The sequence below is a fragment of the Ictidomys tridecemlineatus genome, chromosome 8 (assembly GCF_052094955.1).
Source record: "Ictidomys tridecemlineatus isolate mIctTri1 chromosome 8, mIctTri1.hap1, whole genome shotgun sequence".
Lineage (NCBI taxonomy): Eukaryota > Metazoa > Chordata > Mammalia > Rodentia > Sciuridae > Ictidomys > Ictidomys tridecemlineatus.
In genome coordinates, this window is record NC_135484.1 from 38,079,128 (window position 1) to 39,199,800 (window position 1,120,673).

General features: G+C 34.5%; 1 protein-coding gene and 1 pseudogene across 3 annotated transcripts; both read right to left on the bottom strand.

Annotated features, from left to right (window-relative positions):
* Positions 1 to 4,555: 4,555 nt before the first annotated feature.
* On the bottom strand, positions 4,556 to 958,939 carry Nkain2 (sodium/potassium transporting ATPase interacting 2). Of its 3 annotated transcripts, XM_078019252.1 has the most exons (8): positions 958,517 to 958,939; positions 513,660 to 513,797; positions 441,890 to 441,970; positions 171,614 to 171,814; positions 33,773 to 33,833; positions 11,237 to 11,318; positions 10,513 to 10,601; positions 4,556 to 6,976 (listed from the first exon to the last, which is right to left on the bottom strand). In XM_078019252.1, the coding sequence occupies exons 1-7, from the start codon at positions 958,568 to 958,570 to the stop codon at positions 10,577 to 10,579; spliced, it is 642 nt and encodes a 213-aa protein (XP_077875378.1). In that variant the 5' UTR covers positions 958,571 to 958,939; the 3' UTR covers positions 4,556 to 6,976; positions 10,513 to 10,576. The 3 variants fall into 3 exon arrangements, with proteins under 3 accessions (XP_077875378.1, XP_077875379.1, XP_077875380.1); XM_078019253.1 differs by lacking the exon at positions 10,513 to 10,601 and having other exon boundaries at positions 958,517 to 958,938; XM_078019254.1 differs by lacking the exons at positions 4,556 to 6,976; positions 10,513 to 10,601; positions 11,237 to 11,318; positions 33,773 to 33,833 and adding an exon at positions 169,313 to 169,431.
* On the bottom strand, positions 885,311 to 885,431 carry LOC120889397 (U4 spliceosomal RNA; annotated as a pseudogene).
* Positions 958,940 to 1,120,673: the final 161,734 nt, after the last annotated feature.

Below are 1,120,673 nucleotides of genomic sequence, written 5' to 3' on the forward strand. Positions count from 1 at the left end.
ATAATTGTCATTTTTACTAGAGTGAGGTGGAATATCAGTGTAATTTTGATTTGCATTTATCTAATTGCTAGATATATTGAACATTTTTTCATATATTTGTTAATCAATCACATTTTTTCTTCCGTGAAGTGTCTCTTCAGATCCTTAGCCCATTTATTGATTGGGTTATTTGGGTTTCTTTTGTGTGTGTTAAGTTCTTTGAGTTCTTTATACATCTTGGAGATTAATGCTCTATCTATGATTTTCTTCCATTATGTAAGCTCTCTCTTCATGTTATTGATTGTTTCATGTTATTGCTGTGAAAAAGCTTTTCAGTTTGATTCCATCCTATTTATTGATCCTTGAATTCACATTTTGTGCTTTAGGAGTTTGTTAAGGAAGTCATTTCCTAAGCCGGCATGGTGAAGATTTAGGCCTACTTTTTCTTCTAGTAAGTGCAAGGTCTCTGTTCTAGTGCCTAAGTCCTTGATCCACTTTGAGTTGATTTTTGTGCAGGGCTTTGAGTTGATTTTTTTGCAGGGTGAGGTCTTTTAATTGACAAGAATTGTGTATATTTATGGTATACAGCAATATAATTTTTTAGCTGTAGGTATGTATTATTCAATGGCTAATTCAAAACAATTAATATATCCATTACCACACATACTTATTATATTTATGCAGTAAGAACATTTAAAATTTATTTTCTTACCAATTTTTAAGTATAGAGCATGTTGGTATTATAGTCATTGACACTATAATTACTAGGTGACTGCAGTCACCATATTGTATCACAGATCTCCTGAATGTATTTTTCCTAACTGGAATTTTGTATACTTTAACCAATATCTGTAAATTCTCCCTACCTCCCAGACCCTGATAACCTCCATTCCACTCTCTGATTTTATAACTTCTTTTTTAGGTTCTACATGTAAGTGAGATTTTGCAGTACTTATCTTTGCTTTGCCTGGCTTATTTCATTTAACATAATGTCCTTCAGGTTTGTCCGTGTTGTCACCAATGACAGGATTTCCTTTTCTTTTAAAGCTCAATATTATTCATATATCTATATTTATCTACCTATCACATTTTCTTCATACTTCTTTCTGTTTGATGGACACTTTGATTCCACATCTAGTCTATATTACAAATGGGAGTACAGTTTAACACACTGATTTGTTTTCCTTTGCATATGTACCCACAAGTGGGATCACTGGACACATATTAGTTCTATTTTTGATTTAAAAATGTTCCCATAATGGTTGTACTCATCATCTACATTCCCACCACCAGTGTACAAGGTTTCCATTTTTTGGCACGTACCTCACCAATCTTGTTTTCTTTTTCTTTCTTTCTTTTCTTTTCTTCTTCTTCTTCTTTTTTTTTTTTGATAATAGTCATTCTAGCAGGTGTGTGGTAGAATCCTTTGTGTCTATGAACTAAACTGACAGATGATTTGGCCCATTACAAGCAGAAACATTTCACGTTGGAGAATTTTTGTTGGTATCTAAAACTACATGATCCCTGAATGTGTCCTGTTTTACCATGAGCTGTGAGCATAGGTCCCAGCTTCTCAGAGTGGTCCATCTGTACCTGTCTGTTTTTGGAGATGGGAGGTCATCCATAGTGAGGCTGCTTCCACAGAATGGAACACAAGGTGGTGACATCTTTATGAAGGAAAGATTTTTTTTTTTCAGCCTTTAGTCAATTTGATACTTCCCCATCGATGACTACTTGTAAGTCAGTGTCCATTTGTCTGACTCCAACCTGAGATGGTCTTGGTCAGCTTGAAATAACAATGACAAGAGGCTCAGGTGTTTCGGTGGCCTCTATTTTGAAGTTTGGAAGATGTATGTCTGGACAGCTGCGTGCAAAACCTTCTGCACATGGAGATCAGCATATCCCCCAATGATATAATGAGTAAAGCTAGAAGAGTAATGAAGAAAAATGACAGGCGCCTGGAAAGGAATAAATGGGGTATGCCTCTGGTAAATAACTCCCTGAAGGACTCTTAGGAATGACTTACTGATTAATTGAATCAATCCATCATTCTTGGGGTGACAGCATCAATTTGCCATCTTTTTCTGGGAGTTGTTTAATTCCTTTGTTGTTATAGCTTAAATTCATATGAGGGTAGAAGAAGTAGTTAAAAATATAACTGTTTCATTATTAAGGTGCCACATTATTAAGGCAGTCTCAAAGAAAAGCTTGACATTAATTTTAGTAACAATTTAGCCTGTGCGAGATCATCAACCTGTGGCTTGTAAAGGGATTTCTTTCCTCTATGAATTTAACTTACCAATATCACTTTTCATTATCCCCCATCAAAATTTTCTCATTGCTTCTAAATTCCATAATGTTTAAAGATTTTTTTAAAAATGATCTTTGTTCTCATTCTAGAGAATATAAAAAGACCTGCTTTCATCCATTTTAATACAGACTCACCTTTATTTTCTGTGTTGTCACTGGCAACCATAACTCATAATACTTAACGCAGATTTCAGTTGCAAATATAATCCTTGAAAGTATTAATCTGGTTTAAATTTTTGCTGAATAAAAAGGTGTAGAATTGATGTTTCTGATATTTTTCTCCCGTCACTATCAAAAGAACAATTGTTTCAATATTCTAATTTGTTGTAAATTACATATAAGGTCGATTATGGATTTTGTTCTTTTTTTTTTTTTTGGTTGTGGGTGAAAGGTAGATGTAATAAAATGAAAAGAGAATTGGACAAAAATCCTAAGCAAAGATTTACATGAGATGAAAATAATTTTGGGGTTTATATTTTGCAATGTAAGAATCTTAATGCCAAGGCTTCTTGAGGATATGTCTTGAGTGTTGAAATTTTAGGAAAGATAGATAAAATGTCTGAAGGAAGAATTTTCTTGACAAACAGAGAAAGCATCCAAGATGAAACTGTTTAAATAATCCTAATATTAGTTATTTGTAAATGTACTGTAAAAGAAATTAACAGAAAATCTTCTCTGTAACTAAATAGAATTGATAAATACATAAAATCATATATCCACATGTTTACATGTGGGTAGGATTGATGGTTTTCAAAAGAACATATAATAAAATATATTTTAATATTGAAACTATATTGAACATAACACATAATAATTCAAAAGCATTTTATGATTTAAAAATGTCTTAAGGTCTTCCTTTTCATGGTTTGTTTCAATTTACAAAGTCCAGGGTTAATTGATAATGTCTGAGATTTGATTTATTCTTTTCTGATCAGATTGCACACAAGAATTTGCTGTGGAATGTGAGTTAATTTTGCATTTTTAGAATACATGCTCACCTTGTGTAATTTCTTAATGTCTCCAGGCCTTATCTTAATGTCTGTATAATGAATAGACTTTGGATCTCAAAGGTTTGTTCTAAACATGACCTATTTTAAAAATGGGTTTATATTTCTGAAAGAAAAGGAGCCATTCATTCATGATATCACAGTGAAACGAAGTGGATGGGCTTCACTGTATCAGAGGGTCTTTCTTTCTTTCTTTCTTTTTTTTTTCAGTACTTACCAAATGCATACCTTAGTTCTGCCTGTTATGTACCAAGCTCATGATTTATTTAACTGAGACCTGCAGAAGAAGGAATCTTTTCTTTAAGGTAAATACATATGTATATTTATGATTGACCCATTGATTTTGTCTTTTTCTAGGCAACTGAGATGTTGTGTGCCTTTGACGGCATGGCGGTCATCCACATCAACTTCAATGAACACCGTCACAGCAGACTTTTCACACAGGGAACAAAAGTAAGATCAGGCTTGATCATTTACAAAGCTCTCCCCATGCAACTGACAAATCAAGGATTGAGAGTTGATCTTCAGCTCCTTGATATACTGCCTCAAAGCTGTCCTTGTTTTGAACCCACTTGAGTACTTTGACTTGGAGGGGCTGCAATGTGTCTGCATGCAGCGGAGGCCTCAGTGGCCCCTAAGCCTGAAGCAGGTGAGCCAGTGGCTCTCTCTCCTCTTAGTGCCTATTGTGAACCTTGGCTGAGATGAAGGGCTACAAAATCAGTTGCCAGGGCTTCATCCTTTCTATTTGTCTCTCCTACCCCATAACATGGCATTACATTTGTCTTCTGTTGAGAGGAATATCAATTTTCTAATAACACAGTTGATTATGTCATTGAAGGGGCAATAAATAAGTAGTTGAAAATATTTTATTGAAAATAAAATATATTTAATGAAAAACCCCCAAAAACTCTACCTATAATTTAATCAAATATATTTTTTTTAACACAGGGTCTTAACACCTTCATCAATTATTAGTTTGATACCAACTCTAAATCTGGAAGGTTTCCAAAAGACAGTAGGTCCATTGCAGACCGTCTTTCAAAGTCAAGGCCTCAGTGTCAGGAGGTAATGCAAGTACGTGTCACCTGTGACTGAGCTGGATGGTGCCCCAACCAGGCAGTTTCTTTTCATTGCTGACACATCCGTGCACTGCAGAGATGACAGTGCCTTCATGTAAATTTGATAGGGTTTCCCCTGTCAATGACATAATCAAATACACTGTGAGAAGTAACAGGGGTTTTCAGGGATGGCTCAGAAACTTAATTGTTTTTCCATTTATTTTTAAAATGCAAATTACACTAGTAAGTCAAAAAAATCACTCTGTTAAAAATACATTCAGAATTAACAAATGAAAAAAAAAAGACACATCAGGATTGTAACTCTTGCCTTCAGAATATTAGGTTTATAACAAAAGCTCAGCCTAGAAAAATAGCATTCTTCACCGGATTTTTGAGGAGGATACAGCTGTACAACTTAGATGTTTTCCCAGATAGAATCACACCACTGTGCTTACTGCTCCTAAAAAAGGCCTGTCCACTGATTACTTTTTAGTAGTCAACAACTGTTTTTGAAAATTTTGGTGGTGGCGATAGTAGTGATTTGGTGGTAAGCTGGCTGTAACTTAAAACGGGAATATGAGGGCTCATTGTCTGTATCCATATACATGTACTATAAGGTTGAATCTCTTCACAGCATGAATGTACAGTGAAACCTCATTTTAATAGTTACATCAATAGTCACATTAGAATAGTTTCTGGCATGTATAGTATGTATATTTTAGGAGTCAAAAGACAGTACATTGGTAAATATTTTTCTTGTACATTAAACATGCATGTCACTATAAAAGCATCATATGAGGTTTCACTGACATGTTTGCAATTGTATATTTTATACATGTACGTATGGACAAACATATGCAAGCCACTGAGAAAAATCCAAGCACATGTGCTGGAATGTATGTTTGTGGTTTATGTTCCAATGGTAAACTTTTGTTCCTTTATTATTTTCAAATGTATATGCCTGTGTACATTACAAACATTCATGCAACACAGTTATGGGACCATTTTTATCTGAATGAGCTAAGGTCCAAAGGAGGTTTACCCAATAACTGAAACTTCATAAAAATCAAAGAGAAAAGTTGCTCCATGACAATTTATAAATTTCCCAGTCTGGATTTCACCGTAATTAAAGATGGTGTTCGTTCAACAAAATTTGATTTTAATGTCTCAAGTGGATCCGAGAAAATCATGACTCATCTGAGTTACTGATAAGCCTGAGCTAATTATGTTTTCCACTAATGAAAACCAAATAATGCTTGATAATATAAAACAAAATTTCCTAGGAGTTCAGAATATTCCATAGACACATTGACCTACTATTAAGTTTCCAAAGGCATCTTGTTTGCCAACTACGTAACAGCACAGTTTTTCTGCCACGATAATACAGGAGGATTGAAATACACTCTAACACACAACAGATCCCCCAAATACCACAAAGAGATCTCAAATATTTCACCAAGGTAACTATTGTTCCCCCCCCACCCACCCAAAAAATAATCTTGTATGCCGAAGTTAGAAAAGAAAGTTCACCTACATCGGGTCTTCCGTTTGAATTAGATATAAAAGAGTAAACATAGCTAATACATAGTCAGTTGGCCTCGGTTGATAGAAATCCACAGCTGTTTTCTGTGTTAGTAAAAGACATTTGTAGATACTTATAAAAGCACCTAGAGTGCAATAAATAAAATCAGTGAGTTAAGCCATTTTTGCTTTCTGCTCCCAATAGATTAATGAGTTAGTAGATTAATAAATTTTACTTTGTCCCACCCCCAACCCCATCAGAAGACCATACCTAATAATTATAAAGATGACTATTATTGTTGTTGTTATTGGTACTTGTCTCTTTTTGGCCATCAGGGAGGCTCAACGTTACATAATGCACTTTGCTGACAGCTGGCAGTTTTCTTACACAGACACACTGGAGCTGCTGAGTTATTCAGTCTTGTTTCTCGACATGAAACACACAGACTCGAACTCATTCGGAATGAATAGCAGTGTGTTAGCCTAAAGGAATTGACTCAGGGATGTCTGCACTGAGATTCTCGGGCACACAACGCAGGTGGGTTAAGGCAAGTATGTACGGTACAGCCTTTAGGGCAAACGACCTGCCATTTCAAACTTCGGTTACAAGGTCATCGTGGCATGTTTTTGTTTGTCTTTTTTGCAATTACATTGCCTAAGTAGCTGTGGTGCTATCAAGATGTATGGAGTGCAGAAAAGGGGGCTCTCAAACTAATGTGCCCCATGACTTCGCAGCTCACAGAGGTTGACTGGCTGGGCTGCCGAGGAGTTAGTAATGGCCAGCAGGGGGCACCAACGCGTCTCCTTTTGAACTTTAAAGGCCTGGGAGAAAGGAGCCTGCTTTCAGGAAATCCAGGATGGGCGTGTCCTGCATATTTGTCTGTTTCATTTAGAAAGGAGGTCAAGTGGAATTGGTTTGTGCGTGGTTGTGTGTGGTGTGTGTGTGTGTGTGTGTGTGTGTGTGTGTGTGTCCTGTTAATATGTATATATATTTAAATTCATCTGCTTCTTGCTCTTCATCAAATGCAGGAGGCCATTGCGAAACAAGTTCTTTGAGAGGTCCATGGGCTGACAAACTGAAGTCATCTGTATTATTTTGACCTGAGAGAGAGAAAAGATGTTTTTAATCAAAGGGGAGAGTGCTAGGTGCCTGTCCCTTACCACCTTTTCTCACCTCTCCAAGCACAAGTGCAAACAAAAAAGAAGGAAAGAAAAGAGAAGAAGCCCCAATTGGGTTTTAGCTAGATAAATTTCTTCTCCTTTTCTTTTTCCTTAGTGCAACTGCCTGGATAGAGAGACCCACTTGTGGTCATTCAAAAATCTATTTCTGGGGACGAATGAAATGAAGATGTATTACTGTACAATTGTGCTGCCCAATATAATGCACTGTTTTCACATGCTGCCTAATACTCCACAGGATTATCTCACTGGGCGGGAGCAGGATCAGATCTATGCTTGCTACTGTGGCAGTCCATGCAGTTACATTGCTAGAAAATTGATCTGTGGACATGGAAATTCTTTTTGCTGTAATTTCATAGTTACCAGTTGGTTTCAAAGAGGTTTATCAAAGTGTAAGAGAAAACATAAAACCTTTCCTTTTAGATGGATTATAGATAATCTGAAAAATTGCAAAGCAAGAACATTCACAAAACCTAACTAAAAATAACAAGGACTGTGCATTCATTGGCTATGGGCACTGAAACAGGGCTGTGACCGGCAGGCAGTATTGGCAGTGACTTCACAGCTTTGTCCAGGGTCCTGGCCACAGAAGGTTTGTGGGGTAGAATGAAAATCCCACAGCTAAAACTTCACATTATTTTTTAGCATTTGCTTTCTTTCAAAAGGACAGCTTTTATTTCCAGTTGCTCTATAATATTGTTAGGGTGCACGAACTGGCCCATGATGTTAAATTACTCTTACTTTACAAGACATATTTATGGCAAGTTGACAGGAGAAGGCACACTCCAAATGACAAAGACAGAGGAGATGCTCAGGTCTCTGCCTCTCAGCAGGGAACAAGGTTTGTAGGTGAATCAGTTTTGATTTTTCACAGTATTTGAATAGGCAGTTGCTCTCAGATGAATGGTTTTGAGGGTTACAAAGTTTAAAAGGCCCTTCATTCAACATAACATAGTGTAAAATCAAAAGGGAATAGAGGGAATGTACAGAAAGGGGAAGGTGCAGACTTTTATGGAAATAGGGCCGTTAAGTCAGTGTAAGCTACACCAACAAGAAAATAAAATCAGGGAATGTAACATGAAGTCGAATTCACAGCCCACCTTAAAATTTGTTGAGGACTGAATTAAGGGGATAGGAAAAGAGGTTGATAATCCTGGCTGTACCACCAACAAGTTGTGTGACGGTTGTTTTCCTTTCTCTTGATCAGTTTCCTCATCTATAAAATAAAATCTTTGTATTCTAGGATCCACGGTTTCCTATGGGATGCTTTGTGGAAGAGGTGATAGTAGGATTTTGACTTTAATATTTTATGTACCTTAAGTATTCCTGACTTCTTAAATTTGAATTCCATTAAACATGTAAATTAGTTCCTAAGCAACAAAATTTGAAGGGTCTCATATAATTTTACTATTCATGGGCAGTATTTTTATTACTTCCACTTGGCTTTTAAACTATTTTATTTAACAAAATCATGAGAAGTTTTGTCTTCAAGGAATTTAATCATTGACAAAGATATTCATTTTTATAAAGTCCCTGTTTAAATATCAACATTAGAATTATAAATGCCTGGTTTGAAACAATATGCTGATTATGTATAATTAGCATTATATATAATTAGCCTTCTCATGTTATTACTATAGATAGCTTAAAGTTAGATGAGTGGTTACATCTAATTTATTATGGCTTGGTGATCTTTACTGATCATTTATATTGACCAACACAATGCAATGTTATATAATATAGTCAATATCAAGTAATGCATGCCTTGTAGATATTTGATCTACTCTTTTAAGTTCAAATATACTGTTATTTGTTACATGAGCTAATATTATATGTCATATGTCATATACAGAGGATATCCTTTGGGAAATGAGATATCTGATTTGACAAGGCTTTTTATGATGATGTTGGTTGACATAAGAATTATTTTCACTGTTAATAAATACTGTTTATTAAGCACTTACTATGAGACGTATCCTATGTCTCCTATGTTTTACCTGGATTTTTTCATATAATTTCCAAACAATTAAATGAAGTACATGTGTTGTCATTTCTATTTTTCAGGTGAGGAAACTTAGGCTTGGTGAGATTAAAGTTTTTCAAACAAAGTTATACGATCAAGGTTATAATGAATTTAATCTCAGGCAGTATACTACTCCTAATTGCTTTGCCCTTTTAAAATAGCACACCTTACAGATGTTTACTCTAAAATATTGAGAAGAATGGCAAAGAATTCAAAAGATGTATAATTTTGTAATTTTGTTCTTGGAATTTCATGGAGGGGTACTTTACCATGGGGCAACATCCCTAGTCCATTTTATTTTTTATTTTGAGACAGGGTCTCTCTAAGATTTCAAGGCTGGCCTTGAATTTACAGTACTCTTGTTTCAGCCTTTCAAGTTTCTGGGATCACAGGTATACACAACCTCACCTGGCCTAATTTTATTTTTTGTTGTAGCTATCAGATTTTTCTGAGAGGTTTGGGTAGATACAGTATAAAGAGTATATTGCAAAAAAATAAAAAAGAGAGTATTAGAGGAAAATAATGTTAAGAAATATTTTATATAGAAAGTATATTTTAAAATAAAATTTAAAGACAGCGAGGTTTCAAAGAACAAAATTTGGGAAAAATATAATATCTGGTGTCAAAAGAACAGCAGGACAATTGGAAATAACTGTGTCCTTTTTTTGGAGAAGGCAAGAGTTGAATTTGGTTGGGAAAAAATGACTTGAAGGAAGATACCAGTCTATTTATGAATTCACTGGATTCAAAGCATAAGGAGGCTAGGCCAGTTTTCATTCACCATTACATTTACCCTACCAACTCCCAGCATCATCTGCAGGTGGTTGGGACTCAGACATTATTAGCACTTGAAGAGAAGATATTTAAATAAAATATTGAGGCCAGGTCAGGTTAGACTTGCAGGCTATGGCAAGAAGTTTGGATTCTGTTCAGGAGGTAACAGGGAGTAACTGATGGCTTTTGGGCAGAGAGGTGAAATTCTCAGAATAGTACTTTGGGAAGATTAATTTGGCAGCCATGTGGAGGATGGGATGGAGGTTCTGAAATAAGGAAGAAGCTGGAGTTAGGGCAGTGGTGGTGGGCATGTAAAGAAAGGCTTAGAGACGCAATGCTTTGAATGACATATAGTATCCTCTAACTTCTGAATCAATAAAGTCTCTTCTATAAGTGATGATAGCAAATGCTTGCAGAGAGCTACCAGGACACAAATAAAAAAAGGCAGGCACAATGCATGGATCATTCTCTTTTTAAAGAGAAGCTTAAAAGGATTGTCTACAGATTAATCTCTTTGGAGGAGAAATACCCCCCAAATCCATTGATTATCCTATACACTAAAGATATTAAAAGGTAAATGATTTAATGGTGGAGGACAAGGACAACAAACACATATCTTCAAAGAGAGAAGTTCACATTTTAAAATGAATTGGAATCTTACTTTCTATTTTGATCTTCGCTTGCAATTCAGCATATCACTTGATGCTGATATATAGAATTTGTTATCAGTTGTTATCCAAGGGAATTTGCCTAAACACAGATATAAAAATCAGGCTCTGATTATATGTCTGCTCTCTTGAGTGCTAGAGTTCAGGGTTTGATAAGTTTCAGTGTTATTGTCCTAGTTTCATTTGCACTTTCACATTAGAAAAATGATAGAGAAGGAGCATTGCTCTGTTTTTAAAATTTCCTTTTGAATACTATGTATAACCATGGTGAATTATAATTAAGCATTTAAATGAGAACTCTTTGGAGAGTAATATGGAAAGCTGATAATTATACCAGGACAACCAACGTAAACTGGGACTAACCTGGGAAAAGCAGAAAATATGGTTTATATATAGTTTTTATACAATAGTGTACAATGTTATATCATTTTCAGAATATATAACTTTGTGGTAATTCAATTCTTGGAATATAATATACAAGATTTTGAGTCATGTAGGCGATATTTATGTAGGACTAATGGCAGAGATGGCATTTCTGTTAAGGTAAATTTAAAAAAAATTATAAATAAAGTATCAGAATTATTCCATTCAAAACAATATTAATAGTGAAAATATATAACTGAAGAAGAGCTTCATGCCATCTGCTTTGTGCCATGATACATTTTCTTGACCATTTTTTGGTATCCCAGAAAAATACCTCCAAAGCAAGGTACTTACATGTACATAGGCTGAAGTTGTAAGTGAGACGTCTTCTGGGGCCCTTGGTAGCCATAAGAGTCAAAGCCACCTATGAAATCAACTGAAAAGGAACAATTTTCTTCATTAGTTAATTTCATAGAAGAACCCACTCCTGGTTAAGGTTCACACAGATTATAACATAAGACTTTTAATAATCTGTTAAACTAAAAATAATTGTGGACAAAAAGTAAAAAAAAAAAAAAAATTCTTCAAGGTAGTCATTTCCACTCCTCGAATGGTGTGAAATGCAATTATTGTCTTATAAGACTGTATTCACTTGGGAGAAGAAATTATGAACTTTTTTTCCAGCAATTTTAAAATGCCATATGCCTTTTTGGCTAATATGGAGATTTTATGTATTATGTTATAAATGTTATGTCATAAAAATAATGATTGCCCAAGGGCATGTATCTATCATTAGTTGCACACGAGCAATAATATGTACTCTGATTGTGGAGTACAAGGTGCTGTGGTGGAATCCATGGAAGTTAATTCACACGGATTTCCCTGCCATCATGTGCTTTACAATGTGAAACAATAAGAGTGAAGTATTCAAAGGCCATACAGACCCAGATATTTAAGATACAATGAGATATAACCAGAGTTACTGTGGGACATGATGTTTTACAAAATGGCTGCAACAGTATCTCCTATCCCACATGTTTTCACAGCCTGATCTTTAAACCCATCCCATCCAGTGGTTGGAGCTTGTGGTCCTTTCCTCTTGAACATGGGCACACCTTTGTGGTCATTTGAAAATAGTAGAAATGATACTATGTGACTTCCAGTGGCAGATCATAAAGGTGTCATACACTCCTCTCGCTCTTTTGGGCAACACAGCCACCATTGCATGAGGAAAGGCAAACTAGCCCACATGGACAGAGCAATGCAGAACCATCGATAGGTGCTGAAGCCGACAGGCTAGTGAGGTTCCAACCTATAGCCAGCATCAACATCCGGACATAGGAGAGAAAATGCCTCTAAGTGATTCCAGACCCCAAATGTTGAGTCAGTTCTGTTTTGAAGTCTTCCCAGCTCAGGTTCCTGACATCAGCGAAGAGACATAATCCATTCCTCTGGGCCTGAGTTATTAACATACAGAATCTATGAGCATAATAAATGATTGTCTTATACCTCAAAGTTTTGACAGAAATGGTAATGGAGACAGTAAGTAGTAACAGTGACATGAAAAAGTTTATAATTTTTTCATTTTTATTTCTGTATATAGAGGTTGTGTGTGAAGATAAAAGGCAAAACAACAGGATGCTGATGAGCTAGATTACAGGAAAGAAAGGCACAGGGAAATAGAGGTTGAATTAGGATGCACTAAGACACCTCGACTTTTTCTAGTATTGTATCCTATTGGCTTACTTTGTCTAGTTTGTGTTCTCTTGTCAATATTCCAGGGTGCTCCATATGGAAACTAAAGCAAGGGGCAATGTAACATAAAGTCTGTGATATCTGTGCTTTGAGGAAGCCTTTTCCCATTTAAAAAAAAAGATCATATTTTTTAGAGCATTTTAGGTTAATTTAATTTGTGCTTTTGCAAAATTTAGCAAAAATACAGAGATTCCTCAAGGCCCTGCCTTATATATGCATGGCCTCTGTCACTATCAACATCTCTATCAGAGATGGAGTTACAAGTGATGAATCTATGTTGACACATGATTATCACCCCAAGCCCATCGTTGACATTGGTCTTCACTCTTGGTGTTGCAAATTCTATTGGTTTTGGCAAGTGTGTGGCATGTATCCACTGTTATACTATCAAAATAGACTTCCTGCCTTAAAAATACTCTGTGTTGGGGCTGGGGATGTGGCTCAAGCGGTAGCATGCTTGCCTGGCATGCGTGCGGCCCCGGGTTCGATCCTCAGCACCACATACAAAGATGTTCTCTCTGCCAAGAACTAAAAAAATTAAAAATTCTCTCTCTCTCTCTCTTTAAAAAGAAAAAAAAGAAAAAAAATACTCTGTGTTCTATCTAACCATGTCTCCCTCCCCATCATCCTTTGGTAATCACTATTTTTCACTGTCTCCATAATTTTATCTATCACAAGTGTCATAGAGTTGAAATCATATATATATATATATATATATATATATATATATATATATATATCACATGATAATATACATTTAAGTTTCCTCTAAGTTTTTTATTTATTTCTATATTTTTTTGGTACTGGTGATTGAACCCAGAGGTGTTTTTTTTTTTTTTTTAACCACTGAGCCATATCCCTAGCCTTTTTTTTTTTTTTTTAACGTTTGAGACAGAGTCTCTCAAAGTTGCTGAGGGCCTCACTAAGTTGCTGAGACTGACCTCAAACTTGGAATTCTCTTGCCTCAGCCTCCTGAGTTGTTGGGATTATAGGCATGAGCCACTGTACCTTGCTACTTCATGTCTTTTAGTGACATGTAGTTGGTTTCTTTTAATCATGAGAAATACTTTTTTAAAAAATTTATTCTGATTTGTTATACACAATGGCAGAATGCAATTCATTTCATATTACACATACAGAGCCCAATTTTTCAAGACGCTGATTGTATACAAAGTATTTTCACACCATTATTGTCGTATACATGTACTTAGGGTAATGATATTTAACTCATTCCACCATCATTCCTACCCCCTTGTCCCCTCTTTTCCCTCTTCCCTTTGTTCTATCTGAAGTTCCTCCATTCATCCCTTGACCGCCCCCCCCCAATTGCCATTATGCATCTGCATATCAAAGAAAACATTTGGCCTTTGTTTTTCTGGGGTTGGCTTGCTTCACTTAGCATTATATTCTCCAACTTCATCCATTTACCTGCAAATGCATGATTTTACTCTCCTTTAGTGCCGAGTAATGTTCCATTGTGTATATATACCAAACTTTCTCTATCCATTCATCTACTGAAGGACATCTGGGTTGGTTCCATAATTTAGCTATGGTGAATTATGCTGCTATAAACATTGATGTGGCTGTGTCCCTGTAGTATGCTGTTTTTAAGTCCTTTGGGTATAAACCGAAGAGTGGGATAGCTGGGTCAAATGGAGGTTCCATTCCCAGTTTTCCAAGGAATTTCCATACTGCTTTCCAGATTATCTGCACCAATTTGCAGTCCTACCACTCCAGTCAGAGTGGAAGCTATTAAGAATACAAGCAACATTAAGTGTTGTCGAGGAAGTGGTGAGAAACACTTTTTGTGAGGTAGATAGCCTCTTTTTCCTTATCAGAAGTGGAGAGATCCTGATATTAGGAGGACATGAGTTTAAGTACTATTTGGTCTACCTGATGGTTGTGTTATCTTAGGCAGGTTATAAATTCTAAATTGGTGACAGCTTTGGAACTTTACCATGTATTTAATTTTATAGAAGAAAAATTTTAAAAGTGAATTTCTAATGTTTTCTACATTGTTCGCATTTGTATTTTAGCTTATATAGGCATGAAGAGCTGTACAATAATTAAATGGCAACACTATTGACAGTTTGTACTTTGAGAAATTTTTTTTTTTAAGACTAGTGCTTTAGTGCATGAATTCCCATTTTTAGGGTGAGCTCTTGCCAAACAACGGACTTCATTATGAACAAGTTTCCTGAGAATTATTCACAGGGTTAAAGCTTCATGACTTTGGTGCTAGAAAATAGAGTGGGCCACAGTAGATGGAGGACAGAAATAAGAAATAAGGTCTCAATGAAACTGAGATCCAGATTTATTGTGTTATTGTTACTGTTGTTGTTTTGAGATATTTCATTAGCTTGTTCCCAGAGACTGCAGATAAGCCAGACGGTGATTATGAACCAAAGATTTTGGAGTACACCTAGGGATGGAGTACCTGAGGAAATAAGATAAATCTTCAAGTTTAAAAGATGGAAGTAGGACCAAAAGTGGGGACTAAAGTTGAGTAAGACACAATGCAGACCTCCCTAAGACACAGGGGGAGGCCAGGAAGGACTTAGGGTGTGTCCTGAACATGAATATCCTGAACACTAGTAGTGCCTAAACTTTAATGTAGTTTGAATCCTCTGGGGCTTGCTCTTTATTTGCCATGATCTGTATGTTGGGAATGTGGGTAGAACTGGCTCATAGCTACCCAGTTGGGGAGGAGAACACAAACTCCAAAGGAAGGAGCCCAATTTTCCAGATTCTTCTGAGTGTTCAGTTGGACTGGATCATGGAAAATGTTCCAACAGTCAGAGATCCACGATGAAGATGAGAAAAAGAAGAGGCTCTGAATATAACCAGGGTGATTTTCACTATTTAACCCTGGAGGGGACATTCAAATTTAAGCCAGTAGCACAGGGCATATTTTCTATAGTTTACATGAAATACATGCCAGAGTTCACAGCCTAGGAAATTGTGCATGACCAATTTCCATGTGCATTTGGTTCTCAGTAATTATTTGGATGTCTTTCTAAGTGACTTTAGGGAGGAATAGAAATCAGCTGTAACCAGTTGACCACCATTAAGACCAAAGTGAATCAGCTAGGTAAACCTGATCTCTGAACCCTTTTACAAAGGGTCTTTCAGTGCCTTATGGAATGCTTTAGGATGCCACATGGGTGGTGAGCAGAGGTGGATGAAATGGCCTTATTACTCTCAAAAAATTGAAATACTGGGGTTGGCTTACGTTTTAAAGATATCTTTAATATCACTTTGATCTGTTCTCAATTTATTTTAAATGTTTCTTCAGGCTTTATAGGAGCTACTGCTTACTGTAAAATTTTTCTGAACAATAAGGATTATGAAACAGCTGATAGATCCTTCTCCAGGTAATTATGAAAAGAGTTACATGTGGGGTCATAGCCCACCTCTGCATTATTTTGAAAAAGAGTATCTTTTATCAATAAAGATCTCTTTAATTTCTGAAAATAAAAATAAAATACATTCCCAACAATTGTGAAGTGTTTAATAGTGCCTAAAGCTCTTTCAAGAGATATCATTTATCTTTACAATATTACTGTCAGGTGGGTAGGAATAATTATCTTCATTTTACAAATGAATACAGGTTTATTGCTAGAGGTAGTAAACAGCAGCGGACAGGACTAGAAGTCAGGTATTTTCTTTCCTTCCAAGTATATTCTGCTTTCACTCTTGCCATTCTAGTAAATTCCTGGAACGTTTTCAAAGATGATCAAAGGTTTCAAGTCACGCATTGGATTAAATCTAAAATCTTTAGAATTTTATTTTCTTTCCACATTATTTGCCAAAAGTTTTGAGTATTTCTTTTGTGTTCTCTACAGATTATAGGGTCTTCTTTTATTATTTATTCTCCAGCATCATTATTTGTGTTCCTGGAAATTTTTGCTCTTTTTGTCTCCTCCTTATCTCCAATCTAATATTCTAGAAATATTGTGATATGAACAGTGACTGGCCCAGTTGCCACTGGGGTGTATCCACCAGTGACAGTTACCAATGACGTGTTGTGAGTTCTGCAGTATGTCTCGAAAGGCGATGAGGCAGGTGCAACTAAAGGCTTAGTTCATTGGCTTTTGTCTAATAAATGATGCAAGCCACCACATAAGCACTCAAGTAGTCCTTCCTTCTGAAAATTGTTTGTTTATTATCAGCACCATCTTGCATCACTCTTATTACAGTGAGGTTTTTGCAAAGTAATAAGGGATGTTTTCTTTATTTCAATGTGTCATATTGTCTGTTTTACACTTCAATGCTCAATAGAAAATGTGAAAGGGGAGTTGCTGAAGTCCTGAGTTAGAATTAGGAGGATGAGAAAGGAAAGATGTCAATGAATGCAAAATAAATAGACAACGAGGTAGAACACATGAAACATATAGTGTTTGAACATGAAGAAGGGGAGGGGAAGGAAAGAGTCAAGGTTGATTCTCAGAAGGTTTTTTTGTTAGGGTAATGTTGCCTCTTTCAACAGAACAAAAAAGAATGTCAGGAAGAAGCTGGTGTCTGGCTTCCTTTTGGAAATGCAATTTTTAAGTTATAAGTGGCACCCAATTGGCAAAGTCCAGGAAAAGGGAAAAAATAAATGTAATTGGTGCAAGGTGAATTGGGGACTTGCTGAGATTTTAGAGATGAATTTCTGTTTTCTCACTTAGCTTTATTTGCTTCATTGCAACCTATCTCTACCTGACATATTATAAATCTATTTGTTTGTCGATTGCCTCTGCCACTATGATGTAAGCTGCACGTGATTTACTGTTCTTTGTTGTTTATTGTTTACGACAATAGCCTGGGAACTCAGAACAATATTTGGCTCATGGATGACACTCAATTCATATTTACTGAATGAACTCCATAGACCCTTTATGCTGCAAAGGAAAATAAGGCACTTGATCAGTGCATGGAAGATGCTAGCAAAATTTCCAGATGAAATTGGATTGAGTGTTTTTATCCTTTCTTCCCCAAGGTCTTGAATGATGTAAGAAAAGCGAAAATATTTTATAGAAGATTTGGAGTGTTAGTTGTCAGTTAAGTGCTTTGAGAATCTTTTTGGATATCAATGGTAAGAAGCCACCTCTGCAACTTTTGTGGTCAAGGACGGTGGAAGAAAAGAGGCTAGGATGTGCTTTAGCATTAACATGGCTAGGTTGAGAGGGTCATTCATTAATGAATGCCATACAGCATCACAAATGTTAATCATTGGTAGGAAATACATGATTCTCTTTCTGGATAGTTTGTGGCATCCTAAGCAGAGACTCACAACTAGGCAGAGAGTGACAAGGTAATAGAGCTTGCATTTGTTCAATCATTGCCTCATTGGAGGAGTTTATCTTTGACCCTTCAAAGACAACTCAGGATTTTTAAAAAATAGCTTTTTTGAGTTGTAGTTGGTATACAAAATCCACACATACTTTATATATACAGTTTGAGGAGTTTGGTATTTGCATACCTATGAAGCCATCACCACAATCAAGGTATCAGACATATCAATCATTTACAAAAGACAACTCAGGAATGTTATCATTTTCTTTGCAAGTGTGGCTACAGGGTTTTCTCTCAGCCTTAGTTTTCCTATCTGCAATCTGGGTATGTTCATATCTACTGACCTATGGAGGCACAGGGAAATCCAATTATTTTAAATTAGTAAAATGCCATATCAGTTAAATTGCTACAACTTAATCATGTTAGTAATCGTAGAATTCAGAAATAATAGAATAAGAGAAAAATGTTTCATGAATAAATATTCTTTAATAAAATATATTCCCTGTGGGGAATCTCTGTTTTATTTAAACCTTTAAATCATGAACACAGAATTCAGCAAACCTAAAGCTGCCTTTTAAAATACATGTTGGCAGGGAGGTATTGTAATATAAAATGGTCCCTTGGTTATTAATGACAAAGCCACTAGTCAACACTCTTTTAGAGACAGGGCTGAAAAAAACCACGAGGGAAAAATTGAAAAGGCAGTTCACAGAAAACTAAGCCTAAATATTTAGAAGAACTCATTGAAGGACGTTAAAGAATTTGTGTGGGCCTATGAAAATAGAGTGTCTATCCATTACCTCTGCAGGTATGAATTTTAATGGTACTTACTCAACTTGCACAAAAGGAATTTAAAATACAACTAACCGTAGGCCAAATGGAAAAAAATAGCCTTCTTCCCACACAGACGTGGTGGCAGCAGTTAAAGCTGACTGGGTGAGCTTGGAGTTTTCAGTCTGGACTAAAATCTCCCACTGGAGAGTGAGTTCTCCCTTCCCCCACCATTAGGAAAACACAGTCCTTTGTAGGAGCACTTAATCTTGTAGTTGTCTGAAAGATCACTAAAGTGTGAGGCTACTAAGGGTTTCTAGCAGATAAAGTACACGTTGAATGAAATGAGTCTGATTAGCTAAATCTGGCAGAAGCTTCACTTCCTAACCGTCTTGTCAGATATGTTTTTCAAGGTCTTAGGATCTTATTTTCCATGTTTCCCTCTTAGTTGTCTCAGAATCAGATCCTTATTATTGTAAACTTGGTAATACATATGCACATGTTGAAAAAAATGAAGGCCCAAAGCAGTGCCAAGGTGTCATAGTAAATAAAATATTTATTTAGTTAAAATATCTTTGAAAAAACGCTTCAAGCTTTTAGTTCCAAAGACCTAGTAAAAAGGAAATATAATTTCCACCAGAAAAAAAAAAAAAAGATTTTGTCAGGTTGTTCTTGTCTCTGCCAATTCTCAGGAAAAGCAATACCTAGGGATTGTAAGAAATACACGAGAGTTTTTTGTTGAGGACAGAATCTTGATATTAGATTGTCTTCTAATAATAGAATGCTATCATTGGATATATCACAGGGAAGCTATGAGGTAGCAAAAAATTGGAGGCTTTGGAGTCAGTTATCAAGAATATATGTAATAATAAATGTTGGCGAGAACGTGGGGAAAAACTTCACTCATACATTATTGGTGGGACTGCAAATTGGTGAAACCATTATGGAAAGCAGTATGGAGATTCCTCAGAAAACTTGGAATGGAAGCACCATTTGACTCAGCTATCCCCCTCTTTGGTTTAAACCTAAAGGACTTAAAATCAGCATATTACAGTGATACAGCCATCAGTATTTGTAGCAGCTCAACTCACAATAGCTAAGCTATGGAGCCACTAAATGAATAGAGAAAATGTGGTATATATGTACAAAGAAATATCACTCATCTATAAAGAAAAATAAAATTATGTCATTTGCTGGTAAATGGATGGATCTGAAGACTATCATGATAAGTGAAATAAGCCAATCCCCCAAAGCCAAAGGCCGAATGTTCTCTCTGATATATGGATGCTAACACACAATAAGGAGTTGAGAGGGAAGAATAGAAGTTCATTGAATTAGACAAAGAGGAATGAAGGGAAGGGAGGAGGGATGGGAATAGGAAAGACAGTAGAGTGAATCAGACATAACTATGTTCAATGCTCATATATGAATACACAACCAGGGAAATTCCCCATCATGTACAACTGGAAGAATGGAATCCTAATTAGAATAAGTTATACTCCATATATGTATAATAAATCAAATTAAACTCTATTGTCATATGTATATAAAAAGAACTAATAAAAACATATTATGGGGGCTGAAGCTGTGGCTCAGTGGTAGCGCACTTGCCTGGCATGGGTGAGGCACTGAGTTCAATTCTCAGCACCAGGTATAAATAAAATAAAGGTCTAGCAACAACTAAAAAATATTAAAAAAACATTATGTTTAGATTCAGGGTCCCATCTTTTTTGGAAAAAGGATTTACACAAGAGGGTTGGTTGGAATTATGCTTTAAAATGTATATTTAGGTTATTTACTAATGTGATTAGAATTATGTAGTCCAGGAGACTAGATGGAGAAAAAAAATTAAATGAAAGAACTCTGTACTACTAGGAATGTAAGAGAGGAAGCCATCAACAGAAGCTGAGGAGAACTGAGCAGGTCTATGGAGACCCTTTAGACACTACTTAGTTGGTTAACTATATAGTCTGACAAGCAATAAAATACCCCATGTGGCCTAATGTAAAAACAAAAACAAACAAAAAAACAGAAAGATATTTTATACTAAAACCCAAATACATAGAACTGAGTTTCCATATTTCAAATATTTTTTGGAAATCACCTTGCACATTATCAGAGAGGACACAGAGAGGGAGGACCAATCTGGTGTTTGGGTCCTTGAAGCCTAACAAATATATCAGCAAAGGAAGCTGTCCAAAGGAGTAGTTGAGAATAAGGACACTGCATCCTGGATTAGGCAGGCAGAAGGTCAAGTTCAATGGGTGAATTACTTTGCAGGGGAAAATCTTACCTGTTCTTCTCAGATTTGGGCACAGTTTTAAAGAGGCAAAAGAATAATCATCAGTGTAGAGAAGTATTGAGTTCTGGAGGAGAAATTGAAGGAGTTTTTGTTTGATAGCACTGACTTTCTCAGATTTGAGTATTTGGTTTATGGAGGCTGGAAAGGTTAGGAACAGGTCCCATGGAGAGTGTGGCACACTGTGGGCCGAAGAGTAGAAAGCACTGTTAAGTAGGACCAGCGTCCAGCTGGGTGAAGCAAGTACACATTGGCAGTGGGGCATAGTGACTTTCCAGCATTGGGAAACTACCCAGGATGAGAAGTGGAGAAATGGAATCTGAGCCTCCTCAGGCACGGATGTTGAAAAGCCAAGCATGGAGGTAGGGTTATGGGAGTACCACCACTTTTGCCAACCCTGGGGACAGATGAAGGGTAGGAAGATGGGAAGCAGGAGAAAGCCCAGGGTTCTGGTGCAAGGAAGCTCCCAAATAGCGGTGAAGACACCTCTTTCAGGAAGGAGGCAGAAGAATGAAAGGAAAAGATGGGAGTCTACAGCTGGTTGGAGAATTTCAAGAACAGGTGGTCTTAGATAAACCTTCTACCACCATACTGAAGGTAATCCCAGTATATCCTTCCATGATGAAGAACATGAAGCGGGTGGATGAAGTGAGTGGTATGAGGTGGGGTAGAGCTGAGAAGCTGAAGAAATTGTAAAGCAATAGTTGGAAGATTGCATATCCAGATATCTTTGATACTTTCCATAAATGTGGAGAAGCATGCAGAACAGGATGAAGTAACTAAGTCAACTTCACCTTCAATATGTCTGGGCTCACTTTGTGTCACACCACTGGGATGGATTGGATTCTCTGTATTGCTCTACCCTGGTAGAATTGCTTCCAATTATATATGACATGCCTTTCAGACAAAATTGGAGGGAACAGCAGTTATTACAGTTATAGGTGAGCTAGTTAGACAGGACTTGGCATGTCTTCTCAGCTGACATCCAGGATATATTTAGAATGCACAGACCATTTAAATGTAGCAGTTTTAGTTAAGATCATGGACGCATTAACGTATGTATATTTAGGGGAATAAAAAAATAAACATGCATGCTATAATCACTCATTAGAGAAGTATTCCTCACCTTGTAATTTTTGCTGACATTATCTTTTTATCATTTTTTTTCAGCCTCCAGAGTAGAAAAATCACAAAACGCCTGAGCCTAAATTAATCATAATCATCTTAGTAGAACAAGAGTAGCAGTTTCAGGAATGAGAATGTCCTGTGAATACTCTTAGCATTTTATTGATACATGAGCAGATTGAAACTAGATTTGTTATTTTGAACTCATTAAAAACATTTAAAATTGTACTTGTGTGAAATATGGTGTACATCTAGTCAACATGGGCACAAACAGTAAAAACGTAGTTTTCTCTTAAAAAGATGTGCCTAGTTTATTAAAAACCTATATATCTTTCTGACTTGTCCTTCAGTTTTATCTGAAGTGTCACTTCCTCAGGAAGGAATGTCCTTTTCTTCTAAACTACATGAGATTCTCTTGCAGTGCATTCTTATGGTACCCTACTTTCTTTGTCTGCATTTCTGTGGTTTTTTTTTTCATTCCTCTTTCTATTGGAATTGTGTGCTACACCACAGTCATTATTAAGGCAAAGAGTGTATCTATGTGGTTCTCTGCTTCATCCCTGATGACTGCCACAGAGTAGCTGCTCAATAAATATTTGTTGGAAGAATCTATCTGGATATTCAAGCAAAGTACATAGGAAAATATACTAATAATTGGGAGGCTTATAATAATTCAGGCCACTTCTGCCTCTAATGGTTGTTTGACTTTCTGCAAGACAACTCAAGTTTCCTGATCATCAACAAAAAAAGTAAGAGATTGCTAAGATTGTTCATAGATCTATGATTCTGCAAATTCTATATTTCTAGGATTGGTTTACATATCAATGGTAGCAATAAACTGTTTAAAATGAGCATATCTGTAAAAACATAGTGAATGGGGAAAAATCCTGCAAAGGAGTTATTGCCATCTGGCTGTTACTATCATGCATTGATTTTACTATGCAAATTTTCTGGGAGTTGAGCTGCTGAATAGAAGATATGTATACAGTCAGTCCTCCAGATCCAAGAGTTCTACATTCATGGATATTACCAATCATGGAATGAAAACTTGGGGAGAAAAAGTTGTGTCGCTACTGAACATGTAGAGATTTTTCAAAATATTTATTTATTTATGTATCTTTAGTTTTAGGTGGACACATTATTTTGTTTTTATGTGGTGCTGAGGATCGAACCCAGTGCCTCATGCATGCTAGGCGAGCACTCTAGCACTGAGCCCCAATTCCAGCCCCCAAGATTTGTTTTTTTTTTTGTCATTATTTGCTAAATAATATAATACAGCAACTATTTACATAGCATTTACATTTTATTAGGTATTATAAGTATTCTAAAGATTATTTAAAATATACTAGAGGATTGTGTAGGTTATAGGCAAATGCTATGCCATTTTATATAAGGGACTTGAACATCCATAGACTTTGGTAGCCCTGGGGCCAGGGGTGTCCTGAAAGCAATCCTGCATGGATACACATGAATGAGTGCATATGACATTTGGAACCTGAGGCATGACAATTCCCAGTGGGAAAAGAGTAATTGAAAAAAATGTCAGACTGGGAAGGGAGAGTAGGATTTGACAGGGTTGGGGCCCTCAGAAGTACTGTCCCCCATCCAATTTAACTCAGTGATGATGGAGTATGAATGTGGGCCTGGGTGCTTCCCTTTGCAGCCCCACTCTTGGGGATTCCTTTGAAATCAACTTCATTAGTTACAAAGGCAGCAATCCATATCCAATTTTCTTCTTGTGTCAGGATTGTTCATGTATAAACTAGGCTCCTTTGTTGGGAACATTTGCAATTAATCCTATAAACAAACAAACAAACAAATGCAAATTTTACACTGCCTGCCCCAGCCAACCCTGCTGGCTCTGAGGTCTGGCTACCACCTATTATACATAAAAATGAATTGAAATTCCTACTCTGGACCTAACCTAATTTTCATGTGATAATAGGCATGGATTCCCAGAAGTGCTGTATGCCTCTTGATAGTAACATCCTAATTTCCTTTCCTGGTAAATGTTTTAAATAAGATTTTCGCACCAAAGGAAATTAACCTTTAAATTAATCGTAATTATAAAATGCCATCACTGATTTTTGTCTTCAGCCTAATTACTTTCTATTATTTAAACAAATCACACCTCCTGTGAGTTTTAAGTTTGTTTCTCTTTCATTCCCTGCCACACGATGCCAACCAATCATCACAGAGGCCTTTCTGTGTATCCTCTGCTGGAGTGACCTCACTTAAATGTCACACAGGATTGAGGGTTTGCGCTGGCTTGCTGTTGACAAATCTCCCTTTCAGCTCCTGCATGTAAGGCTAAGGTGTTTTCGTTCTGCCTACCTGAGGACAGTATTTGGAGATTGTGTTTCTCTGTCCTCCAGATATTAAGAAGGAGATAGCCAAGCCCAGCTTTCTTTTCTCTTAGATGCCAAATCCCAAACTAAACACACCTGGTGTAATAAAGTGGACACCCACCAACATCATTCATCAAAAGACTGAGGTCATCTTCTCAGCCTGTTTCTTATCTGGAGGGCTTTTAGAGAGCATTCTACTTCCTGGGCTACCTTTGTCTTATTTGCATTTTTTTTTTCTTTGAAGAGGAGATCTTAGTGACTTTATTTTGTGAGCATGTTTATCAACATTATGGTGCTAAAAAAAATATCCCATTTTTCTGTAGCTTGGCTACTTTCTTCCTTGTGTCGTTATCTCTGTGAGTGTAGAGGGAGTTGGTGAGGTGACAAGCACAGAACAGCCACCACGGGTGGGTGGTGTCTGCACAACTGGAAGAAGTGAAATGATCAAAATGGAAGATTTTTCTATCAATCATTCCTGTAAGTGGCACCCCTTCTCTTTCCATCACAGACTCTGGCTTTCTTTTCTATTGAGGCTGATCAAAACGTCGTGAATATTTCGCATCTACAGGATAATTTCAGTTCACCCTGACAGGTATCTTCTGCATAAAATACCTCTTTTATACAGCTCAGTTAAGAGTCCCCCTTTGCTTATCTGAATAGTGTCACCTCGGTACCAGTGCTTTAGAAGCCAAGCCCTGATTATTCTAAATCAACAGAGAATAAGTCAGTTTCTTTTCCTTAATATTTTTGACTTGGAAAGATTAGATTTATTTAAAGATGAACATGGTATGCATGCGTATGTTTATGTGTGTGTTTGTGTGAGTAATATGGTATCATGGAGGAGATATTATGGTATCATGGAGGAGATATTATGAGAAAAGAGAAAAAAGAAATGATTGTTGAAGAACCATCCTCAAATTGAATGGACAAATTTAGACATAGAACTCATGTGTTTTAAGGGACCACAAGAGGGAGCAATTTGATAGAAGGCTGAAAAAGAGACCAGTGCTAGCTAATTTTGGAGACAATATAAAAATGATGTTTCCCTTTAGAGAACACCATTATCACTGATAGGAACTTGCGTGTGATTGGCAGCAGGGATATGCATGTGTAGCCATCTACAGCACATATTTCTCCCTCTTTTCTTCCATTTATTCAGAAAATGAAAAAAAAAAGGTGCTTTGCTCTAATAGGTTGTTCATTTAGTTTAGAATAAGCTGAGATCTAAGGAGAAGTCACATTTTCTTGTCAGTTTCCATACAGTCCAAGAAATGTTTGTGGAGAGCCAAGTGATTAATTCACATGTGGCCCAGAATCTTACTGTGTCTTCCTCCAGGTTGAGATGTGCTCGTTACTGAAGATACAGCAGAGAATGACAGGTGTGGATCCTAATGGCACCTCTAGTACTTATTTATTCTGAGGAGTCAGATGTACTATGGGATGTCAGAAGTTCACAAATAAGCTCAGTGACTTTGGGAAAGTGACTTAATCTTTATGGGTCTATAAAATTAAGGCTTTGAAACAAGAGTAGAAGGCCATAGTTTTCTATCATTTTAAACCCTGAAGAATTCGTAGTTCAAAAGAAATGTTATGCAGAACCAAAGGATATAAAATTAAATGCAGAACTTCAATCCTTGTGATAGGGGAGTGGAAAAGGTGACATCTCCTTGCATTGTGATCCCACTAGGTTTCTGCAGAGAGTAGCTAGAGGTTAGTGGCATTCAAAGTCTGGACCAATATGTGATCTTGTTCAGAGATGAGGAAAGAAAAGGCAAGTTTGAGTTTGATGGGAAACTAGTGGATATGGATGAAACTGTTTCACTCAGTCACCTTGAAATTCCTAAAATAGTTGTTTTAAAGAGATATAAAACAATAACATAAAACAATACATGTTACTCCTTCATTTGGTTGTTTGAGTATAAGACTAGTATGAGACTCAATAAGTGAAATAAACACATTATTTTTACAATCTACCTGTTGACAGGGCCATGAGAATGAAGAGTGATTTATAAATAACCAGAAAGCAAGCTCGGGTTACCAAACAGAATGTAGTAGTCCTAACAGCCTGATAGGAGGAATGACAGGTGATAAATAGGGAGGCAACAAGGAAGGCAGCTAATCAAAACCAGGAGACATACGCTAATGTGTTAACTGAGAATCAGGACTGAACTGGATCACCTTCATTTTCTTTTCTCCCCCTTGTTCTATCTTTATTTTCCGAACTTTCTGCATTAAACCTACATTACTCTGTAACCAGGAAGAAAGGTTATTTTTACAGGGAGGTACAGATCTCCTTGATCTCCTGTTCACCCTTTCCCTAGGCAGTGGTGAGTGACTGTTCAAAGAACAGCATTCAAATTTAGTGATTCTGAAACTGGAAAAATGATCAAAACATACAGAACATAGTTCAATAAGTAGATGTGTTGGCCAGCAGGTTTCAGAAGAAAAATCAGACAAAAGTAACATAAAATTCTTATCCCAAGAGAAGTGAGTAATTTTCTGTGTTTTTTTTTCCCAAATGAGAGATTCTATAAATTGCCTTTGACTTTGATCCCTAGGCCACTTGATTTCAGATAACCCCAAGACAGATTTTCATTTATTTGTGCTTGGTGTGTGGTTACATGTACCTGTCTAATTCTAAGTCTAAACATCCGGAATTCATTTTTTTTTAAAATATTGCTTTGAAAACTATTTCCCGAGTATATATTTTTAAATGAAATTTCATGTCTTTTCCTAGATGATTTCAATAGTTAGTAACATTTGCAAATATGTTGAATCGTTTTTAGAAAAGATAGTGATTACAGTCCCCTCTCAGTAGCTCTAGAACATTGGCTCCAGGACCCTCCTGTGGATGCCAAAATCCATGGATGCTCAAGTCCCTTAGATAAAGTGTGACAGTATTTGTATATAATCTACAATAACCTCCTGTATACTTTGTCATTTCTAGATTACTTATAATATCTAATAAAACGTAAATACTACATAAATGCTTTTTATTCTGTGTTATTTGGGGAATGCAGCATAGATGGAAAAATTTTGCCAAATATTTCTGATCTCTGGTTGGTTGCAACCATGGGTATGGAAGACAGACTGTACTTAGAAAACTGAATTCATTTGCAAGAGGACCAATCTTGAGTTTAACTATTAAGAAAAAATTTGCTAAGGAAACATAACAAAAGTTGAGAAATAATATGACAATGAATTTTTTTCCTTTCATGAATTAGGGACATTTTCCATGGCTGTATGGATTTTTTTTAATTGTTAACAATGCTAACAAAGCATAAAGACAAATTCTCAATTCTGTCACTGAAGTGGATATCCCACTGGTGCACAGAAGAGCTGGGGATGAAGTGAGACAGAAGAATTACATATATGATTAAAAAACATACCAGACCAGGAATCTCTGAAAATTTCTTTTTTTCAAATACTGTAATAAAAGAAAATAAGTAGAGGGGAATAGAAAAGACTGGGAGCTGCAAGGAAAACTCATCAAGCCTAGTGACAGATTGGTGCAGTGAAGATCTCTGCCACAAACACAGCAGAGCATGGCTGCCTGGTGTCCTGGAGTAAGCTTTTCCTCCCAAGATCGATTGCTGTCTTGTCATGAACAAATTTGTAAAAGTGTGTTGCAGGGTTGCCCTGCTCAAATAAGGTTCACTGGTTACAGCACCCCTGCCAGAGCAGGGGTCTCTTTCTGGTGAGTAACTACTCATCTGAAGGCAGAGCACCCCATAGCAGGAGGTGTTAGCTGGGGGCTCCTGTAAGTAACTATTCTCAGTGGGCAGTGGGCACGCAGGCACTGAGACAGCATTACAGCTCTGAAGCCCTGACCCAATGGCATTTGATACATCAGCAAGGGGAGGCTAGCTCTACAGATATTTTCAAATGTTCAGGAAGCACATGGTATGGGTGTGTGTGGGGGTGGGCTATGTGCTTGGATGTGGTTTTATGAACTGCAGTATGTATCCCCTGCCTCAATTCATAAATTGGAGACCTAGTTCCTGGTATGACTATATTTAAAGATTGAGACAATTTTGGAGAGGTGATTAAAATTACATAATTTCACAAGGCTAAAACTGAGTTGCTGTTGTTCAAATTCCTCAGACTGGAGTGTGCAGTTATGGCAGCTCTACTGATCACTAGCCAGGCAGTGGTGGAGGTGATATCCCTATCTTTCTATTTGGAATCTGTGCTTTGAGGGTGGGTGTGGTATTCTGGCAGGCACAGCAGATGGCAGTGGTGTTCCGTGATTTTGCACACTCAACTAGCTTGCCAGGCTACAGCTCTAGTTTAGATAACTCAAGGGTCAAAGATGAAAATGTCAAGGTCCAGTCCTTTTCATGGGAAAAAGAAATTACCTTAAAGTGTCTACTAAATGTTTGCATTTCCCTAAGATTCGTATGTTGAAACCTAATCAGCAACATGATGGTGCTTTGGGAGGTGATTAGGTCATAAGGGTTCATGAATAGGTTTAGTGTCCTCAGAAAAGAGGCCCCAGAGAGCTCCCCTTCCAAAATGTGAGGACATGGCAAGGAAGTATGATCTGTGATCCAGAAAACAAGACCTCACCAGACCCCACCAAATGTGCAGGCACCTTGATCTTGGACTTCAGTCTCCAGAACTGTGAGCAAAAAGTTTCTTTTGTTTATTAGCCATCCTGTTCACGGTGTTTTATTATAGTAGCCGATGTGGACTAATATGGTATCTACATAAACAGAAATTAAACTGGGATCTAGGAAATTAAATGAGACACTGTTTAAAAGGAGAAGAAAGTATTCTCAGGCATCTGTGTGTCTGTGGTCTAACTCTCTCTCCAATTTCAACAGTGATTTATTGCTATTTCAAGTCTAAACTTGAATCTTTGCTCCATGGCTCCTTGAAATTTTCTCTTTCTCTGAGGCTTCCTGGGTGCATTTGCTGCTGTGAGCCTGGATATCAGAACTAAGGACAAAGCAGGTTAGCCTCAGACTGGCTTCAAGGCTATTATTTATACAGCTGTCATAACTGGCCCTTATCTCTGCAGCCCACTCTCAGCACAAGGCACAGAACCCAAGCTACCCTCTGCTCCTCATGAGGTGCTTAGGAAGGGAAACTTAACTCCTTTAGAGAGCAGGTAGCTGGCACCTACTCTTGCCAGTACACTCCTATTAGGATGTCTCATTGCAAAAGCACAGCAGATAAGAGTAGACACAGAGAATAAGGTCCCTGAGCATTTACACATATATGAAACATCTCTCATACTGCAGGAGTTGCTTTCTGAGAGCACTATTTTATTTTTACTTTCACTAAGAATTTTATGGGTCAAGGTAGTGTAACTACCAAAAGTTAGAAAGAAATTTCAAATTTTTTTAGAGCATCAGAAGTCAGATGTCTAGGCAATGTCTGGAGGTGAACACAGAATAGAGAACTTGACCAGAACAATATATGGTAAATATAACCTAAAGCAGGGTACTCAACAAATACTCCTGATTGTCTGTCCCTTTATGAATGACTACAAGTAAATTAACATACTATTAGTCATCAAAAGTTAGAGGACATAAAACAGCCCTAATTGAGCATCTCTTCCAGGTTGTTCACTAGTCCCATGAACATTGAAAATGTGTGTTAGTCTACTTGGATATAAAAATTAAAAAAACCCAAACAAATAAACAACAAAATGACTTCATATCTTGTCTGCAAATCAGTAAGACTAACATTGGGAAACTTGTCTATGTGAAGTTTTTTTTTTTTTTTTTTTGTTGATTAGTAAAGAGAGATAAGTAATTGTTGCCAAAATATGTAAAAAGACATACAGATTACTTTTTTGGAAATTTTTGCAAAGTTTCTTAGGTACTTGAGCAATAAAATTGATATTACAAAGTATATTGATGTTGTCTTATCTCCCTGGATTTACATGGTTTTGGCTAAAATTTGACTTAGGGAGAAATCCTCTAAGATGCATTCCCAGGAATTCTAATTTTGTGGAATATTAAGATTTTTAATGAAAGAGCTCTATGTTTAAATACGGGGGAGACTTGTATTCACCAGGCTTTTAATTTCTGTAAATTGAAGCTGTAACATCTACCAAAAGGTAACTATTTCCAAGTATCCCTGGCTTGCTCTAAATCATCTGGAGACTTTAGACAGCTCTAAACTCTATGCTTTAATAGTCACAGGGAATATGAATTTCACAGGGCCACCACTTTCAAAAACAGTTGGTGGATCCTTCATCTGCCTACCATGCTGTGCCCATCCCTTCGTGCAGGAACCAAGATAAAAGTTCTACTCTCACTCTCTGAGTCGGGGCTGACCTTGCTGCTTCCCCTGGGTGGCCCTATCTGTGTTCTCTCCAGGTAACTGTAGGTATAATAAAACTATGAAACTCCTTCTGGTTTCTCTCTTTTATCTGTGTCTATCCTTACTCCTCTGCCTCACCTAAAGTAATAACGAACAGTAAAAACAAAACTGAATTAGAAAATAGTTTAACTTTTTTTTTTTAGTACTAGGGATTGAACCCAGGGTTGCTTAACCAATGAGCAACATTCCAACCCTTTTTATTTTTTTATTTTGAGACAAGGTCTCACAAGTTACTTAGGACCGACCTTGCTAAATTGCTGAGGCTGGCTTTGAACTTATGATCCTCCTGCTTCAGCCTCCAGAGTCTCTGGGATTACAGGTATGTTCTACCAGGCCCAACTGGAAGACTTCTTCTTCTCTCTCTCTCTCTCTCTCTCTCTCTTTTAAAAATATATTTATGTTGTAGTTGAACACATACCTTTATTTTATTTATTTATTTTTATGTGGTACTGAGGATTGAACCCAGTGCCTCACACATGCTAGGTGAGCATTTTACCGCTGAGCCATAACCCCAGCCCCTGGAAGATATCTTTAATGCACTACTCTCACAAATGTATATAAATAAATGAAATAAAAGAACCTTCTAAATTTTTAGCGTTGATCTTTCTTGGCTTTGGAATTTTTTTTTTTTTTTTTTTGGTGGGGGAATATATCTTGTGCAACTGGAATTTCTGGGATCCCCTTTGAGAGGTGCTGTTCAGGAATTCTGGAGAGATGCTGATTATCTGTATGGGGGAACATGGTGAGTCAGTAATTGTTTTCCAAAGAAATGAACCACATCATTGTGAAATGTAGTTAAACATTATTATCCAGGGAAAGCTCAATTTCCAGCTGAACACTGACCTGCAGACTTTTCCTCTCTTAGGATTTAGTATATAGACACTGAAGAGTAAAATCTGAATGAACTTAACATAGTTTGTGGAGCCCATATATTTTAAAATCCATGTATCTTTTACTTTCTAATCTTTAAGCAAACTAGATGGCTTCTCTTAGGCACTGCAAATACAACCTGCCCACGTTGAACTAATTATCTTATCCCCACTCAACTTCCTGCAAGTGACATTTCCATCTACCCATTCATTCACACCAGACACCCATCTAAGAATCTACCACTCTCCTTCTTTTCCCGTACCATAGTCCCCTACCATACCCTACCAATCACATCATCTTAGCTTGTGTCATTTGTATCATGATGTAGTTCCTCTCCATCTTCAATATTTGTTTTAGTTCAGATCATCATCATCTCACATATCAATCAAATTAATTATGTCTTAAGAAGTTTTCCTTTTCTTAACATTTCTCCCTCCCAGTCTCTTATCCATGCTGATAGATTTGCCATTGTACTATATGAAGCAAAGTTCAAATTCCTTAATCTTTCATAATTGCTTTTCTATTATCCCATCCATGTTTGCTTTCTAATTTTCTCTGGTGCCCACATCTAGCACAGGATGCAATTTGTTCACATTATTTTCTCTGTGATGTACTAAGTGTTTTTCTACCGTTTTCCTGGGCAACCTTATTTATACATCACTACCCAACATATAACTCTCTTTCAAGATGAAGTTCAAGAGTGTTCCTCATTTATGGAAAAAAAATCTTGGTATCTTTCCTTTCTTCCCCTACCAATCGGGAGTTTTATTATATTTATTTGTTCACAGGTTTGCTTTTCCCACTAAATGACAAGTTCTTAGAGGTAAGAGTTTGTTACCCATCTTAAAATCTCCTAAGATTTTAGGTAACACTTCTTACATCAAGGATAGTTTTACAAGTGCTTATTTAATGAAAGGACCATCATTTCTTTTTGCACACAAAATATTATAAACTATGTACAGTATAAGAATCCTACCTGAGAATGATTGAAAATTGCCTCCCGTAAGTTAATCATCTCATACTCCCTCTTCCTTTCAGTATGATTGGAAAGTGAAGAAGAAGTAAATTCTCTTTGGATGTTTCCCCTCAAATCATCATTTAAGAAAGAAGTGGATTCTCATCTTCCCACCCCCCTACCTTTCCTACTCCCAACTCTGATTTTTCCTCAGAATGCATATGGCGGCATTAGCAATTACCCATGATAGGACCCAGAGAGCCTAGAAATACCTTTCTCAGGTCCTTCTAATTCAAATCCTTAGGGTTACTTACCACTTACCATGTTTGGAAGAGGAGAGAACAGTGGAGCCACTATGAGGTTTATGTGAGCAGACTACTACCTTAACTCAGGATTAAGCAATCAGGTTCAATGATGAGATTCTGACATAAAGTTCTAGTCATTTGTATCAAATTGTAGAAATGAAAAGGATATTTGAACATTAGAATTCCCAGAGACAATTCTCTAAATTAATCTGAAGTCAATTCTTCTAAGAATCTTAGTAACTATTGAAAATTGTTGATTGTTGAGAATTGTAGTCCTGGGTGAAACTAACAAGTTATTAATATCTAATAAGTGGTTTATTAAACAGAAGACAGTCAAATTAACCACATTAAAATTCACTTCCATTCCCACTCTCCCTTCTATACTCTCTCTAGAATTGTTATAAGAGTAGATTTTAAAAAATTATTTTGTAGTTGTTGATGGACTTTATTTTATCTATCATCTATCTATCTACCTATCTTTCCATCTATCTATCTATCTATCTATCTATCTATCTATCTATCTATCTATCTATTGCGCTGAGAATCAAACCCAGTGCCTCATACATGCTAGGCAAGTTCTCTACCACTGAGTCACAACCCCAGCCCAAGAATAGATTTTTAAAATACCTTTCAATGAAAAGAAAAACTTATGTTTGCAAAATAAGAGATTCTCCATTTGTTCAATATGCTGATTTCTTTATAAAAATATTTTAGCCTGATAGGCACCAAAAGCTCATTCCCTTTTCTAATGGTGTGTTGAGGGGTATTATCTCAAGACCAGGAAGGTTAGGTCAGAAGCAGTAAAGAAGCTTTGAACTTGAAAGAAACAGAATAGAGCTTAGTACTTACAGCTGTCCTCCTCTTCAGTTATACATTTCACAACATAGCAGGCGTAGATGAACCCTGCCAGCTGAAACAAAACAGACATGCTTTAGACATCAGGCAAAAGCATCAGACAGGACCACAGCACTCAAGGGAATGGTTCAAAGACCAGCAATTAACAACCACATTCAGGGTTCCAAAATGGTTCATCAGACTGAATCTTAACTGCAGTGTGAATTCTTGATTCCAGGGATGTCTATCTGCCTTACAAATAAATATATTGCTCTATTTTTCCACTGGTGTTTATGTATAAGATTTGTTCATTTCCAGGCAATCTAAAGCTTCAAGTAAAAAAAAAATATGTCCATTCATTAATTGATTTAACGTGTACATTTGTGCCAGTCAGTTTCTGCTTTACTTTTCTTGGGTCAGGGCCCAAGATTCTGAAACTGATCTTTCCTCCTGACCACCAGAAAAATACTTAAGGGAAAATATTAAGGAGATTCCATGGTATGTTGCATATACTTTTTGTAAGCAAGAAAAACTCTTATTTAGACCTGTAACAGGAACCAGGGCATATTGAACATATGAAGATGATATGTTAAAGGGATGAGATGGACACCTGTAAGGAATGAGTATCATAACAGTGCACTGAATTTGGGATTGCATGTATGTTATAATCCCTTCCAAAATATGTTGTAAAAAGACCCCAGTTGTCAGAAAAGCCCTTGCTTACTGATATTGGTGCCTTAAGGGAGTGCAGCAATGTCATTTGGTATCTATCCCATCAAATAGAGTTGTTTCATATTATTATGGTTTGAATTGGTGTCCCCTCCCCCCAAAAAAGCTCACATGTGAGACAATATAGGAAGGTTTAGGGGAGAAAAGATTGAGTTATATCCTTAACCTAATCATCGAATTAATCTCTGATAGAATTAACTGGTAACTGGAGTCTGATGGGGTGTGGCAGGAGGAAGTAGTTCATGGGTTGCATGGCTATGGGGTATGTATATTTGTATCTGGCAAATGAAGACCTCTCCCTCTGCTACCTGACCATACATCGAGCTATATCCCTCTGCCACACTTTTCAGCCATGATGTTCTGTCTCACCAGAGCCCTAAGGAATGGAGACAGCCTTCTATGGACAAAGATCTCTGAAACCATGAGCCCCTACATAAACTTTTCTTCCCTAAATTGTTCTAGTCAGGTTCTTTAGTCATAGCAGCGAGAAAAGCTAACTAAAACAGAAATTGGTACAAGGAGTGGGGTTGTTGCTCTGACTGACTTGAACATGTGGTTCAGAAACTTTTGGAGCATTTTGGAATTGGTGGGAGGAATTTTGAGATGCTTTGCATTACAAGCTAGAAATGCTTTAGATTGTTGTAAGGAGAGCTTAATGGCCAATTCTGGCAGGAGCTCAGAAGACCAGAATGCCAATGGGACTGTGGACAGTGAAGACAGGACTAGAGAGGGTTCAGAAAAGGAGGACTCTATTGGAATTTGGACTAAAGGCCATTTATGTTGTATTCTGATTGAGATGTTGTCTGAATTTTGCTCTTGTCCTGAGACTTTCTGTGGAGCTGATTTTAATCTGGTAGAAGAAATGTATAGGAAGCATAACATTCAGGAAGTGCCATGGGTATTGCTGGAAGCTTTTGGCAAAGTTTATTGTGATATTCAGAAGCACAGAGCAGAGCAGAAAGATTTGAAAAACTTGGACTTGAAAGCCAGGAGTAAAACTGGGCCTAGGGAAGTTGCCATTGTTAAAGACATTACTGCCACTAAAGAAATCCTGAAGATTTTTCCTGAAGACAATAAGAAAGATGGCTTGAGGGCAAGGCCACATCTATCTCAAGCTCAAGGGAGTAAAGGTGAAAATTCTCTTGAGACCAGTGGGACATGCTTCTTGCACAAGGGGGCCTACAAAGTTTTTTCAACATGCTCAGCCACCCAGATACTCAGAGGCTGCTACATCCAGGGCTCCTGGAGGTTTGGCTACTGCTCAAGATAGCAGCAGACCTTGGCATCAACCACTTGGTGCTAGTTCTGCAGAAATGCAGGATGCTGGATTTAGGGGCCCATGGAAGCTTCCACCAAGATTTCAAAGGAAGGCCTGAGAGGCCAGGCAAAGTGCAGCAGGGTCAGAGTTTGTGTAGGCACCCCCTGGGAAGTCAAGGTGTGAAGATGTGAGGAGGAAGCTGAAGCAGCAGTGAAGACCCTGAAGAGTAAGAAATGCCGGTTATTTGGGACATGGTCTTAGGAAAGCTGTAGAAGTCAAGCAGAGAGACGCCAACAGAAAGGCCACTTGGGCTGTAACAAACAAGCCCACAGGGGAGGAGCTCCACAAGTCCTTTGGAGGGAACATTAGGATGCCATGTGCCTCAGATGCTGGATATGGAGCTACAGGACTTGTTTACCCAGTTGGATTTTGGTCTTGCTTTGGTCCTATCCCCTTTTTTCTATGCCTCTAATTTTGTCAATGGAAATGTTTACTCTTTACCATTATATATTGGACACTTATGAACTGCTTTTAATTTTATAAGAGCTTACAATATGAGATTGCCTTGAGCCTCAGAAAGGATTTTGTACTTAAACTTTAAGCACTCTCAGAACTTTTGATACTATGAGGACTCTTGGGAATGGGCTAAATATATTTTTCATTGTCAGATGAGTGTGAGGTTTTGGGGGTAAGGGACAGATATATTATGGTTTGGATGTGAGGTGCCCCTGAAAGCTTAAATGTGAGACAATTCAAGGTTTGAAGGAGAAATGATTGAGTTATAGCCTTAACCCAGTCAGCAAATCAATCCTTGATGGGATTAACTGGATGGTGACTGGAGGCAGGTGGGGTGTGGCTGGAAGAAGTGCTTCATTAGGTCCATGGCTATCAGGTATGTCTAGCAAGTGAAGACCTCTGTCTCTGCTTTCTAACCATCATGTGAGCCACTCCCTTTGCCACACTCTTCCATCATGTTGTTCTGCCTCAACCTGAGCCCTGAGGAATGGAGCTAGCCTTCTATGGACTAAGACCTCTGAAACCATGAGCCCCCAAATACAGTTTTCTTCCCTAAAATAGTTCTAGCCAAGACCTTTAGTTGCAGCAGTGAGAAAGCTGAGTAAAACACATATTCTATCATATGAGGAATATCTTTAATCTAATTCTGAGCTTCAATAGAAATAAACTAATGATATAATTTTCTAATAAGTAAAAAGAAAGAAAGGAAGAAAACAGTTTTAAAGAAAAGTGATTCAGTTTGGGAAATTTTTTTAAAGAGAGAGAGAGAGAGAGAGAGAGAGAGAGAGAATGAATATTTTAATATTTATGTTTTAGCTTTTGGCGGACACAACATCTTTGTTTGTATGTGGCGCTGAGGATCGAAACCGGGCAGCACGCATGCAAGGCGAGCGTGCTACCGCTTGAGCCACATCCCAGCCCAAGGGCAAATTCTTAAAGAAATATCTTCAGAGGTGATGATTACTTATGATGACATTTTAGCTAGGTATTATCTGCTGAGTACTGACCCCACATCATCATATTTAGTTGGAGAATAGGACATTAGGAAAGGCTGTAGTCTTCAATCAGGGAGTTCAAGCACAGGGGGAAAAGTAGCTGTCATGATAAGCTTAATGAAGATGTTTTACATTAGCTGACAGAGATGATCTGCAGGATGTGAGAAGAACATTTGAAGCAAGTGTTTAGAAATATTTGGAGCCAAAGAGGGTCATTAAAAGTATGTTAGAAAAATCTTCAATTTGGATTTGAGAGAGAAAGCATGTTTTGGAAGATTATTACTGTCTACCGAAGGGAACTGGTGTGGGATAAAATAGAGGTGGTCATCCTGGGAGAGAAGAGGAAGCAGCTTTGACCTGGGCTTGGGAGAAATAGCTGGAGAAAAAGGCCTACAACATGTCTTTCCTTTGTTTTTGGATTTTGGAAGAGAGGACATGTATGTTTCCTGTCCTGATACCCCTCATGGGATGTCAGAACCAGCACACAAAATAGTGATCTAAAGAAGAGAACCAATGATGCTATATGAACAGAATTAGCTTTCTTTTTGAAAAATACATTAGAAAGTTTATCACATTTGCATGTTGCTTTGTAAATTATGTGTTGCTATTGGCAATAACATGGTAAAGGCAAGAACTACTCCTTTATATAATAGAATAATCAGAATCTTCATTTTTATGGTCAAAAATATTTTTAGAATACAGGATACTAGTTGAAAGTAGGGTCTTCTATTTTGCTTTAGTAAAGATTTTAGTTGCGCTAATCAAAACTGCCCAATGATTTTTGAGCATTTTCATAGAGACTACAGGAATATTTCTTAATCTTTTATCTACCACTGCCCAATACATTCAGTGGAACAGTCTCATGGGTACTTTGTCATTGTGTCTTGGATCTGGCTGTGGTTTGGTAAACAGGCTACGGATTTGGTTGAATCCCTTGAGTACTACCTGTAACTCTGCTCCTTTCTCCACATTAAATTCTTACTATATGTGGCTTAGTGTTACCAGTTAATCAATAGGTTCTTTCTTCTTTTCAGTTTTAAGTACTTGTTGGATTATTTGTAATTTTTCCCTAATCACAAACTTTTCTTTTGATTCTTACTCATTACTTTGTAATGACAATCTAGGTAATAAGTATTGATAAATTCTGAGATGCAGGGCCAATAAGTTTAAACTCCTCATTAAAGTGTCGCTAGTCTCTAGATTATTAAGTGTTCTCTCCCTGAATACAGCTAAGGAACTGCACTCTGCTTATCAGTGATCTTTTAATTGTATTCAGTTGCATTCTTTAACTACCAGGGGAGCTCCTTTGATATAAAAGTAAGTCCCGCTGCATTTCATTACAAAAGCTTGCTGATTAAGAGAACTTTAGCTTTTAAATTGGTCACCTCTAAATAGAAGTGGAAATTTGTGTTCCCCAAATTAATCAAGATTCATAAACTCTTCTGTCTTATGTTTTTTCCTACACCATGTGCATTTCTAATTTAGTTTCAACTTTCCAACAGTAACTTATAAATTCTACCAATATAAAGGTATTTCATTTCTAACAAATTTGAATGCTTTCTGTCATGTGCAATGCTAATGGTTAGCTGAGTGACAAAGATGAAATAAACGAAGATTTCTAAACCTTGGCACCATTGGCACTTTGGGTTGGGCAGTTATTTGAAGAGGCTGCTGTGTTTTAGTATGTATAGCCAGTAACACCATATGATCAAGACAGAGATGATAAAAAATATCTCCACGTATCACCATATGTCCCTTAATGGACAAAAATGTCCCCCCCCCTCCCCACTAGAACACTGCTTTAGATTCAGTCCTAGTCTTAAGGAGTTTGCCATCTTGCATCAGGGCCACACATAATTCAGGGCCACACATAATTCAGGGCCACACATAATTCAGGGCCACACATAATTAGGTAAATCATCAAGAGGGAAGGAAAAGATTGTATGTCTACCAAGTGACAAAAGATAAACTGGATGGGTTCAGGAGTCAGTTCATTAATCCCATCACTGCCCTTGGAAGAATGTCATGTGTGTTTTTTCAGACGAGGTAAACTGGAACTTGCTTTTCCAGAGTAAGATCATCAAGCAGGAAAGATGTGGGCTATGTTCAGGAAAGAATGAAAGTTTCTGATGAAACTTTCTAATGAAAGTTTGTGGACTTCATGTTAGAAAACTGGAAATTGAACCTAGGAAAGCAGATTAGGCTCATCATCAGTGAGCTCTGAGTGTGTATTGAATTGCAAATCTAAGTATGCCATTTTCCTCCATAATATTTTCAATGAGCACTCCCTGAAAAAAAGCGTATTTTTCACAGAATACAAATTCTTCCTGAAGTGATGCTCAGCTTCTTTTCATTCCCCATTTCCCACCACTCCTAGTCAGAACTGGTGCCAGTAATGAGTTGTTGGTAGTTTGTTGACAAATACAAGGTGGTTTCTCCCCCCTGTTTCTTCACTCATTTCCTCTTGCTGCCAACAAAGGATGCTAGTCCCCTGCACTTCCTCCTTCCTGGCCCCTCTCAGTCTAGTATCTTGAGTAATACTAAGTCAATCTTTAATGAATTAATGAATTTGAGTGTTGTTCTCTCCAAGAACCAGCAATCCTTTCACAGAGTAGATTGTAAGTTGGTACTTTTGAGATGGATCCCAAGAGACATTAAGTCTTTGAGATGGAACAGAGAGGGCAAAGGGGAGGTGGACAGGATATTGTCTAAGAAGAGCTCCAGAAAGAGCTGGAAGATATAGATTTGTTTAGGTAAGGCTATTTAAGAAAGTAATGGGTACGAGGCAGAGAATAGTAACTATTGAGAGAATGTAATAGTATGGTCATTGTGAGGTCTGAACTCCTACAATTAAAGTGAAATGGTTTTAATTTTGCTTTTATTTTAAAACATAACTAGAAAAATTATGGAAGGTCCACGTGGCATAATACTACGCAAACAAATAATTATTCAATAAATGAAAAACAAAATATTCCACTGGTATTATTCCTTGGCAGAGCTATTTTTAAGTTTCAACCAAAGCCTGTTCTGTCTATCCAAAATATCAGGAAAGAGGCAGCCTAGAAAGACAGAAAATTAAAAACAAAACAAAACAAAATAACAACAACAACAAAAAAACTTTACCTCTTCTTTAGCCAGTACCACTGGAAAACCAAGCAAAATTATGGTCCCTTTGCTCAGCTACAATGAAGAGTAGGGCACTCAAACATCCTTCTTGGTCAGGTTTTTGTGGTTTCTGTGAACTCACACAGGAATCTTGGACTTTCATTCCAGTTAGGGAGCAGGAAGATCCCCTTTTCACCAGCCTGAATCCCCAAATTACCAATAGTCTGTTGTTCTGCTAGCTGCATTGCTTGCTGTAGTAAGTTAGAGGCTGTGTGTGGACGACCTCATGCTCCCAGCTCTCGAATCCATTTATTATATATTCCCAATATCTGAAGGGTGAGGGAGTCCAGACTGGCTCCATCTGGTGCAGATGCCATATTACCAAATGACCTTTAGCTCATTATAATGGCAAATCAAACATGCCCACCAGCGCTGTGACATATCCAGCCATGCCCAAATCAGGGAAGAGGCAGCACCTGGTCACTGGAAATCTCTTTTCCTTCCTGTAAAAAGCTCTGAGGACAGCTTGTATGTACTTTTCATCCCTTTATAACCCAGTTGTAGTACAAACACAGATCCTAGACCTGCTCAGAGAGAAGGTGTATTTACAGCATGAACTTCCCATCTCCACTTATCGTCCAGTGAATCAAATTTCCTGCTTGCACCCAGAACTGCTTGGTTATTTATGAACAGTACTGGGTAGGAATACATACTCCAAATTTAGTCACCTCCTCATCTCCACACCCCAGGGTCAGCAAAAACCCATAGGGGATCTAGACTTCTAGCTTCACCCAGGAGTGATGAGGCATCCTTCTTGTCCCTACCCAGGTGGTGTCAGTGGAGCTTGGTAAAGAGTCACAACTTTCACCAATTCCATAATGAGACCAATGCTGTAATGAGACCAATCTTCTTTCCCTGTAGCATCAGTGAAATCCACCTGGAAGCAATAACAAGGTACTCTTATCCCATCCAGCCATGGTGACATCAGTGAGGGGTTTGTGTAAAGGAGGAACATCATTGTTTCTTAGTCTTAATGAAAAGAATTTCCCGCCTTGAGACTCAATGGAGGCTAATTGAGGAGCCTCAACTTCTCTCCCTACTTGTCAAGAAGGAGTCAATATCTCTCCTTCTCCTGCCAAAGCAGTAGCAGAGAAATCATCTAAAGCAGAAGGTTTAATTGAGATCAAAAGTCTCATAACATTCTGCCCCAAATTTCCATGTCTCAAAGAAAAATTACCCACCAATATGAGAATAAGAAGAATCTCAAATTGAATGAAAATATAATCAATAGAAACTAACACAGTGGTGACAGAGATATTAGAATTATAAGACAAATATTTTAAATTGGCTATCATAAAAATGCTTCAACAAGTAATTATAAAGACACTTGAAATGAATGAAAAAACTGTCTCAGCAAATAAATAGAATGTATAAGGAAGAACAAAAAATTATAATGGGGGCTGGGGATGTGGCTCAAGCGGTTGTGCGCTTGCCTGGCATGTGCAAGGCCCTGGGTTCAATCCTCAGCACCACATACAAATAAAATAAAGATGCTGTGTCTGCTGAAAACTAAACAATAAATATTAAAAATTTTTCTCTCTCTCTGTCTGTCTCTCTCTCTCTCTCTAAAAAAATAAAAAATAATGATCAAAATTTAAAAATTCCACTAATAAATGGGGGAGATAGAGGAAAGAATCTGCAAATCTGAAGATAAAACAATAGAAATGACCTAACCTGGGCAACAGAGAAAACATATAGGGAACTTAGGAGACAGCAGATAAAAATGGAAGATCTACCATTTGTAACTTGAGTTCCAAAAGGAAATAAAGAGAATAGTTCTGAAAGAGTGCTCTATGAAGAATAAAATGATGGCATTTGCAGGTAAATGGATGGAGTTGGAGAATATAATGCTAAGTGAAGATAGGCAAATTCAGAAAACCAAATGCCAAATATTTTCTCTGGTATAAGTAGGCTGATTCATAGTGGGGTTCTGAGGGGGAGCATGGGAGAATTAGACAAATTCTAAATAGGGCAAAGGGGTTGGAATGAAAGGGAAGGGCCATGAGGGTAGAAAAGACAGTGGAATGAGATGGACATCATTACCCTAAGTACATGTATGAAGACATGAATGGTATGAATATACTTTGCATACAACCAGAGATATGAAAAATTGTGCTCTATATGTGTAATAAGAATTGTAATGCATTTTGCTGTCATATATAACAAATTAGAATAAAAAATAAAAAACAGATTCTGATGTTTAAAAAAGGTGCTCTACAAAATAGTGTCTAAACATTTCCTTATTTGAAAAAGAGATAAGCTCATGAATTCAAGACACTGAGTGATTCCAAACAGGAAAAACCTAAAGAAATTTACACCAAGATACATTATAGTCAAACTTTGGAAAACCAAGGATAAAACTCTTGAAAGCAGAAATGGAAACATTTTTGTATAGCCATTCTGCAAAACAGAAATTTTCTTAAGAAACTAAACATAACTACCACATGATCCAATAATTGCAGTCCTGGGCATTCATCTGAGAGAAATAAAGATGTGCACATAAAATTTGTACACTAATGTTTATAACAGCTTTATTAACAATAGACAGAACTGAACACAACCCATGTGTAAGTAATTTAAAAAACTGTGGTACATCTGTACCATAAAAAACTACTTAGCAATAATATGGAAGGGACTTCTGATATAGGTAACAACTTGAACGACTTTTCATAGAGTTGTAGTAATTGGAAAAAGACAGTCCTAAAGTTTTGTATATCATTTAATTTCAATTATATGATATTCTTGATATTATAAAATTATAGATATGGAGAACATGATTAATGGTTGCTAGGGACTATGGAGAGATAAGAGTTAGAAGGGAGTAGATGTGGCCATAAAAGAGCAAGATGCAGGATCCTTGCACTGATAGAACTGTTCTGTATCTTAACTGAATCATATCAATATCAATATCCCAATAGTGATAGTATTTTGTTTTGCAGTTTGTTACTATTTGGGAAAACCAGGTAAAGGGTACACAAGATACCTTGTATTATTTCATATAGTTGCACGTGATATACAATTATCTCACATAAAAAAAGACGTAATAGAAAATACTATATTTTAGGGTATGATTATTTTTGTTAAAATTTTCAGTAACATAATTTCTAAATTATAAATATATTTAAGTAGAGTAGATATACTTTTTTTTAAGTACAAAGACTTATTTTAAGTTTGAACCTTTAAACCAGTGTTGAGGTCTATAATAATTTTGATGTTGTTACAGTATGGAATCATTATTCAACTTTCTTTTTTGAGTGAGGCTGGAGAGAGGACCTGGCAAACACTACTTCTTTTTCTACACTTATCTCATATTCTAAATAAATTAGTTCTATGTTTCATTTAAATTAAATAATCCATTTTTGTTCTAAATTCATAATTCATCTGCTCTGAGTCCATGCTTTTTGTAGAAGGAATTTGAACAGAAGGATATTATGCACTCACAAAGTACACTTTTAAGTTGCAGATAATTTTTACTTGCTCTTTTTCATCTTATTCCATTTACATAATTTGAGATTGCTTCAGCTACATAATTTGAGATTGCTTCAGCAAGGGGATTTTATTGTGATCATATCAGTGTTATTAATAAAATTCTTTTTTTATGAAATATTTTTTTATGAGACTTGTATATCATCTTGGTTGTCCATCAAATGATTCTTATCCCATTCTATTCCACTGGCTGGACTACTGTGGAGCATGTTGCAAATTTTCTTTGCTACAAATAATCCAGGTGCAGCTATCAATTTACAATAACTCATGGCAGATTGCCTTTAGGGCTATTGTGAATGTTCACAGCCTACTGGGTCAGAAAAGCTTTTCAGAGGATAAGAAACATATCTTAATACCAGCCTTTAGGTATTGTGTTGCATCACCAAGCATGACTGTATTCAACACCTTTTGAAAGATTAAATACAACTAGACGTACATGCAAACTTGTACTATCTACTTAAGATTGGGAAATGGACTGAACCATATGCTAACACTGGCTTAACCAACCACTCCCATTATAACTTGATCTCTGGAGACTGGTAGATTTCTTCATTTCTTCAAACTTACCAAAAAGTTACTCAATTTCAAATGAATCTAACGTATTAATACAGTTGGCAGAGCAGAAAATATTCAGGAAAGGTGAATGATGGTTAATAAAATTCAAATGTCATCATGGCTATCACTTCTTTAAGATATGAAATATCAGATTAATTTTAAAAACTATCAAGTAGTAGTTAAAATATTCTATACATGCGCCCATTGGTAGGTGGTCAAAGAAATGACTCTGCCACAATATGCCTTCAGTTTTAGTGGTAGGGAACAAAAGGGAGTCTTGATCAAAACTTTTAATTGAAAATAATTGGGAAACATAAAAATCAACAAGTCACAACACCTATTTATTTTAATAGTAAAGCTAAGTTTTTATTTTATTTCAGTAATATGCAAGGGGAATCCTGATTTACTTATGATGAATCATTTGAAACAGAAAGCACAATTTCAAAATTTTCTATGAAATGTAAAACAATCAATACTGTCCTGTAGAATTCCTGGACAAAATCAGTACATAACTCCTTTAGAAGCAAATGGTACAAGAAACATTATATTTTTTCTCACAGTTAACAACAAAACTATAGCAAAATTAGTTGGATGAAAAGAAGACATTTACAAAAATACATTAGCACAAGTTGCTATGCTAACATTAATAGATAAGGCGGTTTCCACAGGAATGCTTAGGTATCTCACCTTATGTCCTGTCCTTTGTGACATTTAAAAATTCCTGAAGAACTACAATGATCTGATGATAAAATTTTGTAATAGTATGAAGGATTCTAAACAAGCAATGTAGTCCTGAAAAAATAATTACTTTATTTAGAAGATGGGAGGTGAATTGCCTCACTGTCTTCCAGACTTGCCAGTCTTAGCTGGCAGAAATGTGCTCAATCCTGGTACTGCAACTGAAGAGACACTAAACAGAATTGTGACCACTCTATGAAAGGAGCTAGGGGAACGTGCTGTTATGAGTGTAGTTTCTGGCTCACAGAGTGTTCTCAACAAACACTGGGTGGTGGATTTTCCAGTGCCAGTTTTTGGTTGACTGCTTCTTGGGAACAAGATTAAAAACCACATTACTGCTCTGTGTACTTCCTCGTAGAGATTTTAATAATAAGAGTAAATTATCATTGTTGAGTAATAAAAATTTGGAAATCACAAGTCTGTTCAGATATTTTCTATGCAAATAAAATGTTAATGTTTTTAAAAGGAAAAAGTTAACATCCCTCCATGATAATTAAATATACTTCCATTTGTCCATGTTAAAGTAACTGTGATAAAATACAGTAGCTTATTTTATATTTGGGTGATGATAAATAGGACATTGACTTTGTCTCTGAGATCCAACACCTCTGGGAACCATCTGGTATTCCTAGAATAAGACAGATGCATATATGTGGCTATAAGACTGTGTGTAAGCACAAGTTGTTCCTTCCAATTTGATCCAAGGACACCAAGGAGGCTACAAACCCCTAGAAACCTATCCTTGGGATAGTCCTGTTGTTCTGTTGTTATCTTCCAGACTAGAAGTTGACTTCCATTTAAGTGTTTGTTCAAAACACAAAACAAAACAGGAGCTAAGTCAAGAAATGAGCTTGCAAATTAGAAATTTTATGAGGCAAACTATACATCTGACCTCAGACATTCTTGCTGACTCTGTTGTTGCTTGGGCATGGTCAGCTAAGATGTTCCTGTGGCTTGGAAGCTCATTCCAACCTCTCATAGCCCAGTATTCTTGCCCTAGGCTGATTGGATTTATGGTGGAATGTAAGAAAACATTGTTATCCCACCTGAGTGAATCTTCATAAGGTATTTCTTCTTTTGGCAATATAATGAGTGTCATAAGAGGTGTTAAATGATATATGAATTTGATTTTTATAATCTTATGTGCCCTTCCCTTGAGTATACCACCAGTTTCACCTGTTGGATAAGTTAACAATACTGTGTAAGAGTGAAAAACAGTTCTTTGGATCTGTAGACATGGGTTCCAGTCTTCTTATTATCTTGAGACAGCACATCATAACTCAAAGGAGTTATGTACTGATTTTGTCCAGGAATTCTATAGGACAGTATCTATTGCTTATGATTTATAAAAAATAATTTGTCAGTTAAAAAATGTACATTATTAATTATATGAAAATGGTGCCAATATGAATAATGCTCTCACTGAACAAAACACAAAGTAAAAAGGAAATACCAGAGAAATCAGCTAGAGAGAAAAGTTGCTTTAAAATGTTGCAATATTATTAGGGTTTTGGAAATATAGTTGAGTAGCAATCTTAGAGCAATTGGTCCCTTTGCCATGACATCTGTGGGAATAAGCTTTTTGAGCTATGAAAAGGTATTTTATGTGGCACTCAATGAAACTTGCTTCTGAAGCAAACCACTTGCTGCAATTTGTGGCCATGGAAGATGAACGGGAGTGAAGGTGGTAACAGAAGTAAGAACTCCCAGAGGGAATAAGATGTGAATTTGGGAACACATATATTTCAAGACCAGTTTTATTTTCCCAAAGAAATTTTAAGAGGCACAATACTGAATCAGAGGGCCACTTACAAACCCTGTCAACATCGCCCATGTGTAGCAGTATAATCTAGTTGGACTGAATAATTTTGGAGTTGGAGCTTGGCTACAATTGGTTTTCTTCACTGTCTCTTTCTCATCTGAGTTTCCTCCCCCGTCATATACATCTTCTTCATAAACTATTGCCAATATGAGGGTGAAAGAAATTGGGCAAAATACCTCATTATAAAAGTATTTCAATAATTGCTGGTGACATAAGACATGACTAATATCATTTAGGAAAGTACAAACTGCAAAAAGCTGCAAATTATTTGTGTGTTTCACACTTATTTATTCATTTAGTTAGTGGTGCTGGTGATTGAACCAGGATATTGAGCATGCTTGGAAAGTGTTCTACCATCATGTGTTTTATGCTTAAATTTCAAAACCAGCCAATCATGTAGTCAATCATTCATACCCTGGTTACAGATGGAAGGTAGAAAGCAATAGGAAAATGATTACTATTGATGGACATCATTATCCAATGTGCATGTATGAAGAACTCGAATTGGGTGTCAACATAATTTATATACAAACAGAGATAATTATGGTATATATCTGTAATAAGAATTGTAATGCAAAAACCAAAGTACATGTATAAAGCCATGAATTGGTGTGAACATACTCTATATACAAAGATATGAAAAATTGTACTCTATCTGTGTAATAATAATTGTAATGCATTCCACTGTCGTGCATTTAAAAAAAATAAATAAAACTAAAAAAAAAAGCTGCCATTATTGAAATGCTCAATGTATTCTGGGATGTACTAATAATATCTTTACAGCTACTGGCTCATGAATTCATTCTAAAACTAAAAAGAGAGCACCTGTCATTATTCATGATTTATGAATAATAAATCTGAGGCACAGAAAAATGATGTACTGTCTCAAGATAATAAGAAGACTCGAACCCATGTCTACAGATCCAAAACACTATGTTTTTCACTCTTACACAGTATTGTTAACTTATCCAACAGGTGAAACTGATGGTACACTCAAGGAAAGGGTACATAAGATTATAAAAATCAAAGTGAATTCACATTAGAGTCTTTTAAAACATTAGAGTCTTTAAAAACACATTTTCCATCTTGGAAACTTGAATATTGAAATTAGTGTTGATCTTTGGATTAGCAGAGTTTAGAAAAACCAGAAAAATTTGTAGTAGGATACAAACCCAATAATTTTTCTATCCACTAATAATGACTGAGCAAAATCAGGAATGCAATCCCATTCATAGTAGCTGCTAAAAGAATAAACTCTCAAAGAATAAACCCAACCAAGTATGGGAAAGTCCTGTGCAATGAAAATTACAAAGCACTGAAAAGAAATTGCAGAAAACTAAAAGATGGGAAGAGTGTCTGTGTTCATGGTTAAAATGGTTGTATTTTCCAAAACAAACTATAAATTCAATGCAGTCCTCACCAAAGTACCTATGACATTCTTTACAGAAATAGAACAATCTTAAAGTTCATATGGAAGAACAAAATACCTGAATACCCAAAACAACCTGAACAAAAAGAACAATACTGGAAACACCATGATTCTGATTTCAAAATATACTACAGACCCATAGTATCAAAACCAGCAGAGTATTGACATTAAAAATACGTAAATGACTAATGGAACAGAATAGAAGAGCCAAAAATAAGCTCCTGCATTCTCAATCAACTGATTCTCAAAAAATATGCCACAAATATACATTAGAGAAAGGATCGCCTCTTCAACAAATGATTCTGGGAAAACTGGATATCCACATGTAGAAGGTAAAAAACTGGACACCTGTCTCTCACTTGATATTAAAATAGGCTCAACATGGATCAAAAGAATTAAAAAACTTCCACACAGCAAGAAAACAGCAGGGTTAAGATACAATCTACAGAATGGCAGAAAATATCTAACAGAACAAATATGCAGAATATATAAATAGCTCAAGAAATTAATAAAAAGCAATTCAGTAGAAAAGAGCAAATGATCTGAATAGACACTTTTCAAAAGAAGAAATACAAGTGGCCAGTAAGCATATGAAAAAATGTTTACTTTAGTTAGCCATCAGGGAAATGTAAATGAAAACAGCAAGGAGATTCCATCTCACCCCAGTTAGAATGGCTATTAAAAAAAAAAAAACCAAAAAATAACAAATGCTTATGAGTATGTAGAAAAATGACACCCTTATAAAACTGTTGGTGGGAATGTAAATTAGAACAGCCACTAGGAAGCCATCCAGGTGGTTCCTCAAAAAAAAAAAAAAATTGAAACTACCATATGATCCAGCAGTGCCACTGCTGTATATATATCTGAAGGAAATTAAGTCAGCATACAAAAGAGAAACCTGAATACAGATGTTTATTGCAGCATTGTTCCCATAGCCAAGATACAAAATCAGACTATGTGCCCATCAACAGACAGTGGATAAAGAAAATATGGTACATATAAACAACAGAGTATTGTTCAGTCATAAAGAGGAATGTAATCCCTGTTATTTGTAGGAATTATGGATAAAACTGAAGGACATCATATTAAGCAAAATATACCGGACCTGGAAACAATGTTGCATGCTTTCTTTGATATGTGGAAACCAACAGGAAAAAAGAAAAAAGATGATCTGAAAATAGAAGAGGGACTGTTAGGATATTAGTGATTGAGAAAGGGGTCTGAGAGAGGTGGGAGAAAGGGGAAGGAGGAAGAAGGTAGAAGAAGGGTAAATGGAAATGGAAATATCACAGTGAATCCCATTAATCTTTACACCCAGTGTTTGTAAATAATAATAATAAAAATTACAAAAGAAACCCGTAAGAAACAACTTGGTCCGTGACCAGACAAACCACAGAGGCGTTTAATGCCACTTGTGGGAAACCTGGGAATATAGGAGGACTAGAGTGATCCTCCCACTCGTTTAATTACCATTTCAGAACTCTTTCCGTGGTTCTGACTCATTATGATTTTATAGCCCTCCTCTGAATTTTTACACATGCTTCTGTGCACCAGAGTGGGCTTCTTATGCTAGAAATATATTGGTGAGCCACAAATTACATCCAGCTTACTGCTGGTGAGCAAAGTGAGCCTCCCCTCAGGTCGGTAGTCATATGGCGGTATGGTTTGAAGAGCCTGAAAATCTTATAGATTGCTGTCTTTGCTAGTAATATAAAGAACTGATAACGAAGTACTCAAGGACACACATAATTGAGCTCAATACCACCCTTTAAGTCCCAACACTGGTGGGTCCCCTTTGCTATTCCATATTGAATCTTTAGCAGTTTTCTCAATTAACATGCCATACTTTTTAATATGGTGTTTTCCTACCCAAGTTTTAATATGGTGTTTTCCTGTCACTCAGTGAGTCCCTCCATGAAATATGGGCTATTTGCAAGCTACTTATCAAGGAGGCACCTCCTAAATGCCAAAAGGTATATAGATTTGTACTACCCACTCTGTGCTCACATAGTACCCCATTCTCATACAACTTAATTCATTTTATTGAAATTCATTTTTATATATTAATTCTTTAATTGGGCCATAAGCATGCTTGAGTACCTACCCCCAAATATTTCTTTTATCTCAGAAAATTCCCTGTTGACGCCCTCTTGCCACCATTCCCACACCAGTCACCAGGCATCCACTTCCACTTTGATAACCATGGAATAACTTCATTGGCTCTTGAAGTATATACAAATAAATATTATTTCTCTGTGTCTGGCATCTTTCACCTGGCATATATTTTTGAAATTAATCCACAAGAGTGCCTATATCAGTAATGCATTGCTTTATTTCAACTGGCATTCCATATTATGAATATAAATATATCAATGAACTTTTTCTACATACCACACCACACTAAAACCTAGTGTTTTGAAACAATAGTCATTCGTTTTTTTTTTTCCTCATTGTCCTGTGGGCTGAGTTCAGTCAAAGAGTTCTTTTGATAGCCTTTGTTGGTTGACAATGAATCAGCTAGGCAGCACTTTTTCTAGGGGTTGGTGGATCGTTAGGTAAGGTTATGAGGCTAAGTGAACCACAACTTTGTCATCTCAGACATTAATCCTCCATCAGCACAATCTGCGTTTGCTCACCTTGATGTGGCAGGTTCAAGGAACAGCAATAGTATAGGCTGCACTTTTCAAGTCTCTGAATTATGTTTGCTATCATCCCAATGTCAAAATCAGTTGGGGACTGTTTTAGCAAAAATCTCCCATGATGCCATAGTTTGTTTGTTTATTTATTTATTTATCTCACTATTCTTTGTTGAAAGACATTAAGATATGTTTGAGCTACAATGAATAAAGTAGCTCTAAACAGTATTCTATGGATATTTTTGTGAAATTATATTTTTCACGCTCTTGAATACCTACTAGTGGAATTTATGGGTTAGGCTTTCAAGGATGAATTAGTTCCTAAGTCCAGTTAGTTCCAATAATGTATCCTGGACTCTCTAATTTAAATCATTATGCTTTAGGATTTCATGATTAAATTGTGATGGAAAGATAGGTCTCATGTAGTCCTAGAGTGAAGATAAATGCAATCAAAACTATATAGGCACTTTAAGCTCCTAGGAAAAATCACCAGGTACTCCTTCGCCTCACCTCTAAATGTTTGTCACATTCTTACTCTGTTCAGCTCTCACCTCAAGAAGAAAGGTAGATAGATTTTTATCCCCAGTGTGTATTGATTGGTTCAGACAGTTTCTGTTGCTGTTTTCCATTAACTATACAGAAGTTGAGAAATGCTAGTTCATTTAGCATTTTTTTTTTTAAAAAAAAACACTTTCTAAAAGAGAAGTTTAAATGTAAGCATTGGAATTGTTTCTCTTACCTCCTCCAATTTTAAAAGTCCTTTAAAAATATTTACCTATTCTTCACTAGAATGTAGTGTTCATATGTTCAAGCCCTATTTTTTCCTATGTTTATTTCAGACTAATTCCATCTAGATGATCATTTCTATTTTTCCCCTCCTATTTATAATATCACTAAAGTTTTCTCATGATATACTAGTCAAAAATATCAGGGAGAGTACATATTGACCAATTCCATTAAAGAAAGAAAAGAGGAGAGCAAACCAGAAAGAAAAGGACCTGATAATTTGTAGAGATATGAGAGACAGAGACACTGACACTGCTGCGAATGATCCCTGTGCAGGGATTTAAAACACAATATTTAAAAATTACAGTCAAGATGCCATAAGACCATGTTTTCATTCTTTTAATGTAGCTTATTAGTATCTACGCTGACTTATGGTTTTCCTCTACGAATTCCAGGAAAGCATGTTTTAAGTTCCATTATGTTTCTAATTACATTTGAAACGATACAAAGGAACAAGCTCTTTATAACCACAGGATCAGGGACAGAGAGCTGTCTGCATTTTTTCTTGCTTTTGAAGAGGCTGTCATTATTAGTTGTTCTCCCAGAAAAGTGTGTCTTGATGACAATCTAGCTGCTCACTTTACCTTAATGACTTCAGAATTGTTGAAACCTCATTACTGAATGTCATTGCTCTGGGTGTGTGTGTGTGTGTGTTTTAATAAAGCAAAAAATACTGGGGAAAATGAAATTCTGCTGATTTTCATGATTTTTATGAAGGATGGCTGAGATCTTCTAAAATTAGTCCCTGTCTGCTTCTGCAGATCAATTTTCTAAAATCAGACAGTTTAAGAGATATTTTTTTTATACCTCACTTTTCCCCTTCACTCCAAAAGTCCACATTTAGAATTTGTGACTAAGTGTGATTCCTTCTAGATCACTTCCTTCAGGGAGCTGCTACGATTCCCGGCTACTTATAACATCACTTTACCCTGTCTAGGCCATGTTTAGCCTTAGCAGTTTCACAAAAAGCAGGAACACTTTGCTGCTCTGATGACTGTTTCCAATCTGAGAGTATTGGTGAATAATTAACATTTATGTAATACTCATTCTGTTAATCCAAGGCCTCACAGTTACCTTATGAGAGGGCATTGTTATTATATCCTCCTTAGAGGTGTGGAAATGGGGGCTTAAAGAAGTTAAAAAGCTTCTTCACAGCAAAGGAAAGGAAACAATCAAAAACGTAAAGAGAGAGAGCCTGGAGAATGGGAGAAAATCTTTGCCACCTGCACCTCAAATATAGCACTAATTTCCAGGATATATAAAGAACTAAAAAAACTTAACACCAAAACCCTCACAAGTAACCCAATCAATAAATAGGCTAAGGAACTGAACAGAAACTTCTCTGAAGAAATATGAATGGGCAACAAATATATGAAAAAAGGTTCATCATCTTTATTAATTAGAGAAATTCTGATTGATAAATGCAAAATTAAAACTACACTGAGATTCCATCTCACTCTAGTCAGAATGGCAATTATCAAGAACACGAGTAACAATAAATGTTGGCAAAGATGTGGAGGGGAAAGGTGCACTTATATATTACTGGTGGGACTGCATATTTGTGCAACTGCTTTGGAAAGTGGTATGGCAATTCCTCAGAACACTTGGAATGGATATACCATTTGACCCAGCCATTCCACTCTTCAGTATATAGCCAAAGGATTTAAAGTAAGTATACTAAAGTGATGCCTGCACATCAATGTTTATAGCTGCTCAATTCAAGGTAGGTGCCCTTCAACAGATGAATGGATAAAGAAGTTGTGGCATTTATACACAATGAAATATTACTCATCCATAAGGAAGAGCAAAAATATAGCATTTGCTGGTAAATGGATGGAATTGGAGACTATTATGCTAAGTGAAATAAACCAATCCCTAACCCCAAAGACTGAACGTTCTCTATGACATGCAGATGCTAACCCACAATAACAGAGGGAAGGGAACAACAGAAGTTCAGTGGATTAAACAAAGGGCAATGAACAGAAGGGGGGAGGGATAGGAAAGACCATGAAATGAATTAGACATAACTTTCCGATGTTCTTATATGAAAACATGACCAGTGTAACCCCACATCTGTACAATCACCAAAATGGGACACTATACTTATGTATGTATAATATGTCAAAATAATTCTACTGTCATGTATAACTAAAAAGAACAAATAAAAAATTTAATAAAAGAAATATGATGTCCATAGTTAGAAAAAATACATATGGAGGTCTGACAAGCTACTAAGATGTATTAGGTTTAATCATTTCTCACTGAGAAGAAATAAGAGGTTTCTGCCTACTGTTTCAGAACATAAGATCCCCCAAACCCAAAATGCAAGTGGACTTGGGGGGATAAAGTTGGGCTTTCTTTTTCTGCTAAAGAAGCCAGCCTCACTTAAAAGGAGCAGAGTGTTAATGGTGGCACAGAAGAGGGATATTTTCGCATTCCTGAATCTTCCTATGCTAGACCACTTTAAGCTTCTTTTCTTGATCTGTTTTGTCCTGATTCTTTGGATAATATCAGTATTACTTACAGAAGCTTGATCTCTCTAAAAGAACAGAAATGTCTGAGATAGTAAAAGAAAAACATTTTTATTTCAATTAAACCAATGTCGAAAGGGTTTTGAGGTTGCCCAGTGCAATAACCCTGACTGATACATTGGTTCCTCCGAGGGTTATCATAGCTAAGATAGTAGGGTCACTGCTCAAAGTGAATGCAAGATTGATGGACATTTTCCCATTTAACAGATAATGTTTCCTTTCCCTTACATGAGCTAATAATAAATTTTTCATGATAATTGCAAAGTCTTACCTGTGTGCAACGACACCCCATTCAAAGAGTTGGGAGGGGAAAATGATAAGCAATTAAGCAAGCAAAAATAATGGTGTGTTCTGGGGAGGGGGAGGTATGAAAATTTCCTAAATGACTCAGAATTTGAATATATTATTTGGACATCTTAACATGTAATGTAGGATTCTGTTTTTGTTTTTTTAAAGTGGCCCCATATCAACTTCTTAGGTAAAACCACTAATCCAATGAGTGAAAATAGAAGTTCCTCTGAGGAGATTAAAGGCTGTCTTCACTCAAGGCAGCTGCAAAAGAAGACTCAGAATAGCTTGGCCACATCAGCCTCCTGGGAAAGTGGCAGATGTAGAATTCACTTCTGAGTTCCATTTCTGCCTATTGCAAAAAAATTGATCAAATGTCTACTTTTGCTTTATTCTCAAATCTGTTGACTACTCAATATTCCAAGAGCCTGTCTTTTCTAGAGTTGGAGTATTTTCCCTTCATGGAAGTAGAGAATATTCTGGAATTATTTGATTATTGAATATTGACTCTGCCCCTTATACATTACTATTCCCAGATGTTATAGGAGCACAAAGTGTTGAGGAGTGAAGAAATAAAAACCTTTCTCTTCTGCTATCTTTAGAATTAGAAAGTTTATTTATTTATTTATTTAACATTTTTTTTAGTTGATGATGGGACTTTTTTTTATTCATTTATTTATGTTGGTGCTGAGAATTTTACTCAGTGCCTCACATGTGTTAGGCAAGCACTCTACCACTGAGCCACCACCCCAGCCCTAAAAAGTTTATTTAAAAAAAATGAGAAAATTCCTGGATAGGATTGTTGGAGCTCCATAATGATGTGTCCATCTGCCCATATGGTACCTGACATCTCAAGCTCAGTTTCCGAACTAAACTCGTGCTCTTCTCCATACTAACTGACTGTACCAACTGTACCCACAAGTTTTCTTCTTTCGATGATAATAATGTCATCCTTCCAGATTTAAAATCCCAAGCCTGCACACTCATTCTTGACTCTTCTTTTTCTCACACCATAGAACCAACCCATGGGGAAATACCTTAGGTATTGCTTTCAGAGTATATGCAGAACCTGACCAGTCTTAACCATCCCTCCTGCTGTCTCCCAGATTCAAGGTGCCATTTATCACACCTGGATGCTGCAATCCATTTGCCTCCCTCTGAGTCTACTTGCAACACATAGCCAGGCTGTCCATTTGAAAATGTAAGATTATGTTCTTTGCTCAGAATCTTTCTTGGCTCTCCAGTCTAGTCAGAGTAAAGGGTGACGTCATTACAATGGCTTCCAAATGTGACAGAATCTGTCCTGCTATTACCTCTCTGACCTGATCTTATCTTCTAGTTCCCCTTGCTCAGTCTTTTCTAGATGTGAAATTCCTTGATATTCCTTGTAGACACAGTTTTTAGGTGCTGGATTTCAATCTGTTTTCAAATGTCTCCTTCTCTGTAAGGCTTACCTCGATCAACCTACTTTTAAATTGCACTTTTGTTTCAAATACCTCCATCCCTGCTCCATTATTTTTCAATAGTAATTTAATCAGATGCATGAACCAGGCCTTTTTATTCTGTTTCTAATCTTAATTGTGTAGGTGATGTGAATTATTTTGGCACTGATAATCTGAACAGAAATTGCTGGGTCTGGTTCCTCTTGGGGAAACTGAATACATATTGAAATTTGGTCTTGGTATTCTACTTAGAGAAATTTCCTCTAAATTTCATATGAATTACCTCCATCCCTATCCTGCCTAAAGGCCTGTGATCCCTTTTCAAGTGGAGTCTTCACCCTCAGGCCAGAGCTGATTTCCTCTGTTCCTTTATCAATTATTTCAATTGTCATATTTTTATGGTTCTTTTCCCCTTAGAAAAAAAATTCAAATCTTAAAAAAAGAAGCTTTCTCCCTCTCTCTCCCTCTGTCTTTCTTCCTCTCTCAGGAAGGTCTTTTAAGGATTATTCTGTACTTGATCTTCACGTTTCTTTTATTCCACAATCTAGAGCAATCAGGCTTCCACTTCCCCTTCTATATTAAAACTGTTCTTCCTAGGATGATAACCAATGACTTTCAAGATGCTAAGTCCACAAAAAGGACCTTACATCACTTGGCTGGTTTAGTTTCAATAGCATTGAAAAAAATCTCAGCATCTTGAAATGTTCAAACACATGAGTTTTAGCAACAATAGTCTTTTTGGGTCTTTTTTTCCTCCTAATTACAAATTTTGGTCTCTGTTTGGGTTTTTCTTCTTTTAATAGAACATTAACTAATTGTGATTCCAGTTCTCACTTCACATGTTTCTGTATTCACTCTGCAACTGTCCCTCTAGACAGATTTAGCATCCTGAAGAACAATGATAGCATTTTAGTGAGAAGTTTCAATACAGATGAGGTGGAGCCCTGATTGTTCTGAGTTGTGGAATGAAAGGTACACAAAGAGCCAGTGCAGAATAGTACTTCACAAATCCAATTGCAACTGGAAAGATGATTTTCAAATTCACATCTGCAGCTAGGATCTCTCTCCAATGTGCAAGACTCTAATGTGCAGTTGTCCACTGGGCATCATTACGTGGGTGATATGGGAGTACCTTGAACTCATCCTATTAACTGCTGAGTCTTCCTTGCTCTCAACCTTGGCCATTTCTCTTGCTCCCGTCTCAGAGAGTAGCACCAATATGTATTCTATCACATTAGTCAGAATCCCAGTTGTTGACAACACCTGTACCGATACCTCTATGCTGCCAAGCCCCTAATTTCTACATTCTGATGATCTATATATAAACTCAGTTCTCTCTCTCTTTTTTTTTTCTTTCAACCTATTGCCATTGTCATAGTCTTGGACCTCAGCATTTCTTAAAAAGTGTAGTGTAATAGGCTGTCATTTCATTTCCCACAGCTCTGCCAGCGTGATCTTTCTCAAAATGCAATCCTATCACACCAGTTCTTTTTTGAAAAAAAAAAAAATCCTCCATATTCCTTCAGGCTAAAAGTCGAACTCTTTTACCTGGCATATGTGGTATTTCAAAATTTGCCTCCTGCCTGTCACACCAACTTGATTTCTATGGCATGGCGCATCGTAGCGGTACTATACTTCTGGCTGATCGTGAGTGCCATTCTCTCTAACAACTCCTCTGCCATCAATAGCCCATCTCTGTACTGTTGCCTGAGCGGGCTCTGTGACACCCATCTGAGCTCTTTCTGTTTCTGAGAAGTCCCCTGCTTTGTCTTCATTGGGCTTTCCTCACTCTAAGAGATAAGGCTTATTTTTAAAATTTGGATTTAAGAGTCATTATTTCAAAATTAACTTATGCTCACTCCAGAAAAAGTAGAAAGATAGACAAATTTATAATTCTCACCTTCCCTGTTTAATCCATTGGTAAAATGTGGACACATTCTACATATAAAGACAGTTTTGCTAAAGTGTTAAATGCTATCGTATTAAATGCTGTATAAATCGTCTCTTTCTCTTCAGCAAAACACTATTGTCTTTCATGGACAGTAAACAGAACTCTAGGTGATTATTATATTTTGTAATGGACATGCACATTCAATCACACAGAGGCAGCATGATTCATTCAATTCCCGGCTAGTTTTAGGCAGCTTCAAAAGTTCTCCTCTTAAAGATTATCCTATGAAATATACACATTATTTCAGCTATCAAATAATTTGTTGGGATATATTATACAGAATGGGATTTCTGACTCATAGATACTTTAATGAATTTTACACAATTGCAAAATTTCATTTTATTTTCTACAAAAATAGCAAGTCATATTTTAAACACTGCCTAAATTAAATGAAACATCATAACACTTCTGGAATTTTTTTAAAGCTACAGATTCTCTATATTTTCTATACTGAAGAAACTACCTTCAACAATAAGTATTTTTATGTTCATTCTTGTTGAAATTAGGAGCGAAGGCCTTTGGAATGACCAAGATGCTCATGAGGTGAGACTCTTCAGGGGAGTCTGGGAGCATCCAAGAAATTTTAAAAATAGAAACTCATATTTGGCATTGATAGTAGCAGTTAACTAATACTGAGCATGGCCTTTCCTAGATTTCCTCTTGTTCTCTTTTCTCCACAATTCACTTATTTGTATTTTGTATTATTTTAGTAATAGGGATGCCTTAGTGCGTGCTGGGAAAGAAAACCCTAATTATGGCATCAAATTGGAAGCCAGAGAGACTCTCTGGGCTAATGGGCAAGTGCCAGTCAGTCCTCTGCAGGTTTAACAGTCTTTTAAGTACCCTTTGGTGGATTTAGAACAGTCAGATCATAGAGCTAAAATAATAAATCAGAGAATGGTTAATAAGAGAAGGCAGGCTTTAGGCAGTAAACAGAAAAGGGGAATTTTTTTTTTTAAAGAGAGGAAATTAAAATGCATAAATTATGCAATGAAGTCCTGAAATAGGGCATGCAGAGCCAGTTAAAGAAGATATTGTCTTCTTGAAGAATAGAAGTCAACTCCTGTAATATCTCTCTCTAGGAGGTCAAATTCTGTAGGGAAATAGGGATGAGTTTTAAAGAGGTTTATCAGCACATTGTTCCCAGACACACAGCAAGAATTTTGCTAAGAGATGAGTGAAGTTTTAACATCTCCTTTCTCAAAAAGACTAAAATGAATTCGAGGCTGTGAATGGAGACCAAAAGACCGGAAACTGAAAATTCCCAAGGGAAAGACTGTGTGGCCCCAGGGAAGCAAAGTCTGGAGGAAGGGCAGGAGTTGTGCCTATATACAGGCAGCATAAATATTATACTGCGAGATGTAACAGTCATTTTTAAATTTAAGACTCAATGCCTTCATATTTTAAAAGCACATGTTTAGTTTGTTAATGGTTTCCTCCTCTACTATTAAAGCAAATATGTACTCTATTTTCTTCAACTTCTATTGAATGTGACTGCTCTCATTTGAGGGAGCTATTGAAGGGCTGACAGGAGCTGTCTCTAGGGAAGGCTGCTGCTACCTGCCTTCAACCCAGCTGAAGATAATAAAGGGAGAGGAGTTAACTCCTGAATTTCCAGAAGGTGAAGTTTAGGACTATCCATACTGTTCTTCCTTTTCCCCCACTCCTCTAGCTAAAACAAGAATGTCAATGTGGAACCTGCTACAGGGATCTGCGCAGGGTCTTCCCAAGTCACACATCTTCATGTTAGGTTTAGGATTAAGGGTTTGATTTTGAAAAGCAAATAGGTCTTACAATTGCCAGGCAAACCCATCAATCACTGGTAATTAATCTAGTCGGCTCAACTGTTCTGAACACATTTCAATCTCTTTACTGTTTAATATGTCTCAATTAGAACAACTTATTGAGAACAATCAGTAAAATGAATTTGACTTCTAGATGCATTGTTTGAAACAGGGGAAACATATCCTCATGATAGGAAGACATGGAAAATTCTGAGTCATTTTATAATCTTTCAAAGTTAATCTAGTTAATATTCCCACCCAGCAGATGAAGAAAAGAATTCCCAGTAAACAGACATCTTTCCCTTTCAGAATTCTTCATTATTAGGAGGAACAACAGAAGCACAGAGTGAGGGCTGGAGAGACAAAACACGCACAAACAGTGCATGTGAGTTCTGTCCTGGAGAGGTTTTTTTTTTTTTAGCACTAAGCATTCAAAACATTTTTTTTCCCCCTGCTTTGTCTTTGGGGAATGCCACAGAATGGTTTAATCATCTGGCTTTGGTATCCCACTGCCTAGGGCAGCTGTAGCCTTTCTTATCATTATGTCTCTCCCTGTGTCACCTTTCCCAGACAGCTATAGGATCAGGATAAGAAAAATTGTTTCTTTATGCTGTAGATCTAACAAAACCACAGACTGCTCACAGCCCACCAAATGAATGCCTAGCATTTAAAATCGACCTGAATTAAATGAAGCAGTTGATTATAAATGCTAGACTTTCAATTTAGAAACTGTGGCTTAAAGAAAGAAACAACATATGACTATGGATTGTTCGTTTTTGCATGAGAGAAAAAAAAATGTGATGTTATGACCAGAAAGAAATATTTTCTGAAGGGTGAGGCTTATCAACAATTGTGGTGATCCAAAACAACTTTGTAAATGTGACACTATAATATTGGTATTTAAATGTAATTTTGCATCAATATTTCTGTCCTTAGGAGAAAGCACAACCTAGGAACAGACCAAGTATACATTTTATTTCATCTACCATGCCAATTATTAAAATAGCACAGGTAGGCAGAAAAGATCAAAGAGAAGGCTGTTTTTCTAGGTGGGAAAATGTTGAAGCATGAGTAATTAGAAAATTCCTACATCCAGGAAATGCTTGAGAAGATGCATTCAATGATTGACATCTATTTAAGCTACATCAAAAGGGTTGTGCATGAAGGTTATAATATTGCTTTTTTAGCTTAAGAAGCACTGTAGGATCAGGATGGTGTAATTTGTTATTTTCCTGATAATGAGAGCTAGGAATCTGGGCTCTCAAACAGCAGGAAGATGTTTCACAGGATGGCCAGTGAATGCTGCTTAGATGACAGATTAGATTGATGTCTTGCTTTAGAGGAAAGAACTTAGCTGAAATGGCTGTTGAGCACTCTCAGAGGAGAAATTCATTGTGTTTCCACAGTGATACAAATGTTGAGCTCGTAAGCGCTTTTCTTTGTGATAGGTTGGATCCAGAAAACTAATAAAGTGTTAATTAACTCCATCCTGATCTGTTTTTTTTTTAATATTTTCAGACGTTGTACAAATAGAACATATAAAAATAATATTTTTATGTACTTCATTTTTAAAAAAATACCCTGTTGGATCTAAATGATTAGCATTTTGTTTAAAAAGTCTTGTGTTATTTTCTATCCATATAATGGGGACACAAATATTCTATTTATTCCACTTTTTTTACTGTTGTTTCAAGGACTAAGGAAATTATAATTTTAATTAAAATAAAGCCATTGTCACATGATCTTATGCAAAATATTAATAATCAGGTAATTATCTGTTTAGAAACTACTAAGTGCTGTGCAAGGCATCATGTGTGGAAATACAGCAGTGTTAGGTAACATTATGCTCTTCTAGAGATTATGCTTTGGTAAGAGAAGCCAGAAAATAATACAAGTTAGGTGCAAATGGATAATAAATGAATGGGCAAGCACAGTGTCAATCAGCTAAATGAAGCAGAAAATAATGGCCTTATTGGTCTCAGGGCTCAGAGGACAGGGTCAGGATCATTAGAATGTCAGAAGAAAAGAACAATATTAAGGATACCAAATTATGCCAAAAAATTCTCACACTCACAAGTCTTGGCGGAACCCTGAATTATATATGTGGATATGAGGCTCAAAAGTGTCCAGAGGAAAAAAAAAAACTGGGGTCATAAAAGAGTTGAGTAGAGTTGTCAAGAATATTTGGAGTTCAAGGTCTATCAAATCAAAAGGGCTTAGTAAATATTCAGACTTTCCACAACTGAGGAGCAAAGTCAGTGTCTTGGACTAAGTGATTTCCTCAGGAATAGGAGATAAACTGGAATTGCTCTCTCCCCCAACTACACAGCATAAAACCAAACCTCTACAAATACCAGGTTATCTGATAGTTGTTGAAGCCCTGGTAGAAAAGAACTTAACAATTTTCAGCGGAAATTAACAAAATCCCAAGATTCCACAACATCTTGTTCACAATGTCTAGTATAGATCAGAAATTACTAAGCATAGGAAGAAACAAAAAAGGTGAGAAAGAGAAAAATAGAAACAATTAAAAAATGATCCAGTTGTATAATTTGTAAAATTTAAATTTAATTAAAAAAACATAAAAGTAATGTGTTAAAGAATCAATAGAAAAATTACTACAATAGATGAAGAGATGGGAAATTTTATAGGATATCTGTGACTGGAACCAATAGAAACCTTGGAACCAAAAAGTACAATATTTGAAACCAAATATTTGTATGCAACAACAGAAGAAAGATCATTATATTAGATAAGTCAATTTATATATTATAAAAATTGAAGCATAGACTGGAGAAAAAGAAAAAAAAAAAAGAATTGAGAGAGACACAGTGATGTTTGGGACAATACCAAGCTGTCTTACCTAGATATTTTTGGAGTTTTAGAAAGATGGGAAATAGAAGATGCTTCAGGATGAAATTTGAAGAAATATTGTTTCTATATTTTGAAATTTTATTTTTACAATAGGAACTCACAAATCAAATTGATGCAATGAATACTAAACAAATGCAAAGAAATGCAAAATGAAACACAATCATGCTGTAGTCCAACTTTTGAAAATAAAAGATTTAAAAGCAGGCTGGGGATAAATGATAAGTGAATCTACTGACTTTTCTCAGAAATAATAGAGGTTAGAAGACAATAACAATTTTTAAACTACTGAAGAAAACAAAACAAAACAAAATAAGCTGTCAACCCAGAATTTTATATTCAGAGAAAATGTTTACCTTTTTCCCTAAAAAAAGTGATAAATTGAAGCTAGATAAAATTGTTGCTAGAAAATCAGCATTATTAATAATGTTAATTGACATTATTTTAGTTGAAGAAAATAATACTAACTGGAAGTTTAAATAGGCATTAAAGAAAGACGGATACTCAAATGTTATATGCAGTAAAGAAGGAAGAACATTTGAAATGTTAAACATAAATAGATATAAAATGCTATTTTTCTTTCATCCTTTAAAAAAATGTATTGTAAATTTTGGGGGGGCAGTGAGGAGAATACCAGGGATTGAACCCAGGGCCACTTGACCACTGAGCCACATCCCCTGCCCTATTTTGTATTTTATTTAAAGATAGGATCTCACTTTTGAGTTGCTTAGTATTTCACTTTGCTGAGGCTGGTTTGAACTCATGATCCTTTTGCCTCAGTCTCCTGAGTGGCTGAGATTACTGGCATGCACCACCATACCTGGCAATTGATTTTAAATATGATAAAAATATACTGTGGAGGGCTGGGGTTGTAGTTCACTGGTAGAGTGCTTGCCTAGCACATGTGAAGCACTGGGTTCAACTCTCAACACCACATAAAAATAAGGATATTGTATTTATCTACAATTAAAATTTCAATAATATATACTGTATAATTAATAACATATAGAAGAAAAATATATGCCAGTAGCATACACATAACAGGAATGATTTAAAGGGGTTATATATATTTAAAGATTCTTATATGTGAATTGTTAAAATATTAATTAGTGGTAAGTTTTGGTAAGTAGAGGATGTTTATTGTAACATTTAAAATAACTCCTAAATAATACAAAATGGTATATCTAAAAAGGCTATATTAGACATAAACTCGAAAAGCAAAATATGTGTTAAATTCTTTAGTACTAGAATCATATTAAACATGTTCTCTGACAACAATATATTTGTATTAAGAATTAGTAATAAAAAAAAAAATTCAGAGAATCACACAGTCTTTAAAAATTAAGCACTATACTTCCAAATAGCCCATGGGCTAGAGAAGAAACCACAAGGTACACTAGAAAATATTGCAAACTGGATGTTTATGAAGTCACAAAATATTAAATTTATGGAATGCAAGTAAGGTTGTGATTGAAGGAAAGCTTGTGGTAAGAGATTTAAAATCAGTTATCTAGGTTTTCACTAAAATTTTTCAAAAAGAAGAACAAATGAATCTCAAAGAAAGTAATATTGATAATAGGATAATACCAATATTTAATGAAGATGAAAATATTTTAAAATAGAGAAACTTGAGAAAGTCAAGTGTTGGCTAGAAAGCTTAATCCAATGTGTTTATTTATAGATTTGATGTGTCCTTAGGAAAAGCCTCCACAAGGCAAACTTTTAAAAATTCTAAAAATTAAATATTTGTGATATTACAAATGATAGAAGAAACATCATTAGGTAAGCACATTTTGACAGGTTAAAAAGGGAATATTATGCTAATAAATTTGACAACTTAGAAGGAACAAATTCCTTTAAAAACACAGTTAGCAAGGCCAATATAACATTGTGCTGAGTGGAAGAAGCAGACATTAAAGTATATGTTGTGTGATTCCAAAAATATTATCATCAGAAAGCTCAGTTTTGTTGATAGGAGGGAAAATCAGTGGTTGCTTCTGGTGGTGGCAAGGCAGCTAGTATTGCCTAGAGGGTGCCCCAGATATGCCCATTTTATTTTACAAAAATGATACTTCAATTTAAAAAGTAAATAGAATATAGTAATAAATATTGTGAAAAATATAAAAGGTGGTCTGATAAAGATTGACTGATGGGAAAAATTAGATTCGGATGGAGTGTCATTAAAGATGTTCCAGAAGAAGCAGCATTTGAACCAAGACCTAACTGGTGACAAGGAACATGCAAATGTGAAATATGGTGACAGAGGTTTCTAGGTCCAGCGCCCAGTAAGTGCAAAGTCCCTAAGGTAGGGAAAAGTCTGACATTACTTGGACACCAGAGAGAAAAAATCAGTGGAGTTAGCATTTCTTTGTTTCTTTTTTTGTTTTGTTTTTGTTTCTTTGTTACCAGGAATTGCACTCAACTACTGAGCCACATCCCCAGTCCTATTTTGTATTTTATTTAGAGATAGGATCTCACTGAGTTACTTAGCACCTTACTTTTGCTGAGTCTGGCTTTAAACTCACAATCTTCCTGCCTCAGCCTCCCTAGCAGCAAGGATTATAGGCATGTGCCAGGGAGCCTGGCTTGGAGTTAGCATTTCTTAAGCCAGTGTAGGATGATGGGAGGTAAGGACTAAAGACACGGACCAGTGGGGAATTTAGAAAAAAAAATATTTTTTATATATCCATACATCTGTATATATCTCAAGACTTAAAGAATAATATGAACTTAAAATGTTAATTTAATTCTAGAGAAGGACATTAATAATCAGTTGTTGCAATGATTGACAATATAATTTTTACATATCTGAACACATATAAATTTTCACCTAATTTATTTTTATGTAGTATAATGAAATAAACTAGTAATTTACTCCCTTTGATACGATACGAAGAGGTATTTTGTAAGGTTGTTTAGTTAGTTAGAATTACAGAAAAGATGGAAGAGGCAAAGAAGGGAGGGTAAAGAACAGAGATGGGGTCTGGGCAGGAGTGGGTGGGATGGGAGGTACTGAAGCACTTACACAAGAGGTGTGAGTGTGTGTGTGTGGGGGGTAGGGCAGGCAAGTGGGCAAAGGGGAACAGGAAACATCCTAGATATCCCTCCTAAAATATTCAAAAGTAAAACAAAACAGAATATTCATGTGAAACTTGAATGTAGAAAGCTCCTTACCCAGGAAAGCAACTGTGCATTCATCTGCCTTCTTGCCACGAATGCGATTGGTGGAAAAGACCTTATGAAATTGTAAAGCAAAATATTTTTTTTTTACTCTGAGAAGTGTTTTGGAACAGCATTGTTCAAAAACAGGAAAACGATCAGTGTTGCATTCCCTCTCCCTCCTTAAAACCTTAAGTACCACAGGAAGGTGGCATGAGGGACAGCTTGGGACATGTGGAATTGAAAGTGTGTTCTATATCTTAAAGAGACAGCTCAAAGAAAGATACCAAAGATGAACAAGACTTCTCCATCATCTCTGATTTCATATCCTTTGCTTCAAAATTTTAAACACTCTTTCTGTGAAATCTGTTAAATGATTACTTGGATGGAGAAGTTTTCATAAAGAGAGCAGGTTTTGGAAAAGTGCATCATCCAGACCCTATCTTATGCTCATGTTAATATCTTACCATGCCAGAAATTGTGTCAGCAAACATGGAAGTAAGCAGCGGCCTGTTCAGGTCCACATGTGCTTTTGCACTCTCTCCCATCTGAACAATGTGTTCTCTGAGTGTGAAATCAATTGCAGGGGACCTGGAGTATTAGGGGGTTAGAAAGCCTCTTGCAGCAGAAACTGGAAGTCACGATGATGCAGGCTCTCATACAACACAGGGCAACAATTTTGTTAGAGGGCAGTGGGGAGAATGTGTGGGAGGAACAAGTGGCTTAGTTAGAATGATTAGGTTTCAGAAGGGATTGCGAGTGGGACTGAGTGCCATGCCCCCAGAGCTCTTTGTTCTTGTACCTGCTCTTACAAGTGAACCATGAGTCCTCTTCCTCTGATTGGGAGCTGCCAAGATGCAACTCATCCTGACAATCTCCACCATTCTAAGAGACACTTTAAACCAGTGTTTTAAGAACACTCTATGGTTTCCCATAAAATTAGAGTTTAGGTTTACTGGACTTTTATCAAAACCTAGAACATTAGTGCCAATATGAAATTAATTTTGTTTTCTTTAAAATAAATGCAATTATCTTATTTGTGTCAAATGAAACATTCTGATAGGGAAAGAAGAAGCTGAGGCAAAGCCTTTAAGATACAAAACATGAAAACAGTAAATGTCTAAATAACTTACAAAAATTAAATTTTGTTTTTGATATATAGCAAGATAAAGACAATTTTATAAAACTATAGTATAGAGTCAATTATTGGTCCCCAAAGTACCCTAACAGGACCAATTTAAGAAATCCCCTTAGCTCCTATACTGTCAGATATGTTGTACAATGGGCATAGTGACAACAGAATCCTACATTCACTACATGGTTCAGGTGGTGCTATAATGTAATGTAATGACATTAAAGAGGAATCTTCAGTTTTCAGAGGTTCAGGAAGGTGGAACACAATTGGAGAAACTTGTACAAGGAAATTCGTAAATCTCCCAGGGAGGTGGGGAAGACAGGCATTAGTGCTGCTGTATGCTCATATTCTCCATGAGGTCTTCCACACTATTTCAAAAACAACTTAAGAGGAGTGTGACTTTATCTCCGTCTGAACCTCTTTGGCAGGAATAAAGGCGGGAGAAGATAATTTAATTGGCGAGACATAAGAGGATTCAGTGCGACTCTGTGAAATGGTATCCAAGTCACACAGGCGTCTTTCAGGACAGAAGTGCTGTGCAGCAGCTTGATAAAACCAGGCGCTGAACTGAGCCAAGAAAGAGCAAAACACACATTTCCTTCTGGATTGTTGAGGTCTGCCTGTGAATGCAGTGAAGTCACTAAGGGAGGCTTTAAATATTGTTGGAAAAATGGGTCCAGGTCTCATGTGATAAAGCCATTGGAATGTCAGCCTTCTATTCATGGGGACTCTATTCTCTCTGAAAGAAAGAAGAGCAAGTCTTTCCTCTGCAACATGCTTTGATTGCATTTTCCTATGCGCAGGTCCTTTGAAAAGAATGCTATATGTTTCCATGAGATCCAGATATTCAAATGTTTATGAAAATAATAATGATCTTAGTTTGTACTTAACATGGAAGTTTCTATCTGAAGGCCCCAGACATTATTTCATTACCTTTAAAAATATGATCTGGAAGTTGGTTAAGAGAGAACTACATTTAAATTTTATCCCTCGTGGAACTTAGTTAAAGGATGTGCTAAAAAGTTGCAAGCATTTAGGCATCCTGGTGATAAATCCATTCAATATACTGAATTCCACCTTAAAGTAATACAAATCAAGAGAATAAATAAGCTTATGCATTAACATTTAATTGATAGAATTTTCCTTCATATGCTTTACTTCTCTCAACCTGATTTCCTCCTGCCTGCTCTGACTCCAGGGCAACCTAAATAAAAGAATCCATTTTCAGCCAACTTTCAAGTGATAAGAAGCTATCTAGGAAGGCTCAGAGGTATTGACTCAAAGAGCTATGATAAATACAGAAATAGATGGTTTAGTAGTCAAAGTAAAAACCTAAAAACAGGTTTCTTACAGCAAGGAAGAGTGATAATATAAGGAGTCTCCCCTGCCCCCTCCATGACTACAGTAATACAGAGATACCTTCTAAAACATAGATTCTTAACCATTTTTGTCCCATAGACTCTTTTCCCCTTTATCTTGTAGCTTATGGACTGCTTCTTAGAATAACATTTTTTAAAATACATAAAACTAAACTCAAATAATTATACAGAATTACAGTAACCAAAACACTGAAAAATTATAGTATATTAGCAGAGATAAATTTTATTAATACAATAAATGATAAAATTTAGCACCAGGTTTTACAGCTCCTGTAATTTTGAATTAGGGATGAGAAAAATAAACATTCAATTTTTCACAATAATTGTAATGTCCTATGTAAAAATTTCACTTATTTTTTTGGCCAATATTCATTTTAGGCAAAAATGTCATATTTTAGTAGAAGGAACAAAGATTAGAGAAGAATAAAACATAGAATAGAAAAGAAAAGGAAAAATTGATAAAACTAAAATTCCATTCTTGGAAAAGACAAATATAAAATAACAAATGTCTGAGAGAGAGGGGTCAAATAAAATCAGAAATAAAAGTGAAAGCACAAAAATTGGTAGCACAGAAATACAAAGAATAGTGAAACCCCATCGTGTTTGCAAATTTGTGTTTAACAAATTGGATAACCTAGAACAAATAAAGGATGACTTCCTAGAAATAAGCACCCAATCAGGACTGATTGAGAAAGAAGCAGGAAATCTGAGCAGACCAATAATTAGTAAGGAAATTGAATCAGTATTAAAAAGTCTCAAAGTTCAAGAGAAGCCCAGGATGTAAGGATTTCAGTACTAACTTCTACCAAACTTTTAAAAACAAACTAATTTTACCAATTCTTCTCACACTCTTTCAAAAAATTGAAGGAATAATTGAAGGTAATACTTACAAAATTTTTAGAAGGCCAGCATCAACCTGATACCAAAGCCAGACAAGGACACTACAAGAAAACTATAGGCAAATTTCCTGATGAACACAGATAAAAAAAATTGTGAACAAAACACTGACAAACTGAATTTAAGATCATATTAAAAGCTCATTCACCATGAGCAAGTAGGAATCCCACACAAGCAAGGATGGTCCAATATATTGTGATACACAATTTTAACATGGATTCATGGCTGATGAAACAATTTTAACAAAATAGAGGGCAAAATCTGCATGATCAGAAGAAGCATTGGACATAATTCAGCATCTGTTTATGTTAAAAAACTAAACAACAACCACCACCACCACAAAACAAGTATAGAAGGAATGTACCTTCACATAATAAAGGCCATATATAACAAGCTCACAGCTTACATCCTACTGAAAATTTAAAAGAAAGATTAAAAGCTTTTTCTCTAAAATTAGGGGCAAGATGACAATGCCCACCCTTGACACCTCTATTCAAAAATAATACTAAAAGTCTTAGCCAGAACAAATAGGCAAGTAAAAGAGAGTAAATCTATATAGGAAAGGTAGAAGTAAAATTATCTCTGTGTATCTCTGCTTCTTGTTGCTGTGACAAAATACCTGAGAAGATCAACTTAAGGGAAGAACGATTTGTTTTGACTCATGGATTCAGAGGTTTCAGTTCATAGTTGCTTGGCTTCATTGCTGTGGGCTTGTGGTATTTGGAGCCAGGCTGCCAATAACCACATGGAAGCCAGGAAGCAGGGTGCAGGGAGGGGTGGGAACAAGATGTAGTCCCCAAGGGCCTACCCTTATGGGACCACTCCTTTCAACTAGGTCCCAACCTCCTACATTTTCCAGCACCTTCCCAAAGTTCAATCAGCCACAAATCCATCCATGAATTAACACATTGATGAGATCAGAGTACTCATAATCTTATCACATTCCTGAAGCCCCACCTGTGTACTTTGTTGAATTGAGGACCAAGCATTCAATACATGAGTCTTTAGGGGGATATTTCATATCAAACTATAATATTTATGTTTGTTGATAACTCAACCTAATATATAGGAAATTGTAAAGATACCACAAAAAGCCCATTAGAGCTGATAAACAAGTTTAGTATAGTTGTAGGATACAAAATCAACATAAAAAAATAAGTAGTATTTCTATACACTAACAACGTATCTGAAAATAAATTAAGAAATAATCCCATTTATAATAACATCAATAAAAAATAAAAATATTCAGGAGTAAATTTACTGTGCAAAAAGCTATACATTGAAAACCATAACATGTTGATGAAAAAAATAATGAAGAAGTCACAAATAAATGGAAAGATATTGCATATTCATGGATTGGAAACATTAACATTGTTAAAATGTCCATTACCATCCCAAAGCAATCAACGAATTCACTGAGATTTCTATCAAAATTCTAATGGCATTTTTTTTGTTTTGCAAAAATAGACAAAATAATCCTAAAATTCATCTGAAACCAGAAAAGGTTCCCATTAGGAAAAGTGATCTTAAGCAAAAAGAACAAAGCCAAGAGCATCACATTACCAGGTTTCAAGAGGCATTATAAAGCTATTATAATTAAAACACCATGTTACTGGCATATAAACAGACACATTGACCAGAACAGGATGCAAATTCCAAAAATAAACCCCAGTATTTATGGTCCATTGATTTCTGACAAAGGTACCAAGAACACACTACAGGGAACAAACAGTCTCTTCAATGAGCAGTGCAAGGAAAACTGAATATCCATATGCAGAAAAATGAAACTTAAATAATCTCATGCCATATTTGAAGACCAAGTCTAAGTGGATTAGAGACTTCAATGTAAGGCCTGGGAACTGTAAAGTTACTAAAAGAAAATGGAAAAATCTCTACAACATTGGTCTGGGCAATAATTTCTTGATAGAATTTTGAAAGCACAGGTAACAAAAGCAAAAATTTAGAACTGCATCAAAATAAAGAGCTTCTGCTCAGCAAAGGAAGAGACAACCCAGAAGCTGAGGGAAAACATTTGCCAACTGTGCATTTGATAAAGACTAGCATCCAATATATGTAAGGCTCTTAAACAACACAATCACAAGAAAACCAATAACCCCATTAAAATATATGCAAATCTTCTGAACACACAATTCTTAAAAGAAAAGCCACAAAGAGCCAACAGAGGTATAGGAGTGCTCAACAACTTCAAGGATCAGGGAAATACAAATTTAAATCACAAGGAGATCACTTCATGTCTGTTAGAAAGGCTATTATCAGGAACAAGTATCGTGGATTTAGAGGAAAGAGAGCCTTTGGGCATTGTTGGTGGGAATGTGAATTAGTATAGCCATTATGAAAAATAGCTTGGTGTTTCCTCATAAAACTAAAAATAGAATTACCACATGACCCAGTAATTTCACTTCTGGGTATATATCCAAAGGAATTGAAATCAATATGTTGAGATATTTGTACTTTCATGCTTATTTCAGCATCATTTACACTAGCCAAGTTAAGTGTTCATCAAGGGATGAATGAATAAAAGAGACGTGATATGCATACATGGAGGGCTCTGCAGCCTTCAGGAACGATGAAGTTCTCTCACTTTTGACAGTTACGTGAAGTAAACTAGCCCCAGAAAGACAAATGCTATATAATATCACTTATATGTGGAAACTAAAAACATCAAACTCATGGAAGCAAAGGTGAGAAGAGAGGTTATCAGAGGCTGAGAAGGGAGAGAGAGGGATAGGGAAAGCGCAGATTTTTATCAAAGTGTGCAAAGTTTTTCTTAGACTAGAGGAGTGTTTCAGGTGTGCAACTATGTACTGCATGGTAACTGCAATTAATAAAACGTATTACATATAATATGCTCACCACAAAAAACAAGTTGGTGAGGTGATGGATGTATTAATTACTTTGATTTAATCTATGTATAATGAACACTGTACCCCACTAATGTAGATCATTATTGTTTGTTAATTAAAAATTAATGAAAATTCAAAGAGTTAATTAAGAAAAAATAAATACTAATAAGTTAATTAAACATACAAAAGAACTTAGAAGTTAAAGAAAACTATTTTTTAAACTCCTGAGAATAAATCCAAGGACATCTTGAGAAACAGACCATACTTTCAGAAAGACAGACATAAAGTTTCCAGGGGTGTTAGAGTTTGTGAAGGGTGATAGTGAGATCAAAGGAACTCTTTGGTTTGGGCACATCAGGATTAGTATATAAAGAGTGTAACTGAGTTTGAAATAGGAAATGTTCAAACATTTGAGAGATGCCAAATGCTTTATAATTCAGACTGCTATTAACACAGTCGTCTTTATTGTCATTATTTTTAACTGAAAAATAAAGTTGCATGTGTTAATGGTGTGCAACTTGATGTTTTGAAATGCTTTGAGAAATGCTAACAAACCCTTTGCCTCACATACTTATTTTGTGTGTGGTAAGAACATTTAAAAATCTTCTCTTAGCAATTATCAACATATAATACTTTGTTGTTAACTATAGTCATCATGCTACACAGTAGATCCCATGAACATTTTTCTCCTGCCTAACTGAAAATGTGACCTGAGTTTTGCTTCCCTCAGCCCCAGCCTGGTAACTACTGTTTTACTCTCGGCATCTATAGGTTTAACTTTTTTAGATTCCACATATAAACCAGATCTGTGTCTAGCTTATTTCACTTAACATAATGTGCTCCAGCTTTATCCATGTTTCAAAAAAAAAAAAAAAAAAAAAAGAACAGTATGTGTAAAGAATAGAACCATCAAGCACACTTTGACTTTCATTCTTTCTTATAACTGACAGAGTAAAGTTCAAACTCCTCAATCTTATAATGCAGGCCTAGTCAGCTTTTCTAGTCTCAAATCCCTCTGTGCTTCTCACCCAAGGGGCACAAGTACTCCTGCTCTTGCAAACCACCATTCTCCAGTAGTTAAATTTCCAGTCAACTCAATTCTCTGGTGTTCAGTCCTTTATTTTCATTCCATTAGGGATGTAGGCAATTTATTCCCTTCACCTTTTTCTCCCAATTTATTGCACAAGTCCTTAAATTTTACCCTCCTGTGGTTTAGCTCACATCATATTTCTTTCATACACCAATAAGCAACTAAAGGAAAAATGCACCATATTTATGATAGACTAATCTTTAGAATTTTGTCATGACTTACTTTAAATTATGTACTTTTATGACTATATTTTTCTTTCCCATGAGCTTTGTTATAAAATGATTGTGTCCCTGCTCCTCAAATTCATATGTTGAAACCTAAAGCCCCATGCCTTAGAATGTGACTGGCTTTACTGTCAGGGCCTTTAAGGACGTGGTTAAGTTGAACAGAGGTCCACCCAGTGGGCTTGTCCAATCTGACAGATCCCCGATAAGAGGAAGAAATTTGGACAAAGAGACAGCAATATGACTACACCCAGGAGATGGGCATTCACAAATCAACAATCGATCTCAGAAGAAACAGAATCTGCCAATATCTTGATCTTGGACTACTGGCCTCCAGAACTATGAGAAAATAGACATCTTTTGTTCAAATCAGCCATTCTATGTTATTTTGCTATATCAGCTAGTAAATTAATAAGTTACTAACGTAAGTTATGAACTATTATATACAGAATGCATGATGATTCTTCACATGAAAACAGAGATAGGAAGGAGTGGGATGGAAGGGGGAAAAGGGAGGTAAGAAAAGAGGAATGGGATGGGGAGAGAAAGAGAGGAAAACGAGAAGTTGAAAGACCTGGAAATTGAAATTGGGAGATATGTATCTGCACATTTGGATACACATTTTGCCTTCCTATTTCTGTGTCTCCAGAATTCAAAATGCCTTAGTCAAAGGTATTTATAATGAGAAATGTTGCAGAATCAGTTATCTGTATAAGATTTTAACTGTATTTTTCCCCACAGGTGTCCTTCAACAGATGAATAGATAAAGAAAATGTGGTATATATACAAAATGAAATATTACTCAGCCTTAAAGAAGAATGAAATCAGCCATTTGTAAATGGCTCGAATTGGAGAATATCATGCTAAGTGAAATAAGCCAATCCCCAAAAAAACAAAGGCCAAATGTTTTCTGTGATATGTGGTTGCTAATTCACAATAAGGTAGTGGTGGTGGGGCAGCTAGGGAAGAATAGAGTTACTTTGGATTAGGCAGAGGGGAGTGAATGGAGGGCAGGGGGTATGGGGAAAGTAGAATGAATCTGACATTATCACCCTATGTACACTACATAACTACTGACCAGTGTGATTATACATCATGTACAAACAGATGAATGAGAAATTATACTCCATTTATGTATGATGTGTAAAACACATTCTACTGTTATGTATAACTAATCAGAACAAATTTAAAAAGTAAATTCATTAAACAAGAAAAAAAAGATTTCTAATAGACCTTGCATAGTTGTCAGGACAATGATGAACATTGCAATTGACCAGTTTAATAAAATGTATTACATTTATAAATAATAATACTATAATGAAAAGAGAAAATTGTGTTAAGGGAATGTCAAAGAAAACAAAGCAAGGAAATAATACAATGTCTGAAAAATATTCTCAGAAGGTAATCTTGAGGAACATTGAGGGGGCATTGGTATTATTGTATTTGGCAAGGTAAGAGAGACATGGTTTAGAAAAGTGTAATGTTATGCAATAAGAGGAAAAAGGAAACATCCGAAAGATCTGCTGGGTGAAAGCCTGTTGATGAGGGTCAGAAAGAGGTCATCAGAGGACAGATGAGTGGCATCTTTCTCATAGTGGCAGAGTGCTTTTGAGAAAACAAGAAGTGAAGGACAAGCTCCAGATGAAGTAATGGACTCATATGATTATAAATGGGGTTACACAAGGTCAGGTAGAGCCCAGCAATATGAAGACCAGCATCTAGCTAGCCCAGCATGTGCAGTAGCTACCCACTCTGAATATGCAGCAGGAAAGTAATGGAGCGTTCGCATGGTAACATGATTCATATTATGATCCATAAAAAGGAGTTTTGAAAGTTGGTTATTATAAGGCATTTTGCTATTATTATCAAATCATTCTCATGGCTAGCATTACATAACTGGTTGAATTTTCAATAAACACTTCTTTGTGCAGAGCTGAGGATGGAACCCAGAGCCTCGTATATTCTAGGCAAGCTTTCTATCATGTGATAAACTCTTGCATTGAACTATATAACTTTTCTATCTTTACTGATGATATAGACATGAGAGAAACAACCAAGCACAGGACACTGTCAATTGTCAGTTTTTCATTAATGTGTTCATAATTTATTGAATGCTACTCTGTGCCAGGCACCATTCTAAGGACCTGAGCACAATAGCAAAGGAAGAAAATAAAAACCCTTCTCTCTTCCCATGGCATGGTATTAGTCCTCATTTGATTGATGCAAACTTGTACAAACTCAAGAAGCAGATGAAGATCCCATGTGAATGGAGCAGTTTGAATAACACATTTCTTTCTTTCTTTTTTACTATTATTTTACTTATATATGACAACAGAATGCATTACAATTTTTAGTACACATATAGAGCACAATTTTTCATACCTCTGGTGGTATACAAAGTATATTCACACCAATTCGTGTCTTCATACTTGTGCTCCATATTCCACCATCATTTCTAACCCAATATCCCCTCCTATCCTTTTGCCCTATCTAGAAGTTATCTAATCCTCCCATGCTCCCTCCATACCCCACTATGAATCAGTCTCCTTATATCAGAGAAAACATTCGGCATTTGTTTTTTTTTGGGGGGGGGGGGTGTGTGGCTAACTTCACTTAGCATTACCCATTTCTATTGTGGATGTGGACAGGCAGCCTCAAATGGCTTTGAAAGCTAGCCCCAAGCAATGGCTCTTAATATGAACTAATTATAATACAAGATTTTGTCATTCTTTACCTAACCCAGATATAGGGGACACTTATTAATACCCAACTCCTAAAGAACAGAAGTTTTAGTCACAAATAATTAACAGGCATATCCAATGACACCTATAGATCCAGGGTGAACTGAGAAAATTTGGATTTGGGTTGTACAGGAGACTACTCCTTTTCAATAGATCAGCAGGAAGGAAGCTGCTCATTTCTAGCAAGGCTGTTCTCTGGCCAGGAAACTCTCATTGTTACAGAGCCATCTAGATGTTCCCTGTTCCCACTGCCACTTCTTGGAGTACATAAAATGGCAAAAACACAGTGTACTATTTAGTCCAGTGCTTCCATTCCAACTTTGTCTAAACATGCTGGTCTCTGGGCTGATGAGGCATATGGGATCATGAGTGTACTATAGCCATTTTCCGCTTGCCTTTTCTCCAATAACTATTGCTTTACTTTTACTGTGATGCACTGTTTGTATACAATATATACATGGTGTTTACATGACATCTCTTGCATGGAATTTCTATTCTAGAAATAAAAAGATAAATAAAGTATTTATACTGTATCTGTTTAGTGCTGCTATAAAAATGTCGGAGACTGGGTAAAGAACAGAAGAAGAGAAATTAATGCTTAGAGTTCTGGAAACTGGGAAGTCCAAGGACAAGACACCAGCATTGGATGAGGACCTTCTTGCTGTTTCCTCCCATGACAGAGGAGCAAAAAACTTTCAGTAGTGGCATTAATCCATTTGTTAGGACTTTGAATGCTTTTAATTAGGCTCTATCTGCCAACACTGTTGTGTTGGGAATTAAGTTTCCAACTCATGAATTTTGAGAGCTATATTCAGACCATTTTAGCGGTATGTTATGTCCAAAGCAAGTTAGAATGAGATTGAAGAAGTTTTTGACGTTACTTGTCAAATTCCTTTGTAAAGCCAGTAGCATTGTGCTTTCCACACATTGATGACTTGATCAGTCTTTGTGGGATACAGGCAGAGGTGATCCACCACCATGTGCCAGGGCTCTCTGGTAGCTCAGGATTCTGATGCTGTGCCTGCTCTCCAGGCAAAAGGGTAAATGCCAGGGACATAAGATAAGACACACTACCAGAGGCAAAAGTGGAAAAGGGTTTAAGAAATGGGATATAATACACAATTAAAAACTGGAAACATTATTTTTAACAGGAGATAATATTTAAAATCATATTGAGGGATAGGCTCCTGACAAAGGAAAAAGGAAAAAAAATTCTCTAGAGGTGAGAAAGTACCATACAATGTGAGGAAATATGAGATTTCAATTTTTTCTGGACTATAGGGTTGGGGTCAGAGGGTAGGTGGGCAGTTATGATGCCAGAGAGATACGTTGGAGCCATATTATTTACTGTTTAAATTCTGGGTTGAGGTGTTTGTAATTAATTCCAAGACAAGAAAGAGCCATTGAATGTTTTGAAAAAGAGAAATACTCCAAGGATAGCTGTAACTTTAAGCAAAATTGCCTGGCAGGATGGATGGTACAGGAGACAGAGATTAATCCACATGATTCCTGATGTGGCAGTGAAGCAGGACTGCAGCCCTACAGAATAGCTTCTAGATACAGTCACTGGTTTCTTGGTCCATCCAGGATGGTATTAAAAAACATCATGGACTGCTCCCTTACCAAGGACCCGACTTCCTAATGCCATCACACTGGAGTTAGCATTTCAATATGTGAGTTCTCAGAGGGCACAAGCAACAGTCTGTAGCTGCTGGTAACAGCAAGTCAGAGGCAGGCACCTCCAGAGTGGAGGGAGGGGCCTGTGGTGGGTCTGCTGAGAGCATTTTGGATAATTGGTAGGTAAAAGTTGAGTCTAAAGCTGAATTTTCCTTCAAAACATTAAAAAATAATCGAGGCTTACATAACATACTGGTAACACAACACATGAAATCTCAGGATATTAGCCTAATGATCTTTTGCCAGTTTATAATTTACTGACCTGGACTGCCTGGGATAATAAGGAATTCAGAGACAAACTTTATTCACGGTCCTCTTTTATATTTTTCCATCTTCCCTTAATGAGTAGAATTTCACAGAGCAAGAATACCTTGTTTGTTAAACAGTCAATAAATATGATACTGACAGTCATTCAAGTGTGTGTTATTTTATTCTTACTCTCAATAACACTGACTTTCCTATAACATTTACATTTAGGCCCATGTTGTTTGAGACTATGCATGTCTATTTAATTTAGTGTGCTGGCATATTTCATATTTTGAAGATAACAAGTCACTCTTCATTAGATGAGCTCATTTCTAGACAGTGCTACATGAGTGTGTATGCCCCAGGATGCTCCATATCCACAGGAACAATTGCCTTTTAATGACTAGAGCCTGTCATGCTTTACTGCTTTTGAAAATGTAACATGTATCTGAGAGAAGCCAGTTTTAATTCTGCAGACATGCATCAATCTATAGGTTGCCCTAAACTTAGATGAAGCATCTTATCACTGTCATCCTTGCACTTGTCACAGATGACCTAAGATTTTGTAAGTGAAGGGACATAAGGGACATAAGGCAAGGCACACTACCAAACATGACTTCTGATCATGTTTGCTGAATAATATATAAATGGTATCATAGGAAACTTTTACAAAGTACATGCATCTTGGGAATTTAGGGAAAAAAATGTCAACAGGGATCTAGCAAATAATAATAATAATAAATAAATACATGATAGTGTCAGGAATGTTGACACATGCAGAATAAAATAACTGCAATGAAACTGAAGTTTCTCAATGACCAAAAATATCTGTTTACCAAATGAAAATGCAGGAAAAACAAATGTGAAAAAACGAAAGGAAGATGGCATCAGATTCCAGAGAAGACTCCAGAGAAGTAAATCATTTCAAATACATATCAGTGATAAAATAACCTCTATCATAATTTCAAGAGTGGTTCCTTGCTAGCAAACAAGTGGAGAGTGGAAGGAACAGAGAAATAATCTACAAATAAATATATAGAGTTCTAAACATGTCACAAAAATTTCTTCCTACAGGTTTTAAACAAAACATAGATGCAAAGTTGAAAAACCAAAAACAAAGCAAATACTTCATTTTGGAACATCTGTGGAAACAGATTGAAAACTATCTGAATGCCATAGATATTAAATACTAAAATAAAAATAACTATTTTAATACATTTAAACATGTTTTGTAGATTAAAAATATAAATATGGTACAGCTGGGCATGGTGGTGCATAGTTGTAATCCCAGTGACTTGGGAGGCTGAGGCAAGAGCACTACAAGTCTGAGGCCAGCCTCAGCAACTTAAGGAGACTCTAAGCAACTTACTGAGACACTGTCTCAAAATTAAAATAAATAGATAAATGAATATACTTATTAAACAAATAAATAAATAGAAGAGAGGGTATGGCTCAGTGGTAAACACGTCCTGGGTTCAATCCCTTGTATTAAATAAATAAATGAATAAATAACATCTATACTGTATAACTTGAAGGAAGGACTCTCAACAGTTTGAAAATCATCAGAGTTCATGGCTCAAGTCAATGTAGTCTCTCTACTATGCCATGAATTCTCTCATTCTTCTTGGTTTTCCTTACCCTATATTGTCTTTCCTCATTTAACTATTCTTTCAGTCTCCACGGATATGGAGCAGTAGCAGTGGTGTTTTGGGGGCATTTGCAGAGGTTGGTGACAGTGCAAAAACAGGGAATATTTTATAAAGAACTCAATCTTTATAAAATAATAAAATAATCTCCTTCCTAAGAAAATGCAGACATGTTTACTCCAATGTCTGTTAAAAACCCATTGTTGAAAACAAAGCTCTCCTCAAACTTCATTTGACCCTCACGCTTAAGAATGAGGGAAGAGCTTAAGGCTGCCGACCCTGGAATTCTGGATTTTTTATCCAGAAATTTCAAAATAAAACAAGATGGAAGATTGTGGGCAACACACCTAAACCATCTCTTTCTTTCTCCTTCCTCCCCTCCCTTCATCCATTCTTTCTGTCCTTCTCTCCTTCTGTTTATTTCAAAACACATCCTTTGCAATGAGTACATGGAAATAAAGGCACAAGATGAGGGTTTATGGAAACCAAGGTAACCTACCACACTGGTAGATTTGAGGGTGGACATTCATCCTTTAACTGAGTCAATACATATGTGCCAGACAGTGGGTTAGGTATCGGGCCATGAAATGGAAGAAAAGACACAACCTTTACCCAGAGTGCATTGCAAAGGGGATGGAATCTTGTGCTTCATTTAACATTTTATCATTATTTTTTTATTCCCAGCTCTATTCAGTGACCAGAACAAATAAAGGATTCTCAGTAAATTCAAATTTAATGACTTAAAGGATGTGATGAGAAATCAGATGAGACAAGGAATTTAGTGTACCAATTAGTTCAGTTTGCTGGTGGTATTCTTTAGAACTTTGTTTATTATATTGAGTTTTATATGAACTGCATTTACAAGCATAGATCCAGATCAGGATTATCGCAAATGACTTCGGTTTCCAAGTTTCTCAGGCAACCGTCTCAATGGCTTCAGTACACAATTGTAAACTCAGTTTATTGGAACCTGCTACTCATGCAGGTGTATCACAAAAGCAGTTGAACAAGCACTTTGAAAATTGAGCCTTTGAGGAACTTACTGAAATAGAGTCATGGAAATTAGAGCTAAGAAAGATCTGATTATGCTATATAGTTCATCCCTTGAGGACTGGATTGTGATTGTCTTTTACAGCTTACTTTTTCCATATATTTTCTGCTTGAAGTTTGAATGGCTCAAACAAAAGGGCGTCTAATACTTCCATTGGGACAATATTATAACAGACCTCATTATTAGGAAGTGTTTCTTGATATACATCCTGAATTGTCTTTGCCAATTTCATGCCATTAACCCCAATTACACCTCCCTTGGGCCAACATTAAAGAATACCAACTTCTCCTCTGAAGTTACACTCTTCAGAGATCATTCATTCCTTTCTGGCATGATATATATAGCCCAGCTGTGCACCTGAGTTCCCTTATTCTGTGTCCATGAGCCGCTCATGGCCTTCTAATCATTTTTTTTGAACATTCTTCAATCTGTAAGAATGTTTGATTCCTGATACAAATCCTTCTATGCTTTATGCCCATTGTGGTCCATGCATACAAATCCTGATCATATCAGAAGCCATTTTTTTTTCTCCAGGTTGAACTGGTAATAGGAGTATGAAAAAAAATCAGTGTAAATGGCATGCATGAAAAGCTAAACCGACAGAAATCGCATTCTTGTTAGGATTTTCATCTTGCTGAATACAATTTTGTGCTAAAGAGATTATCTTTGGGGGTTTTGTCTGTGGTGCTGTTATTGTACTCCTTGATTTATAATCAGAGTGTGCAGTTTAGCAAAGCTGCATCTTTCATTCAGAAAGAGATTTTGTTCTACAGACAAGGTGACATGAAACACTTGCCCTTCTAAAAGCGGATTAGAGACTTTTACATTTTAAAGCCCATTTTGGTACAATCATGCACATGAAGCCAGTTTCCAATTTCATATAAGAAAGATCTCTAGGGAGATAGCCAGCTTAATTAACTGAGAAATGACGAGTACCAGAGAATTTCACACTGATAAAGTGTGACTTACTGTAAAGGCCCTAACCTCACCTGACCTCTTCAGAGAAAACTGGCTTAAAAAAAAAAGTATTGAGAAATTATACTTTTTACATGGGTATTAAGAGCCAACGGGACAAAAAAGAGAGGGAAGAACAATCCAAAATTTGGATTTTCTAGTTCATTTTGTTGATGTACACATCAACAGTGAGGCACTTGGAGTATTTTCAGCATATGTGTCAAAATTAATTTTCCAAGTACAATTTTATAAATAAATTACATTTTATAAATAGAGTTAATTTATTTCAAAAGCAGAATATACTTCTACCCATAGAGGTTGCATGCTTAGGTATACATTCTTTTTTTTTTTTTTTTAAACTATCTTGAGTATAGATATATGTGTGTGAACTCTGCTGGTAGAATCAGAGCTCTTGCCAAGTACTGCCATGCAGTTGTTAAGTAGTAGCTAGGTAATTGTGGGTTGTGGTCCTATAAAACTGGCTGATTATTATAAACCCCATGTACCTCCTTCCCACCCTCCAGCATATGTGTATGCCCACACACACCAATATATTACAAGTTTGGTCATGTTAAGAAGGTAGGAAATCACAAAGAAGGCTGGGAACAAGAATGAAGAGAAAAACAAAAGAAAACACAAAGAAAATAAAAGGGAAACTGAGTAGAAGAGAAGCAATGATTTTATTGTCATAACTTCCTGCTTTTTATGTAATGCCTATAATATGTTTTAGGAAAATACAGAATCAAGAAATTTGGATAAAAATGAAGAATAAATGGGGAAACAACAACAACAACAACAACATGAAACAGGATTTGAGAATTATTCTGGAAGATGCCTGAGGTTAATCACAATGATCTCCCATCAGCAATATCTCAGCTTTCTCTTCTATATCAGTGCTTTTGCAACTAGAAGAATACTAAGGAAGTGAGGACATGAACCGGTTTGTGGAGTTGGGACCTCCATTGCCTTCAAATTGTTGGAAAACTGTAAATTGAAAAGTGAAGCTATGCAGCATTTTCTAAAACAATATCATTTTCTTGAATATGAATACTTCTATTCATATGTCTACATGAAGCCAGATTTACATAGGGTTATTTTTAAATCTGTTTCTTTTACACATAAGGGTTTGGCATATATCCACTCTACCTCAGCCAAGGGATGGCTCGGTTCAATTTGCGTGTCAATAGACAAGCTGAGCTGCTAGGTGATAAATAGATCCCATTAAGGAACTTACTCTTCCATGCCTATCCAACTTTTTCAAACATCAAACATCTCTAACTCAGCCCTCCTGATCCAGAAATATAGATTTAGGTTCCTAGTGACCGAGATGGTCTCCCTAATCCTGTCTGCTGTCTTCCTGACTCTAGGCTCCAGACCTCCTTTTTGTTGGAACATTTCCTTTAGAAAACTTTTATATGTACATTGTTTCTTTACTTCTTTGAGATATAAATCTTCTTAAAGTCTTCTTGCCAGTTTTACATCCCAGGTCATCTTTCTCAAGCACCTGGAAGTTATCCTTTGAAATGTTTAACATTGCCCCAATCTCCCAATTTCTGTGGACCAACAGGCACTTCACTTCCTTGGAGGCTTCTTGCCCTGCTCCAGGTTGTGATATAACTTCTTGTCTTGAAAATACCTCTTTTGTTTTTCCTTCGGGGAAAGGCCAATTAACAAACACAGATTGCTGTGACACTAAATCTCCAGATGTTTCTTATTTGTTTAGGTCAGCTGTTTAAACTTCCCTGTGTAAGCAGTTAGCTTCCTAGGGATCAGCTCTCTTCAGAAACCCAAAGCATCCCCCCACCAAAAAAAAAATTGTAGTATCTGTTTTTGATTATTGTGTCAAACTGCATGCAACACTCATTATGCATAGAGCAAAGAGCCTAAGCCTCCCTGGAGTGAAGGCAACAAAGAAATGAAAGATAAGACCTTTCAGGAGCTTAACATGTTGACAGGGATAAAAGTGTCAACACAAGACATTGCCATTGAGTAAGGAAAGCGGCTAAAGAGGTAAAAAAGCAAAATGTATCAAAGTCAGAATAGTGTATTTATAAGGTAGATTTGTTTGATTTAGAGTAACTATATATTTAACAATGTTCTATGGGTTAGTTACTATTCTAGGCTCTATGATCATTCTTGCATCCATCCATCCATCCATCCATCCATCCATCCATCCATCCATCCATTCTAACCATGCACACGTATATAAATGACTAACTTGTATCTTTTACTAGGTGCTATGGAAACAATTATTAATTCTCAGGTTCGTAATGTGCTAGAGGACACAGAGAGGTACAGTCATTGACCACTAAAATGTGATAGTGCTAAATACACAGAGTTGTAAGAGAGCTAAGGCCAGTCTCATTATAACTGAGAGGTTAGGAACAGCTTACAGAACAGGTGGTGACTTGAAGTCTGAAGGAAAATTGAGGTTCACTAGAGCAAAGGAATCACTAACATATAGTTAATATCTGTTAAATATCAGACACTGTTATACACCTCTATATGTTATTTTAAAGCTTCAAAACATTCCTGCAAAGTAGTTTTTAATAATCCCACTTTGCTCTTTAGGTGAGGGGGCTTTGATAGTCAGACCTTGTAAGTTACGGGTGACGTTTAAATTAAAATGAAAGTGGTTTTAAAGTTCATGCTACTTTTATTATACCAAATATTCCTAAAGAGAAGGGATAGAGGAAATTCCATCCAAATGGACAGAAGACCACATGCAAATATAAGCACAAAATGGCACCAAATTTTAGGAGCGATTTAGTATGTTGTAGGCAATAAGTGAGAAATAGTTGAAAATTGGACTGCAGAATAGGGTGAGACCAAATTAGGAAGAATTAGATTTACTAGACAAAACAGGACGGATTTTTGTAGTGTGAAATTTGGATCAACCTTTTCAGAGGTTAAACCTCTGCTTAAAGCAGAGAGTAGAGCCTGAGTCAACTCTGGTAGCTATCTGGAGGTTGCATTCAAGAACCTGTGGGGGACAATCCAATAATCCAGGCATATAAAGATGAACACAGCATATGTCTCACTATAAAGGCCCTGACAACTTTACTCAGAGTCTTCATATATGATTAAAAGATTATCTGAATATGAAAGTTAATACACATCCTTCAAACATCTTTGTCACAGACAATAGATTTGTGTATTTTGTCCACCTCCTCTTCCCCAGAACCTGTGATCATGTCACATTGTATATCTGAAGGCAATTTGCAGATGTGATCTTGAGATGGGGAAATTAGCTTCTATGATGCAGGTGGGCCCTACTCAACTACAGGGATCTTTAAAAGCTGAGACTCTTTCCCAGCTAGGGTCAGAGAGATATAAAATGAGTATGTTACTAGCCATTGGTGGCTTTTAAGATGGAAGACAGAGCCCATAAGTCAAAGGATCTGATGGCCAGCAAAAGATGAACACAGCCCTCAGAGACTTGATGACAAAACCTCAAAGAACTGAATTCTTCTGAATGATTAAAGAAACAATTTTCTCTTGAGCTCAGAAAAAAATGCAATCCATGGTTTCACCTCAGGAAGATTGTGTTAGACTTCTGACTTACAGAAGTTGTGAGATAACCATTTTTTTTTATTGTTTTAAAACATTGTTTATGATAATTTGTTACAGAAGTAATATAAAACTAATACATTTATATATTTAATTTCTTTTTTTTAAAAATATAAGTTAATACCAGAACTGAGGAAGGCAACAAATGATTGAAAAAATTAATAAATATTTTTACAGAAACCCAATAAATCAAGTAGGAAAAATAGAGAAAACCAGGAATATAGGTACAGGACTCCATTGTTTTCATGATCTCCAAACAGTAGGGAATGAATGTTTGAGTCTATGTTTCTGAAATTTTGTAATAATTCCCCCTGTGTCTGCTTATCCTGTGTTATCTTGTCTGTTTTCAAAAAGTGATTGGCACTGACATACTTTGTGCTCATCTTTGTGGGAACCTGAGGCAGCTACATTCTGTTCTATAGGTTGATCCATTGGGCCAAGTAATTGGCAGCAGTTACCAAGGTGAGAAAGTGGCTGCCTCCTTGGACTTTGACAAAAGGAATCAAGAGATTACCCTGAGCTACTCTAGGTATAAGGGGAAAGCTTGTAGGTGTTAGCAGAAAAGCTTAAGTTCCCGTGTGCCCCATTTAGTCACCCATTCATTCAATAAATACTTATTGAGTACCTCCAAGTGTTAAATGTGGGCTATCCCCTTACAGAACTCCCAGTCTCATGGAGGTACAGAAAGAGTTGCAGTGTGGAAAATGCTGAGATAAGTTTTCACAGGGTAATTGTTGGTACCCTGCTCTTCCAAAGTGCTTATTTGTGAGTTGTGCATTATTGGTCTGCAAAAGTGTATGTTCAGAGTTAAATGATAAGGAACTATTATAGCAAATTGACTTGTCATTTTTTTTGTTGAATATCATTTTAAAAGTGGACCTAACCTTTTGTTTTTACTTCTTTTTAATACTAATTTGTTTTTACTATGTTTTACTAAAACATCGATTGTGATCTATTGGGAAATAAAGAAAAATGCATGCAGTTTGAAACACTAGTTTTCTATTTAAAAGAGGCACCAAGACTAGATGGGGTGGAAATAGAAGAAAGGAAGGGAAGTCAGGAGTTTCCTGTTTCAACTTTGGCTTTGTCCAGATTTTTTATGTTTTAATGAAGCCATATTATGGAAAATATAAGGAATTTGTTTTTGCAAAAGCAAATTTTCCTCCTCTGTCTATGCAAGCCCTCTTCTCCCTTTTTTTTTTTTTTTTTGGCTGGCCCCATTCCTTAGAAAAACTTTCATATGGCAAAAAAAAAAGGTATGTGACTATTCATCTCATCAATTAAAGTTTTTAAAATAATTCCTGTATAAGCAACAATCCCACACTGGCTAAGCATGTTTTCCTGGAGCTTGTACTAATTTCCCTGGCACTTTTACAGCTCTGGCTTCTTCATAACTTCTCTCTCTCACAGTAAGCTGTTTGCTGATAAGGTGCAGCTGGGGAAATCCATCGCTCTCTGGACCAGTCAGGTTCTCACATCAGTTAAGTGAATTGACAGAAGGCTTAACATATTTCTCAATTATGACTGCAAAGTCATGACTGGAAGAATCCTCCAAATCACGGAAAAACAGTGTTTTCTAGTTAATTGGTTCTGAAAATGGCACAATGGAAATGTAACACACATCTGATGGGATTCTAAGAAGGGAGAAGGATGCCCCAAGAGAGCATCATAGAGTGAGAAAAGGCCTGCAGGAGACCAGGGACCAGGAAAGGACTGTGCTCGGAGCGCTGGCCTCATATAGCTTCCCTCCCCTTGGTAACCTATGTTTTTGCAGGGCTATGACTACAGAAATGTTGAATATTGTTTGGACATGATTATGGACCTGTAATCCCAGCAGCTTGGGAGTCTGAGGCAGGAGGACCTCAATTGCAAGGCTAGCCTCAGCAACTCAGTGAGGCCCTGAGAAACTTAGCAATATTTCCCTTCTCAAAAAATAAAAAAAAAAAAAGGGTCTGGGGATGTGGCTCAGTGGTTAATCACTCCTGGGTTTATCCCTGGCACCTAATAATAATAATAATAATAATTTTATTAAATGATGTTACCTTTTTTTTTAAGAGAGAGTGAGAGAGGAGAGAGAGAGAGAGAGAGAGAGAGAGAGAGAGAGAGAGAGAGAGAGAGAGAGAGAGAGAGAGAATTTTTTAATATTTATTTTGTAGTTCTTGGCGGACACAACATCTTTGTTGGTATGTGGTGCTGAGGATCGAACCCGGGCCGCATGCATGCCAGGCGAGCCCGTTACCGCTTGAGCCACATCCCCAGCCCATAAATGATGTTACCTTTTAAATGGATCTGAACATTTAATATCATAAATAAATATAAGGTATTATATTCATAAAAGGAAATTGCTAGTAAGTTACATTTGGTTAAAAATGCCTGTTAGCCCTAACAGAAATGTGATAACTTTTTTCACCATTAATACTTCAGCATTTATTCTTTGGATAGCATACTGTTAGTAATACATTATAGATTCAAAGAATTAGTCAAGTGAAAATGACTCTGGAAGGTAATCTGGCTTAATTTTCTCATTTTATGGATATAAAAGCTGAGACTCTAGGAGATTAAGTGACTTCCTCTAGGTTACTTAGCTTATTCAGTGTACAACTAAGTCTGAAGTTTTACATTTCTTGGCCTTGAATATGTTCTTTGTGTGACTATAAAAGTAATAAATAATCATGGTATAAAATTGAGGACACACTAAAGTTATAAAAAAATTAAAATCAAACATAATTCTATAATTCAGATCAGCATTCTTGATGATATCTTACTAGGATGGATACAGATCCTAATATGGATACAGATAAGTTTTTTTTCCAATGAAACTGGCATCTTGTTTCATGAATAGTTTGGTACCCTTTTTAATTCAAGATTAATATGTCAAACTCATCTAGGCTAGGTTTTAAATAAACAAATAATATCTGGTGTTGAGTTGGTTCAGAAAGCCTAAATATCTTTGGTCAATGGTGAAAGTGAAGACAGGTCTTTGCATTTCTTTATAAACTAGTCTGTTCCTTTCTCTTACACAATTTTTCCTATTTTTGATCATATTATTCTTTCTTAGTGATTTATAAATGTTCCTTACATATTAAGGACACTAATTCTCTCTTCTTCCACTTTCATTAACAGAGAATCAACATGAGCTTTATTATGGGTTAAGTCCAACATTATACAACTGTAAGAGATACACCTTATTTAAAAGCAGGCCAGTCATCCTCACATCTGGCTCTTTCTTATTTTGTCATAGAGCTTTTCTATAAAGCTGAGATCTTTAAATTTGTTACTAGACAAATTGCTAGACAGCTGTATGTTTTATAGTTTGCCCAGTAAACTATTCTGACAAGAGGTGACTCTAAATCAGTATCCTATATCTTTTACTTTTCATTTTGATTCTCTTTGATTCCTTGTACTGGGAACATCCCCCACTGCTCAGTCATACTACTGGTATTCACTTATTAATTTTAGCCTTTTTTTGCTATTTAAGCCACAGGGTATGTTAAGACTAACGAAAAACTTAATAACATGTTTATTATTATTACTGTTAGTTTTGATAAATAGGCATTCATTTACAAAGAGAATATTCACATGAATTGTGAATATCCTTGTGTATCAAGGGTTTGTCTGGTCTTGTGAACACAACATGTCAAGCTAAAGAAAATACAGAAGCACAAATGAGAAATAGGAGTACCATTGATATACTTTTGGACATGTGAGTGTTTTCCTCATTTCCTTTTCTCTATGTAAAATTGATATTTAGATACAAAGCTCAGTGAATGATTTTAAAAATAATATTTTAATAAAGAACTGTAAAATAACTTGGACATTTATAATATTTTCTATTTTTATTTCATTATTCTTTTTGTTTAGAAAATAAAGACATTTTAAAAAAACAATTACAGAGTCATATTTCAAAATAGAAGAATGTTTAGAAAAATTGTGATATCTACAGTATTTCCACTAATGGTAAGTATTCTAAATAGTAGATTCATCCTCAAGTGAAATTTAACTTGCAAAGATCCTGTCATGTTAGATGGTAAAATATGAACATTAAAATCCCACCAGGTGATGAACAAATTAAATGCCTCTAAGTGTTTGTACATCTACTCTGATATATTCATTTTTAAGCCTTTTTGTAGAGTCATCTTTAACTTTCTTTAATTTTAAATATGTGAGAATATTTACATATTCTGTCATTCACTTCCTCTTTTTGATCTAGTTTCGATTAAACTCCTTCCTTTGGGAACTGACCATATCTTTTTTCAGTAATTTAACATTTTTACAGTATCCTGCATTAGACTGATTTATCTTCTCCAATATAGTATTAGGGTGTCTGAAGAAAATTAAATGGTAAAAAAAAATCAGAAGAGGATCTGAAGATCTCCCGGCAATTTGAAAGTGGCTAGCATTCAACCCAGGCATTTTATGGGCTGATGGAATCTTTGTTAATTGTATGAGACATTTGCCCTTTACTGGAAAATGCAGTTACCATGAAGCCAAAGATGACATCTTGCCTGTCTGAACTTTACCATCCTAAGGACATTTCTTGGAAAACACTTTAGTTTCATGCTTCTAAATGTACAGCAGGCATCTCTTCAATGCTGATAGATAAGTGCTGATAGAAAGATGTGTTGGTAAATGTAGCTGCTAAAATCTGCGTATTCCACATTCATGACCTTCGATAACTTAGTAGGAGGAATATGCATCATCATTTATTTAATCAATGGATGGGGTCTGCACATGACCTCAAATGCACTAAATAGAATAGATGTTACGTTGCTTGCTTTCAAAGGGATTGGGAATTAATTTTTAAATTATAAGCTTCCTGGAAATGTCTGATGGTCACTACTTTGGGGATAAGAGTAAGATCTCTCCTGACCCCCAATGTGTGAGAGAAAATGGAAAAAAATAAATAGATGCAAACATACTGATTTTTATTTTAAACGAAATAGCAGAGGATATTTGAAAAGTCACAAGTTCAATCAAAGTCATTTGGATGAAATATGAAGGAGCAATTGCCGAAATGCAAGTAACCGGAAAAGTTATACATAATCAGTCACAAGTGAGTCAGATGATCTTATTGTAAAACAAGCACCAGTACCCTCCCACCTCCCGCAAATACAAATCAAAGATCATAGATAAGAATTTGTCTGTGATTCTCCAGGGTGATATGTATGCTGTGAAATAAAAAATATTATTCTGGTCTATCCCTAGGTTAGCAATGGACATATCAGGCTACTCGGTCTTAATGTTATCAACTATTAATCAAAGTAAATATTAAGCTGGTTTCCAAACCTATCCCTTCCCACCAAAAACCAAACCAAACCAACCAAACAAACAAAACCTAAAATAATGAAACAAAACTCTTCTTACTATACCTTGCCTTTTAATGTAGATTGTTCTAACATTGAAAACCCAATGATCACAATTATTTTGTCTTCTCATAGATTTTTATTTGATTTATTAGAAATGAATAAGTTGGTTATTATTAACACTTTTGTAAATGAATAAATTACCATTTATTCAATAGCAAGGTTGTCTGACTTTGGTCCATACCAATGAATTTAGTGAATCTCCTGTCCCTGATTTCCTCTGGCAAACTTAAATACCTGAGAACCTGCAAACCTGTACAGGAAAGGGTATACTGTCAATATGGCCAGTATCTCCTTCATTGGGAGTTGAGAGGAATGGATTTAGCAACACCTCTATTTTAACTTTGCTAATTTCAACAATGCCTCTACAGGTCATGGAATTCATAAAAGGAGAGAACAAGAAAAGAAAGTAGAAACAGCTGCCTGAACCTTTGCATATGAACCAAATTAATGGTAAAATAGAAGAGGAGTCTGGAATTCTAATGTATCACACATGTCTTATTCCAAATTCTTAAATAATTCATCATTAAATATCCAAAGCACATTGAAAAATTACTACATTCTCACTTTTATTTTGTGTAGTGGCTTATTGAATCTCACAAGATCTTCTGAGGCAGACATCATCAACAGAACATTGATTTATAGAGCCATTAGGTAACTTGCTGAGGTCAAACAGCTAGTGAGGGGCAGAATGGTGTTGTCCCTGGGGATCTCACACCAGAGTCTTTACTTTCAACCATTATGTCCCCTGATGCCACAGTGTCCATTTATTGATTGCCTATAATGTACCATGTATAAAGTCAGATGCTGAGCAGAAAGCCACAAAGAAGACCAACAAGATCACTGTCCTTATGGGTCTCAGGTCAATATTTCTGAATTCTGAAGGAATTTTTTTTGAGTGAATAATAATTTTAAAGTTTTGGTCCTGTTATATAATAAAATCTTCATCATTTTTTAATTATGAACATTCTGGACTCCTTCTTTGACATTTCATCAATGGCACTATCCATGGGTTTTGCTATTGTGGTATCCTGGTTTGTTTGAGGGCACTTTCCTCCCTTGTTTTTTTCATGTTGTCTATGTCTTCCTTTCTTGCATTGTAGATCTGAGGTATTACAGTTTTTACCCTATAATCTTGTAGTATCCGTGCAGATTATCTTTACCTCACCCTGGTGTTGGAATTCCATGACCTGCTGGTGTCCCATGATGGATGCTACTGCAACTAAAGGTGGTGGCAGCAATAGCAGAGGTAACTTGAGATAGCAGTGGAAGTGCCCCAAGATTAAAATCTCCATCATTTTTTACAATAAAATAATTTTATTTGGATGAAAGAGTATTTTACTTTTTATCCTTAAACATGTCTAATATGTACATTAATGATTCATTTTGATATAATTGTAGTAGCATGGAATATAATTTGCTTTATTTTTAGTCCCTCGTACTTCCTGTTTCCCTCTTCTCTTCCCTCTCCCTCTTCCCATTTCTCTACTGGTCTTCCTTCTGTTTATTTATTTTTTAATGAGTATTTTATTGATATAAATAATGGTGAAATTCACTTTGGTATATTGATATATGTACACAGCATAGTTTGGTCAATTCCATTTTATCTTTCTTTCCTTTTCTTGTCCCTCTTCCTTTCTCCTCTATCCCTTCCTCTACTCCACTAATCTCCCTCCTATTTTCATGGGATTACCCTTGTCCTTTTCACCCTTGTTTTGTTCTAGTTTCTGCATACGAGAGATTTTCTGAGTCTGGCTTATTTCACTTAGCATGATGCTCTCCAGTGCCATCCATTCATCAGCAAATGCCCAAATTTTATTTTTCTTTATTTCTGATTAAGACGTCATGGTGTATATATACCACATTTTCTTTATTCATTCATCTATTCCTGTGCCCCTGGACTGGTTCCATAACTTGGTTATTATGTGTTTCACTGCTATAAACATTGATGTTCTTATTTCGCTATAGTATGCTAATTTTAGTTGTTTTGAGTAAATACAGAGGAATGGGATAGTAGTTTCATTCCTAATTTTTTAATGGGTTTCCATACTGATTTTCAGAGTGGTTGCACTAATTTACAGTCCTACCAACAATATATGAGTTTATCTTTCCCTTCACATCCTCACCAGCATTTATTATTATTTATATTCTTGATAATTGCTATTCTGATTGAAGGGAGATGACATTTCATTGTAGTTTTGATTTGAATTTCCCTGATTGCTAGGGACGTCAAACATTGTTTTTAATCTAAAGGAAAAAATATATACTTCTAAAATCTGACCACCTTTCAGGAAGTAGAACTCCAGAGCCCACATAGTCCCAGGGCTGGGATGGTGTCTGAGGTGAGGATGTGAGGACAGGAAGTGAAAAGGTGCTCATCAGGAATCTGCAGTGTCACTTGCTAGGGAGTGGATATTTCCTGAAGACATGGAAGTTTATAACAGGGACCAGGGTCAAGGCAACATATCTCTATGAGTCAGATTCTTCAGAAAAAAATAACCAATGTTGATTATGGGAATTGGCTCACACAGTTTTTGAGGTCAAGAAATCCTATCATGTGCCCTCTGCAAGTTGGAGAACTAGGAAAGGAAGTAATATCATTCATTCTGAGCCTGAGGCCTGAATGTTTGAGGTTAGAGGCAACAGGGCTGCTGATTTGGTCCCAGGGTTTGGATGCCTGAAAAGTAGAAGCTCTGATGCACAAGGAGGAGAAGAAGATGGATGTCCTGGCTCCACAAGAAAGAATTTTCCCTTTCTTTGCCTTTTTTTTTTTCTCTTTGGATCTCTAATGCTGGCCCTTGCCAATGCTGGCCCTTGCCAATAAGGATTAATCTTCATTACCTAGTTTACTTATTCTAATGCTTACCTCCAGAACCACCCCTACAGACATACCCCCAAAGGATGTTTTTATTAGCTATCTGGGCACTCCTTAATCTGATCAAACTGAAACATAAAATAAACCATTACAGTACCTAGAATTACATGACAAAATCAGAGAGGGACCCTAGTGATCCAGAGAAGGTATTGTTTGCTGCATTGTATGTGGTTACTATGACTCGGGGCATGAGAGCTGAGGATGGATAAGGACAACATCCCAGTCTTAACAGTGATCCATTTAGAATATGGACAATTCATTCTTTTGTTATTGGCTTTCTGGATTACAAAAAATAAAGAATCTCCCTGGGTCTCTACTCCTCACTAATAAAAGTTCAACCAGTATCATTTCCCTATAAATGCACTCATGTTGCTTTATTACAAAGTGTTTGTATTTACGATTTGTATTCTGAAGAGGATCAAAGTGGCTTACATGTTAAAATACACATGAATTAAGACAATAAAAAAGACCAAGAGGCAAATAAAGAGAGTAGGCGATGATGAATTAGTAAAATCAATTATAAAATGGTTTACCTTCACAAATTGCAATATGTGGGTACAACGCAGAATCATCATAATAAATAATATTAGCTGCCTTCAGCTGTTTTTGCCTGAGGTTCAGGGGAAGTTCAGTGCCTCATTTTCTATTCTCACCTGACTTCATGTTTCTAGTCAGAGATAAACACACACTGTGTTTATATCTGAGGGGCCTCATATTTTGATAGTGGATTAGCCAGATCCTGTATTTGTGACTCACATTGGTATTATTTTAAGAATTCATCTCCAATACATATAAATCCTGTAAAATTAAGGAACAATTTTTACTAGGTTTCTATATTCATTTCAAATGAATATTAATTGAAAAAAATTGAATCATTTTCATTCAATATTGCTGTTCAATGTCATCATTCTTAGTAATATCTAAACACAGATGAATCTCCAATTTCCATCTCCAGTGCTGAACTCCCCAAGCTCAGATTTACATATCCACCAGCCCGGCTCAGCATCTCTACTTGAGTGTATAGTAGAAATCCATCTTAATATGCTCAACACAGAATTATTAATATCTTGCAACTCTACTCCTTCACATTGTTCCATCTTAGTAAATAGTATGACTATTCAAATATTGTCTATTTAGGAGTTATCCTTGATTTCCTCTCCTTATGTACAATTTTGAGCAGATCCCAAAGTGTATACAGAATATGAACTTTTTTCACCCCTTCCTGTGTTCTGTATCTTGGTTTAGCATATTATTTTTTTTTCTTTTTCTTAGCTAAGTTATCATAGCAGCTTCCAAACTGGTCTCCATGGAATTCCACTCCTGATTTCCTGCAATTAATTCTTTGCACAGTGGTTCAAAATTCTTTTTTAAAAAAACCCTTCTTATTGTATAATTGTATCAATTCCAATCCCCATTGTTACTTGATTTGGCTTCTGGACTGAATTTATCCTTGGTTCTTCTCTTTCTCATTCAGTGTTAGTCACAGACACTGGCTATCCTGTACTTTCTGAGAATGGCAGACTCATTGTCATCTCAGGACTTTACTCTTGCTCTTCTCTTTGCTTGGAGTTTTCTGTCCATCAGTGTCAGCAGATATCATGTCACTTAGGTCCCTGAACAAATATCATCTCATTAGAGATGTCATCCCTGCTTTGCCAGATCTAATTAACCCCTCCCACTGTGTTTCTTCTGTCTCTGCACTTTACCCTATTTTCTTTCATTGCAGCTATCACTATCTAACATTATATCATACATAGGCTCATTTCTGTCTCTTTCATTAGAATGTGAACGCCCATGAGGGTGTCATTTTTGTTTGTCTTGTTTTCTGATGTGTACACAATTAGAAAATGTGTAAATGTGTAAACTTTAGACAATCATTGGCACTCAATATTTGGTATTCAGGAAGTATTTATTGAAGTATAAACATATATTTATAATTCTCTGGATGTAGATTTTGTGGGCAATAAATTAACCTATCCTCTCTACTGGCTTTTCACCATTACTCTTCTTTTCCTAGGAAAAGTAAGGGACAACTGGCCTTTGGTTATTTTGGATGAAAAGGCTTGTGTGAAGACTGGAACAAAAACAACTGACTTCTGCACAGGTTGAAGCACCAGCCATTAACTCTTTCCAAGTCTTTTTTATCTCAGATTAAGCAAAGTTGAAGAGTGTTCCCAAGACTACAGGACATTTATATCTTTTGCTTTGGTCACCATCTGCCCTGTCTATCCCTTATCTACCTTCCCTCTGCCAGAACACACTGAACATAATTGTGACTCTTTAGGTGACCCAACCATTTGATATAAAGGCAGCAGGAATACACAGACTATTTTTGAAGGCTGAAATGTTTTGTATTTCTGCTGGCCAAGTAAGAGGTGTTTATAGTGATCATACTTTGATACCACTTATGAGTATCTTTACCAGCAAAAGATACTGTCAGCTCACTCCACCTTCAAGATGTATATGGTGCCTCTTCTTCCCTTTCAAGTTCTCAAACCAGGTACTCATCCACATGCCTCCACACCCTATAGGCATGCTAGCATGGTGATACCAGCCTGGGTAGTCCTGAACTGGCTCCCATGTTTACCAGTAAAGTCTTTCGATGATTACAGTGTGGAAGGGCTGCTGGTCACAAGCTAATATTTTCAGACTCAGTTGTAGGTGCCATAAGCCATCCCGGTATGTCCCTTCCTAATTAGATATGGAGGATGCCCATAGACAAACATATAGGGACTAAATCCAAGTCTTTAAAGTGTTTATGATTCAATTTTCTTTATGTTGACTTTGACTGCCAATGCTTCAAACATCAAAATCTGATAAGATGATGATAGTTCTTTATAAATTGTTTCATAATTATTTTTGGTAGTCATCTGAAGTATATAAGAATAGAAATTTAAGAGAATTTATTAAATAAACTTAAAATGAATCAGAGTTTAAGAGTATAGCTTTGAGTTAAAATACATGGGAATCATGGGGGAAAATACTCCATGATAACAGAGAAATGCAATAATTGCTAATGTATGCAATACATTGCAGGCTGCAAATCATTTTCTCATGTAACATATCATTTTAGTTCTTGGAAAAATATGTAACATAGATTGTGACTTTTATTTTATGTTTAAAAAAGTAAGATCAAAAGAGATTAAGTGAATTTCCCAAAATAACTCTCAGAACCAGGACCCCAACTGAGGTCTCCTGGTAACTGCTCTTCATAGACAGACCATTTAGGTGAAGAGAAGTTGAATGGATAGTTAAAAATTCAAGCCTCATAACTAAGAACAATATAAAAATTTGCTAAATGATATAGCAATAATTTCCATTGTTTTTCTTCCTTTAAAGAGAGAGAAAAATCACATTTACAAGGCAAAGTTATAATTTTGCTTTGTGGAATAAAAAAAGGAATGTATTTTTATAAATTATGAATTATTGAGCCACTTCTAGAATATTAAAGATTATTTTATTTTAAAAGTTATTTGCATTCTTTGTGTTGTATTTTATTCTCTAAAAGAGCAAACTATGTTCATATTATCTTGGCCTATTTAATTAAATTGCTTATGAAAAAAAATTTTTAAATTGCAGAAACTTTGACAAACATAGCAAAAAATATCTTAAAAATTGGGCTGGCTGTTCAATATAGTTGATATTATTATTACTTTTATTTTTTTTATTTTTTTTTATTTTTATTTTTTTTAAATTTTAATGTTTATTTTTTTTAGTATTTGGCGGACACAACATCTTTGTTTGTATGTGGTGCTGAGGATCGAACCTGGGCCGCACGCATGCCAGGCCAGCGCGCCACTGCTTGAGCCACATCCCCAGCCCTTATTATTACTTTTAAATATTCAAGGTTTGATGCTAATTGATTGAATGCAGGTATGTAATAGAATATGGGTGGACACATGTATGGAACCAGGATCATTTTATACAGGATCTACATTCACAGTTACACCACTTTTGTTTAATATTCATCATCCCTCGTAGACCATCTAAACCTTAAATCTCATTTTATTATATTGTTCCTATTTCCATTGAAGTATTTATTACCTCATACATATCCATTACTCAGCACTTCCTTTATGTTCAGGTACATTGTTGCTTATTATGTTATCATAATGTCATTGAGATTTGATCTGTGGAATGGTTTCTTTAACTCAATTAAATAGGTCTGACACAGACTGTGAAGTTCTAAGTTGCAAGGGTTTATTTTTAACCATGACACAATGGCACATAATAATCACTTTCTAGCTAACCTAGGTTGAAAGATACTATCTAACAGTGAAGCTCTCATTGGCTGATGGGCGTGAATAGCTGCAATGGAGAATGGACCAAACTCAGATGCTCAAACAATTGGTTTGCTGCTGTTACAACTGTGGGAAAATAAGAATTTTTTCCTTAGGAGGGCTCCTCTTACCTGATCTTCCTTGTACATTTTCCACAGTTCTAACAATTTTAGAATTTTTGAAGAAAGTAGTTGTGAAAGTGTTTTTATACCATTTCAAATGATTCTTACCAAGTTTAATGATGTGTTTGGCTAACTTCCACCAAGACTGGAAGGTATCGATTTCTTAGACAACTCAGAAATTAGAAGTTCATGTTATAGAATCCTTTTATCTTTTAATGTTTTAAAGTTCTACTTTCTTCAAAGGATTTTGATTTATTTCAATATTTTATTATACTAGCTTGTAAAGTAGTTTTAAGCCTAATAGGGTACTGTATAGCTTCACAGTCACTGGAAAAATCACGCTAATTCTGGTCTCCTGGCTCTCAGTCAACTAATGGCCAAGTCCATCATATTCTTGATGTGCTTGGGAGTCCAGGTCCTCTCTAGTCATTCTCACCTCATTCTGTCCCCATCAATGGACCCCTGTGATTTTGTCTTACAAGCATTTGGCATGCAATTATATCTGACCTTTCAGGGTTACTTAGCTGTTTCATATCTGGATTATGCTTCTTGAGATCATGAGTCCTTCTATTTTTCATGTACCCATGTCATCCCTGAGTGTCATGTTTAGTAGGTTTTCAGTTACCACCTGTTGTGCAAATTAAATTACAGTGTTTGCTTCTCTTTGTGTCTAAGATAGTCAAATAACAATATAAAATAAAATAAGGATCTTATTCTTCTAAATACAATGAGCTTAAATCATGGATAAGAAACCTGCCAGAATAACATCAAGGAGGGACAGAATTTTTGAAATGCTGGAATTTGGCTAAAGGAAAGGTAATTTGGGGAACCTGTATGAGCAACTCTGTGATCTTAAGCAACTTTATGTGTGTATTCAACTCTATTTTTTTCCTCTATAAAATCAGGAGGTTGGTTTAGACCCTCTTAAATTTTACCTATGGTTCTGGTAATATTTTAATAAAAATATTGCATGAAGTATTTCTTCTATGCTGACAACTGTGGTTGATACTTTCACAGACCTTATCTTAAGATCAACAAAACTCACAAGAAAGATAATAAAGTTAAAAACCACATGGAATTACTCAAGCAATCTCAGTTCTGGACCCAGGGAAGCTTGTGAGGAAAAGTTCAGGAAACAGTTAAAGAATAATATCCCAGATGGCAGGGCAGACAGGGGGGCTGTGAAATAGCAAGACAAGAAGCATCGTTCAGTCAATGACTTCTTGCACAGTTGGCTGTACTTAGCTTGGAAACTGTTCTACTCCTGCCAAAAGCCATAATAACACTCAAATCCTTCCATTCACCCTTGCAGGCAGTGCTGGCATCATGGCTATACAATATGCAATTGTGCAGGACCTCATGCTCATAAGGACCTACACTTGGCTTAACGTGACACTGTTGTTCTTTTGAAAATCTTAAGAATTTTTTAACAAGGAGCTCTGTATTTGCATTTGGCACTAGGCTCTGCAAATTAGGTAACTGGTTTCTTTTGAAGACTAGAACAAGACTGAATGCAGATGAAAGAACAGAAAAAGCAGATGCAAACAATCCAAGAATCCTCTCCAGACTAAAAAGATGCCAGGCATTTTGCAGAGTACACTCTGAATGGACAAGCATCTGCTGAAGGCTTGACATTAATCAATGGGAGGGGATAAAGCGAATTATTGAGATATGGTTGGGGAAGAACCAACAGAGCTTCCAACTGTGAGCAATTACAGAAGGAAGGACAGAAAATATTTGGCAATTAAAATAAGATGCTAGTTTTAAAAAAGCAATTATTTTAGTGCATGAGAGCATATATACAGATAAATTATAGAACAAGCAAGACAAAAAGAAAGATCTAGGATGATTCTAAAAAATTTAGACAGAACAATGTACATACTCATCCTATCTTTTTAATAAATAAAATGCATAAGTCACTACATTATATAAGTGTATAATTGTATATTAACTCCATTTTGGGGTATTTACATATATTTGCTGACATGTTTGCTCTCTATTTCTCTCCCTATATATATGTATGTATGTGTATATATACCTACATGCAAACAAAGATACCTAAACCTTATTTCCTTCCTTCCCTCCATCTGTAATTGCAGAGTGCAATCAGCCATCATGTCACTCCAGCTATGTCACTAATGCACCTGTGATTTTAAGCCTGAATTTCCTATGCCTCATTTTCCCTGTTTTTATTATAATACAATTAAATTAGACCTGCCAGTTTCTTCATATGTATAAAGTTTTTTCCTCTCTTTCTGAGAAAGAAAAGAAAATAGTAATCTATTAATCTAGTCTCTTTCAAAATGTGAACATTATAAAAAAAATAAGAATTTCACTACAGGGGTTTCAGAAAATTGTCCTTGTGAGGTCAATGTATGTTGGTTGGTGATAAGAATATGAACTTGGCTCCTAGCGTAGTGTTCCTCACAGGTATTCATGAGCTCTCTCATTGAATTTATGGATGGAGCCAATGGTGAAAACCTGTGTGTTACAGATCTCTTTTCTGTTTTGACTTTGCTGTTCTATGATCTTTCTTTAATATAATGTCCTACATAACCCCCACATTTACACAGTTGTTAAGTTTCTATAGCAATGTATATTTTATGCTTTGTGACTACTCCCTGTACAGCACATTTGCACTTTTATAATCTTTGTGTTCACTTTTAATAACCTCTCTGCAGTTCTATTCTGAATTATGCCTTCAAAAATATGCTCCTATTGTGCTTTAAGGGTTTTTCTTGGCCCGTTACAAAGGAATCTCATGCTTTACTATCATTTTGCTTGTGAATTTGGACCATTTTCAACTTGAATGGGATATTTTTCTGTAAAGCACAATAAAATGTTTGTATATTCTTCCTATATGGGGGAAAATAGAATATGAATCTCATGAGTCTTTTCTCTTATAAATTGCAATACCATAGAACAGTTCAGCTTTTATCAGATTTGACTCTGTAAAATTTTATTTGCATATATTTCAAAGAGTACAATGTAACAACTGCATTGATTATGTATGGAAAAGAAGTATATCTGTTCTTCCTTCCTTTAAAAAATAATAACAAAATCTCTTTTATCCCTCTTTCTTTATATACAAACCTACACATACATATGCACACATAAATATATGTATGCATACAGGAACACACACACACACACACACACACACACACACACACATATGTGTGTGTGTGTGTGTGTGTGTGTGTGTATCATTCTTATTATTTAACATAGTAGACACAGAGTAAGAAAAATAATTTTTTTGTGACTAAATAACTAATGACTAGCTGTGATCAACTACTTAAATTTATCTTTAAAAATCATTACCTTATAGCATTTTAGCAATACTCAACCTTTTCATTTTAAACTCATTACAATAATCCATATTGTCATTTAAATTTTAATCTTAATAATACTAGTTCAATCTCCTACTAACTTCCTCATTGTATCATATTCTTAATACCAAAATCAATAATCAGCTATGTCATACTAATAAAGAATAAGGAAATATGTGAGAGTAGAAGAACAAAGTCCTTTCCTTAACACTCTTACAGTTTTGTGTAAAGGGATTGTAATGAAAAACAAGTAATCAAATTGTTCTGTCACATGGGCCAAGTGAATGAACTGGGGAAACAAGTGCTACCTATATTTAGAGAAAAGAGGTTTGCAGCTATTGGTAAAGCTCAGTGGAAGAAGTTCAATTCTTTCTACTGATAAGGGTAGGAGCTTTTTAGTGAATCTGGGAAACTTTTAGGATGTAAACATAAACCATAATCTTTGTTTGGAGAGTATTTTAAAAACAGTCTGTGGAATTGAAGTTTTATTCTCTAGGCAATGGGAAGATATTAAGGCTTTTCAAACATGGTGGTAAAAACACAAGACAAAGTTTTCTTTGGAAAGAAAAATGGAATTCAGTAAGTGGTAAGACCTTTAGGAAATTGTTACAATAGTTAAACATGAATATAAAGTGCATATTATAAAGAAAAAATGATAGAGCCTTATAAATGGATGAGGGCAGTGGAGAACCAGGAGCATGAATATTTTAGAAATGCCACCAAAAATTCTGAATGAAAGAACTGAGTCTGAAAAAGGAAATAATTTGAATGAAAATTTGGTTTCAATAATTTTTTTTTATGGGTTGGACTGTCTCCCCCTAGAAGATATATTAAAGTCCTTGCACTGAAGTAACTCTGGATAGGACCTGAAATGGAAATAGGGTCTTTGTATATACATTGAAGTTAAGATGAGATCATCAGGTGGGTCTGAAAGTATATCTTAAAAAGAAGGGAACTTGGATGCAGAGACGGAAACATGTAGCTGCAAGCCAAGTCATATAGGAATTGGTGGCCACCAGGAGAAGCTGGGAAGTGGCCAGGAAGGATTCTTCCCTAGGAGTACCAGAAGGGGAGCCTAGCCTTGCAGAAATTTTGATTTCAGGATTCTAATATGCAAAACTCTAAAGGAATCATTCTTTTGTATGTGGTTTTCTTTTAAGTCATCACAGTTTGTGGTACTCAGTTATGGCATCCCTAAGATACAATAACCATGATACTGAGCCTAAGACCATAACAGGCAATTAGAGACAATAATGGATATTGACCAGGCAATTAGAAACAATAATGAAGTCAGGAGGTAGTTTTAAAGCTAAGTTTGAGATATGAAATAAATAGGAGTTTAAGTGAAATTTGAAATCATGAAGAAGAGTTCCTAGAGGGAGGAAAGCACAGAAAAAAAAAAAACAGAGTTAAAATTTGGTCAGCGCTGTCCTGACAAGTGCTTAACAGAGCTCTTCAATAAAACAATTAAAAAAGCCCTGATTTGAAGCATTTTCCAATTTCCACAGTATAAATTCTTCCCCTACAGCCAATTTTAAACTAGTGACCACATGATGTCTATCTGGGAAGATTCATAAAAATTTAGTACTTGGCTCTTGTGAGCTTGTAAGAACTGATTCCGGCACACCACTCTTGGGAGTTATCCATGTTTAGGGTACTAGCATAAGAAGTGGAACCATCAAGGAAGAAGGTAGACAGGTATTAGGAAAAACAGAGAAGTGGATTATAATGAATGAAATAATAAGGAAGAGGAAAGTTTAGGCTTTTAATCATTTATACCGAAGGTACATCTGCTATTAACAGAATAACCGCTCCCTGGAAAAACTATTTATTTCTCCCAGTGTAACATTTTTTTCTTTAATTTTTACATTATTAATATTAATAAAAGCATTGGTTTTACATAGGTAATGTTTCTAAAATGAATACCATGTACTGAAAAAACTTTGCACAGATTAATTCACTAGTCTTAATAAACCCAGAGTGAAGTGATTATAATAATTGTCATTTTATAGCTGAGGATACCAGGGTAAGTACAGAGAATTGATATAGCATGCACAGGTCTACCCAGTATTTGGCAGAGCCAAGACTCAAAAGAAAAGTAATCAAATGCCAGAGAAGCAGGAGTGGGAAGTAGCTGAGTGGTTTTGGCCAGCTGGAAGTGACACTCTGTTCTCACTGAATGTGGTGAGAGATGAAAGCACTAAATTTACTGGTCTTATCACTTTTCAAGAGGAGCCAGATGTTCACATTTTATTGTGAGTTCTCCACTTTTTAAATGTTGCCTGAACTATTAAACAATGTGCTGACCAAAACCAACTATGAGAAAAGGCCACCAGAGTCTACAAGCCAATGCTCATGCCAATCGGCCTTTCTAGAGGAGTAGACAAGGTCTGAGGAATAAGAAGGGCAGACACTCTGCAGAGATTCCTAATACATAATGTAGAGCATTTCAAAATTCTAGAAGAAAACTTCAGAGAAAAATGTTTTAAACATGGGGCATATGTAAAAATACATTATTCCTCTTCTTTTTCTCTATATGGTGCCATTTTTACCTGTTATCTGCCTTGTGGGACCAAGTTCAGTTCTGTTCAATGAGCATTTACTGAATGTTATCCGTGTACTTACTCTTAAGCCTTAAACTAGGCAGTGTGTATTGTTTGTCTAGGCAAAGGAACATTTCAGAATTTTAAGTAAAGGACAAACACAGTGAGAACTATATTTAAATAGGTATGTGTGGGTCACGTTGCAGAATAGAGTGAACTATAGTTAAGCTTGAAAAAGAAGACCCCGATCTGAGGCTGTAATAATTAGGGGAAATAATTAAAAGCCCAACAGTGATAATAACAAATAGGCTCAAGATCTAAGAGATATTTTAAGCAAAATTGACATATACATTGGATGTGGAAAATAAGAGTTTAAAATCTTTCTGCTTTATTTATTTATTCCACAAATTGTTTCCACTCCAGCCTCTGGGAGGTCTATTTATTCCTGTACTTTTTGACATCCCCCATCATTGCATGTGAACATAAATTTTTAATGTTTCCTCAAGTTCTAGTAGTAGAGTATATTTCATGTTCATCTTATATTCTTTCTACTTCAGCCTTAGAATCAGTCTTTTCCCCATGAATCCCTGTTTTCTTTTATTGGTGGATAATATTAGAAATCAAGATTTGAGTGTTTTTTTGTTCTCATTGCTACTCAGGTGTCATTGCTTTAAGTTCTCTCTGCTAACAAAGCATGTGAATATATGTGCATATATTAAACCTACATATATATGTGCTATATACGCACCTATATATATATTTATATATTTAAATGTGATACATATGCATATATGTATACATTTCTACATGTAAATATATATTTCTATCTGTAATTCTGTATATACCTTGAGATAAACATGAATTCATATCAATTCTCCAACTCTAATCCATCACTGCATGGATCTCTCTAGACTTGCTCACCTGTGTCCTACTACTATTACAATGAGAAATCCAGCTCCCCACACTTCCTTAATTGTTTGATTCCAGTATATGTGCAGAGAGAAATATTAGAATTGTTAACCTGTGACCTCGTGGGGAAAATCCTTATCAACTAGAGCATAGTACTTATGTGCAATTTATGTTTTTACCCTACAGATTACTCATTTCCAAACTTATTTAGGTCAGAACCTTTTCTGTTTACCTACATCTGTGAAGTTCTTTCATACTTTTATAATTCAATTAGATTGTCTTGTCACAGCCTAATTTTTTTTTAATGGAACTCTTCTATTCTCCCAACTGATTTGCTGAAATATCTCCACATGGTAAGGCTAACTCATTGTTCTTTAATATTCTATGGGTTTTAGAAAATGTGTAATTTTATGTTTCCACCATTACAGGATCATTTAGAACAGTTAGCTATCTTAAAACCTTCCCTATACTTCACCTACTCAATCCTCCCAGTCCTGCCTCTTCATAACCATGGATAACGTTATTGTTGCTATAGTTTTGCCTTTTCTAGAATGTCGTATACTGGGAATCATATAATATATAAACTTGTCTGACTGGCATCTATTATTTGGAGTATGCATTTGAGATCTCTCCATGTTTTTTTTTTGTGGTTCATTTCCTTATACTTCTGAGTAATATCTTATTGTATGGATGCATCATAGTTTATCCACTCACCCATTTCAGGACATCTTTGCACTTTCAATTTTTAGCAATTATGAATAAAGCATTTATAACCCTTAGTGTGCAGGTTTTACTGTAGCTATAAGGTTTCAAATCAGTTAGGTAAATAGTAGAAAGACTGCTGAAATGTGGCAAAACTCTGTACAGCATTGTTAAGAAGCTTCCATTGGTCTTCCAGAGTGGTTGTTGTACTGGTTTGCATTCCTACAAGTGATAAGTAAGTGTTCTTGTTTCTTCATACCCATGTTAGCATCAATATTATTTTATTCTTTAAAAAAATCTATTCTGAAGTTTATAGAATTAACTTTAAAAATAATAGCTATGCTAAATCAAAACAGAAAACGTATATGTAAATCTTTCTATCCCAGTTATTCAGATGTATGGTTATTTTCCAAGTTGAAAATCAGCATCAATATACTTAAATTGATATCACTTTAAATTTTATCTAAAATATGATTAAACATACTTATTTATGGGACCAGTAGTGTAAGAAAATACAAATTGTACTTGGCTTTCAAATGCATTTTATGATGTGTTTTTCCATGGCAAATTTACCATTAAATTACCAAAACAATATGGGAAGGAATACAATTCTTATTTGAGTTTTTAATCCCTTATAATTAGTTCATATGATTTTTCCAATTTAAATTACTAATTTTATCTTTAACTTTCTAATTTAGCATCTATGTAATTTTAAGTTCAAGCAAAATTAAAATAGTTATTTCTACATATCAAACAGAATGATATGGGGTGGTGACTGAGGTGTGAGGTCACAGTAACTACTTTGGATTAGACTTCCAAGATATTACAATGTTCAAGATGTAAAGGCTGGTTAGAAAGTATTTCATATATAAATACACTATTAAAAAACTGAAACTGAACTAGATGCTAAATAAATTAAATTCCTATTGTGCAAACGTATTCATGACTTTTAAGGGTTTTCTCTGTTTATGATGGATGTAATTCTTTAATACACTCTCAGTCCCATTTGATGATGGAAGTAATTTGACATTAATTCAGTATCATCATGACTATATTCTTACCATTTAGGATGGAAAAATTTAATATTTTATTGAGTATTTTATGTATATGATATGTTTCTATAAGAATATAATGATTTCTGATGCAAAAATTTTATTGTCATTGAGTATAAAATCCAAATACAACAGAAAAATGTTATGAATATTATTTCATTGTATTTAGCTCTAGTCATTTGAAAAAGACAACTAGATTCCAAGATGACATAGTAAGATTACAATGATTTTAACTTATTCTATGTTATTCTATTATATGGCTGATCTTTCTGGGGAGGCATAATTTCAATAATGGCAGTTTGTTACTATTTGCTCTAACCACTAAGTTTTGTTTTTCAGCATGCAGAAGTCAAATAACTTAAGACATAAATGCCATACATAGTGCAATAATATATAGTGAGTGAGAATCAGAAATTTGTGTGAGAACTAGTGGACCAAAAGCTGACTTCTCATTCAAGGGGAGCTACACAATTACTGGGAGTCCAATCACAAGACTTTTGACATTGTGGTCTGCTTCACCATGACTTTTGTCTCCTTCCTATTCCCACACCAAGCCCTGTAAACAGCCAGCAACTACTATAACCCTTTCTTCCAAAAATATAGAAATTCCTCAAGTGTTAAAAAACAAAATGGACCTCGATGATAAACTCTTAGTCTGCATTAGAAATTCATGAGAATTTAAAGCCACATTCCAACGTGGATAGTTTTAATAATATCTTCCAAGTTTACAGAACTCATTATACTTTCACTGCTCATTGAAAGTTTGTTCCTGAGTGCATTCTTTCTGTAGGACTGCAGGAGCAACAATCATATGCCACTAGTTATCTGGTACTTACCATGCAGGGAAAAAATGTGAGAGATCAATATGCAAGAAAACCTTTCATGATTAATGAGTAAAAAATGTCATCTTGAATTCATTCCACACTTTTTCTGAGACATCAAACTTGCCCTATAACCCAAGAATGGATTTTGGTATCTCATGTAAAAATGTAACTATACAGGTACTAGAAGAAAACATGAATAGCTTATTTTTTAACCCAGTTGGAAGGAAAGGCTTCCTGTGTTTCAAAGTTCCAGATATAATTATAAAAAATGATTAATAACGTTTTCTAAGTGAAATTTAATTTTCACCATAACCAAAAACACCATAAACAAAGAGAAAGACAATAGAAAAACTGAATGGAAATATTAATAACGCATACAACATACAAGGAGCTAATATTTAGAAAAGAAATGTGTTCTTCAAAATTTAGGGTGTGTCCTTTACAGAGTTTTCTCTGTAGGTGACATTGCAAAAAATAGTAAAATACCATGACAAGGATATTGATTTCAATACATGCAAAGGCATTCACCAGTTTTATTTGTATTTATTTGTGTCATTCTTTTTAAAGTGGGTCACTATTGAAAAATTAAATTTTTGAATGCATCTTATCTATAGAATGGAAAATAATGATGCAAATCTTGCTAGGCTCTCATAAAGGTTAAATGAGAAATCATGTAGCATGCTAACCATAGTTCCTTAGCACACAGTGATGATATACATCACTGAGTGTTCCATACATCACTGAGACTCAATTCTTATTATTTGCCTCCAAGTCTTACCCCTAACTTCTCATTTCATCAAACTCTGTCCAATTCCTCATCTGCCCTCAAAAGCTCACATATCCTCTATGGTAACTAATTTGCCTCAATGGTTCCTTCTTATCTGGAGTCCCTAGAAATAAACTAGGACTGGTAAACAGAAGACAGGAGAGATGGGTCCTCATTCTGCTGAAGTTGTAGCAGGGAAAGATGCTTTCCTCTCATTTCTAATTTTGAAATTCTATAGAATTTCAGAAGAAATGCTTTACTATTTGGAAGTTATACCACATGATACCATGCTATCTTAATGACAATAAATTCACATGTGGGCTAAATAAAGTAGATGGTGTTTTTTCCAGAGAATCATTTATTTTTTTTAAATATTTATTTTTTGGTTAGAAACAATACCTTTATTTTGTTTATTTAGTTTTATGTGGTGTTGAGGATCGAACCCAGGACCTCATGCATGCTAGGCGAGCGCTCTACTGCTGAGCCACAACCCCAGCCCAAAGAATCATTTATTTTAACAACAAATGTTAATTTAGTACTCACCGTGTACTCATTGTTATATCAAAACTGAACCAGAACTATGTAGATACTGTTGTGAGACAATGCAGTTATACAGACACTGTCCGTTGATATTTATTGTTATATAAAGAGTAAAATGATTGATTCAAGATTGCTTCTTTGGAGAAAAATAAGCAGATGATTTGTAACAGCTATAATAAAATAAGTAAAAGGAGTCTCTATTAATGTTAATGAAGCTTCCATCTTAGTTTTTATTAGGAATGGTGTTGTGGAGATTAAACAACTGATTGCAATTTTTGGAGTATAATCTTATTGTGAAATTTGGAAAATTTTTGCTTTAAAGGAAATGTAATAGACTGGTTTGGGTAAGAAGGGGAAAAAAAGACTTGTGATATGAAATTCAGGAGAAGGTAGGAAAAATAAAAATTATTTCTTAAAAGAAAACTAGAAATAGAATAGGACCTAGAACTGTTCCAGAACAATGAGAGGCTACCAAATCAAAGCCCTCAAGAACAGCATAAGGCCAAAGTCTAAAGCCACTTTCCAATACCCAAACTATAACCTAAGAGTGGGGTTGTGTGGTAGGGGGTTTAGGAGACACTGACTAGTTCAAGAAAGTTACTTGACTTGAATTTTATTTGAAAAATAAAAGGGAGGGAGGCTGGGGTTGTGACTCAGAGCTAGAGCGCTCACCTACTATGCGTGAGTCACCACATTTGATCCTCAGCACCACATAAAAATAAAAATAAAAGATATTGTGTCCACGTATAACTAAAAAATAAATATTAAAAAAAGAAAAATAAAGAAAAAAATTTACATTGACAAATTGGTGTAAGTTAAAGCTAAAGAAAAAAAATAAGGAACAAAATTCCCTAATCAACCCCAAGCCAAATGAATTAATTTAGTGTAAGAAATGAACAAAAAGCATCACTGAAGTTTTACGAAGGACTCCTGACCCTGAGAAAATTAAAGGGTGATTCATAGGGAGCAACTCATGAGACTGGAGGAACTTAGGCTAGATTTTCCAGAAGAATAGAAAAGCTAAAGCCAAGGTTGGTGAAATGTTCATGGACCAAAGGGGAATATTTCAACCTAGACAAAATAATCTATAAAGTTGTGCCTCACTCATTCGTGCATTTAGAGCTCAGGTCTTTTTATATATAATAAATTGTGCCTAACAATGAGCAAGTTTATACATTTTATAAGGGAAACATTATTCCCACTCTTAATTCTTATATTATTAACAAACAACTTCTTATCTTTGTAAGTGTTTTATAGTCATTCTGTAAGCAAAACTCACAAAATTTATTCTAGGAGACATTTTGGTGTACACACAGTCCTTTAAACTGTAGTGGAAAGTAGAGGAGAACCTTATCTCTGTGAGTTGCACTGCAGTGGGCTGAACTAGAACAACGTGAAGAAAGAAGTGAGGAAGAAAAGCAGAGGCGCACAGGGCAATCTGCAGTTGGAGAAATCTCTTTGCTGTCACCTGTGGGTGAAGGCACTGCATGGTGTATGTTAAATATAATGCAGCGAGGAGGAGATGATGATAATCTATAATAGCTATTTTAAAATACCTTTGAAAGCAAACTTCTCTGAACTGAATTGGCAACTTCAGTTGTTAAGCCACGATGGATAAGTTGGGGGGCCAACCCGTGCTGTGCTCTGGTTTAGCTCAGTGCTTGCTGTTGGTCAGAAAAATTATTCATCTGCCTCTGAAAGCCACATAAGGGCTTTGGTATTTAAAACCTCATAGAACGGCAGACTGTTCATCGGGAATGATATAAACTGGAACAAAAGGCAGCCACTCTTCCTGGCTGCCTTGGTGTTGGCTCATTGGATTCCACGGTTCAGTGACTCATATTTGAACAGTATGAAACTTTATCACAAAGAGTTTTATTCTGCTTTAAACCTGCGGATGAAAAGTAATTTAGTTCATATGCTGCAGTGATGCAAATCGAAACCCATAACATTTTTATTAATTGCTGAAAGCAGACAGGGTCTCATCAATACAAAAATACTAGCACAGAGCTATAGAAATATAAAATACAAGCAGACTAGGATTGGAGAGATGCTCACTATTTTGGAAGAAAAGGATCTTCCTATACATGATTTTATAAAAGTCATTTTGCTGATGCAAAAAATCAGCAAGAGGAGTTTAAATTAAAAAAAAACTTCCGTATGAACTAAAGCTTTTTAATTCAAATCTTGACATTAAGTGCCTGTTAACTTATTTCTCACTTATAGTGAAGACTGACTTTAGTCCTGTTCAGCCAATATCCCTACTCTCTGTCATTCTTGACACAATTTCATTTTGGTCCCTAAGGTCTTCTCTTACAATAAGCAAGTTCCTTCACAAATAGCTAAGGTCTACTCTGTAGAAAACAAACAGTACCTAGCTCAGAACCAAGGGCAAAAGACTAAAATAATCATAAAAGAACTAAAATGTCAACCCTGACTTCTACTTCTCAAAAGAAGGGAAATAGATAAAAACAAAAATCTTTGCAGTCTAGCAATGAGTCAAATATTATATATGTAATATCCACTCCCCCAATGAGCATAATGAGCATGTTTATGGTTTGCTATCAATTCTGTGATGACAACAGTAACATTCAGCACCATGATGGGAACTGTCACTGTGGGGCTTGAGGACTTCAGTTATATTTGTCAAATTATACACATCTAGAGGTGACAAATTGTTAGGTGTTTCTGTGCAGTCCAAATTTATATATTGAGATAAAAAGTGCAAGTTTTACAGCAGACATTCTATTCTGTAGGTTATCTGTGCTATTGGCTGGTATTTTCTTTCTCATTTCGAGGTACTTTTGTACTACATCTGTCCAATATGCATATCATACATCATTAAAAGAATCATCTGAGAAAATTGTTAAGTATTGTTTGGGTCCAATTCACAGGGATTTTGACTCAGGTATCTGGATGTTTACAATGTGGTTATGAAGGGATTCAAATGCACTATATTTGGAAATCATAGTTTCAAGAACTGTCTAAAATAGTAGGTCTAAAATGAGCTGCTACTTCACTCTTATCATAATGACTACTATATATAAAAAGGAAACAAAAAATAACAAGTGTTGGCAAAGATGTAGGAAAATGGGTAACTTTGTGCAATATTGGTGAGAAGGTCAAACAGAACAACTATGGGAAACAGTATGGTTATTCCTTTAAAAATAAAAAAATAGAAATTATATGTCATCCAGCAATTCCAGTTTTGATCATATGCCCAGAAGAATTGAAAGAAGGATCTCAAAGTATATTTGTAAAACCATGTTTGACTCAGCATTAATCACACAGAAAAAAGTGAAAGCAACTTTAATGTCCATCAACAGATGAATGGATAAAGAAAGTGTGTGGCCTTTGCATACAGTGGAATTTTTATGGTTTAGATGTGGTGTCCCCCAAAAGCTCACATATAAGACAATGCAAGAAGGTTTGAAGGAGAAATGATTGGGTTATAGCTTTACCTCAATCAGTTAATTAATCATTGATGGGATTAACTGAATATAACTGGAGGCAGGTAGAGTGTGGCTGGAGGAAGTGGTTTATTGGGGTTGAATATATTGCATGTAGGGAGTAGAGTTTCTCTCTCTGATTCCTGATCATCATATGAACTGCTTCCCTCTGCCACACTCTTCTGCCATGATGGAGTTGGCTATATATAGACTGAGACCTCTGAAACTGTTAGCCCTTAAAGGAACTTTTTCTCCTCTACAATTATTCTAGTCAGGTTCTTTAGTCACAGCAGTGAAAAAAGCTGACTAAAACAGGAATATTATTTAGCCTTAAAAATAGTTTGGCTGAAACTTGGGAACATTATATTAAGGAAATAAGCCATTCACAAAAAGACAAGTACTGTATTTATATGAGGCACCTAGAGTAGCTCAGATTCATACAAGCTGAGTGGGGGTTTCCAGGATTGTATGGAGGTGGAGGAATGGAGATTTGTAGTTTAATAGATACAGAGATGTGATTTTGCCAGTAAAAATAGTTCTGAGAGTGGTTTCATAACAATGTGAACATACTAAAGGACATTGAACTGTACTCTTAGAAATAGTTAAGATGGTGTTATATGAATTTTGCTACAAACAAGCAAAAAAACAAAGAAAAACGCTAGACAGGGATGTGAACTTTTACCACTTCTATTCAACATAGTCCTTGAATCTTTAGCCAAAGCAATTAGGCAAAAAAAAAAAAAAAAAAAAAGAAGAAGAAATTAAAGGGACATGAGTAGGAATAGAAGAGCTGAAGCTATCTGTGTTTTTAAACAACAGGATTCTATATTTAGATGACCCAAAAAACTCCACCAGATAACTTCTAGAACTCATAATGAATTAGACAAAATAGCATGATACAAAATTAACACACATAAATCAACTGCATTCCTCCAATGACCAGTCAGCTGAAAGAGAAATTAGGAACACCATTCCAATTAATAATATCCTAAAAAAAAGGTGGGAATAAATCTAACTAAAGAGATGAAAGACCTTTTCAATGAAAACTACAGAATACTAAAGAAAGAAATTGAGGAAGTCCTTAGAAAATGAAAAGACCTCTCAGGTTCTTGGATGGGCAGAATTAATATTGTCAAAATTGCTATACTACCCAAAGTGCTATACAGATTCAATGCAATTCCCATTAAAATTCCAATGATGTTCTTCAAGGAAACAGAAAAAGCAGTCATGAAATTCATTTGGAAAAATAAAAAACCCAGCATAGCCAAAATAATCCTTAGAAAGAAAAGAAAGCTAGAGGCATCAAATACCAGATTTAAATTATATTACCAAGCTATAGTAAGAAAAATATAATGGTATAAGTTCCAAAACAGACAAGAAGTTCAATGCAACAGAATAGAAGACACAGAAAACCCTCCCGCAAAATATAGTTTTCTCATACTAGACAAAAGCACCAAAACATACAGTTGAGAAAATATATCCTCTTAAAAAATGGTGCTGGGAAAACTAGAAATCCATATGTAACAAAATGAAATTGAACCCTCTCCTCACTTTACACAAAACTCAACTCAAAGTGGATTATGGACCTGGGCATTAGAGTAGAGACCCTCTGCCTACTAGAAGAAAATGTAGGTTCAACTCTTCATCATGTTGGCCTAGGAACTGACTTCTTCAACAAGACTTCTAAAGCATAAGAAGTAAAATCAAGAATCAATAAATGGGGGTGGTATCAACTAAAAAGCTTCTTCATAGTAAAGAAAACAATCAAGAGCATGAAGAGAGAGACTGCAGAATGGGAGAAAATCTTTGCCACCTGCACCTCAGATAGAGTGTAAATCTACAGGATATATAAAGAACTGAAGAATAAAAAAAGAAAAAACTTAACACCAAAAAAAAAGAAAGAGAGAGAGAGAGAGAGAGAGAGAGAGAGAGAGAGAGAGAGAAGAATATAATAAAAAACAAACAAACCCCAAATAACCCAATCAATAAATGGGCAAAGGAATTGAATAGGCACTTCACAGGAGAAATACAAATGGCCAACAAGTATATGAAAAAAAATTCGTCATCTCTAGCAATTAAAGAAATGCAAATTAAAACCGCACTGAGATTCCATTTCACCTTGTCCAAATGGCAATTATCAAGAATAACTGATAATAATAAATGTTGTTGAGGATGTGCAGACAAAGGTATACTTATACATTTCTGGTAGGACTTCAAATTGGTGCAATAACTCTGGAAAGCAATATGGAGATGCCTCTAAAAACTAGGAATGAAACCACTATATGACCCAGCTACCTCACTCCTCAGTATACATCCAAAGGATTTTAAATCAGCATATGGCAGAGATATAGCCACATCATATTAATAGCAGCTCAATTTACAATCACTAATCTATAGAACCTACCTAAGAGCCCTCAAAAGATGAATAAATAAAAAAAATGTGGTATAGATACACAATGGAGTGTTACTCAGCTATAAAAAAGAATGACTTTATGACATTTGACAGCAAATGGATGGATCTGTAGACTCTGATGTTAAGTGAAATAAGCCAATCCCCCAAAGCCAAAGGTCAACTGTTCTCCCTGATATGTGGAAGCTAAACCACGATAAGGGAGGCAGTGACAGGAAGAATAGAAGTTTAGTAGATTAAACAATGAAGAATGAGAGGGGTGGGTAGGAAAGGAAAGATAGTGAGATGACTCTAATTCTGACATAATTTTCCTATGTACATATATAACAGCATCACAGTGAATCCTAGCATCATGTACATCCGTAAGAATGGGATCCTAACCAGAATAAGATATATTCCATGATTGTATAACAAAATGGATTCTAATGTCACATATAACTAAAAACATTAAAAAAAAAACAGCTTCTATTTCCAATGCCATTGATGACATACAGGACATCCAAGGTCATGTTCTCTCAAAGATGTTGACTGAGAAGAAAAGGCAGTGGAGGGCAGCAACTTGAAGAACAAAGATGAAAATCGTGTTCTTTTAGAAAACTTGAACTGAAGGCAAGAACTCCATGGAAAGAAGTGATTGATGATAATGTGAGGCATTTAAATATAATATAAAATATGTAAAATATAGTTACGATTTACAATTTAAATATGGTATACAGTAGACTTTTAATATCCTTGATCCTTCAATGTACACTTTACATCAGAAAGAAGATGAAATGAAATGTCTGGGGGACAACAGATGACCGTATTTCTAAGACAACCAGTAATGATAGGTAGGTTATCAGGGTCCGATGTCCTTCTTACTTATCTGATGAGATCCATGCAAGGATTGGAATACTGAATGCTTTCTTAGAATTTATAGAAATGCCAAATATAGAAGGAGACTCACCTCCTTGTTCTTTTACTGCAGACTCCTATTTAACAAATGAGGAAAGGACATTGATTCTATTACTGAAATGGCAACTAGTATTTCAAAACATAATAATTGTGGCAATCCCTCTATGCTGCTGGGAATAAAGAATATAAATTCCAATAGTGGGACCTAGATTTAGTTATATCTCTTTCAGAGCTCAGAAAGATTTTCTTATGGAAACTTACAGATCCTGCCATTCTTTTCTTCAAATGAAACAATCTAGCCCCTGGGGCTTCTTGGAGCTTTGCAAAGGTGAGATCATACAGTGCTCAGGTCCATCGCCACCCCTCAATGTAGGAGGAAAACATTCATTTTGTAATCTGAATGTCTGGACTATTTTAGATAGAGAAAATCTAAGAGGGCTCTCTGCCTAGAGCACTTTTGGAACTTTGAAAGATAGATGCTATTTTAAGGTGGCACACATTTCCACTAAAGATTTCAGAACATGCTTGACACAGAGCTGAGCAATATTTGAAAGGTAGCAATTCAGATATTTCAAGATTCTAAGTAAGCTTATTTTGGCATGTATTCAAATCATTTAAACTAGGCAAGTATTTTTTTTCCCATTGCAATTTACTCCACTTAATTTTCCATAGCTTAAAATTAATTGATCTAATCCCCATACTTACAGGCTAAGAAAACAACCATCGTCTAGCCTGTCAATTGTCAGTTGAGGTGAGATGTCCCCAATGAGTCCAGTGAATCAAAAAGAGGACTGAAATTTCCTGTGACAGCTATGTTGGTCTCTGCAAAAAAAAGTCTAAACTCTCCTCCCATTTATTACTAGAGAATAATCTGACATATGGTCCTTGTGCTGCTTAATTACACATTTCTTTTCCACTCCAGTTAACATATTTCACTTATTTGTCATTTCTAATATATTAGCTAAAATTATGCCATTTTCTTCCCTTCAGTTTGACTGATAGCATGAATCTTGATTGCTAGGGGAAAAAAAATGATTCAGTCCTCTAAAGAAAGAATGAAGATCTAATCAAGAAAAAAATCTTGCTAGAATCTGACATTCTCTTTAGGGGATGATTGGCTGCCCACAAATGGGAGCATGTGTAGGGAAACTTCCTTAAGTCTCTGCTATTTGATTAACATGTAAAAGCTAAGATCAACTGACAAATTCAATTATACATTCAAATTATATTTCTAAATTGGCTTAATTTTTTAAAGTGATGAATGAACCTTAGGGGAAAAATTTCATTACAAAACGAACAAGCAGAAATAAGTCGTACCGTCAGTACTATGCCCATGCATAGTACTTCCCTGTTTTCCTTGATTAACAGGATTGGTTTAATGAATAGAAATATCTGGTTTGTAGGTCAACCAGCATGTTTACTTTCTAGGAAAAGAAAGCTTTTTAAGAAACAGAAGGGGAAAAGAAAGTGATGATGTCTTTGGGAAAGAAATAAAACTCCTCTGAGACTCATTCTATGCTGCCAATGAATTCCATAAATAGAGAAAACTGTCAATCTACAGACTGTTTCTAAAGGTATCGAATTTGCTAATGACTGCCTGGTAGGAGCAATTCAGGAAGAAGCCATTGCTGATTGCAAAAGACATTCTGAGTTAGATTCTTACACAGTCACAGAATGATAAGTAATATGTTGCTAAACATTTGCCCCCTCTGGAGACTTAATGTACCATAGACGGGGAAAAAAGGGAGAGACAGAAAGAGAGAGAAACATTTCCCATACATTCGCCTATTAAAGTCTGAACCATTATCAACACTTGAGTGTCAATTTTATGGAATAGTTTGAAAACAAGACTGTTACACAAAAATTGATTTTTACACAAAATGGAGATCATCAATTTTTCTAAGAATGTCATTGAAAAAACTAGCCTATTTGACTAATGATAGATGATAAAACACACCCATTTTTCCTTTATTTTTTCTAGATAGATCTAAGTTACCATACACAGAAATTCAATAAAAATTACATTTGAACTCATAAGTATTATTTAAATCTTCTTTATTTATCAGTAGCTTTCATTTGTCAAAAATGGCATGTTAAATTGAATTTTTACTCTTAACAAATATTATGGATTGAAGTTTATTACTTTTTATTACTCAAATTTTACCTGTATTGTTTAGTTTATTGAGACTGGCTCAGAGAAGTTCTACTTTCAGCCATCCCTAAGGTGTTGTGAAGACAGACAGGGGAGAAGAGCTGAAGTTTTTTTGAGTTTCCTGCATAAACATCATCTTTGAACACTTCGGTTTGCCTGAATATTTTGCAAATTAGAAAACAGATCCCAGAGAAATTAAACATGTAAAAAAATCTCACAGCAAGTATGGTGATGCTAGGTTTTCCTGTTAGACCGTGTGGTTGCAAAGTTTGTGGAATTTCCTTGTAAGAAATTCTATGGGGAATAGTATTCTTAGAAATATTAAAAGACAATGAGCAAAATGTTGCACCTAGATGTTCACAGATGCAATATTTGTAATAGCCCCAAAGTGGGAATCACCCATTTGTCCATCAACTGGTGAAGGGCTAAACAAAGTGTGGCTTATACAATGGAACCTATACTGCAATAAAGAGAAGAAGGGGAGATATCATACTAATGAATGCTATAAATGAAGGAATCTCGAAAGTATTATGCTAAGAAAATAAGATAGTCACAAAAGACCATGTATTATATAATTACACTTGTATGAGATGTCCAGAATAAGAAAATCTGTAGAGATAGAAAGTAGATTTGCAGTTTTTAGGGATTGAGGGGAAGGAGTGATTAGGAGTGACTGTAATAGGTATGATGCTTCTTTCAGGGGGTGATAAAATATCCTAAACTCAGATTGTTTTGAAGGTTGAACAAATGTGATCATATTATAAGTAATGAATTGTATCCTTTTAAATGGATGGATTTTACACTATGTGAATTATTTCTTAACTAGATATTTTTAGAAGACAACGTGAAATGGGTCAGCCATTATTAAATGCCACAGTGATTCTGTTTTTTTCTTCCTTTTACTATATTAAGTAAATAAGCCCTCAGATACAAAATCATGTAATTCAGAGATCATTTGTGAATATGCCTGGGAATCACATCTCTTCCAGAATTCTCAAAAAGGAGCATCTCTGCTCAATTGCCTTTTCTCTCTTGATTCTCATTTGTATCCAGGAGAACAGGCAGAATGTCCAACTAGTGAATAGATCAGGAGTGCATGAAACCCTCAAGCTTATGATTCCCTTCAACAGGCAAGTTCATTAACTAGTCCTTTATTGGTGGAATTCTTCTCATAGTAGTGAGAGAGATTTGCTGTGTAATATAATGTGGCTGAACTAGGGTTCTTCCTTTGAAAGTAGTTACCAAGGAAGGGTTTATACATACTCCAAAAATAGGTCTATTTATTTAAGTGCTTACAATTATTATTATTATCACAACTATTGTTATTGTCATCCTGGAATTATTTTTAAAAGTTTTAATACTTTCTCTTGAATAGTGGTAAAGTTCTTTGAGCCTGAATACTATTTCTGAGTTATGCTAAAAGTTATATGAACTCAAAGCAAATGAACATGACCGATAATCACATTGAGTTATGCCAATGGATTCAAAGATTGATATCTATCTGGGTTCTCCCAAAGACAAATTTCAAATCATTTTGAGTAAAAGCTGTGCAATGCATTTGATATTTTACCTATTCTTATTGTCTTAGTCCCTGGGAAAATGTATTAGTATAAAAAGTGGTACCAATGAAGGGAAGAGTAAGTAACATTTTCCAGCATTATAATTGATAAAAGAACTCTCCAAAAGTTACCTCAAAAAATGAGAACTTTATATATATTTTTAATCCTATTTTAAATGAACATGAGCCTCACATGTAAAAATAATGAGAAAGTGGTAGAATGGGGCTCAAAGCTGGAAGTGTGCACAATAGGTCCAGACCTTTTGTTTCTACTTGGGATAGAGTCTGATCCAATACTCAATACAACACTTGCTGAGAAATACTACTTTTATATGATGAGACTCATCATTCATTCATTCATTCAACAAATACTTTTTGAAGGACCATTATATGCCAGACACTGTTTTAGATATTGGGGATTCAGTAGAGACCAATAACACAACGGTCCCTGCCCTCAGGAAGTTGTTCCCCAGCAAGCAAGACAAGCACCAAAGATGCAAATTAGTGAAATGTGTCACTGTCATATAGTGTTGAGGGCTAGGAAGAAAAACAAAGCAAGAAGAGAGAGAAAGCCGGGTGGGATATTTCAAGTGGGATCAGGGGGGTTCTAGGCAGAAGTAGGAGCAGATGCTGAGCTGGAAGACAGGAGAAACCTTGGCCTGTTCTAGAAGTAAAAAGAGGGAAGAAGGGCTAGAAGATGACAGGGATTCAGACAGCACACGCGGAATGTGTCTTAACTCCGTGACACGGGGAGCCATCATAGACCTTAAAGGAGAGAAGTGATTCACAACCATCTTTTAAAAGCATCACTGTGGCGGGGCTCAGTGACACAGGCCTGTAATCCCAGGGACTCAGAAGCCTGAAACAGGTGGTCAAGGCCAGACTGAGTAACTTAATGAGACTCTGTCTCAAAACACCTGGGAATCAATCCCTAGTACAAAAAAACAGAGACAAAAACAAATAAACAAAGAATCACTGTGGCACTGAGTTTAGCTGACACAGAACAAGGACATCTTTCCTAATTATCTCCTCTGTGATCTCAACTGATATTCTCAGACTCCAGCCACTCTTTATGCTCCCTCATGCTACATCTTGGACACAGATCTCTCCCACGTTTCTTATAAATGTCTCAGATTCTCTGAGTGCTGCTGTAGAACATATATTAAAGATTGTGCAGGTCCCTAAAGAGCCCAAGGAGGAACTACCCTGTAATTCCTATCTCTGGGTACAGCAGAGCATGGGTGGAACTCAGAGAAATATCCATCAACTAAAACTTATGTCCTGACCCTGGAACTCTGGTCACAAAGCAGGATGCAATCTTCTTAATTATATAGGTCTCCAGATTCTTTTAGCATTTATATAATCTCTTTATTTTAACAAGTGCCATTTGTTGTCAGTAGACCTTGAATCCCTGGTTTTAGAGTCAATTGCCAGGAAAAGAAGGAACAAAAAGCACCTCAATCAAACTGATAGGAAAGTATCAAGGAATAGGTTTAAAAAAAGAAGAAAAGGAAAGACTTTTAAACTTTGCCTTATTCTGGGGGAGAAACGTGCAGTGCAATGGTTTCAGGGCACACCTCCTCCAACATTTCAATACGTGGTACTAGAATATCAGTTTGAGTCAGAATCTAGATGCTGTATTGTTCCTTTGGTTTGTATATGTTGTGGGGGAAAAGCAGAGAAATAAAAGCAAAATAAAAAAAGGTGGGGGAAACTGGGTGGTAGCTTGTGAAGTTTGGCAGAAGCAGCGGGGGTGAAGGAACCGATAGGTGGGCTGTGGTCTGTAGCAGTCACTGGGGATGCATATCACAGCTCCCTACTCAACCCATGCACCTCAATGGCTCTTACTTGGGGATGTTGCTGGCTGTTCTGAATGGGACTGGCTTATTGTGTCAATAGCTTGGTTTCTTCACAAGGGGCAGAGTCAGGCCAGCCTCTTCTTGGAATTTTCTAGATCTACCTACAAAGTGATGGGGTGGGGTGGGGTGCTGTGCTCATTGCAATAGAAGGTGATCAGAGCTGGACACTGACCTTCCTACCTTGGCAGCACAAGGAAAACAAGAAGAAGGAGAGATGGAGATAGCAGACAGAGTGAGAGTGGGCAGCTCGGTACTTGGGTAGCCCTTTCAACTTCATCTTCCACTCCATGGTCAAATATCAAGTTTGGGTTGGCAGGCCTTGATACACCCCACCCCATGTCATGCCCCATTTTGTTCTGGAGTGTGGAGAGAGATTCTACAGATGCAAATTAGGGAAGTAGTAAGTGAAATATGGCTAGAAGAGAAAATGGAAAGTCTGTCTTCTAGAGGGCTCTGGGGATGAAGTGCCAAAGGGTTAATGGAATGAAATTCTCTCTCTCTTTTTTTTTAATTGGGTTCAGGGAGTAGATAGCACTTACAGGGTCAAATTCTAATGACTTTGGTTGCCTGATACTCAGCACTCTCTGAATAATTCCATCTTCTCCTGATTCCTGGGACAGCTGGCAATAGTCCCGTGGCATGAACGAATGTGCCTGCCATCACTGGGCTCTGGGTCCCCCAATTTAAATGAGGAGCCCCCCATTACTCAGTCAGGCATACCTGTGTCCTGCTTCAGAGCCTCCGATTCTTGGAAATAGCCTGTCAGGTCCCATCTGCTTCATGAAGCTGCCAGTCTCCTGAGAGCAGGACCTCCACACTGATCTCCTGTCAGATGCTGGAAACCCAGAAGGGAATAACCCTTCCAATCTGCCCAAAATTGCTTTTGTGATATCGAGGGCTGCCTCAGGGAACCACGATCTACTATACTCAGAGGAAAATTAGATTTGTAAGTACACCACTTTCTTCTCTAGGCAGCTTGCAAAACTTCTCTCACCTTCGTTTATTGGGAGAGCTGAAAGGGCTTTAAATTTATAGCCATTAATAAGCAGGATTCTGCCTAACACAAATATTATTTTCCTATATCAGGCAGGTGTGGAGAAAGCCCAAGAACAGACAAAAGGCTTTTCACCAGTGAAAAATGAAAGCTAAACTTCCATGTCAGCTCCAAGCACGATGTGGATTATAGCAGGTGCAATTAATTGCCATTACATTTATTGGAACCTTGAAAACAATTAGCAAGTGTCCTAGTTGATATGACAGATTCATTAATCATTGAATATATTCCTGCAAATTGATTTATCAATCAAATAGCTTCCTTTGGTTGAACAACTCATGGCTGTGCTTATGGCTCTATTCCAAAAAACTTGTCTGTTTGAAGAGGAACCCAAGAGGTTTTTGCCTAATTCAGACCCCTCAGTTTTAGTATTTGAATAGATTGCATCTTCCCCTCTTGAAGTGAGAGAAGAGGAGGGCTTCCCAAAGAAGAAGTTTACAGGGCTGGGAACAACATGTTAGGGTCAGGTATGCATTCCACAGGGAGAGAAATTACATCGATAGCAAGGACACACTCAGGAAAATGTCTTCCAGACAATGCAGATGGGTCTCAGGAACAGCTAGACCTTGTCCAAGCCAATTTGAAAGTTGCTGGGTGAGCAAATAAGCTGTTGGAGATAAAAACCACTCAAGGTTGCTTAACTATTTCCCCTACAGGATCTCATCAATGACTAAAAAGACATTATCTCCTTGAATTCTTATATTGATAGAGTGCTTGCCTGGTATATTTTGAATTGCTTGTGCTTACTGAAATTATTCAGAGTAAAATTTTGCCTGTGTCTTTTATCCTCTCCCTCCTGGAACTCCACAGAGCAAACCTTTCACCTCTTCCTGGGATAGCATTTCTAATATTTGAAAACAGTCCTCCTGGCCTCCTGAGCTTACTGTACTCAAAGCTCTGACTTTTGTTTTATTATTTATTTTTTAAATTTGTTCTAATTAGTTATACATAACAGTAGCATGCATTTTGATGTATCATACATAAAGGGAGTATAACATCTCATTCTTCTGATTGTACATGATATAGACTTACACACGTCATGCAATCTCATAAGCACATAGGGTAATAATGTCCAATTCATTCCACTATCATTCCTACCTCCATACCCTCTCCCCTGCCTTCACTACTCTCTGCCTAATACAAAGTAACTCTACTCTTCCCTAGACCCTGAACCCAGCCTATTGTTAATTAGTATCCACATATCAGAGAAAACATTCAGCTTTGGTTCTATGGGATTAAAAGCACTGACTTGCATGCTCAAGAGGTCCACAAGCTCTTTCCTGTCCCCATTTGTGGGATGTGTTTCCATTTCCTATTGCTTCACCATTGGAAATCACCACAATGCTCCAAAACATGAAAGAAGGAGCTACAACTTCCTCTGTTGTTTGGAAGTATTAAATCTTTGAATGTAATGTTTCTCTTTATTTGAAAGCTTCAGTTTCTTGTAGACTCATGATAGGATTTCTGTCAACTAAAAATAGTCGAGTCTTTTTCTTGTGATTTCTATTAATCAGTATTATCTTTGGAACTATTCTTACAGGCTTTCTTAGGAAGGAATCAAGTACTCTGCCTGTTTATTATGGTGGCTAAAAGAAAGCATTTCCTGGATTTGAATAGTTGCACCTCTTTTTGATATCTATGACAAGATACAAGGAATTAAATCTTGCTGAGTCTCAATTTTCTCATCTGCATGACAAGGATCATAATAACACCCATATCTTAAGATTGCTGTGAAGAATGAGTTCTATAAATTGTTTTTTCATAGTGCTTGATACCTAGGAAGCACTCAAAAAATTTACACTGTTAGTATTTTAAATGTTCATTCTTTCATTCAACACATTGTTTTTTTCTCCATCTATTTCTATTTCTTTATATAAGGTAAAGATGAATATGTCAACTATAACTCAGATCTCCAAAAGCCACTATAATGTATGATCTAAACCTTTTTTTCTCTGTGTATTATGAAATCTGATATTTCTCATATAGGTACTTCAATGTTATTCTGCTTAAAGTGTAGAAATTCTTAAAATCAGGTGAGAAAAAATTAAAAAAGGCCTTTAAAGTCTATTTTACGTCTACTTTATTATTATTATTTTTTAGCTGGGCACTCATTATGTACCAGGTAAACAGGGTTAAATGAAGACCTGGTGCCACATGATTATACCCATATTCTAAGCCCTTTGCCACTCTCTGACCATTTATTTGTAGGGAGATGTTTTCCCCAGTCTTTCTTGTTTCTAGCTATCTGAGTCTGGATTCTTCCAAACTTGTCAGTTTATTCTGACAAGTTCTACATTGTTCTGTAGATTTTCCAGATTTTCTGATAACTTTACCTAGATTCTTTGTAATTCACTCTTTTGTCTTAGAAAATCCAATGGAGAAAGGAAATTATCTTGGTTACCATTGACTCAGTTTCCAGCCAGAATGGAATTTTGCTTATTGTCATTCAAGTTATAACAACAGTGGTTAGAGTATAAGCCTTGGACTCAGACAGCCTTGGATTTGAAATAGAACTTTCCCACTTATTAGGGGTGACCTTGACTAAGGACCTGCCCAAGCCTCATGTCTATCTGTAAAGTGAGGGTACAAATGTTACCTAGATGTTATAGGCTTGCAATGGTGATGAAGTGAAATAAAGCATTTTAAGAAGTTTAGACAATTCTTGGGCAGAGTTAATATTAACTGTAATTCAATTCAATGAAAGCATATTGGTATCCCCTTAGGGACGGGGGGGGAGTAATGAACCACACCAGTGGACAAAACAAACAAAACATGATTCTTGCTTTCTGGAGCTCATGGGCCAGTGACCCCACTGTCACCACCACCATCTCCTCCTCCTCCTCCTCATGGCTGCCACAGTCCTCACTGCCTCCTCTGTCATCGCCATCATCAATCTCTCTAAAGGCACCATGCTGCCAAGAGTATGAAAGGGGGGATCTGTGGGTTGGTCTCTCAGTTTAGTGTCTGCATTCTATGTTTGCCTCTGCTGCCTCATAGCTTTTAATACTATTTCTTGGACTTTTTTCTCTGTTTTATACATAGTATATGTTTACTTCCATCAAAACTTTTTTAGCCCTTACTATTTTGAGCCTTAATGATTGCCATATCCATTAGGTATTTAAAATTCTGGGCTTAATAGTATGTCTTATGATTTTACTGTGATGCTATAAAAAGCATATTTGTCTTCTCTCCCTTCAGACGTCTTCCTTTTATAGTCTTTTAAAATCAGGACACAATTTTCCTGTTTCTAATCTCCCCATGCCTGCATTTTCATAGTCTCCCAAATGTTACTGAGAGTATCTCAGCCATCCTACTCACAAACTTTTTCAATAACCCCAGATGCAACTTTTATGAAGCAAGAGAGTTTAATTTACATAGAGTTGATAGATACGCTTCTCCACTGAGGGTTTAATTCTTTATTATCATTGTCCTCTCTTCCCACATCAGTCCATGACAAAGAAGATAACAACAAAGCAGCTGGGGTTTTCTGCATTTTTCTGAGTCATCTGATACCATTTTGTCAACTATTTCAACAGCAGATTATTCCTCTCTTATCTGTGGCTTGTTCTGAACATACAAAAGCATTATTATTATTTTTATTATATATTTATTATCCTAAAAGTCACAGGGCTTAAGTTGCTCTAGTTAATAGAACTGAAGGATTTCCAATCTTTAATATGTGTTACTTTTCAAGGAGTGTTCACAGAAAACTCTGTGCATACAGTTCATTTTTCTACTTACTCAACTCTTTCTAGTATTATTTATCAAATTTCTCTATGTGTGATCTTGATTTTGTTCCAGGGAAGCATATAGCTTCTTTCTAACCTTCTCCCTCTGAAGAGCTTTCAGCCACTGGATCCTATCAGTCTCTTAGTGGAAACTTTTCAAAGAGTAGCAGATATATTTGTAACTAAGTGAGAAAATCTCTTTCCATAGCTGTTATAAGCATTAATGTAATATCATCATAGAAAGTTCCAATGTTTCTATTTTTCTACTGTTACTGATTCTTGGATGGTAACTGAAGACAGGTAAAATCATTAGGAGGATGAGTAGAGAATTTATCAGATGTGCTGTTTTTACCAGATACAAATCATACTGCTGTGGAATTTAATGTAAGTCTCTTAGCAATATCTTTCCTTAATTAGCATTAGGGAGAATCTAATGCCAATCAGGAGAACTGCAGCTTACTTCCATCATGGGGTCACTCCTACCACAAACATACACCATTTTGTTCTCAATCAACACTGTCCATTATTCTCCCACAGTGAGATTATGTTTTTGTCCTTATAGAGATGTTTATGATTTAACAATCTTAACTTCTCCATTTGGACTTTTGGGAACAAGTTAGCTTTCTACATTAAACATAAGCCATTCTAGTCAGTTTTGGATACACCTATGGGGTTATACTTGTAGCCTTGTATTTACATTTCAATTTTTATTAAATTCCTACAAATTGAAATATAGATATTAATGTCATACCATTTATGATCAGTTCTCCTTATTTCCTTTCTATGGTATTCTCTGATTTTTTTTCTATTTTCCTAGAAAGTTCCTAATAAGGTCTGCAATACAGTATTGTTTCAATAAATGTTTAATGGTTATAGTAATTTTTGTTCTTCAATCTCTGACACATTTCTAATTGGTTTTACTTCAGGGAGAGTGTTTTAGTAAACATTTTGTCATTGTGACCAATTTACTCACCCCCTTCTCCCCACCCCGCCACACACACACACACACACACACACATACACATCAAACGACTGAGAGGACGAAACATTTACTGTGGGCTCACAGTTTCAGAGGTCTCAGTCCACAGACAGCCAATCTACTACTCTGGGCCTGAAGTAGGCAGCATACAATGGCAGAGGGCATGATGGAGGGAAGCTGCTCCTTTCATGGCAGCCAAGAAGGACAGAGAGGGAGTAGGGAAGGACCCCTACTGGAACCATCCCCAGTGACCTACCGTCTTCAGTCACACCTCCCTTGCCTACCATTACCACCAGGTCCATTCAAAGTAGAATGGACTGATTAGGTCACAGATCTCAGAACACAATCATTTCACCTCTGAACATTCCTGCATTAACAGGAAATTTAGGGGGGGCACCTCTTCACCAAACAATAAAAGAGGGGATTCATTTTTCTCTCTCAAGTCAAATTCTCTTCAATGCTTTAGTGAGTGTCTTCTCACACTTGTTGTGTCATTGTGACATGTCCTTTGAGCCATTCTCATAGATCTACATCAATACTTTTCTAGAACAGCCATTTTGGTATCTGTAGTTCTGGCATCCCAGAAAACAGATACTGCTCTCCAGCACCACATAGATAGTGAGGTTTTGATCTCTCCTCGTTTATTTATTTATTTATTTTATCCAGAGAAACAGATTTCAGGTGTTACAGGAAAAAGGAAAAAAAAGTCTTTCTGTGTCTTTTGATACTGCATTTACTAAATACACATTCCAGATCTTCTGCTATATTTCAGGTTCACCCTCAAAATAGTGTAAGCATCTAGCTATTGGTGAATTTTGTCATTTCTTAGCAGGTTCCCAATTATGTCCCACATTTGTATTCTGGGAGGATAGCTTATCTCCTAACAGATATGTCAGCCCAATGCAGTCACTTCCTTACTCCTCAGCTAAAGGCATTAAGCCCTCCTAACTAGTCTTGTGCTCCTGGGACTAATAACTGTTTTCCTCACATTTGTCAGAGCTGCTAGTGTGTAGGTGGCATAATCTTCTAGAAATTTTTCCCTCCTGTCTAGGCTACCACAGATTAAAGTATAGTTGGGTACATAGATTTATGTGGTTATTAAAGCTTCATATGAAAACCAAGAAGTATTTGGATTAGATAATTCAATAAAATAGGAGAAATTTCTGTTATACAAAGTCATCATAGGCATACAATTTTCAAGTAGCCCAAGTAAAGAACGAGGTGAAGGAGTAATCAGCATTCATGGCTCAATGATTATGCAGAGTCTTGGGTCTGAATAAAATTTCCCATGAATATATATATATATATATATATATATATATATATATTTCTCACTTTAAAGGGTGTGTTGTATGTACTTCTGAAGATTCCCATAGTTAAGCCATTCAGAAGTGGTCTTGAAGGATCATTGGTTTATTCTAGGTTGCAGTTTTTGTCTTTTACCAGTGATCCTTGTATATTTATGAAAGGTTTATGTATTTCCTAACAAACACTACCGGCTGAATCCGAATTTAAAAACACCCAGTAGGATGATGGAAACAAGGGGCAATATTCTTTCACACATGCAACATTTACTCTACCCAGAACATGAGCTCAAGATGACTCCTAAGCCCACAGAGCTTATTTTAATTCGTTTTCAAATAAAAATGTTGTCATGTAAGTAAAGTACTGAGCCAAGTTTAATTTTATGAAGCCATACATTTAAGGACTATATTTGATTTGGAAAATTACCCACATAGCTTTGAAATAATTTCCGTGTCTTCTCGATGCCATGCTTGCATTTTTAGTGACTAAAGAGACTCTGTCTTTAGGGCACAGAGAAATGATGACCAATGTAAAGGCATTTGTGCTGTCAGCTTAGTTTCTGAAATCTTACATTCTGCAACTTACAGAAAGTTAATAAGCATTGCTGATTTAATGGGAAAAGGACAATACTAGCATCAGGCAGGGACATGGGGAATATGAGGAATACAGAAGTTAGAACAGACATCATTTTCTCTCGCTCCTCCACATTTTCTTGGCTACAAATTGCCTTTTTCTGATGCTATACTTACACCCCATATTGTATCTAAAGAAGCCCCATTGTGAAAGAAACTGAAAATGGTGTTGGCAAGAACTTGCTGGCTGTTAACTTTAGCCAGGTATGGGATTCATGAAGGCAGTTCACAATGCTCTGTAAACATTCAAGTCAACACCAATGTCTTTTTGTCCTTGCCCTTATACATCTTAAGTGCAAATACATCACACTCCAAAAAGTTCAACCTTCATATCTATGATTTATAAGGTTGGTATTTTCATGAAATTCAAACTATATTTTTCTTACAGAAAATGCATATTAAATATTCAAAAAGGATTCAATGCATTTTAGAATGCTTCCTATGTCTGATTTTGATATTTTGTCATTCTGATCATTTATATTTGATGTATAGGCAAATATATGCATATAGTAGTACTTGGATTTATTCATACCTGTCAGTTAAGTGTTACCCAATTTAGATCTCATTCTCTAAGGAGGAACGTTTTTAAAATAACAATATTTAAATTGTAGCCATGTGCAAGGTCTCGGTATATCCATCTCTGTCCTATGTGGGCTTCCTGTAGTTCTGGAGCCCAGCACAAACACCCAGCCCAACCTGGATGGCAGGACAAAGCTAATCCTATTCCACAAATATGCTAAAAATGTATGGCATCCTTATTAAGACATATTCCATTGGGCTATGCAATAATACCATAAATATAAGAACCAAGTGATTGGTTCTCATGGCAGAACTGGTGATGGGCAAAAGATATATTTAAAATTACCTAAACTCTTAAAGGAAAAAAGAAACAAGACAAAAATTTTGGTAATGGCACAAAGAAAAGCAGTATAGATAAAGGTATTTATGATCATCTTGGTTAGATAAAGAAAATTTTGTTTATATCTACTGTTATGTGTCTATTTCCTCTGATTATTTCCTATTGATTATTAAATCAATAGGAAATGAGTAATAGAATTCAGTTAAATAATTACATCCACTTACTTCTCAAGTCCTTTAGCTGTTCCTTAGTTTATTTTTTCTTGGGCTATGTAGTGATATTTCATTTTTATAAAGCTATACTGAATCTTTAGTTGACAGAAAACAAATCAAGAAAAATACCTTCATAAATAACATTTTCAATATTTTTCAACAATGTGTAAAAACTCAAACAAACAGATGCTTGAGTTGAGTAGATTAAACACCGAAAGTCACTGTCATTGAGTTGTCCTTGAAAGGCTATATAAGATCCCAGAGTTGAATATCCTTTCTTACCGAATTACAACAGAGATTATCAAACAATGCAAAGAAAAGAGAAAACAATGCAAAAGAGAAATGAAATTCTGAACTTTAGCTTTGTGTGTGTGTGTGTTTTCACATGAGTGTGCTGGGGACTAAGCTCAGGGCCTCACACACACCAGGCAAGGTTCTACTACTGAGCTATACTTCCAGCAACGACCCATTTTTAAAACTCTATATGGCCCAGTTTGTATATTTATATATCCTTAATTTTATCAGTGAATGTCTTTATTCTATGCTAAAAGTTTTTAAATGATAGTATCCTGAGTAAATAAAATGTTATATAATAAGCTTAGTTCTAAAAGCTATATATGGCTTAGTTTCCAGAGTTTCAAAATTCAAAAACATTATTTAAAAAACTTTCTAGTTTCAGTATTTCTGCATCAGGTAAGAGACCATTTCTGCAGGAAGAGACTCATCTAATGGGTTCCTTTATTTGAAGTTTAATGAAAGCACCATACTCCGTTGAGGTTGGAAAATGAGCTTCTACGTTAGGGAATCCAGTTTTTTTTTTTTTTTTTAGGTAGTTTTCTCTCTTAGTTTAATTTCTGATAGAGATTTTATGCTTTGCCCTCTTTAAATGTGTTTAAGCCAGCCTCTATGTAAAGGTCATTAAGTTGGTTTCAAGTTGTTTTGGGGGGCACATCTTTAATCTTTGGTCAAAAAAGATATCTTTTCTCATTTATGTTGATTATTAGTGCATCTTTGATGAAGACTAGTAAAAATAAAATTAGGTCATCCATTTGTAAACTGAGGCCCAAGTACCTAACATTTACAAACTGTGTTTTGGCTGAACTATGTTTTGGATAGAAAAGCTCTTCACCCCTTGACTATAATTAACTTCTCAGTGGTGATGAACCTCTTGCTTTTGGCAAAAAGTTGTTGATGTAATTCAACACCTTGGGGGTTTATTAATGAGATTCTAAGTGAAGAGATGTAATACTAATCAATTCGGAGAGAAGTATATTTTTAAATGTTCTTTCCCACATTTTGGTGAGATCACATTAAAATATTCAATGCATGGGTTATTTTCTCTTGTAACTTCCATGATTTTGGCTGATTTTTCATCTAATTCTCATAATGTTCATCTGTGGAACAATGATTAGATTCACTTCAAGAGTAGAGCTAGGTTATTTTGAATTAGTAATGAGGTATGTTGGAAGTCATCAAAATGTGAAATTAAAAATATATCAACGAATCATCTTTACAAATGTACACTATTTTTTATGAGCAAAGAATTCTATTAGATTATAAATACTGCTAAAATAGCACAATAGAGGAAAAGGAAAAAAGACATATTCTTCTCTTTATTTGTTGATAGTTATAATGCCAATAAAATTGGATTTCATCAACTTTGTTATACCATTTTTTTTTTTTTTGGCAAAAAGTTTGGCTATAAGCATAAAATTTTCTGGGGGCTGTGGCTCAGTGGTAGCGCACTTGCCTGGCATGTCTGAAGCACTGGGTTTGATTCTCAGCACCACATACAAATAAATAAAGGTCTATCAACAACTAAAACAATATTTTAAAAAAGAATAAAATTTTGCATATTAAATATACTTTTTGAGGAATATGAAGTTCAAGATAAAAATCCTATGTTTTGGCCTGAGTGATGTTTTAACTTTTAAAAATCTTTTCATCACTTAAGTAAGATTTTATACATGGTTGAACTCAAGCCACTACAGGAAGATTCCACACATCATAAGCAGTCATCCAGGTAGGGGCAGTGGAGCACTGATAAAAGGATACAGGGAGTGTATCAGGATACACTAAAGTCACTTTTCAAGATGATAATTTTCTACAATCTATAAATGGAATAATATCAACAGAGCAAATAACTAAATATTCACTCAAACCTGAAAACTCAGTAAGTTTTTCTTTTTCTCCATCTATAGTGTGAAAATGCTAATTTAAAGTGTTAAAAATAATGGATAGAAGAGAGGATAAAGAGATAAGGATACAGAATATTCTAAACTCTGGAGGACAGTATTAATAGCCACTATGTTGAATGTTCAAGGTGTATTTTCAATATTTGCCTAGTATTGCTAGCTTTAATAATCCTTCCCCAAACCCTGTGAAGTAGATGCTTTAACTGTTAAGACTATGGCAGATTTTATTTTCCAGGTAGGGTTCTAATGACCTCGTTCCTCTAACATGCTCTTCTACAGTGTGATCTTGCAGCTCCTCCATCAGAATATAAAATCTAATTCTTTAACCCATGAATATGAAACTTCCAAAGCTGGGGAGCTTGCTCTTACATCACTAGTAAAACACTTTTCTGGGATGCTTCCTTCTCCAAATTGAGCTACCATGCTATGAGAAGCCCAAGGAATACAGTCCACATATAAGCTCTCTGGTTCACAGCCCAGTTGAACCCTCAGCAGCAGTTAGGGTTATCCTGTCCCCAACCCTGCCATAGGAATAGCTGCAGGCTCAGCCATCAACTGACCAAGTTTCCCTTCCCCAAACCACATAAATGAGCCTTGTGGAAACACAAAAACCAAGAGGGATAATTATAGATTATTGCTTTAAGCCACTGAACTTTGGGATGGACACACAACCATGAAACAACTAGATTGCATTCTCATTTTACAGCTAGGGATGATTAAATAATTTGTCCAAGGTCCCACTGTTAAAAATACTGTCAATATTGGAAAATAGATAATTCAATTTCCAACCTTTACCCTACACTATCCCCTCTGCCCTTCTAGAAAACATTCTGCCTTATCCTGGCAGTGACAGCACTACAGACTGCATAAATGAGTATGATGACCTTCTGTGGCGATTCTCCTGTTCCCAAATAACTTCCCCTCCTTTTTCCTATTGACAATGACATTTTTTTCTCCTACTGGAACATTTCAGTTGGACAGGGAAATTAAAATGGCAAATCTGATACAGCGTTGAAAAATACAGTACATAAATTACGATCACATTAAGATGATTACAGCATAGGAATGACAGTCAAAGGTAATGAGAAAAGGACCTCTTTTCTAGAGAGCAAAGCAATTATCCTGCAAGAATGTAAGTTGGTTGTAAATTTAAGATTCACTGCCTGCCTATTTCTTCCACAGAACTGGTGTTGCTATGTCATTGTTATGTTATTTAATGATACCAATTATTTAAAAATTAAGCACAGGATATTTTATGACACGGTATTTATTACATTCGAGTGGAGCTGATTTCAGCTTTCCTTCAGGGCACTACAGTCATTCATGGCTCCTTCTCAAGCCTTTCATATTTTCCCAGGAGCCGTACTTTTTTTTATGTGAACACTTTTAGTGGAAATTTCCGACATAAAAAATTAAAAAGGTCAATTTTATGATGAAGCACAGTAGCTTAGATATTCTAAATGGCACCCCAGACTCAAGAAGCTAATTGCTTTTTCATCGCACAACTCCCCGAAGTGCCCACACTGCAAACTGGCCTAGACAAAAAGCAGGCTGCATCTTTCTCTTGTGTTTCAAGGTCCACTGGGACTTTCAGAGATGAGTGATTAAAAAAAATAGCAATCACCTGGAGCCCATGAAAATTATAATTGAGTCAAACTACAGTTATGACAGTCCTAATCCATCTGTCTCTGTATACTGACTCCACGTCTGGTCACCTGCTCAGTCACGGGTGTACTTTTAACCAAGTCAATGAGAGCACAATCCCACCAAACAGACTTTTGAGTGGAGGACACATGCATTTCATCACTGGCTTATTTAGCTAGACCAGCTGCATGGGGGTTGGGGGGGGAGTTATGTTCACTCAGTTGGTGTGCGACATACAGAAAGGGCTTTAAGGGCAGGAGTAAATGGAAGCCTGGGTTCTTCCTAGAAGTGTTTTAGGAAATCCGTTTTTTACTGATCTCTGTACGTACACAGTAGAAATATTGCTGTTTGCTGTAGAGAGTAATAAAATTTAGCGATTTTGGGAAGAAACAATATAGGTTTGAAAAGTTAGTTTATAAATAAAGAACAAATGCTTATCAACCTACATTTATTTTGTGGGCCTGAAATTCTGCATGCTTTTATGTTCATAAAAGCATTGATTATGTATAGTATGTATTGAATTGTCATAATAGTTATCACTTAGGAGATTCTGATATGATAAGGGCACATAGAAAGGGTACTTAAAACTGCAACATGAAAAAGTAATAGATATTTTAGGTGATGAAATAAATTATGAATTGTAAACTTGGGAAATACTTTAAGTATTAGATGGGTAATAAGGCAGTAGATTAAAAATCTATTTAGTAACTAACCAAAGATTCAACTAGGAACACTATCATCTAATTAATTTAATTGTATTTTTTGAGGTAAGACATTTATTTTCTTATTTTTCTTCTGATTCCCAGATTTCTGACACTCTTTTTTGCCATATTTATTACCTTTACATTCTAGAAGTCCAGTTTATTTGTCTTGGCTACTTTAAGACGTTTGGATTCTGCAGAGGCTCAGGTTATGTGTTCTCTTAGACCTTCAGCAATTATACTGCATTTTAATTTTAAAACGTTTTTCAAGTCGTAAAGAAAACCTTGGGGAAAAAAAAAACAATTGGTAATATTATTTCTGGTTTATAATGGAAGTGACAGAGGTGATATGAAAATAATTCAGTGAAGGTCATGCAGTAAGTCAATAGAGTGATTCCATTTTTAAGTTTTATTGAGGCACTTACTAAATCTCAGGAGAGCTTATTTGGAACCCACATTCAAAAAAGGGACAACAAATAACAGTGTCTTAAATAAGTCTTGGTCCTTATTGAAAAATGCTCTAGACTGTTTGATCTCGATCTTTTTGACCTATACTGCTTCTGCTAGTGATTTTCCTATATAAAATAGATCATTTTAACTTTTGGTTCATATATGTAATCAAGCACATGAAACAATGTGTCAATTTCCTGCCATTCTTAAGAAGGGACTTAAACTTAGTTAAGGTTTTAGAAATTTAGCTTGTCAAGTGAGAGAGTTAAGTACTTCTATTCTACCTACCTACCTACCTATCTACCCACCTATAAAGTGATGATGAAAAGCCTGATGAATAACATCAGAAGTGTTCTACCTGGAAGAAAGGCTGGAAGCACATTTTCAATCCCATAGGCCTTAGGGTACTGCAGGTGGCTTGTAGCAGGGAGAAACTTTGCAAACCCACTATGTACATGTCCCCACCTCCTGTTCCTATATGAATCTTGGTATTTGATTTCTACCATTTTGGCAGCTTGCTTTCCATTCTTCTTCATTTGAGGTGACACTAAAATTATTTCTTTTTATTGCAACATAGTCTTCTAGAAATAAAAGTCCTCTGAAGTCCAAGACAGCTTTCTTAGCATCCTCAAGGACTCTTGGCTTAAATTAGACTTAGTCCAGGTTTTTTTTTTTCCCTGCTGTTAAAACGAGACTACTGCATTCTGTGAGCACATAGAACAAGACTCAACCATCTTAGCGTTAGAAACCAAGTCAATAAGTGGATTTCATAAAAAATATTTTCAAAAATGTGGTATTTTTTTTTATATTTACCTGAAATTTATTCTATTGTCCTAGTAATGTTAGATCTGCCTCAAGAAACACTTAGTGAATTTAGAAAGCTGGGATTCTGGGATGATCCAACTCTCTGACATATATGTTTGTATTTAAATCTTCTGTAGTCTCAATAATTTCTCTAAGCAAAGGCAGAGAAGGAAGTTTATTAATCCCTGATGAACCACAAAGTACTGTCCATGTTGAAAATCTGCTTCCTTTATTTATTTATTTTTCCTGAGAAAGCTAAAGTAGCAGTAAACCCTATTAACCTGGTCAAAGTCAAATGAAGACTTAAAAGAAACACAGAATAGCCCTTCTAAACACATTGGGGTGGGGGGACACCGTTCAATTGAAAATAAGGGGGCGGAGGCATGGATTAGCTTTAGAGTTATATATTATGTATTATAAAAGAACTACTAGCATTAAAATAAAAGCAAACTAAAACACAAACAGCTCTAACATTCCCATAACAAAATCTTCTATTCACCTATTTGTATATTTTTAGGTAAAACAAAATTCAAACATTTTTGCTAAATACACTGGGACACTTAGTTGACTGTACAAATATAGCCTTCACTTCTGTCAATAAATATTTATGTTAATTTTTTGGATAAAAAATCAATTTCATGCTAGCAGGAATACAGTGGAAAGCGGCTAGATTAAACCATGGCTCCAGGCTACACGTTTCCAGCACCAAAAATAACCATATGGCACTGAATGTGTGTAGGTCACTCTGGAGACTTACTGTAATTATGTCATGACGTGCTTATTGTTAAGGATTCAGCAGCCTTTCTTGCCTCTCTACCTGCTTTATTCAAGAGCAGCTGCTGGCTTCAAGCTGTTGTCTGTTTGCAGCGCAGAGACTGAATGAAGAAACGCTTTCTAGGGAAGTCATGTTCCAAAGCAGGAACAGCAACAATAAAGGGATTCAATGGGAGAACATAAAGTTCACTAGGGGAAAGTCTTGTAATCAGCTGGTGCTAATTTATGGCTGCCAGTTCCAATTGGTAAATAACACTGCCTATGCAATTTATGCAGAGTTGAAAGGGAAGGGGGGTATATTTAATGGACAGAAGAATAGAACTCTGGTTTGCAGAGTGCCTGATTGTGATGGTTTCATCACAGTGATTGCATGAGTGAGCCTAAACCACTATTCCTACTTGCCCTGTGTGCCAAGACAGAGTCATGGATGCCAGGGTTCAGAACATTCCATTATTTTTTGTTAAAGATAATGTTCAGTACAGATATGTAGATATAGATGTGGATTTTTAATTACATGTCATATAGTAAATAATCATGTGGGCAGACATACATACTTTTAAACAAATATGTAAAACATTTGGCAGAACTGTGCCAAGTGGCAAAATGGTGTATATGAGATGTAGACTTATGGTAATTGCATTGGGTTACTAATTTTTATGGTAATGGCATATTATTTTAAATGTGTTCTAGAAGTGGACATTTTTTTTTTTACATTTTATAAGCAAGTACATACAATTAGAATAAATGCAATTTAGGAGACTTCTCATTCCAGGACTCCTTAGGTTTTCTGGGTATACTTCATGGCTCTGAGGCAGAAAGTAAACAATTAACTGGGGATGTAAGAAATGTTGCGATAGCCCTACATATCCAACATCCTGGGCCTCACTGGCTTTTCCCAGTTTCATAGGCCTCATGCCCCAGTCACATAAATGCAATCCTTTTGCTGCCAGAAATACCTAGACTTTCCTTTTTCTTTTTACCTACTATCCTGGTTAATTCATTTTAATAATTCTGGACTCAACCAGGATTACCTCATTTGCAGCTCTCCCTTCCCTGAACTCCCCAAGGTGGGCTAAGTGTTCCTTGTCTAAGTTCCTCAATAACTGTTTTTTTTTCCTATAATATTACCTATTTTGCCACCTTGTGATACTTGGTTTATTCTCCTCTTTACAACCAGGAATGTACTCCTGAGGTCACGGCATTTGTGTATAAAAATACCCTGTACTTAGTACCTTTCAAGTGTTACTTTTATAAGAACATGATCTGAGACTGAAGCCCAGTGTGAAGACTATAGATCTGGGTTTCTTAATACTTGCATTACCATGTGGGATACTCATCACGGTGAGTTCAAATTATACTAAATGCTCCAACAGACAGGTTGGGTATACAGAACTGTAAAAATGTTTGCCATATTAAACACAAACGGTGCTGGCCCAGATCCTCCTATACCAACCTGTGTAGGACCCAGGCTCAGAGTAGGCCTAGGTCCATCCCACCACCAGCAGATACCTGCTGGAGCCTGAGACCATCTCTTCTGACCAGCAGACCACTGGGCCCAGCCCAGATCCGTCTGCACCAACATATGCGGGACCTAGGCCCAGGGTAGGTCTGAGTTTGCCAAACCCCCTCTAATCCGTTTCCATCTTAGGACACTATAGATATAACCATAGCCTTCCCCCCACAGTAGCCCTTACCTTTTGACAACAGATAGGGCCTAGAAGCATCTGCATCTCAGAGCAGACATTCCAAAGACAGTGTAAGGCCCACCCTTCTGGCCCCATCTTGGTAAGATGTTGAATGCATCTTGGGACACTTCCACCATTATGTTGAGTTGCCTTAGCTATTGCCAACACCAGCCTTAGTTGCAGCAGCATACATTGAGGAACACCAGCAGGGTATGGAAGCCCAACATGAAAGTAAAGTACAGACAATCTGCATGGCTACTACAAGAATATAGGGAAGATACTGTAATATCTCAGATCCACACTGCAAGAAAGGAAGACACATAGTCACCATGAAAAAACAAGAGAGGAAAGTGCCCCAAACAAACCAGAATACTATAATTAAAGAACCCATGCACTGAAGTTGATGAAATGTCAGAGAAGGAGTTCAGAAAGTTCATAATTAAAATGATCTGTGAATTAAAGAATGACCGAAATGAGCAAATGCAGACAAAAATTGATCACTCCAACAGAGATAAGAGAGCAAATAAAGGTAGAAAAATATTACTTCAAAAAGAGATAGAGACTCTGAAAAAAAGTCAGAAATCCTTGAAATGATACAATAAACCAATACATAAACCAATGAAAAACTCAATAGAAAGCATAACCATCCTTTGGAAGAAACAATGTCAGATAATGAAGACAAAGTATACAATCTTGAAAATAAAGTTGATCACACAGTGAAAATAGTAAGAAATCATGAACAGAACATCCAAGAATTATGGCACAGCATCAAAAGGCCAAATCTAAGAGGTTTTGGGATAGGGGAAGGCACAGAGTTTCAAACCAAAGGAATGCACAATCTCTTCAATGAGATAATAACAGAAAATTTCCCAAGCATGAAGCATGAATTAGAAAACAAAATACAAGAGGCTTATAGGACACCAAATGTACAAAATTACAACAGATCTACACAAAGGCACATTATAATGAAAATGCCTAGTATACAGAATAAGGATAGAATCTTAGAAGCTGCAAGAGAGAGGAATCAGATCACATTCAGGGGGAGACCAATTCATATCTCAGCAGATTTTTCAACCCAGACCCTCAAAGCCAGGAGATGGTGGAACAACATATACCAAGCTCTGAAAGAAAATGGATGCCATCCAAGAATCTTATATCCAGCAAAACTAAGCTTTAGATGTGATGATGAAATAAAAATCTCCTATAATAAACAAAAGTAAAGAGTTTACAACTAGAAAGTCTGCACTACAGAACATCCTTAGCAAAATATTCCAAGAAGAGGAAATTAAAAACAATGATGAAAATCAGCAGAAAGAGGTATTACACTAAAGGAAAATCTAATCAAAGGAGAAACCACATCACATTAAATAGCAAAAATAAACAAAAATGGCTATGAATAAAAAGCATGTCTCCATAGTAACCCTGAATGACTTCTTTGATGAAAACTACAGAATGCTAAAGAAAGAAATTAAAGACAACCTTAGAAGATGGAAAGATACCCCTTGTTCTTGGATAGGCAGAATTAATATTGTCAAAATTACCATACTACCAAAAGCACTATACAAGTTTAATGCAATTCCAATAAAAAATCCCAATGACATCCTTCATAGAAATAGAAAAAGCAGTCATAAAATTCATCTGGAAAAATAAGAGACCCAGAATAGCTAAAGCAATCCTTAGCAAGAAGAGTGGAATCACTCAGACTTTACACTATACTACCGAGCAATGGTAACAAAAGACAGCATGGTATTGGCACCAAAATAGACTTGTAGACCAATGGTACAGAAGAGAGGACACAGTAATCCACATAATTACACTTATATTTGAAAAGGTACCAAAAATATGCTTGGAGAAAGATAGCCTCTTCAACAAATGGTGCTGGGAAAATTGGAAATCCATTTGCAACAAAATAAAATTGAACCTTTATATCTCACCATGTATAAAACTCAACTCAAAGTGGATCAAGGACCTCAGAATTAATCCAAAGACACTGTGTCTATTAGAAGAAAAAGTAGGCCCAAATCTCTATCATGTGGAATTAGACCCCAACTTCCTTAATAATACTCCTGTAGCACAAGAATTAATATCAATCAATAAATGGGATGGATTCAAACTAAAAAGCTTCTTCTCAGCAAAAGAAACAATCAGTGATGTGAATAGAGAGTCTACTAATTGGGAACAAATTCTTACCACTCACACATCAGATAGAGCACAACTTTCTAAAATATATAAAGGACTCAAAAATCTTTTTAAAAAAATATTTATGTTTTAGTTGTAAGTGGACACAATAATCTTTATTTTCATGGGGTGCTGAGAATCGAACCCAGTGCCTGGTGCCTCGTGCATGCTAGACAAGCACTCTACCACTGAGCCACAACCCCAGCCCCAAGAACTCAAAAATCTTAACACCAAAAAACCAAATGACCCAATCAATAAATGGGTCAAAGAACTGAAGAGACACTTCTCAGAAGAAGATATATGATCAATCAACAAATATATGAAAAAATGTTCAACATCTCTAGCAATTAGTGAGATGCAAATCAAAACTACTCTAAGATTTCATCTCACTCCAGTCAGAATGGCAGCTATTAAGAAAACAAACAACAGTAAGTGTTGGTGAGGATGTGGGGGAAAAGGCACACTCATACATTGTGGTGGGACTGCAAATCGGTGCTGCCAATATGGAAAGCAGTATGGAGAATCCCTGGAAAACTGGGAATGGAACCACCATTTGAACCAGCCATTCCATTCCTCAGTCTATACCCAAAGGAATTTAAAAGAGCACACTACAGGGACACAGCCACAAATGTTTATAGCAGCACAATTTACCATAGCTAAACTGTAGAACCAACCTAGATGCCCTTCTGTAGATGAATGGATAAAGAAAATGTGGTACATATATGCAATGGAATAATATTCAGCATTAAAAGAGAATAAAATCATGGCATTTGCAGGTAAATGGATGGAGCTGAAGAATATAATGCTAAGTAAAATTAGCCAATCCCAATAAACCAAATGATGAATGAATTCTCTGATTTAAGGATGCTTATTCAAAATATGCTGCAGGGGTCAGGAATGGGAAGATAAAATGAAGTCTAGATATGGCACAGGGAGGGAGGAAATGGTGGGGGTATAGGGATTGAAAAGATGGTGGAATATGATGGTCATCATGACCCTAAGTACATTTATGAAGACACGAAGGATGTGACTCTACTTTGTGTACAACCAGAGAAATAAAAAATTGTGCTCTGTGTAATATGAATTGTAATACATTCTGTTATAAATTACAAATTAAAATTTAAAAATTACCCCCCCACAGTGTATTGTGCTAATACTGGAGTCTACAACATATACCTGACTTTTTAATAATAATGATTATATGTGTAGTCACAGAAGTCTACATCATAATCATAAAAACTTTTAGCTACTAAATGATAAGGATCAACTGTATTGTATGCCCACTTATTCACGTAACTTAACTACTTTTAAATTATGATATGGATGAGGGAAGAATATAGTTCTTTTATGGGACTACTTCAACTCAGTGGCTAACCATTGTATAATCTACAAACCCTAAAGTTACTTATATAAAGATCTAAGAAAAGTAGCAAAATATTTTTGTTTATTACTTCCACCCTACTTCCATCATTCATTAAAATAGTTTTTAAATGTTAGTAATGGAATATTACTTCTCTGATGTGCTGGTGAATTATAACTTCCTAATTATAATAGAAGTTAAAGTAGTGTGTCAAAGGAAAATGTATTAATAAATATAGAATACACTTTATAATAAAGATGTTTTAGATGCTTTTAATGAAAAGATAGACAAGTAGTTGTATACAAAGTGTGTAACCCTGTACCTTTAAGTAACAAAATATAACTAATTGCACTTGGATCTTTTGATAACTATGGAGCAATCACAGTATATGAGATAGAGGGAAGAAGCTGGAAAGAAGTAATTCCATTAAGATCTATATAAATAAACTATACTGTAATGTACATCTATTTGAATTTATTTCCATGTGGTTTGTTTCACAGTTTATTTTCTGACTATGCTTGTTAGGTGTTGTAGGAAGAAATGATATGATTAGGGGCTTCATCTGTTACCAGTGAGAATGATAATCTTGGAGTGGAAAAATCAAATAGGTCAAACTTTTCTAAAGAAAACATTGCATGTATGACTTCTTCTCAGCCTTGTTTGGTCAGAGTAGACTTCCTAGAGAGGCATAAATAAAAGTAATCTCAGATAATTCAGAATAAAATAGGGAAACATAAATTTGTGAATTGCTGTGGGTACAAGTGGCTATAAGACCTGACAATACGGTACAGAGGTGGAGACAACATAAAGGTTCACAGACCTTAATTTGCCTGAACTCCCAGCAATTACACTCATGTGAAGAGCCATAAAATCAATTCTAAAGAATTTGAATTTTATATAGTAGTGACAGGGAGCAAACACAGGGCTTGAGTACTGGCAGGCAATATAGCTGGTTTTGGCAGCAGTACTTTGTGCTGATTGGAAATGAGATAGACCAAGAGCAGTGAGGTTAAATGGAAATTAAGTTGAAGTGGTCCAGGAGTGTACTGATTAGAGCAGAGATCACCATCTGGTCAATAAGAATGAAGGAGTAATTTTAAAAGACTTCTTGGTAGAAGTGATCAAGAATTTTTTTAACAATCTGAATATAGAATAAGAAAATTCAGAGGTAAAGACATGTTTAATGCCATAGTTATAATGAAAGTAGTATTTCCTATAGCACAATTTGTAAAGCATGGGAGGATTGAAGCAGAAGCATGAAAAGTAACAGCCTAACTTACTGCCTTTTTTGCACATTTTGTTCCCTTTCTTTCCCTCCTTTCCTCTTGAGCACCCAATCCAGGCACAGTGAAAAATTGGGAGATTAGTTGAGAATTAATGAATATGCTTTTAATATGATTCTTATATGATGGGCAAAGGAAAGCCATGTGACAATATGAACACAATGCTCTGGGGAGAAAATGTGATTATATATATATATATATATATATATATATATATATATATATATATATATATATATATATACAGAATAGAAGAGGGAGGAAATGGTTCAGTATAATTAAGGAGGAAGTAGTTATACCACTCAAGTGAGATGTGATGAGAGAGCAATGGGTCAATAGGGAGGAAGAGTTGATCCAAGATGCACCATAGAGAAAGAATAGGTAGGAAGAACCCAACTGTAAAAAATAAAACACAACAAAAAATTTTGTTAAGGTTTTAAAAACCTGTGACAGTAAATTAGGAAGAGTAGGGAATTATTCCTCCTCCTCCTCCTCCTCTTCCTCCTCTTCCTCCTCCTTCTCCTTCTCCTCCTCCTCCTTTTTCTCCTTCTCCTTCCTCGCTGAACCCAAGGGTGCATTATTACTACTAAGATATATCTGTAGCCCCCCCTTTTTTTAAATTTTGAGACAGTATCTCAGTAAGTTGCTTAGAGCCTTGCTAAGTCACTGAGACAGGCCTCAGATTCACCATCTTCCTGCCTAAGCCTCATGAGTTGCTGCAATTGCAGGCATGTGCCCCTGCACCTGGCTAGTAGGGAATTTCTTCAACTTGATCATATAAAACCCTGTAGCTAATATCATATTTAATGTTGAAAAACTAAAAGTTTTACCACTAAGCTCAAAGTTAGGATTTCCCTTCTCACCACTCTTTTTCAACATTTTACTGGAAGTCCTAGCTAATGTGATGAGACAAAAAAAAGGGAAGGGAAAAAAAAAAGAATAGTGGTTCATGAGGGACAAATAAAACTTTGTTTGCAGATGACATAATTTTCTACATAGAGAATCTGAATCAACAAAAACACTCCTGAAACACATAGAAATATTATATCAAGTTTTCAGAATACAAGGTTATTATGTATCAGCAATTTAGAAGTGAATTTTGACATTAAAACACAATGTTATTCACAATAATACCACAATAAATAAAACAAGTAGGAATAAGCTAAAAATATGTACAAGATCTATATAAGGAACATACAAATCTCTTTTAAACAAATCAATAAATAAATGGAGAGATAAATCATGTTCATGGATGAGAAGAGTTAATATTTTCAAGATGTAAGTTCTTCCCAATATGATCTATAGAGTCAATTCAATCCCAAAGTTCTAATAGATTACTTTGTGCATATTGAGAAACTGATTCTAATCTTTATGTAGAGAGTTAAAAGACTCAGAACAGACAGTATAATATTGAAGAAAGGAACAAAGTTAAAGGACATACTCTACCTAAATTCAAGATTTATTATGACATATATTAAAAAAAACTGTGGCATTATGAAAGAATAGATAAATAAGTCAATGGAACAGAGAGTCCAAAAGTACACCTACATAAATACAGTCAACTGATTTTGGGGAAAAGAGTGAGAGGATAAAATGTAGAGGAGAACCTTTTTGACAAATAGAGTTGGAATGCCTGGGCATCCACTTACAAAAAATACACGACAAAAATATAAAATAAACCTAGACACAGACTTGTACCCTTTACAAAAATTAAGCAAATTAACATAAAATTTGAAAATGCAAAATTCCTACAATATGACGTAGAAAGCTTAGATAAACTTGGATTTGGTGATGACTTTGTAGATATGACAAATAAAGCAATAAGCCATTTAAAAAAAGAATTTCAAATGGAGCAGACATTCACTAATATCAAATTTTAAAATTGAAAATTTTAGTCCTGTAAATACCAAGTCACAGAATGAAAATAAACCTTAGTATGGGAGAAAATATCTGATAAAATACGTTTTATGCAAAATATAAAAAGAACTCTTAAATCGCAATGATAATAAAACAAAAATTCCGATAAAACTTGTGTCAAAGACCTTAGCAATTCCTCACCATGATGAGTATAAGATGCTCAACATCATATATCTTATGAGGTATACATTTTAAAACAATAATGAGATATTACTACACATGTATTAAAATGGCTAAAATTCAGAGCAATGACCACATTAAATACTGGCTGGAAAGGATGTGGAGCAACTGGAGCTGTCATTCATTGATGGTGGAAATGCAAAATGGTATAACCACTATGAAGGACACCTCAGCAGTCTCTTACAAAACTAAACATATTCTTAACATACAATCCAGCAACTGTGCTCTTTTGTATTTACCCAATTAAATTGAAAACTTATGCCATTCAAAACCTGCACAAGGATTCATAGCAGCATTTTTTCTTAATTATGTGGTCCTTTATAGGTAAGTGGATAAATAATTGTGAGGCATCCAGAAAATGGAATACTCTTTAGTGCCAGAAACAAAGGAAGCCAAGAAAAAACATAGAGGAAACTTAAATACATATTTCTATGTGAAGGAAGAAGTTTCAAAAAAATTACATGCTTATGATTCCAACTACATAACAGTCTGAAAAATATAAAGCTATGGAAACAATAAAATGATCATGCATTACTAGGGGATAGTAAGTAGGAAGGATGAATAGGAGCACAGAGAATTTTTTAAGGTAGTGAAGATACTATATGTATGGTACTATAATGTGGATACATGTCATTGCTAATTTGGCAAAACTCATAGAATATACAACGCTAAGAGTGAGTCCTAATGTAAACTATAGACTTAGAATGATAATATGGGTTGATATAAGTTCCACTGAAACATATTTACCAACCTTGTGATGGATGTTGATAAGATAAGGCTACACAGTGTGGGGGCAAGTGTACATGGGAAACCCATACTTTGTTCTCAGTTTTGATGAGAACATACTGCTCTATAAATTTAAGTAATTAGGGAGGAAAAGCTTGAGAGAATCAGCAGAAATCATGGCTATAAAAGACACATTTAGATTTTAAGTATATCTAAAGATACATTTAGAAGATAAAAACCCAAAATCTGTGGAGGGATAGTGGTATGGCCACATTACTTGCTTCTAATAACTAACTACATCAAGAGATGGGATGTTTGTGATTTCAAGTACACATTCCCTGCATAGGATGGTAAGGCCTGTCTTGTGGGAGTCTCTTCCTTGCTGGCAGACTTTGAGAAGCAAGCTCATATGCTATGGGCTACTTGTATTATGGAGGCCACAGGATAGCAAACACAGGAACTGAGAGAGGTCTCTGTCGGACAGCCAAAGAAATGAAGTCCTCAGTCCTACATCCACACAGAACTGAGTTCTGCCAACAACCTGAAGGAGCTTGAAAGTGAATCTTTACCAGCCACGACACAACTGGGACCACAGCCTTGCCCCAAGTTTTGATTGTCACCTTGTGAATAAAAACTGCAGCTGAGTATCCTACTATGTTGGGCCTCAAATTCTTTCTTATAGAAAGTGTGATAATAATGTTTGTTGTTTTAAGTTGCTAGATTTCTGTGAATTGCTATAGCAGGAAGAGATAACTATTATAGATACTGAGGTAATATGAAGTTGTTTCTATCACAGTGAAAACAGAATTGCTTTTCAGTAGTCCCAAAACCATTGCCTTTCTGAGTCTTGGTTTGATTGATCCATAAAATCAGGAAGTTGGACTAGAGTATATCTCATGTCTTTTTGTATTTTTGCCCTAATTTGATCTAAATAAATGGTCCTCAGGATAAATTTTCATATATAGTCAATGTAGATTTTTTTCATTGGGTCTTTATATCTTGTTCCAGGTACAGACAATCACTCTTTCATACAGTTTTACTTTTATATTTCAAAATTCTTTCTTATTATGCCCATTTTAAAAAACAATGAGAATGACAAGTTTAGAAGAATGCTACAGAAATGGTGAATGTGGAAGTTTTAACTTTCTTCTAATTCTGCTTGGTTACAAAGCCCATGCTTCTAAAAGATCCCCTCCATGGAAAGATATGATGACTAGAGGATAGTTTGATATAGAAGTTGGTCTTTCCTGGTCCAAATAAGGTCTATGAGGTTGACATGCAACCAATGTGAATATTGAACTCCTTTGTAAGGACTAAAATTTAATAATCATGTACCAGTCTTTACTTTTGCTGGTAAAGAATCCAATAACTCTTAATATCATGTATATTTACAGTTTGTTCACCTTAATTTAGATATTTTTCGGGGAGGAGGAAAAGGCAGCCTTTGTTGGAGTCATCTCACTCTGGAGGACCTCAATTTCCTGAGTTGATCAGAAAAAAATCCTAAAATGTCATGCAGAGTTCAGTGTTTTAAGTTTGTGTCACATTTAGGCTTATTTGCTTTTTCTATCTTCTTCCAAATAATGTACATAATATGGTTGCCAATTTTTCTGTGGTTGGGTTTGAACAATGATAAATGGATCAGAAGTCACTGAACTCAGCAATTTAATGTATCCTTTATTGCTAATTGTATGTACCACTTTTAGTTTAAGGTGAAATCGTTCATTTTTCTACAGGGACTAAATAGGCCAAAGAATAGCCTTCCACATGTTCACTTAAAGTGACTTCTGTGACATATAATATCTCAAATACCTACCTACATGCTTAATTTTCTAGTCTCTGATCTTCCCAATGTAATGGACTTTAAATGTGTAAACAGATGACCTCTACTACATGTGACAAGTGCAAAGAGAGTAGGATGAATGTATTTCTATGAGGACACAGAATAAGAAGTGTCCACCCTTACGTGGGAAGTCAGGTAGGACTTGATCCATTTGAGCTGAATCTTAAAGTATGGATGAGACTTTCTGATGGAAAAACGAGGGAACTGTGGACCAGTGTAGTGTTTTAGAATAAGAAAAAATGATGTTTTAATTGGAGAATTTCCAAAAAGCAAGAAATGGGATGTGTGGAGCTGTATATTAGGTATACAATCACCTGGGGCTTGTGGTGATTGCAGAGAATTATTTGTCCTTCCCTATTTACTTGTTTGCTGTCAAATGGAGCAGACGTTCACTAATATCAATTAGTGACTGGCTAGTGACTGAACTTATGAATGAAGCACAAAGCATAGATGGGAAATATATTGTGAAGAGGTTATGTGTTGAAATAAACTTGAAACATTTTCATCTTCTTGGTTAGAAGAAATCCATTGGAATAATTAAGCTTCTTGAATTTTCATTGCAATTCTATGATGGGTTGCTTATATTTTTTATGAAGTTTCTCTTTATTCACTAACGATGCCTACAATGTTCCACAATAAAATATACTAGAAATATTTACTCATATTTTGCTTTTGCTAAGAGAATGGCTGTCTGGTTTTCATTTGTATCAAAGGATTTGTTTAAAACAATTTCTGGGCATCATCAGAAGTCTACAGGCAGGAATCTGGTGTGGGGCCTGAGAATCTGAACTGTTAGTGACATCCTAGGTTTTTCTGATGCTCCTGGTTCAAGGACTAACTACCTGTGACAAAGCAGTGTTCAGAAATATCTATTACAAATCATTAGGCTCCTAAATGTTCTGCTCTCTTTTTAAAAAATGTAAAATATTTTCAAGATATATGCATGCAAACATAAAATTTCAAGCAGACATGTGGTTATTTTTTCTTATTGCCTTTGAAGAGATCAGATTGCAGATGTAACCAATTTTGTGGAATGGACACAAATCCAAATGGTTGAAACTTTATTCATATGTTAAATTCCATTTTATTTCACTAAGGAAACAAATCATTAGTTGAATCCTCAAAAGAGAACTATTATTTTATGATGTAAATGCTCATCCCAAATTTACTTGTTTATGGGAACTGTTTTGAAACATGTTATTTTCTGATGTGGGGACTTATCTGTAATAAATTGGTTTTCCTTAAAAAATGCAGTGAGTTTTTCATGAAAATCAAAGGGAGATCCATAGAGTAAATAAAGAGACCAGGGAGAGGACAAAGAGGAAAAAGGAAAATACTAGGGAATGATATTTGTCAAATTATAGTGTTATATTATGTGCATGTATGAACACGTAACAACAAATCCCACCATTATGTACAAGTATAATGCAGCCATGAAAAATATGGGAAAAATGCAGCCAGTTTTACTGGATTGCAGGAAGTCCCAACTTTCTACACTATTCTCCAAATCCCACATAGACTAGCCACAACCACGTGGGTTCCATCAGTTGCAGCCAAGCCCCAATTATCTCTGCCAGTAACTGTTTCCCCACTTGCTGTGAATCAGAACTACCCGCTTTTGTTCTGCTTTTGAAGCCAGTGCATATGCTTGAGTGATCAGTTCCAGGCTGCTATTGGCTCTTCTTGTACTAATGCAGGACTGTCGAGTGTGCATGTGTACATGTGAATGTATGAGCACGCGTGAAATCTGGTGCTGGCACCTGGTCAGGCTCACGAGGCTGGTTAGAAGGTGTGATGTGCTGCTCCGCCCCCTCAGAATGTGCCCTCCAGATGAGGTCCTCTCTGAATCAACTGGGTGGGTGTAGTGTCAACCTCCTTCCTTCAGTAAACTCCAAGCACAGAGAGCAGCTTCTCTGAGTGGAAGAAACACTGACATATGGGAAGGACAGGAATAGCAAAGGGATTCAAATCTGGCCTTAAAGATTATTTAGATAAACACAGAAAATTGACAACACATGGGGGTGTAAAGAAGTCTCATTATGAAGTCCCCAGTGGGCCCACATAGGTTTATCTTGTCGCCCACAGGGACAGAAGTTTCTGTTCTCCATGGGTGTATAAAAAGGAGCAGGAATCCGTGATCCCTTTTCTGCTAATGGGATGTGACTGCCATGGTGAATTAACACTTTTCACTTAAGGTTCATTTTGTTTTGGTGAATGGCACAGGTAATATTTCACTTGTCAGGTATTTACTTATATTTGTTCCAAAATGTGTTTGAAGAAGAGGGTGGGTGGGAAATAAAGCTAATCTTGATGGGAGAACAGTGTGTATTCTCTTTACTTAGAGAGTTGAAAATTTATCATGACATATGCTGGCTGCACAGTCAAAACTTATCACCGCCCACAACGTTGGAAGCACGACAGGATAGCTCTGTGGGAGCTGCTTCCTCAACAGATGAGGTTTGATATGTCAAGCGCAGGACCTGAGAAAAGCAAAAAGTAATCCTTTTAGCTGGGCTCTGCATTCATGGGGTGGTAGAAGAGATTTCATTAATCTCTTGTGAAATGTTTTTTAAAAGCACTGTTTTACAGAGCTTATAATTCTTGGATAAAATTTGATCATGACTTTTAAGTCAGGAGACATCAATCTTCATATTAAAGAACATTGATTTACACTGTTCAGAAATGCAGATGAAGGGAAAAAATATTCAAATCTAGCAAATTTTGTTTGTATTTTAATCACAAATATTGGGAGTATTTTTCCCCTGTAGACTGCAGTGACTTTAAATACTATGGTGTTTGCACAATTCTTTTTCAGACTTAACACTGAGTTGACATAATGATATCCTATGGTGGTGAGCTTTACAAAGATATTGGCCTTTTCTGTAAGAGCTGCATGTCACATAATCCAAAAGTTAAAATTCCAGCTAATGAAATATTTTTAATGTTTATGTCCCTAGTCAAACATTGTGACCCTTTTTATAGATCATAAATGTTTTAATGGATTAATACTGTGACCACTTTCAAGTATATAGTGTCAGCATCTCTTTCAAATAGGCTTTTGAAGATTTCTAACTTATGACTGCAAGGTCCTTCTTCCCACACTAGATACTAGTCATTAAAATTTGGCATTTCTCTGATCAGAGTTCTCTGGCCTTTTAATGATTCATCATTTTGCGATAATTTGTCCTCTAAATCTGTTCACCATTACACATGAGTGTGTTACCAATAACTTTTATTCCTAAATGAAAAGTTTGGATTAATATGTGTATAAAAGTGCTTCGAAACTTGAAATCCTAGCTTCTTTTAAAAATTGTGCACATTGTATTCTCTTCCACTGTTTGTTTTTCTCTTTGCATTTTTCTGACATTTCTCTTGCCTTTCTTATGCTGTGTTTCTCCCTCTGCTCTTTCACTGTGTTTCTATTCCTGCAGGTTTGTCTGCTTCACTGGGGCTTAAGGTATCAATTCTGAATTTAAATGATCTCTGAAACCTGTATTTCTACTTCCATTTTCCTACCTGTTTATAAGTGAGGGTGCTTAGGATAGAATTACCAGAAACATAGAAGATCTTCTCACATGGGAAAGAAATCTGTAGAATTCTAAATGATATCCAATTATAGATTTTTTCCAAATATTCCATTTTCCCTATCTCATATCTCAATATCTAACATTCATTTCATCCATAGCAGCAGAGCACATATACTATGCATATTTTAGGCAATAAGCAAATAACTAGAATGGCACAACAATAATTAAACATTATCCCTTCTGAAAACATTTTACAGAAAGCATAAGTCAAAAACACTTATCTGAAAATAGCATTATTAATGGAACACCAGCATGATTCATCAAACTGTTATTGTATAAATTGAGAGGATTTGAACAGCATATAATCTATACTTAATCAGAGAACTTTTTTTAAATAAAATTTTACCTCTAATGAAGTCAAAGGCAGAAGACATGACTTATGCAAAGAAGATGATATCTTAGTGGAATAAAAAGGACAAAAGGATGTTAAAACAAACTTGTATTGTTTTATAGTAGTCCCAGAAAATAAACAAACATACAAATGGATACTAGAGTCAGTACAATGATCTAGAAAATATATAGTATGGTAATACAGAATTGGATACTAACCCAGCCACAGCCATCACATACTGATAAGCCTACAAAAGGTGGGTTTTCTTGGGATATGACAGGGAAATGTGCATTTTTCAAGGTTTTATTTAGATGCATAGAGTAATGCTTCCCCTACCTGTGAATTGCTTCTTAACCAAGGCCATTAATTATAATATGGTCACAAGCCAAGAAATGTGTGAGAATACTCTAAGCATCTAAAACATTTCACCAATTAATGCACTGTATAGGATAGGTCTTCCATTTTTTATTCAAAAATGAATTATTGTTGCTATATTATAATTCTAGTAATCTCAGGTTTTATGTCCTAGAAGACTAGAAATGGAAAACATAGAAACTGGAGAAGAAAAAAAAAGATAATTTAGATCAAATGAGTCAGGCATAGCTCAAATAATGAACTGATGACTGATGATCAACTCACAAAAAAAGAACAAACATGTAAATAGCATGTATAAGAACATGAAAGTATATGGCCACAATAATAAGAACATTCAAACACATTCTCAAAGGGCCTGAAAGTACTGATAAATTTCAAACTGGTTTTATTACATACCAGAAATATTTATTGAAGTTTTATTATGTAGTATGTTACTTGATTAATAGGTGATACTTTCAGTTTTTAAACCAATTTAAAAAATCTTACATATACATGATACATAGTAATTTACAAACATTATTTAGAATGTTTATATTATAATGCTAATTTTAAAAATAGAAAAAACTGAGAACTGTGCAATTATTTGCTCAAGTGGTAAGAGCCAAGTGGCAAAGCTAGACCTAATGTTCTCCAAAAAACATCACCCTTTCTATACCTGGATTGAAAACAATTCTTTAAAAAAACAACAATGTTTTCTACTCATTCTTTTTAATGAATCATAAAAATATATAACCTGTTTAAGAACAAGTCTCATCAAAATCATTATAGTAATTTATAAGAGGTTTCTAGTTAATATGGTGAAAGGAACATATATAGAAAGGCCCCCAAGTAAAATAAAATAAAAATGATATATGAGTTTAAAAGAAAAGGAAGTTTCAAGAGAAGTGAAAAAAATACATAGGATCTTAAAGCCAAGGCAATTAATAGAAACTAAAGTAGCAGAGATCTTGGAGGTAATGGAGAACAAATGTTATTTACCAGGAAGAAGTGATCTGTTTACTAAGACGGTTTATGCTGTTGGGGGAACTGTTAAGACTTACTCCTTGGTTTAAAAAATTAGGTACAATGAGATAAAAATGAAAATTCATTATTGGTAGCCCTCACAATCAAATTGCATCAATCACAATTGTCTACAATTGAACCCCAGAAAGAACCCACCAAGTGTTAGAATGGCTGGCTTCCCTTTTGCTGGACTGGAGTCTGAACAAACAAGCTGGACAGGGGTTTAAGTCTATGACTGTCTTACTGCATCTAACCTTCAGCCACCATGTGAACACTGTTGTCTCCCCAGCATAGAAATAAACTGTTCGACCAATTTGAGATTCCCCAACTTTAGCCCAAGGTGTGAAGGATATGTGAGTGAAGGGTAAACACCGAATGTGTCAAACTTTTCAGCTAGAGTTATCTTTTGGTGAGGCGAAGTGTCCACCTATTTACAGTTAAATAATCCAAGTGCTGCTTAGCTGAGAGAAGACAGGCCTTTCCAAGGTCAGCAATCTGTAGCAAACTGTAAGCCAGTTAGTTGGACAACACTTCCAAAGTTGTGTTTATTTTTGGACAAAGCCATTATTCTTAAATTGCTGACTTTATGGACACAAGACTCTATAATAATGAAGGCCAAAACCACATCTCAGCAATAGCTAATGAACGAAGGACACTTCTTCTGGAGAATAGCAAATTGGTAGAAAGGTAAAGAGGAAGGAGGTGTCATTATACCACCAGCAGCTCACATTCACTGGATGTTCTCTACCAGCCACAACTGTTTCACACCCTTTACACATTCTGAGTCATCAAAGCCTCACAATATTATTATCTCATGATATAAATTCTGCTGTTATTCTCATTTTTTTAAAAAAAATATTTTTTTAGTTGTTGATGGACCTTTATTTTATTTATTTTTATGTGGTTCTGAGAATTGAACACAGTGCCTCACGCATGCTAGGCAAGCGGTCCGCCACCGAGCCACACCCCCAACCCCTGTTATTCTCATTTTAATCAATGAGGATATACTTAATGATAAGGTCTTTGAAAAGACTTTTTGGCTTCATGAAATTTCAATGAAAGGTGGAGATAAAAATTTTCAATGTTATTTTTGTTGAGTAAGATTTCTGATTGTGGGCAAAAGATAGCTCGTCACAAGGAATGGATTGGAGAACACCTTGAACACTCTCCCCTTGACAGAAACAACATCCTCACTTTCTGCCACAACAATTCAATTCTACTGTTAATATCAATTCTTCTGAGTTCCAAAGAAGTTTATATATTCCAGAATTCCATATTCATTTGAAAATTGTTTACCTTTGATAGGGGTAATAAATCAAACGTCTCTATTCCGTAGCTTATGCTTCTAAATGTAACACCTGGCTAATTGTACTCTCTATGTTAAAACAAATATTATTCGATACTAATAAGCTCTAAATAGTAGATTAGATTTGAGGGCTATAAAGATATTCTGCCATCATCTCATCTGGAAGGAAACAAGAGGAAGAATGGTCACTGAGGTGTTGGGGTAAAAAGAAACCTGAAGGAGGAAATGTGAAGCTTCTAAAAGCCAATTTTGTGCACTTTCCAACTTTTCCTACAGTTAACATGAGTTTTATTGTCATTATTTTTTTTTAAAGAAAAGACTTAAAAAATTTTTAAAAGATATATTTTTCTTTCTATGTGATGGATAAAAGAAGTTGTTGATTAAGTTAGTAACATATGGAAATTCAAAGTAAGGACTGAGGCAAGGTGCTCAGGAGACCATGCTGTTAATCCTGACCCTGAAATGACTTAGCTGTATACCCAATGTTCTCATCTACAAAAGAGAGAGATCCCACAAATGATCTTTAATGGCTTCTGCAAGATTCCTGACTCTTGAAAGCCAAGTTTAGAAAGAGATTAACTAGAACAATCACCCCACACTGCTATCTAACTACACATATTTTGGCTTATTCTCTATTCATATTATACTGAAAGTATAAAATGAAAGCATTTTCTAAATATACCTGCTTATTAGTTTTCTTTCTCATTTTATTAATATTAAAATTAGAGATCTCTTAAGGGAAGAGGCTATTACTTTCAAATTTATTTATAGTTCTGTCTTAACACAGTATTATTTACAGTTGTCAATCAATTTGTTCTATTAAAACTCATATATCTTAACACTTGTTAAGTAAAAACAAGAAAAATAAATATTCTAAGTCCTAAACTGCTTTTTAATTTCCTTTTATACTTGTCTTTATGCATGCTTTCAGTAGTTGAGCTACTGTAGTAGTAGTTGAACATTTTAAATTTGTATTTGTTCAGGGAGAGCCACTTTCTAGCCAACTACTACCAAGAAATAAAATCTAAGACTTTGTTAGTAACTGACATTTATGCCAGTATATTATATGGACTCTAAAGACAAATGTGAAAAATTCATTCTGAAGTGAAGATTTTATAATGTTTAGTGCTCTGTATTGAAAGGCTCTCAACAGCTTTAAATGAGTGAATGAGAACACATTAATTATTTGTCATTAAAAGTAGATGGAAATTTCATTCTCTGATATATATATATCAGAGAATTTATATATATATATAAATTATATATATATAAATTATATATAAATTATATATATATATATATATATAAATATATAAATTCTTTCTTTGAGTCTTGTTAAGTGGCCTTCAATTGGCATAGCATCTGTTGCTTCTCTTTTTACAAAGTTGAGAAAACAATAACTCATTGGGAGGTCAGCTGTAAATCTTTAAGTAGAAACACATTCTATAAATGAACATTATCATTGACATCCTTTTCTCAGTTTCCAACTTTATATAACCATCAAGTTTTGGTTCTTACTTTGGTCACATTATAACCAGATTTTTGTGGAGGAAACTTCAGTGTAGTAGAAAGTACAAATACTTATTATTACCTAATAGAAGATAAAGTGAGAGAATAATAAGAAACGCTTGGTAGCTATAATTAACAAATAAAAAATATCTCTTGCTTCCTTCTGTACTCAGAAGCTTGCAGTGATTTCTACTATCTTTTAAATTATGTCTAAGTAGTGTGGCTAAATTTCAAATTTGTCTTTCAACTGACACTTTGAATTTTCTCTCTTGTGAAAATTCCAAAGGGACTTTCTTTTGCTTTTCCCAAATAATTCTGTCTTCTTCCTGCCACATATCAATAACAACAATAACAACTAATATTATCTGAATACTTGTTATGTTAAATAAATATTTTTTAAAATCTTCATTATTTAATTCTTACACACAAAAACCCAGTGAATTAGAAGGAGTGACATCGTCAAGAAGGTGGAAGTCCTAGATCCTTGTTTTGCCCCTGGAGACAAAAATCAACATTAATAGATGGAACAATTACTTTGTGAGGAATCCAGAAACCAGTTAAGAGACTCCTACAGTGCAGGTGAGTACAAATCTAGCTGCACTGAAGTCAGTAGGAGAATTCCTGGACCTCATTCATCACAGTTCCCTCCTTGGCTCAGTTTTGTGTGCATGTGGTGTCACTGGGGAAAACAACTCCCAGCTCCTGGATTCTCCTTGGGAAGGAAAGAGAAGACTCAAACATGTCCAACATTCAGACTTTTTGGAGACTTGCTGAAGGAACTGATTTCTGTCTGGTCTGAATCTCAGGAGAATAGTAAAGGGCACTGGATTGAAAGTCATTGAAAATAATAGTGGTGTTTTGTAGTAGTATACATTAGTTCAAAGTAGTCCCTCCCTCTAGCCCAAGAAAAAATAAGTTGGAGAAAAGTTCCAAGTCTCAGTATTCCCCAGGAGAGAGAAATAATTGAGGTATATGTCCATTATTCAGGATTTGGGGGAGTTCTGCCCAAGAGATTGACTTCTATTTTGCCCATCTTTTAGTGTTTGTAGGACTTGGCATACCCTAGAAGTCTGTGGGGCACTGAAAATAAAAGAGAGCTGGAAAGTTTGTGGCACTGCCAGAGAACGTGCATTAATGCAGACATGTGCAAAGTGAGCAAAGGTACATAGCTTCTGATAAAAAGCAATTGTCAAATTCCTGATTGGGAATTTAAAAGCTCACATTTAGAGGATGCATCCACAAAAAAGTTTTGAAGAACTCCCAGAATCTGTATCCAAGATGATTGGTGAAGATCTTTTGGGGTACAAAACCAGTTTGTGATGTTTGGGAAAGGTTGCTTTTTTTTTTTTTTTTTTTCCAAATGTGAGTCTCAAGGAAGAGTTCAAAGACACACAAAGAAACAAGGCACCGTGATACAAAGAATATCATAAATCTCCAGAAATTGACTCTAAAGAAATGGCAACATATGAAACATCTGGCATTTACTTCAAAATAACTGTAGTAACAATGTTCAATATCTTAGAAAAATGGCATGTCAACAAAATGAGAAAATTTAAAAAGAAATAAAAATTGTGTGAAAAAGAAATAAAAATTAGAGCAAAGAATACAATAATTGAATTGAAAAATTCACTAGAAGTTTTCAAAAGAAAACTTGGTTATGCAGAAGAAATCAGAGAATTAAAAGATAAGTCATGTGAAATTAGCAAGTAAGAGGAACAAAAAGAATGATTAAGAAAGTGAAAGAAAGCTTAAGAGACTTCAGAGAACCCCAAAGAATATTTGGTAGGTATGTTGTAAGTGCCTATTAAAGATAAGTCTCACTGACTCTTGCTTTTATGGAATATATAGTCTGACAAAAGGTCATCTTTTACTCTTTGAAACTGGATATATTTCCTTTCCTTATTCAAAGTTTCAACCACATCGAGTTAAAAACATTGTCTATAGTAAAAAAAAGTAAAAACTTGATTGATTGACAAACATTTAGAAACAGACATAATTTAGCAAAATCCAATCTGAGAGTTTATTCTAGAAAATCCCTGCTGATATATTAGAAAGGTTACAGGGATAGAAGTTCCCATATTAAACACTCACATAGACAACTTTGGTAGGGATGTATTTCATGCCTGAAATTCCTAAAAATCATCACCTTGATGATGAAGGTAAAGATAATGAATGCAATTTAGCTCCCTGGCTCACAGAATTTGATTTTCTCTATTAGTTGGAGGCATGCATCATTGCAGACTTGTAACTCTTTGATCTCACTTCTCTGAATCTCAAAGTAATATCTGTAAGTACTATGAAAGGGTGTTAATGAGGCACAAAAACATGGTCAATGTAATTTTCCCCTTCAGAGTAAGAATCTAGCCAGTAGTACAGAGTTAAGAATGGCATTCTAGTATACTTCATAAATATGTAGAACAATCTTCTCTCTCTTTAAAAAATGTATTCATTGTCAAGGGAAAATAACTATTATATAGTATTTGGTTGCCAATTTAATATTAAAGCTAACTGTCCCTCTCTGTGCTTAAATGACCTCAATTTGTAACTACCTGGATTGCCTCCAGAGTCATCTATAATTTAATTATCTGTATCCTAGCTCACCTAGAAGGGCTCAAAATGAAATGGTGACTTTGGTTTCTGAGGCTAGAATCAATAGCCATTAGGAGAATGAGGAGATTTTTTAATCTAGGGAAAAAAGCAAGTACTTAAAATATTCATTGCATCAGCCTCAAAACTCTAGTACCCAGACAGTACAGGTATGGTGGAATTTTTATCACGATGCCCTACACAGCTTTTATGCCTGGAAAGGTATGGGTTAGGGTAAGAACAGATTGTCAATTAGAATAAGAGCTGAAAGTTTAGTTTTCAGAGAACTGTGAACTTGTATGGCACATTTACAGAGGCAGACAGATCCTGAAGAACAGAAATAGATGAAGCTAGAGATAAGAAGAAAATCTTAATGTAAGCCAATTGTGTGAGTTTTCTCTAACCATGTCATTGGCATCATGTAAATGCCAGACATCATCTTATATACAGCTTAAACATAGCAGATGTTGGCATTTAACTATAGGTTGCTATGAGAGAAAATTGCCCTTGAATGAGAAAGGAAGTTTACTGGTAAGGAAAAATGATCTTTCCTGTTAACAGTTATACCCCAATAATAGAATTGTTTCCAACCAGCGATTGTGGGGTGGGAAAGGAGGAGAGATGTAATGATACCTCAATTCCAATCTAAAAAAGAAAGAAAATCAGCTTCAGTTTAAATTGCAACGTGTGGGTTGTATACATAGAACTTTCTCCTCCCTCTCTTCTCAAACCTCAAGGCTTCATGTTAAATGGGACAAATCACATCCTTCGTAGTTCTGCTCTGTTTGGTACAGCTGCTTGCTGCAGGTGGTGCCCTAAAAATATATTGTTTGTTTATTTTGCAATATAGCCGTCTGCAGAGTGGTACCTAAATGTGCAACTGCTCCCTTCTCTTTCTGTCAGTGAACCGCATGATGAAAGACTAAGACCTCTGCCAAACCTAGCATGAAAAGGCCCAAATAAGAGGCACAGGTAGTGCTTGAGGTTCAGCTTCTGATAAGTTCCATTTTCTCTGGATTCATGAAGCAAAGCTGACAAGCAGACTATCTGTCATCAGAGACTGGATTTTAGCGAAGCAAAGCCAAGCAAAAACTGCCTTTGTTGGGAGAATAATTGTGCTACTCAGGAGATTAACATCTGTAAGCATATGGGATGTAAAAGGAAAAAACTCAATAACACATCACAAAAAATAATAAAAGCAAAGACTAATCTCAGTTATATATTTATGTAGATATATTCAAATAGAGATTTTAATGATTTTTTAAATTTATAATTTATATGACCAAATAGTTTTTCTGTTTACATTGGCAGAGTGCAGTATAATAATTTACAAGTAAAATATTTTTTAAACTATGGTTAATATAATGATACACAAAGTTAATATTACTAACGAATATTATTTTAGCGTTTTCTCATTGAATGAATCCTAGAAAAACACCTCCCAGGTTGGGGGGGTGCAGTTAAGTGATATAATACTTTTGTAGTATATGTAAGGTATTGCATTCCATTGTTGGTAGCAAAAAATAAACAAATAAAAAAACCTTTCCCAATATTATAAGTTTTATACGAACTATTGCTGCATTAGAAAGAATAATAATAATGAGTCATGCCTATCCAATCCTAGGCAAGTCACTCTTTTCTACAGAAATTTTATATAACATCAATGGGATGCTGATAAATAGGTTTTATAATGGTTAAATAAGTAAAATGTAAAACTATAAACATTTTCTAGAGATATTTTGAAAACAATTGGCTTCTGGTGAACAAGTCACTAATATTCTCCTAAAATTTAGTGATTTGTAAATGCATTTGGATTATTAACACAGGAGGAAAGAACAAAGCAAGAGTAAAGATGAGGACATGATTCTAACTTTCAGAAATAGGAATGATGTTGTTTCCACTGAGAGTGATGTAGAGAAGAACAGGAAAGTGAAGACTTGAGATGGGAAATAGTGACTCAATGTCAGGCTCATCAGGCAGACAGAAACAGAGAAATGGAAGAAGGCAAGGCGAATAGAAAAAGTTGAACAAGTAAGTCTGAGGCTAATTCCAATATGAGAAATGGAGGGTGGAAAGGATGATCAGATTCTGAAGGAAAGTCATGAGTCAATTAAAGAGAGCAGAATTTAAATAGAAAGTAGATTATATGAAATAGAGTTCAATAACTGAACTTACTTTTGAGTATGTGAGCTGTGTTTGCTGACTGCAGATTGCATACCTGGTCACAACTCCCCGTGTGCTCTCATGTAGAGGCCATAGTCCTACCTTTAATGCTGCATCTCCACATGGCTCAGTCCTCACACACAGTCAGAATTTAGGTAAAATGTCACCTATCTAAGTGGCCTTCTCTGGCTATTCTCCAGTGGCTCTCTTTTATCTTACCCAGCTTTATTCATCAGCAGAGCATTTACATATTGGAAATACTATATATATTCTATACACACTATATGCATGCCTCTTCTCATAAGAACATACATTGCATGGGAGCAGAGGCTTTGACTCACCCTTGCATCTCCAATGAGAATACCAATGCACTCAGCAAATATTTGTTAACTGGCAGAATGTATATAAAGCAGTTTCAAGCTCCAAGCAGTTGAAGAATATGGAGGAATCAACTTTTTAATTTGAATATTTAGATTAAATCTACACAACTTTAAACCACCATTTGAAAACTGAAAATCTGTACCCACTGAAAGTTGTAGTGTCTCATACTTAACTGATTGCAACTTTTAATTGAAACTTGAACATAGCTTTGTGGCATTTCAATTTGACCTCTCTCCAGAAGCAAGAAGCCTGGGAAAGCTCTTTATCCTGAAATATAAAGCTCAATACATGATAAATTGAATCTGGAAAAAAAATCATCTTTCTCAATGAATAAGAGTCTCTGTATCAATTCCATATAAGTGAAATCTGTGCAGCTAATAAATGAAGAAAATGTGTCTTCTGCACAGAGCTCAGTTTTATCTACCAGGAAAAGAATAAAAGTAGGGGGTGATAAGCTGTTTGGTCTTGCTGTGGACTACTAGTCAATTTGATACTGATGAAGCTCCTGAGTGTATTAGCAGACAGCAGTTTATGATCCATTATTCCACATCTTATGCTGGTGATACATTGTCATTCGGACTGAATTGGATAGCTGAGATATATTATTACCCAGGACACAAATCTATAGCATTGCTTCAGTGGGGATCCTCCAACTCAGTTCCAGGATAATTATTACAGCACTTTGGAACTTTAAGTGTATAAGTGTGAACCAAAGAAAATGTGGGCAATACATCTATGTAATTTCAACTCATATCACATGCTCATAATTAAAGACAATAAGGACAATGTATTTTTCCATATGGTTTGCCCTCTCCTTTATGACATTTTTAATATCAAGCTTTCTTTGACAACTTGTCTAAATCTTTTAATTATAAGCAACATAAACTTTTCTAAGTTTGTGAAATAAGTGATTGCTGAAAATGAATACCCGACCAACTTTGTATCACTAACTTGAATTTTTTCTGTACTTCACAGTATAATTTCAGTTAAAATTAGTTTTCATAGTAAATACATAGTATATTAGGATTAAATCAATGTAAACATGGCATTCAACTAAAAGAATAACATGAAATTACAGCACGGGTGAGCTGTAAAATTTAGAAATTAAAAACAAAAAGAGAACTTACCCATAATTCTGTGATGAAGAAATCAATAAAGTTGTAGATAGAGAAGTAGAGAAAGTGAAGATGAATGATTGGAAGACATTTGATAGTGAGAGCAAAAAGGGATGATTTGTATTTATAAAGTTGCTAATAATAAGCAGCCCAAGCTTTAGAGGTGGAGCTATTCAGAATCAATATAAAAGAGCAGAGCAATTCATATATTTCAGAATATAAGAAGACAGAAAGAAACTCATAATATCCTTGGAGCCATAGCATTCTCCACTTAATTCCATGACTCTGGAATCATGTTTCCAATTAGCATTAACAAAAATAATCATGTGGCAACTACCTCATTAAGTATAATAAATGTATCATCATGAATTACGCTAGGAGGACTATAAGTGATAAACATATGTGTGTGAAAAGTTGTGGTCTTGACTCTCAGATTCTTGCTTGAGAAGGATTTAGTATGATGGGTGGCGGAGAAGACAAATGGCGGAGTCAGGGAGAAGGCAGCCATGATGCTAAGGAAAGGGAGAGAAAGAGAGGATCCAGACTAGGAATGGCAAACCTTTCCATGTGGAAGGGTGTGTGGGTTGAGAATAGAAGAATTTTAAATCCTGTTTGTAAGATTGGTAAAAGCAAAAGGTACAGAGAAAATATCACAGATGGCTCTTCTTCCACTGTGTAAACACCATTTAGCCTAAGTGTGTTTGCCCATATTTTTATTCTTTTCCATTCAAGTATAACATGCTAAACAATAAATTATCCCTCATATTATAGCTGTCAGTATAAATCATGTTTATATCCCTCCTTTGAGAATGCCATGCTCCTACTTAGAAACGCTAGCAGATCTTACTACTATTGTTCTATCACTGTGTTTAATTTCCAGTGAGAAGGAAATTACTACCAAAGATGTATTTCTTAAGAATTTTGTATCACAGTAATTGATCACGACTGGAAAAACATCCTAAAAGACAATGGTATTGTACATTTCAAAGGAAGATGTCAACTTTTCATTCTCAGGCCAATAACTTGTAATATTTTTCACAAGATACTATATTTAGTGTATTTTAATATACTTCACTTGTTTACAAAATAATTTGTGACTTAATACAATTTATTTAATTCTGAAGCAAATTTATGATCATACAACTAAATATAAAAATAGTATTGTACACAGTTCATTGTACCATATTTTATGCACAATACTTTATACAATTTAAATCTCCTATTATTAAGAAAATAAAATTATTAGTGATTGGTCGTGTCTTTAATCATCACTGCCATTTGACTGTACTAATGTGTTTATTATGTGGTGTTTCCTAACATTCCCACAGGTACAGTGAAGTGCTTAGGAGGTAAGCAAGTCCTTTAAGCATGACATACAGAACAGATAGATATTGCATGCTGATTACAATAATTGATAAGGGTCTGTGCACATAGGCTAGTGGTGCAGTAACACTAAATAGTATTATATTGGTTTTTAGAATCATGGTAATATTTGAGGAGTAAGTAAACTTAGTAGGATTTAGTTCATTTTTTGCACGTTATTATGAGTTATTCTGAAAGGATTAAAGTATTCTCAATGAGCAGTGAAAGAAACTGAGCTAAGGAGAAAATAAATAATTCTACCTTTATTGTTTTTCAAGGCAATTTCTGTAATGTTATCTCATTTAGTTCATAATTACAAAATAGTTTATTATACAACTGGGTATAAGATTTAAGGATTGTTACTCTCAGACTGTGAATATTTTACCTTATAATTCTAAATTTGCATGTAGGGAATACCAGAGAATATTAAAAAAATTTACATTTAATTTGACCTCAGAGGCTGGTTAAATTCTGGCACTCTGCTTCTTCATGTGTTCACAGAACTACATAACAATTTACAAGGGCACTTTTCAGTAATAAAGGAAAATAAAGTCAAGAAGCTGTTAACTGTTTTGTGATTACTATACCCAAAAGTTGATTGGCATCTGCAGATAAGACATCAGGGCTTTACCCTTTAAATCGATATTGTTCAAAGGAATTTATTATGATTCAGAGGAATAAGAAATAAGCTTATTCAATAAATTCCTTTGAACAATGTCCTTTTAAAGGATAATGCCCCGATGTCTTATATATGTCAACCAACTTTTGGTTAAAATAATCATGAAAACTGCATACTTTAATATCTATTGAATAGTATTCATTCAATAACAATAGTATTTCTTACTCTTCAGGGATAGATCCAGTTGGAGTTTTCAAATAAGTTGTAAAACTTATTTATTTATAAGTTTTGTTACATTCAATTGCATCAAAAAATATCCTTTCTGGATTCAATTTGCCATTCTCCTATTTCAGAAAGTATCCTTGGAAAAACTCCCTATTTATACTAATACTTTGTTCTTTTCCTCATATTTTGAAATTTTCATAAACTGTTCTGATGCTACAGAAAGACATGCCACTTTCATTTTGTTTCTTGGGCCACTACCTTTTGACAGGGAGATCTGTGCTTCTGAAAACCTGCACCACAGCTGGAGTAGCAAGTCCAACAATCAAGCCAAGCCTCAAGCTGTGAAGCCCACCTGGAAGTGGGGAAAGAGCCCCAGTCTTCACTCCAACCCTTGTGTACTGTAGTTAGCAAGCAGTTTTGTCTTAATAAGAAAATGATTGCATCACCTTCAACACTGGACTAGTCATCAGAAGATTCAGTTTACAGTTCTAGAAGTATACCAACTCACTCTTTTGGTGGAAATACAGAACTCATGGTATAGATGCACAGATTCATTATTTGATAAGAAGCTCATTATTTGAAGGGCCTGACCTTGATGTCCAGAAAAGGAAATGATTTTCAAGACCCAGGAAGAATTTGATGAGGCAGCCAGAGCCCTGATGCCCTTTGGAATGAGAGTTACCTTCCCTGACCAGACTCTACCTGGTTCTAAGAAATTCAGGAAGTAAGAAGGATCAACAGTGAAGAGAAAGGGAAGGCACTAATATTTTCAGTGAAAATTTTAAAAATCACATTTACCAAAGACTCTACCTGAGGTCTAAGGAAACGAAATTTTTAGGAGTTATGGCATGGCAATCCTTTAAGAAAAAAAACCTAAAGAAATTTCTATTCTCAGTCAAGTTGAATTTACTGTTTTAGAGTAGTTCTCATTTCTGTTGCTGTACATTCTGAGAGAATTTTTAAAAATTTTACCTGAAAATTAAGTATATTTGAAATGTAAGCTTGATAATTTTTTTATTAGTTTAAATGACATCCTTGTAAAAGATCAGTTGACCAAATATGTGTGGATTTATTTGGGGGCTCCATTTTGTTACACTGGTCTATGTTTGTCTTTATGTCAGTACCATGCTGTTTTAATTACTATAGCTTTGTAATTCTTTTAAAAGATCAGTTGACCAAATATGTGTGGATTTATTTGGGGGCTCCATTCTGTTCCACTGGTCTATGTTTGTCTTTATGTCAGTACCATGCTGTTTTAATTACTATAGCTTTGTAATTCTTTTAAAATTGAGAAGAATGATACTTCCAACATTGTGGTTTTTAAAACTGATTTGGTTATTCAGAGTATTTTTGTGGTTTCATATGAGGTTTAGGACTGCTTTTATGTTTCTGTAAAAAAAATGCCATTGAGATTTGTATAAGGATTTTATTTAATCTATACATCATTCTGAGTAATATGAACTAGTTTAGCTGCAAAAGATGTATTTATTTTGATATATTATAAATATTAGTATATTTTAAAGAGATCTATAGTGTCATCCATTTAAATATGTCCAATTAAATTAGAATATCACTGTGATTTGAAATTCACCCTAACATGCATACACATACTTAAGTATTATAAATTTTATGTAGTTCATTTTCTTTGAATTTGCACTGCCTCTACACTGCTTTCACAGAATTTTGTTCTAATTAAATATGTTTATTTACTTGAAAGTTGTATTATTGCTCAGTATCTCATACTACTTTGTAATAAATTTAGATGTATATGTATAAGTGTGTATATTCATTGAATATGTATAGATTTCGATTTCATATTTTTCTCAGGTCCATGAGGCAGAAAGTGTTAAAAAATTCTCATTCTGAATATTAATAATAATACTATTCTCATAATTATTATTTTACACACTTGATTTAAAACAAAGTAGTCTGTACAAACTGATCAAAATTATTATGTATGAAAATAAATTTGTATTTGAAATCTCTTTTTATTTATATTAGAATGGGACAGAGTTCAGCATGATTCAATTTCTAGCATTTTTTTTAGGTTTAAGTACTGAAAAATCTTTTTCCTAAATAGTAGATGCAGTTTTTATAATGACCAATTTCTACAACTTATCCTAAGTTGCATAGCACAATTTCTATAATTATCTATCACAAAAATTATTTCAAATAATGTACCAAGTTACAAATTTATTAGGGTTTTCTTTCAATTTTAATGAAAGCAAAGAATTGGAAATTGCTCAATTTGCAACAACAATTTCTGGGAAGTATACCAAAAACACTATCAAGACATAATAAATAGCTATTAATTATAGCCATCTCTTAAAGGAACCTAGCCTAATTTTATATATGTAAAAACTTTAGAAATATTGAAATATTATATAATTTCAAATATGTTTTTTGATAAAATGTTTTTTCTTAATTAAAAATCATGTGCTTTGAGTATATTTTTACTTAAGCTATGTAGCTGCAGATCTGGCTAATTTAGTTCATAAAGTCAACCAGATCAAACTTACTTTTTTTCTTAAAATTCTGTTTTAATTTTTCAGTTTAAATACATAGAACACAGGATATCCCCATGGCAACCATATGACTTCTGAATATAGCTGTAGCTGAGTAGCAGCAAATACTATTTCTCCACTTTTCGTTTTAGAACTACACAAGCTCTTAACTTAGATATAAAGCTTACATTACTGATAGCAATGCCGAGTTGACACGAAAATCATGATTTCATGCACTATACAAAGTTTTCCAAATAGGGACGAGATATAACTGAAGGTTGAACTTGAATACTTGGATTTAGCTATGAGCTGTGCAAGGGGTATTGGAACTTTTTCTAACTGGGTGTTGTAATGTACTGTTGCAATCCCAGCAGCTTGGGAAGCTGAGGCAGGAGGATCCCAAGTTCAAAGCCAGCCTCAGCAACTCAGGGAGGACCTAAGAAATTTAGCAAGAACTTGTCTCAAATTAAAAAATAAATAAATAAAAATGGATGAGGATGTGGCTCAGTGGTTAAGGCTCCCTGGGTTCAATCCCTGGTACAAAAAAAAAAAAAAGTAAAGAAAAGGAATGTTTTCTAAACTCTTCAATGACTTCCTTGATAATTTGTATATAATTTCTAAGCCATATCTAATGGCTTTTGGAACCGGTAAGCTTATTTACATTTTTATCAATATCTTCTGCTAGTCTCCTAAAAGAAATTAATAGTCAACCTGCCATGAATTTAGAAGTATGTCAGAAGTAAAGGAAATAATAAAGGAAATAAAGGAACACAAGACCAAGCAATTTTGGTTGGAGAGGTTTATATAAAATTTAGAAATATTGATTCTCTGGATGTGGCTAAAGAAAAGAGAGAATAAAGGCTTTATTTATCAATGAATTAGTGGGAATTTTAACATGTATTTTAACAAATATAGTTATTTCAGGTATTGTAATACATGTTCACTCTTAAAATACCATTTATGTATATTTGTTTGCAAAACATATTCATTTTTCATTGTGTTGGTTACAGGGAGTAAGTCTAATGTGTGCATAATAAATATGAGGTACATACATATCCATTCTCCTCACCCATGGCAGATGTAGCCAATCAATCACAGCATTCTTTGCCGCTGAGAAACTCTGAACATTTAGACTTCAGTAATCCATTTTCCATTAGCTGTTACAGCATTCAGGTTGAAGACTATTTCTCAGCCTTGTTACAAGAAAGAGCACATCCATAATCCCTCTTTACTAGCTAAACATCTTAGGAAAGGTTTCTAACCTGTTATGCTGCACTCATAGGATGGTTACACGGTCATAAGATTAAATTCATGTGAACATATTTTCTAACCAATCATGCATTAAGAAATCCAATCAATTATCTTGTAATGTAAACAACACCATCTCCCTAGTTGATCTCTGTACTTTCCCTACACACATTTTATTTCTTGGTAAGTGTGGGGTTTTTTTAAAATGGTTTTATTAAAATTGTGCACACCTGTATGCCTTCTGAGTGTTGTATCTGATACTAACTGGAGAAAAAGACTGCTGGAGGAGGAGAAATCTGGAAACCTTACTCCTGGCTCATCATTATGATGCTCTGGCAGACTTTTTTGCTTGGCTGGAGGCTGTGTGATTAATAGCCCCTCTTCTCAATTATGAGAATATTATACTCATCTTCCTTTGGCTGTAAATGGGAGATGTCTATGTATGTGAGATGCAAATGTGGGCTCTATGAATGCTAATTTCAAAATCAGCCAAAAGTTGATTGGCAGAAAACTGAACAACGCTGTGATAGGCATTCTGGGAGGTCAGAAATCTGTGAAAGAAAGGCTGAGTGAGAGTGGAGAAAAAAAGAGCTGGAGAGATTTGGAGTTAATCAAGAGCAATAGTTGGGAAAGCAGCAGTTTATGAAAGCAAGTCTAAGCCAGATATCCCAAAAGGAAATCTGGGATGACGAAAACAATAAAAGTGAGAGTTTAGCTGACCTTACAAAAAGTGGGATGAAACTAAGAAGCCAAGACTATGCCCCAAACTGCATGAACTGCTGCATCCCCTGTCTCTTACGACCCTGAAATGTGTCCGTTTGCACCTGGTTTGTGCCCTCAGGAACTCTGCTCCATTTTTAACTATAATATCCTTCATGTCAGGGATACTGTTGTCTTTGCTTTTCTAGATATCCCAGGGGACAAGCACTCAGGAGTGTTCCCTATATTGGATTGAACTGAATATTTGATTGTCAGAAGGATGATCCGGATAATACAAAAGGGGAGGAGCAGAGAATCCAGACACTATTTAATTAGTCAATAATTAGAGCAGAAGAGATCAGGATGAGTACAGGAAAAAGTCTTTGGTTCATATCGGTTACACATTCACATTTTTACATAATGCCATATTAGTGACTGTTGTATTCTGCTACTGATGTGATCCTGCAATTTGTATTTGGGGTAAAAATGGGAGTTTATAACCCACTTGAATCAAATGTATGAAAGATGATATGTCATGAGCTTTGTAATGTTTTGAACAACCAATAAAAAATAAAACAAAATAGTAAAATTATGCAATGAAAACAAGAGGTTTAATAAAGCATGTACATTTGAAATACATTTTTAAAAAAGTCTTTGGGCTGTTTCCAATGAATAGGCAGAGCAAATATTTTAAGATAAGACCTTTTAGGTGGGTTTGCATTATCAACTCAGATTGACTAAGTATTTTGTGTAGCGGGCATTTTCAGCCCAAGGTGGCTAGACAAGCAAGCCTAAAGTCCCAAAGTGCTAAAACTTCCATGGATAGTTTCTTAGGTAAGAAAGTTGGTAACTTAGTCTCTGGTGTTCCTGAATCAGCATCACAAAAGAACCCCTCCCTGCCAAAGGAAGACCTGGTGAAGAGAAAGAGATAAAGGTGCCACAGCCATTGATACTTGGTTAAAATAAATTTTTCACTCCACTGGGGGACAGTGTAGACAGAAGGGAAAGCCATCGGAATTATTTTCCCCATCTGTTCTTAGGGACTTTCATTCACCTTCACATTCTAGTCACCTTGACTTTACAGATTAATTTTACTTATGTAAAAGTGTTTTTCTCTGGGCAGTATGACAGACTCAACATATGCTTTCATATCCAAATGCACTTCTTTGCAAATTCCCTTTGCCAAAATTTTATGTGAATATAGTTATACATACACACACACACACACAAATTCCAATAATCCTCTTAAAGAGTCATATATAACTGTCCTTACAAGTAAACTGCATCTTCACATCATCCTTAAAATATAGGTGAAAGTTTGCCAAAATGTTGAAGATATTGTAAAAAAGGGATGGGAAGGATAATTCAAATAAAATTTTGTTTAAAACCCTACTCTAAAACATTTGTATTGACATTTAATTTGTCTCAGAGTCTCAGAAATGTTTCACTTTTCTCATGTGAGATTTAACACTATTTAAATGGATTTTAAAAAAATGAAATAACTACTTTCATTTCACCAAATCGAACTTGTCTTTAAGATAAGCAAAAATGAACCATTTTAGATTTCAACATGAATACAGAAAATTTTGTTTATTTGAAGAATTGTCTCAGGTTGGACATATTAGGGAAAGATCACTTAGTACTTTAGCTAAGAACATAATTCAAATTTTCTGGAATTTATTCATATTGTTCTTGAAATATTTCGAGTTCTTCCTTCTTGGCTATTTTGTGATTGATGGGACTGTATGACTATAGTGCTAGACAATAAACTGTGAAGAATGAGCTGCTTCTCCCTGGAAGGACCATGCATGTACCAATATGGATCATGCATATCTTTCTGTGATCTTGGGCATGGCAACCCAATGATAATTGGGTTTGTGGTTATTACACTAGGCTTGTATCCTTATTGACAATGAGTGTAGAGCCTCCTGCTGACACAGGGAATAAACCTGTATGATATTTAGTCACAAAGACTTAGGAAATGTTTTAGTAGCACTGCATACATGTAGTCTATCATAACATCCATATTTAATGGTTTTAACTCTTAAATAATTTTATATAAAATGATTACTGCCTTTATATGCAGAACTTATTATCTCCTGTTATTCAATTGGGTGTCCATATCACCTGTTATTCAATTGGGAGTCCATATCACCCTCAAAGTAATTCACTGAAGAAAGAGATAAACATCAGATTGCACTTGAATTATTTTTGGCTAACAATTGTAAGACTATGAACCTCAACTGCAGATCTATATGGAATCTAAAAAAATACGTGTGGCTCTAGAATCTGAAATGATTAAATGGATTCATATAAAACAAAGTTGCCTTAACAATGTAAGTCCTACAATATTATGCAATTAACCTTAGTGATAGTTCTTCTTGAGAAAGAGATGTCTTTATTTATATTTTTCATAATAATGCAATCTAATATAACTTATTTTATATAACATAAGCATACATTACATGAATTTGTTATTTATTCTCCTACTTCCTCCTGATCGGAGGACTCTTTTTTTGGTACAATCCTATGAAACATGGCAGCATGAAAGTCTAGATAGAGTTTCAAGGAAGGATGACTTGTTCAGAAAGGAGGAGTGTGGATAATAAGTGATGGACAGTACCCAGGGGAAATCTAGGAAGAAGGAAGTACGGCATAGGGCAGAGGAAGAAAGAAATCCATGTGCTGGCACTTCCAGAAGAAACACTGAGGGAGAAGGTGCATTGAAATCTCATGTGTTTAGGTAAGTTGAATGTTAGCTGTGAAAACTCTCTGATATTCCTGTAGATCTTTGGAAAATTCTACCAAATCAGATAATTTAATCTTGACTGATTAGATTTCCTATGAAAAATGCTGATGATGTTGAAGGCCAATTAATGATTGATGAAAAAAATCAGCATGCATAGTCCAGAGGATGGCTTGGTTTAACATATTCTTAATAAAAGTGGCATTAATTAGGAGGAACACACACACACACACACACACACACACACACACACACACACACACATTCCCTTTGTGTGCACTGAGTTTGCCCAGAAATAAAACAAATTCCAGAAGCACTAGAGGAAGTGGTTGGCTGTCAACACTTACTGCGAGGATAATCTGGAGGGCACTATGAGCCACTTCTATGTACTGGTACTCCAGAAAACACCCTGAGACCGTGATGTAGCGATGGTCTTCTGGGGCCCAGTCTGGGGCGGGTGTCACTGACGTCACCATACATCCTGGTCCATTCTCCATCCACCAAGATCGGTGCATTGAAATATTAAAAGTCAGGATAAGGTCTGTTTCCTGCAAGAAGGCAATTTATAAGGATGAGAATTACTTCATAAATGTCAGCTTATTTGGGACTGAATTGTTTTCTATTTGTGCATTAATTGTAATACTGAAATGTCTTTACCATTAGGGATCATGAATATTAAAAAGGGAATGATTTAAACTATCATCAGGTTAAAGTCTTATATTATAAATCTGCTGTATATTTTTTCCTTGTCAGAATATTTACTTATACATTTTAAATCTCAAAGTTGTATTTCAATGTGGCAGCATTTCACTTGTAGCTAATGCTCATATTTATAAAATCTTTATGTAGTAAAAGACAATATAGCTTATTTTCCTCCTTTTTATTCTAGTTGTCCCTCTGTATCCATAGGGAATTGGTTTCAGGACCCTCAATCCCTGAAGATACCAAAATCCAAGGATGCTCAAATTCCTTTATATAAAATGTCAGTTGGTTGAGTCTGGATGCAGAATATGTGGATATAGAGGCAGACTGTGTTTTGGCAAATCAGTGTCTCTTCAATTTCATCAACTTCTGTGAATTCAGTCATAGTATTCTTTTTTCATGGAATACCATTAGCAAATTCTTGCAGGGTGGAGATAATACATCAATAACTCTTTAGATGAATTTCACTATGTAGGTGATTCACAGCTACAACTAGAATAAAAGGTACAGTTTCTGAACTCAGAGAGCTTATAGTCACATACACCAAGAAACTATCAATAGAATATGGAAAAAATGTCATATTCTGGGAAGATAATGGTTAAAAGGAAACATGTTCTATTACTCTGCAAGTTATGATTTTTATTCACAAATCCTAAGAGTGAGCCAATGGTGGAACTTGAACTCTTTTAGCCTCAATGACAGTTGAGGCCACATAATAATAGGAGCCAACTACTCTCACTCAAAACTGAGAGTAAAGCACTAGTGTGACTAGGTAGACTCTAGATAGAATAATGTCTTAAATCATGATTAGTGACCTTGAGACTCTTACTGACATTGAGAATATGTAAAGGTTGAGCTGGAATGGCCAAGGAACTTGGAGACTATAAGGAGGATTCTGTTTGAGGTGCTAAGTGTCACCAACTTCACAGTGGTGACTGGGGGAGAGAGGGGATATTTTTGCTTCTTTTTGAGACCATTGAGAAAGGCTTTAAGCATCCCTTGGAACCTGGGAGAAACAGCAACTAGTATCTGGTTCAGGTTTAATAAGTCTCAAAATAAAGCCTGGTGTTGGAGCTACCTGCTTAGTGGCCAAACAAAAAGTAGGCAATGTTTGGAAGCAAACTGAATTGCTACATTTGATGGTTCTAAGAGCAGAAGTGGGCCATCAAAATAGAGAGCTAAATGGCCTTTTTATTAGTGCTTTCCCAGAAGAACTATTGGTGGGGGATAATGGCTGAGAGTAGTGACACACATTCCCATGGTTTGAGGGAAGAATTGTAATACAGTGAACAGAGAAGATACACCCACTAAGTCATACATACAGGAGAAATTAATGAAGTCAAGTGTCTTTGGAGAAAAAAAAAAAACAGAAAAAAACCCAGGGGCCATTACTAAAGTAAAACACTGAGCCTACAACTTTTCCATGTAGAAAGGGAAAAGCTTAATTTTGAAAAAAAATTTGGACTTTTTATTCAGAAGGACATAATCCTTTCTGAACAGAAACTATTTGGGGAACAATAGTGACGACAGATAGCTTTTACTATTTGAGGGTCACCACAAGAATAGGTGTGCTGTTTATTTTTTTCCAGTGGCAGAAGAACTAGGTCCATAGGTAGATTTGCAGGGGCAATTATGAGAACAGACCAATGCTTTCTATTTTTTTCTTACAATCTTAGCCATTTAATGTTTCGTTACCAAAAACTGGACACGACACTGAAGCGCTTTAGAGTGCTTGATCTTCAGCATGCACTTCTCCTGAGTGGCGTAAGTTCAAGGAGGCAGGACTATGACCATTGCTTTCAGTAATCTGAAATACCAAGTTGGTATTTTCCTTACTTCTGGTGATGAGGTTATAGAGGAAGGCCTCTATAGAGAATCATTATCACCTGAAGTCCACAGTTCACATTAGTGTTTGCTCTTTGTAATATACATTCTGTGGGTTTTGGCAAATATATGACATGTGCCCACATTATCATATCATTCAGAATCATTTCACTGCCTTAAAAATCCTCTGTGCTCTACATATTCATTCCTTTCACCTCCAAAACACTGGCTACCATGTTCCTCTGGCTGTCATCACAGTTTTTCTTTCCCAGAATTCCATGTAGTTGGAATGACACAGTATGTAGGCTTTTTAGATTGACTTCTTTTAAGTTCCTTTAGTGTCTTTTCATTCTCAATAGCTTGTTTTTAGCACTAAATAGTATTCCTTTGTCTGGCTAAATCAGTCTTTGACCCATTCACCTACCCAAGGACAACTTGGTTGTGTCCAAGTTTGGGGCAATGACAAAAAAAGCTGTTATAAACATCCATGTGCAGGTTTTGTGTGGACATAAGTTTTCAATTCATTTGGGTATATATATAATGAGGATTACAATGTCTCGATTGTATGTAAGGGTATGTATAGTTCTATAAGAAACTCCCAAACTCTCTCCCTATTGGTTATGCCATTTTGCATTTCCACCAGTAATGAGTAGGGATTCCTGTGACTTGGCATCCTTGACAGAATTTGGTAGTGTCATGTTCTGGATTTTGGCCATTGTAATAGGTGCATGGTGATAGTTCATTGTTGTCTAACTCACATTTCCTCTGTGATATTGAAATTGAGCCTCCTTTCCCATATTTCCATGCCATCCGCATGTATTCTTTGGTGAGGTGTCTGTCAAGGTGTTTGGCACACTTATCCAGTAGTTTGCTACTTATTATTGAGCTGTATAGGCTCTTGGTATATTTTGAATAATAGTCCTTTATCAGTTAAGACTCTCACAAATATTTTCAACTGTCTATGGCTTGTCTTAAATATGTTTTAAAAGCAATAGGAATTCCTGAGCTTTATCTACTCCAAGCGTAATCAATGGGTTATTTAATTCCTGTATATTTTGTAAATTTTGAGCTCAAAATCATAACTTTTGATATAATGAACATGACCTGAGAGCACAAAATACATCAAAATCACAACTAATCTTTTACATTCTTGGTGGATTCACACACACAAAAAAAAACTTAAAAGAAAATCAGCTCAGAATTGTAAGATACTAAAACTTTTAAATTTAAAGAACAGTGTAATAATTATATATTCAGATCCGTATAGTGACAAAAAAATCTTTGTATCAATATATTTATTCATCTCTCTAAGTAGTCTTTAAAAAGTTCAGATTAAAGGACCCCATTATTGGTCATGTCATTTTCAAAATAACAGGGTCTGATGTGTTACATGAAAGCTGTGATTAGCGCTAAAAATTTGTTTCTGACAGGGCTTGTGTGTATTCAGGTCAATGAAAGAAGCCTAATTGCCCAACAAATAATAAGCATTTGATAAAAAAAAAAGTTGACAAGTAAATGAGAAAATGATACTAGTGACATTTCAGAATTTCAATAGAAAGTGAACATTTACTTTCCCAGTTTCTGGCATCTGAAGAAGAGCACACATGACTATGGCACTGGTAAGCAACAAAGGCTACATTGCCGAGATGAGAAAGCTGAGAGAGTGAGAAGAGAAGTTTTGATTTATAATTTAAAAACATGAAATAATTGTCTTAGATTTCTGGAGTTTTCTGTTACCTTCTTTTGGAATAGTATTGAAAATTTATATTTTCCCATTTCTAGACTATTTGATTACTATTAGAAAGGCTTGGAACTGCTTTTAGTACTAAATTGCAATGGTTTATAGTTATCATCATAGTTATTAAACATAGAAATGATTCATAAACCATATGCAAAAAACATTCTACCAGGCCATAATGATGTGAAGTTATGCAAAATGGTATTATCTTGTAGAACATCACATTGTGAGGTTTATTGTCTCTTTTGGGAGATTAGATATAAGCTAAAATGTAACAATATAAGAAAGCATTTGGTAAGTACCTAATAAGTGGTAAGTGGACAATCCATACTATGAATTCAGACTATGGTGCCAGGATACTGTAGTCAGGGTCTGGAGGAATGGCAAGGCTTAGATAGGCTCCTGGACAATTTTAAGCAGAGATCAAGGATTCAAAATTATAGACCTACAATAACTTGTATGTTTAAGTACTAATAGGGGGCTTTATAATTGTGAGAGGGGGAGTTTCTAAGAGTAAAATAGCTTTGGAAAGATGAGATGGGCTTAGAATGGGGAGGATTTAGAGGTGAGTTCAAAAGGCCATGAGTTTTTAAAAGACTTTTGATCAGTGACAGGCCATGGGCACTATCAAACATGAAACCACAGGTATTACAGTAAAAATCACGGAGTCTGGGGTGGACCCTGTAGAAGACACAGGGAGACCCGCACAAATGAAAAGCATGATGCAGGTGATTACACGGATGCTTTGAATTCTGAGTGTTTGACCTCCACTGCCACGAAACATTGTCTTGGGTAACAAAAGAGTCTCCTGGAAAGGACCAGGACTAAATGGCTTTTTGTACTCCTAGGGTGAAAGTGGGACAGGTCTGTATTTTCACCTTAAAACACCATTCTGGTAATGATATTAAAGGAATCCAAGCACTTGCATTTAATGTATTGTAGCGTATTTTAACGAACAAGAAATACCCTGGGAGGTTAAAGTGTTTTTATTAATAAAAATATGTACATTTAATCTTTAGGATTGTGAGAAGTAGTTCAGGAAAGCCCATGATGAATACAATTTTTAAACTAGCTGAGCATGAAAAAATTGGAAGAGAAACAGAGGCTATATTTGAAACCAAGAATAACTTTTTTCCCCCATAAACTCTTAAATAAGATATTAAAAGCATCATCAGAAGGATGTGTACTGTATCTCATAGCCAACACCAACATATGGATACTAATTCTAGGAAGTCCTAAAAATTTTCCTTAAAATTGTTATTATTCATGGATCATTTCCTGCTGGTGAATTTATTTTAACTCTAAATATAGAATTTTTTTCTGGTGATACTTGTGTAGATATATGAAAACCTGCTTCTATATATAAAAACCCCAATGTGTAGGTTATTTTGGTAACAGGATAATCAGTAAAAACAAATCACATTGCAAAACATGCCAGGAAGAAAAAAACTGAAAAATTAAGATTGAGAAGATAAATAAAATTACAAGTATACTTTCTTTAACAAATTGAATGAATTTTACTTATGAAAGAATGCAGTCCAGTGTACAAGGACGTGCATGCCTACCAACTCCCAAATCCAAAGATGGGAATCATTTTTCTATATGATGATATGAAGAAAAGCTAATGAAACATCACTTATATATTTATTCTCTTACTTGGTTCTAGACTCTTTAACCATGCATAACCTGAAGATTGACTGATTAGGGACCATAATTCATTATGACACCATAGCTAATGCTAACTCCAGCTCCCACTTCCTCTCATGACTTATTCCAGAAGTGATTTTAAAAAACATGTCTATGAGTGGTGAAAACATTAAAAAACATTGCTCTAAAAACACATGAGGAAAGTCCAATGTTCTTTGGACTTCTAAAACCTAGAGTTTTAACAAACAAAATGTGATTTTTCACTGTGTGAAAAGATTCACTAAAGATTTAATATAAAATATTTAAAGATCAATGCTGTTATGTTTTCATGATTTTTTTTGGCCAGAAAACAGGGATCTTGTATCCATGTTCCAACAAAGATAGTTACTTCTCTTTTTTAAATCATATCTCAACTTCTTTCTTAGTCTCTAAAATATTTTAAATCAATTAAAATTTGTGTTCTAATTAGTTATACATGATAGTAGGATGCATTTGACACATCATACTTCTCATTCTTTTGGTTGTAACTGATGTAGAGTGACACTGGTCATGCAATCATATAGGCACATAGGGTAATGTCTAATTCATTCTACTATCCTTCATAACCTCAAACACCGCCCCCCTTCACTCTCCTATGTTTAATCCAAAGCACCTCAGTTCTTCCCTACTCCACCCTTATCATGAATTAGCACCTGCAAATTCCTAAAAAATTTCCTTAAAATTTTTGGCCTTAGGTTTTTTGGATTGGTATATTTCACTTAGCATGATATTCTCCAGTTCCATCCATCTACCAGCAAATGCCATAATTTCATTCTTCTTTAAGGTTGAGTAATATTCCATTATGTACATACACCAAACTTTGTTTATAAATTCATCTTTTGAAAGGTATCTAGGTTATAGTTTAGTTATTGTGAATTGAGCTGCTATAAACATTGATGTGGCTGAGTCATTGTAGTATGCTGATTGTAAGTCCTTTGAGTATAAACTGAGGAGTGGGAAAGCCAGTCAAATGGTAGTTCTATTACAAGTTTTCTGAGAAATCTCCATACTTCTTTCCATAGGGGTTGCACCAATTTGCAGTCTCACCAGCAATGTATGAGTGTGCCTTTTACCCCACATGTTTTATGCTATCCCACAAGTGGTCTGAATCTTCAGTATCTTAAGCATTGCTGTTTAAAAATTGCATTTTTATGAAATTATTTTCACTACCTCTTATTAATATCCTGTGTGTCTCTCTTCACTTGAATTAATTCTTCAGTTTACCCCTTCCAAAATGACCTGATAGTTCTATTATTTTTTTTTCAACCTCACATGGTTATACCTGGTATTTCTATATGTAAGTCAGTAGTGATGTATCTTGGTCTTTTACTTTTTTCTTAGGGGTAAAGGAATATGGTAAGTCCAATATGGGCACGGTTCTTGCTCAAGAAATACAAATTAAGTCTTATCTAGAGAAGCAAGACAAGAAAGGAAAGAAGGAAAGAAGGCAGGGATAAAGGAGAAATCAAGGGGGATTACAAATGGAGCAAAAGAAAATAATTCAATAAGGAAGTGTCCACTCCATGCTAATTTCAAAAGAACCCCCAGGCTCAAAGGACTCAGTGTTATTTTAACCTCTAAAGTTATAAGTCATCAGCTATGAATGGGATCCCCATTTATCAAAATAAGTCTTTCCTCTTTCCTAAACTTAAAACTAGCAGAGGCTTAGAGGCAGAATTTCCTCAGCTGGTTACATGAATGAAAGATCCACTTCTCCTTGACATTATGGTTTTCAATGTACTAAATAAACCCTTTTAAGGTAGCTTTCCGCTGTTTTCTCACATTCCAGTTTTTTCCTTCCCCACAAGTATCTTTTCCCATTTTGTGAGCGTTCCTTTTCCTATCTAAAAGCTTTGAAACATGATCTGCCCTCACTCTAGAGGCTTGGTTAGGCAAAGAACAGGTGAGCTATTTCCAGAGATGTTCCTGCCATCCAAGTACTCACCTGAAGGCTACCCTTTTGTCAGTTTTTAAAGCACATTTATGTGGATTTTTAATGAGCATGGAGGCACTGAGGTGCTGACGATATTGAAAACTTAGAGACATTTAAGGAATACTAAATCTCCTTCTCAATAGCTCCTCACTGGGCTGGGGTTGTAGCTCAGTGGCAGAGCACTTGCCTTGCACAGGTGAGGCTCTGGGTTCCATCCTCAGCACCTCATAAGAAAAGACATAAATAAAAAGAAAGATATTTTTTACATCTACAATTCATTTTTTTTTTAAATAGCTCCCTACCATGACTCCAATTATTTCTCACCGAAAGGAACCAGTGTTGTCTCTGTCATTTGCCTAAAACCTAAAACTCTGATTTCCATAGCATCTGTGCTTGGCTTCAAGGATTTTAAGTCATCAGCAGACTTGGATTAGGAGTCTGAACTCATTTTGTTCCATAGTTCAGGTTGTTTCCTTGTTAAATTTGTTACCATAGAGGCTGATAAAGTTTTATGTCATTTTCTTTGTTGATTTCGTTCTCTGGAAGAGAACAATTCGTGGAAAAATCAACGATAAATGGTAGGAAGCTAGAGATAAACCAAGTGTTGACGTTTTTGATGATGAACTTCATAGTTCATTTTCCAGTTATTAAGAACAAAAATAATTGCAGGTGAAATGAAACATTAACTAACAAAACATCTCCGTACATTCTCTATGAATCTTTTAATTTTGAAGATGACAGGTGATCTCCTGGTTCTTTATAAATTATGTAACTTGTTAAATTTCAGGCAATGTATACTACAGAAAAGAAATGAAATAAAATTTATGCATTAGTAACCTTGTCCTGTTCTACAACAGCATTTAGAGGTAAGGATTACTGCCTTCACTTACCGGAAGAAGTAAATGAGGCTGAGAGTGCATATAAACCTGCATCAAGTTCTCTTTCTTAAGGATGGAACTAAATTGCAAACCACTTTTTGTCTCACTTCATGTCTTCCAACTATACCTTGTTTACCTCTTGAGGAAATTTTCTTGGTCACCCTACTAATCATTAGCAAACCAGTTTCATTTTCCTGCAGGTTTTTCTTTTTTAAGTGGATACATTAAAATTTTTTTAAATAGTGAAAATATACACACAAATAAATTTAAAATTTTCTAAATGCTCTTCAGAAACCCACCCCAGTACTATAAGCAACCTTGAAATGCCCTCTTAGGTAGTTGGCCAACTCTAATCTGCAATTTATTGCACCCTCCATTTAGAGTTATATTTGTCATGCATTTGGATGAAGAAGCTTTTAAAGATATTTTAGTTGTACTTTATTCTCTTGAGAGAATTTTTTAAGTGGTAAGATTTGTATCTTGTCTTGTTTTATCCTGGCAAGTACATAGATCAATACTGCTTAGAATTCGTGGAGACAAATATAAATAAACCTCTAAGTCTAAATAAAACACCTTTAAGCACATGTACTTATTTCATTTGGATTACTTCCAAAGAGCTCTTTGCAGCTTTTGTACCACGTAAAGCCAAGAGGCTACTGGTGGAAAGGTCACTATCCAAAAGAAAATGTTAAAAAATCGTTTTTTAAAAATACTACTCCTCATCCATTTAAAGGAGCACTTAATTTCTTAACCTCCTTTAGTAAGAGGGGGTATTCTGCCAAGAGGAGAGACATAGAAATTGGGGGCACAAATTTGTGTAATAAAACAAACAATTCGGTCATTTTTTGTTTTTCAATAGTAGAAAGAGGATAGGAATGGGACTGATGGACATGATAGTTTTTTCTTGTAAGAGTGCTAACATTTCAACAGTATTAGTTACAATTGGTATTCTACATTTAAACGATACACTTTCTTCCAACTCTTTCTTTCTTCATTTTTGCAAAATGTGATGGTTTGGATCTAAAATGTCTAAAGACTCAGTTGCTAACTTGTGATAGAACTGGGAGGTGATGAAACTTCAGAAGGTGGAGACTAGTTCAGGGGAAAAGATTCACTTAGGGGTCTATACCTGAAGAGTATATTTTGTACCTGGACTCTTCTTCTCATTCTCTGTTGCTTAGCTTGTCATGAGGTGAGCAACTTTCCTCTACCAAACCCTTGCACCATGATGTCTGCCTCATCACAGGCACCAAAAAAATGGATGAAAATGATGGTGAACTGAAGCCCTGAAACCAAGCGCCAACATAAATGTTTTCTCCTTTATTTATTTTTTATTTTTGTTTTTTGGTGATAGAAAGCTAACACACACAAAAAGTATGGTTATCAACTTTTCCCCCCTGTGTTTTGATAATTCTTGCTTTGACTACCAAAAGTAACTTGAGAAATTGTAGAAAATACTGGAGCCTGATAATTCCCTATCAAAATTATTGTTCACAGGTGTGAGTAAGGCAGCCATTTAAATTTACATGTTAGCATGTAAAGTATGAAATGGAAAATCACATATAGAAAAATATAGTGGTATGATTTTAAATTTACATATGTATTCATTTACGTTTCCTCAATGAAGGAATATGAAGTAACCACTTATTATCCTGCAGTGGAAATAAGGAATTCTGTATCATATATTTAATATATTATATAATTCTCTGATTAGACTGTTGGGGTTTTTTCTTTTGTAATACTGGGAACTGATCCCAGAGTCTTGCACATGCTAGGCAAGTGCTCCACCTCTCTAAGCTACAGCCCCAACCCTTAATTTTATTTTGAGACAGGGTCTTATTAGGTTGACCAGGATGACTCGGACTTGTGATGGTCCTTTTGAGTAGCTAGGTTGCAGGTGTGCACTGCCACACCTCACTTTTTAATAGTTAACTCCAGGAAGTTAGCAAAGAGTCAAGCTGATGAATATGTCTAGAAGGGAAGGCAGGCCACTCCCAAGTATTCGATGTGCTCCTGATGGAATGGGTAGTGTGCTGAATAATTAATGCCTGTGGCAAAGTTTGGCTGGTCCTATAAGATGGAAAACTGTGCTCAAAGACAGGTATAATATCTTCCTGCAAGAGGGTTCTGTGATTATAAGAGTAGAGAGGGACTAATGATCCAGTGTTACAGTATATTATTTTCTGTTGTCTAGGTTTATTTCTTTCCACTTAACTGAACAGAGAAATATGAACTACTGGGGATATCAGTCAATCTAGTTTATACAAATTAATTTAGAAAAATGTTCTATAATTTCAAGTCTTATAAAATGAGTATTTATTCCCAGTTGTTAGTGATATGCCTTCATTGGCAACTACTCACTATTAGTTCTTAAATACTACATGATGCTGTATTTAACAATGATTACATATAAATTTTGGCCCCTTGAGAATCTCTTTAGGAATATTACATTTACTTAAACACTATAGTGAAAAAGGAGAAATTTTAATAATTTTTCCATCAATCAGTGATTATTCACAGCTGTAACCAAAGGAAAAATTCAAATTTGCACAATGAAAAGATTCAGTCATCAGCTTTCCATTACTATGGCCAAATGTCTGAGATATTTACCTTATAAAAAGGAAAGGCTAGTCTTGGTTTTGTAGGTGCCAGTCCAAGAAGAGGTGGACTCATTTTTTTGGGCCACTGAAGGTGCTGATGGCAATGATAGGGTATGTTTGGTGAAGGAGACTGCTTTCCTCATGGCCAACAAAGTGAAAAAGAGAGGGTAGTCCAGGGTGTCACAGTCTCCCCATAGGGCATGTCCCCAATTACCTGGAGTCCACCCCAAATGTCACCCCTCTTAAAGGTTCCACCAACAGTGTTACCAAGCTTTTAACCTGTGGGCCTTTGGGGGGCATTCAAGATCCAAATGATACCAGATTCCTACGAACAATTCAAGCAGTTTAAGAATTTAATAAAAAGGTTACTTACTATTATAGAATATGGCTACATGATTTTGAGGAATTTTGCATTTTAAGAAATTCAGTCACAAAAGAACTGGAATTTATTGTAGATCCTAAGGCTAAATTCAAACCTAACATATCTTACTCCTTTCACTGTAAAATGTGGTAATTAATTTTCCCTGGTGCTACATTGTCACTTAGCATGGATTGAAGCTTTAGTTTTTATTAACTGTATAATTTGATTTCTCTCTAGTTGAGTCTGTGTTAATCATTCTCCATAAAGAGAGATGTATGAGTCCATCTGAGTTCACTGAGAATAAGAAAAGAATAAAAATATTTTATGTTTGGGAAATTTTAAAAGAGCTTGTGTAATTCATAGCAATTACTTTTTCCACCTTGTCCAAATTATCCAGGTAATTATATAATTTTTCTGCTCTGTTTGACATTAAGAAAAAGGTAGTGATAAAGGTAAAGGACTGTGAGTGAGAAGACTTGAGCACATGACCCTGGGCATCATTCACTATCCTGCTTTCTCATTCTGTAACATAGAGGGGATAATGGCCATCTTCTTTCCAGTAATTGAGTACCAGAAAAGTAAGATGGGAATTGTTACCTTTAATAAGGATAAATTTGGTCTTTTAGGGGAAGCTCTGAAGGATCTTAAAATAATGAGATTTCTTACAATTTATAATAATTAACCATTTTCATCTGAAGAATCTCCCCTTTGACTAAGGATAAGTCCACAGCTGAGAACGCTACAGCAAGGGACAGTATTGGCACACTCTTACCAGCATTACTGCTCAGATTCTCTCTCCTGGCCATCCTACCATGTCACTTTGCACTGAGTTTCCTTCTCACCCCTCAAGCTTGATCTCCACCAAAGTGCAAAGAGTCTGCATTTGCCTGTGTTTCTAAATGCCCACAGTGGCTCATCTACTCTACTCTAAGCCTTCTTTCCACTCCAACAAAACATCTCAGACTATGCATGGAGTTGGTACCTTTTCCTATGCTAGCTGTGTTCCTGCAACTTCTTTCCTTCATGCTATGTCTTTAGATCCTCAGCCCTCCAGTCCTTCTCTACCCAACCAGTTTCTATGGTCCAATGCATACTAACATAGAACCCAGAGTCTACATATGCTCAACAACTAAATACTGGCTTAAGTATCTCCTGGATATGACAAATGTCTAGCATGGTTTCTTAATTAACACTTATTGACAAAGTTTTCATGTATTTATTATGAAAATATTGTCTTATGAGTTTTGTCTCTTCATAATTTGGTTTAACATTTCTTTTTAACTACAATATCCTCAATACCCAGGGATACCATTTCACAGATACAACAATCAATGGATCAAAAATATACAAAAGAATGAAAGTTGCATCTGTACTGAAAATACATAAACATTTTCCCTTGTCATTATTCCTTAAGTAATATAATAATTATTTACATAGCATTTACATTGTATTAGGTATTATAAGGTGGTTTAAAATATTTCAGGGTATGTATGTAGGATACATGCAAATACTGTGCCATATGCATAAGGGAGTTGACTATTAGCAGATTGTGGTATCCACAGAGGGTTGTGGAACCAATTCTCCTTGGATACTAAGAGAAGTCTGTATATCTAATATTTTAAACAATATCTTTATGTTGGATAACGGTTTGGAATCTATTATATTTAAACTACAAACATACATGCAAACAGAATTGAATAAGTGACTTGTATTTGATTAATGACTGTAAGTAAGTGTAGTTTTATTTCTCTTAAGCTCTAGGGAACTTATTTTCTTCCTTAATATAAATGTGCACACAAGTAAATTCTTATTCCTCAGAGGCCAAAAGGAATAGGGATGAGAAATATAACTGAGTATAAATTTGGGGGCTGGTAGAATCTCATATAAATAATTTCTGAGGATTCAAGAGGCAAGAGCAACTTGCTTATCAGGGTCTGGAGAAAATACCTAGAATTGCAAAAGTTAGTTTTGGGGAAACAATCCCCTGAAAGTGGAAGAAGGACTATTGGGGTTGAAGTTTGCTCTTCTCCCTTCTGAGGGATTATTATATCTCTGGGGCCCAATTCTTCAACTCAATAGATGAGGAGAAAATTTTTAAAAAGTACTTATTTCCCATAGATCAGATTTTCAGAGATGAGAAAGAATTTAATTTCCTTCCTCCTCAGGGAAAAAAAGATGGTAGAAACATACCCATTTCTCACTTTTCTACCACTTAGCACCACTGCCAGCAGAATGATTGACTTCTCTGATAGACAAGTTTGGAAAAGGGACTGTGCATTTTCATCAGGGTCATGCCTTTGCCCTTAGAGCCAGCTAATCAGTACAATGCACACATGCCAAGGGGAGAGGGACAGAACAACATGGTTTATGTTTTTATACTAATGTTTGTATGGATAGTTTATAACATATCTTCATAGTTTTTATTGCTATCCTTTACAAAATATGCAGCTCAACTGAACTTATGCCTGGAAGCTGAGCAATATTGAACTGAACATAATGCACAGAAACAAGAATTTCATGGAAAGTATCACAGAGCTTGTGATAGTCAAAAGATCTGCCATATCTATTTGTGAAGAAAGGTAAATTTGGGCCTCCAAATAACAGATAATTAAATTATGAATGTAAAACTTACATTAGAGAAATCAATGAATTTTGTTAGATGCTGTCTTTTACCCAAGAATAATGTAAATTCAGATAAAAGAAGCTGTATAATATTGAAGTATCCATCCTCAAGTTATTTAAGGTATTCTAAATACATCTATATTCCTTCAAACTTGCAAGTTTAGTTCATGGAAATTAGTTAAGGTTATAGTTCTCTACTATAATAAAAGTAATTAATGTGAAGCGTGAATGATAAATAAGACATGCTGATATGTTTTTTTCCAGGGCATCTATGGGAGATTGGTTCCAGGATCCTTTTAATGTTGATACCAACATTAAAGGATGCTCAAGTTTCTTATATAAAATGGCATAGTGTTTGCATATACCTAAGTACATCCTCCCATATACTTTAGATCATCTCTACAATAATACCTGATGCAATATAAAGGCTGGGATACAGTGAAGGCAGTGAGGCTGTGAGTGGGGTATGCTATTGGAAAGGTGAGAATCATGGAGTAACAAAACAAAACAATTGTGTTTATGAAGTGCCTTGGGATAGATGTGGCATCATTGACTATGATACCGACAAGTCCTGAGTTTACACAATTTGGGAACCATTTTGGATGGCTCATAATTTAGAGTTGGATTGCATAAAGATGGTAAAGAATGAAAACTTAAGATCTGTTGACTTTTACAGACTTTGTCTCATTTCATCTTCATTATAGTTCTTTGAAAAGAACATTCTTAAGTAGCATGAAAGAAAAATGAGGCTGACCAAGTAAGTGGCTTGCTAAGGAACAACTAAGAACGGATCAAAATCATCTGTCTTACTCCAAAGCGTATGGTCTTTCTGCAACACCAGTGATTTTAAAATTTAATTTGTTCCCATATTTTCTTTCTGGATTTGCTTTATCACCACTTGTACTAGCTTTTTTAAACTTTTTTTTTGGTAATTAACTTTCAGTTATAATTAAAATAATTTATTTCAAGAGAGGAAGTTCACATCATTATTTAATATGCTGGTTATGTTTTTCTAATACATATTAAAAATCCTCATATTACATGGAAGAAAAGGGGCCTCTACCCCTCTGGAAGTGCTCTGGCTTGCCTTAGCTCTGAATGAAGAAGAATTTGGTGAGTTAAACTGTATTTCAGCCTCCATTTAATCCTTTAGTATCCTGCTTTGAGGCAGAGTACAACCTGCATATGTGTGTGTAGTCACCCTAAATATAGCTATCAAATTGAAACAACAACAACAAAAATCTGCCAATGTACCTCCTGACATCACCTAGCATAGTTTTGGAAATGCTGCATTTCACAGAATAATAGGGTCCATCAGCCATCTTGATGTCTGTAAAATTTCCCTTTTAGACTATTGCTTGCGTATGGGAAGCATTTAATGAGGCATGAGTCATTTCACAGAATAGATTTCCTGGATGTTTAATGCATCTTTAAATGTGCATTAAATAGATGGATTTATACACTTGGGTATGTAAATGCTGCTTCTTCGGTTCATGAATCTGAATTGATGATAAAAGCTCAGGTATCATAGGACCTTCCCCTTGACAAGATTGTTCTATGTCTCTGTGATTTATTTACTCCATATTTTGTCAGAAGTTCCAGGATTTCACTAATTCAAAGCTGATCTCAACACTCCTACTAACTTAGGTGAGCGGCCTTTGAATGGAACCTTTGGAATCTGACCCTTCACCTCTGCTTTTATCTCATTTACTATATTCCCATAGTTCAGACCCTGGCGATTACTTCCTCTTTGGATATTGACACAAGAAACAAAGACTCATTTTTCTATTTTAAAGAGTAACACAAATAAATTCAATTTGGTTATAAGTATACTTTTAAAAAAACTGCAATGTGTTACAGGAGAAAGAGCAATGGTTTTGGAAAGAGATACCCTATTTGAATTTGGCATTTAATAATATCTCACTGTGTGGCCTTAGCTGAGTTAATTAAACTTATTATCTTCCTGTTTAAAATGTGGATAATACTTGTACATTTTTCTATGGGACAAGAATATATAAAGCATCTGCAACACAAGTCAGTTCTCATGAAGATCATTTCTCCCTCCCTTTCAACATAAATTTAAATTATAAAGGGTGAAGTGAGATTAGCTATTCAAGAATTTGAAATATGGTTTCAATGCACTGTGGGTTCTTATCCAGCTATTTAGAATTATCAAACGAAACTGATATATCCTGCTCGCCAGCATTGTAAGCAATCATTTCTCCCAAAATGAAAATGAAGCAAAGGACTATCATCTGCCATTACTAAATCACAAGAGCCAGCATTTTCTTCCTTTGGTTAGTAAGGTCACAGGTTGAGTGAAGAGCATTATCTACCAAGACTCCTGACTGCTCTGCAATGTCAGTGAGCAAAACCTTGTTTAAGAAACATGCATACGGAAGTCTCCCACTCGGTTGCTGTCTGTGTGGTTTAAAAATTAGATTTCCAAGAGAAAATAGGTACCAGGGAAAGAAAGAAATTATGCTCAACTCTCACTTCATGATTTATGTTTAGACTCTTTGATGATTGTATTTAGAGCTGAAGAGAAGTAAAAGCAACACAAGTGTCAGGCAGATGGACGGGCAAAGAGATTGATATTGAGGATGCTCAAAGAGATGAGTTTCCCTTCTTACTTGGTATTTTTGTTCCATGAATGATGCTTCTCAGAGATTTAATTATCTTACTGTAAAACAGAAGAAACCTATATAAACTAGATTTGAGATAGAAGTTGAGATTGGAAATTTTAAGAAATGAAACAACACAAATGAGCCTCTGGAATCTAAAAAAAAAACTGTGAGAAAATTCAGTGATGCATATTATTTTTATTTACATCATATAACCATTTGCTCAAAGGATATTTTCAGATTCAAACCTCTAATTTTAATAGGTACATACCCTGAATCAAGACAAATAGACACATATCACAAATAGAGTCAAAGACCTTGAGGACAACCTGTTGCCAAAATGAAAAGTCCTATCTTAAGAAGTTACAGTTCTGTTTCCTGCTTTTGGAAAGGTGCAGAAAATAAATCATATTCAGGTTGTAAATTTTTGATGAAATAAAGTAAAAGTTGTCTATGAGACATCTATGAAAAGATCTCCTGCTAATTCCACTTCATTTCATGTCCTACCACTTCATGATGGCATAAGGAAATTGGTATTTCGGCAGTACAAGTGAGCTGACTTTTTATCTCTCCAACTTATATAATCCTTAGACCTCAGAAATTAGAATATCTGCCATAAGTCACAGAACCTTATGGAGTCCCTCAGTCTCCAAAATCTCATTCCAATGTTTCATTTTAGCTCTTATTCTTCTAGAGTGAACAAATTATGCATTATTATCCTGTGGATCTCAGAAGACAATCTTATCCAAGGAAAATGTCCTGCCTCTTTTCTCTTCTTTCTTCTACATGTGGAATTTGCTACTGTGAACATGCTCACTAACTACTTCTATTGAACACATAGAATCTTTTCTTTACTTAACATAGGGTCCTGAATGTTTCCCCTTCTTCAGAGATTGTAATTGGACACAGCTTACTATTAGCTCTTTGACCCTTCCCCCACCCACCCAACCATAACAAGAATATTATCTCTGTTTTAGGATCTATCTTTTCACATGATTATCAAATTGACCAATCATAGTATATCAACCTCTTAAACATATATTTGTAAAAGGGAAAGACCCTGTGTCCATCAGAGTCCACTTCTAGAGAGGAAAATGAGGCTCAGAAGAGAGAAGGTTCCTCTTTTTGAGATGGATAGTAACAGACTGAGAAAAACCTGAAAAAGCGTAGTGTCAGCTCTTCCACCACACCAGGGAGCATGTCTGGGAAAATCCTTCTGATAGAAGTTCTAAAGAAATTCCAGATGGGGATATATATATATAATTTACATCTTCAAATTTACTGATCTTGGGGATATATATATATATATATATATATATATATATATATATATATATAATTTACATCTTCAAATTTTACTGATCCTGAATTTAACAGCCCCTCATTAGATGCCTACTATATGGACCACACTGAGTTCTTATCATTGATTAAGTTGTGTTTCTATCATTTGAATTTAAAAAGTTCAATAAAATTTATCCTTAACTTGGATCCTCAAATTTTCCACAGCCAGTTGTACTTGTTTTATCACCTGCACATCCTTCTCTGTGACCAGAAGATCTAAGGTACACTGCCTTTTCTCTTGTTTCATTTTCAACTTATATTTTTAAGTTCAATGATATGTGTTGTGCTCTGAAGAGCTAATTTTAGTCTTCTACTGATATGTCATAAATGCTGAGGAGCTTCCTATCTTAAAAGCTGAGTGTTCCCTTTCATTATAGATGAAATGTCTCTGGTAGTTCTTCCCTTACAGTCTAATCATGCCAACAACAGTTCTAGAAATAATTAATACCATTTAAAATATGTTTAGGATAAAATGGCCAGAAGCTAAAAGACAATGAGCATTTTTCATGGGTTTAAAGTCTCCACCCTGCCCCAATATACCACTGACTGAATCCTAGGAACCTGTGAATATGACTTAATTTTGAAAAAAAGCTTTGTAGATTTAATTAAGGATATAGAGATGAGATCATGCTGGAGTATTTGAGGAGGCTCTATATCCAGTCTTAAATGTTCTTATAGGAGCCAAATGAATAATCCATACAAAGATGAAAGCAGAAATTGGAATTTTCCAATGTTGGAGTTATGCCAAAAACAAAGAGATGCCTCCAGTCACCATAGATGGAAGAAGCAAGGAAGGATTCTTCCCTAGAACACCCAGAGGGAGCTTGTCCCTGCTCATATTTTGTTTTTGAACTCTGGCCTTTGTAACTGTGAGAGAACAAGTTTATGTTATTGGGAACAACAAAGTTCATGGTAATTTGTTACAGCAGCTATGTGAAACTAATGCAGATATTATAAAACAAAAATGTGAACATCAATTATTCACATTCAGAATCAACGAATGTTCAAATTGTTATTTCCATTGCTGTGGTCTCCAGCCTGGGACACAGCCCTTGGGATGCCTTGGACAGATCTGAGTCTGTAGCAAGAAAGGAGGAAGGGCAAATTGAGTTGGGAGAGGTCTTAAAAGGCAAGCAAAGTCTTATCTAAAAGTCTTTATTTCTCAAATTTTTCATTGAGAGACATACATTTTATTTGAGTAAAGTTAGGGATCTTAGAGACAGAGATAGATAGTAAAAGGTGCAAGAAACCTGTAATTAGAAAGACTTGAGTGCAAATTATAGCTACAGCCCTAGTTCATGGATGTGGAACAGTCTTTGACATAATAGAGATTTCTAATCTGAGTTTAAAAGAGGAACCCTTGCTCTCCTTTTATGGATTTGAATGTGAGAAGAACATTAGGCTAGAGTTTACAGTTTATCTTCTGACTCTAAAGGAACCATCTTTTTATTATTTATTTATTTATTTATTTATTTATTTTTGTTTGCTCTCAATGCTGAGTAGTGGGTGGCAAAACGAGGTCTTTCACATGCTAGGTAAGTGCTCTCCCACTGAGCTTCACCTCCAGGTCTGATGTATATCTTAGATAGAGTCCAACAGAAAAATTCAAGCTGAGAGTAGTAGAAAAGTGAGACATTAATTACATGATTTAAAGTTTTGAATTTAGCAGTGTTGTATATCCCAAATTTTTTTACTTGTAAGAGTCAATAAATTTCATTTTGTCCAAGGTGCTTAATCCACCGACTGCTGATATACTGTGTACAGCAATAGCATAATTCCTGAAACATAGTGTATACTTTATAAACATTAGTATCCTGTTAGGCTAAAATTCTATCAATGTATGCTGAAGAAATTGCCTTAGATCAGTGGGTTTTCAACCTTGGCTGCATATTATAATCACCTGCACAGCAACAGCTTTTGAAACCTTCCTCTGTCCAGTGGCACTCCATACCAATTAAATCACAGTCTCTGGGAGTAAGAAAGACTTGGGATTTACTATGTTCTTAGAGCTCCCCTTGCTTATTCCAATGTGCAGCCAAAGGTGAGAACCACTGTTTTACGGCTAGCTCACAGACAGAATTTCTAGAGAGAGAGAAAATAAAGATGGCTTTTACTTTAAATAGCAACCCTAAGTATTGCCTATTTATTGTGTCAAGATTTTGAAGTTCACTACCTCTGTGGAGACAGCTTCTAATCTTGTTTTTGTTCCCTCTGGCAAATTGTTGCTAGTTTTCTTTAGCAGGAGTTAAAAGAATATCTTTCTAGCCTCAGTAGGCTATGCTGATTTATTTTTACTCTGTGAAAACCCCTCCAAGCATTTGAGCTTGTTATTTTATTAGGGACTAATAAATTTAACTTGATCATACACAACTGCTAAAAGACTTAGTGTTCCATATGAGGCAGGCTATAGGCAGTGGTATCTTCAAAACCTTCAGCTTAGCTTATGAAAGGAATTAGTGTTACATTAACAGCAATAGCCAATGTGAAATTGTGTAGAAATTATGGATTTATTAGTTTCCAACTTCTGCTTCCCATGTTCTATGAGCATACAGTAGTGATCCATAAAAATTCCTAGAATACTGGGAATTTGGTGTCAGTAGGTTGTAGAAAAAGAAACACTGGATTTAGAGCCATAAATCAAGCATTTCTATCACTTAAGAGATGAGTTCATCATTGAAAGTTTCAGTTTTTTTCTCATTTGTAAATGAGAATAGTAATGTTTCAGCTGTAAAACTTAGAGGATAAATAAATAAAATTTTAGCCTAGATGAGGTTTATAAACCAAATATAAAGATGAAACATTCGATTTTTTAAAAAATGGATTATATATACATGAGTTTTGCATGAATGATCTGAAGAAGAAAGATAATTCAACAAACTCTAAAGTAACACTTATCCAAAAGGTGTCTCTCATGTATCACAGAAAAATCAGAAACCTGGAGAATCATCTGGTTCTCTGGTATTATGTATTCCTTTCCACAAAGTCACATCAGAGAAAAAGAATTCCAATATTTGTAGGCATCTATAACGAACCACACAGCCTTAAAATACCATTTTCTAATTTAACATTATTTGAGTGCCTGATTGGAAGCAGGCACTGTCTTATTAACCCTCACAATAAGCCAGTTAGGATCCTGGGCCTAGTGTTTTTAAGAAATGTAAAACTATGTTGCAAATAAATGGCACAAGTAGAATTTTAAATAAAGTCTACCTCTATAGCCATGTGTTCTCAATGGTGTCACACTGATTCCTAGTTCTAGCAGAAAGACAATTTTTTTCTTGTAAAAAAGAATATGTAACACTGACAATCATTACACATTTTCCATACCAATTATTTTTCACACTGTAAGTTTGGAAGGTACAATTCAATGCAGAAAAAGTGCCGGTACAGACTGTTTCCCTAGCCAGGCCATTTGTCAGATTTTCGTTTGTCATCTTAGAACCTCCAATGCTTTCATCACCAAAGCAATAGCACTTTTTCGAGAACTGGCCTCAGTAAAAGGACAGGATTTGCCAAACATAGATGCATTCCAGTTTCAGCATACAATTACTTACTTTAAGAATTTTGGATTTTTCCCTCCGCAATTGAAGTGCAATTACTATTTGGAAGAACTGAATGATTTTCGTATCTATCAAAGTTTATTTAGAAAACATCTGTTAAAATTATTTCACAGTTTTATGACAATGATACTTGAAGCTTTAAGAATATGATACCTCATTTGCAGCAATTATTTTTCAGAAGTAGTTAAAACCATTTCTTTACCCACAGTCTTTAAATATCAACATTTCTTTACCTACATCTAAAGAAGAAAAAAAAATATTGGTAGAAAACTCCCTCTTCCTTTTTAATAGAAATGGAATTATAATGCTAACATGGCTCAGGCTGAGGATCCTTGCAAAACTCAGGCAATGTGGGTGTGCACTGTTCAAGTGTGTGTTTTCCTTTGTGCACAAGTATGTCTCTTTGATTCTCCAATAATGAATCAAAATTGAAAATAATTTGGTTTTCATGACATATTCTAATTATGTTATGTAATTCTCTTTCTTAAATGTGATGATTAAAGTGAAAACCTTTCCAGAAACTTTTAGGAGAATAGTTTTTCTTTTTTAAAAGAAAAATTTTGTAAAAAGAACTTAGATAGTTTGTCTTTCTATTAAATTCATTGAAAATAAACCAGTATTTTGTTTCAAAAACTCATTTTCATAGAAATACCTGGTCTAGAACATGATTAAGATATCAACTATATCAAGGCACACTATAGAGAAGAAGTGGTTTATGAAGGTAACACATGAACCACTTTTATCTCTGTTGCTATATTTAGTGAGTCTACATGCCACTGTCTCAAAATATGGTTTCCATTAATGGTTTCTTTTTGCTATCCATCAAGGCACTAAAATAATTTATGAATTTGTTCTTTATAGCCACCACATTTTTCCTGATGAATATATTTGTCTTTTGGAGATATATATATATATATATATATATATATATATATATATATATACATATATATATATATATATATATATATATATATATACATATATATATATATATATATTTCTTTTCTAGATTTAGATACATTACTAAAAGGATTTTGGATTTAATGCCTTGTCTCTTTTATTGAAAAACAACCTAATAAAGCAAAATAAATAAGCATAAATCTCTAAGTATTTAAATATGGTTATGAGAGAGGAATTTATAGGACATTTTTAAAAAAGAATATGTTCTTTACTTAAACAATCTAAAATAAGATATTAATGACTTAGTACCAGAACCTTTAAATAAAAATCAGGGAGAAATTAGTAATTTTAAAATTGATGCTATTGCTGATATAAATTTGCACAGAATTGTGCTCTATTATTCACTACATTCATTATTTTAATAAAATACCACTTTTGTATTCAACTGTGCAACTCTTAGAAATATATTTCACCCTCTGCCTCCTACACTGTGAAGTTGTCTTTAACTGTTCCTTATGCGTGCCTTAGTATCTCTCAGAATTCCACCAGTTGGATGTCTGATTCAACTTATTATTTAAATCAACCACCGATAATTGTAAATGTGCCAAAAATCAATCTTTTGTCAAATCCATTTTTATTAGTATGCCACTTCTAATCAATCTTCTAATTTATGATAATTGAATTGTATAGTGCTATCACAGTAACTATCTGTATGACCACACAAAGGTTTTAGACTCATAAATCCAGTTATGATTTTTATAGTATATATCCTATTCTTTCAATGTAGCAAATATCTTGGGTATGAATGATTACTTTTACTGAAGAAGTTGATAATTCAGCAAATAAGTAAGTTAACATAAGCCTATGAAGTAATATAATATGGACTAGAACCTGATTAGGTCAAATTATGCTAAAGAGACTTATAAGGCGAGAAGGTCTTGGAAAGATTCAGTGCAGATATGATATTTAAGACGTCCTTGAGGGATACTTAGAAATTCATCAAGCAGAAATGAGAGAAGGAGAGAATGGCTTAAACAACACCTTCATACTGGGCAAATATGAGACATGTTTTTTTATGAAACTGAGTGACTTGAATAGTGTGGATGAATAGGAAAAACATGAGAATAGATGAGAAATTAATTTGAAACCAGATCAAGGAAGATCTTGAATAAGGGAGGAAAAGATTTTGATTTTATATTTTAAAATGATAACCAGTTATTGAGCACTAACTAATTAATTACCAGGTACTGGAGAGCTACTTCATTTGTAACTTACTTATCAATTCCCCCCATTATTCTTTGAGACAAATATTATTCTCCCTATTTAATAAGTGACAAATCTAGTATCCATAAACATCTTGACTAAGGCTATAAAGGTGGTCCATGACATATCTTGAGCTCAAACTCAGATTTATCTGGCTCCCAAGATCATGTCCTTTCATGACACCACACTCTGGAACTTTATTCTTTGAGAAAGGGAGAGCTGTTGAACTCTAGTGAGGAAAAGCATATCTATGTCAAGCCATTCTCTTTAAGAAGTAGCATAATCAGATCTGTAAACAAATATACTCAACTAAATACATCCTGGTCAGTTCTTTTCAGGAGGAGAAGGAAGATGCCTAAATAAATACATAAAAAAGAAGAGTTTTACCCAGAAAGTGACAGCAGAGACTAGATTATTGAAGTAATGAGTATGTACTCCCAAAAATAGGACATCTGTATTTAATACATTCAATTAATGAAAACACATTCCGGTTTCTTATATGATCAAGTAAGCTAGTGTCAGACTAATGTTCCTGCACATAACGACCTACCTTATATCTAAGTGAAATGCAGAATCAAAGGTAGAGGAGCACAGGCAAGAAGTGGAGCTTAGGCAGGAAGTGGAGTACAGGCAGGAAGTGGAGAGGAGTTAATAACTAGAGGAAGTAGCATACTGCTTGTAGTGTATATAGTTCTAATTAAACCCCATAGGCTCCTGGACAGAAGAACAAGAGCACAAAGTTCAGGGCAACAACAAGTATTGGGAAGTAAGTACAAATGCAGCAAAGAAGATAGAGAGGAAGAAACTCAAATTGTCTTTATGAATCTTCCTAAATCTCTGGATGTCCCCTGAACCACACACACATATGAAAGATTCTAAACAAAAATTAAAGAATCAAATGGTGATTTCAACAACCCATTAAGAGTTTGTTTTGTAGTTTGAATTCAACCAAATTCAATGCTTACGAAAACTAACAGATAAAAAAATAAAAAGCAAACACTCTTCAGAGAAAGATAACAGAATCCTGTTGTCACAATGTAAAAATGATGATGTTCAGGTACAGCTCATAATAAATGCATATATTAAGAGTCAAGAAAACTTGAATACTCTCAAGTGAAAAACAATCAACCTTGTGTTAACAGATTTTTGAACGAATAGGATTTTAAAGCATCGCATATCATATTAAAGCATGGGGATGAACACACACACACAAACACAAACACACTCATACTCTTAATGAGTGAAAAGATAGCATATTTTTACAAAGAGGTAAAAAGTATAAAAAAGAACAAAATCAGAATTCTAGTACTAAAAATTATCACTGGATATGCTCAATAGCAGATTGAAGGTGACAGAGAGATGAATCAGTACACATAAAGAGAGAACAACGTATTCAATCTGAAGAATAGAAAGAATTAAAATAGAAAATGCCCAGAATCTTGGGAATCAATATCAAAAGGTCTAATATCTATGTAATTATACTCATAAAATGAGAGAAAAGAGAGATTGGATCAGATAAAATATTTGCAGAAATAATGGCTAAAATTTCCCCAAATCTGAGGAAAGGTATAGAATTACAAATTTGAGTAGGATAAATATGAGGAAAATCAAACCAAAGGGCATTACAGACAAGCAACTAAAATGTGAACCTAAAGACATTTCTCTGGCATACTGTATCAAGAACAGTGGAGACAGCAGGCACTGGAATCATGCTTTTAAAGTACTAAGAGGAAAAGAGCCATAATTCAGAATTCTGTATTCAGTGAAAACATTCTTCTAGAATAGAGGGGAAGTGAAGACATGTCCTATGTGGAATAGCATAGGAAGATTTTAAAGATGAAATTAAGTACAGAAAAATGGAAATTCAGATCTTTAGGAAGGAATTAAGAACATTCAAATGATGAATACCTGGGTAAATGTAAAGCACTATATTTTTCTCCTAATTTCTTTAATTTGTTTATGACTTTAATGTTAAAATGTAACCATTGTGCTTTGGAGTTTATAATGTAAGTAATTAAAATATATATGATAACCGTTTCATAAAACATGATGTATAGGTAATAGATCTACATGGTGGTGAGATACCAAGATTTTATGTGAAGTATTACACTGTAAATTGCCAAATTCATTTATATAGACAATGAAAACTTTAAAAAAAAACTAGTAAAGGGGTAAAAGTAAATATTCAATAGATAATTAAAATGGAATTCTAAAGAAAGTTCACCTGCTCAGTTCAAACCTTTGAAGACAGATTGAAGAAGTGCTTTTTAATACCATGGTATATGTAACAGTGGCTATGCTTGCCTTCAAGGTGCTTTAGGGAGAAGGAATATTCAAGTTTTCTAAACCAAGCAAATGATAAAATGTTGTCATTCTTTACTAAAGTCGGAAATGTAACAAACAGAAGATTAAAAAACAAAAAAGTTCTTCTACCTGTTATAGACAAGTTAGTTGTACGGGAGTTGTCTGCATGGTATCATCTGATTTCCAGGAAGCTAATAGAAATGTAGGTCTGACTTCAGTGGAAATGAAGGGGCGAAGATGAACTCAGGCCTTTTATCAAAACAGTAAGTAAAAAGGAGAGTGTAGGGTGAATAAGGTCAGCAGTCCAGTCTGGGGAGTGGCTGTGTTTGAGAAACTAAAGTTTGTTTGGAAGAGAGAGAAAGACTAATATCCATATGCAAGGAATTACATTGCGAATTAGGAAGATACTTGAGCATATAAATCAGAGGAGATAAGACACAGAGATGGAGAAATTTAAGGTGTAAAGTTAAATAGTTGAGTAATGAAGTATGTCCTGAAGCTATGATAAAGCAAATGGTTAGATCATTATTTTTGTCTTCTTTGATATAAGGAGAGCAAACAAGAACAGAGCAGGGACGAAGAACATGAGAAAAAGATTAACATTAAACAGGGACAAGAGGTGGGAGGGAAAGGGAGAGAAAAGGGAAATTGCATGGAAATGGAAGGAGTCCTCATTGTTATACAAAATTACATATAAGAGGATGTGAGGGGAAAGGGGAAAAAAAACAAGGGAGAGAAATGAATTACAGTAGATGGGGTAGAGAGAGAAGATGGGAGGGGAGGGGAAAGGGGATAGTAGAGGATAGGAAAGGTAGCGGAATACAACAGTCACTAATATGGCAATATGTAAAAATGTGGTTGTGTATCCAAAGTGATTCTGCAATCTGTATAAGGGGTAAAAATGAGAGTTCATAACCCACTTGAATCAAATGTATGAAATATGATATGTCAAGAGCTTTGTAATGTTTTGAACAACCAATAATAAAAAAAATAAATTAAAAAAAATGAAAAAAGTAAAATGGGAAGAAATTTTCTCAAGCTGAAATATCCCTGATCTTTTGAATAGAATATAAAGTGTGGTTACCTGCTTAAAATTACAATGATGAATGATTGAGGTGATAGTAAGTATGAATAAGCCCATTTATTTAACATGTATTTAGTGGCATCTTTTTTTTAAGGCAGTGTACTAAGTACTGGACATCAAGTCTTTGTTTTTTTTGAATCTTCCATATTTGTGGGGAATGAGAAAGAACCAGAAGTTAAATATTCATTATTTAGCAATTCTTCTTGAAGACCTTATACATGCTGGGTCAGTACAATGGAAAGATATTTAAGGTACTTTCATATTTGGATATTCATCTACTCCCAAATTAACTGTCTCCAACCTACAAAAGAAGATTCACTTGGTCGAATTTCTCTCCATATTTTGAAAGAGGTTGAGGAACACAATGTCATTTGAAGACAAGCCAGATGGGTCAAGGTAAGACCTCACGAGGTAGTGCCTTAACCACCTCAACCCTCTGCTTTGAAGAACAGGCATTTCTTGGCATCCTTGACTTTTCATGTCCTGAGTATGGTTTTATGTTAACAAAATGGCTATGAGATCAGGGTATTTATTTATTAATTTATAATAAAAAATAATACCTTTATGGACTAGAATAGTCACACTGGCATGATCTCCCTGTGATCAGGCTTATGGGAAGCCAATTCATAATCAGAAACCTATTTTAATTTTCCATAAGAAATCAGTGTGATAGGACAGAAAATATTCAAAGTACATAGCTGAAGTTCACTTTCCCCCAGTAGGCAGACATGCATGAAATGCGAGATTATGATAAGAAGGTAGCTTGGTAAGCAGGAAGCCAGAACAAGGGGAGTTGGATGAATGAAAGGTCTAATAGCCTCAGTTAAGATACTGTGATGTATTCATCTCACAATGGTCTTGTTATTGACATGGAAATACCAAAAGCACTCAGCCTCACTTCCCACTGGACTATACTTGCATGGGTTCTGCCCCCATTCTGGAACTAACTCTCATTTTTCTATTCTTCTGAGATTGATGAATTCCACTACTTTTCAACACATTCATGCTTTGGATATGTTGAAACATTCAAAGAGGTACATTGTAATCCTGCTGATATAAGAGCCACCTGCTTTTTTTTTTTTTTCTTTTAGGTGTCTTTGCAATTCTTGGCTCTTGAACATGTCAGTTTGACAGTGTAATTCCCACCAGTGATCTTATGACCCTCACTTTCATAGTTGGAGTGCCCAAAAGTCAAATGTTCATCCAGACTCTCCCATGCAAATAACAGATAATAATCACATAAGTAATCATCATTAGAGACACATGGTTGGAAATGATTCGAAGCTCTACTCTCTTTAAGATTTCTACTTACTTTTAGGTATTGTCATTTTATCTTTCCTGGGCTTTGATTTTAAATTTTTAATCCATATATTCATAAAGCTTAAAAGTGACCTTAAAGATCATCTGACTCAAAAGCTTCATATCATAGGGGAAGAAAGTGCTGCTCCAGAGATTTTTAAACCATACAATATGTAACTTATACATAGTGGTAACTAAAGTCAGGGCCCACTGACTTTCAGCCTCCCTTATTCTCTGCTGCCTTAGGGGTACAAGACTTCAAGAATTCAATCTTCACATGGAATTCTTTTGTAATTTTCAGGCTGGTAACTTCATTGTTTGAATATTTCTGTTTTTATTACTTCTACCATCAGGCAAGCATATAAAAAGAAATAAGTGAATGCTATTCAGTATGACTTATATGTGAATTTAATTTATCTAAAAATAAATTACCACTGTATCACAAATACTAAAAAGGGAGATTTTCTCTTTTAATTATTACAAAGTAATCTGTGTTATCTGATTCTAGATTTTTTCTCTAGCAATTGTGACATGAAAACTCTGATTATATAACTAAGACCACCTTCTACTGCAAATACAGGAATTCAAATGAAACTTACCACAATTTGTATAATCAAACCCAAATATATACACACTATGTGGAGCAGTTGGATATTTAAAAATATAAATGACATGACCTTCATATGAAGTTTAAGAATGAATGGTAATTCTAGAAAGTGAAGGAAATTGGAATCCCTGTGGAAATTTCACTATTTGTTTCTCCAGCTACAAGTGAGATTGAAATTCAGTGGATGCCTACACTCACTGTAGAATTTAAAGTTGATAAAAGAAATAATTTATCTTCTAAATAGTACTGACAGCAAAGTGTTCAAAATTATCTACATCTTTAGTCTTAGTCACATTATGAGTCTAGTTTCCTGGTTAGGAGAGAATGGCAGGTGTGGGCTCACCTGAATGCCTACCTCAATGGACAGTCATATTCAAGCAATCTGGAAATAAGTACATATATTATAAAGATCCAAGTAAATCTTATATGTGTCTACAATTTAAAGTAAGTGCTTAACTGTTTAACTCTCACTTTGTTTTAATCCTATTAACTTTTAAATTTTTACTTTATTTTTTTTATTCTTATTTTTCTAGTGCTGCAGATGGAACCCAGGGCCTTGTGCATACTACAAAAATGCTCTACCACTGATCTACTTCCCTAGCCCCTTATTAATTTTCTTAATCTTATTCTTTTCCCAGGTAAATGATTCCCATTCCTTCAACTAATATTCTAGGCTAAATTTGCAGTCTATTAATCCTGATACTCTAGGGTCACTAAAGAAGACCAAACTAATAAAGGCAATAAAAATCTGAATAAAAATATTTTAGAAGAAGTAGAAGTTGGGTAATAGTTAAATGAGCTACTTCCAATAGCAATAATGATAGAACATATAAAAATAAAAGGTGTTTAGTTGAAACTTTTCTAGCACAAAACAGTGCTTCCTTAATTTTCCCTAGTGAATTTTTATTTATTGTGAATACGTAATTTATTTTTCAGATTGAAGTTAGGAATTCAATAGTGGTAAGGAAATTCTATTCCCAATTCTTACACTATTAAAATAGAACAATGATGACATACAAGGTTGTGGTAGAATTTGTTATGAGTCAGCTGTTCTGAATTATAAATATTCTTTTTGTGGTCAAATGCCTTAAAAAAGCCAGTAGAAGTGCCACTTAGAATTTTATTCATTCTCTTTTGTTTTTCATTTTTTTTCTTTTAGTTGTAGTTGGACACAATACCTTTATTTTACTTATTTATTTTTATGTGGTGCTGAGGATGGTACCCACCACCTCACATGTGATAGGCAAGCACTCTATGGCTGAACCACAACCCCAGCCCCTTATTCATTCTTTATTTTAAATTTGTGGTCAAATTTAAAGACCTCACAGAAATGTAGTTGGTAAAGTTATTATCTGATCCCTCCTGAACATAAAACCAAACAGGACAAGATTGTTCTTGGGAGATCCAAAAGAACTAGTATCAAACAGAAATTTTATGAGTACAGAGAAAAGTATGTGATAATGCTGTATTTAAAATCAGAAAACTCAGGGCTCACTAAGAGAAGTGATGTGAAGTGGTAACATAGAAACAATATTTACCCAGAATAAACTATCAGTCTGGGAAAGATACTAGCTCACCTTTTATCATGACAATAAGTTCAAACCACAACAAGTCAATATTTAATGCATATTTAATTGAGATGCAAGGTACAAAGTAGTACGAAAACCAACTTCCCATACGCATTTTTGTTCATTCAACCATTAGATTGATATATTTTGAGCATAATGCGTGGCACTAGAGTAAGTTCTAGATAATACAAGAAAAGAGTATGATCTTGTTTGAACCATTGAGTAGCCTAGAGCTTATGAGTATATGTAAATATACATCATAATACAGTGCTCAGGCATTTGTGAGTAAAAAGTCAAATATAGAAATTTGTTTTAAAGAACAGGTGCCTAAAGATGCTATGATCCAGATCACATACTCCTAAACTGTACACATCAATGTACCTAGCAGCTCAATTCACAATAGCTAAACTGTGGAACCAACCTAGATGTCCTTCAACAGATGAATGATTAAGAAAATGTGGTATATATACGCAATATAATGTTACTCCACTTTAAGGAAGAATCAGATTATGGCATTTTCCAGTAAATGGATGGAACTAGAAAATATGCTAAGTGAAATAAACCAATTCCAAAGAAACTAAGGCCCCCAATTTTCTGTGATATGTGGATGCTAATTCATGATGGGGGTGCTAGGGAAGAATAGAGGTATTTTTGATTAGACAGAGGGGAGTGAAGGGAGGCGTGGAAATGTGGGGGTAAGAAGGATAATAGAATTAATCAGATATGATCCTATGTGCATTTAGGATTACACGGCCAGTGAAATCCTACATCATGCACAACCAGAAGAACAAGAAATTATACTCCATTATGTACTATATGTCAAAATTTAGTCTACTGCCATGCATAACTATTTAGAACAAATATTTTAAAATGAAAAAAATGCTAGGATTTTTCTAGGGCTCATGTCTAGATTCACAGAGGAGCTGTTAAAACATGAGGTATAATAACAACAGTTAATATTACACTGTGTTACTGTATGACTAGAACCCTTCCATGCACTCTGTATCTACTGATTATTTCAAAATTCAAATCTATCTTTAAAGTAGATTACTTACTTTAAGGTAGATTTCTACCTTAATTCGAGATAAGGAAAATGAGACCCAGAGTCATGCATGTAGTGAGAGATGGGAAATAGAGACAAACACAGGAGGCTTGGTCTCAGCGTCTAAGCTCTAGGCCACCCCTATATCTGGCTCTTTTAAGTTCATTTTGAAGAAGAATTTTTAAAGATGAATAAAAGACTCTCCAGGTGGAAAATGACCTCATAAACGTGGATGTAAAATCTGTGAGTTCAAACGATGAGTGGTATGTTTATTAAAAAACAAAACAAAAAGAAAAGCAAAGAAAGAATGTGAGCCTCCTGAATACTGTGCGCATGTTAGTGAGAAGCACAAAGGAGGTGGTGGGCAGAGGTGGGGGACCAAGCAGGGGACATGTTCATCATCTCCGTGCTTCCCACCCACTCCTCCATGCTACAGCTTCCAGATGCCTTTTAAAATTTCCCACATATCATGACTTCTAGGGATTCTACAACTGAATGAGTTTATAAATATTCTAATATACAATTTCTAACATCTGGAGAAGCTTTGGTTTCTCTTCCTCCCAGATTCTTTCAAACCATCCTGTAAAACTATTCAAGAGTGAGTGATGAAAAAATAAAGTAAAACTGACTTTAGCCTCAAGCTTTGTAATGAGCATCTTGGCTGACTTCCTTTCCCTTTTCTTTTTCATTTTACTCTCCAAATATGGCTGTAAGAGGATTTTTGTGTTGGTTTAGAGCTGTTAGAAACAGTGTTTATTTATTTTTCATCAGGTCATTTAAATTGAGAGGAAATATTGGTCAGGTAACTAGGCGCATAGTTCGCATCCCAGACAATAACTGAAATCAGAGGTGGCATTTTGGTTTCCTGCCTCACCCGTATATCCCTTTCCTGAACAATCCCTATGTTCACTTACATTGAGGTTTCCAAGCTCTTAAACCACTAACAAATACTCCCAAGCCCATTGTTTCAACCAAAGAACCACAACAGATTAGATGCAGCAGATTGTTATCATTTACCACAGATTGACAAGACTGCATGGACACATATTTTCTCACTCAAATGTCATTAAAACTACCACTCAGAATTGAGGTGACAGTGAGGTGAAGAATTAAACCCTATAGGAACCTGCCTGTGGCCAACAGTGCTGCCTAATTAACATCTTGACCCTCTTCCTCAGCTTTTCCATTTCTCTGAGTGAGGTCTAAAAATCTGTCAGCCCTGGGCTGAATGTGATTTACAGGAAACCTTTCTTTTTTTGGGGGGGGGGGGAGTGGTAGGGTGAATGTCAGGTACAGTGTTTTAAAACATTCCAAATTGTTTGCCGGTATTTAAAAATTGGAAGTTTCCTCATAAATACTTGTATTTCTTGCTTTGGAAATGGAAGATTTAAGGAGAGCGAGCCCATGTTCCATAGGAAATTGTTGTAATAATTTGTGTGCTTTGTGGGACGGCACACTCCTGCTTTCACCACTATCCCCCTTCGTGACCACACTGCTTGTCTAGTTTTAGCAGATATTTGAATTATTGTCTTCAGGAGCTTTTTCTACTCCATACGGATATACTTCCCTCCTCTGCACATACATTAACACCCATCATCTCCATCTTCATAAAGAGAATGATGTGGAAGACAGTATCTTTCAATTTATGAACCAGTTATGAAGTCCCTGATTATGTCAATTACATATTAAGTGCTGGGAGTAGAAGTTACCAGGAATAAATAGCAATCTTTACCCTTATGTGTGTAACAAGGCACAGCTTTTCATGACTGTGACCAAAATACCTGACAAGGACAAACTAGAAGAGAAAACATTTATTTTGGTTTAATATTTCAGAGCCTGAGGTGAGGCAGAACATGATGGAGGAAGGATGTAGCAAGTGACTCAACTCACTAAGGATGGGAAGCTGAGAGAGAGGAGGGGGAGCCAGGGGACAGCATATGAGCCTCTGAGCATGCCCCCAGTGATCTGCTTCCTCCAACCATTCTCTATCTGCCTACAATTTTCACCCAGTATACAATAATCCTTTATCATTATTAATCCATCAAATGGGTTAATCTCATCTACTGATTAGGTTGCAGATCTCATAATCTAATTATTTCACCTCTGAAATTCCTGCATTGTCTCACACCTGAGCTTCAGGGGCACACCTCATATCCAAAACATAAAATCTCTTAAAGACTAATTATAGAAGAAAATCTGCAGCATTGAAAGAGATCCAAGAAAGCCCAAAGTTGATTCATCTGATATGGAAAAGGAAATATCACAACTAGCTCTTCTTAATTTATGTTTGTTAGCAAGAGATCTGTATCTATTAATAGATCTACTTTATATATTCCAATAGAAACATGTAAACAGACAGGCATATTTCATATGTGCACACATATGCACATGTACATATATATTTGCATGTGTATGTATTAGAAAGATTTTTCTTCAATACAGTGGGTAGTATTAAGCCAAAGATCATAAATATTTTTAAATAAGAGTCCATTAGCCTGAGACTGTGTCTTTGCTCTCAGTTTCCACTTGAGAAATTATAGCCTAACTATATGTGAACAAACAGTTAAGATTCTAACAAATTTCAGCCAATCACAAGTAGCTGGGTTTTAGCCAATCACTGGTAACTAAATCATCATGCAACACCATTCCCAAATCAAGGCAGATGCTAGTTGTAGCCAATCAAGTGATTTTGCTACTTGATTTTGTTTTTAGCCTATAAAAGTTCTCTGAACCTATTTTCAAAAATATCCCCCTTATTTTTGATTCATAAATTTTTATTTGCTCAAATCAACTCTGTTAAATTTGTCTAATTTTTCAATAATATATAGTTAAATCACACTGCATCAGTATTTCAAATGAGCATTAAGTCTGGTGCCTTCACATAGATTAATTGAATTATTCCAAAACCAATATAAATGATAAGCTTGATGACAGGTTTTTATAGAATTCAAATTTCTCCTTCTATATACCACTTAATTTGTTTTCTAGTATCAACTCTAACTCCAAGAAACCCTAAATTTTCCATTCCATGATGTCACTTCTCTGTGTTGCTGAGAGTTCAAACTTACATTTATGAATGACCTCAAAATACCATTAGAAATTATTAATTTCCTATTTGTGTGGTACAATTACATAAATATTTAATCATTAGCAGATTGATTATGGTCTTTCCTTGAAATATAGTACAAAATCATAAACATGGATTCTAACTCCTTCTTTGGAAGGAGCAAGAATGGGGCTGGTGATGTGAGCAGAGCGCTTCATGATAGGTTCACTGATTTGCCAAATCTTTGTGTGAGCATGGATGTTATTTAGTGAAGATGAAATTATCAAGTTATTTTTTCATTTTACTTCTCCATGTCTCTAAGGTCTGCTTTTTAAAGAAGCATTTTTTTAAAAAGTCAATATGATTTCTATTATTATCATTAAGCACTATCACCTAGGTTAAATGTTAGAGATTGTGGACTTTGTTTTCTTTAGTGAAAAGTTCTCTTCCCTCTGGATATCACTAATGAATGTACAATAAAAGAGGATGTTGATTAATTTTATGAAGCTGTTTAGTACTTCATGAAAAACTCTAGCAGAAGTTGCATTTTAAAAAATATGCAGTGTCAGGGACGATGGCACTGACATTCTAGTAACTAAAGGCAAACACAAATAGAGGGGTGATTCTCAACTTACTCAAACTTTCACTTCTGCTCTTTTCAACTGTACAATTCAACTCTCCTTTGGGCAGATAATGTGATCCACATTAAAAAACAAAAACAAAAAAAACAACAACAAAACTGAAGACTCTTGGGAAAAGACAGACATGAAAAGCTTTCCTTTGCTCTGAGATCAAGGTACTTCCAAGAAGTATTTATGAATATAAAGTTTTGGGAGGTGCAAAGAGGTATTATCACTTTGTGAGGCTTTAAAATAGAGGCCAAATTGAAAATTTAAATATGTACATAAGCTAAATGAAAAGTAGCAATTACCTAAACTTGAGATCTTCCTTCAAAAAAATTCTTTGCTAAAGTCCAAACACTAATCTTTTTTTTTAATTTTGTTTTTTAACTTTAAGATAGCATGAATTTATTTCCTCAGAAATATAGAACATGTTGCATCTTTTTGTTTTTTTTTCCTTTTTTTCTCCACATTTTTCTATTGGTGTATGATAGCTGTAGATACTGATGGGATTTGTGTTACATATTTGTATGTGCACACAATATAATAATGTAATTTGGCTAATGCCACTCCCCAGCACTCCCCTCCTCCCTTCCCACCTCTCACCTTTGTTCACTTTCCTCTACTGATCTCCCTCAGACTTTCATGAGATCCCTCTTCCTTTCTTCTCCTGTTTTTTCCTCTGTAGCTTCAGCATATGAAAGAAAATGTATGATCCTAACCTTTGAACAAAACCTGAGCTTTCAAAAGTCTTCATTTCCTAAGAGTTCCTCTCAGGAAAAGACACTGACATTACAAACACAACACAGCAATAAAACCACTGGAGTCACGGGTGGCCATGTGCTCCTTTCTGAAGCAACTCCCTTAAAAAGACCGTGTGTCCCTGTTTTCTAATAGCTGTAAATTAACCCCCATTAACCAAAGTCTGTAAACTTAATTTCTATACTATGTAAACATTGTCAGCAAACAAATATTTTTCAAGGAAATCATGCTGCACAATAGAAAATGTTATTTTTGTTTTGTTTTGTTTTCCTTTTTGAAGTAACTGTGGTTGTCTGTCTTAAATTTATAAAGTAAGAGTTCTTCAAAATGGCCTACAAAAAAATTCTGATATAAAATCATATATTATGACCATTTGACAAGGGAAAATTCAAGCTGAAAATCTATTGGGGACATACCCCATGATATCACTCATAATAGAATTTGAAATCCTATGTATTCCATCTTCAATTAATTTTGGCATGCTTCATTTTGCTGGCAGCCAACATCAATCTTTTCCCTTCTGATTTCTCATTGTTTGGAATTTTAATGGAAAATGTGCTTAATTACATTCAATTTAGCACTTTGTTGTACAGAGTCTTAAATTGTTCTCTAATTGTGCTCTGAATCTTGCCTTCCATCAAGGTAGTATGCTACAGGGGAAGGAAATGCTTATGCATTTTATATCTTTTAAATTTGTTATGCCATTTTCAAATAGCACCATGTAAACAGTAAAACTTCAACAAATGCTTGCTAATCATGTCCCTCAGATATCTCTAGGTATACCACCTAACTTCTCATGGATTTGGGTAATAAAAGTAACAATAACTAGTTCAGAAAGTTTCCTGGCAGTATTTCAAATGATTGATTTCCACAAAACATTCTTTTTCACTTTCAAAATCATAACACTTACAAGAATCCAACTTAGTTCCTAAATACAATGTTATATTGTTATACAGAGCAAAGCTGATTTTCTCATTTATGCCATGAAAGGGTTTCTTCATCTGTTTGATTCACTGATGAGCCAGTGTGACAATCGGAAGCTCAGGTTTTTCTTTTTTTGTGTTCATTCATTTGACAAATATTAATGGGTGTCTTCCCCATGTGAGACATTTTGCTAGGAGCTATTTGGAATACAGTGATGAATCAGCAGAGATCTTGCTCTCAAGTCTTATGATGCTTTGTTGTAAGGAATTCTGTCAAAGCCAGGTGGTAAGGCCATTGAGCCTGAAGCCCTGAAATCTGTAACCAACAGATTTCTTACAGCACAGCATGCAAAGAATAAAGTAAGTGAGGGAGTGTGGATTTTGCATGTTCAATTCAGATAAAATGCTTGGAGGGAAACTTTTTAATTGGTGAAAAGAGTATGTATTGTCACTGTTCAATTTATTGAAAACACATTTTATATTTTTCTAGTGGAGATAATGAGAAAAAATGATCAAGCATGTAAGGAAAGTGCTAGTAAATTTATCTTTTCTTAAGAGGAGAAAGAAAAATAAACAGAAGGGGGATAGAACAGAAGGGAGGGAGAGACAGAGCCAATGATGCTGGGAGAGAAATAATTTTTTAAATATAATGTATTTAGTTGTAGATGGACACAATACTTTATTTTTATGTGGTGCTGAGGATCGAGCCTCACATATGGCGGGCAAGTGCCACAACTCCAGCCCAAGAAAATACTTTTTAAAGCCTTGAAAGTACTTTAATTTAGCCTAAACTTGTAAATAAAATGCAAATTAGTAGAGGGTTTTTGCACCTGTTAAAATAGTAAATGAGCCAAGGAAAGGGCTAAGAAAGTAGCAGTTAGAAATTACATTATGTTAGTATTTATACTTAATGTAAATAACTGACTCTCAAAATATAGTATGTACATGAACCATTATGGATTTGGTTGAAACTTCATGTTCATAGGACTTATCAGTGGTTATGGAGTGGATTTGGGGAATCAGACAACAGGTTTTGGCTAGAGAGAATGATGGGAAGTACTGCTTAACTCTTTGCTCTGTTCTAGCCTCAGAGAGATGTTTTCATCTTGATGCTCAAAGAAAAAATGTATCCTTTCATACTTGCTATATCTCAGAGATATAATAGTGACATTGCTGTTTTCCAATGGCAACAAAACCCAAATAGATGAGATAGTTTTGAGAAAGTACTAAGCTGTGATGTTACAGTTTTGTGACAGTTCACCTCCCAAGACCAGCATCACTGAGAACTAACTCGGATTGATCCTTTTCAGCATAGGTTACAGGAAAGGACCACACTCATGTGGTCTAATCTGACTGAAATCTGAGTTTTCCCAGGACAACCTGGTGAGCTCTGTAGTCCCATTTTCTTGTTCTTTACATTCACAAAGTGCATCAATTTGGACACTAAATTAAATGGTTACTCTATTTAAACATAACAGAGAGGAAGAGAAATGGAAAATTCTAGTTTGTAGCACAGTTCAATGAAGAAGAGTAAAGTGCAATGTAGTTTAATTATTCCAATGTTCTAACATTTTATAACTTTAATATTTTTGAGCTGCTATATAGGTACAGAATATGAGTTAAAGGAATGAGGTAATTCCTTAATTTTACATACATGAGATCCTGACAGTTGAAGCAAGTAATTCTCAATTTATTTTTCTGAAGAGAATTAAAAATTATTAATTTAATATGATGAAAATAGAGATACAGAAATTTAAGGAATATTAATATTAAAGTTGACTATCAACAACATGGTTTCAAATGACAGTATTAATATGAGCATATTCATATTTTGATAAGAGTTTTATTTGGCTGTAAAGACGGACATGACTTGTCACCATATAGACTGATTTTCAGTATCAAGAAGGAGGAAAAATATCAGTATGCATGAGGTTATTAATTCTTATGGAACAAAAGCTATGTGGTTTTGGATTCCTTATTTAATTTTGTGACTCTCCTTTTCGGCCGAGGTGTATCAGGAAACATCTCTTAACAAGTTCAATGTATTGACTAAATTATAATGGTAAAATTAAGTGGCATTATTATAAATAATCTATGAATTTCAACTTCAAAGCCTGAGCTATATAGCCCATCAATGCCCATCATATGACAGACATCCATGATCTATTATATTAATTGTTCAGGTTGCCTTTTTGTCACTAGATGAGATGCTTCAATGAAGTATGACGGCAGTTGGAGATTCTTTTTAGTTTTACTGATTTTGGATCAGGCAATTAGCAGTAAAATTATACATGAGGAGGCCATGTAAAGTGGGGAAGTATGTTTTCATGGAGCTTGTAGAGAATAAAAGTTCTACATGCATGGGGGAGGTATATAAAGAAATGCACACAAGGACATTTTTAACCTTAAACTGGTGTATTAGAAAAAGAAATCTGGATCAATAAGAAGTTTCTAAAACAGGAGATTAAAAGCAAACCAAATAATTAAAGAAGAAAACAAAAACAAAAAATAAAACAAACACCTAAAAACCAAAACAACAACAAAAACTTTTCTATTGCAGGTACAGTAATTGGCCTCTTTGTTAGCCTTTCTTTCCTTCTACCTTGTACTATCTTGTTTTCCTTTCTCTTTTTTTTTGACCTTCCATCCCTAATTCATGTTTATTTTTATACAGAACACTCATTTAAGTATTCTTTTGTTTCAATGCACAAAGTCCTTCTAAAATAATTTGTGAATTAAAAAAAATATATATTTCTACGAGAACCTTGGTGTTACCTGCTAAATAATTGTCACTTATACAGATTGCAAATAGAAAATTGAGTAAATGGACCAGGAATAAAATATTTTTTTTATAAAAGCATGATTTTTTATGTAAATAAAGCTTGAAGACTATTCAAGTCTTCATACTATCAAATAGGAATTTTTTCCTCAAATGTAGTTATCATGAAGCATGCACTGATATTAGCTCAGCTTACAATTATAAATAATTGAGGCCACATAACACCTTAGAGCCTCTCTACTTAATTCATTCATTTATTTTTTTCATCCATCCAGCATACATACATTCATTCAAGCCAGAATCATGTGCTAGTTTCCAAGGTAGAGGACTCCAAAGGGTCATTTAAGGACAGAGTTAGCCTTGATATGTCCTTTGATGCCTACACAATGATACTAGTACCTAAAATGAAGAGTTCATATAAATACCCAAGTGTACATTTTTAAAATTAGAAAAACTCACAGCTTAGGAACAAGTATCTGGACTCAAGTCACTGCTGTTCTCATTAGTTGGGTTCTCCAGTTTGCTATATAGCCCATCAATACCCGTCATATGAGAGTTAATGACACAGTTTCCCCTTATTTGCTTTATAGGCTTGTTCTATGACATTTCTACAAACTAGGCATCAATTGAACTCCTTAATTTTTCCTACATGTCTGTTGCCTATATCCTAGACTGTGCAGCAACGTTCTTTGTGGTCCCTTGGCTTCCTGACTTGCCCTGCCACTCCCATGTCCTAGTCAAGTCACCACTGTTCAGATACACTGCACTTCCTGCAATAAACTTGACCATGTCCCAACGGCCCCCTTTGTTTGGGGGCTTGGCTTTCCATTTACTTCAGCAAAACCTATGCTTGGCATTTCTGAACTATGTACACTAATTATGGGAAATAAGCTTGACATGGGACATTCCTAACAGTATTAAGATAAAACATTTGTCTCAGACAAGCTGATTAATTTGAAAAAGAAGCTTACACACTAATCCTGCACTTCAGTAACACAGAATTCTGTTAGAACTTGGCAGGGTAGTTGTCCATGGACAGGGACAACAGAGCTTGAGTTCAAAAGATCAAAATCAATAGCATTAGAGGGCATTCTTTCCAAAGCATGGTAATGGTACAACTCCTAAGGGCTTTAATGGAAGTCATGAAGCTAACATGCCAGGTAACCTTTTAAAAATGGAAGGATTAACATGCAACTAGAGCTGCCTCATAGTGTGTCTATTGACAGAGTATTCTGTAAAGAGCTTGAATTGATCAGAGCGACTTAAATTTCTTCTCTTCCCTCTAATGTAAACTGAGTACCTATTATCCTTCCTACCTATATGATAATGACTTGGTCCTTCAAAATGGAACTCAGTGGGGATTTAAAAAATATCTGCAGTAGGAAGTCAATGCTTTCAATGTGTGATTCATATGCCAGTAATAATGGCATTTGGAATATTTTATTTAGATCATTACTTTGTCTGATGGTTCTCCTTGATTGATTCATTTAAGAAAAAAATACAAAAGTCCTGTTAAAGTGCATTATGCTGTTGTACACTAAATATTTCCAGTCACAATAGAGATAATACCTCCTACTCTTCCACCCTAAGGCAATTTTAACCATGAAAACATTTGCTTTCCAAAAAAGTATAATTGAGTTATAATCTACAGGAGGATTACATGACATTTTTTCTGTGATAAATAATAATAGAGTTAATCAAAATGTTCTGCAATTAAAAAATCCAAATATGTGTCAGATACAGTTAACCCTTTGAGTTATCTCTGTTGCTATTCATAGATTCCTTAAATACTGAAATACCTTCAAAGCAAAGGATCTTCTTTTAAAGGAAAAAACAAAAACGAAAATATAAATAATGAATCATGAATAGAGATTCCTGACTATACATGTTTTTAGTAGGGTTCTGGGACAGCTTACTGTCACACAATGTTTAATATGGTATAAATTTTGATCAAAAAATAATTTTTTTTTGCAAAAATAAAATTTGGTTTAATCAAATCAACTGCTTACAAGTGCACATGTATATGCTGTTGGTATCAGATGGTTTTATGAGCTGCCCTGGAAATAGTTATTTCCACTTGAAAAAGCTGCATATAGGTCTAACCCTAACCCTAGGTGGATGTTTATCTCTTAATGCTCAATATATTTATGAATGTCCATAAGCAATCACTATTACAACAACCCTAATCAAAGTGGTGGTGTGTAGCCATATTGCAGCTATTGGTTTTCTGAAGTCAATGTTAACTCTCTTTTCTGTTCTCTGTAACATGGTTCTTATGCAGTCATCCAGGCCTGCTTTTGCATAAGTTCTCAAAGATGATGAAGTACATTTGTGAACCCTGCAAGCCTTAACCAGCAGAGATTGGAGAAACTGTGCTGCTAAACCCTTTGACAGGCTATGTGATGCTCTGCCTAACTTTTGATTTAGAAAGAGCTTCTGAGGGGCTGGGGATGCTCAAGCCTGGTGCACTCGCTTTGCATGCATGCGGCCAGGCTTTGATCCTCAGCACAACATATAAACAGAGATTGCTGCAGCCGGCTCGCTGGGCAAAATAACCGGGGGTCGGGCGGGAGGCGGGGGGGAGGGGGGGGGTGAGGAACAACTTGTGTACTTCGATACAGCAGGAGTGGGAGCCGTTTATTGTAGGACAGGAGGGGTGTATATATATATATATATATATATATATATATATATATATATACATTCCACACAACTTATCTTAATTAACGTAAACTAGATACAGCAGTCAACCAATAAGGAATCTCCACATTCAATGGCTCGCTGGAGTTACTTCACAAACCACTCCCTTTGGCAAAATGCCTGACTTGTTTACAGACTCTAACAAAAGATGCTGTGTTTGCCGAAAACTAAAATAAGTAAATATTAAAATTCTCTCTTCCTCTCTCTCTCTCTCTTAAAAAAAAAAAAAAAAGAGCTTCTGAAACAAACAGAGCACACCTCAGAGCTCCAGAGCCTTTTGTTCTATTTCCTCATACCCTAAGGATGTCACTAATCTCCATTCTTGGTTCTGCAGGACTAAAAGAACAGGGGAGGTAGATATGCTCTGCCATTCACAAAAAGGCTTCCTTTGGGTTATAAAAGAAAATTCCTTGACACATTGGGGGCCATTTCTTAGCAAGTCAATGATATTCAAAGAAGAGCAAGGAGCACTTTTTATAACAAAGGGCACTTCAAATATACTATCTTATTCTAAGCTCTCACCCAAAGAAGTAGCCACCATCTCAATAGTTGCTCAGTCTTGAAAGGTACCACAGGTACAAAGTTCATGGCTGTGTCTCTCCTCTCTACACACAGAGTTTGAAACTACTTTCTATTTAGAGTTGCAGTACCAAGTGCTCTTTTTCAGCAGGGGATTTCTGTGGCTTCTCATAGTGAGGCTCAGGGAAGAGATTAATGCAATGATGATGTCTTGCTCCAATGTAAAATGTTTTGCAAAATCCACAATCACTTCAGTTGTAAACGGATTTTTATTTTCATAATCTCCATGGTTCAAAATCAGAGATCATTCACATACAAACCTCTTTTACTTGATTTACCCTTACTTTTGCTCATTCTTCATCATCTCCTTTCCTTCTCTCATTTTTTTTTCATCACTGATATTAGAAAAAAAAAGATGAAACTTCTATGACTGTAGGGGTTTTGGTGAGGAGCCAAAGACATAAAGCAATCCTTAGATTTTCCAAGCCAAGATCACTTGACAAGAAGTTGTTTGCACTTCCTGTGATGAGATTTTTAGGTCCTTAAAAAACTAGAGTGGGATATTGGATTGTATGTAAAAATGGATTAATGCAACTCATTTCCTTTAATGATCCATGAATTTGAATATTAGTCCCCTTAAAGTGGTTCTAGAAATATTTGATTCATTTTCTTCCTATACTAATAAACCAGGTTGGAAGAAATTCAGAAAAGGGATTTGAGAAGTTATGGTGTTTAGGAACATATATACATAGGGCATACCCATAAGAGGACACCCATAAGAAATAGAAATTCAGTGAATGCATAGTTAGGAGGCTGTGTGCTAAGCATGGCTTTGTTAGCAGTTTTGTTAAGTTGTTAATATGGTTTAACATAGTAATTGCTTAGGGTTTTAGTTTTCTTTTATTTGTTAAATAGTGTATTTTTTTCCCTCCAAAATGTGAACTGGACTTCTCTATTAGACTCCTCCCTGTAGCCTCCTTTTCAGTGCACTCCTCATGGAATAAGTATGTTTCCAATCCCATGATGTAAGCCTTCCCTGTGAATTGCTATGGGAAATGGAATGTGAAGGAAGTGATATGTGCTTTTTTTTTTAATGCAAGCAGAAGCTTTAGGATCCATTGCATCCTTCAGCCATTACTCCTTTCCCACTGCATCAAGAACTTCATATCCCAAAAAGGGGGTACTAATCAAGAAGAAGAGAGATGTCAATCAAGCCTATTAATTAGCCTCTTGACTTTTAAACTTATAGGACTTTGGTCATTTATTAATTCAGAAAGTGATGTAGAGCTGATACTTTGATGCTTCAGGATAAAACCAAAAACCTTTATGTTCTTAATCCTTTATGAAAGAGAAAGCTGATGATTATAATTTTGAATATTCTTCATTTGGGGGACTCTAACTAATAAACAGACATTCTAATATGCCAGATTCACAAATAGTTTTTCTTAGAAATGTAATAATTAAAATGGTTTCAACTGCAGTTGCTCAGATGTACAGTTTAAAAAGAAATCACTCTATCTAGGTAATTTTTCATGAAATGAATGTATGCTTTGAATTTTCTCAGGAAAAGGTTAGACAGCTTCAAAGTTAGATGTTTTAAGAAGGGAGAACTAATGACTGCTTGACAGGTTTAAAAAGTCGTACTTGACAGCACGGTTATGGCTGTTTGAGAGTAAGACTTAGATGTTCTGCTTTATTGAATGTCAGGCAGCAGAACTGAAAGATCCTCCAAATAACTTCTCTTCTTTAAAACCAGCAATTTTTCATTTAAAAGCAGAGAGGAGTTTTAATCAAATGATGATCCCTAATATCCTTTACAGCTCTAAAACCTATGATTTTATGAGCTTGAACCATTTGTTCAGGGTTAGAGGAAGCTGGAATTTGAGTTCTGTGATTTCACTCTGAACTATAAGTCTGGTTATCAAAATCCGTTATAATTTTGGGGGCGGCTTAGAGGTAGAGAATTAAATCATCTTATACTCTCATTTTTAAATATTAATACATTAACACATTCATTATTGGTGGTTTTTCCCAATTTATTTCCTTTGAAACAAATAAACAGTATATTTTTCATCTTTGAGTTGTCAAAAGAATGAAATCAATATGTCTGATTTCCTAGCTCAAATTATAACTTATTCTAGTATAGCAGAGGACAAAAGATTTTTGAAACAAAATAGAAGATGCCCATTTATATTTGAATCTCAGAAAATAAATAGCATTTTATGGTAGGTATATCCCAAATAACACAGGGCTTCCTTAACATGCAATTTAATCACTTGGCCTGATTAAATGAGGCTTCAGTCATCACCAGCTACAAAAATATTTAATTAGGAAGATAAATTATTTTCATTTTTACCTTCTTATTTTGGGATGGTTTGATGGTTAATTTTATGTGCCAACTTGACCAGGTCACAGGGTACCCAGATAAAACATTTCTGGATGTGTCTTTGAGTTTGTTTCCAGATGAGATTGACATTTGGATCAGAAGACTGAATAAAAGTACATTGCCTATCCCAATGAGGGTGGGCCACATCCAAGCTGTTGAAGGCCTGATAGGACAAATGGCTATGTGAAGGAAAGTTGACTCTCTGTCTGACTATCTTCAATCTGGGACATCAGTGTTCTCCTGACTTTGGACTGGACTCAGCAGTTATCAGAATGTCAAGTGCATTATACCTCAGGTCCTGTGATATGAGCCTAATAAAGACAGAACGTCCAGATTCTGTGTATATAGCCAGAGAATGGGTCTAGAGTTCCATTGAAGCACTATTAAAGAGCAGGCAGACCTGTTTCTGGGATTAATCAAAGGTCCAGGCAAAGTGGCAAAGCCCCAGGTCAGAATCTAGGAAGGGTATCTGAATAATCACCCCAGGGCATCTGCAGTAGAAAGATTCATAGTGTACATGAACCAACTCTGTTAAAGAAGCCACCACAAATTTCTAATCCTACTAGAGTCCTTATGGCAGGCAAAGAATCTTACACAAACCTAGACAGCTCTTTTATTCTGCTTTAACTTGAAACTATTAGATTATTCTTCAAACAAACTGCACAACCACCTTTCCCCTGCTCTCAGTAGATAATTCTGACTCCAGTCAGTGAGCCCTTTAGGAGAAATGACTTCAATTTTCTCCCAGCAACAACTTCACATCATTCCTTGTGCCTGTCTGTTCACCTTCCCTCCCTCCTGGGGAGGAATTGCTCACCTTCCTAAAGTAACCCCTCCCTCTTTCTCTGAAGCCCACCATGCAGCACCTCTGAAAAGCCCTCAAATTCAGTCCCCTCTCTCCTCTCCTCTATCCCTATGCCCACTCCATCTCCTCTTTCTTGCTCCTCTTTTTCCTCATCTATGCATAAGTATACTTACTTGAGTTCCTCCACTCATTAAAATATCATTACTATTAGTAATAACAACAAACTCAAATCCACATTTTCCTCTAGGTACACTCCTCTCTCTCTCTCTCTCATCCCTTTCACAACCAAACTTTGGAAAAAGTGAGCTCTCATTTTCTCTTTTCCACAGATCCCAATAGCTAAATCAGGTATGAAACCCTATTAGGACATGGAACAATTTCTAGATACATTAACCGACATTCTCTGTATGACCTAATCCATATTTCCATTCTAATTGAACTTTCTGCACCATTTTACAATGCTGATATTCCCTCCCCTTTTTTGGTCTTTCCTCTTTATGTCTATGGTTGCAATCTGAATTTTGGTCTACCTATATTGGCCATTCTTAAGATCCTCCCCACACCCTTCTCTTTCTCCTTTCTAAATGCCAATTTACTCTGGGTTTTGTTCTTAACATTATTTTACCTCTATTTACATTTAAATAGATTTTGTAACTTAAATTCATGACTTTCACTGCAGGAGACCTTTCAATCCATAGCTCCAGGTTAAAGTATTTTGCTGCTGCCTCTTGTGTATTGATACCTAGGTGGGCATCCAACAGGTCACAGATGTGGAAAATGCACAACACTAGGAGGATGTTAGCAGAAGGAAAATTCTAATGGTTTGCTGATAGGCTTTTAAGAATTGAAGATCTTTAGAGGGACTTGCCTTTTGGTCTTTGGTAGAGAAATACCTCACCAAAACTTCAGAGCAAGTGACCTCAGCAGTTTCTGAGTTCTCACTACTCTCATGACCTTAAAGTGTCTTGACAAACACTTTTACCTGTAATATTATGCTCCCATTTTACAAGGGAGAGCAACACACCACAATATACACAGCTGTAATATGGAAGTTTCAGGTATACACTTAAAACCACTGCATCCTAAGAGAACCGTATTGTGAAGGGAGGATATGGGTCGCATCATTTATGTCCAATTATTGATGAATTTTCATTGTCTCTGTTGTTCTTAGCACTGAGTAAACAAAGACAGTCAGAAAGATCTCTTTTAAATTCTTTAAAGTAGAGGTCCTCAAAGCTTTACAGCTCTGACAAACTCTGGTTTTCCTCAGAGTTAGTGTATGCCCTTGCAAGGGTTCATTGTTAGAAAATCAAAATAATTATGCAAAACTGACTCCACTATGGTTTAAGTAGTAGCTTATATATTTCTAGGGTTAAAAGTTCCTCAATTCCTGCATTTTCCCAATGACACAAAGTCAAGTTTTAATGAAAACCTTCACTGAAACATTTTCTTTCTTGTAAAAGATACTAGTGAAGAAAATATTATGTGTATGAGTACATGATCATATAAAAACAATTATCTAAAATTCTGAAAATTGGCTAGCTCCTAAAATATTATTGCTGCTATTTCTTTTGTCCTCGAGGCTAATGACTATAACCTCTACCAGACTCCAAGTTTAGTTTAACTCTATATTCAAGGACATTCTCATTAGTGTAGCCTTTTTCCATCCTCATCAAAGTTGAGAAGGACAGTCTTTTTTCCTGCATCTGTTTTCTGTAGCATAAAGGTTGGTGCGGTAGAAAGTGTATGGATTTTTGATTCATCATGGCCTAACCTTAGTTTTAATCTTTACTAACAATGCAACCTCAGGGAGTTCACTAAAATTCTAAGCTGCAATTTCTCAGTGATTAGAACCTTACCAGAGACCCCATCCTTGCTCAGTAATTGTCTCATCCTTTTACTTGGTTCCCTCAAGGACAGGTCTTTCTTGAAGTACCCTCCTTCTTCCAAATCCCAGCATTCTATCCTTCTCATAGACTCTACTCTCAAGGAACTTGACCTAAGATACATTGCGACTCCTGCTGTTGCTTGCTCGGGTAGTTGTGGTGATGGTGGTGGGGTCTGAAGGTTTGGTTTTCACCCAAGATCTTCCTTTTTTTTTTGTGAAGAACATGTGACTGATTTCCCAACTCTGACCAATGCTTTTTCTTTAGATTTCTCTCATACCAGGAATGTACTTCAATGGTAACAACTATTGTGTGCTCATCCTGATTCTATGCATGTCTCTCCTACATTGTAAATTCTATGAGAACACTGCAATTGTTTTCCTTTTTTTTTTTTTTTGGCTCTGAGCTTGGCAGAGTGCCTTATAGAATATGGGATATACAATGATAATAGAGAATTGGAAAAAAGAGGGAAATATATATTACTTATCTGGTTTTCTATTTTTTTCTTCCCTTCCTCCATTCCTTTCTTCAACAACTGCATCAAAACCAACAGAATCAAAAAATCTCTTTTAAATGGATTTGGTAACAGAAAGAAGGTGACAATTGTAAGAGCAATGAGCAGCTGGCAGTGACAAGCACTGAGATGGAAAGGGAGCAGATAAATCAATCTCAGGGAGAGAAAAGGCCTGGGGTTGGTGGACCTGGTGTCTACCCTGAAGAGCAGATGGGCTGCTGTCAGAGATTCTCCCTCTTTCATCTTCTTGTTATCTTTTCCACATTATATTTTATACGCTTCAGAATTTTTTTTTTTCTCTACTCCTTGCACTTGGTCAGATGGGTTCTTTTCCTATCACATATATATTTCTGTCTTCCTTCCTCTCTGAGTTCCTTAGTCCAGGCCAGAAGAATCTATTGCTACAAAAAATTGACTTATAAACAGACCTTTGTCTATATCCATGGTTTTCCTTATAATGATGGTACAGTCCAATGGGGGACATGATGGACTTTGAAAACAAGATGTGTTTGTCTCTGCTTGACTTCTCTAGAATTTCCTACATTCCCACAAGGGAAGTTGGCCTTCCATGTCCTTCATCATCAGGCTCATCTCTATCAAGTTCCTCAGAAAAGTAAATCAGGGTTTCTAAGCCCCACCTGTTGGTGAAGGCTGGAATTGATCATGGTTGTTGGGAGATACAAGGGAGAAACTCAGCACTGTATACCTCTTGAGTGATTTTAGTCTCTACTCCTATCCTGTAGATCCACCTAGAAATCCTGGGCCCTTCAGAAGTTTCCCTTCAGGCACTTCTGAAACTCAGTTTCTTTTCTGGAGTATTAAGATCCTGGTCATCTTTGTTATGCACTTTCCTTGGACTGCCAAGTGTTGTGTCTTTCTTCACTGACTGAAGTCCTGACTCCACACCTGTGGTCTCTTTATGACTAAGAATCACCCAAGACATGAATTTTTCCTCTGACTTAATTTCTCACTCTTCCGTATCCCTCCAGAAATACCACCATTAACATTTGCTGCAGACATGGGGCACTCATATTGCCAGGTGCCTCAAGACCACTGGCTTTGATGGCAAGATGAGGGTAGTGTCCATCCTGCTCCTAAGGCCCTGTTGCCCATCTGCTCTTGTCCCTGAGATCCCAATGTGTTTCCTGATGGACTCAATTCTGAAACAAGGCCATAGAGGTATCAACATTTCATGTATTTCTTTCCTGCTATAAGAATGCAGAATTGTAGAAATTTCAGGTAGTTGTCTATACATGAAATACATCTCAAAATTCCTAATGCAGGTAGCACAGCATTCACCCAAAATGCAAGTTCCTAGCAATTCTAGTTTGTGGGAACACAGTTCTGACACTAGATGTAAAGCAAAACCTCTAAGCACAGAAGCAGTTGTCAAAAAACTTCAGCACAGAGGTATGGCCTTAGAGCCTCAGGGAGGAATCTGACTGCTATTATTTAGCACATAATTATTGACTAGTTTGCCATTTGGGTTTCCCATCTAACAGCTAGCAGCTCAGGGCAGCAGCAAAATGGAAGGGAATAGACAGAAGTTTACACTGTAGGTAATGTGGGTGAAAGTGACAACTGAAAATCTGAAAGCAGTAAGGAGAGAGCCCAAAGGCATATTGCTGCACCTGAGGAACTTATCAACATGGTTTCTACATTCTCCAATATAATTCCCCCTACCCACCTTTACAGTTCTGCAGTTGAGATGTACATATCTTATCAATTAGCATATTGAAAATTGCCCTATTTGTTTTTTCTGGAAGAATTGTTTTTGGAACAGTGATGCTTCCTACTATGAAATCTTATAATTGAGAAAATATGGTATTAACAATGACCTCAGATAATCAAGAAAAGCTTAAATTGTATTGAAAGTTTTTACTTAGGAAGATCATACAAGATTCAATACACATTAGAATACTTCCTATGAGAAGAGGAGGCAAATGAGTGGCTTTGAAAAATGTTGAAATTATAGTTCAGTTATCTGGAAAATTCACTTATTGAATTCTCAAACAGCAGCAGAAAAATGAAATTTGATTCTGAATAAAACCTAGTGCTTCTGTGTTTGTTCTCCCTTAACAAGTGAAAAGGAAACACTTTGCAAAATGACCTATATTCTGTTAATAATGCATATATGTCTTTTGCACCAACAGTTTCTGTTCCTTTCAAATTGACTTTAAAAAGATTAGCATGCTATATTTAACTACATAAATATATATATTTCTCTGGCTCATGAGTTTATATTTTGCCCTTTGGCTTTAAATGATAATATACTAGAGACATGTATTTATTCTGTATTACAGATGATAAAGAATAACATCATTATAAAGAGTATATTAAAAAGTATAATACATTATTTGTCATAATGGGAAAGTATCCAAAATAGGTCCCTGATGTAGATTCTCCCAATTGTGAACAATATTTTTTTTATTCTAAGTTAAGACAGGAAATATTTTCCAGAGGTTGCACAAACAGACTAAACCACAGAAATAACATTATTTCAGATAAATGATCAATCTCTCTATGGTCCCTGAGGCTTATTTCAAAGGAGCTTTCAGTTGGGGGTACACCAGAAACTCTGTGATGCATGTAATAGAATCAAGAGCTCCATTACAAACCCAAATTGGTAGCACCTCTGAGTATCTCTGGACTCACTTTCTTGAGAAGAATATATGGGCCTAAAGTCACAAATAACTTACCATAGCTCACCCAATTATTAGTATATGTAATTGAAAGCGAATTTCATTTATCAACCTGACCTGTCCTACAGGATCATTTATAGAACCTGACATATCACTTAAAATGGTGGCCCAAGTTCAAAAATAGTGAATTCAAAGAAAACATAAATACGTTCAGCGAATAAGTCAATGTAATCACTAAACAAATTATTAATATTAGCCTCAGATTTTTACATTCTTATATTAATATCTCCAGGTTCTAATTGTCCATGAATATTTTTTAAATAAGAGTTTTTCTTAAATTATGAAAATCTTTGAAAAGGCAAATTCTTGAGAGCAGAGAGAAGTGATGGGTAAGAAAACTAAGTTACAGGAAATTTATACTTATAGCTATATGTACACATCATCATTTTAATCAGAGGTAATTTTTAACTGGTTATCTTTCCATGATGCTATGTTAAACAGCATGCATCAATAATTAAACAGACTTGATCCAGCTTGGCTGCTATATAATTTGTACCTATGAGAAATTATAGGAATTTAAATGACATGTAGTCAAGTTGGTACTGCAATAGAACCTACATAATTTATTTGGAACATTTATAGGCAGTGGAGCATGCTCTATTAGTGATTTCTTAAAGGAAAAGGAGTTTTCTAAAGGTGGTGTTATTATAAGGATTAGTCACTTGCTGCAAAAATGCACTTTGTTTTAAAGGTCCTGCTACCTATGCTTATCAGGTTCCAATATGCTTAAATTTTTTTTTTCCTAAAAGAAAAGTTGATTGGCAATGGGAACAGAGTTTTCTTCCCATTTCTGTTTTCTTCATGAGAGGTTCCCCCACCCCCCAAACCAACCCATCCTCTTTCCTCACCTCTATGCCTCTAATAGAGGTGAAATAAGCTGTCTTATTGGAGGACTAGGAGAAGATCAAGAACATGCAGCTAGTTTCTCTTTGTAGCCTACCTGCAGAGGGCATGTGTTCTGACTGGTCTCAATTATGCTAGGAGTTTAGGCACGGAGGGAGACCTGGCCCTGAGCATGAGGCCTGCTCTGGCTGGGCACAACCTGTGACTTTAATAACTTGCTCACAGATTGACACTTAACTCTCTGGTACCTGGTTTACCAGTAATAAAAGAAGAATTTGGGTCTTATCCATTCCTTTCAAAATATTTTGTTCTTTCCAAAATTATTCTTAAGGCATAATTTACATGCAGCAATTTTTTTGTTTTCTTTTTAAAAATATTTTCAGTTTGTAAATGGACACAATACCTTTATTACTAATCTATTTTTGTGGGGCACTGAGTATTGAACCTAGTGCCTTATGCATGCAAGACAATCACTCTACCACTGAGCTACAACCCCAGCCCTAATTTTTTCTTTTTTATTGTATACTTCTGTAAGTTTTGACAAGTGCATGAAGTACTCAAGTTAATAAAAAGACAAGTACCATTTACCCCTAAAATTTCTCTCTTCCCCTTTCAACTCTTCTTTCCCCTCTACCTCCTGGAAATCACAGATCTGCTTTCCATCTCTGTGGTTTTGCCTTTTCCAGAATTTCTCAGAAGTGAAATCATAAAAATGGAACCACAGAATGTTTAGTATGGCTTCTTTCACTAAGCATAATACATTTGAGAGTCATCTGTATTGTTGCAGTTTGTCCCTGTTTATTGCTGAGTTACATTCAATTGAAAGGAAGTATTACAGCTCATCCAGTCATCAGTCAAAGTAAATTTGGGTTGTTTCCAGCTTTTGGTGATTACAAAAAAAGCTCTTATAAACATTTACATACAGACTTTTGTGTGACCATAAGCTTTTAGTTTTACTAAAGTAAATACCCAAAAATAGGATTGCTGGGTCATATGGTGACAGTATATTAAACTTTATAAGAAACTGCCAAATTGTTTCAAAGTGAACATACTAATTTACATTCTGATGTTTGAGTTTTATTTCCTTTTCATATTTGCTGGTACTTAGCATTATTGATTTTTCTTTTTTTAGAAAAACTTTAACCATTTAATAAGGGTGCTGTTTTAATTTTTATTTACCTAATGATTAATAATTTTGTATACCTTTCATGTGCTTATTTGTTCCATGTATATTTTCTTTGATGAAGCATCTGATAAAATCTTTTGTTCACTTTTTATCTTGGCATTTGTTTTATTATTTTTGAGTTTTGAAAATTCATGATATAGTCTGGCTAATTTGAAAATATTTCTCATTTGTTCACTTTCCCATGTTTGGAGAAGAGCAGACATTTAAGTTTTGGCAAAGTTCAAATTATCATGTTTTTTAAGGATGTCTTATTAAAGAAATCTTTATCTAAAGGTTGTGAAGATTTTCTCCTATGTTTTCTTCTAGAAATTTGATGAAATTATATTTTACATTAATCTTTCTAAGACATTTTGGATTGTTTTTATGTATGGTTTGAAGCATGCATCTTATTTGAAATTACACAAAATTCAAAAAGTGCTAATTTTTTAAAGATTATTTATGATAGGCAAGTGTGCTCAATTTTAATGAATTTCTCATTGTCTCATTAAAATATTTTGATCTATGTTGTACTTTGCATGGATATTTTAACCCATGCATGATTTTTTGAAATCATATATTGCTCGTTTGGAAAAATACTAGTTCATTGAGCTAGCAGATTTTCCAAATGTTATATATAGCATTATACATTATCAAAAACCATATTTTAATTGGAAAAATGCATTTTTATATATTTAGTGGCTGCCAAGATCACTGTGGTTGATATAAGTTTTCCAAAATTCTAGTTTTTAGCTTGAAAGTTTCAAAGTTATTATTGGCATTAAACTTGAGTTTTTCACCTTGACATGACACATGTTCCTGTTCATTCACACGAAAATATCTGTCAAATATCTAAGTTCACACAACCATAGTTTGTCAGTTGTTTTTTCAAGTAAATATCATGTTCTATGGAAAAAGTAGCTAGCTTAGTTCACAATTCAGTCACACAACAGCTTTTCTATTCAGACAACTGTTACAATTAAGTATGGAATAGAAGTACTTTGTGTTTCCCAATGGTTTATCTTTTTTAAAAAATGCATCATCAGAAGGGTGCTATTTAAAGAAATTAATACATTTTACAGTGTAATAAGGACATTCTTTAGTGAAACTGCCTTTATTTTTCTTTTCTGTGAATGCATGATGGTAAAGAATAGGGACTCTGCTGCTATAGTTTAGTGGCTGTGTTGATTTGCACGAGGGTGTGAGTTTAGTTTTCCATTGCTTTCACACCTTCACTACACATATCAACACAATGAAAAATACAAATATGTTTTAGCTTTAAAGAGAAAATATTTTTTATCTCATGGACCCCCACAAAGAGCCTTAGAGATGGCTGATGCTCATGAACCACACTTTGAGAAGTACAGGCTTAGGATATTGAAAAAGAGAAAAAAAAATGAGAGAATCCACATCAACTTTAGGAACATCACCTGAAGCTTCATTTCAGGAGTCCACTGAATCACATATAGCCAAAGCAAGAAGATTTTTTAGAAGTCAAGTTTCACTGGCTCAAGCAATTCCCCAGCAGGGGCAGGTCTGGTGGCACCAATTGAAAATATCTTTGTGCATAAGAGATGGCAGAGTTGTTACTAGACAGAGTGACACACTTAACAGAAAAGCATAATGCTAGAAGTCATGACTTAAAGGGAAAAGTGAAAGTAGGCAAGTGTGTTAGTAAGTTTTATTGTTGCTATGACCCAAATGTATGACAAGAACAACATGGAAGAAGAAACACCTGTTTTGGCTCATGTTTTCAGAGGTCTCATCCCATGGTCAGCAGAATCTACTGCTCTGGGCTTGAGGTGAGGCACAACATCATGGCAGAAGGTGAGGCAGAAGGGCATGGCAGAGAAAAGATGCTCAGCCCATGGCAGCCAGGAGGCAGAGAAAAACAGTAAAGGGAAGGGTAAGGGACAGATATAGTCAAGGCCATACTCCCAGTGACCTTCTTCCTTCAGCCACATCCTATCTTTAATTACCAGTAGTTCATTCAGATATCATTGGATTAATATAGTAAACTTGTTAATCCACCAATGAGATCAGAGCCCTAATCACTGTCTAAAAGCTCCACCTCCAAACCTTGCTCCATTGAGTTCATGCTTCAACACATAAGCTTTTGGGGGGACACTGATAATCTAAACCATAAGTGCAGTTTTCAGAAAGGAAGGTAAAGGTCTTAGAAATGACCCAATGATTCAGCTCCCATCCTTACTGGTTTTAAATGTTGCAACAGAGCAGCAATTCTGCAAATGTTACTCTAAGAAAAAAAGATACTCTGCTTGGATAAATTTAGTATTTTATACAGAGTATGATTATTGTATACATTTGAAATAACATACAGAATACAGAATTTTCACACTGTTAAGAAAATCTGTTATGGAAGGGATAGGGAGGCCAGGACAAATTAAATGGAATTATGATCCCTAAGATTTTTGAGTTTGGTTTTAAACAAAAAGATTATAGTGGGAAGTAGTTTTCCTTCATTCTTTTCAGAATCAAGGATCTTTTCAGTTTAACTCTAGGTGATTTAAGTGCAGAAATAGTTTGGCATTTAAATCTTGTAAACATAAACCTATGGCATATTTGTATCCATTGATATCAGAGCATCCTAATTTAATGTGGTCACAGAAGATATTCTAGTCCTTTTTCCCTTGAGAGATATTCTAAATAAATGTGTGACTCTGTATGACTTTCAGTTGTGACAGGTTAGGGAGTAGTGGACAGACTGACATCAATCACTGTTCATTATGTACTGGGCATTTTATGTACAGTTGTTCCCCATCCCATCCATGAGCGATATCTTCTAAGATCATTAGAGGATGCCAAAAACTATAGGTTGTACTGCACTGAACCCTTAGAAATCTAATTAAACACTTTTTTAAAAAAAATTTCCAAACTAAGTATAGAGCTTTCACCTTTTCACTTAACGTTCTGCTTTTTGGATTCTCATGCGTATATCTGAATTGTCAGCATGATTACTTTCACACTCTGGAGCTATTATTAAGCATTATAAGTGTTACTTGAACATAAACACTGTGACTGTTGATCTGGTACTCAGATTCTACTAATTGACTAGCAGGTGGATAGTGTATACAGCATGGATACTCTGGACAAAGGGGTGTTTATGTCCTTGAGAGAACACAGTAACTTATGTCACTCAAAAACTATGTCCTTAGGAGGACTTAGTGAGATTTCATCACACAACTCAGAATGGTGTATGCATTAAAACTTTTAAATTATTTATTTCTGAAATTTTTCCATTTAATATTTTCAGAGTGCAGTTGATTGTGGGTAAACAAAGCCACAAAAGTGAGAGCATAGATTAGCAGGGGCACTACTATACTTCAAAGAATTCACTAACTTCAATAATCCCATGAGATAAGTTCTAAATTTCATAGATGAAGAAATTCAGTCTTAGAGAAGTTAAGCAGCTCAAGATGGTACTTGCATTTGGAGCTTGGAATCAAACCCGTTTGTCAGACTCTAACGGCCACAGATTCTCGATTTTCGCCAGTATTTTAAAACATTTTTTGGTTTGTTTTAGTGAATTTTTTTTCAAGAAAACCTTAAGCAGAACACTAAAATGTTGCTAAAGTTCCTCATATAGCAGCAACATCCATGAAATTCTAATCAACTATTTGAAGAACCACAAAAGCACTTCCACAGGACTCCTTAGATAGAAAACAGCTGCCCTGCAGCTGCCTCCACCATGTGCTACCCCAGCCCAACATCTGCTACTTTCTTTTTTTGCTTCTTTTCTTTCAAATTGCCCCTGATGTCTAAGACTGTTTGAGCCAATGCATGATGCTTTTCCAAATCATACCCAGGCTGAAGGGACTGCTTCTGGTTATATCTATCTTTTGTAGCTTTAACTGCGCACGAGTGGCAAAGCCTGCATTAGCCTAGCATATAAGCCTCTTCTCCGTTGTTATCCAAACTGGGTTACACAAGTGGCTTTTCTACCCAGCCTGACTCTTAATAAAATTAGTTGCACTGCCAAAAGGATTTCAGTGGAGCATTTTACTCAGAGGGAGAATCTAGCACTAGTGCAGCACGCTCCCTATATTATCAGCCACATATGTAACATATGTTATCCTATATATTATGCCTAGTGTTCTGCACTTATGCCAGGCTTCAGCTTCCAATCTGAAAGGCGAGGGGTTGAACTAGGTTATTTCACCTTACTATGCATCTTAAAGTTTTTTTTCTAAACACATATCTATAAAACTATTAAAAACAGGAAGACAAATATGAGCAATTTTGCATATTACAAGGATGAATTTTCAAGGATTTCATAGTTAGATGGACATAAGACTAGAGGTCAGAAGACCACTTCAGAATCCCCCCCCAAAAAAAGAGATAAAATATGAGGTATTACTTTCAACCATTCAACCAGGGTGCAGAAAAGGGGAGTGACCAGGAGAAAGTCAGGAGAAAGATAATAAGCATATCTTGGTGCATGGAATACAGAAGATAAAACTGAGTAAGAATTCTTGGTCTCCAGCTCTTGGTTCCACCATGCCATAGGAAATAATGAAGGGAATGTATATGCTACAGCCAGAGCATCCCAAATAATATAAATACATTTGAAACTATACACAAATATATTGCATCACATCTTTGCAGCAATTCCTTTCCAAATCTGTACCACTGAAAAACATATGTCTTTTACTCGTAGTGTTAAAGAATTTAGAATGTTTCAAAGAACTAGTACTAAACGTTATCAAATATTTTGCATAATTAATTGATGAAATTATCTAATTATATTTTATGAATATTCTTAAATGGATCACCTATTCTTTTGTTCCTAGGGTAAATCATATATAGTCATAAATGAATAATTTTTAATGTAATTGGATTACACTTGATAGGGGTCTAAGTGCATTCCCATTACTTTAACAAAACGCTTGAGGCTGGGTACTTTAAATGAAAAATGTTAGCAAAAGCAACTCAATTGAATCCAAAGTCTGTATAAGGTGGTTCACTTTTTTTTTTCCTCACAATTCTTGTGGACAGAGTTTCCAAACAATATGATGTCACAATGTGGTGAAGTAGAAGGGGATCATCCACCTGCAGAAAGGGCATATGTGAAAACACATTAGCTGGAAGACTCAGAAGTTGTCACTAGACCTGATGATGAGGGAGTCAATGATCACTTTCAACACAAAAGAAAGGCCAAATTGCAAAGGCAGAATGAGCAGAAGAGAGGAACAGAAATAAGAAGAGGAATAGGACACAAATTATCTCCCTTTGAAAATTGCATTGGCAAGAAGTCATACTGAGCCAGTACCTTGTGGGAATTATGAGGTTGAGAATGATTTTCTTCTAAGAATACCTTTGTATATTTTTAGACAAAATGAGCCAAAAGTGAGAGACTGGGTGTAAGGAATGGATAGTTGATGGGAAGCTCTGGAGAAGAGGAGAAAAGATTAAACAAATGTGCAGGGAGAATGCATAGATGATGGGAATATAGCACATTATAATTGTGATAGGAAAGAACATTAGATTTTTTTAAAAAGCTAAAATTAAGGCAAATAGGAAAATAGAAACTTTCTTTTGGTTGTTAGATGGGAGAAAATCTATGAGACATGGCATCAGAAGGCATTTATATCAATAAATTACTAATGAAGTCAAAGTCTAGTTTGGACGTTTGGGGATGGGATTGGGTGTTTTGTGAATTATTTGTGCTTACAGATATGATTTCTTGATATTATTCATCGTTGTTGTGTTGTTGTTATTCTGGATAATCTGGTAAGAACTGATGGATGATCAAATGAATGTGAGAATCTAGACTGCAAGTGAAGGTGGGTTGACAGGGCCATGCCTGGATTCCAGACCATGTAGAGATGGGAGCAATGCCAAAATGGGAAATTGTATAAATGGTAGGAAATGGAAGATGTGAAAAGATTATCATCTTGTGAGCAGAAATGAGTGCTCTTCCAGGTGCAGTGGTGCATGACTGTAATCCCAGTGGCTTGGGAGACTGTGGCAGGAGGATTCTGAGTTTAAAAGCCAGCCTCAGCAAAAAGTGAGGCACTATGCAACTTAGTGAGACCCTGTCTCTAAGCAAAATACCCAAGATGTGGCTAAGTGGTTAAGCACCCCTGGGTTCAATCCCTGGTACCAAAAAAAAAAAAAAAAAAGGGAAAAAAAAGAGCTCACTGTTCATGTGCCCATTTAAAAGTGCTTAAAAAGGTAAGGGTTTATTTTAATAAAGATTTTCCAAGGTATTTCTCCTTCTTTATCCTTCTTTTCTAGCAAGAATGATAGAAAACAAAAACTGAACAGACTAATTTTCTCTGTTTTTTGTTGACTTTTTCTTTAGTGAATAGCCTACAGAATTCCTCTTTCACCACTAGATGACCACACTGCATTTGTAATGTGCTGTATTGATTGACTTCACAGTGGCCAGCTAGAAATAATGAAACTGACATGTAATGACACTGAAAAATTCAGTATATCAGGGACTAGAATAATCTGAACACAGATTTTGAAAATTGATAGAGGTCCAACTTAATAATAATTGACCCCAGGCAGGTTACTTAACCTCTATGAGACTCAATTTTCTCAGTTGTAAGTGGGAATAATATGAACTATCCTAAGTGGCTACTGTAAGAATCAGAAAAAGATAATATATGTAAATATTTAGCCTGGCTTCTGGAACTGAGTACACATTCTCTATATCATGCCCATTGTTAATTTTGTAGAACTACTTTCTTCATTTGTTAAATACTCAGGGACCTATTATATGTGAATTACTCTTCTAATACTTAATATACAATGATGTGGTAGAATGAATGATTGATTCCAATTCATTACCATGTTCCTTATTCATCTTTTTGCTTTCTGTTTTTCTGTGTTTTCTGCTAAAGACAAAGTGAACCACCCCATACAGACTTTGGATTCAATTGATTTGCTTTGGCTAACAATGTGGGCTGAAGTGTCTGTGATCCAATTCCAATCCTAGACCTTTAGAGAATCATAAGTTCTTACCTGCTCTTTTCTGCTTTTAATATAGTCGTAAGATGAGGATGCCCTGGACCCCAGGATACATTTCCATAAGGCAGATCTGAGACCCCTACCTCCCCCCCACACTGTCCCCCAGCAGTCAAGTTGAATTAGACCCACTGCTTGAGGCAGAGGTGCCAATTCAACACAGTCTAGATCAGGGAATAGTAAACTATGGCCCACAGATCAAATCCAGCCTAGGGATTGTTTGTGTATGGCTCACGATTTAAGAATGGCTTTCACATTTTTAAAGGGTCATTTATAAAAAGAAGACTGTGTGATATAGACCATAGATGTCTTACATAGCCTCACACGAACTCTAAGCCCTGGTCTAAATCACCAGTACCCACAAACCAGTAAGTGACCCCTGAGATCAGCAGAGCTGTTTGGGTCAGCTTCAAGTCATGAGAAGAGGAAATGCCTGTTGTTGTAAATCACTACAATTCATGGTTTTGCTGCATTATTGTGGCAAAAGCTAAGTTGCAGGCATACGGTATGAAAACAGATATGGTTCCTACCCTGATGGAGCTCATGTTTCTGTTGGGGAGATGAAGAGCTGCTAAATATAAATATATAAATTTAAAATTTTGATAAATGCTGTTAACAGAGACATGGGAGATTTGAGGTTGAAAATGGGAATTTTTTTTTAAACATTTACTGAAGTGAATGGAAAGGGAAATGATGAGAATGTACAGTAGGACTGTTTGACAGCATTGAAGGCCCAATCATTGGTGATGGTGAAGAGCCCCCCTGCTTTCATGCCCTACTTCCTCCATAGTGGTCAGCTGGGGATGGGAAGGTCTGGGAGGGTAGGTGAATGGAAGTGCATCATGGGTTTCATCCAGGACTGAGTTTTACAACAAAGGTCTGATAACAGAACCAGCAGGTACAGGAATTAAATGTATTATCAAGAGTTACAGGTATGAGAATGGAATCTGAGTCCCAAGTGAAGCACAGAGGGGTGGGGAATATGTGAAAATGTCAGTGACTTAAAAATACTAAAGAGTTTGAACACAGTATGAATAAGTGTGGCTCGCAATGAAGCCAAAAGAATATGAGTTTGTCAAAGCACGTTTGAAATTGATGACTTGTGGGATATACGTTTTAGAAACTTATTCATGGACACTCTCCCCTCTCTCCCTCTGTCGTTCACTCCTTTTCTCTCCTATTCCCTGTTTCCGTCCCCCCACCTCCTTCCTTTTTGAACATTAGAGGACATATATTTCTTGGAAGATCTTTACTTTGGGGGGTTGGTGAAAGGCTAAATAATGTCTTTCTTCATATTCAATTTTGTCACCCTAAATAATGTCTTTCTTCATATTCAATTTTGTCACCCTAAATAATGTCTTTCTTCATATTCAATTTTGTCACCCTAGGAGTTCATCCTAGTTCACAATGTAAATTAACATATTAAAATTTTTAAGTCCTGCCTAAAAAGTCTGACAAAAACATAATTTAACTCAGTATGACTATCAAAATCTTTTATTGTTTAATGCCAACTAATATCCTAAAGAGGTAAATATTTTAGTACACAATCATGATAGCTAATCAATTGTATTAAAGTATCAGAGGAAACTGTGTCAACAGGAGGAAAAGGTTTCTCATGGAGTCAAAAAGAGGATCTTCGGAGCAATTTGTTCACTGGTTCATGTATTCAACATTTTTTGAGCCCCTTGCTATATATCCTTCACTATAGAACACAAGATAAAATACTGTATTGCTTGGATACACAGGCTTATTAAAGAGACAGAGGCAGAAGTAAACAAAATAAAAAATTACTACAGAGAATGGAGAGTTACATGGAGGGGCCCAGGCAAAGTTCTCTGCAAGCAAGGAGAGCTAAGTCTCTATCAGACTTGGTGATTGGCACAGGGTGGGACTAAATGAAATGTAAGAAAACGCTTTGCAGGAGTGATAACACATCAACTGGGTTGCATATCTATAATTTAGTTTAAAAATGCCTGGATACACACAGGGTAATACTAATTGCTGATGGGTGTAAGTTTCAATTTTGTATGAATAAGCCTTCGTAAGCATCCTCATTTTAGAGATGGTTATTTTCTTTAAAAGAGTACAATTCAGAGGTAGCTACTAAGTTTTCTGTTACCTATGTTTTTATAAGGTCATAAGCCCTACTGCTTAGCATAGCAAATATACTTATTACTGAATTTAGTGATTCCTATTTATCAGGAGGAATATGAGAAAGAGGCTCTCAGTGAAATTAATCTATTCAAGTTTGGCTGAAACATGTTAAAGACATTTCCCAAATTTTTCTCCATGGGAACAGAAATGTTTACACTTTGGAGTCAAATTTCTGATACTTTCCTATAGAAACCCTATGTCTTATCTCACTCACCTCTTACTTCTTTCTTGGTCTACCTCCAAGAGCCTATACTAGGCAAATCACAGGGTCTCAGTGTGTAATAAACTGTAAAACTGCAGTGGCATCTTTAAGAGAATTATAAATCAGCACTATAAAGTCAGGGAACTCTAGTGGTTTCACACAGAATAGAGGTGGAAGTGAATGGAAACTGGAAGCCATGAAGGCTCTAGTACTATCTATGTCAAGTTTGGTCTTGTTGATATTTGGACATATAATATATTTTTAGAAAGGCCAAAGACACATCAAGTTATAAAAATCTGATAAAAAATTCATTTAGGCTATCTTGTGACTTCCTTTGATTTGTATTTTGGATTCTCATATGAATTGTATTGAGGTGAGCAAATGTCCTCAACAGTTAACAATGATTAAAGTCACTTTGGAGGTCATATTACTCAATAAAATGTAACACATTGACATTCAGGTTTATGTCCAATCTCTTTAGGGTGGTTAGTATGAAAAATTTCAATGATTCTAGTTAATTCAGTCTGCAAAAAAAAAAAAAAGTTTATGAACATGTGAAGCTGAGGGTCAGAACCTTGCTTATGTAACCTGCATTGCCTCGTGAGACTCTGCTTGAGTTCAATGACATCCCTCTGCTCACCCTCAACCCTTGAGACAACAGTTGAAACAGTGGGAAATGTAGGAGCTTTTACATAGACTAGGGGATTTGGTTGGTGAAGTGTGAGAAGTTTCTGTCGTTTGTTAAACAATAAAACTCAGTCTGAGAACATTGAGGAGGAAAATATGTGAATGAAATATTTGTTTGAAAGTATTTGAGTCCTATTTTCTTTACATATATTTAAAGTGCAGAACTGTTGCCTAAAAAGATTCATGTTTTACTGTTTTGCAATTATTTGGTCAATTATAAACACACCAACCTTCCTTTCATTTAGTTGGGAAAAATCTCATGAACACCAAGAAATCTCAGAGTTATCCTGGAAAAGGCCAAAGGAACTAGAGAAAAAAGAATCTGAGAAAAGTTCAGAGAAACAAAAGTAAACTAAGGGTACCAAAGAACATTTAAATCCATATTGATTAAAAAAAATGAATTGAAGTAAAATGTTTCAGAGGACTTGTTAGCACTACTATTATTCTAGATCTGATTTCATAATTAATCAAAATACTACTAACGCTCACAAGTTGTTCATGGACTCAGAGTGTGAGCCAAGGTCTTTTATGCAAAACTATTTTTATAATAATGTCAAAATTTATCTCTCACACCTGTCCCAGCTTGTGGAGTAATTTCTTAGTCATTAGAGATGAGGAATAACAAAACTGTACATCATAATAATCTTTTTCTGATTAAACCTTAATATATAAAGAAGGGGAAGGAAGAAGGAGAGAAAGAAGTGTCAGCTAAACAATTGAAGCAAATTTAATAAAAATTTTAGAAATTTATACAGTCTAGTGCAGAAGGCACAAAGTGTAAGCCCAAGTCTCTTTATGTAGAACTATTTTCATAATAATACTAAGATATCATTTGCCTTTTTTTGTTTCCTCCTGAGTATAAAGAAGAATTTTCCAGAAACTCTATGATGCATGATATTGCAATAGAGTGAATGCAGAAGCAGATAATAAAATGAGCTATTTTCTATTAAACCAGATAGTAAAGAGATTCAAAAAAGGTAACACAAATGCTCTTCTTTTCATGAATGTTTTTTGTTTTAGAAAAATAGTCATTTTTCCATACAAACATGTTGCCTATAGTAACCTGTAATGGGTATGTTTCTGTTCTTAGGTGAAGTGATAAATAGAAATTTTAAACATTTTTAGTTTTAATTTTTAATATGGTAATCAATAGGCATAACCCAAATAAACCAAAGCTCTTTGACCTCTTCAGTAATTTCTAAGAAGTTAAGAGGTTTTGAGAACAAAGAGGATGAGAACTTCTGACCCAGTCAAATAGGGATTTCAATATTTGACACTATCCATTTATTTTCTTCTACCTAATATAAATTAAACCATAGGGGGAAAATTCAGTTTCATGTCTGTGCCTTAGCTCTTCCAGGCCAGCAGTTGATCTAAGAGGGTCAGAAAATATTAAGGAATTTACACTTTATTTTATTTGAATGAGATGGTGTCTTAATGCCACTAGTGTCGGTGGGAAGAAAGTCTTTGTACTCTTTCTACAGTGGTAAATTTCTCTTTCTGATGACGGAGCATGTCCAACATCTATTCCACATTTCAACTGCTGAAATGTGAAGGGACTTATGTTGATTGTGACTCAGAAGTAACTTGAAAAGTCACCACACATTTACATGACTAAGAACTGAGCTTTCAGAAAACGCCCTAAGGCTCCAGATCTCTGGGTCTTAAATCTTAATGGTAAATTTCTCCACAATGGCAGACGGTAAAACAGCACAGATATAAAATATGAGATCTGCCCAGATTGAAGTCAGTTCACTGAATGTAAGGCACAGGACTCCCTGCTCTGACTTATGTGGAGATTTCATGGCCATGCATTTGTTGACTGCCATCCAGAGAGCTGACAGCCGGATGGATCTCCCTGCTCTTAATAGCCCACAAGTGCAAAAGAGCTATCCTGTATATTTTATTTAAACATGGGCTATTTCAGCAGAAAATAGTATAAAGCTTGTCTCCTCTTAGGATACATTTACCATTAAAATGACACAATAGAATTACACTAAAAATTGCTTCCCACCTGCCCTAACCTGCCCCAACTGTTTAAGATAAAGAAAAATAGAAAACATTACACCTAAATGATCTTTCCTTCATTAAGTTTTAATATATAAAAAGGGAGGGGGAGAGGGAAAGGGAGAGGGAGAGGGAGAGGGAGAGGGAGAGGGAGAGGGAGAGGGAGAGGGAGAGGGAGAGGAAGAGGGAGAGGAAGAGGGAGAGAGAGAGAGAGGGAGAGAGAGAGAGAGAGAACAACTAAAACGAATTTAATGTTTTTAAAATATTTTTTCCCATAGACCAGATTGCAATTTACAATCTTGCCATTCCATCAAATGCTATGACACTTCACAAAGCAGCCTAAATGCAAAATTGGCCAGGTTTAACATAATAGCTGGCTGCGTAAAACATGAGATTGCAAATGTCATGGGAAAGAGATGATGAATGGCTGTGGGATATTTATATACTCTGTATAGATATGTTGGCTAAACTGCTTGAAGGAAATCTGTTAAAACTGATTATTTCAGTTAACAGATTTGGATCAAAAATGACTTTTTGTAATGAAGGCATCTGGGATCCTAAGGTCTCCTGATGTGGCATCATTTCTCCTGTGCCAGGTCTCCTGACCCCCTGCCTCTGCCCCATAATCATTCTGTTTGCATCACTGCTGCTGTGTGCCCCGAAGCAAGACCAAGACTCACATCAGGGCAGATGAGGGCACTGCTGAGAACTTGGCCTTTTCTTCTAGGTGACCTGCTCAGAAATTCTTCCTTTCCTATCGCCTCTGGGTCTAGAAGATTGCTGGACTTGGCCAGAAATCTGATGCCTTAATCATCTGCTGACTACTAAAGCATCTTCCAAGAAGCAGAGAAGACACAATCAGGATGTGAAAGTGTCAAGTGATCGTGGCACTACATTATACACTCGATCTCTTTCATTTTTCAGTTTTTGACTTAAAGGATAATAATCAAAATAAATTATTTCAATTTTACATCTGAGAAAGTAATTGATAACAAAAAATCACTACATTTTACCAAACTAAGAAAGTGGAACACTTTCATACAGAATTTAATATTACGACAATAACTGTTAATACTTATATCATGCTTACTATGTACCAGATATTGCTACCATTTAACCCTTATATGCTCAGGATAGCCTCATAATTATATATATTTTAAAGATCAAGAAACTGAGAAACATACAAGTTAAGTAAGTTTACCAATGCCACACACTAACAAGTACAAGATCCAGGATTCACACTCATGTTGGAAGAATGCATGCTTTTAATTATAATGCTGTACTTCCTTGCCAATAAATAGTATAATATTAATATATGGTCATATTTGTAATACCACATACAGCCACCACTCTCATTTTTTTCAACTAAAAGTTTGAATGGATGATAATGTTGTACTGAAGGATGTGAGATTAGTACAAACTGAAATGTGATCAGATATAACAGAATGGGATAGGTTATGCAAAATTCAATTATCTCAATGGCTTAAAATAAATAAAAAAGTTTGATTTTACACCCATGGTCTATGTCTAACAAAGGCTAGCTGAGACTTTGTTCCATATTGTCATTGTCCTGATATTGGAACCCAGGATCGATTATGTCTTGGCACTTGCTCCATGTAACGTGATTGAAGAAAGAAAGAATTTGATAAAACACTTGCAATTACGAAAGCTTCTGTGTTAAGCTGGTATATGTAATTTCCCTTCACATTTTTATGGTCAAAGACAATCACATTATCCCACCTACCTTTGAGGGGGCATAGCATTTCTATCTTCTGTGCCCAGAATGAAAAGAAAGTTAGGATCTAGGTTAATAGTCCTAAGGACTATCACAGCTGAGTCACGAGGTTGAGGAGATGGTAGTTGAGACAGTCTGGATATTACGTGTCCCCCAAAGGTCCATGTGTTGAAGAATTGGCCCTTAGCCTGGGATGCTGTTGGGAGTTGTTAGAACCTTTTGGATTAGAACCTAGTTAGAGGAGTTAGGTCATTGGGGATACGCCTATAAAGGAATATTGGACCCTGGAACCTTTCTTTCTCTTTCTTTCTTCCTCTTCCTCCCTTCCCCCTGCCCCTCTTTCTCTCTCCCTCTCTCTGCTTCCTACTTGCCATGAGGCAAAAACGCTTCTTCTGCCATGTACTCTTACCATGATGTACTGTGATACCACAGGCCCAAAGCAATGGAGTAAAGAAACCATGGACTAAAACCTTTAAAACTGTGAGTCCAAGTAAACCTTTTCTCTTTGTAAGTTGATTAATATCATGTCTCTCACAGTGGTAGAAATTTGACTAAGAGATGGCAAATGACTGTTGTGTACCAAGGGATGTATATATTGATCTAAGACATCTGAGTCTCATATCTTCAACTTCATTGGGACAATTTTTAATACCACTTGAAACTATGTTAGCAGCTCTGATATACATTCTCAAATCACATGCTTCCTCTTTCATTTCATCCATTATATGTGTGGTTATAATTTCCTTCAGAGGCTTCATTCTCTGCTCTGTGGTGGCAGAGAATGAAGTTTTATTGGCCATTGCTACATTCAAACATCCTTCACCTCATCCTTCAAGATTCAAATAAGTTCAATAAATTCTTATTAACCCAGTAAATACTCCCTAAGCTAGGGAATATTTTGAGCCAGTTTCTTGTTAGTATCTTAAAAGATTAACAGACCCATCCTCTTGGTCAGTCATTCTTAAGTCTAGAATAATTTCTGAGGCAAAGAGAAGGTTCCTTCTCCCTGTTTATAAACTCTTAAGGCATCTTGAAAGACAGATCAAATTTATCATTCTGCAAATAGATCTTAAAGGCATGCAAATATCTGGGAGAATTAACTTATCACCATGAATTGTAATCAAAGTAAATCTTCTCTAGATGGACAGGGATAGAGACTTAGAAAGTCAAAGGTAGCCCTTTTACAGGGAAGAGGAGACCAATGAAAGAAAACATGAAGTAGAAAAATGAGGTTGGAGGTGGGATGACTAACCTGGAACCTACAAATGTTGCCGGAAGCCTCAGCATGTATCATTCTATTCAACCAAAGTTCTCCCATTATGTCTTGATTATTTATTTTCTGCCCGTAATATCCTTAATACCTGCATGGGAACCATGGGCACTAAACATATATCAGGACTTAAACCTAATACAAGGAAACAAAAGCATTATATCTGGCCTTCTTTAAATAGCTTTATCACCTGTTATTCCCTCCCGTCTCTGCCCCCACCAAACAATCCCTACCACCACCATAAACTGTAGAAAGAAAGTTTCAGATTCAGACTATGTTCTCCTGGGAGAAAAGAGTTAATGGATTTTGAGGCACAAAGCATAATACACTGTCTCTTTTGTTTGATCTAAAAAGCAATGCATTCTATAACATGGGTTACTATCTTACATGCAAAGGATAGGATAATTTTTAATATTTAAAATCACATTTTTAGGATAATATTAAATCATAGCACCTTCATTTTTCATTAGAATGAGTTACTTTAGAAGTCTAATAGTACTAAGTCAAAGTTAATAAGGAGGGGGAAGACTTTCTAATAAGGAAGCCTCTTCTTTAGACGAATCACACACAAAAGAATAATGTAGGAAGCTTCTAGTTTTCTTAAAGCAGCAGTCAGGCATCATAAGTATGCTTCATGTCTGATCCAAAATAAAGCAGGATTATCTCAGAGGAGAAGCAAAGTAAACAGTAGAAACAGATTACACAGAAGACTGCAAAACCTTCCAAGATTGGGAAAAAAAAAATCATTGATAATGCTGTTTAATTCTGCCTTCTTTTTCTATCAGAGTCTGAATTGTTTAAAGAAAGAGTACTAATTTGTTAAAAACTCAGTTACAGTAGCTTAGAGGCTTTGTTTTGTTTTTCTTAATCAGAAGAATCACTTGAACCAGAAGGGAGCCTTCTTCCTTAAACACAGTCAGAAAAGTTAGATTAACTTGAAAGAGAAGAAGTGTGCCTTTTTAGCTTGGGGTTCAAAGAAATCCATAACTCAGAATTTTTTCCTAGGGAAAGAAAAGCCACCTTTAGAAAAATCTATAATTCTTTGAGCCCTGAATATAAAAATTTTCAACATTAAGTTATATTTCTACTATGTGCTATTTGATTAAACAAGGAGTGGAGGTATTTCCTCACAATGAGATGTTCTCACCATTAGTTACTAGAAACAATGCTTAATAATACAAGAAAAGTCATCGAGTTATTTGCCACTGTTAATGTTATATGGGAATCTTCTGCACCTCATGTACAGTGATATGTGAGTGGTATTAATGTCTGAAGCAGCAGAGATGAGATTTTTTTCAAGTACTTATTAGTACTAAAGCATTGCCTTCTACAGGTTTACAACATATAAAATGCTTAATCTGTAATTCTTTGCCCAAAGTTTTAAATTAAAATTTAGACAGCTAAATTTTGATTGATTACATTGAGATTTAATTTACTTTAAAATGAAATCATTTTTGGTGGAGCTGAAGGAACACTTGATGTAGCCTGAAAGCTAGATTCTTACTCCAGCCTTGCCAATTACAAGATATAGGACCCTAAAAAACTAAAATATCATGAATTTCAGTTTTTAATCTGTAAAATATATAATAGCAAACTCAAGGAGTTTAATTTTACATTAATTATACCCTACGTATACCTTAAGAGTTTGCAGTGGCTGAGAGACATGCATGGAGTAACATTAATAGGTTTTCCAAAGAAAGGTGTAAAATGATTAGGAATCCCATTGGTCTTTAAGTTTTCTGCAAATCAGGATACATATGGTATTAGGAAGAAAAATTAAGTAGCATATAGAATAATAATAGTGTGAGATGGAAGTAAGCTAAACACAAGCCAATTTCTTGAAACATACAGATGTTTCCTATTAGCAGAGTCTACATTTTTACATAACAAATTGAATAGTAGAATAGAAAAAATAATTGAGGCAAAACTGGAAGTAGTTTTTAGATGACTTTTCTATTGATAAAAGCCAAGGATTCCATTTGAAAAACTCAGTAAAGGTCAAACTGAGTGTGATTCAACTTGCTTTTGACTTAACACATCAGACACAGTATCAAGGCTATGGTGACACAGACATTTGCTTGACTTAACTTTCTCTGCCTGATTTTGACAGGAGCTAAATAGAGGGTAATTTTTGTTCTTTAGTGAGAACACGTTGGTCTGTATACTTTGGAAATCAAACTAGATGTCTTGATAATGTAAATATCATAATTTTGTAATGCCTCCATATATATTTGAGGGTTTTTTTTTGTTGTTGTTGTTTTGAACTTTATTTCCTCCTAACTAGTCAATATCTTTTATTTACCTTTTGGAAAATTAGGGAACTTGAAGCAGAAATGCAAAGAGAAACAAGAAGTCAGTTGTAAGATTTGTATATATGAAAGAGGAACCTTTGGATCACAGAAATACATCGTTTTAAACTACTTGATTTACACAAAGAAGACATGATTTTCCAAATTGTTCTAGTTGTTTGTCTCCATATTAAAAGCCAGTGCTTGTCAAATATATCATAGAGTTTTACTATATGGCAAAGGTAGAAAGAACATCATTAAGTCTTGTCACAGAGAAACTTAGAGGGATTAAAGTCCACTTATTCAGCACTAGAGATTGTAAGACATAGCAGAGAGAGGCTGCCAGTCATGTCCAAAGTCCTAGAGGAGATAAGTATTTCATAGACCCAAAGGAAAACTAAGTGACAGGGGACTTTTGTCATGTTCTGTGCTAGGCATCTAGGGATTCACTACCATTCCACCTGGCATAGTTCTACACCAAAGACTGTGAATGGGATTGAGTGATATGGAAGTTCCTATGTAGCCCCAGATGGGTCTAGAAAGAATCTGAGAGGTGTCACTGGAGGATTCACTGTGTCTGTATATGGCACTCATGGAAGCCAGGCTCAGGGGCACGTGCAGTGCAGGCAACAAGAAGTGATGGCCAATGGCCGATGTCCTTGAAGGCTTTGAGTTCTATCAGGCCATGATTGAACAGATGCTGGCAGAATGCAGAGAAAGACCTCACCATCACCTTGGAAGTGAGACCAGCACAAGGACCAGTACGAAATCATAGTCCCCGCTGCCAACAGCATACCTGACCCCCTTTTATTTTGCCTCCCTGATGCTTCAAAGCCTGCTTGAGGACAGGAAAAAAAGACGAAGGGAAATAGGGCTGACACTAACTCAAGCTTTGAATTGGCAAAAGTTTGACGGAATCTAAATTGCTTTTAACCAAAAGAAGATACCATTTATTGACAATTTTAAATTAAGAATTTTACCTTACTGTGGAAACAGGTGGACTATGTTCTGGGGCTCAGGAGGAAAGCTTGCATCAGTTATGGATAAAAATAAACTTGCATTTTTCTTACAATGTCTGGGTTGTATAAATAATATTTAGAGTCAGAAAACAAAAGAAGACTAGTAGAAGCTTCTGGATTCCAGTGGCAGGCAGGCCTCTTCCTCCTCTCAGCTGAGACATTTAACCAAGTCATTTACAGGCAGCTTAGGGTCCTTCTCCAGGATAAAGTTCAGCTCAGTTTAGGCTTTCAGATACATATTTGATTGCAGCTCTAAATTTACAGCAGAGAACCCAGTAGAAATGGTTTTGGCTTAAAAGCACTTCACTCTGGGAGAACAGTCCCCCACATTGGCAGTAGAAATGCTGCAGGAGAGTTTCTACAAATGTCAGATTTAGAGCAGCATTGATTCTCTGAGTGCTTGCCAGGATCAGGTAGCTGTGAAACATCTATCTCCCTGGGAAAGAGATTGAGTCCGCTCAATTGATAAGAGTTATTTGGAATGGACCAATTACTTTTGGAAGACAGTTTAGCAAAGATAATCATCTTAGTTTTGCATTAATTAAAGTTGAGGTATTATTTCTGTCTATAACTATACACTAAGACCAACTACCTCTGGGGGATGCACTTGATTTATGGCAGCATAATTTTGTCACTGGTGTAAAGGAGAACTCTTTTCTTCCCATTTTTCTGTTGTAAGACATCACACTAGACTTATAGCATTCAGTGTTATGAGTATATGATAAAGAGAAGATGGACTCATTTTAATTTAATGGAATAATATTTTAGGAAGTGTCTGTCAAGATATACTCATTTCCCCACACCTCTCACAAGTAAACAATATTTAGAAACAAATTCTTTCTGTAATATGCATACAAAGCTTTAGAGTTGGACAGACTAGGAATTGAATTAAGTCCTGCACATGACATTGGTCAATTTATTTCTCTGATGTAAATACACCTATGAAATGGGGTTAATGGTCCAATATCATATACCTCATTGGGTTTTGCAAAGATCAAGCCAGAAAAAAATATATAAAATGGCTATGTGTTTGGCATGAAGTATATGATCAATAAATACTATTCTGTCTTCATTATCTACTATGATGTACTTGGTCAAAATTCTAACAACATATATGAAATTTTTTGAGTCTCTGCCCACCAATGATTTATTGCTGAAATTAAAAACATTTTTCAAAGAGCTTTGAATTTCAAAAATTCTCCTCTACTTATTATTAAACATTATTGAGCACAAAATGTGTGTGTGTGTGGGGGGCTAAGTTCTGCATATAATAGACATTTATGTTTCCTTAAAAAATTAAAGAGGGCATTTTTATTTTTTCTTTCAATGAAGAGCAGAAAAACAATTTAATTTTTTTCTTAATCCTGTTTACCCTCTAAAGTCCAGTCTTTATTTGAGCAGCTTGGAGTAATGACAACAAAACAATAAAAGAATTCAGATAATGGTATCAGAGTAGCATTTCTTATAAATTAATATGATTATTAGTCAGATAAATATGTTTGGGGGCTAAATCTTATGCCTTCATTTAACCAGCACGATGTATAGGCTCTGCTCTCTAGACTAGGAAATGAGTGATGCATTTTCTTTCTTTTTCTATAAGCTTATGGCTCAACCCTGATACTCTGATTATCTGGGCTTCTTTGCTCCTCTTTGACAACAGGCATCAAGAAATTTTTTTCTACTTACATATTTAACTCAGTAACTTCACTATCTTGGCTACACTAGCTGTGGATATTGGCAAATTCATTTAGCCTTTTTGGATCATTTTTTAATTCCTTTATAGAAAACAAAATGCCAGATTACATAGGTTTCAATGTCTCTTCCACATCTAAAATTTTATGAATCTCCATAGACTTGTGTATTGAAAGAAGTGGTCTAAGTTGGCAACCAACATAGATCAAAAAGGACATGAATTGAAGATGGCTCCAACTTGGCTAAACTTTGAATACCAGAGCAGTGCTTGCCTTACTTGCTCTGATTTAAATGTGTGATGTGTGTCAAACATTTGCCAAACTCTAGGAATCCAAGGCAGTCTTCACCCTCGTGGGCTTTGCTGTATAGTTGAGAGAGGCAGATATGAAACTAATAAATACCCTAAGGTATGAATATTATTTGGTTAAAGCACAGAAAGAAGTTGAGAATCATATTAGGGTTTTCACCAGGAGGTAAATAAAGTTAGAGTTTCTGCATGTCAAGGAGTGTTTCTGGAAGGGAGCATTCTCTTTTCAGAGCTGATAATAGCGTTTTCAGGTTAGACCCACGTCCAGTGAACAGAGGGTAGATAAATCTGAGGCTTCTGTTCAATATGCTGTTGTGTAATGGGTCACGCTCAGTTTCTAATGATCATCAACTGGAAACCAACTTCATTAACCACTGAGTAATTACTAACACTCTCATGAATAATGGTCATGGTAATTTTAGAAACAGCCATTTAGCTGACACATCAAAGGTGACCAAACATGTCTCACAAAGTAATGACTCCGACCAGTGAAAAATTAAACCACATCCCGTCATCAATTTGTTTTCAAATAAATTAATGGAGTCTTCTACAGAATAGGTTTTATTTTTACTTTTCTGGCTCCATTTATCTGACCTTTACTGGGATAGAGGAAATATTTACAGATGAAAGATTGGCAATGATGCCATCAGTAAGTCTCACATTTGTTATTCTAGTGACCTTGTGAAAGTTCACCATGATCTCCAAAGCTTTAGATCACTGTTTCCTGGACAAGAGGAGATGTCTGTGATTTGGAAAGCAGGAATTTTGTATCTTTTGCTTGCTTCAAAGACTGAGGAAATGATTGTGTTTCCACTTGAAAAATGGCTATTGGGATTGGTAGAAAAGAAAGGTGAATGTTAGAGGTCACCACTTACATGAGATAGGAGGTCAACTGACAAATTCAAGAGATGGAAAACCAGAGAATATGGCAACACTGCTGGTATTGACTCAATTTAAAGGAAAATGAAAGAACCCCTTACAAATGATCTACTCTTCTCAATTTTCTAGTCTTAGTTTCACTGTACTCAATTATATTATAGAAATGAATCCATTACTATAAACAAAACCCAGTTATTTTCTTGACACTAAACAGTATTACCAACATTTCTGCCGTTAGTCTGCTAAATTACATGAATCAAAACCATTACAATATTATGATCTTGGAATATTGACTTAGAAATACCTTTATCTTCCTTCTCAAATATAGTTACCAGCTAAAATCTAAGTTCTTGATTAGTCAAACTTATCTGCCTATTCCATGACTGTTCCAGAAAACTACACTGTCATAATTCATATTGATGACTCAAAATCCCCAAATGACAATTCACGATACAATTCATTCTCTATTATATTAGTTTCATCTCTCTAAAACCTTCTCTCTCCTCAAACTTCCATCACTCTCCTTCCCTTCACTCTTAACTAGTGATCTCAGCTAACATGCTTCATTAATAACACAAACAAAACAAATAGGAACTTTGTAATTTTCTACCAAAATCAAAGTCTATTTTCATACGGACTGGGATCTTTATTTTTTCTTACAGTGAATTGTGTTCCAGTTTTTATCAAAGGTTGACACTTCTACTTGTGTACTAGAGTCCACCACCACCTCTTTCTCTAGCACTTTGTTTTAAAAAAATTACTATTTATGTATAAAAATTTTGTCTGCTTTTAAATCATTACCACTAACATACATGAATTCTTATTTTTCATCAGAAAAGCCCCTCTTGTGGCTAGAAGCAACTATACCACAATAGTAATGGGCATAGCTAAGGCCAGATATAAGTTCCTAAATACTGTTTTTCAACTAAAAGAAAGGGGACCCCTTAGAGAATAGATTTATTCCAGGGTTGAGTTAGGAGAATTATATGTTGAGAACTGTACGGTGCTGAAAAGTAAGAAAATGTACCCATATACATGCACAGAAAAAATAAATGAAAAATTGCAAGGTCAGAGGAGGCAACTGAAAGAGCTTCCAATGCCAAACTTAAAACACACTATGCAAGAGAATAAGCAATGATACTATAGATTATAAACAAAAGAGTACAAGAGAAACCCAAAATTTATTCTGATAAAAATAAGTAAGTGAAAAATTGAAAAAATAATTTAACTAAAAAAATGAGGCAGAAGTGACACCTTTTCTTTACGGAAGAATTGTCAATAATAAAAGTGGAATGAATGAACGAGGGAAATGAAAATGAGCAGTAGAATACTAGATGAATATTTTTTCCCAGTCAAGGTTCACCAAGGAAGCTAAAATTTATGGCCAAAAGTATAAGGAGAAACAGTTATCCTCACATGGTCTCAAAGTTTCGACTTCAAAGCATACATTAATTACAATAGAAGCCATAATAACTTTACAGTGGAGAATCATGACAGCAATCATGGTCAACATCATTAATCATGGACCCCTGACAGGAAGCACCGAGAAGGGCAGATCATCTTTACAGTACCCTTTTTGTTAATACATATCCTGTGTATAATCAAGAAAAATCATCAGACAAACCAAACCTGAGAGATACTCCACCAAATAACTCTTTTGTATTTTCAAAAGTGTGAAAGTTATGAAAGGCAAGGAAAGACTGAAGAACTGTCACAGACTTGAGGAGATTAGGATTCATGACAACTAAATAAAATGTGGGATCCTAAATTCATTCCTGGAATAGAAAAAGAAAAAAAAATGAGTGGAAACTACAAAATAAGTTAATTACTATGTTTAAATAAGTTAGTTAGTAGTCTTGTACCCAAATCAATTTTTTTCTTTTGATAAATGTTCTATGGTTATATAAGATATTAGCATAGGGAGAATATGGGAGGAGAAATACAGAAAATCTGTGAGCGATTTTTGTAATTCTTCTGCACATCAAAGATTATCCCAAAATGTTAAAAAACAAAACAAAGCAAAACAAACAAACAAAAACACTTGAACTCCTTTCTACTTCTGGCTATTATGTAGCAAAGCTTCTTGAGAATATTGTCTGTGGCTTCTCCTTCTCGCTCCTCACCTTACATTTTCCTTAGCACTTTGGTCTGGCTGTGGATACATTCTTTCCCTAAAACTGTCACCATCAGTTCCAAGTTGGCAATGCTGATGGTTCCTTCCTTATCCTAATCTACCTCCATCTTTCAGTAGTTTGCAAAGTTGGTAGCTTCCTTCTCCTTGAAACATTATCTTATCTCGGTTTCCCTGCAAAACACATTCCTGGTTTTGTATGTGATCTACTCTGTGCCCCTTCTTCTTCTCCTGTGATGCATTCTCCTCAGTAAATTCTGAGTTTCCAAAAAATCTAGTCTTTGGTTCTCTCTGTATGTGCTCCCACTGTTCCCGTATCCATTTCCAGGACTTTAAAAGCTATATAGGTGTTTATATAGACAGCTCTGAGCTTTCCTCTTTATACCTGACAGTGACAATCTGATTGCTGGGAGGATTCTGCTTTTCTTCAACAATGAGGATAGGAAAAGGACAGAGGAGGACGTGATATTTGTGACTATATTTCTTTAATATGCACCATGTTGCCTTTTAGTTGAAGAGGAAAGATTGACTTGATTATCTCAGTATTTTCTAGAGTACATAGCCACTGTGAAATCTTAATTACAGTATCTGCCAAATCCAATAGATCTTTCACACGCTAAATCCTATTATTGCTTCCTGTCACTGCATTTATAATTCAAAGAAATATATTCTTTCTTAATATATTTAGAATCCAAACCTACTAAAAGCACAAATTTGTAAAAAGTTGTATACAATTGAGTATGTATTTTAAGGATGAGATCATTTTTATTTTATTACCCAAGTGATCATTGATAGATATAATGTAGACTGTACTGGAACCAACCCTTTAGAAAGCATCTCCTGCTTCCATAAGAAAGAAGAAATGTTACATGGTGCTATGGTTTAGCTATGATGTCCCTCCAAAACTCACTTGTAGGCAGCACAAGAAGGTTTTGAGGAGAAATGATTGGATTATAGTCTTGAGCCAATCAGATAATTAATTCCTGATGGGATTAACTGGATGGGAACTGGAGGCAGGTAGAAGTGGTTCATTGAGAGTGTGGCTATGGGATATATATTTTGTATCTCTCTCTCTCTCCTTCCTGATTATTGTGCTAGCTGCTTCCCTCTGCCACACTCTTCCTCCAGATTTTATCAGGTAATATACGATGTAGCTATTAGTTCATGTTTCATGCTAAGATTCTCTGAGGTGAATGGGGAGGGAGATATCTCTTTTTTTCTAGATCCTGGAGAACTTGGGATCCTTCTTTAAGGACTTTGAGCAGAACTTCAAGACATAGCGTTATTGTGATGTAAAGAGTAGTTACTCATCAAGTAAATATTCAGAAATTTTCTTAATTCTTGGTGAATATTGCCTGCATAGAACATATCACCAGTAACTGCTTGCCATGTTTGGGAACTTAAGGACCAAACTAATGGAACTGAGAAAGCCACACCAGTGTTGTGGTCTTCTGCTCCCATTCTATTAACCTTGCTTGTACTAAGTTCTATAGTCTCTGGCTCAAAAAATCAGAATTTTGATGTGAATGTTAGACTAATGGTATAAGTTGCACCTTGATGGTACTTTATTCTTTATGCCATTCTTTCTTTTTCTACACAACATCAAAACTTTAACCAGTAATAAGGATAAAAAGCAATCAGGAATCAAGAAATTGGTGATTTCTGTACTTTTACTCCCCCCCCAGGAGTTCTTGTATAAAATAGAACATTAAAAAAATTGAAGAATAGAGAGCAGTCTCTAAATGTTGCTATTTACTTCTAATGTGTCATTAGAGTATACAGTATCTGTCACTAACATGGAATCAAATAATCAAATTTCATGGCAGAATTCCTGAGACTAATGTTTGTGTCATTTCATTTTGTAGCTGTATTGCGGGTAAGTGAAAGCCAATTTTACCAATTATATTGCCATCATTTAGTACATTGCACATAAACAACTATATCAGTGTCATCAAGTAAAGTAGTTAGCATTTGATGGGTGCATACACATGAAGGTAGAGAATCGAATATAACAATAATACATTATATAAATACTCACATATCTTTGTATATGTGTGTGTGTGTATATATGTATATATATATATGTGTGTGTGTGTGTGTGTGTGTGTGTGTATCCTAGAGATACACTCATTTTACATGATTTACTTTATATTTGAGAAACTGAGAGAAGTATGTTATATGAGTTGATATAACATCATATTGGTCAAATAATAAACACTTAGAAAAAACAAAAATAAACCATGCTATGAATTGTCTTAGTTATCCAAAGAACCTCACCATAAATTTCATTAATATAAATCTCCAACTTGGTGAAATATATTTATTGCTAACCTACCAATGATCTTAGCTCTTGTCTGAATTTAATCTACCAGTTGTCTTATGGGCAAAGGACTTGTATATTTTAGCAGAAAAGGATGACATTCTGAAACTAGTTTTTCATTGTTTCTTATGAATGGAGCCTAGATTTCCTTCATTAGTAAGATTATTTTCAAGTCCGCTTTCAGCTTTCACTTAAAGAGCAAGTGCTTCAAATTTAAGTGGTTTGCAGGGCAGGCACTGGAGCAATTCTGCTTACACACAATGTGCTTTGAGTGAATTGCCTTCAGTCCCAGACGACTGGAGGCAATTCAGTTGATGCAAAATTTGAATACTTTCCTTCTCCTTTTAAATGAAGTGAAACCTTATAGTTTCGTAATAGGAGAAGTGTTTTAAGTCACTGCCTGGAGAAGGAATAGTATTGACTCCTTTAGGTTTTGCTTGATTTACCATTTACAAATGTAAAGGGATCTACTCAAGCAACTCTTTGTCATCAGATTATTTTTATCTCCATCTAGAGATACACACAAGAACTTTGGAAGGGTACAGAGTTTTAAAGTTCGGTTGAAAATGTTGGTTCTCTTTCCTCACTGTCCTTAATTTAAAGGAAATAGTGAGTTTCAGGGAGCTTGAAATCACCAGCATCTATTATTTAAAAATATACACATAACAATTGCCCCTAAAATGTTGAATAGTATTAAATACTCACTGTATTTAATTAGAAACCATCTACTTATTTATTTATTTTTTTCCTCTTAACTTTGACTTAACATTTATCGAGATGGGAAACCATTCCCTGCCCCTGCATTAGAGCATAGGCTATTCTGTGACATTTCTGCTCTCTGTTAATTACTAAAAAGCTCACTCTAAGTGGTAAAACACAAACTCAATTCCATGATCAGAATGCCTAATTCCATATAAATTTCAAAAAACTTATATTTTATTCAGAATTGCTGCAGTTTCCACTTGCAATAGTGGTTCCTGCTGCAGGATAGAACCTGGGGTTGGTTAGGTGGAGGCATGGGGCAGGATAGTCCTTGTTTCACAGCTCCTCAGCCATCCTGCAGGGAGTTCTGCTGTTCTGTGGCCAGACATCTAGTTGGGAGGTGGTGGAGGGGTGGGGGAGAAGTAGGGAGGCTATAATCTGGCTGGCTTCCTGAACTGTGGGCCAGACTGGTACTTGGAGCTGCCTGGCTTTCTGGTGGGAGTCTCTATGAGTTTTACTTGATCAGTGTAAATGGATCCTATCCCATTGCAGGAATCTAATGACCCATGTGCAGTTCATTTTCTATCAAGAACTGCAAACCACTAGGAGGCCTTATTTGATAAGGTTCTAACTTTCTCCTCAGTTGGCTTTCTCTGGTGGCTTGCCTGCAGCTGCTCCTAGGGATTTTGCTTGCACACATACTGGGGAAACAAGCTGATTTTAGTGTCAGGCAACTCTCCTCACTCTTTCCTCTGCACCATCTTGCTTATCTCTCTGCCTTTCAATTCCATTTAGGAGTCAGCTGGAGCTCAGTGTGCTCCCTCGTTGCTGAGTTCAGGGCTCAAAATCTCCTCCAAGCAGCCCAGTTGAAGGTCCTTCTTGTCTTTGGGAGTGCCACACCCTCCCTCAAGGACTTCACTCCTGACAGTAGTAGGTCGATACTCAAATCACCTTCATTCTCTTCTCTCAACTTGCATCATTTTATGTCCTTATTATCCACTTTGGGCAGATGAGAGGCTTTTCATAGTTTCTTTATAAATTCAGCAATAATCTCCCTCCATTCTAGAATTCACGTATTGATGCATGAGGCAACATTTCTAATTTAACACCCCATTACAACAATATTAATTTAAATCATGTAACACTGGTCAATGGCAACATTTTCCCCCTAAGAATTTTTATTAAACATCAAATTGGTTCATAGATTCATAGAATGTGTTTTGTTTTGAAGTTATATCTAATAAAGTAGACATTAGTTTTCTTATTATAACGAAGAACTTATTAAGTCTGTGAGTAATTAGTATTTAGATTAAGTGTATAATGAGTTACTTACTAATCTATATTTTATGATGTGCTTGTAAAGGTATTAATTATTTGGCTAGGTAGTGAAAGGATTAGTTGTAGTAATAGCTTGTAGAATGATGCCCTTGGCTTTAGAATTGTTCTAAATTGTCCCAATGAAAATTTAGCACTAACTTTGATTAAGATGACAAAACATCAATCACATTACTTAATTTTTAAATGGTTCATATTAAGTGTATATACCATTTAAATTCTATTAACTTTGTAAACATAGGGAAATATCTAGTAAAAAGAAATATTCCTTTGACTTCACAGTGGTGCTATGATTGTTTTTATTATTATTTAATATTCACCAAACAGCCATGCTGAGCACAGCTCTATTTTAATGTTTATCAAGTGTTTTAAAGTGTTTAAAGGGACCAATCTAGTAATATTGTATTTAGAAATTCAGGATACTATTCAGCAAAATGTTTGCTGAACATTGAGCTTTGTTTTTATGTTAATTTTTTATTCTTTTTTTTTTTTTTTTTTGGTAGAGGACTACCAGGGATTGAACTCAGGTGCACTCAGACACTGGGCCACATCCTCAGCCCTATTTAGAGACAGGATCTCACTGAGTTGCTTAGCACCTCCCTGTTGCTGAGATTGGCTTAGAATTTACAATCCTCCTGCCTCAGTCTCCCAAGCCACTGGGATTATGGGCCTGCACCACTGTACCCAGCTTTTTTATTCTTTTAAAAGTTTGAAATATTATGAATATCATCCATTAGCTTTTTCTTTAGTTCATTGATTATTCATGATAAGAATTTTAATATTGATTACATTATAGTAATGAGCATGAATTCATGATGAACAATTCTAAAGCCAAGGGCATCATATTGGATTTTAGGCTTGTAAAGATCTGTTTTATAGTACTGGGGCTGAACTCAGATGCTAACCAAGTGCTCCACCACCAAGCTTCAGCCCTGTAAAGACCATTTTAATGTCATGCAAAATTGTCTCCTGCTTTTAACACTATACATAAGCAATTCTGTTATTGCTCTGAGGATTGTAAGACAGAGAGCGCTTTTACTAATCTAAGCCAAGTTTATATGTTGTTTTCCATTTTACTTAGGTAGCTGTGAAGGTCTTTAAATAGTAAATACAATCAAGTGACCCAAGTTTGTGTTTCCACTCTGACATTTGCAAGTTGGCTGACACCTGAATATCTGTTTCTTTGGGTGAGGCTAAAAAGCAAACATTCAGAGAAATAAAGTGATTTTTGAGAAAACTCCATTGTATACCAAGGTTATGTATTGTTTCTTTCAAACACATAGCACCATACTATCTTCCTTGAACCCCACTTTTATGTATAACTATAAAATGACAAATAAATACAAGGGGATTCAAGCAAGGGGATCAGGGGAGGGAGGAGGAGAGGAAGAGGGCAAGTACTAGGGATTGAAATTGAAAGTTATATCAGATGCATTTATGAATACATCCAAATAAATCCCATTATTATTTGCAACTATAATACACTAATAAATATATTTTAAGAGATAACAAGATAATTTAGAGCATTTAGTCTTTTTAAATCTCAGTTTTATTTCACTCAAAATGAATGCTGTAGCTATAACAAAAAAACAAAGCAGTCTCTTAAAGACAGATAACAAAACTTTTATGTCTTCTCATTTTCCTTTGACCTAAAATTTACATCACAGTAGTTATATATTTATTTTTTTAAATCCATAGCCACTTTTATTTATACCTAAAATTTAAATTTTAGATCAATTTTTTAAATCAAAAAATAATTTACTGAATATAAATTGCCAAAGACATAATAGCCTCTTTTTATTCACTTCCTTCTAACATACTCTGTCCTTGTGGTTATATCATTAAAAAATGGACATAGACCTCAAAAAGCATTTATATATTACAAACAGGCTTAAAGATAGAATGGAATGTAAATGCCATAGTGACTAGAAATGAAATGTACCAATAAATGGATCACATATTGGTCATATCCAGATGCAACTTGAAAGATGTTAACACAAGTCTCTGATGGTTGTCTCCAAGGAGACGGATACCAGTGTTAAGAAAACAACTTCAACAACTGCTAACTGGGGTCTCTCTAATTTGTGTCACAGATGGGATTGGCAGAAAATATTGGTGGGTGTTTTAAAAACATGACCCAGTCTTTCCCTAATTGAGGAGGTTTCTAATTGTGTAATAATTGGTTTTCACAGTTGAATGTCACAGCATTAAAGACGTTTGCCAAAGTATTAACTCTAACACCAAGGAAAGCGTACACGTTTCTCAAATGCATCTTTATACATTTTTCCAAAGTACATTTTATAATAATGGTCACAATTATAGAAGGTCATATTAACTGAATATTGACTATGTTGCATACACTGAAATGACTGCTTATATCATTTCATTCACTCAGCAACTTATATGGTTCCATTATCCTTTTCCATGTAAGAATGAACAAATTGGGGCTTAGAGAAGTTAATTACTCATGATATCCTATATCTCATCCTGTGTATCTAACTGAAACACTCAAGACTATAAACTCTATCATATATAAACTGCCAGGTCAAAACACTGCATTATTCTTCTATGGATAAGTTTATAAGGAGCCAATAAGATGAAAGATTGTAAATAATCATTACTAACAGTAAAAATATTTTAGAAATATAAAAGGTATGTGTGTGTTCATGTGCGTGTGTGTGTTTAAAAGAAGAAATAATGCTGGAAAGAGCTAAGTAACATTCGGTGAGTACTAAATAAATGCTTTACAACACATCATATCCTTTTCTCTTCATAATAACACTATCAAGTATATATTCTTAGCCTGATTGACAGATATGAAATCCAAGACTTAAAGGGTGGTGTCACTTACCTACTTTGGCATAGCTTTTACAAGCTATTCTAGCATTAAAACCTGGGTCTGTTTGTCTGCAGTACTTTTATTCTCAACTAGCCTAGTCAACTGTATTTCCTTAAAAGGAGAAGAACATGGATCATTACAGATGTGCTGTGGAGGACAGGGAGCAAAAAAGCTTTATAACTGCTGGCATATTTAATTCAGGAAACTGGTTTTAAATAGAAAAAAGTAAATTACAAAATCAGCTGATTTAGACCCATGAGACTTAATTTCTTAATTTGATTTTTTTAATTGCCTATCTGTACATCAAAATTACTGGAGCTGTGCTCTGTTAGGAAGTTGCCTTGTCATGGGGAATTTGTCTGAAATTTAATTCATAAAACTTTTAAGTATTTGCACAAATTACTTAAATTGGTTTTTTTATAGCCTACTATATCCTGCTATGCTTTCTGGCTGCATCATTAATTTGCTTAGAAATCAAATGTAAAATCCACATCCTTTCTGTTACAGAAGACACTGAGCATATTTAATGCATAAATATTTTAAAACCTTGGTGTTTAAATAACATCTTTAAGGTTGACTAGGATACAGCTTGAAAATCTATGATAGATCTTGCTATTTTCTTTCTTTAATCACTATTAAACATTTATTAAAATAATTGAGTGGATTAATTAAAACATAACTAAAATTATCCTTGCTGAATTTTAACAAGATATTTATTTTAAGGTAATAAACACATTATCTAGATTTAATTCAGGTTATAAATTTATTCTAGATGATGAATTTGATTAATTTGAGCATAAGTAAAAGAAAAATTCTAAAAATGAACGAGAGATACTCATGTTCAGGGATAAAATGAATGGATGTAAAAAAAATGGGTATTTTGAAGCAGAATAGAATAAAGGCAACAAGGCAGACGCTGTGTAATCTGAGAGCCAGTGATAACTTGGTCATGGAGTCCTTGTTTAACTTGGAGAAGTGATACCAGTTTTTCCGAGTCTCAGTACTCCCATCATTGCACAAGAGTAGTACTGAACATCATAATCTCTAAACTCTGAATGAACATTTAACATCTCTAACTGGACAAAAATTGAGCAATGACATATTAAATTACTATATACTTTTTTTCTGAATTTCTACTAAGTGCCCAACATGTGCTACGTAATAAAAAAATGTAGAAACTTAAGATATGATCCTTGCCTTACCATTCATTCCAGGGGAAATTAATTTCCTGGAAAAGCCTGACACAGATTATATAAAAGTATTTTTATTAAGCTTGATGCCATAAAACAAGAAATGACTTCCCTTAAAAAATGGAAATACTATAAAAAAGCAGAAATAAAATATGAACAATTGAGTACGAAAATATGCAATTAAATATTTTTGAAAGAGAAAAATATGCTCACTGAATAAAAAAGAACTAATTTTGGATTAAGTCTAGTTTAACTGAGCTGGTGAGAAAATTAATATATCAAAACCTCATACTGAAGAACTAATTCAGAAGGCAGTGCCTAAAGATACTATCATTAACATTGCACTAAAAAGCAATTAAGGGAAACAGTTTTTTCAAAGACAAAAAGTGAGTTCCCCATGAAGATAACAAAGGCCACAGCAGAGAAAATAATATCTGAAGAGTTGGAATTTAAAATCTTCCAAATGGGTATGGCCAGTTGTTTTTTAAGCATTAGGTGGATGCTATACCTAAACATAGCATAATGGCTTTTGGATTGAAACAAACAAATAAATAAATCACTAACTAAATAAAAAAAAATAGTTCTAAGATAGAAAGGACAAAGTGTTTGCAGAGATCATAATTAGACTGAGAACAGAATTTTTTTTCATATGCAACAACTGATGCTAGAAGAAAACAGTAATAGCTTCATTCTTTAAGTAAATATAGATGTTTGTAACCCATATAAACTCTGCTTAAGACAAAGTCAAAATAAAGGAAACCTTAGAAAGGCAGTACTATCTTACAGATGCTTTCTAAAAACAAAAATATTAATAAAAAGATGAACATACAAGCTCAATTTGCTAAATTAAATTAATTATTGTCTGTAAAGTGATGGGAAACAGATGACAGTAGATAAGTTTTTGAAGTAGGTCAATCTATAGCTATAAAGACAAAAAATAAGATCAGATTAGGCTCACATTTGAAAGCAGAAATTATGAATAGATAAATAAGTGAGATATTATTCTGCATATACTGTTTAGAAGATACATATATTTAAAAAAGTTATATGAAAATACCAAAAGTAACTAAAAAGATTTACAAGAGAAATACTTAAGAGTAACAACAATATATAATGACCAGATGAAGCCATGTTATTCTCAGCTAACACAGAATTTCAGCAAAAAGTACCAATGGAGATAAAAAGACACATCATACAGGAATAAAAGGAAATATTCACCAGGCACATATGATAATAAAAGAATTTGCATGTAACTCTACAAATTGATGAGAAAGAGAGAGGCTGAGGGTGGGAGAAAAAAAGTAGGAAGGAACAGTCCAGCAGTTTTGACAAACCAATTGGCTAATTTCATAGTGAGAGTGTCAGAAACTGATAAATTAAGCACACACAACAGAGGAAAAGCATATGGATTTGAATAACAAACTTGGTTAATACCTAGGGAGGTAGACATAAACATATTGTAGGTGCACTGTGCCCTGCCAAGTAAAAATATATATTTTTATAAGTATAAATAAAACATTCACTAAGGCCTCACATTTGAAATTAGAGATTATGAATAGATAGCAACACAGTTCATGGAGAAAAGAAACACTTATGGGGTTATATAACTGGAGGCACCAGTAATCAGATTTGACCAAGGAGAGGACTACGATGTGCTTGCGGCTATTAATTCCTTAAAATCAACCATATTATGTGCAGAACAAGTTAAATCCAGGTCATCAGACTAACTCTCTAGTACTTGTTATGATTTCCATGACCTGGGTTTCCTCTTCCACCAGCTCTGATCTCCATTGAGTACCTTTTTTTTTTTAACCCTAAGATTATCTTTATTTATTTTTTTGTATTGTAAGATTTTCTTTTTTTAATTAGTTGTTCAAAACATTACAAAGCTCTTGACATATCATATTTCATACATTTGATTCAAATGGATTATGAACTCCCATTTTTACCCCGTATACATATTGCAGATTCACATCAGTTATACATCCACTTTTTTACATATTGCCATATTAGTGTATATTGTATTCTGCTGCCTTTCCTATCTTCTACTATCCCTCTTCTCCTCCCTTCCCTTCCACTCCCATCTTCTCTCTCTACCCCATCTACTGTAATTCATTTCTCTCTCTTGTTTTTTCCCCTTTCTCCTCACTTCCTCTTATATGTAATTTTGTATAACAATGAGGGTCTCCTTCCTTTACCATGCAATTTCCCTTCTCTCTCTCTTTCCCTCCACTCTCTTGTCCCTGTTTAATGGTGATCTTCTTCTCATGCTTTTCCTCCCTATTCTGTTCTTAGTTGCTCTCCTTATATCAAAGATGACATTTGACATTTGTTTTTTAGGGATTGGCTAGCTTCACTTAGCATAATCTGCTCTAATGCCATCCATTTCCCTGCAAATTCCATGATCAACTATCTTATATTTGATAAAGGGGCTAAAAGCATGCAATGGAGGAAGGATAGCATCTTCAACAAATGGTGCTGGGAAAACTGGAAATCCATATGCAACAAAATGAAACTGAATCCCCTTCTCTCGCCATGCACGAACGTTAACTCAAAATGGATCAAGGAGCTTGATATCAAATCAGAGATTCTGTGTGTGATAGAAGAAAAAGTTGGCTCCGATCTACATATTGTGGGGTCGGGCTCCAAATTCCATAATAGGACACCCATAGCACAAGAGTTAAATACAAGAATCAACAAATGGGACTTACTTAAACTAAAAAGTTTTTTCTCAGCAAGAGAAACAATGAGAGAGGAAAATAGGGAGCCTACATCCTGGAAACAATTTTTTACTCCTCACACTTCAGATAGAGCCCTAATATCCAGAATATACAAAGAACTCAAAACATTAAACAATAAGATAACAAATAACCCAATCAACAAATGGGCCAAGGACCTGAACAGACACTTCTCAGAGGAGGACATATAATCAACAAATACATGAAAAAATGCTCACCATCTCTAGCAGTCAGAGAAATGCAAATCAAAACCACCCTAAGATACCATCTCACCCCAGTAAGATTGGCAGCCATTATGAAGTCAAACAACAACAAGTGCTGGCAAGCATGTGGGGAAAAGGGTACTCTTGTACATTGCTGGTGGGGCTGCAAATTGGTGTGGCCAATTTGGAAAGCAGTATGGAGATTCCTGGGAAAGCTGGGAATGGAACCACCATTTGACCCAGCTATTCCCCTTCTTGGACTATTCCCTAAAGACCTTAAAATAGCGTATTATAGGGATACTGCTACAACGATATTCATAGCAGCACAATTTACAATAGCTAGACTGTGGAACCAACCCAGATGCCCTTCAATAGACGAGTGGATAAAAAAAAAATGTGGCATCTATACACAATGGAGTATTACTCTGCACTAAAAAATGACAAAACCATTGAGTACTTTCTGAGACATAATATATTGACAGGAAGGAAGCCCCAGTCCACTCAGCCAGTTCATGAATGGGGAGAATAGCACAGGGTTGAAAAGTGGAAACCTTGCTGTTTTTTTTTTTTTTTCACTCTGAAGGAACCGATTGGTCCTTCCACCTTGTCACAAGGTAGCAGCTTCAACAGTTGTTGAAGCAGAGGTGGCTTGTCCAAGCCACAATTTTTCTCATGAAGTTGAAGTTTCAAGTCAACAAATATCACCCAGATTTCTGTCTGGGTGGACTTTGCTTTCAGTCATGCTTAGTTGCTTTTGTTTTTTCTTTCTGTTTGTTTCTTTGCCACATGGACCCCCACAGAGGAAGATATTTCATAGAAACAGAGAAAGAAGAAGAAGAGGAGGAGAAGGAAAAAGAGAAGGAGGAGGAGGAGGAGAAGGAGGAGGAGGAGGAGGAGGAGGAGGAGGAGGAGGAGGAGGAGGAGGAGGAGGAGGAACCAAATATCCTGAAAAGCAGCAAAGAAAGCTGCAAGAGATGTGATCATATGCAATTCCAGCCTGTGTTTGAAGCCAAGCAGCATTAAGCCCTTGAAGTGCATGAAACAGCCTTGCATCCTTATGACGAATTCTCCTTTTGGGTTAGCTAGTTCATGTATTTTTCTGATAGTAGCAATTGGGAAAATTCTAAACTAATTTAGATAGGTTCAAAAGGAACAAAAGTGAATGGGATAGACGTGGTTGGAAAGGGTCAGGAGGTAGCCAAGGGCAAAGGCACTAGCACATCTGGAAGCATCCGGACACAGCAGCACTTGGGTGTCCAGCTAGCAGCAGGAGGTCACTGAGGAAGCCTAACATGAACCCACATAAGGGAGCTGGGAAGGACACTGGAGGCTGTGATTTCTACTTTAGAAATTTTGCCCAGGGCTCGCCTGCTGAAGGTGCAAACAAATAAGCCACACATGAGAAAGACTCAGTTGCAAAGAATTTCAGAACAGAAAGAAGAAGCCTCCCTCAAGAGAAAACATGTCATATGTATATTTTTGCAATGCTTTTTCGTTTCCCTGTTCCCCATGTGTTTCTTGCGTTCAATAGTTATTACTTGGGAGTTTGAATTTTTTATTGAGCGATTTCTAGTTCAGTGGCTCTCTTCTGCTTGTGAAGTCCTGTGTTGCCCTCTTGCTGCATCTCTCCACAGAAGGGCTGTCTCCCCAGTTCTGCTCCCTGACCTGCCATGACCAGCTATGACCAGCGACCAGCTCAGCCCATCAGCAGTTTCTCATCAGCATCTTATGCCTTGCCAGGAAAGTAAAACCATGATTTATTTTTTCCTTAAATCAGAACCGTTGCTTCATGCCTGAGGGAAGCAGTCAGAAGGAAGGGAGGGAATTCACAGTGTTGTCTGCCTGAACTGCTCCCGATTCCTCTTTACTAGGCCAGAAAAAGAGAAACTTGTATGCTGCTGTCAGTGAAGTGGGTTGAGCTCCAGGCGGCTCCCAGCAAAAATTGAACTTTCATCAGAAGCAAACTTACATGGCAATTATTTCAGGTCACTGGTGTTATCATTGTACTCTTCAGTGTAAACAGACACATGGAAGTGACAGTCAGGCTAATGAAGTATTGGTTTTAGAGCATTTAAACCGCAAAAAATCCAGTATTTCTTAAGGGCAACCTGGTGATTCATGTACTGTAATTTCAAAAGATTTCCAATTAAAGGAAGTCATTGGCTTTGTTTACTCTTTCATCCCACTAAAGGAATGTTTCAGAGACTCCACACTGCAACTGACATTCTGAAACATAATTGTCAGGTTTTAAAGGCCAGTGGTATAGTTGAAAAAGAAAACTACTGACTTGGGTACTGAACTACAAGTAAACAAGTAAATTGAACTACAAATGTAGAATTGCAATGTGATTTCATTAGGGAACCAACCCACCCAGTCTTTTGTCAGAGCCTCTTATAAACCCAGCAGTATGCTAACTGCTGTCCTAGATAAAGAATGGTTTGGATGTGATCCCTTGCCCTAAGACAGCTTAAAATCTATTTGGAAAGAGATAATTAGTACAGGTAAAGCCTTAGAGAAAAAATAAGCCAAATGTCACAGGTAACATTTCCTGAAAGCTATCTATCCGGGCTTGGCAAAAAGAGAAAGTTCCATGAGGAAGGTGACCATAAAGGAGCAATTGGAAGGAACGAGACAAAGGGAGAAAGCAGGAGATTCTGCTGAAGTGATAATGTCAATGATCTCCAAGAATGTGTCTTATGTATTCCAAAGTTTGCATCCTTGGACAAAATACTAAGGTGTCCTGAAATCGAAACCAACTGTCATTCTCAGACACATCTATCAACATTTGACTTCACAGGCACCTAGTAAACAATATTGATACCTACAAAGCATTGGACTAATTTCAACTTGTCAAAGTACTAGAGAAATCAAAAACATGCATGCACCCCAGGAGCACTGACAGTTATTTATGCAAGGGTAATTATAATGATTCCTGCAAAGGACTGAAATGTTTGCATCTCCCCCAATGCATGTGTTGAAATCCTAGCCCTTGAGATGCTAGTCTTAGGAAGAGGAGTCTTTGAGAGGTAATTAGGTAGTAGGGGATTAAAATCTTTAAAAGAGAACCCAGAGAGCTTCCTCATCCCTTCCCCCATGTGAGGACACAGAAGATGGCTTACTATGAACCAGACGTGGCACAGAATCTGCCTGTACCCTGATCTCTGGCTTTTTAGCCTTCAGAACCATGAATAACAGGAGTTGATGATTTGAACCACCCCGTCTATTGCAGTTTGTTAGGGCAGCCTGAACAGATAAGACAATCTGTAAATAAATACTGGGCATCTATGTGAATGCTGGGCTAAGTACTTCACATCCATTATCTGTATTTTACACCCTGAGCTAGGCACCCTTATTAGTTTCACTTACAGACAAAAATCCTGAGGTGCCAATTGGTATCACACAGACACTGAGAAATGGAAAAGGATATAAATCTTAGCCACCTCTCAGCTCCCTGAAGGAATATCAATTAATTAGCAGGAGCTTTTAAGCTGATTTTTTTTGGGTGACATGAGCCACACGGTGAGATAGGAGGCCCCCAAGCATCCTCCTCCCTCAGACACCTGGAGTAAACACGTGGATTAGTTCTCTCCAAGAGAGAACTTTAATTCAGTAAAAAGACACCAACTCATCCAGCAACTGAGAAAACACCCATACCAAAACAGATAGGGATCCAGGCATGGTGGAGAATGTAATCTCAACGGGTCTGGAGGCTAGGCAGGAGCCAGTTCAAAGCCAGCCTCAGCAAAGGCACTAAGCAATTTAGCAAGACCTTGTCTCTAAATAAAATTTTTTAAAAAGGGGTGGGGTGGGGATGAGTGCTCCTGGACTAAATCCCCAGCACACACACACACACACAAATCAATCAAACAAACAAACAAACAAAAAACAGGGGAAGTGAGATAAACTCATGCACTAATCCCACCCTGAGCACAGCAGTTTATTATCAGAAAGGAAATCCCAACTGCAGCAGCTGCAGGCCTGGGGCCAGCCTACCTTCCAACACTCTGGAAGCTTTTTGGCCACTAGCTTTCCCAATAGCTCCTTGACTTCTGACCTCCAACAAGTGAGTATCTGGGAGCCTATTTAGTAAATAACGAATGAACTCCCTGAAGCTCATGGGAAGCATTCCACCTGCTTTCTTTTTTCTCTGGCTTGCTTGGGCCACAATTCCAGCTCTATATTTTCTCTGAGAGAAGGGGTTGGAAGTCTTTGTCATCAAGAATGGGAGGAATGGGACTCTCTAGACCTCTCCCCCATCTTTTTTCAGAGATAAATTTCTGCAATTCCTCATTAGAGGGAGGCTAGCACCCTCTCTGTGCTTGAAGGGCAAAACAGGCACTCCTGTACCTCCTTCTCTGGTTTGTTCCAGGTGGAACTACAGACCAGAAGGCTCCCCCAGCAAAGAGGGTCCAAGACTTCTCCTGGCTTGAACAGGAGAGCGGGCACTTCTGTGGCTCCTTCCCACCTTGCTACAGCCATAGTCCCAGCATTGCAATCTGTCCATGGAAAGAGGTTCCAAGCCTCTGCCATCCAAGTCAGAAGAGACAACATTCCCTGCACCCTCTTCCACAGCTTTCCTAGGCATGAAGTCCTAGGAAAGGACTTCACTGGAAGGAAGCAATATGCTTGGAAGTGGAAGTGGGCACTCCTGTGCTTTTCTCCCTGGCTTGCTTTAGCCACAACTCCAGAGCACAGTCTCTCTAGCAGAAAACTGCTAGACCCTTGCCCAGCAGAAAACTGGATACACCCCTCAACTTTGTTCCTGGCTTGCTCCAGCAATTAATAACTCCAGATGTCCAGTCTCTCCTTTGAAGTTGTTTCTGCACATAGCCAGCGTCACAGGTTTTGCAGGTTTTCACACGTGGAACTGGCTCCTGAATCTCCAGGTTGTGGGAGTGGATGGAGATTTACTTTTGTAAACCTCTAAGAACACAAAGAATAGAAAGGTAACTTTTAAACTTGCAAACATTCAGTACCTCTGGCCCAAGATTCAAAGTGTGCAGATTGGATCAAGAATGCAGGCAACTTCTTCAGACCTTTACCTTCCTGTACAGGAGACTATGTGGGTAATAACTATGGCTTTCAGTTTCTTTGTAAGGAAAGAAGCTAGAACACACCCCTAATACACCAACCTCTCCCTAAGTATACCCCAAAGGGACTGACTTCTATCTTTCTTCTTTCTTGGTGATAGCATGACTTGATACTGTCTACTTTTTCAGGGGGCAGTATAAACAAAGATGGTCAAATAGACAAGCATGGCATTCAGTGGCTCCTAGCATCTGTGGCCAGACTAATTGAGGAGGAATATTTCATACAGGAAATCAATCAAACTGGAAGAGGGGGTTCTTTCATCCAATGCATGGAAAAATAGAGAAAGTCAAGGGAAATTAAAAAAAATACATTCAAAATAAGCAAGCATAATAAATCTCCACAAACCAAGCCTAATGAAAAGGAAAAGATAATTTATCTGACCCAGGATTCAAAAAGGTAGGCATAAAGGTGTTCCCTGAGGCAAGAGGTGTGACCCATGAGAAAAGTGAGAACTTCAGCAAAGAGACAGAAAATATCAATGAGCAGTGGGACCAACAATTGGACTAAAAAATCCAACCAAGGGGTTCAACCAAAAACTAGGCCAGGCAGAAGAAAGCATTAGCAAAATTGAGCAGAAGAAAAGATTGGCAAACATAAAGACATGTCATTGAAGAGGTAATTTATTTTAATTAACAAATAATAATTGTGCATATTTAGGATGTACAATGTGATATTTTGTATATGTGATACAAAGAGTCTATCAAGCTAATTGAAACTTATTACCTCACCAAATTATTTTGTGTGTGTGTTGAGAATGTTAAAAATCTATTCTTTTAGCCATTTTGAATTATATATACATTATTACAAACTGTGTTCACCTTTCAGTTCAATAGAATTTATTCCTTTGGCCTAACTGAAATTTTGTCCATTTGGATTAACATTTTACATTTCCCCACTAATTCTTTCCCCCATCTCCAGCTCCTGTTTTCCATCATTTTACTCTCTTATGAGATTAACTTTTATGGATCCCACATATGAGATCAGACAGTATTTGTTTTTCTGTGCCTGGCTTATTTCACTTGTCATAATGTCCTCCAGTTCCATCCATGTTATCACAAATGACACAATTTCCTTCTATTTAAGGCCGTCTAGTATTCCATGTGTATATATACCACATTTTCTTTATCTATTCATTTTTAATGGGCATTTAGTAAACAGTTAACATAGTGATAATAGTAACATTTTACCTATCAGTAATTACTTTGGATGCAAACTGATTAAAATTCTCCAATGAAAAAACATGAAGTGGCTCAGTCTATGCAAAATTAAACCTCAACCATACGCTGCTGTGGGCAGGCATAATGTAATTCATAGAGGGCTTGGGCAGAACAAAATGGCAGAGGAAGGGCACATTCACTATACCTTTTAGAGCTAGGACATGTATCTCCTCCTGTCCTCAGATCTCACAGATCAGCTCTTAGAAATTTGAGCTCTCATACTTCACAAGCAACTTCTCCTCTTTTTCCCTAAGTTCTTTAGTCTTGAACTAGGAGTTAGACTTGTTTCTCCCTGGTTTTAAAGCCTTCAAACTAGGACTCAATTACACCACTGGCTTTTTTATTTTTCCAGTGAGTAGATTGCTGGAGTTTTGTCAGTCTTGATTGTATGAGCCAACTCTTATAATAAATTTTCTTTCTTTCTCTCTCTCATATATATATGTATACACATATTCATATATATATGAATGATAGCTAAATTGGGATATAGATATAGATATAGATAGGTAGGTAGATAGAATATAGATAGGTATATATATATATGTATATGTATATATATGTATATATATCATATATCTATATAGACTTGCAAGAGCACTAATCTCACTCATGAGAAATTATGAGCTAAATATTTGATCTAAGTACATCCAAAATGTCCACCTCCGAATATCAACACACTGGGATTAGGATTTCAATATGATTTTTAGGGGGATGCAAATATTTATTCATTGCAGTTTGATAAGAACTGGTACAGAGACTCTGTTTCTGTAAGTGTAATATGAGTAGAAAAATTATGAGTGTTAAAGGTAATGCAAAAGTAAGTTAACCACAGAATCGTATTGTAGTATAGAGAATATCTGCTGTTCCTGTCTGTCCATCATATATTCATTCTTTTTCTGGTAAGACCACCACTGCTTTTTCTTGAGAAGTACTTTCTCCTGAATGTTTCTGGGCTGCTGACAAGGAGTGTGTGTGGGATCCAGACATGGTCAATTAGAGCTTTTCTTTCTTCAGGACACAGAAATATGTTCAGGGCATAAATGGCATCATTTGCTGGGTGGATTGGGTAAAGCTAAATGGACACCAACTATTACCCCAATGAGACCACATTACAAGTACTTTCTACAACTACTGAGAAAGAAAGTCTGGCTTTTATTTGCTGGGTTCTTGAGCTGAGTGACAGAAGGGAAAATCTGCTTCAGAGTGGAAGTGATGCAGAGATATAAAGAGAAGTGAAGCTTTGATGATACTGAGTCTAGATCAGTTTAAAACCTATACTTTTTAATGACATTAGTAATCCTCCCATTCCACTTCCTCTGGTTCTTTTTTATAGCTCATTTTAGTTTGTGCTAGGTTTCTGTTATATCTACAATAATATCCAGCATTAAGGCAGAAATGATGCTAGGCATTAAAATTAGTACCACAATAGAAGAGATAATTTCTTTTCCCAAAAGGACCATGCAATCGACCATTTCCATAGTAATCAATTACTATATTGAATTAAACAAGAATATAATTTATAGTAAAATATGCCCCAAGTTACCTGTTTGAGCATAGAGGGTATATATTTTCCAAGTTGCCTGGATCTTTAAATTCTTTAAACTCATGCTTGATTCCTAATAAAATGTTTCCATCTTAAACCTTGTGTTTAGAGTCCCCTCTAGCTGTAAAATTCTATGAATCTGTAATCTTAATTTCTTCTGTATAACATATCTTAATCACTTTAAAAATAATTGATACTGGCTCTGTGGATTTAATTGCTACGTTATGCATAGTGAGGTCCAGCTTATTGTTTTACTTGATTAAGTAGTACATGAAGTTGAAAGGATTTTTAAAAAATATCATTTCCTTTTAATGACTTCTGCATACTTAGTTTCTTTGAAGAGAATGTTACTAATCCTCCAAAAATTATGTAGTTTCATATGACTCTAGCACTGATTTTGGGGAAGATTTCTACATGAAGAACCTGATAATACTTCTCAATAGTGGTAATCTCAGTTTTTGAAACTATTACAGAAAAGTTGATATTTTAGAACAATGAACTAAAATGATGCAATGACAGTCAATTATATTTAAAGAATTGCTTTGGGTGAGTAAATACTTAACACATTTGTGCATGGTTCAATCTTCTGTGAATGTTGACACAAAGAAACCAAATAATGTGCTACAATATTTGACCCTTTGTTTAATGAAAGCAGAAAATGTCTATCAGTATAAATAAGAGAACACCTGGTGAATATAGGGTAAAATAGGGTGCTGAAGTAAAATGAAAAAAAAAATGTTTTCCAAGGCAGAAACAAGTAGATTTCTTTTAATTCTCATTTCTTTACAGCTTTTATCTTTCTGTCTCCATCCCATTGGTACTTTGTGCAGGCTTTCAGTATCACTGTATGGGTTGCTTTAATAGCCTGTTAATGGATCCCAGTACTGCAGCCTTTATTCCCTCCAAGCGAATCTCACATTGCCCCTGATCTTCCCCAGCGTGAAGCTAATCATATCACCAAGCACTCTTCGGGTACAGTTTAAACTCCTTTGCATGAGAGGCAAGGTAGTAATAATCTATTGGCTGTGAGCTCTCCAAATTCACTTCATTATTTGCCACTCTCCCTGCCTTATGTTTTAGGTTAAAACTATACCAGAGTAAAAATAGAGTTATCCAACTAGACAGAGTTTTCACGCATGTTTCTCTTTCTGCCTGCAAGGTTCTTCCAACTCTTTACTTGTGCAATCTCAGCTCATCCTGTATGACTCAGTTTAGGAGTGTTATGATTTTAATCTGGAATGTCGCCCAAAATCTCTAAGTCAGAGAGAGAGTTTGGGGGTAATGACTGGATCATGAGAATTCTGACCTCATCAGTGGACTGATAGCTGAATGGACTACTGTTAGGTGGAATCTAGTTGAAGGAAGTAGGTCACTGGGGGCACGACCTGGAAGGGTTTATTTTCTCCAATATCCCTTCCTTTGTCTTTCACTCTGCTTCTCCACTGTCATGAGCGGAGAGCTTTTCTTTGATACTCTGTCTGCCGTGATGTTCTGCCTCACCTCAGGCTGAAAAGAATGAACCCACTGACCATGAAAGCTCTGAAAACATGAGCCAAAATAAATTCTTCCTCCTCTAAGTTGTTCTTGTCAGGTATTTTGGTCAGAGCAGTGAAAAGTTGGCTAATACCGTGTGTGTGGCTTTTGATGGAAATTTCCCACTTATCCTGCTGTCCTAATCCATTTTTGGCTGCCATAGCAGAATACCTGAGATGGGGTAATCAATAAACAGCATACATTTATTTGGCATATGATTATGGAGGCTGGGAAGTCCAAGAGTACTGCACCAAACATGACAGAAGGTACCACATGGTAAAAGTGCACACACCTTTATAACTAATCCCACAAAAACCACTTTAATCCATTTACAAAAGAGGTGGCCTTGTGACCTACAAACCTCCTAAAAGTCCCACCTCTTAGTAACATCACAATCTCAATTATATTTCAATGTGAAATGCCCCAAACAGATGATTTGCATCTTGAGTGTTCCCTTACTGACCTCAATCATAAATTTATCATGCTCTGTCATATTCTTTTCTTGGTTTCTTCCATGATTTGACCACATGACTATATAATATGTATATTACATGAGTTACTTTAGGTGTTTAACAATCATTAGCTAAACTTATGAATAAATGAGTAATTTGATATTAACAAATGGTTCAAAGAACAAAAAATAGGACTCAATAGTTTTCATCCCACGATAAGAGAGTACATAATTCAAGACAAAAGTCAAGGACAATTTTAGTATTGATACATCTTCAGAAACATTTACCATTTAGAGAAGTTCAGAAGAAGAATACCCTGTTCCTAAAAGTAGAACTAGTGATACTTCATCAGCAGAGCAGTTGTTTTGAAAATGGCTTAGAATATGAACACAATAGCAGGGAGAATAATCATATTTTTCTGACATTTTTAAATGTTATGTGGTGTTTTTGTCAGACTAAGCACAAATGAATAATAATTTAAGTTAGGTAAAAGAAATTCAAGTAAAATGCTATTGTAGCTTGTACTTACTCCATAAGGAACCATATTGACTATGTACCCTGTAATTCTGTAAATACAAGAACTTGTATTGATTTGCTTGTTTGTTCTAATTACATTAAAGTTTAGGTTATACAATAGATAGCTGTGGGTTGGGTACTTATTTCTAGTTTCCTAAAGGAAGGTATGATATGGTGTTAGTTTTCAGGTTTCTAGGTAACAAGGTAGTTAAGTAGCTCCGTGCTTAACTCAAGGAATAAAGTATACAAAACCTAATCCTACAATAATTGAGGTTAGGAAGAGGAAACAATCTAGATCAGAAAGCTGGTCCCAGAGGTAAATCTTTTTGGTTATTGTATTGACCACAACAATCATGGATTCATTTTTTAACTGTTCTATTTTCTTTGATTCTATTAGAAATAACCCAATATTAGGTTCTATATCCTTCTTTCTGGGACTACCTTTGAGATATATTTTTTTATGTTTCTTGTGGACTCTTTGTATACCAATAGTGATTATGCTGAATGGCCAGTATTTCCATTTGGCAGAAAAAAAATAATCTCATGTGGCCTTCAATTTACTCAGTGTATTTTTTTAACCTGTAAGATATATGTAACACATGTAATTGTTTTGTTTAATTAGTAATTTAATTGTTTTTTAGGGCTTCCTCTTGCATATTATATTAACCATAATCTGCTTATCTAAGCCATGTGTACTCTATCGTTATTTTTTTCACCTCCTGTCCTGCTAATAAATGCACTTGCCTTGTTTATTTCTAATCTCTCAGAACCACTTTTCCATCCCAGCTTCTCCTGTTGATCTCATTCACATTGCTTACCATGTTCTGCCTTTGCACCTTTACACATATTATTTATTCTTATACCTAGAATATACTCACTACACATTCTACTTCAAATAGATAACCTTCCTCAAAACTTGAATTGAAATTTACCTGGAGAAGCCTGATTCATCTCATCAAAAATCATTTTCCCCCTGCCATATCTCTCCATGCTCTGACAACCCAGGAACTCATTTTGTGCTATGTTGATGTGCACTTGCTGATATGGAAATTGGTAAGTCTTCTTAAGTCATTTCCTGTTTATTTATCATTCCAATGTACCTTTTTGGGGGGGTTCGTTTTGTTTTAACAGTTTTAGGGTCCTAGCTTCTACGTCCTTAGCATCTGGAGTCCTCAGAGTACTTGAAATATTATGGTGTTTTATAAATCCTTACTTTTAGCCATTTTGTTCTGCATATGTTATTTAATGTATAAAATGAATTTAAAAAAACAACAAAAACCTCCTCTGAGTTATATTTCTTCTATACTTTCACATTATGGAGGATAAGTTAAAATTAAACATTGGTTATACACTATTATGATGAACAACAAAACTTTTGTCCATGTTTTCAAAAACTATATAACTAAAGAAGAATATCTTATGCTTTAAAAGTTTCTTTCAGTCCTTGATTCTTTCTCTCATTGTATTATTGAAACTCAGATGAAGCTGTAAGAGCTTGAGTCTTGTTTTGCTTACTCTCCTGTGAAATAAGCCAGCATTACAGTTATAAAATTTTCCTACCATTAATAATAGATAAGAATTTTATCAGAAAATACATCATTGGGACTAAGAAAAAGTTTAAACTCCCACTGAATATAAGAGATAGAGAGTTATAATTAATAGAAAAATCAATCTCCCTCCAGAGAGAGACACACCTACAGTGCACAAGGTCCTATTGTTGACCTTTTGGATATTCCTTTCCAATTCTCCTTCCTTTCTCTCTCTAAGCTATCATCTCGGTTTCTGTCAGTGGTTCACTGGCTTACAAAAGATACCCACAGAGCTGAAAAGCAGCCCAGTCTTTTTTTTCAGACCAATTGTGTCATTTAACTGCAGTTCCCCATGTTCTAAGCCTAGAAAGCTTTACATGTCACTCAGGAACATTTGCTAACTGCACTGGTATTTGCTAGTGCCATTTTGCTTCCCTGCAGATTTTATCTGACATCAGGTATTGAAGACATGAGTTGGGGATAGGGATAATATCTTTGAAAGTTCCTCAGAGTTGAGTCCTCAGACTTACTTTCTTCACATCTTACATCTCCAGAGCACCTATTACAATATAAAACTTGTCTACAGTAATCACCATTATGGGGGGAAGTATACTTTCTCAATTAAGCACAGAAGATTATCTCGGGTATAAGGAAAATGTTAGAGCTGATAAATCTGAGAGATACATGCAAATTTAATAAATTGAATCAGGTGTCTACCTTTGTCACCAACTGCTCTATCACTGTGAGAAATTATCTTGACTTGTCATCATCCAAATGCATTCTCAAATGGCTCAGAACATATGTCCTACTTGTTTTTTAAGTTTTTTTTTTTTTTTGGGTAGGGGGAGGTAGTTCAAATAAAATATTAAATTTGAAATATTGGAAAACCATATTTTGAGAGATAGACATGTATGTACACTGAGCCTTACATGTGAAAGAAGTATGAATACACTTCTATTTTTATTATTTATGTTAAAATGACAGGGTGAATTTTAATATGTTCAGCAATATTAAGGTATAGAAGATGAATTATGCAAAAACATCTTGTGGATTCCTGATTTATTTCTTAAGACAAATATATGAGGCTAATATTGATAAAGGTCACAATGTAAGGAAAGGATTATTTGTATTTGTGAATGAACGATGACATACAAATTAGAGCACTGCTTATAAAATTTTGTTTATTTGCTAGTAGGAATCATTCCAATAATAGTCTAGTCACCAAGTAACTATAATAACTATTGATGTTGTTTCAACTAGATCAATACCACATTGTCAAGCAGACTTTCAGTTTTTCTACATGCAGCAGATAAAAAAGTAGTAACTGCTGAGTGGAAATGTTACTAAGCTCTTTTATAACTAAGTAGTCATTTATACAATATTTCCAAGTAAAGCATGCCATTCCCAGACATTCAATTAATAGACTTCTGTTTGTTACACTTACCCTGGACTGAGTTGTTACTGAGTAAAAAATTAATATACTTTTATAACCAGTTTATTGCTTATGGCTTGGAATATTACAGTTATACTATATTAGGATGTTTTAGACACAGATAATAAAGGAATACTCTTTCCCCCCTTCCCTTCCTGTCTTTTGGGTCTTTAGTAGTTGGCCAGGTTGTGTAGAGGGGACAAAAGTGTCTGGCAATGGTAATACTCCATTGGCAATACTCCATGGTAATACTCCAATGGCAATACTCCATTCACTGTGGTAGTCACTTTTATATATCAAAACGACAAACATTTATTAAAATGTTTTTAATTCTATCAAGTTCAAAGTCACTGAAAATTATCTGCATTGATAAAGTGATTAGATTTAATATCATAGGGTCTGTGATACTTATTTCTATGCACTTTCCTTTATGACTCACATTGTTTCTTAATATTGAATCTATGGGGGGAAAATGTGAAAATTGCATCTATGGTAGAAAAATCCCTGACAAGTAAACTCTCAATCAACATGTCATTCTAAAGACAATGCATGGCCAAACATTTATGCTTTAAGAAACAAGAGCAAAAGAGTACAACAATTACTGTCATGTCCAAGAAAATATGGAGGGACACATTTCATTCATTTCCATGGGGTGGTAAAACTTAGAAATATAATTTTTTGTGCTTTTAGAACTGGCTATTAAAATATGATGATTATGGTAATGTAAGAACAAAACAATGTATGTTTAAAGATGATATTTTGTAAACTTACAAAAAAACTTCATGAATCTTATGCCTTTTGTTTCCTGAAATATTTATAGCAATAGAGTTATATCAATCTAGATCCTCCATCTTGGTTTAAATAGAAGCATTTATTTTAAGCTAATAGATTAAGGAAACTCAGCATGTGGATCAACTGTAGAGCTTCACAGAACCAGGAAATCATATTTGAGATAAAATCTGAGGCAGTTTGTGTGTTTCTGGGTTTCTATTTGTAGTAGCAAATAAGAGGAAACCACAGGTTGTCTGTCACTTAAGCAGGTGACACTATAAGCTGACAAGAAAATCATAGTACTCAGCTGGAGAATAAATTCAATGGAAATACTCCATTCACTGAAGCATTTTATATTTCTTTCCATGCACAGCTTCATCCAAACCTGTATTACTAATACAGCTACCCATGAAAATAATGCTCACCATTCCACAAGATATATTTCACCATATTATTTTATAGAAATTCCTTATAATTACACTAAATATCATGTTGTGTTTAACAAAGAACACATATCATTCAGTGGTAACATTCTATATTCTATGAAAGAAATGTTATATTAATATACCATCTTTCTTGCCACAAAATAAAATACAACTTTATAAAATGTGTTAGTGATTTTATGCACTAAACTCTGGACCAGAAAATTTTCATTTAATAGTTTATAGTAATACTACAAAATGATTCATTATTTCAAATAAAATCGACCACAACCACCTGAATTTGAAGGAAGAGGAGAAAATATAGACAGTAGAAGATCAAGAGGCAGTTCAAAAACCCAATGGTTGGGGTTAGTATTCAGAAGGTTAATGCAAAGAGATATATCTTTATTTTCTTTTTAGTAATTAGAAAACTAAGCTTAAGGTGGTTCACTGAATGAGTGAAAAATTAATTTCGGGAGAGAAAGATATGCACACATGCCTAAAAACTCATTTGTTTTAAAGAAAACAAGATACATGTTTATTCTTATATACTTTTTAGTATGGCTCATATACTGTATCATAATTCAGCCCTTATAATTGAACATATTGAAGGAATAATTGTGCCCATACAAAAAATTTTACCTCCTCTTGATTTCATGGTTATAAGGATAAAATCATACAATCATTTACTCTTGAGCATAATTCATTTTGTGTTTTTGCAACACCAATAATAATTGTACTTAATAGAGAAAGAAAGTAAAATGTACTCTAGGAAATTCTAACAGTAGATACCTAACAGTGTGAAAAGCATTCATGCATTGGTCACTGAATAGGTATTTACTAATTATGTACTGTAGTCCAGGCATTATGATAAATATCAGGTTGAATGACATAGGAACATTTAGAGAGGTGAATGCAAATAAATAATTAAAATGTAATATGATTACTAAAAAGGAAAGTCCTATCATTTCAATAAATGCAGAAGAAAATATTTAAAAATTCACATCCCTTCATAAAATAATTTATTACAAACTAGGAATAAAAAAGAACTTCTTTAACATAAAAAATAATTTAGAAAATGCCTCCAGCCCACATCATACTTAATGATAAAATGCTCAATGATTTTCTTTTAATAAGAAGAAAAGGGCAAGGATAAGAGGAACAATTAAAGAATATTCACAACTTCCGTTTGAACACTATCTTGGTAGTTCTAGCTAGTGCAATAAGTCAAGAAAAAGAAATAAAAACACATATTGGAAAGAACAAAATAAAACTATTTGCAGGCTCTATATGTTCATATATATTCATTATTTGTGCTGCATATTTCCAGTTCCTTTTGTTGAAATATGATTATCAAGTCATGCAAACTTGTGGAGGAAGGGATTTCCATTTTGTAAAAAAAGAATAAAAGAGATAATGTAATATAGTAAACCAACAAACCTGGTGCTAGAGCCTAGAATAGATTTTTCTTTTGAGTGTTTGTCCTGAGATGTTGTTTCTCCTGTGGTCCTTTAAATAGTGACAAATAAACTGATACATAAATCAAATCACAATACATTTTAGGTTTTTCTTTCCACACTTATCTTTCAAAAATAACTATAAAAGTGGATATTTTTGTTGGTAAAAGTATTGCAGTTTTAAAATAATATCATCAGTGTTATGAATGTTGAACAATATAATAATTACTAAAAATTAGTATTCTCTTCATAGTTCTTAATAAAAATTTTTTTATGCAGTGCTTTTGGAGGCCTCAATTGGAGGATTTTATCTTTCACTGATATTAGAACAAATATCTTAAAGTCTGATATTAAAAAGATCACAAGCATTACTGGGAAAAGCTAAACAAAATCAAGAATAAGCTCTACTTCTCTTTCTGTCTTTTTCTATTCCTTCCTAGAAACTAAATTCCACATTTTAAGAATACCTTGGATAGATAAAATTTCATGAGGGAATTTCTGTGTTCCCATGATAATTAAAGGTTTCCACTCCTGAGCCAGAATAACAGGTTGGTCTGTGCCTTGACACATGAGAGCACGTAGCATTGCTCAAACATTTTACCGTTAGTTTTCTTCTCTTGTTGCTGTGTGTGCGTGTGTGTGTGTGTGGGTGTGTGTGTGTGTGTGTGTGTGTCCACACGGGCGCACACACATGCACGTGCTGGAGATAGAACCTAGGGCTTTGAGCATGCTAGACAAGTGCTGTACCACTGAACTACAGTGCCAGATAGGATTAGTTTTCTTATTTCTAAAACAGGTAGAAGTTGTTGACCCAGAAAATATCTTTATGGATATGAGACCATATCCATAAAGAGCCTGGTACAGTACTGGGCACAAAGTAAAATCTCACAATATTTTATATGTTACTTCTCCTCTTTTAATGGTCAACACACAAATAGTAAGTTATGCAAATTAAGATATGAATGTAGGTCTGTTCTTACATGTCTTTGTAAATAGAATTTCTGACTTTCATCTAAATTAAAATCCTTAAACACTCTTATTTGTGAGTATGAGATTCATCTTCTATATAAGTATTTATTAATTTTTTCAACAATATAAACACTTTTAATTTAATAGTGTTTATATTACAATAGCATTCAGTTTTCAAAATCTGCAAGAATGACTATGCTCTTTGGATGTTTTGAATTGCATAACTTCAGTAACTTTGATTTCTGTGCTGTTAAAAGTAAGGGGTTATAATTTCTACATCTTAAATGTGAGTTTCTGATTTATAGTTTTTACCCTTACAAAGTTCACAAATTCTAATAGTGTAAATCATGTGTACTGTTTTCATTGCTCTGGAGCCCTAATTACAATTATTAAATTCCATGAATTTGTATCAATTCCTGGCGGGTCCCCTGATTGCAAGTTGGTAACCACACCTCTCTGAGTGCTGTTGCAGCCTCCAGCTGAGGATGCCTCTAGAAATGACTCGGGTTCTTCATCATACCTACCTTCTTCCCCTGCTCTGTTTCTCTCATATTCTTGTCCTGTTCACTGTTCTTTTTTTGCATATTAGACCTCTCCCTAGCTCATTATGGACAGAAATTGAATTAGTTTCCTGATTTTGTCTGATCTCACAAATTGATTTTCCTTCACTCAGTATGTGCTTTGTATTTCCCAACTTGATTTTCACTCAATTGTCTGTTCACATTTGTATTGATGATCTCTTACCCTCAGCCTCAGTTCTTCTACTCCTTCTTGTTCAAAGAATGCACTGTTGTTTTTGTTTGTTTGTTTGTTTGTTTTTAATACCAAGGATTGAACTCAGGGGCACTTGACCACTGAACCACATTCCTAGACCTATTATTATTATTTTTTTTTATTTAGAGACAGTTCTCACTGAGTTGCTTAGTCCCTTGCTATTGCTGAGGCTGGCCTTGAACTCCAGTCCCTCCTGCCTTAGCCTCCTGAGCCTCTGGGATTATTTATGTGTGCCACTGCATCTGGCAAAGAATTCGCTTTCTTTTTGGAATTCCTATAGTTTATAAAGAGTGTATTTTAAAGCATTTAAGATCAGAAAGCTGTACATGTCACTATGTCAGTTAAGTCAAGTGATATCTTTCAAAGTTCACTTAGTCTTTGTCTCCTCCTTCAAGTAAATGGATATCATGAAGATGGTCAAAGGCAGAAAGAAACATATATGAATAACACTACTGGGGAAAATAATTATAACTGGTACTACTATGCTTTTTTTTTTTAAACTAGAGTCTGTACTGATTACTTCTATAATGGCCTCGGCTTTATGGACTCTGATATATTGTCAATTATACAAATATGACCATCTTAACAAAACACGTAGAAAGAAATTTTCCCTGCTTTTACAGATTGTATAATAAATGTAATAGCATAATAAAATAAACTGCTTCTTTAAGAAAAACTTAGCTTTCATGATGCAATGAAAATTCTTTAAAGACATAAAAATTCAGTGTGTGTTTTAGATCACATTCATTGAAAACCTAAAATAAGTTTTGTCTCATAGAGTTATCTCCATATCCCTCAATTAAAATATTTAACACCATAAAATTGTGGCCCATTTAACATGAAATTTTAACTTATTTAAAATCAAGTATTATTTGGAACTCCAAGAAAGCTTTTTGTAAAAAAAAAAAAAAAAAAAAAAAGTTTTTAAAATGAAAGAGTAAATATTGGCATTATTTCCCTATTGGAAATGCAATAGAAAATAATAAAACAGTGGTAATTTAATATTTATTTTGTATCAATACACATTCACATTTGCTTTTTAAATTAGTCCTATTAATATCTATTAGTATTTTTGAAATCCAGACTCAAATATAATATGATCATCTTTCTTCAGTTAAAAAACATAATATAGTAATTTGCAGTTACACAACCTATTGTGGTGAATATTACAGGACAGGTTAGGGGCTGTGTAGGAGGAAAAGGAAAGGAGCTGAGTGGCAGGGCTGTTATTCTTATACACTCTGTTACCATTCTCCACCAAAATCTTCGAAACAAAACTGAATGGCACCAGGTGTGGTGGCACATGCCTGTAATCCCAGCAGCTCAGGAGGCTGAAGCAGGAGGATCACAAGTTAAACCAACCTCTGCAATGGCAAGGTGCTAAGGAATTCAGTGAGACTTTCTCTCTAAATAAAATACAAAATAGGGCTGGAGATGTGGCTCAGTTGTCAAGTCCCTCTCAGTTCAGTCCCCTGTACCACCCCGCCCCCCTGAAAAAACAAACAACAAACAAACAAACAAACAACCTGAATGGCCCTGTTGATAGAAGGCATTTCTATGGAACTCACATTTGTAGTATAAATCTAGGAAGCAAAAATTGAGTTGATGAGAAGAATGAAGATTGGAGTTTTTTTGTATGTGGGATTTCACGCTCATCAGTTACTATATCAAATAACAAAGACCCATGAATTCAACTATTCTTCTGCTCTCAAGATGGCTTTATGTTATTGCTCCCTCTTCTGTTTTGGAAGGACTCCCTGAAGGACCACTTCTAATTACTGCAGACATTACAAGATTTATTTTGAATGGTATATATTCACTTGTGACCCATAATTTAGTTTCCTCACCTGTGACTTCTTTGAATTTCACTTGAACTTAAGGGCTTTAAGACATAATTACCATGACAATCTAATGTGAAAATCTAATCACAATAAGCCTCCCAAGACATCTGAAACTGAGGGTATGAGCTGATCATTAGAGTACGCAGACAGTGACTCTAACTCAAACCCTATCCTGGATGCCAGCAAAATCTAATGATGTGCCCCTATTATTTCACATTCATGGGATTGATAATTTAAGTAATTAAATGTCAAGATATAAGACGTTTTCATCTTTTTAGTGTTGGGGATCAAACCTAGACCACACATGTTGCACAAATACTTTACCAACTGAACCACATTCCTGAGTTTAAGACTGAAAGTATTTATGTACAAAAATCATTTATAAAATTGGTTTGAGCCAAGGAGTAACGTCTCCATGCTATCTTGAGATTCTAGTAAAAAACTGCATTCACTTGAGGTGTGGTGATTTGGTTTGACCTCTTTAATGAGCGGAGGAAGTGAGCACTGCGGGCACAGGGTGATTCTACTGCAGGTGTCTAATTGGTTGCAAAACAGGTCTCATTAAGATACACCATGGGCTGCAGGACTAAAACATACACACAAGCACATGCAGGAGCAACCTTGGAATGCTGAGCAACATAAGTGTGTTGGTGAAAGGCAAATGTCAATGGCTACTGATATTCTACTCTAATGACACAAGGATAACCAGGTGAACATTGTTATTTCATAATCTTAATGGAAAATGAATGCCATAAAGCAGGAATTCAACATCAGCTAAAATTCTATTAACATGAAACAGGTTGAAAGATGAGGATAGAACTGTCCAGTCTGAATTAAGCAACCATTTTTCCCTTTTATTGTTAAAACAAAATCATAAAAAATAGCTGGTTGTCCAATTGTTCACAGAAATGTATGGCCTAATGTGGTTTTCCCACATGACTGTACTTCAAATATTGAATCCAGTTTTTCCTTTTTCATGAAGCCTTCCAAAACCTGGTGTAAAATTTTCATTCCTCAGACCTGTATAATTCCCCTTCCTCTTGGCTGCTTTCTCTATCTACAGCACTTATCATAGTCTGTACTTTCCAGCACTCATTACTATACATTGTTTGTTTCTTACTCCTTTAAAGGCAAGATTTTTCTTTTTCTTGTTCCCCCAATGTACCTACAACAGTGCTAGAAAAAAAAGCAGGAGTTGAATAAATTCTTTTAAATAATTGGAAGAGATCATTACATAACTATGAAAACTGTCACAACTTCCAAAAGAGTTTCTTGGTGAATATTTAACAACGCAATAATTGGATACCAAGGACAATAAAATGAAGATTTTGGGACAGAAGAAGTTTATCAAGTACTATATATGGAGGAAGAGATGATCTTGGGATGGAAAATGGCAACTAAGAAAGGAGGGGGAAATTTTTAAAAAATGAAGATTGCCTTGCAAAAAGGAGAGCAGTTTAATTACATGCCTTGAGGTTTTAATACTCTTGAATATGATGTGAATAATGTTCCTGTATCCTGGCTTAAACACTCTCTCTGAAACATCTATGATACTCAGTTATTAAAGTGTAAGATTCTTTAAGAACAATTATTCTAGACATAAAATCTCAACAATGCCAGTAAGCCCAGGAATAAAGCTTGACATTTTTTAAAAAATATATTTCCATTTGTTTATTTTGCTGTCAAAAATTGTTTCCATTTTTTAACCTCCCATTGGCTGTTAGCAAGAAAAGATTGGTGAACCACATTCTGATGGAGTAATCTCAAACTTGACTGCAGATTGAAGTGATCTGAGGAGTTTCTAAAAGTGTGTAACTAGTTAAATGAGACACAGGCATAGGGATTTTTAAAAAGTACCTATCTTGATTCCAATATGCAGTGAAATTTGACAAATTTGAAAATTCCACATTGACTGACTTACTGCAAGGTTTGTCAATCTTTGAAACTTTCCTTTTACCGAAAAATCTTTCAGACCCAGCAGCTCTTTCAGACCCAGCAGCTTATTATTACCTGCTATGGATCTATCTACCCAAGACTGAGGCTGCATGAGTAAGCATCAGCAGTGTGTCTCTAACTTTGCCATACTTTAGAATAACAAGGTGAATTTTACAAGTAGACTCCTTGCCCCCTTCTTGGACTTTCTAATTCATTAAGTCTGGGATGGAGCCTGAAATTTTTCAATTTAATAAACTTTTAGGTGATTTGTTTGCAAACTAAAATTTGAGTGGCTGCTTTAGAGAAGAGGAATTTGGGGGTACACCTCTTCAGACTTGTTGGATTATCCTGGAAGGAAATCCAATGGTCCCACCTTTACTTCCTTCTTTTTCTGGATCATCTCTAAACCTTAGCTACTGATTTTTACAAATGTAAAAGAGATCAAAACCTCCAAGGACGGGGTTGTAAAATGCTTTGAAAGATATATAGCCTGGAAGAGTTCCTTATATATAAACCATAGAGCTATTCCCATGTCAATTACATGCACATGTGTGTTGGGTCTTCAACTTTCTGTGGTATGTTTCTTATTGCTTAGAGGGAAACTTAGTCCTGTTTCAATAATTTGATTCATGAATGCTTCTCCATACACTTCACAAATATAGCATAGTTAGTATTTATCCATCTTGTGAAATTTTGAGCTGTTTGGAACATAGCCTACCATTTTCATCTTCAATGCCTTGCAGAGAAGAACACAGTCCCATAAACAGTCCAGGAGTTTTCCCCCAATGAATTCATATTGCATTTATCTCCTGGAGAACACTGCTACATTCTTAAATGATGAACCAATTTCAGAATGCCATATAATATATATATATATATATATATATATATATATATATATATATATTATTTCTTGGCTCTCATATAATTTAAAAAACTTAATTAAAAAAATCTTGTATATTTACAAGTGTGGAACTATGATTTCACTGTACTTGCAACTAACTTTCTCTACTTTTAGTAACAGTAATACAACAACAAACTCCACTAATTTCTTAGGTGCCTTGTAACTATTGATAGAACAATCTAGCGTTTTTAAATTCAGAGCTATTTTAATTTTCTTCATGGCAACTTCTCTATGACTGCATTTTGTTGGTTTTGTATTCTTTGTGACTTCTTTTTACATTCAAAAATTCAGATATTTAAGTAACTGGGGTCATTTAATATAAATTCATCCATCTACATTAAGTTTCAGTGGAACCTAAATGACAGCCACTCTTGACTAAGTTCCCTGATCCCAATAAGAGACAAGGATTTCAAAAATTGTGTAAAGAAGTAGAGCCTCATGCAGAGATGAAATAGGAAGATCTGAACCTCATGGTTTGTTTGAGTGCAATTCTGATTTTTTCTGTAGCTGCAACCTGGACCTTGTCTTGTATATTTTTCAAATATATATCTTTTCCATTATTCTCCAAAAGATGACCCTACAGACCTGTACACAAAATGCTTTTATGTAGCTGTGTTGGCCAAGTGATCACTTAGGTCACACATATTTAAAGTACAAGTTGGCATGAATCATCTCTGGAGGGAATTCAAGAATAAAATCAGTGAGGGGAGCAAAAGGAAATCATTTTTGAACTCTATAGCTTTTTCCAAATTTATGAGCAGTTTTAGAAATACATCCGAAGAACCACTTCAAAAGTGCTGAGCCCTTTTGAGGGTCAGTAAAGGTGCACATATTTGTCAAATGAAAAAAAAAAGTTTTCACCTTTCCTTTAATTGTACTTTGTTGCTGAGTTAGGAGAGTCAGTAGCTTGAAAAGGGGGCTTGCAATGCAAGATTGGCAACTAATTCCTTGTTGTTGACCAGTGGATCTGGGAAGCACAAGTGGGAATCAGCCCTTAATAACCCCAAATATTTTTTCCTTTGGATTACTAAAGCCTGAAATTCATCAAGGCTCAGAGGGTTGACTCTTATTAAAGTACCACCTTGAAAAATGATGAGTATTAAGCATCTACTATTAATTTAAATTACTTTTGTCAGATATTTTCTTAGGGTAGGTTTTAGGAAAATTCTAACTAGGAGAAAATATGAAGATAAGTTTGACTGGGGAAAGGTTAGAAATGTGTAGGAAGGGGAACTTGAGTAAACTGAGCACAAATTGGACAGGAGGAAAATTTTTTTTTCTAGTTTTAATTGCCTTGCATTCTCATGTGTGGGCAGTGTCTGGAAGAAGGTAGAAAATGACCTGTGATTTTCCTTCCTATTTGAAGAAAGAGATCCTGAACTTGGGGCACAGCAGCTCTTAGAACAACTCGAGGGTGGTAGAATACATCATGTGTCTACCAGGCTTAGAGTAAAAGAAAAACAAAATGGCCTTGACTTGTTTTTCTTTTTATTTGATCTAAAATAGCATTTATAATCTTTGAACCAAGATACACAATATATGTAATAGATATAAATTAAATTTACAGATTAAAACCAATCTCTGGAAATAACCCATAAGTCACCTACATTTTTCTTGCTGAGGACTTAGGGTATATAAGTGGTCTCTGTTCCTAAGTCTTATTAGTGCTGGTTGTGACTCAATTGAAGATACTACTGTCAATGCTGTCCCTGATAGCACAGTTACCAGAATATATGCAGAAATTTGCTTTCAGGTCTTCTAGGAACACATTAAGTATATACTGAGTTGAAGCTATTGTTTTATCATCAAACAAAAATGTGTATTTTGAAAACTACTTCTGTAGTTTACTAATAGTTAATGCAATAAAAAATTCATTTAGGCTTCTTCCTTAATATTTTGTGAGAAGGCATTATCCAAAATATTGTATGGCAAAAATAGAAATGTTCTTTAATAAAGTGTAGTTTTATGTAGCCAGATAAAAGTAATTAAATGATTAGCTATTAATTAAAACATCATGCATAGCTCCCCTGCCCCCAATGCCATTTAATTCACAATTAGCTCAAAACAATTTGAAAGGACTGAGGATTCAAATGTCCATGCTTTATAAAATGTCAAGTTAAACACCTAACTGTGAACCAGATTGCTTACGACACAGGCCTTTCAACTGTAAATATCAAATGTATAAAGGACAGCATGAATCTTTTAACTTTATAAAGATGACATGCAGACTCTAACATTTTGGGAAAATTAAGTCACTTACTAGCATTTTTGAAGAATCATGTATTTAAGCACCACACTGGACACCTCTTGATCAATCACATAGAAGTCAAAATGTCATACAGCAGATTCTATCGTGGTTTTAAAGGTCTTGGCTCAATAAAAGACTCAAATGACTTGTTCATAGCATTTTTTAAAAGTATGGAAAATAAGATTCTATTAAAATTCTCCTAGATAACAAATAAAAATTCACTTTGAAGATTAAACGAAGGAATTTGGTACCATAATTTAAAAAAGTAAGCATGTTAGATTCAGTCATTACCAAGTTTCTATGAAATAAAGCACTCCGTGTAAACATAAATATTGTCAATTCTTTTACCAAAGCACAAAGGATTTTTTTTTTAATTTTCAATAATCATGGAGATTATTCCTAGGAGGATATTGTCCTATTTAGGGAACAGCAAGAAAACAAAGAAATTAAATGAATTCTTCATGTGTTAAAGAGGATCTTGGTTTGAGTAGATTTAGAATAATGTCCCTTTGTGCATGTCTAAGAAGTTAGGTTTATTCTGATCCAAAAGAACAATTTCAAATTCCAAGTCTCCATTTACTTGGGTACTCATTTTAAAATGAATATAAAACTGGAATCTATTTTTATATGGTTATATCTATGCAAAGCCTAATCTCTTATGATATAGCCTTTGTAATGTTGTTTTTTTTAGAATCATGTTCAACCGCACAAGTAAATAAACAAAATCAGTGAAGGTAGACTTGTAAGACAATAGTCAAACCTCTTGGCTCTACATCTTGCTCATTTTATGGATGATGTGAAAAATTAGTTACTTTAATCAAGCACCATGGCTTCTTGCTCATAAATACTGGATGGTTATATGAGTAAATATAGTAATTTCCTGAGTAAGTGGCAGATGGTCAGACAAGTCATGGGCTCAGAAAAGATTTTTTTTGGTCAGGAATGCAGTATTGTGGTAGAACAAAATAAATATTTCTAATCATCAAGGCAAACTACAGGAAAAAAATAATTAACAATAGCCTAACAATGACCTATAATAAGGTACTCTGTTAATTATGTTAGAAGAACAAAACAACAATATTCAACAGTCATGGGTATGGTGTACTACTCAATTACATAGTGGGCATTGTCTTCTTTCTGTCTAGAGTCATAATTTTTCACAGACATTTATGAATTCTATCTTTCCTCCAACATTTCCAGTTCTTATTCATAACTGCAAATTTTTCTGATTCTTAACCCTGCAAATGCCTTCAAACTGATTGGCTAGTGATTCTTATCAGCTGGCAGGATACAGGGATTGAAAATCATATTTGGTTTGTGTTACTTACTCATTCCTCCAATTGTTATGGTTGGATTGTGTCTCACAAAAAAAACTGAAGTTCTAACCTCCAGACTTCTGAATGGAACATTATTTAAAAGTCATGCCACTTCAGTTGTAATTAGGGAAGATGAGTTCATAATCAAGGAGGATGGTCCCTTAATCCAAAATGACCGACATATTCTTAATGGAAGGAAAGGGGGCAGAGAGAATGCTATGGGGAGAGACAGATGCACAGAGAGAAGGCCCTATGATAATGGCAGAGACTAGTTATGCAGCCATGACCAACAAAAATCAAATATCACCTATAACATTCAAAACCTAGGAGAGAGAACTTGGCTATCCCAGAATATTGATTTTAGACTTAAAGCCTCAGAATTGGGTACAGAATAATTTTTGGTCATTTAGATGGTACTCGGTTACAGCAACTTTAGAAAGGCATACAAGTTCACTTTATTTTCTCTAATTGATTGCTATTAAGTGTCTGGAATCTAATCTAACTTATATTTCTGAGTCTTAAATATAACTTAACTTCTCAATTATATTACAATCTAAGAGTGGGATCCATGAATTATATTTCTTTAATTTTTCTTCTATTCTAATAACTTTTTTACATATCCATGTTTTGGGATTCATGTTAAATGAAGAGATTTAACATACTTTATTATCTTACTAAACCTCATATTACAAATGTGGTAAAGAAAAATCAGTATGTGCTAGTATGGCAGAATAATGTAGTATTTTGAGTGTTGAAATCAAGTTCCCCTTTTCTTATTACATATCTATAAAAAGAGGTACCTATATAATAAAATATGTACAAAATGCTAAAAGGGCTTATATTATAGTAGAAAGTGTGATAGAAATGCTTAATTCACAAAAGACAACTTAACTACTGAAAGCATATATTTAAACCTAGCTAAAAGCCACCATAGTTAAAATGTCATGGTCCTGATGTAAGAATAGAAAAACATACTCATGGAGAAAATGCAAACTTCAAGAGTTCTGTAATAGAAATATAAGGTAAAAGTACCATATCAATTCAAATCAGAAAAGGAGACTTGGTCATTCACTGATACTGGGAAATTTGATTCCTTGTTAGGAATGCTACAGCCTTACCTCATGCCACATTCTAAGGATTGAGAATAGAAATTTTACAATTTAAAAAATAATAATGTCCCACAATGACTAGGGTACAGTGAAACAGACTCTTTTATACTTTTCTTGTACAAACAAAAATTGGTAAAACCTTCGCAAAAAACAATCTCATAATTTGTGCAGAGAATTTTAAAAGGTCACTCTTTTCTTCTTCACAGCTGTTAACTTTAGGAAGTACATTAATACTTAAACCAGAGCTTCTTGGACTTTAATGTTCACATGAGTCACCTGGATCTTTTAGTGACTGCAGATTCTAATTTAGGAGGCTAGTAGTGACCTGAGATTCTGCATGTCTGACTATGCAGGGGACATCTATGCAGCATGAGGTCAAGTTGATTCCTATGTGGCAGGGTAGGAGGGCACTTCTAAAATAGCAATGCATTAGTACTAGATCGTTGCAAAAATTCCTAATTAAGGCCCAAGTTACATCTTAAGACATGTACCTAGGAGATCTAAGTCACTAGTGGAAAGACATTTATTTCTTAACCTTCTCCCTCTGTTTTCTTCCTACCTGGAATTCTGATATCAGTAGTTTACGAAGTAAATAGTTCCACTGAAACAATATCTCTTAGGCTTTAGAGCTCATTATTTCTTTGCCCTGAGAAAGTTTTCACTAGTAATTACGATATAAGCACTTTCAAATGTTGACTCCCATCAATGAGTTAAATTCTACTGTCTGAGAGAGAAGAAAGGTATGAAAATTGAGGCCATTCTAGCAAATTTCGTAACACTTCACTGAACTGACCCTATGGGGACAGCTAACTCCACTGACACTCCTGTGGAGATGTGCAGATTAAGGTGTACTCGCTCAGCCTTTACCGCTCTGCCCTCTGAACAGTAGAGCTCTATAGAACACTTCCTGTGACCACTGCCAAATTTGAACTTGATAAGAATGTAGTTCAGATATAAAGCCATATGAAAAGGCAAAAATAACTTCTGACTCTTAACACCTCCCATACCAGAGAAACGAAGGTTCTAATTATTTTATACCTAAACATACCTGTAGGAAACCACCTCAATAGTGGCTCATGAGGCTGTCAATAGAGGTGTTAAGTGTCAGAAGAAAAAAGATTATCAAAAGAAGAGCCTGTTAGAAACTCCGAGGGAAGGCCACATAGTTGGAACTATACCTCCAGGGGTTTGGAAATGAACTCCAGCAACTCCCACCCATGATGGTTCCTTCTCAGTTCTGAGTCACTCTTCCAGAAAACAGCAACAGAAAGAAACTGCATTTTGAATTAAAGGAGTATCCAAACATAATTATGCTTCTCCTTTATATATTTAGAAATATTTGACAGATTTGATAGTATGGTTGAAATCAGTCATTTACAAAACCACAGATTATTTACTGTCCAGAATCATGTGATGATCTTTGAAGCTACATTCTATCCCAGTAGACATTCCCAACTAAAAAGCTGTCTCAGTATGAAATTATTTCATAAAATCTTCTTTCCATGAAAAACTGAAATTTACTGAAACAATTATGACTGGCAATTTTATGAAAGAGATTCTGATGTTAAAAGACACTTTGATGTCTTTTTCCTAGTTGGCTTTATCACATATTTTTATTTAAATACACTGAATTTGTTAAACAGGCTACACAGAGCACTCCATAGTTAAGAGGGCCAAATGCCACTTGAACTTCAAGGATACATTAGTAAAGTGAAATAAGAGCATTCCACACTACACTCATTGAATATAAAATATAGGTAAGAACAAGCATTTGTTCTCTCTCAAACACGAGGTGAAATTTCTTCTAGCTTTTATTTCTCTAATGGATATTTCAGAACCATTTGTCCTAAGTTTCACTTTCCGTTTGGATCTAATGTCACCTTGAATGAATTTTAATTTGATATGTAATGATATAATTTAGGGATGGATTTATAAAGCCTTTCTTCCATATCTGTGATGAATGCATTATAACTTCCAGAGCTGGAAAGCAGAGTTATCAAGCAGTCCTTTAGGGATAGGCATCCTCTAGCAAATTGTCTAAAAGGTCTGATATATGTATGCTGTAGATACATGTGCTTGCTATTGCTAGTTATAATATCTTCTGACATTTCCAATTCACTTAAATTCAATTTATTCTATTCTAATCACATTAAGCATAATTGATTACTTGAAAAAATGACTAGCTTGTGCTCAAAGTGATTTAAAATACTTTTGTTTTAGAATTCAGTGTTGAGAAACAAATGTGAGTAGGTTGTTGATAAGTTATTATCTTACTATCTACGTGTATTCAAAAAGCTATGAAAAAATATTAAAATATTTTATAATCACTCTAATGAAAAAGTTGAAGCCACATTTCTTCAAATAAAGTTTCACCGTTTTCTCAAAACAGCATTGGAAATTAGCCCAAGTTTGAAGAGGAAAAGTAAGTGGTGCTATATACAAAGAGTAATTTTAATAAAGCTTAAAACACCAATTCCATGCAAAAATATAGTGAGCATATAGCAAAGACTTACTTAGCTTATTAATGAAAGAAACATCAGAGTGCCAACACTGGCTCAAAAGAGGATAGGAGAAACTAGCAGTGACTGGTATGCTGGTTCATACTGTTTCTAAATAAATACACATTCACATACACACACATAAACATATATACATATCTTAGTGGAAAATAATGGATAGCAGGTTAAATTTGCTAAGTTAAATACATAAAACATTAAAGTTTTTTTTATTGATTTAAAAAAATAACTGACAACAAAATGCAATTCTTATTACATGTATACAGCACATTTTTTTCATATCTCTTGTTGTAAATAAATTAATTTGATACCATACATATACTTTGGATAATGATGTCCATCACATTCCACCATCCTTGTCAATCCCCTGCCCCCTCCCTTTCCCTCTCACCCTTCTGCCTAATCTAGAATTCATCTATTCCTCCCATGCTCCTCCTCCCTATAGCACTATGAGTAAGCCTCCTAATATCAGAGAGAATATTAGGCATTTGTTTTTTGGGGATTGGCTAACTTCACGTGGCATTATCTTCTCCAACTCCATCCATTTACCTACAAATGGCATGACTTTATTCTTTTTATTGCTGAGGAAAATTCCATTGTGTATATATGCCACATTTTTTTTAATCCATTCATCCACTGAAGGGCATCTAGATTGGTTCCACAGATTAGCTATTGTGAATTGTGCTGCTATAAACATTGATGTGGCTGTGTCCCTGTATTATGCTGTTTTTAAGACTTTTGGGTATAGACCAAGGAAAGGGATAGGTGAGTCAAATGGTGGCTCCATTCCCAAATTTCCAAGGAGTCTTCATACTGCTTTCCATATTGGCTGCACCAATTTGCAGTCCCACCAGCAATGTATGAGTGTAACTTTTTCCTCACATTTTCCATAATACATATTGTTGTTTGTCTTCATAATAGCTACCATTCTGACTGGAGTGAGATGCTATCTTAGAGTAGTTTTGATTTGCATTTCTCTAATTGCTAGTGATGATGAACATTTTTTTCATATATTTGTTGATTGATTTTATATCTTCTTCTGAGAAGTGTCTGTTCAGGCCCTTGGCCCATTTGTTGATTGGGTTATTTGGTTTTTTGGTGCTTAGATTTTGAGTTCTTTATACACCCTAGAGATTAGTGCTTTATCTGTTGTGTGAGGGGAAAAAAATTGCTCCCAGGATGTAGACTCTCTGTTCACTTCACAGATTGGTTTTTTTTTTTTTTCTGAGAAGAAACTTTTTAGTTTGATTTCATTCCATTTATTGATTCTAGATTTTAAATCTTGTGCTATAGGAGTCTTATTAAGGAAGTTGGGGCCTAATCCCACATGATGAAGATTAGGGCCTACGTTTTCTTCTATTAGATGCAGAGTCTCTGGTTTAATTCCTAGATCCTTGATCCACTTTGAGTTGAGTTTTGTGCATGGTGAGAGATATGGGTTTAATTTCATTTTATTGCATATGGATTTCCAGTTTTCCCAGCACCATTAACAACAGCACCACAAATTTCTATGATTCTATTAGAAATCATTCACATTTTTATTGAATGAACATTACCTGTTGCTTATCAGTCTGTTAAAATTAACATATAATTTATATAGACTGTGCCTTAATCAGTTCTAAATAGTAAATCAAACAAAATTATCATTCCATTTAGAGTGTCAAATTTCCTTCAGGTAAAATGATCTGTTAACGACACAGAAAAAGCATACAGAGATCTTTTGCCCAATTACCAAGATGATTGTTCTTAAGAATGTAAAATGTTCATTGGTAATAATTTAATCAGATTCATTTTTGTGTCTCTGGGACCCAGTATAGTGAATGACATATATGTTTGATGAATGTAATGGCTTAGATAGGTAGTGTCTCCCAAAAGCTCATGTGTGAGACAAGGAAAGAAAATTTACAGGTGAAATGATTGGGTTAAGACAGTTTTAACCCAATCAATGTATTAATCCCTGATAGGGATTAAGTGAGTGGTAACGGAAGGTGGGTAGGGTATGGCTAAATGAGGTCGTTTCCTGAGTGTCTTTGGGGTATATGTTGTATCTTTGTTGAGCAGAGTCCTCTTTCTGCTTCCTGATCTGATGTCTTGAGTCATTTTCCTCCACACTCTTCTGCCATGATGTTCAGCCTCATCTAGAGCCCTGAGGAATGGAGCCAACTGGATATGGACTGAGAACTCTGAAACTGTGAGCCCCAAAATAAATTTTTCTCCCTCTTAAGTTGTTCTTGTTGGGTCTTTTGGTCATAGCAGTGAAAAAAACAGATGAAAACAATGAATATCTGTTTAGTGAAGACTCACAAATTCATATAGGGAGGAAGAAAACTTGATTGGCATAAAATTCAACATAACAACACTTGGAAATAGTGAACCCCTTCCTACCTAATATCATTCTTAATCTATATAGACTGTCTCACTAGGCCACTTATTATTTTGTGAAAGTTCTTACGTGACTCAATATTATGTTAGTAGGTAATATTTGGGAACATTTTTTAGCTATTTTCACCTCACTACAAGTAATTTTTATCACCTGGCTGAGGTATATCAGTGAACATACCTGAAAAAGTTTTTCTTTCAAAGTCTTTATGAAAGTAATATATTTGAATCAGATACCTATAATTTTAGTACAATATACAAGCCTTAGTTAAAACTTATAACTAATTAAATGCCTCATTAAAATCAGTAATAGGACAACCTACCTATAAATGCACAACACTATATATAGAAAACTTTAAGACATAAAAAGTAACATATGTGGTTTTTTTTTTTTTTTTTTGAGTAGAAAGACCACTAGGGTTTGTATACAAGTTTAGATACGTAGTGTCCTTTAAAAGCTCATGTGTTGAATACTTGGTCCCCAGAGGTGGGGATTTTAGGAAATGACTGTATCATGAGGATTCTGACCTCATCAGTGGATTAATACATTTGATGGGTTAATAAAATGAATGCACTACTGGTAGGTGGTGGAAACCATAGGAAGGTGTGGAATGACTAACTACAAGACATAGATGACTGGAAGCATGCCCTTGGGGACTATATCTTGTCTCTGGCCCCTTCCTCTTTCTTCCTTCTAGTTGCTATAAGGTGAGCAACATTTCTTTGGCTTGTCCTTCTGCCATAATATTTCTACCATGAAGCCAGAAGAACTTAGACTGAAACCTCTCAAGCCATGATCCAAATAAATTCTTCCTCTGTTAAGTTGTTTTTCTCAGGTATTTATAACAGTGATGGAATGATGATAAAACACAAATATTAAACATCATAAAGGTATAAGGCAATTTCAAAATTAATCTGCAAATATAATGCCCTTCTAATACCACATAATTTTTTCCTAAGCTAAATAAATGATTTGAAAATTCATGTAGAAAAATAAAGAAGCAATAATTGTTAGTTAAAGTCTGCAAAAGCATAGTAAGAAAGAATTACTATCCCTAGCTGTGTTAGTCAGCTTTCTATTCCTGTGACAAAAGATCTTACAAGCACAATTTAGGGGAAAAATGTTTATTTATTTTGCTCTAATGGTCTTAGAGGTTCAGTTCATGGTTGGCTGACTCCTTTGTTCTTGGTCTGAGATGAGACTAATCATTATGGCAGAAGGGCGTGGCAGAGGAACACTGCTCAGCTCTTGGAAGAAGAGAGAGAGAGAGAGAGAGCAAGCAAGGAGCCAGGAGGAAATATAATCTCCAATGGCAGATTCCCAGGTTCCTACATCCTCCAGCCACACCACCTGAAATCAGTTATCACCTATTAACCCATTCAAATTTTTAATTCACTAGATGAGCTAATCCACTGAGGATGTTGTAGCTCTCATAATCTAATCATTTCACCTGTGAATACTGCTGCATTGCCAAACATGAGCTTTTTTTTTTTTTTGGTGGGGGATAACTTATACCCAAACCATAATAGTAGTATATGTTAAACATTTTATAATGCAGAGATAGACTGAATAGTTTAACAGCAATAACAGAACATAAAATAATAAGCCCAATACATACCAGACTGAAGTTTGTGATTCAGGGAACATTTTAAGTTAGTAGCAAAATAATAGATAATTAAAAAAAGAAAAAAAAAACAAAAACAAAACTCTCATGGGAACAATTTGATAGATGGACTATCTCACATCTTATGTCAGTATCAAAACTTTAAATAAAAAATAGTCCAAAATGTGCTTGCTGAAATGATGAGAATTTTTTCTATAATCTTGGAATAAATCTAAGCATGAACCACAACTTGGAAAAGTTTGGCAAATGTGACTGCCTAACAAATTACATGTCTGCATGTGGAGGTTTTGCATATGCTTGTATTTCTCTCAAAATGCACAAAGCACAGCTAGAAGGATTCATGAAAAACTGATAGTGAGTGGTTGCGAGATTTTTCACCAGACATTCTTTGTTTTTTTAAATAGATAGCACATAATTTTTAAGAATGTAGCCTAAGGGAAAATGCACACATAACCCTGAAATACCAAGGAATAACTGCATGTTTAATCTTCAGTGTAACCAAGACAACCCAAGTCTAAAAGATTGAATTCCTTCTTACTCTGCTGCTACCTTCCAAGTCACCTCTTGGCAATTTCATACATAGGACAAAATGTTTCCATATCTCTAAATTTATATTATATTCCCTATGCTAATACAGACAACCAAAAAAGGGAGGAATATTCCCACATTTGAACTGTTCCAAGAGTGGCAGATTCCATACTTTCAGGAGTGCAGATTGTGGGTAATGGAGTTGTAAGAGAAAATTTTATGGAAGTGCAGATGGGTCTGGAAAGGCAGAATTCTGCAATTAGGGCCAAGGAGCTGGATTTAATCTGCTGTAGGGAGTCAAGGAAATGTTTTAGTGGGGAGTAGAGTAAGTCACCTGATTTGCATTTTAGAAAGAAAACTCTGATTCCTCTGTAGAAAACTGAATGAATGGAAGGGGTGAGGAGGTAGCAACATCACGGGCTGGTAGAGGCTGCTGGAGAGTGGAATGAACTATCTCCCATACTATAGTGCATTACAAGATCCACTTCATGACTTGAAATGAGTCTCCTTTCTTTTTTTTTCTATCACAGTGGATTAGAAATTATTTACTGTGCACTAACTGTGTAGCAGGCACTATTCTAAGACATTTTCATATACTTTATTTAAACCTTGCAATACTTCATGACGCAGACTCTCGTCATTTAATGAATGGAACAAAAATGTAACAGAAATTTTAAGAACTTACCCAAGTTCATGCAGTATGTAATGGAGGTGGACTATGAACCAGCACTGGGGTCCAGAAATACTACACTCCACCTCTAGGTTTAAGAGGTTCTGTTTGGGTCAGGGCATCTGCAATGCCAACTTGATGGATGTCTTTAACTCCTGTGACTTTAAATTTCTACCTAATGTCCAGTCTTTCCAGAAGTACCTGTCTAAAACGTTGCCTTCATATCCTCAACTCTCTGTTTTGTATTGTACCATGGCTCCCTATTGGCTAATCAATGAAATTTTCTTCAGTTAGTTACCATTGTGGCATATTCTTATCTTTGTTTATTGTAGGTCTTCAAGTCTTTTAGGTCTACTCAAATTGAACCTCTCCTAGGGGGTTGCTATTTTAATGAAATCATCTGACTTAGTCTTAAACCTTTTCCCTATATATCACCAGCTACTGAATTTAGTACCAAACAACCCAGCATGTAATTATATATTATCTTGACTTATTTTGTGTGCATTGGTCCTATCTGCCCATTTTGGAAGAGGAGGAGAGGATATTGGGGGAGGAGGAAGAGGTGAAAGAGGAAGAGGGAGAGAAAAAAGTAGTATCTTTTTCTCATTTCTTTGTATTCCCTACAGTTCTTAGTGGAGTGTGGACTCAGTGATAAGTTGGTATATACACAGTTATCTTCAATGCTTTCACTCATAGGCTATTGCTAGACTGATTTGTCAAACTTGGTTCTCAGTGTATTCCATGAAAACAGGTTCTGTTTACATTTGGAAAATATTTAGCACAATAAATTTAAACAATTTTTTTCAAAAATTTAATATGGTAAAAAATCATTATGCTAAAAATGAAGAGGGAGATAAAGTAAGTGGGGTTTGCTTTCCCCACAAGGCTCTACCATCCTGTAAAAAGCAAAACAGAGTAAGAGCAAAACAGATCAGTAAAAATTATTGAACATGGACTATATTCCTGATGTGTTAAGTTCTGGCCATGTATCATCCCATTCAGTACTATTTATGTTTCTTGGAATTCTACTACTTTCTGAAAGATAACTTTGGAAAAAAAAAAAGCTCATCAGATACATTCATAAAGACATCAAGGCTCTGATTTCTATTTGCATAAAATTTTCTAACTCCACGGAATATGGAGAGTCATTAATGCTGCTGAGCTTGGAAAGAGAGTACATTTTTAAATGAAGTACAATATTGGAGATTCTTGACTCAGAGACCCTTTCTTCCTTCCAAATATATAACACAATATAAATCCTCACATAACTCTGGATGTGATCACAAAGACTCTTAAATCTAACTGAGACCAAAGGCCTTCCTATTTTTTAACCTCTTTTATCTTGTGAGATCTCAAGGTCTTGTGAAAGGACACAAAGGTTTTCTTTGGGTTTTGGTTGAATTGCCCACCTTTCACCTATAGACACAAGTATTAGCTCTAATAGCTGTGAGTCAGCAGATGTTTCTGAGTTGTTCAGAAGATAATATGGTCTTTATTTCAGCCACAAACACAAGAGAAGTCAAGTATAGAACAGGTATAATAATAAGGAAAAAACAATGTCAAAGAATTAGTAATTTACTAATAGGTCAGGACATCAAAGAATTAGTAACTTACAAAGTATATTAGTAATTTTCCTAATAGGTCAACTCTTAATTTTTCTTCATCTTAGAAAGAATATTTAGGATGTGAGCTCTCTGAATGTGTGTGGTTTGCTTGTTTTTCTGTTGTATGTTTGCATAGGCTACAAGACTCACATTTCCTAATAGGGTCTGTCTACAAGTATCAGGGGGCTCTATTTATGAGTTTAGATGTTAAGTAAATGTATTGATGATTAGAATTTAAAAATGTTATAGAACAACTTACAGCAATGATCTACTCCATTCATTTTTTACTTGATAGTAAAAGAAATAGATAAAATCTTATTTTTTTTTTACTGTTTATAAATGCCCTTTTAATCATAAAGTATTTTTGCAGGGGAACAAGAAGAACAAGTGACTTTGAGTGCTTACTGAAAACAAAAATAACCTAAATATTACCCATAGCATGTAAAATATATGACTTTCTGACGATCAATCTCACTACTGACATGTAGTGAGAAAGAAAAAAAAATAGGAGTGGATAAGATAATCTGACACACAGAAGGTTCTTTTGCCAAGAATCAGGTTTTCTTTAATTTTTATCTTAATGAGAAAATTATGATTTTTGGCATTATCACAACATTAAGATAGCTGTAATCTACATTTCACAATGTATTAATTTTTGTAGGTTCAATTATATTCCATTAGATCTAATTATCCTTCTTGCTGTGTCATTATGTTATGATGTTATATAAATCCTACATTCAGAACCACCCCACTACTGTGTTCAAGATTTTGTGATGTGTGATTTTAATGGAAGTAGTATCATACTTGTGCTTGATTTCTTCTTTTCAAAGGGTCCATCTTATTCCTTTTTAAAGTTGGTTTGATTTAATGCAAATCCAGTATCATGCTTACACTGGCAATGACCATAATCAAATATGGCACAAAGTATGTTGTGATAAAGAATTCAAAATGCTACGTTAAAAAATAAACAAAAAAACCCATCAGGCTGACTATTAGCCCATCTTCAAATTGAGATCTGAGAAAGTGAGTAACTATGACAGGCCTGCTGTATGTCAGATCTCCATGTGCTTCCCTAGTGACATGGTAATGGTAAGTAAAATGGACATAGCCCCTATCCTGGAAACACAATCTTTCTGTAAGCCAAAAATGAGCATGCTAGCATTTGCTGAGTTCTGTGCTTTAGATTTGTCAAAGGTTGCTTTGGCCAGCTGCATGCTCACATTCACCCCATCCTTTCCTTCCAGGTCCTTTTTTTTCCCCCCACAAATAGTCAAGGGCATTTCTTAGACCAAGAATACAATCCAGCCTGCTTGCTTGACTCCAAGGTCCTCCTTTCGTGCATCCTACAAATCTTTCCAAAATGTTTGCCCTGCCATACACCAGCCTACACGGTTTGCACTCAGTATGGCTTGAATGAATAAATGACTCATCCTTAACTTTCCTACATTTCAAATTTGATTTTCTGCTTCCTTTAGACTTAAAAAAAATGGGGAAGCATTTTATTCATCATGTCCTCTTTAACTATATAATTTTTCCCTGAATGCAGACATGGGCATTTTGTGCATGCAGGAGAAAAGGATGTAGAAATACACATTTGTAGGATTTCTTGTATGTAAATTTAGAGAAACTAACTTTCCCTCAATATGGTGGCAAAGCCCCTATAGAACAGAACATTTTGACTTTGAATTCCTTTTAGTTTTCCTGTTGCTTCTTATACTAGAAGCAAATCTAAAACTGCAAATTAGGAAAAGAAAAATTTGTCTGATAACTTCTACATGATTATTTTAAGTTTCAGGAGTTAGTAACAGTAAGAAAACACAAAATATAATATGTAACATATAAATATTGAGAACTTTACATACAACTATATGTCCTATCTAGAGACAACTATTTTTCTACCTTTTTCAGTGTTGTATTTCAAACCAAATTCCTTCCACCTTGTTTTACTGATTTCTCAGGAAAAAAAAAAGTGCCAGACATTAATATCTCAGCTGGAACAACCAAGGCTACGTATTATTGAGGTTTCTTATTAAAAGTGGCATTTTCATTAAAATCCTGTTCTTTGCTGTGAGAAACCATGATGATGTATTATCTATTTCAAACAAACGTGCTGCAGAAAGTGCCTAGGAGGTAATAACACAGTTTAAGAAAAAAATTAAATATGATGGCTAGCCAAATGCAATTTGCACATTTTTATTTTTTAGTGGCAAGTCATATACCTTGGAAAAAAGGATACACCTGAAGCATGACTGTAGAAAAAAAAAAAGAAGTTTGTATATTTACGAAAATAAAAAAATAAAATGCTTTTGAAGGGTTGCCTGAAATCCAGATATTTTAGTGAAAACATTCCTAAAGCAAAACTTAATGAGAATAAAATTATCTTCATGTTTTTCAGGTGAAATCAAGTCACTTATTGCTTTTGCTCTCTTGTCCCTGGGGTATGAAGTGGTAATTTCTCCTTCGGAGCACATCAGATTGCCCAGGGGCTGTCTACAGTGAGACTGTATGGCTATGTTTCAGGATGTCAGTATCCTTGAGGGTAGAATTGAAGCCCAAATAATACACTGAGCTATATAATGATCTTTCTGACCCTGATTAACCACCCCATCTCTTCATGTCTTATTTTATTCAATTGTAAAAAGAGATGCGTAGGGATGTCAGTATAAGTCTAAGGCCTCATCTTTCTGGCATAATCCCTCCATGTTCTAGTGACAAATTAATCTCCTCCTAATTGAAACACAACAATAACAACAAAAAGAATACTAAATGTTTCTCTAGCAGAATCCTGTTTCCCAATTATGACATGCAGCTAAAACCCCTGTCCCTGTCCCTGCCAATAAATTAGACTTATTATTCAAAGCCCACCTATGAAGTTATGGGGCTGTGGAAACTTCTATAGCTCCCTAAAACTTCTGTAGGCTGCAAGTCATCACATGCTTTGATGTATTCTCCTAGTATGTGATCTATAAATCACTGAAGCACTTATCCCTCACTACCTTACAATCCTTGGTCTGTTTTTATCTCTCTACTATATTATAGGTTCTTGAGGTGCTGTGACTTATTAATCTTTATATCTTCCTAGGTACCCACCCTAGCCTTGTGTGTAGCAGGAATTTAATTAATGTTTATTGTGTCAATGCATAAAAAAGATGGTTACACTATTTTATCAGTAAAAAGACAAGATGAAATAAGATCAGAGATGTGAAATCACTTGGGAAGGTAGAAGTTTTATTGAAATGAAAGGCCTGATGGCTGGAATACCACACAGGCACATTTGACACAGGAGTAAAAATTCTCCAGGGTTATTCACAAATGACGGAACTCTGAAGTATGATTTGGCTACTAAGAAATTCCTAGGCTATAAGTGTATCTTTATGAGAAATTAAGATAACATGCTCAGAGAATACTGGAAGAGAGAAAATGCCAAAAAGAACAGCTTTTTCGGAGCTGTCAAGGCATCTTAATTTGTTTTCATGCGGAGAGACTTGTCAAACTGCCACTATCTTGCCTTCTTGTCGTGGTGAAGTTTCTATACACTGTGCCAACTCCACTTTCTTGGGAGCCAAAAAATTTTTCACCAAAGTTTGATAAAGTCACTGCAGAGGGTACATGTATGAGAAGTCATGTTATTGCTGAAGTCATCTACGGTTTGACACTGTTCCTGGTGGAAATTAAATGGGTTCTGAAATGCTAAAGCTGACAGTCTAGTATGAAGATTGATGCTAGGCAGCAGGTCACAATAATTCTGCAAAGTCATCATCTCTTGGAATCCTTGAGAATTTCCTTTAGATGGAAATATTCAGTGCTGGGACTACAAGGGTAGGCACTCAGAGCTCTGACCTCTTTTTGGTACTTGTGGTTGGTCTGTAGCCCAACAACCTTGGAATCACCCTACTTAGAAATGCAAGAACTCAGACCCCACTCCACATTGGCTCAGGGAGAGTCTGCATTTTACCAAGATCTTAGGTGATTCAGACACTTTTGACTTTGAGAAGCAGAGGATGTTCTAAGGCAGGGGATGGTCAAGGGAAAAACAAAACAACCCCCCCCCAAAAAAAAACAAACTTCTGTACCTCATTGTGATCCAAAGAGGTTTATAAAATATATAAATTAAAATCTCTCATTTGGTTTATTGAAAATGATTTTTTAAAATTTGAAAATACCTCTTAAAACTGCAGAAATTAAAACTGTAAAATAAGATAGAAACAATAGAGAAATAAATCCCTGTCCTAAGATATTGCTTGTGACAGTCATTGTACTTGATATCCTTCCAAAATGTTGTCATCTGGATGCAGAATTACTGAAAATATATAAGTACTTGCTCAGAACACCCAAATTAGTCATTAGACATGCTGGTTGCCTGCTCCTTTCTAGTCAATTATAGTTAATAGGCATTTATTATAACATTATCATAAAGCATAGAATTAACCAATGACTGTAGAATATTAATTCCATTGCAATTAGGGAGAAATATTTAAAATACTAAGTATAATATTTTTCATAATATTAGTAAGAACAAAATAGCTTCAGAAAATATTCACAAGTTCCCTACTTTGCTATTTAATTAAGCTTAATGTATGTTTTAAAAATTTTTTTTTCTGAAGAATTTAAAAATGGATTGAAATTCTAGGTTTTTTCCTCAAAGGAACACTAATAAAAGTAAATATACACCAATAAAAATATTCAAAAAACCATTTAGGTGATGATCAAATGACTTAAATATACCGACATCATGTTTGGAAAAGACTAAATGGGTTCAATTCAAAATTAAATACAGTTTGGTCTCTTCATTGTTTTTTGACCTCAGTAGAACTCAGAATTCACTTTGTTATTATTTATCCATGCTTATTTGTGTTTATAAAGCTTTAGATGTCATAATTTATCAAAGTGTACACGTGGTATTCTCTTATTAAGAATCATACGAAGTTTATGAGTCTTTATAGAAGTCACAGATTTAATAGAAACCAATTATTCTAATTTTAAGATGCAGTTTAAAATATTTTGGGTGAAACTAGAATATTTTTAACTTGGAAATAGTGAGTGCTTCTTATATTTAATGGTTTATTATTTGTTTTTGCTAGACATTCTTGCACATTTGGGTTAGTCTATCTAAAGAAAAGAATCAATTTGTGCTAATCTGAAGATCATATTTTGAGTTAATCACTCAAAAACCTTTGTATAGCATCTTATATGTACCAGGCACTATGCAATATTTTAAGAATTCAGAGGATTCTTGTAGGGAAATAAGAGTGTTACACCAATATAAGATCAAGTGTTTTACATTATAATAGAGGTAACAGAATAGAGTATTCATAGCAGAGTTTGCTAGATTGGTCTAGAGAAACCTGAAATTAGTTGAAATAGTCTGGATTTCCTGAAAGCTGAGCATGAGACATGCAAATTTTTGAAAACAATTCTTTGAGAAATGTTCTCAGAGGCATGGGAATGTTGAAAGCATGATAGGAGAGGGAAAAGCTAAGTAGGTGGTCACTGCTGAAAATAAGTTTTGACCTGGTCTCAGGAAAGGCTCATGGTTTGCTTCCCACTGAAGCAAGCAAGAAGCCATGTAAACCAGTCTTCCACTGGTAGCATTGGGACTGGGGTGGCAAGTGGTGAGCACTGGTGGTAAGGATGGCTCTTGAAGGGTGCACAGAATTGGTAATATTGGAATTTATAGGGGAATAAGATGACACAGCTAGCCCAGGAGACAGTATATAGAGGAGAGATGCAGAAATATGAAAGTATGTTCTCTATAGGTAATAGTCACAGGGATTCGCAAGAAGTAAAAAGGAAAAATTCCAACTGACAATTAGCTCTTAACTATAGAAATTAGTTCATGTAATGTTAGCAGTCTAACCCCAGAGGACATGCTTCCTGTTCATTATCAGTCAATTATATGCTAGCTCATCTAATATAGTTTGGATGTTCATGACAAAATCTATTTTCAATTTATATTACTCTGAATTCATAGGGGTATTTCCCAGCTGAGATAATGTTCAAAATGTATTTCTTATTATTGTCCTACTAATAAAGCAAAAATCACTCTGTGGCATTTTTATAGGTGACACTTGTCATACTCATTGACATTTATCTGAAACTTTAATATGTTCCAAGCACTATATCTAGGTTAATTTTAAAAATGATTTTATTTATTTATTTTTAGTACAAGGCATTAAACTCAGGGGCACTTAACCACTGAGCCACATCCCCAGCCCCTCTTCTTTTTCCTCTTCTCCTTCTCATTTTCTTTCACTTTTTTTTCACATTTATTTTTTATTTTTTAGTTGTAGGTGGACACATACCTTTATTTTATTTTATGTGGTGCTGAGGATCCAACCCAGTGCCTCAAGCATGCTAGGCAAGCATGAGCCACAAACTCAGCCCTCTCCTTCTTCTTTTAACTTTAGACAGGGTCTTACTAAATTGTTTAGGACCTTGCTAAATTGTCAAGATTGGCTTTGAACTTAGAATCCTCCTGCCTCAGCTTCCCAAGTTTCTGGGATTACAGGCATGTACCACCATGCCTGGCTGTTTTACATATTTTTGATTTGGCTCATTATACCTTAATATAGCCCCACTATAATAAAATAACATGATGGATTTGATACTAGCTGGATTATTTTCAATAATAATAATAGCTACTATTTTATGAGAGTGCTCACTATGTACTAAGAGCCATGTTAAAATTTTACATTTGTTTTCTAATTTAATTACTAGAGTAACCTGTTAATAGGTGCTGTGGTAACTCCATTTTGTGATGAAGACACAGGCTTACAGAGCCTGTCTGATATTGATTCACTTAGTTAGTACACAGTAGGGTCACAATCTGTGCCTGCTTCTGTGAGACTCCAGAATATACCTGTTGACCACCATGATTCTCAAGAATCAAGAGGAACTAAATGTCAAGAATTACCAGAGGCAAAGTTTTCAGTATGCTTGTTTACAACTGAGTTGATGATCCTGTTGAAAGTTCCAAGTTACACTTGATGTATTTGTATATGCTAAAAATAATAATTCTTAAATTATTTCAATCTGGCATTTTTAAATATAAGGTTATTTTACATTAAGCATCACATTGGTTCTTGGGACAACTTATTATAAAAATCAAAGCAATTATACACAATAAATTCATTTAAAACCTAAGGTGTAAACCAAAGCGTAATACCAAAGCATATGAAAAAACATATTATTTATCAATTATAAATTGTTACTTGGTTCTCAAAACTGCCTTATTTCCTAATGGCCCTAATGAAACTACTCTCTTAGACACATATGCTTTGCAGTTAAGAGAAGATCAAGAAAATGTATTAAAATATTTGTCATCTATAAATGCTGGTAATAGGCAATTACAATAATAGCCATTAAAATCTTCTCCGCCTTTATTGCTTTATCTTTTTACTGATGTGAATTTCATTCTTTTCAAAATTCAAGATTAATCATTGGCTTCCATGGTCCACAGACATCATGATTCTTTGTTTATATTGACTGCTATTTCTCCATTGTAAGCTTAGAATATTCTAAGTCGTAGTATATTTTCTCAGACAAATGTGAGTATATCCTTATACATATTCTCTTCTTTATCTCCTTAAATTAACATTTTAAATTTATTAGATGTAATTAATTAAAATATTCAACTGTTTTCAGATTTCTTCTGTTGTCACTAACCTCAAATATACACCCTTTTACTTGCATGTTTTGGAATTAAGCACATTCTCTGTCATATTGTATCAATTCACCTGGTCATTTGCAAATCTTAGATTTCTCATCATTGTCAAAAATTGTATTGAAAGACACTTAGAGTGTCTAAATATAAATCATGTACATCTTCTGTGATTCCCACATTAAAAACTCAGAAAACATAAGGTTAAAAAAAGTAAGAAAACTTTTAATAAACTTGATTGATATTTTCAAATTACTCTTAAGTTGCATCCAAATGTAGTTTATGAGAGTGACTCTCTCATAGCATTCTTTATAATACTTAATATGATGTATTTTTTAAAGTGAATAAAGTCAAAATATCCATCTTATCAATGAGAGAACTGAAATTCATAAGGGTTAAATTGTTTATGGACAAATAAATTTGAAGCAGAATCAGAAACAAAACATAGAACTTAGGACTCAAGTATAATACATTACTACAGCTCAAGTTTTGGAGTCAGACATATGGGTTCAAAGCCCCTCCCCATCTTTCTCCACTGCTCAATATCATGTGGGCCAATCTCCCTATCTGCAAATGGGCACAACAATAACTATTTGTAAGTTATTTTACAAAATAAACATATAACACATGTATAGCACTTGAGTAGTGCTTGGTACACAGAATAAGAGCTCACAACTTTTTTTTTTAAAATGATATTTTCTCTAAAGATTCTAATTTGAAGGAATATTTATATAAATATTAAAACCAGAACTTTCTAAATACAGAAAATTATGTATCACAACTCACTATATACTGAATGCAAACAATAGAAAAGAATTAAGTTGCCTTTAAAATAATTGAGTTCTTTCTAGAAAATATCTTCCTGCCTAGAGCATCAGCTAAATATTAAATAAGATCTTCAGGACCTGGAAAACATCATCCATTTCGAATGATACAGTGATTAGACAAAATGGACTCTAGCCTCTGCCCTCATTTACAGGAAGATAAATGCAAGAACATTTTTTTCCCTCTAATGCCATTGCACTGCATTCTCTTTTACTAAACACTGCCAATTTCCAGGCTCAGGAATTATAAAGTAGAAAATATTCTAAATGAGATTTTCAAACTAATTAGCCTCTTGCCTGATGAATTCAGTGACAAGAAAAACAAATAGTACATCATGATTCATTTACCCTCACATGACTGAAAGAAATGGTATTTCTACTTGCTGTTTTAGTACAGAGGAGAATAATGCACAAAGCAACATAACTTCACTTCTAACCACTTGCTTATTTGTGTTTAAATGAATCTCTTTTTTTCACATTTTAAACCATTAGCTATAAATGTGATAACAAGGAAACAGTGAACCATGAACAAAGATTATTAAAAAAAAAACATGGTTCTGTGTGTCCTTTGTTCTTTGAAGGAAATTTCATAACCCCTTGTCTGTGCATACAACTCAGTTTAGATGTATTTACTTAGCCTCACTGTCTCTAATTGGTGACGCTGGCATTTTGATTCATAAACTACAGGGAATTGACTTGATTTGTTTTTTATTTCCAAAATGCTCCAAGGAACTTGGCTAACTCTTAAACACACTGGCTGAATTTTCTTTATATCCAACATTCTGTATTTCAATTCTGCTGAACAAGGTCAAGTGTAGCCTGGTCTAAGCAGCAAAGGCAATATAACTTGGCCTTAAAAGCCAAGTATATAATAGTATATAATAGCTGACCTTAAAACCCGCACATCCCATGCACACCTATCCAATTATCCTTTGGGAAATGCCCACTAGCCTGCTATTTATAGCATCAGCTCCAGTTCTTGTGTGATTAGAACACTACATATAGCTAAAGGGTGACATGTTGGTGACAGTGGAACACCTGACCACTTAGTAGTTCTCATTGAGAAAAAGAGTAGAGGACAAAGTACTACAGACACAATTACAATTCATGATAAAAAAATGTGAATATGTGATGAATATGTTTGATACCAGCATCCAGATTTTTAGTACTTTGAGGCATTGAGTGACTTATGCTGGCAACTGTTTTGAAATGTAAAATCAGAGCTTGAAAGTGATAACAATTTTCGTTCCAAATTTTCTTAAAACTGAAAGTGATTAGTCAAAGCTACAAATGGTGTGACATCATGACTGCTCAGTTCCCACCACCTACTCTTTTAACACACACAAAGAATCTTTTAGAGAACTTAAAAGTGCAAAAATGAATAGAGTTTTTTAAAACCAAAATATCTAGGCAAATTTATCATCTCTTTCATTAATCTTTTTTCTTTCATTAAGTATTTATATTTATTTTGTACCATATATGACACTAAGCAATTAGAACAGTTTTTGGAATAAATTATAGTTCCAACTTCCAGATATTTTATTTTCTAGTGGTAAGGCAGCATAAGAACAATAGAGGTTAAAAATATCTCTCGTGCACTATCAGACATTGTAAAATATTGATAAAACAGAGAGGAGCAAATTTTCTAATTTCTTTTACCTTATATAAACAAGCACCTACTTCTTATTCTTATCATCATGATTAGGGGAATCAGCATGTACTCAATAAAATAATTCACATAAATAGTCCCAACATAACACAAATTTATGAAGACTATAAAAAAGTAATAACATGAAAACACTAACTTTATTTGTATTGTGTATAGGATTCATGGTTTCTGTATCAGAATCTACCATTCCAGGAAATCAAACTAGTATTCTTTCTCCATATGTTTATTATCTTAAAATGAAATTGAAAGCAAATCTAAAGTTATGCAGGTATGCCTTTTGGAAACAAACTCTCTCAATGTTTTCCACTTTCAAGTTTAATCAGTCAGTTAAAGAGGTGTTAAATGAAAACTATTTAAGTCAAGGGATTTATGATAGACATACCTGGAAAATGGGAAGCTTTATTTTCTTTGGAAAAAAAACACACAAATAACATGGTTGGTTATACCATTTGAATTTTTTCACTGTGGTTTCTGTTCTGAGTAGATATGATTATAGAAACAAAGTAGAAATACTTCATATTGCCTGAATAAGGTTATGGCTTAATTTAATTATGGTAATTTACAGCCCCATTGCACAAGGTTATTAAAAAAATGTGCTGCTTGCAATGGGCAGTAGGTTGACACAAACTAACAATGTACATTTAAACTAAACTACCTCATTAAATTTTAGGATGTCATTATTCCTTGTCTTATTATTACTCTAAATACAGTATTGTAGCTTCTATGACTCACACGGAGTAGTTCATGACAGATTAATTTTGATGCATGCTGCATTAGTCATACCTTTCTCTCAATTTAAGTGATGTGCAATGCAAGATACATGGTGGTAAAGTTCCTTGAGGAAATACTCAGTATATTACTTGAAATTATCATTGACACCAATAATATAAACAAAGAGCCCACTGAAAATTCTTGGAAGACAGGAAATAAATCACTTGTCTTTTTTTCCATCTTTATACAATAAAACATGAAAGATGCAATGGAAAGATATGAAGGAAAGAGAACAAGGGAGAAGTTATGGTTTGACTTTGTCAGAGTCTTACTATCCACTGTGATCTTTGGGACTTAATATTCTTGGAACATATTCTCTGTTCTCTCCTCTAGTACTACCCCTCAAAACTCCATGAATATGTCACTTTATAAAAACAATCTTACAACATTTGCTTCTAAATACAAAATAAACATTAATATGAAAAGAGAATGATCTTTGACATACAAGGATATTGGTAATTCTGTTTTATAAAAAGGTACATTACCATTTATAAAAAGCACTTGCAATTGCTGTTGTGAGTGTGAAAATGAGTAATTTATCTATTCAAGTATATATTCCTCATAGACTTGTGACATAGTCTGCAATTCTTACATTAGTCATTCTTTTGAAATCCTTTGTTAAAATGCTACTGTGTCATTTGGGAAGATGAATATAATTTACAGTTCTCAGTAAATTGAACTATTGGAGTTTTAAAATGTGAATATTTGAATAGTTCAGAAGTTTTCTAAAGGGAGTCTTTTTCTGGACCAAATTTATCTGAATCTCCATAATCAGATAAAGGCATTTCTAGAAAGAATGAAGTCTAATCTTCTGGTATGGAAATTTCTTCATGTATCTAAATGAAATTGATAAATAATTGGACACAGATCATTGAAATATCTCAGAAATCCATGTGCGAAATTCAGACACTTCTGGGTATACTGGCAAACAAAACTGTTTATAAGTGGGCGTAGTGCTTATGATGTATGTTATCAAATAATTTAGCATCAACTCCCCAAATTCTCAGGCTGAGAGGAGACAGCTTACTTTCAATGATGAGGCTTTTTGTTTGGAGGTTCCCTGTAAGCCTGAGATTACTTGGGTTTTAGCATTAGCCAACTTTACGCTTAGCCCACCAAAGTCTTACCATTTTGCTAAAACTACTGCCTTTCCTTAAATTAGATTATCATGGTAGTTAGAAGGCAAGATTTGTGAGGGAATATATTCATGGTTTAAAAAGCAGCTATGGAAAGTGGGCAGACCTGAGGGCCACATTCAGTAAGGCAATCTGACATGTTCTCTTTGGACAAAAAAAGGGCACAAAGGGGTTGTTCATATAGGGGAATGTGTAAGAGGTTGAAACTAAGATTTATCTTTCTTTTTTTTAATATTCTGTAAAGGGTAAGACACCAAATCCTTTTAAATAAAAGTTTACTGATTACAGCAATATAAAACATCAGCAAGTAGAGTATTTTAGACAATATTAAAAATAGATGACACTCAACATATAGATTTATAGCTTGTAGAATTTTATTGTGTGGCTTTTAAAAATGTTACTTTAGTGTAAAGCAAATATAAGGTACTAGTACAACAAACATCAAAACTTAAATACATAGAAGGAAAGCAAAGCAAATTTCAATCAAAACCACACAAACTCACTACACCTCAGTAAGGTTTATTAAAAAGACTAAAGATAACAAGTTCTAGTGAGTATGTAGAAATGAGGGACACTTGATCTATGTGTGGGAATGTCAATTAGTACAGACATTCTAGGTAACAGTATGGAGATGCCTCAAAAATGGTAATGTAGAACTACCATGTGATTCACGAATCCCAATAGTGGGTATACACCCAAAGGGGATGAAATCAGTCTATTGGAGAGATATCTATCCCCCTCCATATTCACAGCAGCACTAATAACAAAGGACAAGAAGAGGAAACAACCTAAATGTCCATCCACTGATGAATGAATAAAGAAAGTGTAGTACATATACACAGAACAATACTATTCAGCCATAAAAAGGGTGAAATCCTGTCATTTGTGTCAGTGTTGATAGAAATTGAAATCATGATGTTAAGTGAAATAAACCAGGTACCAAAAGACAATTATGGTATGATATCTCTCTCGTATGTGGAATCTAAAAAGTTGATCTCATAGGAGTTGAGAGTAGAATGGTACGTCCCAGAGGCTGGGATGGGAGAGGAGAGGAAGGGTTCCAGAAAGGCTAACCAGTGAGCATTAAGTTAATTAGAAAGGAGAAAGAAGTTCTGGTTTGCTATTGCAGAGTAGGGTAGCTACAGATAAGAATTATGTACTATACATTTCAAAAATCTCTGACAAAAGATTTTGAATGTTTTACCACAAAGAAATGATAAATGTTGAAGGGGATAGACATGTTCACTCTGATTTAAGCCTTATGCAATATTTTACTTGTTATCAACATATCATATGGTATCCTCTTAATACTTAAAAAATTGTGTTTTTATATATCAGTTAAAAATAAATTTACCTACTAGTCTTCCTTCTATTTATGCATTTTTTTTAAAAATGAATGTTTTACAGATATACATAAAGATGACATTCACATATGTACATAGGATACTTTTGTCAGTTTAATTCCACAATTCCTTCCTTTTCCTATCCCTTCTCCTTCTTCCTCTGTCCCCTTCCTCTACTCAATGGATATCACTTTTATTTTCATGGAATCCATCCCCCCCTCCCCTCCTTAGTTTGGTCTAACATCTACATTTGACCCTTGATTTTCTGAGTCTGGCTTATTTCACTTAGAATGATATTCCCTAGTTCCATCTATTTATCAGCCAATTATTTCATTCTTCCTCATGGCTGAGTATACAATTCCATTGTGTACATATACTATATTTTCTTTATCTATTCATTTTTTGATTGACACTTGGGCTGGTACCATAACTTGGCTGTTGTGATTTGTACTGACATAAAAATTGATGTGGCTGTATCACTACTGTATGCTGATTTTAGTTATTTTGGATGGATACATAGAAGGAACACTAAAAGGAGTAGAAGAAGGAGAATAGAAGGAGAAAGGAGTGGAGGAGAAGGGGAAGTACTGGACACTGAAATGGAGCAAATTATATTCCACTCATTTATGATTATGTTGAAATGAACCCTAATGTTTACAGCTATAATGCAGCAACAAAAACATAAAAAAACCCTTATATTCTTAGAAACAAACAAAAAACAAAGCACAGGCTATCATTTCAGAGATACTGGTTCTAGTGATTAAAACAAGTAGAATGTTTAATGCTAATTTCATAAAAACCATGCTAATTGAAAGTTACATTTAGGTCTCCAGAGCATTTTGATAAAACTATCTTTGCATATATATGAACAGCAAATTGAATATATACATTGTTATGATCTGAAATGTGTCTGCCAAAAATTCATGAGTTGAATCCTAACATCCAGTAACTCAAAATGTGACCATATTTGCATCTGGAGTCCTTAGAAAGGTAAATGAATTAAAATGAGGCTATTAGTACAGGTCATGACCCAATAAGACTGAAGTGTTTGTGAGAAGAGGAGAGTAACACACAGGCATGTGCAGAGGGAAAACACAGGCAGATAGTGGTCAACTATAAGCCAAAGAGAATACTCAGAAGAAACCTGAGGACCCCTTGATCTTGTATTTCCAGTCTCCAAAATCATGAGAATATATAATCAAACCATCCAACCTGAGATTCTTTGTTATGGCATTAGTAAATATATACACTCACATACATACACACAAAATAAGTTTAATAGGACTCTAAATCTCAGTAATTATCTTTAGAAAGTGAGTATAATGTTTTAAAAAGAATAAAAATTTGAAGTATTGGGGATTGTAATGAAGCAAATTATATTCCAAGCATGTATAACTATATCAAAATGAAGATTTTATATCATAGTTTGTTATATATAATTATAATTCACTAACAAAACATTTTAAAACAAAATAATAAATTTAATATAAGCAAATAAATTTAAATTTAAAAAATACAAATTCAAACCAGCAATTCTAAAAGCCCACTCTTCTGAATGAAGAGGAGACAAGATCAATGGCTAAAGCAGAAATTTTCCACTCAACTGTATTAAAGAAATCCACACCTCTAAGGCTTACAGTCAAAGTTATTGTCCAGGTGACTATATTTACTGTTGGACTTCAAGATATCCAACTAGGTATACTCCTCTTAGGACACTAGATTATAGAAGAGGAACTTTGGTGTCATCTGGAACATATGGTTCTATTGATATGCCTTACTCTATAGATGAGGACTCAAGTCATTTGACACAGAGTATCCTGCTGATAGGTAGAGTTTCATTAGAGGAGCACTCAGTAGAAACAAAGAGAGATCATAGGACCAGGAGATATCTGAGGGGCCCCAGAAAAGCCTACCCAGGTATTTCTCTTCTGATATAGTCAGTAAAGGTTGCAAACTTAGCAGAAATAACATATAATATCAGGCTGAAATTCATAGTGTGCTTATTATGTAACAAAATAATATTTTAATTGTAATTTATTTTATTAGAATATATTTTATTATAATACATTTATAATAAAATGGATGTCCCCACCTCTCTTTAGGATCTCATGGCAAATTCTTTTTGAGAATTATCACTAGTTGGTGTAGTGGGGAGTGGAACATGATGTAGGGCAGTAGCTTCCCAAACTTCAACAGGGTATGAATCAGATTGCTGGGACTCACCCAACAGTTTCTGATTCAGTGTACCAGGACTGGATCCCGAGAACTGCATTTCCAACAAAGTTCCAAGTGTTGCCATGGCTGGTCTTGGGACCACTACTCCTTAAGAATTTCCAATTACACAGACATAGCTATTACCTGAGTGACAGCAATTTGATATCATGCAGAGTCTTTTTTGATGGAGGGCTCAAGTCATAAATAAGGGTTAGAATCTACTCTTGCACTGCCTTCCAACACACACATACACATATGCACACAACATACAGATATGTATATATTTGTGTATGTATGTATACATATACATACCTATGTATATATTCATTCATAAATGTGTGTGTGTATGTAGGTATGTATGTATCTATCTCCATGTATTATCCTCACGCTTTGGAGGGTTTTTACACACAATTATATATGCATGTATATATATGTATATCCTGTTATCTCACAAAAATCTTGTCTTAGAAGTTTTATACTCTTTAAAAAAATCAAGACAGTAATTGTGTAGAACCAGAAATTAATGGTGACTATTAGGCAACTAGTGCCACAAACTGCCTTTAGTTATTATTATGTAAGGCATTGCTACCAGTTATTGGTAATTTTTCTTTTCTACCTTCATAAAGAGTTTGGAAGCCTAGATAGTGTGATTAAGGGATAAAGACAGCAATTATAAAAATACCAAATAACCTTTCTTCTGATCACCATCATGAACAACTTAGGGCCTGAACAGTAGTCCTGGATCACTCAAGAGCAGTTATATATACATACATTTCTCCTTGAATCAGGTTGTTTTTTAAACAACAAAAAAAAGCCATTTACTTTCTTCTTCATACTGTAGGTTCAGACAATCTATGGTTTTTAAAATGAATTTGGTTGAGAAACATAGAATCAGACACAAAAGGAATAAGTTTTACCACTTCTAATAATTCCTATCCAACTTTCCTGAACCCTGAGTTTATGTAACCAATGATCTCAGAAATTACACACAGTGAGTGGCTTCAAGAATATCCAAAAGTTTTCCAAAATGAAAACATTTTGGAATATCTATGAATTTCCTAAATAGCATTTACATCACTTTTAAAATCTTCTCAAGTTTATTATGATATTATCATTTCAGAAACATGGATATGCATACAGTCCAACACCCTTCTTTTTTATTGGTTCTTTTTTATTTATATAGGACAATAAGATTTTCTTGACATAATTATAAAAGCATGGGATATAATTTGTTCTAATTCAGTCCCTAGTATTCCAGAACCCTTTCCTCCCCATTTTCACCCCCATATTTCCTTTCCTCTACTCTACTGATCTTTCTGCTCTTATGTATTTTTTTAATTAGTATCTTGTTGATGTACATGATGGTGAGGTTCACTGTGGTGTATTCATACATATACATAAGGATGGTTATATCAGATTTGTTCCACTGTCTTTGCCTATCCCATCCCTCCTCCTCTCCCTTAATTCCTCTTAGTGTACTCCACTGAGTTTTCTTCTATTCTTTTTTTACCCACAATCCATGTATTAGCTTCTGAATATCAGAGAAAATATTCTTTCACTTTTGGGAACTGGCTTATTTCACTTACCATGATAGTCTCCATCTCCAGTTCCATCAATTTACTGGCAAATGCCTAAAGTCATTCTTGTTTATGGCTAATAGTATATTGTGCACATTTACTACATTTTCTTTATCCATTCAATACTAAAAGGGCACTTAGTTTGACTTTATAGCTTGGTTATTGTGAATTGTGTTGCTATAATCATTAATGTGGTTGCTTCGCTATAATATGCTGTTTTTAAGTCCTGTGCATGTATACTCAGGAGTGGTATACTGGGTCATATGATAGTTCCATTCCTAGGTTTTTGAGGAATCTTCATACTAATTTCCAGAGTAGTCACACCAATTTGCAGTCCCACCATAAATGTATGAGTGTACCCTTTTCCCCACACCCTGGCCAACATTTATTGTTACTTGTATTCTTGATAATTGCCATTCTAACTAGAAGGAGATGAAATCTCAGTGTAGTTTTATTTTGCATTTCTCTAATTGATAGAGATGTTGAACCATTTTAAAAACATTTTATTTATTTTTTTGAGTCATAATTAACAGTAGAATGTACTTTGAAATATTATACACACATGAAATATAACTTTCCATTCCTGTGGTTATACATGATGTGGAATTACACTAGTGTGTATTCCTATATGATCATAGGAAAGTTATGTCCAATTCATTCTACTTTCTTTCTCATTCCCATCTCCCCCTTCTCTTCATTTCCCTTTGTCTAATCTAATGAACTTCTATTCTTTCCTTCCTCTACTATTGTGTTAGCAGTAACAGATCAGAGAGAATATTCAGACTTTGGTTCTTGGGGACTGGCTTATTTCACTTAGCATGATAGTCTCCAGTTCCATCCATTTACTGGCAAATGCCATAATTTCATTCTTTATGGCTGAGAAATATTCCATTGTGTGTGCATATGTATGTAGGTATGTATGTGTATGTGCGTGCATGTGTGTCTGTGTGTGTGTGTGTGTGTGTGTGTATCTCACATTTTCTTTATCCATTCATCTATTGAAGGGCACCACAGGTTTGTTCCATAGCTTAACTATTGTGAATGGAGCTGCTATGAACATTGACGTGGCTGTATCACTGTAGTATGCTGATTTTAGTCCTTTCGGTATAGAGTGAGAAGTGGGATAACTGGGTCAAATGGAGGTTTCATTCCGAGATTTCTGAGGAATCTCCACACTGCTTTCCAGAGTGGTTGCACCAATTTGCAGTCCCACCAGCAATATATGAGTGTACATTTTTCCTTTCATGCTCACCAACCTTGATTGCTACTTGCTTTCTTAATAATTGCCCTACTGACTAGAGTAAGATGAGATATCAGTGTAGTTTTAACTTGCATTACTCTAATTTCTAGAGATGTTGAACATTTTTTCTTATATTTGTTGGCTGAAAATATTTCTTCTTCTGCGAAGGGTCTGATCAGTATTATTGATTGGATTATTATTTTTTTTGGTGTTGATCTTTTTGAGTTCTTTGTGTATCTTGAGTATCAATGCCTGATCTGAAGAGAAGGTGGCAAAGATATTTTTCCCCCAATGAGTAGGAAAACTGCTATTTTCCTCTGGATTATGCTTATATAGAATTAAAGAAAAAACAATGTTCTCTCAAAAATTTATCCTATAAGTCCATGAGAACACGTGTATGCATATGTATGCACATGGTCACTACCCCCACCATGTAGAAGGAGAAGGCATGACTTTTGTGGTTTACATTTTGACTTAGTTCAAGTTTGTGTTTTAAAAGGCAGTTGAATACATTATCATAAATCCAACATTTTAGACATCATATCTTTATTGAATTATAAGGAAATTTTATTGCATGATTCAGAAATACATAGATCAAACTGTTTTCAGAGCCAAGAGAAAATCATTTAAACTAAACTCTATTACAAGGTGCCAACCATAATCAGTTTCAATTTGGCTCACAAAGAATGTTAGAGGATCTCAGTCTTTGCAGGAAATTCTGTAGTTAAAGATCTGTCTGCATGCTCATTATAAGTCTAATTTTTGAGAGGTTTGTAACTCAACCAGCTTAATTTGCCTTGGGAAGAGACTTGGCACTTTGCTTCCTAACCCAGATGAATTTTTGAGGATATAAAAAATATATTTAAATTGCTTTGGATTTACAGTGATTTGGATTTTTATTATCATCCCCCCAACCCAAGAACCTTGTCAGACATTCTTTTCCTAATAACTCCCCAGAGGGTTTTAATAACACAGATACACAGGCATATGCTTATATTTGAAAGCCTATTATATCCATTGTAATAGATAATGTTTTTTCCCATTCCCCCTACCCTTCAAATAATAAATAAACAAAAGAATAAATAAATAAACAAATAACTTCATTTTAACCCCTTTTGGAAATATGCTGTCCCTGCTGAACATGCATGATCTATAGAAAGACTGCAGATCTACAGATTTCAAAAACTCTCAATTTATTAATTTAATGAATATTTAAACAAATTTCCCAATGTGTTAGTAAATTATACAGGAAGATAATTCAGTTATTCCTTGCTTTAACATAAAAATCTTTTTAAAATAGTCCTTAAAAATATTTCATGAAATATCATGTAAGAAATATTTTGTAATTTTCAATACAAAGATTTAGAAAATAGAATGAAGACTAATAGATACAATAGCAGTTTGACAATGATAATACTATTACAGATTAAAATGAATTGTAATTTTCTATTTGATAATGGCAGATGGTTATATAACCATGCTCAGATATACTTTTATAAAATGATATACAGTAATTGGTTATTTTATAGAGAATATCTGTTTATAAAATAAAATAATTTTATAACTTGAAGAGATTTTTGTAGTCTATTTTTCTGTGATTCTTTAAAAATATAGTAGAATCTTGGGCCCAATGGTCATTTAAGTCCAGTTTAAAGCTGATAATAATATATCTTCTGAGCCCAGATCACTTATCATAATTTTTAAAATAATTCCTTGCTTTGTGGTGGGCCCTCATAACAAAATGTTCAGTAATTAACCTTCCTGGATATCAATCACTAATAAACAATTTACTTAAGATGCTATCTTAAGATGGTTTCACACCTATTCGTTGATTACATGATCTCTCAATGTACAGTGGTATGGAACATGGTTTGAATCTCAGGGACCTGAATCTAGGCTTTCAGAATGAAGATATCCTCTTCTATGCACCCAGTGTTATTAATGGAAGTTTACAAAATATGTGAGCCTCCTCTGAGTTGTATACATGGATAAGTCTTATTTCAGTTGATCTTTTACAAGGGAATGTAAAACTTCATTCTTATTAAAGTTCCTACAGTTACTGACTTCATAAATTTGTTATTGAGATAATTAACACAAATACTGTAAATCAATTTTAAATATTACAGTTTCCTTTTACTATGCTCACACCTGGTAAGCAGAAGCATGCCAAAGGAAAAAAAAAGGCAAAAAAATCCTAAGGAGTTATTTTTTCAAGGCATTCACATAAAGAAACTCAAAGTCTTACTTCTAGTAAAGTTACTGATAAACAGGTAATGATAACAATAATAATAACTCAACATTTTAGGGAAAAAAAACAAGTCTTGAATTGCATTTGCAGTTAGAAAGTATATTAATTCTAATAAAAGACAAGGGTACACTTGTAAGAAAAGTAAAGTGTAAGTCAAAAGATCAAATGCTGGCATACATCTTAACAATATATATTCTTTCACATCTCCACCCTCTTTTTTCTTTCCATACACTGTAGGCTTTTCCTTTTAGGTACTTATAAACATACCAACCTTGGCCTGAAGGGGCTATAAAAGTAGCCAAAGTTGATAACTATAGTTTTAGATTCCCCCTGCCATTTTCTTCACAGCTGATGAGTGATAAGTTGTAGCTGGCAGTTAACCACCTGCTTGCTAAATATTGTAAACATTAAATGAAATGCCTCTCAATATGTTGTATAGGTATTCCCCCAACCCCTGCAACAAATAAGGGAAAAAATAATTTCATCACCACACTTACTCTCCAATGGCATTTAAAAATTTAAGAGAAATGTCTTTGCATTGTAGTGAACTGAAAAGCCAGTAACCTCAGATGCTGAAGATGGTGCAAAAATCTGAATTGCATTCAAAGGAAGAGTTGACCTTTCCTCTGCAATCTGTTTGACATAGATTGCATTAGTGTCCAGAATTAAGATGGCTGCAACTCTATCTAAGGAGAGTAAGGTTTGTTCCTGTGTTTTTTGTTTCTTTGTTGTTTTGTTTATGTTTATTTAAAACATTCTAATTGGCTTAGTATCATTAGCTGATTTCAGTCTGCTACTATTTTCTTTTGGAAGTTTGATATTCCTTTTTTTTTTTTTAATTAACTGCATGCTAGTATTTTTATATACCCAAATTGAAAAAAACACTCTAACAGTATTTACAGTTTATTCATAAACTCAACATGTACTCTATTTTTGCCTCATAAAGAAACAAAAATCAAGAGGCAAAGTGACCATTTCAGATAAAATGTTGTGTTAAGATTTTAAAATTTCTGGCCATACATTGATTTAGGCTAATGAATTATTCCATAAAAAAGCTTAAAATTTTAAAAATGTTTCAATTCTGAAAGAATTGAATTTTTTTTGAGAGAGAGAGAGAGAGAGAGAGAATTTTTAAATATTTTCTTTTAGTTTTCAATGGACACAACATCTTTTTTATTTTATTTTTATGTGGTGCTGAGGATCGAACCCAGTGTCCTACACATGCCAGGTGAGCACGCTACTGCTTGAGCCACATCCCCAGCCCCAAGAATTGAAATTTTGAATTTTTAAAAAAAATTGAATCTTTCAATTCAACCCACTCCGTGCCTTGATCATTGCTATTGGTAGAATTCTTCCCATTACTTAACATGTGTGGAACCACAGAGGGCACTCACCTGGAAAGCTCAAAAACATGGCTTATTCCATCCTTTAGATTGTTTGGTGATTTAATTTTCTGTCAAAATCCATGTATCTCAGTAGAGAAAGTTCCCATATACTCACAACCAGTTCCCTCATAATTAACATCTTGCATGACTATGGTACATTCACTATAACTAATGACATGAAATTTATAAGCTATTATTAATTAAAGCCCACATTTCATCCAGATTTACTCAGTTTTCTATTATTCTGTATGTTTTATAGGATCCCATCCATGATACCACAGTGTATTTACTTGTCATATCTCTGTAGCTCCTTTAGACCCTGAGAGTTTCTCAGACTTCCCTTGTTCTTTGATCTTTACAGTTCTGAAGAGTACTGGTCCTTCGATTTGTGCTTGTGTGTTTTCCCCATGATTATACATAGTTAATGAGTTTTGGGAGGAAGACATCAGGGATAAAGTGCCAGTCTCATCCCATCTGATCAAGGATACATACTACCAAAATTACTTATCACTTTTGATATTCATTATGCTCACATGGCTGAGGTGAAGGTTGTCACATTTCTCCACTGTAAAATCACTCACCCAACCATTTCCATACTGTGCTCTTTCGAAGCAGATCTGCATGGGTAGCCATGCTCAAGGGGTGGATAGTGTGCCTTACCTCCTTGAACACAGGATAGTATGTAAATTGTTTGGAATTCTTCTGCACAGAAAATTTGTGCATTCTTATCCATCTGTTTATAGACTCAGTTATTTAGTTATATCACTACAGACTTTCAGGTAATTACCATATACAGAAGGTTAAGTCCAATATGATATTATTTATATCATTGCTCACATTGTTTTAGCTTTGGCCATTTGAGTTCCTATGTCTCTTTGACATTCTACACTGAGTGTGTGCACATGTGCATGCAGGCTTTAGCATTTCCTCACTTTTGGGTCCTAACAGATGCTCCAGGTTCACTTTGCTTAATCCCTGATGGAGACCTAGAATCTGACATTTATTCCAATGAGCTCTGGTTCCTTTTACTTAAGAATTGAGCAAACTGTATAATTTTTTTACCTGATAAAGAGAGTGGTGTTTTTAAATAGCATTGTTTTCTGATCTGACAGTGCAGCTAATATTAAAATAAATACATTTTCAAAGTATTTTCCTTATACCTGTTAGAAATATTCAACTTAACTTCTAAAAGCTAGGCTTGAGAGAATACGTTTTTTTAGGATCCCATTGAAGAGAAATGCAATCACTCTGAGCTGTGCTTCAGGTTGTAATAGGAAATGCGGGAGTCTTAGTGAGCATTTCTTCCTTTTCACCCACTTTAGCATATACTTGCCTTTGTGCTCATTACCTCAAAGGAGAAATTTAGAAGGGTGGAAACCCAGAACAACCCAGGATTCTCCCTAGGTTTTTATTCCAAATTCTGAAGTTCGTTGAAAAGATTTATTGGCATTGACATAGAGTTTGACTGGATCATGAGACATAATGCTTAGACTCTCTCACACACCAGAAAAAGAAACAGACAGACAGGCAGGCAGGCAGACAGAAGCAGAGACATAATTATTCAGGGGAAGCAGCAAACAAGATTTTACACAGACTTGCAAAAAGATTCTTGGTTCTCACGGATGGCACAAAGTAGTAGAAAGCTGATGGGACTTGAAGAAGCCTTTGCAATTGAAGAAACAGGCTTCTTGCTGGCAATCTGTATCAGACAGTGAATAGAGCAGATGGCCCATCTCCCTTCCTCTCCAATGGCCAAACTCTGTGAAAGACCTACGGGTAAGCAGAAACCCAGTGTAGGTGCACAAAGGGACGGTCAGCACTGGAAATGACATGAAGCTATAGAGATAAACAATATTTCTAGCTCATCTGAGTGTTTGGACTAAGACTCATCCCCACAATAACTTTTTATTCTCCTTACTTGGGTTAAGGATTAGATGAAATCCATTATCTCTTGAAAAAGATTTATATGTGATGCATTTTAAGTACTTTGGAATATCTGAGAGAGGAAAAAAAATGAATGCAGATGGTATAACTCTTGTCTTTCTTCCTCAGGATTACCTACTTGTGGTTGGAATTCCCACAAGTTCAAGGGGTGACTGATCAAGGCAGTTGAGAACAGTGTTTAAACATAAGGTCACTAGTGCTGTCAAAATGGTGGTGATAAGCAAACCCCTGCCTAAATTCATATGTGGGGTCCATCATTCCTCTGAGCTGAGAGAGTTGGGCCGTCTGTGCTTCTGTGCCATATGTATGGGAGAAATAATTTATGGGTACTAACAGTACCTATCTTAGCATTGTTATAAGGATGGAGTTCACATATGCAAAACATTTATAATACAGTAACCAAGATGTAAGTTATGGCTAAATAAAAACAAATATAATGACTTGATGCTGTATTCCTGTATACTTCCTTTGTTATCACAATGAATTCAGCATTGCTTTAGAAAATAATACTCTTTTCTGGTCAAAGTCCCAACAGAGGATATTTTATGTGTTTCTGAACCTGCTATCTGAGAATTTTGATGTTTTAAAATTTGCTTGTGATTGCTTTAGCAAATGAAACTATGCCTTGCATATGCCTGCCCAACATCCCTTATGTTTTTTTTTTTTTTTACACAGACACCGCAAACATACACACAACTGAATTCAGAAAAAGAAACAGGTTTGATTGATTTTAAGCATCCTTAAGAAGTAGCAAACCATTTGAATGAGATTCATATGCCTTAGAATTTGACCAACAGGCAGATGCTAGCAAAGCTTAGTTCAGAATTTATTTTTGAAATCTTAAGATGCAATCACCAAAGAGTTTTTTTCTTGGTCTAAATCATTTCTGTATCGTGTTAGTTAGGAGGGACTTTATTCGCAAGTCCAAGAATGAAAACTCTTTTCGTATGAATCTTTTACTTACACACACATACACACACATACACACACACACACACACACACACACACACACGTGCTTCACTGCAGTTGGAAGCTATTAGCAAACGTCTTCATATTTAGAAATTAGAAAAAGCTATCTTCACATCAGTGTCTGAGAAACCCTTTAGAAATCAGTGCTTTAAGTTTTTCAAAGATTTATTTATTTATTTAGAAAAAAAGCAAGTACCTCATCAGTTCTCTCTCAAAAAAAAATTCAAATGCTTGTGGGAAAGAAATGAATTTTAAAGTGTGTTCAGTCATACTCTATTCAAGCAAAGCAGTGAAAAAGTCTTTGAATCAGAACTACAGCTCCCCATAATCTGGTTTAAATTATCTCCAGCACCACCTGTCATTATTAATATGCAGGAAAAGGAAGAGTACCTTCAGCCTGGTGCCAGTACTGTGAAGGTGGCCCATCAGCACCTCCTATTCTCCTATCATTGCAGCAGTGACACTTTCAATCCTTCCTGAACTTTCATATAATTATTGACGGTAGCTCATGGCTTAACTTTAATGTGTTTTAAAGAACATTCGATTAGCATTTACATCTACTCATTGGAAGAAAAATCCACAGGTCTTTTACATTTTCTATCTTTAGTTTCAGTGAAATTTTCGAGCTTAAACATCTTGCTTGGCTTTAGAAAAGTGTTACGTTGTTTCAGAAAGTGATAATATGCTGTAGCATAAGTACCAAAGTGTTCACAGTTAGACTCATTTTAGCAGAAAGTAGAGATAAGTGCTCTAAACACCTGGTCCTAAAAATGATTGATAATGAGGAAAAGAAAGAGAGCGTGAGGCTGTCCTATGAAGCTTCACAAAGGAGAGGTGTGTGCTAACTAAAATCCACCTTATTATTGTGGTTTTGATCACAAAATGTCAGTTAAGTTGCATCCTTCTTCTGGCTTAAGAATTCTGTCCAGAGGCTTTTAAAGACTTCTCCCTTCTCACCTTTTTTACTCTTCTTTTAGACTCACTGGCTTCATTAGGGATAGTTCCAGAATTTTCCATTTTGGAACAACATGTTGCCTTATGTCCAGTTTAGTCAAAAGAACCCTGAATCTACTTCTGTACAGGGGTAGAAAATCTTCTTCTGGATGGGCTTAAATGTAAATATTACAGAAAACTCATAAATAGTCTTCTCCATTCTAATTTGTAGACATGTCTTATGAAATTTATGTCAAAATTACTTCTATATTTAACAAAATCTGAGAAATAGTGAATGCTTAGTATGTGTTAGGGTGTTCTTTTGGATATTTAAAAATATTTAGTTTTTGCATTTCTATCTAATTGAAAGTGTGTGTATGTGTATGTGTAAAAGGACTGTATATGCATGCACACACACACACACACACACACACAAATTCACACATGCACTGCTAGGACAAAAGTCCTGATACAATTATCAAAGGCAATTTGAATGCTGGAAGTGGCTCTGTTTGAAGACTCACTTTGTTCTCCCAAATGGAACAAGAGGGGTATGAATTAACTTTATGGCATGTCCACAGACACTACAGCCAAACCCCAGCAGAAGTAAGCTCAGAGGGTGTTTGCTGTGATATGATCTATGCTGATTTTGCCCCCTTGTTTATACCTTTTTCCTTCTTTATGATACAGAATTGACTTAAAATCAGCATACTACAGTGATGCAGCCACTTCGATGTTTATAGCAGCTCAATTCACAGTAGCTAAACTATGATACTATCTAGATGACTTTCAACAGATGAATAAAGAAAATGTGGTATATATTTATAATGGAATATTAATCAGACTTAAAGAAGAATCAAATTATGACATTTGAAGGTAGATGGATGAAGCTGGAGAATACTATGCAAAGTAAAATAAGTCAGTCCAAAAAACCAAAGGCCAAATGTCTTCTCTAATATGTGGGTACTAGTTCACAATAAACAGGAGGTTAGGGAAGAATAGAGGTATTTTGGATTATGGCAGAGGGGAGTGAAGGAAGGAGAGGGGGTATGGAGGTAGGAAGGACAGTAGAATGAGTCAGACATTATTACCCTATATACGTATGTCATTATACGACTGATGGGATTCTTCATTATCTACAACCAGAAGAATGAGAAGTTAAACTCCATATATGTATGATATGCCAAAATGCATTCTATTGTCAGTATAATTAATTAGAGCAAATTAAAAATAAAAATAAAAAAGAATTGAATATTGCAAAGGGGAAAATCACCTTTAAAATGATATTTGGCAAATACTACCTTAAACAGTTTCAAAAAATCCCCTTAAATATAGTTCTAAGCAACTCTAAAACATTAGCTATTTACTGGCATTGTACTTTGACTTCCATTGGTATGCAACAATGATTTGTGTAGGAGATGGCAGTGCTGCTTTTTGGTTTTTCTGTGTATGTTCATATGGCTGAGAAGAGCTATTAATGGTTGGTACCTGAAGATTGTCCTTTTACCTGTGTTTATAATTTCTCCTTTAAATGCTTCTGTTTCTTGCATGGCCAAATGATGTTGATGTGCCGGACCTCATTTCGTTTGCACACTGGGTCTTGTTGTGTCTTTTCATTTTGCTTTTTCTGAGGTTTATCGTGTTATTTAGCAACACTGATATGAAACTGGTACAATCAATAAGATTTCAGACAAATGGTTGAATATGAGATGATGGTGGCTTGTCATCTCAGAAGTCACACATGAGTACTACCCAGAGTGTTTTTCATGGAGAGCCATCTAATTTCTCAGCAATGGAGCATATAGAAGAACATGAAATTGTCACAGGTCATTTCCAACAGCATTTTCTGTGCTTTATTTAGTAGAGTGTGTTTGTGGAGCACTTGTATGAGGGAATGATTTTATACCAAAAGATGCCAATGACTAAAAAGAATTTAAGAATTCATCTGCATAGATCTCAAAGAATAAAAACAAGTGACTACAATGAATGAACTGAACCCCAAAGCCATAAATGTTCTTAAATCAAAGTAATGCAACCTACGTATCTAACTAAATTGTGCAATATTTTCCAAATTACAAAAAAAGGGTATGTTTCATATTCAATCCTAAGAACTTTCCTTTAATCTGTGAACACTACACTAGTGGAAGGATGGCCACCACACTCTCTTTACATATTGGACAATTGTCATCTCCTTTAATGAAACCCTAGAATTCCAGTGCACTGCAAGAACCCTGTATTAGTGTTCTAGAAGGATGATCTGCAAAAACAATACTGCTAGTCATTAAATCAATATCTTAGTCTTTTATTACAAATTGTTGCATTTTCCTGTGCTAACAGAAATTAGGTAATTTAAAGGTTATATATTGTAGTTGGGCATTTTAATTTGTGGGCTCTCTAACATAGAACTTCCTGATTTCTTCATAACCTATGTCTAATGGCTGTGTATGCCCCAGTGAATCTGTTGTTCTCTGGCAAGGAAGGAGATAGGGATAAGAGTCAGAGAGTGGGAATTCTGAGCCTAACTCTCCCAATGTACAACACTGCTCTTCTTTGAGTTTTATTTAGGCATCTGGACAAGACACACATTCTAATTGTATATATGTGTATTTGAGTGTGTGTATGTGTGTGTGTTTGTGTGTGTGTGTGTGTGTGTGTGTCTGTAGTGTTATGATTTGGATCTGGCATACCCCCAAAAGCTCATATGTTAGGCAATGCAGCAATATTCAGTGGTGTGAAATGATTGGTTTATGAGAGCTCTGAGCTCATAGGTGGATTAATCCTTTTGACAGGTTAATAATTTGAATTGGCTTTATTGGGAGGGATGAAAATTATGGGTAGGTGGGACATGGAATAAGAAGTCTGTCACTGGGGGCATGCCCTGTAAGGGTTTATTTTGTCTCTGCACCCTTCCTCTCTCACTCTGCTTCCAGGCTGCCATAAAGTGAACAGCTTTCCTCCTCCACACCCTTCTACCAAGATATTCTGCCTCACTGGAGGCCCAGAGGAAAGGAATTTGCTGATCATAGACTGAATCCTCTGAAACTGTGAGTCAAAGTAAATTTTTCTCCTCTAAGTTATTCTTGTCAGGTATTTGAGTCACACTGACTACATATATGGATATGGACAGAGGTAAATGTATATGCATGTCATAAGTTTATACACTAAATAATACAATCTAAAAGTCTAAAAAATACAATATACAAAATCTAGTTTTTAAAAAATATTAAGAGGTCCTGTATATCTGGTCTTTTTGAACTACCCATCCTTTCCTCCTCTCTCCTCTTTCAGAATAATCATTGAGAAAGTAGACACACATTTCTGAGGCCTCTTGCGTTTGTTCAAGCCAGTAATCATTATTGCACTTCTACTTGTGATTGATTCCAGTCTTGCTGCATGGGAAGCTTCCTCTGACTCTTCAAGTCTCTGAATTCTTCCCCTCCCTCTGCAGTGATTTCCTTCATATTGCACAGGTTCTCCCTCTCTATGCTCCCAAAGTGCTGTGTGCCACCATAAGCTCACAGTTTACATGGAGGTGAGTCTAGAGCCTTCTTTGCACTGTTGTAATTATTGCATTCATTCTATAAATGTTCGCTAAGTATCAGTTATGCACTCCATCTGTCCTGTCATACTAGAGGGAAGGATTACATCTTCACATTGTTAAATTTTGAATATCATCACTATATATTATTCAAGTAAATCATTTGTGAATGAATAAAATCAGTCAAAATTTTGTTTTCCAGGAATTGGTCTAATGTATCATATTAGGACCTCTTCCATTTTTAGAAATTAAAGATTTTTAGATGTCTATTATAGGTATTTTTATATGCTAGTAGTAAATTATCTATAATTTTATTTGATAAAATATGACAATGAAAAAGTAGGCAAAATTTCGATTTCATATTCATTCATATGTTCTAAATGTATCAAAATGGTGAGAAGAAATTGAGGATCTTTGTCACTGCCTATTGGTAATTCCAGCTAGTAAAATATACTTTAAGAATGATTTGCTCATTAAAAACAGAAGGTATGTAGAAGAATTGAATAATAATAATTTATATATTCATTAAAATATGTATATCTTAACTATTTTCTCCTGTGTTAACTCAGTCCTAACTTACAAAAATCATGACCCAAAAATAGAATAAACAAAAACAAATCTAAAAGAAAACATACCCGAGTTTACCAATGTCTAAATATCTGCACTTGAAATATTCAATAAGTTCTCATTGAGTTCCTTCATATCTAAAGATTATGAGATTAAGTTTTATAGGAGAGTGGCCTTTCAGCACATTACACCAATGCTTTCTTATTACCCCTGAGATGAAGCTTTTTACTCTTTCAGTAAAGCATTTAGACTCAGAACACACTGTTGTGTGTGAATATTTTTCAAATATTTTAATAAAGCAGTGGATGCATTGACATGGAATATATTTAAGAAAAATTGAGAGTTTTATATGTAATCATTCTGGGATGGTGTCTATATTTGAATATGCCAGAGATTTACTAATGAAGTGCATAGCAGAAAAAGAGTATCCCTCAAAAAAATGTAATTTTAAGAATGTTGTACTGGGATGATATATATTCCAGGGTCCCGCAAATTAGATAAAAATCATGTTTAGTTTAAATAAATAAAGAATTAAGGCAAGGTAAAAGATGGCTTTTTGAAGATATAATTTGCTACCATATATTTATAATTTAGTGTTTTCAGATGCTGGGCAAAAGATCAAATTCCCCCCCAAATCTATATGTATCAAAGTTTATTTGAAAGAAATGCATAAATGATCACATCAAACAACATTTAGGGAAGGGAGAAGGAAGACAAAGAAAAATCTTTCACACTAGAGGCAGAGAACTTTTTCTAGTAAAGGCCAGGTCACAAAGAATTCAGACATTGTATGCCACCCAGCATCTGCTGCAATTATTCCATTCTGACCTCATAGCCTAAAAAGCTACACACAACAGGAAAGGAATGGTTGTGTCTGTGTCCAAATAAAATTTTTCCAAAAGCAGAGTGAGGACCAGATTTGATGCTTAGGCTGTATTTCACCAACCTCTCTTTTAAATGAAGTCAATAAAGATAAGAGAAAAACAAGTTTACAAAGTATAACAGGGAGGATAATTGGACTGCCTGAGGGATCGTTTTTTTTTTTTTTCTTCAATAGATGGATTCATGCTTTTTAATTCTAGGGTTCTCCCCATTATATCAATATTATCCTAACAATTCAAAATACATGAATATTTACCTAGCATGAAGAACACCTTCACTTTCTTTTGAAGTTGGTACTCACTGTTATAGTTTGGATGTGTGAGACAATGCAAGAATGTTCATTTTAAGAGTCTTAACTGAATCAGTGATTTAATCCTCTAATAGGGATTGACAGTGGTAATTGAAGTGGTAGGGTGTGGCTGGAGGAAGTGGAGATTAGGGCATAGCTTTGGTGTATGTATTTGTATCCAGGGAGTGGAGTCTCTCTCTGCCTCCTGATCATCAGGATGTGAGCCACTTCCCTCTGCCACACTCTCCCACCATGGTGTTCAGCCTCACCTGGAGCCCTGAGGAATGGAGCTGACCTTCTATGGACTAGGATCTCTGAAATTGTGAGCCCTAAAATAAACCTTTCTCCTCTTTAGTTGTTGTTGTCAGATCCTTTAGTTATAGCAGTGAAAAAGTTGACTAAAACACTCATCAAGTTTCTATTCCCTTCATTACAAACACAATAGTCATAGTGTCCTGTGTCTGGTTGTGTGTATAAGTGTGTGTGTTCAACATAGTGACCAAGTTGTTTTTCCTAATGACAACAAAACCTGGAAGCTATTCTTCACCCCTGCCTCACCTGTGTTCACCTCCCTCACTTCTTGTCCAGACTCCTACAAATCCCCTCCCTGAAACCACACTGCATCCTGCTTCTCTACCATAGCCCCAGTGTTACCTTTCAAAGATCAGAGATGATCATGTCACCGTCTTGCTTAATTTTTTTCCCTTCAGTTAACAGAAAGAGCAAAATCTTCCACAAGGCTACCACAGTTCTGCCCAGCCAGGTCCCACACTCGTGCCTGTTTCTCACCTGCGCCCTTTGTTGATCTGAGCTGCAGCCATGCAGCCTGCTCTTGATTCCTCATGCTGTCATTTCACTACCATCAATAGATTTTGCACATACTGTTCTTCTTCTGGAAGTTTCTCCCAAACCCAGAAATACCCCTCCCCCATCTGGTTAATTTCTATTCATCCTTCAGAATCTATCTCCAGCTTCATTTCCTCAGAGAATTCTTCCCTGATTAGCTTGAACCCTGCCAGTAGGGTTCTCTTTTCCCCATTAGAGCTTGGACTAGGGTGAGGTGAGACATCAGAGGACACTTACTCTCAGAGCTCTGCAAGTGGGGTTATGGACCCAGGAAGAAAAGAAGAGAGACAGAGAACAGAACGACTAATCAGCATGCAATTCTAGGCCTGGGAAGGGGCCACAACAGTGGGGCAGGAAATAAATATTATCCTATCTCTTTTAAATCCTGGTCTTATGTCCTGTTGTGAGTCTCTAGGATCCTTACTGTGAAAAACTGTCCCTATAAAACTGACAAGATCAGATCTATAAAGAGGGCTCTTTCAGGAGTTTGACAGGGTGAAATCTCTATTTTTAAATGAAAGACTATTCAATTTTTAAAAGGACTATTCAATTTTAAATGCATTTATAAGTACGCACATGATATTATATTGATTGTTCTTCATATTAGCCGAAATAATAAAATGTATAATAGATTTGTGTTATGTATAGTTATTTATCAGGGTAACACTGGATATAAGTAGTTTGTATTAGAACCAGAGATTATTTTTCACTTCTTGAAGAACAGATTATATATGTGTGTGTGTTGCGTGTATATGTGTGTTATCACACATATCATATCTCATATCTTTATATTTTGGCAGCAATTGCAAAGTTCACTATCTGGTGTTGGAATAAAATACCTAAACTTACAAGGAGAAAAAAATTATTAAACAATTACTGGATTGATATTTATTTGGAATCATTTGGAGAAAGGAATTTGATTTCTTTTTTTAAAGGGTCATATAACTATACTGACTATGGCCCACAAATGTATATATTTTACCAAGAAAATCTTTGCTATCTTAAAAAAAGAAAACACTGCTGACCGGAATTATTTTTCATAGGCTAGTTGAGTTTTATGTTGTTTTATCTTTGTGCACTAAAATTTATTGCCAAAATGTTATAACTTTGTAACACCATAACATTGTACACTGCTTCATCCAAAAAAAAAAAAAAGAAAGAAAGAAAGAGAGAAATCACCTAAGGGAATACTTTGCAACCAACAGTTACTCTGAGAAATAACTGAGATCAGAAAAAAATTCAATCCGCTGTTCGGAGCACCCAGAGAAGGCAGGGCTGCTTCCTGAGTCATTCCAGCAGCACCATTTACTGGCCTTCTCTGGGAATGCTGGGGCTGGTGTTGGAGTCGGTGTGGGTGAGCTGAAGGGTTGAACTGGTATAGACTGGCTAGGCCAATGTTGTGAAGTAGACAGAACTTGATCTCGGGCTTTATATAATCACAAGATAGAAATTAAAATATCCAAGTAAAAATGGATCATCTTTCATGGGAACTCTACTTAAACTAATTGTTCCTATGGCTTAATGTTTTGTGGCTCATCTGGAGTTGGGTTCAAATGTCAGTGCATTTGTTTGCTACAGTACAATTATACTGTCTCAAGATATAAGTTTTCCTCTCCACAGCCACTAGGATTACATGCATTATAATAATCAGGGTTTCTTGTGATTTTTTTTTCAGGATTTCGTAGAATTAAATGTGGAATGTCCATAATTAATAAAACAATCATATTTTTATTTTTAAATGTTGAACTCAATAGAAAAAAGTCTAAATATGTGTTCATCTTGTGTACATATATAGAAAGAGGTTGAATAATAACTGTAATAGAAATTTTATGCAATCTGAACCAAAATAAGCCATTTCTGCTTTTCCATCATATTTCAGCACAAATTTAGAGAAGTGTACCTGTGGAAGAAAACTTGCTAAGTGATTTCATTGAAAACTTGAGCTAAGCTAAATAATAATATTATGGCTCTTCAATATTGGGGGTTGGGTATTTAATTGTGCCATTCGGTACTGACATTGACTCATTTATTATCAAACTGTGTCTGCAATATAATTAGGTTTTCAGTAAACATCTGTTAAATTAATAAGCATAGTAACTTCCCTGAGTAGTATCTTCTATATATCTAGATTCATTTTTCTCTGAAATAAAGTAAGGATTATAAATTGGAAAGCTTAAATTAAATAATACATGTAAAGCATTAACCAAAATTGCTGGAATGAAATATACTTGCTCACTAAATACACTTGTTCATATTTTTATTACTATTTTCTAAATTCTGGAGAAAATGTTCACATTAAACTCCCTTTTTGCTCTCTCTATCATAGTTAACTCGGCTATTTGGGGAATTTTCTAAATCAAGATATCAGAATTTTTCTATTCTTATATAGCCTTTGATTGATATTTACATTTTAATTGGCTTGGGCTCTACAAGTGCATTCCCCTTCTTAAATAAATCTTTAAAAAATTATTGAGGATTGAAATGTATAACATAGCTTGATAACTTTATCAACATTAGATTATGTAAAACCTATACATTGGATTTATAAAACTTGCCCATATTATTCTATGCAGCTGTCAAGATAATATTGAAAATATATTTAATTATATTTATTCAGCACTAACTATACCCCTAACACCTGTTATTAAATTTAACCAAATGGTCTCTCTCATTTAATCTTTACAACAACCTGATAATCAGTAGGTGCTATTATCCCAAGCTTCCACAAGAAGAAATTGAGGCTTAGGAGGTTAAATAATTTCCCTAAGGCCATCAGTCAATAAGTAGTAAAATTGGACTACAGATTCTGAGTTACCTTGGCCTGAGCTTTGAGCAATTAAATTTCTATAAGATTTTCATAATAAACATTCAAAAAATAAATAAAACATGAAATATAATTATTATTCTTTTGATATTTTATTTGTAGCATGTATTAAGAATTATGCCTGCTCTGCACAGATAATTTTATTGTTAATAATAAATCAGTGAAATTGGTTATCCCAAATATTAAAGATAAGAATTTTGCAAGGGATGATAATTAAATTGCCCCTATGAGTCATTTTTAGAAAGCATTGAATGATCTTTGCTTGTAAACGGAGCAACTTATAGACAGACTTATCTTTTCTTTGGAATCTACAGAGTAAAAGCTAAGTTTCCCTACTTTGAAATGGGAAGTCTTTCGTAAGAGTTGGAAGTGTTGGGAGCCTCTATGGACAGGAGCTATGTACACACCTTTAGGTCCTGGAGTAAAGAAGTACTGAACAGATGTTCACACACTGCAATGCCTTTGGACCTTACCTCTGCTTGGATAAGAGATTTGTAGTTCCAGGAAAGGTGTCACTCAATGGTGTTGGATTGCAGACACTTATTTGTTGTAACCCTATCCCTTTCCTCATTTGAATGGCTTTTCCCCCAATAAAATCCAGGTTCCAGATGTGATTTTTTGCCTGCCTTGTCCCCCTTGTGGGAGCTATGGCTGAGGAGCAGTCACTGAGCCCAAAAAGTACTTGCTGTGTCTGTGTCTTTATTTAGTCAGCCAAAATTCATATTTTTGAATCACTTAGAGTGACCCTGACCAGTATAGTTCTGTGTCTCAATATGGAAGAAAACAAATTTTAAAATTGTTGATTTTCATTAAAAGTTTTCAGACAATTTTAGTCGAAAAATTTTTAGAAGATTTAATGCCTTTTACAGATTTTGTGCTTCTTTTTTAACTCTGAGGTTAAGTGAATTCTCTTTTTGACTCCATATGTTACTTGCAGAAATATTACCAAATGCCTGCAGTGATAGGATCTTTTTTTACATGTCTTATTACATGTTGCTGTGGGTCTCCACTGAGAAGACCTATTTTAATTCTCATTTTCAGGCTCTCTCCTGAGAAAGAGAGCTGTAGTCTTCTTTCAAGGTCACAGAATTTGATGGATGAGGAGTACTCACAGAGATTCCGGTTTCATTCCAAATTGAAAGAACAACAGAAAAGATTAACCTGTCCCAATTAAGCTGAAATGAGGCCAAGGGCAGGTGACCTTTATAACAACTGAACACTATCATTCAAAAGCTGAATTACTAAATATTTTTTTGGTATTATTTCTCCAGATCTCTGTGACTTCACACCAAAAGAAACTTATATTTTATATAAAACTCTTTGATTTTTCAGTACTTTACATTTAAAATATCTTGTTCTGTCCCTGCACATCAAACTATGAGAATTACTCTCTTTTATAAAACTTGGAGCAAACTGTTTGCCTCAGGGTAAGGACCAGAGTTCCTTGGTGCCACCCAGGGATTGTAGCTCAATTTTAAATTGCTGTCAGACACACATGTGTGCTGATCCCATCAATAAACATTTCAAACCTGAGAAGGAAGGAAAGCGTATGATTAAAGAAGACGAAGAAGAAGAATACATAGACAACTTTGATAAATGTTTGCATTTGTGAGTTCATTTTCAGAGAAATTATTCCTGGAATAGAGTGTGAATGAGAATTTTTATTTATCAAAGCTTCACACATTTAATATCTCATTAACTCATCAGTTTACAGAGTGCTAAATGCCATTTATGTGGAAATATTTTATATAAGTGTAAAATCCTCTAATTATTGATGCAATATATTATTGTTGTTGCATGTAACCTTTTCACATGGCCATGGTGTTTATAGAATAAATACAGCATTATAAGAATGTAGAAATAGAGGTTATTCTGTCATTTCTGCAGCACAATCTTATTTATACAAGCAAACTGAGAATCATCGATGTCAAAAAATTTCTTGAAAATAAGTGCTTATATAACATGAAAACTTTTCCTACTAGGAAACCTGAACAAGGTGGAATGTATACCAAGGGCATTTAACAAATCTGAGGGATAAATAATGCAATAATATCTTTATCAGTGACAACAGAAAAATAACAAGTTAAGGGCACTAGTTGCATTCTCACCTTTACTAAGTAACAAATTAACTTGAAATAAAAATGGCCTGTAGATCATGGCTATTTTTTATCATGAAAGTAAAACAACTGGCAGTCATGACTTAACACCTTCCCAGACAAGTAATAAAGAATTTATTCTGTCAAAGGCTCTGAGATCAGGTGCCATTCAAATTATTTTCTGTACCAACTTTCTATCTGTGTGGGTCACAAACAGCTACACAGTTATTTTATACATTTCTAAAGATCATATATCAATTGAAACTGATCTGGATCCAAGCACAATAAGAATAACTACAACATTAGAACTTGTAAAAGTAGTAATCTTTTAAATGGCAACCAAACACAAAATGGTCTTTAAACAACATGTTTAATCACAATTCTCTATATGAATGCATATACTTTTATATTTAAATGCTATGGGAATTAAGGAAAGGAGTGTCCATTTTGAGCAGAAGAGATGAGTTAGACATCAGATAGTCTCTTTGAAGAATTGAAAGACAGGAGGGAGGATCATATTGCAAAGCAAATAGTTTTCGAGTAATGAACAAGCACACGAAGATGAAGATGGTAGCACACCTGAGGGACAGGATGGAAAGAACCATAACTGGAGTAGGTTTCATCTAAAAGGGAATAAACAGGTGATGAGGTGGGAGTGATATGTTAGACCTAGATGGTAGACAGACTTTATTGTCAGGCTATGGGGTTTAGAATTTTTTCCATGAAACATTTGAAGACACCAGGGTAACAAAGACTTCATTCTTTCAGAAAAAATGTGCATGTATGTGAGCATGCAAATGACAGAAATTATGAGCAAACATTTCTAAGTGGTGGTGGCAATAAGCAGACATTCTTTTTATTGTACTTTATTGGGCTATCTCATGTTACTTAAGAATGATTATTCTTTAAATTTAGGTTATCCTGTAAATAAATGGAATGTACAGTCATATGTAGATATTTTATTTTTTTCATTTGTCTCAGTTATATTTCAAAATTTTATCATTTTGAATAGTAACTGATTCACACATAATGCAGTATAGATGCTTGATTTAATTTTCTTCTTTGGGAATCATTACTCTGCTAGTTAAGATTTTCTTTGTTGACAGGCTTCAATCATTTTATTTTCTCACATTTTTGGATCAGAGGTATAGTATGACCCTGTTTTACAGAGTTGTAGAATAAATGCTCAATATTGTTTTTTTACAGTTTGCTTTGCTTCTATTTAGGTGGATTTCAATTAGATGTCAGAGTACTTTGTGATCCCTGCAAGTCATAATATTCATATTCTATTTTTTATCTGATGTAGTGCTCAGTGGATATATATCTTTATCTATCAAACTATATAGATGTACATATAAAAATGTCTCACAAACTGTTAAGTAAATGGTATTATCTTCTTTAGAGTCCTGAATAATCATATAGTATTTTAAAGTTAAAGAAATAATTCAAAAATCTTATTTTAAATTAGGATTATAATATTGAACTATAAGGATGGAGTCAGGCAATCTTAATTACACAGTATTATGTATTGTTTATAGATTTTGAATCTCAAATACAAAGGTGTAAAAATAATTAAAAATGATGAATCTTATATGCATTTTGTCCTGTGGAAGATGTTTATACTTGGAAAAAGTTTCATAATTGTATACTTTGATATAACATTCATTTTTTTTAAAGAGAGAGTGAGAGAGGAGAGAGAGAGAGAGAGAGAGAGAGAGAGAGAGAGAGAATTTTTAATATTTTTATTTTTTAGTTATCGGCGGACACAACATCTTTGTTGGTATGTGGTGCTGAGGATCGAACCCGGGCCGCACGCATGCTAGGCGAGCGCGCTACCACTTGAGCCACATCCCCAGCCCTAACATTCATTTTTTTTCTAAGCATCAAGATGTAAAGGAAATGAATCTTTTTGTACACAGGCACAAACATATCAAATTGTTACAGTTAAATATACTGAAGAGAACATTCTGTAAGTACCTGGGACTTTTGTAGAATCATCTTAATATTTTCAGCACCAAGTCAGACCTATTTTGGTGGATCAATGAATTGGAAGAGCTTTTAAAATCTTCAGAAGCTTTGGACATTGTCTCAGCACAGCATAAGGTCACGTCTTGTGATGATATTTTTGATACAGGATTCAACTATGTTGAACATCATGGCAGACTGAGATAATATAATTGGCCTCTCCCCTCTTACTAGGATGTAGAAATCTTAAAATATGACTTTAAAAACTTTAAACGAACATTGCTAAAAAATGAGAAACTCAAGAAACCACTCAGAATAAAACAAGGAAAATTTTTAAAAAGAGGGAAAATAAGAAAGTGTGGTTAAGTTCAACAGAACTTTATAAAAATAGATCCAATTCTTCTAAGAAGAATTCCAAGAGAGAAAGAATAGAATGGAAGAGAGACAGCAATCACACAGAAATGGTTAATCATTTTGTACAGCTGAAGAAAGACACAAATCTTCAGGTTGAAGTCCATACTGTCATATCTACAGCCCAGTCGAGTCAGGGCAGTGGGGTAGGTTGCAGGAAATGGAAAAAAAAAGTGTTCAGAGGACAGCATAAGAGATATGGTTTTCTGAGGTAAGCCTGCAAGAGGTAAGTTACTGCTCCAAGAAGAGTGCAGTGGTGACAGGCTGTAGAGATAGCAACTCTGACATTCTAGATGCTGCTGCACCAAAAAGGGCTGACTCTCCCTCATGGTGTTTTGTTTAGTAATGGCCAGATGGATGAATGACATGTAACCTTTCTACCATGCCCTCAGTTACACCCTAATCACCATCAAGAAAGGGGTAGAAATTAAGCAGCAATGTGAGCAATTAAATAATTCAATTTATTGACTAATGTAAAATAAACTCCATCAAAAACAATGATTAATATTAGAGAGTTTTGAAAGATTCAAGCTAAAAACCAAAATAATAACAAAAAGGATGGTGTGTGGGGTTAGGATTAGGGAACTCAACATTTTTCATATGGTGTGTAATATAGAGAAACTAATTGGCTATTGTGGATTAAATTAGTAAACATGTTTAGGGTAAACTAGATAGGCTACAGTCAGAGTACATAATTTCTATAACAATAACAAAGGAAAGGAAGAATGAAGAAATTCGTGAGTCTAACATAAAGTAGGGTAGCATTAAGGAAAAAAACATAGTACATACACATTCACATAAAGAACACGCTTTTTTTTTAAAAGTAATGACAATAAATATAAACAAATTAAATACACTTCTTGAAAGGCATAAAATCTTCCAAATAATGATAAATTAAAATTCAGATAAACATTATTTGTTGAAGACCTACGTTGGCAAAATGACCTAGATGATTAATTTTATAATAAAGAGATGAAAAAAGTTACATCAGCTGAAGGAAATCTGATGAAGCAATAGTAACATCACGGTAAATAAATTTCAAGGAACACGATATTCAACTCCAATATTCTTTTCTCACCATAATTAAAACATATATAATAAGACAGACTTATAGAATAATACCTGTTACAAGTAAAATTATTCAGAATACAGATAACAATATCATCACTTAGGTGTCAAGGTGGCTTTTCCCAATCTCCTTTCAGCTGTCATTTGTGATTACTACTCAACTTACAATCAAGACAGAACAAGATTTTAACATGACACTTATCCACAATTTTTTCCAGGTAGTATGCCAAAGATTGGCCATCTTATAATCTTTTGATGTCATGTCACATTCTAATGTAAATGTGATAATGTAATTCATGTTACAATGCATCAGCAAGTTGCTCTTCCCTAGGACATATGTAAGTTGTAGAACCAGCAACTGGCTTATGTGTGTGTTTGTGTGTGGTGTATTTTGTTAGACCATTGAAATTTCAAATACAACTGTATGAATCAATTGGTTCCTCTGTTCAGATATTAATTTATTTATTGATTGATTGTCTTTGGAAACTCCTTTTCCTTTTCTTTCAGAGGCTTAAAAAGTGGCAGTGTTTAAATTTTCTAAAATATATTAGCAAAGTAATGTTAATTTATCCACATTATTCTTGCCTATAGTGATGAAAAAGTACAAAGTCAATCAACATTCATTAGTGATCATTAAATTACAGAGATCATTTTTCTATTTTCTGACCCAGAACTCCAAATGGTCACTAGGATCTATGGAAGGAATTCTTTCAGTCCCTGTAATACTTTAAATATATGGCTGGGAGGTAAGTCTCTACTTCATCCCTTTTCTACATTAGCTTATTTAAGACTACGCTCAGACTTCAAGCACACTCTCAGTAGGCCATGGTGAAGTTCAAGATGGATGGATTTCTGGTGTTCAGCTTTGAGAATGGAATGACTGGTTCCCATGAAAATCTCTATAGTTTCTTGCAATATTTACAGATAGTCTTAAAAGGAGATCTTCTCAATACAGTAGAGTCCTAAAGTTTTTCTCAAGCTGTCTGACATTATTAAAATTCAAGATTGTATTTAATTTTTTTCTGTTTTGGCTTTTTCTTTTTTCAAAGTAGGTTATTTTGAATGTAAAAATAATTTAATTCCCTTAATAATGGGGCTGAAACATATGGTAAAGATATGAATCAAGGGGAAACAGTATTCCCTCAGTGGGTCATTTTGTTTGCAATTAATGATATACAAACTCCATAGCAGAGAAAAATCTGGAGCCTACAGCTATTTCTTTCATTCAATACATTGTTTCAATTTCCTTTGGCAATATATAAAACAATGGTACACTTTTCATTTCTTACATATTTTAAATATCCTGCCAGAGGTATTTTTTTAATGTTAAACCTGATGCACCAATTTATTTAATTTGCCTTGGTTATTTTATATTCTACCTTAAAATAATTAAGCCACAAAATAGCTTCATAGAACGGTTATTTGATCACATGGCTTATTTTCTTTTTGGAAGGACTCCTTAATATGTCAGTGAATCACATGCTTAACTTTTGCAATAAACTGCCATAGAAATGTATGTAATGAATCTATACAAGCAATACTAAATACAGAGGTCTGAAAATAGCATTCTTTTAAGCAAATATGACACAGAAGCAACTTATGTCTCAATTTAGAGGATATCAAAAAACAAAGTTTAAGTACTACTTAACTGCAAACCAAAGGTCATTTTCTAAAAGGCAAAAATTGATATTTTTTTATCATCTTGCAATATGAAATATTCATGTGCTTCTCCTGTACACAGGTTGCTGAGTAACTAGTTCTACAAAGTAGATTTCGTTCAAAAACTAAGAAATATATTATGCTCCTAAAACCCTGAAGAGGTACTCAGACTCTAAAGAGTCTCCAAGTCCTCTGCATATCTGAATCTTTACCACCTTGACTGGCAACTGGCAATGGGAATAATAACACTATGGAATGACACATGGGTGTGTGGGGCCATTTCAAGAAAAACAGTTATTATTGAAAATGGATGTTAATAGTGTGTATCCTATGGAGTGACACAAAAAACAAAAATCTACATATCATAAGATGGCTTAGTTTCAGAATATCCAACATTCCTTGAGGGACTCAGAGATCGTCAAGCTATTTCTTTCATAGAGTATGGTCCTTAAGATATTATTTTCCTGTGTGATGCTTTGGGGGGGGGACTTATATATTTTAGATAAGTTTAGAAAGTATTGTATTAAAAATGTTGATTCCTAACACATATAATCTTTCTGGCTTCAAGAAGGCCACTGGTAATAAACAAAACAAAACTCTGTCTCACACACTGCTTGTCTAGCTTTCTTTAGTTTTCATTTTGACTTCTTAGGCAAAAAACTGAGACATAGAATATGGAGTAACAGAGTACGAAGTAACTAGCTAGTGGCTAAGATCTAGAATCAAGTTCCTTAGTTTCAGTCACTGTTCATTCTATTATGTAGCCCTACATACACAGTAGATGGATGACAAGGAGTTACAAACTAACCTGTGGACAACAAAGAGTTACAAACTAACCTGAATCAAATGGTAAATAATAAAAATTATAGTAAATTCACTGTTGAGTTTCCAGTCTCCACTTGTGTTTCTAAATGCTTTAAATATATTAACCTAAGTAAAGCCCTATTTTACAACTTCTATCACAATATTTATTTTTTAGTTCTCAGCGGATACAACATCTTTGTTGGTATGTGGTGCTGAGGATCGAACCCGGGCCGCACGCATGTCAAGCTAGTGCGCTACCGCTTGAGCCACATCCCCAGCCCAACAATAAATCATAGTAATTAAGGATCTAAAAAGAAACAAACTAAGAAATGGTTATGAAAATACAGGAGAATTTTTAATACAATATTTTAAATGGAGAGGACATTACTAAACATATAATATCATAAAGTTACAGTAAAATATTGTAATTAAAATAAAACAAAAAAAAAGAGTGAGAATGAAAGCCTCTATAAATACACAAAAATTACATGTGGCATCTGCAAGAAATGCCCATGAATTAAAGGTCTAAAATGTATAATAATTCTACAAACTAGTAAAAGACATAAACAATATGAGAAATGGAATATATATATATTATATATATAATATATATATATATAGTGTGTGTATAGATATATATAGTATTATATATGTTGTATATATATGTGTGTATTATACATGTTGTATATATAATACTATATATATTATGTTGATGTGTGTATATACACACACACATACTTACATATGTTATTGGCAAATGGCCAATAATCATATGGCAAAGATGGCAAAGATACTATGAATCTGAAGTGAAACAATGTTATTAGACAAACTAAATAAAAATATTGATATACTCCAGTGCTGCAAATACATGAAGAAAAGGCAATATTCATAGCTAAAACATTGAAATTGTGTATACTTCATGACCACCAAATCCCATTCTAGGAATTTATTGTGCAGATATAAAAGAATGAGTTGGTAAAAAGTTATAACTATATATTTTCATGAATAGATAAATAGTAGAAACAATTTTGCAATATGAAATTCTAACTAATTAAAATCCAGAAATAATGAAACAGTCACTAAAAAGAAGTGAAAAATATATTATGGTTCACTAAGGTAAATGGAATACTACATAATGGTATGAGAGAAAGATAAAGATATTTCTGTGTATCGACATTAAAACTGTTTAAAATTTTTTAAGAGAAATATGGCAGAAGCATAAATAGATGGACAGTGTTATTTAAGGATAGTTTTAAAAGTGTGTGTGTGTGTGTGTGTGTGTGTGTATGGATATATTAGAAAGTTAAGATAATGTTGCTGGAATTGATGGCTACATCTGCTTGTTACACTGTCTCCACACCAATCAACCCCCAGGCCATGGTGAACTAGCTTTAAAGCAGTAGTAGTGACTCTCCTGAGGAGTCTGTCTGGACTGGACTGTAGGTGAGATGGGCTCTTATGTAATTTTACTTTTCTATTATCAACGCCAATCTCAGAAGTCTATTAGCCATGGGACTGATCAGGCTGAAGGAACTTCTATTAAATTATTTAGTGTTATTTATGTGTTTGCATGTATTTATATAAGCATATCCAAATGTCCAAAGGATAACATAGAAACTTGTTTATTAACTTTGAGGACTGGGATGAGTAGGTAATAAGGGGGAATATTTACTATATTTTATTTGTTGTATTTTGTTTTTACAAAAAATATACATTTACTTTAATAATTTAAAAATATGAATAATTTCTAAAAGAAATAAAATGTTAAAATGCTAACAAGGAACTGAGGTGTTTTCTTTAATATCATTGCAGTTGTTTTTGCACTGATGTTTTCTATTGATGAACACTGTTTACAACTTTCAGGGCTTCTTTGATGTATAAACTATTCATTTTGCACTTATTTATTTTTCTAAGTGCTGAATATAATTTCAAAAAACCAAAACAATCCGATTTGTATTTCCTAAATGTGTTTACACTTCAGCTGACAATAGCTTTGTTTTGGGTTTCCTCTCCAATTCTTTTAAGTGACAAGTGTCTGTAACCACGTGAGTTCTGGGCAACCTGGGCTGAAGGTGCAGCCCATTTGCTTCACTTTGTGAAGCCCATTCACTTCATTTGTGACTTTGACATCGTTTCAGTGACCACCTGTATTTTCTAATTGATGTCTACCATGATTATCATATGCACGTTTCCGACACAAATGAGTAACCTGGAGAGCTAAAGTGTAAAACTTGATGAACCTCATTTCAACACACTCAATAGTAGTGCTGATTGTAAATGCTTTAATTACAGGTATGTAAATTAATACACAGACTAAATTTGATTACTTATGTTTCATTCTTTTCTTCTGGTAAACATCAGTTGCTTTGACACTACCTTTAGTTTTAACATTGCCAAGGCTGGGTGCTTGTCTTTATAGAGATTCTTTAATGCAGCATCCATTAACTAAAGAAAACACCTTTTTTTTTAATTGTTAAAGAAAGTCAATCATATTACACTAACCTGAAAGAGGCTGTGTGGTAATATAGTTCTGATTCTGTGGTAGACATTCTAGCTGATGATAAGACACTATCCTCCCAATTCCACACATATGCTCACAAATTCTATCAGAAGAAACACTCAATAGCTATAACTCAATCATTATCAAAGCACATTTTCTGAAAATAAGATCCTCACTACCCTGATTTTCACTAAAAAGAAGAATTTATCACCATTCACAAGACTTTCAGTTTTAAAAAAGAGACCATTCATTTTACTGAAGTCCATTTAGTCAATGGATTTCAAGCTTTTAAGCTATAGCAGAAATCAGAGCTCTTTGCTTACCTACCTCTTGTCATTCACTTCAAGATATATATATAAAAAATCATTTCTAAATTAAATCAAGATTTTATAGGTTTACATTTTAAAACACAAGCACAGGAAAGCCAGACACTGGCAATAATACCTGTGAGTAATATATTGTATGTGCTATTCACTTTTCACTCTATAATTTTATTTATATTACTGTCAAAGAATTTAAGGCTAAAGTACGGTCTCAAATGAATAAAAATTACTTTTATGATGAAAACTGCAAGAAGAAAATCCCTTTAATGTAATCACATCCGTGGTAAACACCAGTGTCAATGTAGTCTAGTTTTATGCCACAGTAGAGTGTAACACAAGAAATATTTTAAAATGACATATTTCAACATGACACTTTGGTGTTCTTCATGCTTATTTAGGAACCTTCTTTTCTATAGCCACTAGGCAGCATAGTAAGTGCATAACTTTGATCCAGATTTTCTAGTTTAAAATTATTTTGTCTCGCCCCCCAGTTTATTCCTAAGAACATTTCTTTTATACATTTGGTGTTGGTATTTTGTCTTATATAAGCCAGAAAGTAAATCAACACTTTCTTTAAGTATGATGGAGTTAGATCTGTTAATCAATGGGTGACTTTAAACATTCAGTCTCCCCATGGATGAGGAAAATCCATAGCATTCATCCAATGATTTGCTTCATTGTTTTTTGCTTGATTTTAAGTACTCTAGAAACACTCGTGATCAGAGATGACACAGTTACAGCATCATTTGCACTATAGATCTCAGTACTCCTGACAACTCTTGACAATACCTCTCAATATTCTGAACTAAAAAATGATTGTTTTCCTCTTTTAATAGCCTCCAGATGAAGAATGGTGCCTATTGAAAAGGATATCTTTGAAACATTTAGGTAGAATTGTTTCCTCACTTCTTTTATCCTAATCATAAAAAATGTTTCATATTTCAGTATAAGAGCAAGAGGGACATTTATTCATGCAGATTGTTTATTATGCCAGTTATAGTCCTATTTCTCCTTATATTCATTGCTGGATTGGAGTCTCCTGATTGACATCAGAAACTAGGTGTGGGTGAGATTGAAAGGCTGGGAGAGAGGAATGGAGAGGGAGAAAATACTGGAGAAGGGTAAAGGAGCAGGAAGCTGGGGTAAGAAAAGATAAGTAAATAACTCTTAGGAAGACAAAATAAAATGTGTCATTGTTAGATATGGGTGCCCTCTGTTTGAGTACTGTAGAGTGAAATTAGGCTACATCCATCAGAGAACCTGGCTGGAAATGACCTAAAACTGTCCTTTTGGGGTACTGAGATGAAAATTGCTGTCCATTCTTTATTCATTCTTGGCATCTGCTGAACAGAGACTAAGATAGCCAATTAAGTATAATTGTGATAAATTATGTGCAACATATTCATTCTAATGGAGAACTAGTGCTTAGCAGGTAATAACCCTAAGCCACTAAACGAATACTGGTTAAAACCTTGGGTTAGATGTCAAATGACCTTAGGTGGGAGAGGGTAGGGCTTTATCTGTGATGCCACTATTACTGTATTCCAATTTGCATACACAATTAATTTTCTGATGATGTATAAAATTGTTAACATTAATATGGCTAACAAGTCCTATTTTTTGGTATGCTTTCAATTTTTATTCCCATAACAGGCTTACTGGCATGAATTTCAAACATATAAAAATTTAAAAGTTAAGTCTTGAGTTGTACACTATCATCGGTAAAAAAATTCCATTACAGTTATTTTAAATTAACTTTATTCAATATCCTCATGTCACCGGTCCCAATTTTTTTCCCATTTCATATTCCTATCAATAAAAGACTTTGTTTTTTATATTTATCAATTTTATATGTTTGTTCATAAATCTTAATTATATATAACTGTACTAACATATTGATCATCAAAATGTATGAAAATAGAAAAGCAGATAAAGTAACCTCAATAGGTGTTCTAATGTTTTCTTACTCAATCCCAATGGATTTTATTTCATACCCCATGGGCTAAGCCCACCCCATGTTATTTACATTGTAGAACTACTTAAAGCGAGGCTAACAAGAAGGACCAATCAGAACACAACACTTTTATTTCAATAAAATTCCAGATATATAAAATTAAGGTCTAGAAGAGATTTTAAGACTTCACCAAGGAATTTTTCTTAATTGTGTCCCTGGAAGATAAAAATTCAGAATAAGAATTCATCCCTTCCCATGCAGTACTCTTCTTATTGAAAGTTTATCATTATAGAAAGTTCATATTATAAGGATCCATATTTATTTGGTGACTTAAGGTGTTGGCCATGTGTAAAGTAACAAATGTTTTCACTCTTCTCCATGGTACCCTCTCAGATATTTGAAGAAATGTAATGCCCCCTTTGCCGACACTGCTTACAAGTTGTACATATGCACTCTCCTTTATAATCCTCAATGAGTTATGTTTTTCTGTACCATAATTTTTTACCTACCCCCTTATTCTAGTAGCAGTATGAACTCAATCTGAAAATGGGAAATCAAGAAATGCAAGCTACACTCCAGACAGGGCCTCACCAGTCTTCAGAAATTACAGACTTAGAGCTTCCATTAATCAATCACACAGTTTATAGAGCTAAATGAAATAATAGTTCTTTTGAAGGAATACAATTATTTGATTTCATGAGTTTTAAAGGCAAATGGTGAACTCATTGCATCATAATGTTACATTTTAAATATCTGTTGTGGTATGATGTTAAAAAAAGAGCACTGCAGGGAACAGAAATCAATGGGTCTAAAATAAAATGGAAAAATAAATATGAATCCACTAGGGCCCTACAGATAATGCAGTTGGCTTTTCTTTCAATGAATATAGATAAGTGATTTCATGTGGAGGGACCTAGAATAATCATGATAAAATTACTTTACAGAAAGTGTGCCTGGGCTAAAAGGTTCCATTATTTTAACTGGTTCTTTCCATTTCTGATTTCATTGATGCATTTTAGTTATTTTTTATGTATCCCTGCATAGCTGGGTTAAGTAGTTTTTATGCATTATTACTGACTTTTACATTATCTTTCTAGGTAACAGGTTTACAGACTTTAAGCAATTTGAATTATATATGTTTTAATTTCTAAACTATACGATGGAAACCAAATGGTGAAATTTGAACAAGCAAACAAAATAAAAAGCCTCTTGAATAGAAATATGAAGTTATTTGGGTCAAAATTAACTTAAATTAAAATTATGCTTAGCAAAAACATATTCAATTATCTAGCAACCTTAGGTTCAAATGTGAAGAGTAAATTAATAACTTGGTATTTTCATTACTTTAAATGTTTATTCAACCTCAGCATTGATTAGTACTCTTATCAAGATATGTAGTCTATTAAATGGAAATATCTCATCATCTACTTTCCATTGTGAGAGTCTATTTTTGGTGAAAAAACAGTAATCATTCTTATAAAATTAGAGTTAAAATTATAACTGCAGATTTGTATTCTTCAAAAAATGTCTTGTTAGATGGCAGTGTTGATGTGGATTACTAATATTCATAATAATATGTCCAATTATGAAACTTTGGTTATCTTTTATTGTACATCACACAAGAAAGAAGTTTCAGATTAAGATAGTTAACATTTTAAGATTAGAAAATGACTTTCTTCTAACACTTAGAAAACATATTAAAATATAAATAAATAAATATTTATAAAGAATATATAAATATATATTTATACATAATCACACACATATAGTCCAAGGCTTTCCATGTGATATAGGTTGAAATAGAAAAGAAATTTGGAAGATAAATTAATTCTATTAATACTTGGTACTCTTCTAACTAGTTTGTGTGTCATAAACCCTATGTCATATTTTAAGAGATATGATAGTGGGAATAAATATGAAAGGTAGAAAATAATTATAACTGACTATGCAATTGATATTGGGAAATGCATTAGTTTTTTTCACTTGAAGATGCAAATGTCCCTTTCAGTTACAATAAGAAAATCCAAAATTAGCATTGCAAGCTAAAGATTCATTCTGGAGAATATTGGCCATTGAAATAAATGATCTCTTAAGTGACTCACAGGTCTAACCTCTTTATTTCAATTACTCATTCTGAATTCATTTAAAGCTAAATTTATTCAATTTAAATTACTTTAGTGTGGCTACATTGGGTAACAAACAAATCAAATAAAAAATTCTAACCAAAAGGTGATATCCATATCATCAATCTGACCCTTACAGAAAATTTACATTTCAAATCTAACCAGCATTGATTGAAATGATCTACAGTTTACATATTTGGTCACAAAAACTATCAGGACTATGCCATTAGCTATTAGAGTTACCTCATTTTGAATATCCTCAATAAAACTTCCTAGTGATTTATAAATGTGAAATTTGATGTGTAAGTTTGTATGTGCACGAATGTATGTGTATGTGTGCATGTGTGTAAATCTTTCTCCATCTTGAGGTATAAATTGCACATAGACCTAAGAATAGATAAAATTTTTCTAGCAACACAACACTTGAGTTTCTTCAGAACTAATTTGTGTGCATCCTTTCCCTGACTTGAAAGATGACATTTTGACTTTTCAATCTATGGTCTTGTCACTTCTCTATTTTTGGCCACATGTAAGAATGGGTCGCAGTTCTCTATTGCTTCCACTTACAAAGTATTTACCAGTTACAGGTGAAAAGTGTCCTGGGCTCAGGCTGGTGTGCATTGTCCACACCTAAGGACGCCTGCTGCTTCCTGCTTGAAATTGCTTTATTTCTCAAATAGCTCTTTCCCAAAATGCAGTCATTACAAAAACATCAAAATAGTGACGTCAGATTAAATCATTATTGTTATGAAAAAAATATTGAGAACACACTTTAGGCAGATAACTATTTCATCAAAAGAAATTATTACTTAAAATACTTGAACATGTCTTATTAAAACGAAGTTTTGGTTGATACTTAAAGTGGGCTCAACTGAAATATTAAAAAAAATATTTATTAGAGAATTCCTTAAATATTTGCATTGTTGCCTTTAAAATGATAGAGTATATTCATTAAAACATATCTGTTTTTCACTTAATGTGTCATTTAATTAATAATTCCTTCCCCCTCAAAAGTAGTAGTTATATAACAGGGAGCTTTGACCAGATATGAGTCTAGGCATAAATCATCAATTAAGACCAAATGTCTTTTTGTTTGTACAGTCATCAAAGCAGGTAGGGACAAGGATTGATGTTTCAAATTCAGACCATGAATTCTACCCACTGTACCAAGGGCAAGTAGAAGGCATTTGCTTTTTTAAAAAAATTAACCTGAGGTTAGTTCCTGTGCCTAGAAGCTTAGTTTTTGCTCTCTCTGTTTGTTTAACTAAGGTCAGTCAGTAGAGACTGGAATGTTCTTTTTGCATTAAAAACATCTCAATAAAGAAAAGGTGTAGCTTATTATTCATTGAGCATGGAATTTCCTGACCCTGTACTGTGCAGGTATAGCCAAAGCTCATAATAGGCTAATAGAGAGGGCAAATATATTAGACAGCTGGGTAAGCGGCTGCAGTGTCTCCTGATTAGTCATATTCCTCAGATGTGGACTTTTGGGTCTAGATAAAGGGCAGGAAGAAGGAAGCTCCTTCCAAAAGAGGAAAAGTATATTTGGTTGGTTATTAAAGGCAATGAAGAATTCTCTGTTTGTGTTGGTCACTGTTTGAGTACAGCTTCATCTGGATGGACATTAAATTAGCCTGGTTCTCGGCAAGATCTGATGATGAGTTGCTTCTAAATCAAGTAGGATTAGGGTCATGCCGTGACCAAACCCTTATGTATATGTTCAAGATGTGAGCAGAGATTTTCTTTATGAATATTAATCATAGAATTAAAGGAGGTTAGGCCTGGGAGTCACTGAAGAGATCATTTATTTCAATGCTTCATTTTACAGACAAAGATACCAAAGCCCAAGGTAACTAGTGATATGTGAGTGTCACTCTGTTGACAAGCAGCAGAGAGCGTGAACTCAGACTGGCTGTCTGACAAATTTAGCGTACACAGCATGGCAATGAAAATGGAAAATAGATTCACAACCTAGAGAAACTGGAGAGACCATGCTTAATGCATTATATCACTTCACACATCATATGCCTGAATTTACTCTAGTGTAAAGGGCACCCTAACCACTTGAAGGGGTGATGGCACTTCACAGGGCCTGGTGGAAATAGAGGGCTCTAGTGTTAATATGTGCTATGGGGGTGAGGAATGGAGTGAATGAGTTTCAGTTACACCTTCACAAACTCATTGGCATTTAAAAACTTTTAGTCCCTGGAGGAGCTTGTAGAGTCGCTGTACCCTGCAGAAATGGAAGGCAATTAAGCACAAGTCAGGCTGAAATGACTGTAGGATGGCAGAATGTTTGAAAGAGTTGAAGGCAATTAAGATTCTATGACCTGTTCTTGTATCATCTCTGTGCCACCAAAGCACCATTCAATCACTGTATTTTACATCTTCTGCATAATGAAAACACCTGCAACTGCACAGGTTCTGATTTAACTCACAAGCAAAGTATTTCTTTGTTGTGATTGGAATTTTATTTCCTTTAATAGGTAATTTCTTCTCAATTTCATAATGGCCAATCACCTGGATCCATAGCAAGAATAATTGGTTGAAGGTATTTTCACCTTCATCTAGGAAAACATGAAACAAAATTCATATTTGGGGAGATAGATATCTTCAACCTGATTTAAACATTGCAGAAGGTATACACAAACACACACACACACACATGCATCACATGGTATCCCATGGATACACAGTTTTTAATGCTTTAGTGTAGCAGTTAAAATAAATTATTAATAAAGGTACAAATTCAAATATATTTTCACATTTAATAATTTATGCAGTTAGCATTCAACAAATAATTATTGAGTATATTGAGTAGCTTCTACCTACCAGGAACTAGGGTTTCAGTAACCCTGAAGGAACTCAAGGTTGAATGGTTAAGATATATAGACAGATAGATGGATTTTCTTTTCTTGCTAATATTACTACATCAATATTTGCAGCAGATTTCTATGTAAGTACTGATGAGGAGGCACTCAGAAAGAAATATCTTAAAATATGACTGACTATATGGTCAAAGGAGAAGGACACTGTAGAAAGAGAAAATTTTAGCAATAGTGGTGAATGGTTTAGCATGGAGCAAGCACTGAGTGAGACATGGTAAGTGGTGGGAGATCAAAGTTTCCACAGCTCTCAGCCTTGGCCATACTGACATGTGGAACCTGATTATTCTTTGTTGGAGTGTTTTGCCATTATAGGATGTTCAGCCACACCCTAGGGTCAATTCACTAGATACCAGTAGAACACACCCCCTACCAGTATAGTTTGTGACAATATATCCATCTCAAGTTTGCCAATCATTCTTCAGTGAGCAGTATCATTTTTGGTTTAAAATCAATCGAAAATTATTGAATGCTAGATCACCAATAGTTAAACATGCCATGAAAAGCATATGTATATGACCACCTACATAATAAACATCAGAGAGACCCATTACCTTAAGAGTACAAGTATAGACACCCCCTTCCATTTCATAAAATTTTATAAAACATGCATATTTTAAAATTAGGCAGCTTTGGGTAGAGGCTTGAGTTGTACCAATTTCAAACAGGATACAAATTTCAAAAGTAATATGATATGCTAGAAACAGTTCTCATTGTTGATTATTTCTAATGTGTGTAGCCCTCTTACAGAGGCAATATAGAGAAACAAAAGAAATAATAATGTTAGATTTCAAGACAATGGGACTAAAGTGATAAGTAAGGTGTGGGTCCAGCCATGCCCCAGTAAGCAGCATCACTGGCAGAGCATGCTGTTCAGTAGACCAATACTGCAGTTATTCTGCAATTAAGTAAGCAATAACATTGTACAGGGGTTTCCACCTTTATTTTGAATACACCTAAACTAAAGCAAAATGATACTTTAATTTCGATACTGGAGAACTTTTATAAGGAAAATAAATGGACTAGAATGGATTGAGTTATATTGAGATATTAATCTGAAGTTTGTTTTTTTTTTCTTTGATGTGTCTTTGGTTTTGAAATTCGGGTGATACTGGCCTTATAGAATTAGTTTGGAAGTGCTCCCTCTTTTTCTATTTCATGAAATAATTTGAGGAATATTGGTATTAATTCTTTGTTAAAAGTCTTGTAGAACTCAGCTGTGTATCCATCCAGTCCTGGGCTTTTCTTGGTTGGTAGGCTTCTGATGGCATCTTTTATTTCATCACTTGAAATTGATCTGTTTAAATTGTGTTTGTCACCCTGATTCAATTTGGGCAAATCATATGACTCTAGATTTGTTTATGCCTTCGATATTTTCTATTTCATTGGAGTACAGGTTTTCAAAATAATTTCTAAATATCTTCTGTATTTCTGTAGTGTCTGTTGTGATATTTCCTTTTTCATCATGTATGTTAGTGGTTTGATTTTTCTCTCTCCTTCTCTTCATTAGCATGGCTAAGGGTTTGTCAATTTTATTTATTTTTTCAAATAACCAACTTTTTTTTGTTTTGTCATTTTTTTTCAAATTTTGTTTGTTTGTTTCACTTTCATTGGCTTCATCTCTGATTTTCATTATTTCCTGTATTCTATTAATTTGGGTGTTGGTTTGTTCCTCTTTTTCTAGGGCTTTGAGATGTAATGTTAGGTAATTTATATGTTGACTGTTTCTTCTTTTAAGGAATGAACTCCATGTAGTGAACTTTACCCTTAGTACTGCCTTCAGAGTGTCCCAGAGATTTTGATATGTTCTAATTTACCTCTAAGAATTTTTTAATCTCTTACTTGATGCCTTTTGCAACCCATGATTATAATAGATGAGAGATCAGTAGAATTCATAGACAAGAAAGGAAGGAGACAAGAGGAAAGGAAATTACTGTGGAATGAGATTGATCAAATTATGTTATGTGTGCATACAAATATGATACAATGAATCCCCCTATTGTATATAATTATAATGTACCAATCAAAATACAAAAATAATATAAATAAATAATAAGAAATTTAAAAAGAAGAGACTGAATTAGCCCAATAACTGACCCACTGGCAATGTTTTAAATATATATATTTAAATATATAATATATATATAATATTTATATATATATATATATATAAAATGTATGTTTTTGCAAAGGCAGGCAAGAAGATACATAGTACCCTTTGATGACATGCCAACATGGGCACAGTTCTGTTTGTTGTGTTTTTTTTTTTCCATGTGCCTGTGTGTTGTTTTGTTTTGCTTTAAATTTTTTAAACAATTTTGCTTCTCTCTTTTTTTTAAATGTCCCAACTCTTGGCAATAAAATCTGGTTTTCAGTCAATGCTTTCTTTAGCACCTATTATACCATGTTAATGTTGCAGAAAAAATTATGAGATATTAATCACAGACAGGGTTGTTACAAGAGTCTCTGAAACCTGATCTAACGGTAGTATGTTAATTGTGAGGAAAAAAATGGTTGCATTTTCAATATTGAATCAGTCATGACATCTTATTGATTCCTTTGAAAAGTTATTCTTCCGGAGGAGACTAGATATTGAATGAAGTGAGAAATAAGACATAAAATAAAAGCAATTTAGACACTACTCAGGAGCTCCATCCCTTAATAACTACAGGAGTGCTTCTATTAAAAGGTTTATTTCCTGAGGCAATAGAAGAATAAAAATAGTTTTAAAATTAAGTTATTTTTATGATAAAAGTAGTAAAACATACAATATAAAAGTTCAAATAGCAAGTAAAGACAAAACAAAAAGTGAATTGCATTCTTTTTCTCCAGATCCTAATATGTTTTTATAGGAAATATATTAAGAATTCTTTGCATATCCTTCTGGAAAGTTTTATGCACACAGAAGGGACAATTCTAGGTAAGATTGCTGTGTGTCTTGCTTCTTTTACTTGAAGACATATAATGTAGCATTTTCATTTATCCACTATATTTTTCCAGTGGTTTATTTAGTTTGCATTTTGTTCTACATATTCTAGATAGACATGTACTATTTATTTTTAAATATCCCCTTTTAATGAAGAGTTACGATTTTTTGGTGTCGTTGTTTACACATACCTCTAAATTGTATGTATACATCCTTAAGTAGTTCTATAAAATATTTATAGGATTCATTTCTAATGTGAAATATCTTAAAAAATAAATTTATTTAATTTCAAAAAATGTTGAATCGGACATTTCTCTCCAAGAGAAATTATGACTTTTTGGAGAATTTGGAATTCTATTGGGATGAAAAAATTATGAGAAAACAATTTAGCAAGGGTCTAAGCAACTTAGTGTTGCTAAGTTGTCTCAAAATAAATTCCAAAAGTGTTAGGGATGTAGCTAAGTGATAAAATGCCTCTGGGTTAAATTCTCAGAACCAAAAAGAAAGAAGGAAAGAAAAAGAATATAAGATTTAATCCTAGAACAGAATTATATTTTAGGAAAGAGTAAGTAAAACTGAGCAGAAGTAAATTCACTGACCTGATGAATAATTTAATAGTTTATACAAAATGGTTACTCCAATCTCTCTAAAATATTTGTATATTTGTGTCCTATGGTTAAATATATTGTGAGTGAACCAATCAATACAGAACAACTATATCAGGTGAGTATTCAAAGTTTTCTGAGCTACTCAAGCTAGCTAGACATAATTCTAGCAAAAATATGTGGGGTATTTAAAATTTATATACCATTCATTCAGCCATTCAAAATATCCATACAATTCATACTATGTCCTGGGACTAATTAAGTTAGTTTAATTTTTAGTTTTAAGGGTCCTCAATCTACTACTGTAAAATAGAATTTGAGGTTTCTTATCAATTTTCTAATAAATATTCTAGTAAATCCCATAATTTATTAATTTATTCCTTCTATATAAACTAAGTATATAGAAGTTTTAAACATCTAATGCATGCCAGGTACTATGGTAGATTCTGTAAATTCAAATCTCCCTGCATTTGTGGCTTAGTCAGGAAAATAAATATTGTTAAATAATCTTGCAAATGATTATAAAACTACAACTCTGCTATGTACTAAAAGGAGAGTTACAGGTCATATAAGAGCTTAGGATGTGAGAATTTACATAGTCATAAATTTTCTCTGAACTAAGATTCAAAGGATAGATTAGAGTTAATGATAAAAAAAGGAAAATAAATTGCATTCTTAGAGGAGAAAAAGCATTTATGAACACCTGGTGAGGAGAGGACTCATGGTGATCATTTACCCAATCCTCAATTGCATAATTGGAATGAATGCTTATAGATGGCAAGGTCCTGATATGCTTGTGTGAGTTAAGAACTCCCATATGTGAGTTAAGAACTACTATGTCAAAGAAATTCAATGGAAGCTAGTCAAGAGACTAAAAACACTCATACACCCTGTAGGGAATGGCACAGATCAAAGTCACTTTTCTGATGATTTCACCTAACTTCATATGATTCATAACTTTGGATTATGTCAAAGTCAGAGGAATGTTGAAGAAAACAATCATAAACTAATGTAAACTCATGTGGTAGCAAGTCCTAATTGTGGCCACCATTCAGTTATGGTGTCTTTGTTAGAACAGACAAGCACTGCCTCTGGAATATCACATGCATTCTTTTATGTTCCAGTAAGAAATTGGAATAAAATAGCATATCTATCTATCTATCTATCTATCTATCTATCTATCTATCTATCTATCTATCTATCACATTGCTCCATTATTATATGTATATGAATTCTTTCTCCTTGTATAAAAATAAAGTCTGAAAGGACATGGATTGGCTAAACATTTCACAGAATATTATATTGGCTTCCCAAACTGAAAGAATCATATTAATAGAATGTTAGTGGAAATATATTATCCAAAATAGCAAATTTATTGGAAGCTTGGGAGATGCATGAGAGGACAGGAGAAAACACTTATCAATATTGAAGATCCCAACACACAATTGAAGTTTGTAGGAATATAATGGTCTCTGGCATAAAGGATATTCTCTTAATTCAAAGTGAAAATCATTATATCTTGCAACTGTCAATATCTCTATGAAGGGAGAATGAGAGCTTATAACTTCATCATCTTCTGGAAATAGCATGTTCTGTACTTGAGAATCAACCCCATTTACTACAAGACATGAAGAGTTGCCATGGTTGCCATCTTTGAGTGGTGCCTAGAAGAGAACTAAGCAGTGGTATTAGTGGCCCTTACCCTTGGGCCATAGAACTCAGAATATTTTATGACATTATAAATATCTGTGGTGAGAAAGCCCAGTTGTAACTTATGAAAAAGTTCAAAAGAATCAAAACATCAGTGCTTAGAGCCTGTGGGAGTAAAGCCAGACCATCTGCAAAACCATGTCAAAATAGAGCCCCTGGCATGCTAGTGGAACTTACTGGAGATAAACTGCCTAAAGATAGGACATAAATTACCTATGCAATCAAAACTACTCATCATAATCTGGTATCTACCAGAACTTATAAGTCATACTTTCAAGCATACCCAGTAACAATCAGTGTAAGATGGAAGTGGTGCTTCAGGGATTGGCCTTAAGCAAGATCAAGTGTTAAAACCAAGTGTTCTAGATCCACAAGTTATCCACCACTATTGCACTAGTGCCTCTCAGTTCATATTGCTGTATAAAAGTGACATTCCTTATGATCAATTGATAGAAGATGATTCAAGGTCAAGTTTGCATCATGAATCAGTTAGCTTAGCACATGGATGCAAAACAAAAATCGGCACCAAATACATTAAAATTCCACTCAGTGATGATTAGATAATAATGTGATGAGGAGAAATTTTCCAATGGTTAAAATTTCTGAAATATATCTGATTGTCCACATGGGAATAAATGTGGCATGAAGAGAGACTATATACTGGTTTATGTGCAGTAAGGTTTGACTAGTTACTTAAAGAATGATCTGAAAAAATAAGGGTTAGATGATGAGGGACAATGAAGTCTAGGATAAAGGAATGTGGGTGAATATACAGAAACAGGCACAATGTGTAAAGATGTTCATGGTGACAAGAATACTCACCATGGAGTATCTGCCAAGAAGACAGAATAACTCAGCATCAAGTCAAGTGATAGCCTTATGTGTACATAAATGGAGTGGTCATGGTGGCAGGGATTGAGGCTGATTCACAAATATTCCTCAATCCATTCCACCACCAACTATTCATTTTCAGTAAATAGAAAATTCTTAGCCTCTAATATAGCATGATCCTTGAAGTGACCAGGAGTATTTTGGAAAGTTAACAGTATTTGATCCTTTTCACTTAAAAGGGGAAGTAATTCAGTGTTTTAGTTTTCTATTGCTATATAAAAATAATCATCCCTAATGGCTTAAAGCAATAACAACAAGTTATTTACTCATAAATTAGCAATTCTCTGCCTGAGTGCACAAAAGCTAGAGCAGCTTCAGAGATAGAAGGAACAACACCTGAAGAACACATTCACTGGCTCAGACATCTGATGGTAGATGCTGGCTCTCAGCTGGAATCTCAGCTGTGTCTACTGCCAAACTCCTTCTTGTGGGATTTCCATGAAACTGAGTGACCTCCTCAGTGCATGATTCTGTCTTTCAAAGAGTCCCAAAAGTCATGGTGGCAAACAGGAATCATATTGCCTTGTGTAACATAGCTTTTACATCATATAACTCCATTCCTGTCATATTGTACTCATTAAAAGTAAATGAATAGAACTACACCATATTCAAGATAAAGTGTATTAAACTCCATCATTTTGGGGGGAATGTTAACAATCTATAAGCTACTATATACATATTGATCAGAATTAACATATGTTCTGGTATAGGGTGTTCTTTTCTACCTGCAGTGACTCAGTATCACCATAATTTGAGGATTTATTCATTGAATAAAGTCATATTGACAAGTGTACCCATGTTGGAAAAGTAGAGAGGTAGGAGTAACAATGGAGAATGAGATCTACTGACTGTACCATCTACTAGCCAAACAGAAGCTTCTACAGAGTGAAACTGTAATTTTGAAAATAACACCATGAAAAGATGACAAATCAATGACTGATATATGACATCATGCATCCTCATTAAATAGAAAAAATATATTTGTTTAGAAATTAAGGAGTTGAATTCGGAATGGATCTAGTTAACACTTCTACCAGGGAACTATCTGGGAGAATTTGTACTTGTTATCTTAATAATTCCAGACTCCGGGTTTCCAGGTTTTGATTCTGAGAGATGGAATACTTCTACTATGGGACAAATGAAATGAAGTTATAAAATGACATTAAATATGAAAGCTACGTGTTTAGGAAACTCATTCTAATATACTGGCAAGACAGGAGAGAAATCTTCATTTCAGAAGAGCTAAATGATATGTCATTACCAGAAGGTCAACTGAAATTACACAACGGATAAGGAATAATATATTTGAAAACTAGGTGATCCACTTGGACATTTCTTGGTACTTATATGCCTAATTTTGATGGTAAATGGAAAAATGCAGCATATATAGACTTAAAGAAAGATAGTAGCCACAGGTTTAGATTTCTCAGGTATGAGAATCTCACCCATCTCAAATGTCAAGCTACCTGGGCTTTACAAAGCACTATAAGAAGAAGTGTAACAAGCATTGTGTTATAGTTTAATTAGCAATGATTTTTCTTTTGTAGTAGTTTGTAAATAGACAATATCTTACCACCAAAACCTGGCTATGATTTGAAAAACCAAAACCAACCAAACAAACAAGCAAACAAAACAAGTAGAAGGAACTTAGAATTCAGAGTTACTGGGTTTTAATGAATTTTAAATGTCTTTATCTAGATCACTAAGAGAAGTGGAAAGGTATTTCAGAGAAAAAGCCTGGATTTATAAGATATACTTCTGAAACGTCCATTGAGTCTTTTGTATATGTACTCATTAAGCATAATAAAGATGTTTAGAAACTAAGAATTGAAGTTAGAATTAATAAAACATGAAGAAACCAATGGTAAGGGATAGGAGCTCATAAGAAGGTCTTATTTGATATTTCATGGAAAAACAGATGAGTGTGTTATTGGAGATAAATACAAATGGACAGATTGATAGATTTGAGAGCTCAGTAACAGGTAAAATCCACAGTACTTAGGTTTAGAATGAATATGAAGAGATAAGCAGTAATTCTAGTTCTTTGATCAGCAACCAGATATTGTTCATGAGCTGGGGAACACTGAATGAAACTTCCCCTTTAGGTTTCTTTAGAGGGAAATGTATATGTGAAAATTAAAAAAAAACAACAACAAACAACAACTGTTTAACACTTTCACCATTTAAGAATAGATTTCCAATAAAATATCACATATATAAATCTGGGGTTCAGGGAAGTTTATGCTTAACATAGTTTTGGGAATCATCTGGGTTGATTATTAAATGGCAATTCAAGCTCCACATATGAGTGAGATAACATAGAATAGCATAAAAATGAAGATAGCTCAGGAACAAGATTTTACTAACTCCAGCATTTAGCAGCTGGGTAATGAAAAATACATTTATAAAAACAGACATCGGAGAAATATGCACAGAGGAAAAACAGATGGCTGTTGTGCCCCAGAAGACAAGGAAAGAAAATGTTTCAAGAAGGAGGGTGTGGGAATTTGTGTTGAATAGTGCTAACATAACTAGTGAGACTGGGACTGAAAGAGCTGTCATTTAGTTAGTGGCAGTGAAACCATTGGTGATATCATCAAGAAATGTGTTAAGGCATGGAAGGGCTGTATCCTGCATGAGAGCAGAATAAAGAGTAAGAAAATGTGAGAAATGGCCATTAGTTCAGCTGTGAAAGGTTGGGCACGGAAGATGATCAGGGAAAGAGAGGGAGCCCTGCATTTAATTTTATTCATCAAGATTCTTTTTCTTTCTTTTCTTCATATTTGTATGTCACTTAGTTTTCTGTCACTGTGGAAAAAAATTGCAGAGAAAACAGAAAGAAAAATTTTGTTTTGGCTTATAGTTTCAGAGGTTTCAAAGCATGGAGAGCTGGCTCCAGTGCCCTGGACCTGTGGTGAGGCAGAACGTGGTGGAAGTGGGCAGGAAAACAAAGCTGTTCACCTCATGGCAGTCAGTAAGCAAAGTGGGACAGAGAGGAAGCATTCAGGGACATAATGTGCCCTTCAAAGGAAAATCCCAAACAACCTAACTTATCCAGTGAGGACCGACCTCCTAAAGTTTCCACCACTTCCCAACAGAGCCACTAGCTGGGATCAAGCCTTCAAAACCTGAGCCCTTGGGATACACCACAGAGCCAAACCACAACCCGGTCTCTGTCTCTGTGTCTCCTTTTCTCAAGAGAACTAAACACATTTATTTAAAGCTAGAAGATGAATAAACAAAAGAGAAGTGGAATAATATGGATCCTGAATCAGCTGGGGTGACTTTTGGTATTCCACATGGTAGAAAATAGCAATGGAACGAATAATTCATTCTTTCTCTTCTAAAATTGGTTCTTTAAGGTGAAGTATTTAGGGTGGAATAAAAAGCCCTACAGAAGCAGAATTTAAAACATTAAATTCTGGAGATTTCCAGAAAATTATAGCAATTCTATGTTTGTTATTAAGCTCAATCTTTGGTTTTCTTCCAAAGTCTTTAAATTTTGTCATATTTTACAAAAATGATGTAAACAATGAAAAGTTATATGTACAGAAAGCTATTTATAGAAAATCTTCACTTACTGGATAATCATAGCTGAAGCCTAAGCTTAAAAAAAACTCATTAAATATGGTGCCATTGGGCCTTCTTACCATATCCATGTGCTCTGGTATTTTCATATCTGAGAGTAAAAATTGCATAAATACTGAGAAAATCAGAACTTTCCTTTAATCCATTACTTACAGTTTAAAAAGAAAGCCTACAGATCAGCAAGCAATCTTTACAATTTCAGCCACCTTACTCTATCCATTGGTGAATTCTTATTTATATTTCCTCACCATCAACTTTATGTACAACATATAGACCTCTCCCACAGTACTTAATCCAATGTACAGAAATTTTCACTTTGTAAGTTTCCAGGATGAGACTCTTGAGTGTTATGAGGAAAATAGCTTCTTGTTCTAATTTATATATTTACAGCACCCTATCCTTTGCTTCATCTAATTGAAAGAGATAGGAAGATAAGACGCAAAGAGTATAAAAACGGGCAGGAGAGAAAAAAAGGAAGAAAGAAAATAAGAAAGTTGAGGAAGGGTGGAAGTGGGGAAGAATGAAGGAAGGGTGGAAAGGGACAAGAATGGAAGAAAGAATAAAATTATAGTATTATGGAACAGAATGGTTTATAATTTAAAAAAAAGAAAAAAGTAAAACTTACAATCATATCCTAGATAGAACTGAAAATAATATATCTAAATTAAAAGTTCTACATAAAAGTCAAACATTTGTTCATTCAGTAAATGTTCACTGAAACCCTGTACCTATATTTTATACTAGGGATAGGACCTCTGGAGGATATATTATAAACAGAAAAATAATCCCTTTCCTTTTGGGATTTCAGGCCAGAGTAAGTAATCCTAACACATTATAGCAGTTTCCTTTTATGTTGGTTTTACTTTCTGCTGTTTTAATTACCCATTGTTAACCATGATCTGAAAATATTAAGTGGAAAATTCCAGAAATAAATAGAGAGCTCAAGTTCACATCAATTTTATTATGACATTATTGTTTTAATTGTTCTATTTTGTTATTACTTATCCTTGTTAATCTCTTACTGAGCCTAGTGATTTGTAAATTCAACTTAATAGTTAGTGCATATGTACAGGAAAACCATGGTATAAAATAGAGCGAAAATAAGAGGGAACTACTGTGCTTACACAATATAACTTGCTAAGTACTATGGAAAAAGAGAGCGTCTAGATTGGGAATGTAAGTGTGAGGACCTATAATTTGAAAATGTATGGTTAAGATTCACAGAAAGGCATTTGGCTTGGGGAGTCACACATATGCCATAGAGGAGAGCTATTTCAAGGAATGGGAACAGTCATGGAATGGCCCTGTGACAACATATGCCTGCAGTGTTGGAAACCAGTGAGTCTAAAAGAAGAGTAAAAAAGGTGAGAAGGGAGAAGGGAGTAGGGGAGCTAAGACCACTCAGGAGATCCTTAGAGCCGCTGCTGAATTTATCTGCAGGAAATGGAAAACCTTTGGGGGTGCGTCAGGGGAGAAGTGACAAGCTGGGCGCTCTGGCTGCTCTGCTGAGAATGAAAGCAGGACCCAGTAGATATCAGGGTGGAGAAAATGGTAGCCTGGCGCAGTGTGGAGGTGAGAGGACAGGTGGGATTCTGGATATGCCCTAAGTGCAGAGGCCAGGGGATTTCTTCTGGGATAGGCATGGACTGTGGGGAGAGGAGCCAAGAGCAATTTTATTCCCAGTAGATTTCAATTCTGGGGAGGAAAGGTTTTATTCAGATATGTTTCTATGTTCCCAAAATATGCATATGCTTATATAAATGGACTAAAACTTGAGGTCCTCTTTTATTCTTAGCTATTGATTATTATGAAATAGATCAGTATTGAACTTCATGATTAAATAAAATGGTGTTTTCTGATAGCCTCATGATAGAGGAATAGACATTTATGAATTTTTGGTCTCTTATTTGGGATTTAGAGGAATTGACTGAGAGGAATTAATTATCAAAAAGATTAATTTATCAGAAAAAAACATTGATGCTATAAATAAAAGGTTTTATTTTGTGTGTGTGTGTGTGTGTGTGTGTGTGTGTGTGTGCTGGGAATTGAGCCCCGTGCCTCACACATGCTAAGGAGGACTTCTACCTAGGCTAGTTTTAAGGAACAAAATTTTGTCATTAATGCATATTGATTACAAATCTTAACAATATTCTGAATATTATTTCATCACTCTACCAAATGAAAGAATTTAAGGCACAAATATTTTAGTTAGAGCAGAAATGCAAAAGTACATGAATTAACAATAAAAGTCTGTTAGTTTAGTGCCTATAACTTAAGACTTGATATTATGGTTAGTGAAGCTTTTAAAAGTGATCAAATTTAGTATTTCTTCCATAGAGCATTTTACAGTAGGGAATTTTTCAATTGAAAAATTATGAAGAAATTACTTGTTTTTAATTTTTATTTTAGAATTTGTATATCTGAAAATTGGATTTAGAATAAACAAATAATTCTAGATCTTTCTGGACTAGAGAATGTTAGGCTTTGAGATATTTTAATGTAAAGAATTAATTAAGAAAGAAGAATTTGAGAAACGTATTATGCTTGGTTGTTATTGATTCTATGGCATAGGTTGTACACATAGGGCTCAGAAAAAATTCCAAGAACCCTTTTCTCTAAGTCTGTTTCCACAGTGACAAGTCTCCCTATATGAACATAGGCTCTGGAACAAGACACCTCCTGGCTCCAACCCTTACTGCCTGATAAGTTGTGGGAAGTATATATAAACCTTGTCACTATGTTAACTTGTGTTTAATGGTGTTATTAATAAAACACATTCTATATTTATTGTGAGGACCATAAGATTTAATATACATTAAGCACTTAATACCAGGTTTGGTATATAATAAATGTTCACTTAAAATTAGCCAAGATGGTTGTTAAGAATATCATCAATGGCACATTTCCTTTCCTCTTTAATAGAAACTTTTTAAGGAGATCTGACTTCCTGGATCCAGAAAGGGTATTGTGAGGTCTCATGTTCTAGACAAACTTAATGATTTACCAAGACCTCAATGGTCTGGCCTCTGACTCTCTTTTGATTTCCCAAACATGCTAATCAGTTCTCTTTCTAGGGATATTGTACTGGGAGTTCTCCTCCTTGAGATGTCTAGTTGCTGCATGCCTTCTAGTCATTCAAATTTCAGCTGAAAATCCAACTTCCAAACTAGTCAATAAGTAGTCATATTCTTTTATCTCACTCTATTTGGTTCTCTAAAATATTTGTAACTTTCTGAAACCCTTCATGATAATTTATTCTCCTGATTAGCTTGTAAGTTACTCTCTTCAGCATAGCAAGAACAGTATCTACATATGTGCAATATCAATTATGCTAAATATTTGCTGAATGAGTGGGTAATCAAATTAAAACTCAAAAATGTCATGGCCTTAGCTTCAAATTCTCTTCCTTTCTTTTGTATACTTAATTCTATGAGCAAACTCACAACTCAACATTGTTTCATCTGAGGACATGGCTCAGGCAAACTCAAACCTATACTGCTAACAGATTAAATTAACTCACAGTGCCAAAATCACTGGTGGTCAATCACTGGTGTTATATTCACATATAAGGAACATATTTTGTTCCATATCTCATTAGACTGAGTGTTTGGACAATTCCTTATGAGAAATTAAAGTTTCATGATTCAATGAAGCAATCTGCCTATGTAGTTCCAGTAGAAAAACAAACAAAATATCCAGCAGCTGAAAAGTATCTTACTTATGACATGGCCTAAATTTTCCACATGTTCACAGTACACATATTATTACCTTTAGAACTCATTGATCATGGATTAGAGTTTAGGAAAGAATTAAATATATCAGTTGTATTTGAATTATCTACAGATGATTGTGAATATTGTAGAATAAATACTAAACTTCTCACCAGATATTTAGACAAACATTTCCCTGGTTCAAAGGAGCAAATGTTAAATGTGATTTCTTTTTAGGAAAAAAATCCAATTCCTATGAAATATACTGAAGTGTGACCCCCAAAGAGCCTTTCCTACTTGAAACAAGTGTCTCAAGGAAAAGAAGCATATCATATTTCAGGATTTACAAAGCCATATTTTTCTATTTCAAAGAAAATCAACAAGAGTGATTTTTAGGCTTCATCTGAGTCCATCCCCACCTCTTCACCTTTTGTTTAACTGGAGAACACAGCAAATGCAATAGATCAAAGTCTGTTTTCTCTGAGTACATTGGGGGCTGGAAGGCTGTATGCTCACTGCCACTGTGTCAGATGGATAACGACAGATGTAATGTATAGAGGACCTCAGCAGATGAGGGATTTTTCACTTCTTCCTATGAGGATGGAAGAGAATGAATTAGTACACTGCATGCCCAGATTGCCAAGAGGAACTCGCTACCAGCTGGAGCAGCAAAAACAAAAAAATCCCAAATGCCTTTGTAGTTTACAAGTGGTCATTTTTCAAAGAGGTGCACGTGGATAGAGTGAAGAGGCTCCTAGCAAATGGAAGAAAAGTACCGCTACATTTCACAAGCATTTCTGGGAAGAGGCTTCTATCAAATATTCATGGTAGCCTCTTGTCTATATGAGCCTGGTTGATAGAATAAGAGTGCCGATTCACCTGGCACCAAATCTACCCCTCCCCCTTCCCCAGCTAGTAAATCTTGGCTGTCAGTGATGGGAGCTGATGGGAAATGATAGCCTTATTGAGCTGCCTCATGAACTGTAACTCATTTGTTCTCAAGACCCAGACTGACAGCCCTTGCATTTCTTCCTTCCAGCAAAATTGAGCATAAATCACTTTATCATTTTCCCACATGACAGTTTATCAGAATCCTGGAATTCTATATGAAGTCATAGGGGCTGGTGATAGAAAATGAGACAAGTTCTGTCCTGTAGCTGAGGAAGACTGCCCCTTGAAAAGCATTAATATGACCATAAAAATACCAGTGAGATTGAACCAAATACAAATTTTCTCTTCTTTGAAAGATAACCCATTGGCTTTCTATTCTCTAGAGATTTCTACACATGAAAAGAAAAAGTGTATAGTTATGGAATATAATTAGGTGCTTTTTTTTTCTTAACAAGCCAAGGAAAAGTTGCCCACTCTAGTTTAATAGTCCTAAATGCAATAATGCTGTCTTCTAAGTAAGAATGGTTAGTGTCAGGGGCTGATATTGAGGACAGACCAGGTTAGTACCAAAGGAAGTCTGTTCAACTAATATGGACTCCCCTGCCAGCTTGCTCTCCCTTCTTAAAAATATTTTACAAGTTTACATACTTTGCAGCCAACTATGGATGCAGAGACAAATGAAATGCCTTGTTTAGGGGCTCAAAATTTCACAGTGTGTTGGGAGGGGCCACGAAAGCAAAACTACACAGAAGATGATTCCTATATTAACTTCATGCACAAGGAAAATCCGCACATTTGGGACTGGTGGTTTGTTTGTTTGAGGGAGGAGGCATTCCAGAAAGACCTCCCCCCAAGATGTAACTACGAGGACAAATCTGGGAAGATGATTCAGTGTTTCTAACAGTGGACCACTGACACTGCTAGTGGTGGTCATTGAGGTTGGTAGCACAATCAGTTTATTTCACCTCCATCTTAATCTGAACATCAATCACTTCTTCATTTTTTCCACATGATAGTTTATCAGAATTCTGGAATTCTATATACTGAAGTTCTCAGTGGTTCATTTAAACTTTACAATTATAAATAGAACTCTGTAAAAATATTCAGCATCAACTAAGATTTAACATGCTCATATTTATACCATGAGGATCTATAACATCAGACATCTGAACACCCTGGTTATGGAACAGAAAACACTGTACAACTGTGAATTGACAATCGCATGACAGCACTCATATCCCTGCTTGAGAAGGAATGCCTAGATTAAACTCTCCTCCAATGTTCATGGTAGAGTAGTGAATTCTTTGCAATTCCTTGATTTTCTGACCTGGGCTGCAGATCCACAAGAGAATAGGATGCTTGGTTCAGAAACATAGCAATAAATTAATTGTTTCAATATTCAAGACACAAAATTGTGGTATCTACTAGCTAGAACTCCTTTTTGAAAAGTTCTCTTCTCAAAGATGGCAATTCAGATTAAGAAAGGGGTTTAATTCAGTTGGCATGTTTCTGAACACCAAACAATAGCTTTTGTTTCTTGCATTGCTCCATCTTCCATCTGAACATTGATTCTGGCCTTTGCTGATATATCTCAAGGTCTAAAGTACGTGAAATAACTCCTCATTCCCCTTGTTTTCTTTACTTGGTCATAAGAATATCTCCTCCTGGAAGTTTTTATGTGGACCTCTAGTTGTAGATACTATCATTAGATATTTAAATATAAGAACACAATTAGGTAGATGCTACAAATAATTTGAAAACACCAAAATATAAATGTGTATTTCTTAAATGACAGTGGCATTTCTAATTTGTTGGTTAAATTTATCAAATCATTGAATTTAACATCCTGCAGGGCATTTTCAACAGAGGTGGTATCACCCCCAAGGAAGAAATAATGGTTTTCGAGGGGGTGAAAATCTCACTTTTTTTCTCCCAATAAAACACAGATATGCATGAAGCATATAAGCAAATACACCGGATATCTCTGATATTAAACACAGACACAGATGGGAGGTAGAATCCTCAGGGGACAATAACCAAGATTGAATGTTCAAGAGCACTGGTATAGGGCATCTATAGTGGTATCAATGAATAATAATCATTTTTAAAAGCATTTTTAAGTAAAGTAATCCTGGTGACTGCTTTGGTTTTCATGGTTTTATTTTGATTTGCAGTGGAGATATAGCAGCTTCAGTCATTTTTCTGAAGAGAGTGGAAAATAAGGCATAAATAGAAATTCTACATGTGGGAATCTGGCCAGAGATATTGCAGCAAGTAAATAGAGAACAGGGACCAGGAAAAATCAGTTATCCCGTCAAACAAGCCCCTGGATGCAAAAACAGTTGGCAGTTTCTGTTTCCTAAGCAACCTTTGCCTGTGATAGAGTGTCAGAATGAGCAGCTCAATCCCACTGCAATCACAGGCACTTTATGAAATCTCTCTAGGAATTAGTCTCTCTAAAAATAGGCAATGAAGGAGTTATTATCTCATTCTAATTTATTGCCATTTCACTCGATAAAGTTCCATTTTAAATGTCTATGGAGGTCATGCATATTAGCAAGACATGAGCAGTTCTAAAAGCATTTCTGAATCATGCTGAAAATTCATGACACCCAAGTCACTGAAAGCTTGTAAGGAAATGGTTTTGTGTGTATGTGAGTGTGTGTTTTAATCTGTACTTGAAGATGTACAGTAGATATTTATGGTGGTTTATAAGGTCCACCCTTCAAGATTCAGAGTCCATATCAACTCTCCTTGAACCTGAGTCTTTGCAATTATCTCACTAGGCAGATGTGGTGGATGTGACATTGCATCACTCCTGAAGCCTTAAAGGAAATACATTTCTAGCTCCTTTGGGTTATACAACTTTGGAGCTCTGAGCCACTATGTAAGAACTCAACCTAAAGCCACCACTCTGGAGAAACCACATGAAAATGAGATGGAAAAAGATGTCAGGTTTTTCCAGTCCCTGCTCTTTGTGTCTTATCAGGCAGGTGTCACAAATATAAGTGGATGTGCCTTAGAAGATTGCAGGCCCCTCAATGGCAATCACATAAAAGATCCAAATGAGAACCATCTACCTGATCCCTGTCAACCTCTAAAAGAGATAATAGTAAAATGATTTTTGTAAACCACTAAATTTTGAAATTGATGAATGCTTCATTTTAAAGCAATGTATAATGGGAATATAGATCACGTATTGTATATGTATCATATACCATTGTGTATGGATACTATATTACATAATATCATATTGTATATGATACTTACACACTAATTGAGAATGGCCATGATGACCAAATATTTCCAGAGAAACTTTTCATTTCAAAATATCTTGGGCTATTTTTTTGAATATTATAGTATGAAAGAAATCTTTTCATAGAAATGGAATGAACTGATGCTCTATATTGTAAATTACATCAATTATTCCAATAGTTTATTTTCCTTAAAAATCATTTCCTTTGTAAATTCAATTGTAAATTTCATCATAGAATTATTCTTATAGTTTTGTTTCTTTAAAAATAATTAAATTTGTTAGCTTAAAGCATTTGTTTTAACTCTTGAGCTTTCCAAAATTTTGAGATACTTGTCTTTATTGTGGTCTTTTCCACTGAATTTTTTTTTACTTTTTTTTTCTCTTGAATTTTCCATTGCCTCATTTCATCTACCTGAATGTAACACCACTTTGACCATCTTATTTGAATCATATTACTTCAGCTCAATCCCTGCGGATGATTATTTCTAATATTGTGCACTTTATTTTAGCACATTCAAATGATTACACAGCCAGACTCCCCAGTGATTCAGGATTGACCCTGATGCATGTGGAGGCCTGGCAACAAGGGCAGTAGTAGCTGCCAGAGACCAGCAACTGCAAGCCCACATCTGTGTTGCCAGTGCCAGGATCAGCTCATTAAAGCTCCTGAGGTACTGCACTTGTTTTCTACCTCTGAGGTCCCAGGGTGGTTCCTTTGTCTTGTAGTTATTGAGTCATTCAGTTTATACTTCTACAAAGGATACCAACTACAATCCCAAATACTGTCTTTATTACCAATGATACAAAGAGAAATAAAATGTGACCTCTGTGTCTGAAACCTTCCATCTGGAAAGACTCATTCCCAGTGCTTTTGATGACTGGTAACAACAGAAGTATGCATAAGGTGCTGTTGGAACCCAGAGGAGGGAGTTCTCAGGTTAGCCTGGGGAGACTGGAGAAGAAATCTCAGACAGTGTGGCATTGGAAATGATCATGAAAAGAAGAGTGGAATTCAAAAGGAAAGAAATATGATTTCATGTGCATAAGAACAAGATAGGTGTTAGGGTTTACATTCCAGAAATAGAAAATTAGCTGGTTCTGCTGTCACCTGAGGAATATAGGGCTTGGGAGGATAGAGCTATGTCCTATGAGAACAGGTGAGTAAGGGCTGGATGGTGAAGGCCTTGCATACTCTGCACATTCTGTACCACTCTTAAATATTAAGTACTTCCCATCAACTTGTGGGTGCATGCATGCACACTCACGGATGCACAGACCTTTAGGCTTTAAATGTCATTTGGTATTAAAATTAATTTGGTAATTCCAGAGCTTCGAGTTATAAAATCTTGCATCTAATCCTACAAAAGATGCATCTCCTTTCTATCTCTCTCAAAGAAAAGATATTATTCTTAGCCTTAAATATTTCTTCAGGTTCCCTAAGAATATTTTCTGAATGATTAACTCACCCTATACTTATGAAGGATTTGCTAATATTTTGCCTCCTTTTCTCCCTGCTGCTGCTTTTACTTAGGCTGCCCTCACTGATAAATGAGAATCATCAACTCGTAACTTATTTATAACATCCTTTTATATATTTGCAGAAGAGCTCAGGGAGCAATTCAAACAGAAATGCAGCTGCTTTCAGTTCCACTAAATAAAAAACCAAGCATACTTAGTTTGGTTTCTCAGATATGGTATTTCAGTCCAGTGATATTGTTAATAAAGAGCTGTATATACGGTGGACAAATCTCAGTTATTACCAGCAAGCTGGGGTTGGAGTGAAACGTATCTCTAGCTATTCAATGGTGTTTTCTGTTTTGTAACAAGTACTCATTCCATGAAAATTGATGTTGAAACTTAAGAGATGGCAGGAATGGAAGGAATTCCAGAATGAAAGATTCACAAAAACAAAACAATTGCCTGAGTAACAACTAGCAATTGAAAAACTGTTGGATCTGTTATTTGCAAAGATATTGATGAAGCATTCTGTTCATTCTGAGAGCTCTATAGTGGCACAGAACTTAGAGAGTAAATAAGAAAACATGGAAAATGTCTTTAGAAAAATGAGAAAAATCTGTTTTGGCATTCAATTCTCTTTCAGTAAAACTAAAATCATACAATTCTATAAATTCTTCAATTACAAGCATTTAGCTATGCCAAATACAAATATTTATAACCTCAGATGAGCACTTTCCATTGTTACATGTGATTGAAAGAAGGAGTAGATTCTCATTAAATCAGAGAAAGATGTGGTCCACGAATCCAAGGAGAAACACCCCTTTTCCTAGACATTGAGCCCATCTGAAAAATAATTCTATATTATGTTCCATGTATCCAAGGATGTTTACAGAAATTAGCTCACTAAAACATACCACCACCACTAGCTAGCTTTGTAGGTGACATGATAATTATCCAAATTAATAGGTAGGGAAATAGAGGAACACAGAGATTAAATAACTAACTGAAAATTCACATTAATTCATATTAATAATGTGAATCACCTAGAATTTGTTTTTTTAAAAAACGAATTTAGTAAAATATAACTTACATATAATATTGCTCATACTTATATCAAACAATTTAAGTTTGGGATGTGTGTAGAAGTATGAAATAATCACCATAATCAAGATGTAGATGGTGATTGATGATAATTGATATTTGGAATTAATCTATGATAATTGTTATAATTTGGGATTTATGTTGTATATATTAGTAGTTAATTCTTTTTATTACTGACTGAATAGTATTCAACTATATGGCTATATCACAACTTATATAGTCATCTATTGATGTACATTTTGGCCATTTTCCATATTTGGCTATTAACAAACTGCTTTGATCATCTATGTATAATATTCTGTACTGATATACACATTTCTCTCTCTTGAATAAATGTTTAGTAGTACAGCTGTAATATAATATAGGTGGCTATTTAACTTTTTAGAAAAACTAATTGGTTTTTGAAGTGGTTGTAACAGTTTATGGTTTCATCAGAGTTCCGGATAATTCCAGTTCCTCTACATCCTTACCAGCACTTAGTATGATCATTTTTGTTCATTCCTTTTAGTCATGTTATTGGTATCTCATTGTGGTTTTAATTTCATTTTCCGTTGACTAATTTAGGTATTTTCCATCTATATGTCTTCTTTGGGAAGATAATCAATTCAAACCCTTTGCTCTATTGCTATTTTCTTTAATTCTTGAATTTTGAGAGTCCTTATTTATACTGAATATAATTCATTTATCAGATATGTGATCAGTGAATGCTCTCTCCCATTCTGAAAACTACACTTATGTTGCATTAGCACTATCACCAAAGAACAGAAGTTTTAATATCAAAAGTCATATTTAGCAATTATTTGTGTGTGTACATCATGTTTTTAGTGTCTTTACAGAAAAATTTCCCTAATTTAACATCACAAATATTTTTCATGTTTTCCTTCTAGAAATTGTATAGTTTAAGGTTTTAGAATTAGGTCTGTGATCCATTTTAAAGTAATATTATTATTATTATTTATACCTAGTATGAGATATAAATTGAAAGGGTTTGTTGCTGCAATGGTTTTCCACATATTCAATTGTTCCAGTATCATTTGTTAAAAAGACAACACTTTCACCATTGAATTTTCAATATCTGCTTTTAAAAAATCTATTAGTCCAATTTGTTTTAGTTTATTCTGGACTCTCTTCTGTTCTAATGATCTCCTTTTCTATTTCTATATCAATACCATACTGTCCTGATTATTACAGCTTCATAATGACACTTGAATTCTGGTAATAATTAATGTTAGTTTGTTTCTCAAAATTGTTTTGTTTATTCTAGATCCTTTGCATTTCCATATGCATTTTAGAAATAGTTTCTCAATTTCTTTAAAAGCCTACTAGAATTTGTATTGAAATTATTTTGAATATATAGCTAAATTAATAAGGAATTAATATTTTAAACAATATTAGTTATTCTGAATCATGAACATAATATATCTCTCCATCTATTAAGTTTCCTTTAATTACTCTCAGCAATAAATTTTGCTTTTCAGTGTATAGTTTTTTAATATAATTTGTGAGGTTATTCCAAGTATTTTACATATTTGAGTTACTTAATCCCTTGAATCCTTTCATTTTATATTCCTATTAGTGCATATTGATTATACAGAGTGTGGGGTTCATTGTGTCATATTCATATGTTTATACACCACATTTTAATTTATTATTTATTTATTTTCTGTTTTTATTTGTTCTTTTTAGTTATATCTGACAGTAGAATATATTTTACCATATCATATCATACATACATGGTGTATAATTTCCCATTGTTGTGGTTTTACATGATGTGAACTTACACTGGTCGTGTATTCATATATGAACATAGGAAAGTTATGTCCAATTCAATGTACTCCTTTTTCTGGTCTCATCATCCCTTCCCACTATTCCCACTATCCCAACCCAGTTAACCTCCATTCTATTCCTTGCCCCACTTATTGTAGGTTGGCATCTGCATATCAGAGAGAACATTTGACTTTTGGTTTTTTGGAATAGGCTTATTTCACTTAGCATGATAGCTTCCAGTTCCATTCATTTACTGACAAATGCCATAATTTCATTTCTCTTTAAGGCTAAGTAATATTCCATTGTGTATATGTACCACATTTTCTTTATCCATTCAGCTATGGATAAAGGGCCCCTAAGTTGGTACCCATATCTTAGCTATTGTAAATTGAACTGCCATGAACATTCATGTGCCTGCACCACTACAGTATGCTGATTTTAAGTATTTTTTTCTTTTTTTAAAATTAATTTTATTATTATTATTTTATTTCAAAACAAGTGTTGGCGGGCTGGGATTGTAGCTCAGCAGTAGAGCACTCGCTTAGTATGGGAGAGACCCGGGTTCGATTCTTAGCACCACATAAAAATCAAGGCATTGTGTTGTGTCCATCTACAAAAAAGATCCTCTCTTTCTCTTTATAAAAAACAAACAAACAAACAAACAAAAAAACAACTGTTGGCAAAGATGTGGGGAAAAAGGTATACTCATACATTCCTGGTGGGACTGCAAAATGGTGCAGCCAATATGGAAAGCAGTATGGAGATTCCTTGGAAATCTGGGAATGGAATCACCAATTGACCCAGCTATCCTTCTCCTAGGACCATACCCAAAGGACTTAAAAACAGCATACCACAGGGACACAGCCATATCAATGTTTATAGCAGCACAATTGACAATAGCTAAACTGTGGAGCCAACCTAAAAGTCCTGCAGTGGATGCATGGATAAAAAAAAATGTGGAATTTATACACAATGGAATATTACTGGTTTTAAGTCTTTTAGGTATAGGTTGAGGAGTGGGATAACTGGGCCAAATGGTGGTTCCATTCCAAGTTTTCTGAGAAATCTCTATATTGCTTTCCATATTGGTTGCACCAATTTTCAGTACCATCAGCAATGCACAGTGTACCTTTTTCCTCACATCCTCCCAATATTTATTGTTATTTGTATTCTTGATAATTGCCATTCTGACTGGAGTAAGATAGAATCTCAGTGTAGTTTTAATTTTCATTTCTATAATTGCTAATGATTTTGAGCATTTTTTTCATGTATTTTTTGATTATTCATGTTTCTTCTTCTGTGAAGTGTCCAGTTTTTTTTTTTGCTTATGTATTGATTGGCTTATTTATTGCTATTGTTGTTCAGTTTTATGATTTTTTATATAGCCTGAAGTTTGGAGATTAATGCTCTAAGGTGCAGGTAGCAAAGATTTTCTCCCATTCTGTAGTCTCTCTGTTTATATTCTTGATTATTTCCTTTGCTGTGAAGATTTTTAGTTTGACACATTATCATTTATTGATTCTTTATTTGGGACTAGTACCAGGGATTGAACTCAGGGGCACTCAACCACTGAGCCACATCCCCAATCCTATTTTGTATTTTGTTTAGAGACAGGTTCTCACTGAGTTTCTTAGCACCTTGCTTTTGCTGAGGCTGGCTGTGAACTCACCATCCTCCTGCCTTTCAGCCTCCTGAGCTGCTGGGTTTATAGTTGCATACCACCCCATCCAGCTCCATTTACTGATTTTTTCATTTTAGTTTTTTTACTTTAGGAGTCTTGTTGAGGAAGTCAGTTCCTAAGCTGACACAATGGAGATTTGGGCTGACTTTTTCTTCCAGTAGGTGCAGGGTCTCTGGTGTAGTGCCTAGGTCCTTGATTACACATTTTGACCTTTCCACTCCCCTGTTACACACTCTTACCCTCATCTTCCTGCTCCCTTCCTTTTAACTAGTAGTCTTTCTTCTATGTTCATATCATTTTCCCCTCTTAGCCTCCATGTGTGATAGAAAACATGAGATATTTGAGTCTGGCTTATTTCACTTAGCATAATGACATCGAGTTCCATCCATTTTCCTGAAAATGACATTTTGTACACTGGATTCATGCGATTCTTTTTAGGGCTGAGTGATATTCTGTTAGTGTATATGTATGCTTTATGTATTCATTCATTTGGTGATGGACAGCTAGCCTGATTCAATTGGCTAGTGGGAACTATGCTGATATAACATGTCATACAGGTATTTTTAGAGTATACTCTTATTTTTTCAGATGTGTATTGAGGCGTGGTATATGGTAGTTCTGTTTTTAGTTTTCTGAGGAAATTCCATGCTGATTTCCTTAGCGGCAGTACATTTACACTAACAGTGTATAAGGGTTACTTTTTTCCTAAAATCTCGAGAACATTTATTGTTATTTGGACTTTTGCTGAATGCCATTCTGACTTAGGTGAGCTAGAATCTCAATGTAGTTTCAATTTTCATTTCCCTGAAGGGTAAAGATGTTGAATGCCTTTTCATAGAATTATTGATCTTTTGTACTCCTTTTAAGAAGTATTAAGTATAAAACCTAAAATATTGAAACTGCCAGAAGAAAATATAGGAGAAACATTTTCAGCTATATGTGTAGACAATGACTTCCTCAATAGAGTTCCTATAGCTCAGAAAATAATACAAAAAATGACAATAGATTTCATCTTATTAAAAAACTTCTACACAGCAACAGAAACAATCAATAGAGTGAAGAGAGAACCTATGGAATGGGAGAAAATCTTTGCCAGCTACTCTACTGACAGAGGAGTAATATCCAGAATACATAAAGAACTCAAAACATCTTACACACACACACACACACACATACACACTCCCAGAAAAAGAGAGAGAGAGAGAGAGAGAGAGAGAGAGAGAGAGAGAGAGAGAAGGAAAATCCTAATAAATAAATGTAAAAATATACGAAAATCCTTTTAAATGTATTGAGATTTTAAAGGTATATAAATAATCTCTTCTGTTAAATATTATAAGTGTACCTAGAAATGATGCGTATCTTTCTATTACTGGTTTGTATATTACATAAGTGTCAGTGAGGTAAAGTGTCTGACAGGTAAGTCTCCAAATTATCATTCTATTAATAAGAAAGAGATGTTGAAGTCTTTGACAATATTTGTGAATATGTATTTTTCCTTGAAGTTCTGTTAGCTTTTTTTTTTAAGTTTTACAATTTGTCATTGTATTAACATTCTTATTTTTATATCTTTTTTATATACTTTTTTATTAATGGACACTCTTCATCCCTGATAATATATTTTACTTTTGCTCTGAAATATACTTTGGCAGATAGTAGTATAGCCTCTCCAGATTGCTTTAGAGCTTTTAGTATGCACCTTTAACTTAATATATTCTATTTTCAAGTGCCATTGTACATCTTCATATATCCAGTATAAGCTACCTGTCCTATAAGTACAACATTTTACTCTAGTAACTTCTGTATTTTTTAATAGTTAGCAAACTTTGTATTTCTAACATGTTTACATGCCATAATATGCTTTTAGAAATTATGCTTTAAATAGTCAATTACCTTTGAAGAAGTTTTGAAAAATGAGAAAAACATTTAAATCCCCTAGGTACTGATGTTCTCCAATCCTTCATCTAGGTTGAGATATTCATCTGCTAAATTTTAGTTCAGCATAAAGAGCTGCTTTTAATGCACTTGAAGGGAAGACCTAATTAATTCTTCTAGCCTTCTTATTTCTTTTTTTTTTTCATATACACACACACTCTGAGATTGAACACAAGGGGTGCTTAACCACTGAGCCAAATCTCCATCTCTTATTTATTTTAAGATAGGCCCTGCTAAGTTGGTGAGTCTGGGTTTGAACTTGCCTCGGACTCCAAAGCCACTGGGAAGCCTTCTTATTTCTTAAACAAACTCTCTGACAGGTTATTTTCTTTCAGTTCTTTAAAGATGTTGCTTCATTCTTGTCTCATTTTCATTTTTTCCAATGAGAAATCTGCCATCACACTTAATTTTGTTCTTTTGTATTTTTTCCATGTTTACTTCAAGATTTTCTTTCCATCACTGATATTATCCAATTTTATTATAATCTACTTTGATAACTTTTATTCCTGTTTCTTTTGTTTCATGTTATTAAGCTTCACGAATATTTTTTTTCTATTTCCTCATCTCTCTTTTAGGAAATATACTTCCACAAATCATGGTCTGCTTGATTTTTTTTAAAGCTCATTGATACTCTGGTATTTTTTATCCAGGCTCTTTTTTTTGTGTGTGTATTACTATATGTCAATTTTACTGCTATGTTTTATTCTTTCAGTATTTTTTTCCTTTTTCAAGTCTAATCTTCAATTAATCCCATCACTGTGTACATATACACACACACACACATACACATTTGTATATGTAATCTAATCTATTGCAGTTTTCATCTTTAAAAGTTCAATACAGCTCCACATATTTCATGCCCCTACAAAACTAATGCTTTTTCTAGTTTCTTAACGATAAATGAATCAATACCTATCACAGTAACTGTTTCAATTTCCCTTTTCCAGTAATAATGTCATCTGCTTAATTTCTAAGTTGTTTTCAGTATTTTGCTTGTTGTTTCTTTTTCATCCCAGGTATATTTTCCTATATCTTTGAATGACTGGTAGTTTTATATTGGATGCAAAATTGGGAATGTTACATTTTGGGGTGCTGTCTATTTTGTATTTTGATACATACAGTTAAATTTTATTTTGGGATGCCATACATGTTTAGAATAAATTTGATGATTTTGATTCTTTCTTTTTTAACTTTATGAGGCAGGTAAAGTTGGTCTTTAGCCTAGAAGTATTTTACCCCACTACTGAGATAGAAATCTTTTTGAGTACTGTACCTGTTGCCTTGGGATTTATGAGATTTTCCAGCTATTGCAGGGAACAAAAAGTATTTTGATCTGTGTGAGCTCCAGGCATTGTTGCTTCTTATCCTTTCAGATTTTCTTTCCCTAATCCTAAATAATTTCCTCAGACACATGCACTAATCAGTACTCTGATGAATATTTAAGGGCGAACTCCTGCAGATCTCTAGAATTCTCTTTATAAGTTCCCCCTTTGGTACCTTAACCATGTAAACTTACTGTCCTGCCTTTATTTACTTCCAGCTCCAACTTTTTTTTTTCCAGCTCCAACTTCTTAATTTAGCAAGAACATGGAATTCGATCTGGCTGTCCCCTTTCTATGCTGCTGATTTAAAAAAAAAATTAGAAAGACAAGGCAATGCAGGAAGAATTCTTAATTTTATTTCCTTATTTTCTAAGAATTGTCTTCTTTTGTTGCTTGATGTCTGATACCTTGAAAACCTTTTTCTGATGTATCTAGATTTTTAATTGTTATTGTAATGTGGGTAAATTTAGTTCCTGTTAGTCCCTCTTGGAAATAAATACTAAGTTATACTCTAAGACAGATATGTTGAAGCGGACACATATTGTAACAATTCTTGGAAAATAAAACATATCATGAATTCCTAGGGAAGGAGTGTTTTAAGAAGAAGAAGAAGAAAAAGACCATACTGCTAATTACTAGAGAGTGCCTAGATTAAGTGAGCATTGAAGAAATGGCCATTGTACTTCACCACTTAGAATTTCTTGGCCTTTTTGGCTTGAGAGGTTCTAGTTTGCTTTGGAAATATATCTCCCAATCCATAGTTTGCCTTTTTGTTTTGTTGATTTTGTCCTTTGCTGTGCAGAAACATTCACTTCGATGTAGTCTTGCTTGCCTATTTTTGTATTTGTTGTCTGTGTTTTGGTGTTATATCCAAAAAAAAAAACCTGTTGCCAAATCTAATATTAAGGAAATATTTCCTTTTGCTTTCTTCCAGGGGTTTTGAAGTATCTGTTCTTATGTTTATACCTTCAATCTATTTTGAGTTGATTATTGTGCATAGTATAAGGATCCAATTTAGTTCTTTTCCATGTTGCTAAACAGTTTTCAGACACCATTTATTGAAGAGACTATTGTCTAGGTGTTCTCATTGAAAATTTGTTGATTATATATGAATGGATTTATTTCTGGGCTCTCTACTCTAGGAATACAAATTGGTATAGCTATGTAAAAATCAGTGTGGAGATTCCTCAAGAAATTGAAAATTGAATTGCTCTATGATCCCAGTGATTCCTCTGCTGGGTATGCTTGAAAAACAAAACAAAAAGAACATATAAAACATCATCAACAAAACAAAGGAAGAAACCCAATCAAACAAAATCAGGATTTCAAAGAGATATCTATGCTCAACATTAATCACAATTGCCAAGATTTAAAAACCATCTAATTATTAATGAATGAAAGAATAAGAAAATTGTGAAATCTACCTATCTCATAGTTCTAGAGGCTAGGAAGTCCAAGGGCACAGATTTGGCATCTGGCAAAAGCTGCACTCTGCTTCTAAGACAGAGCCCTGTTGCTGTTTCCTATAGAGAGAATGAAGGTTCTATCCTCAAACAGCAGAGGGAACAACTCACTATTATCCAGCCCTTTTTCTAGGACCCCAATCAAATCTAGGAGGGTTCTATGTTTACAGATTAATGTTTTCTAACATCCACATCTTACAACTATGATATTGGTGATTAAGTTTCAATATAAGAATTTTGGGAGACATACTAAAATCATACCACAGCATTTAATTTTTTGTGTTCATGGTAGTATCACAACAAAAACTAACTTTTGAGTCCCTAACTTGTATTACTGATATGGTTTGAATATGAAAAGTCCTCCAAAGACTCATGTTTTGAGGGGTTGGTCCCCAGTGCACCCAAGTTCAAAGGCAGGGCTTTTGGAAAGTGGTTGAATCAGAATGGCTCTAATCTCATTGGAGGATTAATCCATTGAAAGCTGAATGAAGAGATAGGTGGGGCATGATTGGAGGAAGTAAATCACTAGGGACATGCCCTTGGGCACTATAACTTTTACTTGGCCCTGTCTTCTCTTTTGCTGATTCCTGACCACTAGGAGTTGACCAGCTTTCCTCTGCCACAATGTTCTGCCTCATCTCAGGCTCAAAACAAGGAGTCAATTGACCATGGTCTAAAACTTCTAAATGGCGAACCACGTTAAACTTTTTATCCTTTAATTGTTTATGTCAGGTATTTTTGCCATAAAATAATAAGTTGACTAACATGGCTAGACATTTAAATATGTGCTTCCTGAAAACCTTATATAGGTATCATCACGTGCATTTTTTATTTGTTTTAATTAGTTATACAGGACAGTAGAATGCACTTATATACTTTGATATATCATACATAGATGGGATACAATTTCTCATTTTTCTGAGTATACATATTGTAGAGTCATATTGGTCATACAGTCACATACTTACATAAAGTAATAATGTCTGTTTCATTCTACTATCTAACTTATTCCCACATCCCCTGCCTTCCCCTCCTTTCATTTCCCTCTACCTAATCTAAGGTAATGCTATTCTTTTTTTTTTTTGCCTTTATACATGTACTTTGTTGTTGTTGTTGTTTTGCATTACAATTCTTAATACACATATATACCACAATTTTTGTATCTCTGTTTGTATATAAAGTATGTTGACACCCAGTTCATGTCTTCATACATGTACTTTGTATAATGATGTCCATCACATTCCACCTTTCTTGCTCATCTCCTGCCCCCTCCCATTCCCTCCCATTTTATATATGGGGAACCTATAGGTTATATGTATTGAGAAAACTCACACATTTAATAACTGAGTTCATTTTAGAATCTGTTTGATGCCAAAACCCTTGCTTTTTCTGTTATGCTTGACTGGTTATAAGACCAATGCTGCTGTATTTTCTTCTTTATTACTTGTCAATTAATATAAAAATACTATTACTTTCAACATTTAATTTCCCCATCACTGCCTCATGATTTTGAGTACTTACAGAAAAGAGTACAAGTGTGCATTTGTACTTGGCCATCAATATTTTCAACAGAAATGTTTAAATTATTTAGATTTGAAAAAAAAACACATTTAAATCCAACTATTTTTCTTGACTAGTTTGCAAAAATATGTGTGTTCTCATTTTTACCCTGGGAATTATTTATTGTTTTGAAATGATTTTCTTTTGTATGTCATGAAGTTGAACGTTTGGGGATTTACTCAACCATTTATAATAGGATCCTAAGGAACTCATAACAAATACTGAAACATCCCCCAAACACATACTATCCGTAGGAAAGGTCAGAACCTCACAGTGATTTTCACTGAACCTTAAAAGACAAACAACTTCAACACAGCACTGCTACATCTTGGCTCAATGTAATTTCAACCCTGCTGAGAATAGTAAAATGAAAAGGATATTTGATTCAGGTTGCACTGAGCTATTTTTAATTTTTTTTTTGGTCATTTTTGTTTTGTTTTTTGGTTTTCTTTGCAGGCAGAAAACAAAATCCATTCTTATGCATAAAAAATCTATTAAGCCAAATGTGAGTATGATAACTAACCTTGCTTATAAATTAAAAACAAATATCAATAGAAAATAAAAATACTAGTCTTTCTGACATTGCATATGATAATAATTTGAACAATGGTAATAGGATTCATATCTGTACAAGCTAACCTTGGTTAGGCTTTGCTAAGAATGATACGTGAAGGTATAAAAAATGATTTTAAAACCCCAACAACCTTTCTTTAGCAATGCAATACAAATTTTCATAGTATTTTAATCTTTGCTCCTAAAAATTATGAGATTATTTGGTTTTGTTTTTTCAATTTGGTGAAATATTTTAAGAAAGCCCACAAAATAAGCAATTGTCAGAATACGCTATTCAGGTGCTGTTACATAAAAATTTCAATTTTAATGGGTCTTGGGCCAAATATCAGAATTGAAGAAAAATACTTAATAATAATTTACACTAATATCATTCAATATTTATTAATATAAACTATTAAATACTACACATCAAATTATGTTTTTGTTTTTCCTGTCATTCTACAAATTGTTTTATTTGCATCTTGTTTCAATATCACCTATAACACACTCATTTGTTTAAAATAATTTACTATTATAGGGGATAAGAACTTGCTACTTCAAAATGTGCCACCATGGCATCTTAATTTTTCTGACTAGAAGCCACATGCAAAACTCCCGATGCAGGAAAGATTCTCTTCCTAAAAACAACTAGGACACAAATTTCACTACCAGGAAGAGGATATTCTTATCACTGGAGATGGAGAATTAATATAGAGATGAATCTGTACAAATAAACTTTACTATAATAACCTCTGCTTCTATTAGTGACCTATGTATATACACCCATATATATATATATACACCAATATATTTCCCACATATACGCCCATATATTTTCTTATTACTTTCACACAATTTGCTCTCAAACTCCCTTTTCCCCTTTTTTGGTCGTATTTCCATAATTTATTGCCCTTTGTTAAAATGGTATGTATGTACCCAGGTCTAGCCTTTCTTTGGGTCTTTATTCCATTTCAATGAAAGTCCCTATGAGCACATAAAAATTAACATATTAGCTAAAATAAACTGTATATGCTTTTCTCGTTAATCTGGTTTTTTGTTCATTCAGTTCACAGATTCTAACCACAGAATTTAAGAAGGTAAAGAGGAAAGTCTCTCTTTCCTTACACTATTAAGCACCAGACACTGAGATAATTAGAGTTCATAATTCCCACAGTGCAATGAGGAGTCCTGTATGACTATTGTTAGCTTATTTTCTTTTATTCTATCAATACCACCTCTGTGAATAGGGAGAGGTCTTCTGAGTTTCATGGGTTAGGCATCATGCATTGATGAATATATTTAATAATGTACCATAACTATGCCTTTGTATGAAAGAATGAGAGAGTTCTATGTGATGGATGGCAAATGGCAGTCTGTAGAATATGAACTCATACTGCATTTCTATAGATTCTCTTTAAACCTGGCATGCATTCCAACATAGAATCACAAGTGATTGTCCCTACTAGTATATCACAATGAACAAAAGGTACTAACAATCCATTTACTGCAACAACTATTAAAATTCTATAGTTAAGTCCTTATTGAATTACTGTGATAAACAAAATTAGAAGTTAGATTCAACATGAAGAATTTTAGTTGAATACTTCTGGTGTGCACAGATGGAATCCAAAAAAATGTCCCAGCAGAAGTGTTTTCATATGCATAGACTTTAGGAACTTCTTAGAAGATGTGTGTATATACTCACTAATACTGTCTTATTTGGATCTTAATACATACCACTTTTTTACAGATTAAAAATTATCTCCTTGGGGCTGGGGTTGTGGCTCAGCAGTAGAGCACTCACCTAGCATGTGCGAGGCACTGGGTTCGGTCCTCAGCACCACATTAAAAGAAATAAATAAAATAAAGATATTGTGTCCAATTACAATTTTAAAAACTATTTTAAAAATTATCTCCTTGTCCCAAAGTTTTGATGGCAAAGTGAATATATAGTGTCATGTATGTATGTGGTGAAATGTTTACTATAGACATCTACTTTATTTTTTCTATTTGGAAATCCCAACTAACAGAATTGGTAGATACACTTTAATCTTCAGTGTTTTATTACTAATTCTAATTTACTACAAAGAAGATAAAGCTATATGAAAGACAAATGCAGGCAAACAATAGAATATAATCCACATAAAAGCATAGCTTCATATTTTAAAAAAGTTTTTGTAGTTGTAGATGGACAACATGCCTTTATTTTATTTGCTTATTTTTGTATGCAGTGCTAAGGATCAAACCCAGTGCTTCACACATGTTAGGCAAAAGCTCCGCCACTGAGCCACAGCCCCAGATATATCACATTTAACTACACTGTTTGGTGTCTTTGCTGTGACCTCACAAAGTAATTGGATTAACAATGTGGTTGGCCAATCTGAACCAATCTGGGGCAATGCTGGAACATTCACAAGGAAAGTGCTTGGCACACAGTCAATTGTTAATTGTTTTACTGTGCTGATAATGAGCTTCTGCACATCATTCCTTAACTACAGAGAAGCCTATGTATATATTTGTTGTTGTTCACTTAAGAAAGAAATCACTCCACGGTTTTTTATGATTTTCTTTGAGATTCGACTCAATTCTTCTATAATCTTACTCAGGTATTATGAGAAATTTTAGAATGTACCTATACATAAACAACTCATTGATTATTTGTTTAATCTACCCTCACTCTACTTCTTTCTAATAATCTCCATCTGAAAACTTAATGTGTTACCTTAACTGCACTTTGATGGGCAAATGCCTCTAAGAGACTGGGTTTCCAGGCAACCACACAGAAACTAAGGCCAAGACAAAAGATATGGTCTCCTACTTCAACTGTCAGAACAAAAGGGATTCCTTTATAATGCATTAATGCCCGCAGAAGTGGCCGAGCATTTGATTTAATTTTTAATAAGCTATCATCAAAAATCTGTCTTTTCAAATTACTGTTTTTCTAAAGTTATTGTTTGATTTTTCTTTTCCATTTTTAAAGAGTATATCCCGAGTTTAATGATCTTTAATTCACCCTGACTTAATAAATAATACAGCTTTTCTAGTTCTACTCCATGCTCCCCTCCATATGAATACTCTGGTCAAGGACAGAATGATCAGGGAAAAAAGCGGAGAAATATTGCCACAAGACAGTGTGCCACATTTTCACACTATCAGCAGTGCTTCAGAATCCTGTATGTGCAGTTACAGGTATTATAAATACAGAGAGATCACAATTAAGGTCAGTTTTTGCTCCTCTCCTTGGGAGATAAGGGCAACTTCTAAAAACTCATTTGTGCCATAGAAAGGCAACAGTATTACCAGACCTGAAAAGTAATTTAGAAAGAAAAAAAAAACAGGAAGTGTGCACAACTATTTGCAATAAGCTATTATCTTATGTCTTCTATTTCTCATTAAATGGCTGATTTCAGGACTGTGAACTTGCTGCTTTTTGAGCAATAATTTGAATTTGTCTGGATCACAGAATGAATTAGGAATTTTACTACCCAATTTTGTGTGTACTTTGGGACATGAAATTTAGAATTCAGTACCTTCTGTTTACTATGATCAATGTATGTTTCGCTGAACCCAAACAGAGTTCTTCTCTTTTCCATCAGAGCACCTTAATTTAGACAGCCATATGGAACTTTTAAGTCCCTTGGCTATTGAGTTTCATTTCTCATTGGAATTTTAGGGAGTCTGTCCTGAAGGATCTGGTATTAGGGAAGTATAATACTATAGGAGTGACGTAGAGTCATATTTGTATACCAGCACAAAATTTGTCTCCAGATCAAGAGATCAAGAAGGGTCGCTTTACAAATAACACAGAACTGTGAAATTTGGGGTATGCAGAGGCAAAAAGGAATAGAGAATAAAGTAATTGAACAGAGAAAGATGGAGAAGAAAGAGAAAGTGAGCAAGGATTAGTTGTATTCCTTCAAAATGACCAGCTGCTTCCAAGGGGTAAGGTCAAATTCCCTTTACTTTGACCCAATTTGTCTGAGAGAAAACAGCTGGTCACCAAATTGGGAACAAACACTCTAATGATGAATTCTCACTTCAGAGAGAATCATTCTCTGGTTAAGATAAAAATATTTTGGCAGAAGAATGGAAAAAAATACAAGAAAATTGTAAAGGCCCCTCAGAAGTCATTTGCTATTGGTTGTACATTATTAGAATCCTTCACATACACAAAAGATAGAGCACTATTCAAAGAGTCAAATCAAGTAATCCATTATTTCAGCACCAGGATGAAATGGGATAAAAGTTCTGAATCTACATCGGTGATCAGTACTGGAATATAACACACTGTTAGGGTGAGTTCAAGAAAGTAAATACCTCATTATCTTGGATACAGGTATAAGAAATTTCAGTTTTGGAATGAAGAGAAAACACAAGTTAGCATTTGAAAACACTGCATAGTGTATCTAGTAGGCTGTATATGAAGTGACTGAGTTAACCATACAGTAATATATATGTTTCCCTTTGCAGTGTATGGATCCCCTTATTCTAACAAACATTCTCTGTTCTCAGAGACTCCCAGGATATTGAGTCCCAACTTGTTTTTAAGTTATTCTTTGGGGTTCAAAGAAAGAACACTAGTCAAATAATTCTCTAATAGCACTTTATCTTATCCTGACTTCGAATAGTCCTGCTCCAAGTTATTATGACCCTTAAGAACTTACATGGGACGTGCACACACACACACACACACACACAGAGACACACACATACAAACACATACATCATATCACATCAAGGCATAGTTCATAAATATTTTTCAAGAAACCAGAAAATGGAGCTGATATGTATACATATATATGTGCATGTGTGTGTGTGCGTGTGTGTGTGAGTGTGTGTGTGTGTATACAATAGAAAAGGCAGAGGCACACATATGTGGAGATTGAGTCATAAAGAAGAAATTAAGTAATTAAGTACGATGTCTGAGGCCACACAATTAGGAACTGGGACTGGAGAAATTTAAACCCTGTCTGTCTGACTTTAAATCTACTTCCCTTTAACTGAAATTTTTATTTCCTCTGACAACAAAACTGAATGGAAGAGAAATATGGCTGATGTCCACTTGGCTGACCACCTTTCTTCCTCACATCCACAACCATAACACATTAGAATAGGGAGTAAAATAAAAAATGTGGAAGAGGATTTGGCACAGGACTATTACAGACCCTAAGAAAATCTGAGTCAGAGGAACTGGCTTTGTCTATCCTGGTCCCCTTCAAGTTCAGCATGTGCCTGTGAGTTCTATAGTGTCCTAAGCACAAAGTCAAAAAAGCATGGAGTGGATAGCCTGTGATACACAGAGCTTAAAATCCGTACAAGGTTTTAATGTGGTATTAGGAAATCTGGACTCTAGTCCCCTTACTATTTTAAGGAGAAAAATGTACTTATAGCCAAAGAGATAATACTAAGATATTTTAATGTTAAGAAATAAATGTATAAGAAAAACTGGGAAAAAATAGGCATGCATGTAATTTTTTTTTTTTCATATCAGATACAGTGGGATTTCTGTTGTTTACCTTCAGGTTCACTGATTCTTTTATTAAAATTTAATTTGTTACTTTTAGATATACATGGCAGTGGGGTATATTTTGATTTTACAAACATGTAGTATATCTTATTCTAATTAAGAACCCAGTCTTGCAGTTGTACGTGAGGAGAGTCATTGTGGTGTATTCATGCACGTACATACTAAAGTCGGGTCAGATTCCTTCCACTGTCTTTTCTATTGTTATCCCCCCTTTCTTCCCTTCATTCTCCTTTGTCTAATTCACTGAATTTCTATTCTCTATGCCCCTCCCCACCCTGCTTGTTGTGTGTTTTCATCGACATATTGGAAAGAACATTTGAGCTTTGGTTTGGGGGGATTTGCTTATTTCACTTAGTAGGAACGTCTCCAGATCTATCATTCTGCTGGCAAATATCATAAAGTTGTTCTTGTTTATGGCTCAATAATATTCCATTATGTATATATACCACATTTTCTTTATACAATCATCTGTCAAAGGATACCTAGATTGATTCCATAGTTCAGCTATTGTGAATTGAGTGGCTATAAACATAGATGTGGCCACATCATTACAGTATGCTGATTTTAAGTCCTTTGGGTAGATACCAAGGAGTGGGATAACTGTGTCAAATGGTGGTTCAATTCCAAGTTTTCTGAGTAATCTCCATACTGCTTTCCATAGTGGTTGTATCAATTTGCAGTACCATCAACAATGCATGGGTGTACCTTTTCCCCAACATCCATAATCTATTGTTACTTGCATTCTTGATAATTGTCATTCTGTCTGAAGTGGGATGGAATCAAAGTATAGTTTTAATTTGCATTTTTTCTTATTGCTGGAGAGATTGAACATTTGTCCATGTATCTGTTACTATTCATATTTCTTCTTCTGAGAAATAATTTGCTTTGTTTGTGTTCATTTTTTTCCGTTATTTATATATCCTGGAGATTGATGTTGTATCTGAGGTGCTGGTGGCAAAGATTTTCTCCCATTCTTTAGGCTTCCTGATTGTTTCTTTTGCTGTGAAGAAGCTTTTTATTTTCATATGATCCCATTTATTGATTCTTGATTTTATTTCCTGCACTTCAGGAGTCTTGTTGAGGAATTCTGTTTCTGAGCTGAAATGATAGCATATTGGGCCTCAATTTTCTACTAATAGGTACAGGGTTTCTAGTGCAGGGTTACCTAGGTCTTTAGTCCACTGAGTTGAGTTCTGTGTAGAATGAGAGACTGGGGTCAAATTTTATTCTGCTACATATGGATTTCTAGTTTTCTCAGTACCATTTGTTGAAGAGGTTATCTTTTCTCCAATGCATGTTTATGGTGCCTTTGTCTAGTACAAGAGAATTGTATTTATGTGGGTATGTCTGTGTCTTCTATTCTGTTCCATTGGTCTTCATGTCTGTTTTGTTGCTAATACCATGCTGTGTTTGTTACCATAAATCTGAAGTATAATTTAAGGTCAGATATTGCAATCCTTCCTGCTTTGCTTTTCTCACTAAGGATTGCTTGGGCTATTCTGAGCCTGTTATCTCTTCAAATGAATTTCATGACTGCTTATTCTATTTCTATGAAGAGTGTCATTGGAATTTTACTAGGAATTTTCCTTCTGCTTTCTCTATTCATCTTTTGAGCCCATCCATTGGGTTTTTAAATGCAATTAGTGCCTTAATTTCCACTTTATTCTCCTTCCTATGTCTTTGCTGAGAAAGTCACATTTTACTGATACTTTTGCTTATTCATTCATCTCACATGTTCATAATTGATTCTTAAACCTCTTTGTGATGGTTGCCTTAAAATCTGTCAGATAACCCCAACAGCTGCTCATTTCACTGTTGGCATCTGCTTATTGTCTTTTCTCGTCCAGTTTGATGCCTTCCTGATTCTTAATACAACAAGTGACTTGGACACTGTATCCTATTGAACCCTGTCTTTCAGCAGACCTCCTCGGGCACTGCTCCACTGAGTGAATCATGGCACCATCTCATGACAGTCGGATGCTATTAAAAGTAGTTTCCACCATAGCCTAATACCGCCTTGGCTGGGGTATCAGGGAATACCTCATAGTCTCCTGATATGTCCTGCTGAAAGAGTGGGTATGAGGTACTGCCTCTTGACTGCTGACTGGTAATGGAAGTTATGCTTACAACCACAGCTGTTATAACTTCAATTTACTATGGTGCTACTGAGTTCCAAACCTCATTCTCAAAACTGTGATAGGTTTCCTTCCTCTTGCTATGGTCCAGATAAATGGTTATGGTTACATGACTTGGGGTATATGAGAAGACTCTGGACATTTGTCAGCATGATAGTTGTGATGTTCTTTGGGGATATTGATAGTCTACCTCCTCTCTATACCTTTCGAGTATTTTTATGATTGTTTATATTATGTTTAGGGTTTTTAATTGCTCTTAGTAAGAGAAACTGGGAAAAGTGTATATGCTCAAAAGTTGGAATCCTATGCAAAAAATGAACAGCACATCAGGAACATGTGAATCTATAATAGAAGATCTAATATTTGTGGCTTTGGAATCTCTAATGGAGAGAAAAAAAATTTACTTTCTACCATAAGTATCTAGTTAAATAAAAGCAAATTAAACATAATGAAAACAAAGAAAAATCAATGAAACCCAAAGCTGATTATTTCTTTATTAGGCATGTTCTTTGAGAAAATCAGTAATATAAATAAAGTTTTAGCCAGACTAATCATGACCCATAATTTGAAAAAGACAAAATTAGCAATTCAAGAAATGAGAGGGGCAGGGTCATTACAGATTTGCAACTATAGAAATGATAGCCTCTTACCAGTAACTGTACCCTGGTACACCCAAACACTTAGATAGAATTCACCTGTTGCTTGAAAGATATAAACTGCCAGAACTCATTTGAGAAGTAATAGAAAACTGAATCATCTTACAACTATTAAGAAATTTAAATTAGGGCTGAGGATGTGGCTCAAGTGGTAGTGGTGCTTGCCTGGCATGCGTGCGGCCCGGGTTTGATCCTCAGCACCACATACAAAGATGTTGTGTCCACCGAGAACTAAAAAATAGATTAAAATTCTCTTCTCTCTCTCTCTCTCTCTCTCTCTCTCTCTCTCTCTCTCTCTCTCTCTCTTTCTCTTTCTCTCTCTCTCTCTTAAAAAAAAAGAAATTTAAATTACACTTTAAATTCTTTCTCAAAAGTCCCAGCAAGCACATATGGCTTCAATAGTGATTTATGCTAAATATTAAGAACAAAAGTTTCAATTTTTTATACATTAGTGCACAGTAGACTGACTTACAGATAAAGATATATCATGGCATACTTGAAAAATCCAGAAGAGAAAATTTTGAATATTTTAAATGATAAATGTTTGATAAGATAGATGTTTATTGTGATTTATAAATTACACAATGTATACATGTATTGAATCACAGGGTACTTCATAAAATACACAACTTTAATGGTTCTATCTTTAAATTTAAGCATGCTTTTAATTTCTTTCAACTTTCAGAAATACCAATCTCATAAAACATAACTCCCAGAAAATTGAAGGGGAAGGAATATTTCCCCTTTTATTCTATGTGGCCAGCATTGCCCTGATGTCAGAACTGGGAAAAGGAAATACAAGGAAAGAAAGCTACAGATCATTATGCAGCATGAACACAGATATCACAATTAAAAAAAAAGTTTTAGCAAATAGAATCCAATCCCATATAAAATGAACAGTCTCTCAGGAATACACCACATGTTTAAAATTTTAAAATCTCATTGTTTTCCAACTGAATTTAAAATGAAGAGTCATATGATCATCTGAATATATGAAGAAAAAGATTTTGCAAAAATCTGTTCATAAATTCCTCATAAGAAATCTCTATAAATCCTACAACTAAAAAACTTAAAGAAGAAATTTTATGACTGATAATTTTGACTCCATCATCAAAATATTGTTTGTAACATAAAAAGCTAAGACACAGGGAAAATATTTGCAAATTAAATATTTAATAAAGTAATTGTATCCAATATGAATGGAAACTATAAGCAATAGACAGAAAAATAATAAAAGCAGTAAGCATTGGGCAAATAATAACAAAAATGTCATTAAAGAAGATGTACAGGGGGCAAATAGTACATTTCAAGATGGTCAACATCATTAATTAGTTAGCTGGAAAATGCGTATTAAGACCACAGGGATACAGCATGGCACAGCTATTAGGAGTGTAAATTCAATTCTCATACATTGCTGGTGAATATGTAAAATTGTACAACCATTTTGCAAAATTAATTAGCAGTTTCACTAAATATCAAACATATAACAATTCAGACGATCCAATCATTCTACTCCTAGCACTGACCCAAGAGACATGAAAGCACATATCCATACAAAGACTTGTGCGCAAACCTAGCATGTGAGAGAGCCTGGGTTTGATCTTTAGTGCTGCTACATAAAGGAATTCTGTTCCCAAAGAGTGTGCTCAATGTTTATCTGCTTTGCATAAAAGTCTTTGTATGAATATATACTTTTCAAAATGGAAACTACCCAAATGTACTATAATAAGTGAATAAATAAATTACCATATGTCCATCCATACAGTAGAATTCTAGTGAGAAATAGAAATTAGCTATTGATATGTGCTGTGCTGCAAAATGGATAAATCTCAGAATAAATGGGCTTAATCAATAAATCCGGGGGGGGGGAGAGTCTATACTATATGATCAATTTGCAAAATATTATGAAAAATGCAAACTAATTTATAGTGACAGAAGATCAATGCTGTCTTAAGACAGTTCTTGTGAAGCGGGCCAGGAGTAAAGTATTACAATAGAGAAAGGTGATAATTTTCAGTGTTGAGATATATATATATATATATATATATATATATATATATATATATATATATAGATTGTGGCAGTGTTTTTTCAAGACTATACTTGGGTCAAAACTTAATGAATTGTACATTTTAACTATGATTTATTTCATGTTAGCTATCCCTCAAAAATAACTTCAAAACCTTGACTATTTTTATAAAATTATAGATATGTATATGCATTTTGGCAATAAAGAAAAATAAGGCAAAGAATATAGGTTAGCACTGACTCCAGCTAGTTTGAAGCTGGCCTACTTTAAACTTAATTTAATAAAAAAACTCAATAATTTTAGACAGCTAGAATGTCTTTCAAAACCCTAATAATAAAGTAGTGTTACTGGGTTCTTTTTTCCTTTTTTATTTTACTTTGTCTTAGATTTCTTAGTTCTGATACTGCAGAATATATTAATCATTATGTTATTTGGATTTCTAATAATAATTCAGAGATATTCCTTTCTAATTCACTAGTGGGATAATTAATTTGGGTTTTCTAATATTTTAGGATAAGAAAAGAGTTTCTATATCCATTTTGATAATGTGAATTCATAAGACTTTCTAAATATCACCAAGAAAAACAGCTTTCCTTTCAGACTGTAAAATTAATTTTCTTTCCTACAAATCTAGATGAGGAAAAGAATCTTAATTTCTAAGATCTGAAAATTCTTCTACAAAAACTATATGCCAGTTCCCTATGCTCCATAGACTTATTACAGGCATCCATAAATTTCCTATAAACACTTTTATTATATTTGATTAACAATCCAAATATCATTTAGATTATCTGTGGTTCTTATTACACTTTGTAAAACTTAGACTAAAATATATATTTGCATAAATTTAAAACCCAATAAATCATGAAAAATGGCCTTATACACAACTGTGTTTATAATTTATGCTAGAAAAAATTTTAAGTATGATCATCTACCATTTTTATTGAGCCTGCAACCTGTCAAAACTACTGCAGTGGGCATGAATATAGAAGCAAATAGTTTGAACACAGCATTAATTTATTCAACAAGAATTCATACGATTGTTCATTGTAGGTCAAACTCTTTTAAATTCCATCACTTTTGCTCTTTTGCATGAAAAACAATTATAAAATCTTCCCTTCTAGTAATAGAGAACCAGGTATTTCTAGCCAACTCTCTAGTAAAAAGCAGAATCAATTATAAAAATGTCTGAAGGTACGAGCAATAAGACAAACTGGGGAAGAATTGCTGGATTATGATTTGGAGAAGGAAAGAAACTCAGGGAGGTGGTGCCACTGTTCCTGTGGTGGTTTTCACTGATTCCTGTCAAAGGGGCTGAGAAAAAATTTTGTCAGCTTCTCCTGTTGAAGCACAGTGATGCCCAGGAATCAGAAAGAAACATGCCTGGTTGACCCCCACTCACCCATCCTTGGGATTAGCATCTCAAAGAATCCCCACCTGCTTTAGGAGTAAAAGCTAACTAGAAGTACAGAAATTGTTCTAAGACAACCAATTACTTTCTAATCATCTCCATTCCTGGAAGCAGACAAAGGTGATCCAGGTTGGCTCATGTTCCAGGTCACTAATAAAGCCAAACATAATTCTTTATGGAGGATGATAAAATCATCCTGAGCCCTTAATTTATTCCAATAAACTAGTGTCATATACTGCCTGACACATACTAAAAAAATAATAACCTATTGTCCAAGGAGGTAAATAAGAATCATTAGATAAAAACATATCTATAGGTGCTCTGGATATCACAGTCAACTTACAAAGATTTTAAAATAAATCACGAAATACAGAATTAAGAATTTTAGGAAAAAATAGAAACAATAGAAGGACAGAAAGTTTCGGAAAGAACAAAATGGAAATACCAGAACTGAAAAATGTAATTAGTCAATTTAGAAACTTAAAAGATGTGTTCAACAATGGACTATAAGTACAGTGGTGCACACCCATAAACCCAGAGACTAGGAGGCTGAGACAGAAGGATCGGAAGTTGGAAGACAGCCTTGGCAACTTACTGAGACCTTTAGCAACTTAGGGAGAACTTGTCTCAAAATAAAAAATAAAAAGGACTGAGGATGTAAAAGGTGGTAAAGTGCCCCTGAGTTCAATCCCCAGTGCCAAAAACAAACAACAAACAAACAAACAAAACTCAACAGACTACACACAATTAAAATGAAATTTGATGAAGCCTAAGTCAGAAGAACATATACAGAGTGAACAAAGCAACATAGTTTCTACTTGGTTTGTCTGTCTCTTCTGTTATGTAAACTTCCAGAGTCTCAGGATCATAAAGTGCTCATCATGTTTACTTGGTGCCTAGCAAATTTCACAGAATTTAGTCCATATACATTAAATATCTTTTGGATTAAAAAATTGTTCAGAAGAATTCATTTCTATAATCATTGCCACTGCAATAATTTTGGCAGGGCGTATATGTATTAAGTATGTTTTATTATCCTAAATAATTTTTTGGAATAAATCTTAACAAATGAAGGAAGTTAGGGAGAGGATAACATAAATAAAATATGTTAGAATTAGGAAAAAAGAAAAAAAAAGAGAGGGAAATAGAGAGAAAAGGAGGTTGTTTTATTTAGAGACAATATGATTAAGAAGAGTACAATATCCAAAATGGTCTACACTAAATTAGTAGAATTAATAAGTAAATTTATAAATGTTGCTGGATTTAAGTTCAATATGCAAAAAAACCCACAATTTCATTCATATATAGAGAAATAAATAATTAGAAAATGGGATTTAAAAGTAATTCTTATAATGGCATCAAATTATAAAAATATACATATAGACATATGCAAATAAATATATAGGATATAGGTTACTTATCAGAAAAATGGAAAATGGATGAGATTAATTATTATCTGGAGGTATGCCACATTCATGAATTTAAAGACACACATGGTAAAAATGTCAATTTTTCTTTCAATAAATCCAGATAATCAATATATAAAAACAAGAGTATTTTGTAGAAATTTAACAATTTGATTCTGTAAGTTACACAGAAATCCAAGGGTAAAGAATAGTCAAAACACCCTCGAAGAGGACAAATCTATTGAGGTAAATGCTTCATTTACATTGGAACTTTACAAAAAGTTATGTAAATACCCTTAAAGAGAGGGTATTTATATAAAGTTGTATTTTTATAAGTTGTATAACTTTATATAAATGCCCTACACCTAAAGAGTAGGTGTCTGATACAAGATACACAAATAGACAGACCAATGTAAGAGCATGGAAACCCAGAGAACTTTGAAGATCTAGACACCTGACTTATCAAATATAGATGTCATGAGAAAGGACAGAAGTTTAAATAAATGGTGCTGGGACAATCAGATGTCCATATGGAGAAAAGAACACTTAAGCTGTAAATATACCACTCATAAAATCAACTGCCTATTTGATTCTAGAAGTAAATATAAGTCAATAAATCTCTTAGGACTCTGTTTCTCAACAGCAGCACTGTTGACATACTGAGCCAGTTTGGAAGTTGTCCTGTGAATTGGAAGATAAGCAGCACCCTGCCTGACCCCTGCACCCTGGAAACTTATAGCACACCTTCATTGTGACAACCAAAGGCCGGCTCCAGACCTTAACAAATGTTTCCCTGGAAAAATAAGCAAGAGGATATTTATTATTCAGTGGTATAAGACAGTATATTAATTTTTAGGATAAAGAGTTTTTTTTTTTTACTAGAACATGAAATGCTCTAATCAAAAGTAAACTCTGGTAAATTTAACTATCTTAAAATTTGAGAAAATCTGTTCATCAAGACATCATTAGGAGAGTGAAGGTTAAGCCGGGAGTAGAAAAAAATAATAGCTGAATAACCAGCAAGGGGCTTGAAAACAGAATTTATAAATAACTCAATAAGAAAAAGACAAAAATCCAATAGAAAAACAACCACAAGACTTCACTAAACAAGATATACTAATAGCAAGAAATTTTATATGAAAAGATTTTGAATAGCACTAGCAATTGGTATAATGAAAATCAGCCACGAGGAAGTTCTACAAGTTCTACACCAGAAAATACATAAATGAAGAAGCCCTGATGACACCAAGAGGGAGCTAAAATGTAGAAGAGTGGTTGGCAAACTTTTTCTATGAAGGCTGGATAGTAGATATTTTAGCTATTGCAGGATGTATGGTCTCTGTCTCAAGTACTCAGCTCTATTGCTGTCCCACCAAAGTAGCCACAGACAATAGGGCTAAATAAATGGGAATGGCTGAGTAAGAAAAAGAAAAAAGAAAATAAAAGAAAGAAGGAATAAAGAGAGAAGGGAGAAAGAATGAATGACTGACTTATTTTTAAGAGTCAGTAGCAGGTTGAACTTGACTAGTGAGCCATAGTTTGCAGACCTCTGAGGCAGAACAGCAGGGATGCTCATAGATTGCTCTTAGGAGTATAAACTGAGAATAAATAATGTGTCATTATTTTTTAAATTAGAATTATCCATACTTTCTCAGCAATTTTACTCTTAGATTATATACCCTTTATATAGACAGAGAGACATAAAAACTTACGGCACCATTTTTGTTTAAAAAAATTAGAACTATCTCATACATATTATAAAACATATATTACAGTGTATCAAATATTTTAGAGCAATGAAGAGATGAGTTTTCTCAAGCATAATGGTATTTGAAACAGAAAAGAGTATATAAGATCCCACTCATGCAATTTTTAAATTAAAATTTCTGGCAAAATTATGTTTAGCAATGCTTGATTAGTTGATATACAATACAAACAAAAGAAAAGAAGTACCTCCCTAAGAGTTATAATATTGGCAACAAGATTGGAAAGGACACATAAGTATTCTGAGATACCATTTCCATTGTTTTTCTTGACCTGGATTATGTTGACATAAGAATTTGCTTTATTTAATTTACATATTCACATTTTTGTTGGAGTACTATACTAAATGTTAAAATAAAAAGATTTAAAAAATTTTACAAGAAGTTTTGGATTTCTTTTCTTACAAAGAAAGAGAAAACAACCTGACTACCATGTAAGGCAGGCTTGGAGAATAAGAGACATCCAAATTAGGAAATTTGCTCCCCTAGGACCTTATTGAGTGGTATAGCTGAAGCCAAATTCACAGCCTGCCAAATAATTCTCTTCTATTGTGACTATATCAAGCAAAGTAACAAAACTTTATAAACAAAAAGAAAAAATAGTCCTGTTTCTCTCCCCAATTTTTCCACTCTTAGGAGAAATTTTGTTCATCAATTGGAGGAGTTACTGGTCCTATGAAAATCATGATTTTTTATCAGTGAGCACTGAAATGTTGGCATTTATCTATCTCAGTAGTTTTCAACTATGGCTGAACATTAAAATCAGTTGGTACCTTCAGGAGAAAAAACAAATTCACTATCTAAGTCTAGTTCCAACTAATTAAATCAGGTTCTCTTAGTGTGTGGCCCAAGCATTTCTAAGTCTACAGGAGGTAATAATGTGTGCCAGGTAGGAAATCCACTGACCTGTCTCCTGCCCACCGTCAGAAGTATGCCTAATTAAGCTAGAAATACTCAACTTGCCTCAGTGTAGTCAATCAGGAAGAAAAGCTGATTGGCTTTGACTTCATCAATTATGAGAAGGCATTCTGTTTATGGAAGCTCACAAATTTTAGAAAATATTTATTTTTCTCTTTTCTGTATATTTAGCATTCATAAAAAATACTAAAAAGAAAAAGATCACTGATCTTCACGCCACTGATGTCTTCTAACTATGTCACCAGGATACTATTTGTCCTCACAATGATTGCTTGTCCACCTGCATTTGTCAGGAAGAGTTTTTTGTTGTTGCTTCTAAGAGGAATCCATTCATGTTACCTAATAGTTGACCAAAGTCTACCATTTTTCTTTTAATTTAGCCCTCTGTTTCACCAAAGAATCACTGTATGTTGTTGCACTTAATCAGATACTATGAGAGGAATACCTCGACAAGATTTTCAGTGTATATTTGGAAAGCTGTGCTTGCCTGACCCTTTTTCCGCCCAACTCCGAACTTGTTATTCTACCCCTTAAGAGTACTCACCAACCAGAAAGTTTAATTCCAAAATCTGGATGTGTTGCTGCAACTTTCTCTGCAAATTCTACAACCCCTAACTCCTAATGCATCCTGTAGCTTTTCTGGGGCCATATAGAAAGATAATCCAATAATGCAGACTCCAAAATCCAAATAATCAACACTCAACTATTAAGAGATTCCCCAACTACTAAGTGAACCCCAATTCATATGAGTGTATAAACCTATCAGGCCTTGCCAACATTGGTTTAAAAATAAGCACAGCCAAAAATGTTATGTTTACTAACAAAGTCAAAAGAAAGAGCTATTGCTGCTATTTTTCAGAAATTTGAAACAATATGCAGATAATGTTCAAATGTCTTCACTTCTGGAGAATTCACTAATTATATACACATAATATTCATTGTATTTGCTCTTCCACATTTTCTGATTACTCATTTGATAGGCTTGAATAGGTCTCTTCCATTCTATCCTTACTTTTTGCAACAGCTTAATTCATGTGCAGAGCATCTCCGTTAAATCTGCACAATGTCAAGCTGCCTGTATAAGTCTTTCTTCACACCTCTGCTTGTTTTAATCATCATATTACTCTCATATGCTGAAAGCCCTTTAAGCCCTTCCCCAAAATGAAATTAAAACATATGTGATATGTACACAAGCTTGCAGTTCAGATTTTCAGGACCTGACTTTAGTTATTTACACCATACCTTTTATTCCTGCCTCTGGAAGACCTCTACCCCATTAACCTTTCTGATTTATTCTCCCCATCTTAAGTTTTCCACTTTGGAGACTTCAATCACATGAAACCCTCCCCTCCTTCTAGCCCACGTAAGTTCTATTTGTGAAATGGTATTTTGTCAAAAGGTAAAAAGAGATTCAACTTCAACAGAATCACATAGGATTGGGGATTCTGGAATTTGGCCTCAGGTATCTTCATTTTCAATTCTCCAGATATTTTTTAAACAAAATAGATTCTGAATAGCCTGGCTTTAGATACAATCTTTAAAACTTTATGGCTTTTGTAAAAAAAAAAAGTCTTCTTCTTCCATTAAAGTTAATATAATTTAAAAATTAAACAAACAAACACCATTTACAATTCTGACTCTGCCACTTAAAAATAGTTTTGACTTTGATGATTCATTTCCCTGTGCCAAGTTTTCTGGTTTGACACTTGCCTACCTTGCATATTTGTTATATGAATCAGTAGGAAAATTTTCATGATAAAACAATTGAAAATGTATAAAACTCAATTTTTATCCATTTTTCTCCCATTTCAATAACTTATCTTGTATTGCATAATGTATTTTTCCAAATTCATGGGTTCCAAACCTGCTTCTAATGTAAATATAAATAACTTGTCTATGCCTCTAATAAATAATCCATCTATGCCTCAGGATCTAAATCCATACAATAAAGAAAATAAACATATCTATTATTAAATGAGATAAAGCATTTAGCTCAATGGCAAGTATATAGTAAATGCTCAATAATGGTTAGCTGTTTGCTATCCGAAGTCAGGGTATCATTGTTGCTCTTACATATCACTGGTAAGCACACACGGTATATTTTCAAAACAGAATTTTATCATAAAATGTTTAAGAAGAAAGTAAATAATCATCACTAGTTACTGAAATGTCATAATTAATATTTTATTTATATATATTATTTAAATTACAAAGCAGTCATCTAAGTTCTAGGTTATTCACTTGAGCACAGTTTCAAAGGAGGGATATCATAATGTAAGATGCTAAAATCATCATCACAACTCCTTTTGTGAACATTTAGAATCCTATTGAGGGATAAGATATATAATAACCTCAGAGGCATAAATAAAAAGCTAAGGCTTCTATTTATTTAACTGCACTTTCTGAGGTATCAGCCAGTATATTAAAAATATAGTCAACTACTCCTCTTCTATATAAGGGAGTAAAATTATTCTATCATGCATTTTAATATTTTCACCACAATTTTTTTAACAAAAGCCATAAAGTTTTAATGTCCTGGTGATAACTAATACAAAAATGCTTGACTTTCTCTAAGTTAAAAACAAATATTTAAAAACTGATTGCATCCCCTTTCTACGTAAATTTTCTATCCTTTTAGGAGAAGTCACCTTCATGTCCCCAATGGGAGCATTTTTCTAAGTTATTTTTGATTCCTCATCCTCTTCTCACTCATAATTCTAATTCAACAAATCTACTGGGTTATTTTTGTTTGTTTCTTTGTTATGTATTTTGGCAGTGATGGGTATTGAACCCAGGACCTTGTGTATGTGAGGCAAACACTTTACCAACTAAGCTATATCCCAGCCCTCTAATTCAACAACATCTCTAAAAGTTTCTCTTCCTTACCATCTCTACAATGATCTCTGGCTTAGATCACTGAAACATACTATTTATCAGCAATTCTGTATATAGATCTTCTCCCCTCAAAGTACAGCCAAATGACAGGACTGAAGTGAAATTTCTGTTTCACCATTGTATTATTCCTCTTAAATTCTCCATTAATCAGCCAATATCCTTCATCAAATGCAGATAACAAATCTTTTTCAAAACTCATTGTACTTCATTGTATCATTTTCCTTTCCTATTTGCATTCTCTGCTCCAAAAAACATTTTTCATATATTGATATTACCTTTTACACTTTCCATTCTAATACTCACAGTTCATTAGTAAACTTGGCATACTATGCAATGCATCATGAGATATACATTGTCTGAATTAGGAGGAGGAAGTACTTCTAACTTCATGTGTTTAGTAACATTTCTAGAGCACAAAAGACTATTGTCTTCCCTCAAGACTGGGAGCATGTGGTGATGACATATGCAAATGCAAGGTACCATAGAAGTTACACTAAAATATAAGCTCTTGAAAGTAGGTGTTTTGTCTGTTTTGTTCACCATGATAGTCCCAGAGGCTTAGCATGGAAAAAGATTTATTGACTACACTGAAGGAATAAATGTATCCCCATAAGACTAAATACTTATTTTAAAGAGACTGTACAGAACTTGACAATATTTTCAGCATAAAATGCAACTATGCTTGTTTTGTTTTGTTTCTTTTTTCTTTCTTCTTTTTCCTTTTTTTTTAAATAGTGCTAAAGACCTTACCCAGTACCTCATACGTGCAAGGCAAGCTGTCTGCCACTGAGCTACACCCCTGGACCAAACACTTATTTTTCCTGTGTTTCAATTCAACAATTATTTATCCAAATAATTCTGAATTCCACATATACATTTCCATTTTATATATGAAAATAATCAAGGAAATAATCAAATGAAAAATCAAAAACCAAATAAACAAAAACATAACAAACAAATAAAATCACTTAAGGTTTTTTTTTTAACATAAAAATGGAATGGGGGTAATTTCCTAAAGGATTTGAGAGAGGAATTAAATTATAAATTACTTTTAAAAATTTTTGGATATACCATCTTTATTTTACTCGTATTACTCTCCAGTGTTGAATAGATTTTTTGTTTTATTTACTCTATGAAGTTTATTTTGTTCTTTTTAATTTATTTTTATTTGTATATGACAGACGAATGCATTACAATTCTTATTAAATATACAGAGCACAATTTTTCATATCTCTGGTTGTATATACAGTATATTAACACCAATTTATGTCTTCATAGCTGTACTTTGAATAATAATGATCATTATATTCCACCATCATTAATAACCCCATGCCCTCCTTTTCCCTCCAACCCCTTTGAACTATCTAGGATTCATCTATTCCTCACATTTTCCTGCTCCCTATCCCACTATGAATCAGCCTCCTTATGTCAAAGAAAATATTTGGCATTTGCTTTTTTTTGGGGGGGGGGTATTGTTCAACTTCACTTAGCATTATCTTCTCTAACTACATCCATTTACCTGCAAAAGCCATGATTTTATTCTCTTTTATTGCTGAGTAATATTCCACTGTGTATATATGCCACATTTTTTTAATCCATTTATCTATTCAAGGGCACCTAGATTGGTTCTACAGTTTAGCTATTGTGAATTGTGCTGCTATAAATATTGATGTGGCTGTTAATAAAATTAGAAATCAATAAAATGAGAAATAAAATCCACTCCAACACCTGGAGACTAAATAATATGCTACTGAATGAACAGTGGGTTACAGAAGATATCAAGGAGGAGATTAAAAGTGTTTTAGAGGTGAATGAGAACACAGGCACAACGCATCAAGATCTCTGGGAAACTATGAAAGCAGTTCTAAGAGGAAAGTTCATTGCATGGAGTTCCTGAAAATAAGGAAAAGTCAACAAATAAATCACTTAACACTACATCTCAAAGCCCTAGAAAAAGAATAAATCAATACCAAAAGCAGCAGAAGAGAGGAAATAATTAAAATCAGAGCTGAAATCAATGAAATTGAAACAAAAGAAACAATTGAAAAAATTGACAGAACAAGAAGTTGGTTCTTTGAAAAAATAACAAAGAGAAGGGGAGTGAAAACTCAAATCACTAACGTAAGTGATGAAAAAGGAAGTATCACAACCGACACTACAGAAATACCGAAGATAATTAGAAAATATTTTGAAAATTTATACTTCAATAAAATAGAAAATGTTGAAGGCATCAACAGATTTGTAGAGTCATATGATTTGCCCAAATTGAATCAGGATGATATACACAATTTAAACAGATCAATTTCAAGTGATGAAATAGCAGACACCTTTAAAATTCTACCAACCAAGAAAAGTCCAGGACCTGATGGATACACAGCTGAGTTCTACAAGACTTTTAAAGAAGAACTAATACCAATACTCTCCAATTTATTTCAGGAAATAGAAAAAGAGGCAGCACTTCCAAACTCATTCTATGAGGCCAATACCACTCTGATTCCCAAACCAGGCAAAGATACATCAAAATAAAAAAAAGAAAGAAAGAAAAAGAAAAATTCAGACCAATATATCTAATGAACATAGATGTAAAAATTCTCAATAAAATTCTGGCAATTCGAATACAAAACATATCAAAAAGATCGTGCACCATGACAAGTGGGTTTCATCCCAGGGATGCAAGGTTGGCTCAACATACAGAAATCAATAAATGTAATTCATCACATCAATAGACTTAAAGATAAGAATCATATGATCATCTCAATAGACACAGAAAAATCATTTGACAAAATACAACACCACTTCATGTCCAAAACAATAGAAAAAAACGAGGGATAACAGGAACATATCTCAACATCATAAATGCTATCTATGCTAAGCCCCAGGCCAACATCATTGTAAATGGAGAGAAATTGAAGGCATTCCTGCTAAAAACTAGAACAAGACAGGGATGCCCTCTTTCATAGCTTCTGTTTAACATAGTTCTTGAAACACTGGCCAGAGGAATGAGACAGATAAAAGAAATGAATGGGATACACATAGGAAAAAAAGAACTCAAATTGTCACTATTTGCTTATGATATGATTCTATACCTAGAAGACCCTAAAAGTTCCACCAGAAAACTTCTAGAACTAGTAAATGAATTCATCAAAGTAGCAGGATATAAAATCAACACCCATAAATCAAAGGCACATCTGTGTATCAGTGACAAATCCATGGAAAGGGAAACGAGGAAAACCACCCCATTTTAAATAGCCTCAAAAAAATAAAATACTTGGGAATCAAGTTAATGAAAGAGGTTAATGGCAGCTATTATGCATACAAACAATAAGTGTTGGTGAGGATATGTGGAAAAAAGTACAATCATACACTGCTGGTAGAACTGCAAATTGGTGTAGCCAATATGGAAAACAGTATGGAGATTCCTTGGAAATCTGGGAATGGAACCACCATTTGACCCAGCTATCACCCTCCTAGGTCTATACCCATAAATTCTTTATTTCTATGTCACATACCAAGTATCAGTTGTAGCAAAGATGATTACTTCTTTAAGGCAATTAGTATTAGAAACATCTATGAGCATCATGATTTTATTTTATTTTATTTTTAAATATTTATTTTTTAGTTGTAGTTGGACACAATACCTTTATTTTGTTTACTTATTTTTATGTGGTGCTGAGAATCAAACCCAGGGCCTTGCATGCAATAGGCGAGCATGCTACTGCTAAGCCACAACTCCAGCCCTGCATCATGATTTTATTAACCTATTTTCTTTTTTGGAAAATTAACACACTAGATATTTACTGCTGCTTGGGGCAAATTTGTGGGTTTAATGTTGTTAGAAACTTATTAGAAGTAAAAATCCTCGTTTGTATCCATAAATAAAGCATATACAATTTGTTAAATAAAAAGAGAGGAAGATTTCTTTTTATTTGAAAAAAGGTAAAATTCAGAATGCAACAAATTTCAGATGGAAATATTTAATATAAAATTTCTATCTTGAATTTCTTGTAGCTTGAATTGGATCTGAACATTCACTGTGGGACAGGACAGGGTGGCCAAGCACTTTGAGAGTATCAACCAAAGGGTGGGGGGCAAATTTTAAGTATTAAGATAATCTTCATGAGAACATTAGATGTCTTTAAATTGCTTTGTACCTTTTGGTCCTTTAATATTGTCTTTATTTCTGACTACACATTAAAAAAGTATTATAAACCATCTTCATTGTTAGTTTACTGAATATCTAATTTTAGATATCTGTGGAGAGATTTAGAAAGACTTGATTAATGTTCTTCAAACCCAACTCAAATGTTACTCTTCATCTTACATGTTCAAAGCATGCCAGGAAGAACCTTTTTGAGCAGTGAAGCACTGTATTGCAAGATATGATGGTTATAGGTATATTTGTCTGTATGGTTATCTATTTATCTCCCATTATTATCCATTTTTCCGTGAAACCATGAGTAATCCAGGGGGAATTTGTTATTTGGAGGTCATGATTTACTTTGTTCTTTTTGATCTTGTAATTCAATGTTAATAAGGGAAGTCAAGAGAAAGAGTGAGAAATTGTACAGAACAGTGTCTTATAAAACTGCCTTAACAGGTTATAGAACTATAAAAGCTGGAAAAGACATAACCAAGTCATTTTATAGATGACCTCAAGGAGCTCAGTCTCTTTATATGATTTGTCCAAAGTTCCTTGTGCAGAGTAATCAATCATTATATTTTTTTAAAAGAGGAAATCTTTGTATTCAATATATGTTCTTGAAATATTAGACAATGTAAGTGGTATGCCCAGAACATAACATCAGGTCTCTGTAGACATTTTCAGGTTCTTAGATCCTATAGTGAAAATTAACTCCATCTACCAGGTAGCAACGTAGTCTTTAAACTCAGTAACTCTGGACTTTAAAATCTTTTTCTGCTGCTAGAAATTGTGTAACCTCAGTCAACTGAAATAATCTCTTTTGTTCTTGATATCCTCATTTATAAGATAGGAAATTGTATTTATTTTGAGATCTGCAGTGAGGATTAAATAAAATGATACAGAAAATTCTCACTGAGTGGCATATAATGAACATATAAAACACAATCCCTGTTGTTACACAACTATATTTGTACAAGTATTATGTAAAACCAGGCTCTAAGGTGAAACTGATGGTAACTGTCTGCTGGGTGTAAGGTGTTTGGTGGGGGTAAGGTTGGAGATTTGACTTCTCACTAGTCTCTTCCAGTGCCTGGCATTTCATTGTGATTCATTCTTTAATTCCTTACAGCAATAAAATATTTTCCAATTATTACTCAATATTTCAGTGATGCTCTGAGTCTGAATTTTCTGACTTTGTCTGAATTTTCTGTAGCTTCAGAGAAGAAAATAATTTGTATATATTATGAAAGTAGCAAATATTATAGCCAGGATTGGAAACTAGGTTTTCTGCTACCTAACTTACTATTGTCCAATCTTGTAAATATATAAATATTAATCAAGAATCATTGCATGAGACAATTTTAATGAGAAATAGAACATATTTTATAAGGAAGATGAAGAATTATTCTCACCACTTTATAGTTACACATCATACACTGAACCACTGTGTACAGTGACTTGAATAAGTATTTGTGTAGTGTTTTAAGATAATTTTACACACTGAAACTTATTTAAATATTTCCTATCTAAAAGTTAATTTCATAAACTTTAACTTATTTAAATATTTCCTGTTTCCTGGAGAGTCATACTAACCCTGGTTTTCATTGCTTTTTGCCCCAAAGACTTTCCACCAATTCACACTTATTCCAACTTCTTAGTTTTATTTATCTATTAACAACCTGATTGGATTCAAAGTCCCAAACAAAAGAGACACAGATCAGACTTTAGAGACAATGAGGAAATACAAAAGTCTAGGGGCATAGGGTCCTAACTAGATGACTACTGATAGGCCAGAGAACCTATTTTGCATGAGAAAAGATCTCCAGCCTTTTGCTAGGAGCCACTGCAAAGTATTACATTCATATGGAAATTGGGCTCCTACTGTTCACTTAGGCCCATTTGGGGACTCAAGTTACAAGACTCCTGGAGAGTTCCCATTGGTTGGGGAAGGATGGTAGGAGGGGGTTCCGGGGGAAGTGGAGCCCCCGGGTCCGGTAGGGACACACGTGTGTGGGTGTGTGGACCGGCTTGTTAGGGGGACGCACACGGCCTCTCACAAAATAAAACTTTGTTTCAGTTCCATCTGGCTTGTGTTTTTGTGCTCAGCCGGATTGCAGCATCGCAAGCCGGCGTGCACTGACAGCAACCCGCGAAAGCGCCCAGCAGGAAGGCAGCAGGTGAAAACAGCAGCGGGCAGAAGCGGAGCCAAGGCTCACGCGGCCCCCGCCGTCCAGCCTGCAGCATTTTGGTGGCCCTTGTACGGGGAACGCCCAAAATTTATAGGTGAGTGATATCGCTCGCCCCTAAGGAAAGGCGACAGAATGGGTATTTTTGTTTTGATTTATTCTGCTTTTATTTCAGGCTCTCTAGCCTTACAATTTTTTCAGGCGAATTGGGAAAAATGGTTGGCTCAAGGTTTTAAGTTATTCGGCCCTGAGAAAGAAAAAATTGATATAATCATTTTTCTCCTCTCCGTTTCTGTTTCATTCTGTTTTGGCTTTCTTCTATCCTACCTTATTGGGTTACGTTACCTTTATAGTAGATTAGAATCTAGTAAAAAACAAACCGAAAGACTGTTAAGTAAATTGTTAGAGGTCCAGGCTATGGCAGAAAACTTATTAGGTCAAGCAAAACAAAAGGTCCCTCAAGCTAGTCAGACAGAAGAAAAATTGAAGAAGGCAAGCTTAGGGAAAAAACGACCCTCAGATAGGGAGGCTAGTACTAACTCCGTTCCATCACCAGAGGGCGTAATTCAACCAACAGCTTCACCTGTAGCTGAGCAGCCCTCAGTTTCCATAGGTGATGAACAGAATCCTGAGGCAGGACCCCAAAAGTTAGCATGCCCTGTAGTTGAGCGGGGAGAAGAAAGGGAACGAGTTTACCGTGCCTTAGATTTCAAAATAGTAAAGCAATTAAAGGAAGCTGTACAAACCTACGGGCCTGCGGCTCCCTTTACTGTCAGAATGGTCGAATCTATTACCAGCTGGGACTTAACACCAGAAGATTGGGCTAGCGTGTGTCACTCTGTGCTAAATGGAGGACAATATTTATTATGGAAAATTGCCAATGAGGAATTTTGCAGGGAGACAGCTAGGCGAAATGCAGCAGCAGGTTATCCTGAAAGAGATTCTCAAATGCTATTGGGGAAAGGACCTTATGAGGGTCAGAGGCAACAGATTAGATATGATCCTGGCGTATACGCTCAGATCACTATGAATGCAATTAAGGCATGGAAAACTTTGAAGGGACAAGGGGATTTACAAGGTCAACTATCTAAGATAACACAAGGAGTTAATGAGCCCTACGCTGACTTTGTAGCTAGACTTATTGAAACAGCCTCTAAGACATTTGAAAATACAGAACAGGCAATGCCATTTATAAAACAACTGGCTTATGACCAAGCAAATCGTTGCTGCAAAGAGGTCATTAGACCGTGGAAACATGGAGATTTAAACACATATATTAAATTATGTAGCGACATTGATGAACAAGGACAAGTCATGGCAGCTGAAGTAAAACAGGCTTTAGATACCAAACCAAAAACATGCTATAATTGCAATCAGAAAGGACATTTTAAAAGAAATTGCCCCATAGGAGGAGGGTTTAACAAAGCTAGGTATCAAAGGAGTAGAATCCCGGGTATTTGCCCACGATGCCATAGAGGGAGACATTGGGCTAATGAATGCCGTTCTCAAACCACCATAGAGGGTATTCCGTTATCAAAAAATGGACAAAGACCAAGTGTCTACCCACAATATCGTGGAGAAAGGTATCAGGCCCCGTTGTCAAAAAACGAATTGGAGGGCCCAATGCCCCGGGGCCCAAAGCCACAAATATACGGGGCAATGGAGGAACCCAGCAGCACCATCAAGGTAGTGCCCAGGACGCACTATCCATCAGATCCCTCATCAGACAAACTAGAGGGAGCGCAGGGTTGGACATCTGTGCCTCTGCCAGAGCAGTATTAACTCCAGAGATGGGAGTTCAAATCATTCCCACAGGAATAAAAGGACCTCTTCCCCAAGGAACAGTAGGCTTATTATTAGGACGCAGTTCTTCTACACTAAAAGGACTTATGATAAGTCCTGGGGTAATTGATCCCGATTATGAGGGTGAAATAAAAATTATAGCCAGTTCTCCAAGAGGTATATCCGTAATTTCATCAGGAGATAGAATAGCACAGTTATTAATAATACCCAGCCTACATGATGAATTTTCCAGTTGTAATGTAGAAAGAGGTTCCAAGGGATTAGGCTCCACAGGTGTAGATTGGGCTATGCTTTCTTTAAATTTAGATTCTCGCCCAATGCTAAAATTAAATATTCAAGGACATGATTTTAATGGGCTGCTGGACACAGGTGCTGACCTCAGCATCATATCTCGTCAGGAATGGCCAAAGCACTGGCCATTGCAACAAGCCACTCAAACGCTTCGAGGCCTAGGAGTGGCAACTAACCCCCATAGAAGTGCTATGGTATTAGATTGGAGGGATCCTGAAGGATGTGAAGGAACTATACAGCCTTATGTATTGGACCATCTTCCCATAAATTTATGGGGACGGGATGTCCTAGATCAATTAGGATTGACATTAACAAATAACGTCAATTCTAACGCGCCCACTAGTAGGGCTAAACAAGGCTTTAGAAAAGAAAAAGGATTAAGGAAACAAGATCAAGATATGATAGCACCAATTCAAATAGATCAAGAAATAAATAAACATGGATTGGGTTTTCAAAAAGGGCCACTGAGACAATCAAAATTACATGGAAATCAGAAAGACCAGTGTGGGTTCCTCAGTGGCCCCTGACTAAAGAAAAGATACAAGTAGCCCACGATCTGGTCAAACAACAATTAGCGGAAGGACATTTACAACCTTCCGTATCTCCCCATAATACTCCCATTTTTGTCATTAAAAAGAAATCTGGTAAATGGAGATTATTACAAGATTTAAGAGCCATTAATAATGAGATGGTTATTATGGGACCTGCTCAATCAGGGATTCCCCAATTGTCTGCTTTACCAAAAACCTGGCATGTGTTAACTATAGATATTAAGGATTGTTTCTTTTCAATTCCAATTCATCCCGAGGATAGTCCACATTTTGCATTTACTATCCCTGCACTAAATCATGAAGGTCCTGATCAGAGATATGAGTGGAAAGTTTTACCCCAGGGGATGGCGAACAGCCCGACTATGTGTCAAATTTATGTTAATAAAGCAATCCAGCCACTTAGAAATCAAAATCCTGAACTACAAATATTTCACTATATGGATGATGTGTTATTAGCACATAAAGATAAGAACACATTGCTAGAATGTTATGCCACACTTACAAACTTACTAAAAAATTATAATCTAGACATAGCAATAGATAAAGTACAATTAAATTTTCCAATTAATTATTTAGGAGTTTTATTATCCTCAACCATGGTCCGTCCACCAAAAATTCAAATACGAGTAGATCAACTCAAATCACTTAATGACTTTCAAAAATTATTGGGAGACATAAACTGGATAAGGCCTTACCTAGGCATACCAACAGGAGAATTAGGACCCTTATTTGATATCCTAAAAGGTCCATCAGATCCAAATTCACCCCGCATGTTAACGCCTGAAGCAAGAAAGGCATTAAAAATCATTGAAACATATATGGAAAATATGCATTTGGATAGAATTGATATAAGTTTGCCTTTATTATTTATTGTACTACCAACAAAAAATATTCCTACAGGAGTATTTTGGCAAGAAGGTCCATTATTGTGGATACATTTATCGTATTCCCCTAATACTATTCTTACTAGATATCCTGAGGCTGTAGGACAATTAATACTCAAAGGGATAAAAGCAGCGAAGGGAGTGTTTGGGATTTCTCCCAATAAAATTATTACTCCATATACTATGGATCAAATTGATGAGTTAGCTAATGAGTTAAATACTTGGGCAATAATCATGTGTAAATCTAGTGTCTCATTTGATAATCACTTGCCATCTAATCCCTTGTTGTCCTTTTGGTCTAAGCATCCTGTAGTTTTTCCTAAAATGACAAAAAAAAACCCTATCATGAATGCTCCAAATATATTCACTGATGGGTCAAACAATGGTACAGCAGCGGTAGTTACCCCTGATCAAACTTTTACATTTTTAGTACCCAAACAATCAGCTCAAAAGGTAGAGCTCAATGCAGTATTACAAGCTTTTATGATGTTCAAAGATTCTGTATTTAATTTATTCTCTGATAGCCAGTATGTAGTTAATGCTATAGCATCCCTTGAAGATGCTGGTAGGATTTCTCCTTCCTCTACTGTTTTCTCTTTGTTTTCTGCTATACAAACTCTAATCTGGGACAGAAAAGATCCATTCTTTATTGGACATATCAGGGCACATACAGGGTTGCCTGGAGCCCTTAGTTTGGGTAATGAACTAGCAGATAAATCTACACATGACATACATATTTTCTCCACAATAGAAGAAGCTATAAATTTTCATAAAAGGTTCCATGTCAATGCTAATACCTTACAAAAACGTTTTAAAATAACTAAGGAACAAGCCAGACATATAATAAAACAATGTCAAAATTGTGTGACATTTTTACCACAAGTTAATCTTGGAGTCAATCCTAGAGGACTGATACCTAACCATATTTGGCAGATGGACGTTACACACTTGCCAGAATTTGGAAAATTAAAATATTTACATGTTACAGTTGATACTTCTTCTGGATTTTTAATGGGCTCCCTTCATGCCGGAGAAAAAACTAAAGATGTTATAGCTCATTGCTTACAAAATTTTGCCACTGTGGGTGTTCCTAAACAGTTAAAAACTGATAACGCTCCTGGTTATACGTCTAACTCTTTTAAACAATTTTGCTCATCATTTGGCATTACTCATATAACAGGAATCCCATACAATCCACAGGGTCAAGGCATAGTTGAAAGAGCTCATCAAACTATTAAAATGTACTTATTAAAACAAAAGGAAGGAATTGGAAAAGGGTATATATCCCCCAAAGATAAACTTAAAATAACCCTTTTTACTCTAAACTTTCTAAATTTGGATTCATCAGGACTTAGTGCTGCGGAAAGACATATGTATCCGAAAAATGTACATAAGCCTAAGGTACTTTGGAAAGATATTCTAACAGGACAATGGAAAGGTCCGGACCCAGTAATAGTCTGGAGTCGGGGCTCCGTCTGTGTTTTTCCACAGGAGGAACAGCAACCAATTTGGATTCCAGAGAGATTAACTAAAACAATTTCTACAGAAAAAGAAGATGATTTGACTCAAATCCATAACAGCTGATATCCAGAGCTCCAGCTTGGCTATTCTTACATCTACAACAGTGATTTACCACGGTCCCTAGCCACATTGCCATTGCTTAATTAAACAGAAGGGGGCAGATGCTAGGAGCCACTGCAAAGTATTACATTCATATGGAAATTGGGCTCCTACTGTTCACTTAGGCCCATTTGGGGACTCAAGTTACAAGACTCCTGGAGAGTTCCCATTGGTTGGGGAAGGATGGTAGGAGGGGGTTCCGGGGGAAGTGGAGCCCCCGGGTCCGGTAGGGACACACGTGTGTGGGTGTGTGGACCGGCTTGTTAGGGGGACGCACACGGCCTCTCACAAAATAAAACTTTGTTTCAGTTCCATCTGGCTTGTGTTTTTGTGCTCAGCCGGATTGCAGCATCGCAAGCCGGCGTGCACTGACAGCAACCCGCGAAAGCGCCCAGCAGGAAGGCAGCAGGTGAAAACAGCAGCGGGCAGAAGCGGAGCCAAGGCTCACGCGGCCCCCGCCGTCCAGCCTGCAGCAGCCTTTCATTGAATAATTTATAAAATTGTTCTATATTTCTGACATTTTTGTTGAATGCAGCAACTTTTAAACTGTTCTACCCTTTAAAAATCAATAGAAGGAAATATTGCATTTGGTTTCTATCATAAATACAGTTCTTCTATGTAATTGGAACAAACCTATAAAATAACCAACTTTCTCCAGCTTTTCCAATGGTAATGGTTACAGTCAAGCACAGTCCTAAACACTTCTTCAGCTCAGGGCAAAAGAAATACTTTTCATGTTGCCATATGATGGAAAATTCCTCATCTGAACTTCTAGCACTGAAAAAATTAATCTGTATGCTTATGATTTTAAAACTTTAATGTTTTTAAAGACTTATTCCTGTGTGTACAGCTAAGAAGTAATAGAGGAAATGAAAAGCATCACAAAGGGAATTTACTTGTTGATTTGGGAAATACCTAATGAATATCTAAGTGCTCAATACTATGATAAATCAATAGAAAGGGCTCAAAAAGCTTGTAGATTTTATAAAGCACCTTTTAAAGAACTTAGTTTCCCTGAATAAGATCTAATTTTAAAAAAAAAAGTATTCAAAAAAAAAAGAATAACAAAGTATATTTGCCAGTTTTTAAAATACTGTCAGGGGGAAAAGATAATAAAAATGATATTTAAAAAGGAGATATAAATAACATTCATATAGACAGTCATGGGCTTCATAATGATATTCAGTCAATGACAGGCCATATATACTACAGTGGCCCCATATGGTTATATCACCTATTGATGTCATAGCCAATCAGTTTTTATAAGTAAACTCTATTATGTTTGCACAATCATGACATTGCCTGATGATATGATTATCAGAATGTACCTCATCTATGTAAAGGAGCATAGGTATTCAATTAACTTGTCCTATCAGGTGAATTGGTGATTGACATGGAGGATTCGAATTTCATAGAATCAACCAGAAGTGCTGGATTACTAAACAGAGATTAGTAAGCAAGAGGCTCTCTGACTTAGAAAGAGAGCAAGGTTGGGAATGAAGAGTTCATATGATCACAAGTTCAGTCTTTGACTATGCTCTAGCCAGCACCACATGTAATCTATACATAGACCTAGTTTTGTAACCTTTTGTTTTTTAAGCCTGATCTTTGAACACCCTCTGGAAATACGGAATTAAACCAAGAACTCTGAACCCTAGAAGATATCTTTAAAAATTTAAATTTATAGGTTTTGGAGTCATTGGAGTCATTGGAGGATCCCCCCACCATTGATTATTCTGTATGTTTTGATTCTTTTGAATTTGAAGAGGGAAGGAAGAAGAAATTATTTCAGAACTGGTTCACAGCATTTCTCTGCAGAGGTGCATGCTCCCAACTGCTAGAATGCTCCTCATTCACCGAACAAATATTTATTGAGTAGCTACTCTGTCAGGCCATGGTGAACAAGACAGGCATAGTTCTGGACTTTAAAAGGTCATATCATGCCAAATTGCCACTGACAGATTAAGAAAACAAAAGAACAGAAGGACAGAATGATTACAGATACCTGCTAACCCCTTTGGCCCACATATATAAACAACCCATCATCAGGTGACAGGCAAGTTTGTGACAAGAATAATTTTTAGCACATCAATGCTCACAGTAGTCTGCTGCTGATTTAGAGCCCTAACTGATACTCCTCAGTGGGCATTCATGTTTGTATTGTTTTATCTTCTATAGGAATTTACTCAATGTGTGTTTGCTGATCAACCACACTTGTGCATAGAACATCCCTGCACTGGGATAGTGGAATGTAGTTATTTATCTCATGGAAACCAGAGCCAGAAAGTGAAAATTACCTTGCAACACATTCTATCACTTAAGAAGAATCTTCCATCAAAAAAGCCCCAAATACTCCAAAAGTCCATTCTTCCAACATTTTTTTTTTCAGATGATGCTTTGCTTCTTTTTAAATAGTTCCTTATAGAACTTTCACTAGAGCCCTGAGCCACATCTCCTGGCTTCTTGCAGTCTATAGTAATACATTCAGAATCAAACTATTCCCTTCCTCCCTGTATAGGCCTAAATTGTGTGCATTTTCAGTTCTCATGCTTTCCTTCACTCCCTCAGTTCCATTGAGGCAACTCCATGCACCAGGCACAGATGGGTACTGAGGTCAACAGAGAAGCGAGGAATCTTCACTGATCTGTTGGCAGTCAGAATTCTTAGCGTGTGGCTCATGTTTAGCTAATCTGGGGGTTAGGACAGAAAATATGAAGCAGGTTTCTGTTTGTATCAGAAATCTTTGTATGCAGATAACCTATTAAAAATAGTGTTCTGATTCAGCAAACTCATTCCATAACCAATCTTCAGCTTGTTTGCTTTTAGTCTAGTTGTTAGAATACCGAAATTCTTCTAAAATGGTTTGGAAACAACTATGACCTAGGTTCTCTGAGTGCTGCCCCATCTCAAGTAAGAAAAATTTGTTAGAATCTCATGCTTCAGGCCTATGTGTGAATAAGTTTATGAAAAAAAAAAAACTCTCCACTCACCCACCTCTGTGTTTTTGTTATGAGAATTTGGGGGAGAAGGACTCAGGAAAAACACTTTGCACTGGTGCCAAAGATGACATTATACTACACATTTTAAGAGCTGAGGGTTAATTACTAGGTCTATGACAGTAGACCTTAAATTCATCCTTTCAACTTAACCCAAACCTCCAAATATATTCAGGTGGTAAAAGATGGGGATTCACACAGAACTTATCCTTAGTACAGAGAACATTCATTAACGTGACTTCTTCTGGAAGCAATATCCAGAGTTTTCAACTCTGGGCCCACAAATGAGGTCATGGGTAGGGCCTGGAAGTGAATGCATGTTTCAGCAACTAGTATCACATGTATTTTTCCCTTTTTCTGACATGCCAATAAATGATCATCTAATTTTTCTTTTTATGTTCACTGGCTCACACACATTTAATTTGTTAAGATATACTAATTAGTTCAAGTTCTCTCTCTCTCTTCCTATTTGACAAAAGAATAATCATTTTGTGACTTACTCTTTCTAGACTTGTGAGGTGGCCTATTTCCTCAGGGTTTTATTAGGTTCCAAAGAATAAGCAAACTAAGCCATTCTAACATTGCAATGTCCCTCCACAGAGATAACATATTTGCATTTGAATTAATTTATTCAATAATATTTAGTAAACACTCATTAAGTATCCAGCACTATGTGTAACAGAGGAGAAACCAAATGAATATAAAATATAAACTCAGCCCAGAGGCTATTACAAAATAGCAGCAGCACTGTTGAGGCAGATACTTATTTGTCTTCCATATACCAGGGGCTGTGGGAAGGAGTACTCTGGATATGAAAAAAATTTAATTTTAAAACCACAGTGTTGTCCACAAAGGAAGCTGTGTACGGACAAGGGCAGTTGGGAAAGCAGCAGAAAAAGGTGAGTGAGAAAACTATGTTTACAGCCAATTTTTGGATTCTCATTACTTGCAGGAATCAAGTTCTATAAAGTCCCTGCAAATGGAGAATTAGAGATTGCTGAAATGTTACTCCCAGGAGAAAGAGAGCGTTGAATTCCTCTGAGTCTCTGGTCCCATTTTTTGTCAACTCATCAATACATAATCTTTGTTGTATTTTGTGTGTGTGTGTGTGTGTGTGTGTGTGTGTGCGAATTCTGTTTAAAGACACCTTATGTAACATATATTGTTTATTCATTATACAAAATAATGTATAATGGATTCCTGCCTCAAAGAAGCTTCTTTAACACATGCATTTTATCCTAAAAGCAAATCAGTCTCCTTATGTTTCAGGACCCTAATCAGCACTTTAGCACTAGGCTTGAGTAGCATATTAATTAGTAAAATCAACAACAAAAAATATAAATCCAAAAGTCATGGCATTAAATAAGTTGGTAAAAGGGTACTTATTTTTTCTATGACAGTTAAAAAAACCAGGGCATTTCAATCTTGACAACCTCAGTTAAGAACATGTGCATTAGGTGATTCAAAGTTTTCATCACACTGCACACGTAACTCATGAAATCATCATGAGTGCTGATTTAAAAGTTGTGAAGAAGTTTTAGTAAGTAGGTAAATTTGAAAATGTCTTGTGTGCTTTGGTGAACCTGTGGTTCACAAATAATGAAGGTGGACTATATTTTCAAAGAGAAGCAGAAAGTCTTCATTACAAAGAACCTAAAAGATGGGGAGGATCACAGTAATTTGGGGAGATCTATGAAGATGTGCATCATGTTACTATAGACAGCTTAAAAGAAGACTGGTTGGAAATGTAAAGTCTTGGGCTCTACTCCGGACTTGCTACACCAAAAACTCTGGAGAGAGGCTGCAGAGATCTGTGTTCTAACAAGTCCTCTAGGTCAGTGTGATGCAAATAACCACACTGTAGAGGGATTTAGCTTAATAATAGCAAATAGGATGACCCTTTTCAAACTTCAGTGTCTTCATGAATAAATAAATGAAATTGTTCTTTACCCATTAATAATCAGAGAGTGAGCAGTTTTTGTTTTTGTTTTTGCAGGATAAAATTGTAAAATTAATGATTTAAGTTTAAAAAAATTGCAAGTAGTTCAGATCTAAAAAAGACCTTATAAGGATCTCATAGCCTTAGCACTGTTGCCTGTCTTGTTATGGGTAAGTTTGTGTTCTTAAGTGTTCTGTGCTTTGAGGCAAGTTTAGCAATACTCCAGACCTTTACTGTGGAAGGTAGTAGTAGTCTTACCCTGACCAAAACTGACTCCAGATATTGCCAAATGTCTCCTGGGAAGAAAAAAAAAAAAAAACCCTACTAGTTGAGAACCACTAGCATTAGGCACTGCTTTTTTTTTTTTTTTAATTTATCTGTTCATTCAGCTTAATTCAGCTAGTATTTATTGACCACCTGTTAGATCTCAAACTGGATTTGGGGTAGAAATGCAGAGATATACAAAACAGATTACATTGACTTTTCTGGGAGGTCACAGCTTTTAGAAACCAATTAATTCATCCTTAAAAGGTGAGAAGTAGATATTCTTATCTTGATTTGTATCGATTAAGTCATCAACCTATAGATTTAGTTGCGTGACACTCTGGATATGAGAAAAATTTAATTTTAAAACCACAAGCTGTCCACAAACAATAGATTGAATTTGTTTCTTGTGTGCTTTGGTGAACCTGTGGTTCATTTTGCTCTTTCAGGCTACACCTAATGCTGATCTTGGTTGGACACAAGGCAGGATGAAGAGGAAGAGAGGTATCAGCCAGACATTACTAGACTATCCCTTTTCCTTTGAGTCTGGACACTTTGTTTCAATGACAGTTTGGGGATGCTCAGCCTTCTGAAGTAATTCAGTTCTGCATTTAGTTTTATGCCATGAGGTAATGAAAGGAGCTCCTTTTATATACTCTGCAAGAATGGCAGTGATTGAAAAAAATTGGGGCCAAAACCTCATTTTATAATATAGTAGACCGAGAACCCAAGATTTCACTAACAGCTTATCATTCCCTACTATGAAATCTGAGTATGTAAAAGTAAGTATGAATATATGTGTGTGTACACATTTATATTTATGTGTATGTATCAACAGAAGTTTTAGCAAAAGCATAAATGAGAGAAACAGCAGAGAAGGGGGGTTTTGACCTTGACTACACACCATGGCTACTCTGTAGATAAGACAGTTGTAGATAAGGTGACATACAATTCATAGTCTAAATGTGGACAATTTTTAGAGTAAATGATAATGGAACAATAAGAACCAGAACAAACTGAGCAAAGATTTGTTGTAATCAATCTTACTATAGAAAATTAAAAATTCAGATTCTCAGTTTAGGGAATATGGATTCAGTCAGTCTGGCCTGGAGCTTGGGAATCTTTATGTTTAAGAAGATCTTGGTGTGTTTATAATTACACGTACCTGAGATAGAGACTATCTATGTTAGTACAGAGTGAAATGAGAAGCGGCAGTCTACCATCACGTCAAGAAGCATCTTCAAGAGCTGCGAGGGGTCACCTTTGGCTGAGGGGCCTCTGTTTCTCTTTTCACAGCTTCTGAAAGCCCCTTCTGCCATCCACCTTCTTGACTCAGTCCTTCAGATGGCACTACCCTATAATTTACAATTTAATTGTCCACTGGGACCTTTTCCATGTTATGCAAGAAAATACACTTAGGTGTTGATCTATTCCTACTGGTGATACATTACTTGCTTGATGAGATTTTGGCACTATGATATTATTTTCTGCATCAATTTTCTCATTTTGGACTCTGTTCTTACAGTTTTAGTGATTTTATTTTAAATGGTCAGCAAACGTAAAATTAATGAGTCTTGGCAAGTTAGTAACACCAATAGTTTATTTATTAGGACATTTCTCAGAGGAGGACATACAATCAATCAACAAGTACATGAAAAATTGCTCACCATCTCTAGCAGTCAGAGAAATACAAATCAAAACCACCCTAAGATACCATCTCATTCCAGTAAGATTGGCAGCCATTATGAAGTCAAACAACAATAAGTGTTGGCGAGGATGTGGGGAAAAGGGTACACTTGTACACTGCTGGTGGGACTGCAAAATGGTGAGGCCAATTTGGAAAGCAGTATGGAGATTCCTGGGAAAGCTGGGAATGGATCCACCATTTGACCCAGCTATCGCCCTTCTCGGACTATTCCCTGAGGACCTTAAAAGAGCGCACTATAGGGATACGGCCACATCAATGATTATAGCGGCACAATTCACAATAGCTAGACTGTGGAACCAACCTAGATGCCCTTCAATAGATGAATGGATAAAAAAATGTGGCATCTATATACAATGGAGTATTATGCAGCACTAAGAAATGACAAAATCATAGAATTTGCAGGGAAATGGATGGCATTAGAGCAGATTATGCTAAGTGAAGCTAGCCAAGCCCTAAAAAACAAATGCCAAATGTCTTATTTGATATAAAGAGAGCAACGAAGAACAGAACAGGAAGGAAGAGCATGAGGAAAAGACTAACAGTAAACAAAGACGAATGGGGGGAGAGAAAGGGAGAGAGAAGGGAAAGGATATGCAAATGGTAGAAGACCTTCAAGGATACACAAAAGTATAAGAGGTTATGATGGTCAAGGGGGAAGGGGAATAAAAGGGTGAGAATTGAACAACAGCAGAGGAGGCAGAGAGGGAAGGTGGGAGGGGAGGGGAGGGGGGAATAGTAGGGGATAGGAAAGGTAGCAGATTACAACAGTCACTAATATGCCATTAGGTAAAAATGTGAGTATGTAACAGATGTGATTCTGCTATCTGTATTTGGGGTAGAAATGGGAGTTCAAAACCCAATGGAGTCAAATGTATGAAAGATGATTTATCAAGAGCTCTGTAATGTTTGGAACAATCAATAAAAAAAAGAAAAGAAAAAAAAGAAAAAAAAATGAAAGGGAATTGGCTACGTTCATTTAATAAGTGAACAAAATCGTCAAACCATCAGAAGCAATGGCTTATCACAAGTAAATATAATTTCCCACATTGGTCCTTGTTCAACTCAATTTTTGTGATTAGTACAAACTATCCATTTTACCTTATAAATAGACACATGATTTCATTAATAAATGACTTCAAATTATCAACACAACCTTATATAGCCTTATTTTTACCCTATTGATTCTTGGTGAAGATGATACAGAGCCACCATATTTTATATTTGAAGTCTTTAATCCTAACTGAATACTTCTTGAGTCCTTGTTCCTGTAAATTTTTTTTAGGCTGATGCCATATTCTGCTTATTTTAATCACTCATGGATTCAAATAACATACATCGATTTTCCATGGTTTGCTGTGTCCTAAGGATACAATAGTGAAAAAAATCACCAAATTCACTATATCCAATTTCATTTTCCAGGTCTGGGAAAAGAGATCATTAATATGTGCAAACAAGATAATTTCAGAGAGTGATATGAAGACAATTCACTGGGATAAAATTATTCTATGATGTTCTTAGAGAATAACTAATACTAATGACACATATTTACTAAATATTTAAACTATATGAGCCTGTCTCCAAGGATGTTACTCCCATGATCTAATTTTATATTAACTCTCTGATGTAGGTATAATTAATATTACTGTTTTTTCTTATGAAGAGACCAAGCATGTATGGAAAACAGGAAAGTGAAAACAAAACAATTGAGTGATAAGGACATAATAAAGAAGTGGAAAGGGTGGAGACTTGGGAGGAAAGGATTAGAAAAATTTTGCTGGTGATTGGCATTGGAGCTAAAAGTTTGGGTAAACAAAGTTTAGCAGGAGAAGAAGGCAGGAACCCTGCAGGCAGAGGAATCAGATTGATTATGGTATCAAGAGCACACCTATCAGTTGCAGTGTGACAGGAGTTTGGGGTTGAAGGGCTGGAGGAGATATGGGGAAGATAAAGATCTTTAGGCAGAGGTCAACCTTGGAGGGCTGTATACAATGCCAGATTATTTAGTTTCATTCTGCAGCTAACAGGGAGCCACTGAAGTGTTTCAAGCAGGTAAATGACCTTATATGTTTTGCCCTTTTAGAAAGATCACCCTGTTGCCAGAGTTGAAAATGGATAGGAGACAGTCAATAAGCAGCCAGGAAAACAGAAAAAGTTTACCTGTGAATCAGTCAAGAGTTGATGGTTATGTCAGCCAGACTGTGCAGATGGATATAGTCTCTAGTAATGAAATGACCAATGTTACATGAACATGATTTGGTGACTGTGGAGGAAAAGGCAGCCTAGAGGAACAGTCATACTGGATATCCCAGTTCCTGGATTGAGTATCTGGCTGAAGGGTGACACTGCTAGAGGAAGAACAGAATTGGGTGAAGGATTTCACAAATCGCTAACCACTTAGAATAGTTGTCTTATTGGCAAACAAGGAAGAAAATAGTGTTTACCTTATCATCTCTTCTGAGCTCTAATGAGTTGCAAAATGTCAGCCACCTCACAATGTTCCAGGTACAGAGCAGAAAATCATTAATCGTCATTCTGTCCTGCATAACACATCTTCCTGTTTCTGTTTCACAATGGTTAAGAATAACATTAGAGAGGCTGCATTTGTGGCTCAGCGGTATTGTGCTCACTTGGCAAATGTGAGGTGCTGGGTGAGATCCTCAGTATCACTTAAAAATAAGTAAATAAAGTTTTTTTTTTTTTTTTTTTTTTTTTTTTTTTTTTTTTTAAAGAGAACAACATTCATAGCTGATGCCTGTAATCCCAGTGGCTAGGGAGGTTGAGGCAGGAAGATCATGAGTTGAAAGCCACCTCAGCAAAAGCAAGACACTGAGCAACTCAATGAGACCCTGACTTTAAATAAAATACAAAATAGGGCTCAGTGATTGAGTTCCCCTGGTTCAATCCCCAATACCAAAAAAAAACAAAAAAAGAATAACATTTACAATCACATTATCCCCCCCCAATAAACTGAAATTGGCTATATGCATTAAAACAAAGAAAACTAAAATTTGTAACAAAAAAAAATGTTAATGCTCATTGGGACGTTGCATTATGTAGCACAATTTATTCCCTTTAATGGACATTAGGACACTGTTTCCCTATGTGTATTTTGTATGGATTATGTTTGAAGAGAAATCCTGTAGCCCCACCAAACTTCCCTTCTTTTACTCTGGGGCTGGATCTGTCAGACATAGGACAGTTTTAGTTCATGTTCATTTAAATTTGGCCTAGTATCTGTCTTCTGATGATTTCAGTTATGACTGATAGAAAAATAAAAGTTGAAAAATGAATAAAATACAGATTTCCCATAAATTAATTTCTTCTTTTTGTTTCCTCTCAGAGAGAAAAAATGCATCAAATATAAACAATATAAATAGCTCTTTTCTCTTCCCAGTCAGTAGGATTTTAAATAATATACTGATTGGATATAGGATTACAGTAAAGCATTTGTCTTATACTTTTTATGCAAAAAGAAATTAGGTAGCTGCATTACCCCAATCATAAATCTGACAAAGACAGAAAGAGAAATATTGTCACTAAAAACCATTTGCAGTCCAAGATACCTCCAAATTCAAATACATTCTTCTGGTTGCACTGTTTACTATTATAAATAAAGTGATAAATTAGTTTGTTGTGCATGAAAACAAAGCAAAGACATCATCTTCGATGCCTTATAGTTAGGTGATAAGCACAAAATGTGTGCCTTAGTATTAAAGCACTGAGACACTCAGAATCAAATAATGCAAATGTTAACATATGCAAATACTCATGTCTGGCTTACAAGTAACATTTACAGATGGTGATTCCTGACCACTGTTTAGTAGAAATTAAATTATTTTTTGTCTCTAAAGACTACAAGCAATGAGCATTTTTAAAAGTTCTCAAAACCTCTGTTTTTTGGCTGATCTTTATTATTTAGTGACCACCCACTTACTCTCCCCCATGGCAGATGTGAAGATACCCAAGTGGGTCAATCAGGTAGAGAGAAAAGTTCCACTAAATGTGTGGTATCGCCCTCGTGGGAGGGTGAAGAGATCTCTAGGGTTTGCATTATTTCAAATATAGTTAAATGCTATAAATACCAAAGTACAAAATGCCTTAAATTCAATAGTTTTTTTTCCCTCTTGTACTATAATAGGTCCTGATGAGCAGATATCTTTGTTCTATACATCATGAATGTTTTTTATTCCAAGACCTATCAACACTTTTAGAAATTATTAAGGACCCTAAAGAGCTTTTATTTTTGTGTTACATCTATCAATACTTACGGATTCAAACATTAAAACTAAGAAAACTAAAAATGTCTATTCATTTATGTTTTAAAGTAATGACAAGCTCACTGCATGGTAACAAAAACAATATATATATTGGTTATATATATATTTCTTTCTCAAGCAAATATTTTGGTGAGGAAAGTGACTGACATATATATAAAAATTATGATTATGATTGGGGTGACAAAATATATATAAAAATATATATATATTTTTACTCTCTATGTCTGGCTTAGTAGAAGATATATGGATTTTATCTCCCATTATTCATTTAATCTCTTCATACTTTGTTCAAGGTGAACATCCTTAATATGAAAATCTGAAATCCAGAATATTCCAAATCTAAAACATTCTGAGCACCACCATGATGCCACAAATAGAAAATTTCATTCCTCAACTTATGTGCTATGTGGGTGACGGTCATGATGCAGGCTCTAAAACCTGAAACTATGTTGAATTATCTTCAGCCTACATATATAAGGTGCATATAAATAAGAAAAGAATATTGCATTCAGACATGGATTGAAAGCCCAAGATGTTTTATTATGTATATAATGACATTCCAGAATCCAAAACACTGCTGGTCTCAGCATTTCTGATAAAGGACACTCAAGCTATAGTGTGTATGTGTGTGTGTGCACGTGCGCACGTGTATTTACATTTAATCTTATGATAAAATTTACTAAACAAAGAGAAGAATTATTCCATGGTCCTTTCAGATATTTATGACTATTTCAAGTAATTTCCAATAATATTACAACCAAATTCAACTAGTAGCTCTTTAAGGTTGGTTGCAGAATCTGGACCATATAAATGAAGTTTACAAATTCTTTTACATTGAAATCCATTGATATATCTTCCATTTCAAATGGATCTTTCAGCCCTGGATGATTTGTACCATCACATGTTGATCATTTGGGAAATATTTGTTTGCTAAGCTATACAGATCTCCCAAAAGCTAATTTATTTCATTGTACAATATTACAGTGGTATTTACTAATATCAGTGATGATTTTCTCAGTGTTGTTATGAAGGGTTTTGATTCCACAGACCTCCTGAAAGGTCCCAGGGACTCTCAGGAGTTCCCAGGCAAAGCTTAGTGCATTGTTGCTCTATTCAGTGATCCCCAGTTCTTGTAGCCCTGCCTGGTGGCCTATCTGTCCTTCTGAGGATCTCATCCCAGTGACTACATCCAGCCAGCTGAAAGACAGAGTATACACAGCACACTTGAATCTTAAAGCCATTTTCCCTGAATGATTCCTATTATTTCTGCTTGTATTACACTATTGAAAATTATTAATATGGTCATATCTACCTGTGAGGGAGGGAAAAGCGGAAGGAAAAGTTGTCCCTGGGAATTACCTTATTGTCTTGTTGCTAAAATGCTCTAATATTGCAGCTATATATGTACAGGTTTGCAGAAGAAATTCTGTCAAACTCAGTTGCTTGACAATGTCATAGGCACTTTTTAAGGAAGCCCTAAATTTGGATGAATGCAGAAGATAGGTCCTCAGTGTCCTCAGTAATGAGATGCAATCATAATTCTACTGCATCAGTATATAAATGGGATACAGAAAAGCCACAACAGCTGCTCCTTGTATCTTTTGGATCCTTGGGCCAATTACCCAACAATGAAGCAGATTTCTTCCTTGCATCTTTACTAGAAAAGCAACAAGTACATGCAAAAAAAAAAAAAAAAAGACATGTAAAAGCATATCTCTGTCTCTTCCAGTATCTGATACCATACTCTTCCTCTTAGCAATTTCCATGAAAATAAGATTGCTCTGGTAAGGAACTATGGGATTTTATGATATAATGGACTGTAATAATATTTCACAATGGCTGGCCAAATTCCTTTCTAATGTATTTCCTGATGTGCAAATGACATCATAGTTCTAACACTGGAATTTTTTATGGATTTTTCAAAATGCTGTCAGACCTAATTTTTTTTTCTGTAGAAAAATATTCTCATTATAGACATTAACAACCAGAGATAGTAGTATCTTTGCAATCAGATAAGCTTCTATATTCCTAGCCTTTTTCCAAGCCTCTTTTCTACATAGAACTGGTGGGCCATTCTCTCACTGTGTTTAAAAAACATTTAGTTAGGGCCAAAAGAGAATACTATAAAGTATTGTAAGTATTAGAAACTGAATTTATAAAGCAGATGACTTATTGTATAAATGCTGAGTGAATTGAGAAGCTGAATTAGGGATGTTGAGGAAAACAGAAACTAGCAAAAGCATGAGCAAGCTACTCCTAAACTTAGCTAGGCTAGGGACAAAGAGGGTTAGTGAAGCCAAAGCCTGGAGGTCTCTGTTAGAATCTGGAACCACAGAACTCATGTCCAGGGGATGTACTCATGGTTGGTGTCTCTGACACAAGGAGAAGTAAAGAAAAATCTAGATTGTTCTTTCTTTCTGCCAGCTTTAGCTAAACTTAAGACAGAAATCAAATGATATAGAGACTGAAAAGGTCAGCTCTTCTTGAGATGTGGAGCACAGCATTAAAATCCTAGGGTCCTATTCTAAGCTCCCAGAGATTCAATGAGGGGAGAACTCTCAGGGTAACTCAGAATGAGCCTAGTCAATGTCCAGTGGTCAGAAGAGAGAACACAGGGCCATTGACATAAAGAGTCCTATGAGTCTTGAGGAGAGAGAACATAGAGTGAAATAAAAATGGAGGGATTAGGCTGAATATTAGAGGTATTAGAATCTGTTATCCTTAAGACTCACGTCCACTAGCAAAAAGAAAAGTTTGAGGAATTGTCATTGGGCACAACTGAGATATTGCTTCTCCTAGAGAGTCAGTTCATCTATTCCATCTATCCTCATAGCCAGAAAAGAGGTGTTTCCTTTCTGTTCCACAATTGACCTTGTAGGGCATCAGAATGTCTTGGCTACAGTCGGGGAAAGGTTCAGAAGCTTCTCCTCATAGGGAGGGGCTCAGTTCCCCAATGCCTGCACCCTTGGCTGGAAAGGCCCATCTTGGCCTCATCTTTAATTGAAGAGAATTTCAATACCTCCCAACTCTGTGACACCACAATATAAATTATAGCTTTCTTAACTTTCTGATCTCCACCATTCAGGATCCAAATGATGGAGGAAGCTGAGTGATGAAATAAAGAGAAAAGAGCATGAAAGGCCTGGATAGTGTGGTTGGGTTCTTCAGAACAGTTCTTTGGGTAGCCTTGGAATGATCCAGTTCTCCACCCTTTCTTGCTTCTAGTTTTTAATGATAAGTCTAAAATGTGCTGAGAATTCAATAACCCGAGGCTAAAAGGAACTGGCTGGAACATCCAAGGCTCTGTTCCAGTCCCTGCTAGAAGACGATGCCCTTTAATACTGTACCCCACATGACATGTATCCTTGGGAGTACATATTCAGGGCAGGTTGCCTTCTGCAGACTCTCAGCTAAGATGCAAATGGGATACATGCAGATGAGTCCATATGATCTGACCAGCTTTCCTGAGCCCCAGGGAACTAGCTCATCATGAATCCCGGACTTCCCTTGTCCCTTGCTGTTTATCTATCAGAAATAAATATAGTTTATGTAACTTGTGTATGTGAGTGCTCTGTCTCACTGGACTCAGAAAATAGTAGAAGTGTAGTCCAAGATGGAGTAGGCCGCAGTGATTGGCAGTGCACCTTGAACATGCTTCACTGGCTCCCTTTTTAGTAAGTGTAACCGATCCTGGAGCAAGAAGTCACAGTTATAGGCATAGTATCCAAAGGGTCTGGAGTGATTTGGACAACACTCACCCAGCCAGCACCGTTGACAGAATGTGGCAGGATTCAAGTGATCTGATTCTTTCTCTTGAGATTGCAGAAGGCAATGGAAACCTTATACGTGTAACAGAGGATGATGGTGTCTCAGGATGAGAAAATTGAAATCTGGACCCTGTCTGTGACTGGTAGGCACTAGTGAAAGATATTTTTGCATCCTACGAATGGAGTCACTTGATTATTTCTTAAAACATAGGCAGTAGTATATACTATCTTAAACAGTATTATGTACTATCTATACTGCCCCAAATTCTTCCACTCACTTCTCAGTCTCCACAAGGTAAAGTATAAATTATTGAACTTGACAAAGCTTTTAAGCATATGACCTCCACTTAATCCTCCAGCCTCATAACTTAGCATTCTCTTGCTCTTTCTCTTGCTCCCATGGCCACTCAAGGTTTGACTTTCTATCAGGATGGCTTGCTTCTTCTCCAACCTTTCCCTCGTGAACCCTTTGGATTTCACCTGAAATATTAATTCTTAGAGTCTTCCTTCAACCTCAGTTAGATTCTGATGCTATTTCTGTCTCATGAAAGCTCTATTTTCAATCTCATCATATGTCATTTCAATTATGCTTGAATTACCTCCTATTAGACTTCAGAAAATATGAGCAGAAGACCTAGGTTTAACTTGCTTATTGTTATGGCCATTGGGTCCAGAGGACATAACTGTTGCTCAAAATTATTTATTGAGATAAAGAAAGGAAGGAACAAAGAAAGGAAGACGTGGGGGACAGAAATGATGGAGTATTGGCATTTAACAAGATCTGAAAATATGTGGAATAATGTTTCAAAGTAGCCAGTGTCAAATAGTGCACTGACATTGAATGACACCAATTTCTACTGATACTAAATAGTTTCTTCATCTAGATTGCATGATATTAAATTCCTTGCTAAAGCAACATTTTTCTGGCTCCACAGATCAGGAAACTTTATTTGTAAATCAAAATCCACATTAAATAGAAGATACAATATAATGTTGTTCACCAAGCATCCATCAACATTGCTGACAATACCAAATTTCCTACACTGAGAATAATTTGTTGATTAAGAAGTTAATTTGTAAGAAAGCATGCCCAAAATGTAACCGATAGATCCATTTTAAAGGAAACGTGTCTGATTTTTATAAATTAGGACACCTCTCAGTAAGTGTAAACATCATTAATAGCATGGATTTTATGTCATTTTCTCATGAAAGACTAAAAAATAAAATCAAGATAAATTATATTTGCAAGATGTAGAAAAATAATTTTATAAAAACATAGTTTGAAAATACATCACATTATTCTGTTTCATATTGCACAAGGAAGACTGGGCTGGATATGAGGAGGGCATTTAACTGTGGTATGAACTTAAACCAAGCTGATAGAAGAAAGTTTACTTATGTCTATGGGGAGGTGACCAGCACCTTGTTTGGGGATTCTTCTTCCTTCCAAGGAGGGTGGAAGCCATCTGAGAAATTAAAGTCTAGAATAATTAGTGAAGTACCAAAGACAAAGTCAGAAGAGATGTTTTAAAAGGGGGGCTCCTGATAGGTCCATCCCACACAGAAACTGGAGCTGAACAATTAGAAAATGGCTCCCTTGGTTTATTTAAATGGATAGTCAAAGGCAGGGGTAAGGTTACAGGGGTGGTGTCTTGCTTCCTGATGTCTTTCAGTTAGCAGGTTGAATGGCATCTTGGCAGGTTTTACCCATCTCAGAGAAGCTGAGTGGCTGCCTACAGCAGGTCCTCTCATCTCTGGTGCTGTGTTGGACTAAGCAGAGCGGAATAGAAATTCGCAATGTCTCTGGGCAGTCAACCAGAGGAAATGCCCACTGGAAGTTCCCAGACACCAGATTATCTGATTCACCAGGCCACAATGCACAACACAGTCTACACAAAGCTCGTGGACAGCTCTCTGCATCTGTCACTTGTTCTGTGACTTCATAAAGAGAGAAACTTGTAAATTTGGGAATATAGCGCATATTAAATTTGCACTGGGGAAATTTATAGTACATACATTTAGAGCTAATTCTCCTTGCAGGAGATTTTTAATGCAGTTTTTAATGCACATATGTATTTTACACTATGGGGTTCTCTCTGCTTCGGATTTGCCTGTCTTTTTTTATATGAAAGCATTTTGCTTTATTCAGACTAAAAAAATAAGTGATAAATAAAAAATGACTTGTGTTCTGTACTATAAAAATTCTTGATTCAAGTGCATTACAATAATATCACCAAATAACCATTTTGCAAAACTCATTTAATCACACTTGGGTAAAAAGAAACAATTTTGTGTATCTGCATGTGTGCATATGGCTAAAGGGGACTGGGTATGGTATGCAATTTAGCTGGACCATTTTTATTCATAATTGTGGGTTTTACCCTTTTTAAAAGCACATTATATCTCCAATTAAATATTTGCAAAATTTCAGTTTCTTTGCAGTTTTCTCCCCACGCAATCACCTCAAATCTCTAAACTGTTCATGGCTCCTGTAGCCTTTCCTGCTACCCACAATTACACTATTGCTTTACTTTCTGCATTCAAGCTCCAGCAAAAATTCTACATGGATACCCTCAGACATTGTCTCTCTCAATGGGTCTATATCTACAACCCAGAGATTAAGCTATAGGTAAACTGAAGGAAGCACGGTGAAGAGTTTTAGCTACTATGATCTTGATGGAAGTCTGAGAAGGATACTTTGTATAGAGGTGTTATTTTTTCTTACTTAAATATTTTTCTGCTTCTTCCTTTAAAAATGTCTTCTCTTTCTTTCTAAATCCTGTATCCCTCAGAGAGAGAACATCTGATGACATCATTCTCAGTACACAGATGAGAAGTCAAAGACACCATTTTCACAGGAGAGGTAGAAGTTATGCAAGTGAACAGCTCAACGTAAAGAAGTAATGGCAGACTGGTGAGTGCTATACTTAGAAGTAGAGACAAGGAATAGGGGTAGGAGCCAGAGTGACTGTTTTAGATAGAATATTCTAAGAAAAACTTTTTGGAGAGGTAACACCAGACCAGAGGTCTACATGAGGAGGAATTATGAGTCATGAGGTCTGAGGAGCCAGAAAAGAAGGAATAACACATGCAATGAAATTGAAACAAGAATCTACTTGGAGGGTTTGAGGGACAGCAGAAGGCAGTGCATTACAGAGCAATGCCAGGTGAAGAGGGGCAGAAACCACAGACATACCTTGTAAGCCAGGTGCTAAATACTCTCCTACAGAATCAACTCCATTATTTAAATCTTAGGATAATTTTCTGATTTTTGAACAGACTACTGAATAAGCTATATATAGATATATCATAAGGTATTTAACAATTTTATCACTATTGGAGAATTTGGGTGTTAAAATATATTTTCCCCAATATAAATAATGTTTTAACATCTTTGCACATACACTTTGTCCTAGTTTGCAATTACCTCTATGACAACATACTTTAAAAATTCCCTGATTACTAAAAATATTTGAAAACAAAAGTTAAAACCTCATGTGTAAGAAACCAGATAGAAAATCACTCCTAAATAAGCTTCCTTACTAGCCTGTTCTGAGTTTAATTTGCTTCATTGGTTCAAATGCGCAGAATGTGAACCAGGCATGATGGCACACACCTGCAATCCCAGAGGCTCGGGAGGCTGAAGCAGGAGGATCACGAGTTCAAAGCCAGCCTCAGCAAAAGTGAGGTGCTAAGAAATTCAAAATTTCTCTGTCTCTAAATAAAATACAAAACAGGGCTGGGGATGTGGTTCAGTGATGAAATGCCTGGAGTTCAATACCCAGTCTCCCTCCCCTGCAAGTTTCAGGTGAGTGGCTGTGTTGGCCTACAATATTGTTGCTCCACCCACCAGCCTCAGTCATTTCATGGATTGTAAGAAACACTTGGCAAACATGTTACTGCCTGGGTGCATCAGTGTCACTATTGTCAGAAAAATGAATGCTGACTACCTTCTTCAGGGTCAATCATTCATGCACACATTTCCATGTTTTCTCAAAACTCTAACTCCTTTCCCCATTTACACTAAAATTGATGGCCTCTGAACTATACTTTACTGCATCATGCTGAGGCATTTAAAAGTGAGTTTCCCCATTGCCTCACTAGTAAATCCACCACCTGAGTGTATCTACCTTTTCTCCTTGTGATAGATTCACTGTCCCCATTCCTCCCAGGGGCCAGACCTCAGTGTTAGTTTCCATCCTCTCCCAGCTATTTAAGACCTTTGTTCCCACACCATCATTTTCTCTCTTATTGTTTCATCATCATACAAACGTGTCTCCATATCAGCATTCAACAAACCAAATAAGTATGTTAGTTGATTCTAGGCCCCGTGGTTACCCAAATCCACCCTGTTCAAGTTCCCTATCTAAAACGTGTACCGTTTGCATATAACCTATACACATCCTTCCACATCCTTTAAATGATCTCTAGATTATTTGTAATACAGTTGTAAATATTATGCAAGTTGTTGTTAGACAAGAGAAAAAAGTGTATAGATGTTCAGTACGGACAGTATTTTTAAAAGTATTTTTGCTCTGTGGTTTTTTTGAATCTGCAGATGTGGAACTCTTGGAAGGCTGCTGTAAAAACAAATGAAAGAAATATCCCTAGACTCCCCTAAGTGTCTTCCTACTGTCCTATTTTTTGGCTATTCACAGGAACACCCACAAAACAACAACAACAACAACAACAACAACAACAAAAACTGACTTTACTCTCTTTCTCCATTTTCCACTACCTCATTCAATAATGCCTTCACTGTGATTTCTTTACCAAACCAAGTTTTATTGAAGTGGGCAACTTTGCTATTCAATAGTCACTTATCAATTTTCATTATTGTCACAATTTATCATCCTTTTTATCTTAAGTTTTTAAGGCAAACCCCTATTAACTCCTAGAACATGCATCCCTAAATTTCTTTCTTACCTCATGGAACATTCCTCCTTGGTCTCCATTTCTGGATCTTCTTCAGATCTGAGAAGTTGGAGAGCTTCAAAGCATGGTCCTTACTCTTCCTATCTCTCTGTGTCTTTCCTAAGGGATCTTATTCTTTCAGGGGCCTTTAAACTCTATTTAAATACTATAGGCTCAGATTCATGTCTGCTGTTCAAAACCTCTTGAATTCAAGACTGATGCATCATATAGTCTACTTGGCAATACTTTTTGGAATATCTGATGGACAATTTGGATATAATGCTGACAAAATAGAGCAACTGATCCTGCACATGTTCCTCTGTTTCCAAAGTTGCTCCCTTTGTTCCCCACCTCAATAAATGGAAATGCCAAACTATAATGTTTCAGAGCACAAATCTAGAAATCAATCTTGATCATTCTCTTCCTATGTTCTGCATCCAAGATGATAGCAAATCCTGTTGAACTCACTTATATAATATCAAGAAGACAACTGGATGTGATCTTATATCCACACACACACTTTTCACTACCTGTGCTGCTACTCCCTCAATTCAAACCAAAATTATCTCATTAAGACATAAAACCAAATTTATTTTCCTCTTGTGATTTTTGTTTCTACCATAGAATATTTCCATAACAATCATAGTAATACTTTATAAGTATAAATTGGATCATATAATTCTTACCCTATTCAGTGTTTTATTGCACTTAGAATAGTGTTCAGTGTTGGGATGTGGCTCAGTATTAGGCTGCTTACCTGGAACACACTAGATCCTGGGGGATCATTATAGTTACAGACTATAATCTTAAAATTTTAAAAAATACAGCTTTATTTTTCAGTTTTTTAATGAAGCATTTAATAATGTATAGAGATTTTTAAAAACCTGAGCAGGAACTCAGACTTCTGATTAAGAAGTGTACTTGTCAATAATTTAGATGTACAGAACTTTGACACATAAAGTTACCCTCTGAATATACAGGAAAATTTAATGTAAATACACCACATGTAACATTTTTTTAAAATTCATGTTAACATTTTTTCTTAACATCTTTCAAAATGTATATTTTCCTAAAGAGAAAATCTCAGCAAGAAGTAATTTGATTTTCTTCTCTTTTAAAGTTGTTTATCAATTAAGACAAACAAAAAAATCATTAAAAAAATCCCGAGGACAGTAATCCTAGTAAATTTGAAAGGCTGGCTTTGCACTCTCTGGGAAGGGCAACCTTTTCAAGTGAGTGGACAGCTTCAGGAAAAATAAATGCGGATCGAACAGACCCTGGAGATCTGAGGGCAATAGATGTCACAGACACAGAGTTTGCACACCCTGGTCAAAATATTGCCTCTTCATGTTGTTATTTTGCTTTTAACACATCCTGGGATAATTTTAATTGAAATTTGGCCCCAAATATGAACAAATCACCATTCAGATAATAAAAAACCTTATAAGTATAAGAAACTGAAGTCAAATTTCTTCTATTAATAAGACCTTATGTAATCATTTATATTATTTTTGTCATTAGAGCGTTTGTAGGATCAATAACTGAATCGTCAAAACCATTCCAATTTCTCTAAATTTCTGAATATGCCATAAGATAATTTTCTTCCTCTTCTTTTCAATTTTCATGTATGTTCAGATTTATTATTCTGTATTTCAGGCCAAATACTAGGTTTTGTTTACCCTGAGAGTTTGATAACAATTTCCAAATGGGATCATGTCCCCTGTGCCTCTGTAGAGAGATTTTTATATTATGCAATACTCAAGAGAATGAAATCATTCAGAAAATAAAATGCTCACAATCAGGAAAGTGATCTAAACCTGGAAAATGTTATAACCTTTATACATCTCATCTAGAATATGTGTATATTTTTCTCACCTATCTGAGAGAAAAAAATAGTTGATGGAACTTACAATTTTAATAAAAAGAGAAACTAGTCACAAACTAAGAGGGTCCATCTTTTGAAGATGGCAGTGCCATACTCTTCACATTATTTTACACTGTGATTATCCATTATTTCTATTAGTTACTATTCTGCTTCCTTTGTTTGCAAATGACACTTCTAGCTTTGTATGCCTTAAGAGATAACTTAAAGAGGGAAAAAATATCCAACAGCACTAACTATTTGGTTATTTGGCAATATTAAACTCAGTTATCTTTTTTTTTTATTGAGAAGAGGGGAAACAGGAAGCAGAAAGACAAGAAAAATTGAACTCATTATACTTCGCACTATGATGCCGCAGTTAACATTCTATATAAATGCGTTAAAAAGTAAGTAGTGGGGGGTCTGGGTGTAAAAAATGCTTAATGGATTAATTGTACTCATAAAATCAGAGTGCAGAAGCTCAAGTCCGTCTATTCTGCAACAGCCTGATTCATCTAGCATAGTGGGGGTGCCCCCAAGAGGGTCACAACCCTTCAGAGTGACTATATAGCTACAGATCTCTTCAGGAGCAATTGCAGAGTGTGCCAAATTGTGTGATATTGGTTCCCCACTCGGGACTAATTGAGAGCACCAAACTCATTCTCACTTGTGATTCAAATAAAAGATTTGAAGACCTGTCACTAGAGATTTTTCCATCCGAGTAGGAAAGGAACAGTGTGTCCCTATGGTATCAATGCAGCTACTTTGCTACAAAATGCCTAGTTTTTATACTATAAGAAAGATGACATTTCTTGAAATACCTCCTAATTACTTCAGTTTTATATATTACACCTCTGAGTGTGAAAACCCTGGAGTCCTGCAATTACCATTAGACTCATTCCTCTGGCAGGTTACATGCGCTAATGAAAGAAAAAAAGAAAAACTAATTATATTCCACAAATGGCTGTTTATTAGTGAGTCATTCTCCTCTTTTTGCCCTTCTAGGATGCTTTTCTGATTGCAACAGGCTGGTATACATTTTACTTTATTAAAATTTTAAAAAATATATAATCTTTAAAGAGGAAGAAGGGAAGTTACACTTTAAATGCTATCTTAAAACTTAAAATATTTCAAAATTTCTTCATGCAATTCTTAATCAGGAGAGTTAAATAGTCTCATTTTCTTTGTATTTCTTTGTGTCTAATAACATACTATTTTCTGAACATTGCTCCCAAGTTACCTATAGTGTACTCAACTACTATTCCAAAGGTTCAACTGCATTTTCAATGTAAAGTTTAAATACAGAGCAGAATAGTGTAGGTTTGTTACCATATGAAAGGCATAGGAAATAGTCACTTATTTGCTCTTTCTTTGCCAAATAACTCTGCATGCTAGAAGCAAAAAAAAAAAAAAAAAAGATTTCACCATTGAATATCCATTGAGTTGAAGTTTATATTACATCTCTCAGTTCATCAAAGCATCAATTGTCCTAAAGTGAATCTGTAGGCAAAGACATTGATAGTCTGTTCTTTAAAGCTAATTTGACAACCACCTATCCCAATTAGGTTTGCACAAGAGTTGCAAGGGTCATGTTTGGGGTAATTTTGATAAGGTCATCAGAGACCTTGTCAAAGACTGAGAGCACACTAGGGACTGGTGTTGGACCAGTTAGACATAATTCTAAGTTAAATTCTGAAACCATTTCAGGATCTAAGAGCCCATTTAATAGGTAATTCTAATTTAGACTAGATAATCCAAGGTTTTCCAAAAATTTCAATGGTTTTCAGTAGTTTTAAAATTTTATTTTGAATACTTCTAAATGTAAAGCCATGAATATATGTGCAAATATATTTTAGTAATTTAAAATTGCTCAGTGTATAATAAACCTATAAAAGCATAGCTTTTTAAATTTGGGCACAGAATAAAAAATATTGTTCTAGAATAATCTTCATAGAGTAGGCTTTGGAGACAAACAAGTATGCCAATTTCTCAGGCTACTTATCATTCTCCTTTTGTTTTGTTTCTAGCAGAGAATATCACGGAATATTAATTTCTGTACTTTTATTTTTTCATAGTTACTTTCTGCAAAATTTTCCTTGCGAGTTAATGGCATCCTCATGGCTTCAAAGAGAACTAGTGTTGTTTTAGTAGGAACACAGAAAATAAATAGTTTCTGCTTTTTTTTTTTTTTTTAACTTCCAAAAGAGTTTCTCAAAGTCCGCATCAGAAAATATTAGCTTTGGAATCAAATATTTTGTCTTATAAAAACAAAACATTACTGAGAAAGAAAGGTTATGTAGGAAAATCTGCACACACTTTACTTTTTCATAACAGAGTGGAAACAATAGATGAAACCATTCAAGGCCATTTCTAGAGAGAACAGAGCAAAAGGACTTACAGTAGTCAGATAGGGTATGCCTTTGAATCAGTAGCAGATCAGCATGTGACAGCTGAGTCAACATTCTCAGGCTGTCACAGTGAACTTGGCCAGCAGCATGGAGACTCCTGGGAGTCAAGTCTGCTGTTCTGCTAGAAGATCATTCTGCTATTCTATCAAGCAGCTCAGGCTGTCCATTCACATTGCTCCCTTAGAAAACCTTCTATCAACAGTTTACATTCATGAAAGCTGTAAGTCATTCCGCAGAAATAATGCTTGTTCATTCCCAGGACTTTGCTAGTTCTCAGGGAACTCTTCTATATGGAAGGTCCTATTTTCAATACTGAAGACACTTCCTAAGCGCCACAAAAGACTAGGAGTCTTGATACAGAGGCACTTAGATGGGGTATTAACAATAGAAAAAAAAAAGTAAATTAAGTAGAAGTTAAGCAGTTACCGGAGCCATAGAACCTATAAATGCCATCTAGATTTTGATGGCGAGAACAGAATTGTGACATGATTTACACTGTTTTAATAAGCCTAAGGAAGGCTGATATCAAAGTGACGATTTTCAGAAGTAGTTGCAGGTTCAACCAAAATGGCACTAAGCATACAATAGATTCATTACCCTGAGAATTGGTATCCTCAGCTTCTGGGAATTCAATTATAATAATAAAAATGATGCAAATAAATTTGCAGGACCAACTCAATTTTGGAATCAGCTCCACTTTGAAGGAACCTATGTGGATATTTCTGAACGGGATTTTGCTGCACAAAGGAAGGATATGTAAGACATGGGTTTTATAGAATGAATTTAAACACAAGTTCTCCTCAGACCTTAGCTAATATATTAGGTTGCTTTGCTTGATATATTGGTTATAGTCAGTATTAAGTAATAAATCAACAGATAAATCTATTTATGCATGAATACCAAGTTCTGCATTACAATCCCTGCTTCAAAAGATGGTGGGAAATCAAGAACTCTCCTTGTGCCTATGTGAAGGCTCCCAGTAATGTAATACTTAGAACAACTAGTGTGTTCCATGCACAAATGATGTCAACAGGTAGAATTTTTTGTTATGGATAAAAGACCTAGGCCTCACTCCAAAGAAATCAGAAACCATATTTTAAAAATGTCTCCAGGGGTGACTCATATGATCCTGTTTGGAAAGCATGATTCTAGGGAGCCTGCTGTTTGATTAACTTCCCTGTGCTTGCTACCAACAAAGGATTCTAGACCAATCCTGAGTGACACACATCCCATCCTACTCTCCATGTAACAATGGAGTAGAAGGGAAGGACCCCCCACTGTTGTATTTGTGGGTCTGGATAATTATGAAATCTACTCTATTGCCATTTGGTTTCATTCTAATGAGCATTGTTAATATGCTTGGCATTTCTCTTGGTCTCAGAAATGAATAAAACATGAACCCAATATTGAAGAAGGGACAGTTGAGCAAACAAATAATTAGAATATATTGATAAGTGAAACTTTTTGCCTTTGTTTTATGTTGTATTAAGTGTGATTATTTATAAACAACGAAAACATTCTTAATTGATTCTATAATTTCTTTCTACTGTGTGGTGGCCAGGGGCAGACATTCTCCTAAACAGTGATAACACAGAGCCTTTTAGGAAGTTGAAGTTTAGTAGGAAATAAGTAATATAATAAATATAATAAAACGGAGAAAAAATAATACCATATAATTAATTATAAAGATTTGGGGAGATGTTTAGCATTTGTATTTATTGTTATTTATGTAATATAGTAAGAAATAATATGATAAAATTATTTATAAATTTATGGGAAGGTATTTAGCATTTCTTCTAGTGCAGATTTTCTGATAATTAGTTATCTGAGTTCTTGTCTGAAAATTATTTTATTTCACCTTACTTATTCTATTCTTCAGAGTATAAAATTGTAGGTTGGCCTTTTGAAGTGCTTTTAGGTGTCACTCACTTGCCTTCTAGGTTCTTCATTTCTTTGAAGAGTCAATTCTTGTTTCTGTTTCTCTGAAGGCAATGTGTCTCCTGTCTTCAGTGTTTTTAAGATTTTTATCTTTGTTTTGCAAAAGTCCTAATCATATCTACCCATATGCAGTCATCTTGATATTTATTCCACTTGGCATATGGGAACAATCTTAAATTTTTGCAATGATGTATTTACACAGTTTTGGAAAATTATCTGTCATTTTCACTCTAGGTATTGCTTCAGTCCAATTATATATTTTTTTCTTCTTTTAGGACTTCATTTCACTAAGCCCTATATGTTTCTGACATCCTTTACTGTTTTTTGAATTCTTTTTAGGTGTCCTTTAATCTTTCCCTGTGCTTCAGTTTGGATATTTTCTATAAGCTCATTTTCAAATTGACCAATCTTCTAAATTTTTTGGTTCTACTATTAAACTCACCTAATGAATTTATTTTTAAGTTATTTTTAGTTCCTGAGTTTCCTTTTGACTCTTCATATAGATATCAACTCTTTGTGGATAAATTCTTCATCTTTCAACATATTCTCTGTAGTTTTTCCCTTGATTCTCTTCAACATGTTTTATTTTCTAAAGTCCTTATTAGGTCATTAAAATATCAGAATCATTTGATGGTGCATTTCAATTGTTCATTGTTTTCTCACTTTTAATTATGAGGTTCTTTCTTTTAGCAAGTGTAGCTATTTTCAATTGTCTGCTATGCACATAAATAAACCATAAAGGCCTGAGATAATGCTTTCTCTTTAAGATGTCTGCCCTTTCCTTAACTAGACAGATAAAATGATGGGTAATCAACTTAGTTCAATCAAGGACAATTCTGAGTTGACTCTGGATTTCAGCCTGGTAATGTTCAGTCTGCTTTTAGTTTATCCCTGACTCCCTCTCCAGGTATTTGCAATGATAAATCTGATTTATCCTATATAGTTCTTCCCCTAACTTCAATCTCATTTTACCAGACTGACAAAAATTTTTCACTATATTTCTTAAGAATCTTTTCATTTATATTTTAAGTTTTGTACAGAATTCACCAAATGCCCTAACAGAAAAAATGTCCATATGTTTGAGTCTGCTTCCCTCAAAGCTGTGATGATTTATAAATTCTTCAGAAATAGTCCTCTACATCTTCAAAGCCCAAATTCCAAGCCTCTGACCTCACCTAAAATCAGCACATGCCTCCAGGGAACAGCATCTTAAAAGGTCAGGGCTTCTCTTTGGAGAACACCTTTCCAGAGTAGTCATTCCCCCAACAGATCCCTGCTGTTTTCAGCTTGTTGATGTCTGAAGTTTGCAATACAACACACACACACACACACACACACACACACACACACACACTCACACACAAACACCATCTATATAATACAAATATATAGTTCTTCCTTGATTATACAATTAGCCTAAAAAATGTCTGTAGTCTACTTTTAAAAACAAAGTTCCCATTTTAATTTATTTTTCAGTGAATTTTGTTCTTTTGCTTTTTTTTTTTTTTGTCTTTTAGTATGAAGTGAACTTACAAAGTTTAATTCCTTGGAGAGGATGATAAATCCTTTTAGACATGTTGAATTTAAGGTGACAATGGACCTGACATGACACCAGCAGGATGCTGGAGGTATGGGACTTGAACATAGCAACAAGGTCAAGGCCAAAGATACAAATCTGGTAGACATGGTGTAAAGATGATAGTTTAGATTATGACAATAGGTGGCATTTTCAAGTAAACAATGTAGCCAGAGAAGTAAAAAGTTTCAAGGACCCTATTTCTCACAGAGAAGGAGAAAAGAAAAACAAAGAAGAGAGAATTAAAGAACTTAAAAAAATAAGCACAATAATTCAATGAATTATCAAGAAAAAGAATGGAGGTTGTGGCTAACCAAATGGCAATAGGAAGTTTCATTCACAGATTTAGGAAGGAATTGTATTATGTCCAATTGGAACATTTTTCTCTATACACTAAATGAAAAACTACTTGGATAGTTGGGAATTTTAAGTTTCAAAATTATCCTAATTAGGTCAGTGATAGTTAACTGAAGGGTTCTTATACTACATACTCTCCATACTACCATATTTCATATAGGGCTACAAAAGCTTTTTTTTTTTTTTATATATTAGCCTATTGGATACCCTTCTAAATGAATAATGCATTTTGTTATAAGAGAAATAAAACTGAGATTGTTGTAATAGAATGTTATTATGCATCTTACTGTATCTGGTTTTAAGGATTTGTTCCCTATTTGTTCCCTAGCTAACTGAGTATGACAGGTTTTATCTCCCCCTATCTCTTATATTCACAAGGAAGCAATTTCATTCCCCAAAGCTTAAACGGAGCACATTCTTTTGCCTTTTAAATAGCAAATTTTTATAATAATTTACATTTAGATATCTGAAGTAACCATCAAAATTATAAAAATGGAACAGCTTTCCAGAAGTTGCTTTCAAATGTGTTCATCCTGAAGCACACATATCATTGGATGAAACTAATTACTTTTGGCTCTCCTTAACAAGGTATCTCAGGTATAATGAAACCTGATCTGTACTATGTCCCTACTCTCACAAATTTAACTAAAAACAAATTCAGCTCTTGTAGTGTAAAATAATTCCTTGAGGTCTATATGTTTACTGTTTTATTTTGCAAAATGATATATCATTCACTAATGATAATACACACTTCATAAAAGTAGAGACTGAGATCACAAAAATCATTTGAAGAAAAGTGGTAGAAAATAATTTCAATCTCAATAATTTACTTTATTAAATCTAATAAAATATTTTTTGCCTTTAATGAGAATATCACTAAGATTTTTGCTTATGTATTACTATTTAAAAAGTTATTTAATATATTTCATTTTCCCCAGCAGTTATTCTAATACATATATACCATGTTATATGTGTTTTCCCTCTAATTACAATGTACTTTGAAGTTAAGCATTACTACATGGGAAATGGTATACCTTTCCTCTTCTCAAAGTTACTGAATGCAGTTAACGGCCAGGATTAATTTCCATTTCTCTCTATTGAATACATAAACAAAAAAATTCAAAGTGTCAGGAATAGTTGAACAAAACAATATTATGTATTTATATGAGAAATTCTGAAAACTATTAATCTAATAGCCCATACGACACTTAATGTGAATAGTCATTTGAAAGCTGGTGCATGCCTATGACATGATGATCCCATCAACTCCATAGAGACTAAGGCAGGAAGATAACAAGTTCAAACCCAGCCTCAGCAACTATGCAGAACCTAAGCGACATAGCAAGATCTTGTCTCAAAGTAAAACATAAAAAGGGCTGAGAATGTAGCTCAGTGGTTAAGTGCCCCTTGGTTCAATCCCTCATACCCACTCCCCACAAAAGGCAGTTAACAAATTAGCACTTTTGGATAAAGATAAATTTGATCTTGGTTTCCTTAACAGGGCATCCATTAAAATATCAACCCAGGAATAACACATTGAGGGATGCTTCAGAACGTTTTCATTACTAATATCTAATCTAATAACAATAATGTGTAAATAGTTAATATGCCATGTGTATTTTTTGTTGCTATCATTTACCATTTTTTAATTCCCATTATTTTGTTAATTTTTTTAAAGAGAGAGAGAGAGAGAGAGAGAGAGAGAGAGAGAGAGAGAGAGAGAGAGAATATGAATCTTTTTTGTAGATGGACACAACACAATGCCTTTATTTTTATGTGGTGCTGAGAATCAAACTCGGGTCCTAAAGTGCTTGTCCTAGGCAAGCACTCTACCACTGAGCCACAATTCCAGCCCTATTTTGTTAATTTAAGTAAGGTAAAATATTTGCAAAGCAGCTTCTCTGGTGAAATAATTAATTAAATAATTTATTTTTCTTTAGATAGGAGAGAGATAATAAATGAAACATTAATTAAGTCTTTAGTAATAATGTTAGATTTTCATAGAATTTTCATCGAAGAAGATATATTAATAATACAGCCATATGTATTGAAAGAAAACTTAAAATCAAACAGGTTAGTTCTTTGCATCATATTATTGTAATTAAATCATCCATTACGGAATGTTCACACTGAGCTTCTTTTTTATGGCTGTAATCTCTGGCGCATAAAGCATAGGAAAACAATAACACAAACTTCTAAACTCTAAACAGGTAGCTGAAATTTGTGTCAATGTTTTATTACATTTTATCACTTCTTGCCAATATTTATGATGAAGCAGTCACCTATTTATAAAACACTTTATGGAAATAAATACACTTCATCCACATATATAAGGATCATGAAATTTCCTCTCTGGGTCTATTTGTCATATTTCTCCATAAGCCTCAAACTAGCTGACCCCTTCAAAAGGTAGAAATGTTATTTTAATTTTCTGGTGGGTTGAAGTAAACAATCATTTGTATTCTATACTCTTTAAGTATTAGCAGTTTCAGGAGTGCCATTTTTGAGCTTTCATATATCTGTATATGATATATTTTTCAATCACCATTGCTTCCCTCTGGCATTATAATTCTTGAAAACTGTGAGGAAGTTGCAACTAAAGAATTAAATGGTATAAATACACTTTTCTCAAACCCTTTGAGCAGCAAAGGGAAGAAAAATGCAGCACAGATAACTGCATAACTTTGCCCTTTATGGTTTTACTTTAGATTATTTGTTAAAAAAAGAAATTATTAAATTTTCATGTGCTCTGCAGAACCTAGCCTTGGTGTATAAGATGAAAACAAAAGGAAGTATTATTAACTGCATCATTGCCAAGGAATAGGTGTCATATGCCTGCCAGCACTGCAAGAACTCATGATCCTCTGGATTGCAACTCTCTGGAATTGTGATGTTGCAGGATGTGTCCTCACTCTGATTTCAGTGCTCCTGTTTGAGGTCAGGAGACCCCAAGCTGCCTTCTGTGCCTGCAGTCATCACGTGGCACAGTGAGCACAATTACAGAGAACTTGTGCAACCAGCTTGACTCACATCTCTGTTTTTTATATTAAACAAATTCTACGATCTGCCGAAATCATTTTACTCAGCCAGTATGCCTGAATACCTTCCTTACAAGTTTTTTAAATAGAAAATATCATTAAAAGTCATTGCAGTGTGAAATTTCTTTGAAGAAAGTGGATTATAGAGCAGCAGAGACATATATAAGGAATTCACGTTGTTGAAGAGGCCTGTTTGCTTTTCTGCATAGAGGCAAATATGAGGATAAGCAGCCCTTTTATCTGTGTCCCTCCTAGAGAGGCCTCAATTGCTTTGCACTGGACTCTCTACCTTCCTGAAAGGATTGCTGCCACCCAGAATGGCAGAAATACCACCCACTAGGGAAAATTTTGTTGGCCAGGGTGAGGACTCCTCCAAAGTCTGATCTTCAAACATGTTTCGGAAGCCTTAGTTCTTTCTCATACCATAATATCACCATTTTATCCACCTTTTATCTTTGTCAGTGAACCAAAATAAATCAAAGTTATTTCTACTTGATATAAAGCCACATATCACAGTTCAATAATAAATGAACAACACCAAAAATGCTGAGTGTTTTCTTAAACTCAGGAATGCTACCTTGTAAATGAGTATACCCTTATTATCATTCCCGCTTCTCTATCCTGCCAAAGTATATGGCCCTGTAAAGGTAGTCTGCAGGATCTTCCCTTCCCCTTTCCCTTTCCCTTTCCCTTTCCCTTTCCTTTCCTTTCCCTCCCTCCCTCCCTCCCTCTCTTCTTTCTTTTTCTTTATAAAGCATGTGATCAGCTCTGAGTTTTAAAACTCTCAGCATCTTTGTAGAATATTCCACTTTAATAAGGAGTAAGTAAAAGAACATTCTAAAATATTTGTTGTTCAAAGTTGATAAGAAGTACAAGCTTGAAACTCTCTCAAGAATCAAGATCTACAGCTACCTAGAAGGGATGACCTTGGTTAACTTCTTTGCCACCAATTTTATTGCAAAAAAAAAAAAAAAAAAAAAAGAAAGAAAAGAAAAAGAAGAAGAAGAAGAAGAAGGAGGATGGTGATTCCGAAATCAGAAAACTACATTATTTCAGTAGTAAAGACATTCTTGTTGAATATACAAAAGTGATACATGTGCTTACAACATATTGAACAAAGAAATATGAATTTAAAATGCACTTTAAGTCTTTTCTAGATTATTTAAGAATTAAGTCTTTATTTTGATCATTTTGTAACAAATTATACCCCTCTGGTAAAATCTTTACTCAACTAAAACCCCTTAATTGTTTGAATTATTGCACTACAATTTGGGCTCAATGAGGAAAATGTTTAGTAGATAAGCAAACTGATTTTAAAAATCATCCATTTTTCTCTATGAAAAAAAAAATCCTACTTAACTTCAAAAATCACTCATCAGTAAATGTTATAAAAGCACAATGCATGATCACTATATTCATCAATACTTCACACTTGTTTTCCTTAAAAACACAAAAGCATAGTTTTGTGATACATCAAACATATCTCCAATGATGGAAATGCAGAGATATAAATCAAAACACCTTCAGTTTACCTTCTTGACAGGTGCATCTAGGTAACAAGAGCAGGGTGAGACTGCCCTCATTAGGAAGAGACTTGTTATCACACTACTGATGACTCCCGTAAATGGGGTGGTGCATTACCTTTGAGAGGTCCCCAGCCTCCAGATAGAAGCAGATAACAAACACGTTCCAGGTAACCCAGAGGACTAGCCAGACAGCATACTGTGGAAAAGCAAGAGAGAAGTGACAAGGAATTAATTGGGAATATGCTGTGTAAGATTAAAAAAGAACTTGAATTTCTGTACTCCTAATTCATAAGATTCAGGGGAAATATTAGATATTGCTTCTTTCCAAGGAACAGAACTAGATATACTTTCATCTATCTGTTGCTTTCCTTTCACTGTTATGGAATCTTACACTATTATAGCTCAAACTTACTGAAGGAAGATTTTTAGATTTTAAGACAAAGTAATTAGTCACCCACATTTCTGGTTTAAGGGTGAATTATTTCAGCTTCTAGATACACAAAATAATGGCTTCTCCAAAAGAAACATTAAGTATATTAAAAAACTAATATTTTCATCCAATAAAATTGTCCTTGTATAGGACAATGTATGACCTTTCTCCAAGTTAGGATCCTCTTCAAATCAGTCCTCCATCTAATCAACTTTTCTCTCCTTGGTGTTTCCTTTTCATTTCTCTATTCACATTCTCACTTTATCCTCTTATAATCTCCCACAACAATAGCCGTATAGCTACCATGCCCAACTTCCTTTCACTGTCCAGTTAGTGTAACTTCTGTAGGGATGACAAATTTTCTTGCCAACCCATACTTTTGGTGATTCAGTCAACTAATAAGTATGAAGAATCTAGAAGACAACATACTAGCAAAACCCTGAATATACAAATGCCAAAGATAAATGCTCCCTGCATCCAAGTCAAGAAATAGATAAGAAAAAATATGGTAATCATATAGGAAATATAAATAGGCATTTAACCTGAGAAGAGGAAAGAAGACGGAAAGATCACATAGCATAGCCTGGAAAATAAAAATCACTTGCATTAACACAAGGGGTCAAACACCTCCTAGAAGTGAATCAAGCTAACTTCAGATTTAATGAAATAGAGTGGAGATTGGAAGGTTGGTGGTGAGAGGTTCCTGTCAAAAGAGAAAATAGCAGGTAGGATTTTCTAAAAAATGCAAAAAGATGGTAACATGTCACTTCCTGCTAAATAAATGCCCATGATTTCCATTCTCTCCATGGTGAGTTTGAAGTCTTTATTTTATGGTTCAAAACTGTGACCTTGTACCATATTATCTTTTGAACCACATGCTTCAGTTAATCCCTTGAGTAATCTTGAATTCCAGGCACATTGAATACTTCCTGTCCATGTACTTGGAGAGCTATTTCCCATCCCTTTGCTGTTTTGTATGTTACTCCTTTATCCTTCAACAATTTTTATTCCCTTTATGTAGTCTTCTTACCACCTATCACTATTTTATTTTTCCTCAGCAGTCAACTCAAATATCACCTCCTGAGTTATACTCAATCAGAATTGGCTGAGTTCCATGTACTATGTGAATAGATTCTGCCTATCCTGATTTTATTGCAAATGTCTTATATTCAATTATTTGCATACATTTTCCAATGTACAATGATAATCTCCTTGAGAAAAACAACTTTAAATATATGTGTTGATATGCTTAAGCTCCCCAATTAGTACTTTTGGCAAAATATGTATTCAGAAAATCATCAATAAATCAATGACTAGTAACCTGGAAAGGTAGTGTCAGAAATGAGAATTCTATGATATGATTATGTAGTACTAAATGGTGACTTAGCTGTTTCTCAAAAGTGATGGGTTTATCAAAATGCTGAATAGGTGTATTGCTTAGTAGAGTATGAAAGCCAAACCAAGTGGTCCAAGACAACAGAAGGGGACTGAGAGGATATTTGAGGTGAGGACTGGGAAATGGAGACAGGATCAGGAAACTGAGCAGACTGCAGTTAGAGAGGAACTTCAGTTTCAGAGCAAAAAATGGATGAGACTTTTAGGTTGGCTCAATATTGTGAAGAATATTCATCTCACTATAATTAAAAACAATAAAAAACCACAAAAATCTATAACTATTTTTCTGTTTTCAAATTTAGATTTCAGTCTTAAAACTACAATAATGGTTCTTGCTTCAAAGGTAGAAGGCTGAGAAAAATTTATGCCTACAGGTTTTAGTCATTAGATTTCAGTGAGAAAGAAGCAAGTGGAGTGGAATCAAGCATCCAGGCAGATTGTAATATTTTATAATGTTCTTTGTTCATAAGGATACATGTTCCCCACCCCACTATATTTGCGATGGAGAGCTAAATAAACACTGTGTACTAAAAAATGATGTAGCAGTACAGTAAAATATTTTGTAGGAGCTGTTATACACATATCAAATATTCCTGGAAATTTGTTATTGGAAGGCATGCTTCCTGATGCAGCAGTAAAGAATGTCAATGCTGCAGCCTTTATATTTCACAACTGGAATTTCATAGTAAGTTCATTAAGGGCTAAAAGTGGTATTTGATTCCATAGAGCATGCATGGTATACCAACTATATCAATGATAGCTATTAAATATGAAATAAGAATACAGAATCTTCATTAAGATTAATTTAAGCATCATTTATACTTAGTTACTAACATTTGTGTATAAATATTGATGTAAATTATACTTGGTATGTTTACAAATCAAGCTAAAATGTCCTGTTTTAGCCAGTAAGGTTAGTAACTTTCTGGAAGGATAAGTAAGGTAATGGGTCACCTACAAATAAAGAGCATAAAGAGATTAAGTATTTGGAATCTAATGTCTGGTTTTATCAGTTAGGAACTCTGTGGCTCTATTCAAGTCAAAGGGTCATAGTATATTTCAGTTTCCTCAAAGGTAAAACAGCTTATTAATAGAAATCTCACGTGGCTTAAAGGAGAATAAAGATGAAATATTTGAAAATGCTCAGTACTTGAGTTCTCAGTATATTTTACATTTTATTAAAATGATTATATTATATTATTATCTTCCCTTGTTATTATAGTAGTAATCCTATAAATTTTATTCCCTAGTATATTAAAAATATACTTCCTATATTAACTTTTATAAAACATTGTCTCAAGTAATTGAATTTGGGAACTTGGTTTATTTTTCAGTTCAACCTAGTTCTCACTTTGAACTGTGGCTTTTTAAATATATATTAATGTCATCATTGATAGCTACATGGCATTTATGAAACAAACTTCTTTTTCATTTAGTGTCATTAAAATACATTATTATTTCTGATTTAGTATATCGTGTAATAAAGCATTTTCTATCTATTTTCTGAGTTTTTTTCCACAGTAATTATTGTTCATAATTTTATACACCTCTTTTACCCTCTCTCCTACCCCCACCCCCACCCCATCCGCCTTCTATCCCCACCCTGGAGCAAATGCAGTGAAGGAGCAGAGTAAAAGTTCCTTCACTTTCTTTGCATTTACTTTCACTTTACCATTTTCCTTTTATATTTTATTATAAACCAGTTAGCCTCATATATCATGAAACATCATAGTCTTGTAAAACAGAATCATCACCTTTAATAGTGTAGTTCCTTTAGTTAACACAGAAAGTCACACTAATGCTGTGGAGGGCTATTACTGATTTACCTTTACTCTAAGGCAACATTTTATCTATTTTAACTGTATCTCATTTAACTTATTAACTGCCTTATTTAAGTTTCTTTGACATCCTTTCTTCTTTCTCTAAATTTATTTCAATTAGTATTTTCTGTGTTTGCTTTTCTATTTTCTTAGCTAGTATTTATCTGAACCAATATCTTCCAAATGGGTTTTTCCTAGTTGCCCGAATATTGGTGAAGATTTTGTAATTCCTTGTAATTTGGTCTATGAGTTATTCTGTCCATAACCCCCTCCATTCATACTATTCTTAAGCGTAGTCATAATTATTTTGAGCATAAAGATCTGCACTACCCTCTTTCCAGTTGCTACAGCTAGTGGATGTGAAATAATTGACAGTTGTTCAGTTTGAGTATAATTGGAAAGGATGTTCTGCTCAGGAGAGACAGCCTAACAGGATAACAAAGTATCACACTTGCTATCTATCATCTAACTTGTAGTTTTCTTCTAAAAACTAAACTTGCTGGGAACATTATTTTTTTTTTCTTGTGGAAAGAATCTTATGTTCTATGTTTCAGAAAGAAACTTTCAGATGCTATCTGTAGTGAGAGACAAATTCCATTGTATGATGAAATTCACTTTTTAAGAGTTGATATCTGAGGCACCAAGTAAACCATTTGAGAAACTGGTTCAACTTGAATCTCCAGCTACATATTTTAAACTATCATTTGTAAAAAGTAATAGAATCATCATGCTTTCCCTGTTGTATTTTTAACTCCAAAGATGAAGTCTAATTAGCTAAAGAAAAAAATAATTAAAGCTCTCAGTCATGATAGGCTCAAGTTCTGGCTAGACTTAGATATGCACTAGTGTAATATTTAGAAAGGTAAACTAGAAAGAAAAGGTTGACAAAAATTTTATTATAAAATAACAAGTTACAATTGATGACACTGCAAATGGCTTGCCATTTCTCTCTCTTACAGTAAAGCTAACCTAAATTTAAAATATATATTTTTAAATTATAAAATATATATAACATGCAAAATGCATACAAATTTTCATAGTCTGTTAAGTTCTTCTTCATATGCATACTTACAACTTTCAATTTTTGTTGAAATTTTATTACATTTATAAATTACTTTAAGGAAAACTGAATACTATGGCATTGGGTTTGCAAAATAATTTCTTCAAGAAAAATTATGGGGAAAAAAGACCCTTACTTAAGACAAACATCTTGTGTTTCTCACAATGACTGCAAAGTCTACTTAAAGAAAACATGGAGTGCCTGAGGCTGGGGTTGTGGTTCAGCAGGTTTGATCCTTAGCACCACATATAAATAAATAAAAAGATGAAGGTATTGTGTCCAACTATAACTAAAAAATAAATAAGTATTTTAAAAGTGTCAAAACAAACAGTACTTGAAAAGAGGACTTAAGAATATGGTTTGACTAGTAATTTATTGTTTTAGTTTTCCTTTTTGTACACAGAAAGAGAAACATATTAGAAAAATATAATATTAGACAATATTTCATCTTTTCAAAGGAAATATTTCTATACTTTTTAATCAGGTAATTTTTTTAAATACTAGAAGACTTCTAATAAGAAGGTTACTAAGCAAAATATTCAATAATAACTACATTTTTAAAAATTGTTATTTCGTTTTAACAAGTACATTTTGAAAATTTTTATAAGAAAATGATTTCCTCATGAACCCTGAGTAAAATTTATCTTAAACTCTTCTCTTCCATTGTTCTCTTTCTTTTACCTTAGTTCCTTTATTTAATATATGTAGATTGCTGTTGGATTACAAACTCCATAAAGGCAGAGATAATATTTGGTTTTGTTTACCACCAAAATGCCTGATATAAAATGTATGATTTGAATGTTGATATATTCAAACATTTTAAAATATGTCTAAAATACTTGGCAAATTTCTCTTTAAAATTACCAAGTAGGGAAAACAATTACCTAGTGATAGTACCTCCATCATTAGGGGATGAATGTAAGAAGCACCATTTGATTACTTGCCACATGATGCTTAATTGGAGAAGGAGTTAGGAACTAGATTGATTCACATTAAGTATCAGCAGAATATAGTAGCACAGTAATATACTATACTGCTTCCTCATAGCATCTGCTGCATAGGAATGCTATGGAGAATCATTTTTCATGTTTTACTTCAACAACAATAGAATATCTTCTTCTTGAAGTAAAGATTACAATAGATGATATAGAGCAACATTATGATATATAACTGGGTTACTACAGATATGATTTATATTTATCATTGATTTGCAATCAATGCAATCTATAGGAATGTTTTTTGGTAAAATTTTTTTTACTAGGTTGCAAAAATGGTATCAACTTACCAATATCACTGAAAATAGTGATACTATTGAAAATCAGAGAGAGCAAACTGAGAAAATACAAGTATCACTTTATTGTAATTTTGCCATTATATTTTCTGTGAATATTTTTTAAAACATGCATGCCAAAATCAAATAAGACATACATGACAATTCAATCATGCATTATGAATTATCAGAATAAATTTCTATCAATTAATTTTCTGTGCTTCTCTTGGAATCAGTACCTAAAAATCTGTTTTTCCTTAAAGTATTTAATTTAGTTGAACATATAAACCTTTTTGGAAATCATATCTGAGTATATTTTGCTTAAACAAAGTAAGACAGACTCTCGATGTTAGAATATTCAACAGGAAATATTTTAATGAACACATAAACATAGCTATTAAGTTTTATGTAAGTGCAAATAAAAACAGTATCCCAAAGGTATTCTATTCTTCTTGAAGTAAAAAGTGGAAAATGATTCCTCTTGAATAAAAAAAAAATAGCAATATGAATTCAGCATCAGGGTACTGACTATAATTTCCTGCCTTTTACTCACACAGAACATTTCATACCAAGTCACTTATTGCTGTTCAATCATAAGGCTGGGCATGTTCTACTGAATGTACTTCCAACACCTATAATAACAAATCAAGTTGTCTTGACCATTCCAATTGATGTAATCAACTTTGAAAATTGAAAGGTTAATGAAACATAGGGAATACTGAGAAAATACTAAATTATATTAAAAGCTGAATTTGTGTGTCTTAAGAAACATATAGTGGTTTTACTGATGTATGTTTGCCTGTATAGCAAGGCTGTACATGAGTGTGCATATTATGATTATGAGTAATGAGAGAACATTCCCCTTTTAACTGTGGAAGGCCGACTCTGCTTCATTGTCACTAGTTGTGATTAGAAATGCTATTTTTTGCCAGTCAGTAAATAATTTAAAATTCATATTTATTGATATTTTTGGTTTTTTAAATGCCTGTTTAAAAATTGTAACATAAGTTTTTTTTTCTAAATTCCAGTAAAAAGTGTTCTTTCTATATGTAAGTTATGTTTTTTTTAATTAGCCCAAAAATACAAATAAAATTGTTTCTGATTCTGGTTACATAAGTATTTGAAGATCATATTCAACATGTATTATCATGCATTAAAAACAAAGATTCTTGAATTTGATGATTTATTTATAATACATCTAATAATGTCTTTTATTACAGTGTTTTTTTCCTACCTCCAACACTGCACAATGTTAGGCTAAAAAAAAAAAAAAAAAAAAGATGGTGCTACCAAAGATATTCATATCCAAATGTCTGGAACCTGTGAAAGTTATCATATATATAGCACAGATAAAAATAAAAAAAAAAAGTCTTTGCAGATGTGATTAAGAAAGATTTTGAGGTAGGAAGATTATGCTGGATTGAGTTGGCCCAAAGTAATCACATGTGCCCTTGTAAGAGGGAGACAGATGGATCTTTTAAAAACAAAGAAAATAAATGATCTTAACAGAGCAGTGAGAGATTTGAAGATGATAAGCTTAAATACTGGACTGATATGACCACAGACACGGGAATTCCACAGATACCTAATCTGTTAAAATGCAAAGATCAGATCTTCCCATAGAGACTCTGAAGGTAGTGTGATTTGTCTTAGTGATACTGATTTCAGACTTCACAAAGCCAGAAGAATCCATTTTTGTTGTTTTGGTCAGCAACTCTGGAGTAATTTGTTCCAAAATTAGCAAGGAATTAATTTATCCACCCAAATTTTCTCTCTCTCTCACTGAAGAGTGATAGTGGAGAGTAAAATACCTAAAAGCTGTGAATAAGAGTAATTCACTTCAAAATTGAGATCCACTCCTTCCTGGAAATTATACATTGCTTCACAATTGGTCCACTGCTTATATTTGAATGACTCAAAAATAAAAACACCTGTTTTAAGTTATTTGCCTGATGATATAATTACTGTGAAGGTCTTTTACAGGAAATAAGGTACCTCCCCTTTTTTTAATAGGCATCTCAACAAATTCTTAATGTATTTCCAACATTTTTGCAATATGATTGTTTTATTGTTTTCAGAAGTTATTGCACTAAGTTCTAGAATGAAAAAAATCAATAAATTCCAACTCTGAATATATCTACTGTAAAAAATATTGTCAAAATGAGTTTAGAACATAGATACAATTTTGAATATTATTTATTGTAACTAAATTTGAAAGCAAGGAAGGGAGAAAGGAAGTGATAACCATCAATACAATGGGATGATGCTTTTTAGCTGGGATATTGAATTACATGATATCATTAAAAATATTAAAAATTCTAATAACCAGATAGCAGTCATGAACTTATCAACAATCATTTTAACCTTAAAAATTGGGAGAGTGATTAAATGTGTAATTTTTAATATCTGTCAATTACTATTTATACCAAATACTCTTCACTATCACTATTTTTTGAGGGGATGGTGTACTAGGAATTGAATTCAGGGACACTCGACCACTGAGCCACATCCTCAACCCTATTTTGTATTTTATTTAAAGACAAGGTCTCATTGAGCTGCTAAGCATCTTGCCATTGCTGAGACTGGCTTTCAATTCCTGATTCTCCTGTCTCAGCCTCCCAAGCTGCTGGGATTATAGGCAGGTACCACTACACCCAGCCCATTATCACTTTTTAACAAATATTTAATACTATGAGTGAATATTGCCATATCTAGGTCAGGAAAGTGAATGAAAGGTATCATTTCAACTCTATGAGTACATTTTTATGATAATTTTGACCCCATTTGAGGTATCTGTGTTTCTAGTTGATTGATGTATGCTAGGATACCTAAAAGTATTGAGTCCTTTATCCCTATTATAAATAATTACTTTTAAACAGATGACTATTCATGTATTGAATTATAGCTTTTCAACTGGGCTTCATGGAAAAATTCATGATACACATAGATAATGATACTATTTGCAAAGCACACAAATACAAACAAAGAAGAGGTTTTGAAGCACATGAAAGTGACTAACAGAGACTCTAGTCATCCCTGGTTGTTACCAAGGAGCTCAACATTTTGGTGTATCTATAAACAATTAACTGCAATACTACTGGAAAACATGCCCAAATGTTTTCAAAACATTTTCAAAACAACAGTCTTTAGAATGTATTAAAAATAGACTCTCTTCAATCTTCTCAATAGGTAACTATTTCCCTACTGGTCTGTGTCTATAGTATAGTTGCTGTAAGGAAAATTCTAAGTATCATATAGCTGATCTATTAATAGTTCAGCCATTGGATCTAATGTGGACAAATCAAGGAGAAAAAGGAAGACTCAGTGGCCACATGTAGCACAATCTCTCCCACAGATGATGATGATGATGATGATGATGTGATTTAATTTGGTACTGGGAATTGAACCCAGGGGCACTTAATCACTGAGTGACATCCCTAGCCCTTTTTATTTTTATTTATTTTGTTTTATTTATTTATTTTTATTATTATTGGTACAAGGAATTGAACCCAGGGATACTCAACATCCCTAGCCCTTTTGTTTTCTTTCTTTTATTTATTTATTTTTATATTGGGGATTGAACCCCGGGGCACTCAACCACTGAGCCATATCCCCAGTCCTTTTTATTTTTTACTTTGAAACAGGGTCTCAGTAAATTGCTTAGGACCTCACTAAATTGCTGAGGCTGGCTTTGAACTTCTGATCCTCCCAAGCCACTGGGCTTACAGGTAGCTGCAACTCGGCCTGGATCAGAATTTCAAACTACGTGTTCAGGTTATTTTTATAAAGCACAAGTTCGTGTGGAGAATTCAGTCCTAAATTTACATCAATTTATATTTGTAAATGGTTACTACTGTATTAACACTATACATTATCACCTCCATCTCAGAAGTTGTCGTTCAATGGTTCTCTCTCTCTCTCTCTCTCTCTCTCGCTCGCTCTCTCTTTTTAATTAGTTCTAATGAGTTGTACATGACAGCCTAAAACATTTCTATTTATTGTTTACAAATGTAGTACAACTTTTCATTTCTCTGGTTGTACACGAAGTAGAGTCACACCATATGTGCAGTCATACATGTACCTAGGGTAGATGTCCATCTCATTCCACCATCTTTTCTACCAATTTCCCCTCCCTTTTCCTCCCTCCTCTTGACCTAATCAAAGTTCCTCCATTCTCCACCCCCCCCTTTCACAACCCCATTATGGATCAGCATCCACTTAACAGAGAGAACACTAGGCCTTTCATTTTTTGGAGGGATTGACTTACTTTGCTTAGCTTGATATTCTCCAACTCCATTTACCTGAAAATGCCATAATTTTATTCTATTTTAATGCTGAAAAATATTCTCTTGTGTATATACACCACAGTTTATTTATCCATTCATCTACTGAAGGGCATCTAGGTTGGTTCCACAGTTTAGCTACTGTGAATTGTACTGCTATAAACAGTGATGTGGCTGCATCACTGTAGAATGCTGTTTTTAGGTCCTTTGGTTATACACCAAGGAGTGGGATAACTGGGTCAACTGGTAGTTCTATTCCAAGTTTTCTAGGGAATTTCCATACTGCTTTCCAGATTGGCTGCAATGTTCAGTCTCACCAACAATATATGAGTTTGCCTTTCCCCCCTCATCCTTAGCAAAACTTATTGTTGTTTGTATTCTTGACAACTGCCATTCTGACTGGAGTGAGATGAAATCTCAGAGTAGTTTTGATTTGCATTTCTCTAATTACTAGAGATGTTGAACATTTTTTCATATATTTATTGATTAATTGTATATCTTCTTCTGAGAAGTGTCTGTTCTGCTTCTTAGCCCCTTTATTGATTGGGTTGTTTGTTTCTTTGGTGTTAAGATTTTTGAGTTCTTTATATGTCCTGGAAGTTAGTTCTCTGATGTGTGTGTGGACAAAATTTGCTCCCAAAATGTAGGCTCTCTCTTCACCTCATGATTGCTTCTTTTGCTGAGAAAAAGCTTTTTAATTTGAATCCATCCTATTTTTTGATTCTTCATTTTAATTAGTGTGCTTATAGGAACCTTATTAAGGAAGATGGGGCCTAATCTGACATGATAGAGATTTAAGCCTACTTTTTCTTCTATTAGATGAAGGGTCTCTGGTTTAATTCCTAGGTCCTTGACACATTTTGAGTTGAGTTTTGTGCATGGTGAGGGGTTTAGTTTCATTTTGTTGCATATGGATTTCCAGTTTTCGCAGCACCTTTTGTTAAAGAGGCTATCTTTTCTCCAGTGTATGTTTTTGGCGCCTTTGTCTAAGATAAGATAATTGTATTTTTGTGGGTTAGTCTTTGTGCCGTCTATTCTGTACCATTTTTCTACATGTCTATTTTGGTGCCAACACCATGATGTTTTGGTTACCATAGCTTTGTATTATAGCTTAAGGTCTGGTATTGGGATGACTCCTGCTTCACTCTTCTGGCTAAGGATTGTTTTGGCTATTCTGGGTCTGTTATTTTTCCAAATAAATTCATGATTTCTTTTTATATTTATATAAGGAATGATTTTGGAATTTTAATTGGAATTGAATAGAATCTGTACAGAGTTTTGGGTATTATGGCCATTTTGACAATATTAATTTTGCCTGTCCAAGAGCATGGGTGATCTCTACATCTTCTAAGGCCTTCTTCTATTTCTTTTTTTAGTATTCTATAGTTTTCATTGGAGAGGTCTTTCACCTCTTTTGTTAAATTAATTATCAAATATTTTGTAGTTTTTGAAGCTATTGTGAATGAGGCTGTTTTCTTAATTTAACTTTCAGAGGATTCATTATTGATGTAGAGAAATGCACTGATTTATGGGTATTGATTTTTTATCCTGCCATTTTGCTGAATTCATTTATTAATTCTAGAAGTTTTCTGGTAGAGTTTTTGGATCTTCTAAGTACAGAATCATGTTATAGGCAAATAATGATAGTTTGAGTTCTTCATTCCCTATTCATATTTAATTTCTTTCTTCCCTCTTATTGCTCTGGCCAGAGTTTCAAATACTATGTTGAATAGAATTGGTGAAACAGGGCATTCCTGTCTTGTTCCAGTTTTTAGAGGGAATGCTTCCGATTTTTCTTCATTTAGAATGATGTTAACCTTGGGTTTAGCATAGATAGCTATTACAATGTTGAAGGATGTTTCTACTATCTCTAGTTTTTCTAGTTCTTTGAACATGAAAGTGTGCTGTATTTGGTCAAATTCTTTCTCTGTATTAGTTGATATGATCATATGATTCTTATCTTTAAAATATTGATATGATGGATTATGTTTATTGATTTCCATATATTGATCTAAACTTGCACCCCTAGAATGAACCCCACTTGATCATGGTACACTATTTTTGAGAATTTTTGCATCTGTGTTCATTATGGATATTGGTCTGAAAGTTTCTTTCTTTAATGTGTCTCTGTCTGCTTTTAGTTTCAGGATGATACTAGCCACATAGAATTAGTTTGGAAGGGTTCCCTCCTTTTTCTATTTCACAGAATAATTTGAGGAGTATTTGTATTAATTTTTCTTTGTAGGTCTTGTAGAATTCAGCTGTGAATCTCTTTGATCCTGGGATTCTCTTGATTTGTAGGCTTTTGATGGCATTTTCTATTTCCTTGCTTGAAATTTAACTGTTAAAATTGTATATGTCCTCCTGACTCAGTTTGGGTTGATAACATGCCTCTAGAAATTTGTCAGTGTCTTCAAATTTTTTCTATTTTACTAGAGTATACATTTTCAAAGTAGTTTCTAATTGTCACCTGTACATTAATAGTGTCTCTTGTGATATTTCATTTTTCATCATGAATTTTAATAATTTGAGTTGTCTCTCTCCTTCTTTTCATTTGGATGCCTAGGTGTTTGTCAGTTTTATTTAATTTTTCATTAAACCTGCTTTGAGTTTTGTCAGTGTTTTTAAATTGATTCTTTTGTTTCAATTTCATTGAATTCAGACCAGATTTTATTTTTTTGTCTTCTATTTTTTTCTAGGACTTTGAGATTTAATGACAAGTTCTTCCATTTTCTAAAGTCATTTGTTACTTTTTCTTTTTTTAATGAATGACCTTAATGCAATGAACTTTCCTCTTAGCACTGCCTTCATAGTGTCCCAGAGATTTTGATAAATTGTATCAGAGTTCTCATTTACCTCTAAGAATATTTTTATATCTTCTCTGATGTATTTTGTTATCAATGGGTCATTCAATACCACATTATTTAGTCTCCAGGTGTTAGAGTAGCTTCTATTTTTTAAAAATTTTATCATTTATTTCTAATTTCATTCCATTATGTTCATATAGAATGCAGGGTAGCCCCCCCTCTCTCTTTGTATTTGCTAAGACTTGCTTTGTGACCTAACATATGGTCTATTTTGGAGAAGGGTGCATGTGTTGCTGAGAAGAAAGTGTATTTGCTTGTTGATGGATGGAATATTCTATATATGTCTGTTAAGTCCAAATTATTGATTGTTTTATTGAGTACTATAGTTTCTTTATTTAGCTTTTGTTTGGAAGATCTATCCAGTGGTGAGAGAGGTGTACTAAAGTCACCCTGTATTATTGTATTGTGGACTATTTGATTCTTGTACTTGAGAATGTTTTGTTTGATATACATAGATGCCCCATTGTTATTTATCTCTTTTTAATATATGAAACAACTCTCCTTTTTACTACCTAAAAAGCAGGATTATGATCTACTAGATTTTTAATTACTTTTATAAGATAAATAAAAAGAAAATAAAAATTTTAAAATACACTATTTCAATTAAGAATGCTTTTGAATGCATATAACATGATATTAGACTAAAGATGATTTAAACACTAAGAATTTTTTTCCTTGGATACAAAGTCTGAAAGTGGGCTTCAATTGTCCCAATGGCTCAGTGCTGTCATGGCTTTTGATCAACACATTTCTAGAATTTTCCTTCAAATCTTCACATAGTAGCACACTTTTCAGACAGAAAGATGCTGGGCAGAAAAATGTTCCTTCTTTCTGCAACACTATTTTTTCAGAAAAGAAAATTTTTCCTAGAGGCACTCAGCAAATTTCCATACATATCATTACCTAAAATTTTTTCAAAAGACTAGCCCAAATCTAGTTATTGAAAAAGGTTTGAATTATAATGGTGGTTTTATTTATTTACAATTTATCGTCTGGATGGACCCAAAGGATGATTAGTCCTCCTTGAGAAGTGTGCTATTAGTTCAAAAACCTGGGCAAAATTGAGATGCTCTTAACAAAGGACAGGGACAGTGTTGTCTACCATTAACAGTAATAATATTTTATACTTCATATTTTCCTAGAAAAATACCCAATCTTTTGCTTCAGTAAGTTTGTACTTCTTCAACTAAATAGAAAAAATAATTTACTGATCATACCCAGAGTAAACATAAGGTTTAAACCATCTATGGAAAAAGAACATGAAAAAAATAGAAAAAAACAAATGTAAAAACCAACAGGTAAGTAAAAAAAAAAACTAATATAGTATGTTCCAAAACATCACCAAGATTCAATTTAATGAACAAACAAGAAGGGAAAATATACAGCATTAGAAGTCTTATTCAAAACATGAACATTAGAATAAGGAAAACAGGCACCATAAAAGAGTAAAAAGTAGAAAGTAAATGACATTTTAAAAATGTATAGTTAAGCTCTAATAAAACCTTGTAGATGTGTGTGTGGTGATTACACATGTCAATTGAATAAGCACAGTCTACAATTTTTTCTTTTGTAATTGGAAAAATAACTGGAAAAGTTTAATTTTACTCTACTTGTACTATTTCTACCCTTAATCTCAAATTTAAAGCAATTCTATTAGTTATGTAAATAGGCTTCTAAAATAGGTAAATTATCATAATTGGGGAATATGATGAACCTATCAATATGACCTTTAAAGATGTCTAATTGCTTGTACTTGCCTTAAAATTATCGAAACACAGATATAGGTTAATTTTTTTTGTAAGTTCACATATGGAAGAACCTCTTTCTTCTTGGGTTTGATAGGTATGATATCTTTAAAATCAGAAATCAGGTATGATATCTGATTTTAAATATAGGTTGATTAAAAAATCTCTCTCAATGATTTTAAATTTTGATATACAATGTCCCAGCTTTTATATAAAAATATTTCTATACAAATTTTTACTGTTTCATTTTTTCTTGCCTACCTCAGTGACAGAATGACGTTTTTCAATATTTCACGTGATATCTGTCTTCCGAATACCTCTCTTCATTGAATATTGTTCAGACTGAAAACTAAGTCATACCAAATCTGATGTATACAGTTTGCTACATTGGCATTTTGGCTCACTGGTTCCAGTGCCCTAAGAAGTCCAAAGAAATTTTTGTACTGGGGATTATACCCAGAGGAGTTCAAGCACTGAGTTTCATCCTTAGTCCTTTTATTTATTTTTTTTATTTTGAGGCAGGGCTTTGCTAAATTGCTGAGGCTGGCTTTGAACTTATGATTCTCCTGCCTCAGGTTCCTGAAGTTCTGGGATTAAGGGAGTACACCACTGTACCCTGCCTAACTTTATTTTTAAATTAGGCAACTCAAAAGGATAACTGTGATTTGGAAAAAGCATAGTATTTCAAACATCTAAGTTTGTGGTATTTTGGTGTATGTGTGCAGAAAGAGGAAACTAATACACCGATACTAAATTTTCTATTTAAAAAGTGTTTTATAATTGCTAAGAAATTTACCATAAGGTACAACTGTTGTTATAAAGACATTACATATCGAGCAAACTGGATTGAATAGAATGTTTCAAAGTGAGTGTTGTTTCTATTTTTTAATTGACAGATAAAATTGTATGTCTTTACCATGTAAAACAAGTTATTCTGAAGCACACTATGGGATGGTTAAATGCAATTAATTAACAATTCATTACTTCACAACATTGTCATTTTTGTAGTGAGAACATGTAATAGCCACTCTTTGGAGTTTTTCAGAATACAATATAGCCAGTGGCGAAGACAGTGGAATAGAGGAGGTTGCTTTTCAAGCTGATCTGTGGTGTGAAACCAGGAAAGTGGATAAATAACTTCTCAATGAGGTGGGTGAAAAGAAGGATTTTACTGAGATTTAATACTGGACTCTCAGAACACTGTAGAGACTCAGAAAATAAAATAAAAAAGAAAACAACTTCGCTGGTGTCTACCACTGGAGCAAATTCACTGCAGGCAAAATTGGAGAGGGTGACTAAGAAAACATGCATTTCAGGTAGCACCATAGTGTGTCTGAATACGGAGAAACCAGAGATCCAAAGGACATTATGGGACTGATCCAGTGGGTGAGCTACACTATATCCTCCTGCTGTGTGTCTCCCAGTTATCTGTGGAGAGCAGAAGCAGAGACCTCTTGTTCTGCCACACTGTGGTAGCTGGTGCTATAGGAACAAGTCAAAGTGTCCAGACCTGTAAGCAGAGGCCTGTCATGTGACTCAGAGTGTGACTAGAAAATCAGGAGAAATCAGGTGCAGTGTTTTACCAAGGGAAATAAGAGACTTTCAGACCAGAGAGATCCCAGGACCAGCGGGGGTGGCTGAGAATTCGATCAGGTGGGTGGGAATGAACATGCCCATGGGGACTGAGCCCAGGAGACTGGGAAGAATGGAAACCATGGAAGGCTAAGGGGTGAAGGATTGGCTCCCTTACCAAACTAGTAGAACCCAAGGGAGACTCCTGGGGTATAGACTCCCAGCATGGATCAGAAGCTGCCAGGCTCTGGAGAGGTGCTGATTTAAAATCGTCAGACCAATCAACACTCCAAAAAAGCATGGGAGACAGACTAATCCTAAAGATATTACATATTGAGTAAAGTGGATTTAATAGAATCAGGAGTTCCAACTTCAGAAACTCCTCTCATGAAGCTCTACATCAACCCCATCTTAAGAAGGGAGCAGACAAAACTCTCCAAAGTGCCCCACCTCATACTGCCCAGAAGAGAAGCCAAGGATTTTTGAACTCCAACCACCAACTTGACAAACGATACAAAAAGAGGAAGATCTTAACTACTCTCTTGTACCCAATACATACCTCAAGAAAAAAAATGCAAAGAAAGACACTTGGGAGTAGACAGCCCCCATATACTATTATTGACAATTTTTGATCACTACAACAAAAACAATTCCTTAATTTTTCATCAAGAAACTTTTTTATTTTTTTTCCTCTCTTCTTTCTTGTTTTCTCTTTCTCTCTTGATAGTGTGCTGAATGATTCATGGACATTTATATATGCATGTATTGGTCTTATGTTCTCATTCATTTCTAGCATTTTTAAATGTAGTTATTTTTATGACTCTTGTATTTTGAGGTCTAGGATTTTTAGTGTATTTTTGTGTTTTTCCATATTATTTTTCTACTTGACTATTTCTCTAAATTCTCTTTCTCAATTTTATTTTGCTAATAACCAAATTCTATTGTTATCTCTTTCACTTCCTTTAATTTTTTTCTTCTACTTTCTCTTTTCCTCATTTATAACATTCTACATCTCTTCTGCATTCTCTCTCTTCAAATTTTGAAATAGCAAACCCTTTTGTAAACTTACTATTTTTTTTTACTATTGGAAATTGCTTACCTTACCACTGCTGATTACTGTTTCAATTACCATTATAGATATCATAATAGGAACTACGTATTTAGTTGAATGCTGTATACTCTTTGCGTTGATGGTTGTTATTATTTGTAAACCCCTACAACTTGAGGTACCACAAAACTTCAGGGACACTAGAAGTTCATAGAGTTAAAGTTCTGCAACTTCAGGATCATACAGATAAATGAGTAGACACACAAAAAAGATAAAAAAGCAAAGGAACAAACCATCTTAATCAAACAAAAATGCCTCAAGAATAGAATCCAGTGATACCACAGTGGATGAAATGTCACAGAAGGAATTCAGAAAACTTATAGTTAAACTGATCTGCAAGGTAAAAGACCATGGAAGGAGTACAACAGTAAGAAAATATTGGCAGTGAAAGTTCACTTCAATAAAGAGATAGAGATTATTATAAAGAACCACATGGAGTTGGAGAATATCATGCAAATCGAAATAAGACAATCCCCCAAAAACCAAAGGCAGAATGTTTTCTCTAATATGCAGATGCTAACTCAACAATAAATCGGGTGGCACTAGAGAAGGATAGCGTTATTTTAGATTAGGTGAAGTGATGGGAGGGAAGGGGAGAGGATGTTGGGCTAGAAAAGCTGGTAGAATGATACAGACATTATTACTTTGTGCATATGTGACTGCAAGACCAATATGATTCTACAACATGTACACTCAGAAAAGTGAGAAATTATATCCCATATCTGTATAATATATCAAAGTGCCTAAATGCATTCTACTGTCATGTATAACTAATTAAAAAGAAAGAGGGAAAAAACTAAAAATACTAAAGTTTGTGAAGAAAAAGGAAATATCATCATGGACACTACTGAAATTACAGAGGATACTCAGGAACTATTTTGAAAATTTACACTCCAATAAAATAGAAGATCTTGAAGACCTCCAGAAATTTCTAGAGACATATGATCTACTCAAATTTAATCAGGAGAACATACTAATTTAAACAGAGTAATTTCAACTCATGAGATTGAAGATGCCATCAAAATTATACCAAAAACAAAAACAAACAAACAAACAAAAACTAGGGACAAATGGATTCTTCGCCAAATTCTACCAGACCTTAAAAGATGAACTAACACCAATCTTCCTCAAATTATTCCATGAAACAGAAAAGAAGGAACCCTTCCAAACTCATTCTATGAAGCTAGTGTCACCCTGATATCAAAATCAGACAAAGGTACATCAAGAAAAGAAAACTTCAGACCAATATCCCTCATGAATATATACAAAAATTCTTAATAAAATGCAGGCAAATTGCATAGAAAAACACATTACAAAGACAGTGCACTATGATCAAGTGGGTTTCATCCCAAGGATGCAAGATTGGTTCAATATATGGAAATAAAGAAATAGACTTAAAGAAACACATGATTATCTCAATAAATGCATAAAAATATTTGACAAAATTTAGCATCCATTCATACTCAAAATACTATAAAAACTAGTGATAGCAGAAACATACTTCAACATTTTAAAAGCTATATGCATCAAACCCAAGGCAAACAGTACTCTAAACAGAAAAAAAATAAAATTAAAGCATTCTCTCAAAAACTAGAACAAGGGATGCCCTCGTTTACTACTTCTATTCAACACAGACTTTGAAAATGAAGCCAGAGCAAAAAGGCAAAAGAAAGAAAGTAGAAGGATATAAATAGGAAAAGAAGAACTCAAACTATTTCTGTTGGCCCATGACATTTTGAAGACCCAAAAAACTCCACCAGAAAATTTCCAGAACTCATAAATGAATTCAGAAAAGTAGTAGGATGTAAAATTAACAACCATAAATCAATTGTGTTCCTATAAGTCAATGATGAATCAGCTGAAAGAGAAATTAAAAAAAAAACTAACCTTTTCACAATAGCCTCAAAACAAACAAACTAACAAAACACAAGCCTTAGGAGTGATTCTAATAAAAGAGGTGAAAGACCTCTACAATTATAACTACAGAACACTAAAGAAAGAAATTACTGAGACCTTAGAAGATGGAAAAATCTCCCATGTTCTTGGATAGGCAGAATTAATGCTGTCAAAAGGGACATACTACCAAAAGCACTATATAGATTTAATGCAATTCATATTAAAATTCCAATTTCTTTCTTCTATTTTTTTCTATAGAAGTAGAAAAAAGAGTAAAAAAATTCATTTTTTTTAAAAAAAGTGGGCCAAAATAGCCAAAATGATATTTAGGGATAAAAGTGAAGCTGGAGGCATCATAATACCAGAACTTCAATTATACTACAGAGCTAGAGTAATATAACAGCATTTTATTGGCGCCAAAAAAAAAAAAAAAGACATGAAGACAATGGAGGAGAATAGAAGACATAGAGAAAAGTCCACACAGATATAGCTAGCTGTCTCATACTAGACAAAGGTGCCAAAAACATGCATTGGAAAATGATAGTCTCTTTAACAAATAGTGCTGGGAAAACTGGAAATCCATATGTAGCAAAATTAAATTAAACCCCTATCTCTCACCCTTCACAAAACTCAACTCAAAGTGGGTCAAGGACCTAGGTTATTAGACCAGAAACATACTAGAAAAAATATAGGCTCAACACTCCAACATGCCCTTCAACAGATGAATGGATAAAGATAATGTGGTATACATGCACACTGGAATATCACTTGGCCATGAAGAATAACTTTATGACATTTGCCAGTAAATGGAAGGATCTGAATGCTATCATGCTAAGTGAAATAAGCCAATCAAAAACCAAAGGTAGAATTCTCTCTCTGATATGTGGATGCTATCACACAACAAGATAGAGGGAGTGGAAGAATAGTTCAGTGGATTAGACAAAGGGGAATGAAGGGAAAGGAGAGGAGAATAGAAATAGAAAGGACAGTGGAATGAATCTGATATAACTTTTGTATGCAAATACACCACAGTAAATCTCAACATTGTGTAAATCCATAAGACCTGGGACCTGATTAGAATAAAATATATTCCATGTTTTTATAAATATACCAAAATAGAATCTATTGTCATGTATTCTAAAATGAGCAAATGAAATTATAAAAAAAAATAATTATACAATACAATTGGGCATGCTTATAATTCCAGGAGCTCAGAAGGCTGAGGCAGGAGGATTGCAAATTCAAAGCCAGCCTCAGTAACTTAGCAAGGCCCTGACCAACTCAGTGAGACCATGTCTCAAAATTAAAAATAAAATGTGCTGGGGATGTGACTCAGTAGTTAAGCACCTCTGGGTTCAATTCCCCATACCAAACCCAAAAACAAACAAAAGAGTACAACATATTTCCATTGACCATAGTTGTCATGCTATACAATAGATTCATTGTACTTGGCCTTCCTGTCTAAATTTAATTAACTATCCTTTGGCCATCATTTCCCTAACCCCCATCCCATTCCCATCACCCCATTCTCCGGCAACCAGTATTCTGCTTTCTACTTTTGAAATCAACTTTTTTAGGTCCCATATTTGAGTGAGATCATTAGGAATCGGTCTTTCTGTGCCTTGCTTATTTAATTTAACAGAAATATTTACATGTTGCTGCAAATAACAGGATTTCTTTTTATGGTTGCATATTTTCCCACTGGATTATATACTAAATTTTATCTATCCATTCATTAATTATTGGACACAGTTTAATTAAACATCTTAGCTATGTGAATAGTTCTGCAATAAATATGGGAGTGTTGATATCTTGTTCATAGATGGATATCCTTTAGATATCCAGTAGTATAATCACTAGATCATATGGTAGCTCTATTTTAAAAAATTAGGACACTTCATACTTTTTTTCATTAGGGCTGTACAACAGTCCCCTGATTTGAGGTTTTGATTTTCATGGTTTCAGTTTCCCACAGTCAATCAGAGGTCAAAAATGTTAGATGGGAAATGCCAGAAATAAACAACTCATAAATTTTAAATTGCTCACCATTCTCAGCAGATTAATGAAATCTTGTCCAGTCCTCCTCAATCCACCCCAGATATGAATTATCCCCTTGTCCAGCATCTCCATGCTGTAGGTGCTACCACTCTATTAGTGGTATAGTTGCTAGCTTGGATATGAGATTGACTGTCACAGTACTGCAGTTCTTGTGCTCAAATAATTTAATGATGGCCCCCAAAGCACAAGGAAAATAATGTGAGAAATTTTTTATAATAAACAGCTATAGTTGTTCATTTGATAAGAAGTTAGTTTTGTTCATCTTTTACTGTGCTTAATTTATAAATTAAATTTTTATAGTTACATATGCATAAGAAAAATAGTATACAGAGGCTCTGTACTATCTGTGGTTTCAGGCATCCATTGGGGATTTGGGGACATAGCCCTTGCAGATATAGGGGACTAATCTATTAATTTATAGTTCCACATATAGTGTTAAAGGGTTACATGCATCATTGCAAAAAATTATCTTTTGTCTTTTAACATAGGTAAAGTTATATCTCACTGTGGTTTTGGTTTACATTTTCCTGATTATTAGGCATCATGAGCATTTTGTCTTACATCCATATATATGACATTTGAATATCTTCTTTTGAGAAATGTCTATTTAGCTCCCTTTCTCTTTATAAATTTGGTTGTTATCTTGCTATTGTATTGTTGACTTCCTTACATATTTTCTGTATTAATGCTTTTTCAGATGTGGAGTTTCCAAATGTTTTATCCCTCTCTGTAGGTTGTCTCTTCATTCTGTTTCCTTTGCTGTGCAGAAGGTTTTAGTTTGGTATCATCCCACGTATTTTTATTTATTTATTTATTTTTTTGTCTAAGATTGTGAAGTAACATTCAAAAAAAGCACCGCCCACACCAATTTTGTGGAACATTTCCGTCATGTTTTTTTTTTTTCCTAGTAGTTTCAGAGTTTCAAATCTTCAAACTGTCTTTTGGTGTATAATTTCCTTTTGAATTAGAATACCTTTAGATAATATTATATTAATTTGCCTAAGAAAATTTCAAGTTGGTTATTTAAAAGAAATATATATCTAGAAGGTAGGAGACCTGGGCTTAAATATTAACTCCATAATGAATTTATCTTTATAATTTAGTAAAATATTGATATTCCTTATTATATTTCTGGATGAACACAAAAGGATCTTATTGTTATTTTTTCAGATAAGTATCCTTTTTCTCATATAACAAGCCTCAGCTACAGTGCCCATGGGCTAGTCCAACCACAATGACACAACGTTTTACTCCTATGTCAGTCACTTAGTCAATCATTTTTATTGGAAATAATGATTGTAGAGTGACATCAACCAAAAGTAGAAGCACTGGAATCGCTTTTCGTATCATTATATAAGAATTATTTTAAGAAAAATATATTTTCAATATCTTAAGAAAAATGTTTTGGGAGGAAAAAAAAACATTGGACCTTTTAATGGCTGTCAAACAACACATGCTTTCACAACTGACACTATTTCATACAATGTGGTGGTGTCAGAAGGTCAGGCCTTAGAGAAGGTGCTTACATAATGCCAAATATACGAATTTTAATATGTATTTAGTACTAAAATGCCCTTTGGATGAGGACATAGTGCATGTTAACCTTTCCAAAAGATGAAGGCTTCACATAATTGATCTCTAAGTACCAGTAGTAGATAATTATGTTTCACTATGTAAACTGGTTTCTTCAAATCGTCAATTATTTCTAAAATCACAATAGATCTACAATTACTACTTTGCAGATCAAACCTATAATTTAAAGATAAAATATTTCTTTAAAGCATTAAAATGTTTTCTCTTGTTCAAGGGTAATATTGAGTTTTGTCCAAATAGCATAAAAATTATGTTTTATAGTTTAGTTTTGTTAGAAAACAATTATTGTATTTTCCCAAATTATTGTGTAGATTAAAGACTATTTAGCCTGATTGTTTACAGTATTCCACCAATCAGACGATGACCTCAATTCAATCTTCATACAGGAGGCTCCCTCAGGGATTTCCTGCACTTTGTCCATACATAAGTCTTAGCACAGACACACATCTTACAAAGAGAGGCCATTAAATATTATAACATAATGTCAATAATGGAGCATATCCATCCCAACAACTTATAAAATTCTGAGCCTTGATTATAGTTGGTATGTTAAGAGTGTCATCTTCCAATGAAAATGGTATTTTTAAGAAACAGATTCAACTTGTACTCTGAAAAAAAATAACAATTTATTTCAATACATACTTATTTCTATATAAAACTTCAGGGTTAAAAAAGGTATAAAAGGTATTTCAAAGACACAGCTTCAATTAAAACAGTCTATATCTCAGACTCTAGTAGATGCTATAGGGCATTGCCCAAGAGACCCTTTAGGTCTGAAGAAGTAACTATTCCTGCGTTTGCCAGAAATATTGCATACCTACAGCTCACAACCACATCCTTTCTCAGAATTTTCTCTAGTCAAAGTGATATGTCTCATGACCAACTGACACTGAGATTCAAAGTTCCAAGGTCCATGTCTGAATTCTGGACATTCAGGAAAACCCAACTACTTCCCAGCTTTTTCCAAGAATAACTATATGGAACTTAAGTGATGCATCTGTTGCTAATGAATTGTAGTCCATTGTCTCCTTCTGAAGGGTCCTGCTTCCCTTGGTCCATTAAGTATGTTGTTCCTGGGAACATTCTCCAATAAATCAACAGCATCCAAATATCCTTCTCAGAGTCTATTACCAGGGGAAACCTTTAAATCAGGAGTAGTCATGAAAAGCAGATATGAAAAGGGGACTTTGGGCCCAGATCATGAGATGGCTGTCAATGAAAACCTCATTGCTTGAAATACATGGTGCAATGATCATTCTTGGCCTGCAGTAGCAGTGAAATATAACAATATTACTGGTGTAGAACTAGGATGGTTTATTTAGCCACAGTTGAATGACTAAACTGCTGGCAAAAGAGTAGTGTTGAACCTGAAACATGGAGCAACTCCTTGACAGCACCAACAGCCAATGAGTAACAGATGATTATGTTAGACCTTGTGTGCTTCAGATGTGGGCATGATTCATCTGGGCAGAATTTGAAATGATCTGAATATGGATGGCCTTTTTTGCTTTAGGCTTTGGAAAAACTACTCACTGAGGACTTATAGAATATTTGGTCTAACAACAAGAGATCTCAAAAATGTTACATTGGAGGAAGGAATCTATAGTTAAGGAAGGGGAGCAGTCAACATGTGCCTATGGACTTAATTGGTTCCACAGCACCTAGAATCTCCTAGCTTGATAGAAAAGCAGATATTAAAAGGAGATATTAAAAGCAGATCCATCCAGTTTTTGAAGATGCACATGATGTGATAATGTGCAGATATTGAGCAAGTCTAGACATCTTCCTCTGGATGTTTAGTCCTACATAAATGACTATAACATTGTGTTGATCAATATGTAGATCCAGGAATAGAGCAGTGGAAGCAAGAGGGTTCATCCAATGACATTGGGGAATTTGTGCTTCCTGTCCCTATAAGTTAGACTCTGTGAACCTCGGTCTTATGCTCTGGAGAAGAATGTTTCCACTAGGGAGTAATGAGAGAATTCCAGTAAATGTACTCTTTGGACATCACCAAGTCACTTTAGACTCTCTCTAAAGAGAGAGAGAGAATTTGTTAATATTTATTTTTCAGTAACACAACATCTTTTAATTTTTTTTATGTGGTGCTGAGAATGGAACCAGTGCCCTGTGGATGCCAGGTGAGCACATTACCACTTGAGCCACATCCCCAGCCCACTTTAGACTCTTTAATCCAAGATAACAAGGATGAAGAAAAGAAGTCTTGGAAAGTATAACAGATTCTGATCATCAGTGGGTCCAGGAAAGAAAGGTCAAACTGAGGAGCATCTCAGTAATTTCCACCCAGTTTGGTTGTTTTTTGTTTTGGTGGTGGTGTTGGGAATTGAACCCAGAGTCTTGTGCATATGAGGCAAGCACTCTACCAAATGAGCTATTTCCCCAACTCCACCCAGTTTTGATGGCACTTCCTCAAAGCAGTTCTAGCCACAGCTTGAGAGGTGTGTTGAACAGTGGCTTAGAATCCCCAGGGCAGAGGCTGTGGATTATCTACATGATAAATCATCTTGATTGGTAAAGAGTCTACTTGAAATAGAGTGTTCTGATAGAACAACTAGTAAAGAATGGAAACAATGTGTATCAATTGTTGCCCTGAGACCATCTTAGCCATGGGGCTGCAGTTCATCTCAGTAATCTTGTAAAATCATTTTAGAAGAAAAAAAAAAAACAAGACTAATGTGGTTGTTTCTAGATGGGCTGATATTATTATTTGAGGTAAGTGAATCTGCAGAGTATAACATATGGACCGAAGGTAATCCTAGGGTATGATGCCCAAATTTCCCTATATAGGGTGAGGTGTTTCCTTTTCTAGTGTGGTTTATAGTTCAGTCCCTCTCAAGGAATCACACATACTCCTGGAGCCAAAGGGAACTGCCCTACTTAAGTCATGTACCTCCACCCCTCACACATACAATGACAGGTCCACAGGGCACTACAAAGGCCTGCCCATTAGTCCTCTAATTTTGACATATTTGAAAACTATCATGGATTTGGAAAGTTTAGAGGGCGCCAACACATCAGATGGTGCCTGTTTTATACTTCCAATTTTTTATCTAATCAATATTTTATCTAGTCACTGAGGACTTACAGAATATTTGGTCTAACAACATGAGATCTCAAAAATGTTACATTGGAGGAAATTTCCCTATATAGCGAATAAGTTTTGTTCTTAATAGCAAACTCCAATAAATTTCCTCCATGTAAATCTCTTAGAATCTATATCTCAGGAAAGCTGAGTTACATGTGGAGGCCACTCCAAATTGTAGGAAAGAGAGAGTGCCTTGAATTTCTACAACAAAAGAAAGAGAGCGGGATTTCCTAACTCACTTTGGTGTAATCACCATAAACATAAACTGAAATACTGATGGCACCATAAGAAATAAGCAAGAAGAGAGTTGTGTTACATGTGAACATTCATACACCAGGATTCATACCTGAAAACCTCACTTATTTTATAAATACATTGCAATTTAAAAAAAAAACACAGATTGTGACTATTTCAAAGATCCAAAACATCCAGTTATACATCAGTAAGATCTGTATATAACCACACTAATCCTCGACTCTGGAGTATAGTAAAAATAGACTCCTAAACAATATATCCATGCATTTAATTCTGGCATCTTCATCTGAGTTACTTTCCATTAAGATTGTTTTGTCTCTTTCCTGTGTTTTTACCTGCCATACACACCTACAAAAATCGCATGCTTTCCCATATTATAAGAATGTTATGACAACCTGGGCTTTACAGATTACTCATTATTTTAAATGTGTGTTACTAGCTTTTTTTATTATTAGAAAGAAGGATATAGAAAACCAGGATACCTTCAAGAAATTGATGTGTATCTATTTTTATTATAAACATATTCTTTTTCTCAGTTAAAAGCAGCCCAAAGTTATATGGTTATTTGTGAGTGCAACCAAATACATATTTAATTATTATTTCACAAGCTCTTTATTTTTGCTACTTTATAGCTCTATGAGCATAACCTGGAGTGATTTTATGGACACTCAAAAATAATGGCTGTCAATTATTATTAATTCAGTGTGAACCAAATATTGCTCAAATAATTTTACATGATTGCCTTGTCAAATCCTGAAACAATGATGTTAAGTGGGTACTATTATTATTCCTATTAAAAATTGAGTAAATCGACACAAGAATACAATGTTTGGTATCACTTCTTCTATTAAAAATTATACTAGATGTCCTAGGTTTCAGAAGAAAATAAAAAAAAAACCACAATTACTAGTTGGGAAGGAAGAAATTAGGATTCATTATTCATAGATGATACAAGTTTTTACAAGAGAACTGGCAAACAAATAACTAATAAGAGGTTGAGAATGAAGCACGATCAATATATAAAGACAACTGTGTTCCTATACATATGGGAACAATAGAAAAAATATAATTTTAAAAGCTATGAATTCTGGGACTTGTGGATCACACATGAGATGTAGCCATATAGTTTTCATTCTTTACAAAAATCCCCTTAGAAAGCAAATATATCAATCAAGGAAAGGAAAAAAAATCACATGGCTTCTTCATTAGAATGTGTAGACTAGGAAATCACTGTAAGTAAATATCAGAGGAGGGGTAGAGGGGGACAAACCACTAACAGGGCTCAGCAGGGGAGTGAGAAGAAATGAGGAATGTCCAATGAGTCACAAGAGCCACAGAGCCATCAAATCATACATGAATTAATTTCCAGAAGGTAAGGACTTCTCTTGGTCAGAATGCTGACTCTCAAAAATTAAGAATCTAAGGTCAATAAGAGAGGGACGGGGAGAAATGGGAATGTGGGCATGACTACGTTCACATATGCATTTCCAGTAGGATTGCACTATTCAGCAAACAGAAATATCATATGGGGAATATTTGTATTCAAAAAATTCTTTACCAGAAAAACAATTTATACCAGATAACTTTATTTTATCTGGCAGCTCTAGCTCCAGTTTCGCAGAACTATCTAGAAGCTTCACCCTGAAGGAACACTGCTGAAAGTCAAATAAAAAGTGAGTAAATTAAGAGTGCCAGAGGTAAGAAGGATCTGAGAGTCCCATAACTGCATCCAGAGCAGCAAATCTGAGAATCCTATAACTGCAAAACACACCATCTGACCATCTGAAGAGAAGAAAACCATCTTGAAATCCAACATTTGAAGTGGTAACCATTCTGAATGAGTCTTAACTCTGAGAGACACACACACAGCTATGCAGAAAGGCCAAAAAGGTCATTCATGGTTATAAGTTCTTTTTTTTTTTTTTTTGGTTGTTGTTCGTTTGTTTTGTTGAAGATGAGAATAAATCACAACAAAAACTGGCTACAAAAGATGAAAACTAAAATCTAACATTTCAAAATGAGTTAAATGAAAAATGAAGGAAACGTTGTTAAAGAACAGAAAAAATTATCGAACTCAGAAATTACTTAGAAGAAAAATATTTTTAAATGATGATAAATCAGCTAAAGAAAAATAGTAAATAAATCCTATATATAAAAGTATAAGGGATAAAATAAAAATAAGGAAAGAGGCAAAGAAAATTCAAGAAATTATGATATATGCATAGACATACTCACAAATAAAACAGAAACCCAGAAATAAATTTATGTATCTATTCCCAACTGATTCTCAACAGAGGCACTGAAAGTATAAACTGGCAAAAGAACAGCCTCTTCAACACATGGTGCTGGGAAAACTAGATATATCCATATAGAAAATCAAAACTTTACTTCTATTCTTTATCCAATTCAAAACACAATGTAAAATGAAACACTTAAATGTGAGACAACTATGAAACTATTAAAATAAAATATAGATGAAACATTTCTAAAAATGATTATAGGCAATGATTTTTTGGGGGTAAAACTCCCAAAGATCAGGCAACAAAATGAAAATAGATAAATGGGAATCTGACAAAATAAAAACATTCTATTCATCAAAGAAAACAATTGACAGAATAAATAAACAACCTACAGTATGTGAGAAAATATTTTCAAACTATACATGTGAGTAGGGGTTCATGCCTGGACTATATAAAGAATTCAAAAAATTCAAAAGAAAAAAATGAAATAGTTCAATTTAAAAATAAAGAAAATGTCTGAATAGACAGTTCTCAAAAGAATTTCAAGTGGCCAACTAATTTCTGAAAAAAATGCTCAAAATCATTAACTCTCAAGGAAATGTAAACCCAAACCACAATGAGATGTTATTTCACCCAAGTTAGAATAGCTATCATCAAAAAGAGAAAAATAATAAATGTTGGCAATGAAGTGGAGAAAGGAACTCTCATAGACTCTTGGTAAGAATGTGAATTAGTAGAGCTATGATGGAGAACAGTATGGGAGGTTTCTCAGAAAACTACAAGGAGATCTACTGTACTATCCATCTGTCCCACTGCTGGGTATATACTCAAAGGTACTAAAATCACAATATGAAACCAATACCTGCATACCCATGTTTATTGCAGCACTATTCACATTAGCTGACATATAAAGTCATTTATAAGATATAAATGTATGAATAGACAAAAAAATGTGGTCAATATATACAACAAAAATTATTCAGACATTAAAAATGACCAAAATCCTATCATTTGCAGCAGAACAGATGGGATTAGAAGATGTTAAGTGAAATAAGACACAAAAAGACAAAAATTGTATGCTTATTCTCATGATAGATGATAAGAATGTTGAATTAAATACAGAAGAGTGAATATTTGAGGCTGGTAGGGGTGGGAGGGAGGTTAGATAATGGATATGAATATGGTTACAGAAAATGAATAAATCCTAATTTCTATAGCATAGTGGGGTGACTATAGGTCAAACTAACCTATTGTATTCTTTAAAAATTACTAGGAGAGAACAGGTTGAAGTCTCCAAATAGAAAGGAATAATAAGGAGGTGGAAGCATTAGTTACCCTCACTTGATTAGTTCATATTATATATACTAATGCAATATCACACTGTACCCATAAATATATACACTTATTACATGTTAATAAGAAATTATTCAAGAAAATGTTAAAGAAATGAAAATGCTAACTACTCCTATTTAATCACTGCATTTGTACACATGTATAGATTTATATACTGTACCTCATGTGTGTGTGTGTGTGTGTATATATATATATATATATATATATTCTATTAGTAGTACATTCAGTACATACACACACATATCACACATATTCTAGCAATGAAGTGGAGAAAGGAATATATATACACACACACACACACACACACACACACACACACACATACACACACAATGAATATTTTTCTTATGTTAGAAGTGAATGTCATTTGGAGTAAAAATTTAAATAAAATCTTGATAGGATAAGAGACAACGAAATATGAGGCCAAACAGCTGACATTTTAAATAAAATGGGAATGTATCCAAATGTCCAGACAGTATTGATGATTTTAGCAATTAAAAGAGCAATGGCCTACCACATATTTCATAAAAGAGCAAGTTCAGCTTTGCCTCAATTAACCCAGATTTCAACTGAAGGGCAAAAGGATCATGAGCCAAATGGATCCTTTACAAATGCCACAGAGAGTATAACATATTAGATCTGGTCACTGTTCAACATATTTTTTGAAGTCCATTTTAAAATGGTGGATTAAATTATAGCTGCTAATTTCTCTACCTGATTATCTGCAGGTTAGTAATTAAGCATGTAAAATTAAATATGAAAAAGAGAATTAACAATCCAAAAAGTAAAAGATAAGAAGACTTGAGGTTGGTTTTTCAAAAGAACAAAGGGCATAATGAAAATGAATATGCTCTGCCCTTCTATCTAGATGCATAATAGGAGACTCAGGGGGCAAATTCAATGAAATTCAAGGGCAGGATATTTAAAATAATGGACATATTTATTTGCCCTGACTGTATAAAATTTTAGCACCCAGTTACTAGAGGTCATGAAAACAAAATATCTGGAATTCAAAAGAGTAGAATAATTCAAAAGAGTAGAATAATTTCTTAAGTAATAATATAATTGTAGCAAAGATAATGGCGAAAATAATTATGTTGCTATACTTCAGATAACATAAATAAATTATTTAATAAAAATCCATATCACCCATGGTATGTGATAGGATTATGTTGCATGTTTCTTTTGTGGTCTTCAGAGTTCCTATTGCTGAGCAGTGACATGAAGATAAGTAGACTGCTCTTATTTGTTAGATAATAAAACATTTCCTATATCCTCGGGGGCAAAGGACCAGAATTTGCCTTCTTCTAAATTTAAATGTCACAGTGAAAGATGCCAATATATTGTGCTATGACTAGTAAAAGAAGTGGTCTTGAAATGTTCTTTGTATATGTTACTAGTATAATTCAGCAAGGCACATATTCTCTTGGTAATAATTTTCCTATGTGTACAATAGGTGTACTAATGCTTGTCACTTAACTTCTGGGGAATGTGCAGGCTGACTGTGGCTATGTCTTCTCATATGATCTTGGTAGGGCACATACAACTAAAAAAGACATGTAGCCCAGAAATGGATTGGCTATATCACTATCACTCAAAATAAAGAAGCAAACACCTATAATTACACAAATAATTACATCCAAACAGAATAAATCGTGAAATAGTGAAGATGGAAATGTTCACTTGTGCTTCTTGGGTAAGTGTAGTACCCAGAGTTGCTCACTATGTTGCCCTTAGAGTCTTTCTTCCTCGGGCCTGAGAATGAGAGGCAACGGCTGGCCTTCTGATTTGGGGGTTGATCTTTGATCACAGGTGGATAGATTCCCTGCTCTTCTGAGTGTCAGCACTCTTTGGTTTCATCTTTAGTTTTATCACTGCCATTATTTTAGTCTCAGCACAACATCTCATTAGGTCCAGATGGGGTGTTCAGATTCTCAGTTAAGCTAAGGAGTTTTAGTTAAAAGAGAAGAAGTCAAAGAAAAGAAAACAAAACTGTAGTAGGCAGAAGGAATTTTAAAAAGAAAACTCAATGACAAAAGAACAGTAAAAATATAAAGTTAAGATTGTCTTTGAATGTAAACAACCAAAAACTTGCCACGAGGCTATCCTTACTTTAAGAATTACTAGGAATAATTTATTTATGAGAAAAAATGAAAATCCATAATTTGTTTCACTTTTTCCAAAGATGATTTGGAGTAAATGTCACAAACAGACATACAATGCAGCAGAAAAAGATAAAGAAATTATTTCAATTGCTGTGGAAAAAGTGTGGCAAGTTTTCAAAATTACGGGGCCTTAACCCATCATGAGAACAACACAGCAAATTAATTATTACTACATTTGTAATCTCCTTAGGTCCTATATATCATATTCTTACAGAACTAATGTAGTGTTGCTCTCATTTATTATTCAATCTATAAAAAACTTCACAAATGCCAAAACTATTTCATGAGGCTTTAGCAAAGAACATGGTATTGAAATTCTGAATAGAAATGATTTGTACTTAGCATTTCTCTGGCATTAGAGAAATGATTGGAAATTTTTCTTTTAATTAAAACTGTCAGCATGGTAGGATTTAAGGATGATCAGAACAAATCCAACCAGCAAACTTCATTAGCCAAGAAAGTTACAGAAAAAGTAAAAAACACTATTTACTAGTATTACAAGAAATAGGTCTACATATTAAGTATATTTGGTGGGTTATCACAAATATATTGGATCCAACTGAGAGCAGAATGATGGAAAATCTTCAACTTCCACGAATTGTGAATAACTTAGTAGTTTGAGGACCAAAAACAACCACATGAATATTTTGCTCTTAGCATAAAGAAATACATTCACTTCAGAGGTCTGTCAATTAAGAACGTTAGTGAGTTGTTTCTCTCCTCTCCTTTTCAGTTTACATTAAAAGAGTTTCCCATGAGATAATAATGAATGATTTTTATTTTAACTTCACTTAGTCACCTCAGTAAAAAGACAGGAGGACAATGGTTATGACACAGGCGATTTCATGTGTGCAAAACAAGAGCAGCCAACCTCTCACAGTAGAGGACATTTCTCATTTTCCTTCCATCATTTTATCATGCAAAACGTGCATGTGGTGGAACGTCTGGAGGTATTTGATTCTCAGGGATTAAGCCTGGGAAGCCTTGGAAGGTTAGATTTATAGGCAACAGAGGGGGAGAAGGGTTGGCTCCAACAGGGCAGTGTTCTAACAAACTTTTGAAAAATCTTGACTGGGGTTCAGCCTTCTCGGGGTGCAGGGAAAATTTCTGAAATACGCAATCAAGATGTATGAAACTCCCTTCTTTTATATTCCCTCTGCTATGGAAGACATTTTTATTTTCAAAGAAAAAGATAGATAGATTTAACATATATTAAATATATTTAACATATATTGCTGCCTTTCCAGCCCACCTGGGTCTTTAAACTCTGGAAGCTATCTAGGGTTGAGTAAGTCATCTTATTGTTTTTTTCCTGGTCCCCTCTAAAAGGACATCTGCTACCAACTTTTGAAACTCTTCTAAAATATTCACCTTTACACAAGAAGTTTTCCCTGAAAACTCTATTTCTGTTTTAGAACTTTCTTAATATTCTTCTTTTCAACTATCATTTACTTCTATGGAATTCATTAATATTATAAATTACTTCCCTAACCTATGACTTTCATAACTTCAGTACATAAAATGTGACTATGTAAATTATTTTGTATATTAATGATACAGATGTGGCTATGTCATAAGGTCTGCTTAATTTACACTGATTACACTGACTCAATCTATCCATCCACCCATCAATCATTTCTTTCTGTGCTGATATTCATTCCTTTCTCACAATGACAATATGTATAGTTATGAGAGGGAATAAAAAATTTAATGATTATTTGATTACAGTGCACTCTGTTGATAGTTAGCCTCCTAGTTACAATGTGCTAGGAAAAAAATTCACCCATCTTCTGATAGAAATGTTTCAACTTGGTCCACCAGTTCTCTGAGTTTTTAATAGCTGTTCTTAATTTAAAAGAAAATGAGATTAGGTTTGAATAAGAAGAGATACAGAAAAGGAGAGTTAAGGGTAATATTTCATGCACATTCTTTTATTTCTTACTATAATATAAAAAGGACTGGACATTGCTCTGAAGGTGTATTTTTGGAAGCAAAGCCAGGACATACAGCAGGATAGTGTCTTTTCTCCACTGAATTCAGTGAACAAAGAGCCAGTGCGGTATAATTTATACTTGGAGATTCAACACTTTGGAACATTAATCCTCTGCCAATTCTATTCATATGCTAAGTCCTCACAATTGAAGTCATGTCTTCAATATGTTGATTCTCTAGAAACCAGAAAAGATTTTAGGCTCTTAGCAACTTTTGATCCATGAATAATTTTACACATGTCAATTACTTCCAAAATTGTTAAATTTCTTCAGTTTGATGAGGTTTTTTTCTTTTGTGCTCCTATCCTGAGTGAAATAATTTTCTCATGCTCCCCCACTTCTCTGACATTATAACAATTTCTTTCTATAAATAATACTTGTTCATTTGCTTTTTGTAATATCCTGTTGAAAAAGATTCATAGATTTATCTTTATCAAGTGATTGCTTTGTAGCCCTGTGTCTGGGAAGCTTGGATGGCTTTATTGATTAGTTCAGAAACACATGACCACTAGACATGCTTGTTTTGGATACCTTAAAGATCTTATGAATGCAGGTACATCAGCTTTGCAAATAATAGACCAAACATAGTTCTTCCTGAAATATACATTATTATTAATAATCATATTGTGAAAACAATATGCAATGTACACTATTATTTCTGGCCAATAGTAATTATGTATTATGTAAATAACTCATTTAATTATTATGTCAAATATTATACTTTTTATTTTAATCTTAGGGAAACTGATAAAAGGCCTCCGTGTTTAATTGGAAATATTCATACTATGTACCAGGTACTTATGAGATAGAACCCTTGGTAAATATATCTTGAAACAGAAGCAACTGACTCTAATAGAACATTAGATTGAATTCATATATGAATCCTGTAATGGTACTAAACTGGTACTTTTGAACATTCTCTCTTTGGCTAGAGGCACCCACCCAAATTGCTAGGATTGTTGGTTGTTGAGGCCTCACACTTAGCTTGGTCAAGACTGCACCCACTTCCAGAGCCAGGAGATAGCTACTGGATGGCTGATGCAGTGTAGATAAAAATGCCTCAATAGCATAACTTTGATGGACTATGCTTGCTCCAGAGCACCTCACAGGATGAGTTGAGGCTTCATGTGCAATAGTATCGCAAGTAGCCCTATACTTGGACCTGGATCCTCTGTCTCTCTTCCTTGCAAGTGTGTTTCCCATAGCACTTTCCCATAATTCGTCTGCATCTCAGATGTTTCTAAGCAACACAGCCCAAGAAAACTTTTTAATGCAAACTTCATCAGAGCAATTGTTAAAGGAAATTGTTTTAAAAAGAGCATAAAACACCAAGTGCTAAAGATGAAGACTTGGATATATTGGTCATTTTCTATTAATGATTTGTTGTAATTTAAAAGGTAAAGCAAGTCTCTGAGAGTTTTTGAAAATTTCTAATATGTAATGGATGGTGAGGAAGGCTTTTTCAGTTGTCTAAGAGTTGAATGAAACTTCTAGGAAACAAAGACAGAAAACATTTCACACTTCCAAGAGTAAAAGCAATAGGCTTATATGTCCCTGGGAACCAGTCTATCTATGCTCCTTCAATTTTCTCCAGCCCTAGGAGCTCCAAAAGAATCCCTTCTAGAGACCAGATATAATCACCAGGAAGAGAGACTGGCATCTCATTCAATATGAAATTTTTGCAGCAGACTTGCTGATGGGCCCTCAGTACTTTGAAGTTGGTGGAGGAGGGGAGAAGTTAAAGAGATTAAGCCACTAGATTTCCTGTACTGAAGTCTTATTTTGCCATGATGAAGGATCCATTAAGAAAACAACACATACTCTCTACTAAAGAGCCACCACAGGATACAGCTGGAGAAATTTCAACAATCAATAGCAAGAGAACCACAATACCACCAATTAAACTAAACAGTCACTTCTCAAAAGAAGAAATAAAAATGCCCAACAAATATATGAAAAAAAATGTTCAACATCTTTAGCAATTGGTGGAATTAAAATCAAAACTATACAGATTTCATGTCACTGTAGTCAAACTGGCAGTCATCAAGAATAAAATTAATAATCAATACTGGAGTGGATGTGGAGGAAAAGGAACATTTTTACACTGTTGATGGGATTGTAATTTAGTATACTACGGAAATCAGTATGGAAGTTTCCCAAAAGACTAGGCATGGAACCAATGTATGAACCAGCTGTACCACTCCCTGGTATTTATCCTAAAGCATTAAAGCATAATTTTATAGTGATACATGCATACCTATGTTTACAGCAGCACAATTCACAACAGAAAAACTATAGAATCAACCTACATGTCCATCAATGATAAATAAATAAAGAAAATGTGGCATATATATATATATTCAATGAAGTTTTATTCAGCCATAAAGAATACTGAAATTCTGTTATTTGCAAGACAAAGGCTGGAACTTAAGAACATTATGTTAAGTGAAATAATTCAAACTCAGAGAACCTAGGCTAGAGAAAGGAAAAAGGAAAAGAAAATTAGTGAGGGAATATCATGAAAATCAAAGGAGGATCTATAGAGTAGAATAAAAAGGACGAGGGAGAGAGAGAAGATGCAGGAAAGAGGAAACACTAGAGAATGATATTGTTCAAATTATATTATATTGTGTGTATGTATGAATATGTATCAACAAATCCCACCATTATGTACAACTGTAAAGCACCAATAAAAATGGGAAAAATTACAGGGTGTTTAACTCTTTATCCCATCTCTCTTCTGATCACTAATAGACTAGATCAGAAAGATCACCACAAGAAGAAGGGAGAAAGAGGCAACATAATAAAAACAAAAGAAAGCAAGCCATGGCTCGAATACAGAAACCTGAATGAGGAGGGAAATAGATGAGAATGATATATGACAAGCCGGTTAAGTGACTGAGGTCTTAAACTGGACTATCTGGAATATTAAGATCTCAAAGTGCTTAGGTATCTGGGAGACTTGGATGAGATATTTTTAAAGGAGAGAGAATGGGTCAGATACAGCTCAAAGTCAAAAGACTGGAGAATAATCATGTTCCCACCCACTAGGTTAAGTGTTCAAGAATTGGTTACATTTCCCTTTTGTAAATGTTTGATCAATGTTAGCCAATTTTATTGGAGAGGAATGATTAAATTACAAACACTTACTGTCCTGTTCAATAAGACAAACTAACTAGAGGAACAGTTTTCTGTTTACTAAAGAATTTTGTCACCTATACAGCTTTATTTTCTTAGAAAAAAAATCATATATGTGGGCACAGGAAGAAGCAGAGCTACAATATGGTACTGAGTAAAAAAAAAAAGAAAGGCACAAAGAAATAATTCCATTTAAGAAAATAAGAAGTATATGCTTATGGCTTTGGTAGGTTTTCCATGTTTGTATATCTCTTTCACTTCATAGCTTAAAACTAGAGGTTAACAGTCGCTAATAAGATTACTTAGGAGTGAAGACACTAAATTTTATCTGTTCACATTTTTATAATATATGTATTTAACGTTTACATGTATATTTTTAAAAAGAGGAAAATAAAGCTAAAGGGATAAATTCATCAGGCAAGCAATAATCTCTTTTCTGCATCCAATTCTCTCCTGACATTAGTAGACATGTCTTGACCTTATAATCACTAGAGACACCAATTAAGAATGGGCTCTGCTAAGCATATGAATGCAAAAACAGTAAGAGAACATCCCTAATATTTTATTAAATAGATCATGGTCAAGTCCCTTCCAATTCACCTCTTGTTTTCTGCTTACCTTTGTTTTCATAGAAGTTAGTATAGTAGATGTGATATTTGCTAATGCTAATCTGAGATTTCCTATCGTTAAAACATGAAAAGCAAATATGAGGTTTTCCATGGTGTCAGTGGATATATAACCATGTCCTGGCAGCCTAGAGTATGTTCATATTGGAAGAAAATAAACTTGATAACAGCGGGGTGCTTGTATAAATGGGGAATCTTTTCACTGACCAGTAATCCTATTAACATGGATTTCTAAGGAGAAGTTTGTACAATTTTCTTCTCAGTGTATTCTCTCAAATAGGATACAGTTTCATCTGCCTCTTAATGTTACAATGAGATGTTGTTCAAAATTAGGGCTTCTTGGTATTCTTATACTCTGCAGATGTGTTCCCAAACAATTGCTACTGGCTAATGTGTGGTGGAGGTCACAATAAGACAGTGGGCCTTGCCCCACCTCCCTGTGCTCTCCATAATGAGTAGCTTCCTTTTTTTTTTTTTTAACAAGTCAATGAAATTGGGACTCAATTGTTCAAAGTTTTTCAAAAGCATAGTTTTGGACTCACAATTTTAATTATTGAAAAAGTTCGGAAAGTCTTATTACTAAAAAAATTTAAGAACAAGAAAATTAAATTAGTTTCGTTTGATTGCCAATGAGTGACCTGTTCAAAGATTTCAGTCCTAACATTATGAGAACAACCCCCAAAGCAAAGTTAAGACTCTCAAGTCAGTGTGCTTCTGCCCTACCATCTGTCTCCCATCTGCTGCTAACTGCATTATTGGTATCATTTCTAGCTTCCAGCTCCTGGGATTCTGAATCTCTCTGGTTAAATTAACTGAGAGGATTTTGCCCTTGAAATCTAGGAGTCAACCATAGTCATTATGGATATTACCTCTGACTTCAGTGAAGATTTTTGTCATATTTTGTAGAATAACTGCTTTCAGCTCTCAATTTTCTAATGAATCTACTCATTCTATGAGAATTATACAGCCATGATCTAGTTTCATCGTTGGTTCATAATGTCTCCTAATGCTGTGGGACAGATGAGGCTGGACACCAAAGAATTAGCAGGAAGCAGGTTTATTAACTGCAACCAGGTTCAGAAGAAGAACTTTCGCCATAGGCTATCAGTCTCTATGAACCATGAGTTCAGAAAATTTTAGAACTTTATACCTAGTGTGTAGGAGGAGGAACTCAGAGGCTCACAATATGCAGAAGTCCACATAACAGTAGGTTTTGTTTCCTACTGTTCTGGGCAACCAATTCAGGCCAAGAACACTTTCTGTGAAAATCAGTTCCTGAGAAAGGGATAGTTCTCTTCCCTATTTCGTGCCACCTGGCTTCATAGTCAATGCAAAAGCCCTGATGAAAGCCTTGGGGTAGTCTTTCTTAGGGACTCTGCTTCTACAAGCATACTCCCTGCCTGAAAATTCTTTTGCAGAAGTTTTGCTGAGAGTCTAAGCACATGGTGAGGGTCTCTGGAGAAGCATAATTAAGATTTTCTGTGGAGGAAGAGGTTGCCACTATACTAAGACACAATAATATTTTGTAATCAATCTTAACAAATCATAACTTGGGGAGACATAGTTTGGAATTTTGTGTACTGTAGATAAATAATGGAAAATCTATAACCCACATTCTGTTTGTTCAAACATCTAATGCCTATCAAATATTAATTTCCTAGCCAAAATTTAAGAAAGAGTTTAAAATATTTACCATATGCAATTTAGAAGTCCTATTAACTATGATGTGTCAGCAATACCATTAAGGAAAGGGATAGCAAATCAAGAAAAATCCCAATGCATCTGCAAAAATAATGAAATTAAAATCACAACAAAACTTTCATAAATGAAAGTTAACTGTGTAAGTCACCTTCCACTCCCCTGTTAACGCTACTGAAACAGACATGTGCTTCTCAAAGTGCTTTTCTAACTTTGGTTTAGTGGTTTGGTTGAATTTTAGTGTTGACTCAGTGCATGGTTTTGTAATGAACACATTGAGAAGACCTAATTCTACACAGATCTACCTAAAAAACCTTCAGGTTTCTATGGAGCATAGGAATTTTAAGTCTAAAGGAAGTATGCAAATAAGTTTAACCAAGTCATTTGACCTATGGTTGGGATTAAAAATCTCAAGAGTGAGAAAGAAGGTAAGAAGAGAGGCCAAAGACAAAAGTAGAGAAAAAGGGAAGGGAGAGAAAAACCAAAAAGAGAGAATGGTAGAAAGAAGGCACGTCATTTAATCAACATTCTGGGATAAAATGAATGCATTAAGGATGACTGATGATCTTGCATATCATTCAAAGGGACCAATGAAAATGTCCCAAATGATGGAATTTTATGTGTGGAATGAGTCAAGAGGATTACACTGAATAACCCAATCAATGCATAATTTAGACAACAAAGGCCCTGAGAAGGTCTGTTGTTTGAGGTCATATGTTATGGGGTCTTGACTGAAAATCAAGTAAAAATAGAGAATCAATGCAAATAAGTATAAATTATTTAGGTGAGTATGATGAATTAACCTGTCAGTATAATTCTTAAATAAAAAATAATTATATTTTAGCTATTTAACACCATCATACAATAAAGAAAATCTCTACAACATAAAGTCATATTGCATAACTTGGTCTCAGTCATTCATAAGATGTCTCAGTCATTCATAAGATGGAGACATCTTATGAATTCAAATCAATAAACTAACCAAAGTATATTTTTACTTTATAAAATTCTCTTGGTGTGAGTTATTTGAAATAGCATGTTGTGACTGAAAAACCACCAGAGAATTGATTCCAAGCTTGGATATCTTACTCCAATTTTATAGTTTTGAGGAAATTATTTACCCTTTACAGCTTTCAGTAACTCATCTAAAATTAGTGGTTTGGGTCTGAGGACTCATACAATCCCTGTCTATTATTCCCTATAAATTAAACTAGTATGTGAGTAAACTTCAGGTTCTTTCAGATCTAATACATTTGTCCTTTCCTGAACAAAAGTTAAATTCCAATGCTAAAACATAACACAAAGGATGCCTTCTGTCTGTTTCTATCATCCCATGTGTTTAACAGATCAACAAGTATGTGATTCTGTATGTCCTTCTGTTGAGAATCCCGAATCAACAAGTGTTGGGATAATGAGTTCAACTGTGCTGTTGTGGTTCCGAAAACGTTAACCCACGGTGAAAGCCTTAAAAGCAGCATCAGAAGCAAAGTACCTTGTTGACCTCTGGCCTACCTGTTTCTCACTCCACATTCTTTCACCCACTCTGCAGTAAGCTATAGAAATGAGAATTCCTCTTCTCCAAATGGGTCAGAGAAACCAGGACCTCTTTTCCCCAAACAGACAAATAGATAGGGGTTGGAGGGGAAGGGAAGTGGCATGGGGTAATTATGATGGTGGAATGTGATGATCGTTACTATCCATTACAGGTATGAAGACATGAATTCTTGTGAGTATACTATGTATACAACCAGAGATATGAAAAATTGTGCTCTATATATGTAATAAGAATTGTAATGCATTTTGCTGTCATATATAAATTAAAAGAAAAAATTTTAAAAAACTTAATCTATTTTTCTTACCATTCTGTGGTAGAGCTGGCTATAAATAATTAAGACCCTCATTCTAGAAGGGTCTTGCCTCATATCCAAAAGGAAGAAATTAAACATCGGAGGAGGAAAAAAAAAAAAAAACCTGAAGTGACAGGCCTTACCAGATTTCCCCATTCACTCTATTATTATCAGACTATACTGCTTGTTCAATCATATTTCTGCACAGATGTCCATGCTTCATTGAAACTAAATATAGACAGTTCACCCTGGGTCAATAGGTCTTCCATCTGAAGGCTCTCATATCACATTTAACTTTATCAAATATACTTGATAGCTTTTCTCTTGTTAATCTGTCTTTTGTTACAGAGGTGTCAGCCATGACCCCTTCTGATGTGCAGGAAAGAGATCACCCTCTTTTCTACCCCAACAATTCCATCTTTAAGTCCTTTGTAATTTTAATGAAAAATTCAAATGTAATCATTTCCCTGTTAGAAGATTTGAGTTCTTGATTCATTTTTTTTTCACTCATTCCAACTAAAAATGTCTTTGAGGGTGTGCCAATGAAATAGATGCTAGATCACTATCAAAAAAAAAAAAAAAAAGAAAAAGAAAAAAAAGAAAAGAAAAGAAAATGGAGTATGAATACACTTGAGTGAGTAGATATATTTTGTTGAAGTAGGCAAGAAAGTATTAAGATTAAACAATTGGATCTGTACCTCTTTGTACAGCAAAATAATTCTTCATCTTTTATTCTAGACTTTACTGTTGTATATGTATGTGAGGGGTGACTCATAAGGGCAATACTCTTCAGGAAACATTCTGATTTGAATTTTTTTACATCTCTTCACTAAATATTAAATTTCATTGCATTTAGATTTCATGTAAACTATACCTTGGCTAAAAATAATACTATTGTTCTTTAAGCACGGAAAAGGTAACCCATGGCTATGGAATTTGGTGAATACCACATTACACAACAGTATTTACTGAATGTTATGGTGAATGATGTGCTTTCAGTTTTAATTTTGAGTTATACATAAATTTTCTATAATACATAACATTTTCTATGAAATGATTAACTCCATCAATTATTATATGGAGAAAGAATATATTTATATTGATATTTAGTTCCAACACAATTGGTAAAAATTATTAAAGACTAGCACAACATTTCTAAGAAATGCTCATTTTGGAATAGATTCATACATTTTCAAAAGTACAACAAAACTAGAATATTTTAATAAGTAATTCCAAGATATAGTAATTTACATTGCTTTAAGAGGATATTTTCCTATGGATTATGGTAATAAAGAACAAGAAATTCAATTGTAATTGTTAGCCTTTATGTATATTAAAAGCTTTCCACTTCCATCAGTGACAACCACAGGATACAGTTGGCTATTGATTCTAAGCTATTTGTACAGGATGGATTAATGGTTTCTGCTCCCGTAAATATAAATATTTCAAACTGAGCTCATCAAACCTTCAAATTGTTAAACAACCCTAAGCAGCATCCAATCCCATTCAACTACCTACTGCTCTTCCCCAGAGGTTTTTTGAGATAGTGCCTGGTGGAATAGTAAAACTGATAAACTATAGTTTAACCATGAACATATTAATTACTTTGCATATCCTGACATAACCATGCTGTTTAGGACATTACATTTTCACTATCTTTATTTAGCCAGAAAATTTAACAGCTTACTTTTTTTAGAGAATTGTTAAAATATCTGTTGGCTGTCTTAAAATAAGCATGTGCCAAATGAACTCATTTGCCTTTTCTCCTATCCCATATAAAATGTACTAAGAGAGAACTAATCTCATTTGTGTTAACTATGATATATACTAAATTTTTATGTCAGCAAAACAATTTTCATACAGAGAGGCCCTTCATATTAGACCCTGAGAAATGCTCATGTTGAAGTAGATAATTATCTGATGCATTCATTTTTAGAAGTACAGCAAGACTTCTAAAGGGAGCATCTGTTTCCTCATCGTAATAATAGAACTCACTTGGAATATCATAAACATCAGCTTGGTCTGTGTAAAACTCATGGCCCTGGTTAGGCATTAAATAAATGGGGGTTGTTATAGATTTAACTTTCAATTTAAATGTATTTCCTCAGTGGAAGGTTAAAAATAATTGCTGATTGTATTGTGCTTTAACATTGTTTGTAATGTAGAAAGATATGTTTTCTTCCTTGCAAGCAGAATTGCTCTGTAGTCTTCTGAATAGTGGCTGTTAAGATTGACTTGTCTCCTAATCCACAAACTCAAACAGCAGGACAATGGAAGTGTAACTGATGTGATTTTGTAATCTGTGTATGGGGTAAAAATGGGAGTTCATAACCCACTTGAATCAAAGTGTGAAATATGATATGTCAAGAACTATGTAATGTTTTGAATAACCAACAATAAAAAAAGAAAAAAAAATAGATGAATGGATAAAGAAATTGTGTATATATATACACAATGGAATATTACTCCATTTTAAAGACTAATGAAATTATGGCATTTGCCTGTAGATGGATGGAACTGAAGAATACTATGTTAAGTAAAATAAAATAAGCCAATTCCAGAGGGGGGGGGGAACAGCAGGACAAGTTGCACAGAATGTTTGGTTCTATACTTAAAATAGTTTTTCATCATGCTACTTGAAAAGAGGGCAAAATAAATATATGTGTCATAGTTGGGCATTAGAGTGCTCTAGTGTCTATTTCATTTGTATATTTAAACTCTAAGCATATAAATTTCAAAGGCAGTTTGCTATATTGATCAGTAAAAGTATTGACTCATGGAATATTTGTTTTTTCTCTACTCAGCAATTGCTTGGATTGAAATAACACTTGCACACATTAAAATTCCTGAAACATCTAGTTTATGCACAAGGAGGTAAGACTCATGCGTTGTTTTTATATGGTAGGGTATTCTTATGTTAATTTTTATAATACTTTTCTCATGTACATCTTCAAAAATACATCTTAACATAAGATGTGTCCACAACATTCTTCACCCATCTATCTAAAGTTATCAAGGCCATTAAAATTTTATCTATTTATGTGGTTTTCCTTGGGCCTGGATAAAGTCAAAGTTGGAAGCCCCTCCAAAGCAAATATTTTTCCAAGGTCTTCCCCTCATAATTTGTTACACATGAGTTTTTTTTTTAAGAGAGAGAGAGAGAGAGAGAGAGAGAGAGAGAGAGAGAGAGAGAGAGAGAGAGAGAATGAGAATATTTATTTTTTAGCGGACACAACATCTTTGTTTGTATGTGGTGCTGAGGATGGAACTAGGGCCACACACATGCCAGGCGAGCACGCTACCACTTGAGCCACATCCCAGCCCTGTTGCACATGAGTTTTAAGGAACTACTTACCATATTAAAAGACTAAAAAGAATCCAAACCCCCAAACATAATAATGTTGTTCAGTTCCTAACAAGTCCTGCTAGATTCTGATAGTGAATATCAAATACATAAACCTGGAGTTGGTGGGACAGGGCATGATTAAGAATGGTGGCAGAAATCTCTACTGGTAACCTGAAGAGCAAGGGCAATTGGGAGAAATTAATTGTAAGAATTAAATTAAATACTAAATTAAAGTTGTCCAAAGACAATTAAAAGGATGTAAAGAAGTAATTAAAGAATTAAGAAAGGAGGGAGGGAGCCACAAAGGAGATATAATAGAACTTCATTGGTGCAAAAGGAAGTTAAAATGTGTACTTTTAAAATTTAAAGCAAAGAGACAAAAAATAGGTGCCTAACAGTGAGATAATGTCTAAGGATTAGGAAAGTTAAGAACATGGGATAGCAAGGGGGCTGTTAGCACATTCCCTTTGCAACTACTATGGCTTAAAGTGTAACCTCAATTGTACCTGACATTTTGTCTCCAAGTACTCTGATCATTGATTTTATAATCCTAAATTCTTGAACAGCTCTACATGTATGTCTTATTTGAAAGACAGAATTTATTTCTTTCCCTGGTAAAGTTCCCTTCCAAGGAAGGCAAACATGTATTTATTTGAGGCCACTATGGTTTACCACCAAACTCTGAATCAATCAGTATCATATCTGCTTTTCAAATTCTCTAAATCCAGGAATTGACCAAGTCCTTCCAAAGAATGTTCTAAACATTCCATTAATATGTCTTATCTGCATTCTCAACCGTACTATCTAGTGTGGTTCTTCCCTGCCCTTGGTCTGAATTCCTTCTACATGGCTTCATTACATTAATAATTTATCTTAACATATTCTTCATTATTGTATCAGTAGTCTTAAAGCTCTGTTTCAATTATTCCACTTATAAGCAGGTTTCTACTTATTTTTCTACTTTGCCAAATATTTAAACAAATGAATTTTTTCATCTTAAAAAAGAAAAACTCTTATTTAAAGCCCTGTCTTGCCCTCCAGTTAACACCTACCTTTTCCCATTCTTTCCTAGTTATCTTTAGAAAATTGTATGAGACTCCTTTACTACCTTCATTTTCCTTTTACTTGTTAGCTTACAGCAAGCTTGCCTTCCTTCCAACAGCTTCTGGCATTTGAATAAGGTTATTCACTAGATCTTACTTTGAAGACAATTAGAGAAAAAAAAAGAGTGCCAAGAATGTGGTTCTGAGAAGTTGATCTGATATAGTTGACCCTTTACTTCTTCCTGAAAAACACGATTTCTTGATTAAAATTACAATATTCTTATAATTATTTTTCTACTTCTCTGGCTATACTGCCTATATTCTTTTCACCTATCACCCACTTTTTTTTTTTAAACTAGGTCTCTACACACAACCTTTTGACTATACTCTTACATTCTATAGCCTTGTCTTCAACTACATCAGGCATAACTTAAATGCTTAATCCTAATGATTAAAAATGGCTTAATATATGTAAGGCAGCATTAAGAATAAGGAAGAAAAAGTTCCAAGTCAATAAATGAAGGTTGCCACAAGCATGGATGTATTTACTGTCCTTGACTCTGACCTAAATATTGATGGCTTAACAAATCTATAGCTCTCTGTCCAATTCCACTTTCCTTAGTTCCAGTTTTCTGTATATTCCTGCTTGATTGACAATTTCAATGTGGTTGTCAATGGGCACCTTATATTAAGCAATTCATAAACTGCATACATCATCTCCATGCCAAAACTTGCTTTGCCTTTGTCACCCACCAAAGTAAATGACATTTTCATCCATCTGGTTACTCAAACCCTAAACTTGAGACCTACCTGATATTTTTCCCTCGTAATGTTGAACAAATAAATCATTCAGATTCAACTGCCTTCAGATCTCTTGAGTCCACTCTCTTGATTCCTATCTAGTTACTGTCCCACCAGTTTAAGTCCTCCTTTCTCAACAGTAATAGTGCAGGTATCACAATTTCTTTTTTGACTCCAGTACTTCTCCCTCTTTAGTTATATCTCCCCTTGTCTTCAGACACACTAAATATGTGTCTGAAAAACTGACACATTAAAATCTGATCATATAATTTCTCTATTTAAAAAAAAATTATGGTTGCCTCTTGTAGAGGGATGCCCATATTTTGGGCATCTGAGTTCTCTCATAGAGTGAAAACCTGATGGAGCCTCTCGCTGAAAGTCATACCCCTTCTTAATTTAAAATACAGCAAAATTCATGGAGTAAAAGCAAAGATGCCTGGCTTACAGAATAAAATATAAACATCTTCATTAAAATGCTAAACTTATCCTACTCTCATTTATAATTCCTGTGTGGGAACCCTTGTGATCTTTGAATGTGATAAGCTCCTTCTTGCTTGTTTCTGCATATTCTGATGTTTCCTAGGTTCTTTTCTGCCTGTCACTATACCTGCATTTTTATTGTTTCACCCTCAATGTTACTTTTTTTACAGATTTTCATTAACTCCATCAGACAGATATGGTGTCTCCCATTCCTATAATTTTTATAATAATATACATAAAATTATTGCATATTTGCTGTGTGACTACCTTAAAGTCAAAGATGATTTTTTACATATTCTATTACTTTCTTCACAGTAAAGTGCCTTCAATATGGCAGATAATAGTTTTATTATTGCTTGCTTTAATTTTCACCAGATACTAACCATAAAACCTTGAAATGCAAAAATTAAAGATAGAATTTAATTTGAAATTAAATAACTATTATATATAAGACACATTTTAAAAATGTAACCAATATTGACATATCCATATACTAATATTCATGAAAAGTGTATTATCAATGAGAAAAGAATAACAGGCTCATCTTCACTAAGATACATAGTCTGATGGCTGGAAATGTAGCACAGTGGTAGAGTGCTTGCCTATTATGTGTGAAGCTTTGGTTTCAATCTTTGGTACTGGGGTATGGGGGAATATATATGTAGAGAGAGAGAGAGAGATACGGGTGTGTGTGTGTGTGTGTGTGTGTGTGTGTTAGGAGAAAACTTTGTTTTTATTTAAAAAAATCATATAACAGAGAAATCTAATAATCACAGGATTTGTGCATTAAAATGATTTTTAAATATCATCTCCCCCAGCTGTTTTCTAGCAATTCTGTAAGTATACAAGTGTTCTATCAATGGGTTCTATCATGTCCATCAAAGTGTCCTATCATGTCTATCAATGGATATCCAGGCAGCTCTGGGCAACTCAGCTGTTTTACTCAGCTTTGCATAGCTGTGACCAAAGTATCCAAGATCAAGTCAGAGTGGGTAAAGTTTAGTTGGCACCCACAGTTTGAGCTCTCAGTCCATAGATGGATGACTTCATTGATGTGGGCCTGAGATGAGTCTGAACAACAAGAGAGAAGAGCACAGACAAAGAAAGTTACTCAGCTCTTGGCCAGGGTGGGAAGCAGAAATGGGGGAAAGGACCACAGGGAAGATGAATAATTCTAGGAAAGTCCCAGTGACTCACTTCCTCTAGCTCTGTTTTACCTGCCTATAGTTACCACCTAGTCAGTCCATTGAAACCAGGATGTACCAATGAAGTTATAGCTCACATAATCTAATCATTTAACCTCTGAATATTTCTGTGTTAATGGGAGATTTGGGGGAGCACCTCATATCAAAATCAAAATAGTAGGTATCTGTAAGGCTGATCTGAGAAATGTCACAATCTCAAAGAGACCCAAAGCAGAACAACTTTTAAATTCCCTCTCTCATATGAAATGTGAAATATCACACATTCTGTGAAATAAATGTGGAAAAAATTATTTAACAAAGAACAACATCTTTAACTGGTGAGTTAAACATTTAAATTAGATGTTTTCTATATAGTTTAATAACTTTAAGAAAAGTTTTCTGTGAATAATTAAACTTGATTCCATTAACTTTAGTACTTATTCACAACAAAAAAATATGGGAAAATGGAAGAGAGAAGCAGAACTGAAACTGGGGGAAATGTTGAAGAGGGCTCTTCTGCAATTTGGCATATATGCCCACTAGTATCGTGACAATCTTAATTTTAAGACATAGGAACATTATTTCAAACACATTTTCTTGTTTTCATTATTACCAAAATAATACTTTAAATCATGAATTACCACTTGAAGTTGTACACAAGTGAAATAATTCTTTAAAAAATGGTATTTTTATTTTTAGGCAAATGATAAGATTTGGAGAAATTGTAAGAAAAAACAAATCTTGATGAAATATATTACTCTAGTAATAACCTAAAAGATCTGTTTTATCATTTTTATACCAAATATACATGCAATTCTAGATTCTATGTGGTTCCCAAAGGAAATTTTAGAAATTATATTTATTGCTATTTTATTTCCCCAGTTTCCTCGTATTTGTCTAATTGGGACAGATATATGAGCTCTCTTATGCTGCTGCTAATTTCTTCTCCTCTTCCACCTTTTCTTTCTTTTCCTTCTCCTCCTCCCATTCAAAAGCCCTTCACAAAGAAAACTTGTACTGTCTAAGAATTGTTGGATTTTCTGTAGGCATTTTCCATACATAGCAGAGCACCAGTGTCTCTTTGTGCCTGGCAGGACACTGGACTCCCAGGCCTTCAGAATCACTTAGATATAAAAACATTTAAGCAAATTATTATACTTATTCATTGATGTTAGCAACTTGGAAGACTTTTTTTTTTTTTTAACTGATGACAAGGCCCATTCACAGCTACCATATATGACTGATTCATCATTAACCCTGTGCATACTAAAACCAAGTCACTCTCTCAGGACTTCATAGAAACCCTGTTTAGGCCATACCATAGCACTACTATGCACTGTGCTGTTCTAATGTGGTTTAATAGCAGCATCCCTACTGATAACAGAGGCACTATATCCTGGCCTTCCATCCTTCTAAGCATTACCAATTCTAGCATTATCTGCTGCGTTTGCAGAAGAGAAGCTGCTTTTGTGGAATTTATATCATATTATATTTAAGATTACATACTATTTATAGTTCTGTTTTTTCCAGATTGATATGTGTGCCCTTTTAACCTAAGCCTGAATATAGACTATAACCCATAGGAACAATCTCCAAATAAATAGAGCTGTTGACAGTTAAATTATGAAAATAGTGAGCAATGGACACTTTGGCACATCTTTAGTGCAGAAGTTTACAGCCATACATATTATTTATCTTGCTTTTCAGTGTCAGATTTAAAAATGTTTCACTCCTGGAAATAGTAACTGTGACATCTAGTAAGGTTTGAAAAAGTAGTGGTCCTTTTCTGCTGAGCCCTAAAAGTTAGAAATCAAAAAGGAAATATTAAAAATGGAAACAGATCAAGAGGAGAAAGAAGACAGGTCAATTGCTACTTAAAATTTTGTTATAGAGATTTGTGACAAGAAATTTCCCACCTTTGTATATATCCAAAGAATGAAGTCCTAATTGGAATGCAGTATGATCCATGCTTGTATAATTTTATCAAAATGATTCGACTGTCTTATGTAATTAAAAAGACCACCCCCCCAAAAAAAACTAAAATCAAAAAAATGAGAGATTTTGTAAAAAGAAAATAAATTTTAAAAAATTAAAAATAAAGTTGCAGAAGATGATTATGGGAACCCTACTCAGAAGAGGAATGAATTAATTTGATTATCTCCTAGTTCCAAAACTTTTTGACCTTTAAATAATCCTGTTGTCTAAGTATCAGTGAAGCATGGCTAATGATCATAGTGAAATAAACAAAGAAGTGAAAATTTTTATTTTTTGTTTTTGATACTAGATTGAATCCAGAGGTGTTTTACCATTGAGCTTCATTCCCAGCTCTTTTTGTTTCTTTTTTGCTTTTGAGATAAGGTCAACCTGTGTTGCTGAGGGTCTCACTAAATTCCTAAAGTTGGCTCTTCACTTGCATTTTTACTGCCTCAGCCAACTACTTGCAGGGATTACATGCATGCATCACCATGCCTGGGAATATGAAACTTTTTAACATAATAGATCAAACTTGAAAGTCTAGTTGCGCAAGACACATACTCAATATTTTGTATTAATCTTGCTATACTCACAATAACTAATAACTGATAAGAGAAGATTCTAAGAATAAAAGAGTTTATTTGACTTGAGTAAAAGTATATGATCCAAGTCATTGAGCAAATGATAGATCCAAAATGTATTGTATATAAACAATGGAGTTTTATTCAGCCATAAGGAAAAATGAAATTATGTCATTTTCAGGAAAATGGATGGAACTTGAGGCCATTATGTTAAACAAGATAATCCAAAGTCAGAAGGTCAAGGATCCTATGTTTTCTCTCATATGTGGAAACTAATGAGGAAAAAGGAACAGAAAGGTGGGGAAAAGTCACATAAAAAGCAAAGAGAGATCAGTAGAATAGAGAAAGGGAACCAGGGGATGAGAGGTGGGGCAGGAATGCTGGGAGGGACTTTGACTGAATCATATTGTTATATAGTGTGCATGTCCAAATACAAAACAACAAATCCCACCATTAAGTAAACGAATAAAATTAAATTAAAAAAACACCAATAAAAAGAAGTAAATAAATAAATTTAAAATAAAAAAAAATGAAAGAAATGAGCCACAGAGCCAGGTTCTTTGTCTTTGATCTCTAAAAGTTTTCAAATTTTTAGAGGAGAAATTATTTTATATTCGGAGCAACTAGTGATTTCTAGCCCAATGTCCAGTTTGGTCTTATATATCAATGTGGAGAAAGTCGTGGCTTAGAAATTATTGACAAATGAACCTTTATTCAATAGTTATGTGGTTAGTGTTCAGAAGTCTGAGGGATCTCTTCCCTGATATAGACTGCCTGTGAGAGGCAGTTAACTGTTTAAGAATGAAAACAATTTTAGGGAAATGAGGGATCAGTGACAGTTGTAACACTAGGAAAAAGTCTGTTGTTCAGCAGACCCTGGGCATAGCAGTGTGTTGGAGGGGCTTTCTGAGGTGGGTTGGGGTTCAGCAAACCCAAATCCTGAACAAGTCAACACACAACTATACTAAGAACTGTGCAATAATGCCAGGACGGCAACTACTGGGATACTAATCTCTGGCCTCTCATAGGTCTGGTGGCATCAAAGATAGAAAAGGACAGACTAACTGGACTATTTGGGTGTAGTTATTACATTGCAGCAGATGGTGTCATTTACTTGAGGAACCAGTCTTCTTGGTAGGTAATATATAGTCTTTTGGCTTTGTGGAACTGTGGTTGAGTACTGACTTTATTGATATAATGAAAATCATCAAGACTCAAGACTTGGGCATAAAGAAGCACCCTGGACATGCTGGAACATACCATGCAAAAAGGTGACAGACTGGGAAAAGTTTTGCTTCATGCTATTCTGGATGTGAATTTAGAGTCTTTATTCTTTGGATAAGAACATTTAATTTGATTTTGTCACAAATCAATGAGATCTAGGGGAGTCAAGGTTCCAACTTAAAAGTTAGTAAATGCAGATCTCTGACAATTCTGCTCATTGTCAGGTAGGATGAATATTCCCTATTTAAGGATTTTAAAGATCATAATTTAATGCATTTTTGATCAACAACTTTTAGTTCAGTATAATTCAGTATATCCTCTACAACCTGAACCAAGTTTACATATGTAACCAAAAGTATTACATATTTTTATGTAAATTTTGAAACAGATTATCTTTTTTGGTATGTTAATATATCAATAAACCATTCATTTAGAATGAAAGTTACAAATTATCACCCCTGTGCCAAATGTAGAGCAGTCATGGAAACACGCCTTGCAATATGAGAGTGACTTAGTAAACCATTTTTCAGAGTATTCAGTTTATAATTTAAATTACAAATTTTAGTGACAAAAGAGTAAATCAAAATATCAAAAGGAGCCCTCTTAAATAATGAAACAAACATCACTTTATTGCTTTGAGAGTATTAGTAGTCCCAATACTTCAATTTTGTACATCCCTTTTTGCTAAAACAGAAAATAGATTGTCTGACTGTGGAGATAGATAGGATTTGTTGCTGATAGATAATAATGTGTTGCTCTTGAAAAAAAAAGTAGAAAGCAAAATAATGAAGTCAGGAGTAATCCATGATGAACTGGAGTCTGCTAAACTGTAACTAAAATACAAAATCCACGAGCTAAAGCTTATCATTAGTGCCCCCAGTAGACCACATGTCTTGTGTGGATAAAAGAAGACTGAGTCACTGTCACAGTCGGGCAAATGCAAACCCATTCAGATGAATGAATTCCTCTGAAGGACATTCCTTTTTTTTTTTTTCTGGTTCTTCAAAATTACCAACATATATCTTAGGTTTACATAACTTGCACATTGCCAGAACTGGACATTTTCTAGGATGAAACCAAATTTTTAGAGTAAAATTAAATAAAATCCAAATTAGCTGTTGGTTTGGTATAATAGCATCCTAAGGCTCTGACCATGGAACGATGTTCCTACAGTGGCCAGAATGCAACAGCCCTGATTTTATCCTTTTGAGGAAAGCTTGGATAATATTCAGTCACTCAACTTTAATAAAGCCAACAAGAGACTCACTTTTGATCAATACAATTAAAAGAGAATAACTGTCAATAAAGATAACCAAAGGATTCATCCATTTGCAGATGAAAAAAAATCTGTTTTTTTCAGAATTACACTGCAGGAAAGTAAAGTAAAAAATAAAATCTCTTTGTAAGTCACAGTCCCCAAAAGATTTCATGTCTGCAAAGAGAACTCCTTTTGTGCTACTAGAAAGTTGCCCACTATTGTGCTTTAATGCATCAGACTCCCCCCATTAAAGGATTGTTGCAAAGCCAACTGCTTGGCCTTGCCCCTGAAGTTTCTAATTCAACAGGCAGGGCCCATAGATAATTCAAACAGGAGCTGGGGGTTGCTTTAAGAACCACCACTATTTAAGGAGTCTTATAGCCTTTATTTGAGAGATGATAATTATGTCTAGTAACTTTGAGAGTTAGGACAATCTAAGCAAGAAAAACACTTACATTCTGAACCTATGTGTTAGTGAATGCCCAGCCACTTAAAAAACCTCAGACTTTCATGAACCAAATATTCCACAAGTCTTACAAAGATACACAAAGGGTAAGTGAGTTGAAAAGATTGGTTTGCACTGTGAAAATTCTCTTAAATTAATTTTGGGACAGAGGAAGTATATAAATAAGTGAAATGCATATATAAATAAATATCAAAACCAATGATGGAATTGGAAGAAATTAAAAGTACAAAAATATATTAAGAAAAACAAACTGACAAACAAAAATAAATGATTGGCATGAATAGTCATGCTTAGGAAGGAACTTTATATTTTTCTTATGTTTAAAAAGTGTTTTTTCTTTTCTTTTTTTCCCCATTCATATTTTGAATTACAAGCTTGACATGCTTCCACTTTACAACAAGATACAGACCTGTAATTTCCAAAGCCAAAGAAGAAAGCAGGTGCAAGTACTCAAAACAATAAGAATAATGTCAACTGGGAGATCAACTACTCCGAACTCAAATGCTATTTTGGTTATAACATGCCCCCTGGATCAAGATAATGAAGGTGATGATTACAGAAAAGGTTTGATACCTTAAGAAAGAAAATGGAGCAAAAATAGGAAGACCAAGAGCTTTATCATTATGGTGATAAACTGGCAGACTATTTCTTTGAAAAGATGTATATTTTAGGTTTTAGCTCATTCTGAGACTCTAAGATCAAATTAAAATAAAAGTTCATATTCACTGTGTGTTTATATGTATCAATGATGTGTGTGTGTGTGTGTGTGTGTGTGTGTGTGTGTGTGTGTATGTATGTGCAATGGGTTAGTAGAGAGAAATTTTAGTCTAATAGTAGAAAGGTCAGGCTATTTTTTTATTATAGATTATTTTAAAAGATAATAAGAGTATGAGGCTTTAATGCTTTCAGAGTCTTAATAATTAACCAGTTACCGCTCATAATTAAATATCACACCATGATATTTTTTTTTAAGAGAGAGAGAGAGAATTTTAATATTTATTTTTTAGTTTTCAGCAGACACATCTTTGTTTGTATGTGGTGCTGAGGATGGAACTCGGGCCGCACACATGCAAGGCGAGTGTGCTACCACTTGAGCCACATCCCCAGCCCAATACCATGATATTCTAAATAATATTCTAAATATTAAAAGTGGTATTCATGTTAAACTTTTTAACAATTGAACTTTTATCATATTAATATACAAATAATGAGTGAAACTTTATATTATATAATGTGTATTATATTTCACATTAACTTATATAGAATGTGACTGAAACTTTTTGATTTCTCTACTTCTAAAACAATTAAAAGCACACAGAGCTGCTCAGTTTCAGCAAAACTACATTGATCTCACTTAGTTTATGGAAAATCTTTTGCCCTATTTCTCATTACTCTACTACCTCATATCAAGACAAATCGTAAAAAAAATGAAGCAAATGAATACTTCTTTAGAAAAGACACAAGGTCATTAAGGGAAGAAGAAAATTATATATTCAAGATAACATATATGCGCAAGAGTTGACTCATCTGTCTTGATTCCTCTAAGAACAATCTCCTTTTCTTTATTTTTCATTTATTAAGATGTTTTGCCCAGGTATTGGAGCTATACATATGATAATACATGAATCTGTAACAAATTTAGTATCAATATAATTATTTCACAAATTCTCTAATGTATTTGATGAATGTCATCATTGTATTTCTATATATTGCCAGAAAACTGCTTGGCAGATGTGCTTTTTAAAAAAAGTATTTTCAATGTAAGGACATAATTACTTAAATCCTATACTTTCCAACTATTAACAGTAGCACTGTTAGTAAAGCACTGAAAGTAAATAATAAAGTCAAATATATTAATGCAGTATAAGTGAGGAGTAGCATTAAAAGAAAAGCAGGCCATTCATAATGCATAATAGATAAATGGTGTGTGAGCATTGTAACATCATCTTCATTTAACTCTTTTAAGTTTTCAATAGACCTTGCAGTCCTTGAACTTTAATATGATTGGAACAATTGAATAATGTTCACATACTACCATGAAGTAGTTAAAGTGCAGGAAACAATTCTATGAGTAAAAGAGGGAAAAAATAAAATTACTTGCTACATGGAAATAACACTGGAGAAAATCATATCATAACTAGCCTTTCAATTACATTTGAATATCAAAATGAAACAATCCTTAGAAGTTTATTTTTTAGTTTTTTTGGTTAGTCAGTTAGTGGTATTTTCAAATTCTTATTCCAGGGAATTGTTTGCTGATACACCTGCATTTTGATTATGCAGAAAAATAAAATTTCCTTAGTAAGTATTACATTTATTTACAGTTCATACTGGCATGAGCTCCCTGGTTGTGTCATTCATAAATCTTTTTTTCTGCCTTCTTTAGTAGATAAAACATTAGTATGTCCATGACAGATTAGGAAATCCAATGCTACAGTGTAACTAGTACACAAATGGACAAGAGCCAATAAGGTTCCAGAGGGAGGAAGCAAATGTTTTATCCACAGTTGAGGATGCTTAGAGGCATTTGGCAATGGATGCACACAATATCCAAAAGGTAAAAGGTTTTGAAGTTATGAGGCAATCCTCAGCAGGCAGTTTTCTCTTCCTAACTACAGAGCTAGCAAGGCTTCTCAAAGCTCCCACTACCTCAAGAGATTTAGCAAAAGCTGAATTCTGTGCTGAGTTTGTTTCTACTGGAGGAAGGTGACAAAAGTAATGTCATGAAAGTATGAAGCCTGTTTGGGAGAAACGGGAGCAAAAGCAGCAGTATAAAGTTAAGGAACCTATCTCAATGAATTTTGCCAGAGTTTAAGGAACTGGAAATGTAAATGGTAGAAGGTCTTCCCTCACACTTCCAGCTCTGTAATCAAAAGTAGTCAGCCCAGCATTAGCAGCATGGGAAAAGAAGGAGACAGTGCAGAAACATGGCTAGAGCCAAAGACAGAAGACAGAATTTGGTCAGATACCATTTGTGGTTCAAGGTTTCAGGAACATGCTAGGTTATAGGAATTTTTTGTTAACTGTAGAACCACATTAATGACTTGAGTTTGTTTGTGTGTGTGTGTGGGTGATACTGTATAGAAATCATTGCAATGTGCTCCCTCATTCCTTGTAGAAGCTATGTAGCGTAGAAGAAAGGCAAGAACTTTGAAGAGCTTTTAGGTAATAGCAACATGTGCTCAGAATGTTACGAAATTTCACTAAATATCAGTTATATTCTGTGAAACTGAAAAACCCAACATGAGTACCCAGGCATGGTGGTGTGTGCCTATAATCCCAATGGTTTGCAGGGCTGAGGAAGAAGGATTCTAGTTCAAAGCCAGCTTTGACAACTTAGAGGGTCCTAAGGAACTCAGTGATACATACCCATCTCTAAATAAAATATTTTTAAAAGGGCAGGAGATGTGGCTCAGTAGGTAAGCACCACTGGCTTCAATCCCCAGGACCAAAGAGGAAAAAAAAAAATCTAACATGGGTGACAATGCTGAAGATAAAGATTTATATATGGGAAGTTCCTATAACATTATCACATATTTGGCATCATGACAATTGTTATTAACATCATTATCTAGTAAAATCGTGCACTATGTTTAAGAGAATCTTAAATGTCATTTTGTCTTCATTGAACATTGCCAATATTTTATATACTCTTTTCCAACTTTTAGGTAACCTGATTCCCAATGTCATTTTTTAATTATATAATAACTGTATCATTAATTTTATGAAATACCTGCATGCTATATACATCTGATTTCTTAAACATTCCTATCAAACAAATTCTGATATAAATTCTGTTTTTAGGCATACTTAGTTGCATACTGTTTATCAAATAAGAGAATCAAAGATGTTTCAAAAGAAAAGGTAATGTAAGAATGTTTTCTTCCAGTAACACCATATAAAACATCTTTTATTGTTTTATAAATCCCAAATTTACAATTTTATGCTGTTAACATTTTGAAAACAGGCATTAAAAATTGTGTTCATTAAGCTGTGATAAACTAGGATAAGTGATAGCTGATGCAGGTTTACTAATGAACAAATTTGAATTCCAGGTGATCATTGTGGAAGATAAAGCAAGTGCTTTATCTAAATAAAATGGAAAGGCTATTTTTAAATTTTTAAATGTTATATAATTATTTTGCATATAAGCAGAGATGTTATATATTGAAAATGTGTGATAGAGACTCTTTTAATTATAGTATTTTATAAAGAACAGTGAAGATAAGTTCAATCTAGGTAATTACCTTTGATAGAAAAGAGATAAAATTTCTGAAAACATGCCCAAGTACATTTTTTATCTTAGCTCAGAAACCTTTTTATTATGTTATACCCTTAGAATAAGTGTTAGTTTCAGATATCTAAAAATAAGCTCTAACTCACTACCGAAACCCGTTCACTTTCAACCCCCAAGCATCAATAGTACAGAGCCTACCTAGCAGAGATGATACTAATTTCTCCCTGAGTAAAACAGTAGTGGGCTTGTTAAAATTAGATGATTTTTTAAAAACTTCCTTTCATCAGTGAGACTTATTATCCCTGCGGCCAGTGTTAGTACTCACTCCAAACTGATGTGCATGAGCAACACTCAAAAGTAGGTCCACTTGTTACTCTAACCAGATCTGCAGATGTTGGTTGAGATCTCTTACTAAATTATCAGATGAATAGCACCATACTACAAACTTTTCAAAATCTCCACTCAACTTCCCATGACTTTGAGTCAATTTCCTACATTAAAGTAATAGCAGTAATAAAAAGCACAATATGAAGAGAACATAAAGAAGGAAGAAAAAAACAAAGGCTTTAAAAGATGAAAGAACAACTATGCCAAGTTATGATTTTATGTCATAAATTTTTAGACACAAACAAGTCTAAAATAATAATTTTAAATATAAATGTAAGCATAGAAAACCTACATCAAGCATTGGCTTTTCAAAATAATGGCGAGTTAAAATAAGATGTCTCATACTTTGAAATAAATGTAACTATAAAACAGTAGTTTCCCTTCCCAAGATCAGCTTCTTGTATTCATGTACCAATTTTTAACTTCATGGCACCCCCATCAAAATAAACACAAGATGAAATGAGTTAAAATACATGCTGTAAAACATTTCCTTTATAAAATTGCTTAAACATAAGTGGTACCTTTAAAAGAAAAAAAAGTAGAATGAGAGAAAATTGATTCAATTGTGTTCGAGAAAATGACAGGCCTAGGCAAACAGAGCTTTAACTGTAGAGTACAGATAACATGTTCTAGTGCATGAAGTTCCCAGATGAGTCAATGTTTCCAAAAACCACTGACAAGATGTCTACAAATGCAACACAAGGATGACCAGAAAAATGACAACTGTTTCATCAAGGAGACAGTTTGGGCAATAAAAAAAAAAAGAAGAGAAAAGAAAAGAAAAAAACCCTGCAACTAAAACAATTCTCAAGGCCTCTGAAAGGTCAGCTTCACAGCATTTTGTGATATGGTTTAATAGAAAGATATATTTTGAAATAAATAGTACAGAGATTATAATACAAAAGAGGTTTTGTAGTAATTACTAGTCCCAAAGACTTTCTTCATTTAGTGTCAATTTGGCTGGCATAGTAGAATGAATATCATTAATGAAACTTCAGAATTAAATAACTTGAAGCTGAAATCATTTATGCAGACAAAACCTTTTAAAATGATATTTTATAATTATTATTTGACACACAGAATTTTTTTCCTAAGAAAATCCAAATCAAGAAAAGTCACAAATTTCTGTTCCTAATTTGTTTCACACATTTCCATAAAAAAAATTAGCAAATATCTGGGAAGGGATGTCCATGCCATAAAAGAGCCCACTTTTCCTGTTGCCTTGGAATGAGGAGAGAAAAAGCAGGGAAAAAAACGCCATGGATCATATCTATTGTCACTTTTCTCTTGATATGCAGATAATAATTTATGGAATGAAATACCCAGAGATACAGAATAATCCTAAAAAGAGAGGGAAATAGAATATGACATGGAACTATATGATAATAACATAAAATAAAAGCTCCAGAAAATAATCTGCCAAAATTAATATTGCCAAAATCATGCAAAAATAAATCAAAATTTTGAAAAAGACCAATTCCTATAGGAAATATTGGAAAGATGATTCCATAGGTATTATTCATGAAAATATTAGGACTCACAAATTCTAGGAAACACTGATAACTCCAATCTTATTTAAACTATTTCATATCACAGGGGAAAAAAATCATCATCGTTATCAACAATTATGTAGTAATATAAGTAAATCAATGGCACAAAATAGAATTTAAAATAATACCAGATAAATATTTCTATGATAGAAGAACAAAGTATCACTTTGAGTGGGGAGGGGGTTGGTACTGGGCTACACATGTGATAGGATCCAGAGTCTCACATGTGCTAAACATGCACTCTACCACTGATCTGCACCCTTAAAGTACTTTCATCCAAAGAAAACTGTAAAGTTTTTTTTTTTTTTAAATTCTTGAAAAAATGTGACAAGTCACAAATTGGGTCTTAAAACTGTAGTAGTCCCTACTCATCTATGGTGTTGCTTTCACTGGTTTTAGTTATCTGCAGTCAACAGCAGTCCAAGAATATTAAATGAAAAATTCCAGAAATAAACAATTCATGAGATTTAAATTGCATACTGTTCTGAATAACATGAAATCTCATGTCATCCCCTTCCTGCTCTCCTGGGATCTCCTTTTGTTTATCTGTATGTGCTAAAAAGTTTGTTAGTCACTCAGGAGCTACCTAGGTTATCAGATCAAATGATACTAGTGCTTATGTTCAACTAACCCTGGTTTTACTTACATAATGGCCCCTAAAGAACGAAAGTTGTAATGCTCACAAAATGAAGACGCCAAAGTAAAGCTGCAAAATGTCTCCTTTAAGGGAAAATGTGATTTTAATTGATTTAATAAAAAAAAGAATGTATGCTAAGATTGCTAGAGGTTTGGAACTATCAGCAGATTTAGACATTCACTGGTGATCCTTGTCCTTATACCTCACGGAAAAGGAGAGACTACTGTACCCACAAACATTTAGTAAATTCATTTATACCTCAAGGTAAATCAACCCAATGCACAAGGAAAGCATCACTATTCCCAGGTTTGAAACAAGAGGTAAATTTTTCTTTTGCATCTGCTTATAGCAATACTTTCAACAAATTTCCATAATCAATAAATGAATGTCATAATTCTGTTTCTTATAAAACCACTCAATGTGTGCCATGCCATATTTCTAAGATTAATTTCAGGAGTAAGAAACATCTTAGAAGCACTAACTTTACACAGCCCAAATATGATATTTTATTTAGGATTGGTTACAGAGGATCTGGTAGAATACATAAACCACTTCTCCTTTCCTCACTTCTCCGTAAATCTTATCTTTGAACTTTTGCTAGGTATTTTAGTGGCAGTAATTTTAAGGTACTGGTTAACTGGAAGTCCCTGGGCTCTCATGGGCAAGAGGTGGTAGTTGGAATCATATCAGGAAGTAAGGTGTTTAACCAAACTTGTGCTTGACCCCAAGCCAACCAAACAAAACACACACACACACACACACACACACACACACACACACACACACACACACCTCTCAGCACACAGACAGAGTAATGGACTACAGTGGAAGAAGCATGTTTCTGTTTTAGAATAAATATTTAGTTTGCTCTTACCCCCTCACAAATCCCACAAATTCTAAACCATGAAAATTGGCTACAATAGATTTAAAAACATTGAACTATTTTGGTGATATTGCTTAGATTCCTTTAGCCATAAAATATCATAATGGCATAAATCTGCCTAGTATACCTTATAAAATGATCTGGTTGCAAAATACATATCTAAGAAATCATACTAGACAACTCTAAGTGTAGGTTTACTAGATATAGACTAGTGAAATTATGGGTTCTCCCTCAAATATTGACTCTCATTTTAGAAGTGTGGAATATTATTATTACATTTTTACTAATAATGTCTTAACATACCAGCAATGGCACTACTAGTTTATGTGACAAAATCATGTCATACACATATAAAATACTATTTGCTAGTTTTTAATCTAAAAGTTATCAAGTGATTGGGAAACAATCTATAAAGGGTCTGGGACACCTCCCTATTTGGTCTTACCTGTATAATTTGTACATAATTAAACTCTTGAACAGTTCTCTCAGTTGTTCCTTTTGTCTTAATTGTTGCCTTAGTGATCCAACATTGGCTAATCTCTTCTTCAAGCTATCTAAAAAATTGTCTTTCCCTATCTTATTTCTTTCATGTTTCCAGCAACTCAGGATCAATACTTATGGGAAACCCTTCAGTTATCTAAACTATGGCTCACATAAACAATTTACCATTGGTCAAGTATGTTTTTTTTTTCTCATTATGTTCCCTGTCTACATATTTATTGTTCTCTTGCAACCAGCCACTGTGAAACAACCATGATAATCTAATGTTAACAAAGATACAACTCTATTTTTAAAATACCTCAGTACTCATTGCTTTTGTTGCATTTGTATCTGGAATTATCCTTCTTCCTATGTTCCTATAGTGATTGCTATTCACACTCTAAGTCTCAGCCCATGTGTTCTATCATCTATGAAACACCTCTTGAGTCTCCTCAGACCCAGGTTGACTTGCCCAGTCTGTTCTGGGTAAATTATGATATCATGAACATAATTATACCATAGTTCTTATGAGAAGTGTTTCCTTTACTTGGTTACATATTTGTTTCTCCCTGTTAAAATGAATCTGGAGACTATAATAGTGTACTCTATGCACAATATTATGCTACTATAGAGTAGGTAAGTTAGCATTATGTTATACATAAGGTATACTGTTATAACATCAGTATACCCATACTATAGAGTATACTAATGGTCTTTAAAGCAGTTAGATCTACACACCTTTCTGTAACAATGCAATCTTCTCAGCTTTCATTCTTTAAAGGAAATGAATCCCAAGTAAAACATGTTTAATACAATTTAATAGTTACTGTTCCTTAATGGACTATTCCTTAACTAACTATTAAATTGTATTAAACATGTTTTACTTTTTATTTTCAAAAAAAAAAAAAAACAACTGAGCTTGCAACATATACAGTCCCACAACTATTATCTGTAAAACACTTTGATCAGAGAGATCTCAGGCAATTGCTAGAATAATTAGACAGATACATTATAATTAATAAACAGAATGGAACAATTGTCATTCTAGACTGTGTGTGGTACAAAGGAAGCTGAGCCACCAGGCAGAATTCTAAACCCTGGGGACTGACTTGGGGGAAGAAACAAGTGACCAAAGGTGACAGTGAGAAGTGGCTGGAAAACAAGCTAACCTTCTACTACTTTTATACCAGCCCGTTATTCCTTTCTCTGAGGAAAACAAGGAGATTTTAGTAAATAAATAAAAAAAAGATAATACATAATAACTGTTAAATAAAACATTTTTGAGAAAAAACATGGGTTAATATTTAAAAGCATAGAGAACTATCACTTAATACAGGCAAAGTCTGAAGCTGAAGGCATCTGTTATGATTTAGATCTTAAATATCTCCCTAAACTCCTGTGTTAAAGGCAGAGGCCCCCTTGAAGCAGTGTTCAGAGATGGGGCTTTGGGGTGATGGGATTATGAAGGCTCTTATCTCACAATGGATTAATTCATTTGTGAATTGATTCATAGTTTAATGGACTGTTGGAAGCGGTGGAAACTTTTAAGGAGGTGGGGCACAGTTGGAGAGAATAGATCATTGCAGGTGTGTCCCTGAAGTGTGTATTTTGTTCCCTACTCCTCCTTCTTTCTCACTCTTTCTTCTGCTTCCTGGTTGCCATGGGCTGAACAGCTTCTTCTACCATGTGCTCCACACCATGGAGTTTGGCTTCACCTCAGACTCAAAGTGATGTGGCCTATGACCATGGACAGAAACCTCTGAAACTGTGAGCCCAATTAAACCTTTTCTCCTGTGTGTTGATTTTCTCAGGTACTTTCTCCCAGAGAAATGACTATCATAAATCTTCAAATCAATGGCGCTATACAATTTTAAAATAGGTCCACATTTAGACACATTATTTTGAAATGTTCATAAAACATGGATAAGATGAATATTTTAAAGTTATTTACAGATGGATACTTAAGTCTTTCCATCAGTAACACTGCTCTCTAGAATGAAATTAAGAAATTACTTTAGTGTTCTAAGAAAAACTGATTTTAATCTGTGAATTTTCATCTAGCTAAATTTGTACACAAATAGAATAGCATCATTTTCTGTTACATAGAAACCCAGGAAATTTACCACTCAGACATGCCTTTTCAGGAAGCTATTTGAAGAATATCAGAAAGAAAATACATGGATTCTAAGAAAGCATGAATCTAATTCAGGATAGCAAAGCAGGAAAGATGGATGTATAATAGAATAGAGAGCAACCAATTTAGACAAGAAGACAGAGTGCTAGGAGAGAAGTCTCTAGGGAAGTCAAACATACTATTAAAAACAAAAGGCTAGAGATACAACCAGAATCAAATATAAAGGAAATTTTCTAAATTTAAATGGGAGAGCAATGGATTTAAAAATAAAAACAAAATGAATAGGCACAATGGATAAAAATTGGAAGCATATTTAGGATTAACTTAAAAATAAAGGCACTTTTTTCCTCAAAAAAAGAAGAGGAGGAGGAGGAGGAAGAGGAGGAGGAGGAGGAGGAGGAGGAGAAAGAACTATAAAGAGGAAGCAAGCAGAAATTTTGGGGTGAAAAAAACTATAAAGACAAAATGTTACCACAACATAATTTGGACTAACTAAAAAATTTGAACAGATGTTTTTAATCTCTTTTTCTCTCTCAAACACACACACACACACACACACATACACACACACACACACACACACACACACACACACACACACACACACACACTTTCAAAGTAACCCCAGAAGAAGTATAAAGAGATTAGAAAGAGTTGAAGTGGCATATGGAAAGGGAATTTTACTATAAACTCAATTTTATTTTTGTAATTTAAAGAAATGTCTACATGAAGTATTTATTTTCTATTTTAGAAAATAAACAAGTATATTTACATTTATATACATATATATCACAACATGTCTCTTTTCAAAAGTCATTTCTAAAAATTATTAGAGGGTTTACAAATATGAATTTGAATTGTCAAAATGCAGTTATTTATAGATATCACATTATATAAATCTTTAATCACAGCCTCACACCAAAATGAGAGCACAAAGTATCTTCTTGTAGAATAAATGACTGGTATTTCCTCAAGGGTACACATTCTTTTGAGAATAAATTGCATTCACAATGTAGCATTATTTCATTTATTTTAGGACTACAGGCTAAATCCATTAAACTTGTAATGATGGTTTTCTTTTCCCCCCTGCTAGGCTTATGGGAAAATGCTTATTTTCACAACTACTCTAAGTCATTAGAAGTAGTGTTAATTTACTACTATCTCAAGTCTCTTCATCTCTAATCTACATTGATTTTCTGTCTTGAATATCGAAAGTGTGCATTTTTAATGCTTTAGCTGCAGTAAGTTTTCTTTTAGGTATTTTACTCTCCTAGAAAAATTGAATGAAAGTGGCAAAACACACTTGAACATAGATTAATGGCTTCCTAAAAATGACTTGGAGGAGTGCAAATATATTTTGGGACGTGACATTATTAGAGTTAGAAAAGCATGTGCTCTGGAAACTAGGCATAAGAATACTTCCCATTTACAGTGGTTATTTGGATTTTCCATGTAGATGAGAGTTCCACGAGCAATTAAGAATAAAATCATGTCTCATTATCTACAAATACTACATCCCAAAAAATTAAGGGATTTTTCCTCCCCTTGCTAATTATGTATAAAACATTGCTTTTACAGACTCACTAAGGTGTCTGTAAATTTTCCAAATTGCCATATGAAAATATTTTTAGAAAAAGGGTCTTGGTTTTTTCTTTTGGTGCTCCAGCTACAATGTAGTTCCACGCCTGGCCCAAGATGGCAGGGGGCTCCTTTTTCAGTAGGCTGGCTCTAAAAGAGCAACATTAAGGAAGAAGAGCAATTTTAAGGAAGTCAAAACAGGTGGCATCATGTCTGAAACTGACCTTGCCTTACTGGGCTTAAGGAGGATGTTTGTGAAATTATAAATCAATACTCAATGGTACACACATGCAACATATTAAAAAGAAATCTAGTAGTTATTTTTTTAAGTGGCACAAATTTGATAACAGATGTTTAATGTCCAGCAATAATGAGAAATTACTATTTAAAGCTTTAATACATTGAATAATGGAGTATTCAATTCTGTTGTTATTTTTAAAGGAGCAAGTAGGGATATTATGATGTAGTCATAGTTGGTTATTCTTGCAACACAAAGGATGGAGATTCATGAATATTGGACTCTCATTCTAACCATCACAGCCCTGCTTTATCAAATCAGCTTTAACCACATTATTTTAAACTCATGATTTTTTTAGTAACAAAAGTAGAAACTAACCCCAATGTTTCCAATTTATCTAATAAATTGTGTTATTAGATATCATACTTTTTGATAAATTATTACCAAAAGAAAAGAAAAATACTATTATAATTATGTAGTATTGAAGGCCCTGTGATATTGATCTCTCACAAAAATGTCACTAGGGTTTTCTATTCTTCATTCGTGATGTCATTTACAATTAAACACAGAGACAAAACTATAACTTTACTTTAGGATTGGCAGACCACAACTTGAAATCTAAAATTTTTTCTAAACTGCAAATGCCATACTGAATTTTAAAATTACCCAAAACTAAACAAAATTTTTTGTTTTGTTTTGTTTTCATTTATCAGATAGACTGTGGACTGTTACAAGCTCATGGGCAGTCAAGAGGACTGCGCCATAGCCTACCTACCTATTTCCTAGTTATGAATTTGGACAAAAGTTGTACAGGGATAATGTGACGTGTATAGAATTTATTCAGAAATATATATAAGAGAATTGATAATGGAATTGAAAAAATTTTCATAAATGTAAATGTGATTCTATTATATTATACTCTTTGCTAATTTTCTGAAATTTGAATAATGGACTTTTAGTTATTATTGAATTCATTTCCAGTTTGGGGAATGAGATTATCTAGAAGGAAGGAGAGAAGGAATCTTTTGAGTGCTACAGCAACATTCCCTTTGGCATTATTACAAAGAAAGTTGTTGTGCCTTTGGCAGAGGAACTTACATATTCCTCGGGTTATTTTTGACAATTTAAAGCATTACAACAAATTAACATATTTTGTAATTAATTAATAAGCACTGGATATACCAAATCACATTCTCCTTGCCAGTGTCTTTAGCTCAATAAAGACACATTAGAAAATTATATTTATAACACAAAATAATGTTTTGTGTTATAAATATAACATATATATAACATATAATATATCAACAAAGTCATTATATATACATACATATAATATTTATATACACATATACATACACATATATATACATACACATAAATATATGTATATGTGTTTGAATAGATATATGCGAGTGTGTGTGTGTGTGTGTGTGTGTGTGTGTGTATGAATTATTTCACCCAAGTTAATTTTGGGACTTGACTTTGTCAAGAATTAGACATTACAGATTTTCTCTGTGGATTCAGGCTTCAGAATTTCATTACTTGGAACTGAAATCACCTGTTTTGCTTCCCTCAAACATATTATACTCCTCAAATTGCCAGAGGCCCTCAAAGGATACCTAATCCTTATAACAATAAGCTGTTTTTAAATTTTCTTCTTTTCTTCTATCAAAAGGAAAATTATTAGAGGAAACAAGTCATTACCAATCCTCTGCTTATTGTTACTACTGTACTCAGTATTTCAGAGAATACCACATTTTTTGAGGGGGGAGTCATTAAACAGAACAAAAATTTCCATCAATAATTTGAAACTTTTTACAAAAAGCAAAATTTGAAAGAAGTACTTTGTTCTTATATTTTTTTTCTGGACATCTATCTTTTGTTTTAGTAAAAAGCCTAGTTTTTACAAAATAGTTTTTGATTTTAATCATCTTCAAAAGTAAGAGAAAATAGGCCAGATGTGGTGGTGCACATCTCTAATTCCAGTGGCTTATAGGCTGAGGCAGGAGGGTTGTGAATTCAATGCAAGCCTCAGCAACACTGAGGTGCTAAGCAATTCTGTGATACCCTGTCTCTAAATTAAAAAAAAGGGGGACTGGGGATGTGGCTCAGTGGTTGAGTGCCCCTAGGTTCAATCCCTGGTATCCCCTCCAAGGAAAAAAGTAACAGAAAATATAATCAAGAGAAAAAGGATTTAATTTTAATTAGATGATAATAATAAATATCAAAATAAAACCTTATAATCTTTAAAGGGATAATATTTCCATTTCATTCTAAATATGTAATATGCACACTATGTTACATATTTTATGTAATTATATACATATGCACATCAATCATTAATATATACAGTAAGAGTATAGAGGAAGAAAGAAGTACATCCAAAACAATCTCTTAAAAAATAAACTAAAATAGCAATAAATATATGAAAAATTCCAACTTTCTAAAGATAAGAAATACAACTCCAAACAAAGGGGACAATTCTTTCCTCTATCAAATTTGAGAATAGATAGTATTCTGGGTTAGCAAGAATGCAGCACAATCATGGGAGAACAGTTCAGTACAATAATTTTGGATAGGGGGTTGTCAATTATGTAATAAGAACATAAAATTGTTCATATTATTTTTATGCCTACAGACTTCTCATGCAGAAAAACAAGTGAAGAGAAGAGCATTTTGTGATGATTATAAGAAATTCATAAAAGAAAAAAATGGAAATAGCATAATTTACAACATTAAAGTACAAGGTTAAACAAACACTGGAATAGTCATATTCATTTCAAATTTGTGTCATATAATATTAAACTAAAATGACTATTCATATCAGAACATTTATCATTATCAGATGTTTCATTTGTATATATACTTGAAGGAAATATACAAAATGTTAATAAAAACTTTTAGTCATGAATCCTTTTCCAAAAATATAAAATGTCAAATATACAAATAATGAAAGCCTATATTTCAGAAGAGAGTGAAATATATTTCATTGTTCATATCTAAGTCTCCAATGCATAGAAAGCCTGAAGAAATTTCTTGACTGCAGCAATACATTATCTTCAGCTACCACATGGTCCAATCACAGATTTTTCTTCTACAACCAGATCCTTCACTGAGTAGAATATCTATCATTTATGATTCCATTTAATATTCTTTTAACTGTAAGTCCTTTTGTCATCTCTAGACAAACTGAAATTATTAATACCATTTTTTATGACAAATTTATTATTTTCCCAAATCCACTTTTGGCCTTCAATCATGAAGGTTACATAGAAATAGATAACTAGAATAGAAATCGTTACAAGAAACTGAGTGCATTGTAACACAAACCCAAAAGACACAGTATTAGTTTTGAGAAAAGCTGTCAGGTAGAGGCCAAATGTTAGTGTAGATAGAAAGAATAGTGGGGAGATGATTTTCCATGGATGGAGGGTAGACCACTTGTGATAATTAGAAAGATTATCTTGGTGATGGTCTGAAATAATTGGAAAGACAGATGATATATCTAGCAGTTGATACTGCTGCTACTTGTCAACTTTCAGCCACATATAACATAATATTGTAAGAGAGAGATAAGATAACGAAAGAATGGCTTTTCAAGAAAAATGTAGAGCTTCTATTTCCAATTTGCTTAATTGGAATATAAAAGTTTTGCATTTACAGCATCTCCAGCTAGCAAAAGATTCCCAAAGTTAAACACTGTCTCAAAAAAAAAAAAAAAAAAAAAAAAAGCTTAGAGTGCTTTCCATAAGAAAAGATCAAATCATGGGTGTAGCCTGAAGACACATCCTTCCTATAGAACCCCAGGAGGATTTCAAATTGTGTCTAATAAACACAACTAGAACAAATTTTATCTTAAAGAAAAGTGATTACAATTCGAAACATAGAATCCCACAATTTTTTAAAAAGTTGTATGTTCTAGTAATAAAAGGACAGAAAAAATTCAACCAATATCTGAAAGACTTTGATCTGTTTTAAATTTCCTTCTAGCTTTTTGCTATGTTATACATTTTGGTATTATTTTCAAATAGTAATAAGAAAAATATTATACCTAATATTTATTGAACATCTTTAAATACCAAGCATTCTTATAAGAATATTGCATAGAACATTGTACTTATTCCTCAAAACTGATCTCTGAGTTTTTAAACTGTTAAAACTTTTGGGCCTGCATCTAGATTTTTATTCCAAGCACTTCATCAGAAATAAATATAGTGATACTAAGAACAACATTATTTGTAAGACTAAATTCACGAAGGAGTCACAAAGTCTGATGAAAGAGGAAAGGTAGGTTAAGGAATTTTTCATTAATGGCTACTACATCAATTCATCAACTAATTAAAGCACAACGAGACACTATAGTTATTACTTTCATTTCAAAGATCAGAATATTAAAGATTGATGAAATGAAATTGTCCAAAGCCACACAGACTTTTGGTAGATCCAAAATTTCAACTCAGGTATTATGACTTCACCTGACCTACTCCCTACCAACATGCTGTCCTTCCTAACCTGGATCAAACTGCAATTCATACAAGAAAATGGGCCAAGTAGAGTGGTGCACACTTTTAATCCCAGCAGCTTGGGAAGCTAAGACAGAAGGATTGTGGAAACAAAGTCAGCCTCAGCAATTTATTGAGACTCTAAGCAACACAGTGAGACCCTGTCTCTAAATATAATATAAAAAAGTGTTGGAGAGTGACTTGGTGGTTTAGTGCCCTAGGTTTAATCCCTGGTATGAAAAAGAAAAGAAAGAAATGGACAAGACTATCAGCTTATATACTGAAAGATTTTCCAAGGCAATAGGACTTGTTCACTTTCTACAAGATTTAGATGGCAACCTGGCCTCCCAGGTGACGTACCCTCATCTCTGGGCATGCACCTAGAAGGGAGGACTATGGATTTCTCATTTCTAAGGAGTGTAACAGTGCAACCCTTGGTTCTACTGTTTGTCTCAGTACTAGGGAACTTCATCTGCATTCCGGATGACAGTGAGAACAGTTCATAGGAGGGCAAGTTTTATGAGAAGCAGGCTTCATGAAACCTGAGAAAACCTGTTGGTTTGTGTTGAATAAGGCAGAACTTCAGCTGTACTAATATATATATATATATATTTTACCACAAACTTGCTGTATGATTTAAAATGAATACCTACAGAATTTTTCTTTGTCAAAAACAGAAGTAGAAAAATGTTGAAACTTAGAAAAAAAGGAAACTCTATATTAATGAAGAGCAATTGCTGAGATCTGAGTCAAATATGAAGAATAAAAAATAAAGCAAACAACAAAGTTATAGTTCCCATGGAAACTGCAACCCAGTTGAATTTCACTTTCATGTTAAGTGAGTTTAACTTGAGTGGGAATGTAAAAGACTTCTGCTGAGTCCAAAAGAGAACTAGAGAGAACACAGAGACAATGATCCAGAATATTCTGGCTTTCAAGCATTTCAAATATTAACTATTATGTGTATTGATGTTATCAAATCAATAGAGTATTTTTTATGTGTTGATTTTAAACTATCTTCATTCAATTTATAGGATGGGATTATTTTAAAAAAGAAAAATTCCCATTAAAATCTGTCGTTTCAGAGGGTATGAATTTATAATTTGAAAATAAAGGGTCACACTTCTGATTGCAAATACAGTAGAATCTTTGCTGAAAATAGAGTTAATGAAAATGCAATCTGTCTGCATTCACTACCGAGTGCTTTAAAATTGCATTTTCAATTACTGTTGATGTAGTCTGAGACTATGTAAATAAACACACAATACTCAAGACAAGAGGTACATATTCTTCAGAGAAGGTATACACATCATTTATGAAGATATCTATAGTTTTCACATCTTTCTCTATTTCAATAAGTTATAAGAAGGCAGTAAGGGTACTTACTCCTGTTATGTAGCGAGGTCTATATTGAATAGTTCCAAATAAACCAAGGATGACAATAATAATATGTACAAAATTTGCCAGGATAGGTGCCCACTGATATCCAAGAAAGTCGAATATTTGTCTCTCCAGCACACAAACCTAGAATAGCAAAACAGGACAGACAGATCAGCACATGGACAAACATCACAGTGGTGAGAGAAAACAGGATCACACTGATGTTATATAATTAGCAACTAGAACTCTGTTATGATATCTGTCGTTTGTCTTTAACAGTAAGAATGACATTTTCAGGTACACTTCAAAGGAAGACTGTGTCAGTGTTGATCCACAGACAGACACAATCCTTTCAGGGATGATTCTGTGGAGGCATCAAGCAGTATTCACAAGATGTCATCTGTGCAGTCACAGGATAAATTACGTTGTCAGGTGCACTGTCAAACACTTGAAGTCATCAACCAGCAAGTCAGGGAAGTCCACACGAAGGGCATGTTGATAGGATCTGCTCAAATGTCACTATATAAGTTGGGAACAGAACAAGGGCATTTTATATAGAGAAAAAGGAGCTCTCTAACGAGACACTTGGATTCTCTATGTAGACCTGCCTCTAGACAGATGCAGCAGCCTATGTGAGTCATTTCCCTTCTCTTGGTGTCTTACTCATAATTTGTAAAGTGTAGAACTTCAGGTAGGTGTGCTGGGTCCTTCTAGCCCCAGTAATGTTAAAATGTAAATAAATCAAACATAACTTTTGGACATACCCAATTGCCCAAGGTAACAGGGTAGAAGAAGGGCTGCAAAAGGAAATTAGAATGATTGAAAACAAAATATAGAAACCTTATTTTCATTGTTATAAAAGTAAGGCTCCTGCTCCAGATTATGCTACTTTTATCTACACTCCCAATTTATAATTAAAACCTATGTAAAAAATCCAATAAGTGAGAACAGGAAAATGACACCTTCCAAGAAACCAAGCAACAACAGCAACCTGAGATAGGTCAGCCATCCAGAAATGTCATCATATATTGCAAAGTGAGCATGGATAGTTGGGAGGTTTCTCATCAGATCTAACAAAGCAGGTTGTGGGCTTTTTTCTTCTTGCCTGCCCTCAGGTAGAATGGTAATAAGCTGTCTATTCAGAGAGTTGTAAAAGGACTTGATGTTCCAGACCAAGATTCAGTGAAAATTTTCAGCCAAGTTCTAAAGAAAAAGGATGCTTTTAAAATCCCTAAATTTCTAACATCACTATGCTTTAATGATATTTCTGTTCGGAAGGAAATATTAACATTCCAAACAGTCCATGTGCTTTTAAATTAAATACCTGTAGCTCAGTTTGAAGACTTCTTGGATGATCATTATTCCCACTACAGTTCTTTAGCTGAGCAGCACATTTTCTCACCAGGCATTGAAGAGAAAATAAATCCATGACAACTGTTTGCATAACACCTCACTTTCCTAAGGCACACCATGTACCATGTAATGGCTATGACAGTTGCAGTCCAACCTGGTCAAATCTTCATTTTCACTGCATCATGGCAGTAATTTAAGAAAGTAATCTCCCAAGCATATGTCAAATCCATGATTCTCACAAGCATCCTCATAATCGAATCCAATGTTCTTACTGGTTACTACCCACAGACTGTCATATAACTTAACAATAACTCTTATTAACCTTGAACTGTCTTCAAGGAAGCTGAAACACCCCCTCAACTAGTTCATATAGTCAACACTTGGCATAAATGAGACTTATTTGTGACATTAGGCAGTATGGCATGTGCCTTGCTGGAATCCATAGGTGGTACCTAAAACTAAGTAGTCATTCTGAGAGCACTTTTGCTAATCATTTATATAAAAGCTCAATAAAACTTATAACCTTCTTCTCCCTTATCCTATGAATAAACAGCAAACAGCAATGTAAAACAACAGGAAGAAAAATCTAAACCTTATAAATTTCGAGCATCATAACTGTGGGGACACAGCAGGGAAAAAGTACAGAGGATGAAGCACATCAGTCAAACAGTGGGAAATTTCTCAATAAATGCACCAATTATGGAAGAAAGTAGCAGTAGCATCCTTAATTATAAAAAATACATAGATGATAATGTATTTTGCTAAGTTTGCAAGGCTAAAATGAAATTCTAACAACATTCATCAGGCTCTTTTTATGAAAGAACTAACAGTTTCTTATGAGATTATGCAGACATTGAATAAGTTCATGTATAATCTTTTGCATAAAATATTTCTGTTGCCCCCCCCCACTTTTTTATTGGTCCTATCGTCCATCATAGTAGCTTTATCACAGGTTCTGCCATTTAGAGCTCAGACTAGGAAGATATTCTGAAAAATTTAAAGAGTATAAAGGGAACAATTTAAAAGTAATTCAGTCTTTCCTAAGATTTTCTTCCAATAGGAAGAATATTAACTATACGGGAGGCTTTTGGGTAGGGAAAGAAAAAAAACCCTACTGTGTGCTAGGCATTTATGTACTCTTCCTCAGTCATGTAGATACTCAGGGAGGTAAATATGATTGCCCTATTTTTTAGATTAAGGAAACCAAAATGTGCTATGGCTAAATAATTAGCTTGAAGTTGAAAAACTGGTAAGTGGCAGAACAGGAATGTAGACTTCCATGCCTGGCCCCTGTGATATTCCTCTACTTTGTCTACTTTGTTCACATCCGAAACAAGAAGCTTTCATAGGTTATGTTAAACACTATGCTGGTGACAAAATATATACTATTTTATTATCTTATTTATTTATTTTTGGAATAGTGTAGACAACATCTGTGATCATAGTAGTTCAATATCTCATTATCTCATCTTTGATAGAGTCAGAGCTCATGTTTCTTTTTTTTTTTTTTCTGTTTCCGTTTCATTTGTCCTTCAACTCATGTTCTCAGTGTTACTCTGGTTTTGCCCGCAGAACTATCTAATGTATTTTACCTGACTTCCTTCAAGACACCTGATATATAAATGTAGGTATATGGCCTTGAAAAAGTACACTGTTGTTGTTTATGTCTCTATGTTCATTTTATTTAAAAATATGGTATAAGCATTTTTAATTCTTATCTATTTCATTATATAAAAATTTTGGTTCCTTGTGCCTTCCACAGAGTATCCTATTATAACAGTGTAATTTATTACTTTCAATTCTTTCCTACCACAAAGAATTCTGTACCCTTCAATTACTACTTTTACGAAGATTTTATTCTTAACACAAGTAGGGTCTAATCTTTATCAATTACTATTTCTGCATCTATTGATATAATCACATCATTCTTTCCTTTTATTCATGAATGTGACTAATTATATTGACAGTTTTTGTCGATATGCTTTTGTCATTATCCTTTTATACCTGGTGAAATCTGTACTTTGAATGGTATACTATTAGCACATTTTCACTTGTGCTAAATCTTATCTATAAAATTCAAGCAAAATAAAATTTTCTCTTTTTTGCACCTATTAACTGGTCTATAATTCAATTTGCATCTCTCTCTTTCTCTAACATTATTGCAAGAGTTGTACTGCATCAAATGGTAAATGTGACAAAAATTTTATTTAAATACTATAATAAACTGTGAAGAGGCCAACAATTCTCATTCTTCTTCCCCAAAGCCAACCTGTGCTAACATATAGATTTTCAATACAATATTTTATGTACATGTCAGGATATAGACATACAATTATCATATATGTGGAAAAACATTTATATCATTTTTTATTTACATGAATGAGATGGCAATGTAGATCTAACTTTTTACCTTGTATTTCTCATTTAATGATGAGTCATGAAGTTTTTCCATGTTACCACATCCTCCATTCATAGATGTACCTCATCATATCATTATTAGGAAAGCATTCCATTTCATTTTAAGCATTAAATATTAAATTTGTTTCTAATTTTTGGCTATTAATGGCCATGAGTGCCTTAAGTAACCTTGTATGTATATGTCTACAGGCTAAATTTCCCAAAATGAAAATTCTGGGACAATTCAGTCTGCAAAATCCTAAATGTTATGTCAGGTGTTAGTAATTTTATATCTGTCCATCTATCTATCTATCTATCTATCTATCTATCTCTATATATATACATACATACATATATATTACACACACATATGAATGAACTTGAAAAAATAAAAATTGCCCCTTTATTTTGTACACTATAGTAAATGTGAATATTAATAGTGGTTTTTAATATAATAGAATACACTTTAGCTAAAAAAATTTTGAAAACCTTTCTTAAAAGTACTTTTAGTTTCAGTGGAAATAATTGCTTAACAAAAGCAAGTGTGCAACATCTTCCAAATAAACAAATTTGTTGATTTTCAAGCTGGAAGAGACTTTACACTCCTCAATTTACTCATGACAAAACAAGGCCCAACTAAGTAAATAATTTGTTAAACTAAGTTTGTCCTCTTAGGAGAGTATTTAGTGTGAAACAAGTTTGCTTCAAATATTTGCACAGTAAATGAGAAATCTTTGCATTGCCTATGTTTTTATTGTCATTCAACTTTAATACCTGTATATAAGTATCATTTTTCTAAAGTCTAAAATAATTACAGTAACTTTTCTCTACTAGTAGGAGCCTGAATCAGTGTCTTTGAGACATCAGGTTTTGCTAATAATTAAAACCTCTAAATTAATTTTCCTCTCAAATTGTACCATAATTTTATGTTCTTAAATTTTAACTTGTGTTTAAGACAAATAAAATGACATAAATCTTTAAACATAGCTTTTGCAAGAAAACAAGTAGGCTTCTGATTCTCTAGTCATAAAATGTTATTTCCTTGCCTTAAAATCATGTTATTAAAGAGAGAGAATAATGAAATGAAGTTTTTCATGTTAAATTATAAATTGAAATTAAACTTATATATGGGCACTCTAGTTCTCCTGACTGTATCTCTTCCCCTTCCAGTGTCTCCAGTCCCCTTCTGAAATCTGAACTTTCAGATACTGTCACAGCTGAAAGAGATGTACTTATATAATATATGGTATATATGCTTTATTAGTGCATAATAGTTATATATAACATTGGGGTTCATTTTGAAACAATCATATATAAATGGAATATAATTTTCTCCATTTTAGACCCTGGTGCCTCCTTTTCCCCTCCTTTCTTCCTTATCCCTTCTTACCTTACTCTGCTCCACTGCTCTTGTTTGTATTTATTTGTTTTTTTAATTACTGTTTTATAGCTATACATAGAAATTGAACTCACTGTGGTATATTCATATATATATATACATAGCATAATTTGGTCAATTTATCAGTTCCCCCTTTTCCTCTTTCTCTCCCCCTCCTGCTTCAATTCTTTTCCTTAATTCCACTGATATACCTTCTATTTTTTTGGGATGCTCCATCCACTTTTTTGTCCTTATGTTGGTCTGGCTAGTGCATATCAAAGAAAACATTCGATCCTTGACTTTCTCGGTCCGGCTTAGCATGATGTTCTCCAGTTCCAGCCACTTACCAGCAGATGCCATGATTTCATTCTTCTTCATGGCTAACTTCGTTGTGTATATATACCATATTTTCTTTTCTTTATTCATTCATCTGTGGACAGGTACCATGGCTGGTTCCATGATTTGTCTTCTGTCAATTATGTTTCTTTAAACATTGATGTGTTTATAGTGTACTGAGATTAGTATTTTCAGATAAATAACGAAGGAGTTTGATAGCTGGGTCATATGCTGGTCCCAATCCTAGTCTTTTGAGAAATCTCCATACTGCTTTCCGAAGTGGTTGTTACTAATTTGCGTGGAGGGAGACTTGTTTGATGAATGTGTCCTTGTTTGATTTAACATATTGTGAATCAAGTATACTGTAGTACAATGACAAAAGAATAGGCTTCAACCCTCCTTGTTTCCTCCATTTCCATCTTTTCTCTGTATACCTCTCAACTGTGATAAAATCAACATTTTTTTAAAATCTGCCATCGAATAGTTAATCACAAGAAAAGTTTCCAAGAAAACACTAGTAATGATTTGCATAAATTCAAAGGAATCAAGTACTTAAGTTTGTTACATAAGTACATTTTCTTAAAAGTTTTATTACTGCTGCATTGTACATGGTGTTTGTATTGAATAGAATTAATAGGTCTATTTAAAGATGCAATGTGTCAAATAGTTAATTTTAGTCTTTCCCCCACTTTTTGCTACTATTTTCATTTATATGTAATTCTAAATATGTCACTAATATCCTAGCTGTTTTGATAACAAAATCATTTATTATTTCTCACAGCTGTTCATTTTGCATAGTAATTTATAACAATTTCATAGTCAACACTCATGCTATAAAAAGACAAGCTGATGACTAGCATATTATACTAGTTTTTTTAAAAAATAGAAAAGTCTTCTAAAAAGTAACACAATAAGTTTACACAAGGGCATTGTTCGCTGTTGAACTTACCAAGTAAGTAAGTATGAATTCTTCACCCTTGATCTTCATGTTCACAGGCCAAAGTTTATAAACATATGTGTGCATACAATCAGTAAATGTTACTTGACTTTCAGAAGTGTTTATAAAAACGTTTAGATTTTTCTCTTAGTAACACTTTATCCCAAATCTGTGTGCTCTGACAGAATAAAGAGTGTGTCTGGGTACTGATATGACAGTTAATAAAATTTGTTGAGTAGTTATGAAACATAAGGATTTTACTGTGTTAAGCTAATTATAACTTTGAAATCAACTCATATACAAGGTTTACTTATCATTTTATTTATTTTTACCCATGAGTTAAATTGATGCTCACAGAGGCTAATGTATATGAGATCATGATTGCAGAACTGAGATCAAACCTTGGCCATTCTTATTTTTAGCCATAATCCATTAACAGCTGAACATGGAAGGATTCTATTGGTGTTGATCCATAATTTTTAAGAATCTCTACCCGAATCCTAACCCTTCCAAATTCATTAATCAATTAAATATTAGAGACTCTTTGTTCTTAGATAAGATAAAAGATCAGAGATATAATAACTGGTATCTACTTTTATGTATAACTTTATGGTTTTCACATTCACAGAATCATTATAAACCTTATAAAGTAAGCATACTTATTACTATTTCTCTATTACTACAAATTTTGCAATTCACAGTACAGATGAGTTCACAGAACAGAACATTTTTTGAAAAACATGAACTGAAAGTTTCTGCTATCAATGCAGTTAATAGAATAATATTCCTGGGAAGTCACAACAAAATGACATTTTTCAGGAGTTGTGCTGAAAAGTAGTTTCAAACCTTCATAGCCTACGTCTCATTTATTAAGTTTAAAGTCTCCATATACTTATGTGAAATGAGCTAAAAAGATCACAGTGCAGGTCCTCTTGGAAGATGGATCACTGTTTTGATTTCTCCACAGAGTCTATAATTTTACTCAGTGGAAATCTAACTTCCCTGAAGAACCAGAGCACATCAAAATGACAGCTGCTCTAGATAGTTTTCATGGCTCACTCAGAGCACATGACAGGTTAGAAAGTGTAATACATCTATTTGACCTTGGATTTCTAGAATCTTCACAATAAAGTCTTAATTACATCAAGACTGAGCTAATGTATAAATGATTTAAATATTGAAAACAAAAAAGTAAATACCTAATTCCCAGAAAACAGTCAATATGGACTTTAAGATCACATACTCTAGAAGCATTTATGGAATATTGTAAGTACTGAACAATGTAAGACATTATCCCAGGCCTTAGTGAGAAATGGGAATGGAATGAACAATGCCATGGTCACATCATCATGTAACCTGAAAGAATTCAATATTACTATAAGTTATACTAATATCTGATATGAATCCTTATTCATGAATTTATCATTTTTGATTTCTTTGTTATGTGGTTAATATTACCAAGACACAGAAAAGAAGAAAGGGCTGACTACATTTTAATAGGGTTCTTTAGAAATTGGGTAGAATAAGCTCATCATCAGCAACAACTACTTGTTCATTACTGATTTTGTATTCATTGAGAGCTCAATAAAAGCCAAACAGCAAAAATAGCTTGCAGTGTTCTTATTTTCATGTATCATATGCTATTGCTTTCTCATAGCAAATAGCTTTCTCTAGAGAAAACGCTATTGCTATTTTTTAACAGCACAATCATATTAAACATATTAAAGCTGCCATCTGGAGAATTTGAAACTTGTCAACTAGGTAAAAATGCAGATTTTTTTCTGAAAAGCTTATATGGAGTCCAAAAATATGCCTTATGTATCATTATCAGAGAAGCAATACACAGCTAGCTTTCAGTTTTTGTCTTAATAAATATTTGTGTGCCTTTGTATAAATTTTGATTTCATGAATTCCAACAAGGTAAAATGTCACATGAATACTCCTATTCTCCTCCCATAGCTTCCCTCTCCTTATTTGAAGCAGTGAATTATTAGCATCATTGCCATCAACAGACATGCTGGTGTCTGCCCTGTTTAGCAGACATTTAACAGGCTTATAGAGGAAAGCATGTATTCTGTAGTTGGGAACAGACGGGAATGTCATAGTGACCTGCATGCTGGTGTCTTCTCCATCTCCTCTCCCTCCCATCTGCTCTTTCCCTCCTCAAACCACAACACCAGGAAAGGCTTCAGGCCACTTTTTCTTTGACTAGAGCAAGGTAGCTATATGGAAGATGTCAATCAAACCTCTCAAACTCTACATGATGTCTCTTTCATAAAATTCAATTTCATATGGATGGAAGATGAAATGACAGCCTCACTTACTCTGACTGCTAAAGGCCAATCAAGAGTTGAAATGAAAGCAGAAATGTTATCAAGATCACTACCATGTACTGACAGTCACTGTGGCGGTGACTTATATCAGAAATTGCAACTTGGAATACAAGAAAATACCATTTCAGATGGCTGCAGACATATTTTAGAATTTGTCATGAGGCTTACAATTTTGGGCATGGTAAATACCATGTCTTCTGTGTCCTATATAGTAACCATGTTATTGAATTAAACATAGATATGGAAATGCTTTTCTGAAAAAGGGTATTCATAATGTTTGTTTTCCTGTTGACAGAAGGTGACTGGAGCAGTCCATGGGTGAATGCAATAAGATATGATACTCTCTATCAGCTATAGGAGTTCTACCATAGACTCTATTAATGCAAGAGAGATAACTGGTACAGGTTCAAAATGATAAATTCTGTCAAGCTATAAAACACATTTCATACTTTTAACTTGAAAATTGAAAGCATTGCAAACACTGCTAAATTTTATACATGATTTCTTTATCCATATGCACAAATAATTGTAAGCAGTACTACTACTACTTATAGGATTTTTCCAGGCATTTTGAAAACATGAGATTATTTAATGAGGGTAGGCAATATTATGTGTTGGGAAATATTATCTACACTTTAAAAATGAGAAGACTGAGGCAGAGAGAGGTTAACTTGACCAAGGTTATATGGCTGTTAAATGATCAAGATGCTTTATTTGTCTAGAGTCCAAGCTTTGGACCACTATGACATTATTTCCAAGATGATATTAAAATACATATTCACATGTAATACTTCTTATGTAGATCATATGTGTTTATATGTACAAGTTTTTAATGTACACAGATGTACATATGTACTTCATTTTAATTTCAAGTATGATTGGTTTTAATTCCATGAACTCATCATGACATGTCTTTTCAATAGGCTCATTATAAGTTGGTGAAACAACAAAAATAGCAGCTAACAACATTTTTTAAGGAATAAGGTTTTTTTCTACTTTATGGAGTCCTCAGCATGATACTACATTGCTGCGTGACACTGCCAGTCTTTATCTCCCATGACACACTGTTTCACTCCATTGGAAGTTAGACAATACTTTCAAAGTGACTGATAACTACTATTATAAGAAAAGTTCAGGGTGTTAAACTTCTTTAAGTAGTCCAGTTTACTTATGAGATTTCCAAGCAAAGAACTTCTTACCAATATGAATATTCTATTGAGATCCTAGGCTCAAAATCATGTCATAGAAGTTCTATAAATGTTTCAAAAATAGTCCTCTTCTTAGACTCCAACCTTGTACGTGTGCTGTGGCTAGGTGAATTTTACACCTATCTAGGGGCAGCTGTGCCTGTGTCTGTCCTCATTCTCGGTATTTTATGTTCATATAGTGCCTGAGGTAAACAAAAACTTAAGCTTACTTAGGTCAGTTGTACTACTTATCATTACATTATTTAATTATGTCTTATGCAATGCATCTATGAGTACAAAAATATATTTTTGGTAAAGAGTTAAATTTAAACATATTGAGATGCCTATACAAAAGCATACTTTCTTTATTTGTTAATTTCTTTTTTAAATTTTAATTTGTTATATATGACAGCAAAATGCATTACAATTCAGATTACACAAATAGAGCATAAATTTTCATTTCTCTGTTGTACACAAAGTAGAGTCACACCATTTGTGTCTGCATACTTGTATTTAGGGTAGTGATGTCCATCTCATTCTACCATCTTTCCCACCTAAAAGCATATTCTTTCTGTAGTTAAAAAAGGAACTTATAAATATCCAAAAGAATTTTCTTCCTATATGATTTTACAAGTGTTTATATTCTTACTTTTCTGTAAAGAAATAAACACTTAAAAATACACAGACCATAAATTAAGAATTTTTTAAGCAAAATACAACCAGTAATCATTCAGAGTCTTTACTCCTGAAACAAGAGAAATCTTTTATAGTTTGAGTTAAAATAAAATGTATCATACACACACACACACACACACACACACACATCACTTTATAATCTACTGTCTTAAAGATATTTTGGATTAACTGACCAACTAACTACTAGTTTCAATATCTAAAGAGAATGTATTATTGCATCAAATTGTGGTACCAAACAAATTTCTTTTATTTCTTTGTACTAAATCATAAATATACTGTATTGCTTCATAATCGAAAATATTCAAATAATTATATGGAGCCTAGTTTATGATGTTGTTTGAAGAAAACACATTCTCATACTTTGGAGCAAATAGAAGCCAGGAGAGAGGTAGTGGTCAGCAGTCTTGACTTCATTCATAAAAATTTTTAACTTTTAAAAGCTTTAACTTTTTATAGGTACCAATGATTTTTTAATCACTATGTAAATAATAAGAATCCTCTAGATCCATTTGTTTTGTGTTTGGCAATCTTGGGAATAATTACCAGGTTTTGGAGCTATTATTTTTTAAAGAGTTCTAAATAGTTCTGACCTTTTCGAAGCATATCATGAAGATTCATTTATTTGGGAAATTTCCTGAGCTGAACATTGTGTGTGTGTGTGTGTGTGTGTGTGTGTGTGTGTGTGTGTGCGCGCCAGAACTGGAAGTTTCAAACACACACAAACAAAACAACAATGCTGAAATGTTCTTGCTATCTTTGTGTAATTCCCTTATGATTAGGCTGGAATTTCTTAATTCTTTGAGTATGCTAATATAAGAGAAAGATAAGGCTAGAAAGATAAAGATTCAGAAGCCTTTATATTGTAAAGACATGATCATTAAGTCCAAGACACTGTGTGTATGTGTATATCTGTGCATCCATATAAGATCCTTATCCATATCTGGACCTGGAACTGATGGCTGACACCTATTCTTTGTGTCCAGTTGTGTCAAATGTTAAAGTAACAGGTGTTTATAAAATTCTTTGATATCTTGAAGGTGTCTTACCTCTGTTTTACTGGTTACGTGTCTGGGAGAAAGGCTGGCCAAATAGTAAAATGTTGTTGCAAATAGTTTTAATTAAATCTGTCTTATGTTTTAAACTCTTAAACAGTCTAAAACTATTAATCTAATTTGAAAGAGTTAAGAGAAAATATCAAAGTAAAAAAAATAAGTGTGTGTATCCATATATATATAGTACACACATAAACACACATAAGTCATAAATAAATAAATGAATAATTTAGTAAATGTGAGAAATCAATCACACCCAAGAATATGCATAGAGCTTAACATAATAGATACATCATACGAAAAAAGTCAGTGAGATCTATAAAGAATTATTTGACAGTAAATATCTTCAAACTGCTTCTTTATACAAAGGAATGTTATTGATATCATAGTTTACAGATTATGGCTAGTTTTTTAAAAAATATAATATTACATTAATTTATGCAAAATGTATTTTGCTACACATGCATACCATCAATAGAAAAAATAACAGCTGAAACCACTTCTCAAAAAATAATGGAATTTGCAGCTACTTTGCCTTTTTAATCACGGGAGTGTTTTTGGTTGTTGTTTGTTTGCTTATTTTTGAATTTTCTCTGATTGGTTTTATTTACTTCGCTGATTGTCACATTTCACATAGCAATTTAAAGGAAACAATGTCTGTCCCAAACTCCAGACAGGACTCCAGTCAAGCTCTGCCTAATCCATCATTCCTCACAAGGCTTGGCAGGGCCCATATCACCCAGGTGTTGTACTCTCCTCCCACTTTCCCATCCCCACTTGCTTGAAGGGGTATGATTACTTTGCTAGATCAGCAAAGTCTAAATCCTCTGATGCAATTACAGTTCTGCAAATGCACAAAGGAGCCAGTAGCCTCATGGTGGGAATTAGAATGCACCCTGGTCAGTAAAGCACCATCTATTAATTACTTGCACTGATGGCTTCTCTGTAAGAAAAGAATCATGGGTCTTTTCATAATAGGAAAATAAAATTGCCTTCAGCTCCTCTCTGTTATTTTTTTTTACAAAATAACTTGACAATTTTAGGCTGTTTAAGTGTATCCATCCTGACAGTTCCAAGTTTGAATTACACTTTTAAATTCAGTAGATTTTACAAAAATGATATGTCGTGGAAGTCTTACATTTACTTTTAAACTAATAGAGTATAAAAAAGTATTGAAAATAAATACATGGAAATAATATATTTGTATTCTAATATTATTAAGATAATAATAATTCTAAAATGTCCATATGTTTCAAAGATTATTTACAGTTTTGGAAATAATCATGGTCGAGATATTTCTTGAAAATTCAAAACATGAACTTATTATATAGACAGGCATGATGAAGAGTTTAATGAACAAAATAAAAACATATTTTTCTATTAATTTTACAAGAAAATAACTGAACACCACAGTCTCAATGAATCCTGTAAATTTATAATTTGAATATTTAGATATATTTTTTCTACATTTACAGATCTATATGTAGATGGTATACATGCAGTTTATGAACTTTTAATTTGGATGTGGACCTGACTGCACAAAATAGTAATACCAATGACTTCTACCAGCAAATACATTAGGCAAGTTATAAGATAAAATTATGACATGATTTGTACCTAGATTCTAGATATATTGAGTTTGGATTGGTGCTTTATTAACAATTTTTATGTGACTGGTGCACAAAAATTCAAACGTTATTGTTATTAAATATTAGCCCATATTAGAGTGGATATAAATTTAAAATAACAACTAAAAATTGAAAACTATATTTGGATGCTGACCTATTTGAGAACTTACCAGCAATCTTAAAACTAATGGGACTAGCCAACTACAAAACTAATGGGACTAGCCAACCTGCTGGTCAGCAACCTTTCTCATTGTGGTTCAATCTCATTCCAAGTTATTGAGTATTGTTGGTTTCCACATTTCACCATGTAATTTAAATTTAGTGATAGAGGAGGTTTTATATCTATTTTATGGGGCAATTTCATCAGAAGTAAATGGCTGGTTGTAATAATGAACTATAGATTTTTTTTCGTATATTAGATTTATTTTTAATTAGAAAAGTAACTTACCATTGCCCTTACATGTAAAATCAGGTTTTAGAACTATATATGGAAAGAAGTTAATAATCTTTAATCAACAGCCAATGTTTGATATATATATATTGTCAACTATGGCTTATCATTGTACACAAGGGTCAGGTGAGGTTTTACAGCTTGACTTCAGTATCTACTCAAGATGTCCTGGATGGCACAATGGTATATGAGTGTATACAGAAGTTGTTACTGATGAGAAGCAGCTGTTTTATTAAAAATGTGTAATTTAGGATTCAAAAAGAGAATTAAAATACATTATATTAAGTAAAAGTTGAATGTGATTTTTTTACATAATTCACCAATTTTGAAGAGCTTCTCATTTTGCTTCACCCTATTATACACATATATTGATAGTCTGAAAATTAAAATCACCTTTTATTCTGTGAAACTGTGATTCTTGGACCAATATATACTGGGGAAGTCTAAAACTTTAAACCTCTCTTTTTAAAGGCCAGGAGACATATTAAAAGACAGATCCTACCCACAGGTGATGCTTCCTTCATGCTGTACAACAAGGTACATTTTTCATCAGTTCTTTTTCAACATTCCTGACAATCTATTGGTCTTGTTTACTGAGACAACTACTTCCAAATTGTCGTTTTCCATAGCTTTCACATCAGAAATGATGACCCTCACCCATGAATCATTTGAAAAAACATAGATGGCTCCAAAATTTGGATTTCACTTTGTACCAAATGATATCATGCACATCTGAGGATGACTATGACAAAGAACTACATGTCTTAAAAGAGCAATGGGACACTGACAACATTTGTTAGCCTGTCAGATGGTGTCACTTATCATTATTAAAAAAGGAACAAACATCAGACCTTCCGCAGGAGACATGCTATGATCTGAAACAAGTTCTAATGCTTGCCTTCTCTAGGCTGTTGGCATTTCAGAAAGTGAAGATTTAACCACATGATGATATTTTTCCTTCTAGACAAGATATATATGTAACTTTGTGAAATAAAATATTCAACTCTGTGAAATATATTAACATGACCACTTTGTAAAACCAAGAGTCTACAGAATGTCTCTTTGAATGATAGGAGAAATATAGCATTGGGTCAAGAAGACGAAGGTTGTCTCAGTAAACAAAAACAATGGACAAATGCTTCCATTTATACACTTTTGTGTGATTCTTTTTTTTTTCCATATAGGCCATGTAGTTGTTTCAATTTCATCCCAGTCTTAGAATTTCATAGCAAAAATATCCTAAAGAAAACTAGAGCTTCATGATTGCGTGATTTTAAAAAATCTAAAAAATTCAAACTCCAGCAAGAGATGTTAATAAATAATAAATTCTGTGTAAATAATTACCTTGTGACTAGCTCTATGTACCTTTAATATGTAAATATATAAAAACAAAGAATTTAGCCATCATGGTTACTTAAATCCTAGAAGTCATAATATTCATATCTACAAAATGGGTGTGAAAACTGCATTTCTCATAGAATTTTTATGATGTTTGAATGAGACAGGAATTATAATGAACAACATTAAGTAGTTAAGTAGTTGTTCAATCAATGCTTATGACACCCCTCTGTTTAATTTTATGCCTGTTTATAAAAAAAAAAAACAAAAACAAAAAACTAAAGGATCCAATAGTTAAGTAACTTGTACAAGGTCATGGAGACCAGAAGTGAAACCAGGCCAAGGAACCCAGACTGTGACAGTTCCAGTCACAGCCCTACAGTTTTTGATGTACCAGGGAAACTTGTCATTAACCTAAATAGTCTCAAAGTCTTTGGTTTTTTTCTTTCCGAATCCATCCTCATATGACACAAAAATGACTTTTTCCCAGCCCATAAATTCTTCATAACTTTCAATTTGTTTTCACTAAGTTCAGACATTCAAATTCATTGTCGTATCTGATAACACCCTTTAGCTTTTGCCTGAAGTTCTCATTCCACTCACTTGATATGCTTGAAACCAGAGCCTAAGTTATTGAGGAATGACAACATCTTTCCTCTCATTCCTTTCTACTTTTTGATATCCAGTGTCCATGTCCTGAAATGAACTTCCTATTCTACCACAGAAAATAATGCCTACTCCTCATGGTCCTTATCAAACTTCTTCAGTGAACAGTGAACCCTGCAGTTTTAAGACAGGTAAGCGACCTTCTTGTGTGCTGCTTACTGCTCAGATTTAACTTGATATATAGTCACATCCCCCTGATCCCCAATTATGAGTTTACAGTTCTCTTTCCTCATGGATTCTGATGCCCTCCAGAATGGCAATGGAGTTTGATAACATTCTTTGGTGATAGGTGCAGAACATCTGGCAATTATCTCCCACTTGCAGGCACTTACTCAATGTCTATTTGCTTTCCGTATGAAAATTATCAAAGTACTATATTAGCAACCAGTTTAACAATAATAGAATAAAGATTTGTGGCGCAACTGATATCTTGTCAAGGCACTGTGACAGGTGTGAATAGGAATGATTAACATTTGGCTTTGCCCTCAATGAGAAGCAAAGTGGCACAGGTAGATTCACAGTTATTTTGATGTGTTCTACTAATACAGTATTACATCAGATCATAGACAAGTGTACAGGAAGGATCTTTACCCAGAATGAGGAAGAAAAAAGAAGCAAAGATTTTAAGACTGTTTACTCCCCAATTGCCATTTAAATTTTCATTACTAATGGGGTAAAGTGCTTTCTATTTCATAGCTGCAGTTTAAACACATCTTGATATCTTAGTCACTAAGACTGTTATTAAGGAGGTTCTATCATGGTCTGAGGAATCCAAAGACGTAAAGCAGATGGAACTAGTCCTGTTGAAGTATGGATAATTTGATAACACCAAATAAAAAAAAATACATAATCATGTGGAAATTTGTCAGTTTGGCAAACTTATCAATGAAAGCTACCAAGACAAGTCAGCATGCTTAGATGAGTAAGAGAGAAAGTAAGAGAGAAAAAAAATGAAAAACAAAGGAAAATAACTAGACTAGACTGGGCCAATGTCTGGTTTACCTCAGTTTGAAACATTTTTATGACATTTTTGAGCTCAGAGTTTGTGTCCGAGTCCTGAAAAACCACTAGAGCCAACATTTTATGATAATTTCCTGTTCTATGAATGTTCAAAATGCCTACACATTTACAGATAAACATGTTTCTGAAACATGAATTTCCTGAATGCAATCCTCTCTGGTTCATCAGGGTACTTCTCACAGTGCCGAGAACTTCATCTCACACGTATTATGCTCAGCACAATTGCTGAGTGTTGAGTGGATTTAAGTTCAAATGTCAAAGTCAGAATTTTACTTCTCAAAATTCTTAGGCTGCAGCACAATGAAAGGAGATTTTACAGAATTAGAATTTAATGGGTCTCAATTACATTAGCATTTTTTTTCATAATAGCTTATATATGAGAGCCTATATATGTCCTTGTTCCCTTGCAGGCTATTTTCAAGACAACAGCCAGAGTGATCCTCCTGAAATGTAATCAGATCATGTCACCCTCTGCAATGTGCCAACAACTCTCCAATGACCTCATCTCAGAGCAAATGGGGACCCCTTGAATAACCTGTGTTCCCATTAGATGCCTTACCAAACCTGCTCACCTTGGGCCTCATCTCCTGTGTTTTTCCTGTACCTCACTCTACTGCAGGCAGCCAGGTCTCTTTCCTGAACCTCCCCACCCCCTTTCCTGATTTTTTAACCCAGCAAGCATAGTCCTGCCTCAGTATTTTCACATTTTGTCTTCTCTGCCTAGAACTCATTTTCCAGATACCCCTGTGATTTAATCCTTCACTTGAGTTTTTTTTTTCTCAAAAGTCATCTCACTTTCTCATGATCTACCTTTTTTATTTTTTCCTACTTTCCCTTCTTTCTTTCCAAGGTATTGAACTTAGAGTCTCACATATGTTGTACTAGTGAGTTAGTGACACCCCGCCTCATTGAGTGAGTTCTTTCTGATCACTCTAAGTTACAAACTCACATGCACCCTGTGTTTTGGACCACCCATTTCTGCTCTACTATGTATTCTTAGCATTTATCAAACTCTATCATACCATTATGCATTTAGCCTTTTTAATTTGTTGATTTGCTGTTTTCCCCACTAGAATGTGAGCTCTATGAGAAGTGGGATGTTTCTCTTTGGCTTATTAATACATACCCTAGAACAAATCTTGATATATCTAGAATGTGAGCTCTATGAGAAGTGGGATGTTTCTCTTTGGCTTATTAATACATACCCTAGAACAAATCTTGATATATCATAGCTGCTCAATATATATTGCTGAAGCATTAAATAAATCTCAATTACATATGTTTAAAATAATTAAAGTGTTAAAGATAAGAAAAAGCACTTGCCTGGTATTCCAGTGATTTATAGATGCTACTCTAACTCTAACTAGCTATGTAATTATTACTAATCACTTGGTTCATTATCTTCAACAAAATCATAATCAATGAGAGTCAATGAAGAATATTAATCATTAATCTGGTCTAGCTTATGCTTTATCAGAAAGCAAACACTGCTTTGTGTAAGGATATCTTAATCATAGAATGGCACTTCATATATGCTTTAGCAATGATGAAGGGGAATAAGACAGAATGTCCAGAGAGAGCACCCCCCCAGAGGCATAGGTATAGCACAGTTGGATGGTTTCCTGCGGAGACTTAAGGTGAACACACTCTGCCATAGACTCGAGTTTAAAGGTACAAGGACATTTGTCTCCTGGTCTGTGGTTTTCTTTCTTTATGATTTTTAGCTCTCATCATTAACAATAGTGAGATCAAGTAGCAACTGTACCAAAAGCATGTTGAGTACTGACCCATCTTTGCCAACCCCTTAAATAATATTAGTTGATAACATATTTTAAAATATCTGTTTCTTTTCTTCCTCTATTTTATTTTCCATTTTCAGTTCTCCATTCTGCACATAACCAGAACTTTCATTTTTGCCTCAGGGAGGTGTATGGAAGTGGTGAAATTAGAAATAGCCAGTGAGAACTTGACAATTTGTATTCAAAAGGCCAGTTTTTTACAAGACATGAGGGTTGGGTTCTCTTTGTCCTCACCCACAAAAATACTCACTACATCAGCACCAAAGACAGGAAGAGCTGCACCTGGAATGCAGGGAGGTCCAGGATGAGATAGGGTTGCATGATTCCCAGAACACAGGAAAAGGTGCTGCTTCTATACTGTGACACTGGTTATAAGGTAGAATCAGGAGATAAAGATGTCTGAGAAGGCTTCTAAGAGGATGGTGCACCACAATATGTCTTAGAACCAGGAGAAAGCAAGTGGACAGGAATGACAGATGTCTCTGGACCCCATTGGTTGAACAGATGGCTTAATGCCTAAAAGTAACTCCTCTCCATGGCTGTGGTGGAGGCACTACTACAACATCTGTCTTGATGAGCTCCATAGCTCTAACTTGGATGGGAGGCAGGGCTCTATTCTGGGTTTGCAAAGTGCTTCCACAGAAGATTGATAAAAATGTTAATTAACCATTTATGTTAACCAAATAATAGATATTACTGACAATATCTTAGTACCACATACATTATTGGAACCTTGGCCAGGCTGTAGGGAAGGGTGAATTCCCTGTAGGACCAAGGCTAAGTGTGCCAACAGGCAAGCAGAATGAAAGTTCAAACAGAAATTAAGTTGTTTTCTGGAAAATGAAGAATGTATCCCTTGCCCATCTGAGAGTCACAATACTACATGTACACTAGTTAGCTTCCCTTGTGAAACAATCCTGTTATTTTCACCATTTTATAGTTGAGAAAATTGGTGCCTAGAGAGGTTAAGTAATTTGCCTAAAGGTCTGGCTGCTTCCAAAGTTGTGTTCCTAAAAATCTCTGCCTCATGCAATTGCAAGTCTTCTCAGATTTATACTATTAGATGCTACATAGTTTCAAGTTATTGGTTTGCCTTCCACAGTTCCCTGGATGTCCTGAAACGGGAAACTAAGAAAACATATTTGACTAAATCAGGATGTTAGTTGTTGGATTATTTTTATATTTATCATATACTTGAATGATAACAACAAAAATAGAATGAGTGAATGAATGACACTTCCGTCAAAATATAAGTTTTAGATCTTTTTTTCTTTTGAGGTAGGGCATAATTAAACAACCAAATAAATAAATAAATCCATAGAGTTAGGAGGGCACTCTGCACTCTGCTGTCTGGATTCCAGCCCCAGATTTATGGCTTAGCACCTGTGTGACTTGGACCAATCTAATTCCTGTCTCCACTTCAGTTTCTTTCATATTTAAAATGAGTATCACTATAGCACCTATTTTATGTGATTAAAATTAATTAATACAGGTCTGGTTTATAGAATACTGCTGGCATCAAGTAAATGTTTTTAAACTATTTTAGGTTTTAAAGCAGAAATGTGAATCTATTTCTTTTTCACACAAATTTTCTCATATTATGGAAATGTCAATAGACTATTCCAGTTCTTATGTAAATCTCATGTTATATTTTATTTCAAATGGGCTTCCTTAAATGGTTGAGGAAAATGAAAGTTTGCACTTATATTAATAATTCCTGACTTTACACTCAATTAAGTATGGTATATGTCAAGAGAAAATACTCTGTTCGGAGAACACTGGGTGAATAAATTAATTCCAGTTGATGCAAGGGGTAAATCCTATACTTGAGCCCATAAGAGTGAAAAGAAGGTTGAGCAGTGTGATCTCTGAAGCAAATCCTAAACCACAGACCTGGAACCTGGTTCAGTCAGTTAGGAATTTTGTCAATGGAGCATTTTCAAAAAGATCATGCAAGAGCAACCATGGCTTGAGGGTAGAGATTTGCAGAAGAGTGTTTTACCCTTTGGTTTGTTAACCATAGCAAACCAGGGATGATAAAAAAACATTAGCTCAATGTTTGTTGGCCATCTGCTTTCATCCATCTTGAAAATGAACTGGATTTTTTTTGGATGACCAATCGGATCAAGGATGTGGAAACTGGTCCTCTGGAAAAGAAACCCACCCAGTGACATAGCCTAAGAGAAAAACATTTGCAATCTTAAGCACAGGATTCTGCTCCTCATTTCCAAAGGATCTGCAACTTTTATATATTGCATGTACTCTGTTTCACACCTAACATTTTACCAAGGAAAAATGCTAATTTTGACAAGGTTTACCCCAGGAAGAAAAACATTATGAAGAAGACGTGAGGATGATTTCTACTCTCTTGACACTTCCACACATAAATCTCATTGGCTAATGTTTATTAATGCTTACAGTGTACGAAGAGTCTGGAATATCTTCCTGTACTACTCAAGAGTTCTATGATGTAGGGTATTAAGTTGGGCAGAAAAAGAAACTGAAGCACAGTTGTTTTAAATATACTGTCTAAGATCAAACACTAAAAGAGATTTTTGAGACTAAGATTTGCCAAATACCTAAAAATATATAATCTAATTCCTGAGTTACCTATCTATGGGCTCTAGATGGCAAAAGTGATTGCTTACATTTAAAATTAAGCACACAGTGCCTAAAATTCTTCAAAAAAGGCTATGAAATACACATACATATGCAGGTAATGGTCCCTGAACTATCTCACTTTTCACAGAAATATATGACAAAAATTTTCTTTCATCAGAAACTAATGCAGTTTTCCTAAGATAAATTTGTGACTGGTGTCATTAGGTGATGACCTGGTGGATGTTTTTCAGCAGCAACATTTCCCTACCTTCAAATCATCTTGCCTAAACGATGATGATCCTAGACCCCAAGGGTTAACATTTTCTTTTTTGCCAACTGACTTGATGAGAACAGGCTAGCCTGTTAACACAGCAAGGGGCAATTTCCCTTGAAAGCAAGTGATTTAATTGGATACCTAAAATCAACTTTCTATTCCATATGCATCTGTTCAATGGAGAGAAGTTTGCAAACTAAGAAGATGAGTTTCTGTTACAATTGATAAGGCTTTGAGAAGCAGCAGACTAAGCAAGGAAAAAAAGCTCACAATATGCCAGCACCACAGATTATCTGTGACTTGAGTAGACAAAAGAAAAACAACAGAGACTACATGATTTCTAAACCAAAGAAGTAAGAGCTAGCATAACTGGTTATGGCTAAGGTTATGGCTTCAATTATGGTTTGAGCAAATAGAGATTCATATGGTTTGTTCGTGCATCAATGAGCAACACAAAGGACTTTGAAAATTCAGCTCACAGGCTGTGATAGACTTCCTCTCATTTAGTATTCATAGGTGAGACTCTTGTCCTCTTATTTTCTGTTTGTAACAAATGTATAAAATGGAAGCTTTCCTTCTATAGCTCTATGACTGGTGGCTGCATGCAAAGGCAGTATCCTCTGTGAGCTCAGAGGATCATCTGATTATCCAGCAGCTGTGCCTCGTTCAGAATACCAGCCTGAATTAACATGCATATTATCTTTATAGAGTGAGGATGCGGTCAACCCCTTTGCCGCCCCCACCTGTCCTGAGGTTGACACCATTGAAACAAATGTTTGATATTAGAGAAGTGTTCTTCATTCTTAGCAGACTATGGAAAATTCACATATCCTTGTATATGAATACATAGACATTTCACCAGCTCCCAAATATACAAGCGTGAAATGGCTGTCATAAATACAAATGCTCTTAGTTGTACACAAGAAGGGGCCAACCACATTACCAGCAGAATGTCTTCTTGCATTTTATCACAGCACTAAAATATGCAATTCCTTTCCTTGAAAAAGCACCGTTATGGGCATTATAAAGAAATGAGCCACATTGAGGTCTGAGCAATTATCACCCTGGAGGGAAACACACTGATGCAATTGAGCAGGAATAGCTGTTTAGACAACCAGACTCTACTAGTTCACCATCCAAGCCAACGGGCCTAATTCATCACCTGGCCTCAATTTTAGGAGAAGTCTATTTAGGTCTAGGACTAAAACAGGGGACTTAACGAGAAAGCCTATTAAGCACAATAAAAAGCTGACTATAAATAGAGGTGACTACATTAGAGTAATAATTAGATGTTCATGGGGAGATGAGGCATATGTTAGGTTATTCTATTGTTGTGTGGTGCTTTTTTGTTGTTGCTGTTGTGGTCAGTAAAGCATTTCACTATTTTCCATCAAATATTTCAACATTAGATCTCCAAATGTTTCAATATTTAAGTTTAAAGATGGGGAAGCAGTGCTTAGAGGAAACTGCCATCAAATTTTAGTGTTCTTATAATGATGAAGTAATGCAATAAGACTTGCAAGTTCTTCATGCAGGACTTCTTCATATTCAAATAATTATCTCCGGCTGCACCATAACTGTAATGGTCACATCCTCTCAGTTTTGGAAAGCTCTCGTTATTTTGGCTTCTACAATGAAACAATGAAATAAAACCCACCACAGGAGAAAAAGAAGAAACACAAATCAATATCTGCGATGCTGCTACACTTTCCAGGCCTTTAGAAATATAAGAAGAAAGCTATTCACCATTTCCTAAAAGCAGTCTCTTTATAAAACAAAGTACAATATCTGGCAGATGTTTGCCTCACAGGAATGCCCTGAACCATCAGCTATATTTAACAAAACAAGAGTGAGAGTTTGCTAAATTGGGAAAATCACTTCAATTGAGAATAGAACACTTAATAAAATAACCATTGCACATGACAATAAGTACAGGGAAGATGATATAGAAAGGAAAGACAATTTCAGAGTCACACAGTGCATTATCAACATGTACTAGGATGAAAATACGGATGTTTTTACACTTTCAAGTAGCATCCACAAGCCATCATGCAAATTTTATAATGAAAGCTATTAGAGGGTAGAGAAGGTTTGCTTCTGATCTTCAAGGTAAATAGCAATGATTTGCGCTCTCTCTCTCTCTCTCTCTCTCTCTCTCTCTCTCTCTCTCTCTCTCTCTCCCTCCCTCCCTCCCTCCTTCCTTCTCTCTCTCCCACCCTCCTCACCGTGACATAGAGTACTATTGAATTAGGGATGAGTTAAGAAAACCTCAGGGATTCCTCCAAAAATATAACTCCATTCCTGTCTTATTTTTTAATCACTTCATTTGGAGAAAAATAGTATCATTTCTATTTGGAAAAAAACACGACTTCTTGCAAAAATAATAGGTACAGAAAATTATCAGAATTAGAAGGTGAGGTTAGCAAATTTGTTGTATGTGAAAGCAAAAGATATTCACTGTCATCAACATGTGACATTTTGATAAAAGATGTATTTACATAGCATTCTTTATCAAATGCTAAAAATAAATTTTGTGAAATGTGCAAGCTATCCATACTAAAATTCATAAACAGAGAGAAATGTTCAATCTAAATAAATATATGGAAAGACAATATTCATGAACTACAAAACTGTATTGTCTAAATATGAACTATTTACAAATCTAACTGTAATTCATCATAAAATCAATAAAAATAAAGATTGTTTTCCTTTTTTTATTCTAGAGAATCTGAGAAATACAAAAGTGCAAGAAAAGCAGATAGCTTTGCTTTCATAAATTTTATTCAGCTAACATAAAATACTGTGTCAAACATTGTTCTAAGTGCTTTAGAAATATGAATTCATCTAATCCTTATAACAAATTTATGGATTAGATATTTCTGCTACCCTTAATAAGAGATAAAGATATAGAAATATGAAGAAGTTAAATAACATATCTAAAGTCCCACTGAGGACCAAGCTGGACCCATTCTGCATTATTACTTTGAATCTGTCTCCTGGACATTATTTTATAGTTTTATCTTTGTCTAACCTGCTTACTTCATTACTGTGTTTTTAACTTTAATCATTGTATTTTAATTTGACTTTATTTTATTCTTTTTCAGCTCTGCTATTCTTCAGTCCCTCATCCCTTGCTAACATAAATAGTCATATTTCCTATTTTGTTATTTCTAATACCTGAAGTCTATGTAGGTCTGTTTCTCTTGTTTACTGATTTCTGCAGGTTTTGTTATGTTGTCTTATTTTCCTGGTGTTTTCAGTAAGCTGCTCTTTTTACTTTGAAGTGGATCTGTGGCAATTAGTTGATAGGTGGATAAAGTTAAGAATTTACCAGAGATTTTTTTTTCTTTGTCCTCTGGGGAATGACAAACCTAGGATCACTTTAAATTCTCCCCTGAGATCATGCCTCTGCCTGCCTCCAAAAAGCAATCTTAATTGCATTGCAAATTGACAGGTAGCTTTGTATGATTGTGAGTTCCCAAAGTATACCTGGTCCTCCTATCTCAACACAAAGACTGAGACAGCAAAGTTTCCTTGTTCTCTCCTGTGTGACAAAGGCTTTTTTTCAGTCACCATTATACAAGAATACAGTCCCCAGGAATCTAGCTTTTTGTGATATCTCCTATTAGATCCCCTACATTTGACTGGGTTTTAAATTTTATTCTCTGTGCTGAGGTAGCCTTTAAAGTAGAAATTCCAGTTCATGAGACCATCATGTACTCTCAGAATGAGAGCTAGTCTGGGTCCTTACTCTACTTCCATAGTTCTAACTTCCATTTTGCAGTGGTCAACTTTGGATTCCTGTGTGTGTGTGTGTGTGTGTGTGTGTGTGTGTGTAAGTGCACACACATATGTGCTGGAACAATATGTATTTAAATATATTTTTAGTAATATGTTTTATCAAGCACCTTATTTCAATAACAAGAGTTGTTCAGGTTAGATACTCTACCATGCTAGTAAAAAATGGAGAACTTCTTTTATCACCTTGGTGAGAAAACCTGGAACGTGGCAGATATGCATAAATACGATCCATGATTTAATGATCCAATGCAGTGGGTGGGATTTATGTAACTAAACCCTTATACCTCAGCCCCCAAAGACTCTTATGTCCACCTCAGCTTCTTCTATCCTGAGAACCAAGGACATTTTTTTGATTGTTTGTAATGACCATTGTTTTTCAGAATCCATTTACTTTGAAAGAGGAAAAAGCAGGGAGCTTTGATGTCAGGCAAACCTGTATCCTGATGCTACCATTTACCATCTGAAATAGACTTTTTTCAGGTTACATTGATCCATTTGAAGAAGTGTTGTTGGCTGCATAGTAGATGCTCAAAAATTGTAGCTAATTTTGTAGTAGTAGGCTCTTCCTTTGCTGTTATGCTTCAAAATACCTTGTCTTAAGATTTAGAAAAGTCCCCCCTTCACTATTAATTGGAATTTAGTTTCTGAGTTTATATTTCATCTTGTCCTCTGTGCATCTGCTTGCATCTTCATACCACTTTACATTCCATCATGTGCATATAGAATATGATGATTTGCAGAAGTAATTATGCTTTCAGGTTATAAAATGTCTAGCACAGGAGAAAGTGTGCTATAATTTTATTTCTTTATGTTGTATTAGCATTTTGGTGTCTATAAATAGACTTAGTTCATCAATACATACATGGATGCACATTATGAACCCTTAGGACAAAGAATATGCCTTGTACAGCCAAGTAGCTCATTGTGAGGCAGGTTTTAGGATGTACTTCTTAGTTGTCCAGTGACAATACACTGGGATATAAAAAATATGGTTTTTATCCCTTAATCTACTGGGGCAAATCATATTTAAACATTTAAAGTTACAGATATATACATAAAATTAAAAACTACTGAGGCAGTTTAATGATAACTATAGAGCACATACTAAGAAATTTGTGATGATATTTGAAGCATAAAGACAAGCCTTCAAAAGGCTTTAAAAAAACTTATTGGAGGTTAATAAAAATAATTAGTCAACTTGCTTTTTAACTATAATATGTAACAAAGTACTTATTATAGAAAAGGGGTGAAAAAGAGGACATAACACAAACACAATTAAACTTTTTAACTATCTAATGGCAGAAGGAATTCATGTACAACTTTCATAAGTCACTCTCTACCAAGACTGGAATATCACATAGAAGTGGGAAGCAAACAATTCAAAAACTAATTTCTGATCACCCCATTTTCAAGATGAAGAAACTGAGACCCAAAGATGATAAATTGAAAAATGATATTACCAAAACCCTAATCAACAATTTGATCACCAAAATGGTAAGGAAAATATCTTATACTTAGTACTATTAAATGATCAACAAACTAAAATGGAACCTGAAGCTCAATTTTTATCTTTTTTCCCTTACATATATTCACAGGAAATTCTCCATAACTCTAAAGGAGAAAAGGCTACAGTTTTAGAAACAGTGATATTATAAAAAAATCAATTTTCATTAAAGAGTTCTATGCATTGATTATTTCAATAATACTATATACTCCTTTAATTCACCTAGAGGAGTCTTTCTAATTAATTCAACAAAATTAATACTATAGTAAGTCCTTGATTTAAGCAGGCCTGTGTTATAAGAATAGAAAGCTGATAGGATAAAATTCAGACCACTGAATGCATATAAATATATTTATGCAAATTTTCCATTAATATTTATTTTAATCCACAAAGGGAAAGGGAATATCCATTGCATTACCCAAGTGTAAATTTTAGATTCTAACTCTATGTAACCCTGTTGTTAAATATAGGAGAACATGTAGGTCCTCCGCTCATTCTTGCTGCTTCCACACAACGACCAGCCATTATCCTCACTGCACATCTCTGGAGAATCTGCTCTTGACATCATGAGTATATCCTCAAGTGTTTTCACATTATGATATGCCCATGCCATAGAAATCTGAGGACTTGCTCATTCGAATTATTCTGTTAATGGAACAATTTAAATTCTCATTTTTGAAGCTGAATAGAAGTTATATATGATTGAAGAAGTATAATAGCCTTTTAGTTTCAATATCTTTTCTTGGTGCTAGTTTATATCTTTAGGTTTACTCTCAAGAGCAAAAGCAATTTTTAAAAATGCTTAAGAAGAAACACACACAGTTCTCAACTTAACAGAATTATCCAAAAGTCCGTGTGCTAACAGGTGGTGGAGTTGGGTTGGAAAGTGCTGTGTCCTAAATCCAGAGACACTGCCATGCTGACTTGTTAGGTAACTCCCAAAACACCAGTTCACAAAACTAGGAAGAAAATGAGGCTGGAAAAAAAGAGATATAGAAATAAGTGAATGATGAGTTGCAGAGGGAGTCTGGGCTTGGTCTCAGAGGAATGAAAAATCACATTATTTGGTAGAAATGTCCAGAGATGCAGTTTTACTGGATCTTGAAACCTAGGGTTGGGGAGGCTCCTGATGCTCATGAGAGTCAGTGTGGTGAAACTGAGTACCTTAGTAAATTACATGATAACTTCAAGAGATAATGGACAGACAGCAATATATTTTGAACACAAATGATGCTTATTAAATCTACATTTAAATAATCAACCCAGTGGCACCACAGAGAAAGAACTACAGTAGAAACATACCGAGGAACCCAATGCTATTTGAACATTAATGTATTAATTGCAGTGAAATGCAATGAAAATTAAAAAGGGGGAAATACTTTTGAGGTACAAAAAGAAACTTTTTTTTTTAAAAAAAAGCACTTAGAGGAGAGTGTTAAATGCAGGGTTCAGTGAAGAAATAATATTTACTCATCTGAGACTTCTATCACCTATTATTTTATGAGCATCTACCAGATACTCTGTAAAGCACTTTCTATATATTCCACCAGTAGTTAACACTATTAAGTACTTTGTTATGGGCTCTTCTTTAAGCACATTTATTTGTATTATATACATTCTTGCCACACTATTTATAAAATAGTTATCTTTAATATTCCCCTTTCCCAGATTTGAAACTGATGGTGCAGAAAGAACACCATGCCTGCTAATGAACAAAAAAAGTAGCAAATAACAAAATCTAGATTCAAACTAGAGTTCTATGAATTAAAGTACCAAACTTTGAACTATAGCATGTTCCTCCAACTCCTGACACAACAACATGTTTCTCTTTGGTAACAGCTTTGGATTTCAAATGAATTTAATTTTATTTTCTGAGTACCAGTTTCTGAAGGATTGAAGATATTTTTCGCTCTGGTTAATCTGCCAACTGTGGGCAAATACAAGTTTAAGCTAGAGAATAATAAGAGCCTCTTTTTTCTCAGCAAATGAAAATAGTCCAGTATCTTGTAGTAGCTAAACTGCAAGATTTGAAGCTAATGAAACCATAAATACAGATATACCACTCCTGTGGATTCTAAATTCTGTGCTAAATTAAGTCAAAATGCTAAAATTATAGAATTGGCATAAATTGCCAAATTTTATTTCTCCCAGAGTAAGAGTCTTTAAATACTCACTAAGCTGCTTACTGTCTTTGAATCAAAGAACTTTTATAATACACTGAAGTGATAAAATGTGATGTGTAAGAGCTAAAGTAATAAACCACATGGATTAAATGTCTCTCAAAATACTATCGGGTTTAAAAAGCTAAGAGAATACACTTAGGTGAAAAAAGTAGCATAAGAAAATGTCACAAGGATTGACCAAGAGCAAACATCTGAGAAATAGCTTAAGACATGTTCCCAAACTAAAAATGTACCCAGCTTATCTCCTTCTAATTAATGCACCAAAGTAGAACTTTAATTAAAATACAATTTGAGGATGAAACCAACATGAAATACGATGGATATAGAGTGACTATGTTTGGATTGAAAAGAACTGAGCAAAATGTCTAATCAAATAAAATATCCTATGATGTCCATTAGAAGCTTAGAAATGAAGAAAAATCACCTTCCACTAATGAAAATACAGTTTCTTGTTTCTTCTTTCCCCACCAAACTTTATGTACAGTCATCAATTCCACAAATATTTCTTTGGGAATTAGGTATAATGTAAAGCATCAAGGAAACAATAGAAAACAAAATTAGACAGTGCCTATCCTTACAGTGCTATTTTTTTTCATTTGCAAAGAACATTTATTTATTTTCAGAACTCTCCTGATTCCTTTTTGGGAAGGGTGGTGGTGGTGGTGGTGGTGGTGGTGAATATCTGTGTGCCTTAGTGAAATGGACTAATATCTGCTGTTTCTGCATATCATGTTAGCTGAACTTCTACATGGTAACAACAACAGTGGTAGACTAGGTCTGCTGAGTCAAGCTATTTGCTAAGCTATTCAATTACACCTACAAATAAGATGTCTTTTACAGGAAGAAATAGCATGTAATGATGTGATGGTTACACACTTGATTTTTCTCAAACAAAATAATCTAAAATCTTACATAGACACTAAAATAAATAAGATCCCAATCAATGACTAAAATTATTTTTAAATTACTTTAATTATAACTAGTAAGATATGTTGATTCTCATAAAAGTCTAATAATAATATTTGAAAATTTGATGACTTTTTTTGGGATAAACATCTGGCATGTCATCTTACTATTCCCTGTATATAACTTAATTACTTTGTGAATAATGTCCACTGTAAGCTATGAGAATCAGTAACAGTCAGATTATAATTGCTGAACCTTTCATTTTATCCAGTAATCTAGGATTCTTATTGTATGTAGCAGAAAGACTGCAGAACAAGCTAAATCAATCTATAGTGAGAGTCTAGAGGATTCTTACGGTGGTTCACACACAATTAAGAAAAAGTGGCAACACTCAGGAAGAACATGGGTACCAAGAATCTTAGCAATTTTATGATCCATGTGAATGATGTTCCCAATATTCTGGCTAGAAAATTCCTCAAGATTTCTTCATTTTTACCTCTTATTTCAGAACAAGTAATTGTAATTGAGGTTTTTGGGTGTTTTTTTTCCCCAAGTGGACTGTTTGAATTTCTGTCCTCAAACAGCTCTTTCCAAATCTCTTCTGGAAATCTTGTCCCTTTCTTCCATATTATCTTCTATTTCTCCTTGAGTTTTGTATCTCAGGTTACCTATACACGGGAAATGCTTTCCTTTAAAGAAATTTGTGTTAATTCCTCCATTGTAATATGCTTTCCTTTTTAAAATCTATTAGATAGCACAATTAAACCTACTACTATAAAAAAGTACAAATATATATGACAGATACAAAGAAACATCATTTAGAGATTACAGGTGAGTGTTAGAATGATAAAATTGTTGGAGAATTTATTTTATTTTTAACTTTAAGCCTATTTTAGCTTCTTTCTGTGATTTGGATGTGGTTTCACTGTGTCTCCCAAAGGTTCGTGTGATTGAGGGCTCTGTCCTCAGTGTGACAGGGTAGAGATGACATACTCTTCAAGAGTGGAATCTTGTGAGAGATCATTGGGGGCACTGTCACTAAGAGAAATGAGGTAGTTCCTGTGGAGCCCAGAGTTAGTTCTTGTGAGAGGTATGTTATAAAACAAAGCCAGCCTGTTCTCTTCCCTTCTTCTGGTTTTATTTTGGGGGGCTGGGGCAAAATGCTATGGTGTAGATATCTTCTGGTTTTCTTCTCTCTTACATGTGCTCTCACCATGGCAGGGCCATGCACCAGGAGGTCATCCTACCAAAGGGAAACTTCTCAGAGCTTGTGCTAAGCTATTTGAACTTTCAACCTCCAAAACTATTAGTTAAACAAATATCTTTTCTTTATAAGGACCCACCTCAAGTAGTTTAGTAAGACAGACACACACACACACACACACACACACACACATTGATATATATGTATATACACACATACATATACATTTTTCTTAAATCCCACTTTTATAACATAACCTCAGAGAATGTAGTACCTTTTCCTATCATTATTAACCAAAATTTCAAATGTAGTCTATATTAACTGACTCCCACATTCATCATCAACATCTTGTAGCCAAGTTTCCTTTTCTTTCAATTAAGACAAATAGGTCTTATGAAAAAAATTAAAACCATGAGTTCATATATAAGTTTTCCATGATTTCTTCTTTTCACTATGGCTATTTCTTCCCAATTTTGCCGTAGCTATCTCTAATCCATTTACCTCTCTAATGACAGAAAACTTTTTCTCTACTCTGTCATTTGTTTAATCTTATTCTACAGTTTCAATTTCTTTGCAATTAACTATGAACTAAAACTCTTCAGCATGTTAGTTCCCTTGAGATACACATTTAATTATTTGCAGCCCATATTTATGATGCCTTCATATATCTCAAAATCCCCACCACCCAGTACAACAACATCATATGTATCCTCAATGCAATGCTTCCTCCATGCTCCACAGGATAGCATTACAATCCACTTAGTTATAAAGCTCAGGGCTTCTAAGAATATTCTTCTAGGCTTCTACATGCCTGACATCACTATACTGTCAGCCAAACCTGATAATGTTAAAAACATTTTAGCTACACTCTCTTAGTTCCTCTTTTCACTCATTGGTATTTCTGAGGAAGATATATCCTTGCCATGTGGCCAGCCTTATATTCCATTAGAAATCTCTTCTCAGGAGATGAGCTATGCTTTCTCTAACAAGCATTTTATTAATTTCTTGCTCCATAATTCCTTCTACAAATTAATACAAAAGAGAAATACCTTCTTCCTCTGCTTTCTACTGAGTCACTTAATTTACAACCAATTGCAATTTCTAGCTATATGAAAAATGTTATTTCTATAGCTGATTCCAGCTTCTAGCATAGCACATATTACTTTTCCAAGTCTCACCTTCCTCATTCCTTCTGCAGTATCTATACTGACAATTATGCCAAGTTTCCACATTGCCAATTTTACCAAGTTTCCTAAATTCCATGTCCATCTTCCATGTCATGCATTTTCGTGTTGGTTATACAAAGTTTGTTCTGTAATAACTATTCTTTCCTGTTTCTCATGTAGATAACATCTGTTGTGGTTTGGATATGGGGTGTCCCCCAAAAGTTCATGTGTAAGACAATGAAAGAATTTTTAGAGGTGAAATGATTGGGTTATGAGAGGTGTAACCTAATCATTGGATTGATCATTGGTTTTGGTTAACCAGGAAGTAACTATATGCATGTTGAGTGTGGCTGGAAAAAGTAAGCCCTTGGAGGTGTGTCTTTGGGATTTATATTTTGTCCTTGATGAATATAGCTCTCTTTGCCTCCTGGTTCTGATATCCTGAGTAGCTTTCCTCCATCATACACTTCTGCTATGATGTTCTGCCTTACTTTGGGCATATAACTTTGAAGCTGGCCAAATACAAACTAAAACATTATCAAAAATCATAGTTTAATTTTTTTTCCAGTTCTATGTTATAATCTAGAATTTCTGTGTGACCTATTCAAAATCTACCTCATTTTTGAATTTCAGAATTTTGTTCACAAATACTTAATAGACACCTCTATATAAGTGCTTTTCATAAATTCAAATTTAGCATATACAAAACCAATGCTATATTCTATAAACACTTAGATACTCACTGATTATTGGGAGGTTCTGTGTTATCTGTACTCTTATTCTTTCATGAAACCTTGTAAGCCCTTCAATGATATGGCACAGTTAACTTTGCACATTATATAACACACAACACAGTGCCTTATACAAATCAAGGTTTTAATAATTGTTGAAGAAAAATGGAATTACTAGAGTTAACCCATTCCCTCAGAGAAGCCAAATATAATTAAACATATTAAAATACACTGTACTAGTTTCCAACTAGGAATACTACTTGAGCGTAGAGTAAAAGGAGAGCAATTTTCCTAGTAAAAAATTTATGATCACATATTTTTTGCCATTTTTATGATTTTCAAAATTTGCTGCATTAGAGTGACATAAAACAGGTTATATAAAAATCAACCATGGGAAAAATTCTAAAATCTTAGTTCAAAACTCAACATTTCCACCCAGATATGTAATGATCTCCCTTATGTGAAAAATTAAAAATTGGCAGCCCTCCATTTGTCAGAGTTATATTCATGATTCCTATTGAAATACTGCTTCCATAATAAGTATCATCAAATATTACAAAACTAGTAATAATAATGAAAAAAGATTTTCTTTTGTGTATTCAGCAATTCATTGAGTATAATATATATCAATATCTATCTATATCTATATCTATCTATCTATCTATCTATATATATATATATATATATATATATATATATATATATTACTCTTTTTGGTTATGTGAATTCTATTTTTTTCATAATATGGTTAGAAGATCATATGTTTTCCATAGATAAAAGGTAAAATCCTAAACCAGAATTCAGCTTTTCATAAGGAATAAGCCTGGATGCTTTCTCAAAAGGTGAAGAAAGATGAAGCACATGGTTTTGACCTTCAAGATTTATAAGCTTCCTGTAAGCTTAAGTATTTTTTTAATGGTGTAGCAATGGAGAAAAGTGAAGAGTATAGAACAAAACACATTCTGCCCTTTAAGCCTTGGATAGAAAGTAGGAGACAGATGGAAAACTCCATTGTGTGCTTTCTCTGCCACCTGTCACCATCTGAATGGTAGCCAGTATTACTACCACACCTTATTAAGTTGCTTGATAGAAATATTGGCAATAGTAGAGGAACTACTTTTCTTGAAGTTAATGAAACTTATGGCTTATGTAAAGATAAAAATATAGGCTTCCCTTATAAGAAAAGTCTGGCAATCTAACAGCATTAATTTAATCAATAAAATATAAAGTGTTTATAATTCTTTTTAATTTTGAAATGCGATTTAGAATTTAGGGGAGGAAATAACTGAGCTAATTATACAGATAGTAAGTGGCCAGACCATGTAGGAACCTTTATTTCTGGGAGATCATATTGATGGATGATTCAGAAAAAACCATTTAAAAATTGGACATGAAGAATATAAATGGTTAGTTTATTTATCCAAACATACTGAAACATATAAAATTCAACACAGTATAGTGGCTACACAACTTGGGACATGATGGGCAATTGACAGAAAGAGATAAGGAGAATACAGTACTTATGTTTCTAAGAAACATACAGTATATACAGTAGAATTTAGTACTTGATAATGTACTATAATTGAGCTCCCTAATTGGATCACTTGAAATTATTCTGTTCTTCCTACTAGATACTATCATTAAAGGCTTATAAATTACTTTAAGGTACAGCTAGCATTAATGCTGAATCCAAAATAGATGATTAATAAAGTTCATGTTTAATTAAGCTCTCATTTGCCTGGAAAATGACTGTGAAAGAAATAGCATTTTAAGAAAGATTGCAAGATGGGAGAAAGCAATAGGATTTGAGGAACTGCAGCATTGAGGTGTCATGTTCAGATTATAAGATGCTTTAGAGACAGAAATAGCTATACAGATTTGATTCTGAAAAGTAAATCTGTGAAGATCCCAAGAACAAAGAACCATTAAAAAGGAAAAGTTTGAGAAAGTGGAAGAGTTAAGTTGGCCTGATGAAGATTAGGGTTGCATATAGCATGATCAAAATTCCAGAATAACTTTGAGAAACAGAATATTCTTCAAAGCCTATGACCCAGAGGAGATAGAAAACAATATTGAAAATTAACCAATGAAAAGCCAAGCTTATGATGATTAATAATAAAGGAGTGTGCGTGTGTGTGTACAAAGCTCACAGATAAGTGATAATGCTGTTATCTGTAAAATTTCTGGAACATCCAGAAAATACAATGAGCAAGCATAGATTTGTATATTGATGGGTGGGCTTTAGAATATTTCATTCACATTAGTTCAGAATTTTTGCAGATTCCTGTGCTTTCCCATGGGCATTTAGAAGAGACATCATAATTTTTTTTAATTGTGTTCTAAGTTTCAAAGGTTATTGGGGACCTTGGATCATTGGGGCATAGAAAACAAAGTCTATATAGTATAACAACTATAAGATATATATTAAAATTTGAAAAAAAAATAAGATGACTTGTTTGGGTCCATTTCACTATGCTTCCTTCTACATAACTGTGAATTCCAAGGAAAGAGAGACAGGAAAAGGAAACAAACATAGTCCTAGCTTATGAAACCTTGGAATGGGAAGATGAGCTGCAGATAAGATTTCACTCATTCTAATTTGGCAGGATCACAGTCACCATCAGGGCTCACTGTGGGGAACAAAAATGTTGAGCTGGGACACCTGGATACACAGGTGGGAGAGAACAGGCCTCATAATCTTGCTAAAGGGGCTATGGCTCTAGCTGATTGTTCCAATGCTAGTATAGAAGATGTTATGATGGGGTAGGTTTAAAACTGAGATACAGATAGTACATATCTTTTCTTTCGAAGAAGGCACCTCTGTCTTCTAAAATTAACTCAAGGAGATGATTTAGATGATTGGCATTACACTGTAATAGGTAATATATACAACAAAAAAATTATGTTAACACACATGCCATTACTATGGTAGTTCATAAGCTTTCCAACTGTTAAGCCCAAAGAGCTCTTTCTCAGGCCCCAATTGGCTCCCAATGGGCCCTAGTAATTCAGAATTTTCCTATGTCCTATTTAAAGATGCCACTGAGTATTATTGTCCCCAAAGAATCAATATGTAAGGACTGTAATCTTTCCTTTCCTACCAAATAACATGTTTTCAACATAAGTTACAAGGTGGAGGGTCTGAATGACCTCTTAAGTTTGTTCAATAAAAAAACTAAGAGAAGCACTGTGAGCCACAGAAAACACTGGGAGATAACAGGAGTACGGACAGTTCCTTCAAACTAGGAATATTTTTTCATCAAAAATCACTTTATTTGCCCAACTGAAGGCAGACTGTCTATCATTTGCACTGGGACATATTTTGTCTATGCAAATTTAATGAAATAAATAGATTCAATCAGGGAAATGGGGAGAAGTATAAAAATAAACACAGACTTGGATTAAGAACAAGTTTCTCCATTCTTGTGTATCTCATAATTTGTCTTATGGTGTGTTTTAATTATCAGCTCCCTTCTTTAGATACAATCAGCTTATATTTTTCATTGAATATATATGGCTTTTTTAAACCTCAAAGATTCTGATTATTTATTATTTTGTCTTCTGCAACATTTAGGGTTGTCATGATCCTTCATGGTTTATGCTCTATTATGATGCCTTTAGGTTTCTTTCAACTTCACTTCCCACCAATACCTCCCATTCCTTCACTTGGCATTTTCTGTTTTATTCAGCACATCTTTTCAGATCAGTGCATTTCACAGGTTGCTGATCAACTCAGTGATTAAATATCCTTGAGCTATTTGCCCGCTGCTGAAGTGTAGCCAGTCATCCTAGGGGAAGAGCTGGGCCATGAGATTGCTTGCAAAAGGTTGGAAAATCAGAAGTGCCCATAGTTTGCAGGCTGAGTACTGGGTTGAGAAATTAATCAGGGCAAAAGATAATTGAATGCTGAAAGATTTTAAATAAGTTTGAGAGATGTTACCTAAATCAGATGTGCCTGTAGGAATGGAGTTGAAGAGTTTTGATAACCACATCAACATAGTGTAGTTCTCATGGGGGACTTCTTTGTTATGAACTGCTGATATCTTGTTGTATCCTCATATGGAAGCAAAAGAACCAGCTTATATTACGGCCTTTTATTATAGGGCACCAGTCCTATTCATAAGGGCTGCACTCTCATATCCTAATTAATTGCCAAATACCCACCTCCAAATACCATCATATTGGGGTTTAGATTTCAAGGTATGAATTTGATGGACACATCCAGCCCATTATAGATGGCAATTAGAACAAGAGGGTGGAGTGCCCATGATGAAATTCGTGCTTTTTTAAAGAACAAAAATGACAGAGATATCTTATTTCACCATAAAAAGTATATATATCAAGAAAGCACTGGTTTGTAAGCTAGGGTCTTCCCTAGAGTCTGATCAGCTTGGCACTCTGATCTCAAACCCTCTGTCTAATGCTAAGAAATACATGTCTATTGTTGTAGCCACTGAGATATGGCATTTTGTGATAGCAGTCTTAGTTTACTAAGACAGGGCTATTTGTTTTCTTTTACCACAGGATTACTTGTGTATTCTATGTTGGCCCAGAAGCCCCCCTTTTCCTCAATTATGAGGCATTACTTTCTGTGATCTAAGGGGTCAGAATGGGGCCTACATTGATCAACAGAGAACTGGATTAGGAAAGGAGTTGGATTAGGAAAGATGCATAGAAAACTAGGTCTATTCAAAAAAAAAAAAAAGTCTTTACCAAAAATCAGATACAGTTGAAATCTATAGCATCTCTGGAAAATTGGATGATTATGACTACTGGAGGTTAAAAAAAAGCTTTTCAAATCTAAAGTTATAGCATTAATATTAATACCACTTCTTTAATTTAAGAATGTTTGGATCTGCAAATATCCTAAGTGTTCTACAATAAAAAACAGATTAAAAGATAAAGTACTCACAAAGCTTACAGAAACTCACAGGCACTGAAATCCCTAGAGAAATGTGTGTAAGTGTAAATGCCAACTTCAATATTAGAACAGTTTTGCAAAACAGCAATGTTATAGTTCTTCTTTCTTTTAAATCGAACACATGAGCCAGCTCATAGAAAAAGCCTCAGCTACACAGGATCCCAAAGGAAGGGAAAGTCAGTCTGGAATCAACATGAAAGGGATCCAAATACAAAGATGATCATGTCCCTCTAAGTGGCACAAATAATAAAAAGGTTTGCATTCAGGCCTCTAGATTCATAGTATTATTAACCTAGTTTTTTCCTTACTCTTTCTTTCATTTTGGCCTTCAGGAGAGCAGCATTGGTGAACCTCCCAAAATTGAAGAGACATTTCTCTCAAAGAGCAAAACACACAAGAATATAAATGTGTTATTTCAGCAGCTTCACCTGTGAAATAGGTTATAAATAATCTATTCCTATTTCTTACAGGGTCACTGGGAGAACTCAAAAAAATTTGTAAAGTACTTCTTACAAAAAGACTCTTGTGTGTAAGTGCTAAATTCATCATAAGTAATAACACAATAAATAAAGTTGAACCACCTCCTCTCATACCTCCTAAAGTCTTATCTGGCAGGTTTATTAGTGTTACTGAAAACAATCCTGATTTGTTCAAAGAAGACACTGCACCTTCTGGCAGGCCACAAAGTAAAGAGAAGGGTCCTGTTTCAGTCAGACTTTTTACCATTGTGCCAAAAAGACTTGGTAAGAACAATTAGAGGAGGAAAAGCTTATTTAGGGGTCCAGTTTTAGAAGATCTCCATCCATCGATGGCTGAAGCCATTGTTCTGGGCTGCAGATGAGGCAGTACTTCATGGCAGAAGGGTATGGCAGAGGAAAGCAGCTCAGGAAATGGCACCAGAAGCAGAGATTGGCACCCTTCAATAAGGACAAAATACATGCTTCAAAGGCACATCCCCAATGAACTACTTCCTCCAGCCACAGCCAAATTGACTACAGTTTCCACCCAGTTAATCTATTCAACTAAATTAATGTACTGATTACGTAAAGTCTGTCACAACCCAGTCATTTCACCTCCAAACTTTCTAACTTTAACACATAGCTTTTGCGGGACACCTTATATCTAAGCCATAACAGGTGCTTGCTTTTCCAAAGACTTTAACACAACATTTTGCCAATTAAGAAGATGCAGGGACACATCTAACTCAAAAATAATAAAATAAAACTAGAAGATGAATAAAAGAGAGAAAGAGAAGAAGAAACAACTATTAGAGGTTCTAAACAACATGGCCAGAAAATAGATCCAGTCTTTCGAGAAGATTATGCCTCTGGAAGTAGAGGTGACGCATTATCTACTGTTGATTATTCAGCAGAAATGTTATAGGCTTTAACAATCTGAAAGAAGAAATGCTCAACAATGTAAAAACAGAGCAAACAGTGCAAGTGAAATGCTTGTTTTAAAGAAAGTGTGCTTATTTCAAATTTTTACATTATATAAACTTTATATATGAAAATAAAAGATTTCAACAGGAGGATATAAAACTCCACTGATGTAGTACCTAAAGACATCTTAGTTTGACTGTTCTTTGAGAATCTATCAATATACCCAATCATACACAGTCTACCCCTAGAAGACTGCCAACTGACCAAGCTCATACTCACATAAAAGAAATTAAAAACAAAAACAAACTAACTTCACAATACAGCCACTGACTTAATCTTTTGCTTAGGAAAAATATAAATTCAAGGTTATTCCAAAGCTTTTCTCAGTAAAAAATTCTGCATCTACTGGAACTGAGAATACCCATTCTCTCTTGTCACACTTGACCTATTCTTTGATGCCTTCAATTACTTTAGTTGTATTTTCCAAGTGTGCCAACATTTTAGAGTAAACAGAAGGCACAAAATATAACTGATGTTTCCCCATCTGTTTTCTTAATAAATGGCCTTTGCTAGAATGACCAGTGTACAAACAGCAAAGGAAAACTACTCATCACAGCATATACTCCCTGCCACTAGAGCAGACAGCTTTGCTTTGATCAGTATTTTCTAGATGGTGTAACATAATTCTTCTTTTCTCAGAGGTATCTGGGCATCTGGACCAGAAATTCTTCAACAAAAATGAGAAAAAGTTATCTACAAACTTGTAAATGCTTCTATTTTATAGTTATGTTATAAAAATTTGAAATTATCAATAAATAAAGGAATGTTGTTCATAATTAATTTTATTTTAAATGTATTGCTATGTCTGTTAACCATAGCCCATGCTTCAGATTGTTGTAAAGTTTTTAAATTACAAGTTACCAAATGAATTAATTTACTTTCTGTTTTTTAAGTCAAATTTAAGTACAACAATTCTAAAATACTTAGATTCGTAAAGGTCTCTTAGAAAAAGAATAAAATTAAAAGTAGGTTATTCTAGAAAATGGAAACTCATAATCAAAAAGAATAGTCAAGTAGAATAGGTTAATATTCTAGTAGAATAGGTTAATATAAAACTTTAATATTAATAAAGACTTTATATCATAAATGACTAGAAAATAAAAATATGCATAGCTATGACAAATATTGGAGATATGGAAAAATTGTGAAGCTGCTTGATAACTGTCTTAAAAATTCTTAAACCTTATGAGAATTAAGAATTAAATTTATCATAATATAAAATAATTCAAGTTCAATATCTTATTATTACCTCTCTAGATTTATTTTTTGTGTGTGTATGTGTGAACAGACAACCCAACTTTTGGGGTGATCTATATGGAATTCCAATAAATAAGTGTAAAGTGAAAGAAATAACAATTAGAAAGTTGTAACTATGAGACATACATCTTAACTCAGAGGGTAAGTCTGCACTTTTAACTTACCTTTGAGACTATTGTTGTACTTGACTATAGTATATCACTGAGCATAATAGGAGGAATAGCTTATTCTCCCAAGTCAGCCTTTATTCCTGTTCAAGGAATGGCCACATACTAAATTACTATTCCCAGTGGTCATAAACACTAAGAAAGAATGACTTAAATATCCAGAAGAGTTACAAAGTTTGTAGAATTTCAGAAGAGTAGGAGAAGCATAACACTTACATTAATGCCAATAATCCACATATTAGGAAAACAGTGTTTATAAAATGTGAAAAGACTAATATTGCTTAAGTCCATTGGAGGAAACTGAAATTAAATACCCATATACCCATCTTCTAATTGCATTTTTTTTCACAAATAAAAGAGAGGCATCTACAAGACTGTTTGATATGCTTGTCATAAATCAGAATCATGATGAGTTTTTTTTTCCAATGCTGCATAAGTAGACTCTTTGTGGGGAGCTACAGATGGCTTAGTACTCCTAGACACAATGCAAGAATGGAAAACATAATTATTAGAGGATTTTATTGTCTTAGGTTATCTGATGTTATGTCTAAAAAAGACACAAAAGCAGCCTTCTCTAAGCAATACATGTTAAAATAACTTGTCTCATATACTTTAGCATAGTCATTCTAATAACATCTGTAAGTCAATGACTATGCTTTGGTACAACTGTGATATATTACCAGCTTCATTTGTGGAACTAAAAGTTATTAGAGACCTTAGTTAATTAGTTCAAATGAAAAAAAAATCAGAAGTTTCCCATCCAAAAATTAAATTCTAATGTATGCATACATGTTAAAATATATGTGAATGCTTTCAAATATGCATATTGTATCAGTATATATACTTATGAATATGTAGGTATGTTTATTTGCATATACACAGGAACATGCCCACATGTACAGATTTCTTATTCCTCCAAAAGTCTCTTATTCTTGATTCAGTTTGAAATATAAATTAAAAAACATACTCCAAAATTCCACCTAAAGTGGTGTTTTCATACTCAAATGTTTTCATACTCAATATGTACCCTCTATATAACAGTTCACTTAAAATATTACCTCTATGTATTTTTTCTAGGTAAGTCTATGCATGGGTAATAACAACTCTAATTTTATATATTTACCAAGTTCAATTCATTCCCTTTCTCATTTACTGATAGGTGGTAACTATCCCAAGTGGATGTCCCAAAAAGACACAACAATGGAATATTCACTGGAAACAAATGTTCTAATTAATTCTTAAGAAGGAAAATATCTAAATGGGATGTACACAAAGACAACAATGTTGAGTTCAATTCTTCCAAAGCAAGTTGCCCAAAGAAAGAACCTAAGAAAATGAAGTTTATCTTACATCTCTTACAGGATCCTCAAACTGACATAAAAGATTTTAAGGCACTTTATCAGTGACTATCCATGCTCTAAGTCAAGTTAAATTGCAGAAAGATACTTGTTGAAATTCTTGTATATGCCTTAACATAATAAAAAGGTCCAGGAAAGATGGGGAGAGAATATGCAATGGGTACAGAGACTAAATGCACTTACTCTGGGACTTTGCTTTAGAAATTCTCTGCCCACCTTCCAACTCATCTGCAACATTAATTAGTTTTCTCATTTCCGGCTTTTGCCCATTAGCACACATCATGTGCTTATTTATCCCCTAAGGAACAAAAACAAGCCAGGAAAAAAAAATGTCCTCACCACTGTCCCTATTTCCTCCTCCAACTATGACATCATTAGTCCCTTTCTCTTTGGAGGAAAAATTTCTGAAACTGTCCTATAGACTCATTCTAGTTCCTTTCTTCCTATTTTCTGAATTTTCACTTGCATTATGGAACAAGAAAGGCCCTTGTCATTGTCCCATTCAAGGCCACAAGGTCAAATGAGCTTGTGGTCTCTTTTCTTTACCTGTACACACATTTCCCCCTGGTGTGCACTTGTCTCATTCCCTGTCCTCTTTCAGGTCTTCACAAATATCCCCTTCTCATTCTGGCATTTCCATACTATTCTTTAAAATTGTATCCATTCTCAGCAATGCTCTCAACCCTGCACTCTGTTTTACCATCTGTCACACTTCCTCTCATTACTTATCTATTTATGTGTTTATTTTCCATGTCAGTTATTGGGCTAATGATTTGCTCATTTTTAGTTAATTTACTGTCTGCTTTCCACAAACTATAGTGTAATTTTCATAAAGACAATGATTGAAAACTTACCCTATCCTGGGCATTATAGAAGCCTTATCATTGTTCCTTTCAAAATGGAAAGTCATTAAATTTAACAAAAGAAGGATATTAAACAAAAACACCAGTGACTTACACCATTAGAGTATGTTTGTCTATTCCTTATGAGAAAAGGAGCTCCTTCACTATCGGGGAGAAGAATTTCTGTATTGAAAATGTTTTTGTACTATTTCATAAGGGTAGACTATCTTGATTTGATTAAAAAATATTGCTAATATTTGACTTCAGCAGGATGGCCTACAGCCTTTTTGTCTACACCTGTATTGGCTACCTAATATGGGATTGAATCTTCTAATAAGCAGTTGCCTTTGCTTGTTCCTGTAAGATTTTCTAAAAGGTTTGTTACCCATCACCAGCTACTTATTCATTTAATTCGTAATGGAATAGGTATAAACTAGTTATTTTAAAGAAAAAACATAATATTAAATGAGAAAAATGTAGTTTTCACTTTTAGAATTATCAGAGTGAAAATAAAAATTGGACACTAAGTCCTCACTAAGAGGCTAGAAAAAATGGTATCTCATGACTCATATTCATATTTTTTACAGCAAAGAATTTTGTGATACAAAATAATTTTGAAAAAATAATGTAACCTCAACTGACCTGTTCAACCTAGAATTAATATTCTCCTCAAATCTGAAAATCTCAAAATGAATTCTTCCTCATGTGTACCCTAATAGAAGAGGTAAGGCTTCCACCATAGTTCAGATGGCTACAGCCTGTACATGGTGAAACTCAAAACACAAAATCCTGAGATCCACTTTCTAGCACCATACCTAGCCCATTACAATCAACAGTCTTTTATGGGATCTTATGCCAATTAACAACCACTATTTTTGGTCAATTTTTTACCTTCATTATGTACCCTTATGTTTCAAAGCTGCTTTTTTTCCCCCCAGGAATAGTTTCTGGTCTTAAGACTCTGCTGGAGCCAGGCATGGTGGTGCAAGCCTATTATGCCAGTGACTCAGGAGGCTGAGACAGGAGGATCCAGAGTTTAAAGCCCGCTTAAGCAAATGCAAAGTGCTAAGCTACTCAGTGAGACCCTGTCTCTAAATAAAATACAAAATAGGACTGGCAATGTGGCTCAATGGTTGAGGGCCCCTGAAGTTCAATCCTCAGTATCAGAAGGAAAAAAAAAAAAAAAGACTAAAAGAACTATTGGATTCATATCCAGGTACATTATTTTTTAAGAAAATATGTGTTATTTTTTTCTTCCTAAAAAGAAAGATTGTTTTACATAGGATCACCAGATTTTGAAAATAAATGTGAATAGTTTGGCCTGAAGTTTACCTTGAAAAATCAATTTTTTTCAATCATATGTTTTATATCCATATTTTTATTGGTGAATTATAATTATAAATAATACTGGAATTCATTGTTACTTATGCACATGATCAAATAATATAAATTGGTCAATCATACAAGTTTTAATGGAGCACCTACTATACTCAAGGAATTATTATAGGACAATTCAAATAAAACCAAAGCTTCTCACCCTTATGTGGCTTACATTATAGTAGGAGAGATGGACAATCAACAAATACACATATTAGTATAGGTCATTTTTATATAAATTATAGCAAATTTATTAGAGGGAATTAATTAATATATATGCCTATATTCTTTAGTTATGCAATTAAAATTTCATGAATTTATTCAAATAAAAAAATTAAGAATGTTCACAAAGATATTATACATGTTTATTCATTACAACTATTTATATGAATAGAATTTTTAAAATAACTTAATCAAAAGGAATGTTAACTTGAATGAGACCACATATAAAATGCTAGAGTAGGAATACACTAAAACTCATACTGTATACCTCAGGTCATGGAAAGATGATTGCTCATGACAAAATGCTAAATAAGGGTAACATAAACTATATTTTGGTATTCTTTCATCTTTCCTACATATCATTTCTTCTGTATTTCTCCTCATTTTGTCATATTCTATAATTTGTTAATTTATCTCTCATCTGTTGATTTAGGTTGTATAGAGGGTGTAGGCACACAAAAGAATACCTTGTCCCTGAATAATTTTACTGATTTTTTAAAAAATCTCTACTCTATTGAGAATGCAACTTGAGGATTCAAGACTTGCCTGCTTTCTATACATGCCCATAATACTCCATCGTAGCAAGATTTACAGGATATGTGTCTCACGACTTTACTTATTTACCTCCTCTCTAGTAAGTAGAGACTTGAATCATAGCACAAATTCAATAAATGTAGGCTAATATATAAGTTGGAACAATATAAGTTTTAAAAAATTGGAAATAGATTCTAGTAAAGGATCAGTTGACAAAGAGCCATCATCAGTAGTTATGTTTGATCTACTTGACCCTTGTAAAAAAAAAAAGGGGGGGGGGTGGTGATTCAGACTAGATGACTTTTTACAGATATTAATACTTCAATCATTTGGCTGAATAATAAAGTGGATCAAAAATTATATCAAAACAAGTCAACTCCCTAACAAGCAATCAGTAACCCTACTGAAAAAAAATCATCCAATGTGATTTCTTTTGTATCACTATTTACCTTTTGTATTACTATTTACTGTTTGTTTGAATTTACCCTTATTTCATGAGTTACTTCATTGACTGACTGCTGCACCTCTGGACATCACATGGAAATGAATGTGTATGAAAAAGGTATTCTATTAAGATCAAGAAACATTTCTCATTCTCTATTTGCAAAATGGGATGTTAAAAAGTGTTATTTATTTGAGCATAAATTCATGATAGAATTCATTTGCTTCATCATCTTTATTAGTCATGTGAGAATGAATCCAAACTGAATGAAAATACAGCCAGGGTTTTAATTTAGAGATTATTTTTATTTTTCATTTAAAAAATTCTCCACGCACAGGAAAACAAGTTCCATGTTCTATGCCATTTATCTTTTAAGCCCTAATTATATTTAAATTACTCTTCAACTTGTACTACATTAACATAATTGTGTGTCAACTAGCAAGATGTACTTATTGAATGAGATATTTATAGAACATTCTGCAAGTCAATAAAGCTTTTCCATTTTTTACATACAGTTTACCATATTATTATGATTGTTTTTTTTTTTTTACTAAAACGGCATCTTGGTTTTTACTTTACTAGAAGAGTTCCTTTTTTATTTTTTGTTTCTCTGAAAATGCAGTTTTCAGAAGTTTCAATCATGCTTTTTCCTATTATTCAAAGGTCAGAAATGGTGTTCCTGCTATTATGTGGAGCTCAGCTGGTTTAGTTTTATGTATATCTTAGAAACTATTGGCAAGAAGAACATCTTAGTGCAAATTTTAGCTTTATACAAAGTGTCTGGCAGCAGAGCTGTGCCAAGATACAACATTGCTTTGCAAAGCATGACACAATGAAGGACTAAATCTAGGAGAATCCATTATTAATATAAATTGGAATTGTGAGACAAGAAAGCGATCTGACTACCCGTACTTTCACAGTAGCATATGTCTAAAATACTTTTTTAAATGAATATTTTTTTGTAAACTCAAAATTTATAATTTGTGTCAACATTAACTCTCTAATAAAATAGAAATGCAATCATGTTTCATCTTATAGACAGCTTTCAGTCTAACTTATAGATCGTAATAAAAATGGCCTGAAAGAATATTCTTCTCTACCATTAATTTATAAAAAATGACCATTACATTAAAATGTAAAGATGTTTTGACCATAGAGTTGTGCTTTAAATTTTAATTATGTCATCAAAACTACATGTATTTTTAAAAATTTATTTATCTCTGGTAAATATTTAATCATTTAAAGCTTTAGGTAATATAAATATTAATATAATACATGTAATATACAAAATGTATAATATATAATATAATAATAATATAATGCATGTAATGTAAATATTAAGAACAATATTCATATTCACCTACCTTACTTTTCCCTATCTTCCAATGTATTTCCACGAACCATCATTTGCAAGGATTTAGTTGGTTTCTCTAAAATTTTACTTCATAATTATAAAGCAGGTCTGCACTAGAATTGCTCAATATTAATTTTAGACAGTCTATTTACTTCCTATTTTTCCTCCCTTCTACCAATTATTTCAATTTTTTATATTAATACCTAATTTCTAAATTCTATATTTGTAAGTTAAGAATGCTAGCTATTAGGCAAAATACGTTACTTATGATAGTTAGGTCTTATAAAGTGGCTGCCAACACTGAATTAACAACTGATGATCAATTGCTTCCAGGTGCAATCTAGGGTCAGGTTCCTACAAGCCTCAGGCAAAACAGATTTGTGGTCTGATCAATACGTAGCTTCATTTTATGCAGGCTTCTGTTCAAAGATACATTATTTATCAAATGTTGAATTGTTACCACATCAGTCTTGGCCACCATCACAACTTATGGCTGAATGAAGAAATTTCTTTAACCCCCACTTTTTCTCCATAAAACATATCACAATCTTTTTCCACTAAGAAACACTGGAGAACATCTGAAGAGTACATTTATAGGTCATGTAAAACAATTAAATTATGAACAAAGTATATGTATTTTCACAAAAATGTGAAAAAACATGACACTATATAGCAAAAAGGATACTCAGATATAGTATGAATATAGGAACAGGATGCAGAATATTGTGCTTAAGCTGAAGGTGTACATGTTGAGTGGCTCACATTTTTTGTTGTTGTTCCTTTTCATCTCTGTGTGAATGACTGCAAAAGTGCCATGTGTATTGATTATGAAGTTACAATTAAATTTAACTGAGTAGACAAATTCACAAATATGTATTTTTTATTGGTTTTATTTTTTAAATACATGACAGTGGAATGCATCACAATTCTTATTACACATATAGAACAATTCTTCATACCTCTGTTTGTATATAAAGTATGTTCACACCAATTCATGTCTTCATACATGTACTTTGGATAATGATGTCTATCACATTCCAACATCCTTGCTAATTCCCTGCCCCATGCCTTTCCCTCCCACTCCTCTTCCTTATCTAGAATTCATCTATTCCTCCTGTGCTCCCCCTCCCCACCCCAATATGAGTCAGCCTCCTTATATCAGAGAAAACATTAGGCATTTGTTTTGGGGGGATTGGCTAACTTCTCTTCGAATTATCTTCTCCAATGCCATCCATTTACCTGCAAATGCCATGATTTTATTCTTTTATTGCTGAGTAAAATTCCATTATGTATATGTGCCACATTTTTTATGCATTTATCCACTGAAGGGCATCTAGGTTGGCTCCACAGTTTAGCTATTGGGAATTATGCTGTTATAAACAGCAATGTGGCAGTGTCCCTGTAGTATGCTGTTTTGAAGTTCTTTGGTATAGTCCAAGGACTGGAGTGAGATGGTATCCTAGAGTAGTTTTGATTTGCATTTCTCTAATTGCTAGAGATGATGAACATTTTTTCATTTATTTATTGATTGATTGAAAATCCTCTTCTGAGAAGTGTCTGTTCATGTCCTTGGCACATTTATTGATTGAATTATTTGTTTTTTTTGGTGCTTAGCTTATCCAAAGTACATGTATGAAGACATGAATTGGTGTCAACATACTTTATATACAACCAGCGATATGAAACGTTGTGCTGTATATGTGTAATAAGAATTGTAATGCATTCCACTGTCATTTATTTTTTTTAAATCAATAAAAATATATATATAATAAATAGTAGCCATATTGCCTTCTCTAAGGCAATATTCATTTGCACCTTAAATATGCTAATTAATAAAATGTGAAAAAGACAAAAAATAATAAAAAATGATGGTGATTTGACAGTAGTTAATATAACTTCTTGTTGGGCAACATTTACCCTAGGAGTTAATAGCATTCTCTCTCTGATTCATTCAATCTGTAATTATTTTTATCCTCAACATCTCTCTGAACATTCATACCCACACTCATCTTTATATCTAGGCTGAATATAACAGGTGATATATTTAATCCTATGAGAATATTTCTTACTTCCTCACTCTCATATCTTGTTGTGTGATTCCATTCAGGAAGTCTTCCCATGGCTAAGAAATAATGCTTTTCGGGTAAAAAATCAACACCTTAAATTTGTGAGAAAGTCTTTTATTATAATCTCATTAATGACAGTTAAGTTGGGCATAAAGTTCTGGACTGAAGATAATTTATCTTTCAAGTTAAAAAAATATTTTGTTGACTTCTAGAATTCAGTTGAAAAGCTTAATGCTATTCTCATTATAATAACACCTGTTTTATTGTTGTTTTTCCTTGTATATATGTCACATTTTTTTTAACCATTCACCCACTGAAGGGCATCTTAGTTGGCTCCACAGTTTACCTATTGTGCTGTTATAAACAGCAATGTAGGTAATTTTTAATATTCAGTAGCTCTGAAGTTTAAGAATCATGTGTAAATGTTTTCATATTTTAAAATGTAGTATGTGACAGAACTAATCATATTGGAGAATCTTATTTTTGTAACGCTGAATACTATTTGGGATTCTTTTATGCATTATTTACATGAAAATTGCTTCTGTTTTCTTCTTTTCAAATTTCATAAATACCTATGTTAGATTTTTTAGTCTCCTGATCAACATTTAAGTATGGTCACTTGCTTTATGATGCTCAGTAATACATTTTAAAAATCAACCAAAATAAAAGCTCTTAGAAAATGCAAACAAAACAGATAAAAAAATTAGATAAAATTTTAAAAATAAATTAAATAATCTGTCTTTATGTTACATTATTATTGTTTAATAACATTATTCTCTTGTGTCATGCTCTTCTATCATGAAAATATTTCCTTATATCTCTTTCTTCAGTTCTAACTTCTTTCTCTTACGTGGGAATTTGCTTTTCAACTGTTGGTTAGTAGGTTTGGTAATTAATGTGAGGAAAATTTTAATTAGTGGACCAATGCATCTCATTATATGATAAAGAATAAATTTGACAGCAATTATTGACGAATTTCAAAGTGATATTCAACTAGGTCTTTTAAAATATATATTTGAGTTCTGGACTTTAATAATGCATTAAGAGAAATTTTCTGAATTAGAATTGTGGAAATCTAAAACAATGGCTGAAAACACACAAACAGCTTGTTCTGGGTGCCAATCATTTAATTGATATTGAACAGGTCTGCACAGGGCCTACTGGGATGCTCTTCTCTCAGTTGCAGGAGGACCAACTACTAGGTGCAAATACTAAAAAGCAAATTTTCTGATGCTCTGTTAACTAATACTATTGAGATATGACTCAATACTGTTCAAATGATGTCACCATATTGATTATTATTACATGACCATTATTTACCAAGTCACATAATATTTATATAATCATATGTATAATTATGTATTTATAATATCAATTCATAATTATATAATATGCCGATTAATGTCTATTATTATATGACTATTATTTATAAATATACAATATGTGCATATTATTTACATTATGATTATTATTTATCAAAACTAGCATTACTGTGTCTTAAAGGCATTCCCACCCCCCCATCATTTGAAGGTTTCAGTGAAAGCATTATAAATAATTTAAAAGAAAATGCCGTATTTCTTTCTAAATGTTAAAGAGAATTAACATGAAATTATGCTTAAAATAAAACCATAAATAACAACAAAGTGATCTGAATTAATGTTTAAGGCAAATCATTGAAAATTTCACCAGAGAATATCATTAGCTTTAAAAAGTCATTTTATTTTACATTTACTTCTTAAAAGCAATATTTTCTCATGTATATTTTTCAAAGTTTATTAAAACCCAATGGTCATATTCTATTCTTATTCAATAAACAGAAATCACACAAAACAGGATCAAACTAACACAAGATATTTCAATAGAAGAAAGTCCATTACTGCAAGTAGATTTATACATTATTAACACTGTTTTTCAAGAATACCAGTCATCTAAAGGCAAGTAAATATATCAAATTGATATTTGGAAATGGTGAAACATTTATGATCTTGGCACTAATTGTTTGGCTATATTTTCCATTCATATATTTTGTCAATATAAAGACAAATATCTAATAATTAATCATAGTTTTAAATATTAATAGCTATCCATTCTGGTTGGAAATGTCAGATTATGTGTCTAAATACCAATTTTAAACTTTTTGCTGTTGAATTATCTGGCTGCCACAAGGTTCTTGAACATCACAAACACCCTGAAGAAGCCTGCAGTCACAAGAACAGGTAGCACAGACCTAGATATTTCCAAGGTCTAACAGGTCATCCTACCAAAACTTAATTGAATTAATTTAAAATAAATGGTTATCCTCTCTACTGCTGAACTCAATATTGTGACATTACCTACCCAAATATCAAGTGCTCTGAAATGTCAACTATTACTATTATTCCAGAATAGAATTATTTAGGGTTAGAAAAACAGCAATTTGTTAGTTGGTATTTTAATGACCTGAAAGATCAAATCTATAATACTTTTTGCATACCTACTATGTTTAAAGCTCCTTTAAAATATATCATCCAGAAGGGAAGAATTTATCCTGGAAGAACTCAGGTCATTTTATTTGCAGAACTTTAGCAATCTTATGAGAGTGGATGGTTCTGTATAATAGCCAAGGAAAATTTAATAAATATTGCTCAACCTACAACCTACAACATTCCTTTGTTCTGGTCATATTTACCAAAGTGTCACCCTATAATCATATTCTAAATTGTTTTCCCTATGTACTGAAGGGAGATATAAATGTAAATTCTAATTTTTTTAGGAAAGCACAAAAATATAGTGGAAATAAAGATATATATATATACATATATATAATTAAATTTTGTGTAGGATAAAAATAATGATAGAATAATATAAACAGTTTTACATATAAATATGATCCATTTGGGTGATATGGTTTTGAAAGGAGTTTTCTCCCAAAGCTCATGTGTAAGACAATGCAAGAATGTTCAGAGGTGAAATAATTCAATTATGAGTGCTATAACCTCATTTAATCAATATGTTAATCCTCCTGAATGAATTAATTTCATGTAGGAAGGTAGGGTGTGGATGGAGGGAGTAGATCACTGGTGTGGGGTATTTTGGGGGTTTATATTATGTTCCTGGTGAACAGACCTCTTTTTCTGCTTCTTAGCTGCCATGTCCTAAGCTGTATCCCTCCACCATGGTTTTCTCCTGTGATTTTCTGCCTCACCTCAGGCACAGAGCCAAAATGCACTTTTCCTCCTTTAAGTTGTAATTGTCAGGTCTTTGATCTCAGTGAAAAAAAAAAACTTACTAAAACATTGAGATTGTTCAAAATAATTATCAATTAACTGGAATTGTATCAATTTGTATATGAAACATTTCATATACATAATAAAATATACACATCAATCATTCATGGGAAATTTTGTTTATATCACCCCATATCCACAAGTAAACATAGAAATAAATATAAAAGAAATTATAACTTTTTTGCCACACTAAATTATTGTTTAGGCCTGATAGAAGCAAGTGGGCATCATATGGAAATCTAAATTTCTACTGAAGAATGTTAGGTAAATGTATTTACTAATACAACTCAATATGCTAAAAAATAATACCACTGCCAGATACTGTACTATTACTGAGAAACACTGAATGCTTAATACAAGTCAAACTGTAGTAAATTTTGGACTCATACAACTATTTTACAAAGTATTTACTATGAATATTCATTTTGTATAGCCTGCAAACTGAGCTGACATGCTAAGTAAGTTAACCTAACTCCAAGATTATAACAATCTGAAATAGACAGAATTTGAATATAGTCTACTGCTATTTACACCTTGAGTTCCTGTCCCCACATCGTACTCCAGAGTTAAGACAAGAACTGCCATTAAGGCAAAACTACCACAAAGAATTTTTCAGTATTTTAACTATAATTTAAGTAAATTATCCAAAAGAAAGCTGACAGGCAAATGTAATATGACCAGTAGGAATCACAGTGTGGTAAACAACAGTATAGAACTCTAATGGACAATACAAATCATTATGTTATTTTGTATAATTAATATTTAATTATTTACATCTCAAATCAGTCAACTAATCTGTGAACTATCTGTACTACATTATGTTGGTTATACTGTTTTCAGTGCAGCAAATATTTATTGACTTTACTGATATCACAAGAATTTGGGGTTTCTTTGGTTTAGTGTAAAATAGATATGCTTTCAAAACAGAAAGATGGCAAATTATGTAGTTCGGAGAATAATTGTTCTTTTTTTTAATTAATTCACTCATATGTTCTTCAAACATTTGTTAAATACAGTTATGTGCCAAACATTGTACAAGGCAAGTAAATAAGATTTAAATTAAACGGAAACTGCCCAAGAAATACAATTGAGAAAATAAACAGAACAATGTAATAAATGCTACAGTAAAACAACAAAAATCCTATGGCAATATAGAGAAACTGAGTATATACAGTGAAACTATTTAGAATCATAGGACTAATTTATCCCCCCCCAACAGTTTCATTTGCTAAGGGATAAACAGTATTTAGACAGCATAAACTTCAGAAGAGATAGAGATAGTATCTCCTTAATTGTGTTTTATAAAATCATAATAAAATTATTTATTATTTTGAAGCAATATTTGTCTTCTCAGCCATTCAGAGAATATTTGTTGGGCTCTGTTATGGGTCATGTTACATGTATAATCAATATATTTAGCTTAGTTGCAAATATGTTCCCTGATCATGTGTATTTGACAAATTCACTAACAAATAGTCCAAATTTCACTATTTTTTTAAAATGGAGATCATGAATGTTAGATGTCAATTCCATATTTTGAGCCAGAAGCAATATTACCACCATATCATCTAGAGATTCAAAATACAATTTTTGAGGCCTGAAGGCAAACTGGCCAATTAATTGCTAGTCACACTGCAAAGCTCATTTTGATAGATCATTTTTATTTCCCATCAGGTCAACCATGCCATTTAAATTCATGTTAAAAGGGTGTGACAGAAAAGAACTGAATAAAAAAGTCATGAAAATAAGAAACCTGAATTATGAGAAGTAGCAATTCTTACATGGAATGAGAATCCAAGTAAATAATACTTTCTGATTTGATGATGATTCAAGTTTAAGGAATGAAAAAATACAATAGCAACTCTAAACATAAACATGATACAAACCCCCAAAAGGGTTTAAATTTGTTTTCAAGACCTTTAGGGGCCTAACAGATAACAATCCTATAGGTCAGCCGGAGTGATTACATTTTAGAACAATCTCTTAATTTCACATTCTTGAGAACTGGTTTATCCCCAAATCTGGGAAAATTTCTGGTGTACAGAAGTACCTGTATTCCCTAAGTTAATCAAAAAAAACTACCCTCAAGTTTTTTTCATATTCTAAATATTTATTTTATATTTTGTTATTCACAATGATACAAAATCTGATTTTACTTAAAAATAAAAGAGACATACAATGAAATCATTAACAGGGCATGTGGTCAATTCTGGGGATTGTATTTCAATATGCAGGAGCTACAGAAAACTGTTCTTGATGGCTATGTTGGACTGTCTGGGACAGAAGTGCTAGAGGTTCCCGGATACACATGGGAATATCCTGTCCATTATGCCTGCTGGAAAAGAATGGTATATTCTATTGTTGATGCCTGGGAGGGGTGGTGGGGGGGTTGTTTAAAGGTTTTCTAAACTATGACCACTGGTGATCATTTAATAAATGAAAGCCAGAGTTAGAGGATATGTAAACATTTTCTTGTAGCACAAATATTTGTGATCTTTGTAGAATGATTTTTGATGTATACTTGAGTAAATTAAAGATAACAATCAATTTAAAAAAGGGATCATTAAAAACCCATTTTTAAAATCAGATAAGTTATTTATAATTATTAAATTCATAGAGCCAACTGATATAAGCATATAGGAAAGAAAGACTTTTCTGAAGTGATTGTCATAGATGCCAGCCGTAAAATATCTTAGTGAAAGCTTTCCCACTTTTCCTTCCATAGTGGGAAATCCATGCCCTTGAGTTAAGTATGATGTCACAAAGAATCCTCTTTAAAATTTAAAATCTTTAGAAGCATAACATTAACCCAATGTTCGTTCACACAATATGGAACAGAATATCAGCTTGATTTAATCACAGACTCTAAAATTGAGAGGAACAGTTTATTTAGATGATTAAAAGTATGTGAATGAAACAGTTGGAAAAAAAATCAGTTAAGACACTCCTGGGAGAGATAAACATGAGTTGGGTAGTTGAGGATTTCAGCAGAATAAGAGCATTCAGAAATAAATGAGGCAGACACATAAGGAAGAAACATAAGATTTGCCAAGGAGATGCCAATTAAAAGAACTTATTTTTTTAATCACCCAGGAAAGTGCAGTATAATACAGAATATTCTATAATTGCTGTCAAACATTTTCAAAATTGGCAAATATAATTTTAAAATTTTCTATAAAATAGTATCACTGAAGATAGTGAAATACACTGTGATCTTCCTCATGAAACAATTCACGGCTTATCATCTATATGAATAACTTTATCTAGAATGGTATGTGGTTTATGAACTATTCTCCATAAATCATTTGGGTAATATTCAAATGTACTGACTAGCAAAATACAATGAGCAACTGTAAAGATATAATTACTTGGGATGTTTCTTCTTCTTGTTTTTAATCTTAAAAGGAATCAGGGTCAAATTAATAATGACTGAAGCTCAAAACTTGATATGGAGACATTTTCACTGTTTTTTTTTAAGATACAGAGGAAAAGTGCCTCATGTGATTGCTATTGGTCAATATAATACCATTAAAATGTCTTTCATATTATTTCCTACAGTTATTTAGCAGGCAGATTATATTGTAATGTTAATAGTAAGGAAACCAACTCTCTTCATGATTAAGAAACATGACATTTGTTATAATTAGTAAGTACTGGATATAACCTGGATTTGAATTTCAAGATTTTCAGATCATTCATGAGAAATTCCCTCTTGATAACTGGAAAATGCTAGCAATCTAAAATCATGTCACCATCACATTTGACACCTGATTTTAGAATAACTGATTATTAGCCCGACTTTGACAGTTTCATCACATCCTGGTTATTAGTTCACTTATCTCATTTATTACACAACCACTTTATAGTCCAAATGAAGCAAAAAATAATGATAAGAATCAATTCTGCTTTTATCTAACTGTATGTATAAGTAACATTGATTACTGTTGTCTATTTTTATTCATTGTATGTAATGCACTGTTCCAAAGAAGCAATAACCTCTCCCTTATTATTATCTCAAATAGAAAATCATGAAGTTCATTCATCTTTTTTTCAGTAATTCCCTAAATTGAATAATCAAACGTGTCCTTTTCATCAAAAATCTAAAGAATCTGACCTATCCCTGGCTTCATATGTAAAAGACTATGTCTTAATCCAAAGCTATTTGTATTTTCCTTCATTGTACACTGCATTCCAATAATTTCTTAGAGTTAACTTTACAGCCTTTAAAATGTTTCTTGTGTTGGAGCTTGTGTTTTAGTCTCATGTTCTCATTTATCTTGAGACAAATATAAATAATCTGTGCATCAGCAACTGTTTTCTTCTTTCTCACAAGAAGAATTGTTAAGTCTGTAGTTCAGGTGCAAAAAGAGCAGCAGCATAAGGATGCCAAGCCGAAGAGTTAAATGCATGGTTTGCACTGGATTTATCTTTGTATTGGAGCAGATGTTGCAATAGTATCCACACCACAAAATAGTATTGATCTGCTGAATGGTTGCTTATGAGTTTATGATTCACTCACAAGTCAAGGGATCCTTCTTCAAAATCACTTTGCAGTTTTACACATCTATTAAATGATCTTATTACCATCTTAAAAGTGGGTTCAACTTATTACTTTTTGGATTTCTCATCTTTCACAGTGCTTAAACCTATCACGTTGGTACTTTTTAAAAACTATAAGGTTGTAGGTGGTTATAATTTTCCCAGATTTCAGGCAGCATCCTTGCTTTCTTACTAAGGCCTTTCAAATATATGCTCCACTATTGTCAGAGGAACAACTTGGAGATGCTCTGAAACTGAAAATTTCTAGATGAGAACCAAAAATTTCCATAAACCCCTCCACATGATGCCCACTCTCTAATGCCTTGCCATTTCAACATGCTTATTTGGATTTACCTATCGGGTTGGGATGGCCAGAATTTACCTTGAAATTCTCTGAAGAATAAAGAAAAAAAATTAGGATCTTTTCATAATGAATATTTTGAACTACCCTTAAGAGTTAGCCACTAGAAAACATTACCACTGGGTATATTTTGGAGCCTTTGATGGTATCTTCATTACCCTCATAAAATAGCAAACAACCATGGTTTTATCCTCATTGTCTTGATGATAATAGACTATTAAAACAACCGAATTTTTTCCTCTTCAACAGATAACTGAGTAGTTGGTCTATGTTACTTACTCTACCAAAATCAGACATTGGATGTCACTGATAATCTCATTGGTGGAAGAATGGAAGAACAAATAGTGATTCTGCATCATGTGACTCTTTCACCTACTAGGTTGGTAATATATACAATTCTATCCATCATTAACAGTCACAATCCATGGGAGAAATAATTAAACAATAATTAAACAAGATAGGTTAAGCTTTCAGAAAATTTTAAATTTAACCGAAAACTGTAGCCTAATATTCTGTTTTTAACATTTAAACAGACATAACCCATTATGCAACAGAGCTTTATTTTATGACAGAGTTCATCTAAAACTTAAACCATGTATCATATGCTGATTTATTTTGAATATATATATATATTATGTATGAAGAAGCATTATCAGACATTTTAGGAAAAAGAGTCCAACTCAAAAATTATGTAAGTCCCTATAATTGTCCCCATTCTTTAGAAGTAAAAAAATGATATTCAGAGGTATTAAATGACTTGTTTTAATAACCAATAAGTGATAGAATTGGGATTCTAACATAGATCTGTCCAATTCCAAAGCCTGAACATTTTCCACCCAGAATATTGCATTTCATTCAAAACTTACTTTAAACATAATTACCTAGTGGACTTGATCTATGGAATGACAGTTTAACAGGTTAATGGACATATAATCTTTTATTCACCTATTCAACAATATTATTTGCACTTATTACTGTATTCTTTCTATTAGGTTCAATGCATACAAAAGATAAATGGACCTCATCTTGTTCTTTAAGCCAATTTTGGCGGGATCACTGAAAGAAATATAAGTTGGTCTTGGAAAAAGAGAAAAGTTCAGAAAAGAGCTCCTATCTCAAGTGGGTCTTATGAAATTAAAGTATGTATTGATGGACACTGTTGGCTTTAAGGCTTAATGTGTAATCTTGGAAAATTTCATATCTTTTTTTTCAGGGAAGTTTTAAAGCCCCTTAACTTAAAACAGTAACCATAGAGGTTAAAGGGGCATATTTTCTCAAGCTTACTCATTTTTCAATGTTCCTCTATGTTATACCATTGACACTCTGCCCATGCATAAAAATAGCCTTGAATATGTATATAGGTAGTCTGAAAATGACAACTAACCATATTTGTTGATAAAACACAAATAAACATAAAACATACTTCTGAAAGCTCAAATGCTATTGGGAATCTATGGGGAAAAAAACAGAAAATATTTTGTCTGAAGTATTTCTCTTACTTTCATAAAGAATAAAACAATACACTTTTAGCTCCAAATTGAGAGCATTTGGATAAATTCTCTAAGAACATAGGCCAACTACTCAGTTATCATTGGATAAAGTTTCTTTATATATTCTCACCTTTGTAGCACCTGCATGAAAGGATATGAAAACACAATATTGTATAACTATATATGTCCATAGCAGTAAAGTATATTTCCAAGATTTTAAAAATGACAGTAATTATGTTTATGAAATTTGAGAAATATTATGTTGTTGCAATTATTTTTATTGCCAGGATCGGGCACGAGTTATAGTTAAATACACCTCCATGTTTGCTAATGATCCCTTTGTAAACACTACTTAATTTTAAAATTATCACTCAACAATAGATAATTAACCTTCCCTAAATAATCCCTGTGCTAGTATTTCTACTAACTGGAATCATCATAGCCGACTTGAATTTTAACACTAAAATGTATCTAACACTAAAATACATCTTAAAATATTCAAATTGTTTTCTTAATCATACCAAAATGTTAATTCATGGGTCAACATATTTAAAGGAAACCCTAATGTAATTTCATTTCAATTATGCTTCTATGTACAATTAGTGTCAAACATTAATCCCTCCCCAACATACACTTTGTGTACCTCTTCTCAGGTGAAGTACAAGTGTAAGTATTAGAATAAATGAAATGGGAACAAAAAAGTATCCAAAACAAACATGGAATAACATATGAAAAGGCTAGTAATTTTTTTTATTTTATCTTGTGCTTGTGACTTGATTATGTAGGTGTATAAATTAGATATGGAAGTACAAGTCTATGTTTCAATTTAAAGTCCCTGTACTTGTTAAAGTGCACACTACACTAAGAACCATTGCTGACAGCCAACTTTGACCCTGTCCTTGTGATCTTGGCAACATAATTTGCACCCTGTAGAAATGAAGATAACTTTTTCCTATGACAAGACTGTGTTCGACACTGGTTAATTAGCACACAGATGGCAGGGAAGCTGCCCATTTTACCCTCTACTATACAAACCACACATTTATATGCAGCACATATTGCAAAGTGGAATATTTGCACCAGTCATATGGTAGTAATCAGGTCTTCACTTTTGAAAGTTAGAATAAAAGAGAAGGTAATGATTATGAACTTCAAAGTACAGTGCACACAAATAATTGGACAGGCTTCATTGAGAAAAGATAAGGCACAATTTATTGTGCTGTTCTTATAATTTAATTCTTAATTCTTGTAAAAGGGAATGTACATGTGAAATTTATCTAAGATATTCACGAATTTGTGCCAACTTAAATATCAGAATGATTTAAAGGAAAAGTGGAGAAATACCATATATAATTTTGTAAGAATGCATTTTGAGGGTTTTGTTTGAATACAAGTGTCCAGTGATAAACTCAGCACTTCAAAATCCAGGGGCTTCACTTGAACAACTGACATTAAACAAAACAGCTAGAATCCCTTGCCTAGAGCATTATATTACTTGCTCTTTACTCCATCCAAAACTTAGACAGGATTATCTCTCAAATTGATGAACAGCTATGAAATGTTTAAATATTTATGCTTTTATAACAAATATTCCTGAGTGTAAGGAAATGACTATATGTATGTCTTCAGAAGGGTTCTTCTGAACTATAGGCTATAGGGAAAGTAATGATATAGTAGTTGACAATTTCTTTTTATAACTCACTTAATTTCACTGTGATCTGGCTGTGGATAACCAAAACTTGACCAAACTGAAACACACAACATTCAAGTCTGGGTTCTTGGTAAACAAGGCTCTTCTTCATTTTTAGCTAATATTGCTAATTATTTTTAGTTATATTCTTCTATCTTTACATTTTTTAATTACTGAAAGAAAACATCTGAGAATCCAAAAAATAACACATACTTTTAAAAAAGGTTATTGGCCTAAGATTCTATTCTTCTTGAAAACGTATTTATTTGTTTAACCAAGTTCATACAGAATCTTCCCCAGTATTATGGAATATATTTTGGTGCACTATGCTAACATAAGACCTTGGCAATTTAGTCTAATTGAACTCTTGTTTCTTGATTATACTTAAAGCACCACGTTAAAATCTTCACATTACCTATTTCCAAGTTATATCATTCAAAAAGCTGTATCCAGATAGTGGTATTCCATATTCTAAAAGTTCAAAAATGTGATCTTTACACAATTAAGAAAATCATATTCCTTCTGTAGAAATGCATATTAATAACCCCCAATACACTTATATCTTGCTTCAGAAAGACCTTTCTATAAATTTTCCAAGACAGCCTTTGGGGGCTGCCTATATCTTCATGCTTCCCTGGCAATGACAATTTTCACTTTGAAGATGTCAAACAAGGAAAGGAAGCATCACATAATTTAGGAGTGAGAATGAATGTGATCCCTGAGCACTGGTCACCCTTGAAGCAGAAAACGTAATGTGCATTCTAGACAAGAAATCTACTGCAGAGGACAAGGACAGGTCTAATAACACCCTAATGTTATAAAGGAATTTTTTTTTCAAATATATGTCTAAGTACAAAAAAAAATATTATAAAATAACAAAGGATTTAGAAAGAGGATCTGCTTCACTAATGATGTAAAGAGCTATCTGGCCGTGCAGTGGCACGCGCCTCTCATCCCAATGGGTCCAGGAGACAGAGGTGGAGGCAGGAGATGGTAAATTCAAAGCCAGCCTCAGCAATTTAGAGAGGCACTAAGCAACTCAGTGAAACCCTGTCTCTAATAAAATACAAAATAGGGCCAGGGATATGGCTCAGTGGTTGAGTGCCCCTGAGTTCAATCTCTAGTACCACACTCCAAAAAAGATATAGAATGCTGCAAAAGTGTTCCTGCCACCAAAAAAATGAAAAATAAGTTGGTTAATCTATAAAATGACAGGTTCTCTCAAACCCTTTGGAAAGGTTTAGTCATCATGCAGTCAAACAACCTGAATCACAAAGAGGGGCAAAACTCTCCAAAGAGATACAGATTATACAAACACAAACTGTTCAGACAACTTAACCATCAAAGTACATGGTCCTACATAAAATGCCCCAGGAAGAGCAGTCAGTCTGGATGGGATTGGCAGCTGTGGGGCACAGGCACAAAACTAGTAGCTCCTTGAATTCTTTTAATGTATGTTAACTGTTGCTGCATTATAATTAACATTTTGCTGACATATTATAAAAGGCCATCAAGTACAGTATTTCCTGTTTTACTTATTTGGATAAGACATGTTTTATTTTTTTCAAGATAAACTTTTGCTATCATAATCATTGGTAAATGAGAATGAGATGGTATATATGAAAGAGATCTGAAAACATTAATTTCAAATCAGGGACTCACATGTAATCAATCAGTTTGCTGGAAAGTACTATCTTTTTAGAGTTCATAATTATTTTTAGTGATAAATACATATAGACTGTCATTAAGGATTAAAAAAATAATGAAAACAAGAATGAAAATTATATCTTGGAGAAAATAAAGAATATTGATATTTCCTAAGCAACCCTGGAAACTGCAAATTCCAAGTAGGGAAAAGGAGACTAGGCCCTTGGGGCAGGATTTAGATGACAGCAAGAAATGATGTGTGAGGAGAAAGGGAGAGGAACAATTTAAACACACATACACAAACACACAAGGTAACAACAAAAAACTAACAGTGTAAAGTTATTTTTAAAAGGAGCAATTAACTTGTACAAATCAAGCTCATAGATCTATCACAGCTTCTTGAGAACACATAAAAATTAAATTTCCATTGAGAAATACAATTAAAAATAGAAAAAAAATGGTGAAGAGACCTTGTTTAATCCAAGTCTCATCTCTGTCAGTGACTTAACTGGCTGTAGCCAAATTTCTCAAGTCTTTAAGATTCAGTTTGCTCACATGAAAATGAGTTCCCAGCATTCTTTTCAGTGAACATATATTTGCATGTTGAGCTCTTAAATCAAATGCTGAAAAAGTTAAGTGTGTGCATGAACATTTGTTATCTTTTTGGCAAGAGACAGAACAGTAGAGGAAATTTAGCACTGAATTTATTTCTTCTTGAAGATATCCAAACTTTTATCTATTTCATTGAGTTAACTGGGTTTAAGAAAATAAGTTGTATTTAAGTCTGACAAAGTAATCATTAGAATGGATGTAGTCTGTAGAAGTTGATATAGTTTTAATGAGATCTAAGAAAATTACACACAACTGAAACAGAGTTGATTTGTTCCAAGGTCTATGAAATAAAGAGCTTGTTATTTGTAGAAACCAATTTATATTTTAAAAAGGTTCTTAAAGAAAGGAGAAAGTTTACTCAAGGAAAATAATAAACAAAAGCATTCATTGGTATCAAATACTTATAAATTAATTTTATATTCAGTATTCATTTGACAATAAGCATGAAAATGTTTTAAACTTATATCACTGTATTTTTTCACATAAAAGTTTAAAGTGCAAAAATTCAACAATATCATAAGACCAACAACATGAATCTTTTACCTCTAATTTTACAGTCTTGCTTAATGGACATCTTATACCAAATTCATTTCAATATTTTATAAGCAGCTCAAATTAAACATGTAGGAAATTAAATCTAAGAATTCTTTCTTTTCTATAAGTTTGTTACATTTTAGGATGTAGCATGAGGTCTTACTAAAAATTGGAAAGTTTTTAATGCTTTTCCTTTCTATTAGATGTAATAAAATGGTAAGTTTATTAGTTACAACTTATAAGTTGTTCTAGTAATAATGCATGTGTAAATAAAAGCAAGTAATATGGTATGAAAATCTCAATTAATATCTAAGCTATGACTTTTAACATATAGAACATAAAATGAAATATGAATATTTATTAACCCTAGAAAGAGACAAGATAAAATTTTAAAAATCAGAGGGGCATTATGAAAATCCTATACTAATAAATATAGTAGTTATTTAAATGCCTCAATTAAAGGTAAATGCAACAACACTCTAATTAAAAGGCAGATATTGTCAGAGTAGATAAAAAAAGAGAGATACAACTGGTTCTTGCCAATATAAGGAACTCATTAAATATGAAGAAATAGACATGTTGAGAGGAAAAGAGAAAAAAGATACAGTATGAAGATCATAAACTTAAAATCCAGACAAAAATATTAAGAGACAATAATGTATAATGAAAATAGGGACAATTAACTTGGAAGTTATAACAACTAGTTATAACTAGTGGTGTGTAAGGATGCAATAACAGAGAAATGCATAAGCAAAACTGTCAGAAGTAATGAGAGAAATAGAAAGAAAATTGGAAATACAAAAACCCCTCTTTCAGCAAATTAACATGTAGATTACAAAAGAATCAATACAGATATACTAGATATAAACAACATTAACATCTTGACCTAATTAACTTATCGAACACTACCAGTAAGCCATTGGATACACATTCTTCTCAGGTATATAGGAATGTTCATTAAAATAGAGCACATGCCTGGCCATAAAATTATTAGTAATGTTTCCAAATACTAATATCTTACAGAATGTATTTATTGATCAAAATAGAAGTTAAGTAGAAATCACTAACAATAAAGTATCCATAAACTATCACAGAAATTTGTAAGTAACAAACTGTTAATTAAGCTTCAAACAAAGAAGTAATCACAGGGAGAAATTTTAAAATATTTTAAATTGGATAATCATAAAAATATACCATATCAGCGATGATGGCATGCTATGAAAAAAATGCTTAAAGAGAATTTATGATTTTGAATGTCTGTATTAGAAAAGGGGGAAAATATGAGGCAATGACCAATTTTATATTTTAATAATAGAAAAGTTCTGAATAGCCCAAAGTAAGTGGCGAAAAAGAAATGATTAAAAACAGAAATAAATGAAATGTAATTCAAATAACAGAATAAATTAATAGCAAAAACTGGTTTGGAAAAATAAATGTATTTGAAACACTCTTTTCAAAAACTAAGAACAAAGCTAAAGAGTGAAACATAAATCAACAAAAAGAAAGAGATAGTATTTTGGATCTTGCAGAGAGAAAAAGCAAAATCAAAGGATATTACTAAAGAGTTTAGACCAGTAATTTTGAAAACCTAGATAAAAATGCATGATTATCTGGGTTAAACATCCACACACAAATTACAAAAACTGAGAAAAAAATCAGAAAATCTCACCATGCCTTTATGTATTATGGAAATTATTTATAACCAAATACCTTTACATCAAGTAAACTGAAGCATAGATTCTCTTTCTCTTGCAAACTCTATGGAACATGAAGGGGGAGAATACCATTCTTAAACACACTCCACAGAAAACAGAATAGATGGCCTGCCAAATGACCTTGATACCATAATTCATTAAAATAAAACAAAAACATTACCGACAAATGTCCCTCATGAACACACACATACACAAATATCCTCTACAAAATACTCTCAAGTATTTTGAGAGTATTCTCCAGCAGTATTCTAAAAAGTCAATATATCCTATGTATAAAAAGCCAATTATCCTATGAATTCAAAGTTGATTCAAAACTCTAAAACTTGTAATTTGGCAAAACTTGTAATTTGTCAAAGGAAGCATAAGAATAATATGATCATCTTTCTACATGCAGAAAAAGCTTTTAAAAAAACTCAGACCATGTGCCAAAAGTTCTCAGCAAAATAAAAATGAATGTATGTGAAGTGCTTCAATTTTATAAAGACATCTGTTAAGGAACTGGCTAACTTCATACCTAATGGAGAAAGATGGAATGCATTCTTGAATCAAGATAGGTATGTTTGCTCTCATGATATCTACTCAATAATGTGGTGAAGGTCTTAGCTATTATAGTAAGTTAAAGGGTTAAAAAGTACAAAGAGTGAAAAGGAATAATAAATAAATAATAAATAATAAAATAATAAATAAATAATAAAACTCACTATTACAAGGTGGCTTTAATATCTGTGTAAAGAAGTCTAAGTACTAAAAATATAATAACTACAATTACTAAGTCAAATGACAAGTTTCAGAATATAAGGCTGATAAAAAGTAGATATTTGTATCAATTAGCAACTTATGCTTTTAAATTATAACTAATATTATTCATAATAGTTCCAAAAACTTAGTATACTTATAAATATAAATCACCAAAAGACAGACAAGACCTTTAGCCAGAAAACTACAAAACTTACTGACAGTTTAAAAGACCTAAATAAATGAATATCAATACTGTGTTCATAGAGAGGAAGCTTAATTTTTGATCTGTATACTAAATGCAATACAAATGAGAAACTCAAGCTTTTTGTAAATAAGAAAGCTGATTCTAAAATTCATATTAAAAGTCAAAGGGTCTCAAGTAGCTAAAATAATTCTGAAGGAGGGACTGGGGTTGTGGCTCAGTGGTAGAGCACTCACCTAGCAGTGTGAGGCGCTGGGTTTGATCCTCAGCACCACATAAAAATAATAAATGAAATAAAGGTATTGTGTAGAACTACAATTAAAATTTTTTGAAAATAATTTTGAAGGATATAAAACTTAGATTCCATATCCTTCCTGATTTTAGGACATTAATACATTACAAATATAATGCTGATACGAAACACAGGCACAATGATCAACAGAAGATCAATGGAGAATAACACATGGTCCATTAGGACATATATGGTCAACTGATTTTAAAAAAAATCTCAAGATATTTCAATGAGAATAGTTTTTCAAATGAATTGTGCTGGAATAAATAAATACCCATATGAATAAAAGAAAATAATTTCTAAATACTCCATACATGAAATATTTTATAGACCAAAACTTACAGTTGTAAACTATAATACGCCAAAGAATAAAAACACAATAGGAAATGTTTAAGTCCTGGAGATAGGCAATGACACTAAAAACACTGATCATGAAAGAAAGAAAATTAAAAATTATAAATTATCCAAACACATAGACACACACAAAAAGTATTATTCTCATTTTATATATAATTTTACTGAGAAATTCTGAGGAAATATAGTTTCTATTCCTCCAGAATTTATGAAGTCATTGATTTACATAATTACTTTATTAAATCAACAGCCTTTCAAATACTTTTAGATTTGAATTAATTTGAGGAAATTTTATATACACTTCAAAAATGGACACAAAAACAACAAGAGCTGGTGAGGTTAAGGAACAACAGGAAGTCCTGCTGAAGGGAATGCAAAACAGCACAGCCACTTTGGAAAAGAGTTCTGCAGTTTCTCATAAAAACTAAACATATTTTTCTCACATAATCCAGGAATCAGGCAATTTACCCAAAAGAAAACCTATATCTACACAACCTGTACACATGCTTATGGCAACTGTAGTCACAAGTTCCCAACATAGAAACAACCAACACATTCTTTACTGAGCAGATGGCTATGTAAATTGGTTATACTTGCAGACAATGGAATAGTATACTGTGCTAAAAAGAAATAAGCTATGAAGCTATGGAAAGATCTCATGTGGCTTTTGCTAAGTGAAGTTAGCCAATCTGAAAAGCCTAGTTGATTCCAACTATAGTTGGCATATGATATTTTGGAAAAGGTAAAACTATGGAAACAATCTAAACATCAATGGTTGCCAGTGTTTAGGGAGAAAAGAAGGAAGAACAGGTAGAACTTAAAGAAATTTTAGGGCAGTGAAACAATTCTAAATGTATCTTACAGAATGGTGGATAAATGTCATACATTTGTCAAAACCTATAGAATTACAACACCAAGAGAGAGTCATGAACTATGGACTTCTACTTCATCCCTTGTAGCAGATGTACCATTTTCTTGGATGATGATGTTGGTGGGAACCTATTTATGTGGAGGGGAAAAGAGTGTACAGGAAACTCTCTGTTCAGTGTTGTTATTGGTTCTTTTTAGTTATAAATAACAGAAGAGTCAATTTTGATATAATTAAACAAGTATGGAACATATCTTATTCTAAAAAGGACCCTAGTCTTATGGATGCCCATGTTACTGAGATTCACTACAATACGTTTGTATACGTTTTGCTGTGAATATAGCAATGCTCTAAAAATTAAAATTTATTCTTTAAAAAATCTACAAATGTATGTAGACAACAGATTTTCTAACAAAGGATGTTGTGGAGTTGGCATGGAAGGAAGTGGTAGAAAAGAACATTTCATTAATTTTACATATAATTTTCCCTGTCTGGCACCCTGTCATCTTAGGAGATGAATATTTTCTGGTTGAGTTTTTACACTGAATCACTTACCACTGTATGTGCTTATTAACAGTCTGGGTATATGCTTATTAACAATTTGCAACTCCCACAAAATATTGCCATATTAATGGTATTCAAAGCAAGAGGACATTTTAAAATGCCAATTATTGAGCCAATATAAAAAGAACTTATTCTTCCAGAAAGTATCTTTAGAAAACAATCTGCTAAGGTATATGAAAAAAAAAATTGAGTATGTTGAAAACAGCTCTGCATGATGCTAAGATTCAATAAGAACAAGATGGGCTGGGGATGTGGCTCAAGTGGTAGAGCGCTCGCCTGGCATGTGTGCGGCCCGAGGTTCAATCCTCAGCACCACATACAAACAAAGATGTTGTGTCCGCGGAGAATTAAAATAAATAAATATTAAAAAATTCTCTCTCTCTCTCTCTCTCATCTCTTTCTAAAAAAAAAAAAAAATAACAACAAGAGATTTAGTTACTTATTCATACAGGTTGCCTACCTGATGCCAAACATCCTTTTTGGAGTCTGAAGTCCTCAGTTTTCATCTGAAGGTTAAAACCATTTAACATACTTGCTAATATTTACTTTCTGTTTCATAATATACAAAGTGCTTTAGATACCTCACCTTATTTGAATATTGGATAACTATGTAATATATAATAATTAAGCCTATTTTCCAAGAAAATAATTAACGTTTTGAAAGAATAGGTGAGTCCCATAATTCAAAATTACTAATCTGAGAAGGGCTCTGTGAAGAAAAGGCCACCCACAATGCAAGCCACCAGGAGCCCACAGGTTAAGATCTCAGTTGTTTACCAAGTCCATAAAAGACCCATTTTACATGTTTGTGTGCTCTTGCAGGCAGTTTTGGAAAAGGAGACAATAGTTAATACACTTCACATAATTACTGCTTTTAGAAAACCTGCCCTCTCATCCTTTTTGTTTTTAGTAAAAGGAATGCTCTCTAAAGATAATATAGCCATCCAAATACAAGTGCCTATAACATGAAAGGCTCATTGTATCCCTGACATTCTGCTTCACTACATCAGAGTTTGAAGAACAATGATGTAAAGCTTTTTCCCCTCTGTGCAACAATCCAAAGGGCAACAATTACCACAAAAAAAGGACCAACATACTTGTTTCTGACATTTTGCCATTATTAATTTATCCCCTGGACAGTTTTGTGTCAAACATTTTGCATTTTTTAACATGAATAAGCACTTTCACAGTTGGCAATTGTTTTTTAGTATTAGGAAGTTATAAAAATCTTGGTCTAATATGGGATTCTAGATTTCTGAATTTCTACTTATTTAAATTATCAAGGGACATAGCTGGTTCAGAGCACAAATCCTGTAAAAATCATTCTTTTTTTCCCCACATAAAAATCATGTCACATGTATTAGTTATCTATTGAATTCTTCTAAATAATTTCCTGGTTTGTTACTTTAGTGCTTTCTGATATCATGAAATGATATCAAGTTGTATCTTATTTGTTTTTTCCTTCATTTGGGACTTTAATGTAAATTTTAAAAATTATAGAGGGTGTGTGCTTTAAAACAATGTTGGGACTAACATTTAGGTCAATGATGTAGTAGGAAACTTGGTGTTTATTTGAAATGTTTTCCAAATTATTATAAATCCTAAAGAATAAAACATTTTTGGATTTGTTGAGAGCTCTTTTTAAGTAGGTATGTTTCCCTTAATCAAGCTGGTATAGGAGGAATCAAGACAAAGCTTAAGAGATTTTTCTATAACCATTAAATATTTAATTATATTGAACATGGTATTTAAGTATGGATTTTGATGACTTTGAGAGAGCCATTAAAAGGCTGGAAACAGAGCTATAAATTCTATCAAATTATTGACCAATAGGCTCAACAGCATATAAAAGATTCACAGAATTCTCTGGGGTAACAGTTTCCAGAAAAACAATAAACTTTAGTGGGTATCTCAAATGTATGAAAACTGCTACTTAGGAAATAATTTATGACAAACATCAATGCAAAAAATAGTATGTAAACAAATAAAAATTCATGTGAAATAAGTTCCTCTTTATAATCTTCTTAATTCTTAACTTGATGGGGGCTAAGCCCTAAGTTATTCAATCAAACATTAATCTAAGTGCTGTCATGAAGGCTTTTTGCAGCTGTGAATTAAGTCCATAATCAGTTAACATTGAGTAAAAGAGGTTATTCTAGATAATCCGGGTGCACCTATTTCAATCAACTGAAAAGCAGGGCTGAAGCTTCTCTGAGAAAAGAAGAAATTCTCTTTTTGAATAGCAGCTTCTCCAGCATCTGAAATTTCTAGTCTGCCGTTTCTGTAGCCTACCCTACATATTTCTGATCTTCTTTTTCAGTCTCCACAATCAGGTGATAGAATTCCATGAAATAAATCTCCAAATATGTATCTCAGGCTGATAATACTTCTCTGGTTTAACCTTGATACAAGGCTATAGGAGAAAATTCAGGTAAAGTATACAACACATTTTAACAGTTGGTTTTGTTTTGTCTTATTGTTTTTTGTTTGTTTGTTTGTTTTAGTCTAAGCTCTGGGATGGTGGGGGCAATTTTATCTTCTGCAATGGTTGTATATTATTTAATATATAATTTGAAGAATAGTGAAAAGTAAAGTTATCTACTCTTTGGTGGGGAGAAAAGGAAGCCAAGGCAAGAATATGCAACCTCATTCTGAGAGTGTTTCAGGTCAAAGGATGTTCTTATTAAAAGACATCTCCATTAAGAAAAGGAACTGGCTGAAGTGATTTAGTCAATGTATATGGATAGTCCTTGACAGGGCAAGAATTCAAAATGGTTTTGAGAAAAATCTTAGGCCAAGAGGAGAAAGACTGTTTGGGCAGAGAAAAACTGAACTTGAAAGGGAGAGTTGTACGGAGCATGGTGACTTGTGGCACATGTAAGGTGGGTAACAAATTGGGACAACAAAAAAATGAGATAGCCAAAGGGAAGACTGATAGAAAATGGAACTAAGTGCTTTAAAATGAAAAAGTATACTTTTTGAAAAAATAATCTTTAAACTTCAGGCAGGAAAGTTGTTAAAAAATTCAGTTTCCTGTGCTCTGCCTTTAGAAATTCTGATTCATATGCCTGGAGCAGGGCCCAGAAATCCTCAGATTTTAAGCAAATGCCATTGATGATTCCGGTGCAAGATGCTCAATGAAAAATCATAGCTTGATAGTTTCTGTTTTTATTTGACTAGAAATCTCAGGGAAAACATGGTATCTCTCATAAATTTTCAAATGTTCACCTGTATTTATTATCTTTGACCATTATTTTTGCATTCTTTCACTTTCCTAAAAACATATTTTTGGTCTTCCCATAAACTTCTCTCTCTACCCTTTGGGATTTACAACAAACAAAAGAGCCATGGAATGAAGAAAACTCATAAAGAAATGACACAATGATTTTACCTTTCATAAATTTAAAACAGCCCAACATTAGAGAATCAGAATACAGAGGACACATTCACAAACCAGGTTGGTTTCTGAATCATCTTTTGAATGATGAGTAGGTATAAACACATATAAGGTGGGTTACAAAGTCACCTCTAATCTATCCATGTTGGGTTTGCAAGCATTATCAGTAACATTAGATAAAGCTTTTACAGAGATTACATAAAGAATCCACAAAATGGAAACAAAGTAAAGGAAAACAACTCTGAAAGTTATTATAGCCATCAGGTTCTAATGAAACTACATGAAAAGACAGAAAATAAATAAATCCCACAAACAGTTCTGAAAGAGCATTACATCAACTATAAAACTTTAGAGTTCAGTATAAGTAATAACAATAACCAGTGAATAAAACACAAACAAAAACATCTGTACTTTTCTTATTGGTTAAATGCTTTTTTCCTCTTAACATATTCTTCAAGGATTTTAAAAATCAGCATCTATAATATTTAAAAGAATAATTCAGATATGCAAAGCCTCTGGGTGTTAGCACTAATGCTTATATATTTCATATTGTTTCTGTAAAGAGGCAAACATTTTTTTATTATAAAATTTTATACTTTATACCTAACAATTTGAAAATATAGGGGACAGAAATTTTCCACAATTTAATGTTACAAAAAGCCTTTTTTTGTTGTTGTTGTCTGCATTGTAAATTCAGGAAACTAATACTGTTCAGAATAGAAAACATATGGGTTTTTATATGATATATTTTCTAAACATGGGTCCATAATGCTAAATTTGACAAGGATTCTAGATAGGCCTTAATAATTGTATTGTATGTTTTGTAGGTATGTATTTACTTAACAGTAAAAATGTAAGATAATTATATCAAAATATCATTTTACTCCCTCCCTCCATTTTCACATACAAGTATTGAACTTGCTAAGTTCCATCATAGCTCCCTCAGCCTACTCCATTGTGTCCCTGACACTACCTCACAGGCATACTGGTGTCATAGATTCCCAGTTTTCTTTGGTTGATCTTCTACTTTACCTGTTTTGGATCACAATCAAAGGCTTTATATAATAATGTAGTAAGTTTTCCTTATCTCTTAACAGAAAATTTTAATTAAAAAGAAAACTTTAACCATTTGTATTTTCATATGTTGGGTTTGTTTCTATATAATATCTAAAACTATCATATAAATAACTCCCATAACTTAATTCCAAACAGAAGGAGCTTCCATAAACAGTTACTTTTAATCATGAAATTCAGCAGCTGTATAACTGGACTATCATTAAGAGCTTTCATATTTTGTGAAAATTACAAGTATATCTGTACACATAAAATGTTTGAATTTTAATGTATAAGAAATGATCAGTACATTTCTGAATTTTCCACAATCACTGCCAACACAATTTTTTTGAATAATCATGCTGATTAGACTTCTCAGATATCACAGAATACCAATTAGTATGAAAAGAGTAAAACAGACACTAGACATAATCTCCCATTATTTATTATGTAGAGTTCATTTCTTTAATTGCATAGAGGATATTCTTCATATTGTCACTTATTTTATGGTCTGATGGGAGATGATTTTTCTGATAAGGTCCCTAGGGCTTTCTATCTGACACATAGTATTTCTATGATTTGTATCATTTGAAGAATTCCCCCAACAAATCAGAGCTCATCATTTGAAACAGCATTCTGTGTAAATGAAAAGTGTTTAGTTGTTTTTTTTTTTTTAGATGCGGTACTAATGAAATGAATAATTAATTTGCACAAAACTGTTGTAAGGTAATGATATTTCTGAAATTTCCGTGAAGTGAAAGACTTAAGTTGAAGATGTTAAATGGAGTTGCACTGCCATGAATTTTATTGTCTGAAGTCAAATGGTCTGAGAATAAACCAAACACAGATATATTTTAAATTAAATTGTTATATTGGAAACTAATAAACATATAGAGTAAGTGATGTATATCAAGAGAGGGGAATTAGTGTTTCATAAATTTTAATATGAAGAAATGTTTTCGTTTGTTCTTCCAATCAATGATAGGAATGGATGTACATTGTAAAATAATTAATTCAATTTTCTACTAATTAATTCCCTTGTTCCCAGTCTATTGCTCTATCCACTAAACTCCATGGTTAACAGTTTTTGAAATATGTAAGATAATTATGCAAGTCTGTATTTGAAAAGATTTTCTTTAGGTTGTCCTCATTTAATTTGGGGGATAAACCAAAGATTTATTTTTTATTTTTATTTTTTTATTTTATGTTTTTCAAAATTAAAAGAATATCCCTTTGGATTCAACTGTTAAAACAAAGATCTGTATTTGCTGTTTTGCCCACCATAATTAAATCAATCAACAATGAAATTGGGTAATTTTGTGGTCATTATTGATTTTATATCCTGCTACTTTGCTGAATTCATTTATTAATTCTAGAAATTTTCTGGTGGAGTTTTTTTTTTTTTTGGATCTTGTAACTATAGAATCATGTCATTAGCAAATAATGAGAGTTTGAGTTCTTATTTCCTATTCATATCCTTTAATTTCTTTCATCTAATTTCTCTGGCTAGAGTTTCAAAGCCTATGTTGAATAGAAGTTGTGAAAGAGAGCATCCTTTTCTTGTTCTAGCACTTTCCTTTACCACACTCTTCTACCATGATGTTCTGATTAGAATCCTAAATGCAGATAAATAGAAATGCATTTGATTTATGAGTTGTTGATTTTATATACTGCTACTTTGCTGAATTCATTTATTAATTCTAAAAGTTTTCTGGAACACTATTTTTTGGATCCTCTAAGTATAGAATCATGTCATTAGCAAATAATGAGAGTTGAGTTCTTCTTTTCATATCCCTTTAATTTCTTTCATCTGTCTAATTGCTCTGGCTAGTGTTTCAAAGCCTATGTTGAATAGAAGTTGTGAAAGAGGGCATCCCTGTCTTGTTCTAGCACTTTCCTTTACCATGCTTTTCTACCATGATGTTCTGATTAGAATCCTAAATGTAGTCCCAGGGAATGGAGGGCCACCATCTGTCCACTGAGACCTCTGAAACCATGAACCCCCCAAATAAACTTTTACTCCTTAAGCTGTTGTTCCTGTCAAATCTTTTGGTTGGAGCAACAAAAAGCTGAGTAAAAACACAATCAACATGAATAGCCTTTAAATATAAATTTAGCATGATCAGGTTGATGCTTAACATTTCTTGAAATGAACTTTTGCTCATTCATTTTAACATATATTATGTTTCATTCATGACTGAGGATTTTATTGTATTTTTTTATCTTGTATTCTATAGCACTGCTATGAGAATGTTCTAATTGTGATCATTTAAGTAAGATAACTTATCCCTATCTCAAGAATTCCCCAGCCATACTTTGGGTGGAGAACCATAGGTCACAGATAGTGAGGGACACTCAGCTCTGTACCTTCTGCTGTGGAAGATCAAGAGAACAAAGCCAAGCTGATCTTGAGGCCAGAAATAGCATAAAAACAATGCAAGACTGATAGACAAAAACATAGGGAGGGCCTAGAAATCATGAATTAAGAAATTTTCCTTGAGAAAAATTAAATGTACAGAAATGGTTGCAAAATACTATGGGATTGCTAAGGTTCCCAAGTATGGATAAAACATCTAGTTTGTTGAAAGGCTAGCAGATAGTAGTAAAGAGGAGAAAATAAATAGGAAACTAAAGGGAAGTAAGTATTTTGAGACTTGGATGTTTGGCATATCCATGAAATAGCAGTGAAGTTTGAGGAGTTATGTTCCTTTTAAAATTCATAATAAAAAGTGCATTTTTGCATAATTTGAACATTAAAAGATAAGAGACAATGACTTTTCATTATTCTGTGAGCATCTGGCCATTTCCTACAGTCTGATGAGCTCTTCCTTTTCTTGTTTTGATGATCTGTCAGGATATGCATTAGGCCAAAGTACAAATAAAGTCATTATCAATCTGTATGTGTGGTGGCAGATGTCTCTATTCATCACTATTTCTACAGTTTTAAATGACAATCAAACATTCATTTTTAAAAAACATCTTCTGTACTGAAGGTGACAGTGTAAAATTTCAATCTCAAAAAAGTAACAGGATTTTCTAATGAAATACATCAATCTGCAAATGAAATAACCTACCACATTCTGATATTTTATAGTTACATGGAAGAGATTGTAAGATATGAGATTTCCTAGATAAAACTCAGTATCTCAGTTAATTAAGAAGAATACAAAATGAACTCTTGAAAACTTTTGAAAGGTATTACATCAGAATAGTTGTTGAAAGAAAAAGAGGCATTGGTTAAGAAAAGGAAGTTTCGTAGGAAAGTACAATAAAATCAATGTGAGAGATAATGAAAATTTATCAATTACTAAACATAAACTTGTATCTTAAGAAAATAATGAGACTATTTTGAATGAACACTGCAGTTAATTCTGTATCATAAGAAACACATATTCAAGGATTAAGTTTTCAAAAATAATTAACATGCTCAATACATAGACTAATCTCAGTTTCATAATTATACACTGATATTTCTGAAATTCATTCAACATAAATGGTGTCAATATATTACTATATTTTTATTTGTAATGAAAGAAATATAAGCCATAAATGCACTAAATTAGTAATATAATGTATTTGTGTGTGTGTGCATGTGTGTATGTGTATTTGACCGATATAAGGAATTATAATTGCTCTTTCTAAACTCAGGTTTTGCTTATAATTTCAAGTCTGACATCTTTATTTTCTCTTTCCATTACTATACCCACATTCAGCTTTAATGTAAATACCTGCAAAAGTAAGATCTCTGATTGCTTAACACTAATGTGAGAAGCTTGTCCAAATATATGCCTTGACCCTTGCTCTGGGGTAGACACTCATATAACTCTCACACTACGTTTAGTAAAGTCATACAAAGGTCATAAATAAGGAGACTGGTATTAAGATAAAATAATAATTATTAATTATTCATAATGATGCAGTGTTTTAAAAATATGCAATTATAAAATGAGTCACTATTACAATACTTCATTAGATATGTAGGTTTGTATCTTAGATCTAAGTATTCACAGAGAAACACAGATACTGTAGATATCTACCTACCTTCCTACATACTTATCTACCAACCATTTATTTATCTATAAAAGGAGAAAAATCCACCTGGAAAAATATGTCACACAGAGAAGTGGGAAATTTATTCAGAATCTGTGGCTCATAGAACTGTACAATATTTAAATCTCTTGCTCTTCTAAATCCAGTAGTGTGTCAAGCTCTGAGAAAAAAAAATAAAAGTTCAGTTCCTGCCAAAATTAGACATAGTTAATTATTGAGAATGACAACCAATGTCTTCAAGTGTCATCCATTATTTAAGGAGGTTTCCAAATGAGAAGCACTTTGATTCTAATAGGAAACTTCTTTGATGTTTGCACACTGCTTCACAGAAAAGCAGCCAATATAACAATCGCAGTAACAATTCCCCTTGGAAAGCAATTCCATGGATAAAAGACTCAATATCCAGGGCCTGCCCATTGGTAATAGCTGGAGTGCAGGAAATATCCCTTGTGTACCATCCAGCTGCCTTGAGGTCCCTCTGCTGTCTATTCACTGACTTTGTAAGTCCTTATTTCTCATCCTTTCCCCCCAAATAGCTTCCCCATTCTTGATTTAAACTCTAATTACCAAAGTCATTAAAAATGCATAGACCTTTACATTCCTGTCAATTGTTTTTACCTTTGTAATTTGATTCCACAATTTAGAACAGGTGCTATATAATACGTTAAGACATTAACTGACTTGTTCAATGTCATTATATTTGAGATAACTTCTTTCTGATTCCAAATCCCTTAGTACTCCCACATGGATTGATGAACAAAATGTTTAGTTTCAAGTGAAACAATAAAAATCTGTCCAGCTTCTGCTGACAAACTTTTCCCCAACCAGCTCCTGATACATCTAGGTCTTTGACTCATTGATCTTTACTGCATTGGGCTTACAGATAATGAATGTTATGCTTAGATCAAATAATTTGGTGGAAATCTTACATATATCCTGGCAGTTCAGTACCAGAATTCTTCTTTTTAGCTTTTAATTCCTGGATCATCTTCATATTTGCAAGTCACTAATATTATGGTCTGCTAATTGTAATCACATTGTAGTACCTGTAGTGTACACCGAATGCACTGGGACAATGGTTAACAAATGCTCTGTTTCATAACCAATATCTGAACACATCGAGTACAGGTTATTCAGAGATTTGGGTTTTATATTGTATTTGAAGGCCTGAATTCACTCTTTCTGTTCTACTCAGGATTGGATCTCTTTTTCCCTGAGCATATTGAGCTCAAAATATTTCCTGAATCAACACTGTCAAGTTATATGCAGGGGAAGGAGTCCAGAGCCACACTACCGAGGTGGGAATCCTATTTCTCTAGTAAACTAACTTTGTGACCCTGGAGAAACTATACAATCACAGCGTTCCTCATTTTCTCATTCATTGCAGGGAGTCTTTAGTAGTATTTGCTTAACAAGAATGATGTGATGATTAAAAAGTTAATGTATGTCTTAGTCTTTGTGGGCGACTATAACAAAATAGTTAGCTGCTTTTATAAACAACAGTAATTTTTATGTTCTAGTCCTAGAGGCTGAAAAGTCCAAGTGAAAAATGCAGGCAAATTTTGAAGTTAGATGAGGGTCCTCTTACTGTTTCATAGATGGAACTTTCTTATTGCATCCTCACATGATAAAAGCAATGAACATGAGCTCCTTGGAGTGTCTGTTGAAAGGACATTAATTCCATTCTTTGGCTTCCTCCCATATGACTTAATGACTTCTCAAAAGGGCCCATCTTTTTGAAAGTTAGGGTTTCAGCATATTTTGAGGTTATAATACATTCAAACATAGTAATGTATGTAAAATATTTAAAATCATGTCTGTTATGTGAAGATCTTTAAATAAGAATTAATTTTTATTATATTCCTCTTTTTCTCATTTAAACTGAAATACAGCTGTGATGTATGTTATCCGGTGATAACAGGCTTATTCCATAACTCTTTGTTTTAATGAGAAGCTCTGAAAATCAATATGTGAGAAAGCAAAAACAATAACAAAAAGCCAGTAGTGGTCATTTCCATGACTATTTCTGGAGTATACCAGAAAAGTCAGTTTTGAGGCGGTCAGGACGAGTCAGGGCCTGCCATCCTCTAAAGTCACAAATGTTCGGTTTATGCTCCATAGTTTCCACTTTTCTCCAATGCAGAAATATCTGAAACTTTGCATGTGAACATTTCCAATTTGGGGAGTTACTTCTATCTCAGCTCTCTGAATTGATTTATCTCTAAACATCAGAAAATTATATTTTAATATAATTTTAATATGTAATTTGCCATTGTTCTAAAAGGATTCACATTTGGGTTTTAAAAAATTAAAATTTTTTCAAATATAATTTGGAGATCAATTAATATTACCTTTTATGTGATCAGGATTAGAAATTTAAAGGATATGAAGCTTAAGACAACAAAATGAAGAATTAAAAAATGTATGTGACAGAGTTTTAAAACTATATGGAAAAGCATGTTTTGAAAAACCAAAAGTATCAACCTAGCAAACTTTCTTGTAAGATATATACAGGCAAAGGTTATCAGTCTGAATATAAAAAAAAAATTGCATACACATGAAAAAAGACATACAAAATGTAAAAATAAGCTAATTAAAGGATAAGAAGTTGACCAAAGAATATATATATGAGAAGCATAAAGTATATTTGACCTCATTAATAATGAAACATATTCCAGGTAAATTAATAATTAAATATCATTTTCTTCCATCATACCTCATAACCTAAACAAACTCTTTTAAAAACATATATTTAGATGCCAGCAATATTCATGTTTATTATTGTCTTATCAAAGCCTGCATTATTGGCTTTTGTGAATTTTGAACAAGAAAGGGAAAAGGCTTCAATCAAGAAAAAATATTTAAAATTTTTACATATTTTTACTCTGAGATCTGGAATAGATCAAGAATGTCTATTTTCACTACTTCCAATCAACACTGTACTAAAGTTCTAACCAAAGCAATTGGACAAGGAAAAGTAATGAAAGGCATTCTAGTTGGAAAGAAAAAAGTGATCTCTTTTCTTAGAATACAGGGACTTATATATAAAAAATCCACAAAATTTAGTAGAGCTGGTTTTTAGAGACGAGTCAGTCCTGAAACTGAACTATAAATAGCATTTTGGGTGAGAAAGGAACTATCAGCAATAGTATAAACACTTAAAAGAAAATTTAAAACGGAGACTATGAGCAGGCTATAAATGTGGCTCAGTTGATAGAGTACTTACCTAGAATGTATGAAGTCATGGGTTCAATCCCCAATACTACCCACACAAATAATAGTAATATAAGGCAGACTATGATAGCATAAATCTGTATACATGGTAAATTGAAAGGGAGGAGGGTTTAGGAGAGGATGGAGAATGAAAGGAAGAGATAGAGTTATAGGATTACTACAGACACTTTAGAGAGAACAGTTTTTTTAGAGCAGATCATCTACTGGAAAATAATGTTGAAAATCTAGTGAGGCCAGACTGGAAGAAAAAAAGAGTTTAGAGAAATGAAAGAACAGAAAGAAAACAGTGAAAAATCAAGGATATGGAGAAAATTCTATCAGCAACTTCCCATTGTAAAAGGGTAATGATATGAAAACAATACATGCACCTGCTAAGTGGGTGATCATTGAGCTGATCAGATCCCAACATACAGCAATTCCCATCCTGTTAGATTCAGGCAGTCAGTATTAGGTGGAACATCTATGTTTAAAGTGCTAGTTTTAACTCTTGGATAATTTTAGAAAGTTTGGCTATTTAAGTCTTTTCAAGTGAATTAGGCAATATATTTTTTCTGGAATATTATCTCAACTGTGTTAATATTGACTTCAGCTATTTGATATCTGTGACCTGAGGTGCAATATTATCATTTCACTTTTACAACTGATGAAGTCTCTTTATAGATGTGCAGTCCAGTATGTGGTATAAGCAAAAGTGTTTCTGTCACCCTGAGTGAATTGCAGGCTTATACAAACATTTCACAATTATCTATGAGATGAGAACCACATGGTACTTGCTTCTTAATAGAATTCAAAGTGCAAAAAAAAAATCAATTGTGTTAATAACATTCAGCAGTTGCATTTTAATAACCCAAGTCACAATGACACTTAAAAAATCACTTTCTATTTATTGCTATAACTTAAAATGGCCTTATTTTAATAAGCTAGACAGAGGTATTCATAAAATAAGAGAAGAATTATTCTACTAATTGGAATTCTTATTAAAATCCTCAGATAATTGCAAATTCACACATACATTGCTCTTACTTAAGTGGTGACACTTAAATGGTGACATTTAAGTGGTGAAAAGACATTGGGAGGATAATCTTTCCCAGATATTAATAATCTGCCAAGGTCTTATAGGAAAGGATGACCAATTTGTCACCAAACTCAATCTCCCCCCAGACACCCAGGTTCTCCTACATTTCTGGGTTTTCCTGGTTGGCTGATGTGGTCATATGAGCAGAAATGAAACTTCTAGGCCTGATCTTTAAAGTTTACAGTTGCAAACTTCCCCTTGTTCTTTCATCCATCCCTTAATTGAACAGATGGAACTTCTAGAGATAAGATTAAGTGTGGAGCTAGATAGGATAAGGAGACTATATATATACCCAGGATACTTTTTATAGCAAGTACTACCCCTGAACAAATGTCACACAAACACAAAAAAATTAAGTAGATGAATTTATGAGGTTGTGTTGTGCATTATTTAAGCTGCCTAACTTTGTTTTCCCTGAATCAGGAGGTATACCTTTTATTTAAAGAGGTACTTGTTGAAGTCTGCCTTAGCATGTGAATAACTTGAGTTGGAAGTCTGCTTTTTTTATAAAATTTGGATGAACTCAGAGGGTTCTCTGTTTCCTTCCAGAGTCAAGATTCTGTGACATCTCATAAATTTAGGATTCGAATTAGAAATTTTTGATGGAAGTTACTTTATGAAAGCTTTTCTAAGTAAACTATATTTAGTCTAGTTGTCATCTTGCACATATATATTACTCCTTTAAGTTTTCCACTTTATAATACAGGATATTGATGAAACAATACTGAAATGTAGAAATACGAAAATAATATTTCAACATAATACCCTTCCTTGCCTTAAAATGTCTAGATATATAAAGCATCTATTCCATGAGAGAAATAAATATAAACGGAATAATATCATTCTCCAGGAAAGTTTTAATTCTTTATTTTCAAAAACTATCCCATAAAAATTAATGATCAATTATAAAATATGACACTCAGGTGAAACTTAAGAAATGTGGAAAAGGAATGACCCATTAAGTAAAATGCTAAGATTGCTCTATTGCCTTGACCATGAAAACCAAAATAATAATAGTCATTATCCAATAAAGAAAATGGATATTCAAATTATTCCAATTTCCCTTTACTTCTAAAGGAAATAAAACAATACTTGATATCATAAAGTCAACATCAATTTAAATTCAGGTGTTAATTATAACTTAAGAAATAATTGGATCTGTAGCAGTGTTAAAAAAAATATATTCCCCAACTTTTTTGTCCTCTCAGCTTCCAAATTAAACTTTCTCCAAAGCGACTATGAAATATTTCTTCTGAAACTCAGCTTGGCATCTTGTATGTATAAACTGGTCTTGTTTCTTTTTGTTTGTTTCTTTGTTTACTTGGTTATTAGAGATTGAACCCAGAGGCACTTTTCTATTGAACCACATTCCCAGCCCTTTTTATTTTTATGTTTTTTGAAACAGAGTCTAGCTAAATTGCTTAAGCCCTCACTAAGTTGCTGAGGCTGGCCTTGAACTTCAGATCCTTTGCCTCAGTCCCCAAGCCATTGAGATAACAGTCATGCACAACCATGCCCAATTTGTTCATTCTTGGTTTAAGGTTTAATCTTTGATGAACTCAACCCTCATTATTTAGTCTTTCTGCTGAGGAATTCTTGAGATAGAGATATGTTATCTTACTTAAATGATCACAATTAGAACATTCACTTAGCAGTGCTAGAGAATACAAGATAAAAAAAATTTGCAATAAAATCCTCAGTCATGAATGAAATGTAACATATGTTGAAATAAATGTGTAGAACAAGTTAATTTTAAGAAATGTTAAGCATCTACCTGATCACTCACTCTGAATTTATATTTAAAGGCTAATCATGTTGATTGTTCTTTTAGTCAGCTTTTTGTTGCTCCAACCAAAAGATCTGGCAGAAACAAAAACTTTAGGAGTAAAAGTTTATTTGGAGGTTCATGGTTTCAGAGGTCTCAGTGGACAGATGGTAGCCCTCCATTCCCTGGGACTACATTTAGGATTCTAATTAGAACATCATGGTAGAAGAGCATGGTAAAGGAAAGTGCTAGAACAAGACAGGGATACCCTCTTTTACAACTTCTATTAAACAGTCATTGAAACTCTAGCCAGAACAATTAAACAGATGAAAGAAATTAAAGGGATATGAAAAGAAGAAGTCAACTCTCATTATTCTCTGATGACATGATTCTATACTTAGAGGATCCAAAAAATACTCCACCAGAAAACTTCTGGAATTAATAAATGAATTCAGTAAAGTAGCAGTATATAAAATCAATAACTCAAAAATCAAATGCATTTCTATATGTCATTGATGAATTCTCTGAAAGAGAAATAAGAATAAATATCACATTCACATTAGCTTCAACAAAATAAAATAAAATACTTGGGAATTAATTTAACAAAAGAGGTGAAATACCTCTAAAATGAACTACAGAACACTAAAGAAAGAAAATGAAGACAATCTTAAAAAATGAAAAGATCTCCCATGCTCTTTGATAGGCAAAATTAATATTATTAAAATGGCCATACTACTCAAAGTACTATACAGATTGAATGCAATTCCAATTAAAATCCCAACATTATTACTTATAGAAATAGAAAAAGTAATCATGAAATTTATTTGGAAAAATAAGAGATCCAGAATAAGCCAAAGCAGTCCTTAGCAAGAAGAGTGAAGCAGTAGGCATCACAATACCAGACCTCCAGCTATACTATAAAGCTATAGTAACAAAAACTGTATGGTATTGACAAAAAAATAGGTATGTAGACCAATAGTACAGAATGTAAGACACAAAGACAAACCATATAAATACAGTTATCTCATACTAGAAAAGGCACCACAAACATACATTGGGGGAAAGATAGCCTCTTCAACAAAAAGTACTGGGAAAGCTGGAAATCCATATGCAGCAAAATGAAACTGAATCCCCATTTCTTTCCATTCACAAAACTTAACTCAAAGTGGATCAAGGACCTAAGAATTAGAAGAGAGACCCCACATATAACAGAGGAAAAAATAGGCCCAAATCTCCTTCACGTAGGATTAGTCCCTGACTTCCTTAACAGGAATAAAGCACAAGACATAAAATCAAGAATCAATGAGGTGAACAGAGAGCCTATATTTTGGGAGCAAATTTTTGCCACACAAATATCAGAGCACTAATCTCTAGGATATACAAACAAATCAAAAAACTTAATAACAAAATTAGAAATAACCCAATCAATAAATGGGCTAAGGAGCTGAACAGACACTCTCAGAAGATATAAATCTATCAAAAATATATGAAAAATGTTCAACATCTCTAGTAATTAAAGAAATACAAATCCAATCTACTCTAAGATTTTGTCTCACGCCAGTTAGAATGGCAGTTATCAAGAATACAAATGACGATAAGTGTTGGTGAGGATGTGGGGGAAAAGGCACATTCATCCATTGCTGGTGGGACTGCAAATTGGTACAATCCATCAACATCAATGTTTATAGCAGCTCAATTCACAATAGCTAAACTGTGGAAGCAACCCAGATGTCCTGAATGGATAAAGAAACTGTGGTATCTATACACAATGGAGTATTACTCAGTGATATTGTGAATAAGAGAATAAAATTATGGCATTTGCAGGTAAATGGGTGGAGGTGGAGAATGTTGTGCTAAGTTTAGTAAGCCAATCCTCCCAAATCAAAGGCTGAATATTCTCTCTGAAAAGCGGATGTTGATCCATAATGGGGAGGAAGCATGGAAAAAAATGAAGGAACTGTGTTGGGAAAAGTGGAAGGAGTGAAGGGGAGTGAGATGGGGGCAGGAAAGATGGTGGAATGAGATGGACGTCTTTATCCTAGGTACATATGTGACTGCACATATGGTGCAATGCTCCATCATGTGCAACCAGAGAAATGGAAAAAGTTGTGCTACAATGTGTATAGTGAATCCAAATGCATTCTACTGTCATATATACCTAATTAGAATAAATAAATAAATAATTTTTAAAAAACTGAAAAAAAATAAAATAAAAAGGAATGTGGCCCAGGATATCACACCAGGAAGCAGAAAGAAGCTCTACTCACCAGTCACAAAATACATACTTCAAAGTCATGCCCTAAATGCCTACCTCTTTCAGCCATACCCTACTAGCCTTTAGTTACCACTCAGTTAATCCTATTCAAGGGATTAATTCACTGATTGGGTTATGGCTCTTATAACCCAATCATATCACCTCTGAATGTTCTTGAATTGTCTCACATATGAGCTTCTGCGACATACCCGATATCTGAACCATAAAAATGCATAAGAATGAAAGAGATCCTAAAATATTTCTTATTATTTATAATACAAATGTACATTATTTTATGTTATACAATTAGACAATTTGAAATACTTCGTTGTTTGGGGATAGATTAGCATCAAATTCAAAGTCTTGAAGGAGACTTCAGTTAAACCCCTATCATATCCCACTTTATTTATAAGATCAGTTGATGGTTTGAGCTAATCCAATTGTCACTAAATAACTTAAATGGAAAGTTGGGATGCAATTCTAAAAATTATGTATAGAAGAAGCAATTTTCTCAGGTGGTTCCGTGTGATATAACACAAGAAATCAAATGTTTAGTCAAACTCTGATTTGCAAATTATTCCCACATTTCATATTAAATGAAAAAGCTGATTTCTGGATAATAAAGTCAAGATTATTTTATAATTAGCTTGAACTCTAGCAAATACATGAAAATAGAATGTTGTAAATATATGTATTTCAAATCTCAAAGTAAAAATCTATACTAAATCTAAGATGAATCTCATGTACTAAGAGGAAGAAAGGTGATGATTTCATAAGCTTTTATATTCTCACAGGCTTTTGAACTTTTTTACTTCATCTCACAAGAAGAAATACTGTTTTTACAGAAACCAGGATATTCTGTTTAATCTTCTGCTGTTATATTCCATTCTACTTCTTTCCATTGCATTTACATTTATTTGAAAGTCCAGTATGTAAAACAATTTTTAAAACATAAAAAAATCATTCAAAGAATTTAAGAGCTAAAATATTCAAATCTTTCTCCATAATTCAAAAAGACTTACTGAATTTCTCTATCTTCATTAAAATTTGGTCTCTTTTAAAACAAATCTAACATTGTTCTATTAGTAGTTTTTGGTAAAAATCTTAGCTTCATAATTTCCTGAAAAATCTATTAAGAAAAAAAAATCTTCCCAGAGAAGTCCTGAGTAGGCCACATTTATAAATTTTCTTATTCATATATTTTATTCTTGTGTCATACCTTAGTTTCACTTCAAATTACTATGCCCAAACTGGAAAGATGACAATCTCTAAGTACTAAAATTTTAAAATTAGAATGACAAGCTAGAGAGCAAATCTAGGAATAAAAATCTCAATGGATTTCTGCCAACAGAATTAGTTCCAAAAGAAAAAAAAATTAACCTTCTTGATATGTCTACAAAAGGCCTAATATGTAATGACATGGATGAACCTGTAGGAATTAAGGTATAATTTATGTTAATGGCAAAATGTGAGCTGAGTGGTTGTCACTATTACATTTTTTACCTTTAGTTCACATATCTCATATAAATTTCTTTAAAAATTCTACAATCATAAAGAATGTGTTTTGCCAAGCTGGTAGCAAAATTTATGAAGAAATTATAATAAATTTCCTTCATCTTTAAGAAGTATTTCACCACAGGGATGGAGTGTGCTTCAAGTAGAAAAAAAAATATGAAAGATTTTTGAGTTATTATTGTCAATCTTACCAGTTTATTGAAAAATATAAAAACTTTGACTGGATTGTTAATCAATATAAGTAGATACAGACACCCTATCTACCATCAAATGCACATATAGAACATCCATGGAATTAAAACACATACTGCTCTCTTCAGTTTCTATTTTTGTGGCCTAAATGCATACATTGCTCATAAAATATGACTTCTTCAAAGCCAAGTTCACTGTTCACTGTCATAGAAAATGTCAAAGGACCTCATAGAATCCAAGAAGCAATAGATCTCCTTATTTAATACAAAGTCAGCTCACTGTGAGGAGGATATGATACAGAAAAAAAAATGACTTATAATAAGTTACTGCACACCTTCATTACCCAACTCCAGTTATTTTAAATTTAATGATTTCTCTCTGTTGACACCTACGCCACATACTTGAGATACTCTTCCCTCCAAAGTTCTACTTACTGGAGATAAATCCTGCTTAGCCTAGTATTAAGAACCATATAGGTCAATGACATAGTATCCCCTTTTATTTATTCCCTCAACAAACATTTTTTAAATATCTGTGGCATTCTACACACTGTTCCATGTGCATAGAAGGAGACAAGTTCCTGCACCCATGGAAATAAGGAAGAACAACTCAGAGGATATAAACAAAGGGGCATTCAGAGAATGAAAAAGTGAAGCTGTGAATAAGTAAGAGAGCAGTGGAAAGACATGGACTGCAAATGGGACTGCAACGAAGATGATAAAGCAGAGAAAGCAGAGGGCTAGGATATCTGAGGTGAGACCTGAAAGAAATGAGGAAGCAAACCAGGTGATAATTTGCAGGAACAGGGATTCACCAAGAGAAAAGAAAGAGGCCTTGACCCAGAAACTAATTGGGTTGAGTTCTCACTCTTTTTTTTTAAGGATATATATATATATATATATATATATATATATATATATATATATATATAGAGAGAGAGAGAGAGAGAGAGAGAGAGACAAACCTTTTTTGTAGATGGACACAACACAATGCCTTTATTTTTATGTGGTGCTGGGAATCTAACCCGGGACCCTCCTGTGCTAAGCGAGCGCTCTACCACTGAGCCACCATCCCAGCCCAACTTCTCATTCTTCCAACTTTCAGTCTCTAAATGGTTTAGTTACCGAGGGGCAGGGTACACTATTACAAACCCAAAGTCCCTGAACTACATTTGGCCAAATCCTGCACTCATCCTCCTAGACGAAACTGACACTTTCAAGGTTCAACATTTGACTCAAGAGGGACCAAGGATAGTATGTACATATATGAATATGCCACAGTGAATGCCACCTTTATGTAAATTTACAAAGCACCAATTAAAAACAATAAATAAGGGCTGCTGTTGTGGCTCAGTAGACACTTGCTTAGCACATATGAGGGGCTTGATTCTCAGCACCACATTAAATATATATATATATATATATGCATATAAATAAATATAATTATATTCATGAATAAATATCTAAATAGAGTAATGGGGAAAAAAAGGAGAGAGAGAAAGGGAGGGGAAGTGTAAGTTTAGAGGATTGAAAATGGTGTAAATTATGTTGCATACACATATGGGGTTGTCAAAAAAATCGTGCTATTTTGTATAACTCTAATGAACTCAAAAGACTTTTCAAAAAATAGAAGGTGGACCAAGGAGACTCTTTTTTTGAGATTTTTTAAATGTGTGAGTGTGTGGTCAAGGTCAATTTTTCCCCAGTGAAACTCAGAAACAATGAAGATAGTATTTTCCTCCATATGGAGAACCACAGGCAGTAGAATAAGCCAGCACAGAAACAGAACAACAAAGGCTGCTTATAGAGACTTGGTAGAGTTCAGTGACTTGATCAGCTCTTCCTTGAAGGTCACTTCTGGTTTAGTAATGATTTTACCTTTGTGACCAAATTAATTCAGTTTGAGTATCTGTATTTAAACACTCTGAGATATGAAAATATGTACCATGGGTTGTAAAATGTAGAGATTCTAGATCAACTATTAATGTGGGATCCTATCTAATTGTCCACTGCTCAACACTTTTCATCCTTAAAGGGAGAAAGTTTTCTTTACACTGACGGCTAAAAGGAAAACCTGAAAAAAGACTAGAGGCTAGTGGTGTAGATTAGTTGTAGAACTCATGCTCAACATATACAAAGATCTAGGTTCAATTCCCAGAAGTAAAAAGAAAAAAAAATAAGATTATTCATTTGTAATATCCCAATTTTATCAAATGCAAGCTTCTCCAGATATTTTAAAATATCCTTTAGACTTAAGAGAGGTCTATTTTTAAGAATATACATATTATTGGACATAAAAATACTTGAAAATCACATAATTTTATCATTAATACTATATGCCATTAGATATACAGTGTTATACTAGATAATAAATGTCAAATTTAAATATGTGTGTGTGCCCCTGTCTATGCATGTCCAGTTTTGAACATTCAATATTCACACTAAACATAACAAAAACTGATATCAAATGTATATAGAAGAAAGATTTTATTAAGTTTAGTGAATTTTATAAAGAATCAAGGACTTTCAAATATCACTAAAATGGAGACAAATATAACCTTGAAAATAGTATACAAATAAGACTCTGGAATATTATTTACCTTATATCACTATATAAGTTCACCATTGCCTTGACTAAGGAAATTATTGTAGTATACTTTATAAGTGTATAAAAGGGTGTTACCACCCATTATAATGCTTGGTCAATCTTTGAAGATAATGTGTTGGTGTCAGAGTTAATTTCACAACTCCAAGATACCTATAAACTGGTCTACACACAGGCAATATCTAAGTAATTCATACTATTCAAATAGTATTTTGTGAAAAATATATAATAATTATTTGTGTGTAAACCACAAATAAAGAAAACCAGCTTAACAAACTTTATGTCACATTGTATAACTGATTTAGTATTTTTCACATGAAGAATTGTCTATAGTCCATAGGTAAATATCATTTTGTTTGTATTATTCCATATATAAGGTAAAAGACTGCTCTTTAAAATTCACCATATATACCACAATATTCTTATATACTGTTACATAATCTGAACCTTGACATAAGACAGAATAAATGAAAGTTAAAATAATCACTTATAGTAACACCAAGAAATGCCAAACCATTATTAGAAATTAAAAGCTTGATAACCCTGAAATTTACTAGTCAGCTGAATATGATCTGTTTTAGGTTTTTAGTCCCTCAGATACCCCATAAAATTTTATGGAGAGCTATAGCAGCATATATGGGAAGCAAAATTCAAGGACAATGATGTAATATGATTCTATGCATTATTATCAGAAAAAAATTAACATTCAATTTGCAAAAAGATGATAAGCCAGGAAAATACTTGTAAGCTTCTGCTTCAAACTCTTTGCCTGTGTTGCAAATGTAATAACAAAGTCATATGGCATACAGGTAGAATGAGTGCTTGGTTTTTCTGTGAGCACAAAATGAGTTGGGAATTCTCAAAAGAGAAGGAAATGGTTAGACTACATCTCTATGGTCACATGTACTTTCATACATAAATAACATTTCAATGTTTCAGGAGCTCAATTTCAGAGGCCAAGGACTTAAACAAGAATCAACGAATCTATAATGGACCACTGAAGCCAAAACTCATGAGCTAACATGTACAGTTGGATCCTACATTTTTAACAGTTCATTTTCCAACAACCCAGGATATTGGGAAGATGTAACAAAAGAGTAAACTGAGTAAGTCGCAGAATTATATCCATTCATATTCTCTCAATATTCAACACTGAAAGTTTTAATTCAGGCTATTACTATTTTATTAATCCTATAAGTAGTGATCCCAGTTTCTCTTCCAAGGTGTTGTAGGTCCTAACTCTGGACCTACATGGAGGAATGCTTATCTTGCTCATTGTACAACAGGGAAGACCTAACATAGAACACTATGTTTTGGGACAGAGTGCTGTCAGAACACTGGCAAGTGCAATTTCCTTGCTCCTTTGACAAGAAGTTATTCCCCTATTGGTACCAAGGTCAGCCTGTGTGGCAGTTTCTGAACTCTTGGTGTCTGGCCTCCCAGAATATGATATGTTGTGGATCACCTCTGGCCTTTCATGACTGTTACATGTGAATTGGCACACACCCACAATAAAAGCTATTTTCTGCTGTGAAATAAAGCAGACACAGTTCTCTGAAACCATCTCAGGAGGGATTTCTCCACGCCCTCAAGCTTCCCACAGTTGATGCTGGAAGGGCAGGCCCCTCAGGACCAAGAAATATTACTAAATTTAGCAAGAAATATTACTAAAAAAAGAATTAAAAAAGAGTTCCTCACAATGTTTCAAAGCTTATTTAATATATTTCAAATTTTTTAAAATTTTTATAAGGTTCCAATAAATGCTTTTCACTAACACCAAAAAGATAAAAAGCCAAAAACATAGAAATATCACTAAAATATTCTTTTTCACATATGAAATTTTTGAACTGAAAGAAACAAAGAAATCTATACCTTGAAACACATTAGTGAAAACTAGAACTGTTTCCAAACTCTACAGAATTGTCTGGAAAAAGCATCTTCTAATCATGGAAATGTTTAAAGTAAAAATTAAGTTACTGAACTAAATCTAACTTTCTTTCACTAATTGACAAAGATTAGATTCAACCCATTTGTCAACATAGGCATGTTGCTAACCCCTTCCTGGAAACTGACATCACTAACATTTGGTTCACATTGTACATGTACAAAACACTTACATGGATTAGTGCATTTGATGATCAGAAAAAAGCCCTTAGACGCCTAGGGTTTTTTTTCCCATCTTTCAAATAATCTATCATTTATCTAAAAGTTGGAAAGTGTAATTAGTTATAACAGATACTACTAAATGTAACAATCATATGCAAAACTTTTAGTTTATTTCTAAAAATAAATTTTATTAAGTATATCTGAAGTCTGAAAAAATAAGAGTATGAAATGCACGTTATTACCTTACAACCAAAAATATACCACCTAAAAAGTAATAGAGATTCTTAAATGTTTCAGTTCACAGTGATCTTTCTGCCTTCTAATTTTTATAGAGCCTCATAAATAATTTTTTAAATGTCACAGTTCATGTTAATTAGTTAAGCCCAAACAACTCAGTCAATACTTATGGTCTAACATCTGAGTAGCTATCTGAAAATTATAAGGTACGTAAGTTGAAAGAAATAAAAAGCATGTTTTATTTTATTTTTAAATAACAACCTAGATAATAATATACATGTATCTGTTTTGTCAATGTGCAACTTCTTAATTTTTAGACTCATATTAGCACACTCCTTAAATCCTTCATCACATTGATTTTCCCATGGTACTTGCATTTTATCACAGGAACCACTGAAAACTCAGCTTCTAAAAGATGTGGCGCCCTCAAAAGCTCTTACTGTGTTCTAATATTAAACTGTGAACTACCTGTAGGTAGTAGTCTGTTTGCTAACAGATGTTGCATATTACTATTTTCCTTAAAATTTAAAATACCCTGTGGTGCCTTTTGAATTCACTACAATCTCCTGGGGAGCCTCAACACAGAGTTAGAGAACAATTAGTATATTTTATTTTACTTCAGGGTTTCTGTTTTTCATGCACAATATGAAAGCATATCAAGAAGAGCACACTTGAAAAATTCATTTGAAGCACTGTAATAAGTGCACCAAAATATTTGAAAATATTTTCTACAATTCTATCTCCCAGTATTAAAGAGTTTTCAAAAAAAACATGTTTGTAGTTGCAAAATGTGTTTTACATAAATTATTTATTACATATTGAAAGAAACAATAAAACAAGCAAATCAAATACCATCCAATGGTGATTGAGCAGTCAGGATGACTAAGTACCATGTCCATTCCAAATAACCTTTGAGTTTGTTTCTAGCATGTCTTCCTTCAATTTCTTGTTTATTTTATCTTAACCCATCATTTGCATCAGTGGTAACTACCTGTTCTTTCCCTTCAATATTAAAGTTTTCCTATAACTGAAGATCATTTTTACCTCTTTATACAAACTAATCATATTCCCCTTACTTTTACAGGTTCTACTTTTCATTCCTTTAATTATATGTTTCTACCCTTGGTATTTCCTTCAGCACTAAATTTCTTCAAGATAATAGATCCTCAAAAAAATACATGAGATAAAGTAGTAATGTTATAGAGTACAACTGTATAAGATGAAATGAGAACGTGCATAGGAAAGACATTTGTAAGCCAATGAAATATCTTAAAATTTGCATAAATTACAAATCTAAAAATTCTTACTGTGGTGTATTTTGCTGTTCAGAAACAAGCCATTAGGGAAAATGGTGGAGATCACAGATTACAAATACAATTGTGAAAGCTCTTCCATTTTTTTTATCACTAAGAAAAATATGGTATATGAAAGGAATTATCAGTGAGACTTTGTTTTTGTTCTTTTGCAAAACTGATCTTGTTTTAATAGAATTTCTTATGGGCACATTTTAAATTCACAAACAAATTACAAAGAGGTACTACAAACAAAATACCAAGTTCTTCATACTTCAAACATGTTAATCTACAACCATTATTTTGTTTTCTAACTATAATATACATTTCTTGTACATTTAGGAGTCAAATTTTTAACTTACTCTAATTTATGCACATTAATTTGTATTATCAAGTATGTGATATTGAAATAAATCTAGTGTTTTCCACATTAGTAGTACAAACATGAAAGATATAATTTTAATAGACAAATGTGATTAATCAATTTCTCAGGAAGCAACTGGGTAATAAGGGTATAATTGTGAAACTAGAATACCATCAGCTAAACAAAATTCAACTGCCATGATTAGAAACCTAATCTTTAGGTTTCAATTTATGTAAGCGACCTATGGTGTTATTGTTATTCCTGATGACTTGAATCTTGTCACTAAGAAGAACTGCTGAAATGTTGAAAGATAAGGTCAATTTAGTTTTGGATTCCTGCTGTATTAATATGATAATTTATAACAACAATGTAAGGTCAACTTTAAAATATCCTATAATATCATTTAGTTTAAAAGTTTGAATATAAATGGTTTAATTAATAATTACTACACTGAAAATTTATATATAATAAGGCATTACTGAGTAAATTTAACCAGAAAACAATTGACTCTCAAAATTTAGAACAAATAAATTTCTAAATCTTTGTATGAAACTCCTATGGAAAAACAAAGTACAGATAAAACTAAAATTTAGTTCAGATAAAACTAAAATTTCATTGTAGTGATTATGAATTTGATATTTCACATTGTGAAATAATTTATAAAAAATCAATTCATGCCTATATATACCTACATAAAGCATTCTTTTGAATCTGAAATTCCTGGATTTGATAATTTTAGATCAACATAACCCAACTGTTGATCTTCTGAGAGATTATTCATTGTACCAATATTGATTATGTTAACCTTTCTGAAAAAGTATTACTTTAATTAAATTTAGGCCATTCAATGTAAATAGAATGTCTTCAAAACATTTTTTTTAGATAGACATTTAAATTAGAAATGTGCTCAAAGGTCCAGTTTAATATACACAGTACATGACACAATGATACATAGATTTAATGAAGGAAATAAAATTTTCTCCCAATATAGCTGTTTCAAAAGAAAAAGTGAATGTGTTTTTACTGGCAGAATTACTCTTGCACCCACTCGATAGTGCACAACAGAACAAGTAAACTTGGGAGCCACTGGGGCTTGGCTTGACCATGAGAGTGGCCTTGAGAATATATTGCTGCTGTTAGCACTTAGCGTGAAAAAGAAGAGACTGCTGTGTAGATAAAGTGAGGGATAATTTTTCATACCCTACAGCTCTGCCCCCTTTTCAGTACAGATCACCTCACCCAACTGAATTGATTTCCCACTAGGTCTATTATCTTGAAGGAAGACTCTTTCTCTGATCACACTCTGATGGGATATGCAAGCTAATCTTTATTTCCCCTCTCGCTGCCAAATAAGCTTCCTTTCTTAAGTCAGAATGAACATCCTTGACAACTCCCAACTCCCATGATAGCTTCAGAGAGGCATAGCAAAAGAAGAGGGGAGGGCAGATACTGGCTGGCTGTGGAGCACTGAAGACATTTTTTCCCATTGCCAAGACCTTGGTTTAGTATTCCTAGCTTCAGCCTATGGCCACATGTATTGCAAGGTCACATTTATTAATATTTTTCTAACTTAGGCATAATTTGGTATTAGATAGATCAAATTATATATGATTGTGAAGCTAGAATTAGATAGGCAAGTCAGTATAGATAGGTAAATTAAGTCAGGTCAATCTATGAGGCCAGGGCTACTCTACTCTGCCCTTCTTCCTTCAGCCCACCAGTTTCCCACCTTTTGGCCATCCCACAGAGCATTCCTGGGCCTAGTCACTAGCAGAAAGGAGACGATACGGGGGAAAAGCAGGAGAACAAAGTAATCCTAGGATATATATACAAAAGTACATGTATAAGGCATAAATCGGCATGAACATACTTTATATACAGAGATAAGAAAAATTGTGTTCTATATGTGTAATAAGAATTATAATGCCTTCCACTGCTGTTGTGTATTAAAAAAATAAAATCAATAAAAAAAATATATATATATATATTTTTTTTTTTTTTTAAAAAGGGCAGAATACCTTGCTTCTGTGGATACCAGGATATCAGCTATGGCCCCCTTCTCCCTCTTGGGAGAAATCTGTTTCCCGTTTTTAAACAAACCCTGGTTCATATGCTTGCCTTGACGTGCTTTTCTCATGTTCAAACTTCAACATGTGAGGAAGCAGGACTCCTCATGGATAACCAGTGGTGTCAATTATATTTAACAAAAATTTGACATGTAAAAATAGCATCCTTCTCTTGGATTTCTGAAGCCATTTCAAATCTTTGGTTTATTATTTCTTCTGTTTCCATGATTATGCTCTTCTGAGACCAACAGGTGAGTTCACTATCCATGATGGACCTGACCCAGGTTCTTTTATAGGTGTAACTTCCTTTAGGCAGTCACTTTTAAAAACAATTGGCAAAACAATGCACATTATAGCCTCAGCTATAAATACTGATTAATTTGGGTTTAAGGTCCCCAAGTAGTTTTACCACCATCTTCAATGATCAAGAAAATTTATGGAAACATGTACAGGGGGAATTGCATTAGAAGACTCTAATGGAGTAAAAGATATTAGTCTACCATATTTTGGTATCCAAATTGCCCTAAAACCTAAGGAGCATGGATATATATCAGAATTTTACCTATGTCAACTGGATAAATCCATAACAAAATTAACAAGGGTTTCATGGAGAAGCCAACTGAAGCACACAATCAAGTGAGTGTAACAGTTGTGATACGAACAGAGATTTCTCTGACCTCCAAGGCAAATGCTTCTTTTAAAAAGAGGCCACATGGTGGTTACTTACTATAAGAATAGCCATTAAAATTGTATCTTATAGGCTAATTCCATGCAAAAGAGAACTTGGCAAAGAGGAAATTGTTCTGGACCATGAATGCAGAGTGAAATTGAATTTTGTTGCTAACTGGATATCTTTTGTTATTCTCTTCACATGACCTTCATTAGTCAAGGAGATTTAAATGCACTAGTCATGGAGCTAAATTCAAAATGTTCTGCATGCCTGGATAGCCTGGAGATAAAGAGTACATGTTATCAGTTAATTTTGAGTGGCTAACTTCACTCTACTCATTGAAGTACTTTGGAGATTTCAATAATGTAAATAGGGAAAAGAGCATTTTGAGATTCATCACTTCACTTTGATTCAACAAAAACTTTTTCGTACAGGGTCACATTCATAATTTGCTTCATTCCACTTTTCAGTGGTGTTGTGGGCTAAATTATGTCCACTCAAAATTCAGAAGTTGAAGTCCTAAACCCCAGTATCTCCAAATATGACTGTTTTTGGAAATAGAGCTTTAAAGAAATGACTAAGTTAATAAGCAGACATAATGCTGGGCCCTAATCCAGTCTGATCTTTGCCCTAGTAAGAAGAGGATGTTAAGACACAAGAGAGGCAAGGGATATGTATACAAGTAAAGAGCCATAGGAAGAGACCTCTCTTTCAGTCAAGGAAAAATGCCTCAGAGGAGGCCAATCTTGCAAGCACCTTGATCTTGGACTTCTAGCCTCCGGAACTATGAGAAAATATGTGTTGTTTAAGCCACCTAGTCTACTGTGTTTTGTTATGATAGCTCTATAAAACTAAAACAAGTGGAAAAATATAAAAATAAATTCTTCATTTTGACTTCTGTGTAAGAAATTCAACAAGCAGACATTTCCTCAAAACTATACCTGTAAACAGATTGAATAAATGTGAACTCAAAAGGATCACCTTCATCTTTGATTACTTTTCAGTACTTAGTCCCACTTTAATAAGCATGATGTGTGCTTTAACATAAAAGGTAGATACAAATAGAAATTAAGATTAAAAATGAAGCAATCTCCCATCCCCAATCCATTTAACTTTCATTTACATCAATGAAGTTATCACAAACAACCAGAGAGAGCAACAACTATCCTAGCTTGACTGTTATAATATTTTTTAAGTTAAAAACCAATAACCCAGGAGGCTGAGTATCAGAGCTATTCAGAAGTTTGAAAAACAAACATACAGGATTAATTAGCAAGCAGGGAGAGGCAAGGCTGCGATCAGGTGGAATCCCACCAGCCAAGCCCGCACAGACCCCGGGCTGAGTACGGGAGTTTAGACGGGGAAGGAATCGGTACAGTCCCATCCCCCACAGCGGACACTCCACCAAGGGAATCAGCAGTCAGCATCTTGAACAGCTGATATATCCACCGCCATTCTCCGACAGATCTCAACAACAAAACAGGTGTGTGGCACTCAGCCCATCCCCCATACATCGGGAACTTGCATAAATTCTCTCCTAGGCTTGCCGGGGGAGGGAGAATCAGAGTGAGCCTGCATAAAGACTAGGGGGGAACTAGAGGCACCTGACCTGCAACCCCCCCTACCCATCTGCAGCCAAAAGGAAACCTGTCTAGCTAGAGCTGGGGGAGGGGCAAGCAGGAAAATCCAAAGGACAGAGTGCCTGGGATCCCAATGGCCAACTGTGGGACCCCGGAGATCCAGGCCCACTGATTCGTGCGGCCTGCCCTGCGGCTACAGAAGGCGTGGCGCCCCAGGGAAGCCATTAATTAGCAAGCAGGGAGAGGCAAGGCTGAGATCAGGTGGAATCCCACCAGCCAAGCCCGCACAGACCCCCGGGCTGAGTATGGGAGTTTAGACGGGGAAGGAATCGGTACAGTCCCATCCCCCACAGCGGACACTCCACCAAGGGAATCAGCAGTCAGCATCTTGAACAGCTGATATATCCACCGCCATTCTCCGACAGATCTCAACAACAAAACAGGTGTGTGGCACTCAGCCCATCCCCCATACATCGGAACTCGCATAAATTCTCTCCTAGGCTTGCCGGGGGAGGGAGATTCAGAGTGAGCCTGCATAAAGACTAGGGGGGAACTAGAGGCACCTGACCTGCAACCCCTCCTACCCATCTGCAGCCAAAAGGAAACCTGTCTAGCTAGAGCTGGGGGAGGGGCAAGCAGGAAAAATCCAAAGGACAGAGTGCCTGGGATCCCAATCGCCAACTGTGGGACCCCGGAGATCCAGGCCCACTGATTCGTGCGGCCTGCCCTGCGGCTACAGAAGGCTAGCAGGAGAAACCAGGAGGCTAGAGGCAAGGCCCTGGAGACTGGGCAGCTGGAAATTGCAGGCCCGCCGGCGACAGTTCACCCACTGCCCGCATAGCTGGGCGGTAGGAGAACACCCGGCCGCAGGTGACCGATCACCCGCCCTCGGCCTGTGATACTGGGCGGCTAGAGACCGCCTGCCTGCCGCGACTGGGAGCTGAAATCAAACAGAGACAGTCCAGTCACACCACCTCATCAGGATACCCAGGCAAGGAACTGGGGCCGGTCATAGCAAAGTAGTGTCGTCACTGGAGCTCGGACGTCAGATCTTCCTTCACAGTGGAATCCACGTCAGCAGGCATAGTTTAACAACACTAAGGAGAGGCATCAGAGTAATACAGAACCAAAACAAATCTATAGAAGAGAGTAGAAACACGACAATCAAATAGAGCTGGAAAGCAACGGGGACAACATGAGAAAACAAGGGAAAAAAGGAGTACAAACAATGCAAGACAACTTAATTCTACAAGAGGACATAGAAACATCAGAAGCAGGGATAGGGAAAGAACTCAAGGCATACCTAACTCAAATGGAAAGGAATATTAGAGAAGACATGAGACAGCAAGTCCAAGCAATAAAAATATATTTTGAAAATGAATTAAACAAACAAATTCAAATGGCAAAGAACGAGCTCTACCAGGAGATAGAGATCTTAAAAAAGAATCAAACTATAATCCTAGAATTGCAGGAGACTATAAACCAAATTAAAAACTCAAACGAGAATATTACAAATAGACTTGATCAAGTAGAAGTCAGAACATCAGATAATGAAGACAAGGTTTATCAACTTGAAAAGAGTATAGTCAACACAGAAAAGATGCTTAAATCCCATGAGCAATCTATTCAAGAGATATGGGATGTCATTAAAAAACCAAATTTGAGAGTCATCGGGATAGAAGAAGGCACAGAGATTCAAACCAAAGGAATGGACAGCATATTAAATGAAATAATTGTAGAAAACTTCCCAGAGATGAAAGATGGAATGGATTGCCAAATCCTGGAAGCCTACAGGACCCCAAACATTCAAAACTATAATAGACCAACTCCAAGACACATAATTATGAAGATAGCCAACATACAGGACAAGGAGAGAATATTAAAAGCTACCAGAGAAAAGAGACAGATTACATTCAGGGGTAAACCAATTAGGTTAATGACTGATTTCTCAGCACAGACTTTGAAAGCGAGAAGATCCTGGAACAATGTATTTCAAACGCTGAAAAATAATGGATTTCAACCAAGAATACTGTATCCAGCAAAACTGAGCTTCAGATTTGACAACGAAATTAAAATCTTTCACGATAAACAAAAGCTAAAAGAATTTGCAGCAAGAAAACCAGCACTGCAAAGCATTCTGAGCAATATACTACAAGAAGAGGAATTGAAAAATAGTGCCCAAAACTAACAACAAGAGGTATCTCAGTAAAGGAGGAGGAAAATAACCAAAAAAGTAAAACTAGCCAAACTAAAATAAATAAATAAAGAAGCATGACTGGAAGTACAAATCATATCTCAATTGTAACTTTAAATGTTAATGGCCTAAACTCACCAATCAAGAGACATAGGCTAGCAACCTGGATCAAAAAAACAAATCCAACAATATGCTGCCTTCAGGAGACTCATATGATAGGAAAAGACATACACAGGCTGAAGGTAAAAGGTTGGGAAAAATCATACCACTCACATGGCCCTCGGAAGCAAGCAGGAGTGGCCATACTCATATCAAATAAAATCAACTTCAAACCTAAGTTAATTAAGAAGGATAAAGAAGGACACTATATACTGTTAAAAGGGACCATCCACCAACAAGACATAACAATTACCAATTTGTATGCACCAAACAATGGAGCTGCAATGTACATAAAACAAATGCTCCTCAAGTTCAAGAGTCAAATAGACCATAACACAATAATTACGGGTGACTTCAACACACCGCTCTCGCCATTAGACAGATCCTCTAGACAAAAGCTGAATAAAGAAACTATAGAACTCAACAGCACAATCAATAACCTAGACCTAACTGACATATATAGAATATACCAACCATCATCAAGTGGATACACGTTCTTCTCAGCAGCACATGGATCCTACTCAAAAATAGACCATATATTATGCCATAAGGCAAATCTTAGTAAATATAAAAGTGTGGAGATAATACCATGCACCATATCTGACCATAATGGAATGAAATTGGAAATCAATGATAAAAAAAGGAAGGAAAAATCCTACACCACATGGAAAATGAACAATATGTTATTGAATGATCAATGGGTTACAGAAGACATAAAGGAAGAGATAAAAAAATTCTTAGAGTCAAATGATAATACAGACACAACATACCGGAATCTATGGGACACAATGAAAGCAGTTTTAAGAGGGAAATTCATATCCTGGAGTTCTTTCATCAAAAAAAGAAAAAACCAACAAATAAATGAACTCACACTACACCTCAAAAACCTAGAAAAGGAAGAACAAAACAACAGCAATTGTAGTAGAAGACAAGAAATAATTAAAATTAGAGCAGAAATAAACGAAATTGAAACAAAAAAAACCATTGAAAAAATTGATAAAACTAAAAGTTGGTTCTTTGAAAAAATAAATAAGATAGACAAGCCCTTAGCTATGCTAACAAAAAGAAGAAGAGAGAGAACTCAAATTACTAATATACGGGATGAAAAAGGCAATATCACAACAGACACTACAGAAATACAGAAGATAATTAGAAAGTATTTTGAAACCCTATATTCTAATAAAATAGAAGATAGCGAGGATATCGATAAATTTCTTAAGGCATATGATTTGCCCAGATTGAGACAGGAAGACACACACAATTTAAACAGACCAATAACAAAGGAAGAAATAGAAGAAGCCATCCAAAGTCTACCAACCAAGAAAAGCCCTGGACCTGATGGGTATACAGCGGAGTTCTACAAAACCTTCAAAGAAGAACTAATACCAATACTTTTCAAACTATTTCAAGAAATAGAAAAAGAAGGAGCTCTTCCAAATTCATTCTATGAGGCCAACATCACCCTGATCCCAAAACCAGACAAAGACACTTCAAAGAAAGAAAACTACAGACCAATATCTCTAATGAACTTGGATGCAAAAATTCTCAATAAAATTTTGGCGAATCGAATACAAAAACATATCAGAAAACTTGTGCACCATGATCAAGTAGGATTCATCCCTGGGATGCAAGGCTGGTTCAATATACGGAAATCAATACATGCTATTCACCACATCAATAGGTTTAAAGACAAGAACCATATGATCATCTCGATAGATGCAGAAAAAGCATTTGACAAAATACAACATCCCTTTATGTTCAAAACATTAGAAAAACTAGGGATATCAGGAACTTACCTCAACATTGTAAAAGCTATATATGCTAAACCTCAGGCGAGTATCATCCTAAACGGAGAAAAACTGAAGGCATTCCCTCTAAAATCTGGAACAAGACAGGGATGTCCTCTATCACCACTTCTATTCAATTTAGTTCTCGAAGTACTAGCCAGAGCAATTAGACAGACAAAAGAAATTAAAGGCATAAAAATAGGAAAAGAAGAAATTAAATTATCGCTATTTGCAGATGACATGATAATTTACTTAACAGACCCAAAAGGATCTACAAAGAAGCTGCTAGAGTTAATAAATGAATTCAGCAAAGTGGCAGGATATAAAATCAACACGCACAAATCAAAGGCATTCCTGTATATCAGCAACAAAACCTCTGAAATGGAAATAAGGAAAACCACTCCATTCACAATATCCTCAAAGAAAATAAGATACTTGGGAATCAACCTAACAAAAGAGGTGAAAGATTTATACAATGAAAACTACAGAACCTTAAAGAGAGAGATAGAAGAAGATCTCAGAAGATGGAAAAATGTACCCTGTTCATGGATAGGCAGAACTAAGATCATCAAAATGGCGATATTACCCAAAGTTCTCTACAGGTTTAATGCGATGCCAATCAGAATCCCAAAGACATTTCTTGTAGAAATAGATAAAGCAATCATGAAATTCATATGGAAAAACAAAAGACCCAGAATAGCAAAAGCAATTCTAAGCAGGAAGTGTGAATCTGGAGGTATAGCGATACCAGAGCTCAAACTGTACTACAAAGCAATAGTAACAAAAACAGCATGGTACTGGTACCAAAACAGGCAGGTGGACCAATGGTACAGAATAGAGGACACAGAGACTAATCCACAAAGTTACAACTATCTTATATTTGATAAAGGGGCTAAAAACATGCAATGGAGGAAGGATAGCATCTTCAACAAATGGTGCTGGGAAAATTGGAAATCCATATGCAACAAAATGAAATTGAATCCCTTTCTCTCGCCAGCCACAAAAGTTAACTCAAAATGGATCAAGGAGCTAGATATAAAAACAGAGACACTGCGTCTGATAGAAGGAAAAGTTGGCTACGATCTACATATTGTGGGGTCGGGCTCCAAATTCCTTAATAGAACGCCCGTAGCCCAAGAGTTAATGACAAGAATAAACAAATGGGACCTACTTAAACTAAAAAGTTTTTTCTCAGCAAGAGAAACAGTAAAAGAGGTAAATAGAGAGCCTACATCCTGGGAACAAATTTTTACCCCTCACACCTCAGACAGAGCCCTAATATCCAGAATGTACAAAGAACTCAAAAAATTAAACAATAAGATAACAAATAATCCAATCAACAAATGGGCCAAGGACCTGAACAGACACTTCTCAGAGGAGGACATACAATCAATCCACAAGCACATGAGAAAATGCTCAACATCTCTAGCAATCAGAGAAATGCAAATCAAAACCACCCTAAGATACCATTTCACTCCTGTAAGATTGGCAGCCATTATGAAGTCAAACAACAATAAGTGTTGGCGAGGATGTGGGGAAAAGGGCACACTTGTTCACTGCTGGTGGGACTGCAAAATGGTGAGGCCAATTTGGAAAGCAGTATGGAGATTCCTGGGAAAGCTGGGAATGGATCCACCATTTGACCCAGCTATTGCCCTTCTTGGACTATTCCCTGAGGACCTTAAAAGAGCACACTATACGGATACGGCCACATCAATGATTATAGCAGCACAATTCACAATAGCTAGACTGTGGAACCAACCTAGATGCCCTTCAATAGATGAGTGGATAAAAAAATTGTGGCAGCTATACACAATGGAGTATTATGCAGCACTAAGAAACGACAAAATCATAGAATTTGCAGGGAAATGGATGGCATTAGAGCAGATTATGCTAAGTGAAGCTAGCCAAGCCCTAAAAAACAAATGTCAAATGTCTTCTTTGATATAAAGAGAGCCACTAAGAATAGAACAGGAAGGAAGAGCATGAGGAAAAGACTAACAGTAAACTAAGACGAATGGGGGGAGAGAAAGGAAGAGAGAAGGGAAAACATATGGAAATGGTAGGAGACCTTCAGTGATACACAAAATAATAAGAGGTTATGAGGGGCAAGGGGGTGGGGGGAAAAAAAGGGGAGAGAATTGAACAACAGCAGAGGAGGTAGAGAGGGATGTTGGGAGGGGAGGGGAGGGGAGGGGGAATAGTAGGGGATAGGAAAGGTAGCAGAATACAACAGTCACTAATATGCCATTATGTAAAAATGGGAGTATGTAACAGAAGTGAGTCTGTATTATGTATTTGGGGAGTTCAAAACCCAATTGAGTCGAATGTATGAAAGATGATATGTCTTGAGCTCTGTAATGTTTTGAACAACCAATAAAAAAAAAAAACCAAACATACAGTATATGATCAAGAGTGAAATAAATAATAAACTAAAGAAGTCTCATTTGCCAAACTCATTCAATCATGTGTTTGTGACCCTTTCCCTTCACAGGGAAGTCAATTAGAAGAGGCTGAGGTTTTAATTTTGAAAAATGGTACAGCAGGTCAATGTGAAAAAATTTTTACTAATCTCACAAAAAGAAAATGTTAGTTATAGCTCTTAGAGGATAACTTTATTAATTTATGAATAGTGTCACACAATTTTATTATGCATTCAAAAAAAAAAGAAGTCAAGCTAGTTGGCTAACTCTCTTGAGTTGACTTTAAAAAATCCTGTATCAATATAGATAAGGTAGAAATATAGAAATAACTGTGATTGATTAAAAAAAAAGACGATGATGACACAGGTTGGATATGCACACACACATTATTGGACACACCTCCTACCCTACCCAAGAGACAATTCAATTCCTGGTGGTTTCTTCTCACCAGTACACATCCCAGGAATAGTTCAATGTCCTCAGTCATGATATTAGTCAGTCCATGATTTCTTCTCATGTGTACCACTTTGGTTGTCGAAGTTCCCTACTTCCACAATCCATTGCCTACAAACAGGTCAGATGATCATTTACAAATTAAAATTGTGATTTCTTTTTCACTTTCTTGCTTAGAATGTTCCACTAATTTTCCATTAAGAATTTTCTTTCCAGTGACCTGAAGTGTTGTAGAATTCTTGTTCACATGCACACACTCATACTCTGCTGTGATTCTCCCATTCTATGCTTCTTCAAACACACTGATCTTCTTTCTGTTCCTAATCAATGCCTTGAACTTACTGCTTCCTTTGACATACCTTTCTACCAAATCACTACATGGTTGATGCGTATTCAAAAATTACTCTCTTGAGCATCCTAGAAAGTAGCTTTCAACTGTGGGTTTCTATGTCACCACTCTGTTGATTTTGCCATTCTCCAACATTATCTTGCTGATTTATTTATTTATTCATTTTGGATGTTTTATTTTTTCACTGTACTCTATAATGTCTTCACTGTTGAAATGCTGGTACTTAGGCCAGTTTCGGGTACAGAGAAGGTGTTCAGTGAATACTTTTGCATGCATAATTCAAACTAAAGCTTGACTACTGCTGATACAAGATGCATAATGAGAAAGAAACATGAAGCACTTCCCTTTACTCCTCTTCCATTATTTAATTATCCATAGTATCGAGAGATCTAATTCCTCTTTTGCATTCTGTACTCTGCTGTCTCTAATTCTCTAAAACCAAATATGTCTTCCAAGTAGAAGGTATCCCAGCTTAAAACATGTATCTCATCATGAACTGTCTTTACTCCTATTCAGAAGTAACCCTAACTTCCTCAACTCCACTTTCCCAACTGATATAATGTAAGATTTAGGAAATAATGGGTCTTGGTTTTCCTTTTTCTTCCTTTTCCCTGTCATCCCATTATTTGCATCACTGGACTTCTATTACTATAACCTGTTTGAAGAACTATTAGGTACAATTTAAAATCAAAGACATTTCAGAGAAGAAATTAGATCACATCATTTTATCTTTTAATTTATGATCATTTCCATGTACTTTTAAAATATTAACTTCATTCTTCATCTATTCACTATGCATTAATTATATGTGTCCCTATTATCATCATGTGTCAGTTCCCCAGAGGTCATAATATGGTTCTATTTTCCTTCAAGTTGCCTTTCCAATTCATCCCCATATCATAGAATTGTTAAATCTTATCAAAATTATCTCTCTGGGACAGCATAGCAAGAGAAATAGCACATATTAAATGTGTATGTTTTCGTCATCTATCTTCATTGCTCTTCCTTGACTTGTAGTTGCAAGATCCTCATTAATTGACCTGTTCATTTTGAACTTGTTCAAGATATCTTGGGCAATCCTTCAGATACCATTATAGGTGATAGGTAATTGAAATTAGTAGAAGAATCAAAAACAAAAACAATAAAAACCTCTAAAAAATATCTCACATACTAGTGGCTTACATGCAAATGGCTTTGTATCCAAAACAATCAGCAATTCTGAAATAACAGGACTCATAACTCTTCCTGTAATTTTATTTTTTATGTCTAAAATAATTTCTTTCCTGTCATGAGACAAGGTATTATGTATCAATTATTTATATCTCTGATTAAAAACCATATTTCCATAAATCTCTTCCAATTAATTCATTTTTATTATCACCACACTGTCACAAATCATTGGGAATATTCACTTTTGTGTGTATTTATAACAGAATGTCTCTGTTTTTGTACATTACTATCTGACCTATGTGATAATCTGTCACAACATCTTCCCAGTTAAAAATATGAGTTTCAGGTAGCTCTATAATCTGGCTCCTCATGTTTTTCAAAAGAATAAAATCACAGGACATGGTATACTGTGTAATCATGAGCATTTTTCAATAGTACTAATACTCAAAATGAGCATAAAAATCACCTATTAACATGTATGTATATTTGGATGTAAAAAATAGTTATATAAAAGTAGCAGTAAAGTTTCATTAGGAAAATGAACATAGAGAAATCTGTGTGGAAATAGTAAAAAGCCAAGTTATCTAAACAAAAATGTAGGATTGCTTCTCTTTCAAGTTTGTAGTAGTAATTTATAGTCTATCTTAAATATGGTTTCAGAAGGAAACAATAGAATCACATTAGTGATGGACAAAGTAAGTTTGGTTGTGGAAAAAAATTGAATGACAAGGAAATTTTGCATTCTCATGATCTGAAAAGCATTTCTTAAATAATGTCCAGTGACAAAATTCAAATGAAGCATTAATATTTATTATAAAATCAAACATTTTAGCTTTCATGGAACTAAGCTGGGTAAAGAATCATATATCATGGCCAATAAATGCTTTTTTTCTCAGGAGCAAAATTTGCTTAAAATTTGAAAATAAGTCATTTAATTTATCACATCCATAAAAATTCATATGATCATATCTATTGGTAAAGAAAAAAGACATATGATAGAATTTAGTTCCCCAACCATGTTAAAAACCCTAAGAGTAATATGGGTTATAGGAATTTCTTCACATGCACACACAACTTGCAGTTAGTGGAGAAACACTGCTTTCCACTGAGGTTGAAAACAAAATAAGAACACTCACTACCATATTTATTTAATGTTATGCTGCATGTTCTAGCCAGTACAATATCTTAAGGGAAGTGAATATAAGTTTTAATGATTAGAGAAAACAAAAAAATCTCATTTGATTTGTCAAATAATATATAAAATTTATAATTAAGTAAATTTAACAAGGCTGCAGGAAACAAGAACAATATACAAAACAAAATGCATAACCATGTTCTAGAAGTAAATTATTAAGAAATTAATATATATCTATATAAAATGAAAGATGCAAAATTGTCAACTACTTGTGGAATGTATAAATGATAAGTGCAGGACTACAACACTGAAAATTACAAAATGTTTACTGAAAGAATGAAGGAAGAATTTTGAAATAAGGGAATAGAATATTCTCATGGAGTGGAACATTAATGATGTTAAAAATTGCCCCTTGATTCATCTATAAAGTCAATGCTACCCCAATCAAAATATCAGTTTTTCTTATTGTTGTAGTAGTCCTTTTATTGTGGAAATAAAAAAATCTAATTCTATATCTGTTGTGAAAATTCAATGGGTCTAGAATGTCTATTGCCATGTTTGAAAAGAAAACAGTTATGGGACACATATTACCAGGCTAGAAGATTTATTATAAAGCCATATATATATATATATATATATAAAACATATGTGATGTTGGTGCAAAGATTAAGAATTACTCTAAAGGAACAGAACAGAGAAACTAGAAATTGACAGAATACCTGTAATTATGACACTGATATTAAAGAAATCCAGGGACAAAACAAGAATGTTTGCAATATAAGATGTTTGATCATTTGGATGTCTGTAAAAGCATAACAATAAACCCTACATTCCATATCTATCTCTCTCTATCTGCCTCACACCAAAACACAATATGAGAGATTATAAGTCTAATTGGGAAAAGTAAAATAATATTTTTTTCTAGAATAAACTATACAGAAACATTTCTATGGACTTAGAAAATCTAGGATATTACAAACTGAAAAAATAAGTTACTACCTATAAATAGATGATTAATTATACTTCATTGAAACTAAAAAACATCATCTAAGAAAAATCATGAATAAAATAGGCAGTATAGAAAAATATATAAAGGATTCATGTCTAGTATATATAAATGTATTTAAAAATTCCTACAAATCAATATATACACAGTCAATCCTATCTTGAAAAGTTAGCAAATCTTGAACAAGTACTTTATGAAAGATAATATCCAGATGCCTAATAAGCATATGAAAAAGTGCTTACACCATAAGTCATCCAGGAAATGCAAATTATAACTGCAATGTTATACAGGGACACTCCATTTAGAATTCCATAAATGAAAGCAGAGACTATAAAATATTGGGAAGGTTGCAGTACAACTGGAAATCTCATGCATTTCTGGTGGGTCTAGTTTAGGAAACTAACGTGGTGTATCCTCTATGACCTACAAATTATACTATAGCATTCCTGTAACCCCAGCAGCTCAGGAGGTTGAGGCAGGAGGATCACACATTCCAAGCTAGTCTCAGCAATTTAGTCTTAGCAACTTAGCAAGACCTGTCTCAAAAAAAAAAAAAAAAGCCTGTGGATGATGTAGATGTAGTAGTAATTATAATACACAGTTACACATCACAAAGTAGTTCATTTTCACACCAAAAGACAAGTATGTAAGGGTTTGTGCAATTTTACTCATGTTACCCAAGTGGTAAAAGATCTAAATGTCTGCTCAAATGTTCATATACTAAAGAGTGGGACAAAGGAATCTCAAAAAAAATATTGATAGGGAAATTTGTTACTTGCATTTACATTTGTAAAATGATGACAGCAGGAGCTAGAAACTTGGTAGGCAGACAGGAGGCGACCTCAATTGCAACAATTCCATGTACTAAGTATCTGATGGCCAGATTGTGGTTCAGCATGTCAAGAGGCACAAGAACAGCACAACATCCTGATTAGAGGAGAGGAGCAGGTGTGATCACTAAGTTCCTCATTCTGATCTGATGAAGAAACTCCTTTTCTTAAACATCATTAGTCAATTGCTTTAAAGCTCACCTTCAGCGTTACCATATAAACCACTAGATAGTAGCAATTCAATGCCTACCCATTTGGGACCCCTATATTGTAGGAGCCAGACTTCCTCTCTGTTTACAGAAATAAATTCTGATACTTTATCCTCCATTGTCCATGGATCTGGGAGACAAAGAACCTACTTCTCACTGCTGTGTTTCTCAAATCAATTACATCCTTTTCATTTGTGTTCATTGCTACTATATATTTATAAATGTAAGTTATATTGTTTTTGATTGATTGTTTTTTGGTAATAGGGATCAAACCCCTGAGCACTTAACCACTGAACCTCATTCCCAGTCCTTTTAAAATATTTTATTTAGAGACAGCGTCTCACTAGGTTGCTTAAGACCTAGCCAAGTTGCTGAAGCTGGCTTTGAAACTGTGATCTTTCTGCGTCAGCCTATAGAGCCACCAGGATTACAGGCATGTGCCATGGAACCAGAATGTAAGTTACATCTTAATAAAAATTTTAAAGACAGTTAAAAATAATTCATATTAATATTTAAATAATACATGGGTTTATCACTTTTTATTTTTTTGTTACAGTGAAATGTTTCCCTCCTCCCCTCTCAACAGCCAAACATATCTGGGTAACCAATTTTCTATTAGGGATGTTGTAAAGACCCAGTCAGAGAAGTTGCATTTATTATTAGACTCTATTTTTCACTGATTTCAATTTATATGACCTTACTTAAATTATCTTAACAGCTAGATTATTCTTTATTTATTCCATAATAAAAAAGGGCATGAGGAAATTGTAAATGAAAGTTACTCAGAAAAAAAAATTGAGATACATCTCCTGCAAACATAAATTTATTTCGAAACGTGATGCTATTTTTCAAACTAAAAAGTAAATAATGATAACAATGCTTATGAACATAAATGTCAGCATACATATTGTTATGAAATTGTCTACCAAAGTTTTAGATGTTGAGATTTCTTTTGCAGAAATATGTACGTTAAGACTCAGGATCATTGTTTCTAACATAAGGAAGGATTTACTTGACACAGTTGTTCTGATGAATAATTTAGTAATCACTTTTTCCTCGGGGGGTGGGGTGGGGTGGAGGGGGCTGGGTTGTGGCTCAATGGTACAGCACTTGCCTCAAACATGCGAGGCTCTTGGTTCAATCCTCAGAACCATATAAATAAATAAATAAATAAAGATGTTGTGTTCAACTGCAACTAAAAAATAAATATTTTAAAAAACTTTTCATAACCAAAGAAACATATGACGAAGGGTTAATTTCAAGAACATGCAGAAAGTAGTTTCAGTTTAGTACTGCCATTAATCCAACAGAAATAAACATAAAGGACATGAATGGAATTTCACACATACACACACAAAAATTAATAATGACATAAAATTTAAAATTCTGTTTCCATTAGCTATTAAATATATATCCAGACAATGATGATTTTCCCTATCAGTTTATAATTATTAACAAAAAAGTGATAAGACACAGAACCAATAAGAATGTAGAAAAATTTTGTTAAATTATAAAGTTTTAAAAGCTTGCTGTATTGTAACTTGTCTGTATCTCTAAAAAATGTAGGATGTCTGAATATTTGAAGCAGCAATTTAATTTCTAAGGTATGATCTTATATATGTTTGTACAAATAAACAAAGACACATGCACAAAACATGTCCATTGCAAAATAGTATTTTACAATAAGAGCCATAATCAATCTGTCCATCATTGTATATTGTTAAATAAAATATAATTCATCATTATATAGGAATCCTAATCAATTATTAAGATAGTTTAGTGTTTAGGAGGTAGCATGAGTACCAGAATGTTAATAACTCATAAAGAACAATATGGAAGAGTATATACAATAAAATATATATAAAATCTTATATGCCCATATGATTTACAGAACTATATAATGCTCATTATTGATTTCCATTGAATTAGCAAGTTTGAGCATTAAAGGTTAGAAGAAAATTTTGCTTTCTACCTCATGACTTTTTAAACATAGACTTATAAATACAAATATAATTGGAAACTGATAAAAATTATGTTATATAAAAAGGACCCAGAACTGTCAAAACAATTCCAGCAAAATCAAGGTTAATATATTACTAGTTCCCAGTAATATATAGTAGCTAGAAAGCTACAATAGTCAAGATCACATTGGAATGGTATAAAGATTGATAAATAGATTGGTAAAATAAAATGTAGAGTTCAGATATAAACTCTTTCATTCATAGTTAGGTTGATGTTTGAGAATGTTGCTAAGACAATTCAAGGGAGAGAGAATCCTCTTTTCAGGAAATTATACAAGAGCAACTGAATATCCATACTCAAGAGAATGAAGTTAAACTACTACCTTGCCACACACAAAATATGAACTCAAAATTGACCTTAGGTTAGGCAATTGTTTCTTAGGTATAACCCTGAAAGTACAAAGGACAAAAGAAAAAAATGAATAAAAAGGTTTGGGGAGGAGAGTACTGGGGATTGATCTCAGGGGCACTCCCAGCCCTATTATGTATTTTATTTAGAGAAAGGGTCTCACTGGGTTGGCTAGTGGCTCACTTTTGTTGAGGCTGGCTTTAAACTTGTGATCCTCTTGCTTTAGCCTCCTGAGCCAAATAAAATTCTTGTGCCACAGTTAATACCATCAAAAAGGTAAAACGATTACCCATATGGTGGAAGAAAATATTTGCAAATATTGTATTTGATAAAACATATCCAAAATATATAAAGGACCCTTCAACTCATTAATGAATTAGCCCATTTAAAAAAAATGGGCAAAGGGGGCTGGGGATGTGGCTCAAGCGGTAGCGCGCTCACCTGGCATGCGTGCGGGTTCGATTCTCAGCACCACATACCAACAAAGATGTTGCGTCCGCCAATAACTAAAAAATAAATATTAAAAAAATTCTCTCTCTCTCTCTTTCTCTCTCTCCCTCTCTCATTCTCTCTTTAAAAAAAATGGGCAAAGGATCTAAATATACATTTCTACAAAGAAGATGTACAAATGGCCTATAAAAATGCAAAAAGATGCTCCATATATTTACTCAGCCAAATGCAAATTAAAAGAAGAAGATGTCATTTCATACCCCCTAAGTTGAGAATAAGGAAAACAACAAATAATAACAACTACTGGTGAGGATGCAGAGAAACAGCAACCCTTGCACTTAAGGTTGATAATGGGAATGTGATATGGTGTAGTTACTTGCAAAACGTTTTAGAAGTCTCAAACTGTTAAATACAGAGTTACCACAGCAAATCATCCTACTTATATACCCAAAAGAAGTTAAAATGAATGCATAAAAAGTTTGTGCTTGATTATTTATAGAACCACTAATGACAATGGCCAAAAAAAGGTAACATCCCAAACGCATATTAACTAATGAATGGATAAACCAAGTGTGGCACATTCATAAATGGAATATTATTCTATTATAAAAAGGAATGAAGTTCTGAGGCAAACAATATTTATGAATCTTCAAAATCTTATGCTAAATGAAAAACATCAGTCCAAAAGACAATGTAGTTTGTTTTAATTTATATCATGTATACTTGATATCTTTACCTATAGGTAAAGCCCTGGAGATAGAAATGTGGACCAGTAGTTACCATAGGTTAAAAGGGAAATGAGCATGAATACTAAAGGATATGGAGTTTTTGGTGTGAGAAAATTCTTTGAAACTTTTCTGGGAATCATTGCAAAACTGTAAATATACTAAAAACCACTGAATTGTACAAATTTAAAAGCATAATTTTTGATACATGAATTACATTTCAATAAATCTGTTATTTAAATTGGAATGATATTAATAACAAAACTAATTTTCTAATGCTGTGTGTCATAATTTCTCATCACAAAGTTGATATCAAATAACAGTTTCTTGAATGTTTACTTAGGGAGAAGAAATTAAAAATAGAAAGTGAATGATTACAGAATATCAGCATCAAATGTTGTAACCTTAAAAGGAGATGTTTCAGTAGAATCTATGAAGAAGAGATAAGCCATGACCAGGATAGGTAATTAAGGTTATGTGCTTATATTCTAAGCACTTTTTTTTACATATGTAAATATCCATGAGCCTTTATATGAAAAAAGCCACAGCTGAGATTTAAGTATTCCATTACTTCAAAATATCTTCCTACTGATAGCTTTACTAGTGCAAGTAATGGCCAATTAAACAGAAGGATTAAAAGAAATAGCTTATGGAGGCAAAATGAAGAAGTTTCAACAGCAAACATGCATTAGCTAAAGATGTTTCAAAACTACCAGAGTTAATAAAAAAGTCACTGTGGAAGCATCTTTCTTTGAGGAGCTCAGTTTCTTTTTTAGACATTATCTAATTAAATCTCAACATACATAAGGTTGTGTAATCAATTCTCAAGTTTCTTCTTAGAATTAGATTGGAAAAATAAATCTTTCATCTGAGCATTTATTTCAGTCTTTTTATCTTCTTTGTTCTAGGCAAGAAAAAAAAAAGGACCTATTACTCTGAGGATTTTTTAAAATTCCACTTCCATATTTGCAACTTGTTCCTGTCTGGTGTAGACTGTTCTCTAGAAGTGACCCTTAACAGCCATGGGTCAAGAGTGAGACTGGAGCCACCCATATGTGCGATCACTGTTGTTGTTTACGGTTTTCAGGTTAGTGAGGATGACCTGAACACTCATAATGATGGATGTGAATGTCACAATTTCCAGAGTGTCCTGAATGAATACACAATGTGTTAGAAAAGCTTACAGTTGTCTTCTAAAATTCCCCAGCATGACTCTGTGCTAATACCTGTCTAACCCACAAAAAGAGGGTGGGGAGGGGCTGAGTGCAGAGCAAATGCCCTGACATCTGTGAACACAGAATTGTCAGGGAGGACACCTAACTAGTTGTTCATGGTCCTTTTTTATTATGAAATACTTTCTTTGTACAAAGAAACAGAGGTAAAATAAAGGGTAATCATTAATAGCCCTTTGACCATCATCCACAAAAGAGATGGAACATTAACAACACCTTTGGACCCTCCTTGCCTCTTCCTCAATTACATTTCTTTTTCGTCTCTAGACTTTACTTTCAAATTTTATAATTAAATTCCCTTGGTTTTCCCAATAGTTTTCTTTCCTCTTATGCACATATTCCTGAACAGTAAACATCCAGTTTTTCTAGCTTTGATAACTTTGTAAAGGGAAATCATAATGCATTTTTTGTGATTTAAATTTCTGTCTAATATTTGGCTTCTGCAATTCATCCATGTAGATATGTATATGAATTTTTACTGAAGAATTATTACTGTGTGTGAACATAACAGTTCATTAATTCTAATATGAAATGTTTGTTTGCTACCCTAAACAATGTTCTGCAAATATCTCCATACATGTATTCTTATATACAAAAGTAGAAATTACTTCAAAGTATATTACTTGGAGTTAAACTGCTGTCTTACCAGTATATACATAGTTGTTTTCTAAAGTGATTTTACCAATTTTTAGTGTTCCTAACAGTACAGGAAATTCAATTCTTCTAATTCTCATTGACCCTGTAGATTCACAGATCTCTTTTAATGTTTATTAGCCTGTAAAGTTCAAAATGGCAATGTCATATTTTTATTTGAACTTTGTTAATGAGTAGTATAATTAGTACATTTTTATTTTTATGTATTTCTATTTGTATCTCCCATTCTGATAAAAATGTTTGTAGTTTACATTATATGCTATTGCATGATTTTCTAATTGATTTGTCACATTTTTTTCATATAGTTTGGATGTTCATTCTTTGACAGATGTGTTCAATTGTACCCTATCAATATCTACATAAATTAGCATTTTAGTTAATATTAATAAGCAGTTATAAGAAATAACACAGAAATATCCAAAAATAGCACTTTACAAAGCTGCTATAATATCACAACCAGGATACTAATGTTAACAAAATTTCCTAATTTCATTCATTTACAGTTTTACTTTTCATATAAGTGGCCTTGTATACAGTTTTATCACATATGTAGTATCATACATTCACACCTATAGTCAAGAGTCTGAGCAGTTGTTACCTAAAGCATCCTTCTCATTTCCATGAGAAGCATATTCTCTTCCTTTCCAAAATCTCCAACTCAATCCTGTCAATGCTAAACTGTTTTCCTTTTCTAATGGTATGTGACTTTTAAAATCTTATATAAAATGAAACCATGTAGTATGTTACCTTTTGTACTGTCATTTTTCCTCACTCAGTATGATTCCCTGTAGTATACATACTTTGTTCATTTCATTGCCAAATAATGTTCCATGGTATAGTCTTACCATGGTTTGGTTTGTTTAACCATTTTTCTGTCGATGGACATTTTACCTGATTTCTTGTTTTGTGTATTACAAATAAAGCTACTATCAACATCCATGTACATGCTTTACATGAATAAATGTTATAAATGCCCAAGAGGGTAATTCTTGGGTTCTTTGGTAATGCACGTTTAGTTTTATGAGGAATCGTTATCATGATTTCCTTGGAGTAATATTTTATATCCTCACTAGCAATTTCCCTCCATCACCAGAATTTTGCATTATCACTGTTTTATTTTAGCTATTATGACCTATGTGTAGTAATATTTGCTTAGAGTATTAATTTGCATCTCCTTCATAGTTAATGAAGTTTAACATCTTTTCATGTGCTTACTTAACATCTTTATGCCCTCTTTGGTGAAATGTGTGTCCAAGTCTTTAGTCCTTTTTCCAACCGGATTGCAAGTTATTACTATTGTTGTTTTGTACTGAGCTTGGAAATTCTTCATATTGCAGCTATATGTCTGACAAAGTAGTATTTGTCAGACATATAGCTGTAATTATTTTCTTCTAGTTTGTATCCTGTTTTAGAATCTTTTCTACATGACTTTTATGGAAAAAACAACATTTGAATAAGATAAATTTATTCATTTTTCTTTTTATAGGTTATGTTTTGGTACCAAGTTCAAAATTCTTTCCTTACCCCTGTCCTAGAGATTTTCCCTTATGCTTTAAAATAAGGGATGCACAGTTTTACAACTTACTTTTAAGCCCATTATCCATTTTGCTTATCTTCTATAAAAATTGTTAGGACTAAGTTGAGATATCTATCCATTGTAGGTGTTCTAGCACCATTTGTTGGAAAGGTATCATTTCTCCATCCTCTTGTCACATCCCAGTTAAGAATATTTATTGATTCTATGTCTTGGATCTATTCTTATCTGAGGTGAGGATCTTATTCCAGCATATTTTGCATGTTCATATTTTTATTTTATATGTATCCCTGAGGCTATGTACTGAAGAACCCAGACATTTCTCTCTCATATGCAAAATCACCTTTTTCATGTGTCCTATTACCACTGTGGCCTGGGTTTTGGTTTGGGTCTGTAGTCTTCTTTCTTTATTTCAGCAACTTTATAAAGTACACACTATCTAGGCAAATCCTTCATTGGTTGTTCTTCTTTGGGTGTTTCTAGAATATTTGGGACATTTACTTTTCCAGACAAATTGAACAAAATTACCAGAAATCATAAAAAAGTTGTAGGAATCTGAACAGAATTATAGGGAAACTGAAGATAAATTTGTGGAGAATTAGCATATGTAGAGTACTGAGTCTCTTCATAAAAAGAGCATACATCTGCATTTATTAAATCTTTTTAAATTCATTTCAATAAAGATTTATAATATTCAATATATATCTTACATAGTATGTTAAATATAGCCCTAAGCACTACATATTTTGTGAAGATATTATAGTTTTACAGTTTCTAATTTTAGCTCTAATGATATCATACTAATATAAACCATGATATAGGGTAAGCATAAGAAAAATAAAGTTTGTATATTTAGCTTATATCATGAAAACTTGTTTAGTTATGTAATATATTCTAATAATAGAGCTGCAAATTTTATGAGTATCTTATGGTAATAATCCTATTAGATATAAATAATCTCAATTTATTTCCTATTTTCCAATCTACAAATAGTTTGTTAAATTATCTTGTCTTATTGCACTGATTAAAGTTGGTAAATATAATACAATAGGTGTGGTATAGTAGACATTGTTATTTTTTTCCTCATTTTATCATTTTAATATAATACAATTAAGTCTGATACTTAGATGTAAATTTTAGGTAGACATTATCAAGTTAAGAATTTTTTATTCTGTTCCTGTTCACTTATAATTTATTTTAATCATGAATATTTCTTATCGTTATGTTTTTTAACTTTAGAACACGGCAATAAGGAATAAAAAGGGTATTTGTACCTGGGCATGGAGGTGCAGACCTGTAATCCCAGGAGCTTGGGGGGCTGACACAGGAGGACAGAGAGTTCAAAGCCAGCTTCAGCAAAAACAAGGTGCTAAGCAACTCAGTGATACTCTGTCTCTAAATAAAATATAAAATAGGGCTGGAGATGTGGCTCAGTGGTCAAGTGCCTCTGAGTTCAATTTGTGGTACCAAAAAAACAAAAACAAAATAAAGTATTTGTATTTAAATATATGTTTAGAATAAGTGGAGTTTTTAGAGATGTAAGATGTCCTTGCTCCTAAGGTACTTGGAAAGTTTGTAATAAGATAAAATTATGTAGGATGAGTCATTCTCTTAGAATTTAGCATATAAGTATTGTCTAGGTTTTGGAGTCAAGAGATCTGGATTTGGATGCCTATTTACCTATTATTTATTTTACTCAAGTCCTTTACTTCTTTGTCTTAATTTTTTAAATTTACAAAATGCAAAAGAAAATATTTTATTTACTTTATATAATTGTGACAATGCAACTGAAATGCAAAAATAATTTGAGACTAAATAAACACTACATAAATGATAAAGTTTGTTATAATTAGAGTATAGGCATCCCCAAATTTATGACCTAATTATTTTTCTTACTTCCTTAAGGCATAATATAAGAAATTAGGTTTTTGTTCATGAAAATAGGAACCATAAAATCTATTTTTTATGAAAATAAATGAAATTAATCCATAAAGGTATTACTTCAAAACTTTTATTGAAAATCTATCTAATTCTAACTATAGCAGCATCACATTTTGATATCCAAATGCAGTTTTTCCAGTTATTTTTTCCTTCTCCCATCCTCTGTCAATAAATACACTATATTCAGGAAGAGATTATAATCACCTTCAGTATTGTTTCAGTCTTTAAAGGATTTGGGAAAGTATTTAGTAGAAGCAATAAGCCTATTTTAGTGTTATAGATTTCAATTATAAGACTTGAGAGGAGGAAAAAGTTGTTTTGGTTTACTTCTGAATCCTGTAAGACTTAAAATATAATAATCACATCAAAACAAAAATTCACAGTGGAAAAAAAATTCATGATTATATCGAACTGATTTCTCATCAGAAGAAGAATTTTACCAGGGAATAGGAAAGTCAGAATAAATGGTAAAGTTTATAGGACATAGATTGACTCCTGTAGTGGATTCCAGGAGTTTTCTCACTGTAAAATCCCAATGTGAAGATGTGGTATAACTACTGAAACTCAAGGACATATCCCAATGAATTTGGGGTCATTTTAAAGCAGAAGAGTTGTTTAAGATACAGAGTAAAAAGTTATAAGTCATACACAGAATTTGAAACTAAAATGGAAATTATGTGATGGAAAATTCAAATTATCATCTGAGGAAAGTACCTAAAAATAATCAGAAGAAGCTTCAAAATACCTCAGATAAATCAATGTAATAAATATATGGAGAAAAAATGAGAATTTTGGAATGGGGAAAATTTGTGAATTGGTTATGAGACAAACCAAAGAGGCACTCTTGTTGGGTCCAAGAAGTCAAGATGTATATAGCCCTGAGAATTAGAGGTCATAGTGGAAGCTTGCACCTTAGCAGTAGATACATCAGGATCAGAGTGAACCATTCTTGATCTGATAGGATTCACACTTCAGCATAAAGCAGCAATGAGAGAAGATACACAAGGATCAATTGCAAACCCAGTTCTCACATCTAAACTGTCTATAGAGTGAAATGCTCTTGAACCCAGAGGTTCTAAGGAGGGAGAAAAACAATATAAACTGACTGTGTTAGCCTTCAACTGATTGAAATTTAAGGCAGAAGCAACTAAGTTAGCAGTGGTAAGATTAAGCTTTCTCCCACAGAGCAGAAATGCAAAGCCATAAGCTATGCTGAGCTGCTGACAGTTGACATTTTATTCTTTTTCCATACTTGAATTTTTTATAACTGTATAAAATTCAACCAGAGTACTTAAATGAAATTAAATTTTATGAAGACTGTTTGTTTGTTTTGTGTGGGCTAGACAGGCTAAAATGCTCCAAGTTAGCAGTCCAAGTTTATAGCAAAAAGGATTTTGCTCTGTGTATCCCCATGTAATAAGAAGCATGAGCAATTCTCACTGTTCCCAAGAAACTAAGGTCATACACCTTAAATATTTTTTCCACTTCAGATTCAATAAAGTCAATTGCTTCCCCATATATTTGAATGATAAATAATTGGGAAAAAGACAGTTTCCCTCGTGACCTAATTTCAGTGATTCCTTGCTCAATCAAGTAAGTCCAACATTGGCAGTAATCTCATATAGCAGTGGTCAGTACAAGTTTTGTCTTAACTGGAGAAATATTATTCTCTATATGATTCTCAAAGCTGAAGGTCTCAGGTTAAATTGCCACAGTTTTGTCTCTGTAATATTGAAAATATTAGCAGCTAGAAATGAGTGACTGGTTTGCACAAATGAATTCATTATGGGAATGCTTGATGATGGGGGTCGAGCTAGAAGGTTAATGACAGAATCAAAACATTTCATATTGCAGAATGAAATGACAGATCCCTGCCCTCTTAAAATTTTGTTTTTAGTAATTTATTTTTTTATAATGAAAGCACATTATTTACTTAATAAGATACTGAAATAATTAAAAAAAATAGTTGGATGGGAATTTAAGAGTCAGCTGATTCAAATGCCTCATTTTCTAGGTCAGAGAATTAAGGTCCGGAGAGTGCCTTGGGCCTAGGTCACTGTGAGTCAGTGGCAGGGAGGTATTCATTCGGAATATTCTTAACATTAACTCATTCTGGACAGGAAGTATGGAACAAAAACCATCATACACTGGATCATTCTTGGAAAGGAAGACAATGCTACCATAAGTTAACTTGTAAAATCCACTGCATAGAGAATGTGCCTCCTAATGTTCTGATCTGCAGCTGATAATGGATAGCAAATTTTCTCATACCAAGAGAATTGTCAACAATTTTTCAAACAAAGAATAAATATGATGCATATGGTGGACTCCAGCTTTTCAGTCATGCAGAGGATTGCCATTAAATTTGAAACTTACATATTATGTATTTTGCATAAATCTTGATGCCAAATTAAGAATATTACATTGGAAACCATAGCAATGTTTTACATTATGCAAAAGGAAAGATCTCAGGGGTAAGATTGATGGCTAAATGTAATTTGTGATATGTTGGTGTGTGAATATTCTAATATTCTATTAAAACTACTTTTAAAGATTTTCAGTACTCTCAGCTCCCTCTGAAGTAGGAACTTATTTCAAAGAAGTTTACTTACAATGGCTGGAGTTCATACCAACATTCTCCTGGATTGAGGTTCCCAGGGTATAAAACAAAATCTGAGGGGATCTTAACTTCTGAAACTGTGTCAATAGATGAGCCACAGATGTTAGTTTTAAAGACATATCTTTGTTATTTATTTATTTATTTTAATAATCTTTGCTTAGAAGTCCAACTTTTATTTTCCATAGGAAGAAAGTGAACAGACATGCTTGGCTTTCCCCAAATACTTCTGTGTTCTCAAATATTCTCTAACATTCTTCGATATATTTATGGAAGTAGATGAAGACAACATATGGTAAAATTTAGGTAAAACATTGTAAGAACCTTAAAAATTGATGAAAAGCAAAAGGGTGAAGTTTTTATTCAATAATAATCATAGTAATTTAGTAATTTTATTTGTGTATTAATTTAAAATTTTTATCAACTGTGATGGGAAAGTTTGACTTCCAAATTAAAGACCTACAGCAGGCTATTAGTGAATCTTCTGTACAAAAATTAAATTCTACATCTGATTTACCAGGTGTATCCTTTCACAAAGGATACCAAGCAACATAAATTAGTAACTCAATAGACATTTTCCTCACATACTTCCTACTTTTATCAGAAATTTGGTGGAAGATTCTATCTGGAAATCTAGCATAGACAAGGGTTTCTTACCTAAGGGTAAAGCTAATATAATTCACATTCATAATTTTAAAATATTCCAAAAATCATGAAAAGTGATAATTAACACAGTTCTTAGTATGCTTTTGTCAGTATTGATTGACTTAAGCAAAATTTTATTGGACCTGGACCTACATTGGTTCAAGGCAAACCCTCTCAGTGCTAAAGTGATGTGGCCCTAGTGGTGAACTGAACAAGCAGCCAGGTTTATTGGTTTGGTTTCATGGGAATTTTCCTAACAGAGGATCCACATAGGATCCCCTACATCATTTTCTATTCACAATCACCTAAACCATCTAAATTAAGCGGTTTTGTGTTCTTTACATAATCCTTATATGTATATATTTTTATATAAATGTAATCACATTTTTAAAAAAATCACTGTAAAATATAAATGGTTACTGCCCCAGCTTAGTAATTCAAAGAAAATAAAAATGAGAAAGAAGGTTTATAAGTTAGATTAATACACTGAAGTTCAACTTCTATAAAAACTGAAAGAAAAATGAAATCAAGCTCTTAATTTAGTTACCTGACCTAAAAGATGTAGTTATTATTTTTAAAGAAATACAATCTACAAACTCATAGAAATAAAGTAGGAAAAACAGAGCCAACAGAGGATCATATTTTTTTTTATTTCTGGTATAGATTAAAGATATTTTAATAGGCTGTCACAGTAGTTAATGGAGTGAGAAACATTAATTTAGGGCTGTTTATGGATGATGTTTTGAGATAAACTATGAATGATGGACAGGTTTAACTAATGAGAAAAGTTTATCAGGTGAAAAGAATAACATTATCACAGTCACAGAACAAATATGGCTTTGGTGGCTATCTTTTAGAGTGGATCCTGGTACTTTTGTTTGTGCATAATCACACCCCTTTTATATTGGTAAGTGTACCCTAATTCTCCTTTAGATAGTCAATTTTCTCATACTTTGTCTAGAGATTACTCCCTTCCCCTAGGCCCAGTCATACTAGGAAGGTCAGCGTATGACTAAAGTTGATCCATCTAGAATTCAAATTAATCATGACATTTATCTATGCATATTGGAAAAATATCACTGAAATTGCAGGGACCAAAAATCAATGTAAACCTAAAGCTGACAAATATCATCATCATCACATATGAAACTAGTCTGTATGAAAAGAAAATTTTCTCTGAAAAAGGAAAATAACAAAAAAGTGACCAATCCCTGATTCCATTCTTCTTGTTGTTGTTGTTGTTGTTCTAACATGGAAATAGCAAACTCAAAAGTCTTTGACTAATTGGGAAGTGACGTGAATTTGTAAGGCATTACCTATAAAACCAAATTGACTGGTGGGATCAGCAGGGAAATGAGACATATCCCAAGCATGATCTCTTGATTTCAATTTGTTTCAAATACTACTATGATCACAATAGCCTTGTGATCAGGTAGAACACCTCTACGTGGATTGTAGTGTTTGATATGATCTACATGTAGCCTTTCAGTACACAAGATGATTCTTTTTTTTCCCCTTCTTTATTTTTCTGTCTTTCATTGTTTCCTTCTTCTTGTTCATCTCCCTCCTTCCAACATTTTGTTCTTCTTTCCCTTCCTTCTTTGCTTTGTAATTTTAAGGTGGACTTTCAACTCTTAAAGATAATTTACTATTTATACAAAATAAGAGGCAGAAAATAATGATGAAAGATGATGCCTTTCACTGAAACAATTGTACAAGTATTGACAAATACTTTTTTAAAGTCAATCAGCCCGGGAGCAAACTTATAAGGTAATTTAACTCAGTGGGTCAAAAAGCATGGTCCCCCAACTAATAAACAATATCAGCTAATTCTCAGGCTTTCCTTTGTATCTCTTGGACCATAAATAGCCACCTATGTACCATGTGATCCTGGTATACACTAAACTTTTCAGAAGTATTTCTTCTGAGGGGGTAGAATGATGTTCAGGAAGCTTTTCAGTAATCCACACATTGAATTAAATTTTTCTTTTTTTTTTTTAGCACACAGGTAAGGGAGAGGAATCTAACAAAAGGAAAGACTGATACGTTTTATGGGTAAATTAGCATTAATACATACATGATGAATGCAAGCAAGAAAAATGAAAGAATAGGATTAATTTAGTATTTAAAGATGAGAAGACATAGTTATAAAAACTCTGTGGATATACTGCCCAGGTTTAAATCCATACTTTGCCATTTTCTCTCTATGCTAATCCTCTCTCACTTCTACAATAGGGGAAATACTGATATGCCCACTGTTATGGTTTAGATGTGAGATGTTCCCCCAAAAGCCCCCATGTGGGACAAGGCAAGAAGTTTCAGAGGAGAAATTATTTGGTTATAAGAGTCTTAACCCAATCAATAAATTGATCCCCTGATTGGGATTAACTGAGTAGTAATTGAAGTGGTAGGGTATGGCTGGAGGGGGTAGGAATTGGGACATGGATTTGGGGTATATATTTGTATCTGGCAAGTGAAGATCTCTCTCTCCCTCTCTGTTTCTTGATCATCATGCCGGCTGGTTCCCTCTGTCTGATTCTTCAGCCATGGTGTTGGGCTGCACTTAGAGCCCTGAGGAATGGAGTCATCCTTCTATTGACTCTAAAACTGTGAGCCCTCAAATGAACTGTTCCTCCCCTATGATTGTTCTGACCTGGTCTTTTAGTTACAGTGGTGAAAAGCCTGACAAACACCCACTCGTTCTTAGGAGGATTAAATGAATGAGGACATATAAAGTTCTTAGATTAGGCATGACTCATGATGCATCCTCAATAAATATTAGCTAGCATTCAGTTCTATCATTTCCCTATTAAATTCAATAACCAATAATTACATGACTAGACATAAATTAAATGAAAATTACAACTTGTACTAGTTGTATTTCAAGTGCTTGATAGCCATTTATTTTAAAGAACTTTTCTGTTTTCAGACAAAGATTGATGACAGCAATGCTCTAGATAGCGAGAGCCAGAGAAATTAAGGAAAGGACTTAGTTTGTTAAATGAGAGATGATGCCAAGTTCTCACTGCCACCACCACAGTGAATGGCAAACATGAACCTCTTCATTTAAAAGTACCAGTCCATATTGATGGCACCTGCTGACCTTTCCTGGGATTCTGAAGCCTAGAAAGGCAAATATGTAAACTGAATGTGAGCTATGAGCCTGTCCAATTAGAAAGTCTCCTTCGATGACAGGTATGTTCCTTGTGTATCTCACTTAATACGTAAAAATGACTTTGAACATGCCTACACTTCTCTCCTTCATTCAACAAACCATCTGCCCCAATGTGAACAATGTGTCTTTCTCCTCAATCCTGACATATATCTTATGAACCCAGTTTTGAAGGTACAAAACAGAAAGCTCAATGAAGCATGAATCTAAGGGTATTCTATTATCCAGTCTCAGCCCCAAAACCACAATATCAGTTGATATTTCCATGTGGATTTGCTCTTACCATCTCTTATTTAATTCAGGTTGAAATGCAAGGCTATCACCAGGCCATGCATGACACTTTAAAAACATATCAAATAAAGCTTAAATGTTAAATGTTAAATGTTAAATGTTAAATGTTGTAGAACCTGAAACTTCTCTCAAATTGTTAGTGCCTGCTGAGACACAGTATAGATAATATGTGACACAGAAAGCAAAGGGGCAAATGTCTCTAATAGAAAATTTAAGGAAATGTTAAGAATGCTGGGTATTATGTATAAGAAACAGCTATTTAGAAAGGATAATTCTAAAGAGGAACAACTTGCTCCCTATGTAATTTTTATCAGTCCATTCTTCTATTCTCTGTTAGTCATCTGGACTTCACTGTGTTTATCTTCTTAAAATAGAGGGGATAAAAACTGATGGCTCATAGATATATATTAAATGTAATTGGAGATTTATAGGAAAGAACAAAGAGGTGTGGCAAAGTATATAATAATGTATGTAATAATGTTCTCACACAGGTAAAAATGAAATAATCCACCCATAGTGTAGACTCATGCATATGTATACACGCACACCTTTAGGGTAAGAAGAGCTACAGTGAGCTGTTATAATCAGATACATATTTTTACATATATGTAAAAATTATATATATACATAACTTTTATATATATACATAACTTTTACTATATCCTATGTAGCACTATTTATTATTTAAAACAACTTATAATTAATAATGGATCAGATAATAAAATATGATCATAATTAGAATACAAAATGATTTACCGCCAGGTGATGTTCAAATATTGCCTCTTATTTTCAAAAACAGCAATTTAAATTTTTTAAAAAATATGTTATCCAAAACAATGGAGTGCATGTAAGAGTGCTTGTAACCTGTTATTTGAATTGATGCATAAATGGACTCCATGATCTTTTCAGTAATTATGATGCATGTACTGATAGAAAATGGTGATAGTGGTAACACTGAAAAGAAGAGGAAACTACAGACAGCTGAAAAGCTCAGATCCATCAACCACTACCTTCATGACACTCCCAAAGCAAATATCACCTGCATGTCTTGACTTGGAAGAGCAGTGACACATAAGGGAACTGAAGGAGAAAAACAACTGAAGCAAAGAGAGACACCAAACCCGACATTATTTATTTCAGTTCTATTTTCTGTTATGTTTCACAAGGTAATAAATGAGCCTGTATGTAGAAATGAGCAGAAGGCATATTTGTTAATCAATGTACTTACCTTGGTTAACATTGTCTCCTCTTTTACTGAATCACTAACATTTTGTTATAAAAAATTCTATATTTAATGGCAGGGTTGTTATTTTTAAAAGTATATTTTTAGTTGTAGATGAAAACAATATCTTTATTTACTTATTTTTTATGTGGTGCTGAGGATCAAACCCAGTACCTCACATGTGCAAGGCAAGTGCTCTACTACTGAGCCACAACCCCAGCCCAAGGGTTGTTAGTTTTAATAAATCATAGGTCTGCCTTTTAGAAATCCTGGATTCTTTAAATTACAACAATTTCCCATTAATGCAGTGAGATAACTAGAAAGAATAACATATATTCCTCATAAATGACATTAAAATAGGTGATTTATTGAGGAAACTACTAGAAGTAAGACAAGGAAGCTACCTATACTGATAGACAAGTGAAAATTCTATATTTTTTTCTCCAAAACTACAAATATAAAGCAATTTTCCTTTATATTTCAACTAAACCCATTCCTTCTGAAATAAGAACTTAATAGACACCATTGTTTTTTTAAAAATTTAAGAAAGTATGTACCTTTTCAATTTAAGCAAATATGATTATATCTTAGCAGCATATTTGAATGTGAAAAGCTATAATAAACCTTTATTTACAGAGAGCTGTAACAGACCATCTTAAGTGGTCAATGGATATTGATGAATCAGTGTTTTGTATCATGAAAACAACTGGACAAACCAACTAAAGAAATATGAACTTAGATTCTTCTCTCTCAGTGTATCTTAACACTGATTGGGCAAGCAACTTTGCCTTAAATGCAATGGCATCCCTTTGCAGTTTTTAGTTATCTGACTATATTTAGAAAAGGCTGAAACAGGCTCAGCTTGAAAGGCTGAAACAAGAACTCAGTTCCTGTTACTTAATAGTATATGATCCAAGAGATCAAATTTTTACTTATAGCACACACACACAAAAAAGACCACAGTCATTATTGGAATTATAATGAGAAACTATTTCCTTTATATGCCATCATCTGGTCTGAGATATACATCCCATGTAGTTTTTCTCATTAATCATTTGATGACTGATATATAATCTCTGAAATGAGAGTCTAAAATTCTGTTGTGAATGTGCAAAAATATAAATCTATGCAAAAATGCCTTGCTCCATAATATATATTTGTAAATTATGTATTATGATATTTACATATCAGAAAAATAGTATGTAAAAAATACTCTCTTGGGCTGGGGATGTGGCTCAAGCAGTAACGTGCTCAATTGGCATGCACAGGGCGCTGGGTTCAATCCTCAGCACTACATAAAAAAATAAAATAAAATAAAGATGTTATATCCACCAAAAATTAAAAAGTAAACATAAAAGAACTCTCTCTCTCTCTCTCTCTCTCTCTCTCTCTCTCTCTCTCTCTCTCTCTCTATGTGTGTTTAAAAAAAATACTCTCTCAACTAATCCTTACAGATTAGAATTTTTTTTAATGTTTTTAGTCTCATTGGCCTTTGCAGGTGCTTTCTCTCTAAGCAATATGAATGTTTTTCCCTAAGAACCCCACGTGTTTTTTACCCTCCACTGTTCTTCATTCCACACCCATCTTTGAGGAGACTATCTGAGCATCCTTCCAATAGGTAGTCAGACACCCATTCACTTAGCAACCTATTATTAGCCTAGTACCATGTAATGGGGTAAGGTGACCTTTTAGCATGTTAATCCAGTGGTTGTAGGTAACAGGTTTCCAGGCACCTGGCAAGCTCTGGGACAACAGCTTACATTTATTCTAGTTATAATTCTAAATGGTCACACTAAAAAGAAGTTTATTTTGAAATAAGGTAGCTGATAATTATCAAAATGAGTTTGAAAATCTTGGGGCAAATGATAGGCACTATTAATTTTTCCAGATTAAGTTATTTTTTAAGTTCTGTGCAATTCTTCTATTTTTTTTTCTTTTTAAGCCTATATATTGATATAGAGTAATTTGGGGAAGAAAGTAGCATATTGTGATTCTATAGAAACTTTTCAAACAGACTTTTAACTTGAATTTTATCAATTTTTAATCTTATTGATCTCAAGGGTAAAGACTATCTAGAAAAAACAAGTTTAATGAGATTTCTGAAAGTTATTTGAAAATTTAGGGAATGACCCATTTTTTCCAGAAATACTACAGAAATTGGGGGTTTGTTATAAATTGTAATTTACTCAATGCCATTTGGTCAAAGTTGCAAAATTCTGAGCTTGTGATATTACAACATTATAAAATAGAAAGGCTACAACTAAAAAATTAGACATGCTTTGCTCTTACTCGGGTTTATGTGGCAATCAGTTTTACTTAAGACTATTGGTTATAAAATTCTCCTCTCTGAAGTCAGTCTAACAATATGGATGACTATGAGTCCAAGTTGTAGGAAACAATTATTTCACTGACCTAAAATGTTATAGATGTGCTTCCTTATCTCTCCAGTCTAAACACCTTGCTTAAAAAATATGTCCACACTGACAAATTTCAAATGGAAAAGAATGAACTCTATACTATATGATCTCAATTTTATGTGAAAAAATGTAAAATATGTAAAATAAAAAATAGTAAGCATATCTCAAATTAGGTAGTAATATTAGATGTACAATAATGGGCAACTTTAAATTATCCTTTTTATATCATCATTTTCCAAGTTATCTTTAATTACTAGGCATCATTTTCAAAATTGGAAGAACACATGTTATTTCAGGGAATTTTTTTATTTTTTGGAAGAAAATGGAATAATCTCAGTGACATATGAACATTTAGGCATGGTCGTGAATTCATCAAATAGACATCACCATGTAGACACAAATGGGAAATATTTCTGTGAAAAACAAAGTTAAGATATAATAAGTGACAGTATAATAAGATATAATAAGAGATACCTAACAATGCATATTTATCTTCAGAACAGTATCCACAGATAGTGCATGTTTAAAGGATGAACCATTTAAAGGCAATCCCAATTAATTCAATAAGACTTTGAATTTGGTGCTCATAATTAAATAAATTTCATAGTGTGCCATAATCTTGATTCACTTTTCAGGCCCACCAACATGTACTCTTCACCCACACACCTAGAATCAAATTCAACTTCCCATTGTCTTTCATGCTACCAAATCCCACTTCTGATTAGTCAATGACCCTTCAACTCATCTCCAAGCAGACTCAACCATAAAATACACTTGAATACTTATAGTTTTAAAAATTTGAACATATATATTGCAGAAGTTGGCATATTTGGTATTTGGATTATATCAGTTGTGTATATTACATTTAATAGTATCCTGGTAGCAATAAAATATAGTGTGTATATATATAGCAATGTCTTCTTCTAACTTACTGATAGTCATTGTACCTTGCTGAGTATCTTCCCAAATCTGTCATATTTTTCCTCTAAAAAATTATAGAAGTTTGTATCTCTAGGGGCAAAACAATAAACAAGACTCCAAAACAAGTAGAGAAGAGATGTGGGTGCAGAGGGAGTTTAGGCATATCTATTTCTCTAAACCCTGTTCAATTTCTATCACCTTGAAGGGAAAGTTTCAGGAACATTAAATTATGTGTAGCTTTTATTGATTTTCAATTGCTTTTAATAGGGAGCATTTGGGGGCTAATCAGTACCTTCAGGGACTGACATAAGGAAGCAGTGTCTTAATGGGTTCATGAGTATCAGTGTCTTTAGAAACACCCTCATCAAACTACATAACATTCCAAATTTTAAAGTAACAATATTTCAGGGACTCTTTTAAATTTTTAAAATTTTGTGAATCTACTGCATTAACCAGATATATGTCTGACAAAGAGAAAATTAAAAAAAATAATAATGTTTTTCTACTTTGGTTAAGGTTTTATACTTAAAAGTTAGAGAAATACAATACTTAATTCATGTTTGTACTGACTTACTGTACTAAAGAAATATTTTTCCATGTTCAAATTAATTTAGATGTATGTGGAGCAGATGTCTTTCAACTTTAACTGCATTAACTCAAGAGTGGGGTCCAGAAGCTAAGAGGAAGGACCAAGAGTGCTGGTTTTCTCATTTGGTAGCTATGTGAACTTCAGCAAATTATTTAGCCCCTCTATATCTCATCCTCATCCTTTCAGAGTAGGGATAAAACAATCCACTTCAATTTTTGTGAGTATTAAGTGCTGTTGGATATATGTATTCAAAAAGTCTTAGCCACACAAGTCTTCATACTATTATGATCCAGTAATGTTGTAAAGTAGGTATGTTCATCTGAAAATTATAAGTTCTCTTATATATCTAGAAGGACAATGGCAGTGTTTCCCAAAGGGTGGTCTATGAAAACAATATGGTAAATAGCTAAGTGACATGACTGCCACTAATTTTAAATATATTTTTATAGCAAGTTTGAGAATGCTATACAGTATACTCCTATTTTAGAGACTGAAACTTCCAGAACAATATATTGAAGGAAAATGACATCTGGCCTTTTGCTTATTTGTCTTGGTATTTCTATGCTTGATTAATCAGAGTTGTTTTTTTTTAATCACAGAACTCCTATACACTGCTTGATTTCCATACTCTCTAAGATATTCCTTCTGATATCCTAATAAGAGTGATGCAGGTAATCGTTTTTAAAAAATGAAGTGGATCAGGTATAGAAAAGAAAAAAGAAAGATATAGACATGGGACCAGAAAGGATTTCTATTTCTTCTGGGCACAGTAAAAGGAAAGCAATGGGGAAGCTGGAGTGTGCATAACAGCAAAGCCTGGTTGGTGACTGGATGTGCTTGAGGCCATATGGCATGTGGTCCATTATTTCCACTCAATTCTGTAGTCCTAAGGCAACTAGATCTTCTTTTCCTTTTCTCTAAAATCTTTTTTTTCCTATGTAAAGCCTCCATTTTTTTTTTTTTTTTTTTTTTTACTTTTGCATCTAAGATGCTTACACAATTCATGTTTCTCAGGACAAAACAAATACTTCTACTTTTGGATATAGTCCCAAATTTGAGAGTTCTGGCATATTCTCCAGGGTCCAAATTACAACCTAATGACACATATGAATCATTCAGAAAGTGGCCAAGCATTATGGCTAACAGCAACTGTGTGAGGAAGAAATGAATTATTATGCCACATTCCCAGATAAGGATCTTAAGTTAAAGATAGGAAGGTAATTGACGCAAGTTCATAGATGTGGCAGGGGAGAGATTCCTCTCAGTTCTCACGATTTATTTTTATACTTTCCATGACCTACATATGAACATACATTTGCTTTGCAGTGGGATGAAGAAATTGGGGGTGGAGAATGCAGACGCTGATTGATTATATTTGCTCAAACTTCTTTATTCAGAGGTGAAATAGCTCTATAGTTCTATGCTTTTTAAATGAAGATGGTAACTACAGTTATGGTTCAGATATTAGGTGTCCCTGAGAAGCCCAATCAGTGAATTGACCCAATGACAAGGATACCCCAATGACAAGTGGTAACTTCAGGCTGGTAGGGTATGGCTGGAGGAGGTGGGTCATTAGGGGTGTACCTTTTGGGTGTATAGTAGGTGAGCTGAGCTGAGTCTCTCTTTGCTTCCTGGGGTGATGTCTCGATCAGCTTTTTTTTCCACCACACTCTTCTGCCATGATGTTTGCCTTGTCTCAATGCAGCAGTCTGTCTATGGACTATGGCCTCTGAAACTGTGAGCCCCCAAATAAACTTCTCCTCAAATTGCTCTGGTCAGATCTTTTGGTAACAGCAGAAAAAAAAAAAGTTGACTAAAACAACCACCTTCTGGTTGGTAGACTGTGTCATATATTATCCTTATATTGTAATAATAGTTTTCCTCTTTAAGGCCCTCAACATGAAAGATATACTTTCATTGCTGATCTTTGCTAGCAAGTGTTTATCAATATTTTTGGTCTGAGAAGTTACCTAAACAGAAGACTCTTTGAAGTGAATAAAGTCCTATTTCTCTAGATCATTCGTTGGGAAACTGTAGCTCATAAATCAAATCCATCTAATCACCTGATTTCTAATTAAAGCTTTATTGCTAGCAGTGACGCCCATCCATGTACACATTATCAACAACTCTTTCCATGCTACAGAGGCAGAACTGAGTGGCTATGATAGAGATCATATGACCAGAGAAACCAAAAACATTTACTCGGACCTGGATAGGACAAGTTATGTCAGTTTCTACTCTAGGTATTCTAATTTTATTTTTTTTTTTATCTTAGGAACAAGATCTGATGATCATAAACTTCACTGTTTTCAGACACTTAGAGAAGTGCTTTTGACTGATTTCCATATCACTGTCACATACAGGCTCACATTGAATGCATATAACAAGAAAAATGTCCATAAAATTTGTATTATATCCACTGGAGAGGAGTTGTTAAGGGTGTTGTTAACCTCATCAAAGTGCTTCCTGAGAGAACAACATATCTATCTGGAGTTGGAATACATAACTTGTTTTTTTTTTCCTCCTGAGCAATTAGTTAGCATTAACATCATGTCCACTTCAAATATTGTATTTGTTTTCTCTTTTCTTTAGAGGCTAGAAAACTTAAAGATAACACTTACAAACATCCAACACTTACTTTACAGAGTACATTTTTCTGTTTTTTAAATTTATGCTTACCTTCACTTTAGTTTCCTTTTTGTGATATTTAGATTCACTTTATGTCACAGCAATGTGTGCATGTTTTAGCCACACTTCATCATTTTTAAATTAAGACTGGATATAAATAAATGAAAGTATCAGTTCTATAGAAAGAGCCCTGAAAGAAAATATGCTTGAACCTTCTATCCCTGTTACAGGAATCTCTTCCTATGATTGCATCCTGTCTTCTCCCCAGGGTTCAGTTTAAACCTCTAGAAAATAAGAAGGGAAAGAAAATACTCTGACCCTACAAAGACCTTAGCTGAAAAAAAAAAATCTGCAGCTACCTACAGAGCTGTATCTTGTGGAGAAAGAGATGCATACTGCTTTAGTGTTTTAGAACACTTAAGGCATGGCCATTTCATTCTGATAGTTTTAAGAACTCTTATATAGAGACCAAATGGGATTTAGGACAGTGTATATTCCATAATGGCAGCTTTACATGGCAATGCAATATAAACTGGAAGGGGGCTGATGCCAACATGGAATTATACTGAGGCTACTAAAATAAGGACAGAGTAGAACATGGGAAGATGTTAAGGTTAACTTTCTATCTTGCTGCAAAATAAAATAAGTGGATCTGTGTTGACCACTCTGCCCTGATACTTGCTTTCCAGATAGTCCAAAGCATTGAAATGATACCATACGTCTCCTCTCATACATCACCTAGAAGGGACTGCTTTGTCTCTTGCTTAGACATCAGTAAAGGAGCACCTCTGAACTTCATCCAATGATCCTAATAAGGTGAATAATCACACTATTAGGTCTTCCACAGCACCTGCCTATTGAATTTTTCTATGAATTACTTTTTCTCCCTTATCCAAAGGTAAATTCACTTCCAATTTGGTATTGAAAAAAGCAACATATTCAACCAAACCGTGTCTCCACCCTCTTCTTTATCATGGTCCAGAGGCAAAGGATTAGAAATAAAAATTCTAATTCTAAAAAAAGCATTTCATACTAATTACTCTAAGAAATAAACAGAGTTTTTGTAAACCCTTCCCCCATTTTCTCCTATAAATAATTATAAAATTAACCTTAAAATGCTTTCAAAATTATCTATGGAAATGTGTATCTAGAATCCTACTTTGTGCTTTTTAAATTATCTTTTATGATTCATTCATATCAAACAGTACTAATTAAGTAAGGTGAAATAATACCTGGACCTTTACCATTTTCCTTTAGTCTGGTTATATAACTGCCATGATTATAAGTAGCTAGTATTCAGCAATTAGAAAATTATCAAGCTTACATGATGCAAGGTTTTGATGTTAAGAAAAGCTGCTTCAAAGTTGCTTCCTGAAGAGCTACTTCTTTACTCTCCACTGAATTCACTTAAGGTTCAAGGCCAACCTTCACTGGATAATCACACAAAAACAGTGTTCACTCAGCAGTATTTTCACAATCAAATATTTAGATTATTAGATCACAACCAAATATTTAAATCCTTCATGAGAGAACTTAAATTAAAAACAAAACATCTTCAATTCAAGCTATTTTTAAATGATAAAGTATTATTACCACATAAGCTACTACATAATGTCTCATTAATCAATATTATACAAACTTTGTAGAGGCATGCAATTCCCATGACAGTCTAACATGACCTCAAGTAAGATATCTTAATAATAAAGATAGAATGTGCAGACAAAACCCATCCATAAACCAGAAGGTACAAGAAGTGCATGGGGCTACGTTATAATACATCCAGAGGGACTTAGTGCAAACTGCTAAAGGTACCCAGATGGAATAGCAGTATTATATGATATTTCTGACATTTTCTTTATATAGTCTCTATATTGTTACTAATAGTCAAAAGAAATGGCCATCGGTTCAACAGATGTAGCCTAACATTTTGCCTGGAAAATTGTTATCAGCCCAGTAACAATTGGTTTATTGATCTCAAACAGCTAAACTCCATGCTTTGAAAAGTTATTTGGGAAAATGCATAGCTATTCTTCAAAATGTAATAAAAATGTGACTTTTTTAAAAAAAATTGATCCTCAGTAAAAGGTCTATTTCTAAAAGTATTTTTTATGTAGACTGAAGATAGTTGAAAGATACATGGTCCACTAAGACACCAACATTATTAAAAACAACTTGAGGGACTAGATTTTTTAATTAGAATATATTATCAATTTAATCCCCAAACCTATGGTATACTTTAACATTTCTAAAATCAGGATTGATATTAGAAGTATAGGCATGCCACATTTATAATTGTAGCCTGCTACTAAAACCATGACGTATCTTATAATCAACAGTATCTTAGAATCCATAAAATATGATAAATTTTCATCATAAACTTAACTCTAGTTTACACATTTTCAAAAAATTTTCATGGATTACATTGCTAAAGCACTGCTATTGGTTACTAAAATATAAAATTTTTATGCCTGCCAAGAATGAGTACCTCTACAGTTTCTTGTCACCACTACTCAAGGAAAAATATTAATTACTACTCATTTGTTTATCTTTCTTAATAGAAATATATGAAAATATCTATTTGGCAACACTACAATCCCATGATATGGTTTAAAATTCTCTCATAACCCTATCCTCACTTCCTCTGATAACACTTTATAGTATATGTAAAGGAACATGAGAGTTAAGATGTAGTTTAACCATGCTAGTAAGGAGAAGCAGTCCTCCTTATTTTACCTGCTTTAAAACAATAGAGAGTAATTATTTTAAATTATTTTTGAGGAACTTTATCAGAAATTATTATTGAGAATTTAATGCACAAATCTTAAGTAAATTTGCAGAAAACTCAACCCAGTACATAAATATATAAATTTTGAATATATAAGCTCTAGAACTTTTCTTGTTAAATGACATGTTGACAGACTTAGTTTATTGGTCCAGGTCTCTCTCTCTCTCTCTCTTTCTCTCTCTCTCTCTCTCTCTCTCACACACACACACACACACACACACACACACACACACACACCTGAATTTTATATGTAATCATTTGTGTGTATGCATATTTCATTTTTTAAAAATTTTCCCACATGTGTATGATTTTTTTTCCTTACACTGATCTTTTTATCTCTGAAATTCCTTTCTGTATCTTGTGTCTTCTGTATCACAATACAGCCACAGTCTCAATAGTCTTACTCCAGACCTTCACATTGCTAGTAACTAAATCGCATAAAATTACAGTTTCAAGCATCTCAGTCTCTGTATCCCTAAGGGTCTATTTTATCTGAGCTGCAAAAAAAATCATCCCTTTTGGCAACATTGGGCATAGACCTTCAATTCCTTACTATTCAAAGTTCTCCTTTCTTGGATTCAAGAGTGTCACGCTTTCATTTTTCCTTCTTTCCCTCTGGCAGCTTTATCTCAAAGTCTTTTTCTGGTTTTGTTTCCATTTTCCAGAAATGGAAAATTCTAGGGCTTAGTATTTGGGAACTACTTGCATTTATTCCCTTATTGATCTCACCAAAATCGCATGAATTTGATATGATCTATGTAATGGTAATATTCAAACATATTTCCTCTGATGAACCTACAGCTCTCTATTTGGCATCTCCATTTCAACTTATATAGTAGGCCATGTCAACTTAACATATCCTGCCCAGGATTTCTTATATTCCTTCTCCTGTCCCTGTCCTCATATTTCAGTCACCCTCATATCAGCTAATGGATAATGTGATTATTTAATAATGCCAAAAACCTTAGAATAATCTTTTACTCTACCCTTTCACTCAAAACAACATTTAATCACCAAGAAATCTTATTCAACTTCCATAAAAATGTATCTAAAAAATGCTAATTAAAATCCCAATGAAATTTTACTCTAGATACACAGCAATTACTGAAATTAAAAAAACCTGATAAATCAATATATTAACAATAAAGCAAAGCACTGGAAATCTTTTACATTGCTGGTGAGAGTATAAATTTTAAAACATTTGAAAAACTGAGATCTCCATAAAATGCTAAATATATATCTAAAAATTATGCCAGTAGTTACATTCCTAATATTTACCTAAGGAGGGAAACATGCCTATAAAAGTAATCATGCAAAAATATTTTAGCAGAGTGATATCAGCAATGTGGCAGAGTGGGATACCCTTGATAACAATTCAGCAACAATTCATAAAATAATTTCCTTTGTGCAAAATAAGAAACTAATTGCAACTTTCTTGTATTCTGGAAGTACCCCAAACCAGACTCACCACAAGAATAAAGAGATTTGATACACCCTTTCATCAGAAACTCTGGCTATTTCATCAGGATTGATTTCTGAAGATTTATCTTGTTTGGAGCATCATTGCCTGATTGTTCATTTCCCCTGGCTCTCATTTTTACTGAATTGGTACATTAGTAGGGAAAAGGAGGTCAAGAGCTTCCAACTCTGCCAACCAAGAAAACTGTACCTGAAAACATATTTTCTTTAAAAATAACAGGGAGCTGGGCATGGTGGCACATACCTATAATCCCAGCAGCTCAGGAGGCTGAGACAGGAGGGTCGTGAGTTCAAAGCCAGCCTTTGCAACTGAGCAAGGCATTTAGCAACTCAATGAAACCCTTTCTCTAAATAAATTAAAAAAAAAAAAAGACTGGGACTGGAGCTCAGTAATTAAACACCCCTGGGTTCAATCCTTAGTACCAAAAATAAATAAATAAAAGGGAGATAAAGATTTTCCCAAAGTAAAGCTCAGGGTGTTTATCACTCCTGGACCTGCCTTGTAAGAAGTGGTGAAGGGTGTGTTTCAAATTGAAATGAAAGAACACTAAAACAGAAACATGATATCATAAAAAAAACTATAAAACTTATTGGTAAACACGAATAAAAAAATTTTGTGCAATTATATTTGTGGCGGGTAAAATCATTCTTAATTCCATTACAAAAGTTAAAATTTATCTTTCATTTCACTACTGTGGCTATAGTCATGAGTAAACTCAGGCTTCAGAGGAGTCCACTGTGGCAAAAAGCAGGTCTGGTTGGACCTCAATGAGATCAACAAAACTGCCAATACCAACTTCCACTGGCAGATCTAGGAGCTCACCAATGATGGGCCAAAGAGGTGTTAGTACCTGTGTGCTCATTGCAGCACTCCTCACAGTAGCCAAATCTAGATGCTCATTGACAGATGCATGGAAAAACATGCTATATACACTGAAGTGTGCTCTGTGAATAACCCAGTCACAGAAAGACAAATACTGCATGACTTTACTTATATGAGGTATCTAAAATGTAGTTGAATTCATAAAATAAGAGCACAATGATAGTTGCCAGGGGATGGAAAGAGAAAAACATGCATAAAGATATAGTCATGGGAGATGAACACATTCTAGAGCTCTGCTGTACATCTTACCCATAGTCAACAGTAATACTACATACTTAAAAATCTGTTAGGATGGTAACCTGATATTAAATATTACTATAATAATAAAGAAAAATTCCTAAGAAAATATCCCATAATTGATTGGATAGTCTGCAAAAATGCTATGCTAATAGTTGTGTGCTATCTTTCTAAACAGACAAAAAGTTCTCTTCAAATATACAATGAGGTAAAATAGAGCAAAATGACCTACATTTACACATGTTTCTCATCAATATCATTTACATTAGCAATTACTGAAGCAAATCTGCAAATAAAAATAATTCCTCATATATTAAAGCAATTCTGTATCAATTAATATGAGTGTTTTAGCAGCTTTATTCACAATAAATAGAATCTATGAATAAGCTAAATATCCACAAGCAGGAGAAGGTATAAAAAATTGTGATATATTTATTCAATTGTACACTACTCCAAAATAAAAAGATGGAACTATTAGTTCCCAATACAAAATACATGCCTTTCTTTTTTTATTTTTTAATTTCATCTTTTTAGTTATACATGACAGTAGAATTTATTTTAGCAAATTATACATACATAGAGTATGACTTATTCTATTTAGGATCCCACTCTTGTGTTTGTACATGATGCAGAGTTACCCTGGCTGCATATTCAAATACAAAGCAATTAATTCTATTGTCTTTCCTATACCTCTACCCCTCCCTTCCCTTCATTTCCTTTGTCTAATCCAATGAATGTTTATTATTCCCCTCCCCAGCCTCCCTTGATTTTAGTTCATATCCACAAATCAGAAAGAACATTCAGTGTTTGTTTGTTTGTTTGTTTGTTGGAATTGACTTAATTCACTTAGAATTGTATTCTCCAATTTCACCCATTTGCTGGCACATGCCATTATTTCATTATTCTTTATGATGAGTAATATGCCATCATGTACATGTACATTTTCTTCATCCATTCATCTATTGAAGGACATCTGGGTTGTTTCCATAACTTGACTATTGTGAATTGAGCCACTATAAACATGGATGTGGCTGTTGTCACTGTAGTACACTGATTTTAAGTCCTTTGGGTATATACTGAGAAGTGGGATAACTGGGCCACATGTTGGTTCCTTTCCAAGTTTTCTAAGGAATCTCCATACTGCTTTCTATAGTAGTTTCACCAATGTGCAGACCCACCAACAATGTATTCTCATACTTTTCTCTCCACATCCTTGCCAATACTTCTTACTACTTGCATTCTTGATAATTGCCTTTCTGACTGGAGAGAGATGGAATTTCACTGTAGTTTTAATTTACATGTCTCTAATTTTTAGCTGTTGACCATTTTTTCATCTATTTTTTGATGATTCATATTTCTTTTTCTGTAAAGTATATAAATTCCTGTGTATATAAATTCCTGTGTAAGGGAATGTTCCTGGATCTACAAATTTGATGAATTTTCCATCAATACCCTCACTATATTACTCATTAAAATGAGTTTTTGTTCAGTTCCTTTGCCCATTTATTGATTGGGTTATTTATTTTTATGGTGTTATGTTTTTTGAGTTCTATGTATACCCTGGAAATTAATGCCTAATCTGGGGCAATGGTGGTGAAGATTTTCTCCCAATCTGTAGGATCTTTGTTCACATTCTTGATTGTTTCCTTTGTTGTGAAGATGCTTTTCAGTTGGATACAATCCCATATATTGATTCTTGATTTTACTTTTTGTGCTTTACAAGTCTTACTGAGATAGTCAGTTCCTATGACAACAATGTTGGAGAATTGGGCCTACATTTTCTTCTAGTAAGTGCAGTGTCTCTGGTCTAATGCCTAGGTCCTTGATCCACTTAGAATTGAGTTTTGTTCAGGGTGAGAAATATAGGTTCATTCCCTTTCATATGGATTTCCAGTTTTCCAGCACCATTGTTGAAGAGGCCATCTTTTCTCCAATGTAAGTTTATGGCACCTTTGTCTAGGATGGGATAATTGTATTTATGTGGGTAATACATGCTTTTCAAAAACATGATGCTGAGAGGTACTGGAATGTGAACTGACCAAAAAAAAAAAAAAGGGGGGGAAGGAGAAGACTCTGCAAGCAAGGTGATCATATCATCTGTACCTTAACTGCATAGTTGTTTGCCTGACTGTATACACTTGAACAATTAAGCAATTATAATTCCCAAGTTATACAATTAAGATTTGTGCATTTCACTGTAAGTAAATTTCATCTTAATAATAAAAAACCTTCCAGAATTTCAGCATTATTACTGTTACCATTACCTCTTGGCTGCATTATTAAACTTGTTCTTTTCTGCTCCCAAAAGACATTGCTCCTGCAACCTGTTTTCTAGTTGCCAGCTAGAATCATACCCTCTAATAAACCAGTCAAGTCATGTAACATCTCTCCTCTGTACATTCAGAAGTAAAGCCAACAAGTCCATGTGATTTGCTAGGTTTGAAAAAATCCAGTCCCATCTGTACCTCTCTGGATCTCATATCTCACTGTTTCTTCCTTTAGTTAGCTCTGGCACATGATGCTTCTTGCCTCAGGCCTTGTACTTGTTCCTTCTGCTCTTCCCCCATATATCTGAGTAAAATCCTCCCTTACAAATGAGAAGTCCTTGTCACATGCCAACAACTTACTATCTTTAAATTTTAAACCCTTAGCACAATCTATCCCACTTCCTTGGTTTTTTGCACGGTATTTATCACAAATGTAGTATATATAGGTTTTTTTTTTTTTTGGTATATCCTTCTCTCCCCGCATTTTAATGTAAATATCTATGTAGGCAATGATTTTTAAAGTCTTATTCTCTGCTATATTATATGGCCAAAAATATTGCCTCAGTGTATATAAATTCCTGTGTAAGGGAATGTTCCTGGATCTACAAATTTGATAAACTTTCCATCAATACCCTCACTATATTATTCATTAAAATGTTGAAGTGGACAGAGCCAAGGACAGTCTAAAAGCACATCATCAGAGAAGTTCCTCCAACTTCATCTAGATAGAATAACCAACACCTGTTCTGGATGCATTGCAAGTATAAATAATACTGCCCTTCCATGATTTCAAAATAAGCTGTGCAAATATTTATCAAAATATGACTTTCACCTTAGTAGAAAGTCAAACATTTATCAATTGCTGTATTGAAACCATTAAAGGAGTTTTTGTCAATATGATAACAAATAAAAAACTGTATCTCATTCGGTCTTTAATTATAAAATACTGCAATGATAAATAAAGTATTTACTCCAAAAACAACAAAAACATAATATTCCTTTTAAAGAACAAAAATTTCCTCAGTGTTTTCAATCTTTCCACTCATTACAGGATATCATGTCACCCACCAGTCCACTGCTAACAGAAGCCACGAACAACAAATCGTGTTAATTAGTGTCACTGTAATTCTTGTGCCAACATTCTTCTGCAAGGAAATTCAAATATAATCTTGATTTAAATAAATTGCTTACATGCAGTCAAGGAGCACAGTTTATTTTTTAATAAAAGTCAAAGTAATTTTCCATTTGATTGATAGACAACATGTTCTGTCATAGCATATTTCTCCTAGTAGTGGGCATAATTAATGCTGTGCCTTAGCACATGCTATGTGGGTATCAGTTGACAAATGTAGTATTTGGGGCAAATTACTGACTTCAATCTGCCTTAGCTTCCTTAGTTATAAAATTAAAATAACACAGAAACAAACAGACAATAATAACAACAAAAAACTTTCTCAAAGGCTCAGAGAGGATAAAGTGAAATAATAAAAGTAAAGGTTAAAATAAGTGTTGGCTATAATAACTGAAATGAAATTATAATAGCGGTAGCATGCTTATGTTTTCTGTTCTAATGAATTTCTCCATGCAACCTGATGGCCTGCCTTTTAAAAAATGCCAAAATAAGGTCTGGGAATATAGCTTAGTGCTGTGGTGTTTGCCTAGCATTTGTGAGGACCTGGGTTTTGTCTCTCAGCAGTGGGAAAAAGAAATACCAGAAAATAAAATATTGATAAAATACAGTGCAATGCTGAGCATGTGTAAGTAAGTATGTCTTGGTGTGATTGGGTTTATTCTTTTATTATACATTTGATGTTTACAACACTGGAGAGGTTTGACTGTGAGCACCTGAAAGCTCTCTTTCCATAAAGCATCAGTCTACACTGGAATGCCAAAGAGTCATGTTTCTCCAGAGGTTAGAGATGCAAGTCTCTTGTATATTTCCCTTAGCCCATTACTTTGGCATACTACATACGTGATGATCATGCTCAGCCAGCCTCAAGTCCAAGAATCACTGTACATGTTCTTCCTGGGCTGACATTACCATCAGTGTAAAGATGCTTACGCTGCCATTCTCCTCTTCTAACCCTGCTAGGACTCTACCACTGGCCCATGGAGCTCTATTTCAGATCCTGGATCCACTCAAGTGCAGATCTCTGCCAACATGGTCAAATACTGTTGTCAACCCAGCAAGTGCCATAAAAGCCCCTCTGAAAGGAAAACAGCACTGTGTATAATTAAGTAGGGTATTACTTGGACTCACACCCAGAAAGTGTATGATTTTTTTTCCTTGCTCAAGCATACCTATCTGGGTCACTGTATCTATCTTCTCACACTGCTAAACCACCCTGCAGACTATGGTAGACTCTGTATTTTATGATAAAATTTTGCCATCTGTAATCTTGCTTTTATTTTCACAGTATCTCAAGACCACATCCAGTAGATATGTTTGTATATATCCAAACCCCAACTGTGAACAGAAGTCATATCTTCTCTACTGCCAGAAAGATGTCTTAAGCCTCCATGCAAATTAGTGTATCCTTCCTTGAGGAAGGAGTGTTATTTAACCTCACATGCCATGGTTTAGGACCAGTGGGACAGCTGTTCCATAAACAACAAAGTCATACTAATGTCTTTCCTTGGTTATTACAGATCAATGCTGTGCAATAATTATAAAACTGTGTAGGCATAAGAAGAAATATCTCATTCTTAATTGGGTGAAAATTTACAAAAAAAAACAAAAACAAAACATGTCATTCTCGATGGGAAAGAAATTCAGATAGGCATTTAATTTTAACTTTTACACCAATAAAACATCACCATTATCACTAACAACCTCAGCTTCAAAAATATAGCACTTCTCTGTGGATCTTAATGCACATGAATGGTCCAGTTAATTCAAAAGTTTTTTTTTTTTTTAATGAAGATTCTGAAACCCAATCATAGACAGGAGAAAACCAGGGATATAAATTAAGATGAGAAGCACACTTTTTAATGCCTCATATTGCTACCTCAGAAGAAAAGAGTTGAGTAAATGGAAGAACAGATATGATACGGAATTCAGAATTGTTTTTAAAAATTATATTACTAAAAAAAGGAGAAAGTGGTTTAAGTTACCTCAACTTTAATATTATATCATTCATTTTTTAAGAGAAAATGTTATTATTCTATTCAATGAATACATGTTTTAAAATGTAATAAAATGATTTCTCCAATTCAATGATTATCACACTTAATAACTGCTATTCATATAAATTTGAAGGCATTATTAAAAAATAATTCCATGAATTAGAGGATCAGATATTCTTTAGTTCTATAATAAAATTCCCCAGATAGTTCTAATTAGCTTATAATACTAAGGTACTGATAATAAATGCCATATTAAATTAATGGACTCTTGAAGAAGATATAGATTTAGTTTCTAAATGCACAGGATTGGTATCTAGGCTCACTGTTTCATTGTTTTTCTATAAAAGTAAATGTGAACATGTATAGAATCATCAAAATCATTCCCCACTTGTTGGAAATATTAAGGAAAGTCCTTAGTTTTGATTCACAATATATTTTCATGCAATCAATTTATAGTGTATGATAGATTATACGACATTACTCAAAGTGAGTTCAGAAACAAGACCCAGTTTTCTTTCACTTTAGTCTGATACTGGAAGAAGTTCCCTTTCAAACACCAACAGTTTGGTCCACAGATCCTTTATGGGGTTTTTAGTTTACAAATAAATAAGTTAATAATTATCATTGTTCTACTCCCACAAAAATTCATACAGAATTAGGATTAGAAGACCATGGATTTCCACTCTACTACCGTTTTCTGATATCACACAATTAATAATTGTTCCCAGGTAATGATAAGAATTCTGACTGGTACAAATAACAGATTGATTAAAAAAAAAAAAAACAAGGGTGATTTGATCACATGACTAGACAAGCACTGTGTTAGATATCTCATATGGAAAATAAAGTAACAGGGTCACCATCCTTACCAACATTTTTAAAAAGCCCAAATTCCATATTTGACAAAAATCAGAAACAATCAAGCAAGGATTATTAAAATGCTCAACTGTCCAGCTGCATCACAGGATTTTTTTTTTTTTTAAGGAAGCAATCAATATGATGGGGAAGAACTATAAAGGCTCTTTGAAGTGGTATGATACATTGACAAAAGAGGACATGCTTCAGGGAATTGTCCCGTGCACAGGCCACATGCTTCATTACAGCCTCACTACAGATCAATACAGATTAATCTAAAACAGAAACACAAGCCCACCACCAAACACAACATGCCTTGTGTTGTAATCACAACTCTCCCTATTGGGGCATCGTACTACCACTGGCTCTGTCTTCCTTAGTACCTCATGTTAATATACATTTTGGATGAGACTGTTCCCAAGAAAGGCTAACATTTCCAAAAAGCACTTGCATCCAAACTCCTGCCCCTCCATTCCTGTTAGGAGCCAGAGCCTACAATATAATCAGAGCTCCAGACAAAGGCATCAGGTCCTCCCCCTCACCAAGGTGAGGCCCAGGCCTCTTCATGGCCAATGGACCAACCACAGGAGTTGATGGTAACAACTCAAATGGCCCGCTCCGTTGAAGTGGCAGCAATACCATGTTGTGTTGTTCTTATCCTGAGCAGCTCCATTTGCTAGATTCTGAAAGCTACTCCCTTCTCCATTCCAGACACTACTTTCTCTCAGGTGAGAGTCTGCCTGCTCTGTCAGGACCTTTAAGGTGAAGCCCATACCCAAACTGTGAAGTATCTGAAAAAGTCTTGCCTCCTGGCTGCATGTGGAGTGCTGAGCCCTCATTTGGGTGGTCTGCTGCCTACTCTAATATCTTAGTATTGAGGGCTTCTAGAAATAAACCTCAGAACCTATCCCGAGACTATGACCAGATCTCTGTGAGTGACAGAGGGCTCATTTTGCCTCACCCTGAGGTCTGTTTGACTCACCTGTCAGTCATGTGCTCTTTTCCTAAAGCCTATAACTGCACACTCTGAAAGCTATTGTCCCAAAACACAAAATTGTGGGTTGGTTTATATGATCTACCAAGCACTCTCATCTCATATTGCTCAGACAAATTTTAGGCATATCCCAGTAAACTGAAAGTATGTTGGTTCCTAAACTGCTTTGTCAAGAAGCAATGACAATGAATTAGTAGGAATGATGGCTCCTGATACTTTGCACCCAGCAACAATCCAGCTGATTTAGATGTCTGTGATTCCCTGGAGGATTTACTCCTGGATCCATTCTTCCTGAACAACAGCCTTTCCTCCCACCAACCAGCTTCTCACGGTGGAATGAGGGCCAGTGCATCCTGGTGAGGTCTAGTCTTGAGGCCACAGTCTCTTAGCACTTCTCGTCACATGTCTGGCAGATTTTCAGGACAATCATCATTTTCTTTTCATATTTCCAGATGACTGCATCAGCCCTGTGTAATATGATGTCTAGGTAGTTACCTAAGGACGCCTAAAATGGCAACCCTAAAATCTACCAGATCAGTTCCTCACATCTTCATATTTTACACTGCGTGCTTTTTGAAATGCATATGTACGGCTTTGTTATGTGTTTTGGGATATTACCCAATATTTGTATGACATGCAAGGTATGTGTTTTTTGTCAGTAGAGGAAAACAAATCTATAAACTGATCATTTAAAAAAAATCGAGCAACTCTGCTATACCTGTAACTACATCATCTGGGGCAAGATAATTCATTCAGATATATAATGGTCTTCTTGCATTTTATCCTCACCCTACATTCCAAGAAGGCAATCAGTCTCCTTGTTCTCATTTTCCTCAAGAGAGGTTTGTAATGCTGGACAGAAAGGAGTAGCAATCAATATGTCAGACAATAGTGGAGTGGGATGGTGGAGGGGGTTGCAGTGAAAGGGAAAGAGGAGAGAGGGAACATGCTGTAAGACAAGGTAGAGGCCAAAAGTTCAGGGCCTCACAACTATCAGAAGCCTGTACTTGAGTTTACTTGACTTTTAACTTTTTAATTCAGTACATAATATAAATTGTGATAGAAAAAATCTTTTATATGAATATCAATATAATTACAACTTAAAAAGAATTATGTCTCTACTTACAGATTTATATTAACATTCACATAATCAATTCTATTTGCTGCCAAACATCTTGCCATTTGAAGAAGTTGAGAAATGTGTATCTGTGGACTACTTGTAAACACTGGGAGCTAAAGAAGTGTTTGTTAAATTTGATACATTAAAATTATATGAACTATACATATTTGGAAGGCAACGTTAAATTGTATGTATCTGTATCTACTTTTTAGAGATGATGAAACCAATTTTTCTAAAGAATAGTATCTTCTAAACCATTTTCCTTCTACATAAACTTCATTAATAGAGTTCCTTTTAGATTTAAATTACTTTCTAACTTCATTACTTGTCCTGCACACACTCTTAAAAATCTTCTAATTCAAAGGAAGCACTCAAGCATCCCTTTGTGTCTCAAGGATCAGGAAATCTTATGAGAAACAATAAGTGGCTTTGTCAGGTAGTGAATGAGGGAGACATTTCTGCCTTAAGGAATAAACCATGTGCAATTTTAACATGTAAAACATTTCTTTAACTTGCACATGTTTTAAAATCCAATTGCAAGTATAAAGGTCTTCAAAAAATAAGATGTCTTTTCTAGAAGACAACAGTATCCTAGAAGGCCATAAGACTGGTAGCAATTGATATTTCAACCCAACAAAAATTCAAAATAAATAAACAAGACAAAAAAAAGCTACTCCTTATTTTTGTGCAGGATGCATACAAAGACTTCAACCCTGTTTTTCAATCTCAGTACCTCTGACACTTTGAGTAGGTTATTTCTTGTCATGGGCTGTGCTATGCAATGTGGGATGCTGAGTGCCTCCCTGAGTTCTAACCATAGGTGCCAGGAGCACATCTTCCTCCTTATCTCACCCACCAACAACATTATAATGGTTCCAGACCTTGTCAAAGGTGCCCCAGGACCTACACAGAGTTCACTTTATTACCTTCTATTTAGCATACTGATTTCCTTCCCTTCATACAGCTATTTTGTGAGCAAGAAAAAATTAGATCTTTTTTTTTTTTTTCCCCTCTTGGTACCGGGGATTGAACTCAAGGTCCTTTGACTGTCGAACTATATCCAGCCCTTTTTATTTTGAGACAGGGTCTCACTAAGTTGCTAAGTTGCCCCAGGCTGGCCCTAAACTTTTTATCCTTCTGGCTCAGCTTCTCAACTTGCTGGGATTACAGGTGTGAGCCACTGCACTTGGCAGAATTGAACTTTTACTGTTCATAATAATAAGAAGGTGCAAAGGTTGAACAGCGTCTATAAATTGGTATCTTCAGCTAAGTAATGTGTCAAATCCAGTGCCACAGATGGATAGAAGGTAATTTGGTGATTAATGGATGTCTGTGACTTGGGGTCAGACTACCTAAATTTAAATTTTATTTTTAACATTTAGAAGCTGTGTAATCATGATTAAGTTGCTTAAGTCCCCAACACTTCTACTCTTCATATTAAAAAGGCAGATATAATAATATGAAGTAGAAATATTATTAAGAATTAAATGGAATAACATCCCTAAAGGGTATGCACATATTAGATAATCAATCTACTATCTTACACTTACAACTATAAAAGTGTAATATATCATCTATTATATGTATTTTTTATCTTTAAATTTTTCTTCTAGCTTTTCCATAATTAAACTAGGACTACATCATTTGGAATATCCTCTTACTATCTAAGAAATCAAATTTAAATGGTGCACATACATTTATTAGTCACTGCATCTCCTGTTACTTTAGTGAGCTTTTTCACTGCTGTGACCAAGATCTAACAACCACAATTTTAGAGAAGAAAAAGTTTACGTGGAGCCTCACAAGTTCAGAAGTCTCAGTGCAGAGATGGAAGACTACTTTGCTCCAAGCCTGAAGGGAGGCAGGCCATTGTGGGAGAAGAGAAGCAATGGAAACATGGCACTAAGAAGCACAGAGAGGATTTAAGCTCAGAAGGCAAAATATGTACCCCAAAGGTATGCCACCAAAGACCCACTTCTTCTAGCCACAGCCTACCTGTCCTCAGTCACCACCCAGTTAATCTCTACCAGAGGATTAACACAATGATTAGGTTAATGTTTTCAAAACCCAATTACTTCACCTCTAAACTTTCTTGCATTGTCTTACACATGAGCTTTTGGGGGACACCTAATATTTAAACCATAACACTCATCAATAAGAATCTGATTACATTCTTTCCAAATATAATGATCAAGGGGATAAATATATTTTTGTTTCTCTATCTGTTTATACAACTTCTTTAACTTTTCTAAAGAACTGGACAACTCTTTCTTTCAAAATCATACTTAAAATAATTTCTTTTATGCTATTGTATGAATCTAAAGAAATGTATATTAGGGGCTGGGGATATGGCTCAAGTGGTAATGTGCATCTGGCATGCACGGGGCTCTGGGTTTGATCCTCAGCACCACATAAAATAAAGACGTTGTGTCCACTGAAAACTGAAAAATAAATATTAAAAAAAATTCTCTCTCTCTCTCTCTCCCTCTCTCTCTCTCTCTCCTCTCTCCTCTCTCTCTCTTAAAAAAAGAAATCTATATTATTGAGATTAATTAGACACAGGTACTTGATTACTAAGTATTATACTTCAACAGGAAAAACACAAAACACACATGTATGTATATACTGCATTTGAAATGGATTCTATTGAGGCATGCCTCACATGGGAGAATTCAAAGAATGCATGATACCTGTCCCAAGGTGCTTCTCCTTGTATTTTAACTAATGTGGAAAATTAGACTTTGAAATTCTTAATTTGATTTAGGGTAATAAAAAACTAATAAAGAGGATACATATTTGTTGTCAGAAAACAATTAACCAAAGGCAGAATGATAGGGAAGACCTATAGTCTTTTTCAGGATGAATGATCCTGTCACTTTGCTAAATCATTATCACCTTCTTTCTATCAGCTAACATAAGTTAACACGCACCAAATTCCCCTTGGTCTCATCTTCTCTAGTGACTCATGAACCCAATCAGTTATTCCTCATTTCCAGATGACTAAACCACGAAGAAAATGAGAGTATAGTTCATCCCTCAGCCAGATTTGGATATTGCTAAGTAGTATTGAAAATACCAGGTCTCAGCTTAAATGTTGGCTCTCCAGGGAGCTTCTCTAAACTTGTTAACCACATTAGATTAGGTCCTTTTGCAAGAACTTCTTTTCACTCTGTGGAAATTTCCATTTCCTATGAAAATGTATATATTTTCCACAAATGAAATATAAATCTGATATTTAGAAAAGCCATCTGTGCTTAATTTATGGGTGAGCATTCCTATGTATGACTATTAGCTACTCATTTGCTCTGATGTTTAGTCAAACTGTTGATCTCATTTAAAACTTACTTGCTACAATCCTGGTTTAAGTAGGTAAACTGCAAGTAACTGCAAGTAAATAACAAATAACAACTTCAGGTCACTTATGAATAAATCTAAACTATATTAAACAGCAAAAGCAACATGTAATAGGCCTATCTGATTTGGAAATCATTGTGTTATCTAAAATTGAAATTTATATTTATATTTATTTTTATACTATATTTATTTCAGCCTTCTTTTAAGGTAAATTGTGGCTTAAATTTCAGAAGAAAACCAAAATGTACTAAAATTCCCTGTTTTTCTTGATCTTGAAGGCTTCTATAATCTGAAGCATAATTAGTTATCATTAACAAAACAAAACATGCTTTGTTATTTAATTGTCTTGTCAAGGACTTCATCTACTCTTTTAAATCATTTTCATTTCCACAAAGACTTCTCAAGAATTTAAATGTGAGAAATGAGAAATTGCCCTCAGTGCTGGGGGTAAAGAGTCTAGTAAAGAAAATAAACACATAGCAGTTTATTTCATTAATACAAGCATATACATGTAGGAGAAGAATAATTCATGTTCGGTGAATATGAACATGAAGCAATCCTTAAAGAGGAGTAATATTTTTTTAGGAGAAAAGGAAGCATTTTCAGAAATAGAATTATCAACATTGTAGAGCTATAGAGTGTATGACTATAACTAAAAATAAGCAAGAATTAGGAGAAGTTAAGTGGGTGAGTGAGGGTCTCAGAATTAAGGGATCTCTAAAGCTACACATGGAACTAATTATTAAAAGAGCAAAGCATCATGGTTTCCAGTTGTGTGATAACTTATTAAATTAGGCCATGGAATGGCCAGATTTCAAAAAGGAAAAAAAAAAAAAAAAAGAAAGAAAATAGAAATGGCCACCCTTTGACAATTCCATTTGGTTAATAACCTTAGACTATGAGTGTAATACTTTAGAAACTACATTATATAAAATATAATGAAAACTCTGTAGTTGTAATATTTTTACTTCAGTTCTTCCAAACAAGAACAACAGCAAGTAGAGGTTGCAGTTACTTATTCATATGAAAACTATGATTTACTTCATTAAATCAACACTTTCCTTGTTTCAATGTTTCCTACAATTTTGCTTTGCAGACTTTCCTTCTTTTTCACAGAGGAATAATTTGCCTGATCTTTCTAGGTTAATAAGATATTTTCCCAAATTACACAAAGCAAAGAGATCTCTGGTCCCGGGAATACACAAATACACAATATTTCATGCATTCATGAATACAAAGCTACTACAGTTTTAGATTTTGACTTTTCAACCATTAGCCCAGCTGTTACAACAGTATATTTAACAGTACCCAGGGGAATGGATAAGCTTGATGTTTAATGCAAACTAGCTTGTAGAAAAATATGATCACTTTCTCTTATATTACAAAGCAATAAAATGTAAAAAATACTCCTCAGGGAGATATTTAATGTATATTGATAGAGTTGATCTCATAGAGGGTTGTATACTTACTAACATAATAGAGTACTATAAAAATTCTAGGCCTTGTATCGCCCTCAAAATTATGCAGAATACCAAATATACATTTGAATATAACTTAAGTACATATCATATTAAAATTAGGCTGCAAAGAAGGGTGAAGTCCACATTCTGCTTTGATGATTTTACACATTTACAATTTTGAAAGGTTGCACAAATTAGTTTTTATAGGAATATTATTGTTCTAACATTTAATGAATAACAAATTCATATAAGTAACAAACAAAATTTTAAGTGTCACAGACTTACGTGGATTCAGAAAATGTCAAAAAGATTGTACTTTAGGGTTCAGGCTCAAGGGTAACCAGCATAGTTCTCATTCATAAGTAAATGCTTGAAACTGGAACCTTCCAATATTTATGGATTAAGTAGACTAATTCAGTATGTTGGCTTGAACATTAAACAGGTTTAAAAGTTCAAACATATCTACATATCTACGTTTTGTTATTCTTTCATGACTCATTTTTTTTAAAGAGAGAGAGAGACAGAGAGAGAATTTTAATATTTATTTTTTAGTTATAAGCGGACACAACATCTTTGTTTGTATGTGGTGCTGAGGATCCAACCCTGCAAGCATGCCAGGCGAGCATGCTACCATTTGAGCCACATCCCCAGCCCTCATGACTCAATTTTTTATGGAGCTGTTGTGTTGACATGACATCATACAGTGCAGCAATTTCCAACCAAGGATTAAAGAAGAACCAGTAAGTTCTTTACCACCCTTGTATAATAATTCCATGAAAAGAAATTTTAATGTCTCAATTTTAAAGCAAAATAAACTAAAATTTAAAAAGTTAAATATCTTGATTATAGTTATACAGATTTATATTACCCATAAATATGTGTGTATATATAGAGAGATACAGATATATAAATATGTATATCTCAAAGAAATCTCATTTTTCAAACAAAAAAATAAATGGATTATCATTTTATAACAGTTATGGAAAAGTTATCATGTAATAGAGACACAAGCCAGCTCCTCTAATGAAGGGTATAAGAAAATATAAGAATTTGAACAGATTGATTTCAGAAATTAAGCTTTTTAACACCTCACTATGTCAATAATGTTAAGATATATTGGTTTGGTGGCTATTAGAATCCTATGAATTATGTTATCTGAAGAACTGAAGGAAAAAAAAACATGGAAGACAACACAGTGAACTATGTGATTGGAAACCAGCTCCTAAAGGGTCCTGCTAATTGAAGCTAGAGCTCATAGAGCATTTGAACATTTTGTGTGATCTTCTTTGCCTCTTTCCTCCACTCTTAGTCTTTATAAAGAACATAAAAGAGCATTTAACATATAGATTCCTAAAGATTTTTATTTCTAAATTGCTATAGGAACCAATTCAAAGACAATTTCTTGAAGAATAAGAAACAAATGAAAACACTTAAGTCATTTTTTATATAACTATTAAATAAAAGTATTCCAGAATTGGAAGAAACAAAAAAGTGTCTAGAGAAGATCTAAGATAAGTCTCTGATACGCAAATATTTTTAATGTTCATGAGAAAATGAATCATAAGTATATAAAACAACTAGAGAATAAATCACTAGTTTTCTGAGAGAATTAGGTGGAAGACCATTCCTAGAGATAAAAAGTGATATAAATAGTCACCAAGGTAAGATAATTTTCCCTAAAATCTATGTTGGTATTGGACACCACATGGCAGGCTAGTTTTGCTTTCCTGTGCTAAGGGGTATGCTAAGATCATCCACAGCTTTGTCCAGAGTAAGCCTGAGAAAGACAAAAACCCAGTACTATATGTCAAATGCCTTGCCTGTCTGCTAAAATCTTGCCCTTAAAAGCACGTAAACATTGACTTCTGTGGTAGTCATCTTTGTCACTGTGACCAACACACCTGACTAAAACAACTTAGAGGAGGAAAGCTTATTTTGGACCGACAGTTTTAGTCTCAGTCCAAGGCTGGCAGACTCCACTGCTCTGGGCCAAATGTGAGTCAGAAAGTCATGGGGGAGGGCATGCAGGAGGAAATAGGCCTAGGACACCGAAGTCAGGAAAGGGAGGGACGAAGGGAAGAATGGGGAAGAGAGAAGAATTGGGAAGCAAAGAAAGCCGGGAGGGATAGGGAGATAGGAGGAAGAATATGAGGAGCAGCAACAGCAGTTAGGGACAAAATATAATTCAGAACTCCTTCAGCCACCTCCCACCCAGTAGTGCAATTCAATTAATCCATCAAAGGGATTAGTCCACTAAACACAGTTATAGCTTTCAGAAATACCTAGAAATCCTATCTCTGAATCATGATTTATTGGGGACCACACTTTGAACACATGAGATTTAGGTGACATCCCAGTTTGAAACCATAATAATTTCTATATGTCAACTCCTTTCTATTACATGAAAAATTTCAAGAAATAGATGGTGTTAACAATAATTTTTTTTTCTTAATGATTCCACTTGTAATGCATGAGACAACTTATGCAATGTAATACAAATACAAGTGTTCACATCTTAATTTCTATAGTGGTGTTTCTTACATTGATTTACATATAACTATTCTTATTTTTTTATTTGTTCTTTTTAGTTAAACATGACAGTAGGATCTACTTTGATACATTTATAAAGCATGGAATATAACTTATTCTAATTAAGATTTCCAGGCTTGTGGATGAACAGTAGGGTGCAATTCACTGTGGTGTATTCACATATGGACATGATGGGAAAGTTATGTCACATTCATCCCACTGTCTTTCCTATTCCCATCCCTTGCTTCCCTTCATTCCCCTTTTCTAATCTACTTAACTTCTATCTGCCTCCTTATTTGGGGTTAGCATCCACATTTCAGAGAAAACATTTGACCTTTCATTTTGGGGGGATTGTTTAAGGCACCTATAGACTAAGGGAAAAAAATACAATCTTTATTCATGCCACAAATTTGCAAAAATCATGAATTTTATATGAAACTCTACTTATTTAAACTCAGTATATCAAACTATACACATCTCTGAGTCTTGGTGAAGTAAAAAGGCTGTCTTCCTCATATTCTTTACTTATAATTCTGAAAATGTTTTTTTCATGATAATAATTAAAATAACAATATTTATTGCAAGTTAAGCAGATATTAAATACTTTTTCAGTTGCTTCACATATATCACCTTATTTAGTTCTCATAAAAACCTTATAAGACAGAAAATGAGGACTTTGTTTAAGTTGACACAGCAAGAAATATTGGATCCTAGACATGAACCCATCTAGAGAGATGATACTCTTTACTATTACACTATTGTGGTATCTCCATTATCCTGGTAGCATGATTGCAATAATAAGCTGATCGTCTGTAATTGTATAGGAGTGACATTCCCCTTGACCTGAAACTGCATTTTTTTTATTCTTACCTCTAACCATGCCTTTCCCATAGACATATACAACAAATCAAACTTCAATTTGTAGATTTGTTCAGGGACAGGGGGCTTAATGATTTTAAAAATGCTCAGGAGGAATCATGCAGCTAAGATCTGTGGGACCTTCATAACATTTAAGCAGATGAGAATTAAGGACTATAAGAATTTAAAATTCATACTGACAGGATGCCTCAAGTAGTGATGATAAAAGAAAAGAATATGATGCAAATTCCATTGGATTAAATAGATAAATCAGTGTGGAGAGGGAATCTTTAATCAAGCCAAAATTCTAAAGACAAGGGAGGTTGATGATGTAGAAATGGTTAATAGTTGTATATCTACTGAGTTCAGGTCTATTCAGGTGGCATTTTCCCCACTTTTTCTGGTTCTTGAAAACTAACTCTGGGAAGTCAAGAATATGTAGACTTATAAGATTGAAATGAATTTCACATGCAGAAAGAATTTTAAATAAGTATAAAATTTGAAAATTAGAAAGGAATTTAGATATTACCCAACCCCATATATAATAAAACAAGTGCTGGTTAATTAAGCTTACTTCAGGTCACTCTAGAGTTGATTAACATGAGCTTAAGCTAGTTATGTAGTGGCAGAATCTGCAGTGAAACACAAAACTCTAACTTGTAGTGTCCCACGAAGGAAAAAGGACTACAGAAAACATTTGTTTTTTGTTATTTGTTTTTCCCTTAAATGCTTTTTAAAATGCTTCAGCAGCAAAAAGTTTATAAAAATGGTTAATTATGTTGATCACTAAGATTCTTTCAGAGAAAATTGTCATTTATATGTTTCCTAAACCACTGATAATCTCTGCATGTCCTTATTAGATTTGGAGATAAAGCCAACCATGCAGACAGTCTTAATTTCCTACACCCTCGGCAAGATATAAAATGTAAAATATGGAAAATTAGAATTTTAGAGAATTTTTAGTTTTTAGTTGCTATTTCGACACATAATGAAAACAGAAATATATTCTCAGGCTTTTTTTTTTTTTTAAAGGTAAATTGAATGTGCTTGGTGCTGTGTGCGGTATTCAAAATGATGAAGATTAAACTGTGTAAAAAACAAAAGATAACAAAATTTAAACTTAGCAGTGCACATAAGTGCTGAAAAAATTAAAATGCAAAAGTGTGAACAATGTTAAGTAAAAGGAAATAATCCACCCAGAATGAGTCTGAATTCAAGATTGCTGACTGCAGAAGAAATTGAAGGTGAGAAGGCGTGGAGAATCTGACTGATGTGGGAAAGACAGAGTAAAAAGACGGAAGTGCAAAAGATTTTGCAGACCAGGTAGAGAAGATGGACTCCAAAGCACAAGATAAAGGGAGTCACTGAAGGTAGACGACATGATAGGAGTCACTTGTGACAGGTAGCAACTTGATATAACACAGATTACTGAAGTGAAGCTGAGGTGTGGGAGTCTTAGCAGGGGGAAAGCAATGCTTCACCAACATGCTCCTCAATAAGAGAAAAAGGTGACTGGTTTGCTGTAAGTGATTTAGAATTTGGTAATAGTATTCTGATCCAAACAGTTTCATTTGTAGAAAACCTATTATTTTTAGTTTCCCCACCATGTCTGATGAAAAAGCCAATGTTTAGAGATTCTATCTGCCTGAAACACTATTTCCCTAGTATAGTTAGTTTTACCAATAATTAATTTTTTCCCCTCAAATTTCAACTCCTTTACTTAATATTCTCATCCTTAGGTATTAACATATAAATATGTCAGTAAACTAGAATCAATCTAAAAACAGACTGCTGCCACCATATCTCATTTTCCAGTTAGTATGTCTCATGTTTATGTCCTGCTTTAGTAACAGTCAATTCCTAATTTATAGCTGTGTGTTATCCTTTGGACTGCTGAATTACAATGTGGTCATGATGCTTTCCGTGGTATATATCTTCCTTAGATCACACAACTCTTTGCTTAGGATCCACTTAAAATCAATTTATGTTTATTTCACATTCAATTTATTAGTCTTTTATTTTGAAAGTTGATCGCATGGGCCATATCATCCATTACAGTAATATGTAATATTAATTTTCCACTAAAAAATACACTTAAAATATCATAGGTTATTATATTATGACTTAGACTTTTTAAAGTGCACAATGGGAAGAATTTATGGATATTTATCAGACAAAATACAATGGCTTGTGGCTACCATTTATTTAAAAAGTGCTATGTGTTTGGCATAGTAATTTATTATCTCATTTAATTCTTTAAATAATTCCATGAGATAAATACTATACTTTAAAAACTTTGATAGGTAAATGCACTGCATGTTTATAATACTGTAGTGTGTAATATGTGCAAGCAATATGCTCAGCAATTTAAGAGTGTCCTTAAATTGACCTAATCTTCCCCCCAAATCGGAAGCAGATTGTAACCCTATCCTGACTCAATTAGTTCGGGAGAAGTTAAGAAGTTTGCATCATTAATACACGGAAGATCCTGGATCAGAAAAGTTAAATGGCTTACTGAATATACAACAGAGCTAGATTTTAAAAGATGTTTGCTTATGTGGAAGCCCTGTTGTTAACCCATTATATTATCCTAATATGACTCCTGCTTCTAGAATGATAATTTTATCACCACCTAGAACAGCATAAATCTTCATTACTAATTTAGACTAACAGTATTATAACTTCCTATAACTATTATTCAATTATAAGCCAAACGATTGCAGTGAGAAACTTAAACCCCACCATAAACAAGCACATCAAGCCTTTGCAGTGAGAATTCAATATTCTGAAACAGTGATCTTTCATATCAGAGATCCTTAACTTCTTTCTCTGTCTGCTTATCAAATGTTGACTTCAGGTTATGTTTTTAGAAGAGTTGAAGGTAAAAGCCTACATTTTATAAATGTTCCAAAACAAGATTAAAAGAACATTCTTCTAAGACATGACAGCCTTTTGTTCATTTAACAAATATTCTACAAGGATTTGTAAGGCATATATAAAATTATAGTATTTTGAACATCAATGATGTACTTAGATTATCTGAACTTAAGAAAATAGTCCCATGATGGGAGAAAGACAAATGACTGGTTTATACATATACAATTGTCCATAATCAGCATATTAATATATTATAAGCTGGTTAAGAGTGGGAAATCTGGAAACAAATTCTTGGTTTGCATGGTCACTTCAGCACTTTCCTACTCTCCTAGGCAATTTACCTGAACTATGGACTTCAAATTTTTATCTATAAAATGGGGATAAAAGCATCACTGAATAAGGTGATGCTGAAAATTAGCCATGATGATGCTTGTGCCTCATGAACCTTAACTAGTTATGTGTCTTCCTATCATGAAGTGTTCTACATATATATGAAATAAATCCTATGGAAACCCAGGCAAATGAGCAATCTGTCCTTGCTTGAGGGAAAAAGAAGGAAGCTAATATTATGGAGCATTTTATAGAGTTCAGTCTTAGGCACTGATTGGTTATATGGAGAAGGAAGCAGAAAGGTATTCTAAGGAATGAGATACAGTGTTGTGTATCTACTCAAAAGGTGAGGCAGGTGGATCAATTAAACCTGGGAGTTCAAGAGAAGTCTGGGCAACACAACAAGACCTCATCCCCAAAAAGGAAAAAGGAAGGAGGGCATTCTAGGGAGAGGGAATCAAGTACACAAGCGGACAGAGAAGTGGAAATAGATGATGTATTGATGAAGTGGGGGAATTAGGTAAAATGGCAGTGGTAAATAAAAGCAGTAGTAATGAACAGATTATAAAGACACAGAACCAACTAAAAGAAAAAAAAGAGAACAATGTCTGCTAGCAATTGAGCTACTGTTAAATGCTAACAACTTGAAGGGAAGAAACCAAGACTTTCAGATCTGCTCTTGGCACTCACACTAATTTGGAAGTTAAGATTGTGGTTTGTTTAAATTAAAGCCTCAGTAAATCCTCATTGAATCGAATTATGAAACAATTCAAAATGAGAGAGACAGCAAACCATCTCACTCCTTATATGTCTCTTGCTGAATATACTCGAAGAAAAATTAAATGACAATATCATGTCTTTAAGCAATTTTGATACTGACTTTATAAATCTACAATAAGTTTACAAATTAACACTTTCATTAAATCAACAGAGTACATAAAGAATAGTTTTTTTTTTCAAAATACTATCCTTTTGAGATGGCAGAAAGAAGTCATTTATTTCAAATTTACCACCAAAATAATTAAACAACCTAAGTTTTTGCTAAAATTTTTCTTGAAAATAACATCACTTATTTCAAGATAAAACAATATTACCAAGATCACCTCTGGGCTCTGTATTATTTTTTGTATTCTATTGGTTCTTTTTAGTTATATATGAGAATAGAATTCATTTTCATATAATTATGCAATTATTGAATATAACCTATTCTAATTAGGACCCCATTCTTATGGATGTACACTAAAGTGAGATTCATTAGGGTGTATTCATATATGTACATAAGAAAATTATTTCAGATTCATTTCATTGTCTTTCCTTTTCCTATCTCCCCTCCTTCTTTCATTCCTCTTTGTCTAATCCACTGAATATCTATTCTTCCCCTACCCCCATATTGTGGGTCAGCTTCCACATATCAGTGAAAACATTCACCATTTGGCTTTTTGGGACTGGCTTATTTTACTTAGGCTGATAGTCTCCATGTAATCCATTTATTTATACCCTCTGTATTATTGCTGATAAATGCTGACAAAGATAATTCATGTAAATATGCAGAAGTACACTAAACTATGTACCACGATAAGCTTAATCAAGAATGATATACTTTAACATTTAAAATAACTACATTGAATAATGAATTGCAAAAGACATTAGTAATGAAAAATATATTTTCAAATATGGTCAATTGTGATTAACCTTGTTTTGTATCCAATTAAAATTATTATTTCTTAAACTTAAAACCATTTCACCACATTTTATACAACATTTATTGACAAATTAGACAATATTTTTTGAAAAATAAATGTATTTGCAAAAATCCTGGAATGTTTACAATATTTACTACTATTATGTGAAAATAAAGTCATATGAAATGTATTTTTTCCCTCTCCATTTAAAAATAATGAATCTGTCGATACCCACAAAATAACTTGCTGGGATTTCCACAGGGATTGCACTGAATTCATAGAACAAGTTAAGAAAAACTCACATTTTGAGAGTGTTAAATCTTCCTAACCATGAACATAAAATATATCTTCATTTATTTAGTCCTTTTCTTTTATTAGTTTTGTCCATTTCCATCTCCAGATCTTGTACATATTTTCTTTTATTTTTTAAATATTTCATTCCTTGAACAGCAATATAAATAGCATTGTGCTCTTAATTTCAAATAGCACTTATTTATTGCTGGAGTATAAGACTTCTGCATATTATCCTTATGCCTGTGGTCTTGCTATGATCATTCTTATATTCAGGAGTTTTTTGGCTGATTCTTTCAGATTTTCTGTATAGGTAATCACATCATGTTAGTTTTAGGTATCTTTTTTTAGTTCTTTATCAAATGGAGGAAGTTACTCTCTAATCCAAGTTTAATAAGAGTTTTATCATAATTAGTTTTTTTCAAATATATTTTCAAATACTTTTCATGTATTAATTTATATAGTCAGGTGACTTTTCTCCTTTAATCTATTGATGTGATGGATTACATCCATTGATTTGTGCATATTAAAATAGCCTTGCATACAAAACTAAATTAATTGAGTCTTATATGCAAGTACAAAAATAAATTATTGTATTCTCCCTTCTTGGTAACCTGCTTTTATACTCAATTATATCAGGGTCCTTGTAGCTTAAATGCAAATAACTTTCACATCCCTCTAAAACTCAGATAAACCCCACTTTGTTATGGCATATGGTTGTTTTTAAACATCATTAGATTTAATTTGCTATTATTTTGGTGCATCTGTATTCAAAGAGACAGAATTTTCTTATGTATTTTTGGCTTTAGAACAATGCTGTCCTCATAGAATAAGGAAGAATTTCTTCTGTATCTACTTTTGGAAAAAAAAAACTGTGGAGGTTTAATATAGTTTCCTTTTTAAATATATGGCAGAATTAATAAGTGAACTCACCTAGGCCTGTGCTTTCTGTTTTGGAAAGTTATCAACTATTGATCAAATTTCTTTTATAGAAATAAGCTTATTCAGCTTGTCTATTTCTTTGTGTGCAAGTCTTGGCAGATTGTGCCCATTAGGGATATAATGCATTTAATCTAGATCATAACATTTAGTTGTGAATATTATTTTTTTAAATACTTTTAGTGTCAATGAGATCTGTAGTGTGAAATTATCTTTTAACTATACTCCTTAAATTCATTTTGAAGGACCTAACCTGTGTTACATACACTTGTCATATTTATTGCTACAAAAACAAACACACATACTCCCTTGAAGCAACATAAGAACAAGTATCAATACTAATGATTCTATCATATATTAATTACTCATACTTTATATATAAAAAACAATAATCATGATTATCATTTCATCATAAGATTTCTATGAATTTGGTGCCAAAGTGGGATAAGGCAGCACTTGGAGCAAATCTGAAAATATCTATGACAATGAATAATAACATAAATATTGAACCTTCTGAGAATAAGGTTGATCTGAAGTAGTGATTTGAAAAATTTCACACCAATGACTTATAAAAATGAAAATTGTCCTATAGCAAATAGTGAGAAGTGAAAGTTATTTTACATTTAAGATGCATAGACACTGATACAATTGAGTATGAAAGCAGATTACCAAGAAGGGAAAATATAGTATTTCTAGTTTTGAACTTCCATATAGGAGACAATTAATTTAATTAAAAGATATATGAGGTGGATGGGACTTTTTTTAAAATGACTGTTTCCCTTCATACAAGTAAAAGTAGATTTCCAAGGCTCTTATAGCCTCTTACACACAATTAAAATTTATTAAGCGTTTCATACCAGATACTTCACAGAGCACTTGACACAGAAAAATCTCAAGAAGGGAAGATGCCTTGTTTATTCACTTAAGTATCAGAAGCATTTAAAATAGTGTCTGGCTCAAAATTGTGAGTATACACATACACCCACATGCACAAATGGCAGTTAGATCATAAGACTTCTGAATAGAGAGTGACGAATAGTATCCCCTTAATATTCTTTTAGTGTCCATGAGATATGTAGTGTGCAATTGTCTTTTAACTTTTACATACACATACACATATAAATATACACACTTTTCCTGAATGAGTAATTTATCATACTTAACCCTCATAAAACCACGTTAAGTATTAGTATCTTCAGATTACACATGAAGAAATGAAGGCCAAGAAAAATGCTCCACACACCAAGAAAACTAGACCAAGCATCTCAGATCAAAGATCAGATCTGTGTCTTCAAATGGAAAAGGTTATCCCTTATCTTTTTTTCAAACTCACCAACTGTCCACGTAATTCTAAAATAGAAATACAATACACACAGATATTCTGAAAGTGTATATGTGTGACACTTATATTGTAAAACACTTGATACAGTATTTCTTTTTTAAAAATATTTTTTAGTTGTAGTTTAGTTGGAAACAATACCTTCATTTTATTTATTTATTTTTGTGTGGTACTGAGGATAGAACCCAGGGCCTCACACATGCCAGGAGAGTGCTCCACTGCTGAGCCACACCCAACCCCTGATACAGTGTTTCTTAACTTGAACCATTCAATGTATTTTTGTAAAATTCCAAATTCAGAGTTTGTTAATTTCTCTTTAGCATAAATTATACTTCTTAAAGTTCATTCAGGAACAAACCAGTGGGAAATTTATGAATTTTCAGTTCAATAGTTGCATTAAAAAAATCCTCATTGCCATGTAAATGTGAATTCCAACTGATGAGCATAAAATAATTTGCTGAAATGTAATCATAATCTATTTTAAAAAGACAAAACCTTTCCCCGAGTTTGCTTTTACATCATTGAGAATGACACTGTGTCATCATTTCCTACCAAATACGCTATTTGCAGCATTCGTAATTCACTTATAAATGAATGCAGAAAATTGACATGTAAGAACCTGGTGTGGGCCTCCTTCAAAATTTTTAAATTCTTTGAGCAAATATAATCAGAGCATTTCCCTCCTGGTTACTGCTTTTTGGTAGAAAATGCACTTTGCGTTTCTCAGCAAGATTAACAAATTTTTAAGCATGCAGATTTTTTTAAAATTTTATTTTTCTGTGAGGACAGGAGATCTTTGTATAAACAGTCATATTCTCTTCAAGCAAGCTTTATTTTTGGCCTCCAAAGATTCTTGTGTAATTACAACACAATTATCTTGACTTCAGTTCTGGATATCACAATTCATAGGCACTTGATCTCCTCACCTTGATTTCCACAAGTGGATGACAGTCTTACTCATAGGTTTCCACAGATAAGATGGGGACCATGTGTGAAAATACTTTAGAAAATGTCATGTTCCATAGAAATACAAGATCCACATGACCCACAAAAATTACACAAGAGGATAAATACGTTTTGTATAAGATATGGAGATAAAAAGTCCCAAATTGAGGGAAATCATTTTTATAACCCACTCTAATCTACTCCTTATTATTTTCCCTCTTTTATAAAGGAACCACCCACCAAGTTGCTGACGCCAGAATCTGAGATCATCTAACAACTACCTCCATTTCAACCCACATATACCCATCTATGCCAGAAGCAAGTATCTATTCTTCTCTATAGTCTTTAACAGTACCTGTTGCTCTGAGGATTTAAAGCCCTTGCTATTATATTGCTATGAAAATTGAGCTTAAATGATTTTCTTTTAATCTGGCTCCTCTTTAGTCCCCTTCTTTTCATTGTAGCATTTAGCCACATTAGAATCTTGATTTCATGAAACACTAGGCTCCCTATAACATTAGTGCTAACATTCTTTCAAAATGCCTTTATTAGTGTTATATACATAATATCAGGGTTCCTTTGGACATAATCAGTCATCCACCCATAGAATACACTTTGTTCCACTTGGTCTCTAGTACTTCCTCCTCCCCACTTCCCTCTCCCAACTCCTCTTCCTCTACAACATGGGTGCCTTTTTAAATGCCATTACACAAGTAAGTTGTAATGACTTAAAAGCTGCCACAGTCCCTCTTAGCCTGAGGCACCTTTAGTACAGGTGAGAAAACATATGTCTTCTGTGTGGGTGCTCTAACTCTAGAGACTCAGATAATTAAGAGCTAGTTTGAATTTAAATTTAACATGGAATAAGAAGTCAAACCTCAATAAACATTAGTAGACTGATTTAAAATCTATGCATATGAATATCAATCAAAATTTTATAAAGAAATATAAAAGGAGAGTAAATTTTATATACATAATAAAATTATTATTCTTCATCAAAAAAATATTTACATCCACAGTATTTTACTGATACTATTTTTTTCATTTTTTAAATTTTGATCTGTTATATATGACAGCAGAATACATTACAATTCATATTATACTTATAGAGCACAATTTTTTATATCTCTGTACACAAAGTAGAGTCACACCATTCGTGTCTTCATACATGTACTTTGAGTAATGATCTTCATCTCATTCTACCATTTTTCTTACCCCAATACCTGTCCCCTTCCCCTCCTATCCCTTTGCCCTATCTATTGTTCTCCTCATCCTCCAATGCTCCCCACCAATCCCATTATAAATAACATCAGAGAAAACATTTTGCATTTGGTGTTTGGGGATTGGCTAACTTCACTTAGCGTTATATTCTCCAAATCCATCCATTTACCTGCAAATGCCATGATTTTATTCTCTTTTAATGACGAGTAATGTTCCATTCTGTAAATATATCACATTTTCTTTATCCATTCATCTACTGAAGGGCAGCTAGGTTGGTTCCACAGTTTAGTTATTGTGAATTATGCTGCTATAAACATTGATGTGGCTGTGTCCTAAAGAATAGAAGACACAGAGACTAACCTATGTAATTACAGTTATATTAGACAAAGGCACCAAAAAACATGCATTGGAGAAAAGATAGGCCCTTCAACAAATGGTGCTGGAAAAACTGGAAATCCCCATATGCAGCTAAATGAAATTAAACCCCTATCTTTCCCAATGCATCAAATTCAACTCAAAGTGGATCAAGCACCTAGGAATTAAACCAGAGAAAATGTATCTATTAGAAGAAAAAACAGGCCAAATCTCCATCATGTGGGATTAGGCCCAACTTCCTTAATAAGACTCCTATAGCACAAGAATTAATATCAAGAATCAATAAATGGGATGGATTCAAACTAAAAAGTTTCTTCTCAGCAAAAGAAACAGGTGAACAGAGAACCTACAATTTGGGGACAAATTTTAACCACATGCATATCAGATAGAGCACTAATCTCTAGGATACATAAAGAACTCAAAAACCTTAACACCAAAAAAAAAATAACCCAATCAATAAATGGGCCAAGGAACTGAACAAACTCTTCTCAGAATGTAATATACAATCAATAAACAAATATATTGAAAAAAAGTTCAACATCTCTAGCAATTAAAAAAATGCAAATGAAAACTACTCTACGATTTCATCTCACTCCAGTCAGAATGGCATCTGTTAAGGACATAAACAATAGTAAGTGTTGGCAAGGATCTGGAGATAAAGGCACACTACTACATTGCTGGTGGGCCTGCAAATTGTTGCAGCCAATATGGAAAGCAGAATGGAAAATCCTTGGAAAACTGGGAATGGAACCACCTTTGACCCAGTAATACTACTTCTCAGTCTATACTGATGCTATTTTCATTTTTAAAACATAAAAAAACAATGGCAGAGACCAGCTAGCATTAATTAAGCACTATTGAAGCCCAAGCACTTTACTGGATGTTTCACATGGATTATTTAATTCCTGAAACAGCACTATAAAAACTTCCATAATATCCCATCTTACAGATTAGTATAATAATGCTTAGAGATGTTTATTCACTCAGAGTTGCATATCCAGTAATAAAAAATAAAAATTGAATTTTAAATAATTCAAAAATTAAACATGTATACAAACACATCCTTTTTGGACATTATATAGATCTAATAAAAAGCTACATGTTCTAGTATAAGTTAATGAGGAATTGCTATAAGAATTCTTCTACTTTTCTTCTAAGTATATATTTTTGCACTTAGAAGACTCTTTTCCTTTGAGATAAAATAGATAATATGAAAGGCATAATGATCACATATTAAAATAATTCATGCTAAATAGTGTCTCTAAGTGATATTGCTTACATAAATGTCAACTATACCACTTGTTAGTGTATACTATATAAGCTGTATATTTGAAGTGTGTCATTTCTAAATTCCCAACAAAATCAGATTTATTTCTATTTTATAGAATCCTATAAAGATACAAATGTCATACAAAAAGTCTAAAAAAGAGGCTGACTTATAAGAATTCATTTGAAATTTAGATACTAAAAACATGGAATTATATCTCCTTGAAAAAAAATCTAATAAAGATCTTATTTTCCATATTGGTCAATTGCTAAAAACAAATATTGAAGCAGATATATAATTGATATTATTATCCAAAGTTTAAGTTCCAATAAATAACTTTATCCAAATATCTATTTTTTGATGAGTGAATAATAAATGAACTCCATAAGACAAAAACAAAACAAAATAAACAAACAAACAAAACCCATGGGTTCATCAATTTAATTTGCTCACAAGTATACATTTGGAACCAGTATCTCATGTTTAGATAATTTTCTTACTTACAATAGGAACTGCCTATATTTAAGTGTCTCTGAAATTGATGGAAATAGTAAAGATTCAACAGCTTCTAATACCAAATAATTGGGGAATAAAGGATCTACTAAGTGTCTCATATGAAAATGAAACTTTAATTATCATTGTTTGTTTATTTAGCACAAGAATGTAGTAGAAAGGCCATCAATGTTAGAGCCAGGGGATTAATACTTATTTCAGTTCTTGCCATGAATTTAGAGCCCCAAATTCAGCTCAGGTTTCCTTTGCTATCTCTCACTACTCATGACCGTGGTTTCTGCCAGGCCAGCCCTATATCAGTATATAAAGCTGGGTTCTTTACCTTTTTTCTCTAAGGCTCTAAAATAAGCCACTAAATAATCATATTTTGTCTTTCTCTCTTTTGCTCACTTAAGAACAGGGCCTGCAATGTATTTACTTCTGTGCTCTATTTGCTTATCTACAATCTTTAAACAATTAACTGATATGCTAGAGAGGTCATTTTTTTCATGGTATCTTTCATAAAATAAATATTCATCAATCAATCAATCAATCAATCAATAAAATAAATCCAGCTACGAGTTCATTCAAATGTTTATACTTCATTTTCTTCACTTGGTAACAGGATGTATTTTGACTAAAATGTTTAATGTAAACTCTGGTCGTAAAAGTCTATTATTTCACATTGCAAATTAGTCTTAAAAAGTCGGAAATTTGATTCTCAAAATTTTAAATAAATATTATAGTAAATTTAAAAGTTTACATTATGAATCTTCTAGGTTATTCAACATAAGTTCACAAAAATAATAGCATTATTTTCCTAAAATCAACTAGCAAATATTTTTCTCCTTCATGTTCCTTTTGCAAAATATATCTGGAAAAGAAAACACAGTTTGGGTATAATTACCATGTTACATACATAAGGCCTATATTTAGACCTACTGAAGATGACACCATTCAATTCTACTAAAAAAGTAAAAACAGAATATGTTATTATAAAACAAAAACACATTTTATGGAAAACCTAAGTGAATGAAATGTGAAAATTTTGGTAAACTAGTAATGCAACCTTTTTTCAAACTGTCTTGTTTCATTCCAGAAATCACACCTAATACTGATCTCATTACTATACAGAAACATAATACTTAATAGTTTCTACAATTAATGTTGGCAACTAAAATAAGGACCTTGGTCTTCAAGGGGCGCTGACACAGACAAAAACATTTGAAACAGAAGAGACAAGTAAAAGCAACATGTAGAAAAGAAATATGCAGTACAAATATTTTAGTATGAAATCCTAGGGTGCTTTTTTAAAGACAAGATATTTTCTTCTAGGTTGCCCACACCATTATATGCCAATGAACAAATGAATCTTTGAGAACAATTGGACTGAAACTCAGTTTTATTGCTCTGGTGTTATTTATACTTATACAGGCAAGTTAGATTATTACTAAAAATTTACTCTACAAGGCCACCTGATTTCCTTGAAGTTTCTGGTAATGTGACATGGTATTTGCTAAAGCGTTCAGAATTCATATTCCCAGGATGTCTGCTTCAAAACGTTTTTTTTTTTTTCATTGATAGAAATATGAGAAAGAAACAGGGGCTGGGGTGTAGCTCAATGATACAGCTCATGGTCAGCATGTGTGAGACCCTGGGTTCAGTACCCAGCACATGCTACTCATTATGTATGTATGTTGAAGAACTAGATTCAATAAAGGAAGACAATTAAATTAAAGTGCTAATTATCCTTAGTTTATTTTTCTCCTTTTGCTATTTTTTTATTGAGGAATTGAGGCCTTACATTTTTTTTGGTCTAACATAAACTCAAGGAAAGTAATTTAATAGCTGTTGAGATATTATTACATATGACATCAGCAACAGTCCATTTGCATACTATGTACAAAAGGGAAAGGCCTAAAATATGTCAGACACACAGGAAAATGATCCAAATGCAAAGAGAGAGTGAACTTCTAACTCTGAAATTTTTTAAAATGCTACTGACCATCAGAAATATATAAGTAAGAAACTAAGGGAAAAAAAGTATAACCCATGTGTATGTTGACTGATAGATCTGAAAAAAATCTCCAGGGAGCAACTTACCAAGTTCTCCTTTTCTGGGAACAAGACAGAATTTCCTGTGAGATCTTGAAGTATTTAGCAAATACCACTGGCAAATCTGACAATCTACTTCAATTTACAGATGTAGAACCCCAAGGAGAGACGGGAAAATGCCTTGGCCTAGACAGGATGCCCAGTGGAGGTCTGGCACTCAAAGACTGCAGAACAAGGCCTCTCACCCCAGCCTTTTCCCACATTCCCAAGGGGCATTAGTCTCTTTCACAGCCTTAATCCTTTGATTCCCAAGCTTCCCTTCCCTCTCTGGTTCTATAATCCCATTTTTCTCACCATTTGTCTCTGAGGACAAAGTTATATCTTTTTTTTTTTTTCATCCAAACATCACTTCTTTTATTTATTTATTTTTTTCCCCCAGCCCAATACCTTAATTTTTGCCTTGGGACTTTCTTCCCTCCTCAGTGACATAAGAATTTCCTGAGTCTGGAGACCTTCACTATAGGGCGAATTATTATACTTTTATTAATGCTCCCCAGTGTTGTTGGCCTAGCAAAAAAATAAAATAAAATAAAATAAAAATAGCATGCCCAGGACAAGGAAGTCTAAATTGACTCAGCCTGGCATGGGTCTGCATGCCAATCTAGTGGAAGTGCTAAGTAGGAAGGGGGAAAGTGAGGGTCTTCAAGTCCTTAACCCAAATCTTGTTGCAGCTACAAAAATAAACTAGAATATCATGAATGTTTTCAGGTGATCACAGTCAGAATTGTTTAAGACAGTAAATACTTCCAAAGTTAAAAATTATTAATATTTCTCTCTCATACTTACATAGACACAGAGAAGAGGAAGAAAATAAATTATATAATTTTACATGGAGGACAAAATTTTGTTTTGTTAATGATTTAAATTATTGTAACCACACATAGAGAATCCTTCATGAATTCTGTTTTGTCTAAATGGCCTAATTTGAAGTTCGATCATTTTCTTTGCCACTGTTAATAATGTCTGATAAAGACAAAGGCAAGTAATAAGGAAATAATGATACAGTGAGAGGAAGAAGAAAGATAATCTAGGATACATTCTTGTGTTTGTTACAATTGCAAGCACAAATAAGTTTGACATTTCCATTAGTTTAGGAAATGGTGAAAGAATTTTATTAGGAATGTAATATTTATACTCTACTTTTTAAAAATAAAAAAATCTATTTTATTTGTCTTCTAACTATACACACATACAAACAAACACAACCATATTCAATGACATATAGTCATCTTTGGTTTGTTCACTTGCTGTAACTTAAATCCATATTCTATGTTCAAAAATGATGAAATTATTGAATACCATGGGAATTAAAATATTCAAGAGGATTATTAAAACCAAGATCACACTGTATGGAAGCTCATAGGACTTTAATTTGCTATTCCACAAAGATATTTCTCAGGTCTGATTAAGTACATAGCTGCATGGATTTAAATCCAGTTCTGCAATTTATTAGCTGTGCAACCTTGGCCAAATTATCTAGCCTTTCTTTGCTATTTTCCTATCTGTAAAGTGAAAATAACAATGGTAATTATATTAACAGGCCCTGTTAAGATTCAATGGGGTTGTAGTTGTAAAGTATTAGGAACACGGACAGGTATACAGGTGATATTTTAATAAGTATTTGATTTTTAAATGGAATTAACATTTTGTTACTGGACAAGAATCCTCAAGTGATTATTTTCAGCTCAGCAAATCTTGACCAAAGCAATAAGTATACGAATCAAAATATACAGAATGACCTATTCATGCAAGAAAATTGCATTACAAACGGTCAGCACTCTATAGGGTACTTGATTAATTCATACCATCAAGGTTTGCTTCCCAGTACCACTTAAAAAGATGCCGCTCTCCAAACCCGACAAATGAAGAATATTCCAATATATTCCAATCCCATTATGTCCTAAAGGAAATAAAGTTAAGGGGACTGGGACAAAAAATATTATTTGTGCTGGGCGTGGTGGCGCATACCTGTAACACCAGCCTTTCAGGATCACAAGTTCAAAGGCAGCCTCAGCAAAAGTGAGGCACTAAGCAACTCAGTGAGACCCTGTATCTAAATAAAATGCAAAATAGGGCTGGTATTTTGTATTTTAAAAGATGTGGTTCAGTGGTCAAGTGCCCCTGAGGTCAATCTCCAGTACCAAAAAAAAATCTCTATATAATATAGATATTTTTAAGTTATATATACCTTATATATAGAAATATATATTTATAATATGTAAAAATGTATATATTTGTTAGAGTCTGTAAACAAGTCTGCATGGCACCTGGCAAAATGCCAGAGGGAGTGGTTTGTGAAGTAACACCAGCGAGCTATTAAGTGTGGAGATTACTTATTGGTTGACTGTTGTATGGAGTTTATGCTAATTAAGATAAGCTGTGTGAAATGTATAAATACTTCTGTTGTCCTACAATAAACGGCTCCCACTCCTGCTGTATCAATACACAAGTTGTTCGTCACCCCCAGGTTATTTTGCTGCAGCCGGACTGTGGCATATATTTAACTTATATACATAAATTTATGTATTATATTATATATTTGTATTATTATTTTATTTCTATATTCGTATTTATTATATATTATTATTTATATATGTTATATAAATATATACAGTTTGTGGTCAAATGAAGTAAAATGCAAAATAGAAATTAACCTCAATGCTAAGATATTTTCCATAAATCATTAAACTATTTTCATAATGAATATAACAGAATATTAAAATGTGACATGAAATTTATTGCACTGGCAATGAAAAAACAAACTTAAGTTTTATTTCATATGACTACAGCATTGATTTTTTTCCAAACTCCCTGATCAGTAATTTTAATAGGCCACAGAGAACCATCAAGTATATGTTTCTTGTACAATACACAACACCTCTCCCTTTTCAAGTAAAATGCATGTTCTGAGTTTATGCATAACTCTATCAAGTTCTCTTACATGGTTTCAGATCCAACATCAACTTTGACACAGAAAATTAAGGAAGGAGAAAGGAGATGGATATAAAAGCATTGAAAAAGGGAAAATGAATGTATGAAAGAATAATCACGGAAAAATTTAAAAAGCCATGGGTATGTATGGGCTGGTGTGCATGTGCATGCTTGTACATAAGTTGTCCTAATGTATTCAAATCAAATGGGAACCTTCTCAGAGTCTTTCAGCACACAATAGTAATGGATACTCAGATAGCCTTGAATTATCAAGAAAATATTCAAGTTATCTCCAGTATGTTTCATTAACAAGATGGATGACAACCACCAGGATTTAGTATTTACTAAGTCCCTTACGAAGTAAATGGTTTATATATATTATTGAATAAATAATGATAAGGTACCTATAAAACACTCCATTTAATCATTGCACACAATACCTGAGATGGAATTCACTCTCCCACTTATGATACAGAAGAAGTAACTGAGGTAAAATTTATGGGAGATTCCAAAGCCTATAGCTAATAAAGGCAAAGTGTGACTCCAGATCTAAGTATTACAGATTTGTGCACTTTCATTTATAAGGATTGACAAGGGTTAAACCTAAACACAAAAACCTGAGTTCTCTTGACTACTAACACATGTCAATTACACATAAGTGAGGACTTTGTGTGCTTAAGACATTTTGTAAAGGAAAATCCTGCTATTTATACATTATAAATGCTAACTTCAGTCAACAATTCATTTTTCATTTACAGATAGCAGAGAGAGTACATTACCTTCTTCCACATCCTCTTGACTTTCCCTTGTCTTTGTTTAGTAATCTACTCATAGACAGTCTAGCAAGACAGAAACCTTCAATCCAGTAATTATTGCCACCAGAGAAAGGCTTTGAAGCAAACACAAATTGAGAGGCCCTTGGGGAATGTCAATCACCTCAACACCTCTTTACTTCTCTCAAGCCAAGCATCTTGATACCCCTGAAAGTGAGAGACTGTTTTCAGCTCAGACAGTTGACATCCTGCCTCTCCTTTTTAATACTCTTTCTCCTGAGAATCTTCCTTTTCTCACCACCTATTCAGCTACATATTATTTCAGAATAGATGATTTTTCACAGAAATCATGAGCGCTAAGTTAAGAAATATTTATTGATAGCCAATGCTGGGATTTATATGGAAACTACCCAACTGCAACTTCATTGGGCAGTTTAAATGTAAATCTCAAGCAGTGCCTTCCTGTGGTTATGCAATAAATATTATTTTTCCTCTTTCCACTTCTGTCTTTTGCATGTATCAGTGATTATAAAAACATACAAGTGTTTATAGCTATTTCACATGACAAGAGTGGTAGCAAGTACTAAAATGAGACCATATTTGCTAAAGTTTCATAGAAAGAGTGCATGACATATAATGGAGCCAGAGGATTCTCGGTAGGATACGGAAATGCATCCTGAAATTATGACAACAAAGTTCATCATGCCTATCTCAATAACAAGTTTCAGTGTTTTCTTAAAATTTAATAAAATTAATTAAATTCTGATTAATGTCAATGAAGATATCATGCTTATTTTTACAGATATAAGAAATAATATTAACAAATGTCACTAAATAAATAAATAACAAGAAGTTGCCTTTGTATGGCATACAGAGTTATATGAAAATATACCCAAGCTTTCAAAAGGAAGTCTATGTGGGTCATATGGCCTAGTTTTTATTTGTTTCTTTAGTGATTATTTACTGCTAATAGAGACTGCCTAAAGATTTTCTAATAGGTTTCCAGTCTTGAAGAAAATAAGAGCAGACTTTTTTTTAATACCACTATACTACCAATACGGATATCTAATTTCAAAATTTAATAATTTAAACCTCAAAACTTAAACAAAAATAGTTAAACTAGTCTCTATTGGAGGATTATTTACAGTGCTACTGTGACCCTGGTCAATGATGTACCTTCAGCCTTCAACATGCAACAAATATGAATATAATATGTTATATGTAAGGCACAATACCATCCACAGAAATAAAAATGTGAAGAATTAATGGGCTTAGCTCTTAAACAGTTCAAATGTCATGGGGTATACAGGGAAGTTTTGCTTATCATAAGAATATGGTAAGGAATATATGGTTCATTGTGATTCACAGAGGACAAAATAAGTCAGCAATGTCAAGTCCATGCACTTCAAGAGGATGTGACTTCTGGGCTGCAAACTAAACAAGGAATAAGAGTGTAGAGAAGAAAGGAGCCAGTACTAAAATGAGACCAGCACATGCAAAGGCAAGAAGTTACATAATCAAAAGATTTAGTTCGGCTGGAACCAGGGAATTACTTATCACTAAAGCTAAACATTAGAGGTTCTGAGGCTATGTCTTTTTAATCAACATTATGTCAGTGGCCTTGAGAATAACTTACAAGTGCAGAGACTTGTGAATAAGTGGTGTAGATAATATTAATGGCTTTAACATACAAAATATAGGTGCTTAAATACTTATTGTGGAAAGGCTAAAGCCTAACAGATGTCTTAGTGTGATTCTCAGTTGGGGAAGGAAATCCGGGGCTCTCTGTAGAGCCCTCACCTAGAGTCATTCTAAGAAATAAAGCCACAGCTCAGAAAACTGTTCCTAGCACTAATCAGATGAATTAATAGTTTTGCAGTATTTTAGATATTTAAGCACACTTTATTTTAAGTTATGACATTTATGAATCACTTTAAATACAGCCTAGCAGACAATCACTGAGTTTGGGCCATGTGCAAGAGTCTGTGTAAGTTTCATTAAGGCGGTAAGTGTGCCATGCTCCCCTCTCCCAACTCCAGGATGAAACACTTTCCTCAGGGAGCAATGATTACTCATAGCTAAAAGCTGACTTCTTGGGAGCTGTCTGGGCCAAAGGGAGCTGTTTTCCCTAAGGTTATGGCTCCTTCCTGCATGCCTGCTGCACCCGACAACTGGTCAGTTTTAGGGTCAGAGAAGCCCTAGCTCCCTTGCCTCAATTTGGGGAACACGGAGTAACATTCAAGCGCCAGAGCTCCCTGCGGGGTTAGCTTAACCTCTTCAGCAAATTCACCACTGTCCACTTCTCCTTCTGCCCAGTCTTGTTTTCCTCACTCTGTCACAACCACTGTTTTCAAGAAGACTAGTCAATAATCCACCTGTGAGCAAATCTCTGTTTCAGAGTCTATTTTCTGGAGAAAATGAACTAATAGAGTCAGTACAAGTGGACCAAAAATGATGATGTAGACCTTGTCTTATTCCTTAAGGATCCTTCAATTCAATTGGGGATCAAGGTAGAGCAAGAACATGTGTTCCATGAAAGCAGGGATCAATGAAAAAAATAAGTGAATAGCAAGATATGAGGTCTACTACGGTGAAGGTAGCAACAGGGGTGCACAGGAGGAAGAAATAAATTGGTTGGGCGAATAAAAAGATGTTTCATAGAAAAAGTCGGTTTTGAAATATTTCTTTGAAATCTAGAAATTATCGACATTTTGTAGAGCAAGTCTCTGTCATTCAGGCAGGAAGAATAGTGGAACAAAGTAAATGTCCTAGAGGTCTGGCCTATGGAGCAGAAAGAGGGACAAAATGGTCTATATGGCAGAGAATGAAGGTCATGGACAAATGTGAAGGCTTATGAATACTAGGGGAAGGAGCTATTTCTAGAAGGTAACACAAGTCACTAAAAGGTGTTTGAATATAAGTGTGAAAGTTTCAGATCAGGATAGAAATGATCAAAGCTGGAATCCAAACCCTAGCAATATGGGTCCAGATGCTTCTCCAGTCATAATCCACTTTAGGATTGTCTCTTAAGGTGGGAAGCCAAAAGCTAAATGGCAAGGGGTGTTAATACTACCAAATCCAGGATAGGTTAAGGCATGGGGAGAAAAATCCAATCCACAATGGGTTACAATGTGTCTGTCAATGTATATCCAGATACAGAATGAAGAAGAACATATACATGGGCTGGGGATGTGGCTCAAGCCGTAGCGCGCTCGCCTGGTGTGCGTGCGGCCCGGGTTCGATCCTCAGCACCACATACAAACAAAGATGTTGTGTCCGCCGAAAACTGAAAAATAAATATTAAAAAATTCTCTCTCTCTCTCTCTCTCTCTATTAAAAAATTCTCTCTCTCTCTCTCTCTCTCTCTCTGTTAAAAAAATGAAAAAAAAATTTTAAAAAAGAAGAATATATACAGGCTTGAAGAATGAAAAGCAAGAGTGAGAACAAGTTCAAGGAACTCACGGAAGGCTGAAGGTTTGTGGATCATAAAAAAAGAGATTATACACAGCCTTTGCCTCATGGTCAGAGTCTGAGCATAGCCAGAACAGAAGTGAGAGCTGAGCAAATTTGAAACAGATGAAGGACTAAAAGTCATGCCTTGAACAAACACAGGTTCATTAGTTATCTAAAATGTGTATAAGGTCAACAGAATAAAAGCTCACAAGTGACTTAACTGAAAGAAAGCAGAGTATGGTGGCTGCTACAGGTGAGAAGATATAAATGAGATGAAGGCTTTGAGCCACAAAGGAAAGACATATGCTGACATTGAGACTAACAGTAAAATGTAAGATAATTTGTTAGGTTAAAATAATGAACTGATGATAACTCTCCTGGTTCCGAATCTGAGACTCAGTGCCACTCTGTACCAAGAAATTGACAACTTTCAGTACATAGAAAATGTCATAAATGACAAGCACAGTCATGACTGGTCACAGCTTACCCTGCCATGGTAACTGAGGTCAGTATTTATAAGAGACCATCTGGAATTTGGTATGATTTCCAGAAGGGGAAGGATGCCTCCAGGGTTGGCTGCTGACTTCCAGCAGCCATCAGAGGTGGCCTGGGTTGAGGCAGGTGGCACCTGCTAGCAGGACTCTGAGAATAAAAATAGCAGCATCACCTCTGTACATGGCCCTCATTCATTCTTCTATGCTTGAGCCATATCTCCACAGGAAAGCTGAGACTGAATGAGCTATAAACTCCAACTGGGATGTGCTTCAGGTCACCTGGCTAATTAGACATCAGGAGCTGCTTCTGGGCTCCAGACTCTCTTCTCTCTATGCTCCTCTGGGCTACACAATTGAAAATCCACTCTCAATTACAAAGAAAGGAATGGGGTTGCTTTCCCAAATGACTTGAATCCAGGTCCACTTTGCATACTCTTCATTGGAGTCATTGCAGCAGCCACACTAACCAGCCAGTTACTCTAAGTAAATGACCCCTCTAGTTGAGAAGGTCAGTGTGCCAGTCTCTTGCCCAGGGTGCCAGCCTCTTGCTTAGAATTTTCCTGAACTCAGGGACTTCTGACAATTCTAATGAAGATATATTCACAAGTGAAAATTTTGCTAAGCCACTGCTCCACGGAATTGATCTGATTGTGAACAATTTCAGAGAGAATGCATTAAAAAAAGGTAACAAAATTTAATAAAACCTGAGCAGTAATGATGAAGTGCCACATACAGTAGAAGCGAGACTCCTGATGTGTTGGTCAATTGTGTGCAGAAAGGTAACTCAAAAATTTTTGAAATGAGAGTACAAGATAATAGGATATCTTTGAAATAGAGTGTGCTTCCTGTATACAATAGAATTTTAAAAGGAAACAGAAAAAAAAGTTGTGGTCTCTGTTGAGAGTATTGGAAATAATTTTGAGGAGTCATTGTGAGAACAAAGCATGGCTCACCTACCATTGATGCTCCTCTAACATATTTCAAGTCCAATGGAACCAGTGACCTGGGTTTGACAGTCCACCACTCACTTCTCATTTCTCACAGAAGAAGGCCTCTTTGTAGAAGAAGCTCCTCTATTTTCCCCCCTGGAATCCCAGGCATGATGCCCCTCAAGAAATAATGGCTTGATTATGGTGACTTGCTCAGATTTTTATAATTAAGCCAAATTATCTTCCAAAATGACTTCAGAAGTTCAGTGGGCAAGAAAATACCTTTTGCAGACTGAAAACTATTCTAAAACAGTGCTCACATCCACCAACTAATTGCCCTGTTGGACACAGTCGGTGCTCTATGTTTCTTCCCTGAACCAGCACAGAAGAAACACATGCATGCCTGGAGCACATTAGTGAATCATGCTCTACAACCACCCCTCAGATGAGAAGAAAGAAATCACAAGCTCATCAAAGAATGTTCTACAATCATTGACTGAGAGAGATGCCTAAATTTTAGATCTTTTATTGACATGTGAAATGTTGCATGCAATCTGAAACTCAAGCAACCAAACATTAGGAAATGAGACTAACGTAGTTTGAATGCCTAATGTATACCTTGCACATTATGAGTCATCTTCCCTAACTCAAGTGCTGCCATAACAAACCTCATTTTTTTTTACCTTCTCATTTTCTTATAGTGAAATGATATTCATAGAATAAATCCAGACTGCTTAGGTTTGTATTCTAATCTTCCATTTACCAAGTACATAATGGAAAGTGACTAAAACTCAATGATTTTCAGAATCCCCGTGTATAAATTGGGGAAAATTGTGCCTATTTCATAAGGTTGTATTATTGAATACATAAGTTAGTACATGTACAGCTATTAGAATAGTTCAGAGCACACACTACTACTATTCTCTCTTAAATATGTTTATTTCTCCAACCAGATTTTGTTCTGTTCCTCAGGGTTACCTCCAGAATTTGCATGCAGGCCACAAAAAAGGTGTTCAATAAATATTTGCTAACTTGGTGGATTTAATTTAATACATGCACTAGCCCCTATGGTGGCTATCATTATTCATAGATTATCACTGAGGAAAATAGATCTTCAAGAAGAAATGCAGCTATCAGTTGCAGAATGGAGATCTTGAAACTGAGAGAAGCGGGTGATCACATGGCTGTCCCACACAGTGATTGAGCATAATGTAAAGCTTTGCCATTCAAAAGACAACAGTGTGAAAGATTCCATGGGGAAAATGCTTACCAATGACAGTCCAGCACAGAATGTTTTTATATTCTGTTTCATCGGAGAGTTTCGTATTGTAATTCAGTAATTAGGTATCACCCTCAGACTTCTATTTCTAGCATTTGTTCTGTCGCCATAATGAGTACATCCAAGAGAAGCACAGTGAGAATAAGGGTTTCTCATAATGGAATGTGGTCAGAAAAAAAAAAAAACTGTGGAATAAAAAGGAATGGCAGAAACAAAAGGAGAAATAAATATAGACAGACTTGGGAGGGTGGTCTCCTCAAAGTGAAGAGATGCCATGCTACCCACACTAATGTTTTTTCTTAGAAAAGGTTGAGTATGAGAGCGAGAGAGAAAGAGAGAGAGATGTGATTCAAAAATAATGCTCTCCATGCTGGGCCTGTTCTAGGAAGAATGCCCAGCTGTCACACTCATGTCCCACCTGCTCTGTGAGCCTGCCTCAGACTCCAGAGAGAAGAACTTGGAAGAGGCTAAAAGGAGCTGAGTAGCTGACAAGAAAGCAGATTAAAAATATAAGGAGAAACCTGCCATGTGATATTCATGGAAAAAACCATTACAAGATGCCTTTGTCATACTTCACACATCAGCTATAGAAAAAAAAATTCTCCCCTGGCCTGAGAAAGCCAGCTTAGATTGACAAATAAAGGCATATTGCATTTAAGATAGTCTCAAGCAGGGAGTTGGAGTATTTGCTGCTTTTAATGCACACACAAGAAAATGTAGTGCAGTTGAAATATACTTTCAAGTTGCATCAATGTGTTTTGAGATAGCATCTTTAGAATACACTCTTCACTAAAAGGATTATATGCTCTCCTGCCTATTAAAGTGGTTACAGAATAAAAGAAAGTCTATTCTAAATAACAAGCATTTTACATATAAACACATATGGCTAAATCATGTGTTATAATTTTATTTTTACAATTAAGTCCTGCTGTTTCTAGTTCTCAAATCTATAATGGTCTCAGGACCTGTTTATTGCTGAAAGGTCATTAGCATACTATTTATAAAGACTCAATTTAATTCTAATGTGCATATGCATATATGAGCTATGAATCAAGATCCATAACTCTTTCCTAATAATTCTATAGTGCCTGCTGGAAGTGCACTCTAGATAAGTACACTTTACTGCTCTGCCGAAGCAATTAATTAGCTAAAGCTGTGCATATTCCTGCCAGTGCAATCAGAAGCCACAACCAGACAAAGAGAGAGTCACAGCAATAGCAGAGGAGAACAAAAAGGGTGCCTATATTCACAACAAGGCTCAGAAAACAGAAAGATACACATCCTTGTCTATAGGCTCAAAAATCTATATAATGATAATATTTTAACAAGATGATAGAGATACACTAAGAGGTCACACTTGTGCATACTTCTCAACATGGCAAATATATCATATCTCTGGGTACTCGACCCTGGAGATATCATTCAAGAAATTGAGGTGATGCAAAGGTGCTGTTCATACAGAGCTGAGCCATCTGAAGTTTGAGTTATGCTTTCCACTTCCTAGGCTCTATTCCATTCATCTAGGTATTCATATACACTTGAGGAATGCAGTCATATGCATATATACAGACATGCAGATATTGATATTACATATATAGGGACATTTATTATGTTGATGTCAACTATGAGATTTATTATACATATGTATTTTGTATTTTGCTTTACTTACCTTTTTTGTGCTGCTATACCAAAGGACTTGACATGAATAATTTTAGAAGAGGAAAAGTTTATTTGGTGCTCCCAGTTTCAGAGTCTCAGTTCACAGACACTCAGCTCTATTGCTCTTGGCCTGAGGTGAGGCAGAACATCATGGCAGATGGGTGTATCAGAGGAGAAGAGTTTAGGACATGGCACCAGAAGCACAGAAAAAGACACAGAAGACCAGGAACAAAATATATGCACTCCAAAGGCACTTCCCCAATGATCCACTTCCTCCAGCCACATCCTACATTCCTATAGATACCACCCAGTTAATCCCTTTTAGGGAATTAAATCACTGCTTGGGTTAAAACTCTCATAATCCAATCATTTCACCTCTAAACTTTATTGCATTGTCTCACCCATGAGTTTTAGGAGTCACCTTATACCTAAACCATAACAGTATTTAAGAACTTAAAATGACTAAATATGTAACTAGGTCTAACATGGCACCTGAGTAAGAGAGTAAAGTAGTGCTGTATATTCAATAAAAGAGACAGGTGTCTTACATGACCTGATCATGGTATATCAAAATACCTGCGTCTAGGGCTGGGTTGTAGTTCAGTGGTGGAGTTCTTGCCTAGCATGTGTGAGGGTGAGGCACTGGGTTCTATCCTGAGCACTGAATAAAATTTAAAAATGAAATAAAGGTATTGTGTCAAAAAAGCATAGTTAAAAAATACTTGAGTCTAGGTAGTTTATAAACTCATATTTATTTCTTATAGTTCTGTTGGTAAGAAGTAGAAGATGAAGGCACCTGCATTGGATATCTGGAGAGGGCCATCTTTCTGCATCCTCACATGTTGGAAGGGGAAGATAAAAAGGGGTAAATGCTGTGTCCTTGGTAGTAAAAGAGTAGAAAGGGGGAAACAACTCCCTCACACCTGTTTTACATGGGTGCCAATCTTATTAAGGAGTGCTTTGGCTTCAGGAGTTGATTAACTTCTAAGGGCTTCAATTTAATACTATCACATTGTTAATTATGTTCCAACATATGAACTTTGGAGGACACATTCAGACCACAGCATAGGCTTAGCAACTGTTAGGCCAGGAACAGGAGCTGATATACATGCATGCTGCCTGTGGGAAGACTGTGAGCTCACAGTCTAAGTAAATCAGGATGATGTCACTGGATCTTCTCAGTTTGTTGAAGGTGGTATGTGTTTATGTGACTGTCTGATAGGAATGAAGATAAAAGATAAAAACGAAAATACTGGGGTAACAGAATTGCAAGTTAAAGAGACACCGTGAGTATTTTTACTTTTGTAGAAATAAAGAAAAGGCTGTACTTTATATGAGATTGTGAGAAAAGTAATTATCGGGTGACAGAAAATAAGAACACATTAAAATAAATCTATGGGATGTTCATGATGTGCCTTCTTGTTCATTGGGAAGAACTAAGTCAGGACCAGGAACTACTAAGCACAGAGGAGATGAATAAACCTCCATTTTAAAGCCTAGAGATAGTTCATTGGCCAAAGCCTGGCTGATATGGACCAGAGATGCAATTTCCATGAATACCATTCCACCAAACTAAAAAGAGGAGGCTGGGGAAGGGACATCAATGAACTAGAGAAACAGGAGGAAGTTGTGTTTCTCTTCCTAGGTTGTTCATATAGGAAGCTATTACAAGGCCTTAGTGATTAACAGTTTCAACAAACTAGGATTTATTTAGTGATTACTATGTGACTGGCACACTTCTAAACACTCCTAAATATAGTAACTCATTGAAGTTTATCTTCATAACAACGTCATAAAATAGGTGTCATTATAATTGCCATTTTACTGGCAAGGGAAATGAAGCATGCAGAGGTTATGTGATATGTATCCTAAAATGTCCCCCAAAAGTCTTCTGTGTTCCATTCAAGAAAGTACATTTAATTGTAGATTAGTTTACCTTATTTTCAGGAGCAATTATATACCCAATAAATGTACTAAATTAGGACTAATTTCCTTTACAATGATAAAAAGAGTGGTCTATAACAACAACAATAAACACACATTTTCATTCTTTTGCTCTCTTTCTCTTCCCTCCGCCCCCTCTCTCTCTCTCTCTCTGTCTCTCTCTGTCTCTCTCTCCCTCTCTCTTTCTCTCGCTGTCTCCCTCTCTCTCTCTCTCTCTCTCTCTCTCTCTCTCTCTCTCTCTCTCATCTATCTCATGTATATTCTGTATATTATCATATCAGAAACCAAAGAAATGATATTTAAACAACAGTATGCTATGATGTGCCCATTTACTTTGCAAAAGTAAGATCTATCATGTCTAATATTAAGGATGACATAGACTGGTACCCTCATTAGTGCTTATTAATTGTCTGTCCCTAGGCAAGTTACTTCTTAAGAGTTCAATTTCTTCACATTCAATTCTTCCATTTTTTTTCTATAATAAGAACAATAACACTAGGTACCTTACAGATTGTTCTGAGAATTATATGTGCTAACTCATATAAAATTCATCTATAAGAAGGCTTAGCACACAAGAAGACCCCAATAATTGTTTACCATTATGCCCTGCACATGATTAAATATTTGGGATTATGTATCAAAAGTCACAGTGAGTTCATTAGCATTCATGTATTCCAGGAAACCTATCTTAAAGAAATATGTCATATTTTGGAGAAATACACAAATGCAGAGACACAAAGCTAGTCATTGTCACAATATTTACAACAGTAATAAAAAGCCCTCTAGGAGGGGGACTGCATAACAATGAATGCTATTTCCCTCAACAGGTATGCTAAAATTAATCTCGATCTTAAAGTCTTGATGTTGAAGTCTACAGTAAATATAGGGAGCAATTTAGGCCATCATCTTGAGAAAAAAAATAGGTTGGTAAATTGTACACGTCTATGCTTATATTTTATTTCTATTTATATACATATGTGAAGGACAGGCTATTTGGATAACAGATGGGTAGATGCTTTAAAGTTATACTGGTGGTTTTATTTTTTTGGTAGACATGTGCTTATTTTCATGCCCAGTTTCAGCACTACCTTGATGTTGAAACACAGTGATTGTTTCTCTGTGTTTTCTCCACCCTCTTGTCCCTAGCCTCACATCACTTATAAAGAACATTTTCTTGAAAGGGTTGGGGTTAACTATAAACTTCATTTCTGAATTTTCTTAAATGAATATTATTTATAAAAGCTCTGGATATTACTTTTTAAATATGTATTTGTGGAGTCACTTCTGATATTTTTATAATAAAACTCTTTGTAGTGATAGCTCTTGCTGTCTAAAATCACTATATACTATGAGCACCATCAATAGTTTGTAGATGCTGCTTGGGGGCAGTATATCCCCTAATACTAAAATCACCTTTAAACAAAAACCATTAAAATGTGAAAGAATAAAAAAAGAACATAGGAAAGAAATATTTGAATAGTTCTCCATTATTTTCTTTGAATACTAGGCCTGTCTGCATTCTAGCAAAAGATACTGGTAAGGTAAGAAGAATTTCATCATTTAAAATGCATCTCAATTAATGGAATCCCTACTAAAGTATCTCGAATGCATTATCTAATTGTTGATAAAAAGAGAGAAAAAATGATTGATGGATTTTTGAGAAAGTTTGGAAAAGATAACTTTCCCACAAAAGATCCAGGCAGGTTAATGAAAAAGATTATGTGATAGCATTCTCAACTGTTTGGGAGTTAATCATAAATACCTCAAAGAATGTGAGAATGTCAATTACCATTAAGAATATTTTCCGCTATCTCTAGTATGTATATAGTGTTGGCTTTCTACTTATCTTCAAGATGCATGTTTTATTCAGACTTGCTTTTTCAATACCTAAAATGCGCAGCAATTTGTGAGCAATCTTAGCCAATCAGAGAAATAAATATTTAAAGCAATTCCCTAAATACTGTATTATTTACTATCTCTCAAAGATTGGAGCTCTTTGATCAAATCACATGAATGCTTATTTTCAATATGTTATACATGCTGAAAGCTTTCTCCTAAAAAGCATGTACTTACAATAAAAAGCCACATTTTCATTAACCATTATAGCAATGCACTTTTTTCCCCCACCATTTTTCTCAGTATTGTATTTTCCCACTGCTGGATGACATTTTATTTTTAGTGGATGAAAATTTTCATACCAAAGCACTTGACAACAAAATCCCATAGAGAACCCTGTGTTACACATTTTGTAAATCTCCTATAGTTAAGTTTCATACTTAAAAAAAAAAAACTTTTCCTTGAAAAATTTTATAATGGAACAATTAGGATGAAATTTATTTTAAGTTTTACTTGTGCAGTCTGCTAGACTTTACTTAATGAGTATTTAAGTGAGAAAATGGAAGTGAAAGTTATCATTTTGTTCCATAAATATTTTTTCATTGTATAATGTTCTAAGCACCTGATTTGTAACAAATAATCTGTTAAACAAGACAGATGTCTGTCTTTTGCAATTTCTGTCCTGGGGAGTAATATATTAGTTATTATTATGTTTTTGGAAGCCCGAAAGTCATTTGAATTCCTAAATGACACACAGGCTTTCTCCTTGCCTCTACTAGGGTTGCAGTAGATTTCACTATTCCAGCCTGCATTTTTTTTCTGCCTTTCCCAACTTTTTTTTATGTAGCTCCAATCCCATCCCGGTGGAGTGGAAGAGGTCTGTGTAAGAGACTCTGTCCTTTTTTTCAAGCTCTGTAGTCAATTGCTGATAACTGCATAGAAGACTCACATAATGCAGGATGGCTTGTATATACTATGAGAATACAAATCAATGAAAAGCCTCACAAAAATCCAAATAAGATAAAACCTGTGAGGGACAAAGTTGACAGGGTTTTTGGATCAAAGGGTGTCTCTGAAGGTCAAATGATATTAATATAATCAGGCATGCTATGCTTACTTACTCTGTTAGCCCAGCCTAATGGAGAGCTAATCATACTCTCCACTCAGCTCTACTCCTTGAGCATGCCTCTTTGCCTAATTCAATATTGTGCCAAGCACTACGAATACTGCTAAAAATGCACAACCTCTGTCCACGGTGAAAATCCTTGCAGACAAAAATATTGAAAATAATGTGGGATAAGTCAAAAGGAAACTATTTTGCAAGGTACTTTTCTCTATAGTCTTTGAGGAATCTCAATAACAAGCACCATGATGAGAAAGAGTTGCTCAGATATCTAAACAAATGAGCACAAGTAGCATAACTACCATATGACAATGGGAGATACAAAGCAGTTAGAGGGATTCTGTATTCATAGAACCTATCTGGAGCAAAAGATTAGAATGTGTGTTTCAGGTCAAAGAACTGTTGGAAGCACAGGAGGAGAAGAGCAGTGGGTGGAACCAGTAAGCACACTCAACACAAAAGGCATGGCCATAATTGACAGGCAAAGGAGGCCTCACAAACTGAGTGTCCACACAGTGCCAGAACTGTGGGAGGCACTGCATCTACAAAAAGCAGAGGACTTGAAAAATACTTCTCATTGTGGAGCTCAGATTCTCAGTTTCTACAGAGATAATAATGGAATTGAGAATGTTGCTAAGTACAAGAGTTGGGCACCGTGAAGAGCCAGACTTGTAATCCTGAGAAAGAGCATTACAAGCAGAGAGCTTTGGGAGACACCTAACATAGTAACAGTCTGATATTTTCCTGGAACAAAAAAGTGAGTGTCCAAAGCACAATGAACAAAGGAGGAAGCTATTAGAAAAGGTGTGCCGAGAAAGGCAGAAATCAGATGACATAGAAGCTTGTATGGAAAGACTTGGGGTATTATTCTAGTACAACTGGATTAAATCATAAATTTAATATGAGAAAAAACGTAAGAGTCACACTTTAATACATTATCCTCTTTAAATCGCTTGCACAAATGTTTCCTCTTTCCATCATTTTTTTCCCATTACCCACAATTCTCACATATTTATTTCATCTTGTACATAATATAGTGAGGATCACTTAACTTACTAGCTGATCCAAGATATCCTCAGTTTATACCTGTTCTCCTAACTTATTAATAATTATTATTCACCCTGACATGTGTCCTGATTTAGACGAGTGATTGCCAAATTTCTTCCATAAATACTAGAGAGCAAGAATTTTGAAGCTTTGCAGAAGAGACAGCAAATATACTCTCATCACTGCAACAAAACAGCAACCATGGACAATATGTAAATGAGAAAAAGCACAGTTTTGTTCTAATAAAACTCATTAAGGAATACTGAAATTGAACTTCATATAATTTTAGTGTTTCACAAACATTTTTTAAAAAATTTGTTTAAAATATAACAACCATTCTTAGATCACAGGCCATATGAAGATAGGTGATTGGATTTGGCTGCTCTGTTGTAGTTTTCTGATCTACTGTTTACATGATAAATTAGGTGGTGACTCATCATAACCAATACCTTCTAAGAGTTTACCATGGCCTGGCCATCCTTACAAAAGCCTATGGGGTGTATACTGTTATGAGACGTGCTTTGCAATGAACACAAATGTAAAGAGCCTATGAGACTCACCCAGCATCTCCAATTTAATAAATGGCAGAAAAAAAGGTTTTAGAATCTGCATTGTGGACCTCACTGCTCAATGGTCTCACAATCCATTTTCATTTCACCCTCCTCATGGACATTTTTCTTTTGCACGCTTTTTTTCTAATTCTTGTATATTTTTACTCTCCATTTCTTTCCTCAGTATACCCTATTGCTTTTTTTAATGCCATCTTTTTCTTATTCTCTATAAAAATTGTAACTATACTGAGTTATATGTCTAGAACTAGGGGGAAAGGAGGGGAAAATATAAAAATTAAATGTAACTGAATTAAAAAAAAACCTACATTTTTAACTTCCAGCATCGTTAATAATTTCTAGAAGTTTTCTTTAGTATTCTTAACCATAACAGTTCCCTTCATGCTCCTGGAATGAAAACTATTTTCTCTCTAAATACTTGCTTTCTAAGTAGAAATGTACCAATTACCTAATTTCATTGTGTTCTTTAAACAATTGGTATTATAACGTTTTCCTTAGTAATTGTCTTGTGAGCAAATATAAACTTTTTTTTTTCACTTTCCTTGTTTGCACAACAAATGATGTCAAGAACTGGGTAAGCTGGGTGCTTTATTCCACATTCTTAAGTCTGTGAGGCTCTGTAGTCCTAGCGCATTAAATTGGGAATTTTAACCACCATTTTTGAGGACTTTAGGTTCTGTGTTTCAAACAACTCTTTACAAATGAAGTCTTGGAACACAGGTTGTTTTTAAATCTGGAGCTCTCAGCATACTCTGCCACAATCCTTCATGGTTTTAAAGCACTTGACAAGTGTTTATTTAACAGTGTCTCTCTATTTTGATAGTACAGATGAATATAAAAGAGGAGGGCACTTAATTCCAGGACCACTGCCACTGTTGAAGCTTCTTGCCAGCAACAAGGAAGTAGTGAAGCTTAAACAGCTCACAAATTTCTGCAAAATTATTTGAATATATCACTTTCCCAGACATTTTTTTATGTATCTTTTATTTGGGGGGAGGGGAACATAGGGTTTTAATGGAAAAGGATAAAATGATATCATTTGATTGTTGCTGTACACTATCATTTTCCATTCAATCGCTGTTAACAAATTTAAATATATCACGTTGAGGGTGTTGATTTAAGTTCCTCATTCCATATGAATTTTTGAAAATGTTAGGATGGCATTAAAATCAAAAGATGAATTTAAGGAGAAACACACATTGGAGGAATAAATGAGAACAACCTGTTAGGTTCATAGTAAGCTTGCAGATCTATCAATACCGGGCACGCAAGGGAAAGATGGAGTGAGAGTTTATGAGCTCTCTGAAAGGATTGATTTTTACAAGCCCCTGATTTAGCTACAAGGGGTGCCTATATATTTAGTTAGCAAAAGGGTTAATGGATTCAACCTTTTGAAAAATGCACTTCTTTCCATGCATATAACATGATGGATAGTTAACTGAATGCACATGGGTAAACACAGGTGAAAACAAGTTAATTGAAAGGTATAGAGTTTATTGTTTATTTTACTTTATTTTATTTTTTTTTGATAGATGGATCTCATTATTTTCCTTGGGCAGACAAAGCCATAACAGTTTCCAGAGAAAGGAAAAGTGACAGCGCCAGGAAACTGCTTACAGATGGACAGCCAGCAGGCTAAAAATATTATTTGTGTCCACCTCATCAATAAGCTGGCTCCACGAAGAATGGCAATTATTCTTCTCCTGCTTGTGCTGCCATTTGAGAGGCATGAAGATGATTATTGATAACTGAGTATGTAGAACAAAATATATACAGTAACACAATCTCATTTACTATGGTAAATCCATATCAGAGTGCACCACTGCCTTTCATGCCATTATTTAAAGTGGCAACGTGTACCCATCAATGTCTTAGAGCATTATGCTGATACTGTGTTTTGTTACAATCCTATTAATTTTTAATGATACACATTTATTATTCACCTATATTTAGAGAGTGTGTATTATGCACTGCAAAGAGTAGAAGAAGCATCATTGAACTGAGGACGTAGGTTCTCAATTGCACGTGCACATAAATGTCACAAGAATTGGCCTTTATCTCATCCCTCTCCATGCTTTTTTGGTTGCATCAAAGATCTAATTTTTGTGTGACAATAATACTAAAATTTTTAAAAATAATAAAACTTTATATAAAACAAAAATAATCAATGTTTACCAAGAGTCAAGAAGCAAGATACACTGCTTATTTTATTTTAATATGAGAAAAAAAAAAACTGTAGTACCAATTACTGGGCACAATTTAAAAAAAACTCTCGATTAAAGGCACTACTAAATAAATGACAGTTTCCAGGCATCAGCACAAAGCCAAAGGGATTTCAATGGCCTCATTACTTTTATTACCCTGCTGCTCAGCCAGATCTACTGCAAGGTTGTATTTAGGCACAGGATTCATCTTGGTCCTTGAAGAAATGTGGGCAATGGAATTAGGAGAGCGGGCATGCAAGATCAGATCAAGTCAAGTGCCATCCTGAGGCAGCTATCCCGCTTTATGAAGGTAGGTGAAAGAAACTCATCAAAAACAGATTTAATACAAAATGAAAGACAAATTCATCCATTTTAAGTCAAATCTTGATTCATTATATCATGTAGCTTAAGATACTTAAGGCTGAATCCATCCTTTTTCCCTTGTGAATTCCCTATTTCCTGGCATTTATAGTCTTAAGATCCATGAAAAGGATACATACTTTGTTAATTTTAACAAATGACAGACCAGAAGAGTCATTTTTACAAAGTCAGTCTAAACAGGAGAACATGCCCCACATTTTCTTAAAATTTTCTCCTGGGCTTGAAAGTCATAGTGATTAACTGTGACTGTTACTTTAGAGCTTCACAATTACCAAGTCATTAGGAATTCCACCCAGAGCTGCAAGGTTTCACTAAGGGGACTCTTGTTCCCAGTTTTCCTAAATGTCTAGTCTCATGTGGACAAAAGAAAGGAGTTCATTTAGAGGTGAACTGGCTTGCTGGGTTTCAAAATGCAGTGCATAGTTAGAAGGCTGGTGGAGAGGGGTAAGGAGCTAAATATTCTCTATTTAATTCTCAAATCACCTGACCAGTTTAAAATTTCTATCTCATAAAACTTACAGGTTTTTTAGTTTATGATAAAATCAGTATGTTCTCTATTTAAAAGATTCCCAAGGCACTATTTTCTAAAAGAAAATTCAACTCTTTCAATAGTGTCATACTGTTATCATATTTTAAATTACACATTCTTTTTTATATTTTTATGTGAAAGAGAAAAAAATATAGTGGCATTTATTTAGGAATAAAAGAGCAACAACATTCTTTACAGAATTCAGAATACAAATCTTTATAGAATTCAGAATACAAATTGTTTCTCCAACTTGCCGCTGATAAAAGAAAATTCTCTCTGGGAGGCAGCATTTTTTACATGAGAAATACAAAACACGATCTAGGTGAAACAGTGTTTGAAATACATTTCATCTGAATTTAAGTCAAATTTGAAAATTAATAGTTCTAGTGGAAAACACATAGTCAATGGCAAAGAACTAAAGATTATTTACCTTTAGATTATACTATAATAGTCTACCCAGAAAATCTTTACTCATTACATCAGTCAGGGCACATTTAGTCATAAGTGAGAGAAACTCACAGAAATAAAGGGGAAGCTATTGATTCCTCTAGGCAGCCATAGGAAGAACAGTAACAGAGCCAAACCACTGGAACCTGAGGCCAGAATGCAGAAGAACCCCACCTCCTCCCTGCTTCTTACAGCCTCAAAGGAAAGCTGGGTGTATATATTTCCAAGAGGTGTCCACTGTGGATATAGTGCCCTTCCTTTCACAGATCTCTGTGACCAAGTAATCAGTGTAATGCTGAGAAACAAAATCTCTCATTCTAATCCTATGGCCCAAGTGATAGGAAAAGGCAGAAAATAAATAAATAAAACTGACTGTGATGTTCTCCATCTTGATCACTTTTTCCAATAACTTATGAACACAATCAGAGGATCCCAGTAGATTTGCCAGTTCTAATTCAGACGGTCAGTAAAAAACTTATAACATGTGTCACTTCTTCTATAAAGTCCCTGCTGTGTCCTGATGTCTGTTGTTATCACAGATTTTCACACAAATTCTACCTTTTCAAATCCCTTATTCTCATGTAGCTCTGTCCTGTTTTACACCCCCAGGTGTCTCTTACCCATGTGCCAGTGCAATGACATAGCAGAAAGTCCTTACTTGGTCTCCCATCTTTGTTATTTCAGTACCTTTCTGTGTCAGTCAGCTTTCTGTCACTGTGACAAAACACCTGACAGAAACCAACTCAAAAGAAGAGAGATTTAATTTGGCTTACTATTTCAGAGATTGCAGTCCACGGTAATGTAACTTGGTCCCATTACTTTGTGCCTTTGGCAAGGCAGAACATCATGGGGAAGGGTGTATGCATTTGAGCAGAGTTGCTTGCCTCATGGATGTTAGGAAGCAAGAGTGAGGGGGACGAGGAGCTAGGGACAAAATGCACCCTTTAAGGACAAGCCCCCAGTGACCTACTTCTTCCAAACAGGCCCCAACTACCAAGGTTTCTACCACGTCCAAGAGTGTCAACATTAGGGCCCAAGCTTCAACATATGGGTCTTTGGGAACACTCCAGGTCCAAATTATAAAGATTTTTTAAGAGGCAATGAAAAAATTAAAGGAAAAACAAAGCTTTGAATCAGGAGACCTGGGTCTGGAGCCTATTTGCCCACTTATACCTGATGTGATATTATCCAAATTCCTGTGACTTTCTCAGGTTGACTTTTCTGGAGAAGTCAAAACACTGTGTTGAAAACAACACAGATAATGTTAAATTGTCCACCAAATGTAAATATTAGATATTTCTATTTGTGACATTAGTTTATGAAACTATTTTCTTTCCTTCTTTATAATAAAAGACTGTTCCATCTTCCAATACTGTAAATTGTGAAGCATCAATCTTACTATTACTAATTTTTTTTTCTCTAATCTCAGGGACTTTGGAAACTGGATGGGTAACAAACTAACATTATGGACTCACCTTTCCTATAACCTCATAACTACCAGATTAATCCAGATTCAAAATTTCATGATCACTGGATATTCTTCAAGTTCTTTAGAAATATTCTAACATTATTATCCTTGCACACATTTCACACTGCACTACACATAATGCAAGCCATTTATAGAAGAAAAATTGATCTAATAATTCAGTGGACCAAATCCACTGAAGACACTAGTCTTAACTGTACATTAGAAACACAGGAAGGATTAGGCCATGAGCATGGTTTAAATAAGATAACAACACTGCATCTCCTTGGGCGACTGCCAGATCATAAACTGTCTCGGTCAAGGACTTTAGGAAGTTAATAAAGCAATGATTCTGCCTACATCTATAAAGGTGCAGCACGAAGCCCTTTGCCAAGGTCTAGGACAGGTGGTGGTGAATGCCCAAGAAAATGATGACAGAGACTAATAAGAGGTATAATTAAAAATGCTTTCAGTGTTTTCCTTTCAACATTTTTTCTATGCTACATTTTGATCTGTGAGTTTTCTCCTGTCAATCAGCATTTTCATCTGGTTATTTTCTCTCATAAACACATGCCTGTCGCTTGGATGTTAAATTTAAGAAGTTAATGGTTTTTGCTCCTTCCTTGATCTCAACCATTTAACTTTTTCCTCCTTCCCTCTCCCCACTCATCTGCCCTCATCCCTCCCTCTCTTGCCAATTCTCTATTCTAATTTCTGAGTCTTCACTTGTCTTCCCTTCTCTGTTGCCTACATTCAAATCACTGGAGATGGGGGACCCAGAACAGTCAAACCTGGAACACTCCCTAGAGTATATGATTTTTGTTATTTTTCTGATTTTCTCCATTGTCATGTGAACTGAAAATGATCTTTTTTTTCCTTTGAACACTAGGTACATTTTTTTGTAACATAATTTATAACATTTACCATGTTCAGCCATCTGTTATAGTTCCTGGTACAAATACCTTATCATTTTTTTTTGCAGCTTATTTCGTAAAACATACTTTTCAGGCAAAAATATTTTATTAATTTTTATGTCTTAACAATCAGTGTTTATGTTATCAACTATAGCTGTTGTATTTGGCGCTCCATTATCAAAAACTTTAACTTATTTTGGTTCATCTGTTAATAAAAAATACCATATCAGTTTGTTCTTGCTCTTTGAGAATTTTGCACTAAAAAAGATATTCAAGTAAAATGACTAGAAATTGGTGTGTGTGTGTGTGTGTGTGTGTGTGTGCGCGCGCGTGAGAAATCTGTGCTTCTTACCATTATTTTCATAGACGGGCAGGCTTTTTCACACTTGTGAAATACAAGTGCATGGATCTGTGTCACTTGACCTCAGGCAACATGAATAAAGTATGCTTTGGAGGGGGTGGGTGAGACCCAAAGTATTAATATGGAATCCTAGCTCTTTTTACTCTGGGATAAATATAGCCATAGCTTGGGACATTTTGGTTAAGAACTATTGTTTAAAAGGTGATGTTGAAAATAATTATCTAAACTCCTCTTAGTATGGGTATATCAACTCACTGTTTCTGAATAAAATGTTCATTTTTAGGCTTTGACTGTGTAACACAAATTATGTATGCAGAACTGGATTAACTCAATGAAATATAACCCTTAATCACTTACACAATATTTTCCTGCATTAAAGACTTTCTTTATTTATTCATCCTCAAACCATTATTTATACAGTTATTTTATATATTTAATATACATTCTCAAACCACTATCTTTTATACTTATAATAATTCATGACAAAATAAACATTACTGTTATTTTTATGTGCTTTTTATGTATGCATGATACATCTATGCCTTTAAAACTAGATTCTAGCAGTATTTTTCATATGTTGCTATTTTTTAGTAAAAGTGACAAATATAACCATGTATGTCCATAAAATAGAGATGTCATTAATCTTTTTTTCCTATATCTTATTTTGCCATATGATATTTTCATGTTTGATGAGTTTACTCACCCATCAATAGATATGAAGAGCAGACAATTCATAGCTACCAAAAATGCTTAAGTAAAAAATCATGGCATACATTCCATGAAAAAATTTTCTTTATGAAATTGTATTTAGTTTTTCCTTTGGAATAGCTTTTTTATCTGTAAAAGCCATTTTTTCTTATAACATTGTATGCTTGGAAGAACAGAATATTCAAATAATCTAAACTGTGAGGTTATTTTATCCATATAAACATAATACCTGACCTTTAAAAGGATTTAACATTTGAAAATACATGAGAAAAATTAAAAATGTATTTTCATCATTGAGAAGAGATTATAAACCTGACAGTCATCTCAAATAGAATCTAGGAGAACTTTCTACTTGTAGAAAATGTATAAATCTGATAGGGCAAATATAATTATACTTCTAATAAAAGTTTCTTCAAAATAATCTAACACAATCAATTGTATATATTCTCTCACTGTGAATGAGCTGCAGAATATAGCTAAGGAGTACTACCAAATCAGAATGTCTCCAATGTATTGAAACATGTTTGGAAAGTAAGACATTACTGTAAAAAGGTCTGGCTGATACTATCAAGAAGAAGTTAGTAGAAATAAACAGAAAAAAGTCACAAACATATCTCAGAATCTACTTCACAGTTCCACAGACTACTTTCTTTAGCTCACCAAATTGGGAGCAATCGCCCAATGATTTCTGTGAGCACTATACTGTAATTAAAGGAAAGGTAAGTTCCAGTCCTTTGATGGTGTCCCTTATAATTTGCATATTTCTAGGAAGATCAATAAATCATTTCAACATAAGATGAGCATAATAGTACCTGCCTCACTGAGTTATGATGATTAAATAATATGTAAACAATTCTGTCAAAGTCACATGAAAACATTATTAGCATTATTATCACAGTTTCAGTACACCTTACAGAGAGATGGAATATCTCCTACCACCTGGTAGTGGGCTCACCATGTCCCTGCTCTTGGAGGTAGTCCCATAAGGTTTGGTAATGATTAACAGCCATGTGCCGATTTTTGTCTGCACTAAGCTTCTTCCTTTAGTGACATCACTTACACCTCTTCATACCCCCCTAAACCTCTAAGAAACTAAATTCTGTAAGGTTTATTTGCTTTGGTCTTTTTCTGGTTATCACTAACATCAATGCTTCCAGAGAGGCCAAGAATAAGTTATTTCATGTCCCTTAGAGAACTTATCCAATCCATTTTATCAAATCATTTTGCTTCCTTTCCTTGCTTCCTATTCTTAAACTTGGTCCCATAAACTCTTAGATTCATCCCCAAGATATCTAATGAAGAAATAAAAGGGGATTGGCTTGTTAATAGGACAAATGTCCATTTGTAATACCATATAATGCTATTTTTCAATGGCATTTATGAGTCATGACTAATAAAAAAAATGTTTTCTGGGAGCTCTCATATAGCTGTCTTTGAATTCAGCAATAATTATTTTAACACAATACTTCATTCCTTTTTCTCCAAAAAACTCTAAGCACCTGGGAGATATTATCTAATTAAATCTAATGCATGCAGAGTGGCTCTGAGGGGATGTTTAGAAAGACAAAAATGTCTATAAAGTTTACCATGACTATCATTAAAATATTATCTGTTCAAATGCATGTAAAAAACACAAGTATTTTGCCACAGGTATTCACTGATACAAATTTAAATAGCCTATAAAATAAAATGGATTTATATTTGAAAGCATTATATGCTATAAATTAAACCTGTTATAGCAGATAACTCCAGAGGTATATTCTTGATATTTAAGTTATTTTGACTTCTTTTTCTTTTTTGCTTCTTAAAGCAAAAGAAAAAATTCCTAAAACCTCTCATTGATACAATGTATGCACTCAATTTTAAAATGGTTGAATATTAGAGGTTATGTCACTTGAAACACTCAAGTTTTTGAAAAGCAGAAAAAAATAAAAACATTTTTGACTGAATTATACTTAACAAATATTGCATTTGAGTGAATTAACAGTCCTACATAAATTAAAAAATAGAGATAATTGTAAGAAAGATAAATATATTTAGCTTGATTTCTTTGTGCTGAGAATAAGGGCACCAACTGGCCACATGTGACTCAGTGTTAAAGCACCTCAGAGTTCAATTACCCAGTACCAAAATAAATAAGTAATAAAACTAAAGCCTAAACAATAAGCACAATAAAAAATACATATTTTTAAAAGGTCCTACATACTCCCTTTAACAACATTTGATAAATTTATATCATAAGCCATATTCCATTTATTAAATGTTCTAGCCTTTAATGATTGAGAGCCTAGAATATAGACCTAATATGATTGAGACCTGCACTTAGGAAAATTACCATAACAGCATAAAGCAGTTTTGCTGTGTCTCAAAACAATATTGCTTTTTCCTTTGTTTACTTTCCCGTGGACAGCTAAACTTTATAATACTTCTTTATTTCAAAATGAAAATTCCTTTCAATCAATTGATAAGCATCACAGAAACACAAAATTGTCCCCAGGAATTGATAGACCAGAAGACATTTTTGTTTCTTGCACATTTTTAAAGTAAGCATCGGTCTTGTGTAGATACTGGCTTATTCTCCACTAGTAGAAGGACAGACTCATCAGTCAGAAAGAAGTATTTACCCATCCTGCCTTAACGATAAGTCAGTATTGAAAAGTTTTCCTGAAACAGTCGTCTTTCTCATTCTGTTTATACATCACATAGAAGCCTGCTTAGTTGTGTGCACAAAGAAGGTGATCTTGGAGATTTGTCTTGCCTCTCTTCTCAGTTAGGGCATTCACAGAACCATCTCATAGGTTGTTCTACCATCTGTAATGGTTACTTTCAATGCCACAACTAACAGATATTTTCCCCTTCCCTATAAAATTGTATTGGAGTAATATTCCCAAACATAAATCTGTCATGTTTTCCCTATTCAAAATCCTTCTTCACCGACTTCGACTTCCCACTGAATAGTGAGTAAGTCCAATCTCCATTTTATGTAACACAGAAGAAGCCTTTACAATCTGAGTTCAAAACCACTGGGCCTACTTCTTTTCTGATGTAATCCTGGTACCTACTTTACATTCCCAACTATAGTTCCTCTAACTGCTTGGGTTCCTGGAAATCACAGGCTGCTTTTGTCTCTGTACTTTTCTCAAGTCCTTTTCACTGACTGGAATGTCCTCTCTCCAACTGGTAACTGCACACTCAACAGTCACTTGCTCTTCTAAGGATGGTTGGCTTCCTATAGTCACATCAAGATAGAGTCAGTAACTTGAATAGTCAATTTTTCTTTTCTACTTCTTTATCAAGACACCAGAATATACCTCTGACAGAAACATTTTCATTCATCATATATCCTGCCTCAGGGCTCTCTTCCCCCTTCACTTTCACTGCATCTGACAACAGATATATCCTCAACTATACTATTTTCCCTTTTCCCTCTTTTATCTTTTTTGCATCCTTTCCACACTCCTCAATGAATCTTTAAAGTGCCAGGAATGAAAGGCACTTGAAGACAAAGTTGCAATGGAAGTGACCTATTATTATTCAAAATATGTGTCAGGGGTGATGATAGGATCATTTCATTTCCTAAGCCAACTGGAGTCCTCAGTCAAACCATAGAACATTTTCTCTTCATACAATATTTTGAATGACCATTCTAGTATATTTTCCTGGACTTAGAAATCTCATTCAGGCATAAATAGAATAATACTCATATTTCTTTGTGATCTGCATTCTTTACCATCAGAAGGGGCTGTGAATCTAGTTTGGATTATTTCTCATGACTTTCCTAATTCTTCTTCAAATGATTTCCTGTTTTAGATGCTTAACAGTGGTTGTGTTTCTACTACAACCTACATACCACATATTCTCCTTGTACTTATTCTTCATAAGCATTTGTTAATGTTGTTTGTTTCAAAGTAGTTTATTATTTTTTGAGGATTTAAATTATTATCAGATATCTGTATTTAATTGCATATATACCCTATATACCCATAGTTGTTTCCTTTTTCCCCCCCTAAGGTAACACTAAGTTATTTATTTACCATGAATAAAGACTCTACCTTTTGGGGAGGATGGGACTATATCAATCAGTGCAAAAATCTGTTTTATAAAGTTTCCTTGAAATATCTTCAATGTTTTCTTAATTCTTAGACATTTCTTAAAATATTATTTTCCTCAAAATGAATTCATTTTTAAAGAAAATAACTTACATTGTTATTACTTGATAAATCTGAAATATCTAGAACCCAAGCAATCATCCAACCTCCAGAGAGCTATAAAATGACTTGAAAATTAATGAGCATTGCAGATTTTGCCAGGCCTCTAATCTTATGTGGCCATAATGTTTACTTATCAAATATGCTATTTAATATTTTATTGTAACTTACATACATGGATAAACTGGTAGTTTAAGAAGAAACAAATTAAAAGTATAAATATTAGTAAGCATAATATGATATTTCTTTGATAATTTTTCAGGTTCTTTACAATTAAAAAGCATCTCAGAGATATCCTTAGGAGCATTAGTTATTGCAGAAATAGGTCCACATGGTAGAAATGATGGAGGCAATGAAGATCTATTTACCAAATTTTTTTTTTGGTGTGTGTGTGTGTGTGTGTGTTGCTAGGGATCAAGCTTTGGATATTGCACATGCTATGCATGTTCTCTGCTACTCAGCTACAGCAACAGCCCACCAAGATTTTTTAATAAATGCAAAAGCACATAGTGCATAATGTTAAGTAAAATAAGTTCTCTAATATTTCAAATATTATACCCAACATGTAATGTGTATGTGTACAGATAAAAGACGAAAAAACAAGTTATAGTTACTATGATTTGGATAAATGTCCCATCAAAGGCCCATGTGCAAAAGCTTTAGTGCCCAAGATGGCACTATGGGAAGGTAGTAGAACTTTTAGGATGTCTAGTGTGAACCACATAGGTCACTGGAGACATACCCTCAAAGGGATGGGGACTAGGGCACTCCAATCTCTTAATAATTCTCTAATTTTGATTCTTTGCTAAATTGAGTGGTGTAATTCTACTGTATGCTCCTGCTATGATTTGCTGCTTCACAACAGGCCCTGAACAATGTGACCAATTAATTGTGGACTGGAACCTCCGAAACGGTGTCAAAATAACAATTTTCTATTTATAAGTTAATTACTTTAGATATTTCATTATGGTAATATAAAGCTGATCAACAAAACAGTCATTTTTTTGGGTAATGGAAATATAGTCAAGAAATGAATTCACTACAAAATAAGTGATTCAAACATCAGTTTTGTTTGTGAAAAATTCAAAAATAAAACATTTGTGTAATCCACAGAAATAGTTTTGTTCTTACAATTAGAATATAGCTCAATACTCCATGTGTTACTTTGGTAAATATTCTTATTCCATAGGAAAAAGAGGATCACAGAGGGAAGTTATGGGAAGTGCTTTAGTAGCTTAAGTGTATTCCAAGAGGCACTGGATGCTAAGTTGATAAGTGTGTCAAAAAATCTGTTCAGTTCTACAAAGGGATCAAAAATTTTAGGTGAGCAAGTTGCCATACAACTACTTGGCATACAACTTAATCCCAGCTACTTGGAGGCTGAAGCATAATCATCTCAAGTTTGAGGCAATTCTCAGCAACATAGTGAGATCCTGACTCAAAATTGAAAACAAAAAATTTAAAAGGGCTGCAATCTATCTCAGTGGCAGAGGGCTTGCCTAGTATGTGCAAGGATCTGGGATCAATCCCCAGCACCACTCAGAAAGAAAAGGGCCAACACTAAAGCAATATAATCAATAAATGATAGTCACAGACATATCACTCTGAAAGTGCTCAAATATATCTGAAGCACAAAGTTAAATCCAGCTGAACCTAGTTAGAATTTGATTCATATGCCTAAGATTCTGAGAAATGCCGGAGTTTTTTATCAGGTCTGCCAACATGAGAAATAACACACCTTCCCAGGCTAGCCACGTTTTTTTATTATTTATACAGCAATAAGATGAATACTGCGGAATCACAAGAGACAGACTGATAAAAGGTCTTCACCCTTTCTTTATCACTGTTAAATCCAGTGCCAAGAATTAGGCTGGTATTACACATACAGCCCTTGCCCTCTGCCTTAAAAAGGAATTAGTCACTATTCAGAATATCTTGGGCGCCAGAGCTGGTGTTGTTCATTGCATCATTGAAGGTAGATGACAAATGAGAGACCTGGATTTACAGCCTCTGAAAAAACACAGTCTATAAGCCAGTGTAGAAGCTCCACCTCCCATATTATTATCCCTCCTGTGACCCTAGGGGTCCAGAGCAACAGACTCATATCAATAAGGTCGTGGTTTTTTACTCGTTTAATTACAGGTTTACAGTAAGTATTCCCCACCTATTTATTATAGTCTATATTTACTTTCACTACACTTTATAGATGTATGAAAAGTAAAGTTATATTGACTTTGAAGGGGACAGATACATGAGATTTGCAATAATATACATATTCAGTTGTTGCAAAATCAGCTTTCATTTTAGGCCAAGATTTGAGGGGCTCCAAATTGAGTAGTTCGATTTCTTTCCATTAAAGTTGTGGTTCCTGTGAGAAGAAAAATGTGTCATGTGGCAAATTCAAAGACCTACAGCTCCACTACTAGGACTATCCTTAGGGTTTCTCAAGACAAGAAAGTAAACATAGTCTAAAAAGTTAAGAAGAAAGTACATCATGAAGAAATGGTTCGGTTCAGGTTCAGGTATTAGTCTTTTGCTCCAAACTGAAAAGACTGGACTTAGGAGCTCTGGTCCAACATGGAGAATGGGTTTCTGTTTACGAAGTGGGTGTGGCATTTTTCATAGCTTGATATACCTCCTATCATCATTACCAACACCATAGGACTCCCACTCTGTGTCTTGGCAGCTTTTTAACAAGCACTTCAGAAATCAGACTTCAGAGCTCACTCATCCCATGGATAAGACTTGGGAGCTCAATCCTTTCTACTGGACTCAGGCAGCAGAATCTTCTCTTTCATGGTATTATACCTATAGACCAGTCCTTTCTAACATTTAGCATCCATGGGAAGAATGTGCACAATTTATTAAAACTCAGCTTGCAGCCAACAGGCACTAGAATTTCTGTTACAGGAAATCTGGTAGTTTTGCCTTTTTAACAAGATGTTAGGTGACTCAAAGATCACATTTTGAGAAGCATGCTACAGATAGGGCTTTGAAATTTACACCCTGGTTCAGTGACTAACCTATGCATTAAATTTTCCTTCACTTCTACCTCCCACCTTTTCTTTTCCCTATTGCCACAAAATATATTTTAATTGAAAGCTGGACTCATGAGTCAATTGTTAGAGATTCACTTCATAGCTGAGCAACCCTCTCCTTATATTTGAAGAACAGATTTTTTCCTCCTCCTAATGAATGGGGCGAGGGGAGGAGGAACTAAGCCAATATATAAAATCAACTCTATCATTTAATTCAACCTCTGCACCCCTGAAACCTACCACATTAAGAAATGTTAAAAGGGTTTATACAGAATCAAAATGAATCAAGAGGTCAAAAGAATTTGGGGAATAGTTAAGTTAAACAAGTTTATTTTTTGGAAAACTTATTAGAGTATTAAAGGAGCTAATGTGTATAGTGAAACTCCAAAATAGTAATGGTATTTAGCATTTATATAGCATGTTTCATTATGGAATCCTTTCTTTTATGGAACACAGTACTCTTGGAATATAACATATGAAATAATATCATTTTCTTAAGGACTTTAAAATAACTGAATTAAATTTGGTATGAACTAATCTTTCATCTAAGTAACTTAAATAAAAAATGGTATTCATTGTATATTAGGATATTCCATAAATAGATACATAGTAGATAGTTTTAAGATAATAACTTCACCCTAATAGATTTAAGCCCACAACTAAAATCGGATTTCATTAAACACATTATGAAACCAAAATTCCTGAAAACCTGTAGGAAAAAAGTAAAATACATTGTTCTTTTCTCTCTTTTGAACTGGATAGTTATTATTAGAATGCCTGCTAATTAGTTAATTTATTCTGTACTTGAAGGCTAAGCCAGAGGCTCACAAAAGACTTACAAGTTTCAATTTCTCAACAGACCCAATTCTTAACTCAAGTTTGTGAATTTCATAATTATTTCAATTTAAACTCACACATGTACCTCTAGTAATATATCAAAAGAATATTAAGCTATTAAGTTAAACATTGGATATTTACTGAAAGGGTCAGAGATTGATAAGACTTACTGTTACTAACCTTTTAAAGCCATAATATATCAGTTTCAAATTACAGAACATGGTTTAAATGTCATTTATACATTAGAATAAGCTGAAACACATAATCATCATCTCCATGAATCACCACTTAGCCTCATTTCAATCCTCCAATGCATACAAAGGTTACTAGGCTACAGACCTTGTTTTCTATTTGATGAGCATTAAGTGCTTAATTTTGAGGATTTAACTGATCTCTTATGCAAGGGCAGACACAATTGTTTTCTAAATAAGAGGTTATAAACTATATTTATAACCACATCTATAAAGATTTCCCCTCTCTGGAAATGTGTTTAATATTAATCAGACCTGTGAAACAGAGCAGTTTTTATTGTATAGCATCACATAAATTCCATAAAAAAACCTTTTCATTTTTCCATGACAAAGTGTTATGGATCCTTTCATTCATTCAAGCAGTGTTTATTCAGCTGCAATGATATGAAAGAGCCTAATGGACCAGAGAACAGCAAAAACACCAGAATCAGAAACATACATTAGAGTATATATGCATAATATTTTTTTATATTTATATACATATATATTCTATCAAGAAGGTTTAAACATATAAGGAAGTAATTCTAAAGGTGAATGGTGACATAAAATACAGCTTTGTTAAGAAAGGCAAAGCTTTTTGATGAGCTCCCCAAACTATCTCAGTTGTGTAATTCCAGGCACAAAAGCTTCCATCCTTTCAAAGACTCAGACAACTCAGTTTAGGGTGCCTATAGGCATCAAGTTGTGGTGAATAGTGAAGGATACCATGATTTTCTTTATAGTGATTATGCATATTCAACTTCAGCTATTCTACTTAAAGGAAAGTTTTTTTTTCTGATTTCATTTTTTACTGTAGATAACAAAACTCCATCCTTAACATACTTAAATGATAATCTGAAGATGGTGCAAAAAACAAATAACTGATCAGCATCCAGAAGAAAGGTTAATATTCTGCCAAAGCAATTGACCCACAAAGGAGAAGGTCAAAAATACCAATTAAATTCTGTCCAGGTGAATGGCCTTGCTTAATGCACAGAGAGTGCTGAAAAAGCATGAAAGAACTCTGTAGGGACCCCGGCGCCCTACATTGTGTGCTAAATCATAGCAGACTGTGTATCCCACCAAAAAAAAAAAAAAAAAAAAAAGCATGAGACAAATGGGTCCAATTTTCAGAAGGAACTTCCAGGTTTTGGAACTTGTTATACACAGTCCGAAAGAAAGAAAGGGGAAAGAAAAAAAAGAGTCTGTACTAGAGAAACAGCAGTTACCAAAGGGAGAGTGTGGTTAAAAATTACTACTTTTGCTTTGGTTGCAAATTAATTGCAGCATTAATAGTGACCATGTAAAATATTTGGACCTTTTCACACTCTTATTACACAGAGTACTGAAGTCAGCAAAAAATAGGAAAGAAGAAGGAAAAAAAAGCTATCTAAATTGAAAACAATAGATTAAATTATCTGTTTGCAGATTGCATGATTCTACACATAGGAAAAACAAAATATTCCATCAAAAATTGTTACAACTTATAAGCAAATTCAGCAAAACAAGACTTTTAAAAAAATCAACATACAAAAAAACCAATATTTCAATACATAAATAATAAACTTGTGGGAAAAAATTAAGATAGCAGTCCCATTCACAATAGTTATAAGAAAAATATGTAAATATTCAAGAATAAATCAAGGAAGCATATGATTTCTAGAACAAATGTATAAAACACTGATCAAAGAAATTACACAAGACATGAAACAAAACAAAACAAAAATAGAGGATACCCCATGTTCCCAGATCTGAAGAATCAATTTTGTTAAAATGATCATACCATACTATGCAAAGCTGTGTATAGATTCAATGAAATTCCCACCAATATGCCAATGACTTTCTTCACAGAAGTAGAACGAATAATCCTAAAATCCATATGCTATTCCAAAAGACCCAGAACAGTCAAAGCAACTGGAAGGGGTATGAGGAAGGCTGGAGGCATAACAATACCTGACTTCAAAACATAGTACAAAGCTGTAGTTACTAAAACTGCAAGGGACTGGCATCAAACAGATACACAGACTAATGGAAGAGAATAGAGAAATGCATATATAAAAGGAAACAAGGTACTTTTGTCTCATCATACACACACACACACACACAAAAATCAACTCAAAATAGACCTAAGACCTAAATAATAAACCGAATACTATTAAATTCCAGTAAAAAAACAGGAGAATCCCTTAAAGACATCAGTGTATGCAACAATTTTTTTAAGACAGTACAAGTTACTAAAGGGAAAATAAAATGAATGGACTTATATCAAATTAATAACCATCTACACAGAAAAGGAGATAAAAAACAGGATTAAAAGACAACATGCTGAATGGGAGAAAATATTTGAAAGTAGTACAAGTGACAAGGGATTGATGTCCAAATTATATACATGAAATTCAAATAGCTGAACCAAAAAACAAAACAAAACCAATAATCCAATTAAAAATGGGCTACGGAACTAAACCGATACTTCGAAAAATACATATAAATGGTCAACAAATATATATAAAAAAATTTCAGTTTCACTAATTATCAGAGAAATACAAATCAAATCTACAACAAGGTATCATCTCATCCCAGTTAGGATGGCCAAGATCAAAATGAGAAATAAACACTAACAAGGATGGAGAGAAGAGAGAACTCTCATAGGATGGTGGTGGGAATATAAATTGGTACATTCATTAAGAGAAATAGTATGGAGATTCTTCAAAAAACTGAAAATAGAACCACCATATGATCCAGCAATTCCATTGTGAGGTATAAACTCAAAGAAAATGAAATCTCTACGCCAAAGATACAACTGCACTCCCATGTTTATTGCAGCAACATTCATAGCAGACAAAACAGAATCTACCCACATGCCCTTTGGTGGATAAATGAAGAAAATGCCTTACATTTATATTTTTCATTCAGCCATAAAAAGACTGAAACTATGTCATTTGTAGCAATATGATAGAACTGGAGGTCATTAAGTTGAATGAAACAATCTAGACACTAACAAATACCACATTCTTACTCATTTATGGACATCCCTTGTGGAGGTACAGAATGGAATCAAGGAGACAGGGAAATGAGGGACTGAACAAAAATAAATTAAGAATCGGGACTTTTCAAGACTGGGAAGGGTGCTGGGGAGGGGCTGAAGCAGGAGAAGGGGTATTAAGGGTAGAAGGGTGGATGGATATATGGAAGTATCACAGTGAACCCCATTAATTTTTATAATTATGCATGTTAATAATTATAATAAAACATATGTAATGTCTTATAAAATCCTACTATGTGTTTTGAGAAATTGTGACACTGTTGGCAAATGCAATAATAAAGTGGAAACAAAAAAAGAAAACAACAAGTACAAAAACAGAACCCAGATGTTTTTCAAAGATCCTAGAAATCACAGCCTCTTCTGGTGCAATGTAAACTATTAACTGTGAAAATATTAAGCAATTTGCTAAAAGTTGCAAGTAGCTAGTTAAGGACTGAAAGCAGAGTCTTGACTTCATGTCCAACTGTCCTATCACCAAACTGTGCTGATTCACCTAAGTGAAAGTTCTGAGTCCAGAATACTTGTCTAGATAATAACAAACAAAGTAGTAGTATGTATTTCCAAACTTTGAAGTATGTCATAGGACATCTTGCTTGCATTTACTAGGGGAATCAGTGTTTAATAACGTGTGATCCACAGTTGTGCAACATCCCACATGCAAGTGGAGAGCACTTCCTTTTCAGTCCTCAATGCCTGACACTGTGCTTTGTACACACTGACATTTAATATAGATCAAAAAAAAAAAACCTGTTAGAACTAATAAATTAATAAAATTGCAGGCTATTAAAAATGAATGCATAAAAATTAGCACTTTAATACAGAAATAATGTCCTAGCTGAAAAATAAATAAAGAAAGCCATCTCATTTATAATAGTATAAAAATTAAGTATGTAGGAGTAAATATAATTAAGGAGATGAAAGATTTGTACACTGAAAACTATAAAAACTGATGGAAGAGTCTGAAGACAACACACACAAAAATGAAATATTATCCCATAGCCATAGACTAAAAGTTTAATATTGGTAATACCTATGTTATGGAAACAAAATATACAGATAAAGTGTAATCCTTATGAAAATTTAAATGAATATAAAAAGACAGTACTAACATTCATATAGAATAAAAATAATAAGAAGAAACACCTGAATAACTAATCAATCCCAAGAAAGAAAAACACACTTGGAAGCATCATATTTGCTGATTTAAAATTATGCAATAATTCTTTATATACCCTAGAGATTAGTGCTCTATTTGATGTGCGAAGGGTAAAGATTTACTCCCAAGATGTAGACTCTCTATTTATCTCACAGATTCTTTATTTTGCTTAGAAGAAGCTTTTTATTGAGTCTGTGTCATTTATTGATTCATGATTTTAATTTTTGCACAAAAGGAGTCTGATTAAGGAAGTTGGGGCTTAATCTCACATGATGGAGATTAGGGCCTACTTTTTCTTCTATTAGACATAGGGTCTCTGGTTTTATTCCTAGGTCCTCGATCCATTTTGAGTTTTGTGCTTGGTGAGAGATAAAGGTTTAATTTCATATTGTTGCATTGGATTTCTACTGTTTCCAGCATCATTTGTTGAAGAGGCTATCTTTTCTCCAATGCATGTTTTGGCACTTTGTCTAACATAAGATAATTGTAATTTTGTGGGTTAGTCTCTGTGTCCTCTATTTATTTATATATGCCACATTTTTTGTATTCATTCATCTACTGAATATATGATGAAGGGCATCTAGGTTGGTTCCACAGTTTAGTTATTGTGAGTGTGTCTTAGAGATGAAGGGCATCTAGGTTGGTTCCACAGTTTAGTTATTGTAAATGTTCCACAGTTTATTTATTGTGAGTGAAATCTTAGAGTAGTTCCTGTCATTGGCACCAAAACAGACTAAGATTTCATCTCACTCCAGTCAGAATGGCAGCTATTATAAAGATAAACAATAATAAGTGTTGGCAAGGATATGGGGGGAAAAGATACACTCATACACTGCTAGTGGAACTAGCCAGTATGGAAATCAGTATGGAGATTTCTTGGAAAATTGGAAATGGAACCACCATTTGACCCAGCTATCCCACTGCTCGATCTATACCCAAAGGACTGAAAAACAGCATACTACAGGGACACAGCACAATTCACAATGACTAAACTGTGGAACCAGCCTAGATGCCCTTCAATAGATGAATGGATACAAAAAATATGGCATATATACACAATGGAATATTATTTAGCAATAAAAGAGAATAAAATAATGGCATTGCAGGTAAATGGATGGTGTTGGAGAAGATAATGCTACGTGATGTTAGCCAATCCCAAAAAATCAAATGCCAAATATTTTCTCTGATATAAGAGTGCTGATGTATAGTGGGGTATGGAGGGGGAGCATGAGAGGAATAGATGAATTCTAGATAGGGTAGAGCAGTGGGAGAAGAAGGGAGGGGGCATGGGGTTAGAAATGATGGTGGAATGTGATGGACATTATTATCCAAAGTACATGTATGAAGACATGAATTGGTGTGAAATATTTTGTATACAACCAGAAATATGAAAAATTGTACTCTATATCTATAATAAAAATTTTAATGCATTCCTCTGTCATTATAAATAAAAAAAATTTCAAAGTAAGTGAAAAATAAAATTATAAAACAGAGATACAGTAAACAAAACATATGGCACTAACATGAAAATAGAAACATAGACTAATGAAACATATTAGAAAGTAGTCTAATGTATATTGTAAACTCTCCCTCAACAAGAGTAGTAAGAGGACATGATGGGGAATGAACAGTCTCTTCAATAACTGGTGCTAGAAAACCTGCATGTCCTCATGCAAAAGAATGAAATTAAACCCTTATTTTACACAATACACATTTAGGATAAAATACTTAAATGTAAAGACTGAAACTAGAAAATTCTTAGAAGAGAACATAGAAGATGTATTTAGTGACTTTGACCTTAGTAATTTTTGATATCACACAAAATTTCAGTCTATAATAGTAAAAATAAATAAATTAGACTACATTGAATTAAAAAGCTTCTGCACTGAAAAAAAAATCACCAAAATGCAACTGCAACCTCTAGACTTTGAAAAATATTTGCATATCACATATCTGACTCAGGGCTTAATAACTAAAATTTCTAAAGAACAATTTACACTCAGTAGAAAGATGAAACATAATCTAATTAAAAAACGGACAAAGGATTTGACTTTTTTTCAATAATAACACAAAAATGGCCAATAGAAATATTAAAATGTGCCCAGAATCACTTACCATCAGTAAAATGCAAAAATTTCTATGAGGTATCACCTCACAGTCTTTGGGACAGCTAGTATTAAAAAAAAATGGATAGGGACAAATTTTGGCAAGGGTGTGAATAAAGGGGAACCCTAGCACCCTGTTAATGGGAATGTAGATTATTGTATGCATTAAGGAAAACATAATAATTATATAGGAGAGTCTTAAAGAAATAAAAAATAGAATTACCTTACCACTCAGTGATCTCATATGTGAGGACACTGTCTACCCAGAGGAGAGAGATTAGCCCCTTGTAAAGACAGTGGCACTCCCCGTTCACTAAATCATTATGTACAATAGGCAAAATATGGAACTAAAGTATCAACTGGTGGAACAGTATATGAATAAAATGTTGTATATATACAATGGACTACTTATTACTATTAAAATGAAAGATAAAGTTTCTGCCATTGACTAAAACATGGATGGAACTGGAGAACATTAGGCTGAGTGGATTATACTATACACAGAAAGACAAAAAACTGCTCAAAGATTCAGAATCAAAGACAGAGAATCTTTGGTTACCTGGGGTAAACAGAAAAAGAAGAAACCAGAGATGTAGTTCACAGAATACTAAGTAGCAGATGCATAAAAGGAAGAACTCCAGAGATCTCTTGCACAGCATGAGGACTGTTGTGACTAAATTGCAATGTATCAAATATATTGTTAAATAAGTAGACTTTAAATAAATTCTCTTAAAAAATAGTAACAGTGCAACATGATAGACATTAATTTCATTCACTATAGTAACCATTTTACTATTTGTATACCATAACATCATGTTCTAAACCTCAAATATGTACCAAAAAATTTACCTAAAAATAATAAACTAAATCAGAAGGAAAAAATAAATTTGTCTGAAAGCTAAGCATTCTAGAAATATAAAACAAGCTGCCAAAAATCCTCTTCAAACTCTATAATCCTTAAAAGTGATGATTCTAAAGACACATGATCTTAGCTACCATCTGGTTATTTGGTCTTATAGGTTTATTAGCAAATTTTGTTTTAAGAGGTATTATTTTTAAAATTCTCAAAGTAGAACTTCACTGGCAAACGGCTATAGGACTCCCTATTTGCGTATGTTTATTAGAAATCTGAACTTTCACTTTTATAAAGCAGCTTTGATATCTATAGTAGATACAACATTTTTTAAGTAGTAGCTGTCATACAAGATAGAACTTTCGTAGTAAATAGCTGGGAAGGTTTTAGCACCCTTCAAATAAATATTCTTTAGGCATCTGCCTAGTATTTATTTAGTAGAAAGAGGAGGAAAGAGTTCTATTAAAATTAATTTTCCATTTTATTAAGGGAGTTATTCTATGTGCTAAACATACCACAATGCAAGGTATTCCACTTGGAATTAACTTCATTTACTTTATGCATTCATCCTAACAGAATATGAGAAATACCTCTCAAAAAGATGCTAATGTAAATAAACTTGAGTACAAAATCTATTTCAAACTGTATATGTTTTTTCTTCATTTCACTTTGACATCTAATCATTACCATTCACATTTTAAATGTATTCTGGCTAAATGTGGCAGCCCATGCCTAATAAATTCAAGGAAATGATAGGCTGAGGCAGGAGGATGACAAGTTTGAGAGAAGCTTTAACAACATAGTGAGATCCTCTCTCAAAATTAATAATGATAATAATAATAATAATAATAATAATAATGATAATAATACCAAGTAAGGATGTAACTTGTGGTCAAGCACCCCTGAGTTCAATCTTCAGTACTAAATAAATAAATAAATAGTTAATTAATTAAATTTAATTTATTCTGAGTCTCAGAGATAGTTGTTTGAAAGTTAAATAATTTAGAAAATTTAATATTCTGTTTATTCCTGTTAACTAGCTTTCTACTGTATATTCATTTGCTTTCAAGATTTCTGTGGGTTAATACAGTTAAGCTAAGTCTCTCAGCCAGTGAACCTTTTGGTCTCAGTGTGGTGCAAGGCATGGAGGCACACCACAAAATTTGTAGATATGAGAGGTAGTTAGGATACTCCCCAGAGATTGCCTGTGGGTTATTTTATTTATATCAGCAAAGTGAATCCTGAAACCAATGTATATTTCCCAAGTTGTGTCAGTAAAATGAAGAAATCTAAAACTAGCCTTGAGCTTTCTAATTACTGCAGTAGATTTGGAGGCTTTGGCAGCTTCCAAACTGGAGACTAGACGGGGCCACCCATTAGTGTCATCTTAGAACCACATGCTCTAGAGCATTGGGAACCAGATTTGAAGTTAAGAGAGCTATCAATACCACTGCCAAGTGCCATATTATTTCTCCAACCATGCATCTTTCTGTTCAGGCTTCCAAAATCTTGACAACTATTAAATGAACAAGGCTCACTGTCTATGAGATGCATAAGTAATGACATGAATGCACAGTGAAAGACAGGTCAAGTTCTGTTCCTATACATTTAAGAAAAAATGATGGCATACTATCATTAATTGAACCATAATTTTAATCCAAAGTTTTCTGTTCAGTGGCAAGCCCAATAAAATCAAAACTAGTCACTTTCATATCACTGTAGCATCTTCCAAACATTCAGATGGTGAAGCAAAGGAATCCTTCAACTTTATTTCAAATCTTTCCACTTTATTTAGAATTCATAAGTAACAATAATATATTCTTTGCAGTTTATGCAAGTGACAGAGGGCAGGGACATCTTATGTGTCTTTGCAATAATACAGTTAACTAAAATGCCAAGTTACTAGAGGAAATTTTGGCAATGATGAATGCCTAGGGATTAGATAAAAATCAGATTACTCTCATCAAGGAACTTTAAAAAACATTAGACTTCAATGATTTCATTTTTTTACCCAATTTGAAATAATGTGAATGTGAATGAACATATTCATAAATCGTTCTTTTCCTTTTCTCACTTTCTGCACTGACCAGCCTTTCTACATTATTAATAGCAACAAAATGTTATTTAATATTGTCCAGTATAAATATTTTATAGCAAAACATACAAACTCAAGCTATAAATATAGGAATTTTTAACCCCTGGATTGTAGTAAAATCTTAATTCCTTTTAGCTGATATGACACTAATCTACTTGAAATAATATTTACATTTCAAACCAGGAAAGCAGAGCTAAAAAGCTGAATATCAAATTCATTCAATGGCAATAGAATAAAATTAACAAAATGTAAATATTTGCATACAGTTTGAAGGAACTCAATTTGGCTTTAAAGTTCCAGGATTTCTTTTAATCCAATACGGTTTTGGTAAGGCAGAAGTCTCCTTCATTGCATCAGTTTCTACAGCCCTAGGGCAGCAATGTCCTCACAATAGTATGAAATGATAACCAGATAATCACTGTTAAAAGTATAAAGACGTGTAGTTGAAGACAATCACTGGGGTATGCTCATGCTTATGAATCAAGTTAAAGAAATTCAATAGATACTGCAATAACAATAAAGTAGACACAAAGTGAAAATCACATCACCCTCTCTTATAACAACAGTTCAATCCAAAGTGTATGCACATGACTTCCTAAAATGTTTTTGTTGATGCACATTTACAAATTTCCCTTTCAATTTTTGAGCTATCCCAAATGAATAGATGTACACAAATTAGCAGTCCGTAAATGGAGTCCAACAGTAGTAGCACAATATTACCTTCAACACCAGAATCGGGCTCTGTTCCTCTCTGCCAATTATTAATTCTAAAAACTTAAACATAATACCATTCAATTTTGCATCCCCACTTGTTATCATCCTCTTTCTTTATATAAAAAAATCAAGGGTGCTAGTAACTTGTTGATGACAATACGGTTTAAAATATGTGGAAGTTTCAGCCCAGATACAGCCTAATGCTTAAACACAAATGCCATATAAGAGCCCCCTACACCTCATCTGAAAGTATCTACATTATTGTTTTCTGGTGAGCATTAAATGATACCATCAACCAAAATCTTAGCAAGGAATGTGGTACTTAGTGTGTGTTAATAATAAGAACAATGACAGCAGTGAAAACAGTAATGGTAAAAAATCAGGAGCCAATGAAAACAACAACAAAAATCAAAAGGGCTGCAAAATAAAAATTATATCTGAAGTAATTTCAGCAAAGATGATAAAAACAACAGTATAAAATCTTCAAAATATGACTGAGCATTATATAGAGGGAAATTCATGGTCATACAAATTAACAAAACAGGAAAATAACTACTAAACTTAAAAATTTTAAAAGAATCACAAAATGAACCAAAGTAAAGCAGAAGGAATATGTAATAACAGTAAAGGCAGAGAGTAAGGAATTAAAAATTATTTTTTTTAAAAAATCACCCTTTGGACCTCAGCATCATAAAAGCTTACAACAAACTCAAAGTCAAAAAAAAAAAAAAAAAGCATTTCTTTAAAATCAGGGAGAAGGACATCTAATCCATTCTACATTTCTATTAAATATGGTACTTGAAATTTTAGCCAGCAATTAGACAAGAAGTAAATAAAATCATACAAATAAGAAAGAAAAAATCAAATTATACAATTTACAGATGATATGTCCCTATACTTAGAAGATTCTGCAATTTCCACCAGAAGACACCTACCTATAGCTGATAAACAAATTCAGCAAAGTATTAGGACACAAAACTCAACATAGAAAACTTAATAACTTTTCTCCACACCAATAATGAATCCATTGATAAAGAAATCAGAAAACAATTTCATTTACAATAGCCTGAAAAAAATAAAGAAAAAAATCTAGAAAAAAATTTATCAAAGAGATAAAAGATCTCTACAATGAAAATTACAGAACACCGAAAAATAAAGAGAAAATGCTAAAAAATTGAAGACATGGAAAGACCTTCTATGTTCATGGATAGGCAGAATTAATATTGTTAACATGGCCATAATACCAAGAGCTACCTACAGATTCAAAGCAATCTCCATCAAAATACGAATATATTCTTCACAGATCTAGGGGGAAAAAAAACAGTTCTAAAATTGATGTGGAACAATAAAAGACCCACAAATAGATAAATCAATTTGAATAAAAAGAGCAATACTGGAGGTATCACAATACCCCATTTCAAATTATACTAAAGAGCTATATTAATTAAATGCATGATGCCAGGATAAAAAATACCCGTAGACCAAAGGAAAAGAAGACACAAGAAACCCACACAGACACAATCTTCTGATACTTGGCAAAGGCACCAAATACAGCCTCTCTACCAAATTATGCTGGGAAAAGGGATTATGTAGAAGAACAGGACTAGAACCTCAATTCTTACCCTGCACCAAAGCCAACTCTATGTGGATCAAAGACCTAGGAATTAGACCAGAAACTTCAAAGCTGCTAGAAGAAAACATAAGGAAAACATTCTTACATATAATTACAGGAAATGTCTTCCTCAAAAAGACTCCTGAAGCTCAGAAAATATTACCAAGGAAACTATTAGTAGCATGAATACAGAGTCTACAAAATGGGAGAAAACCTTTGCCAACTACTCTTCTGACAGAGAATATCTAGAATATATGAAGAATTCAAAAAACCTAACACCAATAAAAATAATAATAAAACTATTCAATAAATGTGCAAATTAACTAAATAAATAGATACTTCTCAAAAGAAAAAGAAAAATGAAAAGAATGTTCAACATCTTTAGCAATCAGGGAAATGCAAATCAAAATTATACTGAAATTTCATCTCTAGTGAGAATGACAATCATCAAGAATACAAACAATAATAAATGCTGGCAAGGATGCAGGGGAAAAGGAACAATGAAGCACTGTTGGTAGATTTGCAAATTAGTACAATCACTGTGGGAATTAGTATGGATGTTCCCCAAAAGACTAAGGATGGATCAACCATATGACTTTGCTATATCATTCTTCGGTATTTAGGCAAAAAAATTGAAAGTCTGCATTTCATAGTGATGTGTCCATACCATGTTTATAGCACCATGATTCAGAAAAGTCAAGTTATGAAACCAGCCTAGGTGCTCATCAACAGATGAATGAATAAAGAAAATGTGCACAAATACACAATGGAGTTCTGTTTAGTCATAAAGAACAATGAAATTCTCTGCAGGAAAATGTATGCCACTGGAAAGTTACATGTTGAGTGAAATAAAGCTGGATTCAGAAAATCCAGGGTCACATGTTTCTCTCATAGTTGGAAGCTGGAGAGAGAAAATAGGGAAAATGGAAGATAGAATGAAAATAGAAGGGAGACCGGAAATGTAGAGGAAGAGGATCAAGAGTGGGATGAGGTACTGAGAAATGAAATTGATCATATTACGTGTATTATGAGTATGACAGAAAAATCTCATTAATTGTTATCCATCACTAATTTTTTTAAAAAATAAATATTAGGAATATTAATGAAATTTATAAATAAAATTTTTAAAATGAGATACTATATTAAAATATGATTGAGTGAGGCTTCTGAGGCTTCATTTAAAACTCTAAAGATAGGTTTCTGTTAGGAAATCTGTTATTAAATGACATGTAAAATTTCTTAGTTGTCAGCAGGTTCTTATGACAAAAAAAAAGTTTTTTGAATATAGGTACAAATGGATATACACCTGTTTATCATGAGCTGTTTGTGTCTATGTTTTGACAGGGAAGAAATAGAGAAAAGTTAAGAATGGGATGTATATTAGTGTATTTCAAAACATAATCCAAAGTCATGCCTTGAAAACAATAAAAAAAAACTTTTTAATAATTAGGCTCACTCTAATTTGAGTTATTTTGGAATGATAAGTTATTGAAATTAGAAAACAGAATTATAAGATATGGATAATGGAATAACATGTGATTTTCAAATTTGAGTAAATGTATATGAACATTTTCAATAAAAAGGTATTTCTTGATAAATTTTTTTCTAGTAGAAATTAACAAATATCTATTTTTAAAATTATGTTATGGATATGAATCACTAGTAATATGTCTTTGGGGTTTATATTTTGTCCCTGGTGAGCATAGCTCTAGCTTTGCTTTGTGGTTGCATGTCCTGGGCAGCTTTCCTTTGCCACACCCTTCTGCCATGATGTTACACCTCAACTTGGGCCCAGAACCTGTCACACCATGAGCTAACATGAATTTTTCCTTTACTATGATGTTCTTGTCAGGTCTTTTTGTCCCATTGATGCAAAAGCTAACTAAAACAAGATTACTGAGGGCCCTTTGTTCTATATTATTTTGTATTATAAATCCACGATAATCAAAACAGTATTGTCCTGAGCTGCAATGAACTTATTTATTGTCTTACTTGTAGAGATAGCTTTCAGTTCTGGTATTTTAGATTATTATTTTTATTCATAATATTTAGCCACTTGTTTTAAAACAAGTATGCCTCAATTAAGTAAAAAATCTTCTTAAATAGATGTTGAAAATTTCATGAAAGAATATTGTTTTTATGTGAGAAACAGCTTGTGTATAAGAATTAAACTCTCAACTCTCATTCATGACCATGAAAACTTATCTGAAAGTAGACTTTTAAGAGTTATCAGAGATCTCCTGAGGGAATACACTGCTGGTTAAACACGCTTGACTCTAAGTAGAGGAATTATAAAATATTGAACTCTCTGTCAATTGGCTTTTGAGGACACCAGAAAGTATCAATGTGTACACAGTTCTCATAAAGGACCAGGATCTTATGTACACATATATTAAAATGAAATTCCTTGGGTGCATTTCATTAAAGTCATATATCACAAAATTGCCTTAGAATTTATTCTCTGAGCCAGTTGTGGTATTGAAATTATAAAATAAACTTGTACTTGAATGTATATATGCATTTGTTTGAAAGAAAAGAGGACAGAGAAGTGGGGAAGAAGAAGGAGGAAGAGGAGGGCATAATCCTATCCTTATTGTACTGGAAATCAGTATTCTGTATCTTTCAAGGATTTCTTAGGTTTTTTTTTTCCCCTTCAAATCTTATATAAAGTACAAAGAAAAGATAATTAAATGTGTCAACACTTAGATACTTCTTGGGTCTCATATTTCCATTTGAGAATATGGGATTTAAATTTCCTGATCAGTTTCAGGTAGAAATAGTCAACAACCAAATGAAAATGAAAGTTTTGTACCAGCTGACTTGAGAGCCATTTCACTAAATTACCTACTATATTTTCACCTCATCTAAATTACCTGAAATTTGTTGTCTGCTTTGGTTGGTTTCAAGATCATAATGACAAGGGTGTCTTAAACCCCACTTTCACTGTCCTCAATTCACACAAACACATGTCCCTACAGAAGAACTTCCTTAGGCATAGGATTCCCCAGACAACTTAAGGGAATGATATGAGCCTGGTTTTTAAAAAGTAGGTTTATTCGGAAGTTCATTTATTTGAGCTGCTGTTCCTTTGAAAGGACTTTTAGAGTCAAACTTTTGAACATATTCAGGGTTCAATAAATACTTCCATTTCTTGTACTACCATCCCATTTTTAGCTCATTAAAGCTGAATCTTGCTCCTATTACTCTAAATAAATTTGTTTTATCATAATCCCACAAAACTGCAGAATTCTAAATGCTAATCAGTTATTTTAGTCTTTGGATAAATGTTAATACTAGTTAACTAGTACTAACTAACTAGTTAATTCTAGTTTGAAATATGGTATCCAAGGATCTACAAAAACTCCAACTAAGATGTTGTAGTTTCTAAATCTTCCTCAAGATGCTATTTAGGGCATTTGGGAAATAAGATTGGTTTAATATGATTTAATTATATTATTACACTTGATTTGTGATAATATTTTTTAACTGAAACAACTTGTAGGGAATCTCCAAATTACATGTTTTCAGGAGTCAATTACTATGGAGATTGAGAGGGGAAAATGACATTTGGGAAACATTAGGAAAGTAAATTTTACTCGTACTGATTTATGATATTCAAAAAGGGAAAGATTATTCACATAAAATCATCACTGGAATAATTATGGTCCAAATGTATTCATGTCAGATATTGTTAAAGGAACCCCCCCAAATATAATATCTTTAGGTAATAAAATCATGCAGAAAAATAATAGCTTTCAACATTGAATTTTTGTGAATTTACTTATCTCATCATGTATCCCTTCCTGCTGGAAATTTCTGGGTGACTCTCTCCCCCTCTGTTAAGGATTGAGCTGTTCTTTGGCTTCCTGGGAACACACTGCCTCCCCCAACATCACATTGGGGATTCTCACCTTTCTATAGGGCAGCAGGACATAGAGCACAGGTAGGCAGGCATGCAGTAGAGAAAGGAGTATATTCTAGTTTGAAAGGAGACACAGGCTTGTCAATTTTAACCTGACTAGCATTCTCCCAGGAATACCGAGCTGCAAGATAAGAATGAAGCTTTGATAATCCAAATGCACTTTGATAGAACATCAACTGAATTTAGTAGTGAACAGCAACATTTTTTAAGGTTCTAAATTTTAGCTGGAGGCAGAGGGAATACCACAAGGAAAATAAATGAAAGCTGCTCACCACTTCAAAAGCTAATCTTTGTAATGCTTTCATTAGCAGTTTAAAAAAACCACATACACACTTTTGAAGTAGAAAAGAAATGATTTTGACGACTGATTGCTATGGGGTGTAGTTTAACTTCCTACTCTTTGGAAAATAGACAAGGTCAGGGATTTCTTTTACTGCGCTTGGGTTTGTGAAATATTTTGTTTGTAAAGGAACCAAAATAGATATACATGAGAGAGATTAGCTGATGAACTCTACATTTAGTTTCCTCAATAAAAGATAAGTATCTGTTATATTCAGAGTAAAAGAGATGAAAGGTTCTTTCTAAAGAAACTATTCCCTTAGGCTGGATGTAAAGGCGCCATTTTCACTTTTAAACAAACACAGTATAAAAATATTTGGACTAGACTATAGAAAAGTTGCAATGGCGAGGGCGATCAGGAGAATCTACACTTTCCCTGACATTTCAGCAAACAGGTGAGTGAATAAAAACAAGTAATGTATTGCCAGGTGTGTCTGGCAAGGTGTGTGTGGAGGGGCAGGGGGTGCAGATTGTGCTTCAAACCCAAACACACAATTCAAATGCCACACCAGTCTGTAAACAGTACAGGAGGTTAAAGGCGGTTTCATAGCCCCAACTACCTTGCTCTAAAAGATTTTCTACTTGAAGATGTGGCCTTGAGAAAAGACCTGCCTGCCAAATACAATGTGGGCTTTGTGGCTATCAAATCAATGACATTATGGATACAACATGTGGCCTGAGGTATAATAGAGAATTCCTAATTACACTCTATCCACACGACATCAATCTTAAGGGAGAGACAATATCCATTATTAATTTGTTTAATACCAAGCTATTCCGAATAGTTTCTATATTTTCAAAATTGGCATGCTTTTCAACAGACGTTTCTAATGTCATTCTTGTTATTTTCCCTCCAGTGCTCCTGGTTGACAAGCCTCACTGGGACCCTTGTCTGCCCCTTCTGCTATCACAGGGGAATGCCACATGTTATTCCCAACTCACAAGTAGTGGTAAAATACAGTGACAGGCAGGGTCTTGGATTTCTTGCACACAAATGACGCTGAAGAAAAAAATCACTTAATATGACTTAAAAACGTGGCAGTTTGAATGGTAGCCTAAGGAATATAGGACACTGCAGACAGAAGCTGCATAAATAAATCAGATAGTTGGGAATGGTGACTTTTTTAAAGGCTAGTAGTTATTAGGCACTTTTGTAATTTTAACCACTATTATTTATATCAAGTCATAGATAAAGAGATATAGAAATGGCATAATTTGCATAGAATCACATAACAAGTTCAACAGCTGGAAAACAGGGTAGGGTATCAGAATTATTAAGCTCCTGAACCCTGGAGGAGAACAGCTAAGAATGAATTTTTAGGGGAACTCATAACAGACAGGTCCTAAATGCTGAGATTAAGTGAATAATACTTCTGTAAGTATTATGAAGACATGATAGATTTGCTTAAGCAGACTGAGGAAAAAAAAAAGGTATTCCATGATAAAAATTTTCCATATATATAAACTATTAATAATGTTAGTCTTTTTTAAAATATGTGCAATGCTAATAGAACCATAATTTAAATATTTAACTACTTATGGTCGTATGATTGGTTTTATTTTTCAAAAGTCAAATACAATCTTATGAATAACCATTTTGTATCTCCAGTTCAGATTTTCTTCACATCTCTTGGAGAAAAAGACCAGTTTTTATTGCATTTCTGTGACTCTTATTTATTCAAATATTTGTGATCAAAATATTACTAGATGTTGTCTTCTTGCATTTGTGGTTATTGGGGCGGGTGTTAATCATCTATCAGAAAGTCTTTCTTAGAGACAAAAAAAACTGGAAATAGAATAGGGGACTTTCTACACAGCAGTCATTTGGAAAAGGAGCCATAACAACATAAAGAAGGCTGACTTGAACATTAATCCGTGGACTAAGAATTTAGCTCAATGGTAAGATGTTTGCCTAACCTCACATCCATGAGGCTCTGGGTTTGATCTCCAACACCACAAAATCATAACAATAATAAACACATGAAACAGTCTCTTTACTGTTACAGAAAAGTATACCAGTATGTAATAATGGGTCTGTAATAACATTATAAACAAACAAATAACATACACTATTAGCTACCAAAAGATAAATTTCAAACTTCAATTGTAAAAAGCATTTTCTTTTCAGATTATGAACATAGTATTATATGCATAGAGAAAATATTTTCATTACTATTGTACCAACAGAGAGGTATATGTAATTAAATTAGAATGTATGTTCCTCTCCATTAAAGTTACTATTAGAAATTCCATATTAGCCATTAGAAAATCAAAAGTAGCAATGTTAGACCCATTTCATAAGATAAGAATGCATTCAATAGTGTTATTTCTGTTTCCCTGACAACCTGCCAGCATTCATGATCCAACCAAATTCCCAACAGTGTTGCAGAACAGGCTTTTAATAATGCACAGGCCTTTCTTTCTTTTGGTGGGATGATGTTCTCTTAGTGAGATTGGAATCACCCATCAACAATCTGTTCATCAATTTTCCTTTCAATATCCCAACTGTGATTTAACCTTTGTTAACCAATTCTCAGATTATTTTCCACTGGATGCTACTTTAAGTAGCACATTTATAACTGCGAGATACAATTGATGTCCAAGGGCTCTGAATAAGCAGCCACTTAAAACATAATAGTTAGGCTCTCTTCTCCTACTCATATATCATTAATTTACTCTAAATAATGTATCTTGAGTATTATAACTGGTTAGAGGAGAGCAAAATGATCTTTCCTGAGATACTTTCAAACAGGTTTAAAACTGGTTTTTATATAATCATCCAAGTTATTTTAAGGCATTAATGCAACACATTTAACACTACATAATAGAACACTAATCTTTAAGTCCCTGAAAAGCAGACAATATGATGTTCCTGTACATGCATAAATGACTAATTCTTTGAGTGACTTTTAATGTTTTTAACTTCTTATACTGTGAATCATTTGCCTCTCTATTGTCTACATTTTTCTAAAAGAGAAACTGCTTGCTTCCTCTGGTTCAACATTTTATACTAAACAGAGTCTACCACACCATCAACAGGAAAAGTGGTTCAGTTTGATAAAACATGTAGGTTAGGTGCTGTTAATCAATGGCACTTTATTGATTTTTTTTCACCTAGAGAACAAACTCCCAAATAAAACATTATGTACAAAAGTAAAGCACTAAGCAAACAAACATTACCTGAAAGAGAATATTATACCATTGCTATATAATTTTCATTGGTTTGAAGCAATGATGATACCATAAAGGAAAGCGTATATGCATTTACAAAAAACTTACCTTTTTATATTTTGTATTAAAAATACATGACATTCTTTTAGTGAGGAAAAATCTAATGATGTTTAAAAAAGTTATTCCCCCATTATACTAAAATGACCACCCTGACCATTTTTACATCGCTCTGTGGTCCCAGCTTTGGAAAGCTGCCTTCCCCCCTAGGCTTTGAGTGAATGTCCCAGTATGAATTAATTATCTATTTACCTACTTACTTCTGCCAAGTAATGGTAAAAATGACAACAGCAATCTGATAGAGATATATTGCTTTCACCATGCGAAGCTCTAAAACTCTGGAGGCCTGTGAAGACCCTTAAAAAGATGGGCTCCACACTTCAATGGATATCACAGTGGGGTGAAAACCTCCTGGCCATCTCCTGTTAACCTAAAACATATCCACCAACATGTGAAAGTATTCATCTAGAATCCTAACTATTTCACATTATGTTTGTGCTCCTTCAGCATCTGAAATTTTTTAAAACCCAACCTCCTACATTCCTAAATAAATTTCAGATTCATCTTTTATCTGCCTTTGCATTCTGCCAGAAAGTGATTTTAAAAGGGCTTCTGCATCTCATACTGGCCTTCTACTAGCTCTGTCTCTTCACACACCAGAAAAAATAACTGGTTCCTCTAGAGGAATAAAAAAACAAAACAAAACACCACATGATTCAATGTTTGGTTAACAATTAAAGGGAACAGGTGGCTTCTCTCCAGTTAGTACACTAGTAATGTTAACCTCCTGTTTATTTTAGTTCTACAATGATTTATTGATAGATTAGTTTATTCCAGGCACTAATCTGGAATCCCAGACTATGGAAATACATAAGAAATATCCATGAACTTCAGGAGTGTCCTATGTAATTGTGAAGTTATCAGTGAAGCTTGCTTTAACAGACAACAGAGATTTACATTTTAATTAACATCTTGGCTTTATTTTTTCATATTTTTTTCTCTCTCTTTTTTATAATGGTTCTAAGAGATAGAAACCAAGGCTTCATGCATCCTAGTCAAATACCTTCCCATCAAGCTATACCTCAGACTGGCTCCTCATCCTAAGGGAGGTTAGTCTCTAAGCACATTTGGAATAGAAACACAAAATTATTCTTGTAAATACTTTAAATCATCCATAAAATCCAGTACACCATTACTGGCTAATAATTTCACATTCACCATTGTAAAAACTAAGGAGAAAGACTGAAGGAAGACTCAAAAGCTGCCGCAGTCTGGCTGGGTACAAAATCACGAGCCACCACACACCTTGTAGATTCAAACAGCAATTCTTTATTCTCAACTGTCACCGGCACTTTACACACACGTTTTGGGGGAATCCACTCTCTCCACCAGGCTCTGAATCCTAAATACTCTCTGAATCCTGAGAAAACTCAATGGGAACTCAAGGAGCGAGTGCCTGGAGGCAGCAGGATACACCCTATTCCCAGCAGGATACACCTTAAACCTGGAACTGCCCTAAACCCAAGGAGCACCCTAAACCCTGATCTGTCCTGGTCCTTGAGCAAGGTCACCTTACATGCATTGTCACTGCAAATGACCTGGGTCATGCCATGCATCATTCCTACTTGGCAATAGCTCTCAGCAAAAAGCAAAATTTTATGAAAATAACTGGACAGGCAACATTTTGTGTTCATGATTTTATTAAGTTATTATGTCAATGTGGAGACAGTGGAGCATAATTTTAATAGCCTCTGCTTGCCTTCAAGTTTATTCAATCTTTCGTGTTAAATCACACGTTTGTAAACTAAGCAAAGGTTTGTTCACTAAGTTTAAAAACAACAAATTTAAGGCCTGGCACATAGTAGGTGCCATTAAATTGATATAAATCTTTCTCAGATCCACCACTTTTCAAAGAATATAAAAGAACTGGGTCATTTGGTTCCTTGTTGGTTCAAACTAATGCCATTTTCTGTGACCCTATTAATAGCCATTATGGTCAGAATCTTGGACACTGGATATGATGAGTCCAGTCCTGTTTGACTGCTCACTGGGATACAGATTCTAAAATTAGCACCTTAAATTAAATGTGCACATGATGAAGCCCACTGCAGGTCAAAAGAAAAACAATTCCATCAGGATTAAGAAAAAGGGGTTTTGAACTAGATTGAAACCTCGGTGATGACTTAAAAATGTAGACTAAGCATATAGAGAGAGTCTTAAAGAATGTGTAAGAAAGAAGTCGTCTTCTAGAGAGTTCTAAGGGTAAAGATACCAAGTTATGAAACACCACAATTTGTGCAAAGAACATAGTTTCTAGTATCATTATAGCTTATGATTCATAGATATAATTAGGTAAGATTTGGATCACAGAGAGCTACCTAATTTTGCTAATGAGAATGGCCTTCATTCCATATGTAATAGGCATTTAAATATTTTGATTAGGTGAATGGCATAGTTGGATTTTCATTTAAAATATATTTATTTTCCTTTACACTGTGAAGAATGGAGATATATATTTTATACATATATACATACATACATGGGAATCAATTAATAGACTAGTCAGGAGGTTATAACCCTTGAGCTAGGATAGCAGTGACAAGAATTGGAAAGGAAGGGAAGAATCCAGAATTATTTAGAGTTAATTTGGAACTTCACAGTTGAGTTCAATGAGGTATGTCAGAGAGAGATGGACAATGCCTGTGTCTAGCCAACCAGTCTTGACTGGCTGATTAAGAGTCCTTCTGAGAGGGAGGCTACAGAAAGTCAAAATGATGCATAAAAGTTTCCTTGAGGCTACTGGGAAGAAATGACCTCCAGGATTTGGGATATGTAAGACTAAACAATCAATGGAGAAGCTTAGACAGGGGATCTAAATTTGAGAGACTTTAAACTGTGAGTGATAATTAAAACCCTGAGAGTAAGAGAAACTGACAAGAACAACTCAGAGGAAATAAATAACACTTATAGCAAATGAATTTAATGCATGTTTTATTTTTGCACTAACACTGATGGATCAGTAGTAGCTGTTTGAGTACAAGCTCAAGAACATCATAATGCCTGTGTAACTCCTGGATCAAAAAAGCAACAATCGATGATGAGCATCTGCTACAAGTGATAGAGGGGAATGGTGACATGAATGCCCTAAATGTGCCATTTTTTGTGGGGTTATTCCAAACATCTAGGGTTATTAATAGATGAGATGCTAGCATTAGAAATAGTAGTAAAGATTATAGTTTATTTATTATAAAACGAAAGGACAGTTGAAGAACAAGGCAATTTTCATCAAGAGTTACTGTAACAAAATCAACAAAGTCATTACAGAAAGAGATTTCCCTAATCTCTTAGTTGGTTATGAGAATTTTGGTGAAACAAAAATATGAAAACCAAGGCATGATTTTCCTAACTTTTTATAATATATACTTTTTGATATATGAATACACTGGGAAATGATTAAATCAAACTAATTAACATATCCATCACTTCACATAGTTCTTTGTGTAGTGAAAACATGTAAGATTGATTCTTTAAGAAAATTTCAAGTATATAATACATCATTATTAACTACAGTCACCATGATGTGTAATCAATCTCCAGGACTTGCTCATCCTACAAAGATGAAGCACTGTATTCTTGGTCTGATCAAGGAAGCAGGAGTACTACTAATCTTTTAGGGCATTTCTTTCTGGCTGTCTTATGCTTATTTTATTTTATTCATTGTTTTTATATAGACATTATTGTCAAGAAACTGAGAAGGGAGTCTTTTTGATATTTAAGTCACTATTATTCTAGAGTTGGATCAAGAACAAATCCTCACTATCATGGATATAAGCCTCCTATTACATGTCCCAGACTACGAGTACATCCTGGGATTCATGAGTCCAGCAGTAGGAAGAAAATAGTTACTGCTACTGTTTAATTTCAACAACAAAGAAACAGAGAAAAAGGGACAATGTATCAGTGAGTTATGTAAAATAACCCTACTGAAAAACTGGCCTTGGATTGGTCAAAACCAAAGTTATCTCCATGTACTCTAGATTGAAATAGAATAAGACAGCTTATCCTAGTAAAGAATTATCACAAAACATACTGGAATCATTCAGTTAGAAAATGTACGTGGTTGAAGTGGCCAAATTACAAATTTTCTTACTTATATTTTTCTATCTTCATTACTATTATCTGAAAATCATGTATTAAAGTCTGCTACATGTGTAATTGGTAATTTAAATACAAAAAATGAGCATAAGTATATATTAAATGGATACAGGTGTTATTCCATACATATATCCTGGCATTATTTTATTAAATATCTGAATTGTTAATTCTCCTCTATTTTTTAAGATTGGATTCTCCAGTATGGGAGGAGGCTCTTTTGACTTAACTTATAGGTAGGTTTGATCTATAATTCACTGTTCTGGCATTCTAATCCATTACAAATCCTTTCTTAAAGCTACTAGATAATGCTAAATATAATATTAAATCCAATAATCTTTCTGAGGACTAGTCTGATAGGCTTTTTTATATTAAGCTATATATGTTGAAATGTTTATCACTTCCTAAATCACTAAAATAAAATCTGCTTATTGAAACAAATGACATAATAAGGCTAAAAATTAGCAAATTAAAAACCCTCTGCCTTTCTTCAGGTCCACATGATTTTTGATATGTTCAATGAGTGCCAGGCCTATTTTCTCTGTTGACAAGTGATAAGTCTTCCTTTTTCTCCTCAGATAATTGCATCCCCTAATCTCATTTTTACTTTATAATCTAAAATACATTTAAATAGTTTTACAATTTAAAAAAATTTTAAAAAATATTTTTATTTGTAGTTGGACACAATAACTTTATTTTTTTTAATTTTATTTTTATGTGATGCCAGGGATTGAACCCAGTGCCTCATGCATGCTAGACAAGCACTCTACCACTGAGCCACAACCCAGGCCCCTATTTTGTAATTCTTAAGGAGGTTATGCCTTGCTCTGTTACATACCTAAATGTTAATCTCAGATGTGTTTTTGTACCAACTCTTTCCTTTCCTTATCCCATCTGGTACACTATTTGTAAATTTAGCTTCCAAGCTTGAGAGGTCACACTTGTTAATTTTCTTCATAATGTCTAACATGAAATCTCTCCAACATTAGGCTTTATATCCTGAAGCTTTTCAATTTCAAAAATGTAACATGAAGGCTGTGGTTGTGACTCAGTGGTAAGAGTGCTTGCCTAGCATGTGTGAGGCACTGGGTTTGATTCTCAGCACCACATGTAAATAAACAAAATAAAGTCCATTGACAAATAAAAAAAATTTAAAAATGTAACATGAATATGTACATATCTTTCTTGAGCAACACAGTTCTTAAAAAAAAAGTAACCAAACCAAACCAAAACAACAACAACACAAAAAACCCTGTATTTTAACACACGTAATGAGAAAAATAAGTGTAATCTATCCTGTAATAATAAGAACTTTTCTAAAATCTCATGGATTATTTCAACTGACACTGACATTTTTAAAATAAGAAGGATATTAATTAGCATCAATGAATTAACATCTTAGGCCATATTTGTTGACATAAAAAATGAACAAAGGTACACTTTCAAAAATTAAAGGCATAGATTTGGAGTATCGTATGTTTAAAAGATAGAAGAGAATTGCTAAAAGATAAGTGGACTTAGAATATAAAGGAAAATGGGCAGCATGAAAAGAAACTGGAGAAAATGATAAACTGAAGTAATGTTAGGAAAAGCTAAGTCAAAAATGTGAGAAAACAACCACAGCAAGGAATGTGAGCATTATTTGAAGTAGGGTGAATATGTATATCTACGTGTACCTAAACATTTATATGCAGAGACACACACTGTTATACATACACATGCATACATTACTGGAAATATTTACAACTCCAAAAGACTTGGGCTATGTTGGTGTCCACACATGCTCCTGGCAGGCCGATTCAAGAGCTGCAGCAAGTGTCATAAATCAGACATTATATTCTCCCTGGAAACTTGCCTGCCCCACAAACCTCCCCTCTGCTCCCAGGAATTCATGTAAGGCACTCACACTCTGAAGCCTGTGGGAGGGCAAGGGAAAGAAAGGATGGGCAAATTAGCTATAATTGGATCTTATTAACTTAGTCATTATAATTGCTAATCTGTTTCCAACTAGGCTCATTTGTAGATATCTCATCTTTGGCTGACTGAATTTGGCTTTTCTAACCCTTGCTTGTAATTAGAAGAGAATTTAAGAAGTTATCATTTATTTTCCTTTTATTTCATCTAAAAAACAAATAAATGGTCAAAAATGTCTAGACACAGTAGAATTGGAGCTCACTTGTATATCCTCCTACTCAAATAATATGATCAACAAATGATTAGATTTTACATCAGTTCAACTGAGTTCTGAAAAATCTCAAGCCCATATATTTTAATAACATAAATAAAAGCAATAAATGGGGATATTCCTGAATAAATTGCTCAGAAGAATATGATGAATGCATATGTGTGTGTATAGAGAGAGATTTATAGGTCTAAAAAATTAAATATTTATTTTTCTTTTTAAATTTTTATAGGATTCAAAAATCTACAAAAGTCTAGAGTTAAAAATATAAAATTTGCTTTCTCTCTGGATCACTTTTACAAGGAAAAATTCTGATGAATGGAGAAGATAGTATTTACACTAATAATGAAATATTAAGAGATAAATGAGACCTATGTAACAGAAAAAAATGACAAATATAGATAACAATTATTACTCAATTTTAAGCCTATGAAAGAAACATTTTTTCTTTGTTGCTTTTTAGCTTTATATTTTGAATATTAAGTATCCTATATCCAGGACTTAGAACTGTATCCAGGATATACCAGGTACTCAAGAAGTATTTGCTGAATGAATATTCTTGATTCATTAAGTCACATATAAGATAATATAAGATAAATGTCTTTATGCTAGTTTTCATCCTCCTTCAAAAGGTGAAAAATTGTTCTTATATGAAAAATTAAAAATATACAACAGGTTTCTACCCATAATGCACTCTATACATGCATATAAACACAGGAACAAACTAGTCAAACATTTTAATGTATACATGTTTAGTCATGGTATAATGCTTCCTTCTATTGGATAATCGTATAGTATATGAATTAGGTGATTCCATAAAAGTGAATACCTACCCAAGGAATTTATCTTTAAATCAGTTTTGCTTGTAATAAACAGGATTCAGTATTTGTGAAAACCAAAATTTAATAAAGACTGGTGATAATATGTTCAATGGCCCTGTTTCCTATTCTCTTTTTAAAAAAAAATGTTTCCAATCAAACTTAAACAATAAAATAATATCTCAAAAAACTGTTTCAAGTTCTTCAATTTTAACAAATAAATATAGATGTCTTGGATCTAGGGGTGTAGCTTAGTGGTAAAGTAATTGCCTACCATTTATAAGGTATTAAGTTTGATCATCCTAAAGTAATAAAAAATTAATGTGTTGATCATTTATTTATTTCTAAATTTCAGACATTTTTTATATATCTTACCTTCAACTTTGTATAAGGTTTAATGATGTAAATGGCTCAATTTATCAACACAAACTTAGAAAGAACTAAATTCATTGCTTTAATTTCCTCTTTAGTACCTGACTATTCTAGGGAAGGTACAATAGAAATCCAGACTCATAAAAAAAAAATACTTTCAGGTACAATATTTTTAGCTTTCATTTTTCTCTTTAATATATTTCAGCATCAAGTGCATTCTGCTTTATGCAATTTAGTCTAGTTTAAATCTGTATTTTACTTTTTAAAGTTGATTTTTCTTTTTTATTGATTACAATAACAAAATTTTTTTCCTGAAATACATATAAGTTGAGGAAGGAAACTCAGATATTATATCTATTATAGTCTAAAAATATGATGAAGGTATAAACACAAAAGTTTAGAACATTGAGCTGGGCTGTCCCTGATCTCCACTTTGGAGTAACTGTCATAGTAAGAAGTGATACAAAGGGGATGGAACCAGTTAAAACAAAACAATGTCAAAATTTGCTCTCATATTAACATGAAAAGGATGCTCTCATACTAATATGTAAAGTTTCAAAGATGGAACTGATTTGATATCCAGTAATTTTGGCAAGAAGAATATTACCTCTGTAACAATAAGACAATCGCCCACTCTTACACTGGCTTTTGGGTGAAGTGGAAATAACATAGGTACAGAGGTGAACGCTTCAGAGAATCTTGGTGAGAAAAGGTGTCTCTGCTTCCCTCTGTTCTCTGTTAGGACATTGTCAAGCAGGAAGGACAGATTGCTCAAAGTGATGGTAGTATACTAGACTGAAATGTGAATAAGAAACAGGATGCCTACAATACCTACATAGTCAAGTTTAATAGCAAGAATAACCACTAATCAATTGCATGGTAATCTCTTCCATTGAACAATGTTTCTTATCTGTATGAGTTTCTAGATATGTTTTTCATGTCAAGAGAAGTCTGGCTATAATAGAAAAGAGTAGTTTTTCCCTTTGTGGTAGGGAGGAGAAGTATATCTTTCAATATGATCATGCCATAATGTGTTAAAGTTTCAGATAATATGAAATGCACTAATTTATCTCAATGCAGATGACAAAGTAGCTAAATTTACATAACTGAGATGAACATTTCCCCCTGTATAGACATCCTTAATTGAAATTGATCTATAATCTTTATCCTTTCTAGGTGATGCATGATATTTGAAAAGCTTTTACTAAGATATTTCTTTCTTTATACAAATGGATGACATTTGAAACAAGTGGCCAAGAAGAGTTTATTACTTTAGAAAATTGACTCATAAGTGTTTAGAACAAAAAAGTTTTGCTTTTAAACCTGATTTAATTCAGACTAAATATAAGATCAAATTCCCTTAAAACAAGAATCTTTCAGGGATTGATGATTCAAATGCCAAAAAAGGAGTTAACTTCAGTACTTTGTATACCACCACAATGAGAGAAGCAGGAAAATTATGTTCTAAAATAATAAATTGAGGGAGCATTTTAAATTAGTATATTTTAAGAGCTGCACATGAAGGTATGAATATTAAGAAAAAATACTTTATCACTATTCCATTATATCTTATGGAAAGTGTACCACAGTAGGCATGGAGTAGGTATGTTTTGATTTGCATAAGGTAAAAGGTTTTTGAAGGTCTGGAGGTGTCACTGAAGTCTAACATTGGGCATTGGGCATTCACAGCAGTAAATATCTGGATTCAAATACTGGCTCCATCACATACCTTAAGTAGGCAAATAAGTTTACCATAGGGTAAAATCCACAGAGTTTAACTAGTTATTGGATTTTTTAAAATTGTAGAGTAGAAATAATATGAGGATTATATGATAAAACGTATGTGAAATATTTAAACATGTGCCTGGAACAAAACCAACACTCAGTAAGTGCTACTTATAGGTAATATGATTGTTGCCATTATTATTGAGGTAATTTGTGTATACAGAAGAAGCCTATGGTCCAGGGAAGTAGGCTCAGAGAAAATGAAATTACCCAAAGAAAAAAGTTTACCAAAGCTGAGAAAAGCTGGCATTTAATTTAAAAGCCTAGTTAAAAATATTTAATGTATATTTTTCAAAACTGATTAGCACTGTGGAATATAGCATGGATGTTTATAAGAGTTCAAACTATTTTGAGCAAAAGCTGATCTCTACTGTTGGAGAAAGTATTACTAAACTTCCAAGTTAATCAAGGTACATCAAGTGTTACATATAAATGCATTAAAAAACTAAGAGCAATTTAGATTATTATATTTATGATTTTTGACAGTATAACTGCCTGAGGCTTTAAGGAATTTCTTTAAGTGTTTCTAGTTTGAAAATTTTAAAACAAAACCTGACTGTGGTTGTCTAACCTTTCAGTAATAAAGGTATATTTGGTGTTATAGTTTGAACCTGATTGTCCCTCAAAGGTCCATATGTTAAAGTCATAGACCCCAATAACATGCTGGTGGTAGAAGATTTCAGAGCTGGGACTTAGTAGGAGGTCTCTGCATGGCTGAGGATGTTCCCACCAAGGAGATTATGGGACCCCCTAAGCACTTCCTTTCTTTGTCTCTCACTCCCCCTTCTTGGCCAGAAGGTGAATAATTTCATTCCATATGCATTCTTGCCACCACCAACATCACTAGAATTCTAAAAAGCAATAGGTCTGAATGATTATGTACTGAAACCTCCAAAATTGTGAGCCAAAAGACAACTATTATTATTTATAAGCTTATTTTTCTCACGTATTTGTAACAGTAACCAAAAGCTAACATTTGGTTTTCTTCATACATATAACTTTTGTCAAGAGAAATCTGATATTAGCAGTTTTTACTCTACTTGTTAAATATAAGTAATATTCCCTACATCTACTGCATAATAAAGTTTAAATAGTATAGCTACTGGACACAATCTAAATACTTTCCATGCAGATTATTTTTGAAATTTGCATCTTGTTCTATAAACTGGTCCTGGAATGCACAGATAAAAATTGAGATGAACATTTCCCCCTGTATAGACATCCTTAATTGAAATTGATCTATAATTGGATGGAAGGGAAAAAATCTTAGATTTGTAAATAGGTGTGAGAGGAAACTGAAAGGCAATATGGACTAAAGGAACTTTAGCAATGCAAACTGCACACCAGGGAGAAGGGCTCCGAGGTGTATTTCAGGAGATAAATTCAGTAATCATACCAATGAACAGTGCTGGTCATTACAGATGGTAGAACACTCCAGTTTTCTTAGGGAGATAATTAAGTATTTCCAAATATTTAAGTACTCTCTCAAGAGAAGAGGACAACACTACTAGAACAGCTCACAAATACACTGACTCTTATGTGAGAGCCATAGAGTAAATCCAACTTAACTTCTGTGAACTGTTGTACATACGTTTCAAAGGAGATGTTATCATTACTAATGACCCAGTCACAGTTATTGGTTTTATGGCTAACCAGAGACCTGGGTAGTTATGCTAAACTTACAGAACAGCTTTGCAGCACCTCATGGTGTTTTTATTCTCAGCTGAACTATTTAAAATGTGCTTCTTTTAATGAACTATGAAATGATCCAATAAAATACTCTCAAGCATGAGGCATGGGTGTGTGACTTCATGGAGATGGGATTTAAGAAGCCAGGACCCAATTTGAAAACTTAAGTGAATGAAAAATTAAAACTCAAATGCCCTATAGAAATTATCAGAAATATGGGTGGATGTAATTTGGCAGAAGGAAACAGGAGTTTTTTACATCTCTTTTTAAGAGCAATGAAATCTTTTTCAAGATTTTTGCCAGCCGTGGTTAATGATCCCATTTTTAAAACATTCACTGACCAAGAATGTGATTAACCATAGCTGATTTTATCAGAATTTACACCTTTACATCTTTTCCTTGAAATATGGAAACCTGAATATAGGATGCTTTCCATAAGTAGAAAAAATAGTCCAAAGACATGCAACATCTGCTCCTCATACTCTGCAAGTAATAATCTGAATTAAAATTTTCTTCAAGACAATTTGGAAATATGTATCCAAGTCCTTAAAATTATACATACCTTTGAAATAGAAAAACTTTATCATTAGAAATTATCAACTAAAATATGAAAAGTATACATATAAGACCACTCATTTCAGGAATAGTAATATAAAAATGAGAAAAATATCTATTAGGGGATACATTAAACCAATAGCAGAATAATAATATGGAGCCTTTCAAAACAATAACTTGTAGGAATATTGAGAATGGCTTGTTAAACAATCATATTAAAACTTCTTTTTTAGGTAAATATATGCATGAAAACAATAGTCCCAAATGTTTGATGTTAACAGAGGTAATTGTAATTTTCTTATTTACACATTTTTATTTTCAAGAGTATTTTATGAATATATATTTTTATTCAGGCAAAAGAAAAGACTTCTTATGTCTCAGGTGGAAGGAAGTATGGAAGAAACGGAAAAAAACACTTCTGAATTTTAAAGACAATACATGTATGCATTTTAAAAGAGCCAAATATACTGGAACGTCAATATATTTGAAATAATGTCCAAAAAAATTATATAAGGGAAAAACCAGTAACTGATAAAATTACCCTGTAAAAATATGGATTTTGACCAATTAAGATGGCCACCATATAATGAGTCACAGAGCAAGTTACAATATTATACACATATTATATTGCCATTAAAAAATACAAGTGGCCAGGAGTGAGCACATGCCTAGATTCCCAGACACTAGGGAGGCTGAGGCAGGAGGATTGCAAGTTTGTGTCCAGCATCAGGAAATTAGTAAGGCCCTGGCAACTTAGTAAGATCCTGTCTCAAAATACACTACACACACACACACACACACACGCACACACACACACACACACACACAAAAGTGCTGGAGATACAGCTCAGTCATAAAGCTCCCATGGGTTCAATCTCTAGTACAAAAACAAACAAAAAAATAACAAAAAATAAAACAAGTATATGTATATGTATAGACATACCCTCTAAGCAGTAAGATACTCATGGAATCTGTTTTAATGTTTCATTGTTTTTCTTGTTCTCTCAATTTTTTACCATGAATATTCACTTTTTTCTTTTATTTGCTGGGAAAAAAAAAACTTGCTAAAAGAAACAACAGTTTAAAAGAAAAACACCCATATTAGGTTTGTATTGATGCAAAGGCAAATTATCATAAACTTAGTGTCTTTAAAAAGATAAGTTTATGACGTTAAAGTTTTTAGGTCAGAAGTCAGGTTAGGATCCTGTGGACTAAACTCTAGATGTATGAAGGGCTGAGCTCCTTCCTGGAGACTGACTATAGGGGACTATCTGTTTCCTTTCCTTTACAACTCCTGAAAGTCTCCCACATTCATTGTCTTGGGTTCTCCTTCCATCTTTAAGACCAGCAAGCTCATATCCCTCTAACCCTTTCCCAGTGATTTCAAGTGTCTCTGAACTTAGCTGGGAAAGGTTCTCTGCTCTGTGAGGACTCAGGAGATCCAAATGGACCCACATAAACAATCTTTCCATCTCAGGTTCCAGAACCTAATGACATCCATGAAGTCTTTTTGCCATTTAATGTAAAACATGCACAAGTTCTCAGGATTAGGGTTTTGACATCTTTGGGGACCAATATCTGCATGCCACACAAATTGTGATGGATGCCTAATTTAAAAATGGCCATTACTCCTGAAACAAATTTACAAACAACTCATTCACTAATTAATTAACCTGCACTACCTTATTTCTCATATGTTGATGATGAGTTATGTGTACTAATTGAAAATATAGGATAAATCATTTATGACCCTGAGTTAACCAAACGTTCCCTGAATAGAACTAAAATATGGTCTATAAAAGATAAATTGTACTTCATCATATTAAATATCTCTGTTCTTCATAAATGCTATTCAAACAATGAACAAGCAGATATAGAGATAATATTTGTAAACATATTTGATAATCATATCCAGAATATAAACACTCAAAATTCTAGAATGCAAATTTTAAATATCCAATTAAAATGTTCAAATCATTTCACTGAACCATGCACCAGAAAAAGAATCTAGCAAATAACACATGAAATATGTTCAACATCATTAGTCATTAGGTGAGTATGAATTAAACCATAACAAGGCAACATTACACATATATTTAAATTGTTAAAATTAACAAGACTGACTATATCAAGTGTTGAACTGGAGGCAAGGTAAATAGGAACTCTCTTATATTATTGCTGAGAATGTAAAAAGTTACAACTGTTTTGTAAAAGAGTGTAGCAATTGCTTAAAAAGTAAAACATATTTTTACCATATGATCCAGTCCTCTACTATTAGATATTCACTCAAGAGAAAGGAAAGCAACATGAGTAAGAGTTTCATACAACTATATATAATAGGTTAGTTATTTTATAAAAATAATATTCCAAACTGTCATTATATAAAAATTGGTGAATTTTTAAATGTGAAGGCACTTAGATGGATTAAAGATAAACCGAATTGGGATTTTAAATACATGGTGATATTATTAAGGCTAAAATATAAAAGAAAGACCCTAAAAGAAAAAGTTTAGGAAAAAAATCAGTGAGTTTTGGACGTGTTGACCATGAGGTGCATAACTGATATTCAGATGGAGACTGGAAGTCAGTTGAAAACACAAGTCTTGAACTAAAAACTAGAAGTTGGGCCAGGAAATGCAGAGAGGAAAGTTAACATTATAAGAATTCAAAAGGAAAGGTTGATTTTTATCACCCAGGAAAAGTGTAAGATGGAAATTAAGGTGATTCCATTTCAGCATATAGAAAACATCAAGGAGTGGGGTAGGGTGCAGGTGGAGAAAATTAATTCACCCAACACTAAGGAAGAAGACTCAAGAGAGAAGAAGAAGAGTCAAAATAAGAGATGAGTAAGAGCAGCCAGAGGGAAACTAAGTGGTTGTGAAACATAGACAAAATAGTTTATGGAGTCAGCAAACATGAGGATATTAAAAGCTTGAAGCACACAGGTTGACCTAGACTCTCATGAACTAAAACTCTAATTTACACTTTAACTTATAAATTAGAGTTAAGCAAAAAAAGTCGAGATGATTAGGGAACACTCCTTTAAAATGTGTTAATAGCAGGATCCATAAAAATTATAAGATGGTAAAGAAAAAAAGTAAAATATGTGTCATCCAGAAAATTAAGAAGAAAACCTGAGAGAAAGTAGAAAAAATATTGCATCCCATCTGTTCTTAAAAATAAATCTAAGAACAGTTAAATATTATCACTATATCAAAAACTATACTGGCTAACTTTACTAAGCAAATTTTTATGTTCTGGTCACCATACATGACATGAACACACACAACCTTCAAAAGGCTCACACTGTGTGCACCCTGTTATTATCCCTATATTGTAGGTGAGAAAACTGAGGTAAACGAAGGTCAACTACTTACCTATAATGAGTAAGTGATGGAGACACAGTCCCACACACTTGGCTGGGACTCTGAGGTACTACAAAGACTGTAAAGGAATCTAGGATCAGATACACAACTGTTTGAAATTTTAAATAACAGGCTTTAACGAAATAAACTTCAGCTCTGTTAAAGAACGGAGATTTTTCTCCCTGGAATTCTCTTTTAAATTTGCAGTGAAAACATTAAAAAAAAAGTATTAAATTGCTTAAAATATTAACCTATCCATGAAAAAACGATGTAAAAATTCACCAAGGCCGGAACTATGAACTACTGGCATGATGATTTTTCAACTATTATCCAGTACTTTCCCTGGACATCAGCATCAGAAGTAGGGTAGACCTTTGTCAGTTAAAATATGCCCAGGGGCCACTTTGATCTGTGCTCAAGGGAGAGTAAGGTCATATTACAAAGTCCCTTTGATTCCTTAAATTCTCAGACAGCAACATCTCAATTAGAAATTGCAGTGGGTCCAACCCAATTCAGAGGGAAATATCTCTTATTAAAGAAATTGCTCTTCCTTGAGACTTTAAGATTGCACATTTTGTAGTGTGGGTCCCATAAGGAGGTAAATCAAAACTTGGTATAGTCATTTCAAAACAAGTTCATGGTCTTTTAATACCTATGTAGGCCCCCTGATGAACAAGGGAATCAGGATAAGGGGGTAAGCTGTAATTTGGAGGATGCCAGAATTGTTTTGAAGAGATTTCTATAGAGACAGACAATAGCCAAGATGTTACTTTTGATATAGAATTACCTCACTTTACATATAACTGTAAAATCAACTTAATTTCTTTGCTGATTATATAACCTCCAGACTATTGGTGACAATTCTTCATGTTATTATGAAAAAAAAAAAAGAACTACTCCTTCAGAGTAGATATATAAGAACAGTTGTTCTTTAAATTATTTGGTCTTAGCGCCTTTAGACTATAAGGAATTACTGAGGATCTAAAAGAGATTAAAGTTCAATTTAATGATAATCACCATATCATAAATGAGTAAATTTTAAATATATATGTTTATTTTTAAAAAACACATTAGACATTATACAGATATAAAAATAACTTTTGCAAATTAAAATGTAAGACAAGTTTCATTATTTTACATTGTTTGAAATTTTTAAATAACAGGCTTTAATGCAATAAACTTCAGCTCTATTGAAGAACAGTAGGCCCTTCATACATAAAAGACCCCACCCCCCATCAAGGGTTCAAACAACCACAAAATGAAAATATTTTAAAAAGGTGTCCATACTTTTTTATAATTATTTGTGTGTGTGTGTGTGTGGGTGTATGTATGTTCAATCACAGAGCCTTGTGCATGCAAGGCAAGCACTCTAGCAACTGAGCTATATCTCCAGAGCCATTTACAGACTTTTTTCTTGTCATTATTCCCTAAATAGTTATTTGTATTGTATATGCATCATATTAAATATTATATGTAATCTAGTGTTAGAGTTTAGATATTAGGGGTCTGTGCAAAAGCACAAGCTCCTGGGTGAGACAATGTAAGAACGTTTAGAAGGCAATATTGTTATGTTGTGTATTGTGAGCATGAATGAATATGTTATAACAATCCTATCAGTATGTACAACTGTAACATACCAATAAAAACTGTGGAGAAAAAAGAGTTTTGAGGATGAAATGATTGGGTTATAAAAGCCTTAATCTAATCAATGCATTAATCCTCTGATAGGGATTAACTAGGTGGTGAATGTAGGCATGTCTGGTGTGGCTCAAAGAGAAGGGTAACTGAGGCATGAAGCATGCCTTTGATGTATATATTTTGTTCTTGGAGAGAGAAAATCTATCTCTCTCTCTCTCTCTCTCTCTCTCTCTCTCTCTCTCTCTCTCTCTCTCTCTCTGTCTCTCTCTCTCTCCCTCTGTTACACCCTTCTGCCATGATATTCTGCCTCACCTCAACTCAAAGCAACTGAGTAAGGCGCTTATGGACTGAAACCTCTAAAACTATGAGCCCCAAAATAAACTTCTGCTCCTCTGATTATTCTTGTCAGTTTTTTGGTCACCACAGTAAAAAAGCTGACTAAAACATCATGAAGCGTAAAGGAGGATACGTATAGGGAATATACAATAGTTCCATTTTATACATGGGACTTCAGCATCTGTGGATTTTTGTTTCCACACGGAGTCCCAGAACTAGTCCCCTGAAAACACTTACAGATGAAAACACTTACAGATGACTGTCTCTCTCTCTCTCTCTCTTTCTCTCTCTCTCTCTCTCTCTCTCTCTCTCTCTCTCTCTCTCTCTCTATATATATATATATATATATATATATATATATATATATATATATATATATATGATATATCCAGTTTTACACAATTATTCAGCTGGAAAAAAATAGTATTTTAACAGATTTTTAATATATCTTGATACTATACCAAAGTTGAAAACTGTATTTTTTTAAGTTATATTGCAATGAAGGATCGGGAATTATACCAATAAAATTTTCATATTTTTCAACATTAAAATTAACAGATATATCTTTACATTTGGCTATTTTGCCCTTAATAGGTTTATCACATCCTGAATTGGTAATTTATAAATAATAATTCATTGACTAATGCATATATTCCAAATGTTGGCCTGCTTCACTAAACAATATTCAAAAGTCACATTCATTAATATCAGCATCAATTACATCAGAAGACCTCTTCAAGTATTGGGAAGCTATAAAATTCACAATAGCAGATGTGAATTTTCCAAACAGAAAAAGTAAAAACTCAAATTTCATCATTGATATAAAATATCCTTAGTTATTGTCCTTGAAATGGTAGACCCAGTTTGTTCAGCTCAAGAAAATTTCTAAAAATACCCAAGTCTAAATAGGCAATTTGTCTGCAATTCTTTGACTAAAAATGATATTATGTGAAAAAATAAATAATTGTCTAGTCCAAGTTACAACTCAAATGCACAAGTCCTTTCTTTAAAACAATCTTCTGCCCACAGTAAAAGTTTTGTAGGAACACTTCTCATTTCTGTCACACAGAAGAGTAAAAAGGATGCCTACTCAAGGGTTAACATTAATGATTTTTACTGTCTCATCAGGAATTTTAAGGAAAACTTCCTTGTTATTTTCCTTTTTACTTTTCTCACTCTGTGAGCTATTGGTGCCAACAGCCTTAAATGATGCTAAGGTGACTGCCCCATCATTACGTTTTTTTGCACCCTCAGTGCAAATGTCAATGAGGTGAATAAAGTAAATAATGTCTCAGTATTATTAGGAAAATAGTTTTGACCTTCCTGACTTTCTGAAAGGTCTACAAATCATACTTTGAGAACTGCCATTAGACAACAATGTCAGGCAAGTGAATATACAGCTACATAGTACTAGAAATAATATGATTCTGACCTTGAAACCTTATATGCTGACAAGGGACATGAAAGGGACAACCTCTCTCTTCTTTAAATCATATGTGCCTGTTTATTAAGACACATTAACCATTGTTAGCAAAGCAAACAGAGTAAAAGATTTATGAACAAAAGTTCCGTGTAGGCGCACACCTGTAGATAAAAGACACTTTCTAAAATCTACTGGGAAAAGTTGCTAAAGCCTACTCAGTACCATGTGTTGCTCAGATTCATTTAAAACAATCCTTTATTTATCCTATAAAGAACAAATCAATGAAGTTTAGAATTATATGTCTGCATATAAAGTGACTAGAGTCAACAGAAGATATTTTGTCTTCAGCAGTGTGAAGGCAAGTGTGCGAGTATAAACAGTGAAAGTCAGAAGTACTTATTTCACCATGACTATTCTGCAGGTCTGGAGGCTCAGTTAGAGGAACAGGACATCTCAGGGTGTGCAGCGGCACAAGCAGATGGTCCTCTTAAGCTTCCACTCCCCATTATTACCCTGTATTTTTTGAAGAGAATGCCAAGAACTTGGCAGGGCAAGGAGTGAAGCAGACAACTCAAGACTTAGATCTCTTTAGAATGCAAAAGTCAGCTCTGGTGACTGCTTGCTATTTGTGTTTACAAAACACAAGTTCCTACTACCAATTGAAAATAAGAGCCAACTACATAGTTAAATACCTGGCAGTCATCTTCAGAGAGGAGAGAGTGAAAGACATACGTGCACACACACACACACACACACACACACACACACACACACACACACACACTCACACACACAGATCAGGGCAAAGAGCCAGATCCAGAGACAGATCCAGAAGCACAAAGATAGATAGATAGGGAAGGCACAGAGGACAGAGGAAGACAAACGGAGAGAAACAGAAATGGACGAGAAAGGGACAAAGAACTCTTAATGAAAGTTCAGAATGACGAACAAGTTCTTTAAATAAATCCAAGAAGGAAAAGAACAAAGGTTTCTATTTCAGGATTAGAGTGTTCAATGTAAATTTGTAAAGAAAAATCAATACTAATTTGTATATAGAGTCCAGGCATCTACTTCATTTCTAATTTTAATATAAAATTTACTATTCTATACAGAAACCATCTTTCAGCACATTCCTACATCTCAAGAGAAATTTATCTTTTTAACTCCAAGAACAGCCATAGCCACTGGCTACGTGCAATTATCCCCATTTTTTAACAATTACACATATTGGGTTCTGACCTCAAAGGGTTTGATAAAGGAACAACTGTCTATTGTCCACCTGGGTTGCACTACAAGTTCAGCTGATACTGCTGGTCCAGTGTCAGTTTTAACGTGTTGTCTGCTGCCAAGATGGCCATTTATCAGGGTCATTTCTCAGGATGGCAAACATGAGCTTTAAAGCTTGACCCATTTTCTAGTTATTGAATGTCTCTTTTAGAAGCAAGGAGATCAGCATGAGTTTTCATAAACATACATCCAAGCACACATGTGGCCACAGTCCTCACTAGTTCTAAATTACTAACTTAATGCTGGTCTTCTCTGAGGCCTCATAATGGGATTTGTTATGATTCTTGAGAGCTACTTCACATATGCCATTTCCTCTCCTACCTCAGACCAACCTCTTTAAGGGAATAAAAAATGCCTCTCACATTCACTCATTTACTGAATTAATGATCCTTAAGTATTCTACCTAGAGCTGCACATGATATAGAGCTCAGTTCTTACAAACCATGACCCACAATTATTGGATTCCCTTCGGAAAAAAAATGTTTACATTTTGTTTGGTTTGTTAAACAGTTCTACCTTCAGTTGTTTGGGGAGGAAAAAAAAAGAAACTGTCACTTGTAAACACCATCTTGCCTGCAGGCAGTGAGAATGCAGAGTGAAAGAAAGACAGAACACCTGAGATGAAAGATCACATTCCCTTTTTGACACCTCCGAAAGTATCAGAGCAAAGCAGAGCTATTGGAGAACTCCCGTTTAAACAAACAACAAAACCAAGTATTCTTTATTCTGGCCATGCACTTTGCCCTGGACTGACTCAGAGGTCATTGCCGTGTCAGTGTGACCAGCAGGAGATGGTAGAATGGGGCTTTTCATAGACAGACATGGCACTATGCTGTTGTCTACTTGTTCTTTGCAGAATCATCAGCTGCACAACTCACTTTTTGTCTTTTATCCCTTTTCTCATTTCTTTGTCTTTTTACCTTTAATCCCAAACTCAAAGTCCCAGAAAGCCATGAGTTTATAAAGCTGGCAGGGTAGAGAAAAGTTCAGTGGAAGGGACGCATTCCAGAACAGGAATGAGCCCTGGTATAGTGAATTAAGGACTTCAAATGTCATTATGGAAGTCTTCACCACATTATCAAGTCTCTAAGAGATACAAATACACCCATTGGTGAAAAAAGGGGTGTTTAGCATCAGTAGTTAGTTAGAATGAGCTGTATCATTCCCAGATGGTTACATTACTAGAGGGTCAAGGCCCAGAGTCACACTACTCCTATCTCCCACCCTTTCACCAATGACTTTGTCACCTGATGCATCCTGAATTTTTATTAATCCTGCTTTAAGAAGATGATTGCATCTGCTGTACAGAAAACCATCAACAAAAGACCCTAGCCTGTAGGCAGTGAGGGCAGGTGTCCTTGAACTATGAGAAAAACCTACATTTTTAATTTTTGTGATGATTTGACAACAAATATCTATACTTCAGCAGAATCTAATATGGGTGCTGTTTTCAATGTAAATACTCACAACCCTAAGGTTATGAAAGCTGGGGCATATCTTACTTTATTCTAACCTATAGACTAAGAAACTTAAAATGACTTCTATTTCAACAGTGCAAACCACTTTTTCAATAATAGTTTTTTTTGTTGTTGTTTTTTTTTTTTTACCCCTTTGGGGAGATCTGTGCTCTTCTCCTATTATTCCATTTGATTTATTTGTCCATGATTTTAACATGGTATGGAGGATGGGCAGCACACAACCACTGGAGAACCACATCTGAACAGGTCCCATTAGAATCAACTCCAGGATTTTTGTTGAAACAACCAGAAAATGGCATGATATCTGCAAGCACTAAGGACATAACTCTCCAGGGTTATAGAGACAGAGGAGTCAAGGAAAAAAAGATAAGTAGAAAGTGTGATTTCTAACATTCTCACGTAGCCATTTTGACTCAACATGACCTAATACCAATGATTCTCTTAAGTATTCTTGTCATAAGAGTCATGAAACCTAGAAATGAGTCATATTTCTATTACTCAAAATTCAGAGTACTAATTCTTCCCCTCCTTACCTGGCCCTCTGAAACTTATAAAATGAAACTCCAATATGGCAAAATAACTCTTTCCAGGTACAATATAACCTAGAGTCATGGAACAACTTTATCTCCTACAAATACTGGAACTTCAATTTCAGTTTCCTCCCCACTGCTTGAAAAAGCCATGAGTTTCAACCCATTGCCTGAAACTTTGCTCATAATATTGCTCTTCCCCGGAAAATGGTGACATAAATTCTACTTGTTCTAAAGACAGTGCAGAAAGTGCATGTCCCTTTATTTAAGACGAAATTAATTTTTATTGTTTTTATTTTATTAGTTCTTTTTAGTTATACATGACAGTGAAATCCATTTTGAGAAAATAATACAAGCATGAAACCTGTCTGATTCTAATTTAGGACTCCAGTACCTCTCCTTCCTCTTCCCTCTCTCCACCCATTGCTCCCTTCCCTCTATTGATCTTTCTGTCATTTTCCTATAATTATTTTTTTAAATATCCTCAGGCGCCTTTCCCCTCCTGATAACTTCAGGTTTCCTCTTCAAACACTGTGAGACTTTAGAGTACCCAGACAGAAGTGTTATTCTAAGTAAATTTTATACAAATAACATAACAGCAGCATTTGTTATAGTGTAAAGGTGGATAAGCAGAGGAAGAAAAAGAGGCAGGGAACATGTCAGAACTCTGTCACAGGAATCCCATGGTGAGATGACAAGTGTCTTTCTGAAAGAGTGACAGCAGGTATGAAGAGAAGGAAATAATATAAAAGGCAGGGGAGAGTGACAAGATTGGTGACAGATTGTCCAAATGGTTGAGATGGCTAAACACAGTACCAAAAACTAGTTCTTCCGAATTTTGTTCCACAGTCACGCTGGCATACCAACATCATATGAGAGAAATAAAATTCTTTTCATATACTGATGAACACTAAATTATGAATTTTCTTAAAGGAAACAAATAGTTAGAATTGGTAGTAGAAATACATAGGACTTTGATTTTTACTATGTAAATAACATTTTTTCTTGCCAAATAGGTAGATATTTTATAAGAATTATTGCAAAAATAATAGATGAAAAAGGCAATAAGACAAAAAATGGATATTATTTCAAACCTAGCACTCATAAATCAAATATGATACACTATGTATTTATATATGTGTGAATATATATGATACATAGACATATGTGTGTATATATGTATGTGTGTAATAACACCATGATACATGTAAATACCTGATTGAACAGAAATGTATTAACTTGTTCTAAAAAGAATTAATTTAGAGTTGTATGTTTTGAGTATTTGCAGATATGTACAAGAGGGCTTTACATATTTTCTCAAAGCTATTATAAATTATTTAGGGAAAATGCATTTGCCTAAATTAGATTAAAAGTGCAAATAGTTAAGGTCTTTTGCTCTGCCTTCCTGAAATTTTCAATCTTTATATTCACATTTGAAACAAAGCAGTTGCTTAGTCTCACTAAATACTCACTGAGTTGCTTAGTCTCACTAAATTGCTAAGGCTGGCTTTGAACTCATGATCCTCTGTCTCAGCTTCCCAAATCACTGGATTATAGGCATGCATCTGTGCCTGGCCAGTTATTTCATTTTCTCTATTTTCACCCTCCTCTCCTATTCCTTTCCCTCCCCCACCCCCCATTTTCTTTGGAACCACCTTGGTCAACAGCATTTCATTGCTAGCATAGCTTCTTAGGAAAGTTCCACTCTTTTAAATTAATATGTATCTGAGTAATTTGTGGCCATTCTTCTTCACTAAAGATCAATGCTGTAAACAGATCTTTAAGAAAAAAAAAAAGATCTTATTCTGACTAGTTTTTCCTTTAACTGAGCAATACCACCACTATATTATCTTGATAGCTACAATAAGCTCTAAAACTCATTTTCCTAATAAAGTTAATGACTAAAAGTGTTAACTAGTAGATAGTATTTCTTGCTTTGGGATTAGCTCCAATTTTTTGTCCAAATTATAGACATAATCACAAAAAGAGAATCATATACTCACTTTGTATACTTTTATCTCAAGTAAGTATTATAATTTCCCATTTCAATTTCCAGCCTAGTCTCAGTATTCTATATCTGAAGTCTGGTGGTCTTGCCAGAGCACTGTGGTGATCCTCTGCCTCACTTATATCTGAAGCATCTACTCAGAACATCCCGTGGCTGACACATGCTGGGACCCTACTGCCCCCTCAGCTTTGCTGCTGATCTGAGAATGTTGAGCCCTTGGTTCTGTCTTTATGTAATATTAGTAGGCACCAGTTACAAATAGTTGTGTTTCCTTGGCACCTGACCCACTGAGACCTACAAGGTACATTTTGGGGTCATTTCTATACACCTTGCCACAGCTGCCCTGAATTTATGTCTACAAAATTATGTCTTGTTAACATCCCTATACATAGAGCATCCAGGTAGCAAATAATACCAGATAAATGTTAAGTACTCCATAAAAGGATTTGGTGAACAACTGCATTCCTTTAGAAATTTTGAACAAGGCTGACTTTATAAAGATGAGAGAATCAAGTCTTAGGATGATGGTGCTATCAAAGGTAATATTTTTTATGTTCAACCATCATTAGTGTGGATATATAACCATGGCAAGAGTATAAATATCCAAGATTATGTAATATATTTCTACATTAACATGAATACATTTTTTAGGAAAACACTACACATGTTAAGTATCTAAATTTATGTCATTATAAATGTGTGATGCTGAATTTCTGTCTATATCCCTGATGTTACCACTTTAAATCACAGCTAAATGTATCCTTGTTACTTCATTTTGTTCCTTGAAATAATAAAACATAATTTCCATAAAGAAGAACAGTAGCATTTGTCTGCTTTAGGTCAAGAAGACCAGATACCAAATTGTCCTCTAAGTATTGAAAGGGATGTGAGTAGGAGGGAATCTAAACATGAATGCATTTTACCTGCTTGGCTAACACAATGCTCCAAATGGAGCTGCTCATCCTTATTATTATAATCCACATTAGAGCTGAAGTTGGTTCAGCATGACAGCAGAGAGTTGCTCAAAGCCCAGAACAGTGTGGGCAGTTCAAAGCTTGCCACAGTCTATTTATAAAATGTAGGAAGCACATTCTCATCCTCGGTGTTTGTGAATTCAAGTACAGTATAATATTGCAAGGGCTGTCAACTCTTTCTTACTAATTATTTTTCAAGATTATTCTTTTTCTTTTATTTTTTTACTTTTATTAATAAGTAGAAATGAAATTTAGCACTTTCTTCAGGATGTGCAATGTTAAATTAGAATGAGTAACACAACCAGGCAAAGTATTAAGCTACATTAAATGCCAAAGTACAGCAGATGGAGTTAATACTCGGGGGCCAACGCAGTCTATTAACAACTTATTTGGTAATATATAGGAGGAAAGTCAATATTAAAGGATAATAATTCAAGAAAACAATAACAGGAAGTCTGAATAGAGAGCTAGTAATGAAAAAGCAAAGGAAAAATGCATAGGAGGAAAATATCAAAAACAAGAGGAAGATTGATTCTTTGTTTCTTCAGTGATCCAGAAATCAGAAAGATTTCCTTCTCCATTTCTCATTAGCCATGGATGGAACTCCTAATATACACTATCTCATATTGTTACTACCATGTTTTAGTGTTTGCCCTCTATACCCAAACATGTTACTATCTTAGAATATTTAATGCTATTCAAGTATTAGACATAACAACTGGAACATTCAACGCGCTTAAATGATGCATCCAAATGTGTTTGTTGTTATTGAAGGTGGAATTTAGTAGCAATATCAGTAGAATTGGTTTATTGTTGTAATGTACTAGCTTTTTACTGAAAGCCAAATATAAAGTCCTATTCACCTTCAACTGAAATCTCTTTCAGAATACAGCTGGTCTCCAATAGCACTTGATGCTTTCCTGGTGTGCCACAAATATTTGTTGAATGAATAAATTATATAATTGTATTGAAATTAACAATGATCATGATTGAATATAAAAATACCCACATGATCATAATCAGTACATGACAAATACTGCTCTTACCTTTGAGTATCTAACCCTTACTTGTAATGTACATTTAGTGCACATATATATTATAACCAAAACCTAAATAATATCATATACTTACATTTAGAAAGTGATAAAGTGATATAAAGACTGCATAATAACTTATTGCTTTTAGAATCAACTTGATTTTTGTGTTCATGGCATATTGTTCATTATACTAAACAAACAAAAAAAATTCTTTAAGAAATCTGTTGATTTGGAACCCAAATAAATATGTCCACATAAATTTATTTAGCTGGGAAATTACTGGAATATTTTAGAAAACACATTGATTTGTAGTGATTTTTAAATTAAAATTGGTACATAAATAAAAAGTAATGCCATGTAGGTAGATGTCAATATTTGAAGCAACAGTATGTTACTTTTCCTTCTTTGCTATACTGGAAGTATTCACACACAAAGAAGAATTAAATCAATTATCTTTATAGGTCTAAACAACTGAAACTCTGTAGGATTGATCCTACCAGTACAAATGCATAACAAAATTGTTTATCATTTTGTAAAAATTTCTGTATAGAGACATAGCTTTGCTAATAACATTTTCTAGTCTCCTTAAATAGTCCAATTACTGCTCTACAAAACTCTTGGACATTGTTGGTGATGATGTATATTTGTACAGACACTATGAAGAACAGTATGGTGGTTCCTCAATAAACTAAAAACTGAACTGCCATGTCATCCAGGTATGTCACTCCTAGGCATATATACAAAGGAAATGAAGTCATAACGTAGAAGAGATACCTGTATACCCATTTTTTATTGCAGTACTAATCACAATAGGCAAGATATGGCGTCAGGCTAGATGTCCATCACAAAGGTATGGATAAAGAAAATGTGGAATTTGTGTACAGTGGACTAATATCCAGCCATAAGGGAAACATCAAATCTTGTTATATCCAGGAAAATGTATGGAGCCCAAGAATATCATGTAAAATGAAATAAGCCAAGAGACCTAAAGACAACTACATGCTCTCTCTCATATATGGAAATTTTTAAAAAGTCTACTTAAAAGTACAATAGTGATCACTGGAGACTGAGAAGGGTACGATGGGTGAGAAGAAGAGTGACGGATATGATTGATGACCACAGTATGAATATATGGGAATGAAACACTGAATCTCATTAATAATTCAGTTAATCTGTTAACAAAAAATTAACTTAAAGTGAAGATAAAAGAGTTACAAACCAAATTTATCCCCAAATCAGAGAAAATCAGACTTTTGGGTGTCTCCACTTGAGAAGGCTATGTTATTTTAAAGAGATGTTTTATCACATACCAATTCTAATGAAATCAACTCATATGACATTTTAATGAATTACTTGGTGTGAAGTGCTGGTGATTTAATATTTACTTCAATGGTGAACAAGCAGTCACCCTGTTGATTATGCAGAATGGTAGAGTAGAGAGAACCACAAACCACACTCTAATAGAAGGGACCCTGTATGCCACTGACAACTAACAAAGTGTGCACTTTTCTTGTGTCATTTCAAACATCTTTGCTAATGAACAGCAGCAAATAACAGAAATTAGTTCAGTAATATGAAGAACTGTCAGCAATTTAAGGATGTTTGGGTTTAAAAATAAAAATGTATCCCCTAATACCTAGTGAGAAAAAAAAAAGATCATTATCAACCTTTAATTTACAGGCCATAAATCCTATAGATTTGAAATAAATGGAGTTTATTGAAATTAGTGGAGTTGAAATAAATGGCAGTAGAGATGTTAAGGCAGTCTTCTTTCTTCAACTGGCTTTATGGAATTTATACTGTTCCCCACACACAGAATCCAAAGTACTTTTGGAGTATATTCCTTACTTCAAATTCCTGGAATAATTTTTTCTTTTGTATTATCACTCTTGAGAATTCTGTCATAGATGACCTAAAGCTCATGAATTCCAAGGTAAACACAAGAAAAAATATTCCATCTTGACACCTCAGCTAATATTCTCACTTTGTTTCATCTGCATTTATTAAAATTCAAGTTCTGGGTACTACATATTTTGTCTGTGGGCTTTGTGCTTTAATTAAAAAAATGTACGCAATGATGTCAAGGACCAAAATTCTGAGCCTCTCAAAAATACAGGCATTACCCTTTGTCATATCCTTGCAGATATCAGCTGTCACTTCAATATTTGTAAGAAAATGTCTTTTCAGGGTTTTTTGTCTAAAAATCAGGAATTTAGAAACATATCTCATTTCTAGAAATAGTTCTAGAAACCTGTTTATTACGTAAGGCATGTAATAAGAATGTCTGCACTGATCCTTTTACTTTAAATCAATTAGTAACTTAAGAACAGCATTAATAAAATACGAGCAGGTGAAACACTGCTGAAGTGTCCTTAAGTCTTTTTGTGTCCTACTAAAAGTCAATGGCAGCAATTAAATGCAGGAAGGCATAGATACAGAGGCAAAAATCTTGAGCATCTTACCATGTTAGGTCTAATATTTTGACATTCCTCTCTCTAATATACTAATGGGACAGATACAGTCTCTAACCTCCCATTCTCCACAGGGAAATGTTTGTGTCTACCCAAAATGTCCCTCTGGAAATAGTGTTTAACCTTAAGCCCACACTAGCAGCACTCTTGATAAAATAAAAGCAGTATTATATTTCAACAACTGTGAGGTAGGTCTTTCCATGTTTTTAACATCATCAAAATTGGGATAAAATTTTATTTTATAAAAAGTCATGCATTAATTGGAAGCATTTTCCTTTTCTTAGTGTTACATTAAACCTAATACAACTTTCATCTGATGCTCCTTGGGGATGAAATATGATTACTCTCAACTTGTAGGTATTTCAGTTATGCTGGCAATAAACATTAGAAATATAGTAGGCCAAGGAAAATCCTGTGGATTTCTTCTAAATAAAGATATAGCAGAATTTTTTTTCTGTCCACATGGCAGGCTGACCCGGAACTCACACTGACCTTTGTAGTGTACCTGCACAAATAGGTAGCTCTATCTCCTATAACATCACCTTAGAATATAAATGCCAGGATCTCAGATTCATGAATAATGCAGAGACTGGGGCTATTTTACCATGATTGCTTATTCTCCATTCTCCAAAGCTTATAGCTTATACTCAAATGATGTAACCTTACCATTTGCATTAATTCATGGATTTGAAATGGACCCTCTACAAGTTCCCTGGGGTAGTTTAGTTTCATTTGTATGCATGTAAATAGCACAAAGACTAGCATAAAAATTAATGAACTATTTACTTTAGTAGCCAATGCCTTGCTCTTAAAAGCAAGCAAATGCTTATATAATTAAGGCAATTAATATAAAATTAAAGTTATAAAATCTTAAACAATGAAATCAGTGTCGATTGATAGGTGATATTTAATTTTGAAAAAGGTAAATTAAAGGAAAACTTAAAGTAAGAATAATTGTATAGCATTCACTTCTCTTTTTTGTTACCAATACCCACTACAATCACACAAAAGTGACGTCTGATCTGGTACCACATGGAGTCTAGGAAACAACCTAATGTTAACCCAAATAAACCAGGAACACTACCAATCCAAAGGATCTAGGGTTCAGGTCAGGTCAGGGATGACCAAATATTTTTAAATTGCCTTAAATTAGTAATAATCAATTTTAATTTTTATGCTTTTATTTTTGAAATCTTTTAAATATTTTAGTTTTAATTGAACACAATATCTTTATTTTATTTATTTATTTTTATGTGGTGCTGAGGATCAAACCCAGAAACTCACACATGCTAGGCAAGCGCTCTATCGCTGAGCCACAACCCCAGCCCTGAAATATTTTTATTAGGGAATTATAATTACATATTAATAGGCTTCACTGTGACAGCATCAACACCTGCACATAGGATATCTTTCTTATAACCCTGATTATAAACTGACTTGTAGCACACATATTTTCACATTTTACATATATCAACCATAAGTTTTTCAAATAGGAGAACTACCTAATTTGACCCTATTTTTCTAATACTTGGACCTCAATACATGTGACTACCAACATTCAGGAAGAATTGGCCCTGGACAAACCACTCTTATCTGCAATAATCCTCAGAGTTTTCTGCATTGCTCTTTCACTGCACCTTTAATTCCCAATTATTCTTACTTTGTTAGATACCAATTTTATCAAATGTCTTGATCTTTAGGACCAAGATTTGGTCATAATTTTGAATTTCGTGAGGATTCTATTTATTCTATTTTCTTTTGAGAGTATAAAACCCAGCATAGCTTTCTACACTTCAAGTTGTTTAAGGAATTAATTTGGCAAGAGCTAAACTTTCCACTGCAAAAAAAGAATATATATATATATATATATATTTCATTGTTTAATTTGACATTTCCTGTACATATTTATTAATCATTAATATAGAGCATAAAGGTTTCAAGTAAGAATATAGTTAAAATGAATGATGTATTATTAAATACCTATTCTTCCCTTGAAAGTATCTTCTAACAACATTTATATATATATATATATATATTAAGAGTGAGAGAGAGAGAGAAATTCAGTATAAAATATCTCTTTTATACCAATGAGCTGGCCAAATTAGATTTTTAAAAGACTACTTTTTTCTCCTGCTTTTGTTCTAACAAAGACCAAAGTCAAATCAACACAAGTTATTTAAGGAACAAAACCCACAATTTCAATTAACATAAAATGAACATGACCAATAAAATAAAAAATAAAAATAGCCTGGGTAAAGTGTGTGGAGGAAATTGAGAAAAAGAATTAAGAGAACTGCATACAACTGTTCCCATCATTCCATTTGAAAACACCCACAGAGGCCAAAAAAGCAAACATTCTTTCAACAAAAAGCAATAGTTTCTAGTTAGTGACAAATTCGTGCTCACAGAGAAAAACTTAAAAGTGCCCACATGAGATTGTTCACTGCCTCAGTGAGTTGCAAAGTATTGCTCATTGATAGGGCCATTGTGAATTGGCAATGGACCAAGACAGTTGGCTATGCCTATCACCTGGAGGCCACTTGAGTGTTACAAGAACAGAAGCCCTGATGTTTCTGGATTCGTACCGCATGGTGCAGCCATAAATGGGTAGCAATGAATTAGATGAAACATGTTTTATAGGCTAGCTTCATTTGGCCATGTTTGTAGAGAACAGCCACAGGACTATTGAATGAAAAAATACCTACCACAGACAGTACTTACTGCATGATGTCTATGAAGTTAGAATTATCAAAAAAAATACTGGCTTAAAATAATTTTTAAATGTCTTAATAGTTTTATATTCTGATCACACATTATGTAAGATTTACTGATACAGTTTACAGAAGAGTTGCTGTGTGCTAAAAGTTGCTACAAATCACATATACATAGCTTGATTACATTAAATTGCCAATATTCTTTTAAGGGCAAAATATATAATTCAGAACAATATGCAAGTCTGTACCTCTAATCATCTCTTTCATATGATGCATCAAAATTTATTCACAACTAAAATGTTCTGTTTCTATTCAAAAAGAGGTCCAACTGCATTTTACCACCTTAGTAAGATAAAATGATCTGTCAAACTAAGTGAACATATACTGAAACAAAGTTCTAAGGGTCTCCTGGAGAAATTTTTCTTCTAAGAAAAAAAATAGAGTTTCAAAGATTTGACAAGACATAGATTCTAAGAAATATTCCTCACATGTGTTAATTTGAACAAATAATTGGGGAATTTATATGCAAACAGAAAAAATCTATGATCTATATCAATAAAAGCAAAGCATTTTCAGATGTCCCAAATATAAATAAGACTGAGGCATTTATTATTGAAATATGGTAAAGATTACATTTTCAACACTTTGTGTACTATGTGATAATTTGAAATTCTTCAAGAAAAACATTAGCTTTTAAGAATCAAATTGGAATGTAAAGGTTGTTATACACATGATTATTTTGTAATTTTTAATACTAATATGAAATATTACAAGCTTGTTATAACTTGCAATTTTTCCAATTATCAAAGAAAGCGTTTCTTAATTGAGACACACCTGATTATTTACAAATACAGGGCAAAATATTAACTTGAATTTTTGGATAATAGGCTACAGTTAATATTAATGAGCTTAATAGTAAACCTGAGATTTACTTTACCCTTGAGTAAAAGACACACAAGTCAATGTGGAAAGAAAGGAAATACAAAGGAAGGGTTGAAAGTACCCAAACAATTCATTAGACACATCTATCAACATCATGGTTTTTCTTTCTGAAACAACATTCCTTTGCTTCAAATACTGTCTGTATGCAAACTTTTAGACTTTATACCTAGACATCACTGATTGATGAAGACTGTAATCAAAAGTAAAACTTTTGTATACATCGAGAACCAAAATAATTCGTTGACAAATGTCAAAATAAGTTCATCTGAGTATGTGTGATACTTAAATCCAGAAATTAATTTTATTAATGCTTTAAAATAACAACAAATACAATAAGAATAATGAAAGGCAGAACTAGAATATATACTCAGTCAATTGGGTATGTTGTAGGTTTTATATTTTTCTTTTATAATAAACTTGTGGAGCCAGGCATGGTGGCACACACCTATAATCCCAGAGGCTTGGGAGGTTGAGGCAGGAGGATCTCAAGTTCAAAGCAAGCGTCAGCAACAGAGAGGCACTAAGTAACTCAGTGAGACCCTGTCTCTAAATAAAATACAAAATAGGGCTGGGGATATGGCTAAGTGGTTGAGTGCCTCTGAGTTCAATCCCCAGTGCCAAAATCCTCATCATAATAATAAACCTGTGGAGTACTTAGTTGCTATTAAAGCATTTAGCCAAAAAAGTAATCAAAAACATATTGAGAGATAAATTGTTTTGTAATTTCCAAAAAGTTAACAATGTTTCAATGGTTTTACTTGTTATTAACAAAGGAAGTCATTCAGGAATTTTCTCTGATGACATTGAGCACAATGCCATCATCTAACTACTCCTTCATATCTGATAACATTTAAATTGCATCTTCTTAAAAATACTGTAGTCTCTATTAAGGGGAAAAAACAGAATTTACCTTCTTGAGATCTCCACATAACCTGGCCTGGTATTTTATGTAAATTATTCTACCTAATACTCCAGAAACCCTTTAGGGAGGCAAGAATTATTAGTTCTATGTTTACTTACTGGAAACTTCAGCTCACAGTCTGATAATGGGATGAGTCTATCTTTACACACGAGGATCTTTGTTACATTCTTTCATTTCTACCTTCTGTTGCTTGGATGACTCCTTCTTATTTTTGATGTCAATGATGTCTATTTCTGTCACATGATTTACCAAAAATATTTAGCTCATTGTCCTTGGAACACCTTGAGGTCCTGTAGACAGGACTGTGGCCATCCCCGCCTCTGGGTGTCTTGCCAAAAGCCCGGTACATGGTAAATATTCATCAAATGTCAACAGAACTAACGAAATCCTCTTCCTCCACCTTTCCTTCCCTTTATCAAAACCAGTGCTGGATCTCACTTGACTATATAAGTCTTTCATTACATTTGATTTTCACCTCAAAAATTAGACATGACACATAAATACAAAGTAATGGCAGAGAGTGATATTTCTTGGAGCCTCACTATGATGCCAAAGAAGACTAACGTAGTTCACTGACTTTAAATTATTTCTATTATAACGACTAACAGCAATGAATATAACCATTGAGGTTTGTAAAGGCGTGGATCTACAGCATAAATAGTGGAGTATTAGGAAAAATAAACATTTAATGGTAAATAAACATTAATGCTTTTAAAAAGACTGCTTTTTATTTAGGTAACAGAAAATATGCAGAGGGGATAAGCACCTGAGCTTAGTTGGGAGAGACCTATTACTGGAGGCAGTGGAGACAGATGTGAGAGGGCAACAGCGATAGCTGGTCATGCTTTTCTCCCTGGTATAAGGGAATATTTCCAACTCTGGAGAAAATACCCTGAGAGTCCCTCTATTTGCTTACAGAGCAGCTGCAAGTGACCCACAATAAAGTGGTAAATTTTGTCTAGATCAGACATTCTAATCCTGTACTCCCTTTTGGGCTGGAAAGAAAGCATAGAAATGTTTCTTCCCCAAGGCAAGTGAGAGGAAAAAATTCCTTCCTCTGCCCAAGGTAGTAAATATTTGAGGAAGTTTAGCAGCAAATTGATTTTTTAAGCAAACAAAAACAAACAGCCTTTCTATGCACTGCTCAGGGTCCCCTGAGGTATGTAAGCAGGTTAGTGGATGCTGTCCCAGAATATGGGGGAAAAAAGAAATCTTAGTTTCTCTGTCTCACTCCCTTCTCCAAACTGAAATTTGTTTCAGGGAACCCTGGAGACAAAACAACCAAATTCACAGCCACCATCGCCCAAGGACAAGCATATTCTAGTCTCAGTAGAAAATTTCCTAATACTCTGAACTCCCTCTGGAGAAGCAGCTGTAATGACTGGGAGCAATCTTATTCCACACCAGAAATTTCCACTTGCTCAATAAATGTGAACTTCATTAGCCAAGTACAATAGATGAGAGGGCACCCAAATTATGGTTTTTACTACAATTAGCTTATTGCATGGCCATAACATATTTTGGTTGTAGCACATTATATTGGAATAGAAATGAAAGTTTTTTATTATTCAGAAATACTATAAAACTACTTTCAATATAATTTTTAACACAAAATGGACAATTATCATTATAATTGAGAGCAGGCACATGAACATAAAGGGTGTCTTTTGAAAAATACTAGATATAAAACTTTATAGGAGCCATTAATAGCATTTATATGTATTGCAACTCTAGGTCAAATGCATACTGGATATGGACCACCCTAGAAATACTGATTGTCAAAATAACTGTTTGCTCTTATTTAATCTGTGATATTAATAATATCCACTGAGAGTCAAACTTTTAATGTTTTATTTCAAGGACAGTAAGTGAGCATATAGGATGATAATTAAAGGTACATTTCATGGTTATACTCATACATATCTTCAGACCTGAAAAGAAAGTGTCCCAAACCAGGCAGGGTGAGGCTTGCCTGTAGTCCTAATGCATTGGGAGGCTGAAGCAGGAGGATCCCTTGAGCCCAGGACTTTGTCAGCATGCCGAGTTCCCATTTCACAAAGAAAACAAACAAACCAAATCAAAACACCAGAAAAACAAAAGGGTCAACTGTTTTAATAAATTTCAGAATTTATAAACCACTATTGATAAGCATTAATAGATGCTGAACTGAATAGCTGTGACTATTCTGATTCCTTTTTAAGTATCAAAATGAGATTTTCATATATCAGCTATATCCCAACTTATTAATTTTAATAAAATGAATTCAATTAATTAGCACAGTATAACAATGAAAGAAAAAAGATGTGGACAGAAAGAAGTGAAAGCCCTAGTGACTTAAAAATTCTATCAGGAAAGTTAATAGCAATACATGGTATAAATACTGAGTAGGCTTTTATGTACTAAGCTTCTTGTACAGTATGTTGTATTTAATCCTCATAATACCTATGAGACAGATATATTAGTATTTTTATTTTACCATAGAGACAGAGATATTTATCCATGCTCTCAGAGCTGGTAAGGAGTAGAGTAAGGCTTCAACTCCTATTAATGTGATAGATCGTGGGTACTTCCTAATTTTGTTTCATAACCTACTCCAGAAGTAGAAAAAAGTGGTCTTTATTAGGTATTACAAGGGAGCAACATGGAAACAAGGGACAGTGGGTATATCCAAAAGTAAGCTCTACCAACACAGGTCATCATCTTCTGCCATTTGAATCATTCTACTTATATTATCCAGCTTTAGTTCTTCTAGTCCCAGCAATGCCAGCCATTAAAAACTTCATTGTCAACCAGTTATGAGTGATTTCTGTGCACATAAGCAATTGATTGGATTCCTACTATGTACTCTTTGATAGGTTTATATCTTATCCCTTCAAAATCACTACAATCAATAATGTCTGAAACTCAATAAATGTGTGTTCTTCTGATCTCAGGGGATGTTAGTATGTGCCTTTAGGTTAGTTTACTTTCTCCTTCAAGTGTTTTAATTTGGTTTGATATTTTATACTTTCATCTGTTCAGCCCAACAATCTTGCTGAATTCTCTGCAATTCATTCTCCAGCTCTGCACAGTATTCCCATTCCTCCCTTAATTTAGGTCAGAGATATCTTCTTAGAAAACAAAGCCAAATTCAGTCTCACAATACTGTCAACACCTTTATCCATTCTTTTCTCCACTTATAACATCAAGTTTTGCTTTTTGCCTATGAAATATGTGTTTTCCCTTCTCTCATTTACATCATTCTCTTGGGAGAAGAGAAAAGGAAATCAAAGGACATGGACAGGAGGTCATTAGGGAAGAGCTCATCCTTCCCGCTAGACCACTTCCTTCCACACTTCTACCTCTACCACCACCTCCCACTTCCAGCTCACAGAAGCTTGCCCATAGTAGACACCATTCAAAGAGATTTCTTCTATTCTGTTGCTTTCTTACTAGAAATCGGCCCTAACAAGGCAAAGTTGACACAAAAAGATCATCCCAAACTTTTAAAAAATTTTTTTCAGTCCATAGAAAATGAGTGTTTTTTTTAAAAAATCTTTTTACCCTTTGAGTTTTTTGGATGTCTCTGGAAATATTTTAAGTTTAAAAAAAGTCCAGTAGAAATTTTTAAGTCAACATTTTACTTTATTGTTAGGTCTTCCCTAAAGCAATCTCTTCCATTGCTTTGGAATTTTCATTATGCTTCAGGATTTCTCTAATTATCCTTCTCATATCCTTCCTTGCTTCTCTTCCCCTCCTTGGTCTCTATTTCTCAGAGTAATTCTACTCTTCCAGAACAATCTCTACGTACCCTATCTCATTCCTACCTGAGGAATGACGTACGCTTTTTTAATTTTATTTTTTAGGCAAAATCTTATTGACTTTCCCAGGTTATCCTTGAATTTGCGAACCTCCTGTCTCAACCTCCCAAGCATTTGGGATTGTGGGCATGAGCCACCACATCCAGCATTCTCATTTCTTTAAAAACATTGAAGAAATTTCACCTTATTACTATAAATGGTGTAATCTATTTGAACCTGTGGCTCTAAATGTCATCTCTGTATCATTGACTTCATTTGGCAAGACCACATGTCAAGCACAGAACCCTTCAGGAACTGCAGGCATCAAGTATCTAAGTATTCATTAAATATCTGTTATGGAACTTGTAATTGTACAATTTTAAAGTACATGAAATAAAACAAATGGACATTCCTCTCATAAAAATTGATTGAAATTAGTTTTTTTAATAGTGGTACTGGGGGTTGGAATCCAGGTCCATACACATACCAGATAAACTCTCACACTGATGTACATCACCACGCTTTTTTAATTTTATTTTTTAGGCAAAATCTTATTGACTTTCCCAGGTTATCCTTGAATTTGCGAACCTCCTGTCTCAACCTCCCAAGCATTTGGGATTGTGGGCATGAGCCACCACATCCAGCATTCTCATTTCTTTAAAAACATTGAAGAAATTTCACCTTATTACTATAAATGGTGTAATCTATTTGAACCTTATATTTAAAGCATACAATGTGTATGCACATGGAAGCATTTTAAGTATCTTTTAAGTTTATGATTTTGGAAGATGGTATAGTTACATTTAACAAAATGTTATTTTACTATGTGAAGTTCAACTGGTAACCTTGAAACCAACCTTGATGTTTTATTGATGATATATTATGAGCTTGCCCAAATTTTAGCCAATATCTATCTACATGATCAAAATTTTGGTGGTAAACTGATCCCCCTAGAGGATACTAGACTGAGAGAGCAGTATGGGAACTCCTTGTCTCACACACATCATCTTTGATAACATGGAAGTCTGACTATCAGCAACAAGGTATGAATTCTGAACTTGGGATTACAGTGTTAGCTGTTATACTTTTTACAAACTAAAGGTTTCTGGCAATCCTGCATTGGTGCCACATTTTCTAACAGCATGTTCCCACTTCATGTCTCTGTCACATTTGGTAATTCTCACAATATTTCAAAATTATTTTTTATGCTCTCTACATGGTGATCTGGGATTAGGGATCTTTGATGTGGTAATGGTTTTGGAACACCAGGAACTGTGCTTAGACATAAGATGGCAAGATAAACTGATAAATGTTGTGTGTGTTCTGACTGCTCCATGAATGGCCATTCCTCCTTCCATATCCACCTCTTCAGGCCTCCCTATTCTTGAGGAACAACACTAATAAAATCTGGCCAATTAACAACCATACATTGGCCTCAAAGTATCCAATTAAAAGGAAGAAATGTATATCCCTTACTTTATATGATAAGCTAGAAATGGTTGAGTTTGGTAAGAAAAACATTAACCAAGTTGTGAATGCCAAGAGGTTCTTGAAGGAAATTAAAAGTACTATTCTAGTGAACATATATATGATAATAAAACAAATGGCCTTATCTCTGATAAAGTTTTAGGGATCTAGACAGAAGATCAAACCAGCCACAACATTCTGCTAAGCTAAAATCTCATCCAGTGTGAGGCCCTAGCTGTCTTCAATTAAGACTTAAAAAGGTGAAAAAGCTGCAAAAGAAGTGTTTGAAGCTAGCAGAGCTTGAGTCATGGAGTTTCCAAAAAGAAGGTCTTCAGACCACTGAAGTACAGGTGTTAATGGAGAAGGTATAGGCAGTTATTCAGAAGACCCTGTTAAGGTGACTGATGAGAGTGGCCACACTAAACAGATTTTCAATGTAAATAAAACAGACTTACATTGGAAGAAGATGTCATCTAAGGCTTTCATAACTAGAGAGAAGTCAATGTCTGGCTTCAAAACGGTCAAGAGACAAGTTAACTCTTTTTTAAAGACTGATGCAGCCAGGTACAGTGGCACACTGTAATTATAGCAACCCAGGACACTGAGGAAGAATGGCAAAGTTGAGGCCAGCCTGGGTGACTTAGACTATCTTAAAATAAACAAAAAGGGCTGGGGATTTAGTACAGCCGTAAAGCTCCCCTGAGCATTCCCCAGTACCTCAAAACAAACAAGCAAGCAAACAAACAAACAAACAAACAAAGGACTAATGCAGTTGATGACTTTTTGCAAAGCCAATGCTCATTTGCCATTTCAAAAAAATTCTAGAGCCCCTTGAAACTTTTATTAAATCTATGCCAGTTATCTACAAATGTAACAAAGCCTGGATGACAGTACATCTGTTTACAACACGGTTTACTGAATATTTTAAGCCCACTGTTGAGAATTATTGCTCAGAAAAAAAAAATGATTCTTCTCAAAATATTAGTGCTCACTTACCTGGTCAAGAAAGACTCACATGGAGATGTTACACTGAGATTCATGTTATCTTTATGCCTCCTAACAAAATATTCAATTTGTAGCTCATGGATCAAGGAGTAATTTCAACTCTCAAGTTTTATTATTTAAGAAACATATTTCATAAGGCTATAGTTGGCACAGAGGGTTATTTCTCTGGTGGATCTGGACAAAATAAATTGAGAAACTTCTGGAAAGGATTTACTATTCTAGATGCCATTAGGTCCATTTGTGATTCGGGAAACAGGTAACAATATCAACATTTACAGGGATTTGGAAAATGTTGACTCCAACCCTCATGGATGACTTTGAAGAATTAAAGAGTACAGATAACAAACAGTGACAGATTTGGTGACAACAGCAGAGACTAGAATTACAAGTGGGGCCTGAAGATATGAACAACTTCTTATAATCTTAAGAAAAAAAAAAAAAACTTCTAGCAGGAGAAGAATTGCTTCTTCCAAATGAGCAAGGAAAGAGTCTCTTGAGAGGAAATCTACTTCTGGTGATGAGGCCTTCAACATTGTTAAAATGACTGCAAAGGATTCAGAATGTGACAAATTTATTTGATAAGGCAGAGGCAGAATTTGAGAAGACAGACTTCAATTCTGAGAGAAGTTCCATGAATAAAATTCTGTCCAACAACACTGAATGCTACAGGGACGTCTTTTGTGAAAGGAGGAGTCAATCAACACCACAAACGTCACTGTGGCTTCATTTTAAGAAGTTGCCACAGCCACCGGACCTTCAGCAACCACATTCATCAGTCAGCAACTGTCAAGATCCAGGCAAGCCCCTCCACCAGTGAAAAGGCTATGACTCACTGAAGGCTCACGTGATCATAACACTTCAGCAATAAAGTACTTTAAATTGAGGAATGCACACTATTTTCAGATAGCGTACTGTCGCACACTTAGTATTTACTATGATTCATGTAACCATGATTTTTATATGCCTGGGGAAACCAAAAACTTCATGTGACAAGCTTTTTGCTTTACTGCAGTGTTTTATAATAAGAAGCATCCTTAGGAACCTGCAATTGCTCTGAGCTGTGAGTATAGTTAGAATGGCTGTGGTTCAGCTTCTGAATCAAAAACAGGAGACACAAAAATTATATCAAACATTTGGGATGATTATAGGCCCACAGGAGTATAGAGGAAAGTGAGCTACCATCAATGTCAGAGTCAGCACCTTAGTCTGCACACCAAACCCTTATGGCAGCATTGAAAATATCAACATGGGCATGAACAATCCTTTCCACAACAGCACTCATCTTCAAAACTTAATGATATCTCCTAAAAAAAGATGGACTCTCCAAATGTGAAGTTGGTGTTTAATTGTTCTCATGATAAGTTTAAATAGCAAAGGATATAAGTTGTGGCATGCTAAAAATAATGTTATTTTGGAAAAATGTTGTTATTCTTTCAATTCAGATCAGAAGTTTTTTTGTTCAAAGGTGTTATTTAATTCAGATCTACTATATTCTCTTTTAAACAATTAGAATAATTTTAGGAACACAAAATACACGTGAACACAATATGAAGTAACTGTTGTGGTTTCCTGTAGTGGATTTTAAACTTGTATGTATGTCTCTGGGTTACATGAAAAAGACAGTGATCTTTTATCAAAAACTATTTTGATCATATACTGGCTGACAACTCAGTTAGACCCCTCTGTAATTTTACTTAGAGAGTTATGAGCTATCTAACTTGAAAATGGATTTGTTATCCAGTCATCAGAGTCATTCCACTTGTCAATGCTTCAACCAAACAATTCCTTTCTATCTCCCTCTGTATCCTCAAAGCTAGTAGAGTCCACATTACAGTAAAAAAAAAATTTCATGTGGTCCCAGAGATATACATACATGAGTTTACAATCTACTACCCAAAACCACAACAGTTACTTCATATTATGTTCATATGTGTTTAGTTTTCCTAAAATTATTTTAGTAGTTTAAAAGAGAATATATTAGATTTGAATTAAATGACACCTTTACATAAAAACCCTCCTCCCAAGGATCTTCTTGTTAGCAGGAAAAAAAAAAAACAGACATAAAACCACACTTATGTTTCAAGTCTCCGTAGCAATTAATTCAGTTTAAATACAAACTATATGCAAGGACCTTCCAAAGAATGCCATGATTTATTTTCTCAGCCAAGACTGTATTATCCAAAGATTACAAGGCATTATCAGTACTGCCTTTTAGTCCATTCATTTATAATTTTCAAAAAGCAAGTAGACTAATTTCCTTCTGGGTTCTAAGAAATAGAAAATTGGCCCAAACATAAACAACTCTCCTGACTATAAACATCAAAAAACATCCTGAAGTGTCAGGAGGCATTCTTCAGAAGCAGCTGAGCACCAGAAGCACTGGCTGAGCAACTTTACAGCTTTTGGATTCTGAAGCTGAGGCTCTTCCTGGTCTTGGTAAATTCCTGGAGCTGAGACACTGATATGCTCACAAAATCTGAGAATACCAATGAGCTGCTATCTGCATCTCATGTTCAACAACAACCTCCTCTCACACTCCAAAACAAAACAAAACAAAAAAACAATAACTTTGTACCAATTTTTTATTTGTGAAACAGAGCTCCTTATGATGATTTACTTTAGCATACATTTAGCATAAGACTAAAATGAGAAATTTTAATTATTAAGAATGAAAAAGAAAGAAAATAAGATATAAAAGCATATACAGTCTTTCCAGGTCACTAAAATTATAAAATAAAAAAGTTTGCATTTTTAATTTATGAGTTTATATCTTCCTAAGCATTCTTCTATTAAGAAATAAACCAAGGCTGATTCATCTTCAATCAATAATTTTACTCACTATACTAAATGTAATGATTCTTTTGTTTTATTTAAAATCAACTTAAAATGTGACACAATTCTTTCACCATTTTTACATTCTGGGGTAGGCAGAATTCTATGATAATTCTTAGCGACCCACATCTTTTTATACCACCTTTGGTATGAAAGACACCTATGAATATGGTGTGCCAGCCCTCTCATGAGTTAGTTACATGCTACAGCTGGTTCAATGTGGGTTTTCTGTAATAACAAAAGGGACAGAGAAAAAAAGGAGGGAGAGTGATTCAACATGAGGAAAACTGTCAGTGTCTATGAAAATGGCAGGAGCCAGAAGACAGGAATGCAGGTTGCTCCAAAATGCTGAGCTAATAGCCCCCAAAAGCCAGAAAGAAAATAAAAACCTGAGCCCTACAATTGCAAGAACAGTCACAGGAGCTTAGAAGAGAACACTGAATTCCAGATAACAGTACATCCAGGCCTTGATTTAGCCTTGGGAGGCCCTGAGCAGAGAAACCACCCTCTATCGGACAAGACTTCTTACCTGCAGAATGGATGGTGAAAGATACCAAGTGTGTAACAAATTATCATGTATCAACAGAAAATTATGTGCATCCCACTGATCATTAGAAAAATTCCAACACCTTCAAAATGTTTGAAATGCCACTATCCTTCTACCTGTCTGATTTAGTTGGGGTTCTGATGGGAACAAGACAAATAAATGTCTATAGAAGTCTAAGTGGGGATTTATTAGGTTGGCTTACTTGAGCTGAGGCTGGAGAGTCCATCCCTTGGTAGCTACTCAGTCCATGAACCTGGAGCCTCAGAACAAGACAGATGAATAACATAGCCCCAGTACAAGGCCGAAAACATGGGATCTTCCTGGAGAGTCACTGGAATGAAACTGCATTCAAAGACTAAAGAATGTAGAGTTACACCGCCACAGAAAAGGGTAGCAGCAAGAAACGCACCACTCAAGGGAACCCACATCACGTGTGCGTGCATGCTTCCTCTTCTTCCACTTTTTGTACCACCTGGGCCTCCAGCCTATTGGAGGAAGCTCCCCACATCATGGGTGGGTCTTACTTTTTGGGTTCGCTGAACTGTATGCCCATTATCTCCAGAAACACCATCACAGACACCCAGAAGCACTTCACCAATTCTCTAAGTGTCTCTCAATCTAGTCAAGTTGTAACCAAGAATCAAAGATTCCATTTTCACTCAGTACCTGACACTATTTAAGCGTCCCAACCCTAGACAACCTCACCAACAGAGCAGTCAGTGATGAGGCCTGTCATTCATAATTCTTGACTCAGTTCCTTGGAGTTATCCATTTGAGTCAAGTTGCTCCTGATTATTTTTTTTCAGCCAAGCAACTTAGCTTACACAACTAAAATGTGAATCCTACAGCTCTGAGGTTTCCAGTCTCACTTGCACATGGGGATCACCTGGGAGCATTAAATCATTTAATGTCCAGGTCCTTATGCTAAAGATAATTATCTAATTAGCTTGAAGTGAGGTCTAAGCATCATTTTTTTTTTAAATCTCTCCAGGTATTTCTAACACAGTGCCAAAGTTGGCAGTCATCAATCCAAAGTTAGTTCTTATCTTTGAAAAATATTACAGGATTACAGTACTGTAAGCAACAGGAACAAGAAACATAACTAATTTGGAGGTCCAGGATTCCTACTTGGGCAGGGGGGGCCAAGGTGGAATAGCTGAAACAACTCAATGTTTAACAGCTGTGTAGGTACAGATATTACTGTGGACCCTTCTACACTAGGAGTCTCATTTTAAAAGATTTGCACTATTGCTTTATTTAATATTTCTTATGTAGTCTATTTAAAAGAAGCATTTTCATTTCCTAAAAGCATTGGTTTTATAACTGTCTTTCAATGAAGCTTTATAAATGCATAGAAACACACACACATACACACACACAATTTTTTGAGATGAGTCTCAGTATGTTGCCCAGGTTGGACTCAAACTCCTGGGCTCAAGTAATCCTCCCTCCTCAGCCTCCTGAGTAGCTGGAACTACAAGTGCCTGCCATCCTGCTTGTGCACTTAAAATATTACCCGTTTGTTTTATACTTCAACTTGGTTGTTCTCAACTGCTTTTGTTTTTTTCTCATTACTTTTCTGTGGACTATTTAAAGTGTTTCCTTATTTTTTTCCCCTTGGCTTGTGATAAAATTAGCTACTTTCTTGATTTATTGACATGTTAGGGGGGATATCTTTATTGACAAAAAAGTTAAATTTATAAAACTGAAAGTAAATGTGCATGTACAATTCCAACCCCAAAGGTAACAACATGCACTTATATACTCTGATTCATCACATGTAGCTTTTTCAGTTCTTGCCTATCTTATTTGGTTCCTACCTCTATTCTTAGATGCTCTTCTTTCAGTGTGGCACAATTTGTTTCTTGGTGAATTCTTCCTTAGAGCTTTGGTTTCGGAGAAAATGCTAGTTTTTCAAAAATGTCTTCCCGAATGTCTAGAATGGGGTTTCCCACCCATGTGCAAATCTTGCAAGCTCAATTAAAACCAAACATGCTATAATACAACACAGCACATTTTCATTAACTGTTTAATGGGTCCCTTTATAACTGCGTTGTGTGCTTAGTGCAAAAAGGCCTCATCAAACACTCAATGGATGAAGAAATGCTAATAGTATGATATTTTTCTGTGAAACTGTTCACACTTTGAGTGGTTTTATTTACACGTGGGATTATACCACATATACTGTGTTTATTTTTTCACTCAACTGTATGACATGTTTCTTTCCACATTGCTACATGTAGACCTATCACATTCTTTAACATTATAGAATTTCATTTTTTAAATTGGGACTTTAATGTGTTAAACAATTATCTTCATAGAATTAATTATTTACCAGAAGAACTCATGCTGCAGTCAGCATCCCTGTACATACATATTTTTCATCCATATATTTACTTTCTCAAAATCCTTGAGTACATTGCCCTGAAAGATTTGTAATTTTATTTTATTTTATTTATTTTTTTGCAACACTAGGGATTGAACCCATGGTTGGTCTACCATTGTGCTGCATTCCCAGCCCTTTATATACTTTATTTTGAACAGGGTCTCACTAAATTGCCCAGGTGGGCCATAAATTTACCATCCCCCTGACTCAGACTTTAGAGTCACTGGGATTATAGGCATGTGCCACTGTGGCTTGTAAATGATTATAATTTAATCTGTAACATATTTTACCAGAGTTTTCTCCAGAAATTTAATTTTCAAACTTATACCTCCATTATTTGTATGTTATTTTGTTCTTTTTATTTTGCTTATTAAATATTATTCTTATATGTTTATTATAAATGCCCATCTATATTTATCTTAATTAATACATGCATCAACTGCTATGAATCATTTGCTAAGGACCAAAAGGATTCATATCATAAACTGTGGAAATTGAATAATGCAAAATAGTTCCCTAGGTTAAAGGTTTTAAATTTTAACTCATGTAGCTCATTGACGGAAGATAAATCAATACTAACAGTTTTCCAGAGGAGTTACCTGGCTTAACCTAAACCTATCACAGCACAAAACCTCAGAGGATCTAATATCAGCTTTTATGTGTAAGAGGCAAGCAGTTTCAGAAAAACATGTACAAATGAAGAAGACAGGCCCAATACCATTTTTTCTTCTTGATATTACAGAATGGATCAATGTTACATATAGAATCACAGTAAGGTGTATTTATACCTATCTGAAGTTACAAAGAGTATACCACATCACACATCACACAGTTTTCAAAGCCTTGACTATCCCTAGAACTACAAGCCTTACTAGAAAAAGCAGGAACTAAAGAATTATTAGGAATAACAACAACAATAACAGTAATAGCACAACCTGTGCCTTCACTAACACAGTAATGAATGGAAAGACTCTGATGAAATACTAGTTCATTTAATTCTTACTATCAGCAAGTTGATAAAAATAAATAAAACAGGAACAGTCATTGGATAACATTTCCAGAATTCAGTTTATTAAGACTATCCTGACACTTATACTATGGTTAGAAAAAAATATCCTCATCTACTTGTCCTAACTTGATTGAGGATAGGAAATACCAAATGATATTTAGGTTGAAGTCAAGACTACAAATATTTAGTAATTAGACAAAAGGTGGATGCATAATGGGAAATAGAACATATTAGGAAATAGTTAGACATCACTCACTTTAGAAGTTAAGATTTTAAGACAGGTGATATGGGAAAACATGAACAGATATAACATGCTTATTATATGAGATGTGATCACAGACAAAAGAAATCCTGCTTTCTCACTCTCATGCACACGTACCCACAGACAGAATTATATGACTGGAAGGACCTTGAATTCTGTTGGGTTCGAGATCGATAACAATCCCTCATCAGAGTTCCATCTAGCTGTGATGACCCAAGGCCATGTGACTGAGTCATGTCCCCTAGTGACAGAAGTTCACTGCTCACCAGGCAGCCAGTTCCTTCCAGACATGGCCACAAGAATGTCAGAGAGCCCATTTGGCTCCTTGCTGGACATCTCAATAAGAAAATCCCACAAGCATTTCCAAATCAATCTATCCAAATTCAAACTCATTTTATTCCTTGCTGCAAAATTGCTTCCTTTCCCAAATTGTCCCTGTCATAGTTAATAGACCTACAACTCAGCCAAGCTAGATTTTTTGGCATTATCTTTTATCCACCCTCTTCCCTACTCCCACAGCCTGGCACAAACAAGCACTGAATAACAACATGTAGAGGAAAATAAGAGAGAAAAGGAAAAAAAAACAGAGGAAAGTAAGGAGAAATGGGACCAGTTAGGAGAGAGCTGGAGAGGATGAGGGAATTTCTTTCAATTGTGTAACTAAATTGAGGCTCAAGTTCCTTTTTTTCTTAGGCATTTTGATAGAGCTAGCCCTTGGCCACGCATTTCTATTTTTAATTAGATTACTTCAATAGCCATCTGAAGTACCCTGCCACCTCACAACCATTCTTTATCTCTCAAAAGTATTATCATGCTACCAAACTTACCTTCTTGTTACAGTATCTTTTTTTCCCCCCCAGTTATGGTCAAGTCTTCTCTAGAAATAAATTTAATGGATTCTGGTATTCATAAATAATATTCAAACTTAACTTAATTTGGGCTCTTAAAATTCTGTTGTTGATATGTTTCTATGTTTCTATTTTTTCAGTTCCCAAGTCAATAACCAAATCCTTTCCCTATTTCCATATACGCTAAAGTCACAGAGAGGTACAAGTACAATGGAATAGGTACCCTTGCCACATTCCTTTCTGTTGAGTTTCCAAGCGGAAATATAATAATCCAATTATGTCTCATCTAAATCTTTTGCATTTAAATTCCCCTTAATACCCAACCTAAAAGTCAACTTTTCCATATTCCCCTCTTTGACACTTTCTGAATTAAGAAATACCACCTCTTTGTGTGTCTACAGAATTGTCTTAAGTCTATTACAGTATCAATTTGAATCTGAAAATGATAAATACAATATTATACAAGCACATATTTTTACATCTCTAGGGTATTGGCTTTTGAAGGTTAACTGGGGTCTTCTCATCTATATATTTCAAGGTCCTATACTCAGATCAAAGCCAACAATTTATAAGTCTCAGCTTTATTGACAGTAACCTGGATATTTTTTCTAAAACAAAAAAAAAATATTATACAACACTCATATTTTTGCTAGATTTAACCTAAATAAAACAAAATGTTACCATCTTATAAAATGTTTACATCAATTTAACTTTACCCTGAATACAATATTGCCAAGTATTTTTAATCAGCACTCCCAAATCACTTGGATATTTATTGATCAACTTGAATAAATACTATGTGATTTATACTGATCTGGATTCCCTAAAACTCCCTTTCCCTCCTCCTGCTCCCTCTGCCTATCCCCCATCTCTTTCCCATTCTCATCTCTGGAAAATCCTGGCATTTTAATCTTCATTTAGTCCACTGCTCTCAATATTCAATATCAATAAATCAAATTTGGATAATATTTCACTCTCCTGTAACTTTATTTGCCTTACCATTGAAGAGGCACGAATCAACTGCTGTAAGAGATGTACATGGGAGATGACTGCACAGGCCATACTGCAGAGTGGCTTGCTCTCTCTTCTCTTGCTCATGATGACAATAAACTGGGTCTGTATATGTGATGGACCCAAAGTGACCCTAACAAGGGAACACCTACAGGGAAGTCTGCATCCACTGAGGACCTATGCTTGTCTGGAAGCCAGCTTATGGGGCATGCAGATGTGCAAGAGGTCCCTGGAAAACGTTTTATTTTTCAAGGCTGAATGGTTCTCTACATTATGAGAATTATTCTGGTCTAGATATAATGCCCACTACTAGAAAGCACCATTCCTTTAGCACTGACTAAATTAAAACATTTGCATACACAATATGAGATTCATAGGGTAAAATGTTATTCACTTTAAAGACAGAATCTTCTTCACATAGCATGTACAACTTGTACAAAAAGAAACATGAGAAGAAGGAAAAGCATGTGCACGTGTGCATGCGTGCACACACACAAACATACACACACACACACACACACACACACACAAAGATAACTGAAAAACACGTGGAACACTCTTTCTCAATTCTTCTTAAATCCCAGCTCAGCATTGTGAAAGTCAGTTAAGGTATCAGAATTTCTACAGAAAATTGGTATCCATAAAGTATCATTTAAATAATTAAACAGATCTGACATTATCATTCAAAAGCCTTTGCCCCTCAAAGATAAGACGATCATTTTAGTATTCAGATCTCGTTTGGAAGTTAACTTCATTGCCCAAACGTCAGAATGCCTTCTATTTTGTAATTCTAACATTGCATTACTCTTGGGCATTAGTGACATGGTATAAACTGCTGGCATTTACAGAGTACTTAGCAGTGAAACCAGTAAATCAAGACGACGTTTCAGCCATGCTTAGGTTTTAAACCTCTACCTCGCTAACCCTGTGTCCCAGCCATTAGTAATGTATAATTGAAATCTTAATTCTCACTGACTTGGGCAGAGTTAAGCCACTTCAGGAAACAATAATGCTATCTGACATGCATGACCTTTTTGATTAAAATAACTTGTCACTTTACAAAATGCCCCTTCCATATCTCATTAGCAGCTTCAGAGACTCCCATCTTCAAAAAGGACATTTATTTCAGGAGATGCCTGGAAAGTCTTATTTATTCTTGGAGGTGTTACTAGAACAATAAAGTATTTATCTGAATGTCATGATTAACAAGAACTTCAGCTTCTATAATGAAACATACTGGAAACTTAAGACCAATTATAAAAGCAAACCCAAGGTTACATAAAGTCTATATGAAGATCAAATTCAAATATATTCCCAAATTATTAAGAGCTCTCTGGCTAGGCAAATGTTCACAAACTAATGAGACCAATCACTGTCTAATACCTGTATCAAAATGTTGACTAACTAGCCATTCTGTAGATATTTGTAGGAGGTAATTGGATGACATTTAAGTCCACAGAGAGAAAAAGGAGAGAGAAAACAATAACAGATACAAACAAGAGCTATTTTCTCTGCTCAGGTCTCATTGTCTTGTTCTCATTTCCCATTCAAACTAGAGTGGAGCTCAGATGGATTTTAAGCAGACACAAAGAACTGAAACCTCATTCTGTAAAGCAACTCTTGAATTAACTGAGCTTTCTGAAAGGTATGGGGCAATTAGAACCGAAATTGACCCACAGTACAGATGAAGAATAAAGCAATGCTATGCAATGGGATACTACTTTTTCATTATATTTGTATGGTCCTAGTCCATTGCTGACTTCCTTAAATGGAAATCAAGGAGATGACCAGTGGGATAATTCTCTCCAATGCCAGATGTTACAAATAGAGGATTTGGGCCCTGGCATTATTAGTGTCTAAGAGAAGTGATTATTTTCAAATTGCTCAGAATACTGATGAAGTCTGTGATATACTATGGACCAACCTGTGTTGTGGAAGGCAAACAGGCCAGAAATACAGGATGTCTGCACATATGCTACACATGCACAATCTACAACCCAGCTGCCCCAAGTGATCAGACAACAGTCATTTAAGAACAAGCACCATAACTTTGCTACAAAACTAAATATAAAATGATTGTAATTATGTAATTATAAGGAATTGGTATTAAAATATTTTTTTAAAAATTATATAAGCTTATTTGAAAGTAAGTTTTTTCCCAGATCAAATCAGAATTGATTTCTAATGTGAGAGAACATCTTATGTTTTTAATATTAGGGAAACAGTAGCAAACATGCCCGCTCAGAATTTATGTTTGAAAGTGATAATTACATTTGTTTCATCTGAGTTATCTCCTTAAGAAAGTGCAGGGTTCAGATCTTATTGAAACCTTTGCTTAATTGAAATGATTCTTCAAACCTGTAGGATAAAGTCCTAATCAGTTGTATACAAACACAATTTTCTAAAAAATAAAAATGCCATCTTTGATCCAGAAGGCAGTCTGTACATAACTGTTTAACCATGAAGCTAACTGGCCTGATAAATATTGAAGCCTTGCATTTATTGAAAATATACTCTTCCCTATAGAAGCAAGTCATCACTTGGAAACAAGCTTTAATAATGCATACGTGGGTATCTAAAATGTGTTTGTATGTCTACTCACCCATGCATGAACACATGCATATAACTATGAACCTTAGAAATTAAAAACAAAACAAAACAACAACAACAAAAAAAAACGCTCAGTGTTACTTTTCTGACTTATTTTTCATTAAGTTGTTCAATAAGGAATTTGTTTTCTGGGACACTACGATAAAGAGAAGTGGCATATTTGACACTGTATATGACACTCGTGGATACAAAGTGAGTATTCATTATTTTGATGTATGAATTGACATTGATATCACATTAATAATTGTTAGCACACTATACTATATTTATATTCTGCCCTAAAGTAATAAGTTTCATTGCAGCTATCGCATGACTTAAAATTGCAAATTCTCATATCTTTATGGGCTCATCATTCAAGAGGGAGGGTGGGACACATACTAGAAATAAGTTTAAATTATACTTTAAATGCCTTTGAAAGACAAAGTTCAGCAAGTTTCTGGTTCTCTTCACTGCATTGGTCTGTATGTAACTTGAGGAAACTAAGAGTCTGATTGCAACAAACAAGTAAATTCAAGATCTTATTTGGTAAGTGTCTAATAAGAACAACCAAAAAACTAATAATTTCTAATGTCAAAATTTTAAGATAATACTATACTAGATCCTTTGTCCTTTTATGGATTGGGTTATTTGTTTTGTTTGCTTTGGTTTGGTGTTATGTTTTTTAAGTTCTTTATATATCCTGAAGATTAATGCTCTATATGATATTCAGGTAGCAAAGGCTTTTTCCTATACTGTAGGCTCACAAGCATTTCACAGAAGAAGAAATGGTCAAAAAATATATGAAAAAGTATTAGCAAGAACCGTCTCTAGCAATTATTGAAATGCAAATTAACACTGCACTGAGATACCATCTCACTCCAGTCAGAATGGCAATTATCAAGAATATAAGTAATGATAATGTTGGCATGGATGTGGGGGAAATTGCTCACTCATACATTGCTGGTCTGACTGCAAATTGGTAAACCACTCTGAAAAGGAGTATGGAGATTTCTTAAAAATCCTGGAATTAAACAACCATTTGACCCAGTTATCCCACTCCTCAGTTTATACTCAAAGGACTTAAAATCAGCATACTACAGTAATGCAGCCACATCAATGTTTATAGCAGCTCAATCCACAATGACTAAGTTGTGGAACCAACATAGATGACCTTCAACAGATGAAGGGTAAAGACTATGTGGTGTATATACACAATGAAATACTACTTAGCCATAACAAAAAATGAAATTATGGCATTTGCCAGTAAATGGATGGAACTGGAGGTTATTGAGCTAAGTGAAATAAGCCAGTCCCAAAAGAAACAAAGGCCAAGTGTTCTCCTTGATTTCTGGATACTAACCCCAAACAAGGGAGGTTAGGGAGGGGAATATTAGAAACCCATTGGGTTAGACAAAGGGAAACAAAGGAAAGGGAGATGGAGAGCAACAAGAAAGACAGTAGAAGGAATCAGAAATAACATTCCTATGCTGATATATGAATAAACAATTAGTGAAACTCCACATCATGTAAAACCACAAGAATGGGATCCTAATTAGAATAAGTCATACTCCATGTGTGTATAATCTGTCAAAATACAGTCTACTGTCATGTATATCTAAAAAGAACAAACACAAAATTTTCATAGAGAAATTTTAAAATGTATACTAGAAATCTACATAAAAGGAATGGTGGTTTCCCGAAAGAAAAAATACTCATTAGGCAAAAGCAGAATTTTAATGTTTTAACCTAATACACAAATTTTTCATTTGCCCATCATGTTCATCTAGTGAGAGGTATTCCCCTTCAAGATGACAGGAGTTACACTCCTCAAAATTTCCTTGCAACATATTCTAAATTTGTGCAATTCGGCACTTTGTTCAAATAAATTGAAATATAGATGTGTACTTTCATTCATGGGAGTTATGATAAAAGGAGGACAAATGAATTCAATGTTTGACAGAGAAATATGAGTGATCCAGTTGTTTCCTATACAAAGATGAACATTCTGAATTAAGGAAAAATACTTGCTCAACCCTGTTCTTCCTGCTCTGACTGCTCTGAAGTGCCAACATGACCAGGACTGTAGAAGAAAGGGTCTCTGGTGCTCATTAAATTAACTGCTAGAGAAAGAGCTCTGGTGAGACACAGGTCATTAATTAGCAAGGAAATTAACATACTTGTTAGTTAACACATTTTTCCTAAATGAGATTTATCTCCCAACTCTACTACTGAGTTATATCCTTCCTCTCCATAGAGAAATCTTTTGATTAAAATGTGACCCTTATGTATTCGGTCCCCACACGCCTGAAAGTTTTATTTCTTTTCCATTTTTAAATCACTCACAGAGTTGAATATACTGATTTAAAGTCAATATTAATTTAATGTCAATTACATTCATGAGTGGAATATTAGTATCCCAGGTCCACATTTTTTTTTAATTGCTCTAAAGTAGAGAAAATGAGACAAAGATGGTAAATACAGGACAGTGAATAGCATGATTGACCTTACTACCTTCTTATGTCTTCCTCAAAATCCTCAGAGAAAAATGTACTAGTTAGGACAATATTTTGATGTGGGAGAAGGACTCACAGTATTTTAAACTTTAATTTTTAATTCGTTCTTCTTGTAAGAACACATTTGCCTCCAATGCATCTGCATATCAAAAATATATGAAAATAGTATATCCTTGGTCATTTTGTAATATACAATATCCATGGTCAATTTTATGTGGACACTTGGAGGGTGTATTTGGGAGAGATTTACAGTCAAATGGGCAAACTCTCAGTAAAGTAGTTTGTTCTCCATAGGGTGGGTGGGCCTTGTCCAATCAGTTGAAGGCATAAATAGAACAACAACAACAACAAAAAAGACTAGCCACTCAGATCAAGAGGGAGTTCTCTAGCAGAAAATATTCTGACAGGAACCGAAATAATGGCTCTCATGGGTCTCCAGTCTGACAGCCCTCATAATAAAATTTTGTCTAAATTAATCCATACTGTTGGTTTTTACTATGGTATGAATGTCTGCATGCCCTAAGTTTCATATCTTGGCCAGGTATAGTGGTGCATTCCTGTAATCTCGGTGACTTGGGAGGCTGAGACAGGAGGATCATGAGTTCAAAGCCAGCCTCAGCAAAAGCAAGGTACTAAGCAACTCAGTGAGACCCTGTCTATAAATAAAATACAAAATAGGCCTGGGTTTGTGGCTCAGTGGTTGACTGCCCTTGAGTTCAATCCATGATATGTCACCAAAAAAATTCATATCTTAAAATATAATCCCTACTATGATGATATTAGGAAGTGAGGCCTTGTGAGATAATTAGGTTATGAGGGTGGAGTCCTGGTAAATGGGATTAGTTCCCTCATTAAGGGCTGTATAGAGTTCTTTTCTTTAGTCATATGAAAGCGCAATAAGAACAAACCAGACACCGGACCTGCTGGCACCTTAAACATGAACTTCCCAGGCTTCAGAACGGTGGGAAATGAGAGTCTGTTATTATTTCATTTTTTATAGATGTTCAAACAATCTAAGGTAGTTCTGTTTCTCCACAGAACTCTAATACATGTATAGGTACACCAGTAAAATTTCTAATAGTTCTCTCTGCAAAATATTTTTTTAAAAAAACTATATATTATAGTGCTTCAGAAAGTTCTCCCTGTATATGAGAATATCTTTTAGTTTGGCTTCAATTCACCTGTGCAGTTTCTTATCCAGCTGAAAAATCCTCTACTTTTTATCATATTCAGGTGAAAAAATAGGAAACAAATTATGTAATAGATTCCCTGAGCATTTCTACACCCTTGAAAAGTGTATTGGTTCTTAAAAATTCAGTTTATTCACCACTTGTTACCTCCTACTAGTATGGGTTGTTTTATTTTAGCTGTGTAAACTTATAGAAAAACTAGTTAAGGAGTAGTTCAATGTTTCTCCTATTACTAGAAATGAGTTGGTGGCAAGACAAGTTAATCATTTGATCCTCTCCTTCCTTTTCAAAACTTTTCCTCTCCCTTTCTCTTAATAACCAAACATACATCAAAACAAGGAAATCAATGGATTCAGGCCCAGAAAATTAATTATGTAACGATGGGTAACTACAGAATTCAAGAATGCTAACATATCATTATTTAAGCAGGACATGAGCTTTATCTTACCTTCTGCAGGGCACACTTTCTGTGGAGCAAGAAAAAATGTTAGTAAGAGATGCACAGTCTTCTCCGAGTTCCCCTGAGCTTTATTAGGACTTGGATGACAATGTCTGCCATAGTATCAATTCCCTTTGAAGGTTCCCACTGACACAGGTGAACTCAGTTGAACTGTTAACTGACCTTCTCCTGGTAAGAACTCATTCCTTTATTTTTTTTTTCCTTTATTTGCAGAGGGGTTGGGTACTGGGGGATTGAACTCAGGGGAACTTGAAAACTGAGCCACATCCCCAGTCCTATTTTTTTTTTAAATTTTATTTGGAGACAGAGTCTCACGGTTTTGCTTAGTACCTAGCTCTTGCTGAAGCTAGCTTTGAACTTTCGATCCTCCTGCCTCAGCTTCCCACGACACTGGGATTACAAGGGTGCACCACCTTGCCCAGCAAAAACTTATTCTTAAAAACACAATTATGGCCAGTCTTTTGACCATACTAGCAGGAGTCTCTGAAACAAGTGTGTCTCCACAGGAGGCTTACAATTTGACATTGGGTTTTACTCATACATACAAACACAAAAGCTTTTGTTGAAAACATTATGACCTCTATCAAAATCACAAGAAAAAGAATGGTCAGAAGAAACATGCATTTTTTTAAAGAACATAGTCATTTCTCCTTAAACATACATAGTTTTAATCTAAAAGCAGAGGAGGAGGATTGTTGGAACACAGCAGGAACCAACAAAGCCTGCTGCTGTCCTTACTTCAAAGTTTCATCAAAAAAAGACCTTATTTCTTGACTTTTTCTCAACTTTAAGGGAACATGTCCTTCCTAGAAGCATTACAATTTTACTAATTTGGGAAGACATAATGGCACACACTTCAGGCAGCTGTAGAAGATGCAAACCATTTTTTGTGCATTCTGTAATGCTTCATAACCTACCTATTCAATTCCTTTCTTTATTAGAACATTCTCCTTCTGATCTAATAACATTCTCTATAGATGAATGAATAGGTATTACAGATTCATTTTCATCATTTATATGAAAGTACTTTTACTTTCATTTTTCTTTCTTTTTTCCTAAAATCAAAAAGTTTCATGTCTTTTATCCATAATCCAAAAAAACCCTAAAGGATTTTTTTTTCTTCCTAACATGGTTATTAGAAAAATCCTCCATAAAATAACTTTGTTTGTTTGTTTGTATTTTTGTTTAGGGAACACTCCATTTTAAATAGTTTTTCTTTGTTTTTTTTTTTTCAGAGCATGAATTTATTGCAACATTGAATTATCTGAGGCAAGTTCTATTCTTTATCACTTCTTCCAATTGTTTCTGACCCTAAGTCAAACACATGAACTAGATTCATCAATAAAGAGAAACAATAATAATATTCTATGGATGGGAACTTGGAATGTGTGATTCTGAATAGATAGGAACCCAGAAAGTTTGCTATAGTGATGAGCTTTGATTTTCACCCTCAAATGTATCAACTTTTCAACTTCAACTTACATCATCCATTGGTAACTGAACACTGTTTCCTCACCACAGAGGCAGATCAGGGCCAGCCAGACACAAATAAGTAAGATATAGACTCTACAAGGCTCATGCCTGGCCTTCTGTACTTTCAGCTTCTCCCATTTCTTCCCTTTCCCAAGTTTGCTTCTTATCTCCAAATTGAAGCCCATCTCTCATTCTTTTAAAAAAGTTTTTTATTTAACTTGCTATTTATAACTGAGGACAATAAACTATTGGCTTTCAAGAGTATGGTGAGTTAAGCTATCTGCATGCTGAGACAGAAGTAATAAATAAATTCTATTGGTGAAGTTGGATTTCCCTTATTCCCATCAGGAGTGACACATTTGGGGGGGAAAAAAAAAGTTTCTATTCCTCAGTGCTGCCTGTACCAAAGCACCAAGAAGCCTGCTCAGAAATGAAGCTGCCAATCTGCTGGATCAAGTATTTAAAGGTTATGTTATACAAACAGCATTTGTTTTGATATCAGGGGAACAAAATTAATCTGAAAGTAAATACAAAAGTTACAAAATACATTGCTCTTTAATTTATTTGACAAAAAAAAATTTAATTTAGTTTATTTGATACCAAATAAGTAAGCACTGTATTTGATCATCTATGTAGACCTCAAAACAACTTTGTGTCTACTTAGGACAGGCCAAATTAGACAATCATCTGATCTCCAGAGCAGGGAAGACTCGGGACCTCTACCTGGAAGTCAAAGAGTAATTAATGTAGGGCTAAATGATACAATAAATACTAAAAGCTTATGAGAATGTTTGCGGGTTTTAACATCGATGGATATTTTTCTAGGTAGGGGCAAATCTGCACCAATATTACTGAGGCCAGGGGAGACTCACTGGGTGCTAACACCATGCTCTTTAATCTCCTAAGCTCTTTCTACAACATCCAATGAGGATCCACAGTTCAATTATATATTTTCTTTCCCTTTCAATCATCCAATCTCACCACATTTCAGATGCTGAATTAAGTGGCCGTATTTTCGGTTACTCAGATGCTAAACCAGAGTTCCTATCACCAGTTTTCACAGTAAATTAAGACCTTTTCATTTTGCAATTAACCTTCTGCTATGTTATTTGTCACAAGAACTCCTTGAGTTCTGTGATGACCTAAAATCAAAGACATACTAAAAATTCATATGGGTCAAATTTGGATAATAATATATCTTAGTTGTTCAGACTCGTCCCGAATAAAATTAACTTTTAAGACTTTTTAAAAAAAACAGTTTTAAAGCCTTTTTAGGAATATATCAATTTTCAAACCATATTAATCCTTAAATGCAAAAGCTAAACTTTCAAATGGAAAATAGATATACAGCCTGTCTGGTGCTCATTAGATTTCACTCATGCAGGAGGCAGGAAACAACTGATAAGAAAATCCCCCAAGCCTCCCTACATTATGCCAATACTCTCTATCCACAGCTGCTTAGCACAGAAGTGAAGGCACAACCATCTTCCTAAACTGGTACTTAGGCTATAGTTCTTCTGGGAATGTCAGCCTAGAACATTGAATGTGTAGGAAACATACAACAGGTCTCCATCAAAACTGACACAGAGATTGATAAGAAAGCAGAAGATTTGTCAATCTTGATGGGACAAGAGTGCTTCAAAGAAAACCAGTGTGCACAATAAGAAAGAGAAAAAGCGCTCATATAGCCCATATTAAAATATAGGGATGTTATGATGGCTGTACTAATACATATTATGTGTTTTACATGATATATAAACAGTAAAAACTATTTCTAAAATGTTATACAGAAAACACATTTTACTTTAGTATATTTCTATTCTAAATGGTGCCTTGTTAGAAAAATCTTATTTAACATAACTGTAGCTCTGCTGTTTGTTACCTGGTCCTGAGCACTCTCCAGTCCCAAAACATTCCACTTTATGAGCTGATCACCACTAATACCACGTATGTACATATTATTTATCTCCCCTCAACTAGAATGTCCCCTTCACGGAAACAAAAACCTCAGCTTCATTTAAACCCTATTCCCAATGTTAAAACAGTTCTGGCATAAAACAGGTTTTCAATAAATATAAATGGAATGAATACAATTGATAAATTATAAAACACACAATTACCACTGCATATTAGTCAAGGAGCAAAGATTTTTAAAACCATATCTTTTTATAAAATAACCAATATTCTTAAAAGCTCAACAGAGAAAAATAAATAAATAACACAATATTATCAGTTTGTGAAAGCAGAAATGAGGCTCAAAATTAGTTCTAAGTTCAGTAAGTCTGAAACTGGGAATTCTTCCTCATCTGGCATTGTTTCCCATGGTATATTATGTCTCTGTACCATAGGCTTTTGTAGCAATTGTATCCCATCTGTGTTTTCATTTTATGTTCCTTTGAATTTATTTTCAATGATACTACTAAATTTAAACTCTTGTTTTCTTCTCTTTTTTCCTAAAAATATCCCAAAAATAGAATATACAGCAAACTTCTGTATATGATCCAGCCACATATTTGGTTATGATAAAAGTGAAACTCCACAAATAAATTCAAAGATATTTTTGTTCTTCTCCCCAGCCCCTTAACCCCTTTTTTTCCCAAATAAAGTGACTTCCAGGTAATATTTACTGGGTAGCTTCCAGTCTATGCTTATTCTTTTATACCTGAACATGTGTGCTTTTAGAAAGCTGTTCTATATGTGTTTCTAATGAGTAGAATGGTATTAATGTTGTACATATTTGCTTTCTTATCATTTTACATTGTTTTTGAAATTATGTATAATACATAGCTCTTTTACACATTTATATGAATAACCATTATTTCATCCTATAATAGAATTATTCCTTTTTCTCATATATCCTTCTATAAGTGAATGTCTTCTTTCAATTTACTTCCTTCCATCAATTCACTTCATCTACCTATCTTTTCCCCTGGCAGACACTGCTGGCTGTGCAGCAGAAAGCCTATTCCAAATCCCTCTTCCCCTATCTCCCTGCATTACAGAGACCAGGAAAGCACCAGCCCTCTCTCTTTATCCTCTCCCCTCTAGAAGAAGCCATTTGATGTTAATCAGCCTATCTAGATACTGGCAGCCACATGGAGAGTGGATTCTGGTGAAGTTTTTGTTTTCCTGGTGAACAGGTTAAAGTTCTCCGCGTAACTCTTCTCTGTTCCTTTCAAGTATGTGCATACTATTCAGAGCTGTGGCAGGCATCTTGAAGCCATAAGGGAAAACCCAAATGACTACACAGATGCTGACTTTGACATTATTGAGCTGGTGCATCAACACCATCATTTATGTCTGCATAAATGTTTGTCAGCCTCTGGTTGAGGAAAAACCATCACATACTATTAGTTAGGATTCTATTTATTTGCACCTGGATTCATCGTTTACTCACACCCATTTCTATATAATCCTATTTTTTTCCATTCCCTTTTTCTTTCATTTCCATAAGTCTCCCTTTTTTAGCTTCATCCTCCTTATGTTATTTCACATCATATGATACTATCATGTGCAAAATTTTCACTACAGAAAAACATTTCAGCAAAGGAGACTCGGGGGATGTTACCATTTTTTAAATGCAGTAGTAGTCATGGTAATTCACAAAGTGAGCAGGAACTTGAAGACAACTGACTCATTTGAAAGCCATATTTTATTTTTTCAGAAGATACTGAGACCAAAACACTGGTTTGCACTGGTGAAGTTTATGCGTCCAGGTGAGGGACTTCAAATTTTTTTTTCAAATCATATTTATTTAGAAACTATTAAGTAGTAGACTATGACTGGGGAGGCAAGCAGAAACTTACAGCGGTGTAGAAATGGCACTCTCCTCAGGAGTTCAAGGTCCAGGGTCAAGTAGAGGCAGGGCACTGGCCAAGATGTGAGACATTCTAACAGATAGATGTGAAAGGTCCTCTGACTGGTGGGAGGATGAAAGTTTAGGTCTGCCTGGAAAGATCACTGGTTTACTGAAAATTTTGAGCTGACATCAAATGATGAGCAGAAATTTACATTGAGGACAAGGTCACTTAAGACAGAAAGAAGGGCATGAACAGAGAACAACACCCTGGCAATCACAGCAATGCTCCTAGTTTGTTATAGTTATAAATAGATCTTCCATGTGAGCCGTAATGTAGCAGAAGATGCAGGCAGCAGTAGTTAATAAGGACACAGGTTAGGAAAATTCAGGATAGAATGCTATAGGCACAAATAAGCAAAGAATCTTAAGCATTAAAAAAAAAAAAAAAAAAAAAAAAAAAAAAAAAAAAAAAAAAAAAAAAAGATCATCAAAGGGCCCAGGACAGTGTTTTTAAACTGTGTTCAGATGACGCAAAAACAGAAAATGTATATATTTAATCTCTTCAGATACCTATCAGCATGTATAATTTTAATGAACTAAATGCACATTCTAGATTTTACAGTTTCATTCGGTTTTTAGATTGCCTTGCTCAGTCCCAAGATGGAATCATATGGGCCACTCTAGGTTATAGTGCCTCTGGCTCCTAATTTTGGACATGTGCTTAATTGAAGAACTTAAGCCAAAGAATCCCCCAGTTCACCCCCTTTCACTTGCTGTTACAGTACAAGTGCTCCATTTCCTGTTTACAATCCTCAGCTGCTTTTCTTTTCCCGCTCTCCACACAGTGATTATAGTGAGAACACATTTGAAAACAAAAGGCTGAGCAGAATTCCAACAGGTGTAATTAATGTCAAGTGCTCCTGCAAGTGGCTTTGCTTTCCTGCTGCCTTCTCCACCTGCTGCCTTCCGTGGCTGCCTTCTTCAGGCTGTGTCCATCTGTTGGAAATGTGCATCCAGAATTCATCATTTTGCATCCTAAGAAGCACCTGAACCCTCTTCTCCTCTTAAGTGAGCCCTCAGAGCATCACTTTATAGGCACAATTAGTTAAGTGTCGAGATGCCATGGGGAGCAAGCGTGCCACTTCCTCGTGTACTTACAATATCTCAAGGTAGATTGTTCATATTCAGAGAGATGGAGTGACAAAGGAAGAATCCTATCCCTACCCCGATGTATAATCAGAAAGTATAGGAACTAATGCTTTCTTTATATACATTATACACACACACACACACACAGACAGCAAGTGTTTTTTAAATGTCATATTTAATACTGGAATACCTATTTAATAATGCCTTGAACTTATATGCTCTTCACAGACCCTTAGTTGCAGGTGAAAAGCCACAGAAAAATTCTCCAAGCCCCATTGCTCTGTGTCAAATATCAAGGATAAAATGAAAAGCTGGAATTACTGGTAGGGCAAGAAGAGTGGGGCAGGGGGGCACAGTAAAAAAGATGATGGTACATTTAAAACATTTTTTTTAAATGATATTAGCTTTTTTTCCATGCAGGCATGGTGTTTAGCCATGCACATTACTAGCTGGCTGCCCAGTGATCTCAGCTAGGTGCCATGAAGGAAAGCATCAGAGAAACTAATTATATTCATGACTGATAATAATTGGATGTGTTTTATCCCCTGAAGAGTATTTGCAATTTCAAAGAAAACTCTCAGAGTTGCAGTGGCTTAAAAAAACACACATGCACACACTCACTCATGCAAATGTATTTCTGATAATGCAGTGTGAGCTAATCAGGCAGGTAGGCAAGGCAGATATTTGAGAGAAATTATGAGAAAAGTGCCTGGTGTTTGACACACATGGTAAAGCATTGCCTATTCCAGTTACACTTATAGAGCAGTCCTGGCTTTAGTTTTCTTCGGGGCTTAGTGAAAGGGATTAAAAGAATATGAGTTCCTATACTGATCATTTCTGAAAACTCCAAGAATTTTTCTAATCTTTAGGATGCAGAGGGATTTTATAATGTTCATGTAAACTATGTACTTTCATAGTTAAAGCATAAAAGAGCTGGGTATGGCGGTGCACATCCGTAATTCCAGCCACTGAAGAGGCTGAGGCAGGAGGATCAAAAGTATGACGGCAGATTCGGCAACTTGGTAAGACCCTGTTTCAAAGTAAAAATTTTAAAATGGCTGAGGATGTAGCTCAGAGGTAGTGAGTTCCTGGGTTTAATCCTCAGTACTCCTTTCCCTCCACACACACACACACACACACACACACACACACACACACAAAAGCACAAAATTAGAATCCTGTTTCAGGATGAAAATGCCATGAGTATGTCTATGGTTTTCCTAATAGCAAGCACGTGGAATGATAGGTTATCAATATCTATTTGTTGAGTGAAAACTAGTTTGGGGCAATATGGATTAATATCATCATTTTAAAGATGATGAACTCAGTTATATGAGTTGCTCAAATCTATTGGGGTTTTTACCACACCAGCAAATGAACCGTGATGTGAAGTTTCTTTGACAGCTCTACTTTTTTCTATATTTCTTCCAAAGCAAATCTACCAAATTTGACCTCTTTCCATAAAAGTCAGCCTCAGCTTCATTAAAGTAAAACAAGAAAAAGAGAAAAGTATTGAAAATGACGCATTATCACTGCATTGAACAACTCACCAATGGATGACAGAGACAATCTCCTGTTGTGCTGAAGCCTATAAAGAATGTATAGAAAGTTCTATATATAGCTAACTTGGCAGTAAGAAAAAATAACGATGTTTAGCAATTGACAAGTGAGTCCTATGTTCTGCTTAGAATCCTTCCTCAAACTAGTGGGAGAAGAATGTGGCTAGAATTAAAGTTCTTCTCTCTGGATGACTGAGTAAGTGAGGACAGGAAGACCAGTGGAAGATTTTAGGCAACTCGGTTAGGAACTGAGAAAGCTTTGCCCAGTCAGAATTCTCTGGATTGGGAAAAAAAAAAAAAAAAAAAAAAAGGTTATTCATCAAAGAGAAGATTCCTGAAACTACCACCATGGTCTTCCAATTTTCAGTCAACCATAGGACACAGAATCATCCCCAGTGATATTTAAAACTTTATGGACCCTGACCAGGAGGATCCAACTCTAGCCAAGATCTGAATGGGCTGGTGCTAGCAGTAAGCTCCTCCTTGGGAATCACAGGCCAGCCAGCTACACAGGCTCACTGACAATTATTTGATTGGGGTGGGAATGTAGTTCAGTGGTAGAGCACTTGTCCAGCAATCATGATGCCTGGGGTTCAATCCCTAGAACTAGAAAAAAGAAACTTATTAGCTTTCCAATAGTATGTGTGGCAAATTTTAAGCATTTAAGAATGTTTTGAGCCCCTCTAATTAATTTGACTGGGTTTTATTGTGTACCAATACTCCAAGACAGAATTCATGAATAGATTCACTAAGAGATGCCAAAACAAATTACTTTGTGAATTCAGAGGAGGAAGAGATCACATCTCATTGGAGAGAAGAGGAAATGAATCATGGACAATGCAGTGTTTGAAATCTGTCTCAAAAGCTAGATAGTATTCTGATAGGCATGAGGGGATAAATTTAACTACAGGCAATGGAATGAACAAAAGCACCAAGGCAGCTATTATGAGGAATTTGGAAATACAGTGGATGACTAGTTTGGTTAGATCACAGGATATGAGTAGGTGAATGAAGTCTGTGGGAATGTAAAGAAATAAATACAGAACAGAGAGTCTTGAAGATTCCTATAAGGAATATGAATATAATTTGGCAGTTCTGGCAGGCAACAGAAATTTTTAACCATGGAGCAAGGGGTATTAATATGGTAGGATAACTATGATAGTTGCAGAGCCTCAATTTGTAGTCTCTTCCTCAAACTAGTGATCCAAATTCTGTAAGAATATTTCCAATCTTTCATTTTATTGTAAGTTAAAATCTACTGATTATTGGAAAACTCATTGTCTCTTCTTCTTAATAAGCAAATTTAAGTCATCTGAGCCTGGTTGTGATTTTTGGCATCTCTGGTTATCTGGATCCCATAACTACATATACATAACTCACTAGGATGAGACTGAGATCTTTCATCAGAGGTGACAGTTGCAGGTTGAACAGTGTTCTCAAAAAAAAAAAAAAAAAAGACCACAGGTGCTAGGAAGACATTCCAAACATTATGTGAAGTAGAAACTAGAGACAGATAGATATTTTGTAGGAAAGGAAGAATGAGAGCAGAAAACAGAGATCCCCCCCAAAAAATGAACAATAAAATCCAGGAAAATGGTTACCTTTGTGTCAGTGAATTAAAGCAAGGGATCAAATTTAGAGAAAAATAGGAGACAGGTAGAAGGTGAGAAAATGAGCAGAAGGAATTTAAAAAAAAATGGCCCCATTAATGGGACTAGGAAACACATTGAGCTTGGATCTGTTAGGTAAGGAATGGATGCAGGGCTCATTTAGTTTTCAAAGTGGGCTGGCCTGGTTCCAGGAACGGGAGTGGAGCTGAGCTTCCAGATGGGTAAGGAGAACTGGATGGGTACTGGATGAATGTGGGTGCAGGGAAACGGCTGGGCAACACTCCAAAACCATTTGACATTTTCTCTTAAGAATTACTTTTCAAACCTTTAATCATTTTTGGAACTCTTACATATGCCCTTTCTATCCCCATGTCCTTTATGTAATGAAATGAGAAAATGGAGATATGATATAGAGATGAGAGCAACTCATGTCTGTGTAGTAAAAAGGGCTTTCAAGCATAGATTTTATACTTCAGAGCAGGAAGACCAGGATTTACTTTAAAGCTGTTAGAGGATATTCATACAGCCTTATAAAGCAATCTAACTTTGCTGACGCTGGGAATTGATACTAATTAAATGTAATGAAATGAGAGGAAGTTCAGATAAAGGCAACAACAAAAACTAAAACAAAAAAAAATCCAGGGATGAGTGGACAGCTATGTAAGGACCAGGAAATGCTGACTTATTTACTAAATTCTAAACTATTAGAGCAGAGGAGGTAAAGGTTGAAGGCAGAGGTGGGTTTGAAATAAATAAAAGGAAACAGAATTGATGTAGGTAATTTTTGCTTTATACTACAATGCATTTCTGAAAATCACGCCATAAAACAGCTTGTGTTTTCCCTGAGGAGTAATTTTGTAATTGAATATTGTGTTCCTGAACAAGGATTCGTTTTTCTAATAAATCACAGATATGATCAACAATATGCTATAAAGGCGAAGACAGGACAGTGTTAGGCCTCAATAATAATTTAAAATATCATCATTATATTCCCAGTCCTATAAAATGGGCATAAAGCACGATACGTGTTGATTATACAAGGGGCCCAGATGCACTATAAATTGTGTACACCACACAACATTACAACTTTACTGCCTCATAAATCTGACCTATCTAAAAGTAAATATACTAGCTATAATAAACATTATTTAAATATTTAATCAAGAAACATTGAGCACCTTCTTAGAATTCATAGATTGTTTGGGAAAGATACTATTTGGAACTTGAAAATTTGACATGCTAGAAGTCTCCTTGAATATCTGCTGTATTTCTTACATTTTGTTCATGCCTGTGTTGGGGATATGTAGAGTGTAATGTTTACTATTTTAAGAGTATTTATTTAATACCCACAATAATGCTATAATCCTGGTGCAATTACCATGTTTATTTTATATCTGACAGACTTGATACACTTGCCTAAGGTCACACAGCTAAGGGACAAAGCCAGGACTTGAAACCAGAATCCAAACCACTACACTCTACTTACCTCTGTGGACAATCACTTCCCCCCCCCTCAAAACTTCCCTGTGACAAGGAGAAGCATTCCAATGACATTTGAGCCATTGTTCAAAGGTGAGATGGTTTACTTCAAAAGGCCATTTCAAGTTTTCTTGTGAAGCTTTGAAGGGAAGAATTTTACCTTTGCTTGACTAGTTCACCTTTTCCCCTTTTATTTTCTCACGCTGAAACATTTAAAAGTTACCTGGAAGATAATAGGGAGTCACAAAAAGGCAGCCAAAGGAACGGGTCTAGCGAGCTGCTGCGTGGGCTGCACAAATCCTCAGGCTTTACCTACAAGCTCAGGAGTTTCAGCGCAGCCACTTCAAGTCAAACCATTGCTTTTCCTCCTCTTGTACATCTGTCTGAATGAAGGCCACCTACCAATGTAAGCGTCAAGGACCAGGAATAAAATCACTGTGAACTGAATCTGAAATGAAATGTCATTATTCCTAAGCCAGCAATGGAAGGGCGCAAAGACATGAGAAATGGTAAAAGCAGAAACCCCTCAGTGTTATGTACAAAGTCTTGGAGAGAACCTGTAATTCTGAGAGGCAATGGAAACTGATAATACAAATAGAACTATAAAGGACTAAGAAAAAAGTCATCAATCCTAACAGTTCTGTAGGGAAGAGAGAAGGAAATGGAAACACATCTGATTGAAATGGTGATGTCAGATATGCCCTTCTCAAACTCATCAGTGCCTCTAAGACTTTCCTGAGCCACAGATGCTAGACTCAAGAGTGAATTCTTGGGACCTCATGTGAAATACACTGGTGGACCAATATGAGTGACAAAGTGCCCAAACAGAAAACCAAATATTCTTCCACAATCAATGAGATTTTAAAAAATAAACTACGTTTTGCATGTGTACAATGATGTCACAGGTTTACATTCAGAGAGCTCAATAAGATACTTGTTTTCCAGTTTTCTCAAAAATAATTTTAAAATGGTTCAATTGCATATATAAAATCATGTTATCCTTTTCTCTTTCTTAATATCCAGTCTAAAAAGAGGATAAAATAACAGTGTGAACATCTAGGCTCTTTGTTGAACAGATGAAAATTATTTTCTGTTTTGATTATCTTTTTTTATCCCATTGAAGTACTGATTTAAATAAACTCCTACTAGCATATTTCCAATTATATTATAAAATTATTCTTTAATAGCTGATCATATTTTCCTAAAATAATATCCAAATCTTTTGCCACTCACAGGTTTTAAGTAATGATGCTCACTAAGGATGTCTTTAAACCATTTATGATTATGATGTACACATATACACATCATGTGTACACACATACATATTGGAATAATATAATTTTGTTACCAAAAGCTGTACAATAATATTAGCATAAATAAAATTGAATTTTCCATATTAACCCCTGACAAACATGTAAATTTCTAATTAACAAGAAAAAGAGTTACATTGGATATGACTGCTAATTTCAACTACAGACAAAAAAATCATAGGCATGATAAACATATATAAGCATTTTTAAAAATATATATATTTTAATTGTTGGACCTTTATTTTATTTGTTTTTATGTGGTGCTGAGAGTTGAACCCAGTTCCTCACACATGCTAGGTAAGTGTTCTATCATTGAGAAACAACCCCAGCCTCTTATTTTTTTTATAGAAAAGACCTAAAGCTCTCAATTTAATATAAGAGTTATAGTTTTCAATATTCAACCTCTCTAAAGACGAAAAGGTATATCCTTAGATACCAAAAAAGTTCATTTTTTTCTTTTCCATTTATTTGTTGACTATGTAAAGACCCATTGTCCAAAAAATTTGTCCCTGAAATGTAACAAAACTGTAAGAAATATGAATCTTTTAATGTGTTCCTTCCATTTTCTTCTATGTAGCTTTAAACAGATATTAAATCTAATTATCTTTTCATCAGGTCCCTCAGATTATTCACATATTCGATACTTATTTAAAATTACATAACATTCCATCATATCTTTTCTTTCTTTGTATTTTGTTCTTGAATACATATTATTCTTTCCATTTAACAGACTTGTTGTGACCTTCAGAACTTTACAAGTTAGCTTGCTGTTCCAATAGTGTTGAAGGGTTTTAAGGTGAAATAAAATGGGATCCCTAATTGAGTGCAGGAGATCAACAGCCAATTTCCTCTTGAACAATTGATCTTTTAGAAATTTTATCACAGAATTGCTTTGACAGCAATCTGTCCTGTGTGTGTGTATGTGTGTGTGTGTGTGTGTGTGTCTGTGTGTGTGTGTCTGTGTGTGTGTGTCCAGAGAGAAAATGGAAAATGAAGTGCAGTGGGGCAGAATATGACAGGATAAGGTAGGATACTCTGTGATAAGGGTGGGCAAGAGAGTGGTTTGGGATCCCATTCATGTTGCCTGACATTTGGGTTGGCTTGTGAAGTATTATTTCATTCCTTATTTACACATGTTCCACACCAACACTAACCAACATTAAAACAATAAGACATTACTGAAAGAGAAAGAACTTTATTCACAGATTTACAAAATATGCCCTCCTCTATTAACAAAAATAAAAAATAAGATTATATCCCTCCACAAATGCTAAGCAGCAGTGGTCGTTTCTGGTTCAGGCTATCATCTCCCCAGTGCAACCTCAGTCACAAAAATAAGATGTTTTTCACAAGGCACCTAATATTATGAATATTCTGGCAAGTAAATACAGCCGAAGTACTGACATAATAAGAACTCTATTAGGGATTTAAATTTGCATATGCCTAAAGACATAAAATGCTCAGAAAGGGGAGTAGACTGGAACAGAAACTGCATTATGCTGAAAAATACCAATAATAACATGCTGGCAATTGTACTTTGATTGTTCACATTTCTTCTAAAGCGTTTTTCTAGCCCATGAGCACGTGAGCTTTAAACAAGTTTGATTATAGCCACAAAAGTCTTTAATGAATCAGGAATAATAGTAGTATATGGCAAGCAAGGCTTTATGTACAGTTTTAAGACTTATTTTTTGTTGTTGTCATAGAAAATGGGACACAGGAGAGAAATCAATGCATTTATGGGACTACTTTTTTTTCCCTAGTATTCTCTACTAGAATGTGAGTCTCAGATTTTCAGTTGCCAACATATATTTCCAATCCCTGAAAGCAATACTTACACTTACAGGCTCCAGAACTACCCAAGGGGAAAGACACATGCATCTCTTCCCTTGCATCTGCAAAAGTCTGTGCTATAATATCAGTGAAGCCCTTGGCAAAGATAGTCTAGCTTCATTTTGGAAACAAGACCTAGAAGCATATATCTCTCTGCTTTGACTCCAGATGACATCAATATTATTATCAAAAATTGTTACTCTCCAAAATTCTATCATCCCGGATAATAACATAAATATAAGCCTCCCCATCACATATCAAAGAAGTCCATAATTAGGGTTATCATTCACCAAGGAAGTGTATAAAGTCTGTTTATACAAAAGGAGGGTCTGGCATCTAGTGCGGGCCCCGGGCTATATGTGAACTTTCATCTTGCAAGGATCAGGTTCTGCTTCCACCTAACACAGATGGTTAAGTGTCTGTGATCCAAGCACAGGGATCAGAGCAGGGGACAAGGGGTCAGGGTGAGGAAGAGAAGAGCTACTAAAAGGCCTGAGAGCTGAAATAATATGCAGACCTCACTTCAAGAACAGCTCAAGTAAGTAGACACAGGAGGCAGGACCTCCATTTGTCCTCTCCAGATCCAGCTGAGAATTTGGGAAAGAAACTCTCTCCATAGAAAGAGTTTTCTGGAAAAACCTGCCTGGTGATGTACACCTTGCTTGAATGCTTCAGGGAAAAGGAACAGAGAAAACCTAGGTGAGAAGAAGTCCCTTTATAAGGCATGTGGCAAAAACAGGGGTTGGTGGGGCACATGTGCATTGGTCATTATGTGGGTGGGGCTCCAAAATGTGGAGGAGAACCATTAGAATTCAATCAGAAATTGCAAAATGGTGACCAAAAGCCAGTCACATCTCATGGCTGCATTTGATTTGACCAGCATCCTGCATAATGTCATACTGCAAGTCTTTTCTTTAAAAAGAAGGATTGTATTCCAACATTTAATATAAAATTTTAATATAATAGTTCCAGATTTGTTGTAAAAAATGTACAGTGTCACATCATAGCAAACACACATGACAATGGTCATCTGGGGCTTGCAATGCTTGCCTCTTTGGAAAGCAAGTATCAGTCTGAATTCTAACATTTCCTGAATGTGAATTGTTTTATCCATAACTATAATATAAAAAATAAGGAGAAAAAGATAGGAAAGACACGTCTTTGTGGAAAATTATTCTCATTTCCCTTGCCACTATAGTCATTCGAAACCTGAGTTAGAGATTGAGATGGGAAGAATTTTCATAGTTCAATTAATATATTTATGCCCCTTGCATGATGATAACAGGTTTTCAGAAACACAAAACCCAATTTGAGCTTGAGAGTCCATTTCTTCATTTTGAAAGGAGTATGAATAAACCCCTTTGACAATCACAATAGCAACTGAAGAAGTATCATGTTCAAGGACATATACAAATTGTTTTGACAACAACCACTTCCCAAAATAAGCACTGTAAAATGAGTACAGTGGTTGCTAGTATTAACTCTATGTTTCTCACTTTTCCTTTCTCTCTAGTCACTTGAAGGTGTACTGGCAGAGAAAGCTGTCCATAATGCAGGAAGCCACAGGCCACTGGCTTACTGTCTTCCGAATATACTGTGTCCTTCAGGGCAAAAAGCTCCAGTGTCCCCATAATATTAAATTGTGGACACAGAGTCACTATGTAGGCCACAACTAGGTTTTTCAATGCATTAAATTGTCCCAAAGGAAGAACCCTATTCTCCACTTCTTCTGTCAAGTAGACAAGTTGGCAAAAGTTGGCTCTTGTTCTGGGCCCATACACCTACTATATATGCAAGCTCCTGGTCCCAACTCATTCTTCACTCAGTGGTCTCCTCCCAGTCACCAGTCTACACATACTCACATAAACCCTTTCAATTACCTAGGAGTGATGATGACTATTCTGGGTTGATGTCAGAGAAAATGTCTCTCTAAGGTAAGCTGTATATTCAAGAACAATGGTCACTGCCAAGGAAACTGCTGTCTATTTGGAATTTCTTTTCTTATTTATAAGAATTTCTTCTCTTAAGGGTTTATGAAGAATAATCATTCATTCATTCAACAAATAATTATCCATCACTATTTATCATAGTAGGCTCTGAGAATGAGATAAATAATTCAGCCCACACCCAATTTCAAGAAGCTTGCACAATAGAAGAGGAAAGAGATTATCAGTCAATGGTAAGTGCCTAGTGAGGTCTGAATGTCTCCAAAATTCAAATTCCCAAAGTGCTGGTATTAAAGAGATGGGGCATTGGGAGATGAGTAGGTCATGGGGGTGGTGACGTCATGAATGGGATCTTATAAAAGGGGCCTGAGAATGGTCTGATCCTCTGCCATTCTGCTAGGAGAGGGCATAGATGAATAAAAAATTCAGGGATACCCAACCTTTACTCCACAGGGAGGCCAAGGAGTAACAGATGCTCCAATGTGCACACAGAGGAACTGACTTCTCCATGTGTCTCAGCTCATGGAAGCTCCCCACATGGATGTGGACAACAGCACATGTCAGTACATAGTTTCAGATTTAATAAACCTGTTCTCTTTCTGATAACTACTGATGTTATACAAATTATTTCCCTTCAACAGCTCTCTTAAACTTGTAAGGTCACAAATACAGCAGAAAAAGGGCAAAGGGTACCTTCCTACACTGCCCAGTGCCTTAGCTACTAGAAGGCTGAGACCTCAAACCTCTCTTCATTCTGCCTTTCCAGGATCAGAATTTCAATGGATAGTAGCTCTGATGAAGAGAAGGCACACTAGCAGCACATATTGCCTCTGTCCCTAAAATTATTACCAGTATTACAACACATTGTATTTTTGTAAATATGTCTTGTATATGATTCTTCTATAAAACATAATCTGCTAATCAAAAGAGCAGCATGTCCCCATGGATTATTTTAAATGACTGTGATTTCAGCAAAATGAATCATATAATAGACACTAAAATTTAATGTAAAAGAAATTCCATTTCTTAAATTTATATTTTAACTTTTTTAATGCACTTACTACTTTAGAAAAGTGTGTTTTTCTGAGGAGTATGTTAAACAGGAGCCTACTAAAGATAGAACTCCCCCAAACATAAACTGTAGCAGAAAAATAGATTATTCCTATTGTAGAAAGCAAGACCATACTACATGGTCATACTCGAAAACATCTAAGTTGAAAATGAAAACTGTGTTATAAAATTAAGAGTGGCTGTTAGGGTTGAAGAAGCTTAAAAATAATTAGATACATAAGCATACCTTACAATTAAAGATTTTTTTTTCAAAAGTAATTTGATTTAGGTCTGTTAAATATAACAGTAATTGAAAATATTGTATTTATTGAAAAAACATAGACATAGCATTTAATTACACTCCTGTGTTCAATTATTGAATTCAATTTATTGAATATCAATTTATTGAATTCCTATGTAGTAAGTAGCATGGTGTCTGGTACTGCTGATACAAGAACTAAGGCTCAAACACACATTAAAGAAGTAGTTTTCATATTAGTCTTTCTGAAATGGAAATGAACACTGTGAATTCATTAAAGTGATGACTCACTTATCTTTAAGTTGAATATCAGTGAGGTTTTTAAAATAATATTTTTTTCAAGGGGTGAAAATACTTCTGTACAGTATGCTGTGCTTTCACAGCCCAATATGATTCCAAGTTGTTGTTGTTGTTGTTTTGGTGGGGGACAGTGGGTACAGGGGACTGAACTCAGGGGCACTCAACCACTGAGCCACATCTCCAGCCCTATTTTGTATTTTCTTTAGTGACAGGGTCTCACTAAGTTGCTTAGCGTCTTACTTTTGCTGTGGTTGGCTTTGAACTCTCCATTCTCCTGGGCCAGCCTCCGGAGCTGCTGGGCTTACAGGCATGCAACACCGCACCCAGCTGATCCCAAATTTTACATTTAAAAAAATAACTGACTTTAAGGAGACACTTGGCAATGTACTCAAAAGACTTTAGATGAATTCATTTTTATTCTTTCAAACTGACCAGATGATACCTTGATCTCTTGAGTGGAACACTAATAAATGCCATATCGGCTCTGAAATGTAAGCCTTTTTTTTTCCTGACTCCACTTATAACTTGGATAGAAATTCTGAGAATCAGATGAATCAGAACTAGAATGGAGTGACACCAAGAGAGGAGATAGTCCTATGCTTATTATAACCAATTTTATTAGTCTGTTTGGACTAGCATAACAAAATACCACACACTGGATGGCTAAAAAGCCATATTTATTTTCTCATAATTTTGGAGCCCACAAGTCCAAAGTCAAGGTGTCAAAAGGTTTGGTTTCTGGTGAGACAATTCCCCTGAGTTTGCAGATGGTACCCTCTTGCTATATTCTTCCATGGCTCACATGGCCCTTTCTGTACACATACACAGAGGGATTTCTGATGTTCCCCATCCTTCCCACACTCCACAGGCTGGGTCTTCATATTTTTCCCAGGCGGAACTCCAACTCCTGGGTTCAAGCAATCCTTTTGCCTTAGCCTCCCAAATAGCTGGGACTACAGGCATGTACCACCACACTCAGATTTATTTTAAGGACTCCAGTCCCATCATTAGGGAACTACCCTTATAATCTTATTTAGCTTAATTCCTCTTTAAAGATTCTGTCTTAAAACAAAGGCAAACTGGGTGTTAGGGCTTCAACATATAAATTAAGAGGTGATACAATTATATTTGTAACAGTCCAGAACAGAGGTTATCACTCACATACTGGTCTTCCTTTTCTACTTCCTTTCTTCTCTATCCCTCCTTTCTTCCAAGACAAGCAATCCAAGTATATTTAAAATAAATCACCAGCATTTTACATTTATAATAAAATTTATGAATGAAATATTACTTTTAAGTATAAATACTGAATTTATCCCTGCAATAAATTTTAGGTAATAACAGGATTACACATTTGATCTTATGCAGGTTTCTTCAGTACTCTTTACCTAATTGTTTCAGTAATGAAGAATTTGAAAGAACAAATAGGGCCTCATACAAATTGCCATAAATTTTTAAGTTTGGAGCAATCAGCCATGAAAGATGGAAACTAGATTGAGTATATGTTAACAGTGTCTAGTGTAAAAATCAAATAAAATGCATTTGTGATATCCAGGATCATTAGCCTTTGGCATGAGAATTAGCTACAATCTATAAACAGTTTTCATTGATTACTGTAATCAGTTCTTGTATATTATTTAGATTTCCCTCCAAAATCTCTAGTATTAATACAGGAAATGAGAAGATTAGATTATGACAGCCATGACCTAATCAGTGGATTAATCCATTTGATGGATTAATAATTTGAATGGGTTACTGGGTGGTAACTGTAGCCAGGTGGGGCATGGCTGAAAGAAGTGGGTCACTGGTGGGATGTCTTAGGGATTGTATTTTTTTATCACTAGTAACTTGCCTTTTCTTCTGCTTCCAGAATGCCAGCACTAAAGCAGTTTTCTAGGTCATGTCCTTCCACCATGTTGTTCTATGTGTCCTGTATCAAGTTTTGTCCAAATGACTTCTTTTTTTTTTTTTTCACTGCTTCTAACTTTCTTCACTGGAAAAGTTTTTAACAAACTTTCTTGCTCCCTGTCTCCTAGTTAGAAAGCTCAAGACACCAAACCACCTCAATGTTGTGGGCGAATGCCAGAAAATTATCTAGGTTGTGATACCCAGCTATGAATGCAAACCAGAGAGAAGAACCAAGAACCTACACTCAGCATTTCATAGGTTCTGGGGCTGAAGTACCCATTAGGGACAGGATGGGAGAATGCATAGGAATCGATGAAGGTCACTCTTAAAGCCTCAAAAGCTCATAGCCATAGTTCTAGAGCTATGGCTAACAGAAGTAGACATTCCAGACATGTGCTGTTAAGTCCTTGAAAGACCCTACATCAAAAATTCCTGCAACCCAAAAATGTAAATAATATTCTGGTTATGTACAGTATTAAAGGGGAGGAAAAAACAGCATGAAAGAGGATTTGAGAGTAATGAACACAAGTTAATTTTACACAAATAGAATATTTGAAACTCTATTATCTCTTTTTCCCAAGTTCTCTTCACATTACTTGGCTTTTCATGTAAGAACATAGATACAATGTTCAGTTTATACTGATAGGTTCACAGTAAGATCAAGAAAAATCTGTTTTGTATAAACCTTTATGTATATTAGCTATAACATGCCACCTAGAGTAGAGCCCTGACCTTGAAGATGAAGGACAAAAGTAGCTGAATTAATCAGTCCTTTCTATATTTTCATATCATTTGGGTCACAGATCCCTAAAAGCACTGTGGTCTGTGTGAAAGTGATTCCCATCTTGTTCTTGAGTGTAGGAAGACATGTTTGGAGGAATCAGAGGCAGGAAAGGTCTTCCTCCTTGCCAATGTCATCAGCTGCAACCTTCAAAGTTAGGGCTTCAGAGATTGTTTCTCAAAGGGGTAGGGCTGCCAGTCTAAGGTACTGATGATGCTATTAGCTGACATCTGTTCACAAGATGACACTCCATATTTTTTTAATTTAAAAAATAGACTTATTTTTAGATTGTAGTTGGACACAAAACTTTTATTTTATTTATTTATTTTTATGTGGTTCTGAGGATTGGACCCAGGGCCTCACATGTGCTAGGTGAGCGCTCTACACTGAGCCACAATCTCAGCCCCTTGATGACATTCCATCTTTACCACCAATCTCAGTGTGGCAGAAAACTCTCTACTGGACACAGCAAAAATGCAACTTTCTTCAACCTTAACACTTTCATCAAAGAAGAAGGAAGGAAAAGAAATGAAAATCAACATAGAGTGTTCTTAGGAATATCAATAATTTGGCTTACAGAATTTACAGGTGTTTTGTTTTATTTGTACCAGAGATTGAACACAGGGGCGCTCAACCACCAAGCCACATCCTCAACTGTTTTTGTGTTTTATTTTGTTTCATTAAGCCTCACTAAGTTGCTGACTGTGAATTTGAGATCCTCCTGCCTCAGCCTCCAGAGTTGTGGGGATTACAGGTGTTCACCACCATTCCTGGCACAGGTATTACTCAATCAGTTTACTCTATCAGAGTTTCACATTATCAGACCTTATTTGACCCCAATTCTATTTACTTTTCCTTTGTAAAATATAATCAATGGTATAATCATCAGACTAGATGACTTTTTGCTTAATAAGTCATCTGAAGATAGTAAAAAGACAAGTTCCTTAAGGGAAATATGTTGTAAAATTTCCACAATGATAACTTCATTAACACAGTCAGGTATTGAAGTCCATGTAAAATTACGTTTAAAAATTAACCTATAAATATCACTTAAAGCTCATCTACCTTATCATACATATTGGAGCATATTACTTTTAAGAACATATTTTAATAATATTTTGTAAAGTCAACATTTAAGGGAAAATACCGAAAATAAATACAATTTCAGATAAATTAGTGATACATACCCACCTAAATAAAAGGTATTCATTCTTAAAAATTATTACTTAAATGTAAACTTCTTTTTAATTTCACATGAAATGCTTTACTTTGCTCACCAACTAAATTCCTCACCAGCCTATCAAAATATAGCAGCATGGTGTGCAGCCCATAACCCTCCCTTTTATTATGCAAATAAGACTATAGGTGGTTACTGATTTTAAAACAATTGTTACTAATTATACATTATTCTCTGATGCCATAATAAAAACTGAATGAACTTGATATTGACGGAAGGAAAACACGCAGTCTAAGGAAATGATATGGTATCAGAAACAGATGTTGCCATAAATTACAGTCTAATGACTTAAGAGTGAAATTGTGCTGAAGGCTCAGTCATCCATACTGGATTTCTTCAGGACTTACCCCACGGGAATCAGGGCTAAGCATGCTAAACGTGGTTTAATCTCACTTGAACGATACTTGATCATAAGTTTCAATTTGAAACGATTGATGAATTATCTCAGAAATTCTATGGTTATGCAGAACTTCCACACTCGAACAGACAGTTCATGGCAACTGAAGTCATGAGAAGTTACTCACCCAAACACAAGTGGGAGAGAGGGAAGGGTGTCAGACACAAACACTGAAAGAGGATTTGCTGAATGATGGTGGGGTGGTTCAGCTGCCAGTCCAGCTTCTAGTTACAGACTCATTTGGAGAAAAACTGCAGAGACCCAAGGTCACATATTCATAGTCACACAATCATTGTGGGTAAGGTTGGGGGTTTCAATCCTAACACACGTGGGTCATGTAGAGCAATTTAGTCTGAGTTTCAACTTTTCCAGTCCTCAGATGTAGACTTTGAGATTACCTGTTTTCGAGTTTACCACAGTCACAGATATGCTGGAAAGACTGAAAGAAGGAGGAGTTCACATTAATATTTTCAATATAACATAAATATTAAAGTATTAGACATTTCTTCAACTTCCAATACAATGGAAGCTTCAACAAAGGAAGTGGCTGGGCCAGAATGGACCTCTGAGAGATTCCAGTAAACCCATAATGGGAATTGTAAATTTTAATAATAAAGATCCAAATTAGTGTCCCAAATATAATTATTAATAAATAAAGAAGAGATATTAGGGTTCAATATGAGTGTTTTATCAGGTTAAGCATTAATGGCAGTTCTAAATCATGAACTACCACTATCATTTGCTGTCTTTGTAAACTTTGTGCAAATATCTAAAATATGGTTTCAAAACTCTCAAAGTTTCCACATATAAAATCTACATACACATGCATGTGCACATATGTGTGTGTATGTGTGTATCATCTGACAGCTTCTAAAACACTCTGATTTTATCCCTTAGATTAGGTAATAAACCCCGACAGAGCAAGTGTAATGCTATCCAAGTTGAGAGTTATGACCTTAATTTAAGGAGTTCAGTGAAAGATTTTTTTAAGATAATAAGGCTGTGGTAATAATCCTGCCAAGTTTCTACTTACTGAGCTATAAACAAGTCCAAGCAAGGGCTTTGCAGTTTTGTGTTTTTTTTTTTTTTTTTTTACCCAATAGTAAGCTCTCCTATTAAACAAAAAACTAATATTTTTTGAATAAAGGATTAATTTCAGATTTTGTTTTTATCAAAGTATGGCTGAGTGAAGGAAGGGAAGTATGTGTTTCTTTCTAAGGTATCAGTAAGAACAGGACAAAGAATAAGGATAAAATTTATGAGTATGACATTAACTCAAGGAAGGTGATCAATTATGCTTTGCTACCATCAGGACATGATTCCAGGCAAGTTCCTGAGCTAATTGAGGAATAAGGTACAAGGTAATAAAGGGTGGAGATAGGGTACCAAAGAGAACAGAGGTGGAGTTCAAGGGAAAAGGTGACTTAGGAGGCAGAGGACAATATCCAAAATGAATATGGGGTTAAAGTTGAAATCTCACTGACTTCACAGTTTCAGGCACAGGACCTACAACCTTCAGGAGTGGTTTAATTCTAAATCCTACCAACAAGGTTCCTAAGAAGGAAGGTGACTCACTGCTTTCATCAAAAAACTGGGAGAGGCACTCAAGAAGTTAAAAATAGGTACCCCAGAAAGGCAAAAATAAGGGAAAAGAAGAAAATGCTTGGTTTTGTCTCTGTATTTTCAAGTTCAGAAAACTTTTTAAGAAACTAGAGTTATCCCATAGGACTACAGAGCAAACATCAAAAAATCCCTTTGGAATCAATTAGTGGCTATAAATATTTACCTAAGAAGACACAAAGATATTTAAGAGTTAAATACTTAAATTCAATGAGAATCAATAACAACCCTGTGAACACTATGTTGGTTTGTGTTTGGAGTTTCTAAAGCTATTATAACATCAGTAAGCATCTGATAAATAAATGAAAAGGGTACTAGCAAGCTAAATATTTTGATCCCCATAAAGCATCTTTGATTTTATCTTCCAGCAGTTCAACTGAATAACTAGAATGACTGGATAACCAAAGAGACATTAGTACATTTAAGTGTAATTTTCACTGAAGCATAGCTAACTATTAAGCTCATACTTACTCTTCATGGGAAACGACTAATAGTTATAGTATACCTACTGTGAGTCAGACACTTCATATACTATCTCCGAAAATCTTCCAGACCACGTAAGTATGTGAGTCAGGAACACTGACTGAGGCTGAGATTAAGCAGCAGAGCCAAGAACAGAGCCCAAGCTTTTCTACTCCAATGAATGTCCCTTTTCCACAAAGAGTCTAAGTAAGAGTCATCTCCAAAGGAACACTAGGATTCCTAAACATGACTTTATTAGATATTTGCATGGACACTTTTTCTGAAGAACTCAAACACTAATGCAAGCCATGAGGAAAAAAAACCCAAAAACTCTTATAGAATTAATTTACTGTTTAGGATGAAAACATATGAACAAGCTATACGTCTGCCCCAATATATAAACATTTGAGGCAAGAGTAGCAGCCATATTTAATAGGTGATAAGCACCTTAGAAAGATCTGGATGCTTTGTGCACACTTGATAATTATAGCCCAGTGATAATAAACATAGCTTCTTTTATAAGCCCATTCTTTTATGAACCTACTATAATAGAGTGCCAACTGTACTCCTTTCCTACTACTCTTGATGGAAATGCGTAATTATTAAAACTATCAAAGTAAATGCATTTGAATGAAAGAAAACCACATTGCAAATTTGAGGATCATAAGTTTTGTAATGCACATGGATTCAGTAGTATGTTATAAATTTCCTGCTTTGGAAGAGGAAAAACTAGCTTACATGATAGCAGCTAAAATAACAACGGCTTAGTAGAAGTAGTTGACTCAATTATTACACAAGTAAGCACTCCTACAGGGATGAACTGAGTGGTGGCTGCAACAAAGTCTTAAATAAAAAATGAGACCTTTAAAATAGATACCAACTATTCTAAAGCTACAGAGAATGTTTGTTAATTTAAATCACGGCTCATAGGATTACATTTAAGAAGGAAGTCTTCCAAAATGACAAATCACACCTCAAAATCCTCTGCATAGACATGCAACCCTAGAGCTATGCAAGACCCTGAGTTGTCCTTCAGCTTTGGCCAACAAAAATATCAGTAATAAGTACTGCTCACATTCCACCTGCAGCATAGTCTAAATGAAGGTAAATAAGGCATTCATGCAAGAAATTAACACATGGCAGAAAATAATACTGAGCTCTAGGGTAAAATTCAGTCTTGTGTCAAAGTAAAAAATCAATGAATATAACTTATAATATAAAATCCCCAACAGGATCTCATTACTATAATTCAGAACTTTACCCCAGGGACAATTTTTTAAAAAAAATATTTATATTATAATCATAGTTGAATTTTATCATGCTTTTAAATAAATTCTTTATTGTCTAGAACTATTTACAGGAAAACTCTATCACTGGTTTTTATTTAGTCATTAAATCTCATTAATATTATGTATTTTTCTATTAACATTAGTCATTATTTGATTATTCCTGATTTATAATGTAAATGAACATTCTGTTTCAATATACTGTTTTCATTCCATTTTATAAATGGAAAATAATTTCTCATATACTCATCAGAAACAAATTTCAGATTATGAAACCATTGAGACAAGTGTTGTAGGGTTTCACTTGCAATAAAAAAATAAAGTGATCTAATTTTATAAGACTCATAAACTGACGGTGTTAACAAAAGTCAACTAACTCTTCTAAGTGCTACAACTTGTTCTAACGTTTTGAGGTTGGTGTGCAGAGCCACAGAATCAAGTTAAACTGAAGCTAAAGTCCAAGAGTAAACTCTGTAGAGAAGAGTTTGAAGAAAGATAAGGTGTCACACAGCAACTTTTCATGGGTGCATGCCCAAATTATGACAGGAGAGGAATTAATTAGTACCACACATAAAAGGACAACTGCAAGGGAATTTAACATGATACTTCTTTTAATCATATTTTTTAACTCAATTAGAGCAAGAAATGCCTATAGATGCTTCCAGAAGTTTGCAGAACACAGCTTATGTTAACATTTCTTGTTTTGTAAATGTTTCTATATGATTTTCATCATGACAGCCAGCTCAGCAGACTAAACTAGAACTTTTAGCTCCTGAGCACCAGACTCAGCATTCTCAGCTCAATGTGCTCACAACTTTATCCTGGGTTGAGTAGTTTGTTTTGGGTTTTGTTTTTCCCCTGTGTGCTTTTCTCTTGCTGTTATATTTTGTTCTGAAACAAATTTTGTTTTCTGATAAGCAGTGTAGGCCCATAACAATTGACAACTATAGGGAAGATCTACTACCAGGAAACAAAGATGGTGCACAGCACAGGATGTCAGCACAACTGTGTTAAGATGGTTCCAGGTTTCTACCAGGAAATAGTTAAATAGACGTTAGGAAAAGATCTTCAAGAAGTTCAAGGACAGGTGGAAACCTTCTGAACTATGAAGAACACTGGTGTTTGAAAGACGGAGCTGGAAAAATATTTTGTATACATGATAATCAGAAGAAATTTTGCTGGCAGAATCAATATTGAAGAAAACCCAAAGACTGAACACATCTCCTCATAGGAAATATTCCAGACTTTTTAAATTGTACTCACTAACCAATTACCAAGTGATAAAATAAATTTTTTGACTCAAGGACTTTTTCATGAAATAATAGGACAAAACTGAATAAAATAGAAAGTATTACAGATTACCATTCACAGTAAACTATTGGCCATATTATTTTCAATTATGTTTTGGTGTGTCATATAATGTCTACCCATAGGGTATAGTTTAAAATGAATGGAAGCAAGTAGCCTAAACAGAAACTTCTGTAAGTAGTGCTGAATTAGCATTTCCATTTTTTTTGGAATGAATTCCCCGGAGTAAAGGGATTAAGAGGATATGGCAATGGATCTGCTGGTGGTAAAAATCTCATCTTGAGGTCTGTGCAGTACAAATAATTAATTTGCCTCTGTATATCAATGTCTGGTGTGCCTTGAGGAACACAGGACACCTGTGTGCTAAGTGCCAACACCACTCAGTTATCTCTATCTTTAAGCTCTGATTTTGTTTCCTGTTTGGTGCTCAGTGACTTCATTAGAAATGAAGACTTACCCAGAACAAAATCTCTCTTAATTGGTACCTTACATTCTGCCCAGATCCTTCTAGATTCTTGCTTCCATATCCTTGATCCGTTTCCTCATACTTCCCAAGTCTAAGTGAACTGCTCTGAAAGTGAAATACAGGTGTAATACCTACCTCATATCATGAACTATAGCATACAATTCTTAGAATCTCCAGTTGCCTTATTCTAGACACTAAAAATTTATTTTCTCCAAACAAAGCTTGGGCATAACAATCTTCTTTGAATAGTCTAAGCAAGATTAATGACCATTCCTTTGAGAAACAGTCCTCCTTGGTTTGATCATTTCTTCAGAGCAATGCCCACTCTTTCTTCACAAATTTATACTGCTTAATTCTAAATATCTGAAAAGCCTGAGTTAAGGTATCTTCCTGACTTACCTTTAACAATTCCATATATGGACTCTACAACCAGTAGATTCTGGTTGCTCTTTGAGTTTGCATTAGAAAAGAAACACTTGTTTTTTTCTTAAAGAACTATCCTTACATGAGTTCAGGTTTTATAACAACTGCATGTTGCTCTTTCTCTGGCTACTTGATCAAGAAATTGTAAAAGCAATTACAGTAAAGTACAAAGTACTAGAATAAACTTCTATGAAATCAAAGTAACGTTTGGAGTTTGTTTTCATGGCATTTACACTTTCTATTTCTCCTTCTTATTATTTTTAACTGATACACAAAATTGTACATATTCATGGGGTACCATGCTATGCTTTCCTTTTTATGATCTTTCCCATTAGTAGCAGGAATGATCTTATTCAACTCCAACTTATGGAATTTTGGCTAGGGATGCTTTATGCTGCAAGCAACAGAAAACCCAGTGAACAGTAACTTAAAACATATGTTTTTTCTTACCATACAAGATAGGATAAATTGAATGGAAGAACATGGACTTCTATTACTGGTTTAGCAACTTAAAGACATTACAGGGCTGAAGGCTTGGGGTTATGGCTCAGTGGTAGAACGCTCACCTAGCACATGTGAGGCACTGGGTTTGATCCTCAGCACTACATAAATATAAATAAATAAAAGTATTATGTCCATCTACAACTAAAATATATTTACAAAAAAAAATTTCAGGTATATGATTTCTGGGTTTCTTCTCACCTTTATGTATGTGTATTTCCTGATGGAGCTGGTACAACAGTTACATGATAAAAACACAAAGGGTGCAAGGATGCTGGAAGGACAGTGTTAGCCATATCTGACCTTTCTCACCAGAGAAACAAACTGGAGAAGACAGAATGGTCACATGGTCATATGTAGCTGTAAAGAAAGCTATTAAATTGAAGGAAACGATTGTCAAGATTAACTGACATAGAACAATTCATTGCTTGTGGTAGGCACACTGATATAGAACAAATGGAGCTCTATTAAGAATGAGGGCAGGGCAAAAGAGTACCAAGTAAGGGATTAACAGAGTTTACCACTCCTTGTCACTTTCAGCTAAGAATCCAAGGGACCACAGAAATGTAAATATTTATCGCTTTTTCCATTAATAGTTCACATTTTAATGTGAAATTTAAGATACCACTATTTTTTGATCTTTAGGTGATGCTGAGCAATTTTTAAGAAATATCACCCTTGTTTGAACATGCAGTGATGCATTCTGTTTTTAGAATATAAACTAGAACAAATAAATCACCCATACAAGGACGGAATCTCAGTTTTAAAAGAAAGTTTTCGTATTTAATTAGAAGAGTAAATGAAATATTACTATACTTGGCACTCCGACACCTGGATTCCATTTCCAGTTTTAGCCCTTACAAAGAGCAAAATCCTGGTCAAAACCTTTTGAAGAAATCAAAAAGAGCTAAGTTTGATTTAGTGATGATTATTTAGTGATGATTAATCATCATTTATTGATGATTTAGTGATGATTTTTTTCTAACTCAAAGTATGTGGCACAGTTTGGATCTCAAAATTACCCAAATGCTCATGTGTTGAAGTTTTGATGCCCAGCTGGTGGAGCTACCAGGAAGTAGCAGAAACTTTAGGAGGTTAAGGTTGAGTTGAAAGAGGTGAGTCCCTTGGGATGGGTTCCTTGGGGTGTGTCTTTGAAGGGAATATATTGTTCCAGGCCTCTGGCTCACTCTCTCTGCTTCCTAGCAGCTCTAAAGGAAGCATGCTCCCCACCATGATATTCTGCCTTCACAGTTTTTTTACCCAATAGTAAGTCTTTTCCTTATCCAACACTATAACTGAAACCTCGAAATCATGAGACAAAATAAATCTTTCCTCCTTGAAGTTGATTTTCTCAGATGTTTTGTCACAGTGATGGAAAGCTGAATTTCCCAGAATGGTTTCAACTATCCAGAGTAGATCATGAGGTGACCTGGAATATAGGACAAAGACTAGACTTGATCTTATCAAGCCATTATGTTAAAATGTCCTAATAGCATACATTTCCCAAAACAGTAAAAGAAAATCAGAGGGTTTTTTGTTGTTGTTGTTGTTTTTGTTTGTTTGTTTTTGTGGTGGAGACAGTGGTGTGCTGCTACTTGACATGTGGATCTGATTGCATTTTTAGGAGTGGTAGTATTATACAGTAATGACAGGCCTAATGGCGCTTTCTCTAGAAATTAACTGGGGACCAGTTTCAATTATTAATCTATTTTTAAATTTGAGTAATGATAAAAGAATATCCATTTTGATTGAAGAGATTCACAGGTTAGAAAAAATGTGAGATAAGTTCAGAGACATGTTATTTCCACTAGAATAACAGTATTAACTGTTAATTCTGTGAAAAACTATATCATAGATTTTTAAATTGCAGGTAGAGTTTATAGAGGTAAATGAAAAAACTTAGAGGCACACAAATAACAATACTTTAAAATAATCCGTCCTAACACTGAAGTCTTTTTTTAATTCCTGCCAATTAATCAATATATTCCACTGTAATTTATGTGTGCATTTAAACATTTAATATGATATCTTTAAATTACTTCTTCCCTTCATTTTGTATCTTCCTTAAATGATAGCACATTGTAGACATAATAAAATTTAGATTTTATCGATGTCAGCATTATTATTTTAGAACTCCTTTCTTCATGTGGCTTTTTTTTTTCCTTCACCATGGTAGATATTTCTATGTGGAAATCTTATTTTCCTTTAGCTTTCTGTTTGAAATGTTTTGTGCATTTATTTTGTTCTTCATGTCAATATATAAAGGCAATAATAGGAGTAATTAATGTTTTGCTATTTTGCATCTAGTTTATGCAGAATAGTCATTTGATTATCAAATCCATCCAGGATCTGCAATTAGACCAGTTCTGCAGCTGCTCTCTTCTCTTTTCCTATAATGCATGTTCCTTTCTTTGAAACTGTTGTTCTCCAGTGTGTGTGATGTACAATGCTCAGAATGCATCTTCCAAAAAATGTGGTTTCTCTTTCTGTCTTCAAGGCCAAAATGAAAAGACAGCATATTGAGCTTCTTAGAATTAAAGTGGTGCTGTTAGTGCCCACATATTTTTGTGATAGTGAATGCAGTCATAGCTTTGTCAATTTGGTTGTCACTGTCGCACAAGACTTTCCAGATGTTGAAATGCAGAAATGTCACAAAATGCCAGGACAAGGATGCAATTTTTTTATTCTTTTTTTTTTTTGGTCTATTTTTCACATTAAAGAAAAGATGAACAAAAGAATAGCCATAGCAAATACAGCCATACACTCATATACCTAAGTAAAAAGTACAAGCATATCCAGAATACTCCCAGTGATTAGAAAGCAGCATGATATACATAGTTGGACAATTAAAATTTAATATTTGAATTATAAGAGGATCTTGTGTTATGTTAGAACTCAGACACACTTTACCTGTCTTGTTAAATGATATCATGTAGCTGATTAAGGACGTTACAACCTATTTTTCTACATAAGGTATAGTATTAGAATATAATTTTCTTTTTTAAAATAATAAAAAAAACTTTTTTCTAATGACATGTCACAAGATTTTTATTAGCACTAAGCTTTAACAAATTCTACTCCTACACTTAACACATTCATAGTCACAAAAAAACATTTGAAGTTCAAAGGGGGGTGGATTAGAAATTACTTCTATATATGGACAGTTTATAAACATATATGATGATTTTCATTATCATAATAATATCACATGCATGCATTTGCAGAGGGAAGGAATATATTATATTGTTCAATGTTGCTTTATAAAATAATGAGTTAGCAATAATTATATAAATGGCAAGCAAAACTTGGGACAATCTCCTAATTTTCACTCTCCTTCAGGAAATGCATCACTGCATGAAGATCCTCTATAATAGCATTTATTTTAATAATAATAATAATAATAATAATAATAGAAAAGATTAAACTATTGCAATTGCATGTGTTTGTTTCTGGCTCCAAATCAAGTTTTCACATAAGAATCTAACAAAGTCACCTTTTTAATTCATTGAACAGAGCTTCTTAATTTTGTTTGAAAATTCTGCCTTTTCAGAAAATTATTCAAAAATTACTTGGAGAGGAAAACTACTGCAGAAAATCTATTTAGCAACTCTTGTAGAGACTTCTGACAGCACAACTAAGGCATCACATTTCAGAGGCGTTTCAATGACTTTATTTAAATTTTAGAAATAAATTGATTTTAAAGCACTGTCATGGTGACTGACAAAAATAAATTCTGAATGGAAATTCCTTTCTAAAAAGTACTATGGTCCAATCAAATTAAGAAATAGAAGCCAGCTTATTTATTACAGTTGTTTTCTTTAAGATCATCGACAGCAATCATAAAAAAATTCTGAGATCTTCACATGACCATTTTAAACCTCAAGAAGAAGACCAGGTGCTCAAGAAACATTGAATCTAGTGAGAAAGAAGGAACATGCACATAAAATAAGAAGTAATGGCACACTGCAGAATATTGCACATAAAATAAATGGCCTAGAACATAAGTCCTATAAAAACTGAGGAAAAGGAGGGTTTACCCTTGGCTGGAGTAGTGGGGAATGATTTTATGGAGGACTTGAGCTTTGATGTGTGTGTGTGAGAAAAAGGATGGTACAATTCTCTTAAGAACCAAGGAGAGAATGATTGTTAAAATCGGGGACAATGGTGTCAGCAACACAGGTGGAACAAAATACAAAATACAACCAGAGGCATTAAATAGTCCTACTTAGCCAAAGACATGGGCTCAAAGTAACCAGTGATATGATAAAATTGAGTAGTGAAAAATTTAATTTTAAAGATCTTCCAATGCTAGTGTAAGGGATTATGGATTTTTACATAAGTTCACAAAATTTTTGTGAAGTTACTGAAGATGTTGTTGAGTTCAGACACCCATGTCTAGGTCCCACCCTCAAGATTCCAATTCCAAAAGGCTGGGATTGGAGCCTGTTTTTAAAAGGATCCACAGTTAGAAATGATGATGGGCCTCACAGGCATGTGCACTGTGTAGTCCCACAGGTTCCATGCTTAGTTTGTTACTTGGCTATAACCATCATGAAATTCCCGATAATTTTATCAAAAATATTTTGTCTGCAGCCGTTCCTTATCATTCCATTCCTATATACTGTTTAACATGGCCTATGCATGGAATTCCAGTGGACCCAAAACTTGTGAGTTTGGCAAATCTCAAAATGAATTGAAGCTCAAGTGCCATGCTTGAGACTGAGGAAACAGGGGTGCTAATGGGCCCGAGAGACCATGCTTTCTCCTTGAACCAGAATTTGCTTTAATGAGAAAGAAAGCAAAGACATTTTAAGTGATAGAAGCGACCAAGTCTGTGCCGTATCCTTCCTTGCTTATACTGCTTCTTCAGCTAACCATCTACACTGAAAATGACATAGAAGAAAAGAGAAAGAGAACCCAAAGTTCTTCTAGCTTCAAGTCTTTGATATTCATCTGTAAGCTGCATAAGAGAGTCAGTGAAATGAGAATGTAGCAAAAAGTTGACAGAAAGTAGATGAGGAAATTTTGTGCAGCATTTATACTGGTCTGTTAGGATATTTATATATGTATACATACATATGCATACATAATAAGTTACAGAATACATATTAACATCAATGTCCCTGCATAATTTAAAAGGTCTTATATTTGCATTTAGAATGATCACTATACACTAAAATTCACCGTAACAATTTAAAATTTAAATTTTTCTTAGCACAATATTAAGTAGAAAAAAAAATGACAGTTGAATGAAAAACTATGACAGATCTGAAAATTTTTAATATTCTAGTTTCTTTAGTGGCACTTTTATCTGCTTTTGAACAAGGGACCCCATGTTTTCATTTTGTACTTGGCCCTACAAATTATGTGGAAGGCTCTGCACAGATAACTGGGATCATCAGGGCTGGAAGCTACTTGTAGAGGTGACAGCAAAGTATTTGAAAAGGGAGACTGTTCATAAGGTTTATTCCATAGAGGCCAGTTGAAGTAAGAAATAAAAATATAGGGAAACCTAGGGAAACCTGTTGAATGTGTTTATTAGAGACTTGTAAAAAACAAAGACTTTCTCTAGGTGACTGTGAAGGGAGAAGATAAGAAAGGAAATTAAAGGGGAATCTAAAGAAGTGTTGCTGACTCAAAATAGAAGGAGAAAGAAAGGAAAAAACTGAAAAGTGACTTCCAAACACTGAAACCTCAAGTGACTGGCTAACAGCAATGCTATTAAAAAAGAAAGAAAGAAAGAAAAAAGAAACAGAAAATTGCAAAGTCTCCACCTTTAAAATGGAAGATCTTTAAATGGAGGAGAGACAATGAAGAGTATTTCTCCACTGATCTGATGAACAATACAGCAGAAGGGAAGAAAAATTTGGCTACTATCATGGATACTGAGGTTGTCTATGGAATTAAATAAAATCATTAGGATAGAGAGTTGAAAGAGAAGGCAAATGCCTATGCCTTAGCCCCTTATCACAGTGTAGGAAGCAGGAGCAAAAAGAGCAGCCAGTCCTCTTAATGGAAACTGGAGATGGAGTATCCCGAGGCCTACAGAGAGCTAAGATGGCAACCCTCAGTGAAAGGAAGCTGGAAGTCAGTGTATTTCAGAATAACTGGGTAGAGCAATGTTGCATGTCACAGAGTAAAAGAAGTTAGAAAAGATAACAGTGTTTTGAATTTTTAAGTATACGCTGACAAGTGACCATAGAAGAAGCAATTTCCAGAGAGCTGCTTTTCAGAAATTGTCAGGCTGGAGAGAGTTTCAAGATAGAGTGGGCAGTGAGTGGGCCGCCAAGATGCTACTGTTCACTTCTGAGTTGTGTGTTGTTAAACAGAAGAGAGGTGAGCACCATTTGTAGAGGAAATGAAAATTTTCTTTCAAGATGAACGATTAATATCTGTATTTATATTTTTATAGTTATTTTTATGTTTTATCCTATTTTTATAGGATACTATATCTTGACTTAATCTAGCAGTACATGGATGGATGAATGGTGGGAAGAAACAAAGAAAACATTATGAAGCATGAAGAATTATATAGTCTTTTCCTTATCCAATACTATATAACTGCTGTGTCCAAACTGCCATTAAGGAAAACAATGAAAATAAATGTGTTGCCCTCAGTGAGCTTGTCATAGGAGATATATTTTAAATTCCACTGATAATTAAATAACAAGTAAAATCTGGTAAAGAGCATAATGAAATGAACAACTAAATAAGTAAACTTTTTATATTTATTTTTTAATGTTCTGAAATAAGATGTTTAATTTTCTGAAATTTCAGTGGAGAATGAAGAATGGATACACAGGTCACTCAGGGATAGTGTCAGAAAGGGAAGAAGAAAGACAAAGAATTAAAATACTGATACCTGTTCTTCAAAGAGCAGCAGGAAAGAGCAGAGAACTCCTAGAGTATAGAGCCATGTAAATGAAACAAAGATCATCTTTATTGAACTGTTTCAGATGAAGGAACTCGGTCGGAGCCGAAAGTTTTGATGTCTCAATGAGTTACAGGTAACCTCTGCTACCAAGAAGGAAGACAAGAACATCCGCGACAGACGCAGAAAGGGAAGATCAGTAGGACTTCTGACCTTCTACCTGGGGTGCCCTCCTTCTTCTTCTCAGGCAATTTATGCCAGGTCCCCCTTTTTTTTAAGTTCTATGAGATTGAATTAAAGCACATAGTTACTTTTAAGTGCTCATTTTTTTTCCTCTTGAAATCAATCACCTGACTGTGACTGGATACAATAATCACCCTCCTTCCTGAATTGCCATTATTCTTAAAGCTTGCTCTACATGGTTCTACCTCCTCTTCTGCTCGTTCCCCTAGTTGTTTTAGGTCTGAGTCTTGTCTGCGTCCGACTTGAAGCTCCTCAAGGACAAGGAAGCATATCTTATGTTTAATCTGTGTCTCTCCAAGACCCTACAATAAATATTCCCAGATAAGCAGACAGGAGACGAAGAAGTATTGTAAACATATATAAAGGAAAGGTTGCTCTCTTATCCATCATTCTAGGGTGCTTATTTTACTAAATTGTGTACTGAATATATTGTGGTATTTGCTAAAATAAGTATCACAGCAATAATAATAAAGTCAAAGTCCATACTGCAGATTTGAAAGTGAGTTTTCACAGCACCAGTTTTCAATATAAGAAAAAATCCCTTTAAGATACATTTTAAACTCTAAGGACAGAGTTGAGTCCAATTACTCAGTAGCTAGTATAATCAAGAAAGCAGGATTATTATATGTTCTATTCCCGATTCTACCATTAGTTCTACAAAGGACAACATGAAATTAAGAAAATCAGGTTAAATAACTGTCATCTGGATAATTCAAATCAAAATGTATTCCAACTAAATCTACATTTAAAACCGTTGCGAACAAAATAATATGTACAAATAATTCTGACCAAAACCTGCTTGTTGTAAAATAACCAATAATTATCAGTAAAATTATCTCAATTTGCATTTGATTTGAAAGTATTGTCTAACACTTAGGAAAGATTTAACAGTGTTGACTGTCATTACCTAGTTTCAAAGGACAGTTACTTCAAATTAATTTGAATTTTGTAGAGTTGTACATCAGTCTTGGTTTTCAATGTTGGATGAACTGAAACTATTGAGGTTGTTGATTTTTTTTTCACTATGAAATGCCAAACAATTATTAGTAGATAACAAGTGACAAGGATCTGCACCAGATATGCATAGCATACTAAAGCAAGGGACATGCACATCTTTTCACTATGTCAACTAGTAAATTTATTTGATCCTCAATACAATCAAGTTAATCAAATTAATAGCTGTGTATATAGTTTATAATAGATTTATTATTTAGGTTAGCTTATCATCAAAGTGTCTCAGCATGTGGATTTAAACATAAATACCTAAAAAGTTGGAATATTTTTCCCTTTAATTTGACATGAGCTAATGCGTAAAGCAGTCTGGAAAAAAAAACATGAAGCAAAGCTCTTCCATCTCTTTCTCATTTCTGCATAGAATCCAATGGTAACCACAGACCAATCTTCCTCCTTTTCTGGCTAGAAGGGGTAAAAAAGGCCAGGCGAAAGGTACACAGGTCTTATATCAGGAAACCCATCCAAAAAGACATGCCAACAAACTATAACTCGCATGCTCTAGATCCTTGTTCACTCTAGCATATCAATCATTCAGTTGTTCATTCTTTTTTTTTTTTTTTTTTGCTGAACTATAAAATCCACAGTTCAATGATTTACTACTATGAGAATATGCAGCAGACAACTGGGTGAGGAATATCACAGGACACCAGAATGGCATCTTAGGATTGCTTCCAGTCCCTTCTATGTACTTAATCTCCCACAAAAGTTTGTCCTGATTCTGTAACTTTGCATAAATAAGACCATATAGAATAGAGCTTTTTAATGTTTCTCTCTCCCTCTCTCTCTCTCTCTCTTTTTTTTTTGGGGGGGGAGGGAAATTTGTCCAAGTCATTACTCATAGCTACATTTTGTTTATTTACTTTACTGTACAAAATTCTGTTATATTAATAGAGAACAATTACTTTATCAATTATTGATAGAAATCTGGGTATTTTTCCCAATTCTTTACCTATAGTGAGCAAAATCAGTGGGGACATCCTTGTTTGTGTCTCTGGGCAAACACGCTTAGGCATTTCTGTTGGACCAGAAATGAAATCACTGGGTTATACTGTAGACTCTGATTTACTTTAGTAAATGTTGCTGGACTATTTAAATCACTTCTCTATCTTACCATCATTAAGAGTATATTATTTGTAAGCTGGGGTTGTAGCTTAGTGGAAGAGCACTTGCCTAGCATGTGTGAGGCTCTGGGTTTGATTCCCAGCACCACTTATAAATAAATAAAATAAAGGTCCATTCACAACTGAAAATATCTATATTAAATATTAAAGTATTATGCATTAGAAAAGAGTCCATTATTTGATAATTAAAGAATTATTCACTGTGTGCCTATTATATTTCCCCAAAAAAATGTTAATTTCTCATGCCCACAAAGGAACAAAATCTTTCCATGAGAATTTTCAGTCATGTAGATGTACCAGACATAAAAAAAAGAAGTACAAAGAGGAATCCAGGATTTGTATTAATAACATAGAATATAGATAAATATTTTGAGGACGGGGATGTAACTCAGTGGTAAAGTACTTCTTTGGCCTGCTTGAGGCCCTGGGTTCAATCTTCATACAGAAAACAAACAACAATTTAAAAAAGTGATGATTTTATTTCTGTCTCCATGGAATTCATGTAATAAATGTGCTCATACTGGTTGTAAATGACCATCTTCATAAGGCAAAAGGTGGGTATCAATGACTGAGTAGCTAAACCTATATGAGTACAGAAGTCAGGCATTTTCCTAAAAGTGACAACATTGAAATTGATCTTGAAAGATGGTTTTCTACCATGGATACCAAGAAGGAAGGAGCTTTCTGGGAAAAAAAAATATATTTGAGAGCAAAATTATTTATCAGTATGCCACAGTTAGAAAATTGGAACAGAAGATTTCTTCAGTGATGGCTACAGCACATCAGTCAGCAGCATGTGAGCAACACAAGCAGCTTGTAAGCCAGGAAAGCCAGCCTTGGAAACCAGCTGAGAAGCAGGCAAGTAAGTGGTAACAAAAAGATGACTCTCTGGGGGCCAGGGTACATCCACAGGTGGTGGGAAGACAAGAGTTCTCAATGACTCTGAAAGCCTAGCACCAAGGAGAAAGAGAATGTGTTGGAGTTGCTGGACAAGACTTCACAGAAGCTACCCTTGATCAAGCTCCATTTTGAGCTTCTCAGGTAGTAAAAAGAAGAGAAGGCTAAGATTCATTCTTTAAGAACCAGATGGCAGAACACCTGTAGGAGGACATGCTTGAGCAGACGAGCAAGCCGCAGAAGTCAGTAGCAAAGGAGATCCAGGTTCTAGCCCCAAGAGACATGTGAGATTTACAGGGTCACTAGCTCTCCAGCACATTTGGTCATTACTGACCCCATTACATGGCCATCTTCTCCACCCGCAAAGAATGTACACTCAATAATTGAAGCATGAAGAGTAGACAAAAGATGAATGTGATTTCTTGAGCTAAGAGGAGTGCCACAGGGAAACCCTAACCACAGCAGCCATATCCTCTGCATAGCCATCTTCTCCAGTGGCTAGTATTTTGATTGAGCAATCACAGCAAATTTATTATCATTTGAGAGGCCCAGAGCTTCGGGTACCTATACACCTGCATGGAACCCCAGAACTTCAGGATTGTCATTCCACGGGCATCCACCAGCTCAGCACCACATCCTCCAAGAGCTCTGTGAAGGTATAGAATATGAAGAGTTGAGAATTATTATGAACAGATACTTATCAGGCACCAGAATACTGTGATTGCGCTGGAAGCCCTGAGTTGGGAGTGAAGCATGAGAGCTTGGGGCTCTGATGGGATTGTGCATGCATGGAAGACACTCACTTATCTTCTTTTGCATCGATCTCCTCAATAAAAAGCAACAGTGTTTGGCACAGAATATGGCTCTGTGGCCTTATGGAACATCTCCAAGAGGCAACCACTTACCCAGAAGTGTCAAGTTCATGTGGTACAGAAGGAGCCAGGAAAAGAGCAGCCCTACTCACCATGGACCTTGGGGCCACCAGTTCCCTCAGCTTCTGCATGCTGCTCTGGCAGTTTGGAGAGAGCTTGCAGCAGCTTGAACTTCCCTGCGATGCCTGCCCACCTCAGCCAGTGGGTTTTATCAACAGCCTGAAGTTCTCTAATACTGGGGGATTCCCTGGTACCTGGGGTGGGACAGGAGCACAGGTTTGACTGATGGTGGCAGATAAAAGAGACTTGTTAAGTATCTGCATCCTCCCACCTCACAGGGACTCCAGACTCCCTATTGCTTGCTCCTGACACTTTAATTCTTCTTCCTTAAATCCCTCCAAGGTCATGCCTCTCTTTGTATTAATAGCTCCCCCTTTAGAAAAAAAAAAAAAAGAAAGATAGAAAACTAGGACAGCAGAGCTGAGATGTAGATTACAAGGGATAAGGATGAAAATATTATATAATAAAGTTTGAGACCATAAAAGACTCTACTAAGGATTTTGGGCTAATTTCATAGATAATGAAGAACCATCAAAGGGCTCTTAGCAGAGGAGCAGAATGATAAGATTTGCAATTCAGAAAGAATACTATGGTTTGGGGGCTGGATTAGAGAGGCACCTACTACAATATTAAAGTCCCAACACTACTTAAAATGTCACTCTTATAGTTGAAGAGAAAGATGATGATGGTGGAAGTTTATACTGCAGTATTTGCAGAGGGGAGGAAGAAATAATCAACATAATGTTAATGAGTTAGAATTGTAGGTATTCTGACCTTGGAAGTGTACAGGGAAGCTTTCCTTTGGTGAGAAAACTCCCTGGGGGTAACAGGTGCTCTATTTTCCACTTTTGGAATGCCCAGCAGTTTCTCCTTGAAGCTAGTTAGATAACCAATACAGGTGCAGTATCTAGTAACTAGGGTAATGTCCTTAGAGAAAAAGGATCTGTGTCTTAATCAGTCTGGATTTCGACCTCAGTTATCCTGGGATTAAAGGAAAACTAAATAATATTATAGTCATGGCACTAATAACCTAATGTAAATTTGATATAAATAAACACAGCTTCTTGGAGGGGCAGCCTCTTCTTTTCCTGCCTCTGAATCTTGTTTCTATGTCTCCTTTTATTTTCCTTACAACTAGAGCACAAGAAGAGTTCTCTCCCCATACATCTTCCCAATCCACAGAGTTTCAGACAACAAAATCTGCCCTAATAGAGACACCACTTCTGGACATTGACAGGTAATGGAGAAGGGAGTAGCTTACTTATGCCAGGAACAGGCTTTTGACGCACATCTTTCATTGGCTGGTACCAATTCCTAGTCAGTAAGCTATGGGTAATTCTCTATCTGATGCTCAACAATGTCATAAGGCAGAACTTTGTCTCCTACTTAGCAAGGCTGGGCATACCATAAATAATGCTGATTTTGCTGTCCTGCTGACAGAGATAGACTCCTATTGTCCTTTTTATGCAGAAAGTGGGTCACTAAATTTGAACGATTGGGAGAAGATAGGTGAAATGCTTCATGATGAGCCTTGAGCACCTATACCTGAGCTACAAGCTTGGTTTCTTTGTTGTGATGCTATTAATTAAGTCCTCTGTTTCTCAACCTGCCTGTTCTTTTCCTCCTGTGCCCAAGCATGTGGTCCCTTTAAACCATTTGTAGCTGCTGCCACTATAGCAGTGTAGCTACAGCAGCAACAAGCAGCCCCTAGCTGTGGCAGGGCTCCATTAACTAATTAACTGCCATTGCCTCTGTGGCCAGCTGTGGCAGCCACACCAATGGCAGTAATTGAGTGTTTGGGACAAGCTGTGGAGGAAGGGGACTCTCATAACTTAGCCATCTGTCTCAATAAGCTAAATTCTGCTAACCAACCAACATATGAACAGTTACTTTTTGCTTTATTTAAAGAGCTGCAATCTACTGACCCAGAGCAAAAGGAGGGGGAATCCATTTTTCCACCCCCCCCACCCAAATCTCAATTCCTCATGTTTCAGCTCAACAACCTTTAAATGAAAGGGAAAATATAAGGTTTGACTCTACTATTATTGGAACATGTTTATCAGTTGTTTAAAGTTGACCTAAGTTAACTCTTTGTTTAAATGAGCAGTCTATTACAGAGTTATTGGACACAAATACTAATGTCATAGTATTTATTTTTTAGTTCTCGGCGGACACAACATCTTTGTTGGTATGTGGTGCTGAGGATCGAACCTGGGCCGCACGCATGCCAGGCGAGCACGCTACCGCTTGAGCCACATCCCCAGCCCTAATGTCATAGTAATAAATACTTTTATGGTATGGTTTTGGCACAGCGTCAAGAGGCCACCCAGGTCTGGGGCAGAGAAAACAAAAATAAACAAGTGTCCAAAAGCTCCCGGTGGCTACCATGCTCTATCCTTTCCAATCCATAACAAATCGTTACTTATATTCAACCATATGTGGAAACTATTACAAGATTTAAAACAAAAAGAAAAAAATAACTCTCCAGAAAGAATATAAACTACAACACCATGCTATAAGAGAATAGTTTTATTTTAAAAAATGGTTACAACAGTTTTCCTTACTTTTTAATTTGTGCTGGATCTCTAATTCCTAACCTCTCTCATATTAATAATGGTTTAAATATTATTTTATTTACAGTTAATGCACTCAACATCCAAAAGAAAGTTAATACTCATAATTGGTCATCTGCTTTGGATAGACATTTTATTCCCAAACAGCCATTACCAAAAATTTAAGTAAAATATAGGGTTCCACCAGACCCAGGATGACAATACCCTATGCCTCTGATCACATAGAGAAAAGGTTAGAGGGTTGTGTTTACACCCACAAGACCTGTTTGGATTCCACCTCAACACATGAGACCTGTCAAGTACGAGTTGGCATCAGTCCCCAGGTTCCATTTGACCCTGGATGAGCAGAATTCCACTGAACCAAAAGATGATCACTGTCTTCAAAAGAGAAGGAATACTAGAAGAAGGCCCCAAGATACTAGACCTCCTGTGACTTGGGGAGATATAAAATCATTAACCGCCTCAGCTCAGCAGCTGCTGGCTCAAATGGGATTAGAATGCATTCTAAAAAGTTTGGTTACTGCTTTATTTGCTAAACTTACACAAAACTCTGTAAATATTTTGATCCTTATGATAATGTTGTTCTGCTGTTGTACCCTAGCCATGGGAAATTCAGTACAGTCAGACTGCTTAACGTCTAGAACCCATTACAATATCTGGATAATCCTGGCTGAAACTGTTAAAACTCGTCTGAGATTTGCACCCACCAGGATATTAATATTGGAAGTATATTGGGCTCCTGTCTGCTTACTGTGTGTCATCCTGCACGCAAAATTGTGAGTATGACAATGTTTTCCAAGGGAGGCATCCAAAAACCTATATCCTATAAAGATTCTTAAAATTGGGGAAATCCTCAGTATGTGAAGCCTTCTAATGCTATGATGTTACTTACTCCCACTGTTGCTATAAATGCAACTGACACTTGTGTTGAAATTCAAGTCTGTATAAATAGATACGTTTCTTTAGGATGAACCTCATTTAATTTTACTAAGGTAGAGCCCATTGTGTATGGAAATGGTTATACCCCCTTCCCACCAGGATGCTTCTTTTCTTGTGGAACATATACTTTTAATGATATGCCTGCTATTATGTCTCATAGTACCCATTGTTGTCTTAGCAGACTGTATTCCTACCATCCCCACAGGATTTGATGGGCCACAATCCTGCACAACATGTCCATAAAAGGTTTATTTCCCTTGATGAAAACTCTGATGATTCAGTAAACCTTCTCTCTAAGGCAGAATTTGAAGCTTTGACATTTTTCTTCCTGAGTATCCCTGGACTGGTTGTCAGGGCTTACAAAATAACTATGAAACTGGCCTGTACTATGGTAAAAAATATTAACCATACCTCTATGGCAATTAGTTTGCTTAATGAAGAACAAAAACAACATTGTCAAGCCATTCTTGAAAATTGGGCTGCAACTGACTATTTGTTATTATCTCATCATAAAGGATGTCAGGAGCTTAACAATATGTGTTGCTTCAACTTAAGTGATAATAGTAGTTCTATTTCAAAGGAGTTAGATTACCTTGAGGATATAATTTAAAAGGTCCAACAAGATGATGGATGTTTAGATATATTGGATTGGCTCACTTTGTGGTTACTTAATTTTATTTGGATCAAACAATTTTTCATAGGTGGATGTCCATTAGTATTGGGATTGTTATGTTGTGTTTGCTGTTATCAATGCCTATCCTATTTTTTGTCTCCTCCAACATAAGGAGGAAACAAATGTTATTCATCCAAAAAGCCATATAAAACAAAAACGAGGAGCTGTAGGTATTCTGACTGTTACCCCGGGGGTAACAGGTGCTCTGTTTTCCACTTTTGGAATGCCCAGCAGTTTCTCCTTGAAGCTAGTAAGATAACTAATACAGGTGCAGTATTTAGTAACTAAGGTAATGTCCTTAGAGCAAAAGGATCTCTGTCTTAATCAGTCTGGACTCTGACCTCAGTTATCCTGGGATTAAAGGAATACTAAATAATAATGTAGTCATGGCACTAATGATCTAATGTAACTTTTGATATAAATAAATGTGGCTTCTTAGAGGGGTAGCCACTTCTTTTCCTGCCTCTGAATCTTGTTTCTGTGTCTGCTTTTATTTTCCTTATACAGAATCAACAGGATATTTCAAGAATTAAAAATGTGGTTTGAAGAAAAAATATTCTTCTTCTTCTTCTTTTTTTTTTTTTTTTTTTTTTTACTTTAGTGACTAGGTAAATGTGGATCCTGTTTGTCCAGATCAGGTAAACCATGAGAGAATACTATTTAGAAGTAAATGATGTCCAGTGACATCCATTTGAAAAGATCTAGATTATATCAAGCCACAAGATGTATCAGATATCATTAATTCTCTCCCCTAGTATTCATTATCTTTTTCTCTCTTTAATTAAAAACAAACAAAGCTATAACTGAGCTCATGGCCTCTCAATTGAACACTGCATCTCCCAATCTCCCTTGAAGGAAGGCATGGCCATCTGATCATATTCTGAACAATAGGATTCGTACAAAAACAACATCTGCAAGTTATAGATACCTTAGTAAGAATGACTGAGCTCTCCACTTCCTCTCCCTTCTCATTAATGCTAAAAGGAATGTAGTGTTGTTGACACATTTTTACCCCATGAACAAGGACAATACATCTATAAATGGTAGACCCAAAGAATGAAGATTCATCTTGCAGAACAGATTTCCTGCCCCAGCTGTTTCAATATTACTAGATAAATAAGCATCTATTTTCCTTCTGCCACTTTGTCTTTTGATCTGTTGAAACATGTTAAATTATGTTCTATGTACCTAAAGCTAGAGATGGAGAAATGTGGGATATTCCACCAATCCAGGAACCAGATTATAGCTTTAAATTCCTCAATGGTGAATATAGAGCTTACCACTTACATCAGAAAATACGGTAAACATATCTTCAAAAAATATATTTAATCTCAATGAAGAGAGTTTCATTAACTAATATAAGGCTTTCTGACTATCTTCATTGTGCAAAGATATAAAATCCCCAGGAACCTAACAAAATATTTTTTATGAGAAATTTTAAAATCTTGGTTAATATTGCAGGCTCAAGACTGTAGTTTAGTGGTAGAATACTTACCTAGTATGTATGAGGCCCTGAGATCCATCCCCAGCACTGAGAAAAAATAGGTAGATGAATAGGTAGATAGATACATAGATAGACAGACAGACAGACAGTGGTTACATGCAAAGAATTTAGTGACTTAAACAAAACAGACTTTCCCCCCCCACTTCCATTTATTTATGCTAAGGGTCAAGGTTAATGGGAGCTACTCCCAAGAAATATTGAGACATTTATATTCCTTATATAGTCATCTTCTCCAGTGTCAAATGGTTCCAACCTATAGTAAAGGAAAGGTAAATTTCTAATGTCTCGGAGCAGATGTTACATAGCACTTAGGCTCTCATTTCACTACTAGGAATTTCATCATATGGCCACATGTTAATGGTAAAGAATACTGAGCCTTGGACCTAGAATGAAGAGTAGAATAGATTTATGTGGACAGCTGTCAGCTTCTTCCCACAGTAGGATGAGCAAGGTGTCTGAGAAGAAGATGAATGTGAAAAACTGGGTTTAGTTACATGTACAAAGGTTGACAGGAGATGAACTAGTGGTAAGGGAAGTTTTTAGCAAGCCCCTTGTTTAGGTAAGGAAAGCATTAATATACAGTCTGAAACAAAGCAATGACCATAAAAATAAAGGTGGAAGAGGTAAAGTTTGGGTAATATCTCTAAAAAGAGACTACACATAGTGTGGTTGGAGCATGTTGAAAATGGAAATTATAAAAATACTCAAAGTTCTACCTTCAGTAAATAAGATAATGAACACTGCAGTGGGAATCTAGAGGAACTCAAGAGTTACATTTAACACCCGGTGCTTAAAAACAGACCTGGACCACAAAACAGAAGTTCCAAATAGTTTTCTGGATATGCATAAACACATGAAGCTAGTGATATATACAGCTCTGGAAGAGCAGAGCAAGAAGTATAGCAAATGAAGATCCTGATCTAAATATCTGTGCCCCCACCACAAACGTTCTGAATTGAAACATAACCATCAATGTGATGGTGTTATGAGGTGGGGCCTTTGGGAATGATTAGGTTATGAGGGTGCAGCCCGCATGAATGGAATTAGCACCATATACCAGAGGCCCCAGAGACAGCTACCTAGCCCCTTCCACCATATGAGGACCATGAGAAGGTACATCTACAAACCAGAAAGTGGGCCCTCTTGAAACACCAAAGATGCTAGCACCTTGATCACAAACTTCTCAGTTTCTAGAACTGTCAGAAATAAATTTCTATTGTAAAAGTCATCCAGCTTATGATATTTCGTTATAGCAGCCTGGACAGTGTAAGTCAGGTGAATGGTATGTGAAATGCCAGCACTTGAAAGAGAGTTGAAAAGAAGAATGAGTGGGGGAAACAAACAAAAAGAAGATCAGATGGAGACCTTTGAATAGAACACAGAAATGTTAGGAGCAGAAAGAAGCTCACCCAGAATTGTCTCCTGCACCCTCAATAATGCAGTTGGGGTATTGATTTCAAAAGTATTTCATATACAAACCTGACCAAACCACAAATACTAGTTTTAATCTGGTCTTTATGACATTTTTTTTAAATTTACAGAGGACAACATGCAGTGAAATATATAACAAAACAAGAAAGTGGTATGCCTTATACAAGCATGCTTCACACAGCTATGAAACAAAACCAAACCCCCTTTACAAATCAGTCAGAGTCTATTCATAAGCAGGTTTGAACAGATGCCCAGGAGGCAAGTGCAAATTGAAAACAGTTCTAGTCAAATCCACTTTGTTTTATAGCTCTTGGACATTTCTAAAATATTGCTAGTGTTGCGGGATCCAGTGTCTTTTTATTGGGGGTTTGATCCTGTGATCCTTTGGTTGAATACAAATTCTTTAAATACAATGTTTTATTTTCAAACTTTGTATTGAGAATTAGGAAAAAAAAGAGCTAATTGACTTCTACAGTCAAACCATTCACTCAGTTGAAAAATATACATTTACTTATGAAGAAAATTAATACATTAAATAAGCACACCCATTATGGCATACATAATAGAAAAGATGGTCATTTTGACAAATAATTAAGGAATCAAAGAAAATTAAGTGGGTGAAACTCAGTAAGTTGTAAGAGTGGTAGCTAAAATTAACATGTTTATTCTTATGTATTTTTTAGTTAATTCTTTGACTAGCTCTAAGAAGTAGTTACTCTTGAAGACCACATCAATAAAAAAAGAAAATCAAATGCAGACATTAAGGCTCTTGACTGATACCATCCAACAAGGAAGACTCCCAAGTATTCCTATTCCTGAACCCACAAATTTAGCCAGAAAGTTATATTTCTTCTCTAGTTAACATACTAACTGCAGAAAGAAGCAAAGCATGCTCTTGGAATACACCAAATATAATACATTAATTAATTATACATATTTCATCTGAAATTTTCAGTGAATTGAATTCTAATGGTGGCAAAATAAATTTCTCCATTATTACCTGAAAAAGTTAATTATGCTTTACCTTTCAACAAAGTAAGGAGATGGCAATTCAGTAAAAAATTAGTTGTTTTTATTTTTTATTTTTTTTAGTTGTAGTTGGACACAATATCTTTATATTTATTTATTTATTTATTTTTATGCGGTGCTGAGGATCAAACCCAGTACTTCGCATATGCTAGGCGAGCGCTTTACCCCTGAGCCACAACCCCAGACCAAAAGTTTAGTTTTGTAATTACTTCCTAACTACCTCTTCTACCCAATGCACATTCCAAGGACAAGGGGATAAATTTAAAAATGCTGCAGAAAAAAAACAACACAGATGCTGGACTCCTCTGTACTACCACATTCCACGTACACTGAAAGACATGAACTCTCTTGATCCTACAGACCTGTAGGGACTGTAGCATATGATTTTAAAATTTGCATTGCTTGTCCCTGATCCCAAACTGACCAAAAGATATATGTAGAGAAATACTAACACTGGGCAAACGGGAAGATTGAAACAATTATACAGAACTTAAAATATCAATATGGAAGTTTATTATTTATGGGATTTGTAGGCCTGGGCAGAGTTCTACAGAAATCAATAGTTGCCAAAATGTTGTTAAAACCCAACAAAATTTTCATATATAAAACTGTTCAGTCCCTAACAATTCACAACACATATATATGAGACTTAATCCAGAGAAAGATTTATTTTCACAGTTTGTCTACAAGCTCTCCAATTCTCATTTCCATATATATTTTGTTCTTAGGATCTACATAACATAAATTTAAAATAAAATGAATTTAAAATAAAATACTGCTCAATAGCTGAGGAATTTAAAAACTTGCTTAACTGTTTAAATAAGTTGTCTATCAACCAAGAATATTTACAATTTTCAAATAGGCACTCTATTGAGAAATAGAAGAAAATTAAGTTCCCAGACAAGTTCATTCTTGTTATTTATAAAAAGGAAATATTTAGACAGATATCACTCTAATGAAGATGAAACATCATAAACCTTAAAATAAGTTAATGGCCACCAGCATAATAGTCACAAACAATGAGACAAAAGCATTGAAAAATTTACCAACTACAGTTGTTCCCCAGTATCCATGTGGGATTTGCTCCAGGACCCCACAGCTGCAGATGTTCAATCCTTCATATAAATGGAGTGGAATTTGCATAAACTTCACACTTCCCTCCATATAGTTTAAATCATCTCTAGGTTACTTATAATACCTAATACAATTTAAATTCTATGGAAATAGTTGTTACAGTATAATGTTTAGGGAGCAATGACAAGAAAAAAGTCTACCTGTCAGTACAGACATGTTTTGTTCAAGTATTTCTGATCTGCAGTTCATTGAACCCATATATGAAGAATTCACAAATGCAGAGGACTGATTGCACTATAAATCGTCAACATGAGACAAAGCTTATAAACAAAATGATGGGACCAGGCATTGTGACACATGCCTGTAATCCCAGTAGCTCAGGAGGCTGAGGATCCCAAGTTCAAAGTCAACTTCAGCAAAATCGAGGGGATAAGTAACTCAGTGAGACCCTGTCTCTAAATAAAATACAAAATAGGGCTGGGGAACTGGCTCAGTGATTGAGTGCCCCTGAGTTCAAGCCCTAGTACCACTACCTCCTGAAAACAAAACAAAATGATGAAGTAATGGTCATAAGTGATAAGGCCAAAATTGAGTTTCTTAAACATGATGCACAATCTGTAACTTGTGATTATTAAGGTATACCATAGATAATGAAATAGTAATATTTCCTCTTTTATAAGATATGTCCAGTTGTGATCTTTCCATATGACAAAGGAATACAATCAAAGGAAAGCAATAACACCAGGATAGTGAAATTGATAGAATCATGTCATCTGAGAAATTAATGGTGAAACAAATAACTTTGGTGCTACTGGGTTTCAAAAAATTTGTAGGACTTCCATACAAAGAAGTAACTAGATATAATCAGCACCTGGCATAATGCCTAGCACCTCATAGGTAGTCTTAACTATTTACTCTACGACTGAGGGAAAGATTCTATTAATACACAAATCATGTGCTGATTATCTCCAAAGCCAGATAATTTTCTAGAATCACAGAATTAGGTGCAAATTATGGCAAGGTAGAGCTTTGCTTTAAGGTATGAAAAATTATAAATTACAGCTATGAAATATCAGAAATCAGCCATCTCAAAAGGTAGAGTGTGACTGGAAGCTATGCCTGTCTCTGAAGGGACTGTTCTTCAAGTAAGCATTTAAAAGCCCCTGTGATGCCGTGCTTGCCTTTCTTCCTTGAGATTCTCTTTTGTGTGCTCTCATTTCTCCATTTAAGACCGTAATTACTTATGTTTCCCTGTGACCTGAAATTCCATTCCTTTTTCCAGTCCTTATCTGTGAGCAAATACTATTACAATTAAACAAATCTTTAACTGCTTATTTATTTAATCTTACCACTGTACCCCAAAGTCATATTCTACTTCCTGATGAACAAAAGAGGAAAAGAACCAAACTTAAAACACTATCTATACATGTATGTATGTGTGTGTAAATGAATATACATCTAGGTACACATTCTTTTGGGATACATATTGGTAGGATACTGAAGCCAAAATTTAAAAAGGCAGTCAGTATAGATAGATAAATCAGATCAGATCAGATCAAGGAGGCCAATTTGGGTCTGGGGAGTTGGAACAGGATTGAAATACTAATGTTTTCAGAGCCCTTCCTCCACCCTTATCAAGATAACCTGCCTCTACTCCAACCTGTTGCTAAGGTAACCTGTCCCAGGGATTTTCCCTCCATACAGGGAGTTGTTAATTACACCCCCTTCCTGCCCAGATCACTCCAGTTGGCTCCTCCAGCCCATGGGCTTCTATCCTTTTGGCCATTCCACTGAGCATCTCCTGGGTCTAGTCACCTTGCATGAAGGAGAGAGATGAGGGGAAGAGAGCGGGAGAAAAAAGGAAATAAAACATAAAAAAGGCTCACTTTGGGGGATCACCTGCTATGGTCCCCTTCTCCCTCCTTGGAGAAGTCTGTTAGCCCTTTTTATTTTTTTAAATATTTTTTATTAGTTACACATGACAGTACAATGATCTTGACATATCATACATGTGAATCAACTGTGGTATGATTTCTCATTTTTCTGAGTGTACAGGTTGCAGAATCACATTGGTCATACAGTCACCTATATACATACAACTATACTAGTGTCTGTTTTATTCTGCTGTCCTTCCTATTTGTTACCCCTTTTTAAATGAAGCTTGCATTCAAGTGCTTCTCTAAAGTTATACTCCAACAGGTGAGTACTTCAGCAGAATTCTTCAACAATAACTAGCGGTATCAATACTAGGACTCTTTTTTTTTTTTACAATTCCTAAAGATGATTTTTTGAGTGATGAAATTTTTGATTTTTCTCATTATAGTCATTGTGATAGAGGCGGTTAATGAAGCTGAAATTTAGGCCCTATCTGAATTTGACACAATTAAAGAGATCTAGCCAAAATGTGAATGTAAGTGTTGCATGAAGAATTAAACAATGTCAACCACTGTCCTTATCCTTGATGGGTACTTAGTGGAGAAAACAAGGATGACTAGGTGGTTGGGGGTAAGAACAGGAAGTAAACCATAGCCTCAGGCCTGACAATTCATCATTTTATGCCAGATTCCTCACATGTAAAACATAATGGTAGCAACTATTTATCCTCACCTGTTTCCTAGGTTTTTGTGCATCTTAAAATGAAATGATAACAATGGAAATATTTTGTTTATAGAGTTATATACCAAGACCAATCAGCACTGAATCTGGGTGTGGATTTAAGATCCATGCATATTTAAAGGAGTGTACACTGAAAATCAGCCTATTTAAAATATGTCAATGCTATAAAGTACCAATTAGAAACCAATACCCTATTGTAACCATTCCTAAACTTAAGTACTTATTCTGCCAGCATTGTTGCTACCACTGACTTTATGTACTTCTGTTTCAACCTCTTTGCAAAGACAAACATACATGCTCTGGAAAGGTATAAAATCTCTATCACCCAGAAGAACAGCGTTTATGTAAATTTTATTTCATATTGATTTTCGTCTTTCCATCATATTCATTGCAAAGTCAAGTCACGCAAAGAAAATCAATAACTGAACATTAAGGAAGCACTGTTCATACAAAGAGCCGACGAATGTTTTGCATATCTATTCTTTTTATTTTATTTTCCACATTCGGTAATGCTGCAAGTTGAAAAAAATGCATAACTGAATAAATTAAAGTTAATATTCTCCTGCCTTTTGAAAGAGCAAAAACATATTAAGTCCAGGCAGGATGTTTCTTTCTTTCTCTTTTTCCTGGTGCTTGCCAGGTCCTTTATCAATATCAATGGCTTAAGACCATATTATCCATGGCTGCCATTGAAATGAATGGTACTACAGCATCCTGTTATGAAAGGGCATTTGATGATTTGGCAGGTGAGGGATTATTAAATCTTGAATTTGAAATGCTGGGGCATTATGAAACCACATACTTCAAACAAGTGTGGAATCCACTCAAACTATATCTTCCTTCAGAAGATAAAATTCCATGTAGGTTTCAATGTTCAAGTGTTTTCAGAGGCTTTGAAAATTGAACACCTGCAGTTATTCACACATGAATCTTGCCTTTTCAGTAAACATATCCCAACAGCATTGTTGTGAAAATACTATATTTATTAAACCACAGTTAATTATTTTGGAAGTTCTGCACTGAAATATACATAGCAATTAATATTATCTGTTCCATATTTGGAAATAAAAATTTCACAGTCTTGAATTAATGTTAACAACAATAGATGTGTGGATGTTCTTTCTCCATATTAAATGTTTGGGGCTGGTGATATAGTTCAGTTGGTAGAGTGCTTGCCTGGCATGCACAACCCCCTGGGTACAATCCCCAGTATCACCAAAAATAAAAAGAAAAGAAAAATTTAAATGTTTGGTTCTAATTTGGGGAAACAGAAAAATCAAGCAGCTCCAAACATTTAACTGACCTCACACACAGGGAGATGATCTCAAAGAATTCATGCATGTATATGCCTTGTATTATTCCATGATATGTATTCCATGATATTTATGTACATTCATTAACTTTTATGTAGCATGCAACTCAGAATTATAAAATGATATTATGTATTGCAAATTTCATATAGCCAATTGATTTTTACACAATATTTTTTATTTTTTTCAAAACTCGTGGATTTGTAGCTAGATTAGGATTCTCCAGAGAAACAGAAGCAGAAGGATGTAGACACAGCTCTTGCACTCATATCTCTATCTTTATCTCTCTCTCTCTCTCTCTCTCTCCCCCACCATAAGTGAATGTATACTTTATTTTATTGTGTTTATATAATTTTATATTTAATAACAACCAGCTTACAAACATTCCTAAAAGTTTAACCGTCAGTTCTAGTGAGCTAATCCAGCTGGCTCCAGCAATTACTGCAGTCTTACTTTTCCTAAAAGTGGATGAAACTTTACAAAGATACCTTAATTCACTTGGAATTAAGAATTAACATTAATAAAACACAATGAACTCCTCCTGTAATGTGGAGCCTTATCAGTTATTAATACTTATCAGTTATTAATACTTATGAACTCTATCAGCTCCTCTCCTATGGGCAGGCTTTGATGAACAGACAGCATGGGGCTATGAAGGAATGTAGGAAAGGAATGCAAATGGGGAATTTAAAAAAAGGCCCAAGAGCAGACTCTTACAGAAGCAAAATGTGATAAAACCAAAGTGTAGATTAGGATCAGTCCTGCATATGTTGTTGTAGTTGCAAACATTGAGAAATTTCATTTGCTTGGTTTTCCTACAAATTTTCAGATAGAGTGCAAATTTATTTAGTTGAGTTTTTACCTACAAGATTCATTCTGTGGATGGCTTCTGGTTTCAAGCTAAAATTAGGGGAAGTGTTCTTAGGATACTTCATATATACTTCAAAAAAGTACCTTAGCCTTTAGATGATGCAAGCAGTATACTCACAACCTAAGGCACATATTAATTTTTCTAGTACATTATATCTATGCTAATGGAAAAATGAAAAAGCAATGAAATATGAGCTTTCTGTACTTGCTTTCAATTTATTAGAGTCTGTCTCTTAAAAAAAACTTAACAGGAAGTTGCAAATTCTGTCTTCAGAGAAATGTTCTAAGAAGACTAATAAAAATGACAGACTTGAAAGTAAAAGTAAAAATAAAAGCTCCCCATGTTCTAATTTATAGCAGATCTTCAGTCTTCACACCCAGCAGGATATCAGGCCTTCTCTTGTTCAGCAACTTTACAAATTTAAAGAGTTTTATAGAGGACTGACTTATGGCATCTATATAGTGTCTCAAGTTCAGAACCCAGAGATGATCAGTGTTAGTAACTTAAAGCTCTCTTTAGAAAGACACATCCATACATAGATACAGAGATAATAGAAGAGGATAGACAGAGTTACTGACAGACACAGATAGACAGAGAGATAGAGACACATACACAGGTATTTATCTACATTTCAATGCTCATCCTTCATGACAAGGTTAGCATCTAAAATGTTGTGAAGGACATAAACTCTTTTTTCAAATTTCCTGTCTTCATATTCACCTTTTCTTTTATCATCTTCTCCATTCTTCTATAACGTACATTCATGTTCCCCCCCAAGTTTACTACGGTTAATTCAGAACATCTAGTGGTACTCAATTCTAATTCTTTGATGGTTCCATACCCATCTCAAACCACACGTGACCAAGATGAGTTCTCCTTGTTTGGCATTTGTCATTTCAATTCTCAGCAGCAAACTTTTTTTCCAGAGGTGCTTAGAGATGATCTATGCCCCTGTGCCATGTAAGTTCTTTGTATTAAAAGATCTTTGGGAAATTAAACCTCAATCAATGAACAAATACATAGTGCAGTACAGTCCTAAAATCCTAAAATGTTCTCAGAAAACATAAGGTCATCAAAACATTAATACTACTATGCAGAAAATATGGGTTGTATAATCAGATAAATTTGGAGAATTAGTAGGTTAAAGTACATCAAATTACTTGTCTTTCTAGAACCTAAAGTTGTTTTGTTTTGTTTTACTATGGTAAATATGCACTGTTTATCTCCAAGATAGAGATCAACTTGAAGTGATTCCACAATCAAGACTGATTGTGGAATTCGGCTTGGAGTATATTTTTGAATAAATGTTTTATGCAGGGTATGCAACCCAGGCAAGAAGTGGGCATTATATGGTCTAGTGAGTAGGTTTTCAGGGAGCTGGAGTGAGTGTTGCAGATCAGTGGGAAGACAAAAGACACATTAAAATAGCATCCAGGAAATGAAGTGACACATGGGGTTAAAAAAAGAAAGGCAAATAAGAAAAAGATATGAAGAAAAAATACTGGCACTGTGGACAATTTACCCACAAGAAGAATGCATTTTCCTGGGAGAACTGCTTCCAAAGAGCTTGGTGTATGTCAACCTTTTTGCATTAAGAGTAAGCTTCTGCATTTTGCAAGAGTTTAAACATTAGCCATTGCCTCATCCAAATGTGAGTCACCTTCAAATATATGTCTTCTAACCTGAACTGGATGCTTTTTTGAGAAGCAGTGATTCTCAAACCTTAGAATACATATGAATCACATGGAGAACTATTTAAAATGCAGTCACAGACTGTCACTTCCCCTGAGCTTTGGATTCTGTAAGTTTGCAAGGGGTTTGGGAAGCTTATAGAGGCTTCACTACCAAAAACTAACCAACAGACACAGGACACACAAAAAAATTAGAAAGCAGAATCAATTTCTTCCTAGATTAGAGAAATTTCATAAGCTCTGGAGTTTTTAAGGAAGAAATCTGAGTCTTCTATGGCCTTTTTCTCATCTCTTGTTGATATCATAATGGGTCTCTTTCTGCTCTTTCTACCTCAGCCCTGAGATCTCAAGTGAGTACAGCAACTGAGCTGCAGTTTATGGCATGGAGGCCTGTGAGGCAGAAAGCCTGCCTTTGTACCCCCACTCTAACACTTACTAGTGTGTAACACCTGCCAAATCACAAAACCCTCAAATGTTTCTTCTGTGAACTGGGTATGACTCAGAAATTAACCTGGAGGGCTGAATGTCTGTCTCTGTCTCCCACAAATTCACATGTTCAAGCTACCTTCAATATGACCATTTTTAGAGATGTGACCTCTGAAGAGGTAAGTGAAGTTAAAAATGAGGTCATAAAGGTTGGGCCTTGGCCCCTTAGGATTATGTCCCACATAGGCAGAAACAAGGGAAAGCTTGTAATCACTGGCACAAAGAGGAGAGCCTGTGAGCGCACCGTAGCCATCTGAAGTAGGGCGGCCCTTGCCAAAGCTCAGTCATGCCAGCACCCTAACCTTGAACTTCCAAACTGCCAAAATCTCAGAAAAAGACTTTACAATGGTGTAAGTTACTCATTCAGTGGCATTTTGCTGTGGCAGCCTAAGCAGCCTCATACAGAGGATTATTATAGGATGAAAAAAGGTAAAATAAGTAAAGCCATTTATAAAGCCCAAGGCCCACAGTAAATATCAAATATCGACCAATACTGTATGTCTTACAAAATCTTTATTTTAAAAATGGAAAGACATGATGTTAATTGTATTTAGTAAAGATTAATCTATAATTATGCAAAAATTCAATTTTAGAAGAGAAATAACACCACATTGTTTTTTCAGTAGCACTACATATTTGTGAAAGAACAAAGCATTCTCTGAATTATTTCCAATATAGCTAGAAGAAATATTAGAATCTTGTTAGGTAAAACTTTGAAGCAAATCTTAGGTTACAAATAATGTTTCTATGAGAAAAGGGTAACAACCTCTTAAGAGACCATATTTAATTAAATTAAATATTTAATTAACATCTTACTGGGTTATTCTACACCTTCAAAATGAACATCAATGAGCAGTTACCTACACAAGCCATCTATATAATGAGAAGAATAGTGTCCTCTGTAGTAGGAGGTGTCTAATTACTTTTAAATACTATAAAGCATTTTTGAAAACAGCATTAATATCAAAATAGACTCAGAGAATGGCAGTTCATTAACAACAGGAGAGGTAAGTCATGATCTAATGTGATCTCTGCATATAGCTCTCTATAGGAAAATGAGCGTTATCTAGCTTCCTTTGAGTTTCTTTTGTAACATCTGCAGATCTTGTGCTCTCTGATCATTTCTAATTTAATGGCTGATTGTAAGCACTATTACTTTTCATATTTCCTTGGTTTTAATCAATCCCTACAATGCACCCCATTTTTGACCCCCCAGTAAGTAATGTTAGATGACATTGGAAGTATTTTAAGTTGACTGAGCATGTGATGCTCCTTCAAATGCAACCTCTGCAATACCATTTTCACCAAATTAGCCATCATATCTGAAAATGGACCTATGCATATTGGCCTGAACTAGCAGGAGGGATGATACTGAATTGGTAACATCAGAAGCCTTGTATGGGATGTCTAAGAACCTCAGAACTTGTACTATCAACAAATAAGAACAGCATATCTTTAATAATTAGCATTACACAAAAGCACGGTATTTAATGAATTATTTAATAAATTTAGAAGACAAAAATGCAAAAGTCAATACAATATTAGTTAAGAGGCCAATTTGAATGCAATACCATAACAAAAACAATAATACAACCTGTTTAAAGTAAAACAAATACATTTTAAATATAAAGAATGACTTGCAAATCTTCTAGTAACTCAAACTGAAATGTTCAGCATTGAATGCAATAATTTACTAATATGTCCTAAATTATATTACTGCATACATCCTAGTTCAAAATACATGAAACACATATTATTATATATTATGAAACACATAAATTGCAGTAGCAGACTTCCAATTCATGGTAATATTTGATATTAAAGATAAATTTCAGTTATCAGTTATTTAGTTCTTTCAAGAAGATCTTTCAAACTGGAAAAAAATTAGTCATTTCAGTAAAAAAATCTTTTAATCATTTTAATTTTAATTATTAGGGGTAAATTATGGGAGTTGGTTTGCTGAGCACTAAAAGTATCTCCCTAAACTTTGATGAAAGGTTTCATGAGCTCTAATGATTCTAGACCATCTAGAAGTTTAAGTACATGAGTAGTCTTACTTAAGCATCTAATTTGTTATGAAAAAAACTATAGACTGTAATCCCAAACACAGGGAAAATTCAGTGAAAAAGGCAAAATATCTGTTTGATACCCAAGTAGGAAAAATGTGTGTTTTTCAGGATGCAAGGGCTAGATATTTCTATATGACTATTTTACAGTATTACACAGGTAGCATAGAACTTATAACTGTAAAGTATCTCATATCCCTAAGGACTATTTAATCAAATAGGGGCTTGACCTTTGCATTTCAAATGCTTTATCTCTACCTTTGTATATCTTTAAAAATGACGTACATAGGCAGAATCAGAAGAAAGGTTTCAGACAGTTCACAGTTTTTTAACTACATATGACATGCTTTGTTATAAAGTTAGATGTTCTAAAAATACATATATAATGGAACCTATGCCTACAAAATGAGAATATGGCAACCTACATAGTCTAATCAATATTTGGGTTAAAAATAAACATTATTTTAAACTAAAAACTATTTTTATTGCTGTTTCCCATATAAAATATTTATATGATGCAGATTTTCATGTTCAAATATTTATTTTTAGATTAATTTATTATTTTTTTTCTTTAAAGATGCTGGTTGTCTCTTATAAAATGATGCAATGGTAGAGGTCATTTTGCCAGATGTAAAGAACATAGAAAGCAGTTGTTGAAGGAAAAAAATACAGATTTTGAATACAATTTTAATCCTAATCTGACCAGAAAGTGGTTATTAGAAGAAAAAAAAATAAGGAAACAATGAACATTTTTTAATAGTATAAACAAGAAAATAAAAATATAATATCATTTCTAGTTTATTTTGTTTTCAGCAAGTGTTTTTCATAGAAACTATAATTCAAGGACTTTGAACATAAAACTTAATGACATTCTTTTTTCCATTCAATTAATGATAAACATTGTGATTCCCCAAGAAAAGAAGGCAACAAACGGTTCAACCCTTTCTTGCTTTGGGATTCCTGTCTTTTCAAAATCATTTTAATAATTTCTTAATATACTATAGAATAAAAACTCTTAACAGGACATTAGATTGCCAATTCCTTTGGAATGGGTAGTATGTACTAATCAAAGTTCATCATTATTTTTGACATTTAGCAAGTGGTCAGCCAATCTGTTTTAATATTTTAGCTGTATTTTGCCACTAGGCAAAGTCAGTGTTTCAATCTGGGCTAGCTGAATTTCTAAGGGTCACTTTCATCATGTGTGAAATGAAGGGAAGAGAATAAATGGCCTCTGCAGTCCTCTAACTCTAAAACCATATTCTACATAATCAAATTCTATAATGAAAACTATAGAACACTAAAGAAAGAAATTGAAGAAGACCTTAGAAGATGGAAAGATCTCCCTTGCTCTTGGATAGGAAGAATTAATTAAAGGGATATACTACCAGAAGTACTATGTAGATTTAATGCAATTCCTATAAAAATCTCAATGACATTCTTCATAGGATTAGAAAAGCAATCATGAAATACAATTGAAAAAATAAGAAACCCAGAGTAGCCAAAGCAATCCTTAGCAAGAAGAGTGAAGCAGAAGGCATCAAAATACCAGACCTTAAACTATACTACAGAAAAAAAGAAACAAAAACAGCATGGTATTGGGAGCAAAATAGACATGTAGACAAATGGTACAGAATAGAAGACACAGACACAAATGCACATAAATATGATTATCTCATTCTAGATAAAGGTACAAAAAACACACATTGGAGAAAAGATAGCCTCTTCAACAAAACCTACTGAGAAAAGTGGAAATCCATATGTAGAAAAATGAAATAAAAAGTCTACCGCTCATGCTGCACAAAACTCAATTCCAAATGGATCAAAGATCTAGAAATTAAACCAGAGACCACGAGCCTAATAGAAGAAAAGACAGGTCCAAATCTTCATCATGTGGAGTTAGGACCTGACTTCCTTAACAAGACTTCTAAAGTGTAAGAAGTAAAATCAAAAATCAATAAATTGGATGGATCCAAGCTAAAAAGTTTCTTCACAGCAAAGGAAAAAAATCAATAATGTGAAGATAGAGGCTACAGATGGGAGAGAAAATCTTTATAGCACACACCTCAGATAGAGTATTAACCTCTAGGATACATAAGGAACTCAAAAAAACTTAAAAACCAAAAACCAAATAACTCAATTAATAAATGGGCTAAAGAACTGAACAGACACTTCTCAGAAGAAGAAATACAATTGACTGACAAACATATGAAAAAAAAAAGTTTAATATCTCTAGCAATTAGAGAAATGCAAACTAAGATTTCATCTTACTCTAGTCAGAATGGCAATTATCAAGAATATAAGCAATAATATGTTTTGGTGAGGATGTGGGGGAAAAGGTAGAATCATACATTGCTGGTGGGACTGTAAATTGGTGCAATCACTCTGGAAAGCAGTATGGAGATTCCTCAGAAAACATGGAATGGAACCACTATTTGACCCAGATATAAACATTATTAAAATGGCCAGTTAACTGAATTTGTCTTCTGTCATCTACTGATATGACTAATGTTTTGTTGTAAGAAAGAGCTGAAAAGTACAATTAAGGATTTTATATGATAGCAAAAAATATTCTCAAACTAGTAGTTATTTTATATTCATTATGAGCCTTTTTTCCAGATGAGGCAAACCTTATAAGCATTGCCCTCAATATAAATACTTGTTACCAAAGCAAATAGATCTGACATTCTAAAATATATAAAACTTAGACTATTAAAGGTAAAGTCAGTTTTAATTAGTGGAGAATAAGAAGTGTATAATATTTTTTAAATTTAGAAATCATTCATAAGTGCATTATAAAAATCAAATCAGTGGCCAAAAGTACCTGCTGATCATGCTCAAATAGTTAAACCTTACAAACACGGCTTATTCAATACTTATTCAAACACTTATTCAATACTGGTTGATGTGAAAATGGCTAGATATACTGTTGTAAATAGACAAAAAGGATTCCAACCTTTATGAAGCTTATTGTGACTCAAGACATACTCTGCTTGAATTAATAAAGGATGAGTCACATTTCTACTAGAACACACACAAAAAAAGGCCCTGGATTAGGCCTGAGTCGTTAAAGATGGCCATATTTGAAGTGACAATTGATGTGTGAAATGAAGGAGAAGCCAAGAGAAGCTAGGCAAGATGGAAAGAATACACCAGGCAGGAGAAACAATTCCATGTGCAAAGGGCCTGCAGAGGAGGAAGAAGGGGCTCTACCTTCAAAGCATCAAATGCAGGACAATGTCATCAGTGGGAAGAGTCAACACACAGTTAAGACGCAGTTGGTAAAAGGACTGATCATGTATGGCCTCATAGCTGTTCTTAAGGACATTAGGCTTTTCTTGTGAAGTAGTCTCAGAATCATTTCAAGCAAGTGGGTGTGGGAAGATCTAACCTGCACATCAGCAACCCTTCAGTTTTCCAGGTAGAAAACAGATATAAAAAGCTATATGCCAAAACAGAGGAAAGATAATGTTAACATTGTCAAGAATGACAATGGTAGAGACAGAGAGCAGATTCAAGATGGATTTAGGAAGTCAATCAAGAAGGCCTAGTGATAGGTTCCACATAGTGAGTAAAGAGAGAGTCAGGATAGTGAGATTTTACTTAATTAGAAAATAAAGAATAAAACAACTAGCATGTATTCATAGGACATCTGTATTCACAAAAGCTAATTGATGATTCAGATTAATTACTGTTCTCCACATGTTGAGTTTCTGTCATACTTTCCATAAGCATAATTCGGCAACACAACAATGGCAGAGGCTGTCATACTAAAATGAATTGCTAACATATGCAATTAAAATAAATGTCTATGAGATGTAACTGTCAAAATAGTAATTATGACTTAGTGAGCTAGAAGCAGTTTGAAAACTTCTTTGAAATTAAATTCCTGTCCTCTATAAAGACTCATCACATTCCAAACCAAGATATTTTTTCCTTAAAAGAAAAGAAGAAGAGAAGGAGGAGGAAGTGGAGGAGGATAAGGAGGAGGAGGAGGACAAATTTCTTATTACTGCATATTCAACATGATTTAGATAAACTTAGTACATATCTGGGTACTTCTTTGAGTACTGTAATGATTTAAACATCAGGTTCACTAGAAAAGTATTTCAGTTTTGAAAAATAGTGAAGAATAAACCACTTCCACTTTTTAAAATTCATGGTCATGACATTCATTACATGTAAACAAGTTTTATAAAGTAAGAACACCCCACCAAACCCCAAACTAGAACTTGGAATAATTGTATTAAAGAGAATTCACTAAGCAACCCATTTGGTGTGGCAAAGTATAAAACCAGAATAGGATATACAACACAATCAAGAGTGTCAGATATATTTGTCTGGTTTTGCTGGCAAGAGATAAAGTACCTTCTTAAGTAAATAATCAGAGTATTCTATAAAAATTACTACTCAAAAAGAAATATTTTGCAGTATGCTTCTAGTAAATCTTAAGGAGGAGTCATATTTCACCAATTCTGAGACTCAGATTTCATTAGTAGTAGTAGTGGTAGTGGTGATGGTAGTGTGGTAGCATTTATATTTTAACATCTCTGAAATCAAATGTCTCTGCAATAGATACCATCTCACAAAGTTTGTGAAAACATTCAAGGGACAGTCTTTACATAGTTGCTCTACCTGTTCTTGATCATAGCTAATCGAACTGTCTTCCTCCTGGCTAAGCGAAAAACATTGTAAGTACAGCAAGTGCTGAGTTTACTGTTTAAAATTTATTCTCATCACTGAAATAAAAACTCATTGTTTACATGAAAAGGCATGGCAACAAAGTACAGGACATAAATTTGGTCTTGGTAAAACACTCTTCATTCGAGGAATAATCATGATTAGTAATATTTATGAAAGCAACAAACAGGTGAAAAGATATCCATGATTAGATGAAGCTGTGTAATGTTTTTGTTACTGACCAAAAGAACTGACTGCCATGAAGAAAAAACTTGCCTAATCCCTCATAATGGCTGAAAAAAAATGTTTCAAAACAATAAGGGAGAGGGACAGATGTGATGGTTCATGCATTGTGTGGTGTTTCATTCATAATGAAACAATCATAATTTTAAGATTTTTTTCCCTTTCTTAGTGGTATGTAAAATGATGGTATATCTTAATGTTACATTAGATTTCAGGGTAATAAGGTTATGAAAGACCCATGAAATGACAGATGGAATATGAAGGTTATATTCCCTGTTCATTAAATAATGATCTTGGAAACCATGAGTCAGTCTGTTAACTTATTTGGGTTCCGATTTCATCATCTGTAAAATGGAAATGATGTGCTAGATTATTTATTACTCAGGAGCTAGTTCTATGATATTATAATAGGTTGATTATCTCTATGGAATATTAGATTAAACAGAGCTATATTTTAAATTGATCATTATATATTTTGTTAATTTTAAATACTTGCAGTAAATTTAGCTTAAAGTATACAAAGAAGAAAACTTGATTCACTTAAATTTGAATTCATTCCAAACCCCAATTACTATAAAAGTAATTACCATTTTTTTCTATAAATTTTATATTTAAGATTTTAAAAGTAAGACATTAAAGCAACTGTATGAATAGTAGAAAGGAGCAGGTAGTAAGTAAAATGCTGGGTAAATGCAGATTTGGTCCAATATTTTACATCCTTGAAACTATTTAGAAACCACCATTGTTATTTTTTAATTGGTTCTTTTTAGTTAAATATGACAGTAGAATTAATTTTGATATAATTGTACAAGTATAGAATATATCTTATTCTACTTAATGCAACATTTTTTTGGATGTACATTATGGTGGAAATCACTATGGTGTATTCATATAAGTACATAGGAAATTTGTTTTGGATTAATTTTACTATTATTCCTTTTCCTAAACTCCTTTCCTTCCCTTCATTCCCCTTTGTCTAATCTACTAAATATACATTCTCCTCTCCTCCCTCTTATTGTGGGCTACTTCCACATATCAGCAAAAATACTTGACCTTTGGGTTTTGGGGATTGGCTTGTTTCATTTAGCATAGCAGTCTCTAGTTCCAACCATTTAATTGCAACAGTCATAAAGTCATTCTTCTTTATGGCTGAGTAATAATCCATTGTGCACATATACCACCATTTCTTTATCTGTTTATCTGTTGAAGGGCATCTAGATTGGTTCCATATCTTAGCTATTATGAATTGAGCTGCTATGAACATTGGTGTGGCTGCATCACTGTACTCTTCTTATTTTAACTCCTTTGGATATATGCCAAGGAATGGGATAGCTGAGTCAAATGGTGGTTCCATTCCTAGGTTTTTCAGAAAACTCCATATTGCTTTCCAGCGTGTTTGCACCAATTTGCAGTCCCACCAGCAACGTAGGAGTGTACAGTTTTCCCTACATTCTTGCCAATATTTATTGTCACTCATATTCTTCATAATTGCCATTCTGACTGCAGTGGGATGACATCTCAGTGTAGTTTTAATTTGCATTTCTCCTAATGGCTAGACACGTTGAACATTTTTTCATATATTTGTTGACTGTTCGTATTTCTTCTTCTGAGAAGTGTCTGTTCAGTTCCTTTGCCCATTTACCAATTGGGTTATTTGATTTTTTGGAACTACATTTTTTGAGTTTTTTATATATAGTGGAAATTAACTCTCTATCAGAGGTGCAGGTGAAAAGATTTTCTCCCATTCTGTAAGGCTCTCTCTTTGTGTTCTTGATTGTTTCCTTTTCTGTGAAGAAGCTTTTCAGTTTGAAATCATTCCATTTATTGATTATTGATTTTACTTATTGTGCTTTAGGCCCAGAATAGCAAAAGAAATCCTTAGCAGGAAAAGCAAAGCAGGAGACATCACAATTCTAGACCTTCAATTATGCTACAAAAGCTACAGTAACAAAAACAGCATGGTACTGGCAACCAAGCAGGCAAAAAGGCCAAGACACAGAAAACCCACAAAAATACAGTTACCTCATACTTGATAAAGGTGCCAAAAACATACATTGGAGAAAAGCCTCTTCAACAAATGGTGGTGGGAAAACCTGGAATTCATATGCAGTAGAATAAAATTTAACCCCTATCTCTCACCCTGGACAAAACTCAACTTAAAGTGGATCAAAGACTTAGAAATTAGCCCAGAAACTCTGTTCCTACCAGAAGAAAATGTAGGCCCAACACACCAACATAATGGCTCAGAAACTGACTTTCTCAACAAGACACCACTGTTCTTTTTTTTTTTTAAATTTGTTTTAATTAGTTACACATGACAGTACAATGATCTTGACATATTATACATTTGAATCAGATGGGATATAATTTCTTGTTTTTCTGAGTGTACAGGTTGTGGAATTACATTGGTCATGCAGTCACATATATACACACAGCAATAATAGTGTCTATTTTATTCTGCTGTCCTTCCATTCCCAAACTGCCCTTTTGTGTTGAACTATCTTTACAAGGGTGTTTGTAAACAACCTTGTAAGAGTTTCGCAGCTTTTTAATTTTGACTTTTTTTTGATTGCTTACTGTAATAAAGATAATATCTCTCTACAGAACAGAGCAAATTCAAACACATTTGCATTTTGCCTGCTATAAAAGATTCAGGTTTCCTAAGCTCCAGGTTCCCAGCTGTGATATGAACCAACTGTGTTCCTTGTCCTAGCCCCCCTTCATGTCAACTCCAAAGCACTTGGTGGGACAGTGAAGTTCAAGCTTCTTGATGTGCACTGAGGAAAAAAAAAAAAAGCCTTTGTTTCTGATATGGGAGTATCATGTTTTCTGACAGCATATGCCAAAAAAAAAAAAAAACATGGCATGCTAAATTGTTAGCCTGAAAGTGGGGTATCTCAAAACTTCATACTCCTTATAGAATCCAAACTTTTCTTGCAAAAGAAAGAAATTTTCCTAGCAATTCATCCATTTTCTAAGTATTTTTCAAGATTACAAAGAGTTGTTAGCCTATTCTATGTATAATTCTTCCTAAATATATAAATAATAATAATTTATATGATTATTATGACTACTGTTTTCTAAAATGTGTAACTGTCAGTCATTTAAGCTTAGAAGGATTAAGATTTACAGGACTATCTAACAAGACATTTTCCTCTTCTCACTCTCAGTTAACTACTTAAACTTATACACAGTGAGGGAGAGAAAACTTTGACTAAAAATTTCAGAAGGAGTTTTGTTAATCAACATCTGTTTTAGTCAGCTTTTGTGTCTCTGTGGCCAAAACACCCGACAAGAACAACTTGGAAGGTAAGTTTATTTTGGCTCATGGTATCAGAGATCTCAGTCCCTCGACTGCCAACTCCACTGCCCTGTGCTGAAGATAAGGCAGAACATCATAGGAGGAAGGATGATGAGACTGAAGATGCTGCCCTCTTGTCAACAAGGAAGCACAGCAAGAGAGATGAAGGGGTCACAGAAAAGATGTACCCTTCCAGGCCCCCAGTGATCTAAATCCTCCAGCCTCGCCCCACCTGCCTACAGTTACACCCAGTTTGTCCATTCAAATTAGAGTGCACTGATTAGGTTACAGCTCTCACAATTCAGTCTCTTCACTCATGAATAACACTGCATGAACACAGAAGATTTGGGGAACATCTCATATCCAAACCATAACAACCACCAAGAGAAATCCCTTAGAATGTCATTTCTGAAATGTTAAAACAAGTATCTGTCACAAGCTAACTATGTAAATTAAATTACTAAACTTTGATTATATCTCTAAATGTTACCAATATCCAATATATCAATGTTCATTAAATGATGTCTATTTACTTAATTACAGATCCCTGCCATACACTGCACACACTATATACAAACCATTAGAACAAAAGTATCCTATCTTACATTTAAGATGTACCTGTGCATTGTGAGAAACCATTAAGGCAACTAGATCACTGCAAGATTGTGAGCAGGTTACCAATAGATAAGTCTCTGTGCTGATGATAATGGTCCTACACTGTACTTGAAATAGTCAAGTAATAGATAAGTGATCAATTTTAAAGATGACAAGAATGCAAAGATAAGGAGGGCACTGAACCTTGATAACCTGTTGATACTTTTATAAACTTCCATTACGGACCCAATCTGTTAGGAAAAAGAAAATGTGTCAAAATTCAGCCCCTTCATCAGACACAGCAAGTTAAGTTGTTGCTTTTTCTTATTTTAATTTTACTTTATTTTTCTTGGTACCAGGGATTGAACCCAGGGGTGCTTAACCACCAAGTCACAGCCCTAGCCCTTTTTATTTTTTATTTTGAAAAAGGGTACCCCTAAGTTGCTTTGGGACTTGCTAAATTGCTAAGCCAGGCTTTCAACTTAAGATCCTCCTGCTTCAGCCTCCCTTCACTGGGATTACAGGCTTGTTTCGTCATGCCTGGGTTCTTATTTTGCTTATAGAAAATTCCACATAACATATTAGAGTAGCTTCACACAATTTAATGGTAAAACCATTAGCTGACGATTTTCAATGCAAGGGATTTAATCTTATTGATAGATGTAAATGAATTAGTGTTTATTAGCTAAGTTTGAAGCTAACTATGTAAATTAAATTACTAAACTTTGATTATATCTCTAAATGTTACCAATATCCAATATATCAAGATGATTAGGTATTCCATGTGAATTCTATCTTGAAACTTAACTGGAATCCTGATGTTTTGTGGTAAGCAGAACAAAACTCAAGAGGACTATAGGCAATTCCCATGGAGGGAGCGGTTAGTTTGAAAGAAAATAAATAAATGATAATGACAGTTGCCAAAGTCAACCTTCTCTCTTTTTATCTGGTACACAGTAAAACCATGGGCCATTCTTAATGACTTCTGTATAAAAAAGGCCATGCTAACCTTTGATGCTGAATATTATAACAGAATATCAAACAGAAACCTTGATTCTCTTCATCATTTAATATTTAGTATTTCTTCAGGTAACTAAATAAAATCCATTCCCTCTTGTTTTAGCAGGCATTTAAAACTGAAAAGAACTTCCTACATCAGCAATAAAATAAGTTTAGATTCAGTGCTCCTGCATCTATGTTACATGGTCTGCTGCAAAGAATAAGGATAACAATCAGGAAATAGTGAATGTGGCAGGCATTTTGTGACAAATATCAGTTGCATGGTTTCACATTAGCTGTTCAAACAGCCATCAGAGGATAATGACTTTTAGTCACTATCAATCAATAAATTATTCAGCTGCAATTTCCCATAATTCATTGCTATTACTACCAGTAATCAAGTTGCCTCCTTTGTTCCCTGAAATTAAGCTTGAACTAAGCAATATGACTAATTACCAGTTAGTCTTCAATAGTTCCTCCAATAATTTGCAACGTTGGACATTAACTATGTTAGTAATAGATGAAGGCGCTATATTTTTAAGTCATGGTGAATTGCTAAGTAATTGCACTCAAATTATTCACCCTACTATCAGTAAAGAGCATTATGCTGCCTAGATGAAGCTAGATTAAAATCAATTAAAAAGATGAGCTGGTTTTGTTTATCATATATTTTTATAATTTATCTGACAGCTGTTTCCTCAGTACTACTGAAGAATGCATATGAAGCAGATATAACCCCTTTGAAAAAACTGACGCTTCTTAAATCTCTTTTGGGAATATATTATCTGCAAACAGTATTTTTAAATTAATTCTGTAATCTTGGGATTCAAGATGGCACTAAAAACTTTCTTATCTTGCAGATTTTGTACTAATGCTTAAATGGGATTAATTGAATGGCTAGAAATCAATGTTTTGATATCAATCCAATATTAGGCTAATTGTACTTTATAGGAATGGTATTTAATATGAAAACAGTCAAGAAACATATTAACATTAACAATGTATACAATGAAATCATTGAAGGACCAATCTCTTATCAGATGTATGAATTCCTGCTATAAGAAAAAGAAAATTCTTGGTAGCCTTTTTAACTTTTCTTTTTGGGGGAGGAAGGTAGTACCCAATTCTGAGGCACAGAGGCAGTATAAATAAAAAAACTTGCAAATCTACAGGCCATTCACTTCCATATTATCAAATCCATCTACTCCCAAGTAAGGTTGCTTTGTAAATATTTGCCACCTCCCAAATGGGTGTCTGTGTAGGGAACTCACTAATTGGCTTACACTTTTCCCAATAGACACCTTTTATAAGGCCATATTTGAATCTGACTTACCAATTGATAAATTGTGTCCTTCAATATTTAAATTGTTTGTCTCCCTTCTATATTACCAAATATTAATGCAAGGCTGCTTTTACAGAGACACACAGACTATTATCTAGTTTTATTTTGCTAAAATTTGTCTAAAAACTCATTGCAAAAATACTTTATTTAACATAACCAAGAACCATATTAAGAAAACTAGTATGAGCCTCACTTAAAAGTCTTCATATCTCAGGGCTAAAAAAAAAAAAATTACACCTAACAAAAGGTTTAATTTATTTCATTTTCTAAATTTTGAAAATTATCAATTAATTATATTTCAGAAAGTCTTGCTTTAGAACTATTACAATAATAGGCCATTGTTTATAATTTGAAAATGAATAAGAGTCCCCATTGAAAGCCATGAAAGATGCCCACTACACAGAAACAGAATTGTGTAATGTTTCAACATTTCTCATTTCCACTTTCTTTGTAGAAAAGAGACTGATATGAAGAGGTAGCAGAAAGAGAAATGTCTACTACAGACTTACCTGTGACCCAATAAAGAAATAATGTTTCATTTTGTGGCAGTAATTGGAATCTTAGATTAATAAGATAATTCCCTAATGAAACTGGTGGGAGCAAGGACTGAAAGAAATGCTAGTTGTACTGAGTCACAAATTTCAGAAGTTATGAAATATTTTTAAAAACTTCAAGAAATATTATATTGAATCGCATCGATAATATAAAAGTTTCTGAAACTTCAAATGTAGATATTTAATGGAAAATAACCCTAATAAGTAAATAATGAAATCACAAAAATTCAAACGAAAGCTATTTCACTAGCTACTTTCTAACAAACTCAGCCAAAAAAGGGGGCTGAAGATCAAAACAAGAAATAAACAAATTAAAATTAGAAGCTAGTGGTTCTTTAAGGGAAATTGTAGTTCAAATTTAACTGAAATTTATTTAAGAATAGTAGGAAAATGATTTAAAACTAAAGACATACTTCTACAGAAGTAAGCTTTCTAGTCTATCAGACACAGGGATGTCCTTTGGACATATCATCCCTGTACATATGAGATGATTTAATGTTAACACTTACTGGATCAAAAGTTTAACCTCTCAGCTGTTATTTTGCTTCTATTGTCTTAAAATCTCAGTGTAAATCAAACATAAAAGTAAAAATTATAAATATACCTTTAAATTAAGGGAGCTATCTTTAATATTACAAATTTTATTTTCTTTAGTTGTTCCTAATCAGTCTGAGATATTCTTCCGCTTCTGAACTAAGATTTGTTTTAGGTGTATACAGAGAACAGCTAAAGGAACAGTCACCTTCTCACAAGGTGTATGTCTTCAAGCCATTGAAGCAGGGCAAACCTATAGAGAAAGCATTTTTCAAATTTCTACATTCCCTCTGGCATGTTAACAGCCAAGCTTGAAAAACCGAACTCAAGGATTAACCAGGTCTGCCACTATTGTTTGACTAGAGTCAAAAAAAAAAAAAAAAAAAGGAGAGAATGATATGGAGAGAGGAGTAACATCCATCCTTTACCGTCTGTGCAAGATTTCTTAGAAGACCTATGAAGAAACTAGAGAGAACAAATGTTCTTATTTCCAATTTAGGGACTCTGGTCTGTGGGGGGCAACCCAGGCCAGGGACTTCTCTGCTAGATGCAACCAAATACTGTACAAGAAATCACTGGCTGAGTGTATATTTATTAAATGTATATTTAATGTATATGCAACTCTCTGCCATCAGGAAGCCAAGCCAATGGAGGAGCAGGCTGGAAGAGAGACATTGAGCCCTGACATTGAGCCCTGCTCAATTCTAGTGGGTTGTAAATTACTGATTATTCAAAGACTCCAGTAGAACTATAAGGTTACCTCAGAGAGGCCAGGTCCTTTGGTATGTTGAATATTGTAGGTGTGGGCTAAACACGAACCTGCCTAACACCAGCAGACCCCCTTTCTTCACCAGCACTGTAAAGGTTCCTAGGACACACTTCCCTACGTCCTATAGACCAGGAAGCCTTAAGGAACACTAGCAAGCACAGGGAGAGCTAGCTGAGAGATTGTTGTTCACATCATCAGGAACCTTGAACTTGGGATCGGCCTTCACCTGAAGGCAGCTTTCCCCTTTACCAGTGGACGGGGTTTGTGAAGACCGTATGTGCTGTGGATAAAATAGAGACCAGTTTCCAAGTAAAACCAAAATGGTCTGTGAGGTGAATTATAAATCCTGGGGTTAAACTACTGAATAGATCACACTGTGATTATGAATTCTAAAAGGAGAACAGAGAGAAGGGGATGAGAGGAAGGAAGATAACAAAAGGGAGAAAGAAGGTAGGGGTGGGGAGGTGGAGAGGAAGGTGCAAGAAAGGAAGGAAATAAGAAAATATTTGCTTATCAGATAACAGGATTGGGATCAGTTAAGTCAAGAGCTTTCATGTATGCCTCTGAATCAGAAATCTGGATTCAAATTTTAGCCACAACTAACTAGTCAGTATCTTGAGAAAAGGCAACTGATCTACCTAAACTTCACTTTAGCAATGTGCAACATAGCTGTCTTGTAGCTTTTTCTCACTAACACAATGAACTAATGTGTAATTAATGAATATGTAACAGAGTTGTTGTTATTTATAAAGTTAACTCCTCATGGAGGGTGCTAAGTGGCAGGCTCTTTAGTCAGTTAAAATTCTGGAGTATCTGGCACTACAAATTGTGAGTGGTAAATGGGAGAGGGGAATTTCTAAGCAGGGTGGAAGAAGACACTCTGGGAAATTATGAGAAATCAGACAAGGAGCAAGTGGCAGGAGCAGGGGACAGCAGAAGGGGCCAACAAGCAGCAGCAAGCCGCAGAGTATGGAATCTGACCCATCTCTGCAAACACAGATCTTTGATGGCATCTGAAGATCTTAGTCTGAATGGGCCTCATATGAAATCAAGAAAGGTTTACAGAATTTATGAAGGCAGCTGACAGGAGATACAAAAGTTCTACTGGATGCAGGAAGAAGCCCAGAGAATTTGGCCCTTCCAGGCCATGGGATAGGAGGCTACCCTAATTTGAAAGTCACTCTGAGATGCAGGTCTGGAGCCTGGCTGAGGTCTACAACTGGGGTTTACTTATGTAAATTGATTTCAACAGATGGGTGATAATGACACCAATGACAATTTTCTAATAAGGACAAGACTGATGGATTACATAAACTAGGAAAAATTTATGCTCCTTAACATTAGCAAGCTCTTCAAGTTTCTAGTTATGTCTTGGGAAGAATTGTGAGCAATAAGGAAACATGACCAAAAGAACACAATAGAAAGATCATCCCAATGGCATTGAGAAAGACTAAGAAGTCTATGGCAACTGTTTAGAATTGACCTAAATCAAGGACAGCGAGATAGGAAGAGGAAGGATGAGATGTGCATCAAGGACAACAGGAGATGGTCAGTCTACATGTCCTGAATCAAGTAGGATGGCAGAGGTTTCCTGCTAGGTACCCTGGTATTACTGAAACAGGCAGTGTAGGGTGGGAGGCAATCTGAGGGACTGTTGAAAACAACAAATTGCATAGTTTGATTTTCAGTGTTCTATGAGATATGAAGAAGGAAGTAACAAAAAGAGATAGAATGCAAAGTTGTAAAGTTTCAGACTTGTTACATCAGAAATTACCCAAAGAAGAATATTAAGGAGAAGAAAAAGAGGCTGAGGTCAAAACTGAAACTTAAGAAAACTGGCATTTAAGTGGTAGACTTAGAAAAAGAAGCCTGCAAATCAGTCTGAAGCCATAGCTTTCTAAGTGTATAGCCTTGGGCAAGACATTCTGCCTCAGCAAACTTCAATTTTCTCAACTTGTAACTTGAGGATGATAATGCATAGTTCACAGGACAGTTAACCATCTTGCATGGCCATGTGGACACTCAGGTTTGACTAAATATAGTAATTCTTAAATCCTGACTTGAAAATTTCTTTATATTATAAGTAAATACATTAGTGATGGAAGGCGTAAAGTTCCAGAGTAAAATGCATTTGTATTCATTACTTGACTTTGGTTAATTTATTTAACCTATGAGAACACATCTTCTCAATGGGCATAAATGTCCCTGTCTCCCAGGATTCAGTTGCTTAAAATCAATTACATTAGTAGCACATCTGTCCCCATATCTGCAATACAGCAGGTACTCAGTAAGTATTAGATCCTTTTCTCCATCGCATATCTTTATTTCTCAAGTATACTGTACCAGACATAATACAACATTTCCTTAATGACTCAGGTTTACCATCATGAACATCAGTTAATGTTACGTGTCTGAGATGCAGACGCAGTTGCAAATGTAATACAACATCAGGTGAAATGAACCACTCATGTAAAACACAGTTGACTTGCCTAATTTTGTCGTATGGGTGATACTGAATCCGCAGCAGCTTGAGATGATTTACCAGGCACACAGAAAAAAATGTGAACAGCTGCCTTTCTAAGATTTGATATCATATAAGGGAGACAAACAAATGTTATAATGATTCATCAACCTCTCAAGTCCCATGCTTGTTTGTTCTCTTGCAGCTAACATAACTTCCTTATGTGTCTGCCCTTGTCTTTTATAAATGAAGTCTGGAATCTGTGTTGTACCACGTTGTTGTATTCTATAACATCCCTGTTATAGAATACAGCATTTCCATCCGTTATCTTGCAATACTTTTGAGCTTAAGCCTCTCTAAAGGCTTACACTGCTGATTCCTCAACCCAATCACAGTCTCCTTTGTTTAAATATCCACTTTTCATGCCGTTATGACTCTTCCATGGTCATGCCCCTAGGTGAGTGGCCCAAGAATCAGGACCAGATGGATGGACAGCTGATGATTCATAGCACATGACATAGCCTGTGGGGTGGTCTGAAAGGGAGCGCTAAGTCAGTGTTATTCTTTGTTTTCAAAATGTATAAAGAGACTAAAACAAGAAACTGTGCCATTCAATAGTGAAGTCATGGTGAAATATACCATATGCAATCCAGTGTTTGAAAGGACTAGAAAGATATGGAGAGAAGGAGAATGGAGACAGCTGATGATGAACAGATGATAAATTTGATATGCAGAGAAGGAGAGGCAGAGTTGCTAAGACTGATAGAAAAAGAGAGAGAGGTCTGAAAAAAAAGAGAGAAGAGAAGGCTAACAAAGGAGGCAGCAGAACAGGAGAGGGAGGGTGAGGAGAGGGAATGAGGGAAAAGAAACACATCGATCCCTAAAGATGCCCAGAGGCCCAAGGGCTTTATAGATCCACTCCTGGTCTGTGTATTACTTTAAAATAAATTGTTCTTTTTTTCTTTCAGTCGACTTAGCCTCATATATACATTAAAAGGATATCAAAACACCTCTGCATATGCTGCCTCAGTAGAGCTAGCCCTGTGTGATGTGCTGAATTGCAATGGTTGCCTAAGGCTTTTGACAATCCTGGAGACAGTTTGGGGGAATTGCCTCCTCTTTCTCCACCTTTTTCTCTGTCCAGGTATCACATTGTAAAGATCTGAGATTTCTTGACGGAATCACAGTTAACTTCCCAGGATTCTGGGCCTTATCTCCTCAGAAAGCCTACCATTGGCAAAAGTCCCTCTGGCCAAGTCTTGCTCCATTGTTGCTGTCCTTCCCTAATCTCCCTGTATTTCTCTGCTTTTCTTTGATAGCTTCTGCATGCACACCTTCCTTGAAGATTTCTCAATTTCACAAGTCCTATAGAAAAACATCCAGGGCCTATCCAGGTACCATCCAGAGCACCTTCTCCAGTCTTCACAACCTATGCTCCTCTTTGCCATTTCTGTTTCCCTGAAGAAGTAACAGTTTCTAGAATTTGTTCACTTGTTCTTGTGTTCTGAGAGATTCTGAAAGGCTGCTATGATTCAGAAGGCTAGGATGTGAGCAGCTAGAAATTCTACCAGTGACAACTAGCCATCAGAGGTGCTTGCCTCCCCGAGAGGGCAGCATGGGTCTGGCTCTGTGGTCACGTGGTCAGCAGCTATGGACAAGGCTGCTCAGGGCTCATGAGAGACCCCAACAGTGCTCATTTTTGAGACACCTGGAACACAAAACACTAGAAGGAAAACAACAAACCAAAGACAGAACGTAGAAAGTGAAGTAAATGTTATGCTTATATTTAACATATTAATACTTTTAACCTGAAAACATCAGGCAATACACTGTACCACCCTGACAAAACTGCAAAATTTGTTGGGGGAAAAAAAAAAAGGTAAAAATTTTAAGAGTACGTGATTGTATTCTTCTCTCAATACCACCAGTCTCTCTCTGGCTCTAAGGGACCTCACCAAAGGCTAAGGCCAGAAACCAATATTTAAAAATCTAGCAATCTAGCCTTTTGCGGAGTTGAGGCCACCATGGTAAAATGTGCCTGCCCTATTTGGGATAATCCTTGTTGGAATTTTACAAAGAACATAATGGAATGAGAACCAAGGATTGGTTATGACCTTATCACATTATAGCTCTCTGTTTCTAAGGTTTCATTGGAAAATTTTATTTGAATGTTTGAACAAATTCTAACTAAAAGGTAAGTGCTGGACTTTGCCCTACCACTAGGCAGCCACATGACACTGGAGGACCATTTATCAGCTGTAGAAATCATTACCTAACCCTTTTGTAGTAGAAGATCCACCTGACCAGATATGTTATCTGTTAGGGCTTCAATATTCTATAATATTATATATTTCTTTGGTTTTCAGTACAGTGAGAAAAAATGCTGAGCTGAAAGAATCTTTTAAGGGATGTTATTCTTTTACTAAAGAGCTTCAGTAAAAATAACTGTAAAAGTCAGAAAATTTTGTATACAAATTATTCAAACACAGAGGCAAGTAAAGGTGTTCTATATTCAACATACAGTCAAAATTCATGTTGTTATTTTCCATGCAACATCATAGAATTTTAGTTTATTTTGCCTTCTGCTTGTTGACCACTTTCATTTCACAAGCAATACTAGAAGACTGATCTCATCCAATGGTTAGTAGTTAAACCTGAGGCAAAAGGCATCTGAAACTTTCACTTACATATGATACTACGGGGATAAAAATAGGCAGAAGAGCACGCTGGTCAGACAGACTTAAGAGGTCTGCATATGCTGGTCTGTACAATCCCCACCACACCCCACACAAGGTAACAGGCTTAAATATTAGATAAAAATTTATACTGGTTCCCCCTCCACCACCCCTTCCATGAGGGTAATAAGGAACATGGAATAGCACTACTCTGGACTGGGGAAAGCCAGATAGTAATTATATCATACTTTGTTAGGAATTATATCATACTTTGCAGCTGGTGCAAGGTACATACACAATGCAGCTTGACCTGTCTATGTTCAGTCTTTATTGGCTCCTCATTATTTGTCTTCACCTTTTAAGAACACCTGGAGAAGGCTCTCTCTTTTCGTTTAAGAAAAGGAGCAGTAAGACCAGTAAAGTCTGTCCTGAAAAGCTGGCTGTCCACAGATGTGTTCCAAAGGAAAAAAAAAAAAAAGGTCAACTGGTTTGGGGAGGAAGGCTCACTCACCCTGTTATACAACTCAACAGGGTCCTGCTTCATGGAGGTGAATGCTTGATAACCAAAACTTAGGCAGTTATCTTCATCTCTATTTTTAATGCTATTTTATTTAATTCAAATGATAAACCAAGGAATATGGACTTGGCATTTTCTTCTCCATTCCAGCCTCAAACTAGCCAGAATGTTGACTGATACCTTTGGAAATTAATACTAAGACAAGAAATACATGGAAACATGCACCTCATTCAGCCTTATGTTTACTGCTGAAGCTCATAATTGTGCTTATATTTGTTTTATAGAAATGGCTAAGGCATGTCATTTTACTAGAAATTTATATAGCTAAAGAGACTAAGTTTACTATAAAGAACAAGCAACAATATTTGGGCACTGGTCTTTGGAAGTTAGAAAAAAGTATTAGTGAACTATATTAAACCAATACTCCAAATGTGATGCTTCCTTACCTTGTTCAGGAATACAGAGAAAGAGTAAAGAAATCAATTACTTGGTTCTCATCACTTATTGAAATGATCAATGAATGTACTGCTTTTACCTATGATTTTAATTTAGGCATGGCTTCCAATTCATAATGATTCATCCTCAAAGCAACAGTATTTAGAGGTCGGGCATTTCAGAGACAATTAGGTTATATGGCTCAACCCTTGTGGACAGAAGTAATTCCAATATAGAAGGATGCAAGGAAAGTAGGTACACCTTTTTGCTTTTCTGCCCCATCCACACACCAGAAAAGGATATCTACATAAAAATGGCACCATCTCTGAGGAACAGGCTTTCATTAAGTCACTGAATCTCCCAGTGCCTTGTTCTTGGATTTCCCAGACTTTAGAACCATTAGAAATAAATTTTCCAGTCTCAGGTATTTTGTTGTAGCAGCATAAATGAACTAAGACAGTGATAAAATTTATCTATAAACCTAGGAACAGAATTGCAATGTTATATAGTAACTCCATATAGCTGTGAAACTGTTTTACATAGTGGGTATAACATTTAAACTTCCTTCAGCAAAGCATGAAGATTTCAATATGTACCACATCCTCACCCACATGTGTTACTTTTATTTTAACAGTAGTCATCCTAATGATTATTTTACATAAGACCTTTAATATAAATGAAGACTAGTGATTGTATACTGCTATGGTCTGGATAAGTGTCCTCCAAAGGCTCATGTGTTAAGCCCTGATATCCAGAATGGAAGTACTGGGAGGTGGTAGGATCTTTGAGAGGTGGTGCCAAGAGGGAGATCTTTTCATCATTGGAAATATGTCTGTGAAGAGGACAGTGGGACCTCAGCCTCCTTCCCATACTTTCTTTCACATCCTAGTCAATAGGTGAATGGGTTTTACCTCCCACTACCACAGTAATATGCTGCCTCAGCAAAGGCCCAAAAGCAAGAGGAGCAACCAATCATGGACTGAAACCTCCAAAACTGTGAGGCAAAACACACCTTTTCTCTTTATGAGCTAATTATCTCAGGTGAGTAAATAAGCTGATTACTTAGCCCACATACATGTCTTCTTTCCTCCTTTCTAAATAATTCCATTTTGCTTAGTTATCAACCACATTCATAGGACAAGATGGTGATGCTGATTGGTCACTCAAGTATCTCATGGTAGTCTCCATGACTGATTTTGATCCAGAACCAATTCACTATGACAAAATAAGTTTTTAAGGTCTTGAAAGATCACTTTTCTCTTTTAACTTCACCCTCCACCCCCACAATAAATGGAGGACCTGCTATTCCAGTTTTTGCTGCAGCCATCTTATAAGAGCATGAGGAAGCAGCCTAAGGCCAATACTGAAATTCTAGTGACAACGGAGCAGGAAGATGAAAAATATCCTAACCTTTAATGACCTAATCACTTAAACCTATATTTGAATAAGTAATCCAGACAAAACCCACAAAAACTTGGACATCTACTCTACCTATTGATGTCATTGTCTATGAGGTAATAAATTATTCTATTTTTTTAAGCCAGCGTCAGAGAGGGTTTCTGATAACTGAGGCCAGAAACATCCAAGTTTGAATTTCTGTGATCATAGCAAGTAACTTCAAATATGAAGCAGGAAATGAGCTGAATCATAGAGCACAGGTATATTTTTACAATGAACAGATATAGATGAATGGCAGGCCTTTAACATAGAGAGTATGCTGTCTTGGTGGCTTACAAATGAGTAGCAAGAAAGAGGAAACCACCCCCAAATTAAAGGAAAATAAAATATTTGAAACACTGATTCTATGTCCTGAATTTGTCTAAAGATTCACAGATGAACCAGAATCCATTTTTAAAACACGTGAAAACATGGAGAAGAGAAGGCATGAATCATGTGCCCCCTATCTCTAATATATTCCCAAATTTGAGTCAATTTAATCTTTTACTTGGTGACTCAATCAGTGCTTTATTTAACCATGTTCTCCTTGTATTATTTCAAAGAAAAGCCTTAAATAAGCCTTTCCTTTGAGTCCGTTTTACCTGAGATAAATTGGACATTCATTTAAGATATAGGATGATAATATTCCTCACTATCCCACAATTCTTTTCTTCCTTTTCTGACTTGCATTCACTCATTTTTTATTCATACAGAGACAGCATGCCCATGTCACTATTATCAAATGGAATGTGGAGTTCATTCTTTTTTCTCCTCTAATACTTGGAACAAATGCCAAGAAACCTAAATTTGGGCAAAGCAAGATGTTTACTCTCAGTAGAATGAATCTAGTTATCTTCCATTTCAGGTCATTCTGAAGTGGACAAAGGCAAAATATAATGGTGTCCCTGAAGTCAATGTTAGTGACTTAAGTAGAATATGCTACTCAGATCAATTCACTTCACGTGTCAACCCCCAGTGTCCCCCCAGGAAGCACTTAGTCTAATGACATGATGAAATGCACTGTCATGGGATGCAATAGAAGCATGAAAAGCCAAGGTACAAATGACTCTTCTGAAACGTTCTGGCTTGGATTTATGATGCACAGGTCAAGCATCACTTTCAAGGCACTCAGAAAGCATTAAAATAGAGAAAATAGTATCTCTTCTGGGTCTTATCCTTTCCATGCCATTCAGCAGATTGTTCTTTAGGGCCAGCTCTACACTTGAAAGTGCATGATCCAACTCACCCTTCTATAGCTGCTGTTTCACTCTCCACTCTGTTTTAAAGCAGCCAGAGCTGAAAATAGCTCAAGAATGTGAAGGCTGCATGACAGTGCAGTTGCCATTTCAAACATGCACAGAAAATGAAACTAGAGTCTACTTTGCTAAAGTGTGAACAGTCTCTGAGTGAAATGGTTAAAACTACCCCATAAAATATTCTCTGCATAGAGTGGTCATTAAAAAGGAGTAAATACATAACATTAAAATTAAAGGTGTATAAATTGATGGGGTCATCTGACCTTCACTTAGGTAAAAATACAGTCTTAAAACCAAATTTAAAAAAAGTCAGTTGTCACTTAAATTTGAAAAAAAAAATCTTAGATTAACTTATGCTATCCTGTAAAAACTTCAATATTGCTTTAATATTGTTTACAGAATATGCCAATAATACTGCTCAGGGATTGCTGTTGGGAAAGACAAAGAATGAAAATACATATGAATATACATATGCTAAATTACAAAGAACAAAACTTAATCATTGTCAGATTTTTAAACAGAGCTCAGCATTCTTCCCCCCACATTCCCTCTGTACACTTTCGAAGGCTTAAGAGTTTCATAGTTTTTATTTAAAGTGTATTTAAAAAATAAAATCAATAAAAAAAATAAAGTGTATTTGAACGTTATCAATTCAGGCTAGGGTTAGGTGTGGCTCAGTGGTAAAGTGCTTACCTAGCACATTTGAAACACTGGATTCAATCCTCAGCACCACTTACAAAATAAATAATTGAAAAAATAAAGGTATTGTGTCCACCTACAACTAAAAATATTTTTAAAAATTATCCATTCAAAGAAGGTCCAATGTAAAAGTATTTAAACAATAAAGAATATAGGATGCCTTTTACCGAGCCTGGACTGAAGATATTAAAGACATCACATATTACCTCTGTTAATCTTTAGAACTCCTGTGATATGGTGCCCAGGGTTCTTTTTATTGAATTAGTATTGTAAAAGCAAACATGGACAACAATATTACAGACACACACACTTAAGAGATAATGTGTCCTCTTTATCTAGATTGCTTTCCCTCTTGATACTTACATTAAGGAGGATTTATTGAGCATTTAACTTATCCTAGGCACTACTTCATATGCCCTAAAATTGTAGCTCATTGACTCTGCATAATTACCCCCCCCAACAAAAATGAATAGTATTCTTAACCTCATTTTATGTATAAGGAAAACCATGTACACCTAGGTTAAGTAATTTGCTCAAAATCAGAGCTTGTAAGAAATAGGACCAAAATATGAACCAAGAAAGTCTGGCACCTGAGCCCATGGTTTTTATTACCATGCTGTTGAAGCACTTAATTTGCAGCCTTGAGTGCAGAAGAAAGTGATGGGTAATAGAACAACAGAACAAAAATCTAATTCTAATTTTGTCACTAACTACATCTGACCTGAGGCAGTCTCTATAAATCTCTGGACTTCTGATCCTTCATTAGAAAAATGGAAAGTCTTCATTAAGATTTTCATCTTCCTCTAAAATTCTATAATTTAGAGCTTTGACTTTAGATATATTTATAATGATTAAAAACAGGAGCAACAGAGGGCCCAACCCTGGGCACGCAGAGACTGGAGATATGAAAGGAATATCAACATGGACACTACATGTCCTGTTTCAGAATCAATGCCCTTTTAATTGTTCCAGCTTTCACCAATGATTTCTGATTTTCCATTCAATTTTAAGGTTGAAAATGACTGCTCAATATGAAGATAAGTGTCCTAAGGCAGTGTTAGTGTGAAGAAATTATGTGAATAAGCCACATGCTAAAGTGACAGCAGACAAGAGAGAGCTCCTTCATAACCATGGGGACTAAGTTTTTCATATCTCAGCACAGAACTTGAAAATGGATAAAGTTAATTCCACCAGATGCGACAAATACAGAACCATCATTACAAGGAGCTTAGAGACAAAGTATGGAACTGCCCATTTTTCTTTTAAATGCCCACTAGGGATAGAAAGTAGTTAATGTAATTAGTTAATGAATTTCTGTGTAATGCTAGAAAGGAATATAAAGATGATTCCATAACTAAAAAACAGTCTAACCAGCTTACTTGTTCATTAAAACTATATCAAAGAATTTTGCATTCTATTATACATATTTTAACATATGAGCTCACTGAAGGGAACACCAATTTCATAGATATTTGCAATAAATCAATACAATCTGCATCACAATATATTGTCTCAATGAAGCAAAAGGATTCATTTTAATGATCTCCCACTGTGCCCTGTTATTAAGTTTCACTGACTTAAGTATTTTCAGCAACATTTTTTTTTTCACCAAAAACATGTCTTCACAACTACCAAACAGCTGGTCGATACAGTCAATGGAGGAGTCATTTTAATTTAGGCACCTGACAAAATGTTTTACTGTTCTAAAAAAAGTCACCAACAAATTGATTTTTCTTTTTACTAAATTGATTGGCTGTATTTGTAGATAATTTCATCAAAATTAACTTTATATACTTTCTCCTTTCCATTCCACATGTTCTAGATAGATATGTAGGTTTTACAACTTCCTTGAGCTTCATGTTTAATTTCCAGTTCATGAGGAATTTTCATAATTCTCTACAATTAACATGCTTGTAGGAAATTCATAAGCCCTGGGGGGCGGGGGAGGAACGTAGGTCATCTTTATTTTCCCTCCATACTTTTCCCACGGAAAAGACTTTAGCTACTAAGTTATGTGTATTTCAAGTCCTTGTTTCTCATTAAAAATTATGTACTGAGTATGTTTCAGTTCTTTAATATTCTTCAAAAACAAGATTTTAATGGCTAAAAATATGACTTGATGTGAGTGTAATATAATACTTTTGAGTACACATTTATAAACAAATCATCATGTGTATTTTTATTTATATTGAGAAAAGAGTCTTAAAACTAAAATACCTTTATTCAAAAAAGTGAATTTTTTATGTGTATGCTAACTTATGCCACACTGTCAGCTGGAGAGGTTGTGTGGACATTTACTTTCATTAGCTCCTCTGCATGTTCTCCATTATCCCTGGGGAGTATGCTTTTGTCCTGGCCAATTTGGTGGGTACAAAGGATATGATCTGCCTATCTTATTGTGACTGAGTTTAACTTTTTCATCTGTTTACTAATCATTTGTACTACTGCCTCTTTTTCAAAAAGCTTTAACTTTTCTACTGAGAGTCTTTTTGTATTTATTTTGATTTTGATTACTGCTCTACTTTAACGAAATTTTTCACTGTGCATTGCCTCGTGCCACTGAGGTGCCATAAATTAAAAGTCAAGGAAAGAGTACTCTCCCTTTCCTACTACACCATTTCTTGCTGCCTTCTTTGTGTGCAAAATGTGATATTCACACTAAGAGATGATGAACTGAAAATCACCTCTGATTGGCTGGCTAAATTAGTCTACAAAACTAATAAAAGTGTAGTATCAAATAGTTCAACAGTCCAAAAATCTCCTTGTGCTTCATTAGAATGGCTGCTTCACTGACACATCTCTCTCTCAAATACGGAATTTAGATGTTTATTATTACTGCTCTTTACACAGGGTATCCAGGTCATTTTCCTATCACATTAACCATTTACATCTGAATATTTCCAAGATAAATATTAACTATTTCCAAGCTAAAACTTTCTGAGAATATTAGAACATACAAATCTGAACAATGGCAAAAACTTCATCCTGGTCATCTTTTTCCTTTTCTATAATGATGAATCAGAAATTATTAAAACTTAGAAACTGCACAGGAAATATGAGAATAACTAATATGAGATAAAGACCAAAGCTATAGGAGATGAAAATTTTGTAGCTACTACTCAGAAGCAAATTTTATATAAAGCTACCCTGTAATCCTATCATATGCCAATTGTTATTGCATGCAACCTGATTAAAAAGTGGGATCACAACTGAACCTGTTGACATTGTTCAGACAGAGGGACCTCCAGAGTACAAAGCTTTGGATAAATATACACACAAAAATGCTAATACATTGTTACAGGAGTAAATCTATTAAAAGACACGAAATCTACAAATTTATTTTAAAAATATGAGTATATTTTAAGTAAATTATCACTGTCTTCTGTCACATAAAACTGGACCAAATTTTGTGAATTAAGGTACTTAAAATTGTTTCCTATTTGTTTTACTCAGCATTTTCAACACTATAACTTAAAGACATAACAAGAACAATTTTAGAGGAGGAAAGGTTTGTATGTTTGTTTGTTTTCACTCATAGTTTTAGAGGTTTGAGTCAATAGATGGCTGACTCCATTTTTCTGTGCTTGAAGTGCATAACTTCATTGCAGAAGGGTTGGGCTGAAGAAAGCAGTTCAGGACATGACCACCATGAAGCAGAGAGAGAGACTCTGCTGACCAGGAACAAAATGTAAACCCCAAAGGCATGCCCTCGGTGACTCACTTCCTTCAACTATACCTTACCTACAAATAATATCCAGCTGATCATAACCAGTGGATTAATACACTAAGTGATTAAGTTATTTAACCCAATCATTTCACCTCTAAACCTTCTTGCATTGTCTCACACATGAGATTTTGGAGAACACTTTATATCTAAAACATAACATTCCTCTCTTGGCCCCCCAACTCCATGACTATCTCACAATGCAAAAAATTTGTAGTCCATTTCCAAAAGTCCCCACACTCTTAATAGTTTTAACACTCCCCCAGAAGTATAAGTCCAAAACATTCTCTGAGACCCAAGGCAAACTCTCAACATGAGGCTCTATAAAACTTGAAAGCAAATTACATACATACAACATGTAAAAGCACAGAGTAAACATTTTCATTCCACAAAGGAGACAGAGGGGCATAGAAAGAAGAAATGGGACCAAAGCAAGACCAAAATCTAGCTGGGTAAACAAATCCTATACCTCCATGTCCATCTAGGGGACATGGCATTGTGATGTTTTCTCCAAAAGGCTTGTGTAGCTCCACTCCTATGGTTTTGCTGGTTGCAGCCCATATGGCCTCTCTCTTGGCTTGTCTCTGCTCAATTCTTACAATTTTCCTTGGCAAACATTCCATGGAATTGGCATCTCTTAATCCTCAGGGGTCTCTAGTGCTGTTTCAGCTACCTTCTCACATCTCCATACATCAATCTCTCTGCCATCTTTGCTATTGTCTCTGGCTGAAGTATTTGGCTTGTGTTTAGTGCCTGTAAAGTCTTTAATAACCACAATTTCCTTATCCCCATTTTTACTCCCTTTTCTTGTCAAACTCTAAATTTTCCAAGTCTTTGTGTTCTGCTTCCTGATTCTGATTATTACAGTACACTTAACTAAAAGCTTCCATCAAAATCCATGCTATTGCCTGAATGTTATGCTGCCTAGAAAATTTTTCCACCAGATTTATTTGTCCATCACCTTTAAATTCAGTCTCACAAAAAGTCTCAGGACATGAGCAAACTGTAAGCAACTTTTAGCCAGATGTAACATGAATGCCTTATGTTCCAGTTTCCTGCTTTTCCTCTGAAACATCTTGAGCTCAGTCTTTCTTGTTCACAGTCCTAAAAGCATGCTGGTCTTCTGGGATTCCACCAAAATTGCCCATTAAGCTTCACTTACTACACTGTAAAACTTTCTTAAGTTGCATCTCTGAACTTTCCAAAATTCCTCCCACAAATTCCAAAACGCTCCAAAAGCTTTTGAATCATGTGGTCAAATTAGGCACAGGAAAAATCCCACTTCTTGGTTCCAATTTATGTTTTGTTAGCTTTTGTTGCTTCCATGACCAAAAAGACCTGACAAGAACAATTTTAGAGGATGAAAAGTTTATTTGTCATTCATGGTTTTAGAGGTCTCTGTCCACAGATGGTTGACTCCATTGCTCTGTGCCCAAGTGAGGCCGAACATCATGGCAGAAGGGTATGGTGGAAAAAAGCAGCTCAGGACATGACCACCAGAAGCAGAGAGAGACTCTGCTGACCAGTGACAAAATATAGACCCCAAAGGCATACCTTTACCCAGTTAATCTTTATCAGTGAGTCAATGCACTAATTAGATTAAGACTCTCATAAGCCAATCATTTCACCTTTAAATTTTCTTGCAGTGTTTCATACATGAGCTTTTGGGGGACACCTCATATCAAAACCATAACACTATTTGCACTTGAGATAATAAGAAATCCAATAGGAACATAGAACATTAAGAATGAAATGTATCTATAATCAATTATCTAGAAATAAAAAGATTGTTAAAATGACAGAAAACTAGGATATAATCAAGATGCTGTCTCATGCTCAGTTGTAATAGTAATCTAAGACATGGTAGAGCACCAGTTTTATTTTAAAACTGACTTAGACTTCAGTCTTTATACTGCCTTGAGTGAATGTATTATCCAATACTCTGACTAGTGGGCTTGAATTATTTGCACTGAATTACTTTTACCATCTCTTAAATGTAACTAAAAAATTATATAAACAGGTTACCAGAATTATAGAAATATATAAAGAGCTCATTTTTGTAACTAGCTTTTCATTGATAAATTTTCCTTCCTCAAGCCTACTGTTTAGAATATGAGCTAAACTACAGTCAAAAACATTATAAGACAAAGAAATACAGTTTACATGTATATACACATATTTTGTTTTTTTTTATTTTTTATCTGACACAATTGGTCTTGTCATTTAACTTTTAGAAGATTTTGAAGTAATCATTATATAGCATTAAACAGATGATAATGATTATTGAATGGTAAATTTGTACTTATAACTTTCCCATTATTGAGACTTTATACCATGAATAACATAGTAGGAACCTGACAACTTCTTTAGTGAAGGAAAAAGTTTATTTTTTCACACAATAGGAGTTTAAAGATGTCCATGAAATATACATACATATATGTAAGTCCACTAAGGTTAATTAAGACTAATGTTTCACTATGATGTTCATTTCACGTAAACCTGCATAATGAATAAAATATAAATTTTGTTTACATAATGCATTATTATTAAAGTCAGTTCACAACAGCACAAAAAGCATTTTGCATTTAAGTTCATTAACAATACTTGAAAATTACATATTTTATTCATTTTCCATAAACACTCACAGATTATCCTTAAAGTCAAAAATGAAATGATTTTCCCTATTTTAAAATGCTCGAAAGGATGTTAGTAATACATTCAATATCAAATTTCAGTTTTTTGAAGAATAAGAAGGGACACTCATATTATCTCTTTTAATCTTTTACCCAGAGCAATAATTTCTTTCATAATTAATGGTCGATGTCCCAGAATTCCTGGTACTTGAGTGAGCCCACCATGACAGTTTATATATAATTTTATTTTTTAATATTTTGATTGACATATTTTACTATAGAAAAATTAAGAATTACCATTGATTTATATGAAGGGATTTATCTTTACAGATGGTAGAAATTAGTGATTATGAAAGCTGGTGACATGAAAAATTTTAACAATCTCTAATTTCTGAAAGTTATTGCCTATTTAGTACTATGTATTCTTTATGTGAATTTGAATATGGTCCAGAAAACACAAACTATAAGCTAACCCAAATTTAAGGGTGGCTTCTATTTTAGTAATATGATATACTGTTTTTAAAAATATTATGAATAATAACAGAAAGATAGAATTTTAATCATAGCACCTTATTAAAAATCTAAAGAATATGTTTAAATGATCTGGCTCCTTCCCAGCCCTCTCAGGTATGACAGAAGGTCTATATACAATCTAACATGTTTATGTATTTGTTTCATTTTGTATATCATAATAGCAGTTTACAGAATGCAACACCAGGATCAAGTTTCTTTTCATATTAGTCACTATAAAATCCTTATATGATTTCATGCTTTGGTCTCCAATTATTTTTATTTTTATTATTTTCAGTGAAACTTTATATATAAATGCACAAAACAGACTATAGAAACAATTCTATATGAAAGAAAGATCGAGCATTTTCTATGCGAACAGTTGGCCAATATCGCTTCGAATAGGTAAAACCAAGCTAATTCCCTAGTGAGCAATCCAAATTACAACTCCAGAGATGCTACTTCAGGCTTCACCATAAACTGCCTCATTTCATTTAACATACAATGTTGCCTCTCCCGAAGGAGTTCTCATTCAGTGGTCAGAAGACACGAAACCATTCTTGATATCCACAAACTATTTCTGTTTTTCTGTGGAGCTCTTCAGAATGAACTCCCCAGTCACACCTTATTCAGTAAAATATTAGTACTCTTTGTTAGGCTTTTTTCTTGCTCATCCTTTCTATCCTTTAATGGGACTTTAATGGAAATCTATAGAATAATGTGTGGTAATTCTTTTCATTCACAATAAAGCTCACTAAAGAATCTCTGCAAAAGAAATGCTTTTAGGGAAATATTTACCTTTCTGTCAAAGATAACTCTTCCAGTTAATATAGGAATTGAAGATGAAAGCTAAGGTAAAAAAAATTAAAATAAATACCTGTATTTCCAAAGATTAGACTTTCAGAAAACCAGTACTTCATCCTTTGATTATACCCAAGTGGTTCAATAAAAGCTTATCAAGACACATTACATCAGCAATATTTTTATTCCTGCAAATCCTGTTAGTTCTAAAATAAAAGCAACAGTTCACTTTCCATACTGATGTCTTTCTAGAGTTATTTTAACACACAGTCTCTTGTCCTTTTCAAATAAGCATCAAGTTCCATTCTCCCCTTTACCCCTGTGGCGCTACAGCCACCCAGCTATATTTTATAGTTGTCAGTGCAGAAGTTCCCATTACTAAAGTCTCTTAGAATGACTGAATACAAAAGAAACATGCCAATTCTGTACCTGAAATGCCTCTAATCTTTTGTTCCCCTCTCTACTAGCAGGAACACTGAAGTGTGCAAGTCCCTGATGTAATCATGCCATTAGGCAAGGTGGAAAGCCAAGGTAGAAGGGACTGAGCTCTTGAATGCCCATGAGGATCAGAGCTGTACCAACAATCTGGACCATTCACTTGACAAATAATACATGAGCAATGGAATTGATATGTTTTAAAGTTACCATATTTTGGCAACTTGTCCTTCTTTGTAATACAGTATATCGTGAAACACAGCATTAAGGATAAAATATGAAAATCTGCATTATGCATCTACTAAACCCTTTAGTTTTATGTATTTGTGAGAAGGTAACCATCCTTCACAAAAAGGCAATGAAACTAGTTAAGTGGTAGATGTAAAGCATATTCATAAAAAGCATGTTGATTATTTATATTGAGTTTCATTTGATCTCTAACTAAGGACTTAGCTGTGATGACTTTCCAGCACCCATTCAGCTCCCAAGAAGATAGCCAATGTCTAGAAAAAGAAAATATTTAATAAAAATTCTCAATACAGTCACTTACATATAATAATATACACCATTGCTTTTCTAACTTTAGAGGCTAAAAGATAAATAAAAAAGTCTTCTGCAGGAAAAGAAAAGCCACTCAAATGACAATTTCAGGATTGAAATAGAAAAAAAAAGACATAATGAGAAAATGTAGGAAGAAGGAAGCATTATCACTACTAAAGAGGTCAAGAAAAGGCGTCATGGTAAAGCTATTTTAGAGTGAAGTTCTAAGGAGTGGTTTGGCAGATAGGCAAGGATATGTATGTGTGGTGGAAGGAGAGAGAGGAGAGGAAGTGGACAGATAGCATTAGAGATCCGGCCACACTGAAAAACAGCACAGGAAGGAGAGAGATAGTTAGAGACAGGCAGCATTCAGAGCACAAGGAGTGGGTGGGGCCATGCTACAGAACTTGAGTTTACTCCCAAAATAACAGTAAGTGATTAAAAATTTAAAATAAACAAACTACTCTAGTTTGGATCTGCAATGTCCTTCAAAATCAGAAATGAGGATTTGGGAACTGATTGGATCATAAAAGTTCTGCTTTCATCAGTGGATTAATCCACTGATGACTGAATGGAAGATTGGGAAGAGGGGGAGGTAGCAGGTAGTTGGAGGACGTAAGGGAGTAGGGGCATATCCTGGAAGGTTAATCTTCTCCCTGATGTGCATCTCTCTCTCTCCTTCTCTGCTCCCATGAGCTGAGCAGCTTTCCTCCACTTCTCCCTTCCTCCTGGATATATTCTACCTCACTTCAGGCCCAAAGAAATGGAGCCAGCTGACTATGGTCTCAAATCTCTGAAACCATGAGCCAAAATAAACATTTCCTCCTCTTGTTAGGTTTTTGGTTTTGTTAGGTTTTTGGTCACAGCAACAAAAGCAAACACATATATTATCATGTTCGGGTTTGAAAAACTATACTAAATATAGTGTGGGGTCTGGCCAGGAGTAAATGGGTCTTTAAACATTCTAAAAATTGAACATTTTTCCTACCCCCAAATAAAGATGCAAGTCTGAACAAAATCAATGGCACAATATATAGAAGTTGAGACAGAATTGAAAGGTCTCATGTTGCAATAACAGGTCTTGACATCTGACTAAAAAAATCTCTGAGATCTTTTTTAAAATAATAATAGAACAGTAGAACCTATTAAAAGAGAAAAATGACAAATTCAGTAAGAAATAGAAGTGAACATATGAAAGTTATTTTAAAGTTATGAGAAAAGGTACTTCAAGAACTTGTGTTATTATGTTAGAAAATCCAGAAAATTGCCAAATATCAAGCCAGCCAAAGTGAAATAACAAATTGAATAAGTAAAGGAAGAATGTATCTCTAAATGATTATCAATAATTACTTTAAAAATCATCTAGGAAAATAAAGTTTACTAAATACTTCTCAGTTTTAAAGAACATGCTAACATAATTTGATTCTGTAAACAAAAGCTTACCTAATTAATCTTATGAAGCATAACTCCATCTCAAAACCAAAATTTGCTAAAAGAAGTATTTTAAAAAAGAGGGAAAAATGGGAGGAGGGAAACATGAAGGATAAATAGTTAGAAAATATAGATTACAGGGTATTCTACTTTCAGATGCTCTGTCACCACTTAACCGTTTTCTAACATTATGGCAAAGTACATGAGACCAAACCTACAACCTTGTAATAGTCTTAGTAATATTTATTGCCACTAAAATTAGATTGTAGTTGACCTAAAAATCCATTTCCCATGCATTCTATACAAACACCTAAATTATAATTAATGATGAATATGTGTCATATTCATGTAATATATATTCAGTAATACAGTAAAAAAGCAATGGTTACCATTACCAGGAAGAAATATATAACAGTAATGCAAGGATGGTTTAACATTCAGAAATCTACTCCTCCAATAATTCTTAGTAATAGGTGAAAGAACGAGTAATAAATTCAATAAAAACTAAAATGGCATTATGTTTTAACGGGAAATTTGCTTTCTGCCTGCTTGAACTGGAGCATCAAAATTTTGCTGACCTCTAGGCTTGCTCATTGTTCCCAGGCATTGAGACCTCCATTGGAATTTCCACTCTCAGTTCACTAATTCTGAGACTTTCAAACTATAGCACCAGCTTTCCTGAATCTCTACCTTGCAAATATTAAATCATGGAATGTGGAACTTTCAGCCTCTACCACCATGTAAGCCAGTTCTTCCAATAAAACTTATGTTGTACAGATGTATATATAAATAAAAATAAATACATACACATATATGCACATACTGATATACAGTAAAAACTGTTAAAGGAGAAATCAAATAAGTTATAATTCACATATCACCCAAATTATAAAATATCTAAAAATTTCTAACAAAATCAGTGAGATCCATATATACATAAAGTATGAAAATTTTGTACAGGAACTTAAGAATCATTTGGAAAGAATGTTGAAATATATATTTTTTGACATTCACAGATTTCCTTTTAATGTCCAATATTTTATTTATATATTTTATGTATTTTTTAATATTTTACATTTTATATTTATTGATACATTTTATTTATATATTTATTTACACATTTTATTCTGGGAATAAAGCATATTTTTATATAATCTGTAATAGCAGTGAGAAAAAGAAATAAGAGTCTAAGAATTATTCACATGATATATTTAATTATCAAGGAATAGCTAAGCATGCAAGATAAATGAGTGGCATGTAAAAATATATATAGTGGAAACAGTTATAACAATGTGGTCATATGATAGAAGAGCAAAAACTACAGAGATTGTCATAAAAATTCCTAGGTTTTATATGAACTTGTTCTATAATAATACATAGTAATAATAATACAACTAATAATTCTAATAGTAATGTATAGTAATAATAATAACAACAGCAATAAAAATTATTTTACAAAGGAAATTCCATGAAGGATCAGATGATTCAACAAATGATACTAAAGATGGTTGCCAATTAAAGTAAATAAATACAATTCTATATTAGGGTGTCCAAAAAATTAGGAATTAAATTAATATTAAATGGATTAAAATTTTAAATAAGGATAGAAAAGACAAATAAAAACCTTCCACAACTCAAGATCTCCTAAGAATAAAAACTGGAGATATAATTACAAGGGTAAAACTAATAGGATATTAATCTGAAAATCTAGGTAGGTTAATGATGTTTTGTGAAAAAAAATTACAGCACAATCCAATTGGAAACATTTAGAACAAAAAAGAGAAAAGTGTACTTTCTATAAATCAACAATTAAAATATTACTATCACAACAAAACACTAATAAGACATATGGGTGAAAAATATGGATAGGCAAATCATAGAAGAAATACACATGCCAAATAAACATGAATAAATGTTTAATCTTACTAATAATCAGAGTAAGACATGTTGAAACAAGCAAATTACCTTTAAAAAAATCAAGTTGGCAAAAGTTAACAAAAATATCATACTTTTATGTCTTCAGGAATTTATTTGACAATAAGCAAAACTAACAATTTATACATTCAGACATTTTTAATAATTCCATTTTAGGAATTAATGTTAAGGAAATAATCAGAAAAGCTTTTAAGAATGAATTTATAAAACTACTAATTTCAGCAGCACATTATAGTAGAATAATTGGAGTTTCTAAAGCATAGCAACAACAGCCTAAAGTCCTTGAATAGAGCAAAAGAAGCATATATTACAGTACATAACTTATAAATGCAATCATTAAATTTTCCAGTGTACCTATAGTTATATGTAAAATGGGATACAAAATAGCATAAATAGTATGATATCAAATTATCAATCTATTTATGGCCATAAATATTTATTGCTTATATATTTTATATACATATGTACAAACACACACACTCACGCACACACACACACACACACACACACACTCACACACACACACGTGTGTAGAGAAAAACAACCAAACAATTTTTCTATAATAACACCTGTCTTCCCTCAGTTGGATTACAGGCTGTTTTTATTTTCTTCTTTACACCTTTATAAATTTTTCCAATTTTCTAGAGTTGACATTTTTTTTTGTATCAGAAGCAATGGTAAAAACATTTTATAAGCCCATTCATTTTTTTATGATCCTTTTTTCAGCTTAGTATTTTTGTGTCTCATTGTAATAAGAAATAAAATTCTGAAAAATACATTTCTAGAACAGTGAGTTATATTTTAAAATTGCATTAGTAATTTTGTTTCTTAGAAATTATTTCATTTAGAGACTAAATAAGCCCCTTCAGGCTGTGTATTAACTACACTAAGTCACGTAGCCACTGAAATGTATTCAGTAATGATAGTGTATGAGCTCCATCCATTTCCCCTAACCAGGCCTTTTCCTAGTTAGTAGTATAATAAATGGGTGGACACACTTCTGAGATCAGGATCTAGCCTTCAAAGATAAACGATTACTTAGATCATCGAGACAAACTAGAAGGTTACTCGTGTGATTTTTAAATCAGAAATAGTTTATAATATAATTTGCAGATTATCAGACACAATACACCAGTGTCACAAATCAGAATGCAGAAATTCAAGCCAGAACTCAGCAGAAGAAGAAAATGAAGCACCTCTTTTCTCAAAGGCCAGCAATGTAGTATCTCTAAATGTTCATTAAGGTAGAAAAGGAAGGATCCAGTAACCCAGCACTGATGGCCCCAGTGCTGATGGCCAGTGTTAAAACCTGGGGTGCAGCAATCTCTCTGACTGTGAAATTGGCATCCAGGAGACAACACATTCCCTTGGAGGATTTTCATGGAAGAAATTGAAAAGAAGCAGATGGCATAATATGAGCAATTTTTTTCTTACTCCTCTGTCAAAAGAAAATTATTTTAACCAAACAAAATTTAAAAACAGGAAAAAGGCAAAAATGATCAGCCATGAGACACAAAGAGAATCTGCATAAATAGTGTACATTATAAGTAGTTAAGCTCTAGACAGGCTGAAGAGTATAGCAGCACTGCTTATGAATACCTGCACATAATTATAGGTGGAAGGAAAGACAAGAAATGGCCCTACCCTTATCTAGGAGTCACTGAGTCACTGAGTCACCTTTGAGTCCTCCACCATTGATCTATTCCACTCCACCACTGATCTATTCCATTACACTCCAGTCTGTCAACTCTATCCTGAAATAATTTTCTGAATCTACCCGTTTCTCTCCAACTCTAATACCTTTTCAGTGTTTACTAAAGAAATGTTATACTAGATGGTCTTCCTCTTTCTATACCTGACCCCATTTTCCATAAAATTTTTCAAAGGAATCTTCAAAATATATAAAGCAGATCATGTCAATGCCCTGTTTAAACTTCTCATGTGGCTTCCTGTGATTCTTAAAATGAAAAAAAAAAAAAAAAACGCACAAAATCTTTTCCCATAGCCTACAAGGCCCTTCAGTATCTGGCCCTGCATAACTCTGAATTTCATCTTTTTGTTCCAACACTTCAAACACATAGCCTACTACTTTCGAATCTTCTATCACACATCAGCCTCATGCTGCCCTTTGCACCTGAGTTCCCTCTTCTTGGAGTAAGTTTTCCCAGATTCCCCTTGCTTGGCTTTCTAACATCTGTGCCTCAGCTTAAATATTAACTTTTCAGAGAGGTCTTTGAGTAGAAGTAACTCTAGAACTCTAATATCACTCCATTCCATTTTCTTCATAGTACTTACTGTTTACTCATTAGTGGTCATTACTCAAAGAGGTTATTAGGTATACATTGTCTTTCCTCACCAGAAGGTATATTCAATAATACTAGAGAACGTGTCTATTTTGTTCAAAGATTTAACTTCAGCACCAAAAGTAGGACCTAGCACAGATTCAATCCTCCGAAAGTATTTGTTGAAAGAATTAAGATAGTAGTAATGAAAATGATGTATAATATCAAAATGCTTAATTATCCAGTAATCACTTTAGATGTTAAAACAAGGATCCACTTCCTGGATAAATAAAAATAGTATACAGCACCATAATTACTTAGCTTACCTGTTAGACAATTTCAATAATGATACAAAACTTGTGATCATCTTTTTGTTTTCTTGCTCCATAATTGAAAAGACTATGAGTGCCTCAGATGAAAGCAATCTTGCTTTTAACAGGCTTAATGATTATCATCATTGTTAGCTCTACTGGGTTCATTGCAGCTATGTATCCTATCATAGCTAATTTTTATAAAATGATGTAGCAGATTATCGGTGGTCTACCCATGTTCTTAATATTCCTTGACTATTACTGTGAACATCAGTTCCTAATGTGCTTTCTGTCCATCAGTTCTCATGGTTTTTCACAGGAGAGTTGCTGCAAGCTACTAGATCCCACCTCACCTCAGCCCTCTGATAGACTGGGAAGTTATGCCCTCCTGGGAAGCATCCTTCTGCAAGAACCAAAGACCACAAAAGTGCAAGCAATCTGGCTTCCAAGCTAATGACAGAAAAACACAAAGGTGTGCTCTGCATGTCTCTAAACTTTCCTAGTGGGACTACACTTGATAGTCGACACTGTTGTTTGTCCTCCTTTCCTTGCTATGCCCACTTCCTCTTTTCTGTCAGTTTTCTTCTAGGAGCTCATCCTAATAAGCTGCACTCACATGAATTCTCATCTAAGGTTCTGCAAAATGAAATATAAACAAATAGTACTAAAAATAGCTATAATTGTTGGAGGTGCTACCAAAACTATATAATACTGTGGGCACTCGGGTAGTAATAATATGAACTTAAAAAGGTGTCGAAATGGAAATACACATGCCAATGATGCAAGAGTGAATGGGAAAAAAAATCTCCACTTCTAAGAAAAGAAAACTTATCAATTATAGAACAAACATGAGTGTGCTTCATATGAGACTATAGCAAGAAATTCAGTCAGCACTCATATTCCCCAAAAAACCTTGGCGATATAACAAAAACACTGGCAAATCTGTGGTTATTTTTATATATTTTTTTAATTAAGTGAAATGGTTAATTAAAAATAATAATGGCACTGGACATTTGAAGTGCAACATTACAAGTTAAAGAATAGAAATGAAATAGCCTTGAAATTCTGAGGGGAAATTACTTCCATACTATATCCAGGTAACTATTAATTGTAGTAAAATAGACAATTCATTTGTGAATAGTGCCCAGATACATGTCTCATGCACCTTTTCTCAAGAAGCTCAGGGATCTGTATTCTATTGAAACAAAGAGGACAAATAAAGGAAGAAGAAGAAATAAAATATCAAAGACAGAATCCAAGTGGAGATAGAAGGCAAAGATGGTCTCCGGGAAATGAAAATTATGGAGTATGGCTCTGAGGCTGAGCTGCAGAGTAGTCAACTCAGACTATGGCCAAATGGAATATTCCAACAAAACATCTCCTACAAGAAGCCACTGAGGGGGACACCCATAATGGAGAGAAATACAAACTTTTGATAGAGAATTTAGGGATAAAGTAGTCAACCAAAGAAATGAATCATTTAAAAAAGGGATCAACGGCCTTGGGGGAAAAAAAGCTACACAGTGCATCTGTGAATGGTTCTTTATAGTCACAAAAACATGACAGCTCAATACTGATCCAACAAAATGTACAAATGGTAAAATGGGAATATTGAAAAGTTCACAGAAATGATGGCAAAAAAGGAGACAAATTCTCATTTCTTGTGGTGAGAAATCAAGAGATAATGTTTAACACTGAAAATTCAAGCAGCAGCAATGGAAGATACTACTTAAATATATTAAGCAAATGTTAAGAAAAATGCTGGAAAGAGTTTAACATAATTTCTTCCGAGGTTTGGAAAACAGGAATAAATACAGATTAGGTGGTTAAAAAGTACTCGGTTCATGTATATAATTGGTAAAATGACACATTAAAAAATAGAATATTGCAAGTCGTCACGGCGGGGTATTGGGAAAAGTTTTCAATTAGCAATAATCGCGCCTCGGATAAACCTCATTGGCTACGATACTGCCACTAGAGCCCTAATATCCAGAGTATACAAAGAACTCAAAAAATTAGACAATAAGATAACAAATAACCCAATCAACAAATGGGCCAAGGACCTGAACAGACACTTCTCAGAGGAGGACATACAATCAATCAACAAGTACATGAAAAAATGCTCACCATCTCTAGCAGTCAGAGAAATGCAAATCAAAACCACCCTAAGATACCATCTCACTCCAGTAAGATTGGCAGCCACTATGAAGTCAAACAACAACAAGTGCTGGCGAGGATGTGGAGAAAAGGGTACTCTTGTAAATTGCTGGTGGGACTGCAAATTGGTGCAGCCAATTTGGAAAGCAGTTTGGAGATTCCTGGGAAAGCTGGGAATGGAACCACCATTTGACCCTGCTATTGCCCTTCTCGGACTATTCCCTGAAGACCTTAAAAGAGCATGCTACAGGGATGCTGCCATATCGATGTTCACAGCAGCACAATTCACAACAGCTAGACTGTGGAACCAACCCAGATGCCCTTCAAAAGATGAATGGATAAAAAAAATGTGGCATCTATACACAATGGAGTACTATGCAGCAATAAAAAATGACAAAATCATAGAATTTGCAGGGAAATGGATGGCACTAGAGCAGATTATGCTTAGTGAAGCTAGTCAATCCCTAAAAAACAAATACCAAATGTCTTCTTTGATATAATGAGAACAACTATGAACAGAGCAAGGAGGAAGAGCAGGAAGAAAAGACTAACATTTAACAGAGTCATGAGATGGGAGGGAAAGGGAGAGAAAAGGGAAATTGCATGGAAATGAAGGGAGACCCTCATTGCTATACAAAATTACATATAAGAGGTTGTGAGGGGAATGGGAAAATAAACAAGGAGAGTAATGAAATACAGTAGATGGGGTAGAGAGAGAAGATGGGAGGGGAGGGAAGGGGGGATAGTAGGGGATAGGAAAGGTAGCAGAATACAACAATTACTAATAGGGCATTATGTAAAATTGTGGATGTGTAACCGACGTGATTCTGCAATCTGCATTTGGGGTAAAATTGGGAGTTCATAACCCACTTCAATCTAATGTATGAAATATGATATGTCAAGAGCTTTGTAATGTTGTGAACAACCAATAAAAAAAATAAAAAATTTAAAAAAATAGAATAAAAAGAGTTTGGGCAAATCCTCTGATCTAATGTTTGAGTACTGAGCATGTATTTACATCACTGGAAAGAGCTGATGTTCCTACAGGACACCAATCAAGGATGGCGTTTTTGAATAAATGATCTGAAATAAACTCTAGAATCCCAAATAAGAATACACTGACATTTATCCAGTGTTTATTATGTATATGTAATACAATATATATAATATATATATATTTTAACATAATTTTCAATACTCCTTGGAGTTACTATAATTGTCCCCACATTACAGGGAAGAAAACCAAGGTTTAGATAATATAAATCTTCATTCACGTTCTCACACTCAGTGAATGACAGCAGCAGGATTTTTTTCCCCAGAAATCCACATGGCACACTAGCCTAAAACCTTCACATCTCTATAGAAACCTCCTAACCTTATGAGAATTCCATGACACTCTATTGAGATGGAAACAAATCTCCACCTCCCATCCTGGGTCCCACCCGACCCAACATGGCATCTTTCCCTAACCTCAGGGCTGCTTATTTTCTCTACAGCACTTCTCCAACTGAAATACCATATGGTTTATTTATATTGTCTATTATCTGCCTCATCTCTTAAATGTTAAGTTCCTGAAAAGCAAGGATTTGGGCGCTCTTTTCTTACCTGTTTTATCACCAGTTTTCAGATGAGCATCTGGCATAGCACAGAGTCAAAAAATAATTGTTGAATTTAGTGAAAATTCCTGAATCTGCAATCTGAGGTCTTTACCAAGATGCTAGGTTGGCAACTCTACTTTCCTTGTAAAATGTTGTAGAGATTCTCATATTTTGACAAAATACTTAAAGTTCTCACAAAAAGGCAACATGGAAGAAAATACTTCTGTGGAAAATCAGAAATTACAGAGTCCATAAAGGGAGTCACCTTTTCCTGTGTATAAGAATGGCTTTAAGGACTCTCTCTTCAAAATTGATGGGTTTCCTTTGGTTTTCACCATAGCTATTCAAAACTATTGACTCTTCCTGAAAACTAATCATAAGCAAATGCCTTGCTGTGATAAGTTGGTGCCATGAGTAGACAAGTCCCTTGTGAGACAGTTTTTGGTACATTATCTAGGTAGAAAGGTAGGTTTCCTCAAAACCCCCTTTTCAGAAAACACATTGCACAGTCAGTAAAAAAAAAGCAAGTGAATATAAATCCAATTAAATAACTTAAAATGAGTCCCTATATATGCAGAACTATGCAATTTATTCAGCTCAAATATAATGATTGGGGGTGTCACTATGTTCTTCCTATTCCTTCTGTGTACAAAGAGTAAAACAAGATGGATGCAGAGGTAATAATTAGGCTTTCAAGTCCATTCACAACTGCATGAGCTCAGAGTTCTTGAAGGGGGTTTAAAGGTTACAGAAGGAAATTCACTCATTTGTGGTTAGTCTCAAAGATGAAAAGTCTATAATCCTTTCCAGGTTTTATAGCTATAAAGAGCTAATGAAAAATGCAATAATCTCAGCAGAAGTAGATTACCTTTGCATCTTGAACATACTGAACACTTGCTGATAAGAGGTCAATTAAGGTCAAGGAAAGAGCACGTATGGACCTATTTAATGGATACAGTCACTGACTTTAAGGACAAATAAAGACACTGAAAGCAAATTTCGTTCTCTAAAGTGTTTCTTTTCCATTTTGTTAAAAGCCTATCTTCCTGTTTCTCAATTTGCATTTAAAGAGCTTTATATTAGAATTAAATAAACTAACTCTTTAAAGTCTTCTAATTCTTTGGATTTTTTAGAATTTAAATATGACCAATCAATAACAGTTTATTCATAACATGAAATTTTCTCTTGACAAATTATTAAACCTGAATAGGCTGCTTGCTTTCCATTTATCCTTTTTCTTATTTTAAAACTACTTAAAATATCCAAAATGAAAGTAAGAACTGATTAAATAGTTTCCATCACTATCTTATCATTATTACTATTTTCTAATATTACTTAAAGTTCTGATTATATGGTAAAGTGGCATGTGGTAAAGTAACCATGTTACATAAAATGGGAATGATCTTAAATCTAACAAGGTAATTTGGTTTGCTATCAGCTTTTCTCTGTTCACATTTAAGTAAAAGCCAAGAATGTAAACAATTTTGAAATCTGAATAATTTCTAACCATTCTACTTATCTTTTCACATTTATAAAATAAGTGATATTGCTAACAAACTCTGCAGGTTTTACTAAAAAAACTCACCTGGGAATTATATTTTGTTTGTAATAAGTTTATGATACTATATCATAAGCAGTTTCATAATAAAAATTAATAAGTATTACAATACTTCTAATGGCAAAACAATGTGGGAAAGATACTCCTATTGAAACATACTTTACGTGTACATATATTCCAAACTGTCATTAAATTATCTCATCAAGCAGTCATTTTTTTCCTATGTATCAAGAATCTATTCAGTCCAGAAGGCACTGAGCAATGCTAATGGGTTAGAGATTCATGCAACAGAACTTTTCCGCCAAGGATTGCACATCCTCCTAAAGGCAACAAGAGTAAGTCAACCATTAGTACTCAGTGTAACTGTGAATAAGAGAAGGATGCTCAAATACTGCGAAAGCTCTCATTTCAACTACTATGTATGACTGGAGAAAGCAGCTGGAATGGAGTGTGCTTAGAGAAAACTTCAGAGAAGAGGAAATACTTGAGCTATATCTTAAATGATAAAGTGAAGGTGAAAATGTACATTCTTCTGTGGGAAATGGTTTACACAAAGACACATATTTTCAATAGTATGAAAAACTGAAAACCACATAATTATTATTCATTACATAATAATATAACATTTTTGAGTACCTGTTTTATACCAGACATACTAAAACCCACTCATTTAATACAACAATATTGTAAAGTAAATGCTTTTTTCTCATATATTTAGAAAGAAAAAAAGGCTTAGATAGACTACCAAACATAGGCTATTCACATAGAATTTAGTATTGAACTCAAAGAGATCTGATTTCACAACCTTGGCTCTTCCCCAGTCAACCAATATCAGACTTTTGTAAGCTTATAAATGCAAAATGGCAAGCCAGACATAAGGGTGCATACCTATAGTCCCAAGTACTCAAGAAGCTGATGTAGGAGGATCACTTGAACTCATGAGCTCAAGACCACTCTGGAAAACATATGGAGACTCTGTCTTGAAAAACAAAAATAAAATTGAAAAGTAAAATGATAAAAGAAAAAATTATGAGCACAGCCATACAATGATGTAGTATACACTGCCAAGGAACGGAGACCTGTTCCAATTAAGTATTAGTAAATATTTCCCTGTCTTAAAATTTTTTAGTGGATATATGTAACAGAAAAGCTGCTACAAAATTCCAAGGGATAGTAGATAAGATGAAAGGTGAAATAAAGGATGAAAGACATCTCACATCAAGAGATTTTCAGGATCTAAAGTCAAAAAACTTAGTAGCTGTTTAGATATGAATGGTTAGAAAGGCAATTGAAGTGTCTCCCTGACTTTGCTTGGGAATAGACCAATGATACTTTGGAGGTCAGAAGGAAAATCTAGATAGGAATGGGAAGCCATTCAGACACCTAGCATTTGAAAAGGCGTAGTTGTAAACTAACTCAGCATGGAAGAGTATGAAAATTTTAGAAATAAGAAACAGGAATGGCAAAAGTGGAACCCTAAATGGGATTGCTGAAGGAAAAAATATTAATTTTAAAAAAGAAAAAGAAACAAGTAAAAAAGGAAACCCAGAGAGAGTGAAGCAAATGAGAGAAAGTAATGCTAATTTTTATTTCAGGGTGAGGAGAGATTATTAATATGAGGCAACTGAATGCGGTTCAGAAAATAAATGGGTAAGAATAAAAGCTTGTGTATCATATTTGCTGAGATCCCATAAAAACCATTGGAATATTTGAGAAGGAGATTATAATAAGTTAAAGAAGGAATGAGACTTGATGCAGTAAAAAAAAAAAATGCAATTGTTCTGTTTAAGAATCTTATGTGCCAGGGTAATAGAAAGAGGTTAGAAGTCAAATGAGGATAGTGATTAAGGGGAGAGGAAAAAAGAGTCAATGTGAAGGAGAAATTAAAGGTTCAAGCGAGAAAAGAAACAAAGTGAGCAAAGCTCTTGAGTGAAATTAATGAGTGAAGTTTTACTCTAGCTGCGTCTTCTATGGGGGAAAGTCAACTCTACCCAGGCAATAAATCATATTATCAGTTTGCACTAAGAAGACAAAACTCCAAAACCACCTTCAAAACCATCTTTCTTAGGCATGCTTGGCAGTGACTCATGTTCTAGCATTTCACAGAGTAAGATTATTGAGGATAAAACATAAAAGAGAAAACATTTTGGTGCATTGTATAATTGAAAATATTAGAATTATTGCATTATGTACTTATGTTTTTCAAGTGAAATATATATATAGATAGATATATATAATTTCCATCACTATAACTTATTTATGCACTTCTGTTTTCTCAATATTTAAAAGCCTTTCTTTTCTTTGATTGTCCCAATGGAACTACATGATTCCTAGAAGGCTACTGAACTAATATATATTAAAGCCAACTCAAACTCTGAAGTTTATTGCCAGTATTGTAATTTTTAAAAGCAAGTGTTAGAAATATTAATGTTAAGGTAACTAATTTCATCTTATATGTAAAGTAATACGTATAACAAAGCAAATGAAATATCATGTATCTCTAACTTATTATTTTGGAGAAATCATTAAAAGTAGGAGATGTAAGAATAGCTGAAAAATCGTACAGATTGCTTATAATTTAATAGAGTACAAAATATTTCTCTCTGGAATAAATGCCATTCAAGTGTTGTTTCCATCAAGATTCCTCCAGAATGAACTGAAATCAAAGATAATTTATGCTGATATAATATCAGATGTAGCTTTTAATTAACATTCGATAATTTCCCACAAACTTCTACAAATTTATTTCTTTGAAAAAAATTTAAACACTAGGATAAAACTGCCAAAATTTCCAAGTGACTGAGTTCATAAATAATACAATAGCCACTTTCTATATTAATTTCAAAAGAGTCATGCACTGCTCACCTTGGAAAATCTACTAGACCAATTGACAATTTTAGGGGATTTTAAAGAATGTTTTTCTTTTTGCATCTACTATTTTTTTCCTAATAGTGTCCTAACTAATGTTTGGTCTTTTCAGAGAACAGTTCATTCAACTTAATTTAGAAAAATGTGAAAGTATTCTTGGAACAGAGATGACTATAAAAATGCAATAAAGTCTCAACCAAAGAAAAGATAATTAACCAGGATATTGCTATGTAAAAGCTTAATTATTAAAGGTTGATGTAATGTTTTTGCTAATTGTTCTATATAACAAATTAATTTTAAGGAGGTTAACTGAGATTCAGTTAGCCCACCTTTCAATTTCAGAGGCAAACAGAGAATTCCCAAATAATGAATATGCTCAGCTTACTGAATTTATTATTATTGTTAAAACTTTACCTTATAGCAGCTCTGGAGGCTGAGACAAGAGGACTGCAAGTTCAAAGCCAGTCTCAGCAAAAGTGAGGCTCTAAGAAATTCAAGGACACCCTGTCTCTAAATAAAAATACAAAATAGGGTTGGGGATGTGGCTCAGTGGTCAAGTGCCCAAATTCAATCCCTAGTACCAACCACCCCCCTGGAAAAAAAAAAAAACCCAAAACAAAAACAACAACAACAACAAAAACCTTTACATTATCCAGGATTTACCTTGGGACCTTTGAATTTATTTTTTCCAGAGTGTTCCTTGTTCAGACAGCCAGGATCCCCTTCCACACTTAAATCAGGATTCATTCAAATATGATATTACCAAGAAACACCTACCGTGAACACTCTAAATGAAACTGTACCTCTTATCTCCAGTTCTCTTTCTGTCCTCCTACTATTGTGAATATCAGTTTATGGTGTCTGTCTCAAACAAATGATAAGGACTCAGTTTTGGTCACTACCTGAAGCTCCTATTACAGTTGTTGGTAGACAGAAGATATTCAATAAATGTCTGTTTAAAGAGTGAATCTTAAATTTAAGAATCCAGAAAGGAAAAGATGCTCTGTTGGAGGAATCAGATCACTGAATTTTACTTTATATATTTAATATATACTCCCAATCTAGAATTTCTTTCAGTATAAAGCTGTTTCCTCCCATTTCCTCAGAGATCTGACTGCATCTGTGTTTCTGAGGCTTCCTTAGAGACTAGCTTACAATACAGAACAACCACCATTAAAGCTTTTACTCTCAATATTATAATCTTAGACCTACAGAATTCTTCAGATCTAATAAAAGTGCTGAAGAAGATATTCAATAAAACAATTATTCATTGACCCGCTGCCATGTATGCTACACTGGATGCTCCCAAGAATTCAATGCTAAATAGATTCAATCTCTACCCTATCAAGGGTCTACAGTATACCAGGAGGGAAAAGGATAAATATATGTCAAAAGGAAAGGAAAACCAAAGGCTCTGAAGATTCAAAAGAAATGTTGCATGTATCTGTAGTATCACTGATAAGAAATGGATAGTTAACAATGGACATCATGGGCAAAAGGACCAACATGTGCAGAAGTGAAGAGTAAGAAAGAATAAGTAGGAATAAAAGGAAGTTCAGTTAATTAAATAACAAATTTTATGCAGCTGAACAGTAATAGAGAGACTGGGAGGTCATATTGTAGAGTGCCATGGATGTTAAGATGGGATATTTGATTCAAGGTGCAAAAGAGAGTATTAGAATAGGAACAAGGTAAGGGTGTCACTGTATTTAACCTTTGGGACACTGGGAATGAGGAGACTGAGTAGCTCCATTACAGTGCAATTACTATAGTCCAGGTAGGCTGTGATACAGGTCTGGAAGAAGGTACCAATAATTGAAATGGAAAACAGCAATAGAATTTAGACAACAGAAAACTGAATGTATAAAGGTTTGGTTAGTGATTATGGGCATTTCAATGACATGTCAGAGGCACTGAGCTTCAGTGACACAAGGAGGTACTAGATATTCTCCTAAGCACTTGATTTATATCATTCACTCCTACTTATAAAAATGAATAATCAATTCTCCCAATTTATATACGAGGAAACTGAGGCTTAAAGAATATGGTCGACTTGAACTGCAGTAGCAAAGCTCGAATCTGGTTTGAAACATTCTTGGATATATCATATAGCACACGGGAAGACAAGGTTAGTCATAAAAAAAAGAATACTTTTCATTCCAAAGTTGTTCCTAGATAATATACTGACATCAAATTATCTTATGTATGCATTTTAATCCACGAAATCTATTTATTTTCCTCATTTGTGTAACAACTAATTGGTAATGTTTATAATAGAAATAAAACTTTGACACACATCAGATATTAAAGCAAATCAAAGGGAAATTAAACCAGAATAAAAATTTAACCATAAAGGTGAAATATAACTGTACTTAAGTTCCTGATTGTTAACATCCAGAATAATTTAAGAAGAAGAAGAGGAGGAGGAGGAAGAGGAGGCGGCGGCGGCAGCAGTGGCAGCGACTGCATTTCACAATCCAGAATTTTCTACACAGAAGACAATGAAAAGAATTACATAACCATGTGATTATTTGGCACATTTCTTAGATATTTCCCTAAGATGACAGAACTAGAGAGACAACTACTTATTAGAATGTCACCTAGGTATGCATTCTCAGTAAAATTCAGCATGACTTTTAGGTTTCTGTTTCTTTAAGGAAATGATGACATCTTCCTTCATCACTTCCAAACATCTTCCAACCATGCATCATCAGGGCTGCAAACTTGTGAAACATTATCACATTACAGCACATCATGAATTTTTTACCAGAACATATAAATGTATTTTATATTATTGACCTTTATAGAGTGAATTAATTTTGAACACACTATACCATAGAATTAATATTGAACTCTCAACAAAAGCTGTTGATTTCAAAAGCTATGCTCCTGACCTCCAGGAAATGCTGCTGAAATGAAAGAATCCCTTTTATTTGTTTTTGACTTCAGGTTACAGTTACTTTGCTTCTTTTGGTTATGATTTATTCAAAGTATTTATTAAAAATAGACAGGAGACTTACAGGCTCTGTTAGTAATTGTGAACTGAGCACATATATGGAAATCATCATCTGCCCCAAGTAATTTACCAGGCACAAGAGGTGACAGGTTGTGGAAAGGACATAGCTTTGGGAGCTTGTCAGTGTGGATCCACTGTATCTCCTCTGAGCCTACTTTCCCTGCACTGGACATCTTGTGAAGACACCTGCTTGGTAGTGTGGATCCTGGAGAGGCACCAAGCAAGGCCCTTGGCACACTGCAGGCACCACGAAAATGGGAGCTATGACTCGTGTCAGGCTCCTTGAGGTCAACATTGAGTTAGATCAAATGATAGGCAAAGAAATATTACAGAGAAAATGCAAGAAAGTGGATAGAGGGTGGGAGAGGACAATGAAAGAAATGCTTTTTCATGTGTAGAAAATTCTGGAAGTTTATTAGAAATAAATAGGTACATTAAATACTTTTGAATACAATGATGCAGTTGGCTTTCAATCAAATCCACACTCTCTGCCCTACATTCACTCTTTTGGAGACTATTCATTTCTTAGATACTGCTTAGCATTTTTTTTTCACTTTTTTATGAAAAAAAATATTTGCAGGAGGAAGATGGGAACATCTTTTTTTGTCCATATGTCTTTCTCTCCAGACTCAAGAGGTAGGTATGGAAATACTCTGCTGATGTTTGGTAAAATTCTCCATAACAGATGCCATCTCCTAATCACCTTATACTCGTAGGATGTAAAGTGCATCACGAAGGATGAGTCAAACATACTGTGCTAACTGAAAAAAGGGTGGTTCTGAAAGTAAACTGAATTCTCAAAAGCAAACAGACAAGTACCTGGATGATCACTGTTCTCCAAGAAGGATGGACACAGAAGTGTTTCAAATGAAACAGGAAGTAGGCAACAAAACCAGTGGATAAGCCATTTGCTAAAATATTCTATTCCACACACTCTAGAAGATGCTGCTGGACAACACTTGGGGGAGTCTGTCAAGTCTTGAACTAGTTGTCTTTAAAATAAAGAATTGCAATGTACAAACCTACAAAGTTCATATCTGGTGTATCTATTACAGAAAAACAAAAGTCTACTGGAATATTTCTATTATCATGCAAGGACCAGCCCCTGTTTAATCATCCAACTTATCACTTACCCCTTTGGTTATGATTTCACATCCTATGCCAGTCATTCCACATGGAAAGGACATACTGGTCATATGGAGTCCATATTTCTGTTTACAGCATCAGAACATTCTAACTGTGATTCAAAAGAATAACTTTCCTTTGTGATTGAATTCCTTATAATTTCTCTTTGAACTAAATTTCTTATAACATTTTGTGATCACATTTCTTGACACTTAACAAAAAGGAACTAATTTTTACTAAATAATTTATAAATGTCCTGTTGATCATTCTTCATGTAACAACAAGTTAACATTCCAATAACTTAAATATGCATACACACACACACACAATCATGAAACACACGTATGTTTATATATGCTTATAGAGACATATAGATAAAAATATTATCCTCCAGATAAGAAAATCTCAAATGGAAAAAAAAAGTTCACTTTTCTTAGCATTTTTAGTCATCAGATTCAAAAAGGCTTCTGGAACAATGTGTACTTCTTCCCAGAATTTCAGGTATTGACCTCGGCTAAATCCACAAACATGCCTCTTCGACAGTGTTCTGAACAAATGTCACACTCCCTGTTTTTTTACACTGGCCCATATTATGTCTGATTTTGAGCCATACAGTTTGACTTGAAGTTCATTAGTTTAGATTTTCCTCCAAGTTTTTCTACCAAGAAAACTATCTGAATTGTTTTAAATGTAATAACTTCATGCCTTAACAACAGTGCACATTTCTCAATAACTCCATGTTATCCTGTACTGTACACACACACAACACACACACACACACACACACACACATTTCCCCTTCTATATTTAGTTTCAGAAAATGAAAAAGACAATATTTAAAAAGACAGTTTAATACCTGGGGAAAATTTTTCTTCCTCTCCTGGGAATATTTCTTTACTTCCCAGGAGAGGATATTTTTCTTTCATCAGTTTCATATCTCCCTAATACACTCTCTAAATAGCAGACAAAACATGTTTGCACTATCTTTCTAAGTCATCAGAGAAATCTGACATGCCTTTGTTTAGCAGGTTAGCCCTTGTCAGACAATAATCTGTGTCATCCTCACTCTTCAAATATAATTGTACTGACATATGGAGCAGCTAACTACCTTTTGGAGAGAGGTTAAATGAAATTATAAAAGGAGAAACTTTGATCTTCTGGCTCATAGTGAACCTGCTAAATACAAATGATAACTGGGCTTCAGTATGTGTGGTCTTTCTTCTTAAGAAAACAATTATCCAAGAGTCTTTTATTAAGCATGTAGAACTTACAGAAATTCTACTTAAAATTGTGTGTTTGTCCTATATTAAATTAATGTCTGAAGCATAAAAAATACGTATTCTCAGGTTAAACTGTATTATAAGGTTTTATGAGGTAAAACAATGTGCCCTGATTTAATACAATTTTTTTTAGTTTAGTCTTCTGAAAACTTTCAAATTTTGAAATCAGCACAGCCCAATAAGTAAATGTAACCTTAAAATATATGTAACTTCAAGTTTACTCATCAGTGCTATTATAAACCATTGGGAAAACTTCATGGATTCTTTTTAAAAATTCCATAATTACAACTTTACTTGCTTATAGCTCCTTCTGAACCATTATAGAATAATGTGTAAATAATGCACACATTCAAAGTCTCCTGGTTAACTGTCCAGCAATTATCATATAAGAATAAAATAAATCTCTAAATGACAGGCTTATTTTATATGATGTGCTCCTACTGCAGTAGTATTTCTTATTTTAGGGAATTGGTGGGCTCCAGTTATTCACAAACCTCTGACACTGTATACAAAAATGTAATGTACATTTTTCAGAACAGAGGTTCCACAGTTTTCCTTCATTAAATACTTCATTATACTTGCCATCAAAAATAAATAAAAGATTTGAGTATTCTACTTTACCTAGGAGGAATGAAAATATTAAGAAAGAAGATAAGTAATTAAGTCTATATCTGATGCTTATGGTCAGAAAAGAAAAATTAGGAGCACCACTATGTGTTTTTTTGGGGGGAGGGTAGCTATTTTTATCACCTATGTGTCAAAACTTATTGGATTAGAGGAGAAAGGTACTGAAAGATATCAACAATTCTCAAAATGAGTGGACTTAATTAACTGATTTGTTACAATAGATCCTGAATATCCACACCTCCCTGAATTTTCACAGGACTGTATCTTAGCCTGGAATCTGCATGCTTGATAAGCACATGGGATGTTTCAGAAAGAGGTAGCCAGCAGAATACCTGGCGAGAAACACTGCATTCCTTCCAATTCATTAACAATTTCTCCTGGGCTGGGGATGTGGCTCAAGCGGTAGCGCGCTCGCCTGGTATGCGAGCAACCCGGGTTCCATCCTCAGCACCACATACCAACAAAGATGTTGTGTCCGCTGAGAACTGAAAAATAAATATTAAAAATTCTCTCTCCTCTCTCACCCTCTCTTAAAAAAAAAAAAAATTCTCCTCAAATGGTTTGTGCTGTGTTGTAATTTGTAAAAAAGACACATTGAGGCAAGAGTCTATTAGCATTTTTTTTTACAAAAAAGAAACTACAGATTTTATTGACTATGTGATATAAAATAATCTAAGAAAAAAAGACTACTTTATGTGGCAATGGCTACTTAAAAATTTTCAGGATATCAAATGATAATCTCAATGGCCATCTTATTAAATACCATTTACTAGAATATTTATAAATGAAAACCAGAGAATCATAAATCCAGATTACAGACACTGTGAGATTGAGTGTTAAACATAAATAAAATTTATTTCATATTCTAGGGCTATGCCTCATTTAACAAAGACATTTTTAACATACCTATAATGTTAGGGTGATAGGATCATAAAGTTTTCAGAGAAATTATGAGACTTCTAGTTAATTCACAAACATTCATTATTCCTGCATGTCAGGGAAAAATGAAGACAGTTTTATTAAAAGGCTAAAATAAACAGGCTATATAAATTTTACAACTCATTATGATAAGTTAAAAAGAAATTAGGGATATAAGCAACATTTAAACAATTGTTCTGAATTTTGTGTCTTTAAATAACAGGTCCCTTGAAAAAATAAAATCTTGAAATATATTGTGGGAGAGAACAAGACTCTTCATTATAAAATTTCAAAATAGTAAAACACTGATAATTGCTAAAAATGCATTTACACCCTGCAGGGTATAAGTAATAAGGCCAAACTATGATTCCTCAAAACATAGCCATCATTTTAATAGTTCCACAACAAGTCTTGGTAATGCAATTAATTCTCTGGAATTTATGCAAGTTTTCTATGGTGAATCCATGTGAACTCAGACATCATCAGGCAATATTTATGTGCTGAGTACACAAATAGCCTTGTCACTCAGGAAATGCCTCCTTAATGCAAAAACACCAGCTTATCTGTCTCATTACCATTATCCTCAGACAGGGCATGGGCTGCACATAAGAGTGGCTGACAGAAGACTTCAGTAACCATGGCTGGTCTATAATAGTCTGGCAACAGGATTGGTGGCAGATATGGTGTTGTGAACAAATGTGGATATACCTAATTGGCAAGAATCAGTGTTAGATAATATTGTTTTTCACACATAATTTCTGGATCAATCTGGAATGATCAAACCCCATTTAAAATGATATTCACATAAAAATAAAACTTTAAGTGTTTACTATTTAAGTTAGTTTCCAGAATCAGTAGAAAATATGTCACCTTGGTAGTATTTTTTTTAATATGCTACCCAGTCTCTAAATGTCAGATTTAAAACATCTGAGAATACTTCTCAACATTTGCCTAAGCCATATGTATTGTGATAGAAGGGCAATAATATTTGTTTACAAGATTTTAATTTATAAAAAATACAGATAAGATCCTACTAGGGAAATTCACAACTACAATAAGTTGAAAGCCCATGGAAACAAAGTGATTAATAAGGATTCCAGATTTAATGCAGATTGTGGCATAAGATATTAAATTTGCTTATATGAAATGAATACATTTATACTATTTCTTGTGCAATATGTTACCACTTTCCAAACTCATCTCTACAAACTGACTTTCATTTTAGACTATACCTTAGGCCCCATTTAGCAGATTCCCTTACCAGTGGCCAACTGTGATCCAAAAGAAAAATGAGTACAATAAGACACCTTGAAGAGAGAGACCACACTCCCACAATTTTTATTACTGTACCATTGAAAATGTTTTATTTTTATTAATAGTTTTCACTGTCACTCTCTTACCATGTCTAATAAATAAATTAAACTTTATCATTGGTATGCATAAATAGAAAATATATATATATATATATATATATATATATATATATATATATATATATATATATATGGGGTTCAGTATATCTGTGGCTTCAGGAATCCTCTCTGGGTCTTAGATCATACATTTCACAGAAAAGACAAGACTATGGTGACAACGTTCTGGAGAAAATAGAGATATGAATGGTGCTCTGAAGACAGTAAAGAGCATGTTTCATTTTTCTGGAAGAATCAGACAGAAATAGTCACTGGAGTTCTACTCCAACCCAGGAAAGATCCAGAAGATCAAAGTTACTTTAAGTCCACCTCAATATTCTTCAGCATCCCTCTAGAAAAGATCTGAAGATGTAATTAAGTTGATGAACTTATAATCCTATCCTGGAAAACTTCAAAAAGTCATACACCATCTCCAAACCCTGGAGCTTCTCTCAGGGCCCTGTATCTTTAGCAGTTCTCGGTTGTGATCACTGGGCTTTGCACAAGTTATTGAAGCCTCTAAGCCTCATTTTCCTCATCTGTATGTGCAGGTATCAGTGACTATTTTGTAAGGCTGTTTAAAGATAAAATATGATCATGTATAAAGCATGTGGTACAGTGTCTAGCATATAAAAATTACTTGAGTACACCAATTTTATTAATAACAGTATTATTAATATTTTTATATCCATAATGTTTGAGCCACAGAAAATCTCCATTTCTAGCAAAGAGTCAGTCATTGCTGTGGTGATATTTTTCCTCTACAGAGAAGATAAAGCCAGTCATCTTGGCATGCAGCATATGTTCTAAAAGTGTATAAGTCACCAAAGGCAATGGAAAAGCAGATGAGAGCATTTTAAAAATTAAAATGCCTTTTGATTGCTCCACATTACGTCCTGTGTTGCACAGAGGCACTGTCAGAATAAGTATCTTTATAAATGATGGATTTTTTACAGCATAAAAAGGCATGGCAAAGTATATTTCAAATTTTGTTTTGAAAGCATTGATTCCCATACATCTCTGAAATTAAATTTCCCTTATGACTCACCTTCACAACCCTTGCTTTGCTCTGAGAGAAAAATAAGGAAAGGAAATTTCTCCTTTACAATTCTATCCAAATGTAAAGTGCAGATAAACTTAGAAATCACATGGATGAATTATTTTACGAGTCTGATTTTTCTCTACTGAATACTCTCCATTTTGTCCGTATTCCAAGTACCTGAGTATCACTGCATTTCTTTTTCCTCTTATGTTTTAAAAAATACAATGAAAAGACTAGTGTTTAAAACATAGTGCTTTGTTTCTGCTTATCTGATAATGCAATAACCAAGATTTCATTATAATGTAATAAATTTATGTGGGATAAATGCATGAAATGTCAGGTCTATTTCTTGGCTTTCTTTTTTTATTAATATTAAATTTCCCATAGGTTTTATCATATTTGTGACCACTTAATTTAGAAGTATTGGACAATTCACACTCAGGCTATTTTTATTATACATTCCTCATAAGAAGAAGATACCATTTAATTTCTCTGCCAAAGATATGTGAATTATGTATAAAAAGAGCATTGCATGCCATTGAAATTTAGCATTTATCTATTTATATTTAGTAAGATGAAGGTGAATATTTTTTTAAGGCCTAATTACTAAACTCCCCTGTCAAAAGGTAGTCTTTTTCCCCCAAGGTAAATCTAATCAGTTATAGGAAACTGAAGAAAAGAAAATGTTTGCCCTTCACATTAAAATACATAACTTCATTATGCTCTGTGCTGCACAATATAAAGACATGTAGGCTATGAATTAATCATGGGTGCTTACGTAGGATATATCAATGATGAGACTCAAAATGACGACAATGATATCGGTCTCCAGAATGACTGGAATACTACTAGTCTCTTAAAGGTGGTGCAATAGTTTTTTAAAAGTTTAAAACTGCAAAGCATTACACATTAGGCTTGTTACTCTCTGATTTCAAAGAATTATCCATCTATTCCATGCACTAAAATCCCTTAAGGTAATTTCCATAATAATGTGGACAGTAAAGTCATGAAGGGGACAAGGAGAGCTTGCATGGCATATGTAAGTGAGATCAGGTGATACGTGTGTTTCTGTACCCGGCTTATTTCATTTAACATAATATTTTTCTAGATTTAAACCATGTTGTTGCAAATCAGAGTCTCCTTTGAAAGGCTGAACAGTATTCTACTATGTGCATATGTAACATCTTTTTGTTCATTCATGTGTTGATGGCCATTTAGATTGAGTTCACATCTTGGCAATGGATAACATTACAATGAACATGGAAGTGCAAAGATTCTTTTTTCACATACTCATTTAATTTCCTTTGTATACATTTCCAGTAGTGACATTTCATAGATGATATGTATTCTTAATTTCTTGAGGAAACTCCACACTGTTTTTCATAATGGCTGTATTAATTTGCATTCCCCCAAATTGTGTAAAAACTCACTTTTCTACTTGTTTTTTCAATACTTATTATCTTTGATCATTTTTATAATAGCCATTCTAAAAGAGATGAGAGAATATTTCATTGTGGTTTTGCATTTTCCTGATAATTAAATGATGTTCAGCATTTTTGCATGTATCCATTGTATGCTTTCTTTCGAGAAATATCTATTCAGATCCTTTACCTACTTTCTAATCATATATGCTTTTATTCCTGCTATTAACTAGTTTAAGTTCCTCACATATTTTGTATCTTAACCCTTTATAAGATCTATGGTTTCCAAGGATTTTCTACTGTGCATAGATTGTCTCTGTTTATCACGTTCTCAGCTTAATGTAATCCTATTTGCCTATTTTCACTTTTGTCATCTCCAAAAGTCATTGCCCATACCAATGTCACACAGTTTTTCTTTTCTGTTTTCTTCTAGTAGTTTTACAGTTTCAGGTCTGAAATTTAACTCCTTATTCCATTCTTAGTTAATTTTGGTATATGGTATGATATGAGTGATTTTATTTCCTGCATGTGGATAAGAAATTGTCCCAACACCACATCACAACATGATGTTTTTATTTATGCATACACTGAAGAATGTCCAAATCAAGCTAATTAACATATGCATTCTCTCATATCTTTTCTTTCTTTTTTTTTTGGTAGTAAGAACACTTAAAATCTATTCTCTTAGTAATTATAAATATTACATAATCTCACTCATGTGGAACTTAAAAAAATGAATTCACATAACAGAATGGAGGTTACTAGGGCTGGTAGTGGATCTTAATCAAAGATTCAAATTTTCAATTAAGAGCAATAAGTTCAAGAAATCTGTACAGCCTGATGACTATAATTAATAACAATGTATTATAATACATAAGAATTTAAACCTCACCACACACAAACACAAAAGGAAAGTACATGAAGTAATGAGTGTGTTACTTAGCTCTATTTAGGCACATGACAATGTATACATATTTCAAAATAATATTTCGTATATGAAAAACACACACACATTTATATATAGTTGTCAACTTTAAATGGAGAAAAAATAAAACAAAAATGTTTTGTTCTATAAATATATATAATTTTTTTCTATTAAAAACGAAGTAAACATACAAAATGAAAAACAAATAAGAGTTTAAAGTGAATCCTTTGAAAGAGAAATTCCTACTACAATACAATGAGAGTATCCCATGCAAAGAAGAATTAAAACAACTAAGCACTAAAAGGGTTGTTTCCACTCTAAGCATGGCTACAATGTCCTTATATTATTCACTGTCTGGATTCAAAATGCTTGTCTCTGTTGGTAACATTAAATTGTCAACCCACCACCAACTCTAAATAGAAAAAAAAAACCATTTTGGCAACTTGAAAGTGCTGTTATCAGCAGCTCTCTTATGGTCTTTCCCAGTTATGAGGGGAATGTGATTTGGTCTTTCCTACCTTGAGTTGTCTTAAGTCAGCTCCCCACATAACAGCTAATTTGGGCCTCTCTGACTGTTGCTCCCTGAGCCCAGGAGGGTATTCTGTAATGAGTACCAGGAGGGAGTTTTGATCATAACCACAACATTGCCCGTGAACATTCTGCAGCTTAATGTTCAGCCCCAGCACAGATATAAAGCATTTAAAGAAAAAAAGTAAAAAAGAAAAATAAAACACTGACTCATCCATCCAATCTCTGGATTAATATTTATGGTGGCACTATTTTTACTATATTGGATAAGGTACTTGTAAGACTTAAGTCTAGAAAATGAGATAATATATTTGCTTCCAAGGAGTTTCCAATCCAAAAAGTAACTGAGCATAGAGGTTAAAAAGAATATGACATCGCTGCCCACATCCTCTTGGAACCTTTACCAGCCTCCTGCACACCAGCTCCAAGTACAGTCCCACTCCCAATGCCTGCCTCTGCAGCTCCTTGTTCAGAGGGTGCCCTCCCTCAGACTGTCAGAAGTGCTGTGCCTACACCTACAGAGTGGCAAGTGCAGGAGTTCATGGAACTTTTCTACCCTCAGTCTTTATCCAATGAGTGTACAGTGTGGGGACACACACACACACACACACACACACACACACACAACCACAACCACACCAGTCCCTTGCCTCCTCAGAGCTACCCTGCAGAACTGAGTCATGTTATACCCACACCCTGGTGGGATTTGGCTGGATCTTACCCTTGCTTATCTTCCTGCCATTCCACATCCACTTCCCCACTCTAATACTGGTTCCTCTGAAATAGTTCCTAGTTCTCCCTTTCATATGAGTTCCATCTTAGGGTCAGCCTCTAACGACACTACGGTTTGGACATGGTAGTTCCCAAGGACTCCTACGTTGATCACTAGATTCAGAGGCAGGACTTTTGTTAAGTGACTGGATCATGAGTGGATAATCCACTGATAGCTGACTGAATAACTGGAAAGTATTAGAGGCTGTGGGAGGTGAAGTCTAGATGAAGGAGTCTGTCCTTGAAGCATCTCCTTAGGGACTATATCCTCTTTGGCCTCTTCTCCACATCTGCACAAGTCTCTGTCTCTCTGAATCTTGCCTCTTCCTCCCATATGCAAGAATCACCCCCCATCTTACTACCTGCCTTGAGCAGAGCAGATTTTCTCCACCACATCCTTTGGCCATGATGTTCCACCTCACCTGGAGTCCAAAGCAAGGAGCCAACCAACCATGGACTGAAACTTTGAAACTATAAACCAACTTTAAGTTTTTCACATCAGGTATTTTGTTACATAGAAAAAAGCTGACAGGGGTAGCTATTATTATATAATTTCTATCATGACTAAGGATGATTGAAAATAATACAAAGATGATTGAGATAATTTTCCAAAATTTTACAAAAGAGAGTTCAAAAGAGAAACCACTAGTATCAGGATCGGTGTCAGATTCAGTCAGTAACCATACAAAAGTAAAGGGAAATCAGACTGCCAAAATCTCAAAACTATCAACAAAATGGACTTGTAACACACTTAATAGAAAGTGAGGTATTACTGGAAGGTTTTAAGCAGAGAGGGCTATGTCATACGATTTAAAAGTCGTAAAATAATTAATAAATAATTCAGCAAAAATATCATTGACATCCTAGCTTATGGATATAGAAATGGGACCTTTTCAAATGTGGCAAAAAAGCTGTATTTCACAGCTCTCTCTCTCTCCACTTCTGGATGTGGGTAAAAAGAGTACTAAATAAAAATGAACATCTGCAAATACTCAAGAGTGAGGGCTATTATTAAATGTGCACAGACTTGTGAACACACTCCTTTACACACAAATTATCCCAGCCCTTAAATAAACGGTCTTTTATTGTAGTTTTGAACACTGGGGATTGAACCCAGGGACACCACAAATATATCCCCAGTCCTTTTTTTTTTTTTTTTTTTTTGGCGGGGGATAGAGGTACTGTTAAGTTGCCCAGGCTGACCTCAAACTTGAGATCCTCCTGCTTAGGCCTTCTGAGTATCTGGGATAATGGGCAGCACTGCACCCATTTACATATTCACTTTAGAATCATACTGTGCTGGCACAAGTCTGCAGATTCCTCATATCTTTATCTCAGTATCCCATTGCGCCTGTGGCTCTTTATCAATCCCAGGTTTCTAAATTACAGGTAATTTTTTAACCAAAAATCAAATAGTTTTCAAGCATTGGTGAAAACAGTTTCACAACCATAATTTCAATATTTCCACCTTCATCCAGCAGCGCTCACCATTTTGATGACTTTCTGATGAAGAATACTTGCTATTTATGTCTTGGCTACAGGTAAGGTAGTGTTCATTGCTTTCAGAGCTGAGAAGATGGGGCATAACAACTTACAAAAGTCCATATAGTTTGAGAATGATATATAAGAGGAAAGGAGGGGTAAGACAAGATAATACAAATGGAAGAAACGATTTACAGTAGAAGGGGTAGAGAGAGAAAAGGGGAGGGGAGGGGAGGGGGGATAGTAGAGAATAGGACTGACAGCAGAATACATCAGACACTAGAAAAGCAATATGTCAATCAATGGAAGGGTAACTGATGTGATACAGCAATTTATATACGGGGTAAAGTTGGGAGTTCATAACCCACTTGAATCAAACTGTGAAAGATGATGTATTAAGAACTGTGTGATGTTTTGAACGACCAACAATAAAAAAAAAAAAGAATTTAACAATTAAAGGAGCATTTCTCCCCCTAATACATGGTGGATTATGGGGGGAGCTTTAACAATAGGGCTTTCCTACTCTCTCCCATAACCATTTTCTATGCAGTGATATTTTTAAACTTTTTTATTAGTACATCATAGTTAGACATAATACTGGGGTTTGTTTTGGTGTAATTGTAAGCATGGAAATGTTCCAATCCAGTTTCCAGTACCATTTTTTAGTCTCTTTAGGAATATTAAGTCCAGTTAGTGTAAAATACCATGTCTTTAGGCTGATAGATCTGACTTTGAACTACATCAATTTTAACATGAACACTGAGAGCTCTGGGTTACAGTTTGCACAAAAGTTTCAAAATAATGATACGTTTGTATAATTCTTGTCAGTTTACAAATTACTCTTACAAATTAATTGTGCATGTGTGCTTGTGTGCGTGTGTTTGTGTATGTGTGTGTGTGTGTGTGTGTGTGTGTGGTAAGAGTATGTTTATTTTTAAATTTTTTTTTTAGGTATGATTTTGGGTATGTTTCACAAATAATCTTGAAAAAGATGGTGTTGATTTAATTTATTTTAATCATTTTCAATAAGAAGACGGATATATTCAGTGTCATACAATAATAACTAGGACCTGGTCTTCTAACTCTGGCACAAAATTCCATTTCTTGGGATATGTGCCACTTGATTTGACGCACTGAAACATAACATCCTTCGGATCCCTTTGCTGAACACTACAACTATTTATACATTTTTTTTTCTATTTTGCTGAAAGGTTTTAATATGAGGTAAGAAAAACGAGGTCATTACTGCTCTAAGATCTAATCCCTTTTCAACATGTTTCAGCAAATTTGCATTGCATAAATTGAGAATTCCCCCAAGTCAGTTTGTAATAAAATGCCTTCAAAGACTATAGAATCTTTCCTTTTGTACATGTTCATTAGGAGGCATTTTAGTCAGCTTTTTGTCACTGTGACCAAAAGACCTGACAACAACAACTTAGAAGAGGAAAAGTTTAACCTTTTGGGCAAAAGGTTTCAGAGGTTCCGGTCCATATTCTGCTGACTTCATGGCTCTGGGCCCAAGATGAAACACAACATCATGGCAGAAATGTTTGGAAGAGGAAAGCAACTCAGGACAAAACAGCCAGGAAGCAGAGAGGAAGAACTCCACTCATCAGTGATAAAATATAAATCCCAAAGTCACAAACCCATTACCTAGTTCCTCCCGCCACACCCTACCTGTCTATAATTACTACTCAGTTAATCTATACCGGTGGATTAATAAATTAAGTTACATTTCTCAAAATCGAATCATTTCACCTCTGAATATTCCTACGTGTCTCACACATGAGGTTTTGGGGGACAACTCATATCTAAAACACCATACCAGGAGGGTACATTTGTTCACTATGGTAGACCCATATGCATTGATAAAGGGACAGTGGCTATTTCAGAAAGAAGTACAAGCGCATTTGGGAGTTATTAGTATTTTAACCAATGTATAGAATTCTGAAATCAAAAATTTGTGCCTAGTTCACAATTTCTTTCTGATATTAACCATCCTACACAATGCTACATAGAATGTGCCATAGGTCACAATCATTCTTGTAACCCTATCTCTAGCCCAATGCCCAGAACAGAGTCAGACACTACTGAATATTTGTGAATAAAACAATCTATAATAGAGAGACAAAGGTAGGTGGTGTGTGTGTGTGTGTGTGTGTGTGTGTGTGTGTGTGTGTACATGTTCATACTTTAACAACATGGGAGTACCAATAGAAAAGACATTTCCAGCATTATTCTTCACTAGCATCCTCATCCAGAAGCCTGGATTTAAAGAATACTGGAATGACAAGGAGTCCATGGCAAACGCTGCTTGCTACTTTTTTCTCTAAAGAATGTTACTATTCACGCATCCTCTATCAACCTAATTTTCTTTGATGCAATGTTGCTATAAAAATCATTTTTATTCTTATTAACATCCCACTTACTTCATCACACTTGAGATAATATCACCTCTAAAATGCAAAACATAAATCACAAAGGACTAGAGTCTTTGCAACAGATGTCTACAAGTCATGCTAGAGAGTTTTAAGCAAAGCCCACGGGTAGAGATTTCAAATAAAAACAGCCCATAACTATAAATATCTGTATCCCTTACTTGGCAACATGATCTGATAAGAATAAAAGCAAGTATTGGGCTCACTTTGTTAGCAGTGAGGTAAAGAACAACCCTATTTATGGTGTCAGGTGAGTAGAAATACCCTTACCCTATGAAGAATTAAGTAAACAAAGGAAACAATTCATTTGTGCCAACCGTTCATCTTTCCTACCACATTCAGGTTTACATACACCCAGAAATGACAGAATTGAGAACCTAATTCCAAATCAGCATGTACACATTATATGCTGTTCCAAGTTTATTTTCTTGACAGAATTTTTTTTAAAGTTCCTACATGATTAGAAAATAATATGCATATAAAATATTCACACAAAAAGTAAGCTTTCAAAATATACTTATATAAAATTAGAGTGGGCAGAATTCAAAGAGGAAGACAGAGGAACATGAGTCAGAACCACTTGGTCAAGTTTACATTGAAGAAGAATGTAGAGTATTTGGAGAGGCTCAGAAAAACTAGTTTTTTTGTAAGTTGAAAAACAGAAACACATATTTCATATAACTTTGCCCTTGAGGTTTTACTTGAAACTTTTTATCTTTACTGATAGTGACCTCTTCTGTATTACTAATCTAGAAGTACAAGGTATATCATTAAAATTAGGACAACAAAGAGAAATACAAATTACGCAACTCACTTGAGATAATAAAGTATTTGGCAAAAATATAAAAAGATAAGATTGCATAAAGCAAAAAAAATAAATCTCTACTTCTCATGTCATTTTTGTATTCTTTTCGATGGCTACAAGTCTACTTATGAAATGTTTGAAAGTTATTACAATTTTATTTCTGTCAAAAGACTTTTAAGCTATTTGAATTCAATGCTTTTTTAAAAAAAGTATCACAGATGACTGGATTCTTTATATTATTGAATTTTGCTATGTCACAGAAGATATCATATTTGATAGCATTTGTATTCAGACCTAATTCAGAAATGTAGCAAGCTACCAGAGTAAAGAAAAAAATGTACATATATTGATTTACTCCAAGTATAAACCCATAATCAGAATATTCCACTTCAACATCTATTTATCTCAAAAGCCTAAAATGTCCCCTCAAAAACTCCAAAGATTCCTATTCAATTGGTATTTAAAGCAATTTCTCAAATAACATCTTAAAGCAAATTTTCTTTCTTTGAAAAAAGTTGAACTCTTTTGTTTGATATTCTCTCTGTCACTCAAACAAAGTAATCTAGTTCAGCTTAATTGAGATTTAGCCACAGGCCTGTGATTCATCCTTCAAATTATTCCCAGTTGGAAATAATTCTTGATGAAGAGTATACCTCTGAATAAAATTCTTTTCAAAAAAAATTTTTGGTAGTTGTAGATATACAGAATGCCTTTATTTTATTTGTTTATATTTATATGGTGCTGAGGATCGAACCCAGTGCCTGCCGCATGCTAGGCAAGTGCTCTGCCGCTGAGCTATAGCTCCAGCCCTATGAAATTCTTCTTAAGTAGACACTGACCATTTATGTGGTAGCTCTATGGTAACAAGACAAAACTATATCTCCTCAGGTACTGCTACTTTAGACTTGCACAGCAAGACTTGGATCAGAAGATCTCCTACTCCCAATATTAGAGTTCTATGATGCTGGTGTATAATGAATAAATTTGGCAAGCTTTGCCATCAAACCTGGTTAGGCTGCTTCCTTTGGACCACACAACTGATGAATGAGCACACACATGTCCAAGCTTAAGTTTGACCACTCTTCCTCACATTTAGGTCCTAATGTTAATATAAGCCTAGAATGGCCTGAAATTTATTTCATCTGGTCAGAAAATACATAGATATGTAGGCTGCCTAGAAGTCATGGAGGGGAAACAAGTTACAGAGATTTGGTAAAAACCATCAGTTAAAGGGGATTTGGGTAAGAGATGCAGGCAGTGAATAGATATAATCCTACAAAAATGAGAATTCAAAATCAGAATTTCAGCACCTGAAAAATGTTTGTAAATATAGGTAGAAATAATTCCTCATTCACAATCCATACTTTAATCAAACAATTAGCTTTTCAACATACCCTGAACATGTGCTTCCAATGGTCAAAATCACTCTTCTACCTCTTTATCTAACTGCTATTTATCTTCAGGACACAAAATAAGTATACATTTCTTCAGGAATCTGTTCATCCATCCAAGTCAAGTCTGGTCATCTTACCATCTATCATATTATCCTGTAACCCCCTCTTCATTTTAGCATTTACCATGATATACTGAAATTATCTATTTAATTAGGTCTGTACCACATAAGAGAGTAACCAGAAAAACAACTTAGCTAGTTGGCTATCACTTCAGGCCAATAAAACATTAGTGTCCAATCCAGAGAGAAATGTTGAGGATGGAATCTGAATTTCTCATTTACAACTGTGGTTCTTAACTCTAGGACAGCAACTGGTCAATGGAAGAAGAATAAGCATTTGATTCCTTAATAAAAAAAATATGAGAGATTATTGGCAAGATTGTAATACTAAGTAGATAAGACTTAGTTCCTGGGCTGAGATAAAGGACTGGGCTAGATTAAGGTGAAGAAGGCTCATTCCTAAACCCAAGTAGAAATTCAGAGCAAAAACTTCAGACATATAGACCTCAAGATTCACCTGAACTCCTAGCTTAAGGACACTTAGATGTCCCTAGTTTCTGAACAAGGATGACCCTGTAGTATGGGCACAGGTAATTTTCTAAGGGGGTTGGGGACTAAATTTAGAATCCTCTAAACTTGGTAGAAGAGAATCAAAGAAGTCATTATTGCTAAGTACGTCCAGATGCATAGTGATATCCAAAAGAATATATTAATCTTGTCATTTACTTACTGCATGTAATGAATGTTTCCATGTCCCCAAACTCAAATATTGAAGCATGGAATGTGATCATATTTGGAGAAAGGGCTGTGAGGAGGTGATATAGGTTAAATGAGGTCCTAAGAATGGGCCACAAATTTGATAGGACCAATACCCTTCTAAGAGAAGAAGAAACACCAGAGCTCATGTTTTCTCTGCACCATGTGAAGACAGTGAGAAGCTGGCCATCTACAAAGCATAAACAGTCCTCATCAAGAATTGGATTGAATTATGTTGTCAGCAAATAATGATAGTTTTGAGTTCTTCTTTTCCTATTTGTATCCCTTTAATTTACCTTGTCTGTCTAACTTCTCTGGCTAGTGTTTCAAGGTCTATGTTGAATAGAAGTGATGAAAGAGTGCATCCTTGTCTTTTTCCAGGTTTTAGAGGGAATGCTTCCAATTTTCTTCATTTAGGATGATGTTGACCTTGGGTTTAGCACAGATAGCTTTTACAATGTTGAGGTATGTTCCTACTATCTCTAGTTTTTCTAGTGTTTTGAACATGAAAGGGTGCTGTATTTTGTCAAATTCTTTCTCTGCATCAATTGATATAATCATGTGATTTTTATCTTTATCTCTGGTGATGTGAAGAATTATGTTTATTGATTTCCATATGTTGAATCAGCCTTCCCACCCCTGGAATGAACCTGACTTAATCATGGTGCACTATTTTTTAATGTTTTTATATGAAATTTGTCAAAAGTTTATTGAGAATTTTTGCATCAGTGTTCATCAGGGATATTGGTCTAAAATTTTCTTTCCTTTATGTGTCTTTGCCTGGTTTTGGTAACAGGATGATATTAGATTAGCAGAAGAAGTTTGGAAGGGTTCCTTCCTTTTCTATCTAATGAAATAATTTGAAGAGTATTAGTATTAAGTCTTCATTGTTAGTCTTGTAGAACTTACCTGTGGATCCAGACAATTTCTAGAATAAATAAATGAATCAGCAAAGTAGCAGGATATAAAATGCATATCTCTACATCAGTGATGAATCCTCTGAAAAACAAATAAGAAAAACTACCCCATTCACAATAGCCTCAAAATAAATAAATAAATAAATAAAATACTTGGGAATCAACTTAATAAAAGAGGTAAAAGACCTCTACAATGAAAACCACAGAAGGCTAAAGAAAGAAACTGAAGAAGACCTGAGAAGATGGAAAGATCTCCCATGCTTTTGGATCGAAAGAACTAATATTGTCAAAATGGCCATACTACCCAAAGTGCTATACAGATTCAATGTGATTCCAATTAAAATCCCATCCTAAATCCTTATAGAAAGAGAAAACGCAATCACAAAATTCATCTGGAAAAATAAGATATCCAGAATAGCCAAAGCAACTTTAGCAAGAAGAGTGTAGCAGGAAGCATCACTAATACCAGACCTTAAACTGTACTACAAAGCTATAGTGACAAAACAACATGGTATTGGCACCAAAATAGACATGTAGACCAATGGTACAGAAAAGAAGACACAGAAACAAATTCATATAAATACAGTTAACTCATACTGTAGGCACCAAAACCATACATTGGAGATAGCCTCTTCAACAAATGGTTCTGGGAGAACTAGAAATCCATATGCAGCAAAATTTAACTAAACTCCTATCTCTCACCATGCACAAAAGTCAACTTGAGGTGGATAAAGGACCTAGGAATTAGGCCAGAGACCCTGCAATTAACAGAGAAAAACATATGCCCAAATATTTATCATGTTGGATTAGGCCCAGATCTCCTTAACAAGACTCCTAAAGTGCAAGAAATAAAATCAAGATTTAATAAATGGGATGGACTCAAACTAAAACACTTCTTCTCAGCAAAAGAAACAATCAATGAGGTGATGAGAGAGCCTACATTTGGGGAGCAAACTTTTGCCAGACACACATCAGATAGAGCACTAATCTCCAGGATATATAAAGCACTCAAAAATCTTAACACAAAAAAAAAAAAAACCCAATCAATAAATGGGCTAAGAAGCTGAACAGACACTTCTTAGAAGAAGATATACAATCAATCAACCAATATATTTAAAAATGTTCAACATCTCTTGCAATTAGAGAAATGCAAATCAAAACTACTCTAAGATTTCATCTCACTCCAGTCAGAATGGTAGTTATCAAGAATACAGACAACAATAGTGTTGTCAAGAATGGGGGAAAAGGCATGTTCATGCATTGCTTGCGGGATTGCAAATTGGTGCAACCAATCTGGAAAGCAGTATAGAAATTCTTAGACACCACCATTTGACCTAGATATCCCCCTCCTTGGTCTACACCCAATTAAGTATATACCCTATACTTAAAATCAGCATACTATAGTAATGCAGCCACATTAATGTTTCTAGCAGTTCAATTTATAATAGCTAAACTGTGGAAGCAACCTAGATGCACTTCAATAGAGAAATGGATAAAGAAACCGTGGTATATATACACAAATAGACTATTATTCAGCATTAAAAGAGAATAAAATTATGGCATTTGCAGGTAAATGGATGGAATAGGAGAATATCATGCTAAGCAAAGTAAGCCAATCCCCCTTCCACCCACCCCCGCAAAAAAAAAAAAGACCGAATATTCTCTCTGATAGAGGATGCTGATCCATAATGGGAGCAGTTGGAAGGTGCAGTATGGGAAAAATGGATGAACTTTGATTTGGGGAAAGGGGAGGAAGGATGAGGAAGAGGCATGGGGGCAGGAAAGATGGTAGACTGACACGGCTAGGTACATGTATGACTGCATATATGGTGCGATGCTACATCATGTACAACCAGAGAAATGAAAAGATGTGCTGCAATTGTGTACAATGAATCAAAATGCACTCTGCTCTCATATATACCTAATAAACATAAATAAAATTTTTAAAAAATAATTTAATTAGCCAGCTCTTTGATCTGGGATTTTCTAGCCTATACAACTGTGAGAAATATATATCTGCTGTTTAAGTCATCTAATCAGTGGCATTTTATTATATCAGCCCATGAAACTTGTGCATATAATAAATTAATTTTTGTATATAATCTCTCAAATTAAATAAAGTTATTAATCTTGTCAGCAATTCTTTCCCCTTTGAAGATATGGGGGGAAAAAAAACAAACTAAATGGCTACTGATGTCCATAGACAGAAACTCCTAAAGTTGCAGTGGGCTACTTAACACTTCCACTTCCCTACTATGGAATTTGCTCATTTCTTACTAACAGTATCCAAAAGTTTAGAAGCCAACAAAATGGAGTTCTCAAATACTTTCTGAACCCATCCTGCATCTATCCTTCAGTAAGTCATGCTATAGCTGCTTTCAAAAATGCATGACTGACAAGGTTACATGACAAGTGATCCAAGAAAACTCTGGCCAAGATCTTAACGATGATGGAGGATCCCTTGGCTATGGCATCTGTGAGCTTTGCTACTCTCCCTTCTGCTGATGAAAATGACTGAAATGCTCTAAATATCTTCATCAGTCTGGGTATTGAGAAATATTTAGCAGCTGAAGTGAAGTAGTTCATCTGACTCTTTATTATATTACTGTCTTCTGGAGATGGGAAGCCCTACTCAGAATGTTTTATCTGGGAATCTTCCCCAGAATGCTTACAGCCTTTCCTATTGATGATGGATGGATGTCATAAAGGAAAGTTATTGAAGTATGACTTACCATCACAACTGAATGCTTCCCTGAAGTGAAATGGCAGAGACCTGCTCCATTTTAAAAAAGAAAAATACATTATATATAATTGTGAAGCAGGGCACTACCTTCAGTCTTACTTGTCTATACTTAATCATAATGTAATTATTAAATAAGTATATACTATACAGTACTCTGACATCTCAAAAGTACAACATTAACTATAAGGTAGAGTTTGGTAGTAGGCCAGTTAATTTTGGACTCCATCCAAGAAAATTTAGTTAAGGATATCTAAAGTACCTTGTTATGAAATAATTCTACCTATAAACTGGTCTCAATGAGAATGCTATGTCAAAGTTCCCAAAGATATGTAGCCCTCCCTCAGAAAAAAAGCAGCATATTTGTTCTCCTCCTTTACCTCCTCCACCATTTTCAGAATAGTCAACTTTCTTAGTGAAGGTGCAAAAGGACAGTTATGCTATGGTTCTAGAGTGCCCTAGTTTGGGGGTTTTTATTAGATATCATTGCACACACATATACACACACACATATACACAAATTCTGATAGTCTGCAACCTAAAGTAATTATGAAATGGAAAGAACAATAATTCTAATGGTCTCAGAGAAAAAAATTAATTTAGTTGCAATTCATTCATTTAGAAATAATTCATAAAGCTATAAGATCTTATCTAAATTATACTTAGAATATTTTTCTAATAAACCTACAGGCAACAATAATGGATACATTAATTAAAGGCACATAAATTATCAAATGTAACTAATGACCAGGCACTGTGCCATATGCCTGTAATACCAGCAACTCCATAATCTGAGACAGAAGGTCACAAAATCAAGGCCAGCCTCAGCAATTTGGTAAGAATCTGTCTCAAAAGTAAAAAATAAAGGACTAATAATGAAGCTCAACCCTTGATTTGAACCACAGCACCCCATAATACACAAATCTACTCCTACACACACACACACACACACACACACACACACACACACACACATCAGCCCCCCCCCCCAACACACACACATCAGGTCCTACCTGCCACATAGAAATCCCAGAACCATTTCTCCTCCTTTTGGTCCCCAAAAGGCAGAGTACATTTGTGATATTTCAATTATATTTTTCTAAGCATTATAATGTATATTTCAAAACAGGACAATTACTCAAACATATTTTGGATGTTTGATATCCATGATTACTTCATTTTAAAGAATGCTAATACCTGTATGAGCACTTAGTTAAAATTATAAACACATAACCAAGTTAAGATATTGAGAAATTTCAATAGACACATATCACCTACCCAAATGGAACCACAAGAGTGTAGAAAATCTAAACCTAAACATACCAGCATCAAGCAATAAGTTTGAAGCAGCTATTAAAAGCCTTCCAACAAAGAAAAGCTTCAAGACATGATGGATTCTCAGCCAAGTTCTATCAGACTTTTAAAGAAGAACTAACTCTACTCCTTCTCAAATTATTCCACACAAAAGAAAAGGAGGGAACACTGCCAAATTCATTCTATGAAGCCAGTATCAGCTGATACCAAAACCAGACAAAGATACTTCAAGAAGAGCAAACTTCAGGCCAATATCTCTCATGAATACAAATTCATAACTTCTTAATAAAACATTGGCAAAGTGAACCCAAAAGCACACAAAGACAGCACACTATGATCAAATGGGTTTCATCCCAGGGATGCAAGGTTGATTCAATGTACAGAAATTAATAAATATAATTCACCAATGAGACTTAAGGAATCACATGATTATCTCTATAGATGAAGAAAAAAGCCTTTGACAAATGCAGCACACATTTATGTTTAAAACACTAGAAACACTAGGGGTAGAAGGAACTTACCTCAATATTGTAAAGGCCATATATGACAAACTTAAAGTCACATCATATTGAATGAAGAAAAACTGAAAGCATCTCCTCTAAAAATAGAAACAAGACAAGAATGTTGACTCTTAACATGCCTATTCAACATGGTCTTGAAACTGTATCCAGTGCAATCAGGCAAGAGAATGAAATTAAAAGGACACAAAGAGAAAAATAAGAAGTCAAATTATTTCTATTTGCTGATGATATGAGCCTATATTTAGAAGACCCAAAAAACTCCACCAGAAAATTTTTTAGAGCTGATAACCAAATTTAGCAAAGTAGCAGGACACAAAATCAATAAACATAAATCTAGCACTATCTTATACTCCAATAATGAAAATTATCTCATTCACAATAACGTTAAAAATAAAATAAAATAATATACTTAAGAATAAATCTAGCCAAAGAATTGAAAGACATCTACAATTAAAGCTATAGAACACTGAGGAAAGAAAGTGAAGAAGACCTTAGAAGACAAAAGGACCTCCATGATCTTGGGTAGGCAGAATTAACATCAAAATGGGCATATTACCAAAATGTTGTACATCCTCAATTCAGTCCCCATAAAAGTATGGAAAGCAGTATGGATATTCCTCAATACAATGGTATTCTTCCCAGAACTAGAAAAATCAATCCCAAAATTAGTTTGGAAAAATATGAGACCCGAAATAGCCAAAGAAATACTCAGCAAGAACAGCAAAGCTGGAGCCATCACAATACCTAACATTACCATTAATGTTACTGGCACCAAAACACACATGGAGATTAATGGAATAGAATAGAAAACACAGACACAAACCCACATTAGATTCAGTCACCTGATATTCAGCAGAGGTGCCAAAAACATATGTTGGAGAATAGACAACCTTTTTTTGAAAATGGTGCTGGGAAAACTGGATATGTATATGTAGAAGAATGAAACTTGATTCCCCATCTCTCACCCTGCATAAAAGTCAAATCAAAGTGGATCAAAGATGTAGAAATTAGACTAGAAATTCTGCATCTTCTAAAAGAAAATGTAAGTTCCACACCTAATATATTGGCATAGGAACCAATATCCTTAACAAGATTCCTAAAGCACAAGAAATAATACCAAGAATCAAAAGTGTGACAGGATCAGATTAATAAACTCCTGAACAGTAAAGGAAACAGGGGTGTGAACTGAGAGCCTATAGAATGGGAGATCTTTGCCACCTGCTCCACAGATAATGGATCAATATCCAGAATATGTAAAGAACTCAAAAATTTAACACCAAAAAAAAGAGAGATGACCCAATTAATAAATGGGTAAAAGAAGAAAAGAGAAACTTTTCAAAAGAAAAAATACAAATGGATAATAAATATATGAAAAAAATGTTTAACATATAGAAATCAAGGAAATGAAAAACTACTTCAAGATTTCGTCTCACTCCAGTCAGAATGGCAATCAAGAATACAAATAATAATAAATGTTGGTGAAAGTGTTCTCATACATTGTTGGTGGAAATGCCAATTTGTATAATTACCCTGGAAAGAAGTATGAATATTCCTCAAAGAATGGAACCACCATATGATCCAGCTACCCCGCTCCTTAGTATATATACAAAAGGTTTAAAATCAGCATACTATAGGGATGCAACTGCATCAATATTTATTTATAACAGTGCAATTCACAATAGCCAAGCTATGAAACTAGCCTATATGGCTGCTAACAGACGAATGGATAAAGAAAATGTGGCACACATATCCAACAGAGTTTTATTCAGCATAAAGAAGAATGAAATTGTGGGGCTGGGGATATAGCTCAGTTGGTAGAGTGCTTGTCTAGCATGCATAAGGCCCTGGGTTCAGTTCTCAGTACCATCAAAAGAAAAAAAAAGTAAAAAGAAGAATGAAGAAGAATGCTTTTAATAGATGGAACTGGAGAAATCATGCTAAATGAAATAAGCTTGATTCATAAATTTAAGGATCAAATGTTTCTCTCTATGCAGAAGCTAAACCAAAATTAAAAAAAGGAGAAGGAGGAATTCCATAAAAATAGAAGAGAGATAAGTAGAGAAAGGGAATGGAGGGGAAGGGTAGAGGAGCAGAAAAGGGAAGAATAGTGAAATGAATCTGATCAGACTTTCCTATGAACATATATAAACATGCCCCAGTGAATTTCACCTTTATGTATATCCACAATGTGCTAATTTAAAAAAACTGTGCATAAATGGAAGAAAGATCAGTAAAGTAAAGGAAAGGGGACAGGAGGAGGGAGGTATGGAGGAAAAGGGAAAGTACTGTGGACTCTTATTTCATACTTGTAAACATATGTCAAAATGAAACCCAATGTTACATATATCTAAAATGAACTAATAAAAAATCATGGCAAAAAAAAAATTATGTTTGCCTTCAATCTAACATCTCTTTTGCTATAAATGTGAGTTCTTTACTTTCAGTTTGGCAAGCTTAAAAATACATCTATGATTGAAAGGTAAAACTGTGTTTCATTTTTTTCCTATGTGTTGTATAACTTTTTGGCACAAGAGATATAATTTATATGTAAATTTTCTGAATATAACTTTCAGGGTTTAAAAAGTAAATATTTTTAGATCATCATAAAATCATACACAAAGAATAGAATATTTTCCTAAGTAGTCTTTGTATAATAGTAGTAATTAAAGAGAATTCAACATATTTGGAAGTGAACATACACACAAAGCATTTGTCAATTATAAGTTCCTGCCATATTTATTGAATTACACAATTTGTAAAGAAGTTACAGAAGAAATATTTAAGAGAAGATTATTACTTCACCCAAAATATTGCATAAAAAACACCCATGCAGTTGAAAACATGGAAAAAAATTAAAATTCATTTTAATCATATTCAGATGTAGGCAAAGTTTTTTGAACAGGACATTTTTATTTTTAAGGGATTTATTCTGATAATTATTTTTGATATCTGAAGTGTTTTCTCTGTTAAATTTGCTTATATCCTTTAAGTGGCTTCTGATATTATAAAATGACATTTTGAATGTATGAACATTTTCTGTCATATTCATTTCTATATTCCTTCTGTTAATAATCTCTCAATAAATACTTCATGAGTCAAAAAGGAGACAGCTATTAAAAGCACAGTTACTGGCTAGCATCCTACAAGCAACCATAATTTGACTGATTTGACTGAAGTGCTAAAAACAAGTATATGGTGGGGGCAGGGGGGCGGGGGGCTGGGATTAGTGACCAGTGGAAGTGAAAATAAATCCTTAAAGATAGAAAATGATTGATCTATTAACGGGAATATAAACTCAGATTCTTTTTTTAAAAATGAAACAAAACAAACAGATAAATGCTTTTATAAATGTTAAATTGCTATGTGTAACCCAACACAGAGCATAGGACTAGAGTATATATTCTCACTAGACACATTTAACAATTGCCTAACAATTTTCTGCTGTCCATCAATCAATTTGAATTGAAAGAACTTTTACATATGAGGTGTGAATAAATCATTTTAAATAACTCCAGATAATTTTTTTAAATTACTGAAAAAAATATATTAATTGTAAATATTATGAGTTGTAAAATTCTTCTGAAAGGCTCTCTTTGGACCTTTTAATTTTTTTATTATTATTTCGAGTATTTAGAGCTAGAGTGTGTGTGTGTGTGTGTGTGTGTGTGTGTGTGTGCTGATAGTGATGGAACCCACAGCGTCAAGCATGCTAAGCAAATGTTCTGCTACTAAAATGCAACCCCATCCCGAAAATTCAGACTGTGAAGTACCATTTGTTCTCTAAAACCCTGTTTCTTTCTGCAATGTATAAGGTAGTGCTTATACATTGCAATGTATAAGCATGTGCTCTGTACTGCCAGTGGACACCTGGGCTAATGAAATAGGACACAGAGGCCCTCTCCCACTGAGCAGCACTGGATAACTGTGCCCCCTGGACTTCACGCAGAACAGGATTAGTGATGGTGCAGATGGAGCTGGAAGCTAGGTATGACTAGCAATTCTACAGGTTAACTTGTGACAGTCTCTATCCATATCCTTGACATTGCTAGCAACATCCTAATGGAAAGGATGAAAGAATGAATTTTGAAATTTAACATTGGGAGGTAAAGTGCTTTTTCCTAGCACATAGAATAAAAATCACATGCTCTTTGAAAGATACACTTGATTTCAAACGTACATGTGAAAGGCAATTACTCCTTTAAAAATGATTCCCAGATCCCTCAACCCCCTTGAGTAGAAATGCAATGAAAAAACACTGCTTTAACATAATGATCCCTCTATGCACTGTGTTTGCTTTCTGTGTTGTGTGATAGACTGTTTTGCCTGAGGCACATTTATTTTGACTCTGTATGGGAAATGAAATAAATATATTAGCTATTTCTTATCAAATAGCATTTTACGGCATCATTTTTTTTTCCAAATATAAAATCAAAAACCTTTGTAAGAGCACACATTTGACAAAACCCAAATAATAGCTACTTCACTGAGATGGCAGCAGGATGAATAAGATTATAACTTTTATATCAAAGACTAGCTCATTGCTGTCTTGATCAACACTGGAAGGACAATGAAACCTCAGATTATATAAATTATTCCTCAGAATTTATGAGGTAATAAATGCCGAAAAATATAGGTCCATATGGGAGAGTTTATGAAGTAGCATTCAAAACCATTTCAGATCATTTAGCATGTATTTAAAAAACAAAACAAAAAAATGGTTGACTTCAGGAAATGGCTTATGCATTTATTAAAGTATTATATTTACTTTACTCCAGTTCTTTTTCCCTCAAAGATGAAAGTAAAAATTAAAAAGTCACTGCTTTATTCGTTAAGCAAACTTTTAGTTTTTGATTTCTAAGAAATATTGCATTAGGCACTCTGCCATTGTCTTCTGAAGACCCCTGTTTCAGGTGAAGTTTTCCTCCCATTATGTGCCACTGCTTCAAAATCTTGTTTTCTTCTCAAGATTCTACTGAACAGGTAAAGTTGCCCTGAGTTTCTTTTACACATTTGTCCTTCACCTCAAAACAAAGACAAGTTAGTTCTACAAAACTTCCCACAATCAGTGCCACCAATTCTGTGTATAAGGACCTCTTGGAATATGCTGAAAAGCAATGTTCCTATCACTTTCCACAGCACAGAATGTTCCACAGTGACCCAGAAATGAACACTACCTCAGATTTCCTCTGCCTAAGAAAGAGCTCAACACTAAACTGAAGAACAAAACAGGAAAAAACTGTCAGACCATTTTAAGGATTTGAATTTGATCAGGGAAGCCAATAAAGAATTTTGAGTTATCCCATCTAAATCAAGGTACATTTGTCAAAACCGAGAAACCAATATTAGTACAATATTGTTAACTTAAGCTACATCTGTATTCAGATTTCACTAGGCTTTAACTAATGTCCTTTTTCGGACCCAGGACTGAAGGCAGGATGCCATACTGCATCTTATCATCATGTCACCTCCATCTCTTTCCAATTACGGTGGTTTCCATCTTACCTTACTGTTCATGACCTTGGCAGTTTTGAAGACTATTGGTCAGGTATTTTGTAGTCCCTCAATTTGGATTTGTCTGATATTCTCTTTTGATGAGACCGAGGTTTTGGTTTTAGTGGCAGAACGCCTCTGACATGCAGTGCCCTGAGGGTACCGTGTATCAGGGAGTACATGACTAGTGACCACTATTTAAGGTTTCTTACTGCAGTTTTCCCTGGCATGCATTCACTATTTTCCACTTTCCATACTTAATTGTTTACCATTTCCTACCTACTCTGAAGAGTAGGGAATTATGATCCACCTTCCAGAGCCAGGAGTAACTATTACGTGACACTCTTTCTAGAAGGAAGGATTGTGTCACCCCCACTATGTTAGTCAGCTTCTCTTCACTGGGACCAAAAGACCTGACAAGAACAACCTAGAGGAGGAGAAGTTTAACTTTGGCTCATGGTTACAAATGCTTAATCCATGATCAGCTGATTCTGTGCTCTGGGCCTGATGCAAGGTAGAACATCAAGGCAGAAAGGAATAAGGGAGAAAACCTGCTCAGCTCATAGCTGCCTGGAGGCAGAGAGAGTGAAGGAGGAGCCAGAGGGCAAGATTTAACCCACAAGGGCAAGCTCTCAACAACACCTCTCCTCCAGCCACACCCAAGTGGCCACAGTTATGACCAAGCACAGTACTACTTCCAATTTACTAATCCATCAAATAAAGCAATCCACTGATTAGGTCATGTTTCTCATAATCTAATCATTTCATCCCTACATTAACACAAGACCTTTTAGGCAACACCTCACATCCAAACCATAACAACCCCATTTATTTGCTAATTTTATCATTTATTAATACTAAGATTAACTCATGGATATTTATTCTTTGTGTTGTAGTGTATTTTTTTGTTTTTATTCTTTCAATAATATTATAGTAGGAAGGATGCATAGTTTTATCAGTATGTTGAAGGTGAGTATGTGATTCAATGCTTATAATTACCACAAAATTGACTACAGAGATTCAGGTGAGGTGCAACCATGGTATACCCAACCAGAACCTCAGAGGGAGCCAGAGAAGGGGAACTTAAGTAGCACAGGCAGAAATATAAATGATTAAAGTGAAATAACATTGCAAGAGAGAATTTCTGTAGAATTCTACAAAACAGTAGCAGAAGGCAACCCAACTATCTTAGACAGGATGTAAGTTCAGTGCATTTAAGTGTGAAAAATGGCTATAGGATCCAAACCACAAAATAGAGAATACACCGTTTTATTCAATGTGATGTATTTCTGTGCCTCATATAGAAAGCCTCTTCAAAATTGAAGAGTAAGAAACCTCATATATTTTACATAATGTACTAGAGAAAATATATATAAAAATAAGGGAAAAAAGATTGTTATTTTGCTGTTAGAGGAAAGCATATCCATGAATGAAAGTAACAACTTTTCTCACTGGATGTATAGATAGGTAGATGGTAGATAAATTAATCTCATTTTCTATTTATTAGTAAATAATAATTATAACCAGGATGCCTGAGAATCTAAACATGAGTAAATTGATCTGTTTCCTTAATAAACCATTGGAAGGTGGAATTCCAAATACATTTCTTTTTTGTTTTATTATTTAATAATATCAGCAACTGGTTGATATTCGATATAGGGAAAAGTCAATAAAATGAGTTAATGAATTTAACCTGATTTTTTTTTCATTTCTCCAGTTCAAATGAGGCTACATATAATGTATGCCTTAGATAAAGAAACAATTCTGGTCTCAGTTTACTTTGAGTACAGTCAGTGAGAAGGTTTCCTAGCATTACAGAGATACTAAACAACCTCAGGTCATTGAGAACTGAAAGCAACACCACTCTAGGCTCTAGTTTAGAATACCAAGAATCAGATGCAAAAGGAAGTACCCTGATTATATTTCTGCATATCATATAATTCCCTTTAAAGAAAGGTCTTAATATAACTGCAGAAAAACAATATTTTCTGAATTTCCAATTTAATTAAATGCTCTAAAAAGATTTTTGTTTTGTTTTGTTTTTCTGTTTGGGTGTCCACAGAGCAACACAGAAATATGAGCTAAAAACCAAGATATTAGAAATGGGCTTTATGAAGATCTCAGAGCCAAACACTTGAACAATAGACCTTAGGAAGAAAATCTAACACCTATTATTACCACACTTAAAACACAGTGTGTCTATAAAATAAGAAAGATCTAACACCATTTAATATCAGAGTCTATCTTAGAAAACTATAAAAAGAAGAGATAACTTAGTAATGAAATAAAGAAAAGAAGTAATAAAAATTAGAGCAGAAACCAATGACACTGAAAAAAAAACCTAAATCAATAGATAAATAAATGCAAACAAAAGCTGGTTCCTTGGAAAGATCATTAAAAATGCTATGTATAGCCAAGGCTAACTAAGAAAAAAAAAGAGTAGACACAAATTACTAATACCACAAATGAAAGAAGGGACATCACTATAGACCCTATAGATATTAAAGCAATAATAAAAGAATACTAGGAAGACAGCCTCAGCAAATTAGCAATGCCCTAAGCAACTCAGTGAGACCCTGTCTCTAAATAAAATACACGAAGGGCTGAGGATGTGACTCAGTGGATAAGTGCCCCTGTAGCTGATATCATTTTAATGTTGAGGAAAGGAAAGCTTTCCCACTAAGATCAGGAACAAGGTGAAATGTCTACTCTGATTATCCTTTTTCAACTTCATAATGGAAGTATTTGCTAATTCAATAAGTTAAGAAAATGATCTTCTTAGTCCATATTGTGCTGTTATAATGTCTGAGATTGGGTAAATTATAAAGAACAGAAAACTATTTTGTCACTTTTCTAGAGGCTGGGGAGTCCAACACCAAGGCACCAGCATCTGGTGACTAGTTCTTACTGTGTCTTCCTGTGGCTAAAGGTCAAAGGGCAAACAGGCAAAGAAGCACTCAAATCATCCTTTCATAATGACATTAATCCCACCACAGGAATTAATCACAGCACTAATTACTTTACAATGTCCTCTTAACACTGCCACAATGGCAACCAAATTTCTCCATGAGTTTTGCAGGAAGCATTCCACCCACAGAAAATATAAAAATTATACAGAGTGGGAAGGAATAAGTAAAAATTTCTTTGTTTATAGATGGCTTGACACACTATGTAGAAAATATGAAAAATATCAGGAAAAAAAAATCCTGGACTTAAAAAAAATGAATATAGCATGTTGTAACATATAATGTTAACATACAAAAGTCAGTGCCTCATGGTTTATCTCATGTTACAGCCCTTGCCTAACGTGGCTGAAGCCCTGGCCTGGATCCCCAGCACTGAAAAAAAAAAAAAAGAAGAAGAAAAGAAAAGAAAAAAGGCGATCTCTTTGTTATATACCAACAATGAACAAATGGAATTAGAAATTTTAATCACAATACCATTCACATAAGCACCCCAGAAAATTAAACACTCATGAATTGTGTGCATCAGAGTTTTACAGTTTCCTCATGTAGATCTTGTAAGATCTTTCCATATGAAGAAAAACACAAACCTCTGATGAACAAAATAAAGAAAAATTACATACCCTGAGAGATATATAATTATAAGTTCATGGATAGATTATTTTCAAAAATAATAATTTCAAATAAAAATAAAATAATTTTCTGTTCTTCATAATTTTCCTATTATCAATATTTTCATAATATCAGTTATTTTCAATTTGATCTATAGAGCCAAGGGGATTTTAATAAAAATTCTAGCAAGTTATTTTAAGCACATTAACAACTTAGTCTGAAGGTTATATGGAAAGGCAAAATATCTAGTCAACACAATATTGAAGGAGAAAAACAAAATTGGGGTACTGAACCTAACCAATTTCAAATACTTAGTGTGCAGCTACAATAATGAAGACAGGGTAGTACTGGCAAAAGAACATATAAATCAAGGGAACAGAATAGACAGCTCAGAAATAGACCCACATAAAAGTAGTCATTCATTGCAGGTAGAAATGCAAAAGGGTATAGTCACTTTGGAAGAGAGTTTTATGGTTTCTTACCAAACTAAACATACTCTCACCATACAATCCAGTAATTGTGCTCACTTCTTGGCATCTACCTAAAGAAGGTGAAAACTTTGACGCAAAAATCTGCTCACAGATGTTTAAGCAGTTTTAATTGAAATTACCAAAATGAGAGGGAAACCAAGATATCCTTCAGCAGGTGAATGGATAAATAAACTGTGGTAGTCAGACAATGTCCTCTGTTGCTAAAAATATTCAGTGGTAAAAAGAAATAACCTATTAAGCAATGAAAAAACATGGGTAAACCTTCAATGCATATAAGGCTATGTACCATATGATCATACCTATATGACATTTTGAAAAAAAAGAAAAATTTTTGAAGGAGTAGGTAGTTGTGGGGTTTGCGCAAAGGAGACAGCAACAGGTAGAGCTCAGAGGACTTTTAGGGCATTGAAAAATTGTATGATATCTCATTACACGTTTATCCATATCCTTAGAAGACACATCAAGAGTGAACTCTATTATAAACTCAGGACTTCTAATAATTATGATGTGTCAATGTGGATTCATTCATGTTAACAAATGTGCCACTCTGAAAAGGAACAATACTAATGGGGAAAGCTATGTATTTGTGGGTGTGAAGGAATGTGGAAAATTCTCTACCTTCCTCTTAACATCATATAAACCTGAAACTGCTCTGAAAAGTGAAGTCTTCAATATAGAAAAGTCAAATTGCCACAGGATGGCAACCTCAGCAAAAAAAACAAACAAAAAAAAAGGTAAAACTAAGTATTCAGACACTTGGAAAACTTTTACCAGAAATTAAAAACAAATGCTATTGCCAAGAAAGCTTTTATCTACAAAATATTTAAATATTTTAGAAAGATGTCATAAATATGTATATATGTTATATGTAACTAATGTAACTATATATTTAGGAAATATGATTGCAAGTTTATCATTTCAGAATAGATAAATGCAATACTTACACTATCTGTATAACACTCTGTGATAATAGCAACATGTGTTGCTAGAAAACAGTAAGAAGAAAAAAGAGAGAGAGAGAGAAAAAAAGTTTCAACCATGTAAAGAGCAGGTGTAAAATTTCTTAAGTAGAACAAATTTGTTTCTGGTCTTCATGCCTTGACCTTTGCAAGACTTAAATTGTTCCATACAGTAACCTTAAATATGCATACAAAAACATGTAGCTACAAATATATCAGGATGGTCTGTTTTTTTAAAACTACTGTCTCTACATGCCTACAGAAATATTGACTACTCCTTACCTGGTTGGTAACACCACCTGTTATAGAAAATAGTTCATTCATTTATCCTTCACTGATTCATTCACTCAACAATTCAATAATGAATCATTAACACTGATCATTTGCCAAGCACTGTGACATAGACCTTTAAGAGAGAAAATTGAACAAAAAGACAGTGTGCAGATGTTTATCCAATACACAACAAAAAATGCAGAAATCTGATTATCATAAATGCTTTCAGAGAAATACTAGTTGCTTATAGATTTTTAAATGGGTTAAGTGGACCTGATTAAGGAGGTCAGGAAAAACCTTCCTGAGGAAGTGACACGTAGTCTACATTGATGGCAAGAGTGGGTGAGTGCAAACAAGGTGAGGAAAGGAAAAAATAACTTAGGCCTGGCTGCAGGGGGGTATAGTATGGAGAACACCCCAAGGCAGGTTGGACACAGATGGAAAAAAGGTACAGAGGAGTGAGAAAAGGTAAGGGCCAGCTCTGGCTGACTTTGTAAATTTTGTTGTTTTGCCTTTATGCCCAAAGTGACAGGATGGCTTTGAAGTGTTAACAGCAGGGGAATAATGCTATTTGATCTCCCTTTTAAGTAGTCACCCTGGCTGCTATGTAAGACAATAGGGGAGCTAGAGATCATGAGGAAGAGAAGTTAGGCAATGATGGTCCAGGGGAGGAGGGTGGCAGTGTTAAGTAGGACAGGAGAGAGATGAGCCTGAGTCAAATTGTTTATGAGGCATTAAGATTTGGTCATTAGTTAAAGCCATAGATCTTAGATTTCTTTGATCACAGATCTAACAGGAAGAGGATGTCAAAAACAATCCCTCCGTCCCCAGCTTATGCAGAATTGTGGCACTATTTGAAATAAGGAACATGTGAAAGAGGTCCAAGGTTTGACTATGTTTGCTTTCCTAATTGGCTAGTAACTTTGGTTATTCTGAGAAATTGATTGAATTTTGGTCATGTTGAATGTGTCAGAGATGAATGTCAGACAAGACTGTGTGCATGACCTTCCACAACGGCCAGTTACTGTGGGAATCAGCAGCACTATCAGGACTGCAACAGATTACAGGACCAACTTAAAATGGCTCTACTGATGGATTCTCAACTTTACTCCAATGCGAGAGTGATACACATTCAGTAGAAAAGCTACTTTGAATTTTGAACCTTTCTTCGGTTAGCAATATACAATACAATCCTTCATGACGCTGGGCAGCAGTGGTGAGCTGATGCTATGAGCCCACCATGCCATCAATAAGGTAAACAACTGACACTCTACAGCATACAGTGTTGCTAAGCTATGGTGTTCAGTGAACATCTGTATTTGCCAACTTTCCCGACCTCTCTGCATTAATGAGGGCCATGTGATTTTTTTTTTTCTCAATAATGGAATCTGGACAAGAGTATCATGTGTCATATCTGAGTCATGAAGATGAAAAAGCAATGTGTTTTCTTATCCTCTCATTTTCCATTTTCTGGCCTCATGCAAAATTCTAAAAACCTTAAGAGAGTTAACCTATGAGACAGAGGAAGTCAACTTCCCTATATCACCATGCAGAAAGCTGCTTGCTGACCAGAAACCTTGAACTGGGCTGTTATATGCTATAGTGGAATTTGAGGCAGTGTCTATGACCATAACTAGCAATGTCCTGACTAACACAATAGAGTTAGATGTGCCTTTGAGACACTCATGGAAAGGTGTCAAGTAGACAATTAGAAAAATAGATCTAGAGCTCATGGGAGAACCTTGGATTGAAGATACCAATCTGCAAGTTTTCTGAGTAATGGTGATTTTAAAAGTTGCTGGTATGGATGAGATTGCTTAAGGAGTAAACAGAGGGAACAGAACCTTAACTCAATATGAGTAACATTTCACTTATGCAGGGACAGAAGTATAAAGTTATTTTATTCTTACAGATGTAAACTGTAACAAATATATGAGCATCCCAAGTTTCATCTATTCAATAATATGAAGCAAGCTTTATACATTTCTGGTTTTACTCTTTGAATATTTATTGAGCACCTGCTTAATACCAGCTACAGGTTGGAGCACGTGGATGTAATCCATGTTTATCAAGTTCTAAGAAAGATCATAAGGTAGCTTATAATGGAACATCATCTGGCCTGAAGGTCAAGGAGAGCTTCTGTGAAGACTTAGAGCTGAGGCCTGAAGGTTGAGTGAGGGTGGGTTAAGAGTGGGTTGGTAGTTCATCTCCAGGAGAAGTCGCTTCATTAAGCTCTTGTGATGAGAAGAAGCTTAAGACCCTATAGGAAGTGAAAGAGTGACTGTGTGGTAAAGGGGAGAGAACGTCTAAAAATGATGTAGGAATGAGTTCATATGTGCACTGTATTCAGGACTGTGGACAGTATCTTAAACAACAAGACACAGTTTGATCGTTTTATGCCATGGAATGACATAGAATGGCAACATCATATCTAGATCTCAAGTTCATGGTGTTAAGTAGGATCTTAGGAATTGCTTAACAATCTAGCAACCATTTATGAAATTATCTCAAAGGAAAACCTGCCAGAGCTTCCCTTCCCTTTGGACTGGAAACACTTTCATATGAGCTATTATTAACTCAGTTTCTTTGTTATCTGAACATTATTTTACAGATAAGTTATTGATACAAATACCCCTTAGTCAGAAACAGCACCACTGTAGAGCCTACAGATCTTCACCAACACAATTTTGGAGTTCTCTTTATATTCCTTCATTAAATTTAACCAGCAATTCAAAAAAAAATGAATTATCAACTCACATTTACTATTAATTACTAATCCATTTAACAAACATTGACTGGTACCTGGTAATACAGAGAAAAACAAGACCTGGTGTAGGCCCTTAAGAAGCTCACTGTGTAGAGGTAAGAAGAGAAAAATCATGACAAGCCAGTATAACAGACTCTTGAGTACCATGTGAGAGCAAAGGAAGACCGGTAGACTCAGGGAAGTCCCCAGAGCAGAGATGATATGTGGTCAACATGATGCAGACAAAACAAAAGTGTGACAGTGCAGCAGAGAGTGACATTCAAAAGAAAAGGAAAAGCAAAGGTAAGTAAGAAATCAAATTCCATAATATACATAAATCAACACTGAATTGGTAATTGATTCTAGAAAGTTCTTTTACATCAGCATAGTTACTACCCCTCTAAAGGGCCACACATAGCAAACCTCACATCTCTTACTTTGATGTTTTCTCTAACACACACATCAATTTCTAATACACACACACATCACATTATACATATATATCATATATATTTTTTTATTTATTTCCTAATGAGAATGTTCCCTCACAGCAATCGGTAATCCTGGTGTGTTCTCTCCAATAAAGTAACTAAAACACCTATCTCATGTAGCAAAAACACAATAAATGTATTTAGTGTATAAATCTCATCCTGTGAGTCGGCTGTCAACAAAATGGTTCTTATCATGCATCAGTTAAAAACACTTGAATGCATGTCACATTAATATAAGATGGTTTACATTATCTAGTCTTTTATGTTAATATATATTTATATAATGAATGTCTCACAAAACAGAAATTTTCTTTAAAAAGAGATAAAAATGATTAAAATACAGAGGTTATAACCATTTTCCCTGCAGGCATTATCCATATGTCATGTTAATCTAGGCTTCAGATGCCCTCACAGGCCATTTTCTAGAACCATTCATAAGACTTCTCACCCAAAAGAGGTCTAGGAAAGGACTATTAGTGTTCTCAGGTTGCAAAGCAGACCTACTGCACATATAGCATCCATTAAGGCCAATGGAGTCATCTGTCCCCTCACCCACCCTGGACTTGAGCACAGAGGAAACAAATTGAAGCACATGCTACTTGTGGTGCTAGGAATAATAAAGTGTTTTGTCTCTGAATCAGGACTCTCTTGCCTTCTAATAGCATCCATGAAAGAGTAACATGCTAACTTACTACTTAGAACCTACTGGATATTGGTGTCATCCTGCTCCTTCTGAAATTGTTAAGGGAAATAATTCATAATATCCTCTTTTCCTGGTCAATTTCTAATTCTACTTATCAGTAATAGCCCTGGTTTTTCAGTGTTCAGGAAAACATGCATAAATATGTGTGTGGATAAAAATACATTTTTAAAATTCTTCTGTAGTTGAATTAAAACCAAAAAAAAATTAAGCAACTTTATTATACAAGAGTTAACAGTTTAAAGTTTCATTTTATTACTCAGGAGAATAGCAGTATTTCTCAATGAAGGAGAAACAATGAAGCAATCCAGGGAGAGAACTAATGATCAAGCCTCTTTCCCTGGGATTTTACTAGAAGAATGAGAGATGAAGAGAATAGAATTGGATATAAAACACTGGGAAAGGTCACTTTAAAGAAGAAATTGTTTAAAGGATTTACCTAAATAATTCAAGCATATTTATATAAGTGCTAAAATACACACATTACAGTGGATTGAGGTGGCTGCAAATTTTTATACTAGTAAAGACTTTGCAGGGAGAAGAAAGTGTTACAATTGTCTGGCCTAAGAGTCCCATGGCCAAGTTCAAATAGCAGATTTAAAACACAAAGGATGTTCTGTTTCCCACACTCAAATCTCTTGAGTGCAATTGTTTTTAAGGGCTTGAGGATTCTTCCTCTAAACTTCAGAAACCCACGAAAACAGGATTTTTATGGGCCATTAGTTACATTCGCTTTTCAGATTCCTTTCAGTATCACAGGTACAAGAAAAACTTCACCAATGGTTGCTAAAGACAGGAAGGTTGGAGCTGCATGAGGTTTATATGAGCTACATACTTTTCCCCTTGCAAAACAGAGAAAGTTACCCTAAATTTAAAAAATAGGAAAAAGAGAGGTTCTAAGATTGTTGTGGTCTATGATTATACCTCACAACAGCATACTGCAATTACCTCCCCACTTTCTACTGCCTCAACTGGCCTATGGCATTTTCAGTTCAACAAACTGTGATTTTTTTTTTAAGTCTTTACTTTTATGCAGCAAAAGAAGAGATAACAGCAGACTGTGTCTTCACAAAATATTGAGCTTCTGTAACTAATTTACAAACAAGTGAAGCAAAAAGTGAGAACTCTTGTGTAACTACATAGTCTCTCGTCCATTAAAAGGACACTTTTTTTGTGATAGTTCCAACAGTCACTCTCACACATTTTTGGACATTTCTAGAGAAAATATCTTCAATGACATCTCTATTAAAACACATGTATACCACATGTTGATTAGATCATTTTCAAATATGACAGTATTATAAAACAGATTTGAATGTAATTAATTTTATTTAAAAATTTATCTCAAGGGGGAATATTAAGGTTTAAGTTTCAACAAATTAGAACTTCGTATGTTCTTGGAACTGTAACTTCTTAATGCTAACAGCATTAGTAAAATAACACTTTACAGGGTTTCCAGAAAATGTTCAAAGGAGAAAGTTCTGCTCTAGGAGTAAGATGCTGGGCCATCAAACATGCAAGTAAAGGAAGTATCCCTCTTCATGTCCAGGGAGCATCAGAGTCCTGATCTGTAAGTCACCCTGTACTTCAGGATGCTACACAAGATGCCCTGGAGAACTGCTATAGGAAAATATTTCTTTTCGGTCTTTTAATCTTTGTGATTTCATCCCATCATCATTAGAAGCCATCTCAGTAAGGTATATTTGGCTCATAGATAAGAAAATAAAGAGACAAGAAGTTCACATTGGTGAAGTCTCTTCACCCCTCAGCACCTTTGCAACTTCCACTATAAATGAGAGGGTTAGTCTGAGTGGATTTCCAAGCATAATCAGGATCCAAGGTGATGTTAACCATGACATGTGAAACTGAGCTGCTTTTCACATAGCTTTTTCTTAAAGAATTAAAGGACTGCCTCAGAGTTGTCAAGTCATTGAACTCAACAAAAGCTTCCCCACACACTTGTCAGAAAGTCTGGATTAAGTAAGTTTGATCAAGGCGCTAGACACACAGGGATCACACAGTGGATCTCAGTTCCTATTCTTTCCCAAGCCTTTTACAGATATATGTGTAAACTAAATACTACTGAATTTAGTAAATATTTAAGTTTATCAGGGATATTGCCTTGCCTTAGATTACTCCATACCTTGTAAATTGCCAAGACACTGCATGTTCGGTATGTGAAGTCCATGAAAAAGACTGCTCAGCACCACCAATTTTTTGATGGAACACATTCAACTCACCCTCCACATTACCAGTCCTGTGCCCCACAATACCTCTTCTACTTCCTTCCTAGCAAGAAAATAGAACTTAGAGAACTTGGAGCAGTGGAATAGACAATTGCTGTCTCTTGTATAATCACAAGAAATAGCAGCTGAGGGAGGGGGTGAGCCCAGGGATGCACTTATCTGAAATTTCCCTTAAGTTTAAGATAAAAACACAGGAAATTAATTAGTGTGTTACACATCAATATTTTTAAATATAAAAAAATCTTTAAAATATTCAGTGGCTTTTCTTGATTTTTTTGATTTTTACTTCAACCTCATAAACAATTCTATAAAATAATATAAAATTATATAATATAAAATAAATAAATTGTTTATAAAATAATATAAATTGTTTATAGTTCTATAAACAATGCCAATGTGGATCTTTAATTTGCAAAGTATGACAAGCTATCCTGTGATATTTTGAAATCCTAATACTATTGTATAAAAATATTTTAACAGATTAACAGTATTTTATCTATTTTTCCTTTATCCCTACCTTTTCGTTGATTCTATCCTTTACCCATTCAAAATTTGAAAGACATTGGAGAATATATTTAAATATTTCTGGGTTTTACAATTTTAATCATAACAGAATCTTTTTTAAAAAGTGCTCAAATTCAAATGATACTTTCATTAAAATGTAATATTTAATATTTTTACATGTTCTATTTCTTCTAAATCACATGTATTAAAGAGACCTTATGTACAAAGCAATAACATACACTTATCTACTGGCTAACTGGTATTTCTTAATGGCTAATGCTGATTAATAAAAATAAAATCTATCAAGCATTTGAATTCTATTGTTATTGTTTTAATCTGGTATGTGCATAAGCAAGAAATGTTCCAGAAAAAAAAAAAGCCTAATTGAAGCAAATGAATAAAAGCTGCAGTTATTCCAGAGTTGTTTTGGGGGCAAAGTAGCAGGTCTTTGCATATCAAGACACTGGGGCAGGAAATCCATTTGTTTAATTTGTCTGGTCTCTTGCCAAGATTATTAACACCCTTTAATACCACACATCTAACCACTTCTGTTCAAAACAATGTTTTGGTCAACAACAACAATAACAAAACCAACCCAATTCAAAAATAGGCAAAGGATGGGAATAGACATTTCTCCAAAAAAGATGATAAACACATGAAAAGATGTTCAACATCACTAATCATTAGGGAAATGGAAATCAGAACCACAATGAGAGGGCACTTCATTCTCATTAGAATGGCTATTATCAAAAAGCAAAACAAGACAAAAGAAAACGAAAAAATAACAAGTGTTGGCCAGGATATACAGAAATTGGGACCTTGTGCACTGCTGATGAGGAAAATGGTGCAGCTAAAATGAAAAATGGAAAGGCAGCTCTTCTTCAATAAATAAAAATGGAATTTACATATGATCTAGCAATTCCACTTCTAGATAGATTCCCTCCAATTTTTTTTAAATGTGTCTTTTATTCTAATCATACTTTTCTTTATTAAGGCAAAATTTATTACAGTGAAATTAAGCATTTAACTTGACAAGTTTTCATAGATGTGTATACCCATAAAAATAATACCCAAATCAAAATAAAATATATTAATCATCCCAGAAATTTCACTTGGGTTCCTTTCTAGTGGATCACCCCCAAAAAAGATAACCACTGTTCTGACTGATGTCACTATAGCAATACTAATCTTTAAGAAATTGGTACAAATATATTCTGAATCATCTGGATAACCATCTTGTAACTGAGCACTGCCTATTTTATTTTCACAATCAAGTTTGTATAAAGCAGAAATACTTTAAATAATTTGTGGGCTGATTTTTTAAAAAAAGGACAAAGTCACACATTTGAGCATGTCAGACTCAAAATAACCCATGCCATAATGGCTAGTACCAAGTTTATGCTGCAAGCAACAATTTATTTGCAGCGACATGTCATTATCATTGCTTTGCTTATGTGGGATTTTACAATCCATATAAGCATAAAGTATTCAGGCCAAGTTTTATTCTTTTACATATTTAAGTCACATTAAGTAAACACAATTTAAATCAACATTGATAAGATATAATAATCAAAAGGACCCATTATATTACCCAAATTATTTTTTATTGGTTGTTCAAAACATTACAATGCTCTTGACGTATCATATTTCATAATTTGATTCAAGCGGGTAAAGCAGGGACTGGAACAGGTAATTGTAAACCCATGTTCATAGCAGGATTATTATATCAGCAAAAGATGGAAGCCACCCAGTGTCTAGGACACATGCATAAGTAAACAAAATGTAGACTATACATACAGTGGAATATAATTTGGTGTTAAAAATAAAAGAGGGAAATTCTGACATAGGCTACAACATGCATGAACCCTGAAGATATTATACTAAGTGAAATAAACCAGTCACAAAAGACATGTCCTGTGAGATTCCACTTCTATGAGATATTTAAGAGCAGTTAAAATCATGGAGACAGAAAGTAGAAAGCAGATTACAAAAAACAATGTATTTTAAGGTGGCAACACAGCAACTATTTACCTGATGGAAGATTATTTCTTTAAAAATCTGGGTTTTTTTTTTTTTTTTTAGCTTAAATAATGGTGCTAAGGTCTGAAAGTTTGGTCCCCTAAAATTTATATGTGAAAATTCAACTCAGAGGTGATGGTACTAGTAGATGGGGCCATTGGGAGGTGATCAGATGCTGAGGGCAGAGCCTTCATGAGTGGGATTGGCGCCCTTAGAAAAATGACCCAAAGGAGTTCAATTTTCCCTCCCAACCATGGGAACACAGAGCTAGACTGCCGATGACTGGGGAAGGGGAAAATAAGGAGTTACCTAATGACTACAGAGTTTCAAATTTGGGAAAATGAAAAAAAAAAAAGTTGAAGGTAGGTAACTAATGTGACTGAACTCTACAAATAAAATGGTTAAAACAGAAATTTTGTTATCTCTATTTTATAATAATTTAAAGGAAATACTGAATCATCATATCTTGTCCTACTAAAGCAAAACATTAAAAAATGACATTTGGGGGATTCTTCAAATATTTTTCTTCTTCAGATTTCTCAGTCACACTGGAGGCAAAAACCAAGAAATCTCTCCTTTCCCTGGAGTTTTTGTCTTGCATCTGTTAATGGTGGTGCTGAAAGAGTAGGCTTGCGCAGACATCTATTTGCAGTGTTCTCATTCTTTTTCAGATCAAACAATGCTACTACGTAATGGGATCACCCCACTAAATCCATGCATTTCAGTGGATGCTAAATGATCTCCTAAAACACTAAAAGCAGTCATGTATTTTTAAATGCAAAAATTAATGTGATTCAAAATAGTAGCTATTGGCAAACCACAGCAGTTCTTAATCACTTTTAATCTAAGTCTTCCAGCAAAGTGCTTTGACTGATTTGAGTTACCATTTTAATGATACTTATTCCATCTCTTCAAATGAGATGGGATACAGTTTGAAAACACATTTCATCCTGAATGCTGCACAAGGGTTTTTATCATTGTTTTGAAAGCAAAGGAAATCTTTAAACACACACAGTGAGGGATTGTAATAGATGGAAAGATAAGGTGTTTTGACATGTCCACAGTTACCAAATTATGCAGCTGAGTCAGTTTCAGTGATTCTCAATACAAAGCTCAGTTTCAAATTGTGCTTTGGGACAGCTGAATATGCCCATTTTAACCCATCCTGAGTACTCTAATGATTCCTTTTATGGCATCTCAGAAAAACTAAATTATCCATTTTGAACATTATGAGAATGGTATACAATAGTCAGCAGATGTGGGGCTGGTGAGAGTAGTTTTTCAGGATTCGGATACCTCACTGGTTCATACCTTTGTGTTCCATGTAGGCACCAATATATTAGTGTACTTCGAAAATAGATTGTTAGAGAAATCTTATCAACTAACTAATATTAATAATTTATTCTAAGATTATTAGAACACAACTGCTATTTCCCTGATGGACGATTATGTCTATAAAAATCTATTTTATTTAGCTTTAATGACTATGCCATGGTCTGATAATGTTGTTCTCTAAAATTTATATGTTAAAATTTAACAGAGATGATGGTACTAGGAAACGGGGGCCCTTGGGAAGTGAACAGGTCATGAGGGCAGAGCCTTCACAGTGGGATTGGTGCCTTTAGAAAAATGACCCAAGGGCATTCATTCACCCCTTCCAAGAAGGCACCATCTTGAACCAAAAAAACAAACTTACACCAGGCAACCAATCTCCTGGCACCTTGATCTTGAACTTCCTAGTCTTCAGAACTGTGAGAAACAAATTTTGTTGTTTATAAGACACCCAGTATTTTTTTAGCAGCCAGATCAACAGGTAATCTTTCAAAAACTATATTACACACATCTGTGCATTCTGAAAATGAGCCTCAAACACAACCTTTCTCCAGATAGAAAAGAGAAATGTGGCTGGTGTCCTGGGTTCAAACTAGTCCTGAACCTTGTAAATTACTTCAAGATCCTATAATAATGTTCTCAAAAGCAAGTCAGAGGCTTTCGAGATGATGGCAACACTCCTATGCCCTCTAAAATATCCTCGAACTGCTATACTTTCATTCTTGTGTTGCTAGAAATACTGTCTGTCCTTCAGTTTCTTCTAGGTCATGTAATGTTTATTGCCATCAGTGAAGCTGCCACAAAGATCTTTCTTCACCTTTTCCTTTCAGACAGTCTACATTGCTTTACAATGAATGCATGCCCATGAATATTAGTTTCAATCAGAGAAGAAGGTGGTTTCACTGAAGACCTCTGGTTCTTGCTTATTGGCAAAGTGCATGCAAGTATTTGTTCATGCATAGACTTTATAAGATCTGTCTGCCTGAATGCCTGGGGGCCTCTTCCATTTCTTCTCAAGAAACCAACTATGCATGGTATTTCTATATACATTAAGATGGTCAAAAAGGTCAAAAGTGTTCCTAAACAACAAACATGTCCTTTCAGTTATGTGCAGACAAATTATGTTAGTGACAGACATATGTCAAAGGTCAGGCAGGGAACTGCAGATATAAATTTAACCTCAAGAATCATTTTTTAACCTCTTAACAAATATGTTATCTATTTTGCCTTCTTTTCTAATAGCTTAATTTTACCTAGTCCCACAAATGGATTTCTCCTGTTCTAATAAGACTGCTTTAACAAAAAATCCCTGAGTCTTGAATCCAAATGCTTCCCCAGCTCTCCTCCTCCCTGATGTTTTCTTCAGTGCTTCACTCTTCTGGCTGTTCCTTTGTCCTCTCTTTTCTAACCCCTTGATGACATACTATCTGGTACTTCTCCAGATACTCCAAGCACTTATTTTCTCTTAGATAATTCCTTCTCTTCAAATCCCACAAGTGGCACTTCAGAAAACATGGCCCTGAGCCCTCTTCTTTTTTTTCCACTAGTCCAATAAGACCCAAGACTAAGTTGTTAAGTTTGACCTCTAAACAAATTCTGCAACTTCCTGGGGACATTGCTCTCACCCTTATTACTGTCACTTCAAGTGCCAAAGAATTCAAAACAAGTTTCTAGTTACTCTCACTTAATTGGTTTTCCTCTACCAATTGGATGACTTCCCCAAAACTCCTCTCAGCTTCTTTCTCTGAGCACTTTGACCTACTGTCCTCTCCACCACTCTGTGGACCATTTCATCTGTCATTACACGTCAACAATTACTCTTCTAAAGCTCTTCTGATACCAAACTTTCAACCTCTATCATGAGGCTACTACATAATGAAAGCTAGATCCAAGGGCCCCATTTCTTCATAATTGGGATTGGGGATACTGTATCAATGGAAATGCCATGATTTCAAATTGTTTGTAAAGAAAACACAGGTATTTGTTTTATTAATCACCATTTTTATTATAACTATGATTCAATCTCTCATCATTATCTTCAAATCTCACCCAGTGGGCTACTATCTCTCGCCTCTCTCCATGTGAACTGGTCTTGTTTTCTACCTACTTTTCTTAAATGTTGTCTTTAACATATCACTATAAAATAAAGAAACAGCCATAGCTGTAAGGTACATATCATAAAATTTAAACTGCAGATTTTAAAACTCTTAATGTGACAAAAGTAGCATTTATTGAGTGCTAAGTAGGTACCAGTGACTGTCTTAGGCAAATTAGATGGCTGGATTAACTATTTTATTTCCTCCAAGTGCTGCATGAGGTAAACAGCATTATCACCCTCATTTTATAGAGTAGCAAAGTAAGGCATAGAAATATTTGGAAATTTGTGTAAGGTGACATAAACTGTCATATCAGGATTGAGAATCTGATTACAGCAACTAAGATCTTCAAATGTGCATTATACTCTAAAATCCATAATCTTACCCAACCCTGACTATCCATTCATAACTCCCACTACACCTCTAGGGATACATTTGTCTAAAAAGGGTGATAATGTCTCAGATCAATGCAGCCTTAAACCTTCTGTTACAACTTTAATGTTAAATCATGTACATTTTATCTATTGTCAAAAACCACCTAGACCTATCCTATCATTAGACCTCCTGAGATACTAACCATTATTTAGTGTTGCCGACCAGGTAAAAAGTTCCATACCATATCATCTTTCCTCACATTCACAACACCAAGCTGTGCACAGATCTCATTTGTTTTTATTCAATAAATGCTTATCAATCTTCTTTACCAATCAACTGGTTTATCTAATGGGAAAACTTAAAATAATAGCAAAATTAGAACCAAGGCTACAAAAATGCCCAAAGTTAGGAAGCAAGAAGACAACAGCACAAAAAGAAAAGAATTAAAGTGAATTTTCAGAGCTTGGTGTATTTTTTTTCACAGCCAACCGACTGTAAAAAATTATGGCATTTGTATATATAACTTGCTTTAAATATGGTAAACGAATTCATTGAATATGATAATAAGTCACAAACTAATGCTTTCCATGCAATATTTCTTAATTCCACATAAGTTTTGAAAGAGTTAATTCATATTATGTGACTCTTTGATTTAAATCATTTATTGTCATTCTAAAAAGAAAAATCAATATAAAAGTGATAGCTGAAACAAATTATTCAAATTAATTAATTCTATGCTTAATAACTGACTTGTGATTTATCTGTTTATTAGGTAGTTTATCCCATTTATTCTTAACAGTTTTAAGAAAAATATTTAAAATTGTATAAGCTGCTAAAATAATTGTATTCATACCCAAGGGTGAGGAAATCTTAAAAGTGTATAGTGTTTTTGAACTTCAAATTTCTCTCCTCTTCCTTCAGCCCCATCCCTTGATCCAGTCATCTACTCTCCTCCTGAGCCCCTCCAAACACCCACAGTGGAGTCAAACTACAGGATTATTGTACAGGATAAATTTTTTTAAAAACTAACTTTTGTTACACAACACGATTCTTCCATTTACAAAGACAGCTAATAGTGATTCTTGGGTTTGAAGGTAATGTTACAGGGTCTGTTACAGGGTCTACCCGCTGCAGCTGCACAGCTTTGTGATTTCCAACTCTCTGAGTATAATACAAAGTCAAATGCCAGATCAAAAAATAAATTTTAGAGCCAGCATGATCAAATCAAGGGACAATGATTCCCTCTGCACTATCCATTTGAACATCCTCTTGCATCAACATTATTCCTATCAGCACCTGGCCTTACACCAGCTGCTCTCATCCTCTACACTAAAAATAAGATGCCTGATCTAAAATAGTGAGGGTCAACATAAAGGAGCTATGTTTCATTAAAGAGCTGTTTCTCAATGGCAAGAAAAATGGATGATACATGTATGTGAATGTTCACTGGCTACCTAAGTGCCTCAGTTCTACCACTTTACCCTTTCGGATTGGTATGCTTTCTGTTTTAAACTGTCAATTTGTAAAATGATCTGGTGATATGTGATAGACTGGCATGTAATATTACTCAATGAAAAGCAGTAGCAATAGTCCAAATGAATTCTGAGCAATGTCACTGGTATAAACCATCAGCTGCTCTGTTTTTGAGGCCAAATCATTGAAAGACAGCTAAAAGGTTTTTCCCCTATGGTTTATGATATTTTTACTCTAATTGCTTCATGGATGAGTCCTAAAACTGCAGTTGTAATTTGACATGTATTATTTTTGAATTGCATATGGACGAATGAGTAGAAGCAATAGTTTAACTTTCAAATATTAACTTAGGTAACATCATTGCATAGACTTTAAACAAAACAAAAATTGTTGAAGGACATTGCTAAATAGCAAAAGGTTGACACAAGTATCCTAATTTATTTCAAAGCCAGGATCAAATTTGAAGAAATTCAATTCAGAATGAATAAATACATTCTACTAAACTTGTGATCTACACTTTTGATGTCCAAATAGCCATCATGGAGAGATTATGTATTGGTGTAGGCACCCAGTTCCTATGAAATTTATTCAGCTGTGAAGCCTCTGGATAGTCAGAGTGGAAAGGCAAAGAGAACATACTTTTTCCACCAAGCAGTAATCTGTTGCTGCCACATAAACAGGAGATCCATCTACAAATATGTGCCTTATGATAGACATCTTGTTTGAAATTTCTAAAAGAAATTTTTTAAAATCCCCTTCTGTTCTTCTTGTTCCACTTTTCTTCTCTGTGCCAATACCATATTTTCTAGTGCCTGTATGCAAACACTAAGAGTTCATTTTAACGACTTAAGTAGGAGAACAAAAAATGAAGATTAATTATTAAACTGTCAGATATTTACTGACAATATATCAGCAATTGCACTGAGCACACTGTTTTGGTTTTTCTTTTAATACTTTCTCCTTAGTCCATAAAGAGGCATATGAATAATGGTAAACAGAACATTTTGAGAGACCTTTTTAAATATTGCACTGTTCTAGGTATGATATGATTAAAAAGATGCAGATGACAGCTAATCTCCAGGCTATTTAAGATTTAAGCATGATGTCTCAGTTCTAAGTCCTAATTTTGAGAAAATACACAGCACTTCATTTACTTTTTTTCTTTGGAGAAAAGATTTTTTAAAGTCCTGGGTAATCACCTAAAATCTTAGCAGGCTGTCCTTTCTCTATCTGCTATTTTGACGAAGTATTATTTAAGCTGAAAAATAAGGTATAGCATCTGAGGCAATGAGCAAACTGTTTACTTTAAATTGGTACTGCTGGTCACGCTTCCCAGCTTTCCATTCTAGTCCAAGAGGCAATTTGGGGACTGGCACAGATTTCTACTTTTAAGAGCTAACTCACTGGTGTCTCTTTAATGTCTTCTTATTGGAAGTGCATCCTAAATAATTACCAGGCTGGCATGGGGCATCTCTGAAGGTCTGTCTACAACCTAACTTTTCATTGTATTGCTTTGAGTGCTGCTTTTTTTTTTTCTTTCCACTTTCTTTAAATTAGAAAGTAAGAATGGGAATCCTCCAGACTCAGTTCAGACTGTATTTTCTAATTAGATGATTGGAAAACTGTAATTAATAAGATGACCCCAGCATAAAAATCAGGTCATATTGTTAAGCACTTATAACTTACAAATTTTAGTAAGCACCAACTTTTGCAAGTCAGCCAATGCTGTTAGTTCTCAACAATTCTTTAATTAGGCTAGACAGAAAGGAACATGCACTAATGTGTGCCTTGGCTAAATTCCAGCAGGGGATGATTGCAATGTGGCCTATGCAAACTTCCACTGGTTTTAAATGAATACAGTAGGCTTCTTCAATCCCCATCTGTATTTTTCTGCCCTGGTGTTTTCTGGAAGGCATACAAATTGAAGACTCCTGCTTTGTACCCTGAACACTGTGGATTACCTGTTAACAAGACCTGCTGAAATCCTACCACATCCAAAAGAATGATGTTCTAAGAAATGGAGAGTGTGTTCTAACTAAAACCAATTTTCTCTTCACACATATACACAGGATACCTGACTACTATATCTCCTATGAAGAGCATACTTTTTATTCCTGCTCCTGTCCTATATCCAGTACGTGTACAAACACACACACACACACACACACACACACACACACACACACACATATACAAACACACACAACTTTCCATTCACCTAGACATTCAGAGAACACAAGTATACCTTTGGAGTAATTTCACACAATTGCACACAATTTCATAAAAGACAAACTTCACCTCCATCCAGTTCTAAATTTAAGGGTAGTTTAGTTTGTGTTCTATGCTTGCTATTCTGTGCAGTATGTCCTAGAGAAAAACAGAAATGCATCAGATGATATGTTAATTGCCCTCCATACCAATATAGAGCTAGAAAAGTATCTTCTGGCCTGGTTCTTCTAGAGAAAGGCAATTTTAAAATGCAAGATTTAATCATAAAGCCATCAAGCTAAAAGGACCTTCAAGAAGTCATGTAATTTACTCCTCTTCCTCCAGGCATGCAAATTAGAGTCCACCAAAAGGCTGTTACCCAAAGAAATCAAGTTGGATCAAGAGAAATTATGCAGCAGATAGGAAAATTTAAAAGATAAATCTCTCCTGTTTTACTACATTTCTTTGGCAATAACTGGGCCTTCTGGTGAATCAGGATATCAAATATTAAAATGCTTGTTGAATATTCTGGGGTTTGAGAAAGCACCTAAGGAATATTAATAGCTTAAGTATTTTTCAATTTTAAAATTGAAGGGCAGTGGCTCTCTCTCTCTCTCTCTCTCTCTCTCTCTCTCTCTCTCTCTCTCTCTCTTTCTCTGTGTTTTCAAGAACAAGAAAAAGTCCAAAATTCTTCAGAGTTGGGAGACATGATTACTTTTATCATTAAAAACCATATTATTCTTATCTAAATATTTTATTGAATCAAAACTCACAGTTTGACCCAAAACTTTTTACATTCAGGAAAAAGTGTTTGCCTTTCATGTAAATAATTATATGATTATCTGATGGTACACAGCCCTAATCTAAAATCTTTCTTAATTAATACTTTCATGAACAAACATATACCATAGGCATATTGTAGCAAATATCACAATTTGAGAGAAGATACATTAAAAGTGTCAAATATCCATCAGCAGTCTTTATTGGCATTAAAAGAAAGGTGACATTCACTGAGCCTTAGATAAAATCCACCTGGCTCAAACTGAACTGAGGGAAAAAAAGTAAGCTAAGAATGCGAAAAGCTTTGTTGAGAACATAAATGACCATAAAAAGTAGCTTTCAAATAAATCTAGATTCAACATTGCCTTCCAGTCAATATTCCCACAAATGCTTTCTCGGCACCCCTCTTTCCTAATATATGTCTCAGCCTACTTCCCCATCTCCTTTTCTTTCCATCCTGCTTTCCCTATAACCCTTCATAGCTGCTATTCCACTTGCTTGTTTGCCTCAAATACTACAGTCTTGAACACACACCAAAATAATCTACAGTTTTCTAAATGTCTCTATGGCTAGGGTTGCCCTGCAGGAATCAAGGGGTTGGGGAAAGGGTGCTGGTACTGACCCTGTACAAAGCTGCAGATGAATATGACACAGGGCCATGGTACACAGGGCATAACTCTCATGGATCTGCAGTGCCCAGCCTCAAGTCTTGTCTTTGCCCTCACAAACCTCTCCACTGTCCTCAAAATCTGTGATAAAGAATGTATTTATTACTATTTCTAAGTGATTTTTCCATATTTTTGCTTTAGCTCAGCGGATCCCATCAAGAGGGCTATTTTACAATTTGGTAAAGCCGAAATTTTTTGTTTTTTTGTTTTTTGCAACTGGATATTCATTATTGGCATCTAATGTGTAGCATCCAGGGAACATCCTGTAAGGCACATAACAGCCCCTCACAACAAAGTGTCACACAGTCCAAAATACAAATGCTGTCCATGCTGAGATAGATGCTTTGCCTGAAACCTACCTTTCTATTTCCATAATTTCTCCTTTACATTATCATTAAAAGTGTCCATTCTTCCCAAATCAACCACCCACAACCTAGCTGCCTCTGGACTTTCCCTAACCATTTTGTTCCAGCTTCAATCACCTGCTTAAATCAATCCCCAAATCCTCACCACTATGTACAGTCCATAAGATAACCCCACTCTCTCTTCACTGTGTTCCTCTTCAGTCTCTTATTTCCAAACATCTTTAATAAAGCCAAAAACACACAATGATACTTCTTATAAAAGTGGGCCTCATTGCCTCCTATGCTTCTCAATAACCAAACACTCCACTCAATTTGGTGGGCATTGCCGTCACACAGGAAGCACTCTGTATCATACAGGAAGTACTCTATATCATACAGGAAGTGCTCCTCTCCCAAGATCTGGATTTCTATACTTACTGGCTCTCACCACAACTTCCTCACTGATATCCTGCCTCTTCTCTTGCCTCACTTCTGCTGTACCCACCTCCTTATTCTTGGGTATTTGCACTGGAGTTCCAATAACCTACCTCCCCATTCCCATTCTGTCATCAGTTTTACAGGCACACACATTTTTACTCTCACCTTAGAATTTTATCTATGAACAAAGAAACTCAACTTTCTGCTTCTTTATCCCAAAACTTAGAAAGTTAGAAAATGATAGGAAAATAATTTGTACTACTACAAATACATGCCACCTAATTTCACTAAGGCCTTTAAAGCAATTCAGCCGAGAATTTACTGTTGCTTTGCCCTCACCTTTCCCACAAATCCTGCTCCAAACCTCAGGCCCTCATTCTCATATTATGCTGTTTCTCTTGCCCCTGTAGTGCCTTGGGTAATTAACTCCAATAATTAAAATCTACAGAGACAAGTATCCTATCCTGAAAGGTTCAGACTCTTTCAAGGGCCTAAGGTCCATCTCCTTTCACTCTCCACTTTACCTGCCAGTACTTCCTCACTTGCCAGTCTGATTCTTCATTGTTCCACACATAGATTCATTCATTCTCACCTTGTTGCTACTACCATTTCTTCTGTTTATGATGTTCTTTTCTCTAATCTCTAGCTATAGAAATTCTACGTATCATGTAACAGTCCTTTGGGTGCTGTGTGATCCATTAATGAGGCCATAACTAATCTTTGCCATGACTCTGTTTGTTTTGTGCATATTTTGGCAGTACTTGGGATCGAACCCAGGGCCTTGTACATGCTAGGCAAGTGCTCTAACTCTGAGATGCACCCCAGACACTTGTACTTTTTTAACTTCATTTTGAGGCAGAGCCTTGCTAAGTTGCCCAGGATCTTGGTAAGTGACCTCAAACTTGCAACCCTCTCAGTAGCTGGGATTACAGTACTTTTACTTCTCTTACAGTTAATCATTCTGTATTACATTGTACACATCTAACACGCTACTTAATCTTCTTGACATAGGTCTGGTTTGTTTTTACAACCTGACCCTTAAATGTTTCCTGAGTTCAAAATAATTAAATCAAAATTGTTGATAAGCAGAAGTTTTCAATGAAATGGCAGACCAAAGAAAATTTAGATCATGGGTTTTCATCTAAGTTTTACGGATTGGGATCAGAAGTTTAAGTCCTCTGAAGTTATCTTGGTATTCTTCTGCTGAGTCAGTAGATTTCACAGGTTTTTAAACAAGTCCATGACACATAAAAAAGTTAAAAATTATTGCTGAAGAGTTATGGAATAGAAAGACAGCATTCACTTTATTATTTACATTCGGGTCAAATATTTAGTTTTGGAATATCGAAATAAAGTTGCAGTAGCTGGATTAAATAACACAAGATAATGTTAAATTGATATTATATGAATTAACATTTTAAAAATGGACCAGAAAAAATGCTGAAACAGAAGGGCACAGCTTACAATAACATTTATGTCTCACCAATACTTACCTTAGTTACAGTAAGTTTAAATCTAACTTTATGGCACACACCAATAGAACATTTGAAAGCTTTTATCACATTAAATAAGTAATATGACTTAGTAAATAAAGAGTAAGGATTTGATTGTAATTTAAACTAATCTTGAATTATCAGGACCACTAGATACATGGCTTGACATTCCTTTCAGTTAAATCAGATTCTAATTGTCAAAAAGGTAGAAACATATACTCAATTTATTCAGCACATGTTCACTATGCTATTCATGAGTGGACATTTCATAAATCTTACTTGATGAAGCTACTTTAGTAATTACTTAATTTCCTCCCACTATTCATTTATTAATTCATCCACTTTAAAATTATCCTGTCACACAGCACTGCAGGTTAGGAACCAACTACAGGTAAAAGTTTTACAGGGTCTTCCCTATCTCCCAACACTCACAGCAGGGCCTTATACACAGCTGGTGCTCTGTCTATAGTAACACTTTTATTCACATTATGAAGATTAAATTAAAAGATGGGCCTGCCAGCAGCAAATAAGCAGCAAAACTAGGTCACATGTAAATTCTGCAACAAATCTCTACATAAATCTCAGAAAAAAAATCATTGGGGTTTATTTCTCTCAATTTAACTGGAAAAGTAAAATATTACATTATGATATTTAACAAAACATGAGTCAAAGGAGGTATAGTAACAAGTGATAATAACCACCATATTGTCATGAAAAGAACAGAACCATCAACAGGTCTCCATCAAGGATCAAGATAAAAGAGGCAAATGATTAAATGTCACCAAACACGGTTCTTACAAAACTGACACTTCCTAAATGTAAACTGATGGATGCCATTTGCTTGATTTTAGGGAAACCTTTCTGAATGAAAACACATCTATTTTACAATAGTCTATGAAATTGAATCTAAGAAAACATTGTCTCATATCTCTAAGAGACTGTGGAACTTCCCAGGGAAGTTTAATAAGACCATAAATGCATTATTAAGAAAATTCATTAATGGACTGACCTTCAAAATAAAATTTAAGACTTATAATTTTAAGTAGATGAGTACCTACTTGCTTTTAAGCTCTGGACATTCAGGAGCCTCTCTACTCCTCCACCCTCCCCTCATCTTTAAAAGAAAGAAGGAAGCCTTTAATACCAACCCACAGAAAAGCAAAACTTAAGTTGGTAAATGTTATTGAACAGCCAAAATTGAACTAACGTCTTTTGATAATATGGAACATTTTATAAACGATGGACAGAAATGAAAGTCTATTCATTCCTGTCAATCAGAGTAAGAAATACTTAATCCTATACATAGCTCTGATGTTTTAGAAAATCACAAGTTATAAGTCCACTGTCATCAAATTTGTGCTTAAGTTTTATTAAAAGAAAAGAGAGACAGAAAGCTCTTTATGTGCCATCTGTGTATTATCAAATTCAGCTTCTAAAACCTTCAAATATGTGGCTCTCTCATTGTTCCCAATAACTAGAGTTAAACATATCCACAGACCCTAATATCAGCCCTGCACTTCACAGCACTCAAATGGAGCAAACAGGTAACACCTGAATAAACCATCTGGTTTGTGGTTCATCATTTCTTCCTTATAGATTAAGAGAATGGGGTCAGAATCAATATGTCTGCAGCAGTGAATTATGGCCCCAGGAACAAGCTGCCTCCCACCATTATTGCAAGTGCAATAATGAAAGACCTGCTCAGCGCAGTCCTTTCTCAGGGGCCAAGACCACAGAAGGAGGCACACCACCAGGATATAATTTTCTCCTCTCCTGGGCACCTGTGGAAATCATTCCCACTTTTGTTTCTCAGTGGTGTCAGAAAGTGTCCTTTCTAAAAATAATACTCTGGAGATCCACCTTGTGGATATCCTTGGTTAGATACCCTCTAATTAGGATCACATGAATTCCTTATCATTGAACAGTTCAGACATGACACTGACTCCTCCATCATTTGACACACAGTTGTCATTTAAAGGATTTGAAATATCCCCTTATTCTATTGTGTAACTAACATAATACAGATGCACACAAAGACTTCTGTGAACAAGAATAGGGTGTACTGATTTGATTCCTCCATTCCAAACCAAGACCCATTTGTTTCCAAAGAATGAAGCATTGTCAGGGGTTTTAAATGTGTTACTGTTTCGGAGTGTATGTATTTATTAGAAAACAAAAGTCCGTATGAGGACTCTTCACCACCTGCCCTACAAAGGCAACCACATAGGGGGTGATGCTGGAGGAGGCAGCCCTGTTCCAGATGTAGGATACAGATGCTGCTCCTCATCCACTACATTCAAAGGAAAGTGCTTCTGCAAACATCCTCTCCACCATGTTCTAAAGTTCCAAATAACCTACCACAATTGCTGCAACACATCACACTCCTTGCAAAATCAGCAACTGGACTTAACTAAATTTCAAGTTAAAATTCCAAGTCAATGGCTGAAATACAATATCAAGAAACGAAAATAAACAAAGAAACAGAGCCAAGTATCTGAAAACAAGGTTCTATTCCTTTAATAGTACAATAATATTTGATATGTTCATGTATCATTATTTGTTAGAAATATGTTCAATTGATTGTTTCCATACTGAATTTAAGTTTTTAAGTATTATTTAGATAATCATATGATATTAACCATTAGACTGCATCATTAGCCCTGAGTAATATTTCAATGAAAATACTAGTTCCATGGAAGATTAATAGGTGATATCAGAGAAAGAGCTTTCTTCAATCATTGCAAGCACTTTGTAAATATTAGCTGAGTTAAATGGAATTAAGCAGGGATTTCTTCAGTGCAGAAATTCCTTTAGCTCTCAGTATACCAATATGTACTGTGACCCTTGGGGGCAGGGGCAGTGATAAATAAGAGCTCTGGGTTAGCAGAATATTTCTCAGTGACATAAAACAGTTTTTGAAATAGTTTGAAGGAGTACCCTGAGAAGTTTGTGAAAACCATGTTTAAGTTTTAATGAATACGCAAAGTATGCACATAAGACACATAGCCATATTGTTTTATATATTCCAAACTGTTTGCCCCAAATACTATACTCCTTCATAGGTTCCCCAAAATTACAAGTGGATGAAGAAAAAGATATTTCAAAAAAATTAGATGTTGTAACTAGGGCTACTGTTCAAGTGACATGTAAGCACACCTATTATTCCTTCTAGGCTCACTGGATGAACAGTTCTAAAAAATCAAAACATTAATAATCAGTGATTTTAACTTGAGCACACTTTCTCCCCTAGATGCTCCAAAGCATCCTGTAGGATAAAGGGGTCAGGAATGATTTGCCCCATTTTTCAAGTGAAGAAACTGAACCCAAGACTATAAATTGTTTGAGATATACAAGAGCATTAGTGTAGAGAAAAATCTGGCTTCTAACTTAGTCCAGTGATTTTTCAGAATATTCCCTCCACTCTCTCCCAGGGCTGTGCTATTCCACAAATTTAGACTGGGTGCCAGTCTAGGAAAGAAGGCATTTGAAGAATCTAATTCCATTCCAGCAAGACCAGGCAAAAGGGTGCTTTCAGATTCTTGTACATCTCTATTCATTGCAAGAACACAAATACTGTGAAAAGACCTTCCATTTCTCTTACTTAAACTTCTCAATAGGGCTATGTTAGGAGACAGAAATAGGCATACATGATCCAGAACAAAAGTGTTCTTTCACCTAGTAATAGGCAAAAGTAAGAAATGGGTTCATTATCTAACAGAGGTGGAAATTTTCAAAAACAGCTCCATGTACTCATATAACACCATTACCACTCATGCCATATTCCAGGCCAGTAGTTCTCAAACGATTAGTTCAAGACCTGCAATAATAGTATCATCTGGGAATACTTATAAATGCAAATTATCTGGCCCTACCCCAGGCCTAAAAAGTCAGGAAATCTGGGAGGAGGCCCAGAGATCTGAATTAAAATGCCCTATAAATGATTGGGATGGACGATGGATGTTCAAGTTCAAGAAGTGAACTCTAGCATATTAACATATTTTAAATAACCTATTTACTCTAAGTCTATCAACAATTTTGGCAAATATTCTCAGTCAATAGTGATTAGGATGGATTTAGGATTTGGGGAATGTAAATAACACCACTATGAGAAAGTATTAACATGCTCTAGTCATCCAATAAGGATCGGTTTCAAAAAGAAAAATGAATACACTTCTTCTTCCCATAGTTTATATTAAGCATACCTATCAACCTCCCAAGTCCTTATAATCTGTTGGGTTATCTGTTAAAAATTGGTCAGAAATATACAACAGCTATAACTTTTATTCCCGCCCCTTAAATCATCACAGAAACATAGCCAGGGATTATTTCTCTCAGGTAGGTCTATAAGCGTTTCACAGTGCTTGGGCACACTTGAACTGTAGTGGGAACAGCAGGGACAGCTATTGCATGAGTAAAAATCCTCTGCAGGGGCAGTCTGTTCTCTGACTCTTCCATTCTCTAGTGCACACACCAGCAGCTCTTATTTGGGACACCCTCATAGGCTAGGCCGATTGGGACAACAGCCTGACATGAACTTTGCTTCTCTAAGCCTCAGTAGTCCTCTGTTAGTTATTGTGGCAACAAGGAATAAGTAGGTAGATACTTACTTTGATAATAAACCCAACTTAAGACACTGATAAACTTTCTTGTTACATGGGAGATTGCAGTGAAGTGCTGGGGCACAGCCTCAGCTGCAGGTTCAGAGATCCATAGAGCTGGGTTTGAATTCAAGCTCTACCACTTACTAAGGGAGTGGTTTAAGAAAGTTGCTTAATTTTTTAGGTCCTCCATTTCCTCTTCTGTAAAACGAGGCTCTTAATATCTATTACCTTTCTTAGACAATTAATGGAGAGGATTCAGTAATATATTTAGCATGAGTTAGTATGATGATTTAATATGTATCCTCAAACAGGGGTCCAATAAATAAGTCTTGATTGTTGTTTAATTATTTTACAAAGCTAGACTTTAAAGGCACACCAGATTATAAAACCACACAATTTTTTAAAACCGATTTATTTCAAAGTGTGCATAGAAATCACTTTTGAAAAGAGATAAAAATTATCATGTGACCCTCAAGTAGTTGAAAAGGTAAAATTATTAGCATTGAAAGTCACCCTATTCCTGTTCCAGGATGGAAAAGTTAACTTTACAGCTTCCATAATATTAAATGCTAGAATACTCCTTCAGTTAAATTCAGTGCCTGTTTTAGAGTTCAAAAAAAGAAGAAGAAAAACAGAGATTTCAGGGAGATAAAGCAAATAATTCCTTCATAGATTAAGAACCTTCATGTCTGAATATACCCGAAATATTAAAGAAGAGGAAAAGAATTTGTAAATTTTATTTCCCTCCCTCATCTAATGAAAGAAAACGATATCATTTTATCTTATTCCTTTATAATTTTTAAATGTCCTCCAATTTCTTAAAAATAGTAGGAAAAATGCTTCATAAAATTCTGTTTCCATCCTAGAGAAATTATGTATGAATACATTACTTATTTCTATCATTATTAAAACAGGGCACAAAACAAGAAATCCTACCTGTACTGATGTGCAATCATGCACTCTGTAACAATGTCTCCATCAGTAACAAATTCACAAGAGATGATGACTGTGACACATGGCCTAGTGTACATCAGACTTGCATAAGGACACTAGGATTAAGTATACTTTAGGACATCCACACAATAATGACAAAGCTTAATGATGCCTTTCTGGGAATGTTTTCCCATTAATAAACAACACATGACAATACTTTACTATATTGAAAATATACAACTATCAAGTTTCCACTGGGAAAGGGAACCTAAATTGGAAAAGTTGATTATATAGGTGAAAAAAAAAGCATAGAAATATTTTGTTTGATGTCTGACATTTCTGTGTTACAAGGCATGAAAATGGGATAATTTCCATTTTTAATAATATTAGTTTCCAAACTACTTATGAGAAAATGACATAGCAGTGCTTGAAATTCTACCAAAAAAGCATAACTGAAATCATTTTTTAAATGTTAGGCACTAGCAGTATATACAAATATTTAATGTAATTAATGCCATAATTTAAATACTTTCATTTCCATCATAAACACAGAAGTATAAAAATGTGTTTCAATCGCTCAGATTGCATTTTTATTAAACACACATATATACAAAAAAAAAAGGAACAGATCAAAAAATAATGACTTCTCATTTTAAAACATCCCTGACTTCCATTCAGAAATTCTCCACCAGGCAAGCAGAAACTTTGTTCCCGAAGTAAAGCAGCATGGTTGGGAATGGGGAAGGCAATGCCCATTTGCATTTCCGGGCCCTTATCCACACAAGAGTCCCATGCCAGAAAGGACTCCCATTTTGCAGAGGATGCTGCCCAACCAAGCCTTTATTTGAGAAAGCAGAGGAGCATCTCTCCATAGGTTAACTGAAACTTTAGGTATGACACTGATAAGAAGTTAAGGAGCTGGACTCTGGAAGACATTTCTAAAAAAGCTTTCTTTGGTAAACATTAGACAGAGTAGTATTGAATTAGAATGAAAGAAAAAACTTAAACAAAAACATGTCAAAATGTTTCTGTAAAAGAGTAGATGGTATAAAAGAGGAAGTTATTGTATAGCTTAGCAACCTCTTATCATATTTCTATTCCCTCAGTTCCTAAACTATTGTATGGCAATTTTCAGTCTTGTCCATGGATCATCAGATCAATGACAATCTCAAAATTTTACCAGTGGCATTTGAATCTGAAATTTAAATTTTTTCTGAGCAGGAGAATTTGTGAGGTAGGAAAAGAGCTAACTTTAAAGAACTGTCAAACTTATCAGAATTATCCTAGGAAAATCATAAGATTCTACCTGCACTCTTCAAGTCACTTGTCGTCAGTGCTTTAATTTGTAAAACATAATCAAATAGCATGTAATTAGGAACACTGCATCAAATCACAATCTCTGCAATACTCCATAATTATAATAAAATGTTTTTTATTCAGTCTATTCTACACTCGTGACCTTTTTAAAATAAATCTGTACATCTGAAAATGTTTAGTAATTGTGCAGTAAAGAGCAACTGATCATTCTTAATTGAGTTTCAAATGTGCTGCTTCACACAGCTGCACACACATGTGTATTAACCTAATTGTTAGTTGCACCTGTTCCAAGTTACCAATATTTCATAAAGCACATGGCAAAAAATGACATTTTCAAGTGTTAATCTGTTGAATGTAAATCTAGACTTTCTTTCAATAGTTTATGACACATACGCTTTGTTCCACATAGGAGTCTGATGTACAAAAATGTGGGCGATTTTGAGCTTCCTTACTTGAAAACAAAGCTGTCTTTTCAATCTAAAATAAGTTATGTTCTTCCATATTATAATTGAGTGATTTTTTTTCACTGAGAACTAGCAGAGTAATTTTTTTCAACATTTATATAAAGTACTCTTTGAGTCAACCAAACATTGGGAGAAAAAAAAAAGCTAAACTATTTCACAAGCTGCTGAAAGTTGTAAATAAGAAGTTAAACTGTTCTTGTCCTATACTTCAAATCCACTGCTGCAAATGCAGTGATGATTTTTGTTACTATCAGAAATCTTCAGTTTCTGAGCATTAAGTACAGCAATGATAAAAAGAAAATTACCTTCTTGAGATTATGAGCTTAAACTCTGGATTCTGCACATGGAGCAAATCTGTTTCCAGAGATCGCACCCCTTTTTGTAGAAATCACCCTAAAATCTGAAGCTGGCATAACTATACAGCTCAAAGATTTCAATTTGTGATATATAGGCACAGTTTTTCATAAGATAAAAGCTTAGTTTTTAACTTTTATGGTATGGAGTTCCAATTTCTTGTGTTATTAACTGATTTTTCTGAGTTATTTTTGAGTGTTTATACTTGTAGTTTGTCAAACATTAAATTAAAAGCACATTTTAATAGAATTAAAAATCAAAGACATAAAATCTTGATTGATGAATTTCTGTGGATCATTTGTCTCTGTACTTCACTTGTTAAATGGTCAGAACTCTTTGTCTGCACTAAAGTAATCTGATGAATGAGACCCCTATCTCCATAATGCAAAAGTTGCATCTTCCTTTTCTAAGGTTACTTGCAAATTGATGTACATATACATATTAAATTGATGGTACATATGATTTGTTATTTAAGTTTAATTAAAAAACAAATATTCTGCTTTCAGGACTTGAGACTAATGCTTTCAAAACGTTAAAAAATTTCATCTGAAACTATGTTTCTCCTTCAATTAATTTTGAAAAACCAGTTTCTTTTTTCTGTACAGCTACAAAACAAAGATGCCCAAATATTACAAAAACACACACTAGACACTTCAGCAGTGAAAAAAACTGAGTGAACTTTTGTTTCAGTCAATGGGACACTAGTCATAAGTCAGTGAACAAAACTGATATATTTTGAGGAATGATTTTTACTCAAATAGCTTAAAGATGCACAAAGTTTATATAATAGTCTATAAAAAATAAAAAACATGTACTTCCACCTATTCTTTTATTGCAGTGCTTTAAAAAATAATTTTCAAAAGAACTATTTTGCTCAAAATTAAATAATATGTTCTTAAGAAGCAGCAATTACCAAGGACCCTGAAGTCCTTTAAGGTTTGATCACTTCACCTTATCAAAATAAATGGATTTTCTTTGTTCTTTGCTTTTTTTTCCTGCATCTGCATTAACATGGCTGCTAATTATATTAGCCTGGTGGCACCTAAAGTGTGAATAGGAAAAATCACATGATTCTTATAAAATATAAAATACTCCTTATGATTCAAATGTATGCTTGCTTCAAATGAACATACCTGTACTAGTGCTACCTCTATTCTGTTAGCAAACTTAGCTATGGTTCAGAATTTGTTTTAAAGTGATTCTGCACTTGTCCAATACACCACTGCATGTATCCAAGTACACAGGCACTCATACACACACACATATGCACAAAGAAATCTCCAGCTTTATCATGCTGCTTTGTGTATTTAGCTTCCACATTCGTTTATTTATGTGTTTTTTTCCTAAAATTGTTCAAGTTCTTGAGAAGTTTGTGTTCACCACGCAAAATGTCATCTGATCTAGGTACATACACTTACTACAGTAATAAAGCCGCACGACATTAAATGCTTAAAAGTTATATCACATTTTCAAATTGAAAAGAGCATAAGATGCTCTACCCACTCACTTGTTCTGTTTTATGCTTTTATGATGTGAATCAGTAAAATCTTATCTGAATCATATATAAAAATAAGAATGTTTTGAAAATGTTTACACAATCTGGAATATTTGGCCTGTATGGGTGGTTTAACAAAGTAAACTTCATTGTACTAGTAGACATTCATTAAGAGCAAAATTTCATTTTTACAAAACTAATATGAATCTGTGGTAGAGAAAAATAAATTGATTTATACATCATTGAGAAAAATATAACATTCTTAAAATTATATTTATAGTCCTATTTTCACAGGTCAAAGTAGACATCATCAGCTAACTTTCATGGGAAAGAAAAACAGCCTGATACAATCCATTACAAATATACCTCTTCAGCTAAATATTAAACAGAACAATAACAAACACTCGTGGATTTCAAAATGAATGATAAACATTGGGAAAAAAAAACTTCAGGAATTCTTCTATCAGTTTTAACTGCACATCCTGGATCTTTCAAACACTTTTTACTGATTGGACTTGAAAACATCTCCTCCTGTCTTTCAGTCCTTTCAGCCTTTATGAAACAACTGTTGGAAATGTGGGTGACTATTCACATTAATTTATACTTTGTAAAGAAAGCTATTGATGATGCGTAAGCAAGAACCTCCTACCTCAAATTAACCACTTAAAGGTGGTATAATTTTCACCTCTACACTGTCTCCTCAGCCCCTCCTTCCATCACCCTTAGGGAACTGAAATTCAGAGACATGACGTTTTCCATTATTGGTTCCTTGCCTCTGCAACTGTATGACATTCCTCAAAAAGTACATATAATTCTCCATCCTATGGGATCAGACAACAGTAGCTATTTCAGGAGCAGTATCATACATAATGTAAGACAGACTATTTTTTTCTTGGAATTGTTTGTAATAATTGTGATTTAAATGTTACTGGTTCAGTCGATGGCAATGGTGTTGCTGAGTTCATCAAAGTCGTTCTCTTCAATCTACATACTTTTAAAACTCAATGTGGCTTCTAGATCAAACTGATGTAAGAATACTATTTAGCCAAAATAGTGGGTTTTCAGAGCATTGTGATTCTAAGACAACATATTCCTCGAAAAATAACACATATCAATGAAGAAACAAAGACACTGTAAAATTAATACATAGAGGAAAAGTCAGAAATTCTATATTTCTCTGTTTAACACCTGTATATTAAAATGTATGTGATAATCACGTTGTTATATTAATAGGAATGCAAAGCATAAAAGAACAAGAGCTACATCTTGCTTTGCTTAAAGAAATTAAAGACAACAAGTTTAACCCGCACCTGCCAAACTGTCTTTGGAGGGACAGAAATAGGTAGGGGCGGAAAGGATCACCTCTCCTGTACCCTACAGTGCGTCTCCCTGAAATAATTTTAAATATAGGCAATATATCTGACACCTTCTCTCTTTAAATTTTTCTTCCACTCTAATCAATGGCAGATCCTTTACTGCACTCCCCTGCCCACTATCTCAAAGGCACATTACAGAATAAGAGGACCCAAGTGTCACTTACCAGTTGCATGCCACAGATAAAGATAAGCGTGCACCTGCCACTGCAATAACCCATGGTTTCCGAGACCCCTGCCACAGCCAGACTGTCCCACGTCGGCCACCGTCGAGCCCCCACTTTATCCAATCAGATCGCGGGGAAGGACAGGCAAACCTGCCGAGGGCTCGGGGGCTCCGGGCTGCCACTGCCAACGTCCTGGGAAGTGACAGGCATTAGGACCTGCTGGCGCGGCGGCGGCGGCGGCGGCAGCAGCTCCAGCCGCGCCCGCCACACATACCTTCACTCGCTGGGTGCACACGCCGCGCCGCGGGCAGCACCGCCTGCGGAGACGCGCCCTGGGCCCGCAGGGGCAGCAGCGGCAGCCTGGCAGCGCCGCCGCGCCCTCGGGCATCTGGCCCCCGAAGTTTCGCCCCCGCCGCTCGCCGTGCCGGCTCGCCCCACGCCCCCAGCGCGGCCGCCGCCCGACGCGCGCTCGCCCCACACTCTCGGCGCGCCGGCTCCGGGGGCGGCTGAAGCGCGCGCGGGGCGCTGCCCGCCTCCCTGCGCCGCCCGCGGCTCCTCTGCGCCCGGCGTTGCGGGGCCCGGCAGGCGGGGGTGGGGCGCGGTCGGGGCGGGGGTGGCCGGGCTCCGCGGTCCCCGGCGGCAGCAACCGCGGCGTTGCAGAGCTCAGTGATGCCGGGTTCGCGCCGCGTCCCTGCAGCGGAGCTGCCCCTCCCCTCGCCCAGATGTGTTAATCCTCTTCCTCCAACAAATCCTTCAACCTGCGCCCCGCCGCCCCCTCCCAAGTCGTTAACTTCTCCAAGATCTGCCAGGGTTGCAGACCGGGCGGCTGCTGGCGTGATGTCTAGGCGGGAAGAGCAGCGGCTTCGGCGGTGGTAGCGGTGGGCACCAGGGGGGCTCAGGACGAGGAGTCTGGGTGGCATGACCGTGTCTTGCTTGGCTGGTGTCGGTCTTGCTCCTACAGCCGAGCCAGCACTAGGCGCGAGAGAGCTGCGTGAGCGTGTGTGTACGCGCCTGGGGGAGAAGGGACCAAAAGGGTTAGGGAAGGGGGATGGGATGATGAAACAAGGGGGCAATGGAGGCATCCTGACCCGCCAAAAAGCCCGAGTGGCACAGAGGCCGGAGGAAGCGAGACAGCGGCGGCCAACCCATTGGCAGGTGCCGGATACTCGGCTTTCCAAGATCTGAAGGGCCAGAGCGTGGAGTTAACGGAGCGGACGGTAGTTGGGAAAAGGGAGCGAGTTGCTGCTGGAGTTGAGAAATTTGGGAAATCCCAGAAAACAGGCGCAATAAGTTGCTGTGTCTCCTTTAAACTGTTTTCACTCAAAAATGTAAAGGATCAGAGACCATTTTTATTAGCACCTATTACTGAAGCCTTAAGGACCGTCCCGGCCTGTTGTGCATCTGTTCGTGTTACACCAGCACCGCTGCAGAGCGCGGCCCGAAGCTGTGCAGCTACTACCCTTACCCGCAGACGCGGTTCGGAGCCCGCTGCTGCCATCTGCCGGTGGAAACGAAAGAGCGAAATAGGCTGGCCCTGCTGACTGCCCCTGGGGCCTGGATGTTTAGCATACTAGTACCAAGTTTCTTTCATTGCTGCAGGCACCTACTAAAGGCATTCCTAATTTTGCTAGGAAGTGAAGACTTGGTGTCATGATCCCCTAGGGAACTGAGTCGTTGGAATGAAGTGCAGCAAGTCAAGAGAACAGACCTTAATAGAAACCATCCTCCCAGTGCCCCTTTTAGGAGATTAAGACTGATGAAACTGCATCAAGCAAGGAGCTTTCCGTAAAATGTATTGTCCCTACTGAAAGGAAAAAAACAATGACATTTGTGTAGGATATATTTATACTGGGAACCACAATAATAATCAGAAATGATTGTTTCCGTTGAATAAATATTATGGACATATCAGAATGACTAAATAGTAAGAGACTGAATAGGGCATGGAGACTCTATTTTCCAGAAATCTGAGCTGAATTTTCAGAAATGATTTGTTGGTCCTGGAAAGCCAAAAAACCATTTGTAAATGGGCTTTTATGAAAAGTTCATTCACTGTTTAATGAAATTCCAAGAACCCACTACATGCTGTTACCCACTGCCCTGTCTATCAGGTAACGGATATTCCACAACCTTGGGTGAAACTGAAGCCAAAGGAATCTAGTAGCAAATGTTTCTTTTAGTTGTTATTATACTGTCTTTAGCTATTAGCTGCCCAAGGCCTGCTGAGTTGCAGGTATTTTGCATCACCAAATAAGAAAGCTGTAAGCAACTGCTGAATATTGAAGAAGTTGCTACCATATTGTCAAAATAATTCTATTGTCTTTTTAATTTTATCATAGCAACAATGCATTTGTGTGGATCCAACCATAATCCTGCAATGATTTCCCTACATCCAGCAATATCCAGAGTAATGTTTAAGGCTATACAGGTAAAAGGATATCATAATGCTAACTGTAGCTGTCAGTTTTCCACCTGTAGTCCCTGGACTATAATCTTTTGGTACATGCCATCCTTCTCTTTGTAAACAGGTCCTTTTTGTAAGCACAGGAAGTGCTTGTCTGGGAAGTGAACACCAACCTTCAAGCAGAATGGCTAAGAGTTGATGAATAAGGACCTCTGCTTTTTCAATCCATAGATGGGGAACCCCAAGACATAGTCTAGTCTATACCATTAACATCCCACTAAGATTGAGTCCTGCTTGTTTTGCACTCTTAATTGTCTTCCTTCCCTTCCTTGCCTCATTTCTGTATTCTTCTACCAGTGCTCCCTGGTCACTGGATTCAAAATAATCCATTTGCACTCTTGAGAAGTCCAACATAAGGCCATCTCCAAGGGCTTTTATTTCTAATCTGTCATTGTTACAGTATTCTTAGAAAAGTGAAACCACAAATATGATCAAAATGTTGAGCATTTACTGTGTATATTGATTATCACTGCTAAAACTCCATCATCTTTTCTTACATACAATGCCTATTTTAAAGACATAGACACTAAGAGAAAGCAAGTATCTTGATTAGAAGAACACATATTCTAAGTGGCAAAATTATCAAGTTTGAAAGCACATCTGTAGGATACCAAATTTCACTTTCCAAACCACTGGGTTATCCTCCTTTATAGATATTTTACTAACTTATTCATTATTCTTTTGAAATTCCATCAAGAGATACTAAGAATATTTAGAGGAATGATCACATATTATCTCTAAAGTAAATTTACATCACATCATTTACAGTATAGATAATGTCTGACTTAAGGAAAGGTGCCCTACTTAGGGATGCAGTTCCATTCCTTAGGTGACTGTGCCCTTCTTGTTCCATTTCCTGTTGTCCCTGGAACTGAGTTCCTTAATGGAAGGAACATTAATCATGACTGAGAGAATCGCAATTGTTCCATTGAAGTGCACACGGAGGAGAGAGATGTCTCAAATTGGAATGTGGATTGCCTTTTCATTTAGAAGGGCATGAACTATTTAGGTGCTAAAGGTTTTATTGACTAGTCTGGTGACATAACTATTGTTAATTACCTTATTTCTATAGGAAAAAATGTGTTACATATCTCATATCTCCATCTGGCTCACCTTGGCTTTCAAGTACTTTTCAAGGTTGTTTCACACTTAGTATCTCACTTATCTTTCAGGACAACTCATAGACTGCAGTAGGTATACAGCAAGAGTGTTCAACACCCAGTTCGGCTGGAGCAAAACCTCAAGCCTTTCTCTGCAAAAACTCCACTGAGCAATTACTCTTTTGAGTTTTACTAGTCTCCATCCATGATAGTTTAAAAACATAACTGCAACAATTATCCTAATAAGAAAAAACAACAAATTTAATTGATTTGATATTTTATATAATCTTAGATGTTTTTCCTTGTTTGAATAATAATAGCTAATAGGAAAATAGAGTACTTTTTAAAATATTGTTAGCAAATAAGAAGAAAATAATCATTCAATCCTTCTGCCCCATGGTATATCCCATCATTTTTATACAAATCTTTTTATAAAAATAGGATTATAATGTTCCTAATATATTTTATTCTTTTTTTTACAATATATCAAGAACAGATATACAAATTATTAAGTATTAAGTTCATGGACTCTGCAGCTGGAAAATTTGTTTTCATAATCCAAGCTTGGCCATTTGCCAAGAGTTGCTTTCAATATTTCAATAGTACAAATTTTATAATACATAAATCTGAAGTTATGTTTTTGCCTATATTATGATAATTTCCTTATGCTGAATTTAAAAGGGACTTTTAAGTCAAGGAAAAGAATGAAATTATAAGGCTATTGATCAGTAGTACTCAATTCCTCAGAAAGGTTTCTATCAATTTGTACCTGTAGGGAATTACTTTGCTCTTTTCCCTAAAACCTTACCAATAATAAATATTATCATTTCTTAATGATAATATTTTAAAATATTAAATATTTTCTATTTTGTCTTAATTTGAATTTCTTGTATACAATAACTATTTATTTAAAAACTTCATGAATGTGCTCAAGTAGACTGTGTCCACCAAACTTATCATATTGGCTCACCTTTCTCTGATGATTTCTCTTGGAAGTTCAATTCATTTCTGAATAAAATTGTGCAGTGACAGATTGTATAATATAGAACCATGGCAATAAAAATCCATTTATCTATTTGACCAAATTATCAGCCTTCAGAGAAAACTTTGAAGAGATGTTAAGCCAAGATGACAGATTATGACATTAAAAGAACCAGTGTTGTAGTTATGATCAATGCCTGATCAGATTTTTTTATGAAACATTTGGATTTTATCCTTCTAAATTAATGACTTTAACTTGTAATTTACATACATTTTACTTTTAATATCAAGTAGAGTGCATAAATGTACAGGTTGAGCATCTCTTCTGAAATCTGGAATGCTCCAAAATCCAAAATTTTTCTATTACTGGATAATGCCACAAATGGAAAATTCCACACCATGGAACTGTTTCATGCACAAACTTTTTAAAAATATGTTTATAAGATGCATATGGAACATAAATGAATTCATGTTTAGATTTCAGTTCAATTCCCAAGATATCTCATTATGTATATGCAAATATTCAAAAATCTGAAAAAAAAATACAAAACACTTCTGAGTCCCAAGCATTTTGGATAAAGGATATTCAATCTGTACTTGGATCTTAGTCCCCATTTTCTGGCAATTGTTTTCATACATTATGTTGAATATTTTCAAAATTTCAATCATATTTAATATGGGTTATTATAAGTATGCCAATTTAATAATTTTATGAATATATAAACCTTAGTTAACTTCAGTAAATTATCTCAGAAAACCTACCATTTTACAAGTAAAAACATGTCAAAAGAAAGCTATGTATTAGTTTTTTCCCTTTTCCTCTGATCTGTGCTGATTTTTTTTTTAAACATGAAGAATTGAGAAACAAGAATAATGGTAAGCTTACTGTTCCATTTACTATTACTGTATAACTGCCTTCTCCGAACAATGGTGTTAAATGATACTGTGCTCATGGATTCTGTGGTAAGGAATTCTGCTCTAAGATGCTTGAGGATTTACCTAGGAAGACTCCAAGCTTAGTAATTCCATGGGTAGAAGAGAGATCATCTGAAGTTTCATTCACTCACAAGTCTGGCACATGGGCAGGAGGACTTGAAGAGCAGAGCACCTACAAGTGAATTGTGCTTGAAGGCTTCCTTCTAGCATGCTGAGTCCTCATGCATGTAGTCAGACTTCTTACATGACCCCAGAGAGCTTTTAGCATAGTATTAGGTGCAAGAAGATATAGACAGAACTGCAATGCTTTCTTTTTATTAAGCATTATATTTATACATAGTCTACATGGTGGTTGGGTTCATTGTGACAAAATCACACTTGCATGCAATTTTATTTATTCCATTTCTGTTCCCCCCTTTTCCCTTCCCTTCTCCCTCCTCCATTCTCCTTCCTCTACTGAACTTCCTTTTGCTGGTTTTTTTATTTTTGAATGGTGCTTTCTACATATCCATAGGTGGAATTCCTTGTTGTATATTTATATATGCACATAGCATGATTTTGTTAAATTCATTCCACATTCCCCCCACTTTCCAACCACTCCTGTTGCCTTCTACTCTTCCAATCTTCCCTATTTCTTTATATCTTATATCCCTCATTCTTACCCTTACTTTGCTCTAGCTTCTACATAGGAGAGAAAACATTTGATGTTTAATTTTCTGAGTCTAGATTATTTTATTTAGCAGGATATTCTCTCGTTCCATCCATTTTGCAACAAATGCCACGATTTCACCTTTGTGGCTGAGCAAAACTCTATTGTGTATGAATACCAAATTTTCTTAGTCCATGTATCTACTGACAGGCATCTGTGCTCATTCCATAATTTGGCTATTGTGAATTGTGCTGCTATAAACATTGTTGTGGCTGGATCATTATAGTGTGTTTATTTTAGTTCATTGGAGTAAATATCAAGGAGTGTGATAGCTGAATCATATGGTGGTTCCATTCCTAATTTTTTGAGGAAACTCCACACTTCTTTCCAAACTGATTGTACTAATTTGCAATCCCCACAACAATGTATCAGCATTTATTATTATTTGAATTATTTGTAATTGCCATACTGACAAGAGTGAAATGAACTTTCATGTAGTTTTGATTTTAATTTCCCTGATTGCTAGAGATGTTGAATGTTTTTTCATATATTTGTTGGCCATTTGTGTTTCTTCTTTTAAGAAATGTCTGTTTAGTTATTTTTCCCATTTACTCATTTGATACTTAGCAAAGGTGATATATATGTATGTATGTATGTATGTATGTATATACATGCATATATATGTATGTGTGTATCTCTCTATATATATATATAGACAGAGAAACATCTCTATGTGTGTGTGTGTGTGTGTGTGTGTGTGTGTGTGCGTTTGTGTATGTACATACATACACACACATACATGGGAAAAAATACCTTTTTGTTACAAATGGTACTGGGGAAATTGGATTGGCATATATAGTAGCATGAAACTAGATTCCTGTCTGTCACCCTGCAAAAAGTCCAATCAAAGTAAATCAGAGACTTCAGAGTTAGACCAGAAACTTTGCAACTGCTAGAAGAAAATGTAGGGTAAACATTCTATGGTATTCATGCTGTCGCCAACAATCTTAACAAGATCCCTAAAATTCATAAAATAAAACCAAGAATCAATAAGTGGAATGCCATCAAATTTTTAAAAAACTTCTGAACAGCAAAGGAAATTATTAAAATGAAGAGAGCCTACAGAATGAGAAAAAAATCCCTGCCAACTCCACTGACCAAGGATTAATATCCAGAATATATAAAGAACTCAAAATCTTAATACCAGAAAAACAACCCAATAATAAATGTGCAATGCTCTTTATCACCTAGCCTCAAATTCACACAGGTCTACCTACAACATGTTCTTTACCTGATAAACAAATAAATGATAAGCCCACTTGTTTGAAAGGAGAAGACCTGGAGCTCTAGAAGACATTAATAGGAAGAATGTCAAAGAGCTTGAAGGCCAAGTTGTAAAATCTCAAAATCATTGAAATATGATTAAAAAAAGTTTACTGTCTTAAAATAAGTAAAAAATAAAATTTAGGATTTAATGCTGTATGTTGAAATTAGAAAGCTATCTTTATATTAATATTTCAGGGAAGCCAGTTAATTGAATATAAAAGAAATAGTTGTCCTCAGTTATGATCAGAATAAAAATTAATAACAAATTAAATTTGAATTTTATATGCTGTGGACAAGGGAAGTAAAGAAAACATATGCTCTCTATTAAATGATTTCACATACTTAAGAGAGAGTTAAAAATTGGGATTCATTACCTACAATTATGAGATGAGGAATGGAATATTTAAACCATTCAATAGAATGAGACTAAACAAATGATTAGTTTTTAGTGAGGCAGTAGGAATATGTAATCTACATTTTTTTCTTTGTAATTAAGATTTATTACATAGCTTGAAAGTATCTTTCCAGATAATGTAGTTACTGTAAAATTTCTTTATTTGCTGTGCTTTGCACAGTTTATCCTTCTGCAACCCTAATAAACACCAATTTAATAGAATATTAGAAAGTGACAATGAGAAATGTTAGGAAGGTAGATGTAGTATACTTACTTATAATAGGATTAATTCAAATTCCTCACACAGTCATATGTTTTGATCTTCTGAAGGGAAGAAAAATAAATCCCAAACACATTGTGCCTTCTTTAAAATGAAGATGTTCAGTAACATAGATATAACATTCTAATCAAATTTTCATTTCCCTTGTTGAGGGAAAAGAGTACATTCTTTAGTGTGATACTGAATTTTAATTGTCCCTTTAAAATCTGGAGGTAGATGAGTTAAGTAGACCTTTTGCATTGCTGAGAGCTGGGTAGTTCACTCACATTTATTTTGTGGATCTGTTCAGGCTACATTGCTCATCCTGGGACTGGCCAGGAATAATATAGTGATTCTTAGATATTTCTAGGAGCTTTTCCCAAGCATGTTGTGGCAAATATGGGTGCTTCTTTGATTCTTCTTTATAGTGGGTTTGGGGCAGGACATGGTCAGTGATATCCCCTTCCTAAAGTACCTTGGCCTCCACATGTGCCTTTTTGCCAAATCCACATCAGCATTAGCTTTAAGTCACAAAAACTCTCACTAGTTATAATACCATTTAGTCTAATAGTCACACCTATGGGCATTCCAACATTACCATTGTGAGTGTTATGCTTTGTATATGAGCCAATGGATGCAGCAGACCATGGATTTAATGAAACTTCTGAAACCTAAAACCAAAGTAAATGTTTTCTCCTCTAAGTGGATTTTATCAGGCATTTTTCACAATGATCGAAAGCTGACCAACACAGTAGGTTCCAGCCAACATTGTGGGCTTGAACAAAGATTCCTCCATGGGGACAGGAACTTCTAGGATACTGTCCACATGTGACTCAGGAGTCCAGACAACACTGGATCATGCCACCCAGGCCTTCACTGTGTCTAGCACATCTCACCTTGCCAATGTTACTCTGATGTCCCTGTTCCTTGTTAAGACTGTAAGGATGAGAAATGAGGCAAAAACCATTTTTCTTTAGATTTTGTCATACCCACCATGCAAAGATTGCATCTTCTACCAGACCTGGGAGGAAGAGACCGTGGGTCGCCTTCTCACTTATCTGCCTCTCCTACATCTGCCACATGAATACTTTCCACCATCCATGTATAGCTAAAAGAAGAGAGGTTCCCTCTTCTCCTTGCCTAGTCAGGAAATTTATTGAACAATATCCTCATTCTTTCTTTTGTATTGGTTCATTTTAGTTATATCTGACAGCAGAATCCATTTTGATACAATTATACCAACATGGAATATATCTTATTCTAATTAGAGGCCCATTCTTATGGATATACATAGTGGTGGGATTCACTGTGTTGTCTTCCTATACATACATGGGAAATGATGTCAGATTCATTCCACTGTCTTTCCTTTGCTTATCCCCTATCCCTTTCTTCCACTTCCCATTATTTAATCTACTGCGCTTCTATTCTTACCCTCACCTGCCCCCCTTATTGTGGGTTAGCGTCCACCTGTCAGAGAAAACATTTGACCTTTGGTTTTGGGGACCTGGCTTACTTACTTCACTTACAGTATGAGTCTCCAGCTCCATGCATTTTCTGGCAAATATCATAAAGTCATTCTTCTTTATGGTTGAGTAATATTCCATTGTGTATATATACTACATTTTCCTTACCCATTTATCTATTGAAGGGTATCTAGGTTGGTTCCATAGCTTAGCTATTGTGAATAGAGCTAATGCGGCTGCATCACTGTACTATGCTAATTTTAACTTCTATGGATGTATACCTAGGAGTGGGATAATTGGGTCAAGTGGTGGTTCCGTTTCATGTTTTTTGAGGAATCTCCATACCACATTCCAGAGTGGTTACATTAGAGCAATCCAGGTTAAAACTACTCTAAGATTCAATCTCACTCCAGTCAGAATGGCAATTTTGAAAAATACAAGTAACAGTAAATGTTGGTGAGGATATGGGGGAAAAGACATGCTTACACTTTGCTGGTAGGACTCCAAATTAGTGCAAGCACTCTGGAAAATAGTATGGAGTTTCCTCAAAAATCTTTATTCTTTGATAGAGTGTGGAGTGCAAGGAGAAAGCAGCAAACAGAAAAGATAGAAAAACATTGTTTCTCTAAATAGCTATACGTTGAGTGAAACACATATACCAACTTACAACATTCAATGGCTAAACATTCAAAAGGTGGGAAGAGATTTTAAAAATTACCATAACAAAAGAAAAAAAAATCTTTTTCTTTTTTTTTTCTTTTTTTGGGGGGTTGGGAGGGGGAAGGGATTGAACTCAGGGATGCTTACCCACTGAGTCACATCCCCAGTCCTTTTTATTTTTTATTTTTTTATTTTGGGTCATACTAAGTTGCTTAGGGCCTCACAAAGTTGCTGAGGCTGGATTGAACTTGTGATCCTCAGCCTCTGGAGCCACTGAGATTACAGGCATGCACCACCACATTCGGTTGTAGGGAGAAGTTATAAGAGCCATAATGATTGGAGGTGAGGGCAAATCTGAGGAGGCAACATTGTTGTTACATGATGAATCAGGACAGAGTATTTAAACTGGCTCATGTGTGGAAGCTGGGAAATATCACTGGTCTGGACTCAGTATGAAAATCAGTTTAGATGCAACACAAGAGTTTGGAGAAGAAGAGCAGGCAATGCTAGGGAATGGCAGGTCGGAATGTTGATCTGAAGCATTTGGACTCTTTTCACAGGCAGTAAGGAGCCCCTTATAGTTCTTGAGCAGAGTAGTGACAACAGCTACATGACAGAACAATTCACCTACCAGCTATACATAAAATGTATTGGAAAAAAAAGAATTGGAAGTATGGGGAGCCATCATGAACTAGAGCCAGTATATTAACCCATGTTTTTGTACTAAAGCTAAGAAATCCAGAATAATATTTTTAATCTAACATATCAGATCCATTTTTCCTGATCCTTTGCAAACCCAAGTGTGTACAATTAATTTGAAGTTCTAATGATCTTTTGGTGAGTATTTAAATATTTGAATTCTAAGAATAAAAGATACACTGTTTTTTTTATCTATTGTTATAGTGACATGTATGTCACCATATTCAGACCCACTTATATCCTGAGCTTCCTTTTTAAATAACACATGGAATACACTTTTTGTTTCTTGATAATTTTATTATGCCTTTGTTTAAATGAATTAAGACATGTAAATATACTGGTGACTTATTTGAGTATTAGTATATTACCAAATTATTTAAATGAAAATGGATTAAATGTATTTATTCAAATGTCACTGGGCTGGGGATATAGCTCAGTTGGTAGAGTGCTTGACTTTTATGCACAAGGCCCTGGGTTTGATCCCCATTACAAAAAAAAAATCCCATAAATGGCACTAAGTAATTAGAGAATGCCATTTTTAAATGATGCACTAGAGAATGTATTTATAAGGTAGGATTAAAGAGCAAAACCACAGAAGTATTTGTATAATTAATTCAAAACATCAAAAACATTATTGAAAATATGTAGTTTCAATAGTAACTTTATACTCTATATTCTAAATAACTAAATGCTCTAAGGAATTAGAGTTGCTTGTAGTCATTCTAGCAAGGCTATACTAATGCCAAATTGTTAAGACATTTTATACTTCCTATGAAGATGGAATGTGAAGTGCTTTTTTTTCCTTTTCTCCTACAGGATTTCACGATCTGATTGCCTAACTGACATTTATATTGTCACATACTTTCGTAGAATGCCTTCTGTTAATTACAGCTTTCACATTTTGCATGGTGACAAAATTGTCATATTGTCTTATGCTTGAAATCTTAACTGAAGAGTGATTTCTGTAAAGAGATCTTACAAGTGACTATCTTTGCTGTAACACTTTATTTTAACTAACTAAAATGTTTTTTTTTGAAAAAAGTTTAATTTTTTCTTTGCTAAAAAGGAAGTAGCATAAGCTATAAAATGCCTTAAGCATTCAAGTGCAAGGGGAAAAATACTGTTATAGATAAAAACTTAATGAAGTAGAATGGTGGTCTTGGTAAAATTGTGTAACAGTAGTAATTAACTAATATAGGATCATTAAAATGTTACAAAGTATTTTCAAGGCCATATCTATAAAAATATTCACTTTCAAATGTTTCAAATTTAGTTTAAACGCAAAATTCAGATACTAAAAACAAATATTTTGACATAAATATTTTTGAGTAAAAGACATTTCTTAATTATGAGCATCTAATTCTTATTATTTCTGCATATGTAAAAAGCAGAGCACAGCCTTGTGATCATGCTATCTTTTACTGCTCAGTGTCTTATTACTTAGAGTCAAAGGCCAAGTAACACCAAATATAATAAAAAAAAATAAAAATTAAAAAAAAACAAACTAAAGGACCAGAGTCAGAGACTATCTTCTAATTTGCTGTATGATCTGATATCAAATAATAAAATTCCATATTAAGTGAAATATAATATTGAAAATAATTATAGCATTATGAAAAAAAGAGTCATGGAAATCCAGATTTTTCAGACAAAATTTGTTAGTAATATTGCCAAGGAGTTCCTATAAATGAGCTGCTTGTATTCCAGTGTTAATCTTGCATTTCTCTTTCTCTTTCTTCCAATCACTATTTCGTGAGTACTTAGCATGTTCCAAGCCCTGTACTGATCACTTTATTCATATTCTCACACATTTCTCACAATGACATCTGAAATAGATACTATATACCTATTCTACCGGTAAGGAAACTGCAGCTTAGATTAAACAATTTTTGGAAAATCAAGAAGTTAGGAGAATCACAGCAAGGTCCAAAGCCCACTTCTGTTATTCCTTCACAGCCCTAGTAGAAAACAAAGCAAATGGTAAGCCAAGGTAGTGCAGAAAATGAGCTTCGGAGCTGGCCAGGCAGCATTCAATATCCTCTTTTGTCATTTACAATTCATACAATTTTAGACATCTCACTTAATTTTTCCATTCCTGTGTGACATCATTTACAAAATGGGAGCAATAACACAGTATATATAACATGATTGCTGGCAAAATCAAATGATATAGTATAAAAAGTTATAAGACATTTTCATTGTATCACTTAGTACTCTAAGGTTAATTATAGAATAATTATAATTATACAATAATTACTTGAATTTCCCTTTGAAATTTGGGAACTACTTTCTCATTCTCTCATTCCTTGCATTGCAATCCCAAGCCTATAACTAACTGTTGCCAGTAGTTGATAATGGGTTCAGTTCACCTGAACTCATATGAAAGTTCTTCAGATGTCAAAAACCAAAGGACCATGTATTATTATTATTATTATTATTATTATTATTATTTATACCTTCTCAAGCTCGTAATGAACACAGTGCCTTGGAGCACATCAACTGACACTTACCCCTTAATGCTTAGCATGAAAACCATACTATATCACACCACAATATTTGTCATGGGCTAATAAACATAGCCACATAGCCTGCAAATTTGCTCCAATGTCACTTGCAATCCATGGAGGAGATTAGATTCCATTCAGCTCCCATTACAGACTAGGGACTGACTAAACACACACTTTTGATAATTTTCTGAACCCCCATGAGCACTGGGGATTTTTGGTGGTGGACTTTGTATGACAAAATGTGCTCATTTTATGTCCATGGTTCTTAGTCTCCCTCGCAGTCACTGCACCACTTATACTTCTGCTAATTTGATGCTCAAACCCAGATCCAGAAAAATGGAAAAAGTTTGTATTAAAGGATACCACAAATCACTTAGTATTTTTACTCCACAACTCCTGGAATTTATTTTCCTTAGAGAGTTGATAAGAGACACTTATGTTAATTAAATGATCACATTAATCCACTTGACTTTAAACAATGTGTTCATTCCTAGAGCTGAGCACACCAAGAACTAGATTCACTCTGCTCTTAAACAAGTCATTCTTTCTAGAATTACTTTCATGACCTGGTGACAATCTTCTAATTTATTAGACTGTCCAGTGCCTCAATGGAATTCAGCAAAATTTCCAGTGTCTTCAATCTAGTATTTAATTGGCCACGCATGATGGACGGACCTGTTGTTTCACCCTATCTTCTCATTAGATACCAGATCAGGATAAGCAGGAGTACCATGCATACCCACAGTGAGATTATGCACCATCCTGTAATAACAGCACAGCAGGGCAGGCAAGCTCAAAGGGGATTATTTGAAATCTGCTTGCTCCTGATGAACCCAATGGGGATTACAGAATTCATTGGTGAGACCCACACTTGGTCTTGAACACAGGGCTAGAAAGAGAAAGAAGTGTGGTACCATGGGAATGTTCATTTACTGCAAACCATCTGACAAAGAAATATAGTCAAAGAGGAAATGATGCACTATAGAACATAGAAAGTGGTTAGAAAGAGTAGGGCCAATTTGGGGGTACCAGTCTTTTCCAGAGATGAACTGAGGAAGTGTGCCATGGCCACTTCCTAGCAGTGTCTTGGCTTCTTGCTGGAACTTACACTGTCCTGACTTCTTAACTAGTCATCAATTATGGTGTTTTAAATAAGTGATCATCTCAATCATAGATGCTAAAAATTTTTGAAAATTAAAGAACTGAAATTCTGAAAAAAATATTATAGAACAACTTTGTTTTCAACTTGAAAAACTAGTACTATTAATAAAACTCACACTAAGCTCAAACACTTCCACATATTCACTACAATCTATTAAGTAGAAATAAAATTGAAGCTAAGACCTTCTTTTGTAATGAACATTTTAATGTATGTTTATCACACTAAGTAAATAATGCAGAACTCCCAAATTTAGTCATTATAAGCAATCATTTTTCAATGAAAGTGGGTAATTTCTTCATTTCAGCTTCCATTTAGTGTCTACTGAATTAAAATGTTGAGTTAAAATACATTTCAAATGTTAGCCTTATTGTGATAATGGCCAATGATCATATCTTAGAAAGTTACTTTTAAATATCACTCAATTTCTTAAAGTTATGGCCATTTCACCTTGGTCTGGAATGTGAAACACAAGGGAATATCTGCTTTCATGATTAAGGAATGATTTTTAAGTTCAAAATGAGAAAAGGTCTCATATGAGCATTAATCTAAGAAAAATAAGTACATTATGAAAAAATTGCATTCGTAGCCTAGGAGATATTCTCTTAGTATTTCTGATACTTCTGTTCAATGTATTCGTATATATCATTGTTGCTTTGCTCTCTCACTCACGTCTCTGCAGGGGGTAAGGAGAGGCTTAATCTGAGTGGTACATGCTAAAGGAAACCCTGAACAACCTGTTGGAGCCATGGGTGCTCTCCTAGGTCAAGCTGAGTTTTTATGTCTGCAGTCCCCTGTTCCAGGGTAGTGGATTCTTTGCGGGATTCCAGGGATGGGGAAAAGCAGTGGTTTCTGACACCTGGTAGGAGATACTACAGAGAATAGTATGGTGATTCCTAAAAAAAAAAAAAAAAAAAAAAAAAATCTAAAAATAAATGTACTATATGATTCCACAGTCCCACTTCTGAGTATATATCCAAAAGAAGTTGACATCAGCCTTTCAAAGACACAACTACATAGCAATGTTTGTTGCTACACGCTTCACAAATAGGTAAAATATGGAATCAACCTGGATGCTGATCGGTGGACAAATGGAAAAAGAACATGTGGTAGATATACACAATTTAGTATGTTTCAGCCATAAAAACAATGATATCCTAGCATTTCAGGAAAATTGATATCATTGGAGGACATATGTAAGACTATGGTTATTACCCATGCTCGAGGCTTGCTCATTGTCTGTCTAATTGAGTATTAGGAATCTCATTTTTTTCTGGAGATATGCTCTCCAATATCAACCTTATCCATATAAATGTTATTGTATTGGTTTTGTTTCTTTACTTGTTGTATTATTTCTCATTTGTATTCTTCATTCAGCTTACATCAACACCAAGCAACGTTGATTCATTTGCTTATTCCTTCAGTAGAATATTTTAGTCCATAAAATTGAAGGAGGAGTCTTGTGTTTTACTCTCCATATTGTTATGTAGGCTTGGTAAATGCACGTATATGAAGATAATCAGCAAAACTTCAGACACAGAATTGTCATTAAAATTTCATGTACTCAAGAACTGTATTTTGAGCTTTTACTACATGCCAAGAATATTCTGGATGCTGAGAATATATAACTGGAAAACACAAAGTCCCTGCCTTTATGGAACCTATTTTCTACTGTGTAAAAACAAATACTAAACCAAGCATACAAATACATGCAACATGCACATTCAGGTTAGTAGCTAGTAATCAGAAAGAAAATACATAATAAAAATGTTTTATAAAGGATGGGGTAATCCTTCATTCCGTAGTATGGTTAGGGAATGCCCCTAAAAAAAAGAAGGAAGAAAGTTAACCTGAGACAAAAATATGAAGGCAGTTTTCTTGAGAGTATTTTAAAAGGAAACAATTCAGACCTAAGAGATCGAAAATTAAAAGTTCCTGAGAAGAAACATGCTTATCAAACCCAAAGTGCAGACATATTGTCCAGAAAGTAATAGGAACTTCAAAGCCCCAGAGAGGTAGGCAGGACCTATACCAGGTAAGGGAACCTTGTAGGTCATGATTTATTTTAAAAATATGTTGAAGATGAAGTAAAAACAGATAAATGCATTAGCGTGTTTAAAGTTGGTCATGAGTAATCTGAATTGAGTTTTTAAAATTTCATGTTTGCTGTTCTGATTGTAAAGATTGCAGAGAGAGCAGATAAGGCTCAATTGCAGTAGTTCTGGCATTAAACTGTTTAGAGTGGTTCTTACAGTACAGTAGGAGTGGTCAGTTAGAGAAATCCAGGGAGCTAAAGTCAATAGTTACTTATTTACAAATGGCATAGGGGATAGATTGGGGCGGCAATCTTACAGATTAAGAATAACCCCTGTTTTTTTTTCTTTTTTTTTTTTTTATCCTCAGCACCTGGGCAGAAGTGCAATTTCTAGAAATGGAAAGGACTTTCAGAGGCTCACCTTGTGCTTTATCTTGCACAAATAATTCTATTTGTTTTTATAAGTTTGTAGCATCTGTTAGACAACCAAATTCAGATAAATTTAGATATGAAAATATATATCAATATCAAAATATACATATATAACTATCTTTATATCTAATATAGTAATATTAGATATCCATATATTGTGATCTATCTATTTATATATATATGTGTGTGTGTGTATATATATATATATATATATATATATATATATATAGAGAGAGAGAGAGAGAGAGAGAGAGAGAGAGAGAGAGAGATCTCAAGGGAAAAGTCAGAGCTAGAAATATTTTATCTTTGTTCTCATGAGGTAGGAAAAGGCTGAAAACTAATGAGACTAGTGATAAAGAACACTGACTGCACATGGTCATATATTATTTGAAATAACATTATGCTAAGTATTATACATCTCTCATCTATTTAATTCTCACAACAGCACCATGTTACACCTGGAGAAACTAATGTTTGAAGGCAGTAATAATATGCCCAAAGGCACACAGATACTAAGAGGTAGAATAGACCCACAATTTATGCCTGTCTGACTCCAAGTCTCATGCTCATTGGGCTAACCTCAACTTCAGGAGACATGCTGGATATCCAGTCTCTTAGGGCAAGAGCCTGAACTTCATTTGTTACCTTAATTAGCTGTGTGACTTGCCCTAAAGTATCAACAGGAAAAAACCCTGGAATTCAACGTACCTAAATGCCTGACTTGAAAGTCATAATGATATAGGACAGAAGAACATGGACATCCAAGGGGGTTTTGGGAAGAAGGTTTATTGAATTGCAGGGTTCAGAGGGGTTATTGCCCAAATCATTTTCTGGAACAAGAGTCTAAACATTCTTTGAACTTTATATCTGGGGGTGGAGTTGCTTGGAGGTTTACATTTTTGCAGGAGTCTAAATAAAAGTAATGTTTTTCTTTGAGTTCTCAGAAAGCGCTTTTTGTTTCATTTTTTAAAGAATAATCGGAGGTTTTAAACGTTTTACCACAAAAGCAGGAGTAATATCAGCAAGTCCGTCGTTAAACTTAGATTTTGCAAGACAGGGCAAGAGAAAATAGGAAGTTCTAACCACAGTGAGCTCTTTTGCAGAAACCTTTGCTGATGTTTCTCTTAACAAGAACAATTATGGTAAGTTTCTTCTGGGTTGGGGGTGCTTCAATAAGAAATAGTAATTTGTTATTAAAAAAACCCAGTTTGGAGAAAGAAAGGCTGTTCAAATAATTAGGGTGGATGTGGACAAAGAACTTCTAACTTCATGTCCAGAGTTTTTATCATATTACCTCAGAAGGTTGGTCATAAATTGCAGTGTGTCCAAAGCAAACCTAATTTATGCCTGCTTCTCCATGATAATTACTAAAAATGCTCTCCTTTAATTCTCAGAAGTATCCCAGTTTTGATAAAATATATGGTCACTCAAATGTAGTGCAATTTTGCCCACAAATTCCACACTCTTCCTCTTTTACAGATTAGAGACCAAGGTCACTGAGGTGGCAGATTACCTCCTTCCCAGGGCCTCTGATACTTATTCTCCATTTCCACTGGTTAAGGTCTAACCCATGATCCAGGGTTCAGTTTTGAGTTCTACCATGCATTTATTCATTGTTTTCCTATATTCATATATTCATGCCATACATTTTTTTTCTGTTCAAGTGTAAAATAATTTTTCTTGCTTATTTAAATGTAAGCTTTACTTATCTTGGAATTTCTTAGTATTATCATCTTAGATGCCCTGTAAATATATGTTGAATCAATGTTGACAAAATTGAAATATTAGGTAGGGATAATGGGAGACATATTTGGTAGTTATTGTCTTTTAAAGAACTTAGATTGGGTTGTAATTAAGATCTCCTACTTGTTTATGTCTTCCATAGCACAATGAGCACATCTATGCATATGAAAAAAAGAGATTTTTTTATAATGATCTCATGGTACTCAACTGGCATCATGTTAAATTGGTGAAGGACTATGGAAACATTCTGGCCCAAATTCCAGAAGCAAAATTAAAATTTTAAAAGATAATTACATTTAAAAAAATATAATCTATTAGACATAGGGTCTCTGGTTATATTCCTAAGTGCTTGATTCATTTTGAGTTGAGTTTTATGCATAGTGAGAGATAGGGGTTTAATTTCATTTTGTTGCATATGGATTTCTAGTTTTCCCAGCACCATTTGTTGAAGAGGCTATCTTTTCTCCAACGCATATTCTTGGCACCTTTGTCTAATATAAGATAATTGTATGTCCTCCTCTGAGAAGTGTCTGTTCAGGTACTTGGCCCATTTATTGATTGGGTTATTTGTTTTCTTATTGTTTAATTTTTTGAGTTCTTTGTATACTCTGGATATTAGGGCTCTATCTGAAGTGTGAGGAGTAAAAATTTGTTCCCAGAATGTAGGCTCCCTATTTACCTCTCTTACTGTTTCTATTGCTGAGAAAAAACTTTTTAGTTTGAGTAAGTCCCATTTGTTGATTCTTGTTTCTAACTCTTATGCTATGGGTGTCCTATTAAGGAATTTGGAGCCCGACCCCACAGTATGTAGATTGGAGCCAACTTTTTCTTCTATCAGATGCAGAGTCTCTGTTTTGATATCAAGCTCCTTGATCCATTTTGAGTTAACTTTTGTGCATGGCGAGAGAAAGGGATTCAGATTCATTTTGTTGCATATGGATTTCCAGTTTTCCCAGCACCATTTGTTAAAGATGCTATCCTTCCTCCATTGCATGCTTTTAGCCCCTTTGTCAAATATAAGATAGTTGTAATTTTGTGGATTGGTCTCTGTGTCCTCTATTCAGTACCATTGGTCCACCCGCCTGTTTTTGTACCAGTACCATGCTGTTTTTGTTACTATTGCTCTGTAGTATAGTTTGCTATACCACCTAATTCACTCTTCCTGCTTAGAATTGCTTTTGCTATTCTGGGTCTTTTATTTTTCCATATGAATTTCATGATTGCTTTATCTATTTCTACAAGAAATGCGGTTGGGATTTTGATTGGCATTGCATTAAACCTATAGAGAAATTTTGGTAATATTGCCATTTTGATGATGTTATTTCTGCCTATCCATGAACAGGATATATTTTTCCATCTTCTAAGATCTTCTTCTATCTCTCTCTTTAGGGCTCTGTAATTTTCATTGTATAAATCTTTAACTTCTTTTGTTAGGTTGATTCCCAAGTATTTTATTTTTATATTTTGAGGATATTGTGAATGGGGTGATTGTCCTCATTTCCATTTCAGAAGATTTGTCACTGATATACAGGAATACCTTTGACTTATGCGTGTTGATTTTTATATCCTGCCACTTTGCTGAATTCATTTATTAGCTCAAGTAGTTTCTTTGTAGACCCTTTTGGGTCTGCTAGGTATAGAATCATGTTGTCCGCAAATAGTGATAGTTTAAGTTCTACTTTTCCTATCTTTATACCTTTAATTTCTTTCTTTGTCTAATTGCTCTGGTCAGTATTTTGAGATCTATATTGAATAGAAGTGTTGAGAGAGGGCATCCCTGTCTTTTTCCAGATTTTAGAGGGAATGCCTCCAATTTTTCTCCATTTAGAATGATGCTAGCCTGAGGCTTAGCATAGATAGCTTTTACAATGTTGAGGTAAATTCCTGTTATTCCTAGTTTTTCTAGTGTTTTGAACATAAAGGGATGCTGTACTTTGTCAAATACTTTTTCTGCGTCTATTGAGATGATCATATGGTTCTTATCTTTAAGTCTATTGATGTGGTGAATACCATTTATTGATTTCCATATATTGAACCAGCCTTGCATCCCAGGGATGAATCCTACTTGATCATGGTGCACAATTTTTTGATATGTTTTTGTATTTGGTTGGCCAGAATTCTATTGAAGATTTTTACATCTAGGTTCATTAGAGATATTGGTCTGTAGTTTTCTTTCTTTGAATTGTCTTTGTCTGGTTTCGGGATCAGGGTGATGCTGGCCTCATAGAATGAATTTGGAAGAGCTCCCTCTTTTTCTACTTCCTGAAATAACTTGAAAAGTATTGGTATTAATTCCTCTTTAAAGGTTTGGTAAAACTCTGCTGTATATTCATCCGGTCCAGGGCTTTTCTTTGTTGGAAGTCTTTTGATGGCTTCTTCTATTTCCTCCTTTATTATTGGTCTGTTTAAATTGTGTGTATCTTCCTGACTCAATCTGGGCAAATCATATGACTTAAGAAATTTATCGATATCTTCACTATCTTCTATTTTATTGGAAATAGGGTTTCAAAATAATTTCTAATTACCTTCTGTATTTCTGTAGTGTCTGTTGTGATATTGCCTTTTCATCCCATATGTTAGTAATTTGAGTTCTCTCTCTTCTTCTCTTTGTTAGCATGGCTAAGAGGCTGTGGATCTTATTTATTTTTTCGAAGAACCAACTTTTAGTTTTGTCAATTTTTTCAATAGTTTCTTTTGTTTCAATTTCGTTGATTTCCACTCTGATTTTAATTATTTCTTGTCTTCTGTTACATTTGCTGTTGTTTTGCTCTTCCTTTTCTAGGGTTTTGAGATGATGTTTGAGCTCATTTATTCGTTGTTTTTTTTTTTCCTTTTTTTGAGAAATGAACTCCAGGCAATGAATTTCCCTCTTAAAACTGCTTTCATTGTATCCTATAGATTCTGATATGTTTTGTCTCTATTTTCATTTATCTCTAAGAATTTTTTGATTTCCTCCTTTATGTCTTCTGCAACCCATTGATCATTCAGTAACATATTGTTCATTTTCCAGGTGATGCAGGATTTTTCCTTCCTTCTTTTATCATTGATTTCCAGTTTCATTCAATTATGATCAGATAAGATGCATGGTATTATCTCCACACATTTATATTTACTAAGGGTTTCCCTATGGCATAATATATGGACTATCATTGAGAAGAATCCATGTGCTGCTCAGAAAAACGTATATCCACTTGATGATGGTTGATATATTCTATCTATGTCAGTTAAGTCTAGGTTATTGATTGTGTTACTGAGTACTATTGTTTCTTTATTCAACTTTTGTTTGGAGGATCTGTCCAATAGTGAGAGAGGTGTGTTGAAGTCACCCATAATTATTGTGTTGTGGTCTATTTGATTCTTGAACTTTAGGAGAGTTTGTTTTATGAACATTGCAGCACCATTATTTGGTGCATACATATTGATAATTGTTATGTCTTGTTGGTGACTGGTTCCTTTTAGCAGTATATAGGGCCCTTCTTTATCCCTTTTCATTAACTTAGGTTTGAGTTTGATTTCATTTGATATGAGTATGGCCACTCCTGCTTGCTTCCGAGGACCATGTGAGTGGTGTGATTTTTCCCAACCTTTCACCTTCAGCCTGAGTATGTCTTTTCCTATCATATGAGTCTCCTTAAGGCAGCATATTGTTGGATCTGTATTTTTTTAAATCCAATTTACTAGCCTATGTCACTTAATTGGTGAGTTTAAGCCATTAACGTTTAGGGTTACTATTCATTTATGGTTTGTACTTCCAGTTATATTTATTTATTCATTTATTTATTTATTTATTTTAATTTGGCTTGTTTTTCCTCTTTGGTTATTTTTCCCCCCTTACTGACTTACCTCCCACTGTTGGTTTTGGGTACTGTATTTCATTTCCTCTCCTTGTAGTGTTTTGCTCAAAATGCTTTGCAGTGCTGGTTTTCTGGATGCAAATTCTTTTAACTTTTGTTTATCATGAAATATTTTAATTTCATTGTCAAACCTGAAGCTTCATTTTGCTGGATACAGTATTCTTAGTTGGAATCCATTATTTTTCAGCGTTTGAAATACTTTGTTCCAGGATCTTCTCGCTTTCAACGTCTGTGATGAAAAATCAGCCGTTAACCTAACTGATTTATCCCTGAATGTAATCTGCCTTCTTGCAGCTTTTAGTATTCTCTCTTTGTCTGTATGTTGGATATCTTCATAATAATGTGTCTTGGAGTTGGTCTATTATGGTTTTGTATGTTTGGGGTCCTGTAGGCTTCCAGGATTTGGCAATCCATTCCATCTTTCATGTCTGGAAAGTTTTCTAAAATTATTTCATTCAACAGATTGCTCATTCCTTTGGTTTGGCCCTCTATACCTTCCTCTATCCAAAGGACTCTTAAGTTTGTTTTTTTATGACATCCCATATCTCTTGGACATTTTGCTGGTGGTTTCTTACCAGCCTTTCTGCGTTGACTATACTCTTTTCGAGTTGATATACTTTGTCTTCATTATCTGATGTTCTGACTTCTATTTGATCCAGGCTACTTGTAATATTCTCATTTGGGTTTTTGATTTGGTTTATGGTTTCCTTCATTTCTAGGATTACTGTTTAAAATACCTATCTCCTGGTAGAGTTGATTTGTTGCTTCTTGAATCTGCGTATGTAATTCATTTCAAAGTATTCTTTCATTGTTTGGACTTGCTGTCTAATGACTTCTTTAAGATGCCATTCCATCTGAGTCAAGTCTGCCTTGAGTTCTTTCTCTGTCCATTTTTCTGATGCCTCTAGTTTCTTCTGTAAATTTAAGTTGTTCTGCATTGTTTGTAATCCTTTTTTCCCTTGTTTTTTCATGGTGTTCACGTTACTTTCCAACTCTGATTAACTGCTGTGTCTTTGTTTTCTCCTATAATTTTTTTTTGGTTTTTTATATCTCTGTGGTCTCTCCTTTGTGGTGGGAGGCTATGTCTAGAGATGTTGGGCTTTATTGTAATTTAAAGCTGATTCATTCGTTTCATAAAAGGCTTACGGATTCTGTAGGCATTTAGTGATCTGTTGTTTGGTCTTAGGACTTTATATTTAGGTTGGGTGCTATGATGGTGTGAAGGTTAGTATGTCTTGGCTACATTGGAAGATTGCACTACTGAAGGGGGATATTTACAGGCAAATGGATCAGGGTATTTTGTAATAGCTTGGGTCTTAGGAGCCCAATAGACAGCCTCGGAACATTCACCTATTTGCATTTAGAAAATTATATGTGATGAAAGTTGTAATGCTTGGGATGAAAGTTAGGGGGAAGGGGAAGGAAGGAGTCCTTAAAGAGAAAGAGGGAGAGAAAAATAGGTAGAATAAAGGAGAATGGAAAGAACAGTAAAAATTGAAAAGGGAAAAGAAAAAAAAATGATAAATGCAGTCTTAGAGTTCTATTTTCTTCTCTTCCAGTAGGTGGAACTGTGCCCTCCGAGCCAAGCTTCTGCCCTCTATATGCCGGAAGCAATCCCTGTAAGGCGGCTCCTCTTCCCCTACTGGGCGTCTCTCCAATCCTGTTAGCCCAGGGCCATTTCTCTTCTCCAGCCCCTCCAACCCCTTTCTCCTGCCAACCAGCCAGGCCCCACTCACTGGAAGCATTCTCCACAGATCTAGTTACACTTGCATCCCCCTGAGTGCCCTGTTCTCCTGAACGACTAAGCACTCTCTCTGTTTGCCATTTACCCAGAACCCAATGTCTGGAGTGGGTGATCTGGGAACCATCAGCTTATTTTGCCTGGACTCCATTGGTGGCCATGCCCCTGGGAGCTGGCGGCTATGCTTTGGCTGCCACCGCTGGTGGTAGGCGGAGTTGGAGTTCAGGAGTCCCCTCTGCTTCCCTTGGCTCCTACAGTCATGCCCACGGAGCTCTTGGGAGAGATTTTTGAGGTTTCCCAGCTGTATGTATCTGATGGGGCGGGAGTCACACACCTGTTCAAGCCGATTTCGCTGGGAAGGGGTCCTGTCCAACGAACTCTGGTGATGTCAGCTCTCTGCTATGGTGGCCCCAGACTCCTTGCCGGAGTGTCTGATGGGAGGGATGGATCTGGCCTGTCTCTGGTCTGTCCCAGTCTCGGTTTTTGTTCTGGGTCCCCTGTTTCATGAAGATTTGGTTAGCAACCTCTTCCCAGGGACCAACTCTTTGTTTCTCTACGCTGCATACAGTCTCTGGCAGTGCGGACATGCCTCCGTCTTCTGCTGGTCACCAGACAGAAGGACCAGCAACTCCGCGCACAGGGTGGCCGAGATTCACCCGTACCGGGGCAAACTGTCACCTCCAATAATCCCAAACTCCCCGCCTAGGTCTCACTTCAGTGGAATTTTGCTGGGAATTTCTCAGTAGGCAGAATCCACACGTTCTGATGTGTCTCTCTGTCCTCGTGACTAAGGAGTTAGTGAAAGCACTGCTTCCTGCCTGCCACCATGTTGAGTCTCCTCTCTTTCCCTCTTCTAAGGTCCTCTTTGATTTCTTTCTTTAAGTTTCGGTAATTTTCATTATATAGATCTTTCACCTCTTTTGTTGATTCCTAAGTATTTTATTTTTTCTCCAGCATGTGGGATTAGGCCCTAACTTCCTTAATAAGACTGTTGTGGCACAAGAATTAAAATCATGAATCAGATGGGATGGATTCAAATTAAAAAGTTCTCAGCAAAAGAAACAATCTGAGGTTAATAGAGAGGCTACATATTGGCAGCAAATCTTTTCCCCTCACACATCAGACAGAGCACTAATCTCTAGGGTATATAAAGAACTCAAAAAGCTAAACACACACACAAAACAAAACAAAACAAAACAACAGATAACCCAATCAATAAATGGGCCAAGGATCTGAGGAGACACTTCTCAGAAGATGCTGTACAATCAATCAACAAATACATGAAAAAATGTTCATCGTCACTAGCAATTAGAGAAATGCAAATCAAAACCTCTCTGATATTTCATCTCACTCCAGTCAGAATGGCAGGTATTTTACATACAAACAATAATAAATGTTGGCGAGGATGTGGGGAAAAAGGTACACTCATATATTGCTGGTGGGACTGCAAAGTGGTGCAACCAATATGGAAAGTAGTATGGAGATTTCTTGGAAAGTTGGAAATGAAACCACCATTTGACCCAGCTGTCCATCTCCTTGCTCTATACTCAAAGGACTTAAAAAACAGCATACTACAGGAACACAGACATATCAATGTTTATAGCAGCACAATTCACAATAACTAAACTGTGGAACCATCATAGATGCTCATCAGTAGAAGAATGGATAAAAAAATGTGGAATGTATACACAATGGAATATTACTCAAGAAAAGATAATATAATCCTAGCATTTTCAGGTAAATGAGTGTAGTTAGAGAAAATAATGCTAAGTGAGGTTAGCCAATCCCAAACAACCAAATGTGGAATGTTTTCTTTGATATAAGGAGGCTGATTCATAGTGAGATAGGAAGTGGGAGCATAGGAGGAATAGACAAACTCTAGATAGGGAAAAGGGTCTGGAGGGGAAAGGAAAGTACATGAGATATTAATGATGGTGGAATGTGATGATCATTATTATCTAAAGTACAGCTATGAAAACACAAATTGGTGTGAATATACTGTGTATATAACAAGAGATATGAAAAAGTTGTGATCTATATGTGTAATGAGAATTGTAATGCGTTCCACTGTCATATATAATTTAAAAATGTTTTTTTAAAAAGCATAATCTACCCCAAGGCTACATTACAGAACATAATGTTGGGATTTACTAACTTTAGTTTGTTATTTTGAGAGCTGAAAATGTATTTTCTTAAATAGAACATGTTTTGTGAATTGTCTCATATAAGCTTGAGCAGATTAAATTGATACAATTCAAAATATTAGTTGAACATTGTAACACTAAAATATAGTGATGTTAAAATAATTTTATGCTAGATTCTAAAACAAAGAATAATATTACTTTATATATATGCACATATATACACATATATATTATCTTTATAGTATTTCTTATTAGCAATGTTATTTTAGAACTAAGTAAAACTATAAAAAGAATAAAAATTTAGATGCAAATATTTGAACATTCTTTTTTCTTTTTAAATAAGTACCTATTCTAGTTGATTGGATAGGGGTTGGTCTTAATAATTATAAAATGATAAAATATTCTTGCCTGCCTGCTAGTGTCACTAGATTATTTTAATATTAAACACTTGACGTTGTAAAATACATTGATTGCTATACTAAGTGTTGTGAAAATTATGTAGAGATAGGGTTAGCATGTATTTGGGTTATGACCTGCTATGCTGAAGTTAAATGTGCATTTATTAGTCAGCTTTTAATAAGTTATTATGTGTTAACAGATGACTTGAAATTTTTAGTAGCTTGCAAATAAAAGGTTATTTCTTATTCAGGAATGCCTCAATGACAGCAGAATCACATTTGATGAGTTTTTGCCAGGATGCACCAACATTATTTCCAAAGCAAGCCACATGGCCGAACTAATATCAATAGGGCATTGAAGTGTAACCTCATATAGAAAGGACAACATATAACTTGGAAAAATAATAGAATTTACCACAGTGCATATAATGCATCTCACAGCAACTAAAGAATATGCATTTTTATTATGCATAAAAATAGAAATCAGGTGACTCTGATGTAGAAATCATAAAGAGAGAAAATAACTCTACTGGAATAGCCTTTGCTTATTTCTTTTGCCTGCAATTAACAAGCATGCATATGTATTTAAACACATCTGTAAATCCAGACTCCCCCAACAGTGTTAAAAATCAACAATCTTTAAAAACTAAGTTTTTCTGCCTTTCAGTATCTTTAACTGGATGCCAACTAGTTCAGCAATAATTTCTTAGATTAATGGAAAGAAAGGTGCCATGAAGGACAGCTGTTATCTGCAATGTCAGGTCCTATGTTCTAATTTATGATACTGGTTTGAAAGGTGAAAAAATGTTCCTCTTTTGAAAAAGTATATTTATTATCAAGCAGGAAAACAATACGTTGTTTTTCAAATCAAAAAAGATTTATTATGTTATTTCTCATTCTATATTCACAAATATTCCAAGTATTATAAAGTAGTAGTCAATGATAACGTCCTTACAATTTTTAATTTTGACATGTCAATCAATCTCTCAAGTATTTACACATATAGTCAAATGCCCTGAAATATGACTTCACCATATGTTTCATCAGATGGAAAGTTTAATGCTTAGAACCTATAAATAGAAACAGACTTGAAAATTATGGAATATAGCATGTGATAAGGATCTCAACATTTCATAATTCACACACACACACACACACACACACACACACACACAACAAAATGAAGTGGAAAAGTTGGTGACTTAAATAAGCCTTGGAATTAACCAGCCCGAATGAAATCTTTAGGTTAAAAACATTAGCAAAATCTGAAGTTAGTATATTTTTCTCATTAGTCATCTCTAGTCCTATAAAAGAGATAATCAAGAAGACATAATCCTAGTTTAATAAGGGCTTACCAAATATAGCTCTTCAAAATTAATTAGCCTAATCATAAAAATAGAAATGAATAGGTGGAAAGACTCTCTAACATGGAAAATATCTCGAAGCAGCGCTAGATCATTTTATTCTACTTAAAATGGCCATCAATTTTATCACACATGATACTAATATTAAAACACTGAATGATACTTTTATTAACAATTTTCTTTTTTCTTTATATAATCTAGACTTCAGGAAGGACCCATCTTTCATATTTCTACTCAATCAAGTTGGTAAATTTGTCTCTAAGAATGAACTCCAAAAAATAATCAAATGTAAAATATTCAATAGGAACATTTTATAATAATGTAAGCATTTTAATAATGTCATCACAATATTTATCCTGTTCTCATCAATGTTTGAAAGGGAGTGTATGAAAAAAGGAAATTATTTCTAGGTGGAACATTAGAAAGAAGCTGAGAAAATCGAGTTGGAAAAGGATGCTGGAAAATTTGGCTTGGTGTGTGAAATAGTGACCAAGTGTGAGAAGAAAGTCAATAACCATTTGCTAAAATGTTTAATATTTTATGACATAAGATAGCACATTTTATGTGACTTACAATAAAGGTAAAAAATATTCCTCTTTTGAAACAGTGTATTTATTATCAAGCAGGAAAATAATATTGTTTTTCAAATCAAAAAAGATGTATTATGTTATTTCTCACTTTATATTCACAAATATTATATAAGATAAGAGCATAAGAGATTTTTTTCCACATATACTAGAATTTTATTTCATAAGTTTCCTTTTATAGTCTTCATGTGTCTGTGAATTAATGTAAACTCACCATAAATAACTTGTATAGGATTTGATGCACCTGTGACGCATAAGCATATCACACACTAATTCAGTCAAGAACTATCATTTATGTTTCTATTATTTGCTAAGAATATACTTATGGAGGTTCAATGTCCATATGACACTCACTTAGAAGTTTGGATAGGCTAGTTTGACACTGAAAAGACATAAATTAGGTGGATATAAGCATATTGATAATATTTTTAAAATGAGGATGAATAAAATAAATTTGAGAGGTAGAGAGAAATAAGAGGATTCAATGGAGAGATAAGACTATCAATATTTAGGGGTCAAGTATTCCATAAAGAGGAGCAGCTAGTAAAGGAAGAAATGCTGTTATTATAGAAAGCTGTACATGAGAAAAAAGTGGTCTTTTTTTTCTAAGAGAGAATGAGAGAGAGAGGGAGAGAGAGAGAGAGAGAATTTTTTTTAATATTTATTTTTTAGTTTTCGGCAGACACAAAGTCTCCGTTTGTATGTGGTGCTGAGGATGGAACCCGGGCCGCATGCATGCCAGGCGAGCGCGCCACCTCTTGAGCCACATCCCCAGCCCAAAAAGTGGTCTTTTAAAAAAATTATTTATTCTAATTTGTTATACATGACAGCAGAATGCATTTCAATTTATATTACACATATAGATCACAATTTGTCATGTCTCTGGTTGTTCACAGAGTCAATCCATTCATGTCCTCATACATGTACTTAGGGTAATGATGTCCATCTCATTCCAAAATCTTTCTTACCCCAATGCCCCCTCCCTTACCCTCTCTCCCTATTTCCCCCCTATCTAAAGTTCCTGCATTCCTCCCATGCTCTGCCCATCTCCATTATGAATCAGCTCCCACATATAAGAGAAAACATTTGGCAATTGTTTTCTTGTGATTGGCTTACTTCACTTAGCATAATATTCTTCAATTTCATTCATTTACCTGCAAATGCCATGATTTTGTTCTCTTTTAATGCTGAGTAATATACCATTGTGTATATATACCACAGTTTCTTTATCCATTCATCTACTGAAGTGCATCTAGAGTGGTTCCAAAATTTAAATATTATGAATTGTGCTGCTATAAATATTGATGTGGCTGTGTCCCTGTAATATGCTGTTTTTAAGTCCTTTGGGTATAGACTGAGGAGTGTGATAGCTGGGTCAAATGGTGGTTCCATTCCAAGTTTTCCAAGGAATATCCACACTGATTTCCAGATTGGTTGCACCAATTTGTAGTCCCACCAACAATGTATGAGTGTACCTCTTCTCCCATATCCTCGTGAACATTTATTGTTGTTTGTATTCTTAATAGCTGTCATTCTAACTGGAGTGAGATAAAATCTTAAGAGTGGTTTTGATTTGCATTTCTCTAATTGCTAGAGACATTGAACATTTTTTCATATATTTGTTGATTGATTGCATATCATCTTCTGAGAAGTGTCTTTTCAGTTCCTTGGCCCATTTATTGATTGGGTAATCATTATTATTTTTGGGGGGGTTAGAATTTTTGAGTTCTTTATATATCCTGGAGATTAGTGCTCTATCTGATGTGCGAGTGGTAAAAATTTGCTCCCATTCTGCAGGCTCTCTATCCACCTCACTAACTGAGAAGAAGCTTTTCAGTTTGAATTCAACCCATTTATTGATTCTTGATTTTAATACTTCCATTATTAGAGTCTTATTAAGAAATTCAGGGCCTCATCCAACATTATGAAGATTTGGGCTTAATTTTTCATCTATCAGGCACAAGATCTCTGGCTTAATTCCTAGATCCTTGAACCACTTTGATTTGAGTTTTGTGCATGGTGAAAGATAGGGGCTTAATTTCATTTAGCTGCATATTGATTTTCATTTTTCCAAGCACTATTTGCTGAAGAGGCTATTCTTTCTCCAATATATGCTTTTGGAGCCTTTCTCCAATATATGTTTTGAGATAACTATTTATGTGAGTTTGTCTCTGTGTCTTCTAATCTGCATCTTTCGTCTACAAGTCTATTTTGTTGCCAATACCATTTTTTTCCACTATTGTTCAGTAGTATAGTTTAAGTTATGGTATAGTGATGCCAACTGCTTCACTCTTCTTGCTAAGGATTGCTTTGGCTATCCTGGGTCTCTTATTTTTCCAAATGAATTTCATGCATTTTCTATTTTTATGAGGAAAGTCTTTGAGATTTTGATTGGGATTGCATTAAATCTGTTCAGTGCTTCTGATAGTATGGTCATTTTGACAATATTAATTCTGCTCATCCAAGAACAAGGGAAATCTTTCCATATTCTAAGGACTTTTTAAATTCATTTCTTTAGCATTCTATAGTTTTCATTGTAGAGGTCTTTTACTTCTTTCTTTCAGTTGGTTCCCAATTGTTTTGTTGTTGTTGTTGTTGTTGTTTGTTTGTTTTGTTTTGTTTTTTAAGCTTTTTTGTAAATGGGTTTCTCTTTCAGAGGATTTTTCACTGATGTACAGAAATAGCTTTGATTTATGGGCATTGATTTTTTACATCCTACTACTTTGTTGAATTCATTTATTCATTCTATAAGTTTTCTGGTGGAATTTTTTTTGGGTCCTCTAGGTATAGAATCATATTGACAGCAAATTGTGATAGCTTGAGTTCTTCTTTTCCTATCCTTATCCCTTTGATTTCTTTTGTCTGTATAATTGTTCTGGCTAGTGTTTCAAGAACTATGTTAAATAGAAGTGGTGAACATGGGCATCCTTGTTGTGGTCCAGTTTTTAGAGGGAATGCTTCTAATTTTTCTCCATTTAGAATGATGTTGGCCTTGGGCTTAGCATAGGTAGCTCTTACAATGTTGATATATGCTCCTGTTATCCCGAGTTTTTTTAGTGTTTTGAACATGAAGGGGTGCTGTATTTTGTTGAATGTTTTTTTTCTACATCTATTGAGATGATTATATGATTTTTATCTTTAAGACTATTGATGTGATGAATTACATTCATTGATTTCTGTATGTTGAAACAACCTTATATTCCTGAGATAAACCCCACTTGATTGTGGTGCATGATTTTTTAATGTTTTTGTATTTAATTTACCAGAATTTTACTGAGAATTTTTGCATCTATGTTCATTAGAGATATTTGTCTGAAGTTTTCTTTCTTTGATGTGTCTTTGTCTGGTTTTGGAATCAGGATGATATTGGCCTCAAAGAATGAGTTTTGAAGTGTTCCCTCTTTTTCTGTTTCATAAAATAATTTAAGTAGTATTGGTATTAGTTCTTCTTTGAAGGTCTACAAACTCTACTGTATATCACTCTGGTCCTGGGCTTTTCTTGGTTTTTAGGCTTCTGATGGTGTCTTCTGTTTAATTGCTTATAATTGATCTGTTTAACTTGAATATATCATCCTGATTCTGTTTGTGCAGATTATATGACTTTAGAAATTTGTCAGTGCCTTCAAAATTTTCTTTTTTTATTGGAGTGCAAAATTTCCAGATAATTTCTATTTATCTTCTGTATTTCTGTAGTGTCCATTGTGATATTTCCTTTTTCATCACAGATGTTAATAATTTGAGTTTTTTCTCTCCTCTTCATTTTGATGTATAAGGGTTTGTCAATTTTATTTACTTTTTCAAAGAACCAACTTTTTGTTTTGTCAATTTTTCAATTGTTTCTTTTGTTTCAAATTCTTTGATTTCAACTCTGAGTTTAATTTTTTCCTGTCTTCTACTGCTTTTGTTGTTGATTTGTTCTTATTTTTAGGACTTTGAGATGTAATGTTCGGTCATTTATTTGTTGACTCTCTCTTATTTTAAGGAATGATCTCCATGCAATGTAATTTCCTCTTAATACTGTGTTCATAGTATCCTAGAGATTTCTAGTTGTATTTGTGTTCTCATTCACCTCTAAGAAATTTTTAATCTCTTCCTGGATGTCTTCTGCAACCCATTATTCATTCAGCAGCATATTATTTAGTCTCCATGTGTTGGAGTAGTTTTTATTTCTTATTTTATCATTGATTTCTAATTTCATTCCATTATAATATGGTAGAATGAAGGGTAATATCTCTACTTTTTTATATTTGCTAAGAGTTGCTTTGTGGCTTAACATATGGTTTATTTTAGAGAAGGATCCATGTGCTGCTGACAAGAAAGAGTGTTCACTTGTTGATGGATGAAATATTTATATATATCAGTTAAGTCTAAGTTATTGATTTTATTATTGAGTTCTATAGTTCCTTTGTTTAGCTTTGTTTGTAAAATATATCTAAGTGGTAAAAGATGTGTGTTCAAATCACCCAGAATTATTGTATTGTGGTCTATTTGACTCTTGAACTTGAGAAGAGTTTGTTTGATGAATGTAGATGCTCCATTGTTTGGGGGCATATATATTTATAATTGTTATGTCTTGTTGATGTATGGCTCCCTTAGGCAGTATAAAATGTCCTTCTTTATCCCTTCTGATTAACTTTGACTTGAAGTTGACTTTATTTGATAGATGGAAACCCATACTTCTTTCCACAGTCCATATTTTTTTCCTAACCTTTCACCTTCAGTCTGTGGATGACTTTTCCTGAGATGAGTCTCTTGAAGGCAGAATATTGTTGGGTATTTTTAAAAATCCAATCTGCCAGTCTATGTCTTTTGATTGTTAAGTTTAGACCATTAACATTCAGGGTTATTATTGAGACATGATTTATATTCCCGGTCATTTTTGTTTGTTTTTGGTATTTCACTTGACTTGGTTTCTCTTTTGATTGTTTTCTCCTTTAGTATAATATCTCCCTTTGCTGATTTTGTTTTCATTTTCTCCTCATGGAAAAATTTGCCAAGGATGTTCTCTAGTGCAGGCATTCTCATTGTAAGTTCTTTTAACTTTTGTTAATTATGGAATTTTTATTATTTCATCATCAAATCTAAAGCTTAATTTTGATGGATATAATATTATTGGTTGGCATCCATTTTCTTTCCGAGCTTATTATATGTTGTTCCAGGATCTTCTGCTTTCAGGGTCTGGTTTGAAAAACCTGCAGACATCCTTATTGGTTCCCCATATGTAATTGATTCCTTTCTCTTCTGGTTTTTAAAATTCTGTCCTTATTCTGTGTTCTATGCATTTTCATTATAATGTGTCTTGGTGTAGATCTGTTGTAATTTTGTACATTTGGCATACTCTAAGTCTCTTGTATTTTATTTTCCAATTCATTCTTCATATTTGGGAATTTTTCTGATATTATTTCATTAAGGAGATTATGTAGTCCTTTGATATGAATCTCTGTGCCTTCCTCTATCCCAATAACTCTTAGATTTGGTCTTTTGATGCTATCCCATAATTCTTGGATGTTCTGCTCATGGTTTCTTACCATCTTCACTGTGTGGTCATCTTTATTTTCCAGATTGTATATTTAGTTTTCATTGTCTGACATTCTGTCTTCCAATTGATCTAGTATTATGGTGATGCTTCCTATTGAGTTTTTTATTTTGTTTATTGTTTCAGTCATTTCAACAATTTCTTTTTTTTTCAGAAACTCTCTTTCTTTAAGTAGTGTTTTGCTGCCTGTATTTGCTCTCTTATCTCTTTGTTGGAGTGATCAATTTTTGCCTGTATTTGCTCACTTAGTTCATTATCTAACTCATAGATCATTTTAATTATGTATATTTTGAATTCCTTCTCTGACATTTCACCAACTGTGTTGTCCATGGACTCTACTATTATAGTATCTTGGTTTGTTTGGGGGCACTTTCTTCCTTTGTTTTTCTCATGTTGTCTATGTGTCTTCCTTTATTGCAGTGCAGATCTGAAATATTACTGTTTCTACCCTATCTTATAGTGTTCCTGAAGATTACCTGTACCTCACCTTGGTGATGGGCTTCTCGACCCTGGTTTGTATCCCATGATAAATGCTACTGCAACTAAAGGTGGTGGTGGCAAAACGAAAATAACGCAAGATAGCAGTGGGGTGTCCCAAGATGGATGCAACCACTATCAGAGATGGAGTTAAAAGGGTGGACTGCCTGTACTGAGATGCATCTGCCTCCAGGCCTTATGTGTTGTTCCAAAGTGGAGGATCCTGCATGGGGAGGACTATGGCAATGGCTGCAGTGTCCCAAGATGGAGGCAGGGTATGTCTGTGTTCTGGAATGGGTCTGCTCATTGGCGGGGCAGTCCTGGGCCATGAAGATAATAGTCTTAGCAGATCAAACCATGCTTCTTAGTGTTTCCCACCACACTGAGAGCTGCTTTATTCACATTGAAAAAAACTCCTCAAACACTATTGAATTCGTCTCAACTTGATCATGCTGGTATACTAATATTAAAAATAAATGCCTAATGGAAGTTTTTAACAGATTACATAGTAATTTCATTAACTAGATATTTCTAACTTTGGGAAAATGGCTGTATTTCTCTTCAGTCTAATATGTCTGTCTAATATTATTGAGAGATCCAGTAATGAATAATAATAATAATCAGTATCCATTGGATTTGGTGTCATGGGGTAGTTTGTAAACTTGACAAAAATTACTTTTGGTGACCTCCATGGGAGCAATGACAAGAAAACAATCAATCTCTCTTCCTTTCTCCTTCTCTCTCTCTCTTGCTTGCTCTTCCCCATACACATAAACACACACACACACACACACACACACACACACACACATAATCATACACACACAATTATATTGTGTGTATAGTATATTCAGGATTTTTCCATTGTTTGCAAAACCTGATATATTTGTGACCAATATTTCTGAAATGACTTAATTCAAATTGGACTTTTGAATGTAAGTAGTGACTTATGTCAGCAACTATTATATTTCCACAATCAATATTTTGTTTCCTTGGATTTAAAATAAGCAATGTAAATGATAAGTTATTTTTTAAATTTTGCTTAAGATACTTCACAATAATCCACTAACTATTAGACTAGGAAACTGGTCAGGTGGCACATTCATGCAATCCTAGCAATTTGGGAGGCTGAAGTAGGAGGATGGCAAGTCTGAGGCTAGCTTCAGCAACTGAAGTCCTAAGAAAGCCACTGTCTTAAAATTTAAAAAAAAAATTTAAATAAAAGACTTGAGGATGTAGTGCAATGGTAAGGCATCCCTGAATCCAATCCTCAGTAACAAAAATAAATAAATAAAAGACTAGTAAATTCATCATTTTCATTAAAGGCACTAGTGAAGCTTGAATGACTAAGTCTTATGTGAAAATAATTTCAAAATTACTTTAAGGACAAAGTTAGCTTTTGTAAACATTATTGAGTCCATTTTTCTTTAATACAACTACACTAAAAATTAAAATTCTGGATTTATTGAATGTAATGAAGGATTTTGCCACAAAACAAATACTCATTTTTTAACAAGTATATCTGAGTTACTTAAATTCCTAAAATATGTGTCACCACCCTTCCACATACATTATTTATTCAAGTCATAGATTCTAAGATCATTCAACCAAGAAAATCAAGATTTATATAGTAGTTATAATTCATGTATGAACAACAGTGACCTCATGTGGCTAATACTTTATGCCTGAAACTATTAGATTAATAACAGCAAAAAAAAAAATAGTCTCTACTATACATCAAGACTTGTGTCATAGTGAAGGATTAGACCTGCCCATGTCTTGCAAAATGATTTTTTTCCTAAGATTTCTGATCACAAAGGAAAGCAGTCTCCTTGAAGGACTTATATGGAGTCACTCTGTATACGATTATAAGGTTAGGTTGTTCAAAGGTTAATATTTTGGAATAAGGTGTCTTCAGGCCAGGGATATAACCATGCTTCTTTGTGTTCTCTCAACACATTGAGAGCCACTCTATGCACATTGAAATAAACTCCCCAAACACTTATTAAATTCATTTCATCTTGATTATACTGGGTATACCAATATTAAAAATAACTGTCTAAATGGAAATTTTTGAAAGATTACATTGTAGTTTCATTACCCAGATATTTCTAACTTTGTGAGAATGGTTGTATTATCTTCAGTCTGAAGAATTCTTTTAACCACCCTAAGTTATAATACTCAGGATTTTCATGCAAACATTTGTTCAAAAATATTCTACTATTTTATTATCTAGAATAACATTAGTTGCAAACATATTGTATTGCTTTGAAAAATAAAGCAACTTTAAGTTTTCTTTCCTTAACAATTGAGGGTATTATCTTTATCACTGATTTCATTGCAATGTTGTAGCTAGATGATAGGTACATATCTAGCTGCACTAGTAAGATCTTAGCTAGACAATGCTCAATTAAGAGCAAATATATTACTTTAGATTTAGTTAGCAACATTATATTCAGTAGGTGACATACTGTTGCTTTCAACACTGCTCAGAGTTATGCCCAAAACAGTATTAAAGCACATGATACTGGATCAGAAATTGTGGCTAGTAATATTACTTCAACATATTTTGGGCATTTGTCTAGTCACTATCTTCTCTCAAACTTAGAGTGTTCATCTTTGAAATGTAGAAGGATAACAGAATCTGCCTCATAGAGCAATCATGAGGATTAAGTTAGAAAACATATGTACACCATTTCATAGGATTATGGCACATAGTAAGTGCTTAATATTTTAAGCTTTGAATTTAAATTAAATTTTTGTGTTTTTAGAACTAGGGAAAAACAATCCTAAAATTAATTTGGAAGAATAAAAGGAATCAGAATAGCCAAAGCCAAAAAAGCAATGCTGGAGGTATCTGATTTCATATTATACTACAGAGTTATAGTAATAAAAACAGTGTGATACTGGCATAAAAACAGCTATGTAGATAATGGAACAGAATAGAAGACACAGAAACAACCCTACACAGATACAGTTATCTGATCCTTGACAAATGTGCCAAAAACCTATATTGGAGAAAACCTATATTTAACAAATAGTTCTGGGAAAACTAGTTATCAATATGTAGAAGAATAATACTAGATGCTTGTCCCTTACCATGCATAAAAATCAACTCAAAATGAACCAAAGACCTAATCATTAGACCAGAAACTATGCAACCTCTAGAAGAAAACATAGAGTCAACACTACAGCATATTGGCACAGGCAGGAACTATTTCAATAGAACCCGTAAAACTCATAAAATATTACCAAGAATTAATAAATGAGATGATACCAAATTAAAAAGCTTTGCACACCAAAGGAAATGATAAAGATCGTGAAGAGAGAGCCTACAGAATGGGAGAAAAACTTTGCTTGCCACTCTCTGACAGAGGACTAATATAAACAACTAAAAACTTAACACCCAAACCACAAATAACCCAATGAAATGGGCAATGAACAAAACAAACACTTCTCAAAAGAAGAAATATAAATGACCAAAAAAAATATGAAAAAGAAAATGTTCACTGTTTTTAGAAATTAGGGAAATGCAAAGGAAAACTTTCCTGAGATTTAATTTCAATCCAGTCAGGATGGCATCAGTCAAGAATACAAACAATAATAAATGCCGGAGAAGGTGTCCTAAGAAAGATAATGTTTACACTATTGGTGGGATTGTCAATTAGTACCATCTCTATGGAATTTAGTACATAGGTTCCTCAAAAGACTAGGAATGGAAGCATCATATGACCCAACTATACCACTTCTCTGTATTTATCCTGAAGAATTAAAGTCAGCATACTCCAGTGATACACGCATACCCTCAGCAGTACAACACACAACAGCTAAAGTTGTGCCCAACTAGGTGTCTGTTAACAGATACAGAGAATGTGGCATATATGTACCATGGAGTTATATTCAGTCATAAAGAAAAATGAAATTACGTTATTTGTGGGAAAATGGATGAAACTTGAAGCCATTATATTAAGTAAAATAAACCAAACTCAGAAGGTCATGGGTCATATATTTTCTTTCATATTTGGAAGCTAGAGAAGAAAAAGGAAAAGAAAGTTCTCATGAAAATCAAAGGGAGATCAGTACAGTAGAAGAAAGGGATGAGGAGGAAGGAAGAGGGGAAGAAAAGGTAAAATACTGGAGAATAATATTGTTCAAATTATATTGTTGTATTGTGTGCATGTACACACATTTAACAACAAATCTCACTGTTATGTACAGCTATAATGCACCAATAAAAATATGGAAAAACTATGTGTTTTCATTAATTTTACTTCAAGTCTGTATTTCTATGAATTAGGACACAGTATTAAGAGAAAAAGAACTTGATATTCCTCGAACATACAGAATAAGTTGTGCCTTCGTGCTAAAAGTGTTTATCTAGTAAAGTATTTATGTGCAGCAGCAGAAAAAAAAGACATAGTGCACAGTTATTTTTCTCCTTATTTTCTTCCAGTTTGTAATTTGAATCAATTTTCACACTTCTCTCCTTTATCTTCTTCCTAATCCAAGGAATTACCAATTAAGTATCACACATAATTCTTGCTAATATGTTGTGCTTACGTACTCGTTCCTTGAGAAGTTAGTGTTCTGAACATATCAGCAACCACAGGATTCCTTAGTCCAAAGTCTTAATTATCCAGAAAGGCTTCTTAAGATAATTAGATATAAGATCGATAATCTCATTTACTGTATGTATCTAGGATTCCATAGCAAAAAAGCAAAAACAAACCAACAAAACTCTACCTCTTCAACATCATATTTAATGCCTTCATTTATCTTGATGCTTGCAAATAGAAACAATAAAATTACAATATATGAAATACCTTAAAACAAAAATACACACCATTGCACAATACCAATATACCTACATAAGTTTTGCACATTTCATATTCATGCCTGAAAGGAAGTTTATATTTAGTTCACTCTATCAAGAATTACAAACTAATTCCCATTTATTCAGTCAACAAATACATATTAAGAATCTACTATGTGCCAGGTACTGTATGATTAAGTATGTTAGAGGATGCTGATAGGTGGGACTGACCAATGTAGAGTACCCTAGTTTCTAGGTGATTATGAAAGGAGAAAGACTAGACAATTGGTAAGGAAAACATAGAGAGGACATGGAATCAGGAGACAAAAATTTATGAAGGATCAGGGGAGTAGCGTATCAGAGAAGGTTTGAACAACCAAGTCGTCTAGGAGATTCTGAGATACCACCTTCAAAAGAAAGCAAAAAACTAAGGCATCTTGTAATTCCCACTCATATAAAAGAAACACAAAGCCTAATAGGCCTCTGTGGGTCCTAAGTCAGCATTTTCCTCATTCAGTAGTTCTTGCCTAGCTCTATTACCAAGTAACATGAAAGGCTGCAGCTTGGAGTGGGGCCCAGACAGGAAAATTCTCTGTAAGAGATTCAGGCTAGAGTGTTCCTACCTTTTGGGCCACATGACATAGTGGCATTTGTGATTTTAGATGTGTCTGTGATTGGAAAGTAACCATATAGAGGTAATAGAAAGTCTCAGTAAAAGAATCACCTGGCATGGTTTCAGAAAACATCCTTTCTGAAGGAAGGCCATGCTATCTACATAAAATAATTACACTTGAGCATGCACCATCAAATTTCCAGGCTGCCAGAACTACCCATTATAAGCTATATTTTGTCAGGTACATCAACTCATAAGGTTAGGCAAAGCCAGCAGCAATCCACTGCAAAAAAACATAAAAGGATTACGCATGAGCAGGTGCAAGTGAGTTGCACAAGCAGGTGGCACATGTCATACACTATTGTCACACTGACACCTCTCCCTTGGCTAACATCTATGCACAATGAGTGTTCTCTCAAAAATCAAATCTAGGAAGAAAATGCCTGGAATTTTTAAAGTATAGCTTCATGTAGTATGTGCCTACAAGCTAAAAATGAACAGTAGCTACAGTATAGCTCTCCTCAGGGGAGGGCCGGAAAGACAGCAATGAAACAAAGTCTTCTCAAATATGGTATGCTTAGTCATTACCTTTGCAAGAAAAAGAGCTTGCTGAGTTTAGAATTTATGGGTGAATGGCCGTTTGAGGATAGCTTATTTGAAATGAGAAATATTTGGAGATCAGGCACAAAGAATTCTAGAATAGAGACATGTCAATGGGCCTCTGAAGTATTTTGTATCACTTATCAAAACCCTCCAGAGAACACCAACACTAGGATACACATTAAGTAAACCAATATGACATAATAATTCAGCTAATTGACAATAGCCTCTGGCATTAACCATCCTGGAACAGGCACAATGGTCCAATGAAACATGTAACCGCAGTGGCTGGAACCTAAGCTACCAATGGCCCTGGCAGCCTGGCTTCCTCTCACTAACACTGATTTGTCAGGAACAGAAACTAGTGCTCAGTCTTCAATATGGCATCATCCTATTAGGAAATCAACAAACTAGAGACTTAGGGTCTAGTTGATTACTTTGTGCTGTTTTCAGGATATAGAACCTCAGCCAGCACAATTTGGCTTAGAGAGTATTTGGTCTTGTTAAATCCAATTTTGTATACCAGATCAGCATATCAGACCAAAGAACACACTTTAGTGTGGAAGAGATGATGTTGTGGCCATGTGATCATGGGCCTGGCTGACCCTACCACATATTGCGCCTCACGTGACTTATCAGCTTGACAGAGTGATGCAAAGGCTTCTAAAAGTATCTGAAATACCAGTTTGAAGATTATTCTCTGCAGAATGGGATATCATCCTCCAAGGTGCAGTGTATACCCTAAAACAACCTTTATATGTAGTATACACTCTGAGTAAACACCTTTAGGGGTCCTTACTAGATTGAATATCAGAGTCCAGGGCTGGGAACCCAGGAGTTAAAGTAGGATGGTCCTACTTACAGTCACTCCCAGTGAGGCTTCGTGAATGTGCGCTTCTCTCAGCTGCAACTCTAGGCTCTGGTTCCATCAGCAAAGATAGCATATGTCCCATTACACTGTCAGCTGTGGCTACAACTTGGTCACTTTGGGCCAAATTACTAGGAAACAAGGGATCGAGTTACCATTTTCACAGGTGTACGTAAAATGCCACTCAGGCAGGGGTGGGATCCTGTTATGTAATAGAGGTAGATAAGGAAACATTTAGCACCAGGTGACCCACTGACTTGTCTCTTGAACCTTTCTAGCCCAATTGTCATAGAAAAGGAACAGTGGCAGCCTGCTAAGGGAATGGTTATGAGGAGGTAAAATGCCTCAGGAACTTCTGGGTTGCCCTACTAGGAAGTTACATAAACTAGCAGAGATACTAAGTGGAGGAAATGTAGAATGGTTAATAAAGACAGTTGTGTTAAGACCGGCTGTAGCACTAAGTGTTCTAATTGACGCTTTTTATCTTGCTTTTGCAAATTCTCCAGAAAAAGAGAAAACCCAAAAACCTGAAAGAACTCTACCTACATTGGGTAAATTTATACAAAGTAATCAAGTTGATACCCCAGTTCGAGGATGCCTACAGTGTGCCTGTCAGATCCCCCTTCAGGACCAAGATGACACAAACTACTAGGACAGTTGCCTGCTGACAGGCACAGCACAATTCACAACTGAGCTCCTCCCTTCAAATTAAGCCTTTGAAAGGAGCTGCCTTAGCCAAGTTTATGTCCTCTTTCACAATTTACTTCTCATCTAATGACTGGATTATTTGGGAGGAGATAAGACACAGATCTTGCTTCAGTTTAAGGTGATTTGGGACAACTCTAGAGGAATATTCTAGATCTAGGACTCCCTCTGCAATTGAGGAAGACCTCTGGTTATATCCTTATCTTAGTCAAATTCTCCATCTGCCCAATTCTTCTTTATAGATGTTTTTATGATATGCCCTCCATGATAAACCCCTGTACAATAGTCAAACTCTCAGAATCTTAGGGCACACTTGGAGACAGTAGTCTCACAATTGTTTGAATTTACCATGTAAAATAAGTGAATGGTATTTTCAAAGGAATGGATTTCAGACACAAGTGTTGGTGGTCTAACTGACTAAATTAATTCCCAAAGGAATTAAATCAGACAAAACAGATTTTACTGCATTTATTACTTTTAGTTTGGTTTCTATTCTGCAACCGATGCCACAAGGAAGCTCTGATTCCCACCAGCCAGTCTCCTTTATTCACAAGACTTAGTTCTTTTGTGTCTTCTTTTTTTACAAGTTAGATCTTTTCCCCAAATGCTAGCTATATAAAAAGGTATTAAGACAATAGCAGCAAGGAGAAAAAAAATAAACTTTTGTTTATTTCTAAATACTCTATAGGAAGTTGTAAAAAGATTCATGAATAACAACAGAATGTAAATTTAGGTAATGATTTGGATCTTCTCCAATTGCAGCCTCAGCCTTGAAAAACAACAGATTTCCTCAGAAATTCATTGTAGCTCAAACATAAAATCCTTGTTACACCATTGCTAATTGACACTGCACAAGCATATGTAATGAGTTTTTCAATAAAGAAATAAATACCTTTTGTGTAGAGGGAGGAAAAAAAGGCCAATATGGGAGAATATTTTAGTAAATGAATCAAGATAGGGATTTGGTTGTTTTAAGTCTTTTTGTTTATATTTGCATTTATATCACTGATCCGTGAAATTTCCAAATGAAAAAGTGGCAGCACTCTGTGACAGAGGCATACTAGAGTAATTATGGAGGAAAAGAATCCCAAAACCCTGAGGTCCTCATGTTTAATTAGTATAAAAGCATTAGCCTTGCAAATTTACACAGTTCCATTTCTTCTTCTTTGTCATTGTCTTCTTCCTTTTCTTTCCATCTTTCTTTGGATCCAGTGATATGGGTAAAATAACAATTAGCACAAAATATAGATGTGGGATGGGTTTAAACCCACTATGATTTTAGCCTACTTGGTTTAGTCAGTTTGCTATCTTTTAAAACATTTCTTGAATACCTCCTAGTTTCTAGAAAAGATTTAAGATGGTTTAAAAAAATAAACAAAGAAAAATAAGAGTAGGCAAGAGTTAGTAAATCTTAAAAGACAGAGATATTATGGAATTAAGCTAATCTCAGTTATTAGATTAGCACTCAACAAAATACTAATACTGAGCAGTACGTTTAACAGAGGACTACAAATTTGTTCTGAATTTTCTAGTAGCCAACAAAACCAATGAATGATGATAGGGATTTGATCAATAATCTCTACATGTAGAAAGAACCCAGTAAATTAAAATAAATATAATTCTTGTGGCTGAAATCTGAGGAATGTTTCTCCCAAGTCCTCCCGAGTTTATTATATTGCTTAAAAAAATCTTCAATTACATTTTCTATAAAAATTTTTGAAGAAGCACAGTTTTCCAAAGTTATTTCCATAATATCCTTGAATTTAAGCCAGTGACATAATGCTGCAAAATGAGTTGGCCAAAGAAACTTAAATAAAATTTATCCAAGATATATTGTATACAATATGCTAACTTTGAAGACTATTAACTTCTATTCAAAAAGAGTGTTGAATATTTACTGTCAAGGTTTGTAGAGCTTCATCTAACTTAATACTGATAGGTAGTAGATAAACATTAGAGGTAGGATCATGAGGTTGAAGGATAATTCTGTAGACTGGGTTTACTGTATCCCACATGCTTTCTTAAAAAAAAAAAAAAACAGTTTACCTCAGGCCCTGACCTGGATTAAGTCAATAAGAGATGCAAACAGGCTGTTATCTGGAGGAGAAATGCAGGCTCAAAGACACCTTCCTGCCAAGATTGGGTAGTTAGTAATGAGCAGTAGAATGTAAACTACACAAGGTCCATGCTGTTTCTTTGAATTGCCTTTAATGAACAATCACATAACTTGTAGAACAGGTGTATTAACCCTAACAATAAACACAATGGTGCTAACTCCTAACAGTGTCCACTGAGGTCACTGTCAAGTTAGGATTTACCACCACAGGTTTCTCCATGTATTTCACAAGGGACATTTCTCTACTAGAGCAGTTCCAGTAAGATGAAGTTTGCCCAGTCATTATCATGGAATTGAGCTATAGATGAAGCTTCCTCAATTGGATGGTTGCCATGACAGTTCTGAAGAGAACCAACTGGGGTAAAACACTCCCCTGTTGGTCATGAAGGAGAAATTAAACATCTGATGGGAGAATACTGAAGAAGGCAGAACCCAAATCTCCTGGTAAACATCAACAGTAATAAATTTGGCAATAACATTATGTTTCCTTTGTTCTTCTCTTTTCTGAGAAGACCCATCTCTCTCCATAGTGTTCTTTGCTTGAGCCTTTCTTTACTTTCCCATAAATTAAAGTTATCTTGCTTGACTTTTTAATGTCTGAATAAAATTTCTTTTGTCAAGACACAAAAAGAACTGAGGTTTGGAATTTCAGCTAGCCACTCTCCTGTGACACCAATAAAATGAAAACAAGTTACTGTGAAGTGGGGACTTTTATGAACTTTATAAGACCACAGATTCCAAAAGATAGCATTCCTTGGGTTGGTTTGAGCTCCTTTCTAATTTCTGAAGACTTCCTTATCACATCAAAAGGGAACAAGACTTCCTGGGGCCATCATCTAAACTTCCTGATTTCAGAAGGGAAAGTTTTTCCAAATTTAGCTACTTTCAATCCCCGTTAAAATCCCTGATTTTGTGAAAAATACATTGTCCTATACAGAGACACTCCAGGCCATACTGTACATGTATCTCTCTTATTTTATTTTTCCAAATAAGCTCATCCATGTAACTCTGCGCAACCCACTCAAAACCCTTCCTGCCAGTTGGCGAAGAACTGGCCATTTCTAGGACTCAGTGGATCTGTCAAAAATGCAGCTCCATGGGTAGGCAGGAACTATGCTACAAAAATATCATGTGATAAAGCAAATATCTTAATACCTTGATTTTATAATAAGGGAACAAAGTGAAAAATAACATTTCTATACCAACAAGCTTTCTTTAATGCAATGAGCCTCCAATGTTTTAACTCAACATCTATTTTTAAATATCACTGAGGAGAACAAAGACCTTTTCTTAATATGTTATGTCTATTATAATAATAAATCAAGAGATATAAATTACATTTATCTATTAATTAACTTAAAGTAAAACATAATGAAATAATTATGTTATTGTTGGCCAGGCATGATGTTGGCTAGGCATGATGGCACTCGCCTATAATCCCAGCGGCTCTGGTGGCTGTGACAGGAGGATCATGAGTTCAAAGCCAGCCTCAGCAAAAGCGAGACACTAAGCAACTCAGCGAGACCCTGTCACTAAATAAAATACAAAATAGGGCTGGGTATGTGGCTAAGTGCTTGAGTGCTCCTGAATTCAATCCCTAGTACAAAAAAAAATTACATGTTAACATAAGTAACTTTGCTTTATGAAAAATAATTACACTTTCAAGTAAAAATATTAATAAGATGAGAAGCATCATCATACATTTTTTAATAAATCTCTTATGTCTAACCTAAGAAAAGACAACTGTATGCTAAATTTGTTTCCCATACATAGATGTAATGCATTATTTTGGTTGAAGTACACAAAAAGTATCTAGCCTCATAAAGACATATCATTGAACATGGAGAACATTGCAGACTCCTAAAATATTCTGGGAGAGGCCCTAAGGGATCCTCTGTCCATACTTGCAGAAAAACTCCTTTAAACTTACCCCACTACTCTCTTCGTCCCCATTCATTTCCTTTAATGGAAGAGTCATGGATTTCCTAACAGATGACTGGGAGAAACAAATGGCTGTTCTCTATGACATAAATTTTATATAGCATAAACTCCCCATGGATAGTTAGTGATTGTACAATATAGCTTCTGACTGGGTGGATTTGCTTGCCTAATTCTGTTGAAACACAGTGCACTTAGCATAGAGCTGAAGATACTTTTTTTTTTTCTGATGAGAATTTATCAGAAGGAAAAAAATGTTAAAATATTTAACTTCATCTGCCCTACTGCTGTGCCTATCTCGCAACTGACTTTGAACATGAGAGAAGACACCAGTGTTATTTATTGACCTCCTTAAATGCCAGCAAATGGAAGGCCATATGTTGGGCCATCCAAAGCCATATTGCTTTGAAAATATAGTGACAGATCTGACAAGTGAATAAATTTAAGATGTAGATGTTAAGTAACATTTTAATTTTAAGTAATATGTATAATTACATTTATCAGTTATCTAGAATATAGCTAAATAAAAATTAAACTGGAAAGATGGCATATGTCCAAGCTAACTAGTTTTGAATGGTTTGGATTTATAAGCTAATAGAATAAGTAGTAAAAGGAACACCTGTTCTCTAGGAAGAAAGCTTTCTCTATACTAGTCATGCACCCAGGTAGAGGAAGAGCTCAGAATGGAAACCACAAAGGATCATGTTCATTGATTCAACTTTGATTTGCAATACACTTGCTAAACACAAAGCATTATTCTAGTGAAACACTTACTATAGAGAAACAAAATGAAAGTAATCCACTGAAGGTACTGTTGAAAGGACTCCAGCAAAAATGTTTGGTATTCTGAGCCTTCATGATACGAAAAATAAAGTGTTCAGAAAAAAAAGTAAATGTATCAGTACAATTACTGTGTTTTTGTGCTCTGATGAAAATACAAAGAATTTAATTCTGTCATAAGATGCAATTTTGTTGACATGACTCAAAATTAATAATAAACTGACTTTGAAATATAGCCTCCCTTTCAAATTTAGTCTAAGTGCTAATTAATTTATATGAAAAGTCAGCCCTATTTTTCACATAAGATTGTGTTATAACTTGAAGTTTCTCAGCTCATCTAACTATGATTTCTTACCTAAGAAGTGTGGAAACAAAATATATTCAATTAGACTATAGGACCTTTTAGAAAAGAAGTTGTGTCATGTAAGTAAATATGGAGATGCTCACATTGAAGTTAGTGTTTTGAATATTTAAGGTGGTCTCAGCTTGAATGAGTAAGTGAATGTTCCTTTATTACATGCTTACTTCTCACCTACATCATCAGTATTTAAAGCTCTTTCCTAAGGATTCAGCACTTACCATACTTCCTGAATTATTATGAGGAGTTCTAATACCATTATATCCACTGTTAATCACAACACTCAACCTGCTGTCTTTGGTTTTCCGTTAGGAACAACACTGAAATGGGGTGAGTAGGGCACTCAATTCAGGTGTAAAATTTAAGGAGTTGCTAATAAACTTAGAAATTTATGTAAATACCATTTTAGTAAAATATTTCTAAAAAATGACAAAAATGCACGATGAACAAAATGTAAAATTTTTTAAAAGACTATCATTTGTTTTATCTCCTTACATTATTTTGTAATAAAATCGATATTTTTCTAACCAATTAGTGTTTCTCAGGTGCCCCTGTGAGATGGATTTATAAAGCAACACAGAGCCTTACATGTAGTTATTATTTTTGTAGCAAAATCCCTATTAACCTTTAATACTTGGTTCAAAATATGGGAGTATATTTTTAAAATTTTGTAGTTGTAGATGGACAGTTTGCCTTTATTTTATTCTTCTTTAAATTTGTATGTGGTGCTGAGGATCAAACCCACTGCCTCACACATGCTAGACAAGTGCTCTGCCACTCAGCTACAGCCCCAGGCCTGGGAGGATATTTTAATAAATGCATTAGGGGGTGCACATTTTTGCTCTTGCCTCAGTGCAACATGGCTCTGGGGGCACCAATAGATATCATAACTAAATGCAGTCTTATTGCCTATGTCTCTTGAAAGCAAATTTAATCTGTCTCCCTCCTCTCTACTCTTTTCAGCCTAACTTATTCTAAAATGTTTTACTTTATCTTTACTTTTCCTCACCTCAAGCTTATTCCACATTTATTCCTTGTCTCATTGTTCACTTTCATTCCTGTTACTCTATGGGAAAACTACTTGCTAATGCCCTTAGTATGATTTCTATTGTTAAATCAAATGGGCACCTTTTTAATACTTCATTTTGTTGTGGACCACTTTTTCCTTCCAGAAACAATCTTTAGGTTAGCTACCATGATGTTATATGCTCTTTGTTTTCCGTCTACCTTTCTGGCTAAGTCTAATACAAGTTCTTACTCTTTTACTTATCATTAAATACTGGCATTTCTGATGTCATATGTCTGCTGACATTTTCATTCTATATTCACTATTTGACAATCTTATCTATGTCTGTGAATTCACTGTCACCTATGTACTCAAAACATCTCCTCATATGCATAGCTCTCAGACTCAGACACATTTTCTGACCTGTAATTCATGTACATCTCTCAAAATCATTTTACTCTCAATTATCTAAGCCAGAACTCAACCTTTTCCCCTATCTTTGATCCTTTCTATTCAATAAAATCAAGTTAGACACCAAGGTATCATTTTTCACACATCTCTTGCTACGTCACCCAGAATTGTCTTTTCCAAATCCATCTACATTTGTGTACCTCTACTGCTGCTTCTATAATATAACCACTTAAGAATTATTGAGTCATTTCTTCACTATTGCAGTAATGCCACTGGTTTCACTCTTGTCCTTCTTTGTTCATCATCCACACTGAAGCTACCATTCTTAAATATATATATATAGTCTTTATCTGTTTTGAAAGGCTATTCTGGGTGACATGTGGAACATGAACTTGAAGGAGACTATATTGAAGGCAAGAAGAGCAGTTAAGAGGATTCTGCAGTGGTTCATATAAGATAAAGGACAAGAAAAGCTAATAAGTTAAAGATTCAAGCTATTTTTAAGAATAAAGTGATTGCTTATGGGGAATGACTGGATAAAGAAATACTGACCTGTAGAATTTAAGCATTTTGAACCTGATCAAAGAATTTGGAAATGATAGTATAATCATTTGAACTCAGATGTATCAGATTAGACAACATATTATTTTTAGTATTTCTTGCCTTTCAGCATGTGTGTAGAAATTTTCCTCATTAAAGTGTCTTCAGTTCTACACCTTCCTTCTTCTTTGGGTTATCTCTTAAGTAAAAATGCTTCTTTCTTCTCATATCTTTTGAATCTTCTTTCATTTCTCTCTCTCAATTTCAATGTTAATTCAATTGCCCATTATTTTTCATGTACATAAATATTGTCTCCATCGATTTATTTCCTGTTTTGTTGTCAGAACCTATTTATTTATTTATTTTAATATCTGTTTTATTTATTTTTATGTGTTGCTGAAAATTGAACCCAGTGCCCCATGCATGCAAGGCAAGTGATCTACCACTGAGCTTTAATCCCAGCCCAGAACCTATTTATTTTTAACACCACTATTTGAAACCTTTTAATGTTTAAAGCCTCTAGCACTTTAAATTTCCATAATAGGTTGTAAAACCCAGGATATGCAAAGATGTAATCATCTTTTAAAATTCTTCTACCTAAGAATTTTCTATTCCTCAAACATTTCTCCCTTTTAAATTCATACCTTTGGAATAGATTTTTTCTCCCTTAGCCTAAAGTATCTTTCCCACCTGTCCTTCTTACGGTGCACATCCATAAACTTTTCAAATTTTAGTAGTTCTTATTCTACTTCCTCCTTCAGGAAGAGGGAGACTTTGACAAGTCCCTCTCTGAGTCAGAAGAGATAGGATAGCACCCTTTGGAAAGCATTTTTAATAATGTATTATCTTGGTTTATTTGTCTGCCTTCTCCATTAATCTGTGTACCTTCAAAACAGGAGCAAATATTGTATAACCGGGAAATGCAACCTCTTGTTGTACAGGTTAGGTTCTGGATTCAGATAACCTGCATTAAATTCCCATTAAATTCCCACTCTGCATATTTTTAGCTGTGTATTCAAATTTTGTCTAAAACATGAAGTGATAATAGTATTATGTATCTCAAAAACATTTTGTGGAGATTTAAAAAGGTGAAATATATAAAATTAGTTCAGCATTCTATGCCTTTACAAACATTATAAAGAATGAGTACAGAAGTGCACAATATGATAAATTTTATGATATATTTTTTATTATATGTGTTATATATTCAGTTAATGTTAAATCTCAAATTAGAATATTCTTAGGTGAAAAGTTGATCCACTGCAGGAAGAAAGAGAAGTTACTATCTCTAATATGATGTCCAGACTTCTAAATATGTCAATTCATTATAATCTCAATTTTTTTATACTTTTTCTCTTGATTTCTCATTGTTGGTTCCTTCAGTTCTTTCAATCATTTTTTTCCTAGGGTGTTAAAATTTTATTATTTTAACAAACATCTTTTTTGACTCTCATACCTGTTCTCAATTCTATATAAGTAGTATGGTATTTGTAAAAATCACTTGAAACACATCTCCTTCATAAAAGTGTTCTGGTGACGAGTTGTGCCATGAAGGTTAATTTCAGCAGGTCCGAAATTACTTGGAGCTAGTTTATTGAAGTCAGATAAACCAAACTGATATTGACTCCTGGCAGAGAAAAATGTATTGATTTATACTGTTGCTTTGTAACCATGGATTCTTGAAAGCAAGTTACACTCCAACCCCACTGGCATTATCTGTCCCTTAAACTCAATAAGTTCAAAGCTGTCTCTCTCTTAGCATTTCAGAATCTTTCATAGGAGACCACTGCTCTACACACATGCTAATTACTGTCTGCCTATCATTGTCCTACTGTTTGTCTTTACAGCACTTACTATATCTGAATGATATTATTAGTATGTGTATGTGTGCTTATTCCCGACTAGAAATATAAACTCTTCACTGCCAAGTCTTAAAGTACACATGCTTTCCCTCCTCTGCTTTAGGTGTTTGTCTGGGAGCAAATGGTGACAAGCCAACGTAGCTGTGACCAAGCTGGACTGCATGTGGGTAAGAGCTTAACAAAGCTTTTTATTGAATACTCCAGCAATAAAATTATACACACATGTTCTCTCTTGCACCCGCACACACACACACTCACAAAAAAAAGGAAAGAAAGAAAGAATAATATGAAGATAGATGAAGAGATTTTGAAAAAAATATGAAAGGAGCAAAAACAAGTAAGAAATGACTTCATAAGGAATTGTTCTCATATGTGATTGTTTTTGTAGCTCAAGTATTATAATCTCGGTACATGGAAACTAAGCAGTTTTACTGGAGTTATAAAAAAGCTTGCATTCCATACCTTAACTTGAGACTTCTCTTACCTACTGGAAAGAGATCAGGAAGTTTGGCCAACAGAAATTTCTTTCTCTGCCACAGCCAGTATCAACAGGAACCAGTGCAATTCCCAGTGCCTCCTGATTAACAAGCAAATCAAACAAAACTTTCAAACCCTTGAGTTGCAAATGCAGCCCACAAAAGTAGACCAGGGCCTGCGTGCTAAATGTAAGTAAGCATAAGAAATCACTTGTACAAAAAAATGTCTCCATGGGGGCAAACTGTAATAGTTGTAACCACATGGCAGGCCATACACCTCAGATGAATTAAAACAGAATCTCTTGATGTGCACCCCACGTATAGAGATTTTGGTGTGTATTTATCCATACCTATCTTTATATTGTATATATTTATATGTATAATATGATACACACACACACACACACACACACACACACACACACACATACACATACCCCACACACATACACATACCGTTTTTAACGGTCATGAATTGACTACATAATGCTGCCAAATATGAACACCATTGCATTAAAACAGGGGCTTGCAAATTATAGGTCAAGGGGGTAGATCATTTTGGCCTTCTGTTTTTGTAAACTCTTACTGGAATGCATCCATACCAATTTGCTCATGCACCGTCTAAGGCAATTTTCTAACTACAAAGACAGAACTGAGATTTACAAACAAAGGGAAAGAATCTACTATCTGGCTGTTTACAAGAGAAGTTTGGTAACCCTTGGTCTAAATAATATGGTCACTGGCTAGGTCTCTAACTTTTCTGATCAAATATTTCTACACAGCCGATTTTATTGACTGCTATAAGAAAAATGAAATAAAATCACTCAAAGTACTTGCTCTGCTTTATTTTTACTATATCTGATATTATATTGTCGTTAAAATTGTTTTTGTGTATGTCTTCCATTCAAATGTAAAGTTTATGAGGGCAGCATTTTATTTTTATGTTCCATGCTGTTCTCCCCAATTTTAGAAAAATGACGGGCACGTTTTAGATGTTCTATAGATACTTATTGTATAAATAAATGTATGTCTTAAGTATATACTTTTTCCCTGAACTGAAATAACTTCCTTTCCTTGTTGATCTGGTGAACATGTACCATCCTTTAGTAATCTGCTGAGGCAGGGTATCACCAGGGTCCTTTCTCTGACTCCCATTTCTGTCCTAAAACTTCATCTCTGTTCATATATAATATATGTACATGTACCCATTTTTTCCTACCAGATATGCTAGTTATTTCACCTTGGGCAATCAATCAACTTTTTATATTTAATTTTTCAAGGGTTTAGTAAACTTCTTTCCTCCTACTACTTCTGTTTGTATTCCATTCCTCTATTCTAGTAACCAGAACATTTTTTCTCCTACTGAAAATTTTGGTAGATAGATAGATAAAATTACAGCTATGTTACAATCACACATTTTATAAAGATGCTCATTGTTTCATTATAATTGAGGGCTATAAATTTCTTCTTACTGTTCTATCCATCTTGGTAAGTTGTAGTCTCCTTCTCTGTTGTATCTTTAGATTTAAATGTGTTCCTTCTGTTATACCAGTTGACTCAAGAATATTATTTAGAAGAATCAGGCAAGGGTAGTTTAGGAAAGTAGACTGTAAATCTACTTTGATTTTTATCTCTGTCATTTATTGTCAGACCTTAACCAAGTAACAATTTCTCTGATCCTCAATTTCTTCATCAATAAAACAATGCTTGTCTCATAAGTTTGCAATAAGGATCAAATGTGATTCTATCTGGCAGATAGTATCTCTTCAATAAATGTCAACTATAATTGTTATTATTTGTAGTTAACTTATAAATGTGTCTGAGTAAGAGATAATTCTACATGGGTCTTAGTTTTATATTTCTCTTTGCCAGTGGTATTAAAAGAAACGGGATGCAATTTAAGACTGAAAACTTTGTACTGTGTATTTAAAAAAAATCAAACAAGCATTTGAATGTTTTATGAATCTGTTTATTTCTTCAAAAGAACTAATTGCAAAACTGTATTCTGGTAGATTTTGCTGTTATACACATCATGGCACTGATCTTTCTGGTTCTTTCATCTTTTTAAACTCATTTTTACTACTTTTTCAGCTTATAAATTTACTACTTTTGCAGCTTATAAATTTCTTATAAATTTATAAATAAAATTTTCTATTCCAAAACAGTGCTTCTTTTTCCCCTAATGTTTTCTCTGTGATTTTTGAGCTAAGCTTCAAAATGCAGGAAACTTACATTTAATCTTACTGCTATGGAGAATTATTACTTCTGATAGAGTACACTGGTTAAATAGCTATCAGATTCTATCCTCCATATATCACAAAGAAAAAGTATTTTCTATCTCTTCCTGCATCCCAACAACAGTCTCAACAAATTTTCTTTATTTTCCTGGAAAAAAAAAATTTGGCTAATTTTTAGTAGTCAATTTCATTCCTAAGATCATAAAATTTACACTATTCTTACCTAAGTTTGTTCTTATATATTTAATAAGGTGACTCTGATAAATAGTAAAATTTCTTTTTTAGGATAATCCAGAAGTTTATGAAGTTTATGCCAATATCTATCTGGTTTCTCAATGGGGTCATTAAGAACCTCTAAAAGCCTCATAGAATATTGAGAACAATTTAAATGTTTTAACATCTGACTTATAAAGTGTACTGGCTAGATTATTTTATAATTATTTGCCATTAAATTTTTCTGGATAACATTTTATTTCCATCAGATATCCATGGATATTATTTTACTTATTTTTACTTTATGTCTCTTCCATTTGGAATGTAAGTACCAAAAGAGCAGGTAATTTTTTAAAAGTTTTAGTTTATATAAGGCTTAGAACAATGCCTAGTACACAGCTGGCACTTTAAATATTCTTGTATACTAAGAAAAAATTGATATTACCATTCTTTAAGTATTACAAACTTAAGTAGCATTTTTATCTTCATTAACTAAATATAAAATTTACTTAGATAACCCTTCAATGAAAAAAAATTATCTTTTCTCTTCTTGTTAGCTGACCATATAATAGATTTCTTCAATAGAATTTTGTGTATTCAAAAAGTAATTAAAATATATACATACATTTGTGAATATATATGTGTGTATATATATCAAACTTGTTGACCTAATGAAGTTCATAAGGATGTTAAGAATAATTCACATAGCATTTATACTACAAAAATATAGTTATTTAAAATTTTACAGTAATAAGATTCATTTCTCAACTCAAAAATCTATTATTCATGTGAATCATCCCATTATTCTTGTTTTAGTTACCCATCTTAAAATTTAAAGCACATAGAAAATATTACTTAAAGTAACCATGAATAGTAAGGACCCTTTTTAACCTTTCATGGAACCCATAAAACGAAAGAAATACAACGAACAAAAACCTGCCTATTTATCATCTGTTTCACAGCCAAGAACATGAGTTGAGAATAGTTCAAAGAAGGAAATGACAGATGATGCTGACTCTCATGAAGGTTTACAAGAAAAACAGCAAAATTCTTCCTATTTGTATATCAATATTTAGTATAATTCAGTGTGACACAAATACAGATCTTCTTATTTTCCTTTTCTCAAAAGCTTCTATATTGTTTAAATATCATGTTGAATTAGACTGTAGCACTCTCTAAATTGGATAAGTGGTTCTACAATAGTGCAACTGAATCTGGGCTGCCAGGCAAGTGCCAACTCAGCATGATTTCTGAATAGTTGGTAAATGAAGCTTCAACACTCTGGTGTTTAAAATGAAAGCACTTTCTTAAGAAAAATTATTTCAGAATTATATGTCTGTTACAATATCAATTTTGTAGAAACTACTTTGACATTTGAACCAGAAAGGGCAAACATTAATTAGTTGATGAAAAGGCAATTATTAAATGTTTTCAGTTAATTTAAGATTATACCACCTGATATGGTACACAGGGGAGAAGCATATGCTAAATGGCTGTTTTTGTTTTAGTTTTTCGTTTCCCAAAAGCTCACTTGTGAAATAATGCAAGAAATGTAGAAGTGAAATGATTGGGTTATGAATGAGTCCTATTCTAATCAGTGCCTTAATCCCCTGATAGGAATTAACTGGGTGGTAATTGCAGGCAGGTAAGAGTAGTGGAGGAGGTGGGTCCCTGGAGTATTTATTTTGCCTTTGGGGTATATATTTTGTCCTTCTTGATCAGATTTTCTTCTCTGCTTCCAGGCTATTATGAATTGAGCAGCTTTTCTCAGCCACAACCTTTGCCCATGATGTTGTGCCCATAGCTATGGAATTGGCCATCTATGGACTGAGACCTCTGAAATCATGAGCTCCGAATAAACTTTTCCTCCTAAAATTGTTCTTGTCAAGTCTTTTGCTCACAGCAGCGAAAAAGCTTACTAAAACAATGAGTTTCACACAAAATATTAACGGTTTTTAAAGAAGCATGTATGGAGAAATGGAATGGCCTTGACAGGAAACTGGAGGCTAAGTGGCATCTTTTGCCTTTTCCTGGGGCCAATCAGGAAGTTCTTCTCTCAGAAAGTTCCAAGATTTCTCCTATCTAGGAAAAAACCGCGATCTTATTTAATTATTTATGGTATGAATTTCTCTCTGGTAAGTGCTTTTATTTTTAAAAACTAGAAGATATCATTAAATCATGATAATGAATTGATAGTGATAAAGGCCCTAGTGTCAGAGACTCAGTATAGTAGAGGGTGTGTCTGACCTATATGCTTCAGTAAATCCAAACCATCATTCTTTTTCAGCCATCAGCTGCTGGCTGTGAAGGAGGTGGATCATGACGGGAGAGAAACAAAATGCTTCCTGCTATTGCAACTTAACATATGGTAGTCAATACATAAATCTAGAGTGAATGGTGAACTATGCCACAGTACTATGTCTTTTGTGAAAATCTAGACAAGAAATTTTTATCTAGAGAAAAATTAGAACACAAAAATAAAATGACAGCATATTCTGAAGGGAATATTCTGCCATCACATCAATAGATGCATTTCTAGTCACATCCTCCCATGTGTCCTTTCTGAGTATCTCTGTGCATGGTGTCCAAAATGTGTGATGAATTGTAATGTATTGTAATGTTGGTCTTCATACTTCAAATTCACCAATGAAAACTGATTAAGTGCTTTCTTGGTGCAAACAGAGGAAGATTAGTTAGGTATGTCCAACATTCCATGCCCAACAAAGTCCATTCCTGTGAATGAATGAATTCAATACACAAATATATATTTCAGTCAATGTGCTAGAAAATGCAAAGATGAACATGGCAGGATTACTGTGTTGTTTGACATTCTCAAATTCTTGCTGAAAGTAAACACAAGATTCAAGAACTAAACATTGAGAAATGTTTAATAAACATATACTCAAATTAGAAGAAATGATTAATTTGTTTAACAAAGTTAAAAACATGAAACAGGAGGTGATTTTTAGAACTCTTATTATAAGAAAATTTTAACAATTTAATATGTATGACATTTTCCAGTAAGTTGACTCTTGTTTTCAAATAAATTATTGATGATCAGAAAGGATATCATTTTATTTTTGAAAGTGTCTTAATTACTAACATACTTGGCATTCACCAGCCTCACACCTGTCCTGTGACTAGTGGGTTTGTGATTTGTATTCACTTGTGATTTTGATAAGCCACAATTTGAATCACAGATTCATGTGTGGAAATGAGTTATGTAGCCATTGTGTAAGTCAGGCCATCTCCATAACTATCCCCAGTCTGACAGTTTTGGTGTATTGTATTATTTGCTACATTAACAACAACATCTATTATGCAAAAAAAATTATAACTTCATCTAGTTATACTAATGATATAAGGAGGTATATTATAGAGCACATTATATTTTAGTATTAATTTTAATAACATCAAGAATTTACTCTGTATTTTTTGAATAATTTATATATCAGAAGTCATTTCCTAATATGTTCAGTTGTTTTTTACTGTTTTATAGGACTATTACATATTATTACATATTAAAATATCATCAGCAAATTTAAAAAGTCCTAGTAGCCCATTAATACAAAATTACAAGGACTCAATATATATTTGTTTAAGCAAAACATTTTCATAGCATTTTCATTCCTTTTAAAAGTACTTTTGTCCAATAATTAATTGGACAAATGATGTTTTTATTCTTTGCTTGTAATGCAAATAATTGCAATGACCAATAAGGATTGTATGGGTCTAAACAACTAACTTAAAAAAAAAACAACAAGGTAAGTTGTAAATTTGTTGTTAATGACAAATTGCTCATTTGGAGGTTTTGATCCTCATTTACCAGTGAGTACTAATTTCTAAAATGTCTCAGAGACTTCTTCAGTTGACACTTAGTAACTGGCTCATCTATTGTTTTTACTAATGACAAGACAATCACAGACCTTTTAAAAGTGAAGCATTTATAATGAAAGAATTGAAAAGAGTTCCAATTTGCAATTATTTCACTGTGAAGATTAAGGATTTTGAAGCCTTGTACTTTACTTGATTTTTAATAATACACTACTATTATGCATGTTGCTATAATTTAATGTTATAAAAATGTTTATTATCAGCAAAAAGATATTCAATACATTTTGTTTTAGTACACTAATATTTTCCCCAAATGTGGCTAAACTAATAATATGGCTTGGATATATGCAAATAGCATTACAAGCAAAGAGTAAACACATATCATTAAATGAATGATGACAAAGTCTTCCCTCAGAGAGCACTTTTAATGGAGGCCAATTTAATAGAGTTGTATTTTCTTAAAGGCAAGGAATTTATTGTAAACTTAAAAAAAATGTTCTACTTCTTAATTGTTTCCTTTGCTGTGAAGAAGGTTTTCAGGTTCACAGCATCCCATTTACTGATAGGATACTATCTTGCTTTTACTTCTTATGCTTTAGGAGTCTTGTTGAGGAAGTTGGTTCCTAAGGTGGCATGATTAAGTGTTGGGCATATATTTGCCTTTAGTAGGTACAGGGTTTCTGGTTAACCATCAACCACCTACCAAGAAAGAAAAACCCAGGAACAGATGGATTCTCCTCCAAGTTCTAATAGACTTTCAAAGAAGAACAAGAATAACACCAATCCTCCTCAAATTACTCCATGAAATAGAAAAGGAGGGAACCCTTCCAATAGCTCATTTTATGAAGCTAGTATCACCCTGATTCCAAAATCAAAGACATATCAAGGAAAGATAACTTCAGGCCAATATCACTGATGAATATATATGTGTAAATTCTTAATAAAATACTGGCAAATTGCACACAAAAAATTCACATTTAAATAATAGTGCACCACAATCAAGTAAGTTTCATTCCAGGAATGCATAGTTGGTTCAACATACAGAAATCAATAAGTGTAATTTGCCACACTAATATATAAAGAGAAAAGAACAACATAATTATCTCAATAGATGTAGAAAAAAACATTTGAGAAAATACAGCATCCATTCCTGTTCAAAACACTAGAAAAACTAGGGATAACAGGAATATACCTCAATACTGTAAAAGCGATATATACTAAACCCAAGGCCAATATCATTTTAAATGGAGAAAAACTGAAAGCATTCCCCCTAAAAACTGTAACAAGACAAGGATGTCCTCTTTCACCACTTCTATTAAACATATTTCCTGAAACTCTCCCCAGAGTAATTAGGCAAAAGAAAGAAATTAAAGGGATACAATTAGAAAAAGAAAAACTCAAATTATCTATATTTGCTGATGACATAATCTTATATTTAGAAGACCCAAAAAACTCTACCAGAAAATTTCTAGGACTCTAAACAAATTCACAAAAGTAACAAGATATAAAATTAACACCTATAAATCAATTGTGTTACTCTATACCAATGATTAATCAGCCGAAAGAGGAATTAGGAAAATTATTCTATCCACAATAGCTTAAAGAAGGTCTTAGAAGATAGAAAGATCTCTCATGTTCTTAAATAGGCAGAATTAATATTATCAAAATGTCCATACTACCAAAAGTGCTATCCAGATTTTAAAGCAAATTCCTATTAAAATTCCAATGATGTTCTTCATAGAAATAGAAAAAGCAATCATGACATTCATTTGGAAAAATAAGAGGCCCAGAATAGCCAAAATAATCCTTAAAAAGAAAGTGAAGTAGATGGCATCACAATACCAGACCTTAAATTATACTAGAGAGCTATAGTAACAAAAACAGCATAGTGTTGGTAACAAACAGACTTGAAGAACAATTATACAAAATAGAAGTCACAGAGACAAACCTACATAGATATAGTTATTTCGTACTGGACAAAGATGTCATAAAAAAAAGATAGCCTCTTCAACAAATGGTGCTGTTAAAACTGGAAATCCATATGTAGCAGAATGAAATTTATCTCTCTCTCTCACCTTGCACAAAACTCAAAGTGGATCAAAGATGGTTGAAATTGATTTGTTTCAATTTTCTATGTACTTCCTCTTGGTTCAATTTGTGTAAGTCATATGTCTCTAGCAATGTGTTGATATCTTCAAGATTTTCTATTTTATTGGAGTGTAAGTTTTCATTATCCTCTGATTATTCTCTATTTCAGTGGTATCTGTGTTGATATTTCCTTTTTCATTATGAATTTCACAAATTTGAGGATTTGCTCTCATTTTCATGGTTAACATAACTAAGGGTTTATCAATTTTATTGATTATTTTCAAAGAACTAACATTTTATTTTATTTATTTTTAAAATTTTTTATTTCAATTGTATTAATTTCAGCATGGAGTTTGATTATTTCCCATATTCTAATGCTTTAGTGTTGATTTTTTCTTTTTATAGAGCCTTGAGATGTAATGTTAGGTTATTTATTTGGTGACTTGTTTTCTTTGAATGAATGAGAAAAATGCTATAAACTTTCCTCTTAGAACAACCTTCATATTGTCCCAGAGATTTTGATATGTTGTGTTTGTATTCTCATTTACCTCTTAGTACTTTTTATTTCATCCCTGTTTTTGTCTTCTATCCATTGATCATTCATTAGTATATTAGTCTCCAGATGTCAGCATTGATTTCTAATTTCATTCCATTATAATCTGGTAGAATGTATTTGTATTTGCTAAGTGTTGTTTATGACCTAAGATGTGGTCTATTTTAGAAAATGATCCATGTGCTGCTGAGGAGAAAGTGTATTCAGTCATGGATGGATGAAATTATATATATCTGTATCTGTTAAGTCTAAATTATTAATTGTATTTTTTAGTTCTATAGCTTCTTTGTTTAATTTTTGTTTGGAAGAACTATCCTGTGATGAAAGAGGCATGGTAAAGTCACCTAGTATTATTGTGTTGTGGTTTATTGGACACTTGAAATTGAGAAGAGCTTTTTTGGTGTATGTTGATGTTCCATTGATTGGGGAATAAATTTTTATGATTGTTATATCTTGTTGGTTTATAATTCACTCAAATCATAAGAAATAGCCTTCTTGTTACCTTCTTATTAACTTTGATTTGCAGTTCACTTTATCTAATATGAAGACAGAATCCCCTGCTTGTTTATAAGATACATGTGAAAAATATAGTTTTTTAACCATTCTTTTACCTTCATTCTGTGGATGCCTTTGCCTATGAGGTAAATCTTATGGAGACAGCATATTGTTGGGTCTTGATTTTTAATACATTTTGCCAGTCTACATCTTTTGATTGGTGAATTTAGGCCATTTACATTCAAAGTGATTATTGAAAATAATTATTAAATGTAATTTTGATTTATTTCTGGGTTTTAATTTGAATTAATTAATCTTTTGGTTGACTATTAAGTCAATCTTTTGATTGACTATTCTTCAAGTATATTTCCTCCCTGTGCTGGTTTTTCATTTTCATTTTCATTTCCATTTCTTCTTCATGAAATATGATATCGAGTATATTTTGTAGTGCAGTCTTTACAGTTGTGAATTCTTTTAACTTTTGTTTATTGTGGAAAGTTTTTATTCCATCATCAAACCTGAGGCCTAATTTTTCTGGATATTGTATTCTTGGTTGACATCCATTTTCTGTGGGGACTTGATATATATTATTCCAAGACCTCTTTGCTCTTAGGGTCTGGGCTGAGAATTCAGTTGAGATCTGGATTGCTTTTCCACTAAATGTGACCTGTCATTTTTCCCTAATGGGTTTTAAAATTTTTATTCTTTAAAATTTTCTATTCTGTATGTTGATCATTTTCAAATGGTACCTTGTGTAGGTCTGTTGTAATATTATATATTTGGAGTCCTATGAATGTCCCAATTTGTTTTTCCATTTCATTCTTAAGATTTGGGAAATTTTCTGATATTATTTTATTGAAAAGATTCTGCATGTCTTTGATTTGTATCTCCAAGCCTTCATTTAGCCCAGTATGGTCTTTTCATGTTTATCCCATATGTTTTGAAATCTCTGTTCATGTTCTCTTAACAGCCTTTTACCATGGTCAACTTTATTTTCCAGATTAAATATTTTGTCTACATTGCTTGAAACTCTACTTTCCAAGTCATCTATTCTGCTGATAATGCTTTCCATTGAGTTTTTAACTTACATTATTTATTCCCTCATTTTGAATAGCTCTGATGAATACTTTTTCAGGATCTCTATCTTGTTATTGAAGTGATATTTCACGTTTTGGATTTTCTCTTTGATTTTACTCCTTACACCATTCTTTACCTCAGAATTCTGTTTAACTATGAACTTTCTACATTCATTCTCTGACATGCATTCCTCTGTTGTGTCATTGGATTCCATTAGTGAGGTATTTTGATTTGAGATGGTATTCCCTTACCTTTTCATGTTGTTTGTATTTTTACTGATTTGTCAGTAAGAATCTGAGGTGGCAGAACTTCTATCCTATCAATTTACAGTGTTTCTGAAGATTTCTAGTACCTCACATTTTAGGGGGAAACAAATAACAACCATGACCATGGGAGACACACAGTGTGCTATCATATGAAAAAAATGTACAGCTCACCAATTGGTTCAGCTAGTCAATGTCCCTAATCACCATCCTCCTTGCTTGGAGCATGCCTTAGTGCCACTGGAAATGTGGGCTGTCTTAGTCTCCCACTTCAACCTGCCTGTGATAGATCTGCAATGGCTTCCACTGGAGCTGGTGCTGTTTTTTTCTTTTATTATTTTATTGTATCTAATCTTCTGAGTCCCTAGGCCATTCCAAATAGGATTATTTCCTCCTCCTCCTCCTCCTCCTCCTCCTCCTCCTCCTCCTCTTCTTCTTCTTCTTCTTCAACTTCAAGGAGAAGTTGTTTGTCCATTTTCCTGGTGGTCTTGTACTATAGAGCTGTTTAGAAAGTCACCTTCTCTACTCCACTATCTTGACACTTCCGAGGGTAACTTTAGGTTAGGGGTATTGGAAATCAAGTTTATGTATCATAAGTTCTTCCTTCCTCCATCTTCTACTAATTGCATGAAAAGTTCATTTCCCAATCCACTGAAGCTCTGTAAGGCTATACTTTACTTTTTCCTGTGATTGTAAAAGGATTGTTTTAATCAGACTAGACTATCCTTTTAACATATAAAGACTGACCACGTAAGATGTCTCAATAATAAAAAGAAGAATGAAAGGTATATTTGTTCCAGTCTCTAAGAGATAAATAAATAAAGATAATAAATATATACTATATTTTATATTTGATAATATTTATTTAATATTTGAAAAGGGAAGAGATAATAGATAGAGATATGAGAATCCATTCTGAAGTCTGTAACTATAACCAGTAGTTTTAATAATCACTTTACTTCCCAATTAGGTAGAAAAGGACACTAATTTTACTCTGAAGCAGAAAACCCTGAGTTGTAATAGAGCACCACTAGGATTAGAGAAAGAGAATATTCCTTTTTTGTTATTTAGTGGTTGTGCAATATCAACTTTGCTGGGCTTATTTGAGCCTCCATTTCTGGTTATTTAAATTAAGGATGAAATACTTCAGATCAGCTGTGCAGCATTATGTGATTAAGAGCCTGCTCGTTTGAGCTCGACTTCTGACACCACCCTACACTCTGTGATGATAGAAAATTACTTCATTTCTCTGTGCCTTGGTTCTCATCATCTAAAAAAATAAATAATAGTAATAACTTACTTCTTATTGATATGAGGATATATGCCATAGTAAGTCCTTGATGGATGTGATTGTTTTATTTTAATAGAATTATGTTCCACAAAGTAGTACACCACAAAGAAATGTTCACATAGTTGTTCTGTTTCTATTATTAAGAACTCATGACAGTTTCTTTGTATAATTTCAATATCACACAGTAATCCCTTAGCAACTTGTTACTTACACATTTAATTTTTCCCTAGCCCCAAGGAGTTAAAGATATTCAAGTCACTAACTTTCTGATTTTGGCACAATTTATCAAAACTTATTATTAATTCACAAAAGTTGGCATTAGACCATGAACTTCTTCAGAAATAATTACAAAGAAAGAGCATTCAGCTGCTTCAAAAATAAATTTATCTTTTCTCCTAAAGGGGGAGGATTTTAGAATAAAATGCATTCCTTTTATCTTTAAATTGATTTAGAGACATTATAAATTCTGTATTTTAAAAATCAATCAAACATAATCTCAATTAACTATACACAGAAATTCCAATAAATAGGAATAAGCCTTTAAAAATTACCATGTTGGTCACCACACAAAAAAGAATATCTGCAGAATTAGATATGTCTCTGCACAATATTATAGGTTTAAATATACAACTCAGATTCCAGAGCTATTATTATGGTCTCAAAGTCTGAGACTGAAACTGAAAGATGCACTTCAGCTGCAAATATGTAGCAATTATCATGAAATGAACTTTATTCCACATTTTTGCTAATCACCATGGTAACCTGCATTCAATGGATTCTTTCTGGGAAATATTCCAGACTTCATCAGACATTTTTAGTTTAGTTCAGAAGTTTAGAATACTTTCACTTACTTGGTTGCTTATATTGTTGTTTTCAAGCAATATATAATGACTTTATAAATTAATTTTCTATAATATTGAGCCAGTTTGAAAATTCTTAACTAAGGAGCATGTTCTTGGGTTCTTAATGCAAGAAGAATAATTGTGTGTATAATATTGATATATAATATTGATATATACTAATAACATATTTTACAAATATGTTAATAAATTAGTGAGCTTATAGTTTAACACAATTTAAATTATACAAATTTAACACTTATTTTGATCATTGATAATTTACACAATTTCACTCATACATATTCAAATTTAAATATTATAATCTTGGATATAATATTCTGATCTGTCTTTTTTTTTTTTGTACCAAGCATTGAACATAGAGGCACTTAACCACTGAGCCACACACACAGCCCCGTTTTTTAAAGTGTTTTATTTAGAGACAGGTTCTCACTGAGTTGCTTAGGGCCTTGCTAATTTGCTGAGGATGGATTAAAACTCAAGATCCTCTTGCCTCAGCTACTGGGATTATAGGTGTTGTGCCACTATGCCTGGCTTCATTTCCTTCCCCCTTTCCTCTTCCTCCTCCTCCTCCCCCCCCTCCTCCTCTTCCTTTTCTTTCTCCTGCTCTTCCTCCTCCTTCTCTTCTTTTTCTCAGGTGAGCAGGATTTTTCTTAAAAAGGAAAGTGAGAGAAAGATTCAGAATTCCCATTACTGTGTGCCTGGGAGTGGCAAGAGTGCCATAATTTATAGTGCTCCTCTTTTTAAAGATTCTTAAGGAGAAGTCAATAAATTGGTTTTTGATATTTAAATTGTCTCACAGTGGATGTGAGCCAGATTATGGATTATTCATGAGATTATCTATGAGATGCAGAAACAGGAACTTTTTTTTAATAATATGTTGGGGCATGTTAAAGTGACAGTCCTTGTGCTTGACCTCTTGTTGACCTTTGCTGTTCCTTTCCTACTCTTCATTTTTTATCCTTTTCTTACTCCCCACCTTGATAAAGAAATCCTTATTGCTGTAAGGAAATTGGATAATGACTGCTCTAGCTGCTTCCAACTGTAAAGAGGCTTTGAAGGATAAGCATTTTGTGTTTCCTTTTCAGGGACAATAGGGCTGGTCAAGAGGTTCATGGTAGAAGTAATCTGAAATATCTGAAATGAATGCTCAGTAACTGCATCCTGCTATTAAGGGGTGTTGAGAAGCAGCAGTGAGGACTCCTTTGGTGGCTAGTGCAGGGGTTCCTCATAGATGTCCATGTAATGTTTTTTTGTGTCTAAAAGGAATAGATTATTTTGTTGGTAAATAAGTTTGTTTAGTTAAGTGCATCTTTGATTAATCTGTGAATGAGACCTCCTATGCAGGAGATGATCCAGTACCCTACTGTATCAGGTTTCACTTAATGCTTTGACTCTATCCCTTTGGCTTTGAAACTTACATGTTTTATTTCTTTTTCTGAATCCTTTTCTCCCTGATCTTCTCCTCCCTGATCTTCTTTTCTCTACCCTTCTTCTTACTGATCTTCTTTCCCCTGGTCTTCCCTTCCTGATCTTTCCTCCCTAATCTCATTTTATCTGAATCATTTATTTAAAAACCCTCCTGTTCCCCATGATGGTTAGAATCACATTCTTTGGGATTGGAGTCCTCTATGTTTCTCCTTTGCTAGAAAAGCAATAAAGCTTCTTTTTACTACCTCTCAAAACCATGTCCTCATTATTTCATTGGTATTGGGGACAAGAACTGAGCTTCCGGTGACACTACTGCAGTTAGTACCCCAAGCAATATGATTTAAAAGTTACCACAGCATATCCAGCTTTGGATTCCCTATTCTGTAAAAGAACTTCCATCTGTATACATACTAAGGTCTGGATTGGACAGGGGAAAACTTTGGAGTTCTCCAAGGGCTGAGTAATGTATATCTAAGTCTTGTTGACAATCATGTTCAGGGTTTCCTTCTAAGGATTCCAGAAGAAATGTGGCTGATTTTCAACTTGAGCAAGCCCTGCTGTTTCAGAAGGTGACTCTCTGAGAGCTATAATCCCTTTTTAGTATTCAGAATTCCTGAAAGTTCATGAGATTTATAAAGTAAAATCTCTTCTTAGGGGAATCTTAATTGCCTTGAGGTAACAGCAAGTCTACTACAGCCACCACTCACAGGCAATGGGGCCATCCCTGAGATATCATGTCAAGCTTGAGTTGTTCCAGATGACTCTTCCCCTAGCCTGCAGATTCCTTCAGACAATTGTAATCCTGTATATTAGACCTGTAGTTGGCATAGTTAGACTTTCTTTTTTGAGACCTTATAACCTCTCCTCAAAAATAATTTAGGAGCTCTGTAGTGGCCATTTGACATTCCTCCTGGGTGGAAACACATAGGAGGATGTCATTCACATATTGAAGGATAGTTACAGATGAAGTGTCCTTTAATTCTGCTTGCTCATTGGCAAGGATTTGCCCAATTAAGTGGGGACTGTTTGAATTCTTGGGGTAACACTGTCCAAGTTAATTGAGAACCACTATCTAGCTCCTCAAAAGTAAACATATTATGACTGATTGTCTAGGGGTTTACAGAAAGAGGTATCCTTTAAATCTAATTTAGTTAACCAAGCAGTGGCAGCTGCAATCTCAGATAACAAGTGTAAGGGTTAGACACAGAGAATGAAGGGGAATGACTACTTCATTGATTATCTTAAGATCTTGGATTAGACACCATTCCCTAGTTTTTTGGGGGGAGGATTCCTAAAGTGGGTATATTACAGAGACTGTTGCAAAGCACTAAGAATCCCTGTAGTTTAAGATTTTGAATGCTCTCCAATAAACCTCTTTTTGCCTCTGGGTGCAAGGGTCCTATCTCTGGTGTGGGAAGAGGGAGGGGTCCTTCAAATTTATTTTAACTGGAACTGCACTCTTTGCTTACCTCACTTTGCCCTCAGTGGCCCATACTTAAAGAGTTTATATCAATTTCTAATAAAGGTAGACATAATGGACCATGGGGTCCCAAATCAAGGTGATGGAGTCCTGAATAGTAACTTTTGAGAGTATCTCTTCCAAATAAAGGAATGGGACACTCTGATACTATTAGAAATGCAGAGAAAACATCACCGAAATTAGAGTTTAACTAAAATATCTAGTGATAGGCCATCTAGGGCACCCCTCACACCATCACAGTATCAGAGGAGACAGGTACAGGGTAAAAGCAAGTATGAGAATCTGGTGACAGTGTCCAGAAGGAAACTGACCTTTTGGCTCCCTACTGAGAAGTATACCTGGGGTTCATGCATGATAATGAGAGTCACAGGAGCCATTAAGGTTGACCCTGGGCCCCTTTATGTTTGGTTGGGGGAATCTGGATTATGAACCTGTACCACTAGGAGAACATTCCTCCAGTGATTGCCTTGACAGACAGGGTAGGGCCTTGGTGGTAGTCACTTAACCTGTTGGCATTCCCATTGGTATTGTTCACTCCTTTCCACGGTGGAAATAAGTTCCTTTTGTGGCTAAAGTCTATTACATTTATCTCCTTTAACATTCCAAAAGCTTGCCCCCTGCAAGGCCATAACCAGTACTTGAGCTTTCCTTCAATTTATATGTTACCCTTCCTTCCTCTTCTGACCTGTTATAAAAGACAAATGTTGTGAGTCAGGGGATGTTACCTAAGGTCTGATCAGGGCCATATGCCAATTTTTGTAACTTCCTTCTAATGTCTGGGGATGACTAAATAATTATCTTTAACATGCCCCAACATATTATAAAAAAAGTTCCTGTTTCTGCATCTCATAGATAATCTCATGAATAATCCATAATCTGGCCCACATCCACTGTGGGACAATTTAAATATCAAAAACCAACTTACCAACTTCTCCTTAAGAACCTATAAAAAGAGGAGCATTATAAGATTTATGGCACTCTTGCCACTCCCAGGCACACAGCAATGGGAATTCTGAATCTTTCTCTCACTTTCCTTTTTAAGAAAATTCCTGCTCACCTGAGAAGAAGAAGAAGAAGGAGGAGGAGGAGGAGGAGGAGGAGGAGGAGGAGGAGGAAAGAAGGAAGGAAGGAAGGAAGGAAGGAAGGAAGGAAGGAAGGAAGGAAGGAAGGAAGGAAGGAAGGAAGGAAGGAAATGTAGCCAGGCATTTATCTTTTAAAATTATGTAGCCCTCTATGGATTCAGGATCCACTGTGGTGTGCTTTCACAATGCCACCCTGAGTTTATCCAGAAAGGTTGTGGGTTTCTCCTAGGAACCTTGATGAATTTCAATTTCAAATATCTTATAATAATGAACAGGTTTCTGCCTTAACTTTCTGAGACCTTCAAGAATCAGAGCCTGAAAATGTCTCAGTTCCAATCATCCTCTTCATTGTTTGTATTCCTTTCCGGATTGTTCTTAGGAACTGCCTGTGCCCAGATGGATAATTAGATTTACTACTAACCTGTGTTGTTGGGGCATGGCTGAAATAACTAGCATTTCCACAATGCCCTTAAGGCAGTCTCCTTTCCATTAGAAGTCAAAGTTTGGTTAATCAGTAACGTAATATCCTTCCAGGTAGGACTGAACACCTAACATAAGTTTTGTAACACCTCAATGTATTTGTCTGGATCCTCTGAGAACTTGCCTAAATCCATCTTTATTTTATTTAGTTCTTGAAGGGAAAAAGGAACAAAAATCTCAGTTGGCCCAAATTCCTCTCCTGGCACTTTCTGAAGTGGAAATGTGTTTTGTCCTCCTCTAGATGATGGGGGTCCTGGGAGAACATGTTGGAAGGGGTTAGTAGGGGTTAGGAACCATTGGGATTTCTCTGACGTTTCTAACCTGGTAGCTGTCTCCATAGACTTTTTCTTCCATCATGGTAGCAGTCATAGTTCCTGTAGCTTAAACTGCTGACATAATTTGAGGATCTCCATCAGAGAAAATAAGCCTAAACACATGGGGCCTCAGAGCACTTCCATTCTTTTTTTAAAAACAAACTAAGCTTGGGGCTGGGGATGTGGCTCAAGTGATAGCACGCTTGCCTGGCATGCCTGCGGCCCAGGTTTGATCCTCAGCACCATATACAAACAAAGATGTTGTGTCCGCTGAAAACTAAAAAATAAATATTAAAAAATTATCTCTCTCTCTATCTTAAAAAAAAACAACTAAGTTGCAAGATAGTATTAAAGCTTATACTTCTCTCTGGTGGCCATGATTCTCCATCAGAGAGTTTATATTGAGGCCACCTCTGACAGTAGAAGAAAATCAGCCACCTTTTCCTGAGTGTCTGTGGATCAAACTTTTCCCAGTTTTTCAGTAACAGGCTAGGGGTGAACCTGGCACTACCTCTGGGGCTTAAGCTCCCATCTGGGTAAGAGAAAACAGAATTTAGGTGCTGCACCAGAGGAACTGCCCACTCTCATAGGGACTTCTCCCTGAATGAGCTTCTTTGGCAGTTGGCAGTCCTGCCCCTCTAATCCTCATAGGTCTTGGTTTCTATGTGACAAATACCTTGGGGGAGCCATACTTAGTGGACCTTGCTGGTCTCCCCTGCCCATTGTTGAACTTATAGATACAGTGGCTGATGATTATTGTTGGCTGGCAGTGGGATATGTTCCTTTGCTTCCTATGGCAACAAAATTGGTGAGCCTACTGAGTACAAAATCTCCTTCTTTCAGTCCATGGAGACTATATAAGCCCAGGGTCATCATGGACAAAAGATCATTTTACAGGGGTTTTTGATATACAGTCTGGATTCCAGGGGTCCTGGAAGAACAAGGAGACAGGTTGTCCCAGAGGATCTTTTGCCTTCTTCATGGAGAAATTTTGAGAAAGATTTTAACAGGCTGTGAGCCCAGTGGGCTTGAAGACAACCAGAGGGATAGAATTCAGCTTCCTTTGAGGAGGGTGTGTGTGAGGGTGTGTGTGAGAATGTGTCTCCCTAAATCCCTAAAGAACAAAAAGGATGGGTGCCTCTCCTTTCCTTAAAGGTAAACGAATTGGGGAGGCACATGGGGGTACAGAAAGAACAGTGGTCTGCAACCCTTCCATATGGAGAAGAGGTAACCCAAACCTCTCCCTAGAACCAATCTGCACAGAATATACCTCTTTCTGCAGATATTAGCTATGATAAAAGCAACTGGAAGGATCTAGTGTGAGGGAGTAGGTGTGGGAAGCTCATAGAAGGTGCCAACCTAGCACAACATTCACTCAGAGCCATGATCAATCAACCACCACAGGATACCCCAAGGGGTTATCAGGAAATGGCATCATAAGAGGGGCCCTTGAGAGGCACCAAATAGTAGCCTTAGTCAGAATCTAGCAGTTCCCTCCCAACTTCACCCAAATTCCTGCATCCAAATGTAGGCCAGTATAAGGGGCCACTGTCTACTTTCGCTGGGCACACTCTGAGCTGGGGTAGAAAAGTAGGAAATAGCTCTATGAATCCCAATGTGCCTGACCCACAGGACAGATAATGGGAACTACAGAAACCGAGAAACCTATCATTTGTCTTGAGACTTGAGAATGGCACTGCACTAATTGTCTTTAAGTGGCTGACTGGTATCCAGTTTTCCTCCAAAGGGGTGTTAAGACAAAGAATGTCAGGGGCAAATGATTTACCTTGGTGGGGGATGAGAATCCTGGAGGAACCCCCAAGATGTTACTGGCAAGAGTCAGGATCAGGTTCCTGTTTCATAGAGTCAAAGAATGAACATCATGAAAACTGCTGTAGGAAGCAAGGGAGCACAAAATTTTTTATAACAGAAAGTGAGAGAAAGATTAGAACTCCTGATCCAGTGTATCTGGGAGGAGCAAGAGTGCCTTCCATTTCTTTAAATAGGTTATTATGTTGGTAAAATTTAATTCTGGGTGGCAATAAGTGGTAATGTTTAAAAGAAACATCATATATGCTGGGGTACGTAAATAGTGAACTCTTGGATTGAAACAGTGCACAAATTACATATTTTACTTTTGAATTTGGGCAATAGATATTTTCAAATGTGATTCTTATTCTTGGAATACTACTATACAAGTTGATATCAAATCTGTTTGATGTGTACACTGTTGAATTTTATGGATTTGACTTCCATTTTTTTATTTGATTTCGAATTAAATTGTATATAAAGAACTCTTAACTTCTTATTGATAAACACACATCATAACAGTATTTTCACATATCAAACTTTCTGTAATATTATCCTTCCTAAAAAATAAGTGAGAGTTAATCAATGGAGTAATAAAGATTAAAATCCATTTTAAAAGTTTAAGTCTTAAAATTGAAGAAGCAATGATATCTTGTCTGGATAAAAATCTTGATTTGTTGGTCAATACATATACTTAAGCTCCTTATTAATTTTTCTACCAGCTCTCTTTGTTCTTGTGTAGGATCTTGAATATTTTAGGAATGTTATTAATGAAGTAATATTTTAAATACCCTGTTATGCCTTACTGGCATTTACTTTATGTTCTGTTATATTTACTGATGCTAAAACATTTTCATAGACAACTCAGCAATCATAAATCCTCAAAGGTCAGAGAATGTCCAAAGGACATTTTCGTGCATTGTGCCCTTGCATAACATGAAGGAGATATTTGGATTATGAAACTTTGTATCTTAAGGATTATTATATTGATGCTATGTTTGATTGGGTCATATACATACACATATCTGTATATGTATGTGTGTGTATATATGCATATATATCTCAAGTGACACTTTAAGAAAGATCTTTATAAACGAAGTAGGAAAGATGAATGAAATTTTATTAAAAGTGCTTATTTATTTACTATTTTTGTTCTATATTTTGTGAATCTTAGGCATAAAATAGCTAAAAAATTAACCAGGTAGGATATAATGTTGGAAGCTGAAACCACTTTACATATTGAGGCAGTTATATTATTTAATGCAGGGATTTAAGTGTTTTGCAAAATTCCTGGATAAGGTAAAACAGCCGTTTCCAGGCTGGAACTCTTGAAATGACTCTAAGAACAATTCACAACTGGCCCAGTGGGGAAGCTGCCACATCTGATGTCACTACTGAAGTTGTGCCAGCCTAGGTCTGAAGTTGTGGCCACACCTAATATAGTCTCTGCACAGAAGGGAAGAAGAGAATGGGTACCTGACACTGGGGACCAAACAGGTCAGGTCAGTTATTGCTGCTGCTCTTGCTTCTTGAAAATGAACGATGACATCTGCTACAGAGAAACCATAACTAATTGGTGGTAACAACCAGAAATACAGAAGGGTGATTCTGCCTCTCTGGTCCTTTCCCAGTTTGGAGGGAATGTTGTGGTTTGGATATGAGGTGTTCCCCACAAAACCTCCTGTGTTAATCTAAGCATGCAGAAGTAAAATGATTGATTATGAGAGCTGTAACCCAATCAGTGGATCAATCCATTTGCTGGATAAATAATGAATGGACTGAATGTTAAATGCAGGCAGGTAGAGTGTGGATAGAGGAGGTGGGTCAGTGGGGGCCTGGCATGAGGATTATGTATTTTGTCCCTGGATTCTGATGCTCTTTCTGCTTTCCTGCTGCCATGACCTGGTCTATTCCCTCTGCTATTATTTCTGCCATGATGTTTTGCCTCACCAAGGCCCAGATCAATGGAATCAGCTGACTATGGTCTCTAAATTTAAAATTGCGACTCCCCCCCTCCCAAATAAACTTTTCCTCCTCTTAGTTGTTTTTGTCAGATCTTTTGGTTACAGAGATGAAAAGCTAACACTGGGAAGTTCATCTAATTAATAGAACTTGAGCTTCTTGAAAGTCTAAGAAATGTAACTTTTGGCTTTCCAACCACTTCAAATAAAAGGTTAGTAAAATAAAGGCTCAGAAAGTCAATCTATGGTATCTACTACCACAAGTTACAGACATATTTTAGAACAAATTTCCAGGAACATCAAAGTAAATTCTCAAATTTACTTTAAATTAAGGGTCAAGAAAAAAAAGAAAAGAAATAGATAACTTAGTCCTGACATATACTGACTGGCATATAGTAGGAGGTCAATACATATACTATTTATTTAGTTTATAAGTTATTTGATAGATGAGGAGTAAAATGCCATAGATAAAAAAGCTAGCTCACTTTGGCATTCTACTATAATTTTGTTGATTTTAGAAAACTCTTACCTTTCTTGACGTATACAAAAGGAAGAGGTATCTTTAAAGGATAATAATAAGTATAATGTCAAAAATATTTAAAATGGAAATACAGAAGTTATCAAAATGGCATCACAGAAGAAAGCAGAATTTTGGGTTAAATTCACACATAGTAAATTGAAAAATGGTTGAAAATAAAATTCAGAAAATCTAAGGATATGTAAATGTGAAAATTCAACTCTTTGATAACTTTCCTCCCATCTTGGTATATTTTCTCACAATTTTTATTCTCTTTCAGAATTTTCTTTAAATTTGGAATGTATCATATTATAGTTTTATATCCCCAAAGTTTCACATAATAAAATATTTAAGCATTTTTTTCATAGTATTAAAAGTATACAAAATTAACAATTTAGTGAATAAGCAATAATTTTATTTTATAAACAAACCATAAATTCATTTTGTCATTACTCTTTTGTCATCTATTGAGATTAGTTAAATATTTAAATATTATAAAAATATGTTCTTTCATGATATTTTATCTAAATACTTGAATGAAATAATTACAACATTTAAAAATTCTTCCCAAATACTTCTTCCTTTCTAAAAGAATATGCTTTTTTAAAACATTAAAACTTTACATATTTTTATCAAATAATCTCTTATCCCACATCACTAAAAACTACTCACTTAAATTAGTGATAAGAAAGGAAAAACTGCAACACAAAGAGTGATGTCAGGCCAAGCTCCAAAGCAAAAGAGTTGGAGATTTATATTTGGAAATCAGAATATAAAAGACACTGGTCTGAGGAATTGTTGAAGTTTTTATGAAAATGAGAATACATTTCTCTTAGAAAGAAAATTGACATGGGGCCATTGATAGATAGTTCAAAGCATTGCTCTTATAGATAAAAGCTAAGATCACTCTTTCATATTGGCTTATTTCAGAAAATAAAATTCTTACATTAAGTAATGACTCAAACTTTCAAATAACAAACTTATCCTTTTGTTTTTATCTTTGTATAAAAATATGAAAATAATTGTCTTTTGTAATATTATCTTTCACATCTATCTTGAAAATATGCAAAAAAGAGCTAGTAATTATGTGTGGGGTGTTTTATCAACACTTCTATCTGCTCAGTTATTTTAAGATTGAACATGATTTTATATAGTTCTTTGTTGTTTACTTAAGTACTAACTACATAATCATAACCCTTGCATAATAATGTATAATTGAGGATTTACAAACAGTATTACAACCATTAGTCTTAATCTTTACAATTTGCTTTGTGGGATTAATGTGGTAACTCGTAGCATTTCTGATTTATAGATGGAGAAAATGAAATAGGCAGGTGAGATTATTTATTTGTAATAGATATTGACTGAGCTGGGAATGAAGCCAGAACTCCGGAGTCTTGTTCATTCTCTAGGTCTGTTTCTTGGTTATGGGATCTAATGATTCATTATTTTAATTGAGTTACAAATACATAGCAAATTATCTGACACCTGACATCCTGTCAAGTGCAAGTACAGATCTACAGTTTAATCAATGAAGTTAACAATGGCATCCCTAACATATTTTAGATAAGAGTTTTCTGAATCTAACTCTATTCAACTAAAACACTAAATGGTAATGATAAAATTGGTCTATTTTACTTCATTATACTATTTGGAAAATTTATCATATATCATTAATATCTTACATGAAGACTGTCAGTCAAATAGACCTTTTGTGCTATAGAATATTATGTCCCATAAGTAAAGCAAATCCATGTTGAATAATAGCTAGCTGGTTTTACTTGCATTTTATTCAACCCACAGCTAATTATTTGTGATGTAATATAAGAACAAAGTCGCAAACATTTGTTAGCTTGGGCCAATCAGAAAATACTGGACCTAGTGGTATTCATCAGAATATAACATGAACTAATATTTGGTAATAACCAAGAAGATAAGTAACTCTTGTGTGCAAAAGGCACATATGACACCTGTAGCATGGAGTAAAATAAAACTGATTCAAAATAGAGATTTTATTCAGTCTTGAAGCTACATACAGAATTAGATATAAGTATTAAAAAGAGAAATAGCAGACATGGTGTTTTAGATTTTGTGTGAAATTTTGTGTGGAAATGATATGTATATTTTAGCAGGACTACTCTTCCAAAAACAAATATTAATGTCTTTTTGCTGTTATCTGACCTAATTGGTGATTGACTGGTTCTCAAGGTATTGGACTAATGAGGTGGAAAAAAAAGGCTATTACAGGTCAAATGTTATTTGTATATTTAAAAAAAATCAAGTTCTATATCAGTCAGATTTCTCCAAAGAAACACAATCAGTTGTACAAAGCTAGTGGGAAAAAAATTAACCTGTACATAGAGACTTTTTTCAAGCAATTGGTCTATGGTTGTAGGGAATGGAAGATTCAGGATCTATAGGGCTGACTGAAAGGCTGGAACTCTTCTTCAGGAAACTGGAGACAGAATTTCTTTTTCCTCAAAGAACTCTCAGTCTTACCCTTTAAAAAGGTTGGTTCATGGCCAACAAGATTATTGTAGATCATTTCCTTAAAGTTAACCAATTAAACCTTTCAGGTTTAATTTGATAAGTGAATTCTATAGCCCAGTCAAGTTTTCACATAAACTTAATAATCAGAACATTCTAATGCAAAATTCATTCAGAAAAACTAGAAAATGTGTTTTTTTACATATCATTAGAGTATGTTTATTAAAGATGTGTGGGAAAGAATGAGTATTTCCTTTCATAAAGAATACACATTTCAGAGCAGAACCTTGAATAGGATTTAATCTAGAGGCATTAATCCATTAACCCACAGATGTTTTGATGATCTCAGAGTAGTGGCTGAAGACTATAAGAGATTGCCTCAATAAACGCCTCAATGGAGTTCTGATAAATAAATGATAAACACTATGAAGGTATCTATGTTGTTTTCATAGTAGTTTGGTTCTGTTCATTTATTTTGTCAATCATTTTTGTATATATTGGTGGTATATCTGACTAGTGATACTGGCTTAATCTGTGTAGAGCAAACTCATGGAAAATTGTTAAGCAGAAGAAATATGCTATCAATCTGCCTGTATTTGTGCTATTCCCTTCGTTCCCCATGCAGTCAGGTTTCTATTGTGCTAATATGCTTCCCAAGATTTTTTTTTTGTCTTGTTCCTTAGAAAATAGGGGATTTACACATGTGTTTATTGTGGGGATGCTCCCATGGAGAATGAAGATATTAGAATACACGGAAGAAATTGGTCTTGGGTAGGTCTAATCTGACCCACCATGGTGAAGTTTTTGGGGAAATATGCCATATATTTAGTTTAATCAAGCGGAAGTGTAATATTCAATTCTGTCTCTGGTGAAAGTCTATTCCAGGGGAATGGATGGGTGTATGTATAGCTGCTCAGTCAAACTGGCATCTACTGGTTGAGGGAAATTTTCAGGATAGGGAAGCAAGTAGGAATTGTTATCAGCCCAAACTCAATAACAGCTAGGAAAAAAGTACTCTTCACTTTAAGAAGTAGTTGGGCAGGGCACTAACAGTCTGCTACTATACATTATGCTCCTCCCCCTGCGCTTCAGGTCCACTTACTGATAATATTAAGTTCTCTACATCCAAGCACAACTTCTTCATGTTTCCAATTTGTGAAAATACCTGAGAGGAAAAAGAAAGCTAAGAGCAACATTAAACTATAGCTGCTATTGCTTTACTTGATCCCAGGATCATAATTATATTTAACACATTTATTCCATCAGATTTTCTCTCCCATTAATTAGTATTTATATTGGTCTACTTGTATTTCCTTATAAGTTAACTAAGACCCATATCCATAAGTCATTTGACTTCAAATTATTATTCCCTTATCAAGTCTCAATAGCTGTGCTCATACTTTTTTTGTCTTTACTATTCTTTTATTTGTTTTATTATTATTTTTAAAATTTGTATTTGACAGCAGAATACATTACAATTCTTATTACACATATAGAGCACAATTTGTCAAATCTTTGTTGTATACAAAGTATATTCACATCAATTCATGTCTTTATACATGTACTTTGGATAAAAATGTCCAGCACATTCCACCATTATTTCTAACCCCATAACCCCTCCCTTTCCCTCCCATACATCTGCCCTATCTAGAATTCATCTATTCCTCCCATGCTCCCCCTCCCTACACTACTATAGATCAGCCTCCTTATATCAGAAAAAACATACAGCATTTGTTTTTTTGGGGGGGATTGGCTAACTTCACTGAGCATTATCTTCTCTAACTCCATCCATTTACCTGCAAAGGCCATGATTTTATTTTCTTTTATTGCTGAGTAATATTCCATTGTGTATATATGACACATTAGTTTTGTATCCATTTGTCTATTGTAGGGTATCTAGTTTGGTTCCACACTTTCGCTATTGTGAATTGTGCTGCTATAAACATTGATGTGGCTGTGTCCCTGTAGTATGCTGTTTTTAAGTCTTTGGGGTATAGACCAAGGAGAGGGACAGCTGGGTCAAATGGTGGTTCCATTCCCAATTTTCCAAGAAATCTCCATATTTCTTTCCATATTGGCTGCACCCATTTGCAGTCCCAACAGCAGTGTATGAGTGTACCTTTTGTACATCTTGGGAGCAAATCTTTAGCCCTAATACATCAGACAAGGTGCTAATATCTAGGGTACATAAAGAACTCAAAAAGCTAAGCACCAAAAAAAAAAAAAAATAACCCAATCAATAATAAATGGGCCAACAACATGAAGATACACTTCTCAGAAGATGATATACAATCAATCAACAAATATATGAAAAAATGTTCATAATCGCTAGCAATTAAAGAAACAAAAATAAAAACTACTCTAAGACTTCATCTCACTCCAATCAGAATGGCAACTATCATGAACACAAACAACAATATGTGTTGGCGAGGAAGTGGGGAAAAAGGTACACTTATCCACTGCTCATACTTTTATAGTTGTAATTATTCATGTGTGTATCAAGAGCCATCCAATTATGTGCTACATATATTTCCTTTTGCCCCTATTTTGTAGCAACAGCCCTAACTCCTAATGAAACCAGGATCAATTATCCCTGCAAGTATGGGACTCATTTCCTTACTTCTTATTTCAAACACATGAGGAGCACAAAGCAACCAGAAAGCAGCTATATTTTCTGACTTAAAGAGAACATGATTATCCCAGCATAGATATATAGCCTCTGAAAAACAAGCGTTCTAGACTATTGAAGCCTAAGTCTATAGGAACAGGAAGTACAAATTGCCTTCAAATGAGTCTATAGGAGGAAATGATGATGAGTGGGATCACACTCACATCCCTGTTGGTCCCTAAACCCAAGTACTCACTGTGGATCATCAGTATCATATAATGGTCATGGATGTTAGTAAGTACCTCATCTGGAAGGACAGCATCCTGTGCTTATAATGTTTCATGTCCCAGCTGGCTCTTCATCTGTGTCTACAGGGTCTATTTCATTGCTCTCTGAGGCTGGTAGTTTTAGACTGTGCATTTAACGGAAGAAGAATTGGTAGTATCATCACAATTTTCCTTTGTTATAAAGTAGATCCATTGGTCTGAAGTGATATTATGTAGGATGTTCTAGTAAATCAAAAATTCTGTAAAACCTGGATAGCAGTGCTTCAAAGGTGAACACACATCCAGAAGATCTATCAATTTTGATCAAAATGCCCTTTTCATGGTGGAAGAAGTTCAACATCATCACTTTTCCACCAAGTACCTGATTATTATCTTTGTGATATGATACCATATTGGGAATTCATTATTGGTCTCTGTTCCTGAAAGGTTGGAAATGTAGCAGAAGCTAAATATACAGTGAATCCAGTAAGACAGAACCTGTGCTGGTGGGTCCATTTTACTGTCTGCCAGCATGGTAATTCTGTTCATAACTAAAAATTCCAAAACCTTCAAGTGGACATCAAAGCTAGTTACTTAGTTTCTCTTAATAGTGGCTTTTCTTTGGTGTGTATTAAGTGTGGTATACAAAGATCTTCTCATTCTTGCACCCATTTCAACAGGTATATTGACACATCTCTTATCCAGAACTCCTTAACTTGATCTGTGTTCTAGATTTTTGACTATATTAGGTTGAAAGATACAAATTGCCAACCATCTCTCCAGTACGAAAAGATAACCCAAATGAGATCTTATTTATTAAACAAATAAAAATTTTAGTTAAAAACCTCCACAAAGAAAACTCCAGGTCCAGATGGCTTTCCTTGTGAATCATGCCAAATGTTTAAGGAAGAAATAATGCCCATCTTATAAAAGCATGTCCAGAAAATTGAAACGAGAGAAACACTTTCCAACACATTTTATGAAGCCAAAATTTTACTGAGACTAAAACAAGTCAAAAATATTACAAGAAAAGAAAATTTCAGACTAACCTCATCTGGGGACATATATGCAAATATTCTAAACAAAATTTTAACAAATTTAATTCAACTATGTATGAAGTAATAAAAGTTTATGATCAAGTCTGATTTATCATAGGAATGCAAGGTTGGATTAATGTTAAAAACCAATAGATGTACTTTATGACATTTAGAAATTAAAACAGAACAAAAGCCCAATAGAGACAGACACTGCATTTGATAAATTCTAAATCCATTTCTGAATTAAAAACAAAAGTTAGTAAACTGGGTATAGGAGAGGAATTACTCAATCTGATGAGATAGTTACAAATTCCTATTACAACAAACAGTTTACTTAATGGTGAAAAACTGAATACAGAGCCCTAAAATTAGGAGCAAGATAAGGAGGTCCACTCTCAACACTTAGATCCAATTTTGTATGGGAGATAACATCCAGTGCCATCAGATGTGAAAAGAGAGAGAAAAAGTATCTGATTAGACAAGAATCTAGAGGTTCTTTGTATTTGTATGTACATAATATAAATTTCTCTATGGAATTCTAATCTATCAAAATGCTATTAGATTTAATATTTGGTTTTAACAACATAATATAATATAAAATTAACATACAAATGTCAAGTGTATTTCTATAAACCAGCAAGGAAAAATTGACAAAAACATTTTGCAACACAACATCATTTCTAATAACATCAATAACATATTATATTTGGAGGATATAAAAGAGATTTGAAAGACCTTCTTCATTGAAAACTACAAAACATTCTTGAGAGAAAATAAAAAATAAAACCTCAATATAGAAGCATATAACATTTATGGATTGAAGGCTCAAAGTTATCAATATGTTAATTTCTTCCAATTTTACCCATAGATTCAACATAATCCTTATAATAATCCCAAGCAACAACCTTTTCCAGAAGAAATTAAGAAACTGATTCTAAGATTCAGACAAAAATGCAAAGGACCTTGAATAGTCAAAAGAAAACTGAAAATAAGAAAATATTAGAGAATCCATACCATCTGACTTCAAGTTTATGTTATGGTTTAAATTTTTTCCACTCCAAAACTTATGTTTTAATTGGTGATTAAATTTCCATGAATGTAGGGCTGGGGATGTGGCTCAAGCGGTAGCGTGCTCGCCTGGCATGCATGCAGCCCTGGTTCGATCCTCAGCACCACATACAAACAAAGATGTGCAGAGTCCACTAGAAAGCTCCAAATAATTCTATCAATATCAGCTAAAGTATCTTCCATGAAAAAGTTTTCTTAAGCACTCAATCTTCAAAAGATATCACCTCAGTTGCTAATCCAATCCAATCATCTAAGAGACCCCACAACAGAACTACTTAGCTAAACTCTTTCAGCTTACAGAACCACTGGATATAATAATAAATTGTTGTTTAAGTCACTATGTTTTTGGATGATTTGTTGGTAGTAATAGATATTGGAAATAATTGAAATCTGGGACAGAGTGTAAAGTCTCACAATGAAGGGTGTGGTGTTCTAGAAGCTTGGTGAGACTTCAGTCCACTCATGAATCACTTCATTTTCCCCAAAAATATACTGTTTACCTTCCTGAAATACAGAATCCATATAAATTAGTCACTTTTATTTTCATAATATTAACACATCAGGAAGGAATCTGTAATTGATGACTTCTTTATTACTCTCCCATGTCATCTCTACTGACTGATCTGGCCACCATATATATTGTTGCTATTAGGCATTTGTGACATGGGCACAGTTTGGGTATATCATATATATCCCAAATATTGGATGTTTCATTGCACTGTCCAATGGACACACTTTGTTTATGACTACATTATTTTTGTTTCTTGCTCCCTATCTAGGATGCCATTGTTCTATTTCTACTTTCCTTAAAATTATTCATTGTATATTCACACTTAAAATAGTTGAAAAAGAAAAGCCACTTCTGGTACGCTAGGCAGGCAACAGCAATCTGCTTCTCACCATTCCCAAGCAAATACTTTGGCGGTGTGCTGCCATATTGATTAACTGACACACGGTGTGCAGATGCTAAACTGTTCATCAACGCATGCTTTGTGCAATTCAAAGGTAATTTCTCTCTCTGGATATCTGCAAAAGAACCAAGTAGTAAATACCGTTCATAAATAGTGAGCCAAATGGTAGTTACAGTTGGCAGTTCTAATTGGCTATTGGTCAATTGAGTCACCAGGGGGCACTGCATTGCATCTTTTCCCAGATTTTCCAGGTGGAGTTTTCAGGCAAAGCCTGTAAATAAGCATGAATTTAGTTTTTCTTCATTGGAGAAAAAAAATATCTGATGATTGCTCCCAGCACCGGCCATTCATCATGATATAATCTGACAGAAATATCTGAGAGTATTATTCTCTTGCTCTGAGACGGTCTGGTGGGAATAATATTATCACATCCTTTCTTGGAGTTCTAAACCGTTTGTGCCCGCTTTTGACTTGCCATAATCTTTATGGCCTCTCTTTATTACCCATTTTAACCTATACCCTTCTTCCCTGGTGGGATAATTTGATTCAATAGTTCTGCTTACCCAAAAAAGCAGGTTGCAACATAGGCCATGCCAAGGCCTCTCTGTGACACAGAAGGGAGTTGTTTTTCAAAATGTATGTGATTCCCTCCTGATGATGGCAAGTCCTTGAGAGCCTCAGTGGTCTCAAGTGGGAGTTCCCTTTTGGGACTTGATATAAATTTCTCATGCGCTATTTTTTCCCCTGTTACATATATCCTAATACTTTAGAGCCTTCTCGTGTGTTGCCCAAAGGCAAAGCTGCTTGCAGTGCAGTCTGGACTTACTGTGAGGACCTTTGCTGCTTTAAGTCCCATTCAAAGCTAACACACTTTCATATCACTGGGATACGTGATGGGCCATGTTTCCAGTTTACCCTCAGAATCCAATAAAACATTTTCTACAAAAACAGGTTGCGAGACAGATTTGGCCTGAGGGTCATAGTTTGCTAACATTCACTTTAGGTCCATCATAGTGGTACTATTTTGCACTATTTGCCCAGGGTACAATGTAATATTTATCTCTCTTGCTTTATGAGGGTGTTTCAGTCATTTACATGTCCTTTTCATGTAAAACCATCAGAGTAAGGACTATATGTTTAGGTTGAGTACCTAACCAAACATATCTATTGAAATTATATCTTCAGTGACTTGGGAAATGAATAGTGAGTGGGGTTTTGGGGGCATAGTGGACCCACATGATACCTGAATTTTTCAAACAGTGGCTTCCAGATCTGAAACCTTGGTCAAGTCCAGGGTCCATGATATTTAATTAGGTACCCTCAGCCTTCTGATTATTTATTTCTGGTTCATTCTGATGAGACAATTTTGAATAGCTTTGACTGCCCATCTCTTTGACCTAGAAACATCATGTTCTCTGCAGGTCATTTCTCCTTGCTGCTCTTCCAACTTTGCCTCGTTGTGATAATTGAAACTGCATGCCCTCTATGGTTTTAGTTTCCTACCACTGCCTTTGTTAATAGAAAGTCTAGTTTTTTTAAACAAGGAGAGTAATGAATTACAGTAGATGGGGTAGAGAGAGAAGAAGGGAGGGGAGGGGAGGGGGGATAGTAGGGGATAGGAAAGGTAGCAGAATACAACAATTACTAATTGGGCATTATGTAAAATTGTGGATGTATAACTGACGTGATTCTGCAATCTGCATTTGGGGTAAAATTGGGAGTTCATAACCCACTTCAATCTAATGTATGAAATATGATATGTCAAGAGCTTTGTAATGTTGTGAACAACCAATAAAAAAAAGAAAAAAAAAGAAAGTCTAGTTTTATAGCACCTCCAATTGTTAGCTACAAAGGAAAACTGCACTGAATTACTTAGTGATGCTAGTGCTCCTCTCATCCTCTCCTCTCAACAGGACATTGTTAAAGTCTTGGTGAATGATAGATCCTCTGGCCTTCAGTGGAACATAATTACTTAGGGATTTTTTCCAGCTTAACACAGAGCATCCACTCCAGCTGGGACACTTCTCTGTGCCTTTGGATTCCTTCCTACAAAATTCCTCCTAACTTCCGACATTTCAACTCTCTTAGCAAAGTGCATCAATTAATTATACATAACTACAACAAAATACTTAAGGCAAGCTACTAATGAAGAAAAGAGCTCACAGTTTTAGAGGTTCAAGATCATGTTGCCTGCAATGACTCAGTTCTAATGAGAACTCAGGTGACTATATCACATCATGGCAAGATATCAGTGGCAGAAGCACAGGTGAATAAGTGAGCACATCTTGACATAGGAATCCAGCACCTGGGTGGGACCAGGCTCAGGCTTTTATAACAATGCTCTTGTGATAACTGTCAAGGGGTCCCATGGTAACTACTTTACTACCTCAGTCTCCTTCAAGGCCAGGGTCCCCACTGACCCAAGGATGTATCATTAAGATCTACCACTTAAAGGTTCCATCATCTCCCAATAATGCCACTCTCTGGAGACCAAGCCAATAATGCATTCATATTCTCTCTCTCTCTCTCTCTCTCTCTCTCTCTCTCTCTCTCTCTCTCTCTCTCTCCTCTCTCCTCTCTCCTCTCTCCTCTCTCCTCTCTCCTCTCTCCTCTCTCTCTCTCTCTCTCTCTCTCTCTCTCTCTCTCTCAATAACCTTAGGAAACATTCTAATAAGAAGTTTGCATAATCTCCTGGCAATCCCTGTCAAGATATTGAATTCTGTATTTCAGGAGAGTACATCCCAATCAATAAGGTTTCCTTATTCTATCCTGCTTTTCAGCTTCCTTTATCAAACACCTTCAGAATCTCCCTCTATGCATACTCCCATGGCTCCTACTAGTACACACCAGGGCACATTTTCTATCAGGATTAAACTTTAACTTAGACTTTTAGTAATTGTTGGTGCCACTTTTTTTAGGCCTAATATTTAGGAGGAGAGAAAAGAATAAATTCTAAGAGGGGAGTAGGTTAAAGAAGAGAGGAAGAGCTAGCTCTAAACAGGGGGGAGTGGACCACTTCTGAAGGCTAAGGGAATCTAGGAACCAGGGAGTCTGGTCTTCAATTTTATCTTTTCTCCTCCTGGTTTGTATGCTATCAGGATCACCCTTGGCTTTCACATTTTTTTATAGCTAGTGAAATCCCTTTTCAAGTATACAATTTTGATTAACCACAGATGCAAGTTTTATAATTTATATTGCCATTAGTCTATTAATCTGTGATGAGTTCCTTATTATTAACTTGACTATGTTTTATGATAAATCCTCCTTCCAAGTACCACTTCTGGTGCCATCTCAGATAGAATTCCCTGGAGAGCAGGTTCTGGCTGGAATTTACCATTTATGGTATTTATTAGAGTGTTTCTTTGGGATCAAACCTTGTGGAAAGGAGGGAAAAAAAGCAAGATTGGGCAGAAAGCAAGGTCAAGCTATGATAAAACCAATAATACTGTTGGCTTACCTACAGTGACCTCCTGAGCTAAAATTGAATGTCAGAGTCATCCTGCTTTGGCCCCAAATTTCATATCATTCATATGTCACCCTTGTCACTCATTTTGTATGGGCCTCCCTGGGAATTATGTCACTTTCAGTGAAGCTGCTTTTCATACCTGAGATAGTTCCTGTGTATAAGGCTTTCGTACATAATATGAATTTATAGATATCTGGGATTACAAATAGGGTTTGATGTGATCCACTTACCAGCTATGGTTAGACCTTTGTCCTCAAGGAATTCTTCCTAAAGCTCTTTTCTAATTATTTATTTCCTTTTGATATCAAGTATTGTCCCTTCCCACACCGATGACTTTAACAGTTCCAAAGGAAGTACGTCATCCTTTGGCACATCTTTGCTTTACTTGGATTTCCCCATACCTTTTTATCTTATGAGACATGAAAATAAAGATTTTAACCTGGGAAAATCCATCAATGAAATAAACAGTCTCTTTTACCTCGTTTGTGAGAGTCATGGATTTCAGATCATAAAGGATGGGAATATCCAGCTCTTCAGTGAGCTCTGCCATTAACATTAAAGTGACCTCTTTATTCATATATATGTGATGAACACCCACTGAAAATTTCCCCTTTTTCACGTTCTTAAATATACCATTTATTTATTTATTTATCTATCTATCTATCTATCTGTTCTCTCTTCACCATTTCTCTGGTGTTATTCAAGACTTCATAGGTAGTGTTAATCTCAGCATTGTCTGATATTCTTTTGCAGTGTGCACCATCTTAGCAACACCCAGTAGCAAGCTCATTATGTTCTTTCACAAGAACCATACAGAGTATCTTAATCAGGTTGCTTTTGAATCTCAAACTTCAGCAGTTTTTAATGAAGAACAGTATTCAATTTCTGCCATATGCTCCAAATCACATGTGATCTATTTGCAGATAGATAGTTCTAAAATCAAAGGTGCATTTGTGTTTAAAGATTTAAGAGAAATGCCTGGGATGCACATATATGAAAATCCTTTGATATTTTCCCCTTCAGATAAAATTTTCATTTATTCTTTGCGAGTCTATTGTCATAACTTGTGTCAGTCCCATGAACAGACTCTCTTGTCTGTACGTAAGATGACCCTGTTTAGAGAAGAAGTTAATGGAAACCAGCACCCAGCTTCAACCATTTCCTTATTCAAAGTAATGGTCTCTTAATGCTTTCTTGGAGTTGTATACTGTTTGTCATTTATTACCAGACAGGATTCCAGCAATACCAAGTTTTCTCATTTAGAATGTTCAATTATAACATCATAAAGGGCAGAGTTTGCTATAACTTACTGACATTAGAATGGTCAGCTCTGAATTTAAACTATGATATATAAAGTGAATCTAGCAGGGGCTTTTTCAAGGTGCAAGGGTCAAGCCAAACTTTAAAGATGCTTTCCAAGTCCCCAAGGGTTGGTAATGTATTATGAGTATTCTAGTAAGGATCCTTTCAATTTCCCTTTATTTTCCCATCTTCAGCAACATTCTTAAAAGCCCACCCTGTTGAAGTCGTTAATGATCCCCTTTTCCCTTTTCATTTCCCCTTCCATATAATACAGTCTTCCCTTTGGAAAGAACAGATCTTCCACTTATTTATTCTTATAAGTGACAACTGGTCTACTCATTCAGGTAATTTCACCTGAAAAATTTCTTGGCCCCTAACACATTATTTTGTGCAACACCTGAGATTGAAGAACTTACTTTTGCAGCTCCTTTCATTGGTCAGTTACCAGCATTAAATTGTCTTTTTGATCATCATAGAGTCAACCTGAGAATACCTGTGATCGCATGTTCCCAATACTTTAGAAGGAGTAGTTCATGTCTTAATAAAGCAAGGAGTATCTCTATATGGGGTTGTGCTCTCAGGATAAATCTGACAAACTCTCATGTTTACCTACTGCATCAAATTAGTTGTCATACTATATTCATGATGCTCTTCAAAAATATTACATACAATTGCATATGTCTGGTCCACTCAAATAATTCTCTCCATCATCAGTGTATAGAATTAGTAATGGGATCCCCTGGTCATTTATTCTGAGAATTCATGTAGCAGGGACTCTTCAGTCTTCTGAAGAATTTATGTAGAACATGCAGCAGCTATTCAGCCGACAGCCCCTCTCTGGATCTCTTGGATATCTGGTTGTGGCCCTTGATTCCCTTTATAATCTTTTCAGTGATCAATGTTCATAAGCAAGTTACTTTGTGAATGATATATCTCGCAAGGGGACCATAGTAACATCAAAAGATTTCTCATTACTGGCGGGGGGGGGGCGGGACAGGGGGAGGAAGGTTTTTTTCTTTATGTTCCAACTCTTTACTTGGCCCTTTAGAGTTTGAAGTTTCATTAATGACATCAGTAGCAGCTTGGAGTTCTCTCTCCAATTAGCTAATTTCCCTAGGTCTAAGTTTATTTTCTTCAAAGTCAATCGGTAAGAGTTGCCCTCAGAATCTTCTACATTTTTCACCATTTGTTATTAAAGAAGTGTAGGAAATAATACTGCTCTCAAACTCTCATCAAATTTTTTTTTCCCCTCTCTTTTCTGAACAAAAACTTCCTTTGGTTTGGAAATAATTTTGTTACCTCTATCAATAAGTGACATAAACATTGAATTGTCAAAGTAGTCTCAATATGAATCCAAAGCCTTTCTAACACAAAACTTTTCTAACATGTAGCAAATTATACAGTCAAACTTCAAGCACAATATGCAGAGAATGAATTGCATTCCTGCAGTCCTTTTCTTCTATTAGGCTTTTGCTCTCTTTCATCCTAATTAATTCCCTTTGACCACTCTTAAGTTCCTCAACGGTAACAAACCTTGCCTTTCCCAAAGCTCTGTACTAGCAGCTACCCTCCAACTCTGCTCAGTGTGTGTCCTAAATACTCTATTTGTATCTCGTAGAGATTGGCTATTTTCCCACTACATATAAATTCTCTGGCTGAAGCAACTCTTCCATTTAGAATCTCAGCACCTATTTTCCTTTTTGTTAGTTCTTTAGTATTCTCAGTTCCTGGGAATTGTTTTGATTTTTGTTAGTCAGGATTCATGGTTGAGAATAGAAATCACTCAACATTCTCAAGCATAAAGAAATCTAATACTGGAACTAATATGCTTACAAAATTGTGTTGGAGAAGTTATGGGGTCAAGAAATGTTATTGCCCCTCAGCGATCAGGAAAGAGGCATTGAGATAGCACCACTGTCAATCCATAGCTATGACTCACCCAGTTGATTTCATTGGTGCAGGCTGACAGACTGGCTCCAGCAGATGGGCCGTCTGCTGGGTCCTGCTTATCAGTCTGCTCCCCTAAAATAGCAGAGTGGTCTCCATTCCTTCCATTTTCCAAACATAAATGAGTAGATATCTTAGTGGCAGAAGTTAATCTCATCTAGACTTTTTGCAAAGGTACTTGGAAAATGTAGGTTTAGCTGTATTGTCCCTGTGGTACAAGGGGTGGAAGCATAAAATAAGAAAGGGGTTGAACATTTCATTGAGCATCAGATAACAATTTCCTAATAAATTTATCTGTTAGCTTTTCCAAAGAAGCTCATCTCACAGTGCCAATGTCCTGTGTCCAAGCTACTTCTGCCTCCTCCCTGCATTTCCCTGTCATGTCTTTTCAATAATTTAGTCTTCATAAAATGGCAGCTAGCTATTTATAATTTTAAAAATTAATGATAACAAATTCACATTTTCACTATTGGTGATATATTTGCATTATTAAGGTCTTCTGGAATCATTAACTTTATTCTCATGATGACTTTAATGGGAATTTCAGGTCTTACGACAGCTGACATGGGAAATATACTGCTTAGCAAGATTTTAGAGCCTTTCAATGTAGGACAACTCATAAAATCTGCTCTCATCGCCTTTGTCCCTAGAGCTACCCACAATCCATTATGGTGTAATATTGACCAATTTTTTAGTTTAAAGAAAAATTTTATTTGACCATAATACACTTTCTTTCAGTAAAATTAAGTACTTCTAGAAAGATGATATTTTTGATGAGTGTAGAGCTTTTACTGTACTTGTACAGAACACCACAATAGGGACATTATTCAAAGCCAAATATTCAAGATATTGTGACAGAACAAAAGAAGAGAACAAAGAAAAGAATATAATGTTTTTCTGCCTCTGGGATATGAAAATCTGGAGTTACTGATGGCACTGATTTTTCTATGAGGCATATTATTCACTATTTTTTAACAAATTCTGCATGTTAATGAACCTCAGACACTATAAATCTCATAGGCTAAGTTTTAATCAGATACAAACACATATAAAAACATCCCAAGTTTGTATAGAAAGTGCCAGGAAGAGGTATTCTTCCTTTACTAGATATCCAAAATGTGAATAATACCAAGATGCAAATTTAAGACAACAAAGGACAATATTTCCATTAAGAACTGAATAAAAACTGTGCTACTTACTAAATTACAAACACTGTATTACAATGATTGGAATACTCTTTTTTTTTTGTAATTTCTCCTGGGGGGATATCATTTCAATACTAATATGTCTAATGTTCAAGGACATTTAATATTTTGTTAAGTAGTAAAGGATGTTATTTGTGTAAGAATTGAGTCACCTATAAAAGTGGTTTTGTATAGCTGGAGGTTAGAAGAGGGGCAATAAAGCTAAGCATTTCAATTCTAAATGTCTTAAAGATAACCCCATCTGATTCATGCCCATGGTTAGTGGACTGCATGACACAGATAGATCCTGAAATATTGTAAGTTAAATAAATTACCAATGCTTCAGTAACAATATAAAATAAAATGTTCATTGTATGGCTAATCTTTAGGTAAGATGTGGGTACCGATTCAATATTTATTCTGTCTTATTTTGTGTCAAGCTCTGCATTAATCTCTTTCACATGTATCTCACTTCTTTCAACAATATGGGTGTTCATTGGTAGGACAAAACAGTTTTGGTTCATTCCAAAGTCATTTTACAGCATGAAGATTTAAATGAAAAAGAAGTTGTCAGAAACATTATAAAAGTAATGTTCGTTATTGCACAAAAACTATTTTGTTGTATTACATAGCAAGAAGCAGTAAGTTCTGACTCAAGATGTACATGCCTTTAGGAGGTGTGACTATGGCCTGGTTCCCAGTGACCTTGCATAATTTTCCTTTGAACTTCAACCCAAGACCTATTTACTCAACCTGAGTTCTTTCCTTTCCTCTTTCATTTAAGGTCAAATTTGAATTGGAATCAGATGCTTTTTTCAGCCTCCCTTGGAAGTCCCCATTTTCTATAACAGCTTGCTTGCTCCTTGGAGGACCTGGATGAGCATAGATACTGACTAGGTGAACCAGTTTTTCACCTGGGCAGATGTTTTACTTGTGTTGTTTAGTGTGCCATCAGAAAAACAATTATCTTAAGAGGCTGACAATCCTTGTATCTCCCAGAAATTGATCAAATTTTCAATCCTGTTAAAGAGAATTTTCTAGTTTTTCTTGCTCCTAAAAATGACTATCTTATATTTTTGCTTATTCTTTTTTCAGTCAATTCAATATATTATCAAGAGAAAGAGGTAGGCAATAGCATATGAGGAGGTAAAAGAGGTATTAACTAGCATAGTGAATGTCCCTACTTAAAAGTCCTTAATATTAGCTCCAGTAATGTCAAACTCTGCTTAGTTTGTCTCTCTTAACATAGCCACTTTTATAAATTTCTTTAATTTTTTTTCTTTTATTTCTATTACCTAATATATGTACATTAACCTTAGTCAGCACCATTTAATCCTCAATTTAGATTTTTCTCCATCTTTCAAATGCTTACATTTTGTGCTTGCTCCCCATATCCACATTCTGGCTTGAAAGTATGTGTTCCTCTTAAACTCATATTGGAACTTATATCCTAGTGTGATAGTATCAAGAAGTGGGGCCTTCAAGAAGTAAGTCACCAGGACAGAATCCTCATGAGTGAGGTTGCTGACTTCATAAAAGGGCTAGTGAGATCTCTCCAGAGGACACAGCAACAAGGCACCATCTTGAAAACAGAGCAACAGGGCTTCTGGACTGGCCCAAAGACTTGGCACATTGATTTTGGACTTTCCATCTTTCACAACTGTGAAAAATAAATTTCTGTGGTTTATAAATTTGTGATTCTTCATTATTGAAGCACAAACTGATAAGACAATCAGTAATTAATTTAACCACTTCTACTGAAGGTCAGTTTGATGCCTGACAAGGAATAATACTTATAAAAAAGTGCTGTAACTTGGATTTATCCTCTGGAAATTAACATTGTACTGGATGTGAAATATTTTATAGCTCTTTTTAATAGCTAGGAGATACTTAAGGAAAATAGACCAACCCAATTATATAGCATTGACTCTTAAACTACTTTTTGTGGTCCATATTGTTTGTTATCCAGGCTACGTGAGTATTTGGAAAAGTAACTACAAGTACAGAAAACTAAAAACTGTGTATTATAGATGAAAAGTGAAGGACAATTTATGTAACTGCTACATAGAGGTTGCTATAGTAAGCATATTTTCCCAATCATATTCATAGCTTTTTTTTGTAATCATGGAAAACTGCTTATTGTGAGCCCTTATTACCCAATTGAAATGATTTCTTTTAAGGATAGAGCGTGATTGAGTTTTTTACCAACTGGAAGCTTATCATGAAACATGATTGCCTGTCTTAATGCATTACATACAATCAGAGAATATATGTTAATTAGGTAAATTTTCTGCAAGTATGTTTATGAAATGCTGCTTTTAGAAGACCTTGCATTCAAAATTGGCAAATGACATACTCACAGGACAAGGTCTGTCTTAGTCCATTTTCTGTTACTCTCACTGAATAGTATACACTAGAGAATTTATAAAGAAAAAGAAATTTATTTTTTTTTAATTTGAGAGGCTGGGAAGTCTAATACCAAAGTGTTGGCATCTGGTAAAGGCCTTCTTGTCACAACATAGCAGAGGGCATCATGTGGAAAGAGAGCAAGGGAGCACAAGATCCTGTAAGCACAAGTCTCTTCCTCTTGTGAAGCCAATAATTTCATCCTGGGGTCTCATGACCACATCTAACCCTAATTACCTTTCCAAGGACCCACTTTCAAATACCATCAAGAATTTGGAGATTAAGTTTCCAGCAGCTGAATTTAAGGGGACATATTCAAACTATAGTAAATTCTAATTTCAAGAACAGAAATAAAAAATAGCAACAGTAATCTGTGTCCATTAGTGCCGTGAGAGCTACTGCCTTCTGATTGAATTTGAATTACTTTAAATTCAGATTTTATTTTAGAATTTGATGTTCACATTCATCTTACGATAACTCTTCTTTGTACAACTTGGTACCTGGCTTAGGGATAATTATATTTAATTAAGCTATATTTTATTATAGCACTCTTTATATCACAATCTTGATATGACTGGTCCTTTATTTCCCCAAGTTATTTTTATCAAATTTTAAACACAATAAAATAGTGAATACATAGTGAACAATTCTACCAATAAGATTATGTTATCGTTATTATACTGTATTTACCATGTACACAGTCCTCTATCCATCCAACAATATATCTTAATTTTGGATGCATTTAAAAGTTGCAGATACAATGCTTTAGCATGTATATTGCTAACTAAAGGACAATATTTCTCCATTGTTCCATTTGCTTTCTTTGAGGCAAAATTTATATGCAAAGAAATGTTTCATTTCAGCAAAGTTTTGACAATTGTTTGATCTGTGTCACACAAATTCCCGTGGACATATTTCTGTTCTTCATTAAGCTTATAGCACCTTATAGCTCTTGGCTAACAGACATATTGACATCTGACTGAATTTAGCTGGGTCCAGATAATTCTTATTGGGAAACAAACTTTATTTATAATCAGAATGACTTTATGGTATCTTGATGGGTGGGACTAACCTGTATTACTATATAACATTGTTATTTCCTTCTTTGCATGGCAGCTGCTACCCAGCTAGTAGAATTTTGCTGCTTGTCACTTAGAACTTTCTAAGATTAAGGGGTGGGGTGGGCAGAAAGTTTCTCTGTTATTCTGGTCAAGAGTCAATCTTTAGTAGTTCCTGTGTGCCTGGACCTTAGAGAGGGACTTTCTCAGTATTCTTTACCTCTTATTGCCATGGTAGCCAAACTCTGTCTTGCATCTTTAGCAGAGTTTATTTGGAAGAAAGTATTCTGCAACTTTTGCACTAGTATTAGGACAGTATGCTAGATTCAGTACTTTTTATCTGCTGTTCTCTATGGAATAGAAAATTTTTTTCTACTATACTTTTTGCAGCATTGACAGTTATTCCCTAATACCTGAAGATAATGGGTATTCTGGCCCTCCCCCAGTGGTTTAGGCTTTTGTTCCATTTGTGAAGATTGTGATAGGTATATGGGGAACTATGCCTGTCCTTTGGTGATGATTGATGTTCATGCTTCTGCAATCATTGGGGCTCTGTCTTGACTCCCATATTACTATTCAATTTTTTATTTAGTAAGGTTCATGGAAAGGTGAATATAAGCATGTGAAAATTTTGCTTAGGATTTGAGATCCCAGAGATTCCATATTGGCACACAAGTCCACATTTGAATGCAGGCATTCATTGTTTGTTATTAAATTTATTTCTTCTTATCAGATTGCATGGTAGATAATGCCTTTTTCTTGGGTTCTAGAGTTCTATCTCTCATTAGAGAGTCCTATTGCTCTTGGGTATTCAGGCTCCTTCACTGTCTTGCAGCCTCAGCTTTCTGATGAGACTGTGCTTTTAACAATTACTCTTACATGCCTTTTCATGTAGCTAGAAATTTGTTAATTTATGGCTTAATATGTATAATGCACTAAAGAGTTTCAATTTTATTCTGAAAGGCAAAAGAGAGGTAGAAAATGATTTTTAAGAAGGTAATAACATAGTCAGATTTTGCATTTAGAAAAATAACTACAGCAACAGTATTAAAGAGCATCTGTGAGAAGCAGAAAGATCAGTTAGGCCTGAAATATTCTAGGGGTGAGATTATGAGGACCTGAATAAGAAGAAATGGACCTTAACAATTTCAAGAAGTCTCCCATACTCAATTAATTGAAAGTAAGAATGGATTATACTAGTGTAACTACACATCCCAGTTGACCAGTATGTTTACTGAATACCTCAATTCATCATCAAAGATGTCCTAGTTGAAATTAAAAATTACCTTATATAGTCAACTTAAGCACAAGGTTTTTCTAAGTTTCCCAACTTGGGAAACTGAATTAGAGTCATTAAGACAGTTAGGATTTGCTTCAAACCAGGCCAAAGTCAGAAATAGAAACATTCCTGAAATATTATTGAATTCCACATCAATTGCTAAAGTTCAGCTGAAAGTTGGATATATGGGACTGGAGATCAGAAGAAACGCTAAGGGAGAAGAGATTGATTTCATATTAATTGTACTGAGATTTATTGGTGTAAATGAAGTAATCTACAGAATGCAAACCTAGAAAAGCCAAGAAGGATCCTGATAGAGGGAAAAAAAATGGAAACTAGTGTAAAAAATTGCCATAAAAAGAACAAGAAAGTAGTGATTTCAAGTATGAATAGTCAGAAGTTTCAAGAGGTTCCAGGGTGAAGTAAAAGATAGACTTAAAATTAGTTGAAGGATTTCTCAAATCCAGACAACAAAGGAAATGCAAAACAAAGCCCAAAATAGAGTCTTATGCAGGTAGAAGTGTTTATAAGAAACACTCTTTCACACGTATCTACTCTTCTCATCCAATACTATGATGTCTCAAGCAAAGATTAAAGTTGTATAAAGTAATGGTACCATTCTCCAAAAGGTAGTGCCAATTTTTACCTCTTTTCTTATTTTTTTTTTTTGCTTGATGAAAAATTTTGGCAAAATTGGAAATCAAATAACATAATTACATACATATCCAAACTTATAGGGCTCATTTGATGTACCATTGTCTTTTTTTCCTTTTTTTTTTTCTTTTTGTGACCAGGAATTGAACCCAGAGTTGCTTAACCACTGAGACACATCCTCAATTTTTTTTTTTAATTTTTTAAATTTTGAGACAGGGTCTTAGTAAGTTGCTTAGGGCCTTGCTAAGTTGCTGAGGTTAGCCTTGCACTTGTGAACCTCATGCCTCAGCATCTGGAGTCACTGGGATTACAGGTATGCATCATAAGCCTGTATACCATTGTATTTGTACATTTTAAATTATTACAAATTTTTCTTTCCAGAATATCAGACTATGATATAAGATAGGGAGATGTTGGAGGAAAGGAAAAAAGAGTTTAACCTAAAAGCTAAAGGGAGTATGTGTAGTACACACATGTACAAGTATGTATCCCATTGTTTAATTGTATTAAATAATGTGATTAATTTATAATAAAAATCATATTCTGGGAGAATCATCTCAAACCGAGGTTTTCAGGAGAGTTGATTTTTCAGTGTTGAGGAGTCTACAATTGTCTTGTGTCCTTGTATGTTGACGAGTTTAACGTTAGCCTATCTTCCTATGTGAGAGAAATTATTTTATTTATCTGGATTTATAGCTTCTTCTAAGAGCATGCTTTATAGGAGTGATGTGTTCTTATCTCTCAGTTCTTCAGGTGTGAATCTTCAGTATTATTTGTACTTTATTCCATCATTTTTCATTTAATAATTTCAACCAATTTTGACATATCCCTACTGTTGAAACAAAGCATATACCTAATATTTGTGTGGTGTCCTTTATGCATGTTCAACCAGAAGTCTCTAATCGCTTTTCACTGTGACAATGCAAATCTTTTTTCATTTATCTTCTTTTGTTTGGTTCAAACTCTTCTCTTTGTGACTACTTCTGATTATGCTTATTGTAAACCTTCTATGACCTTGTCTTAAGGCCCCTCAGGCTAAAATCTGTTGGCAGTGATTTTTATGTACCTTTTATTGTGCTCCTGACATTGATTTCATTTGTTCTTATTTGCACAGAGCTTTAAGATTTATCATTTCAAAGTATTTATCTCTCTACCTATTACTTTTTTTTTCATTCTTTGCATAGTCATTCATAAGCACATCTTCTGCTCCTCTGACTTTTGCTATTTCTTTCACTAGGTCTTAGGAAAAAAGAATGAACTCTAATGTACCCATTATTTCTGGAGAGAGAAGCATTGACTATTCCTTTAACTTTGCCTGTTTGCCATCCATCTCAAGTTCCTTACGTTCAGTTCTCATATTATTTTGTAGCAGATGTGGAAGAAGCAGGGCTCATTGTTATTGATTCCTTTCTCTTTTTTCCTTGAGCATTATATATTGTTCTTCTTTTCTTTAAAGTCCTTTTCTCCCTCCTTTGTTTTTAGGTCTCAGAGGCATCCACTTCCTTGTCTTTGCCCTTGTGTTGGCTTCCACTGCTCTTAGTTATTCCCTGACTTAAGACCTTGAAATCAAATACCAATCTCTGGTTCTATATCCAACCAAAAAAAATCTAAGTCCCTGGAGATGGTTTAAACTTCTCAGGTAATTTCATGCAGCCAGGAATGAGTACCCTGACCTACTTAGGCTGGCCTGTTGTCTTCTCTTAGATTCCTAATTCAAGTAGTAAACTCTCTGGGAATATTATGACAGTGCTTTTTATATTGCAGCTACACAACCATATAGCATTTGAAAACTGTATTATCTTCACCAAAACAGATCTGATATTGATTATAGTATATTTCTAATCACTTGGTGAACTCTAGGTAAGGCATAAATAAAGGAGGAGAAAAGGCAAAGAAGACACGTAATTGGTGTGAGAGTAGGTTAAAAAACAGAGAGATAGGGAAATTAAGGACAAAGAGAAAAGTATTTCTTAAAGTGATAATGTCACCTAGTGATATTTATTACCTATTGCAGATTCCTGTTTTGGATCAAAACTCTAATGAATTTTGGGATGACCCTATGTATCATGAAGTAAGAGAACAGTAATATTGGCCCCCAAACAATTGAGAAATAAAAGTAGAATAAAAAATCCTACTCCTTTTAAAACACATTTTTCGATATATAATACTGTAAACAGTGAACATGAAATACTTCATTGAAGGATGATTTCCAATAAAATATAAATGGATGGGTAAATGGTTGTGTTTGTAGTTGTGCATAGTAATATATTCCATAGTACTCTTCTAAATTGTAAAAATTGCAAAACTACCTGGCTCATTTGTTTAAGATTTAGATTTCTAAGCTCCACCATGAGATCAAATGAAGATTGTGATTGAGGAGGTCAGGAGTGAGCTCCAGGAAAGTGTGTGTATCTCTGTGTGTATGTATTTATGTATTTCCTTATCAGTTGCAGTTATTAAATTTATGGAAGACCATTGTTTTGGACTGAGCTCTGTACTATGCCCAACAGAACGGACCAAAATCAGTGGAGTCACCTGTTCTAAGTGCCACACAATCAAACTGAACTTTTTAATGGAATTGGTTTTAAGCAAACAAATAAACAAATAATTATCAGTTGATTTGCAGCGACCAATTAAAAGAGGCCCAGTTTATCTGAGCCTTCATCAATAAGGAAGTCTCCTCTGCTTTAACTTTGAAATCAGCAATCCAGCTTTGTTCCCCGTTCATGCCTTCTTCCACCATTCTCTGCCCATTAACCCCACCTCTTCTGCTCATATCATTGAAACATCCACTCCATTTTACACAATGAAACATCCACTCCATTTTATACATTTTACACAGAATCACCTATAGACTATAATTATAGCTTCAAACTAAAAATGTTGTATTTTCGTCTATTAACACTATCACAAAGGGATTCTAGAAAAACACTAAACCTATGCAATTTCAGAGAAAATGAGGGATTGCTTTGAACACTAAATAAGTCTGTTTTCTAATGCCAGATATTCTTTTTTTTTTGAGAGAGAGAGAGAGAGAGAGAGAGAGAGAGAGAGAGAGAGAAAGAGAATTTTTTTAATATTCATTTTTTAGTTTTCGTTGGACACATCTTTATGTTTGCATGTGGTGCTGAGAATCAAACCTGGGCCGCACGCATGCCAGGCCAGCGCGCCACCGCTTGAGCCATATCCCCAGCCCGCCAGATATTCTTTATAAAAGTATTATTCATAGTGAAACAGTATAAATAACTGGTTTCATATTATTTTCTAAATGATTTAATTTTAATCAAACTAAAATAATAAAAACATATGGAGACATATTTTACTTTCTTTCAACCTCTGCTTTGGTGAAATGTAGCTTATATAGACAAAAATGGTGTTCTAAGTAAAGTGAAGAACTGACTATGAGCTCTGTGTGGTTGCATGGAGAATATTTACAGTCCAGCTTCACTTTTAGGGGGCTGTGTCTGGAGCAAGGAAGGAAAACTGACTCTCTCTCACATCTTCAAATTGATGTGTGTCCTTGTTGTGTCTAATTTTGCCAAGTTCTCCTACTTCTCTCCTGTCCCCCTATATCACCTAAGAAGTCATGCCCAGACTGGTGCTTCATTTGCCTTACAGTTGGGTCTGATTATTATCCTGGGACTGAATGCAACTCCTAATAGTAGTGTGCCGTGTATTAGGAAAGAGAGAGAACCATGCTTGTCCTACCAATATTGCGGTTGGCCATGTAGTTCACTAATTGCACCTATGTTTGTTCCTGTAAACCAGTTCCATGTTCACTTGTACCTTTATAATCCTCAGCATCTTTGGACCTGTTCTTACTCTGAATCTTTCTATTTTTTTTAATGTCCATGGTTTGTTTTTAAGAGTATGAATTCCTTTATTCATATAAAACCAATTTTATCTATTTTCTATCTTCTAAGCATTTTTCCAATTTCTTGGATGTTGAGTCACAATCTATATTAATTTTAATACATTCTGTTATTTTAAGGAAATTGAATGACAGGGAGGGTAGAATAAATGAAACTGAACTTGATAAAATACTATCATATTAAGTAAACATTAGACTTATAAAAATAGGAAGACTGCTACATCGATGTTCATAGCAGCACAATTCACAATACCTAGACTGTGGAACCAAACTAGATGCCCTTCAATAGATGAATGGATAAAAAAAAAATGTGGCATTTATACACAATGGAGTATTACTTTGCACTAAAAAATGACAAAATCATGGAATTTGCAGGGAAATGGATGGCATTAGAGCAGATTATGCTAAGTGAAGCTAGACAATCACTAACAAACAAATGCTAAATGTCTTCTTTGATATAAGGAGAAAAGAACAGAGCAGGGAGGAAGAGTATGAGAAGAAGATTAACATTAAACAGGGACGAGAGGTGAAAGGGAAAGGGAGAGAGAAGGGAAATTGCATGGAAATGGAAGGAGACCCTGATTGTTATACAAAATTACATATAAGAGGAAGTGAGGGGTAAGGGAAAAGAAAAACAAGGGGGAGAAATGAATTACAGTAGATGAGGTAGAGAGAGAAGATGGGAGGAGAGGGAAGGGGAGATACTAGAGGATAGGAAGGGCAGCAGAATACAACAGACACTAGTATGGCAGTATGTAAAAAAGTGGATGTGTAACCAATGTGAATCTGCAATCTGTATACGGGGTAAAAATGGGAGTTCATAATCCGTTTGAATCAAATGTGTGAAATATGATATGTCAAGAGCTTTGTAATGTTTTGAACAACTAATAATAAAAAATAAAAAAATATGGACCATCTCTGATTAATAGCAGTTGAAGTAGAACCTATTGAGAAGTTATTAGGAAGCTCCTAATATTGCCTTAAATCTTGCAGAACCAGCATTAGAAATATCCAGTGCACCTGTGCTCTAGAATCTAAGGCTTAGGAAATGAAACCTTGAGGTTTTGAGCTTTGATCTTGGCGGGGAGGCAGTCAAGGCTTCTCCAAACTAAGTCACCTCTGGTTTCACAGGCTTCTCTCCCAACATGACCCCACTTTCTGGTGATGTATTCCTTACTACCACCTCTAAAAACTTTGTATATTTAACCTTACATAGTGTCAACTTGGCAATCTTTTAGAGTGAAACATTCTACCATATTTTTTTCAGGTTTTATTTCCAGGTTGCTGGGCTTGCTAGATAAACTTTCAGAATTAAGCTGACTCAAAATTCATGCTAACTTACTTCTGAGTCATGAATTTGTTTCTATTTTTTTCTTGATTTTTCTTCCTTCTTTCTCTTCATCCTTTGTCCCAGATCAGTTGTAACATAAATGAAGGCATACAGACTTAGAGAATCTGACTTTAACTCATTTCTGTTACTTGTTAGTTGTGCAATTTATAAAGAGTTTTTCATTTAACTCTGCTCCAGTTTTGTAACATGGGGATAATACTTAGATTAAAATATATGTTGATATTTGAAAGATGTATAGGAATTTAGCTTCTACATTATGTCCACATATAGTAACTATGTTATGCTTTATATGCAAAGAAATGAAAATTCTTCAAAAATATTTCCATGTTGATTTTCTTTCTTTCTTTTTCTTTTCTTTCTTTCTTTATTTTATTTTATTTTTTGGTGGTGCTGAGGATTGAACCCAGGGTTTTGTGCATGTGAGGTGAAGAAAGCACTCTAGCAACTGAGCTATGTCCCCAGCACTTTTTTTTAGATGGAATTTCATTTCCAGTTCTTTCTAGATGTACAACGTAAAATCTCTACTGACATTTAAAACTAAAAGTGTTAATATAAAAACTTATTTTCTCCCAAATTAATCCTTTTCTCTCTTTCTTTCTTTCTCTCTCTCTCTGTCTCTCTCTATGACATAGGAGAATTCTGTATTATTAAGAGAGAGTTTTTAGTATTAGATGGCATTGTTTGTTTTATCTCAGTTTTTATTACAATTTAAAACATATCCATAGGCTGGGGTTGTAGCTTGCCTTGAATGTGTGACAGAGTGCTTGCCTTGAATGTACAATGCACTGGGTTTGATCCTTAGCACCACATAAAAATGAACAACAAAAAAATTAAGGCATTCTGTCCACTATGACTACAAAATTAAAAAAAAAACATATTTGCTTTCATTAAACTTTGACCTAGAGCATAATATTCTGTTCTGTAAGTTTGGTGCTACAAACCAGAAGCTAGAAATCTTGTTTCACGTACTAATTTACTAAACAAACTATGATTAAAAAGCCCTGGAATAAGAAGAAAAATCCAAGCAATCTAGACTACCTATTCACATTACATATTTTCTTTTAATTCCAATAAATTCTGCCATCTAACTCACAAGCCCATTAAATATTGTATTTGCATAACAAATACTATACTTCCATCTGGAAGCAGATCATTTATCATTTTACTTGCACTTTCTTCATATAGTTATTGGGTTATCCATCTTGCATTGCTTTATTCTAATAACTGTACCTCCAATTATGGGATCATTATTATTGAAGTCTCCTCTGTTCCCTGCAGCTGAGATCAGTGTCTATTTGCAGACAACACCCTGTGTCTCTTGGTATTCTTGCTTCATTGTGCCAAATTGCACAAATGTCTTATCCTTCCTTCCTAAAGTCCTTTCATTGAAATCAGAAAGAATGATGCTTTATAAACCAACTATAGAAGCAGGATTTGCTTTTCTAGTGTTCACAATTGAGAGGTAAAAATCTGCTGCGATGTAATGCTCAGAGTTTTCTCTTGTGAGAGTGCAGATGGAAGATACAGCTGCTTTCCTGCAAATCAATTTTCTCCCACTGGTCTTCTGTAATCCTTTTTCCCAGAGAAATTCTCATTTTCTAACAGTGTTCCCCTCCCAATCTGAATTATTTTTATACAGTAAATTGTTGAGTTTTAATTTAACACTTCAATGACACCCAAACTTCGCTTACTTTCACTGAAATGATTAACTATATTCTTTAACTTGAAATCAATGGGTCTGTGATTTCCTGCCTGTTCAGTGCAGTGATTTTGTAATAATAGGAATTTGAAGTATAATTAGTAACTTATACAATTAATAGGTCTGTGTGTCAGATTGAGAGTCACAAATTCTAAACTAGGGATGCAAATACCTATGCTCCTTTGTGGGTTAGGAAGACTGCTTTGAAATGCCAAGTTATTAAAAATAGTTTTACAAAAGGGAATTGATACAGTGTGTCTCTGCATAGGGTTTGCTTATTAATATGCACTAGTATATGTCAGTATGTAGTGTAAGTTTAAGTGAAAATTAGTATAATCAATTTGATAATTTGATTATATATGTAAATATACAGATATATGACCTCTTTGTCAGTTTTGAGAGAAAAAGAGGTATGTGTGTGGGTGTGTGTAAAACTAGTATAATAGTCCCCTTTTTTGCTTGGAGTTGCTTGAGTGGGCATAGAAAGCCAATGTGGTATTTATTGATATGGAGGTGGTAAAATATTTTAGAGAAAATGTAGTTACCACATAAATATTCTTATAAATTCTGAAAAAAAAATGTTCAGCTTGCAGGTAAATTTCAGTGGATATTTCACGCCTCCAACAGAAGACTTAATCTAATCTAAGAATAGAGCTAACTCAGTAATTCAGGGACAAAATCATTGAGATCCATCTGGTTTGTGTAACAGACTTGTGTATAACTTTTAAGATAATATATAGCATTTTCACTTCTGTCCATCTCAAGTGAGCCAACATATATTTTTAAAAGTAATTGTTAGACATTTATATGAAAAGGCAGAAGTGGTAAAGCCCAGAAGGAGCCTGGCCTTCAATGGGTCACAGTACTAATGCTGATCTGTGATCAATACCAGGCTCTTGGTGCTTGAAGGTGGGATAGTCAGGCTACACATGGGCATTGTCTCCAGCTGCTGGGGATACTGAAATAAAGCGAACTGACTCTTTTTCTTCACAGCTGGACTAGTTGAAAGAAGTAGAAAATAAAACTGGAAACAAGAAAGATGATTTCATGAACTGGAAAGTATTGTGAAGAAGATAAATAATAACAGGGAATGACAAGTTAGTGAGGATGTTCCCATGAGGTGGGTTTCTACTAAGTCCTGAACAACGCAATGGCACGGGGGGGGGGAATTTTGTGCAGATTGGGGAGGGAATTCCAAGGAAGAACAGTTAAGAACAAAAGACCCCATCCTGGTGACAGCGTTGTGCAGTATATTTTTATTTGAAGAGTACCTGAGAACCTCTGGAATTTTATGAAAGGGTGGTGAAATGATATAATTTGTATTTTGGAAAGAACATTCAGGCTGCTGTGTGGCAATACAATTCGGTGGCAAGAAGAGTCGGGAAGATCTGCTCAAGGGTGCTGCTGAAATCCACAGAGGTGATGGAGAACTGGATCAGAGACACATTAAGGAAGACAGTGAGAAGCTGCATATTTGGAATATATTTGTAGTAAGAACTGACAGGACACACAGATGGATAGAAAACAGACTTCAAAAACTGAAGCAAAACCATACCCCTCACTCTTCCCTCACATTTCTCCTCAGAAATACTGTTTTGTATAAATCTAGAGAAACCACTTTTGTTTCCCTTCTCCCTGTTTATCCTTTATGATCAAACTGGTCCCCAGTGCCTTTTTTCTTAACTTTGTTTTTTGACATAATAATAACTCAAAACTTAGAACAAAAGAAATAAAAGTATAATTTCCATATTCTCATGACAAAGGGAGCATGAAATTTTCTCTTTGAAAGTCTCTTTTGTTTCTCCTCTTCTCCAATGAATGAATAATGACACTTGAGGACAGAACTGTTGCACCCTTAGAGTCCCCTATGTGCATCTATGTTTCTAATATGAAGAATGAAAATAGGCTTTTAGATTCTTACTTCAAGTGAAAACTAATTGCTGGCTTGAGGCTAAGAGATCTACAAGAGAAATAACAGCAATTATATTTCAGCACTTGCTTTGCCAGGTGTGGTTCTTTGTATTTTATGTATGAATGAATTTAACACCTCTAACAACCTAATTTATTTTAGAAGTGAGAAACTGAGGCATTGAGGGGTAGAACACTTCCCAAGGCCATAGAGTTATCTGGTCCTAGAGACTGGTTTCAGTTCTAGGTAGTCAACTCAAGAGGTTGAGCGCTTTACCACTATGTACAGATATTCCTCTATCTTTCAATTTTATAAATAGTGGGAGAAGGCCTATCTCTACCATTCTGTCTAATTATGAGAAAAGAGGCAATAAATTCTCTTAATCTCAGGCAAAAGAACCCAAATGGTCATTGGCCTCTGATGGTAGTAATATAGGAAACCCAACACTAACATTCCTGGTATTTCTAAAAATGAATTAATTCTAAGTCCACAACATGAAAACCTCCACAAGTACTCTAAAAGCAAAAACATGAATTCTGAGTATAGGAAATTGCATTATCGTATGTATTTTATATGTGGTCAATCTGAAATTTTACAAATCTCATAACAATTATCATTATCTTGGTGTTGTGAGTGGGATTCAAAAACGTACTAACCTATTTAGGGTGACACAATGAACTTTGGGGTTAGAACAAATGATCACGTTTGTATATATCTAAATCCTCATGCACTTTTGAAAACAACTTCCTAAGTTATTAGTGAATTAGAGGAGCTAATAATACTTAATCCACTTTGGAAAACAATGCTTAACTGATGTAAACCAAACTTTAACAATTCTTTATAGCTCATAGAACTTTGGTAGTGAAAACAACTGTGAGAATAGGGTTATTCTTTTGTTTTGTTTCCCCATTTATATTAACCTTTGTAATAAGAAACTTCAATGGTTCTTTCAAAACAAAACCACAATAGCATAAAATGAAATAAAAGTTTGAAGTTACTGTTGTGAAGACAGAAAACCACAGAAGCAATATATGTTTTAACTCTCCTCATGGTCCATTAATCAAGAGTTCTATTTCTTATTTTCACTCTTCACCCACCTTGATGCCTATGTTCCTTTCCAGATGACTTATGCTTTTCTGTATTTCATCCCATCATTTCACTCTCTGGAATTCTCTTGGGTGACTTCCTTTGTGAATACATGTCTATGTGTGTGTTTTTACAAGGAGGGAACCCTGCCATAGTAGTAAAATGAGAAACCTATTTTTTTTTCATATTTCAAGAAATTTCTTATGAATATTTTCAAAATTTACTGAATCCTGTCAAATTGTCCTTCAGACTTGTATTATGCTTTAGACCCACCCATGGGCAATTTTAATTACTCAACATTCTATTTTTAAAATTTATTTTTAATTAATATATAAAAACAAAAGTTACACATGTTAATGGGGTATTATTTAATATTTGCTACATGTATACAGTGGTTAATATTGAAATCAGGTTAAACATACTTATCTCCTCCTTATTTTATATAAATAAACCATTTATCATCTCTTTATGACAAACTTTCCAAATCCTTCTTCTAAATTTTCAAAATGTGCTGTAAATCATTGCTATCTGCAGCCACTCTCCTGTTCAACAGCTCACCAGAACTTCTTGCTCCTACCTGTAACTTAATATCCAGTGATCAGCTTCTCCCCATTTCTCCCTACTCTCTCTTCTCCCTAGCCTCTGCCAACAAATATTCTATTCTCAACTTCTGTGAGATAAACTTTTTAAGATCCTGAATATGAATGAGAATGTATGGTTCTTGTTTATTTATGCCTGACATTTTCCACTTGACATAACAATCTCCAGTTCTATTCATGTTGTTGCAAATGAGAAGAGTTCATGCTTTTTGTGGTTAAAGAGTACTCCATTGTGTATATGTACCACATTTTCCTTATCTATCTATTGATGGTTTCTAAGATTGTTTTCATTGTGAATAGTGCTACAATGAACGTGGAAGTGCAGATGTCTCTTCCATTTACTGGTTTCATTTTCTTTGGATATATATCCCTTATTGGGGTTCTGAATTATATGATAATTTTATATTTGAGTCCCTCTTGTAATAAACCTAATTTAATCTTAGAAAAATGGAATATTCCTAAGATTTAGACAAAAAATAAAGCAAAAGAATGAGTTACCTTTGTAGCTGAAGAGGTAGAAAAATTATTTACTGGTAAAATGTGATCTAAAATATAACTAGATAGAAGAAAATCTATGTGAAACAGGAATTTGCTAGATGTGTTGCTTACCTGGTCTATCAATTTAGCCCAGAAGAGTCTTGATTTCAGTTGGGCAGTTGAATAAGTTCACTTGGCTCAAAACTCTGTTCAAGTCAATATTTTATAAAGATGACAATAATACCAATTTGAAATAAAGAAACCATGCATGGTTTATGTGTAATTTGTTTTACATATTAATTCTATAAATAACCTCTGTTCAATGAATGCTCCTAGCATTTTTCCAATTTGGTTCTAATAATGTACAAAAAGTCAAACTTTTTCTTCCACTACCCTGATATGTGCTCAAAGAGTCTTATTTAATGGAATTCACTATTGATATATAGTAACACTACTGATTTACATATTTCTTACAACTTGGTTCATCCATTTATTAGTTCTAGTGCTTTTTTACATCAGCATTGTGAGATATGAGAATGTAATGACATCTGGAGGTAGCTCAACAATTTGACATTTTGGACCCAGAAACCAAATCTGGAAATTATTTACTTATACTATGGCAGGATGAAATTTTGAGTCTCAGGTAATAGTTGTTTTCACATAAATGAAAAGTAACCTTAGGAGACCAGTATTTTCTGTGTTTTAGGATTGGTGTGGGTTATTTGAGCACACAGGTCCTGGGCAATTTAACATTGACTCTTTACAGACTTATCTAGATCAATGAGCTTTGGCACATTTTGGGGGCATGGACTGAAGTAAGGATGACCTTCAAGGATAGGGCCAAATCATCACAATTTTGCAATATTTTTCTCTTATCCTCCACCTAAATGACTTTTGGATAGCTACTTAGTTATTTTTCTGGTACTGTCACAACAAATTTCCTCCAGCCTTGTCTACAAAAATGGAGGTTTAGTGTATCTTCAAAGAGCCACATTAAATCACGTAATTCTTTTCTCTTCTGCTTCAACCATCAAGCCCAAAACCAGCTTCACTCAAACCCAGTTTTATGTTTGAAGAAGACCAAAACCTCCATCAGTCTTTCTGCTTTATATACACAAGCTACAAATTTTAGTAGTTTTATTCTTAATTTCTAACTCACAAACAGAATGAGATAACAAAACATGGGTCAAACTTTATTACAAATTTATTGAAGCACAATTGAAATAATATTAAACCACATATATATTTAAGGTATAGAGTTTGATGAGATTTGACACATATATGTGCATACATTCATTAGCACAATCAATAAAGGAATGTATTTTTTTATTCCTGCCTGAATGACCACCGATTTAACTTTTGTCACTGTAGTTTACATTTTATAGAATTTTATGTAAATATCATCTTGCAACATATACCCTTTGTTTGTCTCATTGTTTGTTTGTTGCTTTCACTCTGCATAATTTTTTTTTGTAGGGCTTGGAATTGAACCCCAGGCTTTATGCATTCCAGGCAAGCACTCTACCACTGAGCCACATTACCAGCCCCATGCTTTTGAAATTCATCCACATTGTTGCATGTTTCAACAGTTCCTTTTATTTTGGACTAGTCCTGCATGGAAGGGACATACCACACTTTGTCCATTTACCTAGGTGATGAACATTTGAGTCATTTCCAGTTTAGGAATGTTTTAAATAAATCTGAAGTGAACATGGATACAGAAGTCTTTGTACAACATTTATATTGTATGCTTATATAGTAGGTTTATTTTTTTTAACTTTTTAATAAACCAAAAAGATGTTTTCCCAAGTACCTGAACAAACTTACATTCTTCCTAGCAGTGTATGAGAGTTCCAGTTCCTTCATCTTCTGACCAATGCTTGCTTGTATGGTCAGCTCTTTCATTTTGAGTCATTCAAATAGTAATGTAGTGATATTTCACAGTGGTTTTCATTTGAATTTTTATGATGAGTAAAAATTTTGAAGATGTTCTTTTTTTTTTTTATTGTTGGCCGTTCAAAACATTACACAGTTCTTAATACATCATCTTTCACAGTTTGATTCAAGTGGGTTATGAACTCCCAACTTTACCCCGTATACAAATTGCTATATCACATCAGTTACCCTTCCATTGATTGACATATTGCTTTTCTAGTGTCTGATGTATTCTGCTGTCAGTCCTATTCTCTACTATCCCCCCTCCCCTCCCCTCCCCTCCCCTTTTCTCTCTCTACCCCTTCTACCGTAAATCATTTCTTCCATTTGTATTATCTTGTCTTACCCCTCCTTTCCTCTTATATATCATTCTCACTCCCTTTCCCTCCCACTGAAGATGTTCTTATGTGTTGTATAATATATTGTGAATGCTTTCATTGTGCATTTATGTTGTTTCTTAATGGCCTCTTTTGAAGAGAAAAAATTTCAATTTTTCTTTCATGACTCATGCCTTTTTGTCCTAAGAAAACCACCTGTACCAAAGTCACAATGATTTTCTCTTGTGTTTTCTCCTGAAACATGTTTTATTTATTTTTTTAAGTCTAAGTATCATGCAAAATTGGATTTATGTTCTTTAAAAAACATATTTGGACATATAGTTGATATGATATTATTGGTTAAAAAGACATTCTTTCCCCCATTGAATTGCTTAACATGTCATTCATAATATAATTGATGACATATGTATGGGTCTATTTCTGGCTCTCTGTTCTATTTCTATTAAAACTAACTTTTTATCAACAGAAAATTGTTGTGTTTACTGTAATTTTACATTAAGGATGAAATGGAGAATAGTTAAGTCCTTCAAGTTTATTCTCCATTTGGACATGTTCTTTCACAATAATCCTTTATGTGCTTTAGGCTCCTGTCAGTGCTCTCCTTAACAGAAGGACAATGTGTCCATTATTTATAAATGTAAAAGTATTTTGAATTGTATATCTAAGGAGATTTTTCTCTTCTGTAGCATGATCTTCACTTTGAGAAGGAGATATTTTCTTTCTTCCTGTGGCATTCTTAAACTGAGCATTTGCATAAGAGGTTTTATACTTCTTTTAGTTTTCAAAAACATGCTTAAAACTCTTTTGGTTAAGAGTAGTGAGCATAATAGATGGCTTATGAAGAATTAGAACACCTGAAGATCACTTTGGTGTCTGTGCTATCAGAATTACTTAAGAGACTTTGGAGAAGACCAAGATCAGACACAAGGTGTAAAACTGGTATTGAACTGAAAGCCAAGAACAGGAGTTAAGTGTGCTAACAAAAAGATGAAAGTGGGATAAAGGATCTGAGAACCAAGAAGCAAGATGAGCAAGTAACAGTAGAGAGGGGATAAATATAGAACCATCCCAATCAAATACCCAGAGTGCCAGTCATGTGACTCCATTTTATATGTTTATTTTAGAGTAGTTCATGGAAGAACTTTACATTTGAAGTAGCCATAGAGACACTGTAACTTGTATAAATAGTCTCCAACTTCATGACGGCTCAGCTCAGTTTATGATTTTTTTTTCACTCTATGATGCAAAAGAAAACACACTATGAATATTAAATTTGATCTTCTTCTGGGCTACAGATATGCAATATGATAGTTTTTTCACAATTCTGGGTGTAGCTCTCAATTAACCACTTAATTACAAGGAATACAATATTTGATAGCTTAGTTATATTAAATGCATTTTTGATGTATGATATTTTCAATTTATTAAGGGTTTATCAAGACATAGCCCTGTTATAGATTATGGCACATCTGTAATTACATCTATAATTACTGAGTGTTCATTGCATATGTTAGGTACTATTCTACTCATTTTACATGAGTATTAATTGAAGTTAATTTATTTTGATCTCTATTTTAGAAATAAGAAAATCAGGGTACAAAAAGATGTCAAATAACTCCATCAATTCACACAACTAGTGAGAAATGAGGATGTTAAGTGGGGTAGGGCCCATTAGGTGATCTAGCTTCTAAGCCCCATGTAATTATTTACTTTCCTAAGTAACCTCTTTCATATTGGAAGGAAACAAACATTATGCTTATATATTATTATGTTTTTCTTGAGATATACTCATGGCTATTTTATTGACCAATATTCTGACATTTTATGATGTGGTCTACATATGTCATATCTTCTAAGAAATAATATTAATTTGTATAGAGAAATAAATCAAATAAAATGTACAATTTTAACCCATTTTAACACGTACATAAGTAAGTTCAAGGTTGTCTGTTAAAAATAGTATCAAAACTTTCTGAAAATCTCTATACTTTATGAATCTCACTCTTTCCTTTCAAGTAGATATCTAATTTTATAATCATATATTTAACTTTGGTCTTTTTGACAGTATAGAAGCTTGGAAATGCTGAATTATATAAGGTGTTTAGCTAGGTCAAGTGTTTTTATTATACAACAGCCAGATACATTCCAAATTTATTTGCATTCTTCCCAAGAGGGAGACATCCTAAATGTTAATATTTTCATAATTTAAAATATATTTTATGCCAATTTTCTAAGCAAGCTTATTTGGAGCTGAAGTTGTTTTTCCTACTGGAAAATGCTAAAGAAGTATCCTGGACCTCACTGAAATTTATGAATATATGAAGATTCGAGAAAACCTCCTTAGTGACAGTGCAGTATTTGACTTTTCACTAAGCAGGTTTATAGTCATACTCACCTTGCTTGTGAACTGGGAATATAGATTGGCATCCTCTACATTCTCTAGAATCTAGCTCTTTTTGAACCTATTTGCACATTGAAAATGGAGAGTGCTAAAATAATTATATATTGCTCATGACTCTCCAAATTTGTAGACAGTTTGAGAAAATTCACTTCAACTTTGAATTTGAAGAGAGTATTGTCTAAGGGTCAAGAACATGGCCGTTGCAGTTAGACAAATTTTGATGAAATCTGCTTTTAATTTTTCTTCATGTATAATGGTAGTCACATTTCATAATTACCCATTTATAAGTCAAATGATGATAAAACTATTAATAATTGCCATGAAGATGAAATTTACTTATTAATTACTGAATAAGTACTTTATTATTTTAAAATATTATTATAGCACAGTTATCTAGGTGTGAAAGAAGGAAATTAGCTTCAAAGGGAAAAGAAAAAAAACTTTCCCAATAGAACACAGAGCATAGACCAAAGCTACTTTTGGAAAGAGGCTATCAGATTTCATATCATTCACATATCATCTTTTTTTGTTGGTTAGTATAAAGCTGTACAGTAAGTACCAGAAGTGGATTTTTTAAGATGCTAATAAACCTTAAGTTTTAGATCCTCAATTGCTTGGACAGCTTTCAATGTCTGTACCTAAAAAGAGGTAGTTTTATTTGTATTTATATTTTGTATGCTCCCCAAACCTGGATCTGCCTCAAATAGGCAGTCGATAAAATGTTAGCTTATTATTGTAAGCATCTAATTATTACTGTTAATTATAATATTCTTGGAATTTGTGCTGAAATTGAAACTTCTCAGCTATCCCATCTCCTCTCTGCTTCCTGTTTGCCAACTCCATGTATCTTTAGTTAACTCTGTTTATCCGCTTTGTAGCACTAGCCTGGGTATATATCAACTTATACAAAGATATATAGAAAAGCCATTATCAAACATGAATATATCAATTGATTTAACTATCTATAAATTTTTATCACCACTTGTTTTTAAGAAGTGAGAAGAAATTATGGAGAGACAGATTGTCTAGTTATACTACCATCTCCTCCCTTCCTCTGTCTAAAGGGTACCATTTATTACACTAAATAAACTACTAAGTGTTACATAAATTTAGCCTGAATTTGAAATCTAAATAAAGGCATTGATAAATGTATTAAAAGTTATTATTATCATGATAACAATTACATCAGAAATGGATTATTGATGCAGTCTTAGGCCAAATAAGTAACCTACATTATGTCATTTAGTAATTATAAATTTTCTGAGATTGAAATTTATATCCCTAATTTACAGAGATGGAAAGAAGGTATTGGAAAGAGAGGTGGTAGGGTGGAGACTGGAGCTCAGATCTATGACTCCAAAGCCTTTCATCTGTTCTCAACACTCTCAAACCTCCTTGTATCCTGTACTGCTAGGACCATTGCTATTTAACTATATCAAGTATAGGTATAAATAGAAAATTGATTCAAGGGTGAGAAAACCTCGAAAAACTAAACTCTTTATGCCTGAAGTGCTCAGACAAATCATGTAGTTAATTATATATTCTAAAATTATGCAAATGATCTTTTTAGTTGTGAATTAATCAATGTTAATCACTTGAAAAATAGCTTTTTAAGTTTTTTTTTTCTTAGAGATGTGTCAGAGTAGTTGAAATTCTCCTACTAAGCTTCCTTTTTAAGAATTCCATTTTTTTTCCCCCAGCAGATGAAGACTACTTGTGTTATTTTGGTGTTGAGCAACAGTCGCAGTAGGTGATTAAATTAGAGGCAGGTGTAAAACTCCTAAGAGTCACCAGGGCTCTGGTGTCTGAAGATTAGGGGTCAGTAGTACATTTCTGACACTCACATGCCCTTGCTTTGTGTGTGGGAAAGAGATATGATATGACCTGCTATTTGGAAAGAAGAGTCAATAAAGGGATAGAATGAATACTGGATGAGGAATATATGGTTCATCTGCTTATTTGAATTTGAAAGCAACACATTCTCAGCTGTGGGTATTTCAAGTGCATAGTGAAGAAAAATGCAAATAGAACAAATGAAATGACAGTCCTCTTTTCATATCAGCAAACAGTAAGCCTAGTAACTCTCCATTCATTTTTTAAAAACTTTAATTTGGTGATACTAAGTAAAGTTTCTGAAGGTCTGCTAGTGAATAAACTCTTTCCAGCTTGTTATTTACCTTCCCAACAAAATTGTAGAAATACCATTTTAACATGGATAGATGCTCCAAATCCATTAGGAAAGATTGAGTTGACTCCTGAGTTTTTGGGCATCTCAAGTTGATATTACTTATTTACTTTCAGATATGGTTAGATATGTATGTTGAGTGTGCATTTTGTGCTAAGGAAAAAATGTGTGTGTAAATGTGTTTGTGTGTGTGTGTGTGTGTGTATGTGTGTGTGTGTATTCCCTTCAAAACAGTATAAACAAAATAAGTCATGCACAGAAAGACAAATATCACATATTCTTACTCAAATGTGAAAGCTGAAAAGTTGATGTCTAGAAGTAGAATTGAATAATAGACATGAAACAGATTTCAAAAGATTATTGTATATTCTTTAAAGAACTAGAAAAGAGGATTTGAAGTTTTCCATGCCAAAAAATAAAAAAGACAAATGTTTAAAGAGATGGAAATGCAAATTGCCCTGATTAAATCATTACTCATTGTATATATCTATTAAATTATCACATGGTACTCCATAAATATGTATAATTTTATGCTAAAGAGTAACTGGGAGATTTGAGCATCAGAAAGTTTTTTTTTTTTTTTTTACATGACTGTTCCTAAAGTCTATTGCTCTCAGACATCTGATAGTTTTAACATGTCCAAGATTTTTCTTCTCTACTTCCAAATACTACAGCTTTTCTTTTTGTAAAATATATAATTAGAAGTAAATATTTTATTCATTTGATGGTCCTTACTTTACATGATTTTTAAGCTCAGCAACTTTCTGTTGAGAGCCACAACCAAGTCAAGATGGCGCCTGGCATTTTGCCAGAAGGAGTGGTTAAGAGGTAAAGCCAGGGAGCCATTAAGATGATAATTAAGTTAAGCTGTGTATAATTATTAAGATAATGACTGATTACTATTACCGGATGATGCTAAATTGAAACAAGCTGTGTATTCAGTTGTGTATATAAATCTCTGCTGTCCGGCAATAAGGCGGCTCCTGCTACCTCGGGTGCCAGCTACTGTTGAGTTCTGGCAGAGTTCCCGTTGGATCTTGCGGAGTTTCCGGGGAGTTCTGAAGAGTCCCCGTTGGGTTCGGGAAATAAAGTAGTTCCTGTTTGAACCTACAAGTGGCTCGTGAGCTCCCTGTTATTTGTGTCCAGGCAGACTGCGACAATTTTCATGATTTGAAAGTCAGATGTTTAACTGGATATAGTATAATTTTTCTGCTAGATACCTCTAGACCAGTGTTTTAAGTTATGGTTCACCTTTTTGGTCTGATGGAATTGGCTGATGCAACTACAAAGTAAGTGTCATATCAGAACTTTGTAACTTAACTATGATGTAATCTTCCCTTGCCAGAATGCTTGAAGACTGAAAGGTTTTATTTACCAAACTTTAACTGCTCTAGGAAAGGCTCTGCAAGTGCATTTTTTTTTCCTGGATAATATCTATGTGAATCTTTAAAAAATTTTTTTTGTATGTCAGTACTGTAGAATGTTGCACACTTTACAATGACATGTGCATCTAAAACACTCAGTGCTCTCAGGTCACAGTGATTTATGTTATAAAATGGAATTCAAGATTTTAAGGTAAAAGATAATGAAAATATGTAGATTTTAGAAATATTTACACAATTTGTAGTACTCAGTGCACATTTTCTAGTACTTAAAACAATAGCTTCAAATTCTGTTTACAAATCTTGAAATGTTGGCACTCTCTTGCATGGCAATCTATTGAATATCTTTAGAGAAGAGAATTACACTTAGTAAATAATGTTATCAAAATATATTTCAAAATAACATTTAAAAATATCTGTGTAAGTTTTTATTTATTTATTTGGTAGTGAGGATTGAACCCAGGGGTGCTTCATCATTAAACCATATCCCCCAATTCTTTTTATTTTATTGAAATAGAGTTCACTACAGCTTTGAACTTGTAATCCTTCTGCTTCAGCCTCCCCTATTATGGGAATTACAAGAATGTGCCACTATGCCTCATTTGGGTGGTTGTGTTTTTATATAAAAGATATGTACATCACATAAATTCTATATAGATTCTCAGTAAATCCTCACTTTTGCTTGATGACATTCAGTAACCTAAGAAATCAAAATTCATCATTTTGAGGACACATAGAAGAAACATTCCAATGAAGAGGTGCTATCTTTCCTCAAATATAGCTAGACTAATAGAGTTTGAAATCTTGAAGTTTATAGATCATTTAAACTTTATTACAGATGCCTCAAAGTAGTCATCGTGAAACAAAGGAGAATTAGAGTTTGAGTCTTACTTCATGTCTCACATATAGACATCATTTTATTTTTGTTTATTTTATATAGATTACTTCTTATTTCATTGACAGCTTATTATGAATATAAGTGGAATATAAGAAATTGCAAGGTGAAAGACTAATAAAGAATGGGTTGTAATTGCTCCGAAACTGCTCAAATATTTGGCAATATTTTTATTTCAGCAATTAAGTAGAAATAAAAACAAACTGTAAAAAAAAAAAAAAAAAACAACTTTCAGTGAAGTTCCTTCTTTAATTTTCTTTTCAGTGTCAAAAATTGACCACAGGGTCTTCTGCATGCTAGACAAGTGGTCTATCACTGAGCGACCTGCAGCATTTACTGAGAATTCCCTGACCCTTGGAAGTTGAGATTTATGGTTTCAACTGGCTCCGTTAGCAAACACTCTGACCCCATAAGTAGGCCTAAAAAACCACCCGTTTTCTACTTCCCAGGATACCAACACTACATTGTCTATTGTTTCCACTAGTAATCTAATCATAACAAGCAGGACACAATGTAAACAAAAGCCTTAACTGCACCTATGTTTTCTTGGAGTTCAATTTATGGTGATAAATTCATTCCCATTTGACCAAAACTACCACAGCTTTAGAATTGAAAATCCCAGGTCCTCAGAGAAAATCAGAATGTTTCTTGTCTCCAAAATTTCTCATTTTCTGACCCTAATTTTGGAATAAAGAAAAGAGATTGCTTTTGTGATCTATTTCACAGTAGATTTTCAGTCCCCAGTGAAAGTTTAACATTGTGAAAGAAACTGTAGGTTGGCACCTGACCTTTATCTATTTCCCTGGGAACAGAAATAGGATGTACTTTCCAGTCTCTCTTGCAGTTACATGTAGTCATGTGACTGAATGCCAGTCCACAGAATGTGAATGAAAGTGATGTCACTTCTACTGTTGATTCACAAAATCCTGCCACATTCCTTCCATTTTCTGATTTGATGTGGTGAATGGAACCACATTGAAATCTGCCTATTAAAGATTGCAGAGCCACAAGATAGAAGGAGCATGGATCTGTAAATAAGTGGTTGAAGGAAAGCTGCTTGAAATAATAATAATGAGTTAAAAATAAATTTCTGTTACATCAAACTACTGAACTTTTTGCATTTTGTCTATATAGTACTTAGTGTTTTCTTAAACAATACATTTAGTGGTTAAAGAAAATTTCTAGACTCAAGGTACTAGATCTCAAGTCTTAGCTTTTCTGTTTGCTGCCTGTTTGTTCTTGGCAAATACCAATCTTTCTGATCCTTAATTCTTTTATCATTAAAATGGAAGTAATGATGGTACCTACTTCATAGCAAAACTGTATTAAATAGCATATTTCATATTAAGCACTTAAAGAAGAATCTAGGATGTATTAAGTCCTGGCTAAATGTTTATTATTATTATTTCATGAGATTTTATAGTAAGTTTTAAAGATTTCTATTACAACAACTTTTGATTGTCTCATTAGCCTTAGTTTTTTAATATTATTACATTCAATCTTTGAGTGTCATTTATATATATAGTTTAAGACTTGTGAATCTACATGCACATACTACTGTCAAACCCTATAGATGCCTAGTAATTTTCACTCTTTCTGAACTTTTTGTAACAAGTTTATTGAGATCTAATTCACATGTTATACAATTCAACCATTTAAAATGAACAATTCAGTGGTTCTTATAGATTTTCTGATTGACAAACATAATTACTTTGTTTCTTCATTTCTGAGAGTTATCTTACAGTATTTTAGTAGGCTTTTTTTTTTTTTATAACAACTAGGACTCCAAGTCCTATATTCTCAAATCCCTGGCATTGCATTTCCTGCTAGGATTCTGATGAGATTTTAGTTCTGAGAAATGGTTTCAACAGCCAGCTGCACTGAAGCCAACTACAAGTCTCAAGGGACCATTGTTTTATCAGGAGAAGTGAGACACAGATCTTAATCAGTCCAAAATTATCTCCCATGATGAACTATTTTCCCTTTCCAGGAGAGACTCTAATTTCTAAGGGAAGTTTATGTCAGTGAAGGATAGATTGAAATCCATCTTCCAGCCAGAAAATTTTTAATTGATTTGTTCACTCTGTAAGTCCTAAAATAAAGTAGCTTATTTCTCGGACTCACTTACTGTAAAATAGTTTTTCCCTGACAAAGGCTGCAATTCTACTCTCAGAGCAGTTTCAACAAATTCCTTGCCTACTAAGCAGTAATACAAGAAATACTCATTTAACAATATTTATATACTCTTGATATCATTCTAAGATGGTGATTGTAATGCCTAAGTTTGATGGTTTGTACAAAAATCGTAGATGAGAGAACAAATGTAAGCCAGAGATAAAAGATGTTCTTCTTTTATATGTCTTATACAAACTGAGTCAAATATATATATATATATATATATATATTTTTTTTTTCTTTGTTAAATTCAGCCCTTACTCATTCAAAGACTGAATGCCATTTTATGGAACACCAGTTGCATAGGATAAATAGGGGGCTTTCAAAAATCCCCCAATTTCATCTTATATTCTTAGCTTCTTAGTTGTTCTATCCATGAATTCAAATAGACTGGAATCTTTCTCTTCTTGACCTAGGCAGACACTGTCACAAACACATTATAATTTTGGGGTTTTTATTACATATTTGCAAGAACTGGTAGCAGGTGGAACAACTTAAAACATGAACTGATTCACTCCTCAGGCTGACTTCAACTTTGCTTCCTCTCTTTGTGTGTCATATTCCAGAACTATCTAAAATCCCCACATACTAGGAAATGTAAACCTCCTTGTATATAATACTAAGATTTGTGTCAAAGTTGGATACTACAATTAATTCCCTCTCAAGACAAACTAGCAGCCACAGAGACATTTCAAATGTCTATACTTCCCATCCACCTTTAAGAAATAAACTCTTCTTATTATTTATTTCTGAAATAAATAATCATCAAACATCTGTCTGATGAAGGTTTAGAAAGTTTTTAGATGTTTTGAATAATCTTATATATTGTCACTATCCAGTGAAAAAAGATATAATGAACTACAGATCTACGATGTAGTATGATTTAAAAACTTAACAGGTCTTTTGATTTTGTCAAAATGTATTGCATATCAAAAGACCAGTTTTTGGATTCTGTTACTTTTATCATGATGAAAAATGCCATTAGATATGTCACTGAAAATTAAGTAATGAAACGATTTGACATATGAAAGAAAATATTAAAACTAGTTTTTCTTCCAGCTGTCACAACTCATTTAGACAGCAATTGTCTGTGGTTACACATCTCTTAGTTGAAATATCAGCAAATGACTGTCTGTGGTGGGAAAAATGTCTCCAAGGTGAACATGAATATCAATTGCCAGAGCTATATCAAGACAAAGACAATTGTTTTGCTTTTTTCTTAGGATTAAAAGTGCACAGAGACATTGGAGAATTTGGCAGAAATGAAGACCCAAATCCAAAGAAAAATACAAGTCTGATGCTATTTTGAAAAATTTTTTTTTCCTTGCCAGAGTATTATATTTTATATACATGTCTTAAATTTTGCCAACACCATTTATGAGACACTTGCAATATTTCTGGAAGAGGAAAAGATAAGAGAGGAAAACCTACTTTTAAAATAGCTCTGTCTTTTCCAGTATGTAATAGTGGTATTATTTTAGATATAGGTTATTATGCTCTCAAGAATGTCAATTTTTGCATAGTATTTGCAGAAGAATACTACTGAAATATTTGAGAATGATCCTAACAAATCTTACCACACTCTTTTGTAACGTGGGTTACAGAGATACTAGCTGGATAGACCTTTGAGACTAAAGTGCTTGAATTTATTATATTAAGAAAGCAACAGCTCTGTTGGAAAAATAAGGACATAGAGAAATATATATGTATGCAAAAAGATAAATATACATTCATATGCTATTTTTAAAATAATAAAAATAGAAGATTTCAGAAACAGATTGATCCAGTTTTAAATCTTTTATATTTTAAAATATAAAGTCAAATAGACAAAAATAGTTTGCTATTACTTTCAAGAATAAAAATTCATTTTTGTAGTGATCAAATTTATTTTTACTGTAAAGTGAATGATTAATTCATATAAAGTAACATAGTTCTGGATTTCCCTAGCCTTCCTTTAATTTTAATGTCAGAAAATTACAATAACAAGACCTCCTTCACCTCTACCCTGAGCTATACTCAGAGTACAAAGTTTTATTAGTTACCAATATTTCAAAATAAAAAATAAAACAAATCTCTCTCCCTCTCCCTCTCCCTCTCCCTCTCCCTCTCTCTCTCTTTCTCTCTCTCTCTCTCCCTCCCTCCCTCTCCCTCCCTCCCTTCCTCCCTGCCTCTCAGGATTTATACCAACTCCACTTACTTATGACCCTGAAAGAATTTTTGCTGGATTACTTCTTCTTATACTTGGGTTTGCATTTACTGGAAGGCTTTTTGGGGTACTATTGTAGGAAACTGAAACATTGCCCTCACATACATCAGATTCTCTTTCCTGAAGTTATATAGTAGTTTTTTACAGGTGTGATTAAGTAAGAGTTTTGAGTTGAAACCCCCCTACCACCATTATCATTACAGAAGGGAGACACAGGGAGATGTGAAGGCGACATGAAAATGAAGATGGACAAAGGGGTGATACAACCATAGAACAAGGGATCTGGGCTTCCCCAGAAGCTGGAGGAGACAAGGAACAGACATGTCTTCAGAGCCTCCAGAAAGAGGGACCGTGGCCCCTGCTGACACTTGTTTTATGCTTTGAGCTATATTTTACAGAACTCTGAGAGCAAATATTTTTGTTGTTTTATTCTACTCAATTTCAGCTGATTTTTTATTGTAGCTTTAGGAAACAAATACACCTGTCATCAGTCAAGTATGATATAATAAATGTATAATTACCTAATAAATTTATTCTCACATTTTTGAAGGCACCCTTCTTCAAATTTTTCTTTTTGCGATCCATTTTTCCAATCAGAGAAAAATGAACAAGAAAATAGAGTAGTACATGATTAACATGAAGCAAAATAAGCACAAGGTGGTTCCTGTAGAAAGTTTAATTAGCAATCCAGGAGAGCCACCTCAAACAAACAAGTCAGGCCACTATGTTTGTCTACCATAAAATTATAAATATTACCCAGGCTAATTTAACTTATTATCATTCATCATGAATTCATAGTGTATACAGAAAAAAATCATGTCTTATCTGCTTTCAAATAAAATATATATTAAAGATTATTTAGATATAGTTCTTTAAAAAATTGCAAAGTACTATAATTTATTTCTTCTAATATGTATTCTCATAAGGTAAGCTGTGAGATATATTAGATTTCTAAATGCCTTTTAAAAAATACCTTAGTAGATTCTCTTTAAGAAGACTTAGGAAGATATAATGATATTTTATTTATAAGGGTACAAAAATTGATAGAAGCACATTCATAGAGAAAGTTTCACTTTCTGAAAATATTACAATCAAAATTATAATTAGGGGGCTGGGGATGTGGCTCAGGTGGTAGCGCGCCCGTCTGGCATGCGTGCGGCCCAGGTTCGATCCTCAGCACCACATACCAACAAAGATGTTGTGTCCGCCGAGAACTAGAAAATGAATATTAAAAATTCTCTCTCTCTCTCTCTTCTCTCTCACTCTCTCTTTAAAAAAAATTATAATTAGTATCTGGGTTTCATGGTGCATGTCTGTTAATTCTAGTTACTTGGGAGTCTGAGGCAAGTTTGAAGACAACCTGAGCAATTTAGCAAAATCCTGTCTCAAAAAAAATGAATTTGGTTGTTCTGAAGGATGAAAATAGTAAGGTAATAGTAAGATAAAGCATGTTTCATTATTCTTACTTCCTCCTCCTTCTTCTTCCTCCTCCTTCTCCTCTTCCGACTCCTTCTCTGTTTTTGGTTGAGGTATATAAATTAAAATTTTTAAATTGACAGAAAAAAGTAATATTGAGGGAAAGTGATAGCTATTACCAAAACAGGAATGAAATGTAATAGAAGAAAGTCCATAAATATATTGTGGGGTTTGGCTAAGAGCATCAGTCACTGAAAATATGTGGTAGGTTGAATAACAGCCTTCAAGTATTTCCTAGTACTAATCCCCAGAATATTTGGAAGTTCCTTTGTAGCAAAAAGACTTTTCAGATGTCACTTAAATAAGATGAAGAATTAGCCTGCACTACACAAGCTGACCAGTATAATAGCAGTGGCCACTACTAAGAGATATGCAAGATGATTGAGAGTTAGAGAAGTCATATGCAGAAAAAGTGATCACACTGATTTGCTTCAAAGCTGGAGGAGGGGCCACAAGTAACACAGACAGCTAGAAGCTGCAAAAGGCAAGGAACTTTAGCCTCCAGAAGGAATCAAGTCTTGACTTTGGCTCTATGGGACTGATTCTAGTCTCCCATGCTCCAGAACTGTAAAAGAACAAATATAAGTTAATAATTCATTAAGCAACAATTCGAAATAGATCAAACATATTCAATCATGTCAATGAGTCTTTAACATGAAGATTTTTAACCTTCTAATCAACTTTCCCCTCACAAAAGATTATCATAGGGTTTTTGAGTACACATAAAATTAATATTTGTACAATAATTCATTGAAGTGGTGATCAGTGAATTATAAAATATATCTGAGAATGCTTAAAAGGAAAGGGGCAATATGTGTGAAGGATATTGTGTGTGAAAGACCTTATAAAACCTCAAAGGATATGAACAAGCTAAGTTAAGCACATAGTGATCTGTTAGACTTGTACACAGGTGTTGAATACATAACTGCTGTAAGTATATAAATATTTTCATTACTTTCTTATCTTCAAAGAAGACATGACAGCCTAGAAATTTCCTTGGTAGTAAATAGTTCATAATTTGGATTACTTGCATACGTATAAAATATGACTATAAAATGACTATATCAATCACTATTTATTAAATTAATATTAAACAAAAATGCAAGAAACAAAATCATACGTAAATGATCTCAACTAAATTAAAAATATGGTTATATAAGTACTAAAACAAAAATTTAACAAAAATATTTCTGAGGAATAAGATTATCAATAATTTGTTTTGCTTCTTTCTCATGTATTAACTTATTTCCCAACTTATTTAAAATTAGCATGTATGCTATGTCAGAAATTATGAGTTGATAAGGCATTTAATAATTTAGTTATGATTATGCAGTAGATTTATTTTCTTTACATTAATGTCTATATTGACAGTTGATAATTAGAATTTATTTTATGAAATAATTCTGAGAAAACCAATTTAATAACTATAAAAAATAAGTATTTTAATAAGTATTTTAAGAATCCATGTCTACTAAAGTTGGTGACTTAGTCATCAGAAAACAAAGCATACAAATGGGGCAAGGTAGCACATACCTGCAACCCCAGGTACTGTGGAGGCTGAGGTGGAAGCATGGCAGTTCAAGGCCAGCTTGTGCAATAGTCTCAAAACAGAAAATAAAAATAAAACAGGGGTTCGGAATGTGGCTCTGAGATACAATGTTTTCTTGCCTAGTACATTTGAGGCTCTGAGTTCAAATTCCCTGGACTAAAAAAGAAAACAAAGCAATTTTAATAATTAAAATGTACTATATTCTTAGGTGTCCAATGCTAGTGAGTTTGAGTATTTCATATTGTAACTTGTTTAATATTCAGGATGATGTTGTGACTATCACCACTCTCATTTAGCAGATGAGAAAACTGAAAGAAAGAGAGGGTTAATACTGATAATAAATAATCAGGATTATAACTCAGACTATGTAATTTCAGAGCTCCAATTGAATCACAATTATTAACACTAAAATCCCTGAAATTTTAGAATAAAAAATTGGAAAATACTTTTTATTTTCTTTAATTATGAAATTTTGTTCTGGGCATTAATTTTTGGTTCTTTTGTTGGCATATAAGATACATAAGAGTGACCCTTATTCTTGTCAATAATAAGTGATGTATTTGCATAGTGTATGATATATATATATATATGTATATATATATATGCATATATACATTTTACACATTTATTGTGTCTGTTTTTGCTTGCTTGTGGGTCAATATTTCATAGCATATGGTTATGGCCACAAAGGTATTTTGCATGACTGTAATTATCACCCTTTGTTGAAAACCTACTTTTGTTGAACACTTACTTTTGCACATGAGTGTGTCCTTGGGGAGTCCTTATTCATGCTGTACAAATCAGTTTCTTAATTTGGAATTGGGATTCAGTATACATAAAAATTTAAAATCTGGAAACAAGTTGTCCATTTGGAGCAACTGTACTTAGAGAAACAGATACTGTCACATTGCGGACAGAGGAAGAATCAAGAGGTGGAAGTACAGAGAGAACCCATGAGCCAAGGCTTATGGTACACAAATGGGCTGTAGGTTTCAAACTTCTACCCCACCAGGCTGGTTTCTACTTTCTGCTCCAGACTTTCAAGTGACTTGCAAAATTGCTCTTTCAAGCTATATGGTGTTCTTTTTTGGTCTATGATACTGCATGGAATAATTACAATTTGGAGAAATGTTTGTTTTAAAGAACAATAATATATATATATATATATCTTGCCGGTAATTTCAAGACATTCCACATTACTGAAAACTATCTTAACAAAAAGTTAAATAATATGCCTAAATATATTGGGGATTTATCTCTTCACTAGTTAAGGAAAGCAAAAGGTATTTTTCACTTTAAAAATATTGTATCATGTATAAAGCACATAATAAATGGCAATCTCGGGTAGAGCACATGCTTAGCACGGGCGGGGCCCAGGTTGGATACTCAGCACCACATAAAAATAAAGGCATTGTGTTGTGTCCATCTACATCTAAAAAATAAATATTAATAAATAAATAAATAAATGGCAATCTCATCAACTTGGGGAGGTGGATATGGAGGATTATTATTATTATTATTGGTATCTCGGGGATTGGACTCAAGGGCACTTGTCCACTGAGCCACAACCCCAGCCCTATTTTGTATTTTATTTAGAGACAGAGTCTCATTGAGTTGCTTAGCGCCTTGCTTTTGCTAAAGTTGCCTTTGAACTCAAGGTCCTCTTGCCTCAGCCTCTAGAGCTGCTAGGATGATAGGCATGCACCTCTATGCCTGGCTTAAATAATATTATTTTTAAGTGTAATAATTCTTGTGTCATAAGGAAAGTCCAGTATAATATATGAATATATCTTTTTAGAAGTTTCTTTAAAATGTAATTTTTACACATTTTATTGTACATTTAAGAATTTGACAAAATTTACTTGCTTTATTATGACCTTTTTGTCCTCCCTCCCACCCTCCCTCCTTCCCTCCCTCCCTTCCTTCCTTCCTTCCTTCTTCCCAGTGCTGAACCCAGGCTAGGAAAGCACTCTACCACTGAGCTATATCCCGAACTCCTGTTCTTTTATTTTCATACCAGCAACATATCCTCATTGTAAAAAAAATTACAAAAATATATTACAATACTAAATTAAGTAGAAGTCATCCACATACCTTTCACAGACAGACATTTTTAATCATTTAATGTGATTTCCATGAGCTTTTGTTATTTCTATTTAATAGATATTGGTAATGTCAAAATAATTTTAATCATGTTTTTTCATTATATATTTACAAATATTATTCTTATATTATTATGTTTTTTCAAAGTCACATACATTTTAAAGATTCTTTCCTCAAATGCCCACAGTATTGGATACTAATCTTGCCTCTAGTATCACTGCTGCAGTAAACATAATTGTACATGAAAATCCACCAGCATAAGATATTTTGCTTTTAACTACTTTCACATAGTTTTGTTCTGGTAAGCTTAAACTTAGCTAAAAATTGAAAATATGTACATCAAAATTCTTTGTCTTATTTAATTTAATACTGTACATAATTTATATCTTCCTTAGATGATTTTTATGTTTATCATTGTCTTGCAAGTCACACCATACTGACATTAGCAGAATTTGACATGAATTTTCACTCATTCTTATATTTTAAAATATGTTTACTCCTTTGCTGATCAAAAGCTATATGTGCTGCAATTTCCAGGTAGCCTTTAAGGTCCTATGGAATAGAAGAAAGGAAGATGGCAGATTAGAGGGAAAAAGTGCCTCGAAGCAGTCCCTCAACATTAGACGCAAAAAGGAAGATGGCTTCCTAGAGAGGTGGGTAACTAAAGGGAACTCACTGAAAATTAATACTGCATTGTTAAAAAATTAAAATTATAGAGATGCATAAAGTCAGAAACTCAAATGTAAGAAGTGGTAAGTTAGAGAAGCGCCAGCCTGGGCACCAGGTAAGGTTCCGAAGGGGAGGGACAGTGCAGCACAAAGGAGACAGCAGGCATGGCAGGTGGATAAAAGAAACCCAAAGCAAACAAACAAACAATCAAACAACAAAAGGAAAAAGAAAAAGAGAATAAAAAAAAATGGCTAGGCAAACCCGTGTGTTAGAGAGGAAGGTGATTTTAATGGACACAAAGGAGATAGGGAAAGTGGCTTAATGTAAGGAAATCCACAATTAGTTCCCTGGGATCAGGAAATTGTCCAGGTGTGAAAATTGTACCTGGGAAGGGAAATGGGACATGCTACTCCTAGCCCTTGGTATGAAAGGCTACTGTGGCTATAGCCAGGCTCTGTCTGCTACCCAGGTAAGGAAATCACCTTCTGCAATAACCATGCTTTGCATGGTCCCCCCAACAGGGAAATCCACTGCTGTCACCACCACCAATGTGGTTTGCGTATTACTGAGAGCAAAAGCCACTTGTGCAAGCCCAAGCAGGTAAAGCTCCCACTGCATGACTGGAAAGGCATAAAAACCTTTTTGGGATTGTTGCAGTGTGTGTACACACACACACACACACACACACACACACACACACACACACACATTACAACTGCTAGCAGTGACAAGAAACTGAGAATACCTAATACCTGCAGCCTATTTAAAAAAAAAAAAAAGCCACTAAAAAATCCAAACTCCCAGAAGACACCCGAACCAGAGAGATCAAAATAGACACAAAGAAAATTATACCTAGGCCCTCAGGCTCTGGATCCCAAAAGACAAAGCTACCTCATTTTTGGTGCTGTTGCAAACACACAGAGGTATCTGCACTCCAGGGCAAATACCCAGTATTTCCTATGTATTAGTAGTGATGGTGAAACTTGAGGACGTTTTATCCCTATGCCCTAAAAGTAGGTTTTACCAGAAACTCTAGAAATACAGATACCCAGCAGCAACTGGCATCTCCCCAGTAATAGGCAAGATAGATCAGTTCTCAAAATCCCTACCACAGAGTTTAAAATTCAGTTGAGATTAAACCCAGTTACTAGAATCTCAAATTTAGGACATTTCACCATTCTCATTACATAAACACAATGATTTATCAGCACCTAAATTGTGATACTGCACCATATACTGGGAAACTGGGAGCTCTCAGAGATTCAATACAACTAGCTGTGCCTCTTAACTACAAAGGCAGGCAGCAACCCTCTATCCTGCCGCAGTCTGGATGGGCACAAATCAGGAGCCACTCAAGCAGGAACAAACTTTATTTCCGAACTCCCGTGAACGACCCCCCACGCGGCCCTTCCAGGAACACCACACACCAACCGGAATTTCCTCCACCAGAACTTCACCAACCAATGCGAACTCTCCAGGAATCTCCATGAGAGCTCCGAACTCCCGCAAGAACGAGAAGAAGACCAACATTAAACAAGGATGAGAGGTGGGAGGGAAAGGGAGAGAGAAGGGAAATTGCATGGAAATGGAAGGAGACCCTCAGGGTTATACAAAATTACATACAAGAGGAAGTGAGGGGAAAGGGAAAAATAATACAAGGGGGAGGAATGAATTACAGTAGAGGGGGTAGAGAGAGAAGAGGGGAGGGGAGGGGAGGGGGGATAGTAGAGGATAGGAAAGGCAGCAGAATACAACAGACATGAGTATGGCAATATGTAAATCAATGGAAGTGTAACTGATGTGATTCTGCAAGCTGTATACGGGGTAAAAATGGGAGTTCATAACCCACTTGAATCAAAGTGTGAAATATGATATATCAAGAACTATGTAATGTTTTGAACAACCAACAATAAAAAAAATTTTTAAAAAGTCAACAGGTTATATAATATCATAAAAAAAAAAAGAACTCAAAAGTAGTGGGCACTGGAGGCAGCAGGAGCCGCCCTATTGCTGGACAGCAGAGGTCTAATATACAACTGAATACACAGCCTGTTTCAATCTAGCATCAACCAGTCACAGCAATTATACACAGCTTCACTTAATTATCATCATCTTAATGGCTCCTTGGAGTCACCTCTCAACCACTCCTTCTGGTAAAATGCCAGGCACCATTTGGACTTGGCTATGGCTCTCAACACTATCCAAAGTTTACAAAGTCAAAAAACAACGATGAAAATTGAAATTTTATCCCTGCCATCAGTTTGACCACCTTGGAGAAACAATCTCCTTATTTCTTAACAAGATTTTTTGTGTTTTAAAATTTATTTTTTAATTTTTTCATATTCCATCTTATTCTTTTAAAAAAATTTACCTATTTTTAATTTTTTCCAAACATCGTTTCATCATATTGTATTAATTTTAGCTTTGTTCGATTATGCATGATTTTGTGTATATGAATACAGGTATATGTGTGGGTGTAATCAATGCATGGATACATTTGAAATACTATATGCATATACTTATAATCTTACCTGCACATTAATTGCTTCATTCTGAAGTTACTTACTACTTAGGCTTAATTTGTCTTAGGTTGGGTTCAAGCATGTGTGGGTTTGAGTTGATTATATTTCACAGCTGCCAGTTTGTTAAACCTTGGTTATGGCCCTCTTACCTCCCCTCTTCACTTTCTTCCCCTAATAACATCCAAATTTTCTTGTTTCCCCTTCCACTTCCTCTCTTGCTTTATTTTATCACTTTAGTTAATCTTTTGTTCCTTCTTCTATCTGACAATTGCTACCTACTTCCTGCCTTTTCTCTGATTGCTTTTTAGAATATATTTCAAACTTCCTCCCACTGACCCACTCTAATTTTTCCTTACTTAAGAAACTGTAATCCCACTTAATAATAGAATTATGTGTGTTATGCAATTCATACCCCATTAATGTTGAGGTGATTATTAATATAGTGGACAACATAATAGACACTTGATATTGAATGCTGGATCCAGTTCACAGTTTTATATTGCTGGTACTGATATTAATTTTTGGCCCCATTATTCCTATATAGGTGGTAATTAATGTCACAGATGTAAAAGTGGCCTCTGGACATAAGTTACTGACATTAGTGCTACTTCTGGCTTCCCATTCCCTCTAAGATGGGCTAGAAAGCAACTGGGACACTTCAAAATTACAGAGTAGAGAACTTGCTACAAAGAGATTCATAAAATTCATATAGCTAAACAACAGTGAATCTCACCTCACACAAGATTTAACCCCACCTGTGCTTAAACATAACTTCAAATAATAGAAGCAGAGAAAGAAAATACCCCAAACAAAAACCCAGCTCCAAGGAGGGACTCCCAGAGGAGAACTTGAGGTTTTCCTCCTCCCTTGACATATACATAAAAAAAAAAAAAAAAACAGAGAGAATCCCTAGGCAGGGAAAAACAGCTACATATGCATATATGAAAGAAAGGGGAATCCACCACAATTGATGCACAAGTTCAATACCTTTGAAATCACAAGTTTAATACCTTTTAAATACCCTCCTCAAGAAACTCAGAACCCTCCAACAAAGGATCCAACAAATAGAGAAGTGTATGAAATTTCAAGATTATAAAAAACTGATTATTAAAATTTTCATTGAACAACAAAAATATAAGGAATGAATGAAGAGAGGAAATACAACAGGTGAAAACCACTTCAATAGAAAAAGAAACTAATCAGAAATCCTGGAAATGAGAAGACACAAAAAAATCAAATTAAAAATTTACTCAGATGCATCACAACAGATTATATTTCAAAAAAAAATAGAACTTCAACTTATTTTTTAAAAAATTACTTATAAGCTGACATAGTGCCTTTATTTTACTTATTTATGTGGTGCTCAGGATCCTGTCCTGTGCCCCATGCATGGAAGGCAAGAGCTCTACCAATGAGCCACAACCCCATCCCAGAACTTCAAATCTTGAAGACAGAATCTCAGGTCTTGAAGACAGGATACATGAATTGGCAAACACAGAATACAATAAAAGTAAAACAATAATAGAACATGATAAGAATATTAAAAAAATCTGGAACAACATCAAGATACCAAACCTGGAAATCACTGGGATAGAAGAGAACAAGAAGATACAAGTTAAAGACATAAAGAACATCTTCAATGAGGTGGTAACTGGGAAATTTTGACATTTCAGAAACAATTATAGACATACATATACCCCCCCCCAAAAAAATAGAACCCCAAATAGACTTGACCAAAAGAGAAGTTCTTCAAGAAACATCATAATAGAAATGCCTAAAAAAATAATTTAAAAAGAAAAGAATATTAAAAGGTTCAAGAGAGAAACATCAAGACAAATTTATAGGCAAACCAATAAGAATGACATCTGACTTCTCACTGAAGACACTAAATCAAGGAAGGCCTGGAATGAGATATTCCTGGCTCTAAAAGAAAACAGTTTCCAACCAAATTGCTCTATCCAGCAAAAAAATCTTTTTATATTCAATGGGGGAAATAAAAAATTTTCAGGACAAAGATAAACTAAAAGAATGCATGACAACCAAGCCAATATTACAAAGAATTCTAACATAAATCACACAAAGAGGAATCCAAAACCCAAATCCCAAACCCTCAAGTGAAGATCAATAGAGAACTATTCAGGTAAATGAGAATCAAACAGAATTAAATATAACAGAAAATAAAAATAGAAGCATACCACAAACATGATCTATAATAAACTGAATATAAATGGTCTCAATTCCCTAATTAAAAGACAGATTAGCAAAATGAATGAATAAACAAGATTCAACTATATGCTGTTTGCAAGAGAATCATCTCATAGGCAAAGACACTCACAGGCTGAAGATAAAGGGATGGAAAAATGTATTCCATGTAATAGAATATAAAATCAAGCCATAATAATTATCTTCATATGTGAAAAAGATGATTTCAAGCAAAAATTAATCATAAAAAATAAAGAAGAGCATTACATCCAGGTAAAGACAACAATTCATCAAGAATATATATGTCCCAGAATTACATTAAAAATATTTCTTGAACATTAAATCCCAGATAGACCCTAAAACAAGAATACTGAGTGATTTCAACACTCCCTTATCACCAATAGATAGGTCTTTAAACATACAACCAATAAATATATATCCAAACTAAACAATACTTTAAATCAAATGGACTTAACAGACATCTATAGAATATTTCACCCCAAAAGAAATGAATTCATTTTCTACTCAGTAGTTCATGGAGCCTTTTCCAAAATAGACCAGATTCTATTGACAATATAAGTCTTAGCAAATAGAAACTATCTGTATAATCCCATCCATTTTACCAGAACATAATGGAATGAAACTAGAAATCAGCATCAAGAAAAATAATAGAAACCTTATAAACACATGGAAATTAAACATTTTTTAAAATGAATGAATCAAACAAGAAATGAGAGGAAAAAAAAGAAATTCTTAGAAACAAATTAAATCAAAGCTACAACTCTCAAAATCATTGGAACAGTATGAAAACCATAATAAGAGAAAAATTCACTGCATTGAGTGTCTTCATTAAAAAAAAAGATTCCAAATAAACTTATGCTCTACCTCAAAGTCTTAGAAAAAGAAGAACAAAATTACTCCAGTCAGTAGAAGACAAGAAATAATAAGAATCAAAACTGAAATTAGTGAAACCAAGAATAAAAAAAATACATAGGATCAATAAAACAAAGAGGTATTTCCTCAAAAAGATAAATTTACGATTGATAAGCCCTTAGCCAAACTAACCAGAGGAAGGAGAAATGACATAAATCAATACCATTAGAGATGAAAAAGGAGATTATTATATTAACACAGACACTTCTGAAATATTGAGGATCATTAGAAACTATTTTGAAGTATATACTCCATTAAAATATAAAATTAGAAGATTTTTCTAACTAAATCTGGGTCATATAGAAAACCTAAACATACCAATATCAAATAATGAAACTGAAACAGCAATTAAAATCCTACCAACAAAGAAAAGCTGAGGACCAGATGGATTCTCAGTAGAGTTCTACTGGATCTTTAAAGAAGAACTAATTCCAGTATTTCTCAAATTATTCCATGAAATTGAAAGGAAAGTGTCACTCCCAAACATATTTGATGAAGCCAGTCTAATCCTGATAGCAAAACCGGATAAAGACTCATCCAGGAAAGAAAACTTTAAACCAATATCCCTGATGAACATAGATGTAAAGATCCTTAATTAAATGTTAGCAAACAGTGTTCAAAACATATTAAGAAGATAATGCAATGTGATCAAGTGGGCTTCATCCCATGAATGCAAGGCTGTTTCAACATACTCTAATCAATAAATGTGAGTCATCACCTAGAGAGAATTAAGAAAAAGAATCATATAATCATCCCAATAGTTACAGAAAAGTCCTATTATACATGCAGCAATGATCTACATTAAAAGCACTGGAAAAACTAGACACAAAAGGAACTTTTTTCAACATTATAAAGGCTATATATAACAAATCTATAGCCAACATCATACTGAATGGAGAAAAACTGAAAGCTTTCCTTGAATATAAGGAGCAAGATGTCCACTCTCACCACTTCTATTCAATATAGTTCTTGAAAGTCTATTCAGGGAAATCAGGCAAGAGAAGAAAATTAAAGCAATACAAACTAGAAAACAAGTCAAACTATCACTGTTTGCTATTGATATGATTCTATATCTACAAGACCCAAAAATTCCACCAAAAGACATCTAGAGCTGACAAATGAACTGAGCAAAGTAGCAGTATACAAGATCAACATTCATAAATCAACAGCTTTTCTATACTCCAACGGTGATTCAGTTGAGGAAGAAATCAGGAAAAGCATCCCTTTCACAGTAACCTCAGAAAACAAAAACAAACAAATAAAAAACAAATCTGGGAACTAACTTAACCAAGGACTTGAATGACCTCTACTATGAAGAAAGAAAAATCTATTAGGAGGACCTACCTCAGAAGTTGGAAAGACCTCTCATGTTCTTGCATAGACAAAATGAATATTGTCAAAATGGCCATAGTACCAAAATCAGTATACAAAATCAATATATACATTTAATGTAATCCCCATCAAAATACCCATGATGTTCTTCACAAAACCAAAAAAAAAAAAAAAACCAGCCCTAAATTAATTTGGAATTATAAAATACCCAGAATAGCAAAAGTAATTTTGAATGAGAAAAGTGATGCTGGAGGCATCACATTTCCTGATCTCAAATGACATACAGAGTTCCAATAGCAAAAACACCATGATAGTGGCGTTGAAACAGACATGAAGATCAATGGAATAGAATAAAAGACACAGAGAAAAACCCAAATTTTTATAGTTATCTGATACTTGGCAAAGTTGCCAAAATACATGTTGGAAAAAAAGCACTCCAAATAAATGGTGTTAGTAAAAACAGATCTCCATAGGTAGAAGAATGAATTTAAATTCCTTTCTTTCACCCTGCACAAAAGTCAAATCAAAATAGATTAAAAAAATAGAAATTAGACCAGAACTTGAAACTGCTAGAAGAAAACATAGGGTCAACTCCATCATATTGGTACAGGCACAGACTTCATCAACAAGACCCCTAAAGCTCAACAACTAAAACCAAGAATCAATAAGCTGGATGCTATCAAATTTTAAAAGCTTCTGTATAACAAAGGAAATAAGAGAGTGACGAGAGAGCCTACAGAGTGGGAGAAAATCTTTATCAGGGAAAAAATTTTTAAAAATATCAATGCCAATCTCCCCACAAAACAAAAACCAAATAGACCAATCAATAAATAGGCAAAAGAACTAAACAAAAATTTATCAAAAAAAGAAACAATAATGGCCAAGAAATACATGAAAATTTTTCATCATCTCTAGCAATTAAGGAAATGCAAATCAAAATTACACTAAGATTTCATCTAACTCCAGTGAGGAATGGAAATTATCAAGAACTTGAGCAATAAAAAATGCTGGAGAGGATGTGGGGTAAAAGTAGGCTCTTGCATTGTTGGTGGGACTGCAAATTACTGTAACAATTTTGAAAAGCCATGTGAAATCTCCTAAAAAATTTTAGAAATAGGACCACCAAATGACTCAGCTATCCACTCCTTAGTTTTTATCCAGAAGATTTAAAATCAGCATATCATAGTGATGTAGCCACCTCAACATTTATAGTAGCATATTTTGCAATAACCAAATTATGAAATGTATCCAGTTGCCCATCAATAATTGAATGGATTAAGAATTTTACTCAGCCATAAAAAAGAATAAAATGATGGCATTTGCCTGCAAATGGATGGAAATGGAGAAAATCATGCTAGGTTTAATAAGCTGTACTCAGAAGATCAAGAGTCAAATGTTTTCTCTAATATGTGGAAGCTAGAGCAAAATAAAGAAAAGAAGGCAGTTGGGGAGGGGATTATATATCATGAAAATACAGAGAAGGTTAGTGGGGTAGAAAAAGGAGAGTGAGAAAGGGAGGAAGGAAGGAAAAGGGGAAGTGAATAGAATGAATTTAACAAAACCTCGTTACATTCATATATAAAGGTACCAAAGGGAATTTCACTTTTATAGGTAGAAAAGAAGTTTAGAAGAGTAGAAGAGGGAGAATACAGGAAGAGAGGAGGGGAAGAAAGCAGGGAGAAGGGGAATGGGTATTGAAATCAAATTCATTGCATGTATGATTTAAGTTCCAAATGAACTCAAATACTATGCATAATTATAATGCTATCAAAACCATATGGAATAGATACCCTAATGTTTACAAAGTAAAAAGTATAAGTTGAACCAGGCAACCATTCACTGTAATTGAAGAGAATCTTTGCCCACATAAGATTCTATAAAAAATAGTTTCAAACATATGGTTATCAGACTACATCTAATCCAGCCAATTACATTTTCCCATGAAACTGTATATGTGTGATATTGTGATTTAGAATAAGAAACAGATTTGGACTATGTTTTTTTTTTTTTTTTTTTTTTTGGCACAGGTCTTTTAAAAGCTTGGAATTTCCTAAGAAATAAGATTCATAAAAGTAAAGGAAGGGTCTTTTGTTTTTTCATGACACACCCCTTTCAAACACACCTGAGTTTATGTTAACAAGGACAATTTTAGAAGACCTTTAAGTATAGAGGGACCTGCTTGCCGGGGTAATTTGAAGGCTGGGACTTTGGAGTGTAGGCGAGCCAGTATTTGAGAAGGGGAAGAGGGTCTGAAGATTAAATCAGTCATTGATTTCATCCCTCATGCCTACTAAAAGAAACCTCTGGTAAAACCCAAAAGGAAAAAAAGAGTTTAGAGGTGTTCCAGTGGGCTAGCAAAGCATCCTTGTGCTGGAGGATGGTATGCCTCAACACTATGGGGCTGAATCCATATATCTAATATGGCACTGATATCTCTTCATCTGGCTGTTCATTTGTATCCTTTAAAATACCCTTTGTCGTAAATCAACAATAGAAGCCAAATAGTTTTTGTTTCTGAGTTCTGTGAGCTATTATAGCAAATTATTAAGCCTGAGAAGGAGTGTGGGACCTTAGATTTGTAGTCATGTTGGACAAAATTTGTGGCTAACCTGGGGACCACTACTTGTGGTTGACCTCTGCAGAGGATGTCTTGTGGCCCCCACTGAGTCCTTAAGCTGTGGGATTGGGGACTGCTTTTTTTAGGTAGTGTCAGGACTGAGTTAAAGTGTAGGACACTCAGGCAACCACCATTGAGAATCTAGAGAATTTCTTGTTATTGGAAATACTCTCACATTTTGGTGACCAAAAGTGAGTGTAAGAATAGCGATAGTGGTGTTCATGCAGGAAGGAAAAATGTTTGTTTTGCTCTGATTCAACAGGATAATAAAATAAATTGTCAGGTGGAAAATAAAATTGCTACTAGATTCCTAGGAGTTAGGTATGCCATATTATCCTTGTAGTTTCTCGGGGCGGGGGGAAATCATATAATCAAATACATTTTATGGTGTTCTTACAAATTGAATGTCTTGAATTTAATTGTTACGTGGGTTGTCTTTGGTAGGCTTGTTAGCTGTCAAAAGATACATTGCATGATCAAAATTGGAAAGAATCTGAGAAATGCCTACGTTTACATTTTAAATAATTTAAGTAATAATTTACAATAGATTATTTGTTGGACACTTAATATTGGGAAAGGATTAGCCAATACTACTGGTGAATACTGGAATTGGGAAAGAATTGATGGTATTATTTGTCAGAAGTACTATGCCACTCCAAATTGGATAATTTACTTTTAAACCTGTGCTACAGTTTGAATCATTTCCCTTAGAGTTCATGTGTTGGAAACTTAATCCCCAAAGTCATATGTTAATTTTATTTGCAGATGGGATCTTTGTGGGATGATTGGGTCATGAGGACTCTGCCATTCATGCATGCATGGATTATTTTTTGAATGGCTTTGTTATAAAATCAAGCTCTCTCCAGTGGCTTCTTTTAACTCATCAACTGATACCTCATGCTGCATCTGGGTTCTGCAGATGCTCTCTCAGGAAGAAGGAAATCACCAGTTGCTGCCTCTTGCCCTTGGACTTTCCAGCCTCCAGAACTGTATAACTTCCTTATAAATTCTGAAGTCTCAGGTATTCTGTTATAGCAACAGAAACAGATTAAGAAAATTTGTAACTGAAGTAGAAGAGAATATTCCACAAAAGAAAAAAAAATAATTTGAAATTGTTTATTCATACTACCCCATATTGAATTGTTGACCAGTGATCACTCAGGATAGATAGAAACAGTCCTGGTAAGAAATAAAGCAAGTGCCTAGCAATTCATGAGAGGCTACAAAACAGCAAAACTTTCCATGTCATTTCAGTGTATAAAGATCCATGGAATAAACTGGACTAATGACTGAATTTAGTAATTGGGCTCACAATAGCTGATATTCAATTATGAAACAGAAGAGGAAAGCAATGCTGTGGATACTTTGCAAACAAGCCCCCAAATTAGGGCAAAGAACAGTGACAAAGAGCTTAAATTGAACTATGACAGAGAACTTAAATTGAACTAGAGAACAGAACTTGGACTTCTGATTAAGGAGTTTAATAAGAAAATTAATATTCTAATGGCCACAATGAGCAAAAGCTCATAAGCTACACTGTGTTAAGAATGTGGTATTATGGCTATTTACTCCTTAGTCAGAAGTCCGAGTTCCATAAGAAGGGTAGACATTCATTGTTTTTGGTCATTAGTGGCTGTCACCCTTCTTTCAGTAGCAACATCTCCTCTTCACTATGGGAACTTTATTTCCCTGTGTGTAGTCTGGGCCCTGTTCTCTAATGGACAGCTAAGCACACACCTGTAATTCCAGAGCCTTGGGAGGCTGAGGCAGGAGAATTGCAAATTCAAGACCAACCTTATCAACTTAGTGAAGGCTTCAACAGTATACCAAGACCCTTTCTCAAAATAAGAAGGGGTGGAATGCAGCTCAGTGGTTATGTGTTCCTGGGTTCAATTGCTATTATGCAAACAAAACAAAACAAATAGACAAACAGAAAAACAAGCAAAACCTTGGACTCTCCTTTAGAGAGATATAATTGTCTGAGAAGGGGGTTGGTACCTATTGGTTCTAAATACAGGGTTCAGGAATGCCTGAGGCCTAGACCTCCAGAGCTGTTCTGCAAGAGCATTTAACATGCCTCTTCCTTAGCTAATTTTATTCCCATTAGAGAGCAAACTTACAGACAGTAGATTTCTTTTCTTCTCAATTTAGCCAAGTTTAGTTTCAATAGCTTGCAATCAAATACCTCAAATTATACATTGAACAAAGTACTTATTTTTCATAATGTGTTTGTTTGACACTGAAGATTCTAAACATATTTGCAACACTTGTTTCATCAACAAAACAAAAGGCATTTTTTCCCCACCATCACAATTCACTGAAAGCCTAAAACCCAACACAATCAGATTCCTGGGTGCTCAATCTTGGAATAAATACTCTTACTGTCTTCCAATTTTTGCAATCTGCTTTCAATAGTACTGACATAAAGATATTAGGGAGTAATTGTCAGAATTAATAGGCTTTGTATCACTCTAATGCTAAGCATGTACTCACTGCCTGACCATTAATTTTGATGGTCTTCAGGAAAATGAATGGTTCAAAGAAGGAAAAAAGTAATATTGCAGGAAAACCGAAAGATAATGAACAATTCTCAAATTTTAGGGCACTTAAAAATGCTAAATGTTACCTGCTAATTGACATTTTAGCTCAAGAACACTGGAAGAATGATTATGCAAACAGATGTTCTCAGGTGGATAACTTTTTAAAAAGTTACTATGTAAGAGGAGGAAGTCTTTCAAACTCAAATTACTTGTTAATATTAATGATAAATTCAAACAATCTTACTACCCTTATAGTTTCAAGTACGCCCTTTTATAAAAGAATTTCCCCAGTATCTATTAACTTCCTATTTGTGGTAACATTAAAAATTTGGAAAAATTGTTTTTCCTGCTTATTCACATTCAAAAGAAGTTATATCCAATTCTCTATAAAAGAGACCTAAATTAATACTAATCTAATATTATTATTTGAAGTTTTGATGGCCATCAGGGATGTGGGGAGGGAAAGAAGATTTGCCAACTGATTCCTTGGTTTCTGCAGCATTGGCTTCTTACACTCTCTTTTTGGCATTTGATCTATGAAACTAAAGGTGTTCCACATTTAGAATATCAAATTCAAAACCAGGCTTGCTGACTTCAGCCTTGTGACACTAGCATACTCTTTCATTTAATTCTAGCAGTAGGTCTGTCAACTTCATTGTGACCTTCAGTATCTGGCTTCTGCTCTATGATCACTTATTTCATTACAAATATCTGTTGAATGCCTACTCTGCAATAAGTTCAAGTCACTAAGAACAGATGCTAAATAAAACAGGCAGGTCATTTCCTTAAGGACATTAAAAGTTTATAAAAGGAGGCATATTAAAAAGTATGTATTATAATTTTGGGTAGAGATAAATGATATAAAAACAGCAAAAACAGATATACAAGAGTGATGGAACATGGGTGTCTTTTAAGTAGAGTACAATAATTAGCTCTCAGGACAATGTTGCTGCAAACTAAAGTAACTTCAAAATTCCAGTGTCTTGCAACACAAGTATACCCAGACTGGCTGGAGTTCAGTGGCTTCTTCTGGTCTTGGCTTAATTTGACTTCTGCGACAGGTGGGATCCTGTTCTTTACATGTATTTCAGTCCCCTTTAATCAGCTACTACCCATGCATGCATGCTCCTTTTCTGGAAAAAGAAAAGAAGGGAGATATTAATTGGGCAGCCACAATTTGAGTCTTTATTTATCATTCTAGTGGTCACAGCGAGTCATATTGCCAGACCCAAAATCAAGGGGTAAAGAAGTATTCTGTGACTACTATAAGGCCATACAATATTGTAAATATAAAATACGGAGAAATGAAGAGTTGTAACCACTTATTCAATATATTGCTTTGAATTAAAGGGGGAAATTTTATTAAAATTCTGCTCAAAACCTGTATTAGGCCAATGAACAAATGATATGAATAACTGAGAGCAGAACTTATCAGGAAGCCAGAATAGCAAGTGTAAAGACTTATGTAGAGACAAGTTAGAGAAATAGCAGTTTTTTTGTGCTAGAAAAGGGGTGAAGGAAAAGAATAGTAATGGAAGATGAAGTCAATAGGTGTTTAAGGACAAAATCATTGTAGACCTTTAGACAATGGAAATAAATGTGTGTGTGTGTGTGTGTGTGTGCGTATGTGTGTGTGTTTTAAATAAGGACATTGTGAAGCTTTTGAAAAGTTGTCAGCAGGAAATATATGTACCAACTTTCTCTATCTGAAAGTTCACGTGTAGCAATGTCAAAAATTGACTGTATAGGGTAAAAATGGAAAGACAGCAATGATGATATTTTGCAGAAGGGAAGATAACAAACCATACTAGGGTGTTAATGGTAGATGTGAAGAGAAGTGGAATTCTGAGTACCTATTACTGACAGGACTGATCTCATGTGATGATGGTTTGAATCTGAAATGTGAGAGAGAGAGAGAAATCAAGAATGGATGGTAAGTTTTTAGTCTGAGGAACTTGAATATTGTTGTGCCATTTATTAAATGAAATTGGTGATAAAGATGGAAAATTTGTTTTATATGAGCCAAGTTTGAGATTTTTGGGGGACATCAAAATAGTGATAGTGTTAGAAGAGCAGGAATGGAAGAAATTGGTTTTAGAGATATAATTTTGGAATTATCAGGAAATAAATGGGGTTTAAAACCTTGTGACTGGATAAGACCATCAGGGGAATAAGAAAGAAGAAGTTCAATGATTCAATTCCGGGTAACTCTCTGTTCTACCAAAATTCAGAGAGAAAACAGAGAAGAAAGGGAAGCTGAGGAGAGGATGGGAATGTAGGACTGGGACAATAGACTTGTGGTGTGTAACTCAGGTAAAAATGTCAGGAAACAGGGAGTGATTCATTGTGCCAGATGTTGCTGAAGGATCAAGGGAGATGACGACTCAGAATTATTCATTTATACTTGGCCAAAATAAAATGATGAGTGTCTTTCATGGGAACAAAATTCTATGGAGTGTTGGGTGGGGGTGAAATCTTATTGCAATAGTCAAAAAGAGGGAATGAAAGGTAAAATAAGCCAAAATATTCAGTTCTCTGGAATTCTGCCAGCTTCTATCTTGCCACTGCTATCTTTATTTCCTGTTCATACTGGATTATATGATTATAATTTATAATTAATTTAATTCCCTCACTAGTTTGTTTTATTACTTGAATAACCAACAAAACTCCAAATGGTTTTTGTTTGTTTTGTTTTGTTTGGGGGGCTGGGGATTGAACCCAGAGCCTGTGCAGGGTTAAGCATGTACTCTATCATTGAGCTATATCCCCAGCATCAAAACTCCAAATCTTAAGCCATATAACTACCACCTTTATATTTCTATATTTGTACCTTTGAGCACTTAGAATAAAATAAATCACAGACTTACATAGACGGGCGCCTTGAAAAATTAATATCATCAATACCCATCTGTCATCTTCCTGTTTTCTCCTAGTTATTTGTCTCTCTTTTTCTACCCATCTATAATTTACTTGGTTGACATATATTCTTTCTTTTACAATCTTCTCATGAATTAGAAGTGCCCTTTTTATAACTTATCTATCTCAGACTTAAATAGTAATTTTACCCTTAATAGTGTTGCTCCATCACTTATGCATTGCTCTTTTCCATAAGCATTTAGTATTTGCAGTTACTTTCCATTATAAACTCAATACTTCCTCATCTTTCTTTCTACTTCAAACATTCATTGTTTCCCATGGTCAAATTTCTTTAAAGGACTATCTCTCTGCTCATAATGGTCATGCTTTGCTTCCCATTTTCTATTATGTGGTCTGGACCTCATTTTCACCTTTATGCCTCCACTTCAACTTTCTTAAAGTGATTGTAACCAGAACTTTGTAAAATCTCACATGTGTTTTGGAAAACTAAACCAATCTGATTTTCCCCCTGTTTTCTGACATTTTTACTTGAGTTATACACCACAAGTCTATCGTCCCAGTCCTACATTCCTAGCCTCAGCTTTCCTTTCTTCTCTGTTTTCTCTCTGAATTTTGGTAGAAGTGAGTTACCCAGAATTGAATCATTGAACTTCTTCTTTCTTATTCCTTTGATGGTCTTATCCAGTCACAAGGTTTTAAACCCCATTTATTTCCTGATAACTCCAACTTCACAGTTGTTCTTACAGAATTTTTGTTATTGTTGTTACCAGGAATTGAACCCAGGGCCACATTAACCACCAAGCCACATCCCCAGGCTTTTTTTTTTTGTATTTTATTTTGAGACAGAGTCTCACTAAGTTGTGTAGGGTCTTGCTAAGTTGCTGAGGCTGGCTTTGAGCTAGTGGTCCTTCTGCCTCTTCCTCCCATGTTGCTGGGATTAGAGGTGTGGGCCACTGTGCCTGGAAAAAAGTGTTCTATTTTGAAATGAAACCAGTATATCAAAGAGATCCCTACACTACCATGTTTATTGCATTTAAACATAACAATAAGCAAGATATGGCATCAAGTGAGGTATCCATCAATGGATAAATGGGCAAAGAAAACTTGGTGTATGTACAGAATGGAAGACAACTCACCAAGAAGCAAGACATCTTCCATTTGTTGCAATGTGGATGGAACTGGAGGATATTATGTTTACTGAAATAAGAGAGCTACAGAAAAACAACTATCACATATATATTATCTGGATATGGAAATTTAAAAAATTGTTCTCACAGTGGTCATTAGGGACTAGGAATGGTAGGACTAACAAGGAGGTAGAGGGAGGTTGGATATTGGGTACAAAAATTGAGTTATATAGGAGGAGTAAGTTCCTGTGTTCTTCAGCACAGGATAACTACAGTTTACAGCAGTACATTATGTATTTTATAAATAACTAGGGGAGAAGACTACCACAAAGAACTGATAAGTATGTAAGGAGATAGAAATACCAATTACCTTGTTTTGATTATTATACATTATAAACATATATCTAATTGTTATTCAACCCCACAAATATGTAGAATTATTATGTGTCAAACAATAGCAAAATTAAAAAAATAGTAAATATTCTTCTTTTGTTGTCTCTTATTAGTCTCACATTTGGTTTGTTTTCCTCTCTTCTGGCTATTCAAAATAAATGTCACAGCTGGCTCCATTTCCTCTTGATGTATTACTTATTGGTGTTTCACAGGGTTCCATCTGAGGATTTACTCTTTTCCCTTTGTGTGCTGTTTCTCAAATTCACTCCTGTGTGCTTACATTCTGTTGCCTCAGAGATGTGTCTGCTCCTAGGCACATACATACAATAGCTCCCAGAGTCTCTCTACTTGGTTTTTCTCTGACAATTTGTGGTCCATCTATAGCATCGTCTTCTCTACCAAAACCTGACTCTTCTCCATGCTATTCCTGGTCAGTGACTGGAGCCACCATACCCCTAATGACAAGGAAAATTATATAAAAATTATACTCTTGCTTCTGTTGTAATTTTTTGCCTCATCTTGAGCCCAGAGCAATGGTTTTGGCCAACTATGCTCTGAGATCTGTGACATCACATGACAGATGAGAGAACTCTACAGCTCCAGCATCAGAGGCTACAGGATAGTTATCAAACAGGACGCTTTTGCCTTGATTCTTCCTGGTGCTTACAATGTAAAAACACTTCTCTCCAAAGAGAAACTATTAAGTCATTATCTCCAGACTAAACCTTGACAAATAAAAATTGAGGGAAAAATGGCAAGAAATCATTTCCTCAGACCAGGTGGAATTACTTATATTTTAAAGATTGAAAATACCAATTTGGAGGGGTGGAGTAGAAAAAGGATCCAATTTTATTATGGACAGATATTTTTTACCTAATGACACAAAGTCTTAGAATATCGTGTGCATTGTTTCCCATTCTTTGTTCCTGCATTTTCTTCACTTGTAATTAAACTTGGCTCTAAATTAACTCCACAAATTGAAATATATATCTATTTTTAAACTGCCAATCAAGACTTGGAGGCTCAACCACCTCAACATTGGAGACATCACTTGCAATGTACATACTTGTTATAGGCAGATGTGTATTTCATACATATGCTATACTTCTCTGTGTAATTGTAAACTGAAATTGCAATATGGATATTTCTTTGTATTATACATTTTTCTGCTTTTAAAAAAATTACACTCTTGTTCATCCTTCCACATAATTCACTGGTCCTATTAATTACAAAGCACTTTTAAATCTCTTAATCAAATTTCATCTATTTCTACTCAAATATACTAACATTTCATCTCTCTCCTTGATTCCTTTAAAAGTCTTCTCAGCGCCCCCAAACCTTCTTTTCAGAGAACTCTGAACCTTCTCACTTATCTATAATACAAAAATAATACCATTACTTCCTATTTTACTTTAAATTCTTTGAATATATTATTTTTTCTTTTTGGTTGATTTCAGATCTCTTTGGTTTTGTTCATACTAATTTTTTTTCTTTTCTTTTTTTTTTTTGAGCATCCTTCTCTATTCATTGCATTCCAGAATCTAGCATATATCCTACTAATCCTTGAGTTTTTACTATTTCCTAAATATTTCTCACTTTTCAAATTCTTATTCCTTCTATGTCATATATTGTATTGAAGTACATAATTTTCATATAAATATTGTCTTTAGTCTGTTTATATACTTATCTTTATATTGACATTAATGGTCATTTCCTGTTTTTGTGACCACTTGTACCCATAGGAACTCTAGTGTCCCTTTTCCCATCAATATTTTTAAAAATCCTTGAAATGAGCCAGGGATATTTTTGGCAAATACTGTTTTGGGGAGGCCTATTATGATGCTAGGCAATACTTTAAGTGTTAGGAATAGAGAAACGGAAAAGAGGAAATGTCTCCAGGATTATGCGCCCTTCAATAAACATATAAACACATGCATAACTTAAGGTACAGATAAGTGCTAAAAGCCAACAAGCAAGAAAATTTGGCAGATTAACCAGACAAGAAGTTGAGAGGGAGAGGGGCAAAGAGATGGCATCAAGTTAGTTTAGGGAACGACAAATTGACCTAAATGTTGAGGAGAACGCAACCATGCAATCATCTAGAGAAGAGAATTCCAAGCCAAAAAATATTCTAACATCTTAACATAAGATCAAACTTGGCACATTCATAGACAGACGTGAAGCTCTTCTGCCAGCAGCATTAGTTGGAGAGATAAAGAGAGATTAGAGAGGTGTCAGAGTTGTAATGGAAGGAGTTTGAATTTTATTCGGGGCTGTGGTGTGAAATTGAAGAATTTGAGCAGCATCCTGATCTTGCTTGATCTTTGGTTCTTTAGTTTTTGTTAGGTGAGGGGGACAAACATGTTCTCACAAATTAACCTCTGCGTATGGTCAACTGTGCCCAAGGCTCTATGTCATTCAGAGCCTTAAGTGTGAAACATTAAAAGACAAATCTTGTAATTTCTGTTTGTCTTTTAAAGACTGACCCTGAAATGTTATTACGTTAGCAGACTCTACCAGGGCCAAACACCCAGTAAAGGACACTGAGACGTTTTTCACCAGTGTAATCTAGAGCTCTGTCACCACCCATCATTTCTGAATTTGCAATGTCACTATTCCATGCCTGGCCTATCTCAATGCCTAAATAGGACTCAATTCCTGTTTGTTGGAGGAAGGTAAAATGGAAGCAGAATAGAGAACTTGAAAATCCTCTTCATGGAAAGAAGAGGTTTTCATAGGGTCCACTTGGAGGCCCCAGTAGCCATCATTAATTTCCCTGAAAGAATGGCTTAGCCATTCAGAACAAATGACCAGGTCTCCTTGGAAGATTTGAATTTTTATTCCTGGAATTGTGACAAGATAGGAACTCTGTATTTCTTGCAATTTTTTTGGTTCCTCATTAGTGAAACATACAAAATCAACAAAAACCCTAATAATAGTGAATTCAAAGAATTGGGTTGAATATATATATATATATATATATATATATATATTTATATATATATATTTATATATATATAAACATATATACACACATTTTTTTTTCATTTTCACTTACAAATTTAAACAATAGGAAGAAGAGTTCTAAGATAAGATGGTGATTGACAGTAATGAGTAACAATTCGGAAAAGGGAATATGTTGCTCGAGTCTCAAAACCTTTAATGCTCCAAACATTTTTCCTCTTTTAAAAATTGGCCATTTTTGCATTATCTTCTTTTTGTCAGAAAACTTGTAGCTGCCATTCTTAGCTCAGTTTCTTTTGCATTCATGCTCATGGAAAACAAAACTGCAAACCATAAGAACTCTGAATTTTTATGTTTAGATGAAAGGCTGAAATCCCCAACACAGAAAGATATTGACAGCTCTGACAGATTTATCTCTGACTTTAACAATCAAAGATGGTTGCATGGAAACACTCACTACAAAAATAACTCCTTTTGTTACAAAAAATAATAATAATAATAATGAGGAGGAGATGAATTGAAAGGCTCTGGGACCCAACTGAGTATCACATAGATTATTCTAAAGTTTTGGACCTGACATTTTGCCTATTAATTCACATTCTAAAAATTTTTAAATGAGCTTTGAAGAAATTTTCTACAGAGGTTGATGATGTGAGCTTAGAATTGAAAGCTGTGACTTTCTTGCAATGGCACTTAAAAACATTTCATTCCAATCTTACCTACTGTGACTGATATTCTGAGCCTTAACTCTGACACTGCTTTCCTTGATGCAGTACTTAGACCCCATTTTAGCTTTCAAGTTTCACTTTCTCAACTCCATCTCCACCACTGTCATGTGCAGACCATTCCCAAAATAGAATTCTTATTTTTTTCCAGTGATATTTTACTCCATAATTTGATAAAAACAGAAAGTAAGAGGGCTAAGAACTTAGAGGTGATTTTTAAGATTCAGGAAATAGACTGAGTTATAGTTCTGTGACACCATCAAAGTGGCTATTTAGGAAAGATTTTCAGAAGTGGTTGTTTGATGGGATTTTTCATGTTCTAGTGTGATATATTGGCATCCTATACCAAGGCTTTTTTAAAAAAAAGTGTGACATTTTTTTTAAATGGACATTGCAAAAGTTTAAGAAGAATTGAAATTCAGCAGAACTCATTTTCCCATATCTATAAATAACTGTTTATTGAAATTTACACTCTCACAAATTCCATTTCCTTTCTCCCTACAAACTCTGCTTTAAAAATGTACCCATCACTCATTCATATTCATTGGAATTATTTAGAACCCTAATTTTTACCCCCTGTTTCTCTGTTCTCCAAACATACCATTGCACCTTGGGGGAACTAAGAGCCATTAACTTTTGAACTACCTTTGAAGTTTAAGCTACTTTGTGTATTTTTACCAAAATGATTCTCTGACTTGCCTATTTCCAGCTCAGGCTGAACTTACTGTAACAGAAGGCAACAGATTAGTGATGTTGTTCTGTTTATAAGTCGGTATTTCAGAAAGTAAACAAAAGTGAGAATTTATACTCCCTTTTTATCCTTATCAAAAAGTCATCACTTGTCATAGTTTACTAAACTACTTTTAAAACATAACAAAGCACTATGGTCTAACTTTCAGATTAATAAATATAAATCTGCCTTTTTTTCAACCCTACTTATCACGACATGCATGATGTTTACTCAGTTTCCCTGAACTAGGGTGGTGAGTCAGATTAGAAATACTAAGCATATGAGAAATTTAAGTACTAAAGATAAGATATGGAAATTAGTGAAAAGCAGGAGCATGGTGGGGTGATCCAGCTCTGATGGAGACTGGATCTGCCAACACAATGGAGCCCTAGTGGTTTATTCAAATGGGTAGGAACACCAATGGGATTCAGTGTGAAGGGCTTGCTGAGGAAAGCAGGATGAAGATGGAAATAACAACTTGGTTGGGGCTTAGCAGGTTAAGCCCACCTCCTTTATTTCCAGTGCTGCCTTTGAACCCAGGGCTGTCTGAGCCAATGGGCAGGTTGTCAGCATAAACTGAGCAGTCTCCAGTTAGGATTTTACCAAGAGTTCTCAGAAGAGCAACGCCATGTCTTAAGAAATGGCTCAAACAAACCCATACTTCATTAAGGACTCCTCACATCTATTTATTGAATGTTAACATTAATGAACCTCACCCTTGAAGAAATCCTAGAGTAACATAAATGGCAGTGGGAAAGAGTCCTTTCACTCAGGATTCTTGCTGCTCAGGGTATTCTACACCAGGAGAGCCAGACTTAAGAAAAGTGAGGCATCCTGAAGAGTTCCCTAAGTATCCTTCCCTCAATTTTCTCTCTGCTCCTAACATAATATTTCTTACTCTGATGTGGAGGGAATGAAAGTAATATCAAAGGAGCACACTGAATTGCTCAACCTGAATGTATTGGCTACTATTGCAACTTGTGTGTTGTTCCCAAGAACATGGCCTCTGCAGTCAGTGTTCTAGCTCTGAATTTAGGCTTTGCTTTCATCACCTGAGTGACCTTGGGGTAATGACTGCTTTTCTTCATGTTGTAGTTCCTTATGAGTAAAGTGGCATGTAATTATAGAAACTACTCATTAGGTATGGGGCTGTGCTGTCCTGAATGTGCTCTGTTAAGCAGGGGCCTAGTACATGGATGGGAGAAACTACCTCAGGGACTTTATGAAGATTAACCAAATCATACATGTAAAAGTACTCTAAATGATGCCTGTTACATACCTATTCTGTCTTCATAGTGTTAATCATGTTACTTTTGATATTTAGCTTATTATACATTATACTATTTAAAAACATTCTATTAACATATTATTTATATCCATGACTGGGCTTTTTGACTCTCCCTTAAGTTTTGCATATGAGCTGGGTGTCTCTTGTTTCATCCTAACCCTAGCTCCATCCATAAATCATCATCATTGCTATTTCTTGATGCAACTGAGTAAATTAAAAAAAATACTTCTTTTGTTTTAACCATTTCAACTGTGAAATATATAATGCATACAGAGAACATGTTTGCAAAAGACATGTATCTTGAAGTGTTAATACAAAGCAAATACATGTTCTGTAAGCTCAACGCATATTAAAAATGAAACACCATGCATCTACTTTTCTCTCCCAGTAACAATTCTTTCTCCCTCAAGGTTGACTCCTTTCTTAAATTTGTTAATTGCTTCCATGATTTACATGATAATTGTCTATCAAATCATATATTCTCAAATATTATCATTTCATCTGGCCTGTTTCAGTCAGCTTCTCACTGCAGTGACCAAAAGACCTGACAAGAACAGTTTTAGAAGAGGAAAAGTTTATTTGTGACTCACGGTCTCAGTGGACTCAGTCCATAGATGTCTGGTTCCATTTCTCAGTGCCTGAGGAAAGCAGGTTATCATGATGGAAGAGTGTGGTAAAGAGTCTCAGGGACATGGCCATCTTGAAGCAGAGAGAGCTGCTTTCACCACAGATCAAATGTAAACCCCAAGAGCTTGCCCCAGAAACCCTTCTCCTCCAGCCACAACTTACCAGCTTACAGTTACTAACCAGTTAATCCTTTGCAGTAGATAATATAGTGAGAAGTTTAAGGTTTGCATAACACAATTATTTCATATCTAAACTTTCTTGCATTGTCTCATGAGCTTTTGGAGGACTCCTGATATCTAAACCATAATATGGCCTGTGTTTAAAATGCATGCAAACAGAATGCTGTCCACATGATACATACTTTTTTGTTGTTGTTGTTTTGGATTTCATTCACTCAGCATTAGGCTTTTCAGATTTACCCATGTTTTTGTACATAAGGGTAGTTCATTTGATTTCCTTACTAAATAGTAGTACAGTGTAATACTATACCAGAATTTATCCATTATCCCACTCTTCATGAATATGTTTTATCTTTTTGTTTTGGGCTATTACTAACAATGCTTTTAGGTCCAATCTTATATAAATTTCATAGTACACATATGTTACATGTGATTGCATTTATATTAGGTATACTCTTGAGATTGGAATTACTATCAATGCTAGTTTTCTAGAGTACTTTTTATTAGTTTTTAACCCATTACTCTGATTTTCTCATTTTAGGAGTTTATCTAAAGATTATTTTCTCTTTCTTATGTGCATAATCATGCCAACTATGGCTAGTTATATTTAGAATTCTTACTTTCAATTTTTTCAACATTTTATTATTTATTTCCTTATTGCAATAAGACCATCATGTCTAGTAGAGTGTAGAGTAGATATGTATGTTTAAATACCAGTTTCAGAAGGAAAAAATTTCAAAATTTCATAATTAGATGAGTTGTTTGTTAAAGTTCTGCAGAAGGGCCCTGTGTCAGATAAAAAAGTCCTTAATTTTCATAGACAAATTTGTCAAATAATATTTTCTATCAAGTAAAGTTTTATATCTATTAAGATGTGAATTTTCTCCCTTATTTGATTAATGTGATCAATTACAATAATTATTCTCTAATGTCCAACTGAACTTACATTCATGGACATTGGATAAAACAACAAAGTTAAAAGACAATTTTTCCTTACAATGTTAGAGTGCTTTTGATTTCAGAAGGAGGCATCAGAAAACAAAGACCCTCTTTCTAACTTTCTGACCTCTTTTCACATACTCCTTTTTTCCCCCCAAGACAAGCCATAGAAACTATAAACCTTTAACTCAGTTTTAGATCATACTTTATTTATTTATTTTTGGGTACATTGTTATCCATGCTTCAATCGTGCCATTGCAATAAAGTCTACATAAAAATTAAAATGGACATGGTTTGGAAAGCTTCTGAAGTGTTGAATATATGGAAGTGCATAGGAAAGTGAACAAGTCTCCCGCATGCTGAGAGGGCAGAATAACCCAACTTTCAGGGGACAGAAACTCCTGCATTTGGGGTGCTTTCAGATTTTTCCCTATGTATCTCTTCATTTGGATGCTTATTTATATCCCTATTCTTTATAATAAGCCAATGAATGAATTTCTTTAAGTACTGTGAATAATCCTAGCAAAATAACAGGGTAATAGGCAATCTGTCAGGAGTTTCAGAGTTTGGAACTTGAGACTGACATTGGAGGTGGGGCGGTCTGGTGGGACTGAGCCTTTACCTGTGACATCTATCATTATATCCAGGTAGATAGGGTCAGAAATGAATTCAAATAGAGAACACATAATCAGTGTTTGCTACAGAGTCACTTTCTTTATGATGGGAAAAATCATCACACATTTTAGGATCATAGAGGAGATCAGTGTGGCAAGAGTTTAGTAGGAGAAACTGAGTTTATTTTTCTTCTATATGTTCAGGCTAGGTATCTTAGAGAAAGAGGTTTTCAAAATTATCTTAATACACTTTCAAGACTAAATAATACTAAGATACAGTTTTTGCGAGGGCCTATTTTTTTCTTTTATGTATTTTAGATATGCAATGGATGTTTTTATATATTTACTTTGATATATATGCATATGAACATATATGTGCATGTATATATATATATGATTGATTATATGTACATATGTCAAATCAATTAACATACCCATCATATCATATACAGCAAATTGTCAAAATACAATACAATATTGTTAGCAATAGGACTCTTGTTGTACTTTAGATCTTTATACTTATTAATCCTAAATAATTACAATTTTATAGTCTTAGATGTACATCTTCTCATTCCTCTTTCTTCATTTTGTTACCATTGTCTTATTTTCTTTCTATGTATTTGATTTCTTTTTCTCTGTTTTAAATTCAACACAGGAGTGAGATCATGCATTATTTTATTTAAACATCTGGCTTATTAATGTCCTTTAGGTTCATCCAGATTGCAAATGACAGGATTGCCTTCTCTTTTAAGACTAAATAATATTCCATTGGATCAATACACCACACTTTGTTTATTAATTCATAAATCAATGGACATCTTATTTGTTTCCATATTTTGGGAGCCAATCTATTTTGGATGCTCCATTCAATGCCAGTGTACAGTGTTTTAGTGAGGGGTGTTCAGAGGTACATTTTCTTTAGAAAAGATACATGCAGTATTCTAAATTCCTGTTCTAGTGCATGAAGATTGTCAGAGTGTAGTTCAGCATTTTAAGTGCCCAATTGTATTTTCTGAAATATCAAATAACAAGAACAGTTATTAACCTGGGTCTCCATTCTCTTGGTAACATGGCCTATTCATTTTTATTGTTTTATTAGTTCTAAAATATAGGTCTTTAAAAATGTTTTCTCTTTGTTATCCAATTTTTCTTGTTGTCTTTGGTGGGAGAATTTATACAAATGACCTCATATGACATTACTAGATGTGGAATTACTTTTTCCATATAAACCCATTATACTAGTTTTAAAAACTCCACATAGTTTTAAGCTACTAAAGCAAAATTTTATTTTTAAGGCCTATTTGTTTAAGAGAAAGCAATTCTAACTTAATGAGGAAAGCCTTTTTACAAATGTAAAAATACATTTAAAACTCTCTGGTCTTAAGAGTTCCAACAAATATTTGGGAATGAAGTCATTTGAAGTTGTGTTTTTAATCCAAATTTCTTTTCAGTCCTATTTCAATATCTACATTATTACTATTATAATTCATGTTAGGGATCTGGCACAGTATCACTGTTTAGGCAAGAGGGACAAAGCTTTTGTGCTCAGGAATTTTAGTGAGAAATGAGGAAGACACTTTGGATTAAATGAGGTAATCACTGAAGATTTCCTAGTGCAGTTCCTGGCATCGAATCCATGCTCAGTTTCTATTAATATGCACAGTTGTTTCCAAACAGCTCACAACTCCTGAGTCCCTGTGTGCCTGTATCTCCTACTTGGTAGATTTATGGAAGTGGGCCCTGGTGTACAAACAGGTCAAGCAATGGGGGATTCCACACATGGTACCATATTTTGACTGTAGAAATTTAACTTTTTCTACTTGGTTCCATCATTTACATGCTGTGGTCTGAATGTTTGTGTTTCCTCAAAATTCATGTGTTGAAATCTAAAACACTAAGCTAAGGGAACGACCTATTAGGATGAGATTAGGTCATAAGAAGGTGGAGCCTTTGTAAATGGGATTGATGCCTTATAAAAGATGCCCCAGAACACTCTCTTGCCCTTTTCACCATGTGGATATTCAGTGAGACACTGTTACCTATGAACTAGGTTCTCACTAGACAATAATCTGTTGACTCCTAAGTCTTGGATTTCCCATCCTCCTGAACTGAGAGAAAGAAATCTCACCCACTCCATGGCATTTTGTTTTGATAAGCCTAATAGACTAAAATGATATGAGAAGATATTTTGGTAAGTGTGTAGAGTGGCACAAGTCTTCTTTGGAACCTGAGGTTCCAAAGTGACTCTACACAGCACTCACCTGTATCCTTGACAAAAACACAATGGAGAAGACATTGCTCTAGGAACTGAAATTTCCAACAAATGAGGGAACTTTCTAGGATACAAAAAGATAGTGATGACAAGAAAGACATGTAGTAAATGAATATATTGAGAAGGGAGGAAGAATCTTTTGGAGAAGATAATGGAAAGTAAGGATACCCAAAATACCATCAGGTCCTGAGGTATAAGAGAAAATATTGCTGGCCTGACCAGGTTGCAGGAGAAAAGGTATTCACAAAGAATGTTCAATCCTAAGGAAAAGTTCAGAGACGGTGGGGATTTTGCTCAAAAGAGACTATGATTTCAAGATGGTACTGTGGCACCTTTCAAATATAATTTTGAAGAAAATGGCCAACAAATCAGTCTGTTTTTCCATTTTAAGCTATATATGATAAAGGGGGAACTCACAGGGAGTAATGTAAAGGACAACTACATGTTATTTCTGTTTCTTCATTCTAAAGATATGATTCTTTCTCTAATTATGTTTTGAATAGAGATTGTTTAAATTTACCATTTAACTCCAGATTAAGAATTATTAAAAAGAATACCTAGGTCAGATATGGAGAGATGAATCAACTGACTTAATCTTTTATGTCATTTGGGGAGGAGGTGTGTTTTCACTTATATATGGGACAGTTCTGTTTGTAGGACAGGACATTGCTCATATATGCCTGGCAAGAAGGATGGGCAATGGCATTTGTGCATGTATACTTGAATATGCTACCAAGAAGGACCATCTCTTTTGGTGACTTAACAGTTCTTTTCAGTATCTTCTGCCAATAACATTCTTCTCTTTGCACAATTGTGCTTCACCCCCACCTCTATCCTGGGTGCTTCTAGTGAAGCTGACAATCATTGTTCTGAGCCCCTCAGTCCATGATATTTTGGCTTGGTCAAATCAGTGTCCCATTCTCCTGGTTAAGAGATTAATTAGATTATGTACATACAATTTAATTCAGATCAATAAGAGGCCAATTCTATATTTTTAGATTCAGACATGGGGTCATAATCTTGTTTGAGCTAAATGAATGTGGTTCTATCCATAACCATGTCCATAATTTCTCCCACCATATGGAGAATGTCTTTGTTAAATGGAAGAGAATGAAGCAAATGTGTAGATTGGAACAAAGTTAAATAATGGAGAATGGGGCTGGGATTGTGGCTCGGCAGCAGAGCGCTTGCTTCGTACATGTGAGGTACTGGGTACGATCCTCAGTACCACATGAAAATAAATAAATAAAATAAAGATGTTGTGTACATCTACAACTAAAAAATTATTTAAAAAATAATGGAGAAAATATTGGTAACAATCATGTTCCTAGTTTCAAAAATACATAAAACCACCCACCTCTTTTTAGTTTCAGAATAGACAGAAAGGGATTGGGATTTATGTTAAATGGGGTTCTTTTTCAAATTCAGAACATTAGATAAGAGGGAGGGGCAAAAAAATACTAACAGGGAGTAATGTAAAGAGCACTGGGCTGAGATCCTAGTTACAGCTGTTCAATAATTTATGTAAAGATGGATAAGTCACTTAGCTTTCCCAAGTCTTAGTTCTTTCCTCTATAAAATAATGTATCAGCTTTGACTAGTTTCATGATCCTTAAAACTGTAAATGTTCATGTCCTAACCAACTCTAAACTATTTGCATTTTGAAATAAGTGCCTGACCTGTGAATAGGTAGAAGTTTAATATTTTTTTGGATGATAGCATTTTATTTTTTTCTTTTCCGTTCCTTTGCTTATAAGCTTTCTGCTTTAAACAAAAATGTATGATGCTGCTAGATTAATCCAGTGGAATGTAAATGTAATCAGCGACTAAATCAAACGTGCCTGTAGTCCACAACATTTTCAAAGCAAAAACAAAATTATGGATCTTTCTAATTTGAACCAGCTGAAGCAACTGCTGATTTTTATAGTTCCAATGAAATAGTGAATTGTCAGAATTGATTGTCTCGGCATATTATAATGCTGAGCACTTTTGCACATAGAAACACAGCAGACCCTACCCTAATTTAGAGGTTCATGAAGTTTGGCATTGGTGATGCCCTTGCTTGTCCTTTCAGAAGGTCTGGACATTCTCAATCAGTCCCTATAATCTGTTCTCAGGATAAGGCACTCAGGTTTATCAAAAGGCCAAATGGGATGCACTGTAATGGGTGCATGGACTGTGTTCTGGGGGACATTTTCTAGACTATATCCAGCATAGTTAGAAAGGATGTGTGATAGCAGTGTCTGCACAGAGCACAAGCCTGGAAAAGGTGGCTTCTGTGATGGGGTGTGCCATCCAGTTGCTAACTTAATTTCCTATTCAAATGTTATTTGTCTTGTAATAGAAAGCCTTCTATTTAGTTTTTAAATTATGGGACTGGGACTTTGATTTATGTATAAAGTGCTTCCCTACTAGGAGATCCTTTTGAGGATGAGGGTTGTTTTTCTACATTCTCCTCCATATCCAACTATCTAGGCTCTTTGCTGACCATGAATCTATACTCTCAATGTCTTTCACAACTTCAGTTTGTTCTCAGCATGAAATACCACTTCCATTAGGTTGAAATTCTATTCTAAACTTAGAGCCCACGATTTCTGTGTGGGATGTAAAGTTGACAAAACACATCCTTTACTCTTAATGCAAATCCTACATGCATTGACTTGTAGGTAGTCAGGGTGACACTGTCGGGGGCGTCTAGGACAAAAAATAACTCATGCTAAATAAACGGGTATGGAGTGAAGTAAAGGAGTGTGGATTTATTTTGTTAAATGGAATTTTTAGAGACAGAGAAAATGATTTCTTTGTTTCTTTTTGAGGAAGATTAAGAATAAAAATATTTAAAATGAGATTAAATATATATATTAGGAGGTCAAGCAAAGCTGACAATCTATCAGGTGTGACAACATTTAATACTATTCAAATTAATTATAATTTTGAAACTGGAAAATTCTGACTTCAAATGAATAATGAATAGCAAAACCAGGCTTGGCTCTGAGGTGAAATGTGATTTTCATGAGGATGGGAACATTTAACATTTATACAGCAGTTCATATTCTCAAAGTCATGTATGGGTGACAACCGTAAAATACATCTTTAATTTGAATTGATGAAAATATTCTTCAGGGGTACATTCAGTTGGTAGTACACACTCCCCACCCTCAGTGAAAAGGGAGAAATAAAGAAGAGATTGTTAATAAACAAATTCTTAAAATCTGTTTATAAAAATGAAAGTCAAATGCTCAGATATGTAATCATAAGAAATTATTTAATTCTTGGTAGGTAGGTCTTTGTTCTTTATTCACATCAATATTTATAGGATGTTGCATGTCTTCAGGTGTTTAGAAGTTAAAGGTTATTCATGTTCTGAATGCAAAATGTCCATTTATAAATATGTACTGTAATTGTTAGACATCACCTCAAATGGAAGCCCCTTAGATCATCTATTTTCTCTGAAGCTCTCATATCTGTACTGCTCATTGCTATCCTTGCCTCAATTGAACTTTACCTAATACTTTTCTTGAGGATAAACTTGCCTCAGCATTTCAGTGGAACCATGTACTTCTCTGCTCATATGCTGAACCCATTAACAGAGCAACAGAGAAGAGTCCTGTGCTGGAGGCTTCAGTCCTTATAAGATGGTTTTCATAGGATGTCACTACCATTCCACAATTCTGCCCCTTGCATACAGGTGTGATCTTAGAATCCAGATCTCAACCTGGAGCAGCAGCAATCCATACCACCTCTGGGCTTGATGCATAGATCCTCACAAAGCTTTCTCTCTTCTTCTGGCTGGAGTGGTAATGACAAGAACAATTTTAGAAATCACATTAAGATTGTAGAATTTTCATTATCCTAAGTCTTTCAATGATCCTATGTAGAATAGATGCACATTAGCCTGAAACATCTCCTGAATTGTTGATGTAAAAGGAAAACAAAAAGAGTCTAGTTTGTTCCACAAGTATATTTGTAGTCTTTTTGGTTTTGCCTTTTTTATTATCCTAATTAGTGTGTTTGAATTTGTTATTATACATTTGTGGTCTTTAAGCCCAGATAACTTTTCACTAGTAGTCTACAATCCTTAGAAAGTTGTCTGTTTCATTACCTTTGCAGCTTTCTGAAACTCTTAAAATTCTCTTCAAGATGTCATCTCCACCTTAACATTTCTTTCTCAGGAGATGCAATTGGCTCATAGAGACAGTAATGCCAACAGGCATGAATTCCTTTAATCTCCCCATTCACAATTAAAATGTTCATATTTGTGCTTAGTCTTTTAACTTTATTAATATTTTTAAAATCTTTACAAGTATTTTTTGCATGAGCTCTAATGTTACTCTTACATCTATTCAAATTCTCTATTTCTTGTACATTCTCTCTTACATATCATTAATTTCTCTTCTTTCATTACTTTATTCCCCCCTTCAAGGAATAAACAAGATGAAAATTCATTGATTTGTTTTTTGAGAGAGAAAGAGAGAGAGAGAGAGAGGGGGGGGGGAGAGAATTATTTTATTTTTTTAGTTTTCGGTGGACACAACACCTTTATTTGTATGTGGGGCTGAGGATCTAATCCAGGCCATACACATGCCAGGCAAGCACACTACCACTTGAGCCACATCTCCAGCCCATATTCACTGATTTTTAAAATGAAAAATCCCCTCATTTAATTTTTATCCTCTTCTAACTCTTAATTCTTCTTATTGTTTTGGTTTTTCAAAGTAACATCCTTAAAGTGTATTTTAGGTTCACTCTTTATTGTATAATTCCCCAATTGTTCCATGTTCAATAATCTGTGTTCTATTTCTAAGATTCCTTTTAAATTATCTTTAAAAATCTAGTATATTAGACATAGTGTAATAAAGGGAAAGAAGGCAGGAAGGAAAAGAAAAGAATGTAGAATGAATCTAACATAACTTTCCTATGAATATATATGGATACACCATTATGAATACCACCATTGTGTACATCCACAAGAATGTGGTCCTAACTAGAATAAGATATAGTACATGGTCATATAATTACATCAAAATGGATTCTACTGTCATGTACTACTAACAAGAACCAACAACAACAAAAAATTGTAATGAGAGTTTGTTGCTGTATCTAGTTGTTTTAGTCAGCTTTTGCTGCTGTGACCAAAAGACCTGAAAAGAACAATTTTAGGGGAGTAAAAGTTTATTTGGTGTTCACAGTTTCAGAGGTCTCAGTCCATTTATAGCCAACTTCATTCTCCAGGGGCCCAGATGAGGCAAAATATCCTTGCTAAAGAATGTGGTGGAGCAATAAGGCTAAGAACATTGTTCAAGGAAACAGAGAGTGACGCCCCTCACCATGGACAAAATATATACCTCACAGGCACACACCCAGGGACGTCCCCCAGCCACATGCTGCCTTTCTGCAGTTACCTCCCAGTTAGAGTTACCTCCCTATTGGAAGACTGATATACTGATTAGGTCCATGCTGTCATAACCCAATCATTTAACTTCTAAGCTTCATTTCATGATATCACACATAAGCTTTTAGGGGACAACTTAACAATAGTCTTTTAATAAGATGAATTTGGTCATTTCATGTTTTTGCTTAAAACAGTTCAATATCATCCTAAATTAGGGTTAAATCCAAATACCTTAGTATGACCAAGACACATTTTTATCTGTACTTTTTTATTCTCTTGTTTCTTTTTCTGAAACTTCCTTGTAAGTACCCTGTGACTGAATCTTACTGAACTATTTAAAGTTCATGGTGTCAAAGACAACATAATTTCTCTGGTATTGTTTCCGCTACTTGGAAAATATGTCTTCAACTGTTTTTATAATCAAATTTTTAAAACCAGACCCAACTTCAGTATTTTCTTTCTTTTATAGTCTCTCCTTTTCTGTTAAAACTTAATCCTGAATGCATTAGTATTTATTTGATCTGCCCTTATATGATAATGCTTATTCTGCCTCTTTGACTCTTTTATTAGACATTAACTTCTTGAAGATAAAAGTTGGGCCTTTTTCATCTTTTTATTACCAGAAACTTGCCTAGTGCCCAAAACAAAGGTCTAATATATATTTATTGAGCAATGAGATTAATAAGTTATTTCCTTATTGATAAATAAAATCACAAAAATGATGAATCCAGCTAGTATTCAGTAAGGACAAACCAGATAGAACAGATTGCAGTGCTGATGATGTAAAACATCAAAAATATAAAGAACAAGCTGACATTGTTAATTTTTTTCAAAACCAGCAAGTAAAAATATCCATTTAAATGATTTAATAAAAATTTGTGTCTAAAAGTTGATCAGCAGCTATTTTATCTTTTATAAGACATCTAAGGAAATTAAGAAGGCATAAATCATAAATTACTCTTGAATAGCCACCAGAAATGCACAAGGTCATAATGTGACAGATTGCAGAACAGAAAGCAGTGATCTGAATTATTATGGGCTACACAGGGACCACCTACTGCAGGATATTGCAGATCCCAAGAAAGAGGACAGGGGTAGTGGACAGATGCCAGGTCTTCAGAGAATGGAATCTCTACAAAGGTAGGGGCAACTACCTTGCCTTTGTTAACTGAAGACTCCATTGACGTAGGCAAATTTCTAAGAGGTTGTTTGACAATGTCAGATGTGTGTGGGGGAATGAAGCCTGATATTGGAGACTAAGCTATTCATGAGTCAGAGTTAAAGTAAGGAAAGTTTTTAATTGCCCTAGAATGCCTTCTGAAATTTGAAACTATCTGGATTACACTGTTTCTAAATAATCAGATGGTAAGCCAAACCAAAGGAATGAGTTCCAAAGTTTGATTAAAGAAATGAGCACAGGCCATTTGGAGAAAGTAATAAGGAAAGTAATAAGGGCAGAATGAAGTTTGCCATGACACAAACAGAACATAAAACAACTTTATAAATAAAGTGTGTAGAAGTATTGAGATGAAGTAAGAATAATGAACTAATAGTTTAACTGATGATTTTTACTTATAGTTCTGAAGGTGAAGTTTATCAAGAGCAAGATTCAGAAGAATTTCTATGTCATAAGATAGGATTTATTTCAGGGTCAAATGAAAGCAAATGTAATCAAGTGGTCCCATGTATATTTCCAATGTACCAATGTTCCTATTTTCTTCTATTTCTTCCTTCTAAGGTTTAAAAACACAATATTTATTCTTTCCAAACCTAGATTTCCTTCAACTACAAAGCTGAAAAGAAGGCTCTTTTCTATATTTCCCCTGATAAACTACTTCAACCAAAGCACTAAAACAGTGGTTTTTATTTTGTTTGCTTTTAACTGTGAAAGTTTCTTACATCCTGCCACTCTGTCTCCCCAAACTTTTTTCAAATAATTCTTTTAAAGTGAACCTGAAAACTTAGGTTCACATAGAAGTTGTGCGAATTATTATCTTAAGAGCCAAATAAATGTCACTTTCTATTCCACTTTGATATCCCACAAATGTACTTTGATTAGGCCCTGACTTCCTTAATAAGACTCCTATAGTGCACAAATTAAAATAAAGAATTAATAAATGGTATGGATTCAAACTAAAAATCTTCTTCCAGGCAAAAGAAACAATCAGTGAGATGAACAGAGAGCCTACATTTTTTACACATGCACATCAGATAGAGCACTAATCTCTAGGGTATATAAAGAACTAAAAAATCGTAACACCAAAAAACAAAACAACAACAACAAAAACAAAAACAAATAACTCAATCAATAAATGAGTCAAGGAACTGAATAGACACTTCTCAGAAGATGATATACAATCAATCAACAAATATATGAAAAAAAATGTTCAACACCTCTAGCAATTAGAGAATTGTAAATCAAAACTACTCTAAGATATCATCTCACTCCAGTTAGAATGGTAGCTATAAAGGATACAAACAAAGATAAGTGTTAGTGAGGATGTGGGGAAAAAGACATACATTGCTGGTGGAACTGCAATTTGTTGCAGCCAATATGGAAAGCAGTATGGAGAATCCTTGGGAAATTTGGAATGGAACATCATTTGACCTGCTATCCCACTACTTGGTATATACCCAAAGGACTTAAAAACAGCATACTACAGGGATACAGCCACATCAATATTTATAGCAGCACAATTCACAATAGCTAGACTGTGGAACCAACCTAGATGCCCTTCAATTGATGAATGGATGGGAAAATGTGGTATATATACACAATGGAATGCTATTCAGCATTAAAAGAGAAGAAAATCATGGAATTTGCAGGTAAATGGATGGAGTTGGAGAATATAATGCTAAGTGATGTTAGCTAATCCCCAAAACCCAAGTGCTGAATGTTTTCTCTGATATAAGAATGCTTATTCATAATGGGGTGGGGGTGGGGAGCATAGGTGGATTAGATGAACTCTAGATAGAACAAAGGGGAGAAAAGGAAGGGAGGCACCATAGGGGCAGGAAAGATGGGCAGTTACCCTAAGTACATGTATAAAGACAGGAATGGTGTGACTCTACTTTGTGTACAACCTGAGATATGAAAAATTATGCTGTATATGTGTAATATGAATTGAAATGCATTCTGCTGTCATACATAACAAATTGGAATAAAAACGTGGTCTAATGAGCAGAGATAATTACAGTATTTCCAGTTATCAACAATGTATGTATATAAACCATTTGTGTCTGTAAACTAAAAAAACAGAAGACTTTGAGACATAGCCTTAAAACTCCACTTTCTTCCAAATATCCCCAGAACTTGAGAAATTAGGAGACAGGCATAAAATAGCTACTTAGTCACAATTATGTCTCTTCTTATTTCTCCAGAGACAAAACAAATTGGAACTGAGTCAGATAATTCAATATGGTCTTTAATGGCTTTTTATTTTATTTTGTGCAAACCAAAATTAAACAAAACTTCTCTGCCTATGTTCTGAATCTTTTTTAAACTTTGAAATTCAGTATGAATGAAAAACACTATTTATAGCCAAATACAGTATAATTCTTACTAGTTATTTGTTTATGATAATAAAAGGAAAAGCAACCTGGTAAAAAAATTGCTCCAGGTAAGACATTTTTATCTACTAACTTTAGTATATAGAATACCTAGTGAAAATCACAAAGGAGTAATATTAGAATAATCAGGGTGGAGAGTCAGGTTGGCCTAAATGCACCATTGAACAGAATAAATATTGCCAGATTATTATTGAATTACATAGACTAGATCCGTTTTTAATGTTCCAGTTTCACAAATGTCCCTATGTGCAAAACTTTGATAAGTCTACCTGTGCTGATGGTACAGAAATAGCAACTGAGAGAATACATCAGAAGCCATTGCTGAGAAGAGAAACTTTCACTTCTGGGTCATGCTGGAA

Excerpts from the sequence above, each read along its gene's own strand:
- Nkain2 (XM_078019252.1), bottom strand. The coding sequence starts at position 958,570 with ATGGGTTATTGCAGTGGCAGGTGCACGCTTATCTTTATCTGTGGCATG. Across the intron at positions 513,798-958,516 it reads TTATCTGTGGCATGCAACTG|GTTTGTGTGCTGGAGAGACA; the intron begins GTAAGTGACACT and ends TTGCTATTCTAG. Across the intron at positions 171,815-441,889 it reads AGGCTGGGGACCTCTCAAAG|GAAACAGACCTTATCCTGAC; the intron begins GTAATGCACCAC and ends GCCTTCTTGCAG.